The sequence below is a fragment of the Castor canadensis genome, chromosome 16 (assembly GCF_047511655.1).
Source record: "Castor canadensis chromosome 16, mCasCan1.hap1v2, whole genome shotgun sequence".
Classification (NCBI taxonomy): Eukaryota; Metazoa; Chordata; class Mammalia; order Rodentia; family Castoridae; genus Castor; species Castor canadensis.
In genome coordinates, this window is record NC_133401.1 from 72553319 (window position 1) to 73706751 (window position 1153433).

Here is a 1153433-nt window from a genome sequence, read left to right on the forward strand (position 1 = left end):
ACCTATTTGTTTATTGAAGAACATTTTAATTACTTCTAGTTTTGGCACTTAGGAATAAAGCAGCAATGAACATATAACTGCAGATTTTTATATGGACATATTTTCAAATAAATTGGGTACATACTTCAGAGTGCAGGTTTTCAACTGAATGACAAGCTTATATAGTGCTACCTAAGAAACTTCCAAATGACTGTACCATATTGCAATCCCATCGGCAAGGGTGCTCACCATCTTTATCAGTTGTTGGTGTAAAATTTAGCATTTTTTATAGGCGTGCAGTGATTAAATTAATTAAATTTTGCTTAGTGATCATTCATAGGTAATGTAAAAATATCATGCATCAAAAACATGGAGTTATGATCAAATACTTTTGATTATTAAATGTTTCTCTTTACATAATACTTTTTTTTAACCATGGAAACTTTGGCATTTATTCTAAGGAAATAAAATACAGAACATTTTATTGGATTTTAGGATGTTATTAAACAGCTTTTGATTGAAGTAAATCTGGACGCTCCTATTTATTACCTTAGAGACTATGGGTAAATTATTAATTTGACCTGCTTGAGTTTCCTTATCTTTAAAACAGAACTGAAAATGGAAACCAGAGGATCAGATTATATGAATTTAATGAGACTACATGGAAATATTTAACCTCATGGCTAGAACACAGCAACAATATGGTTGGTATGTCTATACTATATTGCTACTCTTTTTTCCTCTTGTTTTATTGTGGTTTGAACTCAGGGCTTTGAGGTTTCTAAGCAAGTCCTCTATCACTTGAACCATGCCTCCAGCCCTCTTACCTCCAGTTACTTTGGAGATAGGGTCTCACTTGTTGCCCAGGTCTGCCCAGACTATGACTCTCCTATTTTAGGCTTCCCACAGTTGCTGGGATAACAGAAGCACACCACAACACCCAACATTTTTTGATTGAGATGGGGTCTTGCAGACTTTTTTGCTTAGGCTGGTCTCAAACCATGATCCTCCCGATCTCAGCATCCCAAGTAGCTAGGATTACAGATGTAAGCCACTGGCCCTTGGTAGATATTGCTACTTCTAATACCACTAATAGATAGAAGTCTCTAGTCATTTCTTTTAAACTTTATGCTTCTCAGTCCTTCACTTTGGAGCTGCACTGATTTCTTTCCCTCTGGCCATGCCTCATAAAAATAGAATAAACATACTTCACACTCTTTACATTTCTCACAGCGTGACTTTTCTCTAGTCCAAAGAGCATGGTGAAATAGATATTTGCAAAGGTAACCTAAGTGCTACAACTCATTGGCTTCCTGTTATTTCTTGTATTACTAATAATCCTTTACATTTGCTCAATGCTTCAGATTTTATGTAGGGATGGCTGCTTCACAGATATTATCTTATTTGCTTCTTAGACGAGCTTTCTGAAGTAGGAAGGCATGCATGCTTAATAGTCCCCTAATTTTGGTGAGGTGTGGTAACTTGTCCCAAAGTCCGTAACAGATAAGCACAAAGCCAGGTTTGATGCAGGTTTTTTGAATTCCTATTCAGTGTTCTTTCTTGGAAACCAGACCTAGGTGAATCTTCAGTTAAAGTGGTAGATATGAGCCTCCTGGGATATCCATTATTTCCCATTGATTCTGGACCATATGCTCAGGTTTATCTTTAGAAGGGCCTTTACTTTTACATTAGAGTTTCCAACCAACTGTAATAACACCAATCCTCATGCCCCCGTCCTGGCTGTCTCCTACATCCAACAGAGTGCATGTATAATGAATGATGTTTCCATGCCATTTCTACAGCGTTAGGATCAGGTTAGGAATGTAGTGACCACATTTTCACATGGGACTTATGCCAGCCACCCTTCCCACTTTATGTCTAAGCGTAGGACTAAGCTTCTGTTGGTACTATGACTCCACACACCTGCTTATAAAGTTGCCCAGGTGTGGACACTTGATCCAAGGTAGATCAGGACACTCCTCTCCTGGGAGAGAAGACTTGGGGCCTGGAGACAACAATTGACACATACTTATGAAATGCATGGGGTGGACACTTTCTGCCATGAGAACAAAGATTCGACGTTTTCTTTTTCTGCAAGGGGGGAATGAAGTATATGTACAAGATAAGGGGATGAAGAGACAGAGCTAGAAATAGGCCATATGAGATTGAGGATTCCACTCCTACACTCAAGTCCTATTCAGAGGCCTTGCTTTACTGCTTTCTATGTGTTTCTTCAGTGATTAATTAATACATTAAAGCTTTGGGGTTTGAACTCAGGGCCTTGTGCTCTACCACTTGAGTCACTGCCAGCCCTTTTGGTATTGGTTATTTTTGAGATAGTCTCACTCACATTCAGGCCACTTTGGACTGCAATCCTCCTACGTGTGCTTCCCCACATAGCTGCGATGACAGGTATGCACCACTTGCTCAGCCATTGGTTGAGATGGGGCCCAGCAAACTTTTTGGTTGGCCTGACCCAGAATCCCAAACTCTGCCTCCTGAGATAGTGGGGATTATAGGTTGGAGCTACAGTGGAGCTGATTCTTCAAAGTGAGTCTCCCCAACCCCCAACTAGTTTCAGTTGTTTTCTTTTACTCTAACAAAGAAATTCTCCTAATGTCAAACTTACCATCCAGCTACAGCTGGTGCAGCTTCAACAGCAGTGTAACTTTCACATGAGCTGGGCTCTCACTTAGCCAGTCTGTGTCCTCGGCACACCAGGATGCACTCTAAGTACTTACTAGTATTTCCATCTCAAATAGTAGTATTTGCAAACAGTGTTTCTAAGCATCTCAGAGTGTCATCAAGAGGATTACTCCTCAGGTCAGCTATTTCAGTCTTCTTCTCAATCAGAATTCTGCCCTTCTATCTTCCAGCCAGTTTTGCTTGAAATCTACCATGGCTGGAAGGCAAAACATGAGAGAGAGAAAGAGAAGGTAGAAGGGGGAGAGGGGGAAAAACAGGTGATAGGGAGAGGAGAAATGGAGGGCAAATGAATTTAGGACTAAAACAAGCCTTTGTTCAAAATCTGTTCTCTTACATTCCAGCATTAAAACCCAAGTTATTTAACCTCTATGGGTCTTCCTTTCCTTAGGTAAAAATGAAGATTAAAAAATCCTACTTCACTAATTTCTTGAATGGAGATTTTATGAAATAAAATGTGCACAACACCTGCTGGAGGGCCTGGTTCATAGTAAATACTCAACAAATGCTATCTACTCCAAGCCTTTTGAGTCAACCAGTAATCATTCTTTATACTGAAACAGCGACTCCTAATGGTGTAGTCTAGGTAAATCCTTACATAGGCTAGGAGATTTCTTGTAGGACCAGTGATGAGGGGTCTGTGATAATTGCCGCAGATTCGTTAAAATAAGGCCCGTAGGCTACTGGACACTTAAGATCTCTGTACCATGTGAAACGCTATGAGTTTAATACTTTTAGTTTGTTTTTATTTGTATTTAATAAATCATAAGAATAATAAGTACTCTCCTATGGTATATTTCCTGTGAGAGGTAAGTACTGTCTTTAAAAACACCAGGTATCTCTTTGCAATCAGAAGAAATCTGCCTCACTTGAAGTAATTAGTCCTAGTTCTTCCTCTCCCTTGGTTAGCAGCCATGCTCCCAGGATGATAAGATTGCAGGAAGCTGTCCTTTTCACGTGTCAGTTGTTCATTAAGTAGTTTTTGTCATCTTTCCATTTCTTTCCCTCCTCTAATAATTCCAGTTAGCAATTCAGCTCCTTTCCTTCATACACAAATTCCAAAAATTTGAAATTTGGGAAGTAATAAAAGAGAACTCAGTTGGAAAAGGTTTGGGTGACAGTGGAACATGTGGAATGCATGATTGTTTTAGAAATGACTTTTTTCTGCTAACACTCCATTGATAATGCTTCTGTGAACTGGCTTCTGAGTAATTCTTTTCATGGCTTAGCCCTAACCACTCTAAGCTCCATCCTCTTCCCCAATCTCTAGCTTTAATCCATTGATGAAGTGATTGACTGATTCTTTTCTTGAGTACTCTACTATATATAAAGCCCTCTGTTAATTTCTAACTAACATTTCAAAGATAAAAATGTATCTGAATTGTCCCCAAGGAACTCATAGTCAGTAAAAGAAATAATAAAAACATATGTGTAACCAAAACTCAAGGCAGAAAGAATTAATGGCATAGCTTAGTTCAATATTTTAAAAATCACAAATTTTAGCACCTTAGCAGGTCATAGAATCAATTAATAGGTCATGACCAGCACTTACAAAGATGACATAAATTTGAATAGAAAATATTGGAGTCAATCACACATTGAGGATAATTTGCTTTGTATAAATTTTATTTATATTATGCATGTAGTATATATGTGTGTGTATATGTAGGAACTTGGTATAGTATGAAGTGTTTTAACTATGCATCACATCAAAAGTTTGAAAACACTAGACTGGGAGAAAGAAACAGCCAGAGAAAAGCTTCTCAGACTTATTGTGTATATGAGTCAGCAGGTAGTCTTATTAAGAAGATGATTCTGATTCCATTGGCTTGTGGTTGGCTTTGAGAGTCTCAGCCTCTGACATGTCTCCATTTGATGCAGTTCTGCTGGCCCACACAAGGGGACAGAAAGCTAGACACAGATACTACTTCCAGGGAAAGAACCTGAGGAAGCCCCTCAAATCATTCACTTGTGACTTCAAGTTCCAACATGGAATAAAAGGAAACTTTCCCTTCCTTTTGGTTGATTGACCTACTCTTTTGCTTCACCAAGGACTGTTGCTGTTCAGTTCCCAGGTGCTGAATGCCAAAATTAGGAATCAGACTAGCTTTAGATGGCTTTACACCAGCTATGGTGAAAAGTTCCACTGCTGTTTCTGAGGGTTGCCCCCACTTCCCCATTGTGTCTCAAACACATATGCCTTTCTATCCAGCGTCCCCTGCAATTAACAGCAAGGAACTTCCTCTACAGCAGGCTTTCAAAAACAGGAGTCTCCACCTGTCACCGCCTTTCATCAGTCTTCCATAGTCTTCTATGGCCTGGACATCCTAATGGTTCTCTTTGCCTGACATTCCCTTCCTCTCTCCTCACTTCTATTTCTCTCCCATTCATGCTTCACAGGGATAGATTGAAAACGAAGGTTTCATGATTTTCTCTTCCTGCTTAAAGTCCTTCAGTAAATGACTCCCATTGCCTAGGCAAGCTCTCTGCTCCTGCCACACATGGTTGCCAACTCCTGTGCATCCCTAGGCATCCTTCCTTTTGACCCCTCACTTCCTCTTGAATGATCTGACTTTTCTAGCGATTCCAATCTTGCCTGCTCTTTGGGATTTTGCTTAAATCCTCCTTCTTTCATGAAGTCTTTTTTGGAACCCCCCCCGGGGGCGGGGGGATGAATTGCAGCGCCCCCCGCCCCCGTTTTGCTGATGTCTCTTTATGATAATGCTGAGCATAATTTGTGTATTGGCATGTGATAGAAAAAGCACAGGGTTGGCAGTAGGAGACCAGACTGGGGTCTGACCAAACCAGACATGTGGGAATAAGGGCAAGCCATTCGTCTTCTCCAAGCCTCAATTTTTTTCATTATGGCAACGAAAATTGGAGACAATGGTCACCAAGTGCCTGCGCGTGGTGCCCAGTGAATGCACATTTTCCTCATTTTGTAAATTTCCTTGGGGATCTCATTTTCCATTACTGCAAAATTTTCTTACTTTAATCGTTTCTTGTTAGCATTGAACTATTACCCAGTAGGTTTTGAATTGCTTTCTGATTTTTAAATTCTCACTTGTACTTGTTTTGTCTCTCACTCATACTGGAAAAGACCCTCATTTTATAGAGGCAAGGAGGCCCAGAGAGGGACTGATTTTTATGGGCAAAGCAGGAACATCAGTCCTAAATACCGAGGTCTACGGGCTCCAGGATAGTTCCCCGCCTCCTTTCAAAGTGGTGTTCCCTAATTATGTGTCAACTAATTGGAGGGTGTTCCGCAGGTCTTGCAGGCCAACTCTCTCCTTGCAGGCGGGAGCCCCTTGGAGTCTCTTGGCTAATGGGAAAAGTGCTTACTCTGGAGGAAGAAGGGGTAAGCCAGAACAAGCTTTCATCGGGATCCGCATCTCCCTCACTCTGCTTCTGAATCTCATTCTCCTCGGGGGATAGGGAGCAGGTTTTAAGGTACTTGGAACCTGTCCCTTTGGCAGAGACGCGTAGCTGCCTCGGGCCGCCTCTCGTGGCTGATCCTGCGGAGTGGAGCGCCCCTCCCCGCGTTTCGGTCCAGCTCTCTCCGATCTGCAAAGGGAGGGGAGAGCTGGGGGGAGCCTTGCATACCAGCCTTCCCGGAGCTGCAGGCGAGGAGCTCCGTGCCCTCGGGAGCCTCTTGGCAGCTTCCCCTGCGCCGCGCGTGTTGCAGGCTCTCCCCGCCACCCCCACCACGCGGCTCGCCCTCGCTCGCTCCCTCCAGCCCCGCCAGCCGGAGCGCGCACACTGGGGCTCCGGCACGTGGGCGCGCGGGAGGCGGCGGCCACTGCTGCCGCTGCCGGAGCCCGAGCCTGAGCCGGAGCCGGAGCCGGAACCGGGGAGATCGCCCTCCATGCTGCGAGAGCTGCGGCCGCCTTCTGCTCAGCTTCTGGCCCCAGCCGAGCTCCGCGAGCCGGCAAAGCAGCGGAAGGGAAGAGGACAAGGAGAGGAGGGGCGCGGCGGGCTGGAGCGAGCTGGGATCTGAGCAAGGGGTGCCCGCGCCCGCAGTCGGGAAGAGGCAGCCCGGCTCGCTCGCTCGCTCGCTCTGTGCTCTTGCCTCCGCTGAGGGCACCAGGCAGCGCGATGCCGCTGCGCTTCTTCTAGGCGGCGCCCGGCTGAGGCTTCCGGCAGCCGCCTGGTGCGCACCGGTTCCCATTGCACCTGCAAGTACCTTGTCTATCCCGGAGGACGCGCGGGGCTGCCCGAGCCCGAGCGAGCACGAAGTCCGAAGTGTGCCCCTCCCAACGCCCCAGAGCTACTAACTTCCCCCGGAGCCCCTCTCCCCTCCTCAGCTTGCGCCAGCCCTGGGAGCAATGCGCCCCCAGCCGGGCGGCGCACCCTCTGCCAACTCGCCACCCATGGCATCGACTGCCCTCGGCTGCCCGGCTTGGAACGCGTAGCCTTCGCCGCGTGGCCCAGGAGAGGAGCGAGACACTAAGGCGTTTCGCTGACCCTGCGCGCAACAATCTGCTTGGGTCCCCTGTGGGGGCAGCGTCTATATCTAGGGGTGAGTAGCCAGCTCGTAGCGGCGTCCTTTCCCCCAGCCAGTGGCCTGCAGGAATGATGGGAGAAAGTTGGGTCTTCCGCACTTATCTTGGGTTTGGCAGCTGGACGCAACATTGGTTACTCAGCCCTATTGCCTTCCGGGCTTTCCCGCAATTGCTTTCATTTCTAGAACCAAGGAGGGAGTCCCTTTCCACTTCCCAAGGAGAAAGGGGGCTTCCTAGACCAGGTCACTGACTGTTCTCCATCAATGTGACATTTGGGGCTTTTCAGCGGCTCGCGCGTTAAGCAGGCACCCTGCGTAAACGCTTGGAGATCCGCAGCCACCTGGGCGCGCTAGGAGATCTTGGGCAGCCCCAGCCCCTATGAGATGCTAAACTGCGTTTCATTACAGAGAAAAAAGACTGTGCGGGTATTAAGAGATTAAGTGTGTGTGTGTGTGTGCGTGTGTGTGAGAGGAGGCCTGGGGGGAGGGGCCGGGAGAGGTAGTAGAAGGAAGAGACACAAGTGCAATTGCTCTGTTACTGACTGGGATGGGGCACCAGGGATGTCTAGTTTCATGATGCAGGTTTAGGGCAGCCAGATATTCAGAGTCCAACAGGTGGCCAGAACCGGCTTCCTGTAGCTGTCGCGGGGGAGGAGAGCCGCTCGCTCCAGGGGCCCTGACTGACTCTGCCACTTCTAGGAGCGCATCTGAACATGGGTGAGGAAATGGGCACTCTGCTCTCTGGCCCAATTTGGGCTGTGTGAGGCATCCAAATACCTCCTGTCGGGAAACAGCGGCCTCATTGTGTGCCTGACTGAGGTTTCAACTCGCAGGCAACTGAGGGGCCTTTCAGCTGGGCGACTTGGACTTGGCTGGTACTCAGACTTCAGCCCAGCCTTCCCCGCGGTCCCTGGTGGTGGGGATTCTAGCCCTCTGAGCTGGGCAGTGAGCCAGACCTCTGGTGGTGGGGATTCTAGCCCTCTGAGCTGGGCAGTGAGCCAGACCTCAGTTTCCCTCCTCTGCACTCCACTGGTGGGAGGGGGAGTTTCAAGAGCACCAGCAGCTTTGCGGGAGTTTTCTTTACTTGCCTTCTGCACTTTCATCCTGAGACAAGGGCAGCTAAGAGTGTATAGGTGGTGCCTGTGAGTGAGTGTGGAGACAGGGAGAGAGAGAGAGAGAGAGAGAGAGAGAGAGAGAGAGAGAGAGAGAAGATGAATTCCCCTCCCAGGAAAACTAGTAACTAGTCTTGGGAGGAGCACATCTGCCTTTTGAAAAAGTTTCTTTTCAACTTACCAATAAGCTGTGGATACTCCACAGTAGCAGCTTCTAAAGTCAGCTGTGTAACTGCTACATCCCTCAGTTTGCCAGTTTGTAGGTTGGGAAAAATTACCCCTCTTCATGGGAGAAGGTCTGAATGTCTATAAAAGAGATACTTAAGAGGTGGATGTCAGGCTAGAGGAGCAGCTGGATGTGTGTGGAGTGGGGGAGAAGGGAGTCCTCTGGAGCCCTGCATGCAAAGCAGGCACTCAGATTTTACTTAGATTTTGTGTTTTGTAGGGGTTGGTTGGCTTTGAGATTGACGAAGATTTCATTTCAGGAAGCTAAGGCTTTTCCCCACACACTTGGAGATACCTTGCCACAGCCTGCCTACCCCCTAATAAGAGGCTGGTGCTTTGGACACTCCAAATGCACAAGAATCCTCAGGCATTAATACTGAGCCCAGGGACTCCTCCTCCAGAGGAGGCTCTGGATACCAGAGCTCTTTGGCCTTGCTACTTTGTAATTGCTGCTGCATTCTTTTAGCCCAAGTTCAGTTTTTCTCCAGATGAAGGTCCTCCTCACTCTGGGTATCTGGTGTGTGATCCCTAATAGCTAGTAACCTGCAGGCCTTGAATTGTGGCACACACTGACTGATTTAGCATGGGGTCCATGCCTTGTAAGAAATGTGTTAGAAGGCTCGATGCTGGAAGGGGAGAGAGGTACTATGTATGACAAATAGACAGAGATAGACAGTGGACAGGGCCAGAAAAAAGAAGCAAAATGAGAGAGAGAGAGAGAGAGAGAGAGAGAGAGAGAGAGAGAGAGAGAGACAGATGCAGAGGGGGTAGGGGGAGAAGCAGAGAGAAGGAGGGAGGAAGAAGGGAGGGAGGGAACAGAGCAAGGAAGGGGGAGAAAGAGAGAGAGAGAGAAGGGAAGAGAGGAGGGGGAGAGGGAAAGGGAGAGGAAAGCAGAGAGAGATAGTAGCCATAGGGTGGAGGGGCAAAAGAATGAGAATGGTAGAAAGAAATGGAAGGAAAGAAAGGGAGGGAAAAGAAATGGGAAGAAAGAACAGAAGAGAACACAAAAGGACAGAAATAGGGACAGGGTGAGGGAGGATGGAAAAGTAGGTGGAGATGAGGGAGGGTGCAAGAACAGAGGATGCAGAAGAAGCTAGAAGCACGTGCTTTTTGTATTTAATTTTCATAAACCACGCTGCCATTCTAAGAAAGTTGACATAATCCACATCCTTAAGTAGCCAGCTCTTGGTTAGTGTTTATTTCTCTAGGGAGGTATGAATTATGCAGAAATTGGACACCTGCTTAGAACCTAGCTGCAATAGAGATTACAAGAAAGTTAGAAGTTTAGATTCTTGGTGAGTGCACAGAGCACCTCCCAACAGGAAAGGAGAATTTGGCCTAGGGGCTATTTCACTAGCCATCTTTGCCTTGGGATTCTCTCACCACTCTTTATAGGAGAATCTCCTGGGTAGCACATTACTGGATGTGCTCTGCTGGGAGTCTGATCCAATGGGGATAGGAATGTGCTGCTTTCAGTGCCTGAGTTGATTGTAAAACAGGTCGCCTCTCTACCAGTCTTTGAGAAACATGATATAGAGGTCATAATACCCTTCTCTAATGTGTTCCCGAATTTCCTCCTGAGAGATGTAGTTTGGTACTTCCCTCTTGTATCCCATCCTCCCCTGAAAAGCTCATTTCTTGTGAACTTCTCTTCACAAAAGGACAAGCCAAAGGAAGCTGCTCAGCCAGGGTTACCTTTCCGTGAACCTCATTAATCACAGGAGCTCTGGGGGAAGGCAACCTGCTCCTCTGGTTGACCTTGCAAGGGATGCATATAGTTAACAGGTACTGAGCGTTCAACAGGGTGTCATGATGGCCATTCTTTATTACTATTTGCCTATTTAATTCACACAAAAACTATGCCATAGACACTTGTTAGTATCATCTGCATTTCATAGGTGACGAGACTGGCCAGAGATGGATGTTATTATCTGTGGTCCAGCAGCTAGAAAGCAGTGGTGCTGACTTTTGAGCCCAGGTTGGTTGATGACAAAGCCTAAGGCCTTCACTGTGTAAAATGTGAGCTCTTACTCCTAGCATCCATTTACAATTTTAGAGCCAAAAGATTCTTGGAGATCCTTCCCAAGCACTCTCCCTCCCACTTGACTAGTGAGCTGAAGAAACCAAAATGATTTGCTGGAAATCCTATAGCAGTATGTACCAGAAGCAGGACCTGTACCCTGATTTCTGGAATCTCCATCAGCCATCTCCCTTCACCAATAGTTACTATATCTGGTTGAGCATCAAGGTCAGATGAGTCTCTTAGTCAAATGGTAGGGCAATTCCTGGACCCACTGGAGGCTTACCTTAGGGCAGAGAGCCCAGAAATCTATATTTTTAGTCTTTTCCCCAAGCCTATGTCTGCACATTACCATTTGCCCCAGTTATTCCATAGCTCTTGGATTCTCGCACTGTGGATTTCTTCCAAACAGCTCCAAGAGAGCTCTCCAAGTACCACAACTTTGAAAACTCTTCAAGAAGAAATACATGGATGTTTGTCATACTTGTTTATTTGTTTTTCTCTTACCAAGTCAGAAAATATTTAGGAAACATCAAATGCTCCTTCAAGCATCAGTGTTGATACTTGTAGAAATATTTAGCCCCAAACGACACTTTGAACCAGGCCAGTGTGCCATTGTCAAAATTGTCAACCTGTCTTCCAGTCTAGTGGCTCTGGCTGTACTTGTAAGAAAGACCCTTTCATCGTTATGCTATTGATGCCCTCAGAATAGATGACTGCCTCATTCTGCAGGTAGAAGGGAGCCATCCCACACATTCTGTTTCTTTCTGGCCCACTTAAATTGTTTTCTCAGTGACCTCAACATCTTTTCCTTTCTATTTCATTGAAAAATGGCCAGAGGTGCCAGACATCTTGTCGTACAAACTGTTTTGTCATCTTTCCCTTTTCAGATCCAAATTTATCTTTTGAATCTGTTGCTTTTAACCCTGACCTGTTATTCAAGGATGACAATTGAGCCTCAGGTAGCTGTGATAAGCAACTGTCTGATACATGTATTTTAAATAACCATAGTCATTTGTGAATAGAATGCAAACTGAGGCATAATTTCTATTTACAATGTCTGCATCTTTAATAAGCTGGGTTGTTTTATTTTTTTGGTATGGCTGGCAGTGGAGAAGTAGAAAGTGAAAAACAGCACTTAGTTATTAAGACTTGGGCACTGAGCGTGGACAACTAGGGGTCACATCTACCTCCAGCTTACTTGCAAGTTACAACCAGAATTGGCTACTTAACTTTGCCAAGTTTCCCTTTCTCTGGCTGGAAGTTGAAGACATTAACAATTTGTCAGGGTTTGTTGTAAAGCTTTACCTTTTTGAGTGACTAAAGTTCTCAGCAAAGCTCTGGTGCACCTGTAGTTAGTGCTGTTATATTATGTGTTAAACATTTTCCATGTGCCAGGCTCCATTCAACCAAGGATAACACCAACATCTAGGAGGGCCAGCAGCTTACCTGAATCACACAATCCTAAAACTCTGAACCAAGATCTACCCTGCTAAACTCCCTCTCATCTTTCCTGTTGCATTGATGCAACTCATTGCTCCTTCCTTATACTTTAAGTCAGTGTTTCATGTGTACAATTTGGTTTGTATTTTAGTGGAACCCACTGCATAGAATGTCAGCTAGAATAGTGGAAATCTTTTGCACTTTGGGACAATGGTTAGGTGGTTTAATTATCTTCGAATAATAGCTTTTGCTTTTTTTTCAGCAGTTGGGAAGAGTTGCTATGGATCTGTCCCCTGATGCTATTTCTTGGCTGACTCCTACCTGCTAAGGTCTCAGCATAGGACTTGTGTCTTTGTGAAATTCCTCCAGGGCTGGGTTAGATGCCTTTATGTTGTGCTCCTTCATTTAAGCCATAGTATACCTGTCTCTTTACTTTTCTGTGTCTGAATATAAAGTTCATGCACCTGATCCTATTGGAAATTGTATCTGAAGCCCTCAAGGACATATAGAAAGTGTACAAAGACATTTTTGGATGACTAAGTGAAACTTTGAGCTAATTCTGTGTGGCCCAGAAAAAGTGGCCATTGTCCTTTTTCTCCAAAAGAAAAGACATCCAAATGTTGGAATTGAAACCCATCAGGTAGAACATGTCCCCAGAGGTACCTCATAGAAGAGCAGTGTAATAGCATCACTATTTGTTGATTAACTCCATTGGTAGCTTTGGGCAAGTTCCATTTTGATGTTGCTTAAGATGTAATTAGAAGGGACATTCTGATTTATAAGTTAATGTGATTTTATCTGTACATTTAATTAGTTGCTCAGAAAGACACATTTGTTTCTCAGCCCAAAAGTTTGAGAAATTAATAGGCTTCTGTAGTGAGAGCCAAGGTTAGAGATAATCTAGACCTACCAGCTTGAAGGACACAGGAGGAACTTGAGGCTCAGAGATGGAAAGGGACTTGCCTGAGGTCACCCAGCAAAGTAGTGCCAGAGGCAGCATGAGAGCCAGCGGTTCCTGGCTGCTAGCCCGGGACTCTAAATGGACAGCTGAAAGTGATTAACACATCCGTGGTGAGCTACTTGTTTGCTTTGAAGGTCTGCTTGCAAGCTCTGCATGCCTCCTGCAACATTCCAAGATAAAACTCCTGTCAAAAGGGAAGGAAGCAGGACTGAAAGGCTTTGCCCATGGGGGCAGACTCCAAATGTCAAAAAGGTCTTTGGGAGATTATCTTGGCAGGTCTTAATGTTAGCAAGGCCCTATGAACATCTGGGACTCCCAGTCTACTTCTCCAAGGAGGAAATGTGTCTTGACGGGGATCTTGCTGTGATGTTCTTGTTTTTTCCTTTTTATTTTTTTGACAGTACTGGAATTTGAACACAGAGCCTTGAACTTGTTAAACAGGCACTCTACCACTTGAGCCACACCCCTGGCCCTTTTTGCTTTAGTTGCTTTTTGAATAGGGACTCAAACTTTGGCCAGGCTGACCTGGACTATGATCCTTCTAGTTACACCTCCCATATAGTTGGAATAACAGGCAAATGTTTCCACACCCAGCTTTTATTGGTTGAGATAGGGTCTTATTAATAACTTTTTACCTGGGCTGGCTATGAACCCTGATCCTTTCAATCTCAGCCTCCCGAGCACTTTGATTTTTAAGCATGACCCACTGCCTGGGGCTTCCTGTGATGTTCTTGTGTGTGACTTCTCAAGAATTAGGAAGCATGGAGGTTCATTGCCCTGCTGCTGGCACAGGGTCTTTGGCACAGGAGTGGATTTGATCATGCCCCCCATTTATTTTTTTTATTGTTTTATTATTCATATGTGCATACAAGGCTTGGGTCATTTCTCCCCCCTGCCCTCCACCACTCCGCCCCCTCCCTCTCCCTCCCACCCTCTCAATACCCAGCAGAAACTATTTTGCCCTTATTTCTAATTTTGTTGTAGAGAGAGTATAAGCAATAATAGGAAGGAACAAGGGGTTTTGCTGGTTGAGATAAGGATAGCTATACAGGGCATTGACTCACTTTGATTTCCTGTGCGTGGGTGTTACCTTCTAGGTTAATTCTTTTTGATCTCACCTTTTTTCTAGTTCCTGGTCCCCTTTTCCTATTGGCCTAAGTTGTTTTTAAGGTAGCTGATTTAATTTCTCTGTGTTAAGGGCAACAAATGCTAGCTAATTTTTTAGGTGTCTTACCTATCCTTACCCCTCCCTTGTGTGCTCTCGCTTTTATCATGTGCTCAAAGTCCAATCTCCTTGTTGTGTTTGCCCCATTTCTTCTTAACACTTTGGGTAGAAAGCAGTCACCTTGGGACCTTTCTTCTTCCTCTAGGATGCTCTGGAGTGTGACTAAATGAATCAGCCTAAACATGTCTCAGACACAGAAATGTGTGCAATGTACTGGGACGTTGTTAACACACAGATCTTTATCACATGGTGTCAATATTATGGAGACAGTGAGACACAGATCAGTGATGCGATATATTGTGGATGATCCTCTGGAAACATTATAATCAACGCTGACAGGGCAGCAGAAACATCTCAGCCTAGCACCTTCCCTGAATCCCAAAAGGCTCTCCAAATCAACCCAAAATAACAGGATTGTGATGATTCAAGGAGAGAAGGCACAGAGAGTGATTCCCCTTGCTTTTCAGCCATAATTCTGTCTGGGATTTTGGTGTTGTTTTTGATTTGATATCTAAGGATTGAGTGTAAGGGACAAATGCCTTTCTGTTCCTACATCACCTCCAAAAATTGCTTCCTTTCCAACCTTGGCTGGGTCCCCAAAAGCCTTCCATTAAAAGCTAATTTCTTACTTAGATGGGGTTAATCTTATTACAGTCCAGTATATATATGTGTGTGTGTGTGTGTGTGTGTGTGTGTGTGCATTCGTGCGTGTGTGTGTGAGACATACCAAGGCAAACCCCCCTTGAGCAATCAATATGTACTTAAAAAAGTGAAAGAAGGGAACATAAAACAAATCTTGTTTGGTGGAGGAAACCAATGGGAGGGGTGAGGTAAATGGAGAGGGGAAGGTTGGTGAATATGGTGGGTGTGCTTTGCATTTGTGTATGAAAATAAAATAATGAAACATGGTGAGGGAAAATGATGGAGGGGGGTGAATCCAATTAAGATATATTGTAAATACATGTGTAAATGCCACAATGTATCCCCACTGTAAAACTATTATATGCTAATAAATAAAAATTAAGATTAAAAAAGCTAATTTATTTGGATTTAATTTAGATTTTTCTTTGGTCTTATATTGAAACTCAAACTTCTCCTGAGTGGGACATCATAGTCATCTGGACTTAATATTTTACCCTCTCCTTTTTTTCTATCCTTTCCTTTCCATTCTTTTCTTCTCTTTCCTTTCTCTTATCCTTTCTTCCCTCCCCCTATTCCCTCTTCCCTTCCCTCCCTTCCTTCTGTTAGCAATATCTTTAAGATACTGAGGTGTCACAAAAGAGACAACACAACTCAGAAGTCAATAGGCAAGGCAAAGTTTACTTCTGCAGTAGGGTGTGCACCCAAAAAAGAGTCTGGGAAGCAAGCACACCAGACAGGAAGTCTGCTTGGGTTTTATCTCTAATGCAGTGCTGCCCCTAGCCTGGATTAGGAAGGTTTCAGGTTCACAGTCTGTGTGGTTGTCTAATTGTCAAGGGGACAGGTCATAGAAAGGGACTTTGGAGACAAAGAAGTTTAAAAGTTCAGGAAAGCCATAACTGTCTTAGGTTATCAGCTCTGGAATCAGGGCATCTAGTGAAAACAAGAATTTGCCTCGCTAAGGAAAGCAACCCTTTTTTCTTAATAGAAAGTTTTATCAGGTTAAGCAGAGTCCATGAAACCAGCATATTGGAAATGAGTTAGTGAGACTAACATTTTTAATAGTTGTGGTTACTGGTTAAATTCTTTGATAGAAAAGACCCAATCTAAGCTGATTCTTACACTTCCTTCCTTCCTTCTTTCCTTCCCCTCCTCTTTCCCTTCCTCCCTTCCTTTATTTTCCTTTCCTTTTTTTTTTTTTGTGGCACCAGGGTTTGAATCCAGGGTCTTGTTTATGCTAGGCAACCAGTCTTTCACTTGAGTCACACCCAGCACTTTTTGTTTTTGAGATGGAGCCTTGACAACTTTGTCTAGTCTGCCTTTAGCACAGTCCTCCTGCCTTCTCTTTCTGAGTAGCTGGGATTACAGATACACACCATCACTTCTTTTCAAAGGCTTTTTAGCCTACATTGAGGATACATTTTTCTAGCCCCACCACTGACACTACCTACTACTTCTGTTACTGTCACTGTTGCCATTTATTGAGAACCTTCCCTGTGCCCGCATGGTTCTAAGCTCTGTACATGCTTTTCTCTTATCTCACATACCCAGAAACCCAATGATGCAGTCATTGGTAGGGGCTTTAAGAAATCACCTCAAAGATAATAAAAAATAACTCGAATTAACTAGAAAAAAGTTGATAGTCTGAACAAGAAAATTCTGAGAAGCAACATAGAAAGGCAAGAGGAAAAGTGACATCTCTTTCCTTTTTTCCTTGTCTCAGACATCCAACTCTCTTAGTGGGATCTTTACTGAATGCAAAAGAGATCAAGACCAAGGAAGGCTGACTTACACTAATCCTCACTGCTGTAAGTGACAGAGCAAGGGTTCAAATCCAGACTTGCTTAATTTTTAAACTTTACTAAATAATACTATCTCTAGTTGACTTATAAAACCCCAAGTTTAAAAAGAGCTTGGAGACTGTCTACTCCCATGGCTTTCAGATAGATGGCTGTGATATACAGTATAAGGCAAACTTGGCATCATTACTTAGTGTCTACCCACATGACTTACACTAAAGCTTTAAAAAAAAATCCTTCATGTGGGTTATTTGCTGATGTTTCCTATTGTGCATTGTTCTCTTGCTGCTGATGACATGAACACAGAGATACAGCATATTCACACATGTAACTGAAACAAAATCTACCAAGATATTTAACCTTCCTATGAAAAATATAGTCTGAAATTTCCCATTCTTTTTTTAGTATATCTTTCAAATTTCTGCTTTGACCTACCCAGTTGATTTTATGACTCTAATGATTTGAAACCCACTGTGTTACTGAGCATTCCGTCACTTGACAGAATTCCTGAGACAGTCTGCTTTAATGAAAGAAATATTTAAATGGTTATTCTATTTAGGCTCATGGTTTTAAAGGTTTCAGTGAATGGTTGGGTGGCTCTGTTGTTTTGGAGACTTGGGCGATACAGAACATTGTGATGGGGCATGGATGGTAGAATGAAGCTGCTTATCCCATGGCCAGGACATGAAAGGAAAAGACCAGGATCCCAATATCCCCTGCAGGGCAAGCTCCCAATGAAACTTCTTCTAAGGTGGCTCCATATTTTAAAGATACCATCACTTCCCAATAGTGCTTGGTTAAGAATCAAGCTTTTAACACTTGGGCCTTTAACGCTTTCATTTCCAAACCATAACACCTAAGGGTTGGAATGAAAGAGTGGTGGGAGACAGGCTCAAACACCAGCACAGGGTTTATTTGGGAAGAGCTGGAGCTCTAGCCGCTTATAGACTGGGGGTAGATATGGGAGGTTGGTAGAGAAGTCCCAGGAAGGTCACTAAGCTGGAAAATCTTCAATGGCCCTCTGACCCTCCTGGGTAGGTCATTTCTTCTAGGCCAGGTGGGAGTTTCTAGTAAATTTCTTTAGGACCGGGTGGAGAGTTTCCAGTAAGTCACCTTCAAGGGTTGGAGGTCCAGTTCTAACATGGCTTCCCTTTTGTTTGCTCTAACACCTATATTCTGGCACTGTAGACGTTTATAGGTGGAGAAAGTTAGGCTCCGGGAGGTGAAGCCATGTTTCCTTGTCCATGATCGCATGACAAGCTAGTGGCAGAGCCAGTGGTAGAATCCAGGCTCCTGACAACTGTTCACAACTATGAGTGACAGCACCCTTGACTGTGGACTCTGGGGCACTAGTTAGCATCAGTTTAATGACAGATTGCTATCATTGATTGTTCACAATCAATGCCCTTTGGCTTGGCCTTGACTTCACTGCCATCAGGTACAATTTTTTAACAATAAGACTTAAGTGACAGTTAATTTTTGATATATGGGTTCCGTGGTAGTGTTTACCTTAGTCCATTTTCTGTGGCTCTGATGGATTAGTGCATACTGGACAATTTATAGATGCCTGTGGAGTGCACAGTTTCAGAGGCTGGGAAGTTCAATTTTCTCAGCATCTTTGTGCTGTGTCCTAGCATGGCAGAGAGCATCACAAGGCAAGTCAGAAAGAACTGATTTCATAACAAAGCAGAAAACAGATTCATACACTTAGAGGGCAGAGTCTGAGCCAATCACAGCCCAATGGCCTCACTTCTCAACAAGTGAGAACAAGTTCCCAAATGTGAAATTTGGGAGGACTTAGTGCTTATGTTGAAAGAGACCATATAGTGGCGGGAATGGTGATGAGGCTTCTCTGACTTTTCTATTATTCTCTGCAGATTTTTTTTTATCAAATAATTAGGACAAAGATTCTGGAAGATGGAAGGAGTATTCATGCAAACTTGGGTGACCTTTATCTTTAAGTCAGTCTCTTAGGGTCACTTTCTTCATAACCCAGAGGTTATGTTTCAAGTCTCAGAGTCCAATTTTGCCACAGTTACGTAGAAAGAGCCCTTTCTGGAGTTCTGATGACTAGTGTAATGGAGGTGGAATTTTTTGAAATAGTAATTTTTAATTTGTTTAACACAATATGTGCATGGAAAAAACCACACAGTATAAAATGATAAGAGCAAGTGTTCTGTCACTGATGCCACATCCCCAGTTTCCCCTCTCCTGTTACAATCGTACTTACTTTTCCTCTTTCACACACATGAGATCATACATTATAAGCAGCTTGGGTTTTTTCAGTTTAGGTGACACATCTTGGAGATAATTAACATTAGTTAATATTGAGTGCCTTATTACTTTTCTGAGCTGCATAATATGCCAATATATGGTCATACCAAGATTTTGCTCTGTGTGTGTGTGTGTGTGTTTAGCTATGGTAAAGCATAGTGATTAAAAATCTAGATCTAGATTCTGGAGTTAGCCTCTCTCTCTCTCTCTCTCTCTCTCTCTCTCTCTCACTCACTAGAGAGTAAAGTCACTAGTGAACTCTCTCTAGATAGTGAACTCACTAGTGAACCCTATAGACAGTGAACTGAAAGAGAGAGAGAGAGAGAGAGAGAGAGAGAGAGAGAGTGAGAGAGAGAGATTGATAGATTGACTAGAAGTTATGGGACTAGAGAAACCCTCATGAAATTAAGAGCTGAATTATATGTCATTTGTCCATATTTTAAGAACTCGGTTTTACTATTGGATGAGTATTTCTTTACACCATGAAACTGCCAACAACTGTTTGTGGAGGTTCTTGTCTTTGAAACACTGGGAAGATGGTATGACAGGTACTTAAACTGTTTTGCTGAAAAGCACTGACTCCTTACTTGGCCCATGAATTAGCTAAAAGCAAGAGAAAAGTCTGACCTCCCTGTCTCTATTTTGTATCTGTCTTTGTTCTGAGCTGTTCTCTCTTTAGCCACTTTGCAGTCACCTTGGAATCCAGGACTGATGGATAACAGCTTTTTAAGGAGGGATGAAGGAAACTGCTCCCCAAGGAAGAAAACAGCAGAACCTTCTCAAGACAGACCCCCCCAACCCCACGACCAGGCGACAGTGACATGGCTATCCTCACCAGATCAGCAACTTCAAGTGATGACAGTGATAACAAGTTCTCCAGAAACCCTCCCTAAACCAGGACTGAAGTAATAATCTACCAGGCCATATTTGATTGTCAGGAAGCAATGTGTCCAGTCCTTGGAGAATGAGGACTTACCCCACGTAGAGCGAGAATGGTAAACATGGTGTGTAGCTGAGACTTCAGCTGGAGGCCGTCCAGCAGGTGTCTGATAAAATATCCTTTGTGTGGAAGAGAAAGTACAGAGGCTTTAAGGGGACTGTGTGTCCCACACTTGAGTGGGTCTCGAAGCAGAGAAATGCAGGAAAGCCTGTTGATCCCCAGGACAGAGCGGCTTCAAGCCAATGGAGAACTATGTAATAAAAATGAAACTCTCTACCCAAGGTCCTCAACCGAGGGTTCTGTGGAAGTGGACAGATGACTGCATGACTATTTTTAAATTGTAAGAAAATGCATTTTCTTTTACAGAATTCAGGATTTTTCAGTGAAAATCTTTTTTTGAAAGAATCAAAGAAGTGAACTTGAACATTTATTCAATGAGGGGGCATACCCTTGACTAGGAGAATGAATGAGTTAACTCACTGGTCTGTCAGAGGCTGAGGCAGACTGAGGTAGAATGAGGCTACTCGCTACTGAATAGTGGGCAGAGAACTTATTACAATGTGTGAAAGAAGCAAGCTTTAAAATTATGAATTGGTCATTTTCATACCAGCCAAAGTAGGGAGGAAATTTTGCTTTACAATAAAAGTTTTTTTTTTTTCGGTGGATGGGAGAAGGTACTGGGATTTGAACTCAGAGCCTTGCATTTACTAGGCAGGTGCTCAACCACATAAGCCACACCCCCAGTTCTTTTGCTTTAGTTATTTTTCAGATAAGATCTCTTGTTTTCAAACTGTGATTCTGCTATCTATGCCTCCTGCATAGCTGGGACCATGGCTGTACACCACCATGTCCGACTTACTGACTGAGATGGAATTTGGCTAACTTTTTGCTAGGGCTGACCTCAAACTGTGATCTGTGTCCAGGGTAGCTTGAATTACAGGCATGAGCCATCCCACCTGGATGTAGATTTTTAAAAATCATTTTTCAAATCAGTTGTTTTGATGGAAGTAGGAGAATTAAATGAAACAGCATGGAGGATTAGTATCAGATAAGTGTGCCCTTTCTACTTACTTATAGAAGCTTCTGGTGTAATTTCCCTTGCATTCCTACCCTGACTCAAACAGAAATAAAGAGGGACTGTGTACTAATGTTTGATATGCATTTTACACTGTGATCAAATGACACATATTCTTTTTTATTAGCATATAATAGCTACAGGGGGACACATTGTGATATTTACATATGTGTTTATAATATATCTTAGTTAGATTCACCCCTCCATTGTTCTCCCTCCTCTATCTCCCCAACTTCTTAGAACAATTTCAACAGGTTTCATTCTTCTATTTTCATATATGAATACAAAATACGTCCACCATATTCACCTTCATTGACCCTTTTCTTATGCCCTCCCCCCTCCTACTGGTAACCATCCTGGGAAAAGACCTTGTTTTGTCCTCCTGCCCTTCAGTCTTTTAAGAGTATATATTAATAGTTCAAGGGGGTTTTGCATTGGCATTTTATACATGTGCATATCATGCTTTAATCAGATGAAGCCCCCATTACTTACTCTTTCTCTATCACCATGCTTCCCTATTACTCACCAGTTTATGGTTCATTGTGTTATATTCATGTACAAATAGGATGATTCAGTATTTTTCATTCTCTAACATTTTCTTTTCCTTTTCTGCCTCCTATCATCCCCTCAGATAGCCCTACTAATATAATCTTGTTCTCTGTCTCAATATATATATACATATATATGTTTATAAATTTATATGAATATGAATATAAAATTATGTATGTGTTTATGTGTACATTTAATTTAAAGGTCTAGCTTCTACATATGAGGGAAAACAGGTAGATATTCCTAACAGCAAAAATATCTCTTAAATCCTACCAAGAGTTTTATTTTTAGATACCATAGAGGAGAATGTTGTAGAAACATATATCTAGGACCACTTGATTTTGAGAAAATGTTTATATTGCATGTTTTCTATGCATTTATTTCTGTTAAGAAAAACTAGTAATAAAAACCATCCTTGGCTTGGGTGATTCTTTTTTCAGATGCAAGAGAATTTCAGAGTGAAATTCTCTTGGTACTCAAATTGGGCCTGCCAGCTCTGAAGAGGGCAGTTGAGATAATATGATAAACTGGCCCATGCATTCAATCTTAGCTCATCAAGGCTGTGCAAGCACTGACATTTTCATACAGTGTGACTTGATGCTCTGATTATAAATTGATCTTGAGCAGCTAGACTCTTCGTAATTGTATTCACTGAGGGATTGGGCTTGTATCGTTAGATCTGTTTTGGTTTTGAAACCTGGAGGAAGAAACGTGTTCCTGGTCCCTTTCTCTTGTTTCAAAATGCTATAGAGAGGGACAATTCATCTAGAAACCAGTGTAATTTATTATATGTCAAATTAAGAGTTTTATCTTCCTTCAAGGCAATGATGATAACATTTCCCCTCTCTTTTCCCCCTGGAAGTTTTGAATACATAATTTAAATTGTAGTTTGAAGAAAGGCATTAAGTATTTATTTATTTAATTGTCATAGTAGAGTTATGCAGGGGGTACATTGTGACATTTACAAAAGTTCTTACAATAATCATAGTTGAATTCACCCCCTCCATCATCCTCCTTTATCCCCTTCTCTCCCCATTCTTGGAATAGTTTCAACATGTCTCATTTTTCCATGTTCATACATGAGTAAATAAGATTGCCACCACATTCATCCTCCTTCACCTTTTCCTTATATCCTCCCCCTCCCACTGGTACCAACCCCAGAGAGAACCTGATTTGCCTTCCTGTCCTCCATTTTTGAAAAACAGTCATTTTTATTTGTTTAGGATAGCTGTACATGGAATTTCATAGTGACATTTCCATGTATATATGTATTACAACCCGAATTGGCTCATGCCCTCTATTTTTCTCCTTTCTCCTTTAGTCCTCTTCTTATGGTGATTTCAACAGGTTTAAAAGTTCTATATTCATTATTGTATAGAAAGTACATCAACCATATTGACCTATTTAACTTCCTTCTTTTACTCTCTCTCTCCTGTTAATGACCTCCCCTTAGCCTGACCCATTTTTCATAATTTTGTTTGTATTTGTACTGGGTCTGTTTCCCACTTATGAGAAAAAACATGCATCCTTTGTCTTTCTGAGCCTGGCTAACTTCACTTAACACAATGTTCTCCAATTGTATACATTTACCTTCAAACCACATGGTTTTATTCTTCCTTATGGCTGAATAAGACTCCATTGTGTGTGTGTGTGTGTGTGTGTGTATAATGTGTGCACAAATATATAAATATATATATATATCACATTTTCTTAATCTGGAAAGGTATTGATATTTATATTTACCACTTTTGATTTCACTTATGAAAAATAGATGAAATATTTAGAAAAGTAAAAATCTAGACTTGCACGTCTTTGTACTTGTTTTCAAGAATTCTGTTCTTAATTAAATTCTATGAACCTTATCTTGTCGGCTTTGGCAGTATTGGGGGTTTGAGTTTTCTAGGCAGCTCCTCTACCACCTCTACCGCTTGGGTCCCTCTGCCAGCCTCTGAGCTCTTTATGAACATGAATTTGCTAACTAATCATTTTGTTTTGTTTTTGTTTTTTTGATGAAGGACCTTTTGTCCTTGGCTTCCTGAGAAAGAGGAGTCAAGTAAAGATAAGGCTTTCTCTTCTTGGAGAATCTAGAGAGAGTATGTACTTACCTAGAGCAAATTGAGCAAGATAAAATATTGTATATAATTAAGATTTAAACTGAATATTGAGGACAATGAATTCACTGGAATTCAGAGAAGGAAGTGATCAGCCATCTTTGAGATAGGGGGGACAAAGCTGACTTTTCCTTCTCCCTTCACACACTACCACACCCAATTCAAAACACTAACCTCTGGTAACCAAAATGTGTGGGATTTTCCCCATACACTAAGCAAGCAGTTCCCAGCAGATACCAGCTGGGCCTCTTATAATTTCTGTTCTGACATTACCTACCTGGAGATAGCTTCAGATCCCAGAGATAAGACTCAGCCCACCAGACTGCCTACCCTGTTTCAGGTGTAAATTGATAATAGCTCATGGTTGTAATGGTGCTTCAGACTGGCTATGAATTAGGGTTCCCATGATCCCTCTTTGGGTTTAATTTGCTACAGTGGCTCAAAGAACTGAGGGAAACACTACTTACATTTATTGGCTTTTTATAAAGGATATTCATGAACAGCCAAATGGAAGAAATACATAAAGGCAAGATTTAGGGTCCAGTGGAATTTCTGAGCCTCCTCTGGTTGTGCCATTCTCCAGCCACCTCCACATGCTCAGCAGCCCAGAAGTTCTCTGGACTCAGTCCTTTTGGGGCTTTATGGAGTTATTATTAAGTAGGCATGATTGATTCCCTCATCTATCACTGGGAATCAACTCATCTTTTAGCCTTTCTCCCCTCTTCAGAGGTAGGGGTAGTATTGAAAGTTCAAACCCCCATCACATGTTGGTTCCCCTCGCAACCAGCCCCCAGCCTAGGTCATACAGTAGTCTAACAAGGGTTGCCTTATTATAACTAAAGCTGCTCCTATCATCCTATCACCTAGGAAATTCCAAGGCAAGGCTCCTATTATTCAGGAAATTATGAAGGTCTCAGGAGCTCTGTGTAAGGAACCAGGGTCAAAGATAAAATACTAAACAGAAGATTCTCCTAGCATCCTTCTCTGCAAGGGTTTTAGGAGCTCAGTCTCAAACCCTTGGGCAAAACCCAAATGTAGTTTTTTCCTCTCATAATTTCAGGATGACATCTTTGGATGATGTTTCCACATGTTATCAGACAATGGTGAATGTCATGGAATAGAACAGTGAGCAGTTTTATATGATCCTGGTTACAGTAACTGAGCTCTTAAAACAAAAATTCAAAATAGTCATTTTATGCTTTCATTTGGCAGACTGTAGCAAAGGGCCATGTTCTAGGATGCCCCTAGATTATAGGCAATCTCGGTTTCAGTGCATTGCTAACCTTGGAGTGAGTAAGGGAAATTTCTGCCCTTCCATGTACCCAATTAACACCATACAAAACCAAAACCAAACATTGAACTGAAATCAAAGTAGGGTATGCTGAGAAGACTAAAATTGTTCTGATTATAAATACCCATGTAGGTATGCATGCATACATTTTTATTAGCCTTCAGCAAGCCATTGTCAGCTTGAAGTAAGGAGGCTGAATCCAAAAGTCATGCATGGCTTGGAAGAGGACTAAGTGGTCTTAAGTTAGCACCTTTGTTTGACTTCCAAAAAAAGCATTCATAACCCTCTCTGGAAGCAAGCATGCCCTGTTTAGAATTATAGGAATTCTGCAGGTGAAGACATATATTCATATAAAAAAAGATCCTACAATCAAAGATGACAAAAACAAACACATCAGAGATACCAGAAAAAAAACAAAGCAGAAAGCAGACTTAAACCCCTGAGATTTTCAGATATCAGAAATAGAATAGAAAATAGTTCTGTATGAATGTTTAAAGGAACAAAAGACAGTTATTTACAATATAAGCATGCACAAAAGACCATAAGAAATGATCAGGATTATTTTACAAAGATCTAGATACTGTAACTTTTCAAAAGAAAAAGAGTTGGTAGAGTAAACAACTTAAAGGATGGATAAAATAGCATTATAGATAGAACCAAAGTTAGAGGAAGAAAGAAATACATTACCCAGAACTCAGCACAGAGCTACAAGAATTTAGACAGTAGGAGAGAGAAGTTAAGAGACAGGAGAAACTTCAAAGTTTGTTCTCTGTTTAATCAGTCCCAGATAAACAGCAAGTGGAAGAGACACAACTTTTGAAGAGATGATGGCTGAGAATTTTTTAAGGCTGATGAATCATGTTAATCTACAGACACAGGAAGTACAAATAAAGTAAATAAAAAGAACCTATGCATAGACACATTGTATTGAAGTGGAAATAGAAACCATAAAGAGAAAGTTTTAGAAGCATCTGGAGAGCAAAAGGAAATCACTCACAAAGGAACCGGTAATAATACCAACGGCAGCCTCTTCAATGACATAAATGGAGCACAGTAACCTGAGCTACTCAAAGTTCTGAGAGAAAATAACTGTTGAGTTAGAATTGTTTAACTTTCTACACTCAGAACATGTTCACAGATAAGGACATCTTTACTAAGGAAGCATCTAGAAAGTATACTTACAAATGATAGGTAATTCCGGAAGAAGGTGTGATACAGAAGAAGGTATGGTGGATAAAGTAAATTGGCAAAAGTGTGAATGAATGCCAACGTTGTTGAATATGACACAGTGATATTGCTCTGTTTGTTTGTTTTCTTTGAAAAAGGACAACATACCAGACACTCAGAGCCTGTAACTAGTCAACCACAGAATCCTAAACTACTGCACAGTCTGACCATTTGGCTTCTTTCTCTCTCTTTCTGTTTCCTGGATTTCTTTTTTTCTCATCAATCTCATTAGAAAATGATCAGTTACTGACCTTTCAAAGAAGACCATTGACTGTGCCGATTGTTTACATGTTGTTCTTCCAGACATAAAGTGAGAAATAATTCAAAAAATAAAAGATTTTCGACAGCGAATGATGTAGTGATTGGAATGTATAAAAAGCAGCTGCAAAAATTAAGGTAATGGAAAAACAGGCAAAGAGCTTCAATAAAAGTTACTCTGTGGCATGCCCACTTGCCCAGCAAGCTCAAAGTCCTGAGTTCAAACCTTGGTACCACCAAAGAAAAGTTACTCTGAAGAGGAGAAACAGAACCAATGACCACATGAAAGATGTGTTGCCTCATTAGCATGAGGGATATGTAAAATGAGATATCAATGAGATGTATTTTATGTTTTATAGATCAAAACAAAATCACGAGTCTGAAAATACAAACTGTCGAAGAGAACCTCAACACATTGCCTTGGGGAGTGGACCCTGGCATTTTTATGAAGTCACACATTGGTCCCTCGGCCCAGCAGTTCTTCTTATGCGTGCAACCTCCCCATACCCTTGGACGTGTGCCACAGTTGACATATTACAGAGTATTCATAAAATATTGTTTATAATACACGAAAAAATAAGTAACCAAAGTGCCTATCTTTAAGAGAGAGAAGTCATGAGTTGTAGGATATTTACACAATAGAGTACATGATCCAGGTAATGAATGCATGACAGCTACAGAAACTTTCCTTGAGAAGAATATCAAAATGTTGGGTGATAACCTCAGACCCACCAAAAAATGTTTAGTGATAATCAGTTATTTATAATATATTGTTTATGTTATTAATATTTTTAATTTTGATGAAAAGCAAATGTTCTTGAATTTCTGCTAATAGCATATAAATACAAATTTGAAGGAAATACAACTGAAGGAAATGGATGCTAGAGGTTATTAGGGGAAAGAAGTAGGAAAGGGATGTGGTAAGTGGAGTTCAGGGGATGCCTGACTTCCAGAAGCAGGGGATTTAGGAATTTGCCCCTTACTTGTGGACTTGTGGTTTTGGAATTGATTGGCTGACTTGGCTTTTAGAAGCTCCTGTACTGGTGTAAAACTGCCATTGATCAATTTCTATTGCTTTTAAAACCAGTTCTTTATGAAAACAGCTACGAGGTAGTCAGCACTTTACCACTTGAGCCATGTCTATGGCCCTTTATTGCTTCAGTTGTTTTTGGGGGGGCAGGGGCTTGTGTTTTTGCCTCGGTGGGCCTGGAACTGAAATCCCCCTTCCTATGCTTCCCTGGGATTTTAGTCAGGCAATAACCACATCTGGTCAAACTATTTCCATTTTTAAGTAAGACGGTTAACTAATTTGATCAGGAGTCACCAACTACCACTGGCAGAACTAGGGTTTGAATCTCAACATTCTGCCTCTAAAGCCTGTTATGAACATAAGATAGTTTTATCTGAACTACAGCACGTATTGTATTCCATGTTACAAGGTTAGAATAGTTACTAGTAATCAGACTTTTATTTTACTGCTGATGTTCTTTGCATTTCTGTATCTTAGAAAAGTGACATTAGTTTTATAACCCAGAAGCCTGGCATTACGCTTGACCTCTCTCAACATTTCCCCAATATCTTGGTCAGTTCCTTGAATTCTTTTCCTTCAATGATATTGTTTTCTGTCCTGTCTAATCTGACTGCCACCATAAGCTTATGATTCTCAAATTTTAGCTTGCATCAAAGTTACCTGGAGGGCTTTTTTTTATTGTTTTATTATTCATATGTGCATACAAGGCTTGGTTCATTTCTCCCCCCTGCCCCCACCCCCTCCCTTACCACCCACTCCGCCCCCTCCCGCTCCCCCCCACCCCCTCAATACCCAGAGGGCTTTTTGAAACATAAAGTGCTGAGCCCACCCCCATTGTTCTGCTCAGTAAATCTGGGGTGGGTCAGAAAATTTGCATGTCTAAGTTCAGAGTGAGGTTGGTGCAGCTGGGGACTACACTTTGCAAACCATTGCCCTCGATCCCATTATTGTTGCCATGGCAACAACTGTGGCACCTTTGTGATGCTGCTGACATAATCTAACCTTGTAGCTCCCTCCTGTATGTCCTCTAGTGCCTCCTCCCTAAAGACTCTCTGACAATTTCTATCTCTAATCAGATGTACGAAATGGAAAGTTTTGTAGTTATCCAGTGTGGCTGGTTGATATAGCAGTTAGGATGAATGATGTATGAGTGGTGTTATTTTCTCTGTGTGAAGCTTATTTGAGATTTTCAGAAATTTCCAGTGTCCTACCTACCTTCCTTCATATATATATGTATATATATGTATACATATATATATATATAATCAAAGTAATAAATAAAGAATAAAAAGGGGGAGTTGTTGAGCTCTGTGGAGAAAGTGTTACACAGTATACACAGTAGGCATAAAATATATTGAATTAATAAACGATTCAACTCAAGGGTAAAGGTATTGAACACACAAGTACAGTTCACTGCTGGCTTTTTTGGTATCCTTATGCAATTTTACCTTCTTTCAAAATATGTGCATTTCAAATAATTATAAATCTGTTTTTATTTTAAGAAAATATTTGAAGCCATGTGTCTTTGAAATGAATAAATAAACTATCCTACATGTTCAGGAATCATACCTTATTTTTATGAGTGTTTCAGAGTTGCTTAGATAAATGATTTCACATCATTCCTAACTACAACCCTATGGGCTGATGAGAAAAAAACATTTTTCAACTTTTAGAAAATTTACAGGGAACTCTAGGACTTGTCCAAAGGTAAGAGCTCAGCCAAGTTTGACTCATGTGTGAATCCTCTATACCAAAAGCCTAAGTTCTTCCCATTTGGGTTAGAGACCTTAATGTTTGAAGAAGTTTCAGAGAACATTTACTCCAGAAGTCTCAGAGAGACATGAAAACAAGTGGTATCAGCTATAAATTATTCTAAGGCCTGTCTACATGGATAGCTGCTCCTGGTGTCTGGCTGATTATATTTGTTTAGATAATACTCTATTGTCACATTATCTGAATTTTTTCAAGGGAAGCTGGAAAGAATGCAGTTTTAGAGTTATCTTTCAATTTGGAAAGATTTATACTTAACATTAGAAGGAAAACACTTGTGTAGGACCAAATCGAATGTGTCTTATTGCTTTGTGGGGTGTTAGTTTGAAACTGAAATTATATTGCAGGTGAGAAGCATGCCTCATGAAATAGTCCTAAATTATTTGACCTTTGCTTAAGCATTTCTTGTGGTGCAGCACTTTCTATAACTTAGTGTTTGGTTCTATTGTTAGACATCTCATTGTTTTAGGGTTACCTATGCTAAGCCCCTTCATTCTGTTTATATCATGTATTCATGATTCTCAGAGAACTTTTTCAAACATTTGAAGAGAGATCCTTTTTTTCTCTCTTCTTTTCCACCTCCAACCTTCATTGTAGCTAAACATTTCTAGTTGTTCAAATACTCATCCTAAGTCACCCCTGTCAGAGCCTTTACCATCCCAGTTGCTTTACTTTGGACATTCTATGCACTTGTGAAATTTCCCCTAAGTGAGGTAGTCCAAAATACTTCATGATAGCTTCTTTTATCCCACATATAAAATTAAGTTTTGATTTACTGTTACAATGTAATTCAAAAATAGATGGATAGATTTTTCAACACATTTTGATGCTGTGTTTGGAATGATGTGACATGAAACACAGTCTATGTCACCTCTATTAAATTCATTTTGGGGACACCACAAAGAGACTGAGAGTCATTCTCCAAAATGGCTCAAGCTGATGAAGGTTAAGAGGCAATTGCAACCATCCATTGAGAAAGACTTGCTATGCATTTTTAGACCTTGTGAATGAACAGGAAAAGTAAGTAGCACATCTAAAGAAGAATCCTATTTTGAAAAAGTCTCTGGGGTACACTGTATTGAATCTAGAGTCCAGAGTAAGGAGCTATTGAGATGTTTTAATTGAATGTTTATAAATGATTCTCCCAGATAATGTTGGGAAGCCAACCAGTTTCATGAGAGTTATGGGGGATAAGAAACTTACTGTGTACCAGATATTGTAATAGCATGCAGAAATGTGAAAATAAGTGGAGAGTACTTAGCATAACATCTAGCAGTTAATGGTTCAAACAAGTGATAGAGGTTCCTATCAATATATTCATATTATCTTTATACTTAATGTTGGTTAGCTCTTAAGATAGCTTAGCAGGTAGTTATTATTGATATTTATACACAAGGAGACTTGGAGAGATCAAGTTCTGGAATCGCACAGCTTACAAGCAGTCAGAGCCTAGAGACTTGCCAAGAACGAAAGCATTTGCTACTCCTTCCACCTAATGATGCTTACCTCCCACTGTATTCCGAGATGGGCATGGAATCAAGGCAGAACCCTTCGTGCCTTTTGAAGACTGTCAAATTATTTCTGCTTTTATAGTGGATTAACATTGAATGTAGACACAGAAACAAATGTTTTTTCTTATCAAGCATGTATTATCATTGGGACTATGTATAGTCTTTTATCTTTTTAGATCAGTTTGAAACTCAAGAATTGCATCTAGTAGATTATCATGTGACAGACACACATTTGACAAGTGTGATTGACTTTTTTCCCTGCTTTTTTGATGAAAAGATATTGAACAGAGATAGGAGATAGCCAAAATAAATAAATAAACAAATAAAAGGTGGGGGATGGAGGAAGACAGACAGGGGCTGTTGTACACTCTGGGAGATGTCTTCATTCCCTGATTTGATATCACTTATGAGTTGAAGTTCTTTGTAGCTGGGGGGGCAATAATAATAAATAATACTGCATTTATTATTCTAATCTTATCATAGTATATCTCACATTTTTTTATGTTTACCAAGAAATATTTTGACAAATACTTTAGCAAAACCTGCATACTCTACAATTATGGAATTTTATCTATCTTTAAGTCTTGTAAGTTTATATAAAATTGAGATAAATTTGTCATGAATTGTTCTTGTTACCATCATCATGGCATTAGGTATCACTGCTTTCTGACATTGATTTGTTCTCATTGATCTGAGAAAATTAAATTTCTTTCATTTAAAGGTTCTAAAACAGCTTCAACTGTAAAGCTGACTTTTGGGAAAAGAACCTTAGGGACCTCAAATAAATTCTGAAGCAAGCCATCATTGCTACAATTAGAACCTAGGTACTTATCATATTTTTGTATAATCAAATTCATTCAAAATGAATGCCCAGATGTGCTACAAATAGAAAATATATTTTTAAATGATTTAGATAAATAATAGTTTTGGTGTGGAAGGATTGTTGTAAGAATGTGCAGACAGTTAATATATTTTCTTAGAACTCAACCCTTTGCATCTTGTCCTAACATAAGGGAGAAAATTAATTTAAATAAAGACCAGAGCCTGTGTATCCCATATATAATTTCCTTACACATGACAGATAGTAAAAAGAAACCACCCTGGAGAGATGCACGAAAGGATGCAATTAACTTGGGAGTAACAGTAATAACCTATATTTGTTCCATTTTTGTGATACTGGACTTTAAACTCATGTCCTTTTTAATTAGTGTATAGGCAGGTAGAATTCTCTAATGAGTACCTTCAAACCTATAGATATAGAACAACATCTTCAAATGAAAAGTTTTCCTGAAGAATGAGAACTTTTAAGCATGTACAATACAAGATATATTGCTTTTAATTTGGGATGTTTTGGAATCTTTCTCTGTATAGTAGCAAACACCAAAAAGTCTCATGGCTAATTTGGCTTTTGGTTGAAGTTATGTGTGAATCTGACTGTCTATGAGTATAGGTATATTTTAATTAAACCTGACTGCCACTTACTAGTTCATAACAGCCTTTTCCCTCTCCAGGGAAGTTCATATTTGCTGTCCCTCATTGGTCTTTGTACACACTTGGATTTGTAACTCCTAGGGCAAAAGAAAGATGAGTGGTTTGTGAGTAGTGAAAGAAATTTAGGTGAAACAGTTATTATTTCTCTGTGGAATAGCTGCAATGCCCCTTAGATATTTAGGATTTACTCTTGTTTTTTAATCAGAAAGTGATTACTTGTTTAAAGTACCTACCAGAGACCTTTGTGTATAAGCAGAACTGCCAGGTATTTTTATTAAATGAATGTACAGTACAATTAAGTAATAGACATATTTATTTTCAATGATGGTGAGAGGAGAGACTTTCAGAGCAGAGTTTTAGGGAAATGGATGATAAGTATTTGCTATCAAAAGTTCTACATTTTGTGAGTTTGACAAATCATCAGAGGATATGGGCACATGATTTTATACTTTTTAATCTATGTAAGTTGAAAACAGCTTCTGTCCTAGAAAATGTATCTAGATACACTCTGAAATGATTTCAAATGTTTATAGTATAGATTAGATACCAAAACTCAAAAATTAAAAAGAAAAAAATCAACACACATTATTTTGCTTAAAGAAGAGGCCAGGTTCAACCATTTTTCAGTTGCATTTTAACTCCAGTGGTGCCATGGTATAAGGGGTTAGAAACTTGAATTCACGATCTCATCATTCAAAACCAGTCTTCATAGTTCAAAGAGCTTTGAAGTCAAACCGATGGCAAATTATGTGATCCTGGCAAATTCCTGGACTTCTCTGAGATTTTGTTTTCTGTTTGATGAAGGAGAGCAATGGCCTTCCCTGTTGACATTTTGTGAAGATCAAATGATAATGTGTGTAATATCTGCAATAAAAACAAGTTATTATTTACATAATATTTATTGAGCACTGTTCTCCCATTTCTCTCCATCCATTGCCAATACCTTGATCCAAATGATGTTCATATGTCATCTGGACCAGTGTAAGATCCATTTCACCATCTACGCCCTCCCCATTGCCTTGTCTTTTATATGACATGCTGCTAGAGTGATATGTTTAAGATACAAATAGGATCTGATCAGTCATACTAAAACCCTTTGAAGGCTCTCTATAGAGCCTTCTATATGGTTTGGCTCCTGTTTCTACTTCAGCCTGTTCACAGCTGTCTTCTCCATTATTATCACTGAAGACAGTTTGCCCTTCTAATAATTTCTAGTGTGAGTCCTACTCTGCCATACTCTCCTTGGAGCCCTTCCTTACTAAAGCTAGTTATTTCTAGATGGAGACATGCCTCCTGTTCCTAACTTATTAGTACCTACTCTGACTTTACAGCTCTACCTTTAGTCCTTTTACTAGCACCTTTCTCCTTTTTCCTGACTTCTTACTCCCTAGGCAGGTCTGATTCCCCACCCTCATAGCAGCACATCTGTTCCCTTCAAAATACTTAGTATAGGACAGGAGGAGTGGCTCATGTTAGAGCACCTATCTCGCAAGCATGAGGCCCTGAGTTCAAGCCCCAGTACTGCCAAAAAAATTGCTCAGTGTACATACAATTTTATGCTTATTTGTGTGATTATTTAACCAATATTTATGTGCTAGAATAAAAGTGATGTAAGATCAAGGGTCATATCTGCATCACTAGCACCTACTAGATGATCCTCCATTAATATTTGTTCAACGAATTGATTTGTAAATGTCAGGGACCACTAAAACTCTTTACCTTGAACCTTTATGGTGATACTGTGAGGCTGGTGCTATAATTCTTCTCTTTAGAAAAGGAAACTGAATTTCAAAGCATTTTTAAGAGTTTTGCTTAAAAAATTATGCAGCAGATGTGTAGTAAGTAGTGCTATAGTTCATATTCATGCACCCTTAACCAGAACCCTTGGCTACCCCACAAAGAACCAGATATATATGTTCAATTTGTGCTGGCTCTCATTATAATTAGAAACTGTCTTGCCTCATCTTAGCTAGCTCCTTTGGTTTTATTTATCTGTTTACCATGAAAGTACATGGGTTTTATGGGAGCTTTCTACAGTTTGTTGTCAAGTAGTTATTGAATTCTAAGGACAGTTATGCATCATGCTATTGTGAGAAAGGCAGTTTAAAGAGCAGAAACTGGGTGTAGTGGTACATGCCTGTAATTCCAGGTAATCAGGAGGCAATGCTAGAAGGATCATTGTTTGAAGCTGGCTCCAGCAAACGTTAGTGGGACCCATCTCAAAAAATAAAGCAAAAGGACAGGAGGTATAGCTCACACAATAGAGCATTTGCCTTGCATGCTTGAGGCCCTGCATTCAGTTCCTAGTACTGCCATAAAAAGAAAAAAAATAAGTTGAACAGTAGAATCTCTCCACAAGCAAGGAATCTCTCTTGCATTGCATACACAATTCTTTCTCATTGCCATGTGTGGAAAGTGCAGTGGGAACTGGAGACAAAGCCTGCCTAACTCTGGTCAGCAGTGGGGAGTGGGTGGGTGGTTCTACAGGGGCAGTGATATTTGGAAATAATACCTGTCATTTCCCAATAGACTGGAGACCATCAAGACCAGGACCAAGCTTCCTTTTGTGATCTCAGTTCTCAGTGGTATAGGGACATGGTTCCAAAGTATGGCTCTGTGTGTAGAAGCTGTATTACTCCTTGACTGCACATTGACAAGTATGTATAACACAGTCATCACCACAGACAGGCAGCCCAGAGGCCAAACTCAGACCCCTCACCCGTACCTCCAAGCGTATGTGTTTTGGGTTCTTGTCCATTTACAGTTATTTTGAATTGATATGCTTTTAGACAAGAGTTCTCCAAAGCATCCACTATATTGCCATAGTCATCTGCATTGTATATTGTTTGCAAAGACACAATCTACTGGCCATGTAGACTTTGAGTTTTCCAACTGTGTATGGGGAGGATCAGGAGAAAATAGTCCTTGAGTTGGGAAGCCAGTAACATATTGTAGAAAGAGAACTTAACTGCCATTTACAATCTGAGTTTCTCTTGACCTGGCAGACCTGTGACCTTGAACGCTTCTCTGATTTCCTGTTTCCTTATCTATACACTGGCCGTAGTAATCCCTGCCTTGTCTCCCTTACAGAGCTATTGTGCAAATCAAAGGCAATAATAGACATGAGAACATTCTGTAAGTGGAGAAATATTGTTCAGATACAAGGGGCTTTAATTAAGAGTGAGTTTGGCTTCAGACAGTGAGCAGGCTGGGCATGAACAGCTTCCCTGTGATTCTGACACCCGCCGCAGGAAGAGAGAACTAATTAAAAGGGCAAGAGTTACAGAGTCACGACACACAGACTCAAAGGGACAAGATCCCTTGTCATTTCCAACCAGTGTGGAGGAGTAGAAGAAAGGAGAACACTAATTTAAAGGGAACAACAGAGAACTATATGTAACAATTATGCAGATAATTACATTACATTGTATTGCACTGGGCTCCAGCCAGATGTAATGGCATCAGTTATAAAGTGGAACATTAAACACCTTATTTTTAAACCTCTTCATTGTGTTAAAGAACTTCATCTAATTGTGAGTTCTATTTATTTTTTAATAGATAAGAATGAGGAAATATAGTTTCTCTAGCCTTAATTTATAGCCCAAAGTTTGTGACTAAGGCATTTCATTTCATAAAGCTTAATTTTATGTTGAGTAGTAGTTGTAGTGTTGTCTGGTAATGATTTATGCATTTGTAATTATTTCTGTCTTCTACTTGTAATTCTCCCTCAACTTTCTGTACTTGGCACTTTTCCATATATAGACACTGGCTTAAAGGTAGCTACATTTTGTAGCCATGAAGGCTGGAGAGGATTAAATAAGTGGGCAACCCTCAGCCCAGTCACCTGCCTTTCTCAGCCCGCCCACCTCTGCATGGGGTGATGATGTACACTAACCTTTGTTCCTTGGAGAGATTTCCGAAGTGCAAGGATGCCTCCCTTGCCACGTTTTCACAGACTCAGTGCATTTTCTGTGGTTCACTATGAGATGTTATCATCGCTCCTGAAGGAATGTTATTAACTTTAATTTACCAAAACTGAGTGCTCGATGAGACATTGAATCAAGGTGCTTTCTCCTACTTGGTAAACACATTTATTAAAACAAAAAGATTAGTAACTTACTGTGCCCTGCCTGGGCCGATTCCCATAAACCATGAAAATAACATTCTCATAACCTAGGAGTCGACGTTTTATTTTATTTCTGTCTGTTTGTACTGTTCTGAGACCTGTGCTGTGAGGCTAATAGAACTATCAGACTTCTCAAATCTAACATTGTAAAGCAATTTGTCCTGAAGTCATTTACTTTGTGAGGGAAACACATACTTGGGCCTTCACTGTAAATCAAGATATTAGTAACACTATCCTAGCTCAGTTTTCTATCTAGTACATAGTGACGTGTAAATTAAAAGGACTGTTTCTTAGGACCGTCCCTTCCTTCCTTCCTTCCTTCCTTCCTTCCTTCCTTCCTTCCTTCCTTCCTTCCTTCCTCCCTCTCTCCCTCCCTCCCTCCTTTCCTCCATCCCTCCCTCCCTTCCCTCTTCTTCTTCTCCTTTTTCTACCTCTCTCTCTCTGTCTTCCTCACCCCCCTCTCTTTCAGCAGTACTAGAGGTTGAACTCAGGGCCTCATGCTTGCTAGCCAGCAGTGTACTAACCCCTGAACCACTCCACCAGTCCTTTTGACAGTTATTTTTGAGATAGGGTCTCACTTTATGCTCAGGCTGGCCTGGACTGCTATCCTCCTATTTGTGTTTCCCCATGTAGCTGGGATGAAAGGCATGTGTCACCATGCCCAGCTATTGGTTGAAATGGAGGAGATGAGGGGGGTCTCATGAACTTTTTGCCCTGGGGCTGGCCTCAAACTGCAATGTTCCTGATCTCTACCTCCTGAGTAGAGTAGTTGGGATTATAGGCTTGAACCACCACACCCAGCAGAATTTTTCCTTTTTAAATTCTCTCTTTCTTTCTCTCTTCTCTCTTCTCTCTTCTCTCTCTCTCTCTCTCTCTCTCTCTCTCTCTCTCTCTCTCTCTCTCTCTCTTTCTCTCTTTGGTGATATTGGGGTTTGAAATCAGGTCTCATGCTTGCTAGGCAGGTGCTCTACCACTTGAGTCACTCAGCCAGCACTATTTTGTGTTGGATATTTTCAAGACAGGGTCAGTTGAACTTTTTCCCTGGGCTTGTTTCAAACTGAAATACTCCTTATCTCTGCCCCCTGAGTAGCTAAGATTATAGGAATGAGCCACTGGTACCTTTTTTTTGGTAGTATTGGGGTTTGAACTTAAGGCTTTGCACTTTCCAGGCAGGCACTCTACTGCATGAGCCATACCTCCAGCCCTAGAAATTTTTCTTTTAGGGGAAATACTACACTGTGCTTTTCCTCATAGGTTTCTGGATGTGCTTATGGGGTAGACAGTGTCCTTATGCTTTCTTATAACTGATAATACTTCTGTTCTATGTAACTTCCTTTTACAAGAATTTCTCCCTCTCCAAATTGAATTACTCATGAGCTGCCCCACAAATTGTTAATGTTTGTGGTCTTATTACTAGCAGAATACTGGGTATGTAGTCGGTGTGTAATTGGTGGTGATCACATCCATGAATAGTTTTTCTGCTTTATCATTTTTCTTCCTTGCATTCATGGAAGGAAAAATCAATAGAACTAAAATTTGGTGACAAATACAGTTAGGAATAATTTTCATTACTATGTTGGTATTGGTATCACATTATTGATTAAATTACAAACTATTTATGATGGCTAAAAGCCCAATGCTTGTGCTCTGAAGTGCAAGAGTTCATACGTTCCTTCTGGTACTATCAGCTGTATGAATCTAATTGCCTCAGTTTTCTCACCTGTAAAATGGGGGTAGCAATAACAGGGAAAGCTGATCTCACTTATGTACAGCAACCATGACCAATTTTACATCAGTGTGCAGAGTTGTGAATGGATTAAAAACTGTCCTGAGAAATGCCAGGACCTCATTGTGGAGTATAACTTTAGACACATAAAAAAGTTACTTGGAAGTACAAGGGGCGATGCTATATCTTTTATGACACTTATTTTCATTATAAAAACTTCCTTATTACCAAATGGTGTATAATTTTTTATTGTAAAAGTTGACCTTTTTTCTTTTCTCCATCCCACCAAATTGTTGACCTATTGGCCAATAAAAAACATATCTTCTGAATGTCACATAAAATCTCACTACCTTCAACAACCATCCATAGAACTGTTGTAAGGACTGAGTATGATAATGCTGACACAGTGCTTAGTGCAGTCCCTGGTACAGTTAATCACCCCATAAGCTTTAGCTATTGTGTTAGCATTGCTGCTCAGCTACAGATGCAATTGCACGGGACTAGAACTCATAGAAAAGCACCGCTGGTTTATGGGAAATGCCAGCATTCTTCAGATAGGGCTCATTAATATCAGCCACCTACCTGAGAAGCCATCCACGGAATGGCATTCATGTTCACCTCAAATGCAGGTCTAAAAGCTTAGATGAGGCTTGGCATTAATTGTACACTGGTGTATGAGAGATGTCAACCACAGAGATGTCATGGGTTTGGCATCCAGCTGACTTCTTTTCAAAACATCTCAGACCTCAATTATGTCTCAGGTTTCTGGAATAAGTGCCTAGGTTGGGTGTGCATCTTTGTCCATTGCTTTCTATAGTATGTGGTGATTGACCCCAGGTCTGTCCCTCCACCTTGGACCACAGGTTGGGACCGCAGCTTGTCTGCTGGAAGAGGCAGAAAGCTAATGTGTTGCTCCTTCCTGAGTCTTTGCCTTGTGCTTTTGTATTCTGACTCAATTTCTGAGCAAGGTGGTAGCATAGGTGCTGAACTGGGAGATAGAAAACCTGTGTGTTTAAGTTACAAGAGAAAGATGCAGTAGAATCGTAGAAGGCTTAGAGCTGGAAGGAAACTCAGGGTTTATCAGGAATAACAAGCTGTATTTATTGAATAGGTGCTATATGACAAGCATTATACTAAGTGATTTTCATATATTATAACTCATTTAATTCTTGCAATATCCCTGAAAATTAAGCAATATTTTATTCATCTTTATATGTGCCAGGTACATGCTAAAGGTCTTGCATATATTGTTTAATCTTTATTACTTTCAATGGTGCTGATGATATTATACATGGAAATGAAAAGAGTAAACCTTGAAGGGCATAAGTGACTTGTTCATCCTTAAATAGTGGCAGAGCAAGGTGATGAACCCAAGGGTTTCCAACCTTAAAACTCAGACACCCGATCATTGTACTGTCCTGCTCATCTCTCGCTTATTGTGATTGACACTAAAGAACTTCAAGGAATGCCCAGATTGTGCATGGTGTTGAGTGGGCCACCTGCAGGATCAGAGTCCTTCTGTGCTTTCCCATTTGCTCTTGACCTGCATGGCCTCCAGGGTCCTTTGAGCTCTAGTTTGGTGCGGGTAATCTGCTCCTAATGCTGTCTGTAAAGTCTCTGAAGTGAACACCTTAAATTGAAATTCCCCATAATCTTCTGGTTTATTTTGAATTATTAACAGAGCCAGGATGTAGCAACCATGACAAAATGATTTCCCTGATTGCTAATCAGCTCTACAGAGACACACTTTCCATTGTCTTTACTACTTCCTGACATTCTTGGGAGGCAAAGGACAGTCTCTGTTTCCAAGTTGTTGGTGATTAAAGTCATCAAAAATTGTATGTTGCTATGTGAGTGAAATATGCTGAAAGAGAATTTCTGCAGTTCCGTGTTTCCTGTGGCCTGGACTGATTAACTGTGGCTTTTTACTGCTAATGGATATGATTCTGGAACACTAATAGATTTCTGGTTTTGCCTTTATTGTTTTCGGGGAAGTTCGTGGTGAGTTTACTGTGGTATTTGGTCAGGGACTGGCATATTATTGTGTGATCTGAAAAGCTTCCAATTTGTCCAGAATTCTACAGTACTAAATTCACATTGTAAGTTTTAGATATTAACCTTAGTTGAACAAATATTTCCAGTATCATAGCCAAGGGGCTGGAATTAATATTTTAGTTATATGTAACACAGAATGTTACTATATTATAATTGAATCTTATTCTCGCTCCCCCTTCTTGCCTTTTTTTTTTCTACTGATTGCTCAGGGTGTTACTATCTTTATTTTTTTTTTCTTTTACAATGTAACACATTTCTCACAGGTTATATTGATGTAGAATAATCAATTATTCATTATTTAAGACTTTTTTGAAATCCACAGTATTAGTGTTTGATTCCAAAAAAAAAAAAGACACACACATTTAAATACACACATTCTTCTGCTCAGTCTTGTGCACATTAGGGCACAGGGACAAGGATGCACCATCTTTGAATTCACATGTCAGTAATATGCATAGTCTCTGACAAGAGCAGTCATGGTAAGACATTTACCATCAGGAAATCAATGACCATATTTATTATTGATTAATAAAGTGATATATTTTTTCTGTGTTTTCTTCTTCACCCAATGGACAGGCCATCTGGTTTCAACTCTTCGCTCTATTTTGACTTCCAACTCTTAGTTGCTGTGACTTACTCCTCAGCTGTTACCATTTCTCTTGGTTGAACAACTTCTAAGCCATTAGCTGCTCTGACAGAACTTTCCCATGAGTTAACCCCTGCCATGTCTGTGCATATAAATTTCATCAGACTGTCTTATGTCAAAGCAACTTATGAAATTGACCCACAGTACTATCTTTACCATCATCTTCTCCATCATCCTCACCATCATTATCACATCTAACAATGGGTGAGCCCTTACTATCTGCCAGAAATTGGGCTAAGTCACTTTTCTACCTATTTCTCCTTATTTTGTGAGGCAAGTACAGATAGACTTTTCAAGAAAATGAAATTACTCAAAATCTCCTGAGTCTCTATGTGTCTGCAGTGAAGTAGAACACTTCTTGTGTTTGATTCTGAAGCTTGGATCAAGTGTCGTGTAATTATGCTATCCATTTTCCTCCTCACCTCCCTGCCACACCCTTACGCAGGCACATCTAAACTTGTTGAGGGGGGGACAAAACAAATACAAAGCCTGACCACCTCTAGCACTAACCATTTGGTGATATTGGGCCAGTCACATCAGAACTCTGGGTTACCTTTCTGAAAACAAAAACAAAGGCATCTGAATGAAATGCTCAATGTCTCTTACAGTCAAAATTTCTGCAATTCTTGGACCTTTCTGCTAACCACTATGGAAAACAACAATTATGATATCTTTGATTTTTTTCCCCTAAAATTGCTCTCTGATACTAATAACCACAGCATGTATGTTGCTTTATAGTTTGTATATGTTTACTCTCTGTAGCAGTAATAGTTATTGCCTACTTAGCAATTTCTTTGTGCTGGACACTCAGCCTTCATGGTGGCTCTAATGATTTGTTTTTCACAAAAAGCTTGTGAGAGACCTAGGGGATGTACAATATAATTGAATCACCCACAGCTACCCAGCAGCTGGTAGATCTGGGAATAAAAAACCTTATAACTAAAAGCACTACTCTCTCTTTCTCTCTCTCACTCTTGCTCTCACTCCTTTTCTTCCTTCACACTTTCCCCCTTGCCTTCCCTCCCTCCATCTCTCCCTCTCACTACATTATTATACGTAGATATTTTTCATGTTCAGAAAGGATTAACTAGAATTACACCAATAGTGTTAATTCTTTGGGGAAAGGAGCACAGAGACGGAACCAAACTTTCATGTTATACTTCTTTGCCTTTTAAAAATTATCAAATCATCCAGTCTTTTATTCAATAAATATTTGTTGAGTGCCTACAGTGTGCTAGATGATTTAATTCTGTCTATAAGAATAGCAAGATCCAACTTTCAGAAAATCAAGTCTAGTGAGAAAACAGTAATAAATAAATATAGAAGAGATAATTCCCAACAGTTCTAAGTGATAAGAAAAATGAAAGGTTTATTTGTTAAATGTTAATAAGGAGAGGGCCACTTTGGACAGTAAAGCAGTAAGCTTTGCCACTTAAATGATCCACAGACAACAATGGCAACAACTATCCCAAATGTCATGCATCACAGCAAACATTTATTCTCTTGTTCAGTTCTGTAGGTCAAGTACAGCTCAGATAATTGAGGTTGGTCTTGGCCGAGTGACTCTGTTCTAAACTGTGAATCATCTGTGCTTGTGGATTTCACATTAAGCTCTGATCTGCTTGATGTCTGTTCATTCTGGGAAGCAGGTTGAAAGGCCAGAGGCTCCTCAGGGAGGCTGTTTCCACGACAGATCATGAGAGTGCCAAAGAGCCAGGCCATGATGCCTTAGCTTGCATCCTATCTGGTAATGCCTTATTGGCCAAGGCAAGTCATGTGGGCAAGACCAGCTGGGGAATTAAACTCTGTCATGGGGACAGAGAAGTGCGTGGAAATGGATATTCGATGACAATTAATTGACACTATCAACGATGGCCTCTCCGATAGTTGCATCAGAAACTGAATAGCACTCATATAGTCATGCTATAAGACCATGCTAAGGACCAGGTCAGGGGGAGTGAGGGGATTCTTTTAGGTAGAAAAAACATTAGGCACCTAAAATTACTAAAATTATTATTTAAACTGTCAACTGTATTTGGTTGATTGGAATGTAGACTGTCTTTTCTGTGGAAATAATTTTAATAAATGATCTTTCAAAAGGTAGAAATAAGGTATTTTTTTAATTCTAAGAAACACTGAGTGACTCTGAAGCCCTATGGGCAACCTAATCTAATTTTCTACATAGAACAATTATAAACCTCAATGTAACAGGACATGAAATGCAACATTTCTTCCAAAGCACCAGATGCTGTGTGCCAAAGGAAGAGCTAGGCCATATGCAATATTTCAAAATGTCTAACAAAAATCAGTTGGATGACCATTAAGCCACCTACTCACAAGAGAGGATTAATTTAAAAGCAATGAAAAGATGGTTTGGTAAAGAATTCCTTGAAAGTGCAGTGCTGAGATTTCCAGTTCTCCCCCACCACCAAGGGGGAGAGGTAGGAGGTTTGTCCTCAGTGCTAGTTTAGGGGTAAGGTCTCCCCTGGGGAGAGGTTGAGGACCTGGTTTAGGAGCTGGACTCTCACCGAGAAAAACACAAGGGGCCTGTGGAAGAGATGGGGAGGGGGTGTTCCTGGGTGTGATTGGCCTCCTCCCTTATGGACTTCAAAGTGTGTAAGCTCTGGGGTCAGACATAGAACTTGTGATATGCCTGTTGGCCTTGGGTCATTTTAAAGGGACACTGCCCAGGTGGGGCCGCATGCCAGAGGATTCCAACTAAAAGAGCCTGGGCTGTTTCCATAGGAGCAGAAGCTGTGGGAAGCATGATCAACTGGCTGAAGCCAGGTGCAGAGAGGCACTTTGCAAGGAGACTACATAGCTGTGCTTATGAGAGTCAGAGTAGGCATTAAAACCTTGCCTGTCAGCCAGGCACCGGTGGCTCACTCCTGTAATCCTAGCTACTCAGGAGGCAGAGATCAAGAAGATCACAGTTCAAAGCCAGCCTGTGCAAATAGTTTGCAAGACCCTATCTTGAAAAAAACCCATGACCAAAAAGGGCTGGTGGAGTGGCTGAAGGTATAGGCCCTGAGTTCAAACCCCAGGACCTCAAAACAACAAAAAATGCCTGTCACGAGGACATGGGGAAAAAGGAACTCTTGTACACTGCTGATGGGGATGCAAGCTAGTGCAACCACTCTGGAAAACAATATGGAGGCCTCTTAAAAAAAGCTAAACATAGATCTTCCATATGTTCCAGCAATACCACTCCTAGGGATACACCCAAAGGAATGCAACACAGGTAACTCCAGAGGCACCTGCACACCCATGTTTGTTGCAGTGCTGTTCACAATAGCCAAGTTATGGAAACAGCCAAGACACCCCACTACTGATGAATGGATTGAGAAATGTGGTATTTATACACAATGGAATTTTACTCAGTCATGAAGAAGAATGAAATCTTATCATTCGCAAGTAAATGGATGGAACTGGAGAACATCATTCTGAGTGAGGTTAGCCAGGCTCGGAAGACCAAAAATCGTATGTTCTCCCTCATATGCAGATTTTAGATCTAGGGCAAATGCAGCAATGTTGTTGGACTTGGGTCACACGCTAAGGGGAGAGAACATATGGGAGGAATGGGGGTAGGTAGGAAACCTAAAACTTGAAAGTGTTTGATGTCGCCACTGCAGAGGAGCTAATACAGCAACCTTAAAGTGACAGAGGTCAATATGGGAGGGTGACCGGGAAGTAGTGAAGAGGTCAGGTAGAGATGAATCAATTTGGGTTGTAACACACTTATGCACGGAAGCAATGCTAGGAATCTCTCTGTATAGCTATCCTTATCTCAACTAGCAAAAATGCTATGTCTTTCTTATTATTGCTTATGTCTTCTCTTCAACAAAATTGGAGAAAAGCGCAGAATAGTTTTTGCCTGGAAGCGAGGAGGGTAGATGAAGGGGACAGGGGGCAGGGGGGAGAAATGACCCAAATAATTTATGCACATATGAATAAAGAAAAATATTCCTGTCATAGGAACAAGAAGCCACCAAAGGACAGTGCAGCCCATGTCAGAGCTTTCCTCTCTATTACTTCTCTTACCATAGACTTGATAACTCGCTCACAGCAACTAGCTGGAGAGCCAGGAGATCAGCTCAGAGAAAAGGCCAATGCCAGACTGAGCAAAGTGACCCATGTCTATAATCTCAGCTACCAGTAAGTCAGACTTCTGGAGGATTGTGATTTGAGGCCAGCTTGGGATCAGGGAGTTAGTGAGACCCTATCTCAGCCAACGTGTCAGGCATGGTGTGGCACCTGTCATCCTCGCAATTACAGTAAGTGGGAGAATCATGGTCTGAGGCCAAGGTGGGCGAAAGTGAGAGACTACAGCAGAAAAGGAAAGCAAAAGGGCTGAAGCAAAAGAGCTGGGGGGCAGGGCGCGTGATTCAAGTAGTAGAGCCTAGCAAGTATAAGGCCCTGATTTTAAATCTCAGTTCAACCAAAAAAAGGAAAAAAATAGCAGAGCCCATCTTCAGTAGCTAGCTGCAGCTGGTGGAGGGATGGGTGTCTGTCTTTGAGAAAAGAATGAACTGAATTGTATGTTTACCTGCTAGACTAGACATTCTTATTTCTCAATCAAGCCCAAGATTGAGATTGAATGATGATGGAACTGTCTAAGAGTGATCAGAATACCATGTGTCTGACTCCCAACGTCCAACTCCAAACCAATTCTAAACTGTGCAGCAGTTTGGCGGCAGTGGTCATCAAACATACATTTGCTTTGCTGTTTTGTCCAACCTACCTATTTCATTAATGTTTACTAGAAGCTGGTAATCGGAGTATTGTGTAGAGTGTTTTACAGATACTACCTCATTTCTAAGAACTCTGTAAGGTCATTCCTGTTATCCCCATTCTATAGGTGAGTATATTAAAAGCAAAGCAGATTAAATGACTTTTGAGGGTTACAGACAGTGCATGTCAGAGCTGGGATTTTATCCAACTCTGGAGTCTGTGCTCTTGGTAGATCCAATCAGCCAGGTCTTGCTTTGCTCCCTCTCCAGGCTCCTCTTCTTCAGTCACCCCTTGCAAGGGGCAGTTTCTGTCAGTTCCCATCCAAGTCACTGTCCTGACTCTGTTCCTGTTAGTCCTGTGTGGCTCCCCTGCATGTGTGAATTCTGAGAATTATGTCTGACCACATATGTGTGTGACTCTGCAGAAGCTTCCATACATAACTGTCAGCAACTCCCTGCAAGTAGGTCAGCACCTGCTGGATGCGCTGTCCATGGAATCTGTCTCCTGCGGTGACTTTCACCAGGGTGGCTGAGGTGGACCCTCCCTGTGGCAGCCCGAGGGACAGTGTGTCAATTACCTCTGCTCTCCCCGGGTCCATTCTGCTCCTGTAAATAGAGAAATCGTTACATCTGCTTCTCACCCAGCAGGGCCCATATTGGCAGTGGCACCTTGTTAAAATGAAGGACTGTCTCTCGTATTACAGATAATGCGAGACAAACCACATTTTCTGCTTCCTGACAATACGCTTTGCTGAAGATAAGGTCCAGGGAGAGTTCTCAGTAGGTTTACCCTGATTCAAATCCTGTTTTTCAGGAAGAGCAGTTTGAAAGATCTTTTCTATTAAAGGGAAAGACAGAAAGAGTGGCATGTTTTTTATTTGACAGGAAGTACGATAGGACAAGTGTAATTTGAAAATGAACTGCTAAATATAAGGAAAAGACACATATATGAAGGCTGTTGCCAGAACCTAAGGCTGTCCTTTCAACTTGCATTCAGTCTGTGCCTGTTGTTGTAATTAACTTCTGTTAGCTTAGTTCCTACTTGAATGCAGTCCTACACAGTCATTTTCCAACTGTCAGCCATTTGGATTCCATTTCACTACTAGTGGTATTTCTCTGTAACATTTGCACTATTACTTGTTTATATTTTTCTCTAACTTGTTTTTGCCTATTCTAAGTCATAATATCTGAAATCATGGTGTGATACATCTGTCATATACAATTAATATGATATGACATTATATAATACAATGCAACAATATTTATGTAGAGAGAAATCTATATATTTATAACAAAACATATATTTGAGCATATGGGCCTATGTACCTCTTAAAACCACTCAGGATTTCACTGTTATATTTTTAGTAGTACCATCATGTATCTTTCCAGTAAGTTCAATTTTTAGAGAAGAAAAAGAAGTGAGGGAAAAGTTGGAAATGGGTGCAAGGATATGAGATGTCCATTAGGAGTTTTTATATAGTTCTGCATCATGTTGCTTATGTTTGATGAGGTTCAGTGAGAATTTCATAGTGGCAGAAAACTAAGAAAAAGCTAAAGCTCCCCCCCCCAAAAAAACCTTTTGTACTAACATTGGAAATTTTTTTCTTTCATGGCCTCTTACTTGTTTAGTCATTTACACATCCACTCAAGCAAAAGATACTTTCTGAGTGTCTATTTTGCTACACACTGAGATATAACAATAGATATGAGGAATTCCGTTCTTGAGGAGCTCAGAATCTAGATTAGGCAATGGGTAAATAAACCTATTATGACTCTCTGGTGGCAAAAGTGCTGAATTAAGGCATAACCCAAAACTGTGTGGGTACCCAGAAATAGGTTCTGATCATGTTCAGGAATGTCAAGTCAGGCTGTGTTAGTAGTGGTGCTAGGTCTAAGTCAGAAAGAAAGTCAGTCAACCAACCAACTGGAGAGTCTTCCTTTTGATTCCTGCCTCAATTTCACACAAAATCATTTGTCTTCCAAGGGGCCAATGGGGATGAATGCTCTCTCCTTCACCTATAAGGACCTATTTGGCCTTGACATGAACCAACTTAGAAGTTCCTCTTGATTCACATGTTATCTTTTCATAAACAGAAGTTTAAGTTGTTGAAGATCCACCCAGGTTAATCTCTGGAGAGATTCATCCATTTAATACTTTTGCCATGTGCTTAAGGAAATAGCCAAATAGCTATTTCTACAAATATATATAATCAAGGATGCTCACTGCAGTATTGCTTACAATAATAACAAATGGAAATATCCATCAATGGGGGATTGATTAAATGCATTCTAGAACATTTCACCGATCAATTTAATTCCAAACTGTCCTTCAAGAATATGAATAGGGTCAGGCTTGGTGGTTCATACTTGTAATCCTAGCACTTGGGAAGCTGAGGTAGGAAGAGTGCAAGTTTGAGGCTAGTCTTGATTACATAGTGACACTGTCTCAAAAAATATATATGAATGTGAATGGAATTTGTGTGTATTCACTAGGAAATGTATTCACAATACATGAAGTGAAAATAAAAATACAAAGCAGATTATAGAGCTACATATGCAATATTATATTGTTTGTGTAAAAAATAGTGAGTTAGTACATGCATATAAAGCTTACTGGAATGTATTCCAAACTATGAAGAGAGGATATTATAGAGGAAGTGGTTTTAGCCTTTAAGCAAACTGTATCTTCTGTACTTTAATAATTTTTATAAATAGCCAAATAACTAAAAGCATTTGTAATTATAGAGAAGAAAAAAAGGAAAATTTGGGAAGAGCTCACATAGCAGAAGGTACAAGTTCTCAAAAGAGGTACTAGTTCATGGAGTCTGGTTCTTCATGGAGTCTGGGGATGAGCCTCTACTAAATGGCAGGATGAACCAGGACCAAATCCATCCTCTTTCTTCTCCACCCCAAACCTCAACTCTTTCCATATTCCCCAATTTTCAGGCTTGGGTTAGCTCTGGAAAAAATCAGTGGGGTGTGGGGAGAGGAAGGAGGGTGTGGTGAGAAAAAGTCTTACTGAAGTTGTAGCATTTACGGGGGACCCTGGAGAGCTTGAAGGATCCATGATGGGGTGTGTGTGGGAAGAAGTTTCTAAGCAAATGGAATATCGAGTAAGCATAGATTAGACGACCCTATGGCAAAACAACAACCATGTTATCTATAGTAGGGATCTGAAATAGGAATTTGACTCGAGGAAGATAATCAAGGAAGACAGTGACAGCAGATGCTGTTGGAGAAGTAAGGACTTTAAATGTCATGTTAAAGTCATGTGCCAGGGGCTCACACCTGTAATCCTCGCTACAGGTTAGGGAGGCTGAGATCCAGAGGATTGTGGGTCCAGGCTAGCTCAGCAAAAGAAGAAATGTTTGCAAGAACCATCTTAATGGAAAAAAGCTTAGCATGCTGGTATGTACGTGTCATCTCAGCTACAGCTGAGAAGGATTGTGGTTCAGGTCAGCCTGGGCAAGAAACTAGATCATATCTTCAAATAACTAGAGGAAAAAGGACTAGAGGTGTGGCTCCAGTGTAGTGCACCTACCTAGTAAGTGCAAAGCCCTGAATTCAATGCCAATACCAACAAAAAAGAATCACGTAAAATTTGGATTTTATTCCAACAGCAATGACATTTTGTTGGAGCGTTTTAAGCAGGGAGGTGAAATTGTAAATACAGCTTTGCTAAAAAATCATTTTCTGCATTCTCCTTAGCCCCTGTCACAAGGTCCTGTACATAAAATACATAATTGTTGCATTGCTGAATGTTGAGGCTGTGATTGACTATAGAATTAGCCACTCTTTGGCAGGGGATAAATTTAGTCTGCTTTATCAGTTTTTATCCAGGGAGCTAGATGAGTTAGTGAAAAGGTCACGTTACTGGTAATCTCATATTTTCATTTCATTAATCACATGCTAAATGATGACTCTGGTTTTACTTTAAAAAAAAAGTATTCTCGATATTTGGACTTTCATTTAAATCCCATTGAGAGGTTTGCAATTTTCTTCTTTACCAAAAGAAGTTTGAATTTTTAGCATCAAAACATGAAGTGTTCCTGTAACCTAAACAAGAAAATATACATTTTAGTGGTAGAAAACAAAAGATAGACATAGCCAATTTCTAGAGAAAAAATGAGATCCAGAGAGTCAAAGTCCCTGGTCTAGTTATTCATTCAGGACTCTCTTCTGCTTGGTCATGTTACTGTTCTCATTTTAGTGGGATCTATGTCCTTTTCTAGAGTCTTATCTAATGCACAATCATGTAGGCGGCCTAATAAATCTTTTCATTATTCTCTTTCAATAAGAGCCATTCATATGATTTTTAAGAAGATAAAACTGAGAAATTTGCTCCTGTTTACTTTTTGGTTGATAGTCAGGAATCACTTTGTTAAACCTGATAAAAACAAATCCAGAACAGGAGATGTTTGATTTCCATAGTTGAGCCTCAGCAGGTCAGGATGGTCCCAGGGAGTAGAGCGTTATCAGAACTTCAGAGCCTGTCCCTTCTGGCAAAAGACAACAGCTCCTATTTGTATAAATAGATGGATAGAGGGAAGAGGGAGCAATCCATCCTATAAACAAGGAAGCCCTGTTTCCAGGGGAAGGAAGGAACACTGTCAGACAAAGCAGTATATGTTGGCTACATTTGAGAAGAACGAATTATTTAGAACAGTAATGATTATAGAAAATGTTTATATAATGCTTAGATGTTTTCAAAGTGCTTTCATGTGTATTGTTTCAAAAATGCACTGGGTTTCAAGGAGAGACAATTTGGTTGGAGACAAATGAGTAGGCCAAAGAACCGGAGGAGGGCTGGAGATGTGGCTCAAGGGATACAGTGCCTGATTTGCACACATGAAGCCCTAAGTTCAAACCCAAGTTGCACCAAAGAACAGGAGGAGATGAGGTCAGATGGATGCAGGGAGACCCAGATTGTGCAGACAGAAGCCGAGGTGGACTGCAGTTTCTCTATGGCCAGAACCCATGCTTGTAAACACAAAGTGTTTTCGAGCTCCTTTGTTCTGTCAACTCTTGTATGTCAAGAGTGCTTGGAAACAAGGGTGTATTTTAGACAAAAGGCATTTTTTTTTTGCATTAAAGTCTTTCAGATACAGTAGGTAGCCAGGATAAGTAATGAGTTATGGACACTGGTTTTCTGAAGTGGTTGCATTTATTCATTGTTTTCTATAGCAAATGTTTTTTAGTCCCTAGGATGTTCCATGCACAATGTTGAACATGCAGGGTTCAGTGATAAATAGTAATTGTGAAGGTCAGACCTACAGTAGTTGGTGAGACAGACTTATAAACAGATAATTTTAAGAAGCAGGCAGTTTGTCCAAGGGAAAGTCAAAGAAGACTTAATGAAGGAAACGCCCATCTCCATTGACTCTTGATGAATGTGTAAGATTGAATGCCTTTGTGTAGATTTTGGGTTGGTTGAACTCACCAAAGAATGAAAGAAGGATGATGTAGGCAGGGAAACTGTGTGCAAAGACAGGCAGAAGGAACGGTAGTCACGTGACCAGAGTGCAAGATGTGGGTGGAGAGGTGATGGTACAACAATGTCGTGAGAGTGAGTGTGGAAGCTGTCTCTTCACCCCAATATCTACGTTAAAAATTGCAACATATATGTGATATTTGAGTCCTAAAATGCTTGACCAAATTTAGACTGGGTTTTTTTTTTTTCTTTTTTTTTTCATGTGTGGCTAGGCATTGAACTCGGCTTTGCATTTGCTAGGCAGGCACTTCACCACTTGACTCCCTGCATCAGCTGTTTTCCAACTGGTTATTTTTGAGGTAAGATACTGCCTCATGCCCTGGACAGCTTGGACTGTTTCCTCCTATTTTGCGCCTCCCTGCAGAGCACGCACCACCAAACCTAGCCACCACTGGTTGAGATGGGGTCTCATGAGCCTTTTGCCGAGGCTTGCTGCCGACTGTGATTCTTGCAATCTCTGCCCCCAGGCTTGGGCCACCATGCTCCACCTACACTAAGTTTTGTTTTTCTGTTTGTTTTTGGTTTTTATGATGTAACTGTGCCTCAACGCTTAGCTTCTCATTTTCGGTTCCCATAAATTTAACATGTAAGAACGGAGAAAAACGAGAGGCTTTCCTCAAGTTCCAGACCTCTGGGTTTTAACTTGGCTCAACATCTTGGGCAAATTCAATATATTTTATGCTTTTGTAAGGGGAGCCTGTTGCTTTATTTCAGGATTGTTGTAGTGAAAAGCTTTTCTCGTAATTCTCAGGCCATTGTTACCCATCTGTAAGTGAACCCTGAATTGGAGGTCAGCTGGGAGTGCTTTGTAAACATTCTTTCCTATTACGAATCAGAGCAAAACACAAGAATAGAGGCCACTTTTCCTTTGCCTCTGTTGTACAAAAATTACCACAAACTTAGTTGCATAAATAACATATATTACTCTCCCACTGGAGGACAGAAGTACAAAATCTGATTCCCTGGCCTAAAGTCAACATGTCCACAGGGCTGGTTTCCTTAGGGCTCTGAGGGGAAAATCCTTTTCTTCGCCCTTTTCAGCATCTAATAGCTGCATCCCTCCATTCTTCCTTCATCAGAGTTTTCCAGTCTCTGCTTCTCTTGCAACATCCTCCTCCTGTGTCTTCTGATGGAGACCCTCATCAGTATATCAGGGCCTGGACAATTCAGAACAAGCTCCCTATCTCAAGGTCCTTAGCTTCATCTGACTTTTGCCATATGAGGGAATATTCGTTGGTGCCAGGGATGAGGTCAAGGACACTTTAGACTTTAGACTTTTAGTCTGTCTTAGTCCCCTGCCAGCTTACAAACCATAAGCTTTAATGGCGTCAGTTCTCCTGGTACCTTCTTGACCACATTGATATACGTATCTATGATTCATGGTTTGTGAGTATCCATTTCCATTTTGCCCAGAAAGGATTTTGAATTGGCCAAATGAGAATAAGGAATTCCATGATCTAAGCTCAATATAACTATTTGTAAGGGTTTCTTAAGGCATGGTTGACCATGAAAGTCATTCTTAAAATGAGTTTAACTTAGTAACTTTAGAGAAAGAAAATATTTATTTTTAAAGACTGGGAGTGATTGATCTTCCATGATTTCCTGTTATGTTCACACACTTTAGTGTTCTCTTGGGGCAACTTCTCTGTCTTATTTTCAAGTTATTTGTATACATAATTTATCTTCTCACTGGCCTGTAAGCTTCTTAGAGACAGAACCCTTTTCTGTTCTATCCAATAAAGCACATAACATGCCGGAAATATAATTAGGTGCATTGCATGTATTAGCTTTTTTAATGTTCTAAAAACCTATGAGACAGAGTCTCAGAGAGGATATATAACTTGGCCAAAATTAGACAGCTAATAAGATACAGTGCTGCTGTTCAAACACTCTGACTTCTGCGCCCATGCTTTTATCAACTCTATTATGCTCCTTTTACTACTGCAGAAAGTATGTGCTGAATGAATAATAATTATTGCTTTATAGCTAGCATAGCACTTTTACATACATTATCTCATTAGATCCCCATTAAAATAAAAGGCAGACAGCTATCACCTGCTTCTCTATTTTAGTGATGGGCAAACAGGCTCAGAATGGCCAAGTGTGTTCATTTATTCACCCATTTGGTCTTCATTACCCAGATATTCACTGAGCCTCCTACAGCCTTAGGAAACAGCTATAAAACAGAGAAAAAGTCTGTTTACTCATGACATTTACTGTCCTGAAGAGAACACAGGGCCGGTGTCATGTCTGCGCCAAAGAAGAAGTGGAATGTTTTGTAGGAACAGACAATAGGGACCATCAAATCTGGGGCAACATAAAAAGCTTCTCCAGCCAGGGCATAGTAATCAATATTCTTTTGGTTGCTAGTAACAAGAAGCCTATTCAAAATAAAGAAAACCTTTTAGGCATTTATTGTCTAACATTGATAAATAAAATCTGATTCTAAAATTGTGCTTCTAGAATGGATCCAGAAGTGTATATGATGTTATCAGAAATGGATACTGGATTTATTCTCCATCAGTTGTTACTTTTGGTCACAATGATGGTTATTAAATAGTGATACACTTTTACCTAAAAAACTAGCTAGCATTTGTTGCCCTTAATGCAGAGAAACTAAAGCAGACACCTTAAAGCAACTGAGGCCAATAGGAAAAGGGGACCAGGAACTAGAGAAAAGGTTAGATCAAAAAGAATTAACCTAGAAGGTAACACCCACGCACAGGAAATCAATGTGAGTCAATGCCCTGTATAGCTATCCTTATCTCAACCAGCAAAACCCCTTGTTCCTTCCTATTATTGCTTATACTCTCTCTACAACAAAATTAGAGATAAGGGCAAAATAGTTTCTGCTGGGTATTGAGGGGGGTAGCGGGAGGGGGTGGAGTGGGTGGTAAGGGAGGGGGTGGGGGCAGGGGGGAGAAATGAACCAAGCCTTGTATGCACATATGAATAATAAAAGAAAAATGAAAAAAAAAATAAAAATAAATAGTGATACACTTTTATTGTTAGACAAACAATAAATATAGGGCAAGGCTATCCTCATCGCTCCAGGAAACAGTTCCTTAGAAGGACCTGGTTTGGCCCTCTTTGGACCACTTGCCCAAGTATCACTATGGCCATGGATACAGGGTACTGTTTGACTAGACTGTTTTCTGTGCTTCTCCCTTCTAGTTTCCTATTCCCACCATAAAAGAAATAGGGATTAATTATTAATATTGACGAGGGATAGATTTCTGAAAGGCAAGGTTTCTGAATAGACAAAATTAATAGCCATTCCCTACAGACTCACATAGTATAAACAGTAATGCTGTTATTATATGTTTTTAAAAATCACTACATTGTGCAAAGTCACACAATAAAAAATGGTAAGACTTATGAGAAATGTGGTTATGTGCAATACAATAAAACTTTGTCAGTGACCTAGAGGACAGCACTTAGAGACCTAATAAAATGACACCACATCTTTATCCATAGATATTCAATAAATATGATACTTTACCTTGAGAAAGAACTGAAGTGTGCTTTTTTGGAGATGGACAAAGGTGAGTTCCTGCTTGTGAGTTATTGTGAAATGGTAGGAGGGATTTCAAAATTGAATTTCTCAGGTAGCCTTAAATTCTGGAGCATTTTTTCTGCCTTTGAGAATTGGTTTTCCATGGCATGTGTTTAAGATTGATATTAAACTGTGGTAATTGATCAAAGTTGAAAATTTGATCCAATGTATAGCTGCCATCTTCAATTAATTTCTATATTGTTGCTAGAAAATATTTTACTCATTTCTCATCTGTTCTTGTGGCTTTACCCAACAATTGAAGGCTTTGGAAATTTGGAAAGATACTCGAAATCACCAAACCCACCACCACAGGTACTGAAACGAACCTCTGTTGGAGGATTTGGCAATTTCTGCTTAAGATCTTCATATATAGATGGTGCTTTCCTTTGATTATCGTAAAGGTTGTTTCTGACTTTTTTTTTTCCTGTTTGGCATTCAGTCCATATACTGCACAATCTTTCAAACTCTTTCCTCTCCACAGTCCTTGTTCTTGTCAAATTCATAGCACTTGAAATCATTATAGCAATAAACATTTATTTTTTCATATTGTCTCTTAGGATTTTCAGTGTGGATTTTTTTTATGCCTGTTGTTCAAGACAGCAACATGTTCTCTTGTTTCTTTCAAAATGCTTCTTTCAAATTTCTTCTCAAGACTTAAAACTTTTCTTTTGCTTGCACTTCTTGCTATTTTTGAAGACTGAAAGTTATATATGAGTGGGTTGTTGAAAGAATGTCTTATAGAGAAGGTTATGAATGTCAAAAAATAGCAAAGCATGACATTATAGGATCAAATGCATGGTGGATTGCTTATTGACAGATGTTTGAGGTGTTTCTTCTTGTGTCCTGATGTGTATTTGGTTCTCAATTGCAGTTTCTGTGTTTCTCCAGTGTAATATTTTTGTGCAAATGCAGATGAAAAATTCATGTTGTACTAAAATTGTGTCCTAATATATCAATTGCATTATAATACATTTCCTTCTCAAAAAAAGAGATGTAGAAGATATGACTCTAGCAGGAAGAGAATAAAACCATTGAGTTCTCATTTTGCCACCCCCCAATGCAGTGCAAATAGATCTCACAGTTGTGTGCATACTTATAGTGTTTAAAATATAATGAGACGCATTTTTAACACAGTGCTCTAGTTTGGATTTGGAATGTCCCCCAAAAGCACATGTGTTAAATACTTGGTCCTCAGCTTGGCAGTAGTGGAAGGTGGAAAGTGTTAAGAGGTAGGGCCTCCCAGGATGTTTTAGGCCAATGGGGGTGTTCACTAGAAGGAAATAGTGGGAGTCCCATTCCTTTCTCCTTCTTTTTCACCCCTGGCTGTCAGGGGGTGAATGGGCTTCCTCTGCCATGTTTTCCTGTTATGATATGCTGCGTCTTCTCAGGCCCCAAAACAAGGGTAACTGACTATGGACTGGAGAGCTTTAAAACTGTGAGCCAAAATAAACCTTTTCTTTTTTGAAGTTGGATATCTCAGAAATTTGTTACAGTGACTGCTGACCAACAAGTGCAGAAATTCCAGAGCTTAAGCATCAAATCTTGTTACTTGTGTAAGTTATAAGACTATACATTTATTTATAGGTAACTGTAGCCATTGTTTTAAAAAATGCATTTGGAGTAGGTTTCGTTTTGCCTTTGCTTCCAGACCCATTTAATGGCACATTAAATAATCACTTACACTATTTTATAAGTAAGTCTGTAACAAGTCTCCTTACTTTTCTCCCCACTGTACTTGACTTTGAAATACATTATTAAAAAACCTAGAGTTTGTGAGCATAATTCATAAATCTTAAAGAATTACACTAATAGTAATTGATTATGTCTTTGGCAAGTCACTTGAGATGAAACACATCCTTTGAATATAAGGTTTTCTACAACTGAGAAATTTCTAAATAATAGAAATTCTACAATTTCTAAAATAATAATATTGAAGGAATCCTAAAAGAAAAGTCCCTGGAATGTGTGTCATTCCACATTGAACTTTGTTAGGAAAAATTTAATTGCAAGCCTTGTTGTAATAAAGTTCAATGATACCTCTTGGAATGTATGTTTATTCCTACCATTTTATAATCTCTATGGATATTTTATAACTTTCTTCCTGCCTGATAAAACCCAAGTGGCAAAACTTGAGAGTGGTTCCATGTTTTGCTCTTTTTATTCATTTACCAATGTGCCTGTCACAAAGTGAGTGCCCAGCTGATGACTGGCAGGTTGGCTGACAGGTTGATGCCTCCCTAGTGGTGTCTTAGAAGTCCCCCAGTACAGATCAGTACAGATCTGATACTACTTTTTTGTTCTACTTTAATTGTTGAAGATTTACTCTTATTGTTGAGTATGGTATTTGTGAGCAGGCAGGATTATAGTTAAGAAAAGCAATTCTTAGTGAGGTAAGAGAAATTATTTATTTTTAGTTTTGTTCCTCTCTTTTGGATGCCAGTTACAGAAATTTGAACTAATCATATACCTCAGTGGATAGCAAGTAGCTATTATTAATGCCAAACAACCCTGGCTTTTATAATAGTTTATTTCTCTTCAGTTTGGTATTTCTCCAGCCCCCAAGTTTGTTTAAGTCTCCCCAGACACTCATGCTGAAATGCATGCTGTGTTCTTACAGTTGCTTTTCTTGTTATAAAATGTGTATAGCTAGTTTAGAGGTTATAGAGTTTTAATTTATCTAAACAATAATATTCTGTTTATCTTGCTTTGTTCGTTCTTCTTTCATTCAACACTGTTTTTGAGATCTGTGTTTCTGTTGTAAACCCAGTATGTCATTCCGAAATTGTACTCTGTTCTATGCATGCCCACCTTTTCCTTATCCATCCTCATCACTGATATAAGAAAACCTGCTACCTGTGTTGACTGTCCTGTACATGTTCCCTTATAAACCTCTTAAGACATTCCATTGGCCAGGTAACCAAGTGTGAGACTCTTGTGTCATACCATACATTTATACCTAATATACCTGAAAATAATTAGATTGCCTTATGGAATGGATGTTACAACTGACATTCCCCCCATTAGTCCTTGTGTCCTTGCATTTTTGCCAATACATGCTATGTGATTTCTCATATTTGCCTCTATGGTGGGTGTGATGTGGTTTGTATTCTTCTGAGTAAGTCTAAATACCTTCTCATATCTACTCAGATCTTCTTTTGTGATTTGCTTGTTTATATATTTGAGGCAAATTTTGATAATTCTTAATAGAGATATACTAATTCACTGCAAAAAGTCTACTTTCTAGATTTGTAGGTATTAAGACACATTTAGATAATTTCTGAGAATACTTGAATCATTATGTCCAATTTTTCTATATGTGAAAGAGCAATGTAGACAAATTCTAGATTCACTGTTTCTCTATCTGATTACAGTATAGAGATTAGTTTATTCCTTAACACCTAATTCCTACCCCTAAACAACTTGATGCTATCACTTCTTTTTTTTTTTTTTTCATTTTTCTTTTATTATTCATATGTGCATACAAGGCTTGGTTCATTTCTCCCCCCTGCCCCCACCCCCTCCCTTACCACCCACTCCACCCCCTCCCGCTCCCCCCCTCAATACCCAGCAGAAACTATTTTGCCCTTATCTCCAATTCTGTTGTAGAGAGAGTATAAGCAATAATAGGAAGGAACAAGGGGTTTTGCTGGTTGAGATAAGGATAGCTATACAGGGCATTGACTCACATTGATTTCCTGTGCGTGGGTGTTACCTTCTAGGTTAATTCTTTTTGATCTAACCTTTTCTCAAGTTCCTGGTCCCCTTTTCCTATTGGCCTCAGTTGCTTTAAGGTATCTGCTTTAGTTTCTCTGCATTAAGGGCAACAAATGCTAGCTAGTTTTTTAGGTGTCTTACCTATCCTCACCCCTCCCTTGTGTGCTCTCGCTTTTATCATGTGCTCATAGTCCAATCCCCTTGTTGTGTTTGCCCTTGATCTAATGTCCACATATGAGGGAGAACATACGATTTTTGGTCTTTTGAGCCAGGCTAACCTCACTCAGAATGATGTTCTCCAATTCCATCCATTTACCAGCGAATGATAACATTTCGTTCTTCTTCATGGCTGCATAAAATTCCATTGTGTATAGATACCACATTTTCTTAATCCATTCGTCAGTGCTGGGACATCTTGGCTGTTTCCATAACTTGGCTATTGTGAATGGGCATGTGAACTAAACAGAACTTTCTCAAAAGAAGAAATTCAAATGGCCAGAAAACACATGAAAAAATGCTCACCATCTCTAGCAATAAAGGAAATGCAAATTAAAACCACACTAAGATTCCACCTCACCCCTGTTAGAATAGCCATCATCAGCAACACCACCAACAACAGGTGTTGGTGAGGATGCGGGGAAAAAGGAACCCTTTTACACTGTTGGTGGGAATGTAGACTAGTACAACCACTCTGGAAAAAAACTGGGAGGCTACTTAAAAAGATGGACATCGATCTACCATTTGATCCAGCAATACCACTCTTGGGGATATACCCAAAAGACTGTTACTCCAGAGGCACCTGCACATCCATGTTTATTGCGGCACTATTCACGATGCTATCACTTCTTGAAAAGACACTGGGAAAGCTTTGTGGCCTTCAGAGTTTTGTTGCATTGCCTAGATATCTAAATAAATTTTATGAATTCTGGCAGGATTTGATTTCAAATGATTAAAAATAACCCCTTTTGTGCAATCAATTAAAATAGTGACATGAATGGTGTGTTCTTTTTCTTCTCTATAGTGGAAATCCTGTTAGAGTTCCTGTATCTTAATTGGCTCTAGTTGAAAGGAAATGTTGAAATCTCCCTTTGTAGTATAAATGTACTTATTTATCCCTTGAATTTCCATCTGGTGTCTTTGCAATGAGTGCTGAGAATTACGCGTCTTGCTGCTCTTTGGAAATGAGGCACAGTGGCATTTGAGTTGATGAGAGCAGTTGTACCTCAGATAAAGTGGCATTCCTAATGGTGGGAGGTTGAATGCAGTTTCATTAGACACAAAGGTGAAAACGTGATTTCTAGAAACACTCAGTGGCACAAATGATTTACTCAGTTAACATTCATTTCTAGCAATGATTCTTAAACTTTTTGTGTTCATGATACATATTTTTTTCTTAACCTGTCATTTGAAAAGAGTAAAAGACCCCAGAAGACACTGAATAAGAGAATACTCTATGATATAATCAGTTTGACATTATCAAAATGTGTTTCAGACTTTGGAAAAAGCACCTGTAATTATCATACCACTGACGTGATCACTCTTTAGCTCAGTGTTACAGTTTCAGTGCTAAGGTTCACTATGCTGGGTTTTGCCTCCTATTTGTTAGATATCTCTCAGTGCGTGCCATGATTGGTCTTAGGATACCCAAAGATGCTCAAGTTCCTTATTTTACATAATGTATGCTCAGTCTTATGTACACTTTCAATCATCTCTAAATTGCTTACAATTCTTAATACAATATAAAAGTTATGCAAATAGTTATTTAAGGAATGACAATAAAAAGTCTGTACATACTCAGCAAAGACACAATTTTATCTTTTAAGTATTTTCCATCTGCACTGTTGGTTGAATCAGCAGATATGAATCCATGGATATAGAGAATCAACTGTATATTTCAAATAAAATCATGGAATGAATTTAGCTTTAATTGTGCTCAGTTTCCTTGAGAGTAAAACATTCAGTTCCATTAAAATGATAGAACATTAGGCTTTGAAATAATCTTAGACATCTGCCAGCCAGATCTTGTTAAAGATGAGGAAGCCAAAGCCCAGAGAAACCAAGTTACCTAAAAGTAAAGAGTCAGTTTTAATCTTTCTCTTAAGTTTTAGGAAACTTCCAAAACAAGAAATATCTCTTTGCTCCAATTTTGTTGGAGATCTTCATGATAAATAGGTAGTGGAGTCATATTGGCCCAAGTACCTCTGGTCCTTTGGTAATTCCCATCTATTAAGAAACCTTCAAATGAAAGGACATAGGAAGAATTGTTTCTTCATAGGATTTCTAGTCTTTCTATTTTCTATTTCTTGATATTTTGTAAACCAAATTATTACCCACTAGGCATTTTCAATTAATTATTTTAAGACTTTGTATTTCTTGGGCTACTTGATCATTAGGGTTGGTTCAGCACATCATTCCAGAAAAACAAAGACTAAGGCAGAATATGATGTGCACACCACAAAGCCAGGATTCCTCGTGACTTACCTTGAATGAAACATGGATCCCATGGAGCGGAAAGGCAGAGTATATGGAGAGTTCAAGGTCTAAGTCAGTTACTCCAGGTTCTCAAAAGTTCTATCAGTCACTTTTAAATTTATCTTTTTTAATATGCATGTGATTTTCATGAAAACATTTCATTTTCAAAAGAATTTTGCTACTATCAAAAAATTTGACAAACAACTCCTAATGCCCATTTAGGAACCAATAAGATGAACAAACAAAGCCAAGTTAATTCTTAGTAGTGGTTTCAAAAGCAGTATCGGGGGATAAGGGTGGATCTCTCATACTAAAGAGAAGTCTTTCCTCTATATGCGCTAAGAGCTAAAAACTAGAATTTTGTCTTTATTAGCATACATTAATAGTACAAGAGAGTTTCAATGTAATAATTCTGTAGATGTGTAACTTGTTTTGAACAAATTTACTCCCTCGGTTTATTCCTTTCACCTAATTCTCTCCTCTGTTCTCTCTCTTTTTCAAACAGTGTTCAGTTTTTCAAACAGTGTTCAGTGGATTTCATCAATGCTATATCTGTATATAATACATATTTAGCATGTATGTATGTATGTAATGTACTTAGATCCTCTTTACCTCCTAGTACCTTCTCCTTTCCTCCTCTCCCTACTCACAGACTCCTCCCTCCTCCCCCAGACAGACCCCTTTTGAATGTAAACTTTAAAATCCACAAACCAAAATCCTTTATTATGTATACATGCACACATACAGGCACAAAAGCACAGAGGACAATTTTGTTGCCAGTCTCTTAAAAATATCCTTGTGTTGCTTTAGTATATTTATTTCCAAATAGCAAGATAAGTTCTACTAGATCAATAGAGCTGTAAATAAGCCTTTTTTAGGCAAAAAAGACCTATGTGCTCCAGATATTATTACTAGAATGCTGCTAGTTTTTAAGGCCTACCATATATTTTCCTACTTATTTACTGGACTGGCCTTTAGGGATTTGGTGAATGCTACCTCAGAGTATAGAAAGCAATTATTTGTCATCAATGACAACACCTATTTGGAATATGTGATCATATTTTCTCACTCTCTAGAACTGTGCTGCTTAGGAAATGTTCAATAAAGAAAAAAGGAATGTGTATAGTTTTGCTTTTCAGAACAAAATGCATTGTTCCATTTGCAATAATGTCTCTCTTCAGCCTGGACTCATTCTGTTGCAAGTGACAGAAGTCAAAGTCCTATGAGTTTAAGAGAAAATGGGGAATCATTGGCTCATGTAACTCAGGTGACACAGTGGTAGACATGGACAAACACTTATACTCTGTTAAGGTCTGTCTCCCTATCTGACATCACTCCCAGGCCTTATAAAAGTGTCTGGAAGATGTCAGATTGGCTTGCCTGGGTTCATAAGGCCATCACTGAAATAATCATTGTGTTGTAGAGATTACTTGGGGCATTGATGATTAGTTGGGCTAAGGAAATTTGGGACACTAATCAGAAGATTTCATTAAAGGCAGTGTAGTCTGGAATTGTCAGGAACCAGGTTAAGGCAAAATATTGTAGGCATGCAAAAACCACAGCTGCTATGGACCACCATGGTTTTTCTTCTGGTTATCGTCATTTATATCCCCACACCTAAAGAGAGAGAGTAATTGATTGTCTATGCCTGTTAGAAATGTTCTTGAGTTTTGTCACAGTACAACTGACCCCTAGAAAAGAATGGCCTCCTCCCACACTAATCTTCATCATCACTAGCATTTAGCCCATTGAGAACTAGGAAAGATCCTCTAAGACATGTTCCAGAAAGTGCCTTGTTCAATGATGGCCTTACAGACAAAATCCATGCTTTCACACTTTGAGACCATTAGTGATAGAGCTCATTCATTAACTTCCTTACTTTGCATAGATACTCATGGAAGACAGGAGGACCCACCTCCATCAGAAAGCCACCACCAGAGTGTGATCCAAGGGCAAGTGTGCCTTGCCATCATCAGCTTAGTGATGACTTGTGTTGGCTTATACAGATTTGCACTGCTGGGTTGCACTGTACCCCATACTTGGCAAAGCTCAGTTCACATTTAAATCAGACACTAAGTGTAATTAAGTACTACCTTCAGCACATCTCTCCTTTTAGGACATTTTTATTCACCATGATTTAGAGCATGACAATTGGGTGAGATTAAAGCAGCAAATTGTGCCTATAAAACAAACCCCTGAAAATAGCAAGGGACTATAAAATTTTATAAAGGGAATACTGCACATGCCTCCAATTCGATAAAATTTTTGTGAGCTGGGAGATTAACTGTGAAATAAAAGTAAGCCAATACAGTATGTGACACATCTAGACTATAAATTGCATATTATTGTTTAGTATAACTTTTATGTTCCCTCCCCAAATAGTCCTTAGCATCTTGAGACTACCCCATGCAGCGTACAATTAATTAGCCTTCAAGGATCTTGGCTCAGGAGACATTAACCCGCTCTGTGAATTGAAGGAAATCCGGTGACAATACTATAATGGAGTTGCGTTTGGTCTTCTGGGGAGTGGTGTCTTTCCTGAAGTTGCTACATTGGTTTCCTTATTGGCTCGGTTCGTGTTTATGTCTTGTCTGTTGTAAAGGATGGAGTAGATTTCCAAGGCTCTTGAAAACTATCTGATTTCTGCTTACAGTCTCAGGGTTTTATAGCTGCATGGGGCTTTAACTCTCATCTATTCCAGCACTGCCTTTTAAAATTAAAGAAATGGAGGCGGAAAACATAAAGTGCCTTGCTTACATTCGCATAGGAAGTTGGGGGCACATTGACTTCCTTTTGGGAATAATCACAACCCTTATATCCCTTTGCCTTCTTCCTGTTATAACTGAAATATTATAACGAAGACAATTCTGCTTAAAAGTACTTAAAAATTTTAAAAACTTTGAAGAAAAATTTAAAAATTCACATACAATCTCACTCACCCAAGGCAACTGCTTTTAATGACCTATATTTCTTTCCAGGCGTTTATTTACATATATGAAGAAAGAAATATATATTTAATCATCTACTTGGAAAAATAAAGAACATTCTGTTTTATTCAATCAATACATTTTTTGGGGAAGATCTACTGGGAAGATTTCTTTACATGTTGAAACACATTCTCAAAATCATGACTTTAACTCACTATTTCAAAATATTATGGCTCCTTAAAGATTTATTCACATTGTTTTATTACTGGTCTGTTTTTTCTCCTTGGGTCCAGCAACTAAAGATATTTAAAGCTAAAAAATGACTTGAAGAGACAAGAAATGTGACAGACTATTGATGGAACAGAAATCTTTTTAATGTTGTATGTCCAGGATACTTTTATGTGAACAAGTGAATCAAGTTTTATGCAATGATATGCAAGTTTTTCATACCAGATAAGGTTAGATAATATTATTTCTATATTAAGATAGATTCACAAGCTCAGTAGATTTCTTATGATTTGAATTTGCTCTAATGCTGTAAGTCTGTATCACTTTTAGATACTATATCACTACTGGGTCTCTTACTATATTTATTCATTCATTCATCTGTTCTTTCATTCAAATATGTAATTTAAGTTCTTACCTTCTAGGCATATGTTAAGTGCCAGGATCTGTGGACAACAAAATGATAAACATGACATTGAGTTTGCTTTCCAGTGGCTTATACTTTAGTTAGGAAGGCAGGTAACTGAACAGCCTCACTCGCTGGAGAACTTCCTATGGAATCACAGGAAGACTGAGCTTCCAGCCTACAGATTAAGGTGAAGGACTGTCCAATAAAGCAAAGACACAAAACAGCCAAAATGCCTGGCAAGCACAGAGAACACCAGTGTGGATGGACTCAGGGGAGCATGGGAGAAGAGAAATAAAAAATGGCAAACTACAAAGGGAGATACTCTTCTCTTATTTGCCATATTTAAATTGAAGGAGACAAATGCCCTTTTACCTTTTTCACTTTTCACCCATTTTCCATTGCTGATAATTCAAATAGGTAAATAGGGATTATCGCAGCTGTAAAGTGAGCTGGAGACAGGAGTTATGAGCTCTGATATTTTCATGTTACTCATGTTTTTTAAATGTTTCTTTCCTTCCTGAATGTAGGCTCTCTTTCTCAAGTGTGAAATGGCATTTGCAGAATAAAACATCAGGCATGTCCCCAATATTTAGATATTATCATCTAAGAGTGTATTAAGTGTTTACTGGAGTTTGCGTTGAACTCACTTTACGATTTTAGACTTCCCTCTCTCACAATCACACAGCATAACATTTAGAGTAATACTTGGATTAATAGAGGCCCTCTGAAATTGTTATTGAAAGAGAAATACTGCTTTATTACTTTCATATACATAATTTGAATTAACCTAATAAAGAATTGTCTAATAGATGCCCTGATGAACCTACTTTAATGAATACATGAAAATAATTTGTAATTAGAATAATAATTTTATGCAAATGAAAGCTGACGAGGATTTTAAGTGCCTGAAGATAATTTATTTTCTTTATTAGGGTAAAAGTGCCTCTTAAAGTTATACAAATAGTGATTCTTGCATTTGTATGGTGATTTCTCAGTTTTTCAAAGTATAATACTTTAAAAAAATCTCATTTGGTCCTCAAAATGAGTCCTTGACTGTATTAAGATTTTTTAGTCCCATTTGCTAAATAAGAAGTCATGTGATTGATGTACTTTCTATTCAAGAATCAACAGAGAATTTTTAAGCCTGTTGAAATCACCATAAGAAGGGGACTAAGGTAGGAAGGAGAAAAATAGAGGAGATGAACCAGTTTGGGTTTTAATATATATACCACAAGGAAACTCCCTTTGTTTATCTTAAACAAATAAAAATGTCATTTTTTTTTTTATACAAAACCAGAGAACAGGATGGTAGAACAGGTCCTGTCTAGGGAGGTTGGTACCAGTGGGAGGGGAGAATTTGATGAGAGGTGTATGAGGATGAATATTGTGCAAATACTGTGTACACATGTAAATGAATGGAAATACTATATCTGTTGAAACTGTTCCAGGAATGAGGAGGAAGGATAAAGAAGAATGATGGAGGGGGTGAATTCAACCATGATATATCTGATATATTGTAAGAACATTTGTGAATTTCACAGTGTACCACCAGCAGAATAATAATCATCATAATGAAAAAAGAAACTAGAAAAAAAAAGAAGTCAAAGGTATCACAGAAATTAAATGTCTTTCTACTTGTCACAAAATTAGTAGCAGATTAAACTAGGCCTAGACCCCAAGACCTTTGATTTTAATGTATTGCTGTGTATATATATGAGAATGCATATGTTTATATATGACCATACATCCATATACATAGGAAATATATAGTATTTCCTTTTTTCCAATTGGCTAGAGGATCAGTGACCTTTAACCTCAGGTGTTTTGGACTTTGCACAAAATCAGGGAACAATAAGGATCAAGTAGCCTTGATTATAGTCTCTGAAAACATGGATGACACAATGTCTTATAAATGTCTCAATAAATTGAAGAAAACTCATCAAACCCAAATGCTGCGAAGTTTAACTTTTATGTTTTTAAGATTAAATTGAAATTTTCTAGCATTAGAAGATTTCGCCACAGGTCTTTAGTTATTAGCAAGCTGGGATATTAATTACATAAAGAAGGCTATATGCTTTGAGAATATGGAATTTCACCCCAAATAGCATATGTTTGTTAAAAATATATCCCACAAAGGAAGATATAACTTTATATTCTTTCTCTTCCTTGTCTGCTTTCATGAAATAATGGAGAAGTTAAACTTCCCAAGATTGCAGTAGTTTCTGGTTCTTCATTTAGATACTAGAGACTATGACTACATCTATTATTGAAATGGATGTAACATTACTATTGTCATTTAACAAGACCCTTTAGAATATGTTTTCAAGAATTCTATATCCCAGTACCACCAAAAGTTTTGTAACTATGACATCTGTATCAAAGTGTTGTCATATGTATTAGTAAAAATATGCATGTCTGTCCTGTAAATATATAGATTTGCAAAAGCAAATTTAAGTTCATAAAGCATGATAAATGTGGAACTTCACTCTAACAGTGGCTTACTGTGTTATAGAATTGGTGTAAAAGTACTTTTCCTTCAGGTGTGTGCATCAAGCTTTATTGATGAAAATAACAGGTGTGCTTCCTTGTTCCTTTTGTCTTCTATATAAAAGACTGTCACATGCAGACCAAGTGCAGCATCACACCTAGGCTGCAGTGCAATGATTTTACAGTATTCCGAGTAGCATTATAAATTCCTTTCCCTGTGCAAAGTTCTTCTTGGGTACTTAATGTAAGACTTTCTCATCTGTCTGTCTTCTATGACAACTTTTGGAGGAGCTGAAGGAGTTTATTAATGAGCGACTGGATAGGAGGGAGTGATTTGAGCTTGAGTAGCACTGTTGAAAACACAGCAAACTATTCACAATCACTTGAAAACATCGCAAATGCATCAGACTGTTTTTGAAGTAATGAGAATGGCTCAAATTGCAGAGCTAGGAGAACATTGACAAGTTGAACTGATGACTGGTCTCTGTTTGTTCCCTGAGGGCATTTGCTAACTGCTCAGCATGGACAGAAAGCTGAAAGTGGTACTCTGTCACAGCAGAAGCCTGCTGTTAGAGGAAAGAGAACTTGGAAAACTTTTGGTGGTTCACGGAGTGGAGTGAATAAATGGTGGCTGAGGAACCTGCATACATAGCCTGTATCCCCTGAACACATTTGCTGAATCCTAAGTTCAATAACTTGGGAAACAAACAAACAAACAAAAATCTTCTTCTGGGAAGTAGTGTTGAAACGTTTGATTCTCAGGGGGACAATGATCCTGGTGAACATATCAGATATTCATTTGAGGGTCAGGCAGCACCTTAAGAGGAGGAGAATTGCTGAGGTGGACTGGACTTCCCTAGAACTGCAAGCAGATTAGCATGTGTTTGGATTAAAGCAATCAACTCTGATTATTTCGACTACAGAAAAAAGCAAACCCTTTGGGAGAAGATAAGATAAAATGGAACTTTATAATTTTCTTTAGTGAAGTTTATTAGGAAAGGAATACACTTTCCATAGGCTGAAAGTGGGTCATCTCTACATAGAGATAAGAATGACTGGAATCTTTATAATTTTTAACAAAATGCCTGACAGTTAATTTAAATATTACTGATAAAAACAAGAGGAAAACCCTGTCAACAGAATGTACAGGTAGTCCAAAAATTGACATTGGATGACAGAAATTTTAAAATGACTATGATTTATATGTTCAAGTAAATAAGGGAGTGGATAAAAGCAGGGGTATTTTCATAAGGGAAATAAAATGAAGTGGAGATTGTAAAATCAAGTATCACAATATATTAAATTAATTAGCAAGTGTGTTTAACAGCAGATGACACAGCAGAAAGTAGAAGCAATAAAAAACTGGCACATGGTTTCAAAGAAACTGTGCATCTAGGCACAAGGAAGAAATAAAAGAATATAAAATATAACAGGTGGGTAAGAGATAAGGAATATAATGTAAATATCTAACATGCAGGTGATTGGAACACTGGAAGGAAAACTCAAAACAGGTTAGACTCTCTTGGATTAAAGTGATCAGCTCTGATTATTTCTACTTACCAGGAAAAAAAAAGAGTTTGTAGCAGATTCAATAGTCAAAGAAAAAATGGCTATGAATGTCTTCCACAAATTCTAGATGCTCTGTGAATTACAAGAAGAATAAATGCAAAAAACCCAATAGAGGAATCATAGTAAAACTGATAACCAATGACAAGAAAAAAAATCTAAAAGCAGCAGGAGGTGAATGGAGAAGCAACCAGAGATAAATAAATTGTCTGATTTTCAGAACAGTAACTGTAGCCTGGTCCAGTGGTTCAAGACACCTGTAATCCCAGTTTACTTGGGAGTCAGAGATTGGGAGTGAGAGCAGTTTGAGGTCAGCCGGGGCAAAAAATTAGCGAGCCCCATCTTAACAAAAAAACGTGGGTGTGGTGATATGTGCCTGTCATCCCAGTTACATGGGAGGCATAGGTTGGAGGATCACAGTCCAAAGTCAGCCCAAGTTTAAAAAAAATAGGAGACCCTGTCTGAAAAATGACTAATGCAAAAAGGACTGGGGGTGTGGGGCACCTGCCTAGTAAGCGTGAGGCCCTGAGTTCACATCCCAGTATCACCGAACCCCACAAATGATAGTACCCCCAGCTGACATTCTAAGAATGAAAGCCAGAAGATAATGAAATTATCTTAAATGTTCTGACAATTTATAATTCTTGAACTGGTGAAAACATAAGTAAAATAAACACATTTTAAGCAGAGGGTGACGAAGTATATCTTTGACACACCTGTACTAGAATACACAGCAAAGGAGCTCCTGGAGAAGTAAGCATAGAGATGCAGAGAGAAATAAAGACAAATGGGTGAGAAACACATGGCCAAATACAACTAAGTATTGACTGTACAAAGTGGTGGCAATGTTTTATGGAGTTAAAATGTAAACAGTTCAAATTGGAAGTGCAATATCAAAAATAATGAGACATTCTTTGTAGAGTATAAATCCAATTAAATGTTATATGTTCCAGAATTATTAGAAAGTAGTATAAACTTTGTTTTGGGCTATAATTAGTGAAGAATAAATGCATTTTTGGGTAAAGAAGTAGTAAATAAAAATTTCTAAGAAGTTTTTGGATAAAGAAAAATAATAATACATATTTTATTGATTTAAGAGAGGAAATATGAATAATTGAGTCCAATGGAACATAAGTGATAAAAATTTGTGCATAAGTACAAATAGATCATAAGTAAGATGCATTATTTCTTCCAATGGAAGAATAATTCAAATTCTAAAATTATCAGACTATATTAAAAATAGTCCAAGGTGTGCTTCAGAGAGACTTATTTTAAATATAATGACACAGAAATAATAAAAGAGTGACAAACATATCATTCAACTAGCAAACAAAAACAGATGCTGGAGTTTGTTAATCTTAGAAAAAAGATCCAAAAGCAAGAAGCATAGTTAGAGAAAAAGGAGTGATATGTAATTATAATGAAAATATCATAGTCCTACATATGAAAGCACCCAGTGCTTTTCTTTTAAGAAATTAAAGCAATAAATGGCAAAATAAATATAATTGCAATAATGACTTGAACATACTTTCTCTGTAACTAATAGAACAGGGATCTCCAAATTGGTCAATAAAATGAAGATTGGAAAAGTGTACGCAACAAACTTGACCGACCCAGTTACAGATTCGAACGTTGCCCGGTACTGTTGAGAGAGGCGTGCTTTTCCGAGGGTGCATGAGTCGTCACCCAGAGTCACCTTATGCTGCTTTTCAAAGCAAGTCCCATCTATCAAAAGACTTAAATCATTCAGATTATGTTATCTGCTTACAAAAAAGGTAGAAATACAAACCAAAAGATAACCAGAAAAACCTCCCACAAATTTCTTAGAAATTAAATGCATACTCTAAATAACTGGCATGTTAAACATGAGGTCACATTGCTAATTGAGATTCTTCTGTCTAAATTTTAGTGAAGACATCACATCAAAACGTGTAGGATGCAGCTAAAGCAGTGACTAGAGAATAGTTTATAGCTTTAAATTCATGTATAAGAAAGGCAGAGCCACTTAAAAGCTAGTGGTTCTAGCTTCCATCTTAAGAAACTAGAAAAACACTTAACAAATTAAACTACAAAAAGTAGACAGAAACAGTGAAGAGATAATTAAAGAGATAGAAAACAAAACCGTGAACCCAAAAGTTGCCCCTTTACAAATATTACTGAATATAATCTAGATTTGTCAAGGAAAAAATAAGTTACCAATATAATTTAAAATAAAGATAAGACTAAAGAAAATTAAAAATATAAAAAGATGTTGCATCAACGTTAAAGTCAAAATGAAATGTACTAAATTCCTGGAGAAACAGAATCTACCAAAAGTAACAGAAGGAGAAATAGAAAATCAAACTCTGTTGTTTAAAATCTTCCCACAAAGAAAATTCCAGAGCTTGATTACTTGACCAATCACTTTTTTCAGACATTAAGGAGAGAATAATGAGTTTTCACAACCCTTCTAGATAAAAGGAAAAGGCAGTATTCTCCATTTTTTTATGATTGATGTAAAGGCTATGAGAATGTAAATAAAATTAAGAACCTAAGTGTTATGGTCTGTTATAATTAAAAGGCTTAATGAAATTTGAATTAAATATATAACCATAGTGTTTAAGACTGATTTAGGAGAAGTGCCAATTCAGCCGTTACTGGATTTCAGCAGACATTTTGTTTGGAGGCACTTTACTGGGATTTGAATTTAGGGCCTTTGCTTGCTGGACTAGCACTCTTCCACTGGAGGTATACAGCCAGCCCTGTTTGCTTTTTCTTATTTTTCAGATAGGATCTTGGATTTTTCCCTGGGTCAGCCTCAGCCTGAGATCTTCTTATCTACACTTCTCATGTTGTTGGAGATTACAGATTTGTACCACCATGTCTGGCTTGTTTGTTGAGATGGGGGGGGGTCTCACTTTTTGCCTGGGCTGGCCTTCAATGATTATCCTCCTATCTCTACCTCCCAGGTAGTCGAGATTACAGACATGAGCCACCATGCTCAGACTTTCGGTAAAGTTTTATGTAAGTAGACAGAGGTACAAAAAGTGTGTTTCAATTCTATCTCATTAGTAAAAGATGCTCCACATATATAATATATGGTAGAGGAATGTGCATTAGTTTGTGACTAAGATCTGCTACCAGTGGGTGATATCCAATCACCCTGGTCAGAAAAGTCTTAGGCCCTTGTGTTCCAGACAAAGCATTGAATGGAGATACACAGATCTCAAAACAGAATCAAGTTTTATTGAAAGTAGAAAGAAAGCAGAAGTTTGAAAGAAAGCACGGCAAGGGAAAAGCAGTAGGCACAGTCAGATGGCTCGGAAGTCCAAGCCCCCTGAGCTCTGAACACTGCAGGTGTATGGGGGCGGGCTGGGGGGACTCTGGATGGTCTTTTCAGGATGGACGAGGATGGGTCTACAAACTAACAGGAGCCACCCTACCTCTGGGTATGGTTTCTCAAGATGTTGGTGTTGACACATTATAGAGTGGATAGCTCAAAAACACCTTGAAACTTTCTGTGACCTTCGTGGGTTATTTTGATCTTTATGGAAGCTGTTAAGTGTTTTTCTCTCAGAGACCTTAAAGAAGCCTCCATTTTCCATTCTCTTTGCTCATCCCCATTGCTTCATTGGCTGGGTCCAAGAGGGCTTGCTTCTTTCCCTATTACTGCCTGCCTCAGACCTACATTCTAATTTTGTGTCTAGCTGTCTGTGACCACGGATAATAACCAAATATCTCAGGGTTTTTGCTTCCTCATTTGTGCAAGGGAGGGTCTGGGCTGGAACACCCTTTAAGACTCATGATAAATCTGCATTGTCCTTCCATTCTACCACCTTTCAAAGTGGCAAGATGGAGAGTTTATTCCAGACATTGAGCTGTCACAATTATTAGCAACCAAGAAACCTCAAAAACATCCCTGAGAGACACCCATGGTTGCTACCAGCAGTCCACAGAAGCCGTGTGATCTCATGGACTCTGGGTTTATTTACCCAGTTGTTAGTGGAAAAGCCAGCAAACACCAATAGCTTCACATTCCATAGGGCACAATCTCAGGGGACCTCCTTTTCCTTAAACCCTTTTCCACATGTGCCAAGTAATTTCTCCTGGCACAAACACCTCCATATTTCACAGCTCTTCCTTTGCTATGAAGAATATCAAAAGTATCAATTACCACTGAGTCTTAAAAATGTTAACACAAAGGGCCAGGCTTTAATCCCAGCTACTTCAGAGGTAGAGATTGGGAAGATGCAGTTTGAGGCCAGATAGGGTAAAATATTAGTGAGACCATCTCTCGATCACTAAGCCACATGTAGTGGGTCGTGCTGATAATGTCAGCTGCATTGGAGATGTGGGTAGGAGGATCTCAGTCGAAGACTGGCCCAAGGCAAGTGTATGAAAGCCAACCTGAGAATAACTAAAGCAGAAAAGGACTGGGGTGTGGCACAAGTGGTAGAGCGCCTGCCTAGGAAATGCTAGGACCTGAATTCAAACTCTAGTACTGCAAAGAAGAAAATAAGAAGAATGTTACATATATCAAGCCTCTTCTTTATTCTTAGGATGCACTGTGTCTCTGTTGACAAACACATGTTCTAACCTAATGTTCACCTAATTCTATTGACTTAATATATATATTTTGCCAGCACTGGGGTTTGAACTCAGGGCCTCGCGCTTGCTAGGCAGACACTCTACAACTTGAGCCACTCTGCCAGCCTTTTCTTATGTTGTGTATTTTTGAGATAGGGTCTCATGAACTATTTACTCAGGATTGGCTTCAAACCGCAATCCTCCTGATCTCTGCTTCCCAAGTAGCTACGATTACAGGTAAGAGCCACTGGCACCCTGTGACTTAAGAAATTTTGTTTTGAGTATAGTGACATAAAATATTTCCAAACACTTCCTAAGCTTGTGTTTTACATTTTTCGTTTTTGAAAGATTTGGTATTTAACTTCATGTTTTTTTCAACTTCAGTACGATACATTTCCCTTCTATTGCTATGCCATTGTTTGTATGGAAGAATTTGCATGAATTTTAATATCAGTCTTTTGAAACAGTAGTAGTTGTGTGTTGTATATTGTAAATATTTCTTCCAAGTTTCACTAGGGGCTCATCCATAATCAAATTCACATCAGTTAGCTGTCCTCTCACAAAAATTCTTTTTCTAATGGCACATATTGGCTACATGGCTTTCATCAATGATCTTAGCCTCTGTCTGTGGGAGGTGATAGATGTGGAGGTGCAAGAAACAGCTGTGTAATGGATGCTTTTGGAGAAGTACATTTAAAGCACAGGGAATGAGAAGATTTTGGTAAAACAATCTGGAAGTGTCCTGTACCTGCCTCCTGCAATCTTTACTTGATGTTTCTAAGGGAAAACAAGAGTTTTCACCATGGTTCATAAAACCACTATAAAACACACATTCTCTCTCTCTCACACACACACACCTAGGGAGGAAATTTATGTCAGTATTTAAGCATCAGTTGATCTTGTCTTTCAGTTTCTGAGTTAACTCCTGAGTGACTTAGATATAAGGTATTTCTTATATTCATTGGGTGGACAAGTCCTTATGGCAGTTTATACTTTCTTGTTATCTGAGGGTAAAGACCTCTCTCATTGCCCAAATATCTATTGAAGTAAATTTTTTCTTATATATTCAATAAACACAAAAATTAAATATGGTTTTTATACTAACAGGGTTAAAATTGAGATATAAACAGTTGTCTTCTTAAGAGGTTCTACCTTGTTTCTTTTATCCCAACAATAATTGTTACCAAGGTTTTTGGAGAAAACCCCCAACTCTTGGAGTCCTAACAGACTAGTATCAACTGCCTTTCCCAATATACCAACGTACAGCAGCATGGGCAGAGAAAGGAGACTTAATCAACGTGACCATGTTGAGAAGAACAGACAGAGGGACTTAGAGACTGCAAGTCCATCTTCAAGGGGCTAATAGGAACTTCAAGATTTTATAGAAAAGGAAAACAAAGGAGGAGTGGGGAATGCATAGCTGACAGAGCAGGTATCCTGGACAAGCCAGTGGCCTGCTTGCCCATTAGCTCAGTCCTGGTTCTACAAGGGGTTCTGTCATCACTTGAGGGGAGCAATCTGGTTTTCATGAGATGATTGTTCCTGTTCTGGGGTGCAGCCTCACCATCACTGTTAATCGCCTCAATTAGGGGAATCTCACTCATCATAGGGTGATCTGTCTTCCATGACTCACTGTTGCTTGGGGATAGTTTTGCTCCCTTGTGATAAAGGTATTCATTGATCAGTCCTATCATTCTTGGGATCCAAGCTACCTTCAGAAGAGAGTGACCAGGAGGAAAATATTAGGGGCAAGGTGGAGCCATTGAGAGACAAGATGGAGTTGGTGAGGCCAGTAACTGCCTTCATAATCAATACCTTTTTTCTGCTATTTTAGTAAAATATAGATGATTACCCTTTTACAATAACAAAATATAGCCACTGCCATAATTTTTTTTCTTATTTCTATAAAGGACAGACTTTAAATTACTTTTATTTTACCATTTGCTTTTCTCTTCCGTACTCCTTTATCAGTGAAAAACAAAGAAAATTATTGTCTTGTAGGCATAAGGTTTAGGGGCAAATGGTTAAATTTCTACTATAGCAGTTGTTAAGCTACTTTACAATCTGGTCTACCTCCTCTGTCTAGCCCAAGAGTGAAAAGTGAAGACATATCACATTTGGTTAGTTTCTCCCTGACTGTTTAAAGCTCAGAGAGCCTCAGCATTCTCAAGAGCCAAGCCATTCTGCTGGGCTTTATAGATCTTCAATTGCCATGCTGAACACTAGGCTCTGAAGCTCTCTCCTCAGGGATTTCTGTAGATACTGAATCCTGCTGGACGCTTGGTAGCAGCTGCTGTCTCATAGAGACAGATGCTCAAGCTGGTGGAGGATGACAAATGTAAGTGGCCATGCTTTTAAAATATTTTCTCTGCTCTTTAATAATAAGGATAATGATAAATTTTCCATAAGTTACCATATCCTGCCTGTCACAGGTTCCATTACATAGATGTTCCCTTGAAATTGAGAGTGACAAATTCCACAGACTTGGGTTCACATGATAGCTCAAATTCATCAACAATGTGATGTTGGGTGTGGTTTAACCCACTGGTGCCTGTTACTTGTCCAGAAAATCAGAATAATTATAATGAAAATGATAATGCCTTTCTGGAATTGACATACTTTAGGGGCATCTTGCCCAGTATTCTCTTCTTTTCTGCTAATCTTGTCTTTTATTATTATTTGTAGGCAGCAGTAGTTTGTGAAGTCCTGCTTGTACTGTGTAACCTTGTTTCCAAAGGGAAAGGCCCATGGGACCAGGAGTAGACATCTGATCCAAGCTGGATCAGATGGAAGTGCTGTTCTCAGAATGGGGATTTAGATGTTCCTGTCGGCCCCAGCAGGCCACTGGGAACTTGAGGGCTAGCTAAGCTAGTTGCTAAAGATACTATAAGGGGACAGGGAAACTATCTCAACCATGTGTGAAGAGAAGCCCATAAGCTCGTTGTCACAGGGATGAGAGCAGCTAAATTCAAGACTGAGAGTGACAAGGGAAAAGAGTTCTCTGGTCCCTGATGGTTTCTAGTTCATGCCTCCAGTCTTCCTCCAGAGGCTTGAGTAAATTTTCTTTCATTGGGATTCATGGACTTTTTTCTAGATAGTACTACTATCTACTTTTATTTTACTTTTTATCTACTTTTTTAAATCTACTTTTATTTTGTATATTGAAATGAGTTTGGGTGAGTTTCTGTTGCTTGAAATTGGAGGACTCCTAAGACAATTATCATCATAACAGGCAAAATGAGTATGGGTAGAAAATGAGAATGGAAAGTAAGGCAGAAACAGACACAAGTTCTTGTGGTTTGCTGGCAAATGCATATGCTAATGTGTCTGTCATTCTGGTATTTTCATTGTATTTCAGCAACTTTAAGTCAGGGCTATGAGTCTGGTATGGAAGTCATTCCATTCTGAAGGTAGAGCAACTAATTGAGTTAGACATTGATCACATTTTGGAATCAAACGACGTTTTCTTTCTCCTGTAATTTTAGAGTTAGAAAAGAGATGGAGAAAAGAAATCAGCCACCATGCTGGCCTTTTGATGTTCACCTTCCATCTCTATTCCTCATGAGTATTTTTCTGGAAGGATCAGTCTCCTTTGGGAAAATTATATCATTTCCATAACAGAAAGCATGTCCATGGGGAAAAAGTATTTGCTGCTTTGACAGTTTATTCCAAACTTATATCTCTATGAAGAACATCACAAAATTCATCTTTCCTTAAAAATCCTACTTCAGGGTTTTACAAATAATGAAAAAAGCCAGATATGGTTCCATCCTCAAATAATTCTTTTCAATTATTTATTTGAGATGAAGATAGGTAAAAACATCCTCTTCCTGTTTGGTTTCTAATCAAGAAAACAAAAACTGCTCTTTGAATTTCAATAGAGGGAATTCAGTGATACAGACAGTTTCTGATATAAGTAAATAGAAAAACTAAAAGAGCAGGTAGAGGAATGAAGCCCCAGGAGTGAATAAGAAGCTTGGAGAGACAGCAGAAGGAGGCAGAAGTGTCATCAAAGCCAAGATGTCAGTCACTAGACAGGAACAAGAGTACAAGTAGAGCTGTCTTGGAAGAGGTTGGGACTATGGAGAGTAGGGTTCTTGAGATGTAGCTGTATTCATAAAGGAGAGGCTGCCTCTGCCAGAGAAGAAACACTTCATAGGACAGAGTAAGAGAGAAATAAGTTCTCTGGCTCCTCCTCCTCTTCTCCTTCATTTTAGTGCCTCTCATTGGATAAGCCTACCTACACAAAGAGGCCTAGGAGATGTAACTCCCTAAGATGCAGAGCAGGAGGAGGTAGGGGGAGGGCTCTGAGAGAAAGCAAGTGAATGGTACCATATAGTTTATGTAATTCTTAAACTCTCAGTATTTTCTGAGCTTTTCTATTATACTTTTTCAAGGTAGAAACTAATTTGGGAAGAGATTTGAACAAGGCGATGGTATTACATTTTTCAGGAACCTGGTAAATATAGGAGGACAATTTACTTTCTGTCCTATAAGTGATGGTAGGCATGTGCTATTGGTATCTAGATTGTGGGTACAGATGTTTAATGTCATATAATACTTGGGACATCTCAGTAAAATAAAGAACTATTGTTTCCAAATACCAGTAGTGACATGTTGAAAACCATTATGATTTCAAGTTATAGCCATATGAAATGAAAGGGGTGTCTCATTCATTCTCCCACAGTAGGGCAGTGAGGGAAGGTAATAACTTTCATTCACATTTTGAAGATAAGGAAACTGAAGTTCATAGGAACCAAATGATTTGTTCAAATTTGACTCAGTTATCAAGTGATAGAGGAAGAACTTGGACCCAAGTTGTCTTGATTCTTAAACTGTGTCCTTAGCCTGTATGCTTTGAGGCTTCTATATCCCCGCTGTCTCTGGGTTTTTAATCTTTCCTTGCAATTCATAGTATGCATTATATTTGTATAATTTGTGTGCCTTTCCTGCTGTCATTGCTGATCCTCCCTTATTCCAGCAAACAATTCAGGATAGATTCAGACTGCAGTTATCACTTAGATATTCCTCTGGAATGTTAATTTCCTGATCTATAACCTTGCTGTTTGTCCTGATGTCCCAAAGTTTAGTTATTGCCCACCCTGACCAGGAATTCCTACCCGTGGTAAAGAACCTTCTGCACTGACCAATAGTGAAACCAGAATTTTCAAAAAGCATATGCAAAGTGTCTATCTGAAACTAGATCTATGCCTGTCACCCTATACTAGAATCAACTCCAAGTGGATTAAGGACCTTAATATCAGTCCCAAAACCTTGCAGTTCGTACATGAAAGAGCAGGGACTACTCTGGAGTCTATAGATATAGGCAAGGACTTCCTCAGTAGAACTCCTGCAGCCCAGCAACTAAGAGAAAGGATGGACAAATGGTACTACACGAAATTAAAAAGCTTCTGCACAACAAAAGAAATGGTCTCTAAATTGAAGAGACCACCCACAGAGTGGGAGAAAATATTTGCTAGCTATACATCAAAGGACTGATAACCAGAATATATAGGGAGCTCAAAAAACTAAACTCCCCAAAAATCAATGAACCAATAAAGAAGTAAGCAACTGAACCAAACAGAAGTTTTTCAAAGGAAGAAGTACAAATGGCCAAAAATCACAAGAAAAAAATTCTCACCATCCCTGGCCATAAAAGAAATGCAAATCAAAACCTCACTAAAATTCCACCTCACTCCTATTAGAATAGCTATCATCAAAAACACCACCAACAACAAATGATAGTGAAGATATTAGGAAAAAGGAACCCTCATCCACTGCTGGTGGGAATGTAAGCTAGTACAACCACTTTGGAAAACAATATGGAGGCTTTTTAAAAAGCCAAACATAGCTCTGCCATATGATCCAGCAATCCCACTCCTGGGGATATACCCAAAAGAATGCGACACAGGTTATTCCAGAGGCACCTGCATGCCCATGTTTATTGCAGTACTATTCACAATAGTCAAGTTATGGAAACAGAGAAGATGCCCCACTACCAATGAATGGATTAAGAAAATGTGGTATTTATACACAATGGACTTTTATTCAGCCACAAAGAAGAATGAAATTTTGTCATTTGTAAATAAATGGATGGAACTGGAGCGCATCATCTTAAGCGAAGTTAGACAGGCTCAAAAGCCAAAAATCACAAGTTCTCCCTCATATGCGGATTATAGACCCAAAACAAATGCAGTAATATTATTGGACATGGATCACACACTAAGGGGAGACCATACATGGGAGGACTAGGGAAGGGAAGGAAACCTAAAACTTGAATGTGGTTGATGTGCTCCCTGTTGAGGAATGAATAAAGTAATCTTAAACTGGCAGAGGCCTTATGGAAAGGGGACTAGGAAGTTGTGAAGAGGTCTGGTAAAGATGAACCAATGTGGATTGCAATACACAAGTGCATGGAAGCAATGCTAGGAACCTCTCTGTATAGCTATCTTTATCCCAAACTAGCAAAAATGATATGTCTTTCTTATTATCTCTCATGTTTTCTCTTCAACAAAATTGGAGAAGAAGAGGGCAGAACAGGTTCTGCCTGGAAGCGGGGGTTTAGGGGTTGGGGGGGTGGCACAAACAATGTGTATACATGTAAGTAAATGTAAAAATGTTAAAAAATAAAAGGAGAAAGAAAAATAAATTTTAAAAATGTACGTCCATTTATGCCTCATCCAACCGGAGTAAATGGAACTTAGCATTATATACAGAATTCCTATATTTATTCACACAAATATTTGTGAAATGCTGACTGTGGACCAGACTTATATGACCACAGATGTGGCCCCAGCTCTCATGGAGGATACTGTCTAGATGCTCACAAGAACTTTCTTCATTCCCCAATACCCAGCCACAAGAGGTTGGATCTAGAGTTCTTGTAATGTAATTAATACAACCGAAGAAGAGAATTTTAATTTTTTATTAAATTTTAATTAATTTTAATCTATGTTAATTTAAATATCATATGTAGTTAGTGGCTATTACACTGGACAGTGCACGTGTAGAGGGAATAGCTAATTGTGATTAAGGGTATGCGATCAATTAACATTTGCAGAGAGTCTGCAATCAGGGCTAGGAAGAGGAGTAAGGCTTTGCGTATTGAAGTTCACAGTCCAGGGCCGATACAGATGCTCACATACACGCTTATCATACATCTGGTTGAAATGCTGTTTTCTTAAGCAAATGTAAGGTAGTGACTTATAGCCTGGAAATTCTTGGTGTGTTTCAAGGGAGAGGAGACTTTTGAAATAAACTCAAGAGATGGTGAAAATGGCAGCTGGAATGGCAGCATTCTAGGTAAACCAAGGCACACACTCTCTTTAGGCTAGGTAAAATTTTAATAGCTATGTGAGACTGGATACTTTTACTTGCTTTGAGGGTCTACCCTATGCATTGTAGAATGTTTAGCTGGCCTGAACCCATTAGCCACCAGTAGCCTACTTCTCTTTGTGACAACCAAGCGTCTCTCCACTCGTTGTGAAACACTTTCTGGAGAACAAAATAGTCCTGGCTGAGGACCTGTTGTAGAGGAAAAGCCACAGGTATGATACAAGGGAATGTGACTCACCTAAGTCAGGGGTGTAGGTAAGGAGGAAGGGGACAATTTAGAGTGGGCAGATGAGTGTGAGCCAGTTATCAAGGAGTGTCAAGCATCTATGGAGTACAAAAGATACTGTAAGCAACAGAAAGCTAGTAGAGATGTTTACAGAAGAATTGAATGAATTGATTTTGTGAATTTTGAAGACAAACTTGAAATATCCAATACATTTCACCAGGCAGGGAAACAAACCAGGCTGATGAGTAATAGAAATTCTGTGACTTTTAAGACATTGTTTCTTTTATTTTTATTTTTGATTGTTTTGACATTACTTGAGTTTGAACTCAGGACTTGCACTTAGTAGGAAGGCACTCTACCACTTGAGCCATTCTCTCAGCCATTTTGCTTTGGTTATTTTTGAGACAAGGCCTCATGTTTTTGCCCAGACTAGCCTCGATCGTGAATTTTTCCTACTTATGCTGGGATAACAGGCATGCACCATCATGCCTAGCTTTTGTTTGTTTGTTTGTTTAGAGGGGTCTCACCAGCTTTTCTTTGCCCAGGCTGTCCTGGAACCATAATCTTTACTATCTCTGCACTATGACTAGCTGGGATTATAGCATGAGCCACCATGCTTGACCCATTGCTTCTTTTTTTTTTTCATTTTTCTTTTATTATTCATATGTGCATACAAGGCTTGGTTCATTTCTCCCCCCTGCCCCCACCCCCTCCCTTACTACCCACTCCACCCCCTCCCGCTCCCCCCCTCAATACCCAGCAGAAACTATTTTGCCCTTATCTCTAATTTTGTTGTAGAGAGAGTATAAGCAATAATAGGAAGGAACAAGGGGTTTTGCTGGTTGAGATAAGGATAGCTATACAGGGCATTGACTCACATTGATTTCCTGTGCGTGGGTGTTACCTTCTAGGTTAATTCTTTTTGATCTAACCTTTTCTCTAGTTCCTGGTCCCCTTTTCCTATTGGCCTCAGTTGCTTTAAGGAATCTGCTTTAGTTTCTCTGCATTAAGGGCAACAAATGCTAGCTAGTTTTTTAGGTGTCTTACCTATCCTCACCCCTCCCTTGTGTGCTCTCGCTTTTATCATGTGCTCATAGTCCAATCCCCTTGTTGTGTTTGTCCTTGATCTAATGTCCACATATGAGGGAGAACATACGATTTTTGGTCTTTTGGGACAGGCTAACCTCACTCAGAATGATGTTCTCCAATTCCATCCATTTACCAGCGAATGATAACATTTCGTTCTTCTTCATGGCTGCATAAAATTCCATTGTGTATAGATACCACATTTTCTTAATCCATTCGTCAGTGCTGGGGCATCTTGGATGCTTCCATAACTTGGCTATTGTGAATAGTGCCGCAATAAACATGGATGTGCAGGTGCCTCTGGAGTAACAGTCTTTTGGGTATATCCCCAAGAGTGGTATTGCTGGATCAAATGGTAGATCGATGTCCAGCTTTTTAAGTAGCCTCCAAATTTTTTTCCAGAGTGGTTGTACTAGTCTACATTCCCAACAGCAGTGTAAGAGGGTTCCTTTTTCCCCGCATCCTCGCCAACACCTGTTGTTGGTGGTGTTGCTGATGATGGCTATTCTAACAGGGGTGAGGTGGAATCTTAGTGTGGTTTTAATTTACATTTCCTTTATTGCTAGAGATGGTGAGCATTTTTTCAGTCCTTTGTCTGATGTATAATTGGCAAATATTTTCTCCCACTCTGTGGGTGTTCTCTTCAGTTTAGAGACCATTTCTTTTGATGAACAGAAGCTTTTTAGTTTTATGAGGTCCCATTTATCTATGCTATCTCTTAGTTGCTGTGCTGCTGGGGTTTCATTGAGAAAGTTCTTACCTATACCTACTAACTCCAGAGTATTTCCTACTCTTTCTTGTATCAACTTAAGAGTTTGGGGTCTGATATTAAGATCCTTGATCCATTTTGAGTTAATCTTGGTATAGGGTGATATACATGGATCTAGTTTCAGTTTTTTGCAGACTGCTAACCAGTTTTCCCAGCAGTTTTTGTTGAGGAGGCTGCTATTTCTCCATCGTATATTTTTAGCTCCTTTGTCAAAGATAAGTTGCTCATAGTTGTGTGGCTTCATATCTGGGTCCTCTATTCTGTTCCAAAGTCTTCATGTCTGTTTTTGTGCCAGTACCATGCTGTTTTTATTGTTATTGCTTTGTAATATAGTTTGAAGTCAGGTATTGTGATACCTCCTGCATTGTTCTTTTGACTGAGTATTGCCTTGGCTATTCGTGGCCTCTTGTGTTTCCATATAAATTTAACAGTAGATTTTTCAATCTCTTTAATGAATGTCATTGGAATTCTGATGGGAATTGCATTAAACATGTAGATTACTTTGGGGAGTATCGACATTTTTACTATGTTGATTCTATCAATCCATGAGCATGGGAGATCTCTCCACTTTCTATAGTCTTCCTCAATCTCTTTCTTCAGAAGTGTATAGTTTTCCTTGTAGAGGTCTTTCACATCTTTTGTTAGGTTTATACCTAGGTATTTGATTTTTTTTGAGGCTATTGTAAATGGAATTGTTTTCATACATTCTTTTTCCATTTGCTCATTGTTAGTGTATAGAAATGCTAATGATTTTTCTATGTTGATTTTATATCCTGCTACCTTGCTATAGCTATTGATGATGTTTAGAAGCTTCTGAGTAGAGTTTTTTGGGTCTTTAAGGTATAGGATCATGTCATCTGCAAATAGGGATATTTTGACAGTTTCTTTACCTATTTGTATTCCTTTTATTCCTTCTTCTTGCCTAATTGCTCTGGCTAGGAATTCCAGTACTATGTTGAATAGGAGTGGAGATAGTGGGCATCCTTGTGTGGTTCCTGATTTGAGGGAATGGTTTTAATTTTTCTCCATTAAGTATAATGCTGGCTGTAGGTTTGTCATATATAGCTTTTATAATGTTGAGGAACTTTCCTTCTATTCCTAGTTTTCTTAGAGCTTTTATCATGAAATGATGTTGGATCTTAACAAAGGCTTTTTCTGTGTCTATTGAGATGATCAAGTGGTTTTTGTCTTTGCTTCTGTTAATGTGGTTTATTACGTTTATTGATTTTCATATGTTGAACCATCCCTGCATCCCTGGGATGAAGCCTACCTGGTCGTGGTGAATAATCTTTTTGATGTCTTGCTGAATTTGATTTGCCATTATTTTGTTGAGGATTTTTGCATCAATGTTCATTAAGGAGATTGGCCTATAGTTCTCCTTTTTGGAGGTGTCTTTGCCTGGTTTTGGGATAAGTGTAATACTGGCTTCATAAAATGTGTTTGGCAGTTTTCCTTCCCTTTCTATTTCATGGAACAGTTTAAGGAGGGTTGGTATCAGTTCTTCTTTAAAGGTCTGATAGAATTCAGCAGAGAATCCATCAGGTCCTGGACTTTTCTTTTTGGGGAGACTCTTGATTGCTGCTTCAATTTCATTTTGTGTTATAGGTCTATTCAGGTGATTAATTTCCTCTTGGTTCAGTTTTGGATGATCATATGTATCTAGAAATCTGTCCATTTCTTTTAGATTTTCAAATTTATTTGAATATAGGTTCTCAAAATAGTCTCTGATGATTTCCTGGACTTCCATGGTGTTTGTTGTTATCTCCCCTTTTGCATTCCTAATTCTACTAATTTGGGTTTTTTCTCTCCTCATTTTAGTCAGGTTGCCAGGGGTCTATCGATCTTGTTTATTTTTTCAAAGAACCAACTTTTTGTTTCATTAATTCTTTGTATGGTTTTTTTGGTTTCTATTTCGTTGATTTCAGTTCTTATTTTTATTATTTCTCTCCTTCTATTTGTTTTGGGATTTGCTTGTTCTTGTTTTTCTAGGAGTTTGAGATGTATCATTAGGTCATTGATTTGGGATCTTTCAATCTTTTTAATATATGCACTCATGGCTATAAACTTTCCTCTCAAGACTGCCTTAGCTGTGTCCCATAGGTTCCGGTAGGTTGTGTTTTCATTTTCATTGACTTCCAGGAACTTTTTAATTTCCTCTTTTATTGCATCGATGATCCATTCTTCATTAAGTAATGAGTTATTTAGTTTCCAGCTGTTTGCATGTTTTTTGTCTTTACTTTTGTTGTTGAGTTCTACTTTTACTGCATTGTGGTCAGATAGTATGCACGGTATTATTTCTATTTTCTTATATTTGCTGAGGCTTGCTTTGTGCCCTAGGATCTGATCTATTTTGGAGAAGGTTCCATGGGCTGCTGAGAAGAATGTATATTGTGTAGAGGTTGGATGAAATGTTCTGTAGACATCTACTAGGTCCACTTGATCTATTGCATATTTTAGATCTTGGATTTCTTTATTGAGTTTTTGTTTGGATGACCTATCTATTGATGATAATGGAGTGTTAAAGTCTCCCACAACCACTGTGTTGGCGTTTATATATGCTTTTAGGTCTTTCAGGGTATGTTTGATGAAATTGGGTGCGTTGACATTGGGTGCGTACAGGTTGATGATTATTATTTCCTTTTGGTCTATTTCCCCTTTTATTAGTATGGAATGTCCTTCTTTATCTCGTTTGATCAATGTAGGTTTGAAGTCTACTTTGTCAGAGATAAGTATTGCTACTCCTGCTTGTTTTCAGGGGCCATTGGCTTGGTAAATCTTCTTCCAGCCTTTCATCCTAAGCATATGCTTATTTCTGTCGGTGAGATGAGTCTCCTGTAAGCAACAAATTGTTGGATCTTCTTTTTTAATCCATTTTGTCAAACGGTGTCTTTTGATGGGTGAATTAAGTCCATTAACATTAAGTGTTAGTACTGATAGGTATGTGGTGATTCCTGCCATTTAGTTATCTTAGTTATTTGAAGGTTTGATTGTGTGTACCTAACTTGATGTTACTCTCTACTGTCTTGCTTTTTCTTATCCTGTGGTTTGGTGCTGCCTGCCTTTTCATGGTTAAGTTGGGTGTCACTTTCTGTGTGCAGGATCCCTTGCAGAATCTTTTGTAATGGTGGCTTTGTGGTCACATATTGTTTTAGTTTCTGCTTATCATGGAAGACTTTTATTGCTCCATCTATTTTGAATGATAGCTTTGCTGGGTAGAGTATCCTGGGGTTGAAGTTATTTTCATTCAGTGCCCGGAAGATCTCACCCCACGCTCTTCTTGCTTTTAATGTTTCTGTTGAGAAGTCTGCTGTGATTTTGATGGGTTTACCTTTGTATGTTACTTGTTTTTTCTCTCTTACAGCCTTCAATATTCTTTCCCTAGTTTCTGAACTTGTTGTTTTAATGATGATATGTCGTGGAGTAGTTCTATTTTAATCTGGTCTGTTTGGTGTCCTGGAGGCCTCTTGCATTTGTATGGGAATATCTTTCTCTAGATTTGGGAAATTTTCCGTTATTATTTTGTTGAATATATTACGCATTCCCTTCGCTTGCACCTCTTCTCCTTCTTCGATGCCCATGATTCTCAAGTTTGGTCTTTTGATGGAGTCAGTGAGTTCTTGCATTTTCTTTTCACAGGTCTTGAGTTGTTTAATTAATAGTTCTTCTGTTTTTCCTTTAATTACCATTTCATCTTCAAGTTCTGAGATTCTGTCTTCTGTTTGTTCTATTCTGCTGGATTGGCCTTCCGTTTTGTTTTGCAGTTCTGTTTTATTCTTTTTTCTGAGGTTTTCCATATCCTGGCTGTTTTCTTCTTTATTGTTGTCTATTTTTGTCCTGAGTTCATTTATCCATTTATTCATTGTGTTCTCTCTTTCACTTTGGTGTTTATACAGTGTTTCTATGGTTTCCTTTATTTCTTCTTTTGCTTTTTCAAATTCTCTATTTTTATTGTCTTAGAATTTCTTGAGTGTCTCCTGTACATTTTGGTTGACCCTATCCAGTATCATCTCTATAAAATTCTCATTGAGTACTTGTAGTATGTCTTCTTTTAAATTATTCTTGTGGGCTTCATTGGGTCCTTTGGCATAGTTTATCTTCATTTTGTTGGAGTCTGGATCTGAGTTTCTGTTCTCTTCATTCCCCTCTGGTTCCTGTACTAATTTTTTGCTGTGGGGAAACTGGTTTCCTTGTTTTTTCTGTCTTCCTGTCATTGTCCTTGGTGTTGTTACTGTCCCTGTACTGTGTGTAATTAAGTATTTTCTAGCTTGTAATAATAACAATGGTAATATTGAGAATGGAAGAGTGAGCTGAGATGGAAAGCAAGAAGTTAAAGAAAAGGGGAAAACAAATATACAGACAAGAGGGAGAAAGCAGAACAAGGTATCAGACAAGAGAGTTTCAAAGGTATAAACAGGGAGTGTTAGTGTACTAATCGACAGTAAGCTGAACAGACAATAGAGAGACAGAGAGAGGATTGAAAATCAAAGATAAAAAAATAAAAAATAAGTATATGAAAGTAATATCTATATATAAAAATGAATTAAAATAAAATGGAAAATAGAAAATTAAAAAAAAAAACCAAAAAACTTCCAAGTTTATATGCAATGCAATTTCAGTCTTAATAATTTGGATGTCCATCTCAATCTCCAGTCCTGGAGTTGGTGCCTCAGATGTTGTTCTGTAGTTGTCTCATCAAAGGGGATGCATAAAGTAGAACAAAACTACACTCACACACACACAGAAGAAAAAAAAAAAAAAAAGCCCCACCAAGTGTCCCCAGTTCAAATGCAATACAGTTTCAGTAAGTTTTTCGGCTTGCAGGTGTAATTCGGTTGTTCTCTCCTCAAAGGTAGGGAGAAAAAGAAAAAAAAGCATCTGGAGGCAGTTCTGAGAGTGGTATCTGCAACTGTGGCTTGCCTGCCTGCTGCTCTCAGCCTGTAGCTGGCGGCGTTATTTATGCAGATCTCTGGGGTGAGCTAGCACTCACCTGGTCCCACAGGCTTTGTTTGCTCAGAGTTCTCCTGTGCGGGGGCCTCTGCTACAGGCTTTCCCCTTTCCAAGCACTGGGAAAGGTGCCACTGCCCCGCGTTGTCAGGCCTGCGTGTTTATTTACAGTTCACGTGGGAAGTGGGTTTTCCCTCCTCTCACAAGCGTCCCCGCTCCTGGTTGCTGGGCGTGCCCCGCTCCCACCAGAGCCTCTGCAGCCCGCCCGGCTCGTTTATTTACAGTCCAGGGAAGGATTCCCCTCCCCCAATCTTCAGCGCTCAGGGCGCCCCACCCTCTTTCCAGCGTGTCTTAACTGTTCTTATTGCTTAGTACTCAGTTTCTCTTTTTTCCCTGGGTGGAGGTCAGTCTGTCCAGGGGGCTATGCTGCTCTGGCCCAGGCTTGTCTGTGGGGCTACCGCGGTACCGCGAAGCTCACCTGGTCCGCGTCTTCCCACGCCGTATGGGCGCCGGTCACTGGTGGCCCCGGGGGCCCTCCTCGGTTCTCCGTTTAACGTGAAGTGGAGATTCTCTGTGCCGGCTGGAGATGTGGAGGAGTCAAAGTTATGCCTTTTCTCGGTGATTATGCCTGCAAAGTGTGTCTCCAGCGTCTCTCCAAGATTTCACTATAGGAGGGTCGCTTTCTGCTTCCTCCCTCTAGCCGCCATCTTGGAATTCCCTCCCATTGCTTCTTTTAGGAAACATTTTGCTATTGTATTAATTTTACTTAAAAGTCATGAGATTAGTTCACTAAAATCAGCACAGAAGGTTGATAAATTGAGGTTCTGAGTATTTAAGGCTAGATTAACCTCTAGGCACAGACTGTCACCATGGAGACCATGGGAATGAAAGAGCATATAGACGGATAATTAAGATGTGCATAATATGTAGGTACACACAGTAAATGCACTAATAAAAATGCTTTGTTGGTTTTCTTATTTTAAGTATGGGAAAGAAATGTCCCTTTTGATATTTCTTTTCTTCTGAGACTTAAAAGCTTATTGGAATGAGGAACAGATTTCTCTGATGGAATTTCTATCACTTCCCACTCTCCCTCATGGTGTAGCCCTTAATTTGGTCTTTCTTGTCCATTTCAACCTTTGTGAAAGAGGACCTCAGATGGCATAGAGTAGTACACCAGAAATTGTGTTTGGGATCATGATTTCCTTTGGTTGTTTTTTGCTTCTGCAATAAAAGAGTAAACTCACTGAACATAGAGAGCATCTTCTGTCTTGCCTTCAGTGAGTTTTCTAGAAAAATAATTGTGATTCACTTGTGTTTTAATTCTCCTGAAACTCCAATATGTTTGAGTGTTGGGCCAGCCAGTAGGTTGTGTTTAAAAATTAAAACAAACCCCAAATGTTAAACTGGCAGTGAATTGTGTTTCATATGACAGAATCCATTGCTTGAGATAAGTCCATAAATCCCATAAAACTTGCCCTCCAAACTTTCTTAGATGAGTTTGCCTAGTGCAGCTCATAAAATATTTCTTGGGCATTTCAAATGGTTTTTGTTCAGAAGGAAGTTTATTCTGCTTTATGATAAAAAGCATTTGGTGTATTCTTATGGTCAAGTGGCGCTTGTTTATTTGTTTAGAGTAGAAGAAGTTGTTTCAGAGCCCCTGGCATATCAATCCCCTCTAAACGGTCCTTTTTCTGGAGAAAGGATATTTTTCTTATCTCTCTCTTGTGTTTATGTTAGGGGAGGAATGGGGGGTTGTCATGCTTCAAGGAGACATAATTTGGAATGGAAGCTGTTTTATTATTATTAGAGACAAAAATAGTAGCTTTTAGCAACACTAAGTTGACTTTTTGGATGTATATTGAAAATGAAACTGCTACATCAGTGACTTGATTGAGAATCAGCTTTGGATGCAATGAATCTGCCTTTGGGACTGGGGAACTCTTAGGAGTACTGAGGGTTCTGTCCTGCCTTTATAATTTCATCTCTCTGACTTGTTTATATTCAAGCCATATTTCTCTTCAGCCTCATTGTTTTTGTTCAGAGTAAGAACTAACAGTTGGTATCTTGATTTTGTGACGTATCCTTGTTTCACTTTGCTTTTGGCATTTAAAATAAATTTCATTATTTCCAAAATCCTGTTGTTTCTGACCATCGAAAAGCAACACCCACCATGATGCTATTTTCAAAGATGCTTGTGTAGCATACACAGATACTGGCCAGTAAATCAATCTGGTTGCATTTTGTTCTCATTAAAATCTTGCACCCACCCTTGGTGCAGTAGGAGAGGAGGAGTTGCCACAGGAGTCCGACACACGGTACTCCTTGCTATTGTAGCAATCTGTAGTCTGCCTGTGGATTGCTTAGTGAACTCTCTGTCCCATATTTGCCTTGCTACTCAGAAAAATCCAATAGAGATTGGATGGCTTTGAATAAACTATTGCATTGGTGAGATATGGACAAAAAATCCCTACAGCCATCTACTTGAAAATGAGAGAAACGTGAGTTTATCTAGCCAATGGATTATCATTCTGATTTTAGCAGAATTCTTGAGCAAGTAAAATCTTTCATAAAATAGTAATTTTTAAAATAACAATGGTGATGATCATGAAAATTTATTGATTTCCAATGTCAGTTTTCACATAAGAGAAATGATACATGTGCTAAAATCCCAGTTACAAAGAGACATATCTGGATTCTTAAAAACACAACTCAAAACCTTCTATTTCTAGACTTCTGAATCTACTGGGTTATTATGTGCTTTTTTACATTGCCTGTGCCAGTCATATGTCTTATATGAGGTAAACATATATTAAGAACATGGTGAGAAACTCAGCTATCCAGCTGTGGACACACAAGTCTTTATCTGATAATTGGCCAATTACTTTCCAGTCTGTGAACAATTTCAGGAGCTCACATGGTATGGAGAAAACCTAGGCACAATGTTGGGAGTTGAAGGTGCGTGGGTTCTGCCTCCCCAAGAAATTCACAGACTGACATGATGGGATGCATCTTGGTATTCCAGGGATTGCATCAGGAAAGAAAGAGCAAATACACTGAATCATTTTTCTCTTTATCACTGTTCACTCTGTCAGGATAAAGACAGAATTGACCCTGGTTTTATATTGAGTTGAGCCAGGAGATTATGGGTGTAAACTAGTCTGTTGGGAGATAGCTCTTCTGAACTTTGAGATTAATGTCACCAGCTTTTTTCAACAAATTTTGAATACCCACTGATTTCACAAGTTTTTTATTTCACTTATTTTATATCACTGATGTCTGAACAACTTGCTGACTTTCTCACTTCCTAATGCCTCAATGTATGATCATGAATTTTAGGTGGACACATAGGAGAAGGAAAGAAAGGAAAGCGTAAGGAATGAGTGGGAATAGAGAAGTATAGACATAGAAGAAAAGAGATGAGAAGAAATGGAGGGAAGGCAGGGAGCAGGGAGATAAAGGCCTGGCACCTCTAGAAGTTTAAGCATCATAGTGAGAATAAAAAAGAGGTTAAAAAAGTGCATGAAAATCTTGTACTCTGGATGACTATCAGGTATGTGTAAGCATGGCAGCAGTTGCCAAGAGCAGTGGCACACTCTTGTAGTCCTAGCACTCAGGAGGCTGAGACAGAAGGATCAGTTGAGCTTTAAACTCCCTTGAGACCAACATGGGCAACATAGAGAGACTCCATTTCAAAACAAACAAACAAATAAAGCAATGCAAAACCAAAACCAAACACAGCAATAGATATTTATGATTATTTTATGAAAGCATCTTCTTTTGCCCAGTAAAACTTAAAGAATGAAAATATGACACTGTGATATTCATCTGATGGAAGACACTTCAGAATGGGTGAGCCTGGCTAGTCAGTGATTGTCTTTGGTCTCAGTTGTCTTCTTTGTAAAATATAAGGCTCACTAAAATGAATCTGTTTTATTAGTGCTAAAATATTCTTCTCAACTCTTTCCTGTTTGTTGGCGTATAGGTTGGTCATTTATTGCTGCAATGATAATTAATCCAGTGTTATTACTGCAATTAGATGTAATTAACAAAGAATATATATGCTTTGATATTTTTATTTTCGCTAAAGATAATGAGGATATTAATTTAAGTTGTTAAATCTCCAATAAAATTAGCCATTATAAATTTTAACGTTATTGCCTTAAACTAATTAAGCCATGTGTTTCTGAACATTTCTTCATATTTTTCTCTGTCAGATGGTCTTTTTTTATGTTCATTTATTTTGGCAGCAGCTCACACACCTTTTAGTAATGTGGTCTTCTTTCTTGCTCTTTTAAAGCAAAGCAGATACCTGCTTCTGGATGCTTGTACGTGTTATTTCAATGTTGTTCTTACTCTTCTCCCAAATGTCAAATCCATTTTTTAGAGCATTTTAAGAGGCTATAGTTGCCATTTTATATTTATCTATTTTATAATAGGCTAAATATCTTCCTTTGGATTTGGTTGTTCCATTAGTTGCCTTTGAGACAGTTACAATTAAGCTTTCTGAGTTAAGTAACAATAAAATGAAGAACTAATTGTTGATAAAATCTCTGACATCTTTTATGAGAAAACATTCATTTGATGAAATGTAGATATCTGAAAACTGTTGCAATAAAGAGGAGATAAAACTATCTCATTCAAAAATATCACTTATGTAATTTTATAGGGTAGAGAGGTTTCTTGAGTCATTCTGCCTTACTGTGTGTTTTTCACTGATAAACCCCATTCAGTGCTAGATTGTCTGTCCCAAGGAGCCATCCAGAATTTGTGCTGTTTTCCAGATGTATTCTTTTTCACATGTCACTTAAATGACATACCATAAGATGCCTATTTTATAGAACTAAAAAGTAATTACTGGAGTTTAAAAAGTAGTACACATTTGCATGCTTAGAAACTGGTGGACACTTAGAAGGTATTTGTGAAATAAACCTGGATTCTTATGAAGTGACATATTTCTCAGAGAATAAATCTGACCAAAAAAGTATTAACTCATGGTCCACTATTCGTAAAAGTGCTCCAAAGAAATGTTGGTTTGACTGTGCCATGATGATTTTGTGTGGAATCATTGAGCTGGGAATGAGTTTTCTCATACCACAGAAGCACAAACAAGCCTCCATGTATTTATACTTTAAAGTTCTTTCCTCTTCTTAATTTCCTCAACCAAGTTCTGATCACCAAAAATAGATACGTAGCTCAGTTTTGCCTTCAGCATATCAGTAAAGAAATATAATTAAATAAAACAGGCTGTTTGAAACACTGGAAACTCACTTAAGCACAGGAGAGTATTATTTCTTAAAAGTATCACCTATGGGCCACTTAGATCAGAACATGTATAATGCTAAGGTCAAATGCAGATTCCCAGGCCCCACCAATTCAATATTTGGAGACATTCCTAGAAATTACATTTGTATTTGGTTATCCGAGAAATTCTTTAACCACATAAAATTAAATCACCTTTCCTATGGAGAAAAAGTACTGTGGTTTTATTTGTGCAGACACCACTGCATTTGTGCTTTGTGTAAGAAAGTAATAGGACACCTGGAATGTTTGTTTTAGATTCTCATTATTTTCTGTGTCTTTAGGCATCTTGATTTGAGTTGCAGAGCTATCTGATGATAGGATGAAAAAGAAGGAAAAACGGAATGCACAAAGCTGGATGTTTTAGGCATAGCATTTAATAAGCCAAATAATGGCTTCATCACAGTGAGCATGGGAAGGAGAAGGGAGAGCAGGTTAGACAAGCATGTTGGGGAGGTGGGGAATATGGGATATTCTGTGATTAGCTTAAAGGTTTTATTTTATTCTGTAGGGAACAGTGAGGCACTGATGGTAGAGCACGGAAGTCAGATGGATCAAAGTTTGTCTTCAAAGAGTAAAGAAAGACAGTCAAACCATCAAGTGGACTGTAGTAGCATGGGCAAAATGTTTGAAACTGCAAGGACTTTTTTTGTATGCCTGAAAAGAAAAGCCCCATGTACACCTGAATTCAACTGAGAGCAAAGGATTGGTTTCTAGTTAGAGAATAAAAACAAAACCGACCCTGGTAAGAAAAACACCTCATGAGCACATTCTAATCAAAGCTCTAAATGTTGTCAGTTCTCATCCCACTTCCAGGTCACTATTGGAGGACAGCTTTTTCCTTCTAGATATTTTCTGTGTTGTTGAGCTGACATCCTGCTTGGGATTCTTCTGAAAGCTTACATTGTTGACTTGTAACCTCAGAACGTTTGCTTGGGGTTTGATGGTTTTCCAGGGAGATTGCTCCAGGATCCAGCATTGGCCAGGTTTCTGCTTTTGTTATACACAAGGCCACTTGTCTAGTAGCCTCTTAATTCATTCCTTTGGACATTGGCTGTCAGTGTATATGGTTGTCATTGTAATTGGTTGTCAGTGTACATGCCACCATTAAAGCATAGATGGTACAACAGTCATGACTGACATCTTCCCTTTCTTATTCCCATTAACTCAGCGTCCTCAGTAACTCAGAATCTCATACTCTTTTGATGGAGAAATGAATGACAATTCACTGTTTCAGTCATTCTGTGAATATAGAGTGCCCAGCGTGTCAGGAACTATCCAAGATAGTAGCAGTGGGACTATGAAACAAGAATTTTCATTGTCAAATGTGACATAAGAGGTACTTCTGTGACTCACTGTTGCTGTTGCTCTTAGGATAAACTAAGTCCACGTGGTTTCAGGGATCTATGTCTACCAATTGCTATATATTATGTAGTTTCTAGTCTTATCTTACCCATTAGGGGTGTTAGCCACACTGCTTTTGTTTCCAAATGCACCTTGCACACTCGAAGGTGCAGTTTTCTTCTTTCCCTTTCCTGCATCCCAGGACATTCAGTTTCTCTGAGGAGACCTTCTTTGTCCTCTGAGACTAGATTTTCACCTCTTGCTTCATATACCTTCATTGTTCCATGTTTTCCCTTCTCAACAGTAGAACTGATTATTTTCATAATTCTAAATTTCTGTTTCCCATTCTAGGCACTAAGCTTCATGGGAGTAAGGAGAATGAGTTAGTCATTTATTGTGGAAATCACAACACACTACTGAGCTACAAATGACACTCAGTACATATTTTTGATAACTGAATGAATAAATATAAGAGGGTAAGTACAATAATTGAATATACATGGGGATATAGGAGTAGAATACCAAACATTTTACTTGGAAAAATCAGGGAATGGGCCGATATAAATTCTTTAAACCTGATAGCTACTTGTCATATAAAATAATGCCCTATATCTTTTCAGTGTCATAAATTATCAACCACAAACTAAATCCTATTGACTGGATTTACTAACATGGCAAAAGTTCCTATTACAGAAAAAGTTTGAAAGTCAAAATAAAATGGTTTTGATTATAAGTCTTAATTATAATAAAATTACACATTTTCAATTGAGGGACATTTTAATAAGTGGTTATATCTTATGTTTAAACAATTTATATATAATCCTGATATCAAGTAAGCATTCTACTAACAGATTTAATACTTCAAACACATTTCTTAAAATTATTATTTGCTTCTCTTAGTCTTAGCACATGTACTGGAAGTTTTTACTTCACTTTTTAAATTTTATTTCAAACATATCTGTGTTGTTCACCTGCTCAAATCCTAACCAGACTGTGTATTTTAGTTTTTCATGTTCTCTAATCTTTTAAACTGATAAGGACTTCCATCATTTTTTGTTCGTTACCTGTTTCTTGTTTGCTATACTTCCCTATGATGGTTTATTGAGAAATTTGCAAGCCAAATCTGTGAAGTCGGACTAACTTATTATCTATTTTCAATATAAAGGCAGAATTCAGAGGATCTCTCAGGAATATTAGTTGTACACTGTACAAAAGCAAATATATAATGTATAGTAAAAGTAAATTGTTATGAACAAAAATTCACAGTGAAGAATAAAGATTGAAAAGCAAGAAAACAAACAAAAAACCAAAAATCAAGCCAAATGTACACAGGTTCAGCACATTGGAAGACATTTATTGATAACTGTATTTGCAAGAAACCTGAGGGGGCATGGTGATGTCAGAAAATTTAGATTTCAGTCCATTGAGCCAATTTTTCCTATATGAAAAGAAATGCAGTGGCATATTTGGAAATAGTGTGGGGGTGGCGAGTGGGAAGAAGACTTGGTCTTTTCTTTCAAGATTTTGAAATTTATTCAGACAGACAAAAGCACATATTACCTAGCAACTGAGGAATGCTTGCAGGATATATCAACTAATGGAAATAAATCAATTGGTTATGGAGCAGATAGTAAATGACTCTTAATCCCTAAAAAAGGCTTTCTAGAGCAGATGAGCTTTGAGCAAAATGTAGGAAATGTGGGAACTCATGGATTTGTGGGGAAAAGGTACAGCTATGACTAGAATTTACTTTGAATGGAATGAGTAAGTCATACACAGATCCTGATAAGCATATTAACTAGCTAAGAAGGTAACAGTGGAAAAACAGTTAGGAATTGCATGAGTTTGGTAAGCAAAAGGTTGTTGCAAAAGTAGTTTGGATAATAAGAAAATGCTAATTTTTAAGACGTTTGAGGATATTATTTATTTAAAATATAAGTCCTCCATTAGCCCAATGCCTGAACACAGCTACTGCCCAACAGTTTTCATTTTAAAATGGTGCTCTCCAAGCCTTCACTTTATTTATTGTTGACATTATTGCCATCATAGTCTGTGTATCATTTTATACTTTGCATTTCTCATTTAACTGTCCCTTGTAAACATTTTCTCCATTTCTATGTGGTTGCAACCATTTTAGCAGCAAAAGTTTCATCATGGTGATCTATTGGAATTTACTGAGTCGTTGGACCATTGTTGCATATTTAGATTGTTTCCTTTATGTTATCCTTAGTAATACTGCAATAAATACTGCTGCACATGTGCCATTTTCCCTTCCATCCAATTATTTTTAAAGTACATCATCACAAAAATAGGTTTATTGGACGTGAGGGCTGGAATGCTTTTGTGCTTCTTCTGTTTTGCTTCTGATGTTTTCATTCTGTCAATTTTTTTCTCTGCCACCATCAGTGGCCAGTGGGAACTGCTTTTCTCATATCTGTGCCAAAAATAGGTTGAATCATTAGAAATGTTTGTTTTCCTAATTTCATAGGATTAAAATGATATTTTGAGATTGATTCGATTAGGATCTCTCTTCCTTGTAATGATGATCATTTTTCTTAATTTGCTTATTATTTGTATTTCCACTCAGGTAAATTGTATGTTACTCTCCTTTGGCTTTTTAGTTAATGAAATCTCCTTTTCTTCTGAAATAATAAGATTAATTGAAATGCCATGGAATTTGTATATAGGTACCAAGGGAAATACTAGCCCATAAGCAATGCAAGAGAATTTTTCACAGATAAAGGTCTCCCATATAAAGTTTTTTCAGTCCTGGAAACTGAATTCAGGGCCTCGTGCTTACAAGGCAAGTGTTCTATCACTAGCACCATGTCCACAGTCTTTCTGCTTTTTGTCTGTTTTTCAGATAAGGTCTCCTGCTTTTTAAAATTTTTTTTTAACCTTGAACCTCCTTCTTTAGCCGATGCAATAGCTGAGATTGTAGCCATCTACAACCAGATCTGTTTTTAATGTCACTAACTCTTACCTGGGCTGGCCTCAAATTGCAATCCTTTTATCTTCACCTCATGAGGAGCTGTGATTACAAGTATGTACCACCACTCCCAGTCTGAATGTTTCTGAATACATAAAAAAGGTCAATGTATCACTGCTGTGTTGAGGTGAAATGGCAGGTGGGGGGTCTTTTCTGTGAAGGTCTTGGGCTCCTCACTTTTCTGGCTGCTGAACACCACAGCACAAAGAACGTTAACAGTCTTTCACAGGAGAAAAAAAACATATATATACATACTTGAAAAAATGATCTATACCTCATGTTCACACCATAACTTGGAATAAAGCAAAAATGTTTTAGAATAGAGGCACTATAAAGAAAGTTTCACTAAAGATTTTCTGAAGACTCAGGCATGCAGAATTTATTTTTCCTCCTTCAGTTCAGCAGATACTTTGTAAAGACAGCATAGTGATTGCTGGGAAACAAACTAAGTTATGATTTAGTCTTGAACAAGCTTTCAATATAGCAGGGGAAGTAAAATGCATATACCAACAGCAATGAAATGCCATATGGAGTTATGAGAGAATTCTCTGAGTGGAGAATAAATATGTTTTATTTACATGTAGAAGAGAAGGAGAATGGCTTTATTGAGGTGGGGGAGCAGCCAAAACTCATTTATAAGTATTGAGAGGATTCCGATGACAGAATTGAGGCCAGGGTGGAGGGTATTCCAGAAGAACAAGGGGCAGGTCACAGCAGTGGATGTGAGGAGGGGGACTCAAAAGAAGAGTTCAGATTTGACTGGATCTACCTCCAATGAGAAGGTCAAGGCTGAAAAGGCAGGCCATAAGAGGACAGAGGGCTACAGGCTACAGAGTTGTGGACTGGGAATTTTGGACTCCTTGTTTTGGGAATGGAGGTAGTTGAGAAGGAAGGTGCCTAGCAAAGAGCTATTTTCACTCCACTTTGAACATTTTGATACGAATGTAGAGCTTCTAGATTTTCCTGTTGCAGCTTCTGTTTTTACACATTTTTCCTCCAAGAATTTTCTGTCGATTATTTGTAGATAAGAGAACAAATAACATGTTGCAGTGGAGAGGAAAGAATCCTAAAGCTGGATTACAGTCACAGCACAGTGGGTTCTCTGAGACAGGTAAACCCACCGTTCTTGGACTCAGTTTCTCCAGGTGTAAAATTAGAATAACTACATATTTCCACAGTTTCTTCTAGTTCGAACATTTTAAAATCTCAGTGTACTTTCAGATATTTTATTTTCTTAAAAATATAGCTCATATTTATTCCACAAACTTAAAATTCTACCTTGAGAGTTTCATTTCTTTGTATTGCAGCTTTTAAACCTTCTCTTCCCAAAATGGAAATAACCCAAGGGTACTACATGGAATCAGTTGACTGTTGTGAGTTCTGCAGAGTTGAATTCTCTATCTTCTCAGTTGACAGCTGGAGAAGCAGGTATGTGTCAGGTGAAAAGCGACTACTGACAAGAAGGAATAGTGATGACGATAATGAGAGTAACAATAACAATGAGAGGATAAAACACACTTATCCCATTGTATAAAGTCACTTGATCCCGACAACAACCTTACAAAATCAGCAATCCTCACATCATGCTGAGGCTTACAAACCTAATTGTTTCCTTCAGGGTATTTAGTGGCAGAGCCAGAATTTGAACCAGGAAGCCTGACTGAAAGTCCATATGTTTAACCATCACACAACACTTTTTCCTCAAGGGTTTTCAAAGGGAAGATGCAGATGTACCAATAACAGTCTTGTATCCTCAACACGTTGCTGTCATGATCAGAAATATAGTTGTAAGTGATCAAAACAATGTTAGCCTGTCCCTGGACTGAACTGTATTTTAAGATGTAAAATTCTAATGAAATGACTGTGTGGTCATTAATTTGGTTAGAGGGATTAAGGTGGATGGATGTGGTTGTTACTTTGAACTTTTATTTTTTTTGCAAGACCCAAGCACCATGAATGTGAAATTAGGCAACACTGGTTAGATTCTCTTGTTCCTTGGTCATGTTTAGCAGATAGAGCGCCTCTAGACAGACCATATTGGGAAAAAAATCTACTCATTAATGTCATTGATGATTTGGTAATGTAATGTGCTTTGGCAGTTATTTAAAATAATATATGTGCCTGTGCTTGTGACCTTTTATCTGCCATACAGATAAAAGGGTTTTAGTTATGTCACCTTATCATGTACATTCCAAGTAACCTCTACCTGAGAGATCCCTCTGTTGAAAAAAAGCTGGTGGAGTCAAGATCACAGCTTTGACAACAACCAGAGCAGGGCTTCACTTTGTCCTTTGATTCTTAAGGTTCTTGACATCATAGACAACATGGGATTAACATCCATGCTGACCCCATAAGTTTGTTGTAAAGCTTAAGTGGAATTATGCACGGCAATTGCCCAGCCCAGCCCCACGGTGAGTGCTTCATAAATCTTAGCCTTTGATGATAATGACAGTGGTAATAACATAAATATCCTTATAAAGCAAAAGTTAGAAAAAGCAATAAAACAACTGAGTAAATTACCCAGCATATACCCCAAACCTACATTTATTACTTTTAAGCAGACAAAACATACCAGGTAAATTTTAAAAAAACAAATGTGCATCTTGAGACTTTAAAAGCTGATTCTCTTTGACTCACTTATTTCACATCTTGGATTGTATTCTAAGTTAATTATCAGGGATTAAGGCGAAGGCTTATCTACAGGAATAGTCACTGAAGTGTTATTTTTAACAGTGACAACTAGAAGGAGTCTAAATATCCAGCCATAGAAGAGGGTTTTAATTCATCAGAGCACAGCTTTGATTAGGATGGGGTATTATTTTGCAGAATAGAAACAAGGATGCTACAAAAGAATGAAAAGTAACAATATCACTTAATATTTCAGCAAAATGGCAAGAGCACATCACGATTGTAATACTATTAAATAAGTTAATATTAACAAAATATGAAAAGTCAGTATACCTAATATGTTTCCTCAACTAAAGATGGTAAAAAAAAATGCTAATGCCTATCTGAGGATTTTATAAGTACCACGTGATGATTGCCTAATATACATGTGTGTGTGTGTGTGTATACAGATATACATATCTGTATGTATGTTTTTCACTCTGTCATTGGATGCTGGCCAAATTTAATTTATTTTCTAAAATTTATTTGAACTTCATCACACAGTAATTCTTTGTTGAGTATTTCTTATCCTCTAGGAACTAAGTAATATGCTAGGGACTCAGAAATGGTTAAATAAGGTCACAGAGCATCTGAAGCTCACATTCCAGTGAGAAAAGGAAAGTACATAAATAAACAGAAGAACACTGTGCTTACATCTAACTACTTAAATTCTAAGGCTGGCTCCTAAGGCATGAATCACGTATAGTTGAAATAATCAGGTTCAGAGCCAGTCAATATGTACCTTTGTGTGGATTTTAAAAGATGGACCATCTCTGAAAAAATGAGCTACACAAAGGTACCTCTTCCTTCCATCTGCATCTGCTGAGCTGCAAGGGACTGCTGGGTTCCAGCCCCACACCCACTCCTTTCAGCTGGGCATCTTCCTGCTCAGTGCAGCCTGCTCACTTGTACCTAGAGGCCTTGGAAATACCCTTGAGATGTCCTGAAATTGACCATGAAGCACAGTAAATAAGATTTGGCTCTCTAACCTGGGCAATAATTATTTTGCACATTGAGGTTGAGAAACACTGAAGTAGATTAAATGATAGAACAAAAGGAAAATCCACGGGCAGTTGTCTGGAAAAACCCTGGCATGGAGTGAGAGATGGGTAAAGAATACTAAAACATTTCTGCTGAGCTCCAGAATTTTCTTACTATTTTAATATTGAGTCTTTGTAACCCGAGTGCACACTGACAGTCTTACTTGTCATTACAAGCATTATATAAGAACATATATTAGAAAACATCTACCTGCAACTCATACATAGGAAATATTTACTAAACCTCAACCTTGCTTGATCACATCTATATATACGTTGTGCTTTAAGAAGTTTTGAAGAAGTGCTTACCTCCTGTTTCCCCTACTGAGGTTCTATCTAACTAAATAACACTGGGTAGCTATTACTTCCTAACTTTGGTCATTGTGTTAGGTTCTCCAGAGAAAAAGTACCAATAGAACATCCTATTATGGGTATGTGTCCTATGATGAGGTAATTTATTATGAGGAATTCTTCGTAATAGTTCATAACTGTGGAGGCCCCAAAGTCCCACCTCTACTCTCTACAGCTGGAAACTCAGTAAGGCCTGCAGGAGCAGATGAGATGTCTCAGCTCAAACAATGATACAGAAAAGGGATAAGTTCCTTTCTCATCTATTTCTTGTCCTATTCAGGCTCTCAATTGATTGGATAATGCCCACCCACATTGGAAAGGACAATCTACTTTGCTGAATCCACTTATTCAAATGTTAATTTCATGTGGAAACACCTCCACAGACACACCTAAGAATATTATTTAATCTGGGATCCTCATATCTCTATCGAGTGAGCATGTAAAATGAATCATTATAGTTATCTGTCTTTCCTTTCCCAGGTTAGGGTATCAGCCCCTGAGCTCAGTAAATAGCATCTGATATGGCTCCACTGGGGTGCAGTGTGTGGTAGCACAGGGTCCTGGGCAAAACCATCAAGGACTCCAAAGACAGGTAGAAGAATTTCTTGTGACTAGCTACATATTCACTCTTATGCTATAGATTTAAAAAGTAAGCAGTGGCTGCAAACATTGACTTTAGTAAGTTAGTCAAAACATTGGCTAGCTTTTTGTTGTTTACTGTGTCATTATTACTAGTTTCCCTGTATCTAATCCGCTCCTCCAGGGAGTTCAGAACTGCTCAGCTGCAAATACATATTTGATGTTCCTGTTTTAATCCCAGATTACCACACAGGGACAGCAGGAACAGACTGAAAGAGAGAAACTCATAGGGTAAAGAAGTCATTAGCCTGTCATGAGTCACCAGGACCTGATGAAATCAGATTAGGAAGGACTGAAGTCGCAATGGAAAGCCAGTGAAATGCCCATGGAGCATTAATCTTGAATATTTGCATTCCACTTACAATGTCTAGAAGTATTTTAACAATCAGTATTTCACTTGATGGATTACTTTGCCTCTTTATGCTTCTGTTTCCTCATCTGCAAAATGGGCAGTATAAGACCTTGTGGAGAATGAATTAACACTAGTAACAGAATGTGGCAAAGGGAAACATTCAATAAATAGGAAACACTATTGTTGTCATGATTATGATATTGATAATCGCAGGTATTCTGGATGTATTCATTGTCAAAGCTCCCATTTTAAAAACTTGAGGAAACACTTATTCATAAGGGGCTCATTGCTTATAAAGAAAATAAATGGAAATTACTCTCTATGTATGATAATATACTTGTTCAAATTTATTTCAGTTTTTGAAACTTATAATGATATGTCATAAAATTTGTAGCTTGTAGAGTATCTACACATGTGCTGTTCTCCCCAGACACCATAAAGATGCAGCTGAGGCTCTGGGAAATTAGGTTATTTTATCCAGAGTCCCCAAACTGTTGAGTGGTTAAATCTTGAGTCCCCATCTCTGACTCCAAAGCATCCCTCTAGCTGAGGGAAGTCCGATGTGTGGCAAGTACACAGGCTTTGGAGTTCTAGAATCTTAATTTGAATTGCTGACCTACCTCATTGGTGGGCAAACTGCCTGATTTCATGGAGCCTTGGTTTCCTTTTCTATAAAGATTAGAGGACAATGCAAATGAAAAACCAATCAGGATCACATAAAAAAAATAGAAGCTCTTCCAGCCCCAGGTCCAGGGGAGTTAGACAAAAATAGTTTCTTCCTTCATTTCTTCAGCCTTAAAGAATGTGCCAGGCACAGTGCCACGTTTATTTTTTTAACACTCAAGTATCTTCATAATGAAAGTCATGTCATAGTTTGATTTTACTTGCACCAAGATCTCCTGTAATCTGTCTGATTCCATTCCTAGTCATTCATATCAATTAATGTACTTCCATGAAAGCAGAGAAGAGACAAGGAGAGGAACTAAGATAATAAAGAGTAGACAAAGAAAAGCAATCCTCCTCTACACTTAGGCAACTTGCAGAATTCATTAGCAGCTAAGCAGCAAGGAGACAGATTCCTAAACAATGACTGCATCTCTTTGCTCCTGTGAATTAGGCCTTCTAGATATAAAAATAGAGGAAAGGAGAACATGTGTTCAGAGGTTAAATGGTGCACTGCATAGTACCATCTTGGTGAGGTTTCCTAATTTTTTCAGAATTAACATTTTGATTGTGAAATAACTAGTTGATCTAGGGGATCTTTGGATTAGTCTATGTGCTCCTGGTACTTCATTTCCACGTGGTGCCAAGATTTTCAGGTGAAAATGCTAGACAAAAGCAGAATGGTAAAGTGATGAGAAACATGTCAGAGAGTAAAAGAATTTTGCCTATTTATACAGTGGAGATTATTTCTTGTACTGATAATTTTATGGTCAGTTCAGGATCCAGAAATACAAGAGATTAATATTTCTTCAACAGTTGACATTTTAAATAACACAATAAGTTTCTGGAAAGGTGAATCCTTTTCCTGGTATAAAAAGCAGTTCATTAGTAAACCAAGTAACTTGAGCTCTAAAATGTATCCCAAATCTACCTATTGCTCTCCCATCCAGTGCCCTGACACCATGTCGCCATTTTTTGTTTCTCATATGATTACAACATTGGGCTCCCAACTGTTTTCCTTTGAAGCCACATTTTCAGCCTCATGATCTACTTTTTCCCAGCAGTCAGGGTGATCTTTTAAAAACATAAATCAATCTTCTTACTTCTCTGTTTTAGAATCCTCCAATGGCTTCCCATTTTGCTTACTGTACTTAAAGTAAAACTTAAGTTTACAAGACCTGAGAGATGTGACTCTTCTATCTCTGTGACTTCATCTCCCCCTTTTCCCACCCTTGCTCCATCATTCCATTCTCCCTGGCTTTATTCTAATCAGCTAGACCTCCTTGTGGCTTACATCTTTGCATTTGCCATTTCCTTTCTCTGATTCACTGGACCCTTCCTGTTATAAAGGTCTCAGTCCAAATGTTACCTCTTTAGAAGACCTTTTCTTTCTGCTTAGTAAAAGGAAATGCTTCAAAAACCTTGAATGAAGTGATACTGCTCATTTATTCACTTATTTATTGTTTCTCCTTCACCTACAATGGGTGCTCCATAAGAGCAAGGATAATGTTTATTTTTTGGTGTTACCATTCCTAGTATTTAGAAGGTACTCAAGGATCTTCATGGAAGGAAGGAATGTAGGAAGGAAGGAAGGAAGGTAGGAAAGAAGGAAGGGAGGGAAGGTAGGAAGGAGGGATGAAGAGAGGGAACAAGAGGGGAAGGAAGGAAGGGAGGGAGGAAGGAAGGAGTGGAGGAAAGGAAGGAAGGAAGGAGGGAGAAAGGAGAGAAGGAAGGAAGGAAGCAGAGAGGAATGGAGGGAGGAAGGAAGGAAGGACAAAAGGAATCTGATTTAGACTGCAAATCTATGAATCTATGGATCTATGAATAAAAGCATTGACTATAATCAGATTTCAGGGCTTCTCATCAAAAAAGACCCTATTCTTGATTTTTCTCTACTACTTTGCATATAGGTAACCAGGAAATATCAATTGACTTGAGTTCAACCGGAACATTTATTTTCCTGTTCAGTGAGAAAAGGTGTTCATCGTGTGAGAGGAAATTTATTGTGTTTTGATAATCTTCTGAGAGGAAGCCATGCTTTTGGATGACTAACCATATCAGTTTGCTTTGGACTGATGGATTTCTCAAGACACAGAACTAGTAGGTTACTCTAAATGAATTCTCTACATTTAGAGTTAGAAACAGCTAATATATCAGTTAAGAATTATATTAGCTGCTAGTATCAGAAGACAGAAATAAGAGTATTTTAAACACCAAGAGTGCCCCAGGTTCTTTTTAGCTTAGTCTTCCAACATTTTTAATATGACTTTCATCTTCAGAATAGTTTTGTGTTTCGGTGTTTCTGCCAGAGCCCCTTCAGCTTTCATATCTACACTTTAGACATGTACCTACAGGTGAAGAAGGGGAAAGAAGTCATATGTCACAAGGGTATGGTGGCATACACCTGTAATTCCAGCATTTGTGAGGCTGAGGCATGAAGATCATGAGTTCAAGGCAAACTTGGGCTACATAATGAGCCTAGCCTGGGCTGCATAGTGGTATCCTGTGTCAAAACGAAAAACAAAACAGAATGAAAGGGCATACACCAGCTGTCTGTTCTTCTCTTAAGGAGATTTTCTGTATGTTCCATCTAAAAATTTGTTTATATTTTACTGGCTCCCTGTCACAAAAAAGGGAGACTAGGTAATTTGAGATGATCTTTCAGCTGGACTTACTGACTATGAATAATTCCTTATAAGAAGTTCTACTATGAAAGAAATTGGGTAATGACTAAGAGATACTTAACAACTTCTGCCATATCTGGATTCATACTTATTAACTTAAAGACCTCATGAGCATTGTTTGATCTCTCTCTCTATATTTTCAAATCTATATTATGATTATGAAAACAACAGTAGTATTAATAGCTAGGTTTCTACTGGGTTTCACTATTTGTCAGGTATTCTGTATACATGATTGCAAAACTCACCAAGAAGTGGGTCATTATCCCCATTCGGATGAAAGGAATGAGGCTTAGCTAGTAGAAGCAAAGCCAGAGTTTAAATCTAGAACAGTCTAGTCCAATATCCTTTCTTCCCATTAGACTTTGCTTTCTACTTTGTTATCCATAAAGATGAAATAAGAAAATGAATATATACTATACACTACTATACTTGAAAATTTTTGAAATAAACCTTAGCTATGACTGTCAAGAAAATATCTTTGTATGTTCTAATATAATAACAAAAAGTCCATGGTAGATGCAAACAAGAAGTGTTTTGAGACCATCTCAAAGCCAGCTGAATTAGAAGAACAATGCCCCTCTCTGCACTTCTGATGTTCAAGAACTCTGTATCCCTGCCAGGACATTCTCTGGTTAATCTGACACAGCTACTGCTGTTTGGTTTTTCCTTGTTTCTGCCCTAATGGAGAGCTGGATGACTTAGTCACAAGTTTTGACATTGAAGGCAGTGATGAAGTCTTTTCTCATTCTTTTCTTTCTCAAGGTAGCTGAGAGGTGAAAAGGTCTCTTGTGAGTAAGTTGTCCAAAGACCTGAAAATTCCCTAGTAATGGGGCAAAATGAACTGTAATCCTTCTTGGCATTTGGCAGTAAGCACTCAAGGCAGTACAGCTCATTCCTTTGGCATTTGTGTCTTTGTGAGCCTGGAATCCACAAACTAATTCCCCCATTGATCCATGTTAAAGGGAGTCTCTTTTCTTGAGAATTCATGGAGTTTTAAAATGTCTCCTTTTCTGAAACCTGCTACGGGATCATTCCACATAATAATGCCTTGTAAATAGGTGATGGCTAGTTCCTGTAAATTGTACTATGCTCTTCTTTAATCCCAATGCATTTTCCAGAAATTGTCTTCCTAACACATGAGAGAACATTCCCTTTGTCCTCCCTTCCAGAGAGTGGTGGTTGTATTTATTTTCAGAGAACAATAAGAAGAAAATAAAGATAATATTCACATCCTTAGGCCTTGAAGGAGGCTGTGAGGAGATGAATTTAGGAAGCCTAGTTTGGGTAAGGTAAACTCACAGCATGTTTGGAGAAAAATGAATACAATTAAGGAGCTAAAGTAGCAATTCCTCTATGTTTCCATCAATCTTGCTTTTCCTTTTTAATACTTTCTTCATTTGAAAAAATGTAGATGACATCCGATCTTTGTGGGTATAGTTTCATCCAAAAGTGTTAGAAGATAGAGTGAGAAAATCCATAAAACAAAAAGTGTTAGGTTGTATCATAAAAATCATGGAGTTAATACTTATCAAGAGCTTTCTATGTGTCTGACATTGTGTTTGGATCTTTAAATGAATTCTCTCATTTAATTCTCCAAATCTTCAAAAGTAACACTATGTTGTAGACAATGACACCATTTCTGCTTCTGAGACAAGGAAATGGAAATGACTCAATGCCTTGTCCCAAGTCACCCTATATATAGCAAGTGATCGTGATGGGATTTGGACTCTTGTCTGTCAGGGCATTGCAGTATATTTGTTTGCTAAGGGAGCCATCACAAAATGTCAGAAACTGGGTGTTATGGCTTAGATCTTTAATGTCCCATAAAAGTTCCTGTGTTGAATGATTGAGTCCCAAGGTAGCAGTGTTCACAGGAGGTGTTTGGATCATTAGGGTTCTGACATCATGAGTGGATTCAACCATTGTATGAATTCATAGCTTAATGAGTTTAGAGGGAGGGGTTTTGTTGTAAAAGCAAGTACTCTCTCTTTGCTTCTGGCTGCCATGAATTGAACAGTTTTGCTCTGCTACATGTTACCCACCATGATGTTCTACTGAGCTCCCTATAGGCTCATAGCAATGGGACCAGGCTACCATGAACTGAAACCATAAGCCAAAATAAATGTTTTCTCCTTATAAGTTGATCATATCAGGTATTTTGTCACTATGATGAAAACTGACTAAAATACCAGGTGACTTAAATAACAGGATTTTATTTTGTCAGAGATGGGTGGCTGGAACTCCCAAGATTAAGGTATCCTTTCCACAGTGTGGGTTTCTTCTGAGGCCCCCTCCTTGTCTCTTTGCCACTTTCTTACTAGGTCTTTACATGGTCTTTCTCTGTGTGCTTACACTCCTGGTGTCTCCTGTTCTTATAAGAAGACTAATCCAGTTTTATTAGGACCTCACTCTTATTACCTCATTTAGCCTCAATTATATACAGAATGGCTGTAAGTCCAAGTGCAGGCATTTTGGAGCTCAAGCCTTCACTATGTGAACTTTAGGGGTGGTGAAGATGACATATTTAGCCCATAACGTGAGCCAGTGAACTTAACCAGGGTAATCAACTCTTGATTGGTTGAACAATATGACTTTGGTTAAAATCGTAACTTCTCTGGCACTGTGTCTTCATGGACAAAACAAAAATTTGCTTATTCAAACCTAAAAAATTATATTACGAACTGAGCATTCTGTAATTTATTATTAGCATAATATTAAAAGGGGTCATTCTCATGCCACCTGCTGTGAAGATGAGGGAGTACAGAGATGACTTCTGGGGGCTACATCCATTCTTTTATCAGGAAATACCATTCTCCCATGGTGTTGTTGGCTCTCCTTTTTTCAAACACACATTTTTTTTTTCTTCTTGCTTCTTTACTATTTTATCTAGCAAGCAAGTATTGCTTATTGCTTACATGCCAGGAGTTCTTACTCTAAGCTTAAGGTCATTGAATGAATGACTGTTATGCTTCAGATACTCTCAGAAAGCTATACATTCATTACATCTGATTCAGTCTTACAATATAAGGTTGTGCAAATGGGCAAATTGAACCCTTCTATGGTTATATTCTTTGTTCAAAGTGAATTAGCTACAAAGGATGGAGGCAATACCTGACTTCAGTTCTGTCTGATTCCTAGAAAATCTTAGTCTTTAAGCTGCTGAGATGAACTCTTACTTGTGTTCTTGCCTTCACCTGCTCCTTGTGGTTTTGATTTTTTGTTTCCATTGACTGTCTCTCCATGGTGTCTGGACCTCTCCTGGTTCATGTCATCTGGTAAGATGTGTGTAATATGAAAGGACGAGGTATGCCTGTGTTTTCACTCTCAAATTGTATTGCACTGCTCTTTTAACCTCTGGCTAATTAAGTAGTGGCAAACGTAGAAATAATTGTCCGATTCATAGGAGAGAACTGGTGGAGAAGTATACTTGCTTACTGAGGGATGCTTTCACTTTTCACTGACATTACCTGGACTTTTGTATGCAATTGCTTTGTGACTTCCATTATTTTTAATTTCCGCCTACAATTAGAGCTTGCAAATTGAATTGCTTTCTCTGAGGAGCTGTGATTTCTCTATTTGGCAAGTGCCACCTCCCTCCCCCACTTGGCTTCAGGTGAAATTAACATGGTTGATTTTGCTTCCTTGTACTGCAAACGGGTCTGATCAGTAGAATCATGATCACACTTAGTAATTGCTTCCACAGAGTCTGTAGGGAGAGTGGTACGAGTGGTGCTCGGCCTGATGAGGAGAATAGAGGTTCTCCAGGGAAGTACACAGAGCTTTAGGCAAGGACTTTGGGAATTAGAGAGAGCTGACCCTCTTCACTTGCACTCAGAAGTCTTGTGCTGATTATAAAAGCCACAAAGCACCCAAGCGAAGTGTTCTCTTTGGAGTCAGAGACTTGGTTATTTGTTCTCAATTACAGATGCTGAAAATATTAACCTTAGATATTTAAGCCTAACATCAGCTCAGTTATGATTGTTGGTGAAAATCTTTTATCATTCCTCCAATTCATTTCCATGCTTGTTGTTAAAAGAACGGAATTGATTTTAGTTCCATAGATAAAAGAGGGATTGATCTGGTATTGAGAGACCTCAGGGTGCAGATGAGAGCCACTGTGACCATACAAGGGCTGAGTGCCAGCTCACTGGAGGTGTTTAGGGATCCAGCCCTATATGAACTCTCACATCCTTTTTAATCCTGAGATGACTGATCAAGTCTCATTCTCAGCCCCTCCTACTGCTACTCCCTGCATGGCACCTTCTGCTTTGTGATTCTGGTGGTCACTCGACACCCAGTCTCTTTTTATGTGTCTGTGCCTTTGTGTTTCACTGTTTTCTCTGGTTGATTACTATCTTTAGAATACAGTGCAAGCATTGTTCCCTTTCTGGACACCAACCCCTGTGTTTAGGACTGAGTGAGGAGTCTTCTGCTCCTGATGCTAACCTCTGTTGTAGAACTTGTCTCATTTGCTCTATCAGAAGGTTTGCTGACCTGCCCTTTTCTTCCATGTAAGCTTAATGACAACACCTTATTCATTAATTAAATCACACATTGGGGCCATAATAAACATGCAAAAAATGTTATTGAGTAAGCGTAAGGAAAGAGTACTTGATTACTTTTTCTCAAATATTTTGAATTGAATTTCAAATTTCAATAAGACTATTTTTTGAGATTTATTGTATTTTAGCTTTTTTTTTATGTCTTTTTAGCTATTTCTTCCTGGAAATCTTGCATGCTTTTCCTATTGTCAGTGAACATGTATATCAGTTTTTAAAGAAAGTTAGAAGGTAGTGAATTAAAGTCTGAAATTCAGCATAAAGAAATAACCACTAAGCAAAAGCTGATTTTGTATTTGCCATGTTAAATCTATTGGATAGGAAAAACTCCTTACCATTTGGTGATGGTTTGATGAATCATATACAGCAACTACCCCTTTTATTTGCCCACTGGGAAGGTTTTCCTGGTTGTAGTGGGAACTCAGGAGACCTCCTTCCCAATAGAGGGTGCTGTGACTCCACTAGCTATGATGGACCCCAACAGATGAAGACATCAAAAGAATTGTTCTAAATGCATCACAGCTGGCTACTTGAAATTATGATTTATTTTCAGTTGGAGCCCAATTTGAAGAATTTTTAAGCTAAGAGGGAACTAGTCTACCTATTCATTTTGCAAGCTCCAGTCTTGTTACATGCTAGGCTTTAGCACTTCTCACATTAGCAGCGGAAACCTTAGACTGTCTCACAGATCTATATTTTTAGAGCCTCCCAAGTTACCCCCAGACACCTGGGCTTCTCAAGGGACCCACATTTACCCAGTGCATTTCTCATTTATTTCCTTTTTCTAATCATTTTAGAGTGGGCCGACTTACGTGGTCTCTGACTGCATGCAAACAGTGAATATGAATGTAAAAGGATGGACAGAGCCTTGGGTCTAGAAAACATGGTTTAGTGGAGATCTGATATAGTTGTGGAAGGACTTCAGCCTTCCTTTCATACTTTGTTACTTTTGCTCATGACCCTGACAGCCCTTGCTGCTTCCCTGCCTATTAAATCATTATCTTTCATTAAAGGTCAGCCCAAACACCCATGTAGAATGACGCCTCCTTTTCTTTACTCCTCCAGCTCTTTTTCTGTAATTATTAGTGGTTCTTGCTTTCTTTTGTCTTATATAATTATTGGTTGTTTCCATGTATGTTCTTCCTGTAAGACTGTAAATTCTCCAAGGCAAGAACTGTCTTTCTCATCCTTGTACTCTTCCCACACCATGCCAGTAAACTGCATGCAAAAGATACCTGGGAATGTGATCAGGAAGTAGTAAGAGGTCTGGTAGAGATTAATCAATTCAGGTTGTAATACACTTGTGCATGGAATCAATGCTAGGAATCTCTCTGTATAGCTATTCTTATGTCAAACTAGCAAAAACTCTATGCCTTTCTTATTATTGCTTATGTCTTCTCTTCAACAAGATTGGAGAAGAGGGCAGAAACAGGTCTGCTTGGAAGTGAGGGGGGGTGTGGGGGGACAGCAGGGGGGACAGTTGGGGAGAGATGGCCCAAACAATGTATGCACATATGAATAAATGAATAAATAAAAAAATTTAAAACATTTATTGATTTGAAGTCAGGGTTTCAGGGCAGTTTGCTACATATAATTATTGAACTTAAGATAAATAAACAGTTGTAGTTCTATGGCTTTTAAGCAATGAAGTTGCCTATTCAGGTAGATAGCAATGAAAAGCTGATGTATGACTATTTTTGAGGTGGGAATAGAGGTGGTACTTCAATTTAAGAGAGGACTTCTTGTAGGCCTTGATAGAGAATTGTGCTCAAGGGTTTTAGTCATCAGTGTTTAGATAGTTGCAGAAGACATGCCTATGTAGCTCATATGAGGTTCATGTGATAATTCTTTAATTTTTTTTACAGTTATCTATTCTTCTTTATGGCAAGGATGACCACTAGGTCCCCCCATTATTCCTTTCTTACACTGTGTATATGACAAAAATGTGATGTCTTGTGGTTAGTGCCCTTTGACAAGGAGTCCAACCCACCTGTACTCTGGGAAATCATTTATAAGAAACAGTATAATCATTATTTTTGAAATAAACAAACAAAAAGCAAAAAAGAAAAAAAACTATTTGTCAGAAAGTATTATGTGCTAAATGCAAAAAACTAAAACAATTTATGAGGTATAAAAGGTATGAAAAGTGAGATTCTTCCTTTACACCTTCTCCAAATCCTACTCTGGCACAGCCAAACCAGTTTTGATTCACTGAACAGCATGTACACACGCACACACGCCATTTTGGTTCCTCCAGATATGTATATTTAAGGTGTAGAACATGATGTTCTCAAGTACATACAGTAGTCCTCCTTTAGCCACAGTTTTGCTTCCCATTGTTTCCATTACCAACTGTCAACTGTGAGATGAAAATATTAAATAGAAAATTCTAAAAATAAATCATAAATTTCAAATAACTATTGCAGTATATTTCTATAATTTTTCTATTTCTTATTATCACTGTTCTCTTTTTATCTAACTTATAAGTTAAACTTTACCATACATATGTGTGGGTATAGGAAAGATTGAATATATATAAGGTTCAGTACTCTCTGTGGTTTTAGACATCCACGGGGAGTCTTGGAATGTGACCCGCAGAAAGGGAGACCACAGGATACATGATGAAATGGGTACCACAGCCAAACACATAACCATGTCCATTGTGCCATGTACTTGCCCTTTTATTTTTGTGGTAAGAGCACCTAAAATCTACTCTTTTAGCTAAAGGACAAGATTTTTACTATTGTTTTCTTTAAAATTCCTGTTTTCATCACCCATTTTATGGGTACATACTTATGGACAGTCTAGCAAAATTATTACAGGTTTAAGACCTTACAAGTCAGCTCCCCTTGCCTGTCCCTCTTCTCTGGGGCATATCTAAATGCTGGGGATATAAGAAGTGTTTTGGCTTGTGGGATTGAGGAGACAGCTGCACCTCCATGGTATCTGTCAAATTAAAATTTGCTGAGATGCCCCTCATCCTACCCTTCCCTGGCCATCCAGTTAGAGGTTGGCGATCCCACTTGGCCCTTGGCCCCACTGCTTTTGCCATCAGCTCGTGACCTATCCCCGAGCTGGCTGGTGTGTAGACTTTCTGCCCACCCTCTGTGCGAAGGAGAAACTGTTCTTCAAGGATATGTGGAACTTAGTAGGCTACCTTGGAGCTGCTGTACCTTGGATGGACCTCACCCCATCCAGCCATGCCTGGTCAAGTTCCACCATGCTTTCATCAAGTAAGCAACTTCTTTAAAAGTGTCCATCATCAGGGTTCAGAAGGGAGGGAAGCAGGTACTGGGCAGCTCAGCCCCATAACCCTGTACTTAACCGAGGGTTCTGTGTCTTCCATATCCTTGAGTACATGGCCTTCTTTCTGAGATTATGACTAGTTTGTATACTGTAGTTTCTCTCTTCCCCAGAAAGAGATGTTTTACCATTCTTCTGGGATAGAAAACAAATAATGATTTTGCATACATTTTTACATGTGAATTTTAGGATTTCTTTTCTTTTTATTTAATTTTTTTATTGTTATGCTGGGTGGAGGTACACTGTGGCATTTACAAAGATTCTTACATTATATCAAATATATCATACTTGAATTCACCCCCTCCACCAATCTTCTTTATTCCTTCTCCCCCTATTCCTGGAACAGTTTCAGCAGGTCTCATTTTTTCCATTTATATACATGTGTACACAGTATTGCACTATATTCACCCTCCTACTCCCTTTCCTTACCTTGTTCCTCTCCCTGGTACCAACCCTCCCAGGCAGGACCTGTTCTGGCTTCCTGTTCTTCAATTTTGTAAAAGAAAAAAATGACATCTTTGTTTTTTGTTTGTTTAAGATCACTACATGGGGTATTCCCTTGTGACATTTTCATGTACATATGTATTACAGCCCAAATTGCTTCATTTCCTCTATTTTTCTTGTTTCTACCTTAATCCCCTTCTTAAAGTGGTTTCAACGGGTTTAAAAATTCTATATTCACTCTTATATAGAACTACATCAATCATATTCACCTTAACTTCCTTCTTTTACCCTCCCCCTCTCATATGTGACCACCCCTTAGCGTGACCTGTTTTTCATAATATTGCTACATTTGTATTAGGTCTGTATTTCACATATGAGGGAGAACATGTGATTTTTGGCCTTCTGAACCTGCCTGACTTCACTTAAGATGATGTTCTCTGGTTCCATCCATTTACCTGCAAACCACAAAATTTCATTCTTTTTTGGCTGAATAAAATTCCATTACATATAAACACCACATTTTCTTAATGCATTCATCAGTAGTGGGGCATCTTGGCTGTTTCCATAGCTTAGCTATTGTGAATAGTGCTTCAGGTACCTTTGTAGTAACCTGACTCACAATCCTTCAGGTATATCCTTAGGCATGGAATTGCTGGATCCTATGGCAATTCTGTTTTTAGTTTTTTGAGAGCCTCCATACTGTTTTCCATAGTGGTTGTACTAATTTACAATCCCACAGCAGCATATGAAGGTTCCTTTTTTCCTTCATCTTTACCAACATTCGTTGTTGTGTGTGTTCTTGATGGTAGCCATTGTAACAGGAGTGAGGTGGAATCTTAGCGTGTTTTTGGTTTGCATTTCCTTTATGGCCAGGGATGTTGGAATTTAGGTTTTAAAAACTGGTATGTCCAGAATTGGATGTCTTTTTTGGTCCCTACTTGTAGTATGACATCTTCATCTAAAGCACAATGAAGTTATTCAAATCGGAGTAATAGGGAAAAAGTCTAAGAGAAAATATATCCACCCAGTATTCACAGAATCATGCAGACCCCTGTGTACAAATGCTCGTATGCACAAATGTAGGGCATTTTTATTGTTTGCTTCATACTTGTTTGTGACACATTAGTCTTTCCTTACTGATGTGTGGTGAACATAACTTAATTACAGTGTGGCATTTCTCAGTATGGAACCTGATAAATGTCTTTTATATTACAAATAACAACTCTTTATTATAGAAGGTATAAATACTGTGTCCAAACCTTTCACTAGATTAAAATTGTGTATGGTACATATATATGTTTCAAAATTGTTTATTTATATAAATACATGTACATATATATGGTACCTTGGTATCCCCACATACCTAGTTCCAAGACCATTGATCAGGAAAAGCCATGCATACTCAGGATGCAGAGATCAGCATTGCACTGGGATGCTTGATTCATTTTCCCATAACACCTTCCAACTTCCACTAAAGACAAATCTCAAATTGTCACTTCATCACTTCAATTAAGCCCATCTGAATACTTTGCACTTGCTAGGCAAGGCTATACCATTGAGCCATGCCCCCAGCCCATTTTTCTTTTAGTTGTTTTTGGGATAAGATCTTGTATCATTGCCCAGGCTGCACCATGGGCAATGATCCTACTATTAATACATCCTGCATAGCTGGGGTGACAGGCATGGAACACCATACCCAGCTAATGTTTGAGATGTAGTCTTGCAAACTTTTTGCCTAGACTGGTCTCCAACTGCCATCCTCTCAGTTTCCTCCACCTAAGTAGCTAGGATTACAGCTGTGAACCAGTATGCCTGATTAAAATTTATTATTTTTTGATGATTCACAGTATTTGTACACATTTTAGCCAGTGTGTTTTAGTTCATGCACTCATCAACCCTATATAATTAGCAGATCCACCATTTCAAACTTTTATCATTTCTTTAAAATGAGTACATTAAAATCTACCTAAAGAAAACAGGGGAAACACCAGATAATATTGGCTTGGGCAGTGATATTTGGTTATAAGCCCAAATGCACAGGCAACAAACACAAAAATTGACCAATAGGACTGCATCTAACTCAAAAAAAGCTTCTGTAATACAAAGGAAACAGTCAACCAAGCAAAAAGACAGCCTACAGAAAGGGAAAAAAATATTTGCACACTAACATTTGACAGAGGGTTAATATCCAGAGGAGGCCACACAACTCAATAGCAATATAATAATAATAATAATAATAATAATAATAATAATAACTGGACTAAAGATCTGAATAGATATTTCTAAAAAGAAGCCATAAACATGGCCAACTAAGTCATGAAAAAATGCTTAATGTCATTAATTATCAGGGAAATGCAAACTATGACTACAATGAGATGCTATCTCACCCCAGTAAGAATGTCTGTTATCAAAAAGACAATAAAAAATGACAAAAGTGTTGTAAAAAGTGGAAAAATTGGAACCCTTGTGTTCTATTGGAAATTTAAATTAGAGTAGCCACTATAGACAGTAGTTTTTTATTATTTTTTAATTCATTTATTCACATGTGCATACATTGATTGGGTCATTTCTCCCCCCTGCCCCCTGCCCCCACCCTCTGCCCCCCACACATCCAGGCAGAATCTGTTCTGCCCTTATCTCTAATTTTGTTGAAGAGAAGACATAAGCATAATAAGAAAGACACAGTGGTTTTGCTAGTTGAGATAAGGACAGCTATACAGAGAGATTCCTAGCATTGCTTCCATATACAAATGTATTACAACCCAAGTTGATTCATCTCTACCTGATCTTTACACTGGTTCCTGATCCCCTTCTAATGTTGACCTCTGTCACTATAAGGTTTCTGTATTAGTTCCTCTGGAGTGGGGACATCAAACGCTTTCATGTTTTGAGTTTTCTACCTATCCCCATACCTCCCGTATGCGCTCTCCCCTTGTCATGTGACCCAAGTCCAACAACATTGCTGTATTTGCCCTAGATCTAAAGTCTGCATATGAGGGAGAACATACAATTTTTGGTCTTCTGAGCCTGGCTCAGGGTGATGTTCTCCAGTTCCATCCATTTACTTGTGAATGATAAGATTTCATTCTTCTTCATGGCTGAGTAAAATTCCATTGTGTATAAATACCACATTTTCTTAATCCATTCGTCAGTGGTGGGACATCTTGGCTGTTTCCATAACTTGGCTATTGTGAATAGTGCTGCAGTAAACATGGGTGTGCAGGTGCCTCTGGGGTAACCTGTGTCACATTCCTTTGGGTATAGCCCCAGTAGTGGGATTGCTGGATCATATGGCAGATATATATTTAGATTTTTGAGGAACCTCCAAGTTTTTTTCCAGAGTGGTTGCACCAGCTTACATTCCCACCAGCAGTTTACCAGGGTTCATTTTTCCCTGCATCCTTGCCAACACCTGTTGTTGGTGGTGTTGCTGATGATGGCTATTCTAACAGGGGTGAGGTGGAATCTTAGTGTGGTTTTGATTTGCATTTCCTTTATGGCTAGAAGTGGTGAGCATTTTTTCATGTGTTTTTTGGCCACTTGAATTTCTTCTTTTGAGAAAGTTCTATTTAGTTCAGTTGCCCATTTCTTTATTGGTTCATTGATTTTGGGAGAGTTTAGTTTCTTAAGTTCCTGTATATTCTGGTTATCAGTCCTTTGTCTGATGTATAGCTGGCAAATATTTTCTCCCACTCTGTGGGTGGTCTCTTCAGTTTAGAGACTTTTCTTTTGTTGTGCAGAAGCTTTTTAATTTTAGGTAGTCTTATTTGTCTATTCTTTCTCCTAGTTGCTGGGCTGCTGGGCTTCTATGAGGAAGTCCTTGCCTATACCTATTACTTCTAGAGTGTTTCCTGCTCCTTCCTGTACTAACATCAGAGTTTTGGGTCTGATATTAAGGTCCTTGATCCATTTTAAATTGATACTAGTACTGGGTGATAAACATGGATCTAGTTTCAGTTTCTTGCAGACAGATAACCACTTTTCCCAGCAGCATTTGTTGAAGAGGCTATCTTTTCTCCATCGTATATTTTTGGCACCTTTGTCAAAAATAAGGTGGGTATAGTTGTGTGGATTCATATCTGGATCTTCTGTTCTGTTCCACTGGTCTTCATGTCTGTTTTTGTGTCAGTACCATGCTGTTTTTATTGCTATTGCTTTGTCATATTGTTTGAAGTCTGGTATTGTGATTCCTCCAGCATTGTTCTTTTTGCTGAGTATTGCCTTGGCTATTCGTGGTCTCCTGTGTTTCCAAATGAACTTTAGGGTAGATTTTTCAATCTCTGTGATGAAAGTCATTGGGATTTTGATAGGAATTAAATTAAACATGTAGATTACTTTTGGTAGTGTAGCCATTTTTACTATGTTGAGTCTACCAATCCATGAGCATGGGAGATCTTTCCATCTTCTGTAGTCTTCCTCAATCTCTTTCTTCAGAGGTTTGTAATTCTCCTTGTAGAGTTCATTCACATGCTTTGTTAAGTTTACTCCTAGGTATTTGATTCTTTTTTGAGGCTATTGTAAATATAATTGTTTCCATTTATTCCTTCTCAGTTTGTTCGTTGTTGGTGTATAGAAAAGCTAACAATTTTCGTAAGTTGCTTTTGTACCCTGCCACCTTGCTATAGCTGTTTATGGTGTCTAGGAGTTTTTGGGTAGAGTTTTTTTTTTTTGGTCTTTAAGGTATAGGATCATGTCATCTGCAAATAGGGATATTTTGACAGTTTCTTTACCTATTTGTATTCCTTTTATTTCTTCTTTTGACTAATTGTTCTGGCTAGGAATTTCAGTACTATGTTGAATAGGAGTGGAGATAGTGGGCATCCTTGTCTGGTTCCTGATTTTAGAGGGAATGGTTTCAGTTTTTCTCCATTAAGTATAATGCTGACTGTAGGTTTGTCACATATAGCCTACACAGTGTTGAGGTACATTCCTTCTATTCCTAGTTTTCTTAGAGCTTTTATCATGAAATGGTGTTGGATCTTGTCAAAGGCTTTTTCTGCATCTGTTGAGATGATCAAGTGGTTTTTGTCTTTGCTTCTATTAATGTGCTCTATTACACTTATAGATTTGCATATGTTGAACCACCCCTGCATCCCTGGGATGAAGCCGACTTGATCATGGTGGATGATCTTTCTGATGTGTTGTTGGATTTGGTTTGCCATTATTTTATTGAGGATTTTTGCATCGATGTTCATTAAGGAAATTGGCCTATAGTTCTTTTTCGAGGTGTCTTTGTCTGGTTTTGGGATGAGAGTAATATTGGTTTCATAAAATGAAGTTAGGCAGTGTTCCTTCCCTTTCTATTTCATGGAACAGTTTAAGGAGGGTTGGTGTTAGTTCTTTAAATGTCTGATAGAATTCAGCAGAGAATCCATCAGGTCCTAGATGTTCCTTTTTTGGGAGACTCTTTTTTTGATGCTTTGATTTCATTTTGTGTTAGTGATCTATTCAGGTGATTAATATCTTCTTAGTTCAGTTTTGGATGGTCCTAAGAATCTGGAAATCTGTGCATTTCTTCAAGATTTTCAAATTTATTAGACTATAGCTTCTCAAAGTAGTCTCTGATGATTTCCTGGATTTCTGTGGTATTTGTTGTTATCTCCACTTTTGCATTTCTGATTTTACTGATTTGGGTTTTTTTCTCTCCTTATTTTAATCAGGTTTGCCAGGGGTCTGTCAATCTTAATGACTTTTTCAAAGAACCACCTTTTTGTTTCATTGATTCCTTGTATGGCTTTTTTGTTTGTTTGTTTCTATTTCATTGATTTCAGACCTTATTTTTATTATTTGTCCTTCTACTTGTTTTGGGATTTGCTTGTTCTTGTTTTCCTAGGAGTTTGAGATGTAGCATTAGGTCATTGATTTGAGTTCTTTCTGACCTTTTAATATATGCACTCATGGCTATAAACTTTCCTCTTAGGACTGCCTTTGCTGTGTGCCATAGGTTCCAATAGGTCATGTTTTCATTTTCATTAACTTCCAGGAACCTTTTAATTTCCTCCTTTATTTCATCAATAACCCATTGATCATTGAGCAATGTGTTGTTCAGCTTCCAATTGTTTTCATGTTTTTTACTGCTGTTTTTATTGTTGATTTCTAGTTTTAGTGCATTGTGATCAGATAAAATGCATGGGATTATTTCTATTTTCTTATATTTGCTGAGGCTTGCTTTGTGCTCTAAGATGTGATCAATTTTGAAGAAGGTTCCATTAGCTGCTGACAAGAATGTATATTGTGCAGAAGTTGGATGAAATATTCTGTAGACATCAGCTAGGTCCATTTGATCTATGGTGTGACTTTAGTTCTAGAATTTCTTTATTGATTTTTTGTTTTGATGACCCATCTATTGGTCATGGGGGGTATTAAAGTCTCCCACTAGCACTGTGTTGGAGTCTATGTATGTTTTTAGGTCCTTCAGAGGATGTTTGATGAAATTGGGTGCATTGACGTTGGGTGCATAGAGGTTGATAATTGTTATTTCCTTTTGGTGTATTTCACCTTTTCTTAGTAAGGAGTGTCCTTCTTTATCTCATTTGATTAATGTAAGTTTCAAGTCTACTTTGTCCAAGATAAGTATTGCTACTCCTGCCTGTTTTTGGGGACCATTGGCTTGGTAAATCTTCTTCCAGCTTTTCACCCTAAGCCAGTGCTTGTTTCTGTCAATGAGATGGGTCTCCTGTAGGCAGCAGATTGTTGGATCTTCCTTTTTAATCCAGTTTGCCAAACGATGTCTTTTGATGGGGGAATTAAGTCCATTAACATTCAGTGTTAGTATTGGTAGGTATGTGGTGATTCCTGTTATTTAGTTGTCTTTGTTGTTTAAGGGTTTGATTATGTGCAACTGAATCAATGTTAGTCTCTACTTTCTTGCCTTTTCTTCTCCTGTGGTTTGGTACTACCTGCTCTTTCATGGTTTTGTTTGCCTTCACTTTCTGTGTGCAGAATTTCTTGAAGATTCTTTTGTAGTGGTGGCTTGGTGGTTTTAGTTGTTTTAGTTTCTGCTTATCATGGAAGACTTTTATTGTTCTATCTATTCTGAATGATCGTTTTGCTGGGTAGAGTATCCTATGGTTGAAGTTATTTTCATTCAGTGCCCGGGAGACCTCACTCCATGCTTTTCTTGCTTTAAAGGTTTCTGTTGAGAAATCTGCTGTGATTTTGATGGGTTTACCTTTGTATGTTATTTGTTTTTTCTCTCTTACAGCCTTCAATATTCTTTTTATATTATCTGTGGTTGTTGTTTTAATGATAATATGTTGTGGGGTAATTCTGTTTTGCTCAAGTCTGTTTGGTGTCCTGGAGGCTTCCTGTACCTGAATGGGCATAGTTTTCTCTAGATTTGGGAAATTTTCTGTTATTATTTTTTTGAATATATTAGGAATTCATTTTGCTTGTACCTCTTCTCCTTCTTCAATGCCCATGAATCTCAGGTTTGGTCTTTTGATGGAGTTGGTGAGTTCTTGCATATTCCTTTCACAGGTCTTGAGTTGTCTGACTAATAGTTCTTCAGTTTTTCCTTTAATTACCATTTCATCTTCAAGTTTTGAGATTCTGTCTTTTGCTTGTCCTAGTCTGCTGGAGTGACCTTCCATTTTGTTTTGTATTTCTGCTTCATTCTTTTTTCTGAGGTTTTCCACATCATGGGTCACTTCCTCTTTAATATTGTCAATGTTCTTCCTTAATTCATTTATCTCTATATTTATGGTGTTTTCAGTTTCACTTTGATGTTTATTTAGGGCTCTTATGATTTCATTTATTTGTTTTTGTGTTTTCTCATATTCTTTATTTTTGTTGACTTAGAATTTCTTGAGTGCCTCCTGTATGTTTTGGTTGATCGTGTCTAGTAACATCTCTATAAAATTCTCATTGATTACTTGCAGGATTTCTTCTTTCAGTTGGTTCTTGTGGGCTTCATTGGGTTCTTTGGTATAGTTTATCTTTGTTTTGTTGGCGTCTGAATCTGGGTATCCATTTTCTTCATTTCCCTCTGAATCCTGTATTAATTTTTTTTGAAGGGGGAGAATGGTTTCCATCCCTTTTTGTCTTCCTTTCATTCTACTTGGTACTATTTCAGTCCCTGGTCTATGTGTAATTTAGTATTAGCTAACTTACAAATAGTAAAACTAACAAAACTAAGATAGAAGGAGAAAAAAGAAAAAGAAAAAGAAAGAAAAAAAGGAGAATGAAAGAAATCAATAGAGATAGATGGTGGACAATCAAACAATGAACAAGACAAACAAACACTTAAAGAAAAGAGAAAAAAGGAAAAAAGAAAAAAAAATCCCTGGTTCAGGAACAGTAGAATTTCAGTCTTAGTAGTTCTGATGTTACTCCTTTAGCATCCAGTCCTGTGTGTCTGTGTCTCCTAGGCAGGTTTGGAGCCAGTGTCTAGTTATTTTGGAGCCCTCCTATGGCGGGTGGCAGCTGGTGTGCCAATGGGATGGTGGTGTAGCAGCCTGGTGGGCCTGCGGGGTGGAAGCCCTGTGGGGCGGCAGAGGTGTGGGGGTGGTGGCCCACCTGTTCTTTCAGTGTATTGTGGTGTGGAGAAGCTTTCCATGGCCTATGGGTTCAGGGTGCTGAAGTTTCACATCTCCCTGGTGCTTTACCTCAGCTATGCTTGTCTCTAGCATCTCAGCAAGGTCCCTGATTCACGGAGCTCACACAGTCTGTGTCTGTGTCCCAGTCACCATTTTGGATCTCTTGACAGCAGTTTTTCAAAACTAAAATTAGAATTACCATAACATCCAGCATTCCTACTGCTGGTATACACCCAAAGGACATGAAATTGGTATGTCAAAAAGACATCTCCTCTCCTACATTTATTGCAACACTACTCATAATAGCCAGAACATGGAACCCACAAAAATGTCTTTCAACAGATAAATGAATAAAGAAAACATGTTATATACACATGATAGAATGTTATTTAGCCATAAGAAGCTTGGAATCCTATCATTTGTTACAACATGGATGGACCTGGAGTACATTATGTTAAAAGAGATAAGCCAAGCACAGAAAGACAAATATCCAGGATCTTACTCATAAGTAGAATCTTGAAAAGTTAATTTTGTAAAAACTGTGAGTATAATAGGGCCACAAGAAACTGGAAGGAATAAAGGGAAGAGGGGAGAGGAAGTTAGTCAATCCATATCATGTTGTTTGATATGTATGTAGCACAGCAGGGTGAATATAATGAACCCTGCATCATATGTCTCAAAATAGAGATGCATCCTATATCTCATTGTAGTCAATGACAAAAATTCTAATGTACTCACCATAAAGTAAGTAAATGTGCAACATATCCACTTCTCCCCTGTTTAACTTATTTAGTTATTTATTTATATCAATATGGACTCATGGATATTTATTTTATGTTTAGGACAATAATCCAATAATTTTTTTTCCAGTGGGCTCCCATGTTCCCTTGACACATGCCACCAATGTGGGTGCTTTGTTTTGCCTTTTGGTTTGGAGCACTTCTTTCTACAGAATTCTCCAGGTTTGCATATTCTTTGTCCCAGTTCTGGAATCAACCATTTTGCCAGGAATCTCTGGTATCTTTTATTGTAGGATGATATAGAAAAATCAAGATCTGGGTATTATGTGTGCTGTCTGCATTTCTTACATAGTCAACTTCCGTCCTTAACAATGGGCCTAGTCAAAGAGAAATGTCTATACAAAAGACTAGGACCTTATATTTGGCTTATATTAGAATGTCTAGACATAAGTTAATGACTGCACACCCTCAAAATTGATCTTGAAAAACACATATGAAGGTGCCATTTTGTAAAATGAGTAATTGACCCAAAGTGATTTGAGAACAGCAATTTTTCTTCAGTTTTGAATCCACTGACTACTTCTTTGAATACTAAATAAAATACTTGTCTGGCTCTAGGGGGTGTGTTGTAGGAAAAATGTGCATCCTTAAAAAATAGAATGATACTCAGATCATGCACACATGAGGGCATGAATGGATTAGATAGCTGAGCTGTCCTTACTTTAAAAATTATCTCTGTCTTTGCCAAATATGTGTACTTGAAGTCTCAACATTTACATTCACAAGTGATAGGAGTTATCTATCATGATCATATCATATATACCATGATTTGATTCTCTTTCTTGAATATGTAGAGGTGGGAATAAGAGACTAGGCCATCAAGTGGAACTACTGTAGCTGGGATGTGATGTTCCCTCAATGCTGGCCTTTAATTCAGAAATACTTCTTCTCTTGACCTGGTTCCACTGGATACCTATATACCCTTCTAATAAAACTTCTACTCTGACATTCCACAAACAGTTTGTTATAAGCTACCTTAAAGCAGGTTTCTGTTATATTCAAAAGACCTGGATGGATATGGTGATATACGTTGAAGAAACACAACCAATTATCTAATAGAACTGATATTTTGAAGTTAAAAATAGTTTCCTTTTAAATTTACAATAAGTGGCAAAAAATGAGAAAAAATAACTCCATACTCAGTTCATGAAGGCTTTGCAGTTTTTTGGGACTTGTGTTGTTTCTCTTAATTTAGCGTTCCTTTTCTACATATAATCCACTTCTTCCATCTACAGTGAATACTTCCTACTTTTCTGTTCTCTCTGGATCCAAAGTCTTGGAGTGTTTTTTTAAATATTGTTTTGTTTTCTTTCAGAAAACTGATGTTATGCTATATGTCCCTTCTTTGTAAATTTTCCATTTTCCTTAATTGAGTTCTTCCTACACTTGGTCAAGACTAATCCTCAGCAAGTTTGCTAATTACTAGAGGGTGCTGCTAAGGCTTAGGGTATAGATTTCTTTTTGTAAACAAGGCTGTTTATTACATGTTAGAAGAAAGTTGTGACTCAGGATCCTGGAAGAAGTGTAACTCATTAATAAAAGCTTTTTCACAATAGTGAAAATAAAGATAAGCCAGTAAAGAGAAGAGAGAGAAAGAACTGATCTTTATAGCAAATGTTCTCTGGTCTTTTCTGAGACAAAACCTACTTGAGGAAGTGTGGCGCTGCCTGCCTTGGGTTATAAATGCCATCACTGGACAGGAGATGAGGGAATGTAGGCCATGACTCACTGTGCTCACAGTAGTGTCATGAGCAGTAGAAGAGAAGTTAATTCTGAGTCATTCCAAGATAAGCTACCTAGTGACTGGGTGACATTAGTTGGTTCACATCTCTGTGCTTCCATCATCTTTAAAATGGTGCAAACTTGCCTCCACTCCAAAGAGAAAACACACCTGAAACACTGGGCATAATCATTTTTCAATTTATAGGAATTATCACCAATTTTTAATCTACAAAGTCTAGATACTTGCTATCTTTCGGGCTTGCTCATTGGTTGATTATGGTAAGAAGGTATGTGCCTTCTTCTTAATAGGTTCCCTTCACTCAACACCCACCCTACCCTCCCATTCTCCAGTACTAGGGACTGAACTCAGAGACCTTCACTTGTTAGGTAAGTACTTTACCATTTGAGCCACATCCCCAGATCTTTTGCTTTTAGTTTTTCAGATAGAGTCTCACCCTGACTTTGCCAGAGCTAGCCTCAGACTGTGATCCTCCTACCCCTGCCTCTTGCGTGGCTGGGATCACAAGCTTGAATTATCATGTCCAGCCCTCAATTGGTTTTGCAGAAACATTAAGGGATCTCATTATGAGGCCCATGACTGATTTTATGAATAGCCTTCCCATAATTTTGACACAATTCCCTTTTTTTCTGAAAATGTGTAACCTTTCCACCCCACTTAATGTTCAACTAGAAATAGAGGTTGGATATTTCACAGTTGTAACCCATACTGGTAAAAAGGTGGGAAACTTTCAGGAAGATATCAAATGGCTTTTCCTATTTCATTTAACCTCTGTGGAGATGGAGGGTAGTAGCCCCTGGCAAAGCCAATTCACTATCTGCAAATCTATTTTTCATGCCACGCTGGGGTTCACACAGGACCAGGACAGACTGCTGTCTGAGTTATGGTGTCTCTTCAGGGCTCTGCTCTCTTTCTCTCATCTTTGATGTTCTTTTGTTTTGTGTGCTCACTTTTCTGGGGTCACTTGCCCATGTGGCTTGGTCTGGATTGCTTCGCTTTTTTAAAATTTCACTTAGATACTAAGAATAATAGGACTTGGGATATTTCTTGGCTGGCAAACAATTCGTTCTGTGGCTACTCAGATAAGAAAATGCCCGTGGGTGAAGCTAGCCTTCTCAGCACTAATGACAAGACAGCATCATAAAAGGTAAAATTTCCTAACTTCTTTTAAGAATTTTATTGATGATAACTTTTAGTAACTTGAGGAAAACATAGAATATTTACCTGTACTGTAACAGTACATTATATTTATTTTCATGAATACAGTATATAAGGATTTGTTGATGTTGATTTTATTATAATTTCTAGTTCAATTAGAGTACCTACTTAGCAATCTATTGACTTATCTCCCATATACCTAGAGTCAGTCTAAAAAAATCACAAATCAGCCACTTTAATGTCCTTTTATTTCCAATAATATGGATTTTTAAATGAGTAAAATCAAATGAAGGGTATCTCCTTTCATCAGTCTTTCAGTCATACATGTTTTTAATGCCAACAGATGACCTTGTAGGTTGAGTGGAGACGTTTCTAACTCTGCCTTCCCCATGTTTAGTCCAACATCTTCACGATGGTTAATGAAGGACTCCATTCACATCTGTTATATTCTGATTCCCTATAAAACTTGAAGATCACTTTGAACATTTACCTGTCCAACTCACAAGATTTCTCTTTGGTTCTGTAAGTTTGCATTCACTTTACCCATAAACTCACAACTGCTGTCTAAATATGACATTTCTTTACAAGAATTATACAGAATTCTGTATAACAGAGTGTAAAAATACAGAAAATGTTATTCAGCTTCTAATGCTGCTTCTTGCTTAGGTCTATTTTATTTTTTTTAGAAACCCAACATGTAGGCTTGTAATTATTTTTTGCATCCTGTTTTTTTCTATTCAGTTTCTCAACCTCTCCTTGAGCTGCTGGTAATTGAGTTTGAACTTTTGCTCAGAAAGAATTTCCATTGTTGCCAAACATCTTTATAGATGTGAGTATTTCAAAAGGCTAGAAATATGATGCACAAAATTAACTGAGACACAGAAAGCCATATTTATTTTAGTTATACCATTCTTAATGGGAACAGCAGCTGACATTCATAGACTATTTGCTATGTCCCCAATGTCTGGGCTAAGTATGTGCTTTGTGTAATGTACACCAAGGTTATGCTGACATGTGTGTCTGCAAGTACATGTGTGTGTGTGCATGAACAAACTTTCATTTAATTCTGAAAACAGCCCTGTGAAGTTGGATATGCTCATACCTCCCTTTTACAGATGAGCTAAGTCATCTCCCAAATGTCCTGATACACAGATGAGTCAGAACTCAAAATGATGTCAGCAGACACCCAAGTTTTGCTTTTGATGCCAGCATTGCTCCCTTGACTATACTTTTTATTTTGCCTCATGGCACAATTATCTGGGAATATATTTAGTTCACTGTAGTTGGTTGAAGAAGCTGTAGATTCACTGACACCTTTCCCATTTAAAGGGGCTCTCTTTCCCCTTTTCTCCACTCTACACTTGCCTATGACTACTTTGACAAATAGAGGTAACAGAAGTGATGACAGGGAAGTGCTCAGTTGCCCATAAAAGGACCAGCAGCTTCCTCTTTGATCTCTTGGAGTGCTGAGCCAGTGCGTAAGAAGTCCAAGTACCCAGAGACAGCCTTGCTGAGAGGAAGCACACAGGAGTCACAAAGGAAGGCCATGAGGAGAGAAAGCAAGCTGCCCAGCCCACTCCCAGCTGCTCCAGCCCTCATTTGTTCCAGCCTCTGCTACTCAAGCTATTTTAGGGCAGACTCCAGATTTCATGGAGCAGAAACTAGCTATCTTCCTGTAGTCTGCCCTCCTTCTTGACTAATAGAGTCATGAATTAGAATAACAATAAATTGTTGTGCTCAGCCACTGTGTTTTGGGGTAGCTTATTACAGATGAGAAGACAACCAAAACACCCACATTTGTGAATAGCAGGCTCTTTGAAAACAGGTATTCTGTCTGGTTCATCTGTAGATTCTAGTATTTCTAGCACCAAGTGCATGGAGTTTAATTAATTTTAGTTGATTAAATGCATACATGGATGAACTCATGGAATGAAGCTACTGGGAAGGCATGGATCTTCTATTCTAGAAGGAGTGGGGTGAGACAGACAAAGTAAATGTTCGTAAGAGCTGATGAGCACTATGACAGAAAGCAAGGCAGGGTAAGAAGACATTTGTGGAGACACTGAACAAGGGAATGGAGTGAGCCTTACAGTATTTATATGCCACCCAGATTTTGGCTTGGGAGCTTAGAAAATTGGCATGTGTGGTCAATTTTCATGTACCCTTAGGGCAATGGCAGTATTACATCTCAGGACCTGCAAGGAGGATCGATCCAAGGCAAATAGAAAGTCTAGGTGGAAAAGGCACCAGTTAGGTCACACCCTGACCATGTCCATTTTTTCACACTCCAAAGGCCTTGCAAGTGAAATCCTCTCTGTGTGGAACATTCTTAGCTACTGAAAGACCTCTTATCATTCTCCTATCAAGTTATATATTCCATCCTTAGACAGATATGTTTCTTCCTCTATTGCATTAGAGATCTTTGCTTTAATACTTGCTCACCCTCTTTAATTTATATAGTTTCCCCCCGGCTATTTGTGAAATCAGTGAGGGGAAGGATGTATGTCTTCCCATCATATCCATGGTAGCTCTTAGCACAGTATTTTTCAGTGAAAGATGCTACCTGTAAATGAAATACATGAGGAAGGAAAAGGCCAGGTCTCCTTATCTTTGTGTATGTAAGTCCTGTCCTGTAGAATGTATTCAGCAAATAACTGGTAATTGAGGAGAGAGATACATGTGACTGAATGAATTAATGCATGGCTAGCATGGTGCCATTTTTTACTACACCTGATTGTGAACAAGTTATTTTTTGCCATATGAGCTCCCCCATTAAGTTTCTAGAAGTAGTAAGTAGTCTTCATTAAAAATCTAAGCATTGTGTTTTTCATAATGTACAAAAAGACCAAATTACCCAGTATTGTTAAAAGTGGCACACAGAGCCGCCTTTATATATTAAGTTTTATATGTGTAATTGAGTTAATGCTATAATGGAAAACAGACTCTCCCAGTATGAACACTGCTCCATTGAAGTAACCTAAAAATTCTGTCTCTCTGCCTCTTTCTCTCTCCCTCCCTTCATCCTTTCCTTCCTCCATAATCTCTACATAAACTGAAAATGTTCATTTTTGATACTGGAATTGCCCAATCTAGGAAACAATTTATTCAGTAAAATGCCTTAATATGACATAAATACATCTTCTACCTACTTATTGCAATCCAAATAAAGAATTTGTAAAAATAAACTTTCATCACATGTGCTTGTGGGTTTAATGCTGGTGACAACTATACTCAAAACTGTTTTCTCATGTATGTTTCTGCAAAGAAACTGATTAATTGGAAGTATGTAATATGCCATTCTTGTTTGAATAGTAACTTGGATTACATAGTGTGAGAGTATGTAAGAGTAAAGTATGTGGAGTATGCAAAATAAAAGGCATCAGATGTGTCTTTTTGTCTTTGCATTCACATGGAGATGGAGTCCGTTTATACCATTCCATCATGTCAGATAGCACTGAATAGATGTATTGCCACCCATGTATTGCTACCTCTTTCTGTTAAATAGTATAACCAGAAGTACAAGTGACAGAGAAGGTACAAGGCTCTGCTCAGATTCAGTGGCAGAAAATGACCTTGAATGGGTTGACACAGTTAAGAGAATTAATGACTCTAATTCAATACACTTGTGGAATTAAGTCAGATACTTTAAACTGGGACATTAGAACAAATGCCCATATCATTTGCTAAATAAATATCAGGAATTGAATGCCTGTTTGTTACTTGCTATTTAATTGGTTGGTTTTTGACTGTAAAAAAGAACATTGAGCTCATCCTAATTGATTTAGTACCTTGTTTCCCCATATTCTTTAATTTTGAATTCATGGTGTGTATAGAATCCATTTGATGGTTTTATTTGCTTTTTTCCGTAATGCAACTTTGCTGACTAGGAACTGCTTTACTCTTTCATGTCTGAAGGCTCTGATAAATCGAGGAGCTTACAGAGACAGCTCTTTTATCCAAAGGCCCTTACTGGGCTGGTAATATTGCTGAAACCTGCCTAGACTCAGAAAAGGCTCTGAAAGGGATAAGAGTCCTGCAGGGAGGAAGAAACAAGGGAAAATTTTTTTCGCAGTGACCTTAAGAAAAAAAAAAAATGAATCACTCACACAGAAGTCTGTGCCAAAATAAGAGAATGAGAATAGGCTGGCTCTGCTTGGGCTGATGAAAGGATGGTGAATTGAAAAAATGATCAAAAGTGACATTGTGCGCCAACTAAGAAATATCAAAGGAGATTGTACTGCCAATCAGTCATGCCATCCACCGTCCACTGGGGGAGCAACTCCATAAATGTTTGCAGAGTGATTATGTAGAAACTGTAGGTAATGGCAGAAGCAGCCATTAACCTGGCAGGACTTTATCTTCTCCTTGCTATTCTCTGTGCCCCCCCCCCTTCCCCTTCTCTTTTCACATGGGTGGAACTCTGTCAGTGACATTCTGGGGACTCAATTCCTGCCTTCAAGAAGTCTCCTCTGATGAAAGCCACAAAAGAATTGGAAATGTTATCTTCATTTATGTTTTGTTTGAAAACAGATTCTGATAAAATTGCAGGAAATCAATAGGGTGATGGTAGTCTCATTACATTAATTAATGAGCTGTCAATTTTTTATTATTGTCAAAGCATATCTATTATATCTGAGTTCTTATATTTTTAGAGTGCCCAATAATTAAAAGCTTTTCTAATTCACAGTTCCAGTGGCTGGGATCTCTTTCTTTCTGAGAAATTTATATTGTATATCCCATCTTTGCCAATATTAGTCACACATATCTACTTAAGATTTTGACTTCCAAATTTGCCGTGAACATGGCAATTTTTCTGGGATTAATCTGTAATAATTTCAAGATTCACATCAGTTGAATGATTTGGGTTTGTGAAAAGACTGTATCTTCCAACTTTCTGGAGGAACACCAGAGTTATCTGGGGATTTTGTTGTGTTCTTGGATGAAAGTGAAAGAAATTTGTTGTAGGCATAAAGAAAAGGCAGTTTCAATTGTGCGCTCTCACATCGGGGTTTTTGTTTTTGTTTTGTTTTCTTGTTGCCTTGAGCAATTTATCATCAGAGAGTGCAGCAGTGCCTTTGGTCTTTCCTGTGCCAAGGCACATCAGCCAGTGACAGAACACAATGTCAGTGGTCAAGGCTTATGGTCAGTAGTGACTTCTCATTGTTTTGGGGTTCTGGAGTTAGCCGTCTACCTGAGTGTCCATAAAAACTGGTCCCAATGCTACCCAACAGTATCATGAGCGGACACAGTTCATTATAAAGTGCTATTTCTTTGCCTGGAAGGCTCTTCTCCACATATTCCACATAAATAAATCATCCTGACCCTTTTGACAACTGCTGATTTTGCTAGCTTAGCCTCCATCCTTCCTCCTTCCTGTAGCACCATCCTGATCTTTTGGGAAGGGGAAGAGCCACTTCTCCCTCTGTCTGAATCTATGGAAACAGTGTAGTATAGTTTTGAGCTGTATGGTATCTCTAGCCAGCCTTTCTGGGTTTGAATATTAGCTCCAACCGGGCAAGGCCCATAACATCCAGCACACATACCCAACATCAGTGTATTGACCACATTCCATACTTTTTTGATATACCTGTTGCTGTTCCCAATGAAATGAACTCCTTGGAAATTTCTGCCATTGTCATTTTCATTTGGGTAGGTTCAGCTACTGGAGTCTGAATATGGTAGTAGCTCAGATGGTTAAATGAATTAGCCCTATCCTGGATAATGATAGGACTTGCTGTGGAAAGCTGGAGTGGCGTTGTTCATACTTCATCTGGATGCATCGACATTACCTTAAAATATATTCATTGCCTAAAATTATAAAACCATGTCTCCATCTACCTAAAAATCCTATCAATTCCCAAATTGCTTTTATCTTGTACTTTTTCTTTTATCAAAAAGTGCTACTGTATGGTGTCCACATCATTAAATGAATAGAGTTGAAGGCAATCCAATCTTTTGGAAATTGTTAGTAGACTTTAAATTATAGAGCTATTTCTATATTATTACTAGCTTAATGTTTTTGTTTCATGTAGCCATGGTCTTTTTGACAAGTTAAAAACTTGGGAACTCATATGCTTCATGTATTTTCATATGAACATTTATGATGAATAGTTCTTGAAAGTAATAGCATAACCCCAACTATTACTTTTCCATGTAAATAAAATTATTTTGAAGAATGTTTATTTTCTTTCCTGATTAAGTATTACATGTCAAACAGGGGTATGGAACACATTTGAGTATTAATTTTTTTCTTGCAGTGAAATAGTTAAAATACAGTTCATTGAAAACTGTCTTGTTCAGCTAAGTAAATATTGACATTGAGGAAGTGAAGAGATGCAGCAAAGAATGGGAGAAAATATTTGTAAACCATGTATCTAATAAAAGGTTAGTATTCAAAAGATATAAGCAAAAGATTAAAATATGAGCAATCAGATTAACATGAACAGACATTCCTCAAAAGAAAATATACAAATGGGCCAATAGGAACATGAAAAAATGCTTGTCATCACCAATCACTGAAAAAATGGAAATTAAAACCACAAGGAGAAATCCCCTTATGCCTGTTAGAATAATTTTTAGAAAGAAGATGTAAGATGACAAATGGAGAAGATGTAGAGAAAAGGGAAACCTTGTGCACTGTTGATGGGAGCATACATTAGTGTAGCCATTATGGAAAACAACATGGCATATTCATATAAATAGAACTGTCATATGACCTAGTAATCCTACTTCTGGATATTTACCCAAAGGAACTGATATGTTGAAAGGATTTGTGGACTCCCATGTTCATTGCAGCATTATTCAAGATATGCAAACAACCTACGTGTCCAAGGAATCAAGAAAATATACAGTAAATTATTGCTTGATCTTACAAAAGGGGGAAATTCTGTCATTTAGGTCAACATGGGTAAGTCTGGAGAATATTGTGCCAAGTGTAATAAACCAAGCACAGAAAGATAAATTCTACTTGATATCACTTATATGTGGAAACTAATGAAGTCGAATGAGTAGAAGTAGAGAAGAGAATGGTGGTTATCAGAGGCTGGGAGGAAGGATTGAGAGAGAATGGGTAGTTGTGGATCAAATGGTACAAAGTTTCTGATAGACAAGAGGGATAGATTTTGAGATCTGTTGCATAGTGGAGTGACTGCTGTCAATAATAATGTGTTATATTATTGAAAAATAAGGGAGTAAGTTTCAAGTGTCTCTTCATAAGAAATGATAGGTGGGATGGTAGGTATGGTAATTGGCATGGGTTGATTATGCCACCTTGTACCCCATAAACATATTTAATTTTGACTTGTCAGTCAAAATAATATTAATAAATTTAGAAAGAAAAGCAAAGGAGAAAGACTTTAGAAAAAAATTAGTTTATCCCAGTAAGGCAGTTGGTTAATATGCTTTCAGCAAGTTTCTTTTTAGACCTTGATGTACTGATGTCTTATAGCACAGACTCTAAATTATATCTCAGTGCATTTTTAAGTGCTTAAGACAGAATTGTCCAGGTAACAGATAAAGTGACAACTCACATCTTCTGAACCTTGATTTCAGAGTGACAATTTTCTTTTTCCTTCACTTACTTACATTTTGTATGTATTTGTAAATTACTTGGTTTCATCTTGGATTTTGATATGCTAAATGTCTAAGCATTAAGACTGGGAGAACTTCAATTGTAGCATAATGGATAGAAACATCAAGGAGATGAAAACAATATTAGTACTGTTATTTAAGACTTGGTTATTAGCATTAATTAATAGATATTTAATAAATTGAAAACACAAAGTGCTGAGACCCTTGGCTCTCATCTTATTTAGCTTGTTTAGAGGAGAAAATATGTTTTGAGCTTTTTAGTCTTGCTACAGCTGTGCTGTAACAAAGCAATTTTAGTTGAAAAAATGGATTTGGATCACAGTTTCTCGTTGAGTTTTGTAGAATTTGTTGGATAGAAGAAAGAAAAATTGCCTTGCTGAAAATGTTTCTCTGTTTACAGGTCCTAATCTCAGTTCTGCTGTTACGTAAACAACTGTGGACATGCCTGTTTGCTTTTCAGTACTTCAGAGTAAAAACATTCATTCTCAGTTTTTGTTTTGTTCTTGTGCCTTTAAAACTTGATTAAAAGCCAACAGGTTGCTCAGTGTTCTAAGTGACTAGATGTTGTCATTAGAGCTCTAATAATATTCCTATGTTCTATAAACCAAGTAATTGGGTTTAGCTTGTACTTGTTGTGTCAAAGTTCCCAGAAGTTTACTAATGAAAACAAAAAGGCAATATATGTCATTATAATAAACCAGCATTTCACTTAAAATAATTGAAAATGAATATTTCACCCTCCTTGTGCTGTAATTCTGACCTTCATTTCTGTGCGTTCTTCTCTGTTATTATTTCAGCTATTACATGTCGGGCCAAATTAACCAAGGTCATGTCTACACCAACATTTTAATTACCTGACTGTTGATGGCTTGTTGAAATTGCTTTCATTTGGCAGTTTGAAACGCAGCAAATTTATTGTAGGAATAGCTACCCAGCATTCAAAGGCTTCTTGATGTGCACGTCTTTTCATAGGAAGACTTAAAAGTGCATTTTAAAATATACACTCTATTTTAGCTTATTTTTAAAACTTTCACAACAAAAGGAATTTTATTGCTTAGAGCGTCTAGTGGTTTATGGAATTGTGATATAGACACTAAGGCAGATTCTTTAACCAATATACAACTTCAGCTGTAGGGGGCTGTTTTGTGTATTGTAGGGTATTGAGCAGAACTTCAGGTCTTTATTGGCTGTATGTCAGCAGTAAACCCCACCTTGTGACAATCAGAATTATCTCCTGATATTGTCAAATGTCCCCTCAGGTAGAGGTGCAAGTGGAGAATCACTCTATATTAATCATAGCTCTAAATTATAATTTTATCCAGGTTTTGCTTTATTTCAGTTTTTAGCTCAATTTATATTACCTTTGTTTTGTTTCTATGATATAGACAGTCTGTCTTGGGTACAAAAAATCAGTTTTAATTCTAGTGATAGTGTTTTTGTATCACATCTTCCCAAATCTTCTTCAAGCTTGTTTGATTGGAGATGGACTATGCTGTTTCAACTGTTTGGATAGAATGTTTCAGCTATTAAGAACAAAGTAATAAATTCTTTTTATAAATTGAAAATTTGAATTAAGACCTAGAATAAGATTCCTATGGTAAGTCTTGATATGCCCTGATCTCCTAATATAAATAGAATTTTTGTCACACAGATATCCCAGTTTTAAACCTAGTAGTAATAGGAATTATTGTAATGATGGCTACCATTGTGCTCTGATTATGCTCCATTTACACTGAGTTATTTAATGCTTGCAAATGTTGCAAGGCAGAAGCTATTGATATTTTATAGAAAGAGAAGAAAGAAACTTTAGAAAAGTTCTGTCACCTACCCAAGTCTGCTATAGTTGTGGACAAGTGCCAGGACTTGCACCATGAGTTTCTGACTGCCAACTTCTGCACTATTCTGTTCCTCATTTTCTGATCCTTACTGTTGCATTCCCCGAGGCTTACCTCAGGTCCCACTTTGACATGTCAACATCCAAATCTTTGCCTGAGGGAATCTTTGACTTAAGGGACTGCTCTGCCCACACTCAGGGCAGATCAGAAGTTCCAGAAAATTAACACCTATCTCTCCCTTAGGACTTCTCAATTAATGACTGGTGTGAGTAGTGTAAACACCCTGACCTCCCTCACCAGTAAAGGTGAGATGGAACTGAGGCTGATCTGGATTGAAGAATTCTACAGCAGCATTAAGCAACTTTAACCCATGGATATAGATGTTTGTTTGATTGCATACCTTTTCTAGCTTCCTTTCTGATCTCACCCTTCTCTTACCCACCTAAATCACTTGCTATCTAAACTATTTGCAGTAGAATCAGCTTATGCTTCCTCAGGTATACAAATTAAGCCAGCTATCTTTCCAAACATTTGCTTTGATAAAGCAGTTGATATATGATGGGTTTTTGAACTCATACTAAGGTTATATGGTAAAGAACTAAAAACTTTAAATTTTACCATTTTGTAGACTGCAATAGACCAACAGTTCTCATATGTTCAGTTAATGGTATAGTAAGTTTCCCAGTTTACTCGTTGGAATGAGCATCTAGATCAAGTTTAGAGAGGGAAGAACTAGGTGGTGTCAGCAGTCTTCTGAGTTAAATGTAGCTGAGAACCCAACAAAAAATGGATGACCTGTGTCTCTATAGGAGACAGGTAAATAGAGAGGGCATAACCCAGATCTTTAGTAGATAAGACCATTACACCATTACATCACACATATATAAGAAACAAGAAGAAAGGCTGGTGATATTAAGTAAATTTATGGGCAAATATATATATTTATGTATCTCAATAACAGAATTTTAGAGATAGAAATTTAAATGTTGGAGGTAAAAATATAAGGGGTCTGTTAATGGTAGATTAAACAGTACTAAAGAAAATGTTAATGAACTTAAAAAGATAACAATAAAAACTATTTGAAATAAAATATGATGGAAACACTAATCAAAACAAAACAACACACACACAGGCATGCTATAAATTTTAAAGAAACTAATAAAGTCTCACCACCATGAGTTATAGATAATAAGACAACACAGGGCTAAAATAGAATTATAAAATATATTCAATCCAAAAAAGACAGAAAAATATAAACAGAATGACAAAGAACAGAAAGTGCAAATAGCAAATACATAGTAAGATGTTAGATTTTAAATCAACTGTGTCAATAATAACATTAAATGTAAGTTGTCTAAAAACTATACTTCAAAGACAAAGACTCAGTTTGGATGTAAAAAAAGAAATAAGATCCAACTACACACTGCCTACAAGAAAACCACTTAACAGATAAAGACACAAAAGGCAATCTGAAAAGAAAGAAAAAGATAAATTTTACTGCACAAAATTAAGAATTTCTGATCTTTGAAAGATACTGTTAAAGAAGTGTGAAAACAAAATGTAGGTAGGAGGAAATATTTTTAAATTATATAGCTGATAAAGTATCTGCCTATAGAATATTTGAAAATATCTTACATGATTGAATCATACAATTCCTAAGTGTTGACCAAAAGGGAATCAAAACATACGTCATTACAAAGACTTATACATAAATGTTTGTAGCAGCTTTATTTGCTATAATTAAAGAAATAGCTGAACTGCCCATTAGCAGAAGAAAGGGCCAACAAAGTGTGACATATCCATGAAATGGAATAGTAATCAGCAATGAAGGAAGTAAACTATTAATACACAGAAAAATAAAGATGAATCTCAGAGTTAATTATGTGGAATAAGAGAAACCAGACAACAAAAGAAGAGAGTATTTTAAGAATAAGTAATAGAGTGGGTTAATCTTATTAAGTACAATATATACATGTGTGAAATACCATGGCCAAACCTCATTTAACAATATATACTTAAACAACTGAAGCACACATAGGTAAAACAGGTCCTGTGTAGGGGAGGGTACCAGTGAGAGGGCCGGGTGAGCAGAAATGGTGAAGGAGGGTGCATATGGTCAATGCATTCTGTATACATGTATGACAAATAGAACAATGAAAGCTGTTGAAATTGTTCTAAGGGGGAGAGGGGATCGGGGTGAAAAATGGAGGGGGTAAATCTAGTTAAAATACATTGGAAGCATATATGTAAATGTCACAGTGAAACTCCCTGCACAACTAATGTATGCTAATAAAAATGTAAAGAGAGTATGACTCCATTTATTAAAAAACATTCTAGAAAACGCAGTGCCTGGTGACCAAAAGCAGACTGCTGATTTTCTGAGAAATGGAAGTGGTGTGGTAGGGCTCTGGAGTAGGGAGGTAGGATGGAGAAATAACAGAGGGACAGAAGGCAACTTTAGGGTATGATGAGTAGGTTTATTATACTTATCATCCTGGTGGTTTTATCCCTAAATACATATGTCAAAACCTACCAAATTGTAGTGCTTGCATATCTGAAATTTATTTTATGTCTATTGTAACTAAGTAAACTTGTTTGTAAAACACTGCCTTGAAATTGTGTGCAGAAATCTTCTAAATTTATGCAAACTTTGGTGGTTGTCCTTTGAACATCTAATCCTTTGCCTTTAAAAAAAGCTCAAGAATTGTTTTTTTAGTTTCTTTTTAGTTATACTGGAATTATTATTCTTTCCTTCCCCTTCAAGAGTGTTGGCTTATAAGATCAACTTTATTGAGTTTTGAGAAAATATTCACCTTACTTTTCAGCAAATCAACTCTTTTTTCTCACTCAAATGTATTACCTAATGTAATATTTAATCAGGTAAATCTCATTAAATAGCAAGTAAAACTGGCATAAACCATGATTGGAAAAAATCACAATCAACAGTCACAGTGTGGCAGGTGTGTAGCTCAGTGGCAGAGCACTTACCTAGCCTTCCCAAGGCTCTGCATTCCATTACCAGCACTAAAAAAAAAGAACAAACAAAAGCACAACCCCTAAAACAAACCTTATAGCTTCTGGCTGGGAACAATCTTTGGGTCTTGTTCAAAGTGTCATCTGTGGTCCAACAATACCTGCATTATCCAAGAAGTTTCTAGAAGTGCAGATTTTTGGGCTCTACACTGACCAACAGAATCAGGTTTCCTAGGGCATTCCTATGTATATTAAAGTTTGAGAAATAATTGTATTTTAGAATAGCCTACTAGCTTTGAGGATTCAACATACTGTGGCCATCGGGAAGTACACTTTTCTTCCTCATGGAAATAGAGGGCATTAATTCCATGCCTCAATTAAATAGGGAGCAATTTACATATTCTTTATCCTTTTAATTTTTATTTCTTCATAGCAGGCTTTATTGAAGTATAATTTACATACATTTAAACTCACTGATTTTATACATACAAGTTAAGGAGTTTTAATGAATATGTACAATCATGTAACTACTGTTTTCACTGTCTGTACACAGAATTTTTCCATTTCCTGAAAAAAATAAATCCTACCTTTTGACCCTTTGTAGTCAATCCCCTCTTCTAATTCTTGGTCCTGCTTAGAATTTCACATATTGGAATTAATTATTATTTAGTCTTTTGTGCTTTACTCATGTAGCATGTACTTTTGAGATATACTCATGCAGTTGTATCACAAGTTTATGCCTTTGATTGAAGACTAATGTTTTACCCTATGTGTATTCTTTAGAATTGGTGGTGGATGCAGGCCTGAGATCAGTTCTCTGGGTTCTCAGGAATGGTGCTGGGATCCTATATGTCTGCACTATTATCATGGTTGTGACCTTAAGATAAGTTCTAGCCGTGAGTAAATACATTTACAACCATCTCCAAAACCCATGTGACAGTCCCATGTTAGAACAGAGAGATGACCAACCCATCCACTCTACCACAGGGCTTTAAGCACTGAGGAGGGTTCCTGAAAATGTAGAAATTCCAATCTTTTGCCACCATGAGATCATTAGAGACACAGCCACTCTTGGCCATAAATACAACACACTTTGGAGATGAACAAGAGGATGGGGAGAGAGAACAATTTTTGTTTGAATTGCTGCATATTTACCTAAAGATCTTTAATATTATTGCCTTGGGGGCAATGCCAATTTTTTTACCTTCTCTTTTGCTCCCTGTTTATTGTTATTCTTGAAGAATTTTAGGCAAATCGCTCAGGCCTCTCACACAAGGTAAATTTTGGACCTATTTGCTTCTCTTAGAATTTATTTTAGAAGGTTACCTGGAAATTTCAAATGCTTATTGAATGCTTATTAAATGCTTTTATCTGACAATCCTGGCATTTAAGCTGCTTTTTAACCTAGTGGCACATTTTATCACATAAGAAAGGTTGCATTTTGGTTTTTTTGTGACTTTTAGTTGGGAAAACTTGAGTCTAGCTCATTTCAGGTTTGACTAAAGTCTTATTTACTTTAGTTACTTTACCTGAATGCTCTCCTGTACTGATTATAATTAGCCACTGGGTAGCCATGCCAGAACAAGGAGTTCAGAATGAAAACAAAAGATGAAAGTAATCAAGAAGGATTTACAAATAATTAAGATATTAAAGTTCAGGTGTTTCTCTGAATGATGCGTTCCCTCTTTCTGCAGTCTGTTGAATCTGATTTTGCTCGATACTTGCACAGCATTCTTGATGAGATACATGTTTCATGGGAATCGCTCTTCCCTTTCTATTCGAGTTGACTTACTTAGCGACTCAAGAGAGTCACTTTAAGATTTTCAAGATTTCTGCATTAGATATTTTTAAAGAGTAAAATAAGATCCAGGGAATATAGCTTTTGAAGTGGAAAGTCTAAAACAAAAACAATTTGATGACTGTCACAGACAAAGCAGCCAGAGCCCTAAAAATAAAATTCAAGTTATTAATGCCAAGTTGTAGGTCGCTCTTTGGCAAATAGAGTGAGCTCTGACTCTAGGAGTTGTATAATGTGAAAATTTAAGTGCAGGACAGAGCAGAGAATCTGAAGGTGGAACAGGAAACACACATTTTTCTACACACACAAACACATACATGCATATTACAGTTCATGTATCACTTTAATAAATATTTATCAAGTACCTAAATATGTGAAGTCTAGTCCCCATATTTATTATCCTTACAGTGTGGTGGGGAAGACTTAATAGGCAAGCAATTGAATCAGAGATGATAATTACTATTAGACTGGTGCCTGCTAGTACAGGAACATAGATCAGGAGAAAATAGTTTAGTTTTGAGGTCAGGGACTTCCCTGAAGGACTGCTGTTTAAATATGTGATCTCTGCATGCTGTCTTTATCTTATTTAATTTCCAGCCCCTTGGGATGGTACAAAGTAGTTCTCTTTCCATTTCTTGGGAATCTGTAAGCCACTCGTATGTAAGTCATCTTTCTTTTTTTATCTGTGTCTTGTGCTTTTTAGCTTACTCTAATTCCATAGGGAAAAAGGTCTGAGAATGAAAAGATTTTACCAGGACTGGGAGGGGTTATGTATAAGTTTAAGTTCACTGATTGAAGCCATGGCTTCCCTTTCTCTTTCTCTCCCCTCGATGTCTTCTGTTCATTGTCTTCCCATGAGCAAGATAGTATCTTCAGGGCTTCCACAGATCCCTCAAGTCCTTCTGTGCCCCGCCCCCCGCTTCAGCCTTAGATTTGGTAATTAAAGAACCAGAGACAATAATTAATCACAATGGCCACCATTTATAGAGTGCTCACATTATATCCGCCATTATACTATGTGCTTTATGGAAGATTCCTACTATATTTGCATTTGACTTTATGTATTTGCTGCTCTTCTGGTCCCCTTCCAAGATAAGGATTGTGAGAGAGAGGAGGAGGGGGTGGAGGAGAGACACTTAAGCAGCATGTTTGAAGCTATGGGCTATTCCTCTCGGTGAACCCTGATCACAGAGACATATGTCTAAGAGACTTGCAGACCAAAGGATAGTTTGACCCTAAGCAAGCTCTCACTTCATTAACTTTTCAGTGCAGCCCTTGAGGCTCACAGTATCTGGGCTCACCTTCCTCCCAGTTAGTTCTTCCAGCACTTCTGTAACATAAAGATATGTCTGATCTCCATTTTAAGGGGCAGTGTAAACAAGGAAGAGGTGAAATAGCTCACCCAAATACCTCGTAAGTGGCATAGCATGCATTTTCAGGGTGAGCTACCTCCTGGTTATCAACTTATTGAGTAGTCCCAAGATTTTTTTTGTATCCACTGCTTAAACACTGATGGAAAGAGAGAATACAGAGAGAAAAACCCTTTGGTATTATTTTAGGAAATGTTGCCAGAGAAGCAGTGATCTCTGTGTTTGTTAAGAGAAACTTTAAAAAAGAATATTGGGGAGATCTAAATATGTCTTGAAGTAGACATTTGAGACACTGTGGTTTGAGTGAAGGGAATGGGAATTGCCACATGAAGGCAGAAGAGAGATACATTATAATAATGCTGAGCCTGAGTCCTTCTCCCAGGGCATGGACACTATCCAGGCACTGAGCTGGTGAACAGTGCCCCACCCTCACCCTTGCAACCTGGCTTCCCACCTGGCTGCAGTTTGAAGCAGCAGGTTCTCATTATGCTTTTTTTTCCTCGCTCTCTTTTTAATGCATTCTTGAAAATTAAACTAAATTTGCTTCCTTCATGCTGTATGTTGACTTTTAAATGACTTCCTGGTGAGTTTTCTTCAAGATCTTCAGCCACAATGCAGAGGTTTTCAGGGTAAAATGAAGGCTCCAATCTGATAAGAAAACAGTATATTATTTCCTTATCTTCAAGTTTAAGTGGAAGATGCTGTGTAGTGACCAATCATGGTCTTTATTTCCCCAAGTGATTTTTCGTTCCCTGCTGGACTGGCCTAAGCAAATTACTCTCCTCTCCCTGAGACATTGTTAGTCTTCATTCACAGAACAAAACAAAATCATATTTTCCTGTAGGAAAATGGTCAACCTTAGTGAAACTATTGCATTTTTCATGGATACTGGAATGTGCTATTCATGGGAGTTTTTAGGATGAGGATAGGGTCTCCTGAAAGGAAATCCCAGGGTTATCATCAGAAAAATAGTTTTCCGTTATGTTCTTAAGAAGGGATCTGAACTGGTAATGTCCTAATAGTTGTTCACTTGTCTGTTTATTTATCTATTCAACAAATACATTTTGAGTATCTACTGTGTGCCAGGTACCTAACAGAATAAAACTCTCTCCTCATACAAACAGCATTTCATTTGGGCGGGGGAGAGAGACAACCAACAAGCAATCAAATACGTATGTTAAATAAACAGGGGTAGCTGCTACAGAGGAAAGAACAGGGAGTAAGGGGCAAGTGTTGGGTGTGGGAATGTGGCTGCCCAAGGTCTAATGGAGAATCATACCGGTCTCTAGGCAAAGACTCTCCTAATACCAGGAAGAAGTTTTCCTGTGATGAGAATAGTAACTATAAAACGTTTGGGTATATCCAGAGGCTATTGGCAACAGGATGACCAGAGCAGAGGGAGCAGGTCAGGAGGGAGAGAAGTAGGTGGTGAGTTCAGTGGTGATGGGAGTGAGATGTGGTAGTCATAGTGAGACCACTCCTCTTCTCTGAACTGGAAAGAAAGCCAAGGGAGGGCTTTGAGCAAGGGAGAGAGCTGATGTCATATGTTAACTGGATGACTCTGATGGCTATATTGAAATCAGGCTAAGGGTACAAGGTGGGGCATTGAAGTTGTTCATAGCTATTTGAAATAATTCAGGCAAGAGATAGTATTATCTTTGATTTATAAAATAAAAAAGGTGGTTTCCAGGACTGGGTTGGTAAAGTGACTTAAAGTATTTTTAATGTGAAATAAAAATGTCTCTATTGAAGTTTACTGTTGCAATATTCACAGATGAAGTTTTTAAAAATGGAATTTAGATACAGATTTGAGTATCAAAGCATTAAGCACCTTCTAAATACCTAGCAAAATGGCAGGATTCTAGAAGTCCTTCTCCTGAACTAGTTATTGTAATTTCATTGGATAAACTATAAAACACCTACATAAGTAACACACACACACTCTGACTTAGAAAGCACATGAACGTATGTTCTGGTACAGACCACACTTAAATGCTTGTGAAAACCTGGTATTTCCTTAGTACTCACTGTCTGTGAAGTTCCCTGTAGGGCATTATACAGCAGGAAGTAAATTTAATCTTCAAATCAACTCTGATGGCAGTTACCAAACTCTTGGTTTCAGACCTTTAGACTTTTAAAAGTCATCATGTCTTGTGAGCTTCGTGGGCTGTTGTTCCTACTGACCTAACTGGGGGCAACTGGAGATGCAGAAAGGACAAAGGATAGAAGACAGACATACAGAAAGTTGGGGCCAGGTGGGCTGGGCCCTTGGATGAAGACGCACAACAGCCCTGTTAGTTCTTTTCTCTATTAACTTTTCTTTTAATTTGCTTTTCTCTATTCTTTAAAACTTTACTTCTAAAGTCTTGCTTCTTTTCTGTTCTTTAAAGTCTCTGTCCTCAGATTCGCACTGTCCGATGTTCTCTCTTAAAGTCTGGGTCCTTAGACTTGCAGACACACAAATAGCCAGCAGCAGTAGCATCATTATCGGCAGCAGCCTCACAAGCAGCCAGCAATCCGCCAGCAATCATCAACACTCATCCCCACCAAACCAATCCCATCAATCCAACCCCTCCTCCTTCAGCCAGTCCTTTATATTCAGTGGTAAACAAGGAGGTGGCAACAGTTCTGGGGAGGGGCATGACACTGTAAAAGAGAAACCTGCTCTATCTCTGTAAACAACTTAGGAAAAGCAGCTGTGCTGCATTTTTCTTCACCCACTTCTGCAGCTGGGCCATGCCAAACTCAGCCTGGCGGTTTGACACAGCTGTGAGTGCTTATGTCAGTGCTCATAGGCTTCTCATATTCCACTCCCTACAATCATGTATCTTGAAGAGCTTTTGCTTATACCATATATGAACAAAAGCTATCTATCTATTTATAATTAAAACTAAAATATTAAATTTTTAATTCATCCAAAATAGTAAACCTGCATGTTAACAAATGGCATATTTTATGAAAATACTATAATTTACAATTTTAGAAATGTGACAAGAACAGCATTATTTTATATTTCTTTGCAAATTTCTTTGATTTCTGACTTAGTAGAAGTCAGATCTGGATTCTCCTGTCTGTTTCTTTTATCTGTTGTTTTGGTTGGAGTTTATGCAGAAAATCTGGCCTCATACAAATGTGAGTGGAAAAGGAAGAAGTATTTTAATATCCTTTTCAGATAATTATGGATGCTTTGAAACTAACTTAAAAATCAAAAGAGGATGGGTTCTAGAAAGTCAGTTGCATTGTGGAATCTGAAATGTATTAATAGGAATGGATTTTTTTCTCTTACTCTATTAACTAAAAACCTGTTGATCACTACATACATCCAAGGTTGTAACATGATGCACTGTTTGTTGGAAGATAGGTGGCCAACTGAATTATGCAGATATACAAATGTTGGTGCATTTTATTTTACAATACATTAAAAAGCTTCCCTGTGTTACTATCACTACCAGTCTCATCAGAAAAGCCTTCACATGTAGGAAGCTGGAAACCTCACAGTAGCAGATGCAAGTTTTCCAACATTCTAATTTTCACTTGACACATCACATTTTATCATTGGCAACAAATGTTGTCAATTGCTGTCCTCGAAGCAATGGGTTCTCTTCTTTCATTTCCAAGAAAATGCCTAACAAATATCCAAGTCCCAGATAAACCATAGTGTATCTCACTCACTATGTCACATCAAAGTGGCACTCCTTCAGAATGGCTGATGCTATAGTACACAGCTCTATCATTGCACAAATGCTTCTGCTAGAGGGGGCCAGGGACGTTTAGTGAGCAGCAGAAGTGCTTTGCACATGCCATAAGGAGAATGTGAAAAAGATTAGTACTCTAGGGTTGAGATTATTAATCACTTTTACTGTTTCATTCAAGGTATGGTTATTAGAAACAAAACTCTCCCTGCCTTTCCATCTCTGTGTCTCTGTTTCTCCCTTTCTCTCAACCTCTTGGTGTTGGCGAAAGCAAAGGTTACCAGTGCACTTTAATGTCTCTATCTCAGTCCATGCTGTGCTCCTGGCAGCTTTATCAGCTATAGCTTTTGTACTATCAGTGAAAATGTCAACACAGTCACAAGGGCAAATGACATCTTCATGTTATTATAGAAATAGTTTTATCATTAAAGGTTCTTTAATGGCATATACGATCCTTTCACCATACTGCCATCCCACTCCATAGATCTGTAGACTGCATGTTGTCAATAATGGTTATCAAAAGGATGAAATGATCTTGAGAGAGGCTAGGCAACTTGGCTTAGGTCACATGGCTTATAAAAAGGAAAGACAGAGCTCTAACTCAGGCCAGACTGACCCAAAGTGAATCTGAAAAGTTGGTCTCCCCTCTCCCCTCTCTCCCTGATGCACACAGAATGGAAGACTTTATGGAGAACCTTGGAGGAAGTATAAACTTGATTGCACAAGAAGGATTCAGGGATCAAGGTGAGAAGAATAAAAGAAGCTCAATATAAGGTCTGAAATGGATTTGTTTTATGTAGAGAATAAAGAAAAGACTCAGAGTGAAACGGATATCCATCTGACCATTTCTAGAGAAAAATGTCAGCTAGGAAAGGTGGGTGAGTTGATTGAAGAACTTGGATTTCAAAGTGAGGTACAGTAACCTTGATTCAAAGCAAACTATTTGAGGTCCTTATGCAGAACACAAGATGGTAACTGTTTTAATACAAAGTCACATTTACTTTGTATGTGGATGTACCACCAAAGGAAAGAAAACAGAGGCAGTTGGAGGTCATTGTGGTCATTCAGCAATAAGTAATGTCTTAAACCACAGTAAAAAAAAAAAAAAAGAAGAGAAAGAAGAACTGGACAGGTAAAGTAAAGATAAAGCACCCAGAAAGTGGTAATTGGTGATGAGGAAATTCACAAGAAAATGATCTCATAGGATTCCCATAGGGTCCAAGGAAGATATGGTATCTCCTGGAGGCTGCTGGTACCTGGGAGACATTATGCTGATGATTGTGGTAGGCTGGTGGTGATGTCAATGTAGCTGAGTAAAAATGCTCTGAAAACAATTTATGGTGGAGGTTATAGAAGGTATAAAGCTGGACTCCCTGAGAGTGGGTGGCCGAGGGCTTATCATAGAAGAACTTTACCATTAGAATGGGATGAAAAAGAAGAGCCAGTGTAGGAGAAAAGGGAATAATTTAAGGGGTAGATACTTAGTAGTCACAGCAACACCAGAAAATGTGGCTATAATCACTGTCATAGCTGTAATAATAAGGTGGATGGCTAACACATATTGATACTTATGTGCCAGGCTGTACACGCAATTAATCATCAAATTCACTTTGTAAGTGAGAACAAGTTTCAGATTTTGAGATGAAGAAAACCTAGCTTATAAAACTGATTGCTTGGCCCAAGGTCATATAGCTAGAAGGTGATTGAGCCATTCCTAGGTCCCTAGTCTCTCTAAAACAACTACTACATTTTAATGCGATTTTAGGGAAACCAAAGAGTGATTCAGAAATGAGCATGTGAAGTTTACAGGTAACCTGGGTGTTATGAGAAAAGACAAGACTTTCTCATTCAGACTGAATTAGCTGGTAGCCTCATCAGAGGTCTCAGTAGATGGACAATGGAAGCAAATGGCAAGAAATGATGACTGTGCCATTTGGAAATGCAAGGAGATGCCACAAATGGACTGAAGATGGGAGAGATTTGTGAGTCAAAGTAAAAAACTAGAATTGGCTAATGAAGTTATGGTTATTAACTGAAGCAGTTTAATTTTAGATAGCAGGAGGATTAAATTAAGCTGGGTAGGGCAGGTGTGTCAGATGACAAAAAGAGAAAGAATTTCCATGTTGGTGTGATGGATGGTGGGTATGGAGGAAGCAGGTAGGGATATAGACAGAGGACGTGACTTCAACATAAAGGAGTGACTTCTCACTTAAATAGCAAGGAAAGGGGACAGTAATCAGGACAAAGACTAGAATTTGCTAAAAATGGATTGAACAGTGACTGTGAGTCCTAGATGAACAAATGAATGAGTGAATGTGATCTAACATAGTCATCTGATGCTATCTTTCCCCTCACTGTTTTCCTATCCTTTCACATTTGTGTAAAGCATTACAGTTTTTTAATGATTTATTTTAGTCATTACAATGGCACAGTGAGTAAGAAACATTCTCAGAATACCCATTTTATAGATGTGCATGTTGACTCTTTCACCTAAGGTTATTATATACTGTATTTATTTAAAGTCTGGATGTTGTAGTCAGAAAAACTCGGTCTGAACACTAGCTCTGTCATTTACAAACTGTCTTCCTTTCCCAAGTAGTTTCTTTACTTTGCCTAACTCAGTTCTTCTCTGAAACAGAGACATGAAACTATTTTATAGTGATTGAAAGGAGTGAATGTCATAATGGCTATAAACTGTACAACACAAAACTGGGCACAGAATATGAACTCAGTGGCAGTATTGTACAATGGTTAGAGCAGAGATGCTGGATCCAAAAAGCCTGGCATTGAACCCTAGCTCTTTTCCCTGCTGCTGTGTGACCTTGCATAAGTCACCTAACCTTCTATGCCTCAGTTTCTTGTAAAATACAGATTATAATAACACTTACCTCCCAGATTTGTTAGAAGACAAAGTGAGTTAATATTTGTAAAATGCTTAGAACAGTGCCTAGTATGTAGGTACTATGCGTGTTAAGAGATGATGTCCATTATGGTCACTAGGGCCATATTGTCCACAGATGATCCCTTAATTTCTTCTCATCCCTCATTCATGAATCAGCAGATAAGTCTCCCAATCTTACCTTATGTACTTTTCCCTCATAGATCTTCAAGAGATCAGCTGGTTAATAAACGTGACTTTCATGTCTCTTATTTCTTGTTTTTCTTTTGTTTTCCAAAAAAAAAAAAAGAAACCCAAAATGGCTACTGATGTGCTGAAAAAGGAAAGAATGAAGGATTTTAATATGTTGATTCTTCCCTTTGCTCCATCCCTAAAATGAACATTTCTCCTCAATAGCACTTCTCTGGATGCCTCCTCCCCCTGCCCCACAATTCTTAATACTAAGAAACCTGCTCCCATGTAAAAAGCAAAACCAAACGTGGTTTCAGGGCAGATGTGTGAAACATCCCGCTGGAATGCTTTCAAGGTGGGGCTTTCGTGTGGGTCACTCTGGTTCCCTCTCTGCTGGCTCCACTCAGAGGTCACAGCCCTCGATTATTCTTTTAGCTTATCACTGTCAACACAGCGAATCGAGTCCATTTTCGCAATTGTTGCTTTCAAAGCCAATTACTCAGGATGAAAGGCTTTACCGAGTCAGAAAATAGATAAATATTCTCAGCAGGGACTAAAAGTGGGAGTGATGAGTGCCTCACACTGAGGAATCTGCTTTGTTTATGGCTTTTCTGAAGAGGGATTTGAATGAGAGGGAAAAGCCTAGAGTCAGGGAGGAGATCCTTGCAAAAAGCAAAAAAAAAAAAAAAAAAAGAGAGGCCAGGCATGATAGCATATATTTGTAATCCCAGTTTCTTGGGAGGCAGGGGTAGGAGGATTAGGAGTTTGAGGGACCATAGCAAAAGTGTGAGACCCTACTTGAAAAGTAAACTAAAGCAAAATGGATTGGAGGGATTTGGCTCAAGTGGTAGAGTGCTTGCTAGCAAGCTTGAGTCCCTGAGTTCAAACCCCAGTACTGCAAAAACAAACAATCAAACAAACAAATGAAGTAAAAAGTCTTGCTATATGATATGAAGGGTCACTCATGAAAATCAGGGTGACTTCTGCCTTTCTCTTGATATCTGTGGCCCTATTTCACAAAATGATAACATTTTGGGGCAAAAAGATTTTGAGACGATGTGTTGAGGAGATGTTCATTTCCTGTGGAAATTCTAGGTTTGCATGAGCATGTCCAGAATTTCACCCTAGAAATCCAAGGTCTGCTTTTAAATCTTTAAGTCTTGCTACTTTTCTGAAAAAGTCCTTATTCATTCAGAGAAACTTTTTGTAAAGATCTGTGATTATCAGACATTGTGTTAGGCAATGAGAGAAATGTAAAGATTGTTCAAATTCTGTCTGCCTGAGGAGCCAGGCAAGTGAATAATTGATTAAAAGGTAGGTTAGTAGCAAGAACAGAGTGTAAAAAGAGGATTTTCTGTGCTGTGACCATGTATTATAAGCCAAGTACAGTGCCATGGAGTGGGGATGGGAAGGAAAACAAGAAACTGGGAAGCTGAGCATTGAGTAGGTAGGTAAGTCACAATGGCAATGTCACACCCAGAAGTGAACATGTTTAAGGAATGGCTGATCAGAGCAGAGATGGTGGTAGGAGAAGTAGCAGAGACAGACTGGTGGTAAAGCTGAAAAATGTGGTCATTGTTCTGCCCACTGGTGGGAACCATATTGTTAGGTTGATGATATACAAAGATCAGTAGCATGGAGGATGAGTTGGATAGGGAAGAAGAGGTAGAAAGTCAAGTTGGGAGAAGCAGGGAGGTGTCAAGGCAAAAAAGCATTGAGTGCTGGGCAGGTGTGTTAGAGAAGACAGATGGTTGATTGTCACAATGGAACTTGATAATGGATTCCTGAGGAAAAAATGTCCAGAAAATAGTGCCTCACAATAAACATTGTCTTCTCTTCAAATTGACATACACACCACTGGAAACCGTAGCCTACTGACATCTTTAAAATCCTGCCCCAACAATAAATCATAGATTAATGCTAGCAACATAATTCTAAAAATCCAACAATATTTCTGTTACAATAGAGTAGCAGCTAGCAGATGAGTGACTTTGAATAGAATTCTTTTCCAGAATTGTGGGTGAAATTTAAAGGATTCTGTGCTTTTGTAAGGAAATGGCAATGTACACCATGTACATTTATTTTGCCAACTATTGAGTAGTTTGGCTACTCTCCTGTTTGTCCTAAATTTTTTATTAAGTACTTCTCTGAGTCCTACAAAATGCCAGATGCTGCACCACTGGAATTAACTGACATAACCTTGAAATATTTTTCCTGGTCTGTTAGTGGACTGCCTTTAAGCATGGCTGGTCTGGAGAGGAAAAGATTTATAATGTAGCCCATGATCCAGTATTTGTTGTTATTTGAAATAGTATAATTAGGCAACAAATCTATTTCAGAACTTTGTGTGTACAAAAAAAAAAATCTGGTGTGAAAAGGGCTTGGGTATCTTTTCAAAGTGAACTAGATATCTGCGTCACAGAAGCCAGCCTCTGGCAGATCTCAAAGAACTTGCAGCTTCATCACAGCCTTTCATTACTTCTGACAGGAGCACAATGTACTATTGCCCCTTCAGGTATGCAAGCAAGACTGCAATGCCCCCAGGGCATCTTCTGATGTTCAACCATGCCAGAGTGGTCTCCCTCTCCAGCTGAGTTCTGAGCCTGACTTGTAGATAATATCCAAGTCAATTACCGCTGTTCCAGAAGATCTTAGCCAACATTTCTGTTAGTATCCTTGCTTCCCCACTCAGTAATACTAATGGCAATACTCTCTCTTGCCCTGAGATTTCTTTCTTACTTCCTCATATAATTTGGGTGATCAGGATTTCATTAGTATGAAAATTGGAATGGTATAATGGTAAGAAATTCTTTAAGAGTCATAAAACATTTCTTTTTCTTTTTCTTTTTTGGTGGCACTGGGGCTTGAACTCAGGGCCTCACGCTTGCTAGGGAGTCGAACTTTTTCAAAGGAAGAAGTTCAAATGGCCAAAACACACATGAAAAAATGCTCACAATCCCTGGCCATAAAGGAAATGCAAATCAAAACCACACTAAGATTCCACCTCACTCCTTTTAGAATGCCTATCATAAAGAACACATCAATAACAAATGTTGGTGAGGATGTGGGAAAAAGGAACCCTTATCCACTGCTGGTGGGAATGTAAACTAGTGCAACCATTCTGGAAAACAATATGGAGGCTTCTTAAAAATCTAAACATAGATCTGCCATATGATCCAGCAATACTACTCCTGGGGATATACCCAAAGGAATGTGACACAGGTTACTCCAGAGGCACCTGCACACCCATGTTTATTGAGGCACTATTTACAATAGCCAAGCTAAGGAAACAGCCAAGATGCCCCACTACTGATGAATGGATTAAGGAAATGTGGTATTTATACACAATGGAATTTTACTCAGCCATGAAGAAGAATGAAATCTTATCATTCTCAAGTAAATGGATGGAACTGGAGAACATCATTCTCAGTGAGGTTAGCCAGGCTCAGAAGGCCAAAAATTGCAAGTTCTCTCTCATATGCAGATTATAGACCTAAAACACATGCAGTAATATTATTGGACATGGGTCACACACTAAGAGGAGAATGTGCACGGGAGGAATAGGGAAAGGCAAGGAAACCTAAAACTTGAATGTTGTTGATGTGCTCCCTATAGAGGAGGAAATATAGTAACCTTAAAATGACAGAGGTCTCTATGGGAAGGGGACCAGGAAGTACTGAAGAGGTGTGGTAGAGATGAACCAATGTGGGTTGCAATACACTTGTGCATGGAAGCAACACCAGGAATCTCTCTGTATAGCTATCTTTATCTCCAACTTGCAAAATGCTATGTCTTTCTTATTATCTCTTATGTTTTCCCTTCAACAAAATTGGAGAACAAGAGGGAGAAACAGGTTCTGCGGGAAGGGGGTGGAGGGGGAGGTGGCTCGAACAATGTATAAACATGTGAATAAATGTAAAAACGATTTAAAAAAAAGTCATAAAACCTGATTTCTGATGTGACTCATTAGCTGTGTGACTTTGGGTGAGGCAAGACTTTCTGTATTTCAGTTTTATGACCTCTTCAATGATGCCTTGTGTTTAGGGATGTTGAGATATTTAATTGTAGTCACATACATAGGAGCTCTTGATATGTAGTAATTGCTTAACAAACATTGACTTACAAAAAATTTAAAAATCCTTCTCTAAGGATTTGCATGTTAGATGATCAAAGTAAAAATATTTTCTGAACCTTCTATGTTATAAATGTCAGTTTTTTCTAGAAAGAAGCCTGAATCCAGAACTTACAGTTTAGTTAAGTGGGAGATCTCTAAATATTCATTCACAGTTGTCCTTTGGGCTTCAGGCACTGTAGCTTTGCAAAATGCCATGCTAGTGAGGCAAAGTGCCTTACTGTGGCAATGCACTCAATAGAGCAAACACCTTGCTGATTTGTAGAAAGTTTCTCCATTAATAAATGTTCTTAAATTAGTATCCATGAGGCTGGGAATGGTTGTGCACACCTGCAAACCCAGCTACTTGGGAAGTAGAGGTAGATGGATTGAGACCTGAGGCCAATTCTGGCAAAAGTGAGAGACCCTATTTGAAAAATCAAACTAAAAGCAAAAATACTGGGGGTGTGGCTCAAGTGGTAGCAAGCTTGAGACCCTGAAGTTAATCCCCAGTATCATAAACAAACAAACAACAACAAAAAAAGCATGCAGAAAAGTTACAACTACTGCAATACTGGATACTATTCTGTCCACACAACTTCTAATGTATTCCTCCTAGTCACACTGTGACATGGGACAGGATAGAGTTATCTTTGTTTTATACATAGGGACCAAAGGTCAGAAGCTAAGTAAATTACTCATGTTTATACCAGTAGCAAATATCAGACCTGAACGGATGGGTGTTTGACACCAACAAATGCAATACTTTCCTACCTATTGAACCACTGCATTGTTTACTCAGAGCTGTGACTGATTCTGGTTCAGCCAAGGAGGGTTGCTATTTGCTTGTTGAATTATACTGCCTTCAGAGAGGATGCTGACAGAGACACCCTGAGGACAGGTCTTACTTTACAGTTGCTCTTTGGAGTCAGTGTTACGTGGCTGCACAAAGCTTGTTGCTGTAAGAGGCTTGTGAAAGACAGCTGAATGGGAGATAGGGCTGGATGGTGATCAGCACCTGTGACTTTATAAACTTATCAATGATCTCCACTCAGGAGAACCTGGTAGATGGGTTGAATCCTCCTCCTACTCTGCTCACAGGCCCCTGCAGAGCTGCTACTGCCCTGGGGTAGGGCATGGTGTGCTTATCAGCACAAACCCGCCAAATGGGCTTGGTTAGCAACTACCAGGGAATAGCTCATTTTCCTATCTTGCCAGTCAACAGTCCATCAGCACAAAGAACCTACAGTCATAGGAACTGAAGGAAAGAATGTTGGTGAGGGAACACAGGCCTGCCCTTAGTACGTAGAGGTCAAAGGCAGGCTCCTATAAAACAAAACATTTATGAAAGAAGAATCAAAAGCAGTTAGGTATCTTCAAGGACCAAAAACCCACCGAGTGAATATTGATCCACTGTTTGAAAGAGTCATGCAGAAAAATTAGGGCCAATTGCCCCTCACAGTGGAAGCAAATTTAGACATCTAGGAAGCCACCACCAACATTAAAAAAAAAAAAAAAAAACTGTCCATATTAATGAAGTGATAGGGCATGTATTTTAGCAGATTTTTTTTTCCTCTGAGTATCTTTTGTAGATGGGGAAAATCGTTAAATGGTAAAAAGGATATATTTTTTCTACCATATACTGGAGTTTCATAAAGCACTGCCTTTTGCCAGAGGTTCCACAAGGCTCCGTATTTGCTAGGAGATAGAATCTGTGCAGTGGCTCAGGCCTTGGTGATATGACCTCCTAGTCACAGGGGAAAGGAATAAACAAAGAGACAAACTGAGACAACAGAAGATGAGTTAAGACAGCTGGATTTGGGAGCATGATGGAATTATCAGGTAAGAAGCTGGAAGAGCAGTGAGTTCAACTGAGCTGTGGCCCAGAGATTCTCAATCAGTATAAAGAAAGCGTGGTCTGAAATGAAGAGACTGCTGAAAAGAAAAATGTGAATTCATGTTTGGTTCGAATGCTGGTTAAAAATAACCTGCACATGAGTGGTTTTCCACTCTTCAAAATCAATTCTAAGAAAGCATTCTAGATAATTAGCTAAGTGAATCTTTACTTCGATCCCAGATGATCCTTCACTTATTTTGGGTCTATGACCTGATAAATCCATCACAAGTTGAAAATGTTGTGAGTCAAGAAAGGTTTTAATGACATAACCTAACTAATCAAGCTTAGCAACACAGGAAAGTTCTACCCTGTGACCCTGTGGCCGATGGGGGCCGCAACTCAGTGCTGCAGTCCAGCATGGAGACAGAGTGTGGTTGGTCCCAGGAAATACCCACATTCAAAATTTGATGTCCAGTTTCTACTGAATCCATATCACTTTCCCATCACCATAAAGTTAAAAAACTGTAATTTGAACTACCAGAAGTCAGGGACTTTCTGTAAAAATACACAGACACATTCTCACATTATGTACACACATATACACAGAAGCACGTGTAATCTTTATATATTACATATAAAGACATATTACATATATGATTTTGACTCTGGACCCTTGTGCTAGCCTAACATTGAATACTTTAAACATAGTATTGTTCAGAAATCAACTTCCAGTATAAATGCACAATTTCCTTATATTCATAGATTACATAAAATGTCCAAATATTTGAGTGATTTATCATCTATTAAATGACAATAATTCTATAATAATATGATCTTGCTTTCTCCTTAGGGCTGTTGTGAGATCAGATGGTATCATAAGCCTATAAAGTTTTAGAGCAGAAAGTGACATTTTTGAAAAGTAGGTCCAAACTCCATGCAAATAAGCATCATACAAACATTAAGTATTCTTACCTGTGTTCATCTCTTTGACATGACTGTGATTTACATTCCAGTAAACTAAGTTAGTAAGTGGTAAGTGGTTTTCTGCCAGAACTAACCAAGCCATGTAGAAATTTGCACTTGGTTTTGAACTCTGCTTTTTATTTTTAATTCCTTGGTAGTGGTTCTTTTCAAAACTTGTAACTGGAAGATTCTCCCTAATGACATACATCATGGTGGGAGTTATTAAAAACAAAGATTTTTAATCTAAAAAAGCAAGATATAATTCAATTACCATGCAATTCACTCATTTAAAAAGTGTCAGAATCACTGTTGTATAAATATTACCATAACCAATTTTAGAGTATTCTTATTTCCTCCAAAAGAAACCATGTATCCATGAACAGTTCTCCCCATTTTCTTCCTCCTTCTTGCCCCTGTTAACTACCAATGTACTTTACAACCCTGTGGATTTGCAGTTAAGTAATTTCTTATAAATTGCATGCTACAGTAAGGTACTGTTAGTGACTAGCCTCTTTCCCTTAGCATAATGCTGTCATGGAGTATATATGTTTTAAAGCCTTGGCACTTGATATTTTTCATATCCCTTGTATAGATTGACCACATTTTAATTGACCATTTAAAAATTGCTTGACATTTTGGTTGCTTCCATTTTTGGCTATTAACAAAATAATGCTTCTATGAGTATTTGTGTGTACATCTTTATGTGGATGTAATTTTCACTTCTCCTGGATTTGTTATCTCTTGGTTTTTGTAGTGGCTGACTCATATGGAAACTCTATATTCCACCCTTTAGGAATGGTAAAGCTGTTTGACAAGCAGCCTGCCCAGTGGACTAGCAGTGTAAAAGAGTCACATTCTCTGTACCCCCATTAGTGCTTGATATTATAATTCATGGTTTTTAGAAGGCCTCTCTATGTAGCCCAGGCTGGCCTCAAACTTGCAATCCTTCTGCATCAGTCTCTCCTGTTCTGGGATTATAGGTGTCACCACCACACCTGCCCTGTTACTTTTCTTTTTTTATTATCGCCATGAGAGTGGGTCTGAAGTATCTTTCTTTGTGGCTTTGTTTTCATATCCGTGATGACTGGTATTATTGTTGGGCATATTTTCTCATGCTTACTGCCCATTGCATTTTTAAAGTTTCCTAATTTGGTGAAAAAGAAAAACACCAAAGTTTCCCAGGAATGTCCTTTTAGTATAAGATTTGTCAAAAAGAAAAAAAACCACATAAGAAGGAGATAGCTATTATGGTGCACACCTGTGTTCCCAGATTCTCAGGAGGCTGAGGCCAGATGCTTCCTTCAGTCTTGGAGTCTAGACCAGCCTAAAAAAATAAATAAATAAAAGCAAAGGCTGAGCCTTGTGGCTCATGCCTATAAGCTCAGCTACCAGGAAGTGGAGATTGGGAGCAGTTCACGGTCTGCCTGAGCAAAAAAAATTACTGAAATTAAACATCTCAACAAAACAAACCATATGTGGTGGCATATGCTCATAATCTCAGCTATGCAGGAGGAATTGGTAGGAGGATCATGGTTCAAAGCCAGCCTGGGCAAAAAGTGTGAGGCTCTATCTGAAAAACAGACTCAACGATCAAAAAGGACTAGAGGTGTGGTTCAAATGGTAGAGAACCTGCCTAACAAGCAAAAGACCTAAATTCAAACCACAGTTTGAATGTAAAAAAAAAAAAGTTTCCCCTCCCCAAAAAACAAACAAACAAAAATGGTAAGTAATGACCAGAAGGAGAATCAGGGAAGAATAATTCCAGTAGATATAAAAGAGAGCCTACTGATGCAATAGCAAGTCAAGAACACTAGGAGAGAGCTGTGTTCTCTTTAGGATTGTGGGACATGTGTCTGTAGGAATTCCTTTGGCTGCAAGTAAGAGACAAGCTGATGTAAACAATAGAGCTTTATTTTTGTGTATTAAAAACATCATCTAGAGAAATAGGCAGAGACTGCTATTGATTTAACTGCTTCTTGGAGCCAATGACTTCAATTCTTTTAAAGAATAAAACAGAATAAACAAATAAATTACCTAGCAGACCTGGTATCATATTTAGTTTTCAAGTGGGTTATGGGGCAGAGTGAAGACTTGTCCTCTTGGCTCTCTTTCATTTTCATTAGGAAAATGGAAGCTTACCCTTGTAGTATTCTTGCTAAGGTCTGGCATTAATGTAATGCTAAATTCATAATGAGTTGGAAAATATTATCTCCTTTTCAATTTTCCGGGGGCATTTATTATCTGACATTATTTCCTTAAATCCCTTGTTTATTATATCAGTGAGTACATCTGGACCTGGAGTTTTCTTTGTGGTAACATTTTTAACTAGAAGTTTAATGTCTGTAATAGATATTTGATTGTTCAGGTTATCTATTTGTTCTTGAATGAAATTGGCACTTTTGGTTTTTCAAGAAAGTTGTTTGTCTACGTTGTCAAATTTACTGAGGATAAAGCCCATAATATTACTTTTTTATTATTTTAGAAAGTGTAGAACCTATTGTAATATTGCTTCTTGCTTTCATGATATTGGTGATTTGTAGCTTTCTGTTTTTCCCTGATAAATCTTGCTAAAGGTTTTGCAGTTTTGTACATCTTCTTAACAAACTGGATTTTCCTTACATTTTTTTTTTTTTTTGCTAAATTGACTTTTAAAATTTCATTTCTTTTGCTTACTTTGGTTGTATTTGCTCTTGTTTTTCCATTTTATACCCACGTTTCTGCAAATATCTTTTTGCTTCATTACTTTCTTTCTCTGAGGTGTACTTTGTACTGCTGACTGGCTAACTCTCAGGACAATTTTTTTCTGTTTTCCTCCATCCTGGTTAGCCTGGGTTCTGCTACAGTAGCTTGTGCCTGGACTAGGCTACACTCAGTTTCACCTTGCATCTGTTCAAAACCTCTTTATTTCATCTCTTAGTCCTTCTGCACACATTATCCAAGTTCCTCTAAGTTACTTAGGTACTAACCTAGCCACAATCTCTTAATTGAAATGTTCCACCTCTTCTTGATAGAAAAGCTTCTTTTCTTTCTGGGCAGAAATCACCTCCACACTTCCTGCTCTTTGCCTTAAGAATACATTGCAAGAGTCTAAAGTCCTTTGCAACAAGCAGATCACCTGTTAGCCATTAATATTTAAGGCAGTGCATTTGTTATTCAGTTTTCTATCTCTCCATGGCCACCACTAGTGATTTATGTATTATTTGGTTATACACATAGTAAGAAACCAATAACATTTTTTGTGGAATGCAATTGAAGTACTCTTCTCTCTAATTTTTAAGTCATCTACCACATTTTGAAAAGTCATTACTAAAAAAAGTTCATACAATTTTTTTATATTTCAGTATGCATACACTTCTTACAAAGTTAAAAAATGAACCACTTTGCAGTTATAATTTTATGATTCATCAGGAGGAAAAAGTACTTCTAAAAGGAAGGCAGGAAACAATTTATCCAAAGTTTTAAATTATTTTGTCTTCAGTTTTAAATATCATCTCAGAAGATTTAATATGGAATCTATTTTTAATCTTTAAAAACTTCCCTCTTTTCAGCAAAATTAATTTTTATACAATCCCAGCACCCCACAAGTAAACAGTTCACTGTGCCACAGACTTCCTTGAAAATTTACATTATTGCTCATCTCAGTCGGAAGCTTGTTGGAATTCAACAGCAATTTTATGCAATGTTGTACATTTTCCCCTTCTTATTCTGAGATACATTTTCCAAAAGAAAGGTCATTAGAGCACTTCTCATCTTATAAACAGAGTTCTGGCCTAACTCTATTGTGGAGAACAAGTTTTCATGGTGATTGAAAGAAAGGAGAGAGAACATTTTACAATTTGCCATGGTGTGAGTACCAATATATGTTAAAGAAAAAACAGGAGCAACAAAACATTCTTTGATTTCTAGAAAGGTCTTGAAGAGTAGGAGACAAATCTTACTTTGCAATTGTCAAGGATTTTTCATTATAGTACACAAATTACAAAACTATCAAAGAAGAAAAACAAATTTTGCTCTTCCAAAAGTACGGCTAGAAGAATGAAAAGTCAGGCATAAACCAGGAGAAAATATTTGCAAAGCAGATATAAATAAAGGACTTATGTTTAGGATATAAGAAGAACCTTTGTAACTCAATAATAAGAGAATCAACCCAACGAAAATGGTGCAAAGATTTGAACAGCCACCTTACCTAAGAACAAATGGAAAATGGGCAGACGTGCGGGCTGAAGATACTCAGCACCAGTAGTCATTTAGGGAAAATGTGCATTGAAATGACCAAGAGGTACCATTATACACCCCTATAAACTCTGGAGCAAAATGAAGAGTCTCAAACTATCACACGTTGACCAATGTGTGGAACAACTGGAAGTTTCATACACTGTTGGTAGACATGCAAAGTAGTAACACTGCTTTGGAAGGTAGTTTAACAGTTTGCTAAGAAGTTAGACTTACAACCACTTAGCATATGACCCAACCTTTGCACTTCCAGGTATTCGCACAACATTAAAGATATCATATTCTAAAGAAAAAAACTATAAGTGAATATTCATTGCAACTTTATTTGTAATAGCCAAGAACTGGAAGCAACAAAAATGTCTAGCAACAGATGAGTGAATATACAAACCATGATGTATTCTTCCACTGGAGGATTACTTGGCAATAATTGACCTGTGCAACAGCATGGATGAATCTTAAAATGATTACAGAAATAAAAATGAGTACATACTTTATGATTCCATTTGTGTAATATGAAGACTAACTTGCAAAACATATAATTCATATCAGCGTTCTTTTGGGGCTGGAAAGGGGTGATTGGAGAAGGATAGGAAAGAGATTAAAGAGAGATAAAAAGAAACTTTGAGAGTGATGGATATTTATTATCTTCATTGTAGAGAAAGTTCCACAGATGTGAACATAAATCAAAAATGATCAGACTGTGCTCATGAAATAGATGCAATTTATTGTCGATCAATTGCAACTCAACAACTTTTAAAAGCAACATAAATGAGGGTGATGGAAATGAGCACCTTGTAGCACATTTTTATCGAGAAAACAAGGCCAAACTTATCTCCCTGCTACATTTGCTCTTCAGGACTCTTGGAAAACTTGAGACACCTCCTCCCTAGGTCTCCATGTACCTCCCACCCCTCTGTGACAATTCAAAGGCATTTCTATATTCTCAGATACCAAGGCATTCTTTTTAACCAGACCTCGGATTTTCAAGACAACTTAACTTTTTAAGAAAGAGTTTTTCCTTCCCTGCATGGCTGCAATGGAACTTTCCAGGACAAAGGCAGGAACATCTGGAATTTCTGTGCCCATTCTGTCATGGAACATGGTGGGGATTGGGCAAAATCTCCTGAGCACTACTGTGGTGAGCAGTGCTTCTGGTATATATTGATGGCACTTTGGATGGCTTGCTGAAGTTTTAGAAATGAAGCTATGAAGGAGTGCATATGACTCTTCTCTTCTGAGTAAGCAAACAGAAATTGAAGGCATACCGGACACCATCTGCACATGGGATCAGATCACCTCCACCCCACCCTCAGCCTCAGCTGCATTTTTCAGGTTGTTTTGGGGCTTACATGGAAAGAGCACTCTCCATCCCCATCTCTATTTGGAATGACATCAGTACAAGAACATCTGTATATCTTTCCATTTTAGGAATAGTATCACACTTTTAAAAAATAAGATATAAATGCAAAACACATTGAAAAGCACCACATGAATGGAAATGGCTGTGTTATACTTACTTACAGTTTACCTTCCTTCTAAAGAACCCCCGTGCAGTACTGCCTATGAAGGAGAATGTTGGAATTTAATTAGAAAAGTCATACATTTCTGAAGCCAAACCTTTTGACCTGAAAAGAAAACTTATACATTTGTCTTTAAGAAATTACAACTGTGGTGTCTCTACTAAATGAGATTCACTAGCCTTTTTCCTTAATGTCTTCTATTTGTAAAAAGTACATATAATGCTCTCTCCTTCATGTTTTCTCTGTAGGTTTAGTTAGGTATTAAAGTGACATTTTACCCCTTGCTGTTAGCCAAAGGACAAAGAACGTGCTACTAAAAGTATTTTTAAGCACTATAAGCACATGGGTGCTCTATTTTTATTTGATAACCTTTGTTGTGCTTAAATAGGAAGTTATATGTCTTTTTTGCTCTCCATTTTATATTACTATTGTTGTACTGAGAGTACACTGTGACATTTTAAAAAGTTCTTACAATAGATCATAGTTGAATTCACCCCTCCGTCATTCTCCTTTATCCCCCTCCCCCCAAAGTTATATTTATATACAAAAATCATATGAAAATACTAAAGAATATACCAGTTTAAAATGAAGGGTGATACAAACTACTAAAAATATTTGTTTTATGCCCACTCTGCACTTAGAGTTTTATAATACATTCCCTATCTTTAAGAAACTTATGGGTTGTGCTGAAATGCCTCAAAAACCTTTGAAACTTCAGCTATCTTTTATTTGCAAAATCTCTGCCAAGGTCTTATGGACCTTAAAAAAAAAATAAAGCCTCAGTGATCCCAAGGGATTTCTATAAATGCAACTGCTGTTTAGAGGTGGGCTGTCACTGTTTATGCCAGGATTAAATTAAATTCCACTTGGTCCTTAATCAGAATTGTTACCATGTTAGATCAACCCTGCCACTTCCTGTTGCAGTGGCCCAGGTACGTTTAAGGTGATAGTTGACACTGAAATCCCAGGGATGGTATTCCCAGAGTCCTTGCCAGGTGATTTATGGGCAATGCAAACCAGTGAGAAGTGTGTATGTCCAGCAACAGGATTAGCTCTTTGTTTGAAGGATTACCTAAAGTTCTTCCTTTTTATGAACAGGAGCAGTGTGAGCAATCAAATTTGGAGCAGTAGGGGGTTTTCTCTTTGTATCTCACTTTCTTCATCTATTGAGGGAGGTTCAATTTTCTCTAGGCTGGGTGAGTTAACGAGGTCGTGACAGTGCCCAGATCAAAGCAAGCATTCAATTGCAATGAATTGTTCTCATTTAAAAAAAACATGTCCCCACAAATAGGCAAGCTTAAATGATATTTTTTCTACATTTTGTTCCAATGTATATAAGTTGAGGAACATTTACCTCTTGAATCAATATTTTACTTGAGCAATAAAGGATTCTGTGCTAAAATAACTTTGGGAACGAAATCCTTGATAAATTTAACAAGGTTAGTCAGGCTTTATTGGTGTAAAACTTCTCAGAGCCTTGAATATGCTAATATACGTTATGACTGTACAAGAGTTAGGCAGAACTTAATGTGTTAAGGTCAAACTTTTTCTAATACCATTTGTTATTCTTGATAAAATAATAAAGTAAGCATCGTGTTTTTCTTTAGTACATAAACTATCAATGCTAATGGCACTGTACCTCCCAATCACGTGACATAAAGGGAGGGAGACATTAGTAGGTGTCTGCATCATTTTATGACTATATATATGTATATGTACATATGCATACATATATATATCAGTGGTGGGCTTAGGGCAGAGTTGAAGTATTTAATGTGGGAGGAGTGGTTTATAGCAGTTAGAACCCTTGACTGCAAGTAACACAAAACCAAAAAATAATATCTAAATCACAAAAATATTTTTTCATATCCTATAACAAGTTTCACAGTTGACTAATCCAGCATTTCAGTGACTTGAGTCATGAACCCAAGTTCTTTCCTTTTTTCTTTCTCCTTAACTCAGCCTCTGTGGACTCGCCAGTTCGAAATAGTGCAGACAATAGTGACCAATTAGCAAAAGGAAGCATCTAATATTTTTCTTTTATTCAGAATGAGAAGATATTTGCAGAATTTGGCAAACAGACTTTATATCTTTTTGGCTAAAATTGATCATAAGCCGATGCCTAAAGCAATTTCTTTGCAAGGAGAATAAAACCCCCCTGAGTAGCCTCCTGAAGGATGTGGCCACTAAGAGGTGGGTGAACCAGCCAAAATGTTCTTAACAGAGGAAGAAAGGGAGGAATGACTGTTAGATTGTCAGCCATGCTGTCTGTTGCATACAACTCAGATTTCCTTAACCCAGATAGAATTGTTGGTGCTATTTTAATTTCTAGCAGAAATAAAATAATCACATGAGAATACATAAAACTGGAGTTGGTCACATTTGCAGATGCAAGAAGCAAGTTCAATACTGAAGCTTACTGTATTCTTTAAACCAAAGAGCTTGCTTTAACCCTTGCTACTTTTAGCTAGCTTGAATTGGTTTGGGTTTATTAGCAGCTGCTAACAAAACTGTTTGCAATTTTATAAATAAGCTAAAGAGTTTTTTATTCCCACCACAGAGCCAAATTCAGTCAGTACTTGAAAAGAAACAGCTATGACCAGATATGAGCAAAATATTTTAAGTTTCTAGGGCTGGAAATTCAACAGATTGAATTTAGTAGTTTTTTTCCTCATGCTGCAGAGATTACTTGTAGCACCTTATCTAGCTAAAACCTATATATTTTAAATTCTAAGCATCATATGTCCTAATATAGTTAAAACTCTTTGATGTGGCATGTATTTAATTACACATAAAGAAACAGCAAAATGTACTGCTAAGATAGAAAGACACTCATCTGTACACCAAAGCCTGATTTGATGGTGTAGCCCAGTTGTTTGCGCTCCCATCTGAAAACATTTGAGGGGGGGCAGTACTGGGGTTTGAACTCATGGCCTTTCACTTGCCATGCAGGTGCTCCACCACTTGTGCCATGCCTCCAGCTATCCTTTTTTGCTGTAGTTATTTTTCAGACAAGGTCTTACTTTATGCCCTGGCCTGCATGGACATTTTCTATTCACATTCCCCATGTAGCTGGGATGACATGTGTGTGCCACCACATCCGGCTTTTTATTGCTCGAGATGGGGTCTTGCAGACATTTTGCCTGGACTGGCCTCCAACTGAGATCCTCCTGATATAAGCCTCCTAATTAATTAGGATTACAAGCAGGAGCCACCAAACCTGGCCTGAAAACATTCTTAACAACTTGTTTTGATAGTGCGGTCCTCTCCACATTTACCTTTTAAAAATAGGTGACTGAAAAAAATCGAGTACCCATAATATTCCCTTTGGATGAAAATATTTGTGCCTTATTATATGATAATTCAAATTCTGAGCAATTTAAAGGAACATATTTAAAAAATAATATATAGGGAGCTATTTTTTATTGTCTAACTACTACACTATATAATTATTTTATTTTGTTAGCATATATTAATTGGGCAAATTAATGAATGGGTTTCATTGTGACATTTTCATAGATGTGTATCATGTACTTTGATCACAGTCACCTTCCATTTTCCCTCTCTTACTCCCCTCCCACCCCCACTGTCCCTTTCCTCTTCCCAAATAACCTCCCTTCTACTCTCATGTCTTTTTGTTGTGTAATAACTTTTAATTTTCAAATGGTAACGAACATAACAAAAACAACTATCATATCATATCTTATATAGGTTTTCATCGTTTTCCAGAGAATCTCTCCACACTCAAAAAGTATTATTTCCAACACAACTCTTTAATGTCAGGCAGTTATTTTAACCAATGGTAAGTTAGAAAATCCAGGCATGAAAATGAAAATTAACTTGCTGTCTGTCTCAGGACTGCACAGTTTGATTTAATTCAAATGTTTTTCTTATGTTGTCCTTTATAGTAAGAAAGGTAAAAGGATCTTACTGTTGCTTTGTTTGCTTCTATATGCCAACTGAAAAAGCTGGGTTGGAGGTGTTTTGTACAACTCCTCCACATTTATAGTGAATAATAAGAACTACAGCTGTATAGAGCCCCAGATCTCAGAGGTTGGTCATGCTGCATGTCAGAAGCCAGCCCTGCTGCTGAATCTACACATGACCTGGATTTATTTTCTTACCTTTAAAATAGGATATCCGTATCTACTCTGTGGATAATTATCTAAATTGAATGAGGATATACCTAGAAAGTGGTAGACACACTGTATGGCCTTAGGACTCTTCATAAATACTTGGTACTCTAAATGTTTCTGATGATATCATTGCTTAAAACTATATTTCAAAAGACTATTCTTGAAATTAGAACTGCCCTAGCAGTATATGGTGTTCTGATTTAATTGTTGAGTGGATGTTGTTTCCCACAGATGTGGGGATGGTAGGATGTGCATAAATCTTGAATTTTCCTACTTGATAGGCTGTTTGAAAATTCACTTTGATACTTTAGCACACATCTCTCTTGGTGTCTGTCACAGAGCACTGCCAAAACCTGTCAATCAGAGATATCTAGATATGCCTTCCACACACACACATCCACATAATTTCAAGACACCTTGTTATGGAGAGAAAATGGTGGGGGTAAAGAGAGGTTATTATTTACATTTTCATCATGTTCAAGTTTGAACCATGAATTTTTACCAGTGGCTCTAGCCTTGGTGACTACACAGCTGAACTTGAGCCAGCTAAACTGCATTTGCATTCATATTGTCACCAGGGAAGTTTGGGAAATGTTATTTGTGTTTCTGTCTGTAAAAATCCATCCTGTACATTTCCCCTGTGGATTAGGACATAGAGTTGTTAGCATTGTCAGAACTGGATCTATCCTTCAGATATTATTTTAGAATTTTACATACATTTGACTCTGGGTTAGCAGAAAATATTCCTTCCGCTTACATTAGTTTCTACAAATTAATATTGTGAGATTTAAGAAATAGAGATTCAAAGATTTCTGTAGCTACAAGAGGCTTTGGAGATTATCTGATCAAACATTTTTATTTTAGAAATGGTGAAACTGAGGATTAGAGAAGGGGAGGATATTTTTCAAGTGGTAAATTATCCTGGAAGCCAGACATCCTAACTTTGAATCCATCACAGTTTCCATACATACCATGCTTCCACCATAATCAGTAAAGTTTAAAAAAAAATTAAGAACTAAAAGCATTCATCAGCAAACCACTTATTTGTTAAATGGGAAAATGAAGACTTAGAGCACTTCGGGAAAATTCTATGTGTAATGAATGGCAGACCTGGGACTAGAATTCTGGTTTTTGGACTCCCAATCCAGTGCTCTCTGTAGTGCACATAGCTTCTACAAATGTACCTATAGAGGGAATTTACTCTCAACGGTAGTTTTTGGATGAGATTATTGCTCTATTCTTGTGGCTTCTTCCTTTTGTGTCCATGATATAAGCCATCCTGCACACAGCTTAACGCCTCTGCTGTGACCCAGGTGATGCCTAAAGATGATGGATCCTTTGCCAAGGTGATTGATAGTTCTCTTGTGCGAGATGAGGGAGCTCCCAAGACTCTGCTTCCGTTTACTTCCAAGCCACTTGTTTGTCTTTCTATGTGTTTGGAAGAGTCAACAGTAATCACTCTGCTGATGTATGATCTGATTAGGGGAACTGGGGCTTCTGCTCTCCTCAGGAACAATAAATCCCAGCAAGGCCTGCCCCATTCTCTGCCATGATGCCTGGGAGCCTTCCAATTTAGCTTTCAACAATAAATTTGGCTCGTCGTCAACCTTTCAGCTACTACAGAGACAGTTTTGTACTGTTACTTCAGGGCTTTCCATGAGAAAGATTACTTTAGGACTGCTATAATTTTACCATATATTCCTTACGTCTAAGCAAAGAGGTTCAGGTGGAAATGCTGGAGATCTATGAAGAGTTTTCTTTATCCTTCCTCATTGTTCTCTTCCTTCACTGAACTCATAGTAACTTTAGAGTTGGTATAATTTTCTCTGGCATCCAGGGAGGTGTGAACGCTGGACAGACTTGAGTTTGAAACTTGGCTCTGACACTTATTAGCTGTGTGGTTTTCAATACATTACTCAATACTCAAGGAACCTTGGTTTCTTAATCTGTAAATTGGGAATAGGAATAGTATCTATCCTTATAATGGCTTGAGATAATTAAATGAAATGATTAAATATAAGGAATGCGACATAGTCCCTGATGCATAATAAATGATCAATCAATAGGCCAATGATGTAGATGATGGTGATGACAATTTTGTATAATTATATTCTCTGTAGCCTTCACCAAAGCAATAATAATGTCTGATACTTTCTTTGTATTCCTGTCCTCCCCATAGCATTTTACATAAATGCATATCATGAATGGAAAAAAATGTTCTTACATAATATGTATAAATTGATACACACAGTGTCTGAAGTGACTTGTTTGTTCTTAACATCACTATAGACTATATAGGTAGATAAAATATACTCACTTTTTTGTCATATATCTTGTATACCTACTAAGGGCTAGGAGCACAGTACAAAAGATAGAGTTCTTGCCCTCAAGTTCACAGCTTAGTATAGCCAAACAGATATTCATACAGTGTATTTGTTGATATAGAAGCAAATGCAAAACATCTGTTGTTTCGAGAGCCTGGAGAAGAAAGGAGGGGCCACTTGAAATCAGGTAGAGATGCCACTTGAAATCATTGCAGATTGTTGATCCAGGGGGCACAGCATCATGTCTAGGTCCAATCCAGGTGAAAAATAAGAGCAATAATAGGAGCACTACAATCTTGTGCTCTTGAAAATATGGAACAAACAGAATGCTTATTTGTCATACTTTGAATTTGGTATGGTCTTTGACAACATTAACAACCATTCTTCAAAAGGAAAACTTGAATGTATGTTGTTTTCATCATAAGCAGGTTCAGACAAATTTAGCTTTCTATGTTGCTTTCAGAAAAAAGATTGAATAATGATTAGTCTTTCAAAATCAGGATTGCCCCCATTTAAAATCAGGATTGCTCCCATTTAAAATATCTATTACAAGTAATGTTGCAAGTCTTCAAGCCATTTATTCCAAATATCACTCCAAAGAAGATCCAGGATGCAGAAAGAAGAGAGGTCTCAGGTAGAATAGATCATGACACTTTTCAGTTTTAGTTTCACTGTCAACAAGCAGTGTCTTTAATGCCACACCAACATCCCTGACTAAATAATAGAAGCCAGCAGGCACACTTTGCAAAGTCAGAAGTATGAACAACTTTATCACCATTATTGTTATTTTTGCCTGAAAATTTATTATAGCCAGCAAGTGATCACTTCTGCCTTATCATTGGCTTCTGGAAGTTGAGGTTTCCAGAAATATTTGCATATATATAGCTTTCTTTTACTTCATATCTTAGTGGAGGCTATTTAAATTATAAGCAACAGGTGCTGGTTCTAATAATTTCATCCAAACAGAAGTCACTTATTGGAAAAATACAGAGGTATCATAGAATTGAAATGCAGGCGGTGTAGGTAGGTCTTAGAAAGGACTGCCCTAAAAGTCTGTGTATATCTTTCTATCTTCATATATATCTCTTTATATCTTAGCTCCCAGGTATATCAGTGTAACTATCCAGAGATTCTAAATACCCATTTGAAAGAATCTGATTGATGACCCTTGGGTCATACATCCATTCTGGTCCAGTCAGGACCAATGAGGTGGGGTCATTCATTATAAATTTAACTGCAAGGTGTGTGTGTGTGTGTGTGTGTGCACGTGCCATGCTTACCTTGGAAAATGTGACCAAGTCATGAACCAAAGGGATAATCCACATGTTGTCTGACCTAAGAGAAAATTTCCATATATCAGGGGTTTCAGAAGGACGTTGCAAAATCCTATTCTAAGGATTGAAGGAAATGCTTGGCCATTAAAGGATAAAGACAAGTTTAGGGTGGAGAAAAATGTGTGGGGTCAGCTTCTGGGACTAGTAGTTGAGACTCTAGCTTTGCTGTAGCCTGTGGTGAGCACTGTCAGGGAGGAGGCCCAGGGGTGAATTCTCCCAGTAGGAAGGCTGACTGACTCCAGATGTTCCTCTCAGAAGTGGCTGCTGAGTGAGTTCCTCATTCAGAACCAGAGCACACTGCATTCAGATCTCCCCGGCTCCCCTGACAAAGCCCTTGGCAGGGAAGCCAAGGTCTTCCTTTCTCTGTCATCTGAAATCTCCTGATGAGTATCCCAATAGGAAACTTCCTGGGCTCCCTTTTGTTTCATTGAGAAAGCACAGCTCAAGGAAGGACACAGGGGCCCCAACCATGCATGTCAGGGTTGACTTTGGGGACATAAATGTTGGGAGAATTGAGTAATACAAATGCCTCTCCCCCGACACACGGGTTGCTTCTGGGAAGTCTCACCAGAATCAAACTTGTATTATTCTAGTTGTATTTTCTCTCTGTCTTGCACAGTAGCTTTTGAGACATTTCTGTATTTCTGATTAATCTTCTAGAACTATTAGCAATAGTTCTTCATACTTTGCTGTCTCCATTTCTCTGTTCCTTGGTTTTTCTTTCGAGTAGAAAATGATTTATGGACATACCTGCATTTCTAACCTTACTGTCATACTGCTTCATGACCATATTAGATCTAAACTGATCCCTTTCTCCCTGCAAAGGTTCCTTTGTGTTATTCTACAACTTCCCTTGCCCTCTACCGTGTACAATGGTGATAAAGATGAGGCCCTTGGATCTGAGGACTTGTGGTCGTTGTTTTAGCTGTGTGACTCAAGCTACCTGACCTCTCTGAGCTTCAGTTTTTGCCTCTGTAAATTGTGGATAATAATATCTGAAATTCCTACAAGGAGTAGAGAAGGTTGTGTGTGTGTGAACCTCCTAGATCTACTTGACGTATGGCAAGCTGTCGATTAAGGCTTTCTGTTACTGTTATTGCCTCTCTCTGTTAATGGTATGATCATTTGCCAGATTTCCAAGCTAGACAGTTGTTTCTGATTCCCTTCTCTTTATCAGTTACTCATTATCATACTACTAATGATGATGATAACTCCAGCTAACATTTGTTGAGCATCGACTACATGCTAAACTTTAATTACTACTCAGTGTTTATACTTATTTAATTTTCTTAATAACATTATCTCAGTTTTTAAAATGAGACGTACAGAGCACATGTGACACATTTAGTGAATAGCAGAGTCACAGTTTGTGTTCAGGTCTGTCTAAGGCCATAGCTCTATTAATCTTTATGAGATTCTTTAACCAAGTTCAATCTATTTGCCTCTGAAATATCTTTCGATTCAGTTCCTTTTTTTCCTTCCCAGCTCCTACGGATCTCTCTTCTGAAGCAATTTCCTGCATTATCTTCCTGCTCTTAGTTTCTCCTTATTCAAACCACTCTCCAACTTCCTCTCAAAGTCAGTAGTGATCCACAAACTGTTTTTTTTTTCCTTTGGTGGTACCGGAGTTTGAACTTAGAGCCTCACACTTGCTAGGCAGATGCTATACTACATGAATTACTCCCCCAGCCCTGGATCACAAACTCTTAATGGTTCTCCACTTATGAAACATACTGGTTTTTCACATCTGTCTTCCCAACTTCTGCTTTGTCATCCAATTTTACCATGTTGCCATTAATTCTAGTGTCTATACTCTTCTTCACATCTATAGTTTTTCAGACTATTGGAAATACCTCAGTTGTCCTCAACTTTGTTTACTTGATTAAGTTTCTAGTCCTCTCAAACCCAGTTTAAATGTCTTCATCTTTTCCAGCTTCTCTAATCACAGAGTGACTATTTTTCTCTCTACTTTTATAGCACTGCATTCATATACTTGTATAACAATTCCAAAGACATATTGCTACTTACTCTTTTTTCATATCTGTCTCCACATTAGACTGTGAATTTTCAGAGAAGAAAGAACATATCTTAGTTATTTTTTTGCTACTTTTAGCCAAGTGCCTGATCCATATCAAGTGCCTATAAACATTGAATTTGGGCTTAAACAGTGGATGAAATCACTCATATGTTTAAGTAATCTTCCAGGATAGGCTTTTAAAAACTCTTTTTTAAATGAAAATGTTTCTTTTCTCATTTATAGTCTTTTTAAGTTTGGATCCTTTTGTATTTTAGTTATATGGTTCCCCTCCCCCCCATTTCACTCCCAGTTATAGGGTTTTCTTAAATTGGGACCTATTCTATTAACACAAGAGCTAATATTTCCATAAAGAAGTTTGGGACTGTACACAAAAGCTTTATCCTTTCTCACAGATGCAGGGTTCTTTCAGTTTTTGCTGCATAGAAGATTCAGGAGGTAGTAATTAAAGTGATTAACAAGAGAACACATGCATTTAAGTAATCAGCCTACCAATTATTCATTAAAGGTCTGTACCTCCTAGATAGTAGAATCATTAATTTAAACACATTTCATTGTATCTTGGGTCTTATTTTCAAAGAATGGATCAAGTCAGAGATACCTGAATGAAAGAGTGTTTAGAGAAAGGATTACTGGAAAGGTAGTCAGGAATCTGCTTTCTTATAGATCTTGTAGCATTAATACATTGCTTACTACTCAACTTTTGGTGAATCAAACCACACCACAGACAGGGGCAGTTTGGTGTGGATCTTGCAACCCTGTTCCATGTTTTGGCTGACTGAACCTCACGTGGGCACCTGACCATTCCATTGGCTGGTTGGGCTGGGCATGTGAAGAAGACTGGACCAATCTGACTTTCAAGAAAGACAAACTCAGAATTAGTGAAAGAAGGAGAACATAAGCAGAGTGGGAACAAATTCTGAGTGTTATGGTTTGAATATGAAATATCCCTCATAGGCTCACGTGTTGAAAATTTGTTCCTCAGCTGGTGGTGCTATTTTGGGAGGTTCTGCAAACTTTAGGAGGTGGGACCTAGCTGAAGGAAGTAGGTTACTTGGGGCACATCCTTAGGGTTACATCTTGCCCTGTCCTTTTCCTGTGTTCCCTTTCTCTGTTTCCTGTCCACCATGAGGTGTGGAATGCCTGCCACATGCTCCCACCACCATAATGTTCTGTAACACCAGGGGCTCAGAATCAATGGAACCAGGAGCTATGGTCTGAACCCTCTGAAACTACAAGCCAAAATAAATCCTTTCTACCTTAAGTGGCTTTGCTTAGCTATTTGCACATAACAATGTAAAGTCTAACTAATACATTGAGGATCCATGGGCTATAGTAGCATATTCGAGAGGCCTCCTGTATCATACTCAACTGGAATTCTTAATAAAATACTGAATTTAAGGCTTTATCTTCAGATCTCTGACTTATAGTGACAATTACTCCCTATTGGTTTAGCTGGTGTTTAATAATCATGGCCACATAGTGGTTATAGCTTGGAAAGCCATGATAACCTGTGGACAATCTAAAGTTCCCAAAGAACAATTATCACAAATCAGAAATCCTGTGCAGGCAGAGAAATATCTAACACAATTTATTGGTGTAGATTTTATGGATATAGGAAAGCCATTGTGGCTATGATTAAAGAGACAAGAAATTTATTAGAAGGATATAAAACAATCCATAAAATATAAAACAAGGTGAGAGAACATCTTAGAAAAAGAAAGACCACAGAGAAGCTGTTGGATGGCAAGAACTGAGGTCTTACTAGAGCTGCTTGATTCTTGATATTAATGAGTCCCAACCTATGTTTTCCATCTTTGCATCATTCAACTCAATATTCTTTGTCTGGGTATGATGGTGGTGGTAGAAGAATGAGAGTCTAGTTGATCTTTGCTCTCAAGAAAAGGCAAAAAACTCCTGATTATCTGCCTCATTGTATCTCCCTACCATGCAAAAAAGGAATTCCCCCAATGAAGACTGTAGTATTCTAAGAACATGTGAGAAAGGATGTTATATATTCCTCTAACAAAAAATACTCTGATGGGAATCCTGGTGATGCATGATGTTGCAGGAGAAAAGAGAAAGAATTGTATGTGGAGGGTCATATTAATGAGCAAAAGTCCCCAAATGCCTACTGCTATTGTCTTTAGAATGATGTTGAATGTTCTGTGTCCTACTATTCTTGAGGCCCCTACTTCTCATATATGTGTCATGTCTCATTCTGGTCATGCCTTCCTCAATCCAACTGTGTCTCTTGAGATCCTTGTGCCTAAAAGTAACATAAAATTGTTTGAACTCTGTCTTAAAGAGCTGAGAGATTTTCAGCAGTAAATGTGCATCTTCTTAGGATCAGCTTTGCTCACTTGGAGGTTGGATTTTGCCCATTTCCTCCCTGTGTGGAGGTTGGACTTTTTAAGCCCTTTACCTCAGCCGAATGTCTGCAATAATGGTACCTATCTACTTGTCCCCAGTTTTTCCTCCCTCACCGTTCATGATAACAACAAATGCATGAAAGAAGTTGGAAAATTCCTGAGAAAATAATTTTAAGAAAACTTTTTAGTTGATGTTAGTAAGATGTATTTTCTAGGCTTGCCTGTGCTGTTACTTGGTCAAAGTCTCAGTTTGTCCTACAACATAGGAATAAAAACAATGTGCCTGTACTCCTGGCTAAGGCTTGGGTGCTTTGGTCTGCATTCAGCATGTCTAGTAGATAAATGACATCCAGGTTGGACTCTGATACCCCACAGAGTCCCCATATTGGAAAAGCCCTGGGAACTCTAACACCCATAGTCTCCATAGAGGTAAGGCACAATCCACTTTATGCAGGCCTACCTGATTTTCTATTTAGCAAGAGGAAAAATCCTTAAACATGTTTTCTCTTGTTTTTACTAACTGTGATAATGTGGCAACAGAATTGGGCCTCTTGAATTTCTCTTGAGAACCACATAAGTGATCTGTGAAAAAGATAATACAAAAGAAAAGGGCTTTATTATTCCCCTACAGATGGTACATTTACTAAAGGATTAAAACACTGATTGGAAAATTTTTGTTTTTAAACAGGAATCATTGTTGGTTTTGAATTGTAGTTCGTATTCTTTGGAAGAATAAGGTTGGCATGTGATCTGTCCTGTGTCTACAGAAGAAGTACAAAGTTCAACGCTTACAAGAACTGGGTAGAACATGAAACAATGAAGTTGGTGTGACATGGAGTGATGAAGTCTCTGAAGGACTTGAGTCCTATGTAAAATAATTTCCAAGGGCTTGGATGTAATTTAGTAGTACAACACTTGCCTAGCATGCATGAAGCCCTGTGTTTCACCCATAGCATGGCAGGGATGGTTAGGGGATGAACGGTTCTGAGATTCAGCCAGTTCAACATTTAGGAATGTAGATCATGTATTACTCATCATTTGATTTTTCAAGATGATCTAAAACATAGGACTTTTATGTAAATTCTTTTGATGCTGACAGTGAGTTTGAGTAAAACCAAAGGCTAGGCATGGTGGCACATACCAGTAATTCTAGCTACTCAGGAGGTAGAGACAAGGAGATTAATGTCCTAAGTCAGTCTGGGCAAAGTTAGGGGGAAACCCTATCTCAAAAAAAAAATCAAAAGCAAAGCAAAAGCACTTAGGGCATGGCTCCAGTGGTAAAACACCTACCTACTGAGTGTGAGTCCCAATTATAAACACTGCTAAAGGAACACTACCACATGGAATGGAAGAATGAAAAAAAAATGTTAAAATCAGAACACATTTTAATTATCTGGACACATAATATGATACAGTTAAATTATATGAGTGATTAAATAATTTTTTGTTCTTGACTACTGAGATCAGTTATTAGAGCCATAGTGAAAATGGACTGGAGTTCAGTGCCCAATGACCTGGAGTTGAGTTTCAGGACGATATAAATTAGTAAGATGAACAAGGGTAACTTACCTGGCTTCATTAATTTCCTTTATTTGTAAAATAAGACAGTAGTTCAGACATCATAGATATAAGTGGGTATTAAATAAGATAGTATATACAGAACTTATCTGCCATGTGAACCTCCTTGCCCTTGGCTTACCTCCATTCCCAAAACTTGTCCACTCACTCCAAGTCAGAATTGTCAAACCTCACAGATCCCGTGATCTTCTCTCTCTTAGGCCTGCTTTAGAGCTAGACACAAATCTTGCTACATTTCCATTAAAAATCCAATCACAATCAACATATGCTTTGGTAAGTTTGGTGATGGTTTTTAGAGGCCCCAGTCCAGGCATAGCCTGCTTTTCCTTGTTCCTCTGTCTCTCTTATTTGATGTCATCTACTTCTGAATTCTATGCACCTATTCCTTGACTTACCCCCACCCTGTGCAGATCACGGGAAGTTTAAGCTTCTCTCCTGTTGCTCCCACAGGAAGTGGTTCACCTCGACCAGTTGGCCCTCTACAACCTCTCAGGAATTCTCGTGTTTAAAATATTTCTCTATCTCACTTTGATTTGCTTCCCAAAGTTCTTACCACAGACTATAAGGCTCTATATGGTCTCTTTTCCCTAACTCTTCACAAGTCTTTCAACTATTGACTACTGCAATCTCTATTCAATCTTCACCACATCAATACTTAGATTTTTGTTAACCCTTTAGAGACCTCATCAGTGTTACAGTTTTATTAATAGTTCTACATACCAATGACATCCCAGTTTTGATTTCCAGGTTGGACCAATCTCCTGAACTCTAGAAATGTATACCCAACTGCTTATTTGACATAGGATATCTAACTGTATATACCTAAAATATAACACAACTACAACTAAACTGAGCTCCTGATCTTGTCCAAAAATCTCTTCCAGTGTATCTTGTAAGAGAGGAAGTCAAATAGTGTCAAATTCTGCTAATACATCATGTCATTCGATGCCTGAGAATCAACCTTTGGATTTAGCAGTGTGGTAGACATTTTCCCCGGTGGAGGGATTGAAAGTCTGATTAAATTGAAGAGAAATGGGAGGAGAAGAATTGGAGGCAAGAGGAAGACAACTTTTGAAAGAGTTCTGTAGTTTAGGGAAAGTAGTAATGGGGAAGGGAAGTGGACTTAAGCAATGTTTATTTAAAGATGCATGATATACCATCATTTATGAGTGATGGAAATGGTTCAACAAATAGGGAGAAACTGGAGTGGAAGGGAGAATTTCTGGAGCTGTGTCCTGAGTAGGTGAGAGGAGATTGAATCTAGTACACAACTGGATGGATTTGCCCTAGATAGAAATACAATCTGTTCATCTCAAGCAATGGGTGGTAAAACAGAATGAAAGATACAGATTAAGGACACATAGTATAGCAATAGACTTAAACAGGAAAGTGAGGTGGCTTTCTACAGAAATTCTCTTCTGATGGCTTGAGTGTTTTCAGGGAAGTGAGAGACATGGTCTGTCAGCTAAGAATTAGGATGGAAAGGAGGTGTTGAAGGTTTCAAGAGAGGTGTAGTGTGAAATTCTCAAATTGTTGTCTAGGAGGTTTGGAAGGAAAGTGAGTGGAGGAATATAGAATGATTGTCTTGCAGTATTGAGAACTCCTTGCATCCTTGGCACAAGAATTTAGGAAGACCAATGATGGTGGGTTTTCTCTATCCCAACCCAGCTGTATAGGTATGGGCATAGAGCAAACAATTGCATTTAATTGGGGTCAGGATATATACATGTGAAAAATATACTTGAATAGAATAAGAAAATTGAAGGTATGTGCAAGGGAGTGATTATAATGATAGAAAGAGGAATATGAATTGAGTAAAGAGAGAAGTAAAAACAATAGGTGCTAGTTAGGGATGTGACATAATGGTAAAGTGAATGGGTTGGTAAAGTTAGACAATTAGTGGGAGTGTGAGACAAGAGTGGAAGGGTTTATTCATGGAGAGGAGTCCTTAACACATACATGGTTGGGGTTCATCTGTTGTTATTGACAAAGAGTAGAGCAAGGGTTGACAAATTATGTGATGAATTCAGCCATACCAATTTCAAAACATATTGTCTATGTTGTTTTTAGTGATATACTATTATAGGTAAGTAGCTGTAAAAGAGAATGTGACAATGGCAAGTGAATTGCTTAGGTAAAGTGGAAATCAGGTTATTAAAGATTTTCAAAGAACTAACCTAGATATTAGAAGAATTATTTATGCATATAAATATTTCAATATTAAAATAGTCAAAATTAAGGTAACAGTAGTATAAGAGAAAATGGCTGTAAGCCTGATGAAAAAAAAGCCACAGAGAAATGAGGATTCTTTGAGGCTGAGAACTGGCAGATAAGAAAACAGTAGTGGAGCTGAATAATGATGGCAGATTTAAAGCTGGAAGGTAGTGAAGAATTAGCAATGAGAGGAAAGACTCTATCTTGACTCTTTTTTTTTTGGTGGTGGTACTGGGGTTTGAACTCTGGGCTTCATGCTTGCTAGGAAGGTGCTCTACCACTTTGCCTACCCTCCAAGTCCTCTTGTTATAAGAACTTTGGGAGAAAAACGTAGCTTCCACTTGAGCATTGGCAGGGGAAGCCATGTCCCAAGGCCCAGTGAGATTTCCCTTGGATTAACAAGCAAAAGGAGTGTTCAGAGAAGTCAAGGGCTCTGATTTCTGTTGGTGATATTGATGGTAGCGCCATCAGTTTCAGAGATCCTAGTGGAAGCTTTCAGCAATGCAAGGAGAGTAGGGAATGAAGACGAAATAGGGAATGCATGGATTCCCTATGTGCAAGGGATAGTTCTGAGAGTTAAAGAGGGTACAGAGTACCTCCTGTTTACCCCACAGCATGCATGTGCCATGAGAACACACACACAAATCTGTACCATCCTGGGCAACTTGGGGCATATGGTCACCCTCTTTATGAGTACTAAATGCGGAAGCTGGTGATGTGGAGCTTCTTCATGTTGTTGACAGTTACCAACAGCAATACACGGCATGATGAAATCACCACAGCTAGACTTGAGTCAATGGAGTTAGATGACAGATTTTTAGGAGAATGAGGGACCTCCCTTTTCACACCTAAAGATGGAGGAAAAGAACTCTGGGCAAAACAGTTTGATAACAAGGAACTTCTCTCTTGACTCTGACTAATAGCATAAAGGGCTTGGAGAGGTGGGATCTCCATATGAGGTCACCAAATGCTGGTGAGATAGGCAGAGGGACTGACTCCCTCACCATCAATCTTGCAAGAATATGTCCATGTAAGTATGTATTTTTCCCCAAGTTGGATTGTCACTTTGGGTTGGTTCTCAGGTAGACAACTGTTTGGTGGAAATCTTGAGATCTGATTAATTAAGTGCTGCCTGATTTGGATCTTTGTCTTCTAATACATTTCTTAGCCTCTTCATAGCAAAGATTTCTCTCTTGTTCTTAAATGTGATTGCTAAGTGAGTTAAATGGAGCTCTTTGACTAACCAGAGGGAAAGATAGTAGCAGAAAGTTCTCTTAAATGAGTTTATTGTTTTAAGTTGAAATATTTCAGCTTGGTGATCCACAGTCAGGGGTTCATAGAATAACAATAGTGCAGGTCTGGTAATCTGCTGTCATCTATCAGTTTTTACAAATGTCCTGGTGGTAAGTGAAACCTTGCATTTAAATAAATACATTTGGACCCAATTTCTGTCTTTCAAGCTGTACAAGAGCTGTCAAATTTGAAACATAATGACTGTATGATTTCTTGTAATGGCACCAAAAAACCCCTGAAAAAACAGATTTGAATGTCATCTAAGTAAATTCTCTGTGGGATGCAGACCCATTTAGAGATTACTTTCCCTTTTGGCTTTTATACAACAAAGCAGGAGCTCATTGCAAGGAAGTGAGTCTGAAGTGGTAGCCCAGGGAGTAATAGGCAGAGCAGAGCATCATGAAGCCCAGAAAATGAAAAACGTTGACATTATTTGAGTTAAACTTCAATGCTGCCATGAGAGAACTGATCTGCCTCCATTGTGCGAGATGTACAGTTTGACATAAACACCTTCTCTCTCTCACATGTGGACTTCATTTATCCTGAATTTTCCTACTCTGATTTTCCAGTATTCTGCTCCATTTTCCCTATGAAATATTGATACATTCCACATAATTCTGATATTTTAGTATCCATATCAGATTCTCAGTCCTTTATCACATCTTGACATTCAGTTTGGAAAGTTGGTTGGTATATGGAACAGAGGAGAATGTGCTTGGATGGAAAGTCAAAGAATGTGAGTTCTAATACCAGCCTTGACAACTTTTTAGGAGTATTAACTTCAACGTTTTAGATTTCTCCCTTTTAAAATGAAGAAGTGTAGTGCATTTTTAAGCTATGTTCACTTAAATCCCAGGGTTTTACAGAGATGCCATAAGAATCACTGTGGGTTTCCCAGTCCAAGAGGCAGGATTTTTTCCCATACCTAGTATATAAATTTGTGTTTAGAGAATAATAATAATAACAACACCGAAGTTCGAAAATCAGTGTCTTTGACAAACTGTAAAGAGTTCCTTTTGAGTTAAAATACTGTCATATGTGTGATTATTTGTTTCATCATAAAAACAATTTTCAGCATACTGGCATCTATTATTCAGGTATGAATTGAGCAAAGTACAGATAAAGATGTTTGGTGAATTTCTCAGGAGATGAGATACTTTTTCTTTCTGCACTAAGTTTTCTGAGAGTAAGGGTCACCTCTGTCTGAATCATGCTGAGCTGTTATCATCAAATACATAACATAGCACACAGCAGGTGCTCAATAAATTCTGAATGGATGGATAAATGACTAGATAAATGAATATGTGAACCCCATCCTGAGAACTTTGATTTTGACTCTTAAATTCAATTCTGAAGCCTTTTACATCAACACTTCATATGAACCCATTTTCCCTAGTTGGTAATGTCTTAGAAACTGGTTCCAGAGATACTTTTGAGCAGTTATCATGTGAATAAATTGCCCCTCCTCTCACAGGGGAATATAAGAACACTTTGGAATTGAGGCAAGCAATAGATTGGAAGATATGTTTCCTTCCCTCCTTCCTTCCTTCCTTCCTTCCTTCCTTCCCTCCTTCCTTCCTTCCTTCCTTCCCTCCTTCCTTCCTTCCTTCCTTCCTCTTGGAAGTACTGGGGTTTGAACTGAGGGTTCAGTGGTAGGCAAACACTCTACCACTTCAAACATACTCCCAACCTTTTTTATTTTAATTTTTTTTCTTTTATGCTTTAGCTTGTTTTTCAGGTAAGGTCTCACACTTTTGCCCAGGTGGGCCTCAAGCCATGATCCTCCTGATCATGCCTCTGCCTCTTTAAGTAGCTGCAATACAGGTGTGGGCTACAATGATTGGCTAAGAATATTTTTCTTAAATAGCATATATTTTAAAAATTGAATGGCATGGTAGCAGCAATAGGAACAACACCCCAGTATTTAGTCTGTGCATTTGTTTATTAATTCATTCATGTATTTATCCAGTGACTTTCACTTTCTCCTCCATGCTAAATCCTATGGTAAGGAATAGGGAATTCTGAGTCTTTTAAATGAGGCACATATTTGAAAAGATGGTTGCCCAGATAGTATGAATAAATTCCATGAGAGAGAGATTATAAGAATGCTGTGGGAGCCACAGTAGGAAATCATTTTCTATTCAATCCTTTTACAAGCAATGAATCAGTGATGCTTAAACAGTTCACACCTTTTTATTAGGCAGTTCCAGGTTGGTGTGGTATTTGTCATGATCTTGTAAAAGTGTGTACTTCCTTTCTGCCATCTTAAGCATGTCAGGAATCTCCCCTCAGAGCTGTGCACAGCTGCTGGAGCTCAGGGATCTTCTGAGCTCATGAAGTTACTTTGCAAGAAGAAAAGCAGCTAGGGTGTTGAGAGAAGGGAGAGAACTACTTTCCCACAAGGGGAAGAACAAGGACCCCTTAATGCCAATAAACAGATGTCTCTCATGTCCCATTGGCTAGAGTGGATCACAAGGCACCTCAGGCTGTGGGAAAATAGTAAGTTGAGTGCCAAATTTTTAGCCTCTTAGTGGGCACCAGAAAGGCAGAAAGAGAGAGAGAGAGGTTGGAAATGGCTACTGAGGAGAGAGGACTGCTAGGGTCTACCCACTAAGAACCAGGAAAGATGGTGCAGAGAAGATGAAACTGGAACTATGTCTCAAAGGACTTTCTGGAGCTTGGCTGGAGGGACACGGGAGGAAGATTGTAGAGAGACAGAGTGACAGGCAAGGACATGGGTTATAGGAATTCCCCATGTGTTTGAGGAACAGAAGGAAATCTAGTGTGCTGAGGAGAACGTGGCTTGCAGGGCGCTGTAGGTTTGCATGCACGCTATTGGCTGTAGACGATACTGATCGTGACTTCAGGGGAAACCTGCTCCCGCTAATAACCCCACAAAATCATCAGTGGAAATTGTGCGGAAGAGAAAAACTATCACAGCTTTCTCCTTAGAAATTAGCTTTGATGCAATATAAGTGATAGAATTCCTTAAAATACGAATGCTTGTAAATAATATCTGTGTACCAGGTGATTCTGCTTTAACCAATCAATGTATCTTAGCACTAATCCTAGGGCTTTGAGAATGTTAACTAACATGAAAAAGCATTGCTTCAAAATTCCCCTATTTTTAGAAGTGCTATCAGCAGAAGCATCAGCTCTAACCTTTTCCGTATTCTCTCTATGTCATGCACATTAATTAACACTTCTACCCTACAAGTGTTTCTTCCCAGGCACTAGGAGTGATATTATAGAACCATGCTTAGATTACAAACCTCAAGAAAAATAAATCTGAATGATTTAAAAATGTTCTTTGCTGCACGTAACTTCCTATTCAGACTTTTTTTTTTCCCAGATCACAATTCATTATAATTTATGATATGCTTTATGAAGGGCAAGAGGTTAAAACTTATGAGTCTTACCTTTGATAATTGATTTGATAACCACACAGAAGACTGGAGGAGTCTGTAAAGACTGAAGGGAGTGAGTTTGCAATGCTTTAGAAATTCCCATCTTCGGATAGTTCACATAGATTGTAGAAAGGACTAATCATCCAACCAGTATTATTTAAAAAGACCCTAAAAAGGAAAAACATAGCATGGTTAAACTCGTAACAATGCTTCTTTGTAAAAGTTATGGCTGATCATTTACTAATTTAGTTGGCTTTCTCTAATTTTTTACAAAATGATACCTACTTCTTTGACTATCAACACAGAATCTTCTAAAAGAAAATTTACATCTTTCATTTGGGGTCTTTCACTGATTTTGAGATTTTTCTTTTGGTGTTTACATTCCAGAATGATCAAATAACTGTAAATCTTCCACAGTCTTTGAAAACCAGGAATTATCTTTTCTAGATGTTCAATTGCTTTTATTTTGTATTTCAGATAGTCTCATCTATCTGCCGGGGATGGCCTCAGATCACAATCCTCCTACCTCCTTCATCTGAGTATCTGGGATTACCTGCCCAGCTTTTTTTTTTTTTTGAGATAAGGTCTCACACTTGCCTGGGCTGGCCTTGAACTGCAGTCATCCTATTTCACCTTCCCAAGTAGATGGTATTGATTATAGGCATGCACTACCAGGCCCAGGTCTTTCCATTTATTTTGAGACAGGGTATTGCTATGTAGCTGTGATTAGCCTGAAACTCACTATGTAGCCTAGGCTGCCTAGGAAAGAAAGTTAATCCTCCTGTCTCAGTTTCCCGAGTGCTCAGAATGTAGGCGTGCACCATTGCATCCAACTCTCAACCTATTTGTTCTCCATTTCCCATTTCCAACAGACCAGAAAGCTCCCCTTAATGCTGCTCTACCTGCTAGAACTTTATAGATAGGAGTTATGTCGTCAATTTTATTTCTTCTGAACCCAATATCTGTACTTCTCTTCAGGTATTTTCAACCAAGTCTTTGGGCTATGATTATGTAGCTAGTTGATGTAGCTGAGCATTTCTGGCACAAGAGAACAGAGATCAGAATTTTTCTCACAATCCAATTTTGTTTACTGTGTGAGCTCGTGAGTTCTATGCTGAAACAGAAGCAATGTTTCTGTAAGAATGTCATGCTAATCGACAAATAGCTGTGTTCCTATTTCCTATGGGCTGTGCTGGGGGTCTGTCAGTCTCCCTAAACAATACAGCATAAAGCTATTTATGTAACATTTGCATTGTGTTAGATATTATGAGTGATCCAGCAATGATTTAAACTGTGTGGGAGGATCTGCATAAAAAATATGCAAATACCATGCCATTTTATCTGAGGGACTTAAATATGTGATAATTTTGGTATTCCCACTGGATACTAGAACCATATCCCAGTGGATACTGAGAGGAAATTGTGTTCTTATATAAAATGTAAAGGGGAGGATCTTTTTTGGACCAGCTAATTATCATTGGTCTTCTGGAACAGAATTTTGTGGCTGTTTGATTAGTTTTGTTTTCAACATTACTCCTTATAGATCTCTGAACTACTTGTCCTTCGTTGACTTTGGGTAAGGTAAACGCCATTGGTTTGTCCACTCATTGTTCTAAGAGAAGCCTAATTCCTTCTTTACTGAGCAGAAGCCTCTAGGTAAAGCAATTTCCCACCCAGAGGACAGTAGGATGGTAGGGACTCTGAATGCCATAGACCATACACTTACAAATTAAAAATAAAATCATTTTATGGATTAGATAATAATTTATCAATTCATTTTAATGATCAATAATGATAGAATTAAATTTAATAAACAGTTCTTAAAATACCTTCTTTGTACAAGGTTTCACAATGAAGCTATTGATAAATGTAAAAACTGGGCACAATGTATTTGTTTTCTCTAACTTAATTCAGCTTCAGTAAAATATCTGGTTTCATGGTGGCTAAAATACAGAACAACTTTTCACTCAGCATGTATGTTCCTTTGTAATCAAAGGCTTGAGAGCCCAGAGACCTCAGCAGGGCGTTGGAGTGAGGGCTTTCATCAGAAGGTCTTTTTCAGTCGACTTCACATCAGCCTAGACTCACCAGATATCAGAGAGGTGATGTCCTGCCAATCCCCAACGAGTTTCTCACTCTGCCACTTGTGTGTGCTAGTGTGTGACCCTGTGCGTACGTGAGGAAGTGTGAAAATGCCTAAGTTTATGTACCTTTGGGAAGAGTGTCTTTCTTTGTTTCCCATGATTTGACTTAAAACACAAGAGAGGATTTGCATGGTGTACTCCTGCAGCTGTCTGATCTTCCTCCAGTGAGGTGCAGGTTTCCCTGGCAACCACGTGGTGAGTCTTTCCTGCAAGGCCCTCATGGCCAGCCTTGACAGACTAGAACTCACCACTACCATGTGTAATAGGCTTCTTTTCAGAATTTCAGCCTATATGTTAAGAATTGTGTTAAAATACACGTTACATAAAATTAGTCATTTTATCCATTTAAAAGTGTATAATTCAGTGATATTTGGTACATTCACAGTGTGGTACAACCATCGCCACTAAAAGCTCTATGCAATGGTTAAAGTACCCATACTTTAAAATTTTTGATTTGTTCATTCTTTATTTTAAATGTACAATGGAAAACTTTTAAATATAGCAATTCTTAAGTGCTTATATAGGATTTAAGTGAATCCTATATAAAGGAATTTTCTAGACAAATTTTTAGTGTAAAAACTTGTACTTTTACACTAAAAGGATTGGGAGGAGAGAGAAGAAGAAAGAGGAGGAGGAGAAAAAGAAGAAGAGAGCATAAGGAAGGGAAGGAGGGAGAGAGGGAGGGAGAAGGGAAGGGGAAGAGAGAGAGAGAATTGAGAATGAATGGATACCTCTTGACTCTTGTCTAATTTTTTGATGTGTGGCTTTTATAAGTTACAGTTATTTTTAAAAAATAAAACAGTAAAACATGCAACTTTAAAACTAACAAACAGTAAAACATGCCACTTTATCTTTTGAACTGATATGAATCATTTGTGTGTTAAATGCCATCTGTCCTTTGAATTACTTGTCTTGCTTGTTTAATTCTGCAGTGCAAAGAGCACTCACTCACAAATCATGAAATTGCCATTTAATAATTGGACAACCTTGAGCATGGCACTTCCTTGAGTCTGTTTCTTCACCTATAAACTGAGTGAGATTTAGCCATTCAACAGAGAGCCTGCCGTGGGCGAACCTGGCAGGAGGTCATCTGCTAGAGATACTATGAAGATAACACATTTTCTTTGTCTTTCTTAAAGCATTGTAGAGAGAATTCATTTTAATGACTTTCTTCATTCTACAACATTGTTCTGACAAAGCATACTGGTTCTTATTTTTATTAGTCTCTGGAAGTTTTAAGGTGATAAAGAAAAAAATCTTTTTCCCCAAGATAATAGAAATGATACTCTTCACCATGTCCTGTGTAAGAAAGGGTCGGCATCATCACATATCCTCCATACCTACTAGACTGTCTGTAATAAAAAGGGAGAGATGGTGGGAGTATTGGAGAAGATGTAGAAATATTGTAATTATTTCATAGTGCCGGTGAGAATGTGAAAGGAAGGGGCCCCTTGAGTAAAAGAAGGAAGTTAAGAAGGTGAATATGGTTGATGTGCTTCCTATATAAAAATGAATACAGAATTTTTAAACCTGTTGTAATCACCATAAGAAGGAGACTAGGCAGAAAGGAGAAAAATAGAGGAGGTGAACCAATTTGGGTTATGTCACCAATTTAAGAAATGTCACAAGGCAACTCCTTGTGTCACTATCTTAATCATCATGTCACTATCTTAAACAAACAAAAAATGTCCTTTTTTCATTCACAAAATTAGAGAACAGGAGGGCAGAACAGGTCACACTTGGGGGTTGCTAACAGTGGGAGCGGGAAGGATGTGGGGAAAGGGTGTAGGAGGTGAATATGGTTCAAATACTGTTTACACATGTATGTAAATGGAAAAATGAGACCTGTAGAAACTATTCCAGGAATGGGAGTGGGGCTAATGGAGAATGATAGAGGGGATAAGTTCAACTATGTTACATATGATATATTGTAAGAATTGTTTTAAATGACACAGTGTACTCCCAGCACAACAATAAAAAATAAGCCCCTTTAGAAAGCAGTTGTGCAACTCCTGACTGTGTTACACATAGAGTAACCATGAGATCTAGCAGTGTCATTCCTACGTCTATATTCAAGAGAACTGAAAGCATATCATCAGTAAGTATTTGCACACAAATGTTTGAGCAGCATTACTCAAAACAGCCCCAAAGTGGAAACAATCCATCAGCTGATGAAAAGATAAACAAATGTGGTATATCCATGCAATATAATTTATTAAGTTATAAAAAAGATGATATATTAATGCATGCTACAATGTGCACAGATTTTGATAACCTTATATTAAATGAAAGACACCAGGCAGTAAAGACCACGTGCTGTCCGATTTCATTTATATGAAATACACACAATAAGCAAGCTTATTGAGACAGAAAGCAGATTGGTATAACCAGGGTCTAAGAGGGGCTGGAGAATGGAGAGAGGCTGCTACTGAGTACAGGGATTTTGGAGAGGGATAATAATTCTCTGCAATCTGATAGTTATGAAGCTTTTTGACTATGTGGCAAACTACTGAATTTTGCACTTCACAATTTTATGGTATTTCAGTTACATATCAATAAAATTTTTCCAAAAAAAAGAAAGGATAGAGATTCATTATATTGGTTCTGCTCTTCATCCTTCTCCCCAGAAGTATAAAACAAAGACAGCTACTCTTAGAGAAATAAGTTTTGATATTGCATTGTATCTGTCAATCAGAGGAGAAGAACCCACAAATGAACTGTGTAAGATCTATGTAGAGAGTTGTGTAGGGGCTGATTAAATAGTACATCTTATTCAAAAATCTGGGGCCAACTGAACTGGTGTCAGGAAGGAAAGATGAATGTTCCATGGCCAGAGCAAGGACAAACTGGAACCTGTGAAACTGAGCTAGAATCTACAAGGCTAGCTGGGCCTACTTGGGTCTTTCACTGTTTCCAAGCTGCCATCTTTGATGTTAGGGATGATCTCCAAGAGAATCTGGCCCCTTCATCCAGCAACTAAGCACACCTAAGCTACTACAGTGTTTTCTGTCTTGTCCCTACTTTCCAAGCATATGAAGAAGATGCAAACTTTTTTTTTTTTTTTTGGTGATTCTAGAGATTGAATTCAAGTCCTCAAACTAAGCAGGTGCTCTACCACTTTAAGCCACAACCCTAGTCCCTATTTCACTTTTGGCTCCCAGCTGTCAGAGAAGATGCCTCATGAAGCCAATGTTGCAGGCATAAGAACCTGGGAGGCACAGTTCCAGTTTAGATAATGTGGTATATTACAAATATGCCACAAACATAAGTGGATTAAAGAAAACAGATACAAAAACCACAGTAGAGAGAAGACCAAATACCTCCCCTGAATAAAATCATCGTACCTTGCACGTGGTGTAAGCTTCGTAATTATTAGTTCGTATTAATAATGACGTTGGACATTGAGTGAAGCTGACAATCATAAGGGATAACTGAGGAATCTTAGAAGAGGGAAGTCTTGGAGGGACAATGTTAGAACCCAATCACTCACTCTGAATGAGCCTAGCCCTATGAATCTTTTAGCCAACTCTTGTTGTACCAGTGGAGTCCAACCTTATTTCACTCCCTTGTCTCCCAAAGCCCACGTAGACATGTGATTCATTTACCCCCAGTGCTAAGGATGATAGCTGGTGCAAAAGGGTTCTCACGAAAATATATTGAATTAATAACCGATAAGCACTACATACGGTTATTTCACACAATAGCAACCACTTTGTGGAGTAAGTTCTGATTGTCTTTTTATGAATGGAGGCATTGAAGGGCTAAGAGTCCGCCTGACTTACATAAAATCAGATGTATATAACAGTGATATTATGAACTTATTTCCACATAATTCTACAGAACTGCCTGGAGTACATGTTTCAAATCCCTGGTCCTCATTGCAGTTATTTTCCTCTCTCGTTTGTATACCTTTTGTATACTGGTTTCCTGGGAGCTTTATTTCTGTAACTTGGCAGCAAAAAGTGAAGATAAATACAGGCAGTATGCAGTATTATTTCTGAACTCTATTGGCCTAAGGACCAGATCCCCAGGTTATAAGAGCTTTACTAAGGTGGCCACCTTGTCTTCTTTATCAGGTGACAACCCTCTATCTACAGCTCCAAGTGGACAATCTACCTTCCACTATGTAAGTACTCAATAGTATCGCATATAGTATTTACTTACAAAAGGAAAGAAGGAATCCATCCATAGCTTACTTTCTAAATGTATTCTAATAGGATGCCTGCCCTCCTTATAAATCATTACTGGCTTCTTTGTTTGTGGGGGACACAGGGAGCATAGTTTTATTGTTTAAATTATCAATTGGCCAGAAGCTAAATGGTAAACATTAGGCTCTGAGAGGTGAGGATCTCCCCAGGTGAACACTTCCCAGGTGCTCCCTACAGGTTCCCTGCTGGGCTCTTTGAAAGAAACAAAGCATGTCTTCCTTTTTTCTGTTCTAAAAGGAAGTCTAGCTTCAGCTTGTGACTCCTCAAGTGCCAATACTCATAGCTATTTTATTCCAATAATTCTTAAGAAAAGTTGGCCTGCTTGGTAAACACTCAGAAGATAGAAAGTACGTATTTTCCAAGGGAATCCTTTAATACTTTGTGATGAGTGGGATTCTGATGGAACAGAGCTATAAACATTCCTATAAATAACCATCCTTTTCTCCTTATTCACTCTCTAGTCCACAATGCCTTTGTGTAGAGAACATTCTCCTGCTATTGAAAGAGAGCTTTATGTCGTGGTTAAATTTCTGTCTACACATCACCAGAATGCCACTTTTATGATGAGATACATTTGAAAACTATGATTATGAAAACCAATGCAGAGATTGTAGAGTAGTTACTGTAGTAAAAATGAGTAATAGGAAATGCATCTAAGAGTGTCTCTTTTTTGGGTGATCACAAATTCTTCAGCTTCTGAGATCCACTGTCCAGTGCTTCCAGGTGTCCCTAAGCCCTTGACAAAGTGAGAAGCATCTGAAATTTGTCCTCCATCTTCCACAGTAGACCTTAGCTGGAAATATTCTAACTCTCATCAGTGTTGAGCACACAGAATTTTCTAACAGCTTGGAAAAATGAAGGTCAACATTTCTCAAATTTGAACCATTCTAGGATTTTTTTAAAGAAAATCAACATAAAATCCCAGATTTGACAAATTATTCCTGAAGAATGAGGATTGTTGGAGTTTAATGACAATATAATGTTTTAATAATATTGGAACAAAAGACAAGTGATAGCCTTATTTACAGCATGCTGATAGCATCATGAATATTACTAGTTTTTTTTTCAAATGGAAAATATTCAACTACTCTTGAAAACAGAAAGTTTTATCACATTATAAATTGTTGTTTTCAATTTCTGTTTTCTAAAAGATATAGAGTTGTACAATTAGATGAGAAGGGGTAATTTCTCTGGGTGAGATATAGACCCACCATCACTATTTCCCCAAAATCTTCAGACAACTGAGTGCCTCTTTTTACCATTTTATAGTTTGGGGTTCTGCATAATATGTCATTCAAAAAAAAAAAAAAAACTATCCAGGCATGGTGGCACATGCCTTGTAATCCTAGCCTTAGTAGGGCTGCCTTTTGTGCAGGATGATTGAGTTTAAGGATAGCGTGGGCTACATAGTAAGACCTAGCCTCAAAAAGAAACACAAACAAATCTGTTCCTCTTCTCAATAAGGGAGTTTTAAAAAGTCAGTTATTGAAGGAAAATGTAAACAACTTGAATCTTCTTTCTTCTCTTTTATAAATAATAATGTTGGAGCATTCCAGTGACAAATTTTATTAAAAGAAGCAGTATAAGAAATCTAGGACTGAGAAGTTAGATGACAGTCAAGTGGAATTATGGCAGAAAGCCAGTCCTGGGCTTTGGTCCCAAGAAGGTCATTAGATTCTCCCAGCACAGGACTTTAAGCTAAGGTAGTTGGTTGGATGTGCTTGGTGGTTACACATCTTGTCAATTCTGATAGTGAAAAATATCCACAGTGGGCCATGAAAAAGCAGAAGAGTGGGATGACAAATTTGAGCGAGTCAGTGCAAGAGAACTGAGTATAGTTGGGCTTCCTTATAGAATTATTTTTCCTCCTTCAACATAAAAGGGAATCAATGGTAACTAATTTGTCATTTGGTAATAACAGAACGGAAGAGAAAATGAATCATGTACACAGGGATTCCAAGTTTCAGGTGAGTACCCTGTCACAATAGAAGATACCCTTCAATCTTGTGATTCCTAGGCATTCTTTCAATTGCTTAATAAATCTACATAAATATTTGAGCTTTGTTACTCAGGAAGGAGAGCTGTGCATCTTCTGCATGAAAATGGTGAGAGGGTGGGTGATTTCACAACCTAATTTGGTATTTAGCTGCCTGTTCCATCATAGAGCAGACTTCAGTGGCTCCTATTTCAAAGATGAGTAAGGTAAATGTCAGCTGAATAGCAATGCATTATCTGCAATTACCCGTATAATCATGAACGTGTTGTTGCCATGTTTAGGATCATGGCTCACATCAATGTATGAGACCCAGGATGAATTAGTCCTCAAAATATCCAGGCTCTTGAATTTTGATCACTATCTTCAAATATTCCTTATTGTGTGTGAATTTCCAAATGCTTCCCTGTGGTTTCATTTCTAAATTTTACTTTTGAAATTGATAGAAGTCCATCATACTACAGTACCATACATACTACCCTGAGGAATTCTTATCAGGACCTGTATAAAATCATATCTTAAGTAGAGATGGTCTTGAGTTTGGTTGCCCTTGGGCACAAATGAGTTCAAAATGTTGTTTGTATTTCATGCAGTCTTCTGCTCATGCATGTCTGTGTCCAGCACCCGCCCTGCTTTAGAAAGTCTTTTCTAGAGAGTTATGAAAGTGTTTCAGTAACTTCTCCACCAGTCAGCTATACTTACCTTGCTGTAGCCACCATATTCTGTGTCTCTTGCTCTTGTCCCAATTTTCACAGTCCCTGATTGGGAATTCATTTGTTGCTACCTCTCTCCTCTACTGCCACCATGAGAACACTAAATGTTACCAAAGTGATGCCTCTTGGAACTCTGAAAGTATCCTACTGTCAAGAGCTGTGTAGCTGAAAAATAAAATGGCCCAGTTCTCCAATCAGTGTCAATTTGGGCTCCACCCATTGTTCTGTGCCTTGCATCTTACAGGGTCTCTTATGAGAACAGGCTTCTTTCTACAGCCCTTTCCCTAAAGAGACAGCCTCAATTTGGACGGCTGGTAAACCTTCATCACACTTCCCCTTCTATCTCCAACTCAAGGATTTTTTGCCTAAAACCTTTTTCTTTCCAAGTACCTCTCCTCTCCATGAATCTAACTTAGATGGCAAGTATGGTCAATGATTCATTGTCATCTTTGGTGAAACCGCTACCTCCCTTGTTTCCAGATTTTAACAATTAATATGTGAGTTCAGGGCTTTCAGCTTAGCATATTAAAGAAGTGAAAAGATGCCACACCTGGGTGAAACCCCAGGTGTGCTCAGGTGTCTCATCTCTACAGAGTATGCTGTGGAAGAATTATGATGACTTGGGCAACATGTAGACTGCAGTCCTTCCTTGCTATTCGCCCTCAGAGCATTTCTTGTGTTGGCAATAACACCAAAAATTTCATACCAACACAGAAACAGCTTTCAACATTTTTCTTTTAATGATTTGTGCTTCCTATCGGGGCATGAACACCTTGGGTTCTTTCCAAATGGCATTCGATACCAGTGTCTTCCAGCAGTGCCAGGCTGAAGCAGCACAGCCTGCTCGGTGTGCAGTAACCACACAGTAAGTCATTTTGTTCCAATTCACATGGTTTTTGTGGCTGTATTTTAAGCACAACTTGGAAGCCAGATTGTTGTGTTGAATGTAGTTCTCGCTCATTGCATGGCCTTCATTTTGTTCACACTAATATTCTTTGGAAGTCAATGTGATAGCCAATTCATCTCAGTCATAGCTGTCCTCCCTCCTTCCCTCCCTTCCTCCCTTCCTTCCATCCATCCATTAATGTCCTTCCTTCATCTTTATTTCTAATCAGTGTCCTTTCTTAGCTTCTTTCCATTCTATGTTCTTTCCTACTGTATTTGATGGGACTGGAGTTGAGCCCAGGGCATTGCATTTGCAAAGCTGATGCTCTCCCATTTGAGCCACATCTCTGGTCCATTTTGTTCTGGTTATTTTTGAGGTGGGGTTTTGTGGACTACTTTTCTAGGCTGCCCTTGAACTGTGGTCATCCCAATCTCGGCCTCCCAAGTAGCCAGGATTACAGGTATGAGCTACCAGCACTCAGCTCCTAGCATTTTATTTTAACATCCTTACCTCCTCAATTATTTTCGTTCTTTCTGAATTCCTCACTTTCTAATTTCATTCCCTAGCCTCCTCTCATTCTTGGCATTTGAGTTAGAAAGACATCTTACTAACAATGTTCCTTCTAGGGACACTTCTTTATCTGAATCTATAATTTTAATATTGGATTTCATCCTGCTACATCATTGTGATATTGTCTACAGCAATGATATGTCATTTCAGAATTTCCCTTTTTAACATTCCAGACAATCTTTCCTACTCCTGGGTTATACAACTTTGGCCTAGTCAAATCAAGAAGGCCTGGAAAGAGGACCGCCTTTTTGAGGAAGAACAAGGATGGTGAAGAGAGATGGAATGAGTACAGATTGGGCAAATTCATGTGGACAAAGTAGTTAAGGGAATTGGGAACATTCACCCAGGTGAAGAGATAAGTGGGGGATGGCCATCTGTAAATGATATAAAAGAGTTCATCTGGAAGAGAGATTCCATTTGCTCTCTGGAAATCCAGAGAATAGACTATGGAGCTGACACTAGCAGAACATAGAGAAAAGTTAACTTTAAGTCAGTCTGAGGCAAACTTTGTATTGTGCTGATTGAAAAGGAATATGCTATCTAATCAAATGTTGGCTTCTCCATCAGTAAGAGCATTTATCTACCAGGTGGATGAAATGGTCTTGGAGAATGATTAAGTTGCTCCTAGTAGTCCAGGTTGCTGATGTCTCACAGCAGTGCCTCATTCATGGAACCTCTGTTGGAATTCCATTTAATATCAGCCTCTTCCCAGTCTGTCCACTTAAAGCATGAATTACCTATTCTTTACATCTTTGTCATTGAGCATATTCATTTAAAAACTTCAAAACATATTATCCTGCCTTATGGTTTAATTATTTTATATTCCTACTTTCTGGTTGTTAATTACAAGCACCTTGAGCATCAAGGAATTGTCATTCCTTTCTTCATACCATGTCAGATAACATTTTGACACGTTATATTGAATTGTATTTAAGGTAGGATTCTTTTTTTAAAAGGAAAAAATAAACCCAAGATCATAATATTGTGGAAGCTGATTTTGGCAGGCATGCTTTGATTTGAGTACAGGATTTCTGTACAATCTGTGCTCACTGTGTGAACTTGAGGAGCAGAGATATTAAGACCATGGAAACAGTTTCCCTGATGGTAACCTCAGAACTATAAACCCACTGGTGATGATGAGAAATTAGTCATAAGATTTTTATTGAGCATAAAACTCATGAAAAGTTTACTATGAGAGTATTTGCTTTGGGGGGATCACTTATCCAGTGCTCTTATTTTATTAACGTGGCCATTAACGTCTAGAGACCTTAAGCCTCAGTATTAGTGAGTCAAGTGAGTGAACTTGACTCTTCCCATTCCTTTTGCAGTGCTGAGCCATGTGTTATTATTGTGGGTTTTTATGATGTGCCAGGAGCCCTTCTCAGGTTTTCCATCAAAATTTTGCTGAGGTTGTGTATGTCTGTAACAAGTAGAACATACAGGGCCATCATGATAGGTGCTTGGTGGCTTTTCAGCACTCAGTGTGTCTGCAATGCTCTTCCATCCATTTAACAGAAAATTTATTTTCATGCCTACTTTGTGCCAAGCATTCAGCCCAGTGTTCTGGGTGACATTAAGCTATTTCTCTTGCTCATTACTTCAGCTGATTTCGCCTAGTGCTAGGTATATCAGAAAGTCTACTCGAATCAGTATTCCATATACAGATTCCTGCCACAGTGATATCCAAGTTCTCTCATCACAGGAAACAAAAAAATGAAGATGATAGTTTAATGACCAGTTTTTGTTTTTATGTACACCTTTAATGTATAATAAATATATTTTTTCAAATACCTCTAAACTTACTACTTAAAATATAGTTAAATATATGGTGTATGTAGTCATATATTAAGTTCCTATATGTGTGTTTCAACAAATTCCAGTAGATGACCATTCATTTTATTAGAAGTATTCTTAGAGACTTTGCATGGGCTGATTCTTACAAAAGTGGAAGGGATTTCTGTGCCTACAATACTACCACCTGGCAATAAATATGATTAACAGTTCCCTTGATTTTCCAGCTTTGAAACATGCAATTCTTGGCAATTTTTTAATTTGAAATAATTTGCATTATTTCATATTTAGAAATCAAAGTGTTTATTATGACATCCTTCAAATTTGCCTAATTCAAGGTTGCATAAAATTTGACCACAGTGTGTTCCCAGATGGATAACAAAGAAATGTTAGGACCTTTGTGCAGGTGGTATAAACATTCAGGGGAAACAGAAGATGCAGTCCCTGCACTTAAGCAGTTTCAACTGAGTTGGGAAAATCAAACAATAGACATAAAGCATCTGAAACAATCCAAAGCAGATTCTCCACTATTCTCTTCTATTGCCCCCCCCAAGGGAATCTTTGAGACATATTTTCCTAATTATCTCACCCACCTCAGGAAATCTTTATTCTACAGATAAACTGCATATCTATTTATGCACCATATGTGTATCTATGCCTCTTGTATAATTAGAGTAAATTTTTTCATTCCCCAAGAACCAACTTTCATTCTCAGTGGTGATGTGTTCTCCACTGAGAATACATGACTTAAAGTAATCCATGACTAAATATACAATAATAAAACTAAGTGACAGATTAACCACATACAAGGCCCCAGAGCAATAAACATAGGACCTGGATAGATATCTATACTTGTGGTTCCCCTCACAGCTGGATTACAGGCACTTGCCATGTGCCCAGCCATTGGTGGAGATGAGGTCTCATGAACTTTTTCCCAGGGCTGGCCTTGAATCATGATCCTCCAGATCTCTACCTCCTGAGTCGCTAGGATTTCAGGCTTGAGCCACTGCAAATGGCTCCATTCTATATTCTTAGGAATTAGATTACATTTCTTAACAATATATGGGTTAGACTTTCATACTTGTTAATAGCTATATTAAATATGATTGTTTTCAGCCAATCATGTATCAAATGAGTTACTCATTACCAAAGAAGTTAAAGCTCACATTATTTAAAACATTTAAAAATTTTTACATACAGTAAAACAAGTGTATTTTAAAGTGGGATAAGATTACATTTCATATGTTGGGTGGCACTTCTAAATGTTGTCTGGGGAAGGTTTTCTAATGAAAGTAAAATTCAAGTCACCTTTCAACTATCTAATGGGTACAATGTACCAGAACTGGTATATGAAAGAAAGACAGAGAGGAGACAGAGAGAGAGATGGAGGAAAACAGAGAGACAGGGATAAAAAGAAGAGAGAGAGAGAGAAGGGAGAAGGTACAAAAGTGGCTGCTCCCTTTTGTGACTATGTGATAGGTGTCTCTATAGATATATGGGAGAAAAACATTTGACATGCAGAATTAATTGTCTTCACTTAAGCAGCTTTTTAAAAAACAAGTACCCTATGGGCATATGTTCATTGTACAAACTGAGTTCTTATAGCAAGTGTAAAACATACAGAACCATGTGCAAGCAAAGAAAGTAAGTAATATCTTATGGCTCTTTTATAACAGAATCCTGCTACTTTCCCATGAGCCCTGTTTATGGATGTTTTTCATTAGAAAGGTTTTGGAGAGAAGTAAAAAACTTAATGATCTATAACAAAGAAATAAAAAATGAAGTTGGATGTAATAGGATTTGTTTCAGAAATAATTCTTGGGTTTCTTCTGCTTATAGTTCAGTGAATAAATTCAATGTTTCTTTTAAATTTTCTAAAAACAATAAGCTATTCATTTTAGAATAGTTTGACATTGAAGTGTCTGGTGTTGAGTTTTCACTACGTGTTGACTCAGTGGCCTGGACATCATGGCTTAGGATTGTCTTGTTTCTGGTGTTTGATAACAGGAGTGGTAGGGGTCATTATCCCAACAAAGCCTGAATATTAGTTCTGTATTGATCATCACTTTTCAAACCTAATTTCTTATTTCTTTCAAGCTGTTTCTAAGATGACTGTAATATTATAGCCAAGGTACAAAATGTTTTTGAGAAAAGATTGGAAAGTAGTTATAACCTTTAACTAGTTTTTTTTTTTTTTTTTTTTTGGAGACAGGGACTCTCTATGTAGCCCAGGCAGATCTCAAACTCACTAAGTAGCCCAGGCTGGCTACAAACTTTTGATCCTTGTGTCTCTGCCTCCTGAGTACTATGATTATAGCCATGCCTGGCTTCACCTCTAATTACTTTTGACCAGAGCCAAATAAAGGGCATTTTTATTCACTGACCATGTCAGAGGGATCATGTTGACTCTATGGGCAAAGCGTTCAGTGGACCTGCCTCAGTTGCCTCCTGTGGTAAAGTTGATGATAGTTAATTCTGACTTGATAGAATACACTCATGGGATTAAATGGAAAGTGGATTGCATGAAAAACTTCTCACATGGGATCTGGCACATAGTAAGTAGGTAATTTATTGCTGATATTCTTAGTAGATACTATTGGTACCTTGAATAGAGTTATGGAACAAAGTTGAGAATTAAGGATTGGTAATTAAAGAATGAGTTTTCAATAAAACCTAGCCAATGGAGAGTAGACTTTCCTAGATTGTAAACAAAATGTCATCAGGAACTTTGCTCTGAGGAATGCCAAGATACCAGGCAGCAAGACCTCTTATCAGGAGCTACTCACCCTGCTCTTAGCCCACTTTGTTGGAAACACAGCCAAGAATGAACACCTCTGCAAAGCAGGAGGTGAATTCTGAAATCCCTGTTCCTACCAAAGTATAATTTTAAAAACAAAACCTTCGTACTGTGATCACTAGTAAGCATTTTTTTAAAAATAGCCATTTGGCTTCTTTTAGCAGATCTGTAGAATTCCCTTGAAACAGGAATTAATGGTTTCATTTACCTTGTTAGGAACAGCATATGTTTGTGTTACATTTTTTGGTTCTGTTTTCTCTTTATCTCTAGCTCATCCTGTGCTTCCTGATATGTGATACCTCAGGAAATTTGCTGGGTGGCCAAATACTACAAATGGTCCAATTTTTCATTCAGCTGATTCTGGTTTATATTCTCTCATCCTCGAAAGAATGGAAAACATATCAGCCCAGGAGGTTAAAGTTATTATATGAATTTCCCTGTCCTTTATAAGAGAAAACTAAAATAAGAGTAGTGGTCTCCTGAAAGCTAACCAATAAAGGAAAGTCATCATAATGGAGTTTTTAAAACATGGGTAAAGTGATAGTTATAGTAAGTAGTGAGAGAACACCACACTTGTTTTCTCTACTTTATCATATTTTTCCTAAAGGAGGCAGGGTGGTAAAAGAGACAGACAGATCATTGAATAGATGCAATAAGGGCCTTCCAACAGCCTTTGGATTTCTGTTTCTAATCTGGTCTCTCTCAGACCTCCATCCTTTGAAATCTCTAGCGGGGAACAGTTGCCTAAATTTTCATGTTTTGTCTTCTCTCTTTTCTCCCATATGTCAGTTTGGTAAATAAGTATGTGTGTCTGTTTTTTTTCTCTTTCCTGTTTGAAGTACACTGTTTAGGAGGTAACAAAGAATAGACTGAAAAAGGTTCTTCTGAAAACCCTCTGGCTTGCTGACATGCATTGTTTCCACTGAGCAGTTTCCTGGTCCCTGTTATAAAGTTTATTTTTAGCTAACTCTAATAAAACACTAGCCAGTTTGAATTCATTTTCCAGTTTGCAGAAAGGACTGGATTGACAGTCATCAAGAGAGCCAAATATAACACACGACAGAATGGGATAGAATTTCAGAATGACAAGTGGACCTGACCATGATCTAGGCCAACCCTCTTTCCAGAGACAACATATGCAAGTTCCGAAAGGTTAAGCACCTCCCCTGAGGCTGAAGTGTGTGATTGAGCTAGGTCACAAACAACTTTTTTTTTTTCACTTATTCCTGGTGTTTTTCCACAGCAGAAGAGAAATAGTGCAACAGGAAAAACCAATAGCATTAAACTTCCATTCTAGGAAGGAATTTGCCTCAGCTGAATCCTGCTTAGCCATTCCAGTTCTGTTTCCCACTTACTTATTCCACTTTAAATATTATCATTAATTAGTATTTATCGATTCCTCAGTATTGGATAAGCTACTGCAGTGCACAAACTGGTATTAGAAGCTCTCTTGGAGATTACAAACTAAAAGAGACAAATTGAGAAAATGTGGCTATAATGGAAAACCTTGCTTTCCAGAACTTTGCCAACATTTCCCTTATCTTCTAAAGTAGATCATTTATCATGGCAATCAATTCAACACCAGGAACAAGACCCTTGGAAGGATGAGAAACTGCTTTCCTCCTTTTCCTTATTTTCTTTTCATTATTGTCTCCCTTCCTTTTATTCTTTAATTCATTTATTCTTTTGAAAGATTTGTTGATTTACTGATTGATTAAACAAATACATGGTGAATGTCTATCCTATGCCAGCCTTAGGCTGAATACTAGAAAACAAAAAGAAAGAAAATAGAGTCTCTTTCTCCAAAGGATTTCCACCTAGGATAGGGGACAAGAGACATGTGACAGGGCACCCACTTAGGACCTAGTGGTAATAGCTATGGTTCCAGCCTTTTACCCAGCATGGCATACATAGACAATGGTAATTCTGGGCTGCTGTGGTATTCATGCCTGTAAAACCAGGTACTCAGGAGGTGAAGACAGTAGGAAGATTGAAGAGTGAGGCCAGCCTGGGCAAAAGCATGAGAATCCATCTGAAAAACAAACTAAATGCCAAAGGATTGGGAGCATGACTCAAGTTGTAGAGCCCTTGCCTAGCAAGCACAAGGGCCTGAGTTGAAACCCAGTACCATAAAAATAAGTAAATTAAAATCTGTATGACACTAGTGGCAACTTAGAGGCCTGGATGGGGTTATTCTTGGATAAAGGCAATAAGTGGTACATCCTGGAGCCTCAGACCCCCACATAGCCACCTCATCAGTGAGGTAATCAGCATCTAGCCATCTTGTTGATTGTGACACAATACAATAAATAGTCCTGGGAAAGGAGATGTTTTCCTGAACTGGAAAGGTAGCAACCATAATGGAGAAAAGAAGGATCAATCTGAAGGTTATTTGGAATTTACAAGACTTAGTGAGTGACTGATATGTGGGTAAGAAATCAAGGATGACTCCCATGTATCTGACTTGAGTAAGTAGTGTTTTTATTTTATTTATTTTTGCAGTGCTGGAAATGGAAGCCAGGTGCTGTTGTGTACTAGGCATTCACTTTCCTACTGAGTCATATCCAGGCTAAGGTGGTGAAGATTGCTGAAGAAGACAAAGGAGGAGGAGGGAGTTTATAGAGCATTCTTGTGATGTTCACTGTGGGTCCCATAGACTCATATGAAGAGTTGAATGCAGATATACTGCAGGTTTTCTAGGAGAGAGTCTTATAGGAAAACGAGAAAGGGAAGAATTAGTGCAGATAAAAGCAGACCTGAAATGCAATCACAATTGAGATGTTAGAAGGAGCTCCGGATTGTGCTTCAAAAACACTAAAAATTGAAGAAAGAGCACATAGTCTTTATACCTCCACCTTCACCAGTTATTTGCTGTGGACTGACTGATGGAGGGGTAAGGAAAAAGAGCCCAGGACAAAACCAGAGTGTCTAAAGAGGTTGGAAAGTTCCTCCTTAGAGACATTGTTGATAGAAGCTAATAGCATGTCAACAGTGTCTACTGTTGCAGGAAAGCCTTGAAAATGTCAGCTAGATTAAACAAGAGATGAGTTGTAATTTGAGAGAGAACAGCTTGTGAAACTCTACAGAGAAGACTGAGCATTTTAATGGCTTAAAACCAGAAAGAAGCCTTAACTCAGATAGAAAACAGTGCTTTTGGGAGGTACATAATAAACATGTGGTATGTCAACAGATGGAGTTTGATTCAAGCTCTCCATAATCACAGGCAGTGCTGAACACTAGCCACACTCATACAAATCCACTGTGGAGCCTTCGTACAATACTTACCAAAGTGTTTGGCTTAAAGAGTCACTGATAAGGCAATCATTGGTGGCTTCTAAGTCATCTTTAAGCTGTAATAATTTACTTCATTTTAACCAGTATGCTTGAGAGACCTGCTCTAGACAAGGAGGAGAGACACATACTCTGGAATGGGCCATGTGTTTGTGCTTGTAACACAAGACTCAGTTATTATTGTACGCACATATCAATAATAAAACAATAAAAAGAAAGACTCAGTTCTTGATGTATCAAGGACTTTGAGGATGTAGCAAGGGCTTTCAGGGAGAATTAATTTTTTTGTGAAGCAATTTTTCTCCTCAAATCAAGATCATCATTTCTGGTCTTTGAAATTAGTAGTTCTATGATATTTGATAAGTGGTCAACCTTTCTGACCCCATGTTTCTAGTGCCAATCACTAGTGTTATGTGGAATTCTAGTGTTCTGGGACTGAAATACAAGTTCTCTGATATGACCTAAAGGGAGGGGCTTGGCACAAAGGCATTGTCTCTTGATACTGTTAGGTGAGATTTAGAGAAGTTAAATGACTTGCCAAAGTTTTAGGGAGAACAGTGAGCAACATTGCACGTCCTTGTCCAGTCCTTATCCCTTACTATTGAGTTGGTGACCACCATCCTGAGTACATTGGGGTGGGGTAACTGTGGCAATAGGACAAATTTGGACTATCTCCCTGAAGGCACTCATCTGTTTGGTAGTCTCTATGATTTAAGATATTATTTTTGTATTAAAAATGTCCTAAAAAGTAAAAGGAGGTACTGGTAGCTCAGGCCTGCAATCCTAGCTACTTTAGAAGCTGAGATAGGGCAGATCATGTTTCAAGGCCAGTCTGTGGTCAGGGAGTTTGCAAGACTCCATAGCAACCAATATCTGGGTATGGTGGCATGCGTCTGTCATTCCAAGCTAAGTAGGAGGCCGAGATGGGGAGGGTTGTGGTTCTAGGTCAGCCGAGATTAAAAAAAAAAAAAACTTTGTGAGACCCCCATCTCAAGGGAAAAAATCTGGGCTTGGTGGCCTGTACCTGTCATTCAACAATAGTGGAAAGCTTAAAACAGGTTGGCCTGGACAAAAAGCAAGACCCTGTCTCAAAATAACCAGAGCAAAACGGACTGGAGGTATGGCTCAAGTGGTAGAAAACCTGCTTAGCAAATGTTAAGCTCTTAGTTCAAACCCCAATCCTGACAAAAAAAGGGAAAGAAATAACAGAATACAAAATTCAAGTAAAAATGAAATTTCAAAGGAATTTTATAGTGTACAAAATTGTATTTGGTAAGGACTTCCTAATAACTTCACAGAGGTCTTCTATCAATATGGGCAATTTTCAGTAGACCCTAGGGACACTTATTTCCTCTCTCTTGCTAGTGCAAATATTTTGGTACAAAAGTTTGGAAGTACTTTAAAACGCAGTATTTTTAGCCCCCAAACAAATGTAAGTTATAGAGAAAGAGAGCTTTTGAGGTTGGCTGTTTCATCCGTGAAGACCAATATATCACCAGAAACAGCAGGCTAATCAATGCCCACTGAAAAATTTGGATGTCAGACAATGCCTCGATGCTCCAATGGGTAATGAACAAATGTGTACAATGGAGAATACATTGATTTCTTGATGACTTCTATTAGCATAACTGTACAGCATGAAACGTAGTTATTATGTGAGTCAAGACAGGACACAGCAGTTGGAACTTACCATTATTAACAGTATATATCCTTGATATAGTAGAACTTTGATCTTAAATATGGGATTTTATTTCTAATGAAGAAAACATTATAAGCTTTATGTGTACATACATACATACAGATACACTCCCCCACATATATATATATGTTCTTACATTTAAAAAATTTTTGTGATGTGAGACATTGAACTCAGGGTCTTGGGAATGCTAAGCAAGTACTCTACCACTAAGCTACATCCCCAGTCATATTTATATATTTTTATTTCATGTTTTTAACACACACACACATATACTGATGGGACTGGGGTTGGGCAAAGGACTTCCTGTTTGCAAAGAAGGTGCTCAACCACTTTAGCCACACCTCCAGTCTATTTTGCTCTGGTTATTTTGGAATGGGGGGGTATCACAAACTGTCTGGGGTAGCCTCAAACTGCAGTCCTCCTGATCTCAATCTCCTAAGTAGCTAGAATTATAGGCAGAAGCCACCAGTGCATTGCTAACTTGTATATTTTTTTTACAGTACATAGATATGCATAGTTTACCAAAAAGTATGTGTTTGGGAGTAGTTCAAACTTATTTTGTTGATTGGTTGCATAATCAAAAAGGTTTAGAGAAGGATCTCTGGAGCATCTTTCTGTGCTTTGACAGTAAGTTAGTGGAGCTCTCATCTTTTGTCCAGTGCTAATGGTAAAGATCAGATGTCATTAGACTCTGAACCTCCAAGAGTGATTTCTAAGTTCAGCAAAGGGAGTTGAAAAATGTCAAAGTTGGACATTCATAATTTTTCATTTCATGCCCTTTATATAATAGGCTCTTTGTGAATGGACATTTGCACACAGGCCCTTGGAAAAACCATCACCCAATCGATATGTTAATGTGACAGTCCCTGCAAACTGAGGAATGCCATTACATTTTCAATTAGAGTTACAGAGAAGCAAGAAAAGGAATCAAGGGACTTGGCCAAACAGATTTGGCTAATGCAAGCAATATTTCTTTAACTGAGAAAACTTAGTCTTTGTTTAGTGCCTTTTATTCAAGCACTTTGTGCTTCTTTTCCTTCCCAGTAGGGAGTTATTTACTTGTTTTAACTAATGAGCTGACAGTTACATTTTTAACGTATCACCTTATATTTTATAGAACATATTTGTGGTATTTGATGCTCAAAAACACCCAGGTAGTTGAAGAGAATCAATCTAGAATCCCCCCATTGTGAATGTGGTAGTTGAATAGAAAGGGTCCTCATTTAAATTTAAAATAGGTCCCTGAAGCCTTTGACCAGGGTGTTGTCCAATGTCTCTTAACTATAGGGTATGAGCTAGGAAGAAAGTACTGTGTGGTAAGATTCAAAAATAACTCCCTCAACTTTTATCGCATAGAGTATCCTCTTTCTTTCCCCTGCCCTATTGTCATGGTCTCCCTGTTGATACAAACAAGCATTATCTTTTAAAGAGACCCAGAACAACTTTACAGTTTTTTTCCAGCATATATATATCTAATCATGATAAACCTGGGTAGAAATACTAGTCACTCATGTACAAAAGAAGGCAAACCAAGAAGCAGGGCAAGGGTGAGGGAGTGAGGGGGTGGTATGAAGGAGAAGAGCCTGAGGTGAAAGGAGGGGACGGAATGTAGCTAAATGAATTATTGTAAGGAGGATGTATTCGTTAGCTTTCTGTTACTGTAATGAATACCTGAGATAATCAGTTTACAGTGAGAAAAGGTTAATATTTGTTCATAGTTTTGGAGGCTTCAGTCCATGGGCAGTTAGCTCTGTTGCTTTGGGTCTGTGGTGAGGCAGAATATCATGGTGGAGAACGCTGGGTAGAGCAAGTTGTTGTTCACCTCAAGGCAGCCAGTCAGCAGAGAGAGGGGGCAGAGAAGGAGAGTAGAGCCCTATAATCCCCTACAGGGGAATGTCGTCAATGACCTCCTACTTGCAGGTCTATCTTCCTCTAGTGGTGCCAAACTGAGGACCGAGCCTTTGACACATGGACCTTTGGGTGACCTTTAAAATCTAAACTTTAGCCACACAGAAGAGAACTTATGACTATTGTTTTTCACCCATATCTATTTTAAACAGACAGGCACTGAATGTTTAGCCAGAAAGAGGTCCATGGATGACAGGTAGCCAAGAAGTAGTCTTTGACCTTAAAAAGCTTAGCATGGAGTTGGGGAGATATAACATGAAAATGTAAAACAGGCAGAAGACCAGCAAAGACAAAGTAGAGTAAAAAAAGTGGAAAGAACAGTCAGTTTGGGGTCATAAGGAAAGGACTTCTAACATTGCTGCCTGTGCTATCTATAGATAGAATACCCCAAGCTAAGTCCTTCTTCTCCTGAGTGTCTCTTTAAGAAAAGGAAAGGATGGTATGGGTGTTTTCAGATTCTACTTTAGCTCTTCATTTTCATGACTTACACTTAACAAAAGTAAAGCAATTGTACATGTGAATATGTTGATATAAAACTAGGAGGACACATTGGATTTCTAGAAGTTTTATAAAATTCAGGTGTGTTTCATGTGTCCCTTCCTCTGTAATATTGCAGTGACTCTTTCCTATGAAGACTCTGGGGACTGGTAAACTTGCAAATCAGCTAGAATTAGCAAGGATTTACTGAACCAAGTTAGAATTGTAAGGATTCATAACTTAATTTTTATCAATCTTCAGCAAAATAAAGAAAATTTAAACATTAAATTTTGATAATAGTCTGAGGTTTCCCACCTGTATTTAGTGCTAAAATATCTTTTTCTTTATAAAATAATGACAATAATAAATACATATGTTGACCTTCTTTCTTGGAAAATAAGGACTACCCTGCCTTCAGATGACTAAAGCTTCCTCTTTGTAGACTGCTAAGAATTTCTTACTGAATTTCATCTGACAGCTTTTCATCAGTGAGGAAAAGGGGTATTGATTTTCTCCAGCTGCCCAACAGAGTACCCCAACTGGATGGGAGGATCCAAGTCCATATGGGAGGATGTTCCCTTGACTCTTCTAGCTTCTGTGGTTTCTGTCAATCCTTGGCTTGTAGTAATCATGCCAGTCTCTGCTTCTGTTTTCACTTGTTTTCCCTCTGTATGTCTCCATCTTCACATGACATTTTTTCTATGTACCCACTTCCCTCTTCCCACAAGGATACCAGTTATTTGATTATAACCCCCTAATCCTGCATGACATCTTCTTAGCTACAGAATGTCCTTGACATATAATGGTTTGACTATGATGAATAGCTATATGCATTCTGCAGAATCTATACTGTGAGTTTTGCATTTTGATCTTTTTCAGGCTAATGATATGTGGGATATGAACAGATGACCTTGTTCCTATAGCATTTCCATCCAACAGTAATTAATTTTAGCTCAGTACTTCAGATATTCTTCAGGCCCACTGTGCTTTTAGCTGTGTCTCTTAATAGTCCCTACTCTACAACCACTGGTTACTACTTGCAGTACAATGCATTACATGAGATATTCCATATTTTATTATAAAATAGGCTTTGTGTTGAATGATGCTGACCAACCTGAAGCTAATGTGAGTGTTCTGAGCATGTTTAAGGTAGGCAAGGCTGAGCAATAATATTTTATAGCTTTGGTGCACTAAATACATTTTCAATTTAATGATTTTCTTTTTTAGAGACTAAGGACTTTATTATAATAGCACAGCAGACAGTGTGAGCTTCAGGTACACATCAGTTTCCTAATTAGGGTGACTGATCCTCCCAGTTTTTGGACGGTTTCAGGGTTTTTTAATTATTATTATAGCATTGTTGTACTGGGGGTCCATTGTGACATTTACAAAAATGCTTACAATATAACTTAGTTAAATTCATCCCCTTCATCATTCTTTATCCTCCTTCCCCCATCTCATAATAGTTTCATCAGGTCTCATTTTTTCATTTTCACGCATGGGTACACAATATTTCAACCACATTCACCCTACTACACTCTCTCCTTATACCCTACCCCACCCCTCCTACTGGTGCCATCCCCCAGACAGGACCCGATTTATACCCCTGTCCTGTATTTTTGAGAAAAAAGACATTTTTGTTTGTGGAAGATATCTACACAGAGAGTTTCATTATGACATTTCCATGTATACGTGCATTATATCCCAAATTGGCTCATCCCTTCCATTTTTCGCCTTTCTACCTTAGTCCTCTTCTTATGGTGAGTTCAACAGGTTTAAAGATTTTATATTCATTCTTGTATAGAAAGTACATCACCCATATTCACTTTCTGGATATTTTGAACTTATGATGAGTTATATCAGGATGTAATCCCCGCATCAATTGAGACATTATTTCCATTAAGGTTGTATTCTGAAATTCTGCAAAGACAAGAACTTTGGGGTGCACTATTCAACCCACTCCATCCAGCATGGAAGATTCTTCAACGTTTGTTGCTTACAGTCTTATTTTCCAACCACTTCACCCTATTTGCCTTCATTTTTGCCTCTGCATTTGCTCAAGCATGCATGTAGAAGTTTGGTTCCAAACAGAGTTCTCTCTGACTATAGCAAATACTCAGCTAACACATATATTTCAGCAAAAGAGTAGTAATGAGACTTAATCAGTTTGTTCAACGAGTTAAGAGAGGCATATATCTTGTTTAATTATGTTAGTAGAACAAATTGACATAATAAAAATAAAGGATACAGTTTTCCAAAAAATAAAAAGTAAAGATACCCTGTGGCTCCATAATTCCTTTTTCTACTAATTGAGTCTAAGGAGCAAAGTCAGATAAATAAAACATAATTTGTGTGCAAGAATGTTCCTTGTGAAATTATTTTCAATAGCAAAAACCAAAGGAAATATTCCATGGTGGAGAATTTTTAATGAATGATGTATATACATGTCTGTACCCATTAAAATGTATGCTTACAAAAAAATTTCAGGTTTTGCCATGTGTGGCAGTACACGTGTAATCCCAGCACTCAGGAGGCAGAGGCAGGAGGATGGTGAGTTCCAGTCCAGCCCAGGGAACATAGTGAGACCCTGTCTGAAAAAAAAAGTTTCATTTAAAAAATATATTAGTGATAGGCAATTATAATAAAACATCCAATTAAAAACGAGGAAATGATATCATGGGCACTGTGGTGCTAACCAGGTAAAGCAGCGAGTTCAGCAGGGGTGATTTTTGTCCCCCCAGGTATATTTGCAAAGTCTGGAGACCCTTTTGTTTTTGACAGCTGGGGGAGATGGACATGTCTTAGATAGAGGTCAAGGATGGAAGCTACGCTTGCTACAATGTACAAGATAGTCCCTTAGACCAGTAATTACCCAGTCCCAAATGTCAGTGTGTCATGGTTGCGAATCTTCGATTTAAAGCCTGTAACTGTATTGTTTTTATATTTCTGTCCCTAAGCTTTATTTTTATTTCTTTTTGTAGACAGTACTGGGGTTTGAACTCAGGGCTTCATGCTTGCTAGGCAGGTACTCTACCACTTGAGCCACACCCCAGACTGCTGTCTCTTATCTTTAAAGTAGAAATAATAGTATCTATTTTGTTGGCTCTTGGTGAGGATGGAGTTAATTGATACAAGGAACGTACATGGAATAGTGACTAGAAAATAGATGATTATCCAGTAAAGGGTAGGTTCTCATTAGCTCTTATCTATGTCACAATGCAAAGAAAGTGAAAATACCAGAATATCAGAGTGAGAGGTTCATAGGTACCGCCAAAGCATTCCACTGGGGGAGGCCGACTGAGTTGCAGCCAGTGAGGGCAAACAGCATGGGGAATCCTTGGGTGTCTCAGCAAGATCCTGGTAGGAAGGACGTTTGGGCTCTGCCTGCATGACTGTGGAAGAGTCCAAGAAAGCAGAGGTTCCCTCTGGATTGGAAACTTTAAGAAAATGAGAATGGCCCTATAAAGAGGACATTTTAATAAGCTATATGTACAGGAAGAACAGACGAGGGTGAGGACAAAGGTGTAGATGGTAAAGAAGGAGCAGCCATCATTATTTGATCTTTCATGGGAGGCACAGTGCCCCTGTTATTGTGTGTGCTTAGGCAAAATTCTGAAGTGGCCTTGCTTTGCCTCATTTTACCACAATCTCTGAGTGATGTTGTCTGAAGTTAGTGTTTTGTACCCTGTTTTATGTCCCTCAAGAGACAGACATGCCAGCCATGAATGGCAGTCCAACTTCAAATACCAGAGGCTGTGCTTCCTTCTTTGTCAGTATTTTTAATTTTCTTAGCACTTTTTACATTTTCTAATTTTCCTCCTTTGAACTTATATTTCTTTTATAATCAAGAAAAATGAATGCTAATTAAAAATAATGAAAGCATGCTCATATAAAAAGACTCAGGTCTACACCATAGAAAATGAAATCTTGTCTCTAGAAAATAGGACTAAGCAGGCAATTGTGAATAATTTGCACTCTTCCCAAATAATTTTTCATGACCTCTGCCATTGATGAGCTTGGAAAATTCAAAAAAGAGGGAATGGAGCAATTTTTTGATTTCCCACACTCTAGGTGGCTCTCTTTATTTAATATAGAAGTGATAGGGAAAGGTCCTTTATGGTAATGTCTTTTTAAATGAATTACTCATGTAGAAATTGAGTTTCTTCTTCAAAGGAAGATATCAGACTTGCATGGCATTATTTATCAATCAATTGAATCTTGATATATAGCAAACAAAATGTTGCTTGTCTTTATTCTTTCAGAGAAAAGAAAAAACATACAATACATGTGGAAGGAAATCTGAATATCTTTAGGGACTTGCAGTCAATAACAAGCAAAGAAAAAAACCTAAAAATTGAATTTTCTCTCTTTCAAATTTTCCAGTAACATTAAAGATGCATAAATTAAATTAAACATATTTTATGCAACAACCAAAAGCAAGCATCTTCAAGGACATTATAAATATACATGAATTCCCTTTATATTCTGTATCTTTTTAAGATTGGGCCAGGGGAGGGATCTTTTGAACTTTGAATATACTTTTAATTACTTTTTAATCTTTTGCTAATTTTAAAATGTTGAAAATACCATTTGCTCATTATAAGATTTCAGACAATACAAATGGTCTAACATAAATGGCAAAATCTTTTCTAATTCTAATCCCTACTGAACTTCTAATCCAATTTGCTAACAGGTCTGAATTATGTTTTTCCTGTTTTTAATCTTTGGGAATACTTTCACTCTCAGTAAAAGTTTGATCCTCAGTTGGATGTGATAAGATGGTGCCACGGTCAGAGACTCTGCTTTCTCTCTCTCTTTGGGTCATCTCTAGCAGGTTGCAGTACATGACTTGCTCAGTGGTTTGAGTAAAGGACACCTCCAAATCAGCTGGAGGAATTCCTTATGTCAGGGGATTCTTGGTATGAACTCAGTGACTCTACAAACAGAAATTTTTAAATTTTCTCTTTCTCTAATCTCCCATATGTCAAAGCAATTTGGCAATTCAGCTTCCTAATTCCCTTGCAAATTCTTTTTTTTTTTCTGTTTCTGCCATTTCACTCCTTCACTTATGCATCTAATTTGGCCTAGATGGTTAAATAGCTCAGCTCTTGAAATAGCCTCCCTCACTAATATTTTCTACCCCATCTATTCTCTCATTTCCCCTTTATTATCTTCCTAAAATGTGGATCTGGATTCCTTTGCTGGGCAAAATGTCTCATGTTGACATTGTCTCTAAGGCACAGTCCTTACTTGGCTGCTCAGACTTTAAGGCCCTTCTCCATTCACCTCAGACTTTCTTCTTGGTTTCCTTTACCCCCACTTGGCTCTCCACAGCCTTTACCCTAATAATTCATTCAAAAATTGTTTTACTATGGGTCGTCTATGCTGCCTGATTAGGTTCCATTCCTGCTCCATTTCCATAATTCACTGTGCACTTACAATTACTTGTTTTCCCCTCTTGAGAATGTCTGTTTCTCCCTTCTATCTCAGATAAAAAAAAAAATTGTGTGTTCTTTCAAACCCAAATTTTCCTTCTATGCCAAGTTTTCAGAGTCCTAGAAACTGACATCCTTGCTTTTGTGTACTGATAGCATTTTTGTTTGTTGTTTTTGTTTTTTTTCTTTTACACTGCCATGGCATGCTCTCACATTGATGCGAGGGTGTGCAGTGCACATGCCTTCTCTATGCTCTTTTTAACTCTCCACCCCTCTTGCTGAAGTCAGAAAACTTGAGGGTGAAATTCTTTCATTATTATATTTCTTACCACCCATGTGGCAAGTGTCAGGAAAGCTCAATGTCCAACTTGAGGAATCTTTTTCACAGGAAAATGATGACAAATAGTTTTGAATCAGTGGAGTATGTTTACAGAATGTGCAAGAGATGAGGAGGGTCTGAGATGGACTTCAACACCAGCGGGAAGGAGTTTGCCTGATCCATTGAGCATATGGTGGAGGCTTGATGCCTTTCCCATGGCTGGGGGACGGCAAGGGAAGAAGAGAGGACTTTACACAGAAAAGACACAGCAGGTTCTGTGATAACATGAGTATTATGACTAATGTGCATGGTTTTTTGAGTAACCTCTCCTCTGGGACAATGCTTTGACCCTTGGAGGCCTTGGGACTGGGGTTATACTGTAGCTCATGAATTTCTCATACAGAATAAGTTCTTATTTGCATCTATTATAATGGTCTGAAATTAATCTCTTCTCAAATATCATTAGGTAGGAAACCAGAATAAATGATCTGAACAGTCCTTTTCAGTTCAGATATTTTGCTGTTATTGGATTCTCTTCCTAGCTGTAGCTTTCTCAATGAGAAACACTGAAAACTGTCAAGTTAAGGTATTCTTGCCCTCATTACTTGGAATGACTTGAAGGTGAACGTCTCATCAAATGAGAATGGTTGCAGTCGTCAGAATCCCTGGCATTTGTATGAGGTTCTATGTTACCCAGCTCATATAATCTTGTTTTGAAGTTACCAGTTGAGATTTATTCATTTTTATTTACACCTGTCTAATTTATTTTGTTGGCGAAGTGAAGCATTCTCATCTTCCATAAGGGTTAGAATAGCTTACCATTTACAAATGGTTGCATGTGGATTTTTTATGTGCTGATAGAGTATGTTCCTAAACTGAGTAATCATATGGTATTTGAAATAAGTCACATGAAAGGTAAAATTGTCAAACACAAAGAAAGAAAAAAGTTCTCATTTTGATTAGTGTTGTTAAAGCTTTGTAAGAGCAGAAGTCTTTTTTTGTTATTTTCATTGAATAAAACTTACTATTATATGCCTCTAAATTCCAAGTTCTATAAGAAAATAGAAAGGAGTAGGAAACATTTAAATAGCTATTTTGTTCAAAATTGCTTCAATATCTTAATGGATTATTTTTTCCCTTTTTATTATAACATCATAAACTCTTATCTGTGAATACATTTCAACTGAACTAAATACACTCAGGTAGCTAAGAACCAACAATGCTATAAATCCTTCGCAGTTATTGTCATTTAATGTTGTTTATACAGGTGTTTCTGCATGAGGCATGAAATTTGTGGGATTTTTGCTTTTTAATTGCTTGGAAACTATTGAAGAAATTAAGCAAGATGATCCAGTTGTGTTGAACTTGTGTTTCTGGTATCCTACTATTAATACATTTTCTTAATTACAATAAGCAATTATTGTTAGCATTTTGGCACTGACTAAATTTCAGGTTAAATTAAGTCTGGAAGTGTGTTTGCTATCCTTAGCCTATTATTTGCACAGTGGATCTGTAGCTTCTAAATTAAGAAGCCTGAGTTCAGATTTGCTTACAGTCATCTCCTATCTGTTTATCCCTAGGTGAGTTGTCTTTGTCCTTTGGGGATGCTCTATCTAAAACCCATGAATTAGTAACTTCTAAACAATAGAACTTTGTTTCTTAAAATTCTGAATACTGGAGATCCTGGACTCCAGAAGTAACAGTGTCTGACAAGGGCCTACCTTCTAGTGCATAGGTGACACCTTCTTGCTGTGTCCTCACAAAGAGGCAAAGGTATTCTCTCTGGCTTTGTTTATAAGATCATTAATCCTATGCGTGTGGACTCTACCCCCATGGCCAGCTGCCCAACAAAGTTCCTATTTCCTAATAACACCACCTTGAGGGGAAGGATTTTAATGCATGAATTCAGGAGTGAGATGAACACTCAGACCACAGCAAAAATGATCTGCTTTCCTAGTTGACTCAACTGTATAACCTGTCAGTCTAGCATGCATTCCATGGCATGATACTATTTTGCATAACACTTTTCATTCATAGATTTTATTAAGGAATTACTTTCTAACTGTAGATTTTCTCCCTACAGTATTAATTTCTACAAGGCATGAATAAGTGCTTTTGAAATCAGATAGACTAGGTAGCAAGGTTGACTCTGGGGACATTATCTGGGCCTCTATATATCAAATAATGCCCTACAAAGGTTTTTATCCCCAGCATATTTCATATTATAAAAAGTAGATACAGGTTAGCTTTATATTCTATATCTGGCAAAAAATCATGTATTACTTTAATTTGTTTCAATTCAAAGATGAGGTGATCACTCTTAAGACAGCTGGACTGAGAGCTATTGTTCTGGAAAGACTCAATAAGATATATGTTCCTAAAAAAATATTTCACATGGCACCTTCATCAGATCAAAATCTCTGAATGGGGTAGGACATTTTAAAAATTGTTTTATTTCTTTGATTTAAACATCAGGGGCATTTGGTTTATGTCTTTATATTTAATGAACCAGGAAATAAAGTTATTAGAAGGAACTACAGTATTTAGGAAGGACATTTTCATTTATGAACTCTCACATTGACTCAGGTACAGGGAAATAGGGACTTTCAAGGTGACCTTAATGAAAGTCTGGATTCATTGTTCAGGTGTCACTGTTTTTCCTTGCCATCCATTGAATCCTGTCTCAGGGCTTGGAATGACCATTCAGGTCCCTCCCCTATTCCTGCCTCACCTACATTCTCATTTACCCATAAGGAAACAACATAGAGAGGGTTAGAAGTTCCCTTAGGACAAACCATTGTTAGAGAGAGAACTGCAAAGTGGAGCCCACATCTTGGTGACTCTACCATTTGGTCTCTGCCCATCAGTCTGCCTTAGTTGCCCCTCCTCCCCTGCTTCACTACAAGTTTGAAAACACATGTAGCTCACTCCTTCCCCAGGGATGATAGTACCTGACATTTTTGCCTGTCTCAAATATTCTGTCTCATGTTTGCAAAGCTCCTGACTGCATTATTAGATATTAATACCGCCCATATGCTACTCCATTTCCTCATCCTTCTTCAGCTACTGCTTCATGCTTATTATTAGAAACTACAAATCTTATTTATTAGTTTTCATCAATCTCCTCTTCTCCTTCTTCTTTCTTCCTTTTTTCTTGTTCTCTCTCTCTTTCTTGACACAGAATCTCTCTATGTAGCCCAAGCTGTCCTGGAACTCACGATCTTCCTGCCTTGTTTTCCCATACACTAGGATGACAGGTGTGCACCACCATGTCTGCTGTTTGTTCTCTTCGCCACTGGAATTTAACTTCACACACAAATAGAATCTTGTTGGTCTTTCGCCATCATTTCTCCAGCTTCTAGAACAGAACTTGGCATGGTATAAATATTCAGTCATTGATTGTTAAATGGGTGAATGAGTTAATGAATGGATCCATTCTTACTGTCTAGTGCATAGCTGTCGAATGTGTGGGTTTTAACTTAAGATAGAGCTGACAGCTTTGGTATTTTTATGAGTGCATCCTTGGGACGGCAATTTAATCATTCTAAGTGGCAACCTTCTCAGCTGCAGAATGGATATAACGTGAGTAGCTACCTTGATGATTTTGTGTGTGTATTAAAATGATATGAAGTCCATAAAGCATTTGCCCTAAAGCCTGTGGTGCAATTAAACTTCAGTCATTAATATTATCTATCAGTCATTCTCAGATTATCTCTATAGAAGATGGTATCAGTTAAAGATCATTGACTATGGGTCACTGAATCTGGCTTTCACTGTGTAAAAAACTCATTAAGTTAAGGAAAACTTAACAGCCAAGCTCAGCACAAATGAGCTTTGAAATAAGACTATATATGTCTGCATCAGGGACTTTAGGACACTGTTCTGTTTTCTGTCCTTCACTGGCACCCATCAAGATTCAAATTCCAGGGAGAAGATTCCGATGGATCAAACTTGGGCACATTGATTGACAGTCCCACTGAGACCGCACCAAATAGGATTGTTTGTGTGTCCAAATCAAATTGCTTCCCCTCTTAGAGAATGTGCCCAAGTGTAGAGCTCTCAGCCTGTAGCCACCTCAGTAAAGAGTATCTGACTACATTTTTTTTTAAAACAGTTGAGGATTTCTTTTCCTTTGTGAGTAGCAAGCCTTGAAAAGGGCCTCACTTATTTAGCATCAAGCTCACATCCACAACTCTGTCACAAGAAGCCTCTTTAATGATCTTTTCTTTTCTTTTTCTTTTTTTTTTTTGTGCAACACTGAACTATGCAGGACAAGAGTTTCCTCAAATCAATACCCATTTAATGTCCAGATACTACAAACTGAATAACTCATGAAAAATCTGTAAATTTGTGTTTCCAACTTGGTAGAGCTTTAACAACTGAAGTAGTGGTTTTGTTTATATTCTCCCTTTTCAATAATAGCACTGTTAGTTGTTTCTAAGGGAGAGACTCTTAGCAACTGGATTGTTTTATGGCTAATATTTATTGACCACTGTACTGGAAATTTATCATTAGTTTTAACTGATTTTCATGTGTGGAAAAATGTACATTCTGTGATTCAGAGCATCAGAGCCTTTCTCCCATTATACAAGCTGAAGTTGCTGACTTCGTGCTCTCCGCACACCCTCACCCTCATAGTAGGGTGGGTATCTGGAATACAGGCTGCCAGTTGGTTGTGCCTACCTCATACTAGGACCGTGGGCTAATGCTAAGGAAGGTGGGTCTTAGAGAAACTGATGTGAGTGGGTTTCTAGAGCAGAGCTATCAGTGCCTGGTGTTCACAGAGAGATCACTTTTGATACAAGTTGTCCTGTCTCCTGACTGGTACATTAACAGCAGTGTCATCTGTCTCACATCATACTCTGACTGGATTTGGGGCGAAATACTTATCCCTAAGTCCCTAGCAGGGACTAAATTCTCCTGGTGACTCTATTAGTCAAGTAGTAACTTTGAGCAAATTATTTTTTCTTGTTAAACTAACCAGAATGGGTTTCTGTTGCTTGCAACTGAGATGCCTGTCTGATATAAAGCATTTACATATTTTTTGGCAGTCCTGCGGTTTGAACTCAGGGCCTTGTATTTTCTAGGCAAGTGCTCCACCACTTGAATCATACTCTCATACTCCTAGTCCTTTTTGCTTTAGTTACTCTTTCAGATAGGGTCTCTAGTTTTTGACTGGGGCTATCCTTGGACCGTAATTGTTCTACATATGCCTCCCATCTAGCTGGAGTTACAGACATGGCACGTGCAGGCCTGGCTTGCTTGCTGAGATGGGGTCTTGAGAACTTTTTGCCCAGGCTAGCTTTGAACCTCAATCCTCTCAATCTGGACCTCCTGAGTATCTGGAATTATAGTCATGAGCTACCACATCTGGCTGCATATCTTTTCTTTCTTAATCTTTACTATTTCCAGTTGAATTTTGCTCATTCTTTCATTACTCATTCATTCATGAATTAGATTACTATTTATTTCAATTATTCAAAGCATATTCATTGAAAGTTCAGTCCTTTCCAGAGGCTGTATTCAGGGTTAGGCTACTATGGCTGACAAGGTAGGAGTTCCCACCACTCTCATGGGACTTCAGTCGTGAGAGGAGATTGATGCTAAAAAAATAAAAATAAAAAAAAAGTAGATAAATGAGAAACTGTCAACCAGCAATGAATGTATGGATGTCATGTGAAAAACAGTGAGGAGTAAAGGGAAGAAGTTGGGCTGGGGAAAGTCATCTTCAGAGTCACATATGACTTGAACCATAATAAAGAAGGAACTGGATAGTTAAGGAGCCAGGTGGTGGGCATTCCAGGCAAGGGAATAGAGAATGCAAACCGGCTTTGCCTGAAGGAAGAGAGAAGGCCAATGTGTGACAAAAAAACCTACCCAAAGTCATACAATGAGGAAGCACTGGAGTCATGCTTTGAGTCCAGATAATCTATTTTGGCTGAGTTTCTCAAAATTACAATTTGGAAAATATGGAGACAGAACCTAGAGAAGCCAGAATGTTCAACTGATTTACACTAAAAGGCACAGAGGGGTGCATGATAGAGGAAAAGCTGGGTCTTAAGACCTGAGAGAAAGGGATGAGTGTTCTGCAGAAAGGTCTTTGTGGAGTCCAGGGAATTAGAGATGAGATATGTGAGGTGACTGCCATGCTGGCACGAGTGGACATGGGGAAGATGGATGTGCAGAGTGTGGGATCCACTCTTATGAGAAAGATAAATTTCCTGCTTTCGTGGAGCTTACAATTCAGTGGGAAAGGTGGACGTGAAGTCGATGAGTAACCAAATTGTGTCTAATTCCAAATGGGACATGGGCACCAGGCAAGTTGTTTTTGGATTGTATTACAAGAGGATTGAAACATGGAGTAGGAATGAGCAGCAAGGATTCTCTGGGGAAGTGGTGTTTCATTGATGAGCACATAGAAAGAAGATTAGAACAAATGGAAGTTGATATCTTTGATGAGTTACTCTCAGTTTGTTAATTGTCATTTCAGGCTTTGAACCCATCTTTGAACGCTGGACTCCAGGTTGAGTGCTTTTTTGCCCCACAGTAGAGGGAACTATGTCAAGTCACACATCTGCATATGCAGATACCCAAGGGCTATATTCTCTGTTGCCCTATTGGCTCATGGGGTCCTTTCTGCCAAGGAAGCAGTGATTGCTAATGACATTCTTGGTGTCTGTGATACTTAGATCACTTTATCAATCAAATGTGACATTTGTGGCAGTCCTGCCACCTGTCTCTTTCCATCAGCATCAGAGAGTGTTTCACTGAAAGCCACAGGTGCCAGCTGTCAGCCTGAAATAAACTGGGGTCCGCCCCAGGATAAGTGTGCTTAGAGAATCACTTCAGATTAAATTTGTCTGACAGCCCCTTCTGAATTTGGGACTCAAAGCTAAAAAATAAACAAATTATAGATGAGCAAACAAACGTGTCCATTTATGAGGCATCAGGCTGGCTGTTAGTGGGGCTACATTAATCACTCCATCTTTTTCCTCTTTTCTATTGGCTTGGGTCTCATGTATGTTCTATTGTAATACAGATGAATTTAATAAGTTCTTAATTGAGCCATTACTGAAGTGCTGATATGGTGGTGGTGTTGGTTTTTCTCATGAGGCAGTAGTTATTGTCCACCATAAATGTTTTGATTTGAGAGTTCGAGAAAGAAGGAAAAGAGTAAAGAAACTGAACTAATGTTTTCTGATCTCAAATAATAGCAGGCCCTGTATATATGTAATGTTTCAGTTAATCCTACCAATATAGCTGCAAGGTAGACATAATTATCTCTATTTCACAAATCAGACACTGAGACACCTAGAATTTAAATAACTTGTCTGAGGACCCAACTAGTTAGAAAATGTCCAAATTGGCATTTAAACAGCAAATCTTATATTTTCTCTTTACCCTATCCATCATGACCCTCATTATCACAATATTCACATATCTGAGGCTGTGCTGTCTAATAACCAGCCAAGGTCAATGTATGTGTCACATTTAGCACAGGCAGAAGTAGAAAGTAGAATGGTGGTTACCAGGTCCAGAAGGAAGGGAATTGGAGAAATATTGGTGAAAGGATGTAAGATTTCAGTTAGATAGGAGGAATGTGTTCAAGAGATCTGTTATACAACACAGTAACTGCAGTTCATAACAATGCACTGTAATCTTGCAAAAAGCTGTGCGAGTAGACATTACGCATTCTTGTCACAAAAAATGTAATAAGTATGTGAGTTAGTGCATATATTAATTAGCTCAATTGAGCTAATACATTATGTATACATTTTTCAAAACATGTTGCACATGAAAAGTATATAGAATTTTTATTTGCCAATTTATAAATTAATTTGATTATATCAATAATTAAAAGACAATCTAAGTCTTTATTGCAGGCCTTGAAACTTGACTGCAATGCATGTTGCACAATAATGGGTCTACAGAGACTCTGTTTCATTCATGTTCTCCAACTTGGCTCATCCCCAAATGTCTCATCTCATGGGCTTCCAATTCCCCAAAGAGCTTTTTCTAAATCACATCTTTTCCTGGGCTTTTCCTTTCCCTTCTCTGTCCCCTTTAGTTATAGATCCAGATTTTTCTCTATCAAGTCCCTGTTCCATTTAGAATAAATCAATTTAACCTTTTCCTTCCCCAGTTCTATTACTGTACCTTCTATGTTACAGCTGTTCCAAAAAAAGACGTTAGTAACAGATGACCTGGATGAAAATTAGGCTCCAACACATCCTAGCTGTATGACCTTGGGCAAGTTATTGGACCCGTCTACCTCTCAGTTTTCTCTTCAGTAAAGAAACCATAACAACATCTTCATAATTTCAGTTAACTTGAAGACTAAGTAAGTTAATACACATAAAACACTTGGAACCATACCTGAAATAATAAATTATAAAAGATTAATGAGTATGACTGTAATTGTTCTTACTGTGGTCAGTTTATAAGGAGCCAAGTGTAGGCACACAGATAGCAGGTGCATCTTCTTTACAAGACGGAAAGAGAAGAAACTATGCAGTTACATGTAATTGGGGGGAGGGGAGGCTTTTGTCACAGTTATAATTATATTGCCATTAATGGTCATTGATTTTACTTATAGCAGAAACAATTGCTATTAATAATTGATGAAATTTTAAAGGTCAATATTTGTATAATGCTAAGATTTTCTGAATGCTTCTGTGTTCAGTGTCTCACACATTATCTATCATTATCTATATTACCTTATTTAATCCTTGCAATAGAACTTTGAGGGAGATATTATTAATCCAAAAACCTCAAGCTTTAACAGCCAGCATAGCTTTGTTCAAAACAATATTTTTTACTCATGTTTCAGCACACTTAGAAAATGAAAATGGATTACTGTACCACAGGATAAAGGTTAACAAATATAAAAAAGTCCTCCAAGGGATAAAGCCACTTGTAACTCACTATCAACACAACGATGAGCTGCTTAAGTGTAGGAGAGGGTCAGGCTTGGACTCAAGTCTTCAAATTCTGATCTCTTAAGGGAGTAGCTTTATTGAGCCAACCCTTCCACAGATAACAACTATAAATTCTGTAAAATATGTCCATCCATGTTATAAATAAAGACAGTGCAGAACTGACAAAAAAGCAAACAGTAATGGGGGGGAGGAGTTGATACCTTAAAAGAGGGAAAGGAAAAGGCTGAATTTGCTGCTTCTATAGATTTATTTATTTACGTATTTTTGCTACTGCATGGGTTAAATCACACTCTCACTGGCATGAGAAATTGGAAAATAGAATTTAGGTCTGGAAAGTGAGGGGGAGTGAGTTCCGCAAAGGACATAACCATAAGGAAGACTCCTCCCCCATTCTTCATATAAATTCAGTTTCTGTCTGATCCCTGACCTATGCAAGTTTGAAGACTAAAAAGAATGAAGAGAGATTTCACTGTCTGCCCACTGTAGTGGAGGTATAATTTGGAGTTTAAATAAAGTCAACTTAAATGTTTGCTATAACAAGCAAGAATAGAAACATCTATTCGGAGGAAGGTAACAGAACCTAAATGCAAGCTAACATGTACAAGATCCAGGATACTTACAGAAATTATTAGACAAAGATATGTGAACAAAAGGGAAAATGGGAAGACACTCAAGACAATAAACAGAGATAAACCAAAGGTAACCCAACTGGTAGAATTAGCAGATAAGGACTTTAAAACAGGTACAGTTGTGCACTCCATAATATTTTCATCAATGATGGGCCACATGTACACTGGTGATTGAAGCCAGGTGTATAGTAGGTTATAACATTCAAGTTTGTGTAAGTACAATTGATGAGTGTCATTCAATGGCAAAATCACTTGATATGAATTTCTCAATATGCATCCCCATTGCCTCTGTTACAATTACGTTCAAGCATGTAGATTAAAATGTGTTAATAGTAGATAAGCCCAGTCCACGTTCTTCGTGGTCATTCTCTACTGCCTTTCAGGTTTTTCTTAGTATAATGTTTTCCACATAAAAGATTTGAAAAGGACAGGTAAGCACCTTGTCTAAATTCTTCATGCAACTATAACAGAGTTGAGAACAAAGTCCAGGTGATGTTACTCCCTAAGTAGAGTTTTCCATAGAAGCTAAGAGATCAGATGCTACAGGTGATCTGCCTTGACGTAATCACCTGCTAGTTCTGTGACTTTGGGAAGTTAATCTAAGCCTCATCATCTTTAAATCATTGCTCTGAGAAGTGAACTCGCAATTGCATATGTAATGCTTGACACGTGCTTGGCACGCAGTGAGTACTCAGTAACATTTCAGTTACCACCACCACCACCACCATCATGCAACTACCTATTTCTATATGGAATTCTTTTTTTTTTTTTTTTGTGGTGCTGGGGTTTGAACTCAGGGCCTTCATCTTGAGCTACTCCACCAGCCCTATTTTTGTGAAGGGTTTTTCAAGATAGGGTCTCATGACTATTTTCCCGGACTGGCTTCGAACTACGATCCTCCTGATCTCTGCCTCCTGAGGAGCTAGAATTACCGGTGTGAGCCACCAGTGCCCAGTTAGAATTCTGCTTTGCTGATGCAATTTTATTATTACATCAAGAAGTGAAAGGGGAAAAGCCTATTCTAGGATTCTGCTTCTTTACACATTTATTCTATATTTATTAATCATCTACTTTGTACAAGAAGCTATGCTCATTCTAGAAAAAAAATAACCATATGTGAGACCTGGTCCTTGTTCCCAGTAAGTTGTAATAGCTAATTTAAAAGTCAGATATTTTTCATAGAAGGGAAACCAAGGAACTCCAAATTACATGTTTTGTAATTTTTATATTTGATGTATATGATTTGAATTTCAAGAGGATAATAATTCCCTTGGTGTCATTAGTGACAAGTAGCTATCCAGTCCTTCTTATGCACTTTTTATTAGAAGGGGGTCACTGACCCCTACAGGAAGATTAAATACGTTCTAAAGCCATTCTTCTGAAAAATATACACATGAACCTGATTTTTAACTCAAACTCCGGGGTTTACATTCTCCTGAAATCTATTCACAGACTCTGTATTGCAGATAACTCTACTTTACTGAGGCTTCAAAGCAGCCCATTTTACTACGGAATAATGGCTGAATGCTGGGAAAGAATTTTTCCTTACTTGGAACTGAAATTTATGTCTCTGAACCTTCTTCCAGGTCAGTGGTCCTCATTCTGCCCTGCAGAGGGCAGCCTGCTCCACTCTCATGCACACTGCCTTATGCTCTGCCTTACCTTCTGTAGGCTGTGTCTTCATTTCTTGTTGTTATGGTCATAATTGTTTCATTTGTTCAACAAATCTATCCTGAAGATATTCTGGGTTAAGTGCCAGGATAAAGACATGTGCTATCAGGATTTGAACTTGACCTTCAAGAAATTCATGGTCTAGTGGCAGAGACGGATAACTTGACAAAAACATGAGGGTGTGATAATTCTGGGATCGCCCTAAATTTGTCCCTTACTTTCACTTATATTTGCTTCTTCTTTTCTCATCTCTGTAAGCTGATATTTAACATAGTTTTTTGAAGCACACAAATGTTTAAGTAGATTATCTTTTCTCTGCCTATGAATGAAGAAGCAGAAGCATTGCAAAATGAGTTCAAATCTCATCATGTAGGTAATGACCCAAATTCATAAACATATAGTAGGAGTTTTTATAGAAACCAGTGGTTTTATTTTCTCCAGTTATGGGTATAAAAAATAAGCTATATCTACAAATGGGTAGAAATCACATGGAGATAAATTTCAGTTTGTTTTGGAGAATAATTAATATCAATTAGAACTGTCTGCAAATGAGGATTTGAGGAACTAATGGGGTCCTTGTTATTGGAAACATTCAAGCATAGTTTGGAAACAGTGTTAATACTACCAAATGTGCTGCTGGCATATGGTGCCGCCTCAGTAAATATTGATGGACGGAATGGAGGGAGGGAATGAGAGAAGAAAGGAGAAGTGAAGGAAGGGAGATAAGTTATTCACCCACAATATTTATTTAACACTTACTTGTGCCTAGCTCTGTGTTAGTTACCAAGAAAAAAATACATATAAGTCTGCACAAAACAATCCTTTTTACCTGTATAATTTACAATGTAATGGGAAAGAGAAACACTAAGTGAAAAAAATCACACAAACATTTAAGAACAGTGGTTCCCCTCTTGTGTAACCACAGGGATATGTTTTAAGACCTCAAGTGGATGCTTGAAGCCACAGATAGGTTAGTACCCAACCCTACAGGTGTGATATTATATGTTTTCCTACACAAAAATACCTATCATAGAGAGTAGTGGCTTATAAAGTAGGCTCGGTAGGAGACTAATTACTAATAAGATACTAACAAGTAATGGAATAAAACAATTGTAACAATATGTTATAATGAAAGCAATGTTCATGTGTGGTCCTTCTTTCTCCCAAAATACCTTCTTATACATTCACATTTTTTCTAAAGGAAGCATTTTCACCTTCTCTTTGACATATCTATCCAACTTGTGTGCATTACTACTCTTGCACTACAGAGCCATTATTAGGTAAAACAGGAATTATTTGAGCTTAGGCAGCATGATATTGTAACAGTTGATCCAGTGACTGCTGTGTAACTGAAGGCTGATACCACATAACGTGCGAATGTTCTGCACAAAGGCATGATTCCTGCTCCAGATGACATACACCTGGACAAGGTGCAATTTCATCATGCTACTCAGAATGGCCTGCAGTTTAAAATGTGTTCATTTCTGGAAGTTTCCTTTTAATATTTTTGGACCACACTTGTCCACGAATAAGTAAAATTGCAGAAAGAAAAGCTATGGCTGACACTGTACAGGAGATCATAGATTCTAGGGAAATGAATGTGCAGAGGGCTGAACTAGTGTGAAGTGAAGTGCCTGGGTGACTTCTCTCAAGACTTGAGACTTCTGCAGGAGCTGGCTGTGGACTGTTCACATAGAAGTGCAGCTGTGTAGCTGGAGAGTGGAGCCAGGCACTGGCAAGAGGGAAGAGCACTGTTACCAAAACCCAGAGAATGAGGTAGGTGGCAGGATCAGGTGAGGCTGGAGAAGTGGCCATATTGAGCAATTTGGTCCTTTCCTCAGAGTATCTAGTGAGCCCTGGAAGACTGATACACAGGGAGGAATGTGCTGAGATTTGCTTTTTAAAGGATCACTTTGGCTGCTTTGTAGAAAGTCACTCAGAGGGAGAATGAGGGGGAATATGAGGAGAGCAGCGCAGCCATCCAGACTGCACTATTGGATGAGACACAATATAGAGAAGACAGGGAGGGAGCATGAAGGAGTTTGGTGACCACAGAGATGAAGGGAGGTGGGTAGGTTTGAGAGACTTCTGAAATAAAATGGACAGAGCATCATGAGAGAATACACAAGAACCTGAGGTTAGACTGGCCATGGTGGCTCACTTCTATAATTTCAGCTGCAAGGTGAACATAAGTAGGAAGATCACAGTCCAAGGCTAGCCCTGGAGAAAAGCATGAGACCCTATCTGAAAAGGGACTGAGATGTGGCCCAAGTGGTAGAACACCTGCCTAGCAAGTGCAAGGCCCTAAATCCAAACCCCAGTACCCTCTAATAAAAAAAGAACCTGAGGGTACATGCATTCAGAGGGTGACAAGGATTGCTCTGCAGTCTGGTAGTGTAGCTAGGTGGCAGGTGGTATTCCCTGGGTCAGGAAAAATGCATTGCAAGCACAGCAGATTTGTAGGAGAAAACACCCCATTCCTGTGTGCAGCATGTTATTTTTTAGGTACTTTGAATCAGAGATGTTGTGCTAGATATACTTTGCATGTTTTATTTCATTTAATTTTCATAACCACCTTGCACGTTACTTAGCCTTTTTTTTTTTTTCTTATGTTGTAATGGAGGAAGTAGAAGTACAAAGAAACTAGCTTAATAGCTGGAAGTTATACAGCTAGTTAGGGCAGAGCCTGGATTTAAAAGCAGATCTAGCTGGTTTCTAGATCTCTGTTATTCTTTCTCTACTTTCATGCTGAGAGTTTCATCAAATGTTTGCCAAGTGAATGATAAATATGATGACCCTTTTCCTAATGCTATCTTGAAACCTTAAAGAAAGCATTACTTTAATGCAAATAGTGTTGTGCCCCCTTCATCTCATCTTTCTCAATCTTTATGGAGATTTAAATAGTCAGAGACTGAAACTCTCAGCTTAATCAAAGCAAATTTTCATGCCAAAACAACATAGTCCCAGTTGTTCAAAGTTACTGTTTATATAGCCACAATAAAATCACCCAGTGAAATTCATCAGCCACTAAACAGACTAGTTACAGCATATCTCCAAAATGTGTGGCTGGCCAAACAAGCTGAATCATTAAGACAGAGCAACCATAATTTCCAACATTGGCCTGTTACTCTAGGAAACTATATATAGCTGCCACATAGGGTGGTGACAGGCTGTAACAATGAGGATGTGGGGACATTTTAGAGGTCATTCAGCAATGCCCCTCATTTAGGTCCACTGTCCCAAGATCAGTGGACCTGGTAACTGAGTCAGGGCAAGAGCTGAGCTTTGTAGTGTGTGAATTATTCTATCAGCAAACATTTGTAATGGACAGAGACATAGGGAGGGAGATATGTGGAAGAATGAAAAGATAAAAGGTGGACAGAATCATCCCTTTAATAGCAATCAGAGGGACTATTGTCCTAATACTTTACTTGTATTTTCTCATTTAACTCTGTATTATTAGCCCATTTAGTAGATAAAGAAAATAAGTTGAAATTATTAGTTTAATCTTAGCATATTTAACTAAATTTTATATATCAATTGGATATTTAGAAAACGAGACATTTTAGAAACTACTTATAATTTGTATTAAATATTTTCATTCCCCCAAGTAAATATGAATTTGTCTTAATTAAGAATGAGATTTTAGAGGAAAACTAAATGACTTCTCTCAAAATCTTATAGTCTTAGAAATACTGATTTTTAGACCCTGATCTGGGTAAGAATGGAGCCCACTCATACACTAGTTTGGGATCTTAAGCAGGGTGCTTGACCTAGGTTAGGTTCTTTCATCTGTGGAAAAAGGTAAAAATTTCCATCTCAGACAGAGAGTGGAATATCCTGACGTACCTTTGACCATTACTGCAACTGAGTTAATAAACACAACAGAGATGGAGAAGAGATGTAGCAAGGAGAACCATAGTTGACTCTCCACCCACCACCTCCAGCAAGTACACTTTGGGATCAAACAAAGGGAGCTTCTTTGGTCATTCTGATTCAGGGAGTGAGCAGAGGTGAGACTAGAGGGAGAGCAAGGAGTGACAGCTTAAAAACTCTAGGAACTTGTCTGAGATGCCAAATCCCTAAATCTAAATGTTCTCATCCCAAAAACATGGAAAATGGGACCTGTTTCATAGGCTGGTTATAACCGTTTCAGTGATAATATGTTTAAAATCCTTAGTGTAGTTCCTGACACACAGTAGGTTTTCAGTACATACCTTTTGCATAGTAGGTGATTGATCAAGTCCGAAGCAGAAGTTAGAGTAAAATTATCATTTCCTAATGACTTGTTTATTCCTATTAATATGGGTCCAAGTTTGTTGTTTTAACAGATGTATTCAACTAAATTGCTCTGTTTTTCATTTGCATCATTCCAGCAAAGGCAAACTATAATTGCTTTCTCTGTAGCATGGGCCAGAGAGATGAAACCAGCTTGATGCTGTCTTACACAATGAGCTGCAAACCTTCAGTGAGTCATCTCATTAGCTCCCCTGTGATATTTATGAAGCCTGGGATTTGCTAATGATCTTAAATGGGGTTAGGATCTTTAGTGTGTGTTGGAGAGAGGAATGGTAGACAGAGCAAGAAGACCTTAAGAGACCTTAAATGCAAATCTTTACTGAACCATTTTTTGGTTATCAGTTACCCAGTGGGGTGTCTGACAAATACTGTATGAGGTCTTATTCCCTATCATCTGTGTGATGGGTACCATCTGGGCTCATAGAAAAAGACATTCTCTATATGATTTGACTGAACTAATTAGTCAATGAATAAATTATCAAAACCGACAAATGTAGCTCATACCAGAAGTGACCACAGGTGGTAAAATATTTATCAGCTCAGCTGAATCTCTGTAAGTGAATTTGTTTCTCAAGAAGTACATTCCAGAGGATTGGCAACATGTTCTTCCCCCACCCCCCAAATAAACCTCTTCTTTCTCCTCCACTTCCTCATTTTTCTAAATACCAGTTTCTGTATTGAAGTGAAAAAGAAAATGTTAATAAACATCCATGTTTTCTAAGCTAGATGGATGGCACACATGAGGTCAATTTAAACAGGCTTCCCTTTTCCAATCTGTCCTGGCAACAGATGCTTTTGTAAAATTTCCAAAGCATGCTCTTTGTAAATTTTCTGTTCAGAAAACATTAATGGCTTTCTAGTGTTAAGATGCATCACCTGGTATCAAAGGGTCTTCATAATCAATCCTAAGTAAGATGGCTTGTCTTTACTGAAGGCTGTATATAAGATACTTTGCTTCATGTTTCTTTATGGATTAGGTTATTTAATTCTTGAAATAAAATTATGTGTAAGGTGTTATAATGATTGCTATTCTATCTATGAAGTAACTGAAGCCACATGAGTTTATGTGACTTGTTCAGTGTTTTATGGTTAGTGTATGATAGAGGAAGAATATGAACCTACTCAAAGGTAAATTGATTTATGGCCCATGATCCAAGACATATTTTTACACCTTTGAATGATTAGAAAAGTCAAAATGAGAGTATTTTATGGCATTTGGAAATTGTATGCAAGTCCAATCTCAATGTCCATCAATGCAATTTTATTAGAACACAGCCATCCCAATTTGTTTACAAATTGCTTATGGATGATTTCGTGTTGTAATATCAGAGTTGAATAGTTGTAACTGAAATTATCTGAAAATATTTACTATCTGTCCCTAGACCAAAAGTTTGCTGATACCTGATTTATGAACTTTAGCTTGTATGTTCCAGCGTGCTATGATGCCTTTCTTATTGGGACACTTGCTCGCACATCTTCTTTGCATCCTTTCTCCTATCATGTGTGCTCCCAGGACAAAATGTAATACCACCTCTACCTGGCAGACATCTTGCATCGTTCCCAGGCTCAGACCTAACATCACTCATTTCAATTTTGAAAGTTTAGGTTGTAAACATTAGGAAACTCAACTCTTACTGGGTTTTCCAAAAAGAGAATCCATTACTTTATAGTAACATCTAAGTGTTTGTTTTAGGCGAAGCCTCATTTAGGACAAAAATAATATCAGAACCTATCTCTCTTCTCTTTCTTTAACTATTAGCCCAGTTCTCGAAGTCTACCTGATTCATGACCCTCCTGCTATGTCCAGCATTTCTTTCCAACACTGCTGCTTCAGACCTCTCAGCCTAGAAGTGGAAGAGGAAAGCGAGCCTGTATCTCACCCTTTTCAAAAAAAGTTTGAGTTTCACTGTGCTTAAATTGCCTTCCTTAGATCATGTAACCTAATGTCCTCAACCTGATATCTGTGGCCAAGAATTGCACTATTAGGCACAGACTCAAACTGAACTATAACTAGGGCTAAAAAATGGTGTTTCATCGTTTGTCAAAGTTAATTAGTGCTGAGTCATAAAGTAAAGGGTTGGGTGAGCACCACCTCAGATGAGAAATTTGGGATATGATTAAGAACAAGGAATAGGGGAACAAGTAATAGGAAGGTCTCAACAAATATCCATACATCAACCCCTCTCAGACTTCCAGACTTCTGTGTACCTGGTCTTGATCCTCACAGAGTTTATCTTCCTGTTTTTTCTTACTTCCAGAGTCTTTCCCATCTGAAGGCTTGAATTATAGCAAGTTGTATATGCTTCAAATTATCTGAGTCTGTTATAATTATTGATTCTTGTGCTAGAGGCAGGAAATGCACTCACCTAAAAGTTCTTTAAAGTATCTTTATGTGGTTTTAGAAGCATATTTTGTTGTCCTTTTTCAGAGGGCAATTAATATTGCATGTGAGTTGCCAGGGTCCTTTAATGTGCTGTTCATTCCTCATCAGACAGTCTGTTAAACTAGACAGGATGCTGAGGGATGTGCACAGCATTGAGGTTGGTGGAAGCATCAGAGACAGTAGAAATCAAGAATATTCCTTTTGTACTTCAAACAAAAGATGGGGATTTCATATTTTAACATGAGGAATTTTACACAGCTGTGTCAAAGTGCTTGCAGCATGATTTTTTTTTAAATATTAAAGTAACCAGATCAAAAATATCTGCCATTTTCACCAAAAACCATGTGCAAGATCTTCATAGCCCTGCTTCCTGGTAGCCCAAAGCTGGAAATATCACAAATAACTATGAATACTACAATAGTTAGTGGTATATTCACCTAATGGAACTGTATATTATTAATAAGAGGAACAATATATGTGACTAAACCCGAGCTTATAGATAAATCTCACAGATAAATGATATTGGCCTAAAGAGTTCAGATAAAAATAGACCATGTGATTCTGTTTATATAAATATACTGTGTGATTCTGTTTATATCAAATACAAAACTACCCTTTGATGTTACAAGTCAAGACATTGGTTGTCCTCGAAAGGTATAAGCAAGACTTGTGAATGCTGGTGATATCTGGAGGCTTTTTGACATAACTACTATGTTCACTTGGGAATTCACCAAGGTATACTTTTCTTAAGGTTTTTATATTGAAATGTAATATTAATTTTTTAAAAGATACATATGAGGTAGGCTTTGCCAAAATGCCTGAATGTGTACCATTTCTCCCATATCTCTGAGGCAGGGCAGTGCTTTGAATAGGCTACCACATTTGGGGAGGGGCCTGACTTGCCAGCATTTGTAGAGAGATGAGTTGTCCTTCTTGTATAAGGAACAAGAGAGAGAAGCCCTGTAGCTTGCTTGCAGCTGAAGCAAACAGCCATGGTTGAAGTATTAGTGAGCATCCCCAGTTAGAAGTCTTACTTGAAATACCCACATGCACTCTGACCACAAAACAGGACAGTCTTGATCTTGAACTCTGTCAGATCTTCTCAAAGTCATCATTGCTGCTACAGCCACAGCCACTGATGGTTCTTCCATAGGATGAAAGGGTTTGCCTGGCATTGTGAACTTAATTTTTTTCTTCTTTCCTGATGAGTTAACAGGTGTTCATTTGTACCCTTCTTTCCAGTTGAGCTAGTTGCCTCTGACTGCTGGTTCTATAGATTCATAAAATTTGTGCTAGAGTTTCATCTTTCAAGGAGAAAGACACAAGTAATGGGGGAGCAGTACTTCTGAGAGTTTCCACTAAGAGAGAAGGAAGGTACTGATTTATATTGTTAAGGTCACTTTCATTCCCTTATTGTGAATACCACCTATGTGAATTATATTTCTTCAAAGTAGATGTTTTCCTACTCCTGAAGAATTTTTAATATACTTGACTTTGCCTGTTGATGCTCCATGTTAATTGGCCTTTAGGTCTGCTGTTCCTGTTCCTGTCTTTGAACAGGTCAGTTTCTCCTAGCTTTTCATCATTTTCTTGGCCATGTTATAAATGTCCTCCATTCATCAATGTCTGCCTTGGTCTTGCCGGTCCGGAGGATGTACCCTATTTCAAAATGTAGTTTCAATGATGCTGAAAAAGGAGACAGGGAAGGCTGTTTGCTTTCTGGTACTTGGTATTTCACTTCCATTCCCATCCTGGTGCTGTAATGAAATATCATGTCGTGTTCCCATAGGGCTGATAAGCCACCCTCATCCCCTAAAGATAGCTGTGTCTGAACATTACTGCTTTCCAAGAAAATCCCTGTATTATGCAAAGTGTTATGCATTTCCTTTCAAACCTAGTCATTTGCATTTTTTGCCTTTGAAAAGGCAAATTTGCTTTGAAAAGTGTAATGAAATGTGCCCAAATGAAAAATGGGCCCCCAAGGAGGGCTAGTGCCAGCATGGGGCTTTAATTAAATGATTAGATGGCAATTTGATATGACCACTGTTTGAAGTACACCATGTTATCACTTAGTTTTGGGAGGGGAAACAGCAGCTTGACCTTTAGAAATACTGAGCGATAATATGAACTTTGCTTCCAACCACGACAGAACTATGTACAGAAAGGATTTTGGTAATTCTCTGTTCGTTTCTCTCTGGCCCCAGTCTCCCAATGAACATAGTTCCTTACACTTCTCTCCCTGAGCAAGCCCTGTCATTTAATGCCCCTTAATTTTGTACTGCCTGATCCTTCTGCCTGGAGTTCCCATTTTACTTCTTGCCCTTCTTGGGAATCTTCTTTTTTTTTTTTCAAAGCACAATTTACTTAACACTCTCCTCCCTCTATTGGAGACCTTCTTAATTCCCCTGGACTGGGAGCCAGTTGCTTTTTCCACTATCCACAGATCTACAAACACCAACCAGACTGTCTGTCTCCTGTTTTGGTAAGTAAAGTTAAATTATAATAAATCAAGTTCATTGATTTGCATATAGTTTATTTCTGCCTTTGCTCTACAGTGGTTAAGTTGAACACCTGCAACAGAAATCACTGCCTTCAAAGCCTGGACTACTTACTACCTGTCATTTTCTGGAAAAAGTTTACCCAGGAAATCATCTATTCAATCAGTCAATACCAGCTAGTTAGTGACTGTGATCCCCATGAGGCCAGAAACTCCTAATGTTGCTCACACAGAAGAATCTAAGAAAATTTCAAGTGTGTGTTGTGGGTGTCGAAATTCACTGAGCTGGAATCTGTTAAGCTCCTGGTACAAACTGAGTGAAAGCTCTTTGCTCCCTGTCTCAGACCTGTTCATCCTGTATTTTCCCAAAGAAATTCATTTTCTTCTTACTGCCCAGACTTAATATTAAGTTTCTAGACATACATTAAAATACAAAGTTGATCTGAAAGTTTATCCTGAAAGTCTTTACTTGTTATTCTTACTTAATACCTTGCAAGAGCTTAATATGTTCTAGGTACTGTGCTTAGAGTTTCAAACTTAATGCCTCCTCAAATAGCTATTACCATTCTTTGGAGGGAGATCTTCTTATTCTCATTTTACAAATCAGAAATGGAGGCACAGCTAGGTGCCTAGGTTCAGCACATAGGCCAATTTCCTAAGTTCTGTCAAATGTTTGTTGTCTTCTAATACTTGGCTCTTTCCATCAAATGGACCACAGGCCTCCTGGACCCCTCTGTTTCATTTGTAAGAGAAAACACATTATTTCAAAGAGCTTTTGAATGTATCTTTGTCTCATGAGTAATTATAGACAGGTTTTTGTGGAAGTTTCCCTACTGCTTTTGGAAATTTGACTCCTGAACAAAACGGCAATTTTGTTTCTCAAGTCATAAATTAGTAGTCAACTGAATTAATTGCAGAAGTATGCATACCTTACAAACAGTGTACGTGTGTTTTTGCATACCCACGCTCATGCATAAACACCCATGACACATGGAGTTCCTGAACTGATGAGACATGATTCAATAAACACAAAGATAAAGTTAATACCGCTAAAATACCCTAGATGTGGGGTAATAAATAGTAACACACCCATTTCGTTTGTGTCCTCACCCTAGGGGGCAAAGCTATTCTTAGTGCCCTATCTAAGAAGGGTAAGTAATTATCATTATGGGTAATTTGGTATAGGAATTGGGAGTGAGTGGGATTCAGATTAAATGACTAGAATGTAAAACCTCCAGGTCTGTTCTGTTTAGAGTGGTAGCCCCAGGATCTAGAGCAGCTTCTCTACTGACTTTGCACTGTCCAGAGGAAGAGAACTGATAGATTGTAAGCATATAGAGACAGAGGTATAGTTAAGAAATTAGCTCATCCAATTATGGACCCAGACAAATCCAAAGATCTGTAGTTGGCAAGCTGGACACCATGAGCCCTGGTGTGAGTTCTACTGTGGGAATGAGGAGATGCAGTGGTATAACTTCCAGTCTGAAAACTAGCAGGCTTGAGACCCACGAAGAACCATCATTCCAGTCTTTGTCTTAAAGCTGGACAAGACTAGTGCTCTAGCTCAAGGGTCCAGGCAGGAGGAGTTCCCTCTTCCTCAGACTTTTTGTTCTATTTGGGTTGCAGTTGATTGGAAGAGGCCCAGTCAGCTTAGGGAAGACCATCTGCTTTTCTGAAGCCTCTGATTCAGATGTTTACCTCATCCAGAAACACTATACAGACACATCTTGGATAATGTTTGGCCAAATATCAAGTTGACGCATAATATTAACCATTGCAAATCCATCCCATGCCAGCCTAAAATGCATACACACCTCTTTAAATCATACTTAATTTCAAAATATAGGTCATAATTCTATCCTATGTACAACTATCCTATGTACAACCCAAAATTCAATAGCCCTTTCCTAGAAGAGGAGATAATGTTCTTATATGATGTTTAGTCTTCTTGATATCTTATAATTTAAATACTGTGATGTAAAGTCAATAATAGTAGCTGGGTTCCAGTGGCTCATGCCTATAATTCTAGCTACTTGAGAAGCTGAGGTTGGAAGGACCATGATTCAAGTCAAAAAGTTCATGGGCAAAAAGTTGGTGAGATTTTTATTTCATCTCCACCAGTAGCTGGATACAGTGACACATGCCTGTCATCACAAGCTACACAGGAGGCTGAGGTTGGCAGGATTGTGGTTGCAGGCAAGCTCAGCCATCACTGGTTGTGAGACCCTATCTTAATGGAAAAAGTTTGGGTGTGGTCATGTCTGCCTGTCATGCCCATGACAGCAGAAACATAAAATAGGAGGATTGGTCCAGGCCAGCCTACACAAAGAGGAAGACACTATCTTCAAAATAACCAGAGAAAAAAGGCTCAAGTGGTAGGACATTTACCTAGCAAGCACAAAGTTCTGAGTTCAAACTCCAGAACTGCCAAAAAAAAAAAAAATCAATAATAGCTATGATATAAAGTTAATATATCATATGCTCCATAATAAGGAAATAAAGTACAGACATGGTATAAACATAGTCAAAACAAAACAAGGAGACTATATTTTGACAATTATCAGTCCTGTAACTTATCACATGGCATGTATAACTACTTTCTTCTATTACCCATCATGCATTCCTTTTGTCTTCAGCAAGCACTTCAGCTAGTTCTTTATCTTACAGAGTGACCCAAACCTTCATTTCTGAAGGGTCTGTGCTATTAGCGTTCCTTCCTAGATTGGACCGTTTTAGTTTTCCATTGATCTTAATCAGAGGGCATAGTCACACTAAGAAACACTGTAAGAGATTTCCTGTATTCTAGACGTTTTTCTTATCCCCTTTGTGGTGTGGTACTCCACCTTCCTCTTGGTGGTCTGGAGCAGTCACCTGATGCAGTCACTATAGTAACTCCTTCCTTGCCTATTGATTCAGATGCATGGGTGAGCCAAACAGCAGTTGCAGTTCAATAGAATCATTGTGTGTCTCCTGCTGGAAGCATTTCTCCCTCTAGATCTAAGACCTCTTGGCAAGTAGACAATAATATTGCAGGATCAGGAAGCAAACGTTTGCTACTGGATCACTAGGGGCAACTGATACCTTTCTTATTTCCACATCCTTGATTCTTGAACCCATAAATCCTGGCTATGAGAGAAAGAGCACCATATATCAGGTGCTGATTCGGAACACGCATAGCTTTCTGGAAAACCTTGCTCCAGTCTAATAAGGTATTGCCAGCTAGTTGACACTGTACTTGAATCTTCTAAGACCTTTCCATTGCTTTATCAAGCCAGCTGCTTTGAGATGGTGACAAACATAGTGAGACCTGTGAAATCCTTGAACATGGGCCGATTGCCACACTTCTTTTCCTGTGAACTGAGATCAGAAATGGTGCCATGTAGAATGCCATGACAATGGATAAGGCATTCTGTTAGCCCTTGGGTGATACTTTTGGCAAAAGCATTATTTGTAGGGAAGACAAATCTGCATCCAGCATAAATATCTATTCAAGTGAAAACAAAACTCCTTTGATGATGGAAGTGTTCCATTAATTTACTTCCAGGGAGCTGGGAATGGTGCCATATTGGGGACTCAGTGTTGCTCTCTGTTGCTGGCAGATTGGGTACTCAACAGTGGCCATAGCAGGTCGGCTGTGGTGAGTGGAGGTCCATGTTGCTGAGTCCATGCATAACCTCCATTCCTAATGCCATGTCATGAACCCACTAGGAAGTGACAGGATGGCTGGGGAAAGAGGATGACTGGTGTCCACAATACAGGTCATCCTTTCCAGTTGATTATTAAAACCCTCTTCTGAAGTCACTCTTTGGTGGACATTTATATGAGGCATAAATATCTTCATACCTTTTACCATTCAGAAAAGTTTATCCACATATCTCTTTCCAAGATTTCATCACCACCACTTTTTAATCTTATTCTTTCTAAATCCCTGACCTTGCAGCCCTACCATTGGCCAAATCCTATGAATGGGTTTGCAATTTCATATTTGGCCATTCCTCCTTCTAAACAAAGTGAACAATGAGGTGCACCACTCAAATTTCTGCCCACTGGGAGGATTTCTCTTCATCCCCTTTACGGATGTCTTAGAAAAGAGCTGACATGCTGTAATGCCTGTATATCACACAGAAGTATACATGAACCAGGCCTGAATCTTCTCTTCTTTGTCAGCTGATCTTAGGAGATTCCTCATAAGGCCAAAAGGCAGTGTAGAAGTAAGAACTATGGATACTTGAGCTACTTCATGCAGCTTACTGTGCTTTCAGTGACTGCTCTGGCTGACCTCATAGAAACCACTTTGATTGGTACCAGAGCACTGGTGTACATGGTCCACTTTATGACTTGGGTCAGATAACACTCAATTCCTTAGCATCTCAGGTTATTGGGTACATAATGGCCTTTAGCTAAGCATTCAGTTTCTACAAAGACCCAGTAGCAAGCCAAGACCTTTCTCAAAAGGGAAATAGCTACCTGTAGAAGGATCTGCTCTAAAAGCCTAAGGGATTTCTTATGATTCACGGATAGGGACCTGCTAATGGTTTCAGTCAGCCTCCCCATCTGCTGCTGATAGTTGAAGTGCAGTTGGATCCGCTAGAGCACTTGCCCAAGAGGCAAAGCAGTTTGTGCAGCAGCTTGGGCCCATTTCAGAGCCTTCTCTTGCTCTGGATCCCATGCAAAGCTAGCAGCATTTGGGGACATTTAGTAGATGAGTTGGTGTAGCACACCTGAATGAGGAATATATTGCATACAAAATTCAAAGATGCCCACTACACATTGCCCCTCTTTGGGAGGTATGAAATTTTGGGCAAGATGCATTTCATTCTTCACCACAAAAAGGGTAGCTTGGCACGCTTAGAAATTTCTAGGTGGTGGAAGACCCTTAACTTTTGTCATATTTATTTACTCTCCTTTACCATGCAAATGTCTTACCAGTAAGTCTAAAGTAGTTGCAACTTCTTGCTCACTTGCTCCAGTCATCACAATGCCACCAGTGTAATGGACCAGTGTGACATCTTGTGGAAGGAAAAGGTGATCGAGATTTGTTGGAACTAAATTATGATATAGGACTAAAACAGGAAAATGAAGGTGCATTGTTGGCCTTGCCAGCTGAAAGAAAACAAAACACTTTCTGATTGTCCTTATTGACAGATCTGGAAGAAAGGACATTTGCCAGATGAATAACTTCACACCAGGTACCAGGAGTGGTATTAATTTTCTCAAGCAATGAAACCACATCTAATATAGCAGCTTTAATTTGAATCACCACCTGGTCAAACTTATGATAACTTGAGCTACCTCTTTTGCCAAGATCTCTCTGTGTTCTGCACAGTCAACTATACAAATAGGTGAGAGTTGAATGGGATGAACCAGAATTACCATCCCCGAGCCTTTCAGCTCCTTAATGGTGGCACTAATTTTTACAATACCTCCAGGAATAAGATATATTTTTGGTAGAGCCAATTCTCGTGGCTTGCCCTTAGCCCTTCCTACCGCAATAGTCCCCACTCTTCAGGTCAGGGAACAATGTGGGAATTTTGACATCTTCTCTTCTGAATGTATCTACTCCAATTATGTATCCTGGAACTCAAAAATATCCAGTATGATTCAGAGACCCACTATGACATGGCTTGAGCTAAACCTCCATTGATCACCTGATCTCTAAAACCCAAAGTGTAACACCTACTCTGACTGGTGGATTGCAGTGATATTTTGACTCTCTTGGAATTAATGCCAGTTCAGAGCAAGTGTGTAGTACTTTCTGAAAAGTCAGATTATTTCTTTTTGCTCAATATACAGTTACCAAGAGAGAATACTGAGGAAAAAAATTAAGGGTATAAGTTTTTGTCAATTTACTGGAATCCTTCCTCAAGGGAAACCAGCCTCTCCTTCACGCAAAGAATTTTAGATATATAAACTGGCTTAAATCTGGCAATTGGTTAAGGAACTGTAATTCTGGCTTTTTGTTTGTTTTGATTTTTTGACAGTACTGGGATTTGAGCTCAAGGCTTCATGCTTGTTAGGCAGGTGTTCTACCACTTAAACCATTCTGCCAGGCCCTTTTTTGTGTTGGATACTTTCAAGATAGGGTCTCATGAACTATTTGCCCAGGAGTGCTTTAAACTATGATCCTCCTAGTTTCTTCTTCCTGAGTAACTAGGATTACAGGCATGAGCCACTGACACCCATCTTGTAATTCTGTTTTAGACGTTCGTTCACATGACCTAGAACTTTTCTGCTTATGAAGATCAATTAAGAGATAATTAGGCTTTCTATTTCCTTCCTAGGAACGCCATACTCAGCTGGTCAGTGCCATAATTTGGTATGTCTATTTTGACAGCTGCTTTGATTGTGTTGTTCTTTATGATTATTTCATTACCTTGCCTTTGGTGGTTGACTGCTGTCATTTGGCTTCTGTCACCCTAGGATCCAGTTACTCTTATTGCATTTAGGTTTCTCACTTAGTGACCACAGTTTCCAATTTAAGGTCTGGCCTACAGAAATGATTGCAGAGCTCTTCAAGGATGTTGGGATCCCCTCTCATATTTACTTCTCACAGTGTTGGTGAAGGGTTTGTCTTTGGACCTTACCAGTGTGGGCAAATAGATCTTTAATGACACATTCTCTAACATTCCAATCTGTTGCAAGCAGGCGACGGTATCAAAAAAAAAACTGACTTTCAGGAGCTAAATGAATTAACTTAGGCAGGAACTAAGTTGCTCATACACACACTTTATTGCTTGGAGTTACAACCTAATGCCCAATAGCGCCTCAGCCTTCCCCAAGCTGTGCTTACCTTGCTATGTGAATCTTAGTCCACTGGTGGCTGGCTCTGAACCGGTCCTGGCTAGTTCTCAGTCTCAATAGGCCTCCAGGACGCCCAGGGAATCCCACAGGCCGTGCAGTGTCCAGTCCACCTCCTCCGGAACTGCTCCTGATCAGCGTGATGTGTGTTGGGGGTCGGAAGGATGTGTGTTGGGGGTTAGCTGATCTACATATGGGCACCAGCTGGGGGTTGGCTGATTTGCATATTGGGAGCCATATGGTATTTGTTTACATCATAGGGCTTACAAGTGCACACAATATTGTTTTCCTATAGGTTTTACAATGTATTATATTTTTATATACTTTTCAATATGTTTAATGCACAGCAAACTTAAAACTCGTAACACAATGTCCATAGCCTTTGAATCTCTCCTCTAGATGTAACCAGGGCAGGCTTAGCATTTCCATGTTGTTCTCTGTGGCCTCTTCTCCATTCATTTCAGTGAAGCAGCCCAACAAACTTTCAGTGTCGTTTCTCAGTCCCTGAGTGACAGCATTTGATGAGGACTCTGCGTACTCATCCTGTGTCAATGAAGTCAACCTGATCCAATCAAGTATTCCTTTTCCTCACTTCCTCACACCCTTTGTACACTTTCTCATAGGTTTCCCTGCACTTCCTCATGGAGGGCTCTTTGTCTCTCACCTTTAGGGACCTGCTGAGACTTGAGTCTAATTGTTGATCTAGAAGCAAAGATGACTTGGGGGAGAGGGAGGTGAGTCTTGAGAATAATTAGCTTTGTCTTATATGGCATCTGCCTCAAGGGAGGTCATTATAGTTTCCTCAGGCAATGTAGGGTTAATCCCCTCAGATAGGAGTAGAGAGACTGCATCCACTTGGGGTGGGATGTCTCTTCCATGGACAAAGAAAATTTATCAGAATTTCAGGGATCAACATTCTTAGCTTCATCGAGATTGCAATTACAGTGTTCAAAGTCCCACTCCTCCCCAGTCAATGTCCATATTTATAGTAGACACTCTACCAGGCTGGAAATTCAACTTGCAATGTATGCAGGATGAGACTCTCTATTTGATTTTAAGCAATCTCAACCCTGGCACTATAGGAGATAAGGGTTTTTCTGATGTCACACAGAGAAAGTTTCCTTGTTTATGTGGCTGGGAATTTGAATCCCTGAGCCTATTCTTTTCTTCCCCCACTTTGTCTACAGACAATAGGGACAACCATCTAACTACTCTCATTATAGTTATTAGTTTGCCAAAAATATTCAGAAGTATCGTGTACACAGACACCTTATGGGTGCTTAGAGGTATCTGATGGCAGTATTTTGCATATTGTTACTACAAAGAGATGTCCTGTTCCTTGTGGAAACACAATCATTAACACTTTTAAATCTAATTTGATTAGAGAGCCAGTTCCAGAAACCCCATAATTAATTCAGAAAAGTTAGCCTTTAAATTCTCTTCCTCTACATTACTCCACTCTTGGCATCAGAGTCTATATTAGTAAGTGCTCTCCAGAGAAACAGAATCACTTGGTCATATTATAAGGAATTGGTTTACATGATTATGGAGGCTGAGATGCCCCCAAGGCCTGTGAGGGGGAAACCTATGAGAGTTGATGTAGAGCCTAGTATGAGTGCAAAGACCTGGGACCAAGACTACCTGTGGTATATGTTCTAGACTGAAAGCCATCAAGCTGTATATCCAAGAATTGCCAGTGTTTGGCCCAAGTTGAAAGGCCAGAAAAGACCAATGTCTTGCCCCAGCCAATACGGTAAAAGTTCTCTTCCTCAGCTTTTTTGTTCCATTCTGGTCTTCAATTGATTGGAAGAGGCTATACAAATTAGCAAGAGGAATTTGCTTTTTTCACTCTACTGACTTAAGCTAATCTCATCCAGAAGCATCCTCAAAAATACACCCAAATAATATTGCCCAATATTTGGGTACTCTGTGTCCCAGTTAAGTTGATACGTGCTGCTAACTATTGTAAACTCCATAACTATAGATGATTTAATAAATAAAAATTCAATGAACAGAAAGTATCAACAACAGTGAATGGACTAGAATAATAGATCAATGAATAGTGTTACGAATTTTGTCAGAGGTATTTGAAGTATTCTTGAATAGAGTTGACTTAGAGCTAATCCATATCCAACATGGCATATAAGACTTTAGATGTGGGCATTTGACAAGAACCTTTCAGTTCTAATATTATCTATACAAACACTGGATGGTAAGCTATATTGAAGATATTCTTTGTGAAAATAATTACCTAACATATTATCAGAGCTCTTAGGTGTGATGACATTTGTTGCCAGAACAGATTTACCACAAAATATTTCTGCCACATGTTAGTATGTGTGTGGGGAGGGGTTTTGTGGATACTCATATGTAAGCATGATATTGATGTGTATTTTTTTAGATCTGCTCTTACACTAATCTGCCAGAGCTTCTCTATTCATTAGTCAAGTCGTTATACTAGCAAAGAAATTTATGAACAAGAAAACATTTGGTGTGGCACTTGGGGATGGAACCCAGGGCAAGCACTCTACTAGGAATGTGCTTTACCAACTGAATTATATCCCTGGCCCTGAAAATTATCTCTTAATAATCTATGCTTTACTCTGCCCTAACAACAACAACAACAACAACAACAAAAAACAAAAAATCTTGGGGGAACATGAGAAGAAAATCTGACCTAGTCCTTACCCTAAAATAGCTGAGTTAGCTGTAAAGACAGCCATGTAAAATTTAACTGGTAATAATTCTTAAAAAATATATAATTAAATGCTAAGTGTAGAATATTGACAACAAGCAGAAAGGAGTAGGAATTTGTACTTGTAATAGGTACAGGTAGACACTGGAATAATTGTATTTTCACTCTAAAAATTTAGATTCCTCTTTTCAGTATCTCATTGAAATCTCCTCCTTGCCATTCACGTTTCAGCTCTTCCACAGCCCCAGGGTTCCCTCTGGTTCATCCGGAACAGGTGTGCCTCGGGCTGAAGTATTTGCGTTCATGATTTAGTAACCCCTTCTTGCTGTTTCTAATAAATCAATCCCAGATATTGCTAGCTTGCAAGAGGTGGTTGTATTGACTTGGCAGTTGGCTTGTTTAAAACTAGATTATTTTTGAAGTTAAGAACATTTGTGACCAACAGAGCACTGACTTTAAGACTAGATTTAATCAACTCCTGGGAAGAGAAATCAAAACTACAAATACACGGAGATTCTTCTCTGACGGATGATGGATGCTCACAGCTTGAGATTACATAGATGTTATGATATGTAGGCGCAGCAGAAATTTATTTTCCAAAGTTCTGGAGGGCAGAAGTGGAAAGTCAAGGTCTTGGCAGGGACATGTACTCTCTGAAAACTCTCAATGGAGTCCATTCATGGCTTTTATAGCTTGTGGTGGCTCCAGGAATTCCATTGCTTATGACATCACAGCTTCAGTGTCTGCCTTTGCTCTCACATGACCTTCCTGTGTGTCACTGTCTTTTACTTCAGCTATATGTATCTTCTCATCTTACGAACACACTTGTCATTGAGTTTAGGGGACAATGCATTAATCCAAATGATCACATCTTGAGCTTCTTCACCTAATTTTATCAGCCAGACTTTTTGTCCAAACAAGATCATATCCACAATTATTAAGGGTTAGAACGTGAATATGCCATTTTTTTGGTTGGGGGGTTTACAATTCAACTCACTTAAGTTTCCCTCCCTGCTTCTTGATCCATTTAGACAGTGGAATGGAGATGCTGTTCTGTTCTTCCAGCACCACTGAGACCCAATCAATGGCAGAAGGCATGTGTAAGATGACGTGTAGGATGACATGTAACAAGTAACTTTCAGAATATGTTTGAATTACTTTTTGTCAGTTGCTCCTCCCTTGGTGGGCATGGCCCACATTAAACAACAGGAGCATATGTATTTCCCTATCTTTATAATTGAAATCACTACTGTTAAGTTAGCATTTTATCAAGAGATTCAGTGATTTTTCTGCTTCTGACAGTTCTCTTCATTGCTTCAGATGCCATATAGAACATGAGTTATGAAACATGTACTTTTGTCCTCCATCAGACTTAAAACTTTAAGAGGAAGTTTGATTTTAGATGAAGAACATTTTTTCTGTCTTGATAGACATATATATTATTGCCTAAATGTATATTTTAGGATAAGATTATTGGAAGTCCAGAAGGTGGATAGACATGCCTGCCTTGTTCCCAAGTTTTTTGTTCAGTGCCCAGTATAGTATCTGGCAAGCGCTGGATACTCAATAAGTTTGTTGAATGAATAATGTTCTATGAACATGGTAGTTTTCAAATGGGTTAAATATACTTTGAATTAAAATATGACTAATTATTGCTGTTCATGATCCAGTATTGTCTGCTCCTATCCACCTTTCTTCATTTGAGAATCAGCAGTTCCATTTTGAACATTACTTCAATATTGAGTTTAATTCTCCAGCAAGAATGAATGGCCTCTCCATTTAAGAGAGTTCAGAGAGGATACCCTGATTGTTCAAGGAAATCTTAGACTATTGGACTTAGAGCCCAAAGAGTTAGGTTTATATCCAGAATTTTACTGGTTTTCCAAACTCATTATATAACCATGGGCAAATACTCAACTTCTCTTATTCTCTAGAGTCTCACATATTTGTTTATTCAAGGAATGTTTATTGAATATCTGATAGAGGCCTGGTGCTAGACTGAGGCTTGAACATAAAACAGTGAGCAATATAGACAGGAGTCTTCACCTTCATGGCTTTCAACCATGAGATTGTAAAGAGATTGTAGCTACAAATAAATAAAATCCTAATGTCTCTCAGATAAGTATTTGAGGAAAAATAAATCAAGGAAGGTGCTTGGATTTTCTTGAATAAGATAGTCAAGGAAGGCCACACTGAGAAGTGATATTTGATAAGGGCTTGAAGGAGTTAAGAGGAGAGCCTGCTGAGCCTTTCAGGTGGAGGAAAAGTAGTTGGGAAGTGCCTGTAGTGGATGCTGTAGGATGCTCTCAGATGCCCCTTCTGTATTAGGGCCCTTATTCCCTTAGCCTCCTGGAGTATGCACAGCTATGATACTTCACTGAATCCCTCTCTGAGAATGGCTCTCATCGGAAGATGGCCACCTCCTCCAAGGTCATACTGTCTCCCCACTGGCATCCTGCATGGAATGAATGAATGGAGGTTGTTCTACATGGGAACATACAGCCTGGCTCCCTTGCCTCAAGGCAGGGCTACAGTTCTGAAGGTCCCATGTGTGAAGTGAATTACCCTGAGATCATATCAAAGCCCCCTTTCTTTCTGGAGGATCTAGGGAGAATCCATTTCCTTCCTTTCCAGCTACTAATGGTGACCCTCAATCTTTGGCTTTTGGTCTTCTTCTTAACGTCTTCAAATACAGGGACAGTGAGTCAGATCCTCTCCACATTGTAAGTCTGTGTCCTGACTCTTGTCTCCATCTTGCATATTTAAGGACCCTTGTGACTGTACTGGGTCTATGCAGGTAACCCAGAATGGTCTTCTTATTTTACTGGTCTCCTTCATTACATCTTCAGCCTTAATTCTCCTTTGCGTGTAACATATTCACAGGTTCAGGTCAACATATAAGTGTGAAAGGCTATTTTAATAGATTAATGCTGTGTTGAAGATAGGAGGTAGGGGAGACTCCCAACTTAACTCCAGGCAAAATTTTCCTCATAATCCTACACCAAACCTTCCTGTTCTCTAAGCTCCTAAAATTTGGGAGTTTATTCTGCAAAAGCCACACCCTTCACCCCTTTCTACCCTTCACCACATTTTCACCAATAGAACTTCCATCCATGTAAGTCAAGGTTAGTCAAATATATTTATTATAAACTATAGAGATCTTATATACCACTTAGCTACAATGAGATCATTTGTAGGAACACAGCCCCATTTCTCAGTTTTATGTGACATAGCTTAGCACATGAATCAGCCCTTCAGAGTCACCTGAAGTTATTTTCCCAACTTCTGCATTCATTCATTTATTTCACTTTGATTTATGAGGTCAGCCCTTTGCCAGAGCCCTGGGCCAATGGGTCTCTCTGAACCTCCTCTTTAGGTTCCTTTCTTACTGTTTTTCCCAGTCTGAACCCTGAGTTCAGGCTGGAAACATGCCAAGTGCAATTTTTTCACATATCCCCAATTTTATACAGCTTACAAGACAAGAGGCATGGAGACTTGATCCTCCTTGTAGAATCTTTCTTTTTGAATAGTCTTTAGCCAATTATCTTAGCTCATTCACATTTCTGTTTGAAAATCCTTGTTGTATCTTCTTGGTTTTGATTTTTTTTCAGTACTGGGGCTTGAACTCAGGGCCTTCACCCTGAGCCACTACACCAGCCCTATTTTTCTGAAGAGTTTTTTCTAGATAGGGTCTCATGAACTATTTGCCCAGGCTGGCTTTGAACCATGATTCTCCTGATCTCTGCCTCCTGAGTAACTAGGATTACAGACGTGAGCCACTGGCACCTGGCTTGTTTTTGATTTTTAGAGAGGATTTTATTGAGTTGCATTTAAAATAACTTTTGGTTTCTAGAATTCAATTAAATGATGAATAACATTTTATATATTCAATCAGTATTTTAGAAGGTATTTTTAAAATATCATTTGAAAGTCTTAGTAGTACTCATAAATATTTTGTAATATGTTTAGTGATAACTATATACTATGTATCAGGCAGTATAGTAAGAACCATACTCACTTATTTATCTCTCATAGAGGCTCCAAGAAGGAAGAATTTATTATCCTGCTTTTTTTTTTTCCACTTGAGGAAACTGAAAGCAAGAGAGATTAACTGATGATCTCAAGGTGACACCAGTAGGTGTTAGAAGGTCTCCTCTGGCTTTCTGTCTCCAAAGCCCTTGTCCTAACTGCAGGGCTAAAGAGAGAGAAATCTATTTTAGTATCAAACAAGCAAAAGCCACTAATCATTCATTTTAAAACAGTGATGTCATGGGTTTGCCAGGACAAACTACAAAAGATCTATTTCTCTCTTCCTTTCTTTCTTTCCTCCCTGTCCTTCCTTCCTTCCTTCCTTCTTTCCTTCCTTCCTTCCTTCCTCCTCCCTCCTTCCCTCTCTCCCTCTCTCTTTCCCTCCTTCCCTCCTTCTCTCTCTCTCTTTCACATATTGCTTATATATATACACACACACAATGTACACACTTTCTCTTTCTACCACTCCTTACTTACCTCGTGATAACTTCTATTTCCTGCTGGGGAAATCCAGCCCCTGCCACTCTATAGACCTGGCTTGCCAAGGCCCAATGCTGCATGCAGGAGCTGATTTACCCTGCACCATGAGTCAAAGGATACCAGTAACTCTGTCTCCAGCCCAGTCCCATATCCTGGCCAGGTCACAACTTTTACCCAGCATGAGAAGAGTTCAGGCCTGTGCCTCACTCCTGGGGGTCCAGTGCCACGTCTATACATTACCCCTAACTCACTCTAAGCAATAATTTTCAAGACAGCATGGTTAAAATGCACATTTAGAAAAAATTGAATGCACCTGAATGGAGAGAATACTAATGAAGATTAACACACTTTTATCTTCTCAATCTGGAAGCCTGATGTCTTAGAAACCCACACCTCTTGGTTGCATCACAGGTCTGATAGTTCTGCAGGAATAGTAAGCAGTCACGTGTACTATGTCTGCATATCTAAAGAAGCTCACATGAGAGATTCCATACAGGGAACAGTTATCAACTAAGGAAGGAAAGCTCAAGCTTTTTCCCAAGGGTGCCGAAACTGACAAGCACATAATATGTGAGTCAGGTTTCCCTTGCTGTAATAAAATACCCAAGACAATCATCTTACAGAGAGGGAAGATTTATTTTGGCTCATGGTTTCAAAGGCTTCAGCCCATGGTTGGCTCACTGTTGCTTTTGGTTGTATGGCAAGGCAGAATGGCTTGGCCGAGAACAGGCAGATAGTAGAGCAAAACCTCTCGCCTCGTGGCATCTGGGAAGCAAAGAGAAAGAAGAGGCTAGGGTCTCAACGCCCCCTAACTCCCTTTCCTTAGGCCCTACCTCCTAAAAGTTTCACTAACCGCACCACAGGCTGGCAGCTACGCCTTCAACACAGGAGTCTCTACTGGACATTTAAAATCCAAACCAGAACAAGTCCACTCAAGGCCCAGGCTCCTTTTCACTCCTATGTCTGTAACCCAAAATTCTACCTCTCATGTTCAAGCATGACATTTTGACCATGTGTGATGGCAAGGGCGATGGCCTGGAAGAGAAGATGATGATAAATCAATAATTAAAACTTTCTGAAATGCACTTCTTTCTTATGGCCTTTTGATCTCAAGTTTTGTTAACTGAAATGTCTGATGTCCTGTCGAGGAGCTAGGACTATTATAAATTTCCTTGACTCTCCTCTGCTAGCTTCAGACTCCTCTCTTCTTAAATAGTTAATATGCTCAAAGGAGGAAAATGAGTAAACTTCCCTTTTCTTGCTTTAAAATTTATCTTACTTTTAGATTTTATTCCGTATATTTTATTTTAATTTTTGAACAATTATGTTTCAATTAGTCTTTAAAAATAATCTTTTTTGGCTGATGAATATTTACATTTCTCATTTTAATTCAAATGCAGCTTTAATTTGTATATTTTAGATGGGAAATAATTTAAGATACTTTCTTGAAAACGAAAAATGCATCACTATAAATATCCAGATAACCACTTGCTCCCTTTGGCATTTAATTGCCAGGCAATTTAGCATTCAATAATAAACACCATAGTCTTTGTTACTAAAGACTAGTGAAGATTAAAATCCAATTAGCAGGCTGGGTATGGTAGTACACACCTGTAATTCCACCACTCAAGAGGCTGAGGCAGGAAGATCAAAAGTTCAAGACTAGTCTGAGCTACATATGAGACCCTGTCTCATAAAATGAAACAAATAAGCAAAAATTCCAATTAGCCATGCTATAGGCGGATTACCTACTATCCCCTGGCAAGGTACAATCTGCAATGCACATAAATTAATATTCAAAGCTATCAGTTGCTTCAGAAAGTAGAGGAATAAATCCTGGCATTAATGTAAACCTTTCTATAGTAATTCAGATTCTCATTGGAAAGAGTAAAAATTTTCAACACATGAAAACAGAATGGTATATTTATATATAGAAGTGTATGGATAGATATGGTAATTATATATGAAGGAAACCTTGCACAGGTTAATAAAGACTTTCTAATTAAAACTAATAATGAGCAGTATAAGTAATTGTTGCATGATCAGGATGGGTTAAGGTTTTTTTTTTCATTATTTCATTTTAACAACATTGGAACAAGGAATTGTTAGAATCCCTACATTACAAATGAGGGATTTTGTCTGGTCTGTGCATGGTTACACAGCAATTGGAATAGAGTCACAGTTTGAACCAAAGTCTATCAGATTAAGATTTTTTATTTTTTATTTTTTGGCCATACTGGGGTTTGAACTCGGCCTTGTGCTTTCTAGGCAGGTGGACTATCTACTGCCTAAGCCACAGCCCAGCCCTTGTTCCTGTAGTTATTTTGGAAAATTGGGTCACATATTTTGCACACACCAACATGGACTGCAACCCTCCTATTTTATACTTCTCTCCATAGCTGGGATGACAGGCTTGCACTGCCATGACCAATTTTGGAGTTTTTTTTTTTGTCCCCCACTAGCCTGGAACTGTGATCCTCTGGATATCAGCCTCCCAAGTAGCTAGGATTACAGGCATGAGCCACTGGTGCCTAGCCCTATGTTCCACGAAGTCTAAACTTGTGATGCCTTATGGAACCTATCAGAGGTCCGTGACAACCCTTAAAGTATATATTTCCCTTGGGAGATGGCCCTACCTGTTACCTCTGTGGCCCTCACCTTGCTTAATAGTTCAGGGTCTACGTGGGCTTTGACATGCAAATGGCACTGACTGGACTCCCTGCCCTTTGGCTACCACAGATCACTCTGAGCTCACAGTTTTTTTTTTTTTTAACTTGGTCTTTAAAACTTTTATTTATTTTTTTTCCTTTTTCTTTTATTATTCATATGTGCATACAAGGCTTGGTTCATTTCTCCCCCCTGCCCCCACCCCCTCCCTTACCACCCACTCCACCCCCTCCCTCTCCCCCCCCTTCAATACCCAGCAAAAACTATTTTGCCCTTATTTCTAATTTTGTTGTAGAGAGAGTATAATCAATAACAGGAAGGGACAAGGGTTTTTGCTGGTTGAGATAAGGATAGCTATACAGGGCATTGACTCACATTGATTTCCTGTGCGTGTGTGTTGCCTTCTAGGTTAATTCTTTTTGATCTAACCTTTTCTCTAGTACCTGTTCCCCTTTTCCTATTGGCCTCAGTTGCTTTAAAGTATCTGCTTTAGTTTCCCTGCGTTAAGGGCAACAAATGCTAGCTAATTTTTTAGGTGTCTTACCTATCCTCACCCCTCCCTTGTGTGCTCTCGCTTTTATCATGTGCTCATAGTCCAATCCCCTTGTGTTTGCCCTTGATCTAATGTCCACATATGAGGGAGAACATACGATTTTTGGTCTTTTGGGCCAGGCTAACCTCACTCAGAATGATGTTCTCCAATTCCATCCATTTACCAGCGAATGATAACATTTCGTTCTTCTTCATGGCTGCATAAAATTCCATTGTGTATAGATACCACATTTTCTTAATCCATTCGTCAGTGGTGGGGCATCTTGGCTGTTTCCATAACTTGGCTATTGTGAATAGTGCTGCAATAAACATGGGTGTGCAGGTGCCTCTGGAGTAACCTGTGTCACAGTCTTTTGGGTATATCCCCAAGAGTGGTATTGCTGGATCAAATGGTAGATCGATATCTAGCTTTTTAAGTAGCCTCCAAATATTTTTCCAGAGTGGTTGTACTAGTCTACATTCCCACCAACAGTGTAAGAGGGTTCCTTTTTCCCTGCATCCTTGCCAACACCTGTTGTTGGTGGTGTTGCTGATGATGGCTATTCTAACAGGGGTGAGGTGGAATCTTAGCGAACTCACAGTTCTTTAAACAGATAGTGTCCAGTGACTTCTCTTCAGCTACTGTGTCTTCTAGGAGCCCAGACATTTTTACATCCTGGAAAGCACTCAGATATAGTTGCAGAACCAGTGGGAAATAAAAAGCAATGGGCTATTCTTCAGTCACGTGTGGTAAGAGTAAAATAAAAGGTCCTGAACATTCTAGAGAAATTAGGGGAGCTATGGCATTGGTTACCATCTGGACACATCTTTCACTCCAGGAGTATTGGTGCTCAACCGAGCTTACACTGTGAAGGAAGGCACAAAGGGAGCAGAAAACATGGCCACCATTCAAGGAAATGTTTTAAGGGAGGGATTCTGATGAACCTGGGTCTATGGATTAAAATCACAAAGTGTCCTCTTCACATTAGTCACCTTTGTGATACATGAACTAATTTCAGCAATGTTGTTGGTGCTATTTGCAAAGTCCTCTAAAAATGGCTTTCAGGATTCTTCTGAGGTACACAGGAAAATCTGACTCCAGTCAAAGCTGTCTTCACTTTGATTGTTCAGCCTGGTCACCTGAACTTGACTGGACTAACTTGAACTCTCTCTAATAATCAATGCTAACATTCAAGGACATGGTTTTCTGTCATCATGGGTATTGATGTGGGTTCCTGACACATGGTCAAAGCAATCCTAAGCTTATCCTGAATTCTCTACTCATCAGCCAGCTCATATGTGCTTAACAAAAGTTTATTTTCACTTGATTTGAGGAAGAATCTCTCTCTCTCTCTCTACATATATTATATATAGAGAGAGATATATTCTTCAAACACTGCCATAGTATGTCTAGAATAATCTAGTATCTTTTCATCAAGTTTTAAAAATTTATAATTATGATTCTATTAAATCCATTACTTGATAGTTCCCTGAAGCACTTATCTGGTTAAAACATAGGATTAAAATAAGTCAAAAAGGCATTAAATCCCATGACACATGCAAGACTCCCTGAGTCCCATGTTTTGTTTGCCATTTGGCCTCACTGGCCCACAGATTGATTCAGAACAACGGTGGTGGTGAAGACATTTCTTGAGTCATCACCAGGCACCCTTCTATTGGCCTATTTAATCCTTACAAACACCCACAAAGGAAAATCCATGTTTTTCTTGTGTCATTCTAGAGATGAGAAAGCTGAGACTCGAGGGTGGTTTGTATCAAATTCCATGACTCATAAAAGTGATCCATTACTCTGAAAAAAACTCCAGTCTTCCTTTTTCTCTTCTTTACTATCACATTGATGTATTCAGTAGGTACTTTATTTGAAAACATAAAAGTTTAATGCTTTATTTCTTCACAAATAATTTTTCTTTGTAGTAAATAAAAATGAAGGTTTCTCCAAAACCAGAAAAAAATTAAATGTATGGGAAACTGAAGCACTAATCAATGCCTGGGTGCAAGTCATCATAGATACTTAGTTGGTTCATATTTCATGAACCTACAGCCTTTCTTGTGCCTGCCCCAATTTCCTTGGAACTGTTGTGGGCCAGTGAGGAGAATTCTTGCCTTCAAGGGTGAAAGAATTGGCTTTTGAGGCAGTGGATTGACTTGTGAGATGACAAGGTCAGCACACAAAATAGGATTTGTTAGAGAGAAAGGAAAAGCTGTCTCTAGAGATGGGGCTGGAAAATTAGTAGCTCCTTGTTGTTTACATAAAAGGGTTTTTTATTTGGTCCTTTTTGTTGGGGAGGGATGTGCAGGAGTCAGTAGTGGAATGGTCTCAACATATCTCTGCAGGAACAGATACACAGCCTTGTGACATTTTTGAGGCATCCCCAGGGGACCATAACTTGTGAAACTGCATGTCCATTTACAGGATGTAGGGCTCCCAGTAATCTCATAGGGGATGGGGGCACTGGCTCATTTTGTCTTCTGATCCCCCCAGACCCAATAGAACCTCTTTGTGAAGATGCTACGAAGAGAATAGCTACCTTCTTTTACAGTTGCTTCTTATAGTCAGAGAAGACTGCTTGCATGTGTTCTAGATCTATTTTGGTGTTCTGTGCCATTATAACCGGGGGGAGTTTCCCCTTAAGATAGTTGGATATTTCCTTTTGACCTAAACATTCTTCATCTCTTCTGTCATGGAGGAGGGAATGGAAGGAAGGATGAGAAACACTTGTTTGGATGTCTCTGAGGCTGAATTTATGTTCAGCAATAAATACAGATTTGGTAATACAGTATAATATTCTATTTTTCTCTAACTAAATCTATTTTTTTGGCATGCCATACCATCCTATGGGGTACTAATTTACTGATATGCGATTAAGGTTCCTAATTGCATAGAAGAGGTCACTGGGCCTCCAAGCAGAGGGCTAAGAATGCATAGGTCATCCATGATAGGCCTAAGATTGGGTGCCAGGATGACTGTTATTCCAAAAGCCAGGCAACTCCCCAACACTGTGTGGTTAGATTAGGTGCATCTCTGGATGGCCAGCAGCTGGGATATTTGCCTAGCTCTGCTAAGGGAAAGCCTGTATTCTCACCTTGCCCCAGCTATGTATCCTAAAGCAATGCTGCTGCATATTAACCATTACTCCTGGGCCCCACGGTACCCAACCCTGGGACATGTGGCCACACCCTCTGGCCAGATAAGTAATTTTCAGAATTGCATGTGGCTGCCTGACTGTTGAGAGTAAGTATGGAGTCAGAGCCCCCCTTGCTTACCTCACAACATCGAGAGGGTTTATTTGGCATATCTCTGCCCTGGGTAAGAGGAAAAGTTCGGAGTGTGGTAGTCTTAAAATTCTTCTTATCTTTTGTATACATGAATTGAAACTTTACTTCTGAATCCTTCACTATATCTTAAGTAGACATCCATGTTACATGATGCTGTGGTCAACCAGACATCTGTAATCTCCCTCCTCTGATGCATCCCAGCCTACCTCATGAGCATCAACTGTACCACTTGGTCCACAATCCTAGTCCCCTCCCAGCAGAGGAGAGAGGAAGCGCCTCTGTTCTGGATTACTCAGCCAGGATTTGAACTGTAATAAGTGGCAGCCATTTTTCCCTGGAACATTCTTTTGTCTGGAATCCTCCCCTCCCCCATTGGCGAACCCTGGGCAGTGAGAGAGTTTCATTCCCTGCTCACGTGGGCATCTACTGGATGTCAAGCTGCCTAGGAGACTAAGGCCAAATGACACCTGGCCTGTGATGAGCGTCTCTGTGAATTTGAGGTCCACTTGCCATCCTGAGTCCTCTGATTACAGCAGACTTGTCACACTCAGAAAAGTTTTCCAAGTCATAAGTGCAGGTAGAGGAGCACGTTGCAAGCCAGCTGCCATGAAATTGAATTACAGGTGTCGTATTCTTCTAGCCTTAAATCGCTCCATTACTGCATGTGCCTTTCTGTTTGTTTGGAACAAATAAGTGCAATTTACTAGATGCCAGGAGATGAAGGTGTAAGCAGGCAGGGGTTGTTTAAGGTTTCTGTAATGATGGAAAATGACTCCTCTCCATTTCAAGTATGGTTTCTCTTCCAAGCCACCACATTTAAATGTGAAGAGAGAAAAAACCTCACTTTTTAATACTTCTTTCAGCACAATGCTCTTTAAAGGCATCCAGGTTTCTTTAATGTTCTTAATCACACACCCAATCAGTTTTATTTATTATACCATGGGATACACTCAGTAATGACTTCTGAGGCAGCCAGGAGTGAATGGACAATTTGATTTCACTGCCTTGATGATCTCAACCCATTTCTTCTTAATTTGGTGGAGACTGCGGGGAGCTTCTGGAAGGCAGAGTCACAAATTTTAACAAGGGAAGCTCCCAGACACCCTTTTTCTTCCTCACAACTGAACATTGTTCGATCTGATTTCTGTGCCTCGCCACCATCTGTCAATATATTTTAGCTTCCCAAAGAGTGCTCTTCCTTCTCTTTCAAGAAAAAGTAAGCATCATTATAAAGTTTGTTTTCTTTTTCTCCCCTGGGCTACTTACAAACTGATAAATTGTCTCAATATCCTAGGGTATTGGGATGGGTTGGTGGTCATTTAATCTGAAGCCAGATGTTAAAAAAACTCAAGCGAAAGCATGGTAGAAAATTGATTGAAATGTGTATTTTTTGTAGATGTTCTAATTTTAAAATGAATTGCTGAGTTTCCTAAATGACCACTGCCTGTCTTTAGTACCCAGAACCTTGCTCATGAAATAAACTCAGAATGAGTTGGGGATTGGTTTTGTACATGTATGTGGATGGTTTAGACTCCGTTCTTGAGATACTTATTTTAGTCATTTTGTACTGTGCAAATATATATGAATACATTGTTTTTGTAAAATTTCCATAATCAAGAAGAGCTAGGGCCGGACGTGGTGGTGCACACTTGTAATTGTAGCACTCAGGAGGCTGAGGCAGGAAGATCTCAAGTTTAAGGACAGCCTGAACTATGTAGCAAAACCATGTCTCAAAAAATGCAAACAAATACACAAAAATCCCCAGAATTTTACACTTGTGTCCACACCCTCTAACTTTCCACCTTCCCCAGAGAGTTGAGTGTCTTCCAGATGGTTTTACTAACTGCTGTATTGAGAAACATATAGTTTTGTTTTATGGTTGTTTAAATGGAAACATACTTTTCTGTAACTTTTCACTATTTTACGGATTTATCTATGTCAATGTGTATAGATCTAAATCATTCTTTTCAAGGGCTGATTATTATTCTATGATGTATATGAACCATAATTTGCCACATTAATGGACATTACAGTAATATCATTTTGCTTTCACAACAAATGGGGCACTATGAATATTCATGTACACATATCTTTGTGAATGGGTGTGCGTGGTGTCCAGGATGCATAGCTAGTTTGAGGGGCAACACTACATTAGTGGGACCTGTAGGCTGGTCATCCTAATGGTAGGCTAAAATTGTCATGTGGACAGAGATAAGTCATGTCACCTTGCAAGAGCATTTGAGTGCTGGCCAATGGAGTTGAGTTGGGCAAAATGTTCATTAGAATGAAAACGTAATGATGATTTACAAGTGCCTGTAAAAAAAATCCCACAGAGCTGAACATGCATCCTTCAAGGTTTGAGAAAACTGAAAATTTTAAAAGTAGATAAATAAAAGAATTTATGCTAGTCAACTGATTAGATCATTTCTCATAAAAGCAAAAATGAGTCTGTGCTCAAGAATGGCCAAGAGATGTAAGTATGAAGTGTTCATAGCACATCAGGCAGGGGACATGTGGTGTGAGAGCAACACACAGAATGTTTGAGAATGATATTGGGAGTCAGATTAGCCTGGATTTAAACCCGGTGCCTCTGATATTGGTGGCCTACAGATAGTACTTGGGTTTTTACTTGGGGTCTAAGACTACATACTTGCTAGGCAGGTGCTCTACTAGCACATACTCAGTCCTTGTTTTTAGCTTTAGTTATTTTTCAGATAGGGTCTTGTACTATTTTCCTGGGGCTGGCCTCAGACTATGATCCTTTGTCCTGTACCTCCTATGTAGCTTAGATTACAGGCATGCACCACCATGTTCAACCCTCTTAATTGTTTTGAAAACAGGCATAACTCTAGCCTGCCACTTGGAGCTGTCACAAGATGGACTGAACCAGTGTGTAGAAATGCCATTGTGAGCACTGGCCACCCAGTGGATCATCAATATCGTACTGTTTAGGAAATACTATTGCTATAAATGCTATTATTCACTGCCCTTGTGACATCCTTCAGTTAATTTAATCTCATTGGGTCTGCTGATGTGGAAGATGAAGCTGAATTGGATGATCTCTAAGATTCCTTGTGTTTTTTTTTTCTCATTGGGCAAGTGATTCTTCCTTTTGAATAATGGAAGTTAAGTTCACTGTCCTTGTAAGCCTGTCAGTTAACAGGACATGGACACTCATACAGACAAGATGGTGCAGGTTAGGGTGATGGTACCATAGGAGCAGGTCCTTCCAAAGCACAGCCTCAAAATGGTCACAAAAGTCAGTTGTGAAGGTGGACTGCTACTGCAGATCCAGTTATTTACCTTGAAATGGACAATGGCCCCAAATTCTCTGCATAGTAATTCAGAACTGCTACTGGCTGGGTACAGGTTGGGCTTTCCTAGAAAATGCATCTGTTCACTTGCGGTGCCATAGGCTAAGCACCTGTCAAAGTGAAATGATTAGATCATCAAGTCTTTTAAAAATATCTTCTGGCCATATCTGATCAAAGAATACTTTATGCTGATTGCCAAAGATTCAAATAATGCAGAGATGTTTACACTCCATAGTGACATTTTTCTTTAGTAACAATTCCAAAACAGTCACCAACAAATTAATTTGTACTTTTTAAAGGACTTTTTCAATGTAATCACACTTATTTTTGTAACAATTATTATTGGTATTAATGGATAGGATAGAGTTTTGTAGCTTTTGTTGCCTAATTGTATCTTGTGAAATTTTCTGTTATCAGTGTATCTGTATCTACCTAATTACTTTTTATGACTACGTGGTATTTTATTTAAGAAAGAATCATAACTCTTGTATACAATTCCCTAATAAGAGCCAATTGGCTTTCCCAAATGTTTAATGTTTTAAGAGTTCATGAACATATGTATGTACCTTTAAGCAGATATTTAGTATTTCCACAGAAAAATCATCCAGAAGTGGTATTGATTGACTAGAAGGTAAGTGAATTCAATTATTTATAAAAATTAGCAATGTTTAAGAGAGTCTTTTTCTTTATTCCTTCACAAACACAAGGTATTGCATGTTTTTAATACTTGTTAACCCCTGAAAGACCAAAAATTAATACGTCTGTTTTGATTTGTATTTCTGGGATTAATGGTGATTTCAGGGGTCTCCCACATGATTATTGGCCATTTAATCTTTTTAAAATTATGTCTCTAAGTTCTTTGCCTATTTTTCAATTAGGTTGGGATGAAGCTCTTTAGATACAGTAGATTTTATCAAGTCACATATGTTCTGTTTTTCTTTTTGTGGTGTTTGCTGGGAATCAAACTCTGGGCCTTGAGCGTTCAAGGCAAGCTCTCTACCACTGAGCTACATCCCCAATTCTTGTTCTTCCTCTCTTTTCCTTTACTTTCTCCTTTGTTTTAATTGTATGTCTGGTATCTTTTGCTGTACCAATTTTTAGTTATATAGTCAAATGTGCTGACCCTTTCTTTCCTAGCTTCTGGCCTTATTACAATGCAAAGGAAAGTCCAAAACAGTCTGATTATACAGTATTCAAAGTTAGAAATCCACTCTGGGTGGAGGTTTGGCAGTATGGGAACTGGTTGAACTTGAGTAATTACCATTCTGTGGCTGATATTTACCTACACCCATTTGCAGTGTAGTCCAAATCAGGATTTAATAACCCATAGCATATTTGCACACACTATCTCATTTTCTAACCATTTAAAATTAGTTCTGAAAGATGAATGACTCATTTTTTAATATAGTCCCTTTGAATTTAACTCTAACCTGAGAAGGTCTTTAAGGAAAATCAGGGACTCAGGTCCCACAGCACAGGCTCTACCTTCTTAGAAACTCTCATGCTTTTATCATACTAAAGAGTGAAATTGTAGGTTCAACCTGAACTTGTCAATGATGTTCAGTTTTCTAAATAAAAAGGATTGAAATAAAAATGATCTGGTCAGTGAGAAAAAGACTAGCCTTGGTGTTTGGCTGTTAAATTAAATTTACAAGTGAGTAAATATAAATATAAGTGAAGCAAGAAATAAATTCTATAGAGTTTCTGTCTGTGTCTTCTTTGATTCTTAATGTGTACTTTGATATCCTTGACTTGAATCCTGACTTCTATACATAAGAATTATGTGAGAATATTTAATTCACTTTTCAAAGCCTCTGTTTCTTTGTCTCTAAACTGGGAGTGATTCTTACAGTTGTCATTACCTAAAACTCACTCATTTGGTCACTTCCAATCTTCATTTCACTATTGATTATAAGACCCTGAATGATCTATTTCAAATTCAGTTCTTTCTGGCATCAGGTGCAGGGACTATTTAAAAAAATCACAGCAGATGAAGGTGAGGAAGTGAATAAAAACTGAGTAAAAGAGCCATTAATTTGGCATTTTATAAGCAAGTTCTCTCTGGCAGTCAATTCAGGCTGTTGGTTAAAGTAGCCCAACTTTTCATTTTTATTTTATTTTTTACATCTCAATCTTTTGTGACTTAAAACTGATGACATCTGAATATTTTTCAAGCAGTTACTACATATTTATGAAGAACAGTTAATCTGTGGAAGAGGAGAGACAGCAAAAATCATAAAATTTTAGAGCTGAGTGACTTTCAGGCTCACGTACGGTAGAGGAAATTGAGATTCAGGCAAGCTACATTGCTTGCCCAGCATCAAATATTAGTCATAATGATAAAAGGAAATGGCTACAAAATTGTAATGTAGTGAGAAGGTCTTGGGATGTTTTCCATCTAAGGATGAGGTATGGGAGCAAGGAGGGTGTGTTTCTCTTTTATACACTCTCCTTCCCCAGGCTCTTTTGGGGGGTGGGGTGTTAGCATTCTAGACTTCCAACAACATACAAGAAAAGTCAACTTATAAGAGGAAAGATTTACTTTGGTTCAAGGTTTCATTCCCTGGTTTCTTGGCCCTGTATCTTTGGGCCTGTGGTGAGGCAGAACAGCATGGCTGAGAACACATAGTGGAACAAAGCTGTTCACCTCATGGTGGCCAGGAAGCAAAGAGAAAGAGAGCAGACAGGGCTGGGGGTGTAGCTCAGTGGTAGAACACACACTTGGCTTGCTCAAGGACCAAAGTTCAATTCTCAGTACCTAGTTAAAAAAAGTAAAGACAATAGAGAGAGAGCAGTCAAGGAAGGAACCTGGGACAAGATATACTGGGCATACCTGCAGTGGCCTACTTCCTCCAGCTAGGCCATACCTCCTATAGTTTCTACCACCTCCAGATATCCATTCAATTATAAACCTATCGATGGATTAGCCCACTGATGAAATCAGAGCCCTCACAATCCAGTCACTTTCCAAAAGTCCTGCCTCTGAACATTGCTGCATCGACCAAACCTTCAACCATGAGTCTTTGGGGAACATTTCAGAACTAAGCCATAACAATGAGCCATCTGGATGGCCAGGAGAAGTGTTCCCACAGGCCATGTGGGTATCCAGGAAAGTCAGGGTCACAGATAAGTGCAGCTCCCACCAGACAACCAGCAGCAGTGAGTGTACAGGTTGCTGGCTATAGGTGGGGAGTTCTCTGCTGGGTACAGATGAAGGATCAGCTACAGACTAAAGGCACCAATCGCTTCAGCAGATCTTGTTGGGTATGTTGGAGCTTGCTTGGTTCCCATAGGAGGGACAGTGTATCTGTGAGGATGCCCCACATGGAGGATGAGAGGCCCATGGAGGTGGTCTCATTTCCCCTTGGCCTGACCCCTTCACAGTCTGTTCCTCTAGTGTTGTCCTCTCTGAATTCCCATCCTCCTACAAGCAACCCATTTCTCTTCCTTTGCTCTTAGCTTCAGAAATTTGATTTACCAAGAGTTTCTCTAACTCAGCCTGTCCTCCCCCCACATGTATTTTCTGTGCCCAGAAGACTACCTAGTCTCTGGAGATGGAAATGGCTCCATCTCAGGTGTCCATCATTTCTTCTGTGTCATCTCTCCTTGGGGATATGATTGCAGAAGCAGAAACCCTTACTGATGAATGACAAAGGACCAAGGAAGAGAAGGAAATCCTGAGACCACAAATCTTTTGTGGGCATTTCAGCAATATCGGTGTCATTATCAACATCATCATTACTATCAGCACCTTCACACCACAGCCATCCAGCAAGGACATCTATTGAGCGCTTATTTGGAAAGTGCCAGCAAATATCATGATTGCATTATACCATTTCACTCGTTCCCTATAGCACTGATCTTATTTTCTCTGTTTTGTAAGGCAGAAAGCTAGCTCATGTATTATATAACTTGTCTAACACAGTGATTCTCAATCAATGGCTATTTTGTCCCCAGGGGACATTTGGCAATGTCTGGAGACATTTTGATTGTCATGAACAAGAGGGTGCTACTGGCCAAACATCTAACAATGCATAGCTCAGGTCCCATAGAAAAGAATTATCCTGCTCAAAATGTCTCTAGTACTGAGGCTGAGAAACCCTGGCCAAACATGATACATTAACAAGTTGAAGAGAGTTTTTATTGTGTGTTGATTTTGAATTTTTTTTCTCAAATGTGTTTACAATAGCCAGATAACTGTAGTATTTTTTTATTAATCTATTTATGAAATAGATTCTAGGAAAAGATTTTCAAATGTTAAAGCTATTCTTTCATTCCTAGGCTAAATTCTACTTAATGACAGTATGATTTTCATTTATATGAAAATTTTAAGCATGCAAACCAATATTATATGTTATTATGGATATTTATATAAAAACAAGCTGTAGGAGAGACATGTGACAACACTTTCAGAATAGTGGTTACCTCTGAGAAGGAAAGTACTGGAAATCAATGACAATGGTTCTTTATCAGGGTCTTGTACCATTTTATTTCTTTAAAAGTTCATCAGAGGCACAATATAAGCATTCATTAAATCTAGGGTGTGTACATTATTTTCCATATGTTTGGGTATTTAAAATATCTCGTTTGGAAAGAGAAATGGAAAACACAAGCAGAGCTAAAATGACATAAATAGCTAAATATTAAGTAGTAACTAAATGCCAGGTGTAAAATTCAAAGTAGAGTACAAATTGCTTCAAGAGTACAAGCTGTTAACCACCTCCCCCTCAATGTTATTGAATTACAGGTTCTTTTCCCTACTCAATACCATTTGCAAATAACCAAACAGTTCTGGAGGCAGGCAGGAAATTTTATTCAATGGCAAATAAATGGAGGAGAGCTCAGATCTTAAGTCTTTTCCCTGAGCATATCTGGGTCTAGGTTTTCATAGGGTTGAGCTATGAAAGGTGTGGTGTGCTTACTTCCATCAGAGCTTTTCATGGGAAGAGAAGATTTTCAGGGATAAGGCTGTTACCCCGTTTCTTCTTTCTAACTTGGGCACAGTCAGATCTTTCATGGCATTTATGTGCTTGGTTTATTATTATTATTATTTTGGTGGTATGGGATGTTGAACTGAAGGCCTTATATTCTTAGGCAGGTGTGCTCTCATTTGAGTCATGCTGCTGGCCCTTTTAGCATTGGCTTTTTTTTTAAGTTAGGGTCTTGTTTTATGCCTAGCAAGCCTGGACTAAGATCCTCCTATTTGTGCTTCCCCATGTAGCTTGGGATTACAGGTACATACCACCATGCTCAGCCATTGCTTGAGATGGGGTCTTAAGAACTTTTTCCCTACTCTGGCACCAAACTGTGATTCTCCAATTCTCTGCCTCCCAAATAGCCAGGATTACAGGCTTGAGCCACAGAGCTCAACCTGATTTTTATCATTATAATGAGATTATAATGGGCCCAAGGTCCTCTGGAGTGTCAACATGGCTGCTGGATCAGATGGAGCTGGTCTGGAGTTTCCCCGGTCATAGGATGTATATGACTCCCTGGTCCACATGCGGCAGAGGGAGGGTGGGGGGCAGGTGATCATCAGTACCCAGGCTTTAACTTATAGGCAAACAGCATCTGATTGACAGACAGCACAGCAGGGTCTCATTAACTTGGGGTTCAGTCTGGTGTCATCCAAACCCTGCGAATTCAGTCACAGGAGCCACTGAAAGTTGAGATGATGAAAAATGTGGATTCACAGGGATCAAATCACAAGTGACAAATGTGTCCAGTCTCTGGGTATTGGTCACTCTTGACATCTCTTTCTCTGTCATCACACACACTTTCATCCATTGCCAAATCCTCCTAAGTCCTCAAACCATCCACTTCTTTCCATCTCCACTACCAGTGTCCTCATCTTAGCTTTCCTCATCTTGTCTTTCCTTTGGGATGGCCTTTTACAATTCTCTTGCTACAGGTTTGCCCTCCCTCCTCCGCCGCCCCCCTCATCTCCCAGTACTATGACTCAAATGCAGATTGGATCCCCCGACTCCCCTTCCCTGGGGCTTCACAAGATCACAGAATAAGAAGAATGGCTTTGATGTAGAGGAAGTTCAGGCAAGAGCTAACCAGTCTTCCCTTTGCTTCCCTTTGCTTTGCAAGCTCCTTGGCACCCCGGGTTTTTGCACACTCTACTGCTTTCTCTGAAGGGAAACACCCCAACATTGTCCTGTCCTGTCCTGGCCCCAAATTCATCCATATCTCTTGCCCTTGCTGGATTCTGATCTCTGCCCTCCACATAGTGTTCATCAACTCTTAGATCCCATCTCTTCCAACTTTACCAGATCCAGAACTATATATACTCGCAGAATGTCATAATCACCTTTCATAGCACTCACAGGCTCACATAAACAATTAAGTAGGTAATTTCCTTCATTTTTGCTAGGATATAGCCCTAGTTGTCTTCACTGCTATGTCCTCTAGGCTCAACTCAGTGCCTGGCATGCAAGAGGTGTCAACAAAGCTGAATAAATGAAAGCAAAAGTGGATGAGTGTGCATGCATGAGTATGCTTTTCTGTTAATATGGAGACTGAACACAACAGGAAGAGGACTTAATTCCTCCACCCCATGTTGCCTCAGTGTATTTCCTACCTTGGCCATGGTACAGGAATCTGAAGGATGGGAAATACAGCCCAGAGTAGGCAAGGAGGAAGAGAGGCAAAGTGTGGCTATTAGGAGCCGATGTGTAGAGCAGACAAGTCAAGGAACCAGAAAAGTAAAGAAAGAGGAACTGAATCATAGTGGGTGTCTTCATAAACTAGGTGACCTCTGTTAGGTGGTCAGAGTGAGCATATCTCTGACAAGACCAGATCGTGGAATAGTCCTTTTGTATGTGGGGTTGCAAATCTTATTGTGAATAAAACTCTCTTATACTACTTGCTAAAACTCAGATTCCAGAACATCTCTACAAGACTATTTTGAATCAGTAGGTTAGGGCACAAAAATCACTGTCTATAATGGTTGGGGCTATCGAAAAGAAAGAAAAAAGGAAAGAGCATTTGAAAATGTCTGGTGTACTGCAGCCTTTCATACTAATGAAAACACAAGTCATGGTGAAATTCTTAATGACAGTGTGGCAACTGTGTCAAACTGCCCATGGATGACCTTTAGGTGGAAAAGATTAGGCAGTCCTATTACACAAGAAAACGAGTTAACTAATCCCCAGAGCTGGATGGCTTTTGCTTTTAACTCACACATGACACAGATTAATGTTGATTTTTGTTTCCTTTGTTTAGACTTAGCCCTCAGCAGACATAAATATCAACCCTGGCCTTTCACGCCGACTTCTTCTTAATTAAGCTCTAAAACAATAGAAATGTTAGTCTTCAAGCGCATAAATAAAGGCATTTTATGCGACTGTTACAAAATTAATCTTTGAGAACAGAACTATTTTTTCAGAAAGAATGAATGTGTGTGTGTATGGAGGGGTGGAGGGAGTTAGAATTAAAAAGAAAACAAGAGATATGCTAGAAAATCATGGTGCTACAAAACTGCCCTAAAAGCATGGCATATTTACAGCAAGAAAATCTCCACTTAAAGACCTGGTTAAAAAACTGGCCTCTCTGATGACCAATTAGATCATAAAGCTGCCCTTGTCCCCATTTCATTAGCATGTAGTACAGAGTCATCCTGGGGGACCTGCATTTTCTTAGTCATGCAGTGCTTCACAGCTGGGCTGGAAATGCTGCCACCTTATTTTTGAATGCAAGAAACTTGTGATTCCAGAGTCTCCCAGGATTTTAACTCTCTTGCCTGAACAGATTGACACGACAACAGATGGTCCACATTGGATCATTGTGACTACCTTGGATATTACCAACTAGTGCATTCATCTTTGTAGAGGAGTGTTTCCTGTCTCCACATCTTCAAGAAATACTGCTTTAGAGTAGAGTTAAAGCTTCTTCAGAAAACACAGTGCCTGGCACACAGTCCTGCTTAGCAAATGCTCATGGTCTCAGATGAATTTGTTGGAAGCATCCACAGGACTGTTCCTCCACTTCTTGGTTAGCAAGAATCCATTTATTTCTCTGAGAAGCAGAATCTGAAATGGAGATTACCATGCAGGGCTTTTATAAGGAGAGCTGTTGGGATCAATACCTGTGGGAGGGAAGAGAAAGAAGGATTGAATAGAGGAGGCTTGGGCTGTGATTCAGTGTCAACACAGTCTCTGCCTACCTCATGAGGAACTATGAAGCTGAGCTGGCTCTCCAGAGTTGGTTCTAGCTATGGTGAGGAAATGGAAAAGACTCTTCTCCTACCTGTTCCAATTATTCGATGTAGGCTGGCCCACAAGGGCAATTCTCAGATAGGGTTGACGGGTGAGAATTGTGCTCCTAATAGCTAGGTGAATAAAGAACTCATTCCTGAGAGGAATATGGGTAGCACCCATCACAACATGTTCTGAGCTGGTGTTGGGGTACCCCCTGGGGCTGGGGCATATGTCAGTGTGCTAAGGACTGAATGCTTATATTACCGCTAAGTTCTTATGTTGAAACTCTAGCCTCAAGGTGATGGTATTAGGAGGTGGGGCCATTCAAAGATTATGAGGGGGAGCCCTCATGAATGGAGTTAATACCTTGGTAAGAGGGTGAAGAGACCAGAGCTCTCTCTGCCATGGAAGGATGCAAAATGAAGTCAGCAGACTACAGCCCAGAAGAGGGTTCTTACTAGGAGATAATCATACTGATGCCCTTGGTCACACCCTTTAGCTATTATTTAAAAACATACTTATATTTGGTGAGAGGATGCAAAAATAATTCCCCCAAAGAAACTCACAAAAACATGATAATTTCCTGAGATGTTGGTGCCATGTCCCAGGCATACCAAGAAATACATAGTCTCTAAGCTGAGAATGAGGTATGGCAGATGGAGGAGACCAGCAGTAAAGATGGCACCATGGGAAGCCATGGGTCCAACTCACTATATCCTAAAGAACATAGAAAACTCTGACTGGGTCTGGACTCTTTGTCCATCTATGGAGGATTTTGTCTGGCTTATAGCAGAGATGGGAAGGAGAAGGAAGTAAGATCTATAGTCCAGCAGATGGAGGGGAGGGGATCCAGCTGGGGACAGCTCTTGCCTGCTGAGAGAGGGTTAAGAAAGAAGACCAGCATCTGAGATTAGTTAGAACAAAGGAGGGGCTGCAACCTGACCAAAGTGGAACAGAATGCAGGGTGGGATCATTCACACTGGGGACTTGGAGAGCATTCAGAGAGGCACACAGACTGCCAAGCTTGGGGACATAGGACCTTGTCCAGATGTGACTACTGGTAGACTTGAGTTCAAAACACCCTGTCAGGTGTGTGTCTAATTAGTTGATACTGCAAGCTGACCATTTTCAGAACTGATGGCAGGTTAGGCCTGAGGAAGGAGGACACTCATGAGCTGTGTTAAATCATGCTGTGCCTTTCCTGCCCATCCCCCTTTTACTTACACAATGACTTACCATTTCACTCCTTACCACACACATTTTTTCCTAACCTTTAGAGGAAACTTTTGGGGGGCCTGGCATTCTATGTGGCTACCCTTTACTTATTTAGTCTGTTTCTTGGTGTCTTCTGATCCCCAACTTCTACAGTGGTCAGCCTAATCTCCTTAGTACCACCTTCACCAAAGGAGAGCATTATCCTGGCTCCTGCTGTCCTCAACATGTCACTAGGATTTCAACTGAGAACCTCTTGCTTGCCAGACTGATGTTGTACCACTTGAACTGTGGCTCCAGCCCTTTGGCATAGTTATTTCATTACTTTTTGGTTTAGCCGTTTTTCAAATAGGGTCTCATGTTTTTGCCTGGGTCTAGCCTCAGACCACCATCCTTCTATCTATGCCTCCCACATAGCAGGAACAGACATGCACCACCACCCTTGGCTTGTTGGTTGGGATAGGTTCTTGCTTTTTGCCTGGGCTGGCCTCAAAGCATGATATTTCTGTCTGTCCACCTCAGCATGATTCACAATGCCCATCGTTATAGCATCTTATTCTTCAAGGTGCCTATCACGGTATGTAACAATCCATTTGTTTTTGTGCTTTTGATGTTGAATTTCTGTTTCCCCTCAGTCTGCTGTGACATGAGGGCTGGTTGTTGTAAGAACTTACCCATTCTCCATCCACATTCAAATGAAGGAGTGGAGTGAAAGCAGAATAATAATGACTTCCCATACTGGGGAGTGAGTACAACAAACACTGGAGAATTCTCAATCACCGGTTCTGTAGTGTATTGCTGCTTTCTATGAATGAACACACTCTGCATCCAGTGAGATACTAAAAGCACTCTTTTCCAATCCCGATAGGCTGTGGAGCCTGTAGGGTTTAGTGTTCTCATGCACCAGATCTGAACACTGGCCCTTGCTGCTCTTCCTCTGGCCAGCTCTTTCTTTCTTCAGGTTACGGTTTGTCTCCCAGCCTTGTCTGCTCTGTCAGTTTATGTGTAATTAATGCTACACATGATAAGAATTTCTTTGACAGGTTTCCCAGCCAGTGGAGTCAATTTCGAGACCTAATTACCACATGCCTGGACTCTGGGCTTCCCTGTGAGACATCAGCTATGATACTGCCGATGAATGACTAGGTCTGAATTGCTTTCTGGGGTCAAGGCTTTTTTGAAATTATGATGAATCCTAACTCCAAAGTATTTCAAATGCCTGGAATTGAGACTGGGCTCTGAAATAGAAGATGTGTGACTGAGTTTTGCTGTTTCATTTCTGCCTTGGACAAAAAATCCCCAGTGAAGACAAACAGCTCAGCTAGCAATCTGCTGGGGGCAAATTTATTGCTAAACAATTAGTGAGAGTCTACTTGTGTTTTTTTAAACATTTTTTCTGCCTTGAAGTAATTCAGACTTTCAGGCTTGCAAAAATATTGTGGCTCAGTAATAGCAGTGATGATCACTCTCATTCTCTAAGATAAAGGGGGAATTGGTTCTAGGGTCCCCCCTTTGTGTTACCAAAACTCTCAGATATTCCCTTTTGTAAATGGAATAGCATTTGCAGATAACCTACAGACACCATCTCATATAACCTTAAAGCATCTCTAGATTTCATAATACCTAACACGCAAATGCTATGAATGGAGTGGTTATTGTATAGAAAGTAATGATAAAACATCGATGTGATCAGTATAGATGCAATTTTTTTTAAGTATTTTTGATTTGTTATTGGCTGAATCCATTGATGTAGAACCCATAGACAAAGTGGGCTGCCTGTATTTTCCAAGTATTTCTGTGTGCCAGGCACTACATAGAACATACAGGTATATGTATATACTGTTTATATATTTATATATTTTATATATTATATATTTATATATGTTTATATATTATATATTTATATACTGTTCCCATTTTACTGGTGAGAAAACTGAGTTTCAGCAGTTAAGCTGAAACTCGCTCTAAGAGCTACAACTAGAAGCATAGATCTGGACTAGGGGTATGGGTCAAAAAATACAAAACTTGCCTAGCACGTGTGAGGCCCTGAGTTCAATCCCTAGTACCACCAAAAAACAAAACAAAACAATGGGCGTTGAGTGTGGCTCAAGTGGTAGAGGACCTGCTTGGCAAGCACAAAGCTCTGAGTTCAAACGTCAGTTAATCCCAACAAAAACAAAACAGGACAAGAAAGACAAAAAACAGTTCTCTTGGACGCCAGAGATCATATGCTTCAAAATATGGTATTTGATCTGTGTTATGAAATTCCTGAGCTGGAATTCTTCTTGGCTGGAATTAGAATATCAGAAAGAAAGCCCCTAAAGAAACAGAATTTTTCAGATTTTCAAAAAAGGGTCCTGGCATGGATATAAAGCTACATTTCAAAAGAATGTTGTATTTATACTGACTACAATTTTTTGGCAGGTTGTAAGTCAAATAATCAATAATCCAAGTACTACATTAATTCCTTAGAATTGTGGTGCTTGTATTGTTCTAGTTAGAGCAAGTGTATTTGAAAATCCAAGGCTAAGATACCTCATCCAGCCTAACTCTCAGCCCCTCTGCTGACATCTTTTTAATCTGTCCACAGCAGGTGGCTGCTGTTCTGGTGTCATAAGTGTATCCATGGATAAAAATTCCGTAACCCTCTTCACTGACCTCTTCCAGTCCACTGGTCAGGACTAACTTCTGTCTTCAGAAACATGAGCAATTTCTCTTTGCATGAAGACATTGTTGGGTTATTAATCACAGCAGTGATTATTTGCATTTGTGAAGCATTTCCAGTTTATAGAGCACATTTATACACTTAGCTTTCATTTGATCCTCTGCGTCAAGGAAGGCAGGAATTTATTCATTTATTTACTTAGCAAATATTTTCTGGGTCTCCTATTTGCATTAAAATATTATTTCCACTTTGTAGATGAGTCACCCAAGCCTTAAAGAGAATAAGTCATGTTTTTCACATTTCTCAGTCATAGAGTGCCAAGATTAAGACTTTTTCTAAACCTGTGAGTGACCTAGTGTTTGAAGGGCAGGCTCTATATTTTATATCTTAAGCCATAGATGAGAATGATAAAAGTCAATAACCCACAGGAACAATTTGAGGATCAGTTCGTATATGGGGCAGTTTCTATAGTCATTAATGAACTGAGAATTCCTTTCCTTCTGAAGCATGATGGATGTTTTTTTCCTTTGTGGAAATGCCTTATAACAGTGCAGAGTCTCTTAAGATAACCATTGACTTTCTCTCTCTGCTATTGCAGTATTTCAGCTTTTCTCCTTCCTACATTGCCTCTTGCTTCAAGGTCTTTGCTGATCTCTCTGCCTACAAAGTTCTGAATCTTCCTACCTGTACAGCTTATCCTATCTTCAATGTAGATTCTTCTGGAAGGTCTGCATTGACCAACCTCGCCACTAGGACCTCTGTTACAAACTGTCTTGATGCCAAGCACTTACCCTCTATTTTAAAGCTCAGAGTCTGCTATTGCATATGTATTTATGTAAATGTTTAATATTTCTGTCCCCAACTGGACTAAAAGCATAGGAGCAGATGTCCTTTTTTTTCATTACTTGGAGCCTTGTTCTTATAAGCATTTACCACCATGTGCCTGACCAGTGAAGGTGAGGTGCTTCAAAAACAGATATTGATGGATAAATCAGAATAGGACTTACCAGCATTGTAACTTTAATATTCCTGGGTTAATAGAACAAATACTCTATTAGTTTTCTATTGGTGTAGCAAAAAAAAAAAATTACCATACATTTCATGACATAAGACAACATCCACTTATTATCTCTTTTCTTCCATGGGCTAGAAGTGTGACTAAAGGGTGGTTCAGCCGTGTTGTTTGCTTTGGGTAGCATGAGGTCAAAGTCATGACACTGGCAGCCCTGGCTCTTCTGTGGGGAAAGGACCTACTTTCAGCCCAATCACATTGTTGGTAAATTTCAATTCTATGCAGTTTCTGCTTGCTGGCCAGGGTATATGTCACATTTTCTACTTCTTGGACCCATGTTCCTTAGCCCATGACCTTGAATTCTCCTTGTGCCTAGAATGTCTTGTTTTCTCCTACCTCAGTTTCTACCTTCTTCTTCTTCCCTCCTCTTCTGTTATTAAGGGCTCCTATATTTACTTTGGTCTATTTTAAATAACTTAGTGTATTTAGCAAAATATAGGATAATATCATCATTGACTTGTCCTAGTGATTAGAATGGGGCCACATTTAGGGAGGGCACTTTTCTGCCTGCCGTAAATCCCAAGTGCCCATCAATTTGTGTACTACCTTCCTGGCTAATGAGAGTGGTAGAAGGATGTCTATGTTGATTTCCTTTTCCAGCTCTGTAGGTGCCATAGAATTCAGTAGATGGGTTCCCTAGAAGTGGAGCAAAATGAAATTGGGGACTGCCTGGCCTCAAATCATTTAAAATAATGGCCTGCTCGCTCCATTGCTTTTGAGTGGTAGCAGTTCGCATTAATGCACCAGTTCCCCATGGAGCAGGAGCACTGATTGAATCAGGTTCACAGAAGGACAGATGTGTGTTATGTGGTGGACAGCTGCCAGCCTCAAAGGCATCTGTGTCTTTGGACTTGCTGGTTGCTTGCCTGTCAGTGTAGGAAGCCTGCTCTTTGGTGTTGCACAAGGCAATCAGCTTTCTCTCATAGTGAGTCTTCATTCTAGACTTCAGAATTTTCTCATGATGATCTGACTTTTGGTTCTCTTCCTGTCCTCTTGAAGCAGATGTGAACAGAGTGGTCGGTATCCTAGAACGTCATCGTTGTAGAAAAAATACATAGAGGTAATTCTTTCATTTGCCCTATTGATTTTGTTAATTTCACTTAAACATTAATTAATTTATTCACTCCTTTATTCATTCCCCTTATTTTGCAGTCAACAATTTGAAAACCTTTCATGAGTATGTGTAGTTCAGTTTACTCCTTGGTTGGTCTATCCTGAAAATGATTCAGTCACTTAAAACATCTATTTTCAGGTTAGTATGGAAAATATTTTGAAGGTTATTTTGCTTCTTAACATTTTCAGTACATGTTACCATATTAAAGGCACCAATTCTTTACTAATTTCACTATGACCATACTCTCACACTCTTTTGGACAGCAGGTTCACATGTGTGGAGCCAGGATTCTGGGGAGTAGCACATGGGAAAGGGAACATGTGAGGCTCAGGACACTGAGGAATTTAAGATGACTCCTACAAGCTTAAGAAGAGCATCGTCTCAAGATTAGTGCACAAAGCTAGTGCTGGGAAGAGCTAATGTATGCATCACTTGAGGGGTCATAGAGATGCCAATTGAGAAGAACATGAAAATTGTGGTCCAAGGTGGATACTAATCATGGTAGAGACACCGAGGGAGGGATGGGCCTTAGGCTACACAATACTGTCTTTTATCTCTATGAAGGAGACAAATCACCTAGAGCCTGGATTCATGGAAACTGCCGCATGCCCTCCTTTAACAAGGCTTGAACTATGATCTTTGCTAGCTTTCAAGGTGACCCTGGAGAAGTGCGCTTTCACATCGACTCAAGGTGACGATCTGTTGAGTACTTACCATGTGCAGTGGTCTGTCGTAGGCATGGTGTCAGGTGGATTTGTAGAACAAGAAGTGTGAGCCATTCCTGATTGAAAAACATCTGAGAGAATTGTTGATATAGAAACTGGAACTCTGTTACCACTTGGGTGTATAAGCGACTGTTTTAAAGCATGCAGTGATCTATTAAGAGCAGAATACAGAGCTGGGGGGAATGGGGCTAAGCTCAAGTGGTAGAGCAAGCATGAGGCCCTGAGTTCAAACACTCACTACCACCAAAATAAAAAAGGAGAGTGCAGTGAATCCTTGCTCCTTTCCACTGATGTCAGTGGCGAAAGAAGGCCCAGATGGCACCCAAGGAGAATTAGATGAGTCTTTAGAGAGCACTTAATAGAAGTAGCTAGTCTCCCCAAAATGGCACTTTCCCATTATTTGAATTTTCATTTATTAATACACTTTCCAATTGTTCCTATTTCAGGCAATGTCATTTAACAGCCCCTTCAACCAGCAGTCATGACAACTCAGAGTCAATTTGGAGTCTTCAATTCTCTCCACCTTCCAAGTTCCACAAGTGTCTAAATTTGATCTTTCTACCTCCAAAATATCTCTAAAATCTCCCCTCCTCCATGATTCTGGCACCATGGCCTAGTTTGGGTCCTCATTATCCTTTGCCTGATTCACAGAAATAACTTCCTAATGGGTCTTGTTCCTCAGTTCCTACCAACCCAGACTATCTCTCATTCTGCCATTTGTCCATTTAAATCAGAGACCTGATTATGTCACTTCCAGGCTTACAATCTTTCAGAAGCTTCTTTGTGTTTGGTGGATGAAGCCCCAAACTCAGTGTGTATGTAAGGCCCTTCAGGATCTAGCCCCAGCCTGGTCTTTTAATTTCTGTCAGTCCTCACAGATCACACTAGTCTGTATTCCATCTGCCATCTCTGCCAAGTGCTTTTCCCAAAGTCCCTGTCCCCAAATGTTCCATTCTCCCTCTTATTTTTTACTAACAGACTCCTGTTAACCTAGCTCAGATGTTGCTCCCTCCAGACGCCTTCTGTGGTTCATACCTGCCTTCTCCCACCCTATGCTCTCTCCTCCTCGATATTTAAACATGTACTGTTTATATCCTGGTGATATTCTGATAACATTAATTGATGATAGTTCTTATTAGCTTACCACAGATCAGACTGTGCGAGCACCACAGTCAATCTCAATCTCTCTCTCTCTCATTCTTGTTTGCCCACCTACCAGTTACAGACAACAAGACAGGCTCAGGAGGAACCTAAGTAACTTTCATAAGCTCCACACTGGTAAAGAGCAAAAATGAGTTCAAACTGAGATCTTTTTGACTCAGGAGACTGGACTGTGTATTGTTGCTGTCAGTGTTTTTCCAGAGTATGATAGTAAGAATAATTCCTCTCAATCAGATTTTCTGATAAAAATACCTCTTCTCCTCTTCTTGAATTCTGAATCTCATTTCCTCAAGCATTTAAAACAATGTCTGATTCATAAAAATCTGAAGGAATGTTGTGTTTTATCTTATTTATTTGACAAATATAATTTATATATATTTATGGTATACAATATGATGGTTTGTTTTATCCATATTTTTATTACTGCATACTCATTTTACAATGTGTGAGGTTTAACTGTGATGCTTCCATATGTGTATGTAATGCACTTTCACCATATTCGAATACTGCCCTTCCCCCCCCCTGTATTCTTTCTTATACCTCCTACCCCTGCCCTTCTCTTTTATCTTTCTTGCTATTTTTATATGGGTTTCGTTATGACCTCATCCTTCATGCATGTGATGTACTTTGATCAAGTTCTCCCTGCCTTGCCCTCTCCTTCCCCCCTCCCACCTCCCAAATTGTCCCCAATTTATGTCCTTGTCCATTTTTTGAGGGTATTTATGACTTTAATATCATTTTAATTTTGAATATGTCACAAGATTTAATGACCAAATTAGTCATTTACATTTTTCAAAGATATCTAAATATAAAATTGCTAAAAATTCAAATACAGATAGCAAGCTACAAATGACATTTTATTTCTGGGGGGGCAGGAGTGGAAGAAAAGGGTGCACCCATCAGCTGAGCAAAGATCAGAAAGGAAGAGGAATCCATTAAAATGGCCCTTTGGGCGAAGAAATATATTTTTTCCTTTAGATCTGGCTTTTGCGTGTGAGAAAGAACAAGCATTTTTTTGTCTCTCTCAGTCTGGCTTATTTCTGTTAACATGATGATCTCCATTTCCATCCATTTTGGTACAAATGACATAGTTTTGTTCTTCTTTATGGCTGAATAATACTCTGTAGTGTATGTATACCTCATTTTCTTTATCCATCAGGGTAATTCTATAACTTGGCTATTGTGCAATACGATGTTTATATATATATATGTATATATAGTGGAATGACTAAATCTAGGTGATTAATATATTCATGACCTCATGTAAGAAATCTATGTGTAAATAATGTGATATTATTCAGCCTTTAAAAAATCCTGGCATCTGAGGTAATGTAGATGAACCTCACCTCATGGATATTATGCTAAAGTGAAATAAGTCAGGCACAGAAACTCCATTAATATTTAGAATAAAAAAGTCAAATTTGTAGAGGACGAGAGTGTTCCAGATATTACATCCACTTTTCAGGTGTGGAAAGGAAGGCATCAGCTATATCTTGAGGAAAAAAGTCATTCAGATGGCTCCACCTTACCTCCTCCTACATATCCTTGTCCAGAACTATGTCCTAGAGTCAATCTGTCAGGGAGATCAGCAAAGTGTATCTTTCACTTGGACCTTGGCACAGGTCCACCATGAATAAGGACAGGTTGTGTTAGCAAAGAGAAAACTAGATAACAGATGCATAACTAATAGTGCCAGCCACAGCATATGTGCACTCTCAATTGGTCAGACGTCTGTGTAATATGGTTGCACCATAGGTTGCTTCAAGTGCTCCATTGTCTCACAAGAAGAGCTAACCCTCAGTATGATCAAAAATGAAGTGAGCAATATTTTGCAAACAAAATGTTTGTAGAAGGTAAAAATGGGCCCTAATTTATTAAACAGACAAGTTGTTTAAACTCTTCAAACTTCAAATTGTGTCTTTGTAGAGTGGGATTGACAATAGAGACATCACAGAATTAATGTGTGAATTAAGTGAAATAAGGCATATTTACCTAGATCACTGGAATCCAGGCTAAATTATAAGTATTATAGTTTTTGAGGAGGACCTGTTCCTTTCCAATTGATAGGGGACAGAAGTGGAGGATTTATGTCCTCAATCCCATTATAAAGGCTGTAAGTAAGAAACAATATCAAATAATTACTCATTAACTGTCTCCCAAGATGCTCCTTTCTTCCCCCTGTGAGATTTGGAACTTTTGTCAACATTGTTGCTTCATTAACCCCAAGTAAAACTCCAGCTTGCAGCATAAGGAAAGCCCACTGAAGCTATTTGCTATGCCTTTCACTTGAGGGTTGAACTTTTTCTGTAAAATGATAGTAAATATTGTAGGCTTTGTGAACTGTATGCTTTCTGTCATTGTAGCATCAACAATACATAAACAATGCATATATATTCCACTAAAACTTTATGGGTGGACACTGAAATTTAAATTTTATGTACTTGTCATGAGTTGTGAAATGTTATTCTTAAATTTTCTTTTCAACCTTTAAAAAGTGAAAACTGCTTGTCATACTCCCTTCTGAAGTCCCAGGCACTAGGGTGGCTGAGGCAACATGATTGAGATCGGTAGTTCAAGACTAGCCTAGGCAAAATAGGAGACACCATTGAAAGAAAAGACAGAATGCAAAAAAGACAGAAAAGAGGAGGAAGGGAAGGAGGGAAGCCAGGCAGGAAGGAAGGTAGAAAGGGAGGGTGGAGAAAGGATGGAAGGAAGGAAGGTAGAAGGGAGGGAGGTGGGAGAAAGGAAAAATGAAAAGAAAAGATTCTTACCTCATGGACTATATAAAATAGGTGGTTATTGTCATCTTTTCTGTAATACTAGATTAAACTTGTCATTTATCCCTCCCTCCTGATATCTGCTTTCCAATAAAAGACTATGGATTTGAGTATTGCCAGATAGAATTTGAGTGCTGCTCAAATGACTAACTCCTATTACTGGAATAATAGCACAGAAGCAATGGAATTTCTTTTGCATTCTGGAAATGGATAATGCAGCTTTAAATAAACATAGTTCATGAGCTCAACAGATAAATAAATAAATAAGTGTAGTTCAGAATAAGGAGAATGCCTTTGACTTATAAAGAAGCAGGAAATATCATCATACAAGACTCATGTGACCAGCCATGCCTGTGTGTCCACCTCATCTTGTCACCATTAGTCTGGCCGCGTGTAATACAGGAGTAAAATCCCCTTGTCTGTTTCCCAACATGAAGAACAATGATTTGACTTACAGAATTCCACCAGGAGTACATGAGTGCCAAACTGATAGCTTGAACATAAAACTGAGGCCATGTTTGTTCCATATTTTTTGTTCAATTTCTTCACTTCCAAACCAATTACTCAGGCCCCACCACCACTTCTAGGCAGCAGCCTTGAAGCCTTAAAACTTATTATATCAGGCTGAAAATGAGAGACAACAGCTGTCAGAGCCAGCATTTGATGCCTTTGACTTGTTACCATGTGGTGAAAAAAGCATGCTTGCAAGCTGCACAATTGAAGGGATTTGCTGGTGTTTTAAACTAAGTGCTCTGAGCAGCTCAGAGACAGTGCCGCTCTCCTGTAAGCTGTTTTGCACAAAACATACCTGCCTTATTTTTCCTGAGGATACAGCAGCCTGTTTAATGTCAACAATGCTACTGAAACAAGTCAGCTATAGAGATTCTGAATGTGACATACAAAAAAAATTTTTTAAATAGCAGTGCTTTTATAAAGGCGTAAAGCTGTATCAATCTTGGCTTATTTTTCTTCCATAAGTTTTAGAAAAGGGAAAGACGTGCACGATGGTATATGATGTTGTAGACATTTGTCATTTTTCAATAGCTAGGTGGGATTTCCACATGAATCAAGAATGAAAATAAGACCTGACATTGCAATGATTGCATGCACTACCATTTAACTTATTTGTTGGCCTTTTTCTTTTCTTAGTCATAAATAATATTAGAACTTCTCCACCCTTGTGGTCCCAAGGCCTTTTTCTGGTTCTAGTCTCTATGTTGAACAGACCAGACTCATTCAATAACCACTTGTGTTTATATTTTTTGCTACTTAGGTTTATTTATTTATTTATTTTGCAGTATACTCAGGGCCTACAGCTTGAGCCATGCAACCAGCCCTTTTTTGTGACAGGTCTTTCCAGATAGGGTCTTGTAAACTATTTGTCCAGGCTCTTCCTGTGATCCTCTTAATCTCTGCTGGCTGAGTAGCTAGGATTACAGGTGTGAGCCACCAGCACCTGGTTTGCCACTTATATTTATTGGTTGCTCACCACATCAAGCATTCCATTCCTTCTATCATGTAAGACTTAAAGCAACCCTTTGTGAGATATGGTACTAATTATTCCCATTTTCAGACTGGGGAACTGAGAAAATGGTGAATAATAATTTGTTGAAGTAAATGGAGGTGCCAGGTTTCAACTTGGGCTTTTGGTTATCACCTTCCATTTTCTTGATCACCATCATACTAAATCTGCCATACTTCTTTTTCTAAGCCAGCAGTTCTGAAACCTTAGAATGTCTTAGAGTCACCAAGAATGTTGTAAAACCCATATTCAGTGATTCATGGTAATATCCAACTAGTTGCAATTTTTTTTTTTTTTGGTGGTATTGGAGTTTGAACTGAGGGCCTCACACTTGCTAGTCAGGTGCTCTACCACTTGAGCTATGCCTGCAGTTGTCCTAGGCAGGCCTACTTTATGCTTCTTGCATAGCTGGAATGACAGGCATGCACCACCACACCTGGTTTGTTTATTGAGATGGAGGTCTTGCTGACTTTTGGCTGGGCTGGCCTTGAACTGCCACTCTCCCAATAAATGCCTCTGCAGTAGGTAGGATTATAGGCATGAGCCACCTTCCTTGACCATTTGAGTTTTTATCAAACTTCCAAGTGAACACTGATATTGCTGTTTCCAGGTCCATGCTTTAAGGTGTCTCTTAAGTCAGTGACATTGTCCTCTTTGTTTGTTTCATATCTGAGCAAATGCTTTGAAAGTATAAAATACTACCTAGATATAAGATACTGTTTTCTTAGAGTGTTATCTGAGCCATACATGTGCCATTTAATGAGTACACACAATACACACAAGCATCAATGCACACACACACACACACACACACACACACACATGAGTAAATTGTGTGCCACTTCAAATTTCCATTTAAAAGGCTTTTACTACTTGGTGCAGCTTCCTGGGGTCTAGGCAGTATGAGGTACCTTTCTGGTATTGGCAGGTTCATATCTTAAGGACCTAGCTGTTTTTCTTGAATGGCACAGTAAGGCACATTGAGTGTAAATCCAGATGCAAAGAAATCCCACTGTATGGAGTTCACAGCCAATAGCAGTGAGCTGCCTGCCAGAGGAAACTGCCATTTCACAGATGTAATCCCAAGCCAGGGAGGAAGCAGGAAGCGTGATCAAGATACTTTAAAAGATTATAAGGTATGCTAAAGGGGAAAGGGAGCAGTGTCTAGGAAGAGACTCTTTTGAATTAACTGTATTTTTCACTGTTAAGGCTGGATGTGGGAAGATAAGCACTCCTTTGAACTCTCTGTTCATTTATATCTATCATCTACCTTCCTTCAGCAACTTTTTTCACATCCTGTTACTGAATGCTGAAAATATCTCTGAGGTGTTTAAAAAAATGCTTGTATAATTCATTGCTAGTTTTTGTCTTTATTCTTGCTGCATGCATCAAAAATGTCAGCCAATGCAAACAAATGTTTTGACTTTGGACACTCAAAATGGTTGGGTTAAAAAACCAGCTGTGGTTCCTTATTGTCTTCAGGGTGGAAGAATGCTAACTGTTGAGCTAGGTGTAACAAAAATTCATTGGGCTCTTACCAAAATGCCAGGGATAGTGGTAGACATTGCCCTTAAGCAGATGAATGGGATTCTTTCTTCCAAGTATCTAAACTGAGAGGACTGAACTCCCATTTTAATGGACTGGTAGAAAAAGCTATCCAAAGAAGACAGAATTTTAACTGAGCCTTGTAAAACTAATGAAAGATTTTTGTGACACAAGAACAAAGACTTTTGGCATTAGTTATCCGTCCACTCAGCAGAAGTTTCTCATGCATCTAATAATAGGGTACTTCTAGTTTTTGGAATAGATAGTAGGTATGGGGTCCACCATTTTGGAGTTCAGGGTTTGTTGAAGGAGACAAAAAGCAAACAAAGAATCCCACAAATAATTACTCTGTTCCCATTATGGTAGTACATGGATGAAAGGAATGTACAGGTCCCTATGACAACATGGCACAGGGAGAGAATGACTTAATCTTTGGAGTCTAAAAGGGGTCTGCTCATGCTGAAACCATAGGAAGAGGAGCAATTTGGTCATAGGTTAGGGAAAAGGTCACTGGATAAGTACAGTCTTCAGGCTTGAAAGTGTTCCGTGATTCAGGAGAAATGGAGGCCCCGTTGCTGGAGGAGACAGCAGAGAATGACCCTAAAAGACAAGTAGGGCCATGCAGAACATTGGGATTTAATAATGCAAAGTAAGGATTTTATGGGCAATGAAAAATAGGCTTGGGTTGGCAACCCTAGAGGGCCTTTTAGGTATAATATGTTCAGAAAGTTCCATTTGTAATGTTAATTTTTGAATGGTGTTTTATTACTCTTATTACTAATACTTTTATCATTGTTGTTATTTTGGTTTCCTCTTGATATTGAGGTGCATGGTCTTGAAAATTCTAGTTTGTCTTATTTATTCTTCATAGAGCTAGTATCTTTGCATGAATCTATTTTAGTAAGATTCCCTAATGATCAGCCAGGACTTGAGAATTGCTGGTTTATAGAACCTATATAGTTTCAGCACATAGTAGAGTCTCCGTTCAAGTTTAGAGTCAAAAGTTCAATGGATTGCTTTTGTATGCAGCTGAAGGGAGGATCATATACTCTGGCAAGATTGCCTGTGTTAAGTGAAGTGAATATCATGCTGCAGTGCCTCCTGCCTACTGGCATCTCAATGAAATATCATTGAATGACTGCTTTAAGTATGAATAGGATGGAAACAATTTGTAGTCATCTTTAAATCATACTTTCTTGTTCTAAATCGAAAACAATCCATAGATTCTAAGACTAAAATTATCACTTTAAAATATCAGCTAGCATATTATTGAAATAAAACAGAAGTTGTACATTATTGTGAGCATCCTCTCTGATGGAGGCCTTAATAACATGACACTATTATTACTTAAAGTCCACAGGATTTCTTTTGATACCATGTTAAATTGCTCTCTCAAAACTGGGATTGTGTTCCAAACTCCCCAGAGACAATGACTTTTGGTAATGTTGGAGGGTAAGGATTCAACTTCCTCTCCTAATTACTTTTCTGCCTTTCCTCATTTCTTGCTGTTTATCAGCACAGAGATTGTCATGTCACTTTTCCATCTCCCTTGTGGTTGAACCTTCAAAGCTCTTAGATTCTCTTTTCAAACAGGGACATGCCTTTGAATTTTAATGTTCATCGCCTTCCCACAAAATACATAATTTTTTTTCCCTTCAAGGCTGGATACTACTTTCCAATTAAGACTAGTGTTTTGTCATCATGAAAAGCAAGTAGAATCAGATAGAAAGCGGTCATTTAAAACCTTGTTGCCTCCTTAGTTTTTTGTGCACTCAGGAGAATTTACCCTTCTGGTTTGGTATGAGTGATACGAATGACTGCAACTCTGTTCTTTCTACTGAGGAAGGTCAAGATACATATTTCTCACTAGGACTGCAGATTTAGAAACACCAGCTCCTTACCTCTTCTCTTTTTAATAAGAAGAAATTTGATGAGAACATTGAAAGCTTAGCATCACTAATCTCTGAGTACTTTTCCTGTAGGCAGAGGGAAAAATAACCTAAACACATGTTCGTAGCACTCACAAGTACTAATTGATGAAAATGTAATGCCAAGAGGATCAGCATAGTTAGGAATTTCCCCTCCCGTGAGCAAAAATGAATGAGAAGTGATTGAAATTATTATCACTCAAGCCAAAAGCTTTATATGACTTATCTATTGATGCAAAAGAAACTACTCCAAAAGTTAGTAGCATGGTTTGCTCATGGATCTGTATCTCAGGAAGGGCAGAGTAAGGGGTGATCACTCTGTTGTATATTATTGGGGTCTCAGCTGAGAAGACTGTAAGTCTGGGGTAGATGTGATGGCTGGGGTAGGAATCATTTTTGCATTCTTTAGTTCACATTCTGTATTTCTGATAATTTGGTGTGGTGACCTTGTTCATTGTCTAGACTATCCCTCCCATGGTTAGCTAATTACTAAAGACAGAAATCAGTAACATCCCTTTAAATGCAAACCAATTCATCCTCAAAGTCCATGCACCTCTCTTTCTAGCTCTTTTCTTCCAGAATACTAACTAGTCTTCAGCCCAAATCAGGTACCCAGTTCTAAGGACCACATAACTAGGGACAGCCAAAACTGCCCAGAGCCCAGTGAAGTTATTCAAACTTCCTAATCCTAAACCTGCATGCTCTGCCTCACCTGTCTCTTTCCGTGAAATCCATAATAATGGCTTTTGCTGCCATTTTCCCCTTGCTCCTTCCTCTTGAGTAACCCTGGTGCTTCCCGGGGTCCCCCCTGCATGGTGAACTGAGCCTCTCACTTCTAGGGATCTGTGTGTAAACTGCTTCTTCATGGAAGGTATTCCCATGTCTGTGGGTTTTATTATACCTGATTAAAAGGAATCCTGGGTACATTTAAAAACAAGTGAAATGTGTCTTCTCTTACATATACAGAGGTAGATGTTGGCTGTTGGCTCAATCATGTTGGCCACGGATTGGCTACATGATTGTTGTGTATGGTTCATTTGGACTTCCTCACAGCGTGGTGGCTGGATTCCCAGAGTGAGCTTCCTCAGAATAAAGCAGATGCGCACAGCATTTTTAGGATCTAGTCATGGAAGTCATCCAGAGTGAATTCTGTCATATTCTATTGATCAAAACAGGCACAAAGGTCCACCCACATGCAGAGGGAGAGGAGAGAGTTTCCACTGCTACATGGGAAAAGTACAAAGTTCACTTTGCAAAAAGAGCATTTGGAAGAGAGATATTATAGAGATTATCTTCAGAAAATGCAGTGTGCTTCTGGATTTTTACTCTGTGCATAGCTTCTGAGGATTATTTGAGACCATTCTAGAGGGTGGAAAACAGAAAGGACTCCCTGCACAATAAAAACATGCCAGACCTAATGCTTTCTTGTTATAAACGCTGGAATTCAGGAAGACTTTGGTTTAAATTGTGTCTCTTCTAGCTGTGTGGTGTTGAGGAAGTCATTAACCTCTATGAGCCTCAGTTTTCTCATTTTGAAGATGAACCTATGATTAGCTTGTATTTCATTGGGTTTTTGTAAAGTGTAAATGAGATCTCACAGGTAAAGCATGTACCTCAATACCTAACAAATGCAAGTGTACACGGTCATTGGTGTGCTAGTCAATGTCATGTCTATAATTTTCCCTTTTCTAGGATGAACTTAGAAAGATGGGAGGACATCATTCTCACCACTAATGGCAGAAAGAAAGGTCTTATTTTTTAAGATGTGATAACTTACAGTTTTTATTAAACAAAAGTTACTCTGAGTGGAAAACCTGGTCACACTGCTTGAAGTTATATTCTGGCCTTACCATTTACTAACCTTGAGATTTCCCTAAACTGATAACCTGGTTTTCTTTGTTTGTTTCTTTCTTTCTTTCCTTCCTTCCTTCTTTCCATCCCTCCTCTCCCCTCCCCTCCCCTCCCTTTCTCTTTCCCTCCCTCCCTCCCTTCCTTCCTTCCTGTACTGGGACTTGAACTCAGTGCTTTCACCTTGAACCACTCCACCAGCTCTATTTTTTTGAGGGGTTTTTCAAGATAGGATCTTGTGAACTATTTGCCCAGGCTGGCTTTGAACTGCTGGGGCTGGCTTTAAGGAGCAGAGATCCTCCTGATCAGCTAGGATTATAGGCGTGAGCCACCAGTACCTGGCTTCTTGTTTTCTTGTTTATAAGACATAATGAACAATATTACTCTGTCCTCTTCTCCTTCTTTGACCTGTGAATATAGAAACAATTTGCAATTGGTTCTATGACTGTTTCACAGTTATGTTAACATACACTGCCAAGGATGAAATAGTGAGTGTGAGACCCAAGAACTCATATTGGCTTCAACTCATTGCCAGGAGCTGAGCACTTGGCTGAGCTCATGTTTCCATCCTCATGGTATCCTTGTGCCATTCTCAGTCCCAGGGGGCACAAAGAGTATCTTATCAAAAGCTATACAGCTCTTAGCTGATAGAGTCTAGACTTGAATCAACCCAGTGACCCTGGAGTCCAACCTTTATCCTCTGTGCCATAGGTTCTGTTCCTGAAAAGCTATGTTGGCCCTGGTCCTTGGCTGGGGTTCTGATAGATAGGCACCTTGGCAAGAGTTGGACTCTTGCTCTAGTCCATCTGTGTTCCCTACAAGCAACCTGGGAATACTCAATAGACTGAGAATGCTTCCAACTTAAAGAAATGACTTTGAGATGCACCCCCTGCTGCCAAGAGCACGTTCCTTTCCAGGAGCATTATAGCAGGGTTAGGGGCAATGATTTCTTAACCAGATTTATTTGTGCATTTCTCTGTCTCTTTGTATCACCACTGAGTGATGAAACAGGTTCAAAAAGGCTCAAATCCAGCAGTGTATCCTGTCTTCTGTTTATTTGTTTCATGAGTTGGTTGGTTTTACTTTTATACATGTGTAATAAAAAACTCAAATGTCAGATGGTAAATCTGTCCCATGTACAGGCTGGTATACATACAGGTTTAGGTCTAGCATCTCTGACATAAGTGGAACAAAAACTCTTCAGATACTGGATTTTTTTCATTTTGTAGTATTTGCACATGCATAATGAAATCTCTTGGGGAAGGAACCCAAGTCTAAGCATGGAGTTCTTTTATGTTTGCTATGTACATTATATACATGCCTATAGTAATTCTACACAGTGTTCTACATGTGACTGGGTTTGACTATGACCAGTCACACCAGTTTTCCACTTGTGGTATCAAAAAGTTTCTGATTTGGAACATTTCAGATTTCAAATTTTCAGATCAGGGATGTTTGAACTGCGTAAGCATATATATGCATATTATCAAAGTTGCATTAATGTTGTCTCTCTGTTTGTTTAACAGAGAGTGAAATTATCCTTTCTGTGACTTTGGAAGAAGGTAAATTTGTACCTTATTTTCTTATTGAGAGATTGTGTGTGAATGTTAGGAAAGTAGCTCTAATAAAGATAATAATTACTGAGCCATGATTCAGTGGTAACTATGTGTTTGTCAGCATGCCAAGCATGTTGTTAGGTACAAAACCAAATATTATTCCCATTTCATATGTAAGAATGCTCAAGGCCAGTTGTGGTGTCTCATGCCTGCCATCCAAGCCATATGTGAGGTGTAGCTTTGAATTTACAGTCCAGGCCATCCCAGACAATGACATGAGACAAAACAGCTCATGTAAAAAGGGCTGGTGGCCAGGTGTGGTGGCTCACACTTGTAATCTGAGCTACACAGAAGACATAGGTAGGACGATTGCAGTCTGAGACCAGCCTGTGCAAAAATGTAAGACCCTACCTGAAAAACAACTAAAGCAGGAAAGGGCTGCAGGCATGACACAAGTGGTAGAGCACTTGATTAGTGAGCACAAACCCCCGTACTGCCAAAACACAACAACAAAACCCCTTTCAACTCGACGTTGATTCTTTAAAGTTCCATGAGAGAGAACCGTTTTTTAGGTCAGTCATCCCAGAGCATCTTAGATTGGATTTGAACTTTTCATTGTCCATTCACAGCATGGATTATTTTAAGATGCAGAACCTTACGATATGAGGCTTGGAAGGAAATGTACAAGCCCTGAGTGTGCCTGTGCCAGGGACTGCCTCTAGGTAGGACAAGACTGCCTGTGCACTACAATAACAGGCCTTGCCTCGGGCACTAGAAATGCTGAATGCTTTTAATAAACAGAACATCCGGATCACATAATAATTTTACATTGGAATATATTGCAGTATAACACAGTAATCAAACTTCATAAAAACAATTTCCTCCATCTTAAGAAACACTAATGGGTTGGCCAAATGTAGAATTCTAAAGTCAATCTGCTATGAGATGCTGTCTAACATATCTGGCTTGTTACCTCCATACAATGTGCATTCAAAAATAATTTTAAAAATAGATTTTATTTTTAGGCAAGGAAATGACTTAGGAAAAAGCAGTTTTTAGTTTGGTTCAAAGCTCATTTAAAATTCCGTGTGGGTGTTTTCCTAAGAAAATTGGTGGTGAGCGTAATTTTCCTCTTTTGTTGGGTCCTCCTCTTAGCTTGCGTTGTGATTAGAAAAGTGTGAAATGTTTTCACTGATGGAATTGCCACAAAACATTGCCCGCTTTTGTGGTTACCCACTGGTAGCTCATCTTCCTCTGTGGTGTTAAGTCTGCCTTGTGAACCTTAAATTGTAGGTCTGGCTGTTCGGATAACTTCACCTTGCAGGGTTTCAGGCAGGAAAATACTGGTGATGTATAAATCGGTGAATAGAAAATATCTTTCTACCCTAGAAGCTTGTTAAGTCCTGGAATTTTGCAGACAGCTTTAGGAAAAATGCCTGCTCATATTTTTGGTGACTGAACTGCTGGGGTCTCTTAAAAATGATGTATGCAACAGAAGATGGCTATAAAGTGGATATAGTACCGACATGCTTTGGTGGTTTTTCTTTGATAATATTATTATAAGGAAATATCTGAGCAGTGGTCAGATGTCTTACTGACAGCTATGAAATTATACTTCTGAAAGTAATTATTGGCTTCAGAAAAGGCCATATGAAACCTTAATATATCAAATAAATAAAAGCAAAGTGCTCACCTCAGTGTCAGTACAAGCCTAAAATGTGCCCTCCCTGGTTTCCTCCCTGGGTCCATGTATTGCCTTCCCTCTTCCCTTTCCTTACTACCTTCCTTCACTCTCCTCTCCCTTCACCTCTGAAGGACAGGTGTACCTTCAAAGAATTCAAGGGCTGGCTTCGACTAGTGGTTCTGAAACTTAAGCAAGAATAAAAATCTACTTGAGTACTTGTTAAAACACAGATCACTGTCTTTCATGCCCTTAGGATCTATTTCAGAAGGCTAAGGACAGGGTGGGAGAATTTGTTATTATCGTTAGTAATTTCTCCTGAGACGCTGCTGGTTCAGAAACATGAGTTGAGAACCAGGGGTTGAGAAGATGACACCTAAGAATTCAACCAGTGTTCATTTGCAGACATGGTTTGAAAACTTGTTGTCTTTCTCTGGAACCATAATACCCATCTATCTCTCACCTGTCATTTAGATGCCATATACAAAGAGTGAAAAGATAAGGGCCTTGTGTAACAAATAATGGTGCCCACAAACTTGATTAATGTTTGACACCATTCCCTTCCCATTCTCATGTTTCTGGATGCTGGAGCTGAAGTATAAATAATTACTGCAGCAGTTAGTGAAGGCCATTACATTCTCCCACATCTGCCTGTAGATCTGAAACAGCTGTTTAAACAAATTATTTTAAGATTAAAAAATAACCTTCAAAACAAAAATCCAATTGAATGTGTGGGATGGCTTAGTTAAAAAATAGGGACTAATTTGTTTTATGGAGAACTGGCTAAATTTCAAAATTATCTCAATGATTCATTAGAATTTATTTTTAGTTAGAAAGAAGTGTTTTATGTTCCATCGATTCATTGAGAAGTGGCGTGATCATATTTTGCTCACATATTGTTGAGAACAACTTTGGTTCTGAATTGCATATCTCCACCTCATCCTCTCAATTTTGAATAGCTAATATTTTACATTTAAACAATATTCTCGTTAATTAGCAATCCAATTTCCTAATACTTATGTTCCATAAGAGGTATTACTGAATACCTAATTTGCTTGAACTAGGTATTATTTTTCTGTTGAGTAAATGCATCATTTTGGCTAGCCATTACATTTTAAAGTAAAATATGCTAAGGTGAGGAATAGATACTTATGAGTGACAACAAAGAAGAAATGACTAATTTATTTGAATTTTAAAAAATAACTAAACACAACACAATAGGACTCAGCAGGCACCCTAATAGCTGACCCAGAAGGGCCATTGAGATACATGTACAGACTGAAGAGTGCCCCAAGAAGCCTTTTGGGCCCTCTAAAAATGTGTGCTTTTGAGTGGTCCAACCAGGGTTAAATGACAGGACTAATTTACCTCATGTTGAGACCCAGAATCAAAATGGATGGAGGAAGATGGTTCTGCTGTGTGGATCTAAACTGGAAAGAAAGGTAAAATGGCTTATGGGTCACTTGTATCTCCCTCAAATTTATAAGTTGAAGTTCTGATCTTCAAAACTTCAGAACATGATTGTATTTGAAGACAGAATTACTAAGAGATAATTTGGTTAACATGGAGTGATTAGGGCACTCACTAATCCAATACAACTGGTGTCTGTGACAGAATGAGAGATTAGGATTCAGAGACTCAGAGGGAAGACCTCATGAAGACAGAAGGAGAAGACAATCATTCACAAGCCAGGGAGTGGTCCTCAGGAGAATCCAACCATCCCACCCCCTTGATCTTGGACTTCCAGCCTCCAGAATTGCAAGAAGATAAACTTCCTTTACTTAAGACTTCCAGCCCTGTGGTGCATTGATGTGACCGCCTGAGCCAGGCAATGCAGATGAGTATTGCAGAGGTTGCATCTTGAGGATGGAATGGCCTGCAAACCTGTTCTTTCCTTTACTCATTGAAGAGAGAAGTCTGTCTCATACTCAGGCCCTGCCTGCCATCTTTGTCTGCTTGTGCCTACCTGGTTTCTTGCTCTGTAGGATGCAGCTTACCCTGAATATGCCAACTCACCATGTCTCTTCTTTGCCCATTCTGCAGGGTACCACTGGGCACACCCCATTAGGATCACTTGGAGTATTGCTTGGAAAAAATTCATTCCTCTTCTCCATACCCAAAGATTCTGAGTCTGCAGATCTACGGTGGGGTTCTACAGTTTTAATACCACCTTGATTAACTGTTGGAGAAGATCTGGGGGACAAGAACAACCCTTGGTAATAAACAAACAAAAAACAAACCCTACCTTAGACCATCAAGCACATGGAAAAGCTAAATTTTAGAGATTTGCCTAAAAGAAGAACTTAAGTGAATACTCCCTCCTGTTAGATTTTTATTGTCTGCAAATTTACTCATGTTGCCTCTCTGTTTAAAACCACTGCTGATGCACTTTAGACTCCACAGTCTTTGCCAAAGTCAGGAAGGACTGTAGAGGGGTCTTCACCAACATGGGATGACCACGCCCTCTCAAAGGAATTGCACTCCAGACACCTTCAACTTCCTGTCATGTAGGTTTCCTCTGCCTAGAATGCTTTTCTCTTTGGACAAATCCCACTTATTCCATCATTTAGCTTAAAGGTCATTTCCTCTTTGGAGTCTACTCATTTTAAGTCCACTTAGATAAGTCCACTTGTCTATTACACCTCCACAGTAGGCATTGTGACATTGTTCGCACAATTACTTCCTTGCTGTCAGCTTCTCCAATAGCCAATAGGCTTCCTTTTGGCTTGGTTCATCACTGGAATCAGAACACCTGGCAGTGAGTCAGGCACATAGTCAAAGCCAGACAGGTATTTGTTGGATGAACAAAGGGAAGCCTATGTGTTGATAAGCCCCAGGAGGACAGGAGGTTTTGAGTGCATCCCATTGCTTGGGAGGGAGTATAACTCCCGCCTCCATGTACCCCTCATTTCTGAAGATCCTAGTGTCAAATCCAGGGGTGTTTACCTTGGAACGCCTTCTCCATCCTCAGAGCTTCCGATCTGGGCAATGGCTGACCCAGAATTGTAAGCAAAAGTCTGCTATGTAGTTGAAATGGGAAGTAAACGTGTGCTCTCCTCTAGTCCTTGATACATCTGGGCATATTGCTGAGATTTCTGGCAAAATTAATGATTTGCTGATTTCCAGCAATCCCCATTCCAAGTCAGGGGGATTGATAGAAAGGTGGTCAAAACAGTTTTTTAATTGAAATTGACACTACTTAATATCTAAATTTTATTTTGAAACAGGGTTAGGAATAAGCTAGTGGATTTTTGTTAGTAGCACAATTATTTTTAATGTAACAATCCTTGGGGCCCCCATAGATTTTCCAATTACGGTTATAAGGGGAAAAAAAATCTTCTCTGAGTGACCTATCAGAAGCTCCTACCTAAATTTTCATCTTAAAGATGTTTTGGTATTTTTCAAGTGTAACATCAAAACATTAGGGCTCTATGAGTAATTATATTAGGACCAAAAATAGACACGTCGATTTTGTTTTAATTTGAAAGCAAGTGGCCTTATCTTATAGCTCATGATATTAGGGTCTCACTGAGGTCTACTCATGTTTTTTTTATGCTGAAATAGATTAAGAAGGGAAAAAAGAAAGTCATTCTCTGGAATTAGTGTCTTTAAAGAACAGCTACCTGGAAAGTATCTTAATTAGTTATGCCAGTCTTTATTTCGGGGGAAGATGCTATTTGATATTCATAGCTAGAGGCGCATATTTAAAAATATACAAATATGTGTAGTTCTTAAGCACAATATTTGTGTTTGGGGATTAACTACTAATTAAAGTGCAAAAAATACTTGTAACTCACTCTTTTCTATAACAGTACTATTGCTGGCTGCACTGCTGTCACCACTACTTGTTTGAGTAGGAATCCTTCTGTTAGGAGGACAAAAAGATGATGCAGTCTCGCTAATTGACTGAGAAACTGCAGGGTTCCTAGAACTCATATGAGATGCAGTCTGCATATGATTGCATTGAACAATTGCAGATCCCCATAAGCTATATCCTGTGGTTGCCCAAATGCAGACTAGAAAGCCCAAAGGAAGACTGTCATACCTTGTCACTGGTCACTTGGCCCATTAGAGGGAAAACACTGTGAAAACTAGGTCAGCTTCACTTTTATTTATTGGAGGTGCTGGAGTTTGAACTCAGGGCCTCAGGCTTGCTAGGAACACCACTTGAGCCACACTTTTTTGCCCAGACTGGTCTGGAACTGCAATCCTCTTGACCTCCACATACCAAGTACTGGGATTACAGGTGTGAGCCACTATGCCAGGCCAGCTTCATTTTAAAACCCAATCTTCTTTCACCTCTTCTGTGCCTTAAATGAGAAAGAAAAACAACACCATTTAGGTAAACAAGTACTGAATCTTCTTTTGAACTTTGCTTTTATGCTACCTTTTCAAAGGATTTTAAGTATTTTTGCATAGTATGTTCTATAAACTGGGCAGATGATCTTATCTTGTAAAGATAGATAAACACATGTGTTCTTAGGCCTGGACAAATAGAATTAATCCTTGTCCCCCACACTGTACCATTCCTGCATTTGGTTCTGGAAGCACAGGGGGTTGGGAGGGCAGATGTGACACAGACCTAAATGTCCATAAAGGAAAAACCATTGCCTTCCAGTCCAGGGTGACTTGGGAGTTAGGGGAACCACAGCCTGGTTAGTTGGTGTCCTGTCACGTAGCAGGCAATAACTATCAAGAAACAGCAGCAGCCCTGGAACAGCTGATAAGGATTGGAGTCACTGTGGACATCAAGCTGAAAGGCTGCAGGATAATTCTACAGACTGGTGAATTCTCAGGTGGACAACGATTCAGGAAGCACCTGGAACTGGAAGCCATCAATGGGGGGAGGAACCACTGCTCTCTTGGCAGTGGCTGCTGTGCTCAACCACTTCCCCTCCATCCTTCTCTTAATGGGCGTCTGATGGATCCGGCTTCCCAGCTTGCATTAGGACCACTTTGTCCAAGTCTGTCTTTATGGAGAGCATTCTAACAGAATTAAGCAAGATCATAAGCAAAGAAATCAAATTCCACTGAAAGGAAAATGAGGTAGCTTTCTAGAGGGGGCTTCAGTTTTTAAGTTTTGGTTTGTAATGTCAGGGATTGTTTTAAACCCCATATAGAATGTCCTGTTCACTGAGTGTCCTGGGCTCACAGTTATGTGTGCATCATTAGGTGGCCTTGTGTGACAGGCTACCATAGTCTATTTTTTTTTATTGTTGTGCTGGGTGGGGATGGGGTACATTGTGGTATTTACAAAAGTTCTTACAACAAATTAAATATATACTACTTGAATTCACCCCCTCCATCATTCTCCTTTATCTTCCCTTCCCCCTCATCCCTGGAATAGTTTCAGTGGGTCTCATTTTTCCATTTACATGCATGTGTACACAGTATTTGTACTATATTCACCCTCCCTTGCCTTTCCCCACATCTTCTCCCTCCCATTGGTGTCAGTCCTCCCCGACCCAAGGCAGGACCTGTTTTACGCTTCTGTTCTCTGATTTTGTAAATGGAAAAAAACTGACACTTTAGTTTGTTTAAGATAGCTACCCAGGGAGTTTGCTTGTGATGTTTCCACATATATATGTATCAGAACTCGAATCAGTTCATCTCCTCTACTTTTCATCTTTCTACCTTAGTCCCCTTCTTATGGTAGTTTCAACAGGTTTCAAAATTCTATAATTGTATAGACAATACATCAACCATATTCACTTTCTTAATTTCCTTCTTTTACCCTCCCCATCTTGTTTATGACGTGAATTCTAGTCTCCCCATTTATTGATGGCAAGTTGTATAGTCCCTTTTCTCTGGGTTCTCGTCATCTGTAAAACCAGAGTAAGAATGATAGAAACTCTGGTGCTGTTGTGAAAATCAAATTAGGGAATACAGCTTTAACCCATAGCACAATAACACAATCCCTAGTGTACAGTGAACATTCAACAAATGCGAATGACTCCTGTTGTTATTACCGTTATCTAGTGGTGGTGGTGTTGGAAAGAGAGAGTCCTATTGATCATGTATAGGATCCAAATTCATTCAGCCACTCCTAATATTTCAATTCATTTTCTAAAGAAGGTCACTGACAGCATTTATATGAATTATAGTCTTTTCTTTCTTGGCACTGATTTTGAATTCTGTACCAAAGTCAAAATGACATATATATCTATATATAGACATATATATGTATACATAGACATATATATACATATATATTTATATATGTCTATATAGAGAGACATATTTATCTCTCTATATAGACATATATATCTTTTTCCTTTTTCATTTAAGGTCAGAGGCTTTCTTCTATTCACTAGCTTGTTCAAGCGTGTTGTATAGCTATTGAATCCTCCCAAGCACTTCTAAGCTTGTTACAAATTCCTCATCTGGGGGATTTCAACTTCTCTTCCTCCCAGGAAATGAAAGTGCACCACTTTACTGAGCCATGCCTCGCATCTAATCATTTACCATAGCTGAGAGCTAGAAAAATTTGGCTCTGTTTCTTTGACGTGAGAAAAAGAGGAATCATTCTCTGTAATGCCCACTACCCCAAGATCAAATAGAAAAATGTATTTGCAGATTTTTATCCTTCAGTTTGGGCGGCATCACCTGGTTGGGAAAAAAAAGGTAAATATGAATTGACTCTACTTTATTCTCAGCTTTTAAAATAGAAACCTGCTATGCTAGGGTTTCACCGAACATTGACCAAACTGAAGGTTTACAAATTCATGTAATCTAATCACCAGATTAGAGTTTCTACACCTCTTCCCTAGTGTTTAAGGTCCCATCTTTCTTCTTTTTTATTCTTAGTTGTCTTAGTGAAACCCAACAAATCCTTCCTTTTTTCATCCTAGTTTCAGCCATGTCATTTTCTTTTCTATGCCTGCTCCTTTTATTTTCTTGTGGTGCTAGGGATCAAACCCAGGGCCTCACACATGTTAGGCAAGTGCTCTACCATTGAGCTCCATCCCCAGCCCCCTATGCTACTCCACAGGTGCATGCTGGTTCAGTTGCACACCTAGAGAATCTACGGAAATAACTCCATAGTAGTCAATCAGTAGCCTTTGTTCCATGAAACCCCATTCCAATGTCTCTTCCACTGACCAGGCCCACTCACCAGGACCCTCTATATTTCTCCTAACCCTTCAGCTAAAGGTCTGACTGTGGCTGGCAGACCTGCAGACATCTGCTTCAGTTCTGCAGGACCAAATTCTACTCATCTTGGTACCTGCTCTTGCCATGTAGCTGCCACTCAAACTTCTTTTTTCACAACCTTGAGTCTAAATCCTTAGCAAAATAGGATCTCTGTCTTCTTTGTTGGAAGTCAGGGTGGATTTAATCTTCAACCCTTTTGACAGATGAAGGAAACTATTTCATTTCATCTTTCTGGTACATCAAAGAAAAACAAAGCTGTTAAGTTTTCATATTAAAGTTGTCTGCATTTCCTTCTACATTTTGTCATGGGGCCTGGTTGTTGCTTGTTTTTCACCGAAATGTGAAATGCTACACGCTACTAAGCCCCCAATCTAGCTGAGTAGTGGAATAGAATTGTTGAAAGGCTGTTCATATTACGATGGGAGCTCTGTGTTTATCAGGATTGGGAACAGAGTAAGATTCTAGCAGTACTGGACAGGGTGATACCCTTCAAATGCAAACAACAAGTGGGTGGGTGCAGTGGCAGGTTAACCTGCTAGTGAATCCTGAGTCCAAGGGGGACAGAAATGCGAGGGTCTGGTCAAAAAGACAATCGGAATGCTGGGAATAAGGCAAAGGAGCTAGAGGAAAGAGGGGACTAAATCCTCTAAATGTCTGGAGCATTGTTTAATAGGTGCACAGGGGTTTTCTAAATGATCTAAGTAAACGTACTTCTGTGTGACTTGTCATACACCATTCACTAAAGGCTCAGGCTTTGTGCAGTCACATATTACAAACATTTCTCCAGGAGGGAGAATCAAATTAATGATTTTACTGTGATGCAGGGTATAAACCAATTTGGTATTGCTAACAGTATTATTCCAAGAATCGTTTTTCCCCCAAAATGATGGTAAATATTCAGGGTCTCACATGCTCTTGAACTAGCTTTACCTATTGCACAGTGTCCCAAGGCTGTACTGTGTGGCTTAAAACAACAGAAATTTATTGTCTCATGGATCTTGTCACTATTCCTGAATCATGGTGTTGGTAGGATCTTGCTCGCTCTCTCTGCAGCAGATAGGGGAGTCCTTTCTGGCCTCTGCTAGCTTCTGGTTGTTTCCAGCAATCCTTGGTGTTCCCTAACTGACAGCAGCCCCACTCCAGGCTCGCCTTCATGCTGTCTTCTGACACAGATTACAATGGATTAAAGGCCACTCTACTCCAGGAGAACTTCAGTTTATCTAATTACATCAGCCGTGACCTTTTTTTCTTAGTAAGTTCTTGGTCTGAGGCAATGGCAGTGATGAGGAAGATAGAATTCATCTCAAAACAACCATCTTTCTTATGCTCTCATCATCTAGTTGTCTTCAGTGCATGTTCACTCTATGTTTTTAGGTGAAACTTTTTTATTTTTAACAGTACTAGGGCTTGAACTCAGGGCCTTCACCTTGAGCCACTCCACCAGCCTGATTTTTTGTGATAGGGTTTTTTGAGATAGGGTCTCACAAACTATTTGCCCAGGCTAGCTTCAAACTGCAATCCTCCTGATTTCTGCCTCCTGAGTAGCTAGGATTATAGGCGTGAGCCACTGATGCCTCGCAGGTTGTCTGCATATCCTCTACATTTTGTCATGGGGCCTTACTCTGTTCCCAGTCCTGATAACCACCAAGCTCCCATTGTAATATTTTTAACATTTTGAAAATTATATTTTGACCATCTTTAGAGGTATTTGAAGTTAATAAGAAAGTTGGTCATGGTGCAGTGGCTCAGACCTGTAATCCTAGATACTCAGGAGGCAGATTCAGAGGATTGTGACTTGAGGCTAGCCTAGGCAAAAAGTTGGTGAGACTTTACATCACCAATAAACCAGGTGTGGTGGTGTGTGCCTGTCATCCCAGCTATGCAGGAAGCTATATGTGGAAGGATTATGATGAGAGGCTGGCCCCAGGCTAAAAGTGGGAACCTCTTTGAAAAGTAAACTTAAAAAAAAAAAAATAGCAAGAAGAGCCAGGGGCATGATTCAAGTGGTAGAGTACATGCTTAGCAAGTGCAAGGCCCTGAGCAGAAACCCCAGTAATGCTGAAAAAAACCCCTTTTTTGGAATGAATGCAGGCATGGGATCAGCCTGAAGTTATCATTGATATTGAATCTTTGGCCAGAAACTGGAGAGAAGGAGGCATGGCTGCAGTCCCACTCCAGGTCAGCTCAGCGGTGGTTAAAGAGAAGTCCCCTGGCCTCTCAGATGCTTTCCTCCCACAAAACACAAGTAGGGGTAATATTTGTAGGCAACTTTGTCTTAGATTTTTCTTTGATATCATGGAGTATGTATATTTGTGAACTTTTTCATGGTTAACATGACCCTTTGGGTTGCAGACAACAGAATTTACAAAGCACAATAACAAATCCCCACCTCTCAACCTTCCAATCCCACACCTAGGGATACCAACCTAGCCTGACATCTGCCATAGGCATACCTGCACCTCCTCAAGACTTTAGCCAAGTGCTCAGCTTATTATTTATTTCTACTACTGGTTGTCACTTCTCCTGACTTCCAATTTAGTCCTTGACCTCCTAGCTCAGCTATCTGGGGATATTATTCCCTGTGTCCTTTAGGTCATGCTTCTATGCCTCAAGCCACATGTTTTCTGCCACCAGAGTTCCTGGATATTAGTTGCTAATTAGTGTTCAGCACACATTAGACCTACAATAAATATTTTAATAAAGGAATGAGCAGATTATGGCTGGCCCAGACACCATCAGCAGTGCACTCTTTCTCTGACTCCTCTACATAGACCGTTAAGAGTTGCCAGCTTCTAGCCAGGTGAGGGTGACACACCTGTAATCCTAGCTACTTGGGAGGCTGAGATTGGAAGAATCACAGTTCCAGGCCAGCCTGGGCAAAAGTTACTGAGACCCCCCTATCTCAACGGATAAAAACTGCGCATGATGGTGAAACCCTGTCATCCTAGTTAAGGTGGAAAGCGTAAAATAGGATCTTAGTCTAAGCCTGCCTGGGTAAAAAGCAAGACCCTGTCTTCAAGATAACCACAGTGAAAAAGGATAGAGGTATGACTCAAGTGGTAGAGTGCCTCCTAACAAGTGCCAAGTCCTGATTCAAACTGTAGTACTGCCACAAAGAAAAAAAGCCAGAATTGCTGCCTGGCAGACTTTTATGGTTCTCCTGAATTGGCCTAATCTGTCTTGAATTATGGCTCATTCTGCCACCACTGAGCCTCTGATCACAGTCTACTTGTAGAGTGACAACTGTCCATGTTTTCCTTCTCCTCCCTTTGAAATGAAGTCGTCTGTAAAACAGAAGATTAATTTGCAGAAAGCCAAAATCAATTTGGACAAAAAAAAAGTCCAGTTTTCCTTATAGAGTCAAACAAATTTTAGCAAATTTTCTTCTTTAATGATCTTGCTTTGCTTAAGTTCAAATATTTTACTCTGTGGTCCACTTATAAGCTTGATGAGTTAGTTAATTAGACCCATACATATTATTATAGACTCTAAAAGATTTAATTAAAATGTGCTAATGTGTAAAATCAAATACATGTCATTGGTTTCTTAATTTTTCCCAAGTTTAGATGGAGTAAATAAATGGTACTTACTATAACTTTGGGCCAATTAGAGAGATTTTATACAAAGTAGCAATTAGATTCTCTGTTTATTAAACAGGATCTTAATCTTCGGGTTAAAATTTTACAGTTGGAAGTATAATACAGTAATTATTTTGTAGCTTTTAGCAGATTAAATATTTAAAAAATTAAAATTTAGTGAGTATGTCTGATAGCTATTACTATGTCAAAACATGTTAAGCAGCTCTTACACCCTGGTTGTGAATGTTAACATCCAATTAATGTATAAATTAACTTTATAAATATATTGTTACTCAATGCATAATCAGACGTAGGATGAAGATAATTTTTCAGACCCTGGAAGTCTAATAAATTACACTATCTAAGTGATTACCCAATCTAGTCAACTGTAGCTTGAGTCTGTAATAATAGGTTCAATTATTAAATTTTACCATTGCCACAAACTGATATGACAAGCACTGTGCTCAGTGCTCTACACACATCATCTCATTTAATCTTTGCCATGAACTTGGAATGGAGGTACACATCTAACATCTATTTCACAGTTCGGAAAACCAAAGTTCAGTGAAATCTTTAGCTTACTTATCCAAGTAACATACTAGCTGTCACACAGGTGGGCAAAAGCAGAGATAGGTCTGTTGGGTAGCAAACCTCAGGCTCTTCTTTAGCAGTCATTACAGCCCTTCCTACAAAATGCTGTTATGAATATATATTGTTCTGGCTTGTTTTATGTTTATAGCTCATTTACATAATATCATTATGTTCTGTTTCATTTCTTTACCAAACAATCATGATCACCCTGAATATCTTAGTGAAAGACATTCAGACTCAATAATTAATATTTGTGTGTATGTTTACCCTTGTGGTATTTAAAAACACATAAAGAAATTTAGGAAAGGTGCTACAGTTTGCTTATCTATTCTATTCCTTGGACAAGACACTTTATACATTAAACACCTATGAGATGAAATAGTACAGGTTTGCAATCTGCAATCTTTTATTTATAATTCTTCAGGTTAGCCATGTTTCAGAATTTGGATTTTTTTTTAATTTTAGGAAGTTGTTGCAATAAATATATCCCACCAGAGTCTGGGGCAGCAAAACATTGTTTTGGTATCAACATGTTAGCATATCAGCAAAACATATGAAATACATACAGTCATCATGCTAAATGGAATAAAGACCATTATCACCCCATATGGTCTAAGGTCACATAGCATCACGGGTTGAGTTCATGCTAGGTCAGGTTTGCTACCAAATAAATTCTGAAAGCCTTTTGTTTTTTAGAGGTTTTGGTTTCAAAACTATGGGCTGTGGATGGTGGGATTTGTATTATCTACATACCATAGATCAGGAAACTGTGGTTTAGACAGTCTAAGTGGCTTATCCTTAGGTCACATGACTCATAAATAGTGGTATAAGAATTTGACCCTAAATCTTGTTCAAGTGAGAAAATCTGATTTGGTTTCCACAGAGGTTTGTCAGTGTTCTGCAGGATGCAGAAAAGGGAATTATTAGTTTCTTCCAACTCCATGTCTCTTGGCTCTGAGACACTAGGTAGAACATCCGTACAGCTCTGGCAGTGTTCTGCAGAGTGGAGACAACGACAGGGGTGAGTATTACCATCATGGGAGTCTTGCAGTACTGCTCAAGTCTCTTGTCTTATTGAGGACTTGACCTTCTTGTGCCACACTATATGGGGCTTTTCTTGCTGGCACACACTCCTGCCAGAACACACAGCTATATGGATGTAGACTCTTTAAACTTGAACTTGCCCATACCATCAACAAGGGCTCTGATTTTTCTTGAAAAAGTGTTCAGTAGCTCATTTGCTTTCTTCCACATTTCTCTTTCTGAGAGAGTGTCTGCATGTAGGATCTGAGATGAGGCCGTCAGTACTTCTCAAATTTAACGATGCTGGGCTGGAGGTGTGACTCAAGCAGTATAGAGCCTGCTTCACAAGGGCAAATCCTTGAGTTCAAACCCCAGCACCACCACCAAACAAAACAAAAACAAAAAACCAGATGTTTTCTAGTCACCTAGAATCTTGTTGAAGTGCATTAGATAAACGAGTAGGTGTGGGGTGAACCTGATATGTTAAATTTGTCACAAACTCCCAGGTGGTGCTGCAGGTCCCTGGATTTTACTTTGAAAAGCAATGACATGGGGGGCCTGTTGGAGATTGGGACAAGTCTTCTGTTACCTGGTCTCCAACACAGAAATTTTCACTTACCTGTTTGCTGTGGAGTCTAATTACCTAACCTGGTTTTTGGGTTAGGGTCTGTGGGAGTATAATTTGCACCTTACTCCCTTTGGCCTCATAAATTATTAAGTGTTTACTGATCACCTCATTAGAGATTTCAGGAAAGAGGAATATATCTCTAGTGACTGTATATTATAAAAATAGTCTGGGTTCAATATATTTGTCCCTAATTTCTCTTTGCTCCTTTTACAATCAATCTTTAGATAGCTGTGGACTTCCTCAGCCACACGTTTCCACTGAGATGTCATGGGCCACCCAGGTCCACAGCAACGAGGCCATTTGGTCATGGGCTAAAACTTCCCAAACTGTGAGCCAAACTAAACCTTTCCTCTTTTAGTAGATAATCATTAGTTTTAAGTCAGATAATGTAGCAAAATCAAAGTATGAAAAAATTTCTCACTACCTTATCAAAACTGCTTCTCGATTTTTCGCATGTTTAACTTTGTATCCTGCCCCTTGTGCTTATGTATTGTGGCAGAGGAACAATGGGTTTGAAAATCAATCACAATTTTTCATGTCTTATGATGATTTGAGAGCTCTAAAATCATATAAAGAAGTAAATGTAAATGTCTCACCATCCCACCATCCAGTGAAGTAAATAATGACATGTCAGGAAATGCATGAATTTAAATATATCTATGTCTTTATCTGAATTATATCTGATTATTAAGCTCATACTATATGCATGAGGGAGAATTGGCTACATGTTTCAGTTGACAATGTATCATGAGCATTTTCCATATCACTCAATATCTGTTAAAGCTTCATTTTAATGGCTTTATAATATTCCACCCTAGACACATAGGGCCTGACACTGCATTTCTATTGCTGAATAGTTGGTGGTTTTTTCAAATGTTGCTATTTTCCTTCAGGTTTGATGAAAGTAGAAATAAATATCAAAATGGGAGAAAATTCAGAAGCTTTTGATATATGTTGTCAGATTTTAACGAAGAGCATTTGTGGACCCTCACCCTTGCATTAGTGTTTCCCTGTGCTGTCACACATGTGGACATAGCGAGCTTTTCTTTTAAGACATTGCCAGTTGAATAATGGAAAACCATATCAGTATTTAAATTTTATTTATTTGGTTATGCTAATGTTTGAGCATATTTTCAGGGGTTTCTTTATGAATGATTTTTATGTCTTTTACTGACTCTTGCACTGAGAATGCTTACCTTTTTAAATACTGAAGTTATCTGCCATAACTAATATGCTTTTGAATTTTTTGCCCTTAATTTTATTTATGGATTTTTTTTTTTTTTAGCATATAACCTTCTTTAGTTTTTAGGTCAGAACAACTATTATTTTTCCTAATAGTTTTATCATTTAAAAAAATTTTAGGTAAGAATTTATTCTTGGATATTTTTCTTTTATATGCATGCAGGTGTGTTTGTTTATGCATACTTGTTTGTGTCTGAAATATGTTTTGTTTTTTCATAAGATAAGAATGTATCTTAATTTTTTTCTCAAATTGTTGGAAAGTAGTTCCAGCATTACTTATTAAAAGTATGAATCCTTTGCCAAGGGGTAGAAATTCCAGCAGTAACATGTAATTATAGCCTCTCTTTTGGGCCTTTCATTTTCTTCATTCTGATTTTATAAAAAGCTTTGTGATGAGATTCAATATCCAGAAGAGCATGACTCTCCTTGGTATGTTCTTTCAGAGTTCCCCCCCTTGCCTTTTCTTGTTTATTTGTTCCGATGAGAGATAAAATCTTCTCTTTTGTTAACTTTTATTTTGGAATAATTTTTGAATTACAGGGAAATTTTAAGAATTGTCTAAAGAACTTCACTTGGCTTCACTTTTATTTAACTTTTGCTTTGTTCATCTTATCATCCACATGCATGTATTACTTACTTTTTCATTTGAGATCAGAGTGAGATTATTTTGGTTGTTCTTTATTTTTATCTTTGAGAGTAAAATCCTGTACCATGGCCCTTCACATTTCAATGTTTATTACTGAGGGAAAATGATATTCTGTGATAATAACGGTGTATTTCACCAACTGCAGAAAACTTCATAATTGATGCTGTGAGGCAAAGGTCTTCCTTGGCCACACATTCCCACTGAGGTCCTGGGCCACCCAGGCCCACAGCAATGAGGCCAGTTGGTCACAGGCTGAAACTTGTCAAACTGTGAGCCAAACTAAACCTTTCCTCATTTTAAGTTGACTTGCTCCAGTATTTGTTACAGTAATGTAAAGCTAACACACCATTAAAATACATTATCAAATTTTTGAATTATTGCCAATCTTATTGTTGAGACATTTACATTTCTGCTATTATAAGTGACATTGAATATCTTTCTGTATGTGTAAGAACCTTTCTAAATTCTTTTGAAATGCCTCTTGATTGCTTTTCTGTAAGGTATTTACTTCAATGCTCAGACATTCTTTATGTATTAGGGTATTATGGCAAATATCTCCTCCTAATTTTTCATTTGCCTTGACTTTGCTTATTGTTATTTTTCTGCAAAAGCTTTTCCATCTCTTAGTCTATGTAGACTAATACATCAATCTTTATTTTATTGCAACTCAGTTGTGACTAATTGAAAGAAAGCCTTTTTCTACACCTTGGTGATAGAGGAACTTATTCATGTTTTCCTCTAGAACTTATAGTTTCATTTTTTAAATATTTATTCAGTTTTTCTCATTTTTCCTATAATTTTTAAATATTTTAAAAATATGTTAAGGACATTATATATTGCAGTTTTAATTTTAATTGAAATAATTTTATTAGTTATTTCTAATATATAATAAACACATTGATTTTATATAATTATTGGGAAAAATCTATCTTACTATATTCTCTGTTTCAGCAGCAAAAATCATATTGTTTTCCTTTCTTTTATGATTCCTATACAGTTCCATGTAGTATAATGGTATAGCATTTGCTGTATTAAAGAAGACTGAAAAATGAAGCATAATCTCTTCTCTTGCCATTCACAGCGAACTTAACATCAAACCCCAACTGAAACAGTAAAAAATTCTCATATTTTTATGACATAACTGAGAAAACCTATAGTGATTAATCATAATGGATGTCCACATCAACTAGAGTCTATTAACATTAAAACTAAGCCTCATACTGTACTATTTCATAGTATGTTCTCCATTTACTATTTATGTAATTTTTAAAGATGACCTATAACCTAGTGTTTAAAAATTAACAGAAATAACCATATGAACGCATTGAACTATGTACAGATGTAGAGATAGTGATAGATAGATGTCATCTATGAATACACTTAAATATCCTGTGGTTTAACACAGGTACTCTATATTCATTTTCACAAAGATGAATTTTTATATGATCTATTTAAATATGTGTATATTGGTGAATCATTTTTAATGTGGATGAAGACCAGACATAGGATGTTATCATTCATCCATCCATCATTCATTCTTGTCGAAGTCGTCCAGCTATCCACTTAATAAGTATCTCTAATTGGGTGCAGTGGCTCTTGCCTATAGTCCCAACACTTGGGAAGTATCAATTTGGGGAGATCATGGTTCCAGACCAGCATGGTCCTAGACCCTGTGTCAACCAACAAGCCAGGAAGTGGGGTGAGTACCTGTCATCTAGCTATGTAGGAAGCATAGGTAGGAGGATCTCAATCTAAAAAAGAGAGGAGGGGAGAGAGAGAGAGAGAGAGAGAGAGAGAGAGAGAGGGAGAGAGAGAGAGAGAGAGAGGCGATCTGAAAAATAATTAAAGCAAAAAAGGGCTGTGGGTGTGGCTCAAGTACCCTGAATTCAAACCCCAGTACTAAAAAAAAAAAAAAAAATTTCCCTTTCAGGTAATAAATGTTGAACATGAGGCTAGATTCTGATAAACAAAGATTTTCTAAAACCTCTTTACCTCTGAAAGGTAAATATGTGTAATTTTGTCTTCTGTAGCAAATTCCCTTATTTGTTATGTACCTACTTCAGCCTTCACACACAGACATTTACTTTTTTCCTTTAGATCAGCACTTATGGCAATTTGTCAAGTAGCAACAGATAAATAGTAAATGAAATTCAGCAGTGGATCACACATAATTTTTCTAAGAGTTCCATTGAATTTTAACCACGCAGTTTCACTTAGCTATAATTCAGAAGTTTCGTTGTCTTTTTTTAATGGAAAAAAAGTCTGTCAGATGAGAAATACCTAACGTCCACAGAGAAACCCTAAATTTGTCACTCTAAAGGCAAAATTACTATATATTAAACCGTCATCTGTTTTCCTAGCTCAATCTCATTTGACACATTTAATGAAAATCACTGATAGCTTCTATTACAATAAACTGATCATTGAAACAAAATAGAGAAGTTCTTGCATATTTCACATTGAAAGAGCGATGAAAACTTCACTTGAGACATTTATTTTGTGGTTTGAAAAATGTAGTTAAAGTGATAGTGAAGGAGGAGTGAATCACCATATGCTGTATTTATGACTTTTCGGCTTGGACTCAAACCCTGAATGTTGACAGACTTAACATATTAATTTGAGCTTTCCCGGGATGGTTCAGTTTAATTTGTGATTTTTTTTTTTTTTTTTTGCCCAAAGACTGAAAAAAAGCCTTTCATTTAAAATGCATCACCCAGGGAACTGTGTTAATGATCATTCTTCTTTTCATTTAATAGGCAAAATAACATTTCTTTGAAAAATGATATCTGCCAGGACTTTGATTATTGAATGGAGATCAGTAATTTTTGGAGGTATGGAACATCCGTCAGGAATTTTGGAAAGAAGTCCCCCACTCCATTCGTGTGCTTGAATGGAGTGCAAGCTGCAAACACGTGATGTTACAAGGGCAGATGTCAAGTTCAGCTGGGGGACTCTTGGCAACATCCATCCTCCCCCACTGCAAACTTTGCTCCCTCTGCTCCTGGCCATGCCCCACTCAGGTGACTGTCCCTAACATGTGACTGTCAGGTGAGGCTTCCTCTGGTAACAAGAGAGCTGCAGTGTGACCTTCAAGTTGCAGGAGTTAACCAGGGCCTGGGCAGCATGGAGTAGGCTAACGGTAGCAGCAGAGTTCGGAAGGTTGGAGGCAGAGCAGTGTGAAGGTCTGGTACGGGTCCTGGCACATCTCAGGAGAGGAGGAATGTGACCTCAGCACTAAGTGGGAGAAGGCTGTGCAAGGGGAGATGCCATGGTGCAGAGCTGGTAATGATTTTTGGTATAACAGTTTATTAAGATGTGAATCACATACCATGCAGTTCACTCATGTAATGTGTGCAATTTATTGGTTTGTATTCTTGTCACCAAGTTATGTAGCCATTATCTCAGTCATTTGCAGAATATTTTCATTACTCCCAAAGGACACCCAGTACCCATATCCTGTAACTCCTCATTCTCTCCATTGCTACCACTATCCCCTTGGTACCTTCCTGTATCTATTGATTTGTCAAGCTTGCACTTTTCATATTCATGGGATCATCCAATATGTGACTTTTGTGTCACTTAGCGTAATGTCTAACATCAGCCATGTGATAACATGTATCAATACTGCAGTTTTTCATTGCTAAATAATTTTTGCTGAATAAGTATTGGTACTCTTGAATGCTTATTCTATAATTTTAACAGATTCCAAAATCACTTCACAGAGTTTAAGTCCTAAAACAAGCTCACATTTAAGACAATAGACACATTTAATTATAAAATTGTTATTAATTATTATTCTTTAAACATTTAAATATCATGCAAGGAATTATTGCAAGTGTTCAACTGTGGCCTCCAAAATAGGACGACAAACATCTCCTCCTTTGAAGAAATAATAACACCAACATTTTTCAGTGCTTAATTTTTGGGGACATTATCAGAACATGTAAACATAACACATTTTATAACTTCAATTATGCAACAAAAGAGTTGACAGATTTGGTACACTTTTCCAATAATGGATAGAAAATAGTTTTAGTTGTAGTGATAGTATGTAGGGATTTTTTTCCTAGTTAACATTTGTACCTATTTCTATAGAAATAAATTTGTAGGACAAAATTATCTTCCTCTAAATACTTTGTTTCAAAAACCAATTATCAATGTAATCTTGCCTTTTTTTCCTTTTTTTTGGTTCCCAAATAAGAAGATAGGAGTAGAATCTGATAGTAATTATTTTTCTTTCCTTGCTGTATGAGAAACTCACTCTGGAAAATAATCTCCGGCTGTCAGATTACTATGGATTGCACCAAGTGAGATTGCACCAAGTGGAAATGCACGACAACAGTGTGCTTTTCAACCCCAGCTGTCACTTCTTTGTTCCCTGGCTAAAAAGCTCATCTTTTTTCCCTAAGTGTAGCACAGTAAGAAGAGTACAAACTTAGAATTACAAAGAGCTAGGAGAAATAGAATTTGAATTATAACTCAGGGACTCACACACTATGAGTCTTTGTGCAATTACTTAAACTCTGAACGTCCATGTCCTCCCCTGTGAAACAGGAAAAATGACGTTCCTGTCCTGGGACTCTTGGGAGGATTAAATGTATAAGCACCCAGTAGTGTGCCTAGCACATAGTCAGAGCTCAGAAAATGGTAACTATTAAAAAAGGAAGACTTTGACTCCAGGTGGAGTTACTTAGGTGCTTCATGTCTTGCCCTCCCACTGTGACCGAGAACTAAGTTTGATATTCTTCTTACTCAGCCATTCCAGGATTGTAGTTAATTAGAATTAGAATATGAGCTCAAAAGGTCCAGGGACTTTTTAACCTTGTTAGTGACTGTCTGCAGCTGAGATTTAGTAGGTATTTCTGGAATTTATTAGTTGTGCATTTGCTATCTTCAGAACCACATAGGTAGCACTATATAAAAGGTGGGAAAACAGCAGAAACCCATGGAGATCTGAACATTCAAGTTGCACTATATCTATTGGTTCAATACATCTTTGGCTGTCTAGCGGGCTGTGTCTCTTGTCTTAATCTCAGACTGCACTCAATAACTCACCAGATGGGCAGGCATGGAAAACAAAGGTAGAGTATAAATCAGAAATTACATCTCATATCATGTGGAATCCTCAAGATGTCTTTAATAAATGCTTGCTGAATGAACTGTTGAATGGAGAGACAACAGAACTGAGAACATTAGTCAGTGGGGGATATAGAAGCACAGAAGTCTGATTTTTAGACTTCTCTTGTACTTTCTTGTAGGTTGGGGTGTAGGTACTTGTTTAAGGAATTACTGTGGTTAAGAATTCAAATGATCCCAAAGTTTGTTTTAGATGATGCAGTGATTCCTAAAGTGTGTCCCTGTAATTATTTTTTTCTGTGTGATATTACTTCTTTTTTATGAGAGTAAAGAGTGCTGTGGTCAAATAAATTTGGGGGCCACTTGGGAAACTGGAGTAATCCACACAGCGGTTATTTTTCAAGTCTCCAGGAGTTCCTGTGGACAGTGTTTTTTCCTTATGCAAAGTCCTTCGGCAGTGGGTGGACTTTCCAGGGTAGCTGGCTTCCTCATGGTGACTTTGGGATCCACACTGTCTCCATTGTGTGCTCTGGAAACAGTCTGGAGCCAAAGATCTGTTTCTAGGAAATAAATATGGGAGCTGGTAGGTCCCTAGGAGCTGCCCCCTGCCTTGGGGTGGAAGCGACACATGCCCTGGCCACTCACATTCATTGCTGCAGATTGTTACATGGTCCTGTCAATGACAAGAGTCTGAGAGAATGTTTTTACCAGGAAAAAACAGATTATTGGTGTTATAGGTGAACACCAATAATCTCTACCATTCTGAGTGACATTGTATTACATTTTTATAACTTCGGGCTGTGCCAATGCTTTGGTCATGGTAATATACTCTGCCTGAAAGATGGACACATTCTCTGCAGCTTTTTGCAAATTCATCTTCTCACTGCACTCTTCCTTTCTGGTCATCTTGCATCACTACTATCTCATGGTATGTATTTTGATAAAAATAAAATACATTGTTCTGAAAGAAATGGTCTCTAAACTGAAGAGACCACTCTATGAGAGAAAATATTTGCCAGCTATACATCAGACAAGGGGCTGATAACCAGAATATACAGGGAACTTAAGAAACTAAACTCTCCTAAAATCAATGAACCAATTAAAAAATGGACCACTGAACTAAACAGAACTTTCTCAAAAGAAGAAATTCAAATGGCAAAAAAACAATGAATAAATGCTCACCATCTCTAGCAATAAAGGAAATGCAAATTAAAACCACACTAAGATTCTACCTTACCCCTGTTAGAACAGCCATCATCCAAAACACCACCAACAACATGTGTTGGCGAGGATGTGGGGAAAAAGGAACCCTAATCCACTGCTGATGGGAATGCAAGCTGGTGCAACTACTCTGGAAGAAAATTTGGAGACTTCTTCAAAATCTAAACATAGACCTGCCGTATGATCCAGCAATCCCACTCCTGGGGATATACCCAAGGAAATACAACACAGGTTACTCCAGAGGCACCTGCACACCCATGTTTATTGCAGCACTATTCACAATAGCCAAGTTATGGAAACAGCCAAGATGCCCCACTACTGATGAATGGATCAAGAAAATGTGGTATTTATACACAATGGAATTTTACTCAGTCATGAAGAAGAATGAAATCTTATCATTTGCAGGTAAATGGATGGAACTGGAGAATATCATTCTGAGTGAGGTCAGCCAGGCTCAGAAGACCAAAAATCGTATGTTCTCCCTCATATGTGGACTTTAGATCTAGGGCAAAGGCAGCAAGGGGACTGGACTTGGATCACATGACAAGGGGAGAGCACATACTGGAGATATAGGAATAGGTAGAAAACCCAAAACATGAAAGCGTTTGATGTCCCCACTCCAGAGGAGCTAATACAGAAACCTTAAAATGACAGATTATCACTAGCAGGGGATCAGGAACCACTGTAAAGATCAGTTAGAGATGAATCAACATGGGTCATAACACATGGGTACATGAGAGCAATAGTAGGAATCTTTCTGTATAGCTATCCTTAACTAGCAAGAACGATTTGTCTTTCTTATTATGCTTATGTCTTTTCTACAACAAAATCAGTCACAAGGGCAGAACGGGACCTGCCTGAAACTGAGGAGGGGAGGGGGGAGGGTGGGAGAGGGGGGCAGGGTGGAGAAATGACTCAAACAATGTATGCACATGTGAATAAATGAACAAAAAAATTTAAAAATAAAAAACAAGAATGAGGCATCATATGATAGTCTATTCAGTTCTTTACATGTAGAGTTAGGTATTTGTAATTTTAAAAATATTCAAATATTTCTAAGTAAAATTACTATTTTTAAATAAGCTAGTTTAAAATTAAAAAAAAAAAAGAAATAAAACACATTGTTCTGCATTTCTTTTGTCACTACTCCATTCAGCCTCAGTTCTCCTACTCTCTCTTGTTGTGGTATTATTTTATAAACCTTTATTACAGAAATTGCTGTAAGAGTGCTGTTTGCCACTCACATTCTTAGACTAATCTCAATGTCTGCAAAGAACACATTCAGAAAGGGAAGGCAAACAAACTCTTAAAATGTAGCAGAAGTGATTAAGGGGTAACAAGAAAAGGAATCACAGCCTGGTGACATTTTGGTTCATGCTGTGTAAGAGTCCACTGGCCTTTTGTTTTAGGATAAGAAATGAAAATATTATCAGCCCTGTGAAAAAGCAGCTGTCACCAGCGTCTCTGAGCTGATAGGTGACATCATCATCTATAAAGTGAATACTACCCCTGGTGGCATCAAGTCCAATTCACAATTAATTCCAAGATTGGTTTCTGGTCCACTTAGTGCCTGGTTTCAGTAGCACTTCCCATGTAACCTCTTAGAGGAGGCAATTAAAAGAGGCCATAGGTAGTGGGGTGTGGCTCTTTGGGAAGGCATAGACTCACGTGTTAGGCTAGAAATTGGCAAACTTTTTACTCTTTAAGATCAGTTAGTAGGTATCTAAGATATTGCTGGCTATATGGTATCTGCTATGACTGAGCTCTGTCTAGCATTATAGTGCAAATGCAGCCAAAGACCAACACATGGATGAATTGAGATGGTTTTGGTTTACTAAAACTTCATTTATAAAACCATGTGGCAGACAGGACTTGGTCCTTGGGTCCTCAGCTTAATCCACAATCCCTGAATAACTGACTTTACCTTCTTCAACCAGTGGGACTTAATTCCTCCATCTTTTCACTTCAAAGAAGAAAGGCATTTTGTTGACAACGCTTTGGTATTTGAAGCCAACTCATCCAAAGCAATGTAATCATGGGACTCTCAGAAAGCCATGGGGCCCATTTAAGTAAAACACTACTTGTTCATCTCTAGTTGATGTTTCAGAGTTTACCATTTGAACCTATCTGTTTTACGTGTTTATATCCAAGTTTGAAACCAAACTTCTAGAAAGGGAGACACTTTAAGATATTTCAGCTTTACCAACTTGGCATTAGGGGTGAGTTTCAAGTGAGTGGGAAGGCTCTTTGAAGGTGAATGAAGTGGAAGGGAACCAACAGTAGTGTGTCTCCTGCTCCCCAACACTTTAGGGTTGGACACAGATTGCAGTTTTATTAGAATATGGTGAAAATTAAGTAGCAAATGTTAGCAAATATTATGATGATCATTACTTTGTCTTTCTCAGGAGGGTGTCATTTTAAAATGTTCTGCGTTCACCATACAGAGCTGTACATTGCAGCTGCTTAATTTGCTGAACAGATATTTTTAAAAATTAAAGAATGAGCAAGTAAGGGCTGGCCTTTTGTTACATTTTTGTATATCAGTCAAAATTCAAAATTCAAGTAAAAAAATCAATAGTTCTGCTGACTAATATTAAAATATTTATTTAATAATAAATGAATTTGCCTATCTTAGCTCATTATTGCTGCTATAACAAAAAAAACTATAAACTGGATAATTTATTCATGATAGAAAGTTATTTTGCACAGTTATAGAGGCTGGGAAGTCCAAGATAAGGTACCAGCAGGTTTGGTGTCTGGTAAAGGCCTGGTCTCTGCTTCCAAGATGAACCTTGGGTATCTTACCTTCACATGGCTGAAGGCAAAAGGGCAAAAACTAAGTAAGTTCTATGAGAAGCTGCTTTTAGAAGGCAGCAATTCCATTCATGAGAGTGGCAACTTTATAACTTAATCCTTTCTCAATATATCACACTAGCCATTTAGTTTCTACCTATGAGTTTTGGGAGACATGTTCAAAACAAAACAAAAAATATTGCCTGTATTATCTATATTATATGTGGCTTCTTGGTTCAGTGACTTCCGATGGCCACCATGGCAGCATTGAAGCAGGGTCAGATATGCACTCACCCCAGAAACAGCCCCTGTGCATGGCTCTCTAGGACTTTTTTTTTCTAAAATCAGCAGACATGTTTATGATTTACCTTTTTTAAGTCCAAAAATGAGTACAGAATGATTTAGCAAGTGGTGCATATGTTCTGCAGCGAGCTAGAACGGGATTAAAATCTGACTCCTTGAGTTACCAGCCGTGTTGGTGATAGACTAGTTAATCGGCCTCTAATATCTGTTATTTTTTCCTGAGTAAAATGATAGTAATCACAGTTTTTAGCTCAGTGTTATTATGATGATTAAATTAGGGAACTTAATGCTTTTCCTTAATGAGTATTGAAAACTCTGCCTTGTACGTAGAAATTGCCCAATAAATATTTGCTATGATGGTAATGATAGTGACTTCTATTATTCAGAATATTACTTTTGATTTTTTAAGCTTCTGTATGTAATGAAGATACTGATATTAGCCATTTACATGTACAAACCACATGGTATGAGATCTGATAAAGTTATAGAGTTTTCTTTGAAAGAGATTTAATATTTTATCGGAATCACAAGATGAAAATTTAATAATCTTCCTTCAAAAGGAAGGGAAAAAAGTATGATGCTGTCTTAAACCTACTGTTGCTTGTCAAAGAAGTATTGTCAGTGTTAATGCTAGCACTTAGAGGGACATACCAGTCAGCACGAAATCACAAACTCTGTATTCTGTTTGTATAAGGTACTATAATTATGTGTGTGCTGCAGGAAATTTGATGAAAACTGGAAAAAAATCATGTTTCCTAATTAGCTTTTATTTTCTATCTTTTTTTTCTTTTTTGTGGTACCGGCGTTCGAAGTCAGGGCCTACACCTTGAGCTGTTCCCAGCCCTTTTTTGTGCAATGTTTTTTCTACATAGGATCTCACCATCTATTTGACCCAGGGTTGGCTTTGAACTGTGATCCTCTAATCTCTGCCTCCTGAGTAGCTAGAATTACAGGCATGGACCACTGGCACCTGGGTTTTGGATCTTTTTTTAATGCCACAATTTAAGAATGAACTTGTTAAGGTCACCATTCTCATCCTCTTCATCAGGTTTGAATTTGAATATGAGTAGGTGCTGCTTGAGTACTGTCTGATATGCTAATCTTGATCAAGAATATATTTTATATTCACTTGAATATAAAACAGAAGTAAGCCAAAGTAATACTTGAGGTAATAATAGAAACAAGGTGGAGGGTGGAGTGACCAAGAAGTCTAAGTGCAGGGAGCATTTAACACTGTTTTGGAACTGTGATCATACAGTTGTCTGATTATTTTTCAGTGATCAGGAGCCTGTAGTTAATAGGATAGAAAGACCACTGATAAACACATGCACATGTATGTGTGTGTGTGTGCATATGTGTGTATGTATACATATATGTATATGTATGTGTATAAATTGTCTTGTCATTCATTCATTCATTCAAGACATATGTGCTATTGCAAGCATTGGAATTACTACAGTAACCAAGACAGGCCTGTCTTTATCCTCACTCTCTAGCTTGCCCTCTAGCACAAGTCGATGAGTGGTGTCGGGAGAATGAAGTCTGGGCTTTGCAGGCACATTCAGCTGCCAACTCAATTAACTTCTCTCAGAAACAGAATTTAGAAGCCAGCCAGGGAGTAATAAACTAGCAGGAAAAGTAGAGAGAAGACCAAACAATGATCATTGGAGTAACAAGAAGAACAAATGATAGATCTTTCCCCAATTCTTCCCAATATCTACTTTCTGTTCCAGGTTCATTCTCCAGACTCTGGCTCAATTAACACAGTTTTGTTTTGTTTTTTTCAAAATTTTTTTCTACATTCTTTTGTTTAGACTACTTGGAAAGTTACACTCTCTTTTCTCTCTGTCCCCAAGTCCTGTACATTCATTGAGAAAACCTTCTTTCTCCATGATGCTTTCTCTGAGCATCTCGACACCCGTGAGCCTAATCTGCCTGACTTCCCAATTCCCCACAACTGAATGGACCTATTGCATAGAGGGTATTCGCGTTACTGGTGTGTAGATGCTCTTTACTCTGTGTCTTTAGTAATCTTTTAATTAAACAATAATATGTTAAAGAGTTCTTTTTTTAAATTTGGCCCGATAAGAATATTGAGTATGGGGGAAGAGGGCATGTCCAGGGAATGGAAAGCAGGAATGAGTGTCTGCCTTCAAGGACCTAGCTATTGGTTAAAAGTTTTCACATATGAAAATTTCCATGGGTTGAATTGTGTTCTCTACAATGATAAATTGAAGTCCTAGCCACCAGTATCTAAGAGTGTGATATTACTTTGGAAATAGGATCTTAGAAATATAATCATGTTAAGATGAGTTCATATTATGTTAGGATGGGTATTCATCCAGTAGGGACCAGTGTCCTCATAAGAGGAGAAGAAATATAGAGACTAGGGAAAGTGGCCCGTAATAATGGAGACAGAAATCACAGTCATGCACCTACAAGCCAGTGATTGCTAGCAACACCAAACACTAAGAAAAGAGTCATGTCCTTGCCAATGCATTGATCTTGGATTTCCAACCTCCAGAGTGCAAAAAAAAAAAAAATTTGTTGTTGTTTTAACCCCTTTTTTTTTGTGATAGTTGGTCATGACAGCCTAAGAAACAAATATATCAGGGTGATGCCCAGGGAGGAAAGAAGAAAGAATGGTCCAATTTAATACTTTCAGTGTTTATAGAAAAATGAAGTCTTCTCTACAGGTGTTTGGTGGTAGGTATATTGGGAGATATTTCATGGGTGTGCTCTGGGTCTTGAGGGTGAGCAGGATTTGAACCTGTACAATGGGAAGGAAGAAGAAATGAAGAATAATGTTTCAGCTTTAGGAATTAACACACATGCAGACAAGAAACATACAAAGAGAATCATAACATGGATTATGTCCATGTTAAGTAATTCGTTTACTTATTTAGGCAATAGTGGGGTTTTGAACGCAAGGTTTGTTCTTGTAGACAGGTGCTCTACCATTTGAGCCATGCCTCCAGTTCTTTTTGCTTTAGCTATTTTTCAGGTAAGGTCCTGTGTATTGCCCAGGGCTGACCTTGGACCATGACCATCCCACACACCTGGGATCACAGGTGTTCAGTCTTGTGCCCAGCTTATTGATTGAGATGGGATCTCACTAATTTTTTGCCTAGGCTGGCCCTCAATGATGATCCTCCTAATTTCTTCCTCCTGTTAGCTGGGATTACAGGTGTGAGCCACTGGTCCCAGCCTCGAAAATGGTATGTTTTTACATACCATTTTTTGACTGAGAAAAGGAAATGAGAGATAAGCCTGGAAAAGTAGACCAGGGCAAAAATGGGCAGAGGACTTTCATTGGCAGCAAAAGAGAGGAGTGGGGAGAAACAGGAGGTAGTAAAGGCCTATGTGACAGTATTGTACAGAGCAGACTGTCAACCTGGAGGAACATCAGCGCCCCCTAGAGGCCTTATTTAAACACAGGGTACTGGGCTATGTTCTTAGAGTATCTGACTTAGTTCTTCTTGGGTGAAAACCACAAATTTGAATTTCTATGAAGTTCCCAAGCCATACCTGTGCTGGTCATCTGGCAACCACTCTTTAAGAACCATTGGTGAGAAAAATGAGCACTTGAAGAAACAGGAGGCCAGGAAACCCCTTGGAACATAATGCCAAATGCAGGCAAAAGTTAAACAGGAACTGGAGGAGAAGGAGTGGTGATGGCAAGAATATGGGCTAAGAGATTTCTACAAGTAGGACCTGGCATCTCTTTGAGCAGAAGGGCTTAGAGGAAGAGAAGGAAAAAATGATTTCAGTTCTTGACTCTGAGTGGCTACTGTAATGTATGCTTTTTGTTTCTTGTCTGTTATTCTTCTCACCAATTTTTTTAAAAAGAAAACCTTCCTGAGGATAGCAACTATATCACTTGGCAGGTTAACATATAAAACATTCTTTTTGCATTTGGCATAATAGCTAATATCTCAAGTGTATAATAGAGGCCAGGCTCTTTGCATAGGTTACCTAGTTTAAATGTCAGCACCAATCTGTGATTTGAGTATTACAGTTTGTTTTAAAAAGAAAGAAGCGGAAGCTAAGAGAAGTAGAGTGACTTTCCTAAAGCCACACAGTAAATAAGTAGCTTAAAGCAGAATTTGAATCATTGGTCTTCTTCTAGAGCAAATGTCTTAATTCTTATATTATAGTACCTCAAATGTAAAGAGCTAGGTGCCTAGTAGGTGCTAAGCCATTATATCAATCTTTATCATTTGACACAACTTAGTCACAGAGGAAAAATAGATGATATAAAAAGATAATCATTAAAAAAAAAAATCTTGGCCAGGTAGTGGTGGCTCATGTCTGTAATCCTAGCTATGGGAAGCAGAGATCAGGAAGACCAGTCAAATTGTTCCTGAGAACTTATTTCAAAAATACTCAACACAAAATAGGGCTGGCTGAGTGGCTCAGGTGGTAGAATGCCTGCCTGGTAAGTATAAAGCCCTGAGTTCAAACCCCAGTCCCACACTGCAAAAAAAAATCCTTATCCAGTGATAGTTGTTACTAACATGTTAGTGACTATATTTCAATACTACTAAACCCGCACATGTACATGTCTGTATATATACATATATATGAATCAAACAACTACAGTGCTTCCATTGTTTACAACTGTATAAATTTAACAAAATGAGTGATTTTTCTTGTCAGCATATACACTTCTACACCATCAATACTGGGTGGTTTATGTCTCAACTTTATGACTATGCCATAATTTACCGAACCACATTCCCCTTATTCACACGTGCAAGGTATTGTTCTGTGTGCAGGGACTACAGCACACACCAAAACAGACCAAATGCCCTGCCACCATTGGACCTAATGCAAGATGGGGGAGGAGGATGCTTAACTTCTTTTCACTCCCCCCTATTGTCAGTGTTCAAGACACCTCAGTTTCTTACATCAAAGATGCCATCCAAATCAGACAGAGCCACAAGAGACATAATTCTTTCCTCACTGAGTTTCTTCTAAGGGGAAACGGAATCCCGTAAAAGCAGGATGCACTGGTGTCCCCTGCAGCAATGCCCTTCTGAGGCATTTTTCATCCACTGTCCAAAGGTACGAAGGTATGCCTGCCAATTTTAACAATTCTCCTCTCCTGCCCCACTCCTCACTCTTGAGGAAACACTATTTGTCTACCACGAAAGCCTCCAGTCAACCTGAAAAATGCTTGCTATTGTTTGTCCAAGAGCTACCCCCAGCTGACAGATGGGGATGACAGAGGAGATGCAGGTGTTTCCATGGAGAACAGGGAAGCATTCAGGATCTAGGCCCAAAGAATTTTGCTCTGAAATCATTATTTTTTTCTTCTCATGAATATTCTTCCATCAAATTTTTTGGAACATTTCACTTGTTGGTGCACATCTAGAGTTGGACTGTGAAGTACAAATATCAGAAAATATTCTATTAACTCCTGCATGAAATCAGACCATGTAATTGGGAATCAGAACAACCAGGCTTCAGAGCTTTGCTTGACCACATACTGACTTGGGCGGATAACTTAAGTTTTCTGAATCTCAGAAATCTGTTTCTTTGTAATACCATTTGTGATAACCAATCCCTCCCTGTGTCATCTTGCCTGGTGACCAACTGACCCTCTTTGCCTAGAGCTGAGGGGTTATTTCTAGTATGTGAAAACACCAGAAATCCAGCTTTAACACAAGAAAGTCCCAGGTCAGTCAGGACAAGTTGGTCACCTGCACATTACAGAGAGCATTTAACACGTTTGCTCGCTAGGCCCCAGGACTCATGCAGGCAAAACCTATGTGTGTGTTTCTCTACACAAAATGCTGATGCACAGTAAGTACTCGGGATGTGTTTGTTGAATAAATAACAAATGTGTCATAGGGCCAATGTAAGTTAAATTAGGTTAAATGTCTAACTTCCGATTACAGCATTCATTGGTAATTAATTTTGGTGTACTGGGTTTGAACTTGGGTCTTGCGCTTCCTAGGCAGGCATTCTACCATGTGAGCCATGCCCCCACCCTTTTTTTGCTTTGGTTACTTTTTGCCTAGGGCTGACCAACCTCAGACAGTGATACTTCTATCTCTTCCTCTCAAATAGCTGGGATTACAGGTGTACACAACCACACCCATTCATAGCATGTTTTAAATTGTTTTTTTCTTTTTTTCAGTTCTGGGGCTTGAGCTCAGGGTCTACACCTTAAGCCACTCCACCAGCCCTTTTTTGTGTTAGGTATTTTAGAAATAGGCTCTTTGCCTGGGTTTGGCTTTGAACAGAGATCCTCCTGATCTCTGCCACTCAAGTAGCTAGGATTACAGGTGTGAGCCACCAGTGCTTGGCTTTAAATTCTTAATAAATGTGAGCAAGTTTTGTTGTGCTCTTTATGTGTGTTCCTTCTAATCTCATATTTTACAGCAGTTTTTCTATTCCAGAACTCCTTAAATATGTTTCCAATGTAAATTTTATGAGGTAATTAGTAAGACATAATGGATACCATTAGATAACCATGCAGCTGTTTGGGACTTCAGACACTTCAAAGGAATTTCATCCTGAGGTGTTTCTCAAAGTTTTCCTTTGTGAATCTCTCTGGTTACTTTCTTGCTTTGAAATGCTAATATGCCCCTTCCCTTTTGTGTTCTGCAACTTTTAATTTGGGATTGATTTCTACCATCAGTACAACTTCTACCTGTTGTCAACACTTTCTTAAAGTAGCTAAAGGAGTATTTTTTGTAAGCCCGGGGAGTGGAATGGGTGGCCATTCAGGCTCTTCTGCCACAGATCCAAAAAGTAAAGAACCTCTCCAGAAGTTTCCTAGAGTGAAGTGTACAGTGACTCCAGTTTCTGTTGTCTTCCATGGGACATGCCCTCTAGGGAATGGCAATAATCCCATCTTCACTCTTAGAATAACATCACAGAAGAAACCCCAAGGTATCTTTTTTTATTGTTGCACTGGGGGTACATTGTGGCATTTACAAAAGTTCTTACAAAAAATCAAATATATCATACTTGAATTCATCCCTCCAACCGTTCTCCTTTATCCCCCTTCCTTGCATTCCTGGAATAGTTTCAATAGGTCTCACTTCCATTTACATACATGAGTACACAGTATTTGTACTATATTCACCCTCATACACCCTTTCCGCACATCCTCCCCCCTCCTACCAGTATCAACTCCCCTTAGGCAGGACCTGTTCTGCTTCTGTTCTCCAATTTTGTAAAAAAAAATTTTTGTTTGTTTAGGATGCTAAACAGGTAGTTTCCTTGTGACATTTCCATGTATATATATATTATAATCCAAACTGGTCCATCCCCTTTTTTTCTTCTTTCTATCTTAGTCCTCTTCTTATGGTGGTTTCAACAGAAAAATTCTATATTCATTCTTGTAAAGAGAGTACATCAACCATATTCACTTTCTTAACTTCCTTTTTTTACCCTCCTCCTATTGTAGGTGACCTCCCCTTAGCATGACCTGTTTTCATAATATTGCTTGTGTTTGTATCAGGTCTACATTGCACAAATGAGAGAGAACATGTGAGTTTTGGCCCAAGTGATTATATGGATAAATGCATTTTTTAAGTCAAGGGTCCAAACAGTGTCTAGGAATACCGACATCTTTAGGGAAGTAGCACAACCATTAGAACCTTAAGAAAAATGCTTTGCAAGCAAGAGGAAAGCTGTTGTTTATGCAGTATATCATGACATGTTGAACAAAATTATGTGCTTTTACCCATATTATAACGTTAATTCCTTTAACACTCGATTGATTCTTTGATTGATTGGTGAGGGTTCATTATCTCAGACAGATGAGGACACCAAGACTTAGGAAAGCCAGACAAATTTCCCAGGTTATGGAGCTAGCCAATCATAAAACTGAAATAGGAAACCAGATTGGCTGCACCCTGGAGTGCAAGTTTTTTCCGCTGCAACATGCTGTAGTTATGAGTTTAATAAATCATGTGCCAAGGGCATTCTCCCTGCCCAGTTCCTTGCCAGACAGTCCTGCTTAGGGGTGCAGTGAAACAGACACAGAACTTGTGCTCATGTGGCTTGGAGTTTGCTGGAGTGCCAGATGGAAACCAAATTGAGCCTCAGGGTCCCAGAGTTTTGTTCTGAAGACTGAATGAAAGGTGTAGCACTGGGCATATTAAGAGCGTGTTCAGTGATTGTTAGTGTATTTTATTGTTTAAATTATAGCACAGATGCAAAATTATAAATTGAGTTATGCTATGAAAGAAAAACTCATGGAATTGTAAAAGCTTATGAAGGAGAATCTGATGGTGTGAAGAGAGCCGTGGAAACAGAGGGAGCAGCATGTGTGAAGGCCCTGGGGCAGGCACTGTGCTCAAGGAAGTAAAGGCAAATGTGATGGGGTTTTTAAGGTAGTGTGACTTCAATCAGTTTCTCCTCGATATTCCCCCCAACTCCAGGCATTTGCTTAGGTGTTTGCCTTTCTTTGCTGGTACCTGAACAGTTCTCAGATCCTAATACCTAAAACCCTGTAAAACAGCTCTGCTCATCCAGTTGACAAAAATCAAAGTCCCCTGTACAAACTTGCTTGCAGACTTACTTTAGAACACAAAGAAATCTTGCTTCTATTGTGTTCCATCTTTACTGATTCCATCCGTTGTTGATGAGTACAATTTAAATTCAGAAAGACAGCTTTGTCTTCCAGAGACAAGATAATTGGAAGTGAGTCATTGTCTTTTTAAGGAGCAAACCCTGGGGTCTAGGAAATGTGTAGACACAGGTCTTGCATGTGTTACTCCCCTACTGCTGTGCATAGAGGAGACTACCAAGGAAGAGATTCCCTGGGGCATGACAGATCAAAAATAATCATGGGTAAAAGAAAACTCTTCTAAGAAAAGTAATACTTATCTTGTCATGGTAGACATATTGCATCTGTAGTGACTTCAAGTGCAGAGAGAAGGGGGAATGCAGGAAATTAATAGAACAAGTAAAATTTAAGGAAGGTCAAAGTTTAATGAGGCTCCTATAAAGAAAACTATATAGAACACAGGTCTTCTTGGAACTGTCATATCTTAAGCTTCTTTTAAGTCTAATGTGCAGATTATTTTGGAAGGAAGAAGAAGGAAGAGGACAGGGAAATGGATTTTGTTGTAAAGTTTAGTACAGTGGAGAACTCAAAACCATATGGCCAGTGAGAAAGTATTCTTCCCTGAAATATATATCCTTAGTTGAACCCTGAGAAGGAAGCCAGGCATCGTGGTGCATGCCTGACATCCCAGCTACTCAGGAGACAGAGATGGTGATGCATGGATGACATATGAAGGAATTTCAGTTGCTCAGGGTTCTTGAGCCCACTCTGAGGATGAAAGCACAGGCGGTCTCCAACAGCAGAGGTCAGAAAGATTTTATTTGTAGAGAAGAGAAGAGAAAGACTGCATATCGGAGAATGCAGGGGGACCTGGAAACCGGTGATCCCGTGCGTCAGGGTGGGGAATGGGTTTTATAGCCTTTTTGCATGGCCTGATGGCTGAGATGCCTTTCAGATGCAAACAGGCGTTTCCTAGGGAGAAGTGTTTCCTTGACCACTTATCACCTTTTGGGGCCTCCTGCAGGTCATCTTTCAGTCCTTCAATGGGAAGATCATGATCTGAGCCTAGCCAGGGTAAAAACTGCAGACCCTATCTGAAAAACAACAGCAAAAGGATGGGGGCATGGCTCAAGTGGATCAACACAAACAAACAAAAAATATAGGAATGCATTAGACGAACATTCAAGAAGGAGACATTCTGCAGAATACCTGACCAGTACTTTGAAAGAGTGTCACATTCATGAAAAACAAGGAAAAATGGAGAGCCTGTTACAGATTGAAAGAGACTGAGGTGATGTGATGAGTTAATGCAATGGGACCCGCTAAATTGGTTTTTGGATCAGAAAGGGGATGTGAGTGTAAAACCAATGAAATTTAAATAAAATCTGTGGTTTTATGAATAGTCATACACCAGCGTTAATTTTTTTGTGGATGCACCATCTTTATGGAAGATGACAGTATCAGGACCAGTCACTAGGGTGAAATGTATATGAGAACTCTGCACTGTATTTGCAACTTTTCTGTAAACCTAAAATTATTTCAAAACAAACAAGCCAAAATGTAGTGTTCTGCCCACACACAAAGCACGTGGCCCAAACTTACACCTAAGGAAACAAAAATTTACAGAGGCAACATGTCCACCGGAAACCTGCTCTCAAAGAAAGCTCAGGAGAAAACTCACATCCATAGAGCGAAGTTTAATGGCAGGCCCAAACTGCAGGCTGGCCGGGGAACACATGGCGCAGCCCCCAGCCTGGGCGAGCAGTGGCTTTTATAGAAGGGGAGGGGAAGGAGGTTAGCGCATGCGCAGTGGTCTCTGGTAGGGGTGGGGCTGTCTTAGATCGCGGGAATTTGTTTAAGGGCGGGGCTGCCATTTTGGCTGATTCACAAAATGGCGACATTATTGTTCTATCAAAACCTAACTTTGCTCCTTATTTTGTCAGCCTTGGGGAATATGTAAATTTTAAAAAAAGTTCTCACCCTGGAAGATCTTTTCTTTGAGTTCCAACAAAAGGCTCAGAGGATGCCATGGAGGGCCCTTTCTACCATTCAACACAATGAGGCTGCTTCATATATTTTTCCAACTACTGTGGTTTTCACAAATTACACGATGGTGTATATTAGGAAAAAGGCCAATCGTTAGGATGACCTATAAAACCTCTCATAGTTTGGCCTCTGAGCACTTCCTCAACAGTACTTTCTCCCAAGCATCTCTCTCCATCTGCCAACTCCCTTTCCCTTTCCCTCTCTCTCTCTCTCTCTTCTCTCTCTCTCATGCTCGCTCTCTCACTCTTGCTCCCTCCGATTCAACCATCCCAGTCTTTCCCCTCTGTGCCATGCACTTTCGTGCCTCAGGACCCTTTCTCTTCCTAGAAGGCAGTATCCCCGTCCCCATATACACACTTACTTCATCTCTGTCTTCGAGTCTCCTTGTGGTCTGGCTGATCACCTTTCCCTAACAATTAGATCACCTAATTTTCGCTCCCGTAACCTCCTGTGCTTCTCTAATGAAAGCACCAGCACACTTAGTTCTACATGTTCGTTTTTTGCCTTGTACAACACAACACACTACATATGCACACACACATACCTTTATGTATGCATATGCACATACACATATATTATATATATATAATATATATGTATATATATCCCAGGCCCTTTACTTTTATTTTGTTTTTGAGACAAGGTCATATTCCATTATCTTTCCCCAGGATGGTGTTGAACTCATGAAGCTCCTTCCCCAGCCTTCCAGGCAGCTAGAATTAGAGGCATGCACCTCCACTCCCTGCTGTACAACACACTATTAGCAGATGCAGTTATGATAAACAGTATTGATTTCCCAATTTAAGAGAACATCTCCAATGCTGTTTGCCATCTTCAATCTGTATATGCTCCCCCTACCCCTCAGTCAAAAGCAGACACCACATGCTGACGTGGACAAGGCCAATAATTGTTCCTTGGGGGCTTTTTTCTGTTCATGATGATAGTCAACTCTGTGCTGTTGCACTCAAACCTGTGGCTAGATTCTTGGGGTCTAAAAAAGTACAGGACCCTGGTAGATGCTTGAGCTACCTTGTGAATAAGTGAATCATACACTGGAAGACCAAACAATGGAAACATTTGTCTAAAAACTTAACTGGACAATTGAGGAAAAGGAATAAATGGAAATCTTACTTAGACTAAAATAAGTGTATATTTTCTCATTTCAGCCTTTGTACCTTGCACTGAAACTCATTTCACTCTTAATGAAGTGTGTTCCTTTGTGCATTTCAGGATCACAAAGGAGAAGTAACATTTTGCATGAGATACAGTTGCAGAAAGTTTTCACTTGGCTCCTGTCTTGTTTGTTTTATTTTATTTTCTGAGACACGGTCTTACTATGTAGCCTAGACTGGTCTTGAACTCGTGATCCTCCTGCCTCAGCCTCCTGAGTGCTAGGATTAAGGTATGTTCCACTATGCCTGGTTTTTGTCATGACTTCTGTACAATGTAAAAAATACCTTCTAAATTGGTGTGGTGACCACAGTTGATGTTCAGTTCCTTCAAGTTTGAGGTTGGTAGAACTTAAAGATAAGTCTCAGCAAGTATCAGGCCATTTGAGGGAGTGACACATTCCAGACAAGCCATTCTCAGAATGGTGCCCTTAGACAATGGAAGTTAGAAAAGGGCCACTCAGCTTCGGAAATGCAAGATGGTGAAGTGATATGGCGGTTATCTTGAAGTCAGTCATCACTATCAGCATCAATATTGATCTTTTACCACTTGCATTATTCCTTTTGCATAAACTAAGCAGACCAGTCACTAGAGAATTGCATTGGTGTTTGACATAGCACTGCTGGGTTGTAACTACAGGAGACTGTACTGAGCAGCTAATGAAGTATAAATCTCTTGGCCTGTGAGAGCCCCTTCCCAGGATGTCCGATTCATTTTCTGTTTAGAGTTTTGTATCCTCTTTTTTCAGAAACATCATCAAAATTATATAAGCCTCAGGCCTGACAGAATCTGAATCTTCCCCTGGTTATAATTATCCAGTAGAATAACTCAAACAAAAATCCTAGTATTGAATTCATAACAAGTTAGATGACATGTGTTTTTATGCCTCAGGGTATGTGTGGGGGGTCTTCCCTATTAGTGCACTGCCTTCCGAGTGCAAATGGATTAGATCCTTGTTGAATTAAAATTGCCACTGCAAAAGCTGCCGTATTGTACTCTCTTGCATTTACCATTGGAATAAATGAATTTGAAGACCTGGACAGTGTGATGTGGTGTTCTGGGTCTGTTATCCAAAGTTTGTGGCCCTCCCATGAGGGTGGGCAGATGTATTCTTTCATTTCCATTTAGAAGACATTTTTAATCTCTTATAGTAGTTCCAATGGTGTGTAGGCCTCTAACTTAGGAATCCACTGGCGGGAGCCCTGTGTTGATTTTTACAGTAGCCTATTAATAAAACATCACCCAGTTTCAAATCTCAATGCAAGGAAGAAAAGCTTCTTGAAATTTTCCTCTTATGCCCTGATGCATCAACGGTGAAGTTATCTATTTCTTTTTTGAATTGTCCTAATTTGAAACATTTCATTCTGCTAGTCTTTCCAGTATTATTTCAAATGCTGGAACTTATACAAGTGTCATCAGGTATAACTATAGGGTGAGGTCACTTTGTTATGCCTGTGAATGTTATGAGCCAACTGAAAAGTTCATATAGTAGTCAGGAATACTCTGCCATGGAAAATATGACCTAGACTAATGGCACTCTTGAATCAGGCTGACTGTATTCCCATGGTGGCAAGAGGAGCCCTGGAATGGGCTGGTCACCTGGTACCCATGTCTCTTTCTTACTTTGCTGGTAAGATTATTTCATTTTCCTCTTTTATGAGTGAATAAATAAGAAGGGGTGCAAGTATAAGCTGAAATTTTCTTCATAATCCTTTGTAAAGGGCAGAATTTGCTGTTTTGTGGGGAAAGGAAGAGATACTAGCAGAGAGAAGGTAGGTGAGGAGGATGCTCCTCCTCAGGTATAGGTCAAATTCTTTAACCTATTCACTTACTCATTGATCTACCATTAATTGAGCACTTAGTGTATAAGAAGCTCTAGACCTGTGTATCTTTTTCTACTTTCTAGGTGTGAGAGATACACTTTAGAAGAGGGTATGCTCTCCCTTGAGTTATGAGGAGATGTAAGAAGATTGCCTTTACAAAAAAAAAAAAAAATCAGAATGCAAAAATAAAATGAAATGAACATCAAAAGAGGTGCTACTTAAGTATTCCTGGGGAGATTCTAGAAAGAATGAGAAAGAATGGGAACTCCTGACTGTGGATTGCATAACTTCTCAGACACAGTGAGCTTGCACTATGCCTTGAGGTGTAATGGGCTTTACTCTGTTGAGAATGGTAACTTAGAACATGCTAAGAAAGAAGGATTAAGTAGGTGACAAGGCAAGGGTATAAGGGTCTTCATCAAAATGAGGCACGGTGAGCAGCATGGCACACCTGAAGTACTGAGATGGAGTAGAACCACCAGAGTTGGATGCCACCATTCTAATGGTTCTGTCCTGCTCTGGTGTTTTCTAGAGCTGTTCCAGGTGAGGCATTTCCTCCAAAGTGAGACCTTAGGGATACTCAGAATTTTGAATTTACAACTAAGAGAATTCTTTGGTGGCAGACATGAATAGGAACAGAACTTCCATTTTTTTTTAAAGTGTGAGATAACTTAAAAGTGTTACTTGCCTTATCCAACCATCATAATATTTTTTATAGCAACTATAATTGCAGTGCCCTTTTCATGGATTACAAAACTGAGGAACAGAGAAGCTAAGATACCAAACTAGAGCTGATAAATAGAAGATGTAGGAGTTTAACATCATTCTGGATAACTCCCCAGCACTGTAAAACTGGGGTGAGCTTTTGCGGCACAGTAGAGTAGGTCAAGAGTTAATCTACTCTAAATGTCTTTCTGGAAGAACAGGAGTCAAAACGTGAAACTTTCTGTGTTTCTAATTGCACCCTCATCATGGCACTGAGCCATCTTGTTGCTAAGATCCATTGCCTTAAGAAAATGGAACTGGAAGGCACCTGCCTCCTGCTCAGTCACACACATCAAAGCCCAACTGTTTCACCTTGATTTTTTTTCTCAACCAGATGGAAAATTGGGCAATTCCTCAATTAAATGTCGCCAACTCTCTTGCATCCCCAGCAGCGAAGGCCTCATTTCTCAGGGGTTTGGCAAAATTTCACCTCTTTAGTATCTCATTTTCCTGGCTCAGCACTGGAAAAGTGGGGGCAAAGGCACAACTTTTAGCCTGGCTCTTTCTTGCTTTTAAGATACTCACTCAGCAGAGAAAGCAGTCTGACTGCTTGGAAAAAGTTCCTTTTTTGTCACTTGGTGCATGACAGTGGAAACTTTCACTTCTCATTCAGTATTTCAACCCATCTGGAGCAGCCTGGAAAGAAGAGATCTCTTCTTTGAATTGCAAATTAACAAATCAGCCCTAACCCTTTTAGAGCCAGTTAGAAAACAGGGTAAAATCCAAGACTTTAAAAAGGGATCACTACCATGTTTTGAATCCAACACTTGGCATCCATTTCCATAAATACTAACTTCAGTCCTGCAGTTTTGTATTACAGTTTTGGACCAAGAGAAAAGCAAATCCCAGATCTGTCCATTGATTAACAAATGTTTATTCGGTGTCTATTGTGTGTAAAACACTGTTGAGAACACCAGAAATTTTTAAAAGGACTGTACCCCATAGGGCACTATAACGTATCTAGGAGAGAAGTTAGACACATTTAAATAACTGAGGGCTCCATGTCCACATGTACTCAAAGAAACACAAAGCCCTGCATTTTCAGAGGAAGTGTCTATTTTGTTCTGATCTGGAGAAGTCAGATAAGGTTGCTTGGAGAAACTGGTATTACAGCAGGGTCTGTAAAAAGAGGTAAAGTTTGGAGAACTGTTGTACAAGAAAAGAAGAACCTGTGGGGTAGGAAGAAGTGGAAAGTGGAGTCAGAGCTCTGAGCACATTAGCCCTCAATAAGGGCTGTTGAATGAAATAAAATCAAAACTATATTTTGGTTTTGGACCTCCGCTGCTATGTCTGATGATTTTCTGACTATTTTTATTGTTACATCAAAAGATATTACTCTTTAGTATTTAGAGGAATATTTTCATAGGGAGGATGAATTAAGTTACCCAGCAAGTTTTTACTACCTTACTTTGATTAAATTATGGCTGCCTCAAGTATCAGGGAATAGAAGCTAGGAAGACAATAAACAAATGACACTTGTAGGTCTTTCCTTTTTTTTCCTGAGGCAGAATATCCATGAGCAGTGGTCCTGAGAGGTGGCAATTTGTTCATAACTGTGACTGATTCCCTGGGAGAAAGTTTGGACCATGGAATTGGCTCAATGGAAGGAATCAAGATCAGAAGCATTCTATAAAGCAACGTTTTTTTGTTTTTGTTTTTTTTACTAAAGAAGGATTTGTTATCAACTATGTTAAATATTATTTCATTTCAGAAGCAGTTCACATGCATTATAGAAAATTGATGAATGCACACAAGCAAAATTGAAAACTATTCACATTCCTACCAAAGTTCTAAACTATATATTAATGTATACATCTTTTCACATTACAGACACACCCATATTTGAATATACATATATATGCACACACACAAAGATACATAAATGTATACATGTGTATGTACGTGTATATATACACGTACATACACATGTATTTGTATTTTTGACAGCAGGCAATAATACCATACATATTGTATAATATGTATATTTTCAGTAGTGTAATCTTCACATTTCTGTTTGAATACATTTTCATGTTGTATAATACTCAAGCCACATAAAATTTTACCCAGTAGATTCAAAAGTACCCTGTAAAGCTAGGTTGACTAAGTCAGCCAGTCCAGTACAGGAGCAACAACACATGCACCTTGTTGGTGTGGACCTGTATCAGTCAGCCTGGGCTGCTATAACAAACTACCAAAGACATGGTAGCCTAATTACCAGAAATGTGTTTTCTCATAGTTCTGGAGGCTGGATGTCTGAGATCAGGGTCTGGCATTATCACTTTGTGATGAAGGCTTTTCTAGCTGGTAGGTAACTGCCCTGTCAGTGTTCTGTGTCCTCAGATCATCTTGCTGTAGGAAGAATGCATGGAAGAGAGAGAGAGAAAAGGGGAGAGGGAAGGAGAGAGAGAAAGAAAGAGAGAGAGGAGCAATATTACTGGCTCTCAGTTATCTTTTCTTCTCCTATGGGAGTACAGACATAACCCCCTTAGGACCTTATTTTACCTTAATTACTTCCTCAGAGCCTCTATCTCCAAATACAGCTACCTATGAATTTGGGACACGAACATTTGGTATAACAAATTATTAAGACTCTTTTAGTCTAGCATATACCTTCTTTCATTTTTACTCGTGAAACTGATAGGTTGAATTTTCTTAAACTTTAGAACTATTATTCTCCAATCCTTGAAATTGTTTGTGAGGCTCTTTTTACATTCACTGAAAAGGTTTTATTACATACCTGGTCTCTCTCTCCAACATTCTCGATTTTTAAAATCTTTGCTATTTAACATCATACTGACTGAGGAATGAGGATATTTGCAGGACAATGTCTAGAGCCCCTCACAGGCACTATGAGGCTCCCCAGAGAGTTTGTATGTGCATAGTTGATGGATTGCTGGGTTTAGTCTCCAACCTGCTGTGGGATGAAAATGGTATATCCTCCTAGGGACTTCAGGCTCCCCTTCTCAGAGGACCACTGCCTCAACTGTACTAATCAGGCAACTCCAAATTTATTGCAACCTGTGGGCAAGACACACTCAGTACCTGGATTGGGGTGGGCAGGAGGCTTGCCCCTAACTTGTCACCCAATAAATGCTTTATGGGACATTTACAGCAACCACATGCCCTTGTTTGAGAAACCATGGGGTGTCTGTGCTCACTTTGACCCTGCCTAAACCCAGGCACCCACTGACAACTAAGGGTTAACAAAGAATACAGCACCACCCCCAACATCAAAGTGATCTGGTTGCTACTATGAGCAAAGTAGCAGCCATTACTAGGTAGTGACAAGGAGCCAGAAAAATACCAAGGAACAGGAAACAGAAAGCTTAGAATCTACCCAACCCCAGGCAGGGAGGTAGAAGCAGGACCATATATGAGCTGAAGTCCAAGCTCTTGGCCAACTCAATTGTCCCATCAGATTTCACTTATAAAACCCAGAGTAGAAGATCACATTCAGAATTTCAGGATGGCAGCTGAACATCAAACTCCTAGTGCGAGGCATAGGTTTCTGACTTAAGCATCCTGGTAAAAGTTGCTGTTGAACACTGAGATTCAGTTAACAAAGTGTCTTGGCTCATTCAGGTGCTGTAATGAAATACCTTATACTGGATACTTTGTAGACAATAGAAATTTATTGCTCTTGGTAATGGAGACTGGAAAGACAAGATCAAGACAGTGTCATATGCAGTGTCTGGTGAGTGTGTGCTCTTCTAGGATGATGTCTGCTTCTGTGTCCTCACATGGTAGAAGAGGCAAGGGAGCTTGCTGAAGTCTCCTTTATAAATAAGTGCTATGGGTCAGGCCTATAATCACAGCTACTCAGAAGGCAGAGTGCTGGATGATATGGTTTGAGGTCAGCAGGGGCAAAAACTTAGCAAGACTTCATCTCAACAAGTAAGCCAAGGGTGGTGGTATGTACCTGTTAGGCCCAGTAAATGGGAGGCCATAAGTAGGTAGATCATGTTCCAAAATTCGTCCTGGCAAAAACGTGAGACCCTATCTGAAAAAGAACTAAAGTACAAAAAGAGTGGGGGCATGACTCAAGTGCTAGAGTGCCTGCCTAGTAAGCAGGAGACCCTGCTTACTAGCGCGCGTGCGCGCGCGCGCGCGCGCGCGCACACACACACACACACACACACACACACACACACACAATAACCCACACAAATTCCATTTATGAAGGCAAGATCTCAATTTAATTATTTCCCAAATTATCCACCTCTCACTACCACATTGGATATTAATTTCCAGTTTCCAGCATATGCATTTGGGGGGCGATGGGGGCAGCATTCAAAGTATAGCACTAAGGAATGTCAGGTCTTCAGTTAGACTATGATAAATACCAGGTGCCTCTAAATGTATCTCTATGAAGATGTTAAGTCTTAACATCATAATTCTGGAAGGTTTGAAATATTCAGAGCCTATTGTCACCACTGTATTTCTTTTCAATTTTCTGATCCCCAATTAATATTTTTGTTTGTCAGGCCAGTGTTAGCTCTTGAATTCTTCTGGTTTGTAGTGTATGTGATTCTATATTATGTTATGAATACAGAAACAAGGTTACTGAACTTTTTTCCTTAAAATAGACTGAAAACATGGAGTTAAACTTAATACTTTTGCCTCAAATATAGTTTAAACTAAAGAATCCTGACCCACTTGTCTGTTGTGTTACTTTATAGATGTGGTTCAAAATGAAGTTGTTTTAACTCTTTTTCTCCTTCCTCCTGTTGGATGTGAAGGGTAGTCAAGAACAACTTAAAAGGACAGTTCTATGCTCAAAGGAGTTATAAGATGTTTGCCTTTAGGTGATGTGTGAGAAGAACCTTCTCCCAGTTCTTTGCTTATAGCAGTGCAAGTTCCATTTATTTGTTTTCCCCATGGAAGAATTCAGCCCTGAGGCTGTATTTCTTTTTTTAGGCAGTTTTTAAAAAAAATTCTTCCTTCCTTTTCTTTTTCTTAAAGGACAAAGTAAGGTAGTATCTGATAGACTGTGTGGAGATGTATTACAAAGATGGTCGTCGTAAGTTCTCCACATCTATGCAGGCCAGTTCTAAATTGAGTTTCTTCCAGAAGACACTGGGGAAGAGTAAAAACATGTTTATTGAAGTCTCTCTCCTTTTCCAGTTCATGCTGCAAGGAACCCCCTTAGAGTAGGGACATAATTAGAAATTATGTGAACAGTAAATTTCTCCTTGTAGATAAATATAGATTTGCATATTGTTACTTTATGTGACACTTTTGCAAAGGTCGATCTCTCTTACACCTATACTATTGTTAATTGGCAAAGAAAGGATATTTCAAGGGATAATTTTTGACTATATATTTTCATGGAAACTTACTCCTCTAACCTAGATAAACCTAATTTATCTAAAAATTTAGATTCGAGCTAGCATGATGGCTTGTAAATAAGAGGCAGTCAGTAAATAGTTGTAGGACTTAAATTGGGTATAAGTCTCTTCCACATTCAGAGCTGTGGACTCCAGTTCAACAACCAACAAGGAGTCTGAAAAGTCAATTCAGCATGTAGCTGATAAAACTGGTCATGAGTAAAGCATGATATTGGAAGCTTAGAATAAGAAAAGGATAAATAGGTAGAATAACAACACAGACTTCTGGGAACTTAGAGAACACTAAAGCATGCATATACAATTCATTAGAATTTTATTCTTTTTAAGACTAGAAGAAAAATTTCAAAATCACCTACTTTAACCCTTTCTTTTACAAGGAAAACAGCATGGACTAGACTCATCTTTCAGAATTAAGGAAAAAGTTAAGGTCAGATGCTGCTCTTCACCTAGTCTCCATTCTAACTCTATCAGTTGAACTCTCTTTGAAAATAGCTACAAGTCATCTGTTGCAGAATCAATGCAATGCGATAACTGGTTCTTCTTTGGTGTAAAAGATTGTTCAAGGCCATTTTATCAAGCCAGGGTGGACAGGAGCCCATCACCAAGTAAGTTTGGAACAGTAGGTGTAGTGGTTTGCCTACACAGAATAATTAAAACATTTAAAATTGTGATCAATAGAAAATAGCTTGAATGCTCAATAATAAAGGAATAATTAAATGTGCTATCTCCTAGCCATTAAAAATGAAACTGTAGGGTATTATGTGAAAATGTATACTGCATGATGCCGTTATTCCATTAATATATGTACTGCCTATCATTTGATATAGCAATCGCTGCTTCTAACCTTCTCCAAAGATAAACTTGCAAAATGGGAGAACAGGTAAGCAAATGGCTATTGGTTCCAGCAGTATTTGTAGCAGCAAATGACTGGAAATGGCCTCAGAGTCCATCATTAGAGGTGAATAAAGAATGATGTCCGTGTCATTAAGAAACAGGGTATGCTCATATGTGGACATTAGATCAAGAGCAAACACAACAAGGGGATTGGACTTTGATCACATGATAAAGTGAAAGCACACAAGGGAGATATGAAGGTAGCTAAGACACCCAAAAAACTAGATAGCATTTGTTGCTCTCAATGCAGCAAAATTAAAGCAGATACTTTAAAGCAACTGAGGTCAATAGGAGAAGGGGACCAGGAACTAGAGAAAAGGTTAGTTTGAGAATAATTAACTTAGAAGGTAACACACATATACAGGAAATCAATGCATGTCAACTCCCTGTATAACTATCCTTTTCTCAACCAGCAAAAACCCTTGTTCCTTCCTATTATTGCTTATACTCTCTCTTCAACAAAATTAAAGATAAGGGCAAAATAGTTTCTGCCTGGTAGTGAGGAGGTGGGGGGGGAGAGGGGGTGGGGGCGTAAAGAAGGGGGAGGGGGGAAGGGGGGAGAAATGACCCAAACATTGTATGCACATATGAATAAAAGAAAAAACTAGTAATGTACCAGGAAAAAAAAAAAGGGTATTTTGTGTTAGATGAGTGAGAAGCAGGTGTGAGTTAGATGGGTTTAAATAAAATGATGATAGTTCTGAATTTGATTTGTAAGCATTGGTTTGAACCGATAATGGGTTTATCTGGAAACAAAACAAAACATATTTTGTAGTTCTGACTTGTAAGAAGGACTGGAAAAAAAAATGACCACTATTAAGTCTTGCAGATTCAGGTCTGAGGCAGAAAATGTATGAATTGGATGTGGAACAGTATCTTATGCCAGAAAAGAGGATAATTATCAAAGTCTTCTCAATATATCCAAAAGAGTGAAACCAACTTAAAGAGGTTCTTGCTAGCCAGGGATGGAATAATTTTAGCATCAGGAAGTACAATAGCCACAGTGATTAGAAAATGTCAGATACACTTAAGTCCATGTGTTCAAAAGAATGGTAAAGAATCACTGTTCACATGCAGTATGGGGAACTAACTCCTTATACCAAAACTAATAAAGAAAAGGAATCAAATATTCATTTTGTTTTTCTTATCCTAACTACACCTCTGAAGAATCAAATAGTTGATATGGAAAAAATATTTTTGCTGAAAATATCAAATGAAATAAATGAGAAAGGCATTAGGCCATTTTACAATGAAATGAAATGAATGATACTTCTACAGAATGGCTATTAAAGTTGCTAACATAAAACCGAATTCTTGTATGCTTTTTTTTTTTCTGTACTGAGGTTTGAACTCAGGGTTTTGTGCTCCTAGGCAGGTGCTCTATCACTTGAGCCATCCTTCCAGCTCTATTCATGCTACTTTTTAAAAAAATTATTTTTAAATTTTTTATTAACATATAGTTGTACAAGGGAATACATTGTGATATTTATATATATATACTTATAATATATCCTAATTTGATTTACCCTCTGCATCATTCTCCCTCTTACCCCCCTTCTTAGAACAATTTCAATGGGTTTCATTGTTCTGTTTTCATATGGATACAAAATACATCCACCATATTCACCCTCACTTATCCTTTCCTTATGTCTACCCTTCCCATTGATACCCACTCCCAAAACAGATCTGTTTTATTCTATTTCATTTTTTAAGTGCCTATACATGCTTCTTTATAAATTATATGCTACCACTTATCAATTACCCTTACTCCCAAAGTTGAAAGATTGTCACCAAATCTTCACATATATTAAATACAGAAGACAGAAGAGCACATTAAGTAATTTCATGGAGATGAAATTAGTAATATTCACACTGTGGGAAATTGTAGTGAACAATCCAGTTTGGTCTAAAATACTTTTAAAAAGAATTAAGCTAAGTACAAGGGACTGGAAAACTACACATGAAAAGATATTTAAAACCAATGCCCCTCCATCTTTAATTAAAGTGCATGTGAACCATCTGAGATTGTATGAAATGCAGATTCTGTCTCAGTTGGTCTCTGGATAGGGAAGCTGAGATTCTGCATTTCTCCCCACCAGGGAGTATCCAGGTGAGTCCAATGCTGTTCCTTCAAGAGCTACACATGGAGTAGCTAAGACTTCAGACATACTGACCAGCAGAAGTGTGTTGCTCAAAATTTTATCATGTTTCAAACAAGTTACCTAAAATATTTATAATTGGATATATAAAGTTGAAATATGGGTATTTCGTGATATTAATGATACTGACTATTTGCGATTTTTGAGTTTGCAGGTTAAATAATGACTCTAGGTTATTAATGAACAGCATGTTTTTGCAATTTTTTTGATGGGATGGGGTTTGAACTCAGGGATTTGTACTTGCAAAGCAGGCACTCTAACGCTTGAGCCACACCTCCAGTCCAAAAGTACATTTTTAATAAGGATAGAATATGTATATTTACTGTTAAAATGAGAAAATGTTTAGAATAGCTTCAAAATAACCTGGATGAAGGGGAAACTGTAGAAATATAAATGAAACAAGATTGGCCATGTGTTATTGTAGTGAGCAATGGATTGATTGAATGTCTTAGTGTGCCTACTTCTGTATCCTTGAAATTTTCCGTAAGTCATTTTTAAATACATATTATCTGTGCATACAACACAAAAATTAGAAGTGTACACAGGTTGAACATTCCATAGTCTGAAAACCTGCAATACTTCAAAATGAAAAAATTTTTGAATGTCCACATGTCACTACAAGTAGAAATGTCCACCTCCTGTGATGGTTCACAGGTGCAGAACATTAAAGGGTAACAATTTCCCCAGTCCCTTCAGGTACTATACATGAACTGCTCCATGCACAAAACTATTAAAAATATTATAGAAATTATCCTGAGGGTATGTGTATAAGATGTATATGAAGCATATTGAATTTTGTATTCAGACTTGGATTCTAACCCAATATATCAAATTAAGAATATGTAAATGTTCCAAAATCTGAAAAAAATATGAAATACAAAACATTTAAGGTATACCCAGTCTGCTAAATGGAACAGTGGTTGTTTTCTGGATTTTTTTAAATGTTTTTTAATACATAATAGTTGTACAGGAGGCTTCATTGTGACATTTCCATATATGCATACCGTTTTTGGCGTTTCCCCATAGTTCCCAGGTTCCAAATTTCTATAAGTATATATGTTATTTTTTAAATCAAGAAAGTATTTGACTGGATTTTTTTGTTTGTTTTTGAGAGCAATTCCTTTGATTAAATTGTCCCAACTGCTTAATGACTAGGCTTAACAAACTAAAACCAAGCCCAGACTACAGGATCACAAGTTAATTAAATTGAGGTATTTTCCTGGAGAAGGAGAGAGAAAGGGAGAGAGGAAGAGAGAAAGGAGGAGGAGAGGGGGAGAAAAGGAAAAGTGAGTTTATTTAGATTCTTCTACTAAAGAAACTTGTGTTCTGGGAGGAGACATTTCTGCCCTCCACTGAGGATGCAGCCACTAAGAACTAAATAATTGAGGGCTGGGAGAATAGGAGAGAAAAGTTCAGAGAATCAGACTCAAGTTTTTTTTAAGGCTGTTATCAGAAAAGCTGCATTGGAAATTCAAGATTGCAGCCAACCTTAATACTCTGTTAGGCTGTAGCCCTACCTGTATTTGGCCATCTTCCTAGCACTGTGACACGTGCCAGGTAAGAAGAGTGGTGTTTTTAAGCCCTCTGGCATCAGAGGTGACACAGTTTGGGTCCAGTCCCAGCCCTCTGCCTTAGCTGATATGTGGCGTTGATGAAATATTAGCCTGGGTTTCTGGTTTAAGTGACTTTAAGAGTTCAGTTTTTGAAACAAGTAGTCCAATTGCCTACTTAATTAACTTCCCAGGTAGAAAATGGGCAGGAATAGAAGCAGTGGATTTTTTTTTTCTTTCTGGTATGCTGAGGATTGAACTCAGGGCCTTGCATATGCTAGGCAAATGCTACATAACTGAGTTACATCCCTAGCTATAGAAACAGTGAAAAACAAGGATAGACAAGAAATGTGGAGTAGGGTCCTAGAGAGTTGAATGCCAGGCTCAGTATGACTTGTAATCAGGACACGTTAAGTACTTGTCAGAGTTTTGGAGCAGGAAAACAATCTGATGAAAATTGAACTCTAGAAAGATTTTTCTGGAATTGATCTTTTGGATGACTGGCTTGTAAAGAAGGCCAACATTTAGGGTCAAACCTAGAAGAAACAAGTAAATTTTATGAGAAACTTAGAAGCAAGCATAGACCTAACAGAAATTGAATTAGTCCTTGTCTCTCTCTTTCCTGGTTGTGTGTTTTGACTTGATTTTTTAACTCTTAAAGGATCCTTAGCTAAAGATCAGGAGTTTGCTGCCTTAGTCTTGAAAATAACAAGAGATAAGGCATAAAAATACTGATGAACTCCTGTGAAATTTTAACAACAACAACAACAAAAAAAAAAGCATGTAATTTTTATCAGAGAGTATAATTTTTAAAATAACTCTACCAGCCTAGTGCTTTGGTTTAGGTGAAGATGAGTCTTAATGTGACAGGTACTCAGAAAGTGCTTTTTAGTTTCTCATAGGATTTACTTGTTTTCTTCTAGGCTTGACTCTAGAAGGTTGGCCAGAATCTTTACCCAGAATAGCAAAGCTAGAGAGATGACTTTCTCACACCTGAATTCAAGCACTGGTATGTAAACTTAATTATTTTTAGCCTACACACTAGAAGTAAAAGAGAAAAACAAGCCTGATTTTCAGGGAAATTTCTCTTGCCTGTTAATTGAGGCTGATGGGGAACAACCCCTTGTTTATGTATAGTAAATTACAGAGACTTTAAAAGGGCATTTTTATCTTTAGACCGCTCTATTACACAGTTGCTATTGTGGGCCAAAAATTCAATATGGGAAGCTAAAGTACCTGTTGAAATTCATAGGCTACAATGAGTTGCCTGAGAATCAGGATTTCATTTAACTTTAGTTTCTTCCTTAAAGGATGAGATCCTAAAAATGAGACTGTTGCATGAATTTTAATGAATTAGACCTCTGAGTAGAAATAATGCTATTTTCATGAGGTAGTTTTAAAATGTAGGAATCAGAGTACAAATTTCAGCAATACCAGGTGCTATGGAGAGTCAATGCATAACTGTTGTTCATTAGTAAGAAGCAGAAAAGTAGGAGCTAGAGAAATGTCTTATTAATGAAGAGAAAACTAAGAGGCAAAGTTAAGAAATATCTAATGAGCGATCTGGATCATTCCATAGGCCATCTGGCAGTTTAGGGGATAGACACGTGTTCGGGTGCCCTTCTAAGCCATGTTAAAATGAGTCATCAAATAATTCATCATAGAAACTTGTTGTGAAATATATCTGATAGTACTATATTCCAGGATTTTTCTTCTTCATTTTTAAACTGGCACATTTCTTTGTATAGAAATTGCATTGGAGCCAGGTACCAGTGACTCATGTCTGTAATGCTAGCTACTCAGGAGGCAGACATCAGGAGGATCATGGTTCAAAGCCAACACCAGGTAAATAGTTGAAAAAAACCACCACAAAAAAAGGGCTGGCAGAGTGGCTCAAGTGGTAAGAGCACTCACCAAGCAATTGTGAGGCCCTGAGTTTAAACCCTAGTGTCGCCAAAAAAAAAAAAAAGACTAAAGAAATTGCACTGAGGCAAGTGACTGAGCAATAGTCTTTCCTTCACAACCTTCCTCTGAAACACTTATCTCTCAGATTCTATGGGATATGGTCACAGTGCCTCATATCCCCTTGCTTCTCAATGAACTTCAGGAGACCTGCTTGGAGAAAATTACAGAAGAATATAAAGGCAAAGTTAAGACAAGATGGCCTGTCTTCTCTTTATCATCTGATCTCATCTCCATTCTGTCACACTAACTCACAAGAATTTTATTTTCTATTCTTAGAGTAATGGGTGTAATGTTTAGAAATCTAGTTCTTAGTGCACGGTGCTGTGAGAAATGCAAGAGACTGGTGACATGTTCTCTATCCTTCTAAATGAACAGACAAGATACGATACAGAAATCTAGCAAGGTAAAGCAATAAATTTCACCTGAGCTTGTAGTCACAGCGCTTCCCTTTACTCCTTATCTGAAAGCTTCCGTGATTCAGTGCAAAAGTTGCTTGAGAGGTCTAGGGAGCATGGCTTAAAGAGTCTAAAACTTGAAGAGATGTCTCTTCGGAGAAAGGATTCAGCTAGACCTGAGGGATGAGTAGGATTCAAGCAGTAGATGGACAGAGGAAGAGGACTTTGTTGGAGCCAGGTATGGTGGCTGATGTCTCTAATCCCAGCTCCTCAGGAGGCAGAGCTTTGGAAGATCAAGGTTGGAAGCCAGTTTGGGCAAAAAAATAGCAAAACTGCATCTTGACCAATAAACTGGATATGGTGGTATATAACTATGCATAGAAGGTATAAGTAGATGGATTGTAGTCCAAGGAAAGCCCAGGCAAAAATGTGAGACTCTATCAGGGTGTGGCTCAAGTAGTAGAGGGACTAGCAAGCACAAGGCTCTGATTTCAAATCCCCATACCACTAAAAAAAAAGCAAGAAAAAAAACCAAAGGGCACGATGTTAATAAAGCCTGAGATGAGAAGGAATGAGGAAGAGGAGAAAGAGAAGGATGTTTGGCAAACAAACTGATGTATTTTCTTAATGGTATCAGATTGACTGCTTTACATAATTGGTTTAATTATTTATTGTTTGTATCTTGGAAGCAGAATAAAGACTACATGAATGTCAGTGACCTGTGTGTCTCAACTGTAGCCCACCTGCTCAGTGCCATATACACAGAAGTGTGTGAATGTAAGAGTCAACCCATGGAAATAATTGTCTAGGGGTTAATTCAAGATGTGGAATTAGCCTGTCTAAAGGTGGCTGAATGGAAGGATGAACATATTCTCCTGCTATTATGTAATAATTAATATGCCAATAGGATCCCGATGGGTAGAAAGAAAAATAATAATTAAAAATAATTATTATTATTAATTATTATGACCACTTTTAAAACTGGAAGCATGTGTTTAAGATGAGTGTCAGGGTGCTGGTTATAAGAACAGGACAGAAGCATTTAATGAAGAAAATCTCAGTGACAAAGTTAATGGGATCTCAGAGCTGACCCAAATAAGTTGAAAGTTTCATTGGATCCTCTTCATCATTTTCAACCCACAACTCACCTCCAGATTTAATCAGCTAACCACCGTGATGATTTGGAAAGTAACTCAAAAGCTTGTTTGGGGGCTTCTATATGGATGGGGCCCTAAATTGATCTGTCTCCCTATTTTAAGACTTACAACTGTTTCCAGATTTTTCCTTTCACGTGTAAAATACTGTAGACTAGAAGTCATTTTGTATCTGGGTGTTTATTTTAGACCCAGCTCCAAGAGTGGGTAGAACAGCTATTTCGTGGTGAGTGGAGTATGCTGACACAGGGAGGGACCTAGGTCACTTGGGACATCAGAGCAGGTCATTCACTGGTTTATTTTTCCATGCTGTCTACCTTCCTCCTGGTATCTTCACCTTGATACAGGAGGAAGGTTTTTTCCCCTCTTTCACTGATATTTTTGTTGTTGTTTGTGTTTCTAAAAGATTTGGGGAATCATCTTCATTTTCACTAGTTTACTTGGGTGTTTCATTTATCATAAGTCCATGCAATGCATAGTACAAAATTCACCTCCTTGCTAAATTCAAAACTAAACCTCTCAGTACAAAAGAAAGATCCAAAAGAGTTTCTAAAAAATGGGAGAATGGAAGTGAAGAAAACAGACATTCTCCTGAGAGAGTGTCAAACTCTGAAACCCATGGTTAGGACATCTTGAAATTTCTGGCTAGCTACAGGATGATGTTTCTTAATGATTTAAAAATTAAATCATCAATTAATATTAATTAAGCAACACTATCATTAATAATTAATATCATTAGATATTATATTAGCATAGATAGTCCCACTCTTAACCAAATTATTCTCCCTTCCCTGAGTATTTGAATTTTCATTCATATTTTTGTAGGTTTTTACCAAAACTGGAGTACCTGGACTTGGACACTGTGAGCAATGGGCTGTAAAAGAACTAGGACAAATGGGTCATGGCAACCAATTGGGCATTTGCTAGAGGCGCTATCTAACATGGGTTTGGAGCCTCCGTGTAAAAGGCACAGTGACTTTACAGAGGAACCAGTGATTAAAATAACTATAACTCTTCAGAGTTTACCATGAACTCAACCTTAGGCTGAAGCTTGACATGCAATATCACTCTTAAAATGTCTAAGGTTCTGTAAGAAACTAACTTTTAAACCTATTTTGTTCTTGTGGAAAATAAGTATGCCTGGTCAACAGCCCTTTCCTATCCTCCCCTTTACTTCTATTGCCTTCTTCTGGATCTTCAGGTGGCAGAAGCTAATTAAACACATTCAGAATAAGGTGTATAGCTTCATACACTCATGCACTTCTCTCTGATAATATTTTGGCTTGAATTACCCAAGCTGAAAAGGTAGTAACATTAAGTTACCACCTGACAAATGCTTCCCTGTGCTTGAGCTCCACTTCAGTGTCACTGATTTGTGGAGGCCTCTGAGCTTGAATACCTACATTTAAATTAAAAAATTGCCCAGTTCCTCTTCTTCCCATTCACCTGCTTCTATTGCACTAGCCATGTATTCTTATTATTGAGTCAGAAGGAGGACAATTGATCCAAAAATCTTTTTGCTGTTCGCAAACAAGGCCCAAATGATTCACAAGGAATATCTAGTTTATCCTTTTCTGTAAAACCAAAATTTCTGTTTAAACTTACAGTCCAAAGTGATAGAAATTTGAGAGCAACTTACCTGGGCTAGTCAACTTGTCCTTAAGTGCCTTTCAGTGTGGTGGAGCCTTTGTTTCATGTTTTTGGGATAACCATGAATTAAATCCTGCTATTACACAAACTGTCTTAGGTCAAAAAGGTCTCTTATTCTTTCTTTCCCATAGCCTCCTGATGCCTAGCCCCACACCTCTAGCTATTCTGTACTTTGTAAGCATACAGCTCCTCTGAAATCCCATTCCATGGGTGGGGCCACTACTGTGTGCTCCAGGTCACCTCGGCCACATAGCTTCTGCTTCTGGACAGAGTATTGGCTACAGGTATTGGAGATCAGGGTGAAGCTCTGTGCTCTGGCACAGATTCCAAGGATTGTCACTTGGCTTCAGAATAGAGCACCTAAAAGACCCTAAATCCTTTGAAGCTATGGAGATTAACTTCCCACTACCATTTCAGTTATATATTAAATATCTGACTGTCTTTTTCATCCATGAGTTATATATATAAAAAAAAAAATCAAGCAGGCAAAATCCCCTTTGATCTTCTTATTCTAAGTAACTGCCAAACCCTATGGAGGTGGCAGAAATGAAATGTTTCTGGCCTTACCTCTCTCTTGGAGCTCTTTGCTGTGTTATAGTTTTCTTTTACCAGTGCTGGCGATTGAACTCAGGTCCTCATGCATGCTAAGCAAGTATTCTACCTCTGAGCTACACTCCCAGCTCTGATCTTTTAATTGAAACTTTTATTAAGGTAATTGTAAATTCACACAATATTGTTATACTGAAATAATAATACAGAAAGATTCCTTCTGTATTATACCCTGTTTTCCTCCATGGTGATATTTTGCAAAACTACGGTATAAATTTTACAACCAGAGTATTGGTATTGATGGAATTCATGAATCTTACTCAAATTTCTGCAGTTTTACATGTGTATAAGTTGTACACAGTTTTATCATCTGTGTTGGTTAAGAGTCCCTCATGTTGACCTTTTATAACCACATGCACCTCTTTCCTCTCTGACCCCTGGTCCACACACCTCCCCACTAATCTGTCTTCCATTTACAGACATTTTGTCATTTCAAAAGTTCTAAAATATTGAATCCTACTCCATAACCTCTTGTGACTGGCATTAATTCAGACAATTAATGCAGATTCATCCAAGTTTTTGCATGTATTAGGAAAATATTTTTATGATTGATGAATATTCCGTGGTATATATTTATGCTATCATTTGCTCAACCATTCATCAATTTTTATCCAGAAGCAAAGCTACAATGAACATTCATATACCAGCTTTATTATGAATGTAAGTTTTTAATTTCTTTGAAATATACAAGGAGTGCATAATAGGGGCAAGTGACCAGGAATACAATTTCTAGGTCATATGATATTCATATTTATTTTACTGAAACAGGTTTTCCAAAGTGCTGTGTCAATTTAAGATCCTGGCAGCAATGAGTAAGTCCTCCCTTTCTTTCCCCAAGTTTGCTGTTGCATTCTTTGTTTATTTTAGCCCTCCAAGTGGGTGTGGAGTGGTGTCTCATTGTGGTTTTCATTTGCATTTCCCTAATGGCTAAAGATGTTGAACATCTTCTCATGAGGGTATGTACCATCTGGATTTCATCTGTGAAATGACTGTTCTTATCTTTTGCTCATTTCTGACTGTATTGTCTGTTTTTTTTTTTTTTTTTGCTGTTGAGTTGTCAGATTTCTGCATATGTTCAAGACACTAGTCTTGTTGGATATTTGTTTGAAACTATTTTCTTTCAGGCTATAGCTTGTTTTTACTTCCTTTTCACATGAAATTTCACAAATTAAAATGCTTATTTTGATGGGATGCAATTTGTCTTTTTTTTTTTTCTTTCATGGCTTGTGCTTTGGATATCTTACTCAAGCGTTCTTGTCCTAGGCAAGGGCCCTGAAGCTATTCTCCTTTTTCATTCCCTTAAAGTCTTTCAGGGTTAGGGCTTAAATTTCATCTATGATCCATTTCTAAGTTGAGTGTGAGATTAAGGTTAAGGTTCATTTATTTGCGTGTAGATATCTGGATACGTTTTCCCAATAACATTTGCTGGAAAGACTCATTCCTTGTTTGAAGTGGTTTTGCCTATTTTTCATAAAGCAAGATCTATTTCTGGATCTTCTATTTTGTGTCACTGGTCTTTTTGTCTATCCCCCAACAATTCCACTTACTATACCTATAGTAAACCTTAATGTGAGGTTTCTGATATTTTATTGAGGATTTTTGCATCTAAGTTCATATACTAGTTTATGGTTTCTATTCCTTTTGTACTGTTGGTTTTGCGGGGGAGGGGGTTGGTACTGCAAGTTTGAACTCAGGACCTCATGCATGCTAGGCAGGTGCTCTACCACCAGAAACACTCCACCAGCCCTTTTTCATTATGTTATGTAAATTCAAGGTATAGTCTTGCAAACTATTTGCATGGAATGACTTTGAACAGCAATCCTCCTGATCTTTGCCTCCTGAGTAGCTAGAATTACAGATGTGAGGCACCAATGCCCTGCTCTTTTTGTGTTGTGTTTGGTCTTGATTTCAAGGTAATATTAGACTCATAAAATGAGTCTAGTTCTTCACAACTACAAAGTTGGCAACAATTATTAACAAAACCAAACCAAACCAAACCAGAAAAGAATAAGTGTTGGTTAGGATGTGGGGAAAGGCAAATACTGGCAACTGCTACTGGGAATGTAAAATAATAGCTGCTGTTTTTGAAAACAAACTGGCAGTTTCTTAAATGAAGGTGACCATATGATCCAGCAATTCTACTTCTGGATATATGCTCAGGAATGAAAATATATATCTGTACAGAGCTCATAGGCAAGTATTAATTGTGGCATTTTTCATAATAGTCAAACACTGAAAATGCCCCAAACGTTCATCAACTAATGTGATATACTATTTGGTCATAAGAAGAAACGAAGTGCTGATACATGCTACAGCACAGGTGAACCTAGAAACATTGTGCTAAGGGAAAAAGAGCTTGTCGCATGCTATAAAATTTATATAAAATTTCCAGTAGTTAAATCTATAGAGATGGACAAATCTGTCTACAATTGGGGAGGATGGGAAGATGAGAGGCCAACTGCCAGGTGGTGTGGGGTTTCTTTTTGCAGTGATAAAAATATTTTAGAATTGATTATTGTGGTGGATTCACAACTGTGAGTATGCTAATAGCCATTTAACTGTGCATTTTAAAAGGGTAAATTTAATTGTATGGGAATCATATCTTAAAGCTTTTGGAAAGTATATACAAACTTTTAAAAATATGATACCTTAACACTTAAGTCATTTTATTATTTATTTTTCTTTTGTTTCCTATATTTTTCCTGCTTGCCTTCCTATAGGTTAAACTTTTTTTTTTCAATTTTTTCTTTCTCAGTGCTTTTAAGTGTGTTTTTTCATACAGTTTTTGACATGGTTCCTCCAGGTAGTACAATAACTAGAAAAAATAGTCTTATAATAATCTACCATTATCAACATTTTTTCACTTCTAATGAAGTGTGGAAACTTCTATTTTGGTTTCTTTAAGTTTCCCACTTTAAATAGCGATATCTTGTATAGCAGATGGTGCTGTAATTTTCGCCTCAATCATCAAATATGATTTGTACAATTTATGAAAAGAAGAGTCTGCTGTATGCACTATATTTCTGCTCATTTCCTCGGTCCTTCCTCAGACTCTAAGATTTCTTCTTTTATCCTTTGCTTTCACTTCGGAGAATTTCCTGAAGAAGATCTTTAAAGGAAATTTGCTAAGGATAAATTATTTTATTTTTCCTTCATCTAAGCATATTTTTACTTTTCCCTTTTTAGTAAATGATCAGTTGCTTGATAGATAACTCATGGTTGATAGTTCTTTGCTTCTGTTGATTGAAAGTCATGCCAACTTGATTCTGGGTTTCATAGTTTCAAATGACAAATCTCTTTTCTCAGTTGGTATTTCCCTATGTGCAGTTACCTGTTTCTCTCTGGTTGCATTTAAGAGACCTTTTCTTTATCATTAGTTCTCACACACTTAATTATGATGTGCTTTGTTAATTTCTCTGGGTTTCCCCTGTTTGGAGTTCAATAAGCTTCACAGATTTGTAGCTTTATGTCTTTTACCAAATCTAGAAAGTTTCAGGCAATATTTTTTGAAATACTCTTTCAACTCCCCTCTCTCTGTCTCCTTTCCTTCTAGAAGTTCAATGACACCAACGCCAAATCATTTATTATTGCTCTCTTGTTACTGGTCTCTGAGACATTGTTCATTAAAAATATCCTGGTATGGTGTTAAGATTGAATGAATTCTCTTTTTTGGCACTCACTTTCACACATTCTACCCTTTCACATCTCCATTAGGTACTGAGCTCATTCACAAAGTTTCTTAACCTCTGTTATGGCATATTTTCAGTTCTATGATTTCCATTTGTTTCTGTTTTATAACATTTCTTTGTTTAGATTTCCTATTTTTTCATTCATAGCAAGAGAGTTTATAATTGCTTGTTGAAGCATTTCCATGACAATTGCCTTAAACTCTTGTCAGATAATTTTATCATCTGATTCATCTTGATGTCAGTATCAGTTAATTGTCTTCATTCACTCAAGCTGTGATTTGTCTTGGTTCTTGGCATGATGGATGATTTCTTTATTGTATCCTGGACATTTTGTTCACTATGTCTGGCGACTCTGGTTTCTATTTAAATCTTTTTTTTAGTAGTCTTTCTGTTCAGATTCAGTATACAGATTTTGGTCAAATTGAGGGGGAGTAGTGATTTCAAGGGCATGGCCTTTTCAGTATTAGTTTAGTATGTTTGGTTTATTTGGTGCCACTGGATTCATATCCAGTGTCTCTGGGTTGAGGAGAGGGTCTTGGGCACATTGGATAAGGAGGTTTTGGGATCAAGGTGCTTGATGTCATTAAATATCCCTTGTCAGATCTGCCCATGAGCATTGGTATCTCCTGACAGAAAAGGGACATTGCATGTTTCCCTTGGCAGTTTAATTCTGACTGGGCTCCCAATTGATTCTCCTCACTGGTTGTATTGGGTTTTCTTGTTGTCAGAAGAACTCCCGTTCAATTCCAGGGAGCGATGTAATTCCCAGAGGTGTCCCTATAGGCCAGGTCTGAGTGGTTGCCTTCTTTTGGTCTTAAACCAGCTTACAGCCACTCTGTCACCTTTCAAAACTCTCTTTTGCAGTCTCTTGCACCATTTCTAGGGTTAATAGTTATGCTGAACAAAGACAAAGCACAAATAATTGGTTCTACACCATCTTGTCTTGCCCAGAACTATATATTATATTTTTTTGGGTGATTTGTTTGCTAGTGCAGATTTCTTCATCTAAATGTTTTTCTCCATATCTCACAAACAAATATTTATTTGTTATGATAACTCATTTTATACCCACTATTGACTAGCACCTAATATAGCCATATAGGACTCATAGCTGGTTCTCAGTAAAAATTTTGTGGAGAAAATTAAAGGAATCCTTATGGTATCAATGTCAAGTTTATAACTAGAAATGTGTTTATCTCATGATTGGCAGATGAGGACTTCTGACTCCTATAATTTTACCAAATGAACAATTGCCCCCATGACCTAGAGAGAGCTCTGTCTCCATTCTGTGTTGCCTAAAGTCTAATAATCTTAGAAGGAACAAGATTGGTATCATTTCTTATGTTAGCTGGCTGCTATAACAAAAGACCATAGATTGTTTGGCTTAAACAACGGAAACTTACTTCTTAGAGTTCTAGAGCCTTAGAATTCCAAGATCAAGTTACTGGAGAGGTAGACTTCATACTATTGTTTTTGTCTTGGCTTGTAGGCAGCCCCTATCATGCCGTGTGCTCAAATCATTTCTTTTTTGTATGATCGAGAGAGAGAGAGGAAGTGCTCTAGTCTCATTTTGTTATAGACACCAACTCTATTATGACCGTCTCTCCCTCATGACCTCACCTAAACTTGGTTACCTCCCAACTGGAGGATAAGGCTTTTGCATATGGCTTTTGAAGGGACACATTTGCATAGTAGTTGCTTCCATCTGATTTTCTTAAACATTTCACAAAATTCATGCTAAAATCACAAAAAACAAATTTACATAATTGTCAGATCTGTATCTTTCTGAACTTATTCATGTCAATTCTCTAGAAGTTTCAGGAAATTAATTTACATGCTTACATCTCTCAGTCACATTTGAACCACTCTTTATATTCCATATGTACACTTAGTGAGTTGAAATAACATCAATGCAGCTAATGTTTCTTTTCACCTATCATTTTCTGTAACCTGAAGATATATTATTTATACTTTTGGGGCCTGGAATAAAACTAAGTGGAGACATTTGAAAGACTTTCCACAGAAAACTAGTTAAATATGTGACTAGCTAAATACATAAAAATGTACCTATTCTAGAATGGAAGGATGTAAGTGAAAAATAGAGTTGCCAAATTGCTTATAGAAAATGAATTCCCATAATTGTTACAAACTCACTGTGACGTGAAATCTCTATGATCCCCCTAATGATTCTCACTTCCTGAAACCCATGTTCTGTGTAATGTCTTCCTCTCAAGTATAGACTGGCCTCATGACTTGCTTCTGTATCTAAGGTTGTAAGAAACCATTGCTGTGATTCCCATACAAGAAATCATAACTTCTGTCCTTGATAGCAGACTTTTCTTTGCTGGATGATGAAAGGAACTGTCATATAGAGACACAGGGCAAGCATATACAGCAGCCAATATTTTCCTGCCCCAAACTACATGAATTTGGAAGTAGCTCCTAGTTGAGCCTCAGATGAAACCCCAGTCTTCATCAATATCTCCACCATGCCTTATAAGAGACACTAGAACAGAGGACCAAGCTAAACTTTCCCCATATTCCTGACCCATAAAAACTGGTGAGAAAATAAACGTGTATTGTTTTCAGTCACCAATTTTGTAATAGTTACTAAAAATAGATAATGAATATACCTACCTGCTTTCATATTAGCATATGCAATGAAAAGGTTGCCATGTTTTCACTTTTTGCTTTTCTACGTGAAACCATTTTCATAAGAATTATTTTTATTTCACAAATAAATAGATACACATACATATATATAATAGGTCATATGTGTATTTTGACTGTCCACTTGGGTCTGATTTTCATAGTCCCATATTGAGGTAGAGCAGTCTACAAACGAGGGAGTGACATATTGCTGCAGAGTAATGGAAAAGAAATGAGAGGGAGAAATTAGAAAACAACTGTTTTTGTAAAGTTGTTCACATGAGAGTCTTAAGTGATTGTACAACTTAGCATTCTGATCCAGTTAGAGCCAAAGAAAACATTCATTCTGTCTTAATGTCTTCAGGAAGCTAACAAAGAAATAAGATTAACTTTAAGCAGAAAAAGCATGGAAAGGAATGTCTTTTTTAAATTCTCTACCAGGATAATATCTCATGGCAATGTCAAAACTTTATCGTTAGCAAGGAGCTGAGAGTATGTTCAGCAAATAAGCAGTTGATTGTGTCCATGTGAAGTCAGGTGTTCTGTGGTTTTATTCTTTAGACTAGGATTTGAACAGTAGGCATTTTCATTCCCTGAACAGACTTTTCCCTTTGCTCTTCAAAAGCCAGGAATGATTATTATTGAAGTATCTAATCACTCAGCATCTTTACTTTTTCCTATTGCAATAGTGTTTTTCTTTAATCTTGTGTTAGATCAAAATTCCAAGTTTATTTTTTAAAAGTATTAGGGATTGGTAAAACATTTTTTAACATATATTGAAGGAGTAATGAACTAAGGGTCATGAGAGACATAAAGATAAGCTCCCCTATGTTTAATAATTGGTAGACTTTAAAAAAAATCTTTAGTATTTATTTAAAGGAGAATGTACATCAGCAGATAAGACAAAGACTAGCATATTCTGCCTTGATTTTAGAGGCTGCAATGGACTGAATGTTTGTCTTTTCATCCTTGGAATTATGTTGAAGCCATTGTATAAGGTATTCCTGGATAGAGCATTTGGGAGGTAACCAGGTCATGAGGTTAAAGCCCTTCTGAATGGGATTAGCACCCTTACAGGAAGAGACCCAACCAAGACTTTCTCTCTACCATGGAAGGCTACATAGCAAGAAAACAGTTGCCTGTAAGCCAGGAAGGAGGCCCCACACCAGAACCCAACCATGCAGTCACCCTGATCCTGGTCTTCCAGTCCTCAGAACTGTAAGAAATAAACCTCTCTTGCTGAAGCAACCCAGTCCTCAAAACTGTTACCCCAGCCTTGACTGCCTAAGGTAGAGACATTGGAAGTCTAACTGCATTTTAGAAGAATGAAGCTGACATGACTATCTGGCCTGGTGAGGATTCAAAGTGGTATTGTCTACCATTAGGAAAATGTGAGAAGCAGGGAAGAAACCCATGAGTGGCTTTCTTCTGGTGGAGAGAATATTGTTTTGTTTTATTTTATTAATTTTTTGGCATTACTGGAATTTGAACTCCGGGTTTTATATTTGCATGACTTTACTTGAGTCATGCCTCTATCCCTTTTTTGCTTTAGTTTATTTATCAGATAGACTCTTGTGTTTGTCCCCAGGGCAAGACTGAGACTGGAATCCTCCTACCTATGTCTTCCACAAACTTGGGGATTACAGGCCTGCACCTCCACACCTGACTTCTTGTTTGTGATGGGTTCTAACTAACTTTTTACCTAGGCTGACATCAAACTGCAATCCTTCTGTTCTCTACCTGAGTAACTAGGATTATAGGTGTGTTACCATGATGTCCAGCCCTGGGAATATCACATGCTTAACAAGAGGTGACAGCCAGCATATAAAAATATGCCTTTCCAGTAATGAGTTTTCCCTTAGTGAATTCTTGTTGTTCTTTTTGTTTGTTCCTAGATGGCTGATCTTTTATATTTGAAAATGAAAGTTTCAGAAGGCTACCATTGTGCCATTTCTGTAAATGTGCTTGTATGGCTTAAATTGCACAGCATTTTTTCACTAGTTCTTTATCACTTTGGTATATTTACTATAAGGCATTTACTATACAGCTTCTGGCTGTAACTCAAGCTGTAGGGAAGCCTTATATTTTAGTGACTTTTTGAAAGTAAGATAGAAAATGTAGTTGGAAAAAAGATCCACAGAAAGTCTCAAGAGTGGAGCCATAAATTCCTTGATTAAGTTACAGTGTCTCTGTGTGTGTGGGAAGATCTGTGCACTGCAGTCTCTAGCTTTCTCCTTCTCCTTCTCTCACTCCCTCTAGGTGAGTTGGTGTCACCAGTAATAAAAAGTAATGGAAGCTTAGAATGTCCTAGGTTTTTATTTTCCTTTGTCACTTTTCGGTCTGTCACTGCTAGGCCTATGAATGGCATTAACCCATGCTCAATAAATATTTGTACAATAGATATTATAGAAATAGTAAAGCTTCTGGGTTTTCTTTATTTCTGTGGTCAAAATTTTTAAGAAATTTAATTGGGTGTGTTTTCAGATATTTAACTGCCTTGGTAGAGGGTTTCTAATATATTAAAACATTTAACATGAGGAATGGCAATTATGGTCCTAGTGATTTATATGCTCCCATGAAAATAGAATAATGAAACCCATTAAAACTGGCTAATAAGGGTGAAGGGGGAAAAGAAAGAACAATAGAGGGCTGAATTCCATCAAAGTACATTATATGCATGTGTGGGCATATCACAATGATGTCCCTTTGTCCAATTAATATATGCTAATAAAAATTTCTAACACATCTTCTGTGTTAACCTGGCTCCATTCAATGAATTGTTTGAATTCCATCCACTGATGAATTTGTCCTGTAAAGGCAAATAAAGAATTCTTGACTGTGCTTTCACATGCACGAATGTGTAATATGCTAGAAAGTATGTGGTTTGTTTGATCATGTGCAGCTTGCCAATATTTCTGAAAAAGTCTTTCATCGTTTTTGATTCCGCCTTATTCAAGGCAGCTATTTTTATCTGTTTTTCTTCTGTGAAGTAGTTCTAGATATTGTGAGATGTTTGTTGAGTCAAGCCAGCTGATGTATGTATCCATATTTTTGCAGTTTCTGAGAAGTTTCTCAGAAGTCACTTATAAACTGAATATCAGCACATACATTCAGTTCTGTAGACTCATAGATCCTCTGCAGAGCTGGTGCTTCATCTGGTAAGACAGACCATCTTAGCTCTCTTTCATAAGGCAATTTTAGTTTATACACAGTACAATACCAACTTTTCAATAACATTTCCTTAAACAACTCAGCAAGAGCCCACTATTGTAAATATTTATTCATCCTTTTCCACACCCCTCTTGTAAAAATTCATACCTCAAGAGGTAAAACCATGTTGGATTAAATAGTATTTTTTTCCCATCAATACTGAAGATGCATTTTAACAAGTAAAACATAATTTAACAATTCACCCCAAAGCCATGTCTGTTGCCTTTTAACTCATTACAAGATTTCTCTGCAATTCCTAATAGTAATCAGCATACAACGTTCATTAATTGGATTTTCTAGATTTGGTAAATTTTTAGTGGCTTCTAGTTGAATCAAAAGGAGGTCATGCTGCTATTTCAAATACAGATTCCCATGCATTCCCGTATCAGAATAAAGAGAGATGAATAGAAAGTAACTTCTGAACCCCCCTTCTACCCAATATCAGAGCTGACAGTGAAAGTTTGGCACCTAGCATGCCATATCCAGTTCTGAGGCTGGGTAAGGTTTTCATGCTGTGGATGAGGATGAGTGATTTTGACATTACAAAGTACTTTGTCATATGAGAACTCAGGATAGGTTATCCGTTTAGAAATTAAATGCTGAATGTATTGATTCTTCATTTCTTCTCAGTTTAACACATAATAAAAATTAAACATTTCCACTTTAATAATGCTAAGAGAGAGAAAAACATTCATATTTAAAAATGCCCTGTGTCTTCCCATAGACCTGGAGCCCAATGTTGTGTAAATAAAAAAAAAAAGAACCTAAGTTTAATATAAACCTAATTTGTTGATTTCAGACCCTAGTTCCGCAGCCAAACTTCATCATAATGAATACTGTATGAAATATACTAAGGCAATCTAAGAAGATAATGTATTATGATATTAGATTTAGAGCTCTTCCAGAAAAATCTCCAAAATTATCATCACATTTGGAAATGGTCCTGGGAGTCACCTAAGGTGGGATATTCATTTACCTCCAAGTATACCTGCAGACATTCAAAGGATAATTTAAATCATTCTTATAATATGCACAAATTTGCTTTTCATTACATATTAATATGGCTCTAATTGCTCTGTAACGATTAGCAATTTAGTTGTATTATTTAAAGTGTATATGCATAAATACATGCTTAATATCCTGCTTTATCCTGTGTATTAAAAAACTTGCTTAAAATATTAATGAACACAACGACCCCATGCCCTTTGGAAGGGATTCTCATTCCAAAGTATTTTACTGAGTATTAATCAAAGACTTCTTGCTAATTTTCCTATTAAGGTCACATGTTAATTTTTTTTCTCTAGACCAGATACTGCCTAAACTTATATATATAAAAGATCTTTTGTAAACCTTTCAGTTACACGAAAATATAGCTAAATTGTAGTCTCCACATTAACTTGGAATAAATTCCATGGGAGTTATTTTGGTACCAAAGAGACTGATTCTTACCATATTACCTTGCATTTACATACTGCTTGATGCTTTTTATAGCTTTTCCTTATCCTCTTTCATGTTTCATCTTCACGATGTGCTCAAGGGGGTAGTCACATGGACATCATTGTCTTTAATTTCTAAACTTCTTTGTTGAGTTACAGCCTAAGAGAGACCTGCCTTAAATTAAGTGATTTTAGAGATGAGGTTCAAGTGTATTTGCTGAAATATTCCTTCTGTTATTCTGGATTTAGGTCATTAGGGTACACATCTATGATTTCTATACTTTTGGTGGTGTTTTATAGTTGTTTTATATGCTAATATCCAAATGGATCTATGAATAAAATTTTCATTAAACAATTTGAAGTTGCCATTGAAGCAAGTTTTCTCCTTAGGAGCCATCATGAGTGAGCAATTGTCCAATCTCCTGTGAATAACAGGCATTAAAACAATACAGCATAAGTGGTATGTTCTTCATTCTTCCTAGAGCATGTCCCAAGTTTGCTTGTTTTTGCAACTCACTTTGGCACGTTTGTAAGATACTTCTAAATACTGATTTCCTCATCTTCACAAAGGAGATATTGCAAGGTGGTATTATGGTCATTTCCAAGGTTAAATGAGCTTATTCATATAGAGTATGATACAGAAAAATCACCTAACAAATGTTAATTGCCTCTGTTCCTTCCTTCCTTCTTTAAAATGTTTTAACCAGAGAAGAAAGAAGATATGAGAGAATCGTATGGATAAGGAAAGCACTTTGACCATATTTCATATGATCCACTAAAAAACAAGTGACCTGCTGAGAATGTCTGCTCTCCTCATGTAAATCAGTGAACAAACTTGTTTCTAATTTTTGGCAGACTTATGAAGCCAATTAGCGTGGTAATATAGATCCAACTTTAATGGGCAAGTAAATAATTAATGTTATTGCCTTTGTAAATTTAGCTTTTCAGTTATAAATTAACATAATTAAAAGAGTAATGTTTCAGTATGCATTCTACTAGCCAAATTTAAATCAAGCAATTAAACTGTAGGTTTTCCGCACCAAATGAGCTTGGCTCATTATGACACAGATGAGACGTAAATTTGTTTTTTCATGGTCAGGTTCATTACAAAAACATGAAGGAAAATACTCCCAGTACGTGTAATCAAGTAAATTATTCCAAGCACCACTTATATATTTTAAATTGTTCCTCTGATTCTTCTGCCTTTGGTGCAAGATTTAAACACCGCACGTTACTCTTCTTTCTGAGGAAGGAGCTCTCCTTGCCCAAGCTCACTTAAGATTTCTGTGGAGTCTTGTACTTTTTTCCAGATCTTTGCAAATGATCTCCCGGATCTCTGATGAAGAGATCTTACCACTGGAGTTCAGATCATTTCAGTTGAAAATGTAGCCATTTTGCATGACTTGAATTTGCAAAGCTAGCTGTGTGAAAACTGAGCTTGTTGTTTACGGTAGAGCTGGAGGGAAAGATGCTGAGAGGTGACCACTGGAGAATTGGTATGAATGTAGGAAAGGATAAAGCAGGAGCTTATGTTCTTCCTAAGATGGGAAGCAAGTGGGCAGATATATTTTGCTCTTTGAAATCAGCTCCCTGGACTACTGTCAAACACATTTTAATGTAGAACATTGTATTTTGTGACTGCATTGTTCCAAGCTGGATCAGTAGAAAGTGGGGCCTGCTATGTGGGGATAACAGAACCGCAGGCGTTTTTAATCTTCAAGAAATACTAATATGTAATTAACCATGCACTGACTAATGATCTATATTTAACTGCACCTCACTTTGAGGCAGCTGTAAAAGCAGAACTCAGCATATTAGAATGGTCCATGAATTGCAGAACTCTCTTTGGGAGACACATGCAACTGCTTCTCTCTCTTCCCATTGATCTGTCCATAAAATTAATCCCCCTTTTAGTGATGTTAAGTGTATGAAAATACAACACTGACATTTGTTTTTAATTTGTTGAATTGCTAGTGATGCTTTTTTTTTTTTTTTTAGTGTATTCATTAACTTCTGGGTGAAAGGCTTAAACTCTACCCTAGAGAGATTTGTTAGCAGTTATTTAAAAAAATGTGTGTCCTGTTCTGTTTTGATTACAGAATACATTTCTTCCTTTTGATGTTTGTTCTTCATATTAAAGAGTCCTTGTCAACAGGCCAGGGACTAATTAAGAATCTTTTTAAATGTGATATGTGGACATTTCACTTTGGTTTTTGTGCATAATATCATTTCTCTGCTTCCCAAATCACTAACCATTACATCTGATGATCTGTTATCAATATTTAAAAGCAAAGGAAGCTTGCAGTTATGACAGCTTTTCTAAGAGTCTTCTTTGTAGGAAACAGGCAGTAGCTAGCTCCTCACTCATCAATTTAGCCTGGAATAAGCCTATTGGTTAATGGTTCTCAATCTTATTTTGTTTGAAGCTTTGGCCCTTTCCTTTAGAAAAATGCAAATAACACATTTTACATAAGTTGTAGGGGATTCACCCTACAACTGTTAGGGTTCTCCCTAACAGTTCAACTATGGTTTTCAGGTTAAAAAAAATCTTTGGATAATTAGGGTTATCAAAACTGAAAGTTTTCCCTTTATTTATGATGGTGTTCCAATTCAGTAGTTACCTTATTGTTCCCTTTTTAATTAGACTGTACCAAAGGTCCATATTGGGTCCTATTAATTTAAATTTGTATCATTTCTACTTTCTCCAAAATGACAATCATTCTTCAAAGTTAAGCCTGACAGGTCTTTCATGAAGCTCTCTGCCTTCACATGTACCCTTAAGTGAACTGAAGGTACTTGATCTTTGTCTCACTGACTTTCTCTTGGCTCTTTTCTATATAGGTGCATCTTTTATGCAAGCAAATATAACCCTGCCATTTTATAGTTATATTTCTACCACTGATTTTCATTTATTCTCTATGAAGACAGAAATTGTTTCTTTCACACACTTTATTGATTTACATAGCATTTACAGTAAATATGGTAGAAGAGTATTCTTTTACAAACAAGAACAACTGAAATAAACAGATCTAGGGACACATATGGCTGCCATATATATATGTAATTGATGGGATACAAATGTGCGAATGTAAGAGACTAGTCCACCAGCTCCATTTATCATGACATGGGCACCAATTATGATATTTTATATAAAGGATTAAAAGTACTGCCTAAGTTGGTGAGTTGATATATTATAGGCTACTTAAGAGAGTTTGTATAACAATTAGAAAAGAAATCTTTTCTATGCCTAGGTGTTATTATGATAGCAAAACAGGAGTAAACCAGGATGTGTGCCTTCTGGAAGGTGTTAATAGTGTTTATTTTAATAATGTTAATTTTAAATATCTTTACTTAAGTGGCTTGATTATTTGTAGCTTATAGCATTGCCTAATGACATTTAAGTATCTTAACAATCAGCTATGTGTAGTATTTAATAACTTTTACTGTACAATCAGTGGCTGAGAATTCTTGCTTCTGAAAAGCTATAAAATTTGAGCAAATTAATCTATAAACCTGAAGTTCTGTAAAATAAGTTGCATAAGTCATATGTAGAATTATTAAGAGATGATGTCTGGTACATAGAGCAAGCATTAAATAAGTGTGATCTGTTGTAAATACAAATAATGAAATTTATTTTTCAGATACTATATGGAATATCATTAAGAGTTTTTTATGTCAGTGCTGGGCATTGAACTTAGGACCTTGTACATACTAGGCAAGTGTTCTGTCACTGAGCTATAACCTGAGTCCATGGCATGTTGTTAATTTTATTGGAAATAAACTTATTAGACTCTTAATTTTATTTAAGAATGTCTGATATGATATTTGACCATGTTAATATCCACAGATGAAATTTCTCCAGTTTTACTGCCTTTACTAAATGATTGTATTGCTTTAAATTCATAAATTTTATGGAGCTGTGTATCTACAAAGATAGCTTAGAAGTCCATGGATAAGAGAGTTATTATTTAGCATCACTGTGAGTAGTTTAAGCCAACACAGGGAGACAAGAAAATGGACAAAAGTTTGTTACTTCAGGTTTGTGTTATACTTTCTTATAAATAAAGAATCCATAAAATAATGGGCAGGTTCAAAAATGATGTCCTTATATTAATTATTTCCTTCCAACAACAATATTATAAACAAACCCTCTGTGACTATAGGCAGTGTTGTGCTGATAAACTTGCTCTCCATAAAGATAATAACATTTGTGGTTGTTCATGGTCTAACTGCTCTAAAAATGGCTTCTTTCAAGATGCTGATGGGTTAATAATCAGCTCACAAGAGACCTGTAAATGTGACAGGTCATTCTTGCAAGCTGACATCAACACACCACTCATGTGTCCTTTCATCTCATCTTTCAGAGTTGCCCTGTACTAGCTTGTCCTCTCCTAAAGTAAGACTCCTCTTCTTTTGGAAACATTCATTCTTCTCTCTTCTCTTCTAGTCTTTCAGGCTGCATCATTGTTCATTTAGCTCCTATGTAGATTTCTGTTTTGTGTGACTGTTCTTTGATTGCTCTATGGTAGGAGTAGTATCATGGGAAAGTGCAGTAGAAGGGAGAGCTGGGGGAGAAAGCCATTCCAACTAGAAGTCTTGTACTCCCCTCAATTTTTAAATCAGCCTAGTATGTTTAAACTCCTTCATGTATCCTGTGCAGCTCTCTGTGATGTCATCCCAATATATTTTTCCATTTTGGTTGGTTAGAAAGTGTCATACTCAAAATGTATAACCATACATCCAGATAGGATTTCTTTAAGTTCCTTGAAAGCAGTGTTCTCTTCCTGTCTCTCTACAAGTGCAGTTTTCTGCCTGGAATGGTCTTCACATTTCTTCCCATCTTCTTCTTCTTCTTCTCTTTTTTTTTCTATTTTCACAATTTCTTTTCTTTTCTTTATTGTTGTGCTGAGTAGGGGTGCGTTGTGGCATTTACACAGATTCTTACAACGTATCAAATATACACAACGAGCAAGAAGCAAAGCTCTCTCTGTATCCACAACTAACCAGGGGAAGAAGAGTTTGCAGGCCAACACGCCCGATCAGTCGCCCCTTAATGTTCTGCACAGCTCCACTTCTGAGCTCCTAGTAAGTTCTGCTTACAGGCACATAAAGGGACTCTGAACTCCACGCTCCCTCCTGCTGCATGACCAACTACCCCACACCCTGAAATGCACAGGAAATCTGGTGAGAAAATCCACACCCCTCCTGCACAAGCAGACCCCAGGGGCTCCCACCCAGCCAAGCCCTCTTGGACCTCAGACTCATGGAGGCTGCCTCACTGTGATGCCCAGATGGGGGTTGTCATTCATCTGTGATACCTCAGGGTTCTGTGCTTATTCTTCCAAACCATTTACCCCCCAGTATCTGACTTATCTACCACCACTGTGACAAGCTTTTCAATGGCACTCTGTGGATATTTGCCACATTAGGTGCATGGCTTGAAAGAACAGTAGTATATGGAACCTGATCTTCTATCATTTAAGGTAAATCAGAAAATCTCTAGGACTAATTTTCCACATATGATATTCTGACTTTCTACCAATTCACCTGTGTTTGGTACTTGCTGACAAACTGTAGTATTTAACAACCCCCTCCCACCCCCATGTCTGACTTTTTTTATGACACGAGATGCAGCACAGAGCCATGTCTTGACTTATGGACTCTGGGATGAACCCTCGTTGACTCTAACCCCTAGCTCTCCTAAGTCGGTCAAGCTGCTAGTTCTCCCCAAGTGTGAAGCTGAGATAGAACCTTGGTTAAGATTGTTTGGATAAAGAAATAAGTCAATACCTAATAGGGCTTAGAGTTTGTTATTAATTTTACTAATTCCCTTTCATCCCATTTCACCGACTTCTACTAGGCTTTCCTATATTTTTTTTCCTGGAATTATAGCAGTCACACTTCTCCTTTAACTTACTTAGGCTGCATTCCCAAATTATCCCCAATTATGACCTTCTAAAATTAAAAGGATACTTTTCACTAACAATATTCTTTCCTTACTCTCCTTACAATACACTTTCTGAAATTCTTTCCAAGGGCTCTGGAGACTTTATAGTCTCAGGTTGGTTATTAGCATCAGCAAAGTGAATTTCAGAAAGCATGAAGCAATTTTTTGTTCTCCTATTTCCTCTCAGAAATGAGCTTTTTCATGTACTTTTGCAATTTTTTTCTCAAGTAAGTACTCTCTCCCCCATATTCAAGATAACTTTTCAAATTAATATAATGATTTGTTCCATTCTAAGGGGTAATTATCTGTAATGTTTTATTTTTAGAGTAATATCCAGTAATTTTCAGAAGCTGGAGCTTGTCATAAAATCATTGAAAGATAAGTAATGTTTTTCTGACTGCTCCAGGAGAGCGGCCCAGTGGATTCCAAACCTGCTTGGGAAGTAGGCTTGGCACCCATGTTGCCAGTGTACATTAATTGTGGGGGAAATACATTGGGAAGTGTGTGAGATTGGGAGTGGGGAGGGAGGAAGGAGAGAGTACATTTGAATGAGAAAGAAAAGTTAGAAAATGTTTTTAGCAAGTAGGATATATTCATACTGTTAAAGGAATAAAAGGAAATTAAGCTTTGGAACATCCCTGGCCCAATGGACCAAACTTCTTTATGAATGGGAAAAAGCAAATGGGGTCCAGTCATTCAGAGATCCCCCTCAAATCTGTTTTCATTTTTGAGAGCATGTGGGTCAAAGATCCCATGTTCACTTTCCAAAATGCTCAAAGCAGTAAGTCCAGACAGAGCATGGGAGCCCCCACTAACAGAAATGGCAAACAATATGTCTGGTGGTCCCTGAGCATATGAGAGGTATGATACAAGTGAAATCTCATCTCCAAAATAACCAGAGCAAAAGGTTGGAGACATGGGTCAATCCGTAGAGCTTCTGCCTAGAAAGTAGGAAGCCTGAGTTCAAACTTCCCACTCTTTTTCCCAGTACTGGGAAAAAGAAAAACAAAACAGAAGAAGGAGAAGGGGAAGGGGAAGGAGAAGGGGAAGGAGCAAGAATAATTGTATTCTAAAGGCAGTGGGAAGCCTTTGAAAACTTTGGTAAGAGAAGTGGAAATGGTTGATTTTTATAGATTCCTTCCAGCAGTAGATTGGGATAAACTAAGATAAGTTGAGTAGAAACCAGTAAGAGGATAGTGTAATAACCTAGGCAAGTGAAGGTCTGCCTTTGGTGGCACAGGCTGGGATTCAGTGAGAGAGACTGTTAGAAGATCTAGCATTCTTCTTCCTGAAAGAGGCATTGATATATTTCTAGCCACATAAAAGGACTTAGGAAATCAACCACAATTATGCTTTATGATATGTGTGTGCACATGTGCACGTACATCTATTTGGGAGGTAAATGGTGTTACATTAATTTGATAGTTAAAGCTGGGTGATGGAGGTGGGTTTTTGGTCTATGTGACTGTAAATGAGTTTGAGGATTTTCCCATTTGTTTTCCCTTTTATAAACGATTGCCTCCCTTAGAAATTCCTCAACTTGAAGCTTTCAGTAAGTGAGATGTGGAATTAAGATAGACATTTTTGGATTTTTACCAAATGGTTCATGTAAGTTCATGAGCATCACTTGGTGCCAGATGGCCAAGAACAATTATCAAGCATTTCTTTAGACTTTAATGTTTTCAGAGAACTTTATGATAAGTGCCTAATTTAGCTTCACAGTTGCCTAGTAATAAGGGTGAGGGAAAAATAATAACCAGCAATCAAAGGCACATTTATGCAATTCACAAGGCTCTATGGATTCTCAATAAATATTATAAAGTAACTTAGCTGGTGCTGTGACTGAAATGGCTTTGGATCAGCAAACCTGTGGTGGTAGTAAGATTGGAATACATTCTCAATACCTTATAACAAGGTTCAGGAAGTAACAATTAGGGTATTGTGTTTATTTGAGAATTGAGAGCTAGGGTGCTAGACCTTGCATCTGTATCTCCTTCCTTCCAACAATTAAATCCAAAGGGCATTTTCATACCACTTTAATAGTTTAAGAAACTCAAGCCAGGTTAGTTCTGTGTTTGACCAGCCACTTAAGTTTGTAGAGTGAGAGACTGAAGCTCCAAGTGACTCACAATGCATGTCTTGAAACTGAGTGACGTTGTTCCTCTCCTTGCTGAGGTGGTGGGGTGGTTTCACTTCCTTGCCAGTTCTTTTGCGGCCTGTTATGGGTGTCTATGTTGTTTTATAAACTTTCTGTAATCTGTCTCTTGATAGGGATAAATATGTTTCAAATCTAATTTAATCCTTCTGTTTTCTAATGTGATTTCAATGAAGGCTTATTTCCAATGCAGTCGTTTTGCAATTATAGTGGAGTCTCAGCTTATGTGCGTTTAATTTATGTAAATTCAACTGTACATGTATAGCAAATAAAAAGGAGCTATTTAAATAGTGCAGAGGGTTCTGCCCCTGGTTCCAGCTATGAATACGTGCCCTAAAGTAACAGGAGAGATAAGATTCTGTTGTCTCTGTCTCCCAGGCCTTCACACCTTTTATAGGGTGAGAAGTTAGTCTGAGTGAGATTCTATTGTTTAAAATTACTTATTTTCCCCACAACATGGCCCTTAAGGATGAGTCTTTACTTCCCTTGTTAGACCTGACAAAGAATTCTCTGCTATGACATTGGAGAAGAGACTTTTAGGGGGATTTATTTATTCATTTACCAAACATTTAATAAGAATTTACTATGCCCTGGCTCTATTGTAGGTCCCGAGACCAGTGAACACTGAAAAAATTCCCTCACCCTGTGGAACTTACAGGATGGGGCTTTTGATATACAGAATGTCAGCGTCAATAGTCTGTCTACCAAAGGTGTTTTTAAGAGTAATAATGGTTTTGTGTGGTTGTCACTTACGTGCTAATTTTTAAAATCAAAGCCCTCCGTGCAGCCACTTTGGAGGACAGATTAGCAATTTCTTCCAAAACTGTACTTGATCTTAGCAAAAAGACTGAGAAGCAATTGCTTATTTCTTCCAAAACTAAACGTATCTTACCATATGATTCAGCAGTCACACTCTTTCCAAGTGAGTGGAAAACATGTCCACATAACATCCTGCATGTAGTGGTTGATAACAGCTTTATTCATAATGGTCAAAAATTAGAAGCAACCAACATGTCCTTCACTACATGAATGGATAAACTGTCATATGTCTGTACAGTGGAATCTCACTCAGTGCTAAAATGAAGTGAGCTATCAAGCCATTAAAAACACATGGAGGATCCTTAAATGCAAATTACCAAATAACAACAACAACAACAATAAAAATGCCAATCTGTAAAGGGTGCATATAATGAGAAGCCAAGGATATGACAAAAACAATTGTTGCCGAAGATTTGGGGGAAGGAGGAATGAATAGAAACAGCCTAGGGATTTTTAGTCAGAGAAAGTATTTTGTATGCTATTATAATGGTGTCGTTATACATTTTCAACCCAAAGAACATAATACCAAGAGTGAAGCCTGATATAAGCTATGGACTCTGAGTAATGGTTTGTCATTGTAATGGCCCATTGATTGTACTATTGTTAGGATACGCTACGTATTTAGGGGAAGATGTGGAGCACAGGAGGTATAAGGAAATACCTGTACTTTCCAATTCAATTTTGCTCTGAACCCCAAACTGCTATAATAAAGTATTATATATACATATATATGTGTGTATATATATACATATAACACACACACACACACACACACACACACACGCACGCATATATATGTCCAACTAGTCCCCTCTTCCCTATCGCAGCTACCCCCATACGAGCCACAATGCCTCCTGCATATATTTGTGGTAACCATTTTCTGATACTTGGGAAAATGCAGGTAGTTTTGTCACCCTCACAGAAGCGTTTGGTAAGATGCCATATTGTAGAGGATGATTGTGAAAGAAGGGCAACTGGCTATTAGGGACCTGGGTTGTTGTCATCCATCTGACCCCAGTCATCTCCGTGACTTCAGATAAGCAATTCCCCCACCCCCATCTGTGAAACAGTAAGATTCAACTGGCTCATCCACATGGCCTCATTTAGTCATTTCCTTAAAAGTATTTTTAACTGGATGACTAAGAAATTTTCCTAATCATTGAGTAGTATTAGAATAAAATCCCTTCAATGTATTGAATTGCAAGCTATATTTTCATTCCTTTAAAAACTGAAATGGTTAATGATAAGTAGATTCATTAGTGTTGTTGTGGGCTTCTGTTTGGAGCAGATTCTTACAGTCTCTTGTACCATTTTTCATAAATGGTTATAGGAATCGTTTTTTATTATTATGGTTAAAGTTTACTTACAATGTGTGACACTTTGCTTCTAGAGATTATTTTGGAGAAATTATTCAGTGTAAACTGTCAGTCAGGGATGAGAGGAAAGTCATTTTATCTTTAACTTATATCATACTATTTAAACATTAAGGAAATGATATAATGTATACCTATATGCCTACTACTTGAATTTACTAAATCATAAGATTTTTGCAATATTTACATCATAGTTGTTTAAACAATAAAATATTACCAATGTTTAAAACCTTATAAGGAAAGTTATCCTTAAAATAATTTGTCCATTTCTGTTTGTCAACCTATTACACATGTATCAGAAATAAAGTTTAAAAACATCTGTAGGCCTACTACCCAGAGAAGATTATAAGTACAGTTTTGGTAAGCTTACTTTGTCACACAGAGAATGTATACATATATATTTGGCAAGTATTGTCTCTTTATACTCATCTTATGGAAAAATTTAAACATAGAGGGAATAGAGCAGTGAGATCCTCTGTATTCCTAAGCCAGCTTCAGAAGTTATCAGTTCACGACCAGTGTTGGATACATCTCATAACTCTCCCAGGAGCAAATTCTACTCACAGTACACTTCTTCCTTAATATTTCAGTGTTTATCAACAGAAGTCAAGATCTCTTTTGTGTGTCTAACAATGGCATAATTATACCAAAGGTATCCTGGGTTTGAACCCAGAACCTCATACTTCCTAGACAAGCGTTCTATCACTTGAACCCCCCACCCCTCCTCCCCGAGTCGGTTTGATTTTAGTTTGTTTTTCAGATAGGGTCTTGCACTAACTTTGACCAGGCTGGCCCTGAGCCATGATTCTCTTACCTCTGCCTCCCCAGTAGGTGGGATTGCATGTGTGCCTCACCATGTGTGGTCATTAGTTATTGTTAGTTAGTATCATAAAATATTTATTCACTTTTCAAATCGCTGACTGCATGTTATACAGGTTGTTTGTAAATCAAGATCCAAGCACATTCTATTCATTGAAATTGACTTTTTCTCATGATTTTCTTTTGTATTGTAGGCTCCTTATCCTTGTCTGTTACTTTCCTTGTAATTTACTTGCAGATAATAGTAGAATTGTTAGTGCCACAGACAGTCCCTTGGGCTGCTGTTGCTGATTTCACCCTATGGTATTGTGCTCACCTGAACTCCTTGCAAGCTGGGATGGAAGCTAGCAGCCTGGTCTTAGCTTGCCTTTTTGACCAGACAACTTCATAGGTGCAGCTGTGTACTGTTCATCAGGAGGCACCTGGTGTCTTCTCTTTTATCAGTGACATTAATAGACACTGATAATTATTACCTAGATCTGCTATGTTGTCAGGATTATAAAATGTTGATATTCCAATTTTATTGTGTTGACTATATTTTTGGTGAAAAACTTCTGCATACGGAAATTTTATCAATATTTGATTATAAGTCACAGAGAAAGATAGGACGAGTGCTTGTTTTCTATTAGTTGCCTGTTTTTTCCTTTTCCTTTTTTTTAAATTTTTTACAAGTGCTGGGGCTAGAACCCAGTAGCCCTTTCCCTACTTGTCATTTTCAAAACAATTTGATTCTCTGTCTGTGACTTTGGTGTAGCTGTGACCAAAATAACTGAGAAAACAAGGAGTGAAGTATTACTTGGGTCATAGTTTTAGAGGTTTAAGCCATTTGTCCTTGGTTGTGTTGATTTGTGGACCATGTTGAGACAAACATCATTGCAATGTAAACAGGTGGCAAGCACAGCAAGCAGAGAGCTGACACAAGAAGGGGTCGGAGACAAGGTACTCCCAAGGACTGGCACGCAGTGACCTACTTTTTCCAGGTAGGTTGTATTTCCTGAAGTTTCCAGATCCTCCCAAAACAGTACTACCAGCTGGGGACCATGCATTCAAAACAGGAGCTCGTGAGCAACATTTCACACTCCAACCGTAACATTTTCTAAAGATGACCAAACAGAGGTCTATTCTTCTACTCCTTCCTATCATTATAAAGTCATAGGCTTAAATATATCTATGGTGCTTTTATTCTTTGCAGTTATTATTCTCATTGATGCCCTCATTTTCCTATCCTTAATTTGCATTTCTCATATTATGAGTGTTGCTGAGTTCAAAGGCTATTTGCATTTCTTTTTGTTTAAACCTCCTGTTGAGTTCCCCTTTCTTTTTTTTCTAGACATAAAGAGTTTTTCTTTTCTGTCTTTAGAAGATATTTGTACATTAGGAGTATTAACTGTTTGCTCTGATGTCATGAAAAGATTACCTTTCAGAAAATATCATAAGCAATGTGGGAAGGTAACTAACAAATAGGACAAACATGTTTATAATTGTATCACAAAGTTGAGTTCTGAGATCAGCAAGAAAGAGTACATCACAGTAACTTGATGTTCAGACCTGGGCTCCAGATTCTCCTGGGGTCTAATTTACACTCTGCGATGTTACACAAGTTTCTGGAACACTCAGAGCCATCTCTATCCACTTCATTAGTTTTTTTGGAAGAATTTCATGAGAAAATACCAGGTCAACGCAGTGGTAGCATGTTCAATTTAATAAATAATGGTTTCTGAGATTCTTCATGATAATAACTGCTACTAATGATAGTCAATCGTGCTTTCAGCAATAGCTTGGGAGTTGGTCAGTCATGTCAGTCCTCTGGTCCTCAGGTTCTCTGGGTTTACTGAACATGGCAATGTGCAGGCCATTTCCTAGTGGTCTGCCTTTCTTGTTCTATTCTGCAGTTAGCAAGGAAATGATATAGTGTTGTCCAGACATCAGTCAATGAAAGATGTCATGCATAAATCAGTCATTTATGTCCATGCACAGATAATAAATCAAAACCATGGCTGCATATTATGTTTTTACTTTGTGCCTCAAAGAAGTAAACATGAAACAGGTGGTGTCCATATTATTAAGACTTGATCTAGTAGGTGAGCCATAAACCCATGCCACACATACGACAGTCTTCCTTCTTTGAGTGTGGTTTTGGGGCTAGGCATTGAGCCTTTTCCTTGCTAGTCAAGCTCTCTCCTATGAGCTATACCCTCAGCCCACAATCTTTCTGTTCACCTGAAGTTCTTATAAACAGTAGTTGAGTTGGTGTTTTGCCCACTTAATAGGTAAGAAGATTCAAACTCAGACACAGCACTATTGTGTTCACTCAAGGCCCCTTAAGGAGACCTTATTTAAATCTAATGTTTACCCCTCTACATTCCTGTTATCTTTCTGGGATTTAGATGTCCTGCCTTGATGATATATTCTACATTACTGCTTTCCTATATTCTTTCTTGAGTAATGGCTAAGCTGACTTCAGTTAAGTCTTATTAAAGTCAAGATAAAATCCCAACCATCATTTAACAATGATGGTATTAGTAGTAAACCTTGCACACTCAACTCTTTGCTGGATGCTATTTTTTATTTGTGACAAGGTCTTGCTATGCATGTTGGCCTCAAACTTTTGATCTTCCTGCTTTAGCTTCCAGATAGCTGGGATTATAGGTCTGAACCACCACACCCAGTTCTGCTGTTTTGTTTTAAAATCAATTCTCACAAAGGACCCTTTGAGATGGATATTATTTTGATTTTGGTGTTGCACATGAATCACTGAAAGTTTAAATAACATACCCATGGACACAGCTAGTGAGCAGCTGAGCCAGGAATAAAACCCAGGTAGGAATCTAAAATTTTTAGCCAATATCATCTTTGCATTTCCTGGAATCAAAGCAAAATAGTAACCTTATTGTAGCCTCCCAGAATGACAGCAGTGTAATATCCTGGATCTAATTTGCACATGTCATGAAGAACAGGAGAGGCCAGTGTTCTAGAAAAGGTGAAGCTGATCTGCTTTGTTGATATCAGTGATTCTGATCTGTTTCTTTATTGCACTGAGGATCTGGAGATTTGTGGAAAGCTGTTGCTCAACATGGCACCTGGTTAGTCAATACTATGTGTCCAAGTAGTCGAACTGTTTCTCTGTGCCAGCAAGTAAGGGGTGGTGTGGTGAAGTCAGCCATCATCTGTGTTTGAGCTGATACAGAACAAGGACTGTCTGGATTTGAGGCCCGATCAGGTGGCGTAGTGTCTACATGGTGTGTTGTTGTATCTATATAGCCTGGTGGTGCCCAGCATGTTTGAGTCCTTATGGAGAGCTATGAGTGATTACATGAATCCTGCAAACAGGGGCTGTATTTAGGGAACTCACTTAAACTCTTGCTATTATTTAGGCTGGAAATGAGGACTGCTTTTCTGCCGACAACCAGTCATAGCAAATGGTGAGTCTGTATTTCTAGGTATCTAAAATAGAAAATGTCATATTTACAGGCGTTCTGGGTAGATTTACACAGAGGAGGTGAGGGTAGGCATTCTTCTGTGAATACTCAATAAGCAGGAAGGAAAATAAGGTGTGACTGCATTAGCAAGAGTTCAAGCATCTAAAAATAACTGGCGGTTTTCTGTAATTCTTCAAATCCAGCTGCACAGATTTTCCTTTTCTACTCCTTAGTTCAGATGTTGGGTATCCAAACTAGAAGTGAACAGAAAGCAAAGTCTTTAATATTTTAGCCAGCCCAAACTGGCAATCCCAGTTAGAGTTGAGCTCTTAGATCCCCAAAGTACCCCATGTCTGAGAGGCCTAACATAATGTCAGCTAGTAGAAAATGTAATCAATATTTTACAACCGAGACTGACTACCCATGGTGACTACTTCCTGTCTCAGGAAGCAAACTCACTACTGCTTTCAGTGCCTCCTCTTGCTCTTGGGAAGAATTGTGCTCTCTCCTGTCTGGATGCTTTCCCTCTCTTCCGCAGACTGACTGACCAATTTTCAGTTATATTTTTGGACACTGAAGTTTTCTTTTGGAGTTCCAACTGTGACATTTCTGAATGTTGGAACTGGGGTTGATCAGAAATAATGTCTAAGAGAGAATCAACTACGATTCTTAGCATGCTTGAAGAATGATAAGGAACTATCAGGTCAATTCTGACTTTGAATCCTGACATTGTCACTGTCTAGCTATGTTACTTCAACCAGAATTCTTTCTTGGCAGTTCTAGGGTTTAAACTTAGGGCCTTGGGGTTGTTGGGCAGGCACTTTACCACTCGAGCCACACCCCTAGTCCTTTTGCTTTAGGTATTTTTCAAAAAGGGTCTACCATTTATGCCTGGACCTCAATCTTCCTATTTATGCTTCCCATGCAGCTGGAATGACAGGTTCATGCAGCCATACCCGGATTATTTCCCCCCATGGGCTGACCTTGAACCAAGATCCTCCTGCTCTCTGCTTCCCAAGTAGTTAGAATTACAACACCTGGCCCTCAACTAAAGTTCTTAATGTCTCTAAACCTTGATCTCCTTGTACACAAATGAAGCAACATACTTGTTACGAGACACGGCTGGCAACATACATGCTGTGTGTGGGTATGTGAGGCACAACCTTGAATAACTGTGCTAGACCTGAACCATACTTCCTGAGTCATGAGAATATACAATTTCCATTAGAACCCTGTTGAGGTTTGAAAGGTAGTCATGGATTTAATGCTATAGTATGTCCTTACCTCCAAATATACTTCCGGTCAACACTCTTAATGAAGACTCTTACAGAGTTCCTAATACCTTTGTACCTCTCCCCAAATCCTCCTGGTCTGTATTCTCTGGACACCTACCTCTTTGGAGAGTGAGTCTGGGTGCTAGTTTATCTGTGAATGAGAGTCTACATGTGCCTTTGCTTCACAGGAATCATGTTCAACACAGACTAGCCATTAGAAAGGTGTGGTTGACACTTGGCCATTAGAGCAGTCACTAATTGGTACCTCTTGAAAAATGACACATTTGCTTTTCAGGCAAGGCTGCCTGACAGGTAGGATGCCACCCACCTATGTGACTAGCCCTCTATTCGTGCAGACTCTGGTGATTTAGGATGTATATTGTTCTTTCTTGACATGTTTCTTTTGACAATGTATTTTCTCAGTTTATTTTTACCAGTTAATAGCATTAGCCCCATTTGCAGCTTCCAAGGATTCCAGAGAAGCTGAGTTCTGAAGCTGTAAATTCTTAGTCAAACACCCTTTACTGTTCTATAGGGCATCTTGGTAATGAATAGTGGAGTTGTGGATTGAGTGAACGCTTTTATTTCTCTGCTGAAGGAGGGAAATAAACCAGGGTCAACTCCAAAGAGTTATGTGTTAGGTGAAGCATGGTGAGCAAACTAAGGAAATGACCTAGTTGCCAAGAATTATAGAACTGTCTCTAAATCAAGCAGAATTTAGGATACTGACATGAGTGCAACCTGTATTACTACTTAGAAGAATCAACAACTTTAGTGGAGTTTTTCATGTTTTCTCACACATAGACAGGCTAAGAAATTAGGGAGAAAAAAAAAACAGCTCCTGGAATGAAGACTTCATAAGGGCAGAAATAAAGTCTTTAATAGTTCCTGATATATCCCCAATACTTTAAAAAGTGCTTGGCAAACATTATGTACTTGCGAATATTTGACAAGTAAATGGATTTCTGGTCACATCCTTGAGTGATTTAGAATGGATTGTAAGTAATTTTTCCCTCAAGTAGCTTAACTATTTCTTATCTCAGGGTATAACTAAAATTGAAAGGTAGGTGACATATTTTTATGTTGTAACTATCTGTGTACATAGACAGTTTCTTATTATCAGTTAGGAACGAGGAAAGAAGGATGCATTTGAAAAGACTTGAGACTTAAATTCTCAAAGCAGTCAGCACAATTTCTTCAATAATCCCACATATCATTGTGCTGAATTACAGCATTGTTTGCTTTCCAACATTGTGTCTCTTGGCTTTGGGATCCAGGAATAATTGTAGACTATAACATAATGATTACCGGCTTGCTTTAAAACTGGGGCCAAGATCACCCCCAAATTGCTGGCTATCAGCAAGAAGACATGAAATGAACCAGGAAACTTGACTCTCTTGTGTTACATACTTCTGCCATCTGCCCCTAATGTGGGAGCAGCTAGGGTAACTGCAAACATCTGAGCCTGGAGATGGTCCAGTTAAAGTTGCCTGGGGTCACTGAGGGCAGCTAAAGCATTTCTATCTGACTAAAGATGGAAAAGATTCAGACTTGTGGGAAATGAGATGAAGGTAAATAAAACCATGAAATCCTGTGTCAAATATAAGCCTGCAAGAGTAAAAAAATAAAAACATCTTAAGGACAGAAAACATTTATTGTGTACTTACTTCATGCACGATAATGAATGATTTATCTGTGTGACTCAATTTCATTTTCATAAACATCCTAAAGGGATAGGTATCTATATCATCTCACTTTTACAGAAAAAAAATATGCGTTAGAAAAAACTAGATGTCTTGATACGTAGAGAAGTTGAAGATTTTCACAGTAGTAGAATTAGGATGGGAATTTTGTCATTATCCCCAAAACCTAGCTCTTTAACATTGTACTGTATTTCCTAACCAGTTTTAGACTACTGAGAATAAGGGAGCCTTTCATTAATTAAAATAGAAAATAATCTGTTTTCAGAGTTGACAATCTTAGAGGATATGTGTTTTAGCCTAGTGAAGAAACAGGCTTCCAGGGAGAGGAAAGGACCATCCCCAAAACACACATCTCTTCCCTTTCCCTTGTCTAACCCTAAATTTGTTTTTCTTGTATGCCTTCTAGTTAGGCAGGGACTGAGATTTCAGAGGACAAGAAATAATGGCATGGGAGAAAAGGCAGAGAACAAAGAAAGACACAGTGAAATGGACAGTGAGACTGCAATATTAGGATGTACGCTGGTCATCCCTACATGTAAACATGTGCTCTTTGAATGTTTCTGAAAGATCCTTTTGGAGTTTTGTGCCATGTCCACAGATGTCTATAGTATACGTCTTCTGTGTCACATGCCAGACTACACAAACCTCTTTCCTAGGCTCAATACCAGAAGACATTATGTAGTCAGTGCTACATAGTTGTCAAGGCTCCTGAAGATTGGATGCTTTGGGTTTGTACCAGGTTCAGCCATTTATCAGCTGAATAACCTTGAAAAGGGTTATTTAAGCTTCCCATTCATTCATTCATCCATTCATCCATCCATCCAAAAATATTTACTGAGCTCCACCTTTGTACTAGGTTTAAGAGAAGTGTTTAACATACAGCATGATACCAAAGGTAAATTTCCTTGCTCACATGGGGCTTATGTTTTATTGTTGGAAACCAAATAATAAATGAATAAATATGTAATCTATCAGACTTCCCTAGGTTCAGAGAAAGAGAAATGAGAGATACAGTAAGGGTAGTTTAAAATAGGATAATTAGAAGATATTCATTGGAAAGGTAACATTTGAGCAAAGATAGGAAAGAGTAAGGGAAAAAAAGTTTTCCAGGTAAAGGGAATGACAAGTTCAAGGGCTTCCAATAAAGTTGGAAGCATGTTGAAGGAAGAGCATGGCTAGACAGAAAGTGAGAACAGTAGTAGCAGACCTGTGTCAAGGCAGACCTTCTTGGCCACTGATAGGACTTTGAGTGACAAGGAAAGTTTTTGAGCAGTGATGTGGTGTTGCCTTACTGAGAATCTAGATCACAGTGACAGTCATGGCCTGAGACACCTGCTATGTAGGCATATAAATCTATCATGCCTTGAACTAAGTAGTAAAGGAGGTGAACTGTTCAGTTGCTGGATCCATTAGGAAGACAGGACCACCTGAATTTTCTGACAAAGTGGAGCAAATTGGATGTATATGAGAGACAAAAGTAAAGGTTGATTTGGAGGATTAGAACCTGGTAAAGAAACTGTCACTGTCTGAGAAGGAATAAGTGAAGAAAAGGGTGGGCTTTACTTACATTGTAGTGATGGTTATAAAGGCAAATTCAGTTTGGGTGTGTTATATCTGGCATGTCTATTAGAATTCCAATTAGAGTTACTGAGTAGTCAGTTGATAGGAGAGTCTGGACTTCAGGGAACTATCTAGATCTAGAAACAAATCTCAGATTTGACAGTATATAAGTAATATCTCAAATCAGGGATTGGAAGAGGTTCCTGGTGACAAAGTACAGAGAGATGGCTCAGGATTGAATCCCAAGAAAATCTCGTTAGGTACTTAGAGGTCAAAGAGATGTAATGGAGGTAACCATGATGGAGTAACAGCTAAAATACCAATTGTAACAGGCACAGCTAGTATCTTAGAAGCCAAATTAGGGAATTATTTCAACATGGAATAATGCATCACTCCCTGATCCTACTTGATCTTAGACCAGTAGTAAGCACATTGCTTGTGTTTATAAAATATTTGTATACTTCATGGATAGAAATCTGCCACAGCTAATGAATCATCCTGGCAAAATAACTTTTTCTCCCTGATTCTAGTTTTCCCTATAAGTTAAGAGCAAATTGGTCTAGTTATGTCCTAAAACATCCTTCCAGCCTTTATACTATCACTGTTCTTTTTTTTTTTTTTTTTGCAGTAATGGGGATTTGAACTTAGTGTCTTGTGTTTGCTAGGCAGGTGCTCTACCACTTGAGCCATGGTAGAAATCTTTTTTTTTTTTTTTTTTTTTATATTTGACTTTAGGTGGAGAGTTACTGGGTTTTGAATGCAGGGCCTCATGCTTGCTACACAGGCACTCCAGCACTTTTTTTTTTCATTTTTCTTTTATTATTCATATGTGCATACAAGGCTTGGTTCATTTCTCCCCCCTGCCCCCACCCCCTCCCTTACCACCCACTCCACCCCCTCCCTCTCCCCCCCAATATCCAGAAGAAACTATTTTGCCCTTATTTCTAATTTTGTTGTAGAGAGAGTATAAGCAATAATAGGAAGGAACAAGGGTTTTTGCTGGTTGAGATAAGGATAGCTATACAGGGCATTGACTCACATTGATTTCCTGTGCGTGGGTGTTACCTTCTAGGTTAATTCTTTTTGATCTAACTTTTTCTCTAGTACCTGGTCCCCTTTTCCTATTGGCCTCAGTTGCTTTAAGGTATCTGCTTTAGTTTCTCTGCATTAAGGGCAACAAATGCTAGCTAGTTTTTTAGGTGTCTTACCTATCCTCACCCCTCCCTTGTGTGCTCTCACTTTTATCATGTGCTCATAGTCCAATCCCCTTGTTGTGTTTGCCCTTGATCTAATGTCCACATATGAGGGAGAACATACGATTTTTGGTTTTTTGAGCCAGGCTAACCTCACTCAGAATGATGTTCTCCAATTCCATCCATTTACCAGTGAATGATAACATTTCGTTCTTCTTCATGGCTGCATAAAATTCCATTGTGTATAGATACCACATTTTCTTAATCTATTCGTCAGTGCTGGGGCATCTTGGCTGTTTCCATAACTTGGCTATTGTGAATAATGCCGCAATAAACATGGATGTGCAAGTGCCTCTGGAGTAACAGTCTTTTGGGTATATCTCCAAGAGTGGTATTGCTGGATCAAATGGTAGATCGATGTCCAGCTTTTTAAGTAGCCTCCAAATTTTTTTCCAGAGTGGTTGTACTAGTCTACATTCTCACCAACAGTGTAAGAGGGTTCCTTTTTCCCCGCAACACCTGTTGTTGGTGGTGTTGCTGATGATGGCTATTCTAACAGGGGTGAGGTGGAATCTTAGTGTGGTTTTAATTTGCATTTCCTTTATTGCTAGAGATAGTGAGCATTTTTTCATGTGTTTTCTGGCCATTTGAATTTCTTCTTTTGAGAAAGTTCTGTTTAGTTCACGTGCCCATTTCTTTATTGGTTCATTAGTTTTGGGAGAATTTAGTTTTTTAAGTTCCCTGTATATTCTGGTTATCAGTCCTTTGTCTGATGTATAGTTGGCAAATATTTTCTCCCACTCTGTGGGTGTTCTCTTCAGTTTAGAGACCATTTCTTTTGATGAACAGAAGCTTTTTAGTTTTATGAGGTCCCATTTATCTATGCTATCTCTTAGTTGCTGTGCTGCTGGGGTTTCATTGAGAAAGTTCTTACCTATACCTACTAACTCCAGAGTATTTTCTACTCTTTCTTGTATCAACTTAAGAGTTTGGGGTCTGATATTAAGATCCTTGATCCATTTTGAGTTAATCTTGGTATAGGGTGATATACATGGATCTAGTTTCAGCTTTTTGCAGACTGCTAACCAGTTTTCCCAGCAGTTTTTGTTGAAGAGGCTGCTATTTCTCCATCGTATATTTTTAGCTCCTTTGTCAAAGATAAGTTGGTTATAGTTGTGTGGCTTCATATCTGGATCCTCTATTCTGTTCCACTGGTCTTCATGTCTGCTTTTGTGCCAGTACCATGCTGTTTTTATTGTTATTGCTTTGTAATATAGTTTGAAGTCAGGTATTGTGATACCTCCTGCATTGTTCTTTTGACTGAGTATTGCCTTGGCTATTCGTGGCCTCTTGTGTTTCCATATAAATTTAACAGTAGATTTTTCAATCTCTTTAGTGAATGTCATTGGAATTTTGATGGGAATTGCATTAAACATGTAGATTACTTTTGGGAGTATCGACATTTTTACTATGTTGATTCTACCAATCCATGAGCATGGGAGATTTGAACTTAGTGTCTTGTGTTTGCTAGGCAGGTGCTCTACCACTTGAGCCATGGTAGAAATCTTTGTTTTTGTTGTTGTCATTTTAGTTATTTTTTTGGATAGGGTCTCCTGTTTATGCCTGGGCTGACCTTGTACCATGACTCCCATCTCTATCTCATGTATAGCTGGGATAACAGACATGTCACCATTATGCTGAGATTCTTTGTTGAAAACTGTAACAGGCATTATACATTTTTATGTCAATTAGTATTTAAAGTATCTTTAGTATATTAACTTTAATTTTTGATTTTGTTAATATAAATCTCTTTTCATTCGTGATTTTGTAGACTTGGAAGAAACCTCCATCCTGAGGGACTTAAAGAAGGCTATACTGAAACCGGTGTGGAGGTCAAGGATACTATCCCTTTGTTAGTGGCCTAAGCAGGTGATCTCAGTCTCAATGTTGCCCTGAAGTGTCTAAGATTCAAGAAAATTAGAGCTGCAAAGGTATGGACTTGTGATTTTTAACACCTTATTTTTTAAGGTAAATATATTTAAAATAAACCATTTTTATTGTCTTATCCCACCCACCTCTTCTCTTTCCTTCATCCCTTGCTCATTTTAAGAAAAGATCATTTCTTTTGCTCCAAGATGGTAGAGTTGATAGAGATACAGTAGGGGAAACAGGCGGAAGGCTGCACTGCTCCAGCAATGAAGAGATGGCCACAGAGCCATCAGACAAAGCATGCAGAGATTTATCCAGGTGTCTCTGATAGAAAAGAGAAATTGGGGTAAATACTGATGTGATAAATGACTTAAGGTAAAAAGATGAGTAAAGAAATAGTGCCGTTTATATTATACTGATTGTTTGTATTTTTCATATTTTCCACATCTGTGGGAAACTTCAAAAAGCTTTGTAATTTCTTAGGGTCTTCAGGGGGATCTGTCTTTGTGTTTCTTTTGGATATGTACCTATGCTGGGATAGTTTCTTAGTTCAAGTCAAAAGACCTCAATATTTTCTTTAACAATGACAAGCATCATGATGACAGTCATTAGATGTAATTAACAAAAATATCTGTACACAATATGTACACATTTATAATAAGTATATAAATGTGTCATTTGTTGAATGTCATCTCATTTCTCTCTATATATAAATGTATGTTTTTCTGTGTGTACATGTTTATGTGTGTATATATATGGAGGGTGTTGGGGATGGATAGATGGAGGAAAAGAGAGAGAGTGCTCAGAGCTACCATTTGTCCAGTGTTCCCATGAGTCAGAGATCATTCTCTGAGCTTTGAAAAAAGTATATCACATGTACAAGTCATACCAACCATTTGGAATAGGGATTTCTATTTAGGAAAAGAGGGGAGATAAGTTTTTCAAAGTTTTCTAAGACTGTGTACTGAGGAAAGGTCAGGGTCCAGACTCATTAGACTTTGTCTCTATGCTCATTTGATAGAATAGTAGGATTTCATTTGCTGCCGGTTAAAAGTACTCTGGGAAAAATGGTTTAACAGCTTAGGACCACATGGTATATCCAAGGAAACTGTAAGATATCTTGGGAAAGTCCATTGGTAATTCATTTGCTGCTCCTTTAATCCTCAAAAAGGAAAGAAAGAATCCAGCATAGTGGTACATGACTGTAAACTTAGCACTTAGTACATGACTGTGTGGGGCACAGGCAGGAGGATTGTGAAGTCAAGGACAGCCTGGGCTACAAAGCAAGTCTATGTCTCAAAAAAAGAAACAAAACAAACAAAAACCTTGAAAACAAAATGAAAAAAAGAAATGAAAATGAAGGGAGTTGGGAGAGAGAGGGAGTAGGAGGGAGAGAGGGGGAGAGAGAAAGAAAGAAAGAGAGAGAGAGAGAAAGGAAGGAAGGAAGGTAGGTAGGTCAAGGCTTCTGAGAGCTGGGAGAACAATGTAGGCAAGGAATTGGCTCCCTTTTTATGGCACCATCATCCACTCATAAGTCATGCATTTGTGCAAGGTGGAGACACAGAGCTAGTGAGGATGAAATTTGTCACAGCCACAAGCCTGCTGTCATTTTGTCTGAGTTTCTCACTGTTGGAGTAAGTGTGGTGTTTGCTTCCAGCTGGTCATGAATGAATCTTCTTTTGAGGAAGAAACACATCCTTTCCATCCGCTTTTCCAAATACCAGTGGTGACTGTGCTCTGATATTCCTCTTGCTCATAATATCTCTAAAAATGACGTGAGCTTGTGAGGGAAATCATTTCAACATTCCTCCTCTTCATTCAGGGAAATTTTCTTTGTGTTTAAAAATTTATTTTGGAAAGGAGATAAATTATTTTCTGTCCTGTCAAAGGGAATCTTTAAGTAGTTTGAGTGTAAATATCAATTAGAAATTCTTTTTCCATTAGTGTGATTTCAAAGGCCAAATAATATAGCAATCAGAAAAGACGCACACATACACACAGCGTACCTCTTTTGGTCCTTGTATAGTACAAACATTCTACATAATAGATGTGTGGTTCTCTCTCCCACATATCCTTGATCTATATTGGAAAAGGAAGCTGAAAAGCTCTTCCCTCTGTCCTAAAAATCGAGAGGAGCTTACAGGGTTGGACTGGGATTTTGATGACTTATTTCTTTGCTTTGAGAGTGTGGATCTTTAATTCAGAATGTCTGTCCTGTGAAGATTATTTACCTACATGCCAACTACTTAAAACATAAATTCAGTAAAGTTTTAAAAGACTTGGCTATAAAAACGTTCATGGTATAGCGACCAACCAACTGCGAAGGGAAAATTAAGCTCTCTCTTACGGTTGACCAGGATGCAGGGGGCCGTGCATGTTTGTCACAGGGCTCCATTCAACTGTAGCATATATAAATATGGGCATGACCTTGCTCACAAACCAAACTCCAGTTCTCAGGAAGAACGAAGACAGCATTGATATGGTCCATCTACCACAGTGCTCCCTGGCTCCCAAGATGTGGTCCATTCAAGTGAGGCAGACAGTCCAAACCAACGGCTATTCAAAAGACCTTAGAAAAGGCAAATCGGACTTCTAATAAAAGTTCTGCATGAACATTACAAAAGCAATTTTGTTCTTCTGAGTTGGTACTGTTTCAGATGTGGTCCATAAGCCAGGAGCATCAGTATAATCTGAGCTGGGAAGTCATGCAGAGGCTCAAGCTATTTCCCAGACTTGCTACATCAGAATTTCTTGATGGGATCCAGGCTTTTAAAAAATTATTTATTTAATAAAGTCTCCACATGTTTCATAGGCTTTGGTAAGATTTGAAAAAGGAATGCTGACCTATTCCCTATCTCTGAAAAATAAGGAAATGTAGAAAAATGTCATCTCTTAAAACTAGGAAGACCCAATAACATTAATGATCAGTACACCTTAGTTCGTGTACAAGTGTATATTAGTAAGTTTATATGTGAACACTCACATGTATGACATCAAAAGGGAAAAAATTAAAAGCCATAAGAAAAACTACAGGAGTGTTAGTCATTTTACTTGAAATATAAAAAAGTGAAAAAAACATAAAAAAATTAAAGCTAAAATAGATGCCATTATAAATAAATTGGTTAGTGAAACAAAGTAGAGAATTCTAATATGGGTATGCCACACAGTCAATTGACTTTCAACGAGTGCACCAAAACTATTCAATGAAGCTAGCCAAATCGCTTCAAAAATAGTGTGAACCAATTAGATATGTGAGAAATAAAGACCCTCGATCTTTACCTCACACCAGACACAAAAAATTAATTTAAGTCAGATCATAGGCTGAAATAATAGAAGCTAAAACAACAAAGATAAACTAGAAGAAAAGCCAGAATAACTTTGTAACTTCAAAAGGCAAGGACTTCTTAGAAAGGACAAAAAAATCACAAAGGCTAAGAGGAAGGCTTCCTGAGAATTAAAAGCTCCTACTAATCAAAAATACTGCCAAGAAAATGGACAGGCCACAGATCCATTTCTGGGAGACATATTTTCCTCTGTCTGGGAGAAAATATTTATAATACATGTATCTCACATGTGTATCACCAAGTATTTCATAAATCCAAAATAGAAGATGTTGATAAACCCAAGTAATGGGGCTCCTCCTCTTTGTTGTGAAGGAAATGCAAATTAAACTTTAATGCTGAATTACTGTTTACCTGGCAGAATTGACAGCACCTCCTCATTATATGAAAAGAATGCATGTAGAGAAGCCTGGATTCTCACACATTCCTGGTAGAATTCTAAACCGTCCCAATCACTTTGAAAAAGCAATTTGGTAGTTGATTACAAAATACAAGGGTAAACCCTAAGGCCCAGAAATTCCACTCCTGTGTTTATTCAAGGCAATGAAAATGTTTGTATGCATGTTTATAATAAGCTTTAATTATAATAACTGAATGCTTAAGTCAACTCAAATGCTCATCAATAGGAAAATAGATAAATTCTGATATATTCACAATGTGAAATACCAGCCAACAATAAGAAATAACAGGGACAAATGTCAAAGAAAAGAATGAAGTAGGAAAGAAACCAAATACCAAAAAAGGCACACTCATTGTAGGACTGCTCTTATATGTATTTATAGAGTAGTCAGAGGTAATCATGGATGATTGGGTGGGCTCAGTGTTTGCTTCTGGTGGCTAATTGCCATGGAAGTGTGCATCTGGGAAACTTCTGTGATGACAGAAATGTTCTGCGCCCTGATACGCACTCCTCAAAAGTGATTAAATGAAAGACTTATTAAACATTTCACTCTGTGTAAATGACACCTTAATTTCAAAATGCATCAAAATCTTTTTAGAAACCTTTATTAAGTACTTTGTCAAAAGTACTTTCTTTTACATGCATAAACTCGTTAAATCTCTGAAACCTCTTTCGGGAATAGGTATTATTGTCCCAAATTTACAGATGTGGAAGCTGACCCTCTGAAATGTAATGTAAGTTGGCCCAATACACTGCTTATTCACAGACACTGAATTCAAGGGTATCTGCATCTGGCTCCAAACCGACCGTGTCACCATCTTAATTCCAAGTGAAGTGTGTGGGAGCAGTACTCTGGGAGCCTTCCAGGATGCCAGTTTCGGACAATAGTTGTTAAACGGATGAATGATGTATTTTACTAGTAACTTTGGAAAGGTACAAAGTTAATGGCAGTCAGCTAATACTGTAGTATTACAATAGCCTGTGATACTAGCTACTTGGGAGGCTGAGATCTAGAGGCTTGTGTGTCAAGGCCAGACAGGTCAAAAAGGTCTTGAGACCCCATCTCAATGGAGAAAAGCTGGGCATGGTGTTTGTACCTAGCATTGCAGTGACAATCTCTCCTGGCCAGCTGGGGGAAAAGCAAGAGTCTCTTTTTAAAATAAGCATGGCAAAATGGGTTTGGCATGGCTCAAATGGTAGAGCACCTGCCTAGCAAGCAGGAAGCCCTGAGAGCAAATCCTAATACTACTAATTTACAAAATGGTATTAGTAAATATTGCTCCTGCCTTCTAGGATCATTGCTTGAAAGCACTGTAATCCTTGTCTGCTTCTCAGTCAGGGCGATCCTTCTCCATCGTGGAACAAGAGAGAAGTGGTACTCCGGAATAGGCAGTTTGGAAATCATGGTGACTGGCTGGGGTTGTGGTACCTAAGAAAGAGCACTGCGGTGAGACTGCCTTGCTTCAGCCCAGGCTCCTCCCCTTTCCGGTTTGGGACCAATGGCCAGTCACTGAGTTGCTCCAAGCCTCAGCTCTTCAAGGATGGAGATGAATTTCTGGGAATCATACCCTCCTAATACAAAGCGCTAGTTTGGGCTTGTCTTTTTTTGTTTTATTTATTGTTGTGCTGGGTGGGGGTACATTGTGGCATTTACAGAAGTTCTTACAATATTATCAAATATATCACTTTTGAATTTACCCCCTCCTCCATTCTCCTTTATGTCCCCCTCTCCCAATTCCTGGAATAGTTTCAAAAGATACCATTTTTCCATTTACACAAATGTGTACACAGCATTTGCACCATATTCACTCTCCTACAACACGCCCCCCCCCCCTCCCGCAGACAGATAGCTACACAGGGAGTTTCCGTGTGGCACTTTTCTGTACATATGCAGTATAGCTCGATTTGGTTCTTCTCCTTTATTTTTCTAAGGGACTAAGGTAACTTAGTCCCTTTGTTACGGTGGTTCAACCAGTTTAAAAATTCTATATTCATTCTTGTATAGAAAATATGTTAACCATGTTCACCTTCTTAACTTTCTTCTTTTACGCTCCCCCTCTCATCTGTAAACTCTCATTAGTGTGACTTTGGGCTGGTTCCTTACAAGCCCTGTTTCTCAGTTTTAGAAATCATCTGAGCGGTGACAATCCTAGGCTTGCGACAATCCTGGTTTGTCACTATGTTATCTCTGCATTCATTAATTTCAGCTGATAGCAAAACATTTTCTTAAAAGTGAATCTGTTCCATTATGAGAATTTGGAACCTCTGAATGAAGTGGACACTATTGCTGAAGGGAAAAAAGGCATTTAATTAATATGTAGGAAATTATGTTGAGGAAAAACCATCATTAAATGTAAGTGTTAGGCTTTACCAGCCCAGAGTGATTGAAAGGGAGCCTGAAACTATTTACCATGTTCAACAGATAACCAGCAAGGTTAATTGTCTTGGGGACACAGAAGAGCTGGATTTCTTTGTGTGCCTCCACAATTTGTGATACTATCATATTAGTTTTTCATGTGATGTTGACATCTGTCTTTATTTTAGCTACATTTTTTAAAGTCTTGATTTCCAGAGTATAATTTAAAAGCCAGAAAATTGAAAATGTGTGCAAGCTAGCAGAGCACTATACTGATAAATTAATTAGCCTATTCCCAACCTGCTATATAAATAAAAAAAATCTTTATGTATCTCTAAGAAGTGGTTCCAAAGGGAAATTACAAGCTGATTTGAGGGACTGATTTTGTTTTTGTTTCTGACAGTCACTATTAAGGGCAGGAGGTAGAGACTCAAGAAGAATGACCTTTTAGATACTGGTGTGTGTGCATTGGGTATATTTTCCCCTGTGGGGTCTTTCTCATCAATAAAGTCTAATGTTAGTTTTGTATATGTCTTGGCATTCTTGTGGATCACTTGTGCACTTGTCTGTTTCCTTTGGATGTGGAAATAACGTTTTTTAAATTCTCTATGCCTCACAGCAAAGCAGAACTGTAGCTAACTTATCAAGTCTTTCTGTTATGCTTTTCTTCAGCCCTAACTGAGTTTCTCCTGGAATTCATCATGCACTGAAATTTTGTCTCAGATAATAAATATCTTAGTGTCAAACATGAGAGGATCAGCAGAACTGAGCTACACTTTCTTGTGAATAGAGAATAATCCAGAATGTTGTTTTTCACAGCTGGTTTTATTTGTTTTTTTATTTGGTTGACACCAAGCACCTTTCACGAGCCAGTAGTTAGGCCAACGTTTGCCACTTCATACCTACCCTTCTTTTGTGTCTCAGTTTCCTCCTATGTAAAATGGATATTTGGATCAGATAGGGCTAAGGATGACCTAGAGCTCAGTGTATGTTCCATTTGCCTTCAATTTCAAAGGAATTAATAATTAATGGGGACACAGCATCACTCTCTGAATATGTGTGACACCTATCTATACACGTCAGTTCTAACATGGAATATGAACTTCCAAACAGATGGAGCTAGAGAAAATTTGTATAAGCTCTATACAAGATATCATGCTGAATTTTAGCACTTCTGCTAGATGATAAGACCTTAGCAAAGCATCAAAAATGCCTTATTGAGGACATAGTGTCATTTTTCCATCTCCTTGTCTACATAGTCACAGTCTAGTGTCACATGTCTATTTTCTTTCTCCCTTTAGTAATGGCTCTCATTTCACCATTGAGGAAACCCAGGAAAGATAGGTTAGGTATACTTCTTAAGTTACCCTGATACAGTAAGAGATGTTCTCTTCTGATCACTGTGTTGATCCTTCGAAATGCATCTGGCAGCCCAGCCCTATTCCTTGGATTTTTCCCAACTCTTGTCCTAGCTGATCCTGTGTCTCAGTGTGATGGCACCTTTCTGCCTTTATTTTTTGTTTCTAATTCAAGCAGCTACCATTTTAGAAGTAGACTCCTTTTGACAGGCACTGGAGAAAAGATTTGTGTTTTTCCCCTTCAGCATTGTGTTTTGCAGTCTGTTTGTTTACTTGGGTTGGATTTTACCCAAGGCCTTTGAAATTTAACAAAAGCTCTATTACTTCAGCATTCAGAAACTTGTGCGGGTTTAGGTATTATTTGCCAGGTTAACACACACACACACACACACACACACACACACACACACACGCACACACTTTCTTTCTCTCTCTCTCCTCTAACCACAAGAATAGCCATTTTATGTTCTGTCTGCAATTTTACATGTGCGATCTTCATAACTAAGGGAACATAGGCTGAAAATCCTTATACTGCAAATTCAACTATCACTTAGATTTTTTTTTTCATGAATTTGATTATTCTGCCTTTGCCAGACCCTCCCCCAGCTTGGCCATTTCTTTTTTTTTTCAATGTTTTTATTAGCATATATTACTTGTACAAGGGGTATTTCATTATCACATTTCCATATATGTTTGCAAGGCCATTTCTTTTTCATGAGACTTTTTCAAATGTTGACACTAATATTTTCCTCATAGTTAGCCTGGATTAAATGAAGGGTCACCTGTGCCCATCTCACTCACATACTGTGAAAATCAAAGTGGGATAAATGTGAAAATGTGATTGCCTGAAGAACTGTCTGAAGAGCTTCAGGTGCAATGTGAAATCTTCCCATTTGGTTTGCCTTTCTGTGTCATCTGTTGCTACTGGTTCCTTCCCCTCTCTTCCTCTCTTCCCTGTCTCTCTTCCTCTGTCTTTCTGCCATCTGCAGTAAAACTCTCTATTTTCCAGAAATACCCTATCCTTTATTTTACCACATCTTTGCAACTGCTGGGTCTTTCATCTGCAGTATCCTCCTCAATGACAGATCTGGGAAACCCCTCATCCAGTTCACTGGAGGCCTTTTGGACTCAACATCACTTCATCGCATTGGACTTCACTGTATTTCTTTCAAGTCTGAATTATAACTCTCACTGTGGAGAAGCCATTAGAATTGCATTTACAAGTCAGTCCCCCTCAATGAAACACACACTCTTCAAGACAAAGATTCTTGTTTGTAATGAATGCATTTTCTAATTTCTGTGTCTGGCATATCCTCAACAGATACTAGATGAGTGGGTAAATACTGTGGAATGGGATTTAGTTTGAACTAGGTCATTTTCTTCTGACTTTTGGAGTTCTTTTATTTTTATTTTTTGTTTCTACTTGCTTATTGTGGATTTTGAATCTGTATATTTTAGAGCTCTTCTATCTTTGTATCCTTCTGGTTTTCCTCTAACTCACAATGTTCACTCTTACTACCTGTCTTTTGCATATAGCACCATGGTCTTTTGCGTTTATTGAGGCTTCCACTCTCTTATTCCAGGAGCGGCACTCGTGGCACATATGCTACCATCTCTCACCAGTGGTCTTCATGAACTACTCATCAATTCTGGCTCAGGAGCCTGAGCATCCTCCCCATGCATCTTTCTAGACAATCACTGCAACTAGCATGGAAGGTAAAATGTGTTTGCCATTTCTGGATCGGAAGTGTTTTCTATCCAGAGCTTCCAGTTACTCTTTCTAAGGTCAGGACTGGATTGCTTTCATAGTGAGTGTATTTAGGTATCCCTTACCTTCCTTATTTCTAAAGCATAACTTATAACTTGAGAAACTGTAAGTCTCATATCAAAATTTTGAGATAGTTTAACAAGCTCCCAGACTTACTAGCCTTTAGAACCTGAGAAGCATCTCTACATTTGGACTATGCCAGAACTGTTTCTATAGTTTGACTTTTTGTATAAATCAATGTTAACACCCCTGAAGGTTTTTCTGGCTTTAATACAGTTCTTTCTTTTTTTATTAGCATACATTAATAGAGCAAGGGAATTCACTGTGATAATTCCAAAGATGGAAACAGCTAATACTTATTCCTTTTGAGACCATGGTGAAAAATCACAGATTCCTGAGGGGTGGATTTGATGACCTAGTCCCTGCTACTCACTCACAACACTGATAGAGGTATTTTGCCTCCACAGAGATCCTGAAAGGCTCTTTCTGAAGACATTAAATGAATTTTCCAAGTAGAAAATTAAAGCTGTTCAGCAGAGTGGGTTTCCAAGCATCCTCTCTCCCTTTATACCTTTTGAGGGTATCTCATGCCTGGATTTGGTTCTCTGGCTCTCTGTCCTTGAAAAAAGCCAACGAGTGGTTCAGTACTGCCATACCCATATGGGCCCCAGTCAGGCAGCCGTCATAGCCTCAGGTGGGACCTAATGGGAAAACAGACCTGCCAATAAAAGAACATTATAAATTATATACATTTAACTTACTTCAGTTCATCTGAGCATGGTGGCATGTTTAAAATTAGCTGTCATGAATCATTCTATGTATATACAATAACATCACAAATCTTAAGTTCAGTGTGAATTTTGCCAAGAGAATATACCCATGTAACCACTGTTATGGCAAAGACATGACACATTTTCTTCACTGTGAAGTTCATTCAACCCTGATATCTCCCTCCCATATCTGAGGGTACCAGTAGTCTGCCTCTTTAAGCATATTATGTAAAAAAATCTTACAGGATATGTTCTATTGTCTCTGCTTCTTCCTTTCAACACAATGTTTCTGAGATTTATTGGTCTTGCTCTGTGTATCAGTGGATCATTCATTTTTATTTCTCACCACTATCATAATTAGTTTTTCATATTTTATCTTGGATGGACATCTAAGTGGTTTCCATTTTGGAAGCATTAAGAATCAGGCTATTATGATTTTATGAACTAGTCTTTGTGTAGACATAGGCTTTAATTTTTTGAAGGGTAAATATCGGCAGGTAGAATTTCTGAGTTGTGGTGTGAGTATATATTTTTTTTGGATATTTTTCTGGTGAAAATGATATTGAAGTTTATTATGAAAGGAATACACTTTCAAAAGACTGAAAGCAGGTCATCTCCAGAGAGAGAACAAGAATGACGTATATTTAGGTTTATAAAAATTTTCAAATCGTTCTCCAATGTGATGCACCTCCACAAGCAATATGAAAGATCTGATTGTTCTATTTGTTGTCAACACTTAGGACTGTTGTATTTGTTCATTTTAACCATGATAATAGATACAAAATAATATCTCTGCTTCTTTTAGTTTGCATTTCCATGTTTGCTGACAATGATTAATGCCCTTTTTGGTGGTATTGGAGTTTGAACTCAGGACTCAATTCTTGTTAGGCAAGTAGATAAAGCACCTTTGACTTTATGGGCCATTTGTATGGAAAAATAAAATCGAGTCAATTGCCCAATTTTATATTGGGCCACTTTTTTGTTATTGATTTGTAGGAGCTCTTTTAATGTTTGGAAGGTAGATTCTGTGTTATTTAGATACATTGTAGACATAATCATACAGTTCATTTCTTGACTTTTCATTTTATTAATCATGTCTTCTGAAACACAGAAGTGTTTAATTTTATGGAGTTCGATTTACTAACATTTTCACTGTACAATTTGTTTTTTTTTTTTCATTTTTCTTTTATTATTCATACGTGCATACAAGGCTTGGTTCATTTCTCCCCCCTGCCCCCATCCCCTCCCTTACCACCCACTCCACCCCCTCCCTCTACCCCCTACCCCCTCAATACCCAGCAGAAACTATTTTGCCCTCATTTCTAATTTTGTTGTAGAGAGAGTATAAGCAATAATAAGAAGGAACAAGGGTTTTTGCTGGTTGAGATAAGGATAGCTATACAGGGCATTGACTCACATTGATTTCCTGTGCGTGGGTGTTACCTTCTAGGTTAATTCTTTTTGATCTAAGCTTTTCTCTAGTACCTGTTCCCCTTTTCCTATTGGCCTCAGTTGCTTTAAGGTATCTGCTTTAGTTTCTCCGCGTTAAGGGCAACAAATGCTAGCTAATTTTTTAGGTGTCTTACCTATCCTCACCCCTCCATTGTGTGCTCTTGCTTTTATCATGTGATCAAAGTCCAATCCCATTGTTGTGTTTGCCCTTGATCTAATGTCCACATATGAGGGAGAACATACGATTTTTGGTCTTTTGGGCCAGGCTAACCTCACTCAGAATGATGTTCTCCAATTCCATCCATTTACCAGCGAATGATAACATTTCGTTCTTCTTCATGGCTGCATAGAATTCCATTGTGTATAGATACCACATTTTCTTAATCCATTCATCAGTGGTGGGGCATCTTGGCTGTTTCCATAACTTGGCTATTGTGAATAGTGCCACAATAAACATGGATGTGCAGGTGCCTCTGGAGTAACCTGTGTCACAGTCTTTTGGGTATATCCCCAAGAGTGGTGTTGCTGGATCAAATGGTAGATCGATGTCCAGCTTTTTAAGTAGCCTCCAAATTTTTTTCCAGAGTGGTTGTACTAGTCTACATTCTCACCAACAGTGTAAGAGGGTTCCTTTGTCCCCACATCCTCGCCAACACCTGTTGTTGGTGGTGTTGCTGATGATGGCTATTCTAACAGGGGTGAGGTGGAATCTTAGCGTGGTTTTAATTTGCATTTCCTTTATTGCTAGAGATGGTGAGCATTTTTTCATGTGTTTTCTGGCCATTTGAATTTCTTCTTTTGAGAAAGTTCTGTTTAGTTCACTTGCCCATTTCCTTATTGGTTCATTAGTTTTGGGAGAATTTAGTTTTTTAAGTTCCCTGTATATTCTGGTTATCAGTCCTTTGTCTGATGTATAGTTGGCAAATATTTTCTCCCACTCTGTGGGTGTTCTCTTCAGTTTAGAGACCATTTCTTTGATGAACAGAAGCTTTTTAGTTTTATGAGGTCCCATTTATCTATGCTATCTCTTAGTTGCTGTGCTGCTGGGGTTTCATTGAGAAAGTTCTTACCTATACCTACTAACTCCAGAGTATTTCCTACTCTTTCCTGTATCAACTTTAGAGTTTGGGGTCTGATATTAAGATCCTTGATCCATTTTGAGTTAATCTTGGTATAGGGTGATAGACATGGATCTAGTTTCAGTTTTTTGCAGACTGCTAACCAGTTTTCCCAACAGTTTTTGTTGAAGAGGCTGCTATTTCTCCATCGTATATTTTTAGCTCTTTTGTCAAAGACAAGTTGGTTATAGTTGTGTGGCTTCATATCTGGGTCCTCTATTCTGTTCCACTGGTGTTCATGTCTGTTTTTGTGCCAGTACCATGCTGTTTTTATTGTTACTGCTTTGTAATATAGTTTGAAGTCAGGTATTGTGATACCTCCTGCATTGTTCTTTTGACTGAGTATTGCCTTGGCTATTCGTGGCCTCTTGTGTTTCCATATAAATTTAACAGTAGATTTTTCAATCTCTTTAATGAATGTCATTGGAATTTTGATGGGAATTGCATTAAACATGTAGATTACTTTGGGGAGTATCGACATTTTTACTATGTTGATTCTACCAATCCATGAGCATGGGAGATCTCTCCACTTTCTATAGTCTTCCTCAATCTCTTTCTTCAGAAGTGTATAGTTTTCCTTGTAGAGGTCTTTCACATCTTTTGTTAGGTTTACACCTAGGTATTTGATTTTTTTTGAGGCTATTGTAAATGGAATTGTTTTCATACATTCTTTTTCCGTTTGCTCATTGTTAGTGTATAGAAATGCTAATGATTTTTCTATGTTGATTTTATATCCTGCTACCTTGCTATAGCTATTGATGATGTCTAGAGGCTTCTGAGTAGTTTTTTGGGTCTTTAAGGTATAAGATCATGTCGTCTGTATGTAATATTTTGACAGTTTCTTTACCTATTTGTATTCCTTTTATTCCTTCTTCTTGCCTAATTGCTCTGGCTAGGAATTCCAGTACTATGTTGAATAGGAGTGGAGATGGTGGGCATCCTTGTCTGGTTCCTGATTTTAGAGGGAATGGTTTCAGTTTTTCTCCGTTAAGTATAATGCTGGCTGTAGGTTTGTCATATATAGCTTTTATAATGTTGAGGTACTTTCCTTCTATTCCTAGTTTTCTTAGAGCTTTTATCATGAAATGATGATGGATCTTATCAAAGGCTTTTTCTGCATCTATTGAGATGATCAAGTGGTTTTTGTCTTTGCTTCTGTTAATGTGGTTTATTATGTTTATTGATTTTCGTATGTTGAACCACTCCTGCATCCCTGAGATGAAGCCTACTTGGTCGTAGTGAATAATCTTTTTGATGTGTTGCTGAATTCGGTTTGCCATTATTTTGTTGAGGATTTTTGCATCAATGTTCATTAAGGAGATTGGCCTATAGTTCTCCTTTTTGGAGGTGTCTTTGCCTGGTTTTGGGATAAGTGTAATACTGGCTTCATAAAATGTGTTTGGGAGTTTTCCTTCCCTTTCTATTTCGTGGAACAGTTTAAGGAGGGTTGGTATCAGTTCTTCTTTAAAGGTCTGATAGAATTCAGCAGAGAATCCATCAGGTCCTGGACTTTTCTTTTTGGGGAGACTCTTGATTGCTGCTTCAATTTCATTTTGTGTTATAGTTCTATTCAGGTGATTAATTTCCTCTTGGTTCAGTTTTGGATGATCATATGTATCTAGAAATCTGTCCATTTCTTTTAGATTTTCAAATTTATTTGAATATAGGTTCTCAAAGTAGTCTCTGATGATTTCCTGGACTTCCATGGTGTTTGTTGTTATCTCCCCTTTTGCATTCCTAATTCTACTAATTTGGGTTTTTTCTCTCCTCATTTTAGTCAGGTTTGCCAGGGATCTATCGATCTTGTGTATTTTTTCAAAGAACCAACTTTTTGTTTCATTGATTCTTCGTATGGTTTTTTTGGTTTCTATTTCGTTGATTTCAGCTCTTATTTTTATTATTTCTCTCCTTCTATTTGTTTTGGGATTTGCTTGTTCTTGTTTTTCTAGGAGTTTGAGATGTATCATTAGGTCACTGATTTGGGATATTGCAGTCTTTTTAATATATGCACTCATGGCTATAAACTTTCCTCTCAAGACTGCTTTAGCTGTGTCCCATAGGTTCCAGTAGGTTGTGTTTTCATTTTCATTGACTTCCAGGAACTTTTTAATTTCCTCTTTTATTGCATTGATGATCCATTCTTCATTAAGTAATGAGTTATTTAGTTTCCAGCTGTTTGCATGTTTTTTGTCTTTACTTTTGTTGTTGAGTTCTACTTTTACTGCATTGTGGTCAGATAGTATGCCTGGTATTATTTCTATTTTCTTATATTTGCTGAGGCTTGCTTTGTGCCCTAGGATATGATCTATTTTGGAGAAGGTTCCATGGGCTGCTGAGAAGAATATATATTGTGTAGAGGTTGGATGAAATGTTCTGTAGACATCTACTAGGTCCACTTGATCTATTGCATATTTTAGATCTTGGATTTCTTTATTGAGTTTTTGTTTGGATGACCTATCTATTGATGATAATGGAGTGTTAAAGTCTCCCACAACCACTGTGTTGGCATTTATATATGCTTTTAGGTCTTTCAGGGTATGTTTGATGAAATTGGGTGTGTTCACATTGGGTACATAAAGGTTGATAATTGTTATTTCCTTTTGGTCTATTTCCCCTTTTATTAGTATGGAATGTCCTTCTTTATATCATTTGATCAATGTACGTTTGATGTCTACTTTGTCAGAGATAAGTATTGCTACTCCTGCCTGTTTTCGGGGACCATTGGCTTGGCAAATCTTCTTCCAGCCTTTCATCCTAAGCCTATGCTTATTTCTGTCATTGAGATGAGTCTTCTGTAAGCAACAAATTGTTGGATCTTCTTTTTTAATCCATTTTGTCAAACAGTGTCTTTTGATGGGTGAATTAAGTCCATTAACATTAAGTGTTAGTACTGATAGGTATGTGGTGATTCCTGCCATTTAGTTATCTTAGTTGTTTGAAGGTTTGATTGTGTGTACCTAACTTGATGTTACTCTCTACTGTCTTTCTTTTTCTTATCCTGTGGTTTGGTGCTGCCTGCCTTTTCATGGTTAAGTTGGGTGTCACTTTCTGTGTGCAGGATCCCTTGCAGAATCTTTTGTAATGGTGGCTTTGTGGTCACATATTGTTTTAGTTTCTGCTTATCATGGAAGACTTTTATTGCTCCATCTATTTTGAATGATAGCTTTGCTGGGTAGAGTATCCTGGGGTTGAAGTTATTTTCATTCAGTGCCCGGAAGATCTCACCCCACGCTCTTCTTGCTTTTAATGTTTCTGTTGAGAAGTCTGCTGTGATTTTGATGGGTTTACCTTTGTATGTTACTTGTTTTTTCTCTCTTACAGCCTTCAATATTCTTTCCTTAGTTTCTGAATTTGTTGTTTTAATGATGATATGTCGTGGAGTAGTTCTATTTTGATCTGGTCTGTTTGTTGTCCTGGAGGCCTCTTGCATTTGTATGGGAGTATCTTTCTCTAGATTTGGGAAATTTTCCATTATTATTTTGTTGAATACATTACGCATTCCCTTCGCTTGCACCTCTTCTTCTTCGATGCCCATGATTCTCATGTTTGGTCTTTTGATGGAGTCAGTGAGTTCTTGCATTTTCTTTTCACAGGTCTTGAGTTGTTTAATTAATAGTTCTTCAGTTTTTCCTTTAATTACCATTTCATGTCCAGGTTCTGAGATTCTGTCTTCTGTTTGTTCTATTCTGCTGGATTGGCCTTCCATTTTGTTTTGCAGTTCTGTTTCATTCTTTTTTCTGAGGTTTTCCATATCCTGGCAGTTTTCCTCTTTAATGTTGTCTATTTTTGTCCTGAGTTCATTTCTCCGTTTATTCATTGTATTCTCTCTTTCACTTTGGTGTTTATACAGTGCTTCTATGGTTTCCTTTATTTCTTCTTTTGCTTTTTCAAATTCTCTATTTTTATTGTCTTGGAATTTCTTGAGTGTCTCCTGTACATTTTGGTTGACCCTATCCAGTATCATCTCTATAAAATTCTCATTGAGTACTTGTAGTATGTCTTCTTTTAAATTATTCTTGTGGGCTTCATTGGGTCCTTTGGCATAGTTTATCTTCATTTTGTTGGAGTCTGGATCTGAGTTTCTGTTCTCTTCATTCCCCTCTGGTTCCTGTACTAATTTTTTGCTGTGGGGAAACTGGTTTCCCTGTTTTTTCTGTCTTCCCGTCATTGCCCTTGGTGTTGTTATTGTCCCTATACTGTGTGCAATTAAGTATTTTCTAGCTTGTAATAATAACAATGGTAATATTTAGAATGGAAGGGTGAGCTGAGATGGAAAGCAAGAAGTTAAAGAAAAGGGGAAAACAAATATACAGACAAGAGGGAGAAAGCAGAACAAGGTATCAGACAAGAGAGTTTCAAAGGTATAAACAGGGAGTGTTAGTGTACTAATCGACAGTAAGCTGAACAGACATTAGAGAGACAGAGAGAGGATTGAAAATCAAAGATAAAAAAATAAAAAATAAGTAAATGAAAGAAATATCTATATATAAAAATGAATTAAAATAAAATAGAAAACAGAAAATTAAAAAAAAAAAAACCAAAAATCTTCCAAGTTTATATGCAATGCAGTTTCAGTCTTAATAATTTGGGTGTCCGTATCAATCTCCAGTCCTGGAGTTGGTGCCTCAGATGTTGTTCTGTAGTTGTCTCATCAAAGGAGATGCATAAAGTAGAACAAAACTACACACTCACACACACACACACACACACACACACACACAAAAAGCCCCACCAAGTGTCCCCAGTTCAAATGCAATACAGTTTCAGTAAGTTTTTTGGCTTGCAGGTGTAATTCGGTTGTTCTCTCATCAAAGGTAGGGAGAAAAAGAAAAAAAAGCATCTGGAGACAGTTCTGAGAGTGGTATCTGCAACTGTGTCTTGCCTGCCTGCTGCTCTCAGCCTGTAGCTGGCGGCGTTATTTATGCAGATCTCTGGGGTGAGCTAGCACTCACCTGGTCCCACAGGTTTTGTTTGCTCAGAGTTCTCCTGTGCGGGAGCCTCTGCTACTAGCTTTCCCCTTTCCAAGCACTGGGAAAGGTGACACTGCCCCGTGTTGTCAGGCCTGCGTGTTTATTTACAGTTCATGTGGGAGGTGGGTCTTCCCCCCTCTCCTCTGAAGTTTTCCTCCTACCGTCACTTTTACAGGCTTTCCTGCTCCTGATTACTGGGCGGTGCTGCTGCTCCTGCTCTCCGCCATGTTTGTTCACAGCTCACATGAGAAGTGGGTCTTTCCTCCTCTCCTGTGGAGTTTTCCTCCCTCCTCCACTCTCACAAGCTTTCCCGCTCCTGGTTGCTGGGTGCGTGCCCCGCTCCCGCCAGAGGCTCTCTGGCCCGCCTGGCTTGTTTATTTACAGTCCCGGGAAGGATTCCCTTCCCCCAATCTTCAGCGCTCAGGGCACCCCACCCTCTTTCCAGCGTGTCTTAACTGTTCTTATTGCTTATTACTCATTTTCTCTTTTTTTCCCCTGGTGGACGTCAGTCTGTCCAGGGGGCTATGCTGCTCTGGCCCAGGCTTGTCTGTGGAGGTACCGCGGTACCGTGAAGCTCACCTGGTCCGTGTCTTCCCAAGCCATATGGGCGCTGGCCACTGGCGGCCCTGGGGGCCCTCCTCGTTTCTCCGTTTAATGTGAAGTGGAGATTCTCTGCGCTGGCTGGAGATGTGGAGGGGTCAAAGTTATGCCTTTTCTCAGTGATTATGCCTGCAAAGTGTGTCTCCAGCGTCTCTCCAAGATTTCACTATAGGAGAGTCACTTTCTGCTTCCTACCTCTAGCCGCCATCTTGGAATCCTCACTGTACAATTTGTGCTTTGAAATCTTTGGCTGGCTCCATGTCACAAAGATACTCTTCTCAGTTTTTTTTTTCTGGAAATTTCATTTCTCTTTTAGTTTTAGGACTATAGTTTATCTTTAGTTCATGTTAATATTTGGGGCTTTCCTAGATTCAAATCTAGTATTTTGGTTAATAGATTCATCAAGAAGTTTGCTTAGTATGTCCTAGTCTTAGAAAAAGTTGTCCTTTCTGGTGGGCTTGGTCTTTTAGTCACTTACCTTTAACTTCAGCAACTGTCCAACTATGAGAGCATCCTCTACTCTGTGCTCATTTAAGAAAGACTTGGCCCATTGGAATTTGATTTTAAAGATGTCTTTAAATCTGTAGTTCTTCAGTATCTTTAAAGAAATGTATGAACTTTCTTTGGCTATTTCTTAGGGTTAAAACCCTAGGGAGAAGTAAGCTTACTTATGTAATTTACATCCCACAAAGTAACAGTCAAACTTATAAAGAAAGCCAGTAGTTTAGAAGAGAAAAAGTTAATGGCTATTTTCAAATGATGGTATCCCCTCCGAAATTTTTGTTGAAACTCCCTTCCCAATGCAGAAGTGTATATGGGCTTTGGAAGATGATCAGTTCTTCAGGACTTAGACCTCATGAATGAGATTGCACACTAATAAAAGGGTGAGAGTTTGAAAGGAGAGCTTTCTTGTTCTTCTGCTCTTTTGCCATGTGAGGACATGGCATTTGCCTCTGTCAGAGTCCTGAGGATGCCGCAACAAGGGGGCCCCTTAGATGCAGAGAGAAGGGCCTGATGCTAAGCTTGAACACTTTTCAGTGTTCAGAACTGTTAGAAATGACCCAGCCTAGCACAAACAGACTAAGATGACAACCATGAAAGAAAGAGAAATACTACAAATAAATCATATTTGCACATACAGTGCAATCACATATTTGTGTGAGGAGCAGGAGATCTACTTAAAACCCTATTATCATGCTTTTGATGATAGCAAAACAGATATTGTAGCCATAAAAATGAGAATAGAACAGTATGAAAAGGAACAACTAAGAATAAGATTTCTGTATATTAAATATTTCATTAATGGAAGGGTTAAAATTAATTATAAATCTCCTGGTACATAAGAAGGAGAAAGATTATTTAAGAAGAAATAAAAAGACAAATATGGTAGATTAAAACACCAGCTCAGACCTCTAGAGATACCAGATCAATTGGGAGAGGAGGAGGTTTTCAAAGAAATTTAAAAGTATTATTCAAGCTGAACAGAGACAGTAGATTGAATTTATACATCAAGAGCCAGGTAAAATAAATGGGAAGGAAAGAAATGTCCCTGATGCATTATGTTCAGTTTTCAAAAATTCTAAAGAAAATAAAGACCTTAGAAGCTTTATAAAGGGAATAAATACCTCATACTCAAAGAAATGTTCTTCAAACTGGTATCAGATTTTTCATCAATTGTAATACAGGGCAGTGAAGCAGTTTTTTGCATTTTCGGAGGAAAAAACTATCTTCAGCCTAGAAGTTGACTTTAAGCCAAACTCTTCAGTGAGGACAAGATGAAGACATTTTAAAGAATCAACATAAGCAGATCTCTCATACATACTTCCCTGTAAATTAAGGATGGAATTCAAGAAAGAATACTTTTTTTTAAAGCTGGTTAGCAAGTTTTCTCCTTTTCAAAGTGAACCAAGAAGGTAACACTACAATAGCTTTGTAGAAGTCAAGAACATTCACCAAATTCTCGTTGAATTTCAAAGGAGCCAACATTGCATTGCATTGATACAAAAAGATGTTACAAATGATTCTGACCTTTATTTATTTATTTTTTATAATCTTTAAGCTGATTCTGACCTTTAAAAATAAATTCGGGATCTTTCAATCTTTTTAATATATGCACTCATGGCTATAAACTTTCCTCTCAGGACTGCCTTAGCTGTGTCCCATAGGTCACAGCAACACATTCAGCAACACATAGTATAGCCAAGGCAATACTCAGTCAAAATGAAGCAACCAAGTAGGCTTCATCCCAGGGATGCAGGGGTGGTTCAACATATGAAAATCAATAAACGTAATAAACCACATTAACAGACACAAAGACAAAAACCACTTGATCATCTCAATAGATGCAGAAAAAGGCTTTGATAAGATCCATCATCATTTCATGATAAAAGCTCTAAGAAAACTAGGAATAGAAGGAAAGTACCTCAACATTATAAAAGCTATATATGACAAACCTACAGCCAGCATTATACTTAACGGAGAAAAACTGAAACCATTCCCTCTAAAATCAGGAACCAGACAAGGATGCCCACTATCTCCACTCCTATTCAACATAGTACTGGAATTCCTAGCCAGAGCAATTAGGCAAGAAGAAGGAATAAAAGGAATACAAATAGGTAAAGAAACTGTCAAAATATCCCTATTTGCAGATGACATGATCCTATACCTTAAAGACCCAAAAAACTCTACTCAGAAGCTTCTAGACATCATCAATAGCTATAGCAAGGTAGCAGGATATAAAATCAACATAGAAAAATCATTAGCATTTCTATACACTAACAATGAGCAAACAGAAAAACAATATATATATGAAAACAATTCCATTTACAATAGCCTCAAAAAAAATCAAATACCTAGGTGTAAACCTAACAAAGGATGTGAATGACCTCTACAAGGAAAACTATACACTTCTGAAGAAAGAGATTGAGGAAGACTATAGAAAGTGGAGAGATCTCCCATGCTCATGGATTGGTAGAATCAACATAGTAAAAATGTCGATACTCCCCAAAGTAATCTACATGTTTAATGCAATTCCCATCAAAATTCCAATGACATTCATTAAAGAGATTGAAAAATCTACTGTTAAATTTATATGGAAACACAAGAGGCCATGAATAGCCAAGGCAATACTCAGTCAAAAGAACAATGCAGGAGGTATCACAATACCTGACTTCAAACTATATTACAAAGCAATAACAATAAAAACAGCATGGTACTGGCACAAAAACAGACATGAAGACCAGTGGAACAGAATAGAGGACCCAGATATGGAGCCACACAACCATAACAAACTTGTCTTTGACAAAGGAGCTAATATGATGGAGAAATAGCAACCTCTTCAACAAAAACTGCTGGTAAAACTGGTTAGCAGTCTGCAAAAAACTGAAAATAGATCCATGTATATCACCCTATACCAAGATTAACTCAAAATGGATCAAGGATCTTAATATCAGACCCCAAACTCTAAAGATGACACAGGAAAGAGTAGGAAATACTCTGGAGTTAGTAGGTATAGGTAAGAACTTTCTCAATGAAACCCCAGCAGCACAGCAACTAAGAGATAGCATAGATAAATGGGACCTCATAAAGCTAAAAAGCTTCCATTCATCAAAAGAAATGGTCTCTAAACTGAAGAGAACACCCACAGAGTGGGAGAAAATATTTGCCAATTATACATCAGACAAAGGACTGATAACCAGAATATACAGGGAACTTAAAAAACTAAATTCTCCCAAAACTAATGAACCAATAAAGAAATGGGCACGTGAACTAAATAGAACTTTCTCAAAAGAAGAAATTCAAATGGCCAGAAAACACATGAAAAAGTGCTCACCATCTCTAGCAATAAAGGAAATGCAAATTAAAACCACACTAAGATTCCACCTCACCCCTGTTAGAATAGCCATCATCAGCAACACCACCAACAACAGGTGTTGGCGAGGATGCAGGGAAAAAGGAACCCTCTTACACTGTTGGTGGGAATGTAAACTAGTACGACCACTCTGGAAAAAAAATTGGAGGCTACTTAAAAAGCTAAACATTGATCTACCATATGATCCAGTAATACCACTCTTGGGGATATACCCAAAAGACTGTGACACAGGTTACTCCAGAGGCATCTGCACACCTGTGTTTATTGCGGCACTATTCACAATAGCCAAGTTATGGAAACAGCCAAGATGCCCCACCACTGATGAATGGATTAAGAAAATGTGGTATCTATACACAATGGAATTCTATGCAGCCATGAAGAAGAATGAAATGTTATCATTCGCTGGTAAATGGATGGAATTGGAGAACATTATTCTGCGTGAGGTTAGCCTGGCCCAAAAGACCAAAAATCGTATGTTCTCCCTCATATGTGGACATTAGATCAAGGGCAAACACAACAATGGGATTAGACTATGAGCACATGATAAAAGCGAGAGCACACAAGGGAGGGGTGAGGATAGGTAAGACACCTAAAAAATTAGCTAGCATTTGTTGCCCTTAATGCAGAGAAACTAAAGCAGATACCTTAAAGCAACTGAGGCCAATAGGAAAAGGGGAACAGGTACTAGAGAAAAGGTGAGATCAAAAAGAATTAACCTAGAAGGTAACACCCACGCACAGGAAATCAATGTGAGTCAATGCCCTGTATAGCTATCCTTATCTCAACCAGCAAAAACCCTTGTTCCTTCCTATTATTGCTTATACTCTCTCTACAACAAAATTAGAAATAAGGGCAAAATAGTTTCTGCTGGGTATTGAGGGGGTGGGGGTGAGAGGGAGGGGGTGGAGTGGGAGGTAAGGGAGGGGGTGGGGGCAGGGGGGAGAAATGAACCAAGCCTGGTATGCACATATGAATAATAAAAGAAAAAAAATACAATTTACTATAAGTTAGTCTGGCAATAATCATACTAAGTAATAGGCATAGAATTTTAATAGTTTCTGCCTAGAACTTCTGAACCCTGAACTCAGTTCTAAATAACTGTGTGCTCCACTACCAAATTCTTACCATCAGGTTCATGTAAGTGTATCTCTGAGAACAGCAGAGTTGTGAATTGTGCACACAATTACATATGCAAATAAATACAATCCATTAATATTGTGTTAAAAGAATAAAAAATAATAAAATAGGCAGCTACTGAAAAAAAAATAAAAATAAAAATAAATTCTTTCAAACCAAGTAACAATCCACATAGGATTACATACATCCAAATATACCTAAATTATAACTAAACAATCTTGTTATACAAATTTGTAATAGTTTAGAGGGTGGCTTAGCTGGACTCCATCCATTATTCCAGCCTATGATTGGAAACCTGTGATGTCCTCAGATGGGCTGGGAAGAAATGGTAATACCAGCTTAAAGGCTTGGTCTAAATTTTTAGTCTAAGTACTATATGCAAAGACATACATATCAATTACTGTTAAGAACACTGGTCTTCATGTCTGTTTTTGTGCCAGTACCATGCTGTTTTTATTGTTATTGCTTTGTAATATAGTTTGAAGTCAGCTATTGTGATACCTCCTGCATTGTTCTTTTGACTGAGTATTGCCTTGGCTATTCATGGCCTCTTGTGTTTCCATATAAATTTAACAGTAGATTTTTCAATCTCTTTAATGAATGTCATTGGAATTTTGATGGGAATTGCATTAAACATGTAGATTACTTTGGGGAGTATCGACATTTTTACTATGTTGATTCTACCAATCCATGAGCATGGGAGATCTCTCCACTTTCTATAGTCTTCCTCAATCTCTTTCTTCAGAAGTGTATAGTTTTCCTTGTAGAGGTCTTTCACATCTTTTGTTAGGTTTACACCTAGGTATTTGATTTTGTTTGAGGCTATTGTAAATGGAATTGTTTTCATACATTCTTTTTCCGTTTGCTCATTGTTAGTGTATAGAAATGCTAATGATTTTTCTATGTTGATTTTATATCCTGCTACCTTGCTATAGCTATTGATGATGTCTAGAAGCTTCTGAGTAGAGGTTTTTGGGTCTTTAAGGTATAGGATCATGTCGTCTGCAAATAGGGATATTTTGACAGTTTCTTTACCTATTTGTATTCCTTTTATTCCTTCTTCTTGCCTAATTGCTCTGGCTAGGAATTCCAGTACTATGTTGAATAGGAGTGGAGATAGTGGGCATCCTTGTCTGGTTCCTGATTTTAGAGGGAATGTTTTTAATTTTTCTCCGTTAAGAAAACACATGAAAAAATGCTCACCATCTCTAGCAATAAAGGAAATGCAAATAAAAACCACACTAAGATTCCACCTCACCCCTGTTAGAATAGCCATCATCAGCAACACCACCAACAACAGGTGTTGGCGAGGATGCGGGGAAAAAGGAACCCTCTTACACTGCTGGTGGGAATGTAGACTAGTACAACCACTCTGGAAAAAAATTTGGAGGCTACTTAAAAAGCTGGACATCGATCTACCATTTGATCCAGCAATACCACTCTTGGGGATATACCCAAAAGACTGTGACACAGGTTACTCCAGAGGCACCTGCACACCCGTGTTTATTGCGGCACTATTCACAATAGCCAAGTTATGGAAACAGCCAAGATGCCCCAGCACTGACGAATGGATTAAGAAAATGTGGTATCTATACACAATGGAATTTTATGCAGCCATGAAGAAGAACGAAATGTTATCATTCACTGGTAAATGGATGGAATTGGAGAACATCATTCTGAGTGAGGTTAGCCTGACTCAAAAGACCAAAAATCGTATGTTCTCCCTCATATGTGGACATTAGATCAAGGGCAAACACAACAAGGGGATTGGACTATGAGCACATGATAAAAGCGAGAGCACACAAGGGAGGGGTGAGGATAGGTAAGACACCTAAAAAACTAGCTAGCATTTGTTGCCCTTAACGCAGAGAAACTAAAGCAGATACCTTAAAGCAACTGAGGCCAATAGGAAAAGGGGACCAGGAACTAGAGAAAAGGTGAGATCAAAAAGAATTAACCTAGAAGGTAACACACACGCACAGGAAATCAATGTGAGTCAATGCCCTGTATAGCTATCCTTATCTCAACCAGCAAAAACCCTTGTTCCTTCCTATTATTGCTTATACTCTCTCTACAACAAAATTAGAGATAAGGGCAAAATAGTTTCTGCTGGGTATTGAGGGGGGGGGAGCGGGAGGGGGTGGAGTGGGTGGTAAGGGAGGGGGTGGGGGCAGGGGGGAGAAATGAACCAAGCCTTGTATGCATATATGAATAATAAAAGAAAAATGAAAAAAAAAAAAAAAGAACACTGGAGAGAGATGGAATTCTTAAGGGAAATAATTAATGGTAAAACTAATGAAACCATCTCCAAAATATTTAAGATAACATTTGTGTCACAGGTCCAGAAAGTATTTGGTCAAAATTACAGAGTTCAAAAACTCAAGAATCATATGTTCAAGAAAAAAAAGGAGCAGATTACTATCTGTAGAGAATTTTGGCAGCAAACCAAACGAAGCAGTGAAAAATATACCTGTGTCTTCCCTAAAGAAAAGACAGAGAACTGGAATGAACAGTATACACTACACAATGAAGCATAAAAATGCTACATAATTGTGAGCAATAGATGTCCCTGTTTCTCTAAAAAAAAAAAAGAAAAATCCCTTTGACTTTCATGAGTTAGAGGTTATGACATTGTATCAAAGATAAATGTTATCTTGGGATACTAACTGGCTCTCCAATGAACAATTTATATAGTCATCATAAACTCTCATTTTCAACTTTAGAATCAACCTATAAAGCAAACACGTAAACAAGTAAGCCAAATGTTATAAACCTTAACTTTGAAAGCAAGGACATTGTGGACAGATGGCAATAGATGGGGGGAAGGGAAAGAGAGGTGAAGGAAGTGCAGAGGACAAATATATTTTACAAATTGGGAAGATGAGATCCATTTTGTCCTCTGAGGTTAATGGAGTAAGACAAAAATCTTGAGGCATATTTTAAAAGTTAGAATTATAACCATGGAAGAACAAAATAAAATTTGCAGAGGGAGACAGTTTATGTAACTAAATTAAATCCTCACATTTCCTTGATGCAGGTAATATTCCAAATAGCAAATGATGAGAGCCCATGAGTTATCTCTAGAAAGTTAAGTACAGAATCAGTGAAATATGCTTGAGTGATTCTGGAAGCCCCAGTGGGAAAATGAACTGTTGTGTTTGAATTTATAATTTTTTATTTCTCTAAATGTATGTTCTTTTGGGAAAAATGTGTAAATGAAGAAATTCACCCTGATTTCTTAGTAGACTCCTACTCATCCCTAAAGACTCACTTTAAGTATAATTCAGAAAGGAAAAACATGAGTGTCATATTAATATATAATGAATAGATGTCAAAGGTTTTGTGCAGTTCATTAATGAGAATATTAAGATGGTAAAGATGAGCTGAAGAATGTTTAACAGAACAGAGTACATATAGTCACCACACAAAGATATTTTGAAATAATTCTGAATTACAGGCAAAGAGAGTCAGCCATACAGAGTAGCAGAGCTGTAACTTTGGAGTTACAGTTTCTATAGGTTCAAAGTCTTCAGGTTAATTGTGAACTTATCCAGTGAACTTCTAACAAAGCTAGTAAACAGCAAAGTCAAGCACAGACTTCTCCAGAGAATTGAATAATTCATGCAGGAGTTTAACATTAATATCCAAGCTTAATATTGCAAGGATACATTTTCCTCTTTTGATTATAAGTTTTATATAAATTTTGTCTCTAAAAGAGTTCAAATATTATCTCATGAAGGTTTCCCTGATCCTCTCAACATCTGTCTTTTTCCTGCATTCCCATGGCAATCCTCTATTATAGCAATAAACACATTTTAATAATTATTCATTATTCCTGGCTTGCTTCTCTCCTGACTAGAAAGCAAGTTTTCCTATGCACAGGATGGTTACACAATAAATTCTCAAAATGTTGGTAGGCTTAATGATTCAACTTTAAAGGTTATTGGCTGTCTTTATAATGCAGAGACAGAAAATTTGAGATCAGAATGTCGGAGGAGAAAGATCAGTAAATGAATAGCTGGAAGGGAAAAACTTAAATCTCCTCTAAAACTTGTTGATGTGGCAATTTGCAAGTTGTCCAATAAACAGCTGTGAGAAACACCACTGTCTTTGAATGCAGCCACATTCAGATATTAAAGGAAATAGAATTCAAATAGAAAGACGGACAGTTAAATGACTTACTGATGCCTCTTCTTTTTTTTAGATCTGTTGTAAACGTTTCATCTTAGTGCCAAATGTGCACCTGAGTAAAATAAAAGGGAAAGTTTCAGGAAGAAAGTGTCCTCCTACTTATTTTATACCCAAGGCTAGGAAAATCTAGGACATACTGTCACTTGCCATTTTTTAAAGTTGATAATCATAAACCTTTGTTTTCTGCTTCTAGAATGCCCTCCCCTTTATCCTTACAGACCATATGCAAACACTGCCTGAAAACCGGAGTGCTTTTTCTTTTATCTTGTTTTGAAGAGCACATGTGGTTTCTGTTTAAAAATGTCAGTCTAATGAAGAGAAAAAGTTGAGTAGCAGTTATTTAGCATCTATATACTTTTGTTTGTTTATGTGTTTTTCAGATAGTCTTGCTATATATCCCATTCCAGTCTGGAATTTGCTATGTAGCCCAAGTTGGCTTTGAACTTGCAATACCCCTGCTTCAGTCTCCCAAGAACTGGGATTATAAGTGTATTCTGCCATATGCAGCAGATATCTTTACTTTTTATCTTACCTGTATATGGAAGTCCCTCCACCCCCACCCACCTAATCAGAGGTCTTCCATTCAAATACTTGATTCATGTTTTTTTCAAGATTGTGCTCTGATAAATAAATTGACTCACATTTTGGCTTCCCTCCAGCACTTGGTAGAGTGTCACATATACACTGTAGAGTTTAATAAATACGCATTGCCTTGACATTGAATTTACATTTCCTGTGGTGAAGAAATGTAATGCTGTAAGGAATTAGGATTTCACAGGGGGACAGCTACAGACTGATTTTCTCTAAGCCTGAAAACATCTAGGCTTTTGAGAGGGGAGGCAATTCAAAGCGGTGATTTTCCTTCTTCTTATAACAAACTTCTTTTCCTTTCTGAAAGATAGCTTATTAATTGTTCACTAGTTTTCCTGAAAAACTCTTCATGGCCTTTCAATTTCTTTTTGATACAGTAAGGAAATGGAAGGATTCTCAGAAAGTCAGATTCGTATGTTAGCCTGGAGGTTGAAAACTTCTGTACTTGAAGGGCTCTTAGCAGAACTGGAGAAGAAAAAGCATACATATGGTTTTAGTAGAATATACTGTACACTAACCAATGTAGCATACACTCTCATTTTTGCAAGAAGGAGTTTCTAGTCTCTCTTATTTTGCAAGGATTTCTTTCAGATGCAGCAAGAACAAGGTCACTTCTGCTTGCTTTCACCTTACTGGTTTTGTTATGCTAAACAAGATTCTAGTTTCATCTGCTTAAATTCTTCCTCCTGCAGTCTCCAAGGAATGCCTTATATTGTTGCCAAATAGATTTTGGTTGGAATTTTGTGATTCATGAAAAGAAGGAAAGAGAAAAGGGAAGACAAACATGAGACCCATAAGCTAAGGTCAAAGATGTTTTCTTGAATTATTGGCTTATATTGAAATATTGATTTATTAATAGAAACTGCATGGGAGAGAAAGCTCAAAATGTTATTAAAATGGAAACTGAAGTCATTAATTTATCCTCTGTAGAATGTTGAATAATTGTGAGTTAAAAACAAAAAAAAACCCTTGAGTTCATTTGAAATTGCTTTTTGCTTGGATATCTGTTTCTTTGGTTAGACTTCCCTCTGACACTGACCTTAATAGAGTTGTTGCATCTTTATCAGTGGAAAATGCAGACTAACGGCTAAGGTCCTGACAGCTTTGAATATGGTTTACTGAGGACATTGCGTGGTAAAAGGGTGAGCTAAAGAAGAGCTAGACAAAATGCTCGTAATTTCTTACACAGTCATAATGGTGCACATGAATCACTGGCCACTCAAAATGCATGTATGAGTACAGATTGAGATGTGAGGTCAGTATAAAACGCACTTAAGATGTTCTAGACCGTATATAAATAATATAAAATATCTCTAATAATTTGAGTAGCTTTATTGAGATGTAATTCACACATTTACAATTTGCCTATTTCTAATGTACTTTAAATGTATTGAAATGGTAATATTTTTGATATATTGGGTTAACATGTATTGAAATTTTACCTTTTAACTCTACATTTTAATTTGACTGCTAGAATATTAAAAACATAGGCTCATGTTATATTTCTGTTGGATAGTACTGGTTTAAATAATGGCTTATGATTATATGACTGTTGAAAAAAATGTATCAAGCCTTTGACTAGACAATATATTTCCTTTTCAAAGTTAGAAATTTAATGGGTCTGCTTCTCTTTTGCTCTCCTGCTATTCACCAAAAATACAGGAAGAGCCCCCCCCCTTTCTGATTTAGTTAGAAAGTGATCTTGGTGGGTTTTGATTAGAAAAAGTATGAGAAGGAAATGGAAAAATCTCTATTTTCCAAAGACATTAATTTTCACTTGGCATAAAACCCATGTCAATAGGTATTTATGCTAGTTAATGTCTCCTAGGTGATCATTGCTAAGTTGCGCTGTGGTTTTGTTCAAATATTTCAAACTAGTCTGGAAGCATTCTTTGAGAACATATTTCTATTCTCTCTATAAACTAGAATGGCTCAAATCTGCCACAGAGTCATATATAAACAACTTCTTGAAAGTACTGTTACAGTAAATCAAATCAAAAATTAATTTTTTTCTTTCTGGCGAAAATAAAGCATTAGTTCCCTTGATTGACTGTGTTTTGAAATCCAGGCCTTGATTGAGTTTTCTTTTAATGTGGACCTTGGTTTTATATAACTCTTTTAAAACTGCATTTACATTTTCTTTTACTATCTCTGTAGAGGAAAGTAATTAAAAATCAAGTCTTCAAGAAAATAAGTAAACATCACTGGCATTCTTTAATGATCTGAACACTCCTGAAATTCTCTTCCTTAACAGATTGAGTTTTTTTATTTCCTTATGCTTCGTGGGATTTCTGCATTGAATAGACTGAGGGCAGATTTGTGGGTGACCTTATCTTGGCTGATATTTGCATTAAAAATATACCAAAGGGTAGAAAGCATTTAATTATATTTCCATTAATATCCTCTCCTTCGGTGATTTTAGAAAGTGGCTGTTGGAGCTGGGAGACTCCAGGGCAAATGGTCCCCTATCCCAGCTGTAGGTTAAAATCAACTGACAAGCCTTTGCCTATCTGTTGGCAATAATGGCGCTGATAGGTTTCAGTTCTTACTGCACCCTTAAGCTTCTGTTTCCCAGGGTCACGGTCCTGCCTCAAGTCTAGCTTGAATTCTCCTTCTGCCCCAACTTCCAAACAGCATGAACCATAAGATCCTAACCAATCAGATCATGCCGAGTCTCACTGAGGGGTATTTAAGCCCCTGCCCCTCTCTCTCTCTTGGCTCTCTCCCTCTCCCACCCGGCAATAAAGAATCTCTTGGCCAGATCACTCCTCTCCACGTGGTCACTTTTGGGGCCTACACTATCTGAGTGTCCAGGATAAAACCAATTAAATCAGCCTCTGGGAGAAGCCCTGTGGTTCTGTATTCTCAAAGGTCTTTGGGGTAGTGTCAATGTGCAGTCAAATCTGAGAACTATTGCTTTTCAAATCAACTTGCCCAGTTGTTCTTAAACATCTGGTAAACAGTGAAGCATTTTTATATGAGAAATACTATGTAGAACCTCCATGAAAGCTGTACTACTCTGTAAAGCAAGGCTGGGTATGAATCCTCCCCACTTGCTAGGTCACTTGGTCCCTACCTCAATGTGCTTCTTGGAGTACTTCTGTGAAATCACCGGTATATTACTTACTTTTGCATAGCTGTGACCAAACCCCTGGCATAAATAACTTGAAGGAGGATAGATTTATTTTGTCTCAGGGTTTCAAAGGTGTCAGTCTGTCATGATGGAAAGAGCATGGTAGAGCAGAGAAGCTCACACCATGGTAGCCAGGAAATAGGGAATATAGGAAAAGACCAAGGGCACACCCCCACTGATCTATTTCTATAGCTAGGCTCTATCTCCTAAATTTTCTAGAACTTTCCCAAATTGCATCACCAGTGAATGTAGAATCTAAGCTTTAACACATGTACTTGTGGTGGACATTTTGTACTCAAACCATTAACAACAGGGCTCCTTAAAACACTGACCAACAAGGATATAATCTGAAATCCTCACTTCCCAGGTCAGAGGCTCAGGGCTGTTCATTAACCTACCCATGGGCACTTTATTTTTTCCTTCTTTCCTTCTCCTATTTCGACCTCAAATTACTCTCCTCCCAAAGAAGAAAGAATGCGGCTGGATTAGGATCTGAAACACAATTCTGCCCAGGATCTGGGATTTGAGAAGTGAATTTCTTTTCTCTTAAATATCAATGCCCTTGGAAGTAGTGATGAAGATCTTAGAACTCCCTAAGTATTGTCAGTGACAGAATAAAGAATGCCTGGTAAATATATATGCTGTTATTTTGCATATGCATGCAGAAACTACTGTGATTAATCAAAAATACATGATAATGTGCACATGCCAGCTTTTGTCATCATGCATTTTATCAATCAATAATCTCAGTATTACTAATCCTTACTGGGTATTTACTATGTGCCAAATACTATACTTAATGTTTTATGTGAATATTTTATTGAAACATCACGACACAAGGAGGCAAGGATTGTTAATAGTCTCCATGTGGGAAACACAGAGATTGAAAAGTTAAGTAAGTGAATCAATCATTTTTACATAGCTAAGATGTCATGTGTAACACCCACCCTTGCTGCCTCCCAACAGTTAACTGTTAATATAAGTATTTTTTTCAACAAATTATTTTTTTCTATTTTAAAAGGCATCTCCATTTCAAGAGGCTGAAAATCACTGCTCTAGAATGTGTTGCTTATTGTCCTATTTTCTGGGCTTTTTAAAAGTGGTCTCAGTCCTCTTTTGGGCTTGCAAACCTGATGTCAATAAGGAGGGTTGGGAATGGTACTGAGTGAAATGGATAGATAAAGATTTTTAGCATGTGTCTTACTTCATTTTCTGTGCTTATAACTGAGTGCCACAATCTGGGTAGTTTATAGAGAATAGAAATTTAGTTAGCTCACAGTTCTAGAGGCTGGGAAGTCCAGAAGCATGGTGCTAGTATTGGGTGAGGGCTTCATGCTGTATCATCTTGATGGAGGCATCCCATGAAAAGACAGAAGAAGTATGCTGGTGTGGATTTCTCCTCTTCCTATGAAGCCACTACTAATGCAATCATGGGGTCCTGTTCTCATCTTACCCTAATTACCTCTCAGTGGCCTCTCTTCCATAGAACATCAAGATAGGAATTTTGGTCAGTTTTCCCACTAATGCCATCATGATGGCAGTCAAATTTTGACACAGGAATTTTGGAGAGTCAGATTCAAATGAAAGCAGCATGTGAGAAAGGTCTATAACATCATAGGGCAATGAGAACATAGAACAGTCACAGTTACAGAACATTCTATTTTTCTGAAACTTCTGCTCTCTGGAATTAGACTTTCCTTCCTCTTAACCTCTTATCTCCACTATTTAAAAAAAAGTAGCTACCAAAGTACATGTGTGTATATGCATGTGTGTATATATATATCTTAATCAGGAGCAAGGCTAAAAGTGGCCACAGATATTAGACTTTACTGCCATAGACACAACAAGGGGTGCTGGGTTATTATGGGATATCATGAAAAAGCTATGCTTCTAAATGGAGAAATAGTGTAATTTTTGCTCCCAAAGATTGTGACTGGTTCTGCCACTACACCTTTATTTTTTTTCAGTAGAGCCTGAAAGATTGGATTTTTTTTTTTGGTAAAATATCCCAATTTTACAATGTTGTATCAAAAGATATATAAATAATGTGGAGGCCAAATGAATTAGGGTTTTGGTCTGCTCCTGGAACGTGGGCTTCCAGGCCACAAGCTTTATTTGAAGTTGGGAAGGAACAAAGTCAAACCAAATCATGGGAAGCAGGACTCCACTGTAATACCCTGAGTCAGTGCCACAAGCATATAGATGTTAGTTCTGGCTAAGTCCTGTGGCTTCCTGTGTGGTGGCTTTTTAACTGCTCTGTCAGTATCAGCAGGCTGCTGATGGACTAAAATGGCTCTCCTCCTTCACACACCAACTTGTGCTCTCCTGCCGTTGACCAGGAAAGTTGAGTGGGCAATGTGTTTCCTTCCAAGGCTCAGATTCTCATTAACTTGCGCTTGATGAACACTTCAGGATGCAGGAGACTGGCAGTTTTGTTTCAGAGGCAGTACATCTCTGACATAAGTGGAAACCACGTAAGTGGATAATGTTTTTGCTTCCTGTGGCAAGACAGCTTCCCAGAAACTATCAATAAATTATTGACCTATCAATAAATATTTGACATGCCAACATTCCACCTTATTGTCTAAATGAGAATTGACTTTTTCTATATTTACTAGGGCATTTCCTCCTCTTTGTAACTTTTTTCCATTTATGTTTAGTTACTCCACTTTCACCAAGAAACAATCACAAATTCCCTGAATGGCTTATTACAAAAGAGATCCCATCCATAACATAATGTCACGCCTTAGTGTGCTAATAGGTGGACCAATGCCAAGAGAGGAGGCTGGAGTTGCAAAGAACACTCTGGAAAGTTAGCCAGACTAGGGCTGAGGCTTCCAAGCTTAATGATCCGTTATCCAAGAATTCCTAGTCTCAGTCAGCAGTGAGACTTAATGCCTTCATGAAGAACACTGAAACCCCAGACCTGTCGAATTAGAATTCCAAAGGCATGAGGACTTAGCAAGGGGCGTTTTCCAGATCCCTGAGTCCTTCTGAGGTCTTTCCAGGGACTGGTTTTGGAGAACGACTAACATCTTTGGACTCCACACCCACATGGGTTCCCACTGAATTCCAGAGTGGCCATTCTTAGTAGAGCTCTTGATTTTCACATTTGTTAGTAATATTTCTTTCCAATACAAAGTGGTTTGCTTTTGCCTTCTGAGGAAAATCTAACAAAGTAGAAATGGTTACGCATTGTATAGAAATGGTTTATTGTCATGGATCCCTGATGCTTGACAAATTTTATTTAAAGCATGCTCAGAGACTTACTGCATGTGGTGTTCTAAATACTTATGATGTGAGCAAACATTTCAGGATTTCCTTTCTAAGGCAAAAAGAATGAGATAAAGCAAACTTGCTCAAAAGCAGGTTTTGATAAGGTGCTTAGCTCTAGCCACTGAGACTTTTAACGTCCTCTGTGGCCATGAAGAAATAGCCATGGTCATTGTCATAACAGTAGTTAAAACAATCAATACAGTGTGTTGGAATACATATTGGAATTGGATTAAGTGTTTTAATATATATTATCTCATTTGGTGTTCGCAAATTCTACAAAGTGTATTGTCATTTTCCAAATGAGAAAGCAAAGCCTTACATCACAAAACCTGTCCTAGGCAATGTAGTTGGGCATAACCAGAGACAAGTGTTGAGCATCAGAACTGTCACCATACCCCTAACCATTGCTTAGGCCTAATAGGAGACTGTCTATTTTACATTCCTTAAAAAGAAAATTGACTCCACCTGCTCATACGTTGAGGCCCTTCAATGAACAATGAAGGCGAGAACACCTTCAATGTTCTTTCACCTCCATTTTGTCATGGATTCTACAAAGATGTCAAAATACCATTGGGTCATGGAAAAAATATTTCTCTGCTTAGGATACAATCAAAAATATAAATTATTTTCTGTAGTATATAAACAAGAAAATTTCTTCATTCTGGGTATTGTTTCTTTATTGTTTGGGAAAAGCATTGGTCTGTGGCTTTGTTTTATGAACATACACATAACTTTGACAATTCATTTTGCAAGACAATGGATTTTGGAAATATGACTTTTTCATTAAGGATATATTAAAGTAACTGTAATTAGTGCCATAGTTAAATATTTTTAATAGCTCTCTCTGACTGTTTAACTTATTGTTGGATAAGAAGTACATACTAATCACAATTTTTGAATATTTGAATTTGTGATTTTGATATAATGTGACATTACTTTATTAACTTCTTGATTTATACCCAAATTTTGAAGTAGTGTGATATCAAACTATTAGCTTCTGAGTTTATGTTCAGTTTTTAAATGATGTGAGTCACCTAAATTAATATTCTTCCAGAAGTAAGTGATAGCAATACTGATAATTCCAATGAACAGGAACCTTTGGTATTTTTGTACCATGGTACTTTTTTAACCAGTAATCTCCCCAAAATATGTATCTGCTGTCACTATTTGTGAAGGTGAGCTTTTGATAGAGTGAGAACTTTCCTTCCTTCCTTCCTTCCTTCTTTCTTTTCATCCATTGATCTTTTTTCAAGAAATGTTCTTATTTCATGTTACTGTGTATTGAATGTATAAAACAGTTGGTTAAATGATGACATTTTCATGCATGTATATAAGGTTCCTTGATCATATTTATCCCCCCTATTATCCACCAGTATGCCCACTCCCCTGGTTTCCTTCATAGTCCCTAATAGTCCCTCTTCTACTTTCATTGTGTTTTGTGTTCTGATACTTGTCTTTTTGAGACTAGTTTATTTTACTTGTCTTTGTGAGACTGGTTTATTTTAAATGCTCTCCATTTCCATCCCTTTTCCTGCAAAAGTCATAATTTCATTCTTTGTTATGATTGAGTACAACTCTATTGTGTATATTGGACACTGCATTTTCTTTATTCATCCTTTGATGGGCACCTAGGCTGAATCCATGACTTGGCGATTGTGAATAGAGCTGCTAAAAACGTGGGTGTTCCAGTATCTCTATTTTATGTAGTCATATTCCTTCAGATAGACGTCTAAGAATGGTATAGCAAGGTCATTTGGTAGTTCCATTTTTTGATTTTTGAGGATCCTCTATACTGATTTGCATAGTGGCTGGACTAATTTACATTCCTGCAAGGGATGTAAAGATTCCTTTTTCCTCTGCATCCTTGCCAACATTTGTTACTACTTGTTTTCTTAGTGATAGCCATTCTGACTGGGGTGAGACAGAATCTGAATGTCATTTTGATTTGCATTTCCCTCATAGCTAAAGATGTTGAATATTTTTTCACATACTTACTAGTCATTTGTAAAGATAAGCATCTCTTTTGGGATAGTTGATTGTTTACAGAATTTCCCAGGCTCCTCAGGTTTAGCCCGTAGATCCACTGAGGGAAAGGACTGTCTAAGTCTTGGGTGCTGGATGTTCAGACATTATGCCTAGTGATGTTGACTGAATCATACTGTGGTCCATTATTTCCACATGTACAGGACATGGCTGCTGAATTTCACTCTACGACTTAGGAGAATCCTTCTTTCTCTAAATGTGAATTCCAGCCAGTCCCAGGCATTCATTGCAATTGCCCTTTGGGGAAAGAATAACTTTGTGGAATCAAATAGGTCAGAGAAAGACAATTTCACTTACATTTTTATCTTACCAGTCAGGCAGGCTCAAACTGAGAATATGGTGGTTTAAATAAACCCTGGGTCATCAGTTCAGTGTTCTGAGCCTAGCAACAGCAGCAATCTACAACTACTTCTGATTTTTTAAAAATGTTTCTACTAGCATATAATAGCAATAGGGAGGTTTTGGTGTGACATTTCCATATATGCACACAATGTGCCCTGGTTTGGTTCATCCCCTCTGTTATTCTCTTCCTTTCCCCTCCCTCCTCGTAAAATGGCTTCAACAGGTTTCAGTGTTGCATATTCTCACATGTGTAGAAAATTCATCAACTGTATTCCCCTTCTTTACCTTCTTACTTTACCCTCTCTTACTATTACTCTGTAGTTTAAATGTCTTTTCATTGTTCAGTGAGGTTTTGCCTTGGTATTTTATCCATAAATATACTGTACTTTAGTCAGTCTAACTTTACCTTCCCCCGCCCCACCTTGTATTGGTGAACAGTTTTCATTGTGTTTTGTTATATCTTATTCCTATGTAAGGTTTTTCAGTATTACTCAGTATGACCATTTTCTTCTTTTCCTCCTTCCTAGTCTTCTCTAACAGCACCACTTTTGGAAACATGTCATATATATATATACATATATATACACACACAAAGGACTCCATTAAATTTTAATGACTAATAATATATATATACATAATCTAGTTTTGAATGGCAAGGAAAGTGAGTCAATTCACTTTCCTTCTTTCCAATCTCTGGCTAATTCACCCCTTTGAGCAAACCCACCCAGAAATATTGAAGACCAGAGAGCCCATTTAGAGATACAATAGAGAAGACAGAAGTCAGTCCAGAGCAAAGGAAAGACATTTATACCTGTCTATCTGCTCAGTCACTTACGCATTTATTTATCAGACACTTATGGAACAGGAAAGGATTTCACAAGCCTAGACTTGGATCATTCTAAACCACATAGCACACCAGTACGTTGAACAGGACTTATTTGAGTCTTAGCTCTGACAGCAAACCCCAATCTGTAGCTGCCATTGAACTTTACACTGACTGAATTAGATACATAGATATGAGTCACACACTTTTTTGTTTTAACCATTTTTCAAAGTGGAACACTTCTGATCATGGTTTGGGGAAGCAGCACGCTATTTTTGGTAAAGAACAGGATTTGGGTTTCTATTCCAGTTGCTTGACTTTTATTAGCTGTGTGTCCAGTGCTTGGAGCCCCATTTCCACCATTAGAAGAAGGGTGATATCTGCCTTCCCTGTTTCACAATATTCTTTGGAAGATCAAATACAGTAATCAAAGAGCATTATAAAATGTCAAATGCTATTGATATACAAACTATGGCTATTCCTCATCAGGATACAGTCATAAGTAAAATCTGTGACTCTTCCTTAAAGAACAAAAGTTATGTCAGTTTCACTGCTATTTATTAATGTTCTGAATATCTATTGAGTAGCTAGAATAATTTAAACTTTAGAGAGATGGTTAATTTTTAATTATTAATTCTTTGAGATTAGACTCAGGCAAATGGAAAAAAAAAACCAGTCTACTCATAAAAAAATTACAATTCCAACTACCACATATTCTTATTCTCCTAATAACCCATTAAAGAAATGTTGTCAATAGGGTCGGTGAGTGGCTCAAGTTAAGTGGTGGAGTGCCTGTCTAGCAAGCATTAAGCCCAGAGTTCAAATCCTATCAACCACCAAAAAAAAAAAAAAAAAAGAAGAAGAAGAAATGATGTCACATTATACAATTTTTCAAATATTTGGGGTATAAAAATACCATCTAGGAAATATTTAATAGAATTTATGTCTCAACTACAGATAGAATAAGCATTAAATATATACAAGGTATATGTTAAGGAAGGTAAGTTACTAATAATTTCATAAGTCTAAAAGGAATTGCTATACATTTTTATAAGTATAAAAGCAAATTGATTTTTTTCTTGTAAAATTAGAATCAGTTGTAACATTTTCACTTAATATGCTGTAAACATTTTCTGTGTCATTAATTATCTACAATAATTTTAATGACTACATGAGAATCCCTTAATTTATTAAGCAAGTATTGTATTGCTAAATATGTATGTCTTCAGAAAGTGTTTATGATTATCAAGAAAACATGACATTTTTCCTTAAGTACTCTTGGAAGAATGGAATTTTAGAGAAGAGGAAATTGTGTTTTTAATGAAGAAATTAGTTCTTCAGCAAATTAGTTCCAGAAAATACTGGAATCAGTATGATTCACTAACTCAAATATGTTTAAATCAATTTAGATATATTTTTAAATCTTTTAAATCAGATTTTTCACAAATGCTCCATAAATAAAAAACAATAATTACATAATAAATAAGATTATCCCAGAAAGGGAAATGTATCATCAACTGAAGCTAAATATTTTAAGGATTATAGTATGAAACTAAAAAGAAGTGAAGTCTAGTTTTTAACAGGGATGGTCGTGTGCCAAATAAAGATCTTGTATATACTAATTTGAAATTCTTAAATAATTGATCTCTCTAGTTTTTCTATTAAAGACTTCATTTCTTGTATTTTATTCCTTCAATTCATTTATTTAAGTAATAAAGTGAAAATGCCACAGCATCATATTTATGTTAAAATATTGTTTAAAATTTCAAACTGTTTCTGCAATAATCAGGTAAATTGGCAACCTGAATAAATTAAATCCAGTTGTGCTCAGTTCATACAAGAGGTCTCTTGTAACCCTTCGTGCTTCAGTTAGCTATATTTCCTAAGATGAAACAATTTTTTCTCAAGATCTCGAGGGACCGTATTCGCCCTCCTACCCCCTTTCCCCATGTATGTAAATGCAAAAGTGACACCTGTTGAACCTACTCCAGGAATCAGGGAAACAGTATATAAAGGAGAGCAGTAGAGGGGTTGCATTCAAATACGATAGATTTGATCCATTGTAAGAACCTGTGTAAATGCCACAAGGTGCACCGACCAGCACAATAATAAAGGGAAAAAAGAAAAGATCTTGAGGGAGAAATAAGTGCATTTTGGTTTAACATTTATTCTTAAGTAGCATTATGACCTTAGTCCTGGCTAGCAATGTGCTTGATTTAAATTTGTCATTACTTTGCCTTTTCCTTTGTATGTGCTCATCCTTATATATACTAGTGTATTATATGAAGTCATCTTACCTGATATTTTCTAAGGTTTCCTTCCAATGTGTCTCTCCTCTTTTTGTCTCTTCTCTCAATTCTTCTCTTAGGTCAGAAGTCATAAATTTTTTCCGTATAAAAGCCAGAAAGTAAATATTTGTGTATACAGACAAGTCCTTGTCACTATATAACTTTTTGTTTGTGAGAGCAACCATAGACTATATGTAAATGAATGATAGTAGTTATTTTCTAATAAAAGTTTATTTTTAAGAATTAATAGCAGATTGGCTTACCCTCAGGTCCTGTTTAAGATGCTGGCATGATACATTTCTTTACCATATGTCTTTTATTTATTATATAGTAGTGCGCATGTCAAATAAATTAGTATTTTTATTACTATTTAATAGTTGTACAGGAAGTTTCATTATGACATTTCTGTATATACAAATATTGAACCCCAGTTTGATTCATCCCCTCCATTACTCTCCCTTTTCCTTCTTCCCCTTTTAAAATGACTTTGACAGGTTTCAATGTTCCACATGCATACATGCATAGAAAATACATCAACCCACTTTTACCTTCCTTTACCCTCTTCATTTACCCTCCCCGCCCCGACTAGTTCCCTCCTTTTAATATGACCTGTTTTACATTCCTGTCCTGCATTTATGTCTGTTCATTGTCCAATTGGGTTTTCCCTTGGTATTTCACCTGTAAATATATATTTTAATCAGTCTAACCCCCCCGTATTACTCTTCCTTCCCCTTTCCCCCTAACCTGTATTATTCAACAGTTTTCCGTGCATTTTGTTGTGTCTTATTCCTACATAGATGTGCTGTGTTTAGTATTCTCTAGCATTCTGTTCTTCTTTCCCTCCTCCCCTAGTCTCCTCTAATAGTCCTACTATTGGAAACATACCCTGTGTCTTTTTATTTATAAGTTTCTATACATTTTTTGTAGATGTCTACTATGAATGTTTTTGAAACTAAAGGAATCAGTGCTTAAACATAGCAAACATTGCCAGTTTTTAACTTATCTCAAAGATAATTTATTGTCATTTTTATCATAGAGGGAAGGGGAACCTCCTCAGAAGAATAGAGAACAATCAAAGCATTATTTCTGTTTCTCATTCTGCAGTAAACATTCATCTATATATTAATTGATAAATTCTTCAAATTATACTCAAATTATTGAGAATAATAATCATACTTTATTTAGTGATTATTATTTTCCAGACATAGTACTAAGAACTGTTGTTCATACTGAGAAAAGACCCCAGAGGTATGTTCTATTGCCTCTATTTTATGAATCTGGAGTCTAAGAGCTTCAGTAAGTTGCTCAAGGACACACAGTTGGTGAATTGCAGAAATAAGGCACCCAATCTCATCTCCTGTATGCTAACTTCTTATCCACTGCTTATGCATCCCAGTTCTAATGTAAAACAAGCAATGAGTGGTGGGGAAGCTATTATCTGTGTCTGTGGTGTGGACCAGTTACTCCTTAGTTTGAATTTGAAATCTCCCAAAGACTTGTGTTGAATGCTTAATCCTCAGCTGGTGGTACTAATTGGGGATATTCTGAAAATGTAGGGAAGTAGAGTTTAGTTGGAGGAAGTACATCACTGGGGTATGACTTACCCTGTCCCCTTCCTGTACTCCTTTCTCTCTGCTCACTATCTGCCATGAGGAGAACTACCTGCTCCAGGTGCTTCCACAGCCATGGCATTCTACCTCACCATGGGCCCAGAAATGTGGAGCCATGTAACATTGGAGTCCTTTGAAACTGTAAGCAAAGTAAAACTTTCCCTGCTTAAATTGCTTCTGTCTAGTATTTTGGTTCCAGTGACGCAAAAAATAGCTAATATAAGACTTGAACACTTTCCTTTCCTTTCCTTCTCTACTTCCTGGGTGGTTCTTCTCTTGGTCCATTTTAAGGTGCTATAAAAATGCCTGAGGCTGGATGCTTTATATAAAGAGGAGTTTATTTTTGTACACAGCTCTGGAGGCCAGAATTAGGTAGCTGTGTCTAGAGAGGGCCTCACGCTGCTTCCTGATATGGACATCCTAGGTCTGTAACAGACACCACATGATTTCTGCATCAAGAAATGAGAAGGGCAGGTTCAGCTCTCAGCTGAACACAAGACCTGTTTCATCTGAGACATGATCTAGTGCTGATATAATGGCTTTTGCCCCCTTTTTTGACCTAAGGTATTACTTTCCACTGACTCCGAAAGCTGAAATGTGCCCCCTAAAGACATGGCCAGGTATCACTCACTCAACAAGCTCTCAGCAATAAGTATGAGCTGATTTTGGGGTTTTGAATCTACCGGTGCTGTTATCAAAAGGAATAATTTACATTTTCTGCACGTTTAACTCTGCCTGCCTTGGAGAATGGCAGGGAAGGAAAGGTAATAAAGTTTGATAAAATGACTAAAATGAGTCTATTTATGCTTTTGCAGGTTTTAGAGCTGAGAATTTAAATACAGTCACATAGTCACCCACAAATGTAAATGTGTGTGTATCTGAGCAGAGAATGAGAGCTGAGAGTCATTTTTGGACTTGAGGTTCAATTTTCCTCTTGGAAGAAATATTGGAGCTTAGGTTGACTGCATTGAAAATTCCATCAATTGTTAGACTGGTTTCTTATTCTCTTTTCGTTGGATCTTTAATTCACACCATGTGAATGTCTGCCTTTCCTCCCCTTCCTTTTCTGTCTGCCTTTTCAGTCTTGTTCCCCACACCCGCCCTTGTAGCTTCCTTCGCGAAATGGCACCGAACCTTGATGTCAACATCATTGTTTTAAAATGAGAAAACCTGACTATTTCTAACCATCTACTGCCCGTGCTGGAAATACCAAAAGAATGGCAGACATGGAAATGCCTTCCATTTATATTCATTTGGTATTTGGTGCTAGTACAGAATATGAATGGATCTTAAATTTTTTCCAAGTCAATATTGAATTCAAATGTCAGTCATTTGTAAAGGGTATATATTCAGCAAACATTACCTTTCTGGTCTTTTCAATATCAAATCAAAACACACAGGCATATGTGAGGACATGGAATGAATAAGATACTGTGCTTGGCTTTCCAGGTGACACAAATGGGGACAATATGGGAAGATTTCAAAGGTCTTAGAAACTATTCGAAGAGGCTAAATGTAAACATCAGTCTTTAGTAATTTATAAATTAGGGCTGGGCACAGTGGTTCAAGCCTGTAAAACTTGGGATGCAGAGATAGTAGGATCATGGTTCAAAGTCAGCTGTGCAAAAAAAAAAATAGCAAGAATGAGCCAAGCATGGTAGCCTGTGCCTTTAATCGAAGTGATGGGAGAGGCAGAGGTAGGAGGATCATGACCCATACCTTCTGCAGACAAAAACACAAGTTCTACAAAACAATTAAAACAAAATGAACTGGGAACACAGCTCAAAGTGGTAGAGTGCTTGCCTAGCAAGTGCAAGGCTCTGAGTTCAAACCCCAGTAGTGCCTAAAAAACTCATAGCTGATAAAGAGTGTAATGACTGATAGAGAAATGACCTTAGTGAGTTTCCTCCTTTAAAAAATTGTCATGTTGTTATTTCCTGTTTCTCAGAATTGTGCCAATTAAATGATTTTTTTTTAAAGGGTGAGTCTCTCTAATCAGAACCTAAAATATAGTAGGTGCTCAATTGATTATATATCTGTTCATTTTCTTTAATTCAGGAGCCCTGATGAGACAGTAAATGGAAAAGAGTGAAATTATATGGACACCCAGGATTACAGGAGTTGAGCAGGGAAGGAATCTTTAAAGCTGTACTTTTGCAAGTTCATGAAAGTCATAGAAATTTAGTTGGGCCAGGAGAAATGGTTTGTAAGAAGGCAGGGAAAAAAAGCTTGCAGTGGATTTTCTAAGTTTTAGCACAGGATCTCTTTATGTGCCATATGCTCTTTAAGCTCAGAAATCAACATGGTATGAAATAAAAACTCTAAGAACTTTTTTTAAAAATTAAAAACTAAGATTGAATTTCTTTTAGAGACATCCAATTTACCAAGGAAAAATTTCAACCTGATTCCCCCAAAGAAAGATAGCTGAATTCCATTTTAACACATTTTTATTACTCAACTTTAGCACTTTTTAATATTTTTGTCATTGCCAAAAAGTCAAAACGATGGAGCCCAGGTGTTTCTATCTGCGCCACACACTGCAGGCAAATGTCTTGATTTTTCTGGTCAAATACTTGAACCTGGAGGTGGATAGACTTCTAAGAGCACTCCAGACTAGGAAGCTATTGATAGTTACCTTTGGCTTTTTTATGTGGGTTTTAGACATCTTAAAAATATTGATCTCTGAGGTTAAATGCTTCAGAATGTTTGAAAGTTGCAGATAATAGTTATTCTAGGAAGAAATGCCATTACTTTCCCTTGTTTGCTTATTACCTTTGGTCTTAAGTATCTCTTGGGAAAATTAAGTAATAGATGTTTTTTAAAAGAAGGAAAAGTTTTAGATGTATCTAAAAATTTTACATCAGTGTGTTTTGCAAAATTTTCTTGAAGTTTTTTAGAAAATAGCAAACATGCTATTTAGAGAGATGCTTAAGTATGGCAAGACAGTGTTTGGGTTCCTCCTTAAGTTAATATGAAAAAATGTCTCCCTAGTATCTGCCTTGGGGAATTTGTTAATCTTGTAGATTCTGGCTTCTTTTTCTTTTCTTTCTACTTCCTTCCTTTCCTTTCTTCCTTCCTTCCTTCTTCTTTTTCTTTCTTCTCATTACTATTATTGTTATTTTTGGTGGTGCTCAGTTTAAACTTGGGTCCTTGTGCTTGCTAGGTAGGTGCTCTACCTCTTGAGATACAAAGCCAGTCTTTCTATTTATTTTAGCTTTTTTAGCTAGGGTCTTGGGATTTTGCCTGGGTTGGCCTCAAATGGATCTCAGACTGCGATTCTCCTACCTCCACTCCTGATTAGCTGAGGATTTTTTCTGCACTTATAGCTATCTATACATTAGTCAAACCTTTTCCACTGAAGAATGAACTGAATCTGGCCAGCATTGTATCTGTTCTTCATTGTCATCGTGTACAGCTGTCTAGTTTAGAAACCACATGGGCAAGACAACTAAGGTGGACCTGTGATATCTGCAGGTGTGTGGTTCTCAGGATGCACAGAGTTCAGAGCTGTACTACAGAAGCTCCATTCATGTTTTCCACAACGCTGCCTGGTTTCCATTAACGCCATGCCACCTTCCAACAAATCTCAAATTTGCAATGGATCACTTCAACAAAGCACATTCACTTTGACCTTGCTTTCTGGCAGGCATACTGTATTTTCACAAACTGAAGGGCAGGGAACACTCGGTAGATCACACAATGATTTGACACAACTGATCATTATGTGGCATGCACTGAGAGCTTCCCTGCATCCGATGAGCTGTGGAATGTGTGGGCAGGAATTAAATTTTTTTGCTTTTGAAATTTCTTTTTTCTTTTTTTTCAAATTTATTTACTTTCTTTTACTGTGCCTGGTCAAAACCACCCATAATAAATCTGTGAAGAAGACTGGCTTACTGTACACCCCAATGAACCAGCAATTGTAAAGCTTTCTCTAGTGGCCACAGGCTTGGAGTTTCCATTGTGACTTTATTTTCCTCTGTCCGATTTCTTCTCCTTTAATTCTTAGGCCCAGCCCTTTCTGCAGCTGAACAACTCCATAGGTCTTTGGCTATAGAACACCCTACTCCTGGCCTCAACACTCCAGTTACTCTTGCTGCCCAGTTCCCTCTCAGTTCTCTTGTCAGTTTTGTTTCAGAAGAACCTTCCCCGGCCTCCCTTCCTCAACTGCTAATTCACCTTTGTTCCCTCCTGGTATTCTCTCTGACAGTACCTGGTATTTTTACAGTGCCCTTTAACCTTTTCCACCCAGTGCTTATGGCAATTTGCTGCTACGTATTTATTTGTATGATTACTTATTTCGTGTTCCTGTTTCGTATTATGTTTCAAACTCTATGAAGGCAGAGCTGTGTGATTTTTGCCCGTTGTATTCCCAGCAGTTACTACAGAGCCTTGCACATGGTAGGAAGCATGGCTGAGTAGATGACTAAATAGATGTTTCATCTTGGTTGACTCCAGGGAGTCTGTCATGCTACTATGTTTGTCACATGTATGCACCAGATTACCATGTTCCTTCTTAGATTTGTGACTTTAAGCTGGTGACTTAAGGGTTCCATGCTTCAGAGAAACAGTAAACCATTCATAATAGGGAGATTTTTGTGGAATAAATGGAATCATCCATTTAAAACACTTAGCAAGTGCCTAGCACATAGTGAATTATTAAATGATAATTAAGGAAAAATAAAAGCCTAACTTTTTCCTGACTGTTTTGTTATATGCAGGGAAATACTATTCAATTCATAACATATTTTCTTTTCGTTATCAGATTGAGTAAATTGGAATGTTTATTAACTCCTTCCATGAAAGTAGAATGTAACTTCCTTTGTTTTAGTAAAGATTACTACCCTGAATAAATGACTAATAAAAACCCAAGCTTTTACTGGTCTGAAACAATACTTTAAGACAAGTGAAATGATGTTACACCTCCTAAAAGGCTTACCACACATTGCTTTGTGATTGAAAGTTAAGAACAGTCAATTCATTTCCTGTATGTTATTAAGCAAAGAAAGTTCTAGTTGGTTTCATTTGTTTGTCCTAATAATCTTTGAGGAGAGCTTCACTCTCCCCATTGAACAGATAAGAAAAGCAGGACTGGACTGATTAAGTGGACTGCCAATTCAATTTAGCAGAGATTTACTGAACATCTGTTCTGTGCCAGGTGCTCTGGGAGATAGAGGCGAAAGGCTGGTGCTGGTGCTGGGCTCTCTAGAAGGCATGTTCAGCAAGAAGAACTGAGTCCCTAAAGTCAGCAGGGGCCCTTCCCACCCCTGTTGCTTGTCCTGAATTTGAGCAGTGTGTCTGCTGAGGAAGTGAAGCAGAGGGCATTGGTCCATGGAAGTAGGAATCAAAAAGACTGACCAGAAACATCTGATCTCAAGGCTTAATAACCTCTAGAGCATGACAACAATGCTGAGACTTACCCACTTCCTCACTGTCACAACACTAAGAGTAATTGCCCCCAGACTCCTTGATTATGTATAATCCAGCTGCTGTTTTGACCACTGAAGGAGGTATGAAAATGAACAGGCCTCCCATGAGTGAGGTTTGTTTACAGGAAGAGGCACAAGTATTGCTGAGTAGTCGCTGGTCTACTTACTAAACTTCTTCAGGGCCTCTCATGACCCTGGTGCTCTCTGGTCTTGGCAAATCGCTATTAGATCTTCCATTTCCTTCTTTGCATAAGCACGAGTTTTAGGAATATTTCCTATCCTTGCAATAGAAGGACAACAATTTTCATTGTTTGAACTTTTGTAGGTCTCTTAAACTCACTAATATGATTTGAATGTGTTATCCAAAAATTCTAGTGTAAGGAAATCCCTGAATTCTTACATTAATATAGTTTTTATAGGTGGGGTCTTCAGGAGGTAATTAGATGAGGTCATAAGGGTGGGGTCCCCATAATGGCATTGATGGCCTTATAAGAAGAGGAAGAGAGCTCTGTCTCCCTGTGTAATACTTTCCGCAGAATTTATTCTAAGTTAAATGTAAGCCATGGGGGGCTCTGGGCAGTGGTGGGACATGATTTGATTGACTACAAGTATCTCAGAAAGCTAAAGATGAATAGAAGTGTTATCTGATAACATAATCCCCACGGGTGGCTTGGTGTTTTAACAGGGGCTTTGTAGACAGGTCCAGAGAACCAGCAGCACAAGCATCATATAGACACACCAGCAGCACAAGCATCATATAGACACTAAGGATCCAAAAGACACGATGAGTCAGCCCATGAGAAAAGGAAATTCCTGAAATACTGTAAAACTGCTTAAAGAAACCAAGTTTCTAATCAGAAATAAACTCACTTTCTCTGTGTAACCAAGATTATATATCGTTCTAGGGCTTGGGGACTGAGAGAGGGGGAGGTCAATTATAGAACATAAACAATTGAATTATTTACTTAGTTTTTGCCTATTTGAGTTGTAATGAGTACATTACTTACCTTTTGCCTACTGTAGCTATAATGAGTAACTTTTTGAGGCAGACTAGAATTGGGTAAAGTTTGGGACTAAGACCCCTCCCTGACATGCCTTAAGAGATCCATTGTAATTATAATAAGTTAGAAAAAAATGAGAACTTCCTCCCTGGTGGGTAGAGCACCTGAGAATTAACACAGATATATACAAGAGTCCACCCAGCAACTTCTACTGGCTCAAAGGTCACTGGAGCCAGGAAAAGACATGCCCTCATCTGGTTTAAGAACCACTTATTCCCCTTCCCATTCATTGATTATTGGATGGAAATCACCTGGTTCCTCCCTTCCAATAGATTGTCATAGGTTTTAAAAGCAACTGAAGAGAAGACACCTTCTCTTTTGACCTCCAGATTACACTTGGGCCCCACCATGCTCCCCTTTATATTTCCTTTCCCTAACTTTTAATAAACTCCATTTACACCACATGTCCTGTGATAGATTCTTCCCATGGAATACAAAGAATCTGGAAGTCTTCTGGTCACAGACTGCACCAGCTCGGTTAACATTTGAACTGATAAAAGTCCAAAGCCTTTGAGCATCCGCAGAAAGTGGTCAATAAACGTTACCACGTTGGTTGATGGACCAGTAGGGGAGGATGGAAAGCAAGGAGGTGCCACCTATCTCAACATGTTTCCAGGGAGTGCCTGCTTCTGAGTCATGATTTCCTGAATTGTGTGTCATCGTGGCTTCTTCCTCTTAACGTCTGATTATTAAGCGGCAGGAGACGCCTCTTTGCAGTCCTTTTGTCTCCTCAGTAGCGGGTATGCTGTGCCAGGTGAAACAAATTAGGAGGCGGGGCCAAGAAACATCCATCAAAGCAGGAGAGTCATTCATTAACACAGGCAGAATCCATCAGCCCATTAGCCCCTTGCTCTGGCCAATCTCCAGGCTATAATCTCATGCAGTCTCCCCATAAATCCCCATGGAGCTTTTACAAGAGAAGAAATTGCTGCTTTCCCAGGGTTCTCCACCAGTGCTTTCTCTTTGTATTGCCTGGAATTAGTACTGCGAAGGAGGTGGGTGTTTCTAAAATGTTTCCAGTTACCATCCATTAGGTGCCCTATTAGGTTATTTACCAGCTGGGGACTAACCTTCTACTTCCTGTGTCAATGAGTGCCCTGTCTTAAAGATCTGTCTGATTTCCATTGGCAGGACTTTTTTTTTGTCTGAAAGATTGTATCTTTGTGGCTTGGGCATTAGTAATAGAAATGTATAATTTCCCAAGGAGGAAACAAGAATACTGAAGCATGTTAGTCAAAGGTACACAATTTTCTGCCTGTTTAAATTTGATGCTTTGGGACTTAAAGATGAAACTCAGACCATTTTGCAGATAAATAATGGCATTTCCTTTTCACTCACTGTGGAATTGGTTAACGTAAACTTTTGGCACTTGTTGGAGGGTATGAAGTGAATCTATCCACGCATGTTCTGCTTGGTTATAAATTTCATTTCCCCAAATGTTCTTTGCTTATGCGTGAATACCTTGGTTTTGATCAACATATGCTAATAGCAATATTCTTAATTAGAATTAGGTAAGGTAGAATAGAGACCTGTTTTCTACTAAAAGCAATGTGGTATCTTGGATTGAATCCTGAGACACAAGAAGGACATAAATGGACAAACTGAGAAAACTAAATTTGTAACTAGTAGTAATATTTCAATTATAAACTATTATACCAATGTTAATTTCTTACTTTTGTTAAATGTAATATTGTTATATAAGATGTTAACATTAGAGAAAAGTGGGTGACAGGTATACAGTACCATATTATTTTCCTAACTATTCTGCAGATCTGAAATTATTTCAAAATTTATTTAATTAAAACATGGCTACAACTTGGAGGTTGATAGTTGGGAATCTTTCTCTTTTTTTGAGGTACTGGGGTTTGAACTCAGAGGTTACACTTTGAGCTACTCCACCAGCCATTTTCTGTGATGGGTTATTTTGAGAAAGGGTGTCGCCATCTATGTCCCTGGGCTGACTTGGAACTGTCATTCCCCCACCCCTAATCTCTGCCTGTAAGTAGTTAGGATTACAGACGTGATCCTTGGGCACCTGGCTGGAATCTTCTTGTGTCTTTCACATCCTGTCCTGGAAGCAGTGTCCTAATGCACATGGTTCAGTGCAAAGCAGCTGTGGGTGGATAAGGACAGTGACAATTGCTAGAAGTTACTAAGTCCCTTCCATAAGAGTCAACAGCCCTCTGAGGCAGGTAGTTTGGTCTGTATCTTGCAGGTGAAGAAACTGAGGCTTGAAACTGGGAAGTAGCTCCTTCAAGATCCACATTTATGGCAAAAGCAGAATTTCAGTGCATATTCTCAAACAGGGAATCAAGAAGCATGCATTTTAATCATGACCATGCCATTTATTAACTGTGATCTTGGCAAATCCTAAGTCTCTCTCTGGTTCTTCATTTCACTTATAAAATAAGGAGATGGGGTCTCATGACCCCTAAGGTTTCTTTCAGCTCTGAAACCCTCTAACCTGATGAACTGCATATCAAGTACCTCTTAACTGAAATATTACTGTTAAACTTTTCTATAAGGGACCCTTTTAAGACTGATGGGAAATAACCCTTTGAACAGAAGGAGGTTTAGGTGACATTTGAGCTCTCATGCACATTCATTTCTGTCTCTGAATAACCCTGCCAACTCCTGATTTCTGGTTAAACATTTGCTAAACCCAGGAAGTGTGATCATTTGTAAGAAAATTTTATTATAAATCAAACAATCAATAATTTGTTATGAAATTTTAAATATTTTTGGCCTGTGTTTAGGCATATTTAACTAATTTTTTTTATTTTGACACAGTATTATTGACAGTATATAAATAAGGGAAGTTTGACAGTGGTATGCTTTCCTGAAGGGATTTATGGGTCAGAGGTCAGTTTGTGAGTGTAAAATCTCTGTAACCATACTACATTCTGTGTGAGTTAATCAGAAAAAGACTTTCTAATGCATAGGTTAATGTGAATTTGGCCCTGTTTACCTGAGTTCAAATAACCTAAGAACTTTTTCTAACTCAGGCAAATATTAAGAAAAATAGAATAATTTTTTAAAAATTGAGATTTCTAATCCTGGAAAAAATTTAACCAATACTTTTTGATTATAATCGACTTTATCTTATAAAATAAAAATAAAGGGACGAAAAAGAACTATGTACTCTTATGAGAAAGACCATTTCTTGGTATGTGGTATAAAATAATTTCATTTTGGGGGGTTCAAAACTAGGGTTTGAACTCAGGGTCTGCACTTGTTAGGCAAGCACTCTCTGCTACTTGGGCTATGACCACCGCCCTTTTTGCTTTAGTTATTTTTCAGATAGGGTTTTGATAGAGTTTTTTGTTTTTTGCCTGGTCTGGTGTTGATCGGTAGTCCTTCCACATACCTGGGATTACAGGTATTTACCACCATACCTGGCCCTATAAAATTGTCTTAAAATGTTTTTTGTTAAGCTTCTTTGTAAGATCTTGATGGTGCATTGGTGAACTTTCACATACACAGACACCCATATTGATATCATTTCTATTCTTGACAAAAAAAAAAAGAGCAAATAAGCAGTTATTCAATTGAAAGTAATAAACTTGAAAAGGGAAATAATTGTCATTTTTAAATGCTGTTATATCTAGTAGAAAGATGGAAAATAATCTCAGTAAGTCCATAAGCATTTGTTTTAATACACAGATGAAATCAATTCCTTTATACCTGATTTCTCACAGGTCATTTCTGATTCTTCCCATTGCAACTGACCTTTTAAATAAGTTTGATGCAGAAAAACCTTAGTGAAATCCTAACATTCCTTAAACCATGTTAAATGTCTAAATTTATTTCCTTTGCTTTAGAATGATGAAGCAATAACTCTTTTAGAGTTAACTTGACCTTTAATCCTTATTCCTTTGATAATAAATTTAAGAAAAAAAAGAAGTCTGTAGTGTTTTTAATGAAGACCAATCATATGGAAAATTAAGTCATTTTTATCACACCTGCATTTTAGTTACTTAACTTTACAATGTCAGGAAACTTTGTCAGGTCCCAGTTTTCTTACGTACATTACAAGCCCAATTATTCCTGCTGAGTCTACATCAGGGACTCAGTGGATTTGAAGACACATTGTAAGGTATACAGAACTATATTCTGGGCAGTTAAGACAGTTCATTTATTCATGGTGTAGCAGTGAGCAAGGCAAAAAGTCATCAGTACTTATGGGGTTGCTGTTCTAATTGAGGACACAACCAATGAGAAGTCAAATAAGAGCATTACAGATAGGGATAAGAACTGTAATGCAAACTGAAGTAGGTAATGAGGTTGGTCAAGGAGAAAGACCTACTTTAGAGAGATGGTTGTAAGTAGACTTCCTGAGAACAGGACTTTGGAGATGAGAGCCAGTCATGAGGGGATCTAAGAAGAGAGCTTCCTGTGGAGGAATGGGACAGTGTGTTTAGGGCATAAATGGGAGGTTGTGTGGTATGGGCAGATCACATGATTATATAAGAGGCAGGGCTGGTTCATACTCTGCCATCTTTACCATGCCATTTTGCATTTGTGAATAGACTTTGTGATGTGTTTTAAGGAACAGTTATTCCCTGCTTTCCAAGAAAAAAGTAAATAGAAGATCATGTTAGTCATATCAGGAACTGATGCTCTTGGTTTGCTCAAGAATGATTTTCTATCAACATTTTTTTCCACAGTAGCACAAAGTTAGATAAATTCTGTACATGAAAGAATATTCATACAATTGATCTCATCCTAGATGCTTCTCACATAAATGATAGTCAATTGGTGATCTTACCCCATTTCTACCTCTGCCTATTTCTTTTATACACCTTATTGTCTTTCTTCCTACTGCCATCATCACATCTGTCCTGAACTCAGACAACTGACTCCACGGTGGCTCATTCCAGTCCTATTTCCAAATGGCCACTGACATGCTTAGCTATAGAATCAAATCTGGTCATGGCATTGCTTTCCCCTTTGATCCCTGCCCACCTGTCCTTAGCAGCTTAAAACTCTCTGGGACATCCAATTATTAGTGAAAGTCCCAATGTCATTGCAGGGGACATAGGACACTGCATTTCCCCTGCTTTTATCTTGGGACTAATCACCAATAAGCCCTAGGTATCATGTGGGATTAATGTATGTCTCTCTAAATTATACACTGTGCCCTCCTTATCCTCCCCAAATCTCTGCACACATCTTCCTTTTACTTAGTGTGCTTTGGGAATGTCCATTCTCCCCTTAATATTCTGTTCCTCTCTTAGCTTCAAGGAACTAGGTGGCAATAATCAGAACACCCTTGCTATTAGGTCAACTTTTTACCAACTAAAACTACAAGTTTATGAAGGTCAGGGACCATGCCCTGTTTATCTTAATAGTGTATTACCTGGCACAGTGCTGTTACAAAACAGGTGATAAGATGCATTTTAGACCATATAATTGCATCCTTGGCTTTGGGGAGGTAAAAGCATGCAAATACATTGCTATTCATTTTACAACCCATTCTGCTTTCATTTCTTTATCTCTAAAAGGGAAATGGTGACTCTTATCTGGTAGTATTACAATGATGGCTACATAAAATATATGTAAAATGACAGGTTCAATGGTTTATATAAACTTAGTGATCATTAAATAAATGCTGGGTGTGATTGCCTACTAACAACATCAATAATACTGTGGTCAGGTTGAAGAACAAAGAAGTGAGGATACAGGTTCAGCCTTTAAAACTTTAAAAGTAGCTGACAAATAATATCTCTGTACAAAAAGTAACTAGAAGTCTACTAATTTTGGATTAGTAAATAGTAGGTGTGAAATTTTGATTGTGAGCTGTAGTTTGGATCTGAAATGTCCCCAGAGGGCCATGCATAAAAGGATTGGTTGCAGACTATGGCACTATTGGTAGGTGGTAGAGCCTTTAAGAGGCAAGTCCTCGTGGATGGAAGTTAAGTCACTGAACCTTACCCCTTGTGTCTCATTTTTTCTACTTCCCTGCTGCCATGAGGATGAGCAGTTTGGTGCTCTAGGCTCTCCCCAGCATGAAACAGATCAACCAACCACACACTAAATCTTCCAAAACTGTGAGCCAAAATAAATCTTTACTCTTTTAAAAGTTGATTTATCTCAGGTATTTGTTACAGCAACAGAAAATTGAATAATACAATGTGTTCTAGTAATTCATAAAAGAATAAAAGAGTCCCAAATACTCAACAATGAAAGAACTGCCATACTAATATACTAATGACAATGCCTAATAGGAATCCTGGTTGTATTCTGTGTCATGCTCTGAGTTCAGCTTTTCATATGGATAGTCTCCTAGAATACTCAGAGTAACCTATAAATTAGAAACTTGCTTTCATATCTTTTTTCTGTAGGTAGAAACTCAGAAGCCCAGATAAGTCCTGTGATTTGTCCAGCACCACACACAGACATACACAGGGCAACTTTTGAATCCAGGCAGTCTAAATGCAGAACTGTAGCTTGTAACTTCTATGCTCTATTGTTTCTAGTAAAACATCCTAAGGGAGGTTGTGTTTGACACAGGTCATGAGAAAACTTAAGAATCATCCTGTGTTACTGGGTAGGTAGGTGGAAGGCAGGTAACTGGGGTGGGCATAACAGGAATTAGAATGGTTCTTACAGCAGTAGTATTAGGGATTAGTCTGGGTAGAGCAAAGTTATTTTATGAAGTGACAGTGAAATTATGATAATAAAATATCATCACACATGACCTTAACATATTCTGCCTGGATTCCTCTAGTATGCTAAGTTTCTAACTTATTACTACATATTCAATTTATTCTATAAACCAAGAGTGATGGATATTCCAATGATATCACTTTTGAAATATTGCAAAACTACTGCAAGTATGGTTTCTCTCTCTCTCTCTCTCTCTCTCTCTCTCTCTCTCTCTCTCCCTCCTTTTCCCATTTTCTTTTTGTGGTGCTGGCAACCAAACCCATGGCATTGGCCAGCTAGGTAAGCACTTTACCATGAAGCTACATGCTCATCCCCTTCAATTATGGCTCCTTATTGTCTGTTTCGTCAGTTCACGGATAAAGCTTTCTAGGCTTTCATCGTGTGGTTAGACATGACCTTTTGATCTACCTATAGTTCTCATGATTGTTCTTTTCGGTAACAGTTTTGTGATAACTTTAGGTATGAGACACAAACTGAGAAATGCAATTCAAAGTGTGAAATCTTGGAATTTAAATTTCCAGAGTTTTGTTACTATTAGAGGGCATTGCCATATACAGTTATGATAATGTAAAGATGTGTGGGGGGTGGTTAATGGGAATGGAAAGATCTGAACAATGTTTTGAAGAAACCACCAGGGAACTTTATAATGGTTTATGCAAGTATTAATAAAAAAAAAAGACATCGAAAAAGATTTCATAGTTTCTCATCTGAAGTTTCAAAAGGACATTGACAATAGTTGAGCTTATGAGAAGAGAATAGCTCTAAAGGGGGAGATGTAGACATGTGATAAAAGAGAGCTGAAAATTGACTCATAGAGATGCCTATTATGAGAGGTTTGGAAACAAGAACTGAAAAGATCAAAAGGTGGTCAGGTGAGCAAGAACAGAAAACCAACTGGGAGAGAGATATGTGAGTCTAGGGAAATATTTAGTTATGAAAGGGTGTATTTCATGAAACAACAAAAGAAAGTCAGTTGAAGAAAGACTTAAATTTAAATAATACCAACTTAATTGGTAATTTGGAATCAATTTGGTGCTTCAGAGGAAAGAGACTGTAAAAATAACCAAGAATTCTTAAGGTGATTTGACCTTAGATTTAATCACTGAGTATTAATTAATTATTTGATCTTGAATTTTTTTGATTCATAGGTATTTCTTCAGGAGTTTATTATGCATTTCAATCAGAACTATGAATATAAAAAAATAGAAAGTAAGCAATAAAAAATTGAACTAAGGAAATAGAGGGAAAACACAAATTTATGTGGCCCTATCTTTGTGAAGATACTCAATTCAGAAAAACTATTTGGTATATCTTAATGTCTACCAAATCACCAAGTACTCTAGGTTTTTATCACCAATATAGTTCATTTCTCTTGTACTCTCAAAGCCACCTTTCATTAATCTCATCCATTGCTCATCCTTCTGAAAAGAATGTCACCCAAAGATGTAATAATTAACCCAGGAAAATCTCTCATTCTAAAAGACCATGATGCAGTACAAAATAAAATGCTACAAGGAGCCCTGGTTTTAATTTATCCTTTGAAAAAATAAATAGGGCATCATCACTACTTGTGCATAAAAGAAAAATGGAAATACACTCCAAATAGATTTACTTGGAAGTCATGGGCTTAGAAAGATATGCTGTTATTTAGACTTCCTGTGAAGGTCAATTAATATAATTTTGATGGTACTAATCAATAATGAAGAAAGCAAATGAGATTATATATTAAAGATACAGAATTACTGTGCTCTCAATTAATTTGAAGAGGAGAGATTTGTGCTCAGTCAAGTGGACAGCTTCTTAACTAAATAAGCATTCACATGGATATTTTTCTGTGAATCATTTATCTTATATTGGAATAAGTTAAAGAAGTTACCTGACTGACGTAGTATAAGGAGAATCACAGCTATGTGCCAAATTAGTGGCATTTAGAAAGTTGGTTGCAGTTCTTCTAATTTCTCTTGGTTTTTAGCTTAAGGTGGTGAAGTATTAAACTCAGTCAATAGACTATTTTTGGGGTGATGGATTCAGTTCTTGGTGACATCATGGTTGACTCTACTGAACTCATAAACTGGAAATATCAATAGGGCATGGTCATATTTTATCAATGCCACCCAGACTTGCATGCAAGAGTCCATTCTAGGGACAAAGTACACAAAGTTACATACAGGATTTGTTCAAATAGCAATACACTGTAGATAGAAGAATGAAAGAAACACAGGCTAGGAACATCTCCAAAGAACTCCTTATGCCATTTATCTATGTATAAGGAAATAAAGAACTTTGAAAAGACCAAAAACAGTTGTGGTAGAGAAGTGAAAAAAATAGCAGTTATTTTCTTTTTATCCCATAGCTAGCTGGGCTCCATTTTTGGCATCTAATCTCAGTATATTTCTTATATCTTAGGTATTTGTGATTTTCTTTTTTAAAGAAAGCAATTGATGCTACTTGGTTTACTTTTGGGGGCAGGTAAAAATCACCCTTCAAGACTCAGGAATACCTTACTGAACTATAAAATAAAATGATTCACACAACTTTAGAAGTATGGGGGTTTCCTTTAGCCTGTTAGCATTTTATGTTTTGTAAATTATATCTTTATTATTGGTAAATTGTGATCATTTTAATCCAAAATACTCTTTCTCCTTTAATACCCATTCCTACTTCTCTTTATTTGCCTATAGTGTTAGTAATTACAAGGTAACATGCTGTTCAGGAATGAGGCTCTTTAAGAGTCACAGAGACCTTTTGTTTTTCTCTTAACAGTTATATATGCTACAAACAGATGTTTGGATGCCAGCTGTGAAACAAATAAAAATGAATTCATGGTACATTTCTCTGAATTGTATAGATACTTGTGCATGCATATACACACACACATATTTTTATTTTTTGAGGCAGGTCTCACTACTATGTAGCCCAGGCTAGCCTTGAACTCTCAATCCTCTTATTTCAGATTCCTGAGTGTTGGAATTGCTGACATGTACCACCATGCCTGGCTAAATTGTAAAGTGGAATATTCCTTCAATGACTGGAAAGTGGCTTTGGGCCTATCTCACCAATCTTCTTTGGCACTTAATATTTAGAGTCACTAAAGTTAATGTACTGTAATAGTTATATACGTACACACCTAGGCTAGCTTCCTGGATGGAAGTATATGGAAGAGGGCCAAGTTGTCACAGTCAAGGTAGAAAACTGGAGTATCTGAGAAAACTTAGATTCCAAAGAAATCTAAATGTTTAAATAATAAAGGATACTATCAACTCCAGGAAAAATGTAAAGTAGAAATGGAATAAATTGAAATCCTAACACTGACTTGGCATAGTAATGAACAGGATTTATATAGCCATAATGATACAAAACCACATACAACTATAGGTTTGATTACAAATGAGATAAAACTGTATCAAAAGGAAGAGGAAAGAGAAGTAAGTGAGGCAAACTGGCTGCTGATATAAGGGAGTTTAATCCTCATTTTCCACAGTAGCAAGTCAGTGGACAATAGCTAAATATGAAAACTCAATATCTGTAATTTGTCCCTATTGATAGGACACAAGACAAACAGAAGGACCAACAGGAGGAGTGAAATATGCTCTTTGGGATGTGGACATCTGGGGAGAGATGACAAGGGGACAGCTGTTTTTTACTGTAAGCCTTTTTATTGGCCATTGGATTTTAAAGTAATATATTAATACTTCAATAACATATATTGAGAATTGTTTTTATAAGAAGCTATCCTATTATATGCTTCCTATGAGGAGACAGCTATATTTTACCTTAAGCCTTTTTACTAGTTGTTGAATTTTAAAATAATATTAAAAAATACTACTTTGATAAAACATTTTAAAAATAGTTTGAATAAGAAGATTTCCCAGGGATGGAGGGAAAGGGTGTAGGAGTAGGAGGGTGAATATGGTGGAAATATTTGTACTCATGTATGAAAATGGAAAAATGAGACCTGCTGAAACTATTCCAGGAACAGGGGTAGGATAAAGGAGAATGAATGATGGAGGGGGTAAATTCAAGTATGATGTATTGTAAGAACTTTGGTGAATGTCACTGTGTACCCCCAGTACAACACTAATAATAAAAAAATAAGATTTAAAAAGCTTTCCTAGTGTATTCTCCCCCTAAATCCTCAATATTGCAAATTTACCGCCACATTTTTATCAATTGCTCCTTTCTTGCCTTGCCCCAAATTCAAGAGGCTTCCTAAAACATCTGAAATTTGGAGTTTCTTCTTAAAGAATCATAAATTAATTTATAACAAATAAACAGAATACCAGTCATCCATCGGTCACCCTGTCTCCACCTCCTCCCTCTCTCTACCCCTGCCCCTTTTCTATAGCCAACAACATACTCATTATGCCTGTAAGTAAAAAATAAAAACCACACCAAGATAAGGACATGGTGAAACAGTGAGGACACCAACTCACAGACAAACCAGTTAAATGAAACATATCTGTTTTAGTGTGCTTTCTGTTTCTATAGCAGATTACAGGAGACTGGCTGATTTATGAAGAGGGGTTTATTTTTCCTTGTGGTTCTGGAGGCTGGGAAATCCAAGATCATGGTGCTAGCATCTGCTTGGCTTCTGGTAAGGGTCTTGTGCTGTTTCAACTCATGATGGAAAGCCAAAGAGCACGTGGACACAAACAGAAGCAGAAAACAAGATGGTGGACATGCTGTGTAACAGGTCACTCTAGCAGGAACTAATATACTTGCTCATGAGCAAGAAAGGCATTCATCCAGTCCTGAGCTTTCTGCCCTCCTGACCCAGACACCTCCCTCTGATCCCCCTCCCAGCTCCCCACATTGAAGACTTAAGGAATTTTGGTGGGGGGGAGGTGGGATACTCTCAAACCATAGCCACGCATAAATGACCCAATGCTGCCTGACATTACCCTGTGGCTGAGATCAAGTCCTGCACAGCATCCAGCTGGAAGGGTTAATAGTAAAACAATAAGATCACAAAGCAGACTGAGTTTATGGTAACTATTATACCATATTCCTGTGTCCTGTTACGGGTTTTGAAACCCTATTCAAGGAATACCTACGCCTCATGGATTTTCCTTTTGTACATTTATTTCCTTTTAAACAAATTTCTGAATAATTTTAGTTAAAAAATAATTGAATTGGAAGTGTTGGGTCCAAAATGTCCCTGCAGTGGTGATAGTTAGACAAGAAAAAGACTTTCTTATTATACTGTGTCCATCTGTTCTTGGTTTAATTTTTTAAGTCCTCACTCTTCAGCTGTCTTTTCTGATTTTTTAATCTATGCATGGATTATCATTTTTGATCAAAAATGGAGGTCTGGAGTTGCCTGAGATCTACAAATTAACTGGAAGTTAAGGATAATCTGACATTGAAGTTTCTTCCCACAAACCTTGCTAGGAACAGTGTGATTGGTTCTTAACAAATATCACCAAAGCCCTTCCTGGCAGAACTTCCCCCAATGTCACTTCTACTGTGAATCTTTGAGGAACTCAGTGGATGTGGTTTTTACAAACTAAAGTAAAATAGCTGTGCCACCATGCTGTTTCTTTACTGTGCTCATAATTGCTGTGTTTCAGAACTCACTTGAGACTTGCGGTCCTTTTTATCCACACAGGACATCTGTGATGGGAATGACAAACTCTGGTTGAAGTATGCTCCTCTAAATTGTTCTAATTTTCACTTTAGTGGCTACTTCTACCACTGGATGGTTTTGCTGGAAAAAATATCTGGTTCCAGATTCTTGGGATTTCTTCTTAATTCATTCAGTTATTTATAAGTAACTAAGCATTTTCTGTGCCATGTCCTGAACTAGGGTGTTGACCATAATCAGAGAAATATTCTGATGCAAGGTGAGGTAAGGCACATATGGCTGACTGTCAGAGTTATCATCAGGTATCAAGGTCATGGAGATTGAGACTGGGGGTGTGTGAAATGGCCCAGTTATTCTGTCTGTGCTAATATCTTTCAAGTGCTGTCATTGACATGTGTTCTGTTGTTCTGTCAAGACACTGCACCATCACCCTTCATCCCTATAGTTCAAGTTCAGTTATTCCTCATATCTTCTCAGATTGTTTTGTGGCATTTGAGATCATTGTTCTGCTCCAATGCCATGATAGCCTCAGAAAGCATCTGTGGCATTTGACCCACAAAGGTTTAAACCACTTTGGGGCAAAAAGGTCATTGTTTCTCCTGAGCCATCCTCCACAAGGCTGCTCGTGCCCTCTCTGTGAATAGATTGTCCAACAGACAAAATCACAACAGTTTAATGACTGTAATTGGCTCTATTTAGAATTACAGAATTGTGTACCATAAAATGACTAAGTATTTCAATAAGCCAAGCAGTAGAGGTTGGTTTTATAGACAGAAAAGGGCAAAAAAAAAAACAGAAAAATTGAAAGATCAGTGATTGCAAAGTTATCTTCCCTGTGAAATGGGAAAAGGGGAATGGAACCATTTAAACGTAACTGATTGATTAATATCAGGTTACTTTTATTGTAAGGATTAAAGCAAAGACAACTTTTTTTTATCAGATGACTGCTTGGGAAATTTGGCATTATTTCCCCCTCCTGATTTCTGGGAAGGTCAGATGACAATTTATTTTCAGTTTGGTGTGGAACTTTAGTGAGACTGACTCCATTTTGATTTCCAGTGTGATCTGTTGGGGTCCAGTACAAGAGATTATCTCAGTTCTGTAGCCTCCTATAATTTTTATTTAACAATATAAAACTATCAGGTTTTCTCTGCAGTGTGTTGCTTTGTTGGGCTCTAGCTTGACCTGGTACAGTTGAATTCTCTTCCCTCGTGTGTTACCTAACTGGTCTGAATTTGCTTTGTCTGCACATTTTACAGGATTCCTCTTTTGCAGGAATCTGTCCTTGATGTGCTCCCAAGCAATGGGCTTATGCAAAGGAGGAAAACATCAAGAAAAGAAAAAGGAAGGCTGGGCAACTCTCACCTGTAGTCCAAGCTACTTGGGAGGTAGAAATTGGAAGGATCATGGTTCTAGGCCAGCCCATGAAAAGCATAGTCAAATTCCCATCTCAACCAACTAGCCAAGTATTGTTGTTCATACCTGTCATCTCAGCTACAAGTGAGGCCATAGGTCTGGGGGCATCGATAATGAAGAATGGATGTGAAATAAATACTAGGGCATCTGGAAGAGAAATGACTAGAAAAACACTTTCACAGTAATGACAATAGTAAAATAGAAGAGATTTAAGATGAGCTAGGATTAGCTTGAAAAGTTCTAGCTAGAATATTAGGATCATCCAGTGTAAGTATCATGTCTGGATTTAAATCCTGAGTCTGCCCTTAGGTAATTATTTAACCTTTCTGGGCCACAGTTTCCTGATGGGTAAATGAAAATACCAACCCAATGCATGGTGTTATATGAAGATTAGGCACATTATAAATGACAAAGTTCTTGAAGCACTGCCTGGGTCTTAGAAAACACCATGTGTTTGCTAACATTTCATATTATAATTTTGTTAGGAAGAAGAAGCAAAAGTTAAGCTACTGAAAGTTTGTGAGGGACCTTGAAATGAGAGGAGGAGAGAACTTGCCAAAGATGGTTTAATGAAAAATTCATCTTGCAATACTGCTTAATTTAAAGCAATGATTCTTTCACAAAACTGTACATAAGAATGACAGAGTAGTTAATTAGAAATGCACTTCCTAGGTCACAATCTCCCCCAGTGACTGTGATTCAGTAGATACAGTTGTGGTGAGAAATCTGTTTTTAACAAGGATAATTCTAAGGGTTAGGATTAGAGTGAGGCACATTGGGGTGCCTAGGATACATAATTTAAGGAAACCTTCCTGTTCAGGGTTATGGTCCTGACACTGAGTGCTTTCTGAAAGTATTCAGCCTAGATACCTCATTGGCCTCATCCTAACCTAGAAGACCTTGAGATTCTGAAGCTAGTGGAGAAAGAAATGCATTCTTTCATTCATCAGATGCATTCCCTGGTACCTACAACTTGCCTGGCATTCTCCCAGGTACTTAGTATATATCAGCGAAAACAATTGACAATGATTCTGCCCTTGAGCTTATATGTCAAAGGAGAGATGGAAGTATTAGACATAAAAACCAAGCATATTGCACAGTATGTGAGAATGTGGTATGTACTATGAAATAAAAGTACAGAAGGACGAAGGTGGTATCTCATCCATTGAGAAGCTGTGTCTAAAGGAGAACCCAGGCTAGGTCTCAAAGAATCAGCACCAGCACCTGCTCCCATTCACCTGCAGTGGTTGCCTAGCGCCTCCCGTATTGTGGAAGGATTCTAAGACCTTTTCCTTCCTCAGCAGGAAATGGGTTACTGGAGGCCTTAGCACTGTCTGCCATGGGTTCTTCCAGAGAGAAGGACGTTATTCCTTCCGTCCATGTATTTGCACCCTCTAATATACAACAGCAGTACAAGACGTTTTAGCTTTTTTAATACCTACCGTTAAGATGATTATGAATCATGCTTCATAGTGACACAGGTGTTCTGGGGATCTTCCTTCCTTTTTCCTTCCTTTTCTTCTTCTTTCCTTCTTTTACTTTCCTCCCTTCTTTCCTTTCTTTTTTGTGGAACTTCTGGTTGTTGGAAATGATTCTGTCAGGAGAACCTAAGTCAGATTGACTGTAAGATAGCACTGAAATGAAAAGTAGGCTGTAATGATAAAAAATTTAGAGAAAAGTGATCAATTCTACAATTCACTTAGTATTTGTCAGGCACCAACATCATAGAATTTTAGTACTGGAAGGAAACCTAGGCGATCAGCAAACAAAGCAGATATGAGATGAGCATTCAGAAATGGTGAGTGCAAAGATCATTTAATTAAAAAAATCTCTTTTGTGAAAAGAACGATAAAGGGAAAGAACCTCTATTACTAAAACCAGGGGATGATGGCCAAGGGCTTATCCATCAAAACACATGGTAATTAGATATTCGAGGACAGAAAGTAGAAGAGACAAAGGGCATGAAAGGACATGAATAAATCAGGAAAATAAATGAGGCCAGAAAAAGATATAAAGCACGGGAGTTTCTAAGTTTGTTACATTCTGTTTTTTGCTTTTACTAATGTGCAAACAGAAGAGTATACAAGATTATAAAAGTACTAAGACAGCAATTTCTTGGGATACTGCATTAAAGAGCTACAATTAAAGGCAACTAATTCTGTGGTTGAGAACACAGTAGAAAAGCACTGGAGGATGGCATGTCCTCATTCATTCATTCATTCAGTGGACATTCACTGGCCAGCAACTTGATTTCCTTTGAAAGATGTTGAAACACAGAACCGTATCTACAGTCTGCTTACCTTTCTGATATTTATCAAAGAATTGCATAGTGCAGAATTAGACATAAATAGCATTATATGGCTACCTAGTTTTTACCCTATCCTGATGGTCACATGTATCAGGGAAGTTTTGTCTTACAATGTACTTATGCTCCGTCACTAGTGGTAGCCTGTGTGTCTATCAGAGAGAATATAATTAGCAAGGAAGTCTTCTAGAAGAGCATTTAGCACATGACTTATGCTCAATAATATTTTCTAAATAATTCAATAACTTATGACCTATCTATAATGTATTTCAGAGAGACCCCCATACACACATACAATCTACCTCGAAGAATGTGTATTAAATGCTCAGGAGTTAACTCCTCTGGAACAAAATAGGAATGGTAAGCTTGAGTAAAAAAGAAAAAAGGAACTTTTAAGTTTTACCCTACGTAATCTATTGGTATCTACTTGGAGTAAACAAAAACTCCAAATTAACATTTGTGATGCTAATCTGCTAAGGGCCAGGCATAATTCTAGGTGCTTGGGATATGTTAGTGAATACAGTAGATGATGATATCTATTCTTATGGCACTTATATTTTGAAAAAAGGAAAATAATGAAAATTTCTAAGTAAATTGGGTATTATGTTAGAAAGTGGTGTCCTATGGGGAAAAAAGGAGATTGTGATAAGGGTTAAGTGCATACTTCCAGATGCTATATATTAAAGGAGGACATATACCAACTGTAAGAATTTTGACTCCCATACCAACTGAAATCCACTGGGATCAGTTACCTCCTATTACCTTTTAAAATATTTACAGTATGATAGAGTTCACTTCAGAGAGTTTTTCCCTAAATAATACTACTTGACTATATATGGTTTTCATGTGAATAGCATACAAAAATGAAGAGTTCTTTGTTTTTCACAATAATCTCATGAAATAGATGTGCATGTGAAAAGGTGAATTAATTTTTACATAATAGACAGGTGCTCGCCTTATAGAATGCAAAATGTCAAGGATGGTTATGGGACACCTGACTCCATTTTATATATATATATATATATTAGCACCTGACTCCTAGTCTGTAATTAGAGGCAAACGTTACGGAGGTAAAGGAGGGGTACAAATCAACCTGCTGAACTGAAGATTCTCAAATCTGCAATCTTGAGGGAATTAAGGTACAGTTCCAACCTCTTGAACTGAGATTTTTTATTTTAATTAGTTAGCCTACTGCTGACCAAACACCAAAATGGGTTTATCAGTAATAAATTGATAAAAAGGGGATGCATTAGTAAGAGTGTCAATATACTTATTAATCTATAATGGGATTACATCCTTGCAAATTTCAAGAACGACTGCAATATGTGTTCAAATATGTTAGGTGTGTTGCTGGTTTAGGGCTACACCCCAATATTGATAGGATATTAATTGACTATGCCCAACAAGTTGTTCTACAAGTCTAATTCTGTTCTTTTCTTGTTGCTAGAGTTCCTTTCTTCCTCCCACCTATTTTCTTATGAGAACATAAGGGAAACAAAACTTTGAGATGTGGCTCATGACTCTTTTGTTTCTGAGCATAGTAGCTATACAGGTGAGATGCTAAAGGCAAGAAATCCCAGGAAAGCTTAAGAAGAGAGACAGTGAAGCTTGCAATCAGGACCACAGCTCTGTGGGAAGCAACCAGTGAGTCTTGAAGCCCAGTGGGAACAAGCCAATCACTTTCACAGTTCAGCTGCAGAAGAGCCTGGCTGATCATGAGCAGCCCACAGAGAGTTTGGGATTCCCTAGATAAGTTCCTTCTGCCTCTTCTTCAGAAAGCCATAGAAAAAAAAAAAGGAAAAGAAGATATACTTTACTACACTTCCAAAATGAATCATGATGATTGAGGAGGTTGTGAGGTTACATAAATTATATACTGACTATGGAATGATCTAAGAAGAAAAAGACAGTTGCCCATCTCTACCTCTCCTTTCTCAGCCAATTGTTATTTTGTAAGAAAGGGGAAATTAGGACAGATAGTTAAGGTCTATATTTGATCATGTGTGGGTAGTTCCTCCTAAAAATAATGATCCAGTTTTTGGGAGCCATGCATTTGGATACTTAGCAGATGTCCTAGAAATGATTTATCAGTGAAATTTTAGCACTTTAAACAGAAAATTTTAATAATGGCTACACACCTATAATACTCTGCACTGGGTCTTTGAGCACAGGGTTTAACAAACTTCGATAAAGGCCCGGGAGTTTGTGTTTTAGATTTTGTGGTTGTGCAGTCTCTGCTGCAACTATCCTATTATTGTAAAATGAAAAATAGGCTAAACCAGCAAGCCTGCCTATGCTCCAGTAACGTGAAATGTGACTGTAGACTTGGGAAATTAATTTCATAATGCCTTCACGTGTCATGAAGTACTGTTTTAATAATTTTTTTAGCCAGTTAAAAAGTGTAAAAGGCCAATCCCTGTTGAAAACTATGCAATCAATACAACCAGTTGATTGTCTTGATACAATCAAAGCCTAATCATTCAAGCATGATCATGGAGAAGAGTAGCTGTTTCAAGATTCTTTTTCTAAGTGCTTTCTCAAGTTGCTACCAAGACCACCTACCAGTCTCAGTGCTCCTGAAAATGTTGGAGTCATTCAGGAACACATGGTTTCCTGATACTTCCTTCTCATTCCTAGTCTGGGTTTGAACAGTAAAGCTATACTCCATATTCGTCTACACTTTTCATTATTATTTTGTGAAAATAAATAATGTAGCTCACAAGGTAGTTTACGTATCCTTAATCTAGTGACCTCCACAAAATGGTTGCCCTGTTCTTGCCTCTGTGCAGCTGAGAACATGTTCTTCCTACTCACCCACCATATTCCATCATATTTAACCTTCCTACAGGACAGGATTGGAAGACAGCAGCTCAAAGAGAGAGTGTAGCGTCTCCTTGGTGGAGGGTATTAGGCCTGGTTTCCAAGTCTTGCCACAGGATTCTCTTTTTGCTTGAAGGCAGTCCAATTTGAATGTCCACTTCCTTCAGTGGAGACCCAAATAGTCATCCAGAGGGAGAGGGCCTTCTTTAATCTGAACAATGAAGACATTTCACCTTTTCTAGCAATTCTGATTAATCAAGAGTGCTCTCTGGAGCCTTGAATGTATGCAGATCAATTTTTACAGTCACAAGTGGGTTTCCTGGAAAGGAGTCCAGTGATTGGTTTGATGGCTGGAGGATGGTGAAATGACAGCACTCACATTGTTGGCATCCTAGTCTATAGTCTCAGGGAACTTGCATTAAAATACAGGCCAACCAAGCTGGTGGGCCAGAATTTCATCTGCAGGTGGGGGCAATACATCATAGAGGTCCTTCCCTGAGCATGTAAAAATATTAGAACTTAAACATTCCATTATTGAAAGAAAATAGTTGTATATTTAGTGCTCTCTATAAAAAAGGCATATTTAATATTTAAAATTCTGTTATTTTTATTATTTTTGGGAAATGACCAACCTATAATAAATTAAATGATTCACACAGTGAAATTGCATTGCATTCTATTTTAGGAATTTAAGCAGTTTTACATGTATGAGCTACAGATGAAGTAACATAGTGACAAGATAAATAATTAGAACTTGAATTGATTAATGCAATGTCTTAGAGTAACAGGATAGAAATTAAATTGATTAGTGATAGAATACCTTAAAATGATTAATAATATGATATTATATTACAACAGCATAATTCCCGTAAGAGGCTGAGTTCCTTTGGTATTCTGGATCTTTTTACTGCTTATATGATCTTGGACAAGGTAGTTAAATCATTTATCACTCAGTTTCTGGGTTAAAAAATGATAATAACACAAATCCCATAGGATTGTTCTGAGAAGTACAGTCTGATCAACATACAAAACATATTGCACACAAAACAGTGCTCAGTAAATAATAGCTGTGTTGTTTGTATGGATTATGATGGTAGTAATGATTAGGATGATGACGGTGGAGGTGGTGATAGTGGTGGTGATGAATACCGTCAAGTTATAGGGAAAACTGAAAAAAGTCACTAAGTTACTATTATACTTGTTAAATTTTAGTGTTTCAGGGGACATTGTTTCCTTTAATAATTGTCTTACCTCATTTTCATTGCAAATGGTATTCCCAAAATTTTTAGCCAGTTGACTAATACTTGGTTTTGATCTAGTAACCATATTTAAACCCTCTGCTAACCCACTTCACACAACCATTACCATGTTCAATGAGAGAAAAACATTCATTAGTCTTACAGCATTCCTCCGTATGCCTCACATCACTGTGTAGCCGGGCAAGCAGAAGTTTGTATTTTATTCTTGTTGCCATTAGGGAAATCAGTGTAAATGAGAATTTTCATTCTAAGAAGCCCTACAAATATACCAGAGGCTTTCATAGCTAAATGTTAGATGATATCATTTAACATTCTTTTAATCAGAAGTCAGTTCTTTTGTACATTGTTAGAAAATTGTTATGACTTCTTTTTTGTAGAGTTGGAAAATGCAGTTGAGCACCAAGAGATTTAAATCATTTATAATCTTTTCTCACCATCTACTGATAACCACTGTGAATATGCAAGTGTATTTGGGGCAGTTTTTTTTCTCTGTCTCTATAGACACATACTTTCTTTATTTTTGGTAAGCTGTTGTTGTTCAACTCAAAAGCTACTCATCCGTATTTGTTTTAAGATACTGTGACAGGGACTGAGCAAACCATGTCCCCACTTGCAGTTCATTCCTGGATAAGTCCTACCCAACTGAGGAACAAGAGGAAACCAGGAGATAATAGGCTGCCAAAGGGAATTGCCTTTGGCCTTTGCTCATCCTCCCGCCACTACCCCCAGCAAGGGCTCTACCATACAAACAAAGGTTTTGTTTTTCACCTGCTGGTGTTAGTTTCTATCTTATGCCCAGACTCCCACACCTATACTTATGACACCTTTTCCTTAGGGGTGTGACTTTCAGTTTGACAGGGCCTCCCCAACCTCTCAAGGCACCAGTAAGGAGGGTTTCCCCCCACTTAGAAGTGTAAACCCCAGAATCTCTGGGAACCTTTTGGTAGTCTCTCAGTTCTGATAAACCCAATTTCTGTTTCCCTAGCTTTAGACCTGTAGCTACTTAATCTAACCACTGGTCTCTCTGATATCTCACTCTTCTCCTTGGCCTCTCCAGTTCTGTAGCTCTTGACCCATGAAATCTCTGGACTTTATGAAATCCCATCTGTTAAAATAAGTAAGGGATCCTGATTGTTATGTCCATATAAAGGTGATTCTTAATTTTAACATTCTGTGTTAATCATTATTCCTAAAACCCAACATTACTTTTCACAAACCAAATGCAGACTCCATGCATCAGGTCAAGAACAGACACTTATGGCTATAATATCATCTCGCTGTCTACCCATTTACTGATCAATCTGATCAGTATTGCAGTCTTTATACAACACAATTTTCACATCTATTGAATATTATAAATACTTCATCCCCATTTTAAGAAATAAGGGAAAGGAAAAAATAAAATTATTGATACAATTGCTAAAGCTTTGGTCATTACTTTAATATAACTTGGGAAAAGTTGATAAACAGCAAAGTTAAGAAGGAATGACTCTTTCACTATTAGTGGATACTTGGTCTTTAACCAGTTAACACTGATGTTAGAAGGGAAAAGAACAAAAGTGAATGATGTGTACTAAATTCTATAAGTACATTTTTAAAGAGTATGTCTGCTAGGCACCTGTGGTTTACACCTATAATACTAGCTACTTGGGAGGCTGAGATCAGTAGGATCGTGGTTCCAGGGCAGCCTAGGCAAAAAAGCTCGTGGGATACCACCTCAGCAGGAAAAACAGCTGGGTGGGTGGTGTACACCTATAATCCTAACAATGGCAGGAAGCATAAAATGAGAGGATTGTGGTCCTGGCAGGCCTGGCAGAAAGAGAGACCTACCTCAAAAATATCCAGATTAAAGGGCTGGTGATGTGGCTCAGGTGATAGAGCACCTGCCTAGCAAGTACGACACCCTGAGTTCAAATCCTCTGTACCACCACCAAACTTTTTAAAATTATGTCTAAAATATTATATATAATTAAAAATATGGGACATATTTTAATTCTTTTAGAATAAAACCTCAGCACACTGAACTATGGGTAAAATAGTTTCTCATACTTAACTCTTTCACAGACTTTGCATTTATCAAAGATTTCAGAAATTTTTAAATTAAAATGGAATAGGGGCTATGGCAATGCTTTATATTCTGCCTTTGTGCTGAGTCTGTTAAGAACATCTTTATGCCATTAGTCTTTCTCCCCAGAAACGTTTCTTCATAGCCATTGCTTATTTAAACAATATCCTATTATCAATAGTTATACTGTTTCTGATTATCCAAAAATAGAAATAAATCCATTCATATCTTCTTGTAAATATTTTTTATAGGCATTCTTCATGATTCCCTTAGAAAATCTGCCAGAAAAGAACCATTGAGAGATCAAGGAATACAGATGATTTTAACCATTTACCAAATTGACCTACAAAACAGTGATGTTTCATCTATAGTTCCACTAGCCATGAATGAGAATATGCATTTCCCAACCATCACTGATTAATGTGAAACCACAAATAAAGAATTTAAAGCAGTTTTCTCACTTAATTCACAAGACTCTGTTAATTAATTCATACTACTCTTTTAATGTTTTTTAAATGATCTTTTCACTCTCTCTTAATAATTTATAATTAATCATTTTAATTTTTTCTTGGTTAAATAACTTGATTTTTATAGCTGAACTAGGGTTAAAAGAGAGCCGAAGGTATAGAAGGGAATAATGACATAGGGAGAGAAGAAAACAATTAAAGGCTGAAATACCACATTGTTACATAAAATTTAACCCTAAAGCTATGAAGAATTGTGCTTGATATTTGTTTTCTTGATTGCAAATCTTAATTATATGTTATTTTTATCTTATTTCCTTGGGCATGTTGGTTTTTAATCTCTCCTGGGTCCTGTTTTGCTTTGGTACATTTTTTCCTAGTCATAAAAATTTTAAGTGAACAAATAATGGATATTTGTAGGGTACAGTGTGATGTCCTGATGCATGCATGCTTTTTTGTAATGATTAAATTGAGCTAATTAACATATCCACCACTTCACCTACTTAAACAATTACCCCAAAGGGAGGAAAGAAGAGGGAGGAGCTAGCTCCTTTTTAACTCTCAGTATGTTTATTTTCATTTCTTAGCCTCCTCACCCTTCAATACTTTCTCCAGCTCTTCCGTCTTTTACAATCCCTATGTAAATATAGTAGAGGTATTAAAAGGTCCTGTTGGTATTTCTTAAGTTGAGACTTGCCAACATCTGTTGTTCTCTGTCTCAAAACTGTGTTTGTTCTCTCACTCTTTTCTTAGGACACTATGTACATGTGGCAGACACAAAGGAAACATAAAAGATTATCTTTATCAACAAGAGCAGGTGCACATGATAGATAAGTAGATTGGGAATTCTTGGAGAAAGTCCAAGAAGAAACTTGGCTTTGCAGGACTTGTATAGATGATTGATTTTTTGCAGTCACATGGGAAATGAAAGTAATGTTCCCATTTCATTCAGTAATAATAATTTACTGGACACTTGGATTGTAAGACACTGTGTTTGGCTCTTTGTGTTTATTAAACCACTTAATTTTCCCCTAAAGTCTTGTGAAGTATTATTATGTCTCTGGCTGTTTAGATAAGGAATCAGGGTTGGAGAGGTTGGTGATAGAATGAGTGGTTAGACCACAATTTGTGTTCTGCCTGGTTCCAGCCTTGTCTCTCTTTTATCTTGATTCTCTTGTCTCTCAGAAATGGCTCTGTGGACAATAACCCCCTATGTGAAAGAACTACTGATTTCCTCTGTTTGTGGAAGACTCAGATGAAACAAACAATTCTTGCTGGGATTTTAATGGATAGCACTAGGAAATCTCTTACAATATCCTTTTTGATTTGAGGTGTGACAAGAGTTCTCTTCTGTGCTTCAAATTTCAGTTTAAAGACTAAGATACATTGAATATGACATGTGTGGAGAGTCTGGACTTTCCAGCCAGTGATCCTCTAATAATTATGTACTTTGCATGAAACAAAGGTAGTATATATATTTAATAACCATATCTCCTCAACACAGGCACATACATACATGCATAACCTTTTCCCCATCCGTGAAAACACAGCATGAATCTGCATCATCTGCCTACCAAGCCTATAAATAGTTATTGAAGGACTTCTCAGGCACCTAGTTTCACGATACTTTGCCTTTTCAATACACAAAGAGCTTGAATAATGCTAACTTGCTTTAGCTTACATAGTCTAATCACTTCCATATGAGAAGAACAAGTTGAGCCCCAAAGAAATTCTTGATTTTTTTACTTTGACTTGGCTCATAACCAGCCAATTGACGATTTTGGATTCAAGAACATAAATGGTTTCTGCCTCAGAGATTTTGGAATAAAGGAAATGAGGCATGAGAAACTCTTTACCTGGTGCCCTTTGCTTACTTGGCTCTCAGGATATAGAAACTGTGAGGCAAGTTTTTGCCTCACCAGCCTCAGACTCCATCATTAATAATACTAGTTGAACCAGCATAGTAGAAGGAAAAAGGAATACTAAGTGGGAGTCTGACTCCAAGTTCAACTGCCATCTGTGGCTTTCTTACCTATGGCAGATTACTTCTTCATGCCTTGATCCATTCATTTTCAAAATAAAAGCATGGATTGGCAATAATTTGAGTCTTTGCAGGGTCATTCACCCACCACAAATGTGTAGCTTTCATGAAGTTAGCATCTTGTCTTCATTTTGCTGGCTTCCCCGGTGCCAGATACATAATAGATATTTTAGTGCTGTGTAAATAAATGACTAATCAACTTCCAAGACCATGGCTCTTTCTATCTACCCCACTTAAAACATGTACTCTAAAGGTGTGTGTTAGAGTTTCATGGACTTTAGGTAATTGTGCCTCAGGTTAAAGAATACAAGGCCTCCAGGTTTCCTTTAGCTTTGGTGTTCTAGGACACTACTAAAGGCTTTGTTAATATGGTATGATGTTAAAGACACCAGAGAGGATGCAATCATGTCCCATGATTATGGATCAGAAGATTTAATATTACTAAAATGTGAGTTGTGTATGACGGCTCATGTCTATAATCCCAGCTACTCAGGAGGCAGAGGTGAGAGGATTGTGGTTCAAAGCTAAGCCAAGAAAAAGCACATGACCCTATCTAAAAAATAAACTAAAGCAAAAAAGGACTGGGGACATGGCTCAAGTGGACCCTGAGTTCAAACCCCAGTATTCTCCCCAAAAGAAGGAAAGAAAGAGAGGAGAGGAAGAGGAGAGAAAACTAATCAATCTCACCTCTAGGTTTTTAACCTAAAGAATTCAAAACAGAATCTCAAATCGCTGTTTTCACACCAGTGTTCTCTACAGCATTATTCACAATGGCTGATAGATTGAAGCAACTCAAATGTCCATTGACAGATGAATGGATAAACAGTAGAATATTAAGCTGTCTTTCCTTAAAAAAAAAAAAAAAAAAAGGAAACCCTGTCACATGTGATAATGTGGGGGAAACTCAGGATCACTATGCTGAGTGAAATAAGCCAGTCACAGAGTTCCACTCAAATGGTCACAATCACAGAAACAAAGTAGAAAGGTGGTTGCCAAGGCCTGAAAGAGAGAGAAGGAATTAGCTACTTAATAATATAGTTTCAGTTTGGCACGATGAAAAGTTTTTAAAGATCTGGTGCACACCAATGAGATTATCCTTAATACCCACAAGTACACCCACAAGTGATAATCTTTCTCTTCTTGGCAGTACTGGTGTTTGAACTTGGGGCTTCACAATGGCTAAGCAGACATGCTACCACCTGAGCCATCTTCCTTAATCCCCAAATGGTAAATTTAATTCTACATGTATTTTTTTTTCTATCATACTAAAATATAAATGAAATTGAAGAATGGAACATAGCACACATGTGCACAATGCCTTCTATTGTGGGTGTTTTAGGAATGGTATGTTTGATGTTTTCAGCAAGAAGTAACAAACAGTGTCTTCTTGGTGTAAGCTATAGTCCAGAACACTAGCTCAGCAAAATAAGCTGAAATCCTTCATCCCCACTGTGGTAGTGAACAAGGTGCCAATCAACACACAATGCCAAGATGTCCCATGTTGACATTAAAGCCTAACCACAGGAGGTTTTGATTGGAAGCCCACAGTTTAACAGGGAGACCACAGAATATTGGTCATGTTGCCAGCATCCTAGGACCATAGCCATTGCCGATGAGTCCAGTCTGGGAGTTAACAGGAGTGTTTAAGAAAGGGAAAATGTGTTACTAAAATCAAATGCATGCATGCCTCATGCTACAGGAGGGAAGAGGAAAAACCCATAATTTTCAAGATTTTTTTTTTGTAATCTAATAAGTGCTTTATCACTTTCAGTTTTCTTAGCGTGAGCCAGGGATGTTTGGGAGTTATTATGAGATTTGAAAGAATGCTGAGTTTTTGATCTTGTCAGGACTGAAAGTGCTTTATAAATGTCAGCATTGGTGTGTGGGAATCTAGGCCACGGTTCCAGTGTGTACCTTATGAGTCAGCTAATGAGGCCACAGGAGAATAGGCATCAGAGTGACTCCCAGAGTGGCCCTAACTTCTAAAACTGCTCTCTGGTTCTGCTCAGCCAAAGAGTTTCGTGATGTTGTTGGGCAATTACAAACAAGCATGGAGTTTAAATGAAGTCACTCTCAGTGTTCTCAGGTGAAAAGGTTTCTGATTATCTGCCTACCTGTCTGTCTGAGGGAAGCTTGGTTTCTTGGTCTTTACCATTAAAAGCATCTCTTGATTGAGCGTTGCTTTGCTCACTGTTAACTCTATCTCAATGGTTTTCTCATCCTGGATTATTATTTTTTGACTGCCTAGAAATTACTGTTCTTGGTATATTTCCTAGTATGCAGTAGGCTTAAAACACTTGCTTAGTGAATGAATGGAAGTGACTCTGAATTACTGTGTTGAATTTAGCATGGTGATTCTGTTGTTATTTACAAGGCCTCAGATTAAATGAGTCTGACCTTCCTTATGCCCTGTGAATTGATTGAATGAGGTCAAGCCTGATCATAAACCATGGCAGTTCTCGTACTTTGTTTTGAATACTGAGGTTCCTCGACCCTCAATGATCAAGGAAACTAAGGCCTTAGAGAAACAGATTAGATGAGCCCTTCAAAGCTATTTCATTTAGGAAAAAAGATTCACAGTTCCAAATAAGGTTATAGCAAGTAGTTTTGAAGACACAGATCAAGTGCTGCTTCGTGCAGACTCTCAGAGTGGCATCAGGATCAAGGTACAATGGAGAGTACTCAATGTGTTTGCACATAGTACAGTGGAATACTAGTTATTTTTCTTTTAATTAAAAAAACTCCGACTTGAAACTGGTTTGAGATAATGCTATTAGATACAGGCAAAGATGTGCTCTGCTATCTTTTTCTATGCCCCATTCCCCATAAACATGTCTGTCAAAATGCATGTAATATATCTTAGTGAAAGTGGCTACAGTTTAACCACAGGGGTAACACACACACAAATACACTCTGAGATTCACTAGAGTGATTCCTGCATTATGACAAATGAGTATTGTAGGCACTGAGTTGAACGTTAATTTCTATGTTACACCCGTTGGGTGCATGTGAGCAGTAAGACCTTGGCGAATTGTATCACCTTCTGAACCTTAGTTTCTTCACTTGAAGAGCAGTGACATACCTCATGGAACAGCTGTGAAGAGTAAGTCAAGTTATGCAGGTATTCATGCATGCCGTGTTCGGTAAGTGGTGTAGACAACTTGGGTTTGCGTTTCTTTTATCTCTACATCTCTCCACAGTTGGAGAGACAATCTGATGAATAGCAATGTATGGTTTAAGTAACTACTTAAACATCAGTGGAAGAGATTTACAGTTAGAGTAAAAACTTAGCTCAGATGCCTTTTAAAAATATTTTTATACATTTATTCACATGTGCATACATTGTTTGGGCCATTTCTCCCCCTACCCCCCGCCCCTACCTTCTTCCCACCACCCCGCCTCGCTTCCAGGAAGAACCTGTTCTGCCCTTATCTCTAATTTTGTTAAAGAGAAGACATGAGCAATAATAAGAAAGCCAAAGCGTTTTTGCTAGTTGAGATAAGGATAGCTACACAGAGATATTCCTAGCATTGCTTCCATGTACAAATATATTACAACCCAAGTTGATTCATCTCTGCCTGACCTTTTCACTAGTTTCTGATCCCCTTCCCATATTGACCTCTGTTGCTTTAAGGTTTCTGTATTAGTTCCTCTGCAGTGGGAACATCAAACACCTTCCTGTTTTGGGTTTCCTACCTAGCTCAGATGCATTGTCTGGCAGTGAGTATTATAGAAATGGATATAGCACTGTGATCTCCAAAGAACAGAGAAATCTTGCCAAAAACATGGGAATGTTGAATTTTGAGACATTAGTAATAAGATAGACCTGTGATTTTCACCTGGACAATATCTGTTTCCCCTCTTCCTATTATGCCACATAGATTGTTTTTCCTCTGGTAAACCGTTCTTCCTATATCATAGAGGTCAGTAAATGAAGAATTCGTGGTACAGACCCAGAATTTTTCGACATCCCTCAAGACCCACTTCCTTTCTTTTGTAAAGCCTTGAATTCTGAGGGTGACTCTATGGTCTTTCATTAATTTCCTTTTGTGGTTAGGATTCCTTGTTTGGATGCAACTGCAACTATCCTATAAGACTACATCTGAAGTAAAGCCATGGCACAAAGTCAAAGAAATGAACAATTACAAGGTACAATAAGTAAATAAGCAAATGAAGGATAGGGTTTATGTTAAAGAACAGAAGAAGACAAGGTTAAATTATTGGGATAGAGGTGGCCCAAACAATGTATACACATGTGAGTAAATGTAAAAACAATAAAATAAAAAAATTATTGAGCAGCTCTAGATTCCTTGGTGTTTTAATCTTACAATACATCTCAAAGATTACATTTCTCCATGAAAATAGTTTTTCCACTGTATAGTTATGTAATATTCCATTGTGTATACATGCTTATATGTTCAATCAATCTTCTATGGCTAGACACTTAGCTTTTTCTTATCATTTTGCTGTTACAATTAATGCCATTATGAATATGTATATACTTTAATTCTTGTGTGCATATATTTGGGTAAATTTTAAATTGCTGGGTCATAGGGTGAATGTATATAGAGTTTTGTTAGCTACTACAAAAGTCTTTGTAAGGATTGAAGCATTATGCAGTCCAGTGAACAATGTATGAGGTTGTCTGTTTCCACACAGCATCACAGCACAATATTGTTGGTAGGCTCTTAAATGTGGACAGTCTGATAGGTAAGAAATGTAAAACATGTTGTTAATTAATACCTGACCAATATGGTTTAATGTCTTTATGCAGCATTTTAAGAATTAAATTTTTTCTAAGCCAAGTACAAGGCGCCTTGGCATTTCACCAGAAGAGCATAAGAATTAGACATTGTATTCTGTAGCTTGGACAATGAATGTTTTTTTTTTTCTCATTTGAAGAAAGGGCCTTTTTCTTTGTGTCTTATGTTTTCTTGGAGGATTTGTGTGGCATGGAACATACAAGAGTATGTCCAAAGAGAAGAAGTGATTTGTTACGTGGCAATGTATCATATTATTCAAAGGTGACTCCTCAGGCTCTTAGAAAAAGACCAGTTTATTTTCCTATGCACTTGGCTATGTTCTTCTAGATCCAATATCAGAAGATTGAATGATAAGACTTAAATGGTTATTGTATCAAAAAGAACTTAATAAAATCTTCTTTTATTAGTGAACATATCCCTTGGAGCTTGCCAACTGCGTTTTATTTGAAATGTACTTCAAAAGATGATTTAAATGAATGGAGTATCTGCCTTTAGATACTCCTTGGAAATTTTAGATCCCATCATTTTAAGGCAAGCAGAAATCAACTTAGTGGGGTAAGGAGATCAGATCACTGTTCTTTCTCAGAAATCACAACCTGTGTATTTTGAGATCTTTAAGATATTTGTGACTCTGTCTCTCCTCTCTCTCTCTCTCTCACTCTCTCTCTCTCTCTCTCTATATATATATATATATATATGCATTATAACTTTTTATATTTTACATTTATATATTATATATGTGCAACAAATTTTAACAGGACAAAAATTCAGTAAAATCCTAAAAAAAAAAAGGTGTGTGATTTTTGGTCCTTGCAGTATCCTTTATAACCTAAAGCAAGTCATTTAATGTTTTGGTACCTCAATTTTTCCCACCTCCAGGTTGAGCTAGTTGATCTTTAGCATCCTTTATGGTTTGAAAATGGATTCTTGATTCTAATTATGCCACCTTCTCTATCCACACTTAGCTCCTGGCACTTCCATAGGGAACACCGAGATCAGCATTATAATTAGCCTGTTTTCCAAATCTTTCCTAAAATTTCACCTTAATTCCAATTGCATAGAGTGTGTTGATTTATATGTATCACAGAAGTTAAAGGTTGTAAAATAAAGAAGATCCCATTTACTTAAAATTACAAGTAGGAACCAGAGGTGGGAAGGAGATAAAGCTATATTTATTGATCTATCTACATTTGTTATTGTACATATCTCCATAGCAACTGTTCACCTTGATGGGCTGCTTTTCTCTGACGAGGAAAATCAAAAAATGAGGTGAGATGCAGAAGTGGTTGGTGTATTTGCTTGTTTTCTTTTATTACTTAAAGCATCATTTCTAAAACCCTTTATATAAACCCATGTTCTTAACTTATAAAAATTAAACACAGAGCTCACCATTACCAATAAGGATACAATTTAACCGGGAAAGATAAAATGCAAATATATGAAATGAATTGCAAACAAATTCTAAAAATACAAATTATAACAACTGAGTTAATATTTAAAGTACATAGAATTTATCCAAGAAATCATCTTACATGAGGACAACATTGGTGCAAAACTTTAATTCTGTCAATCTGATGCTCACTGGCCTTTGTTCAAGGGCTTGGCTGTACAGGGATCTAGTAGAAAACAGATGCAGTATATTTCAGGCCTATCCTAGACTTTATATACTAGTTTTTATATACTTGAAAAAATTAAGGCATTTGCACTAGGTTACTCTGAAGCCCAGCAATGTCCTCTCCATCTACTGCTTTTGAAATTGACTGTCATAGGTCATCAATCTGCCTGTAACCTTGATTCCTAGAAATGATGAGAAACATCAGGGTTGAGCACCTTGGAGAGTTAGCAGAGGATAAGCGTGATCCTAAGTGTCCTGGAGATCCATACAAATGAATTGAGACCACCTGGTACTATTGAAAATATTGACTGATCTGCTAGCAGAAGAACATTTATTCTAACTATCTACACCCAGCAGCTATATATGTTCTTAGAATATTTAATCCTTTCTTTATTGAATATCATACTTATTAAATATCTTTACCCCAATGTTCTTCTGTGTTGGTGGTCTTAATTCTGTAAGGATAAACTCCTGACTGGGCATTATTAAGATACTAACTTCAAGAATTATCTGTCTGCAGAAAAGTATACATACATGGAAATATCTTCATAGGAGCTAAGGAAACCAGATGAGAAATTACAACAACTCAGTGTAGTACAAAATTAGATAAAAGCACATCAGGGAGGGTAGGAACTTTTTACATAACCCAAGTCACCACTCTCTCAACCCCACACAGGACAGCATGGAGAGAGATGCCACCTGCATGGGGCAAGGAGACATAAAGTAAGTATAGGACTCTCCTTAGACTCCAACACCAGGCATGTCTCAGCAAAACCCAGCAATAGACTGATATATGTCACAGATACTGGGTCCCCAAGCTCTCCTCAGTGCCAAACAGAATTCTAAAGCTCCAGGCTGGCCCAGTGGACTTGGTCACTGAGTGTGCTCTACTGCCAGGTCAGCATCTGTGGTCTCAGGCTGTGGACCAGCCCCAGCACCCAGCCAACCTCCATGTATTCAAGTTCCAGACCCGCCTCAGAACCAGATTGGTCCCAGGAGTCCCAGATGCAGACTACCTCTACCAAGAGGCAACCCTTGTGGTCCCAGACTTTAGATCTACCATAAGACCAAGCAACCCCATGTAATACTCAACAGGCTAGCACCCCTGGACCCAGTTTCTAAGTTGTGCCCTGTGGATGTAGGCCCTAGGCATACCTGGTGCCAGGTCAACACCTAAAGCTCCAGCTACCTCACCAGGTTTCATATAAGCCTACATCTGAGTAAGCTCACATACTTCCAGGATTTATGTACATTTCATTGCGAGGGCAGCCCCTTTGGCTTTCAAGACCTGAGGCTGATATTTGTGAACATAGACACCAGGACTGTTCAGTATTTGGCCTGTCTCTCCAGTCCTAAACTCCATTCCAGCCCTATCAGCATAATACTCAAGCAGATTCAGGGTCCAGGCTTTTCCTGGTAGGCTCCAGAACTAAGGAGGCAAGCATTAGCTCAGGCTCCAGGATCATCCTTGTGAACATAGGTTTCATGCCAGCCCCCATGATACCAAGGCATAGGTCTGCCCTCACACAACTTCTCCAGGCTAGCCCCTGTGGCCTCAAGTTCCAGTAGACACAAGATCCAAACCTGCTCCAGCAGATATGGTTTTAGCTCACTCTAGTAGACCCAGTGTCAAGGCCAACCTCTGCAGACCAAGGCTTTAGGGTCACCCCTTTGGTCACCTAGTATCTAAGCCAGATCTGTGGACTCAGGGCCCAGAGTTGCCCCCTCAGAATTAGGCTCCAGGCCTATTCCAGGGGACTCAGGTGCTAGGCCCATCGCTGTGCTTCTGTGGTTCCTACAGATTTAGGCCTTAGATCCACCCCAGCACTAGGTCAGCCCTGAGGTCCCAGGCTTTAGGCATGTATACAGGTTCTAGGTTTACAGCATTGTCCCACTGAAATAATTATTTTAAGAAAGCTCAATGGATTTCAAGAAACTGAAGAGAAGAAACAAAATCAGGAAAGTAATAAATGACCCAAACTATAAATTTAATAGAGATTTATGGTAATAAAAATCAGAAACTCTAGAGCAGAAAATTACAATGAGTAAAATGAAAAATGCAATAGAGATCTTTTACAACAGAATTGATGGAGTAGAGGAATAATCTGTAAACTCAAAGACAGGTTCCCTGATAATATATAGTCATTGAAGGAAAACGAAAACTTGAGAAAAAGTAAGAAATCTTAGGAGATTTGTGGGACAGAATCAAAAGAGCAAATATATGAGTTACAGTAGGCAGTAGTTCAAGAAAGCAGAGAAAAAGAGAGAGAGAGAGAAAAGAATGGGAAAGCTCATTTAAAGAAATAATAGTAGGAAAATAATCATGGAGAAAGATGAATTTAATGTTATAAGAACAAATAAGAATCAATCCAATCAAGACTACACTGGACATATGATGGTCAAACTGTCAAAAATGAGACAAAGTACAAAGCTGACAAAGAAAGGTATCATATATAAGGGTGTTTCAACAAGATTTGCAGCAGATTTCTTAGCAAAAATCTTATAAGCTAAGATAGTGAGGGATGATATATTCCCTCACTATTGCTAAAGAAAAAACTGACAACCTAGAATACTATACCTGGAAAATCTTTTATGAAGGAGCAGGGAAGACTTTCCCAGACAAAAGCTAGGAGTTCGTTGCCACCAGGTCTGTCTTACAGACAATGCTTAAACAGGCATTAGTGTTCTTCTACAGGCAATACTAAAACAACTCTAATAAGTAAAATGAAACATATGAAAGAATAAAACTCACTAAGAAGTGTAAATAGGCAGTCAAATTCAGAATACCTTTATTACTTTTATGGTGATAAATAACATATTTTGTATGAAAGTTTAATGACAAAATTAAGAATAGTAACAGTTACAGTAATTTGATATCTATAACATGATGTAAATTTTGACTTAAAAGTATAAAATATGAGCCCAGGGTAAAGTAAAAATGTAGTTTTGTGTGCAATAAAACTTAAAATCTAATCAGCATAAAATGTGTTATAACAAGATGGATTTAAACCTAATAGTAATCACAGATCGAAAAACATGAAATAGTTATGCCAAAGAGAAAAAGAAATCAAAGTATACCACTAGAGAAAATCACCTAATCACACAGAAATGCAGCAAAAGAAAAAAGAAATGAACAGAAGAGGTGCAATGCAACCAGAACACAGTTACAGAATTAAGTCCTTGCCTAGCACCACTTACTTTCATTGTAAATGGATTAAATTCTCCAGTCAAAAGACATAAACTGAGCATAGTGGCCCACACCTGTGCTCCCAGATCAGTTACTTCAGAAGGAGGATCACACTTTAGGACATATGGGCAAAAAGAGATGTCCCCCATCTCAACAAACAAGTTGGGTGTGGTGTCATAAGTCTGTGATCTAGCTATGTGGGATGCTGTTGGTAGGAGAATTGTGGTCAGAGATTGACCCAGGGAAAACAAGTGAAACTACTTGAAAAATTACCTAAAATGCAAAAAGGGCTGGAGTATGGCTCAAGTGGTAAAACACCTGAGTTCAATAAACAAAACAAAACAAAAGGATATAAAGTGGCTGAATGGATGTGTTGTTTTTTTAAGTGTCAACTGTATTCTGCCTGCAAGAAATTGTTATTTAAGGACACAAACTGAAAGTAAAGGATGAAAAAATTTATTGCATGCAAGTAGAAACAAAAAGAGCACAAGAGTAGCTGTACTTATACAAACCAAACTTGAGTTGAAAATTATAAAAAGAGAAAGCAACTGTCATTACATTATGAGAAAGGGGTCAGTTAATCAAGATTACATAGAATTGTACTTATGCACCCATCATTGCAGCATCTAAACACATCATGGGGATATTAATGATCTTAATGGGGAGATGGACTGCAAGCCAGTAACAGTAGGGGAGTCCACAGCCTCCTTTCAGCAATGGACAAGTTCTGCAGAGAGAAAAGCAATAAGGAAACACTGTGCATAAGCTACATGTTAGGTCAAATGGACCTAACAAATGTGCACAGAGCATTTTATCCAAAAACAATAGAGTAGATACACTTTTCAACTGCACACAGAACATTGTCCAGAATTGATCATTAGGCAACAAAACAGTTCTGAACAAATTTAGGAAGACTGAAGTCATACAGAAATTTTTTCTGACCACAATAGTGTATGTCTAGAAATCACAATGGAAGAAATTTGGAGAAATTCACAAATGATTTGGAAATTAAACTACATGCACCTAAGCAACATGTGTCAAAGAAGAAATGAGAAGGGAAAATAAACTATATCTAAAGATAAAAAAAATACATAAAATATATCAAAACATCAAGGACCCTTACCGCCTCCAGCACTATGCTCTTTGGACATTTAGTTTCCAAAACTGTGAGCTAAATAAACCTATTTTTTTCTAATTACCCAACTCCAGTGTTTTGCTATAGTAACAGAACACAGACTAATAAACTACCCAGAGTGTTGTACAGTTTCAATCCCTATCAAAATTCCAATGAATTTTTTCAAGGAAATAGAAAAATCTGTCTATAATTTGTATGAACCACAAGAAGACCCTGAACTGTCAAAGCAACATTGAGCAAAAAATACTGGAAGCATCACATTACTTGATTTGAAATTACAGCATAAGTCTATGTAATCAAAAAGAATGTCACTAGTTAAAAACACCACAGTTTATCAACAGAAGAGAATAAACACCATAGAAATCCATGGGTTCACGACAGATTGATTTATGTGTGCATCTGTATACAGCAGTGGTAATACTTTTTCCTAGTTCTCTTATGCTCCCACACGTGAGTCTCTTGCATCAACTATAGCTTTTCTAAAATGAAGTATGAATTTTGTTCAAAAAAGAAATGAAGGCATGCTTTAATAGTCTGGTAATATATATGCTGATAGTTTTGTCTTAGGTCCTTAAAAACACTGTGTTATGGAGATAAGGTAAAGTATTTTGAGGAAATAAATTTAAAAAAAGAACATCTCAGTCAGTTCATGTATTTTGAAAAATTACAAGTTTATGAAAATGAATGTGGTATGCTAATCGTGAGAGATTTGTGGCCAGAAAAAAAGAGTTCACATGACTGAAATCAGGGCAAATGGCTCCTCCAACAGTGGTGTTGCTGAAAGAGGCATGCCATCATAAGGATACTTCTGTTAAGTGTCTCTTTGCCAGACTTAATTTATTCAATCGTGAAAACTTTTAATTTGTTTTTTAATACTGTAGTGAAATGTACTTGGCTTTAAGGATCATGTCAAATCCTAATCTTTCTAAAAAGTACACTATGACATACTATCCTTTAATAGATTGGTCAGGAGTGATGTTTGCTGCGGGTTTTCCAACTGAACCATAAATCATATTTTTTTATTTTCTTTTGGCTTTCTTTCTACTGCTGAAATACAAGTTCAAGTACAGGAATTAACGTGGGATAGCAGTACAACCAATTTTTAGTGTCTTTTTAGCTTTTAAATTGTGTAATTTGTACATCCAATTGGCTCTTGTTTCTTTCTTTTTGCTTAGATCTAGAATGAATACTTTAACCAAGAGATAGTTGAACATTTTTTTAATGCCTCAGGATGCAGGGTGTAAATAAATTAATTAAAAAATAAAGATGTTGATATTTTTGACCTGTACATAGCCATGCACAGAAAGTAACAGCTACTTCAAGAAGACATAAATAGTAAATGTGTCTCTGTCTGTGTATACGTGTGTGTGTGTGTATGAGAGAGAGAAGTTTTTTAGTTAATTTTTTCTATCATAACATTTACCCGTCATAAAAATAATGGCTAAAATTTTGCAACTATGTGCTTAATGAAGGAAAAGATCTGTTTCATAAAATTTTAACATTAATGACAGTGGTATACTTAAAAAATGATGTTTTGGTGTTGTCATTCCATTAACATGAAAGACATAAATTATCCCCTGTAGAAAAACAAAGGAAAGAGACAAAACCACAAATTTACTCTACAAAACTCAACAAAGTGCCAGTGATTTGCTACTCATGACAATTTTATGGTAACAATTCAGTAGAACTTAATTTGAGGCTGGGATGGAATGACCTTATGACCAGCAGTTTATATTTGAAAATTTGGCCATCTATGAAGTCCTAAGTTAGAATTTTGCTGAGAGCACCAGTGTGCCTCAACTTGTCTCTCTGTTTTTTTTTTAAGATCTTGATGTGGTTGCACTGAATTTTGTATAAGGAAGTCCAGACTCATATTTTACACTGTTTCCCAGGCATGCTTTCTACAACTATTAATTTCTCTGCCTACCAATGAATGACAAAACGACTCAGTCCCTCTTCTCTGCAAGTGTATTTATATATCCATCTTTCCAATGAAAGTAGTAAGCACATTAGCACATTTTATATAGTTCTCCTGCAGGTTCTAATTTTCCTGACAGAAGGGGACTGCACCCTATTTATATTTGGTGTGCTTTTATTTCTGTTACTATTGCTCAGATCCAGAACTGTGCTTTGTACTTGGTAACTTCACCCATCTACTCACAGTTGCTCTGTCTTTTCATTAGCCTGATAACAGGATGTCTCAATACCTCAAAAGAGATGAGACATTCACAAGAGATGTACTTTAATCATAAATGTTCCTGAATAGTTTATGTTTATAACTTGATTGAGCTATGATTTCCAAAGCTATGGATAAAAAAAACCTGAATTCTTACTTTTTAACCTTGTGAATTCTCTCTCTCTCCTTTCCCCGTGTGTGCGTGTGTGTGTGTGTGTGTGTGTGTGTGTGTGTGTGTGTGTGTGTGATGGGGATTGAACCCATAGCCTCTGGTATGCTAGACAGATGCTACACCACCGTTCTCAGCCCCACTTTATGTAATTGATAGGCTCTTTACCTTAATTTCTTCATCTTTAAAATGACACTCACATCCATTCAACTTTCTCTATAAGAACATTTTAAGGATGAATTTAGGAAATAGTTGTGGAAGTTTTAAACATGTTGGCTCAAGTTGGGAATAATATTGTATGCCTGTGATCCCAGCTACTCGGGAGATGGAGACAACAGAATCACAGTTCAGGGTTGCCTTAGGCAAAGCACAAGTCCCTATCTGAACAGCACACTTAAAGTAAAAGGACTGGGGTCATGGTTCAGGAGATAGAGTTCTGGCTAGGCAATGAGTTCAATCTCCAATACTGCAAAAATATGTTGATTCAATTTGGTATGAGTAGGAAAATCAACACATTGGTGGTCATAAACACAAGGACAAATACACATAAGTATTATTTAAACATACGTTTATATATGCATTTTTTAGTTGATACAGACATAAGTTATACCAACCTACCACTGTGTGGTGAAAGCATCTAAGTATGATATTTTTCCCCTATATTTTCATTGAAAAAATATTTTCACATGCTGAAGGATCAACCACTGTGTTAAAATGAGAGCTTGTGATGTGAATAGGTGACTTTTCATTGAGAAGGGGCTGTATGTAATATTGTATTGAGGTCAGATTAAAAATAGAAGCTGAGCCTTATTTATATTGCTGTCTTAGTGACTTAGCTACAAATGCCAGTTCTGTCCTCTGCTCCTTGGTTGATTCAATGACATCTGAAGCCAGTTATAAGATTTAGTAAAGGTGGAAATACTTGATAATCTGTTCTACTTCTTAGCATTCAGAGTTTTAGTCCTATGTTGGAAAAGTATTTTAGATCAAAATATGCAGAGGTACAATTCACAATATTCTATGACAATTCATGCATGTTTTGCGTTTGTAATGACCATGCCAGCTTAGAATATGATCATGACATTTAAATTTCAAAATAGGGCTGTGATACTTAAGATTTGAGGCTGGTTTAACCCCTTTATGGATTGTGATGAATACTGGAGGATCCACAGAGGACAAAATAAATATCTGCACATTGCTGTTTTCAGTTAAAACATGGTATCATTTTTGTAAGTATTTAAGAATTCAGTTACACAGGAGCTGTCATGGTGATTCAAGGTTTGGGAAAGGAAAATTTCCACTTTTATTTATTATTTGCTTTCCAAACCTCTGCCTTTACGAGTATGTATTCCTGGAGTTTTATTGCCATGAAGTGATGCTCCCCAGGTTTTCAATTTATACTTCACAGTCATAGCTAGGTATTTGGGTGTTGGCTTCATTTTGATAATATGTGTGTATATGTGCTTAAATCTTAACATGTCCTCATGCTATAAAGAATTCACTCATGTATCCAACAGAGTCTATTAAGTAAATTAGTCTTTTTGACTTTTTAACTGTAAATCAAAAACTTCAGATACAGACATGAAATACCTATTGAAAACACTCAGAAAACAGAATTGAATCTTATAAGAAAGCAATAGTAGGGGATGGTGTGAATGGTATACTGAATATGCCAGTGATAGAGACATAATGACATTGGAGAAAATCCCTCATAGCCTAAATCAACCCTGTTGTGAAACAGCAAGGGCCGTAAGGCCAGTTCTGCTAGTTGAGTTACTGGGAAATTATTTTATAATTGGCAAAACATGGACCCTACCAACTAAAACAGGAAGATGATCACTGTGTTCTTCAGGTATATGTAACTAGGTATTAGCACTGGTCCTACCATTTCCTGCAACATTCCTACCATTTGCACACAGTTCTCATCCCACAAACTTGTCTTAACTCCACTTGTAGCTTTAATTCTTCCTTTAACTGAATTTAAAACTTGTTCTGGATTTTTCTTAGTTCAGTCTCTGAATATTGAAGATAATGGGTATACTTATGATGTGTGTGTCCATATGACATAAGACCAATGAGTAGATGTTAATAAGCTGGAAATTTTAGTTCTTTGCTTTTTATTTAAATATATACTTCCTCTAACAGGAATGTATCCCTGCCATTGGATATACTCATTTTCAGACATTTGAACACTAGTCAAGGAAGGTTTGTGTCATGCTATAACAGGCATGGGGTAGCAGTCTGGTGTTGTATTCATTGGTGTTTGTTGCTATAACAGAATTAAAGCCAGAATAATGTGTAGCAAATAGAAATTTATTGACTCATGGTTCTAAAAGCTGGTCCATCTGTGGTCTAAGAGCTGATGTTGGGTGGTGGCCTTGCTGCTGAGTTGTAGATTGATGGAAGGTCAGAGGGTGGAAGAGAAAGCAAAGTGGGACTGAACTCATCCTTTTATCATTCTTCTGTAACAACAGCATCCATTTATTCCTGCCCACTTGCCCCAAACACTTGCCACATTGGGGACATTTCCAGCACAAAAACTTTGGGGGGCATATTCAAGTCATGCAGGTCCTGAGTTTTTATTTACCCCTCTGGTATCCTCTGCCCTATCAGATGGTATGACGATGCTGATTTTCAAGTTCTCTGGGCTGTTTATTTGCTGTTCTTTGGAAGACAGGAAACCTATTTTTGCTGCATTGCTCTGGGTCAGGGAGAAATCTGTGCTGCATTCTTCAGTCCACATATCTTGGATACTCAAATATTTTTTGTCTGTGCCCGCAACATCAAGGAGTGTCACAGGAAACCTTGGCTTTCCTCCAAGAACTGGAGCCCATTTCTTTGCAACTCTATACCTTTGAACCTTTCCAGGGCTCTATCAACCCCCTTCCCTGTACTTAGTTATGAAGACTTCTCTCAAATACCTACTAACTGATACTTACATTTGGTTTTTCTGCAAATTCTGAGAAAAATTATGAAATTTGGATTTCAAGAGGTGGTGCAGTATAATGGTTGGGAGCTCTTGTTTTAGAGCTTGGCACCATGAGGAAGAGATCCTCATAGAGGATATTATATCAATATAACTAACTAGCTGTGTGAACTTGGGCAAGATTGAGTTTATCTGCTTCAGTTTTTTCTTTTTGAAAATTAGGGGAATACTAGTCTAATCTCTTAGGGCTGAGTTACGGAAAGCATTTGCAAGCGTACTCTGCCCACCGTGAAGGTAAGTGACTAATGGTGGTGGTGGTGTAGTACTCAGAGTAGTAAGCACAGAAACTCATGGGAAACAGGGAGCCTTGCTTAACAGAATTTACCTTAACTGACTTCACTGGGTTTGGAATCTCTTTGAGCCCAGCTTCTGGGATTCTGAAACTAAAAGTGCACTCCTTTTTTTGTTTTTCTCACTATTCTGCTGTGCCACCCCTCCTTAGCTTCATACAGACATAGGTTCAAGTCCAATCTTCATTTCCTCTTAGCTAGGTAAACATTTTTAGTTTCTTTTCTATAAAATGGTGGTAACACTAACTTCTTGGTTTTGTTAGGAAGATCAAGTATGATGGGCAGACAAAGCATAAAGCAAAGAACAAATGCTAAAAGGAAATCCCCTTGCCTTAACCACTCTGATGTCACCATTAGGTAATCTTATCCCAGCTTTTGGAACTATCTAATTTTTATCTCAATTACTTAAAGCCCAATAATTGTTGCTTTTGGTAATTACACCCAAAAAAACAGAGTGTAGTGATAATTGTTCTAGTTAAGGAAACTCTCACAGTAACTCTATTTTTAGGTGACTTTATGAATTGTACCCATGATGAGATGAACAGGGAGAATGTAGATATTGAATTGGTAGCCTATAAAAAACTTTAGGTAGAAGATTAGAAATAAAAATTTTATAATGTAATTAATAATATGAACTTTAAAGTCAGGTAGACTTCCCACTTTAGCAAGATTCTTGACCTTGTAGGGCCTGAATTCACTCTTCTGTGTATGTAAATAGCCTCTACCTTATGGGTTGTTGAGAGAAGCTATGGAGAAAAACTCATCACACACTTTACTTATCATCACAATAGCAATTTTGCTGTGTTTATTATTTCATTGTTATTATTGGAGATTTATTAGGTAATTGAGAATAAACCCCCTAAAGATAATAGTAAGCAAAGTTTTCTGTTCACTTTAAGGAAATTGCATAAATTATCTAACAGTCCTCACAAAAAATTATGAATTATTCACAGATGAAATTTAAGTTTCATAGAGGTTAAGTAACTTAGCTAAGTACTTACAAGTAATGCAGGACAGGGCTGGCACTCAGAAATTGATCTGAGTCTCTCAAGGTCATGACTTTAACTCCTCTCCAGTTTCTAAAATGAATGGTGGAAACAACTGGCAGCTTAGAGCATAAAATACTGAAGTTGGTTTGGGTGAACTACAACTCTTTGTGTCTCCTTTCTATGAAAACAGTTAAGCTTATTTTGGGTGGCTCCCTGTGGCATAACTAGGACCAAAATACATGACAAGCAGGGTGTTTTCATTTCTTCTCTTTTCATTAAAAAAAATATATATGTGTTTGTGTGTGTGTAGAAGAGGCTGCTTGAGAAGGAATGAGAAATTACTAAACTCAGACACTCAAACAAAAGTCATGTAAAAAGAGTTCCCATGGGGGTCAGAGACATTGTGCCAGGTGGTTTCTAAAGTTTTCCCATTGCTAGAATTTTGTATTTTAGGTTTTAACTATTTGCAGCTGTCAGTTGGTGGAGGCAAGATGGAAAACATCAATCATGTGTACATTTTGAGATTCTTACATTTGTAGACTCCCTTTTATACTAGTTATTCCATTGGATGTGTGTGTGTGTGTGTGTGTGTGTGTGTGTGTGATGGGTCTGAAGTCAGGGCTTCGTGCTTCCAAAGCTGGCGCTCTACCATTTGATCCACACCTCCAGTCTTCCACTGAAATTTTTAACATTTTCGTTTTGTTGGGAGAAGGGACAGGGTTTTAGAGATTCTTGTACTGAACATCTTCCAGTGGATTTTACTGGAGATTATACCATGAGTAGTGAGATAACATTTGCTAATTCTGGTAATAGAAGATTTCAGGCAGAGGTTGGCATCTGTAAAAACCTTGCTTGAAATAAAATGGTTAGCTTTTGAAATGGACTACTTTTTGTCAAATTTTTGCAAAACCATCTTGAGCATAAAAATGGAATGCTCTCTTTTAATGTTACTTGAAACTTCAAATTCAATAATGTATTTTAAACACCTGTTAAAAGCATGAGGAAAATAGTGGGTTTTGTTGGTTAGTTTTGGTTTTTTTGTAACACTGCCTAGCAAGCTTTGTGTGCTTCCTAGGCAGGGGCTCTACCACTTAAGCCACACCACCAGCCCTTTTTTCTCTGGTTATTGTTGACATGTGGTCTAACTTTTTTTTTTTTTTTCGTTGGACTGGCTTTGAACTGCAATCCTCCCAATTTCAACCTCCCAAAGAACTAGGATCACAGGGTTGAGCCACTGTGCCTGGCCCTTTTTTTTTTTTTTTTTAATTTGGGGAATTAAGTAAAAACAAATGAGATGATATGATTTCATGAAAAATGTTGGTTTTACAAGCTTTTCCATCAGTATAAAAGGTAGAATACTATTCAAGTCACCTTTTCTGTCAATCACGCTTTGATTTTTTTCCAAAAATGTACTTCCCCCACTGTTTTAGTCTGTTTTGTGCCATTATAGCAGAATACCTAGTATTTAGTCATTTGTGAGTTTAGAGATTTATTTCTTATAGATCTGGTGTCTGGGAAAGGTCAAAACACCCACATCTGGTGAGGGCCTTTTTGCTTCTTCATCTGATGAAGAAGGCACAAAGGCTAGAGAAACTATGCATACACACAAGGCAAGGGGGAGAGGGAGAGGGTGAAATGGGTGGGGGAGGAGGTCAAACTCATCCTTTGATCACAAAACCACTCCTGCAAAAACTAAGTGCACTCTCATGAGAGCAACACTAATCCACAGGTGATGGCCATGTCTTCATGCCCTAATTATCTATTAAATGTCCCTCTTTTCAGTACTCTTGCTCTGGGACTGTGTTTCTAACCTGTGCACTTTGGAAGCCACAGTCAAACCACAGCATTTACCTTAGCTATTCTAATGTGTCTCCCTGGTCAGCCCCATCCATCTGCCACCTCCCAAATACTATTGTGATTCACTTCTCTGGGTATAAATAATAAAATAATTATGAGAAATAGGAAAGTATGTCTTTCATTTGGAAAAACATGGAGAGAGTGGTTGGTTGGCTATGGGGACTTGCTTCCTACCTTGCATGTATTTGAGTTTATTGGATAAGCAATAGAAAGTTGAAAACAATTCATAGGGATTAAGGAATTTTGACTCTTTGAATTAAAAGTAGTGGAATGCATGACATGGGATCCTGAGAACTCAAAGCCAATTGGATATGTTGACTGAAGAAATCGAATTCTATCAAGTAGAGATTGCTGGCAGATAGAGCAATAGGAGAAACCAGAAAAAGGCTCTGATTGCTAATGTAGTATGGTAATCCCCTGTTCAAATAGGCATCCTGCAGTGAAGTAAGCAGAGTGAGTTACATTGATTTGCTGTAACAAGGGAAATAACATAAGGATTCCAAAGTGAGACTGTTGTGGGAAGTGAATATGGGTTTTCTCTTCACATGGTTTGGGTTTAGAAGTCCCAGGGTAAGATTTCATTCCTCTGGACAATACTTTGGACTTGTTAATTTCTGAAAGAAACAGTTGGTGTACATTAGGTAGGTTCATGGGAAATCAATTGGATTTAGCTTGAATTTCTGATGGCAAGGGCCAGGATGCTATTTTTATGGGAGTGAAAGACCATAGAGATGATAGGAGTGATGCCATAGCACAGTAAACTGCAGGATGTGATGATAGATTGAATGCAGAAGGGGGATCTGAATGACATTACAGGCTTTATGACTGAGGTGACAAAAAAACCCAGCAGGATGTGTATTGTTTGATAATGACTTTCTGTCCAAGGATGGTCACAAGTGGAACAGTGATCAGAATGGTGCATGTCTTTCTAAATAAGTCAACATATGTGATAAGATGTGCATGCAATGAAACTAAAATAAAAATTGGTCCATGAATGAACGAATCCAGTTATGAGCTGCATCTTCTTTGACTTCTGCTAGGTTTTGTAACAAATGTCAAGATAGCAAACTTATGGATTTGTGTAAACATAATGACAGCTCTCATTCACTGAGTGCTGGCTTATTGTATAAAAGGCATTGTGCTAAGTGTTTGACATGCATCATTTTATTTAGTCCTTCTGGGTACAATTTTCACCCCTTGCTTATAGATGGCAGCATCCAGGTTTAAGGATACTGGTTACACGGCCAGTAAATTCTAGAGCCCCGATTCAATTCCAGTCTCTCAAGTTAAGAGCTCATTCTCTTAAGCATTTGGCAACTAACCTCATGATTACCTTCTGACCATGACTGCCTGAGGAGACAAACCATTACTCTTAAATAAGCTTTGAAGTGAACAAACCATGATGACAAATGGCCCAAACATAAGGGGAAGATATTTGAGCCAAAAAACAAGCATAGCAACAAAAGCTCAGATAGGTTTTTAGTTTTTAATCTATCATCATCTTCATCATTGTCCTCATTAACAACATCCAAACTCTGATTGACTTTGAAGCTAGTTTTAACCCCAATTAATTTATTTTAATTTTATGACATGGGATTTTATAAGAACCAGGAGGTCTTGATGAAACTAGTCCAACTAAAAGCAACCAAACAGAATCAACCAAACAAACAATAAATGACTATTGTTCAGTCTTTGATATTTCTTAATAAGCTATAATTCAAGTAAGGTTAATCACAGAATCTTCTTTAATCCCAAATCCCAAGCAAATCAAAAGGTCACATGCTTTTGTCCCAAGCATGAGGCACTTTGATTAAACCCAACTTGCAGGACATGAGTTTAATTGATAGTCCTTTTTATAAAACATGTAAAAAAAATCCTTTCTGTGTCTCTTGTACAACATACAGTAGACAAAGTGTTCTTCAATTTAGTGTTTTAAGAAATTTGAATAAGGATGTTTTATAAAAAAGAGTTGGACATTATTGAAGGTATAGTTTGTTAGGTTTTTTTCACCTATGAGCATGTTACTTACCCTCCTTGTACCTATTCTGTCATCTCTGAAATAGGAATGAAAATATCTTTGTCACTGACTACATTATATGTTTTTATTTTTTGTATTCATTTATTCACATGTGCATACATTATTTGGGTCATTTCTTCCCCTGCCCCCATCATTATTTTGAACCTCCAATGAAAGTCCATTCAAACCTCTAGAAACCAATATAGCAAAGCCCCTTCTTTGAACAATCTTCTTATTTCCCTGGGTGTTTCAGAATTCAAAGTAAGATTAACTTTACTATGTAATACAAGACCTGCTTCTTGTGATGGCTGTGGTGGCACACATCTATAATCCTAGCACTTGGGAAGCTGAGGCAGGAAGATTGAGAGTTGGAGGCCAGCTTAGGCTATATAGCAAGACACTATCTCAAACCAAAACAAAAACAAGAAAAGATAGAGGTATTTTCTTGATTAAAAGTACTCCTTAGTGATTAGAAATGTAGTTCTCAGGCTACCTTGAAATATTTGCTTCTTAATACATGTAAAAATAATTGTTAACACGGACAAGATTGATAGAATGTTTACCAAATACATGAAGCTACTTACACAAAAGCTTTTATGCACACAATTTGTTTAAAAGACTGATTATTATTCTTATTGTTATTAGTATTATAGTCATTTATTCCAGTAAGATATTAAAAATGCATACTGCCATTTGGGAATTTAAAGTAAAAAAATATACAGAGCAATGAAGTGACATTTTGCATCTCTGACAATTTTGTCTTCAGGACCACTTACTCAGCATCCTTAAGTGCTTGCTGCTGTTACTAGACTGCAATAAACAATTTGTCAAGAGAATGAATACCATGTTTGCCTTTCGCTGCAAAACGGCAATTTGATTTTGTCTCTATCAATAGTGTCTTTAAAATCTCTACTGAATTAAAGGGAGTAAGAGTGAGCATTTACTGGAGTGGTTATTGGAACTAGTATCAGAGAATTTTGGACTTGAACTAGAAAACAGGTTGAAAAGGCACAGATAATATAAGAAAATGTGAAGGCTAGCAAAAATTTCCTAATGCTTTTATTAAAAAAATCTGCCTCACTTTTGAAGCAAAGCAACATTTACCCCACATAAGGGTTTACACAGTTGCATGATTTCTGCTTTTATAAGGGAAAGAAATGAAAGGTATGGGAATATGGAGAAGTTATTTTAGATCATTTTGTATGAGAGTATTGAAAACAGATTCTTAGTAACATTAACCTGTTTTATTTTCAGTGCCCTGTACCATGCGGAGCACATAGTAAACACTAAGTGTTCAGTGGCCACAGAAGGGAATTATATAAAGCATATATACATATATATATACGTATATACATACATATATACATATATACATATATATACATATATATATACATATATGTATATATGTATGTATATATATACATATACTGTCACCTTTATTATCCATATTTTTGATGATTATGTAACATATTTGTCTATCCAAACATCCACTAAAATATATCCACTTTTTAGCAGGGTTACATTGATCTAAGCATAATATATTTACAGGTAAAATACCAAGGCAAAAACATCCCACTGTTCTGAAATAGACACCTAAACAATGAAGGACAAGAATTTAAAACAGGTCATGCTAATGGGAGGGTACTAATTGGTGGGGGACCAATAAAGAAAGTAAAAAAAGGTGACTATGGTTGATGTACTTTCTATGAAATTATGCACAGAGAGCACACAAACCTGTTGAAATCACCATAAGAAGATAACTAAGGTAGAAAGGAGAATAATGAAGGGGATTAACCAATTTGTGATATAATGCATATGTATATGGAAATGTGATGATGAAACTCCTTGTGTGGCCATTGTAAACAAACAAAAATGTTTGTTTTAAGAAATGAAGGTCAGAATGGTAAACCAAGTCCTATCCAGAGGTAGGTACCAGCGGGTGGAAGGAGGGCATAAGGAAAGGGTGAAGGAGGGTGAATATGGTGGAAGTACTACATATTCATGTATGAAAATGGAACAATGTCACCTGCTCTAAGAAGGAGACAACAGGGATAAAGGACAAAGATGGAAGGGGTGAATCTAAGGAATAAGATAAGCACTTTGGTAAATGTCACAGTGTACCCTCGGTACAACTATAATATGCTAATAAAAATACATCCACTTTCCAACATTGTAGATAGGAAAGTAAACCAATGGGAAGGCTGCAGGGGAAATTATTTCAAAAGAGGAAGACATAGAAAGATTAGGAAAAGGAAGGGTAATAAACTCGGCTTTGGATATGAGGAGTGTGAGATGCTGCCATAATATCTAAGCAGAAAAGTCTAGGAGGTGGTTGAAGATGATCCAAATTAGCATTAAAGTAGCTTGGTTTTCTTTCTTGGAAATGCTCTTATATGCCTTATTCAAGTTGGATACTGGAAGCTATTAATATAGATGAGTACAGAATGACTATGGAAAAGCTTATTGTACCAGAATACTTACTGAATCAGTTGTCACTCAAATTTTAATAATTTTAGTTAAAGGAGAGTAGACCCACAGATTGGGGGATCAGCATCAGCACTGTAAATTTATACAGAGATACAAGGAAGGTTGGTTGGTAGCATGGCAACCCACAATACAGACTTATTTTGCTTTCATGGGAGCAGGGCTCATATTAGAAGGAAGGACAGATTGCTTTGGACCATTCTTTTCCTCTTCACTTCCAGCTTTCTGGGACTCACTTACCTGGACTTCATACCCTTGAGGTCTTTTGAGGTGTCCTGTCTTGCCTTGACATGGATTGATTGAGATACCTTGAGCTGTTTCAGGATTGATCCTTAGAGGTAATTCAGTAGCCAGTAGAGCATTGGATTTGGGAACTGAAAAAATAAGTCCTCCAACCAATCTTGACTAATAAAAGTAGACTGTTTAATTCAGGTGATTCTATCAAGGAAAATGAAAACCTAGAGCAGAGTCAACACTGTCTACATCTAAAGTTGTAGAATATGTCTACAGATTCCCTTTAAGACCCATAAGCTTAGATACATTTTGATTAAATGTTTGTTTCTTTTTTAAACTCCATAGTGACATAGGTTAGAACAGACCCTCTTAGAGGAAGCACCTATCTAATGAGAGAAGTCTTGTAGTTCCCCTGGTTAAATATTTTTCTTGGGTACGTGTAATATCCCTTAAAACTAGACTGTTTCTCCTTCAGACAGTTCCAACTATTGGATAGCTGCCCAAGGTTGAAACAAAACCCCAACTATCTATCAAAACCCAATGGATCCTTGTCCTATGCCCCTTTGGGCCACAAATAGCCTAAGACTCATGTGAGCCTTTCATGTTCTAATGAGTTAAATTTTTTTTCTTTTTGTAGTACTGATATTTGAACCCACTTGCCAAACAAGTGTTCTATCACTTGAGCCAAGCTCCCCGTCCTTTTTGCTTTAGTTTTTCAGGTAGGTCTCCTTTTGCCTAGGACTACCACAATCTTCCTCCACCTCCCATGTAGCTAGAATTGCAGGCATGCACAACCATACCCAGCGAATTAACTGTGCTTCCCTGAGACACCAGCAGCCATAAGCTTTGTTTTTTTAATTTACATGTGTTGTGTTGTGATTGACATATAAAACAGGCAGCATTAGGATTCTACTTATTCAAAACCTGGAATGATTTGGCAAACTGTGAAACCTTACTGGAATTGCAGCCCCCTATCAATATATATTAGTATGTCTGTTAGTATCCACTGTAATAAATACACCACATTTGTTTCAGGCAGTGGTGGGACTTATCCCCTTATTCACAATTCACTCTATGTATATTTATTGAGCAATATTATCTAGAGGTTTTTTTCTGTACATTCCCCTAGCTCTCAAATGTTTTTCTTCTCATTAAAAGAACCATTTATCCCTTCAGAAAAGAACTAAGACAAAGATATGGGAATTTTCCTTTGATAGTCACAAAACAAATGTCTTTTAACTCCTCTCTGGTGTATGGGAGTTGGAGATGAAGAGCTGGCAGCAGATTGGCTGAAAATGACTTCTCGATGCATCATTTTTTGAGGATAATACATATGAATTCTTGACAACAGGAAAACAGAGAAAGCTTGCAAAATTACAATTCATTGTTCCTATCCTAATAGAGCCATGATAAAATTTGTAGCTAAATAGAAAATACTGCATAAGAAAAATAAATGTAGGCTCTACCCATTGCCTCTGTAAAACACTAAGATATGTTCCTGACTTTATCCAGAGAAAGGCAATTATTTGCTCAATGCCTTCACAGTAAAGCATAGTAAAGTGGAATAATAAATGTTATATTCAAACGCTGCAATAACTTCCAGTAATTAAACATCATAATGGGGGTGTTCTAACTGCAGTTTGTATGTCAGTTGTTCATCGTATAGATTTCCACTTACTTTGGCTAATTCTGTTGATAAACAACGTCATGTTCTAAAGACAAGCACTTGAAAGTGAGCACATTTAAGACTAATGGAGTGCTTAAAGCTACCTCTTACTTACACTAGAGCTTTGACTGATGCAGAGGAATTGAAAGGGGTGGGAGATAGAAACAATGACCCTATAGTATCAACTTTTATGCCTACATCTGAAAAGTGACAACATATGGTCCTGGTTTGATTCAGTCAAATGAGAACACAGTTGCCCTGCTTCAAAGGAGTTGAAAAGTAAACGCTCACGTTTCAAAGGACATCTGTGCTCCCCAACCCCTATTTTTTAAATCCTATACTGTCTTCCAAAGTCCCTGTAGTATTTTTCATTCCCACCAGCAACAGATAAGAATTTCTTTTGTTCCAGGTCCTTGTTAGCATTTGGTGCGATGTGTAGAATGAATTTTAACCACCCTAAACGGTGTGCAGTGATATTTCATTGTTGTTTCAGTTTAGAATTCCATAGTAACATTTAATATGGAACACCCTTTTGTGTGATTATTTTCTATCTAAATATCTTCTTTCTTTGGTTAAAATTTCTCTTCACATTTTTTTCTCTTTGTACATGTCAGATACCAGTCCTTATCAAATATGTATTTTGTAAATATTTTCTTCTGATCTGTGGTTCATCTTTTCAATCTTCTAACTCCATGTTTTCATTTAAAAATATAAATTGTAAGCCAGAAGTTTAAATAAATGTCCTATATTATAGTAGAAAGACAGATGGAAGGCCTGAGTCCCATCTGTAGTGCCCCTCCCTGCTACCTCCACAGGGGTACATCCTAGAACCTTGGACTATGCCATATTACTGTAAGTCAAAACATGATTTTGCTGTGAAAAACACTCTAAATACAATCTTTGTCCGTGATGTAATTCATGTGAGTGTTTTGTTTATCTGTCAGTGACTGGTTTGTAGATGGGAATATGGCCAACCAGAGATAACCTCTAGCCTCTTGGTAGAAAATCTAAAAGAATTCATACTATTTTGATTTGGACCTGGGGAAATAATGCCTCAAGTCATACTGCTATCACATGGAGTCTGAATCTAAAGTCAATAAGGATGAGAGCCAACTTAAGAGACTAAGAAACAAGGTGGGGTTATCATGAAATACTCCCCTAGATCAAGCTGTACCTAATGAAAAACCTTCATTACTTGGACCCCAAAGAATTCTGAGTGATTTGAGAGAAGTCTGCCAGTGTATAATTCATCTCTGATAAAGGAGATTATGGCTCTGAAGAGATTTTTTTTTTATGATACTCATGAGAATTACCTAAAAATCAAAGTCAGAGAGCTGATAATATATGGGGATTTCCTCTCTCTACACCTCTCAGAAATGTGAGATTTACACAGAGAAGAAAAAACTATTATGGTGATGAGGAGAAACCATTAATGGCAGTGAGTAAAGGAAGTGGTTTGGGTAGATAATGTAAGCCCATCATGATAAATCAGATTTAGATAACTGTGCACACGGTCTATTTGACCTCAGCTTTTTAATTCGTTAGTGTACAGTTTTGGTCTGAGGCAGAAAAATCAATTGAAGTGCTCCACATGACTCTTGGATAATTTACATCAGAGCAAGCAAGGAACATAGTTCTATATTTTTTTAATGTATTTTGATCTTTGCTCTCACTTGTCACTTCAACAAGCTGCTTGCCAACCGGACAGAAAGGAAATGGGACCAGAGAAATAGCAGAACTAGTATTCTTCCAAAAAGTGAAGTTGCCTTTCCTGAGGCCAGTACAGCTCAGAGCTTTGTCAAAGATACATAGAGTTGTTCTTCTATTGATTATAAATTAGTTTCTTTTCTTAATGAAGAAAGAGAGTGTTCTTTTCTTCTTCTCTTCCCTAGAGATAATTTACATTTAAATTCGACATTGTCTTCTAATTGAAACCACTATAATTAAATAAGTCAGTCTTAAGGACGTTGATTAATATGAATCTATTATGTAAGAGTTCATTAGAAAGCTGGATGTACCTCAAATAACAAGGTTATAATTGGATATGGTTTTATTTTATATGAGGTATTTGTTATAACTCTCAGGATCCAATGGCCTCTTCTCTCTCTCTCTTATTATGGAAATTAGGAAACCCAGAGAGGAAGAAAAGGGTTCTCATTCTGTGTTACCTTACCTTCTCATCCAATGAATTTCAAAGTAAACAAATATAATTTAGTGCATTGGGTGGAATATGGGATGGGTAGTTTTCTCTCTTGTGAAAAAATGATATACATTTAGTGTTTAATTCTGTAATATACCTACCTAGCCATATTTTTGGAAAAAGTCATGTTAAAAATGATTAAAGGATAAAGGCTGGATGGATATTAACTTTAGAATTAGTTCTCCCTCTACTCCAAGGGAATTAACATATCACTAATTGATTAAAATATATTGTGGGTAAATTTTTTTCCCTCACAATGTCCTATACTTTGGGAATGGAGTTCACAGTGTGAACCCTATTACACACTCAATACAAACCTCATTTAGTTTGCAGTATTGTTCCTTTGGGTTTAGGGTAAAGACAGCAAATCCAGCTACAGTCAGTTTTCAGTTTTCAACAGTTAAATTCTACTTCCTGAATTTAAAAATATCAACTGACAATTTTATACATGCAGCTGAATTATAAGTAGATGTTGCTAATTTTATATACATTTATTTTGAATGTTCCCACTCCAATACCAAAGAAATAAGGTTGTAGCCAATAGGGTAATGGACTTCTGAGCTACAATTTTAAACAAAATAAATTTAATAAAATTTGGGTATTTTCCTGTAAAGGCAGCACCTGAACTGTTCAATTAAATGTTAGACATGTAGGTACCATGAAAAAGTCAACCAAAGTAGCTACTGAAGTCACACATTCTTCTCCATATTCTTCTGGCACTCAGTCTGTGAGTCCTTTAGATAATTTATAAATAACATGGAACATTTTCAAGAGACAAAGAGAATCCTATTAATAGAGCCACTCGCATGAATTTGAAAGGAGGTGTCAAAACAGAATCTGTGTTCACCCAAATTATTAGACTTTGGAAGAGATTTGTTTAGGTCAATGTTTACTCAGCACATATTTATTGAACACCTGTTGTGTTGGACTCTGGAAACACAGTGTGTAAGCCATCCCAATCCCTACCCTCAAAGAGATTATAGTTGATTAGGGAAATTAACATCCAACAGTTCCAGATGAAAGGCACTTAAAGCATAAGATGTATAATTTTACCTGTTCTTCTCTGTATTTGTGACTGTATGTTTCTATTTGTGTTCAGTGACATCAGATAGCCTGCAGTCTTCTGTAGTAGGTGACACTGAACCTCCTCCCTGGAGAGGGCATCTGTCCCCAGCAGTGCCAACTAGTCCCAGCTCACAACTGTCAGGCTCTGAACAACTGCCTTAGTGCACCTTGAAATTATACCCACCACCCCCGGGGGTACCAAGGCTCACCATAATGGCTCCAACCCACTCCCTATGGGTCAGGTCACAGCTTGACTTTATATGGCAGAGCCCAATGTGGCTACAAAGTGCTCAAAATATGCCTAGGAACTGAATTTTGAGTCAGAGGTCATTTTAATCAACCTAAATGGAAATAGACACATGTATCTGTTGGCCACTTTGCTACAAAGCATGCCTTTATAATTAAATGTACACATCCAGGACTCTTCTTCATGGCCAAAAGGATACTCAGGAGCAGAGAAAGTGAAGAGGCCTAATCTAGGCTGGGGCTGAACTATGGTTTTATTATTCATGTATTATGATCTCCAAATATGAGCCTCCTATATCTTTCCAAGGTGTTACTGATGGTTATTTGGGGAATTTCCCTTTTCTATATTAGTTTTACAGAAAAATTTCTTAAACAGTGCTTACCTGGAGCTTTGGGTAAGAGACTGGATTTGGCCTTGTAGGAAGCCAACATTTCTGTCGCTGGACCAAATGCATTCTAATGAGTGACTTATCATTAAGAAAACATGGGCCTCCTTTAAGGACCTCATCTATTCCTGGAACTGTTCCATTTTGGACTAAAGTATCAGATTTGGTTAGCACAAAGGGGAGTGGTACAATACAAAGTAGTGGAGGAGAAAAGGGTTTTGAAAAGTGTTGGGCGGGGGGGTTTGGCTTAGTAGGAGAGTTCTGGGTTCACTCCTTAGCACGCACACACACACACACACACACACACACACACACACACTCATTCGTATGAAGTCAGAGAAATTGCCCCATCACAGACCCAGTCTAAACACTGAATGGATGAATATGAAAATAGGTTTTCTACATTAGAGAAAAAAATCTTGCGTTTCATTGTAGTTGGTATAGAAGATCCTGAAAAAATAAGATCACTGAGTTTCTTTGTGCCTTTTAATTGTACTGGTACCTAGAGACAAAGTGAATCCTGGTACTCACTTTGCTTACTGGGGAGTCTGAAGAAAGTAACTTCTCTTCTGAAACTCAGGTTTCTTTCCTGTAAAATGGGAACATTTATTTCTATCTAGTTTTTCTCATGTAGTTTTATGTCTGTTCAGGTGAATTTATTTGTGCTTTCATTCAAATTTTGTTTTGTAGAGTTTATTGACCTCAACTTAATTAATCTAGGTCAGTAATTATGATTTCAGAAGTCGAAGGGTCCCAGGCGGCTAACTGTAATGAGTAAATACACCTGCTAAGTAGGGACCCACCCAGAGGGGGCAGCCTTATTCACAGTCACACTTTCGTGACATGTGAATGTGGGTATGGAGTTGGCAAAGTTTTTGTCATATGTTAGAGCTATTTTCATACTTTGTGGGGACAAAGTTCATTTATTGTGTATATCCAGCCTGTAGGCCACCAATTTGCAATTTGTGTCTCTTTTCAAAAGGATTTTAGTGCTCACTTCGGCAGCACATATACTAAAATTGGAATGATACAGAGAAGATTAAAAAAAAGGATTTTAAATGAATTATATTCAAATATGGAATGCAATAGGGATGCAAAGCACGGGAGGAAATCAAAGAGACAGACTGAACTGTATTCTGTTGATCAGTAAGAATTTATTAAGCTCTATTGGGTTGAATGCCTTGGGGATGCTAACAAAATAGAAAATACTGTCTCTGGCTTCAAGGGGCAGAGAAGATCCCTAGAGAGATAGGCAAGTATGTGGGATCTTAGAGAATGATCAAAAGTCAAAATATAATTAGATGTGAGATGGTCAGTATATAGCATTGGTAATTCAGACTGTGGGCTGGTGTCAGGGTACACCTTTTATTCTACATCTATAAAGAGATAAGAACCAAAATTGAGCATAGGTGCCTGTAAACATCCATAGCAATTTGACAGAGTGCTGGTTTTGTTTATTTAATACAGTTTTAAAAATTTGGGCTTGTAGTTTTAAGTCTTTGTTCTATTTTTAAATTTTCATTTGTCTCATAATCACAATTAATGTATTTTACAAAAATGTCAATCAACAGCTGTTTGTTCTAAACAAACACAAATAAAACAAGAAGTGAAAAATAAAACTAGTCCTTACTGTAACTGTGACAGACATCAACACGGAGAATTAGGAAGATGAGTAACTCACTATTTGATGGGACTTCTTGACTGTAGATTAATTTGCCAAGTGACCAAATCTTTAAAAGCTCTCAGAAAAGTCACCTTACACTGGGCTAAAGATAATTCACCACAGCTCTTTCATTGTGAGAGTCAGAACGTAACCTGACAAATACACAAAAGGACGGTGTTTAAGGGAAAACTGGTGCAGTTACTTATAAAACACCGAGAAATTGAGATGTGCTCAGAATCTGAAATTTGAAGCTTGTGAGAAGTGGAGGTTGAGCTGAGCCATTCTGAGAAGTTCACAGCTAAGTCACTGACCACTGGAAATTCATGGTGAGACCAAAGCTTTGTCGGTCTGTGCGAGAGAGCCTTAGTTATTGAACATACTGACAGTTTAGAAAAGAATTATTCAGCAAACTGATTCCCAGTGAGTAAATGGAATTCTAGAATTGGAGACAGTCTTGTTGGGAAGGTAAAGGAGGTCACAATTTTCTCTCCTTGCCCTGTTGGCTTGGAGGGGAAAGGACTCATGGTGGGTCTACAGAGCCTTATTAGACCGTGGACAAAAGTAGTTAGGATAGCACCCTTGGCTCCAAGCCACCCTATCCCATTGTTTACTTCTGTAAGGACTTTTCTAGTGCTTTCTTCCATTCCTTTTTTCCTTTATGACATCCTGTGTTCTTGTGCATAATCTGAGGATTTGACATTTATCAGTTGCTAGAGTAAAAAATACCCTACTTTATCGAGAAGCACATTCTGGAACATACCTTCCTTCATTCACAGGTGTTTGTTGACTGAATACTTGGTGCCAGCCATTATGCTGGGTAGTACTTAGAACAGTTTCTCCAAAGCAGCATCCTAATAGCATTTTTATTCACCTCAGCCTGTTGTGTTCCCCTTTTTTGTGCTATTTGGCCTAAAATCCAATAGGTAGAACCGCTCAGTGAAGATACCCATGGTTGAGATCGGGAGACAGCAGTTGTGGAGCTGAGTGGCCAAGAATGAGAGTTGGTCCTATAGTTGTCTGTGTAAAAGGATGGCCCAGTGCGTGGTGTCAAAAGCCAAGTAAGATATTTACAAAAAAATAAAAGCCTATGCTTAAATGTTTGCAATAGCTTTACTCACAATAGCCAAAGATGGAAGCAACCCACATGTATTTCAGTGAGTGAATATTTAAACAAGCTGCTGTGCCTACACCATGGTGGACAACTACTCAGCAGTGAAAATGAAAGGAACACTGATTACTCATAACTTAGATGGATTTTCAGGTTTTTAAAGCCAGTCTCAAAGGGCCACGTAATTTTTTATTCCACTCATTTAACATTTTTCAAATAACAACATTGCAAAGATGGAGACCGTATCAGTTGCTTCTGGGTATTCGAGTGGTGGCAATGCAAGAGGAAGGTGTGTATGATTACAAAAAGACAACGTGAAGAATTCTGGTAGTGGTGCAGCCGCCCCATATGTTACCTGTGGTAGGACAGACATGGATCTGTGCGTGTGGTAACATTGCATAGAGCTAAGTGCACGCACACCTGAGCATGTGTACATATGCAAAGTCTGAGTGACATGGGTTACATTACCATCAATCTGGATTGGAATAGTATACTGTCATGGAGTTTTTTTTAAGATGTTTCTTTGGGGAGAAATTAGATTATTTCTCTGCATTATTTCTTATTGGACATATAAATCTATACTTATCTCAAAATAAGCATTTAATTTAAAAGGAAAAGAACTCAGCAGGGTGAGAGAGGACACCTACGTGGGATGGATGCCCGTGCAGGGTGTCCGAATTGAGCAAGCGGTGGAGGGAAGGTGCTGCATAGAGAGGTGCTCAGCACATGGTGTTAGAGTTTGAGGGTCTGTATGGGGTGGGGTGGGGTAATTCTGCATAAGACGCCAGAATCTGAAAAGCAAGAAGACAGGGTCCATGTAGAGCAACCAGGGTATCAAGAGCAACAATGTTGTCCCCATAGAGAGGTGGCCTGGTGTGGTGAGCAAGGAACGGAGGATATTCCTACAGGTGGCCTTAGATGTGGGGAAGGTGGAGGGAGTGATGTCCACATGTGACCCATGAGAAGATGGCAGATCCTAATCAGATGAGGACTGAGTCTACACCCAGGGTATGGAGGATAAAGCTCAAGCAAGGTAAGATGTGTGTGTGTGTGTGTGTGTGTGGACAATAGCCCAGAATGGGGACTCAGTGTCCACGCACGGGTGTTAGAGTACAGGGAGCTCCACGTGGTGCAGTGGCTAAGGGGGGATGTTGGAGCCTAGTAGGGTGAGGAGGTCATCATAGGTCATGGGTTACTGAAGTGATAGGAAATTGCTTATATTTAGAAAAATTACATTAAAGATAATGAGAGTATTTTCAGTATTTGGAGATAGGAATAAAAAGAAAAATTTAAAAAATTAACCCAGAAGTCTTTACTCCCATTTCCTGCATGGGGAGCATGAAAAATGTTTCTTCCTTTCCCCTCCATTTTCCCAACTTTATCCTGTTATACTAGATCCCTTCCCTAATAAACTCTAGTATTACTTTTACTACAGAAAAAATTAACCCAATTGAGTACTTGTGGCTCACGCCTGTAATCCTGGCTGCTTGGGAGACTGAGATCAGGAGGATCGCAGTTCTAGGCCAGCCTGGGCAAACAGTTGGTGAGACCCCATCTCCAAAACAACCAGAGAAAATGGACTGAAGGCTTGGCTCAAGTTCTAAGTCTGATTTGCAAGTGCAAAGCCCTGAGTTTAAACCCCAGTACTACAAAAACAAAACAAAACAAAAAAAATTAACCCAGTGGCAAGAGTTAGAAGTAGAATTGCATGTTATATTTTATGTTTGTAGACAAACAAAAGAGTACTAAATGTAGATGTACTTCCTGCACATGTCTGTTGAGATGGCATAGAAACAGTGAAATCTCTATAGGGTTTAAAACACATAGAACTCACTTGCTGTCTTCTGTGCACCATTCCTTGCAAAAAGAACTGAAGGGAAGAAACCCTTAAAAAACAGCTGATTCTAAGTCCAGGGCAAGAAAAGATGAGATGAGCCTGAGTTATCTTATCTTACAATAAAGCAAATATTCAAATGAGGAGAAAATACTAGGAAGAGCTAGATACAAGCTCAGGAAAACTTGTTCTGGACATGTTTGGGACAATGATAATAACAAAGTATATGATATAATTATGCATCATAGTGCATCGAATCAAAGTTATTAAAAAATGAGTGAGGAGCAGAATATTGAATTGCTTCATGTTACTCCCCTCTAAACAAATGATTACTTTCAAAGTCACATGACAGTGAAGAAGCCCTACAAAAATCCCTCTAATTAAGTCACAAAACTGGCCATCATTGGTAATGGGGTGAATCAGAATTGTGTGGCACCTGGTAGGATGCCATAAGAGAGCAGTATCACTCCTATGGCAGTTCTGCCAACAATCCAGAACCAAACCCAATCAAGACAAAAATCACACCAACTCAAATTGACAAATAGTTTTCAAGAGTGTCAAGAGGCAAAAAGTCAAAACACATTGAGGAAGTATTTCATATTGGAGACTAAAGATGCATTGTATCAGGGCTCTTTTGCTATCAAACACAATTGATAAAAGTACAATTTGGCACAATGGATCAAAGTAGAATGGAGCCTAAGGACTGGGTGGTTTTAATGTACCAGTGTTAATTTCCTGGTTTTGTTGGCTCCGTGCTGTATAAAGAATGCCCTAAGTAGTACAGAAGCGTATAGAAAACACACACTAAAGTGTGCATGGAATATTATATTGTTCACTTCTAAGTGGTCCAGTGTGGTTGGTTGGTTGTTCATTTGTTTGTGTACTACTGGGGGTTGAACTCAGGGCCTCTCGCTTGCTAAGTAGGTACTCTACCACTTGAGCTACACCCATAGCTCTTTTTGCTTTAGATATTTTTCAGATAGAGTATCCCTTTATGCCCAGGCTGTCACTGCAATTCTCCTATTTATGCTTCCTGTGTAGCCAAGATGACAGGTGCATGTAACCACACCCAACCTTATTGGTTGAGATGGGTCTTTTGAACTCTTTGCTTGGGCTGTTCTTGAACCACAGTCCTTCTGATCTCTGTCTCCTGAGTAGCTAGGATTACAGGTGTGAGTCTGAGGGTTTCTCCACTGTAAAGTTTCTTTAAAATTAATACTTGTTTAGAAGGGAATATTGTAAAGCAGTGCACATATTCTGTTCCTCATTGATCTTTAAACTGAATAATTTGCTTGTTTTCTCATTATAGACTCATTTCTTAAAACTTTGATTCAGAATGAAACATTGCTGTCATTTAGTTTTTATTATTGTCCAGTACTTTCAAGTCATTTCTCCATTTGTCTCATAAATGATGTCTAACAGTTGCTTTTTCCAAAATAGTTTAAAAAGTACATTTGATGTCTACCCATTGTATTCAGTTAATATATTGCAGAACTCATTTAATCTATAACAGTTTCTTCTTCCTCTCTATTTTGTTTCAATTTATTTGTGATCTACATTTTCTCACATTTTGGATTGTGGTTGGTTACATCCACATGGTGTCATTTATTGTGTTCACTTATCTCCTGTTTTTCTTATAAACTGATCTTTAGATTAGAAACTTTACTGACTCAGGTTCAAGTTTGGGGCTTTTTTTTTTTTTTTTTATGTTGAACCACCCCTGCATCCCTGGGATGAAGCCTACTTGGTCGTGGTGAATAATCTTTTTGATGTGTTGCTGAATTCGGTTTGCCATTATTTTGTTGAGGATTTTTGCATCAATGTTTGGGGCTTATTTTAGAGGTTTGTATATCTCTCTGTACTTTATAGAAGAGGTTATGTAACATCTGCTTGTCTGTCTTTTTGTTGGCATTAATCAATCATTAGTAGTTATCAGTTTAGTCCAACCATTATAAAATTCCCCAATGATTTTCATGTCTTGTAACTCACTGATTATTACTACTTGAATTCATTATTTCAACTGGGAATGCAAAATGGTGAAATTCAAATTTGTCATTCTTCACTTATTAGCTGAAGTTTTGGGTTTTTTTTTTTTAATGAAGAATAACTTTCCCCGAACAAGTATTTGATTACTCTGAAGTACCACTCACACAAGAGTGTTTGACTTTCTTTCTTATGATCCAATTGTTCACAACACAGTATGTTGTTAGGACAGCTATTAAGATGATGGAAAGTGAGTAGAGCAAGTGTGTGTGAATTAGAGCCAGAGAAAAGACAACAAAAGGTTGCTTCACGTCCTTGTTTTAAGTACTTTTCATCTCATGAATCAACTTCCAGTCCTCCCCAATCCTGATGTTAGCAACCGGCTGGGGAGACCATGATACACCCAATGTGAGTCTCCTACCAGTTTTCAAGGAAGGAATTGCTACACATGTCTTCCAAGTAAAATATTTAAGGACTTCATTACTGTGAGACAAAAATGGACATTGAGCAATTAAGCTTGGAAAAAATACAGAAATCACACAAACCACCATAGTGACAGGATTTGAGCTGCAATGTTCACATCTAATACATTTTTATGGTGGCTGTCTTTTCCATATGCCACCTTTCTCGTTTTTTACTCTCAACTGTGGTTTTCTCTATGGTCTGTCTTCACTAATGGTGAGGGAGTATCAGCTCCTTGCTGTTACATACTAACATAATTCCCACCACCACCAAAATCGCTCTTACTGTTTCTGTGATCTAAATGTTTTACGTTGTTTACATTCGTTTGCTCTGCTTCTGCGGAGAGCTCGCTAGTCAGCAGAAGTTGTACGATAGCATCACATCGTCTTCTCTGCCACACAGATAGTGGCAGGGGACTGATATGTGAGAGGAAAAAGACTCTTAAAACAGCAAATTTCTATGGGAAAAACAATCTATAGTTTGTTTTCTATTTGGGGAAAAAAAGTTTATAGATTTTTATTTTCCTAACACACAATATTGATGGGTTCCATTAAAGCCCCTGAGAAATTTAATATCTAATGGAGTTTTTGTTCATGTGTGCTGAACAGATTGATTTAGGAAGTCCTTATTCACACCAGTTGAAAGCAAGTATGAAAGTGATTCATATGAATCTGCTGAAGGAAAGAGAAATTTTAAAAAACCATGAGCAAAAGATACAATGTCATGATATTTAAATACGCTTTAAGATAATTGTGTTTAAATAATAATGTGCTTTTTTTGTGCTCAGCGTAAGCCATGAAGGATAAAATACCACTGTGTCTTTCAGCACGTCTGTCCATAAGTGGCTGTGTATTTTTGGAGGCTCGTGGTGCCAGACCCCAGCAACATTGAGACAGCATCCAACACATGGATATTGTCTGCTCACATCTTAATAATGACCACTTCAGGCATAGAGCATATAATTAAGCTCCCAGCACTGATCATCTCAATGAAGGGTATTGCTAAGTAACCAGTCTACCACCTACTTAATTAGCATAAACAAAAGCTCCTCTCAGTCTGGCCTTCCCGGGGCACCAGAGGGCCTCTTTTCATTTGTAGCACTTGGTGAGCAATTTTGTAAAGAGGAAGTGATAATGAAGATTATTATCCCGTTGCCCTGTTAGCTACACTTAGCCTCAGGACTGGGAAGGCTAAAACATTAGAGGATCACATTATCCCTTTTCATATGAATTCTGAAAGTCATGAATTGTTAAGTAGATTTTATTCAAGATAGCAGAAGTATTTTGTGGAGACCTAATCATCAGGAATCACTTCTCCACTTCTGGAGCTGCCTCTACTATCTGAAGTTTGTGATAGGACTTGAGACAAAAAGGACTTCTGACTCAACTCTGTAAGCGAGCTCTTAAAATTCTTCCTTAAAGAGGGTGGCACATGGTGGTGCACTCCTGTAATTCCAAGCTACATGGGAGGTGGGCATAGGAAGATTGACATTCAAGGCCAGCCTGGGCAAAAAAAGTCAGTGAGACCCTGTCTCAAAAACAGGCTAGGCATAGTGGCACATGCTTGTAATACCAGCTACTCGAGAGGCTTAAGGTCTCAGGTTGGCCCCAGGCAAAAGCACAAGACAAATCTGAAAAGAAAGATAAAACAAAAACCAAAAACAAAAGGACTATGAATGTGCTTCAAGTGGTAGAGCACTTGCCTTGGCAAGGTCCTCAGTTTAAACCCTAGTCCTGCAAAAAAGAAAAGAAAAAAACTTCCTTAAAGAGAATTTTGGCAAAATCGATTATATTCAGTGTTGATTCAGTAGTTCCTCTGTCAATGCCTTCTGTGCAGCTGGCATGGTCTGCAGCAGGTCTTCCCTATCCGTCATGAAGTTCATGTTCTTTTCAGATCTGGAAAGAAGAAAAGCAATTACATGTGATCAGAAGAATAAAATGTTAGGATGAGAGAAAGTAACAGTGTTGGAGTAGAAACTTTAACGATATTAAAAGTGGTGGATTAAGATGACTTATTCATTTTCAGTAATCACTCTAGCTTCTCAGTAGAGAAATAATTTTAGAACAAGGAAAGAAGTAGGAAGATGATTTGAAGGTTATAACAAGAGATGGCAGTGGCTCTGATTGGATGATTTTAGTGACACTGGAGAGAAAAATGAAAGAATTCAGATGTAATTTTTTTGTGGGACTGGGGTTTGAACTCAGGACCTCACACTTGCAAAGCAGGCCCTCTACCACCCAAGCCACACTTGAAATCCTATGAAAGAATTCAAGACATATGCAGGAGACAGGTGTGACAGAATCAGCTGCTAGGAAAGAATCCAAATGGCGATGAAGCATCTAACATACACAACTTGGTAGAAAAAGGCACTAGTCTAATAAAATACACCAAGGGAAATTAGTTCTTTAAAGTCGTGCTTTGGAATGCAGCTAACCTTTTCATTTATAGTGTTGTACCTCTCCTTTCCTCTGACCATTGATCCTCTGTAAAGAAGAAATCGATTGGTTCATTTTATACATTATACAGTCTGCAGTGCCCTGTGCTACAATAGGCCAGGACGACCCAGGCCCTGCTTTGTGGAAGAAATGCATACTAAACTAATAGCCACACTAATGAAATTATAATTACAGAATGAAATAAGTGTCCAAAGCATGGTTCTTTGGGAGTATAATCCAAAACCAATCTGCCAGAGGCAGGGAGCAGTGGGAGTGAGGTGTTTAAAAAGAGCTTTTCTATGAAGCATCACTTTAAAGGGTAAGAGTTAAATAGAATAATGTGTGCAGGATGCTTTGTGTATGCATGTAGGAAAGAGAGAGACAGACAGACAGACAGACTGAGACAGGAAGCATGTGATAGTCCCTGCAGCAGGAAATGGAATCTGCTAAGGTCCTGTGGCCAAGAGGAATTGTGGCTTCTAGAAATTAAAATCAAGTTCAGTGAAGTACAATGAGAAAGAGGAAAGAAATACAAAAGGCACCTCCTAAGGCCATTGGACCCTATCTTATGCTGGGCCTCACAGGACAATAAACCGATTTAAGACTTTTTCCTACAGAAATAGTGAGCTACAAAAATGTGAAAGGATTACTGGGACCACTGTTGGGCACAGGTTTGAACCACTGTTGGGAGATCTGTCAAAGGCAATGGAAGGTCTTTGGCAGAGATGAAAATGGATTATACCAGAAGATAGAGGAGAGAAGCCATTCTTTATGGGATTTGTATGAATAAAGCAGGTGGGGTTGACAAGCTGGGACCATAGGTGACCCAGGTTTCTTGGTGTGTATAACTGAGTGCCATGAAATTGTTGTTCCCTATATTCTTTGAAACTAAAAGACTGGATTTTGAGAAGGGAACACCAATTTTCTTTGAGACCTACGAGTTCTGAGATACCACTGAGACATTGAAGATTTAGAGATCTTCTGTGTATATAGACTCACAGTGCAGAAAATAGTTTCTTTATGGACTTAAGTGAGTACGTGCAGATGTAGGCATGGGTATGACTCATAGGGTTATCTAGTGATAGGAGAGGTTCAATGGAGCATTGAGGAGGTTTGGCCTTAGTGACTGGAAGGAGGAAGGTAAACTGTAATGACATCAGGAAAGCATGAGCCAGCCAAGTAGAGAGAGAATGGCAAAGTGAAGCATGGTGAAAGTGGAGGGGTGAGGAGAAGGAACACTACTGGGAGGAAGACTATGACCAGAACTGAAAAATACTTTAGATTACCAATGAGCCAATGCTATCAAAAGATAGGAACTGATGCAACATAGAAGTAAAAATAGTAATCTCATGTATGTAGTTCAAATTGACCAAATTTCCAGTCCCTTTGACTGTTCTCCATGTTCAGAGACTCTTACATTCTCAGACAGACAGATAACACAAGGCAAAGCATTTTGAACCTGATATAAGAAGAGTGTAATTCAAAGCTTAGTGTCTGTTATCAAACTGACTACCAGTTAGGCACCTATAAAGGAAAAGGACAAAATAATTACTTTCTAAGGTGATTGTGAAAAGCAAAATAGATAATATATGTGCATTATCATAGTGCCTGGTACAAAGAACATAGTCAAGTGTACACATATATGTATTTTTCTGTCTTTTCCAAATTCTTTCAAAAGTATGCAATTACCATGCTTATTAGCATGTAATAGTTGTACAGCAGGGCTATATTATAAAATTTACAAATATACTTACAGTATATCTTAATTAGATTCATCCCCCTCCATCAGTGTCGCTCACCTCCCTTCCCCCTTCTTAGAACAGTTTCATTGTTCCATTTTTATATACGAATACAAAATACATCCACCATATTTGCCTTCCTTCATCCTCTCCATTTACCCTCCCTTCTCCCACTAGTACCTCCCTTAGGACAGGATCTGTTTTACCATTATTATCCTTTTAATTGGAGAAAACCTACACTATTCTACATTGTGTTTAAGAAGGAAATGTATAATGAAATGCCTCTCTGAAAGATCTGACTCTACAGTTGATAAGAAAAATTCCTTGGCCAAGTACCCCTACAGATTTTCAATTATGTACCCATAAATTTAACACACTAAACAAAAGATACAATAAAGAATCATTCTGTGTGATGTATCTGTCTCTAGGCTCTCCCAGAGTTTTATAACTATACAAATATGTTGAATCTTTGATTCATTTTCCTACTTGGGTATTCTTCTGCTGTCCTGAAAATGAACACTGTCAATTTTGATTTCCTCTTTTTTTACCATTTACTATGAAGTCAGACAAAATTTATAAAGAAATATTGAAAACTCCCTTTGTCACCTCTGATATTTCTCAAAGGTAGTGAGATACCTTTACAAAATGAAATCTGGTTTTTGTACAAAGGAGGAGTGATAGTTACTCTTTTCATGATCTGTATGAAACTCACAAATATTGCTGAATTAATGAGGCTTTCATTTGAAGATATCAAAATCTAATGTTTAAAACTACAAACAATATGCTTTACCCAAAATAAGAGGCAGAAGAGTACAGGAAGAATATCTTGGGCTGAGAAATTGTGTCCAGTTCCTGCCCTAATTCTGAGGATCTGTGAGACCCTGGACCAGGCTCACACAGTTCCAGTGCAGTTTGCTCTGGGAATAAAAAACAAAAATTATAAGCTAAGAATGGGGGTTGGGGGGTGGCTTACACCTGTAATCCCAGCTACTTAGGAGCCAGAGGTAGGAGGATAGAGACTCAAGGCCAGTCTGGGCAAAAATGTTAGCAAAATCTATCTTAAAAACAAACTGTGTAAGGTGGCAGATGCATGTGGTCCAGCCAGTCAGGAGGCAGAGGTAGGAAAATCACTTTGAGGCTGGCTAGACAAAAGCATGAGACCCTACCTGTAAAAGAGACTAAAGTAAAAAAAAGGACTCGGGGTGTGGCTTACATGGTAAAGTGCTTACCTAAGAAGAGCAAGGCCCAGAGTTCAAACCCCAGCACTGCCAATAAAAAAACGAGAAAAGAAACCTAAGGTAAAGAAACAAGGAAAAGCAGGTGAACCAGAGTCCCTTCTGTTTATAATATTCACCAGCCTTCCAGCTATGTAAAAAAAAATCCTGAAATATCTTTAAGGAAAACTCTACTAGTGTGTTTTAGGATTTGTTTACAAATTATTAACGGATTGACTCAGAACTGAAAATAGGTAGTTAGTGATTAGGGAAAATTAAAACTCTTTTGTGTGAAGTCAATGCCAATAGAAAATGAATCCTGACCACAAAGAAAGCATATCTGAAATTACTGTGTAAATCAATGGGGAAGTAATGGTAACAAAAAGACAACTAAGTATCTAGTTGGTCTTTTTTATAGACACTTAGGCAGGGCTTAGAAACAGGCACTGCTCTGGAGAGAGTTTAATGATTTCTCTTACTTGAGTTTATTGAATTTAGCTCAGTTTTATGGGTTGCCAAATTACTCTTCTCTTAGGAAACGTAGGTTAAACGTTATTAAAACAAAAACACATTTTACATTAATAAAATTTTAGTAGAAATTAGAGGAGCAAATCATGAAAGGTTCTCTTTATTTTAAAAAAGAAACCAAATAGCACATTTCTTTTAGGTATGCAGTTTTTACTTACTGTAATGTAGGCAGCAATATTGTAGCAGGGAGGAGGGCCAGAAGACAAACAGGCTGTGTTCTGACAATGAGGCAGGGGGAGGGGATGACAAAGCAGAGAGTTAAAACTTAAAGAATTGAAACATGAAGAAGATCACATAGCACTGAGGGAATGAAATAGCCAGTGAAGTCACATGCAGCCATATGTGGGGTGAGCCTTGCTTTTTGCTTGCAAGGGTTTATAAGGCGAGCCCTCTTTGTTCTTGGGGCTCAGCCATTGGACATGAGTCAGCTGGGTCTGTGTCAGCACAATAAAGTGTTGCTTCCTGATAAACTGCCTCAGTGTCCTGTATCTCAGCAGATTCATATTCTCTCTCTCTCTCTCTCTCTCTCTCTCTCTCTCTTTCTCTGTCTCTGTCTTGTGCCTACTGTTTTCAGAGGGGATGACCAACCTTACTAGGGAATATGAAATACTGATAAACTCTCTGGCCTTTCACCTAGATCGGCAAAGGCAATTACTATTGCCATTTTTTAAATAATTTATTTATTAGCATATTATAGTTGTGCTGTAGTACATTGTGACATTTACAAATGTTTGCAATATATCTTAATTAGATTCACCCCTCTCCATCATTGTCCTTATCCTCTGCTCCCCGCTTCTTAGAACAGTTTCAGGAGGCCTCATTGTTCCATTTACATTCGTGGATGCTATCATTCCATGCCTTTTGCTAGGGATTTAAACTCATAAATACCATGGAAACTATAGAGATTTATTAAATGTTTTACATTTTTGCTTGAAATAAATTACACATGTCTTGCATTAAATTTATTTTCTGAATTTTTTTGAACTTAGAGGTAGACCATTAAGATTTGCCTTCCCTGGGTAGACTCGGAGTACAGCACTTTCCTAGCATGTCCTGGGTTTGATCCTCGCACCAAAAAGACCAAAAATAACAACAAAATACCCTTCCTCTCTAACTATTCTCTAGTATTCTGTGTAACAGTCAGCTACTGTTAATTTAACTTCTTCATGTAACACCTTTGTTTTGAAATACCGTTAATAACCTCATTTTATTCTAAAATGCTAGTCTGAAACCTGGTGAAATCTACAAATGCAGCATTCATTTGGAAACTAGCGTTTTGGGTCCCATAATGTGAATTTATCCAGTGGAAGTGAACAAGCAGTGCAGGAAGAATGTTACCCGGGAGCCATCTGGACCACCTGATCGTCTCTGTGTCCCTGGCTCCACTTTTTTCTTTCTTCTGTTTTTATGAGAAGTTTATTTGTCAAGAGGTTCAGAGACTAAATTAAATATGTTAGCATTGCTGTGACTTTTAGACTTTTTTGATTATTCGTATCCAAGTGCATGTGTGTTGTTCAAACTTTGCTTCAGAAGTGTCCCTAATGACAGAAGAAATCAGTGGGGACCCCACGAGGCTCAAACTTAGCTGCAAGCCATCTGCCAGCTAGCGAGAAATGTCTTTGAAGTTGGGTGTTTTATCTTAAATATTCATGAAAAGTCTTATTTTAGGAGAAAAAAAGTTACTTCACATTACATAATATCTAGTACATTTGACACTGCAGTGGCTTTTTTTTTTTTTTTTTTTTGGCATTCTGGGGTTTGAATTCAGGGTTTTCTACTTGCTAGGCAGACACTCTACCCTTGAGCCACTCCCCCAGTCTAATTCTACTTTAGTAATTTTTCAAATAGCTTTGGACTTGGGACTGTGATCCTCCTACCTATGCCTCCTGCATAGCTGGGATCACAGGCATGTCCCACCATGCCAGCTTATTCATTGAGATAGGGTCTTGCTAACTTTGCCAGGGCTGGGCTCAAGCTGAGATCCTCCTGATTTCTGTCCCCCTAACAGCTGGAATCACAGACATGTACCCTGTGGCTTTGAATGCCCACTATGTGAGCTGCCCAACGCCCTGGGAGTGCAGGAGTCCAGTTAGAAACTTACACAAATGATTCTTTATATGGTGTTACTAATTTAGAAGTATCTGGAAAATTCACTCAAACCTGTTCTACTTAACATAGACTACCTGCAATGCATGAAGAATTTATTTTCACATCTCTGTCAAGGCTCTTTGTTTACAAGCAGCAAAAACCCATTGAACTAATCTTTCACAGCACCCATGCAAGAGCCATCACAAAACGCATGCCAGGCTGTGTCACAGAGCCAGCGTCAGGAAGCCGAGTCAGGGAACAGAAAAGGGAACCGAACCCAGGTGACTTGGGACAAGTGCCTCACTGGTGATGACTGGCTTCTTCTTATGACTTTTCTCAAGTGCATGATTCATAATTCTCGGCACAACATGGCCCAAAATATGGGGCCTCCAAACAGCTCCTGTGCTATCGATCTGTCTGTTCAAATGAGCAGGGGTACAAATTAGTATTTTCAAGAGCACTTTTATACTCTGAAGAGACTGTGCCAAGATAACTCCTCAAACGTGGTCTATTTAATTCAAGACCAAGAGAGAATTGCAAAGATAACAAGTGGGTTTTCAATGTGCTTCCATGACCTTGCTGTTGATCCATTGACCTTGAATTGCCCAGAGAGCCCCTCCCATTGCTTTACTTTGTACCCATCAGTAAAACTTGCTTATTTGAACGTCTATAATGTATAACAACTGGAGAATTACTACCTCAAAAAACGCTTGGAGCTGGGCATGGTATCTCCTGTAATCCCACCTACTAGGATGGCAGAGATTGGGAGGATCATGGCTCAAGGCCAGCCCAAACTAAGAGTTTATGAGACAACATCTCAACCATAGCTGGGCACGGTGATGCATGTCTGTCATCCCAGCTGCACAGGAAGCATAAACAGGAGGGTTTCCTGGCTGGCCAGGCCCAAAACAGGAGACTCTATTCAAGAAATAACGAAGGTAAAAGGCGCTTGGGGCATGACTCACATGGTAGAGTGCCTACCTAGCAAGCTTGAGGTCCTGGGTTTAAACCCCTCTACTGCCCAAACCAAACCAAACAAAAAAATAAACATGCATGCCCTGTGTTCTATTACTCAGATCTTTTAGCTAACAGAAATGTTAGGTAAAGAAATTAAAATGGGGTGCTTTACCTGTCTGTTGGCTGAATGCTCATGTGTTCCAAATACAGTTCTGCCATAACTACCATTATAATTGAACAGCTTTTTTCCAGGAGAAAACTAACATTTTCCCTAACTCCAGGAGAATCTGAAGATGGAGTGCTTAAGCTGGTTGAGCGAAATAATAAAAGCCACATCACCAAGCCCTTCTGTCACTTTAGTGACTTGTCTCCATGTTTGGAGGAGGAGAGTTCTACACACACAATCATTTTACTATAACACCAGAGTCCAATAGAAGTGCTAAATAACACAGTGATAATTTACACACGTGACTCATTTGAGATTTTAAAGGATGATTTAAAGATTTCTCCACTTACGATGTTCGTCCTAGTCATTTAAAAAAATTTTTGGTAGTACTGGGATTTGCACTAAGGGCCTTGCACTTGCTAGGATGGTGCTCTACCACTTGAGCTGTGCCTCTAGTCCCTAGTTTAGGTTATTTTTCAGATAAGGTCTTGTGTTTTGCCCTGAGTAGGTCTCAGACTTCAACCTTCCTACCTATTCCTCCTGAGCAGCTGGGATTAGTCATGTACCACCATGACTGGTCTATTTGTTGAAATGGGGGTATTGCTAACTTTTTCCCTGGACTAGTCTCAAACTTCAATTTTCTCAATCTCTACTTTCTGAGTATCTGGGATTACAGGCATGAGCCACTGTGCCTTAGTCACTTTTAATAGATATCATTTATCAGTTTAAAGAACCTTGTATTCTTGCTTGAATAAGAAATGGCATACTTTATCCCTAAGCGTTATACCCTACCTTATTTGGTATCATGAAATAATCACACGATCTTTTTCCTTTTTAAATCTAACATTCTTGAGAAAGACGGTATGAATTTTTTAGTATTAAACTATTTTTGCATAGTTGAGTTAACCCAATTTTGTCATTGTATATCATAATATATTACAATGTTGGGTTCAATTTGCTGAGTTTGTTTTTAAACACTTCAAAATTTTATATTCATTATATAGGCCTCTAATTTTTTCTCCCTTGCAATCTGGATTTGGGAGTAAGCTCACACTAACTTGTACCTCCTTTGCTGTTCATTGGAACAGTGTCATAAAATTTGGGTGTCCCTCAAAATTGTGATTATTACTTTTATTTTTGGGGACTGGGGTTTGAACTCAGGGCTTCACACTTGCAAAGCAGACACTCTACCACTTTCTCTGGTTACTCTGGGGATAGAGTCTCACAAACTGTTTGCCCAGGCTGGCCTTAAACCATGATCCTCCAACTCTCAGCCTCCCAAGTAGCTAGGATTACAGGTATCAGTCACTGGTGCTGGCTTGTCCCTTGAAATTTTGGACACACTCAGTTGTGAAGTCAGCTGTGCTTACTCTCATTTGGGGAGGCTTTAGGGAGGAAAGTTGTTTCTCTAAAAATTTCATTGAGGTTTTCAAAATTGCTGTCATAGTGGTATTGACTTCTTTTAAAGCCCTGTTTTATGCTGTTATTTCTCATTTTTATTGCGTTTTTCTCACTTTTCTGAATGAGTCTTGCAAACATTCCTTTACCTTGTTCATTTCTTTTGAAGAAACAACTTTTAACTCAAATTATCATCCAGATTGCATTTTCTACTTTATTAATACTCAAATTCTGTTTTCTTCCTCTACTTTCTTTGTTCTTATGTTTTTTTTTCTGTTTGTAAGTTGAACACTAAGTTCAACAATTCTGAGACATATTTTGAAATAACTTTCTTTTTGCAGAAACATAAGTTTATGAGGTAATGACAGGATACCTGTATCCAGGAAATGCTGGTTTTCCTCACGTTGTATCTTGGTAGGCATTCAAGCCTCTGTGCATTCCAGGAACATTGGCTGAAAGTCAGTTGCTTTTCCACTTCTGGGTTGTGCAGGTAGAGAGGTCAGTCACAGCTTAAAAACTCAAGAGTCTACACGCTTTTTTCATTTCAGAGTGAAAACTGTTATATCATTTATTTTTTAATTGATATATTAACATCCAATAAAATGCACAAACCTTAAGCATTTGACAAATTTTGAAAATGGTGTATACCACTTTCAAAGCAAGTTGTAATATACTTTCCTGCCAGAAATTTCTCGTTTTTTCTTTCCAGCCTTCCTCTCTCTCAACACTGTGTAGTTTCCATCATAGATCGATTTTTTCTTATATTTGAATTTTTATAAATGGAATCAGGTAGAATATACTCATCTATGTAGTGCTTCTCTCACTTGACATGCTTTGGATGAAAACATCCAATTATTGCATCTGTCACTGTTTATTTTTATCATCAAGTATTATCCCATCCTATACATATGTGATGATTTGTTTATCCTTTCTTCTCTTAATGGATATTTTGTTTGTTTCCAGTTGAAGTTCCTATCAATTTCCATTACAAGTATTTAGTCAACCTATTTTTGCATTTCTTTTGTGTAAAGATCTAGGGTTGAAATTGCTGGCCTATTGTGTAGGTAAATGCTTAAATTTCTAACAGTAGTTCTTAGACTATGGCTGTGGGTCCTTGGATATTTTACGAACATTGTAAGAGTTTCTCAAGATCAAAACTATGTTACGATAACACTAACATGGCATTTTTGTTTTTCACTGAGTTGACATTTACAGTAATGATACAAAAGCAATGTTAGGTGAAAAATGAATGAAGCTTTAGTAGTAGTCAAGATATTTCTGTATATTCACTATCACACACCTTCCAGTATGCTAGTTGCTATAAAGAAAGCTCTTGATGATATGGCTGGGCTTGTTGACTAATACCTGTAATCCCAAGATCAGAAGAATAAGTTTGAGACGAGCCTGAGCAAAAATTTTGGGAGACCCAATCTCAACTAATAATTCTGGGTATGGTAATGAGCACCTGTTATTCCAGCTAAATGAGAAATACAAATAGGAGAATCATGGTAGAATCATGCTCCAGACTGGCCCAGGTGTAAATGCAAGATTCTATTCAAAAAATAACTAAAGCAAAAAGAGCTGGGGGTGTGGCTCAAGTGTTAACAGCACTTGCCTAGCAAGTGCAAGTGGCCCTGAGTTCAAACCCCAGTATTGAAAAACGAAGTCCTTGAATATTGGTAAAAGTTATTAACATTACTAAATCTTGACTGCTCTGTACTTCTATCATTAATAACAGGTATGGCAAGTGGAAAGTGCAGGTAAAAACCTCCTGCTGTATGGTGAAGTATGGTGTCCATCTCAAGAGAAAAGCAGTTGTGTGTTCTTTGAGTTATAAGCTCAACTAGCTGCTTCTCTCATAGAGTATATTTTATTGGCAAACTGGTTATTCAGACTTTAATATTTGGTAGTCATTTGCTTAGAAATGAAAAAAGTGAGTTTATCAAATTAAGGAAAATAATGAACTTTATTTGTTGTCACTAATAAAATTTGAACTTTCTAATAAAAATTGGGTTTTCAGAAAACATGTTATTATCTACTATAAGCTTAATTTGTTTTTAGTTTTAATGATCTTTCCAGGTGGGAGTGGTAGTGGTCAGATAAATGGAGGGCACTAACAGGAGAGGAAGAACAAAAGAAGGAAGAAGGTAAATATGGTTCATGTACTCTCTGTATAAGAATGAATATACAATTTTTAAACCTGTTGAAACCACCAAAAGAAGAGGAGTAAGCTAGAAAGGAGGAAAATGGAAGGGGTGAATCAATTTGGATATAATAAATATATACATAGAAATGTTAAAATGAAACTTTCTGTATATCTATCTTAAGCAAACAAAAATGTCTTTCTTTTCAAAAATGAAGGATAGGGAGGTAAAACAGGTCTTATCTGGGTGTAGGTACCAGTCGGGGGGGAGGATATAATGAAAGAATGTATAATGTGAACATGTTGGAAATATACATGTACTCATGTATGAAAATGGAAAAATGAGACCTGTTGAAACTATTCTAGGAATGGGAGGAAGAGAGATGGAAGGGGTGAATTTAACTAAGGTATATTGAAAGCAGTTTTGTGTCACAGGGTACCCCCAGTACAACAATAATATGATAATAAAAATAAATAATTAAAAAATGTAAATGTTAATATAATTGAAAGATTGTGTAATGCAACAAGTCAATGTTTGGAAGACCCATATAGCTCATAGAAATAATATGTATTTTTGAAATGATTGCTACTTGCTGTTACAAAATCAGGTGCTGTCAATGTGATGAAATATAGGAGATAAACTAACTTCAAGGAGGAAATGTATGTTTGGCTCATGGTTTCAGTCCATGGAATGTTGGCTTTTTTGCTTTTGGGCCTGTCGCGAGGCAGAACATCATGGTGGGAACAGGTAGTGGAGCTGTGCTGCTCACCTCATTTTTGGCTGGGAAGCAAAGAGAAATAGAAAGGGGCCAAGAATCTACTGTTTATTGAGTACTGCTTAATATACAAAAAAATCCCAACAATTATCTGAGGGTGTACTGGAGATGAAGTCTTTCAACTTTTGTCTTTCTGAGTATGTCTTTATTTTGTCCATGGTATAAAGTATATTTTCATAGCATATGGACTTTTAGGTTGACAATCCCACTTTTTTTCATTCTTGGTACTTTAAAGATGCAATTTCATTGTCCACTAGTTTTTATTTTACTGTAGGGCTTCCAGGTGTATAATGGTTCTCTTTTCTGTGTTTTCTTTTTTAAGTTTTTTTCTCTTTTGTTTGTTTTCCAGTAGTGTGACTATGATGTATCTAAGTGCAGTTTTCTACTAACCCTGCTTTGGGTTCTCTGTGACTCATAGATTTGTGGGTCATCATTTCATCAAATCTTTATTTTGCCCCTTTTCTCTCTCCTCTTCTTCTGAGCTATAGTTATGTGCACATTTTAACATTAGTTGTTGTTCCATAGGTTCTTGTTTGTTTTGGTGGAATTGGGGTTTGAACACAGGGCTTCATGCTTGCAAAGCAGGTGTTCTGCTGCTTGAGCCACACCTCCAGTCCTGTTCCACAGATTTTATTTACTTAAAGTTTTAATTTTTTCTCACTCTGTTTTTTCTTCATGTTTAACTTAAGCAATTGCTGTTGGCTTGTGTCTGGACTGATATACTTATCCTTGTACTGACAATCACCTATGTATGCCTTCAACACAAATTAATAAATTCCCATTTCTGATTTTTATTTTTAATACCTCCATTTGGTTTTCTTTTATAGTTTGAATTTTTATACCTAAATTTCATCTGTCATTAGATGTTGTTTATCTTTTTCATTAGATCATTTGGTAACTTTAAGGTAGTAATTCTAAAGTGAATGCCTAAGACTTCCAACATCAAGGGCCATCTTGGGGTTTACTTTGATTCTGGGTTCATTCATTTTATAATTGCTTTTTTCAATTCTATAACGCTTATCTATTCTGATAACCCCCCCAAATATTTACTTTTCTTTTTCCTCTTTTTCTTTCATGAGTTATAATTACCTATGTTTTAGTACATAATATTTCTATGCTCCGTATCTGTTGGCTTTCTTTGCATGTTTTCATGCAAATTTTTTCATTAATTTTCTGTTTGAAATTTCCATATTGTCTTTCTAATTTTATAATTACTTAGCTTTGTCCATTCTGCTATTTCTTTTTGATTTTTATTTTCATTCAGCTGTGACTTTTTTATAGCTGAGATTTCTATTTAGTCCTTTAAAATTAATTTTATCAGTTAAATTAATATTGGTTCATGTTTATTAGGCAAATGTAAATTCTTGGTTTTCATTTCTAATCTTTATTCTTATGATGAGACCACATACAGTCATAGTCTCCCCTCATTCACCTATGAGAGCAGCAGGTGGATTTGCACCAACATGGAGCTATTTTCCTGGATCAGAAAACTTACAACAATTACTCTTTACTCCATAAAAGATGCTTTTCCTCTGTACCTCTGTTTGGTGATGTACAATTGAAAGAAGACACTTAGACTGCCATCTACCAGGCTTGGGGTTGGAGGTGGAGGAGGAGGGATGAGGAAATAGCTGCTCTACCTGTTTTCCTGTATCTTGCACCCCTCAGTGCTTCACAAGTAGAAAACTTCTAAATAATATATTTATATACATTTCTTATTTATTCTGTCAATCTTTACCTTTAAATGGGAAAATTTAAGTCTACTTGTATTTATGGTAAGTGTTGCTATATTTAGAACTATCTCTGACTATTAAATAATTCTGTTTCTTTTGCCATCCTAATCTGATCTCTGGTCATGTCTTGTCCTGGGATCTGCTTCATAGTACATACAGAGGCAGACACTGTTTTGAAGCACTGGTGGTGAAGAAAGAAGAACAGAGCTACAGCAAGATCTTTATTTACTGTGATTCTTCCTGCTCCAGGCCAAGCTCTTGTCCATATGCACTCTTTCAAGGCAGTCTCCTTTCTAGCAATTTTCACAGTTTTCTCTGCTTCTCTGAACATTTTCATAATTTGATTTGGAAGAAAGGAGTTAGGTACTATGAGTTCAGCATTTGGGAGGAAATCAGTGAGACCCTAGTGTCTTTGAATAGGCATATCATAACCAGTTTTCTTACAGAATTCCTTTCTAAGTAGATCACTTTGGCACAGGGCTCTTCATTTTGGTGGGGAAGCTTTGGTTTCATTCATCCTGTCAGTTATTTTATACCTTCCATCTGGGAAAGAAATTGATTGTTGACAGCAGCACTTTCTACAAAAAATGAGTTTCTGGATTATCTCAATACCAAAAGTGAGTTAAAAATTTAATACAGGAATTCTAATGAGGCAAGTGTATGAAATTCCTCTTAAATTTTCCTAGAATGGAGGTCAGAGAGATTTAGAAAAGAGAGAAAGGACAGTTAGGAAACATGGAAGAGTTTGGAAGGTCTAATATATGGAGGGGTTAGAAAAGCAGAAAGTTGAGGTGATGTTTGGAAAGCAACATTTAAAGAGATAATACTAAATTCTGTAGAGCTAAGGTGCTGTTAGTTTCAAATTGTGGTATTATCACTTCCTAGCTCTTGAGACTGTTAGTGAACTGCTTTCTATTTTAAGCATTCTGTTCCTCTTTGTTTAAAAAAAAGGACAAGGTAATAGTGCCCATCTCAGCGTTGCCATAAGATTTAAATTAGATAATGCTTATTTAAAAAGGCTTAGCACAGCAAATGTCAACTGGGAAACATTGAAAAGTTACGATGGATCCATGGAATAAGGTTTGGAAACCCCAAAAGGCTGGGCATTTGCTGGAATGGAACCTTGATGGAGCAAGGAGTTTTGTCTCTTTTATTCATAATTGTTTCCCCAGCACCTGCAACAGTGACAGGAGTAAATAGTAGACATCAGGTAAATGTTAGAAAAATGAATAAATAAAAGTGAATTAGTAAAAGAATGTTTTATGGCAAACTCTGCACCTGGAATGAGGAACATAGCACATGTTAGAACTGGAGATGAATTATTTCTGCACACCCAGCCACCCCTGTCACTTGGTGAATTAGATAAGGCAGAAGTGAGTGACCCAGTATCCACAATGGAAGAGTAGCAGAGCAGACTCAGAGCTAAGTTTTCTCATACTTGACTGATTCATCTTACACTTTCCTGCTGAAGCAAAGAAACGATCACTGCCTACCAGCCCCAGACCTCATCTATTGTGGTCTATATTTCTTTTAGAACAATAGGTCAATCTGATTCAAAAACTCATGTTACAAGATTGTTCCCTAAGTCTTTATAGGAAAGAATAGTTTCCAAACTAGTGAAACTGATTGATAGCATTACTAATAAACATAAGGAGATGGACATATGACATTTGCTTCCTTGTCATGAAAAATGGTGAGAATGTGCTGACAGGTCTTTAGAGAGGCTGACCCCTTTAAATGTAATTGTCATTTGTAGATGTTTTCTGCCAGAAACATAAAAATAGTTATAGAGGAGTGAAATTTGGGATGTCTGATTTCCAGTTTAGTTTGTCAGCTGACTATTTGAACCAAACAAATTGGTATTTGAGCATGCTGCCTAATGAGAAATTTGTCAGAGAAATACATATTCTATTTTCCCTTCATTAAAATTAAGAACATTTATTATTAATCATAGTAGTATGTTATGTGAGCTCAAAAGGAATGTAGTGACCTCATTTTGCCACCAGAATTTCCCTTTGTTTTTACAAATCACCATTTTCATAAGTGTAATGGAATTCAAAGTACACAAAGACCTACATATGATCCAATGGATTAATTCTTGATAGTAGAGAAATGCTGGAGTATCAGAGGTAAATGCTTGTAATTTTCTCAAGAATCAGCCAGATACCTCTCTGATAATGACTACTGCCAATAGATAATAACTGTCAAAAGGTAAAATTGACCAAGACTACTTGGCATAGAACATTTAGATCTGCAAAGTGTAGGGTTGGGGCCAGGGCTCAAATAGTGGAGCAATGGCATAGCAAAACACAAGGCCCTGAGATCAAACCCTAGTACTACCAAAAAAATCTAAAATTTTGATCTAGGTAAGTGACAATTGATAGAAATGTTGGAGTCAAAAGAAAAGTTAACATTTGACATTATCAAGATGTTTAAGAACAAATTCTCTGTGATGCTTATACAGAAAAGACTTAATCATTGAGAAAATACTTTTGCCAAATGAAGAAATTGAATAAAAGTAACTATCCAATAGTATAGGTAGAATATTGATCAAGAAATTAAATTGCAGGAAATTAAATTGATTGAATGTAGTTTATTACAAAAACTTTTTTTCCCAGTAAAAATCCCATCTATGTCAGTACAATGCTTATTGTGTATCTTTAGGTAGGTGTGTGTGTGTGTGTGTGTGTGTGTGTGTGTGTGTGAGAGAGAGAGAGAGAGAGAGAGAGAGAAAGAGAGAAAGAGAGAGAGGAGATTGTGACTTTTGTTCACCAAGGAGAGCAGTTCTTGAGAGCTATTTCTGTAAATACATCATCATAAGGTCTATGTTCCCGAGAATGTGATGGATTCCTCCTGTCCCTTGCTCACAGTCTAAATTTAGCTTGCTAAATGCAGCCAGGCTCAGGCAAGCTGGGCAACAGGTGCACTGGAAAACTCATCAGTTGGCCGTGTTCTACAGATACCTCACTCCCAAACAGCATCAGCATTCTGATACAACGAACTTGACTTCTGGTAACTTCTAACTTCATGATTATATTGGAAAGAAGGAAGGTGAAAAATCTGATGTGAAGTTTTAGATTTTTTTTCTTAGCAGAAGCAAAATTCCACGTGATTTTCCATTCAAATGAGACCCTTGGAGGTCCAAGGATACTTTTCCCTGCCATGACATCCATGAGAAAAGCACAGTTAGTTCCTAAGGTGAGAAATAGCTGCATTCTTTCAAAGAACTAAGGTGGTTTTATTTTCTGCTAAGGATCCGAATTTTCCTTCTGCGAGACTAGCGTACTAGTTTGTTTGCTTCTTTATACAATGCTACTCACCTTTTAGGGTAGGAAAAGGTAAACTATAGCCCATAGCCTGTTTCATGAATATGTTTTTGTTGTTTTGGGCTTTAAAATAAAAAATATTCACACACATTTGTTTACATGCTGGCTTCTCTTGAACACTTAGGATGGTAAAATTGAATAGCTACAAAGAGATGGTGTGGCTCACAAAGCCAAAACTGCTCATGTCTGACATGTTCTAGTCTCTTTCGTGTTGCTCTATCAGAATACCTGAGACTGGATAAATTATAAAGAACAGAGATTTATTTCTTACATTCCCAATTCTGGAGGCTGAGAAGTCCATAGAGAAAGAGCCTCTGCCTGGAAAAGGCTGTGACATCCAATGGTGGAAGGTGGAAAGTAGAAGGTAGGGGAGAGAAAGAGAGATGCAGAGACAGAGACAGACAGAAGAGAGGAGAGGAGAGGAGAGAAGAGAAGGAAACTGAACACATTCTTTTATCAGCAATTTGTTCCCACAGTCACTGCCCAGTGCTGTGGTTAAGACATTTGTCTACTTATGGATGAAGAGCCCTGATGACCTACTCATCTCTCAAGGTCCCAACACTGTCGCATTGTAAATTAATTTTCCAATAACTGGACAAACTATAGCATGGCCCATTATAGGGAAAAGTTGCTTTGGAGAGTAAAAAATTACCATAGAGCAATTTAACATTTTCTTTCCTTATAGTTTTTCCATGATCAGTTTCTCTGTGTAAAAAAGAAAGCATAGATATGCCATAGGTGGACATAGTGGGGGGGGGGGGCCATGGGGACAGGAACAGGTACCCAGTGAGGGTAATTTACTTCTCTTTACCCACATACTATACCCACATACCCAGCGCCCTATTAGCATTCCCTTTAAATTCTTTAAAGAAGCAGATGCAAGATAATTGTTTATGCCTGTCGTGTTTATTTATAGTTCATCTTTTTTTGTATAGATGACAGAACAAAAACACCAATAGGCTGTGCTGAACTCTTTTTTTGTCCTTGGAAGTCAATAGCAGGGGATGCCAGGACCAGTGATAGGGAAAGATTTTGACAACATGGAAATTTTGCTTATAGCCTGTTGTCAGTTTGCTGCTGCCTGTGATTTCTCTGTCTGCAGATCAATAAAACAGTCTTACTACCAATGAAACTTTCTAATCGGGCTCTGCTGTGATTCTGTGATGAGATCTTTCCTTTGTACCATCTGAGCTAAATTTTTTTCTTCTCTGACCTTTGAATGGGTCTAATCACTTAGAAGAAAATAACTTTTAACAACCTCATCTCATGGGAGAAGTGGAGCCCTAGATATTTCCTATCCAGGATACTTTTCAAATTTGGCTTTGGAAGTGTTTAAAAGTTAGGAAGTAGTCACTGCAGGAAAATGAAGACAAGTCACTTCAGGGTTATCTTAGTATCCCACAAGGGTGAGAAAAACTGATTAAAAATAACACTTTGCAAGAGTCTCTGTAGTTAAAATCTGTAGCATGAGAGCAGCTGCTGTATTTATAAGGTCATCATGTTCTTTTGGAGGGCATAGATAAATGAGGAGACCCAAATCTGTCCTCACTAGGGATCGAATACAGTTCCAAGGCTCCCTAAATGTAAGCCAATCATGTCAGACTGGAATGGCTGGAGTGCCATTTTAGGCCTGAGAGGGACCATGGGACCCTATTAGCATCACATAGGAAGGCAATGGCCTGGCTATGGGGATAATGCTATGGGCCTTCCTTGATTGAGGTCTTGAGATAAAACTAAAGTTTTATCTCAGTACACTGGGCCCTATAGCATGGGAGGAAATCTTGTCACCATGTCAAGTGAGGAGAAGAGAATGAGGCATACATTTCAATTCAAAATTTCATGAGAAACCAAAACATTTAGACAGCAATTAAGGCAGAACATATTTAAAAAATAAAAATACAAATTTCATCATCAATAAAATATCAAAATTAAAAATAGCAGTCTATGATCACGTACCATTGTACAGTGGGGACAATTGGTCCCTTTTTCCCTTTCTGGGTGGCCGTCACCCTCCCCAAGGTTGACAAATGGCTTGTGAATAACTTAAACAACACAAAACCTTATATATAGTCAGGTTTCATAACTGTAGGGCTTTTGTTAACTTTTTTTTGCACTTGGTTCAAAATATGGGAGACTAGTACATTGCCTTTTGCCTCAGACTTCAATATGGCCCCAGTTCCCTGTTTGGCACTTATCTTTAAAAATGGCTGTATTCTTGGTTAGACAAGTACAAATGTTAGCTTGAGAAGGATCTGTGCATACTCCTTTATTCTGGGTTGTCATGGTAGAGTAAAATCAGATTTCTACATTATTCTACTCAGTCATGCTCCTAGCTTCTCCAGCAGGCATGGAGTCTTGGCTGGTCAAGAAATCTCCCATTTTAGACATGTCACTCCTCTTCTGCTGTGACCCTGAGTCTCACAGTCTATGAGGTATTGCTTAAATATCTGCAGAATCAGGGCGGGTTTCACAAACGAGGAAAGTAAGTTTGGTAAGGACCATCTTTAAGGATGGCATCTCACTGCTACTCAGAATGAAGTGTTGGTGAACACTGAGACCCAGTGATTGTTGATTTCCTCATTACTAGAAATGTTGTAATTATTAAAGGTTGAGAATGAACTTAAAAAATATGCAACCCAAGTCACAAAATGTATGTAAGGGCAGGTTTTACCTCTTGTCTTAACCCTTGGCTTTCCCAGCTCAGCCTCCCTAACTAGGAGATAGTAGGGTAAGGGGGAGCTCTCCAGTCCAAGGTGGGAAAGGCCTGAGAGGATTCCCTAAAACTGATCTTCACTGGGGTGGGGAGAAGACACTCATATCCCGGGATGTGCACAAGAAACTCCATCAAGAACATAAGAAAGTGCCAGGATTACTATTTATGATTTTTCTCATGACTTTATAATGTCTATTTAAGATATATATCCTATATAGATATGTGGTACATGTATTTAATTTATAAGTAAATATTCATATACTATAGATGCATATTTAAAAGATTTTTATTAGAGTGATATACAATAAAAGTGTGTAGAGGACTAAATTGAATGGAATCAGACCTTTCACAGTGCATAGCTGTGCCCTATTAGCCCATTTTTTGCATATGGTGATGCTTTGAAGGGTGTCTGTCTGCCCTTTTCTCCTTGGCTGGTATTACCAAAGGTTTCATTGTTCTATGCTAGATTCAGCGTGCACCAAGTTCTAGGATAGAAAGGAGATGAGTTGGGAGGAACAAAATGTTCTTCAGAGATGGCATACCTTGAATTCCTTTTAGGAATGAGAGGAAGTTTCTAAGAGCCCTCCTAACTCTCATCCATCCATCTTGGACCCTTCTTTAGAAAGTACACTGTGTCACGATTGTGGAGCCATATTGGTTCAGTCAGTGACTCGAAAATGTAATAATGCTAAATGAAGTCTTATAAAATTCCTTATCAGAATCTTTCAAAAACCCAGGTGCTAGGCACTGTCAAGTACTAGACACCACTATACATCCTCAAGTAGTAGTCATTTAGTCCTTCAAGTGATTTGTTGAACAGATGACTAGGGCCAGGCCCTTTCCTGAATTTCTGATGTAGTCACTTATTTCTGAGAACGATGGGGTGCTCATGTCCTGTCCACTCGTTAAGATGGAGACACTGAGCCTCAGAGGGAGTAAGTTACCTGCCCAAGGTCCGATAGATACAAGAGCTAGTGTCAACTCACTTCTGTCTGGGTCAAGTTTATATTCTCAAACTATTTACTTCACAGTCTTCTGTGTTTCCAACAGCTCAGTCCTCTGGGCTCAGACCACTAGGTGTGGCAGTTTACCTGGAGTCTCTCTGTTTATGGGGAGGCTCGATGACACCTGCTTATTTGACTGTTGTAGTCTATAGACCATTATGATGTCACCATGAGATGTACCTCACTGAGAGGTAGGCCAAAATTAGCAGAGAAGACTGTATGGTTTATTCGGTCTAATGGAAGGCTTCGAAATCCAAAACCTCAACCAAAGGTCTTAACTTTCCATCCTGGTAGCTGAGTTAATGGCCAGAGGAAGTGGTGACTTGGCACTCGGCATCATTTGTCCCTACTTTTTTTTCCAGTGCTGAGTATTAAGCCTAGGGCCAGTGATCTACCACTAAGGTATGGCCCCAACTTCAATTTCCTCTTTCTCTAGTATGTCCTTCAGGTAAGGATGCTATAAACAATTTTCCCCAGATTTCTATGTACCAAGTACTCTTGTATTTTTATCTTAGTTTTTGATGGTACTGGGGTTTGAACTCAGCACCTTGCACTTGACAGGTAGGCTCTCTATCTCTAGAACCATGCTCCCCAGCCCTTTTAACTGCAGTTCGTTTTTTGGAGAGAGTCACCCTGTTTTTGCCTGAGGCAAGCCTCAAACTGCAATCCTTACCCCATGACTCCTTCAGAGTTGGGGTTACAGATATATACCACTGCACCTGGCTTATTTGTTGAGATGGGGATCTTGGTAAATTTTTCTGGGCTGTTCTTGAACCATGACCCTCCTGATTTCTGCCTCCTGTGTAGCTGGAATTAAAGGCAGGCACCACCATGACTGACCTTTACTACTATACTTTTAAACTAATAAATTTAAAAGATTCTTTCTTCATAAATTCATATAGGCTTACTGTATTTCTAATGGTGACATAGGATTAATTCATTCATGGTGTACCTTTTATGTTCCCCATACTGTCCTAGAAGCAACGTCTCTGCCCTGATGGCTCTTATATGTCTCAAAGAAACCTCTTGAAATTGGTTTAAATAGAGCAGGGAGAGGGTCAAGGAGGAAAAGATGGTGGAGATGATGTAACCAACGCACAATGTAAGATTATTTGGAAGTGACACAATGAATCCCCCCGTACAACTAATATATCCTAGTAATTTTTTTAAAAGAGAGACTAAATACATTTAAAAACATATAATCAATGGACACAAATAATAATTTAGGCAACGTCAGTAATCACTGATGAAGAATTCCTAGTGACTAATAGTTCCCACTGATAAAGAATTAGATAATAATGTAGAAATATCTCAAAGCATATAGCCTTCCTCTAGTGATAAACATTTAGGTGGTTTTCATCATTTTGCTATTAAACCACAAAGTATGAAGAATCCTGTGGATGCCTCCTTTCCACCATGTACAAATATATTGTTATGTAAGAACTTTGTAAAGTTTGAGAATGGTGGGTGTAATTATTTGTAAGAAATACTCTATGGCTGCTTGACTGTGAGATGAGATTTTTCTAGTTGTAACTTTGAGATCTTGAAGGGCATCAGGTCAGTGATGAAGGCGATGGAGAGTGAGATGGGTCCCAGGGCTATGCTGGCCATATCAGACCTGTCCCTTTACCCAGGACAGTGTCTTCACCAGGTCCCATTATCCTTTCTTTCCACATGGTACCTTTCCCTGTCTCCTCCTTCTCCTTCTCCCCGTGGTTATTAACAGTTGGGTGGTTGCAGTGCACACAGTGCTACTGTTATCTCTCTTGGCCCTTGTCATATTTTATTCTGAGCCTGAAGTTTTGCTGATTGTTAGCAGCTAACGGGTATAAAAATAACCCACTTGTAATAAAGGACATAAAAATGCAAAGTGAGTTGTGGGCTCTCAGAGCTGGCCTATTAACCTTGTGCAGGATTTGCATTGGAGCACTGACCACAGCATAATAAAATTTGTGTTAGGGAAAGAGGGACAGAACACTTGGGTGGCAAATGATAGATCAGTTTCAGCCTTTGAAGAAGTGGGGAAGACACTCAGTGGTTTCATAGTCAAACTCTCGCTTATCCCTGCCTCTTTTTGAGAAAGAGCAGGCTGGATTTATTTTTGTTTCCTTTGGAATAATTAGGTTATTTTAGACCTGGTGAAAGAGGTTTAGTTTTGTAGGCAAGTTAGTCTTTCTTATTATGCCTAAGAGATATAAAGGTGATTGGAAAGTTGGGGGAAATTTCATTCATAACTCTGACCATTTGGGTGTCATACTTGCCAAGAGAGGCACTCTGTTGTCACCAGAAATAGAGAAGATGAAGACACATGTGGTCCCAGATCACAGAACTTTTAATCTGATCTGAGAGATGGATACTACACAATACTGGCATAAATCGTAAATGAAGCATTGAACTGGAATATGTGTTATGAAAGAAAATATTTAGTTGATATAACAGGGAAAAGGGGTAGAGGCGTCAGATTGCAAAGTACAGAAGGAGATGGTTGAGCTCAAGTTCAAGGATGAGAAGGAGCCAGTCTGATAAGAGTGAAAGAAACATTCCAGCAGAGGGAAGAGCCTGAGTCAAGGGCTTGACATGGAAGAGGAAGTTAAACATCAGTGACACTGATGCCCACGGAGCAAGAAAACAGAAAAGTAATCAAGAAAAAGTGGTTGAGTATAGGCTGAAAGTTGATTCTGTAGAATTTTAAACAATCGTGGGATCCTTGACCTCATTCAGAACTCATTGCTGAAGGGTTGTAGGTACAGGACTAAAATCCTGGGAATTTTTACAGGTTTTTGGGGGTGTAGTATTGGAGTTTGAACTTGTTGCTTGCAAGGCTGATGCTATACTACTTGAGTCCAGCCTCCAGCCCTTTTCTCTCTGATTATTTTGGAGATAGGGTCTCACTTTTTGCTCAGATCATCCTGGACCACAGCCCTCCTATTTTACAATTCCCACTGTCACTGGGATTATAAGTATGCACCACCACACCAGTTTTTTTCCATTGAGATGGGGTCTTGCAAACTCCCTGCCTGGGCTGGCCTTGAACCACAGTCCTTCCAACCTCAGCCTCCCAAGTAGCTAGAATTATAGGCATGAACCAGAAAGCCTCAGTGGCATTGCTCATTTTTTCAGGTTTCCTCTGGGGTTATTTTTGCTTGCACAGATGGGAGAGGTACAAGGATAAACACTAGGAAACTGTCCAGAAAGTTGCCACCAAATAAGAGATGCTTCTGACTTCATCTAGATGGGAATAGAGGACCTGGGGACAAACAATAGATTCAAGACTTTTTCTTCAGGGAAAGTCTAGCAGCCTCAATGACAGATTGGAAATCAGGAGTGAGTAAGAGGGATGCCTGGGAAATGGTACCTGAATCACTGTTATTTTCCTGAAGTGATTCATGATTTTGTCACTTATGGCTGTTTCACAAATAGTTTCCAAGCTTGTCCTCTTGGAAATTGTAGGTTGCTATTTTGTTACCTTTTTCATGGCAGTATAATCATAGAATACATTCTGTGATATTGTTAAATTTTCAAAAGTTTGTAGTGTTATAGATCCAACATTCCACTCCATTGTTTCAAACTTCTTGGTCAAGTTATATGCTTGCTATGGGGGACTGAATTTCCATTTTGGAAATTGTCATATTTCTCTTTATTTTCTTATTGTTTTGTTGGTAACTCAGAGCCTTGTACTTGTCTACCAGTGCCCTCAGACCTTTTTGCTTTAGTTTATTTTTCAGAAAGAGTCTCATGATTTTTTGCCCAGGCCTTCCTCAGACTGCAATCCTCCTACCTACGCTTCTGTCATAACTTGAATTACAGGACTGTACCACCACACCCAGCTTGGTTGTTGAGATGAAGTGTTGCTAACTTTTTGCTCTGACTGGCCTCAAACTGGGATCATCCCAATCTTTGCCTCCCAATTAGTGGAATTACAGTTGTGAACTGCTATGCACAGCTCTCAAAGATCTCTATTGTATCTATAAACCATACCAGGCATTTTCAGCTGGCAGCATTTTGGACACTAGCTAATATTTCTATGTATAAATTAGAAAAGTGGTTTTCAAATGAAAGCTATTTTATTACTTAGGGCAGTTTGGCAATGTCTGCAGTGCTCACAACTATAAAGGTGCCACTAGCTTCTAATGGGTAGTGGCCAGGGGTGCTCTTGAATGTTCTACAGTGCTCAAGGCCGTCCCCACCACAGTTACCCACTTCAAAATTTCAAAACTGTCAAGACTGTGAAACCCAAACTAGAAGAATACTTACTAGCACGAGGATTTGACTTGTTGAAGATAAAATCACCTGAATTGGTGGTGGTGTCTGTGATGGAGAGGGTAGGAGACACAGAAGACCAAAGTTCTTTTCAATCTATAGAAACTCACAACATTGTCCAAAATGTCAATTATATAGAATTTACAACATAAATGAAAATGCAGTGAGAAATGAAATATAAAGCTACAGACCCTATTAATGAAAATGTATATCTTTTGGTAATATGTTTCAAATTTGCATCATGTTATTAACAAATACAATACTTAGAGTCTGTACACAATAAATACTGGCAATTTCTCCAAATTAGATCTTTATTCATTCCACATTTGGTAACATAATATCTTGCAAAATACTCAGAACAACCCAATAATGAAATGGGCAGTTCACGAAGAGAGAAATGTATAATATCAATAAACATGACAAATGTAGTCAAAACTTCAGTAATATAAAAATTGCAAAGTTAAATAGGTTTTGTCTACCACATTTCCCTGGTATTGTATGGGGTGGGGTCAGGAAGGTGCTGGGGATTATCCAGGGCCCTGATTATGGTGGTTAACTGGTCCACTACTGAGCTACAGCCCAGTGCCTCTACAATTTTTGGAAAGCAAAATGTTATCTAGGGTGTAGGGAAGCATGGTGTAGGAACTTATGGCTTTTTATAACCATCAGAATTTCTTCCTCTTTCTTTTGAGAGCAGTGGTCATAAAAAATGTTGGAAAAAAATGCAAGTTTCTTTAAGGTACAGTTTTTCATGAGTAAGAACTAGATCATGCTATTTGAAAAGTCGTCTTATTACTGGAGAGTAGGAAGATGGAAAATAGTGAGAATAAAGAGATGTCTTTCCCTGCATTCCTTCTCCTACTGATGAGAGTCTTCAAAAAGTTACAATAGGAGAATTTAGCTACAAATGAAGGCAAAAATGATGGCTTCAGATAGCACCAAGTCATGGTGGCTGTTGCAGAAAAAACTCACAGAGGAATCAACTGCTCTGTGACAAGGTTGCAGCCTATCACAACAACGTGTCCTATTGAAAACCATGTATGTGGCGCCCGCTTCTTTCTCCACTCCTTTTAAAGGAAACATTCTGACGCTGGATGCAGTTTAGTCTTTCCCTCTTCTCATAGATGATGAGATGTTGCACTGATGAATATGCATCAGTTTCAGCAGTGTGTTTGCTTCTTGATGAGAATGGAAAAGCCCACGTTGTCCAACAACTGGCATCCGTGTTGCATCCCTAGTTTGCCTCTTGTGATGCTGAGAGTTGCTTATCCGACAGATGGCTTTTTCCACATCATTGTATGAATAGACATTCAATGCCATTATCACTCTGAACCCATAGAGTGTGTCTGATTTGGGAATAAGAACACACACATATCATGTGCAATTAGAATGGAAACTTTTTGAAAACATTTACGCACAGGCTGAAACTAGAAAGTGCCCAGCAGTTTTAGGAATTTTTCATAAGACTTAGAGACTGTTGACTATTTTGTATTTCAGAAGACCTCATCATGCATTTTTGTTTTAAGCTGACATTTATTCCATCTAATAGGAAGCCAGGTTTTAGGAAATACTCTCTCTCTCTTTGGGTTCTGCAATTACTCAGGGTGGAGAAGAAACAGTTTTAATGCCCCATTGGATATTTACAGTTGGATGATATTTTTCTTGTTCAGGGACTGAGTATACCCTGATGTGCTATTTTAAAAATCAATCATAGATAAATTTACATAGTTAGTACAACCACAAGCAATCCATAGAGGGGGCACATTTTAGAGCTGGGGAAAAAGAATTGAGAGTATAATGTCTGCCAATCTCCACCTATTTTTCTTAAATACAGAGAATATTTTACTTTTCCTACTGCATTGTATTAATTGAAATAAAAACTCATTATTAGAGCAAATCCATAGAGCAAGGTTGCTTAATTAGGAGACAGCTCCTAGGATTAAAGATATAGACATTAGTGAAAACCCAATATAGTATTACAAAATGAAATCTTAACCAATTAACTAACATCTGTTTAACATTCAGCAGGTATTTACTGAATACCTACAGCATTCCAACAACTATCCAGATGAAATTGGTAGAAAAATATATGAGGGACAAAGGGAAAATAACTTATATATTGTTATTTTGGAAGATGTTACCTTTAGAAATATAAATACTAACTTCCATTTCTATTGCATTCCTTCAGGAATTGGGTTACTAATTTGACTATTAATAGGCCTTGGCTCCCTGATTTGTGGAAAAACACAAGTAAAAGCCCACCGTGTTAGTCAGCTTTCTGTCACAGTGACAAATTACCTGAGAGAAAACAACTTAAAGGAGGAAAGGTTTATTTTGGCTCACAGTTTCAAAGGTTTCAGGTCATGGTCACTTGGCTCCATGTTTCTGGGCCTGTGGTGAGGTAGAACATCATGGTGGAAGTGTGTTGAGGGAAAGCTGGTCACCTCTTGGCAGTCAGGAAAGAGAGATGGACAAAGGGCCCAGCACCCTTCAAAGAGCACTCTCAGTAATCTACTTCCTCCAACTAGGCCTCACTCCCTAATAACCCATTCCACTATGAACTGATCTAATAACCCATTCCACTATGAACTGATCTAAGAACTCATTCCACTATGAACTGATCAATGGATTAGTCCACTGACAAAGTTAGTACCATCATGATCCAGTCACCTCATGACTGCCTCTAGTTGGGGACCAAGCGTTTGCGGGGAGGACTCCATATCTAATATCTCATTACTGACCTCTTACATCTTTTTGTAATTATGAAGATCAAGAAACAGTGTGAAAAATGTTGCAAATTGAATGCAAGGATTTAGGACATGGGAGTCAATTAGTAGGTGTGTTGTTTACATGTGTTTGGGGCAAGGGGGCAGTAGCAGTAATGGAAAGGAACAAAATGGTTCTTATTCATTTTTTTAAAAAATTTTATTTTATTCATATGTGCATACAATGTTTGGGTCATTTCTCCTATTCATTTGTTCAAGAAATAATATTGAGTGTATATAATGTGCTCTTATTCTAGATACAGAGATGTGATACTATAAAAAAATTGATCTTCCTCCTCCACAGGGGGAAACAAACAGGCCACCATAAACTTTATCTTATAGAGGACAAGAGGTCCAACAGAAAATAGATATATAAAGCAAATAGGACATCAGGTGAAAAAATAAGGATGACATGGAGTGTGTGTGCCATGTAATTTAAATCTAGAAGTTAATCCTAGCATCAGACATGACTAGATCCAGGGAATGGGTTAAATGATGTCATAAACACTTATTTCTTCATCACATGTTTGATTTCCTCATTCAATCATAGGCTGTCTCACTATATAAGAGGAAGTTTCAAGATTCTGTTCTTACAAAGCTAGCAATTTTGGCTGATAAAGTTTCTGTCTTCCAATAGTTCTACCCCAAAACTGAAATGTTAGGGCTCATTAGCATGATTCAGGCCATATTTCCAACATAAGCCAATCACTGTCAGAGATAATATGTTCTAGACTAGTTTTGGGTCATGTGACCATTTCTGGTCCCAAGGTTGTAAAAGTGACATTAGCCCCATTCCTGGAATAGTTTCAACTGGTCTCATTTTTCCATTTATATAATGTGCACACAATATTTGCCCTATAGTGTTTATCCATGCAAGGGAAAATAGTGGTTTATCTTATGGGACATCCTATCCCTCATAGTGATCACAGTTCCTGGGATATGGTAGACATATAAATATACTTACTAAATAAATGAATGAGCAAATAAATGAATGGCTTAGTTATCTAATTGTGGCTGACCTGGTTAATTCATACTTTCTCCCACTGGTGGTATAAGGAAAACTGTAAAACAGCTGGGTGTGCTTAACTACTTTATAGCATGAACATGAAAAGTGACTCAATTAGTTGTAATATGGTTGGGTGCTATTAGATACTTAATTGAATAATTACTGGTTTGGGCCAAGGAATAGCTGGTTTATATGGATCATTAAAAATTCTGTTAGAAAGGAAAAAGGATTTCCCTTCTTTCAGAAAGAGAAATTGGTGTGCCTCTCTGTCCCTCTGTCTAAGAGGTTCAGTTGAATATTTATGATTAAAATACTTACTTTTAATAAAAGTAGATTACCCAGCCAGTAAATATCTTAAGCAAAATACAGTATTTTTTTTAAGATGTCTGTCCACAGTACTTTTGGCAGAAATTCTTAGCTGTGTTTACTATGCTTTTGAAATGGTTCCAGGTGGTTAAATTAGTGTTGTTAAAAGATTTAAAAAAGAGAGAGAGCGAGAGAGACCTTTTTATTATGTAAACTCTGCAGGTCTAAGTTCCTTAAATCATTCTCTAGAGAACTTAATATAGCAGAGGGGAATTTAACTAATTAGAACCAAATTTGCTGATGGTGATTGTTCAAGAAGATGGTTAATATATTTCTATGGCTGTATGGTCTATTAAGAGCAGGTGATCAGTACTGGTCCTGAGGAGAGAGCATTTCATTCATAAATGATACTTGGAAATTGAAAAGCTGATACATTTATTCTAAGTTGAAAATATCATGACTTGAAAATGCATTGAATGAACCCAAACAACCTAACACTATAGCTTGGCTCAGCCTTCCTCAAACAGACTCACAGCACTTGCACTCAGGTAAAATCAACTGCCACGAAGCCTGCTTTATCATAAAACAGTGCATGTCTCATCAAATTTATTGCTTCTCATGCTAAAAGTGAAAAGGAAGGCAAATGAGCATGTGTGTGTTCTCACTCTGTGTGTGTCTGTGACTTACAATGGTCATGAATTGGATGACTTATGACTTTTCAACACTAGAGGAGATGTTTTCATGCACAACAATAAAAGACACAGGTTTGTGTCTTAGTCTGTTTGTGTTGCTATAACAGAAACCCTAAGACTTGGTAATTTATAATGAAGAGAAATATGTGAGCTCACTGTTCTGGAAGCCAGGAAGTCCAAAATTGTGGGCACTTGGCCAGAGACTTCTGCTGAGTCACCACGTGATGGAAGGGTAAAAAGAAGGTAAGAAGACAGCAATAAGGAGTCAAAGTCACTTATCTCACGTCATGACTTAATCACCTCCTAAAGATCTCATCTCTTAGCTCTGTCTCAATGGCAGTTAAAGGTCAACATGTTTTGGAGAGCACAAACACTTAAGGCATTGCATGAACACACATACATGTCCTCTTTCCTGGTATTGTTTTGAAAGTTAGGGACAGATAATATAGGCCAAGTGCCAGGCACTGCATTTGGTGATAGATGGAGGATGATGGTAGTCTTTATTTGCAGACATTCTTTGAATTAGAATCAATTCTCAAAATGTTACATGAGGGCTAAGAGAATCAAAAAGTACAAAAGTAAAAGAAGAATCTTGGCACTTCCTCGTGTGCCTCAGAGCAACTTGTGAATGTAGCATGTACCAGGAAAGTTGTCGTGGCAGGAAACAGTAGCTTTGATAGAACTCCAGGGAGTTTTTCTGCCACTGAAATCTCTTTGCCTGTGTTTTGTGAGTGGTTGTCAAAGACATATAGGAACTGATAGTTCCGAGTCCATCACTTGGTGTGTGGAAAATCTAGTGCAGTGGCACCAGTAGTTTATAGGATGTTCATTTGCACCGTTTGGGCTGTTTTCTATTCTCAGCTGGATCCTAGGATGAGGAACTATTTCTTTGCCTTCTTGCAATTTAGTTTATTTGGCAGTCTTTCTGGATTCTGGTGCTTATTCCAAGCACTTATGCCCTGCAATCAGTGTTATGTGGTACCCTGAAGAACATTGTCATGTTTAGTATTTATCCAAAAGAGAATCATCAAACATTCTATTCATGAGACAGAAGTGAATATCCAACAAAGTGTGCAACATAGAATGGCAACCTAACTGTGTTAGGCTGCTGAAAAAAAAAACCTGGCCTCAGTGCTTCTTCACAGATGAAAAAAAAGTAAGTTTGGACTTTAAAATAAACATGTCTTTAGCCCACTTTTTTTTTTTGGACATTTTCAAATATTCAACATTTGGTCCAAGAAATCTGTTTTGTGCTTTGATTCTAACTATTAGAATGTTATATCCTGAATAAATCTGTTGGATGTATATACTACCACCCCATCTCATTTTCTGACCCTACTCCAAAAGGTCCTTTACACTAAAGAAAGGATAAAATAGAGAGCAATATTTTTATCTCCAGGGTCTCATTGCATAGGTATGGGCACAGTATTGGTGTTAGGCAACTTTATTAATTATATTGCATGGATTAAAACACAGAATTAATGTGTTTGTTAGCCATATTATTTCTTCTTCAGTGAAATTATCCAAAATCTTTTCTATAGAATATTAGTCCACCATTAGAGAAAGGTTGAATAGTGAAAAAGTGTTGAACTGGCCTTTGGAGAATGGGAAAGACATCAGATGTTAATATCAATAATGATAAAAATGGCTAGTACAAGGATAGGTGCTGCACAGAGAATATTATTGGTGTTTTAATTCTTATAGGGACCCTATAACATAACTATTGATGTTAGCTCCATTTTACAGATGAAGGCACTGAGGCAGAGAGAAGTCAAGGAACTTCCTAGGCATATGCTGAGAACTGAAGGATGTGAGCCTGAAGGCTAGCACCTAACTGGTGTTCTCAGCTCCTGTGCTAGGAAGACAGTTGCTCAATGGCCACGGTGTTGTAAGTTAATTATATCTGTAGTTTCTTCCTACTAAGTAACTCCCCAGGGTCTTTTTATCAAAAAATATGAAAAACCTCAGTTCCAATGCTGCTGAGTTCCATAGCTCAGTTACCAAGCTCTGTAGACTTTGTAATGTACTTCCCTCCTGAGTCCTAATGTTTTCACTTCTAAAGTGGATGCATTGGTAGCACATGCCCCTCATAGTCCTTTTAAAGATTAAATGAAATACTGCACATAAAGAATTGAATAACCTGAGAGGCGGAGATTGGGAGGATCATGGTTTGAGACCAGTCCAATTAAAAAAGTTAGTGAGACCCCTATCTCAACAAAATAGCCAGGGGTGGTGGTTCATGACTATGATCCCAGCTACCTGACAGGCATAGAAAGGAGGATCCCAGTCTGAGGCCAGCCCTGGGCAAAAACATAGCAGCTATCTAAAAAATTACCTCAAGCAAAAAGAGTTGGAGTTGTGGCTCAAGTAGTAGAACACCCACCTGTGGACAAGTGCAAAGCCCTAAGTTCAAACCCCAATACTACTTAAAAAAATTAAGTTCCCAGTGTATATTAAACATATTGTAAATGATGGTAGTAGCATAAAATTTTGCAATAATGAAATCATTCACTGTTTTTGATAACTACATAGAAACTAGGACCATGATATGGACAGGAATAAAAAATAGACATGAAATAAAGTAAATGCCTCTCTGGAATTATAGAACACATCTGGCCTCACATTTATTCCCACCCATAGACCTAGAACAGACAGTCATTAAACTTTTTCTCCAAAAAACCAAATAGTAAATATTTTAGGCTTTGTTGGCCAAAGTCCTTGTTGCAAACTATACACTTCTGCCATTGTGCTTTAATACACTGAAATAAATGGGCATGACTATGTTTCAAACAAATGCTATTTTTTATTGGTGATATTGAGATTTGAACTCAGGACTTCAAGCATGCTAGGCAGCTTCTCTACCACTTGAGCCACACCTTCAGCCAGTCAAAAGTTATTTACAAAAATAGGCAGTTTTTTAGATTTGGCCCCCAGAGCTAGGTTTTAGCAACTATTGATCTAGAAGAATGAAGATTTTCTTTAAAATTCACTCCCAAATTGTCTATTTAGTCTTCCATTTATTTAATTCCTTTGTGTGGTAAAAGATACATAACAAAATTTATTATCTAAGACTTTTCCTTCTTTTACCTGTTTTTTACAGAGAGGAAGAAAGTAGCTTTCTAACAAAACTTGGCTGTTTGTGAAATGGTTTCACTCTCTTGATTGTTTATATATTTGTCATATTTCTGAAATTGACAAGTAACAATTGTATGTATTTATAGAAGGCAATATATTTTGAAATATGTAGACATTGTAGAATGGCTAAATCAAGCTCATTCGCATATTATAATATCACATACTTTCATTTGTTTGTTGTGGAAACACTTGAAATCTGCTCTCTCAGCAAATTTCAATATAACACTTTGTTATCAACTATAATCGTGATGAAGTACCACAGGGTCCTGAAAATTATTTATTTTATCTAATTGCAGTTTTGAATCCTGTAACAACAGTCTTCCCAGTCCCAAGTCCTCTCTGGACTGGTAACTTCCATTCAACTCTCTGTGTCCCTAGGTTTGACTCTTTTAGATTTCACATAAATGTGAGATCCTCCAGTATTTTCTTTCTGTGTCTGGCTTATTTCACTCCAGGTTCTAGCCTAACCATTTAATGTGCATTTCAGCAATGACGAGGACATTCATACTGTGCAACCATCACCATCATCCAACTCCAGAGCTCTGGTTCATCTTGCAAAATTCAAGCCCCATACTCATTAAATATTAACTTCCCCCACTTCCTCTGGCCCTAATGGCCACCATTCTAATTTCTGTTTCTGTGATTTTGAATACTCCCAAGTACATCACATAATTGGAATCATACAGTATTTGCCTGTGGCTGACTTATTTCAATTAGAATAATATCCTCAAGGTTCATCCATTCTGTAGCATACGTCAGAATTTTCTTCCTTCTCAAGGCTGAAATAAATTTCCATTGTGAGTATACCACATTTATTTATCCATTTATCTGTTGATGGACACTGAATTGCTTCCACATCTTAAGTACTATAAATAATGCTTCTATATGGTCAATTTATAGAAATCTCTTTGAGACTCTGAAGTTGCTTATAATTTTGAGCATAAATCCAGAAATTAAAACTTCTGGATCATATCATAATTGTTTAGATTTCTTTAAAGAACTACTCTTCTTTTTCCACAGTGGGTGTACTATTTTATATTCATACCAACAGTACATGAAGGTTACAAATGACCTACTCCAGGTGTGGTGGCTCACACTTATAGTCTGTTACTTGGGAGGCAGAGGCAGGAGGATCATGAGTTCCAGGCCAGCCCAGAAAATCCTAGTGAGACCCCTTATCGAGGCAAAACAAAGCCAAACCAAACCAACCAAACCAAGGGCTGGGAGCCAGGCTTGAGTGATAGAGCTTTTGACTAGTATACATGAGACCCTGGGTCCAGTCTCTAGTACCATAAAGAAGAAAGATATTTCTCTCCTACCAATCCTTGTTTCAGATATTTTTGATGGTTACCTTTAGTATATAAATTTTTATGAGTAATGACTTCTTGCTGTATTGAAACTTACTAATATATAATGCAATTTGTTTCTTGTAAGCTGTATGGAATTAAGGTCTACTTCTCTGATATTAACATACTTACCTCTTCTCGTTCTTGGTTTTTGTTTGCATGGGCATTATTTTGCATTCATTCACTCTCAAACTCTGTGTCTCTGAATCTTAAAGTGAGTCCATCATAGACAGTATCATTGGGTCATGTTCTTAATCCATTTAATCCTTGTCTTTCGATTGAGGAACTTAATCTATTTACATTTAAAGTAATTACTGATAAGGAGGGGAGACTTATTTTGCTATTTGTTTTCTGTGTACCTTTTCATATTTTTTATCCCTTATTCCTGCTCTACTACATTCCTTTAAGGTCAGCTGGTTTTTTCTGTAGTGAAATGTTCTATTTCCTTTTGTGTATATTCTTTAGCTATTTTGTGACTATCATTGTATTGTATTTAATACAATATTTATTTTCATACCAACAGTACATGAAGGTCACAAATGACCTTCATTTGTTATAACACTTTAATTTGAACATGTTTTCAAGGACAGACCTGTCAAATATATTATTTGTAATGTGCATTTAAAAAAAGTTAGCAATTTATTCCCAGCACTGCAAAATAAATACATAAATAAATTGAATAAATAAATTAACACTTTGAAGACAGCATTCAAACTGACTACATTCTGGTGTGCAAAGTTTTTAATGAGAAATCTGCTAAAGATGTTATTGAGCATCCAAGGATGCAATGCTCAGTATTGCAGCTGCTGTCGGAGTTCTCTTTGCCTTTGCCTTTGATGTCGGTGTGTCTCAGTGTAGATCCCTTTGAAATGATCTTACTTGGAGTTCGTTGATCTTGTTGAATGTTTATATTCATGTCTTTCATCATATTTGGGAAGTTTTCAGCTGTGACTCTTTTCAAGAACTTGCTCTTTGTTTTGATGTCTTTTCCTTCTGGAATTCCTACAGAGCATATAGTGACCTGCTTTGTGGTATACCCACAGGTCTTCTACACTTTTTTCATGTTTCTTCAATTTCCTTTTTCATTTTCCTCAGACTTGGTAATTTCTATTGTTTTATCTTCAAGCTTGCTGATTCTTTCCTTTGCCTTCTTAATTCTGTCTTTGTGTCCCTTGGGTGAATTTTTTCTTTTATTTCAGTTAATGCACTTTTCAGTTCTGGAATTTCTTTTTCAATTTAACTTAATGTGTTCTAACATTTTATTGATAATTCTATTTTCTTTCATTTTCTTGAATTGTATCTTTCTTTTGTTCTTCAAGTATCTTTTAGTCAGTTGTTTTTGAAGTATCTGGTAAATCTCTCATCAGGTCTTTTTCAGCAATAATTTCTGGTGGTTTATTTACTTTTTCTCTTAAATAGGCCATATTTCCCTATTTGATTGTGTCTTATGCTTTTTGTAATTATTATTGAAAACGGACATTTTAATCAAGTATTTAGTAACTCTGGAAGTCAGTTTTTCTCTCTTCCCCAAGATTTTCTTGGGTTGTTGTTATCATTTTGCTCTTTTGGATTATTATGGGCTATTTCTGAATGAAGAATTAGCCTGAAGTGTCAGTATAAAGTTTCCTCTGTCTAGTCTTTCCTGAGTTCACACCTTTCCATGGATATGCACAGTGTCTCTATTTTTTTCCCTTGTAATACAGTTCCTTTTAAATGGTATATTCTTCAATTCCCGGGTTCCACAAGTAAGAAAAAGGAGAAGAATGAAGAAGGAGAGTCACTGGCCCTTTAACTCCTTCGGAAGTCACTTAGAGGAGGAAGGGCTAAAGCAATGGGGCAGATGCAACTACATCTTTGCTGCTTCCTTGTATCTTGGTGATCAGAAACTAAAAGAGCTGATACCTGGGAGACAGGATCCTTTTAGCCAATCCTGGCTCCCATAGGCCATATGCAAGCTGCTCCTACAACAGGCACAGGCACAGCTGCCCACCAAGGTGCTAAGAGCTGGGGGATGGGAGGTTACTATTGTGTAAAGAGCTCAAATTGCCCAAAATTAGCCACAGCTTACAGTCCAGTCCTTCCTTGGGAAGTTACAAGCCTTCCATAATGTCCAAAATGTAGCAGCCATATTCTGTCAGTGAAATTGTTGTCTGTCTTGGAAGATTCTTCTAGTGTCTTCTACTCTACCATCTTCTCAGATTGTTGTCTTCGTTGATTCAATTAAAATATTTTTGTAGATGAATGTAAAGATTGTTTAAGAGCTTGATATGTTTCAGAGACTCACTATGTAGCTGAGTATTAAAAGATAAGAGAGGGACACTGTCTTTGCTCTTATGAAACTTCTGTTCCATAGCAAAGGACAAATACCTACACAAAAAAAAACCTCAAAAGGAATTAATCACTTGTAATTCTACAGAGCAGTACAGGGTTTGAGGAAGCATAGCAAGGGATGTAAATAGAGTGGGAAGAGAGGAAGCTTCCCAGAGGCAGGGTCCTATAGTGTCTTCCAGAAAAAGTAGAGCAGAAAAAACCTTCTGACTGGGGGAACAGCATCTGCAGAAGCTTTGAAGAACTTGGGGAATAAAGGAAGCAAATGAAACTCATGGAGTTTTGTTAAAGGTGGAAGAAATTCAGGATGAGAAGGTGCTTTAATTAACAAATGCTATTTCAGCTATAAAGTGTTTTTTTTCCCCTAAGAAATGTTTTCCTTTCTCTGCAACTCTGACACCTGCTCCTTTACCACTCCCTGCTTGAGTCTTGATTCCCTGCAGTCTTGAAGTCTGTCACTTCATATAAGGCTTTACAAGCCTAGATCCATAAGTGACACTGTGAAAGACTCAGTATTACTGTGTGACAGCATGGTTGTTGAACTCTAGCAGGAGCTCATTTAATATGGCATCCACTAACTAAGAGAGCATATTTCCTTAGTATCATTAAAACTTTCTATATTGTTGGGTTTGAAATCCAGTTGGCATCCTAAAATGATACAAATATGTCGGAGCAAATCTTTTCTAAAGCATTATAAATGGAAAAAAAAGTCTTCCTTATAATATCGTAGACAATAGCTGCTTAGAATACAAAGGACTTCTCAGGGATAACCCTGTAAAATATGTTCTTCAAAAATGTCTCAGATAGCTGCCCAGAAGAGAGGTGAAGCCAGATTTAGAACAGGGCCATGTATTCCACTACTCTCTAACTAGCAAGAGCTCTGTTCCATTGTGTTTCTGTATCTGCGCTCCATGCAATTTCATCATCAACCAAGACAAAGATTTTTTTTTTTCATTTTGCAAAAAGTTTGAAACCTAGTGATCTAATTTCGTAGTTTAACTCAGTAATATGCTAGAGTCAGCCCTTACCCATTAGTGAGAATTGACTGAGTGCGTCTCTTCCCAACTCCATGTTTGGTGACAACACATTGATTAATTGAAATTATCAAATGCTACACATAGGGCTTTTAATTTTATTTTTTCTAGAGAGCCAATTAGCCTGTGATTACCAATGGATGTAAAGTATCAGCACCATGTCCCAGGTGGCTAAGAGTTTGGTTGGGAAAGAGTTCAAATCTTCTGACTCTGATTCCAGGGGAGTTCCTAGATGAGCAGTATCTCTGGAAGGTAAATTCACACACTGGTATGCTTATACATACCAAATACATGCATGTAGGTTCAATGACTTTTATGACATTGGCACTGAAAAGTTAGAACTCTATCCCCATGTTTCAGGTGTAAACACTGGAATTTCAAATATTCATCCCCAAAACATTTGTTCAGTGAATGGCAGGGCCAGAGTTCCTGTATATTTCAATAGAGCCAACTCTTTCCCTTGTGTTATAGTGACATCAATCTGCTCTGTGACCTCTTTGAACATAAATTTTTCTTCTCTTGATATGACTAGATAAAGATAATCCTTAGCTACCACATTGGGATATTAAAACCCAAGTGAAACTTTCTGTATGCACACGCATTTTATAAATTACAAAGTGCTATTAAAATTACATTAGTCCATTCTTCATCTAAAACATTAAATCATGACACAATTCTGCTTCAATTTCATATTCATTAGTAGGAATGAGAAGCAGTTTAACACAGTAATTAAATGTACAGATCTTATCATTAGACAGGCCCGATCTGAATCCCATCTTTAGCTCTTATTCACTATTCCACTGTGTGTCCTGGGGCATTTATTTAACCTCTCTGTACCTCAGTTTCCTCATTTATCAGCAGACATAATCCTAAGACTTATAGGGTTTTTATGAAGATTATATAATATATTTAACATGGTGTTAGGTGAATGGGTAGCTATTAAAACTTAATTGGAATTATTGTCATTGTCTTATTGATCAACACTAACTGGACTGCCCTGGTAAGAGACTTGTGTAAACTCCATTTTTCCTGTAGACTCTGGCTGAATGACCATTCTTATACTCTTTCACTTACTTTAAGCCTAATTTGTCACAAAGCCCTGACAGCTTCTGGCTTTCAAGCCATATTTTTTTTATTTTTCTGATTTCCCCTCCCATTTCATCTTCTCTAAGCAGTGTGTCCCCAACCCACCATACTACCCTGTCCCTTATCCTCGGGAAATATTCCAAGACCTCCAGTGGATGCCTGAAAACCATAGATAGTACTAAAACTAATATAAACTATGCTTTCTCCTACAGTTACACACCCATGGCAAAGTTTAATTTATAAATCAGGTACAGTAAGAAGTTAACAATGACAATGATAAAATAGAACACTTACAATACTGTACTGTGACAAAGAAGGATGGCGTGAAATTTCATCATACTATGCTCAACTGCAGGCAATTCAAAACTCATGAACGGCTTATTTCTGGAATTTTCCATGTGAGATTTTTGTCTGCAGTTGACCACAAATAACTGAAACATGGAAATAAAAACCAGAGACAAGTGAGTGTGTGTGTGGCGGGGGGGGGGGGGTCTCTGACTGTAGTTCTAACGTTTCGCTCCACAGGAATTTTTTCCTTTCTTCTCTCTTCCCTCCCCATCTCTAACCTGAAGTTTTGTTGACTGACTTCATACCTATTTAACAAATAATAGTTGGTTATTGATTCATGATGTTTGAAGTTTCAGACTGGAAAAACCTGTACCTTTTATCTTGAAGCCGTGAAGTCATTGCTCTTAAATTTTAAAAGATCTAAATTGAAAAGAGAATTTTAAAGGAAAACAAGTAGGTACTTGATTTCCCACCTTGTTTTATTTTTACCTCTTTATCTCTAGAAGTCTTTGGCTTTAGTAGTCTTTTGAAGTGTTAACCAAAAAAGGTTATGTTGTTAAAAAGCTGTTTACTAATTCTAGAATATATTAGTGACATAAATAGTATTAGGAAAACTGGCGTGTTTTTATTTTACAGGCCAAGGAGTAAATACAAAAATAATTTATTAGTTTTGATTTGCCAGAAAGACTTCCTTTCCAAAGGAGATAAAAGTTGAGTTGAAGATAAGAGCCTGAGGTTGAGTTCATTGTTACTGAAAGAAGAAACTTCTCTTCTCAGCTTGGACATAATTCACTCCTTTGTCAATCATTTTAATATCTGGCATTGATTATAAATTATCAAACCAAGGGATGCACAGGAACCAAAAGGAGAAGGAACAGTAGAGTCAGAATTAGCCGTGTGCTTCTTACTGGTAACTGAATTTCAATTCCCTGCCCTGAATATTTAGAAAAGATAGGAGTTGGCCAACTCTTGCCCCCAAGCCAAATATGGCTTTCCATCTGTTTTTGTAAAGCTCCTGACCTGAGAATGATTTTCACATTTTTAAATAATTGAAACAAATCCAAATAAAGCTAATACTTTGTGACATGGAAAATATGAAATTCAAATGTAGAAATAAAGAAAATTTCATCAGAACAAGATATGCCCGTTCATTTATGTTTTGTTTTGTCTGTAGCTGCTTAAATGCTACAAGAGTCGAGTTTAGTAATTGTAATACAGACTCTGCAGCCTGCAAAACCTAACATATTCATTATCTGGTTTTACAGAAAAATGTACCAACCTTGGAGATGGTTCTAACCACAAGGTTTTTGCAAAGTGAGAAGCTATAATTAAAGCAGCTTGTATACAGTGGACGTTCGGTAACTGTTGCTGCTATGGTTATATGTAAATACTATCTTTACGAAGAAAGGCTGTGCTCCTCCAACTCTAGTTACAAACCAAAAGATCCAATAAAGTCAATCCTGAAGTAAATTCTGGTACCTGAAAATGGCTGTGGGAGATGAATTTTGAGGTAAGGAAGTATTCTGGGTTCAGGACTGAAGATGTTATTTATATGACTGGCAATGTTGAATCAAAACATTTCTGGGTACTGGGATCATGGTCTGTTAATCTGGTTACTATCCCCATTATATAAACCCCAGTAACAATTTTTGATTAATTCCTACATGTAGACTCCACATTCAACTTTGAACTCTATAGTAATACAACTCCTTCTGGAACATTCACATGCTGTTCATATTGGTTTCTGTGAAAACGTGCACAAAATGCATCTCGATATTTTTCTATTAAATATTTGGGCCTTTTTTTCTATCACTGCCTTTTCAGACATTCAGGAATTGCTTTGCAGATCCTAAAAGTTTTCAGAAATTGGAATTCTATGATCCTTGGACAGGTGGTGAGAATTATCACAGTCCCTAGAATTATATGCCACAGAATCCTTGGGGAAACGGCCAGTTTAATCAAAGATTAAAAAAAATAATTAAGCAAAAGGTTCATCTGCAGGAAGTTCCCTGTATTGGTGAGGAGTAAAATCTAATTCTACTTGAATTTCAAGGGTGTGGTATTCGAAGATTAAATATTAAATAATATTGAAAAAATTTGAAAGTTTTCTGTTTTCAAAAATTTAGTCTACAAAGACTAAACAGGAGGAAAAATTTAGATGGACATTTCTTTAGTTAGTAAATACTTTAGGTCATTAGGCAGAGCAAGGAGTAAATCAGAATTTTAAGATTAACCTGCCCAAATAAAAATCAGCTACTCTACAAACATCGTTGTTCATTAAAGTCTGTAGTCCACTTGCACTGTTACCACTAATACTGCCTCTCTGCACCTTTCAGCTCCTCCCTCCTGTTCTTCTATCATGTGACAATTATTATAGAGTCTTTTACTATGACCAAAGTGCCTAACACAATTGAATTAAAATGAGAAAAGGTTTATTGTGGCTGTTGTTTTGTGTGTTTGTGTTTTGTTGTTTGTTTAAGAGAGGGTCTAACTAAGAGAAATAGTTCTCAAATTCCTCTGTGCCAGTGATCCTCCTCCTTCAGCCTCCCGAGGGCTGGGACTACATTTGTAAACTACCATGCTCAGCTTGGTATTCGTTTAAAATGTTTCAGTCCATGGTCGACCCCAGTACTTTGAGTCTGTAGTGCTAAGGTAGTATATCATGATGGGAGTAAATGAAGAACCTGTTACCTGGTAGCAGTCAGGGAAGAAAGAGAGATGGATAGAGGAGGAAAGAGAGGGAGAGGAGGAGGAGAAGAAGGAGGAGGAGAAAAGGATGGGAGAGAAAAAGAGAGAGTCTGGGTCCCAGTATACCCTTCAAGGTCATGCTATCAGTGACCGCACTTCCTTCTATTAGCCCTACAAATTAAAAGTTCTACTACCTCCCAATAGTACCAAGGGCAGGGTGGAGTCTTTTAATGCATGAGCCTTTGGGGGAACTTACTGAAACCATAGCAGTGTGTATGTATGAATTGCATTTTGTTTATCCATTTGTCTATTGATGGACACTGGTTTCTGAGTCTTAGCTGTAATAAACAAGGTTATGAAGAACATGTGAGTGCAAAGTCTCTTAAATATAGTGATTTTATTTTCTTTGGTTATATACATAGAAGTGAGAAACTTTTTTTTTCAACAGGCGGGAATTGAACTCGGGATTTTGTACATACTAGGCAAGTGTTCTGCTACTGAGCTATTTCCCATTTCTTCCATATTGTTTTACACAATGGTTGTACCAGTTTTCACTCCCACCAATAAAGAGGAAGGGTTCCCCTGCCTTCCCATTCTCAGGTCATTGTGCTTTTGTCTTTTTGATAATTATCATCACAGCAGATGGTGTGAAGTGATGCTCACTGGGTTTTGACTCACATTTCCCTGGAAACCTATGATGTGGCTTGTTCATTTGTATGCCTTGGGAAAAAATGTCTCTTCAGGTCCTTTGCCCACCTTTAATTGGACTATTTGGCATTTTTTTCTTACCAAGTTGTATGAGTTCCTTAAATAGTCTGGATATTAACTCCTTATTGGGTATATTGTTTCCTCACTAGAGAAGTTAAGGAAGGAAAAGAAAAACTGGCAACCGAATCAGAAAAGAAGTCAGAGATAGTGTGATTTTTATACACAGAAAACCCTAAAGATTTCATTAAAAAAAAAAACTGTTAGAACTTATAAACAATAAAGTTGCAGGATATAAAAAATCAACCTATAAAAATCAGTTGCATTTCTACAAGCTGACATTGAACTGTCCAAAAAAATTAAGAATTCCATTTTCAGTTGTATCAAAAAAGAACAAAATCCACTAAAATCCCCAGTTAATCTAACCAAGGAGATCCAAAACCTGTACATTGAAAATTATAAAACACTGATGAAATAAACTGAGGAAAACACAAATACACAGAGAGATACTCTGTGTTCACGGATTAGAAAAATTAATATCAAAATAGCCAGACCTAAAGTCATGTACGGAATCACTATAGTTCTTACTAAGATTCTAATGGCCTTGTTTACAGATAACAAAAAAAAATCCTAAAATTTGTATGGATAAACAATGCTAAATAACTATAGCAATCTTGAGCAAGAAGAACAAAGCTAGAGGTATCACACTTCCTAATTTCAAATTCTATTTATTAAAAAACTTTAGTCATCAAGATGGTACAGAACTGGCACTTAAAACAGACACAAAGCCCATGGAACACAATAAAGAGCCCGGAAAAAAAACATAAATATTCACTCAACTAACACAGGTGCCAAGATTGCCCAATAGAAAAAGGATCGCCTCTTCAATAAATGCTGTTGGGAAATTCACACTATCCTAAGAGAAATGAAAAGCTTTGAACAGTTTGACGAAATGCAACACCATCCCTGGGTGAAGATGGAAGAGTTCATTGTTGAATGGCTAACTGAGAGAATCTGGGTGCAGAGGCAGGAAGTGGTGGCCAAAATCCAGCTGAGATATGATAGAAGTCTAGGTCCAATTAGCTTTGGGGAGGGACCCATTGAAGAAGTGGTATTGAACGTTATCTTCTTATGTAATAGGTAAATTAGAACAGCATACTGCTGAATGATGTATCTATAACAGTGAACTGGGGCTTGTGCAGGTAACCTCTAAATCATAAGATTAAATTTTAATAACTAAGTCCCAAGGAAATTAGCAAAAACAAGTTTGAATGTAGATTTTTGTTATCAAAGTATACTTATATTCTGAATGTATTTATCAACTAAGATATCTCAAAAATAGATAATTTATTATATCTGTTGACATTTCAGCTCTTACTATGTAAGAACAAGATAAGCTATTGCTAGGTATGTAAAAGCTACTACTGAGATTATTTTGTTAAAACCTTGCACAATTTTATAAGATGGGTGCTGTTTTACTTTATAGATGAAGATTCAAGGATAAGAGTTTAAGTAGCAAAATCTTCTCTAGAGTAAGAAGATAATGATCTATTTCTGTCAAATTCCATACCGGAGCAAAGAAATTTTACCTCCTGCAAATCACAAACATGATAGTAATCATAAAATGTTTGCCTTCCACAATTTCCCACACATGGATCTGAAGAGTACTTTCAAACTCCTGGCATTAAAACTACATGGCAACTGTTTCAAAATCAAATAGGAGTATGCAAATGAAGTTTTTATTGGCATACATTAATTGTACAAAGGAGTTTTATTGTGATACTTCCATAGAAACATAAGATGTACTTTGATTAATTTCACTCCCCTGTTCTCTCCCTCCGCAGACCATAAGTCTTAAACTGTAGTGAACTTCAGAAATTTCTCCCAAATATCCTATATATTTCTTCTGTATGCAAATGTTTTATGTTTTGACCTTGTCTCTTTACAAAGCAGATTTTTATGGATACTAATTATGTCACTACAAACTGAAGTCTGACTTTATACTTTACACTGAGTCTCAATAGAGCTATAGCTTTTCTCTAGAATAAAAGATGGAGCATGATGGTTTCCTTGAGAGAGAGGCTCAGCCCCCATGATCTTTTATAAATGTGTTAAATGGCATGGCTAAAAACACTGACCCATTTCTCTAGCTCTAAAAGTTTGTCAAATGATTATTCTACATCCTACATCTGGGAATTTGTAGCTATTACAGTGATTATTCGTGCACAAGTCTCTTCCCATAGTGTTCTCACAAAGTGCCTTTCATAATCTTAGCAAGCAGACCTAGAAGGCTGATTCTTACAGGAGGTTTTGTCTCTCGGTGGGAGGCTCACACTAACCAACCTATGAGACTGATGTCTAAAATTAGAAATACCACGTGTTGGGTCCCTGGTGAGAAATGGTGTCCCATGGATAGAGAGTTACATCTGCTCTTTCTGTAGGGAGAGGTACACAAGAAAAAGAAATAGAATGAGAAGAATCAGGAACACATTTGAAATCAGAAAGCAAGAGAGATGAAAAGGATACCTTAGGGACATCTGGCTAAGTCAGTCCCCAGAGATAGTTTTGTACCAGAGATACTAAAAGTTCTCCAACAAAGATCTATAACTATTCTGAGGGTAAGGCCCCTATCTGTCTTGCATTTCCCACACCTTCAATGCCTGGCATAGACCAGTCAATAAACACAAATGGAGTCCAGTGGCTGAGAGCCCTTTGTTTAATGTTTTAATGGACTCTACTTAGGTTTTCCTTTGGAGGCTCTTCTTTCATTGCTCCGCAGATGACCTCTTGAGTGCTGCATTCTTTCATTGTATGTACCCACATAGTCAAGTTCAAGTTCAATCTGTTAGCCAGGTAACCAGTCTGTCTCCACACTGACTTTTATATTTCTGTTCTTGTTTATTCAGTGTTTATGCTTCTTTCTGTTTTGGGAGCTAAGAAGCAAGGCAATGTCACTACAGCCCTTAACTACATTTTAAGCAAAATATGTTTCAACACTCCATTCTAAAATAGAATAGTGATGCTGTTCAGCCACAGTGACCCAATCTTTGGTTCTAACAATTTCTGCTAATTATAAGAGTTGAGGTTTGTGATATTAAAAGACTGCGTTGAAGCTGATCAAAATGGAATCCTCAAGGAAATCCCTTGCCCTTGAACCTTACAATCCACCGAAGACGTAGGAATGTTTCCTTCTGTCCTTTCTAGCAGATTCTTAATAATCTAATGAGTGCAGAGTTAAAGGAACTAACTGTGCTTTGGAATGAACACATCGTATCTCTGGATATTAAATCTTTCTTTCAATTATTTTACATCCTTTTCTGTCTATATTTAATTTTTTATTAATGTAATACTTAGAAATACTAAAAAGGCCCTCCTGACTGCTTAAGAGTAGGTAAGGAGAGAAGTAGACACTAGGCGATGGGTCATGGACCACAAATTATATTTTGGGAAATGAATTCCCAGCAGAAATTCCCCAAGGAAGTGAAGCAGTGATACAGAATCACAGCCCTTGCCCCAGGAACCAACAAGGTATCAAAAAATGAAAATCATCCAGTTAGCTTCTCTGTAAACTGTCTGTGTGACCCAGCCAGTGTCACTTCTCTTTGGTTCTTAAATTTCTCATAGGTGTCATGAAAGTGCTTGGTTTAAAGACATACTGTCTCCTTCTAGTTCAGAATAAGCCACAGTCATCATTTCTGAGCTGTAAGCTTTGTATGAAATTCTCTCATTTGTCAAGAGACTGCAAAATGGTAGCAGAATGTTTTTGTTACTAGAAATGTTCATTAGTGAAATAATAAACATTTATGGAGTAACTATCGTGTCAGACCCTGTGCTAGCTGTGGAATTTGCCCCAGTGACACCCCTGTCATTTATCTAATTCTTTTGTGGAAATTCATTTTTAAATTAGCATACATTAATAATACAGGGGGACTCATTGTGATCATTCCAAAGATGTGTACAATGTACTTTGAGCAAGTTCATCCCCTCTATTATATTCTAATGAACTAACAGTCCAATAATTTGAAATGTATAATGTTGAATTGTCTATCTTTGATTTTTTTTTTTTGGTGTATAATTACTAGGTTTGAGAGTTAAATTTTTGAAGTTTGGCCTTTAGCTGTCTTCATTTATGGAGCTTATAATTATCTTCGAATTCTTATATCCAGCAGTGGTGTTTTGTACCTCTGAACACTGATGTGATCATAAAAATAAAGACAAGTGATACTATGTGTTTTTCAAGCACAGATCATATTAATTTCTTATGACCATGGAGTCTGGCCCATTTTTATTGATCAATAAATTTTATTTCCAAATAAAAATGAGATATTGCAAGAGTTTACTTTCAGAAAGCTAGAATAAAATGAGAAAATATGGACCAGAAAGAAATTTAAAAGAATTAACCTGTGTTCTGCAGAGAAAAGGAAAGCTGGATGAAGCCATGTATTCAACTATACCAATATTTTCCTCAGGCTCTTCTTAATTTTTTAAAAGTATGTTCACAATGAGATTTATTATTAATCATTCAATTAATTATCAATATGCCAATTCCTTCTCAAAGTATTTGAGAATTCTTTCTTGTTTACCATGCATATATTTGAATTTCCAAAACTGAAGATGACTTCAGTGTAGACAGTGTGTCTGGCCAATAGAGATATTCTCACAGTGTTTGGGTCATTGATTTGTCACAGTGCCAAATGTCCTCAGCCAGATTCCGTCCACAAAAATTTATCTTCAAAGTCAACCAGATAAGTTTGCCCTTGACCCTTGAAAAGTAGTGTTGGATTTGCTCCGTTTTGAAGAGCTAAAGCAGGATGTCATTCCCACCAGGAGTTATTTTTTGAAATGTTCTCTCAAATGAAAGGCTGGTACCAAGTTACTGTCCTAATCATCTTCCCTTAGTTTTCGCCATTAATTTGTATATAATTCAATTGTTTTGAGCTTGAGGCTGGTGCTACTTTTCTATCTGTTGACTAAGCTTGTCTGAAATATTTTCAAGAGGGTTTTCTATGAGCAAGATGCCACAGTGTTCTTTGAGTTCCCATAGTTCACATGGTACTTAACCTGCCTCTCACCTTTTCTCAATTCCCTAGTCATTCTGCTCAACCCTTGTGGTACAGATGGAACTGACTCCTTCCCTTTGATCTCCTCAGGTTTTCATATGAGCCAAATATGGCCAACATAAGGACCCCAACCTCCTGGTCTACATGGCTCAAGCTGGGCCATATAAAGTCCTTCCTGGAAAAAGATCTTTGATTTTCTCAGTAAGAGTGGGGCCAACAGTAAGGGATGTCTTACTACCCAATGGAGAGAGAAAAACTGAAAGTAAAGCAAAGAAGAGGCTGGGGAAGAAGAGGGAGAAGAGTCTTAATTGTATCTTAGCCACCATCCTCAATCCTGCTTCAGGTCTACCACTTGGAATTATAGTTGAAGGATTTAGTACTGCATACTCCTTGTTCCTTCAGCTAATTTGTGTGAGTTCTATCTGCTGTGATCATTTAAAAGACTCTTGTTGAACACCTCTTTTCAGGTTTGTGCTATAACTACTTTGTGCCTCTCTCTTTTGGACTCAACAATATTATCTCAATGTAGCACACTCTCATCACCAAGTCAGTGGCCAATAGGTTCACATCTTTGTAATCACAGTGTTTAAAAATATCTGTTGTTGAAAGACAGAGGTCTCCAAAATATAAATGTATACACAAAAACAAACATGATCATATATAAACTCACATGTAGAACACGTATGTAATAGTAGAATCAATGCAATTCAGGGAAGGAGGGAAAGGAAAAGAGAACGATGGAACATCAACAATATTGTAAAACATAACATCTGTGAAGGTAGAGGATATAAAGATGTATATTGAAAGCTGATGAAAAATGGAGGTTGGGAAATAAAGGGGTTAGGGAAAGTAATGGAAAGGTTTGAATGGACCAAAGTTAAGCAAACCCACAGTGAGGATACATTGAGAAACCCCTTTGAACATCAACTTAGATATTAATAACCAATGACGGAAGTGTAAAATGGGCACAGTGGGGGACTACTTGTGTGTGTGGGGTGAACGAAGGAGATTAGGTGAGGGAACATGGTTGTTGGACTTCATATACTTATATGAAACAGAACAAAGCAACCTCTTGCAATAGTTTGAAATGGGGCAGGGAAGGGGTTGAGGAGGAGAGACTGTGGGGGTGATCTAACTAATATACGATATAAGCCTATTTGGAATTGTCACAATGAATCCCCCCAAACAACAAATATATCCTAATGAAAAATTTAATGAAAAAACATATCTTTTGTCTACTTCCCATGAAGTAGACATGGTGTGAGGAGTAAGATACAATCACAGGCCTGGTCTCTGCTCTGAAGGAGACTATTCACTGTCTGTCAGGAAAGATAGTACAAAGCAAACAAAAAAACCAAATACACATGTAATCACAGCCATGATCAATGCCAGTCCCATATTAACAGGGGACTATTGGTTTGAGGATTGAAGGGAAAATGAGTCCTAGATAAAGTAAGAATAGTTTATAGGTTTTCATTCTTAAACATGAGTAGGGTAACATTTAAGAAAAAATGAGATCTTTCCAGAAGGAGAAAACAGCTTTTTTCAAGTGGAAAGATACATGATTTCTTTGAAGAACTGATGAAGGAAAGAGAAGCAGCAGATGAGGCTGAAGAGGTAGGCTAGGGACCAGCTCTTGCCAAGCCTTTTCAGTCTCACTGAAGGCTGCTTTCTTTCTTTTCCAGGCAATAGGAAGGCATTTATAGAGTTTAGCTCACAGGATGACACACTTAAGATCATGGTGGGTTTTTTGTTGTTTTTTGGGGGTTGGGTATCAAACACAGGGAATTGCATAGGTTAAACTTTATGTTTTAAAAGATTTTATAACTTAGCAATTCTTAAGTGTGGCTCATATTAAAATTATCTAATAGTTCTAAAAAAACACTGTTGCCTGGTTGTCTTCCCATTCCAATAGAAACAGCCTCTGGTGTGGCCCTGACTGTGGTGAGTTTAAAAGCTCCTCCAGGTGCTTCTAAGAGAAAGCTAAGCTTAAGAATCACAGATGTAAATGATGTGAGAGATGGAGCTTGTAGTTCCTGTGATAGAGGAGGGCCGAGCTGATCTGACTCAACATGACTCAAGGTTACTTCACCTAAACCCAGTGTTATCGTGATTCTATTAGTAGAACTATATTTTTGGAAGGAGGGAGGGGGCTGTCCTTTCCCCTGCATCAGAACCAAAACACCTATAAAATTTGTTCACCTCTCAGTACTATAATTAGTAAGGAAATTAACCAAAGTGAAGTATTTTCAGAGGAAAGCTCACCAGGCAATAAAAAATATCTCAACCATAATGGGGAGAAATTTTTCAATAGCATCAGATATGCTTAATCTTTAATAGAAATTCTTTAAAAAGGAAAACTTAGGAAACCCTATTTTCTTCAGTACTAGGAAGTCCTATTTTAAAATGAGTCAAATTTGTTCTTTATTCAAGGAGAAAATATAATGCTGTACTACATAGTAGTCCTAAGGCATTGGAAAGGTGTCAGAAAATAATGCAAAAAAAAATCTTTGTCCTCATGAAGCTTATATTTGAGTGAAGAATGAAGTTTTCTCATTTGCATAATCATCAGAATCAGAACCTTCAAATGACCTTTGTGACCTGCAGCTGTAGAATTTGTGTACATTATGGAGAGATATATTTCCATTTTCATCTAAAACATTGAGAATAGAAGTCTCTGAAAAGCTGGAATGTCACCTGTTATGACGAATTCCAGAGGGAATTCGAGAATCTACAGATAAGGATGAAAGTTGCAAGAGGAAGAATGATGAAAGATTTGTAGAGTCCTTTGCAAACCTGCAAACCAAGTATTGTAGGAATAAATGCTCACAGTGCTTACCTAGGTTGAGTATTTACTGTGTGCCATGAACTCTACTGAGCAACTTACTATGTATGCGTGATGTCATACAATTCTCAACACTCAGACAAAGAAAATGAGACATTGTGCCAAACTAGCATTCTTAAATGTTTAAAAACATGGCTTCTATAAATATGTAATGAAGATATGTCAAGGATTTTATTTGAGTCATTAATTGATGAGGGAATTAGTATGATGGCAAAATGGCTTCCCAGAGTGTTTGAAGAGTTCTGTATTTATAGGTGCTTAGTAAAATAATGTTAACATGAATTTGCTAGATTTAATACAAAACTAGCAATGTTCTATAGGACAATACACTATTGCATTTGAGGTTAATTTTTCCAACTACAGAGAAATCATTTGTACATTAGACAGTCACTTTACTAAGCCAAGAACATTTATTCAGTAACAAACAGTGAGTTCAATAAAGGATATTCCCCTAAAATACTTCTTTGAGATGTTCTGATGAACAATTCTCATGTATGATATTGAAAGGACCTTTGGGCCTTATTTTGAAGTTAATCAGAGCTAAGTAATTTTCCTGAATTTTGCATGTAGGCTTAATGAAACCAGACCTCATCCTGTGGTCTCTTTCTCCAGATACCCACAATGGAATAAGCCAAGTAGCAAGACACTGGGGGGGCATTGGCACAGAGTCTTTGAGACTGTCACTATTGTTCTTACATGTAAGTGTGAGCTTGGTGTTTTGATTGAGTTTTTATGTGATTACCTAGACATTTGTAAATCACTTGAAATTAAGAACTACTTGAACTCCTTCTCTTCTGTTCCTGGAGGAAGTCAAGAGTACCCTGGCTGTGGAACCCCAGATTCCACAGGTAGAAATCTGGCTTTAGAATAAGTAGCCGCTGTTTCTTCAGAAAGATTTCTTCCTCAACTTGGGGGATTTTGTGTTGCTGATGCTGTTAATTTAGGATGTGGCAGTTTCTGAACACAGGAATTGTACTTGTTAATAATGGTTTTTATTTTTAGAATGGTAATGCTGAGCTCTCAAGCATATGGAGGGCAAGTACAGTTCTCTGGGAATGGCACTTTGCTCAGTCTCATGTAACTGACTACAGATTTGATCTGTCTTCCTTCCCCAAGAGTTGATCTTTAGGAAAGACTTCAGTGTTCTGGCTAGGGAATAAATGAAAAGTCACTGCGTGAAAGCCCTCATGTTCCAGTAAGACTTTATTAGAACAGTTCTCTGGGTGGGACGTGATCACCTCTATTATGTAAAGGTAAGGCAGCTGAAGACTAGCCAATCAATGGTTTATTCTAGGACTCATACTAGATCTGAGAGTACAATTTTGCATTTAGGTAAAAGAAAGAGTCTGGTTTTTGCTCCATTAAAAAAACAACCTAAGCTGAAATTATTTATAGTGTCATAAATGCTTTACACAAAAACCTTACATACACTTTCCACTTGCCTCACTGAATCTTCAACTATTGTATGAAGTAGATCTTATTATTGTTCTAAATTCACAGTCAAGGAAACCAAGGTCTAGAGAGGTTAAGCAATCTGACCAGAGTTCATATTTAGTAAGAGGCAAGCAAAGACTAGACCTAGGCCTTCTGATTATAAGGCCTAGGGAAGGCCACCTTCCCAAGTTATGGTGAAGCAGAGCCAGTACACAGAGCAGGAGCACAGATGGCCTCTTCTAGCCTCAGCCATGCATTAACCGTCTTTACAACACTAGATACATCATCTCATCCATTTCCCTGTGTAAGATGGAAGTTGGAAACAATTTGGACTGGATGGTCTCTGGGCTTCCTTTCAACTCTGAAGTTCTCTGATTCTATAATTGCATCCTGACCTTAGATGTACCCACACATGCACACACAAACACACACTTCCCAAGGCAAAAACCTAGTCTCTTTTTTTTTATTGTTGTGCTGAGTGGGGGTACATTGTGACATTTACAAAAGTTCTTAAAATATATCAAATATATCACACTTGAATTTACCCCCTCCATCATTCTCCTTTCATTCCTGGAACAGTTTCAACAGGTCTATTTCCATTTACATACATGTATGTATGTATGTATTTGCACTGTATTTTACCACCCTCCCACCCCCTAGGAAGGACCTGTTGCACCCTCCTGTTCTCTGGTGCAAAACCTTATTTTGCAGAGAGCAACCACTACAATTTGATGCTAAGCCCAAGACCCCACTGAATCCTATTATTTACATCTATTTCTCAGGAAAGCACAACACTTTTAAAATCTGGCAAACCAGTTATTAAAAAAAAAAAAAAGTTGCTGAAGGTATGTGATTTGGGAAGTAAAATGTGAATGCCAAAAAAAAGAGAACTCAAAAACAAATGCTACCCTCCCTTTAAATTGTCTCTTTTCTGCAATGTTACCTTGACAACTTCGCTTTGGCTCTTTAGATATAGGGGGAGGGGATGGACATGGAAGAAGCAGGTTGTCCTGTGTTTTGAAATTTCCTCTTAATTTATGAAAAGAGGAAATGTCAAAGGTAGACCACAAAACCCAGCAAAAGCTACATAGGAAATCTTGAAAGAGTGTCATCCAAAAATAACCACAGGTGCACAGAACTAGGAGGCATTCTGATCTAAGGTAAATTCCTTTCTGTTTCTCATCACCAAAACACACGTTGCAACAGCCTGTAAAATGTTAAATTTTGGACCAGCGCTGTTACCTAGCAGAGAGAAAGCAAAGTACCTGAAAAATAATTGCATTATTTTTAGTTGCTGCTGCAATAGCTGTACATAATGAGGTTGAGGGGACAACTCTGAAGAACTGAACAAATCTAGAAAGGCTAAAAATATTGTTCCCCCTCCAGCAATTTAAATTTTGAGCAAAGACTTAGCAAGCATCAGGTAGGGAGATGAAATTAGAATTCGTACCTGTCAGCTGATACCAACTCTAATTGACTCATTATCAGGAAGGGCAAGAGCTCAGAGGGCTAGTGGGGGTCAGCTGGAGACTCCACATGGCAGGATCAAGTTCGAAAGGGGCAGTGTTGAGCCCAAGGGAAGAGAGAACTTCTTTCCAGATCTAGCACCCCAGAGCAGAGCCTATTGGAGAAGGGGTGAAAAATCAGAGTTGCTTCTAGAAACAGTTTCCTTTCTGTGAGTGTGAACCCAGCAGACGCCATGAGGGCTGTGTCAGCCTGGGAGCGTGTACTTGACACATGTGTTTCCCATTGATAGCTGGAGACAACCCAGTAGCTGGAGCGGGCCTGACAAAGCCAGCTTGAAGTACAGACCCGAGTAGGGTTTCACAGCAGGCAGAAAAAGAACGGGGAATGCTATTCAGGAAATTCTTCAGGCATGGGCAGGGCAGGGACTTGGCTGCAAATCTCCAGCTGGAAAATCTGACTGGGACAGCTTCTGAGCACACACAGGGCCTGCTCACACTCGGCCGGCTCAGTGGCTGCCTCTTTCAGAGTCACTCTGCACACCCAGGGACCTCGGGAGATTTTCATCCGTCACTTTGTGAAACAGCCAAGAGAGGTAGGAATCCTGGGTAGTCCTTAAGCTTCCAATGTCTCTTCACTTTCTCCATCTCTGCCTGATGTGTGTTTGGAAACACTGACTGTTGGGTGTGTATGCTTGTGTGTATATGTGTGTGACTTACTAAATTACAACTCTAGCCCTTTAACCATGTGATGTGGGGTGCTCACCTTTGCTTTCTTCATCCCCCTGTAAGATGTGATTTTTTTGCAGCAGGGCAAGAGGCACTTCTGTAAGTTAGTATTAAACTGCTAACTCCAGCGTGTAAAGAAAAAAAATTCTGTGAATTCCTTGTATTGTCGCTCTGCTCTGACCATCTGTAACTTTTCCTTTCTGCATGGAAGGACAGTCCACGGGCAGGAAAGATAATCTTAAATTCTTAAATGAAATTGTCTGTGTTCATTCCTTCACAAAAGAGCTTTAAGAGGGGCGTTCCTAGCAGAAAATGGCTCGCATTTTTTGGAGGGAATCAGAGTTTGAAGTTAGTATTTTGGATCACACTTTGCGTGTAGGAGGAGTGATGTGTGTATGGGCTCCTGGCATCTTTTATTTTCATATGGGATCTTGACTTTCGTTATGCGAGATTGGACTGTCAGTGGTATAGTTGTCTAGAAACAGGCTGAATTGTAATTCTGTTTCTACAATCACTTCCAGCTCTTCTCAGGGGAAGAAATAACTTGCAGTTATACTCTCAAAATATATTTCTCTATTTTATAAAAGATAATAAGGCTACAATAGAAAACAGGAGTTTATTCAAAATTATTATTGAAAGATACAGACTTAATGATTTGAATGTTAGTTTTATTGACCAACAGGTCACATTTTATACCTCACTGAAAATAGTGCTTTGAAGAAAAGCAAATATTAAGTAAAATTCAGCAGAAAAAATTTCCTCTCTGTTTTCCTGTTGTTTTGCTTCTCCCTTACATGTATGGACGATATTGTAATATAGGTTTTTCTCCTCATAGAAAATCTGTGTTATCTTTTCTGTTCGGTGTTTAGAAGACATATGACACACTGAAATTTCATTTAAGAGACTGGTTCTGCTCAGATAAACCTCATTACTGCTGTATGACTACTGACTGGACAATCCATGGCAACAGGGGTGCTTTCCAAAGGGGGCTTGGCCAGGAATCTGCTTGAGAAGAGAGATGAATGAATGGGTTCTTGCATCATTGTGAATAGCCAAAGACAACTAGACCCTGTAGGTAGGGTGGATCTTCATGAAAACACGCGTGATTTTCAGACAATGTTCTGAAAACTAAACAAGTAGTTCCTACTAGAGAGGGAGGGGGAGGGAGGTTAAGGGGTGAATGAGGATACAGGCTGGATTTCTCTCTCTCACCCAAAGGACTTAGGATGAATAGGCAGAAGTTCATTTGGTTGGTAGAAGGTCATGATTTGTCAGCCAACTTTTTTTTTTCCTTTCACTGTTTTGAACTTGTTGAAGGGATTGAGATGACTGGCAGTAGGGTTTCTTATCTAAGAGTAGTTCACAAATGTTTTCTTCATAGCCTGATTGGGTGTGGTTGGGTATGGTGGGCAGAGTTTGAGAATGGCAGGACTGTCTACCAGGCAGGCAGTACAGTTAAATGTCAGGATGGACTATGACTTTTTTTTTCCCTTATGCCAAGGCAGACTGGGAGCCGACATAAACCATAGCCAAGCCCACAGCCAGTGAAAGAAGAGACTTCAGTGAGCTCAAATGTCATACCCCTCTAAATTTAGCGCATGTCAAGCGTTCAGCAGAAAGAGGCGTGAAATTGCAACTCCAGGCTGCAGGATTAAGAAGAGTAGTGCCAAATATTCAGAAGAAACTCTGTAGTGTCTCTCTTTTCAAAGTAAAGGTGGGAAAAAATCAAGTTCTCTTGATCTGAAAAGAAAAAAAAAAGGATGAAGAGGGTAGAGAAGGAGTCCAGGGCAAAGGTAGAGGCTGTAAGAACAGAGCACTTACCACATCACAAACTGGGCAGGGGAGGAGAGTTTTGTGCAGGAATGGAGTAATAGTGAGACCCACCAGGCATTGATCTCTTGAGCTTGAAGTGTGGGCAAACCACAGCCCTGTTTACCTTCTTCATAGCAGAAGACCATGGTTAGCCTGCCCTTCTGGAAGTCATCAGAAAGTACATTTTGTAAGTATAGCACCACCCGAGGGCTCAGATTTCCTAAGCAGGGAGGGAACAGGCTTTTGAGGCCTTATTTTTAACCCGTCTTTGTTCCTTGCAGAGATATTCCTACTGGAACATTGAGTGAAGGGGCCAGGTGGAGATGAGTGAGTGATTGCAGGGAGCAAAGTGTGTTCAAGGCCCTGCCTGTTGTCAATTAAGACAGACTTTTGGAAGAGAAGATGGTGCTATACTATTCTGATGAATTTTTTTTTAATTAAAAAAAAAAACGAACAAACAGAACTAGGAATTATACTACATTTTTGTCATTAGGGTTTCCCATAGAAACGGGGTGGATAGATAGGTGGACAGATGGATGGATGATGGGTGTATGATAAGGAGGGAAGGAAGTAAGGAAGAGAGAAGAGAATCAGGAGATCTGACAGTGTAACTCAGTCTGAGACCCAAGGCCTCAGAAAACAAGAAGGAAGTGAAGTACAGGTATTGCTGATAGAAACTTTAGAGGCTGAAGGCCCCAAAGCCTATAAACTGAACATCAGAGGGCAGAAGAAGATACATGTTAAGGCAGATGATATTCCTGGCTAGGTCTGGTTTTGATCTGCAGAATCAGGCAATCTTGGGAACACTTCTATCTGACCTTCTGAATGAGCCCAGCTGCCTTTATTTGTTTTAATATATTACAATTTCACTTGAAACAAGAATTTTAGTGTTGTATCAGTGAAGATTTAACCAGCTACAAGTATTTCATATACCCTGCTCAAAAATGTCTAAACATAGATGGGTTAACTTTTTGTGTATATTGATATATATCAGACTTAACACACTCCAGGACTGTGACCATAGCTGAACCTGTCCTCTCTACTCCACCATTTTTAGCATCTGGACTTAACGCAAGGTGTCTCATCTCCAGGAGTCATGTGCAAATCAAGGCAGAAGTGACAGAATATGAAGGGGAAAACAATTTCTCCTCTTGATATTACTCATTTCATCAGGAATGAAAGGTGTTCCTTCTGGGCTAGTTCTCTTATCTAAGAACACGTGATCAGAATTGAGTCACAAGCCTGCTGATTGGGCACTAGCCCCATGAATAATGTTACCTGGCTACTTCGGGAGGATGACTTGTGGGATTGGTGGTGAACAGTGTTGGCCACAAATGCTTAAAAGATTTAAAAAATGATTAGCTGAATACATTTGAAAAATTACTATAGTAATCCATTTCTTCCATTCTAACATAGTAGACCCTAAAACCAGGAAAGACATGGCACTTGCCTAAGGAGACAGCCAGTTCAGGATAAAGGCAGTGCTCCTTGACTCTTGATTCTAAGTCTGGGTGAGGAAAACATATTACGTGTGTTGACTCAGCAATCACATGCAGTGATGCTTTGAAAGCAATGCTAGACACAGTGGTATAATCTTGTGATCTTAGCGTTAGCCGATCCCTCTGAAAGCACTGGGTTCCATAGGTTCTGAAAGCTTACTGAATCTGAGATTAGTGTTGGAGAATCCCTGAATTTCTGAAACTCCCCAAGGATTCTGTCAAAGCCAGCAAGACATACAGGTCCACAGAACTGGGTCAGGTAAACACTGTTGTGGCTGGCTCTCGCATCTGCTGCAGGAGTCCCTGTGTATTGCACTGGTGACAGAAGCCAGATAGATTGGACACCAATGCCTTCAATGATTGTAAGGGTCCCTGCACCTTGAGGCAAACTGGGGTGCAGGTTCCCCTCACAAGCCTTATCAAATTGAACCAAATGTGCCTCTCTATTTGTAACCTGTCTTCCTGTTTTGGCCCCCCAAGCTACATCTGAGGACGGTAATGGGCTTGGGAGAGGGAATTCAAGGTAAAGGTGACCATAAATCTCAGGTTAGGTCCTAGCTCCACTCTTCTGAGTCTCAGTTTTAAAATGACTCAGGTGCTCTCAGATACTTTCTGTCTCTTAAAGAAGTATGTTTATAATTCTGGTCTCTTCCCTTTCTTTAAGAATGTCTGTCTTCGTGTCCTAAGGCTGGCTTGATGAATAATTTCACCTGTTCCTCATTCTTTCCCATGAAATATTCCAGTTAACCTCTGCCTGACAAAATTAAGGTTCCTGGAACTCAGCTCTGATCACCTGAGTAGTTGTGTTCCCATGAATGAGACACTTTCCATCAGTGAACTGAAGGGGATGGGGAGGGTCATTGTAAGGAAGAAGTACAGCAAAAAAGGATGGCAGGCAAGGTGACTTGAGCAGAGACTGACAGGGCTGAGAACTGACCTCAGGTTTATAGACATGTATTGGGATCTTGGTTGAGCTATAGTAGGTAGCCTTCATTTTCTAGTGTGCCTCAATTTTCTGTTTTTATTCATTCTTTCTTAATATATATTTTGATGGGACTGAGGTTGAACTCAGAGCCTTGCACTTGCTAGGAAGGCTCTCTACTGTTTGAGCCGCTTTGCTAAACCCTTTTGCATTGGTTATTTTGAAGATAGAGTCTCACTTTAAACCAGGACCAGTCTGGACTACAATCCTCCAACTTGTATTACAATAGCAGGCACATATCATCATGCCCAACTGTTGGTTGACATGGAGTCTTGGGAACTTTTTGCACAGGCTAGCCTCAAATCACAATCCTCCCAATCGCTGCCTCCTAAGTAGCTAGGATTGCAGGCTTGAGTCACCATACCTGACTTGTGTGCCCCAATTTTCTAATCTTAAACTGAAGCTAATATTTGCCTTATACACTTAGCTTGGTGCCTTGTGCACAGTAAGAACTTAAATATTTTAGGTGTACATATGGCTAATGTTAACCAAGATAGCACCAGGCAAACACAGAAAGAATAAAATAGGCACCTGAAGATAAAATGAAGACAAGTCAATCAGCAAAGTAGAGAAAGGTTTACATTGAATTCAGGTTACTTGCTCGTGCTGCCTGACTTTCCTACGGATTCACTGTTGCCTCGCTTCACCTTTGCAGCAGCACAAAAAGGTGACTGTCTTCATTATTGTTTAAAATTCCTGTTGCCAAGTGTGAACCGGCCTCTATAAAGAAAATCATGTAAGCTTGTGACCCCTGACCTGCCTCTCAGATAGGTCCGCAGGACTAGGGGAAGAGTATGTCACCACAGTTCACTCTGTATATAAATCCTGAGGTTGATTTGCTCAAAACTCTTTGCTGATGGTTGTACTAATGGAGTTTGGACTGTATAGGTGGCTGTGGATGCAATTGCTTTATTCTTTTTTCACCGATAAAGCAAAGGCACCTATTAGAGCCACACAATGCCCTGATAAAAAACTCTATTGCCAGGGATTAGAAACTCCCTCCTAGTGCAGACCACTTTCCCTCACCAGGGCGATAGGATCAGACTCTCCTCTGAGCACTTTGACCTCCACAGCCTCTGTTCTGAATGCCTGCTATGCTTGCCAGGGTTGAAGTGGTCAGCCACTGACCCTGCTTTCATTGAGTGAGTGAGTATCAGGGTGAGCTTCCTTCTCCAAGATCATTCAACAACACGGTGTTGAACTTTCCCTGATTAGGATTGGGGCACTATGCGTGGCATTTTTTTTTTTTTTTTTTTTGGCTGTACTCGAGTTTGAACTTGGGGCCTTGAACTTGCTAGGAAGGTGGTCTGCCACTTGAACCATGCACTCAGCCCTTTTTCTTCACTTATTTTTTAGATAGTGTTTCAGATTTTTGTCCAGGCTGGGCTAGACTATGCTCCCCCTACCTATGCCTCCTGAGTAGCTGACATCACAGCCCTGTACCACCACACCTACATTGTTGGCTTAGATGGGGTCTCATTTTCTCCCATCCCCTCAAACTATCCTCAAAGTAGAATTGTCCTGCCCTTTTCACTTTCCATAGCTTGGATTACAGATGTGAGCTATCATGCCTAGTCATATGCATGGCATATTTAATGAACACTACTTAATAGAGGCTATCCTTAAAGAAACTGAGCCACACTGTCTTCTCCCATTCAAGCTCCTCCCTGTGGATGTCTTCCTTTTTCTAGCTCATTACCATATTCTTCTCTCTTGTTCATATCTTTGTAGCTTTCTCACTATTTCTTTATTCCATGCCATCTCCCCATGCCAAGCTTCTTTTCTCTCTGTTGTTCCATATGTGTTTACCAGAGTTGTTTTCTGCTTCCCTCTGGGGGAATGGGAATAGACCAGAGTCCAGACAGCCCAATTTTCACTATGTCAGGACAAACATTAATCCTTTGAAAAGCATCCTGACCTCACTTCTCTCTCTGACTTAGCTTCTATTTCTGTTTTCCAGGACAAGGATCCAAATAGCAGGACACAAGACAACAATCCATTTTGTCTATAGGTGCATTTTAGCTTAAAGGTATTTTAAAATTGTTAGGCACAAAACATTTAAACACTTTAATATATCATGTAAAAATCTGTCCAAAGCATCCAGCAAAAGCTAACAATGGGCACCTGTGGTCTGATTTCTTCTGGCTCAGTGGCTGGTGGAGTCTGGGTGGTTCCTGCTGCTTTTGAGTGACACCGGTCTCCTTCATCTGTTGAGTTTACTTTCTTAATCTATAGTGTTTACATTAGTCAACTGTTTTTCTCCGAGTCTCTCAATGGAATTGCAGGACATAGACAATGATCTGAGTTCTCCCAAGGGTGGCACCAACCTTTAGTCACTGGATGGAAGTCAGGGTACAATGAAGTTACAGCCTAACCTTCTCTGTTGAGATGGGCTAAGTATCTATTGAAAAGAGATATAGGACAGCATGGTCCCGGGAGCACAGACCTCCATTGGAATAACCACTATCCTAGCTAGGGTTAAAAACTTTAATGTGGAGGAAATCATAATGGTCACTGGCTCTGGGGATGGGAATCCCATAAGAAAGGGTACAGGAGCATTTTCTATGATGACAGAACCCTCCCTCCCTACCTTCTTTGAATGTTGCTTATAAACCTTATAAACCGATGCAGATTTTTAAAACTCACTGAGCTATTGAGTTCATGTTGTCTGTACTTCACTGGAGGTGTGCCATATTTTGGTAGCCATGCATGCATGGTAACTTTTACCTACTGTCATCATACTTGTTTTTGAAAACTACTTGTTTTTGAAAACTACTTGTTTTTTTACCTACTGTCATCATACTTGTTTTTGAAAACCTTGATTGTAAAAAGTGATGAAAAATGAGAAGAGCATGTGTTTTTAGACCACAGATTTCATTTCCAGCCCAGGTAACAGCTAAGGATCCTTGCCAAGCAATTGTCAATGGAGAAGCTACTGGATCCATGCTAAGTTTCTGGCACTTTTGAATCATTTTAGAAGGATGTGCCTTATTTGCTGTTGCTGTAAAAATTTATGGGTTTTAGAAAGATAGTACAGATGGTATATTTCCTGGAGAAAATGCCTGTACTTAGAGTAACATGTACCCTGATTGAATGACAGTAGTTGCTCAATTACCTAAAAGGTAATATCTATGTTGAGGAATTCTGCCAACAAAATTTCAAAAGTGTGTTTTTAATTAGCCTATCATGCTGTTCTGAACAATTATTCATGTATATCTGGGAGCATTGTAATATAAGAATTATGAGAACTAGGTTGGGCATGGTGGCTTATATCTGTAATCTCAGATACTTGGGAGGTAGAGATACTGTCATGGTTAAAAGACACCCTGGGCAAAAATTAGCAAGGCTCTATCAAAACTGCTCTGGGCGTGGTGTTATACACCAGTAACCGGAGGTAGGAGGATTTTGGTTTGAGGACAGCCTGGGCAAAAATGCAAGACCCTGTCTGAAAAACAAACTAAAAGAAAGCAAAATAACTTAGGGGCTTGATTCAAGTGTTAGAAGCCTTACCTAGCAAGCTCAGCTCAAAGCCCTAAATTCAATCTCCAGTATCTCTCTCTCTGTCTCTCTCCCATTCACTCACTCTCTCTCTCTTTCTCACACACACGTTCTCTCTCTCTCTCTCATACACACACACACAAAAAAACACACACAAAAGAAAATGACAAAGAAAAAAAAATTGAGAAAACAGACTTCTCAGCCAGGCATTCTGGATGCAAATTCTTGGAATGTCTAACAAGCTGGGTAACTTTGGGCAGGTTATTTAACCTCTCTTTCCCAGTTGCCTTCCCTAAAAGTAAATAGGGATACTAACAGTATCTGCCTTACAATGATGTGTCTGTGAGGATTATATAAGTTAAGTAGGACATTTAGAGGTGTCTGGAATTTCATACCGGTTCACAAATGTTTGTCATAATTTGTGTGCTTTTTAAATGGATTTTTTCCAGCAGTACTGGGATTTGAACTCAGAGCTTCACACTTGATAGGCATTCTTTCGCTTTAGCGAGCACATCTCAGGCCCTTTTTGCTCTGGTTATTTTTAAGATGGAGTCTTGCTTTTTGTCTGGGTCCAGCCTAGCCCATGATTCTCTTATGTTATGCTTCCTGCTTTGGTGGCAATGACGGTGGTGTGCCACCACGCCCAACTTTTTCTGTTGAGATAGGATCTCGTAAACTTTTTGCTTGGACTGACCTCAAACTGCAATCCTCTCAATCAGATAGGATTGTAAGTAGAAGCCCCCAGCACCTGGCTGCATGTGCTTTCACTGTTAGAACACTGTCTTTGAGTGTTGTAAGAATGTGTATGTGGTTAAGGACAGTGATAGGAAACACTAGTTCTGTAGGAAAGATAGAAGCCTAGAGTTTCTGGGTAACACTGGTGTTCAGTTTAGCTGACCTTTGTTTATTACAAACTTACCCTGTGACCTTGAGAGCCTCTTCACCTCCCTGAGCCTGGTTTTCATATCCGCTAGCTAAGGAATTGGGCTTGATGCTGGCACATTCCCTTCAAGCTTTGTTTCTCACACTCTGATCTTAAGTGTTTGAGTCATGGTCATTATTATTTTATTACACAGCTTGGTCCTCAAGTCACAAGAGATGTGTAGTAGCTCAGCTGTGATTGTCATTACCTGGTTTTTATCAGGAACATCCCTAGAGACTTAAAAAGACTGACCTTGGGCAGTGTAGGGCTGAAAGGACCCCAGGATGGGGCCGTGATGGAGAGATAGCATCCTCTGCCTGCTTGGAAGGATGACATAATTAAATCTGTGGTCAAGTATGGGAAATTATTTTTCCTGTTCAAGCTTTTCAGTTCATACCTTTGTTTCTGGTCCTCAACTTGTAACATCAAGGATCAGGTTCAGAATGATCTTCATATGGAACCAAATCTTCAATTCTTGAGATTCTTTCAAGTCTTTACTCAAATATTTCCTTCTTCATGAAATCACACTCCCTCTTTGTGGTCTTTTATCCTCTAATATAAATATGATATACTTTGTTTTTCATGTTTGATATGCATCTCTTCCATTAGTACTTCTTGCCAGTGCCATGAGATCTGGGGATTTTTATATATGCTCATTGATGTATCTCAAATACTCAGAACAGTGCCATAGGAGGACCTGAAGTAAGCCAGGTTCCTGGCAGTGTTTATGGCCATTTAAATGCATCCCACACTAAACACACCTCCACAGTTATTCTAAACACCTTGTGACGTATTCAGGGAAAACTAGGTCTTTGTCGCATTTTCTATGTAATGAGAAATTAGGCCCTGAATTTAAGTCCAGACTCTAACCCACTTCTATTTGGGGTTCTGGAGTACATTCCAACATGCCTTAAGAGCTCAGTTTCTGTATTTGTGGGTTTTAATAACATTGATCTCCCAGAGGGATGTCAGGAGTGGATGAACTCCTGTATCTGATAATGCCAGGATGGATGCATGTGTGTGCCACAAATACATTTCAGTCTGAATCTGCTTTGGGGGTATCTCTCATTTCTCCACCCCTAGGATGGTCAGCATTGATGTTCATCATGATGCCAAAATATCTTTGAGTTCATTAGAGATAAGTATTTTAACTTAAATACAAGTCATCTTTTCATAATACCCATATTGGAGATTTACATATGTGGGTCTCTTAGCTCAGTCTTCCTCCCCCAAAATTCCAAAGTCATTTCTAAGTGTGATAGTGTCACCATCCCCTCGGAGACTGCATGCATTTCAAAATTAACAGAACGATGTATACTGCTCCTCGTGCACACTTCATCCACCTTCCGCCCTATGAGTCTCCTGTTTTCCCACTGTTCTCAATCCTGATAAATCGCACCTCCATGCCTCTGGCCGCTATGCCACCCTTGGTGGTATCTTTGACTCCTGTCCTCTTCTCATGCCCCATATGTCAAGTGGTATCAAATCCTATCAAAGCCCTACTTTCCCAATAGATAGAGTTTCTTGGCACTTTCTCACCTAGCAGTATGCATGTCTGCTTCACTGTCACGTCTCCCCAAGTGGTTACAGTAGTCTTGGGATCTATGCTTAAAATGCCATTCTTATCACCAATGGCCAGTTCCCTAGAGGACAGCCAGAGTAACCACCAAGTAAAAAAGTGACCCCAGAGTGAAATCTGATCATTTCAGCCTCTCACTTCAGTTCTGCATCAGTTACTGTCACCATCAGAATCATACCTAAGGTTTTACTATGCTTGGAACCCTGCATGATCCACTTCTACCTTTGCCAAGCTTATTTTCAAGTTCTTTTCATCAGTCCACTGTGATTGACACACGTCCTTCACACTTCTCAAACTCTTAGCCAAGGGTCTTGGCATTTGCAGATACAGCTCTCCCCAGGTAGAAGTGTCCCTGGATGTTGCTTTTTTTTTTCCACAAATCTCTTCATTACAGAGGAGCTTTAAGTGACAGGAGCTCCTCAGTATAACGGAAACTCTCCAAAACTTGTCTCTTGGTGCTATACGTTTTTCTTCATAAGATTTGCTTCTAAGAATAAGAAACAAGAATTTACATGTTTGTGTATTAGTCATCTTCATCACTGTAACATAATGGCTGACAGAAACAACTGAAAAGACACAGGTTTATTTGAACTCACAGCGTCTGAGGTTTCAATTCATAATGGTGGGGGAGGTGTGGTGGAACAGAGGGCAGCTCACATCATGGGGGCCAGGAAGTGGGGAAGGAAAGGGAGAGGAGGAGGAGAGAGAGAATATGCCTGGGCTCTCTAACTTTCTCCTTTCCCCCCTTTTATTCCATCTGGGCCCCCAGTTTATGGGATGATGATGTTCACATTCAGAGTCAGCCTTCCCTTACTTAATCCTGTCTGGAAACATCACACAGACACACTCAGAGATATGGTTTACTATGCTTTGCCTATGTACTTCTCAATCCAACCAAGTTGACAATCAAGATTAACCATCACAAATTATCTGTTTGTTTCCTGCACTATGCATAAAGTCTACAGGAAGCAAGGTATCTGTCTGGATGGCTGGTGCAGGCATATCATAGAACCTAGCAAGCATTTACTGATTTAAATCATATGTAGCAGCAAATTACTGAAAACAACCTCCGTGTTCATCTCTAAGGAGTTGGTTAATTTATCTATCATTCATAAAATTTTAAATGGCCCAGTTGTTTAAAAAATGAAGTTCCTGTATGTTTTTGTGGGACTGTTGCTTAGTTATATCAAATATACTAGATTTAGAATAATGTGTAAAATCTTATAGATGAGAGAAAATATATAAGTATAAAAAAGAAAATATAAATGTGTGTATTTTTAAACATATATATTAAATATAGCCTCTGTATATATTGAACACATCTGTAAGTTTTTTTTTTTAAAAAGCTGATAAAGTGACTATCTATATGAAAGGAAGCTAAAAGTGTGATAATTTTTTTTAATGATTCTGGGGTTTGAATTCAGGGCTTTGCACTTGCCAGGCAGGCACTTGACTGCTTATGCCATGCTCTCAGCCCTTTTTGCTATAGGTGTTTTTCAAACAGCCCAGGTTGTCCTGAACCTTGATCCTCCTATTTGCACTCACCATGTAGCTGGGATGAGAGGTGTACCACCATACCCAGCTTCTATTGATTGAGATGGGGTCTCCAAACTTTTTGCCCCACTGGCTTCAAACTTCCTCCCATCTCTACCTCCCGAGTAACTAGGATTGCAGGCATGAACCACTGCTTGGCTCTTAACTTTACATTCTTTTCAATACATATGCTTGTCTAATTTTCAGAAGTTATTCAGCACTTAGATATATTCCAATTATTACAAAGCTAAAACATGGAATACCTCACTTGTAAATAATACAAATACTTGGTTTAAAAGAAAATGCTTTCCTAGAATAGGCATTTACTCTACTGTGTGAAGTTCACAAGAGAAATGTGGATTATTATATCAAAACTAAAAGTGATGATTTTGTTACAATTTTCTAAATTGTTCCAGACATTAGTAATCCAAGACTAATGCCTTATATGGATGGCTGAATGAAAACAGCCCTTGAAAGCAAATAGTGTTAAATCAGAAACCACAAAATTAGCATGGCTAAGGGAAGCCTTTCAAGTGCCAAGATAATTCAAAATGGTTCTGATTCCACAGTTAATTTTGGACACTGTAGTGAGCCTGTAAGGAACTTATGCCTGCTGTTTATATAAACTGGTCACAATTGTGCAATTACATAGTTCATGTTTACTTTTCATCTTACTGAAAATTTTAACATGTACTTCACCAAATAAAAAACAAAACCATAAAAAACTACCTCAATTAATTTGTATCACAACTTAAATTTTTTTTTTTGCCAGTATTGGGTTGGAACTCAGGGCTTCACATTTGCTAGACGGGTGCTCTACCACTTGAGCCGTATTCCCAGCCCTTGTTTGGCTTAGCTTGTTTTTCATATAGGGTCTCAAGTAATTCCCAGGCTGGTGTTGGAATGTGATCCTCCTACCTCTGCCTCCCATGTAGCTGGGATTAGAGATGTGAGCAACCACATCTGGCCTGTATGGTGTTTTACTTCTAATAATATAGTAGAAATTATAATAATATAATATTTAATGTAGTTATTCATCTGTCTTTTTTCTATACTGCTTATCATAACTATGAGGTGCCCTGTAGTGGTGCCCCAGCCTCTTTTTACAAGCTCATTTCTTACTATCTCATTTAAGCTCATTCAGTTTCAGTCCTGTGTATGCTCTTCAGGCCCTAGTTTTGTTGTACCTCTTCTAGAAGGCTGGCTTCCCTTCTTATTCTCAGGTTAGCTCTCACCTTGTCAGAGTGTCCTTCCATGACAAGACTGGGTCACCTCTGTTCTCTGAAATTCTTGCTTCCTTACTAGGATGTAGCTTAATTTCTCATTGTTGCTTCTGTTTGCTTGTTTGTTATTGACCTCTTCCACTAACGCATGAGTTAGATGAAAGCAGAAATAGGATCACTCTTACTGAAGGCTGTATAAGCCAGGAACCATTGTGATGTCTGGTACAAAGTAAATGGTCAATAAGATTTTTTTTTCCCACTGTGGAAAAGATAAATCAAGATCAGGGATCCCCTGGAAGTCTAGGCTATGCTTTGCTCTGTTTTTTCCTCTATAGTATATAACTGAGCAGAGAACTGCACTTAATCACATCTGATAAATTCCCTTATGGAACAAGAAACCATGAGATGTGGTGGGTAGCAGAGTTAAGCAGTAATTATTAAGATGCCTACTAAAGCTGCCTTGTGTAAAATTCTGCCTTTGAGTTGATCTACAATAGATCAAGGCTCATTACATTCACCTGCTAAAAAGAGAAAAAGTTCATCAGGAAGCTTGGTGGCATTGATGTGTCTTTAGAATGTTTAGTCATTTTTTAAAAATTATCTCCATAACATAATGTTGATAATGCAGGTACCATGACTATTTTGTAGATACCTCTCTTACTTTGGTGGTTGTGGCAATTATATATAAAACAGAACTCAAGCTATTGAAAAAGCTGCAAGCGCGTGAGAAAATCAGTAGGTGTGGGTGGTGGCTGCATGGGTGGAAGGGAAACAGCCACACAACCTTGAAGAATGCTCTTCATAAGTCAAAGTCATAAAATAGATCTTTTCCTTGAGATTGTTTGTTACCATTGGGCCCTTGATCTGTAGTACTGTGTGATCCCAGGTAGAAAGAGTTGAATGCCTGAGACCATGAGGTTATAACTCTCAAAACCATGCTCGAGTAATAAGCTCATCACAATGACCTTTGGAAACTCTACTATTGTATTTGACAACTAATGAGCCCGGGAAGTGGAGTGGGGCGGTCCTAGTACAGCATCTAGTACAGCTGTTGAATAGCAAACCAACAGAAAGTTGTGTTACCTTCTTACCCTGGGAAACAATCCTGTTGCATTCTGTGCATAAGAAACATGATCTCCAAGACAACTGGGTTTGTTTATAAACAGGTGAAAAGGTATAATTGGGCCTTTGGGAAGGGAAAGTTGTATAGGTCTTCATTCCTTTACTTCTGATAGTATTGCTACTTGCCTACTCACTATTAGAGTGCTTTGCTACTTGACGTTGGCTAGATTTTCATTTATTCATTTATTTTCACTTATTAGCAAATGTTTTTTATATGATACGTTTTAGATACTAGTGGAGGTGAAGGAGGATTTAAATACTTGGAAGATTTGATCTTGTGTTCAGAGAGATGATATATCTCTCTATTAACATTAATGTGAAGAAATTCTTAAACAATGTAAAGAAATTATTACTGTCTTGTGATCCTTAAGAAACAGGTATTTTTAGAGATTGACTTATTTTTAAGATTCACCCCTGCAGATGCAAGGAAAGACTCCAGGAAGCATATTTAACTGGTTGAGACTTATTATATTATTGTTCAACTTTTTGGAATGTTTTGGATACATGATTGTTAGGGTGTGGGAAAAGCAATAAATATTTCTTTTGTAACTATGATAGTCTAGGCACAGCTACATACTTTCTAAAATTATAAAGCAGATTTGGTTCCCTTGTTTCTTTTGTGGCCTTGGTGTTTCACTGCTTTTTCAGTAGCATCTGAACTTCTCACTGTGATCTCCAGGGCCCACCATCATCTGACTCCAGCCAGTTTTCCTACTGCATCTCAAGCCCATCCCATATTACCTGCTTCAAGCCAGTCCCATTGGCCTCATGTGCACGGAGCTTTGGTCTTTGCTTTCTTGTCTCTGTCTTGCCTCATCTTCACTTTGCTCTCTTCTTAACCTTCAAGTCCCAGCTCAGATGTTAAGTCTATATAGTTCGTCTTTGGTCAGTCTTTATAAAGTATTTCCATATTGCCATTCTCTCATTAACCTTCCCAAATATGTGGTGCAGGCACTTAACATTATTTATTATGTATCTTTATGCACTTACAATGTCCATTGTCCCTCTCTATCCAAACTAAGCTTCAGAAAGATAGAGTAACTTCTTTTCCTTGCCATCTCATAAAAACTTGGTACACTATATGGAGTTTGATCAATGTTCTATGATTTGATGTGAGACTAGGTGGGTGAAAGGCATTTATATAAGTTCAGTTTGCAATGGAAGCTGTAGTTAGTGTTAAGCTGGGTTTCAACCTCATAAAAGCACAAAATGAAAGGGTGAAATTGAGTGTTGTCCCTACGGGGAAAAGAGAGAGAACACTGACTCACTAAATGAACTTGGAAGAAAGAAGCAGAGAAGAGAGTTGAGAAAGACAGATAGCAATGAGACGTAGAAAAAGAATTCTGGTCCTGCAAAGTCAAAGAAAGGCAGAGTTTCCAGGAGGGAAGGGAAGTTGGCACTGCCCAAAGCTTCAGAAGATCCAAGGAAAATGAGCATTAAGAAAAGTTATACTGAATTTTCATGACTGATTTTTTTAATGGAACTTTTTAGTAGATGGATGAAATTCCTAAAACTTACAAGTTCTGGAAGCCCTTGGCATTGACAAGAATGAAGTAAGGAAACAGAGAAGGCACTAAACATAAGCCTAATGATTGGTGCATTTTTAGTGACCAAAATACCAAAGGCTAAGATTAAACATAACTCCTATACCTTCTGTATGCTTTGACTTTATAAACTGTTAAGTAATAATTTCTAATAATGACTGCCTTATAAGGCTTCTGTTAGTATATGCGAATTGTGTACAAAATGACCTGACAAGTAGGGATCAGTAGAGGTGTTATCAAATTATTTATTATTTTAACAACTAACTAATTTAACAGATTCTCCTAAAACCAAATCTGAAAGCTAAGCAAGGTGCTGAAAGAGGGAGATGAAAATGGATACTCTAGAACAGGAATGTAGCAAAAATGTAAGGGACAGCAGAAGGGTACACATGGGTAGGGGTATGGAAGGAGGAAGGGCGACCCTTGTGAGCAGCACTAGAGGGCCAGAGATGTCCCAGGGTGTATCAGGGTTGGGCCAACATTTGTGTTTTCAAAGCATGTTCCCTGGGGTAACTGTATCAGAATGAATTTTGGTGCTTGTTAAAAACAGATTCCTGAGACACACCAGACTTACTAAGTTAGACTCTCTTGGTGTGAGGTTTAAGAGTCTATTTCATTCAATTCCCAGAGTGATTATTTTTAAGCATTCTCAAGTCTGGAAACTATTCCCAGTGGAACACAGACAACTGGTCCTTTCATTGAATCCAGTGAGGCAGCCATGTCTGTGATGGTGGCACACAGAGACCTTGGTACCTGCTTGGGTGCATTTTGTGTGTGTGTGTGTGTGTGTGTACGTGTGTGAATATACACGTGTGTGTGTGTATGTACAACCTCATACATACATAGAAAACTCACACAACATTCAATTTCATCCTTGGATCTTGTATTCTTATGCTAATTGCATTCATCATACAAAGGCGTTTCATTGTAATAGTTCCATATAATCGTATAATGTCTTTTGATCAAACTCACCCCATCTACTATACTTTCTCATACCTTATCCCTTCCTAAAACAATTTTAAACAGGCTTCATTATTCAATTTTTCATACATGTGCCTGAAATACTTTAATCCTATACATACCCTCTTCACTCTTCCCCTTCACCATCCCCTCTCCCTCTGATTCCCGCCTCCAAACAGTCTGAACTTCACATTCCCAGCATTCATTTTTCAAGATCTAGGTTCTGCATATGATAAGAAGACATGCTATATTTGCCTTTCTCTGTTTGGCTTATTTTGTATAATATGACCTTTAGTTCTATCCATTTTCCCGCAAACAACAGAATTTCATTCTCCTCCATGGCTGATCATGGTGCTTTGAGGAAGAACCATGGAGGACTGGGATTTGTAAGGCTCAGAATACAATGTTAGGCTAAACACACGAATATCGATATACAGTGGGAAAGGAAATTATCAATTTTTAAAGGGTGACATCACAAGTCTAATGGAATGATATTATTAATGACTGTCTCATACTTCTATACTGTGAGGCTGCATCGCCTTCGATCACCTCTTCATTTGACAACTGTTTGCCACTGTCATTTTCTGAATAGACAATAGAAAGATAATTACTTCTAATGGCAGCTTTGACAGAAAATTTAAGTATTAATGGTTGTTCTTAAAGTTTGCAGTTTTACGTGGAGACACAATTGATGTACATAATCTGCAGACACATGGATTCTGATTAACTCTGTGATTTCTATAAAAAGGAAAATATCTGTGGAACATTCAGAATTTAAATTGAATTAAGTATATTCCTGAAAGTAGAGAATTCTGTTTTGACATGTTGATCAGAGTCAAATTCCTCCCTTGAAATTTTATACATCTGAATATTTGCTATTCCAGATATCTCTCCTCTTCTACCCTTCAGTGAGAGTAGGTCACATTTACTTTGCAATGTGTCCTTTTGGTCCTGTGCTTTTGTCATGTTCTTGGTGCATTGGTGCCATCGGTGAAAGGAGTATTCCTGGAATATGTTTCAATGCCATGAGAGGCAGTAGTAATATAGGTCTGCAGGTGCAGCAAGCCATGGAGATACATCCAACAGCACCCAGGCTATGTGCACCCCTTGTTCAGCTTCCTTTTCATTGACTACGTTCTTGAGAACCATCCAGTGTGAAGGGAAGTCACAGGGTTTGTCTAGTTGCAACAACACCTTCCCACTCTTCTCAATTTCATAAAAATATTTGACTGTGTTTGCTACATCACTGGGGCTCCTCCAAGGGCCTTCAAAGGGGCCTGCCCAAATGAAGACTTAGAATTCCAACTTTACTCCCTAGGTAGGAAATTTCTTGAGGGATGGAACAGGAAGAAACATACATTAGAGATTGTCTTTGCCCTTTGTTTTTATCATTTCAACATGTTTTGATTTTGACTACAAAAATTAATGTTCTCCCCTATCTAAACTTTCAGTTTTTATACAGTTATTAACAAGATGTATCCAGCACCTTACGTTTGTCTGGCAAGACCTTCTAGGATAATCATTCATAGAAAAGTGCTCTCTCCCTTCCCTGTTCATTTTTAACTTTACAGAGTTGGAAACTGGTGTAATTTCTTTTGTGTGACTCGTGAAAGGGTATGGGGCAGAGATGCAGGAGCCTCACAACCCACAGAACAGGCCATTATAGCATATAGTCAAAGATCTGAGTTCTAATTCCTGCTCTTCTACTTTGCCATGTGACTCAAGGGGGTGTGGTTGCTTCTTCCTGGCCTTGAGCCCTTTGCCTCCTCGGCTGTGGGGTTGGAAATAAATCATTGTCTCTTGGTAACCCAAGGGTTCTGCTGAGATGCCTTAAAGGCAACAAGACCCTTGTTCTTGCTTTCAGATGAAGAGCTCTCCTTTTTTGGTGGCACTTGTGTTTGAACTAAAGGCCTGAACTCCCTAGGCAGGCACTCTACCATTTGAGCCATACCACCCAGCCTTTTCTGTGTTTGCACTTATTTTTCAGATAGTGTCTTGCTTTTGCTGATGATCAGCCTTGGGCTATGATCCCCCTACCTATGGACTCCATGTAGCTGGGATCACAGATATATACCACCATACCAGGCTTATTAGTTGAGATGGGGGGGTCTCACTTATTTTTTTCACCCAGGCTGGCCTCAAATGGTGATCTCCTGAACTCTGCCTCCTGAGTAACTGGGTTACAGGCATGAACCACCATGCTTAGCTTGCTACAGTTTCTGCTTTTTCTTTTTAATGGTTCTATTATAGGGAAAATGAAAGCCATTTTAAGGTATACTCAGAACTTACCGAGCAGTTTCTTAACAATGGATCACCCTGATCCCCAGATTCTCATGATGGAGATAGGAACTTGTATTTAAGTTTCTTTTGGATTCCTTTGCATAGTCAGGGTTGAGTGACTCTATTCTTGACGTATGATATACAGGCCTAGCTGCCCTTCGACCTATCCGGGGACCTGTCATACTACTGATGGCTGGGTGCTAGACCTATGGTTGTTCTTTAATTGAACCAGTGTAGATGTTTTTAACAACTCCACAGTTGACTCTTGATGTACTTCCAGGACTGAGAACCCCTCATCAAAATAACTACTGTATTCTGTCAAGTTCTAACAATCATGAATTAAACAAATCACAAGCCTGCTATCCCCATCTTAGACTCATCAAACATATTTCAATAGATCCTAAAGCTAAATTATGCAAAAATACCATTGGTTGGATGAGTGAAAGAGAAAAGGCGACTGGTATGGTGGCAGTATTGTCAGTTTCTTTCTATACATTCATTTGTTGATTGTCTCATTCATTATTGTGCCTGTAAGAACCATAGACTGTTGTTCATGACCTTGGCCTTGCCACAAACCCCATAACTGTGCACTAGTGAGTTAACGTCCCTAATCCTAATTCAGCTCTTTTGTGAAATTAGTAGATTGAAATCAAAGGACATTAGAGACATGAGCCTAAGATTCTGTGACCATTTCCTTCTTTCATGGAATATTTAATGGAAAATGAATGTCCAATTTCCTTCAAGCTTTATAAGACATTCTTTCCACTGTTAATTGATCCTGGTGTACACAAAGACCACAGAGAGTTGACTCTGTTGTGTTCCCATCTTCTTACAACATATGTACGAGCTGCAGAGTTCTCAGCAACTGAACAATAAAACTGAGGTCCTCTTACAGCACAAAACTTACCCCTTGGCTAGGAACCCAGTGGTTTTGGAACCTGAAATAGAATTTCCAAAGATGCATACAAGAACTTCCCAGTGGTATTTGGTGGGGCCTTTTTTGTACTTCTAGGCAGCCATAGAGCCAACAGTGGTTGGAGGGGCATTCATTTGCGTATAATTCATGCATTCATTTTTCCACACTCACAACTCCACACATACATTTAAACATGTAATTGTGCCTGGGGTTCATTTTTAGCAGTTGTGTACTATTTGTTTGGAATGAGACAGGAGTTATGCCAGCTGTTGGAGGACACATTTTAGTTGACAATAAGGAAGAACTCACGGTTACAAGTAGAATTTCACTGATGCCTAATGGTAGGAATTCTCAAGGAGAGTTTTAGGTTACATGTGTGCATTTCTATGATTATCTAAAATCTGTAGAATAATCATCTTGACAATATGGGAGATGACCTAATAACCAGTACATGATATTTTTTTAAGACGCACATTTTGGTTTGTCCTTATGGTCATATTGGCACCACATATTACTTATTAAATTGTCATTGGCTAATAAGAGCCTTATTTTCAGGGAATGCACAATGCCTGTATGAGGGCCAAATGAAGGAAAAGTGCCAAAATAAAGGTTGAGTAGTTATCTGAATAGAGAAAAGCAGTAGGGCCGTGTTGTCACATGGCTGTAGGCAGATTAGGAATGCTGTGTTCAGAAGACCCTGTGCCAAAGCCCTTGGCACACATGCATACAACTGAGCTTTAGAAAATCACTTAGCAGTACTCAGTTATTTACTGTTTGCAGTGATAGGATTATTGTAGTTTTGTTGGCTCTTAGTTTCAGAATTTGTTTTGGTTTTAGAATTTTATAGTTGTGTTGATAATGAATTAGTAATGCTAGTATAAGGATTATTTTTGTCAATGTCAGGGATTTGGGAAAGCTTCCTTATTTTGAACAGGATTGGCCTGTTAATGTTAATAAAAATTTTGATTTATCTCCACTATAATCATTGTTTAATTACTTTGCTTTCTTATCTCTGTATAAGCTCCTGGAAGGCATGTGCCCAATTTACTTGACTTTGACCCTCCTTTACATTCACTAAATAAGTTGGGTGAGAGCTCTGTAACGGACTCACACAGAGAGTAAGATTCTTAGTCCAGTAAGGTTTAAGCTGTGTGGCTTAACCCCTTTTAACTCTAATACAAAGAAATGTCAAGATGGCTACTTTTGCCATCCACAGTCTGGCAATACAGAATGATTATATTTGAGATTTTTTTTAACTCTTGAAATAAATTGCCCAAATAGTTATTTATACACTATAAGGATGAACTGCTGATTTAATTTATTTACTAAGACTAATCCCAAATTTTACCTTGAGGTCTTTGATAGCTCTCTGAATGTCTTCCTCAAAAAAGATGTTGAAATTCTAAGAATCACTGGGAAAATAAATTCCTGGGGGCAGGGGTCCCTTTCGTATCAGAATACACAGCAGGAAACAAGGCTGTATCAAATGAGGGGGGCAAAGCAAGCCTGCAGAGGAGCCATTGTGTCCAGAGGAAACAGATTTTTAGAGATTTTAAGAGGTACAAAGGTACAGACAGCAGCCAGCCATTGCCTTCCCTCTTCATCAGTTGATTCATTCTCTCTCTCCCTCTTCCTCTCCCCCCATCTCAGCAGTTTATGTGAGTGCATCTTTCTCACCTCTTTATTTCAGATGCCTCAGGAACAGTACACACATCACAGGAGCACCATTCCCAGCTCTGAGGGGCCACAGGTATACAAAGTAGGGATTTATGGCTGGCGAAAGAGATGCCTATATTTCTTTGTCCTGCTCCTCATGATTTTAATACTGGTGAACTTGGCCATGACCATCTGGATTCTCAAAGTCATGAACTTCACAATCGTAAGTAAAACCCATACTTATGTGCTTAGTTCTTGCTGGGGGAAAAGGGAAACATGAAACAAGATGGTCAAAGCATAGGAAAAAAGTAATGGCAGTAGGACTGAAAACATGCAGGCTGGTGCTTGGATTAAAAAATTCTGCTCCAATTAAATATGGACATCAGCTTCTAATCTCAATTCTTCTGGTGATCAAAGTCATTTCTATCAGGATGTCTTGTATGCTTTCTCTCCAGCTGAGAGTGTGTTACTCTATCCAGTAGTTTTCAAACACTTTAAGTAAATACGGGAAGAAATCAAAGATGATGTTGAAGTCATCTTTCATCAGTTTTACTTGTGATTATAAAGGTTTCATGAGGTAAGTGTTGAAATATCTGAGTAGAGCTAGTTTTGAGCATTGTCTAAGAATTTTACCCTTTTAGTTTTACCTGCTTGTCCAGCACGATGGTTCACCGAAAAATTTCTGAGTTTTGGGGAAGAAAATCTTTCCTGCCAGTGCCTGAGTGAGATGGAAATGAGATAACTCAAGCCGTGGTTCATCTTTTAGGAACTTGTGTTTATATGTCTTTGAAGACATTCTTGCTGTTGTGCTAAGGGTCACCTACACAATGGGCATTTCCTGTTGAAATTCAAATGAAAAGAAAAATCCTGGGAAAATAACTTTAAGCATTATTCTGGTGTTCTTTACTTAGTGATTCTAGTCTACATGAGCAATATAAGTGAGTCGATTTATCCATGAGAAAATAGTGGGCGGTCCACTGGCCTAAGAATACTTTCCTGTTTTGATATCAAAAGTTAATAATTAGTTTAGCAATAAAAACAATTTCTGTTTGATAAAGAAATGTAGCCATAACAAAATTAACTGAGTTTTTCCTATGCAGTCTCAAATAGGATCTTGGGTATTCATATTTTCTGAATTATAAGGTTCAGTTTTATCCTTTATCCTGTCCTTGGTCATACTTTCTTGCCTCATCTTGAGCAGGTTCTTCTGCTTTATTGGCTTTTCTGTCTTCTCTGGTTGTAAAAGGCCCTCCTTTGATGCTCTGTTTAGGTATCTCCCATTAACCACTAAGTGTAACATGTGCTTCCCAGATAGACTGACCTTTGAGAAGGGAAAGACATGCATGTTTTCTACTTGTGCCTTTCTCCATTGCCCAGATAGAGCCCACTGATGGTCAAGTTCAATCAGAGTCTATAAACCAAGGCTAGAGATAGTGCTTCAGGCATTAAAATGACTCACATTGTAATATTTGTGGTTAAAACTTAAATTATGTAATCAGAGTCAACTTCATATTATGGAGTTCTACATGGGGGTGAAAGCTGAGTTTCAAAAAAACACACAAAAGCTTCTTACTGCAATATCAACTTTGGAAGATTGTTCTGGTTACTCCCCATGGAGCCGTGGGGAAGCCAAGATACTATATTTCAGAATCTTGGGGCACATTAGCTTCTGTTTCTGAATTGGACTCAGTGAATACTTTTGGAACTTGGACTTTCTTTATGCATGAGTCGAAGTCAAAGAAGTGTTTAAGCAGGGAGAGAGACAGGAGATTTGCAATCAAGAGAGCTTGCAGATGAGGATGCAGTAGAATAGAGAAGAGTTTCTTAGTGTTTAGAGCTGTGCCTGGCTCCCTTTACGCCATGGGTCATAAGTCTAGGTGATCACAATCGCCAGATATTGATATGTGTGTTCTGTGGTATTCTTAATTTGAATTTTAAAAACTTACAAAGTAGAAATTCTTCTGTACTGCCGTATTAAACAGAATAGTGAAGCTGGGCTAGGAGCATAGAGAGAAATGGTTCAAAAGACATTTGAAAGGTGGAATGAACTCACCTTGACTACTGGTTAGATGTAGGAGTTGGGAGATGGGAAGATAATTTGGAATTCCAATTTGGGGCTGTACAGCAGTTAGAGAGTGAGGCCCCAAAAGCAAGATAGAGTTCATTACTTTCCCAGTAGAATTTAGCTGAGGCCATTTGCTCCTCAATTCCCTGTTTGAATCTAACTTTCCCTATTCCCTGTTTTGTGATACTTATATGGTTTGGCATTCATTCATAGAAGTTGCAAGATTTAGGAGTAAGGGAGTGAAAAAAATTGAAAACCAGGATGTTAGACAAGTGTGGCTTCCAGAGTGTGTGTTATCTGGCGTACTTCATAGAAGTCTATGTAAATATAGATGGAGTGCCATTTTATGCATATGTGACAGTAAGGTAATAAACTATATGAAATCAACTATGTCCTGTAGTTAACTAAATTGATTGTCCAAGTCAAGAGTCTTCAAAGCTTTACCAAACCAAGTGCTTACTGAGGTGAGAAAAATGCCATTATTAGCCATAATTGGTGCTTTATAACAGCAATGCATTTGAGCAAATGGAAGTCAAGTGTTCAAAAATTAGTCTTGCCCTGCAAGTTAAAAGCATATTTTCCCATCAATCACAGTATAAAACATATTCTCTTAGAATTACAATTCTATTGCACAAATATTAATTTACTGACAATGAAGATCTTACAAAGAATGAGGTATTAATCAATGTTACACTGGAGAATGTAAGATGAAAGAGCAAAAAAATCAATGAGATAGCAGTTCGGCATTTTATGCAGAGATTTTTAAAAATATCATCAATAGGAAAGAGTAATTATTTTGTATGCTTGGATTATTCAATAATTGGGGATTTGGGAATGCTTACACTGAAATCAAACCCTCCGAGTAATAATGAGCCAAGAGAGTGGTTTTTATCAGAAAGTGTTTCAGAGGATGTTGTAATTTATACAACATCTACTATCTGCAATTTTACTTTCTCCTTAGACTTGTCTGTCTGTGCCAGCCCTGAGGACATATGTTGGAAGATCCCTTCCAATATAGCAATGTGCACATACATCCAAGCTTTCCTTGTTTAGTGGGTAAATCAAAGGAAGATGCTCTTAGGAGAATATTCTGGTATTCATTACCAGGTTACACTTTTCAATTTTCCTCTACATTGACAAGTGTGTGGTTTACCTATATTGCAAATATCAAAGAGCCAACTTAGTTTATCAAACCTGTGCTATACAAGAGAACTGATATTTATTATCTATTCTATGGTAATCACTGTGCATGACTCTTAAAATCTTTAATTTTCAAAATAAGTTTAAAAATTAGGCATTACCATCCCCAATGTACTAAGAGAACCCAAGGCTCAGAGAAGTTGAGTGATTTACTGAAAGAGATGCAAATCTAGTGTTTGACATCAAAACCTAATCTTTCCATTAAATGGTACCTTGTCCTCCTCCTAATTCCTACAACAGTCTGACTCTTGAAGAAAATTCTGATGCTACCAAAGTGGCATTATTTTTATTGCCCACCTGGGTCATCGGTCACAACTTTCCTTCCCTCTTTCTGATTAGAGTAGTTCCTCTTCTTGTACTGTACTGTTTGATATTGTCATTCATTACAGGCTCAGTCTGGGCCAACCACTGTGCTGTTGGAGTTTGCAAATGTTGAATGTCGGTGTTATCCAGATAGATACTCTTTTCATGCCAACTTTACAAGGGAGAGAGAGGATCAATAAGTTGGTTTGAGACCACCCAGTTTTAAAGTAGCCAAGCAGCAAACTGAACCAATGTGGTCTGACTCTAGCTCCTGTTCTATTAGCTAGGGTGACATATTCGGGAAGTGGTACAAAAAGCCCTTGCCTGTGTGCCAGGGACTGGACGCCTTCCCTGAAGTACCATCACCTTCCTCTGGTGATTATAGACTTGAATCTGTTAGAGTAGCTATCTTCTAAGGCACCTTCCTGTTTGGTCACTATGATTTTGTCATTTGGTCTTTCCCTAGGCCATTGGAATCTCACTCTACAGAGGGCCATCACCTGCATATTGGCCTGTCCAAAACACTTGGCCTTGAAGACTTTCCAAAGAGTGCAGTATTGATCATCTAAACTATCACTGAGCACAAGTGCTTTTTAAGTGGCAAAACTGAAGAGGTTTAGCAGTCATTGATAAGTGATATGATTTCTGGCCCCAGTAGCACGAGATGAAAGAAAACCTTAAGAGTCACTCCATCATACCTCCGCATTACACAGATGAAAGTACTGGGGTGGTGGGCCAGGTTTACTGACCCAGCTTCAGCATTCCAGGTGCCCTAGGAACTTCTCAGGAGCTAGGATTATGTTCTATTCATTTTTGTAGCCACGGCCCAGTGGCTGGTATACAGTTGCCTTTTAATACATGTCTGTTAGTTGGAAACTGCCTTTCACTGACCGTACAGCACATACTTACTGATAAGTGTTAGGCGCATGCTAGAGCCTCAAATTACCTATAATTATATTAGATAGTATTCCTGACTTCTCTTTCTCTTTCTACTCACAAGAATTAAAAATCCAAATCATTATTTGTGATTACGTAAGACATGCATGTCCATTTGTTTAATAAAAACTTGAACTGACTTTCTCATTTTCCCATAATATTCATAAAACCCTACAGGACAGGCACCCTGATTATCCATATTTTACAGACAAGGAAGCAGAGCTTCAAGAAATGCAGGTCACACGCCCAAGGTCACACAGTCAGTGTGCAGTGAAGCCAAGGTCAGGTTGCAGGAAGTCTGGCTCTAAAGTTCCTGCCTTAATCGGTACCCACTGCTGCCCATTTTCCAAGGGCTATTTTTCATGAAGACAAATTGAATTTGTTCGGTGCAATGTCTCCAACATGATTTATTTACCCTAAAGTAAGATAAAGATCCACTGAGGTTCAGAGGAAGGCATTCTAATATTTGTAAATTGGACACATTGCAAAACAGTAAAAGCCAGAAAAAAGGTCCAGCATGCTCCATAACTCAGGACACTGACACCTGATCTGTTTTGGGATGGCTCAAGGAACAGCAGCCTAGTAGAACTATCTCAAGAAGGCTGGGGGGAGAACATACATTTAGTGGGAAGGGTAGAGGTTGGGGGAGGGGTCATGAGAATTGAAGTCACCAGTAGGGGGGAGGGAACATAAATATTGAATACACCAGCAGGAGCTGGTGATCCAGGTGGAAGTGATACCTACAGCCCTCAGGAATAGGACCTTTTGTGGATACCCTATGTCTGGTGTTCCTGGACCAAAGGCCACCAATCTTGCCTTGCAAGACTCATTTTTCAGGCAAGGTTCTCTGTACTCTTCCTTGGCTACTGGAGAACCCCTGTGTTTATTCATATCTTCTGCCTGCTTGCAACTTCAGCCTGCATCTGCCTTTTACCTTCCCTATATAAGCACTGTTCCCCTTCAGTCTCCACCTCTACCTGTCCCAGTCTTTTGTTATTACCCAGGTGAAATCCCAGACAGAGAACTGAACTGGCCCAGTAGAACACACACACTGTACTGTCACTCGCTGGCATGCCTGTAGAAGTCTCATGCCTTTGTGACTATTGCCTGGGGGAGGGCAAAGTCACACACTTGCAGAGTCCTGCTACATGAGCAGCTGGGTTGGACACCCTCTCAGTGAGAGGCCAGATTTCACTTGAAAATCCTATCTGCACTTGGTCTTCTGTCCACATCGCCTTTTTGTGATTTTTTTTTCTTTACTTTTCATTTTTCACTGGAGTTGAAGCCATACCTCCCTCCTCTGTACGTTGGTTGTGCCTGGTATCAAGCTGCAGGAACCAGACAGTACGACATGCATTTATTTCCCTGTCTGTCTCCTCTATTGGGCTATGAGCTAATAGAGACAGTATTCATCTTTGTAGCCACAACTCTGAGCGCCTTACTTAGCATATAGTAGCTATGTAGATTATGTTTATGGAATAAATGAATGCAGCAAAGTTATGAATAGGCAGTCACTTTAAATTAAAATGTATAAAGGTGGGTTAATAGAGCTTTATATGGCTTTTAAAGTGAAGTATTAGTTGATTTATTAAGGTAGACAGATCATAAATGAGATGGGTGCTTGGACTTGATTATGAAGAGGTATTTTTAATGCAGACACTCCCTCCCATGTAGCAGCTACCTGCTACATTTTAATTACATGAGAAGAGAAGGGTAATAATAGAGTGTGAAATAGATTAGAAGCGGGAGATTTCACTCTAGTTAATAAGCAGATTTGCTCAGCACATGAAAGGAAATGACACTGTTGACTTTACTAATGAAGCATCCCTGCGTGTCCCTGCTTCAGGTGGGGACAATGGAAAGGCTTCTTACATGGACAATGTCACCCGTTTATCTCTAGTGCTGTGACTCTTAAGGTCAGTTTATCTATTAGCTCTTAATACTTAAACTTAAACTTACCTAAACTTAATACTTAATACTTAATACTTAAACTTACCTAAAAATACTTAATACTTAAACTTACCTAAAAAAAAGTGACTTTATTAAAGCAGCATGGAAATTTTAATGTGGAAAGTCCAAAATACTCCCAGATGAATCTTGTTCCCTCGTCAGCCAAAGGGTATGACTCATGTCATGCTTGAGCTGAAGCCATTGGAAGCATCGTATACCTTTGCAAGGAGGTAAATCTTCAAGGACAGTGTGGTCATTTTACCTGCTACCAAATAACTTGAATCAAGACGTTGATTAGGTTATAGAATGTGCGGAGACTGTTGGCTTCAATTATCAGTATTTCTTAAGCTCTGTTAGCTTAGTGTTCCATGGGTTGGGTGGAAACAAAAGATTATAATAAAGATGATCTTATACTCTAATAGCTAGCTCATAATTTGCTAAGATGCCTAATTTTCATACCTTCCAAATGGCACATATTTTAAGGAGTTACTAAAGAAGAATCAGCAGAAGTTAGCAGGCACTACAAGTCTGCTTGAGCTGAGGCAGAAGGTGCTGACATCTTTTGAGTCAAGGTCAGCATAAAGAGCTGTGTAAGTGTGTTCTGCAAGAGGGTGACTGGGAAACCTTGGGTTCTGGCGTGGTGGAGAGGTTAGACCATTGGGAGGACTGAGTCAGTTAGAAGGGACGAGAGTGGGAGTTGACTTGGGTGAAGTCAAGCAGGATGCAAATTGCACTCTGGAGAGGTCAACCTGAGAAATTTGAGCTCTAATTAAGAACAAATTACTGTGCATCTTCATTCCGTTTTTTGTATAATACTCATGACCTTTGCTACTCATTAGGAGTTTTCATATATCCAAAATTGCATTTTTTGTGATTCTAGCATTAAGAAGAAGAAAGTTAGAAAATCTCCCTGGAAATATTTTCATTTTTATGTCTCACACATAACTGCTCACACATGAGATGTTAACTTCTGAGAGGGTCTGTCACTGTGAACTCTGAATAACCTCAGAAATCAGAAGAGGTGGCCCCATCTCACAATCTGTCCCCCTTACCGAGGCAGCCAGCAGTCTTAGGAGAGAAGAATAGACCTCAAGACGGCCCTGCTGAGAACTTGAGGCTCCAGCCTTCACAGTAGGCAGACTTCCGCAATAGCTGTGTTATTTCAAATTGTAGAAAGAACGAATAACTGAGGAGTGTTGCCATTCAGATTGCCTAAGACTCACTTGTTTGGATTCCTAGGCTCTGGGTGATTCTGAAAGTACAATCTAGAATGACAAAGTCCACTCAGGAATTCAAGTGAAATAATATTAAAAGCTCAGGTGTTGGTCACACCAGCCATGTTGGATGGCTACATGTGGCTAGCAGCTGCGTGGGCAGAGCACGTGCGGAATCTCTCCATTCTCTGGAAGAAGAGGAATAGAATCGACCGTGCTAACTCTGAGAGTGGCCTTGGATGCTAAGATGCTGCGATAAAGGAGCTCTTACCTCACCATGCAACATTGTTTCTTTCCCTTTCTGCCCCCAGACACTTTCCAAAACCTGGGCCCATGAAATTAAGCTAGGAAAACAAACAGTTTAACAAAAACAGAAGACAGTCTCTCATAACCAGATTAACAGATGATCAAAAGTAATTATTATACTCATAGCCACGTTTTTACTTTTCCTACACACTCATCTGTCTCCTCTCTTCCTTTCAGTATCCCAAATTTGGAAGATAATGGGACTGTTACAGATTTTTCTTATAGGTGAGGAATAGGATGGAGGCTTGAAGGGTAAAGAGCTGAATTGAGGAGGGCAGGTCAGGGACTGTGCCAAAGCTTTATTCTGGAAATCCAGAAGACAGACAGTTTGGACCAATGAAATATGCAGTCCTTCAAGGTTACAGATTCTTTTTCTTTATTTCTGTCTTCAGCTGTCTTTGGCAGTACTGGGGTTTGAACGTAGCTTTCTTTTGATACATTTTTCAGATAGGGTCTCCGGCTTTTCATCCAGAGCTTACTTCATGCTGTGATCTTTCTACTCTGTCCCCCAGTAACTAGGTTTATAAGCCACTATGCCCAACTTGTTTTATTAAGATGGGGATCTGAATAACTTTTTCTCCCAGGCTGTGATCCGACTGAACTCCACCTCCAGAGTAGCTGGGATTATACAAGGGTACCACCACACCCAGCCAAGATCACATAGTTTCTATTTCTAATTACTGAGTTTTTGTATACTCTCTGGCTCAGAATGAGAGACATGGAAACTTTAATTTTCTGTGGGAGTGTGTGCGTGACTGGGTATGTGAGTGTATATACTTGCCCACTCTATATGTGGTTAGGCAAAAATCCAAGACACTAAGTGCCAGGGACTATATCCATGTGCCTGTTTAATCTTCATTCCATTATTTAAAGAACAGTTGATCTGTTTATCTATTGCTGTAGACTAAACTACCCTAAATCTCAGTGGCTTCATACAGCAACAATGATTTATTTTGCTCATGATTCTGCAGTTGAACTGAGTCTAGTGGAGATGGCTTGTCTCTTCTTTCCTGACATTTAGCCCCTGAGCTGAGAGATTCTAGGCTGGAGGTAACTCAGTACTTGGGCTGCAATCATCTCAACGTTGTCTACTTATGTGTGGGTAGATTGCCCTGTGTGTCATCTAGGACCTGGCTGGCCAGAATACCTACACATGGCCCATTCATGTGAGCTAATTTGGGTTTGTATGGTAGCAGGGGTCTGCTTAAAGAAGCTAGATGCACAAAATATTGCAATGATGTAGACTCGGAAGTCAGGAAGCTTTGCTCCATTGTGTTGAAGGTGGACACAAAGTCCTGTTTAGATACATAGACAGGGCACATAGGTGCTATATACATCTAAAAGATTGTATGGGATAGGATATTGTTATGGGTTACATGGTGGCCCCCCAAAACATAGGTTCATGCCCTATTATTTGAAACCTGGGAATGTTGACTTGGGTGGGCCCTAAATACAAGTGACTTGTATCCTTAAAACAATGACACAGAGAAGAGGAGACCATATAGTCATGGAGTAAAGATGGGATTAATGTAGCATGTTATGAAATGCCAACGTCCAACAAATGCTGGAAGAAACAAAGAACAGATTCTCTGGAGTCTCTAGAGGTCACACAGCCTTGGTGACAACTCGATTTTGGAATTCTGACTTTCCATAGTGTGAGAAAATTCCACTGTCTAAAGATACTAGTTTTGTGATTGTTATGGTATCTGTAGGAAACTAAGGCTGAGATAAGGTCATGGCCGTCTATGGAAAATTCTGTCTTGTAGAATACCACCAACAATTACTATTACACTTAAAAAAACCATGCTTGTTATGGAACAGTGTTTGGGCACAACATTAATAATAGCTCTGAGGGGTGCTAGAATCTCTTTTATGAAGGAGGAAAGTAAAGCAAAGAGCTCTTAACTAATTTGTCCAACTTTTTCAGCTAATAAAATAGCAAGGTCAGACCCAGATAGGTCTAATATCAAAACTTATGCTTTTAACTCTTAAAATGTTTGCAGTCAAAAAGCAAAGTGAATGTGTCAGAAACAGCAACAAATTTACTTGTGTAGCCTTCAGAGGCAGTGATGGTCATTGTGTAGCTGGGGCTAGTGAGGAATGGTCATTTTAAAACTACTTCAACATAGGGTCAACCATTGGCTTCTCAAGCAATTTTATATTCATGAACAACTTTCAGAGGTCATGCTAACTACTTCAGTGATGTCTGTGTTCTAAGAATCATGGTTTGATAGCTTTGAATTAATTTCTGTCTTCTCTATACCATGTGCAAATAATCTGATGGTTGCCTTGAAAAATAGAGGTAAGGAATAAGAAAACAAAACAAAACAAAACATTTCCCAGTTGGAGGAAAGCCTTTCTAATTACTGGAGAAACCTAACTGAATGCTTGTAAAGATAAAATTATGCATTTTGAGCAGCTTTTAATTACTAACCAGTGTTATTTAGTGGAGAACGTCTTAGGTCTCAGGCTGAGTAAGTACTCTGGCCAACCATCCAACTTGAGAATAAAAAAGAATGATCATTGGACATTAGAACTTAGCAACATTAGGCTGGGAATATAACTCAGTGGCAGAGTGCTTGTTTAGCATGTGTGAGGTCCTGGGTTCTGCCCACAGCGTGAGCACGCACACACACATGCACACACACACACACACACACACACACACAGACAAAACTGGCAACGTTTGCCTTTTGCAGATTCAGGCAAGACACTGATACTGTCTCTGAAGTATTTGGTAAAAGGTAGCAGCACGTTCTTGCCCCTTAACTAGCCATCAAATATGGGTTTGGCCAATGTCAGAGAGTCTCAGCCACTAGTGTACAAGACTAATCTTCCATATGAAGAAAGCATGCTTTTTTTCTCACTGTGATAGTCTCTTAATTACAAGATAACAGAGGAAATATAGTTGCTACAGTTCAGATAGAAGAATATGATATCTGGGTCACTCGGTTATTCACTGCGTTAAATCAGTTTGGTGCCAGTCATAGATGATTGCCATTTAATAAATGAATGCTTCTGAGTTCACATAAGCAATTTCAGATATCCTCAGTTGAAATGTGCATTGCCACTCTTAGCAAGGAGGGTTTCAGAGAGCAGGGATAATTTGTGCCTGTTCATTCACTTCTGGAGAGCCTGGTGCTTCTGACTTTTGTGATTTTCTTTTGAAAATGATTTCTTACTACCAATTAATTGAATGGTTCCTATTCGTCAAATCCATTAGTACCGTAGTTTCAATCTGGTGACAGCCTAATGAGTGAATGACAGTCATTTAACAAATGTTTCCTTGATTCTTCCCATGGGCCAATTGCTAACTTAGTACAATAGTGGCTGCATTCAGGAGGTGGAGGAGTGAATGACACAGATGGGAACTTCTCCCAAATGGAAAGAGATAGGAATTGATCACACGATGAGACCCATAACTGGAAAAACTATGATAACTGGGTGCTTAAGAATGAAGGAAGGACTGAATTGACAAAATAAAAAAGGGACTTTCAAGACCAAACAACTACAGATATACCCAAAGTGAAAACAGAACAAAGGAAGCCAAGGGAACAAGAGGGAGCAGTGAACAATGAACTCCAAAGGCTGCATGTGGGTCCCTGGAGAGTCTGACCATAGTTTTCTCAGAGGGAGGCATTCAGTGTGGTGATGGTGGAGTGAGAGGCAGCAGGAGAGACTGGTGGATGGAAAACCACTTTCCCTTGGATCTTATACTGTTGAATGTGAACATATTTATGTAATACCTTTGAGAGTTGAGAAAGACATAACAGGAAAAAGGAGAAAAAAGAGAAAAAGGAAAAAAGAAGAATCTTTAATAGAAAAGTAACCATGTCATGATAGTTGGTTTCTTAAGGACCATTTGGTTATATCACGGTTGAACTGGGGAGTTCACCCAATAAATACAGACTAATTTCCCATACCTAACACAAATATTTTCTGCATTAGAAGAAGGAATCTGGCTTATAACAAAGTTTTGCTTTCTTTCTTCACACAGACATTGTTGGCCCACTCACCTGTACATGGACTTTGACCTCAGGATTTGCAAGTAGATGATTGTCATTAATAGAATGGTGTATATTGAGTACTGCTTTTGTGATAGGCAATGTACTGTGTACTTAACATGAGGTCTATCATCTAATTCCTGTAACAATATTAGCACTTGGGTTCTATAATGATCCTCTTTTTCCAGCTTCTGGAATAGAGGCTTAGAGGAGAGGTAACACGACTTTCCTGACATTGCAGAAAATGATAGAGCTAGGATATGAAGTCAGGCTGAATGCAGAGCTCCTAAAAACCCTGCTACACATCTTGCCCTGATACTCTGCAGTCTGAGAAGATACTGTTTTCTTTTTAACCCCAGAGCCCCCAGTGCCCAAGATTTCAGCATTGTTTAAATGTTTCAAAGAGTCAATCACAGGGCACATGAGAAATTATGACAGTCTATGATATCCCTAAGATACACTCACTTCTGGAACCCTCTTTTTGCTCACATACAAATATGAACACGTCTTGTACCCAGCTGATGCCATGGCTCCCATGGAGTGTATTAAGAAAGTGTCTTCTCTGTGTGTTTTCTAATAAGCCTTATTGATTCTCTTCACTCTTATTGAACAAATTGCTTATTGAACTTAGAGAGTTTACAAGTCTCACAACAAGATTTAATTATGCTGGAGCAAGTCCCCTTAGTCCAGATTCTAGGCTCATTTTCTATTGGGATCTCAAAATCCAGAGTTGCTCTGAAGTTTTGTTACCAACTGATGCTTTGGAAGGTTCCCAATGTATGTAAAATGTAATCTATCTAGGAGCAGCATAATTTAGAAGGCTTTAGAGGAGACAGATGTGGGTTCAAACTTCAGCTCTGAAAGTGATAAGCCAAATGATACTGGCAAAGTAGCTTACCTTCTTTGAGCCTGGCTTTACTCATTCCTGTAGTCATGGGATTAATAATACCTGCATTGCAGAGTTGTGATAGGATTAGAGATAACCAGAAAATAAAGCAGGCTAGGCACGCAGTGCTAGCTATTATTACTGTCAACTTAAACGCTTGAAGGGTTGTCTTGCATAGTAAGAGGTTATTCAGTAGCTAAAATTTAGCCCAGACTCATGAGCTCACTTTTAAAGGAATAATTAATGGATTCTTTAAAACATATTTAACTTGGGTGTTGCTGAAAATCATCATTGCTGTAAGAATTGGAATCGTTCAGCTATTTTATGTATACATTACTGCTGATTCAACTTAAAATGGAGCTCTGGGGGTAATAAAGATAGAGTCTAATCCAATAAGACAGTGTCTTTTGAAGAAGAGGAAAGACAGGAAACATCTCCTTCTTTCCATATACACTCACAGAGGGGGCCATGTAAGTAAGCAATGAGAAGCTAGCATCTACAATCCAAGAAGACAGGTCTCACCAGAAACCAACCATTGATATTAGACATTGAACCTCCAGAACTTTGAGAAAATAAATTTCTTTTGTTTAAGCTAAAAAAAAAAAATGGAGCTCTGGGAATCACTAATGTCTAGCCATTCTGCTGGACAAGATGGCTTAGAAAGGAGCAAATGACTAAAGTAATTACTGGTTGTGAGGTATCCGCTGAAGGAAACAGAAGTGACGATGAGGAATTGGGCATGGTTTGCAGTGGATAACTGGTCTAGAGAAGTGCATTTTGGTAGAAAGCCTTGAAAGAGTGCGATTGACACAGCCAGGAGAACTGGGGGGAATTCTAGGCAAAGGAAAAGGGAGGAGGATTTTGCTTTTGTAAAGTTCAAAAGTCCTGATGGGGGAAAAAACTTGAAGCAATCAGTCACTGTGTAGTGGCAAGAAGAGGAAGTTGCCATCTACTTCCTCTAGAAACACACACCCTAGCTAGAGGTGACAAAGAAAAAACACTGCCATTGGGTCCCTTCCCTGCTCTGTTCTGCTGTGGTCATGGTAATTCATGGGAGGCCATTTGACCTGTAATGGCTTGTTTCTAAACTGTATGTCGTGATACCTACTTCAGGTAGTTTGAAAATCCTATCCTTTTGCAAGCCCTGTACCTGGTCTACCCAAGGCCAGTAGGCCTGTCTCTGCACGAAGATTAGTAACAAAGACATTCTGGAAATAACGGTGCTGGCCCGGTGGCTGCTAACCTCATGGTTACTCTCTGAGATACCACTATCATAGAAAACTTTTCCAATAATGGAGACACAGGAGAGCAATTTAGGAAAACATTGGTGTTTTTTTCACAATATCCCCAGCAACTTTTAAGTGTTGTAAATGGTTTCAACTGTCTAATCAGGCAATTATAGCAAGGTATTAATTACCATTTCTGATTATTTGCATTTAATTAAGGGGTACTCTGAGAAAATGAAGGACACCATAACCTCAAAATATGGCTTTCTGTCTTGGATAATTGACTATAATTTCTCTCTTTACAGCTTTCCGTAAATTGTTTATTTCTCCAGATGGTTTGTAAAAACTATGATTTTTACCTCTTTTCTTTTAATGAGTGAGCAGGGTTTTCTGGTAAAAGCTTATGTGGTTTAGTTTTCTCAACTAAATTAAAGCTTAATTAGTTAAAAATCCAAATCTGTAATGTGTTTATGAAATTTGTATGAGCATAATTAATTTCAGTTAATTGCACAAATAGCTTTTCCAGGTACACAGTGATCTTTCTCATCACTGACCTCTAAACTTCAGTTTTCAGTGGCTCTCTATTTCTTGCATTCCCTGGTTGTGCTAAATCAACTCACATAATTCTAAAAGTACTGCTCTTTCCTTTGGTTTATGAGTTATATCCCAGGAGTCAGTGACTGCCTTCTGCAACCTGTGCCCCACGTTCTGAAGATGCTGTGAAAAAAGTTGACTAGACTGCCTTGCTTTTGTTTTTGTGGAAGACAAAAAAAAAAAAAATAGAGAAATGATTTGGGTATGTTGTAAGTGCACTCCTCCCCATATAGTTACCTGGGCTTTTTCATTCTATTTGAATGACAATTTAAATTACATTGATCAGCTAAATGTCAAAAAGAGTAGCTATTATTTTTTAATTCTCCTGATATATCTAGGACTTCTGTTCCTGAGAAGAATGATAACTTTGCCACAGACTGAGTCAGATTCCGATTAAGACAGCTTTACAAAGCCACATTGAATCCTAAAGAATTATCCTCTAAATGCCTGCCTTCACCTTTGATTGGTAATTAAACTTTCTTATTAGCTCCCTAATCATTTCCCTAATAAGTCTTGCATAGTGACTGAAACTGGTGAATTCTCCCTGTTCTATAGGCCCATGTGGTGGGCGAGGAAGGAGATGTTGCTTTAGGATGTCTTTCAGGAGACCCAGGTGCCTCTTTTCAATGGCATCCTGAAAAACTCACCACCTGTCCTGTCTCACTGGTCTTGAATGGAATGGGTTCCCATGCTTACATCTAGAACAAGAGTGGCATCCAGGGAATGTATGATCTTTGCCTTAAGCCTGAGTCACAAATCTCACACCTAAAACCCAAGCCCTGTGGGCTATTCAGGAAGGTGTGGGGAGCAGAATGAAAATGAGAGTCATTCAAACAGGAAAGGCCACTGGGAAGGCAATTGCAGTCCATCTGACATCGTCAAGTTTACTGAGCTTATGGTAGCAAAAGCCTGGGGAACCTCTTGACTTTACAGTGACTTTTGTCCAAAGATGGTCAGTGTTGTGAACTGCAAATCTACGAAGTGTTCTTCCTTACTACTTTTCTCCAAGGTTCATTAACGCTCAGTATTATATAACAGATTCAAAAGGAACATGGTTTTGGTGCCTATCTTATTATTAGCTTCAGGGCTACAGTCTTTAAAATGTATAATGAAATCCATGGGATATTTAGAAAGAGTGTGGCACTTTGCAAAATTGGCTTTTGGGGCAATTCATAGCTTATAGTTGGAAGCAAAAGTGTGGTGATTGCACAAAATGAAAAACCTTTGCTCCGTCTGTAGGCTGCAGTTACCCATAAGCAGTTGAAAAGGGAGAAATCCAGTATGTAAATGACTTTCAAAGCATCTGTAAAGGTTCATTACCTTTTTAGATATGGACACAGACTATAGGAAGGTCATTTCTCCCTATGCATGTTAAGTCATCCTCCCTCCCATTGTGGGGTTTTGCTCATTCCAAGGATAAGAAATGGGGACTTGCTATTGTTAGTGACAGGACAGAGCTTCAAGAATAATGAGAGTCTCTCCTCCTTTTCCCTAAAGATTGGAAAAGCAAAAGTACACAGTGACTTGGTAGCTTTTTCTACATAGCTATCATTACCATTTTCTGTTCAGAACTGTGTAGAGCCTCATCACTGTGAAAGTCAGGACACTTGAGTTATGGTCTGGACTTTGTCACAAGTTGTATGACTTTGTGTATACCAGTCCTTCCTGGGCATCATTGTACCCAGTGATAAAGTGGGATAGTGCAAAGGTATAAAGATCCAAGCAAAATCCCAGAAAGCTTTTACCTCTACCATTGTACATACCTACAGTAGGGAGATGCTCAAAGGGGGCTCCTGGTTTTAAAATGGCATCTTCCTCAGCCTCTCACCCATCTTCTAAAGTGTCCAAGAGAATAAGGAAGTATTTCATCCTCAAAGACTAGGGACAGTAATCAGTCTCCTGCCAAAATCTCAGGGGAAGTGTGGGTTTTCATGAACCTTCAAGGGTTATGCAACTATATTAAAGGACATGGTTAAAGATAGTGTGTGTTATGCTATCAGAAATGGAGTATTCTTCCTTTTACTAGGAGTCCTTTGAGAAACGCTTTATTTTTGGACCCCTCATTATTTATGACCTGCCTGCAAAATTCCCTCCCAATAGCAAGCGTTTCCTCATTTTTTCTGCCTGGTTGTTTTTCAGTGAATCTGTTCTTCAGCTCTCTGCCCTCTCAGTGAATACACATATGCATGCACAAACATATACATAAATTATGCAACACACAAACATATATGCACCAATACACATGCCCACAAATGTACATGAGCACACATGTACATACGCATACATGCATGCATATATGTGCAAACACACCCCTAAACTGGTGAGGCTATAATCTACCCCGAGGAACTAAGCAAGATACAGGATAAAACCTTGTTTCTTGGGAGACGGAGTTCCTGTATGGAAAGCTCTGTAAGCAATAAAGGTACATGAAGATGTGAGTAGTCATACACTGTGGAAAGTATTATACTTTATGAATTTCATGCGTCATGAGCATCAAAGACCAAAGCCTTTTTGCCAATTAGAAGGAGACGCTATAGATACGAGACGCTCACATGGCTGGAGTGTGCACCCGAAGGCAGCGTCACATCTAAATTGTCTTTGCTCCTTGCTTTGTGGACAGAGGCCACAGGGAATTTATGGAAAAATGCTACCAAATAAGGGCCACCAGCTCACTAGAATGCCTTAGATAAAGAGCACACAGATGCTTCCTTTATAAATAACATTTAGATAACAGGCCCAGTGGTAAGGAGACAGAGGAAAGGTGTTATCATTCTTTTTCCATGGCTAACTGTAAATCCCAAAGGACTGGTCTGGCAAAGGCAGAAAGATTATAAAGTCAAAAGAAAGTTAGCTAAGAAACATAATGGATGTCAAAAAGTAATCAGAGTAAAGCCCCACTTTGGAATCAGTAAAGAATTCATATTGAGCAATAAGTAAATCAACTTAAGTGAAGAATGAAAATAAGGGGCTTTCTCTGAATAAATAAGGGAGCAAAGGGATAAAGCAGAAGAAAATAAACATGAGGGCTTAAATGATAGAGTGCCTGCCTAGCAAGCATGATGCCCTGAGTTCAAATCTCAGCACCACCAAAAAAGGAAGAAGAGATGAAAGAGGGAAGTGAAAGGAAAGAATTAAACATGTACTGTGGAGGGTAGAGCATGAAACACAGAAATTCCAATGAACTATAGAAATTCCCAAGGAAGAGTTTAGAACTTGAGCTAACATATCAAAATAAAATGGAGAACATTCTTCTGAGCTACATGATATAGTCACAGTTTTCTTGGAAAACCAGAAAAATGACATAAACCACACAACCAGATGCTGATGGTAACGTATATGCTATCAGTGTGAAAACAGAAAGTTCTTACCAAGAATGCTTTTGCTGATCCAAGAGTTCTCCTTTAGAATCAAACAGTAAACAATAAGGTGCTTAGACATCTTTGGAAGAAAAGTGAATTAAAAGGTTGTTTTCATCACAGAAGTAGTTTATCTTAAATGAAGAGAGCTAAGATGCTTTCTCACACAACTTAAGCCTCACACAGCATCTCTTCCATCTCGTCCACTACTTTGTTCCAGCCAACTAATGGCTGAATACAAATTATGGTCCCCAAAATGAGAGGGGTGGGCCATAAAGTGATTGGTGGTAAGCTTTGGAATCGTTAATGTGCAGAAGATGCCTAGATTCTGCAAATTATGAAGTGTAAATGTAAGCAGTTGAAAAGATACCTAAAAGAATCTAAAAACAGGTGTATTTTAGACAGATTTCAGTACCAACAACCAGAATGGGGTGGAGAGAGGATGCAGAGAAGCGGGGCACAGAGATGCAAGATTGGTTGTCATGTGTTACATAGAAGCCACTCCAAAGCTAACGTTTCTTTTTTTTTTTTAAATGTGAAAAGACACACTTATACTTGTAACAGTTCCTACTCTGATAATAAAACTCACTTATGTGTCCCCCTGTGAGACAACAGCACTCAAATTCTCTAAGTGGTAATACACAGTTGACAGAAGTGTGCTGGCTATACAAACTATCCACCTTGATACTAAGTACCATTTGTGTTGAAGAACTGGAAAACCAAACACAAAAACAATGTCGAAGGGTATATTTTTTCTAAATCTTCTTGAGCAGGGAAGTTATAACTCAGAAGCAACTGACTGAATAGTCAAACACACATGAAGGGTATCCGGATTAATTCAAAAGTCTCAATGTAATCATTTGCTAATTCTAACATGGAAATAATCACACAGTCTCATGGCACATTTGAACATGCAGTCATTCCAACATTTAGTCATAGATCTTTGTTAAAGGGACATTTAAATAACCTGTCCAGTTCCCCCCATACAATGTAAAGGGTCCCTACCTGACTGTTCTATGCAGCAGCACTGTGAGCTAAATAATTTCTAGTGATGTCACACGGGCATGGTGACGTAGCCTGTGTGCCATCCCAGGGATAAATTGTGTGATCTGTCTGTGGAATCTGAGCACTGTGGTTTTGGTTTTCTGAGACAGGGTCTTACTATGTAACCCAAGCTGGCCTCAAACTCACGATCCTCCTGCCTTAGAATCCAGAGTGCTGGGATTACAGGTGTGTACCACCATGCCCAGCTGTTTTTGTTGTTGTTTTTAAACTAAGGAACTAGCCGGGAAGTGCTTAAACTCTTTCCAAACTCTTCCAACCTTTCCAGATACTAGGATTCCTTTTTAGTGTGTCCGCACCTAGGTGTATCAATTATTTTCTACCTTATAATATGAACTGTATCTTCCTGGGAAAACTTCTAGTCTAGCAAGCAAGAAGATAAGTTTTCTTTGTTATTTACATTTCTTATTCTTAACTGTCTGAAGACAGTTTATTGCTTCACTTTTTAAGTGGCAATGATTTGTAAACCTAATTGGTCCTCTGTGGAGTTGTTTGTGGCGTGCGTACCCACCTGCTTTTCTAAGGACACTGGGTTAAACTGAAGAGGAGCTTGGGGCTTTGGATTAGGAGTCAAGAGATCCCACTGACCAGTCGTCATGTAATATGGCCTGAAATCCACTAACATTTTTTGTGAAATGAAACATTTGGGTTAGATTGGGGATGGTGGAATAACAGTTGGCCAATCTCTCTGGCAGAAATGAGTTACTAGGTGTGTAGTGTGTTGACAATTTAGGGGGCTGTCATTCACTGGGAAGTGCTCTACCCTGCTCCCTGCATTTTACCAAGGTCCTCACCACTCCCTGTTTCTCAGTCCCAGTTGGTGTCACTCATTTGTGTCTCCCTTCTTGACCTTCAGACATGTGAGACAGAGATTGAAAAGATGGGGAAGGAATGAGATGTTATAATTTTCAAGTGAGCTCTTCTGTTCACCAAACTCAGGACAGTCAGCATGCAAAGAGGTGTATGGTTAATAGGTGTTGGAAGCTGAAAACAATTTGACTAATTAGAAGGGATTGATATGAGAAAAAAGTCAACACAGGAAGGAACAGCAGAAAAATTCCAAGTGGGATTTAAACAGAAATAGAAGAGTTGATTCAGCCTCGTGTTTCCAGGTGCCTTCGCTTCACAGTCATTAGTTTGGCCTGAGCTACACCAAAACAGTCCTAATGGCTTCAGTCACAGGAGCTATTACAGGTTGTCTAACTTGGTTGACTTCTTTTCAGCCCTAAATTGTTAATGATTCAGCATTTCACAGGCTGCATCAGGTGCTCTCTGAGGGCGCCTTTGTTAAAGGTCAGTCACTCACGAGAAACCAGCAGCCAACGTTGAGATTGCAGATCTGCTCAGTGACCTTGGGAGGACAATTACTTATTAGACACAGGGCTCAGAAGGCATGGTTCTATGGAGGGAGAGCCCTGGTTGGCAGGGCCAGGCAAAGCAGAGAGAGTGGTAGAAGTCAATGTGCTGGGTAGATGGGGCTGTGGAGTTGAGGACTGGGCTCCACTAGGACTGTAGGTTCCTGCTGAAGAGGCTGCAGCATCCCCTGTCTGCTGGCACAGTCAGGAATGTCACGTGTCATCTCCTCACCCCGTCCAGAGGCCTAGGAGGTAAATATTATCACCACTTGGTCACAGATGAGTCCACTGAGGCTTGCAGAGGTGAGGCAAGGTGACTGTTGGGGGTGTTTTCTCAGTGTGCAGGATATCTCACAAAGGCACATTACTATTCTTTGTGACAATGGTGCCTAAATGAATGATTTATACATTTTATTCACTTATTATGATGTTATGCTGTCTGAAAACAGGTTTTCAGCAAATGTTGACACGGGAGCCCTTTCATCAACCACGTGGGATTGTTGAAATGGGGCTGAAATATGTATGCATTCCTCCCGCCCAGGAGTGGCAAGCATGACCTCTCTCTCCCTCCCTCCTTCCTTTCCCTCTCCCTCCTCTCCCTCCTCCTTTCCCTCTCCCTCCCTCCTCCCCTCCCTCCTCCCTCCTTTTCCTCTTTTCCCTCTTCCTCTCCTTTGTCCCCTTTCCCTCCTTTCCTTCTTCCTTTCTTTCTCTCCCTCTTCCCTCCCTCTTTCTCCCCCCTTATCCCCCCTCTCCCTCCTCCCCCTCTCCCCCTCTCTCCCTCTCCCTCCTCCCCCACCTCCCCTCTTTCTCCCTCTTCTCCTTTCCCCCTCCCTTCCTCTCCCTCATGCCTCTTTATTTCTCTCCCTCTTCCTCCTTCCCTCTTTCCCTCTCTCCCCCTCTCAGGGCCTCACATTTGCTAGGCACACAGGCGTTCTACCACTTTGAGCCACACCCCACCCCTTCTAGCCTTGGTTACTTTTGAGATATGGTTGCTCTGTGCCAGGGCCAACCTGGGTCGTGATCCTCCTATTAGTGCTTTCCCATTTAGCTGGAATGACCAGCACACACCAGGGCACCCAGCTGTTGATTGAGATGGGGCTGTCAGGAACTTTTTGCTCAGACTAGCCTCAAACCACCTCTCAATCTGTTTTACGGAGTTAAGTAGATATCATTTTATAACATTAGTAGGAACAAAAAAAAAAGAGGGAGATTTTTCTGAACAAAGTGACGAGTAAGTAGAATATTAATGTAGTCAGCAAAGCAATACACATTTGAAACTAATTGTTATCTAATTCCTAAGATTCTGTGGGAGACCAATGGAGGATTTACTGCATTTTTTTCCATTTGCAAACCAGCAAGAAAGATGATTCACGTACTGAAGAAAAAGAAAAATAAATGATTCTTTTCCCCCTCATGACATTCAGTTACCAGCTTATGTTTCTATTTTTACTGCCCCCCCCCAAGCCCTGAGCACGTTTTCCCTTATTTAGGAAACCTGCATCTATACACATATTGAATTAATTTTCTTACTTTCTGCTAAGTATAGAGGACAATGCCTGGATTTCATGCCTCAGAATTATTTGGAACCAGAGAGTGCTATTCAAACAAGGCATCCTCTGTGTTTGTATCATGTTTTAGTTTGCGTTATTTTTGACCCTCTGTAGAAGATGTTTGTCTTTAGAAATGATTTTTATTTTGTAAATTATGGGACAAATAATCTTTAAGGTTATTTTGTACTAACACAAATGGTGTTAGGATTGATGAATAAGTCTGGTCAGTCCAAGGGTAAAAAACAAGAAGAGCCATAAATGTGGAACCCAGATGACCACAGGTGTCCTCTGGATGACCATATGTCACTAGGATGGGAGTTGCAGGCTGGAAGAGAAAGACCCAGGTGCTGGTGCCCTCCGCCAGGTGTTGCAGTTGTTCCATTGGAGAAGTGGGGACTATCCTAGAATCAGAATGCAGTCTCACCCTGATCTCTCTAGCTGCCCCCCAACTCACAGTGTGCACTGCTGACTCTGAACCAGGATTTGATCTGACAACACAGGGAGACTTGTCCCTTGTCAGTGTTTCTTCCACCCATCTCCTGTTTCTCCACGTTTTCAATGCCACCACTGTGACCAGGCCCTCTTTATATCATTTGATTCACAGGGATTCCTGCAGGTCATGCATCGCTCAGCTAACCTTTCTTTTTCTTTTAGGTACTATTGAGATCTGAACTCAAGTTCTTGAGCTTGATAGGCAAGTGTTCTACTGTTTGAGCTATGACTTCAGCTCTTTTTGCTTTATGCTATCTTTCAGATAGGTTCTTGCATTTTTTCCCCAGCCCACCTCGAGCAATATTACCCCACCTTGTGCCTCCAGCATAGCTGGGAAGACAGATGCACACCACCCAACCCCATCTTGTTTGTTGAAATGGGGTCTCTCTAACTTCTTGCCCACATTGGCCTCAAATTACAATCCTCAGATCTCTGCCTACTGAGTAGATGGGATTATAGACACGAACCACCATGACTGGCCTTTCTACTAACCTTTCTTAAATGCTCCTTTCATGTGTCACACTTCTCAGAAGTACTCATTTGTTCACAATTGCCAACTGTGTGAAGAAGAAATTCCCATCTGACTTTGAGGGTGGCTTCATCAGAAACCCTTCCAGCTTCACTTGGGGCTTCTCACATTCTCCATTGAAAACCCCCACCCCCACCCCTACCCCAGGGTTATTGATTCACTGTCCCAGGAATGTGCTTCTGTTTTTCACACCTTTGGGCCTGATGCTTATGGTACAAACTTGACTTTTAGACACTAGATGATACAGGACACCGCCTACACCCACCTGCCTTGCACATGTTGCATTTAGTAGCCATGTACCAGCTAACACTTCCTGTTGTTGAACAGCAACCATCAGTTTCATACCTCCAGCAGGGTCTGTGAAAAAGACCCTGAAAAGGCCCTGCATTTCTCTTTTCTGTTTTAATGATGACACAGTTGAGGCCAAGTTGAGCATTTTTAGGGGTGGTGACAATGATGAACTTGATTTCTTACCTGAGCCTCTTTTGGAGTTAAGCTAAGTGATTGTGTGAAATTATAATGAAAAAAAAAAGAGAGCAGAATTAAAGAACATGGCAGAATGCAGAAAAATTGTCATCAAAGATTACCCTGGTGGTTTTGCATAATATTTCAGAGGGTTTTTATGTCATAGAACATTCATGTGTATAGTCTATTTAATTTTCATAACTTGATATAACTTTTCACAACAGGTGATGTAACAGGAGGTGATGGTTTGTGGTCACAACAGTAGGTAGCTTTACCAGTATTTTTAAATCTCAACTGCCTTCAGTCTATTTTGAAACTGTCAATCAAAGTTCATTAAACATTCACCAATGCTTAACTGCTCTTTTTGAGCTGCTTTGAAATTACAATAGTGTCTATTACACACAAATTTCTTGTAGATTATTTTGCATGTATATCTTCACTCACTAACGAAAGTGTGAATGTCTTCTTTACCCAGAATGCTTTGGGGAAACCTAGGCTATTTTAGCTAGTAACCTCAGAACTGTCTTTGCCTGCTGTGTATTACATACTTTTGAACTTTAAAGTTATATTGCGCATTCTTTCAGGGGACTGAGTCCCTTCAACTTACTATCCATCAAGTGCTAAAAATAATTTCGTTAATTCTGAATGAGCCTCTTTCAAGTTTACAGAGCACTGCATGGGGGTGAGAGGTACGTTTCTTTTTCACCATGTCATCCAGGTCTCTCTGTGATAACCATCATGCACTCCTTTGCCCTTGTTTCCACCTGAGCCATCCGAATGAATACGACTTTTTATGAAATATAGAGAAGTGTAGTGATTTCCATCTTCCTTTGTGCCATCTAAGAGGGATGCATGATGATTTCTGGTCATGAGAGGTACTTGATATTTAAATTCTCAGTTAAATTTAGCTATCCAGGCACTAGGCTTCATCTGTGTTGGTGTTAGCATTCATGTCTTCTAGATAATTTGCAGAAGAGTGTAATTTCCTCTAAAAGATATCTGTAAAGGAGGACACTTGCCAATCCACTTACATTTCCAATTTTTCATGTCTATTTCTATAACCTCCAGTCATTTTGCTGGACTTTAAAGAAAAACATGATCTCATATGAGTTTTATATCTTCCTTCACTCAATGCTAATTTTAGTTTTAATGTTCCTTCTTCAGTACCTCCTCTCCTATTGATTTGGTAAGAGTTACCTTTAATCACTTAAAAGTAAGTAATGCATTAAGACTGCCCAAGGCTAGCCTATATTTGGAAAAAATCAGTCCATTTAAGAATTAATTTAACAAGAGTCTATTACACATTTTACTTTGGAAATTCACCAGGATTCTTTCCATCTCTGTGAAAGCATTTATTATCCTCAAGAAATTGGACCTAATTTTAGAGAATACCACACTGAGCAAAACTTCCTTAAATCTCCAGAAGTCTCCACAACCCTGACTATAATAATAATGTTAGATGCAGAAAGAATTTCAGTGCTGAAAGGAAATGAATGGATAAAGTTGTAATTAGAATACCAACACCAAACTTCAGATACTTGAAAGCCACTTAGACAGTCAAAGGAGACAAAATGAAGACCGTTGTTAACTCAGGCCAAGAGAGCATCATGCTTTTGTGGAGTTTTGTCTGGCTTTGTGTTATGTTTGTGCTCACCTCACCCAGTGGTTAGAGCTGGGAATGGGGAGGCCAATCAGACCGTGCTGCACTGGAAAGAAGGAGCAGCAAAGATCTTGGACACCTTTCACAATGGCAAGGAGAGTGGGAAAAGGAAATGTAGTTAGGGGTAGCCATCTGGGGTTAATAGACATTTTATTTTGGTTTAGGAGAGGCAGAAGCTGATACAAATGGAGCAGTAGGGAGGAAGATTAAGGATTTCAGAGAGTGGCAACTGTGGGAAGGAAGAAAGTATTCAAAGTGCACAAATGCACATCAGGGTCCTCAGTCTCCAGATTGTTCTTCTCACTCTGCAGCTAAAATACATATTTTGGAGCTGCAGGGTTTCCTTGCCTAGAAACTGCATCATGGAGGATACTCGAGAAGCAGGAGCACTTGAGCCGCACTTGGGAACAGTCACAGGTGTTTTGGATCTTCAAAGCTGTGGGAAAAGTCACAAGGGATCAAGTCCGAGTGTAACACAGAAGCCCTCTGTATGGTAATTATTGCTAGTCAGCTGAACTTGGGAGCAAAATATTAATAGTTGACTTTGTCAGCTGCTATTCAGTTTTCATTCATTCTCCTCCAAGAGCAAGAGAGACGTTGAGGATTATCTGGGCCTTTGATTTTTTAGCACTTGACACATTCATTGATGGCACAAAATAGGGATTGATTCTGATTTTTGCTAGAATCAAAGAAAAATATAAAAAAGAAAAATCTCAGTGTTTTTTAAATTTTATTTTACTTATTTTTTGATGGCACTGAGGTTTGAACTCAGGGTCTTGCCCTTGCTAGGCAGGTGATCTGCCGTCCTGGACCAGGATCCTTCTGTTTATGCTTCTTACAGTAGCTGGAAAGATAAGTGTGAACCACCACAACCAGCTTTTTGCTGTTGAGATGGTGTCTTGCTAACTTTTTGCCTGGGCTTGCCTCAAACTACCATCATCCCAATGTCAGCCTCCCAAGTAGCCAGAATAAAGGCACGAGCCACTGGATGCCCAGCTCTCTCCCTCTTTTTTAGGGGTGTGTGTGTGTGTGTGTGTGCGTGTGTAATATATCAAATTTATAGAAAAGTTGCAAGAGTAGTAAGAGGCACTGCTGAGGAATCTGCACCATGATTTGCTAATTACTTACATTTTACTTCATTTGTTTCTCATTTTTCCCTTTCTTTTTCCTTCTTTCTCTTGTTTCTCTCATCCCCTCTGTTTCTCCCTACCTCCCATTACATTTATGTCTTTGACAAACTATTTGACAGTGAGGTAAAGATAATTTACCCTTTTTTTCCTCAGACATTCAGTTCACATTTCCTAAGAACATCAATATTCTCTTACATAAGCATAGTTTAATAATCCACCATCAGGTCACTTTCAATCATGATCATTCTATTATCTATCTATAGTCCACATTCAAATCTCATCACTCAACTCTGTAACACCCTTCACAGTACTTTACTGTTTGTTTTTCTAATAGCACTTGATAACAACACCAGTAACTTTACCCATGGTCCTGTAGTCTGGCTTCTTGTAAAGACTCTGGGAAACATTGAGAGAGAGCAGGAAGGTTAGCAGTTTTATGATATTAATCTGAAGACTAAGGCATTTCTCAGAGTGGTCTCCATAAAAATGTGTTCCAGGAATTGTTCTGGAAAATAAAGATTTTGAGTTCAAACTTGGGAAAAGTTCAAACAATTGTCACCCAACTCCACTCACTCCTCAGACTTAGCTTAAGCCAATGGGCTTATAAAAAGCCTCTAAGCTTTTATGTATTCACACTATAAACAGACCTCATTATTTTTATAACCCAGAATTGTATATAGTTGACCATAGATCATCCGTCCTCATTAACCTAGTCCAGTTTGGATATGCTGTTCTATATTTTCTCAGTATTTATTCCACTGTTTTGTTTTGTTTTTTTACTTTTGAGCTACTCAACCTTCTTCTGACACGCTGAAAATGATTGTGATATTTCATAACAAAGATATAAGAACTGCCTATGATTAAAATATTCTCGATTTGTCTTGTATGTACAGTTAAGACGTAGACTGTCTGAGACTTCACAGCAGCACCTTACAATCTGAGGCAAACATTAGATTCCATGTCTGAAAACCTGTTGCAGGAAAGCTTAGCAAAACAGTGTCCAGCTCACTCGCTCAGGCAGGATGAGGGCTTGCTAATCAGTTTTTCATGGAACTGAGGCTGTAGGAGGTTCAACCATTTTTCCTCAATGGTTCCCTGCATCATCTTGAGTATTAATATCTAGATAGCACAAAGGAGAAGTAAAGCATAAAGGAATTGGGGAAATGTGTATGGGACTGACTGTATTATTTACACACATATTGTCTTGACAAGAATTCAACCATGTTCTCATGGTAGATGGAAGAGGGGCTGAAATGCTGTTTCTGGCTGGGTAGTTGCTTCCAGGTAGCACTGTTAAAATATGAAAGGTGAACACAGTCATCGTGAACAGCTAAGTATTCATCAATATTCATGCTTATTTTCCACGTTTATTTTGTATCAGTCATGTGTTGCCTCACTTGAATCTTACATTCGCTCTATTGAGAGTGGGGAAGCAAGTATAAATAAGCCCATCTTACAAGTGCAGTGACTAAGTCCCAATTAAGTGATAGGAGTAGAATGAAAGAGGATACATGTGTCATATGTTTTTAGTTCCTAGTCAAGTATAGTTGGGCCCTCTGTATGCAAAGGTTTCACTTCTGAATATCCAACCAACCTTAGATGTATCTGCACTGAACCTGTGCAGACTTGTATATATTCTCTAGACAAGACAGTATAACAATTATTTACATAATAATTACATTGTGTTAGGTATTGTAAGTAATCTACAGGTCTCAGGTTTATGGGAAGATATACAAGAGTTAATGTAGATACCGTGTCATTTCACATAAAGGACTTGCCCATCTGTGTGTGGCTTTTGGTATCCAAGGGGGTTCTGGAACCAATTTCCCTAGGATAACCATAGGCAAGTATATATAGACAGACAGATAGATAAGATAGTTTTTTATTTTTTAACTCAGTTGTGCTTTGTAGGGGGAGTTATACTTTTAGGAGAATGTTGAACTTGCTACATTTTCCTAATTGACTGAAGAAATTAATGTGAAAAGTGGCCCAAGGTGCTTCATTAAAGTAGTTCAATAAAAATAGAAAATGTTAAAAGTGTGTAGCTTTCGTTTATTGACAGATAATGATGAAAGTAAGCAGTCTGAAACTTTTAATTTCCAGATTTCACTTTGGGCACACATGGTTAGGTAACAAACTAGAGTCAAAACTAATTATCATTGAGAAATAATGACAAAAAGATAAAGCTCGTTCTCCACCACTATCCTGTCAGATATGCATATTTTGATACATGACACTAAAAATAAAAAATTTTACAGGGAAAAGATTTTTGTAAAAATCCCACACCTCTATTTTAAAGTATAAATCAGTGTAATGGGGATAATGAGCTTAATACCTACTATTTAATTAAACTTTAAGCTAATTAGTTAGTCTAATTAATTCCTCTGATGAGCATCTGAATATTGCCAATGTTTTTCTGAACCTTTTAGAGCATGGTTTTAAATTTGGAGGGAGTAAGTTAATGATACTTTACATTAATTGTTTACACTGAAAAATAAACTTGATATTTTAATGGTATCAGACTCCCACTAGAAGATATAATTTATCTAGATTCTTCCTGCTTCCACCTTGGAGAGTCTGTTCAGTGTTGTTACAAAACTGTTTTCTCATTAGAGCGAATATCACAGCCATAAAGGGAATGGTTTGCTATGATTTATGCAGTGTGTGTCTTATTGAAATAGTGGTTAGCTCTATGAAAGCAAGAATTATTTTCATATTGCTCACTGCTGAATTCCCAGAGGATAGTCCATGACAGGTGTGCAGGAGACAGTGGGATGGATGGAAGGAAGGAAGGAAGGAGGAAGGAAGGAAGGAAGGAAGGAAGGAGGGAGGGAGGGAGGGAGGAAGGGAGGGAGGGAGGAAGGGAGCAAGGAAGGGAGGGAGGGAGGGAGGAAGGGAGGGAGGGAGGGAGGAAGGAAAGAAGGAAGGAAGGAGGGAGGGAGGAAGGGAGGGAGGGAGGAAGGGAGGGAGGGAGGAAGGATGGAAGGAAGGGAGGAAGGAAGGAAGGAAGGAAGGAAGGAAGGAAGGAAGGAAGGAAGGAAGTCAGTCCCTACTGAAAGGGAAGCCATCAATGTACTTGGAGGTAGGAATGCTGTGTCACTGGTGTTTCTTGAATTAATAGCCAGAAAAATGGAGTGTTAAATACTCACTTTCTACCAATAATATCCACTTAGGTGCCTCCATTTTTGACTATGTATATTTTTTAAATAAAAAGAAAGTGGAGTCAGCCCTGTGATTCATGTCTGTAATCCTAGCTACTTAGGATGCAGAAACTGGGAAAATTGTGGCTCAAGACCAACCTGGGCAAAAAGTTAGCCAGACACCATCTCAATAAATTACTCTATGGAACTCGGAAGGAAGGAAAGGAAAAGAGAATGATAAAACATCAACAATATTTAAAACATAACATCTGTGAAGGTAGAGGATATAAGGATGTGTATTGAGAGCTGTTGAAAAATGGGGATTGGGAGGTAAAGGGGTAAGGGAGAGCAATGGAAAGGTTCAAAGTGGACAAAAGTAAAGTAGACTCACTGTGGGGTTACATTGAGAGATCCCTTTGAACACCAACTTAAATATTAACAACAAAAGACAGGACTGTAAAATAGGTACAGTGTGTGTGTGAAGAGTGGTATTGGGAAGGTGAATGAAGGAAATTAAGGTGAGGGTATATGGTTGATGGACTTCATATACTTATGTGAAATAGAACAAAGAGACCTCTTACAATTGCTTTAAGTGGGGCAGGGAGGGGTTGAGGGGAAGAGATGGTGGGGTTACAATGGTCAATATAAGTCTAATTGGAATTGTCAAAATGAATGCCCCCTGTACAATGAGTATATTCTAATTTAAAATTTTATTTTAAAAAAGAGATTTGAAAAGAGAAAAAAGCTGGGTAAGGTGACCTACACCTGTCATCCCAGCTCCAGGGGCAGCGTAAGTAAGAGAATGGTGGTCAAGGCCACCCTCGGCATAAATGCAAGGAGCCTGTCTGAAAGATAACTGAAGCTAAAGGGCTGGGCTGTGGCTCAAGTGGTAGAGCACCTGCCTGGCAAGCACAAGGAACTGAGTTCAAAGTCCAGTACCACCAAAAAAAAGGGGAGTGATAGTGTATAGTTTTGGACGTTGAAGTATTTTCTGTCACTTACAAATCCACCCTGTGAATGTGGAATGCAGTTCCTCTGGTGTGAGAAAAACTTTTCAGTTTTATGGACTGTATTTACTATTAAGTGACTTGAAACAACAAAAAACATTATTTCTCACAACTTTTTTGTTGTTTTTTTTTTTATTTATTTGTTTGTTTGTTACTGGGGATTGAACTCAAGTCTTCTCATTTGCTAAGTAGTGGCTCTACCACTTGAACCCTGCTCCAGCCCTTTTTGTTTTACTTTGTTTTTCAGATAGGGTCTTACATTTTTGCCCCTGTGGGTCATGGACAGGGATCCTCCTGTCTCCACCTCCTGAGTATCTGGGATTATAGAAACAGATCACCATGGTCTGCTTATGTTTGAGGCAGAATCTCACTAACGTTTTTCCAAGGATAGAATTGAGCCATCACCCTCCTATCTCTGCCTCCCAAGTCGCTGGAATTATAGCACGAGCTGTCATGACTGGCCCTTCTTTATTTTGGTTTTCTTTTTTCTTTTTTTGTTGTAGGGGGACAGAGTTTTGTCTTGTAGCCTCGAAAGTATTTTAACTACCATGTGATTCAGTGATTCCGATTCCACTTCTGGGAATATTTCTAAAAGTGAAATCAGTGACAGAAACAGGTATGTGCATACCACAGTTCGTAACAGCAGTGCTCACAGTAGCCAGAAGTAGAAGTAACCCCAGTGCCCATTGCCAGATAAAAGAATAAACGAGATGTAGTGTGTGCATAGAATGCAAGAGTGTTCAGTCCTAACGAGGAGGTAAATTCTGACCTACGCTACAACATGTGTGAACCTTAAAGACTTCATGCTAAGTGAAATAAACCAGACACAAAAAGACAACTCTCCTATGATTCCACACATGAGAGAAACAGTCAAATTCATAAAGAAAGCAAAAACAAAATGGTGGTTATCAGAGACCAAAGGCAGAAGAGAATGGAGAATTAGTAGATACAGAGTTTCCGTTTTGCAAGATGTAAAAAGTTCTGAAGATGGATGATGGTGATGACTGCATGTGAATGAATTTTCTTAATACTTCTGAACCATTTGCTCAAAATGTTAAGATGGGTACCAGACTCATGTCTGTAATCCCAGCTACTGAGGAGGCTGAGATCAGGAGGATCTCAGTTCAAAGTCAAGCAAATAGTTTGTGAGACCCTATCTCAGAACACCCTATCACAAAAAATTTGGGCTGGCGGACTGGCTCAAGGTGAAGGCCTTGAGTTCAAGCCCCAGTACTGCAAAGAAAAAAAGCTAAGATGGTAACTTTGATGCTATGTGTATTTTGCCACCATTTAAGATAGAAAACATTTTCTTCAATTCGGAGTCTGACATTATACAAATCCAGCCATGTGTCCAAACTCCTACAAATGATCAACCTCAAATTTTCCAGTGAGCAAAACTCCTGAGATAAACCAACTCTCTTTATGTCAAAGACTTTTCCTGCTACTTTCTATCAGTTTACACAAGGAAACCATCAATCCTTATTTTTCCATTTTTGTCACAAGCTGTGAGCCCTTGGACAAACAGTTTTCTTATTTCTTGCCTCATTTCTTCACATGTATAAGGGGATATACTCTTATCTGGTATAGAGGATAAAGTAAGATGAGGCCAGTGGAAATCTCAGCTATAAAGTTCCTTACAGTTGAAATTAATTTTAAAAATTTAATCACATATCCTCTGTGAAAATACAGCTAATTTTAAAGATGAAAGTTAAATGGGAATCCTAGACACTTCTGCTTTATATCCGTTTTTTCCTCCACTTGGCCCTTGAGTTTCTGCTCTGTGCCAAGTGTCTGCACCTCCTTCTGTCACTTTGCTGCCCAAAGTTCTGTTCATTCATGAACTCAGTCATTCCTTTAACACTATGTTACTGAGAGTACCTGCTACAAGCCAGGGTTCTGAAGATGCTAAAATAAATGAAAAATAAACTTATCTTCTATAAGGCTTGCATTCTAATCTGGAAACTGTCCTTAAGCAAGACAGAGGGTAAGACAACAGTGCCTGCTAAGGAGCAGAAATATCATGGGGGAAGTTAGAAAATGTCACTGGATGACTGGAGCTAAAGGTTAAGGCTCAGTAAAGACCTGTGAGAAGCAAGTGCATCGTTCATGTCTGTGTCTGAGTGACGAACACCAGAGGGGCCTGCTTATGCAAAGGCCCTGTGGTAGAGTATGGAGGCCATATTCAAGAAGCAGACAGGGATGTCATTCTGTGTGGCTGAAGCAGTGTGATGATAGAGATAGAAGTAGAGGCAAATTGTGGACTGCCTAAATCAGGACAAGATGGGCATTTATGCTGAAGAACACAGGAAGCTATTTTTTCGTGGTACTGGGATTTGAAACGAGGGCCCCCTGTTTGCTAAGGCAGGTACCCTACCCCTGGAGAAAGGCACTCCACCCCTTTTTGCTTTAGTTATTTTCAAAGAAGGTCTCATATTTTTGCCTGGGGCCAACCTTAGACTATGTTCCTCTTACCTCTGTCTCTTGCGTAGCCTGGGTCGCAGTTATGAATCACCATGCTCGAGCTTGTTTAAGATAGGGTCTCCAACTTTTTGCCCAGGTTGGCCCCAAACTGCTATCCTCCAGTCTCTGCCTCCTGAGTAGCTAGGATTAGAGGTATGAGTCATTGCACCCAGTCAGGAAGCCATTTCATAAACAAAGCTGCAATGATCATATTTTTTATTTTGGCAGCCTCCCTCTGGCTGCTGTCATGAGAATACCCTGAAGAAGGGCGAGGGGAAATAGGAGATGAGGGAGAACACTGTTCCCATAATCCAGGTTTGAGAAGAATGGCTTGGACCTGAGTCATAGTAAAATCCAAAAGAAGTAGTGCTGATTTTCTGTGGGATAAAACCCTGGTTCTGGGAAAAGGAAGGAGATCTGGAAGACACAGTTCTGTCTGTCTCAAAGATTCCTTTACAACAGATGAGAAAATTATCTTAGGAAGAAAAGAAACAAAAATATAACAAATGGCCCATTGTATAAATCTGTGTTGGTTTTAGCACATCCATCATTCAACATTTTCCTGTTTAAATTAAAGCAAAGAATTACAAGATTTGAGGTGGACCCAGTGACTCACACCTGCAATCTTAGCTACCTAGGAGTTGAAGATCAACAGAATTGAAGTTTGCAACCAGAGTGGACAAAAAGTTGGAGAGACCTCATCTCATACAATAAAACCTAGGCATGGTGGTACCTACCTGTCACCCCAGCTTGGGGGACAGTGTAAATAGGAGGACAGTGGTCCATGCAAGATCTTATTTGAAAAATCATTAAAGCAAAAGGGGCTGATGGTGTGGCTGAATTGACAGAGTGCCTGCCTAGCAAGCACAGGCCCTGAGTTCAAAGGTTACTATTAAAAAAAAAAAGAATTACAGGCTTTGGGCTCACATGGATCTACAGGCTGCCCAGGTTCCACAGCTGTGCTCTTGGATGTGCTCTCAGGATATTGGTGGTTGAGTCTTAAATCCTCCTGCCCCTGAATTTTTTGTTCTCAGTGGAAATCGCCATTGCAGACACTTTAGAGTATAGTTCCAAGGACTTGAGGGGGTGGGGGTAACCCAACCCCTGTCCCCTTTGTGTCTCAAGAGAATCACTCTGGTGACAAATGAGTGAATGTGCTGCAAGTCTTACCAAATACATAGAACCCTTGCATTCTGTGGCCGAGTCTTGGTCAACCCAAACTTGATCCGTGCCTAACTAGGGCTTTGAGTTTCTTTTTCTTACTTAAAAACTATAAGGACGAGCTTCCTCTTAAAGCCTGCAGTGGAAGGGGCTGCCCAGGCTGAATTTATAGAAATTGGAAGAACGTATTGTCAAGCACTCCTTCCTTCCTTCCAAGAAAATTTTACCAAATATCTGTGGGAGGCATCATGACTTACAAAGCTACACAGTTTGTGTTTTATTTATTTTTAGGAGTGGTAATACCTGAGCAGCAGTTACTTAGAATATAGCTGCAAAAATGAAGACAGATGTGGATTCAGTAACATTTCTTCTAATTCTTTGCCAATGTGGTATTAAATACACTCTTAATGTCTCTGAACTTGCATTTCTTTGCCTATAGAGTAGAATTCCTGTACTAATTTCAGGATTTGTGTGTGTGTGTGTGTGTGTGTGACACAAAGGAATTAATACAACATGAGTGTATAGTGCAGAGCCTAGAGCTATGGCTAGGCAGGTGTGGCTTGTGTTCCAATTTTAAGTCACCATTGGGCAAAGCCAAGGCCAGGCTGTGGTGGGCATCCTGTCCTGTCCTGTACTGACTACAAGCAGCACACTTTTCCACAGATGCGGCATGCACTGTGGGATCTCCACAGCTTGAGATACTATTTCTGTAACTTAGGTAACAGAATCAACTGAGAGTAAATAATAAAATTCTCCACAGTGGTCTCTTCCTTCCTCTCTCATGACATCAGCTGCAAATAATGGCAACTGAGAAATCACAGATGCATCTCAAGAATTGAGTTGGGGGTATCCAAAGAAGCCAGGGTGAGCTGGATACTGGGGACTCACACCTATAATCAAAGTTTTTCAGGAGGCACAGAGATTGGGAGTTTGGGGATTCAAAGCCAGCCCTAGGAAAATAGTTTGTGAGACCACATCTCAAAACAAACAAACAAAAAACTGAAAACCCCATTACAAAAGGGCTGGGGAAGTGACTCAAGTGGTAAGAATACCTGCCTAGCAAGTGTGAGGCCCTGAGTTCAAACCTCAGTGCCGCCAAAAAAAAGCTAGGGAGGTGGTTTAGGTGATCGAGTTTGAACATTCAATTCTGTGAGCATGTTTGGGGAAGAAGAAATACTTCTGAGTAATGAAACTTCAGACTACTTCTGCAGAAAATGGGTACCCTCTAGGGTCGGAATCTGTTTACAGTGTCACTTTCACTCTTTGGGAAGGAAAGTCAATTTAAGCTTAATCTCAGCTTCATACAAAATACGAACATTCATCTCCGCCACGGGGAAGGTGGTGTGGGAGTTTGGGCTCCAAGCCAGGGCAGAAATGCTGGGTTATAAATTCACACAGAGTCGTCGGGTTCCAATAGGAGTCTAGTGTATGACTCACTTAGGGACTTGTGTCCTGATGGAAGTACACATGTGAATACTTGATTTTTGTTCTTTCATTTTTTTGGTATTAGGATTTGAACTCAGGACCTTGCACTTGTTAGGTGCTCTACAACTTGAGTCATGCCTTCAGTCTAATATTGGATTTTTTTTTTAACATTATGAACTACTCTATACCACAACCATCTGAGTCATCAGTGTCTGTGCTTAAGGGCACACTTTAATGTCAAAGTCAAAATCGTGACATTCTGGAGCCAAAAGGGCTATGTAACAGGTTTGGTCAAAATAACAAGGGAGAACAGAGAGTGGGGAATTTTAACCTCTGGGGCTAGCCTTCTTGGAGTGGATTTCACCTCTTAAGCCACTGTGACCATGGGTAGACAGATGGCAAAGCCCCTCCAGGCATTAGTCTTCCTACCCATAAGATAGGATAATGGCATGTTGCTCTAAGGGTTGTTAGGAAACCTGAATGTACAATCTGGGCAAAACTCTAGCACATCGTAAGTATTCATTGTGCATTGCTTATCACAGGTATTTTTACATTATCTCCTTTAACTCCCACAAGTTGTTAAAGTGTGTACAGTTTTATCCTTAATTTATGACTGTTAAATGAAAGGCTCTGGAATGTTTAATGACACAAATATTACAGTGGAGGCTGGAATCAAACCTAGGTCTCTCATTCCAAAGCCCACTACTCTTATGAAACCCAGCCCTCTTTGGTCACTCTCCCCAGGCATGATTCTTTGCCTTTCTCTGCCTTTAAACTTTTTCTTGCCAAAAGAAGTCACCAAAAATTTGGCACAATTGTTTTTTTCAGGTTTCAAAGGCTTGAGGAAGTTCACTCATATTACTATGCATTGGAAATAAAAGTACTAGATCTATCGAGGTGTGTACAAATATAAACACCAAGAAAATACTGGTGGCCAAGTGCAGTGGCATAATGAAAAAAAATGGGCTCTTGATTCACCTGTAAACCAAGACTAAATTTTGCCAAGAACACCTATCTCATTTTCATTACAGTGCAATAGGTTGTTACTCAAAACTTAAACCTAAAGATTGTTATCAAAAACTATAACGGGGGAGCACAGAACAAAAGGTAATAAAGGTCAGGAACACTCAGTTGATGTGTAATAATGAGTAGGAGTATAGCTACTGGATTTCCTAAATCCAATAGTGGATATATTTACACTGGGATTTAATTTGTCAGTTTTCTAACCCCTGTTGACTGAAACATGAAAAGAAAGCAAATTTCTCTCATCTCATTTGAGGTTGCAAAAACTTAGGATTTACATAAGAAAGTTTATGGACTTTTAAAAATTATAATACAATTTTAGGAAAAAAACAGTTATTAGATTTTAATATGGCTGATAAGGACATTCTGGTTACTGAAACTAGAGTTCTCCTCATGATGGCTCGTTGTATTTAGTATAATTGATTGCATTCTTAGCAACAACTAAGTGCATTCTTGTGTATAGCAAGCCCACTAGCCATTTTTATCAGAGGCTGTTCCAGGACAGATGGACATTCGTGAATGTCACTTGACTCCAGTTACTGATTTTATATCATAGAAAACTTGGAGTTTGGAAAGTTAACCACCATGCTGTCCTTGGAACCTGAGCCATGTGCTTGATGGGGCATTCTGTGCTAATCTCTGGAGTTTGTCTGCATGGCAAGTTCGGTTGAAATGGGAATTTATTGGCTAGTCAGGAGTCCTGGGAACACTCTCCATCTGGTTTTCTGTAGCGAGGGACTATTCCTCCTGGTGACTTTGATGCTGTTGTCTATAAAAGGGAATTTTTCATCAGTCTAAAGGGAAATCAGTCCAGTTCCCAGAAAGCAAACCACAAAACAACCCGGGCTATCCTTTCTTTATAGGATCTTACCTGTCACCTCTGCGGAAGTTTGAGACATCAGAGTCTTTCCCTCACTATTAGAATAGATCATTTTTTAAAAAATTAAGCACCAGGAGCCTGGTATAGTAACTGATTTGTACTTATGGGCAATCAAATGAAAGAATGAACAAATATATATTTAAAAGTCAAAATCATAGTACTATGACAAGGATTCAGTGTGTAAGAAAGATGTGGGGACTGAGCTTGCCTGAGTGGCAAATATTTTCTCTTATGCCCCTTCTGAAGCTCATGTTGCTTATATCATGTATGTACAGTGATAGCCAGGTTTGGGCATAGATGTTCGGTGGCTGGGATTGGCTTATTTGGCTAAGTATATGTTGTTGGATCTGTACACTAAAGATGCACAGCTGCAGTAGGCCTCAGAAGGAGTAAACAAAGAGGTACCAAGAGGTACCTCACTGGACTGGACCACATTCTTCTTATCCCCAGGCCTTTAAGCACAAGCTTCTCTCTTCATGGTTCTCTGGTCTCCTTAACTCTCTTCACCTCCTTAGCTCCTTTTCTCCCGCTAGCTCTTAAGAGAAGCCCCTTCTCAAAGGAAGCCTTCTTTGACCTCTGGAGTCAGAGCTGGCCCTCCTGTGTGCTTCTGCATCACTGAACATGTTTCCTATCAAAGACTTTCTCATGCGGTAATGTAACTGCTTAGTACCTGGGCTCCCTCTCACTAGGAAAGAAATTCTGTAAGAACTTTATCTGTCTTGTTTCTTGAGCGTCTCATTTTTATTACTTTTATTATTGTATTGGGGGTACATTGTGACATTTACAACATTTCTTAAAATACATAATAGTTGAATTCACCCCCTCCATCTTTCTCTTTTATCTTCCCCTTTCCCCATTCCTGGAATAGTTTCAGCAGGTCTCATTTTTCCATTTTCATACATGTGTACGAATATTTGTAACATATTCACCCTCTGACCCCTTTCCTAATATGTCACCTCCTCCCACTGATACCTCCTTAACAGGGCCTGTTTTGCCTTCCTGTGCTCCATTTTGTAAAACAAAAAATAAATGACAATTTTAAGATTGCTGTACAGGGAGTTTCATTGTGACATTTCCGTGTGTATTATAACCTGAATTGGTTTATCCCTTCTATTTTTCTCCTTTCAACCTTAGTCCCCTTCTTATGGTGATTTCAACAGGTTTAAAAATTCATTCTTATATAGGAAACATATCAACTATATTTACCTGCTTAACTTCCTTCTTTTATCCTTCCTCTCCTGTTAGTGACCTCCCCTTAGTGTAACCTGTTTTTCATAATATTGCTTGTATTTGTATTGTGTCTATAGTCCAAATGTGAGAGAGAACCTGCTGCCTTTGGCTTTCTGGGCCTGGTTAACTTCACTTAAGATGATCTCCTGATTTTATCCATTTACCTGCAAACAACAAACTTTCATTCTTCTTTCTGGCTGAACAAAATTCCATTGTGTATAAGTACCACATTTTCTTAATCTGTTCATCAGTTGTAGGACATCTTGGCTGCTTCCATAGCTTAGCTATTGTGAATAGTGCTGCAATAAACTTCAGTGTGTAAGTGTCTTTATTGTAACCTGACTTACATTCCTTCGGGTATATCCCTAGGAGTGGAATTGCTGGATCATATGGCAGTTCTATGTTTAGTTTTTTGAGGAGCATCTGTAATGTTTTCCATAGGGTTGTCCTAATTTACATTCTTACCAACAGTGTATGAGGGTTCCTTTTTTTTTTTCCCCACACCCTTGCCAACATTTGTTTTCCTGTGTTGTCGACATTGAACTTCTCCTGTGTGTCAGACACTGGGCACAGCAGTAAAGATAGAATAGTAAATGTGTGTCAAGTAATGGGAAAATTCATAATTAAAAAAAATCAAATGCCAAGGACAATGAAATGCTTACAGTTCATCTATAGAGAATAAGAAATATCCCATAATAAATGCAATTAAAACTCCTAATGTTCATTTTTTCCTCTTCATTGGCATCAAATGTGTTAGAGTAGATTCTAAGATACCCACTTTCTAGGGTAATGTTCCTAATGTAAGACTATAAAGACAAGCTGTGCTATGTTCCTATGAAAATTTTGCCACTCCAGGCCTTGAGTGACTATAGAAGGGACCTGGCCTAGGCAGTAAATCAAGGCCTCTTAGACACTGAGGTGCACCTAAAGTTGTCATATGACATAGCGGCAGAGGTCAGTGTGCAGATCTGGAAGAGAGGATGGAAAGCACATTGTAACTGTGGCTGGGTAGAATGTGTTCTGGAATGTGGATGGGAAGGTTCAGAGATTCAGCCAGAAATGCAAGCCATTAAAAGTACTACCAATAACCTAAAAGAAAATAACTATATATTTCTTGATAGGTGATAGATAGATACATAAATAGACATACAAATGTATACATATAGATGTGTGTGCCTATGTGTATTATAAAATTAAAAAATAAATAGAAGTACTACCTAAAAGACTGGGTAATGAAGAATAGCATTCAAATGGTCATGAGTTACAGTTGGAAGAACTTGGCTGATAACGCATCCTCTCTATGATCCTTGTCAAGCAATGCCCCTTTTAAGGTTTCAGTCTTTCTCCCTATAAAATGAGGGGATGGGCCATTCTCTAAACTTATTCTAGATTTCTCTTTAGACAACAGGATAACATGGTAGCACGTTGGCTAGCAAGAAGCTCTGAAGTGGAGGTCCCCTGTTCGTGTATTTTGAACTTCAAATATGGGGAGTCTAGAACGTAGAGGTGGGTGAGATAACATGAAAGGTGAGTGGTGGGGAAGTAATTTTCTTTAAACTGAACAATTTTTGTTGGTGTTTCATTTTCACAATACATCTGGACTAAGGATTGAAAATGTGGTTCAGAAAAGCATGTGGCAATGTCAGAGACAGAGAAGGGATCTAACTTGGCCCCTCTGAGAACTGTTCCTGGAGGAGGTGAGAGATTATCTACACCAACAAAGGAGGAAGGGACTTTGCTAGATGGCTAAAAGTTGGGGATGTTAGTACACAGGGTCTTCCAGACTAAGGGAAAGAAATAGCGCATTAGATGCTTAGAATAATGGATTTAGATGCACTGTTAAAGTCTTAAAAATCATAGTCATTCCCATTTACTGAGCACTTGGCAATAGCCAGCCTTGTGCTAAGTGGTATTTATGCATAAGATCTCAAAGTTACACTACCCAACAGGTGTTTTCTATTACTACCTCCATTGTTGAGTGAGGAAAAGGGATTTAGGGGAAGTACGTGTTTTGCCCGAGAACATACAACTAGAGACAAACCATGAGCTCCAAGTCCTTAAATCCAGGAGATCATCCAGCAGGTAATGATGAAGATAAATTTTTTATTCCATTAGGAGTAAAAGTGGTCACAAATCCTGTTTCATTGATAGTACAATTATTTGGCTTTCCCTAGTTTATGCATTCACTAAAGTTCTTGAAGCCCTGAAGGCCTCATTGTCAGTCAGATTGTGAGGTCACCAATATTGGGCATACAGCATTGGTGGTTGCAGAGGGTAGGCTCTGCAGCCCAAGCATCTGTAAGCTGCCTTTTGGCTGGGTGACACGTAGTGAAAACCTTGGTCTCTCTGAGTAAAGATTTCCCCATCTGTACAAGGGGAGCATGAGAATTGAAAGGCAACATATTTAAGTTGGATACAAATGTTATGTAGCACACAATGAAAATACAATGCATGTGATGCTTATTACAATGATCACGTGCATTATCTCAGGAGAAGGATGAAGGCCTGAATGTGAGTACAAATACCTGTGTTTACAATGTGTGCTGACTCAAAAGCCATATGTAAATCCAGCAATTCTATTTCTACACTCTAAAATAGGGGACATCATGGTCCCTCATTAAATTGTTATATGCCTACATGAAATGAAGTATGTGTAAATATTTTCTGGAGTGCTCAGCCTTCTACTAGCGCCAGTAGTATTGGGTTAATGGTGAACTCCTTGGAGCCCCTTCACTGTCTATAGCTCAAGAATGCTCCAGATAATAGAGGGATGAGGAACAAGGGTTCTTTCTACCTATTTGATTGTTACTTCTTTGGGTCAGCCAAAACCATCTCAGCTCATCCCAGCAATTCAGAAATGTTTAGCCCTCTCAAAAAGTATTTCAAAATGTTCAACCAAGTTAAAGTGTCTCAACCCATTATTGTTGCTTATTTTGTGATGTGTTATTTGGGAAAGTAAATACCACTTAAATCATGTTTTTAAAATAATGCCATATGTGAGGAGTCAGGACTGAACCCTCCAGAGCATCTAACAGATTCTGGGATCTTACAGCACTGAGAAGCAGCTAGCAGACTCTCAGGTCAAGAAGATCTTTGAGAATGAGCCTGCCATCTCTTCCTTCTTGTTCCTGTAAATGGTTTCATTGTAAAGTGGGGAACATGAAAGCATGTGAGCCTCATGTGTTTGAGGACCTGACAGCTCCAAGTAGTGTTATTTAGAAGAGCAAGCTGTGTTTAAGCAAAAGCATAATAAATGTGTGGTGATATTTCAAGGTTGTGGAAATTCAGGTTCCATTTCCATGTCCAGTGTTAAGCACTAGATACAGAAACAACTGTTGTCTCTACTACACCTTCCCATCATATGATTAATGTGCTTTGAGCTCAAATAATTGGGAGGGGTGGCACCTCAGGGAGTGCTAAACATAGTTTTAATTGCTATATAAATATGTCATTTCCTTGCTAATTTAACTTATGCATGGGAGGTTATATAATACCAGAGAGCCTCCAGGCATGATGTATTGTACCTATAAGCCAAGTCGAAGGACTAACAGGGCCCAGCTGATGATAAGATATTCTTTGCACATGAAGAATTAGATGTTGAAGCATAATATTGTTCTGTAAAAGCAGAATTATTGTTTGACGTAGAATACTACTCTCTAAATAACTTTCTCAGATGTTAGAAAGAAAATGCATTTTCAATAAGAAAAAAGCTCCTCAAAAGAATTCTAAGGAAAAAAAATCCTTATTCAAGAGAATATATGTGTTAAAGGAGAAAAGGTTATCATCTTTGCCATGAAGCAACATACACAAGATAGCAGAGGACACGCATCTTCTATCGCCACATTCATATTACAGTCTAAAACTGACCTCATCAATTCTGATACCTCTGAAAGCAAAGATTCTTGAACTGAAATTCTCCTCCTCTTTCCTTCCCAACGCAACCCTTCATCTTAGGGAGAAAGAGAATCTAAGTAACACTGAATAGGAAATATGCTCACTCACTTACCTTTTCGGGCTGAAAAATATTGATGGACTGTCTAACCATAAGAACTATAGAAGTTGGCTTTGATATTTTGAGACTGCAAAGAAGTTATATTTAAATTTTTGGACTGAGTCCCTTTTTTGTTGACACCACGACCAGCCTGTGAGTCAAAATTATTATCAGAAACAAGTGTGTGATAAAAGGAGGAGGTGAGAAATTCAAGATGTAAGCTTCAGAACTGTTTGCTCTTTTAAAAAGTAAAACTGTTTGCTCAGTGATACTTTCCTTGAACACTTTTGCCACGGACCTTGGTTCATTAATAGAAAGGCAATCAATGATTAAATGCAGAAGGCGGATTTATTTAATGAACAGGTACCAAGAAAATGACAGTCGTTGGGAAAGCAAGTGGTCTAATATGGACACTAATAAAATTGCTATCACTTGTACCCAATCACTGATTATTATTTTATTTGTAAGAGCTAAAGGTGTCCTTTCACTTAAGACAGAATGGAATAAAAAAATCAATAAATGACTGATTTCTGTTTCTCCTGCAAAGTGATTTTGGATTTGGCAGTCTGAAAACCCCATGGTGCCAGAATCCATGCATGGGCTACATTGAAATATAGCTAGGAGCTTGGATCTGTTCATTAGAGCAGTTCTTCCAACTCCTTCAGAAAAAGTCTGATTTCTCCTAATAGAGTAAGTTTAACTTCTAAATTTTCCTCCCTATCACGTTTGTAATCTTCTGTGATTTTATTAATCTATAACTTTTAGCAATACAAGAGAAATGATAGTGATCCAATTGTAATTTATATACCTCTTTAAGTGTTTCTAGAGGTGCAAACCTAATATAGATACTATTTTGAAATATAGCACATTGAAACCAGAAGATCCTAATGCCAGCCTTGTCAAATCAATGTTATGTGTACAATCTACTGAAATCACATCACCATCCATACCTGGAATGTTGACTTGACTTTGTAATAGGCATGGGAGAGGAGGGAAGGTAGAATAAGGATACCTTATCCTACCTTATTATAAGGATATCTAGAAGGAATAATCCATTCATCCACATCTAGAACGAGCCTGACAATGCTTGTCCCAAAGACGTGTGCTTACAAACAGCCAAATTCTTGAAGAGGCCCAAACTTCTGAAGCTCCCCTCCCCAAACCCCTTCAAAAATAAGCTTCTGTAATGTTTCATACTTCTGAGCTTTCTGTTAGCAACCTATTCAGGGGGCAAATCAAGGTCTTACACACTGTTCCTTCTATAAGACATACCTCCATTTGAAATGGTGCTATAGAGGACTTGTCCTAAGGTGGGAAGCTGGCAGGAATTGTTAGTCCTCGTCTCTTTGGATAGAGGAGGCATTCATAGATCCTCAAGCTATAGGGTTGTTTTTATCCAGAGACTGGATGTCTACTCTAGACAACATCTAAGGAAGTTAAAACTCCTACTTCTGAATAACCAGCACTAACTTCAGGAAGATAAGACTCAAAGGACAATGAGAATTTTAATATTGTTTTATTAGTTGTAATATATGGCATAATTGAGCTTTAGAGCCAGGCTGACATTCCATTGCTTTCTAACTATGTGGTTTTGAGATGGTGATTTAATTCCCTTCTGCCTCAGTTTCTTTATGATACATTGGAGGACTGTTGTAGAACTAAATGAGTTAATAATACCTGGCATATAAATTGCTCTGTATAATAATACTTTCTACAAATATCATTTCTTGAAATTGTACGGGACCAAAAATGTCATCCAAATCTAATGTTTTCTCCTTTGTTTTAATTTAGGCCATAAGTACTATCACAGAATAAAGTGGTGTCTTGTAAAATATTGCTGTTGTTTTTAAAAAAATTTATTTGCTATGCTACCTTTTAATTCATAGTTAATGTTAGGTGTGTTGTATTAAACTGTTTGAAAAGATATTGCAATTGGTCCCTGTTTGTAAACCTTGGCTCTTTTTTTTTTCCTCTTTTTGGTGGCACTGGTGTTTGAACTCAGTACTTCACACTTGCTAAACAGGAAGCAAGTGCTTTTACCAATTGAGCCACTCCACCAGCCCTAAACCTTGGCTCTTTTAGCACTGCATATATTCAATGTATTCTCAGGAATTTCTTCAATGCAAGCAGTATTAGGTCATACCAGTAAAAGACTTACCCATTTATGCATCCTGGTTCAAATGCTAAGACCCTTGCTATCTGTCTGGTATTGCCATCACATCAGTATCAAAGCAATAGAGTAGAAGAAGGTGCTCACATATTTATCACCAGACATTTGTTGGGGTCCTGACACCAAGATAATAGTGGTAAAGAATAGACAGGGTCTTCTTCAACTGTGAGAGCCTACAGCCTGGTGGGACAAGTAGGCACAGGACACGTGGAAGTGGGGAAGCCCATGTTATGGGTGGGCAAGAACTGCCTGCATAAATGAAGTAGAATCTAAGCGATGTCTTACTCTGGGATTGCCCTAACCCCTTCGACGCTAGGGCTATTTCTGTTCTCAGAAACTCCATAGGCTACATTCAAATCAAGTTTCCTACTGTCTGTAGTTTGGTGAAGTCAGCTCAAAGTGGATCATGGCAACCTGTTGTTAACTTTGAGTCAGTTAGCAAACTAAACCCTTATTAAAATGAAATTATTTTAAAGCACACAAATAAATTAAAAGGTGATAGATACTAAACTTCTCACTTCCTAATTATTGGTACTACATTTTAGGGCTGTTTCTTCTCAGGGGTATTTGTTCTGTTAGAGTTGTGTACTGGTAATGTGCCCCTGTGTGTCTCTTCCCAGCTCTGTGTTCAGTACAGTCATACTGACAGCTTGAAAATGGCCAAGGTGAGAGTATTTACACCACAGAAATAAGCAAACACTACAAATCAAGGTCCTCCTCCTTCCCTAAGGAGCCCGTTATTAAAGAGTTGTCATCAAGGTGCTGTGTTACTTCAGTGTTTGACAGCTAGAACTACTTGCTCTGTGGACGGGCTGGCTGCTATTGAGATGCAGTGGGATGAACTGGCAGAAGGCAGAGGCAGGAGCCAGGTGACTCAGATTCCAGTAGCAATTTTGCATTTTGCGTGAGTTTTGCATTCCGAGTGTGCCAGTTAATAAATGCTTGTTCTGACATTGAATAAAAAGATGGACAAGACACAGTTCCTGCTCTCAGAAAGGCCATAGTCTAATGCCTGGGATACAGATGTATATCTAACTAATGAAAATTGATTGTGATCTAATGGTGCTTTGAGAGTAAGATGAGGGAGTGTCATATTAGACACTTGGGAGGGGTCCACTGAGGGTGTGAATGAGAACTAACAATGGAGCAGAATGTATTGGCTCTTAGCACATGGGGGAGGGGACATTGGCAAGTTATTTATTCATGTCTGGATGAAGGATGGGGACTTTGGGTAGAGGGGGGATGGTAGTGGATTGTAAATTAGAAACAAATTGTGATAAGCAGTTGTAGGCTGCCAACAAAGTTTCAAGTTGTTTTACAAGTTGTTTAATGACCTCTTCTGTGTTTTGAACATACTAGCTTCAGTAGCTGCAGAAGGAGTAAATTGAAAAGATTATTACACCAAGAAATAGCTTGGAAGAACAACTGGAGAGTGACCATGATGTGGAAGTGAGATTATAAGAGGGAAGGTAACATAGACATCTGGCAGTGACCATCCGCTTACTTACTCAAAAAATGAACATGGTATCTCCTGTAACCAGGCCACATGAAGACGTTTCATTCCTTAGGCACCTTTGCTTCTGTGGTACCTTTTCCCACAAAACTATGCTAAAGTTACATTTTACAACTGGGTATGTCAGCTCTGCCTCTGACACATTCATAAAGTTGTTAGTAAATGAAGAACCCGCTGAGTAAGCTTTGGGAAGAGACTTAAACACAATAAGGTAGTCTTTTAGGAATTCCTGTAGGTTAGAACATGTTTTAGTAATCGCATGATATCGGTTATTTCCTTTGCTATTGGTTTTATCTGTGGATTGAAAATCACAACATTAGCTTTCAAGAACTGTATTCATTCTTAATTTTCTAGACGAAATCCTGCATGTGATTATGAGGGTCAGTACAGCAGGAGGGTGTGTGCACACTGTGAAAGTCAGTGAAGGCCCAACAAATGTGTAATGCAAAAGTTAATTATTCTGAGCTCGCCATAGCAAGGGAGTCAGCCACCCATCACTTACATCTTGGCTGAGATTCAAAGGCCAGCAGAGGAGTGAGGAAGCTTTATGATGAAAAAAAAGGAAGGCTTCACGAATGCCCTGATGGGAGGCTATGGGGGACCATAGATGGACTACTAGGAGCAGAGCATCCCACGTGATTAATTAACAGTGCGTGTTTGGCTTTCTCTGGCCAGTCCTAAATTGGGTGCAGATTTTCCTGTGCCATTTGCAACAGATGATTCGAATTCTTTAGCTTCTTGGATTGCTTATGGCGACATCAGTCTAACTTCCTGCAACTTTGACTTACAACAGGCTAGCTTCCTGAGTTGTTTATTGTAGATGGATAGTTGATTTCCTGGGCAGATTGCTACAGGTCATGGGCCGAAGTTCTGTCTTCTGTATCTGGTATGATCATTGTCCATTTGTATAGTCAGTCTTTCAGTATGTACCAGGCCTGGTGTTAAACAGTGCCCCTAAGCATTTCAATGACGCTGTGAAGAAGCATTCTGACGTTTCCAGAAAGGAAATGGATCATCAGAAGCACTAGGTGATTTATTAATGAGAGGCAGAGCCTGGTTTCAGATACACATGCCTGTCTCCAAAGCCTGTAGGATTTACTGTGATGCTGTGCAGAGGTACACTTTCCTCATTTGCAAAATAAAGATTATGATCTCTAAAGTTGCTTTTAAGTCAGATTCACTGATTCAAACCTTACCTGCAGAGTCTTCCTTTTAGGTCATGAACTCAGCTAATTCCCCAGGACATATATTTCCTGCTAACTCATTGACATCATAAGTTTAACTTAGATATAGTTACAAAACCTTGTGTATGATTGTATTTTATTGCTTAGAATTTAGAAAACTCAAAAGAACCAAGTCAAACTACCTGACCAACTGAACCAGCTCCATGAACCAAGAGTTCTGGAAGAGTTACGCTTCCAGACTTTCCTCTCCACAACGAGCATTTTCCCCTGGAAGGATTTAATTTCATGCACAGAGAGAGCTCCTGCGTGGGCGAAGAGAATGCACTGTCATGTCATTCAGTCATGTCTGCGATTTCTCAGCTTCTCCCCTGTGCTGCAGAAATGATTAATTCCTCGGGAAGGAAGCCAAGAAAATCATGAAAATAGCAAAAATATTTCGACTGCAATTGTAGAGCACATAAACTTGTCATCAGAGTGATGAGAAAACTGCTGGGTTGTGTCTCATTAGCAGCAAAATATTTTATTTGTGTGTGTGTGTATGTGTGTGTGTGTGTGTGTGTGTGTGTGTGTGTGTGTATTTACTGTTGCAGTCTGGAGGGGATCGGAAGGGCTCTGGGCTCAGGTAAGCAGGGTTTGGAGAGAGAATATTTCATGCCCTTGTTGAGTCTCATTGAGGGTTGCTGAGCCCTTTGCCAACCATATTGACTGGTTAATATGTATTGAGTGTTTCCTGATGTGGAGCAGGGTAGGATAATTTACAATGTATGACGTATTGACCTCTGGAAGGTATGGTGGAAGCTGTTTCAAGAGGTAGACATGTGTGAGAGGCAGAAAAAGTATGTTCTTACAGTAACAGTGATAGCTTATATTAATTGGTGTCTTAGAATGTGCCAGGCCTTCAGTAAAATGTATCATTCCATTTAGCCTCCACTGAGATCCTAGGGCTAGGTACCATCCTGATCCTATTTTGAGTATTTGAAGTTTGAAGACATTAAGTAACTTACTATTGCCTATAGATAATAAAAGAGAACATTAGGATGCAATCTGAGGATTCTGACTCTGGAGCCTAAGCACTAACCACTGAGATTTACATGGACGTTTGGATCTGAAGCTTTCAAGGTATGTACTCAACCCTAAGGGGTTTATCGTGGAGCCAGGTTCCTACCCCTTTATCAACCTGAGCTGGTGGAATTTGGGTTCTGTATTCAGTATTTGGATTTCTATAAGATCACCGTTAGAGAGATGATTCCAACAAAATGTGGGAAAGGAAGAAGTGCACATCTTGTTTTCTAGTCTTCATTTTAGAGCAGGGATCAAAAAACATTTTCCATAAAGAACCAGATACTAAAAACGAAGTACATACATGTACACATACAGTCTCAGTTGTGTATTCTTTATTTTGTTTTGTATAAATCCTTAAAAATATGAAAATCATGCTTAGCTGAGAAGCTGTAGTAAAACAACCCCAACCTGGATTTGATTCACAGGCTGTAGTTTGCCAAACCCTGTTGTAGACAATGAATCCAACATTCAAAGAGGGAAGGTGATTGGCCTATGATCACACAGCCAGGAGCAGAACTCAGATTATCCAGAATAGCTTTGTTGGTCTTAATGACCAAACTGAGCAGTTACTTACTGACCTTGTTCTAACATAGGTTAGATCCATGTGCTACGTGTGAGGGCTTCACATGTGTAGGATCAGCATACCTGGCTCTCTGAAAGCAGATAGTCTATGGAGAGACAAGACTTAAATGCATGATAAGTTAACCAGCAATACAGAGCCCTCCCCAAAGCAAGTACATAAGTCATTGCCGGGAAAGTGACATTTTAAAGCTGAGCTCCAAGGAAGCAAAGTGAAGTGAGTTTTTTTGACAGCTTTTAACCAAAGGCCAGGACAAGTTTGATGAGTTTCTGGGCAGAGGAATCTGTTAGTCCCCATCTCTTTTGCCTTCTGAGAAATGGTTTTGAAACTGTCCTGAAGCTGATAGAAACAGGATTTTGTAGCTAGTGCCCTTATCCTTTTGGAACAAACCTTTGTAACCCCTGTACAAGTGGCCCATGGAATTTGAGAGCTGCCCCTATTGGTTGGATGAATGCCTCTCCCAAGGTCATGGCTGATATTCCCTTATTGGTTATTCCTTCTGCTTGGGCAGAACTTAGAGTCCTAAGTTCAATGAACAGCTTTGTCACCTGGGAGACTTGAAAAAATGAAGTGACATGATTGTGGGTGTTCCTCGTCACATGCAGGTGTGAACTAGGTTAACGTTGTAGTCCAGACAGTAATTTAATTTACTCAAGAGGAAGTAAAGAATTACTAGAAGGGAAAGAGAAACAGAACGCTGGGGTGAAATGTGTGTGTGTAGAACTAGAAAGGCCCGTCTCTGGGAATATTCTAGCATGAACTGCCAGACTATCTTGATGGACAATTGAATGCAATGATCCGTGAGTTTTAATCCAACTATACAGTCTCTTACCAGGGTTCCTGGAGGAGAGGAAGTGACAGAGAATTTGGGAAAACAGGCTGCTTTTTTCAGTCATGCATGGCAGAGACAGTGGCAGTTCACCAGAATAGTCCATGCTGCATCCTGCCATAATGTGGGGTTGTAGCTGGCAGGTGGCTGCACACCCAGACCTGTATCACCCAGACTCTTGTGCTCACATGTGACCAAACAGCTAGTTATCAATCACGCAGTACCAGCTGACAAAATATGTGCCACTTACCTGCCTGGTTCGTAACATTACTGCATCTACTTTTCCATGTTCCTCTTCTTCCACCTCCCTTGACAGAGAACTTCCAGTATGACCATTGGCATAGCCCATTAATCTGGGCACTAAACCTCCTTTGGTGTGTTGTCTGATATGACAACCACTAGACCATGTACATGATTAAATTTAAGTTAATTAAAATCACTCCAGTTCCTTGGTTATAGAAGTTAAGTTCATAGAACTTCTATGTCATAGAACATTTCAAGTTTTCTATAGCTGCCCGTGATTCATGCCTACCATATTGGGTAGCCTAGACATGGAACATTTTCATTACTGCAGAAAGTTCTATCAAATAGCTCTATTCCTGTGTATTTGAAATTTTGTATATTTTAATTCTTCTTGCTTCAACAGCTATTTGCTCCTAAGTTCAAAGAGGTTTTGCTAACTCTTAGAAGACAAATATTTACTGAGTACCTGTTACACATCCAACCCTTCTCTCCAAAGATAACAGACCAAATTCCCATCCTCAATGAGCTCGTTATAATAAGCCTTGTGACTTGGCTGTAGGCTTTTGTTGTATGTAACAGCAACAAAATTCTCCTTCACCATTCCCCAAATATCAACCACATGTCAAGGTACAGACCCACCAAACCAGTGGTCTGACTTGCAAGTTTCAGAAGATGAGATGACGCAAGGATGACATGCCTGTGAGGACATATGGTGCACCTTGGCTGGCCAGCCTGCTTCATGATCATATGACCTTTCCAGACCCTTCGTATCTGGGCCTCCTGAAGCACACCTGAGTGGAATAGTCATAGGTCTGCTATTTGCAGATGCTTTAGCTGTTTGGACAGACACTGGAGACAGAGAAGGATGAGAATGGCTTGCAGGGCAAATTCATGACTCAAGTGATGTTGAATTTTCCACTGTCCCTCTTAATGTTCCCTCACTTCTTCCTATACTGCATGGACTTTGCAATGATATTCTCTGTACTTTCACTCCTCTGTACTTTCACTCCTCTGTACTTTCACTCCTCTGTACTGTCTCCCCACTAGACTATACATCCTGGGGAGAAAGGGACTATGTCTATCCTGTGTAGCATGGTGTTCCAGGGGTCTGACATAGTATAATGCAAAAAAAAATTCATTTCTGTCATTATATGTTGACAATCATGCATATATTTTGCTTTTTTCATGCTCTGAGGTAGCAATTTCTAATGTGTACCTCACAAACCACAGTTCACATGGAAGTTAATAGATGGTACATTAAAGAAGTAGGGATAAATGTGTTTGAGGAAGGCCACTTTAAAGCAGCATGATTCTTTAAACACCTTTGTCAGGCCTTCTTCATCAACAGTATGGTAATATAGTGGTTCTGGAACTGTTGTGAGCCTCAGATCCACCAGGACAGCTCACCCCCAGACTTTCTGATTTAGAAGGCCTGGAGTGGGCCGGAGAATTGTCATTTTTAACACATTTTCAAGTAATGTTGATGCTTTGGTCCACCCACCATCCTTCGAGAACCACTGTGGAGGTGTGGTTTTTGATCACAGAGAAAAGACACATCTTCCACCATTCCCCACATGCACTCTACTAACAGTCTTCTTAAACTGAGAGTTCTGTCTATCTTAAGTAGGCTGACCTACTTTACACTCAAGTGCCAATGAATTATAAATTAGTGCATCCACTTTTTAAATGGGGGCATCTTGGCAGAGAGCTACTGGAAGCATAAATAATACGTTGCTACTGATGGAATTTAGACTTCATTCTAAAATGATAATGACAAAATTTGGGGGTGGGATATCCAGAAGGATCAACTAATTCTCCTAGTTATAAAATGGATTGACTCACAACCCATATCACCTGGGAAAGAGTTATTTATAATGCAAATCATCGACACTGCTATTATTTAAAACAATTCTGATGCTCTACATTCAACAGCTGTTCTAGTTTAAATACACATGGCACAGCCCTGACACCATGCAGCTTTTTGCCTCTTGGGATCTCCTGTGATTTAAAATGTGCTATTCATAACTCTTCTGAGTTCCAAGTATTTGAAAGAACAGATGTGGACCTAAAGGGATAATCAACTCTTGCTAATATTGTTTCAGAAGGAGATATGTATGTAATGCACTTGCGTGAGCAAGAAGAGGTGCATTTGGGTCTTTGAGATGTTGGGATAGCAGAAGTCACTGCAGGAAACCCCAGCACTGGATGCATTTTATGCTTATTGTAAAATTAATCACTCAACTCAGTACTTACTAATCTTGACAGTAAATGATATATACATGACACAGTTCTTGACCTCATAGACTTATAAGCTAATTTGAAACAAGACAAATATATGAGGTAATTATAGCAGGAAGTATCTAAACTTAATCTCATTGTACCTTAAGCAAATAAGCAAAAATTCAGATTCCCAGCACACATCATCCATCAATCAATCATGAAGAGGGTGATACCAGAGACTTTGTATTTTAATGGGTTTCCTAGTTGGTGCTAATGACCAGACAGAACTGAAATTTTCTGGGTATCTTAATACTCTTAGATTTTTTTAAAAATAAAACTGTATTGGACACACTGCAGTAAATTCTTCTTAATACAGACTACAGACAGCATGTTCTGTATTCTTTCAGTAGCAAAGAGTCTGCATTAATTAATCTTTTCTTTTATTGGCAGACAGGATTAAAAGATAAGAAAGGTGTCCAGAGCCTTTATAACTCAACAACATAGGGATGCCTCATCTAGAGAGAACAACTTGCAAATACAGCCAGTAGACAATGAATAAGTTGTCAAAAAGCAATACACTGATAAAGAAAGCCACAGGTAGTAGCAACCACAAGGGCAGGCCAGATTTAGTTCTGTTTCTTAAGTGTTTATTGAGAATGCCATGTGTGTCAGACACTGCACAAGGCACTAGGGATATAATAAATAACACAAGGGACTCTGTCTTCATAGATCCCCCCAGTTTAGGGGAGGAATGCATGGGAAATAAGTAATTGTGGTCTTTTGCAATATTTTTAAAAAATTGGTAAAATATATATAGCATAAGCTGTGCTCTATTAACCATTTTCAAGTATATTGTTTAGTGACTTTAAATATATTCACATTTTCTTAATCATCAGCACCATCCACCTGCTGAACTTTTTAAAATCATTCCCAGGTAAAATGCTGTACATGTTAAACAATAACTTCTTACTGCTTATTTTTCCAGCCCTGAAGAGTCATCATTGTACTTTTTGTCTGCATGAATTTGCTACTCTGGGTGCCTTCTATTTGAGAGGAATCATACTGTATTTGCACTTTGGTATCTTGCTTATTTCATGTAACATATTGTGTTCAGAGTTCATCCTTGTTGTAGCATATGTAAGAATTGTCGATCAGTTTTTAGACTAATCTTCCATTGTTTGTATATATCACAATTTGATTATCCATTTGTCCATTGATGGATGCTTGAGTTGTTTTCACTTTTTGACTCTTGTGTATTACGTTACTGTGACCATTCAAATACCAGTTTGAGTCTCTACTTTCTATTCTTTTGGCTTTATCTCTAGACATGGATCGTATTGGCTGTACCTCTGCTGGACCATACCGTAATTAACATTTAATTATCAGAGGACCTGCACAGTGTTTTCTACAACAATTGCACCATTTTATGGCCTTTGTCTTTCAGCAAGGTAGCAGAAGTTAGGTATAATTCCTATAAGTCTTTTGTATTTATTTTTTATAATTGTTTCAAAAACTACAAAATTGGCCATGCTGGGGTCTTGCTACAGCCCCGGGTAACCACATCTACCCCTACCCTCCTATCTCACTACTTTTGATCCTCCCACCCACCATCTCCAGTTAGGAAAAGCCATTGCTTTTCAGCTTTCAGTGCTCCAAAATCAAACACAAGAGGCTTTAAGCCCCGGGGTCAGGTGGCCTCTAATGTGTTGCTCTGAATCAGAGTTTCTCCATTCCTGGTACAATTTTCCATAATCCTGATGCCATACCCCAAAGGAAAAGCTTCTGGTTTTAGAGAACTCAGGCTCTGATAAGGTTGAGCAAAAGCCTGGGGCAAAGGCACTGGGGAGTTCTAATCTCAACCTTGCTCCATATTGTGTGGCAGCCCCAGGCAGGTCATTTAACCTCCACAATTCCTCATGTTTTCTGACTCACTGAGACGATTGTAATGACCTCTCTTTTGAGCCAGTGGTAAGGAATACATAATGATAGACCAAGGGATGTTTGCAAGGTCTTTTGCTGGTAGTTCTCCTAGCTGCAAAAGACTTAAACTTTCTTGATCCTTTGTCTTTGTGTTCATGTGTTGGTTCCCCAGATATGAGGCACAGCATCAATTCAGGATTAGTCCCCTACTGATGCTTGAGGATTGATCTAGGTTCTTAATAGTCATCTTCAGCCCTTGCAATTAAACAGCTGGTCTATAGATGTTTATCTCAAGTTCTTTGGGAAAAAGATAGAAAAGCAACTGGAAGACAAGTGCAGAATATCCCTGGCCATCCCTTCTATTCCCCAGAATATTCAGAATTGAACGGAACATCAGTCTCATTTCCTTTAGCTGACCTGTGTGTTAGTATACACAGTGCTCTGTGTTAACAGGCACTCTTCTTGTTTGTCTTGCACCATCTTTAAAGCAGAATTCAGCACTTTTTTGTGTGTGTATTTGTCGATGAAATTGCAGTCCCTCAGAAAGTAGCAGAGAGGAAAAGCAATTCTACTGCAAGTTTTACAGGGTGGGGAGACAGAGTGAAGGGTTCTCCGTCTCTCACAGCAAAGACCTCAATATTTTCTTCAGATGTTCTTCCCTCTTGACCAGTGCTTCTCTTTTGAATCACTCTGGGGACTCCCTTTCAGTGTCTTTCTGCCTTTATTCCCTGGGACACCCAGAACTCCTTTTCTGGTTTTCTCCCTCTTATCTTTCACCTCTAAAATTGCTACACATTCCCCATACCACATAGAGAAGCTGCCATAACAGGTCCTACCTCAGTGGGGTTTTTATCAATAACCTTCCTCAGAAGGCAATGGTAGAGTTTGTTTTCTCTTACCTATCTAAAAACACTTTCATAATAGCTCTATTAGTCCATATTCTGCTGTTAGTAACATAATAACAAACTCAGTAGATTATAAAGAAAAGAGGTTCCAGGGTCCAATGGCTCACACTTGTAATCCTAGACACTTGGAAGACTGAGATTTGAGGGTCATGGTTTGAGGTCAGCATAAGCAAGAAAAAAGAAAAAGTTTGCCAAGCCTTCATTGTAATAGAAAAAGATGACTTACCTGTCATCCCAGCAATGACAGGAAATGTAAAATAAGAAGATGAGGTTCAGGCTAACTCAGTCAAAACATGAGACCCTTTCTCCAAAATAACCAGAGCGAAAAGAGTTGGAGGTGTGTCCAAGCTGTAGGACTCAGTCAATAGGGTAACACCCTGATGATATACTTAATCCTGATTGCCTCCCATGAGCCCCACCTGTAACTGCCACATTTTGGATTAAGTGCCTACCCTTTTAATGTTTAATGAGGATTCAATTAAAATACATGTGGGCTTAGGAGTCACATTCAAACTGTATCCAAACCATAACAACAACTATCATCATTTTTATGTTTCAGAAATTTCTAAAATCTTTGGTCTAAATTTTTTACTTCCTTTTTGGGAAAGAAGTACATGACCATAGAACACAAAGATGGCTGTCAAGATGCTTCTGTTCAGATACACACACTTTGTATAACTTCCTTCTTTTCAGAGAGGGAAAGACTTGTGCATCTGAGAAGAGATCACTCCCATTATTGTGTTACTGTGGAAGGAATTTTGCAAATGAAAGAATGGAATGACTCTGAGTCAAAGGGAGCATTTTAGAGTTGGACATTCCTCATACCATCAATACCTTTAAATCTGGGTTTGGGAGCCAGAGTCTGAGAAAGCCAGAGAGGAAGAAGGGGAAGTGACACCTGAGGGAAGCATATGGAAAAGAATTGAGACAGCTTCTAAGACCTAAGTGTGACCCCAGCCACCAGCCACCAAGAGAGCAGAAGTATCAGTACTACAGCCACAAGGTACTGACTTCTTCCCTGAAGCACTTGAGCTCAAAAACAGACCTGAGTTCTGTTAGGGACACAGCTCAGGCAAAACCTGATTTCAGCTTTGAAACCCTTACAGAGAACCTAGTTCTGTGTCTGGGCTTCTTACCTACAGAAACCATAAGGTAAGTGAGCATTGATATCAGCCACTATATCCATGATAATCCATGGCACAGCAATAGGACATTGCTGTGTCACTTTATCCTGAGATTGCTTCCTTTCCTTTGGACATTAGATTATCTTGCTTTTATGAAATGGTTGTCCTGATAGAGGATAGATTCTTCCATTTTTAACAAAATTTTCTTTCTTTGGCAAAATGTTTACCAACCCATGTCAGGTCTTCGCTGCCATGTAGGGTTTGTGCAGGAATTGCCAGGTTTAGAGAGCCCTTTCCCCTTCTGTTATCTAAATTTTACCACTCTCTAAAATTCTAAGACAAGTCCTTTGAAGAAGGACCTTGAAGAATTCAGTGAGTTCTTAAATCCTGGGTCTCAGTAAAAACTTGTTTTATTGTCAAGATGAATGTTGAATGGTTTATTCTTTCCCTGTCTTTTATCATGCCTTTCCAGCTACAGGTTTGTAGGCAGGGCATAGTTTCTGTCTCCTGAGTCCCCTAAACCTAACCAAGTGCCTGATGCATAGTGGACACCACCATATATTTCTAGATTAACTGACCTTTCAAGTCAAGGACCACAACTCCCTACCAAATAGTCAACCGACATAACTTTTAGTCTTTTCACATTTCTGTGTGTAGATGGCACCTGTTGTGTTTGAATTCATCTTTGCTAAGAAAAAAGAGAAGACCTCTGGGCATAAATCCTTCTTTCAGAGTGAGAAATAATTTTAGCAGCAGCTGGTCCATGGCATTAAAGATTGAGTGACTGTAATGTGTTCAGACCATGACCAGTTTGTTAGGAATTCTGTGTAAGACAGGAAATAACCTGAGAGTTTGAGACCTTGGAGATGGCATGAAGAGGATTTTTGGTGTCAGTGTCCTTCCTTGAGGTGTCAGGTTATAATTTCTGAGCTGTTAACATAAGACACCCCTCAGAGGCTTCTCATTACCACCTAAAACATCAACAATTCAGTGTGGCACTTCAGCCCCTCAACCCCTTCCAGCTTCATCCCTACCACTTTCATTTGCAGCCTATGGTTTCAATCACCTCCTTGCAGCTTTTCTGGGCCCCATGGGTTTTCTGCTGTTTGATTTTGATGTACACAATTGCCTGTTTGAGAAAGAACATCTGTAGCCTCTTCCCCAGTCCCACCCATCCAGTGAAGGTTGCTTTCATTCTTCAAGATTCTACTCAAGAGGCACCTCCATGCACCCTCCCCTGGCAGTGGACTTTTTGCAGACATCTACTGAGCATTTTCCTGAGCTAAGCACTTTACACAAGTTATCTTACACAGTGCTCCCATCAGCCTGATGCTGATGTTCCTATTTTACAAAGGATGGACAAAAGGCTTAAGGAGGTAAAGTTACTTGCCTAGATTTTTATAGCTACTAAGGCAGCACATAAGCCTGGGATTATTTTAATCCAAAACCCATGCTTATAATGTCAAGGTCCTTTTCTTAACCTCAAGGCTCTGCTTCTTCCTGCATTCCTGCAGTGCTGTATACTTTCTCTCAAGAAACATTCACTACTTCCTGTCTTTGTTGGCTCAAATCTGTCTCCCTCCTTCCTCTGTGAGCCTCACTGAGGAAGAGACTGTCTTCTCATCTTGATGCATAGCCCCAGCAGTTGTAAAATGTTGGACACACCTGGACTTAAATGAAGAGTAAGGGGAAAAAAATGGCACAGGAAACAAGACTCAAAGAAAAGACATATCTAAGAGAAATTCTCATCTACTTGGAAGTACATTTTCTTCAATAAGGCTAGTTCTGGCCTCACTAGGAGTGCCTTGATTTAACTTTTGGGCTCATTGATGGGAAAAGGAGAATTGCAAGGAGAAATCCAAAATAAAGTGGAAGCAGGAAAGGAGAGAGAGGTACAAGTCTGTGTGTCTCCTGGGTATATAGTTTGTATTGTATCATTGATGTTTAATTCCACTTATTGAATACATATCAGATAAGGTTTGTTTTATACCACCATGGAGTGCTCAGGGAAACAGTTTTAAGACATTCCACTTTTAAAGCTGATTTTTACAAACACTATCTTAAAGCCTCATCTGTAACAAACGTGGAGAAGCATATAACACATTCCTTAAAACAGAGGGAGTCGGTTTGGCATTTAATACTTGGTTTTGAAATAGAAGTGTCCACCTCAAAAAAAGTAGTAAAGGAAAAAGGAACTGTGCAAAGTGATATTCACATGCCCATTTTAGCATTGCTGTCAAATATGTAATTTGAAAATCGAAACACATCCTAAGAAAACATCATTGCTATCCTCGTAATTCTTTTGTCCTTTCATTTCTATGCATGGATGTTTCCCAAGAATTTAAGCATTTTACGAGGAATCAGAGAGCACCCAGTTAAAAAAATTGATGAAGCCACCTTACACTTTCTGAACTTGGACGTATGGGACCTAGGTATGAAGCAACATTGAGAATTTCTTCTTCCCTGCTCAGCTTCCCGTGCAGGCATCCACACAGATTCATTTGCTGGTCACGCTGTCTTGCAGCAGCTTCCTGCTTCTCATGCTTCTCCCACTTCCTTTGCACTGTCCTCTCACCCTCAAAGCACCTCTCTTTAGTCCTTCTGGCCTTTGTTCCCATTTCAAAAGAAGCAAGCTTGCTTTCTAAGCGCAACACCAGTGTATCCAGGGAGGTAGTACAGCCTGGAGAGGGAGAGCTTAGAGTCGGATTCTTACTTGCAAATGGTGATTTTCTGTGAGTCCCTGAGCGTCCCTAAGTCTGCTTCCACATCTGTAAAAAAGAGGTAATGGCTGCTGTGTTGCTTGCTTGTCCAGGTTCTATTCTTACATAGTTTCTCCCCAAAGAGTGAGGCTTATATTCTCTTGGCAGCATGAAGACAAACACTAACATAGTAAGAAATATTTCCGAATATAGTTAAGCTACTTTATCCTTTACAATGAGGGAAACTTTTCTCTGACTCTGTGGCCTTAAGCCATGCTTACTTGCTTTTACTTTGCCTGACTATATTGTTCAAGAAGAAATCTTATTCTGTATCCATGGCCTTACCCATGTGCTCATCCCTTAGCTCATGAAAACCCTCTCCTTCCTTCCTGTGTTTCTAAATCATTGTCTTGAGGGTTACCAATGACCTGACTTCATAATCCTAGAGCCTTTGTTTATTGCTCCTTCTCCTAGTGTCTCTGTAGTATTTTACACTGCCAAATCCCTGTGTTTTAAAACAACTCTGAACATTTTTCTCTTTGTTCTATCCAAACAAGGACTGCCTTCCTATTTTCACTAAAGATAACACAATTCTTTGGTCTCCCATGCTTTGGACCATCTCAGAAACTGACTCACTCACAGTTTTCGTTTGCTGAGTACCAGCAAATCACCAGGTCCTATTGAACCTTCATTCTTAACATATCCCTTCCTTTCCTTTTTTGTCTTTATCTTACCTTGTATTCATATTCTGCTGACAGATTAGTTGCTTTGCAGTATAATTTTTTGACCTTTAACAATCTACTTTTTGGAGCTTAGGTTTCCTTATCTGTAATAGGAATAGTAGTAATAGTTTGTACCTTCAAGAATCATTGTGAGGGTTGAACAGAATCATGAATAAATAGTTCCATCCATCTAAGTAGTTGGCAAACATAAGCTACTGTCTGTCTCACTCCTCAGTTAGATTTTCACTGGAACAAGTAGCCCTGGTCTCTGTTTAACCTTATCAGTATGCTTCCTTCAATCTTTCCCCAGCCAATACTCTGAACCCCATGTGCAAATGTGAGATCAATATTATCACTGCAAAGTTCTGAAGATTTAGGAAGTAATACATCATTAGAGGAGTGAAGGCTTTCATAGGCAGATCTTGGTGTGCACTTTTATTCTGCCTCTTTTGTGTTGAGTAGTTTCTGGTCTGGCTTCTGAACCTCTCAGAATTTCAGTTGCTCCATCTTGAAAATCAAAACAATGATAACTACCAGACAAGGAAAAGTCAGTTTCCTAGTATAGTGTGCCTAGTGCAGAGTTCTCACTGAGTAACTGATGTGAGTTGATACCCTGTCAGCCCCTTGCTCTTTTTAACCCAGAGAATAAACTCCTTTAATAGTTTTGATGGGGCAGAGAAGTCCATCCACTTTTGAGCCTTGACCTCTCCTTCAAGCCATCATTCTTACCTTACTTACTGGTATTCCTTTTTACCAGCTTTGTTACCTGTGCTAGGGACCTCATTTTTTTTTGCAGTCTCTGTCCCTACTCTTCCCCCCACCCCTTCTCTTTTTTGGAATTCTAATCCCTATTCCCTCTTCTTCTTGTTCTTCACAACCCAGTCAATTTTGACTTCATTCAATTAAAAACATCCTGAAGATTTTGGGAGTTTGTTGAGCTATACTATGACAATTTGTAATTGGGACTCTTTCTACATTTATTATATAAACAGCATCACAATGCCAAATAATTTTATAGTCTTTCATATTATTTTAAAATAGTTTTGTCTTCCTATATTTTTCACTTTGATGACTTTTGTTTTCTGTCTTGTTTCTTCTATAATGTCAAGACAACTTGTCAGCAATTACACAATAAAACTTCAGTAAACTTATTGGTGATTTTCTAGGTTGATTTTCATGGGATTCACAACTCATGCACCATTTGAGCCTTAGGTTTCACCATTTATTTCTTGGCCTCTACACAGACACTTTTTCTCCAAGAAGTTCCATCTGCTTTGTAGAAATTAGCTCATGACTTATTTCTTCCCCACCTTCCTCATAAACTGTAAAAACACGAGGGCTGCCCCTTTGCAGAAAGTGAAAGTAAGGGTCTGATGGAACAGTAGGGAGTCAGAAATAGGCTCAAGTTTACCAGATCCTGGTTCAGGGTTATTATCCCCAAGACACATTGAGGAATTAGGCAGGGACAACTCTGTTCAGTGCAAAGAACAAGGTACTTTAGAGCTAGACATAACTGGGCTCAGACAGTTCCCTCTATTGTGTGGTTTGAGACCTTTGGCAAGTCATTTAACCTTTTGTGAAGCTTTGTTTCCCATTCCTCAGAGTGGGAATAGCAATGTCCACTTACCAGGACTCTTGTATGATCAGAGAAGACTATGTAAAGCCCAACATGGGTGTTGGTGAAGAATTCTATGTAATATCATCAGTCTTCAGTCCCATAATTGTTTGGATGCACCCACCTCGAAAGAGAACAGCTACAGAAATTATTGACCCATACACCAAAAAGTTGGTAAATAATTTCCCAACCACATTCATGCCTATGGTGAAATCACATTTAAGAGTTGATTATTTTACCATACTTTTTTAATAGGAAGGAAACTGGATAAAATGCATATCCAAGTTAGAGCTATTGCTTTCTATTTCCTACCTGACAGGCTGAAAGAAAGCCTGAAAATTATCTTTGTCCTTTTATTTTGAACTATCAATTTTTATGTTCCCTAAAGAGGAGAATTCAATAAGTCAGCTTTTTTAAAATAATGCTTTCAAGATAGAATGTTTGTTCTACCTTTAGGTTTAACATTCACCCCTTTAAACTGAGTTAGGGAAAGTAAATATCAAAAAGTTAGAGTAAGTAGGGATCAGGATATGACCTCATTTGGCTCATTCTACCTGGGTAAGGCACACCAGTGTTGCAGCCTGATTGTTTTTGTTTCTCTTTCCACTCAGTGATTACAGTGACCCTCAACTGACCAAACTTCACAGATTTTCTAAGTATAAAATTAGACCATGTTTATAAAAGTGCTTTAAAAACTGCAGTTCTGTATAAATACAAACAAGAAAATGGATATTTTTTCTTCTCGCATCTATAAATTGGAAAATAGCATTTAAAAATAGTAAACTAAGGGCAGATGTTTTTATGTGTCAGCACTAAATCAATCTGAATGTTAAAGAATTTTGTGGATTAGTTTCTATTATTTGTTTGCCTTTTACTAATGAGAAAAGAAGAACACAGGGAGTTTAAATTACGTCAAGCCACAGTCTCACGTGTCACAAATAGAGTATTCAAATGTGGGCGCTCTATCTCCTGAGGTGACCATTGTCAGTGGTCATACAGAGAAATCCCTCATTCTAGTGTTGAGTCACTCCTTAATGTAGGAAGTATTTATGAATCACCTATTATGCACCAAGGGGTGAAAAAGTGAACCAGGCAGGTTTGGCTCTTAGTCTCCTTGGGTCCATAACTCAATGGAGTAAGTGAACAATCATGGATGAGGAAATTAAATAATTGCACACAGTGATAAATGCTGTAATCACAACCAGCAGGTGCTGAGACAGAGAATAAAGGGTCAGGGAGGCCCGTATTTGGATCGTGTGTTCAAAGAAGGCCTATGGGAAAGGGGCGACATTTAACCTAAGACCCATGAGATGAGAGGGCCTACCACATCCTTTACACCTCAAAGTGTCTGCTAAATGGGGCTAGAGAGCAGAGGTGATGAAACCTAGCATACTACTCTTCACTAAGATGGCATTTCATCCTTCAAATCTAGAAGCCAGGCATCTTCCTTGAACTTATTGCAGCTCCTCAGTCATGTCATTTTTGAGCCTTCTCAGGATGTAAGACAAATTTGTTGTTTGGTGGCCTGGATATCCTAAACACTTTTCAAATAGAAAATTGGAGAAAGGGAGACTTTTTAAATAGAAGCAAGTACCTTTGCAAAGAGTCTGGCATTATAAATGCAGAAGCTTTGGAGATGAGTCACATGGATTGCTCTTCTCGAAATGGGGCTGTGCCACAGAGAATACCGATTCATTTGAGTTTAACTAATGGAAACTTTCTGAGCTTTCAAATGGGTTTACTTTGCAACCCATTTACTCAGTTAGAGTCTAATGCAGTGTCTTGGCAACCCCTTTCTCAGGATGACTGGGAGAAATGCTAAAATACTCAAATGTATTCAATATATTCTTGCAGTTTTCTAAAGCAAGTTCCTTGCAGCCTCTACCAGGCTCCACCTTCAAATGCTTCTTGCTTCTCCATTTCTCAAAACTTATAAATTCAGCCTATAAAAATAGTTTTAAATGTCCATTAGGATGATACTGGTCACATTACAAAATTTCTATAAAATTCAGTGGTAGGTCTCTTTTAAAGCAGAATGAGGAACAATGATCATAAAAGGTTATTCTTGGAATAACGTGGACAGGAAATAAAGGTTTTGGAGAAGAGCTTGGCACACTTTTTCTCTAAGGGGCCAGGTAGTAAATATTTTAGGCTTTGCAGGCCATATGGCGTGTGTTGCACTCGCTCATCTCTGGCTGTTGTAGCGTGGGAGCAGCCACAGACAATATGTAAACAAACGGGGATGGCTGGCTTCCAGTGGAACTTTCTACAAGCTCTTACAGAAACATGCAGCAGGCTGACAGGCTGGTTCACAGGCCCGTGTTACAAACTATGGAGAGTGTGAAATAATTTTTTTAAAATAAGGGTTAAATATTTAGAAGAATATGTACCAAATTGTTTCATGTCATTACAGTTAAGGATAAAACAATGCAGTGGTTTATTTTTTTTAATACTAGCATTTGATCGTTCATCATAAGCAATTGGTGCTCTCATAACCAGCAACAAAGATGAAGATACTACCATTTAATGGAAAATCAGATTTTGTAGTAATTGTGGATTGGCTCTGTCCAAATAAATAATGTTTAACAATATTTTGACTGTGTCCTCAGGGCAACTGCTGGTATTTTGTTCCTTGGAGGCAGCAACCAGAAGTACAGGATTAAAATAATTAATGTGGGAGGGGATACCAGGGAACCAGGGCCTTGAAAATGCTAAACACATGCTCTTCTGCTGAACCCCACCCTCAGCCCCAAGCTAATTAAATTTACACAAGAGCAGAATGTAATGACCCCCAATTGTGGATAGGTTTGCAGTCTCTAAGAGTATTAGAGTATTAATATAAAGTGAAGGTCTGTCATCAGTTGTACTCTGATCTCAGATTTTAGAAAGAGGCCTTAAGAAATGTGAAATCTAAAAGATGATAAAATCTCAAAACTACAACCTGTCTGGTATTTCTCCATGACTTAACCTTTCATAATCAGAACCTGGCCCACTTTTTCTATTGTAGAGCAATTATTATTCCACTGTTTTTGTACAAATTTGATGAACTCTCTAATGAACATCACCAGACATAAATTTGTTCTCCTTTTAACTATCCTGGAGAAATGACAAGGAGGAGAGAAAAGTGCTTTGGTACCTAAATTCACTTGTCCCTTCACGAACATTCAGTAAAGGCCCTGCTATATGTCCTGCACTGGGCTAGGTGCTGGAGATGAGTCACTGATAGGCTTCGTGATGGTGGGCAAGCTCCTTCGTGTCTCTGGTCTTCTTTGTCCTAGTGACGTTGTGGGAAAAAATCATTTAGAGGATATTCACGTTTCCAGGAAGATTCTATGGATCCATGTTATTGAGTCACTTTACAAATAATTTACAAAGCCATCTGTAGTCTTCGAGTGCACCACTTTCATCATAACCTTGCCAGTGACAGCTCTGCATCCTATTTAAATAAGTGACAAAAAATGGCGTTTGCTTGGGCTTTTGTTGTTGCTGCTGATTCTTACACTATTAGAGAGTTGGAAGAATGTACAACTTTGGCTCTGAGTCAAATGCACTTTCAATTTCATACCATGTTCTTAGATGTTGTTTGCCAAAAATTATTTTGTAGTGGCAGGAAGTAGAAGAAAGGGCAAGAGAGAACAATGCTTTAAAAAAAAATTTGTTTTAGAGGGAAGAACTGTTTGAGAAAATGTTTCCACAACACATTGCACATGGATAATGCAATGATGTTTCAAGTGTTACCATTGAATTACTTCATCTCATTCCCCAAGGAAAATCCTCAATTTCTGTTTTTACCCTTGTTCTAAATGCCACACATTTACACAATATTTCACTTTTTGAAGATAATATCCATAGCAATAAGGCAATAGCATACCTTGCAAGTTATTAATAAATGAGTGCAAACACTTCAAACTGCAAAACACTATATAAAAACTGTGGAATGATGATGACAGGACTACCTTACAAGGAAATGGGAAAAGCAAATGACTAATTTGAAGTTTGCTTAACATTTGCAAGCAATTTTCAGGGAAAGACTTGGCTGTCGTCTTAATCTACTTGGCCTACCATAGCGAAATACCACACAAGCTGGGCAGCTTAAACAACAAATTATTTTCTTCCAATTCTGGAGGCTAGGAGGTCCAAGATGGAACTCTGGAAGGGTTTGGTTTCTGGTGCAGACTCCTTTTCTGGCTTGCAGACAGTTTCCTGTGCCCTACCAAGGTGGAGAGACGGAGCTCTAGTGTCTTTCTTCTTACAGTGGCACCAGCTCTTTGGGATTAGGGCTGTACTCTGTGACCTTACCTAACATTAACACCTCCTCCAAGGTCTGATCTCCAATATAATTACTTAGAGGTTAGAGCTCTAACTCACGAATATGTGTGGGCGGGTGCAGTTAGAATTCCTAGCAGGCATGTACACAGAGAGCAAACTACCCCTGGTCTCCAGCTTACTAGCCAATGCCAGAATATGCTTTCTTGTCCCACACTGTGTCACAGTTGCTTCATAAATGTCAAAAATGTTTCTAGTCTCTTCCCCCTAGAAAGCATAAACTGGATAAAATGATTCATAACAAGGGTGAGGTAATAACTCCTTGTCAACCATAAAAGGCAATGTGAAGATCATAGATACACAGATCTCAGAAATCCTCCAGACCAAACCTCACACCCAGCTTTGCAGATGGAGAAACTGAAAAACATGACTTTGCCACAGGTTGTTCAGACAGACTGTGATTGTGGAGGTCTACTGACTGCTGTTCCTGTGCTCTGTGTGGTCCTGGAGGTGAAGGTTCTCTCACGTGGGAGATTTCATGGAAATGAGTTCCAACTTTGTGGAAGAAAACTTGACATCACTTAGAATAGCTGTGGCTGCAGTATCATAAAGTGATTCTGATTCCAGGCATGAAGGACTTGGTATGGGGAGTGGGGGTTCACTGAATCAGTCAGGAGGGAAGGATGTGGTTTGGTGACTACACTGGGTCCTAGGCAACTACAGCAGCCACAGAACAGAAGTAGCACCAACATCATTTACAGGACACCTTGCCACTGTGGGAGGGCACCACCACCACCATCACCATCACAATCACGTGCTGTGAGTTCAAATCAGCTATTTGTCTCCAAGGGATCTCACAAGAGAACAGAGTGCCAGCAAAGAGCTCCCCAATCATCCCATTCTAGACATTGCATTGATGCCTTTCTTGCCTGGAACTATAAAGAGAAAAGGACAGGGGTCCTATTTCTGAGAACATCCGTGTAGAAACAGGGCATGCTCCAAAACAGAAAAGGATAGGATGTGTAGGACGTCCACAGTCCAAAACAGAGCCAGCATGACTGTGTGCTACTGGGTCCACCAGAAGAGTTTCTATAGTTGGAGCTAGGTTGTGCCAAGGTGGGTTCCTTTCAAGACAAAGCTTCATTGTCCAACATTCCCTAGAGCTCTCTGCTGTGTTGCAAGACCAGTGTACATTTGGCACCACCTTTTATTTTCCCATTTCAAATGAAATCTGTTGAATTTTCTTCTTTTGTATATGATAGCTTTAGCATTCTGATCCTATTGTGACTCTAAAGATGTATAGCAACTTGGATTGCCTCGGAGTAGAAGTAAATATGAACCTCCTTTGTTACCTCATTACAGTTTAGGGGGACTTTACAGCACGTTCCTGGCGATTATTTCCCAACCACACAGACAATGCAGAGGCATTTATTTGTTTGTGGTCTGACTATGAAGGATTTAATGTATGGATCTGAGTATTTGACTACTTGGGCTCACATTTTCATTTGTGGAACTGACTAAAATAGAAAAACAATCTCTTCTCCCTTAAACAGCAAGAAATATATTTATCTTAACCGGAAGAATGAGTTTGTCTATAGCAATATTATTATTCCAGGTTATGTGTCTGCATGATTTCTCAGTGCCCTGCCTTTCACTATACAGCCCTTGGCCATTTCTGACCCCCAGAGCATATCCAAGAAAGGACATTCGGGAACTGGTGTTCCATTGGTGAGATAATTTATGGATCTTTATTTAGTCCCTGACACCAACACCTCCACCACTTTGTTTATGACCAGATTTATAGTTTCTGCCAAACAGGAATACTGCCACTCAGAGTGGCCCCTGGATGCTATTTATGGATCAAAGAAAGTGATAAAGGTGTCCCTGCAGCTGCTGTCAACCAGGGCAAGATGGTGGTGGGTCAGAAACTGGCTGGGCCTTAAGAAGCAAGGGGAGGTTGTGATTGGTGGCTACCATTCTTAATATGTTTAATTTAGAAATGGATAAGAGATAACAGAACTTGTCTTAATCCATGTTCTTGATCTTTTCCTGAAATATTTTTAAACATCTTTCTGGGTCCATTTCCATGATTGCACAGCAGTATGAGAGTTCCATCTCCATAAGTGGCCAAGGTGAGTGTGTTTCTGTAATAATGCAGTAAGCTTTGAGAATAAACATATACTAACACAATGGGCTATTTTTCTTTGTCCTTGGGTTCCATCCCTAGAACCTAGTAAGGTTTTAGGGATGTGGTTCTCTGTTCCATCCTCCACACATCTCATCAGAAAGACTTGAATCTTTACTCTAGCACTCATGGATCTTGCTTTAGCTTACTCCATCTCTTTTCATGATAACATAGCAAACAAACTTGCTCAGACTTTGCCCTCAATATTTTTTCTCCACTACACCTGGTTTTCCTTCTCTTAGTATTACCTATATTGTACTTCAGTGAACCCAGAGCACTGAGGAAGCTGTCTTTATGCTTTTGCATCAAACCAGTTTACAAATGTTCAATGAATTCCTACTGTGTGGTGTTTATATTTGAAAATGTGTGCTATATCAGATACAAGGCAAGCTATTTCAAAGGGGGAGTCTATAAGAAATATGCAAAGCATGAGGAAAGTAGAAAGTGAAATTTGTTGTTGAGGGCATTTTTTACTAAACTTATACCATTCGGAACTTAAAGAAAATTGGGCAAATTTTCTATAATGTACCAAATAACTGGTTTTGTGTGAGTTTCACAGAACTGTGTATTTCTTTGCTTGGAATTTCTGCACAATTTGCATAAAAATCCATCTCAACTGAAGCCAGAGTCTAATTTCAATTTTCCTACTCTACAAAGGAACTTCTCAGTTTCTTTTCAGCCTGCTGGGACAATCATGTTGAGGTGTTTTCCATGATAAGCAATCAGTGCAGTTTGTTTATCACAGCTTTTACCAAAGAGTCTTTGCTGTGTAATTGTCAAGACAATGAGTTCAAGCTGTAGTTAATTGTCTCTTAGCAATGACAGCCGCTTCCCATGGTAAGAATTACACTGTGCCTCAGTCAGCTTGAAAAGATGAAGAACCATTTTGGATGCTGTGAGTCTGAAATGACTATCTGTTGGTGAGCCATGCTTCAGATGGCTATGATTCAGTTGTAGTCAAGTGGCATTTATGTCTTTTGGGATCTAGGCTGGGGCTATCAATTCAGCTCAATCTCATGTTTGCAAACAAACGTCTGTTATGTTTAAATTTCTTGATGTCTTTCTTTCAAACCTTTTATTTCCCCTAAATCAAATGCTTAGTTCAGCAGAGCCTGAAAATAAAAAATAAATAAACCAACTATAAATGGTCTCCATGGGATGCTTTACAGAAAACCTTTTATGAAAAGGCATAAAGAAAGTAGGCACAAGGGCTTAAAATGGAAACGGCCTAATTTCTCTCATGCACTTAAAGCCAGTGATAACCCAGACTAGATTACCAGTGCATTCAAGGTTTTTATTTTTCCATGAGCTAAATTCACTTAAGGCGTCCTAGTAATCGTGTCACAGATCTTTTAGGTGGTCTGGAACAGAGAGCCACACTTCGCACAGATTTACTTCTGACCCTGAATCTACAAACTATGTCTTTTGATAAATTGCAGACCTCATATAAGCATAGGTTCTTCATCTGTCAGCTGGGCATTACTTTTAGAGCTATAAAATTTTTCATCCCATACACAGATATTTATTGAGCTGCTATTATGTGCCTGGCACTGCATAGATTTTTGGAGATTCATGTACAAAAACAAAATCAGGCCGTGATATTGCCTTTAGGAAGCTTATATTCTGACAAGCTTAGCATCCATTATTATTATTATTATTTTATTATTATTTCATAGTTTTCTGCTAACATGAACTGCCCTTTGAGATTCAATGAAATAAACTCAATCTTCCCGTTATGCAATCATTGAATAACTCAGCATCCATCTTAGTATCATCAGAAATTCTTGGAGGAAAGATATTTTTACTTTGCACTTCCAGCTCTCAATGCTTGCCTTCCCTACATTGGTAGTGTGGGGGTCTTTTCGCTATTCAACCTAAGTTTCTCTGTTCTGAACACTGGATACATTCCAAGCCATCAGTCTCACACAGTTTTGCCAATGCAAGACTATGGTTGATCACATGATTTCTTGTAACTTTGTGACCATAGATATAGCTTATGTCACAAATTAATTAAAATGTAAGTATCTGTCTTTTCTTGTGACAGGTCTTCTGGCTGCAGCCTCACTAGAAATTTTGCATTGGCAGTTACTTTTCAGAGCCTACTTTCTGCCTTATCACTGAGCATTCTCTCTTTTTAGTCAAGGGCTTGAGAGCCACCTGCCAAACTCAGTGATCACAGAGTACTGTGCAGGACAAGCCACAAATCCAAAATCCAAAAGCGCTGAAATCTAGAGCCTTTTCCATGTTGACATGCCATCATGAAATTTAGCTCCATGCCCAAAATAATTAAAAAGTTGTTTAAAATTACCTTCAGGCTATTTGTAGAAGATGAATAGAAAACAAATGGATTTCATGTTTAGACTGACATCACATTCCTAGATATATCATTATTTACCAAAATCTGAAAAAAACTTGGAATTTGATATACTTCTGATAGACTTCCAGTCTTCCAGTCTATCAGAATTTTAGATAAGGGATGCTCAACCTATATCATATATATATATATATATATCTTTACATATACATAACATATACATATATATAAAATCAACATCTTATTTTGAGGAAACTCTGGTGCTTGTAATTAAATGACATTCTCCTCTTCTTATTGGATTGCTTGATACAGTTGGTGTTTGGCTTTCAGTTATCCCTGTTTAATGTACAGTCATTGACATCATTCTTCACAACAGGGAATGATGTTAACAGACATAGGTGAAGCAGAAGTGTCCCTGGGACAAAGAAAATTCAGCCACATGTGGAATTCTATTGTCTGTTGCATCATCCCTAGGCATATCCAATAGTCTTTTAAGGAAAAATGTAGTACAAAGAGCACAATATGAATGGGGGGGGGGGGTTGGGTGACCACATGAGCAGACAGGTCACATCTCAATAGCCATAGAATTTGAATTGCTAAAATGGTCCTTAAGTAAATAAGGTCCTTTGCAGTACTTGAACATCTCAGTGGTAGCCTGAAGAGGCCCAGTTGGAAATCATGGAAGCTACTTACAAAGATTGAGAAATCCTTTTGCTTACTTCTTACTGCCTTTGGAAAGATTTCTGATTAGGCTCTGGCTTAAGGATAATTCCTAATACCCAATCAGAGGGACTTGACCAGGCATAGCACTGGGCATAAATGTGAAATGACAGTGTGTGCCCTCTGGAAATGACAGAGATAAGTACAATCCTGTATTATTCCTGGCCCAGGAAACCATGGGATGTTTTGTGAAATATACACCTTCCACCCACAGGCTCAGAGTGTTTTATCAGCACTTTACTGATGTGGTTTCCAACAAAGGTCAGAAAGTTAAACTTATCTCCCAGTAGCCAGGGTTGATAGTTCATATCTTGATCTTATCACTGGGCCTCTTTCCTGCTCCAATTGCTTTTTGAGTGCTTAGAACTGCTCACTTGGGGAAAATAGTTGCTGTGAGCAGGAACCTAAGTAAAAGTAAAAATGAAGTTGCATAAGGTAGAAACAAAATGTTCAAAACAATATTATACCTTGCTCCCCAAATATGGATTTTGGATCCATCTATCTCTTCCAGGATGATGTGACTCTGTAAGAAAGTCACTATTTGTTTCTTTCTTTTGTCTTTGGTTCCTTATTCTCAGACATCAAAGAAAAGCCTGTTTTCAAACAGATGTCAGTCACAGTAATCCTTTTTGCTTTTTTCACCTTCCATTCAAACATAATTGATGAGTACCACATCAGGGCAGCTTTTTAAAGGAATCCGCATTTGAAACAGAAGAGAACTTGCTGAAAATCCCCCCGCAACTGGATCCTTGATATTCATTAGGGAGAAAACCTCATATGTTGGCAAGTCCCCAAGTTCATGAACACCGTGGTATGTAATTTCTTCATTTTCCTCATACAGAATGCAGGGTTTCTCAGCAGCACACTCTTGAGCCAGGCTAACACTATGTGGTGGCATATTTTCTGGGCACTGTGGGTATTCTAGAAGTATTGCTGGCCTCTGCTACTCTAGATATCAGTAGATGCTACCCTGCCCAATTTTGATAACCTGTTGACATTGCCAAATATCTCCTATGGGGCAGAGCGCCTCTTCTCCCAGTTGAAAATCATCAATGTAAGGTGAGGTTCATACTTGCTTTTATAGGGAAGAATTGAAGGAAGTTACGAGACCAAAATATCTGTAAGCCATGAATGCTGGGAAGTTTGCAGTGTTCAAGTACCAACTAACTGATGTACTCAGATGCAAAACTCAGAATATGGGTTTAGTCTTAACAAAAGTGTATAAAGGTACATTTCAGCAGGGGTCTTAGGAAATACTGAATTGACCAAGGGAATAGATCTGTTGAAGTCCCTGAACTGTGAGTGTGAAGGTTCAGTTGGCATCAGTCCCATGATTTCATTCTGAATGGTTCAGTTTGAATTATGAGACCATTGCCTGACACCTAGTGTAAATATGAAAGGGAAGGAGAGTGGAGCAGCTCTCAGTAGCCCCAAGACTGCCTGGCCATAGTATCCTTCGTCAGCCCATGGACTCTATTCCAGGTTCTGCTCATGTCTTCCTTCTTTACAAAGTATAATCTTGGCAATTTGCCTTGCTATTCTCTGCCTCAGTTTCTTCACCTGTAAGGTAGGGATATGAACAGTTCACACCTGATGGAATTGTAGGAAGGGTAAATAAAGTAAAACACAAAAAGTATGTACCTGGTACATTGGAAGGTCAGTTAAAATGAGCTCAACTGTTATCGTCATTGTCATAGGTACAGTGTGAAATGGATTTATTTTGGCTTTCAGCTCAGAAAGTTCAGTTAATCATATTTATATACTCCTGGAACATTTTTAGGATCAAATCAGACAATGTTACATTCCTTTTTTCTTTTTGGTGGGACTGGGGTTTGAACTCAGGGCTGCACCCTTGCAAAGCAGGTGCACTACTGCTTGAACTACACCTCCAGTCCATTTTGCTCTGGTTATTTTGGAGATGAAGTCTGTTGCACTATTTGCTGGGTTGGCCTCAAATCACGATCCTTCCAATCTCAGCTTCTCAAGTAGCTAGGATTATAGGCATGGGCCACTGACATCTGGCTCTCCTCATGTTTTAAGAATAAAATACATCTTTTCATTCCCATACCCTACTTCTACCACCTTTTCCCCCACAAAAGAGAGTAAGTCTTATGTAATTATCTTTTTGTTTGTGTGTGATCTTACAAAATGTGTATTGATTTGTATGTCTATGTCCGCAATCTACAGAAGTGCTAGTGAGATGTATGAGATTTTTTTCTTACTCAGTTCACTGAGCCAGTGAGACATCCTCAAACATGCCTTTACAGGTGCGTCATATTTAATGATGGAAAAGCACCCCGATGGCTCCAACTCTCCTCAGATAGAACACTTGTGAAGGTCCTCGTTCATATGCCCTTAAGTATGTGTGAAGATGTATTTGGGATAGGTATCATTCCCATATTCCTTTCCAAAACAAGCCTGCATAGGAGAGTATTCCAAAGTAGTGGTCTTGCTATATCAATATCACTATTGCCTATGATTTCATTCACAGCCAAATCATCAGCATATTAAGATGATGACAGTGGTAAATACATCTACTTATTGCACACTTTTATCTTCCTTGTATAAGCTGGGTACTACTCTAGATATTTTATGTCTCTAAGACAGGTTCAATAATTTGCTAGGAAGATGCATAGGATGCAGCACATAGTCTTACTCATAGATAAGATTTTTTTTTTCATCAAGGGATACTAAGCCCAAGCAGCAAAGGAAAGTATATGGACAAAGTCCACAGGAAATCAGATGTAAGAGTTCAGAGTCTTCTCCCAGTGGATTCACACAGAAAGCACTTAATTCCCTCCAACAACTAGCAGGGGTAACATATGTGAAATGTTGCCCACCAGGGAAATTTGTTTTTAGTGGGGCTGGTCACATAGGCAGTCTGTGCCTGGGATGTGCCAAAACCCCAGACTTGCACAAGGAAAGCAGATGTTCAGCATAAACACGTTGGTAAAAAGGTGAAGGAATAGAGAGTCATTCTTTTCAGCTCTGGAAATGGCAGCACCTTTCTAATTCCAGCTTCACAAATTCTAGCCAAAAGCCAACTCATAAACGAGGCTTTCAAAGATCAGATTTAGTTCTACTATGTTAACTCTTTCTTGCACTTTTTACTATTATTATCTGTTAGTGCACACAGAAGCAGGTAATAATGTTCTCATTTCAAAATGAGGAACCCGAGGCTTTGAAAAGTGATGTAACTTGCCCCAGATCACAGAATCCTAAGAAGCCAGGACACACCCCAGGCTTCCTAGAAAGCAGTCTCTTTTCTAAACTGCTTCAAAATTGACAATGTCTCTGCTGTGAACTAGGCCCCTCCCTAGTAATTAGACAGAAAAGATTTGATAATCTTTTTCTTGGCTGAAAATAGCTTGCCCTGACACTTTCTGATCTTGGAAGAAATGTCAGGGGAAAACCTTAAGTGATCAAATTGACATAAGTACAAGATATGCTTATTATTGTAGGTCTGAGCAAGGGGCATACAAACATAACTATTCTGAACCACAGAGAACAAAGTTAATGTTTTTGTAGCTTACAACAAGTATAAATTTAGATTGAGTATCTTTTTTCACCATCTGGAAGCATGGCTGAAGTAGTAGAGCACCTTCTTTGCAAGCGTGAAGCCCTGAGTTCAAGTCTCAGTACCACCAAAACCAAAGGAAAAGAGTATCTCTTTTCTGATTGAGAAAGAAAACCACTCCCTGTGTGCTCAGCACTCTACTTGGGTGTTTCCTGGCTAGATGTGGACACTGGTGCTTAGAGATGTTGCATCGGTCAAATGTCACGTGTCTAGTAAGTGGAAGAACAGGGTGTTAAACCAGGAGGATGCGAATGAAATGCACTAAATGCTGTTGAATAATGAGTAGACCAGGGGCCAGAGAAAGAGTAAGTAATAGAAGGGGCTAATTTGATTAAAGTATCATATATGCATGTGTGAAATATCGTGGTAAAATCCCTTTGAACAATGAAGGACAGGAACGTGAAACAGGTTCTGATCCTGGGCGGGTACCAAAAAGGGTAAATATGGTCAATGCACTTGGTATACTTTTACAAAAATAGAACAATGAAGCTGTTGAAATAAGTTTAAAGAGGGGGAAGAGGAGATGAGGGAGAATAATGGGGGGAGTGAATGTAATCAAGGTACATTGTAGGCATATATGATAATGTCACAATGAAATCTGCCTGTACAACTAATATATGCTAATAAAAATGTTTAAACAAACATTGGTTGTCCCCAAACACAACTCTAGAGGTGACCCAATTTGAACCAGATTGGGAAAACAGGCCACCATGAACTTAGAAGAACAAAGGTCACACTAGTGACCTCATCTTGAAATCCCTTACAGTATGGGCTTGGTGAGCCCCATCTCTTTGTGTCAAAGTCCTCTTATTTTCAACATGAGGATATCAAGTCCCCTACACACATACTTGTACAGAATTACTATGGATATCAAATAGGACAACAGATGTAAAGTATTGTGAATGGTTGCCCAGGAGCTCATACCATTTATTACTCCTTCAGGTGCAGGTGTCTTTAGGCAAAAAGGCCTTCGATCAGAACATAAAAATGAAGATTCAGAGAGTAGATCCCACTCTCCAAGGGTTGATAGAGAGCTAAAACAGAGTCAACACAAGTTGGTTTCTCCCTACATAGCCTGAAGTCCTCCTTTTCCTTCATGTCAGCCCCTTTCTTGAAAGAACCACCCCTGTTGTGGTTACAAGATGACTACAGCTGTTAGTGACCTTGGTGTCCCTTTCAAATGCCTCCAGAAAGAGAAGATATTTTATACACAACTCAAACTGAGTATATTGGTTCATTTTTTGGTATTGTAATGAAATATCTGAGGCTGAGTTCTTATAGGAAGAGAAGTTTATTGAGCTCATCATTTTGGGGGCTGAAAGTCCTGACCATTAATATGGGCTCAGGTGAGGGCCTTGATCATTGCAATACCTTTTGGTGGGTGCCATCACAATAGCAGGAGTGTGAGAAGGAGCAATTGTCCAGAGTCTGGAAACCTCTCACTAGGCCCTGCCTCTTAAAGGATTCACCACCTCTCTGCATCCTCATACCAGAGACCAGGTACCCAACACACGATACCTTGGAGAGCACATTCAAAACCATATCTAAACCATAGCTTTGAGATTCCCAGAGGCCAAACCTGTGAATGCCTCACTTCTTGGGTAACATGCCTGGCTATGAACTAGCCCTGCTGCTAAGAGCTGCCAAATTCTCATTAGCTTGGCTTATGTCACATGCCAGCCGTGCAGCTGAGAGTAGAACCAGTACCTTTAGAAGAACCACTAGTAAAAGAAGTGTGGAAGGCGGCTAACACCAGAAGACAAGCTATAATGTTGGTGAGATTTTTGCGATGCTACAAATGTGTAATCTTACTAAAACACCAAAGCAATGTGTGCTGCACATTGGTGTGTAAGAGGTTTGAATGAGATGTACTTTTCTGAACATAGTTTAGAGGGGAGGGGGAGCACCCCACAAATATATACTGTTTAGGAAACTTGTAGCAAGGAAATGAGTTCAACCATACAGGGTTTCCCTCCCTCTTCAATGTACTGAAAGCTTTATTTTTCAGCCCTTGTCATATTGGCCCACTTAGGAAAAGGTAACTATATTAGGTAATTACGAAGATAGTATTTAATTAGTTTTAGTTTCAAATCAAGGTATTCATTGCAAACCTGGCAAGTAGTTCTGATGGACATTAATGAATGAAAGTGTGTGATTACAAGATCTGTCATTGTCAAGCAGGGTCGATTCAGTGTGAGGATTGGCCCTTCCTGGGGAACGTGGTGATGGCCACAGAAAGCCAAATTAGCCAAACTAATGTTTCCCTGATCACTGGGTGATGAGCTGACAGTGATTCCTCACAAATACGCACTGTTGAGCAGTAATGAAGTTGCTACCAGATCAGTTCAACATAGGTTTTTCAGGCTAATTAGCTAGACAAAAATGTTAATTTAATCAAAGAAACATGTATTCATTAAAGGTGTATAGGAGAGCTGGAGGAGAAAATTGACTCAGTCATTGAGGAGGTGAAATTATAGCTGCCAAGCAAGTCGTTTGGCTTCACAAAAATGATTCCTCAATTTATAGCGTCTCTTGGAAAACAGTCTTGTTAAACTTAAGCATGTCACGTGGTCTTTTTTTTCTCCCAGATCTGATTATTATGAAAGCGAGATCATTTGCAGAGTGATGTAGAATAAAAGCAAATGCTTGTCTCATTTTATCCCCAGAGGATTAATTCATTCCCCTAAAAATGTTTTTTTACTTTGATTCAGGGACTGTTAGAATAGAAATGGTTCTTGGGGATTATCTAGTTGGTGCCATTCTATTTACAAGAAAAAATCTGAGGCCCAGAGAGGCTATATCACTTGCTCAAGACCACACAGCTTAGCACATGTTAATCTATGCCTTAGACACAAAGCTCCCCATATAGTCAATGGAGTGTAACTTGTGAGTTAGTTATTGCCATTGGTACTTCACCCTCTGGTCACTCTGCTGTGAGTATCCTCAGACTTTTGTTATAGATATCTATCATAAAAAGATTACAACTTACCTGCACTTGTAATTGTAAGGCAAATGAAAAAATCTATATGAGGGATAAATATGATTTATTTATTGGCATGGAACCATACACTTGAAAGCTACAGGTGCTTATGCACATCCACTCTTCCCAAACATCGAGGGCTAAAATTATTTTATGAGTCTGTTTTTGACTTTTTTTTTTTGGTAAGTGCTACACCCCTTTTCTAGCACAGGATACCAGAGTTCAAGTATGCTAACATCCATGGGTTACTAACCACCTAATTATCTATCTATCCCTTCATTGATTTCACAAATACTTCTGAAGAGGGAGGGATAGGATGGAGGCATAGTCCAACTTAGGACTTTGGATAATTCTCTGTGGGTTGGAAAGGAGGAAATGCTTGGGTCCCAATAATTGCTCAGACTACTTTTTCTCCACAACACCTCTTGTTCTCATCTTGAGCTGGTGAAATTCTGCTCATCTTTCAGAGCTCAGTTTGAACATATTTCCTCTAAGTAGCTCTTTTCAACTCCCAGAGCAAGTGGGGACCATGTCACTGTGGCCCCAGTGCCATTAACTTACACTTACGATGGCAGCTATTACTCTGATCTAATATAGCCTGCTAGATGGGTATGGTGGCACACATCTGTAATTCCAAGATACTTGAGAGGCTGGGACAGGAGGATAAGTTCACTCCCGGAGTCAGGATCATCTTGGGTAACATAATGAGATCCCTATCTCTTAAAAAATAAAAGCAAAAAAATAACATAGCCTGCTTGATTACTTGCCTCTCTCCCTAGACCACAGTTTCTCCAAGTTGGGGGGCAATCATACCCCACATCAAAATCTCTTGTTATTTGGAAATTCAAATTATTTGTCAGAGCAAGGCCATAGAAAGGGGGGTTTTAGCAAGTTTCTTAAGTGGTTTTTATGATAAGGTTTTAAAACACTCTTGTTTGCTCAGGTAACTGAAAGATGGAGACTTATGGGAAATACTCTGTATACTTATTGAGTGAGTGAAACCATGAATAAATCAATTTTGGTCATATTGATCAAAAATCAATCATCAAGTCATGTAGTAGGAGTATTCCCAAAGGATTTGAGTTAGATCTTTGCAAGTACAGGATCCTGTTTCTTATCTCTGATACTGCAAAAGCTTTGGAATAATGATATTTTGGAAGTTAAGTGGGTCCTTGAAGTTTCTCTAGTCTACTCCTGTAGTTGAAAGAAGCAGCTGGCAAGAGACTTGATTAAGGTTACAGAAAATATTAATGGAAAAGAACACAAAACCTAGATGAGCCCTTCAACCTTGGTGTCACACTCCCACTACAATGGTTCTACTTCATGACAGAATAAAGCTTTTCTTGCTATAGTACCACTCAAGGAAATGTTCGATCTTTCTGTTTTTAAAATTAATTAGCACATAATAATTGCACAAACTTGTAGAAAACAGAGTGATAATTCAATGCATGTATTCAATGTATGGTAATCAAACAGTGGTAATTACTATTGTCCCCTCTTACACATTTGTCATTTCTTCAAACTTCTCCCTTAGGTCTTCATAAAATGGATAATAAATTGTTGTAAATGAGTTGAAACATATCAAAATTTTCATAGTTCCCATGTAAGTGCCATCTATTGCTCAAACTCTCCAACATCAGAGTTAGGCAACATAGCCAAATCTAATATGTGTTGTTATGGTTTGAATATGAATTGTCCCCCATGTAGTCATGGGTTGAATGCTAGCTAGGTCCTTAGTTGATGGTGCAGTTTTGGTAGATTCTGGAATCTTTAAGAGGAGGGGGCCTCGCTGGAGAAAGTAGATCACTTGATCCTGGGTCTCATTCTGATTCTGTTTCCCGGCTACAGGAGATTTGTGTAGGACCAAGAGCCTCAACTTAACCTTGCTGGCTTAGGTATTTAGCCAGAGGGTTGGAGTGCTGGTTCTTGTCCCATGAAGTCAAAGAATGAACTTCACAGACAACGAGAGTGAGTAAAGCTAGAGAATTTATTGAGATAAAAATGTGTAAAGTGGGAAAGGACAGCCCTCAGAACTGGGGTGGGGGCACATGGCCCCAAGAGAGACTGAAGAAAGGCAGAAACTCCCAGGGCATGACAGGAGCCCAGAAAGACTGAGTTGTCGTAACTACATGTATAAAAGTTTTTATTTAGTTTTTTGGTGTACTTTTGGGGTAGACCTTACAAGTCCCTGATATAGCTTTCTGATAAGTGGGCCCCTGGTTCTTTCCTTTTTGGGTCTTAGCACATATTTTCTTTCCTTCCCCTGATGACCACTTTATCCTGAACCAGCTTTGAGGTCATCTATTTACTTAAAGTTTGACCCACTCTTTACTTAAGAGTAATCTATATCTTAATCGTTTGCTAGGTCTGGCACTGAGAATTTACACGGGTGTACTTAACAAGATGATGACCCAAATCTAGATCATTGCAGGGGCCAAACAAACCTAAATCTGTAACGAACATTCCAACTTTAAAGTCTAACCTGGTCATTCTCTCCCTTGAAGTGACCAACCCCCAACCTGCCAGAGGTGCTTAATTTCCCAGTTAACTTCACTATTATTTTTATTACAATCTTTGTGTCTTGCTTAAATTCTTTTCCTGCCTGATGCATGAACCAAGGTATTTATCAGCACTGTTTTTCTGGTAGCACACTTGCTGACTTTAAGTGCTCTTTATTGGCCCCCAGCCCTAAATGCCTGAGATCAAGCTAACTCCTAACACTACCATAAAGTGAAGAACCTTCCCCACCACACACTGCTGCTGCTATGATGTTCTGCCCAAACTCATGAAACCAAACAAGCATGGACTAAGCCCTCTGAGACTTAAGTCCTTTGTCCCTTAAAATTCTATGCTGGCCTATTTAGTCATAGTGATAAGAAAAGTAACTAATTAGAAAAATTGGTACCAGAGAAGTGGGGTAATTGTGGTGCCTATCTGATGATGTGGTTTGCAAACCCTTGAAACTGGTATATAAAAGGAATTTGGAAGAGTTTGAAGAAACTGGCTAGCAAAACTTAGGTTGCTGTGAAGAGAGCTTAATGGGCGATTCTAGTGGAGTTCAGATGAGAATGCTGATGGAAATGCAGACAGTAAAGACTGTTCATGAGGTTTCAGGAAGAAAATAAGGACTGTATTGGGGATTTGTCTGCAAGCTGGTCATGTTATATTCTGGCAAAGAATGTGTCTACATTTTGTCTGCTTCCTGAGACTTTGAGTAAGGCTGAATTTCAAAGTAATGGACTCATCAATTTAGCTGAGAAAATATCAAGACAGCAGAGCAGTCAGGCTGCGGCACAAGTATTGCTATTGTTTTTAGCCATGTTTACAATGAAAATTGAGAGCAACAAGGAGAGCATAAAGGCTTAAAAGACTTTCATTTGGGCCAGAAAATGAACATATGTAAAGTTGGGGGCTAAAAGACAATATGGTTGCTGAGTGATCGGGGCCACTGAAAAGAAGCTTACTGGTTTGCATCAGGACAATAGGAAAGATATCTTGAGGGCTTCTCAGGAATTGGTTAGACCCCATCCATCACAGGCTCAAGGTTTTAACCCATTTGAAAGACTTTGCTTTGAGAAAAGAATTCTAGAGTACCCTGCTCAAACTGGGCTGTCTAGTGAAGTGTTTCTCCATGTTCAGCCACCCAGGCCATTGCAGCTGTGGTATAAGAGACCCAGATTCTGGTTTGTTTGGCAGCAAACCTTGGCATTATCCAAGGCTGAGCTTGTAGGTATGCAAAATATAAGACTTGTTATGAGGTCATAGAAGCTTCCCCTCAGATTTCAAAGTAAGACCCAGGAGTCCAGGCAATGTGTGGTAGGATCAGAATCCCTGCAGGCAGTCCCTGAGAGGATGCTTTGTGATGCTGTGAAGTGAGGCCTAAACTGCCGTGGAGACCCATGGATGTTGGAGACACCAGGAACATAAAATGTCTACTGAGGAAAACCACAAGCAAAGACTAGAGTTAGCCCAAAGGCAATGCAGTAGGGGTGGGGCTGCCCAAGCAGCCCAAGGGGAGCTCACATCATGCCACAAATGTTAGATATGAATCTACAGGATCTAGTGTTTGCCCTGTGGATTTCTGGTCTTGTTTTCGTCTGCTCCTTCCTTGCTATTTTCTTATTTCTCCCTTTTGGAATGGGAATGTTTGCTCTGTGCCATTGTATATTAGAAGTATATTCCTTTTTTTTGATTTTTTGCAGGGGCTCACTGCTAAGAGTTTGCCTAAAGTCTCAGAGCAGGCTTTGAATTTAGACTCTTGAACCACATGGGAAGTGTTAAGACTTTGAGAACTTGGGAGATGGACTAAATCCATTTTGCATTATGAGATGGTCTTGAGCCTTTAGCATCTGGGGGTTGGAGTGTTTTGGTTTGAATATGAAATATCTCCCACAGGCTTATGTGTTGAACATTTGGTGCCCAACTGGTGGTGTGATTTGGGGAGTTTCTGGGAACTTTAGGAGGTGGAACCTCAGTGGATGAAGTAGGTTACCAGGGGTGTGTATTGCTTTCTGGTCACCATGAGGTGAAGAACTTCTCCCATTACCATGATATTCTGTCCTCACACATGGGGCAACTCTGGACTAAACCCTCGGAAACTGTAAGCAAGATACATCCTTCTTCTCTAAGCTGTTTTGCATAGCTGTTTGATCACAGTGATAAGAAAATTAACTATCAAGTTAATTTTGAGTTGAAAAAGTAAGTCCAGACTCACAGAATTGCAACATCTGGAACCTCTGAAGGCCCATGCTGTCATGTTGTCCACGTCCTTTCTGTCTAATTCTTTACCCATTGCATTTGTGGCTATGCCATGAACCAACATTTTCCTCTGAAATATGGAATTCATTTCAAATAGTAATTAATATGGAATAACAAATTTGTGCAATTTTTTTCTAAAACTTACTTTACAGTATTATTTTAAATACTATCCTTGTACATGTAAGCCATCTCTTATATAGCCTGTGATACATAAAACATGTTTTAGGGTAAAACTACTTCTTCGTTATTTTGGTTGGATTTTTCATCTTCTCATTCTGCCATATTAATAAATTTTCCAATAAAATGGTTTTATGGTCTAATTTCAATAAAAACAACTTTGTTATCATAGGACTTTCTCAATTTCTGTTATAGACAGGAAGTACTGTCTATGGCAAAGCATGGCTGAGATTCCTCTATTTCAATATCATGCCAGGGCTATTCAGTTATTTTTAAGCAATGACAGATTGCACAAAGGTGGCTAAGGTTTCTACCATCTATTAAGGTTTCTTTGTGTGTGTGGCAAATTTTACAGCAAATGATGGCAGTTTCAGTGCTGTAATTAAACCATACAATGTGGCATTAGCATTTAAATTTTACATCGTTTCAAAACAACACAGTCCTAGTAACAGATGGAAGTGATGGATGCTTATCTACCAACAAAGGGGGAGGCACAATTTGAATGCTGATTATTTAAATCTTGGCCAATATGGAAGATGGCAATTTGGGGAAAATGAGCAGGTAATATCTGATATAATTCTTTTGGAGAAGGAAGAAAAAAAATACATGTATATAACACACACACACACATGTCCTTTTTAACTTTTGGAGCAACCAAGTTCAAGTTTTGGAAGCACCACTTTGAACCTCTGACAAGGAAATATTTGAGTAGTCCAAATTGTTTTCATCTCTATATTTTCTAGATTTAAAGCTATGAGAATCCTGAGATCCTACAAACAGATTACATTTAGAAGGACTGAAGACTTATGTATAGGGTAATACATAGAGGGTGCTTTGGCCAGGCTAACTTTACAACTCTGAAATGACACCACACTCAATTGGGAATTGAAGGCTCTCCGTAGGGATTTTGAATTAGGAGAGCGTTTTTGTCAGATTTGGGAACAGTAGGAAATCAAGCATTTTTGGAAAACCATAAATGAGTTAATGTAGTGTTCAGGACAAGCTGTGAATTGGCCTCTCAAAGGAGGTTTGTAGTAATAACCTGCTATAAAAATTACCACTGCCTCTCCAGCGTTTTCTCCATATGCTCCTGCTCCAAGAGCTGGCATTTTCTGGCAGTCACTGTAGCACCTATTATTCTGTGCAGTGGGCTTTGGCTCTGTTTTCTGTGCACTTTCAGGGGGGCAAATTGTAGTGAGGGGTGGAAGTCTGTAAGAAGTTAAGTAAAAATGGAAGGTGCTTTTTCAAAAGATTGTTTTGGGGCACTGCATGAAGGAGCACATAGCCAAAGAGAGGTGTTTATATTCCTAAGTGATAGAAGGGAAACTTCACCAAATCCCACTTCTCCCAGGAGGCCTTCTTCAACAACAGTTCATGCTGTTCTCTCTCATCTATACAACTGTGTAGCACTCACAATCTGCAATATTTAGCAGTTAGACATTTTCTACCTTCCTTTTTTCTCTTCTCATTCCCTTCACAGGGAACTATAAGCCAATGGTGTGCCATTCTCTACATTTTTAAGTCTTTTGTACCCTCTGTAGCACCTAGTTTAATCATGACATCAAGATAGACTAATAAGAATAGTAGCTGCCATAGTAATTGTGGTAATAAATCATAACAACTTGACATAGATTGAATGCATTTTACACAGAAGATCCTGCTTAAGCTTTCCATGAAGGAAGACTTCATCTTTGAATAGCCATAAGTTACTGTTATTCCATGCATTTGAGCAACTTCAGGAGTATTGAAGGCAAGAAATGTTAAGAATTTGCTCAAATTCAGAGCAAATGCTAGAGCCCAAGACATCCATCTGCATTGCCTCTACTCCCAAACCCAGTGTTCTTTCCTTAGGTGGAGAAAACTAAAGAATAGCAGCCAACCTTTATAGAGGAGTCACACGGCTCCAAGAACTGTTCCAAATACCTGGGAGGCACAATCTCATTTAGCACAGGAACCAGTGCAGGCAGTGCTCTTTCCAGTATCCTTCTCCATTTGAGGAACCTGGGATTCAGAGAGGTTAAGAGCACCTCAATGTCATGCACCTAGGAGTGCCACAACTGAGGACCCTGTTCTCTTATTCATTGTGTGACACTGTGCTTCAAGACACACTTGATATTTATCTGGGTAGTAAGCAAAGGCTATTTACTGAAACATTTCTCTTTGGGCATATTTAATCACTTCTCAGGAGAAAAGGGTTATTCCTGATTTTCTTTATTTACCTAGGGTAGATGTTTCCCCAGCTTTTATTTATTCTTTGTGTGTGTGTGTGTGTGTGTGTGCATGTATTTGGCATAGTCACTCCTTCCCCATGAAATGTTAATATCACAGACATAGTACTTGTCTGTTTATATGCTACATGTGTGTCTGTGCTTTCTATACATGAAAGCAGCAAAACATTTTAACCAAATATAACCAGTGTTTATCCTATTGTAGGAAAAGTTGCCCAAATAAGAAGGTATGGGTGTCTTTTTCCATTCCCATTTTTAAGCTGTTTTGCCATTTACTCTTGGAAAGCAACATACAGTTAAATGTTGATTACATTTGCTGGAGTCTACACTTTGGGTTCATACTCTGTTGAACACTTGCCTGGTTGTGTTAGATCATTGGGGGAAAAGTAGAAATCAGCAAGATTTGCCTTCTGGACTTTACACTGCATCTTTGGAAGCCCAGAGCTCATGGGAGAGCGCTCTTATACAAGATTAGTGCTGTTGTTTTTAATTGAGGTAAAATTTATATAGCATAAAAATAACAATTTTAAGGCAAATGATTCAGTGGTTTTTAGTATATTCAGAATGCTATCCATCCTCCATCACTAATTCCAAAACATCTTCATGAACCCAATAGGAAACCCCATACCCATTAAGCAGCCATTCCCCACTTCCTTTGCCTCCAGCCACTGTCAATCACCAAACCTTCATCAGCCTTTGTAACAAATACTTTGTGTAACAGGTAACGTTTTCCTATCTCCTTTCTCATCATAAAAATTCACCCAATAATACCAAATTGCCTTCTTAGGGTTGATTCATATTCCTTTGTTGGAACCAGGCCACATTTTGTTTATGTATTTGGCAGTTGATGGACATTTGCATTTTGTCACTTTTTGCATATTATAAATAATTCTGCCATCAACATTTGTGTACAGATTTTTGTGGGGGCATGTTTCCAGTTATCCTAGGTGTAGAGTGGAATTGCTGGGTCCTATGGCAACCCTACTTACTGAGTAACTGCCAAACTGGTTTCCATTGTGTCTGTACTACTATCCATTCACATCAGCTTCAGGAAAATGTTCTAATTTCTCATCAGAACTTAGAGTTCTTCTTTTTACTTTTGCTTTCCCAGTGGGTGTAAAGTGCTATTTCATTTTGGTTGTGATTGGCATTTCCCTAAAAGTTAATGATTTTTAGCATAATTTCATGAGTGTACTGAGTGTTTGAAACATCTTCTTTGGAGAAATGTCTATTCAAAAAATACTTTTTCTCTCTCTTTTTGATTGAGTTGTCTTTTTATTAAATTGTAAGAGCTCTTTCTATATTCTGGATACTAAAAAATGTAAATTCAATTAAATATGAGTTGAAAATATTTTCCCACTGCTTGTGTGTTGTTTTTACAATTTCTTTATGGTGTCCTTTAAATCATAGTACATATTCAACATGTACTACATTTGATGGGATTATTGAGTTATTAAGCCCTTAACTTAAAGATTAAAGCTTTAATTCTGTGATTTAGAACCTGTAGTAGTAGTAGTTCAGGTAGAAGTGGCCTGGAAGCAATGTCTTTCAAGTTGACACATCAGGCGCCCACCCTAAGGATGTGGAAGATATACCTTCAACAGGTGTCGCATGCTGGTCACAGACAAAGCTTTGGAAGCAAACAGACCTGAATTTGAATCTAACATCTGCTGTGTGTCTTTGAGTAAGTTAATAAACATCACATAGTTTCTTAGTTGTAAAGAGGAAGATGAAGATACTCTCTCCTGCATGAGGACATCTCATAAATAGATTAATACATCATGAGTTACATGCTGCATACTTGATAAATATCAACCAGTTGTCCGTCATCTATGTTACTGATAATTACTACTTGATTCTTTACTAATCAGTACATATGGCAAGAATAGAAAATGGTCATTTCCACATTCAGTGATTCCACATTATCTATGCAACAGTTCTTTTCTAATGTGACTAATTGAAAGATGTTTGCACAGATAAACCTCCTATATTTCTCAATCAAAATTCACCATACTCATGCAGCTCCATTGTATCTTTGCTTGGGGGTTTTATAATGAGAGAGCTTTGATCACCTGTAGAAGTGCAGAGGAATTTTGACTAGAAACGTGTATGGAATCCAGGCAAGTCTATTCCCTTACCTCAGCTCTCTTCAGTTTATTAGTAGGATGTCATCAGACCTTGGGGGTTAATTTCATGCACTCCCTGAGTGCTGCAAATGGGGAAATTGCTCACAGTCACCACAGGTGGAAATAGCTGATTTGAATGGAAGGAATGACTCTGAGACTGTGCACTGTCAAGAAGCATTTTCCTCACGGTGAAATTAACTCCTCATCCTCATGGGAAGGTAGCATGTTGCTCTTGGAAAGTGGAAGCTGAATCCAGCAGTCCAGTTGAACCTCAAATAATGCTGCATTATCTTGGGTGACAGTAACCATTAAGCAAGGTCCAGGGAAGAAAATAATAACCTTAGAATGTGGCAGCAGAGTTGTTTTCCTCTAGGCAGGAGTGATGGGGTGTAATTCTTAAAAAAAAATTAAATGTAGTCTGACTTTGAGCTGATGAAATATGTTCAGGTCAGCTTTTGCGTAGGTGTGTCAGAGTTACCAAGTACGGAATCTAAATATACTCCTCACCCTAGAAGTCAGGTTAATAGTTTAAAATGAACATTGAGGTGAAATGATTTAACAGGTTGAAAACTCAGGTCTACCATTTCCCATATCTGAATCTTTCGTATGTCCCCACATCTCTGGAAGTCAATTTCTTCAACTTTGGAGTGAAAAGATTGGAGTAGAAAAGTCTGTTGATGGTGTTTCAATTATTATATTTTTAAGGGCAATGCACACAAACTATAGGATAAATTTCAGACGTACAAGAGTATATATATATGTCAGGTCACAGTATACATGAAGTTTCATAGCCTCCTTTTTATTTCCTTTTTATTTTTTTCATAGTCCTGGGGTTTGAATTCAGGGCTTCAGGCTTATTAAGCAGGTTCTGGCTAATGCTTGGGGGGCTTCAGGCTTATTAAGCAGGTTCTGGCTAATGCTTGAGCCATACCTCAAACCCTTATTGTTCAGGTTATTTTGGAGATAGGGCTTCACTTTATGTTCTAGCTGGGTTGAACGTTTTTCACTTTTTTTTTTTTTTTTTTTTTTTTTTTTTGGTGCTGTTGGGCTTTAAACTCAGGGCCTACACCTTAAGCTATTCCATCAGCCCTATTTTGTTTTTGTATGTGTGATGGTTTTTTTTCGAGATAGGGTCTCATGATCTATTTGCCCAGGCTGGCTTCAAACCGTGATCCTTCTGATTTCTGCCTCCTGAGTAGCTAGGATTACAGGTGTGAGCCACTGGACATGGGTGCCCAAATTTGATTTTTTTTTTCGTTTGCATTTTGCAGTACTGGAGCTAAGCATGCACTCTACAACTTGACCCATGCCCTCAACTCTTTTTGCTTTAGTCATTTTTCAGGTAGGGTCTCATGCTTTTGCTCAGACTGACCTTAAACCTTGAGCCTCCTACGTCTACCTCTTGTATAGCTGAGATTTCAGGCATGGCACTGCTACACTCAGCCTGTTTTTGAAATAGGGTCTCAGTAATTTTTTCACTCAGGATTGCCTGGAATCATGGTCCTCTAATCTCTGCCTCCAAATCTCTCTTCTTTGTATTATGAACTTATACTATGAGCAATTCCCTAAGTTTCCAATTATCTTTATAATTATCATTGGCATTCTTAACTAATAATTTCCCTTTTTCTAGCTATTCACCTAGATAAAAGCCCTTTGTCTTCTATTTTAAATGGTTTGAACTTGATTCATTAGTATAGTTTGAGCACTTGCCTTGTATCAGATAGCATGCAAGGTATTAGAGAACAAGAGAAAATGACTATCTTCATCAGGCTTATGTTCTATTGAAGGAGACAGATAGTATTGAAAAAAAAAGATTTAAAATTGTGTTTGGTTTTAAAGAAATAGTTGTGATAGAACAAAATGAAGCTTGGATCTAAGTTAGAAAGGATGTGTACTTTAATGCATATAACCTTTTGGGTTTTTTGGTGGCCTTGAGGTTTGAACTCAGGGCCTCGTGCTTGCTAGGCAAGTGCTCTACTGCTTGAACCACTCCACCAGCCTTTTTTTTGTGTTGGGTATTTTCAAGATAGGGTCTCACAAACTATTTGCCCAAGGCTAGCTTTGAACCAAGATCCTTCTTGATCTCTGCTCCTGAGGAGCTAGGATTACAGTTCTGAGCCACTGGCACCCAGTGCATATAACCTTTTTGTTCTTCTCATGAACAGTTTCCTTGCAATGTGCAGTATATTCGGGGTTTAGAGTAACATTTCAAAAGACTGTACCAATTCCACTGACCTTTGGTGAAATGCACCACTTGATTCTTGTTGGAAACAGTTTTGTCAGCATGAATTAGCTCCAACTTGTGGTTCTGCAATACTTCCCCATGGGAATCATTAAACTGAGTATCAGTGTTGTTTAGGACTTTGAAGATTAGAAGTTGGATTGAGCTAATTAAAGGCTGACCTCTTGACCATCTATTGTAGGTTCATATTTTATTGCACCCTGGGTCACAGCCGTAAAAATAACACTTAAGTGACACGTGAAGACTCGAAACTCAAGAGGGGAGACACTGGGACCTGCTCCAGTCTCTGACACTAATTTGCCGTGTGTGTTTGAGAGTCACTAGACTCCTCTGGTATTCAGTTCCTCAGCTATAAAAACAAGGGGTTATTTTGTGAAAAATGGTTAACAGCTCTCATCCCACATGCTATCAGGAACTTGAAACACAGGATCCCTGGCCAATGAGGAAGAATGCATGCCTGATTAGTCTGTCATAGGCAAGGGGGAGGGGAAAATAGGGCACACTTGACTTGCATCTGCTGACTCCAAATTATATCATCTTTCTAGTTCCTTGTCTGTCTATGACACTCACTGTGCTACCTTTATAAGTAAGAAGAAAAATTAAATGAAATTTTCTGCATTCTAAGAACCCGCCTGAATAAAACAGATGCTTTTGCTGATTTGGACATCCTATCAGGTTTTCTGGATTCTCTCATTCATATTTTCTCCCTCTGGCCACCCTCCCCCCACCACGCTTTGTGTGTGTGTGTGTGTGTCTATGTTTCCCTCCACTGTCAACTAACCACCATTACAGGAATGACTATAACTGTTGGGCTCACTGTAACACCCCAAGAGCCTGGGAACCTGGCAGAAAATCATCTATCCCTTTGGTGTAGGCAGGCTCCTCTGCTGAAATAGTGAGTTAGAAGCCAGGAGGTTCCAGATGTGTTCAGACCCAGAGGGATATTTGTCCTCTCAAAACTGGACCTCCAACAATGCTGGCGGAAGGCCCACAGATGGTTTTAGGTGCTTTCTTTTGAGAAATGATTTACTTGGAAAGGTTGACAGTTCTGAAACAGGTATCCCTCTGTGCCTCTCCCTCCACCCCCACCTCTAGATCTTTCTTCTATCCAAAGAAATTGTATCAGAATTTATATCATCTTTCTACAATGATCAGAAATTGCTTTTCTTTTCCATGGAGATTGTGGTTACTTTCATTATATGATATAATGGATAAAAGACATTCAGCAGGAAAATGTATCTACTGTAATTACATCAACATTTTTAAGCTCAAAAAGTATTAGAGAAAGAACTCATTTTGCATCTATAACCAAGAATGCTCCATGTGTTTTTACAAGAGGATAATAAAGACATAAATGGGATAGATGGGGCTAAGTAGTTTTACAGATGGTGGTTGCATATTAAAGATTAAATTGCTATCTATAAATAAAACCACTTTTACAGTAACTAGGTTACTGCTTTATCTTCATTTAGGTATAATTGAGAGCATTAGCGTTCATCATAATAGCCCTATGAATGTTCCTGCTGACTATAAACAGGGCTCCATGGAATGCTAACTGATGGATGTTTCCTTTGCCAATGAAAGGCCCTAACCAAAAGGTTACCCCAGAAACTGCCATTTCCAGTCCCTGTCATTGACAACTCTGACTCAGGAGACTATAGGAAGACTCTAAGAGGCTATACAAGAAAGTAGCAAGTATCTCCATTACTTTTATATTATGTCCACTCTCTGTGTCTGTACTCTGCCACTAGTGTGTTTTGATTACCACAATTGTTCTTTACTTCTATATTTTTATCAACATTTCTATATTTGACCAAAAGTATAGATCCATAGATCTTGACCTTCCATCTTTCTATAAAACATGAGCTATAAAATCAAAATGCTTACAAAATAAGAATCTTTTTGAAATGTATTGATTTGACTTGATGTATTGATGAGATGCAATACCAAACATAATCTTTGAGATGGGAAGGAAGAAGTAAACCCATAACGTCCCACTGATGCTATATTGTAACTTCCCTTACTTCCAAATTTATGGTTGAAAATAAGGTAATAGATCATGATTTTCTGTCTAGGGAATAGGTTGCCTGGGTTTAAGTCCTTCCCGGATTGCTTGCAGCCTCCATGACCTTAGGTAAGTGATGTAATCAATCTGTGCTTTAGTTTTCAGCTCTGCAAACTGGCACCATAATAGTACCTGTCACACAGGCTTACCATAGGGGTTGAATGAAGTTATCCTTATAATACTTCATGCAAAATTGCCAATGCATAGATCACTTATGAACACATGAACACATAGTCATACTATGTCTTCATTATCATGTGATCTTGAGATAATTTTATTCATGCCTTCAAGTTTTTTGAGGAATATGTAGTATATATCATGTAGCGTGCTCATTTCTAGGGGAAAATGTAGACATGTCTGCAATCTCAAGCAAGTAATATAATTTTCCTGAAATAAGGAACCTTGTCACTCCAGTCCAGTATCCTCAGTGCTAGCATATGGTTGGTCCTGAATGGATCAGCCAAGGCCTTCAGCTCTACCCTGGGAGCTCCAAGAGACAGAATGAGAAGATGGCTCCCTCAAGTTGATTTGTTTTCAAGAAGAATAGGTGCTAAGCAGCAAAAGTAAGCATCCCCTGCAGACCTGGAAAAATAAAAGTATACTGGACAGAGTCTGAAAGATAAAATGAAAAAGGTGATAAAAATAAAAATAAGTCATGAAGGCAGCTTCACTGGGGTAGGAGGCTCTGAGAAATTTGCCATATGGCCATAAGAGTGAATGTTGTTTTAGACATTAAGGTGTAGGGAGGGTTATGATGACAAAAGAGAATGAGGACATTGGTCTTACAGTGAGGACAGCTCTGGTCTTCAGCCAACTTCAGAATTGCAGAGGAAAACAAATCTTATTCAAAAGTCTCTTTTATTTTCTGGTTTTGCAGTATATTTTCTGATTTACCCCAACAGGCTTATTTTCCTAATTAAATTTATCCTAGGCAACTTTTCAAAAGCAGAGCCCAAAGTATAAAAGCACAGATGGCCAGAGTTCTTCCCTCCCTTCCCTGGCCTTCGGAGTTGGGTCCAGGAAGAGGCTGGCTGGGTACGAATAATTATTGTGCAAATTAGCCTGTGACAAAATTCCTGGAATGGAATGATTTTATGAGGATGAGGTAATGTGGAAAAGAAAATGAATTCCATACTCCTTACACCAGAGCCCAGCCACAGAATCATAGAATCTGAGAGTTGAAAGAGACCCAGGAGTCTTCTACTCGAACTCCTTTATTTTATAGCTGGGGAAACTGAGGCTCAGAAAAGCTAAGCAAATTTCTTCAGGTCACACATCAGACAGTGCCAGACCCAGAGCCCCAGCCAATGGCAGAGACCATGTCTACTGAGCTTACAAGAGTGGTTGGAACACAGGAATATTAACTGGAAATAGGTCTCTAAAGATGGCATAAAGTCACATTTTTAAAAGTTCCTGGAGAATTGCATAGCATTATATAGGGAGTCCTATAGAATTATAGAGATAAATACTTCAGTGAAGTGAATTTGTACTTCTAGCCACCGTCAAATCTTTTCTTTAATCTTGAGATAGAAGGTATGATTTGGGGCATATTATCACTATACAGATAGAACCATATAAAATTGCCTTTATCTGGACATTTTGGACATGTGGAACTAGACATTTCTGTAACATTCAATCTAATATGACAAAATACAAAAATAACTGATTATTGGATGGTCTAAGGACATAGCAATACGACTAGGAATGATTCAGACTTTCTGAATCTCCGAAGTATTCCAGTCCTGCGTGATTTTATGGTCTTAATCTAAATTCATCTTTCTTCTGTATTCTTGGTATGCCTCATAGAATGTAAATATTCCAATGGGAAGTCTGGAAAAATTTGATAATCTCAAAAACATTTTTGAATGATAATACCACCATGTGTCCAATGCCATGCTAAATGCTTTATTTTTGTGCTTCATTCTTGTCACTACCCTGTGAGATGCAAACGCTGTTACAAAATCTGTTTTACAGGACGGGAAAATGAGGCTCTATGAGATTAAGCAGTTTTACACAGGGACAAACCAATTGCCAAAACCCGTTTTGTCTGACTATAACTCTCTACTTTGGATGTCTACCATATCCCACATTTGTAAAATCCTACTGTACCATATCCTCAATTCAAGCCTCCCTTTCCCTATCTGAAGCCCCCATTGATGGGTCTCAGCACTCTCCAAGGTACAATCGTTACAGAATGGCTCCTTATGAAGGGCAAACTTATTAAATTTGAAGATAAATATCAAGTTTATCTTCACATGTCAAGTTATTTTGATCATGTTTATTCTACTCTAGATCATGAATGTTATAGGGGCAGAACAAACTCTGAACTCCCTCACCTCTAAATCTCTAGAAACTTAGCACAATGGCTGAGAGACACCCAATATCCCCCAGTTCACTTCCAGCCCTGTGCATTAACTCAGCTTTGGGCTGCACTTGCATAAAACATTAGGTTCTACTCAACCACCTGCCTGAGTCTGCACAAGGTAAAATGAGATCTCATTAAATAGAGCACTCTATTGGGAATGAATTATATAGATTTCTCAATCAGGGCATGATGGTAGAAAGTGGCTCTTTCATTTCCGTTGTTAGTGAGGTGCATTGTATGACACTAAACCACAGCAAGCTTTCCATGGCATACCTCTGGCAATTCTACCTCTTCACTTAGTAAAGCAGTGTACTGGAATGATAGGGTTGAAATAGCCTCATGTTGCCTGGAAATTAATTTTAGGACATTTCAGCATATATATAAACTTGTGGTCTTGGCAATTGCCTATTCCAAGGGCTGGCAATTGTCCCCACGTGGTGGTGTACCTGGGCTGGAAATTCTCACCCACAGGGATGCTTAAAGCCTGCGATAAGACTTTAAGCCCTTTCTTTGCATTTCTGTAAGGACCTCATCAAAACGCCCGAATGTGTGCTGTCCTTTCTTTATGGACTGATGCCCTCACTACCTGTGTTCTTCAAAAGATCAGTTCTATGGGACTAAGCAGGTTTTACTTTGAGAATGCATCGGTGGTCAGATAAATTTATTAAACACAATACAACAGATTTCTTTACTTCCTATCAATGTCAAATTTATCTTTACATGTCAGATTATTTGGATCATGTTTATTTCTTTCTAATGAGTGTTAGAAAGGCAGAACCGACTCTGAACTTCTTCACTTATGAATCTCCAGTGAGTTGAATGAATGAGTCAGTAAAACAATGAAGTGTGAAGGAGATGGGCAAGGAAAAATAAGGAAATCGCCTGCGAATCCACCAGGAAGAAGGACATAGGAAGGTTAAGAAAGAAAAAATATTTGAATGGCAGAATTTCTTGCTATAAAGCTTTGTGTACAACCTTAAGGTTTTGGGATTGGTGAATATAGATAGCTGTACTTATGAGGTTCTGAACACCTGAAGCTGTGTGTTCCAGATGGGAGGGAGGATGGGAGTATCTGGGAACTCTTCCTGTGAACACCTCCTTTCAGTGGCCTAGACACCAGTGGCCTTTGGTCAGAAGACCCTCGTTCGCAGTTGCTCTTTCTCAATATTGCTCTGTTTTATTCCCCCCGGAAAGCTTTGGAGGGCTGCAGTTTGGATTGTCCATTTTCTCCCAGACATTAGCTTACTCACAGCTTAGCTCATGTGAATGCAGAAAACAGCATATTTTTCACATCTGTACCATCTACGGGAAGCCAAGTGCAGAGCTAGGCAATGTGGAGAGGTAGTGAGAGCCTGCCATGTACATGCTAGGGAGGAAAACTTGGGAATTTGGTTCAGGAAGAGAGTTCTTAAAGCTGTATTAAAAAGTCATCTAAAACTTTCTGTAGGTTTTTCTAGCAAATGTCAATAAATCAGGGATTGAATTTGGCAAGCTGAGACATTCACTTAAAGATCACTTGGATTACCTCTGAATTCTCTTGGGAAAGCATTTTTGTGTTCCAGACTAAGAGATTTACAAAGGAAACAATATTGTTGTTGTTTTCTTATATTATATAGGGGAGCTAACGAAGCACTGGCAATCGTTTTCCAAACATAATAAATATCATATTGAATTTCAATTATGTGTTTAATGAAGATTAATTAAAAGAAGGGTAGGTGACACTTAAATCAATGTTAGAAACAAATTGACAGTGTGTATGATAAAGTGTATGTGTCTACAATTTGGAGGAAAATATTACAGATATGTTGTAGAACATTTTGGAAAACATAAGCAAAAAAATAAAGGAATAAAACTTAGAATTTAATCATTCCTGAAATAAGCCTTTCATTTTGTTTTCACAGAGATAGATACATTGGCATAAACTACTTTCTTTTGTTTTTTTCTTTCTTCTTTAAGCTCTTGTTCTCCTCCTTCCTTCCCTCCTTCCCCCCTCCCCTCCTTCTTTCGTCTTCCTTCTCTCCTCCTTTCATTCCTCCCTCTCCCCTCCCTTCCTCCTTTCATTCTTTGTCCTCCTTTTTTGTGACCATACTGTTTTTCAGCTGATCTTTTCAGCTAAAATTGGACGGGTTTGATTAGTAGATCAATAGACATGTGGGTGCAGTGTGGCATTTGACACAGTTTCTTATTTCATACTGTAGAGAAGATGGAGAAACATGGTCCACATGACAGGACAATCAGGTGAGTTCACAGCTGGCTGAATATTTGTACCCAAAGGGCCTTGATTAATACAAAGATGTCAACAAGTAGTAAAGTCCCAGTGATGTTTGTAAGAGTATGTTTAGTAGATACTCTGTCCAGATAGTACCCAGAATATGCCTTATTAGAGAATTTTTCAGTCAGTAAGTACTGACCTGAATTCTAGATATCCAAATCTTGGCACCCATTTTCAATCAAAGTACATTAGTCAATGATGGCGCTGTCTTCTAAGAATGGAATCAAAAAGTAGATAGTGCGCTTGAGATTATTGTGAACGCAGTAAAATCTGCCCTTCAGTTCTCACTACCTACCAAATTTTGGGGAGTTTTTATAATTAAAGATTTTACCAAGAAGACAGAGATTCTGATAGATTAGGTGAATCCTTACTAAGTGAGCTACTGAGTTTACTAAATAGTTATGCTGACTGTGGAAGAAAGGAGCATCCAACTACAGCATGGCACATGGCTGCTATCCATACTCAATTCCATCCACCTTGAGGGGTCACTGACATGCTTACCAAATGGCTAGGATGTCTCTACCTAGTTCCTTGCTGGAAAACAGAACACCTTATCTTTATTGAGCTTTCAGTCTGTATCAGGTATTGCTCAAAACTTTTTCTGACTTATCTTAGTTTTCTAACAACCCCATGGTAGAAGAATTAACACCATTCCAGATTCACAGAGAGGTCACTTACTTTGTTCACAGTCACACAGGTATCTTAGAGTTTGGCAAGAGTTTGAACTTCAGCAGCCTGATTCTGGAGCCAACACACATTTACAGTGCCTTCCTTGTCTCTCATTCCACATCACCCATGCCTGTCCACCTGTGTTCCCACTGTGTAGTTTTCATTTTCATCTCAGATCCAATGACTGTGCTCCTATTTTCATTTTTCATTCTCACTGCAGAGAGCTCATGGTCCCTGACATTCTTTAAAAAAATCAGACTCGAGGTATAGCCTCTTATTAAGTTCTTTATTTTTATAGTCATATATCAGTTGTACAAATCGGTTTCATTGTGAAATTTCCATATCATTAAGTTTTTCTAAAGAGCTTTTTCTCCCTCGTTACGTGCTCATTGTATAAGGAAAATGTCAGCTGTCTGCATTTCTCTCTCTGAGCACATTCTGCACTTGCTTTCTACCCATTTCTTAAATTGTGCCACCACAGTGAGTAGATCACTTGTTTTTTTTTTTTTTTTAGAAGGAAGAAACAAAGCCCCCGATTTGGATCAGACATGAAAACTTATCTCTAATTATACAGAAACAGCATGTTTCTTCCTAGGTAAGCCTATTATCAGCTTACCCTCTCTAGTTGCCAGAGTTTTAGAAAACACTCAGTAGTTGCATTCCAAACTGGTGAAAGCAAGAAGAGTCCTTGGATGCTCGTCTTCATCTTCAACATTTATTTTAAAACATGGGAGTTAGAAATTACTCTAAGTAAATTTCTGGATGCCACAAAACTAAGATTCTATATTAAAAGACATGATAAAGACTCAAATTAACCCTGATATACTGGAATGGATGCTCATATCAATGAGATGAAAGATAATGTAGGGAAATGTGAAATTGAACATTATATCATCCCCACAGGAAGTCATACAAGAAGAGGAAAAGGAACCTTAATGGCAACTTATATGGAAAAGGTTGAAGATAGGATGACTTAACAATAAGCTTAATATGAAGTCACTCAATCCTAAACTACATTCAGTAGAATAGTTTATCTGAATGACAGTGAATATTCATATTTTTCTACTATTTGATAGTATTTGACTCAGTTTTGAATATGTTGAGTGCTAAAAGTGTCATTGTGAAGTTGAAATGTGTCCTGGGAATGACAAAAAGAATAGTAGAATTTTAGGGAAGAAAGAAAGCAGAGGAGAACTACCAAGGTAATGTAATATTTGAAACTCTGTCACATGAAAGGGAAAACAAGATCTCACATGTTTCTCTGGTGTAGAGAAAATGGTTGATTTCTCTTTCCTGTAGGGAACATGAGGGAACCCACCCTGAACAGGTACAGCACTAGCATTTTACAAAGTCCTGATCAAGGACTGGGAAAATCACATATTAGGGACACCATAAAAGGAAGTGACAGTGTTCATAGTCTCTTCATTCATAGTAGTCCCAAAATAGCAGAAGCATAAATGTCCATTAACTGATGAGCAGACACCCCCACCCTGCTCAATCAAGAACATTGTCATTCTCCAGGGGAGCATCTGGCAAAATGGCAGACATTTTTGTTTGTCACAGTAGAAAGGGGATTGCAGAGGTGTCAGCAGTCAGATACTGAGTTACTGCGAAACAGCCTACAGTAAACAGGACAAAAATGACTTATTCAGCCCAAATGGGAAAGGTGCCAATGTTGAGGAACCCTCTGATAAACCTGCTGTGGAACACACGTACAATACAATTATAAGCAATCAAAACAAATAAATTACTGATACATATAACAGCATGGATGAATCTCAAAATCATTACACCTCATGTAAGAAACCAGATCCAAAAGAGTACATACAACATGATTTTGTTTGTACGCAGTCATGGAACATAAAGTTAGTTATAATGACAGAAAACAAATCAGTGGTTATCTGGGGCCAAATGTGACAGAAAAGAATGAATTGCAAAGGGTCATGAAGTATCCCTTGGGGCTAAAATTATTCTCCACCTTGGCTGTGGTGGGGATAAACAGAACTGTCAAAACTCATTGCAATGCAGCCAGGCACAGAGGTACATGCATGTAATCCCAGAACTAGCATTTGGGAGGCTGAGGTAGAAGGATTGCTAGTTTATGGCCAATCTGGGATACAAAGTGAGACCCTGTGTTCAAAATAAAAGAGAGAAAGAAAGATGAAATAACTTATCATGTTACGTAAAAGATGCACGTGATTATCTCTACATTGGGAAAGACTGTATGCAAAATTTTCTACTTGCTTTCCAACTCTAAGATAACATGATATTTTTAGGTCCATTTTGTTGCTCTAGGGAATTGCAAGAAATCTGTATCAAATCTGATAGGTTATTGAATCATTATGTATGTAATGAAGAGGTAGAAAATACACAATAAGTTAAAAAAGGGACGATTAATGTAAATCGCTATTGAATTCTGATAAAAAGAATAAGACATAAATGGTACACTAGAACTGAGTGAGGGAGAGCATCTATGAAAGATGTACTTGAAAGAGGATCTTCTTCCCACAGTGAGAGTTCAGACTTCAGTGGAAAAAGAAAGCACTATCCTAAAATGGCTAGTGCTTGCTCATATTGGACTTGTTCAATTCTCGCTGGTAAGCAGCAAGCAAGCTTAATGGAGTACAGATGGGGGGCAGAAAATGAGCAGCATGTGGTATGAATATGGAAAGAAAAGAGGTCCTGGGGCACAGGTGAGCCATGCATGGATGTACAAAGAGTAATAGCATGGTAGCAGGAGGGATGGCCCTTCCAGCTTGAGGAGAGAATCAGGACTCTGTGAGGTCAGGAGGGCTGGAGTTGATGCCGTGCCTGCCAAGAATGCTTCTGAAGGCTAGAGGTATGGCTCAAGTGGTAGAGCACCTGCCTAGCAAGTGTGGATCCTGAGTTCAAACTCCAGTACCAAAAAAAAAGAAAAAGTTTCTGATAGGTTATTGTCAAGTGAGGCAAAGTCTGCCGTGCTCCTGAGGGACTCTGTGCTTTGACCTTTTGGCTGGGTCAGAGCTCCACTGGAATTGCTCAAACCCACAATGCTGACCTACCGTGCAGTAGTCAGAAACAGCAAGAGGGCTTCTTCCTCCTGCAGTGGCCCTCCAGGAGAGAGCTGAATAGCATCTTAGTTGTAAAGAAGAGATGTTTAAAGAAATTGTGACCATTATTCACAAGTTCGTATTGAAGGGCAAACTTGGAGTTGAGAGGCTGTCAATTCGTTCTTGGCTTATTTGTTAGAATTATATTGTGTCCCATGTAAAGACAGTTCAAAGTCTCAACTCCCAGTACCTGGAACATGACCTTCTTTGGAAATAAGATCTTTGCAGATGTTATTAATGGAGGTCTTTGGGAGGGGATAATAATCCAATATGACCTATGTCATTTTAAGGAGAGAAAAATGCTATGGGAAGACAGACATCTGTGGCAGAGATTGGACACGTGCAAGTAGAGTTCAAAGGCTTGAAAGACACTAGGAAGAATTCTACTCAGAGCCCCCAAGGAAGCAAGTCCTGCTGATACTTTGAGAGTGTCATGAGAGAATACATTTCTGTTGTTTTGAGCTACCCAATTTATAATATATTATGATGGCCCTAGGAAATAAACACAGATTTGGGCTCCAGGATGTGGGGGGATGTAATTCATATCTAAAAACATGGAAGTGGGTTTGGAGTCAGGTAGAGGCTGGAAGAGCCTGTGGCATTTGGTAGAGAAAGCCTATGTTGGCTTCAAGAGATTGTTGGTAGAAATATGGACGTTAAATGGCTCCTGGCCAAGGATCATAAGGAAAAGAAGAAATGTAGATAAAGCTTCTGACATCATAGGGCACATACATATTGATGTCCACAGATGTTGCTAGATATGTGACTCTGAAAGGTCCTCTGGGGAGGTCTCAGACAGATGTGAGGAGCAGGTGATTGGGCCCTGGAATTAAGATGCTCTTTGTTACAAAATGGCAGAGAATTCAGCTGAGTTATGTTCTGTTCTTATGGGGAAAGAAAACTTGTAAACTCTGAGCTTAAATATTTAGAGGAAGAGATTTCTAAGCAAACTTTAGAAGGAGCAGCCTAGTTTCTCTTTGCCGCTCACAGTGAAGTTTGCAAGGAAAGAGATGTGCCTGGTGGGGTGGTACATGCCTGTAATGCCAGCTACTCGGGAGGAAGAGACAGGACTGTGAGTTTGAGACTGTCCTGGTCAAAAGTTAGTGAAACCCCATCTCAAAAACAAAGAAAAGGACTGGAGGCAAGGCTCAAGTGGTAGAGCATCTGCCTAGCAAGAGCAAGGACCTGAGTTCAATCCCTGGTACTGCCAAAAAGTAAAATAAAATAAAACTCTGGGATTACCAGAAGCTGAAATAGACAAAAATAGTTTCTTAACCATAGGTTTCAGAAGTATGATGGTCTTACTTAGACTGTGATTTCTGATGAGTAGGCTTCACAATTGTAAGATAATAAATTTCTGTTGCTTAAAGTTGCCCTATTTTATAAAGACATTATTTGACAATACTAAAAACTAATGTGTTTGGCAAATTTCATATATTAATTCAAATTTTGAATTAAAACATAGCAATTACAGTTGCTTTGTGGGTTAGGATTTAGACAAAAATGTTAGTTTTATATTTTAATAAAAATTTACATTAACCCCAAAATAATGTGTCATGATTGGAACCTTTGCCTAAGGGAATATTTCAGTTTCTAGGTTTCAGTATTGTTCATTTGCATTTTACCAGAATGTAGACCAAAAAATTGTTTGTTATGCTATCTTCCTCATTTGCTTTCCTGTGTGTGAAAATTTATGTTCATTATACTCCATTCAGAGGCTGAATTTCTTCAAAACAGTAAGAATTTCCACAGGGATACCTTGTTTTTCTTTAATGATACGAAGACTTGTGAACACAGACTACTTAAAACCCTGCTTTGTTTCTCCATGTTGGTCACTCCTGCTAGACCTTTGATCCCCTGAAACGATTTCAAGCATATATAAAAGGCTGACTTGACATTTACTGGTTGAATATGTAGTAGTTATTCACAGGAATTTAATTTATTCAACAACTTTCATAGCTTCTAAAAGTTAAATACTAAAGCCAGAAATCATTTCAGTAGAAAACACAGAAGAGCAAATATTTGACACATCCATGCAGAATATATCAAATACTGCATCCTTGACTCAGGGGTTCACATATTTTCAGGTATTCATCAAGATACCAAATTTTTACTATTGTTTTGGCTCACACTAAGGAAAACACAAAATCCAAATAAACTTCCCTTCAGTATTCTGTCTTTTGCTTCAAAGACCCCAATGGTGCCTGAGGTGGGGGCACATAGAATACCTCAGAATCTTCTGTTAAACAAATAGTCTATAAGTGTTGGAATAGTTCTTGATTGGATGTGAAAGTCAGTGGTTGAGGAGGGTGGGGAGTGAAATTAGCTGAATCTAAGCATTCTAGATAAAATGTTCCTTTTTGCCATTTCTCTCTCCCTCCTTTCTTCCTCTTCTCCCTTTTTCTCATCCTGCACTTTGTAAGAACAAAATTGTGCTACACTATGTGGTTCACACTATTCTGAATGCTAGGACATGTAGACATAAGATGGACAGGTTCCCCTCACTCAAGCATCCTGTGTTCTAGCAGAAAGCTGACTGTCTTAAGTGAACAGTTCAAAGTTTATTTTATAATCCCAGCATTCTAGTTCCTTAGTGCATGAGGATAATTTGGACAACTTCTTTAATACGTACGACATCTTAATTTAAGAAACTAAGAGTCAAGACATAAGACAGCTGTTTCTGCATTTGGCCTGTGTGTCTTTGGAGGAATTGCTTTTCCTGGGCTTCAGAAAACCTCTGGCTCAATAGTCTCAGAAAGAAACTAGGAGTCCTTTCTGTTTTTCATGGCTTCTCCCAGCAGTGTCTGTGTCCTTAAGCTTGCAGAGTACTTATTATCTCTCTAGTAAGTGCTTGGTGATCTAAGGAAGTACATCTAATCCATCTTACATAGCATCACTGCCCTGAAAATTAGGAAAGCCCAATTAACATCTGGACTTAACTTTTGTAAGTGAGGAGATTGTTAAGGATTAAGTACTGTGATCTGAAAAACTACAGATTCGATTGAATAGCGTGCACTTACTTACATCTGTTTCCCCCTATGGGTTAGCCAGGATATGCTTTCTGTATTCCCTGAAGGTTTGAATTCAAGCAAAAGATAAGGATTGGCTGAAAGGTTCTCTGCTCATTTACAAAGAAACCTTTTAAAAGAGATCTTTTCCCACATAGACTATTGAAATATGTTCTTTTTTTTTTTAATTGCATATGTCACCATTATAGTGAAACCAAAGGCACCACTTAATGGATTGATACCATCAATAAAGTCTCTTGTTCAGCTGAGGTCTTTTTTTTTTTTTTTCAAACCTGAGCTGAAGGTCAATGAGAACAATGATGGAAGGTGGTTAATATCTTTTTTATAAATACAGGCTAGGAAATGCACTATTGATTGCTGCATTTCAAAGATGGGAAAAACTACCTTCAACTGTGGGATGTCTAGGATGATGTAATTTATAAGGCCAGAGAGTCCAGTGTGTATATTGTCTATGAGTCTACAATGTATGAAATATATTCCTTGGCTTTTAAGAGCTTAAAAATTTAGGCATCAAATCAACATCTAGAAATGTGAAAAGATTTAGACACTATTATCATAAATTGTGTGTATTCTAAATGCATTAAAACTTCAAAGATGGGGAAGATCCATTGGATAAAAGTCATTGCAGCAGATTTAATAAAAGAAACTAGATTTAACCAGGACTTTGATGAATGGAAAAGATAGAGGGTGTAGTCCCTCTCTGTCAGATCTCATGGTGACATTTACCTTATGGAGAGTCTTAACAGTGTGCACATTGCCAGTGTTGTTGAGTGAGCAAATAGATGAATAACATAGATCCTGGGGTTTTTAATTCATTTTATAGCCTAGGATACCACAACCCCAGGTTCACAAACTAAAACATATTGCAATAGAATTTCTTGTTGTGTTCTACAGCATGTTAAATGAGCTCCTTAATCAAATGAGTCCTCAAAGCCCCCAGAATGAACTTAAACAGGTAACACTTTATTGAAGGCTTCTTGGAACCCTGAACAGGTGACAGGGCCTTGTCATTCTCTAAGAAGATAATCAAGTATACGGCATTGCCCAGATGATTTGCTATAGAAAGAAAGAAATTAATGCAATAGGTTATATTTGCATACATAGATGATAGATAGATGGATATGAGATCAGTTTGTTTTGTTTTGCATCAGAGCATTTCATAGGGGAACTATTTCCAGGGCAAAGTTAGGGAAGTACTCACTTAAACACTTTCCTACTACTAGGTTGTTACTGAATCTGTGAGCACCTATCATTGTGAGCCTTCACCTATATCCAGACTTGCCATTTCATATGACAACTCTGTAGCTTTGTAATGTCATTTCTAAAAAGCCCATGAAAATATCAGAGTATGTGAAATAAAATGTGCACTGCACTCTCAAAAGCACATTGTTTTGCTGGTTAAAAATACATAAAATGAGGTTGTTTGTCTCTCTTTCCTGTCTAAATTAACCCAAAAAATTTGAAAATAAGCATCTTATTCTCATAGGAGTTTCTGTAACAGGATAACATTACCAGAAATTTTGGAAGAAGATAAAGAAGGAAAAGTTACTATGAGGCTAGATTTAATGTGACAGTCGGCTAAAATAAAACAATACTTTATATAAAGTAAGAAATAATGAATCCAATTTTCTTAGAGAATAAAGCTTTACCCTACAAATTATATTCATATATAAAATACCATTAGGACTTTTTTTTAAACAATACTGGGGTTTGAACTTAGGATCTTGCACTTATTAGGCAGGTACTCTACCACTTGAGCCATACTCAAGGGGCTCATTCCTAGCCTAGAAAATTGATTTTTGCTGTGAGTTTTCACTTATTTTTCTCTGATCCTCTACCTTCTCACTTACCAGTAAAGACACACTATATTCTGGAGTTAATTTTCAGAAACTCATTTCAAAAAATTAAATATTCAAGTCACCTGGATTGTAATATACTCACAGAGCAATAAGCCTTCGGGGTTCACTCAGGTGGGAGGGAGAGATGAAATAGAAATCCTGCACTTACTCATTTGACACTTTTCTCCTGAAAGTACCATTTGTGATGGACCAAGTGAACTTCCATTTCTTCCTCTCTGGGTAAATCAATTCTGCATTGTCATTGGTACTCTGCAATGAATCAACAAAGTCGGGACCCTAATCATATCTTGACACCTCAAGCTTCCCACCTGTACAGTTCTTCCAAATATTACAGGGTTGGCCCATAGGTAGAATGATGGATGAAGGAAGAATTTTGTGAGCAGCTGTTTATAAAAGAACAACACTAAGTTTCTTTAGGGTAAAGTTCAATGATATAGTGTTCAACATAAAGGGTTAGAGAAATGGAATAGAAAAAAGGGGTGAGAAGAAGGAAATGAAAATTCTGGGTTCCTCCCCTGCTCAATTGGCTTTTGTAGTTCTCTCAAATATAATATACAAATGCAAATAAAAATAAAAATAAGAGCTGATTCTTAAATGTTATGTTTCTAACATCCAGCTCTCAGCTTTATGGAATGATATAACAGAATATAAAAGTTAACTTAGACTATGTATATGGGGTTGTTTATTTTCAACTAATCTCCTGACTTCTGATGTCTACCCCACTAAAGCTGTTATTCTACTGAAATTCATGTTGTGGAACTTCAGAACAAAAAAGCATTCTTTTTAAATTTAACCACATTTATTGAGGAAATCATGACACAAAGGAAATGACTTAAGTTTACTGAATTTGGGAAGAGTAGATAAAATTTTGGTCTCCTTAATTCTAGAAATCAGGTAACTAAGCTTGTTAGAATTGCATATAAATGAAGATTAAATGGAGTTTGAGTGGTTGGTAGTAGAGATGATAATAAGGAAAGTATTGTCTCATGAATAAAACAAAAGTGCTTAGAATATAGACATTTTTTCACAGTAGCATTCCCAAAGGAGATAAGGCTATAATTTTATGGACTATGAGTTTATGCAGAATTGTAAAGAATAGCCAATTATGATTAATAGGAAATCTGCTTTATTATGTTCTGATTCACCAAGAGTTTATTATTTCTGAGAAAATTTCACCGTTTACTGAGGTTTTGGAAGAAAGTGACCACCCTTGGAAAGCGTGTGTGTGTTAACAGCTGCAATGAAAAAGCCTTGACCTTCTCCTAAGAAGTCCTCTTTAGGGAGCAAACATATACTTCTTGGCTTTTGAGCAAATGATGAATTTTTAATAGTGTTCTTTAGTGATTAGACTTGAAGCACAAGTGTTTGGCTGACTTGGACAAATTAGCATTAGTGGTAGTGTGTTCTGCAATGAGGTCAGTGTGCTTACTGATGTATGGACACCTGGAGGAATCACCAGTACGTCTTGTTTTCCTAATCCCATAACATGTGACCTTGCAAAATGGGAGTAATAAGACTGTCTAGTGAGGAAGATGATGAAAGGTAAATTTTTAATTTTTTAATATTAGCACACCTTAATAGTACAGGGATTTCATTGTGATGATTTCTCAGATGTACATTTTGCTACATTTACTGTGTGCCAAATATTTTTCTTGCAGTCTCTTATTTAAAACTCTCAATAATCCTATAGAGTCTCTATTCCATATGTATGATATCCATTTTGAAGATAAGGAAACTGAGACTAAGAAAAAATATAGTATACCTTGCCATCATGTCACACCACTAGTGAATGGAAAAATCTGGATTTGAATCTATATTTCTAGCCACTGTTTTACAAATGAAAAGAATTTTGAGAACAGGCATATAGAAATACAGGGAATTGTTTCTTTGTACTGATCTTAAGGATTCTTGATTAAATCAAACCAATGACAAGAAAAGTTACTTGTTCCACTGGATGTTTTTGTTTATTTAGAAGCAAACCTAAAGCAGTGCTTTAACTTCCTCCTCAAGCTATCTTTTCCCCCTGAACAAATACGGCTTGTACAACACTCCACAGTTCATGAATGTCCTATGTTCTGTTTATCAAATAGCCTAATGACATTTACGAGTGGGCAGAGTGTAGCAGAGGTATTTCAGCCCCTAAATAATTGAAAGGTTTTTGTATTGCTATTGATCTTGCAAAGATTCTCTGCCTCAAACATTAATTACAGCATTTTTCTGTATTTGAACCAAAATGCTGCATGGGAGAAGGTCATTCCATATTCTTCAGGTTGGTTGAGCTCTGTTTGAAACAAAGTCTCCATTGTCTCAGCTATAACTGGAGAATAATTTGGATGTTACTAGACCCTCATCCTCCATCCTGCTGGGGGTGGACTATGTGTGAAAGGGGTTCAGGGTTACTCCCTCTATGATCTCTTCCAGGAAACTATCTGCCTACCTCTTTAAATGCAATTTCAGATAGAGCTTCTCAAATTGCAATTTGTATATTAACCACTGGTGGACATGTGCAAAGGCAGATTTAAGTTCTGTGGATCTGGAATAAAGGATACTAAGGGTACTAGTCTTTGAAATTCAAGGTAATAAGAGATACTTCCATGTCCTCATGGAAGGAATTGGTGTCAACTTAGGGGAAGCAAAATCTTTGGGCAACTTTGTGTTATTGTCAGGTTCATGAGAACATTGTGAAATTGACAAAATTTATTTTTAGACACCCTCACAACTACACATATGCACTATTCTCTCTCCTTTCTTAACACTTATGCCCCACATCCCCCCCAACCCCCGGCCTTTTACTCCAGGGCCTCCTGTCTCCCAAACTTTTCTGCTATCTAATACACAACAGAATTTAATTGTCTCCTGCCCCACACTCTCTGAATCTTACCCTAAATCTGGAGTCAGTCTAACCAGTCAAGAGCAGAGGAAGTTTCTAGGATCCTTGAGATACCACACAGACGCAAGGTACTGTTGAAAGTCACTGGACTCAAGGAGCAGTTGCTCTCTCTGTTGGGCAGACAGGCCCTGTAAATCTCACTGCAGACTATCAGGCTTCTGAGCTGAGAGATTTTTTTCTTTTTATTTCAAAAGTTCTTGGTTGGTATGTGTTTGTAAAGAAAAAGAAAGTAATATACTTATTCCTTTCCCTTTGGGACAATATTTTTCAAATCTCTCATTTCTGTGAAGCCTCCCGAGCTTTCTATGCAGACACCAATGTCATATACAAGTTGTGGATAACACTAGAAGGCAGTTTAAATTATTTTTCAATATATTCTGAGAGCAAAAACACCAAGTCATATATTTTTGCGAACAGATGCATGTATAAAAATTCAGTGTTTCTTTAACTGGGGAACTGTAAGGGAGGACTAGTGACAAAGGATATCATTTCATCTCTACTCTTGAGAAAAGCTTCTGCAAAGACTCAAGGGAGTGAAAACACCTCAAGAAACAAACATATTTAACCCTTGTCCACAGCTATTTATTTTCAAAACACATTGCATACACTAATTAAACATCCTCCTGGACTTAAGAATAATGAGGACCATGAGGCACTCAGTTAGCCCTCACACCTTAATGGAAAAGCATTTTGTTTATTTTTGGTGACTCGGTTCATTTACCTGATTCTCCTCTCAATCACTCCAGGGTAATGCAAGGTAGAGAGAATGTTTGGGAAAATGATGAAGAATCGTGTTCCATCATCAGTCAGGCAAGACCTGGGATTGTTCTTCCTAGCTGTGCTGGCTTTAGATGTAGTACAGATGACTTTAGAGGTGGTTTCTCCATCTCCCTAATGGGGGGTGCTGGGGGTTAGAAAGATTGTGACGCAGGTAGATCTGACTTCATTAATCACAGTGGATGCTGTGGGTGCTGTGGCCACAATGCTTTTAGGTCTCACAAAAATATTTTAATTTCTTTTCAAATCAGAAAAAATGAAATTTTAAGTCAAATTGTTTTATATTTATATATTTATATATATCAATGTAGTCATAAATTTTAATTTCAAATACTTTTTTAATGAAAGAGACCACAAAGGCAAAAGTGCAAGGACAGATGCATTGCTGTGAAGGGTTTGTGGAATCTTTAAAGGCAAGCAGGGACTGACTGTCAGAATGCAGGTTAAATGTAACACTTTGGGATAAAAGAGAGATTTAGCTCATTATTTTATATAACTTTGTAAATGTTTGTACCATATTTAGAGAAAGTATAGACACAACCCTGTAACAAGATGGTCATTTAAGACACATGAGCAAATACATAAATGAACTCTGATTTAGTAGTACTTAAAGCTTGACAAGATCAACAGAAAACACAAGTAATTTCTTTGATAAAATCTTTGCCTATAACAGTTTTTTTGTAGATGTTACTCAGAGCAGAGTAATATTAAGATAGTCTTATTATTTTATGGACATAGAGAATTATATTTTAGTTTGACATGACCTTAAAAATCTTTTAGGCAACTCTTTAAAACTTACTCAGACCTTCATACAACATACTAAACCCTTGGATGGTTTGTCTTTATCCCTCCTCTCCATATTTGAAACAATCTTTAGGACAAACCCTTCTTTACAAAATCCTTTCTCATCCAAAAAGCCATTCCTTTTTCCTTCAACTTCTCAAAAATACATTCAATACCTATCTATATCCTTTCCAATTTTTTACTTTGTAACTTGTATTTTAAAATTAACTTTTATAAGAATTTTAAATTTAAATAAAACTGTCTTTCCTTTTTAAAAAAAAAAGGACAGATGCAAATCGCTTAGCATAGTAATTGGTATATGTTAGAGTTTGATAAACATAGTGAGGAAGTAAATATCTTAGGCTTTGAAAGCCAGGTGGTCTCTGTTGTCAGTATTCAGCTTTGCTATGGTAGCATGAAAGCCGCCATAGACAATATGTGTACATATGGGAAAGGCTGTGTTCTAACAAAACTTTTATTTACAAAAGCAAATGGCAGGCTGGATTTGATTCTTAAGCCTCATTTGCTGACCCTTGACTTGATATTAATAGTCTTACTACTGATAGTATTGAAAGAATTTTAATTCATTCAAGTCCACCAAAAAATGCAATCAAAGGCAAAAGATATAAATGATATATTTTGTAGATAATCAAGACAGCCAGATATAAGAACCCTATTAAAATCTCAGTATTTCAGGATTTGTCTACCTAGAACAAGCCATCACTTTTTCCATCGCTGTGTTAAAGAAATCAAGCAAAAGAAAACAAAATGTTAGTCACACCTCAATGTTCTCAGAGACCACCTTGTATCGAAAAACTCAGCACTAGTTTCTAGTGGGGAGAAATATGTATATTTATGCAAATCCACAACTAGAAATTGTACAGCTAGAAATTGTACATGTATATCTAGTTATTCTGTGCAAATGTACACTGTCCTTTGAATCTCTGGAATGTTGCCCTGTGATTTCTTTGACAGATCAGGCTGTTGCTTAGAGAGAGAGGGTATTAAGACAATTGTGTTGGAAGGGCAGGATGGTCTTCTCAGAATCAGTTTAGGATAAAGAATAATGTGGCCTTGAAGAGGTGGGCATAACCCACATGTGCTAAAGATACATATTTGTAGGGCAAGGTTCCTGTTCACAGTTTACTGAAGCCAGAACTTCAGTTCTCATCAACTTTGGCCTAAGGTAAGAATAGCTGACATTTATTGTTGTATGCATAAAAGAGTGGCATCTGTTAGAAGAAGGAAAAAAGGTAAAGATCTTTAGAAGGAAATTTGAACTCAAATCTCAGTAGTGTTCAGGCAGGTTATTTTATTTTGTCTTAATTTTTTAACTGTAAAATGAGGTTAATAAAATCTTTAATGGTGTGCATGGACACTGAGAGGAGTGCGTGAGACTTTTCATATAAAGTCCTTGTTTCACTGACATGAAGGAGGTGCTTAATACATAGTTGCATTTTAATTCTTTGGAAGTAGGAATAATTACTGCTAGAAAAAAATGACAATAAGGAAGATACCATCTAGAAAAGACATATGCTAAAACTTCCAGTTCTAGAATTTGAATCTTCCTTATGTTTTTTGTTTATTTTCATTAGCATAAATTGATTCTATAAAAGGACTTCATTGTGATATTTACAACATGTATATAGTCTACTTTCATCAATTTTACTCTATCTTAACTACCCTCCTTCTACCCCCTCCTTTTTTAATAGTTGTTGATAGGTTTCATTGTGCTTTTTGTTGTTAGATATGTTACACCATGTTTCCTTTTTTGTCTGATCTCCAGGCTCCTCATCTGAGAAATGAGCAGAGATAAAATATACATTATAAGAGCATTACAGATATTATATAGGATAATTCATAACAAATCTGACATAGTGTCTAGCATGATGCAAAGTTCCTGGCATATTTAAATTTTTATCCACTTCTTTCTCCTTTTCATTGCTTATTTAAATCACAGATTCATGGATTCCTCTAGAGATACCATGTGGCCTTTTAAGGGCACTTGAATCCTCTTAAAACTGTGTGTACCAGAATATAATATAATGCACTGTACAGTAAACTGCTGAATATTAGGGGATCATGGTGATAGAGAATGAGTAAGTGACACAGGGGAGGGGGATAATTTGATAACAAGCATGATGCATTCAGACCTCAAGTACCAAGCAAAACTCCCTTGGACTATCAATATACATTTAATTTTTTTTAAAATGAAGGGCAGGAGGGAAAAAAAATCTTTTCCCACTGGTGGGTACCAATGGGAAGAGGTAGGAAACAGGAAAGGGAGAAGGAGGGGGTATATGGTAGATGTGTTTTGTATTCATGTATGAAAATCAAAGGTTGAAACTGCTCTAAGAAGGGGGGAAAGAAGGAAAATGATAAAGGGTAAATCTAACTGAGATATATTGTAAGCACATATGCAAATATCACAATATATCCCCCATACAACTATTATATGCTAATAAAATAATTAAAAAACTGGGTATACCAGAGCTTATAGTATTGTTGTTTTTTGTTTTTAAATGAGATTTTCTTCATCCATATATATTTTTTTTTCTGGAGTAAAAGTCTGTGGCTTCCATGCATTTCTCAGTGAGATCCATGGCCCAAAAGGTTTTATAAATTGTCATTAGACAGTCCATATGCTCTGAGGGCATTGGACAGAGCTTGTATTGGAATTGCTTGTGATGATAATCTAAGTTTGTAAGAAATTGTTTCCTTGGCTGGTGCTGGTAGCTCAATCCTGTAATCCTACCAACTCAGGAGGCAGAGATCAGGAGGATCGCAGTTCAAAGCCAGCCAGGGAAAATAATTTGTGAGGCCCTATCTCTGTCACACACACAAAAAAATGGTCTGGTGGAGTGGCTCAAGATGCAGGCCCTGAGTTAAACCCCCGTACCATGAAAAAAGAAAAAAAGAAATTGTTTCCTAAAGTTAATACATTTATAGAGCTACCCAAGGATGAGTAATATATTTTAGCAAGATTCCCAGATATGAAGAGCTGATTTTTATAAAGATGAAATTCATCTAAAGGTATGAACTTCAATACTGTAGAAAATCAAAGTGAGGCAATTTATTCCTTAATGATTCTGGGTGTTTATCATACTACAGTTAAAAAAAAAAAACTAGCTAATACGTATTCAAGCGTTTCCCGTTACCTTTGTGGGAGTGGCTTCCGTGCGTTATGACAATTAGTTCTCACTACAACCCCAGGATAATGTAAACTCATTGATTAAGATCAGTCCTTTCCTAGTTGATGTCAAATGGCACCTGACATCTACTTCATCAGGAGTAATAGCAGCTGTGAAAACAGAAGTGATTCCACTAACTATGGCTGTTAGGAGCTACTTAGTTTGAGTTGTTATATAAGAGTCACTGTGAGGGTTAGAGCTATTGACAAACACATTCCAGAAGGTGTAGACATGAGCCAGGTCAAATGGGGTCTCTAGTGCTGCTAGGTCTCAAGTTTCCAAATTTTTATTGGTTTAATAAACTCAAAACTATGCTAGTCTTAGAGAAGGGTACAATTTCCAAAGTAATCAGCTTCTATTGGGTTGTTATCTATAAATCATATGCAATACTTCCAAGCCAGGCTAGGTTACTGAAGGCCTTAGGAAAAGAATTTAGCTTATTTGGGAAAATAGCTTCTTTCTGGATGTGAACAAGCTTTCTTCAAATTCAAATTCATTTATTTCTAGAGTACCTGGGAGGAAACAGAAAATTATATACAAAAATGCTTGCACATTCACCATTCGCTTCTCAGCTCACTTCTGGGATATTATGTGGAAAGAATATTAAAACAGAAGAATTATTCCATAGGCTATGTGTCTAACTATGAATGCTTGTTCCATAATTCATGAAATTGCTGATGTTTTTAAATTTTTTCCTATCATTTCTTTTGCTCAGAATTTTCTCAAAAAGACTTTTTTCACCCAGATTCAAATTTGTACCATATCAAGACATTTTCACATGAGCCAATACAGAGTATCTCAAAAGGAATCATAATAAAGATTAATTTGAATCAAATTGCATTCATCTCTAATAATGAAAAAATGTTGCTTTACAGTCTCTTGGTTGCAAGCAAAAGTTTAAAAGCTTAATGACTGATAACTACAGAAATACAGAATCTGGGTTATCTATAGGGGGCTCATTTACAAATTACTCATATCTACTACTGAAAACTAGTGTTTCGGAAATGAAACTAAAGGAGTTATCGCTCCAATTTTAAATTCCTAAGAGATGGAATTAATTAGGTAGCATGAACTGGAAACTTCTCACCCATTGCTGGGGAATGAGTATCTGAACAACAGACAGAGTCAGCGGGACTTGCATGGAAGGAGAAAGAGACTATTCTATTCTGTGCAAAAGAAATTTTAAGAGATGTAGTTAGAGAGGTGTACCATGTTCATGGACTGGAAATTTCAATATTATTAAGATGTCATTTCTCCTCAAGCTGTGGTTTTAATGCCATCACAATCAATACCAAACAAGTTTATTTTTAATAACTGATATATTATTCCTGAAATTTGTATGAAAATGCAAAGAACCAAGAATAACCAAAGGTAATTTTAAAGGAAAAGGCTAGAAAACTCACCTTACCACATGTAGTATAAAGCTACCAAATCAAGACCATATGGTACTGGCAAATAACTGACAAATTGAATGAGAGGATAAAATATTAGGTCTAGAAATTGGTTCAGATGTGTATAGTTAACACATAGTCTATAGATTTATGACCAGGATGCTAAGTCAATTCAATTTGGGGAAATGGAAAGTCTTTTCTACAGATGGTGACAGAAAAAAATATACATGTTATAAAAGCAGGATTCTATCCTCTACTTCTCACTGCACACAGAATTAACAAGATAAAAGATTTATATCAATAGTATACAGACACTGTATAAAATAATTGTGAACTGTCAATAAGCACATAAAAAATCCTCAACATCATTGAAGATGTTCAAATTCATATACCAATAAGATAATATTCTACCCACTACAACAGTTAAAATTTAAAAGCTGGTTATACCATATATGAAGGATGTAGAGTAACTGGAACTCTCATACATTGCTACCAAAAAGTGTAAAACTGTCACATTGGAGAATTGTTTCATGTTTTCTTAATATGCTAAACATCTACCTATGCTATGACCCATCACTTTCATTTCTCAATAGCTAAGAGAAATGAAAATACATATTCACAAAGAGACTTTTAAAGAATATTTGTAGCAGCTTCTTCATAATAGTTCAGAAATGATAATAATCAAATGTCCATCAATAAAAGGGTAGATAACATTTGGCATAATCAATCGTACTCATCAATAAAAAATAAAGAACTACTGATGTACACAATGACACGTGATATAAAGGAAAACATACAAAAGAGTGATACCACATATATGAATTTTAAGTGTAGGCAATACTAATCTGCGTGACAGAAATCAGAACAGTAAGAATGGACTGAATGGATGAGAAGATACTTTGGGCAGTGATAGCAATAATTAAGTTGATGGTTTTCTGAATGTGTGTGCAAAAACTCAGTCCATGCATTTCACCATAAATAAAGTTTTTCCAGTAAAAATGAAAAGTAAGCTGGTGGTAGACTCCCTACAATCATGTGATATCATGTACCATATTTATCCAGTGCCTGTATTGAATATTCCATGTAGAAATTTTCTACTAAAGTCTCACTGAAGATTTGGGTGACTATTTCAGCCATCGTTTCTCCTATTTTAGCAAATTTGCAAGACTTACCATCTTTACTCAAAGATGTTATGCCTTTTTATAAAATGGTTACCATCTCTTCAGAGAGACTGGAAACTCATTGGAAGCATCATCTCTATCAGTGATTCCCAAACTTTAATGTGCAGAAAAATTAACCCGGAAGTTTATTTAAGTGCAGAGTTTTAGGATTCAACCTGCACATACAGTGCTTTGCTAGACTTGGCATTGACACAGGAATCTGTGCTTTTACATAGCATTTCAGCTAATTATCTGCTGACCAGCTTTTAAAAAACAATCTATGTCATATTTGATTTATTTCTATTATATCCACATGGCTTGAGTGCTATATGCCAATGAATAAGCTGTGCAATAATTAAACTAGATGAGTTTGAATCCCTCTGACACCAAGTTCTCATCTGTGACACTATTAGAAACTTCAGATAGCATTCTAGGGAGAAGCCTTCAATTAGAAGATCATTTCCCGCATCTCTTTCATTTTAACGGATATAGAAACAGGCCCAGAGATCAAGGGGGACTTTCTGAAGGTCATATAGCGGGCAAGAGCTGAACCCAATCCTCCTGACTCCCAATCTGATCCAGTTCTTTTTGTCAAAACACAAAGCCTCAAGATAGGAAAATTCAATGATCGTCAAGTGGGGTGCATTTTGTCTCTAAAGTGACGTTTGGCAATATCTGAAGATAAATTTGGTTATCCCAACTTCGGAGATCAGGTGTGGTATTAGTGGATAGAAGACAAAATGCTGATAAATATTGTAGAGTGCACTGGAAGCTCCTAACAAAGAACTATCAAGTCCAAAATGTCAACAGTACAAAGTGGAGAAAATGAGATAGTCCCCATGAAATTTAACGGTCCAGATATTCTCGAAGGTGATTCAGCCTTGTGCAAGGACTGTATATCTCCCCTTAATACTCTGGACGCTGAGCTGTGCACTTGTGCACACTACTTCTAGCTCTGAAGCTGAGGTCTGGCTACAGACATTCCTTTCCAGGAGGCAGCTTGGGCTGACTCTGTAGCACTTCTGTGGCAGCTTACCTCGTTTTTCTGATAAAATATCTGCCAGCAGTAGAGCAGAGTGCTCTGAACATGGGCCACTGTAGCCCTGCTGACAGGTCTTTCTGGTGAGGTGGGAGATGTGCTATCTGGTCTTAGAAAAGAGTAAGTCAGTTGGGTTTGAAAGGAAACAGATTTCAGGCTGGTCTCTGTTGAAGCAAAAGCTAGTCTAGAGAAGGACCCTCTTTAATTTGGGATTTTTAAAAAGGATAACAGGGGTAACAGGTAGAAAGGCAACCCCATAACTCAAGATGTAAGGAAGGATGCATATTCAGTGTACACCCAGAGTCCATTTGGTCTGTTTTTGTTGGGATACTCAAGGGGAATTAGCTTAATATATAGGCATTAGGTCACAGTGGCACAACACTTCTAGCCATGTGACCTCAAGAATTTGATGAACTGCTGTAAGCCTTAGTTTCCTTGGACCAAATAATGTTGATAATAATGTCAAATACTGTAAGGATGTTGTAAAGATTAAATGAGTCTAATGAACACAGAGAAATATATTAGTGTAGTGAATGGCATGCAATAGGCAATAAATAAATGATGGCTATTAGCCATTATTTTCCTGCAACATTAACTTGCAAAATATGCCAGTGTCCACCAGCCTGTGACTAGACAATAAACACCCTCTTCCTTTCTTAAACCAACAGTATGTTGGCACAAGCTTTCCTTGCCTGAAATACCACAAATTAGCCCCTCTTCAAGATATCCATCCATCATTTTTAACCACCCATAAGAGTCCCTAAGATAACCCATCCATTTTTAACTGTGCATAAGAGGGTCCCTCCCATGTGCCTGCAAATCAGCCTTTCAGCTATAGTCACCATTACCATTACCCAATCTTTTCTCTCACCTGAGCTGCCTTTCCCCACCCACAAACCCATTTGGGGATGTCACTCCTCTGTCATGGCAAGTCTTCGGAACACCAAAGCTCATGCTGATATCCGATACTATGGGTTTTCCCAATGCTGGTGGAATTGAAGAGGTCACAGTAGTGAAACCCATGCAAGAGAAGAAAAATCTCCTTGCAACTTGCCTTTTTTCCTCTTATGGCCACAGCACTGTGCATGTCTTATTTATAAAGCTGTGCTGTCTGGTTTTATCAACTTATTTCTGTAGCTCTTCTCTCTCAAGGGACTTTAATCCATCCAAAAGATAGAAGGAGACGAGGTGTTCTATACCTCGCATTTTCTCCTAGCACGTCTCACAAGCCAACACTTCTAGCAAGTTCCCTGAAACAGAGCAAACATTCCCAGACATATGAGCATCTGCAAACAATCACCAGCAGATTCTGCAGATTGTGGACTACTTTGGTCATATCAGACCTCCAGAGCAGCACACTACAATTCTGAGGAGGTCTTTGAGGATCTTAAAATATCAGCAAAAGCACAGAAAGAGGAACCTTGAATCAATCACTTGGTGAAGAAGGAGGCTAAGCTTGGGAAGGCAAAAAGTAGAGGAAAAAAGTAAAGACGTATAGGGGAGAGAGCATAACCCTTGGAGTTGGTTGTATTGGGGCTTAAAGGTTACATTCCAGAGGGCTGCAGAGTGAGAAATCAGAGGTATTCAACTGCTTTTTTTTTTTTTTTTACTTCTTGGCTGAAGGCAACACTCAGCTATGACCTCTTTCTCATGACTAATGCTGAGCAGCTGAGCAGGCCTGGTTGGCCTTGATCTCTACATGATTTGCCATCAAACAATGCCCAAAGTGACTGCATCCATGTCATCCTCTGCGTGGTGGCTATTTGTTAAACTTAGGGTGTAGGAAGCTAGCTCATGCATTTGTGGAGATCTGCAGGCCTAATCTACAGGCATCCTTCAGCTGCAATTCTGGGGGTTTGCATTTTAACCCAGGAAAATGGTGAGTTTGGGGTTGATATTGAACAAAATGGTAAAAAATCTACCACAATGGGAGAAAAGAGAGATTTTCAGATAGAAACTGGGTATGCAGAAGTAGCCAAAGCAAAAGCTTTGATACAAGAGCTGGAGAGGGGGTGACGGAGAAGAGAGATTAGCAGCAATCAAGTTTGGCATCTGGAAAGATGAAATTGGGGTGTAGTCATTATTTTCACACGTGACTGTTGCAGATTTTAAGACTTTAAGACTTTGAAATCAAAGCACCGAAGAACCATTCTGAAACTGAAGAAAAGAAAAATGCCTTGAAGAAAATGGGGCGATGGTGTAATGCTTCTGTAGCTAGACGTTGCACAGGAGAGAATTGGAATGCAGTAAGTAGTAAATCCTGAACTACTTCTGTAAGATCATTGTAGAGGAAAATTGTCACCTGCGGGAGAAACCCATCCAGGTTGCTTCAGGTATTACAGTGACTCTGGGAATCCTAATCAGGTGTCTGATAGGTAAACTAAATCCTTTTGCTTTAAAAATACACACCCAGGCCAGCCCTTATCACCCATCTAAGTCACAGGTTTGTCACAGAATAGCTCTTTGCACTGTGATCTCCACACAAATTGTTTTTTTAAGAGAAAAATAGTTTGCAGGCCTAGAAGGAGATTTGTTGGAATTCACAATATCCTTGGACTGTAAGTAACAGCACTTTTAGATAGAGTGTTAATCCAGTGAATTTCAGGGGAAAAAGGAAAAAGGGGAAAAAAAAGGAAAATCCATACAATTGTTGGTGCTAAATGAACTGAGAAGTAGTTGAAAGGGCATTTCAGTCTCAGTTTTCTATATTCTATTTTGTGTTTAAGTATTCTTTTGGTATTGTTTAGCTCCATTGAGTAGAATGCTATCAACAGAATATGGTATTTGTTTAGATATGTATGTTTTTATGTAATACTGTGCTGGAACCAGAACACTGAGTAAGCAGGACTAAGAAGATGAAATCAGACAGTGAGGTTACTCTGCCCCAAATAATACATCTCACTTGAATCCATTCTTTATAACCTGTGTTTCCTTTGTCCTTGAATAGATGTAGAGCAAGGTCCGTGACTTTTCTGGGCACTCTGAGATAAGGAGAAGTCATCTGGGCAGTGTGAGTCACAAAAGCAACTTGATTTCAGTAATTCTAGAAAGAAAAGGAAGGAGGAGAGAAAAGCCTTCCTTGACTGGTACCGTTTGTAGCTGGGGCCACAGTTCCCTGCTCCTGACCTCTATTGCTGGGACTTTCTCTCAGGAGGGCCTTGACAGCCTTTCTTACTGTTGCCTTGATTCCTCTAGCTGTTTCTTCCTGGCTTCTTATAAAGTACATAGTTTTAACATATTTAAGAGCAAAAACAACCAATTCCAAGATGGCGGCTAGAGGTAGGAAGCAGAAAGCGACCCTCCTATAGTGAAATCTTGGAGAGACGCAGGAGACACACTTTGCAGGCATAATCACCGAGAAAAGGCATAACTTTGACTCCTCCACACCTCCAGCCGGTGCAGAGAATCTCCACTTCACGTTAAACGGAGAACCGAGGAGGCCCCCGGGCCGCCAGTGGCCGGCGCCCATACGGCTTGGGAAGACGCGGACCAGGTGAGCTTCGCGGTACCGCGGTTCCCCCACAGACAAGCCTGGGCCAGAGCAGCATAGCCCCCTGGACAGACTGACCTCCACCCGGGAAAAAAAGAGAAACTGAGTACTAAGCAATAAGAACAGTTAAGACACGCTGGAAAGAGGGTGGGGCGCCCTGAGCGCTGAAGATTGGGGGAAGGGAATCCTTCCCGGGACTGGAAATAAACGAGCCGGGCGGGCCGGAGAGGCTCTGGCGGGAGCGGGGCGCCCAGCAACCAGGAGCGGGACGCTTGTGAGAGGAGGGAAGACCCACTTCCCACGTGAACTGTAAATAAACACGCAGGCCTGACAACGCGGGGCAGTGTCGCCTTTCCCAGTGCTTGGAAAGGGGAAAGCCTGTGGCAGAGGCCCCCCTCCCCCGCACAGGAGAACTCTGAGCAAACAAAGCCTGTGGGACCAGGTGAGTGCTAAGCTCACCCCAGAGATCTGCATAAATAACGCCACCAGCTACAGGCTGAGAGCAGCAGGCAGGCAAGCCACAGTTGCAGATACCACTCTCAGAACTGCCTCCAGACGCTTTTTTTTTCTTTTTCTCCCTACCTTTGATGAGAGAACAACCGAATTACACCTGCAAGCCGAAAAACTTACTGAAACTATTGCATTTGAACTGGGGACACTTGGTGGGGCTTTTTTTTTTTCTTCTGTGTGTGTGTGAGTATAGTTTTGTTCTACTTTATGCATCCCCTTTGATGAGACAACTACAGAACAACATCTGAGGCACCAACTCCAGGACTGGAGATTGAGACGGACATCCAAATTATTAAGACTGAAATTGCATTGCATATAAACTTGGAAGTTTTTTGGTTTTTTGGTTTTTTTTGTTTTTTTTAATTTTCTATTTTCCATTTTATTTTAATTCATTTTTATAAATAGATATTACTTTCATATACTTATTTTTTATTTTTTTTATCTTTGATTTTCAATCCTCTCTCTGTCACTCTATTGTCTGTTCAGCTTACTGTCGATTAGTACACTAACACTCCCTGTTTATACCTTTGAAACTCTCTTGTCTGATACCTCGTTCTGCTTTCTCCCTCTTGTCTGTATATTTGTTTTCCCCTTTTCTTTAACTTCTTGCTTTCCATCTCAGCTCACTCTTCCATTCTCAATATTACCATTGTTATTATTACAAGCTAGAAAATACTTAATTACACACAGTACAGGGACAGTAACAACACCAAGGACAATGACAGGAAGACAGAAAAAACAAGGAAACCAGTTTCCCCACAGCAAAAAATTAGTACAGGAACCAGAGGGGAATGAAGAGAACAGAAACTCAGAGCCAGACTCCAACAAAATGAAGATAAACTATGTCAAAGGACCCAATGAACCCCACAAGAATAATTTAAAAGAAGACATACTACAAGTACTCAATGAGAATTTTATAGAGATGATACTGGATAGGGTCAACCAAAATGTACAGGAGACACTCAAGAAATTCCAAGACAATAAAAATAGAGAATTTGAAAAAGCAAAAGAAGAAATAAAGGAAACCATAGAAGCACTGTATAAACACCAAAGTGAAAGAGAAAACACAATGAATAAATGGATAAATGAACTCAGGACAAAAATAGACAACAATAAAGAAGAAAACAGCCAGGATATGGAAAACCTCAGAAAAAAGAACGAAACAGAACTGCAAAACAAAACGGAAGGCCAATCCAGCAGAATAGAACAAACAGAAGACAGAATCTCAGAACTTGAAGATGAAATGGTAATGAAAGGAAAAACTGAAGAACTATTAATTAAACAACTCAAGACCTGTGAAAAGAAAATGCAAGAACTCACCGACTCCATCAAAAGACCAAACTTGAGAATCATGGGCATCGAAGAAGGAGAAGAGGTGCAAGCGAAGGGAATGTGTAATATATTCAACAAAATAATAACGGAAAATTTCCCAAAAGCAAGAAGAGCGTGGGGTGAGATCTTCCGGGCACTGAATGAAAATAACTTCAACCCCAGGATACTCTACCCAGCAAAGCTATCATTCAAAATAGATGGAGCAATAAAAGTCTTCCATGATAAGCAGAAACTAAAACAATATGTGACCATAAAGCCACCATTACAAAAGATTCTGCAAGGGATCCTGCACACAGAAAGTGACACCCAACTTAACCATGAAAAGGCAGGCAGCACCAAACCACAGGATAAGAAAAAGCAAGACAGTAGAGAGTAACATCAAGTTAGGTACACACAATCAAACCTTCAAACAACTAAGATAACTAAATGGCAGGAATCACCACATACCTATCAGTACTAACACTTAATGTTAATGGACTTAATTCACCCATCAAAAGACACCGTTTGACAAAATGGATTAAAAAAGAAGATCCAACAATTTGTTGCTTACAGGAGACTCATCTCACCGACAGAAATAAGCATATGCTTAGGATGAAAGGCTGGAAGAAGATTTACCAAGCCAATGGCCCCCGAAAACAAGCAGGAGTAGCAATACTTATCTCTGACAAAGTAGACTTCAAACCTACATTGATCAAACGAGATAAAGAAGGACATTCCATACTAATAAAAGGGGAAATAGACCAAAAGGAAATAATAATCATCAATCTGTACGCACCCAATGTCAACGCACCCAATTTCATCAAACATACCCTGAAAGACCTAAAAGCATATATAAACGCCAACACAGTGGTTGTGGGAGACTTTAACACTCCATTATCATCAATAGATAGGTCATCCAAACAAAAACTCAATAAAGAAATCCAAGATCTAAAATATGCAATAGATCAAGTGGACCTAGTAGATGTCTACAGAACATTTCATCCAACCTCTACACAATATACATTCTTCTCAGCAGCCCATGGAACCTTCTCCAAAATAGATCATATCCTAGGGCACAAAGCAAGCCTCAGCAAATATAAGAAAATAGAAATAATACCATGCATACTATCTGACCACAATGCAGTAAAAGTAGAACTCAACAACAAAAGTAAAGACAAAAAACATGCAAACAGCTGGAAACTAAATAACTCATTACTTAATGAAGAATGGATCATCAATGCAATAAAAGAGGAAATTAAAAAGTTCCTAGAAGTCAATGAAAATGAAAACACAACCTACCAGAACCTATGGGACACAGCTAAGGCAGTCTTGAGAGGAAAGTTTATAGCCATGAGTGCATATATTAAAAAGATTGAAAGATCCCAAATCAATGACCTAATGATACATCTCAAACTCCTCGAAAAACAAGAACAAGCAAATCCCAAAACAAATAGAAGGAGAGAAATAATAAAAATAAGAGCTGAAATCAATGAAATAGAAACCAAAAAAACCATACAAAGAATTAATGAAACAAAAAGTTGGTTCTTTGAAAAAATAAACAAGATTGATAGACCCCTGGCAAACCTGACTAAAATGAGGAGAGAAAAAACCCAAATTAGTAGAATCAGGAATGCAAAAGGGGAGATAACAACAAACACCATGGAAGTCCAGGAAATTATCAGAGACTACTTTGAGAACCTATATTCAAATAAATTTGAAAATCTAAAAGAAATGGACAGATTTCTAGATACATATGATCATCCAAAACTGAACCAAGAGGAAATTAATCACCTGAATAGACCTATAACACAAAATGAAATTGAAGCAGCAATCAAGAGTCTCCCCAAAAAGAAAAGTCCAGGACCTGATGGATTCTCTGCTGAATTCTATCAGACCTTTAAAGAAGAACTGATACCAACCCTCCTTAAACTGTTCCATGAAATAGAAAGGGAAGGAAAACTGCCAAACACATTTTATGAAGCCAGTATTACACTTATCCCAAAACCAGGCAAAGACACCTCCAAAAAGGAGAACTATAGGCCAATCTCCTTAATGAACATTGATGCAAAAATCCTCAACAAAATAATGGCAAATCGAATTCAGCAACACATCAAAAAGATTATTCACCACGACCAGGTAGGCTTCATCCCAGGGATGCAGGGGTGGTTCAACATACGAAAATCAATAAACGTAATAAACCACATTAACAGAAGCAAAGACAAAAACCACTTGATCATCTCAATAGATGCAGAAAAAGCCTTTGATAAGATCCAACATCATTTCATGATAAAAGCTCTAAGAAAACTAGGAATAGAAGGAAAGTTCCTCAACATTATAAAAGCTATATATGACAAACCTACAGCCAGCATTATACTTAACGGAGAAAAATTAAAACCATTCCCTCTAAAATCAGGAACCAGACAAGGATGCCCACTATCTCCACTCCTATTCAACATAGTACTGGAATTCCTAGCCAGAGCAATTAGGCAAGAAGAAGGAATAAAAGGAATACAAATAGGTAAAGAAACTGTCAAAATATCCCTATTTGCAGACGACATGTTCCTATACCTTAAAGACCCAAAAAACTCTACTCAGAAGCTTCTAGACATCATCAATAGCTATAGCAAGGTAGCAGGATATAAAATCAACATAGAAAAATCATTAGCATTTCTATACACTAACAATGAGCAAACGGAAAAAGAATGTATGAAAACAATTCCATTTACAATAGCCTCAAAAAAAATCAAATACCTAGGTGTAAACCTAACAAAAGATGTGAAAGACCTCTACAAGGAAAACTATACACTTCTGAAGAAAGAGATTGAGGAAGACTATAGAAAGTGGAGAGATCTCCCATGCTCATGGATTGGTAGAATCAACATAGTAAAAATGTCTATACTCCCAAAAGTAATCTACATGTTTAATGCAATTCCCATCAAAATTCCAATGACATTCATCAAAGAGATTGAAAAATCTACTGTTAAATTTATATGGAAACACAAGAGGCCACGAATAGCCAAGGCAATACTCAGTCAAAAGAACAATGTAGGAGGTATCACAATACCTGACTTCAAACTATATTACAAAGCAATAATAATAAAAACAGCATGGTACTGGCACAAAAACAGACATGAAGACCAGTGGAACAGAATAGAGGATCCAGATATGAAGCCACACAACTATGAGCAACTTATCTTTGACAAAGGAGCTAAAAATATACGATGGAGAAATAGCAGCCTCTTCAACAAAAACTGCTGGGAAAACTGGTTAGCAGTCTGCAAAAAACTGAAACTAGATCCATGTATATCACCCTATACCAAGATTAACTCAAAATGGATCAAGGATCTTAATATCAGACCCCAAACTCTTAAGTTGATACAAGAAAGAGTAGGAAATACTCTGGAGTTAGTAGGTATAGGTAAGAACTTTCTCAATGAAACCCCAGCAGCACAGCAACTAAGAGATAGCATAGATAAATGGGACCTCATAAAACTAAAAAGCTTCTGTTCATCAAAAGAAATGGTCTCTAAACTGAAGAGAACACCCACAGAGTGGGAGAAAATATTTGCCAACTATACATCAGACAAAGGACTGATAACCAGAATATACAGGGAACTTAAAAAACTAAATTCTCCCAAAACTAATGAACCAATAAAGAAATGGGCAGGTGAACTAAACAGAACTTTCTCAAAAGAAGAAATTCAAATGGCCAGAAAACACATGAAAAAATGCTCACCATCTCTAGCAATAAAGGAAATGCAAATTAAAACCACACTAAGATTCCACCTCACCCCTGTTAGAATAGCCATCATCAGCAACACCACCAACAACAGGTGTTGGCGAGGATGCGGGGAAAAAGGAACCCTCTTACACTGTTGGTGGGAATGTAGACTAGTACAACCACTCTGGAAAAAAATTTGGAGGCTACTTAAAAAGCTGGACATCGATCTACCATTTGATCCAGCAACACCACTCTTGGGGATATACCCAAAAGACTGTTACTCCAGAGGCACCTGCACATCCATGTTTATTGCGGCACTATTCACAATAGCCAAGTTATGGAAACAGCCAAGATGCCCCAGCACTGACGAATGGATTAAGAAAATGTGGTATCTATACACAATGGAATTTTATGCAGCCATGAAGAAGAACAAAATGTTATCATTCGCTGGTAAATGGATGGAATTGGAGAACATCATTCTGAGTGAGGTTAGCCTGGCTCAAAAGACCAAAAATTGTATGTTCTCCCTCATATGTGGACATTAGATCAAGGGCAAATACAACAAGGGGATTGGACTATGAGCACATGATAAAAGCGAGAGCACACAAGGGAGGGGTGAGGATAGGTAAGACACCTAAAAAACTAGCTAGCATTTGTTGCCCTTAACGCAGAGAAACTAAAGCAGATACCTTAAAGCAACTGAGGCCAATAGGAAAAGGGGACCAGGAACTAGAGAAAAGGTTAGATTAAAAAGAATTAACCTAGAAGGTAACACCCACGCACAGGAAATCAATGTGAGTCAATGCCCTGTATAGCTATCCTTATCTCAACCAGCAAAACCCCTTGTTCCTTCCTATTATTGCTTATACTCTCTCTACAACAAAATTAGAGATAAGGGCAAAATAGTTTCTGCTGGGTATTGAGGGGGGGAGCGGGAGGGGGTGGAGTGGGTGGTAAGGGAGGGGGTGGGGGCAGGGGGGAGAAATGAACCAAGCCTTGTATGCACATATGAATAATAAAAGAAAAATGAAAAAAAAAAAAAAAAGAGCAAAAACAATAAATGTGATATCAAGGACATGAGAACTTCATCTACATTTTATTTTAATGATCTGAAATAATAGTAATAGAGGTAAAATGGATAGCTGCAATTTATCCTTAAATTACATCTTTTCTATGTCATTAGATCCAAATGCAGCACTTCCCAAAACATATTCTGAGGGCTGGAGGAGTGGCTCAAGTGGTAGAATGCCTGCCTAGCAAGCATGAGGCCCTGAGTTCAAACCCCAGTACCACCAAAATATATATATGCAGAAAACTCTCTCACTCTATTGATGGTTAACAGATACTAGAGGAAAAAATAATGTTGTAATTAAATACTCTTGGATCAAAATGTCATCACTATCTAGGTAGAGCAGGAAATAACAAAAGATGGAAAAAAGAGGTGATCCCAGAAGAACATTTGTAGAGGGAGCATGAATGCAGGGACTGGGTGCTGACTGGAGCCAAGGAGTAGATCCAAAAGCTGCCTTTCATGAACTTCCTGTGCTGTGTAGCATTTCCAATGTCTCTTTCATCTGTCAAATGGAAATAACACTTTCTACTGTAAGAGTTATGAGTGTATCACAGCAATCAAGTTGATTATCATTACTTATCTTTCCTTGATTTCTGAGTGTGCCATCACCAACACCGAGACACCTGTATCAGGAATTTGACAGGGCTCCCTTGCCATAGCCAGGAGATATCTTTGGCCTCATCCTGACGGTGGCTGGTGATGTCAACTCCACCTGTGCAGTCCTGTTGAGACTCAGTTGCTTGTAGAGGCAGCTCTGCTCCTTTGTGCTGCTCAGAGTCACAGGATCTTTGGGAAGTGAAAATTCCCAGGAATTCTGAATTTAGCTTTCAGTCCTGATGGGATCCCCTCTAGCCATCCCCATTGGGAATCCCATCCTCTCAGGTATCTGTATGTAAGCCACCTGGGGACCATAACCTCCATCCATTTTCCCCATCTTACCGAATCACTCTCCACTTGCAATCCTTGAAAGCTAAAAAGCTACCCTTTTAACTCCTGTCATAGAATGTAGCCAGCTCTGTCAGTTGTCTTTAGCCTGAGAGCCATCCCCTCACTCTAGTGTTTTATTTGACTGTCTCAGCATTGAGAGAGAAGAATCTACACAGCCATCCCTGGATATCCAAGAAGGACTGCTTCCAGGACTTTCCGCAACTACCAAATCTATAGATGCTCAAGTCCCTTATATAAAGTGGCATCATATTTGCATATAACCTCATAATCCTCCTTGCTCTTTCAATCATCTCTAGATTACTTACAATGCCTGATACAATGTATGGCTATATGAACAGTCATTATACTGTGTGAACTATTCAGAGCATAATGACAATAGAAAAATCTGCATATGGGTTTGATACATGGGCGATTTTTTAATGTGTTTGATCTGCCATTAGTTAAATCTGCAATGCAGAACCACAGATATGCAGGGATCAGTGTATGTACATCTATTTTTCATGCATATATGAAAATTTAAGATGAAGAGAATTTTATATTTAACATAAACAGCTGTCAGGGTTTGTATCCAAGATGATGAACTGGAAGTAAGTAGCCATGTCTCTTTCGTGGTCTGTGGTCCCCAGGCCCTGCCTGGTGCTAGCTCTATTAAGTTCATGTGCACAGTCTCTGTGGACATGTGAGTTTGAGAAACCTGCCTTGACCTGTAAAGCATGAGGACCCAAGTGGAACTCGTTCCTTTTCCTCAGACCCATTGCAGTGTTTTACCTATGCTCACAACTGCAAGAAACCCCCAGGAACCCCCAGGCTCTTGATTTGCCCCAGCATAATTACCGGTGAACAGAGACGATCAAAAAACCAGTTGATTAAACAGTCAGCCCTGGCTTTCTGAAAGTGTTAGACCAGTATCATCCCTCCTCTTTCTTTGTATAATTGCGTTCTTTTGGAGAAGATAGAAAGCTTTTCTGACCCAAACCACCCACTTACACATCACTGATTGATATTACAAGTGCTAGAATCCAGTTTCCTGTTCTTCCAGAAATTTCCATGAAGATACAAACTGTTTAGCATGAACCTGTGAAGTTGCCCCAACATCACAAAGTAGGCACCTCATGGTGGGAGGAGAGCTTGTGGGTGGAAGGGTCTGTACCCCCTCCCCAGAGGTCTCACCTCTCATCTCTTCTCTTTACCTGACTGGGATGGTTGCAAGAGAATGAAGACAGGTTGCTATCACAAACACTTTGAGGACAGAAACATGCTGAAGATCATATTTCCTTGACACTGAGGGTTGTCTGACAGCCTTACTCTGCTCTTACCTAGAACAGTTCAGAGCGAGTTCAGTTCAGTTCTATGCAACAGTTCTACCTAAATTACAATGTACTTGGCAGATAAGTACTGGAAAAGTCTAGAGAGACTAAGGCTTTGATTGGAGTTTTGATTCCATTCTTCTCAAATTTGCTCAGCCACCTTTTTCTCTTTGGCTGGATTCCCCTCAAACAGTTTCAGTCATGGTAGCAAGATGGCAACACATACTTTCTGCATCACACCTTCAGAGCATGAAAGGGATTCTCTTCTTTCCCAGTGTTTCCTTCAGTAAAAACCTACATACTTCACTCTGATTGGATGATCTTATTTCACAAGTTTGGTCAAAGCCAATCATAGTACAAAGGAAATCAGATGACCAGGTAGGTTTGAGTCAATCAGAGTTCTCCTTGTAACTGAGAAATCAAGCTGACACTTACTGTTCAAATAGTGTGGGGGCAATTACAGTAACCCTTCTAATGGCTTGCTGAGTTAACTGACTTTGGGGGAAAGAAATGAACATTTTCTGGAACCCAGTTTTCTTCAAGGAAGAATACTGGATACTTTACTTACCTTGCAATTGCCATTACTGAAAATAAGTTGTTATATTTTTCTTGCTTTTGTTTGTTTAGAATTTTTTGTTTTGTTTAGTTTTTAAAGCTCCAAAAGCTGAGTTTCAGTACATTAAAAAATTTGCTGAATTGGCCTTCAGAGGTCATTAGGTATGAACACTCAGAATGTATTGCCTCTGAGCACTTCATAAAAGGTCACAATGCTCCCTACGAACTGGGTTTAGAAAAGCACTGCCCAGTAATAGATGGTTCCGGTAGCTAATTCCAACCTGTCCACCAGCCATTTCATAGGATCATACATCTGAACCCTAAATCTAAATCTCTGGCCATAGGTTTTGTCATCTGAAAGTTCAAGTACCAAAAAGGATGATTCTATAATGTTGAAGGATTGTTAGAGATTGCATGTGGTATTAATGCATAAAGAAGGTCCTTAATAAAACTAAATATTTTTCTCTCACTTAGACTATTGGTATTTGAAATACCACGAGACTTTTATTCCCACAGTTTAAGTCTCCCTCATTAAAAAAAAAAATCACACTTTCTGGTGCAATGCATTAAGCTAGAGTCTCAAAGACCTTCACGGACTAGCCAGTTACCTCTGTATGAAAATGGGCAGGGCTGAAGGTGAAAGATCTGTAATGCTCTGGACCGGGATGGAGTCCTGGACCATGTGATAAGAGTAGCCTCAGCTAGGTGTAATCATATGAGAATTTAGACTTTCCTAATCAGGCTTACAATTTTTCAAGGCAAAGCCACAATGCAAATGCCTTCAGTTTTGTTTTGCTTTATTTCTTATTTAAAGCACTTTGTGGGTTTAGAAAGCTGTATTTGCTAGTCTAACATAGCCCAAAGACACCCAGTTTGAAGCTTCTATTATTGTGTATCTCTTCATCTCCATCAACCTGGGCTTATCTGCACCTGTTAGAATGGTGAGATAATAGTACCTGCCGCATAGAACTTCTGGGAAGAAGAGTGAAAATGCTTCTACAGTGAGTCTCAGGCCCCATCCGAGGGACCAGATATAAGGAGGCTACTGAAGAAGCATGTCCCATGGGAACATCTGAGGTAAGGGGCACATGGGTTCAGAATCCAGGATCACCTTTCCTGTTCCCCACGGCCTCTTCTAGCCAGCTTCCTTTGGCCTCCTTAATCCTGACTGATGACAGACACCACCTGTTTAGGCCACCTTCTGAAGTCACTGCAGACACAGACTCAGGACCCACAGAGCAGGCAGCCTGGTATCAGGACCCTCAGTAAAGAAACCTCCTTTTCCACTTCCTCACCTGGGTGCCTCTGTCTGACCATGAAATTTTTAGTGAGATGTGTTTGGTAAGGACATCAAGGTTGCTGCCAGGACTGAAATGTTAACATCTGAGCCAAGATAAAATCCCAGGGATTGGGTATTGTGTTCAAGTGCTATGAGGTGAAGGAGTTTGTCCAAAGCTGTGACAGCCCAAATAAGCACTACAACTTGGGTTCTTTTTTAAATTTAATTTTATTAGTACCTATTAATCATATAAAATGATGGGTTTCATTATGACATCTTAATATATGCATACAAGGTAACGGTGTACTTAGATCATATTCATTGCCTAGCACCTTTCTTATCCTCTCCACTCTATCGCAATGCCCTCCTACTTTCATATCTTTTTAAAAAATCTAGATTATGCATGAAAAAAATGTGACATTTGTCTTTCTGAGTCTGGCTTATTTCACTTCACGTAATGATTTCCAATTCTATCCATTTCCTTGCAAATGACATAATTGCATTCTCTGTGACTGAATAATTCTTGATTATGTATATATGCCACATTTTCTTTATCCATTCATTAGTTAATGGACATCCATACTGATTGCATACCACGGTTATTGTGAATAGTGCTGCTGTAAACGTGGGTGTGCAGGTGTCTGTATTGTATGTTGACCTGATTCTTTTGGGTACACACCAGGAGTGTCATGGCAGGATCATGTTGTAGTTCTTGTTTTTAGCTTTTTGAGGACACTCCATGCCAATTTCCATAATGGCTTCCCTAAGTTACATTCCCAGTAGCAGGATATAAGTGTTCCTTTTTTCTCACATCCTTGCCAACATTTGTTGTTTGCTTTCTTGATAGTCTAACTGGAGTGAGATGAAATTTCAGTATAATTTTGATTTGCATTTCCTTTATGGATAAAAACGTTTTCCCATTAACCATTGTACCTCTTCTTTTGAGAACTGCCTGTTCAATTCATTAGCCCATTTATTCATTGGGTTATTTTTTCCTTTGGTATTTAATTTTTGAGTTCATTATATATATTGTGACTATTAATCCCTTGTTAGATATATAGCTTACAAGAATTTTCCATTCTGTAAGCTGTCTTGTCACTCTGTTGATTGTTTCCTTTTCTGTGGTGAAAATTTTTAATTTAATCCCATTTATCAATTCTTATTATTTCCTGAGCTATTGGAATCTGATTCAAAAAGTCATTGCCTACAGTTTTGAAGTTTCAGGAGTTGTCCATTCTACATGGACTTTTTCTACAGGGTGAGAAATAGACATCTAGTTTCAGCCTTCTACATGTGGATATCCAGTGTTCTCACCACCACTTGTTAAAGATGGTGTCTTTTCTCCAATGCATGTCTTTGGTGCCTTTGTTGAGAATCAACTGGCATAGCTGTGTGAGCTTATTTCTGTATCCTCTATTCTGTTCCACTGGACTACATGTCTGGTTTTTTGCCAGTACCATTCTGTTTTTGTTAATATGGCTCTATAATATAATTTGAAGCCTCGTACTGTGGTACCTCCATCACTGCTCTTTATGCTCAAAATTATTTGGGCTATTTGGGGTCTTTTATATTTCATGCAAAGTTTAGGATTTATTTCTCTAAAGAATGTCATTGGAATTTTGGTGGGGATTGCTTTGAATCTGTGGATCACGTTTGGAAATATAGCTATTTTCATGATATTCATTCTGCTGGGAGGTTGCTCCATCTTGAAGATGCAGAACTTCTGTAAATTTTCTCATCAATGTTTTAAAGATTGGTTGGTCTTTTACCAACTTGGTTAGATTTAGATTTATTTCTACTTTCTTTCTTTGTTTTGTTTTTCTTTTTTGGCTATGGCAAATGGGATTGTTTTCCTGATTTCTTTCTCAGCATGTTCATTATGGGTATATAGAAAAGCTATTGCTTTTTGTGTTTTGATTTATATCCTGCTACTTTGCCAAAAATATTTGTCAGATCCTCACAGTATCCTGGGGAGTTTTCAGGGTCTTTTAAGTATATAATTATATCATCTGCAAATAGGGATAATTTGGGTTTTTCATTTCCTAATCATTTCTCTTTATTTCTTCCTCTTGCCTTCTTGCTCTGGCTAAGAATTCAAGTACTATATTGAATAAAAGTAGAGAAACTGAATACCTTTTCTCATTCCTGAAATGAGAACTGCTTTATTAACTTACAGGAAATGCTCTTAAATTTTCTCCATTTACTATAATGTTGGCTATAAGTTTGTCATACACCCTCTTTATAATGTTGAGTTATCTTCTGTTCCTAGTTTCTACAGGGCTTTTCTCATGAAGGCATGTTGAATTTTATCAAAGGCTTTTGCTTTCTTTTGGGGGCAGTACTTGGTGTTGAACTGAGAGCTTTGTGCTTGTTAAGCAGCACTTCATCACCCTGAGTCATGTCTAAGCCCTTTTTGCTTGAGTTATTTTTCAAATAGGGCTCATGCTTTTTTCCCTGGGCATGTGTTGGACCACAATACTCCCTCCCTATGCTTCCCACATAGCTAGAATTAGAGGCCTGTGGCACCAAACCAGGTTTGTTCTTTTCGATAAGTTCTTGCTAATTTTTTGCCTGACTTGGCCTTGAATCATGATCCCCCAGGTCTAAGCCTCCCAAGTAGCTAGGACTACAGACATGAGTCATCAGTGCCTGGCTTTGTTGCTGAATTTCTTATCTGTATTGTTGAATTTCTTATGCAGGTCCTGAATCGACAATCTTTATTGATCTATTTGTTCGAATCCTCTGAGGTCATTGATCATTCTAAAAACTAGACATTTGACATTTTTGTCCAACACTTCAACTATTTCAGTGTCTTTGGATTTAATTATTGAGAAGTTATGAACTTTTAGAAGTGTTGTATTGCCTTGCTTTTTCATATTTCTTATGTTTCTACATTTCTATTTGTACATCTCTTAGGATCAATTGAATATCAGAATTTTTTTTTCTTTTCCCCTCTTTTTAAATTTTATTGGACTCTTCTTAGTGAACAACTTTTCTTGTGTTTGTGTTCCTCACTGTCACTTAGGAGAGAAAGCAGACAGACAGCAGTAACAAAAACAATTTCAAAACAAACCAGGTATTTAAATGTAATTTAAAACAGTGGTAACATCAGCCATACTTCCAACAAGGATAGAAAAGAACAAAAAATAGGATACTTTTAGGATTAACTGAGAGTTTAAAAATTATTAAAGCCAAACATGTTAATAGTTACACAATAAAAAGAAAGATGGGGTTGGGGAAAGAAAAAAAAAAGAAAAATAGGATAGGAAAAGTATAAGGGATGAAAGTATAAGAGACAATAGTGAGGGAGAACCCAATAAAATAAGTACAGAGAAAGATCAAACAATCACAAAACAAAAATAAATAATTTTAAAGAGTCAATATTTCTTTCTTGCTGAGGAGAAGCATATGGTCCCTCTTATCCCATTTACCTTTTTTGGTCTACTTTGTTTAGGGCAGTGGGAGGCCATTGTTTTTGTCTCTGAAATTCAAATAAGTTAGACCACAATGGGCTGTTAGCAACTTATGCCCCATCCTGTCTTCCCTACCACGTTGAATTCCTGTTCAAGAACTGATCTCCAACAGCTCTTACCAGCTGAGCTCACACAAGAATGTTTTTCTGGCACTCAGGAATTTTGTCTTGTCCTCAGGAAGTGTACAGTGCAGTCAAACCAAAGTAATCTGTGTTGGCTGTGATTGATCTGTGTGCCCTGGCCTCACAGTTCTCTGTCCTAGCATCCCCGTATGCGCACATGCACATAAGCATATACACATGCACACACGGACACATACCTGGTCTCTCTTCTCTTACCATACTCCAGGCTGTGGCTCTGCCAGTGTTTAGGCCTTCAGATTCCTTCTTCTGTGGTGGATCCTGTTGCACACTTCCCATCCCCATAAATCTGTGTCCATGACTCTGAGTCCAAGCTACAATCAGTTTCTTGGCTCCACATGGATTCTCAGTATGGATGCTTACTTAGCCAATTGAGAGGGGGGGGGTCAGTCTTTTGGGGTTTAGAGATATGAAATTCCAGGGTGTTTTACTCTCCCTGGCTGAGAGATTTGACTACAAAACCTCTCCAAAGATGATTCCCTTCCATTGTACTAGTAAACAAGGTAGAGAAGATTTTTATCTTGTTTTTGAGACAGGATATCACTGTGTCACCCAGACTAGTCTCAAAACTGACATCCTCCTGCCTCAGCCTCCTGACTGCTAGAATTATATGTATCATACATGTCAAGCTATGACTTGGGTACTTGTTGGAAATTTTCAGAAATTAAATTTGCAACTCCTATTGATTTTTTTCCTTAAGAAAATTATCAGAAGTTTTTCTGTTAACTCTTTCATATCAAAAATAGGAGTATCCCTAACTAGGATTTGGTAAGTAAGCAGCTTTGTATTTTCTTTACAATAAAGAACCTCTCTAATGTTGAAGTACCATGATTGTGTTGTAAATAAATAAGATTATAAGCTCCTTTTAAACCTATTTGTATGATCTGAAGAAGTATCAAGAAAGCTGAAAAGAAAAGTATCATTTATAAAGCACTTTTCAAAACTCTTATGTGCACCTTAAAAATTCCCATATGATGATGAGTTCACACAGTTAGTATTTATTATCTTTATGGTCAGTTAAAAAACTGAAACTTGGCCATATTGGAATTGTCTAGGTTAGGGATTCCCAGCCCCAGTGCTTTTGATATTTTAGACTAGCTATCTCTTTATTGTAGGGTACCCCTCTGTACTGTAGTGTGCTCAGTAACAACCCTGGCCTCTAATCACTAACTGTCATCAGCTACCATTCTCCCCAGATGTGACAACAGAAATGGTTCCTGATATTGCCATATGTCCCTTTAGTGTACAGAATCATCCCTAATTGGGAACCACTAGTCTAGGGGCATACTAGAAGAAGTTATAGAACCCTAGGCTCCTGGTTTCCTCCTGTATCTCCAGTAATAAAATAGAGTAGAGCAGGAAGGCAGGAAGAACACTATTCTTGGAGGTTAGGGAATCAGCAGGAGGGCTGTGTCAGTGAGTACAATGCAAGTGTCCCAAGACTCTCCTGACCTAATGTAGAAAAATGGCAAAGTGCATTTCTTTCAAGACTTTGGCTGGAAGGGTTGATATCCCAGGAAATGCTTTACAGGCGTATAATGGCAGCTATGTGGGTAGAGAAGGCAAGAGTTTCTGTGGCGAGTATTATTAATATTTCCAATGTTTGAATTTGATGGATGTCAGCTCTGCTAGGAGTCTCAGCCAGTCCAAGAATATCTGTTTTTATCATTACCACATAGCAAGTCTACCCTGGCCCTGTTGACAACCCATAGTACTTGATCTTACCAATTGCTTGTTATTGTAATCTTACTTTTTTGGTTACCCAATGTAGCTCTTGTATTCAGAAACATTGGGATCAGAACTGCTTACCTGCCTAAAACTTTTAGCCAAAGAATATTTATAAAATATCTTCAGAAAATCTGATTTCAGTTCATGTATGTCTCCTCCCCCATCTCCACACCTTCCAAAATGATTTTGCTTAGATTAGAGGTCTTGGATCTTCATTTGATCAGTGATTCAGCTTAGATAAGTACTTTGCTGACATCCTTAAAAGCATCTAGTTTGAAGCATCAGGCTCAAGTCTTTTATCACATCCAGTGTTCTGTTTGGATTTCCAGAATCATGAGTTAAAACATGGCCCCTTTTTCGTTCTTTATACAGGCCTTTTTTTCCTACATTCACCTATTATTTACCCATCCAACTAGAATTCACCAAGTGTCTGCACTAGATCAGTCTCTGTGCAAATCTTCCTATGGCCTTGAGCACCATGTGAAACACTTGTTTGGGAGAGTCATAGCTGACCCAGGCATGTTTCACCTGCTGCCCAAAAAATAGAATTTCACAGTCATTAAAGAGAAAGTGACATGTCCTCTAGTTTTTCCCAATGCTAGTTGCCCTTGGCTTTCAGTGTACCGTTTCCTGCTGACATGTCCATTTGAGTTGACTGTGATACCAAGGTTTCTCAGAGTACCATGGGACTGAAAGTCCAGGACATTTGGAGACACCTGTACCAAATACCATGGACATTATTTTGTTAACCCCATGCATATTTATTTGAACCTGCAGTACAAAATTAGAACAGCATTTAAGGACTGTTAACGGGCATTTTGGTTCTCAAATTCTAGACAATTTGGGGAATGCTATAATTTCTTTACATCTGGACTATTATTCCCCCCATAACTTTTTGGGGTTTATGTAAATACAACTCTGGAGTGAAATAAGGTCCCTGTTTTAGTTGATTGCCTGACTTTTTATGTTATTCTCTTGTTTGGTAACTTTCAAAGGTCTGGTTGACTTGGGCACTGTTCTGTATTAACAGAATAGCAAAGTGGAAAGAGCACCACATGAGAAGTCTGGAGGTCTAAGAAATTGCCCTGTTCTTCTCCTAACTATCCCATAGCTGTGGACAGCTGTAGAGCCTTGAGCCCAATTGTTTTTTCTGTTATAAGGTTTGTAAGCTTGGATTATATGACTGCCAAGGTTTTTAATTGTCCTTAAATTCTTTAGTTTTCTGTGTAGATATGCATTCATTTCTCACCTAATCTGAGAAATGAGTTGATGTCACATTTAGTATGGATTTGGGGACGTGAGAGACGTGCATTTCATTGAATGAGACATGCAGTGCCTGGATCACTCAGGACCGACTTTACTGCCATTTCTGGCCACACATTGGCAAATCCACTTCCATCAGCTCACTCTGTTCCTCTGTCTACCTGACAGTATGTCCAGGCTGTGAGCTGGCAAGAAACACACTTCGGTATGAGAATTTCTGTCTCTCAGTGAGAGACAGGATCTTAGCTGTTGTCATTTAATAGAGTAGTTTCATGACTTAGGTTTGACCTCTGATTTCAGAGCATTTGGTTAGTTGTGAAGTTTTATTGATTTTTTGAGCTGTGAGTCAACATGGACCTGTGGACTGTGGTCCCGTACTCCTACTCCTTAGGGTGCTTGGTTTGAAGTTTTAGGTACAAGTCTGTTACCATAGCCAAGGTATTGTGTTAATTCTCAGCTTTATGGGTCAAAGCTATACACCCGGTACCCTCCACTTTCCTTTTACATCTCTGCTGTAGGTATCTTAAGTTCCTCTAGCCATTCAACAAGAATGTATTGGGTCTATAACTCATACCTAAAAAACAAAAAAATGAAATGTGATTGCCCATTTTCAAGACGTTCACTCACTTTTGGAAAAGTTCATAAATCAAGGCAAAAGCTTACAAATTGATTGCTTCCTCGGGCTCTAATAGAGGAGCTAGTTGACAATAAATGACAGATGATAATAGCAATTACTAATATTTCAGTACATATTTTTGGTTTAGTATATAATGCCTTTGCAAAACTTGAGGCCAATAGGTATAGTTACTCAATTTATATGAGAAAACACTATGCTTTAGTGATTTGTCACAGGTAACTCTTTTTTTAAAAAAATCATTTATTGATTTCCTACCATATGTCAACTACTGTACCAGCAGTAAATAAAACAGTTTATGCCACATTCTAATGAGAGATAACAACCATACACAAATAAGTACAAATGGAATTTTAGGTGCTAAGGAGTATAATTAGTACAGTTGGTGGTGCTATCTCAGAGCAGTCAGGGAAGGTCTCATGATGAGTGTTTTAAGCTACAATCCCAATTAGGTGAAGGATCCAGCTGTGTAAACAGCCTAAGAAAATCATTTCAGACAGAGGGAATAGCAGGTGCAAAGGCCCTGAGTTTGGACACATTTGGTGTATTCAGAGAACCAGCAAGAAGGTCAATCTGGCTGGAACAGAGTTTTACTCTTCTACTTTGCTTTGCTTTCCAGCCCCCAAGATCATGGACCTGACTTAAACAGAATCCTTCCCTTTTCTTTAAATATACGCGCTTGATATTTAACAGGAGTCAAATCATGACATGTTTAGAAGACCACAAATCTCCACTGTCTGACTGAAGGAGGAGGAAGTCACCCTGAGGTTGAGGAGACAGAGTTGATACTAATTGCAGTTGCCAGAGTACACGCGTCTAAAACGCTTACTGACTTCTGCTATAGATGTTCACCTATTTCCTCTCTAGTCTTTGGGCATGTACAACCAAACAGGGAGAATTTCAGGTATTCAGCAGCTTCATTTGTGTGTGGCATCAACCATTGGGAAATTCACCTTCCTTCTTTTCTATGTTTCTTAATTTCTCTTTGGAGAGTAATAGCCTCAGTAACAAACCCGGTGCCTTGTACATACAACATGGAAACATATGTTACTGTGACCCTCAAAATAAGAGGAAAATGCTCCTGAAACTGAGATTCACCCTTCTTTACCTACCCATCCAACCAGCAGTGTCTGACTTAGAACATTGCCACCAACAGTCTTATCATCTTTGGAACAAAGCTCAGAGCAAATCTCAGCACACTGAGGTAAGTCCTGGCAGGCAAGAGTGGCAGTATGGAGCCCATTAGGATGGGTGTCCCAGCCTGGATGTTACAGATTTCAGGAATTGAAGGTTATACCTATCCCAGCAGAAGAAAATTTTTGAATACTTCCCAATAGTCTGGAATTGACATCCCAGAAACCAGCTCTTTATAATAAAATGTAGAAATTAACTCAGTTGAATCCCAGATGTCAGTCCTGGACCTATGGAAAATAAGTCTATAGGCTTCAATTTGCATCAACTAAAGAGTTCATATTGCAAAACAGGACATTATCTCTAGAGAAAAGGAAAGTGTGACTCAATCCCAGGTTAATCGCTATCCTTAACAGGATGACTTAAAGGGAATAAAACATATGTGAAAGAAAAATCTCTATTTTTACTGGAAGGAATGGAAGTATCATTTATGGACCACCCATGGCATGCTGTATGTTATGCTAGTTAACTTAAAGCTATAAGGACTGAGACCTAGCCACATAGATAGCACGTTCATATTTTATAGTGAAAGAAGCTGAGACTGAAAGTATTAACTGATCTGCTCAAGGTCACATAAGGAAGAAGGGCATGACTCGTCTTTGAGAATGACTCTTTGATGCCAAAGCTAGTTTCAGCACTACTCTGCAAGTGAAGACACCAAAACCTGAAGCAAAGGAAGAAAGTATTGAGTTATCCCTTAAGCTCACATCTCCATTGGATAATTGCTTGTTAAACTAAGCATTTTTCAAGTTATTCAAGCTCCCCACTTATCCAACTGCTCTGAAATAGCTTTTTTTGTGTTTCCTGGATGTGGTCTCATTTTCACACATATATCAGTTATGGTGACATATGCTTCTTCTATTTTTTCACAGTTTGCCCATTACTAGGCATTGTATGATAGAAAAGGTGGTTTAAATGATTAAAAAAAAAAAAGGAACAGTTTCCCAGCACCCTCTGGATGGGATGCATAACATATGGCCTCTCATGTCTCAGGGTTTCCTTTTACCTGAGCTTGTAATTTCCAGGGGTCATCTCGGTTAAATTAGATTTTAATTCTGAAATATTGTTGCTGGAAATGTTCCCACAGACCAATTCATATCTCCTGAATAATAGGATTTGAGCCAAAATTGAAAATGCTCATAAAGTAAATGAGGAGGATCTGCCATGTAACCTTTGGGAACAAATTGTGAGTTTGTGTTTTCAAAATGTAAAGAGTTTTATAAGTGTAAGAAGTTGTTCCTGTAATTCCTATGTCTGACATTTGTAAGAAGAATATTTTACAGCTAACTGGATCTCCTGTTACACATGTTTTAAGCAAGAACAGAGAGATGATTTCTTGTGACCATTCTCTTTCAACTGTGTTTTGAGAATAAGAGGTTTTTTTCTATACTTTCTGACATACTCTTGTACCAGATAAAGGGAAAAAATGAATCTTGTTACATCTTCCTTATATATAGACTCATTAATCATATAAAGTAAATCTCTCAAGACTCTTCCTTAAGCAGGTGCAATACAAACCTCACAAGAAACAGCAACCCCTTCTGATTTCTAGTTGGCTGCACAAATTTTGAGCTTTGACCAGACTCTGCCCAGCAGGGTTGCACCATGTTAAGCCGTCCATGTGTCAGTATCTGTGGTAACCTCCTTTCCCAGCAAGGCCAAGACTACCCTACCTCTTTTTAGTTGTAGCATAGCTCATTCATACACAGCCACCTTATAATTTGGCATGTATCATCTTATTTGGGGACAGGTTTTAGCAAAGGCTCTAAGTAGGTGCCTGAGAGCCCCTGATACTGACCTGTAACGGGACCGCAGGTAACTGACAGTCTGTGACAGTGGGTTGCTGTTGCTACAGGCCTAAGAAGCTATGTCCTAAGAGAGAGGTTGGTTGCAGATATGTAAGAGGGATGTGAGTGTAGATATTGTATAATTATGCTTCTTTTAATTCAATCTCATGTTTGAGCACTTCTTCTAGAAGGATAAAGCTCTGGAGTACTGAGTTAGGATTCTTTAGAGAAACACAACCAATGGAACAGAACAGGATAGGTATAAATAGCTGCAGATATTGGTATGTGTAAATAAATACGTGTGTTTATTACAAGAACTTGACTCACATAGTTATGGATGCTGACCAGTCTCCAGATCTGTCATTGGCAACATAGAGATTCAGAACAGCCAAGGGTGTAGTTCTAAGTCTAAGTCCACAGGCATAAGAGCCAGGAAAAACAGTGTTTCAATTTGAGTCTGAAAGCAGAAATCCCTACATGAGTCAAGGAAGGACTGCAGCTTAACTCAGTCTATAGTTCACATGTTAATCTTACCTAGAAACACTTCACATAATCTTAGTACATCATTTATGTTAAGTGACAAATAAAAATTATGTGTATTTATGGCATACAACCTGACTTTTTGATAATTTGATGTGCTAAACATTTGTGAAATGGCTAAATCTTGCTAATTTGCATGTTTACCTCACATTTTTTTTGTGGTAGCAACACTTAAAATCTGTTTTTCTAACAACTTTTGAGAATGTGATAAGTTATTAACTGTAGTCACTATATTATACAATGGTTGAATGTACAGAATAATATTGACCAAATGTCTGGGCACCTAATTAATATATAAGCCCAGTTAATATTAGTGATTCTGCTACTCCTCCATATCAGGTATTAAAGCTGGTTCTGATCGGATCAACTGTGGATTTTTAATGTCCAATATTGTCTAGCTGACTGTCCTTCTTGCCCAGGGAATGACCCCAACTCTGGGTCCCTTAAACTGCTCAGAATGTTAAATATCCCAATTTTCTTTGTTTAGGGATAGATTGGGGTGGGAACAATACCTAGCATGGTAATTAAGAGGGAATAAAAGGCAAATTATTTCCTTTCACTTAGTTTTATATTCTTAATACTTGACTAACCAATTTCCAGTTGGAATCATTAAAGTAGCACCTTGTCCAGGGAGGAAAGCACATTTAATTTTGGAAAATCCCAAAGCATCTCCTCTACTATCCTTTACTCTTGAATTGCTAGCTTTGAGATACTAGTTGAGTTCTAATCCCTTTCCTCTCTCCTTGGAAATGTTGAAGACAAATTTTCTGGCACACTGCTTTCTACAACTCCTATCTGTCCCTTAACTCCGTCACTCTCCAACCTCTTGATCCTGGAGGCTGCATTATTGGTCCTCTTGACTTGTGTATTAGAAGTACGGAATCAGGTAAGTGCTAAGTGGTGTGTGCCAGAGTGGATACTTCCATACGAGATCAGAGAGGGCTTAAGAAGGAGATAAGAGGTGGGGAAGGGTGATTCCACACACGGCTGCCCTCGGCCCACACTAAGCAGGTCACGTGTGTGTGCACACACCTAATCCTCCAGGAGGGATCCTGTGATCTCCATGTTACAGGTAAAAGACAGTTCAGGGAAGGACCTACCACTAGTAGTAATGGATTTTTTTAGGTCCCAAAGCCTGTGATGTGGTCCATTGTGCTATGATTTGGCTAAGCAAAAGGAGCAGGAACTACATTCCAAAAAAAAAAAAAAAATTAAGTTGAACCAAATCACAGGATCTATTATCAATAATGTGTTTTAGAAAACTATTTTTTGAATTAAGTCTAAAGTAGAGAATTCATTAAAGTGTGGTTTGCTGCTTCCATGGAGGCTCCATTGGTATCGACCTCAACTAAAATACAAATGGGCTCCCATGATTCCCTGGCTTAACGTGTTCAATTGGCATCTGTCATATGAAGAACAGAAATCCACTCTCCTTGGTAGCATCTTATCCATGACGCTCCACTGATCTGGTCCCTTCCCCTGACTTGAGTTCATCACCTAATGCTCCCTACCTTAGCTGAAGGAAGTGTAATTCCATCTTAGTCATATTGGCACTTGACACTCATGCTGATTGTCAACTGTACCCAAGTTCATTTCCACTTAAACAGATCATGTCATAGCTGCTTTCATCACTTCAGCTGAGTTTCTTTTTAGAGAAACTTCTTGTACCTCCTATCTAAGGTGTACTCAGCCTCTCTGTTCATCTTACATCCTCCTCCTCTGCCTTTCTTGGCAGCATGTCATACTCTGGCTGTGTGATTCTGGGCACTTGGGGAGGAATGAACAGATGCTTTTGTCTACCCAGAAGACCCAAGGGTGCAGTGACCCCTCCCATGTGGTGTTCAGTCTCTCTGCTATTTCAAGAACTCATACATGAAATATGGCAAGATCTGATCCTTAGGGCTTAAGAATGCATGTAGGGGGAGCTGCAGTTGACATAACCCCTGGATGATGGCTTCGTTCCCTTAATTTAAAGCTCAACATAGTTGTGAAAATTGGTAGCACTGCTGAAAGACCAAAACTACATCCGATGCCATCCCCTGAAAGGCCAATTTGGACTTTAAAACTTGAAGAGAGGGCCACATTAATGGGCAAGACCACTCTAGTGCTCGGAGTACACCTAGTAGCTTTCATATTTCTGAACTTATTCCAGGAAGCCTTCCTCACAGTTATCAAAAAGACACTGGGCCCTTTGAAGCTATAACTTGAAGTCTCATAAAAGACACTGTCGTGTACAACTGACAATTTTTCCTAATGAAAATAGAGAGAAGACAGGACAAGTAGCTCCCTTGAGGTGTATACCCTGGTGAAGGAATCTATTTTAGAAGGGATTTTCACAGTGTGCATTTTTAGTAATACTCACATCAGCATCTTAATCAGGCTTTTCTGGTGGGTAGTACTCACCTAGCAGCAGATTGTCGTGGTGGGAATTTAATCTGAACATTTGGCATCAGCCTAATCATACCCCAATTACTTTCTTTTGTGTGTCTTTTTAAGATAAATGAGTCCCTTCCTTTATCAACAATAGCTCAGGATTCACAAGCTCCCATTTTTCACCTAGGACAGGAGATGAAGCAACTTTCACTTTGTTATCCATCTCTCATCTTCTGCCCTTCAAACAATTGACAAATTCTCTACCAGTGTCTCTTTTTAAAGGTTGCTTACAAGTTTCTGTTTCACAACAATGTACTGGCATTGGTTTTTATGCCAACATCCTCCCTGAATCGTTGGATGGATTTGTGGGAATTTTTGCAAGAATTTATTTTAGCAAAACAAGTCACATAAGATACCTTAATTGTGGCCTCTCAGATTGTGGCCACCAAGTCCCAGTGAAAGCTGTGATTTGTTATTGTTCAGCTAGCATTTCATTTGGGAACATCATGGAACTAGACTATTTTTAAGTGGAACTTTAATGTTTATACTATCCAACTATCCATTACGGTTTGGAAAGAAACAGATTCAAAGAGTCCAAGCTTGTCCAAACTTGCACGATGCTAGCGGCAGAGTCAAGGCCTGAACCCCAGTGCTGTACTTATCTTGTAATGCTAAGGGCTGTCCTTACATATCCTCAAAACATTCTTTATGAATAATCTTTAAACGAGGAGTCAAGGCATGGCATATGGCTGCTCGGCAAGTGGGGGCTACAGGATCTCAAGTTTAAAGCCAGCTGAAACAAAGTTTGCAAGACCTGATTTCAAAATCAAAACACACTCAAAAAAAGGCTGGGGTGGGGATATCTCAAGTGGTAGAGCTGTTGCCTAGCAAGTGCAGGGCCCTGCGTTCAAGTCTCCAGTACTGCAAAAACAGAAAGAATCCTCAAGGTGCAGCGGTACACTCAGTAACCCTCACGTTGATCTGGCTGTTTTCTCAGGTGGGCAGCACGAATAGTACTTGTCTGTCTGTGGGGCTTGTTGACTTTTAAGCCAAACTCAAATTGGTTTAGGAGCTGGTTCTTGGTACTGAACAAAAGACTTGATCCAGCAAAGAAAATTTACTCCATCTTCTGTGAATCAGGAATGACAAATGAGTGGCCTAAAAAGGCAGCCACAATTCTTCCCTGCCTGCAGAAAGCTTGCCATCTTGAGAGGAAAATCCCAGGAGAGTGTGACCAAGCATGCAGTGGTGCTCACAGCCTCTGCTCCCAGTGAACTCAGACCTTCTCACATGTCACTAGCTCCATCAGTCACGGGTGAACAGAGGAATCCAGTCCTATATAAGCCCAAAGAAACAGAGACCTGCAAAGTATTTCAGATCACAGCTGTTCTAGTGTCTCCTGAGTGCCTGCCCTCCTTGTTTACCCTCCAGGCACGTGCAGCTTGGGTGAAATATGTCTTCAGTGTTGAGGCCACTAAAAATTTCCATGTCTGTCTCCATAGTTATAACCTGGCCTCATTTGAATATACAGGGATTGTCTGATTTAATCTTCAATTTAGAAATTAGAAGTATCTCGATTAATATGGGACATGAAGCGTAGAATGGGCAGGAAGAAGTTACGTGGTGGAGTTTGCATTCTCCCTTCTAAGTACTAGCCAGGCCTTACTCTAATTAGCTTCCAAGATCAGATGAGATTGGGCACGTCAGGGTGATAAGGCTGTAGACTGAGTTTGAGTTCTAACTTGTGTTCTAACCAAGGTAGTCTGATTCCAGAACTTACACATACCAAAATATCCTCTCCCTCCCTCCTTCCTCCCCTCCTCCTTCCTCCCCTCCTCCTTCCTTTCCTCCTCCTCCCCTCCTCCTTCTTCCTCCTCCTCTTCCTCCTTCTCTTCTTTCTTCCTCCTCTTTCTTCTTTCCTCCCCTCTCCCCCTTCCTCTCCCCCTTCCTCTCCCCCTTCCTCTCCCCCTTCCTTCTCTCTCCCCCTCTTCTTTCCCCTTCCCTCTTCCCTCTCTATATGTGTGTTTTCCTAACTAAGTAAGGAAAGATGGTATCAAAAGGATCAAGGAGAATCAAGAAGGGCTTCCCTGAGAAATAGTTAAGGTTTAAGCCTTAGAGGACAAAGTAGGACTTAGACAATTTGGCAGTAAAGAGGTTTAGATTCATTCCCTCTGTGTGATTTGGGGGTGGGATCTCATCATCACCCTTTGATTTACTCCCTAGAAAAGTACAGAGCAAAGAATGGCTGTCCATATATTACTGTTGGCAACCAAGAAATACGGAGTGCTGCAAATACAGTGGCCTTGTGTCTGTAAATCATTTAAAACAACTTTATGAGATATTATAAAACATAAGAGAGAAATCACATTCCTGACCCACTGAAACACCAACGCAATCTGCAAGTTACGAATGTCTTATATTCAGTGTCTCTGATACACACACAGACACACACACCACAAATGTACACAGTTCTCACCAATATGTAAGCTTTATGGTAACTAGGAGGTAATAAGGGAAGAAAGAAAAGCCATCTAACAATATAACTGGCAAAATAACAAAAATATGAAGTTGAGATTACGTAGCACATGACAAAATGGATCAGAAGCTATGATGCAGATGCCACAAGGTCATGAGGTCATCAGGTCCTCTCCCTTGCTGTTGTGTGACTCACCCGGCACTGGTGATTTCCTTTTTAATGCTCCCTTAGAGAAAGTCAGTAGCTGTCTGCGTGGTCTATCCCATGGTTAATTGCCTTGATCACAAAGCATTTCTTTGTATAATTTGAGCTCCGTCTCTTGCTGCCCCCTAGAAATCCTTCAGAAAGCTCGACCTTTGGGAGAAGCAGACCTGCCACCCTGTTCCTGCAATAACCACACACAAAGTATTGACTGTCCACAACCACCTCTCCACTGTCTCCTCTTGAGCCTGCCTCCTCTCTCCCTGCCCCATATCTTAAGTGATTTGGGGAATTCCAAAGTACAGAACGCTATGTCCCTTCAATTGGTTTCTTCTCTGTAAACATCAAAACAAACCTATCAACCATGTTGGCATACTTTAAGATTCACCTAATTTTAGCATACAATTCAATGATTTTTTTTTTAGTAAATTTATCACTATCTAGCTAGCCCCATAATCCAATTTTAGAGCCTTTTCATCAACTCATTACAGTCCCCTGAGCCCATCTTCCTATCAGTCCCCATCCCCACTCTAAGCCTCAGGCAACCACTAATTACTCTCTGTCTCTTTAGATTTGCCTCTCAAATGTTATATATAAATGGATCATACAAAATGTGGTCATTCATATTTGCCTTCTGAGGATTATCCATGTTGGAGCAGGTATCACTATTTCAGTCCTCTTTATTGCTAACTAACACTCCTTTATATGGATATGAACTATTATACTTACCTCTTCATCAGTGGATGGAAATTCAGGTTGCTTTCATTTGTTGGCTATTATGAGTTATGCTGCCACAAACATTAGTGTGTAATTCTTTGTATGAGATTTTCAGTTATCTTGCTCAGACACTTAACAGCGGAATACCTGGGCCATATGGGAACTCTCTGTTTAAGAGTGGTCTCCATTAGCTCTTGGAGTTCCTAGAGGGAAGGTTTCCATCTGTACCTCTTCATGCTTCTCTACCTGGCATTTAATGCAGGGATGGGTACACAGCTGGAGCTTAACAGTGTAGGATGGAGTGTGGTAGTAAAGGAGTTTTGTTGTAGAGTTAGACTCCCAGACTCTCTAAGCATCAGTTTTCCCAACTGTGAAATGAGGCCGTGCCTACTTCTAGAGTAATAAAGAGGATTGGTGAATATGTAGATAATGTCCTTTGTGTAATTCCTGTGGAAATGGTAGCTTTCATTATTAACATTTTAAAATTTGCAGCAGTGAGCATTTTCTGAACAACTTTACTTCAATAAGGTCTGCTATGTATCCCTCAAGGTCACACATTGAGAGATACATATTCAACGTGCTAGGCCCTGAGGGTAGAATAACAAGTGACATGCCATGCTCTATTTCAGGGAATTTAAGTTTAGTGAGAAAGAACGTAGATGTACAAGGATGATTACAGTGACAGGTGCTATGAGATGAGGTAGGAGAAGAGATGACAGCTGAGAGGAGATGAGGGACATGAGATGGGGCCAGGAGGTCTGAGAGATGTTCACACTGTGGCTGGGACCCTAGAGGAGGGACATCTCACCAAAACTAAAAAACTGGAGAGGAGGACTTATGGGGTGAAGAGTGTATTATTGGCCAAGTGAGGGACACTTATAAGCACTTTGAAAGGGAAAGAGTTTAGAAAAACCACTAGCATGTCACATGATACAGCAAAGGGAAGGGCTGGAGGTGGGGTTGGAGGAGTGAGCAGGTGCAAACTAAAACACATTTTAAATATTACGTGAAGGAGTTTAGTCTTTACTTTTGCTGTTGCTGTTCTATTACAGTTTAAAGTCTGAGGAACTATAGAGAAGAGGGTTCAACATGCAAATGGGTAAAAGTGTCCATCTATACATAAAAGGAAGAAAGAACAGTCTTAAAATGTGTAATACTCTAATACAGTATTTCTCAACTTTTCCCTGTATTGACCTCCTCTCCCCCCAGGAGCATTTGTGCTCTATACAGAAGATACTTATCCTTTCTACAGAGAAAGAATGAGATTTTCCATCCCCTAAATTCCCCAATAATCAATTTTGTCTTCCTGGGGGCTGTGTCACCCTAGTTGGGATTGGAACCTGATAGAGAAACAGACACAGTTTTAACCCTTTTGTAATCCCCACACTACCTTTCAAAATGCAACTACACAAGGTCCTCATCTGTAGTTGACTCAGCTTATGAATTGCTAACTTTTAAAAGGTGTGAGTGATAGCTTTCAGTAGAAGCCATACTTCAAATGGTGATCAAGAGTTGGTCCTCTGGACTAGCAACACGTGGTACCTACACAGTTTTTGGACAGAGGCAACAAGCCAAAACTTGTCAGCCAGGTCATCAGGAGGGTCAACAGATGATTCTTTACAGAGCACTGTGTTACTAAGCTCTGATGTCCACCAGTTTAGGTGTGTTCCATGCATTTTCTAACGATGATATTTTCAACTTTAAAAGGGTTTATATTAAACATAGGGGACATATCCCCATTGTAAGTCAAGGAGCATCTGTATTTGAAATGAATAAATTCTATCCCTCCTGAAGCATTTGTTGAACACATAGTATTTACCAAGCCATATTTTAGGATCCGACTCTATAGCAGTAAATAGAACAGTGAAAAGTTTCATTCCTCATGAAGATTACACTCCAATGCAACCTGTGCATTAGTAAAATTGCTTCACGCTTGGATCAAGCGTGGACGTCGTCTTGAGACTGCTTACTAAAACAGGACCTGGCATTACTTCAAACCCGAAAATGTGCTGACGGAATTAAAAACTGGCTGATGCTGAGGCAGCAGGAAAATCAGACGAGTAAGAAATAACATTTTCTTAAAATCAACATAATACCAATTTCCAGCCCCAAGACCAACAGCAAAGTTCACTTCAGTCAGGATTTAGTAGATATCCTGGTATCCTGCCCATCACTGTCAGGGGAGGGTCACTGGTCACTGTCTTTGTTTTCTGTGATTGTAAAAACCACTTGATCCCTTGATCAGGGGCTTCTGTGCTACTCTTGGGTAGCTGGGTCACCCTAGTTGGGATTGGAAGCTGATAGAAGAACAATCCCTGGGTGAGGAACTCTCTCATGAGGTTGGAGACATGTAGAACTTTCCCTCTGAGACCTTAATCCTTCCTGGGAACATTGGCAGGACAGGGGTCTCTAAAATTCATGGGAAACTGAAGTCTGTTTTCTACTTCTACCCCTGTTGGAAAGTATTCCCTCTTTTCCTTGTTATCTTATTCCCCACACATCTAGCACAGTGCATTCAATTCCCTTTTACAAAAGATGGGGTGCCCCCACCCTCTGCTTTCAGCCTGCCTCTGCAGTTTCTTCACACTCAGTCTCTTAGCCATGTGATCACAAGGCAGGGAATTCTGTTTGAAATAGTGATATGAGGGTCAGAGGCGAACATGAGAGACAGGGGTAAGAAACATATTAATATTTCAGCCTGTTGCTCTGACGCTCTGAAATCTTTATTTTTTGCTATCTGTGCAAAAGAACCAACTAACCAGTCTGGACCAGACAGAGAAGAAAAAGCAGTAGATCTGCCATAGTTCTTGCCCTGGACCAAAAGACGATGCCCATGGTTGTGTGACTTCTGCCCCTGAACCGAGGCCTTTATCATGGAAAGATTTTATGGGGAGTCACCTTAAGTTGGACTGGGAAAATAATGGGATTAACTCCTGTATTTTTTAGAACTCCTATTCTGGGTGAAAACCAAGGGCCAGAGATAGGCAATGGTGGTGCTGTGGCAAATAGGATGATCCCTACATGACTGGTGAGCCTGGCCTCCTGCTCCCATTTCAATTGGACTTTTATACTCACCAAGGCCTTCCAGGGACAGTACCCACTCAATGTAGGTCTTTAATTCTTTTTCCCATGTTAATAAAAATTAAACTTTTACCAGTTGAAGAGGAAAAAATAAATGTGCGTCTCCTAAATAACTTTTATATCTTGCTGGGAGGGAAGGTACGCTTGACAAGTGACCTAAAATTCCTACCTATACACTTCTTAAACACCTAAAAGTGCAACCATTTTAAATAAAACTGATCTCAAGGCACTTGGATGTCTTTGTACCAGTCTTTTGGTCCAAAGCTGTGAAAGAGACTCTCACAATGTGAAGACATATTTAGATGGTTACTCTAGTCTGCTTTGTTTTGCAAATAGTGGCCAATAATGGAATACCACACTGTTTAATAGACCTTTCCCCACCACAAACCTGTAGACAGACATAGAGATGAGGAAGAACACTGGAAAACTAAAGCTGATAGTGCACAAGAATAGAAAGACCCTCTGAGTAAAGATACGATAGGGACTTGGCAAATTGTGACAAGTTTCTAGCCATGAGAGGTATGTAAGCAAAAACTAAGTTAGATCTACAAGGCCCATTCTCATCCCCACGCCGAAAAGCTTTTATCAAAATGAGGTGGGGACAGTGCCCATTTTTCACTTGATTATTCACCTCCACCCCATGTGACATTTATGCTGCATGTATCGAGGTACACACAGAATGGCAGTGCCAGAGAGAAGAAGCCACAGGAATCTGGGATCACACAGCTTAGGGAATGGGCTGGGGGAGACTGTGGCCATGATGTGGCCAAGCAGGGTGGCTGCCTCTCACCTCAGTGGACAGTGGCATGTGAGAACATAGGGCCAGAATTTCCAGGGCTACTGGTTCTCATAAGAAGCTGGGAAGTTGGGGGCTTAATTCAGATATTTCGGTTTTCAAATGTTACTAGGAAGTGGAGGACTAAATAAAAGCAAAATATGGACAAAATGTGTGTGCACACATAACCTGCACAGGTTATTTGAAGGAGAAAAAACATGGCGGAAAGGTAGACAGAAACTAGACTTCTTTGAACTCTTTTGTGTCTTGTTGATTTGACTTTTGTGCCTTATACATTGTTTACAAATCTATAAAACAAATTTGGACCTTAAAAAAGTCATGAAAAATTGAGAGAAAAAGAATTGAGGTAAATGACCTCACTAGGGATCTCGTCGATGGCATAACCACACAGGATGGATTTCAAGTGACTTTGAAGCCCAGTACTTTGTACTTCTCTAGCAGGCTGTGCTTTAAAGATTTTAAAAACTGACAAATTTCAAATTGTTTCTATTAGTTATAAAGTCAGCTTTAGAGTAGCTTTGGGGTTCTCGAACTGTTCTGTGTAAATTATGCATTAAATTGAATGAATAGTCATGTTGATATTATTGAGAATGTGGACTTTTGATTAGAGATAAAAGAAATAACAATGGAAAATCCATGCAGTTAGATAGAAATCTTGAAGTCCCAAATTTGAATTAAACTTTTGATAAAGTCACTGTGTATTTTAGATATGTGTGTGTGTGCACAAAATTTTATTTTCTAGCTTTCCACAGAAACAAAGGCTAATCCAGCATCCAGATCTCTGGGATTTCATTCTCTAAATTACCACTTCCTGCTACAAATGGCTGATTGCAGGCTTGGAGCTGGACATGTGTAACATTTTGTCATCCTAGAAAGAAGGGGACAATCAAAGATGGCCAAGTCATAATGAAAGAAGTCAGAAAGTAATTTAAGTGGCTCTTATGACCAAAGGCAGGACACTTAGAAAATCAGTAAGAATCTACTGGTGTTGTGATGAAGTGAACCAAAATGTTCATAGTGATACTTTAAAAGTAAAATCCTCATTGGTTTGGAGAATGCTAGGTTGCAAATTCAGTATTTAGAAAATCAATAAAGGAAGAAAAATCAAGTTCTGTTAAGTTTCTGTATAAAATGTAATTCAGAGTACATAAATGAGATGAAATTTCTCTTGATAGAATGTCTTAGCTAATCAATGAAGAAGAATTAATAGAATCAGGTATCAACAATTTGAAATTTCTAATGAAGTCATGGATCTTTTTGATAAAGATTGCCATTAACTGATAACATCACAACAATGATGCTATGTACCTCCTGACAGAAGAACACCCCATGTGGTAGCAGAAAGGTGCCCCCACCCAAAAGGCGTGTATAGCCCATTCCCCAAATCTGTTACTATGTTATAGTACCTGGCAAAGGGAAGTTTGGGTTCAGGTAGAATTAAGATGGCTGATTAGGTGATCATAAAATGGATAGATATCCTGAATTGTCCTAACAAAGTGACAAGGGTCCTGGAAGTTTTAAAAAAAACACAGAAGATTTAGTGACAGAGTGCCTGGATGTGAGAAAAACTCAGTCTGCCATTGCTAACTTTGAAGATGGAAGGGAGTCATGAGCCCAAGGATAGGGGAAGCTTCTAGAAGGTGAAAAAGGGAAGGAGTGACTCTCTTAGGACTGCCTGAAAGGAACCAGCCCAACCAGCACCTCTCAGATTCTGAACTGTAAGATAAGAAAGTTGCATTGTTGTACATGGTTGAGTTTATGGTGATTTGTTACCATAATGATAGAAAACAAACATACCCATTTCCTAGGATATGTTCTTTCTAGAAAATAGCCTGAGTCTGATCAAACCTGCTGATGTCACTACCAATTTACAGGAAATACAGTGGTGTAAAATCATGGACACATTCAGCAAAATGTAAACTCTGGGAAACTATTCCAGGAAAAAATGACATTTTATTTATCAAATAAATATGTGTGTGTTTCTGTGTGTGTATGTGTGCAAGCACAAACTTATGAGACTTTGGAGATTGTAGAAAATTACCTAACTTGTGTATCAATCAATCATAGTAGGGAAATTCATTCAAATAGCAAATTATGAATAAAGAAAACACATTACATTATTAGATATTATACACTGATACTGGTATTTGTTATTAACACAAGAATGACTATTGTTAAAACAGAACTAAGGCATTTGAATTTTTTATCATTAACAGTTTGGACTGTGCAGCCAATGTTGGTTAAAATCAGATCAGTAACAGGAACTCTGCTCTGAAATTGTGTTTAATTGCTAGAGCACATGCCTGGATGTCAAGGGAAGATTGTTAAGGGGATGTAATGGATATGATACTATAGTCTTTTTGAATAAAGGAAGGGGCGCGTATAGGTGGGTATAACAGATAGCAAGCCATACATTGGTAATATTTGTAGTTGGGTAATAAGTACTAAAAAAGTTCCCTATCTATCTTCCTACTTTTGTATATATTTTAATATTAGCATAATAAAATATTACAGAGTTAGTAACTTATTAGACTTTTTAAATATTTGTGAGCTAAATAAGCCATATCCAAAGGCTAGATTTGACCTACAAGATGATAGTGTACAGTTTCCACACAGAATTTTGAAAACAGGATCTTTCACTTCAGCCTGGAGGATCATCATCCCACTCTTCCTGGTCCCCTCCGGTGTCTCTTCCTTTGTACAGCCTGGTGATGAAAGGCTCTTCTATGCTAGTCAGTGGCTCAAGGGCATCACCAATGGCTTAGAATAGAATTTTCTCAGAAGCATTGAGCAGGAAAAACTAATGTGCATAACTGTATTGAACAATGCCTCCTAGTACTTTATGTGTTATTTGAATTCCCTTCATTTCTGTTCCTGCAATCTTTTTTTTAAGAAAAGGCAGTAACTTTGTTTTGATTTTTGACAGCCTGGAGTATTTTGCAATTTTGGCTCACCACATTTCCTCTGTCATCTCTGTGTCTCTCTTCCAGGATGGAATGGGAAACTTGAGAATCACAGAGAAAGGTCTCAAGCTAGAAGGAGACTCAGAATTCTTGCAGCCTCTCTACGCCAAAGAAATCCAGTCCCGACCAGTAAGTTTCTGCTGCAAGCAGAAAAGATTGTTCTTCTACAATCTTAAGTTGGGGAAATTTATCTTGCCATCAGCTGAGGGAAAACTGAGATGGGGGAGAGGATGAGATGAATTTGCCTTCAAATCTGAAGCCTGGGGTTGTAATGAAAGCTGTGGTGCTATAAGCAAGCAAGGTGACATCTCTGATCCTCTTTCCTGGAAAATACAAGCCACCCCTGCTAACCAGCTTTAGAGCTTATGCTACAAATAAGGCAAGACAACAAAGATGGAAAAACCTCAGGGGCTATATACTTGGAAGATAATTAGTGTTGTTTTTCAAGTGTCAGTTGGTCCAAAGCCACCTTCGAAACACAGAACTGAATAATTAGAATTTTGTTTATCTTAACAAATTGGACTGTGTTGGTTAAAATCAGGTCATTATTAGCACCTGTTCTCTGAAATTGTATGGAATCACTAGAGTGCATGCCTGTACCAGGTAAGTTATTACTCTCCATATGTTGCCAGTACCCCGTTTAACTCACAGATTGGTCTATTGGGGTAGGGTTTATTGTTGCTCCACTTTACAGATTTGAGAATTGAGGCTCAGAGGCAAAATATGCCCAAAGTCACATACTTACGAAATAACAGGGGGAAGATTTCAATTCTGGGAATCCAATTCTAAGGAGTTTTTGTTAACCACAGTCTCCTATGTAAGCTTTTGCTGTCTTTTCTATTTCTTGTTTTGGTAAAAGCCATTCTTCCATATCTTGCCTCTAATAACCAATATTATGAAAATTGATTTTTTTTAGTATATTGAGGGATTAGTTGGTTTCGTTTTTAAGTTTCCACTTTTGTTTTATTGTGGGGTAGTAGAATTCATGGTTGGAAAAGATTATTAATGCATTTGATTGGATTTGTATCCATCTGCAAGTATAAGGAGTATCTAGAAAGTTCCCCAAAGCATCATTTCCACTGTGTGCATTGATCAGCATAATTACTGAAACTTGGTTCAGTGGCCAATTTTATCAGAATGTCAATTAAGTCCCGAATTATATTATACTGACTATTAGTACTGAATGGGCAATAACTTTACTTCCCTGTCTACTTCATAAAAGATGTTAAAATCATCAAAAATATCAAATCAGTTCAACCACACAGTGGTTGTTTATGAAATTTAACTGGAACCCATAGTACAATAGCCTGGGCACCTAGAATGCTATGAATGTTGTGAATATATTCATTGACATTAAATAGCTTGTACCCTAGCAGGAGCAATGAGGTGACCCTGAAAGGTGGTAGTGAGGTGACAGGTCTGCTTTCAATGAACCAAGACAATTTCAAGCCTTTAAAAAAGCCTTTTATGTGTGTTGTCCTCAGTTGATACTTAGTTCTCCCAACCTGGCAAGTTGGTTAATAAAGTCCTCTTTTTTAGTTGCCCATACTTTAAATTAATAATTTGAACTCATAATACTTGTTAAACTCACTAGTTCAGGTTGATCATTTCCCTCTAATGGTGGCAAACTTTTTCTATAAAGGGCCAAAGAGTAAATGTTTTCAGCTTTTTTCTTTCCCAGTGGTTTTACAACTAAATGTAAAAATCATTCTTAGCTCAGGGACCATTCAAAAATAGGCTACAGGATATAATTTGCAAATTACTCTATATTAATGATATTTCCATAAATATTTAAGTGATTGCATTCAGCTGGATGGGGTTCGGTGGTAGGTTTTAAGATCACTGGGTAGAAGAGTTGGTATGTGTTAAGACATCCCGCAGTGTTTCCTTGGTGTACTTTTAGGGTCACATGAAGGAATTAAAAGATGTGTTTTTGGAAAACATGAGCCTTGCGCATCTCTTAAGTCCACATGTAGGAAGTTGTTCTTTTTTTTTCTTTTGGCAGTACTGGAATTTGAACTCAGGGCCTCACACTTGCTAAGTAGGCACTCTATCACTTGAACCACTCCACCAGCCCTTTTTTGTATTGGGTATTTTTGAGATAGGGTCCAGGGAACTATTTGACCCTCCTGATCTCTGCCTCTTGAGTTGATAGGATTACTGGCCCAAGACACTGGGACCCAACAGGAAACTGATCTTAACAAATATGTCAACCCTCCTGTCTGTAAATGGAGAGCCAGCTCAGATCACGCAACTGGAAGCTTGAAAAGTAAGGGTAATTTCAGAAAACTTACTTTAATATTGAAAAAAAAAATCAGTGAGTTAATTTCAAGTCACTATTCAAAGAAAAAAAAAGTATTACAATTCACTTTTTTCCATTCTGTTTTGTATGGGTAGTAGGGTGTAAACTCAGAGTTTTGTGCTTCGTAGTCAAGCACTCTATCGACCCCTTGGTCCGCACCTGCAGACCTTTTTGCTTTAGTTATTCTTCAGATACTATTTCACTTTTTTTGTTTGTTGGTTTGTTCTGGCTGGCCTCATACTGCAGTCTGCCTGTCTGTGCCTCCTATGTAGCTAGGATGACAGGCATGAGCCACCATGCCCAGCCCTACACATTTTTCATGGAAGATTCCTTCTGTTCATTGTGTTATCAGCCCAGCTGTCACCTTTTTGGTTTTGTTTTTTTTTGATACTGGAGATTGAACCCCAGGCCTTGGACATGCTAGGCAAGCAGTCTACACACAGCTAAACCTCCAGCCTAGGAGTAGCTTTTTGGAAGGACCTTCAAACAGCCAATCTATTCAGCACAGCAGTCATATACATATATAAGTGTGTGTGTGTGTGTGTGTGTGTGTGTGTGTGTGTGTGTGTGTATGATACTCTTGTTTGAGAATGTAAATTTGGAAGAATAGGATCACTCAGATTTTCTCTCTATGTTTTATAGATATGTGTGTGTGCAGCTATGCCCTCTACATACAATACGCTCAGTAGATGCTTGTGAAACTGAGTAAGAGAATCACTAAAACTGGAAGTTTACCTTAACTTTAAAAACTACTAACAATTCAGTATGTTTCTCAGACATTTCCCATAAATACATTTTGGTTCACAAAACTTTATTTTGCTTGATTCTCTGTATCTTTTATCCCCTTGAACAATACATTGGTGGTAATTTTTCTTTGCCTAATATTTAGAGTTCAAAGAATTTTTGAGGTGTGATTGCCATATAATAAACTGCACATACTTGCAGTGTACAGTTTGATAAATTGGGAAGTGTATGTGTACATGAGAAACCATCACCACAGTAGAGGAAACCACCCATCCCCCAGGCCCAGAGCGACCACTGATCTGATTTCTGTCCCATACATTACTTTGTATTTCTTAGAACACTATGTCAATCGAATGATATGTGATGTACATCTAATTTTTTATTGTGGTACTAGGTTTTGAACTCAGGCCTCATACTTGCTAGGCACAGTCTACCACCTGATAAAGAAACTCAGGGGAAAGATCTGAAGGCAAGATCCCCCAACCCCCAGACAGGCCCCCAGTTGCACAGATTACAAGGAGTGAGCCACCATGCCTGCCCTGTATCTAAATAATTTTAAGAACAAACTGTCTCTGTCAGTTTAATCAAGTTCTCTTTTGTAAATCCTCTATTTAATATCCAGTTTAAAGAAAAAAATTATTTTGCCTACAGTAGGACTATATTCAATTTTCTGGGGAGAAATATTAGAAGTAGTTCAGAGCTAGGCACGGCTGGTAGCTACCTAGGAGGCTGAGATCAGGAGGATCATGATTTGAGGCCAGTGAGGGCAAATAGTTCATGAGACCCCCCATCTCTTAAAATAACCAGAGCAAAATGGACAGGATGTGTGTCTCAAGTGGTACAGCTCAAGTTTTGTAAGCACAAAACCCTGAGTTCAAATTCCATTCCCACAAAAAAAAAATGTGACTCAGGATACAAAGTTTAATATTTCTTTTTTGGAAGACAGCAGACAACAGAAAAGGAAATAGAGAGTAGTTTATTAGGCATGGTAACAAGAGTAGAATTTGCCTGTCTTTGAAATGTCACAAAGAATGAAACAAGGATGTTGACATAAAAAGACAAAAGAACAGAATTGGATCTCTTGGTTTAGTCTAGAGGCTTCCATTCTTCTCAAGTTTGGGATTGTTGCCAACTGAACAAATTGGAGTTCTGGAATGAGGAAGGGGGAGGAGTGATGACTGGGCAGGTAACCTGTAGAATGTGCCATCCTGCATCCTAACTCCCATCCGGCCCCTTGAACCTCACTTTTACTGTTCAGTACCTCTCCATTCTCCTCTCTGTTATCTTCATCTGAGTAGTTTTGGGTTTGGTTTTGATTTGTTTTCAGATACCACTGCTTGTAGACCACCTCTGGAAGATTTTTGTTCATATTCTCTTCTGTTTCAGAGGGTGTTGCCTTCTGCTTTTCCCATCAAAGAAGATCAGGATACCATTAAACACAATTATTTAGCCTCTCTGAGTGAGGATAAGTAATGAGGCCACACTGGGTTTCAGTTTGGTTCCATTTCACTGATCTGAAAGGAATTGAGATTAGTTAAGCCATCCTCACGGTGTTCAGTACTGCATCCGATTTCATTATTGAAGGTTGCAACCCTTATAAAGTCACCACAAATTGGTAGTGTGATAGCAATCACTTAGGAAGATAAGTTAATCAGGAAATGTTCATTGTTATAAAAATTTTCTTCTGGGAATTCAATGAAAGCCCCTAGACCTCCTAGGTTCAGCCATGTTGATGCACAGCTTCTAAGTGGCAAAGTTTTATGCTGCACAGAAAATAGATTGAGAAAGATACTAGGTATTCTTTCATGACACCCAATGATGGCTTATCTTAGAAATGCCACTTGAATGCATTAGCACATCCCTTGTGACAGACAGTAAGGGATTTTGTTCCATAAAGCTGTGTGTTTGAATCCACATTTCAACATGACCGGACATCTTTCCAGTTACTGAATACAAGAACAAAGTTTTGGCAAAACCTTCCCATAGACAGGTTGAGTGAAGAGTACACAGGAGGCTTAACTCGTTCAAAATATCATGGTGGACATAGGAGCCCTCTTCCTTCAGAAAGGCTTCATCGGTTTCTTCCCATGGTGCTGGAATCAGATGGTACCTTTTTATATCTTAATGTGAAGTGTTAAGGGACAGGAAAGTGACATTTATTGAGAACCTACTATGTTCCAGGCCTAAAGCAATAGAATAGTCACATACAAATTTTCTCTCCATGCTAATCCCAGACTATACTTGAGGGTAGGTATGGGGATCCCAGTCCATTACTCTCTCACTTGAGAATTCACAAAGGGAGAGGGCAGAAGGGAAACTTGGAGAAAGTATCAAGATAGTTTAACTGGTATTAGAAAAATAAAGTCAAAATTTATTACATAAGTTTAGAGGCTTTTTCTATGTCTTTTAAAATATTATATCCAATAAAATATTAAGATATTTTCATCTTCTGAAACTCTCATTTAGAATTATGAACTCATGGCTAAATGAAGGTCTTAGAAGTTGCCTGTCCCAAGAAGCAATGTCACAATGCAGTTAAGCACACTTGCTGTGCTGTTGAGCGTGGTAGCAGACAGTGCTACAAATGGATGGGTGTTCTTGAGCAATTCCATAACATTTGCAAACTCTTGTTTTCTTGCCTCTATGACTGCGATTTCAGTCCCTCCATCATGAGCAGTTGTAACTAAGTAAGATAATATTTGTGAAGAGCTTTGACATGAAATGGGAGTCCAGAAATGGCAATCACCATCCCGCCCCCTTCTCCTGGCGACAAGGATGATAACTTTCACTATTGTTGTCATTGTCATTGTCATATAGGTCAAATCACATCTGATGTTTGAACCTCCTCCAAGCCAAATGGTCTTTCCTCCTCTGCGTGAATGTCTTCCTGTGACAAACTCACTGCCCTCAAAGGAAACGCATTTCACATTCACTATTTAATTTAAAAGACACCTTTTGCTGAGCTATATTCTTCTGGTGTTCCACTTACTTTTGTTTCATTATTCTTTTTGAAAGCTTCTGCTGTGTCTAATATCCTAGACTACTAGCACAGTCTTTTGAAATTAAAAAAAAACAGTTGGGCAGCACATGTCAAGTATCTTAAAAAATGTTTATGTACTTTGATCCCATGATAACATCTTCACTCATTTTATAACATAGCAAGAGTAAAGTAAAATATTTAAGATTTAAAACACTTATCCATACCACTGCTTGCAAAGGCCCATCTAGGTGCCTGGGGTTATATGCTTGTAATCCCAGTTATTCAGACAAAGTTAGTAAGACCCTATCCCTTTTATCTTGATCTCAAGACAAACTCAAAAGGGACACAGATGTAGCTCACATGGTACAATGCACATGAGACCCTGGATTCAGTACCCAATACTGCAAAATAAATAATAATAATAAGTAAAGAAAGAAATGAATGCATAAAATAAAGTAAAAATAAAATGTGCTTTAGAGCTAGGCATGTAACTTAGAGCACTTGCCTAGCATGAACCCTGGATAAAGTCCCAGCACCACAAATAAAAGAAAATTGGTCTTAAAGGTATCAAAAATTGTCAATATTAATAAAGGTTGAAAAACATCTCTATAGTCTAGAACTTTGAGCTGATCAGCAACTGTTATTTATACTGTTAAATCTGTAAATTCATACTGTTGAATCTGTCATCTCTTGGATCTATAGAAGAGTAAATGTTTTTAATTCCATTTTGATTTCACTATGATGTCAATTAAGACACCAGCCTGAATTACTAAGATATATCTAGGCTGAAGATTCAAAGCCTCTGAGAAAGTAATTACATCTGTCACTTCATTGAATAGTTGGGGCACCAAGGCCCGGAAAGGAGGTGAGACTTGCCAGCTTACACCCAGTAGAGCAGAACTAAAACCCAGGATTGCAGGGTTCTTGCACAAGGTCATACTGTTTAACTGGTCTTCAGTTTGCTCATGGCACATTCAGTGTGATGAGTGACTTGACACTGGAAATTTCCTGTCATGAGAAAACACAGGTATGTTGAGTCCCTGAGAGGATTCAAGATTCTAAGAAAATGAGGCTACAGTGGATAATGCAGCAAAATGGAGACTAATTATTGCTATCTATTTACTAGGTAATATTATCTACTTAATAAATTTCTTGGAAGGCAGGCTGAGGGCAGTATTTTAAGGGACCCACCTAATAAACTGTTAGGTGACCTGTTGAACCCTTATGACACCAGTTATATGTACAACTCCCCCAACTCTCCTACACACACAGGTTTTTTTGCCTCACACCGTATTTTCATTTTAATATGAATTTTCTTAATATTTAAAAGTCTGAGGATTTCAAATATGTTTTTAAAGCTAAATTTTCTTTTTCTCTAAAATTTTTTATTAGGATATATTTGTTGTACAGGGCAGGGAGATTTGTAGTGACAATTCCAGTTAGTCTTATGTTGTACATTAGTTACATTGCCTGCATCGTCTCTCCCTCTCAGCCCCCTCCCTGCCCACTTAAAGCAATTGCAAGAGGTTTCTTAATTCTGTTTCATATAGGTGTGTGAAGTCATCAACATATATTGTCACCTTAATCTCCTTCCTTCGCCCTGCTCCCTCCTACCTCCCACTAGTACCCCCACCCACACATGCACTATGCCTATTTTACAGTCCTGGTTTTCAAAATTAGTATTTGAGTTGATGTTCAAAGGGATGTCTCAATGTGTGGCCACTGTGGATTTGCTTTACTTTGGTCTATTCAACCCCTTCCATTACTCCCCCTCACCCCTTACCTCCCACCCCATTTTTATTAGCTTTCAATACACATCCTTACATCCTCTACCTTCACATCTTATGGTGTGCAATATTACTGATGTTCTGTCATTCTCTTTTCCATTCTCTCTTTCCCCTAGTTCCATAGAGTAGTTCCACTGGTACAAACATGTTCTACAACTGAGTTTGTATATGATCATGCTTGTTTTCGTATATATGTTTATCTTTGGATCCATCTTCTACATATAAGCGAAAATGTGTGGCTTTTGTGTTTCTGATCCTGGATTACTTCACTTAACATGATGTCCTCTAGTTGCATCCATTTACCTTCAAACCCCATGCCATTATTCCTTATGGCTGAGTAATACTCCATTGTGTATATATACCACAATTTCATGACCCATTCTTCAGTTGTAGGGCATCTGGGCTGTTTCCAGGGCTTAGCTATAATGAATAGTGCTGTGATGAACATCAGTGTACAGGTGTCTCTATCCTGAGACACCTTTTGGGTAGATGCCCAGGAGCGGTATCACTGGATCATATGGCAGTTCTATCTCTAGTTTTTTTGAGGAATCTCCATACTGCTTTCCACAGTGGTTGTACTAATTTGCATTCCCACCAGCAGTGTATAAGGGTTCCTGTTTCACCATATCCTTGCCAGCATTTGTTGTTGTTATTACCCTTGATTCTGGCCATTCTAACTGGGGTGAGATGAAATCTAAGTGTTGTTTTGATTTGAATCTCTTTTATAGCCAGGGAACTTGAACACTTCTTCATGTATTTGCTGGCCATTTGTACCTCTTCCTTTGAGAATTCCCTGTTTAATTCATGTGCTTATTTCTTCATTAGGGTGTTGATTCTTTGGGGGCTGAGTTTTTTGAGTTCCCTCTAGATTCTGGATATTATTCCCTCATCAGATGAGTAGCTAGCAAAGATTTTTCTCCCATACTGTAGGCTGTCTCTTGAGTCTGGTGACTGATTCCTTTTCTGTGCAGAAGCTCTTTAGTTTAATGCAGTTCCATTGCTTCATTGTTTCTCTTAGATGCTAAGCCTTTTGAGTTCTGTTTAGCAAGTAGTTCCTTATACCTATCTGTTCTAGTGTATTTCCTACTGCTTCTTGGAGTTGTTTCAAAGTTTCAGGCCTTATGTTAAGGTCTTTGATCCACTTTGATTTTGGTAAGGTGAAAGATAATCTCAGTGAAAGATATCCTCTGCATGTGGATAAAAGCTACATTTTCTTATTCTCATAAAAAAACCATAGATCTGGCTGGAGTTGAATGGCAACCCCCTCCTTCACAGAGCCATTTGCTCCCTAGTTTGTCACAGTCACCACCAGTCCCTATGGTGTCACACCAAAATGCTTGATTCATTGATATTAAGAGCCTGTGGAATCCCTGGCAGGTGCAGCCTTTGCTTTGTCAAATTAGAAATGTGTACAACTCATCATGCTAGAATCAAGAAAGTAGGTTGGATTTTTTTAGGACTCATCTTTGCTCCTCATTCATTGTTTTTCACTTCTTGTTTTCTCTCTCATGCCCTAGTTTTTCTTAGGATTCTGACTCTTCTGTGTTCCTCCCCAAACCCAGTTTTTAACACTATTAATATTGTACACCTTAAATACACACAATTAACAAATACAAGTGTATGTATTTTAGGTGTGCACCATTAATAGTGTTTTGATATACATTTCCATTGTGAAATGAGTAGTACAATCAAGTTAAATTATCTGTGGCCTCACAAAATTACCTTTTATTGTATATGTACTGAGAATACATAGATCTATTCTTTTAGCAAATTTCAAGCGTACAGTATGTTGTCATTAACTTGAATCTCCATGTTGCATAAAATTACCCCAGAGCTCATTCAATAATGGAAAATCTATATTCTTTGAGCCTTTCCCATATTTTACCAATCTCACCACCACCCCTGGTAGCATCCCTTCCATTCACTGTCTGTACAGGTTCACCTTGTTCAGATTCCACATTAAAGGTAGTATTTGTCTTCTGTGCCTGGACTGCTTCTCTTAGTTTAATGACTTCCAAGTTCATCCAGGTTGTTACAAATGGTACTTCTTTTAAAAGTGTGAGGAGTATTCCATTCTGTGTATATGCCTTATTTTCTTTTTGTGATCATTATATTATTGTTGTACTGAGGATACATTATAACACTTACAAAAGTGCTTACCATGTATCTGTGTTAAATTTACCCCATCCTTAATTCTCCTGTATCCCCCTTCCTCCCATTCTTAGAAGAGTTCCATTTTTCCATTCTCATACATGACTACATATTATTTCCAACATATTCACCCTTCCCTTGTATCGCCCCCTCCCACTGATATCAACCCCAAGGCATGACCTGTTTTGCCTTCCTGTCCTCTGTTACTGAAAAAGAGACATTTTTATTAGAGACAGCTATACACAGAGTTTCATTGTGACATTTCCATGTATGTAGTCTTTTTCCATTCATCTGCTCGTGGACATTTAGTTAATTCTTTGTCTTAGCTCTTGTGAATAATGCTCTGATAAACATGGGTATGCAGACTTCTCTTTGAGATCATAATTTTATTTCCATTGATACATGCCCAGAAATAGGATTAATTGATCATGTTACTACTATTTTTAATTTTTTGCATAGACTTTCATAATGCTCCACCAATTTTCTTTCAGTCTTACCAATAATATATAAGGTTTCCTTTTTCCTCCACACCCTTGCTAACACTTGTTTTTACCATTTTTGATAATAGCCATCCTAATGGGCGTGATATGGCATCCTGTGGTTTTCATTCGCATTTCACTAATGATCAGTGATGTCAACATTTTTACTTACCTGTTAGTTATTTGAATTTCTTGTTTGAAAAAATGTTCAGATTCTTTGTCCATTTTTCTTAGATTTTTATTATTGAGTTGTAGGAGTTCCTTATTTACTTGCTATTAATTTTTATATTAATCCCCCATAAATATAAATACTTGTAAATATTTTCTTCCACTCCATTAGGTTGCCTTTTCACTCCATGGATTACGTCCTTTGCTGTGCAGAAGCTTGTTAGTTTGATGGAGTCCTACGTATTTATTTTTGCTTTGGTATCGTATACAGAAGTCATTGCCAGCATCAATGTTCAAGAATGTTGTCTTCTAGTGGACTTTATTGGTTTTAGATCTTATGTTTATGTTTTAATCCATTGTAGTTGATTTCACGTGTCATGTGAGATAAGGATCTGACTTTTTTCCCTTGTCTTTTCCTAATGTGCTTTCTTTTTTTATTTATTTATTTTTGCACTTGGATCTCCAGTTTTCTCAGCACCATTTATTGCAGAGACTGTCCTTTTCCATCATGTATTCTTGGAAATGGTGTGAAGATTAGTTGACTGCCTAAATGTGTTCATTTCTGGGCTTTCTATTCTGTTTGATTGATCTGTGTGTCTCATTTTATGCTGGTGGATCCTGTTGTGATTTCTACAAACTGTGTGATATAATTTAAAATCAGGAACTGCAATGCCTCCAGCTTTGTTCCTTTTACTTTTGAACTGTACACATGCTCAAAGGCAAGTGATAACAGCCTTAGAACTTCTGGAGGCTAAAACTAAGAGTCACCATAGCCACTCCCCATAGTCTCTCTAGGACATCTCTCCTTTTTTGTGTTGGTCCCTCTGACCACTAAAGAGCATAAATTGGGGCAAAAGGCCCAAGAAACTTGGATTCTGCCTGTTTTGGATGAGACAAAAACCCTGGAAATAACTTGGGATGGCGGACCATGAACAAGTTGCATGCGACAAGGCCCCACTAATCATTTCGCTGCAGTGAGCAGAGGCGGGTCCTGGTTAGTTTAGAATGCAAATGAAGGGGGCAGTGGCTTTCCCCCAATAAGCAAAGGCACTCAACTCCCAGCTGAACATATTGCACACAAAACAGTATTTTCTGTGCCACTTGCATGGAACACAGCATCTTGCTGTCTTTAATTAAGAAGTTAACTGGACCATGAAGTATTGCCTGAGTAAATAAAAGTGATTTGCACCAAGTCAGAGGGGTGCATTAGGCATCTTTGCAGTCCTTTACTCACACATAAATTATTGGCAGTATTAAAAACTGGAAGGGTCTTCTAAAAGCCCATCTGTGCTGTGAAACCAGTTGCCACTCCCCAAGTGTATCTGTCTGCTTACATGTTGGTTGCAATTTATTGTGGACAACAGTGTGAGCCAGCTGCTTACTTTAACTAAAAAAAAAAAAGAAAAAGCAGACTGCAAACTTTGAATAGATCAACACTTAGTCCAATAGTAAGTTGGTTTGTTTTTCCTGGAAAATAGGCATAGTTATTCAAAAGCTTTTGGTTGCCATGGAATTTAAATGAGCTGATAGGGTTTTTGTTCTTCTTTTAATTTAGGAGAAATTGTGCATGCTTTTTCTCAAAGTTCATACTAAAAATGTAAGGCTTTGGTCAGCTCTCAGCTGCAGCTGTATCAGCCAGGGTTGGGGTAGAAAAAGTAGGTGCAAACTTGAAGTAAGTATGAGACTGTCTAGTTGTATGAGTTGAGAGTCGTTGGGCAGTAAGCTGCCTCCAGTTCTTCTTTGTTGGCAGCATGGGAGTTTGAAAGGGTTTCATGCTTGCTAGGCAGGAACTTTACCATTTGCATCACACCTCCAGCCATTTTTGCTCTGGTTATTTTTGAGATTAGGGTCTCACTTTTTGCCCAGGTGGGCCTGGACTAGGATCCTTCTATTGACACTTCCTGCTGTAGCTGGAATGACAGGGGCAACTACATTCTGGTTCTTCTGTTGAGAAACTTTTTGTTCAGGCTGGCCTAGAACCAAGATCCTCCCAGTCTTAGCCTCACAAGTAGCTAAGATTATAGGTGTGAGTCACCACTCCCAGTTCTCAAATTCTTTCTTATTGCCCAAAATAATGTGGGAATATCTCGTTTATTTGAACATCCTTGGATCACTCAAATTTTTATTCATGCCAAACTTGGACTGTAAACACTCCTTCCTTACCCATGCACATTTCCGCAAAGGCTTAGAAGTAGTTCATAAGAAATATATATGGTAGCATGATCAGAATTATCGCAGTGAAATCCCCTGGTATTATTAATGTATGCTAATTCAAAAATAAAAAAGAATTATGAGCAGTATATATAATGCATTAAGATCAGGAAAATTTTAAATTAGAAGAAGAGGCAGAGATGGGGCAACTTAATAGAGCGTAAGAGAAAGGTGTGAATGTACGCTGTGCTAAGCCTAGAGTTGTGATTTTCCAACGACATTGGATGACACCTTCTATTAATAACTCTCTAGATAGTCACTTAGAATATCCTGGTAGGGAGGGGCGTGAAGGCGTGAATGCTGGCAGATTAGTGTTGTAGAAAAGACACTAGATTTAAAGTTAGGAAATCTTCATATTCTGTTACTGACCAGCACTGAGCTCTTGAGCAAGTTATTTTCTTCATTCTCAGTTTTCTTATGAACTGGATAAGATCCATGGTTTTCTACAATTTTTTAAAGTTATGGAATCTTCATTAAGCAAGTTTTGCTTGAAATCCCAAGTTCAAAGCTGACTGGGCAAAGGATGGCACCCTGTTGCCTATGCCCCTGCCCACCCAGTCCACATGTCGCCGCCCCAGCCACAGGGGGCCATAGGTGGGGTTTAAAAACTACCAGACAAGCCTCAGTTTACCCAGGCCTGTGACCCAATGACACTTTCTCATGGTGACCTTCCCCTCCTACCCCGTTTAAAGAGACCCTAACCCAGTGGCTTTATTCTTTATGAATAATGTGTATTTATACATTATATGTCTAGATCATACAGTTATCTATATACTTGCCTGTTTGTTTCCATTGCCATGTACTGTCCACAACAGCAGGAACAGAGAGAGGCAGTATTAAGTGGTATTTATTTGTTATATTATACTAATCCTTCTACCACATACATGTATTTTATAACATTGTGTTGAATACCATAAATATGCACAAAATATTCTTTAAACACAAAAAGGCTCTGGAGTACCAATTTTCTCACTTCACATCTTGGTTCTGCCATTTACTACCTGTGTGACCTTGAGCAAGTTTCTTGACCTTCTGTCTCACTCTACTGCCCTATAAAGTTGGCACAATTCTAACACTACCACATAAGCTTACTAGAGCACTGTAAGTTAGTTGAGGTACAATGTATAAAAAGTGCCTTGAGTATAATCACTAAACTTGAAAATGATAATTATATATAACTAGCATGTTTAATACTATTATTGACTCTGTTTCCCACTGTAGTTCCTTGACTAGTTCCCATTACATGGTAGGAAGCAGATTTTATTTGAATGAAGAAATTTCTCTCATTCCCTTTTGGCTCAAAGATTCTGTAAGTACATCTCAGGTGCAGACAGAGACGAATACTCCCTAATAAGAGCTCATATGTGGATTAATTATCTTTATTACTCACTTTCTAGTTATTCCATTATGTAGGAGATGACATGAGCAATGACCTACCCTGAGGTCATGGGGGAAGGGAATAGGATGGGTGGGAAAAATAAAAGTCCATCTTCTCCTCCTCTTTGCCTTTATTCACACCATCCTTGGGTAAGCAAAGCTCTGAGAGTGGAGCTGTGTCACAGACAGATTAACAGAACAAAATTAATACCTCTCATCCTTCCAACCTTGGAGGTCTCAAAATCATCACTATGCCTTAACAATATCACCTAACACTTTTGATTTCAGGAATATCCTAGCCACTCATCATGACTACATGGTGCTTAGACAACTTCTTCCTTACTTCATAAATGACATTTGAGAGCAAAACAGGCATACCAGACTCCACTCTGGTGGGGTTTATGTTCCTTTTATGGCAATAAAAGTTCTGTTGCTCTTAGGAGGACATCAGTGGTACATTTTGAACAACTGGAGGAGAATAATGAAGATAAAAGCTAGTTTTAAGGAAGGCACACATTTTAATATATTCTTTAAAGTTTTGTTGTTCTTCACTCTTAAATTGTTAGGGAAAATGTTGCTTTAAAATTTGTTTTCTTCATAATGCTTTGATTAAAATAGACCCATCTCCTGTCAACTCCAGTTGCATGCAGTGCTTTATAATTGCTGTGAGTGTGTTGCGCTCTTCTTAATTTAAAGAAAAACTTGTTCATTGTCAAAGAATGCTGATAATTTTTTAGAAGGTGTAATTTCAGAGTCTGAAGAAAACACTTCTTTGGAATATGAAATTATAAGCAAATGCATACTGTGATCTCTATCAGCAGCTAAGAGTAACCTTTTGATGCAATGTTTTATAAATTATTACTGGTGATGTTTTAAATGGTGGTTGTCTAAATTATGACCGTGGGACTTTCCATTTCCATGAATGAGCCTGTCTTTATCAACAGTGTTCTGTCTCTAGGCAGATAGCAAATGGTCTGCAAAGTAAATGAGGCTTTTAAGACTCATAAATATTTGCAGATTCACTTGTATGTTGAAGGGAGAGGAAGAAGGAGAGGTAATGACAGAAATCACCATTTTGAAAGGAGACCAGCAGGCTGCCATGTGGTCTTCCTTACTCAGTCCAATATCATGGGTTCCTCATCCTACTAACACACAGATTCTACTTTACAACATCAGAATCATGGAAAAACAAAGCAGAATCTCTCAAGAGTCAAATACAAGTATGGATGGTGGGATAATTGAAGGGTTCCACCATCACACAAAATCGATTGGCTTTAGCCCTCAGTGAAAACTCACTTACATTGATGAATATGAAGGAATATTTATGGAAAGATGAGTTGTTCTTGGGTGGTACTTCATTAAGACATGAAAAATAAGTGAGCTGCTTTTTAAATTATTATTGCATGATTATTCATACTTCATTCCTAACTTCAGTTGTTAGCAAAACAAAGCCTTTCATATATTTCTTAGTATTCTTGACAAGATTTTGATTTGTATTACCATGTGAATTTTTTGAGATAATAAATTTACCACCATGCTTTCTATGACTTCCACTAAGACTTTGAACCACAAAGTGTTCCCTTCTTCATCATAACAGAAAAATTCAGGTTAGGGCATCCTATAATTTGAGTGTGTCTCCTCCAGTATTCACATGTTAAAATTTAGTAGTGAATGTCTTAGTGTTGAGTGGTGGGTTCTTTAAGAGATGACTAGGGCTCCTCCCTTGTGAGTAGGATTAAGACACTTGTGAAGGAGGGTTCATGCAGCATTTGAACTTTTTTGCCCATTCCATTCTGTTGTTGGTTTGGTTTTGAAGACAGGGTCTTACTATCTTGCCCAACATGCCTCAAACTCACTCTGTAGCCCAGGCAGGTCTCAAATGCATGATCCTTCTGCTTCAACTCCCAGTGCTGGGATTACAGATGTGAAACACCACAGCTGACTTTGTTCTGTTCTTGAGATAAGTAAAAAATTGCTACCAGGAAATATGGAATAGTAACAAAACTTTCATGCATGATTTTACTGTTTTCTTTTAATACTGAATATCTACAACTTTCATACACATTGAAAGATGTAGTGTTGGGAAGTTAAATAAACTAACAAGTGTGACAGCACCTAGCAGAGAGTCTAGCCCATAGTCATTAGTTATAATTACTCTAAGTAATGTGTGATTAGACCTTCAGGAAGTATTAGCTGATAGACATAGTGTTGATGTAAAATTATCTCATTTATTCTTTCTAGTGACCCGATGAAGGATCTGACATTTTGATTTTATGTTTAGAGATGAGCCATCAAAAGCTTAGAAAGAATATACATCTGATATTCCAACCCTGCATGACTCTAATGCTGTCCTTAACTGGAATTTTCTACTGTCTTGAATAGAAGGCGGTAGTTCCACATTGTCCTATGCTGCTTTCCTAAATCATCTTATCTGTAAGCCCAGAGAACATGCACGACTCTTCATGCAGAGTAGACAGTCTTCTCTCCTTTGTCTACCAATTGTTGTTTCTGGCTGGTCCCCACACCTTGTTTTTCCTCCCTTCAAATCACATATTGCCTAGCTTATACCATGTCCCACTGCTCCATTTCTTCTCTCTGTTTGTGCCTTTGTTGGAATTATATTGCAGTATCTATTTGGAAGTAATTAAGGACTCATGAAAGTTAAGTCACTGAGTCAGAAAGAAAATGCCTTATTTCAGAAATATTAGGTTCCATAGAAATATTTTCATCCAGAACCTCAAACTGTTTTACTTTCTAAATTTCTACAGGCACTACTAAATTCTCATTCTAAGTTTATCAAAATGAAACAAATAGGAAGTTTTTCAAACTTATCAAAATTCTAAATGTACAAAGACCTGGACTTTCTTAACTCTGGCTCCTTATCTCAACTACAGAACACAGAAAATATGAGTATCTTCTCAGGTCTTCTTCTTCTCCAAATACCACTCTGGAGACACGGGAAAGATGTTAACTCATTATGTCTGTTGAATGCCTCAGGGCTTAATTAGTTTTGGGAACCCCTTTGGAAAGAGAATTATAAATTTATCTTGCCTTGTAAGTTACTCTCATAATAACAAGTACAAGTATTACAAAAACCCACAATTGATTCTCTTTCCATGAATCATTCCTTCATTCTTATCAACCCATCATTTGACTATGCTAAGAACACAGCACACTGACATATACAGTAAATACTCTTACAGTTTTCTTCCCCTTTTAGGAGAAAATATTTTGCTTTTTTCAGCTATTTATGGTGACTATGCATGTCAGTCAATACAACGTCATTAATTTGTGTATTTGCTGGGTCTGATCTTCGTTATTCACAGTCAAGGAAATAGCTAATCGTCTTGTTGATCATTTGTATGAGTGTAATTAAACATAGACAGTATATTTGGATGCCATCTGTGTGCAAGTTGTTCTAGGGTTTCAGTTTTAGTTTGGTTTTTTTTGTAAAGATGTATGTGATGAACTGTCTGGTCCTCCTCAGTTCTGGGGAACCATAAGATATGTCCTACCCTATGCAGCCAGCGTTGTTCAAGCATGGAAATCTAATCTAGCCCTACTCTCCCAGTCTTTGGCTCATACTGCTTGTCCCAGCTCAGCCCCTGCTCCATTCCCTAACTCTTGCTCAACAGTCCTCACTTGCATCCTTTCTCTTGTGGCCTTGCCAGACTCTGTTGTGCTTTTTTAACTTTGGTGAGTACTCTCTCCCTCAACTGTGGTGTGACTTCTCTTGTTTGAATTCTGTAGCCTTCAGCCATGCTAAAATGTGCCTTCTAGTTGCCTTGTGGAAATATTCTCTCTCCGTGGATATCTCCTTTCCTATGAGAACACATGCAACAGGACTCCTGGGAAGACAAAATAATACAGAAACAAAGTACACATGATTTAGGGTCAGATAAAAACTATGTTCAAACTTGCCTTTGCCTCTCCCCAGCTTTGTAACAAGGTGCACATTACTTATATTAGCACTTTAGTTTCTCTGGGTTACTGACAGTATCAATAGTACTGTAGAGTTGCTTTGAAAATTAAATGCAAGAACATGTAAGTCCCTGCCACTTAACCTCGTATAAATGGCTACCATTATTTATTAAAGGCTTCATGGTAGAAGAAAACACCAGGACAGGTCTTAGAGGACTGCTTGCTAATTTAGACACTCTTGTCATTAAAAACATGAATAGCATTCCTTATTTTCCCCTCCATGTACTAATTCCAGCTACACTGGTCAGATGACTGATTTTGAATCCTCTCAATACTGTGCCTTCTGAGCTGAAGCAAATGGAAAGAGAAATCTCTCTCTTCCAGAAGCCAAAAGCCATTTCCAGGAGGTGCAAATGCAGCTGCAGTAGTTTCGTCAGAGGTTGTTCAGAACATCACACTCCAGTGTTAGCCTTAAAGAATGTTACTGGGGCTTGTTGCCTTTTGGCTCACGGGGTATACCCTAAGGAAAATAGAAACAAAGCAAGGGTAGGTAGCCCCACTTGGCACAGTTGATTGACTTTAATAGGTCTGATTTTGCTGCTCATATTCCATGAAATTAAAAAGCTTACAAATGTTATGAGCCATTACCCTTCCATTTAAGAGCGCTTATGACATGTTAGCAGCATTTAATGAAATTCTTTTCAAAATGCCATCGGCAGGTTTCGTGAGCTTCCATGTTGAAATGCAACTGGAAGAATTGTTTGGGGAAGTTTGTCCTCTTACCTCCCTCCCTGTCTTTGTGTTGTCCACAAAGGAGAAGAAGGTGATCTGCATGCTTCAGGAGGAATTTTTGTTTTAGATAAGCCGAGCTCAGAAAGACAAATATCACATGTTTTCAGTGATATTGTTCTATGTATGACATGATTATAAAAGGAGGACTGTTCAGTGGGATCAGCAGGTGGGGGAGGGAGAAAGGGAAAGGTTGAGGAGTTGAATAGTATTGAGGTACATTATACACATATGTGTGAAAATAGCACAATGAAACCCACCAAAATTGCTATAAAAGGGGGGAGGGATAATATAAATGGGGTGAATTTGATCAAAGTACATTATATACATGTTATATGCATAGAACAATGAAATCCCTTTGTAACATATGCTAAGAATAAAAGAAAGCAAAAAGAAGTGTTTTCATTTTGACCACAAGGTCTCCAGTTTAAGAAAAGACTACAAAGAATGGCATGTTGACTTTTGGGCTGTGTTGATAGTGAGTGCTTAGACTAGCCTACATTTTTGCATGATGATAAATTTTAAATTTTCATCTTGTCTGTTCAATCCTGTCTATATTTGTTGACAATCTAAAACATCTTACCAAATGTTCCAAAATGTTACTTCCTATCCGGTTTTCAGTGAGCTGTTGCAGAAGATAAGCTTTTGTGTAAGAAGACAATTAAAGCTTAAGAAATGAAGTGATTATGTCCTAAATTAGGTAGCACTTATTACTTAGACAAAAAAGTTCAGGAAATAAAAATACTACCATCAGTTGAGGGGGAAATTTTATAGCATATAAGAAAGATGAGTCATGAGACAGAAGTTATGTAGAGATAATTAATACTTTCTATTAAGTAATCTTTCATTTTAACTTTTATTATGGGGATAGTTAACGGCAGTATCCAGTCGTTTTGTTTGCATACTAACCATGTCTAACCATATCACTAACTTTATGAGATCTTTTGGGTCTAGAAGGCTACTAAGTGCCTTCTACGGTTTTCTGAAATCCTCCTGATTATAAGATGATCATATTATCTCTGTTTTTTAACAACTGAAGAAAATGGAAGTGCAAAATAATTAGGCATTGTGTCCTCCTTACTTGTGGAGCAGCTGAGGTTCAAATCCAGACCTGAACTGCCCTAAAAGCCTGCATTTTCTATCTCGATGTTGATCTGCTTAGAAGAACAGCTGATGTCAAGGCAGTCCCCATTCTATGCCCCTCACTTGGGAGCCCTTTGCAGATGGGAATCCTGCTGTAGAAAAAACACATTAACAGTGGGAGTCAGCTGTCCGCCACAGTGCTTGCCACTCAATAATTGTCAATGAACAGGTGATTCGTATGTTAAAGAAGCACTAAGGATGCACAATGAAAGCTAACAGGAGAGATGGGGACAGAGAACGAGAGTAATAGAGGTGCTTAAACTAAGTACAATGTATGCATGTGGGAAATAACGCAGGGAAACCCCTTAGAACAACTACTATACACTTAAAAAATGAAGGACAGGAAGATAAAACAGGTCCTGTTTGGGGGTGATTATCAGGGGGGAAGGGGGAGGAGGGGGAATATGGTCCACATTCTTTGTATACTTATGTGAAAAATAGAACAGTAAAGCCTGGTGGCATTGTTTTAAGAAGGAAGGAGGAGAAAGAAGGATAGAGAGGGTGAATCTAACCAAAGTACATTGTAAGCATGTATGGAAATATCACAATGATACCCTCCTGTACACTAATACATGCTAATAAAATGTAAATTAAAAAAATAACAGTGTTAAAAATACACAAGCACAACACAAGGTCAGGTACAGTGGCTTACATCTAAAACCTAGCCGGGCTGGAGGTTAAAGTAGAGGATCACGGTCCAAGGCGGGCCTGGAGAAAGGCACAGGACTCCAACTGAAAAACTAAGATAAGAAATGCTGGAAGCTTGGCTCAAGTGGTAGAGCGCCCGCCTGGCAAGTGCAAGGCCCTGAGTTCAAACCCCAGTACCACCACCAAAAAAAAAAAAAAGACAACACAATGAAAATGCAACAACTTTACTTGAGTTTCAAAAAGTTGCCCACTTCCTAGTTGACACTCTGTACCATCAAATGTGTGAACAGCCTTGCGTACATCAAGGGATGAAACAGAAGCTTGGTGTCATCTAAGATATTTAACAAGGCTTTCCCCAGATATGGCTCTCAGCTCCTTCCTTTGGGGGAAGAAGTGGAGTTCATTGCAAGGGTCTGGTCCTTTGCCAGCTGCTGACTATGGGGGGGGTGTTAATGAAGGATGGGCAGCTCTTGCTTAGTGGTGACTTTGTGCCATGTTAAGCTGACTTCCAGCTCATGAATCATTTTGCCAGTTCTTTGGAGATTCCAGGTCCTGGAACTGTAATGCATCTCCTAGAAGTTCTGAGGAAACAGCAAGTAAGGCATCTCACTCATACACAAGCTGTTTCATTCTCGATTTTCTTTGCTATGGACACTTTTTTTGCCATCTAAAAGTCCTCTTATGTAGACCTGTGAGACAAGGTCTTGCTATATACCCCAGGGTGGCCTCAAACTCCTGCCTTAGCCTTTCAAGTGCTGGGATTACAGGAGTATGCTACATATCACATTAGAAGCTTCATTTTTAACATCCTCCTAAATTTGTCCCATGAATGACTGACTTTGAGAGAAATATGGTCAGGTGGCTACTTTAGCTTACCTCACCACACCCCATGTAGAAAGTTCTTGACACTATGAGGAAAGGAAGAAAGTGTTTTAACCACTGAGGACGCACAAGTGTGTGGAAAGAAAAATAAGGACCCCAGTGGCTAGGAAAGAGATGTTTCTGCTTTTGTGCCTTCTGCCATCTCACTCCTCTGGCTCTGAATAGGCATGCTGACATTTCTCCTCATAAGGGATAACTGAATGAGACATGGTGTATTACTTTCCTTGTAGCCAAACTTCTGCAAATCTGTTCTGGGGGCTTTCAGCAGATTTCTTGTTTAGTGATAAATCTTTCTTGGCTGTCTCAAAACCCCCGGGGTCTCTAGAATGATCCATTTGGGAGAAACTGTCATTGACTGAAGACAGCTAAGTGCTTGGCTCAAGGTGCTACCCCTTGAGTGTTATGATTTCATCTGTAGCAATTCACTTTTGGCGGGGGTACATATATCTGAAAGTCAGATAAGAAAAATCGCAATGAAAGGATGTTTTTTCCACTGGCAATGACTCAAATGTGGAGTTGACTATGTTCTGGTTTTCTATTTTTTGCTTTCCTTGGCTGATGCTGTAATCTTAGAATGTTTGAAGATGAGAATCAGGATGGCTTTCTTGCCCTTTACCTGGAGCAGTCCCTCTTGTGACTTGATTGAAGATACTGCCTGTGAATTTGCAGCCTCCGCAACCCATGGTCTCTGTTCCCAAGGCTCTATGATTGCTCTGGTTCCAGTACTTTCTAGAGAGCAGGAACTTAGCAAATGCTTTGGACTCGATATGAATTAGACACCTTCATTTCTTCTTGCCTTGCATTGTCTGGTAGATGGCAATTTTAAAACTACATCCCTCTCCAGGCAATTTCTCTTTGCCTAGCATTTTGCTAAGTGCTTTGAGACATTCATGGCACTGAGTAGGTGCTCAGATAATGACTGTTCAACCAGTATAGAGAGCTAAGGAAGGAGGGAAGAATTGGAGAACAGAAATTTGCCCTCTTTTGCGATGTCTTGCCCTAGCCCCATTTTGCAAGGTTCACACTATTCCTTCATCTTTTTAGAAGTTCTCTATTCCATTCATTCTTTTTGAAGCAATCCCTAATTAAAATTCGATTTGAATTAAATTATAAATAACAGCTAATAGTTCATATATTAAACTCAAAGTATGTGTGCATTGCAGCAAAATACAAACATCAAAATAATATTTTGAGTCCTTTGACAGAGCCTTTGAGGAGACTCATGGAAAATCCCATGTGGTCCCTCTGAAATCATGGCAAAAAAAACCTCCACTTATTCTGCCAGTATCCGCTTCAGATCTTTGTATATTGAGTGATCCTTCCAAAAGGTAGGCAGAAGGGGTCTCTGTCTTGGTATAGTTTCAACTCTGATATATTTGAAAAGATGAATTTCATCTGAAAGGAAATAAGGGAATATTGGGGGAAAACACACAGTCTTTGGAACCAGATCAGTCTGGAGCAAATTGTTGAGCCTTTCTAAGTATTCTTAAAATGAATTCACAGAATTGAGAGCCGTGCAGAAACTTAAGTGAATAAATATACTTTCTCTTTTATGTTTACAAACCGCCTTCAAAATATGAGCTATTGCTGGTTCCATCTATAGGAAGGAAATCAGGCTCCGAGTGGGTTCTAATTCCTCCAAAGTTTTATATGTGATTAGGACTTTAAGCTCTAAAGTTTACATTCTTGATCATGATGTTGTATTATCTAATTACCTCAAATTCAATATGGCCAGAAAGAAGATAGAGAGATTATACAAAAAGCACTTATCACAGCCCCTAGTGCAGCCAGATGCTCATGTGCTAGGAAGGTGTTATTATTCATTAGTTAGGTTTTATTTTTTTTTAAGCTTTTTCTCTGTACTTTATAGTGAGTCATTTATGGGAAAGGTAAGAATTGTAATATCCTCTCTGGGGGAAGTAATTGGTATGTTAGGCTTTTGTTTTATTTTCTTCATACTTTTATCTGTGGAAATTCTTGGAAGCAGTAAAACAAGAGAGAAGAGATGGTTTCCCTTTTACCTGTATAACATTAGGTGAGTCACATAAGTGAAATCGACATTGAGCACCTGCTTCTCTCTGAATTATTTACATGAGAATCCTTGACTTTAAATACACCTGAGCCTTGGTAGACCTTTACCTTGTGATTAATTTAACAAATATTATTGAATCTTATTTTGTATCATAGTTTTCTGTTCTGTCCCAATACTAATTAGATCCTGATGTACTACATTCTCCATGGTAAAAGCCATAATTCACAAGTGTACTATTCACCCATTTGCATTGCTCCCCTCATGGTGGTCATGCATAATTTCAGTGGCAGGTAGTTACTGATTTTTCCACAAAGTTGTCTTGAGAGTGCTGAGTCAGTAGCCTTCTGAGCTGGGGACATAATTTTTGAAAAGATAAGCTTTCCTGCTTCCATGAAGTTCATAGACTGGTAGAAGAGATAAACAATAAGAAACAGTAAGTATCAACTGTGTTAAGAGCTATAAAACAAACAAAGTATTGTGTCATGACAAGAAGTTACATGGAGACACCTTATTTAGCTACAGTAGAAGATATCTTAGATACCCAAAGAAGCTAGCCATGACAAGAACAGGGAGGAGGATGTTTATAAACAAGGGAATGTGAATGCAAAAACAAAGCACCCGCCATGCTCATGGAGAAGATAAAAAGGCTAATGAAGTTGGGTGAGTAACACAAGGGAAAAGTTGCACAAAGTAAGTTGGAATGAGGCTGTGTTCGGTGTGTTGAGGAGATAGGGTTGGATCCTAAGTAAGATGGGAAGTCAGTGGAGAATTCTAAACTGGGGGAGGATGTTTATAAATCTTATACAGTATGTTGTGTTTGGTGTATTTTTTTAAAAAAGGACCTGAGGACCCAAAGTAGGAACAGAAGTCTCCCCAGCTATGTATGGGTTCAAGTGAGAAACAGTGTTGCCTTGAATGTGATGGTGGTGGCCAAAGAGGTGGAGAGGTGGGGATGATGAGTAGTTTAGGGATGCAGTTGATGTAAGCTGCTGAGTCAACCACTGGAAATAGAAGAAGGGAGGAATCAAGGATAATTCTGGGATTTTTGTTGGGGTGCTCTTTAAAAGAATGTATGTTAACCTTGATTGGGGCATAAATTAAGTCCTGAGCATGGTTGGAAGGTAGTGAAGGAATGCATCATAAGAAAGAAAGGAAAAGGAGAGCTAACACTTATGGAGACCCTAAAGTGTGTCAAGAATCATGTCAACTTTGTATATGCTATTTAATTTCTACTTTATAGCAATCCTATAAAGTAAAAATCATAACATATACATTTTATGTATGAGGAAATGAAGACTTAAAGAAGTTAAATAGCCCACCAAATGTCATGGAGTTGGCAAATAAGGGAATCAGAGATGAAACCCATCTTCAGGGTCTCTTCTCTCCTTCCAACATCAGACTATTTCTGAAGGCTAAAGCAAAGCCATCCCACTCAGTATTTTGTTCCTTAAAAAATGATGATCACTATGCTGCACATCTGTTGAACACTCATTACAAAGTGACTAAATAATCCATTTAAATAATATGTTCAAACATTACTTTTATTAAAATGTAAAGTGTTTTGAAGATGAACAGTACTTCAAACTAGCTTATTTCAAGACAGTTTGATCAAAACTGTAGAGAGGGTAATAATTAGTAAAATTAGGGGGAGAAGTGTATTTGAACATCTCCTATGTGCAATTCCCCCTTTGCCTCACCAATCAACAGCCAAATTGGTGAAATCAGTAGCCCCCCACCACCACCAATTTTAAATCAAGTCATTATTAGTAAGTGCCAATAGAAGGAATGTTGATTGCCAAACAGCAATGGAAAAGTCCAGGAAGGGAAAGAATTCACTGTGTGCTAAGCTGGTCAGGGGATTGCATTCTGTTTTGGGAAAGATACTATTTTTTGTTATTGTTGTTTTTCTGTTTGCTTATCCCCTGCTCTGGAACAGATGAGTCTAATTCCCTTGGATTTTGAGCATCTTTTTCTTGGACATGTAGTTTATGTGGGAAAGAAGTTAAAAATCCTTGAAACTCTGCAGAGGAGCTTACAAATGGTGAGATAACAGCTCCAATTTGAAATGTGTGTGTGAATGTACTTTGGGAGGGAGCAGAGAAATGTAACTTTTTTAAAAAAATTCATTTGGGCAAGGTACACATTACCTCAGATTTATATAACCCTCGCCAGTCCATTTTGCCTTACTCCTTCATCTCGCCTGTTTAAAATAACTGTCAGATCCTACAAGGCAGTTTATTTTGCATTGGTTATTTCTAATGTCATTTCTTTGAATTCTCCATCTTCATGTAAGCATTTATTAGAATGATTTATCTACAGTATATGCACACAACCTGGCTTTCTAGACCCAGCTTGTAAGAATACAACCAGTTTTCCAGAGAAAATAAAGTTAAGCCCTCTTTCATACACTCCCAAGCAATATGCATTACACTTATTAACTCAGGTAATGCTTTTAGTAACTCGGGGAGGGGGCTGGTATAATTATAATTCCTCCATTAGAGGTAAAAGGCAAGAGAGTAAGCCTCAGAGAGATGGAATAACTTGTCTTTGAGCTAATCAGCTAGCCACCAGCATTCCTGTTTAAGCCGTGGGAACTGTGAACAAGCCTTACACTGTCTAATTTGCTGCCTTAGCATCAACCAAATCCACAGGTTACGTTCAGCTGCCTTGCAACACATTGGCTCAAAATAAAGAATTCCCAGCTTGTTGCCATAACAAGGATAACCACAGAACAAGAATCCTAAATCAGAAGTGCCAGTTATTCATCTGCTAGTCGTTTGAGAGTGGAATCTCAACCATGTTGTCATTGCTGTATATGAATTCGAGTAAATAGAGACAAGTAAGTACGATGTAGACAAAAAGACAGATGAAGGTGAGATAAAGGCAAAGGCAGGTCCAGATATCAGGAGAGACCCCGATTCCAAGAAACTTTGTAAGATGGGAGCTGCTCTTTTGAGCTATGTATCAGGTATCAGTCTGTCTGGGTTCATCTTGAATAGGGTTTCTCAACCTTGGCACTACTGGTATTTTGGGCTGGAAATATTTTGAGGGGTGGGTACTGGGGTTTGAACTCAGGACTTTACACTCGCTAGGCAGGCACTCTGCCACTTGAACCACACCTGCAGCCCTTTTTGCTTTTAGTTGTTTTTCAGATAGGGTCTGTGATTTTGCCCGAGTAGGCCTCAGACCATGATCTTCCTTCTTACACTCTCTGCATAGCTGGGATTACAGGCATTTACCACCATACCCAATTTATTTGTCAGGATGGGATCTTGCTAACTTTTTCCTAGGCTGGCCTCAAACTCCGATCCTCCTGACCCTCACCTCCCAAGTAGTTGTGATTACACTGCACCTAGCATTAAAAAAGTCTTCATGATGGAAGGCTGGCCTGTAAATCACAGGATCATTGGCTTCTGCCCAGTCTGTGCAAGTACTGCCTCACAAATGTACCAGTCATGACACAAAAAGTCTGTCAAATACCCCCCATTAACAACCACCGATGTAGATGAAGAAAGGATACAAGAGAATGGACTTATTCCTCCCACAGACACTTGCTGGGTACACCTCAGTTTTCAGCCTCACATGACTTCAGCTCCTTTTCCTAATAATAAAGCAGAGATCTAAATTATGATGGTCTGGAGGCTTCCAGCACCATGGTGCTTTTATGGAGGGTGTGTGGGCTGGGTTTGAGTCATTCAAAATTTGGGCATCTTTTCTTGGGCAAGTCATTACCTCCCCTTGAGCTACAATGTCCCTCTCCACAAACTAGAGAGAGTAATAAAACCTAACTCATGTGTATTTTGTAAGGTTTAAGTGAGAAAAAGCAAGAGGCTGGGCTAATAGAGATACAAAGCATGTGCTCTAGTGACCCTTAGCATGGCTGAAGTCTTCACCTCCACCTCCAAGGACTCCCAGAGGTCCTATGAGCCCCAATTGCAGAAACCATCTTTATAGTTTTCTAGAACAAAGAATCAAGTGAAGAGGTTGTTCTCCCGTGATTATAAACTGTCCCCTAAACCATGGTAGGCCCTGTGGAGTCAGTCCAAAGGGTAGTGGGCTCAGCTGCTACTGCAGTGGTGTGATTAAAGGGTTTAGGAGATTAACGGCATCTCTTTAGGAAGTAGTGGGAGAGCTTAGCTGGGTGTCTTCCAGTGAACAGGGATTTTCTGAAATAAATCTCTTCTCTGAAAAGCAAGATTGTGAGTATATAGAAGTAAGGAGGGGGACCTCATTTTCAGCTTTGACAAGGAGTTGGTTACCTAGCCTAAGTGATAGCCCCTAGTCTAGGCAATGTTAGAAAGGATATCAGATCATCTTTGATGAGTTCTATCTTGACCTTTCCCTCCCCTAGTGGCAGGAATGAGCTTTCTTCACAATGGCTTGCCTTCTGATGCCCAATCCTAGAAGTAATTTCCAATAGCTACTTTAGCAGGACATTCAACCTACCTGAACACACGTTTACTTCTCAAATAAGACTTTTTTGAGAACTGTCAAGCTGTGAAATTGGAAAATTGCTGAGTCAGAAGATCCAAAATGTGTTACGGTCAAATTTGAGAATTTCTACAAGTCCCAAAGTTCCAAGCTTTGGCAGTACCTAAGAAATGTTTAATGAACTGAAATGAATTGCTGAACACCTATAATGTGCACACTGCACAACGATCAGTTAGGACAACACCAGGTTTCAGACCTGATTCGGGTCCAAATTACAAAATATCTAGGCCTGAAGATTTCTAAGTCAGGGCCTGGGTGGACACTCAGGCTGCACAACTCCTCAAGTTGTGTAAATGCTTCTGCTTCCATTTCCAACCATTACTTTCTTTGCAAGTCTGGAACGCTGAATGTGGGTGGTGGTCTTTCCCCTAGTTCATGTGCTCAGTCTGGGCCTTCCAAATAATCCACGGTGAGGGTTCTAGAAGGGTCCAGAGCAAGAAATGGACTGCAGATGACCAGGGAAATATTCTTTTCTCATGTGACAAGTAGACATTTTCCGAATTATATCTTCTTACTACAGAAAGAAGACATTTTAAGAAGGGATTTCTGTGGGCTAGAAGAAGAATCTAACAAGGGATGGGGAGAAAGGAAAGAGACATTTATCAAGAGCAAAAAATAAGGCAGGCTGGTTCTGCATCCAATTGAACCCCACTGTAGCCCCTACAGGAGTTGCACAGGTGGCACGCTTACCATCCTAGTGTAACCAAAATGTTGAATTTGAGGATCTTTAGGTGAAGGCAGATGTGCCCAACCATCCTGTGTATCACTGCTCTCTGTCTGGCCTATGAAGATGTTTTTCACTTCCAAGTCTGAAAATAATGCTGTGTGTTGACAATAGGACATGGACCCACAAAACAACGTCAAAGTCAGGATACTCTAACCCTAGTCAAAAAGGAACTTTTAAAAAAGAAAAAATAATAATTGTACCCTGAGCATGATCAATATTTTCCCCATAACTGAAAATTGGGATGTGGTTAAAAGGTAACGATGATAATTGTTACAATTTTTCGCCATGAGTGTCAATCCACAGGTACGCAAGGGTAATGACACTAGCTATAATACTAACAGCCACTATCATCTTGATCGTGCTAACTTGCTCATACATCCTCTGCTTTAATCCTAACATGCACATGGAGCTGGCTGTTCATGGCCCCATTTTTCAGGAAAGGAAACAACATCTCAACCAGGTGAAGTGGGTTGTCCAAGGTCACACAGACAGTAAGTGGAAGAGTCCAGGCAGTGTTTTTGACTAGGTGACATATTCAAATGCTGGCTGTCATGAACTTAGATATTTTGTTTTCTTTAGCATGTCACTTTTTTTTAAGTTTGGAAAAATGTTTTTTATTAATATACATTAATAGTACCAGAGACTTTCATTTTGATAATGCTAAAGATGTATACAGTGTACTTTGAACAAATTCACCCCCTCTATTTTATTCTCCTAAGCACCTACTCCACCCACCTTTTCCCAAACAGTATTTGGTGGGTTTCATTACTAGTCTTCATGTATACGATTTCTTTGAATTTCAGTGACAGGTTAGATCAGATAGTTCTACAAATCCATCCCACCCCCAGCTTTATTTTTTTTTTTCATTTTTCTTTTATTATTCATATGTGCATACAAGGCTTGGTTCATTTCTCCCCCCTGCCCCCACCCCCTCCCTTACCACCCACTCCACCCCCTCCCGCTCCCCCCCTCAATACCCAGCAGAAACTATTTTGCCCTTATCTCTAATTTTGTTGTAGAGAGAGTATAAGCAATAATAGGAAGGAACAAGGGGTTTTGCTGGTTGAGATAAGGATAGCTATACAGGGCATTGACTCACATTGATTTCCTGTGCGTGGGTGTTACCTTCTAGGTTAATTCTTTTTAATCTAACCTTTTCTCTAGTTCCTGGTCCCCTTTTCCTATTGGCCTCAGTTGCTTTAAGGTATCTGCTTTAGTTTCTCTGCGTTAAGGGCAACAAATGCTAGCTAGTTTTTTAGGTGTCTTACCTATCCTCACCCCTCCCTTGTGTGCTCTCGCTTTTATCATGTGCTCATAGTCCATTCCCCTTGTTGTGTTTGCCCTTGATCTAATGTCCACATATGAGGGAGAACATACGATTTTTGGTCTTTTGGGCCAGGCTAACCTCACTCAGAATGATGTTCTCCAATTCCATCCATTTACCAGCGAATGATAACATTTCGTTCTTCTTCATGGCTGCATAAAATTCCATTGTGTATAGATACCACATTTTCTTAATCCATTCGTCAGTGCTGGGGCATCTTGGCTGTTTCCATAACTTGGCTATTGTGAATAGTGCCGCAATAAACATGGATGTGCAGGTGCCTCTGGAGTAACAGTCTTTTGGGTATATCCCCAAGAGTGGTATTGCTGGATCAAATGGTAGATCGATGTCCATCTTTTTAAGTAGCCTCCAAATTTTTTTCCAGAGTGGTTGTACTAGTCTACATTCCCACCAACAGTGTAAAAGGGTTCCTTTTTCCCCGCATCCTCGCCAACACCTGTTGTTGGTGGTGTTGCTGATGATGGCCCACCCCCAGCTTTAATATCTTGGTCAAGGTAGTAATTGTTTTTTTGTCTGGGTGTTTATCCCATAAAATGAAATACTTTACAATCAGGTAATGCTTCTCCACACCCAGACTCTGTCAAAGGTAATTTCTGTTGCTGCAGTAAACAGGGCTTAGAAGAGCAGGAGCCTGGCATGGAGTCGGGAGCCTCAGGGTTCTAGTCCCAGTTCTGCCAAGACTCCTACATCTAAGACCAAAATCTCCACCTCCCTGAGGCCTGTTTTGTAATCTAGCAAATGGGAATCACCCTGATCCAGCTTGTCACACTGGATTTGGTGATAGAAGCCTGTGTATTTTGGGGGGAAGCCCCATCTTGGGGTCATTGGAGCAAGGAAGAATTCTGTAGCAGGAATCTGGGCCTCAGATCCTGGGTCTGTGATGCCTTATGCCCTGTGTCATATGGGGGTCAGTTTCTTCATATGCAAAATGGAAGCATGAGTCTAGTTTAACACCTGTAAAGCTGTCTGTTAAGAATAGATGTTCTCCAGCACTGGGGAGGTGGAGGCAGGAGGATGAGGAGTTGGAGGCCAGTCTAAGCTACATAGTGAGAGCCTGTCTAGATGGTAGGTAGGTAGGTAGATAGAGAAGCAGAAACAGACAAGTGTCCCATAGGACACACATTTGGAAAACACAGCCTACTCAACCTTCCTCTTCGATGCTAACCTTATTGTAGTCAGAGATCTGAGAAGCAGAGAAACACCTTTCGCTCATCTCAATTTAGAAAACCATGGAACGCATTTTGCTGGAATCCTTGTTGATAGCTCACGTGACACATTTGGGAGATTCAGGATCAGATGATATGGTTCTCCAAGGAATCATTTTTTAATGACTCTCTTGTGGAGACTTTCCTGTATGGTGTCATTATGACTCATTTGGGGTACACGTCATATCTATAACTACTGGGGATCACTTTTGTTTAGCCTCTTCTAGTCTCTTTCTCGCTGTCTTATAAAATTCACTTTGCCTTCTTAGTTTAAGGACCAGCAGACATGTATATATATGTGTGTGTGTGCATGCATGTGTATTTTTTTCATCATCAATATTTATTGAGCACCTATCACAGGCAAGGCACTATGCTGGTGAACATACAAAGGTAATGTGACAACCTGGCTGCAAAGGGCTCACAATCCTTAGATATGGATATTTCGGGCATAATTAATCTCCTCCCTACTGTCCTCTCACAACCAAAAAATAAGACAAAACAAAACAAAACACCTTGTTTGCTAGACTTGGTTTCTTCCTTTCAGTTCAGCAACTTCACAAAAACATAAATATGGAAGTCTTTAAAATGCATACATTAGCTCATAAATAAAATTCATCTTTATTAGAAAAGTGAATATTTATTTCAATTAAGAAAATTCACAAAAATACATATTCAGTATTTTCATGAATTCTTTTCTTGTGAATCTGTTTTTTGTAGTAAACAAATTTCATTGAAAATATGCAACAACTTTTTGAGACACATCTATTTTTATTTTTTATTATATTATTGTTGTATTGGGGGTAGATTGTGATAATTACAAAAGTACTTATAATGTATCTTAGTTAAATTCACACCTTGCATCATCCTGCTTTAAACCACTGGCAGCCTCATATAAGTACACAGCCTCTCTGCTAATTAGCAAGGGCAGCTTTTAAAATAGATAGATGTTTATTTACAGTCAAAGTTCACAGTCGTAGGGTTTTGCTCCCACAAACTCATTACATGTCAATTCAAAATATTATAAAACAATACTTCCATTAACCTATATCACTCAAGTCCAAAGTTTTGGATTCTTAAAGCCCATTTCTTAGCACTATTGGCAGGCCAGACCCACCAAAGAACTGTAAAACAGTATTTCCATTAGCAAGTGTTTTGAACACCAGTGTATCTACTATTATGATAGATTCTATGGACAATGGAAGAATAAGGTGAAATATATTTCTTTCATCTCCATCAGGGACTTTGCTATCTATGAAAGAAGTTCTAATGCTGAGTGATTTCCTGATTATTTTTGTTTTTTTGAATTCTGTGGCTTTAAATGTTACACAAAATGAAAAGAGATGAGCATAGTTGAGGTGATTACAGAAAACCTTATAGAATAAGGACAGTTGTTCTAAACCTTGAAAATGTGTGAAATATGTTGTTGTCAGGTAGAAATAATATGGAAGGAATAAGAATGGAGCCAGGATTTGACAGGCAGGAAATGCCTCTTGACTTTTGACAACTGTCATAAGTAACCGAGCAAGACAGGGAAATGAAATTTAATGATGAGAGAGTTATTAAGCAAGACCAGTGGAAGACCCCAATGTAATTACAGAAAAGGTGACCAGATGTAGTAAGAAGAAATAAACTGGATTTCAAATAGGATAAAAATATACTTGTGTCCCATGTCTTTCACTAAACACTTTTTTTATAATTACTTTATGATTAATTTCTTACTTAAAAGTAGCTAAATTTACTTTTGGCGCTCTTCTCCTTCACATACCCATTTCCCTTCTACAAAGGCAGTTATAATTACCAGTGTCTTCTACGTTCTTCTAGGGCAAGTTTTTCAGCATTGGTACAATTACATTTGGGGATGGATAACTTCATTGTGGGGACTTTCCTGTGTGTTGTAAGATGTTTAGCAGTACCCTTGTCCTCTACTCACTTCCTAGGTGTCCCATGACAGATGAGATTGTCATGGTTGAAAAGACCACTATTCTGGAGGTATTCTGTAAATTAGAAATCACTGTATCAAAAGATGGAGGCAACATTGACAAGATTTTTGCATAAGTAAAAGTCTAGGAGGACTGAAAATTGGCTTAAAGTTCTCAGGCCTGCATCAGTGGAAGAGGACTTAAATCTATATTAATTACCATGCTTTTTCATGCAAGTATCAAATCTGAAGACTTAAACTGGCTTGAACAAGAAGGAAATCTATTCTACCAGACAAGTGGTCTAATGGCAAGTCAGACTCTGGAGTTGGATGTTTTGGTGGCATATGGTGTCTTCATGAACTTGGGCTTATTCTAGCTTTGGGCTTGTCGCCTGATGCACTGGACTGTCATCCTCCCTCGCCCCCCTACCTGGAGATGTGTCTTATTGCTTCCATACATGAGCCCAGCAGTAAACAAACAGCCTGTATCACTGAAGGTTGAGAAGTTTCTTTCCCAGAAACCACCAGAAATCCTCTTTACATGAATTACTGGCCCCAGATGACTTAGCTCCCCACATCAGGTCAGTTTTGTAGAGTGGACGTTAAGTTCCCTAAATGAATCTTTGTGGGAAATAATAATTATCCACACATGGATGCAGTACATGAGTTCAGTAGGGTACCCTATGCATTTTGACCCAATCATCATTCAGATAGGTTATGTTTTTGTCAATGAAAATTCTGAAGTAGACATAAGTTAGTTCATACAAATTGAAAACACCTGAAAGAAGAATTTGCTGGGCAAGCATGAAGAATGATCATAATCTTAGGAGAAACTGGGTATTGTTAAGCTATGATTTGAGAGCTTTGGTCTTGGTTATGAACAGAGGGAACTAAGCCACTTGAGGAGTGTGTGATCTTTGTTAAGTCATTTTTTTCTCCTGTGTAGCATTTTCCGGATTTGAGGAATAGAGAATTGAGGAGGTTCTCATAACACTGCTGAGTGACTGTGTGAGGCTGTGCATGCTGAAAACTGAGCCAGGTGACAGAGGTTTAACAGGCAGTGGTGATGGTGGATGAGGGGTTGTTTGTAGCTGGGAAAAGTAACGAGAGTTGGTTAAATGGAGAAATGAGGGCCCTGGAAGTATGGCAGGGCTCTGGTCTTGTAGAAAGAGGCAATTGCTCAGTTTCCTTGATGAACATTAAAATATATTCTAAAGTACTCTTATCTCCCAGTAAACATCACAAAACTCTAAAATTTGGTTCCACCCTGAGCTATATAGTTGGACTGAGCGAAGTACAATATATTCACAGCTGAGATACATTGAAACCGCTTTAAATGCTGACTTTGGGATTAAAAATGAAGGACAGAACTGTAAAATAGGTCCCTTGGGAGGGAAGGGATCTGTGGAAGGGAGCAGGGTAAGTGGAGGAGATGAAGGAGGACGAACATGGTTGATGTACTTTATATATACAAATGAAAACTTTTGCAATTATTTTAGGTGGGGCACAGGGGTAAGAGGAGAAAAGGTGTTGGTGAACCTAACCAATGTATGGTGCAAGGCTATTCAGAAATGTCACAGTGAATTCCCCTGTCCAATTAAGGTATACTAATTAAGATGGAAAAAAACATCAGCTTACACAAGTTGCTTAGATCATTCCTTCTCACCATCTCATTCCCTTCCCTGTACTAAAAGGCAATATCAATTATTTGAACAACAAATTTTAAAAAATCAACAGAAATCTGGGGATATAGTCAATGTTGCCCAGATTATTTACCATTCCAACAATTTAAGTAAGCACTTACCTTGCCCAAGGTGTGTTTTCAGCTTTGATCACAGACTGGCACTGAAACAGAACATCTGTTCCTTCAGGGAACAGGAAGGCAGGGTGTGTCCATTGGCTGAGCTCAGATTGTCAGCCTCGTTGTAAATAGGGTGGTGTTTTATAGCTCTGGAGTGTATAAACCTATTTATAATATTATTCAGTTTAATCTCCTTATCTACAAACATCAAATCATGCCATTGAACAGACATTTGCCAAACACATGATATTTTGCAGGGCATAAACTGCCATTGCAGATACTCTGAGGTCACGTAGAGGATGACAGCCTCAAAGAACGATGCACTGACTAGAAATGGGTGCTACTGCAGTAAACGGGCTAGAACGTGCTTGATTGAAATATATGTGTTATCTTTTTTTTTCCAGTCCCATTGCTACCTTGTCCACTAGGCCATGTTCACTGCATCCATTGTTAATTGTAGCATCAGTTTTTCTTTGGTTACTTGATCCAAGGAACTTCATTGAAGTGCTGAATGTTCATCAGCAGTGTTTCAGGCTCTTTACTTTCTACATCATTGCCTAAGATCACAGAGTTAGAGACAATGGAACTGAAATTCTCATTCATGTCTGTCTAACTATTTAACTATATTTAGTGTCAAAGTCCTTTCCACTAAATATCTCTGTCTCAGAGGTGGACCAAGCAGTTGCTGCCATCCAGAAATACACTATTTCATGGGCAATCACAAAGTGAACACAGAGAACCTTATTGTCCTAAAAAGTTTACCCAAAAGCACTGAATCCTTCCTGTGAGCCAGGCACTATTCCAAATGTTTTACATACCTAAACTCATTCCACCTTCACAAGAATCCCTTTTTTATTCAGCATACATTGATAGTACAAGGGAGTTCCGCTGTGATATTTCCATAGATGCATATAGAGTACTTTGAATAAGTTCATCACCTCTCTTTCATTCCCTGAACAACACTTCCCCTTTTCAAATGACGCTGGTGGGTTTTATTAGGCTGTCTTCGTGTGTGTGTGTGTGTGTGTGTGTGTGTGTGTGTGTGTGTGTGTGTGTGTATGTGTATGTGTGTGTGTGTGTATGTGTATGTGTATGTGTGTGTGTATGTGTGTGTATGTGTGTGTGTGTGTGTGTATGTGTGTGTGTGTATGTGTGTGTGTGTGTGTGTGTGTACTGTATATGTATACACAGATATATAATGTACTTTGATCCTCTTCACCACCCAATACCTCTCCTTTCCCCCCTCCCTCCTGATGTTTGCCCCCCCCGTCTGCCTTTTATACTCACATACCATTACAATTATTATTTTAGATCTAATTCTGCATATGAGCAAAAACATGCTATTTGGCTTTTTGATCTTTACTTATCTTGCTTAACACAATGATCTCTAGTTCCATCTATTTTCCAGCAAATGACATAATTTCATTCTTTATGGCTGAATCATACTCCATTGTGCTTATACACCCACACTTTCCTGCTCCATTCAATGGTTGTTGGGCACCTAGGCTCATTCCACAGCTTGGCTATTGTGAATAATGCTGCAATAAGCATGGGTGTGCAGGTATCTCTCTGATATGTTGATTTACAGTTCTTCAGATATATGCTTAGAAGTGGTATAGAGTCATAAGGTTAGGTCTAATTTTCGTTTTCTGATGGATCTCCATGCTGATTTCCATGTTAGTTACACTAGTTCACATCCCCACCAGAAGTGTTTGCAAAGAACCCCATGAGTGTCCTACCTTTAGTATGTCAATTTTACAGATGGGGAACTGAAGTGCAGAAAAGTTAAGTAAAAGCTGAGATACATAGTTAGAAAGAGGTAAAGTCAAGGTTTCAGAAGTCTCTCTTAGAGCTCACAACCACCATGCTACCTGTCATAGCCTCACCACAAGGCTTCAAATGACACAGATCCTACAAGAAATAGTCATATCCACGGGGAATTGGTTCTAGGAATTTCCACAGATATTAAAACCATGGATGCTCAAGTCCCTTATACAAAGTGATGTAGAATCTGCACATAACCTGTGTGTATGCTCCTGTATTCCTTGCATCATCTCTGGTTATTTAAACACCTAATACAATAGAAGTGCTAGATAAATAGTGGTATGCTGTATTGTGCAGGAAAATGACAAGAAAAAGTCTGTACATGCTTGGTATAGATGCAATTTCTTTTGATCATTTTCTTTCCACAGTTGGTTGAATCTGAGGGTGCAGATCTTGAAGATGTAGACGGTGGATTGTGTATAAGTCTCATTTCTTCTCTGAGTCAATGGGCAAGGCCTTGGGGGTGGGGAGTGGGATTTGATCTGACTTGAAAGGAATGGGGAAATCTAGTTGTGCAGCGATGGGGCGATGGGGGTCCAAGGTGAGGACTTTCCAGCTGTAAGCAGAACAGGAGAGATGTGGTGTCTGCTGGCATCTTCATTTCACACCACATGATCTGGGAACTGTCTGGTGGCTTTGCACCCTGCCCAGCTCAAGACTCCCTGCTGTGTCACTCCCTGGCAGCACAAGCCAGGGACCCAGGACCATACTAACAGCTGTCTTTATTTTCATATCCCTCCATACACAGAGTCAGTGAAGGGAGGTTTATGACTCAATTTTATCCCTTGCTTGTACAGACAAGTGGCTTCTGTTGTGGAGGAGTTACTTGAAGTAAATCATCATTATCTGATTTCCTCTTCTTGAGCCCCACTCTTAGCTGCTGGTTACCTCTGAGTTGAGGTGAAGCTCAAACCAGGATTTCTTGAGAACTTTGTGAGTCAAAGAAGGTCTTTATTAGCAAATAGAAATTTAAAATTGGACTGCATAACAGCTTTTAAGTGATTAAAAAAAGAGCATGCTGCGTGAAGATGACACTAGCATTGCCACTTTGTTTTTCTCCTCTTGGAGGTTGTGTTTGCTATTACTTTTCAGAGACTTCTTACTGAGTGTACCTGTTTTACCATTCTTTTTGTCTTGTCCTTCCACTATTCCTGGGTACACTCAGTTATTCCACCCATTCTTTATAATTGGACAGGATCCTGTGCCCATCTGCATCCTCACTCAGTCTCATAGTTCACCTACAAATATCCCCTACCACAGGGCCTTTGTGCTTACCATTCTTGCTACCTGGGAAGTTTTAAACTGACATATCTCCTCCATCTCATCCCTTCACTTCCTCCAGATCTCTGCCAAACTTACCATGATTTCAAAGCATCTTTGCTATGAGAACTACACCATACCCAACATATACCATTGAAATTTTCTTCTTAGGACTTATAGTCACTGGATATATATTCATTTACTTAATTTTGTCTGTCTGACCACCTCCTCTCCGTACACATACTCTTCTCCCACTCTCTTATTTGACCTTTCAGATTCGTGCTCTCTCAAATCACGGTCACTTCCTTGTTGTTCCCTCAAATGTACTTGTTCATGGGGAAGAAGATAGATGGGACTTTCTGTACCTTTAATGCCTGGAATGGTGTCTAGCCCATAATGCAAATTTTATAGTTATTGAATAAATAAAAAGTATAAGTGAAAGAAAAGGGGGAGGGGAAGAGGAAAGAAAGGGAAAGAAGGAAGGCGCAATACTTATTACTTTAACCTAACTGTCAGGATTTCCATTTTGTTATCCGATGGCCTGACATTGTGACTGTTCATAGCTGCTGATGTACCTCCTGCCACCCTTGATACAGAAATCAGTTTCCTGACTTTGTCACACTGTGCTTTTCCCCTAGCTCCTACCAGCTGTCTTCTGCTCTTCAAAAGCCTAGCAAACATATCCCCTCCATCACAAAGCCTCTCCTAACCAACCTGAATTAAAAATGATGTCCTTGTTTGTTTTCCTCTTTACTTAATCTCATCAATCATTGCAAGGCTTTTGGCTTTGCTTTTGTAGCCCTGGGTGATGGTCTCTGCTCTACTCAGCCCTGGCCTTTGTCCAAAGCAGGCACACCTGTAAGCAGGTCTCTCCCTCTAGGGGTTCACCATTCAGATGTGGAGAGCCAGCTAGAACTCACCACAGTTCATGTCATAGACATGCAAACATGTGTTTCTCTCTGGAACCCATTTGCCTCTTTACTTCCCCTGATAAACTCAGAGGACTGCCCTTAGGACAATGTACAAACAGATTTCCTGGTTCTGTCTACCTGGAGCACTGTGTACAGGGAATTGTGAAACTGATTCTAAGCCCTGTGGGAAAAGTGAGCACTTACCAACTGGTGACACCTGCCCCAGGCACAGTGGGTTGTGGAGGTACCACGGTTCATGTTTCCCATCCCTACACTGGTGGCACTAGCAGTCTGTTTCTGTCTCTAAATAATTCACAACAGGCTTACGTTAGTCATTCATCTTTTATTTATGTTCAAACACGAGACTTTTCTCTACCTGCTGTCTGTGTGCACAGTGGTAAAAGGAAGTGCAAATGCATCTGGAGTATCTGAATGGAGAAAAGCCCCTGCCCTACCAAGAACAGGAATCAGCTTGTAGTGAGTGCTGGTGATTCACACCTGGGATCCTAGCTGAGGAGGCTGAGATTCAGAGGATCATGATTTGAGGCTACCCTGGGCAAATCCTTCACAAAACCCCATCTCAACTTAAAAGCTGTGTGTGGTGGCATGAATCTATCATCCCTACTACAAGGGGAAAGCCTATAATAGAATTGTGGTTCGAGATCATCCTGGGCAAAAATCAAGACCCTATCTCCAAAATAACCAGAGCAAAAAGTGCTTGGAGGCATGGCTGAAGTGGTAAAAGGCTGCCTATCAAGCTCAAATCCCTGGGTTCAAACCTCAATACTGCCAAAAAATCCATATATTAAAAAACAATCATCCTGTGATAACTCAGCTCTTATTTCTCTCAGACAGCAATAATATTATTCATGATAATACCAATAAAAGCAGCATGGAGTGTCTTATAATACAGTGCTTGTGTTTTTTATCACCAACACGAAATATTTTTAATTTTTATTTCAGAATCCTCTTTCAGTCATTGATTTAGGCTGTTCCCAAACCTAAGTTCATCTTTTGCTCACTTCCCCTTACAAGATACAGACATATACAGTTGTATTTCTCCTTTGATGTCCTGAAATCACTTGTGACCATGCTATGAGTGAGGTCCCCTGGTTTTATAGATTTGAGGACTAGCCCAAACCCATTCTATACTCACCTTCATAATTCCTTTATTATTACTGCTAATTCATATAGCATAAAACTCACTTTACAAACAGTACACATAAATGTTTTCAGTAGTTTATTATGCTATCTAGCCACCACCACTAATTCCAGAAAATTCCTGTAACCCACAAAAGACATTTCATACCCATTAGCAGTCCCTCTCCATTCTTTCCTCCCTCCACACCCTCACAGCCACTACTCTTTCTGTCTCTGTGGACCCATTCTGGTCATCCCTTATAAATAGAATTATATAATACACGAGTCTTCCCATCTGACATAATGTCTTCAAGATTCCTCCATGTCGTAGCAGTGTCAGTACTTCATTGCTTTTTCTGGCTGAATCAAATATTCCATTGGTTGAATTATTGCGTCTTGGTTATCCACTCAAGAGTTCATGGTCATTTGGATTGCTCCTACGTTTTGGCTGTTATGGGTAATGTTGCTCTAAACATCTGTACACATTTGTGTGCGAACATGTCCATTTTGTGGATTGCATATACCTCACAAGTACACTTGCTGGGTCATTGTGGTAATTTAACATTTTTAGGAAACACAGATGTTTTCCATTCTAGCTGTACCTTTTTACACCCCCACCAGCAGTATATAAGGTTTCTGGTTCTCCATGATCTCACCCTTGTAATTTCTTGGGTTTTGTTCCTGTTGTAGCCAACATGAGTATGAAGTAATGGCTCATTGTGGTTTTCTTACACAGTTGCCTAGTGATTAATGATTCTAGCGAGTTTGTCATGGACTTGTTAGCCACTAGTGTATCTTCTTAGAGAAGGGTTCATTCAAATCCTTTACCTACTTTTTAATTGGCTATTTGTCATTTTATTGTAAAAATTCTGTATTTTGTACTCAAGACATATATTAGATACATGGTTTGCCAATGTTTCCTCCTGTTCTATGGATGGCATTTTAACTTTCTTGATTGTGTCCTTTGCTGTCAATAGTTTTTTATGAAGTCTAGCTTACCCTTTTATGAAGTCTTCTTTGGTTGCTTGTGATTTTGGTGTAATATCTAAAAAGTGGTTGCCTAATCCATTTTCACACAGATTTACACCTATATTTCCTTACAGAAGCTGTATAGTTTTAGTTCTTACAGTTTAATCTTCATTCTGAGTTAATATTTTTTTTTTTGAGACAGGTTCTCATTATGCAACTCAGGCTGGCCTCAAATTTGCAATCCTTCAGTCAGTGTCCCAGGTACTGGGATGATGGGCACGAACCGCCATTTCCAACTGAGTTCATTTTTATTTTTGTGTAAGGAAAGGGGCAATTTCTTTCTTTTGCATGTGACTCTCTGATTGTCCCAGCATTACTTACCAAAAGGACTCTCTTCCACTGCACAGTTTCAACACCCTTGTTGGAAATCAATTGGCTATAATTGTATTGATTCATTTCTAGGTTCTCAGCTCTATTCCATTGTTCTGTGTATCTGTCTTTGTGCCAGTACCACTCTGCCTTAATTATTATAGGTTCATAGCAAGTTGTAAAACCAAGAAATGAGAAGACTCCAATAAGGTGCTCTTATTTTTCAAAGTCGCTCTGACTCTTTAGGGTTCTTTATCTTCTCATATAAATATTTAAGGTCAGCTCTCCAGATCTGAAAACAAAAAGTGTGAATGTTTATCAAATTGCAATGTATCTGTGTATCGATTTGGGGGATATTTCCATCTTAAGTCTCAGAATCAGTGAACTCAAGATGTCTTTCCATTCATGTGGGTCTTTCATTGCTTTTAGCTATGTTTTATAGTTCTCAGCATGTATTTTTCACTCCTTAAGTTAAAAATATTCCTAAGAATTGTTTGAATGCCTTTGTTGGCACAATTATTTCATCATCATTTAGGTTTTACATAGCTTTCCCTCTGAAGGGATTTTTCTGACTAAAAAGTCTCATTTCTTATGTTAATCATTGTATCTCACGTGCTTGTTTCATTATCTTAACAGTGACTTAAACACTTGATATCTTAGAAAATACTTTCTGACACAGATAACATTTCTGAAGGAACCAGTATCAGGAGATAGCCCCAGAGCCAGAATCCGCAACTCATTTACCTTCCTCCAAATAAGCTAAGCCAAGTTGGATCTTACTGTGTTCCCTACTAAAGTAGAAAAACCCTTAAGAAGATTAAATTACTCATGATTATTTGTTACCTAAAAGCTTCATATCATTTTAATCATCCTGTCTTTCCATTGAGGAATCTTTTTCTAGAATGTATCCTTTTCTGTGATTGTTAAGACCCCTGGTGGCTATCCCAAAATCTAACTCATGTCTGTTTATCTTTGCTTTATTTGACTTCTAACTTCCAGGTTTTTCCTCCTTTCACTATATCTTTCTGTGTGCCATCAAATGTTAACCTAAAAACCCAGGAAGTCATCCCTGATTAGCTGTGGCATAAAATAACAAGTGTGAATGCTAAGGCCAAGTTCTTCATGGATTGTAACTTGGTTTTATTAATTTCTGTATCCTTACAGCTCCTCTGCTTTGCTGGAGTGTGTGCTAAATACATTTGTGAAATAGACAAGCAAAGAATAGTCTCTGTAGATTCAAAACCAATGAGGAATCAAATCATATGTGTTTTACTCTTGGGTTGCTGAGAAATACCTTCATCCTTTCTCAAACATTTTCTGCTTTGATGGACACCTGTATAAATCAGCCTATAAGGTGAGATTTTTCAGTTTTAGGGAAGAGCTGCTTTATGTAACTGTGTATCAAGTTATACTGTAGTGTTACACTTAGAGTCAATATGTTCTATTGTTCAGATAGCCAATTTCACAGGTTCAGGAGTTAAGAAGTCATTGTGAACCTTAAGTGAACCTTAGTTTGTGTACTGCTAATATGCTGTGCTTTCTCTAGCTTTAGTGATTTCTTAATGTGAAGGACCACTACCCTCAACTTCCCTTTTCAACTAACAGGTACTCTTCTTTTGAGAAAATCAAGCATGGCTCTGAACTGCCCATCTGCAGACTATCTCTGTGTTTTAAATATTTTCCTAGGAAGTCATCCCTTGGCTGATCACTGTCAGCCTGCAACCTGCATAGTTACATCTGCAGCTGAGGAGGATGTTGAAGACTCCATAGCAACACCATCTGTGCATTTTCAGAATGTTTTCCCCTCAGATAAAGATGGGAGGTATTAGTCATAATTAGGCCAGTTGCATGCTGGGATCAGAGACCGATTTGATTGCCTGGGATTTCTGCACCAATAGGTACTGCAACCTTGTGGGTGTTCTTGAATTGTGGGGGAGCTGAAACTAACACTACCAGAATAAGTTAAGACTTTTTCATTCTAGAACAGGAATCAGCAAACTACAGATTATGGGTCAAATGCAGTCTGTAACCTGCTTATATAAATAAAGTTTTATTGGAACACAGCCATACCTATTCATTCTCCATGACTGCGTTTACAACATTTAGAATGAAACAGTTGTGGCAGAGATTATATAGCCTGCAGAGCCTAGGATATTTACTAACTCTTTAAGGACAAAGTTGGCACAACCCTGTCCTGGAAGACTTAGAAGATTGTACTGTCACATAGTCTGTATGACTTTGCATCCTCCCCTTTGCCCCTCTCCCATAAAACTGAGCAGAGGTTTCTTTTCCTGTCCTCTGACACTATAGGGAGGTCCCAATTAGTGCTATTATATCATATTATTTTTGGTGGTGCTTGCACTTGCAAGGCGGTAGTTCTACAACTTGAGCCATGGCCCCAGCCTTTTTGCCTTATGTATTTTTCAAGTAGGATCTCAAGTTTATGGTCAGCCTAGACCACAAAGATCCCCCTATTTCTCATGTAGCTTTGATGACAGGCACAGAGCCATGCCCAGAATTTTATTAAGAGGTCTCATGACCTTTTTGCCCAGGCTGACCTTGAACTGTGATCCTCTCCATCTCCACCTCTTAAATAGCTAGTACTAGAAGCATGAGCCAGCAGAGCTGGTTTCTAATTTTAATAACTCGATATGTAAAATAAACCATCTGCATGGGTGGCTATAATTTCCTCTAAGCTGTGGAAATTTACACATTATTATTATTCTGATTTGAAGAGTTGTCCATCAAAAAAAAGGAAACATCATTTTTTAGAAAGGATTGTCTCAGTTATTCCTACTATTAGTACCTATTCCTACTATTAGTACCTGGGGTGAAAATGCACTAAAATTTTGAATGAATGAGTTATTAGTAAAGAAAAATGAAAATATTACTTGAGTCTCCTTAAACGGCAGTTTGGGGGAGTGGTTAACTGAGTGGTCTCTGGACTCCGCTGTACCATTTATTACTACTGAGTCTTTGAACAAATTATCTATCCTGTTCTGTTTCAGCCTCCTTACCTGTAAGATAAAGATAGCACTGTTCCTCCCTAGTGTGCTGTTATAAAGGACAAAGTCATATAACCCATGTAGAGTTTTAGCATGGCAACAAGCATGGCTGTTACTGTTGCCTCTCATTATTCTTTTAAATAAAATTCACTTCCCTGTCATGTCTCCTAGGTTTACAACATTTCTAAGCTATTTCTTGCAGGTATGACTGAATATGTCCTTTATCCAAACAATTTTTTTAGGACATTCCTACTCTTCCTCAGACTCTGGGGATAGAAAGACAGGTCAGATGTCATTATGGTCTTTAAGTGTTTCATATTCCAGGGCACTGAGTCTCTACCATGCAAAAGAAATAAGGAGAAACTCAGTTTCAAAAGGGAATCAGAGATTGATAATGTATAAGGATTATTGCCCTTTTACTCATAGGAAAATCATGAAGGAATTTCAGGTATGAGCCAGAGTTCATTGTTCTAAGAAAAACATCCTACTCTACAATGAATGTGAAGCCACTGTTTCTGTTGATGGTCCTCAGTTAAAAAAAAAAAAAGACACTCAGGTGTTCTGGCCTGAGAAAAGTTCTATTTGGTCTTCAGTTGCAAGATATTAATCATGGTGTTTCTGGAAATATCAGAAACAGGATATTTGGAAGATGGATCCCAAAGCCATCGGCTATGCCAACAGTTGTTGGGAGCAGTGGCTGTTAGGCAAGATAGTGAACCCTTGAACCTCCATGGAAAGCACATATAGTCTCTAATATTTCATCCAAGAGCTCTTGTATTGAATCAGACAGGTGAGAGTTGAATCCCAGCTCCACTATTCACTAAGCAACCTCCTGCAGACCCCTTCCTCTGTTGGTTTTCTCATCTGTAAAATCTGAATGGTTATAGGACCAGCTTTATCAGAGGGTTGACCTTGGTTTTGGCCTATACCCTAGGAACAGGGGTCCAGCTTCAAAAGCATGCCTGGATCTCTCAGAGCAGAAGGTCTTCAATCATGGAAGCAATCACAGAAGTCTCCCTTCTGCTGTCCTCTCTTCCCTGGGCTCGGTCTCTAGCTGCCTGTTCAATCTTGGCCACACCTTCTTACCTACCAGTAAGTAGGTCAGGTAGCAGTCTCTCATTGGTACCCTTAAATTTGAAAAATAGAACCTGAGTTTATGCTATTTTAGAACTTTAAAAAAAAGTGTGCCATCTACATACTTATTAAGGCTTATTCATGCATGAAAAAGTCCCTACTAGTTCAGATATTTCTACAGAGGTAGACTGGATCAATAATTAAAATCACAGATTCAGGAATGTGAAATTTCAAGTTTTCCACTTTAAGACTTGGAGCGAGATATCTAACCTATCCTCAGTTTCTTTATCTGTAAGGTAGGAATTGTGCTGCCTACCTCCCTGGGGACCTTAACAAGTGAAAAGTTTAAGCCAGGCATGCAGATTCAAGACTGTACTCCAAACTATTTGGAGGCCAAGATCAAGAGGATCATGGGTCGAGGCTAACCTGAAAAAAAAATTTCATGAGACTCCATCTCAACAGAAAAAAACACTGGGTAGAGCAGTGCCTGCTTGTCATCCTAGCTACAGCATGAAGCTTAAAGTAGGAGGATCGTAGTCCTGTCTGGTTGGGCAAAAAGTGAGACCCTGTCTCCAAAATAACCAGAACAAAAAAGAGCTAGAGGTATGGCTCAAGCAGGAGAGTGCCTGCCTAGTAAGCTCAAAGTCCTGAGTTCAAATTCCAGTACCACCAAAACCAAAAAGGAGTTTAGCACAGTCTTCAGAAACAGCACCTGTTAGGTAAAATACTGAGTCTCTGAACACCCATGGAAAACACATAAGGAAATTCACTAGCTCCAAACTCCATGGGTACTAAGAATACTGCCTTTAGTAAAGGGCAGTGTCACTTTGTCTTAGATTTATGAACCCAGAAGAACAAAAATTTGGGGTCTCTTTATATTTGTTCCTCCTCCAACAGAAAAGAAAAAAGGACAATATCAGAAATTTCCATAAAAAGCCTCCAATGGAAATAGAGGTCAGAGGTTGGAAATACAAGTGTGCATTGCCGTGGTGACAGAGTTAGGATTCTGTTAGGAGCTTGTTTTGTTTATGGTTGGTTACTTCTATCAGTTTTCTTTCATCGCTCTTGGTTTTTCTCAAGTTGCAAAACAATTAAAGAATTTGGCAGGGAAGATGAGCCTGATATAGCAGTTTCCTCTCACGTCTCTTCGTAGAGGCAAACACACTGTAATGTCATTTTTCTTCCCTACACCAGAATTGCACCCTCCCCCAAGGTCTCAGCTGCAGAGTGGTAGAAAAGCCCCCATTCTCAATGAAATAGACTTAAATTGAAATAATGTTGCATTGGCTGGTAGAAAGAGGAAATCTGTAAAGAAGCATCCTCTGGTTTCTGAAATCCCATGAAGTGCGGTCATGAGGTTTCCATATGATGCTCCCATCAGTGTGCTTGTGGACTGTATTTACATCAGGAAGAAAAGGGCTCAAGAAATCCAGAGAACTGAATTTTTTTTTTTTTTTGCAATACTAGGGTTTGAACTCAGGGCCTTGTGCTTGCTAGGCAGGCACTCTATCATTTGAGTCACAGACCCAGTCTTTTTGCTTTTAGTTATTTTTCAAACAGGGTCTTATGTTTACTCCTGGCCTGACCTAGACAGCAATCCTCCTATTTATGTTTCCCATATAGCTGGGATTATAGTCACAAGCCACCACACCTGGATTATTCATTGAGATGGTGTTTTATGAACTTTTTACCCAAGCTAGCCTTGAATTGTGATCCTCCTGAATAGCTGAGATTACAGGCATGGGCCCCCACACCCAGAAAAAGATTTAATAGACAACAAATTTAAAATTCAGATTTGGATGAAATTTTCAGCCCTTGAATAAGGTGGTACCAGAATGTTGTTAGTGTTCGGGGTGGGACTTATTTTTCTCCCACCTTCTGTGTTTCAGGAAAAAGTAGTTAACTAAAGACATTTAATAAGAAACATTACAATATAGCAATATAGTTATGTGTGCCCTGCCTCTGGTTCTCTGAACAAATTTAGGTGGATCAGTTCACACTCTTTTGCTTCAGGTTTCTCATCTGAAAAGCAAGTGTGGAGTGATGTCCAGTGCTAAAGAGGCTGTGAATGGGCTGACATGGTCCAGTGAGCATAAAGCTGTTCACCTGGCATAGAAAGTACACCCAATAATTGCTGCTGTTGAAATTATTTATGGATGTGGAGGTTCGGTAACAACTTTATTAATTAAAATTTACTCCAGGGAGAAAATAATAACCCACAATTAGAACCAGTCTCAGTGACGACTATGACTGACTAAAGAAAATGTGGACAGTCTTTCTTTCAGGTTCATCCAGAACCTGAAGCCCAGCTGTTGGTAGGATTTGATTCTTCTATCTTATGGGACTTTGGGAGTCATTTGCCAATCCTGACCCTTGGTTTTCCCCATCTATAAGTGAAGAAGTTCCAGTCTATTGTCTCTGAGGACCCTTCCCAGAGGGCCTTCTGCCCTCCCAGGAAGTTCTCCCAGAATTGTTTCAAGCCATATTTTAGCTATTACTAGAAATAACCATGCTTGTCTGGCTATCTAAAGGCAATGAATGTAACCAACAAGGTTGAAGCAAGAGATTAGCTGAATTTGTGCAGCCTTATTTTAGTCTGCTAAGCAAAGGTATAAAGCCATTAGGGAGGTTTTTCTGATTTGGATAACTTAGTTGTAATGAGTCAGAAATATAGATCAAAAACTGGATATGGTGGCTTATACCTGTAATCCCAGCTACAATCAGGTAGAAGTAGGAGAATCATCATTTGAGGCTAACCAGTAAGCCACTATATCAAAAACAAGTTAGGTATGGTGGTACCTACCTGCAACCCCAGCTATTCCGGAGGCAGGAGTAGGAGGATGGCATTCTGAGACTTGCCCCAGAAAAGACATGGGACTATCTGAAAAATAAACTAAAGCAAAAAGGGCTAGGAGCATGGCTCAAGTGGTAGAATGCCTGCCTAGCAAGCACAAGACCCTGAGTTCAAACCCCAGTACTGCCTCCCCAGTACTGCCTCCCCCACAAAAAAATGAGAACTGTTCCTGTTAGAGCAAGGGCAAGTGTCTCCTGCTGATCTGAAGGTGGAAACAGTCAGCCTAATAGTATTTAATGGACTTTAGTGGTTCTTCAGTGTCTGAGTGGTTTCCCAGGTCACAGTTGGCAAAAGCACTAATTTCTTTGGCAAATCACATGGTTTTTTTTTTTTTTTTCATTGTCACATTACAAAGTGGTCTTAAGGAAACAAGACTAAAATTAGAGTCAAGCACTTGGGTGTAAATCCCAGCTCTCTTGTCAATGATGTTGAATAAATCACTCTTTCATTAAATTTCATTGCCTTTTCAAGGGTGGGAGGGGGGAGTCAAGGGAACATAATAGAGTGGGTGAGTTTGCACATGTGTGCACTGTTCACATCTATGAAATGGTTGCAATGAAACTCCCTTGAACGATTAACACATGCTAACAATGGAAAAGAAATATTGTAAAAAAAGAAAGTGCAAAAAATGGAGGCAGTCTTACTTGTGTTAAAGTATCAGCATAAATAACAAAAGTTATACAGAGTGCCATCACCATGATGAACTCAATAAATAAATGACTGTTCATTTATCTTCTTATGCAACAAATACCTAGTGAGCACTCACTGTGTGCTAGGCACAGTTTTAGCTTCTTGGGATAATTAGAGAACAAGGCAGATCCAGAACCTTGACCTATTGGAGGTTAATTTCCAGTGAGAGCAACAGAGAATACGCAATGACCATAGTAGAGTAAGTAAACTGTGTCCTATGTGTGGATGTAATTACTGTGGGGAAGAAGCCCGCAACACAGGATGTGAGGGGTCAGGATGAGACAGGCAGGAGTGGGGGAAGGTTGCAGACTGAGGCAGGTGGCCTCTTGAGAAGTTGCCATTTGAGCAAGGTGTGAGGCAGAGGAAGGAATTAGCTGTGGGATATTTATTGCAAGAGGATTCCTTGTTGGAGTGAGAAGGCAGAAGCACACTTGCCAGACTAAGGCACAGAAGGAGGCCAGTGTGACTGAAGCCAAATGACCAAGGGCACAGTAGAAGGAACTGAGGTCAGGTGGATGGTATGATCCAGACCCCCAAAGGCCCTCCAAGCCATTGTTAAGACTTCAGCTTTTACTCTCAGTGAAAGAGGGAGCCCTTGAAAGACTGAGAGCAAAGGAAACCCATGCTGTGCCTTGAAACACGTGCTTCTGGAGCCTCTCAGGCTGTAGTTTTAGGACAACAGTGAGGCAGTTGGAATCTTGTACAGAATTCCAGGTGGAGACAATCTGAGCTGTAAGATGCTGGGAAGTGATTGGATTCCAAATGTAATTTAGAAACTCTCCTCTCCTCTTGCCTTCAATTGCTTGGATTATAGTAACAATATCCACCTAATTAGCTTAAGTGAGCTATTACCAGGAAGATGATGATGACAGGTGATTATTGACGCTTACTCTGAAGTAGACACTGTGCTAAGTGTCCATCAACTCCACAAGGTACAGGTAATTATGGTGCTTTTGACAGATTACAAATCTGATGCACAGAGATACTAAGGAATATACCCAGGGTCCCCCAGCATCTGAGTGGTGGAACCAGGAGTCAAACCAGGGCCATGCTGTGAGGATGTGGTCCATACAGAAGAGGCCAGGGAAGGTCACACAGTCTAGATCCATACACCCCCCTCTTTATCCCTGAAGATAGTTTTTCCCTGTCCCCTCAAGTTTTTAAGACTAAATCACAGAGTGAGTTGACACCCTCTTTCCTCTCTGAAATCATTATCAAAGAATGAAGGAATCAATGGGAAGCTTATGGGTGGGAGTTCGCCATTTGGGGGATCAGTCACAGTGGTGGATGGTGAACTGGTTTGTTGCAAAAGATAAGAAGAAATTCTATCAAAACACTCTTTTTTGTCACTCTCCCAAGGTCACAATGCATTTTTCCTAAGATCTTTAATGTGATAAAACATGGGTAACATAAAATCTACCGTTAACCATTTTTAAGTGTGCAGTGGAGTAGCATTAAATACATTTATATTGTTCAACCATCACCACCATCCACCCACAGAACTCTTTTCATCTTGGAAAAGTGAAAGTCTGTACTCATTATACAATTAACTTCCCATCTCTTCCTCCCCCAGCACCTGTCAACCACAGTTCTCTGTTTATGAATTTGACTGATCCAGATGCTACATAAGTGGAATCCTGTTGAGTCTTTCATTGTGTAACTGGCTTGTTTCACTTATGTGACATCCTCTAGGTTGGTCTCATGTGTCAGAATTTACTTCTTTTTAAAGACCGAATAATACCTCACTGGATGTGTACCTATATTTTGTTTATCCATTCATCTGTTCATGAATCAAAACACATTGTAAAAATCTTGTGGCACATTGACTTAGCTCAAATTTGAAAAGCCACATCTGTTTCTGGCTACCAACCCGCAAAGAAGACATTGCTGAGAGAGCAGAGTCACCAAGTGATTTGTGTGAATTAATAGGTTATTCTCACAACTCCTGGAACAGAAATTTCTGCTGACTTTTCTTTCACAGAATCATAATTGTGGACCCTTTCCCACTGTACATTTCCCATCTTGTTTATTATGTTTAATTTGTCTTGAATTAAGTGAGTCATTTTGTTTGCAAAACAATTTCCTTTTTTGGGTTGTATTTAGGTTTTGAGAAAATTTTACTTTCTACGGTAAGTAATTGATTTGTTCAAATATTAATCTTGGGGAAATGTGACTTGACAGTTCTTCAAAGGATGCATAAAACTAATTATAAGTGAAAGTCATTTCCATTTTAATAATTAAAAAAGCCTTACCAGCTTTGGATTATTCTCTTTCAACTCATATCAGAGACCTGCCTGTCATTAGGATCCCACGTATGCCTTTTGACCAAATTACATGAATCAAAGCATTCAACACTTAATCATGGGATTTTGTGTGTGTGTGTGTGTGTGTGTGTGTGTGTGTGTGTTATTCAGATCTTTCTTTAAAGTAAAATTTGCATAAACTTAGTTTTTGAAAACTAATACATATCTACCAAAGTAAAGATATTTCTAGTACTTCTGTCTTTCTGAAAATTACCTATGTGGATTATTTTGCCTACTTCTGATGGCATGATATTTTATTATTAGAATGAGATCCTACCTGTTTGTTTGTTTGTTTGTTTGTTTTTCAGTGTTAGGGATTGAACTCAGGACCTTGTGCTGGCTAGACAAGCACTCTTACCACCTGAGCCACTCCCTCAGTCCTTTGGCTTTTAGTTTGTTTTTCAGATTAGGTCTTGTGCTTTTGTTGGGGCCAGCATCTAACGAGATCATCCTAACTCCACCTCCTGAGTAGCTGGGTTTATGGTTACTCACCACCATGCCCCACCCACTTCCCAACAGTTTTAAAGGGACCAGCATGCTTCAGGATCATTGTATGTCAGGGCAGAAAGAACCATTAACCCTGAGCTAGTCCCTAGGTTCTGCATGACCTGAATTCACTTGTTGGTCTGTTTTTCCCCAGCCTCTGGGTGCCCTCTTGCTGGTGTTGCCAAACCGTAGTGATCTCAGTACTTCTAGCATGATTTGAGGTATAACTATGTGCTTTTACTTAAAATTTTACTTTTTATGGATTTTTGGTTTTCTTTGATCAGAGTGGTTAATTGATTTGTGTAACACACGGGATACACCTTATTAGAATGTAGTAGACCCCTGTACATGACATATTCAGTATTCTCCTGAAAACTGAACTAAGCGTCCCTGAGATTATGGTCCATGAGTGATGGGTGCTGGCTGATGACAGTGGCCATCATTGTTAACCATGTCGACAGCAATAGCTAACATAGATGGAGAGTGTGCTACCTGCTAAGCACAGTTCTCACAGATTTGGGACATCATGTAACCCCCATAATGCCCTGCAAAGTAGGATCTACATTTATTTGTCTTGTCTGGACACAGAACCTGAGTGACAGAGGAAGCAAGTCATGTGTCCTGATTTAAGTACAGCTGCTGAGAGGAAAGTATAAGATTAAGACAGAGTTTGATTCCAGAGTGCTTGTTATATAACCACTAAATTACTCTGGCACCTACTTTTCCCCTGTTGACCCATTGAAAAGTGTTGCATAATATAGATAGTGGCCCTAAAGTCTGAAATGGGAAGCATCTATCTAATGTATTTAACCATGTTAAATGACGAATTAATGTCCATACTTAATCAGCTAGAAAGTTACTTGGAGTGAGTCCACCAAGATGACATACCATCCACACCAGAATGGGGAAATTGCTGGGTTGATGGTTTACAAAACCTGAAGAGGGCCAAGTGGATTGTGCAATGGGTTCCTTGCCAGATTTGAATCCTGCAGACATGATAAAAGTGCAGGTTTGTTTAGTAGAAACCAGAGTCACAAATCATCTGAAACAATGGTCACAAACACAATTCAAGATAGCCAGGAGCAGGGGCTCACACCTGTAGTCCCAGATTCTCTGGAGGCAGAAATCAGGAGGGTTGCATTTCAAGGTCAGACCAGGCAAAAACTTAGTGAAATCCCATCTCAACCAACAAGCTGAGCAAGGTGGTGCAAGCCTTGTTATCCCAGCTATGCAAGAAGCACAGATAGGAGGACCATAGTCTAACGCCCTTCCAGGCAAAAAGCACAAGACCCTATCTGAAAAACAACTAACAAAAAAAGGAGAGGAACTGGGTTATGGTTCAAGTGGTAGAGCACATGCCTAGCAAGTGCAAAGCCTGGAGTTCAAAACCCAGTATCCCCATTCCCAAAAACAAACAAACAAAAATAAATAAATACAGTTCAGGGTTAGAGGAGAAGTGTTCACAAGCCACATTTGTTGTACTGTCTCACAGTTCACTGAACTGTACATTGCTAATGAGCAGCAACACATATCACGCCATTCTTTTCATCACATATGACAGAGAAATAGCACAAAACCATTTTTATACCTATGTACCAGTGTCCACAGACTTTGTGGCTATGCTGTACTTACCATCATGGTGGTTCGCCTTTTTGCATCTCATCCTTCAAGTGTAGGTGCTGGATCTCAACAGTATTTCACACTTGTTCTTGCTACCCATGGTAAAACAGGGTCATATGTCCTCCTTTTGGGGTCCTACAGTCTAAAAGCTTTCTGGCAGTCAATGAACTCAAGGAATGCATACTGACTTTAATATTCATTTGTCTGAACAATTTATACCATATCATAAATGAGACACTTTTCAGCTCTAGGGACACAGGGATGAAGCAATAAGTCTCTGCCTCATGGAGGAGACAGATAAAAGCTAGATAATCAAATAGCTATATAATAAAATGTAAAGCTGTGCTGAGTGAAATAGAGAACAGAAGAGTAAATGCTTGGTGGGGTGAAAGCTCTGTATTGTATGGAGAACAGAAGCCAGAGTCAAGGAAGGGAAGAAGGGCAGGAAAGGGAAGGGAAAGAAGGAAGGAAGAAGAGAAGGAAAGTGAAGGGAAGAGGAAAGAACAGGAAAGGAAGGAGTAGGAAAAAGAAGGAAAGGGGTAGGAAAGGGAAAGGAAGGGTTGACTAAAGGAAGAGAAGGAGAAGAGACAAAGAAAGGAAAAGAAAAGAGGGAAGGGAAAGAAAGAACACATGGATCTGGAAGGAATGAAGACTGGAGAGGTCACAGAGGACCAGATCATGTAGCATCTCATAGTAAGGAGTTTGAATTTAAGCCTAGAACGTTTTTGGAGGCTTTTACCCATGGAAGTGACATTGTTGAATTTGAGAAAATTATCCAACTACCCTGAGGATAATAGACTTTTAGAGGGCAAGAGTGTAAACCAGGAAATCAATATGGACTTAAACAACTAATTTTACATTTCCAAGATACACTCCTTTTTAATTATCTTTTTTATTTGATTTATAATTTAAAGGCACTGCAGTCAGAAAATGATTTCAGTGTAACACTGTTTAAAACGCCTTTGTGAACTTGCACATCACTAATTTTGGCTAATGCCTCTGTGAATTTGAAAATAATGTAGATCCTCAATTTGTGGGGTGCAGAATTCTACATATCCATCAGTTCCAAGTGGTACGATGTCAATGCCCATATCTTACCCAGCCATGCTACCATTTGGTCCAGAGAGTCTATAATTTTCTAATAGATTTTGTTGAAGTCTCACACTATGGTTAGCTAAATTCACCTCATATTTCTGACAGTTTTTATTTAAAGGTACATTGATAGACACATATCTAGTTATGATTTGTATAGCCTCTAGTTAGATATTTTTCCTTTTCTATGCAGACTATATCAGGTGCATTCATGATTTTTGCTCCTAATTCTGTTTTATCTGATATGAATATTGATAAGTCAACTTTCCCCTCAGTATTTACTTGTGATATCTTTTTGCCATATCTTTATTTTCATCTTTTCCATATGATTTTGTCTTAAATATTTCTTTTCTAAGCAGCACTTAATTTTGATTTTGGGGGTATCTATTATGGAGATTTTGTACTCCTGCCATCTTGGTTTGTGTTTCTTCCCTGACATTTATTCTCTTTACTTGATTTTCAATTCAGTTTTGTCTTTACCGTTGCTAGAGTCATGCCTTTCCATTGCTTCCTCTCTACTGCTGCCTTTGGGAGCGGACTGGACTTCAGTTGTTGAGGATATTCTTCCTCTGAAATTTCATGCACACACCAATCTGCCTGAACTACCTTCTAGCCTCCATCGCAAACACTCTTCCTCTGACCCCAACATACACTCTCACAGTGGCTTGGTCCTGCTGTCTCACCTTAAAGAATTTTGGGGTTCCCCCTGCTTTGCCTAAGATAAGCATGAAATCGTCATTGCCTGCTTCAGGATCCCTAAACATCTAATTCCATGTTTTGTTTTGTTTTTTAAAGTCACTCTAAGCATAACCTAAGCAGTCATTCCATTTCTTCTTCCAGTCCCCAATAATAATCTGTGTTTTGTTTCTATATATCTGCTGAATCGGATCGTTCATATAAATGGAATCATATACTATGGGGTCTTTTGTGCCTGACTTCTTTTACTGAGCAGAATGTTTTTGGGGTTCATCCATGTTGTAGCATCTATCAGCATTTCATTCCTTTTTGTGAGTAATATTCCATAGTATTGCATGGTATTGCTTATCCATTCTTTTGTTGATGGGGCTCATATCGTTTCCTATTGTAAACATTTGTATACAAGTTTTTGTTTCAACAGTTCTTTGGGGTATATACCTAGAAGGAGAATGCAAGAATCAAATGGCAATTCTGTGTTTAGTTATTGAAATCTCCCTTTCCATTTCTGCCAATGCTTCAAGAATGTTCCACTGAGGTGAACCTGATTTAGGACCACAGAGACTTAAGATTCAGGTCTCCACTTTGCATGGGTAGTTGCCGAGCCTGTCTCCATCTTCCCAAGTGTGCTTCTCCACAGTAGCTGGGGTGCCCCTCTCCTCCTCCCAGGAAGGAATGCTCACAGGTAGGGAGCAGCCTTCATGGTGGAGCCTGCAGACATCTTTTGTAGCCAGAGTATCTCTGTGTGCCTCACTACTCACACCAGAGAGCTACCTGGACACATTCCTCGCAAGTCACCTTCCCTGTTTTTAACAGTTTTTTTTTTTTTTTTAATTTCTCTAGACTGGCCTTCAACCTTGATCCTCCTGCTCTCAGCCCCTCAAGCAGCTAGGATTACAGGCTTGAGCCACTGGCACCCAGCACTTTTCCTGCTCTCTAATATTACTTATGGCAGAGGTCCTCACCCTTCACTAGGCCCCGTGCTGCCCTGCAGGTGTAACAGTAGTCTCCACAGCGCCTGGGAGGCACGTACTGTCCTCCCCCTGTATTTTATAGTGAGGAAATGGAGACACAATAACTATACACAGTGAATGGAGGAGGGGGGTTCTAGTCCCAGCTTGCCTACCTCCGAGCCTGAGCTTAACCATGATGGAGAGCGCAGGAAGTGACATCCTCATGTCTTTGTCAGTTCGGTAGGGCCTGCAGAGCTCATCTCCCATTGGAAGGATTGCAGATGGAGGCCAGACCAGTCCAAAGTTCAGAAGACCCCATCTAAAGAAATAAGCCAGGCATGGTGGTGCCTGTGATCCCAGCTATGTGGGAGCTGTAGGTAGAAGGATTTCAGTGTGAGGACAGAATTGGGCAAAAACATAAGACCCTCGGTGAAAACAATAACTAAAAAACAAAAAAAGCATGGGGGTGTGGCTCACATGGTAGAGCACCTACCTATGAGTATGAGTGTGAGTCACAGAGTTCAAACCCCGGTACCACCAAGAAACAAACAAATAAACGTACGTGTGTGTGTGTATGTTTAAAGGTCTAACATGCTAAATTCCTTCCATATATTGTTTCACCTCATCCTTTCAGCTCTGCCATTTTTTACATCATTGGGCCCATTTTCTGGTTCAGCAAACTGAGGCTGGGTGGTCAAGCTCTCCTGGTTCAGAAGTGGCAAAGAAAAGATCTCAGTTTAGTACTTTGCTTCTCCAAAACCTGAGATAAGCACAACACAACACAAAGAAAGGCTCCAGGGGTCCCAGGGTTAGCACTTTGGGATTTGTTTGTTCCTCTGTCATTGTGACTAACAGTGGATGAGATCGAGCCTCCATCAAGTGACTCAGCATTGGACTGAGCGCGTTTCTCCTGAAACAAACCAAATTGTATCTCTCACACAGGACAGAAACCAATCCCTATGCAGCAATTGCTTTGCAGGCCCTGGTAGCAATCTGATTTCAGCTTTCAACTTCTGTGAAACTTCACCCCTTCTCTACCCAAACTTTTCACCAGAGATACTTCTGACTCCTGAAAAAGGCACACACCATTCTATGAAAGGTTGACTTTCCAAGCAGCAGGTCCTGGCTGTGGAAGAAGGAAATAAGTGCAAATCAAACTAAGGCATGTAGGGGAGGGGGCCCATGACAAAGCCCAGCCTGTGTTCCCAGAGCTGGGGGAGCTGTCAGGCCACTGCAAGGCCAAGGACACCTTCTCCAAAGAGTCCTGTTTGCAAATGTGGCCAAAAGCCAGCAAATTCTGGCCTGTGACATTTCTGGTACAAAGAACCAGGGTGGAACAGTGTTTGTCAGCATGTCTTTCTGTCTCCTGAAAAGCAACCTTCTATGTAAAAAGCACATCTGAGTCTCACTGTGTTTAAGTTTTAATGCTTTAATACTGGAACCAGTTTGACCTCAGGGGAAAGAGTTGTCTCCTTGCATGTAGGGTCTCTGTGCTTATTCACTTCCTCAGAAACCCTGGCCAAGCTTCTCTCTCCCTCTATAAAGACGCCCCTAGCGGTACCACCCAGCAGCAGGGTCTTTTTCATCACATCTCTCACATTTTCAGATCAGGCAGCACATTCTGAAGCAGTAGTACAGGAGGAACGAGCTCAACCCTTGAGTCCTGAGTCCTTTCTTTGCAGGTTACCAGCATGCAGGCCTACCCAAGTCATGCCCCACACCTAGCCTCAGTCTCCTCATCCATAAAATGGCCACTAACACCTGCTGTCTGGGATTGTGGATGTTAAGTCATCCAGCTGACACCAAAGTCTATCATGTGACAGGGTCTCAGCTAAGCCTTTATCACTGCTTGTTTTGAGGCAGGGTCTCACTATGTAACCCAAACTGACCTAGACAGAGCTATGTAACCTGGGCTGGCCTCAAACTTCAGATCTCCCTGCCTCAGTCACCTGAGTGCAGGGATTATAGGCACCTGCCACAGTGCCCCATGCCTTTATAATTTTAAGGGGGCAAAGCCAGAGATATATAAGTCGTAAGTTGTATATATAAAGCAGTTGCTAAAATAGCATTTCCCAAAATGGCTTCTGTTGACATATCACTTAAGAAAACAATCTACAATTGAATAAATATTGATGATGATGAGTATACAAGGGAGAAGAAAGTGTATTGATATGAGACTTCCCAGACCCAGGAAAATAGCAGGGACTGTAGAGTGAGAATGTAAGTAGAGAACGTGGAATTTCGTGAACTTTTTTGCTTATAAAACCTGAGGACAGATATTCATTTTTTATTAGAAGAATGGCTACTCACATATTATGGAAACATTTTCTGCAGAACGATGGAAAATACCAGAAAGAAGGCTCAGGCAGTTGCCACAAGAGTTATGTCACGTGCTGTGAAGGTGAGATTGTCATAGATGGCCATATTAAACATTGTCAAGTGTCACCCTCACCATCTGTCCCTGATCTAATAGGGGCTTTGGGTTGGTACAGGTGTTAATTTTATCCTTCCAAACACAGTACAAGACTCTACACTGCCCTTCCCTGCTTTGTTATAGCTCCTGGCATGGTGCTGGGAGCATAATAGGGCAACTGACATAAGGTTCAAACACCTGCCTCTGTCCCAGCTGTGACCCCATGCTCTGTCACTTAGGCTCTGTAGTTGAATGTCGAGGAAGTCATTCTTTATCAAGGCATTCCCTGTCTGATCTTACCTTCTAAGATGAACATGTATCAGCATTTTGTTCTCCTATGCAGTGGAGTTAGCTACATTTCAGGACTTTGACTAAGAAATTAGAATTCATTTAAAATTTCATGTCACCCTCTGATCTTTTTACTCATAGATCTATATATGTAAGTTGAAACCCTACTCATCTGTCTTCTCTCTCTCTCTCTCTCTCTCTCTTCCTCTCCCTATCCTTCTCCCTCCTCTCTCTCTCTTCCTTCTCCCTCCCTCCTTCTCTTTCTCCTCCCTCCCTCCCTCTCTCTCTCACACATACACACACACACACACACACACACACACGGACTACTATATTCACTTCCTAGAAAGTTTCTTTGAATCCTTCATTACCTTCAAACAATGAGAAATTTGACTTGAGATGTTATTTCTAAGTTATCACTTACATTGTAATACATCTGCAGTGTCCTCGGATCTCCACTGACCATGCCTAAGATTAGAAAGTAAATCTTACATTTCCAGACAGAATCAGCGTAGAAATGCATAGAGTTTTGTGTGAATGTTGACAGCTAAGGTAGAGTAACGGTGAACACTTTCATAAAGGAGTGTCTAGTATGTTGTGTGACTGGGCAGTAGAACTTTAAAAATATGGTATAGGATTGATAGAAATGTCATCTCTGTGTCCAGATACACTAGATTCTAGGTGTTTCATACTCAGTGTTTCCCAAGCTGAATTTTGAAGTCCCAACCTCACACCTGCCAGCCTCTCCCCTCAAATATACTCTCACTCACCACTCTTCTGCCACTCATTCGGAGGCTACTGTCTCTCCAATCGTCAACAACATGAGAGTCACCATTGTCTCTGCCCCTTTTCTTATGCCCAAGCTGGGTCAATCACCAACTCCTATCATTTGTGTAATACGTGTGTTTAATCTCTTTCCTCTACCTTCACTCTAGTTCAAGAGGCCATCATTTCTCACCTGGAAGACTAAATTATCTACTATCTGGCTTTTTATATCAAGTGCTACTTTTCTAGGTGACCCCTACAAGATAACCATTGTTGGTCATATTTGCTATATTTGAGGATAGGTATTGTCCCCAAAGGTCCATATGTAAAGGCTTGGTTCCAAGGCTGATGGGATGTGCTATGTACCCTTAGGAGAGGGAGGTACTCAGGTCACTGGGACATGCCTTCAAAGGGGGTTGTGGGATCCTAGTCTCTCATTTTTTTCTCTCTGCTTCCTGGTTTGTGATGTGAGCACTTGTTCTAACATATGCTTCCACCATGATGTACCATCTCAATAGAGGCCAAACCAATGTGTCTGCCATGTTATAGACTTGAATCTCCCAAACTATGAGCTCAATAAACTGACTTTCCTCATAAGTAGCTGGTCCCGGGTATTTTGTTAATAACACAAAACAAAAAAAAAAAAAAACAGTGTTCCAATGAAAATCAGTTATAATTACTCCTCTTCTTAAAAATCCTTCAGTGTTTCCTCATTTCTGGAAAAAGCTCAAAACCTTTAACAGTAGCCTATTTAAAAGAAAAGCAGGTAGACAGACATTCCAGATTTTGAGACAGACCTCAAAACCAAGAAATAAAAAGGATATGGTATTGGCGTAAGAACAGATAGACAACCAAATAGACTAGGCTATCAGACAGATTAACGCATGATTAATTTATGATAAAGGTGATGCTAGCTGGGGGAATGTTGATTGTTCAGTGGATAATGTGCAGGACACTGGTTTCCATTGGTGTTCCTACTTAACCACATGTAAAAATGAACTCTGGGGCAGACCTAATTTGAAAAGTAGAACTCAAAAAAGAAAATAGAAAAGAAAGGAAATGACTTCTTTCTTTATGCATTCCAAGACTCCATCCATACAGAGAAACAAATGAGTTTCCTCCATCAAAATTAAACATTCTTGTTCATCAGAGGCAGCATGGACACTGTGCACAAATATTCATTTCTCCCATGATGGTCAAACTTCAACCACACTGGCCTTTTCTCTGGTCCTTAAATAGATGAAGCTCCTTTGTGGCTGGGGTCCAGTAATAGATATATAGCTCTGGATCACAGGTTCCTTGTCCCCCACTTCAGCTAACCAGCTCTTGCTCATCCCTGATCTCTGCCAAAATGTTTCTTTCCTGAACGCCGGAATTCCAGGAGGGACCCCCCACCACCACATGTGATCCCGTTTTGCCTGCTACTTACTATTCAGGACACACAATGCTATTGCAATTGCATAACCATCTATGGAAATTTTAGCTTAGTATCCATCTCCTCTAGTACACTGTGAGCTCCGGGAGGTCACAGACCCCTGACTAGCACTTGGCTTCATATTTTATACCTAGAAGATACTTTTAAAATGTTAGAGGAATGAGTCGGTATGGGGCAGGGGAAAGAAAGCTCATTTGACAGTACATATCAGATGGGTACTACTCACCTAGGGAAGGTTCCAGATATCCTTTAACCTTTACATCTTCAAGAATTCAGGGTAATGAGTTGTGCTACTGTTTCTCCCTGTCACCTAGACACTCAGCATCTCAAGTCTCATTTGTATCCCACAGTCCTTGCTCTGATTTAGATAGCATACAAGTATTTGTCAGTTAAATGTCTCCACTGCCCCCTCCTTCGTCTTCAGCTTTCCACCTTTAGATTATTACATCAGTCATGCTTAATGGCTTGCCTTTGGAAAACTCTTTGATACTTACTATCAGCCTTCATTTAATTACTTGTTTTGTTGACAGCTCTCTCTGTTGACTCTTAATTTGATCTGAGCATTCGACAAATATTTATTGAATACCCAGTGGGTGCCAGAAATGTGCTGGGCACCAGAAAAGCTTGGGGAGTTTCCTTGCAGCATTGACATGTGACCATGATGCCTTCAAAGGAATCTTTGAAATAGAACAGCTCGACTAAGAAGTGTTGAGAGAGACTAAAATGCACCCAAATTTGGGCACATAGCAGAGTAGCTGCATGAGAATGCGTAGTTGGAAAAAAAAATGGATCATTTCCCAGCTTATTTTGAGATGGAGCTTCACAGTGTAGTTTCATTTTTCACTGCTGGAAAAAAATCTGAAAACACTAGACATCTATCCAAGCGTAGTTACAAAAAGACACTCCAAGGAAAAATACAAAAAAGCATGCTATAGTATTTTTTTATAACACATATGCTTTTTAGATGGTCAACTTAGAGACAGCTTACAGCATCCTATTAAATATAATGATGATGGTAAAAAAGCATTTGATGTTTGCTGAAGGAAAAGTTAGAAAGGACTATTTGAAAGTAATTTTCATGACAAAATCTGAGTTTTTATCAGTTAGGTATTTTTCTAGGTCATATCAAGAGCTTGGATTATTTTAGTGAAAATCAATTTCTGCAGCACATTTATGGTGGTTTTGCCTGCTACAAAGAAGCCAGTAAATTCTGAACACCCTGGTTTCTATTCACTGACCAGGGGAGAATGATCCTGCATAGAGAGCCCTGGGTGCGATACTGGCTGGGAGAGTTCCCATGGACAAAACCCCATGGAAAGGATTGCACCTAAGAATAGAGACAATTTTCCAATGTCATCAAACCAAAAGAGGAATCTCTTTTCCAAGATGTATAAAGTCTTTGCCTGCTCAAAGTTGGGTGCCTTTTTTCCAAGGTCTCTTTCAAAAATTCTAGCTCTTAGAATTTGGCAGCCTAATACAGTGTTTTAACACAAAACTTACTTTACAATAGTTTCATATTTGCTGCAAAACTGTGAAGGTAGTACAGCAGGTTCCCATATATCCCACATCTGGACTTTCCTATTTTTAATACCCATCATCAGTAAACACATTTTGACTCAAATAAGACCTTATGAATATTGGTCGCATCTCATACATAAAATTAAGGATTTGAGAATCAGTACGGGCACATGTGCAGAATAATCACTAGACCTTGTCAATCAAACCTGTCAAGCACCCTAGTGCCTCCTACAAAGACCACCTAGATCCCCCTAGTACCACTGGCCTGCCCTTTGAACAAAGATTGGGGCTTTTGTGCCACCTGGCCAAGGCCACGATTTTTTTCTTTTGTGGTGCCTATTCTCCTTTTCTTTCAATAAAGCTTTTCTTGACTTATTAACTAAATCCCATCTTTTATTGATATTACTTTAGTTTTGGCCTAATGTCTTTCAGTAAGGACCCCATCTAGAATATCATAATATGTTGAGTTCTCATGTCTCCTTAGTCCCTCTTTAGCTGTTGATAGTTTCTCAGATTTTCTTTGGTTTTGATGACCTTGACAGTTGTGAGACGTACTGGTCAGGTCTTTTGCAAAATGGCCTTTGAGATGTGTCTTATGATCACAAGGAGGTTATGGTTTTTGAAGTAGAGGACCACTGCAGATGTAAAGTGCCATTTTCTTTATGACATATCAAGGACACCTGCTGTCAACCTAACTTATTGATATTGTTCATCTTGGTCACCTGGCTGAGGTAGTCACACATTTGTCACACTTCTCTACTATGAAGTCATTCTTATCTCTCTTTCTTCATTGCTGTCTTTGAAAGGGAAGTACTACGCACATTCCACCTTATGGGGCAGGGAGTTATCTACATAACTTATCTGGAATTCTTACACAAAGAACATTTGAGTATTCATCTCCATGTTTATCCATTTATTTATTTATATCTACATCCCTATAGACTCATGGATGCTTATTATATTCTCTGGGTTTTAACTCAATATTACATCACTTATTTTGTTGCTTATATTATATTGCTTATACCATTGCAGCTTTGGCTGTCCCCTGTGTCCTTTTGACATCCCCCATCATTGTGGGTTTGTAGGGTTTTGTTTGTTCATTGAACACACCCATTCTGGTATTAAAGATGCTCAGGGTTCATGTTGTAGTTTTCTTGCCCAAGTACCAAAATCAACCATTTCTCTATGAAGCCCTCCTAATGTAGCTTTTGTGTGTTTCTTTGTTTATGGTGTGTTTTTGTACACTGTGCCCCTATGCAGGCCACTAGACATGTATTTTCTTTGTTTCAACATTACTATTATGTAGTCTTAAACTTCACTTTATAGATGTAGAAACTGAGACACAAAGAGAAATTATTGACCCAAGGCCACAGGTTACTGAAAAAGTGGAGTTGTGATGACAGCTCAGATCTGTCTATCTCTAAAACTCACACTCTGAGTCTTTGCTCAAAAGGCCAGCCTCTTTTGTTACCTCATTAGCATTATATAGAAACAATGCCATTGGGATCCCCCTGCCTTTGTGTTAGGAGCAAGGGGCTGCAGCCTGCCCAGCTCTCCCTGGGAAGACTCCCTCAGGATTCCAGCCCAGTAATCCCTTCCTCACTCAACCTAATTCACACTGAGAGTTCAGACCCTTCCCTGAGTATGGAAGTTGTTTGTATGCTCTCTTGTGGTTTTCTCTGTTTAAATTCCAAGAGCTGACTATTAGCTCCTCCCAGGGCAAGGAAAATACACTCAGTGCAGGATTAACAAGAAAAGAAACTTCTGGCTGCCACATCATGTCAAAACTGTGATGATCTGCTTGTGACTAAATGTAAAGATTAAAACTCTGTGCCTGTCCTACCAGAAGACCAAAACTCTTGACTGAAATGATACCACATTGTCATTATGGTTATTTTGCATTAGCTCAGACTTCTCCTGGACTGGGAGCATCTTAAAGACAAAGGTCATCCACGTTTTCCATTCTCTAGGGCCTGGGATAGGATCTAACATATTCCAGGCATTCCACTAATGTGTAAAGAATGTTTAAGAGAAGCTCTCAGGGCCTGGACCAGCAACTACCTGCTCTTGACTTACACACAGTGTTAACCAACTTTCCTCTTAAGAAGAGAATAGTATAAGCTGACTCTAGAATAGACAAACTGATAGCCATCACAGCTATCAGTGTGACTTGTGACTTTGTGTCCTGGGTGACTTGTGTATTAAGTATGTTGGGTGACAAGCTAGTAGAGGAAAGACACTGTACCTACTGAAGTGGGGCCAAAAGACAGGACAGTCTGAAAATCTTCGTAAAGACCAGTCAGACCCCATTCTAGGTAACTCAGCTAGGCAAGTACTTCATCTCCACCTAGTAGAAGACAGGAGAAATATTTTCTAGAAACCAGGGGAACTCTGGGCCATCCAACACAGATGAAGTCAAGAATGAGTCACTGAAACTAGAAGGTTTAATTGAAAGACTATCCACTGTATAGCAAAATGTCCAGCCCTGCCTCTTAGACACCCAGAAATCACATCTAAAGTTGCAAGACAATTAGGGGACCCTCACAAGAAGACAGAAAGCAAATAAACTTCTGGGCCCTTAGCTGGTCATGTGTTAAATGCTGATGTGTATTTTCTGTGCCACCCTTGTGCTCTGTCTGCAGCTGCAACAGCTGAAGGGCTTCAGGCAAGATGGCCACCTGCTAGCCCACCCCAGCAAATCAGTAAAAGCCTGCCTCTGCCTTTGTTTGGGGGATAGCCTGGTCTCCTCTTTTGTCAGTGCTGACTCCCTTCTGCTAAATAGCCAAAGCTTCAACTAAAGCAGTGCCTGAATTCCCATACTCTGGGCTCAGTCTCCTTTTTATCATCTCTATATAAAGACCCCATCTTTGATAACAGTTCTACCCCCACCTTCCTGCCAGGAGTCTGCAGAATTCCTCTTTGGTGAAGTGAGCTGAGAGGTACTGACTGGCTCATAAACATTTGGAGATTTTTCCAATGAATTCACGAAATCTCAATCATGGTATCCGATGGCAAGTTTCATACTTCCAATCAGCTGTTGTGTTCCCCCCTAAGAAAGGAAAGTATGTCAATCAAACAAGGAAGGGATAATATGAAAAGGAAGGTTTAAAGAATAAGAAATACTCTTGAAATTAACAGTAGAAAAAAATCTAAATTGACAGAAAGATTAGAATTTACTGTTGAACAAGGGAGGTATAAGGATAGGTAAGAAAAAAAAATTTACTGTTGAAGATAACTCCTAGAAAATAGAATAAAGAAAAAGGAATGGAAAAGAGAAGGTGGGTGGGGGGAAAACCAGAAATCTAAGTATTTTGGTGAAGCATTTATTGATCCAGGCTACCAAAAAAATGTTCAAGAAACAAAAAGGAAATGTAATTAAAGTCTACTTATTGGCTCAGCTGTGAACAAGATAGACATAATCCTAATGTAAATTATGAATGTTGACTTAACCAAAGTTATTTGGAGTGGGTACCATTGGAGCAGTTAAATGGATGACATTCAAAGTTGGTAAGTGCAGAAATAGCACAGAAGCATATTCTGGGCCAAAGGAAGAGAACTACTTGAAGAAACAGCCAGACAAATTGAACTCTCTTGAAATGGCGAGAGGTGAGAATTGCTACTCTTTGTTATGAGCCTTGTAGCATTTGACATTTGCATGTTCTGTTTTGATACAAAAATAAATAATACATTCTTTAAAATCAGACAAAATTATTTTAAAATGTCAGCATGACGGAACCATTCAGTGTTCAAATAGCCACATGCATACAGCGTCCCTTGGAGAACATGGTAGAATAAATAATATGCCTTTCATCAAGAAAAGCTTGGATTCTGTTCTGCTTCTTCTGCTTAAGAGAAATAGAGATGTGGTGGAATTCCTCTCCCACAAAGTGTTTGTGTGCAGCGGATTCAAGCACAGAATGCCGTGATGAGTAGTGATGGAAATAGTGCAGATGTGGACAAGCTTTCTTTCTGTATCTAACTCCCAGATGTCCTCCCCTGTGTCTAGAAGAATTGAAGGCTGATTGGCTGTAGGCTGACTTGACCTTGTCTTCATCATAGGCAAGAGTCTACCAGATGCCATTCTGCATCTGAGTGTACCAACAGTTTCCTGCAAACTCCTTCATTCCCTAGGGTCCCTGGGAGGTCAGTATGGAGGGTCACAATGGTGAGTGGGATAGAGTGCAGGAGACAAAGGAGAGGGTAAGAGGACAGAAGTTAGCTTCTGATCAGACACAAAAGTGTTTTCCTTACTTATCTAATACAACAGAGGGCTTAGCTCAGAGACCCTTCACCTGGCTCATGTATTTCCTGTGTTTAGTCTCAGTAGGCAGAGTCAGAAAAATAAAAGTCACAGTGACCCAGCCACTATGTGAGTCTATTCTCATTTTTAGCTATCTAATGCTCTTTTTCTGACAATCTTTCTGTTATAAGAATTAGTGAGAAGATTTCAGTAACACGTTCCAGGCAAGAATGAGATCCTTTGTTTAAATCCTGATGTAGCAAAGATTCTATTTCCTAGACTGTTAACATATTAGCACAATTAATGCTAAACTATAATATTTTGACATTGTAATAAAAAGGAATGGGTGGTTTTATTAGATCTCTGGCAGTAAATCTTCAGCAAAGCTGTTATAAGGTTTTCCATGATGAAATTATTTGAATAACTGTGGGAACAGGCTGGTAGTATTTGAAGACACTGGAATTTGAAAGACAGTGGTAAGCTAAGGGCATGCCAGGAGAGCCATTGCAATGGGAAGCAGAGAATGGTAGAAATGAAAGAAACCCCTGCTTTAGTCTACAGGTGGGGTGAGAAAGTTAGAAATGTAAGCAGGGCCCTCCTCCTTTTCTCCAAATCTCCCTCTCCACCTCCCATCTCCCACCTCCCACCTCCCCCTCCTCCTTCCTCTTCCTTCTTCCTTCTTCTTCCTTCTTCCTCTCCCTTCTCTCCTCCCTCCACTCCTCTGTCTCTTTCATCCCCCTTCCTTCTCCCTCATCCCTTTGCCCAAACAGTTACTGAGGACCTAATGTATACCTGGCACTAGACCATGTATGTTTTAATAATTACATGTGCAATTTAATAATTTTAGTAATTATGTGTTTTCGTAATTCAATAACTAATATTTGAACCATCATTTAAAGAAATCCTGAGGCTTGCAGCAATGCTGCACAATTTTAAGTGGTAGAGTCAGGACTGTCTCCAGCTCTCCTACAAACACCTGGCACATAGTAAGTGCTCAGCGATGAGATTTGTGATGTTGTTGGTGTGTACGTCAGAGAATGCAAAGGATGAAACACAGACGAGCAACTGATGTGTTCATGGTCACACAGTAGTGGCAGAGGAGTTACCAGGTCTCTGATTCCACACTGCACTTCTCTGTGTATTCATGAAGAGAAATTTAGTATATCAATGGCAAGAAACATATAACCTACCCACATTCTGGATTCTCAGTTACTACTTCATTTGAATTGTCTTGAAAGTTTTAAGTAGAAATGTGAAGCACTCTCAGAAACAATGAGGATGAAGTTATTTTAGGCTAATGTTTGTCTCCTCCTGAGCAGAAAAATCTGATATTATTAGACTCAACACACTCCTTTCTTGATGTAATTTAACAAACAAAAACAAACACTTTTGTTCATTAGGGGGAATTTAAGCTTTAAACCATTGTGGATGATGACACTGACTGAGCCATTTGCCAGCAGGAGTCCTGGTCTTTTTCCTGGATACTAGATAGGGGAGGAGCTTTGATCCAAGATTAACTGGTTACGCCGGGCCCCAGTGGGTCATGGGTATTGGTTATCCATTTTAGCATTAACCTTAGTGAAATCCTGAGTCCAGCATGTCAGTGTATGGTGCATGCTACTCTATGCTCTCTTTCACTTGAGAATGCCACCATGGTGCTGGCTGTCTACCAGCACATAGCTGGACAAGGCTCACTAACTCAGTCCTTAGCCTCACCAGGTTTAGGAGGAAAAAGACATCAGACCCTCAGCCCACATTTACCTCCTTGACCTTTGTTTCTCACGTCAACATAATAAAATCATGCCCACATTCTTTTCAAAGGTCATCACAAATGGTTACTCCTCCAGGATGTCATCTTGCTTCCCACCCACAACCACAAGTGGGGAATAATCCAAGCACTCCAAACATTTTTTACCTCCCTCATCACGCCTATGCTCTCTGCCTCATGTGTTATCTCCATTAGAGAGTAACACTTTGAGCTGGAGGTATGGCTCATGGGGTAAAGCACCTGTCTTACAAAGCCCTGAGCTCAAATTCCAGTTCTGTGGAAGGCAGGGAGGGAGGGAAGAGGGAAGATAGTAAAGAAAGGAGGGAGGGAAGAAAGAGAAGGAAGGAAGGAGGGAAGAGAAAGAAGGTGTAAAAGAAAGGAAAGGAGAGGAGAGGAGAGGAAAGGAAAGACTTTGAACGAATAAACTGAGTTAGTACAATGGTTTTCACGAATTTGGGCAGATTCAATATACAGACACATTACTGAATTTTCAGGAAAGTATAAACTACCTGGTGACAAAGGTTTTAAAAGACAGAAATGACCACCAAATTATTTTTTTCTTTCCCCAATAACAAGTAGCTGACGGTGACAAGTATCAGTGAAAGGGTTACTTCTAAACCAGTGGTTGGCAAGTAATGGCCTTAGGGCTACAGCCAGCCCTCTGCCTATCCTTGGATGCCCAGCAAACTAAGAATGCTTTCTACATTTCTAAATGATTGAGGAGGGGGCCAAACAAAAAAGAATAAAATACTATGACACATTAAGTTTGCATAAAATTTTTAAATAGAAAATTTGGGTGTTGTCAAATTCAAATATCACTATTCATGAATAAAGTTTTCTTGGAATACAACCATACCTCCTTGTCTCTATAACATCTAAGATGGCTTTTACAGTAAAACAGTAAAGTTGAGTAGTTACAACAGAAATTAGAAACCCACAAAGGCTGAAATATTTAGTATCTGGCCTGTTACAGAAATTGTGCCAAGCCCTGTTCTGAAGTGTCGAGCACGGTATGAAGGAGAGATGGAAGAGCCTTTTTGATAGCGGGAAGTGTGAACCAGGAGGAAAAGATGTGGAAACAAGAACAGGAAGGACAGGTAGAAAGAGATGTACTTGTGAATAACACATGTCCCAGGTTTTGTATGCAACATCTCCACAAAGATTATCATAGCTGGTAGACATCCCCAAGGGGCAGATCATAGCTATTTCACCCCAGGTTTCTGTTCTCCTTTAAATACCAGAAAGGGTGTGGTTGTGAGTTTATCAGTCATTCCTGATTATTCTGTGTACCAAGACTTGCTTATTTCTTCAATAAGATCTAAAGGGTTCTGTGTCCCAGTTGTCTCTGATATGTGTGTACGTATGTGTATATATGCATCACAAGTATTTATTATTATAGTTGTGTGTGTGTATACACACGCCTATGCTCTCTGCCTTGTGTGTTATCTCCATTAGAAAGTAACACTTTGAGCTGGAGGTATGGCTCATGGGGTAAAGCACCTGTTTTACAAAGCCCTGAGCTCAAATTCCAGTACTGTGGAAGGCAGGGAGGGAGGGAAGAGGGAAGGTAGTAAAGAAAGGAGGGAGAGAAGAAAAAGAAGGAAGGAGGGAAGAGAAAGAAGGTGGAAAGGAACACACACACACACACACACACACACACACACATGTATGTGGTATGTGTGTATGCCTATCTGTCCTTGGGAAAAATCTATGTTACATGCATGCCCATTATTATCAAATATGTAGGGGATCATTAAACATTTCAACTTTTCAAATAAAGATGTATCCATTGGAACTTGGCTAAAACCAGTTCAGCCCCATGGAGAGTTGGGATTGCAGTCCTCTTGGTGTAGAAATCTGCCATTTTCCTGTGTTTCTCTTGTTTTCTTATTGCAGGGTAATGCCCTATACTTCAAATCTGCAAGAAATGTGACAGTAAACATTCTCAATGATCAGACTAAAGTGCTCACTCAGCTGATAACAGGTAAGAAAAGAACAAAGCTAGAAACGCCTAGTCCATGCTATGCACCCAGAAGATGTAGACTTGAAGGTCAAATGAAACACCATGTGAACTGGAAAAGAAAATCTGTAACATGGTTACTCTCTTGAGGAAGGAAACACAGCATTTATTCCCTGAGTCTACTAAAGGATATGTTCCCATCTACTCACAAATTTAACCTACTAAATCCAACAGTACTTAGGGTGCAAAAACTATTCTTCCTACATTATGGCTCTTAAATATAAGCCAGCTTCCTCCAGTGCTGGAAGAAACACTGGCTGTGTTGGGTTGATTGAGAGAGCAGAGTTTGTGCAAAGCCATGTACCATATTTTATGAGCTATAGAAGGAATTTTTAATAACAGTTTGAATCCTTGCCATATTTGCTATATGTGCTGACTTGGAATCCAACTCAACTGCAAGATGCAGATGAATGTTTGTGTGGGTCTTTGGAATCTAAGAAATCTGCTCCTTACAGCTGTAGAAAACCCCTATGGGGTTTTAAGCTGCACATTCCTAAAATTTAGACAAGGACTGATTGTTTAATATGATGATAAGCCTGGGCCTCATGGTCACAGTCATGTGTTGAGTGGTCTGATCAATGCACCCTCTGTAGGTCACGAGCAGCAGTAGACAGAAAGGCACTGTGTTCCTCCACAGAGGAAGAGAAAATTGTGTGTGTGTGTGAATGGCATTGCTAGACTCCCAGACAAAAATGCCATTTGTTTGGCTTCAGGGCTGAGGAAAAAGTATCCAGATGGATATTTTGAGAAGCCAGTCACTCAGATGCCCTGAAACATTACTGTGACTCAAATTTCTGGAGCCCCACTAATAAATAAGCCATGGAGAAACAGGTGTCTTTGTGCCCATAGTGGTTTCCCACTCCCTAACCATCCCCTCCAGGAAAACTAGGTACGGACAGCAGGAAATGCACAGCCAATGGGTGACATGGAACAGCCACAGTTGAGAGCCACATGAATCTCAGGAAGTGCTGCATGGCAGATTGCAATCCACAGACACGTTGCTCCTGTGTGCCACTGGATTGTCAGCCTTGCTTATATAACATCTGGCCTGCAGTCATCATGCTAAATAACTAAATAAACAGCTCCAGGAAGCAGTGATTTAAATAGCATGTGCGAAAACTGCCTCTAGGAGGGAAATAAATCCAACCTCCAGCGCCCACATTCCCACTTTCAAAAGCAGCTTACTTAGTCCTGTGATCGGTTGCCATTTATTTGCAGTGGGAGATTTGGTTTACTTGAAAGATTTTGTTTTGATAAAGCTGAAACTGCCTAAATGACTATTTTTCAGCCTCTCCCTCCCTCTCTCTGTCTCCCTCCCTCTCTCCCTCCCTTTCTCTCCCTCCCTCTCCCCCCCCTTCTCCCTCCTCCTCCCTCTCTTGATCCTTATCTCTTCCTCTCCTGCCTTTCCCCCACTTTCTCCCTAGCTGCCCTGTTTTGTTCCCTCAATCTTCTCTCTCCCTATCCTCCCTCCCTTCCTCTTTCTCTCCTACCCTCCTTGTCTCTCTCTGACTCCTTCCTCTTCTTCCCTCTGCCTTCCCCTTCCCCTTCCCTTCTTGCTTCTCTTTTCTCCCCTCTCTCTTTTCTCTTGCCTTCATTTCTCCAGTAGTCTTTGCCTTTCTCTCTCCCATTCCCAGTTAGGCCCTCTTAGGAGATGGATGACACACAGTCCCAGGTAAGGGAAGATGCAGCTAGTGTTCAAATGAGTTGGGCCAAAAGCCACTCTAACAGCAGCTCACAGGAGCCTTGCAAGATGATTTCTAGAAACATAAACATCTCCCCTCTCCAAGTTTTCCTTTAAGATTTTCCTTTCAAGTTAAATTTTTGCCCATAGTGGGAAGTCTCAAACAGTTGCAGCAGATACTGCCTTCTTTTTTTCTATACTTTAGTTTTATTATTGTTGTACTGGGAGTACATTGTGAATTTTACAAAATTTCTTACAAAATGTCATTGTTGAATTTAACCAATCCATCATTCTCCTTTATCACCCCTCCACCACCATTCCTGGAATAGTTTCAACAGGTCTCATTTTTCCATTGACAAACACTTGTACAAATGTTTCCACCATATTCACCTCCTACACGCTTTCCTTATATCCTCCCCCTCCCACAGGTTTTTTTTTTAAATGGCATTTTTTTGTTTAAGATAGCTATACAGGGTATTTTATTGTGACATTTCCATGTATATATGTGTTATAAACCAGACTGGTTCATCCCCCTCTATTTTTCTCCTTTCTGCCTTAGTCCCCTTCATCATTGAAATAACCCCTGCATACTATCTGACCACAAAGCAATACAACTAGAACTCAACAACAAAGGAAATGGCAGAACATATTCAAACACCTGGAGACTGAAAACATACTGCTTGTGATCAGTGGGTCATTGAAGAAATAAGGGAGGAAATCAAAAAGTTCCTGGAATTTAATGAAAATGAAAGCACAACTTATCAGAACCTATGGGACACAGACAGCCAAGGCAGTGCTAAGGGGATTTTATAGCCATGAACCGAAAGATCATAAATAAATGGCCTGATGCTGCAGTTCAAATTCCTAGAAAAACAAGAACAAGGTAAACCCAAAACCAGCAGAAGAGAAATAATAAAAATAAGGGCCAATTTAATGAAGTAGAGACCAAAAAAAAAAACATGCAAAGAATCAATGAAACAAAAAGCTGGTTCTTTGTAAAGATAAATAAGATTGATATAAACCCCTAGCATATCTGACTAAAATGAGGAGGGAAAAGACTCAACAAAATCAGAAATGAAAAAGAGGAGATCCCAAAAACACCAAGGAAATCCAAGGAATCATTAGGGACTACTTTGAAAAACTATATGCAAATAAACTGGAAAGTCTAGAAGAAATGGATAAATTTCTAGACATACATGATTATAGAAAATTGGATGATCCAAGAGGATGTTGATCACCTAAATAGATTTATAACAAGAAATGAATTAAAGCAGCAATAAAGAATCTCCCAAAAAAAGAAAAGTTCAGAACCTGACAGATTCTCCTCTGAATTTTACTAGACCTTTAAAGAAGAACTAACACCAACACTCCTCAAACTTTTCCATTAAATATACAAGGAAGGAACACTCCCCAACTCATTCTATGAAGCTGGTATTACACTCCTCCCAAAACTGGACAAGGACACAACAAAAAAAGAGAATTACAGGCCAATCTCTTTAATGAGCTTAGATGCAAGAATCCTCAATAAAATTGAGGCAAACAAATTCAGCAATGTATCAAAAAGATCATATGCCATGATCAAGTTGGTTTCATCCCAGGAATGCAGGAATTGTTCAACATACACAAATCATTTAATATAATACAACATATTAACAGAAGCAAAGACAAAAACCACATGACCATCTCAATAGATAAAGAAAAGGCCTTTGACAAGATTCAACATCCTTTCATGATAAAAAGCTCTGATGAAACTAGAAATAGAAGGAATGTACCTCAACATAATAAAGGCTATGTATGACAAACCTATAGCTAACACCATACTAAATGGGGAAAAACTGAAACCATTTCCCCTAAAGTCAGGAACAAGACAAAGGTGCCCACTCTCTCCATTCCTACTCAACATAGTCTTGGAATTCCTAGCCAGAGCAATAAGGCAGAAGAAGAAATAAAAGGAATTCAAATAGGAAAAGAAGAACTCAAACTATTTGCAGACAACATGAACTTATACATAAAAGACCCAAAAAAACTTCACCAACAAACTCCAAGGCATCATAAACCACTTCAGCAATGTAGCAGGATACAAAATCAATTTACAAAAATCAGTAGCCTTTCTATACACCAACAATGAACAAACTGAGAAAGAATATAGGAAAACAATTCCACTTACAACAGCCTCAAAAAAAAATCAAATACCTAGGAATAAAGTTAACAAAGGAGGTGAAAGAACTCTACAATAAAAACTATAAACCATTGAAGAAAAAAATTGAAGAAGACATCAGAAGATGGAAAGATCTCCCATGCTCGTGAACTGGCAGAATCAATATTATGAAAATGGCTATACTACCAAAAGCAATCTACATGTTCAATGCAATTCCCATCAAAATCCCAATGACATTCATCACAAAGATTAAAAAACCAACCCTAAAGTTCATTTGGAAACACAAAAGACCACGAATAGCCAAGCCAATGCTGGCCAAAAAGAGCAATGCTGGAGGTATCACAATACCCAATTTCAAACTATATTACAGAGCCATAGCAATACAAAACAGCATTGTTCTGGCACAAAAAAACAGACATGAATGCCAGTGAACCAGAATAGAGGACCCAGATAAGAACCCATGCAGCTACATCCACCTGATTTTTGACAGAGGTGTCCAAAACATATGATAGAAAAAAGCCTCTTCAACAAATGTAGGAAAACCAGATATCTGCATGCAGAAAACTGAAACTAGATCCCTGCCTGTCACCCTGTACAAGTGCCAACTCAAAGTGGATTAAGGACCTTAATATCAGACTTAAAACTCTGAAACTAGTACAGGAAATACACTGGAATCAACAGGCATAAACAATGACTTCCCAACTGGAACTCAAATAGCTCATCAACTAAGAGAAATGATTGACAAACAGAACTACATGAAATTAAAAAGCTTCTGCACAACAAAAGAAATGGTCGCCAGATTGAAGAAGCAGCCCACAGAATGGGAGAAAATCTTTGCAGCTATACATATGACAATGATTTGTTAACCAGATTTTACTATGAGCCCAAAAAACTAAACTCCCAAAAAATCAATGCCCCAATGAAGAAATGGGCAAATGAACATAGAACTTTCTCAAAGGAAGAATTCCAAATGGCCAAAAACACATGAAGAAATGCTCAACATCCCTGTCCATAAAGGAAATGCAAATCAAAACCACACCAAGATTCTACCTCACCCCTGTTAGAATAGCTATCATCAAAAACACCACCAACAACAAATGTTGGCAAGGATGTGGGAAAAATGGAACCCTTGTACACTGTTGTGGGGATCCAAATTAATACAAACACTATGGAAAATAGTATGGAGGTGCCTCAAAAGCCTAAAAATAGAATTGCCTTATGATCCAGCAGTTCCACCCTGAGGACTATACCCAAAGGAATGTAAGTCAGGTTACTGCAAAGGCACCTGCACACCCATGTTTATTGCCCCATTATTCACAATAGCTAAGCTATGGAAAAAGCCAAGATGCCCCACTACTGATGAATGGATTAAGAAAATATGGTACTTATATACAATTGAATTCTATTCAGCCATAAAGAAGAATGAAATTTTGTTGTTTGCAGGTAAGTGAATGACTCCAGGGAACATCATCTTAAATGAAGCTATCCAGGCTCAGAAAACCAAAGGCTGCATGTTTTCTCTCATTTGTAGAACATAGACCCAATACAAATACAAGCAATATTAGGAAAACAGGTTACGCTAAGGGGAGGTCACATACAAGAAGGAAGTTAAGAAGTTGACTATGGTTGATGTACTTCCTATACAAGAATGAATAGAGAATTTTAAAACCTGTTGAGATACTTACTGCCTTTTAATTCCTGCTACATGGTCTCTACTGTTCACCTGAAAAATATCTCAAAAGCCTGTTGCAAAGAATACTGCTAGAATTTCAGGTCATCTTCTTTGCATAAAACAATACTTTCGATAACAAAGTTCCATGTGAGGCCACAGGTGCACAATAAAGTTGACTCCTATTGCTGCTGATCTAGCATCTCCACAGTAAATCCAAACATGGAGCCCTCTGATCTGTAAGAGGACGATGGTCAAAATGCCTCCTGCAGCATCCCATGGAAGTGGGGAATGGTGCTAGTCTCCAGGACATTGGAGAAAGAAATTGGGCAGGTGGCCCCCAGGCCTTTCCAGCCCCTAGATTCCTGGCAGTGACCTGCTTTGGGACTACTGATATCCCCTGAGGGCTCCAGTTCTCCTCCCAGTTAGGTTAATGAAAGAGACTCTTCACTTATAGACTCACCCACAGAAGGGGATTAGCTGAAGATAAGTTTCACATTTAGAAATAGAGATTTTTTTTTTCCTATCCCAAGAGGAACAATTGCTTCACCGAGGTCTTCAGCAGTCTCCAGCTCCATTTGGATTTCCCTCTAGAGCTATGTTTTAGGATTCCATCCACGTCCTGGGATGTTTGGCAGCCCCAGGTGAACTTGACGGAGGACAAGCTGGCTGCACTCTGGAGCCAGCACTTGCTCTATGGGCTTTTGGCTGAGCTTCAGATACCCAAAAACTCTGGCCCTTGGTCAATTCCATCCTGTGTTCTCTGAAGCCCAGAGAATCAAGATAACTTAATCGTGCTTTGTATTCTCTGGATGCTACTGTCTCTTCAGTACCATTGGCCCTAAGTCTCACAGACTCCTCTTGAGTCCAGAATAGCCTCAGTCCACCACAGAAAACTGTCCTTGACACCATGGGGTCAAGTCTGATGACACTTGTCAGGTTCGTGGAGGCAAAGCCCGAGCATGTGTGTTTCTAGAGGGGACAAACTACACTGACCCTGTGTTCATCTTGAGATTATTCATTATCATTAACACATCATTACTTTCTCTTCCCAAAGTCTCCTCCCCACTTCAAAAGGTTATGTCCCCAAAGTATTGACAAGTGACAGATTTTGCTTTAAGTTTTAAGTCAGGAGGATAACTATATCACAGCCCTCACAGAAGTACCTAATCTGAATCCCTCACTACACATCTCTGTTCTCTCAAGATCTTCCTCTGGCCCTTGTCTCTGCTTTTGGACATTCCCTCAGCCCTAAATGCTCTTGACCTCGCTGCTGTAGCCATGTTGACTCCAGCCCTCCTCACCTCCCTGGACAAAGGACATCCTTTACCTCTGCAAGCAATTCTGAAAGCTGAGTTCCAGACTTAGACCTGCATGGCTCTCAACATGACCTTGAGAGAGTCCCCAGCCTCACCTCGGCAGCCAGACAAGCTCATGTCCAGGTCACATGCCACTGACCCGTCATTTACAATCTCTGCTCTTTCCGTGTCTGGCTTGCTAGGAGCCTTTCCAGTGTCCTTTTTTGTGTCACAGGGCCAATGTGGATGTACTGGCAAGAGATGAGGTCTGCCAAATTGATGTGATTACGTGCATGAAGAAGGTACACTAAGAGGTTCTCACCATTAATAATTTTCGAGGTGTCATAACCATCGCAGTAGAAAATGCTGATGGCGAGGATGGTGGTGACAATAGGAGAGCACTCCCTAATCTCACAGCACATTTCTGCCTACAAAGTCCTTTCTATAAATTCAGTATCATTTGATCCTCTCAAACTTTCCATCAGGCACATAGAGGAAGGTGGTGGTAAGTTCAGTATTATAGATGTAAAACTGAGGTTCAGAAAGATCAAATGATTTCCCCAATGTCATATTGCCAAAAAGTAGCAGAGTCAGGATATTGTCTTTTGATTTGTACTCAAAGTCTTGACAAAGAAGAAAACCACCCTAGATATTCAGGGACTGGTCTGGCTCAATTGGCCAGGCCTCTGTGTTCTCCTGCTGGACTATAAACACCCTCAAACAGGACCACTTAGTGGCCATGGTGGATCCAGACAAAACAACACACACAACAACAAACAACAATTCTGACTATGTCTGAACTTTAACAAAAACGTAAGTATTCTCCAGACCACAAAAAAGACCAAACATTCCCTCTGCTAGCTAATATCAGTGATGTCTGTTTCATTAACCATGACCATTTGCTCTGGTCTTTCCTACTTCTAACGAGTTATTAAGATATTCAATCTTAACATTACTCTCACTTCCTGAAAATTCGTCTACATCTTGTTTCCCTAAGCCCTGCTGAAAATGACCTAAGTTCAAATCCTACAGAACATCCTTTTGTACAGCCTCCTGTAAGAGGGCCCTAGTTACCCCTGGTGTGCACTCATCCTCCATGGAAGGAGGAAGAGATGGAACTCCTTCTCCCACAACAGTGTGTCTCCCTAGTGGTATTTGGCTGAAAAGCTTTGAGGACGCTCTCAGTGCTACTTATTAAGGAATGCTCTCTTTAAAAAGACCTGAAAGGAGTGGATGCCAGTGACTCACACCTATAATCCTAGCTACTTGGGGACTGAGATGAGAAGGATCACAATTAAAAGCCAGCCTGGGGAAACAGTTTGAGAAACTCATCTCCAAAATAACCATAGCAAAATGGACTGGAGTTGTGGCTCAAGGGGTAGGGTGCTGCTTTGCAAGCACAAAGTCCTGAGTTCAAACCCCAGTTCCACCAAATCAATCAGTCAATCAGTCAAATACCTGAAAGGAAACAAAAGTGTTATGTCAAAATCCCCTGTGTATCTTTCAGGAAAACACAAGATTTTTGGACCATACCCCCAATTTTACTGTCGGAATTTGCCAAGAGATTGATTCCTTTTGATCAGAGCTGGATTCCATGAGTGTGCTTACACCCCTGGGTTTTTCTGAGGTGTTTCTATAGAAGAGCTTTTTTTCTTTTTTGTGGTACTGGGGTTTGAACTTGGGATCTCCTGCATGCTAGGCAAGTGCTCTATCACTTTAGCCATGCCTCAGCCTTTTTGCTTTAGCTTATTTTTCAGATAGGGCCTCAAACTTTTTCTCTGTTTTGACCTCAGACAACAATCCTCTTATCTCTGCCTGCCATGTAGCTGGGATTACAAATGTGGACCACCACACCTGGCTTGTTTTTTGAGATACAGTCTCAATGACTTTTTGCCTGGGCTTGCCTTGAACCACAATCATCCCATCTCTGCATCCCAAATAGGTGGAATTATAGGTATGCACCACCCTTATAGACAGCTTTTGAGAGCTACTTGAAATATAGGTATTCAGGGAGATCAGGTTCAGATAGAGTGAAATATCTTCTCATTTTGAAATTCTAGCAACCTAATTTACTTTTTGTACAGAACCTAAAGCTTTCTGAAGTCTTCTGGGTTATTAATAAATTGTTAAATTCATATCTGTCTTTCTCCTTCAGAATGTGGGTACAGTGAGAGTGGGGGCACTCTGTCAACTCCCCACTTTCAAGAATAGCATCTGTTTCCCAAAATATACGTGTATTTTTTTATTGAATGAATTTCTAATATAAAAGATCCAAGTACTTCCAAGGCAATTAATTCCAATATATGGTAGCCATTTCTGCCAGGAAATCATCTCTCTACTGAGTGGTGTCATATGTAGCCCGTGGGCCAATTGCACAAAACAATTCAGATTTCACTTGAATTTAAGGAAGCCTTTCGGCTAGCTACAGCTGGTGAAAGGTAGCCATCGCCTCATAAGAGAGTGAGCTTTTTGTACCTTGATATGTTCAACCAAAAGTCTATAGACGTTTGATGCTAATTCGTTGGTTGGCAGAGGGGAAATTTCATTCAAGCATTAGTATGGAAGGATGACAGGATAGTCTTTAAAATCAGAGCTCAGAGGCCTATGATTCAAAGTAACTGACAAGACATGACTCAAGTCGAGGGATAGATTTTCATGGTCAGTTTCTCAAAGCCCATTCACTTAACGTTAAAGTCCAACACAATCTTGTCAGATTTGTGTAATCAAATGCCATGAGACTAAAGTATTCTCCCTGTCTGTCTCTTTCTCTCTGTCTTTTTCTCTCTTTCTCTCTCTCTCTCTCTCTCTCTCTCTCTCTCTCTCTCTCTCTCTCTCTCTCTCTCTTTTAGGTCCAAAAGCTGTAGAAGCTTATGGCAAAAAGTTTGAAGTCAAAACTGTTTCTGGAAAATTGCTCTTCTCTGCAGATGACAATGAAGTGGTGGTAGGAGCTGAAAGATTAAGAGTTTTAGGTAAGGAAATTGGGATCATCAAATTGCTTTGCTGCTGCTGTGTGTATTTCAAAGGAAAAAATGTAATGGTGCTATGCAACCAGTGTCCCCCACTCAATGCATATGATGAAACTCTAACCCTGAGTGCGACGACATTAGAAATGGTGTCTTTGCAAGGTTCGTAGGCTGTGAGGGTTGGGCTCTCAGGATTGGTGGCCTTAGAATGAAGATGCTGGTGCTTGCTTGTGTTTCTTCTCTTTCTCTCCTCTCTCTCTCTCTCTCCCTCTCTCCCTCTCTCTCTTGTCTTTTTCTCTCTCTCCCCCCCCCACTCCCCGTATGAGGAGACAATGATAAGTTGACACCCTGCAACTGGAAGAGGGACCTCATCAGAACCCACCGAAAAACCTGATACCTGATCTCAGGCTTCCAGAACTGTAGGGAAAAGTTGTGCTGTTTAAAAGCCACAGCCTATGGCACTGTTGTTATGGCAGCACAAACTAAGACAAAGGTGTCTAGAGGAGTAAATGAGCCATTGTCCTGGATTTTCTTGAGGCAGGATGGTGGAACCTCCCTGGAGATTGGTCCCCTGGGGGATGTTTCTTGTGCTGTGAAGTCATTTTGCTCCATCTTTTCTCACTGAGCTTTGAGTTGGGATGTGTGCTCACGCAGGATGGGATGTGTGCTCACACAGTCTTGCTTGAAGCATCGAAATTTGTATAACCCTGAACCTGGGTGCAAGTTAAGAATCACTCAGGAAACTTTTGAAAAGCTTAGGTTAATAGAGTGGACCTGGCTCTTAATCACTGCTGTCTTCTATAGTTGTGTGACTTGTCCAAAGTCAGTAACTTGTCCAAAGTTACTGACGTCACTGAGTCTTCTAGTCTCAAGAAAGCTAAGAACATTTACCATCTCGAGTTAATCTATAGGATTAAATGAGGGGCTGTTATATGTACTTATGTGGCCAGTGCAAAACAGTGCTCAATCAGTGGTTATTCTTGGCATTACTGCCACTGTCATTACTAACACTGAGCCAGGCACCAGTGGCTCATGCCTGTAATCCTAGCCACTCAGGAAGCAGGCATCAAAAGGATCATGGTTCTAATCCAGCCTGGGCAAATAGTTCATGAGACTCTATCACAAAATTACCCAACACTAAACAGGCTGGAAGTGTACCTGCCTAGCAAGTGTAAGGCCCTGAGATCAAGCTCCAGAACCACAAAAAAAAAAAAAAAAAAGAAAGAAATCCTAACACTGTTTTCCCTTCTTTTCTCCCTAAGATTCACGGTATCATAGCAGTTTACAGCCCAGACTCTGAGATTAACTGATTTTAATTACACTTCTTTACCAGCTCTGCAACCTTAAGAAAGTTGTCTACCCTCTCTGCAGCTGTTTATAAAATTTGTGTATTGAAAGTACCTATCTTTCCAGCTTCTTGGAAAGATTGCAGGAAGTAATCCATGTAGAGTGGCATGTTAGCTAAAACATGTGGTCAGTGAGTGCTAGCCATTATTATCACAAATCATTATTATCAAAAGTTCTTTTTTCTTGAAATTATTATTTGGTCTCTGCATTATTTTTGCATGCTATATCTTCTTTCAATTTCATTGCTTTTGTCGTCCTGGTTATCACCTCTGTGCTCAATTTGCTTCTCTGTACCACCCCCGCCTCCCGACACATATTCATGTCTCATTCCCTTGCCTGGTGGTTCTTAAATCTCTTTCCCCAGCCCTAGCTGCTTCCTGAGTTCTAGATCTTTCTTTTATCTAGGTATTCCACCAGCCCCTCAAAGGTATCAGGTTTCCAGTGACTAGAATAGTCTAACAGACACATACACACTCTCACTCACACACACACACATTCTCTCTCCCTCTCCCTCTCCCTCTCCCTCTCTCTCTCTCCCTCCCTCCCTCCCTCCCTCCCTCCCTCTCTTCCTCCATCTTCCTACCTTCTTACTCTCCCACATATCTGGTCCCTGACTTCCCTGTCATTTGTCATTCTCGCTAGCTTGGTTATGTAATTACCTCAGTCCAACACTTTAGCACCATCAGCTGGGCAGAGTCAGAAGAGAGCAGGGGGCTGAGTGCAGGCCAGACTGTAGCAAGCAGAGGGGCCAGGGCAGGGGTCCATCTCAACTCCAGTTAGTGGCTTGCCTGTTGTGATCTGCGTCAGCTGCCTTTATCTTTCAGGGCTTTGCCATTTCCTACCTGTAAAATGAGAGGTGTCCAGGGAATAAAATGTTCAAACCATGCTTTCCTAGTGACTAACTTTGAACAAAATTTCATATAGAGCCCTAGAAAATAATAAAGATGAAAGATCAACATTGCTCTGGAATGTGAATGAGGTGTGCAAGCGGAGGGGTCACACATTGGAATCTCACCTGTGTGTGGTTTTATACTCTCCCTTTTCATTTAGGGACCACTTAGAACTCATTTTTAAAATTCGTTAAGTAGGAAATCTTTTCTACAAAATCTGTGGACCACTTAGTGTGATCCAGGCACCAGGCTTTGTATGCATTATTAATTTGCAATTTTTGTAAAAAACTAAATGCCTCACAGGGCAGGCAGCATATTCCCACCCCCTCTTGAAAGGTGACAGAATTGACCTGAGCTGGGGGAGGGAGAGCCGCAGCGCAGGCTGAAAGCTGCCATTCCAAGCCTGCGTTCTGTGTGCAGAGCAGATCTCTCTAAGGACTATTTTGCCTCCTCTCATTAGTCCCTGTTTGCAAATGAGAAAACTAAGGCTTGAAAAGGTGGAAAAAGTTGTTGAAGAGTCAGTGCCAGTAAGTACTAGAACTAACATTCAGGTGCCTGCTGTGGACTCCAGCCTCAATGTACTTCACTGCATATTAACATGTTAGTTCTGTGTCCTCACCTCCCCCAATTTCAGGCTTTTCTCTGGAGAAACAGGCCTTTTCCACATTAATTGTTGGCTGGGGGGAAAAAACTCAAACAAAATTCTACACTATCCTCTTATTCAAGAGAACCATGGATGAGTGTGGTGATACACACCTATAATCCCAGGACTTGGGAGACTGAAGCAGAATGATTTCAGGTTTGGTGCTAGGCTGGACTGCATATTGAGTTCTATGCCAGCCTAAGCTATATAGTGAGACCCTTTCTCAAAAAACAAAACCATACAAAAGTCATGTATATTAACAGCAGCTCTGAAACAATTGGCCAGGGGATGGCATGATGCTATTTTATTCCACAATCTTTGCCATTATTTCCTTGGTGTTAAATGAGTCACCTGAATGCTTTGACACCTGACTTTGCAAAAAGAGGTCCAGAATAACTTTAAATGTCCAAACACCCTGGCTTAATCTTTCTGCACAAAGCTGTGACAATATCATTTGTGAACCGCCCCTAGCCCACACTTCCTTAGACAAAAAGCTAGAAGATGACTGTAGTTTTCATTCATTTCAAAGCAGGTGTCTTTTTTGTCTGCTGCTTGTGACGTCAGAACAATTTAGGATAAAGCCTGTCTCTCTCTCCCCATCGTTAGGACCATTTTTTTTAAACATAAAAATGTAGAAAGGAAGCATCCACATAAATACCTTTGCTGCCACCAGCACTGAGAAGGCTTGGGAACGACCGCACCACAAATCTCACATGGTCATCCTCAGCAAAATGAGCCCAGTGCTATAGAAATGAGCTTCCTGTGTCAGCTGGGATTCACTCATATGGTGTGCAGCGAGAGGTTAAGGCAATTTCATTTTCAGCTTAATGAGAAGTTTGTTTTCTTGAGTTGTCAGACAGCATGAGCTCTTGGGAGGTTTGAATCTGAATGCGTATTTCATGCAAGCGTCTAACATCGCTGGGTTCAAATCCTGGCTCAATCTCAGGATCCAAGTGACCTCGTTCGTGTTGATTTTTCTCTCTTTGCCTTAGCTGTGTAAAGCAAAGAGCATAGAACAAAATAATGCATGAATGTAGTAAGAAAGAGAAGTAAATGTATAAAAAGTCACTTCTTTTTATGGAGCTAAGACCCCACGTATGCAAGGCAAGTGCTGTACCACTGAGTTCCCCTCCAGCTATAGCAAGAGCGCAGTTATTTAGTTGACTCTTAGTTAACTAGCAATAAGCAGTAGGGGCATTAATAGATAGCCACATGGATGTAGTAGCTTCACTCACAAGTTCAGAATGGTTTTCAGAATTGTTCTCTGGGCTGAGGGTGTAGCTCAGTGGTAGACTGTGTACTTAGTATCCACAAGGGTCCTGGATTCAATCCTCATCACCACACACACACACACACACTCTCTGTAAAGCCACACCCAGGACAATGATGACCTTGAGTACACACAGGGAACCTTGAATAGAATGGCAAAGGGACTAAAATCCATGCATCATAAAGAATAATGCAACTTGGGCTCAAGGAGTTGCTCAGGTGGTATTACACCTGCCTAGCAAGTGTAAGGTCCTGAGTTCAAACCCCAGTGCCACCAAAAATAAAAATAAAAAAGAATGGTTCAACTATTTGGAAACTTATAGCCTGGGAAAATAAAGTGGAGCAAGGAATAAGTGGGCAGATTACAATACTTCAATACTTCCTTCTCAAATATTCCTGTCTCTCTTGGAGAAAGGGTAGGTAGGAGCCGTGCTGTTGCAACACTGAGCACAGGTTTTATAGTTAGCTCTTCCCTATGATCCTTGTTTCTGTTGTTGATCAGTTGTGACTTTTTTAGACACCCTCTTTTTTTTCCAGTACTGGAGTTTCAACCCAGGGCCTCCTGCTTGCTAGGCAAGTGCTTTGGTTTGCTAATATTTTATTGAGGATTTTTGCATCGATGTTCATTAAGGATGTTGGCCTATAGTTCTCCTTTTTTGGAAGTGTCTTTGTCTGGTTTTGGGATAAGTAATACTGGCTTCATAAAATAGGCAAGTGCTTTGCACTTGAGTCACAAGTCACATTTCTAACCCTTTTTGATTTAGCTACTTTTCAGATAGGGTCTCATGCTTCTTGCCCAGCTGGCCAAGGAAGATTATAATCTTCCTACTTCTGCCTCCTAAATGACTGGGATTATAGGAGCAAGACACTGCATCTGGCCATCTAAGCACACTTTTAATCCGCTGTGACTTCTGACACTCAGTGATGAGAGAACAGAATGACACAATGAATGCAGAGTGCATAGCACAGCATGTAACACGCAAGCATTCAGCACATGTGAAGTATTGTCTTGTTGCCCGTGGCTTCTGTTCACCCACATGGGCATCAAGACCAGAAATTGTACATAACCCCTGTGTGTCCACAAAAGAAATCAGCATAGACCTCGTAGGGGTATTCATGTGTCAGGTAAGTGGGGACTTATACAGCCGGGGCCAAAAAAGAACACACCAGTACAGACTAGGAAGCACTACACTGCCCATTTACCTGCAAGGGCAAGTATGGCTGTCTTACTAATGTGGTCTCAAGTTGGATTGGCAGTGGGGAGACTGAAGATCTGAGTGAACCCTTCACACTGTAGGGTTTCTCCCCCCTCACTAAGACAGTGGTCCTCAAAGAGTGGGACTTGGATGAGGCTCATCAGCTATGCACAGATCTGTGGAGTCGGAATAAAGCTCCCAAACAGAGTGCTTATCCTGTACAGAGTATGAAGTCATCCCTTACCATGAGTAATGTCTTCAGTCCCCACATCAATCTTAGAAAGAAAACGTTCATCACTTTTAGCAAACCGAGGCAAAGATGGTTTGATAACTTGCTCAACATTGCACAGAGACAAATGGCCAAGGGAAGATGGAATCCTGGCAGTCCTGCTTTCCACACCTTGTGACCTGAGTCACAGTGGTCCTCAGCTTCTTTAGACTGTGCAGCACACAGGCTTCACAGGGAGAGAAAAAGAATGGAACACCAGTTTCCCAACATCCCTCTCCATTGTGACATTTTGGCCATTCCCCCCACACCCAGTTCTCCTGGGTCGCTGACTGTCCCCTGGTTTTTTCACTACCTCTTCTTTTCCATGCTTAATCAGAGAAATTCACATGTGGGGTTACCTGTGGACTCCTCAGATTCAGTCCTTGGTTTGTTCTCACATTTGCATGGAAATCCCGCACCTGCAAATGTCCTATTGTGATTTCAGCATTGGCTTCATTTCAGGTGACTCCCAAGTCTGCCTTTGATCTGAATGACTTCTCAATTGTACCTCCAAATTCCCAGTAGCCTGGACTTTCCTGCCTCACAGGGAGATCTTTGTGTTACTTCCCTATGACTTGTAGCTGAGCTTAGGCTTCTTCTACCAAACTCCCATGTCTCCAGGGCCAATGTCCCTAGTCCTCACTGTGGGGCACCCATTCCCCCAGTCTTCAATGTCATGCTTTTATTCAGACACCAGGTCCATTCTTCATAGGCACACCAGTGCTTTTGCCATCCCTGGGTGTTCTGTGGTCCTTGGCCATCTGTTTGGGTCTTGGCACAGAAGAATTCAGGTTTGTAGTCAGTTTCATCCATTTAATTACCAAAAGGTATAAAATTAATGTGCAGGATGAAGCATGATCCAGTTTACCTTCCATGACAGAACATAGTTGTTAAATATTGGCCAGAAATGACCATTTAAAAACAGCAAGAAAATCAGCAACATAAAAGCCAGGGCACCTCAGAAACATTTTCCTGGCAACACCAGGAAACACATGATTTTAGGTTTCATGAGTGACCGACCTCACTGAACAATGAATTGGACATGATAGCATTTACAAACAAAGCCTCATTATAAATTGTTAATTGCATCCATTTATGTTCTAGATGAGTTTTTTAAAATATTTGCTCTAGATCCCACTTGACGCTAATTATCTGAGTTACATTATTATCAATTGAAAAACATTTGTAATTAAATCTAAAGCCATTTAAATTAGCATAAAATGTATAGAAATGTAAATTGTGGCCTGATGTTTATTTTTTTTTAGGACTGCTCAGATGATGCATTTAGCCTTTCAAATTCCTTTTTGATGAAGCTCTACTATGATCTGGCAATTCTTTTTTGTTCCTTTTTCTTTATTATTTTTTTACTTAGGATCCATTAATAGTTACAAGGGGGCTTCAAGTGAACTCTCCATAAATGCATATGGTGTATTTGAGCAAGTTCACCCCTTCTTTGAGTTCCCTTAACCCACCTTTCTCCCTGCTTCTCTTGATAAAACAGTATTTGGTGGATTTCTTTATGCTAGCTCCATTCAGATGTATGCACATAACATATGTAACATACTTTGATCCTCTTCATCCCAAGGTACCCTCTCCATTTCCCCTTGACAATTGGGTTTTTTAAGAAATTTTAATTAGAATATATTAATTTTACAGAGGGATTTCATTGTGTTATTTCCATATAGGCACGTAATATACTTTGGTCAAATTTACCCCCTCTATCATTCATTCTTACTCCCTCCCCCTATTCTTAATCAATTTATTTTTTTCAGCAGTACTGGGGTTTGAACTCAGGGCCTTATACTTGCTAGGCAGCTGCTCTAGCACTTGAGCTGTAATGTCCAGCTCACTTTTGAGTAGTTTATTTTTCAGATAGGGTCTCATGTTTTAATCCAGGGCCAGCCTTATACCTCAATCCTTCTTGTTAGAGCTCGCCACATAGCTTGAAGCACAAGAGTATACCATAATGCCCAGCTTATTAAGATGGAGTCTCACTAACTGTTTACCCAAATTGGCCTCAAACCACAATCCTCCTGATCTCTGCCTCCCAAGTAGCAGAGATTACAGGCATATGTCCCCATGCCTAGCCTATAAGCAATTTTAAGTGAGTTTCATTTTTCCATTTTCAAACATGAAAGTATAAAGTAAGAAGTACTCAATCATATTCACCCACTTTTCACCCTCTGTCCTCTCTCCTTTTTTTAAATCTTTTAGTGGGACAGTATTGGGGTTTGAACTCAGGACCTTGTGCTTGCTCAACAGACACTCTATCTCTTTAGGCATGCCCCAGCCCTGAAACCTGGCAATTGAAAATTAGAACAAAACCTCTGGGGGTGATCTTAGTAGTGTTCATTCATTCATTGTGTGTGCCTGTGTGTGTATGTGTGTGTGTGTGAGAGAGAGAGAGAGAGAGAGAGCTCCTGGTGCCATGGAGACAAAGAGATGAATGCCCTGCTCTCCTGGGGAGCTGTTTAATCAAGGAAATGAGACACATGTTCAGATACCCGAGATCCCAAAGAAGGAAACAAGCTGCCTAAGAAGGAGAGACTCCACTGGGGTGGATAGAAGAGAGACTTCAGCAATCCTGAACTTTCAATTGGGGACACTGGAATTAGGTCTTGAGTGTAGATTAGGAGGGAAAAGCCAGGGAGAGTATTTGGTGAACAGCATAAGAACAAGTTCATCATTCAGCACTCTCTGGGTTGTGAGTGATAAAACTCCACCTCAAACTGACGACTGGGAAGATTGTTCCACATCTGATGGAAAAGCCCTAGAATGCAAGTAGCGACATGTAGCAGCTCATGGAATGAGGCTACAATTTAGTCTCTTTGTATCTTGCCATATCTCAGCCCTGTTTTCCAATCTTGTATTCTGTCTTCAGTTCTGCTGGTGAGTGGAAGGGTGCTCACCTTCCTCATAGAAATCCAACTAAGCCTCTCCCCATCCCTAAGCCTGTCACAGAGACCAGGGTGATGAGTGTGCTGTGTAGGAGGCTAGAGCTGGACTTGGAGTGACTTCAAATGAAATAGACCAGGTGTTATCATGTGAGGGGACAAGTGCTGGTCAAAGAAAAACAGCGAATATCTGTTACAGTAATTGAGGGCACAATCACAGCAAACCACAGTGACGATGAGGAATGGCTCAAATATAACCACTCAGAAACCTTCCCTGACCACTGCATAAAAATACTATGAATGTTCTCACTCTATCACTGTCTACATCCAGAGTTGGTAAAATATGGCCCATGGGCCAAATCAGGGTGAAACCACTGCTTGGTTCAAAATAATACTTTTTTCGATCACAGCCATGACCATCTGTTTAAGTATTTACCTAGCGTTGCTTTTGCACTACAAGGGCAGAGTTGAGCAGTTGAGGCAGAGAACACGTGGCCCATGGGCCTAAAATATTTACTGTCTGGTCATTTATAGAAAACATTTTCTGATCCCTGGTATGAACATTAATTCTGCTTTATCCCTCTTTATACCAGCTATCACAACAGGACATGGTATATATTTATTTTTTCTATCCCTCCTCATTAGTAAGTGAGCTTCATGGCAATAGGAAGTGTTGTTTAACAGTCTGGAATGGCACCTTGCACAAAGTGAGTGTTGAGTAATATTTCTTGCGTGAATGGATTAAACATTGGAATGTCTCATAAGTAATCTGACAGTAAAATGAAAAGAGGGGAAGGCGAGAGACCTTCCACCTAAGTTAGAAGAATATTATATACCTTTGTTAAGGATTCATAAAAGCCTAAACAGGATAGAAAGAAGAGACAGAACAAAAGAGGAAAGATATCTTGAAGTAATATTAATGAAATTTGTCACATGATTGGACATGGAAGACCAGGAGAGGGGGGAGTTGGGAATATCTCTGGGGCTGAGAGCCTTCTCAGTCATACCAATGTGGTGTCATTAACAGAGGTTATATGAGATTAGAGATAAATGCTCCAGCCTTATAGGTCTTGGGGCTTGGAGTTTGAACTCTGCCTTGGAAAGGTTCATTGTCCAGTGGGAAATGACAGGCAAAAAGTCCATAAGCAATGCCAACTAACCAGAAAGGGCGGGGGGGGCAGTCGTGCACACAGCTGGAGCAGATAGACAGCAGATGGGGGGGGGGGGGGGTGGCCTAGGCGCTGTCCCAGGTGCTGCTTCACAGAAAGTGCTTAGATGACCTTCATGGGAAAGTCTCAGCCTCACAGCCCATCTCTCTCTTTCTAAAGGAGCCCATCTCTCTCTTTCTAAAGGCCTTTACTGAGGCCTGCACTGCTCTGTTGATGCATCTTCAGGGGCCAAGGGCCCTGCTCCTTGTTCTTTTGTGTCAGAAAACCCACTCTACCTCCCACCTTGGTGATGAGACAGAGTTCAAAGGCTTTAGAGTGTGGCACAGTTGGTACTGTCGTATTGTTCCCAAAAAGTTGAATACAACTCTCTACCTCATTCCTTGCATCCAGCAAGAGAAGAATTCAGGCAAGATGTGAATATATAGTGAAAATGATAGCAAAGTTTGTTAGGAAAGGGAGTCCACTTTCAATAGACCAAAAGTGAGTGATCTCTGCAGTGAGGAACCGCTGTGTCAGCATGGGGAACAGGAATATTTACTGAGGAGTTCTCAGCCCTGGTCCATCTGACTCCTAGGATGCATCCTATGGGCCTGGGTCTTTGTCTTGTTAAATTAAAGAGATTACCTGTGTGAAATTGGTAACCCCAGGTCCATCTGATGTCTAGGGTGCAATTTACTCTTGAGTAAAGAAAGGATTAAGTTTTAGGTGAGTGTCACCCTTAAAAGCATCCTGTGATGCTTCCTTGGTGACTACTTGGTCTTGACAGAGTTGAAAAGTTTAATTGCAATGTTTTTTTCTGAGACCTTGAAGAATGGCCATTTTAGGTTCCCTCTGTGCATCTCAATCATGCTGCTACTTAAGATGTGAACCACATTTTCCACATCCCATGGATAGTGTGTGTGTAGTTTTGCAATAAACAGCTTTCTCCTTTCCTTGTGCTTTCTCTTTTTTGTCTTCCTTTCTACAGTAGTTCATCAGTGAGTGCAGGATGGTATGAGAGAGGCTGAAGGAATGCATACAAGGAACCTAGTTCCTTGTATGGCTGGTGAGGACTGAATAATGCAGACATTGGTCTTTGGGACGTGAGAATACACAGACTTCATAGTCACATTTGGGTAAAAATCAGAAGGACTGAAACTCACCAGGGTCCTCTTTCTGCTCTGTTATCCTAAGCAGAGAGAAACTTCTGGGATTCAGCTCTTTAAAAAGAACTTCTGATGATATTGTTCTCTGTGGCACCTCATTCCAAAGTTAGTTTATTATTTACGGGGTTTCTGGAATAATGTATTAAATCATAAAAGTACATTTCCCATAAAGAATGCAGCAAGAACGCCAAAGATAAAAGTTTCTCAGGTGAGCAACCTCAACCTAATAAACCAGAGATACTTAGTGAGAAAAACCACAATTCTACCATAGAGAGGTAATAACGGGGTTTCATTTGAAATGCTGTCAGGAGTGTAACTCTCCAAAGAACATTTAAAAGAGATAGTCCAGAGCCTCCGTCATTGCCCTGCCTAGTTTCACGCATGTGACACCCATGCACGTGGCCACCGTAAGCTGCCATGTTTTCACTTTTCCTCCAAGCTGAAGAGTTCATTCCTGGCGCAGGCAGTAAAGGTGTTTGCTGAGCCTCACATAATTTTTCCTTTGGCAACCAAGAAACCTGATTTAATATGAGCGTGATGGATTCATGGTTCTGTGTAAATGTCCCCAGCTGTCCCAGCAGCCTCTCCTTAGTGGACCTCCCTTGCAACTCAGCCATTGTGTCCCCCAGGGTGCCTGGAGGAAAAGAGAGGGAAAGGCAGCCAGGGAGAGTTGACTGCTCTCTTCTTTGATTAAAGAGTTGATGAGGCTCACAAACCGAGATGCTTTAAAGAGAACAATTACAGCACTTAGGGAGTGGGGGAGATAGTCTTGGATTTTTGTTTGTGTAACTGACAAGAGTTTGATTGCTTTATCAAGCCATAATCAATGTGCTTTCAGGCATCTGTTGGTTTGTTTTTATTGTCAAAGTTCTCTTCTTGCCAGTTATGCAAATGAGAAGATAAACTTCTGCCACACCATCATCAAGGTCAGGAGGCTTTCCATAGACTCTAGGCGTATGGGCTCCACTGCCGTTAATTATATTAACTGTTGCAAAGATTTGTGTGCCACCAAAAGTCACCTGAGTAGAATTTATTCTTTCTTCCTTTCCGACAGAAACCCAAGGGAAATGTTGGTATTCCATAGTCATGCTAGTAATCTAATGAGATGACGATCTGAATATGAAACTGGGTGCACAGAAGAGGGAAGGAAATTAACTTTATTCTCCTTTATTGGAGGGACTAAAATTTTATTTGCTTATTTGATTGGGAGAAAGAGTAGGAAAACTGTTCTCTTAAGCTCTTTATGCTGTTCCTCCCCCTTGTGCTACATGAGTACTATGAACTACCAAAACTGGAGTTTTAGACCTCAGGCCCAAACTCCTTGGGTTTCCACCTGTCAGGTTTGGCCACTTGTCTTTGTGCATCAAATAAAGAGTTGGTAATGGTGAAAAGCAAGAAAAGAGATTTATTACACAGTCCAGGATGCCCTGTACCATCTTCAAGGTACAGAAATGAGCTCTAGCTTTATAAAAATAGACAAACAATTAGGGCAGTAGACAAAAGGTATGTGTAATTAAACAGTCCCAGTCACAGGTGTGTTCCAGTGGGTAAGTGGGGCCTGGTTGACCATTGTCTCAGTCCTATTCTTTGAGGATTCCAGAGATGTTCTTATCACTGTCATCAGTTGAGGGGAGCAATGGCGGTTCCCAAAACATGATTACTTCTACTCCGAGGCACAGCCTCATAATTATTGGTAATTGTCCTTATGTTGGGGGGGGAGGGCATGGCTTCTGTCCTGCAAGGCTCCACTGTTCCTTGGAGGTGGTTGTAGTGCCTTGTCATAAACATGTTGTCAATCATTCCTGTCCTTCCTTGATTCCAAGATGGCTTCAGGAGAGCAAAGGACAATAGGTACAAATGGATACTGAAATGTCAAGCTTTTCTTCTGTTTTTAATTAATTCATGGGCCCAAGTAAGGAGTCAGTGCTTTTCAGCAATAGCAGTTTAAGCTGCTCTTATACTACCTTCTCATCTTAACTCCTTTTGTACTTTATCTTCCCAAGAAATAGCGGGTAATGTGGCGGGTGTGAATCCAAGCACAGGAAATGGAGAGAGAGAGAGGAGAAAATGTCCAGATGACTTCAGGGCACAGAATAGGTGCAAATACCTAAATTTCCCCCTTTAGGCCAGTAGTATAGGATGGCAGAATAGCTTGAGTATAGGGTTTGGGCACAGACTGTCTGAATTCTCCTTGCCCTAGGATAAATTTCTAAATCTCTGAAAACTTCAGGTTTCCCATACATAAAATGCAGATAAAAGCAGTAGTTACATAGCTGGGTGCTGGTGGCTCATGTCTGAAATCCTAGCTACTTGGAAGGACTGGGAAGCTAAGGAAAAAAAAAAACTAGGTAAAATAGTTCACTCCTGTCATCCCAGCTACACAGGAAGCATAAAATTGGATCATAGTCCAGGCCAACCTGGACAAAAAGTGAGACTCTATCCTCAAAGTAAACAGGGCAAAAAGGGCTGGGGGTATGGCTCAGGTGGTGGAGTGCCTGCCTAGCAAACACAAAGCCCTGAGTTCAAACCCCAGTACCACCAACAAAAAGAATATGAAGACAATATAGGCACAGGGCCAGACACACAGTACCCAGAATATCAGTGTCTATTGTTGTTCCTTCTGCAAATTCCTATGGAGCACTATTTGAACAACTGTCACCAAACCAAGATCAGTTGGCAGAGATATAAGGACACAGAGGCAGAGTTCCTCTTAAAATAGGTTACAGTCTAGTAAGAATATCAAACTACCAAGCCATCGAAATTGTAAATAGCAGTGAAAATGTTTTCAACGACTTGGATGCAGTCCTTGTTGAGAGAATTAGGTGGTAAGAGCTGAAGACTGAGTAGGAGAACGAGCCTGCAGCAGTGATCAGGAGATGCCTCCTAGGGGAGAACAGAGGGAGAGTGTGAAGGCTGGGGACCAAGTCAGACCTAGCAGAAGCAGTAGAATGAGTGACAGGCTCCTAGGCAGCACGATCAGCAGGACAGTGAGCACAGCTGTGCGTGACAGAGGAAGTGGAATGAGTTGCCATTGCTCTTTCTAGAAAATGCACACACTTGGATTTCTCTTTGGGGAAGAGTATCATTAGCATATAGCAAACAGGCATGGCTTACTTCCCCAAAAGTCTGAGTTAAGGAGATGTCTGGGAGATCTGCTAGTCCCCTCCTGGGGACTTTCCCTCTTGGCAGTGTTCTGTGCAGGATGTGACTGAAATGGTAATGGGAATATTTGATGCTAGGTTGATTCTGTAAGTCAAAGAGAAAAGACAAGTATACTTAGACATTATAGCATAGGAACTTTCAAGAATCAAAGAAAATGATGATGAAAGGAAATGATATCAACAGGAAACGACTTTCCATTTCTTAAGCTGTATTGTAGGAAGGTCTCCATTCAAAAGGGATTCAAGCAGAGTCAACCAACACATACTAATTGAGCATTTACTATGTCCAACTGCTGTATTAACCAAAGACACACCCTGGGGCCCTGCCTCTCTGGAACACACAGCCAAGATGGAAGGACAGAAGTTTTAAAGACATGATCAAGAAATGTGTGTATGCCTGAAATCCTAGCTTGGGAAGGAGAGATCTAGAGAATCATGATTCCAGGCCAGCCCAAGCAAAAAGTTCACAAGACCCCATCTCAACAGAAAAAGCTGGGTATAGTAGTGTATACCTATCATCCCAGCTATTGCTGTAAGCATTAATAGGAGGATCATAGTTCAGGATGGCCCAAGCAAAAAGTCAGATCTTACCTCAAAAATTAAAAGAACAAAAAGGACTGGATGTTGGGCTCAAGTGGTAGAATGTCTGCCTTGTAAGGACAAGGTCTTGAGTTCAACCCCAGTATGATGTCAAAGCATGGGGGCAAAGTAGAAAGAAGTTGCTTTGGAAACATAAAAGTAGCATTATTTGACTTAATTTTGCAAGTGAGGATAGTCTTCCTAAAGGAAGAGGTGATGAAGTTGAGACCAGAGGGATGAATTCAAGTCAGTCAGTCCAAAGGTTGGAAAGGCTGAGTGTGGAGCAACTGTTTGAGACACACAATACAGCTTATGCGAAGTCCTGGTGAAACATAATCTTTTCAAAGTCCAGTATAGCTAGAGGGTAGAGATGAAGGAGCAGAGTGCTCACCTTCAAGAAGACAGAGGTCATGATTGTAATCACTGCCATTATGAAACGCTCAACCCATGCCAGGTTCTGTTTGATCTCCTTATGTATTACCTCTGTTCTCCCCACAGCCCTCTGAGATGGGTTTTATCTTCTACTCATTTTACACATGAAAAAAACTGACAAATGAGAGACATGGTCCCCAAGTGTATGTGACAAGTTAAATGGTAGAAGTGAAATGCAAATCCAGATAATCCAATTCAAAATTCTGGTGTGTTTGGTTTTTTATAACAATTTTATTGAGACATAATTCACATATCATACTGTTTACCTCTTTAAACTATAGAAGTCAATATCTTTCAGTGCAAAGAGGCTTTGCTTTTGAAATAAGTCATAAAGGAGAGAAAATAACATATTTTCCTCACCTGCCAGGAGGTTCACCCCTAAAACAGAGACATACTAACAAGAGAGAAAAATAAGAAATGTACCTGATGAATGTTTTATGTGACACGAGGACCTTTAGAAATGAACATCCCCCAAAAAACAGGGAAAATGTTTTCATGCTTAGGTATGAAGAGTGGACAGTCATATAGAAATATTATTGGACAAAGGATCTGAGCTAATGGTAAGAAACAAAGTAGGGGAGCTTAGTGAGGCCCATTTGCTCATATTTGTTTTGACCTCTCTGTGTCTCATTCCTTCCTTATGAGTATAGGACAGGACACCTGTCACATGAGGGGAAAGGTCAGAGAGTTACCTTCCTAGGTTTTATGACTTGCTTCTGCTTCTCAGAAGGGCAGAAGATCAGAAAGACCTTTCTGCTCCTGCCTTTTTTTCATAAGTTAAGATGCTACATTTTGGGGTGAAATGTCTTGAATCCCAAGAGTCACATATACATATAACAAATTTATATATATTTTTATATTGTACATTTTACACATAGCATAGTATACACACGTATTAGACATATTGCATGGTATGTGTTTGTGTTATACATACATTATCATGTAATGAACACAGATATATAAGCATACATGTAATATTATGGATGTGTAGCTATGTGCTTGTGTATATGACTTTATTAGAAAATCACAGTATTACAGTGAGCAAGGGGAAGACACCAAAGGTCTTCACACTGGTGAATGGCAAAAACCATGTATGTTTTACAGGACACTGTGAGGAAGATCAGCCAGGGATGGGTTGGGCAGGTTGACTTAAAATGACACTGAACACATCCTTGACCTCCAAGCTCAGTGGCTTAATTAATAAGGATATTCCCAAAAGAAAGTTATGCAGCCTACTCTTTAAGACTTGTAGAGTCTGTTTTACTCTCAGCTAAAAGGAAATAAGCTAACATGTGAGGAAAGACGGAAACCCCAGGTTGTAAAGAACTCAGGCTTATATGATAGGTGCTGAGCATAGTGCATTGTTCTCTCTATTAGGTTGCTTGATGTGAGCTGATAGAGGTCAGAGCACATTTAAAACCCATGTATTATATCAGGGGCTTGTGGAAAAGATTGCATTTAACCAAACCAAAGGGAAAGCCAATATCAAATCAATATGCAGGGTGCCTATGAGCTATGAAGGAAAGTAATGTGCTTTTCTTCTTTGGCTATTAAATGCATCTCAGCTGCCAGGGAAAATGAGTTTTCCCTCTTGACTTCCTATCTGTCTAGCTGACTGGTTATGGGGGAGTGTTCAGGCTCTAGTGGTTCAGCTCTACATTTAATAAGGGTGTCCTTGCATGAGAGCCTGAGTAAGTTCCTCTGGCTAATTCTTCCTCACAGTGTTCTGAAAATAGGGGTCTGCCTTTAGCAAATTGTGATCAAAGATGTCCAGTGGAAAAAAGAAAGAAGCCAGGACCTTGCCTTTAAAAGTCCTGGTCTCTACCTGCCATTGGGAATTTAGGCCAGCATGTGAGGTCTGAGAGTTGGACATGCCAGTGGTCAGAGAATTAGAGCCATAGAAATGTCACAGGGAAGCCTCACTGGCAAGTACTGAGATTTATGTTTACTCCTAAAGGAAGGTAGGCAAAACGGGAGATGTTCCAACTGGAAGGAGATCACATAAGAAACCACTCTCCTTCTTGAGGGTAGTCTTGTACCTGAACTGTAGCTTTAAAATGTAATCCTGTTACCCAAGTAATCAAAGAACAGAAAATGAGTAGGAGTCGAATAAATTCTTTGTTAAAATGGCCCTACAAGAGTTACAGGGTAATGGAGGCTTCCACCGAGATTACAAAGTAAGGCCTATGAGGCCAGGCAGTGTGTGACAGGATCAGGATCCCTGTTGGCAGCCCCTAAGAGTGTGAAACTGTGAGAGTGAATCCTAAACTGCAGTGGAGGCCTCTGGATGCTGGAGATGCCAGGAAAGCCACTGGCAATGAATGAGCAGTGCAGATCCACAAGAGAAGCCATGAGGAGTACAAATGACAAGGCCATAGGGGTGGGCCACCCAAGCCTGTCAGAGCTAGATCATGGCACCACAGGCCCCAGGTATCAGACATGGAACCACAGGGTTCATTGTTTGCCCTGGTGGGCTTCAATCTTGCTTTGTTCTTGTTCCTCCTCTCTATTCCTCTCTATGCCCCTACCCCTTCCCTTTGAATTGGGAATATTTACTCTGTGCTATTTTATCTGGGAAGTATGTAACTTGTTTTTTGATTTTTACAGGGGCTCACAGCTAAGAGTTTATCTTGAGTCTCAGAGGAGACTTTGAACTTAGACTTTTGAAGAATGTTGGAATTGTTAAACTTCAGCAGCTCTTCAAGATGGGCTAAACACATTTTGCATTATACTATGTCCATGAGCCTTTGGGGTTCGGGGTAGGATGTTATGTTTTAAATGAAATGCCCCACAGGATCCTAGTTCAACTTTTGGTCCCCAGCTGGTGGTGCCATTTTTGAGAGATTCTGAAAACTGGGACCTTACTAGAAGTAGGTCACTGTGGGAAGGTCCTTGGGGATATTTTGTCCAGGCCCCTTCCCGTCACTCTTTGTGCTTCCTATCCACCAAGAAGCGAGGAAAAGCCTAACACATTCTCCCACCACCATGATTTCCTGCCAAGCACACAGGGCTGAATAACCATGGACTAAGCCCACTGAACTATGAGCCAAAGTAAATCTTTCACCCCTTAAGTTGTCTCTGTCAGCTATTTTGTCACAGCAATGAGAAAACTAAGTAAGATAAGCTCATCTCCTCCTCTTCTCCTAGTCATTTCCCCATTCTCCTTTCCTTCCATGAGTCCAAAACAGAACAATTATCCAAGAGGGAGAAGCCAGTTTGATTCAAGAATATACTACCACAAATCCTAAGCAGACTAATAATGGATAAGAGCTAAGGAAATCATAGAGGATTGAATGTAATGACAATTTAGCTAGAACAGTTGCATTTTGTTAGAACAGAATACTTGCACATTTTTCTACCATATTTGATTCTCACACTCACCCTTAAAGGTACTCAGAGCTGCATACTGGTGGCACATGCCTGTAATCCTAGCTACTCAGGAGGCAGAGACCAGGAGGATCACCGTTTGAAACCAGCCTGGGCAAGTAGTTTGCAAAACCCTATCTCAAAAATAACTCAAAAAGGGCTGGTGGAATGGCTCAAGATGTAGGCCCTGAGTTCAAGCCCCAATAAAAATAAATAAATAAATAAATAAATAAATAAATAAAATAAAATAAATAAATAAAAGGTACTCAGGTTGGTGTAGGGTGGGTGAGATTAAGTGGTTGAAACCTATGGATATAAAACTGTGTGCTCAAGGTCACACAGTAGCGTGTGTGCTCCACACTCAGACTCTTAATAGTAGTTAGGCCTCCTGCTACAACTCAGCCCCATGTGCCACGGGGGATGGTGCAGAAAGTGTTACATGGTTAACTCTGATTTCCAAACACTTTCTTGATTATTACATTAGATAATTATTGTAAATCAGGGATTTTCACATATTTTCTGCCATGGACCCTTCCGACAAGTTTTTGAAGAGTATGGATCCCTTCTCAGAATATATTTTTAATTGCATTAAACGCAATGCCAAGTATTACCAAGGAAAACCAATTATAGACAGTTTATCAGAATATTCAAAGCAATTCTGTGATAGAATAATACTTTCTTAAACATACAAAAAGATCCAATTTCAAGTCTAATAGCTGCTGTTATTTCAAAATAATGTTGAGAATAAGCTATATTTTGCTGTATACAATAACTTGACTGTTATACGAAATAATCTGTGATTTTTCTTGGCGACAGAACCCTAGAGATTATAACTACAGGTCATTTTCTACAGTCTAGAAGTTACTTGATTTCCTTTAGAGATCAATGAAAAGAATGATATAAATCACCCCCTTCAAGGTTCTCAGGCTTGTTGAATTTTATACATGAATCCCTGAGGTCTGCTGCCCCAGGTCAGGCCCCTTGTCCTAATGTAAGTGCTTAGTGAGCACCTATAATGTCCACTCGTTGTGATAAGCCTGGGTCTCAGCTAGAATATAATGGAGCTGACATATGTCTGTCACTGTGTTTAATGTCATGGGTTGAATGAAAGGGCTTTCTGTTTGACGTGGAGTCTATCATTAAATTCTGAGGAGGGGGTTAGCCTGGAGGTGGCAGGAGAGGAAGTTCCACCACTCTAAGACGAAGCAGTAGGTTCTCAACAGAAGTATGGAGGGATGGGCAGGCAGCCGCTTTTGCCTTCCAAAAGCCAGACCTGACAGTGTCTAGAGACATCTGATTATCACCACTAAGGGTGCGGGTGGGGGCCACTGGTGTCAAGTGGGTAGAGGACAGGGTTGTTTCTCAACTTCCTGCAGTGCATAGGACAGGTCCCAACAACAAAAAATTTGCAAACTGTCCCACTGTGAGTTTTAGCCGTGCTGTGTCTAAGCAGCATCGGGCTGGAGGGACGGTATACAGGATATTGATGAGATGGAGTTGCACTGTGAATGAACTTATGTGTTCCTGGCTCTGTGTTCTCTTCCTCTTTAGAAGACTATGTGTTCTCCTTCTGATCCCTCCAGGTAGAATATTAGATTCTTGGTCTCTCTTCAGTGCCTGGTGTCAGGCCACGCACAGAGCAAATGAACATTTAATGTTAACCACTAGCAAGTGTAACCCTGCTGTCTCTTTAGCCTGGGCCTTAGTCCCAAAGCAGTGGCAGAAACAAAGAGCTCCAGATGACAGTGCTCCAGGAGAAGTCTCTTGAGTGAGAAAACAGAAGTGACATGAGTGGAGGTTTGAAACCCTACCTGTCATTCAAAGCAGTGTGAACACACTCTACTTCCCTTTGTTGGTGAAGAAGCAAGAGTGGAAGAAGCTTGAGCGACATAGGTCCATTTCTACTTGGTGGAAAGGGACGGTCCACATCTACCTGATACAACATGAATTATGCCTGTCACTTAGAATGGATATCTGCTTTCCTTATTCACTGATCCTCCTGTATCTGGGTCTGGAGTGCTGGGATTATAGGCATGAACCACCATGCACCTGGCTATCCGTATATGCTCACAGTTGCATTAGACTTTGAAAGGGCTTGCTTTTGATTCTTCTCCTTGCTCTTTCCATGGAGAACCAGGGCTATTTCCTCAGTTACAAAAGCTTAAAGGGGCAAAGGATGAGTTGGGCTCATTCTCCCAGGCCTTTAGAATAGCAAGGTTGGGGATGGTGTCTCAGTGATAGAGTGCTGGCTTAACACGGACAAGGCTCTGGGTTCTAGTCCCAGAACCACCAAAAAAAAAAAAAAAGGACTAAGTTGCATGGTTGTGTGTTTCGTGAGAGAAGCAGGCCTTATAGATTCCCAAAGTAACACCTGTGGGATGTCACAGTTTGATCTGTTTCTTTAAAATTCTGAGTTGTGCTGAAATTGGTGGCATTCCCTTCTCTTCCTTTAAGGCTGATTTTGCCAGTCCTGAAATGATTCCTTGAGCTATGATGGCTGCCCCGTGGGAAAGATTCCAGTTGGGTTCTCAGGTCTCCAAAACACCTCTGATCTGACAGATTCTGGACTGTCAGCTCTATCCAGTTAGTGAGCTTCTTTTTGAGATGCTTCCATTTGTTGTGACAATCTGGAGGGAGGTTTTGCATTGCCCAGTCACAAGGTTTAGAAAAATGAATGTGGCTTGCTGATTTGATGGTATCCAGTTTGGACAGCTATGAGAAAAACATATGGAAAAAGAATTTAACAAACCTAGCTGGAAGTCTTGCTTTTAATCTTAAATTAATCATATTTAGCTTAGTGTTCTGACTTCAAGGGGACTTGCTTATAAAAGGAGAAATTTTTAAAGATTAAAGGCATCCTTTTTTTGATTTAGGGAGCATTCCCTGAGTGGTGTCATTTGCCACTGATATTTGTATTTTGCTGGGCAGGTTAGAAAGCTAGTTCACCAGTCATTTGGCCTTCACAATAAACCAGAGGTACAGGTCAGGCAGGAAGTCAGCTCAGAATGCTGAAAATGCTTACAAGCACACAGAAGTTTGGCGGGAAATTAAGATGACAGCCCCAATATTAGACTGCATTAACAATAACTTGCCACAACATGTAATGTTTAAAAGGCCAAGTTGAACATAGTGGTACATGTCTGTTATCCCAGCACTCAGAAGGGTCACGTAGGAGGATCACAAATTTGAGATCGGCCTTGGCTACATAATGAGCCCCTATCTCAAAAGAAGAAAGAAAAAAAAAAAGGAAAGAAAATGTAAGACTAAGGTTCTATTAACCATAATGCATATTAGTGCTACATACCTCCTTGGTAAAGCAAATGTTGCAATATGAAGATACTGTATCCCATCACCTACAAAGATGATGTGACAAGAACCAAGAGTAACTTTCATTATTTACCAAAATACAGAGCACAAAATAGCTTGGGATTTAATATATTATGGAAATATCTTTGGCCAAATTGGGTAATCCATTTGTTATTTCTCATTAGGAGAACATTTCTCTTTTTTCTTTGGTGGGATAGGGACTTGAACTCAAGACTTTATGCTTAGAAAGCTGGTACTCTACCACTTGAACCACACCTCCAATCCATTTTGCTCCAATTATTAGAGATGGGGTCCCATGAACTATTTGTCCTAGCTAATCTCAAATTGCAATCCTCCCTATCTCAGCCTCCCAAGTAACTAGAGTTATAGGCATTAGCCACCGGCACCTGGTGAGAATGTGTTTTAATGAAAGGGAGTTCCAATATTTAGCTCCCATTACCAATCATAACATGGACTAGGATTTGTCTTCAAAATAAGAGATAATACATAAGTGATTGGTATCAAGCACTCTTAAGAGTTTCATATTTGAGCAGACTACATCATGGGATTAGTTTTTGTCTTATCCTTCTAATATTCTGTTCACCAAATTGCAGAAGAGAAATAAAACATTTTAAAGTTGTCTGTTCCATGAGGTCGTTCCATGCAGGTACCACATTGGCATGGGGAAGAAGAGGGAGAAAGTAGGTGTCCCTATGAATGAGCCATGGGACAGGCTTCTGGTGTATGTCCCAAGAACAAAGCATGCTGACCTCAGTCAGGTTTTAATATAGAGTCTGAGGCTCTCAGTAACAGCAGGATTATCGGCAAGGTGGTGACATTACTGAGCCTTATGTGTGTGATGTGGACATTAATACTATATTCCTAGGTAGTCACTATGGAGATGAAATAGGACAATTCGTGTAAAACTCATACCAAGTTCTCAATAAGTGTAACTATTTTTATTGTTGCAAAAATTAACTTTCTCAAAACTTCACTTTCCTCATTTGTAAATAGATATAATAATAGTATCTTACTCTTGGGTTATTGGAATGGTTGAATAAGGTGATACAGGTGAAGTGCCAAACATACATGTATAGTCAGTCACTTTTCTTGTTTAAATATTGCATGTTTCCTATACATTGACAGTTAAATGAATACTTAAAGCATTCATGAAAAATAATACTTAAAGAATTTCTAACTGCCCAATAACATATCAATCGTCATAGACTTGAGCAAGAAAAACTAGAGCAAAATCACTCAAAGCGAATTCTAGCACAAAGCCAGGTGTGATGGCACATATTGGTAATCCCAGCTGCTTGGAAAGCAGAAAGAAGTAGCATGATCATAATCTGAGGGCAACTCACACAAAAGCCTGAGACCCTATCTGAAAAATAGCCTAAAGCAAAAGGACAGTGGGTGTGGCTCAAATAGGAGAGCGCTTTCCTGGCAAGCAGGACGCCCCAAGCTCAATCCCCAGTACTGAAAGAAGGGAAAAAGAATTATAGCACAGAAACTCAGGAATGGCATTCTTTGTCCAGTGAGTCACATTTGGGGAAACATTGAGCCAAGCATGACATCACAAGGGAGCCAAGGATAGGTGATAATGTTTGGGGCATAGTAAGGAGACATTAATTATGAAGAGAACAGCAGGTGAGTGAGTTCATGCTTTGGAAGAATGTCGTTGCAAGGTGATCCAGCCTTCTGTGAGGGCAACAGAGAGAAATTCCCCAGGGAAAGTCAGTAATATCAATATCCTATAGTACCTATCTGATGTAGGTACATCACTGGATAGAAAACCTTGCAAGCAGACAAGCCATCACTTTTTTTTCCCCCATTTCTGGGAAAGTGGAATATCTAAGAGGATGCAAGGAGAAATAATCCAGGCCAGGGGTCTTTTCTTTAGAGAGGACCAGATAGTCAAGGTCAGGTTAGATTTGGGGGATCATAGGAGCTCTTTTGTAGCTTCTCGGCTATACCTTTGTAGTAGGGAAGCACCCATAGGAAGTACACATAATCAAACGAGTGTGGTTGTGTTCTAATGAAACTTTGCATACAAAAACAGGAGGGAGAACAGATTTGGCCCACAGGTTATAATTTGTCAATCCCTGGTCTAGGCTATGTATGGATCTGTTATTTTTTCAGCCTTTAAATAACAAGGACTATAAACCTACACTGTGAAACATGTGAAAGCATGGGCTTGTTCAACATTGAATCTTTAGTATCTTTTGTAGTGACTGACACATGACAGGAGGTTAAGAAATGCTTGCGGGGTGAAAGGGTGGATGGATGGATGGTTGAGTCTTGATTTCTAAACAGGAACAATTCGTGAATTCACATTTATTGCGCTCTTACTGCATAGCAGCCACTGTTTTTAAATGTTTGACGTATATTATCTCACTGATGTTTTACAACAGCCTATGAGGCAGACACCATCATAGGCCATCAGGTGTCAGCAGTATTCAGCCTGAACTTAGCTGCTCAATCTTGAGTGAGTCATTTAAAAGCATCTTCCCTGCTCCTTTCATATAAATGTTTATGAGAATCAAAAATACATATGAAAATTCCTATCTAAAATGGTATTCAAAAGCTAAGTAATCATGGTTTCAGCCCAGCTCCAGCCTACTTTAGACAGCTTGGGATGGCCAGGTTTGCTGTTAGGTACTTGTTGGTCTAATTAGATGAATTAGGAAGTTTTAAAGCAAACAGTGGGGCCTATAGATATTATTATTATTATTGTTATTATTATTATTCACCCCTGATATATCTAGGATGTAGCACAGTGTCCAGCCCACAACAGGCAGAAATATTGACTGAAGGAATAAACTAACAAAGGAATAAATAAATGAGCAAATTCACCTATCCTGGCTGAGAAAGGACAATGTGACTATTGAGATTTGAAGTGTTAACTTAGTGGGGTATACATCACTGTAAAATAATTGAAGGTAGCAGATCCACTTAGCACTGCTTTGAAAAGCTAAATATTTTCATAATGGATCAGAAAGGCAGTTTTGAGGACACGTTGGTGATTCGTCTTTATTTCCTTGTATACACAGTACATTCCATTTAAGAGATGCTAATGCATTTATGTTGAAGCATATGGATTTACAGCCTGGAATGAAATATATTCATAGATAGTACACCTTAATCCTGTTTAGGGAAGGGGGAAAATCTACCTGCATCAGATTAGTATTGATTAACTGTCACTCAGATTGACAAAACAGCACACGATACACTTAGCAAATACCCAAATGGAACTAAAAAGCTCAGCAGATATGGGTTCTGACACTTTCTCTTTTTCCTTTTAAAGACAATCAGTTCAACATCTAAAACATATTCTTTGGCACTGAATAACTCAGACTTCATAGATAGTGTAGTTTTTCTCTCCTGTGTGACATTGGTGCTGTTGGTAGGGATGGAGAGAAAAGGTATAAGAGCCTCACAAAACATGTTTGCCCCAGGATTGTTAGAGAGAAATGGAAAATACCTTCAAAAGTGTGTTATACCAGTTCAGACTAGAAGAACGTTCTTGAGTATACCTGTTTTCACAACTCCTGACTGCTGGTGAAAATTGACGAGCTTCTGTGGGCTATGAGTTTCCATTTTGTATTGAGTGGTTGTGTGATGTCAAATCTTGTCAGAGCCATGGTTTCTCTCAAAAGGGACTTCTTTGCAGCTCTGGAGAGCTATTCCTCCTGCTTTAGTGGAGTATTAGAGATAGACAGTGAAGACATAGAACCGTCCACCCTGCAAAGAAAATAATGTATTCTTCCAGGGTGCTTCTAATTGAAAATGACAGAAAGCAAAATTAATCTGCTTTAAGGAAAAGTATTTTAATGGGAATGTTCTGAGTTACATAACTAGGAAGTCTAGGCATGCCTAACCATAATGCTCTTAACATTTCTCCCTCTGTACAGGTTTATTTCCACAACTCCTGAATAGACATTATTTCAGAGAGAGAGAGATAGAACATCTTTGTCCAAGCAGTCATATAATCCTTGAAAAGACCTGATTAGCCTGCTTGGGTCATATGCCCTTGGATCACTCACTCTGTCTAAGGAATCAGACATTCTGGTTGGCCAGTCTGAATCACATTTCCTTCTGTACTGGAAAAAGGAAGAGAACTTGTATCAGCTCACTTCAATTTCTCAAAGTAATTAATTGTTCTCCTATCAAAAGGAGAGAAAGCATGTTATCCAGATAGACATTGTAACTGTTCCTTCTTTCCTTGCCTCATGTGCATAAATGGCATCTTATTTTTAAAGACCTTTCTTCAGACTCTGCTTTTTGCTGACTCTGGAAGATTTGCAATGATAAATGACATAGTTAAAGGAAACTGCATTGTTTATTGCCCTGTCTTTTCTCTATAGCTCTATCCTCATGAGCTTGCTAACTGTTAGGAAGCAGTGGAGGCAAAGGAAGTGGGAACTCAAGCTTATTACATTTGGCCATGGCTTGGGTGTTATGTAGCAAAGTTAGTGAACTGGAGAACCTCCACCATGCTTCTGAGCCATTCATTCATGGAAAAGCTGCCTATGTGCTGAGTGGATGTACACCCAGACCCATGGAGTGTTAGACACAGAGGCACAGAGTTGGGGGGGGGGTCAAAAAATGATCATGGGGACCTGTTTTGGAGATGTCTAAGGACATGTTTGTTTTTATAAGAAACAGAATCCACCCCAGATACATCATGGGAAAAGTGAGATGCACATTGTCACATTGGGAGAAGACAGCTCATGAACAGTTACCTACATTCAGGAAAGCACTTTGTGATCTGCAAAAGGGAAGCATTTAGAATGGAAGTTTTCCCTTCATTCTTGGGGAGCTGTGTAACCTCTTTTTACTCTGCTTTGCTATTTCACATTTCCCAATTGAAATGTCACCTCTTATACACCTTTCAACATGGCTGCCAGCCCAAAAATCTGTTAGGAAGTTAAAAATATGAACTCTGGTATTGCTTTGTGTGGTTTCTCATCCCAGCCCTATTATTTGAAGATGAAGGCAATATCTATAAAAGTGATTCAATGATTCTCCATAAGCATTAGTTGTTGTGTAGTACCTGTCACCGACTGTAGCTTTCCTCTGTATTTGGTTACACTTCTTAAGCTAGAGTCTGATTGGCCAGGTGTGGGCAGATAGCAATTCAAATGGTACCAAACACTTGAAAGACCTTTCAACAAAGAAGCAGCTATGAGTAAGATGTGCACGGACAAACTTAATGATTCTGAGGTGGACTTTGGAATAGGGGTTCTATGGATCTGAATCAAAAGTCCCTAACTTGTGACTGAAAATGTAACACATTTAGCAAGGAGTTATGAATATGCATTCTGCAACCAGATTTGCCTGTGTTCAGATCCTGGTTCTCACACCATCCTCTATGAAACCTTTCTGTGCTTCAGTTTCCTCATCTGAAACTAGGGACATAATAATATCATATCCCTTATAGAGGTACTCCATGAAGTACTTAGGAAAATGTCTAGCAAATAGTAAGTACTCATTAAATACCAGCAGTTTCTCTGCCTTTCATTCCCTCCATCTGTCTCTGAGCTCTCACAGTAATCTACTAGACATTCCATCTTCACCATTACTGGGTTCTTCAATAGTTGAGGAAGCATATGGATTGACAAGAAAATAAGGGCAGCCCTGCTAATTATTGGTCCAATAAGATTGTCTTTGATAGCTTCAATTTTGTGGTCTTTCTGGTCATTTAAAATAAGTCTCCTCTCAATTCCCTTGCCATACAGAGAGATTAGGAACCTTTGCTTGGGCTGCAGGTTCTGTGCCAAGGGGTCCTGCCTCCTGCAGGCATAACACAGCCAAACCCTCTGAAAGGTTGCCACTCCCTTAATAGCCACTCTGGTCCTACAAGGATGCTAGATTTCTGAATTTTTCTAAGTCAGAGGAGGAAAAGTCTGCCCTCTCCTTGGCTTCCCCTCGAGACATCTTTGTCCCTATCCCCAGCCCTGTCCCTGCAGAATAGTCAGCACACTCTCCATCATGGCTTTACAAAAGGCAGCAACACTTGCTTCTTTAAGAAAACTTGTGCTCTTGATCCAATGAAAATCTATCATGAAATTCAAATGCATCTTGCTAAGTGAAAGAAGTTGGACCCCAAACTCTGTCTCCATGTATATGACATCCCCAAAAGGCAGAACCACAAGGGACCAGTGGGAGCTAGGGGTTATAGCTCAGGAGACTGATGAACTATAAAAGGGAAGCAGGAGCATCTTTTGCAGTGATAAAATTGTGCTACATTTTGATTATGAAGGTAAATGCACAACTCTAGTTATTTTTTCAAATTCCGTAGATGCAGTACATTGTCCTTTATGGAAGCAAACGAACATCCAAGCTGTATGAAGGCTATGAATACCTGCCTTACAGGAAGGGGAGAGAAAAATATGGGGAGGGCAAGCACAAATTAAACAGGTCACACTAAGAGGAAGCCATTAATGGGAGAGGCAGGGTAGTTGAAGAAAGTAAAGGAGGTGAATATGGTTGATGAACCTTCTATACATATTCATATACATAACATTCAAACCTGTTAGAATCACCCTAAGAAGAGCACCAAGGTAGAAAGGAGAATAGTGGAAGGGATAGACCAATTTGTGTAATCGTGTATATAAGAAATGTCACAATGAAACTTCTTGTATAGCCATCATAAATAAAAATGTCTGTTTTAAAACATGAAGGACAGGGAGGTAAAACAAGTCCTGCATGAGGGTGGGTACAAGTGAGAAGGGGAGGTCATAAGGAAAGGGAGAAAGAGGGAGAATATGGTGGATATACTATGTACTTATGTCTGAAAATGGAACAGTGAGACCTATTGAAACTGTTCCAAGAAGAGGGGGGCAGAGGGATAAGGGAGAAAGATGAAAGGGGTAAATCTAACTAAGGTATATTGTAAGCACTTTTGTAAGTGTCACAATGTACCCCAGTATAACTATAATATACTAATAAATCAATAAAAGAAAAAAACAAAAGCAAAACATAATCAAGCTATAGACAAAGCTAAAGGTATGAGTTAAAACCAGATTGTCATCCAAGATGGTGGCTAGAGGGAGGAAGCAGAAAGTGTACCTCCTAATGTAAAATCTTGGAGAGAAGCTGGAGATACACCTTACAGGAAAAACCACCAAGAAGAGGCAAAACTTTGACTCCTCCACACCTCCAGCTTGCGCATAGCATCTCCACTTCACATTAAATGGAGAAACCAGGAGGGCTCCCGCACGCCCCCAGACAGCAGTGCCCAGATGGCTTGGGAAGATGTGGACCACAAGGTGAGCTAAGCGGCACTCGATACTCCCACAGACAGCCCTAAGCCAGATCAGCACAACCCCCTGGACAGACCGACCCCCACCCAGGGAAAAAAAGAAAAAAAAAGAATAATAAGTGATAACAACAAAAAAGACATGTAGCAAAGAGGATGGGGTGCCCTGAGGATCAAAGAGGGGGGAGAAGAAATCCCTCACAAGCTGGCTGGAGAAGGCAGGAGCGGCGGCACCCACCCAGCAACCAGGAACAGGAAACCTTGTAAAAGTGGCGGTGGGAGGAAAACTCCAAAGGAGAAGGGAGTAGGCCCACTTCCCACGTGAGCTGTAAATAAACACACAGGCCTGAGAAAGCGGGTGCAGTGTCACCTCCCCCAGTGTGCTTAGAAAGGGGAAAGCTTGTAGCAGAGGCTCGCACACAGGAGAACTCTAAGTAGACAAAGCCTGTGGGGCTTGGTGAGTGCTAAGCTCACCCCAGAGATCTGCATAAATAACGCCTCCAGCAATAGCAGGCTGACAGCAGTGGGCAGGCAAAACACAGCCATAGATACCATTCACAGAACTGTCTCCAGACTCTTTTTTTTTTTCCTCCCTACCTTTGATGAGACAACAACCGAACTACACCTGCAAGCGGAAAAACTTACTGAAACTGTACTGCATTTGAACTGGGGACACTTTGTGGTGGTTTTTTTGGTTTTGTTTTGTTTTAGTTTGGTTTGGTTTGGTTTGGCTTTTTTTCCCCTTTGATGAGACAACAGCAGAACCGCTTCTGAGACACCATCTCCAGGATTGAAAGCTGAGGGACTAACACCAAAATTATTCAGACTGAAACTTTATTGCATTTGAACTTGGAGATTTTTAATTTTTTTTTATTTAATTTTTATTTTTTTAATTTTATTTTTTTCTCAATCCTCTCTCTGTCTGTCTAATGCCTGGTCAGCTTACTGTTGATTAGTACACTCTTTCTCCCTGTTTATATCTTTGAAACTATTGTTTGTTTGTTTTGGGTTTTTTTGTTTATTTGTTTTTCCCTCTTTAACCTCTTTGCTTTCCCTCTCCTCTCACCCTTCCATTCTAAATATCACCATTGTTAGTATTACAAGCTAGAAAATACTTAATTGCACATGGTACAGGGACAATAACAACACCAAGGGCAATGAAGGGAAGAAAGAAAAAACAGGGAAACCAGTTTCCCCACAGCAAAAAATTAGTACAGGAACCATAGGGAAATGAAGAAAACAGATACTCAGATCCAGACTCCAACAAAATGAAGATAAACTATGCCAAAGAACCCAATGAAGTCCACAAGAATAATCTAAAAGAAGACATACTACACATACTCAATGAGAATTTTATAGAGATGATACTGGATATGGTCAACCAAAATGTACAGGAGACACTCAAGAAATTCCAAGACAACAAAAATAGAGAATTCGAAAAAGCACAAGAAGAAATAAAGGAAACCATAGAAGCACTGTATAAACACCAAAGTGAAACAAAGAACATGATTAATAAAGAGATAAATGAACTCAGGAGGAAAATAGACAACATTAAAGAGGAAACAACTCAGGATGTGGAAAACATCAGAAAAAAGAACAAAACAGAACTGCAAAACAAAATGGAAGGCCAATCCAGCAGAATAGAACAGGACAGAATCTGAGAACTCGAAGATGAAATGGTAATTAAAGGAAAAACCAAAGAACTGTTAGTTAAATAACTCAAGACCTGTGAAAAGAAACTGCAAGAACTGACTGAAACCATCAAAAAACCAAACCTGAGAATCATGGGCATCGAAGAAGGAGAAGAGGTGAAAGCAAAGGGAATGCTTAATATATGCAACAAAATAATAAAAGAAAATTTCCCAAATCTAGAGAAATCTATTCCCATACAGATGCAAGAGGCCTCCAGGACACCAAACAGACCAGACCAAATAGCTCTACCCCATGGCATATTATCATTAAGACAACAAATACAGAGACCTGAGAAAGAATATTGAAGGCTGTAAGAGAGAAAAAACAAATAACATCAAAGGTAAACCCATCAAAATCACAGCAGACTTCTCAACAGAAACATTAAAAGTAAGAAGAGCTTAGGGTGAGGTCTTCCAGCACTGAATGAAAATAACTTCAACCCCAGGATCCTCTACCCAGCAAAACTATCATTCAAAATAGATGGAGCAATAAAACTCTTCCATGATGAGCAGAAACTAAAACAATATGTGACCACAAAGCCACCACTACAAAAGATTCTTCAAGGGATTCTGCACACACAAAGTGAAACCCAATTTAACCATGAAAAGACAGGAAGCACCAAACCACAGGAAAAGAAAAAGCAAGACAGTAGAGAGTAACCTCAACTTAGGTACACACAATCAAACCTTCAAACAACTAAGACAACTAAATGGCAGGAATCACCACATACCTATCAGTACTAATGCTTAATGTTAATGGACTTAATTCACCCATCAAAAGGCACCGCTTGACAAAATGGATTGAAAAGGAAGATCCAACAATTTGTTGCTTACAGGAGACCCATCTCACTGACAGAAATAAGCATATGCTTAGGATGAAAGGCTGGAAGAAGATTTACCAAGCCAATGGCCCCCAAAAACAGGCAGGAGTAACAATACTTACCTCTGACAAAGTAGACTTCAAACCTACATTGATCAAACGAGATAAAGAAGGACATTCCATACTAATAAAAGGGGAAATAGACCAAAAGGAAATAATAATCATCAACCTGTATGCACCCAATGTCAACACACCCAATTTCATCAAACATACCCTGAAAGACGTAAAAGCATATATTAACTCCAACACAGTGGTCGTGGGAGACTTTAACACCCCATTATCATCAATAGATAGGTCATCCAAACAAAAAATCAATAAAAAATCCTAGATCTAAAGTATACAATAGATCAAATGGACCTACTTAATGTCTACAGAACATTTCAGCCAACTTCTACACAATATACATCTTCTTAGCAGCCCAGGGAACCTTCTCCAAAATAGATCATATCCTTGGGCACAAAGCAAGCCTCAGAAAATATAAGAAAACAGAAATTATACCGTGCATACTATCTGATCACAATGCAATAAAATTAGAACTCAACAACAAAAGTAAAGACAAAAAACATGCAAACAGCTGGAAACTGAATAACTCATTGCTTAATGAACAATGGATCGTTGATGAAATAAAAGAGGAAATTTAAAAGTTCCTGGAAGTCAATGAAAATGAAAACACAAACTACCAGAACCTGTGGGACACAGCAAAGGCAGTCCTGAGAGGAAAATTTATAGCCATGAGTGCATATATTAAAAAGACTGAAAGAAGCCAAATCAATGACCTAATGATACATCTCAAACTCCTAGAAAAACAAGAACAAGCAAATCCCAAAACAAATAAAAGGAGAGAAATAATAAAAATAAGAGTTGAAATCAATGAAATAAAAACCAAAAAAACCATACAAAGAGTTAATGAAACAAAAAGTTGGTTCTTTGAAGAAATAAACAAGATTGACAGACCCCTGGCAAACCTGACTAAAATGAGGAGAGAAAAAACCCAAATTAGTAGAATCAGGAATGCAAAAGGGGAGATCACAACAAACCCAATGGAAGTCCAGGAAATCATCAGAGACTACTTCGAGAACCTATATTCAAATAAATTTGAAAATCTTAAAGAAATGGAGAGATTTCTAGATATATGTGATCATCCAAAACTGAACCAAGAGGATATTAATCACCTGAATAGATCTATAACACAAAATGAAATTGAAGCAGCAATCAAGAGTCTCCCCAAAAAGAAAAGTCCAGGACCTGATGGATTCTCTGCTGAATTCTATCAGACCTTTAAAGAAGAGCTGATACCAACCCTCTTTAAACTGTTCCACGAAATAGAAAAGGAAGGAAAACTGCTGAACACATTTTATGAAGCCAGTATTACACTTATCCCAAAACCAGGCAAAGACACCTCCAAAAAGGAGAACTATAGGCCAATCTCCTTAATGAACATTGACACAAAAATCCTCAACAAAATAATGGCAAACTGAATTCAATAACACATCAAAAAGATTATTCACCATGACCAAGTAGGCTTCATCCCAGGGATGCAGGGGTGGTTCAACATACGAAAATCAATAAATGTAATAAACCACATTAACAGAAGCAAAGACAAAAACCACTTGACCATCTCAATAGATGCAGAAATACCTTTGATAAGTTCCAACATCATTTCATGATAAAAGCTCTAAGAAAACTAGGAATAGAAAGAAAGTACCTCAACATTATAAAAGCTATATATGACAAACCTACAGCCAGCATTATACTTAATGGAGAAAAACTGAAACCATTCTCTCTAAAATCAGGAACCAGACAAGGATGCCCACTATCTCCACTCCTATTCAACATAGTACTAGAATTCCTAGCCAGAGCAATTAGGCAGGAAGAAGGAATAAAAGGAATACAAATAGGTAAAGAAACTGTCAAAATATCCCTATTTGCAGATGACATGATCCTATACCTTAAAGACCCAAAAGACTCTACTCAGAAGCTTCTAGACATCATCAATAGCTATAGCAAGGCAGCAGGATATAAAATCAACATAGAAAAATCATTAGCATTTCTATACACTAACAATGAGCAAACTGAAAAAGAATGTATGAAAACAATTCCATTTACAATAGCCTCAAACAAAATCAAATACCTAGGTGTAAACCTAACAAAAGATGTGAATGACCTCTACAAGGAAAACTATACACTTCTGAAGAAAGAGATTGAGGAAGACTATAGAAAGTGGAGAGATCTCCTATGCTCATGGATTGGTAGAATCAACATAGTAAAAATGCCAATGCTCCCAAAAGTAATCTACATGTTTAATGCAATTCCCATCAAAATTCCAGTGACATTAATTAAAGAGATTGAAAAATCTACCATTAAATTTATATGGAAACACAAGAGGCCAGAAATAGCCAAGGCAATACTCAGTCAAAAGAACAACACTGGAGCTATCACGATACCTGACTTCAAACTATATTACAAAGCAATAACAATAAAAACAGCATGGTACTGGCACAAAAACAGACATGAAGACCAGTGGAACAGAATAGAGGACCCAGATATGAAGCCACACAACTATAACCAACTTGTCTTTGACAAAAGAGCTAAAAATATCCGATGGAGAAATAGCAGCCTCTTCAACAAAAACTGCTGGGAAAACTGGTTAGCAGTCTGCAAAAAACTGAAACTAGATCCATGTATATCACCCTATACCAATATTAACTCAAAATGGATCAAGGATCTTAATATCAGACCACAAACTCTAAAGTTGGTACAGGAAAGAGTAGGAAATACTCTGGAATTAACAGGTATAGGCAAGAACTTTCTCAATGGAACCCCAGCAGCACAGCAACTAAGAGATAGCATAGATAAATGGGACTTCATAAAACTAAAAAGCTTCTGCTCATCAAAAGAAATGGTCTCTAAACTGAAGAGAACACCCACAGAGTGGGAGAAAATATTTGCCAACTATACATCGGACAAAGGACTGATAACCAGAATATATAGGGAACTTAAAAAACTAAATTCTCCCAAAACTAATGAGCCAATAAAGAAATGGGCAAGTGAACTAAACAGAACTTTCTCAAAAGAAGAAATTCAAATGGCCAAAAAACACATGAAAAAATGCTCACCATCTCTAGCAATAAAGGAAATGCAAATTAAAACCACACTAAGTTTCCACCTCACCCCTGTTAGAACAGCCATCATCAGCAACACCACCAACAACAGGTGTTGGCGAGGATGCAGGGAAAAAGGAACCCTCTTACACTGTTGGTGGGAATGTAAACTAGTACAACCACTCTGGAAAAAAATTTGGAGGCTACTTAAAAAGCTAGACATGGATCTACCATATGATCCAGCAATACCACTCTTGGGGATGTACCCAAAAGACTGTGACACAGGTTACTCCAGAGGCACCTGCACACCCATGTTTATTGTGGCACTATTCACAATAGCCAAGTTATGGAAACAGCCAAGATGCCCCACCACTGACAAATGGATTAAGAAAATGTGGTATCTATACACAATGGGATTTTATGCAGCCATGAAGAAGAACAAAATGTTATCATTCGCTGGTAAATGGATGGAATTGGAGAAGATCATTCTGAGTGAGGTTAGTCTGGCCCAAAAGACCAAAAATCATATGTTCTCCCTCATATGCGGACATTAGATCAAGGGCAAATACAAGGGGATTGGACTTTGATTACATGATAAAGCGAGAGCACATAAGGGAGGGGTGAGGATAGTAAGACACCTAAAAAACTAGGTAGCATTTTTTGCCCTCAATGCAGAGAAACTAAAGCAGATACCTTAAAGCAACTGAGTCCAGTAGGAGAAGGGGACCAGGAACTAGAGAAAATGTTAGTCCAAGACGAATTAACCTAGAAGGTAACACACACGCACAGGAAATTAATGTGATTGTAGCTATCCTTATCTGAACCAGCAAAAACCCTTGTTCCTTCCTATTATTGCTTATACTCTCTCTTCAGCAAAATTAAAGATAAGGGCAAAATAGTTTCTGCTGGGTAGCGAGGGGGTGGAGGGGAGAGGGAAGGGGCGGGGGGCAAGGAAGGGGGCACGGGGAAGAAGGGGGAAATGACCCAAACATTGTATGCACATATGAATAAATTAAAAATTAAAAAAAAAACAGATTGTCCTTTTACAAAGTACAGCTTGTTATAGGAAATCATCAATGGCTGTAAACCATGAAAAAAAAGAAAAACCTGTCCCACTGTTACTTTGAGCAGTTGATTTGAAGACACTAAGCTGGTGAGGCGATAAAAAAGAGCTGTGAGAGAACAGAGGCCCGTCAGGAGACTTTTCCTTGTAGCCATTTGCCTTCCTGGACAGCAAGCTGATGTAGCACAGTGGAATAGTTCTTACCTCTCTCCCTTCTGTAAGGCTCTTTTCATTCTGTGGTTTTTCCCTGCTTGAGCCAAATTGAATTCAAAATATTGAAGCACAGGCCTCTTGTCTTGAAAAGCACGGAATTTCCACGAGGTGTCCTTGAATCTCAGTAACTTGTGTTGTAGTAAAGGCAAATTCATTCCATGTCCCCTATCACAAGGTAGAATGAAGCAAGTGCTCATCCAAGGTGCAGGTGAGGTGTTACCCAAGGTGCAAGCACAGAAGGAGGAGCACTTAGTGACAGACCCCAGGTCCAGACTCCAGTGTTCCGCAGGTCTGGTCCAACCACTCACCCAACATGCCACATGAAGAGATGAGTAATGGTGGAGGTCAGAGTAAGGAGATTTAATTAACACAGCACAGGCACACCATGGGGAAAGGCAAGGGATGCATTTCTACCCATCTTCTCCATACATTTGCTTTAGGTTTAAATAGAGGAGTAAGAATTGGGGGCAGGAGGAAAAGACACTGTTACTGAACGGTTACAATCACAGGTGTGGTTCCAGAGGGCAGAAGTGGCTGTCATACGTGGTTCAATTGCTCATTGTCTCAGGATTGGTCAGGTAGGGCCTTGTTACAGTGAGAGTCCTCCTGCCAGTGAGAAGGTGTTTCTCCTGTCCTTTCTGGATTCCAAGATGGCGGCAAAGTGACTTGAGGAGGGCAAAGGGATGCAGCTACAAAATGAAGGCTGGGATGTCAGGCTTTTACTCTTTGAACACTTGCAGGCCCTAGTGAGTAGTCAGTGTTTTGTTTTAACAAAAGCAGCGTCTAAGTACCTGTTACAATAACTGAGGGATGACCACGGAAGGTTTCTTTATGGAGGTAGTGTTTAGAATTTGATCCACTAAAAAGGAAAGAAGGATATTTTCTGATGAAAAACACCTTGAACAAAGGCAAGTAAAGGGGAGAACTCACTTCAGTCAGCCATCAGTGAAAAGATATTTCCACATAGTATAAAGGTACAGTAAGAGTGACTTTCAGCCAGGGGTGGTGGTACAGACCTGTGAACCTAGCACTTGGAGGCTGAGGTAAGAAGATCACAAGTTCAAGGCCAACCTTGGCAACAGAGAGAGTTCCAGGCCAGCCTGGACTATATAATGAGACCCTATTTCACCCCACCCCACCAAAAAAACCCAGTGATTTTCAACTTTTGGTCCTTTTGCTTATTGCAAAACTTCAGGTATAGGGAGTGAACCTTTTTAAAGGTCATTTAAATTCTTTCCCCTTGGTGATGGATAGAGGGGTACCGAGCATAAAGGTGCAGAATTCTCTTAGGGGGACTCAGTTCATAACTAGGGACTTGTTTTTCTTTCATGGGAGTAAGTCCAATGGTAGACAAGTGTTGGTGGCTTCATAGTGGCTTGGTAAATAAATCAGAAATCTTAGTCTTTTTCTCATGGTTTAGAAGAGTAAACATAAGCTTCACATATGTTGCTATCCAGATAGGAAGATAGAAGTAGAGTGCAACCAGCCCCACCTATGCTGGGCAGTCAGACTTCCCCAGTGTTCTCCAAGAGACCGTTACCTACCTCTCAACTCAAATGTAGTTATGTTATATGTTCCCTGATAGCTGCAAGAGAGTCTGGCAAGGTGCTTATTTAGCTTGGCGCTTTGCTACAGTAAATGATATCAGGGTTTTGTTTGCAATGGAAAAGAGGGAAATGGTTCTTAAAATAATATGGTAGCCATCCTGAGAATAAGGTAAAAATCATATAACCAAAATGGCTCTGAAAGTCACCTGTAAAGTGTGTCTGGTTTAAGGCTTACTTCCTAACAAGATTGAATTCAGAAGTTGAATCGTTCAAGTGTTTTGATGCTTTGAAACCTTCCTCACTTTTATGAAGATTTCAATTTGCTGTTTCTCACTTTTCATGTCATCATCTTTATTTCCTTTAAATGAATTCCTAAGTGTCTCCAATTATTTTTTAGACGATGTTTCTCTGTATTTCTCAAGTAATGATTCATTTTCCTTCTCTATAGGAAAACATCACCACCCACTTACTGGGCCATAAGAACAGTGTGACCTCTTCCCCAATGACCAGGAAACCCTTAAAAACATATTTTCTTGGATTTCCCTGGTGTCCATTGACTGTCCAAATTTTCATTGCTCTCAACACTGAGAAAGACACTTGCAAATGGAGATTCCCACTAAGTCCCCACCTGCCCCTCACTCCCAGGTGGATGGCCAGGCAGAGCCAGAACTCTCCTAGACTCATTCAAAATTGCTCATTTTGATTCTCTCCCTCCACATTGGCAATCTGATGCTGGCCACCTGTCCCATGGAGGACTGGAGGGGAGTATGGGTGAGGAAGGCCACATGTACTTCATTCATGGAACATAAGATGCACCACCTTTGAGAAACAAGGTATCTCCTCAAGTGTACTCTCAAATGTAGAAGACATGTGCCTCACCTGCTCACTTGCGCCCAGTGATTCATATACTTCCCTGACTGCCTTATCCCAGAGGGTTTCATTCATATTACACATGGGAAATTGTTTGTTTTACTGTTCAGTTGTTTTTTTTTTTTTAACTATCAAAAATAATGTAGTCATAAGAAACTGAAATGAGGTTACTTGCTGCTTGAATGGTTCCTTTTATTTCTTCCAGTTTGGGCATAATGATACACCAAGCATGAGTTCTGGTCCATTGGTTTCTAGAGTAGAGTTTGTTTAATTCAACTACTTGTCTCTTTGTATCTTGCCAGGGTGTTTCTTTATGTGAATCTCAAATTGCCTTGAAGTTTCACATTCTAAACAAATGTGCACTTTGATTGTATATATAGTTCAGTTAAATTGTTATAGTGTTCAAAAGAGAGCACATCTTATTTTATTACTCCCCAGTGTTGGCGTTCAAATTATTTAATAGTATACTTCATCTCTCTGGCCTTATCTTTTTTTTTTCTTTTTGTAATAGTGAGCTTTGAACTCAGAGTCTTGTGCTTGCCAGGCAAAAGCTCCAACACTTGGGCCAAGCCTACAGCCCTTTTTGCTTTTTTAGTTTTTTTTTTCTTTTAGTTAGGATCTCATGTTTTGGGAGGTCTGACCTTGGGCCATGATCCTCCTATCTCTGCCTCCTGCATCATTGGGATTACAAACATGTGCCACCACACCCATCCCTTTTTTTTTTGAGATAGGGTCTCATTAACTTTTTTCCTTGTCTGAGCTTGAACTGCAATCCTCCCAATCTCTTCCTCCCACAGGGCTGGGTTTCCAGGCATTTGCCATCACACCTGCCCTCTGACTCATCTTGTATTCTTGTTTTCTTCATTATCTTCTAACACAATAAATAGAAACGCCCATCATTTGTTTCACTTTCTGATGTACCAGGCACACCTAGCATTGCATTACAGGCTATAATGCTCGTCCATATATATGCTATGTATATGCTTCAAATAGAGACATCATCGTATGTAATATATAGTATATATACATACTGCTTCATGTAACATATATCATATATAGATTATATATATTACTTAATATATATATAATATAATATATAATATAATATAATATATATAATATATATAATATAATATATATATAATATATATATGAAGTCTCCCATTAGCTTTATATGGGAGCATTAGCCTATTCTCCTGAGGAGAAAGCAGAGGCTAGAAGAAGCTGATTATCTTACCCATTATCATATTCCTCTTCTTAGTTCCAGACAACCCTGAACTTGTTACGCTCTCTTCAATGTACCCATCTGTCAAAACTCTCAGTCTCATTGAATCCACATATCTTCATATGCCTGCCTGCATCCACACTGCCCCCCTTTTCCAGCTCGCCTGCCTCGCCCAGCCTGGTGCCCCACAGTGTGTGGTCAGTACCAAGCACCCAACATTCTGTACCCACATGACCCATTGTGTTCCACTCGTCAAGAAGTGGTCACTTCTGCTCCATCTATCTCTTCCCCTCCTACTTGCTGTTCTGCCTCCAGCTTTTCTTACAATGGCTCTTGTGGTGTCAAGTCCTTCCGTGTTGCTAAATTCAGCACATACTTTCTTAAAAATTTTATTAGCATAAATTAATTGTACCAAGCAGTTTGTGATATTTACAACATGCATATGATATACTTTGATCAAATTCACCCCATCTGTTCTTAACTATCCTCCCTTCCCTTCCATCTCCTTTATACAAGGTTTTGATGAATTTCATTGTGCTATTTTCACACATAAATGGAATACACTTCTACAGTATTCATGCTACCATCCACCCCTTTCTCCATCTTCCCACCTGCTGGTTCACCTCCAACATAGTCACTCCTCTACAACCATGTCATATTATTTTTTCCTAGATTCCACATATGACCAAAAACATGTGGTATTTGTCTTTCTGACTTGGCTTATCTTGCTTAATGTGATAATCTTCAGTTTCATCCATTTTCCTGCAAATGGCATAATTTTATTCTTTCTGAATAATACTCCACTGCATACATGTACCACATATTCTTCATCCAGTCATTGGTTGCTGGGTGCCTTGTCTGTGTCAATAGCTTGGCTACCGTGAATAGTGCTGCTATAAGCATGGGTGTGCAGGTGTCTCTCTTGTATGTTGATGTACATCTCTTCAGATTTCAGTGCACATTTAATTCCTCTCCTTACTTCTCAGCACCAATCAACACACACAAATGGCTCCCACCTTCAGATACCTTTTCCTCTTGACTCCTGTGTTACTCCATCCTGGTCACCTTTCTAAGTCATTAATTCTCCATTTCTTTTGTGCCTCATCCTTCCATATTCAAATGCTAATGCCGGAGTCCCTTAAGATTCTGATCTTGGTTCTCTTTTGACATTACTAGAGCCATTCCTTGGATCACACTGTCCATTCTTATAATTCCTGTGATCATCTATGTTTCAGTAAGATGTCTCCTCTAGCCCAGCCTCGTCAGATCCCAGCACAGGGCTCCATTCCCTCCTCACACTGCCTCACAGCACTTGAAATTGCTTCTTAGTGCCTAATTAATACCCCTCTTCTAAGGAGTCTTTCCAGATTCTTCTTCCCTATCCATCCCCAGTCCATAAAATTCTACTACCACAGGCATATGCCTATGTAGTACATATATGCCAGTATGATATGCACATAACTGTGCTTTATGCAGAGAGTCAGTTTTTGTCCCCTTCGAGACAGTATCACCTCCATTGAAAATATGTGATTTATAATAATTTTCATTTTAAAAGTTAATTGATGTTTCCTCTAATATCTATCTGTCTAGCTGTAATAAACTCCCTCCCAAGGGCAGAGATCAAATTTTCTCACTGAATATTGGCTCAAAACTGTCATGCACATAGTAGGTGCTGGTTAAGTGTTGATAGGCAATGAATGTTATAACAATTGCAATGACTACAGATTTTGTATATATTTATATTTATTTAATTTTCAGGGTACTGGGATTTGAAATCAGGGCTTTGCACTTCCTGGGCAAGTGTTCTATCAGTTGAACCACACCTCTGGCTCTTTTTGCTTCAGTTATTTTTCAGATACGGTCTTGTGTTTTCTCTGGGACTGACCTTGGACCACCGTCCTCCTACCTATGCCTCCTGCATAGTTGAGACCACAGGTGTGTGCTACTGTACCGGCTTATGGATTGAAATAGGGCCTTGCTAATGTTTTGCCTGGGTTGGCCTCGAACTGCAGTCTTCCCATTTCTGCCTCCATAGTTTGCTGGGATTATCAGCATGGGCCACCATTCCTAGACTTTATTTTTAACTTTTGTATTAATTTGCAATCAATCCCGAAAAAGGAAAACCTTAGTCTTTTTTCAATGCAAACCATGTAAGGGGTAAGTTCTCCATAAATATTTGTTGAGTGAATTCATTGTCTATACTTTTTCAGTTAGGAAAATCTGTCCTAATTCCTAAAACAGAAAATATTTGGTGTGTATCCTAGAAACTACTTAGAGTGACTACAGAAGTATTGCATTAGCAGTTTATTAAGTGCTGCCAGGAGACACAATGGGATTAAATTGTCCCAAGTGACTTTTTCCACAAGAAGTTATTATCTAGCATCTGTGTATTGCTCATGTCTCAAAGCCTTCACAAGTTCACAGCTAAGATCAGTATGCTTTGTCTCAAAGCCTGAGGAAACTCTGCATCCTTGTTGATTCCTGTGCTTTTAAATCTTTGGTTAAACATAACTCAACCCATTTCCCTTAAAAGAGTGTTTCACTGCATGTTATTTTTAAGAGAAAGCCCAAAGTGCATGTTAAGAATTAAACACTAAAATCGCTGTTTCTAAGGAATTTCCTGAGATCACTTGTCTGAGAATTTACTCTTACATTTACCATGGACATTGGTTTGTAGGAAAATGGCTCTCTGATTTTAAAGAATATTTAAAATGCAATTGTTCACTAGCCTAGACTTACTGAGGCAAAAACAGTATCTCACATATTTTAGAAAAATTATAAACAAGGGAAGACATAAAAATGTCTTTTGCTAAACTTTGAAGCAACCAGAAAATCATTTTGCTCAGACTATTCATATTCAAAGAATTATTAGACTGTTCATTGTTTCAAGTATTACTTATTAATATCACAGGAGAATTAATTTAAATTTCCTTCATCATATTTCTTGCTCCTTCATAAGAAAAGTTTAGTTGGGTTCTGAGAAACTTCCTTTATCAAATAAAAGCAATTTCTATTTGTAAGTAAAATACTCAACAACTGGATATTGTTTGAGGAATTCAGGATTCCCATGGGCACAGTTGACTTTGAGCATTTGCTGCTTGACCTTGAACATTCATGCTGGTCTTTTTGTAGACCCTGTGATCGCCCTTCTGTCTCTAGTCCAGTACATGGCCAGAGCCCGTTGGTCTTCTCACTGTCTCCTCATTCCCTCCTCCCTCCTCTCTCTCACTGCCAGTCTCTAGTCCCGCCTCCCACCTTCTCTCCCCTTCTCTCCCCTGGCCTCTCCTCATCCCCTGGGGGAAGCACACTCCCCCAGGATCTTTTCCTGGGGTGCAATGATTCCATCTGGGCTCCTGTGACAAATACCAGAGACTGGGTGGTTTAAACAGCAGAAATGTATTTTTCTCAGTTCCAGAAGCTTGGAAGTCTGAATTCAGGCACACAGTGGCCAGGTCCTTTCTCTGCTTTGCAGATACAATAGTCTCACTCTCCTTAGATGGCAGAGGGTGGTGAGCTCTGGTCTCTCTTCAGGAGCATTGGGATGGCAAAGAGGTGACTTCTTGCTCTATCTCTGCCCAGCAAGGAGAGGACAAGCTCTCTGCATCTCTCTTCTTGTGCTGGCACGAGTCCCTTCACAAGGTGTCCAACTCATCTAAACCCAATTATCTCCCAAAGGACCCATTTCATACTGTCCCAGTGGGGTTAGGGCTTCAACACAGGAATTTTTGGTTAACACAAGCAATCCATGACTTCACTGTAGCTCTATACAGTCCCCCTGGGACCCGCCTCTTTCCAGTCTCAACCCTTCATGATGTCCTCTTGCTCACTATGACCTGGCCACAGCAGTCTTCTGTATTTAACTTGATTTTTCCAACTTTGCGGTCTTCACATACTCTGTTCTCTTACTCCATCCCCTTCTTGACCAGTTCAGTCCTAACAATTTTTCCAATATCAACAGAACTTTCAATTCTTTAGGAAACTTACCTACCAGTCCAGGCTGTGACTTTTAAGTTTTATACTTTTAGAGACACATGATTTTTTAAGTCTTTATCACCTTTTTCACTACTATATATGTTTTTATTTGTGAGACCATTTACTTACTATTTCGTGAAACAAATCATTGTACACTAGTGGTATAAACTGCACTCTACCAACTATGAATACATGTCTGTCTGCTTCATATCCATAGCTTCCTACTTGATACGTATTGATTACACCCTCCTCTCCTGGTTTGTTCAACCAATTGGTTATCCAGAGAATTATGAAATGGCAGAGCTGGAAGGGACCTTACAGATCATGCAGTCCAGCCACCCATGCTTTATATAACAAATGGGGAAATACTAGAGGATGTATTGGCAAAGACCCTACTTGGTCTGTTTTTATTCCTACAAAAAAGTACCTGAAGCTGGCTAACTTTATGAAGTGAAGAATTCTATTTAGCTCACAGGTTCAGAAGCTGAAAGTTCATTCTCTGCCTAATGGTGGATTGCATCACAGTGGTGGGAGCATATATGGGAGGAAGAGAACCCAACTTGAAATAAGAAACCAGAGAGCAATTCGGGAGTCTGGATCAGGCTTTTATTACAACTGCTCTCATGAAAGCCTTTTCCAGTGATTGACATTTGCTCTGAGAGCTGCATCCCAATGATCCAAGGACCATTGAGCTCCAACTCTAAAAGGCTCCAGACTGCCAAACTGAGAACCACACCTGCACCCCTCAAATCCTTAGGGACAAACCACACCCACATAGCACCCTGTCGTGAGCCTGTACAATCAGATCTAGACTCAGCTTACTGGCTTCCCATGTGTCTGATCTTTCAAAAAATGAAGTCAACCCTTCCCCCATCTTCCTAACACCATTTTTCAGATTGACTTCTTCATTTTATACTCAAATAGTGATATAAACATATATCCTTATCAAGGAAAATGTGGTTATTATTAAGGCTGTCATTCAAGTTATATCCACCCAAGAAATGTAAATTAGAAACCTTACAGTGTTTTATACTTTGAACAATATTCATCAGCTCTTTTCCATTCTTTCTCTTTTTCTTTCTTTATTTTATATGTGACTTTTGCTTCTTTTGTGACAGGGTCACACTGTGTAGCCCAGGCTGACTTTCAACATTCACCTCAGCCTCCCTGGTGCTGAGACTACAGATGGGCACCACCACACCTGGCTTACAGATATTTTAGCTCTGCCTTGTTAACATTTGACCCCATAGTTTGAACCGAAACACGGGTCTTTAGTTCATGTTTGTAAATGCAAAAGCATCAGTCGTAACTGCAGCAACGTGAATGACGTGCGTCAAGAAAGAACTGACCTCGTAAACTGCATTAAGCGCTTTGATTCCTCAGCTTTCTAGAACATAGCCTCAAACTGCTTTTGACCTATTTAAAGAAAATATCTTTAAATGTTGCCTTTGAGATCAGTTCTTTTCCATGTACCACAAAGATCTGATCTATTCCGGTTCTGGTACCCATGTCACTGAGCATAGCTTCCGTCATCCTACCGTTCCTGTCATTGTTGTTCCAAAGTCATGTTGTTAACTTTTGTGAATCTAAGTATATTTATTTATTATTTTTGGTGGTACTTGGATTTGAACTGAAGACCTTACATTTGCCAGCAAGCACTCTACCACTTGAGCCACACTGCCAGGCCTTTTTGATGTTCGGTTATTTTTCAGGTAGGGTCTCATACTTTGAGCACATACCAGCCTCAGACTGTGATCCTCCTACCTTTGCCTCCCATGTATCCAGGATTTCTACAGGTGTGAAATACCGTGCCTAGCTTGTTTATTGAGATGGGGTCTTGCTAACTTTTTTTCTGAGTTGACCTCAAACAGCAATCCTTCCAATTTCTACCTCCCGATAGTCCAACAATTTATAGCAGGTATAGTTTCAGGCATTGTTTTGTTCATTGTTTTTCATAAATTTAATTTCCTCAGGTCATACTTTGGAGTTTTAATGAGTTTATAATGTTTTGGAGTTTAGTTTTCAGTTAGTTTCATCTACAATCAATTTCACACTGTGCCATTTTCTGTCTTATACGAGTTATTTCCTGGTGTGATTTCGACCAATTAAATGCAATTTAGGGTGGGGTTGAGTGTCTGCTTGGCATGTGCAAGGTCCTGGTTCAAGCCCTGGTAACACAAAAATAAAAACTTGAAAAATCACAACTTAAACTAGACAAAAGCCTATTTGCTTTTTTTTTTTTCTTGAATACTGAGAAAATGGTTAGCAAACTCCTTTGATGTTATAGGGTAGTTATCCCCTCCCCACTCACACAGTGGGGAAAGGAGAAGGCTACAGGCATTCATCTGCTGTAGGTCACATTGTAACCTTGTAACATTTTAGATTTGGGAAGATACAGTTTAGCTTGGAGACTGGGCTTACCCCTCCTTTGTCAGTTGTAGAAATTGAAGACCAGAGTGGTTGTGTGCTGTGTGTCAGGTCCCAGAGAGAAATTCTGACTTCAAGTTGCTAGACATCCAGGTCAATTTGAGGGAAAAGCATGACAAAGCTGAGCTCTGAATTTGAGCATCCTTTCTGGGGAGGAGAAGCTGCTTTTTGTTCCTATGGTAACAGAATACCTTGAGATTTTTTGACAGGTGTACCCCCTACCTGTGATAGTGGGAAAAGGAACCATTGCAATGATCTTTATGGTGATTCAAAACACTTTAGATAGATCCTGTCACATGCTTTATAAATTCCTGACTGATCACATGGAATTAAGTGATTGGGCAGAGAACCAGCTAATGGAAACGCATTGATGAAATCATCTTTGAGGAACATTAAATGGAACTTAAAATAAAGCTGAAATGGGTTTATAGATTTTTTAGTCAAACTGTTTATGAACACTTATTGCCACTAAATTATATTGTGTCAAAAGAAGGAATCAGTAAGTAAGGTTTTAATAGAAACCTTTTTGAAATAATAAAATTGAAACTAACGTATTATCCACGAGTGGATGAAGGGTGGGATGGGGGAACTCATCCTGAGGAATGGTTGTCCACGGTGCAGCTTCTGGAAAAGTGAAAATCAGACACCTGGTAGGGCTTGGGTAGAAATGCTGTCGCTGAAAAGTATTAATTCTCATTGTGCATGCGATTGCCTTTAAAGGAAGGGTAACTGGGGAGTTGTTAGTATTGCGTGAGGCCATCAGCATCGGTATTGTTCAGATCTCATAAAGATATTTGAGTTGAGAGCAGATTAGTCTGGTGAGAGAGACAGGCTAGGTCATGATCAAGGGCGTCAGGTCTAGACCCGAAAGCCTGCGTTCAGTTCCCAGTCCCTTCTCCTTAGTGGTGAAGCTACAGAAAAACTTCTTTCCTTCTCCAAGTCTCAGATTCTGCATCCCTAATAACCAGTACTAACCATCCCCCCAGTGTAAGATAATTCTAAGGAGCCGAGAAAAGCCTAGGATATGCAGTAAAACGTCAAAGTGCCGAGTAAATGCTTTAAATATTATTTTAAAAATGCTGAGACATGATCAGATTGTAAGGAGAGGAAAGACTAGGGTTCATAAACATTTTATTACTGGTAGTAATATGTCATTGAAGGTCATCCACAGATTGTTTACACCAGAAATCTCATTCTGTCTCCCAGACCCCTAGCAGAGGAAGGTACTGTCAATATTCTTTTTAGAGAAAGACACTAAGCACAGAGAATCATGCCCAAAGTCACTCAGCAAATGACAGGCTTTGGTGCCTTTCCATTAAAAGTCATATCAGTCATATTTGGGACATGCATCCACCCTGGTCCAAGTCCAGCAAAATTCAACTCAAAGGTTTTTACATTGGCCTGCAGCTGGTGGCTCCCAGCTGTGCCACCTTTCTAAGCAACTCAAGAAGGGAAATAAAGGGTTATGATAAAGTCACCTACCACTTGACAGTGCTCACTAACGGGGTTCACGGAAGGAGCTGAGTGAGTGTGATAACTTGCCCTTCATTTCCATCATCTTCTACATCCTTTTTGGAGCTGCCCCTCAGCTGCTTGCTGCCTGGATGTTCAGCAGGTGCCACTTGGCCTGGCACTGCAGGGACAGACAGCAGGACCCCAGGCCTTGCTGGGTCTCGAGTGAGATGCTTGCATGTGGTCTCTGTGACTGTGAGTCATGTGGTTTCAGCCTTAGTCATCTTATGTATAGAACAGACAGGGACTTCCTCAGTCTGGAGAGGACACTGCAAGCCTTCCATTTCCTCCTATTTTGAAGGTGTTTTATTTAGTTTAAATAGTATTCTGTCATTAGTGTAGCTCTTTAAACTTTGTAGGTGTAATTAAAATAATATTTTGAATTGTGACTTGGGATACCCACTTAAAGCATATTGCACTGCATGAGGAATTTAGTAAATTAGTACTCCTGTGGAAGTTGCAATCCCAATAGGAAATTGGTCAAACAGAAGAAACTGGAAGAACCACTGGATGTTTATCTATATGTAACCTTTGACCCATGCCACATATGCATAAGATCTAGTTGAAGAAACAGAGTGAATATCTACAAGGTAAATTAAAATCCTAGGGTGTATGCTCAGTGCCAAATGAGAGCTGTGACCATTTGACAAATATTTGCTGAGTACCTACTGTATGCCCCACCTCCACTGTGCTGGGCAAACCGAATGACAGGGAACAAGACACACATGGAGCCAGGAGGACAGCAAGAGAACTTATAGATCATAGAAAGCTGAGAACATACCTCTAGAGTTTAAAGGAGATCACGTTCTTCCCGCAGACCTTCAGGGAGTACTGTCCTGGGTAAGATGGCTTTATTGTAACCTGTTCCCCTTAGAGTTGTTCAGAAGAGTGGCAAAGCTAAGAGCTACTAGATGCAAACAAGTAGCTCCTTTCTGAGCCAAATTCAACCAGGTGTTAAAAACTAAAGTAGCCACTGAGCAATCATCATTAAATTTGACAAACGAAGAAACAAACTCAGCATAGAGCTTAAATGGGACAAAGAAATTAGCCCAGGCTGTCGAGGTTCATCTTATGTAAGAAAATAACATTTCTCAGTTTAGATAATTGGTCCGATTTAATGTAACAGCTATCCTACCCCTGCACACATTCTGCAAAGTCAAAAGCTGTGAGATAAGACCCAACATGGTGGCTCATACATGTAATCCCAGCTACTCAGAAAGATTGTGGTTCAAGACCCCATCTCAACAAACAAGTCAGGCATGATGATGTTCTAATGTAATCCAAAATACATGGGAGGCATAGGTAAGAGGATTACAGTCTAAGGCTAGCCCTGAGTCAAAAGCAGGAGACTCTATCTGAAAAATAACTAAAGCAAAAAGAAGTGGGGGTGTGGCTCAAGTGGTAGAGTGCCTGTCTAGCAAGCAAAGGCCCTGAGTTCAAACCCCAGTACTATTTAAAAAAAACAACTGTGAAATACATAATATTGAGCTTCAGATGCTTCATCAAGGAGGGTGAGAGAAACATGGTAGTCGGTGACACATTAGCTTCAAGGGATTAGAGTAACAGCTCAGATCAGTAAGGTTGTCTATGGTAGGACTAATCCCCTGTGTTAAGCCAAGCAATGAAGGCTGATTCATATACAGTGAATTCTGTTTTAGTGTTCATAGAATTCTAGGTAGAAGAAAAGATTTCAGCTGGAGCTAAAAAAAAAAATGCAGATAATATAACCAAACAGAAATTACAAAATCTTTGTCTTATTGAAATATGGAATTGCTCCTTTCCATCATAGTTTGGAAACTAGGGTTCACATGGCCAAAAGCTACAGTCTGAGTTTCAAAGTTGACCCTATTCAGTGCAGTAGTGATGGACGGAGTGTCCCAAATGGGTTGATGAAACCAAGGGGCGGTTAGATGTGTTCTTGGGAGTCACACAACCCAGGGCCACATTCCTTTGTGTCATTCACTAGCATTGTCCTGTGACTTCTCTAGCATTGTTTCATCCTTGGCAGTCACCACAGAGCCCGGGACCTATGCATTCCTCAATGGGTCACAACAGCAGGACACTGGTGGGTCACATCTGCAATCCTAGCTACTAAGACTGAGATCAGGAGGATTATGGTTCAAGCCAACTTAGGCAAATAGCTCGAGAAACTCCATCTCCAAAAATAACCAGAGCAAAATAGACTGGAGGTGTGACTCAAGTGGTAGAGCTCCTGCTTTGCAAGTGCAAAGCCCTAAATTCAAACCCCAGTCCCACCAAAAAGGAAAAGAAAAAAATTGATCCTAACAATGTTAGAGACGTGAAATGTGCACTGTGCAAAAGCAGATTTAATACTTGCTTAACAAAAGCTTTCTATCCAAGTCATTCTTACTCAGTTGTATATAATGTAATAAAGTTGAAGTCCCAGAGCAAAATTAATAATTTATGCATAAGAAAACTATGAACGTTCTTAGGAAATTTGCATAAAACATTGTAAATTTCTTTATGTGCATATTTCAATGTATTTGAAATGATACAGTGATACGGTTTGCAGTGTTAAAAGGTAAGGGTGTCTACAGGCCAAGAAGGGTCTTAAATGACCCCATGCTTAATGGTGGTGACTCCCACCACTGTCAGTTTTGTGAGGTTGTTTCAGGGGATAAAAGAGTCAGTACATATGGACATATATGATGGAGTCTATAGTGATCACTCAAAATGTTAGCTTAGCATAAGTTATTACTATTCTTCACAATATTCTTTTAATGACTATAGGTAATGTCAAGTAGAGGAATTATTTTCTGATTGTATGTGCATGTGTCTGTTACTCTTATCTAAAAGACTGATCATTGGTAGCAGGGATAGTGGCTCACATTTATAATCCCAGCTACATGGGAGACATAGGTAGTAAAGGCATGGTACAAGGCCAGCCCCAGCAAAAACACTAGGCTGTATCTGAAAAATAGCATGAAAGTAAAATGGGCTGGGGCTAGGGCTCACATGGTAGAGCCCCTGCCTAGCAAGCAGAAGACCTTGAGTTCAAATGCTAATCCTGCCAAAAACAAATTGAATATCTCTGTAGCTGCTGTAGAATTTACTTTCCTAGACTTACTGTTATATCAGGATAAGCTCAGCATTTGAACAGTAAGTTTGAAGGACTTTTAGACATTGTAATGAGGCAAGAGGATTCTAGAACTTCTCACATGAATGTAAGAAAGTCAACCCCTCCTACAGTAGCATCAAAGATGTACATCCAACACATTAAAATAAACTTCTTCACTTCTAAGTTTAGGATCCTGGCTCAGCTACATTTAACTGAACAACTTCTATTGAGAGCCTTTGTCTCTAATAAACTGAGGCTAACATGGTTTGAAATCACTTTCGGGGACAGGCAAATCAGACAATGACTGTTACCTATGGCTGGGAAGGTTTGGCTGACAGATGGTAATAAGAAAGACTTCTAAGGTCTAGGTTGGGTTGTAGATCAAGGTCAATCCTCAAAGTGTCAAAGTGCTGATGTTCAAATGACCTCCCACCATGTTACCTTTGCAAGACAACAGGGCAGAACTTTATTTTCCAAAAAAATTGTGCTTGATATTAGGCAATCCTGCCATCTGTGTCACTGCTGAGATGTCATAGGCATGGAAATCTGTGCCATCCACTTACTGCTTCTCAAGCCATTTCCACTTGGGTGCTTACTGATGGCTTATGAGACAAGAGTTAGACCTTTGTATTTTCAGGCACTTTTAAATTTTTATTTGATTTTTTTTTTTGAAGCCAAGATGGAATTTGCCTCATGGCCTCTGTCTAATCTCAGCAAGAGCACTTTGAAAAGACATTTCTTCTTTGTTTCCAACATTGCATGCATGAGTTGATTGGATGCTCTCCTGAACCCGCTGGCAACATTTGTGCATCTTGGGTAATACATGTGTGCTGGGCTGTGGAACAGAGTCCTTACAGCTGGCTCCCATCTGTGTGCTGATTGTACCTCCAGGTGATCCTGCCTCATCCCCAACCTCCGTTTGCTTTTCTTTTTTTGTGTACAGGAGCCGAGGGCACAGTCTTTCCCAAGTCTATAGAAACACCGAACGTCAGGGCAGACCCCTTCAAGGAACTAAGGTAAGTTTCTAACTGCCATTGCCCTGATTAGTGGCTATGTCCTAATGGAAGTGGCCAGTGATGCGTTTTGAGTAAAAATGACACTGGTACCATAGGAAAAGTGGGTGGAGGTTGGGGAATTACTGAAGATAAACTAGAACTAAAAGAAAATTTTCTCTGAGTGTGTAAGAAAAGGAAGGGGCTGCGGTCAGAGGTTGCCAGCTGTGTAACTGTGAGCTTTTGATTCATTCATTGGAGGTGCTTTTTGGTTGCTGTATTTTATGATACTGAAAACCTATGTAATTACAAAAGGCATTGGTGTTGATTAACTCAAAGAAAAAAAGTGCTTCTAAAAGAATAATGCAATCCAGATGTTTTCCAGTGTAGTAAGCTATCTGTCACTTGGGGTGGAATGTGCTTCAGAAACGTCTGTGAGTGTTTTGTATACTTGCATGAATCTTCAAATATCCATAAGCATGGGGCTTTAGCAGAGGAAGACTGTGAGAGAGTGCCTTTACCACCAACTGCAGAAATAGACAGACAGACACAGAAGTGTAGCCTGATAGCCATCCTAGCCATCAAAGAGCTATGTCCCCAGTCTCCAAAGAGAAACACATAAAAAAAATGGTAGGGCGAAACAAATCTAATTGTAATTTCTAGGATATAATTGTGACCATGAAGAATTCAGTGAATACCAGTTTCCTTTACTTCTGGTAGTTCTTTTACATAAAATTAATAATATTAATAGTAAGGTACCAAATGACTGCAAATGGCTCTGGATAGCTATTTCATAGTAGACAGCGAGCACAGACAAATGTTTTCACATCGCCTATGTCCCTCTGCTGTTTCACCATACAGTCTCAGGATATGTGGTTTGCTAAAGCAGCAAGGGCCACACTGGAGCATGTGTCCCTTTAACAGAAATGCATTCTCAATAGTGGGAAGTGCTTCCCTCATTACAAAATCCACAGCATTTTTTTTGTGGAGCCTCTCAGTCTTTCTGAACATAGGGAAGCAAATTGAGGCAAAAGAAGATGATTTCTGGGAAATGAGAAGTTTTTCACAGCAAAATCCAATCGACACATCATGCCACACGGTTTTGGATCTGATTGGTGTCACTGTTTTCAGCTGAGCTTCCATGTGGCAGAAGTAACCTGACTCCCTGACAACTAGACCTTACGTTTCATATAGTCTCAAAGCTGGAATGATTAAGGCAAAGCCACCCACGCAACCCCCTGCCTTTCAGGACTCTGGAAGAGAGAGCTCTGGTCCTCTGCCAAGGCGTGTCCCCTGCCTTGATGTAAGAAGTCTTTCCAGACAATCTAATGAACAGGACTTCTGGTTCTCTTTCTTCTCTCATGCCATAGTAAGAGCAGGTTTCTTACAGAGCCAGGCAGTAATTAGTGCTGATCAGTGTCCAGAAATGTTCTGTCTAAAAGAAGTTGAACTCTAAATATTATACAGATAATTTTTCCCCTGTGGAACAATCTCTTCATTACCTAAAAAACATGGGAAATATAAGAGGAAAAAATTGAGACTAATGTAGTTTTAAGCACTAAAATAAATCTGTAGTTACAAACAAACCTAACCCAAACCACACAAACAAAAAGACAGCGCTCAAATAACCTGGTAAAAATAGGACTGACCTGAATAGACATTTCTCAAGAGAGGCTATGCAAATGACCAACAAGTTTGGAAAAAATGCTCATTAGGGAAATGCAAATCAAACCATCCTTAGTTATCATGTCATACCAGGTGAATGGCTGTAATCAAAAACACACAAAATAACAAATGCTGGCAAGGATGTGGAAAAAATGGAAACTTCCAGTACACAGCTGGAGAGAATGTAAATAGTAGAGCCATTACAAAAAAGTAAATACAGGACTGGGTGTGGTGTGGCATGCCTGTAACTCCCAACTACTCAGAAAGCTAAGAGGGTCACCAGTTCAAGGTTAGCCTGGGCAAACTTAGTGAGACTCTATCTCAAAAATAAAATGGAAAAAATGGGGAAAGGCTGAGGGAATAGCCTTTGCCTAGCAAGTATGAGGCTCTGGGTTCAATCCCTAGTACTGAGGAGGGAAAACCCAACTAAAAATAGAACTGCTTGTGATAGCTGTCCCATTGCTGGATGTGTATCAATGAAATTGGTATATCAAATAGATACTGCACCATGGAGAATATTACTCAGCCCTAAAAAATGAAGTCTTGTCATTTATGGCAACATGGATGGAACTGTAGAGCATAGAAAAACAAGCAGCATGATCGTGTGGAAACTGAAATGGTTGATTTCATAGAAGTAGAGAGTGAAATTGTGGTCATTAGGGATTAGGAAGGGAAGGAGCGATATGAGGAAGTTGAATAACAGGTACCAAAGCATAATGACATAGGAGGAGTAAGTTCTAATGTTCTACAGCACAGCCATTCATTACATAGCTTAGTTAAAAGAATTCAGAGGTTCTCAACACAAAGAAATGATAAATGTTTAAGGACCCAGAAATGCTACTTACTCTTGCTTGATCATTATTTTATGCCTTTATCAAATTCACACACTGTTCCTCACACACACGTACAGTTCTTATAAATTTTAACATTTCTTATAAATTTTAACAAGACAATTCTATGCATTGGCCCACGGTAGAAACCTGTACAATGAAGAACACCGAGCAGAGAATTTGTTCACACAGAGCTGGGGAATGGCTTCTAGTACCTATCCAAAACCTACAGGAAACCCTAGAACCTGCTGTAAAACATTAAACCTCCAAAATTCATGAGAAAAATCTCCTGTGTGGTACAACTAACTAAATAAAGACATCAGGTAATAGATGGATTTTTATTACTTATTTCAAAGTTATGGGCAAATTCCACAGAGGCTAGAAGTAACATTTTCTTCTATGAAGCATGCTGTGTTTTCATGCACTACTCCAAAACTGTTTTGTTTGCCCCTGTTGCTCTACTTGAGTCATGGATCTACAATGACATAATCAAGCCTTTTCATTCTTCCAGGATTTTTTTTCTCTAATAGCACTTTGTAGGAAACACTGATTTATTGTAAAGATGGCCAGTTGTGTCTCACAGATTAACCTATGAATGTTTCACATTTGTCATTTTCTGGTGCTTCATTTTGCTTCGTCCTACCGATTGGTACTGACCTTGGATGCTGAGTAAACAAGTACTGAACTTGGTGACTAATTCCCCTAGCCCCTGATATGAGAGTTGGATCAGTCCTCTGTGTGACTGTGTTCACACTGGTGTATCTCCTTCCCTCAATGAAGCAATGTGATTTAAGTGAGGCCCCTGGACTGCTGTCAAGAGGTGGAGAAGAATGAGCTATAAGGTGAAGCAGCAGGGTCCACCCACAACGTGAACATGGTGGAGGGCAAAGGGCTTCTGTGCTGGGTGGGACTCCGGTACCCACAGCAAACCCACTGTGTGGCCTTGAGCCAATGGTGGACACCTGTCTGTAAAAAAATTAATCAATTAATTAAACCAGACCACCTCTGGCTCCAAATAACTAACCCTTTATATTATTTTAACTTTTTGTTGTAAAATAATTCTAGATTGAAACGAGTTTCAGAATTTACACTGAAACTCGTTTACAGTGTTAACATCTTCCAGTCCCGTAAGTCATACTCTAGGTCAAGATTTGCTTAAAGGAATGCAATCACTTGATTGTCTTGTAGAGAAACATATATATATATGGAGTTTAATAGAAAAGCAGTTTGGGATGTGAATTAATAGACTCTTAAATCTCTCAGTGACTTAATTCATTAAATTAGAATATTTTTAGTGAGAATTTTGTATTTTCTTTAATGTTCTGTACACAGATTTTTCTTGGTCTTACTTGTTATTAATGGGAAACAAATCAAGTCAATAGGCCACAGTTTATCTACATATACACTATCTTTTAAAATAATTAAGCACCAACTTAAATGTCCACATCCCTCAATCAAAAGTAAGAAATTTGCATCTTTTTTAGAAAGCAACCTCCCTGTAGTTAGTGAAGATTTTTTGTTTGTTTGTTCTCTTGTTTTTGTTTATTGGTTTTGTCTGTTTTGGTTTTTTCTGTGGTTTTTGTTGTTGTTTTGTTTTCTTGCTTGTTAACAAGATTTGAGGCCTGTAGCATTTCTTCCTAGAAGATGCTGGCTAAAGGAGAGGTAGCTTCCTCTTTGCTAGAGTTTTGGTTTACTGTCTCTTTTTAGAGTAACTATCATTACTATTTTGCAGTCTTGTCTAAGATGTTTGTAAATAATCCAGAGTTGAGCTCAGATTCACTAAAAAAGGATGCTTCTCTCCAGATAAGTAATGAGTGTGACAAAGGTCTGTGCCAAGTGTCTTTCTTAGGCAGTCCTGTTGACTTTTCCTTGCAGGGTAATTCTGAAATAATGCCGTGTTGTTCTAGTTCAAGACTGTACTTAAAAATACACCAAGCACTATATCCATCTGTTGAAATAAGAAAAACTAATCTTGACTAGAAATTGGATTTTTAATAAATTCACAACCTCAGAATGTGAATATATTAAATGTTCACTTGTTCACCTTTTTTCCCCCTGATGTCTGTACAAAGACAAATGGAAAACTCACTGATTTCAGGATGTTCGTGATCTAAAGCAGAAAATAGGCCACTCAGTTTCGCATTTGTATTTCTTTTAGAATAGAGAGCGCCTTTGAATGCCTACTGTGCTCTAAGGACTTCTTTCAACTGTGACATTTGCTTTAGGATTCTGATCCTACAAGAACACGAAGTAGACTGTGAAATCTTCTGTTGCAGTCATATGCCAGGCAGAGGTGAAAAGAGGGTCAAGGTTATGAGGACTGCTATACTCTGGTAGTCAACTGTTCCCCTAAACATTGCCCCACACTTGGAAGGAACCACAAAGGCGCAACAAGCAAAGGCCATTATGAAAGAATTTTTGACATCCTCATTCAGCTCATATGTCATATGCTCTTGTTTACTTAACAGTTATAGCAAGGATGGTGACATGATTGCCCAGTCCATAAACGATAAGGGAGCACTTAGGAAGTGTTTGTTACACACTAAATACTTGGAATGCAGACATAAAATAAGTGCTGAAGTGGCTTTTAGTTAAGGGGAATGCAACAGAAATACAATCCCCAGGGCTGGTGGAGTGGCTCAAGGAGTAGAGTGCCTGCCTAGCAAGCATGAGACCCTGCGTTCAAACCCTAGTACTGCCAAGAGAAAGAAAGAAAGGAAGAAATATAACCACCAAATACAATACAATATGATCATTGCTAGGTCAGAGGTTTGAGCCAAGCCAGAAGAAACACAGAGAATGGCAAAGAATTACAAAATCTACGTAGGAGAGTTAGGTAAGTTTGTTCAGAGGAAATGACATTTTGATTGAATGAAGAGAGAAAAGATAAAAAAGTGAATAAGTAGGTCTTAGGACTCAAAAGGAAAGATCTCTTGGGCCATTTAGTAGAGGGGTAAATAGGCCAAACTATGTCTGTGGCTCCCCAAAACATTTTTGGGTACTTACAAAACTGGGGGCTTGTAATGTCATTTTCCCCATGACAATTGTGTACTTTAAGAAATTGTGTGAAGTCTGTTTCAGATGTGGTTCAAAAGACAAGGTTGTGAAAATTAGTATATCACCCAATTGAAGACTGAAAAATTCACAATTCTCAAACCCACTCCACAGCTCCAAATAAATGAAGAATTACTTGGTTACTATTTATTTTTCTTCATGTTATCCGGATTTCAATATAAGGCAAAAGAATTCTGACATAGAGTATGCACTTGAACATTCTGTGTTTTTATGTGTTTGCTTTGATTTTTGTTTTAGTGTAAAGTATGAACACTAAATGCCTTTGGGAATGTGTGAAATTTAAAGTCTGTGTATATCTAGGATTAGAGAACACATGTTGGCAAAAATAAATTTCTTTAATTTTATTTTAGAATGTCTATAACTAACTAAATGTTTATTAGCTCCCAGTGATTTATAAATTTAAGTTACCAAAACAGTTTGTTAGAGTCACAAATTTCAGTTAATTAGAGGCTTAGTAATTCTCCTTTCCCCCAAAGAAATTAAAATACCCAGTGTTGGATAGATAGTCTGACATTTAAAAATATGTAAACATATATACAGTGGAGGAGAGGAATTCAAGTATGATATATTTGATACGTTGTAAGAACCTTTGTAAATGCTACAGTGTACCCCCACCCAGCAACAATAAAAAAAGTTTATATTAAAGCAGAAACACAGCCAGAGACTGTGTATTGGATATGGAACTTCTTAACCATGAGTACTTGGTATAAGAAATGGAATACCATGGTAAAAGAAATCCTTAAAAATTTCTCCCTTTGAAACATTTTGTGGGTATATTCTATAATTTTATTCATCTCCCCTTCTCTTTCCTTCCACCCAGCATTCTATGTACTTAGGGTAAGATTTTTAATTTTATTTTGCATATATAGGATTTAGAATTATTTGGTCATATAATACAAATATTGAAGTAATTTAAAAGGGAAATGAAAAGCTGGTGGAGTGGATTATGTGGTAAGGACACCTGCCTACCAAGTGTGAGGCCTTGAGTTCAAACCTCAATGCAAGAGAGAGAGAGAGAGAAATGAAAGAATATATAGTGGATAACATAGTCAAGGGCATTACAAAATAGAAGGGTTATTAATAAATAGTGTCAACATTGGCCAACAGCTGTACATTGACAATATCCTACACTGGGTTTGAATTTGGCCCCTATGCCTATCTGCTTTGGGAATTTGAGCATATATCTTAAGCTGAGCCCCAGTACCTGGAATACAGGATAAGCTCTGAGAATATAAACTGATCAAGTATCAACTTTGAAGAGAGACCATGCAGCTCTCTTTAATCAGGGCTCAAGAACTCAGAAATTCCTAGAGATTAAAATTTCATCAACTACTCAAAAGTTTCCATCCAGTTATGGTTGTCAACAGTTCTTTTACAATTAAAGAAAAGAACAAAACAAAATCGACAACTGTACTTTTATACCTACTATTAACATTTTGCATAAAGGAATAGTTCAACTGAGTCAACATAGCCTTGGAATAAAAGTCCCATAAATTGGATCGATTTGACCGTAACAAACACACCAGTGTGTTACCTCTGTTTTCTCATTTTGCCAAAGATACATCTCAGCTCTTCACAACTCTGTGGTGCCTGCCCAGGAAATGGGAAAGTCTGAAAGCCACAGACTAAGGCACAATGAGGTCCCCTCAATTTTGAAGTGATCCTGTTTGAATCCCCAAAATTCATACATTTTGCTTCACTTTCAAGCAAGTCAATCTATCTGCTATGTCCTTTTCCTCCCTGTTTCCCATCCTCCTGTATTCAACCTGTTTTTATTCTTCCCTCTTTTCCCTATTAGCATTTTTACTAGAGTTAAAATTTATCTTCATGTTTACTTTTCCTTCTCTATCCCTAATATTTCTCTGGGGTGCTCTTTTCATCACAGTCCTCTTAATGTGCAGGAGGAGAAACAGTGGGACAAGAGAAAAGTTGTACTTGAATATTTGAGATATTCCATACTCCCCCTTGAAACTTATATCTAAAGCTCTTATTTACAAATGTGATAGAGATTTTATTTTGAGGATATTAAACCATGTGCTCTGTATCCATCTCCTCTGTACATGAAAACTCTGCCTTAGAAAGTCCAGAAGGGACGGATAGGAGATAACATCAGGGAAAGTCAAACTAGAAGATAAGGAAAGTCTATTCAGAAAAAGAAATAAAAAATCTCATCTGAGAAGAAGAAGATAGGGAATGTCAAGAAGACAATGGTGATGTGTATGTGTGTCCTGATGCCTTTTCTTCCTGGAGTCAATGGAAGAAGCCAATAGATAGGTTTTAAAGAAAGTCAAAAGCAAATCCCTTTACACATTTTCATCTGAGTCTCTGGGAAGAGGCCGGTATACAGGAAAGTCCCACAACCACCCAGACCATCAAATGGTCATGAAGGATGAAAGGCTTGGGATAGCACTCTTAAGTCTCTGTCAACTCCAGAAAGAAGGGGAAATGGTTTGCAAAAGGATCCACAGGAGTCCTTTTTAAAATGCAGATGGATAACTGATGGTGAAGGTGGGCAGGCTTCTAGGGAGACTCCTTGAGTCAAAAGCAGATGGACTAGTTTGGATGTGTACATGAGGCTGGCGCTTGTGTGCTACAGTATTATCCACAGCTGATACTGGGTGCTGAGTGGGCACAGAGAAACCCAACTAGGATTCAATGTGGGCTGCTTAGTCGCTACCAGATACTCCACATAAATATATACCCTGACTAGATATGGTAGTGCACACCTGTAATCCCAGCGGTCAAGAGACTGAGGCAAGAGAATCACAAGTTCAAAGCCAAACCTAGCTATGTAGCAAGACTGTTTCAAAGGGAACAAAAGTACTTGTTCTAGAATCTTGAGTTTGCTCTGTTTCTGTTATAAGGCAGTCATAGAAGTCTCTTCCCTTCCATTTTCCTAATAGCATCCTAAAAAATGAAAGGAAATTTGGGGCAAAAAAAGCCTAATTATATAAAGAGAAAGTTTAAATATTTGAATTACAGAGAAGTTGCCAGAATAGATTCAATTTAGTTACCAAAAAACCCATAAGAATAAGAAGCTAGAGAAAAACTAAGTCAGGTAAGATTAATGAAGAAATGCTACTTGCTTTGCACAGATGATGGTTTGTCACTTGGCCATCCTTTAACAGGGAGCATTACACCAACCCCAAAGTATCTTAGCCAACTTTCCTAAGCATTAAAGACTGAGTCTTCCCCTCTGTGTCTTATAGGAACCATGGCTAGTATCAAAGAGGGGGGAAAAAACATGTTTTCAGAAACCATAATTAGTGATTTTGCTTCTTTGCAAGCATTAATTGGAAGTACAGTCTACATAGATGCAGCAAACATCCTCCCTAACAGTGGTTTAGGGTTTTAATCTTTCAAATCCAAGTAGATATTGAAGGGAGTGCCACAGCAGCAAAAGCATTTTACAGACCAGTCTCAAATCATCCCTAGATGTTGACTAGCACACTATCTACAGAAGCTACAGTCATCCATGAGGGGCTCTGAGCCTTCTGACTTTACCTTTGTATTTAACCCATTTTCATCCAAATTTGAGAGGGGAAATGTGACACCATCACCATCAGGATCCCAGACAAGTGGCTTTTATTTAAAAGCTAAAACTATATCTTTTAGATTGATGTTTAATATAAGGGATTTAAATGTAAAAAAAATATCAAAGATAAAGCCATAATGGAGGATATAACAGTGTACGTTTATCTAAGTTGATTCCTGAGTTAGGGCTACCTTGTTCTCAGAACAGAGTACTGTGATTTTGTTATTGTTTTCATCTTGATTAAAATGTCAGTCTCTGTCATTTATTAAGTAAAGTATGTAGGGTACATTATTCTGTTATTCTTGAGGAATACTTTTTGACTCCTTTTTCCCCCTCAGTAGGATGGCCCTCCCTGCTGGGTGTATAGACAGAAAATCTTGCTTAATTACACCATTCATGATCCTGGCAGCAAGCCAGCCTTGTTTTATTCCAGTTATAACCTTTTCAAAACAAAGAGTAATGACAGTTTAGAGGAACAAGATGACAAGAGATTTTACCTGAAATAAGTTGAAAACCAAAAGTGAATTAAAAACAAATCAGCCAATGGATAACTTTATTTTTTTCCTTCTTGATCCAGAATTGTCCATGGTTTGTTAGAATACACTGTAATATAAAGAACTAGACAAGCTTGTCCAATTTCCTGGCCATGAGCCATGTGTCATGTTGGGCCAAATGTCACTCCCTTATTTGTGATCCTTCAGGAGGTCCCACTGATGAAGACTCCAAAACAAATCACTCTCTTCTAACCTTAACACAACCCACCTGGTCATTTCCCATTACTTTCCCCCTCCAGCCTTTTCTCATTTTTATTGCTCCTAATGCTTTCCCCCCCTTTCTATTCCTTCTGCTGAGCCTTTATTTCCAGCTTTCATATTTTAATTTTTAGAAGTTCTTTATTCTGTGGTGGTGTCTTTTTATAACATCATGCATTAACTTCACAGATGTACTGTTCCTCTTTTCTTTTTGGTTATAGGTTATAGTAATGATAGTTTCTCTCAAGCATTTTGCTTTCTTGATGGATGGACAAACAGATAGATAGATGGATGGATAGACAGAGGATAGATAGATAGTTATCTGCATATTTATTGATTTAAATTCAGATCTCAGGTTTTTCAATTGGAGCTTTATCAGATGATTGGTGATTCATGCGTAACTATTCATTTGTAAGACTAAAGCACTAAGAATCTGATGGGAAGTCTCTGTACATGGAAAACAGGTTGAGTGATGGGATGGTCTGCTATGATTTTTAGGTAGGTGACCCCAAATGTCAAAATTTGTAGGTCTTTTGGGCTAATCAGTTTCCCCAGAGAGATCTCCTTCCTAATCTCTAGCTTGGGGTAAATCTGGTTGAGTTTGTTCATAGTAGGAAGGACCTGGAGATCTCACTCTGTACTATGTAGGTTCTTACTTAATAGTACTGTTACCTTCAGTTGTCATGGTATCACACAGTTCAGAGTCAACCTCAGTCTTCTATGTGACAGTAGCCTGGTCACAGGCTGTACAATGAAGAAACAGTCCCTAGGGTTTGATGGTCTTCCATGGTGCACCTTCTACCCCAGTCTTCCTAATTGTAGTCCCAGTAGACATCCCTAACCACAAAGGTGCCTGACTATTGAGCCTAGCTAAGATTTTGCAGCTTGAAGCAATTTACAGCATGGTTCTCACCAGACCCACAGGCTCTTGGCTTTTAGTCTCTTGTTATCTGTTGATGAAGTCACCATTGGCTCTTTGCTTTCCAATGTCCAAACCAAGATGACATCTTTTCTACTCTTACCTCTTCTCTTTTCCTTGACCCTAGTAGGTTTGGGCCTTTGGGGAGACCATTTATAGACACTGCATTATCATTTCCAGAAGGAGCAGAGGGAGACAGGTGTGTTCAGTGCACCATTTAGCCACAAGCCTTCTTCTGTCCTCTGTCCGTTGGCTTCAGCCATTCTACCCTTTCCCTGTTGCCTCTGAGTATTTCTTGAAATACTCATTGCAATCCTTCTGGCTAACACTCTTCATTTTTTCATCTCAGCAAGATCATCTCTTCCTAATAAAATGAGGTGTTTCTTGCCACAGCTCCAGTCTCCTTGGGGTCTTTATATTACACACATAGTGCCATACTCTTCATTTTTGGATGTACCAACTGAGTCCTCTTCCACCTTAGCTATTGCCCTAGGGAGGTTCAGCTTAAATGAGTCATTACATATCCATTTACCCCAAAAGTATGTGCTCAGCCAGAAACAGATTGGCTGCTGCCTCCCACACATTATACCAGAGAGCCATCAGTCTCCCTGGGTCTCCAGTTTTGTTCAAGCACTTACTTCCCCCATGCCTTTCTTCTGTCCATCAGAAGTCACTTCCAGAAGAGGACAATCCACTCCTCCTTTTACAGCAGTTTTAGGATTCACATTCCTTTTCTTCCCACGGGTTGTAGCATAGTCACATCCCAGCAGAATCATGCTCAACTTGAAGCAATCAGTCAACTCCTTTCTCAACTATGGTTGCCATGATTCATAGAAGGATACCAAGTCTCTTTTTTGCCTTTCATTACCACTGCCTATTCACAAAGGAAGATGATTTTCTAGATCTTTGCAACCTAACTCATTAATGCTGATTTTCCTTGCCTGGCATCTGAGTTTAACCAATCACTCCAGAATAACGAAGCACCAAGGAATTTGAATCCTCTGACAGCCCAAGCACCATACCCCTAACCTTGAACAGAAAATAGATGCTAATAAATTCAGGGTCTTAAAAATGTGAATTACAGTCATTTCACACTTCGTGGCAGCTTCATGCTGAAGTAATAGCTTAAAACTTAATTACGATGCTTGTCCCTTCTAAGTGCAGATGACATTCCTCAGATGGATTTTTGCAATGACAACTGAGGAACAGAGTCGAGACACTAATTAGTTATTCATGATGGAGAATATTGACTGTGTAGTGATTAAAGCACAGTGTTGACACCCTTCCTCAAATGATGCATCTGTCTATTAGTTTATGATCCTCCCTCTGGTCCTCACAGAAAGCTCTTTGGGAAATGATGGAGATGCCCTTCAGCCTGTGCATGCAGAAATATAAAGAAAATGTGCATGATGAGTGGCATTAAAATGGAGAGCAGAAGGCACTTTGCTCCCTCTGATTGCAGCACCTACAAATGACTGGGCTTCGCTTGGAGGGCCATTTGTAAGAGACTCAACTATAATGCATGGGACTGGGCCACACTTAGCACTTCATCAGCTCCTTCTGAGGCTAGCTAGAAGTCAGGAGAAGATGGTATAACAGAGGGTGGTGTCCTGTGTCACATACTCACATAGCGTAAGCCCCACAGTCTCCCCCTCTTTGTGCAAGATGTGGTATTCTCAACACAAGGGTATTTCGTTCTTATTCCAATGATCTAGAGTGGTTCAGGAGTGAGCAGGCAGGCTTAAAAGACCTTAATAGAAGAAAGCAACTTCATATGGTCTGAAGTGGCAAATTAGCATCCCTTGAAAGTCATTTGTATTCCATTGCTCAAGGCAAGAGGACTGTCCTACCAGGACCATTGTGGAGGTGGGTCAAGCATGAGGAGGTAGGATCTCGACTAAAAGACCTTCCAGGTCTGCAATGACATGAAGTTTCTAAGATTCTGGGTTCCACATGTGGATCACAGATACAGTTTCTTCAGGAACCTCTCATTAAGGTTAAACTCCTTGAAAAGCTCTATTTATCAAGGGGTCACAGGCCCAGATCTGTGGTCAGCATTGATTCCTTTTTATTCTTTATACTATGGGTGTTTGGTTTCCTATTTATAAGTGGTTTGCAATTTCAAAGCATTTTCACAAATACTCTCAAAAACTTTCTACAGCAGACAGGGGTCTCGGACTCCCTATTGCCCGAAGGAGGAAACCTGGGGGCAGGGCAGGGTTGTAATATGAATGTATTTTGTGTGGCATCATAAAGACTGTGCCCTTCTCACAGCTCAGTGAGATTGTTAAAGTGCCACTAGATGGTGCAAAATCTTTGCCCTGGTGGCAGCCGGTAAGAGTCAACAGCCAAATCCTGGAGTCAGGCTGCTGGACACTGGATCCTGGCTTTGTCACCTGCTAGGGTGCAATTCCCCAAGTTTTAAAAAACCTTTTTGAGTCTCAATTCCCTCAGTCTGAAAAGGAGTAAGAAGCCAATTCACAAGGATTTTGCTAGACTTAAATGACACAGTGTATAAAAACGAATTCAAGCATTCCCTAGAGTTTAGGGCTTAATGCATGTTAATTTCAGGTGCTTTGTTGTTGAAGCAAAAGATTGTTACCTGTTCTTGAGAGTGGCAGGGAGTCTGTCCCAGCAATCTGGAAATTTCCCTGTAATTTATGTGCCCTCTAAATAACAGTTGGCAACAGGTTAATAGCCTATTTTATATAAGTCCAGAAAATCAAGACAACAATAAAACAAATGTAAGCTGGTTCATTTGCCAGGCTTGTCCCCAAATTAAAAGTGAACTTTAACCATGCTGAGATTTTCTTATAGGAAAGATATTTCTGTGTGAAGGCATAACAACACCACATCTTTTTCTAAAAGGAAGCAAACTAAGAAACTTAAGGCCAACACAGACAAGATGACATTGTGACTATCAGTGAAAAGATTCATTTTATAAGATTCATTTATGAAGAGTCTTAAAACATTTTCTGAATTAATTGCAAGCTGGTGAGAGAAGGGAGTGGAAACATTCTTTAAAGATGGAAATAAAGTAGCATTTAAGTATCAAAATGTTTTAAAATCTTTTAACTCTAGGACCAAAATATTTTTCCAGACCCTTCACCCATGCACAGGAGGGAGATGAGAATTTAAATCATGTTTATTGCGGCACTATTCACAATAGCCAAGTTATGGAAACAGCCAAGATGCCCCACCACTGACGAATGGATTAAGAAAATGTGGTATCTATACACAATGGAATTCTATGCAGCCATGAAGAAGAACAAAATGTTATCATTCGCTGGTAAATGGATGGAATTGGAGAACATCATTCTGAGTGAGGTTAGCCTGGCCCAAAAGACCAAAAATCGTATGTTCTCCCTCATATGTGGACATTAGATCAAGGGCAAACACAACAAGGGGATTGGACTATGAGCACATGATAAAAGCAAGAGCACACAAGGGAGGGGTGAGGATAGGTAAGACACCTAAAAAACTAGCTAGCATTTGTTGCCCTTAACTCAGAGAAACTAAAGCAGATACCTTAAAGCAACTGAGGCCAATAGGAAAAGGGGACCAGGAACTAGAGAAAAGGTTAGATCAAAAAGAATTAAACTAGAAGGTAACACACACGCACAGGAAATCAATGTGAGTCAATGCCCTGTATAGCTACCCTTATCTCAACCAGCAAAAACCCTTGTTCCTTCCTATTATTGCTTATACTCTCTCTACAACAAAATTAGAAATAAGGGCAAAATAGTTTCTGCTGGGTATTGGGGGGGGCGGAGTGGGTGGTAAGGGAGGGGGTGGGGGCAGGGGGGAGAAATGAACCAAGCCTTGTATGCACATATGAATAATAAAAGAAAACTGAAAAAAAAAGATTAATACACACACAAAATAAATAAATAAATAAAAATAAATCCAACTCCTTAAAAGACCAGACAAAGCAGAAAATCCCAGAAACAAGACATCTTCCCTGGGTACATTCTATCCCTGATACCAACTGCTGCCAGGAATCAATAGCTCTCTCTTAGCCATAGCAAGAAAATGAAACTATACATTAAACTGTAATGAGATTTTTAAAAATTTTTTCACATTGAATACTTTGTGTCATCCTAGAGATTGCTCATTCATTTTGACATACTTTCATAAAGTTTTTGCTCCTTCATTAAATTGTGCCCTTATGAGTTGTGCTGCTTCCTGCTGTCTGAGTACTATAATGGGTTCCTTTTAGTTGTTGTTGCATGTGATTTAGATGGATTTTTATCTCATAATCAGAGGTGGCCTCAACTGAACTCTTTATTCTGGTCTGCAACTTAGTGCCAGGTAAGATTAGCTTGTAAGAAATGGGAACCCCTGTGATTTTTCTAGGCAAATTAATTCTCCTTGGTAATAGCAGGTAGCCAGACACCCCTAGGACCATAACAGGCAAATCTAGCAGTAATTACAGAGAGCTGATGTCACATCAACAGACACCACTAATGAGGTCCAGTAGGTGAAGAGCACATAGTCAAAATGCTGGTTCCATGGACTCTGGTTCAGCAATTGGGGTTGTCAGCCTGGGACCTCGAGACAACACTCTGCTGTCCTATCTGAGATCTGGAGATACAGCCTGTGAAGGAGTACAAGGTGAAGTGGCTCAGAGTGCCACTGCACAAGATAAACTCATCCAGAAGATATTGAGATGACATTTCTTAGCTGAATCTATATGTTCCAGCTGAAGAAGGCTCCAGCTGGACTTGCCAAGCTATCCACAATATAACGCACATGAATTTATTCCATCCACAAATATTTAAATACCTGCCATGTGTCTGGCTTTTGTTCCAGGAAGCTATTGATTAACAAAACAGACATGTCCTCTTTCTCTTGTGGAGTCCATGTTCTAGCAAAGAGACCTCAAATATCCAGACCACATGATTTGCCTTCATGGACCACTTCCCTCTGCCTAATCTTATCTCATTAAACCTTCCCATAAAGATTTCCCTCCTCTGGAAAAAGGCAGTGCAGTCATCCCTACGTTACAGATGAAGAGCCAGAGACACAGAGAGGTTCAAAGACCTGCACAAGGATGTTGAGAGAACCAGGGAGAAAATATAATTGCCTGACTTTAACTGTAATTCTGTCTGCTATGGCAATACTACCACACAAAAGGAATCTACTTTCTGCTGGAGGACAGAAGGAAATTCTATGTATTTCTTATCCCTTCTATCCATTTATATTCATTTTATTTATTTAGGTAATGCTGGGGTTTGAGCTTGGGGACCCAAGCTAATTTCCTTCATAGGTAGGAAAATAGTGGTCTAAGGTTTGCCCAGAGCAAAAATGAGAGACCCTACCTGAGAAATAACTCTTATTAGATTTTTGTTTACAGTTGACCTTATGATACCTCAAATTCTAGCTACTACTGTACAAAACAAATAATTCAAGGTTATAGATAAGTATGTAACTCTATGACAAGTGAACGACAAACCACAGGGTGTTCATACATTTAGAAGTATAATTCTCTTTGCCTGCCTTAATATGCGTTAATCTCTAATTTTGGCACAATTCTGTCTTGACATCAAAGGTAATGACTCATTATTATTTCTTCAGTGAATCCTGTTTGTCTGAAGGAGGCAAAGATAACAAAGAGGAAATTATAGTTTGTGTGGAATGATATGATTGCTTGTAAACTGAGCAATGAAAGGGAAGTGTATGTGAGCAATTAAGAATTCCCTCTCTGCCTTCCAAACACAGAAAATGATGGAACAAATTATGCCCTGTTCACGTTTTAGTAGGGAGTGGGAGAGAGTCACTGAAATATCTTCCACACCTGAGAAACTCATGGTTTCCTTGTTACAGCATTGATTATACCCCTGGATAATTCTGTAGGATTTCAATTCCACATTGAACAAATTAAATTTATATTCTAGTTCTTATGCACATAAAAATCTGAGTGAGTGTGAATATAACTGCAAGCAGTAGAAAGACCAGTGGAGAAAGAAGCAGTTATATGGGTTTCTCTGTCAATATGCTACTTGGCTGACAGTTAAGATCATCTTGTCTTAATATCTACTCCAAAAGTGATTGATGCAAAAACTTTTGACAGACTGTGGAAAACCTAAGGTCTTGTTTTATGATCACTTTTGATTTTGAACTTTTGTTCTTTCATTGTATTTAGTTTATGACTACTCACCACCATTATCATATTACCTTTGTTTAAATTAGAATAAGGCACCCACTCTCTCAGGTCATTTAACTTCTATCTGTCAGAAAACTGTTCTAACAGAGATTAGTTTTTACAACAAGACACTGTCTGTCAGTTATCAGGAAAATAAAATGAATACACAAATCTGTAATGCCCAGGATTTGAAAGGCCCTCCCTATCATGTACAAACACATGTGTTCCACCCATACACACAGACTTGCTGAAAGAACAACTCCCTATCTTGCTCAGGATGTCCATCTAATAACACATTATTGGGATTTTAAAGTCAACATTTTTCACTTAATTCCCACCAAAAAACTGCTTACACCTGGATATGTACAGATTTGAATAAAATTTTGGGAAAGCAAAACAAGCTAAAAGCCAATAGTAAATATTCTTGATTCAAAAACATCCTCAGGCTGTACTATGTTGTACTTTATGTAGCTCTTTAGATCTTTCCTTCATTCTTACTGCTCTTCCCCGCTTTCTACTCCTGATCCTTCTCCTCGATTCTCGATTCTTTCCGGTGAATGTCAATCTAGCTGTCTTGGTTACTCATGGTTTTAATTGATGTAGGCTTTAGGGTCTTACCTTTCCCTGGAGTTCCACATGAAAGTATGCTGCCAAACAAAGAGAATTCATTCCCTAAGAGAAAGTCTGGGACAGGCATTCAGAATTTTTCTTTAATTTCGCTGCAAATGTCTAAACTGTAATTAGAAGTTGTTTAGTATGACAGCTATTTCTTCTTCTTCTTCTTCTTCTTCTTCTTCTTCTTCTTCTTCTTCTTCTTCTTTCTTCTTAATTATTATCATTCTTTGATTTTTTTAGTTCAGTTTTTCTTTTTTAATTATGTAACACTTGCACTTATTTATGCGGTAGAGAGTGATATGTGAATACATGAAAACAATGTCTACTTCTCAAGTTGGGGTAATTAGCATTTCTTTCTCCCCATTTCTTCATGGTAGGTTATTTCTATCGAGTAAACATTCTGTGGGCTTCAAATAAGAAGGAATAATATACAAGTGGACCTTAAATTTCATCTGGCCAGATCCTATCATATTATGAATGGGAACCCAGGGCCAGAAGATGAAGTGACCTGCCTCCCACAACATAGCTTAGTAGGCCTATCATCGCTAAAAATAAAGTCTTCTGACTGCCAAGTCTGGGCATTATGGACACTAGACCGTCTCTTGCCCATTTTCATCTGTACTTTTTTTATCTGTTTGCATGCCACCCAGTACCATGGCTATTGACATTAGAACCACATAATCTTCCTCTATCACTTACCATCAGGGACTTACCCTCTGTGAACATCTGTTTTCTCATTTGCAAAATGGGAATATTGATGCCAGTTAAATTTAAAAAAAAAAAATCCAGGCTGAAATGCACTCTTTGGGTTCTGGAAAGTTTGTCACTCTTTGAGTCCTATACTTTATCCATTCAACTAGAAAACATATCCTCTACATGATCCTAAATTGCGAATGAAAATGTGATTAAGCCAAGGTCCCAGCTTAATGAACACATCACCAATTAAGTATGAAAGTCAGTGTTATAATAGGCCTACATACAAGGGGACAACACAAAAGATGTGCAAAGAGGTAGGGAAATTCACCAAGAGACAGAAGAAGGTAGAGTAAATTAGCACATGGAATGCCAGAGACAAGAAAGTCCATGCGTGATATATTGGAAGCATCATGGAAATGTCACCAGAGCATTTGGGGCAGAGGATGGCAGATGATCATGGGGAAAGATTAAGGCCACTTAATGAAGACATTCAAATGTTGTGCTAATAAGTTTGGATTTATACCTGCAAGTGAGGGGGAGAACACAAATAACTGCATATTAATATCACAATGGTTTTTAAGTGTTTCAACCTTATCCGTGTTCTTAATTTATTCTCAAATCGAGATTACTTTATTGATGAAAAATATTCTGGTCCTAAACTATTCATCTAAAAATGGGTAATGTCAAATGAGGTTACCAAACCAAATGCTATCATGAAGCTGGAAATATAATCTCAGCAGGCTTTTATTTAGTTAAGGATTAGCTTACTGAAGGGTTCACTGTCATTAGAACAGCATGTTCCTGACCACTAGACTTAATGAAAACCTGCCTTAGAATATGTATTAAAAGGGTTAAAAAAGCTAGAAAGTCTCAGGACTTTACTGACTACAGATCAAATATGACACATCTCTGACTTATCTGAGCATCTACAATGTAAAAAAAAAAGATAATACAGAATGTTCTTTTAATTTCCAAATCAGGAGATGAGTTATTGCACCTGTGATGGCAGAAAACCAAAAGTAGTGTGTTCATAATCTCCTTTTTGAGAAATAAAATCCTATGCTTTCTCATAGGATGTGAAGTGACCTGAAGTTTTATCTTTTTTAAAGTATTTTACTTTTAATTGACAAATAATAATTGACCAATACTAATGGCACATATTTATTGGCAATAATGTGGTGCTTTGATACATGTATACAATGTGTAATGATGAAATCAGGGTAATTGGCATATCTGTCACCTCAGACATTGATCATTTTTTGTGTTAAGAACATTTCTCTATACTAGTTATTTTGAAATACTCAACTAATTGTTGTCAAACATAGTTACCCTATTAGGCTTTCAATCATAAGAAGTTACTCTTCCTATCTAGCTATGCCTTCCCATCCCTCCCTCACCACACCCTTCTCTGGCTCTGGGGAGCACTTGACTAATCTCTATTTCTTGAAGATCAATTTAAAGTAAGGACATGTGAGTTTGTCCTTCTGTGCATCATTCATTTCACTTCACATAATATCCTCCATCCATGCTGCTGCAAATGTCAGGACTTCACTCTGTTATAACTAAATAACATTGTGTATGTAAACAGCATTTTCTTTATCCATTCATCCATCCATGGGCTCCTGAATTGATTCCAAATCCAAGCTATTGTAGACACTGCTACAGTAAACATGCAAGAGAAAATATTTCCTCAAGATCCTGATGTCAATTCTTTGGACTATATATGTAGTAGTGAGATTGAGGGACTATATAGTAGTTCTAGTTCTTGCTTTTTACGGAGCCTCCACACTGTTTTCCATAAAGACTGCATCAATTTCTCACCATCAGCGTGTGAGACTTCCTCTTGCTTTGTTTCTTCAGTAATAGCCATTTGGACTGAGGAGATGATGTCTCCTTGTAAGTTTAATTTGCATTTCCCTGAAGACCAGCCATGTTAAGTTGTTTTCATACACTTGCTTGTCATTTGTATATCCTCTTTTGAGAAATAAGCGATTTACCCATTTTTAACTAAGTAGGTTTTGTTTTTAGTTTTACTTTTTATTTTTTGCTATTGAGTGGTTTGAGTTCCTTATATGTTCTAGAAATTCATCTCTTATTGGAAAAGCAGTTTGTGAATATTTTATGCTCTTCTGTAGGTCATCTCTTCATTCTGCTGATTATTTCTTTTGTGATGCAGAAGCGCTTTATTATGTAATCCCTTTTGTCAATTTTTGGTTTTGCTCCCTGTGTTATGAGGTCATATCCAAAAAGTAATTTTGTGAGCTGATGTGCTGAAGCATTTTCCCTATATTTTTTTCTAGTAGTTTCATAGTTTTAGATCTTATATTTAAGTCTTTTATCCAATTTTTGTTGATTTTTTTTTTTTTTACAAAGAGTAAGTATAAGGGTTTATGGATATCCAGTTCTCCCAGCACCATTTGTTGAAGAGGAGTTCCTTTCTTCAGTGTGTTTTCTTGCTGCCTTTGGTGAAATCAGATGGCTGTAAGTACATGGACCTGTCTCTGGGTGGTCTCTTCTGTTCCTTGGTCAATGTATATGTTTTTATGCCACTATACTACTGTTTTGATTACTGTCACTTTGTAATATATTTGAATGTCAGGAATTGTAATTCTCTGTTCTTTGTTCTTTTTGCTTAACATTGCTATGGCTATTTGGGGTCTGTTTTTCTTTAATATGAATATTTGGGCTGTATATCTAAGTTTCTGAGGAATGTCATTGCTATTTTAGTTGGAATTACCTTCAAAGTGTAGATGAACATTTTAGTAATGTTAATTTTTCCAATCTAGGAACATGAGATGTCTTAATTTTTTTATTTCCTCTTCAATTTCTTTCATCAGTGTTTTGTAATCTTCAAAGGTAATTTACTTCTTTAGTTAAATTTATTCCTAGATATTTTTATTTTTTTGTAGCTGTTGTGAATGAAATAGCTTTTAAGATTTCTTTCTCACCAAATTCATTATTGCTACATTAAATACTTACTTTTGTATATTGTGTGCTTGGTGGGGATGCATTATGGCATTTACAAATGTTCTTACAATATATCAAATATATTGTACCCCCCACCCAGACAACAATAATAAAAAGAAAAATATATATATATCATACTTGAATTCACCCCATCATTCTTTATTCCCCTATATGTTCATTTTATATCCTTCAACCTTACTGAATTTGCTTATCAGTTTGAATTTTTTTAGAGTAAGCTATAGGTTTTCTATATATAAAATCAACGTCATCTGCAAAGAAGGCTAAGTTGAGCTTCTGCTTTCCTGTTTGGATAGCCTATGTTTCATTCTCATCTTCTGCTCTGGCTAAGACTTCCAATACTACATTGAATAAGAGAGGTGAAAGCAGACCTTCTTGTCTTGTTCATAATTTTATAGGAAACCATTTTAGACTTTCCTATCTAGTATGATGTAATATGCATTGTTGTCATGTGTTGTCCTTACTCTGCTGAGACAGAGTCTTTCTATGTCTATTTTTTAGGGTTTTTTAAAATCATGAAAGGATGTTGAATTAGATCAAGGGCAAACACAACAAGGGGATTGGACTTTGAGCACATGATAAAAATGAGAGCACACAAGGAAGGGGTGAGGATAGGTAAGACACCTAAAAAATTAGCTAACATTTGTTGCCCTTAACGCAGAGAAACTAAAGCAGATACCTTAAAAGCAACTGAGGCCAATAGGAAAAGGGGACCAGGAACTAGAGAAATAAGTAGATAAATAAATAAAGTCATGAAAGGATGTTGAATTTTATTGAACACTGTTTCTGGCATCTATTGAGATGGTCATATGATTTTTTGTTTTGCTCATTGACATTTTAAAGTTTTTGAATTTTGTATCTTAAATTATCCTTTCTTCATTGGGATAAATCTCACCTGATCAATGTGTATAATCTTTTTCTTGTGCTGTTGGATTTGTTTTGCTAATACTTGTTGAAGATTTTTACATCTATGTTTATCAAGTATATTAACTATAGTTTTGTTGTCATTGTTAGCTCTTTGTCTGGTTTTTGGCATCAGGGTAATACGGCATTATAGAATGAGTTCAGAAGGGTTCTCTTCCTTTCAATACTTGGGAATAGTTTAAGAAAAATTTGCATTCGTACTTTTTTTTTTAAAACTTCTGTAAAATTCAACAATGTAGCCATCACATCCTGAGTTTTTGTTTGTTGGATAACTCTTTAATTACTCAGTCTCATATTATTCAGTCTTGTTACTTATTATTGATATGTTCAAGTTCTCATGGTTCAATTTTGGTAGATTATGTGACAAGAAATTTAGCCACTTCTTCTACAATAGCAGTTGTAATTTTTTTCTTTTCCCTTTTTCATCTCTGATTTTACCTGGGTCTTCTTTCATCTTCACTCAATGAGTCTAGCTAAAGGTTTGTTACTGTTTTGTTTATCTTTTCAAAAAACTTCATTTCATTGATCTTCTGAACTGTAATAGTGTCTATTTCATTGATTTGTGTTCTGCTTTTTGTTATTAACATCATTCTACTAACTTTGATAAGTTTGTTCTTTCATAGTTCCTTGAATTGGATTAAGTTCCATTTTTTTCTATGTATATACTTCTGCTATAAATGTCCCTCTTAGCATTGCTTTTGCTATACCCATAGATTTTGGTATGTTGTGCTTTCAATTTTATTTGTTTTTAAAATTTTTTAAATTTCCCTTTTGAGTTCTTCTTTGATCCATGGGTCTTTTAAGACAATGTTGTTTAATTTCATGTATATTTATAATTCTTGAAGTTCTTTTTACTGATCTCTAGTTGTACCCCATTGTGGTCAGAAAAGATACATGCTATAATTTCAGGGTTTTTTGCATCTGTTGAGACTTGTGTTTTGACCTAATATATGGAGAGTGTTCCATGTCCCGATGAAAACAATGTATTTTACAGCTGTTGAATAAAATGTTCTGCATGTTTGTTAGCTCCACTGGGTCTGTAACATACTTTAACTCCAATGTTTCCCTTTTCTATTTTTGTGTATGAATGATCTGTCTGCCTATTAATCAAAGTGGGGTGCTGAAGTCCCCAACTACTATTATGTTAGGATCTATCTTTCTTTTTATATTTAATAATTTTTATTATATCCAGGATTACATACATACATATTTATAACTAGTAATTCATCTTTTTTGAATTGACTATTTCATCATTATATAGTGACCTCCTTGTCTCTTTTTACAATTTTTTTTATTTAAACTCTATTTTATCTGATATATGTGTAGCTACTCCTATTCACTTTTGGTTATTGTTTGTATGATATATCTTTTTTACTTTGTCTATGTATGTGTTTATTAAAGTGAGTTTCTTATGGGAAGCATATTGCTTGGTTTAGTTTTATTCTTTTCTTTAAAGTCTATTCAGCCAGTCCATATTTTTAAGTGAGGAATTTAACACATTTACATTTAAGGTTTTTATTGACAAATAAAGATGCACTTTTGTCACTCTGTTAATATTTTTCTAGTTGTTTTATATATCCTTTGTTCCTTTTGTCCTCTCTTGTTCACCTTTGTGATTTTGTGGGTTTTGCATTGATAGCATTCTTTCCGCCCCCCTTCCCTCTCCTCTCCTCTCTCATATGCTGGAGATCAAACTCAGGGCATCATGCAAGCTAGAAAAGTCTCTACAGCTGAGCTGGGGCCCAGTCTTCTCTTTCTCTTTCGTATATCTTCCCTACTGTTGAGTTTTTACTCTTAAATGTTTTCATGATGATAGTTACTATTCTTTTGCTTTTAGCTTAAGACTTCCTTTCTTGTATGACTGGTCTGGTGGTGATGAATTCCCCCATTTTGCTTGTTTTTGAAGCATTTATTTCTCCATAATTTTGGGGAATAGTATTCTTGATTTAACAATGTTTTTGTTTGTTTCTTTGTTTCAGGACTTTGAACATGTCATCCCATTCTCTTACCATGTAAGGTTTCTTCTGAGATGTCTGTTGTTGTTGTTATGGAGATCCCATTATAACTGGCTTGATGCTTTTTTTTTTTTTTGTGGTCTATGATTTTTTTTTTTCATTTTTCTTTTATTATTCATATGTGCATACAAGGCTTGGTTCATTTCTCCCCCCTGCCCCCACCCCCTCCCTTACCACCCACTCCACCCCCTCCCGCTCCCCCCCTCAATACCCAGCAGAAACTATTTTGCCCTTATCTCTAATTTTGTTGTAGAGAGAGTATAAGCAATAATAGGAAGGAACAAGGGGTTTTGCTGGTTGAGATAAGGATAGCTATACAGGGCATTGACTCACATTGATTTCCTGTGCGTGGGTGTTACCTTCTAGGTTAATTCTTTTTGATCTAACCTTTTCTCTAGTTCCTGGTCCCCTTTTCCTATTGGCCTCAGTTGCTTTAAGGTATCTGCTTTAGTTTCTCTGCATTAAGGGCAACAAATGCTAGCTAGTTTTTTAGGTGTCTTACCTATCCTCACCCCTCCCTTGTGTGCTCTCGCTTTTATCATGTGCTCATAGTCCATTCCCCTTGTTGTGTTTGCCCTTGATCTAATGTCCACATATGAGGGAGAACATACGATTTTTGGTCTTTTGGGCCAGGCTAACCTCACTCAGAATGATGTTCTCCAATTCCATCCATTTACCAGCGAATGATAACATTTCGTTCTTCTTCATGGCTGCATAAAATTCCATTGTGTATAGATACCACATTTTCTTAATCCATTCGTCAGTGGTGGGGCATCTTGGCTGTTTCCATAACTTGGCTATTGTGAATAGTGCCGCAGTAAACATGGATGTGCAGGTGCCTCTGGAGTAACAGTCTTTTGGGTATATCCCCAAGAGTTTGGTATTGCTGGATCAAATGGCTTGATGTTTTTTAAAATTTTTTATAACTCTCCTTTTTATATACTTTTGGCAATTTGACTATAATATATATACCTCAGAGCAGACCTCCTAGTAAAATCTATTGGTGGTACTTTCAGTTTCCTAGACCTAGATGTCTATTTCTTTTCCAAAATTTAAAAGCTTTTTTGCACTTATTCCATTAAGGTGGTTTTCCATGCCTTTACCTTGTCATCTTCTTTTGAAACACCCATAATGCCAAAGTTAGTCTTCTTAGCAGTGTTTCTTAAGTCTTCAAGGTATTCTTTGTTCTTGTGAATATTTTCTTTTAATCTTCCTTTTAAAAAATCACGTGCCATTGCATTCATCCATAGTTCTTCCTTTTTTATTGATAAGCATGATTATACCAAAATTTATTCTGTTGTTGATGGACATTTGATTATTTTTATCTTTTAGCTATTATGAGAAAGCTGCTATAAATATTTTAAGGTCCTTTGTGGATAGGTATTTTCATTTCTCTTAGCTACTCAGAAGTGAAATTGATGTGAGATAGAATAGGTGTATGTTTAACTTTCTAAGAAAACACCAAATAATTCTCCAATGTGAGTTTACACTTTCAACAGCAATGTATGGAGAATTACTCCAAATCTTTTCATATAGTATAGCAGGCTTTCAATTTTAACTATCCTCACAGGTGAATACTATCTTACTGGTGTATTAATTTGAATATCCTTAATGATCAGTGATGTTTTCACGTGTTTATCAGCCATTCATGTGTATTCTTTTCTATAGTGTTTAAGTCTTTCACCCATCTTTATCCATTCATATTGCCATATTTTATTATTGATGGCAGAAATCATTTGTGTATTATTTATATAAATCCTTTATTACATTAATTCTGTGTTGAGTGTGAAGTAGAAATTGTAGTTCTTTTTTAAAACTAAGCATGTTGTAGAAAAGACTTTCTATTTCCCCAAAATGAAATAATATTTAAAAACCTGCTGTACCAATTGCCTCTACTAATACAGAGGGTGCCTCCTGTAGTAAAAGACTTCTTGCTGGCTATGTGTCCTAGAGCATTGCTTATGTGCTGCACTGGCTGTGTTTGCTTGTTTTGGGCAGTACAGGGGTTTGAACTCAGGGCTTTGTAGGCAGATGCTCTACCACTGCATAGTCTCCAGCCCAAACATTGGATTTGATTCCAGGCAGGTGCCTTAGTCTGGTGTTCATGTAGCATCTTCAACTGCAATCCATGTTGGTAATGTCTATAGTCATCTCTGAGTCCCGAGTTGTGGGGTTATGGAACTGCAATATCAACTAGAATGCAGCTTCTTGATAGAGTGGGTTCACGTCACTCTGAACACAGTGTGTCAGACTGGGGAAGGGGAACCCATCAATTTCTGCAGGTTGTCTGAGGACAGAGCACCATAAGTCCAGTGCAGCTTGCCTGGTGTCTGCTTTTGGTGCCTGTCAGTGTCAGAGGGCTGCACAAGGACCATGCCACACCAGTGGGTCCAGAAGGGGCACTTGTCAGTGCCCCATGGCAACATAGATGACATTGTGGAATCTTTCTGGAAGCCAAGCTACTGAAGAAGGTTTGCTCTGTTGCTTTTCAGGTGTGAGAGTGGGTAGGCAGAGCCATGTATATGCTTCTCTGGGCTCAGTAGGCTGAGCTCTGGAAAAGAGGCTACCCAACTGCTTCTTAGAGCCACTGGAAGGTGTGAGGAACTGCCTGATTGCTTCCTGGGGGCCTCGGTAGACTGTGCCATTCATGGAAGACTGCTTGATGTTTCTGAGTGCTGTGTCTGGTTGGGAGGGGCTATTCATCTTCCCTGAGATCCAGGGTACATGGCAGGGCCACATGACTGTTTCCAGGGTAATGGGATGGTAGGCTGAGCCACCAAACTGTTTCCTGCAGGCTAAAGCCATTGAGAATAAGCCCCTTAGGTGCTAGGGTTATGGGAGGGTCGGGGGCGGGGTGGGGGGGAATCCTGGCTCTTTTGCAAGGATGGGTGGGCAGAGCTGCCAAAGACAGCTTCCTGGATCCTTCATAAAACTCCGGGTGTCTGGGGTCTCAAGATAGCTCTGTGCAATAAGAACTTGGGTGCGGAATAGTGTCTTTGGCATGAGTGGGGACTACCAGGGGAAACACCTGAAGATTTCTAAAGCAAAGTTTTAAACCATATCAAAAGTGTCCACCTTAACGAGCTTCTAATGTGGGTAAGCAACAAGAAAAGAATCCTTTGGGGGGAAAAAATGACATGGAAATTGGTTTTAAAAAATTGCTGACTTTTGCTTTATCCCTACTCTCTAAAAATCAAATGCAAAAGTCTTTTTAGCCTGTGCCAAAAGGACCATATCTTCAGGCTATGTGGTAGCTGGCTTTAGAATTTAACACAGTGAGCAAGAGAAAGAAAAAGAATGCAGTACAGACAAGGAATGTTAACATACTAGGCAGAAAACTAATTGCAATTTTGGGACAAAACCAGCATGTCCTGCTGTGAGGAAAGGCAAAGGATGTCATTTCATCAGCAGGAACTGACTTCTCCAGGGCACTTAGGTATTAGAGGTCAAGGACTGGGGGAAGTTTAGTTTTATACTTGAGAGCACTTAATAATGACTTTTGGCACAGCATCAGTGCCAGGGGTCTCCCAAGCATTGACACAGAATGCACAGAGTAGATTAATGGACATTTAGCAAAGCCAGTGCCAATGCTTTCCCTCTCCATGAATCTTTCTCCTGGCATACACTCACACAGGAAGTTTAATTTAGAATCCCCAAGAAAGAAAACCATATGAAAGCAACTGACACATTTCAGGGAAGGAGGTGAATTGCCAAAAGTCTGTGATGAAATGTGGATGGAAAAGACCTGATTTCACTAGTTTCTCTAACAACCGGGAATCCAGGTATCTGAGTGAGTGACAGCCAAGCACAAGCTTTAGAAAAACAGATGCCCAGTTTACAGGATGTTCAGTCCTATCAAAGGAAGGACTACACTGGACTACAGGCAATATTTTTCTCTCCGTAAGATTTTGTTATTAAGCTCTTGGAATAGACCCTGCTTCTGTCTGAGACTTTTTGATGGTGATCCACCATCCTTTGCCTAATTAGGTTCTACACTGAGCTGAAGCATCATTGTCTCAGCCCCTACTCTGCACCCTAAGTTCTACAGCCACCCCACCCCATTTCTCCTCCACAGTGTTTCTACTGCATGCTCATTTTTAGGTCTATTTATTGATGTTTGTATCCCTGATTGGTCCTAAGTGTCATGAAAACAGGGTAATTTTCTTTCCTCCCTGTTTTATCCCCAGTGTCTAACACAGTGCTCACACATAGTACTTATTCAGTAAATATTTTCAAATGAGAGCTAATTAATGAAAATAAAGCTGATGTGGTAAACCCTAAGAGAAGAGATGGGTGATCCTGTGGACAAAATTATATTTTGCTAGGCTAGAGACTTTCTTATACTCCATTATGCTTGACACAGGTCTTGATGTCTTTATCAGCCCTCACAGCCCAAAAAAGAAAGCAAAACTAAAAAGCCAGTACCTGTAAAGCATCTGTGTACTTACACAGTACCCTGAACGTTGGATCCACATTGACCTGAGTTGAATTCTTGGCTTTGTGACCAAAAAAGGTCAGTTTTGTGACCTTGAGCAATCTTGTAACCTCTTGTGTGCTCAGTTGTCTAATCTGTAAAAGACGAATCTCAATAGATTCATCTCATTGGGCACTGTGAGGTTTGGTAGACAAAGTGCCAGGACATATAGATATCTAATATAATAAAACAGCTTTTCTAAAGTAAGGGGAATATTGGAGAGATTAAGTCTGGTTCCATTAGACTACACAGAAAGACCAAACTACAAAAATGACCAAATTTTAGCTCCTTTGTTTGCTAGCTCATTGTCCACAAAATTGTAAGAGCCATAAACCAGGGACTAAGTTTGTCTTTTTCTTCCCATGTGGTACTAAGCACGCAGCCTTGCACATAGTAGGTCATTAATAAACATTAGAATGAATGAATGAACCACTAAATTCCTAGGTAGGATATTATAAATTGCCAAACCAGTTAAGATTGTTTATGGTCTACACTAGAGTTCATCAATGGAAGGTTAGAATGATACCACTTTAGGTGAGGTGGGGAGGAGAATGAAGTGAGAATGCTGTGACAGGAAAGAAAGACCCCCACTACCCACTCCCATGAGGTCATGGTCCTGCGTGCTTTCCCTGGAGACTCAGTCTCTCATGCCCTGCCCCACTTCGTCTCCCGCTATGAACCCCAGCTGTGCAAAATCTGCAGATTCTCACGTTTTCTCTTCTTTTCTCATGTGACATTTGAAGTCTCCTGCCCAGAAACTTCTCTGTCCCTCTGTGTATTAGCTGCTCCTTATTCTTTGGTGCTTAGTTTAGACATCTCCTCCTGTAAGACTTCTGTCATCTTCCACACTGGTGTCCAGCTTTAACATGGTCCAGGCAATGATTTGTCTGCAGTGTGTGCACTTGCCAAGTTGTCCTTTCTTCACAGCAGGCCAGGGTTAGACAGGGACATGCCTCATTCACACTTGCCAGCCTCTAGCACATCATAGTCAACCTTCTGAATTAATAACACCATTCTATGTTGTCGAGCCTAAAGAAACCCTAGGGATATTGCTAAGAAAGAGGGTGTGAGGATGAGTGGCACTAAAAACTGGATAATTTCCATTTCCCTTTTATATGAAGTTACAGAAAGCCCGTGGTAGAAATACCTAGGAAGCAATGGAGCAGAGGAGAGCTGGCAGGGCTGTTGTAGATCCACTGCCAGAAGAGAGAGAACAAACAGCCAAAAGCCCTAACACATACACTTAAGGGATTCATGAAGCAAAGAGGCTGACAAAGGAGAAAGATCTAGCTGAGAGGGGAGACGGTGTTTCTCAAAGGAGCAGCATCATCCAACCCACAGGTGGAATTTTTTTTGGCCCATATCTTAGTTATACTGGAGCGTTTCGTTGTGACATTTACATATGTAAATTTATCTTAACTAGATTCACCCCTCCATCATTCTCCCTCTTCCCCCCTTCTCCCTTCCCCCTTTTTAGAACACTTTCAACAGGTGTCATTGTTCTGTTTTCATGCACATATGCAAAGTACATCAACCATATTTGCCCTCCTTCAAATGAATGGAACTTGAGATCATCATGTCAAGTGAAGTAAACCAGGTGCAGAAGGACGAAGGTCAGACATCTTTCCTCATATGTGGAAAGCTAAACCTATAAGATAAATGTACACATAAATACCTGATGTTCTAAACACATACATATGAGAGCGAGAATATGAATAGTGGGTCTGTCGTAGGAGGCTGCAGGGAGGCAGGAGAGGCAAAGCGAATAGAAAGTGAATAATATTGAAACGCATTGCATCTGCATATAAAGACAGCATAACATAATACACTATAAGCTGTTAAATAATAGGGGAGCAGGACGATAGAGAAAGAGTAATAGACGGGGTAATCTGACTAAAGTAAGATATATACATGTGTGAAATACCAAGGTGAAATTCACTTGAACAATCAATATACACTTTAGAAAATGGGGAACAGGAAGGTAAAACAGGTACCATTCAGGAAAGGATTGGGAGGGTGAACGGTAAATGAAACTGGAATTTTTTAAGCCATTAAAGGAAAGGGACAGATGCCAACAGCAATCACATGGCAGAGTGAAGATAGCTTGGTCCAAGTCTCCAACAGGGAAGAATGGCAGGGGAAGAACTCAAACAGGCTGCTCAACCAAGGGCAGCTGCTACCAAAACAAATTAGACTTACACTTGGGTTAAGTCAATAGGAAAGATGGAATGTAACAGAGAAAAAAGCTGCAAGAGGTGGAGAAGAGATGGAAAGTCACTTTTGTGTTGTTCTGTTTTGTTTCTGAATCCTTTTTGTTCCTTCGGTTCATTTTCTGCAGGGCAAGAGACAGGTACATGGCCTTAACAAATGTTTAAGCAGACTCCCAAACATTTGCCGAAGCCTACCCAGAGTGGTTAGAAGGCACTAGAAAGAACCTTAGCTTCCATGATGTATAGCTGTGTTTGTCTTACTTTGTAGCACCTAGGGGTTTAGGTATTTTGAGAGCCTCAGAACCTCCAACTTGCTTATGTGCTGCCTTGGAAGCCTTCCTAAGTTTTGTTCATGCATGCCTGCCTTGTCAACAAGTTTATGGTACAGCTGGGGAGGCAACAGAGGTTGTGGCATTCACTTTAGTGCCTTGGCAGCAGTCAGCATCTACAGTAGCTGCTTAATAAATGTTTACTGAGGCGAAGTCAAGCTGGGCTCATGTTCTCTCGTGACACAAGGCTTGACTTACATGCTCTTTCTTCTAAATGGGTGAGACACCCCTGGAAAGATTTTTCTCTGCCCTGAATTGCTAAGAATCATGGTTACTGTGTACTGAACTGCATTTAATCTTGAAAACAATTCTACGAGATAGTTACTATCTTTATTCCCATTTCATTAATAAGGAAATGAATGCCTAGAGAGGCTGAGGAATTTAGTAGCCCGTGGTCATATTGCAAATAAATGGTTGAGTTGCCATTTCAATTCAGATTTGCCAAAATACAGAGACCCCCTAGGCCATCCTTCTCCTGTGGTCAACTCTTCTCTGTGCATCCAGAGAACAGAAGGATGGTGATAATATGACAGGCACTATCCTCTTGACTTTTCCTCCTCTTCCATCCAGCCCTGGTAGAGGCCAAGGTTGCTGGTGTAATTAGTGCACATGCTGCCTCATTTGGCAGTGGAGCCCTGACGGGTGTCTCCCTGGGCAGGCTAGTATCTTACACACCACGGGTCCCCAGCTGTCTTCACGCTTGAACAAGATTCCTGCTAAGCACAGAGCAGCCATCATACTTGGTTCAAAGCTTGCTCAATGGCTGATGGGTCTGCAAGTGTCCAGAGGACAAAGCTGCAGCTGTAATTAAATCTGTTCTAGATTCATCAAATGATTTAAGCAAGGTACTTCCAGTAGCTAATCTGAGTGACTCCTCTGAGTAATTGGTGACAGCTTGGCTTGATTCTGTGATCAGCTTGGCTTTCAGGAATTCTGAGGCAAAGACAAAACCCCAGGAAAATGTGATTGGGATGGCTTCACAGGGTCATTTCTTATAACTGACCATTGCTTTGCCCACTGTCAGCCTCTGTCAGGATTTAATAACCATGCCTGTGATTTACTATGGTGTCAGATTCCCTTTGGGGTAGTCCCATTTTTCAGAACCATCCAATGCTCCAAGCAGCCCTTTTAGCCAGTGACTGTCGATCATAAGCACCTGAGTAGCCTTCAGCAAATATACCAGAGGGTGCTACACTCTTCTGGGAACTGGTAGACAGAGAAATAATGGATTTATGGAGAACCATTACTGTGACAAAAGGAGGAGACAGATTAGGCATAAAAGGCACCAAACTTCCAGGAAACCAAGCCACATGGTAGTAGCACTTATCAGGACTGTCATGTTGATGCAGTCCTCCCACCCAGGAAGAGAAGTTAGTGTTTGAGCAAAGGGGAGTGGGGTGTCTCAATGACCGTAAGAAGGTCTCAGGTGATCTGAAAATCTGGAGAATTGAAAACTCACACATTGGAGTGGAACAAACTTTCCTTCTTTCCCATCTTTTCATTCTGTGTTATTTCCTTTTCCTCTTTAAAAACAATTTAGCATGGATCATGAAACAACAGAGAGAGAAGGGGAGGTGAGCTATTTATTGGAGGTAGAAAATTCAACCCGTGTTGGCATTATATCATTGAACTGAATAGCTATCTGAGGCTCTCCTTCCTCAACTATGAATGGGCCCCAAATGTCAATGTTATCAAAGTCACACATTGAAGAAGACAGCAGATAATGTGCCTGGTGCAATAGGCCACTTCATCCTGGAAAAGGCATCCCACTTCCATTCTCTGATCTTTTCTTCCCTCTTCATCAGCTCATATCATAAATCGCTATTTGCTGACAAGTTGTGCTGATAGGGACCCAAGGCTGGGTATAGCACAAGAGAAACATGCCATTCACCTTCTGCCAGGGACTGGCAGCCTTGCTTGTCCTGAGCTGCTCACCCTGTTGCTGGTGATAAAGGGAAGGAATGAGGTAGCCATCCTTCATTCCAGGCCTAATTCTCAGGGATGCACTTCAGCAATACCCATGACCAGAAGAGAGACATTCCACCATCCCAGGAAACATCAGACATGCTGCTGACCTCAACCTCAGCCCTCCCCCCACCCCTCATTGTCCCAGCACATGCAGACCCACACACACTCACCCTGTCTCACTGAGAGCAGCAAGGGGTACAGAACACAGCAGCCTTGAATTGCCTCTACATTTGCTACTTTTAGCATGATGGCTGACATCTATAAAAATTTGGTTTAAATATTTCTTGGATGAACGGGTGACCAAATGGGTTTTGTCTAAATGCATTTCTCAGCTAGGATATTCATAGTAGTCACTGTTTATTATGGGCTTTCATAGATATAAGTTCATTTGATCTTTCTCACTACCAAAAACAGTAGATACTCTACCTACGTCTTTCATAGGCTCCTTTGATAACTAGCAGATACTCTAGCTTAATTACCTAAAAGGTGTTTTAGAAAGGATGTCAGAAAGACTGCAAAAGCAATAGGAGTCTAGAAAATGAGGTTTAGGGATAGGAAAGAGGTCAGATGGCTTCAGAAGGCCAGCATGTAGAAGTCCTATGAAGAGGAAAAGTCTGATCAGGAAGCCACTGCAAAGATGAAGAAACTCCATCTGGTTTCCTCCATCTCCTTGTCCTGCACAAGAGTCATCTCTCAGGCTGTCCCACCCTGGGTTCCATATCCACCCCTTCCCCCACAGCTATGGTCCCAGATCACAGCTCCATTGTGAGGACAAACTCTCCAAAGAAAATCCATGAAGGGGAAATGCAGCCAGCAAACCCTTCAGGGTCAGTCATATCTCCTGTATGTTCTGTTGGCTCAGAGCTTTGTTGATTTCTTCAAAGTTACATATGTGGTGCTTTAAAAGACAACTCAAACCTAGGTTTTCTACTCCCAGATTTTATAATCTTTTCTCTACTACAGTCACCATGTGTCCATTTAGTTCTTATGTGCAGTGTACTGTCCTGCAGGGCCACTATCCAGTCGAAAAAGGACATAAAGGTTTTGTACAATTAATATGTGCTAATAAAAAGGGGAAAAGAAAAAGGACATAGGGAATATTTTGTACAATTAATATATGCTAATTACAAAAGTAAAAAAGAAAAGGACACAGGGAAAACTGGTGAAGTCCAAATAGAGTGAATACTTTAGCTAGTGGTTTTGTACAGTGTTAGTATCTTAGTCTTAGAAAACATACTCTGGCTATGCAAAATGTTCATATTAGAGAAATCCGAACAAAGAGTATGCAAGGATCTATTTAACATCACTTTCCTCTAAGTCTACAATTATCCCGAATACAAAATCTTTTAAAGAGTCAGGTTGAGAGCACTCCTCTGCCTCATTTGGGACTGGTGACAACATCTATTAGTAGCCTTCTGAAGCAAAGCATTACGGAATTCCCAAAGATGCAGAATTTCAGCTTCTGTACCAAAGGAAGCAATTGTCTCCAAAGGACAGTATCATGCCATGAGGGAACGTGAGGGACAAGAATCATACTCAGAAATCTCAGCAGAGGAAAGGAAAGTTGGGGCAGAGGTATGAGGATAATGGTATTTGAGCTTACCGTATAGGAGGATGTAAGTTGAATCTCCAAGTAGACTGAAGTTTGGAGCATAATTCCTGGGTGGTAAAGATAAATGAGTAAGATAGAAGTTGTACATGAGGTAGGTGCACCTAAGAATCCACCATCTATACTGAGGATTTTGGATTTCTTCATCTCTGTGTTGGCAGTTGGCTGAGGTCATCAGAGTTGTTCTTGGAAAGGGTACTTTGACTTGAATGATTTGAAGAGATTCTGAGAAGAGAAACAGGAGGCAGGAAAGAACATCCAAAATTTAAGACAAGAAATAATTCAACCCAATTCTGTGTCATGAGCACTAGAAATAGTCATCAACCAAAGTCTCTCTGTGTAATATCAAGAACTACTCTGTAGAGACACCAAACATTTCCTGTTGTTTATGGCAACTGAGGGAAGCAAATTGGATATGGAATGTGGTTCATGGTTTGTAGTGTCTGTGATATTTTGGAGAAGATTAAGAAATTACCAAAATATCATTCCTTTCGTTGCATGAAAGAGCTGTTATTTTCAAAATATAATTTTTATGTTTAAAACATAGGATATATAAGATCCATATTTGGAAGATTCTATCTTGCAGGTACTATCCTAAATGTTTACTAATATTAACTCACTTAATCTACACATTGTGTACTCTTAGAAATTAGGGATTGGTCCTGTTCTCCACATGGGGGAACTAGGAACGGGGAGACTAAGCAACTTGTCCATGATGGCAGAGTTAGTAAAGAGTAGAGGGGTAGAGGCAGGATTCAAAACCAGGTAGCCTTCCTGAGCCCTTTCTCTTACCAAAATGTATCATTATTATTATGTAAAGACTGTGATAAAGCAAAACAGATGTTGTTAAGACTGCAGTGGTGTTCCAAGCATACAAGCTTCACAACTGGAATTTTTCTAGAACATTTTGGGAAAACAAAAGAGAGAGAGAGAGATTACTTAGGGGGACGGAAAGGGAGTGGTGAAAGATAATCTCAGGTTCATTCCCAAGCTGGTGAGTGGTTCAAGTTGAGATGTAGCACTGGCAGTGAGACTAGTGGGAACACTGCCCAGAAGTTTCAAAGATGAATGCCACCTGCTTCAATGTGACAGTTGCTACCATGAGTATAAAAACTGTCAGGAAAACAATCATAAACAGAAGTCATGGCCAATCATTAGGAAATGTCGACTTTTAAGAGGAAGGAGAAAAGTCCACGGTAGAGATAGAAAGAAATTTCAGAAACACGATGTAGAGAAAACAACTGGTTAAATGTGGAAAAAATGCCAAGAAGAAGGAATGCCAAGAATGACATCCTGTATTTAGTAACTTGAAGGTTATTTGTGTGAGGAAAAATAGGATGACTGATAAAGTCAGAAACTCAAGGCAGTAGCAGATTACTGTAATCTCTGGTGTGTGTTTGTTTCTTCTAAAAGGGACAGGGGCTCACTATGTTCCCCAGGCCGGCCTCACACTGCTAGGCTCAAACAGTCCTCCTGCCTCAGCCTCCCAAGTAGCTAGGGACTATAAGTGTATACCACTGTGTCCAGCTCTGAGACACTATAGTCTTTGAAAGTCAAAATGGGACCCAGACTGCCATAAAGACAGACTAGAACCACACTGTCCGCAAGGTACAGGTTACTGTTTAACTTAATCAAGATTCAGCGAATAACAAATTCAGCTCTTCAGTCTTGGTAGCCATATTTTCAGTACTGTATAGTTACATGGGTCTATTTGGCCCACCCACGAGTAGGGAATTTCATCATTGAAGAAAGTGCTGTGGTACAGAGCTGAGCTAAAATGTAGGGATCAGAAAACTTTTTCTGAAAAGAGTTGGATAGTAAATATGTTAGGCTCAGTGGACCACACAATCTATCACAACTGTCCAACTCTGTCAAAAGTAGCCTAGAAAATAAATAGCTAAACAAACGGATCAGGCCATATTCCAGTAAGTTTTATTTTATGAGCAAGGGTATCTGAATTTCATAAATTATGTCAAAAATATTCCTTTCCCAATGTGCCCACACCCAGCACAACAATTAAAAAAATTGCTTTCCTTTGGTTTATTTTTAACCATTTAAAAATGTAAAACACATTGTATGCTTAAGACACAACAACAGGTGTGAGGTCAGAAATAGCCAAAGGGACACAGTTTGTCAATCCTTAGACTGGAACACCGTAGATCCCAGCCACAGAATTAGGATGTACCTGAGCTCTATGTGTGTTATATTAACTGAACAAAAATAATAAATATGTATAATCTATATATATATATACATGCATAGATAGATAGGTAGATAGATATAGATAGGTATTCATTCAGCCCCAATTTTCTTGGTTCTCCATCATCCAAATAGGTAATGCAAATATGATTAAAATACATATCAAAACTACATGATCTGTATGCAGTAAAAAAGGGAGGCTATTAACAGATAATGATGAAAAGGAAATTTTGATGTGTGGAGTTGATATTAATACCCTAGAATCTCAACTTGTGATCAGGTAACTAGACTTAGTGCCATATAAAAATCAAATCAGAAGTTCACTGTAAAAAAAAAAATTCCTACGTTCAGTCCATTTTCCAGACATATTTAAAATTCTAAACATTAGTCATGCCAAGACTGTACAAAGGTCCTGAAAGTAAAGGCAGATAAGTATAAGTGACCTTCCTTTTTATAAGACATTGGTAGTGAAGAGTTTCCTCCTCACTTAACAACTGTCATTAATCCACGGTAGCTGCCTGGTCTCCTTTTTTTAAATTTCCTTTATTCATATGTGCATTCAATGATGGGGTCATTACTCCCCCTCCCCCCCCACCCCCTTGCTTCCAGGCAGAAACTATTTTGCCCTTATCTCAATTTTGTTGAAGAGAAAGTATAACCATTACTAAGGAGGACCAGGAGCTACCCGGACTCCTGAGTTGAGTATTATGACTGACTGCTAATGGCTGCCATTGTGAGCGTGCAGAAAGATGAGACACAAGTGCTAGGCATTTCCCCATAGGAGCAGCACGAGTTTTGGGGTGGGGAAAACAGATGTGAACCAGCTGAAGAACTGGCTTTTATACATAAGCTGCTTTTTTATTATCATTTATAATGGGAAATGTCAAACAAAAAGGCTGGGAAAGTGGCTCAAGCACTAAGTAAGAGTGCTTACCTAGCAAGTGCAAGTCCCTGGGTTTGGTCTCCAGTACAGGATGGAAGGAAGGAAGTGGAGAGGGAAGAAAAGAGAGAGGAAGGAAAGAAGAGAGCGAGGGAGGGAGCAAAGAAGAAAGGGAAGGAGAGTGGTCTACAGTTCTCCCCAGTCCCTAACCTCCTTACTGCCTCAGAGACCCTGAGGCTGAGGGTCAGCTGCCTTTTGTCACTCCACCTGCAATGACTTCTAACTTACTTTACCTTGGCATTCCCTGCCTGATCCCCGGAGACATTTGTGATTGCAACTGGATTTTAAGATAGAGATTGCAACTCTATCTTAGAGGTTCTGTGGTTGCCTGATAAAATATTACATCTCTAATGGCTGAGATTGCAGCTTGTCATCTAATTAGCATTTTACAGCTGTGGGACCTGCAGGGCTGACCTTTGTACCCAGGTCACTCATTTCAGAGGACACTGACTGTGACCTGGTGATGAGGGGAGAGCTCTGGTGCACTGCTCCTCTTCAGTTCCTGTCCTCTGCCTTTCTTTGCATTACTATCCAGACGTTCACTGAGTGCTTTCAAAACTCTTTGTGTATTTACATTCAAATCTGAGTTACAGACAACTTAATGATTCTATTTGCTTTATCTCCTTCTATTTGTATAGTCCATTTTCAAAATCCTCTCCTAAATATCATTTGCTTTTCGACTGACCTGGAGAAAGAGAAAAAATTGTACCCAACTTACAGAACTGAGGGGGAAAAAATCAGATACTATTAACAAAGATTTTTGCACTTCAGTCTTTTCCCTTAAAACTAAACCCTGGTACTTCGTTTTCTACGCTCTTTCCTAAATATAAAAATAAAAACATGTTTATTTAATTAAAACGTCATTCTCCAAGGCCTAAAGACTTCCAGACTGCCTTAGTCTCCCTCCCCACTGAGACATAATTGAAGATTGATATGATACATTTTATTAATTAGGCTCATCTGGTTTTCCCACAGAGAAAAAAGAAATGTGTCATCTTTTTTGCCAGCTGATTTAAATAAAACTCCACTTGGAGTTAGCCTTTTCCTGCTGGTGCTGCACCAAAATGACCAGGAAGTAAAATGTGAAATATTTACCTTCATCTCATTCTCTGAGAGAAAATGTGAATCACTGTAGCAACTGTATTTTCTCCTTCTGCACCGAGTCGCTGAATATGAGGCAGGATTTGAGCATTCTCTTCTTTATTGACCGCAATCAAATCAAAATGAGTTAAATGAAAGTTTTAGAAGAAAAGCAAAAGGGACAGTATCTTCATAATTTTAGATAATTAATAATAAAATAACTTTATTAATTACTAAATTGTATTAGTTTTATGTGCAACACAGATATTTAGTCAAACATTGTATTAAATGTTTCTGTGAAGCCATCTTTTAAATGAGATTAATAAGCAAAACAGATTAATCACTATAATCTGGGTGGGCCTTGTTCACTCAGTTGAAGACCTAAATAGAAAAAAAACAAAGAGCGAATTCTGCCAGTGGACTGCCTTCAGATTTGCATGGCAGCTGTCTGTTTCCAGCCTATCTGCAGGGTTTGAACTTGTGAGCCACGATAACAGCCCTTGCCAGTTGCTCCAAAAATCCCATTTCTCAGGAGGACTCCTGTTAATAAAGAGAGAGAGAGAGAGAGAGAGAGAGTGTTGAATGAAAAGACTCTACACTAGAATTTGGTAAACATTTTCTGCAAATGTACAGAGAGCAAATATTTTAGGCTTTGAGAAGCATATGATCTTTGTTAAAACTACTCATCTCTAGTTTTGTTACTCTAAAGATACAATGGCCATAATAAATGGCATGACTGTTTTCCATTAAAACTTTATAAAAATAAGTGGTAAGTCAGATATGGCCCACAGGCCATAGCACTGTCTAACAAAAGTCATTGTGATGGTAATTGGCTAATAAATGAAATATTGAGGAATCACCATATAGCCAAACATTTGATGTCATATATTACATATGTCAAACATCATTCAAACATTCAAGATATTTAATGTCTCATTTTATCTGTAACTTAGTATCTAATTCTAGTTCTCATTTCATCCGAGTGAAAAGACTTGAACTGCCCACTTGGGCACCCACTGTAGCTTCCCCAGGGCTTATCTTGAATGAAAGGAGCATGTCTATCTGGTACATGGTGACTTCTCTCCATGCTGAGATTCACTTGAGGTGTCCATTGTCACCTCTGGTCCCTGTTCTTCACAGGTCACCCCTGAGACACTCCTAGTTCTTTTCCCCTTAATATCCAAAGATGCTTTGAGTTCTCTGCATGCCACTCTCAATAGCCTCTCCTTAAAACAGTTGTGGAGTTGTGGCCTTACTGTCCAATTGCCAGATAGCCAGTCTTAGCCTGAGTCTGCCCCTAGGCTCTTTCTGCCATTTATGGAATTAACTGGATCCTCTAAACTTCTCTGTGTCTTTTCTCTCCTTGTCTCCACACTCAGCCTGTGGGACATTATTCAGGCACAGTCACCCACCTTTCATCCCTCTCTAGCCCAGACTACTTCTTCCAAACCTTGGAGTAAAAAAACTTTATTCTTATTCATCACATCTTGAATCTTTTCCATTCCCCTTCCCAGCTAAGTCTTTCAAACTCAAAAGGTAACAAGACTCCTATTTTCTTAAATCTCTTTCCTGAAACAGTGAGGAAAAAATGCCTGGCTCGTGAGTGGGAGGAATGGCCAAAAGTGGGAAGAAATAAACCATTAAGATAAAACACCAATGAATATTTGATAAATACTATCCTGTTCCATTCAATCCTTATAAACCCCAAAGTAAAGTAAATTGTTATGAATATTAAATAAAACTTGAAAGTAAGGTTTGGAATAACTGAGCCATTGCCCAAGTAATAGATCCAAGACAGAAGGCAGATCATCCCAACTCCACAGCCAGGACATAGAGATCTTGGTGGGTTATATTAACCGTGTATTTAAAAGGATGTTCTGCTGTCAGAATAGACTAGAATCTGTTAAGTCTGAAAACTAATTTGTGAATTAATATCAAAAGAGAATAAGCAACACAAAGCAGTCTCATAGTGGGAAATGAGCGGTAAAGACATGGGCTACTGATTTAGAGAAAGAAGGGATTACTATGGGTTGGGGTAGGACTTTAAGAAAAGAGGTGCTTTGGGCTGTCTTCAAAGGCTAATAGGATTGAGTGGGTGAGAACATGTAAGTTACAGGGAGGAATTCCATGTCTTCTGGTCTTAGAGGAAGATGTCTAGTTCGTGACCATCAGTACTTGCCTCTCTTAACAAAATGAATCACTCCTTGTAGTCATCAGTGTCCAAACAATAGGAAACACTGTGTCTTCTTCAATCCTACCATAAGATATTTCAAGGCCTTCAAGTCACATCTCAGTCACTTCTCACCTGTTTTGGGTGCTTGGGGAAATTTAGGATACCCTTCACCTTGGGATTCTGTGGAAATGTCCCAGGTGGGGCCAGCACAGTGCACAATTGTTTACAGAATTACAGCAGTCAGTCACTGCTACTCAGACATGAAGAAAGACCTCCCTGAGGTCTCAAGACTTTCACGTTTGTCTGGTGATAATTGTGAGGTTAAACAGAAGATTCTGTTTCAGGAACCTTCCCAAGACTTACATGGCATTTCAGTTTGCTGACCATCTTCTATCCTGGGATCATAGGCATGCTCTAAATTTTTAATATGTTCTTCCTCCAGGTCTTCTCTTGTCATTTGTTGAACAATTATGGCTAGAAAAACTGTTCTTATGTAAATATGGATGCTTAGAACTTCCAAACTCTTTCACTAATGCTTACTGTCCTGTGTATTGGTCCAAAACAAAACCTTATCTAAAAAGAGTAACCCTTCCCATTATATCTCTGTCCTTTCAAGAGTCTATTATAGAAATACATACCATGCCAGAAATCCTAGCTACTCAGGAGGCAGAGATCAGGATCACAGTTCAAAGCCAGCCTGGGTAAAAAGTTCAAGAAACCCCATCTTAACCAATAAAAAAATGGGCATGGTGGGAGGCATAAATTGGAGGCTTATGGTTCAGACTAGTCTCGGCATAAATGTAAGACCAGATCTCAAACATAAGGGGACTAAGGCAGAAAGGAGAAAAATAGAAGGGATAAACTGGTTCAGGGATAGTACATGTCTACATGGAAATGTCACAGCAAAACTCCCTATGTAGCCATCTTATACAAACAAAAGTATCTTTTTTCAAAAACAGAGAACAGGAAGGCAAAACAGGTCCTGTCTAGGGGGTTGGTACCAGTGGGAGAGGAAAGGGTGTAGGAGGGTGAATGTGGTGGATATATTATGTACTCATGTATGAAAATGGGAACAGGAGACCTGTTGAAAGTATTCCAGGAATGGGGAGAGGGGAGGATAAAGGAGAATGATTGACAGGGGTGAGTTCAACTATGATGTATTGTAAGAACTTTGGTAAACGGTAAATGTCACAATGTACCCTAGTACAACAATAATACAAAATTAAAAAAATTAAAATTACCAAAACAGAAAGGACTGGGCACAAGACTCAAGTGCTAGAGCACCTGCCTTGCAAGTGCCAAGCCCTAAATTCAAACCCCAGTACCACCACTTTTAGCTGAAAGTGACAAATTACTTTAGGATCTCTTAGAACCCTTTCTTCTCGCCATCCTCTCTCTCTCTCTCTCTCTTTCTCTCTCTCTCTCTCTCTCTCTTTCTCTCTCTTTCTCTCTCTCTCCTCTGCCCTCTTTTCCCTTTCCCCTCTCCCCTTTCTCTCCTCTGTCCTCTCCTCTCCCCTCTCCTCTCCCCCTTCCTCTCTCCCGCTTCTCCTCTCCCCTCCTCCTTTCCCCCTTTTCTCCTCTTTCCCCCTCCCCTCTTCTCTCTCCCCAAGGTGATTGCCTTAGAGGGGAGAGTTGATAGCTAAAAGGGCACAGGATTTCCTTCAGAGGTGATTAGTGTTCTAAAAGTGGTAAGGTGGTAGTTATACAAATCTGTAACTGTAATAAAAGTCATTGAAGTGTGTACTTCAAAGGGGTGTACTATATGGTATATGAATTATATATCAGTAAAGCTCCTCAAGAAAAAAATAGATTAAGAAAATAGTGCAGCTCTCCAGAAATCTTAACTGTGTGTCTGAGAAAGAAGATGGGAGCCACAGGCCATATTCTGTTTTCCAAACTATGTACTTTGCTTTCCTGTTCACATACTTCCTCTACAAAATGCTCCCTTCTTCACTCTGCCCTTTTCCCCAAATCCTATGCATTCATAATTGGACAAGAAAATCCTGACTCATTGTTTGGAAAATAATTTAGATATTAGCCATTTCCATGAAATCTTCCTTAATCAGCCAAATGCAAGGGAAGAGCCCCTGCATATGCTACCTTGCTGTTTCACACAGTATTGTAATTGCCTGAGTCTGAGCTTTGGAGAATAGGAATCACATACATCATTTCCTGGAAGACAGTACATGATGGATGCTTGGATGGATGCAGGGATGGATGGATGGATGGATGGATAGATGACCTACCTACTAATATACAGCTTAGGATTTTATTTCCATGGGATAAAATCTGACTGAAGCTAAGGAGAAAGTGTATTTTCCTCTTCAGTCTAGAGAAAGAGAGCTGTTATAAGTCAGATTGGTCATTTCGTTTTTTGGAATCTTTTTTTTGAGTGGTGTGTAATGAAGGCTTTCTCTGGGCATCGCTGCTCATCCACATTTGCTATTATAATTGACCTAGCTCTGCTGCCCTGCTGTTCTCCCTGCTTGTTTATAAATTAGAGAACATCTTTCAACTTGGTGGGGGAGCTGTATGCTAACACAGGAACAGTAAGACGGCAGTATGTGTTGGATAGTTTAGAAATATCACAACTCGAATAGGATGACCCATGCTTTCTAGGCATGAAATCACCCCTGGGATGGGAACAAATGGAATAAGAACTTATTTGCAGAACCAGAAATTTCTAACCAGGCCAGGAGCAGAGATAACATGTTGAAAAGTAAAGATTTCTCTGGGTGACTGCTTCTTCCCTGTCCATCTGTTTATTCCCTGACGGCTCACATGATGGTCTAACAGAGTTACCAACTCAATTCTCCAAGCCCAGCTCCAAAGAAGTGCCAACCTTTACCAAAATGAAAGACTGAATAGGAAGGCACCTCAGAGGCCACATGGTCCAACCTGCTACTCATGCAGGAGCCCCCTCCACGTTGTTCTGAGCAGATGGTATTCAGCTGGTTCTTTGTGTATCTCTAGAGATGGCTACTCATCACTACAGGAGACAGCTGACTTCCCAGTTGGGCAATGACAAGAGAAGTTCATTTCATAAGAGTCAAATCTGTAAGTACACAGGTCTAGGGACACACCAAACCTGGAGTCCTGGCTTTGGTCACAGAATAGCTTGGTGCCCTTGGACTAATTTCTTAACCTCTCTATGCCTCAATTGTTTGTCAATTAAGAGATCAATTGTATTTTGTTCAGTATATTAATGAGGATTATGTTGTCCAGTGACAGTGTGAAATGAAACAAATCAATTAGTTTGGAAGGAAGGAGTATCTTAATTAGCAGTACCTGCACATAGAGGCTGCTATTTCCAGCTGTGATTTCTATTAATTTTGTAATTCTAAAGCTTGCAATTACCTAGCTCCTCAAGGTGAAAATTGAAATCTCTGTCCATCCCTAAAAGCAGTTGTGTTGTTGTCTCACACAAAAGACCATTGTTCTTGATTTCTCTGAATTATCTTGTGTTACAATCAGGAGGTACTTGTACAAGGTCTCTGAATTACTTTGTATTACAATTAGGAGCCACCTGCACCAGTCCAGTAAGCCAAGAAATAAATAAGGTTTGTAATGACTCCATAGTAAAACAAATAACTCACTTCTATTTCCTGAAAGACAAGTCATTCCTAGAACTTGTTTCTTCCAACTAATCATAACATAAAGGGAACAGTGACATTCGCAGGCCAAGAGATATTCTCTTGAGTTGGCCAAGAACTTCTGACTTTTCTCACAATGGTATGACTAAGCTCTCAGGCAGAATCACCTACTTCATTTAAAGAACATCTTGGGCCAGTGTAGTGGCTCAGGTCTGCAATCCCAGCAGTCAGGAAACTGAGGCTAGAGGATTACCAGTTCAAGGACAACCTTGGACTGCATAGCAAAATCCTGTTGCAAAAACTAAAGCTCAGCAAAAAGCTCAGCGTGGTGGCTCATGTCTGTAATCCTAGCTACTCAGGAGGCAGTGATAAGGAGGATCACAGTTCAAAGCCAGCCCAGGGGAAAGAGTTTACAAGACCCCATCTCAGCTAGGGCATGGTGACACGTACCTTTCATCCCAGCTATGCAGGGAAATGCAAGTAGGGAGATCATGATCCAGGTTGGCCCAGGCATCAAGTGAGACCCTATCAAAAACAATCCAGAAAGGGCTAGGGCATGGCTCCAGTGGTAGAGTGCCTGCCTAGCAAGTGAGAGGCCATGAGTTCAATCCCTAGTACTGCCAAAAAAAAAATTTAAAACTAAAAGCACATCTCATGCATTTGAGCTGAACAGAAAACTGGTGTGAAGCAGACTCCCTAGTAACCAAGAGCAAGGGTCTCAGAGTTGCTTCTAGGACCATGGAGGTCCGTGTGTTCCAGTCACCAACTTAATCTTGTGATACACTGCCTCTGAGTACAGAAACCCATTTGGGTCTGATTACCCTGGAGACCTCTTCAAGCTGAAGAGGAATATCAAGACTTTTGAGGAAAATCAAATTTCTTGCTTTCAGTGAATTGAGCCATGACCAACTTGTGCAGCATTTGTAAGGACTGATGGCTTTTCTTCTGTACCTCTGCTTTTGAACTTCTGATTTTGCCTTCCTCTGTGATGCTAGTGTTTCATCCCCTGGAACTCCTTATCACCATCACTCCCTGGACTTGCCAAAATCCATGCATCAGTGCCTCTGTGTGTCGCCTGCACTGCTGCCTTGTACATAATCAGCTTCCCAGCTGTTCCCAAAGCCCATGAGTTCTGCCTCAGTACCCACGAGTTCATGGCACATAACTCCTCAATAATGATTATATTGAGTGGCTCTGACAAAAATCCTATTCGAATTGATGCATTTATTAATTTTTTTCATTCAGCACATGTTTGAGTTACTATACTTAAGATACAGCAAATTATAAGGCATCAAAGTCAGCAAGGAGCAAATTATAAATTGTAGCAATGTATGTATTAAAGTGTGATGTCCAAGTGTAAGTATTCTTTTGAAATCTCTTAAATTGAACCCATAGTACTTGATTTTTGTATTTTCCATACTGTACAATAATTCCATTGCACTTTAAGATTTCATAGCCATTGAGTTGAAGGAAGGAAAAGGGAACACATGTAAATGCTGGTATCTGAGCAGTACAATCATTCTACCTGTAAGTAACTATTAAATTTCTAAAGATGGAGTGTATACACCATCTTTAGATGCTCACCTGAGAGGCTCTGCCATTTTTTGAGGGGCGGGGGTAGGGCTGGAGCTTGAACTCAGGGCTTCAGCTTGCAAAGTAGGAGTTCTACCACTTGAGCCTCACCTCCAGTCCATTATGTTCTGGTTATTTTGAAGATGGGGTCTTGCAAACTATTTGCACAGGCTGGCCTCAGACTGTGATCCTTCTGATCTCAGCCTCCCAAGTAATTAGGATTACAGGCATTGGACACTGATACCCAGCTCTGCCATTTTCTTTTAATATTGAGTGTCTGTAGTCTGAATACATTGGAACATATTTGTTGTAAAAGTTAAATGAGGTAGTATTTGTGACAACACACAGCTTTGGTTGTAGCACTTATGGACTCTCAATAAAGGTTTTCTCAATTCAAATGTAAATCTTACTTGGTTGGAAGCAGATGCACACTTGTCTGAAAGTTACGGAGAAGAAATCAGCCACTTGCATTTTGGTCATTCTCGCTCTGGCTTCCCTGACTGAGCCATTGTCAGGCTTGGGCCTTAGCAACCTAGAACCGAAGAAGCAGAAAGCTTGGTTCTAATGGCAGTGCTCGCAGTGGATGTGTGACTTGTGTAACTGTGTGGAGCATGCCATGTACTCAGTTCCAGCCACAGAGGAAGACTGATGAGTGAGGCATCTATGGGCCTGATTTTGGGGAGCTCCAAGTCAGATTTGGAAGACATGGATTGAGTAAATAATTACCGAGGGTTATCTGCTCACAAATAGGAAAGTCAGAGTGGACAAGAAGTCATAGAGTCAACATGAAGGATCAGAAACTCCCTGAGGAAGATGAGTCGTAGTTAACTGAGTGGACAGTGGAGGACAGTTTTGTATGGGACTAGAAGACAATCTGGAGACAACAGGAGGAAAGAAGTCCAGTCTCATTGGGATGTAGAGAGTGGACCTGACTCTTGCTTCCTACACTGCGTTCCTGCCTGATTAAATCTAATCTAATTCTCTCATCTGTCTTCATTTAGGCAGTGGCAGAGAGTGATATGCAATGGTACTAACCAATCTCTAAGTTCATGATCTCTAACCTCCAGAGGGTTAGAAGAACAGTCAGAATTTCTCCAGTATGTCTCTGTCCCTTCCTTCTCATGCTCCTCCAAAAACCTACTTCTTACTTGTCCTTTCTCTACAACCTTTCAACAGCCCTTTGCTCTAGACATACCTCCTCCTCCCCATGCCTTTGTTTCCTTTTCATGGAAAGACAGAGATTTCATCAAAGGAGAACTTCTACGTATTCTGACCTCAACCTGGATGTTGTGCAGAAGGATAATATTCCAACATTCAACCATCATCCACTCCCCCGTACCTTCAGCTGTTCTCCCTGCACCATTCCCCTTGGTGGCTACATGTCCTCTCACCTCCCACCAAAGCAAAGAAAGAAAGACCTTCCTGGCAGTCACCCCATTTCCCTAGTGGAAATTTCTTGGCAAGGTCATCTGTACTCTGTGTGTCCATTGCTTTCTTGCCCATTGTTTTCTTGATCTCCATTAGGCTTTTCTCCAAAGATCAGTTTACACATTCACCAATCACTTTCATTTTCAAAGGTCTTTCAAGACCCTATACCTAATTCACACTCTCTCTCTTAAAAGGCATCCTGAAATTATATATGCTTGGAATGATGCAAAATATGGCTCTATCTCTGACATCCATATTGCCATACCATAGTCAGGCTTGTTTGGTTTTGGTTTATTTAAATGTTTCAGTCATTTCTTTCTCAATCTCTCTCTCTCTCTCTCTCTCTCCCCCCCTTCCCTCCCTTCGCCCCTCCCACCCTCTCTTTTTCCGTTCCTCTCTCTCTCCTTCCTTCCTTCCATCTCCCCTCTCCCTCTCTCCTTCCCTCCTTCCCTCCTTCCAGCTCCTCCATCTCTCTGTCTCAGGTCTCACTGTGTAGCCAAGCTAGCCTCAAATTCTAGATCCTCCTGCCTCAGCCTCTTGATCTCCTTTAGTAGCTAGGATTGCAGGCATGTACCACTCTTCGCTATTAAGGGTGTCTTTGCTTCACTTCACCTTTTCTTTCTCAGTTCCCCTCCTGCTGGCTTCCCCTTCTCAGTGTCTTTGATGTTTCTCACTTCCTGCCTCTACTATTATGACGTCTCCAGACCCAGCACCACACTCATACCTTCATGGTCTCTTCCAGCTTCATGGTTTTAAATACCACGTCTGTGCTGATGACTCTGAATTATTGTTCTCTGACCCAGGACTTCTCCTGAGAACTCCAGGTTGATAGTTCTAACTAGTACCTTGCTTTGCCTGTTGATGGCTGATAGGAATCTCAGATCCCGACTCTGAAAGAATGATTTCTCCACCAGCCCAAACTCTTCCCTACCTCCTATCTTTCTGTCTCAGTAAATAGCATTGCTGTTCTTTTAGTTGTTCAAGCAAAATAAATGTTCTTTCTTTTATGCTTTCTAATTTGTCAGAAAGTCCTGTCGCTACCATCTTGAAAATAGTATCTAACCACCTGTCACAGTTTCACTCTCCAAGCTGCCATAGTGTATAGCCTGCAGTTGTGCATTGCAAATCATCCTACTCCCTCACAGTTGACCATTTGCACTCTATGTTCCGGTGAAACTCAGTTTGTATCATTGCATTGCTCAAAGTCATCTCACTGGGGATGTGGGGACCCTGAGATAAAAAAGGGAAGAGAGGCAAGCATACTGAGGGAAGACCAGAAGGTGAACAGGCCCAGAAGTGCTTTTAAGAATGAGACTATTATCTGCAGTGAAATGGAAAGACTGATGAGATTGAACCAGGGACTCACCCACCCAGATTTGCATTTTGAAATGGTATCTTAATAATGTATTCAAACCTGGAAGGTTTTTCAATACCTGGCAAAATTTCAGAGCTGGGAGATTCACAGTAACCAATATTATCATTTATGTGTACAAAGAAAATTTGGATGTGAGGGCGATCTGGCTGCGACATCTGTCACCCCATTAATCACCAGGGTTGATTCGGCTGATCTGGCTGGCTAGGCGGGTGTCCCCTTCCTCCCTCACCGCTCCATGTGCGTCCCTCCCGAAGCTGCGCGCTCGGTCGAAGAGGACGACCATCCCCGATAGAGGAGGACCGTTCTTCGGTCAAGGATATACGAGTAGCTGCGCTCCCCTGCTAGAACCTCCAAACAAGCTCTCAAGGAAAATTAAAGGTGATTGTGTCTATGTGCTTTTACTATTTTTTTTAATAAGGCATTAAAGAGATTCAGTTCCTCCCAGTTCTTAATATGTACTTTTACCAAAAAAAAAAAGAAGATAAAACCCCTAAAATTTAAGCAAGTAGACTATAAATCCATAGAACCAATTCAGCTATGTGTTTTTGAAATGATACCTGGTTTGCTTCTGTGCTTTCACCCTCACAGATTTAAATGATCTTCTGCCCCACATCCTCCTTAGGAATGGATGAGGCACGTGCAGGTAAAGTTCTTAGCAGTCAGTTGAAATTGCCTAACCCCTGTCTTACGATCAATGTGTTTGTGGTGTGTATTACCAGATGGTGATGGAATATTCCCTTAGCTTTTCAGTGTTGTTTATAGAAGGGTTCAAGTTCTGGGTGACTAGAATTTGCTTCATTCATGCTATAGTGGCCTCTGCCTTAGGTTAATTTTCTACTGCTAAAGAGATAGCCCTGAATTTTCCAGTTCTTTGAACAATTCCTTCTTTCTCGGCTTTTTTGCTCTCCATGAACTCTTTTACACGTTTACCATTAAATTCTACCTGTGTGTCAAGTTAATGGTCCAGCAAAGATGTGGTTACTTTCCCTCCCTATGTCATCCTCAAACACACTCAGAGCCAAATGTGTTAGAGCTCATTCTAATAAAACCAAAGCCAAGAGAATCTAACTTTCTTTGTAAAGTGATTCCCCATAAAAAGCAATATAGCTTTTGCTCCTTTTTTCTTCTGGAAGCTCCAGAGTGGAATGGGTTTTATATAGCTTCTCTTTCTGATATGGTAAGAGTCCTATTTGAGGAGAAATTAAATAGCCAAGGTTTAGTAAATTCAGCCTTTAGTATTTTCGTTTAGATTTTGTTGTCTTAGGGTTGGCAGAGTGGATCAGCAGTAGGCACGCCTGCCTAGCAAGTGTGAGGCTCTGAGTTCAAAACCCATTGCTGCCAAAAAAATACAGATAGATAGAAAGATAGATAGATAGATAGATAGATAGATAGATAGATGATTGATTTTTGTTGTCTCTTTACTATACAGTTCTCATGGCTCTTTTGTGTTTGTCTTTTAAGGAAGATACTAGTTGCCTTGTGTTTCAATCTATCTTCTCAAGAATATTTGAATGATTTAAAGCTTTAAAAGGCAGACACAATGTCTCTCTCCAGCCACAGGGCAGTCATGCTTACTGCTCAGTGTAATAACAAATATTTCTATCCTGAAGAAGAAGAAGAACAGCTAATTAAAAAAGCTCAGGCTTCCCTAAACTCAGAAATCTTCCTGTAGCACAAGCTACTGCTTTTACAAGCATCCATCGGCACATCTATGCTGCCAGACCCCTGGGTTTGGGGGCAGGTGCAATTGACGCTGATACGATGTTGATCCTGGTGCTTGCTGTGTGGTAATGATATCCCTTGTCTCTGACCCAGGAGTCTCATGTCTTCTGTCAGCATCCATGGAAATGGAAGTTTCATGTGAGTTTGCAAAAAGCATGAAATCTCAGATTCTTCGTGGTTATTGCTAAGTATGGAAAAGAAACTTAAATAATGTCAAAACAGGGGAAAATAAAGCACTGATTTAAAAAGCTCTAGTGGGTGTTTCATATGCCTGAGTTTGCCTAGATTTCTCTCTCTCGGTCTCTGTTTGTCTTTTCTCAATCTATTTCCTCTACCTAGAATTTCCTTCCATTTACATATTTAGCTAAGTTGTTTGACAACTGGCATTTTGAAAGTTTTCTGAGTAGTATTACTTTTTAATATGCATTTGAGAAATCAGTGACCTGTGGTGAGAGAACTGATTGAAGTAAAGGGCTTCATTCTGTCACATTTTATCCATTCATTCTTTTGCTCAAACAGTCATTGCACACGTAATTTGTGTCAGGCCCAATGCTGGACCTTGAAAAGACAGAGATAGGGAATTCTCAGTTTAATGAAACCAAAGACAAAATGAATGTAAAACAGTCCTACGAAGCTGTGATAAAACTTGGTGGAGTGCAGTGGCTCATGCCTGAAATCACAGGTACGGGCCGGGGGGAGGGGGGAGATTGGGAGGATTGCTGTGCAAGACCAGTCAAGGCAAAAAAGTTAACAAGATTGTATCTCCACAAATACACTGGATGTGGTGGTGCACACGTGTACTCAGAGCCATCTGAGGCATACATAGGAAGATCATGATGAAAGCTAGCACTGGGCAAAAACATACCTGAAACAAAACTAAAGCAAAAAAGAGGTGGAGCTGTGGCTCAAGTGGTAGAGTGTCTGCCTAGCAAGCACGTGGTTCTGAGTCCAAACTCCAGTACTGCCAAAAAAAAAAAGAAAGTGTTAAAACTCATACCAATGTAGGTTTATAATCTCCAACCATGAATGCCTCACGGGAGCAAGGCCTCCACAGACCATGACTTTCTGCTGCTTCTGTATCTCAGTGTGGAATGAGGGGTGCCCACTGGCTCTTAACCCCCCCAGGGTTTCCTGGTCCATTATCATATACCACATAGGGAAGAATGAACCATGTCCACCATAGAGGCAGACTATTTGAAAGAACTTTGGCTACAAGTGATGGAACACCAAACTCAAGCAGAAAAGTTCAGGAAGCATGGTACTTCAGATGTTTCTGGATTCTGCCACTCAACCAATGTAGTCAGAATTCTTTCTTGTTCCTACTTCTGTGCTTCATTTTTCCTTGTGTAGGTTCCATGCTGAAGAAGTCCCTCCCATATTTCTGTCATTATGTCTACCAGGCTTTCACGGCATCCTTTAATTCACCCCAGAAGGAAAGAACAACAATCTGAACAGTTCCAGCACAAATCCTGATATTAAAATGCCAGTAACTTAACTTGGGTTGCATTATATTCTGGAACCAGTGATGGCTAGGCAAGGGAGTGCAGGGCTCAGATTGGAGGGAGGGGTCATGTGGCAGTCCTGGAGTTGAAGGTAAAGGTTGAGCTGCCCAAGCCATGTCACTTGACTATATGGAAAGTTAGTGTAATTAATACAAATTAGTGTAATTAGGTTAATGGGAAATGCATAATGGACAACAAAAACTAAAGTGTCAGCTATGCCAAGGTCTTTTGTATTTGAAATGTTCAACTACAAGTCAATAGTTCTTGAAATCACTAAATAGCTATAGTAAGTCAGGAAAGTGAATTACTCAGTTTGCTAGCAAAGCAAGTATCAACAAAGCATTGGATGACAAAATACAGAACATGTTTATGTTTCAATGTGGATCAGAATTGCTTGACATTATTAAAGGACAGCAAGAGCTTAGCTGTACTTTTCCCACATTTTGTTCTTTGTAAATTTACTTAACCATAGCTATAGGATGTCTATGTAGACATGTTGAAGATATTATTATCTTTCTAGTAGTAGTGTACCTGGAACAGTGTGTGTACATGTGCATCCACTTGAAGTACTAATCTCAAAATCCTACCCAGCTATTTTTTCCCTGTTAACATGAATTCAAGGAACCAAATCTGATGTGCAAGTTTAGAGTAGAAGAAGAGAAATGAAATTTTAGCCCCTTAATTTAGGTCTTTGATTTGTATTAATTTGTGCATAATAATTTTAGCCAGCTTTTATTTAAAAACTTCCACCTGTGCACTGGTTGCTCATGCCTATAATTCTAGCTACATAGGAGGCTGACATCAGGAGGGTCATGGGTCAAGGTCTGGGCACATAGTTTTCAAGATCCGTCTCCAAAATGGCCAAAGCAAAATGGACTGGAGGTGTGGCTCAAGTGGTAAAGCACCTGCTTTGCAAGTGTGAAGCCCGGGTTCAAACCCCAGTCCCACCAGGGAAAAAAAAAGAAAAAAACTTCCATATGTCAGACACTGTTATAGTCATCCTCAACAGAGCAGTTAATCAAAGGAGGTATACTTTGTCTCACAAATTAAGCTCTAGAATAATTCTATAGGTGGGTTGTTAAAGAAATGCACTTGTGAGAATATATAGGAATATCTATGGCAGATTGCATTATTGCAAAATGTCTTTGATACCCATCCCTGCCAAAGAACAGCATTGACCTGCACCCATCAGGAATCATATGACTGGCTTTGACCAATGAGCTATGAGCATAACTGGCATATGCAGCAACTTTAATAAACTATAGAAATGATCCCTGAGAGAATAGTCTTCAGCAGAAACTTTAAAAGCCAACCCTTCATTCTGACATTGTCTCTCTTCTCTTCCCGTCAACAGCTGTTTGTGTAAGCTGCTGAAATTCTAGGTCCTTGGTATTGTAGCATAACTTAGTGTAAACTGACACAAATTCAAAGATTTAAAAGAAAATCGTATCTTAAAGGTGGCTACCCCTTTTGATGTACAAAGAGAGACTTTTTACCCCTCCAGCCAGAAGGTCAGAGAGATGCAGTTTGGTGTTGGCAATAAGTGTGTGCAACTAGCTTGCAGTGATTCTGCAGAGAGATCTCACTTACATCTCAAAGGAGATGAGCCCTTGTCAGGACTCTGATCACAGCTATGGAATAGTCCCTCACCAATTTACTTAAAAGAGCTCCATTTCATTTTGCATCTTGGCCAGTCTTTTAACAGTGATGTGACTTAGATCTTGCCCATCAAGATCTTTTTGTTTTTAGTCATGATGAGTTCAAATATGTATACTAAAATACTTCAATCAACCTAATGCAATCATGTTCAATTTTGTAAGAAATTATAAAGTAAAAGTCACTCAGAGGATGTATTTAAACCCTTATTTTCTCTCCCATTACTAAGAAAGACATTGCAGTTTGGTGTATTATCTATGATCTGATGTATAATCTTAAATTATATGGATAGCAAGTGCTATATAAATTCTAGCCTGTAAGGATAGAATAAAAAGATGGACTTTAAAATGATTTATGTAGAATCCCTGTCCCTCTAGAAAGCATCTATTTGTTATTCATGACATCACTGTCCTCTACTCTTCTCTGCCTGATTTTGTATCTCTATTATGATGGGAGAAATGACCTCATGCCAAAGCTTCTGGGCAGTGAAAGTTGAGACCCCATTGTTCTCCACTGCACTGTCATTGATGATGGCTGTGTTTCTCCTGGTCCTCAGTCATTGGCCAGGCAGGATATTTCTACCTCTCCCTAACCCTGACCATAGCCCTACTGCAGTTCTGTGCTCTCTGTCCTTTTCATGCTTCCCTGTGATACTGGAAATCACTGCACCATACTAAGAGGCACACTTCAAAGCCCTCTGTCTGCTGGATCCTCAAGAAGCCATTTCTTCTTAGGATCTGTAGTAGTTAGCTTTCCATTACAGTGACAAGACAACTGAGATAAGCAAATGAAGGAAAGACTGATCTTGGCTCATGATTTCAGATATTTTAGTCTTTGCCCTGTATCTTTGGGTCTGTAGAGAGGCAGGTCATCACAACAGCCAGAAGACAGAGAGGAAAAGTCTGGAGTCAACATTCCATTCAAGGGTGTGCTCCCAATAGCCTACTTTCCACAACTAGGCCCACCTACTAAGGGTCCACCACCTCCCAATAATGCAGTCAACTGCAAACAAAGGCCTAGGTCCAAACCGCAAGAGTGTCTTGATACTTGACTGGCTTCTGCTGGGAAAAAGGTGCAGGATATTTTTTTCCCTCTGTTCCCAGTTTCCCGGTCTCCCTGGAAGTGTCAGTCCTCCGTCCAGAGACTCTGCACTTGGACTCTTCTAAGCAGATGGAAACGGGGACTAGGGTTCCTTCTCAGAAGTGCATTAATACCAAACTCTGTCCTTCCCTTCTACTTTCTTCTTTCATCCAGAGACTCTCCATTCAGTCTGGTGATGTTATTGGCTTCCTCACTTGATCTTTCAGAACATTTTTTTATGCCCTGACCCAACATTTTCAAGATCCAAAAGCCATGACCTCAACTGTCTTATGTCCTCCGTCTTTTCTTGTCTTACTTGGAGTAGTTCATAGACATACAGAATCAGTATACTACCTGAGTGGGAAGAAGGATTACAGAAAAACAGAAAGTATTGTATTCCAGAAAGGATAATCATTATTATATCAAAATATCATTCAATCAGATACATGTATGAAAAGATTTATTCTAGATTAAACCAAGCACACAAACTTTGGGCTTTCAGTTCAGCATATTTTGCTCACAGGTCAGACATTTTCACATAAAAATTAAGGTAAATTTCCATTGGCTTCCATTTATTCCTGTTGCAGATTAGGATGACATCTGTATGTTTACCTGATCCTAAAGAATCTACAAATAGAAGATGCTGGGCCAGGATTGTAACTCAGTGGTAGACTGCTTACCTAGCACACACAAGGCTTTTGGCTCATCCCCAGCATCACCAGAAGAAATCTAGTTGGCTCATGGTTCCAGAGGCTGGGAAGTCCAGGAACCTGGGGCATTTGCTCAGCTTTTGGTGAGAACTGGGCTACATCGTTACATGGTAGATGGCTGCACATGGTGGGACAGGCCAAGCATGCTAGCTCAGCTCTCTCTTCCTTTCCTTAAAGCCTCTAAAGGCATGATGCAGCCCCACCCTTTTGACTTCATCTGATCCTAATTACCTCCCAAGTACCGTTTACATGAATTGACGGATGGAGTTTCTAATACATGAACTGGGATGGGGGTGGGGGATGTTCAAACCTTAGCACATGATGGTTAAAATATAACATGTCATGGGACACACTGACTCCATAACAGTTCTCAATGAAATTATTTCTTTGACATCTTCTTCACTTATTATGATAATTACTTTCAGGGAAGAGTGCTTATTATTGAATTATGAGATCTTACTATAAGACTCCCATCTTTTCTCTTATAACAAGAAAAGTTTCACCCAGGTACCAGAGGCCCCTGCCTGTAATCCTAGTGAGTTGGGAGGCTGAGAGCAGAAGGATCACAGTTTGAGGCTTGCCTAGGCAAAAAGCTCATGAGACCCCAAATTAACCAATAGCTGGGTGCAGTGGTGTGTGCCTCTCATCCCAGCCACATAGAGGCTCAGACCAGGAGGACCGTGCTTCCAGGTTAGCCCAGGGCAAAAATAGTTTGTGAAACCCAATCTCACCAGCAAAAAGTCAGGTGTGGTGACTGGCATGCACCTGTCATCCCAGCAACAGCAGGAGGTAAAAAAATAGGAAACTTTCAGTAAAATAACCAGAGCAAAGGGAGGTATGACTCAACAATAGAGCGGCTGCCTAGGAAGTGTGAGGCCCTGAGTTCAAACCCCAGTTCTGCCCAAAAGAAAAGTTTCGTGGTAATTATGAATGGCAGGCTCTTGCTCTACCATGAAAGAAAACAACCAAAAGGAATGCACTCAGATGAAAGATACAAAAGACCACAATGAATGAGTGTAAAATATTTGTCTCTTGTTGATGAAAACTAGTCCTTTCTCCCATAGCAGACAATGGATTATTCCTTTCCTTTTAGAGATAATCTATCAGAACAAGAGACCAGGGCTCAGCTCAATGATTGGATGAGCCATTAATGATGTAGATGGAATAACAGTGATAACTGACCATGGTGGGAAGAAAAATATAACCTTTAAATGTCATTTTCTCCCAGGGCGGGGTGGAGGGGGAGGTAGCACAAACAATGTATACACATGTAAGTAAATGTAAAAACAATAAAAGGAGAAATAAAAATAAATAAATAAAATGTCATTTTTCCTCTTTCCCAACTGAGTCTTTTGGCATAGTTGAAAAAAGTCACTTAACAGGCTAACAGGAGTCCAAGTTTGTCTCTGCTATCAACAAGTCACTTTATTTCTCTGAGTTGTATTCTCTTCAGCAGTAGCAGCCCGTTTCCCAAAGTGGGAAAGTGGGGGGAGCATATCACTGCTGTAAATAGAGACAATTTCTAGTGGTAGAGGCCTTGAACACGGCCCTCATGCTTAAGACATGATAGAGTCTTGTTGGTGCTAGCTCACGGGTTTAACAATGACAACAAATCCTGAATTCAGAGTTTGTTTTTTTTTTTAGCAATACTAGAGTTTGAACTTGGGACCTTGTGCTTGCTAGGCAGCACTTGAACCACATCCCAACTCTTTTTTACTTTGTCTATTTTTTGGATAGGATTGCATGTTTTTGCACAGAGCCAACCTCAGATTGCTGTCCTCCTATCTTATGTAGCTAGGATGACAGGCACACACCTCCACACCCAGTTTGTTGGTTGAGTTGGGGTCTTGCTAACTCTACCAAGGCTAGCCTTGAACCATGATCATTCCAATCTCTACCTCCCAAATAATTGGGATTACAGGAATGAGCTACCACACCCAGCCCAAATTTAGAGCTTTCTGATACATGACAGCATCGAGATAAAACACCATGGTGTTGTGATAACACCATGACTTTCCTGATTATTTTGAGGGGGGGACAAAGAATGCTCATTTGTTATTTATGGTAATAAAATGAATTTGCTTTTTAAGTTTTTAGAAAAGTATGCATATAAAAATAAGTAAATGACAGTACCAGTAATTTTTGTCACTGAATAGTTGATTCATAAGAACTTTTCATAGCGTGTAATTTTGTTTTATCTTGGTTTGTGTTGAGATGAAAAGCAGTATGATGTAAGCTGGTCTATACCATACACTTCAGCTTATGATGTAAAATAAGCTTCAGTTTATAAGCAGGGACCATCTTCTGAGACATCAGTCCTCCTTGGAGATTTCAGCAGGGTGATACACACGTGCACATAACAAGCAAATGTTAGGAGCATTCAGGAGTGGTTGCTCAACTTGAATTTGCAGGTTAAAGTTCTCATCTTCAAAAGCATTTTTTCCTTTTTAGTAAATGGGTAGAGTTGGGCAAATGGAAGAGTCCATTATTTTGGGGAAGGGTGAGTTGTTATGTTAGTGTGTATAGAATCTGGGATGGCCCTAAATTCAAGATTCAGGGAAGTTCTTTTTTTTCTTCTCCTGTTAAGTATACCCTAGAGTCCTGCAAATGAAACTGACAGAAGACAGATTAATATGGAGTGATAAATTTGTAAAGTGACAGGACAAGGGTTTTGAACTTCTAGGGGTAGTAACTTGTGGGAAGATAGGGTTATTTAAGTAAGCTCGATGATATATCCTCCTCATTGATCTGGGCTAATGAGTCTAGAGTCTGAGAAAATGAGACAGGGACCCCTCCACAGGGGAGAAACAGTGCTTTTTTCATTGCTGCGATGTCTATTGCCTTCAGCTCAAAATGATCTTTGTGCCCAAGTGGCATATTTGGGGTAACAACTTCTGATCCCCTTTGAGGACCATATTCAGAGGCCACAAATACTATGTGGTGGCAAAACAGTAGGAAGAGATTGAAATGAAAGAATATTTGCACGGTGAGCACAGAAGTGAGCTAGTAACAAATACATCTTGGAGTCTGACCCCAGGGAGCAGAGGATCTGAATGAGGTCAAGCTGCATCTGCCCCACCTGCTCCAGACCAATAGCGTTCAAGAGAAGCTCCTGCAAACAAAATGCTTAGCAATTAGAGTCAGACGTGTGGCCAGCTCTGTCCTGGCACAAAATCTGAGAAAGAACAGGGGAGAGGAATTTGGGCTGAAGACTAAAGTTGAGGAGAAGGAGGTGTTGGGGTAAGAATTCGGAGGGACATGAAAAAGATTGAGATGACCCTGTATACATAAGAGTGTCTGAGAAGCAGGGTCCCCCCCCACACCCAGCCTCTGAGCCACAACTTAAACAAACAGTACGTTAGGGCAAGGCCCAACAGCTCACAAGCTATAATCCCAGCTTCTCAGGAGGCAGAGATCAGGAGGATCTTTTTTTTTTTTTTATTCATATGTGCATAAAAGGCTTGGGTCATTTCTCCCCCCTGCCCCCTCAATACCCAGCAAAAACTATTTTGCCCTTATCTCTAATTTTGTTGTAGAGAGAGTATAAGCCATAATAGGATGGAACAAGGGTTTTTGCTGGTTGAGATAAGGATAGCTATACAAGGGAGTTGACTCACATTAATTTCCTGTGCGTGTGTGTTATCTTCTAGGTTAATTCTTTTTGATCTAACCTTTTCTCTAGTTCCTGGTCCTCTTCTCCTATTGGCCTCAGTTGCTTTTAAGGTATCTGCTTTAGTTCCTCTGCGTTAAGGGCAACAAATGCTAACTAATTTTTTAGGTGTCTTACCTATCCTCACCCCTCCCTTGTGTGCTCTCGCTTTTATCATGTGCTCAAAGTCCAATCCCCTTGTTGTGTTTGCCCTTGATCTAATGTCCACATATGAGGGAGAATATACGATTTTTGGTCTTTTGAGCCAGGCTAACCTCACTCAGAATGATGTTCTCCAATTCCATCCATTTACCAGCGAATGATAACATTTTGTTCTTCTTCATGGCTGCATAAAATTCCATTGTGTACAGATACCACATTTTCTTGATCCATTCGTCAGTGGTGGGGCATCTTGGCTGTTTCCATAACTTGGCTATTGTGAATAGTGCCACAATAAACATGGGTGTGCAGGTGCCTCTGGAGTAGGATCTTGATTGGAGGCCAACCAGAGTGAAAAAGTTAGTGAGATCCCATCTCAATCAACAGGTGTGGTGGTACATGACTGGTATCCCAGCTATGTGAAAGGAATAGGTAGGAGGACTGTGGTCAAAGGCTGGCCCTGGGCAAAGACATGAGACCTTAACCCAAAAAGTAACTAAAGAAAAAAGAAAAAAAAATGGCTGGGGGAAGGGCTCAACTGGTAAAGCACCTGCCTAACAAGGGTACTGCCTTGAGTTCGAACCTCAGTAGTGCAAAACAATAAAAAAGTGAATAATATTACATTTCCCTTCTCTCTACTCATTTACCATTAGTGACAGTGCCAGGAAAGAAACTGAGTTTAGAAAAAGCAGGACTGCCTGCCCTGGTGATCAGTGTTTAACACATAGAATGGAAGAGCTGAAGCTTCCTCTTTTCGGACTACTTCCCCCTACTTGAGGGATTTTGGAAGGGGGTGACATGGAAAGCATACACCATCCTAAATCCCACTCTCTCAGTTCCCTAGCCCTCGGGAACTTTTGATAGAAGATTTTGCAAAGCACTGAGAAAAGTCGGCTTGGTCTTGCAGCTGCCAGATCTTGGGGTAGTTTCCTTGTCTCCCTAGCCTCAGTTTCTCCTCAGCCTTGTCCAGCACAGGTTATGGAGGTATTCCATTCTGGTGAGTAGGGAAGACCTACAATGCATGGTTTCCTCTCTCCATCAGTCTTCCTGGCTTCCAGAGTCATGGTAGACAAAAAAGCAAAACCAGGGAGTTTTTAAATTTCCAAAAATGTACATATTTTCCATACAGCAAGACTTGAAGGAAAATAGATGCTCAATAGAAGATTCAGTGCCAACTCCCACACCACCAGAAAAACAAGCAAAAAAAAAAAATCCTCCTGTCTGAGAAAACAATTACTTTGTTTGGACTTGGGGCCACATCCCCATATTCACTGGGTACTTGGAAAAATGTTCACACTTTTGAAACCCAGGGCAGTGTTCTGGGGTGTTTTACAGTGTTTGCAAAGTAGAGCTCTAGAACTTTCCATGTGAGGAAGGCTCATGGGTGCCCTCCTGCCAAGTTACCATTAAGTCACTCCAAATGTATCTCCCAACATCTCCCCTTTGGAGCAGACAGCGATAAGAGGGAAAATGAACTTGGAGGAGATAATAATTTTGTGATGCTGGGAGCCCGACAGCCATTGGCCTCAACACCCATACTTTTAATGCATTGCATTTGCTGGAGGTTGACTCTGTTAGTGGTAATTGCTCTGGTTTACTTCTTGCTGTGACTTCAAGGAAAGGTTGTCCCTGGGCCTTGAACTTGCTTTGCTGCATGAGATATCCCTGAGCACTTTAATCCAGTACCTTGGAACTTTTTATCTCGTTTTATATTTTAAAGACTTGGTGAAACACCCCGAAGCACAATACATTGTAAATACTTCTCTCTGCAGAAGTGCGACAGTCTAATATTCTGGCCGATTGTTAGGGGAAGGCTAAGGCATGCTGCTGCCTCAGCAGATCTTCAAAACCATTTAAGGTGAGCTGTTGGTATGGGAGAGGGTTGTGGCAGCTAGATAAGAGAGCTATTATTTTATCAACTCATATTTAATAAAGCTTATTTTTTCAGCCATGGTAAGGCTCCCACTTAGCTACACCAATTACCAATTCTGCTAGGTACAATTCATTGTTTTCAAATCTTAGAAACTAGAGATTTGGGGTGAGATGAAAGAGAGAAATAGGCAATACGCTTACTAGGTTTTCAGGAAACACTGGGAAGCACAGTGTGGGCTCCACACCCTCCTTTCTTAATGCTCCTTTGTCCACATGGCAGAATTAGCCCATTTCTTCATACTGCACCCAAAACCCTAGCCCCTCTCCCACCTTCTGAGACTGAGCCTCCCCCTCTTTGGACTGGCACATTCATGCCGTAGGCTCTCTCTCTTCCTTCAGAAGGGCATGCTCTAGTCCCCTTTCCAGAGTAGCCCTCTTTTCCACCCATCTGTTCCGCTCACTGTCTCTCAGAACATTTCCAATAATGGTCGGCCATCGTACCTGTGTGCTTCTTCACTGCTTTCTCCCACACGGGAACGTGAGACTCGTGAAGAGCTTGCCTTTCTGTATTCTCATCATCTAGACATTTGCCCTGTGGTACTTACCCCGTCCATACTGATTTCATTCTTATGGAAATGCAGGCTATAGCTTTGAGTAGAGATGACTGGACAGGGAAAGGAGACCCCTGTGAGGCAAGACTCCCCAAAATGCTCACTAGCACTTGGTTACCTGGACCAACTTCTAGTATGTTCTCATCTAAGCAAGAGGAGTTGTATTGTATTCTGGTCCTACCTGTGAGCTGCTTGATCTTCAACTCTTAGCCAACCTAAGCTCAAGGACTATGCCATTCATAGAGAATCATGGTGTGGGTCCTAATCATGCCAGATCAGTGGGCGGGTCCCCATCATGCCAGCTAGCTACTCACTCCAACATGTGCGGAAGCAATCTCAAACTGCAAGTTTGTGATTAGAAGCTTTTACAGCTGACCTTCAATATTCACAGATCTCAGCTGTATAAATTAATCATGACGTCACACCAATTAGTGTGCCTCTGCCGTTGTTCATGGACACATAAGAGCAGAAGGAAACTCCAGTCACCCAATACTCATTCCCTTCTCAGGTTAAACGAAGCAGTGTTCTGCCATTCTGTCTCAGTTCTCGTACTATAAGCTAGCATCCTCTTTTCATGATCCATTTCCTGCCCCATTTCAATCTCTCTGTCTGAAATGGTCCCCAGTGATAGTCTCAAAGTACTCTTCCTAAGCACGGGAAGGTTGACATGCACCATATGGAGAAAATATGTGTGGTGGGTAAACTTCCTCAGGCCTCAGATGCAGTTCTGCTGGATAGAAGATCAACGTTAATTAACAGCATCTATTAAATAGGTGTCTTTCAACAGGATCACACATAAAATAATGTCGTGTCCTAATCAGGTAACCAACATGTGCCTAGAGAGAGGCTTGCAGGAATCTAACCCTGTGTTTCCCCTGGAAGCAGTAACTCAGTGTCTGCTATTCGAGCATTCTCAGTGCCTTTATCAAATACAGCCATTGTGAACAACCACAGTCCACTATATCAATACCGTGAGACTTTAGTCCAAGGAATTATCATACTTTTTATTTACTTCATCAAGTAGACCTTACTTGAAGCACACATAAGAACAAGCCATTCAAATACAAATCTTTGATTTAAAAAAAGTGCACATCCTTTTGTTGGATCATTTTGTCTTTACCCCTTGTCTAAGTTGATCTAGGGCCTCTGATGTGATGGTTGTGAAAAACATATATTCTTGGGATTGAATGTCTGTGCTGCTGGGCTGTTGGCTGGAGAAGAGGAGGTTGTATTTTTTATAGTTCACTGTTGACAGGCTCAGGAAAGTGCTCATTGAGCTGTGAATGTTGACATTTGGCACCTAGCCGCGCACCCTCTGTAGCAGTGAGGCTGTATGAAAAGCACGTTACATTCTTTGTAATGTGTCCAGTCAGTCATTGCATGGCCTGCCACTTGTCTTGATCCCAAAATTAATTAAGAAATAATACTGGTGGGGAGGCAAGAGTAGGAATAGATAAGATGAATAACGAAGACTAAGTTCAATGCAATCACCTGTCACTAGTATAAATGGAAAGAACAGTAGATAATAGCCTTTTAGCTGGCAGAAACTCAGCAGCAAAGGGCAGTGTGGGTGCTCAAGTCAAACTTCATACTCAATGAGGACTGAGCAGGGGACAAATGAAAAGAGGTCCTTGTCACATGTGCACCTTCAGGGCTTGCAAGCTGTCTCCTTAATGAGCTCGACTTGGCTCACTCATCATGCTGGCTTCTCCCCATCCTTAGCGACCAATCCAAGTTGCCACTTGATCATCAATCTGTCCTTCGTTCAACTAACATTTACTGGAAGCCGCTACAAGACACCAGGCAAGGTCTAACTTGGGGAAGCTGTATTGTGTCAAGTTGAAGTGTTTGGACTATGAAGCGAGAGTGAGTGGGTTTGAATTACAACATCAGACTGCTTACTAAAGGACCACAGTCTTGCTTTACACAACTGTTAAGCAAAGATAACACCAGTACCCAACCTCGTAAACCTGTTGTGAGGATTAAATTAGATGATCTGCATATCAGTGCTTAGCACAGTGCCTGGCATAGGGCAAGTGCTTTTCTGAGAAGCAGAAGGGTAACCACAGTGCCAAGATGTTCTTGGTAAAAGAAGAGGTCTTGGGCCAAGTCCTACAGGACCTTGTGCGTAGCCAAAATGAGCATTTTAAAACAAAATTTTAAATGCATTTATATAGTTTTAAGTGGAACACTGACAACATTGCTTGTACTAAAAAAAAAAGAGAGAGAGAGTGTTACAGAAATTACATTTACTAGAAAACTTGCAAGACAGCCTTAATACATTCCATTCCCTTCTGATTAGCCTCAGTGCTCCTGACTGGAAGTCTTGCTGGAGTACACAAATCTTCTTAGATGCTGATGATGGAGGAAGTGTTACCTAGAGTGCCTGCGACACACACACCCTAACCGCAAATGCTTTGTTTGTCTCAAACCTCACAACTTCCTTCCAAGGCCTTTGTGTCCCATTTTAGGCATGAGGAACTGAGGTTCCAAGTCTCTCAGCTAGGAAGAAAGTACCTGCAATTGCAAACTATGATTTCTGCTCCAGGACTCCCCAGCTACACACAAATTTCCAGCAGGAATTTAAATGTGATGGAGACATAGCCCTGATATCAAAACAGGTATCTGAATGACTCTCAACTCTGTGCCCTCAATTTTTCTATTTGAAAATTGGGAATAATAGCACTCCTTCACAGAGTGGTTGTGAGCAATTACTGTGGTATTAATATGCAGAGGTCAGCACAGCACCAAACAGTAAGCACTCCATCAGTGTCCCACTGTTGATGTGCTGTCTACTGCACATAAGTAGTGAGCTAGCTAGCTAGCTAGCTAGACAGACAGGCAGATAGAAGGATATGGGTTTGAACTCAGGGCCGTGTGCTTTCTAAGCAGACGCTCTACCACTTGAGCCACACCACCAGTCCTTCATGCTTCAGGTATTTTTTGAATAGGGTCTTGCCCAGGCTAGACTGGATGGTGATCCTCCTATTTACACTTCTCATGTGCCACCATGCAACCCATCAATTGAGATAAGATCTCACTGTTTGCCTGGGCTGGCCTAGAACTGAGAACCTCCTGATCTCCACTGCTGACATAGGAAGGATTACAGGCATGAGCCACCACACTGTGCTAAGTAGTGTCATTTTTTAATTGTTTCCATAAAAATCTGCTCCCTACTGTCTCTGAGTCAGTTCATCGTGAGCAAAGATGCAGCCCCACCTGCCCCTGCTCAGGACTTCTGGGTCACATACACACATGCTCTCCATGCAGAACAGAGGTGGGGCAGAGGAGCTCTGTGTGTCCACACACACCAAGCTAAGCCCCAGTTCCTCCTAAACTGTTTTTCTCCAAATGATGCTTTTTAATTAAACCTTTCAAGGTTTAATTAGGAAACGACATGAGTCATCTTTGTTTCTGAAAATGCATTTGTGGTTTGGCTAATTATTTAGTAGATTTACTATGATTTCTCTCCTCAAGTGTGAAATTCATACATTGAATATTTTCAAAAGGAAAACATCTCAAGCCTTTACCTGGAGTAGTTCAAAGAAGGTTCACAGAAAGTAACGGGAGAATAGTTGGACTGGTAAAAATGGATCACTTTACATAGGATGTCTCAAAGACACACACATGCTCTGTCTCTTAATTATCGTGTGGTCTTTCATCTCACCTCACTCCTTGGAGAGACTATCTAGGGTCAGGATGCTGTACTCCAGATGGAAACTTAGCTCGCATGGTTGAGCACCTGTCTAATAAGTGCAAAGCCCTGAGTTCAAACCCAAGTACCACCAAAAAAAAAAAAAAGATGCTTAACTCTAATTCCAGCTCCTACCAGATCTCATCATGCATACCCCAACTCCATCACACTCCCATTCCCTAGGCTGACCAGCTCCTTTGTCCCTCTGTGGCTCTGAACTTGGTGTGGTCTTCCTTGAAGTGCACAGTCCACCTCTTCTAGATAAATGTGTTCACATTTGCACTAACAACGCCTTTGTGATGCTTTGACATCACAGCCTGTGGCCCTGGAGAACCTGCCTTTTTCAGAGACATTCAAAGTGTTGGCTCCTATCGTGATACTCCCAGCAGGTCCACGCCCTAACTTCTCTGCGTGATGAGATGAGGAGAGACAGAACTCTGAGACACCAACACAATAACACATTTGTATCCATGACTTTTTAGCTAAGGTTTACGATGAATAGTCACCAAGCATTCATTCAACAAGCATTAATGGAGCATCAATTATATGGCACATAGAGGCAACAGACCATATAACAAACAACTATCAGGAAGTGGTCAATACCAGGGAGCACCCTATTATTATTATAAGTGGGTTGTCAAGGAAGACCTTTCCAATCAGTTGCTTTTAAAGCAGACAAATGGAAGAATGAGCCATGGGTATAGTTGGAGAAGTATGTTCTAAGCAATAGAAACTGATTATAAAAGCCCTGAGGCCTCTATGTGTTCAGGGAAGCAGCAAGGTAACTTACACAGCCAGAAGAGAATGAGCAAGAGAAAACAGCCAGAAGTCAGATGCTATAGTGAATTCTGAATAATGCAAAGTCTGGACAGAGCAGTGAAATCAGGGCTGCTAAAATAAAAGGGGTGGGTTAGGGATGTAGCTCAATGTTAGAGCACTTACCTAGAGGTGCAAGGCCCTGGGTTCAATCCCCACTGCCCAGGAGAGGACTTCAGTTTGGTGTTCTCCCAAAGAAAAGTTTATTTCCTCAGTCACTCAAAGATATGTTGCTGATAAGGCCTGAATTCCAAGGACCACACTGGTGTAGTCTTCACCACCTTTATAAAATGTTGGCTTCTGTATGGGAAAAAGAGAGCAAGTGACAGGGAGGAAGGCAAGGACACCAATTAAGAGAGTTTTGCCAAATGTAAGTAAGACTCAATGGTAATTTGCACTAGGGAGGTAGCAATAGGCATTTCAGATGCACTTGGATTCTGAATGTGTATATGCATATGTAGTGAAAGCAGAGGTGAGGACTTCCTGACATATTGGTGTGTGGGTATAAGAGAAAGAAAGGAACCGGATGGACCCTCTGTGACTCTGGCCTGAGCCACAGGAAAAGGAGGCTGCCGTCAACAGAGAGGGAAGGCTGCAGGAAGGGGACAGATATGGGGTTGGAGGTTTAGTTAGAATGTTATGTTAGCTCTCCCGATAGAGATTAACTAGGCAATTGGACATACAAGTCCAGAATTTGGGGCAGAAGATGCAATGTAGAAGTCACCTATACAGAGATGGTAACCAGGACACTGGCTAAGATCACCTGGAAAGTATTGATCAAGGTCAGGGAGATGAAGAGGAGGCAATAAATAAATCTAAGAAAAAATTACCAGAAGAATTGAAAGAGAAAATATGTCCTAGAAGCCAAGTGTTTTAAGTTTCAAGGGGGAGGGAGGGAAAAGCAACATCAAATCCTCCTGTGAGATTGATTAATGAGCTCGATAATAACCAATAAGTTTATTTTTATGATGGAAAATAAGAGAGCAAAAATACTTTAATATGTAGCTTGTAGCTCACACCTGTAATCCCAGCTACTTGGGAGGCTGAGATCAGGAAGATGATGGTTCAAGGCCTGCCTGAGCAAATAGTTCATGAGACCCTATCTCCAAAATAACCAGATCAAAATGGATTGGAGGTGTGGCTCAAGTGGTAGAGTGCCTGCCTAGCAAGTGAGAAGTCCTGAGTTCAAACCCCAGTCCCATCAAATAATAATAATCTAATATGTAAAGGAGCTTTGATATGAAAGCAGGAGGTATTAGGCAGTAGCTGGAGGGGTATTTGGGACCAACAGCTAAAATGCAGCAAGTCTGTATGCTGATGAGAAGGATTCATCAAAGACAGGAAAATGGATGACACACAATTGAGTGCAGGAGAATGGTTTCCTTAAGATCTATAGTGTAAGCAAATGGTCTAATGCCCCTGGGAACTATAGGGTCCATGCACAGTGAGAAGAGGGAAGACAAACTATGTGAGTACAGATGCAGATGGTTGTTTTTTCCTAGTGAAATAGGAAACAAGGTCATTAGCAAAGAAAAAGAGGTTTGTCACTTTATGACTTCCCTCTCCCCAGGACCTTCAGCCAGCTAGACAGATGGGGGCTCTACCACTTGAACCATATCATACCTAGCCCTTTTGTTTTGTATTTGGTTTTGAAATAGTGTCTTGGTAAGTTCACCCTAGCTGGCCTCCATCCCCCTGCCTCTGCCACACCTGGCTTATCACTTTTATTTTTTATTCCAGTTTCTTCCATACTGGACGCCTAAAAATCAGGAGTGGTGGGTCTCAGAAATAATTATAATTTCTTAAAAGACTGTGTCATCCTTACAAGCCTAGAGTGCCCTCTAGCTCTTTCCTAGTGTGGAGTCATATTAAAAAGCTAAGTGTAAGTAAGAAGGAATTCCAATTTCCAAAGAACATACTGGGAACCAGTCCCATGCTCTATAGCTTCATATATTTGTGACGCCATCTTTTCCTGCCATTTTGTCCCTTGAGGCTACTAGCACATATGTGTAGTTCCCACCCCACTTGCTGACACCAAAGCCCACAGGGTGGCTAATTTTCCTTCTTTACCACTCGTCAGTTTTTTATTAGATCAAATTGACCTCTGCTCTCAAGTTTGCCTCCCAAGCCTGAAGGATCTGGAGGACAAACCAAAACCACAAAGACAAATTCTGTGTAGGTAGGAACAGGACAAAGAAGAAAATTGCAGCAGGCAAGGCCAAGTATATTTTTAGCAGACAGGGGAGGAAGCAAAGCAGCGAACACTCACACATTAATAACTTTTGTCTTGTCACAAATATAATCAAAGCCCTGATGGCAGGGTTGCCATAAAATCTATTCAGCCTTTGGCTGGGGCTTGGGTTCAGTCGGTATCCTGGGCTCCAGGCTCAAAATTCACCACAATAAATTCTCCCAGGGCTATTAAGTCTCCCTTATCATGCTGTGTTTTACTGCCCATTCTCACACTTAAAACGCAACATGTACTTTACACCAAATACAGAATCTCAGAGAAGGAACTTTAGAGGTCATCTTATCCAATGCTCCATCCAGCCCCAAATTACTCTTCTAACATCCCTGACAACTAGCCATTCAGACTTTACAAACACCCTGAGCTGAGGCCTCACCACACTGAAGGGCTGACTGTCCCACTCATGGATTGTTTTAAATTTTAACAAACTGGAATCTCTCCCTTTTACTTCTAACCTTTGAATCTCTGACTCCTCTCTGGGGCCACAGAGAACAAATATATTCTATCCTCTTTTTAAGGGAACTACCCATCTTCCATCTTGTCCCCTAAGTGTCCTGTCACTCTGAGTTGCAAATATGGTCACATTCAGAGTGAAAGCTTTATGCATAGTCTATGCATGCTGGTAATTTAAATAAGAGAATGTTCCCACTTAGAATGAGGTTCCAAACAGACCTCCCCATGGACAAGATTAAAAACCCCAAAATTGCCAGCACTTCCGATTGTAATGGGAAGGCTAGAGCTGGGTGCAATGTGACATTTCAATTATATGTCTTCCAGGACTATTCAAGCAATGACAGTTACTTAGGATTGAGAGGTGGGATGGGAGAGTCACATCCATTCCACTGAGCTATAATTCAGTCCTGAACCTCTGTGTCTTTCTTCCATCATGTATTTATTGCATGTCCCAATCTCGAGACAGGTGCTAGGGTTTCAAATGTGAAACTCCCTTTGCCTACTCCTTACATGTATTATGGAACTCGGTTTCGGGTGCCATCTTGCCAATGCAATATGGCAATGAACAACAGAAGTGTGCAGTGAATGTTCTGGTAAGGTAGATACATGAATTGAATAACCCACAAATAGATGTAAAATTGCATCTACTAGGGATGATTCAGGATACTGCAGGGGTGTGGAACAGGAGGAACTGCAGCTGGTCCCATGGTTAGGGAAGCCCCTGCTGATGAAGTTGTACTTGAGTTGGCTTCTGAATTAGCAGGGGAAGGTCCCTGGCCGTTTGCTTGATGGTTGGAAGCAGGCAGTGGGAAGGATCAAAGTCATGAAATGTGAGAGGTAGTAGAAGTCCTGATGATATAGAGCTTTGTGAGTCAAATTAAGACTTTCACATTTAGCCTGTGAGCAGTGAGAATCCGCAGAAGTGTTTAAACCCAAGTGTTGGAGTAGGAGTTTTAGGTCCAAACTCTTGGGTTCCATACATCAGGTCCGACCACAAGTCCCAATGTGCCAATAAAGAGACCAGTAATGGAGGACATCAGACAAACGAGATTTAATTAATACAGTACAGTAGAAAGAGGAATACTGAATAGAAAGAGGGTATAGACATTTGCTTGAGGTTTAAATAGAGGAAGAATTGGGGGCAGAGAATGAGAAATAGGCATAACTTGGTCCCAGTCGTGAGTGAGTCCCTGTGGTCAGAAACAGTCACAGGTGATCCAGTTGCTCATTGTCTCAGGATTGAGCAGGCAGGGCTCGTTACAGTAAGAGTCATTGATGCTGAGCAGGTGGTCTTTCCTCTGGAGGCTCTCCTGTTCTTTTTGTACATCAGTCCTGTCCTTCCTGGAACCCTAGGTGATTACAGGAGAAAGAAGACTCGGAGTGAAGGAAACAGATATAAAATGGAGGCAGGAATGTCTCATTTTTATCTTGGCTTTGGTTAATTCATGGGCCCAAGTAGGGAGTCAGTACTTGTCAGCAAAAGCAGCTTTTGAGTACCTAGTTTTGATATATAATATTAAACTTATATTTAGAAGAAATCACTCCTGCTGCAATTGGAAGGGACCATGGTGGTGATAATTAGGAAATTATTACAAGGGTATAGGGAAGAGATGTCTGCAACATGGACCAGGGTAACAGCAGTGGGTATGAAAACATCACACAAATTTGCAAGAGTTCTAGGAGATGAAGCCAGTGGATATCATGGTGATCTGTATTTGGAAAGCAGGATCAAGCGTGATGACTATAGCCTAACTGGTCCTGTTTACCTAACATGGAAGATAACCAATTGCAGGTGACCAGACAATATTTCTGACATTCATATAAGATTCCTAATCAATAGTATGTAACTTCTAGACAATGGATCAAGACAGAACTGTGGCACAGGAAAATACCATAGCTGGATGTTATTCCAGGTGACGTGGCTTTCTAAAATCATTAATCATGTTAGAGTTGCAGAGTAATACATTTAGGAGGCATAAGTATTTGTTATTCCCTTATCTATGTCTTTCTGCAAACTGTCAGGCCCTCACCCTGAACAGAGGAATCTCAAACTCAGAATATCTTCTGGGATGATCTGGACAGATGTGAGATTCCTCCTTACACAGACCCCAGTTTGATTTCCTGGTGCTTTGCTGAGAAAATTCCTTTGTGCTTATCCCGGTGAAATCTAACTATGCCAGAGTGGACTTTTACTAAATCCTTCATAGAATGCCCTGCTGAACTACTGTAGTATCTTGACTGAATCCTACAGGAACTGAAGGTGACAACCCCACTTAATTAGGAGAGGAAGTGCTGTATAATGGCCAGATTTAGGGGCCCTTTGAGTTTGAAGATCTCAAATGAAACAGGATAAATACTGACTTATCAGTAAACTATGACTTTGGAGTTCTTTGGAGTCATCTAAAGTAGTGACTCTGAGAATAACTTATCTCCAGGGAGGATCAATCTTGGCCAAGGAGCATTGTGTATTGGAAGTATTGTCATATCCAAGGCATGCTGACCCAGAGTCTTCCCCACTCTGAGGTTCTGTGAATCATTAACAGATGAGTCTTCAAACCATTTAGGTGTCTGATCACAGCTGTCCTTAGTACTGGATGACTTGATTATAAAGAAATATGTGGATAGAGCTGGAACTGATGAGTTCATGAACAGTAACTGGCTGCCATTTGAAACTAAGGAAGATGAGTGTTCCCTGCTTCTGTTAGAATAAAGCAAAATGGCCACCCTACTAATAACCCATGTGGTCAACAGCAGTGGGCCAATCTTGTACTCTTTCCCCATGGGAAGAACCCTCTTAGCCTATCTCTATCCAGTAAGTCTTCCCAGGGCCACTGCCTATTCAGCCTATTCATCAGGGGTCGTGGGAGCAGAATTTCTGAGAAAAGGCTAATGTATCTATAGTACAATATGATTAATGGTCTTCCAATCTTTGAAGAAGAAAAGGGTTTTGCTATATAATCAACTCTTAATTATCTCTGTACATCTGTATTTCTCCTTGCGTAATTATTAATCTTGTGCTTTCTATTGACTCTATTTCTGTCTGTCACGTTCCAGTATTGGATGTTAACATTACCTTTTTCAAATCCTAGTCATTTCCCAAGAATTTTACATGTCTCAATTGTATTTATGTCACTGCTTGATCTTGTTTTGTGTCTAACTAGTTACCTTCATGCAATCCATCTTAAAAATGACTAATACTTAAAAATTCTGAAAATTTCAGACAGACATCCATTCTTATTTCTTTTTGGAGACCTACCTATGACAATAATTAAAAAATACAGAGCCTCAGACATTTCAGTCTCTGCTGGAATGCTGCAGACACCTTGGAGCAACTGACACCAAGCCCTCATTCCACCTTCCTCCCATGCCTTGTCCTGTGTTTTCAAGCATAAGAAATGGTGACACACAGCCATAAGTCTAGATTCCATCTCCTTCTGCTGGTAGCCATTGTCTTTGTTATCAGCCCCCAGTGTCCTGAGGCCGGATGACATTCTTCCCATCTCACCACCTGTTTAATGCCCTTGAGAGGAAAGTGTCTACCACACTTTCCTTATTCAACAAGTTTTGGTCCCACCAATGCCATCAATACTGCCACCCTACTCTTCCTGCATCATTATGCTTACTTAGCTGGAGCAGTCTGCTCTCCTTAGGAAATTTTACTGAACTCCCCTCTCCATGTATGAGTCATAGATCTCTTTCCCCAGCTCAGAACCTCTACCTCATTCTAACACAATAAATGTTTTCTGTTATGTTTTAGAAGTCAGTTTATAGGTTTGTATTCTGTCAGAGATGCAAGTGTAATGAACAGCAATTTTAGAGCCAGAGCACTTGGGTTCAAATCTAACCCACATAGCATCTCCCTTGCTTTGGGAACATGGCCAAGTTATTTCACTTCTCAGCTTCCTCAAATGTAGAGCTTGGGATAGCAGTAGATTGCAGTAAATCATATACTATGTTCTCCACACATTGTTCAATGCTGGCATATGGCCAAGACTGCAGAAATATCTATCTATACGAGGTATTGAAGAGAAGGCTGACTTCATCCAGGAGCATTGGGACAGAGTTTTGAAGTAGAGGGAGAGACACTGCCCTGAACACAGCATGGGTAAATACGAATTTATAGCCAGGGGTCAACAGATAGAAAATTACTAGAAACATCAGGAATCCTGACCCAACAGGATTCTTGCTAAGACAGACCAGCATAGCTAGATACCACCTGGTGGTTGGTAGACTTGATTACATTTGAAGTTGGGGGATGAGGGGAGGAGACAATTACTGAAACTAGATTTCACAAGAAATGACACAGATCAGCCTAAGGAAGGGTTCATAAGCCAGACTAAAGTTTGGTCAAACAGAGATCTTTGTCACTGGATAATCTTCCAGTGAAGGTTTTTTCAATATTTAATTAATATAGATAAAAAGGGAACATGCTAGAATGTCAATAAATGGATACTATCTTTTGGTGAATTCCAACACACTCGTGTTCTTAAAATGACTCAAAATACTGGCAAGAATTCAGCAGAAGTTGACAAAAGAACGTCAGAGTGGTGGTATGCTAACAACTAAATTCTTCAGCACGCTGGAAAAAAATACCAAGTGAGAAGTTAGATCTGGGATTGAGTCCTATCTGTTATTTACTTTTGTGTACCATGTAAAAAGTCCCTTTTTTCACTTGTGTCTCAATTCCTCTCTATATAACATGGAAATGATAATATATTATGAGTTATGAACTAGGATTATATGCAGACATTGGCCACTGCAGTGCTAAAGAGGGAAGGTAATCAATACAGTGTATTTTCCTTGAGAAATCACCTTGCACCCTTTCTAGAAGTTTCCTTTCAATGTAAAGTACAGAAGTAGAATAGGTAAAAAATATCCTCTTTATTTTATAAACATTAAATTATTAAGCTTCACAATGAAATAAATAACATTTCTGAACTATCAAAGAGTGCTAAGCAGTGTTCTAAGTACAACAGTCCTCCTTATCTATAGTTTCAGTTACCTGAGGTCAACCACGGTTCCCTTGTACAAACAGAGAAGAGACCATATTAACTTATCTTTAATTAATTTTATAATTGTTCTATCAGTGGTTTTAGGCATTCACCTGGGGTCTTGAAACATGTCCCCTGTTTCAAGTTAAGAGACAATTATAACACATTCCATATCTCATTTATCCTCCCCTAAAAAGACCAAAACAATCAGAGGCAGGGAAGAATGGCTTCATGACAAATCTCAGCGTCTGTTCTAAGATGGTTGATAGCATAGAATAGGAAAAGAAGTTATCTCCACCCTTTTTCTCGGGATCTGGGACCCTCACAGTCATGGTACCATCTTCCTGTCTCTCCTCCCAAGTCCTTGTTAACACAATAGCTCCATTCAGGAAAAAGTTACGCAGGGTAGAACCACGTCACAGGATTGGCACTAGTAGATGCTTGGTTCTTCCTAACACCTCCAGATAAAGCTTTTTGAAAGTGATTGACATTTTCCTGTGGTAATTCTTTCTCTTGCCCATAGATAGCCTAACAGTTGCTTAAGAACACCATTTTTTCCACTGCTGCATACAGTATCTTCTATGACTTCTCCCATTATCCCAGGATTCATTCACATTAATAAACACACTCCAAAATCAGCTGGGTTGCAAAAACATCCCTTTTATAACAGATCTGCACCATAACTGTTGGAAATTACCTGACGATTAATGTTGTCTAACCCAGAGAACTCTATTGCAGTGAGGTTGAGGATTTATCGATAAGTGAGATATTAATCCTCTATCTTTGTTTGCATCAGTAATTAACGCAGTTCAGGAGGGGGCCCTTGAAACCTTGTCTAAACAAGATTTATCCCCACTGGAATAGATTACAGCCATATGTCACCATTCAAAAGGTAATTGGTGCATTTCGTTAGAAAGTAATTGGAAAAAAGATTTATTTTAACACCCTGTAATAAATAATCTTGATAAACATTATGGTTAGCAGAGATATTTGCACTGTGTAAAGAATTCACTTTACACCAAAATATAGTATATACTATATATCATTCTCAGATTTCTCTTAAGAAGATTTTACATACCTTGTACTCTGAGTTTAAAAAAAGAATATATTATTACACAGTGAGGTTTCCTTTGCTAACAAGACCTTCTCCTACCTGCCTTTCCCATCCTTATGACTGATGTTGACAATAAGAGCTGGGCTTACTTTATGTCCCTCAAATGAAAATCCCCCACCTGTAAGAAACATTTCTGCTCAAACAGTGGGTTTAAGCAAAGACTTACAGCAGCACGACTGCACTGTGAGGTGTCTCACTCTGGCCAAATGAAAATATGATAAGACAGGCCCCTTATGGTTGTAGCAAGCCCAGAATGGGGAGTTCTCAGTGACTATTAATACATACTATCACCATCATCATTTCTATCAGAGTCTCGCTACCCTGATCTTTGAAGAAGAGACACCAAAGTTCTAGAGTGAGCTCTCATTTAAATCATATTATAAAATCAAGGGTATATCAATGATTTTATAATGACATTAGAAAAAGGCCTCCTAACCTCCCCTACTCAACTCTAAAAGCCCCAAAATAAGAACAGATGGAAAATTAATTCCAGAGTTTTGTAACTCTACAAGCCAATATATCGATTAAATCCATTCCCCTTAGTTCTTCAACAAACTGAAACCAAGAGTAGACACCCCAAAAAGCCATCCACAGCTTAAAATGAAATTATGCTCTTGAAATACCAAAACAATGGCAGGAAAGAAGGGAGTCAAAGACTTTCACTGTGCATCCACAACAGGGAAGCCATGTTGGAGAGCTTTTCCTCATTGGCTTTCACTCTGTGCCATGACAGACTAGTGCAGACCTGTGCTAAGCCATACATTACGTGCACATCATCGCTGCGTGCCAGTGGCTCCCGCCTGTAATTCTACCTGCTTGGGAGGCTGGGATTGGGAAGACTGAGGTTCCAGGTGATGAGGTGTGGCTTAAGCAGTAGAGTACCTGCTTTGCAAGCACAAAGCCCTAAGTTCAAAGCCCAGTCCCACCAAAAAGAAAAAGTATGCATTAGCAAAAGAGCCTCATTACCTTTATGTTATGGATGAATAAATTTGAGGTTCGGGTTGGAGAGAATCTTTGCAAAGATTGTCAGACCCCAGGTTCCATGCTTTCCCCTGCTGCTTTATTGTGATGTCATTCTTCTTGATTTAGGGTTTTAGAAGCTGTAGAATAAGCTGACACATCTCCCTGAAGAATATTTTGGTGAAAGACTTCAGGGTGGTGTGTTAGCTTTTCATTGCTGTGACAAAACATCTGGGAAAAACAACTTAAAGGAGGAAAGGTTTTTTTGGCTGATGAGTTCAGTAGAAGATCACATGGATCCATTGCTTTGGGTTTAAGACGAGGCAAAATATCATAGTGGTGAGATCGTGGGAGGGGATGCTGCTCAAATTTTGGTGGCCAGAAAACAACAAGGAACAGGGGACAAGATATACCCTTCAAGGGCCCATCCTCAGTGTCCTCCCACTAGACCCCACTCCTAATAGTCCATTCAGCAATGAATTTATCAGTGGATTAATCCATTGATGGATTAGAGTTTTTATAATCCAATCAGCTCTCAAGGTCCTACTTGTGACATTTCTGGGTCAAGGAGTTAGCTCTCAAAATGTGAGTTTTAGGGAACATTTCATATCCAAAACACAACAGGTAGTAATAAAATAATTTAACAAATGATTGGTTATAATTTCTCCTTTTTTTTTCTTGGCAGTACTCTAGTTTGAACTCAGGGCCTCATACTTGCTAGGCAGGTGCTCTACCACCTGAACCACCCCTCCAGCTGTTTTTGGACAGGGTATTACCTTTTTACCCAGGTCTTGCCTGGCCTCAGACCATGAGCCATCTACCTATACTTCCCAAGTAGCTGGGATTATAGAAATGCACTACCACACCCAGCCTATTTTTCCTGTTTGTAGGGATATTATTTTACATTGTAGAACACCAATTTTGCATAACTTTTTAAGCTGGACACAAGAGACTGCAAAGAAACACATTGCCCTTTAAATGGCTCTGGATCTCAGACCTCAACAGGAATGTACTAATTCTCTAATGATAACTGGTAATTCCATTAAATGTTTTGGAAAGGCTGCATTGAAGCCAGACTGTCCTGTTTGCCTGAGTCCCATCTGAGTCAGTAACTGGGTAGCCTCAGGCAAATTACTCTACCTTACCATACCTGTTCAATGGAGATTCCACCATGTATTGTGTAAGATGCCCTGAGACCTCCCTAGCCCACGTAGAGGTCTAAAGTATGATCAGTTCTCAGTACATAATAGCTGTTATTGTTACTCATGAACCACTTTTAAAACATGCCCACTGAGTCCTTCAGCCATTGTCACATAATTCTCCAGCTGGACCATGTTGAGCCCAAGACCAGAACCATCAGCCTCTTTCCATGTCACTTTAAAAAACATTTTACGCTTCCTTCACTAGCAAAGGATCCTGAAATGGGCAATGCAAGTATAAAGTATGGAGGCTGGCTACTCACCAATTTTTTCATTTCATGGCTGAACAAAAATAGAAATTTTCACTTAATATCCAATAGAGAACCCTTTACTCTCATTTTTAATAGATATATTCACATTAAACAAAAATGCTTCAATGCAAATTAGGTACTCCCTGAATTTTATTCAATTACCATTTACCTTCCATCCACACTCCTAAAACTTAATCTAATATTTGCTCCTTCCCAGTAAGTAGAGACAATTTTAGGGCAGCATTTAAAGCTATGGATTCTCATGATTGAGCTGTGATCGGACCATCCTCTTTGCCTCTGATGTGACTTCAGACTATTCCCCAAGCTTCACTTTCCCTATCTTCAAAGTGAGTATGATATTAATAATTGCAAAATGACTTCCTTGAATTGTCTTAGTTAGTACAGTGCCTAGTGTGTATCCAGTCATCATAAGCTACATATTTATTATTAAACAACTTTTAAAAATCAAGCTTGAAGTATAGTTATTGGTAGATGAGATATTAGATTCCATTCCTTCTCAGAGACGTGGAGCTCACCTGTTTTGGTCCCCACGCACAGGATTCCCATACAAAGGAGGAGATACAGAGTACTGGTCAGGATGTCTGAGTGTTGGCATGCACAATGAAGAGCACTCATCATGCCCTCTTAAATCAACACAAGAGCTTCCTTGCATGATAATCATGGCAGGCAGCATGCCTATTTACTACTAATCTTCCAAAATCTGTATCCTGCTAAATGTGAGGTGTGGTTTAGGGCTGAGAGAAATGTCCTCCCAATTGCTAGTCTGCCTCTGTCATCGGAGACAGAAAAGTGGGTCCCCTGCCACATGAAAAGTTAGTGGCAAACCTAGACACAAGAATCCACTCCTGGTTTACTGTTTCCTTTGCTGTTCACACTGCACCATGGGGTCTAATTGACTTCCAGTCCTGATCAAAACTAGAGGTTTCATTGAAATGAGAAATCCAAATAGTATTTGTGACTTTCTTTAATTTCCAGTTACAATAATTGACAGGCTAGCTCTGTTGCACATGGAAGTCAGGTGAGTGGCAGGGAACATTAAATGTGCTGAGAGCATTAGACCTCACTGGAGAAACTTGGAGTCGTACTTTAATGAAAGCTGGAATTGTGAAAATACGTTATAATTTCTTTGATATTTAAATCAATTATTTAGGGTGTCACTTGAGGAAGAATCAGTAGAGAATGTAATGTTTGGGGATGGCAGGGTACAGGGAGGACTGTAGAGAGATTTATTAATTATGATGCCAGGTTTCATATGTAGTTAGCAAGGCCTAGATTTGGCAAGCTCAGTTTTGAAGACCATGATTTGGTAAAAGAGCTCTGCTTCTAACCCCCAAAGGCCACTTAAAAGTACTAAGGAAGAGTGTCCATGATCAGGTTTGACCTCAGGTAAAGGTAACAAGCCTTTTACAGAGAATTTGTCAAGTCTTAACTCTCTCAAAGTCCTCTAATCTTTTAATGGTCAAAAAACAGCATGGATTTCTTTGGCCACTTGCGTTTAAACATTTTGGATTATAGTTACCGTCTGCATTCATAGTCTTTGTGAGTCCTGTCATGTGGCCAGTGTATCCACCAGGATGCTTCTTTTGGATGGCAAAATGTTAATATAGTTAGGAACAAAAGATCTAATCCATTCTAAGCAGGTTGTATGAGAGAATGAATATTATAATGACACCTATCATTTATACTGCAGCCTGTACACTGAGTACTTCACAAAAGTGTTACTTATGTGTCCATATTCCATCTTTGTAACAGTATTTCAAAAAAGTGACTGTTATCACCTATTGAACATGAGAAACAGCTCAGCCTCAAAAAGCTTACAAATTTCTCCCTGGTCAATCCAGCACACAGAGACACTTGGGTTCATCCTGAGTTTGCTACTCAATCTCTAAACCACTCTCCTCCATTTTTTCCAAAGAAATTTGGAATGGAAGACTATAAGGCAACATGAAATCACTAACATATTAGAAGGGTAAAGAATCTAAGACATTTTTAAAGGGAAAGTATTTCTCAAAATTAACATGGTAAAATGTTGACCCTAGCAGCACACTTTGAGATGACATGAACGTAGCTGCTAGTGTTCAGAGTTATGCAAAGAAAGAAAGAGATTTTTTTTAAGCCTGGACTTTTCTTATGTATAAGCATTGCGTTCAGTGACAGGTAACAGATTCTAAGAGGGACATCAATTCAACAAACACTTATAGAATCCTAGACAATATCCTTAATGCTGGATATAAATCTAGTGGAATTACCACCCTCATGTACCTTAATCCAGAGGAGGAGAGAAATTAAAACCAGTAAGCAGAAAAATAACTGCAAATTGTTTCTAGTAGCATGAGGAAATGTCATGGAGCAATGGGATGGTTAGGGAAGGTCTCTGAGAGGCAACACTTAGGTAAAACATGGTGGATGAAAAGAAAGCAGACATTAAGGAAAAAAATGAGGCTTTGGAAACTAGCTGGTATGGTAGCATGCCTGCCTAGCAAGCTCGAGACCTTGAGTTTCAAACCCCACTACTGCCAAAAAACAAAACAAAACAAAACAAAAAGGTGATAAATGGAGGACTACTTGGGGAGGGCAGAATGTGATCAAAGTACAATTAGTATGTGATAATATAATAATTTTTAAAAAGAACCAAGGGAATACCTACCATCTGTTGCCAGGCATGAAAACCAGGACCATTTCATCACATTTGCTGTGAGATCTGTTGAAGACACTGTTCACTTCAGAATAACCACGAGGCTTGTTTTTATAAGCTTGTGTATTTACCTGTGGAAGTTCCAGATGACATAGTAGGTTACAGGAAGAGATTTTTACCCTCTGTGTAAGGTTACAACCATGCACTATTGTAAAACTTAATAACTAGGAATCAAGAGACCTGAGTTTGATCTGTAATTCTCTCAGCATTTGGTCTCAGCCACATGGGACCTCTCTGAACTCCATTGCCTCCTTTCACCAATGGAACAGGTAGTCAATAAAAATAGGATTCACTAATGTTTTGTCGATCTAAATCTGTCACTGGAACTTGGCAATGGATTTTCCTGTCTGAGGTTCCTTTGATTCAGACTCTTGAAGGACACAGGAAAGTGAGGACAGAGGGAATTTATGAGTTTTCAAAGTGAACACTAATTTTTGGACCATAGAATTGAACACGATGTTAGCCAATACCATGCCCTTAAAGTTGTGTACTGTCAAAACCTCATCAGCATTTTTATTAGTGCAAATGAATCACATGAAGGGTGTCACTGTGACGTGTGCTGCATGCATGTAGTATACATTGATCAAATTCGCCCTCCATCAATCTTTTTTACCCTTCACCCACTGCATTGATAATAACCAGTTTCTCAAAGTGGCTGCTGGATTCCTAATGTGTTGTGAAATAACTTAAGGTGTGGAAGCCATTTTTAAAGCACTTCTTTTGAAAGAGGATTTGCTTTGAACTCGTGAACTTCAAAAATAAAAGCTGCTATAAGTAATATCATCTTTTTATTAAGTACCTATTGGACCATGGTCTTATAAGATTATATCAGAGATGACAAGTTCCTCTTGCCTAGTGAGTATAATCATTGTAGCTTCACAGCTCAGTGCATTACTCATGTTTGTGGCAACAACAGTATAGAGAACCCTACTGCCAGGCATGTAAAGGTACATTCAATCATGTACAGCAGGTGACACTTGATAATAACCAAGGACTACTGCTTGCTTATATATTTACAACACTTCTGTGTCTCTTTTAGCATGTATTAGTTGTACAAAGGGGTTTCATTGTGTTCTTTCCATTACATGCATATACTACACTTTGATCAAACTCACCCCCTCTATCACTCTTTCTTAACCCCATGTTCACCTTAACAAGAGGCTGTGTTGACTGGTTGACCTACACCATCTTGGTTTGTGTGAAGATACTCTGTGAAGTTTGCACAACAATGAAGCAGCCTAACAACACATGTACCATGTACGTGACTATAGATTAATTCAGCTACTGTGGTGGCAACCTGGGTTACTTGTCCCCCCAGAAGTGCTGTCATAACTTGTTGTTCCCATTAGTGGAATGGCAGGGAATTATCTTACAGGTCAAAGATGTGCAACACACACACATAGGTCTGCTAAGTTAGCTTATGTCACTTGTTCGCAATACCACCTCTATATAGAGAAACTTAAAAATATATAGACATTCTGTTTTAATTTGGGACATGAGTCAAGATTCAAAAGCTCCCATGTGATTCTGAATACATTGAAATTCCCCAGTCTATCTGAGAACTCCCCAAGAGCAGGTCCTGAATGACCAATGCTGCACCAATTTTATGACACTTGTCAACAGCTTTTTCTAATTTTTTTCCAACCGTAACTTACTTGATTATTTTTTCCCTCCAACTTATAACACACAGAGTAACTCTGCAGGTTGATGTGAATCTGCTGTTGGCTGGGAAAGACCTGAGCAAACCCTCTTCTATTTCAGATCCACACACATTACTGGGTTTTTATGATGATTTGAAGGTCGCTCCTCCAGTAACAAAAGCCAACATCTCCATTCTCTGAGGATGGGAGCAAAATATGATCTAAAAGCTTGTCTGGGCTTGGATGTGATTAATGTAGATTCTTATGATGAAGTAAATGAAAACAAGAAATCTGGATAAGTAATCACTGTTTCGACAAAAACAATTTCAACAAAAAATGAACCAGAGACAGAGAGAACAAACTGATAATGCCACCAGCAAATAAATTATTCTCAGAGTTTGAAAAACAGACGTTGCGATAGCATTTAAAGTTTTCCAGATTTTTTGATTCATGAGACCTCTGAGTATAACCAAGAAGGACATAGTTGCTGTCCAACATTTTACAGGTACTGAAAATGGAATTTGAGCAGAGAAGGGGAGGTTTCAAATGAATGCAGAACTGTGCCAGGATGATTTGATAGAGGAAAATCTCCTCAGAGTTTCATAAACACAGAAGACATGACTCATTTTCTCCTTGTCGTATTCCCTGGGCCAAAGACTTCCAAGCTGTGACACTACTGTAAAGGGCACCAAACAGAGGCTAGACACTTTGGAACCCTAGTCAGCAGTTGCTTCATTTTCAGATGTAGAATGAGAACATTTCAGGGGAAATCTTCATGCTGGTAGGATGCGATCTGCACCATGAATTACAAGACAACCAGCTCCCAGGGTACACTTTCCTAGTCTCACCAGCCATACAGAGTCAGCGGGCACTCTGCAGCATCTGATGTTTTCAGATATTTCTTTTGAGGTTTTATATACACAGCACCATTAACTCAGAAATACACCACAATCACACATACCACTTTATCTCTCTTGCTTGCCTATCCATATTCCCACTTGACATCTCAAAAATGACTCACTGCTACAGATCTAAAAGTGAACTCATAATTTTATATCCTTGTCCTCTATAAGCATTCAACTATACTCTTGCTTTCTCAGTAGGTGATCCCTACTATCTACCAGCTACAAAATCTAGAACACTGGAAATCAGTCATGACTCATTCTATAATCAAATCTAAATCCTCACCTGGATATAACATACCTAACTAGTTTCCTGATTGCCTCCCTGCTAGTTTCAGGCTCCACACCTATACCAAGAGAACAGCCTGTGTAGACTATTCAGTCAGCTCTCCCAATGGTGAAAAGTCAAATCCTGTAATAAATGTGTACAGATCTTACTCACAAAGCTTCTCTTTCTCTAAAGAGTCCTAATCAATAAATTTCTAAAGAGGCATTTTTAAAAGCAAATTGGCAACTTTTAGTTTAGATACAATTCTTAGAAGGTTGAGATAGCCTTAGTTTAAAAAAAAATGCCACCCTTTAAAAAATGAGGTGATTTCATATACAATGTCAAGTTCTAATTTCTGTTAAAAAAATCAGAAACCTGGAACTCTAGTGGAGCAGGTGGCAGTTTAAGCACTGTGACTGACCCAGGCACTTGAAATAACTAAAACTACAAGATGATACATAATCTGAAAATATTTTAAATGCATTGATGACTGGAAATTAGTTAAGATTATCCAGAGTTCAAAACCTAGAGCAGCAGCCTGTAATCCTAGCTACTTGGGAGGCTAAGATCAAGAATATAGTGATTCAAGACTAGCCCCACCAAGAAAGTTTGCAAGACCCCATCGCAAAAAGCTGGATGTGGTGACACAAGCCTGTCATCCCACTGATGGCAAGTATAACCAGAGCACAAAGGGCTCAAGGCTTGCTTAGCAAGCATGAAACCCTGAATTCAGTCCCAGGTACTACCAAAAATAATGAAGCTTGGTAGCCCAGAAAAGCCAGCTGATTACCAAGGCCATGTTAACTTTACAGATTTTGCTAAGTTACATGGAATTCACTTCAATTTTCTTGGCCTAAATGGTCATGGGAACAAAATTTTAGTGTGTCTAATAAGAGATCTCATAGGTTAAACTGGGATCCCAGAGTGCCAAACCCTCAGTGTAAGGGTGAACTAGAATTCAGTTCACCTGGTCTTCCCTACTCCTGACCCTTCTACCCCAAAGACTGCAAGGGAACTATTCTCTTTCAAACACCAGCACTGAATAAAAGACAAAGAAAATCTTTCTCCAACATTTGGTAACTTCACAATGTCTCTCACTCTGATTTGTAGCCTGAAAATTACCTTAAGTGCAAGTCTCAATTTCTGCAGATAAAGACTCAAGAAACATGAACTCACAGAAATACAGAACACATTCTGCCAGACATGTGGCTTGTGCCTCTAATCCCAGCTACTTGGGAGGTGGAGATCAGCCCATCCAGGAATATAGCTAGTGAGACCCCCACCTCAACCAACAAGCGGGCCTGTAAACCCAGCTAGGAGGAGGCATGAGTTGGAGGCCCTCCCTGGACAAAAATGCAAGAAAAAAAAACTAAGGCAAAAAGGGCTAGAAGCATGGCTCAAAAGGTAGAGTTCTCAAACTCCAATACTGCAAAAGAAAAAAAGTACAAAACACAGAAACAAGGTACCGTGAGCAAGAGAACAAGGAAATCAAAGTCAGTCTACCAGTTCTTCAGATATGAGCATTGACTTACAATAAGCTCAAAATTAAATGATATAACTCCCTTAACTTTTGCAAAATGAAAATGCATACATAGATATGAAAAATAATTTTTTCCCAGGATATGTAGCAAAACAATAACAAAAATTCAAACAACTCAATTGCGAAAGGTTCAGCAAAAGATTTAAAGAGATCCCTTGCAAAGAACATATTTGAATATTCAGCAATCACATGGAAAGGTGCCCAATTTTGTTAGGTGTCCAGGAAGTAAAAACCTCAATAGAGTACCATTTCACTGTGACTACATTAGCTACAACTATAAAAGGTGATCAAAATCAGTGGTAGGAATGTAAAATTACACAACTATCTTGAAAGGGAGTTGGGTGATTTCTAATTACATTATTAATCCTTTAGTGGAGTAACACATTACCCCAAAACTTAGCAGTTTTAAGCCAGAAGTGTTTATTACCTCACAGTTTCAGTGAGTCAGAGTCTAGGTGCAGTTGTCTAGGTCTGTGATCACTTCAAATGATGGACTTCAGGAAGATCCAGTTCCAAACCATTCCCTGTGGATACTGGCAGAATTCAATGCCTTGTAGACTGTCGACCTGAGGACATTAATGCCTGTGAGCTCTATTTGTTAGCTTTTTGTTACTGTAACCCATACCTGAGAAAAAGAACTTAAAGGGAAGAATTATTTTAACTCCTGGTTTTAGAGGTTTCAGCTGATAGTCCTTAGCTTCATTGATTCCAAGGTGAAGCAGAACATCATGGCAGTAGGCTCCTATGGCAGACAGGAAGCAGGGACCTGGGACAAGATACAGACACAAATAACATCCCCCTTACCCCCACCCAGTGATGTACTTCCTCCAGCCAGGCCCCACCTCCCAGGATAGCACCACCTGATACAGACCAAGCCATCAACAACGAACTTGTGGGGTACCTTTCACACTTAAACCTTAACGTGGGCCAATGGTCTCCCTCAGTTTCTTGGGTCTTTCTATAGGGGGTAGCTGGTTCCCCTTAGAATGAGGGAGTGAGAACACAGCCCGACATGGATACCATGCTTTATTTGGTAATGTCCTAGGTGATATACCATCTCTCTTCCACATCCTGTTTGGGTAGAAGTCCCAACCCATATCACATGAAAGGAGAGTGTTACAGAAGGGCACGAATACCAGGAGGCAAGGACCTCAAGGGTTCATCTAGGATGAGGCTTTACCACATTTACTGAAAACAGGAACTCCAATCAGAGCTACTTACTCAAGGGAAAGGAAAGCTTTTATCCAAAAAAGATTTGCATAGGAATATTCATAGTAATTTGTACAATAAGAACCACATCTGGAAATAGCCAGATGTCTAGTAACCATACATTGGATAAATAAATCATCGTCTATTCGTGCAATCTGATTATGAAGCAATAAAATGAACGAACCAGTGGTGAACACAGCCACATGAAAGAACCACGAATGTTTCAAAAGTTGGCCAGTGGCTCACACCTACAATCCTACTACTTGGGAGGCTGAGATCAGGAGGATTGCAGTTTAAGACCAGCCTGAGCAAACAGTTTTTGAAGTTCCATCTCCAAAAAAACAAGAGCAAAATGAACTATAGGTAATGGCTCAGGTGGTAGAGTGTCTGCTAAGCAAGCACTGAGCTCAAACACCAGTCCCAACAAGAACAACAACAAAAATCCAGCTGGTGGAGCAGCTCAAGCGGTAAGAGTACCTTCCTAGAAAGTATGAGGCCCTGAGTTCAAATCCTGATACCACACAAACACAACAAAAATCCAGATGTACAAATGTAAAAACCATGACTGTCATTATATTAAGTCTGAAAACAAGCAAGACTAACATGTGGTGATGAAAAGATGAAGAGTAGCCTCCCTTGCAGGTTGGTGAGTGTGACTGCAAAGAAGCATGGTGGTGATGACATGAAACTACCTGATGAAAATTCATCAGCATAAAATTAAGATCTATGCATTTCGCTATGTGTAAATTTTACCTCAAGAAGAAGTCAACTGAAATTTTAAAAAAAATAGTCCCGTAACATAAGAGATTCATCTAAAACCTAATCTGTAGAATGGCCAACACTCAAAAAAATGAGAAAATGTACCCAAGGAAAATACTAGTGGAGTTAGAACAGCTATACTAATAGGCAAATGGATTTTAACACAAACACATTACAAAACAATGAAGAAAATCACTACATATTGATAAGGAAGATAATTTTTTTTATTTGATAGCACTTTATTGAGAATTTTTGTTTTCAGGAGTATTAATGTATAATTTTCTTTTTGTGTCCTTGCTTAGTTTTTTTTTTATTTCTTTTATTCATATGTGCATACAATGTTTGGGTCATTTCTCCCCCTTTCCCCCCACCCCTTCCCTTTCCCTCTGCCCCCTCCTTCTTCCCCTACCCCCTCGATACCTGGCAGAAACTATTTTGCCCTTATCTCCAATTTTGTTGTAGAGAGAGTATAAGCAATAATAGGAAGGAACAAGGGTTTTTGCTGGTTGAGATAAGGATAGCTATACAGGGAGTTGACTCACATTGTTTTCCCATACATATGTGTTACCTTCTAAATTAATTCTTCTCGAGCTAACCTTTTCTCTAGTTCCTGGTCCCCTTCTGCTATTGACCTCTGTGGCTTTAAAGTATCTTCATTAGTTTCTCTGCATTGAGGGCAACAAATGCTACCTAGTTTTTTGGGTTTCTTGCCTGTCCTCATACCTTCCTTGTGTGCTCTCACTTTGTCATGTGCTCAAAGTCCAATCCCCTTGTTGTGTTTGCCCTTGATCTAATGTCCACATATGAGGGAGAACATACGATTTTTGGTCTTCTTGGTCTGGCTAACCTTGCTCAGGATGATGTTCTCCAATTCCATCCATTTACCAGTGAATGATAACATTTCATTCTTAACTAATTCTTTTTTTTCTTTTTTTTTTTTTTTTTTGGTGAGACTGGGGTTTGAACTCAGGCCTTTGCAGAAGATAATTTTAAGTTGATATTCATCTCATAGTATGCCTCATTTAGTAACTGACAAATCAGATAAAAATAGTTATAAAAATGTTATAAAAATATGAAGACAATTAAATAGCTTGAGTTAATAAGATATATAGAACATGGTCCCAGTAACTGAAGGACATCTATGCTTTTTAGAAAGGCATGAAATATTTATGAAAGTTGACATATACTGGGCCAAAACCTAGTCTTGATTTTTTTAAAGAATTGACTTTATAAAGAGCACATTCACTATTAATAGATATTTAATCTATTCAAAAAATACCAGATGCAGTGGCTCAAACCTTTAATCTTCATTCTTCGAGAGGCAGAGATTGGGAGGATCATGGTTGGAGGCCAACCAGGACAAAAAGTTCATGAAACCCCACCTCAATAGGAGGATTGTGATCCAGGCCTGCCTGAGCATAAAGCAAGACCCTATTTCAAAAATAACCAACCTAAAAAGAACTGGTGGGGTGGCTCAAGTAGTAGAGAACCTACCTAGCAAATGTGAAGCCCTGAATTCAACCACCAATACCTAAAACAAGAGTTTAAAAAAAAGTTCCAAATCAATAAATTTATATTAGGAAATAATTGTTTTGCAAAATAAGGAATATCTTTCTATCAAACTCATAGGTCACAGGAGGAATCATTAAAATTTAAAAATATTTATGTCTACATTATAAATACTCCTTTGGGACTCAGTTAAAAACCACACAACCTTAAATACATACATTTAAGAACAGTAAAAAGGAATAACATGACACATTTTAGAGCTTAGTGCAACTGGTGAATTATCCTAACTTTCTGGCACCAAAAGACAAGAAGAAACTTAAGAATTAGAAAGGAAGAGGGTGAGGGTATGGCTCAAGTCATAGAGTGTCTGCCTAGCGAGCATGAAGCCCTGAGTTCAAATTTTAGTACTGTTAAAACATTTGGGGCAAAAGAGCCAATTCAGGGGGCATTTTTTCTTTAAATGGAAGCCACATATGCTAGTGCAGCCTGTGATCCCAGCACTCTGGAAACTGAGGTAGAAGGGTCTTGGCTGCACAGTGAGACCAGTTTCAAAAACTAATTAACCTAAAAACAAATGGAGATGTTATGAAAAACTTTTCCAATAAACAATGGAAAAATACCAAGTAAAAAGATAATTGACAAGAATCAACCTGTGAAGAAACAGAAAAGCTGTAGAATGCTATAATTATGTTACATAACAATAATTTTTTCCATGCCCAGAGGGTTTGTCAATGATTTTAAACACACAGGGAATAAAAATTCTAAGCTTTCATAAATAGCTGTGGGTTAATAGAAACGTGAAAGGGAGGGGGGATAGGGAAAAAGAGAGGGGATGGGTGGTAGTGGGGGAGAAATGACCCAAACATTGCATGCACATATGAATAAATGAAAAAAAATTTTTTAAATTTAAAAAACAAAAAAGAAAGAAATGTGATAGAACATGACAAATACAAGAAAATTTTACAAAATGCACTCATTTAGGAATACAGGTAGAAAACCCTAAAATATATTAACAAATGGCTTCAGAAATATATAGAAAAGATTAGACTCAATGCCAAAGTTGGATCAATGACAAAAATGAGAAATGCATTATTATTGCAAAATAAATTAGTATATTTAGGAGAAATATGTTATTTCAATAGATAATGTCTTTATGTGTTATAGTACTTGATAAAAATTAATATTAATCCATGATAAAACCCTTCACAAAATAAGAATAGAAGGAAATTCCCTTATCTTATTAAAAGATACTTAGAGGGGAAATTCATAAAAGAAAATGCATATTCATGCATGGGTTTGGATTTATGGCAGGTCTGTCCTCCCGGGCCTCTCATAGCGTCCCATGCCAGAGTAAGCTGAGGCTCTGAACCATTGCCTGGTCTCTACTCTAGGTTGCTGGCACTGAAGTGGGTTGCCCAGTGGAAAAAGAAAAAAGAAAATGCATATTTAATGGTAAATTGCTGAAGTTCAGAAAAGCAAGATTCCCATCTCCTTACTCTTAGTCAACACTACATTGTATAGTCCTAGAAAGTAGAGTACTGAAATAGAGATCAGAAGTATAAGAAATTAAAAGATGTACAACCCCTATAATTTAAAGTAATCACTGCTTGCAGGAAATGTTCATACCTCTATTCCTCCTGTGAAAAGCTACAACAGGAAAGAGAAGGGCCCTTTCTCAGCACCCTGGTGTTTCCAAGGCTGAGAGGGGAAGGGAAGGGCAGCAGTCATTTCTGAGTCCTCTTGTCTGGCCTTCAAGCTTTCCTAGTGATCTTGGAAGCATGAGTAAAGCGAATTGTAACGCCTGTCTGGAATAACACCACTGCATCTGATGAAGTTCTCCATGCGTGCTCTTGTCTACTTCAAGCTTTCTTTTCCCCCCAACCATCTTTTCCTACTGAATCATTCACTTTGAGTGCTATGCACCCATTACGAACATACTCTGACTTTGGTATCACCAAAATAGACTGTTTATGTATGAGAACTATTGTGTCTTGTTGTAAGGGGAGCAGTGACAGAGGGTGACAACTCCATTTGGAATGACAGGGGCATTTTAAAAGCAGACATCTGAAGAGGCAGGGAAACCAACAGGCATCTCAGAGAAATAACAAACCTCTCACCAAATTAACAAGGAGCAGCTGAGCAGCTGCACCATGTGGGGAGTGAGCCCCAAGACCAGGACAAGTTGGGCAAACTTCCAGGGTTGGCCGACCTGACCAGACCCTCCTGGAATGTCCAGTTCAATAAGGAGAGGGACAGACAGGTGGTCAGATTTAATGAGAAGTCGACTAGGTGCCTACCAATCACAAATACAGTTTCAAGGAAGAACAGTTGGACCTTAGCCACCTAGTGCCCTAGGTCACCTTCTAGACTTTCAGCCATGGTTTGGTTTAGCTCTGTCACTAAGTCCCACCCATCAGAGCACTTTGCGATCCTTTCAATAAACTTTGGGCTTGCTTTACTCTTGACTCCTATAACACAGAAAGACATTATCTATTGAAATAATTTATTTCTCCTAATTAATGTGGCAAATTGTGTTAATTTTCCAATAATAATGCATTTCTCATTGATCCAACCTTGGCATCGAGTCTAATCTTTCCCATATATTTCTGAAGCCACTTGTTAATATATTTTAGGGTTTTCCACCTGTATTCCTAAATGAGTGCACTTTGTAAAATTTTCTTGTATTTGTCAGGTTCTATCACATTTTCCCAGAAGTAATAAAGTAATCAACACACTGAGTCAGGTTGCCACTAAATTGGGTTTGAATCTTGGCTCTACCATTTAAGTGGAAGTAAAACCCTGAGCAAAATGCTTAGGCTTTATTTCCTTGTTTATATAATCAAAACCACAGGAATAATGGATTAATAGGGTTTGTGAAGGTTAAATAACATTATACATATGAAGCCCTTTGAACAGTGTCACCTGGGAAACCCTAAATGATGTTTACAGCAAGAAATAACAAAATAAGTTGGACCAAAATCTAAATGACTGAACGAATAAGCTTAGGAGTTCACATCTTTCCTTAAGGAGCTTCGGAAGGTTTGGATAAGAAAGATAACATATTTTTTGTGTAAAGTACATCAGGGAAAAAAAAATGTGAGACAAAACTACAGAGGTATAGCAGTCCAGGTCAGAAATTAATTAGTCTCCTGACAAGGGAGAAGTTGTAAGCTAAGAGCTGAGTTAAAATCCTAGGTGATTTGGAGGATTGTGGTCTGAGGCCAACCTGGGCAAAAACTTCACCAGTCTACATCTCAACCAATAGCTGGGTGGTATGTATCTGTCATCCCAGCTACACGGCAGACTGAGATCAGGATGATCATGGTTCCAGGCCAGCCCGGGCAAAAAATCTTTGTGAGCCCCATCTCAATGGGAAAAAGCTGGCCGTGGTGGCCCATGCCTGTTAATCCCAGCTGTGGTGGGAATCCTAAAAAAGGAAAATCACAGTCTAGGCTGGCCTGGACAAAAAACAAGACCCTATCTCCAAAATAACCAGATCAAAAAGGTCTGGAGAAGTAGTTCAGACAGTAAAGCACCTGCCTGGCAAGTGTGAAGTCCTGAGTTCAAACCTCTGTACTGTCAAAAAAAAAAAACTGAGTTAGCTGATGAAGGAGGGAGGAAGGAAGGAGAAAAAATGGCCTGGGGAGTCTCACCTGGGGAAGACAGAGGATGGCAGAGCCATTGAAGAGTTGAGCAGGCAGTATGATTACAGCATCAGAAACTTCTGCTGGAGGGAAAAAGGTATCAACACTAGTGGAAACGAAGGCAGCAGAGCCAGACGATGGTGGCTCCCACCTGTAATCCTAGCTACTTGGGAGGCTGAGATCAGGGGGATTGTGGTTTGAGGCCAGCTGGGACAAATATGTCTCAAGATCCAATCTCCAAAATAAGAGAGCAAAAAAGGATTGGGGTCATGGCTCAAAATGTGACCACGGCCTAGCAAGCTAGAGGCTCTGAGTTCAAATCCCAGCACCACCAAAGATAAAAACAAAGACATGAGAAAACTCGGGATAAGCTGTACAAGTCGGCCAGACTATTTAGGAGAGAAACAAAGAGAAAAAGCACAAAACTATCAAGGTGAGAGAAGGTTGGCAGAGGGGACTCTCCACTGGATTAGATGAAGGCCTAGGCAAGAGTGAACTAAACAGCAGACACAGGACTCCTTCTTTATTGCACTGTCATCTTATCATGAGAAAAACCACATGCAAATTAAGTAGACCATGATCGATTGGCAGAACCACACCCAGCTCAGGCAACCTTGATTTTGTTACACACAAAGGGGTAAGGTCAGTAAGAAAAAAAAAAAAAAAAAAACACATTGCTTCTCTTTTGACTCTGAGACTTGAGGGGGCAAGGGGAGGGGGAGAATCCAGGCAGAAGGCTGCTGCCTGGAAACAACCAAGAACCCAGAGAGGGAGGGTCGGTGGAGCCCTCTGGACACCTGAGTTATGTAGCCAGGGATGGCTCAGGGGTGGCATTTCACTGGTTAGCTTGCTCATCTGGCTACTTCCTGAGCCCCCAGAAGGCATGCCCTGCCCAGGCAGTGAGTCACCAGTGAACGCAGGAGCTGGAGTTCCTTTTTAACGTGTTGAAGGTGTCAGAAAGTTGGAAATGTCAACTCAGGAAATGAATCTGAAAGCCATTGCCACAGTCCCTACTTCTTAAATTGCGATTCTTTCTTTGTAAGACAGGAGGCTCTTCATCCATTCCTATTTGATAATATTAAAGTAAGTCCGATTCTCCTTCTCTTGGTATATTTCTCATCTTACATACAACAAAATTGACTGACTTGTGAGTTTTCACAAATCGAAGAGACAGGAAACCACCACTACAATCGAGAGAGTGCATTTCCCTTGCCTGAAACATCCTCTCCTCAAGGAATTCAACTACTTCCCCTCCCAGCCCAATCACTGCCCTGCTCTAAATTGTCTTTGCAGAGTAAAGCCCAAGAATTGGGTTTTTTTTTGTTTGTTTTTTGTTTTTTGTTTTTTTCTGGAATAACAATAGGAACACCACATCCCTGAAAACCCAAAATGGTCCAATTCCAAAACTTTTTGAGTGCCAATAGGAGACCAGGTTTTTGGAGCATTTTGGATTTTCAGATTAAGGATGGTCAACGAAGAAAGTCTACGTAAACATTCAAAGTCCCAAAATATCTGAAATCTGATACATTTCTGCTTCCACGCATTTCAGGTAAGGAATATTCAACCCATATATGAATATTGAATACCCATTTACATTTCTAATGTATCAGCTACTATTTGAAGTACTTTATGGATAAGGAAACTGAGGCTTTCACATGTTTTCTCTCATTTGTGGAATATAGAGCTAATACAAATACAGCAATATTATGAAAAACAGGTCACGCTAATGGGTGGTCACATATGAGAGATGGAAGGCAAAAGAAGGAAGATAAAAAGGTGAATATAGTTGATGTACTCTCTATACAAGAATGAATGTAGAATTTTTAAACCTGTTGAAACCACCATAAGAAGGGGACTAAGGTAGAAAGAAGAAAAATAGAGGGGATAAACCAATTCTGGTTATAATACATATGTACATGGAAATGTCACAAGGAAACGCCTGTAGAGCTACCTTAAACAAAAATGTCATTTATTTCCTTTTACAAAATCAGAGAACAGGAAAGCAGAACAGGTCCTGTCTGGGGCAGTGTGGGAGGTATTAGTTGGGGGGGGAGATGTGGGGAAAAGGGTATAGAAAAGTGAATATAGTGCAAATACTGTGTACACATCTATGTAAATGGAAAAATGAGACCTGTTGAAATGGTTCCAGGAATGGGAGGATAAGGGAGAATGATGGAGGTGTGAATTCAACTATGATATATTTGGTATATTGTGAGAACTTTTGTAAATGCCACAATGTACAGCACAATAATTAAAAAAAAAAAAAAAGGAAACTGAGGCTTTGGGAAATTTTAGAAAGGGCAGAAGTGGAAAAGAAAGACTTAATCCCAATGATACACAGCCACCCCATACGTGCGTGTGTGTGTATGTGTGTGTGTGTATGTGTGTGGGGGGGGGTGTGTATACATACATACATACATATATACATATATACATACTACATAGAGAGAATTTCTGCACTGGGGATTGAACTCAGGACCCTGCACTTGATAGGCAGCATTCTACCACTGGAGCCATAACCCCAGCTCTTCTGCTTTCAGTTATTTTTTTTTATGTAGAGGCTCACGCTGGCCTGAGATAGGATCCACCTCCCTCTACCTCACCAGTAGCTAGAATTACAGGCATGAACCACCACACCCAGGTCTATTTTCTTAGCTTCTATCTGATTCAACCTCCATGGAAGACACAGAAAGTGGGGGCAAAGTGAAAAAAAAAATACCAATTTCAGGATGCTCGGTTTAGACTTAGGATTGCCTCACTCTTGAAACAAAATACTGTATGTAAGAGTTTGGTGCGTTACACCAATAAAGAAAATCAATCCATTGGTATAAGACAAAATGGATCTAGAATGCCTTCCTTACAACCTTTGTGAAATGCAGTGAGGATAAAGACTAGACCTTTTGTGTTCTGTCATAAACTTGACCAGGTTTCTAAAGCAAACACCAGAAAAATTCCCTGACCAGATGCTGAAACTGTTTCAGTGACCCAAGCCACAACTTCCTCTTAAATTTACCGAAAAAAGGGGGATAGGACCTTTAATCTTTGCCCTGTGTGTATTTCAGGTTGGAGTCCCCCACCCGGTCTCTGGTGATGGAAGCCCCCAAAGGGGTAGAAATAAATGCAGAAGCTGGTAATATGGAAGCCACCTGCAGAACTGAGCTGAGACTGGAGTCCAAAGATGGAGAGGTAAGGAGTGGGAAAGACAGACATCCAAAGAGACCTGGCTCTAAGAAGCCAACCTTCCCCAAAGCTGGTTTGCCAATGAGATTGGTCCTCCAATGTATCGACCAAAGGAGCCAATCAGAAGCCTTTATTTTCTGGAACAAGTGTTTGAACAGCATGAATACAAGCCAAACTCATAATACATAAAAGTTATGATTCATTATTTGTGAAAGGCTGGGATAAAAGCATGTATTCCAAATACAGAATTATGTGACCATAAAAATAAATGCTATTTCCAAACTCTCTCTCTTGTCACCCTAAAATAAGATTTAGTTAGCCAGCATAATTAAGCCATGTATCACACCCATCTGACCAAAAATGAACTTAATCTACTTGATATTATTTTATGCTTCATGCTTGTATTTTCATCGAGAATAGAGTCGGATCCAACAGCTATCTCAAACCAAAGTAAGCCAAAACTAGGGTAAAACTAGGCAACTAGGAAAGAAGAGTAGTAGATATCCATTCTCTTTACCCCAACACAGTCCTTGCAAGTTAAGCTAAGTCCTTCTCCACACACAAAAGCACAATTTAACTGCAGACTTTGAAGGCATTTTTAAGTGTTCATAAGTGAATGTTTTTTATGTTAGAATGAAAATAAGAGGGAGAAAATCTATTGTTTTCTTTTTTTAAGGCTCAACTTGCTTCTGTGTATCCACTCTGTAGATATAAAAGCCCCCTTCTGGCTTTAGTTTTTTTGTTTCAGAAGAATTTGGATGATAGCTCATTCAGTTCACAACTGCCTGTTTACACAGCTACCCACTACAACACACACACACACACACACACAGTGAATTGCCGTTCATAGCTATCTGAATTTAAACCCTGGAGGATCAGTTATAAGCATGTCTAATGGCACCTCCCATCACTGCTTCTTTCTTATAGTCATTGTCTCTCAAAGTATATTCTGTTGACTATCAACACCCGCAATTAGGAAAAGAAAGAAAAACGAAAACTCTCTTAAAAACTCATTGAAGCTAGGCACTGATGGCTCACGCCTGTAATCTTAGCTACTCAGGAGGATCACAGTTCGAAGCCAACCCGGTCAAATAGTTCCGCAAGACCGTCTCTCAAAAAAAAACCCTTCACAAAAAAAGGGCTGGAGGAATGGCTTAAGGTATAGACCTTGAGCTCAAGCCCAGTGCCACAAAAAAAAAAAAAAAAAAAATTTAAAATTTGAAAAATGCTACATAGCATAGTTTCTCTCTCACTCCCCACCTCCTTCTTGGCAGTACTGGGGTTTGAACTCAAGGCCTTGTACTTGCTAGGTAAGGGGACACCCTCAGACTGATCTTCCTACCTCTGCCTCCCACATGGCTGGTATGCACCACCACCACACCCAATTTTTTTCAACAAGGTGTCACTGTGTACCCCAGGCTGCCCTCAAACTCTCAATCTTCCTGCCTCGACCTCACAAGTACTGGGATTATAGGCATGCACAATCATACCTAGCTTTCTATTTTCCTTGAAGACGCACCTTGCACATGAATCTGAACGTACCATAGTAATGAATGTTGTTTAATATAACAGTTCCAAATTTATTTAACTTCATAACACTATTTACATTCTACATATCTTACTTTTGCAAAATGCTAATCTTGGCCAATGTGGCATTATCTTGCTAGAAAATGAACTCCTGTCTCATTCGTCTCCAAATCCCAACTGCCAACATTCCTCAACACAAAGAAGGAGCTCATGGGGTTTAAATTGAAGGAAACTTCCATCTACTGTTGCTGAATGTCAAGACATACATGGCGGCCTCTGACTCTTTCCTTTCTATTCTCTCTCTTTAGATTAAGTTAGATGCTGCGAAAATCAGACTACCTAGACTGCCTCACGGATCCTACACACCCACAGGAACAAGGCAGAAGGTTTTTGAGATCTGCGTCTGCGCCAATGGGAGGTTATTCCTGTCCCAGGCAGGAACTGGTTCCACTTGTCAGATAAACACAAGTGTCTGCCTTTGAAAGACTATCCACAGTGGACACTGTCAGCAGCATAAAGGCCTTTTTTTTGGCTTGAGATACTGGCTGCCATCTATTTTTACTCGAACACAGAAAGCCTATCAAAGACCTTTTGTGTGTGTGTGTGTGTGTGTGTGTGTGTGTGCGCGCGCGCGCGCGTGCGTGTGTGTTTGTGTGTGTGAGTGAATATAAATATATATAAATATATAAATAAATATATATATATATCCTCTGTATAAAATGAGGTTTCAGTACAAAAGGAACCATGGTGACCCTGTGATACCCACTGTCATTTTTCATCCCATCACCACCACCGACAAGATCTAAACCCTCATTCAGGCTTAGTACTCCCCAGACTGTTCTGAATCACAATGCATCGAACACTCACAGAATATTCATCAATATGCTGAAGTGACAACATAGCTTCTACATTTGTGTCACCAGAGGTACAGATGGCGGGAATTCTCCAAGTCATGCTTGAGCACTGAAGTCCTTATGTCAAAAATAGACAGGTGGCAGGTCTAGAACCTCAGCACTTGGGAGGCTGAGGCAGGAGATCACTAGGTCATGGAGGTCAGCCATAGGGACTCAACTTTTTAGCCAATTTCCTTGGGGCTTTTGTCACTGAGTGACTCAGAAGGCTTAATTTGAACAAACTGAATTGTTCATCTAACTTCTACTTATCTCGCTTCTTTTAAACTCACATATACTCCCACAATCAGGATTAAAGTTATAAATCAGCACAAAATAGGATAACAGCTGCTCCTCTGTAGGCTTGAAGCTACTCAATGGCCTGCCAGGCAAAGAATAAATGGACGATATGTCTCTGTTTAAAGGAAAAATGGCTCAAAAGCTGTTATGTGCTCTCACTTCTGACTTTATCCAACAGACTGACCCAAAATGATCAGGTTGATCAAAATCCCCAGAGGCAAGAGAAGCCATTTTAAGAAAGAAAACAAAGCATAGCCTAGGGAACCTAATTAATTTTCACTGGGCTTGGCATTGGTAGGTAATTTAGAGACATGCCCTGTGTGTTTAAAGGTACACACAAACTGTCGGGCTTTGATCTCCCTATGTATTTTTTTCAGTGCTAAGATCTATTCATATTCCTGAATCCTCTGTTTTCTTCAAGAATCACACATTTAAAGCACCACCTGTAGCCAGAGGTCCATATAAACGGAGTCAGGTGGCTTTATCAGAATTACTGTTTCCCCTGGAGCCCAGCATTACCCACTCCCACATATGTGGAAGCAGTGCTCACATTCCCGCCATCAGCTACCTCTCATCACTCCACCTTCATTGTCACACTCCAGGGTCACCCTGGCCAGCTCTTGTGCTGGGACAAGGGATTATACCATCTCTGTTCAAAGAGGGAGAAATGTGCCTATGCCTTAAGTCAATGCACTCAGCAAGGAGAAGCACATCCTATTTATCTCATTGTTATCTGTAGTTTGTTTTGGGTAATTGCAGGGGAGTGATTTAGTCATGAGTAGGCATCAAAAGCCAGTAGACAGACCCAATGGTTAACAGATGTGGACTCTATGGAGATGTGACTGGCTTAGACAGCAATGGATGCCATTTGACCCACGGTGGCCCCGTAGTCCTAAGTGAAGTTATATTTGTATGCTTGAACAGCATTTGGGGTTTTTTGTTTTGTTTTTTGTTTTTCCTCAACAAAGTTCTAATTTTTCTTACTTCACAAGCAGGAAGATGACAAAGAGGTTTGATATTTTTGAGATGACACTGGGTTTTTACCCATGGAATGTAAAGCAAGCTGTGTGTGACTTAGGGGAAGGGGGTGGGTCCTACCCTGTCCAGTAACTTTGCTGGCTTCTAGACCCCAGGCTTGGTCCCCTCTCTCTCACTGAATATCTCACACAAAAGAATTCAGTTGGTCAATATTAGCGCAAAGTCTAAGATTGCTCAATTTACAGCACTAAGGTCTCAAAAGGAATATCATAGAAGACAGCAAGTTACCTGAAATGAGCATTCCTATTATTCTTTAGGCCCTCACTATTGGAGTCTGCATATGTCACACCCAGGGTTTTTCCAAGCCAGGAGAAGGCCTTTTTTGGCTATTAGGAGCACCTACCTGATAACAACTCTGAGTTCCCTGTGGCTAAATACATTAGGATGGGGTTGGGTTGGGTTATTAATGATATTTTTTGGTTGTCATATTTCATTAGCAGGACAAAAGGTTCAAGGCTCAAGTTTCTAAATTCTTTTGCTAAAGGAGTTTTTTTTTTAAGCAGATAAACCATCTGTGCTTTTAGTCATCTCATGAAAATCATCTACAAATGATGAGAAAAACAAAGTTCTCTGCACCTCTTTTTTCTGATTTTTGTTCCAATCATGACATAAAAGTCTAAGGTCAGCACCTTGAGAGTTTTATGTCAATGAAAACAGATCAGTAAAAATATGTGATCTTATATGAAAAACTTAATCCTATGGAGAATCATATCACAAACCCAGAATATAAACCAAGAACATTTGGGTGATATATGATATAAAATTCTGGATTTGTTTTATGCTAAATGTCCACACTCTACAAGCAGGATTCTGGGGTGGGTTAAGCTATGTATTTCAGTTCAGACTTTAGAAATTGGTAAAATATACTCTAAGATCTTCAGTGTACTCCATATGCTTTCCAACCAGAATATTTATCCATGGTCATGAAAGAAAGTTTTGCCTAAATTCTGGGAAAAAAATAGCTTTCATATTAAAATCTGCTAACTCCTAATTTTTAAAAATGAGATTCTTTCTAATCTTTATACATAATGTCTTCTAGACAATCACACCTTTGGGTATATTAAGCAATTGTTGATATAACAAAGAGTGCAAATGACTCTTCAGTGTACTCGGTGAGCTAATATTCTTCAGAAGACCTTTTTAAAAATTAAAAAAATTGATCTCCAAGTATGTTTAGCATTAGTTCTATTTGATATCTGCTCAATAAGCCATAAAAGCCCTGTTTGGGGAAACTACCTGAGTATGACAAAGTTTTAGAAAGCCCTGTAGTGGACGTCTTAGGGGGAAGTTTGACTTATCAAGGGATAGAGCTTGTAAATTTGAACTGGCTTTTGGCTTCCTTTAGGTCATGTTCCCTTTGGATAAATTCTCATTGCACATTTAGCATTCATAGACCAAAGACCATTCGAGGTTTGACCCTAGGGCAAGGATCGGCAAACTATGACCTGGAGACAAAATCTGACTCACCACTTGCTTTTTTGTAAATAGGTTTATTGTAACACAGCCACATACATCATTTACATATTGTCTGTGACTGATATCACTTTTCAGCATTGGGGTTGAGTAGTGTCAGAGACTGCATGGCCCACAAAACATAACTATGACTATTGGGCCCTTTACAGAGAAAGTTTGCTGACCCTTGACCTAGAGGTCCCATCGTTTTTGTTGGATATAGCAAGAAAGAAAACATCTTTCCCAGTTGCAGGGAGTAAGCGTGCATGTGAGTTTGGCAAAATATTGTAGGAAGGAAGGCTGTCCTTACACTACATGAAAAAGTGATCAACCTTCTAGAGAAATAAGATCAGAGGATGTGGGGGAAAAGGGAAGATGGAGTCTGGAGAAGCTTAGTGGAAAGGGAATGCTGTAATGCTCCAAGGGTCTTCTCTGAGGACTCTTGATAGGTGTCCTCAGGTGAGCTTCACTGTGGGACTAGGAACAGCACTGTATGCCCTGAAAATACTCCTGCTGTCTAGAGTGTTATAGAAGTCAGAGGGCTCCACCACACCTTCCCATATTCCTTGAGAATATTTTTGACTTTGCATATTTTTGGCCTCTCTGACCACAGTCCTCCACATTGCAGTGTACTTACCACCACTGCCAGGCCCTGAAGGAAGAAGGAGCAGCATCTTAAAGGATATAGGAAATAAAAGAGCAAATTCTTTTTATGAAGCCCTTGCTGGGCATGAACTAATCAATGCCAGTTTGCTTTTGTTTCCAAGGTTTTGGGAGAGAATGCAAAAGAGGACATATTTGGGATTCTAACATCCTTCTTTCTTCTGCTGTGGTAAAGGCAGGTTCCTACCAGATATCTTTCTCTTCAATCAATATCCCTGTCACTGAGTGGGGCTGATTGAGGGCGCTCGTTATTAATACAGCACTCTTTGTAAGTGTGAATTATTCACCTGGGAGTTTGTTTGTTTGTTTTGTTTTTTATGGAAATGACCACCATTTTCAGTCCCTAATCTCTGTCACTCCAGGGAGTCCCTCAGTCTTTTACATGGCTACAGGTGAAAAAAGATTAAGATGGCAACAGAATAAGAATACCTTGCTTTTGTTTATTTTAGGCAACAGGTAGCATGATGTTTGGACCAAAGGGGGAGTTGATCCATTTTAAGGCTCTGTGAAAGGTGAAAATTTTCATTTAGGTAAGTTGCAAACAAAACCAGTTTTCCCTCTTCCCTTGTCCCAGGAAATCTTAGGCAAAAAGAAGATAAAGAAGCAGTTCCTTGAGCAGTACATTTGCATGGGGTACCAGTAGCAGGCGGAGTGGAAGTTATGATGAAAGAAACCACCTGAGAAAACAGGCCTTTTATCTCCAAGATAAAATGTCTCTCTTGGGGTCTTTCATCACTTTCTCCTTGTGGAAGGCTTCCCTGATTCCATCACATTTCCATTCTCATAGTCAACGCTACTGCATTGGGATGTCAGATGCATCTCTTTCTTTGTGGTAACTGGAATTTAAAATTATACACTTGCCTCTGAATTTCTCATTCACAAAGCCAAACCACTGATAAGAGATAAAGCAGCCGGAAGCCTGCTGCTTCAGCCAGCATGGTGCACCATCCTCATTAGCACTTTCAAAACCAAAGTGATTTCCATGGCTCATAAAAGCTTTCTTCATAATGGAGAGCATGAAATTCCTCAAGGCAGGTCTGCATGGCCAGGGCAGATCACTACTTCTGAGAGGTCCTCCTTTTGAGTATTGTTATAGCACGACTGTAAAAGAAAATCCCCTTTTGGGGGCACCCATGCTCACACATGCTACTTGGTTTTCCCCACATTCTTTTTGTAGATATTGACAGAGGAGAAAATTAGTGTCTTCCTTAGAGCAAAGGACAGCAAGAATGTCATAAGTTCTTGAAGTCATAACACGGTATTAATAATGCCATGCAACTCGTGGGTAAAACAGTCTCAAACATACTAACCCAACCCAGCAACTGGTACTATAAGTACCTGTCTTGAAGTTTGCAACTGAAATAGAAGAAAGAAGGAATACCTATAGGCAAGAAACAGATTTGGAATCCCAATCCATGTGTCACAGTAGGAAGCCAGAGTAGAGTTCCAAATGTCTCTCACCAGCAAGCCAGTGGATTTTGCTTCATTGCTGAATATTATTTACCAAGATCACCTAAACAAAACAAGTATCAAACTGCCCTCACTGGAAGAAGGAGGAATTAAAATATCTATTTAAGCTAAAATCTTCCCTGCCTGTCTTGTCTTCACAGACTTCTACATTTGAGCTTTTTTCAGTGAAATCATAGATAGCTCAGATTTCATAAACTGAGAAAATCTAAATGTGGGAGCATTAAAGCAACAGATTGAGGACTGGGAGATGACATTTGTCAACTGGAGAGGTATTGGTGTTTCATCTAATTCATGGAATTCTATGATCTTGAAGGTCATGGGTTCTTTCAAAAATAGGAAGAAAGCTATGAAACTTCTCGGCAAAAGGAATCACACCCACACAATTTTGAATAAGATAAGGAGTTTTCTCAGACCCGAAACCTACTAAGACATGAAAAGAACTGGATTCTATTCTTGATCATTATATTCATTAGTATTCATAGAACACTTACTATGTGCTAGGCAGCACCGTGCTAAAACCTCACATTTAATCCTCAAAACTATCCTTTGAGTTGGGTTCTATAATAGTTGCAATTTACAGATGTGGACAGTAGGGCTTAGAAAAGGTAAGAAACTTATCCAAAGTCACTAAGTCAGTAAGTGGCAGGACAAGAATGTGAACCCTCCTCCTGAGCAGTATATTCTGAAGTTGTCAACATGTCAAACAATTTTTCAAGTGGTTGGGAAGTGTCTCCTACTGAGTTTTACACTGATCTTGAGTAAATGAGGCCACAGGACATTTACCTCCTTGTAGTCCTCACCAGGGTAGCATCTAATAAAGTATAGATACCCAGGGTGAAAAAAGAGAAACCTGCTTGAGTAATAGAAGCTATAGAACCAAAAATTTGGTTTGTTGTGGTGTGGATGTGACTTTTGTTAAGTCAGGCCCTTATCATTACAGAGGGAAAGGTGTCTGAATTGTTAGCCTCATATTTATGAGACAATTTTTACATTCAGTAATCTATAGATACAGCTAAGTAAAGCAGCATTCCCTCACACTTCCTTCCTCCCTCCCTTCAAAAAACAAATGTCTTATTTTAGTTGAAGTCTTTGGCACTATTTGGTTGTCATTCTTCCCAGTCTTTACTTGTGGCAAAATGAAAGGAAAGAACCATAGAAATCCCAATCTCTATCACTGTCCCTATTCCTACCAAAAGACAGAACTACAGAGGGCTCACTTAACACTAGGCACTTCACACAACATAGAGCTGAGCTGGTCCCTTTGGCCATGTAATAGCTTAAGCCCTGTGCCATGTCAGCCATCACTGGTAGGTCATATCCTTCCCCAGGTGCGGAATTGTCACCAAAGCTTTCAGGCCAGCACCACTGATCATCTGAGTTGGAAATGAGACTCGTATGCCCATTCTTGTTTACAATGGCACCCCTTAACCAGTATTTTACCTGGTGTCCTACGTTCAAGAGAGGGTAGTGGAATCCCAACTAAGAAAGGAGAAAATGAGTGCATCTGAAATTCATTATAACTGGGGCACGTGGAACACTTTCCTTTTCTGAGCAAAGACACTGGGCTTTGATCTGTAAGGTAAAACAGCAAAGTCTTTGAAGAATTAACTCAGCTAAGAGCCATATGAATAGGTTACACGCCAGTACACTCTGGTTAAAGTCCTGCTGTCAACCTGACCTGCCCAGAGCTGAGAGAGCTACACAGCAGAGACAGGATCTGTCCTGCTTTCATGCACTTCCTACACAGCACTAGGGAAACTAGCTAGACACACTGCACCCAAACACACTCAGCCCAAGGGCCAGTACTTGTCTTGCTCAACCTCCCCATAAAACCTTAGAAAAGGGATGCAACAAATGTGTAAGATCCTATCTTAGGATGTCAGACAGGAATTTCCTTTCAAATGGTGTAAAATGGCAAGGCAAGAATGGGTACTTTTAAAGGGTCTCATGGAACTAACCTCCCCCGAGCCAGAAATCTGGCTCCCTGGAACAGAAGGAAGATTCTAGCAAAGGGAACTCTTGTCCCTTCAACTTGGTAACACAAACTAAATTTCAACCTGATGTTTTTGTGAGGGGTGGGAAGACATTTTCTATATGTTAACCATCTCTCTAGTCAAGATTTTCCCTTTTGGGGTCCATGAACAGTAGAAACACACTTCTTAAGGGGGTCAAGTTTTAGAAAGAAAAGGCAGTGGACATTTGTCATGTGGCAGCAAGATGCACTTTGGAGAAGCCAGACTCTGGTGCTGCTAACAGAAAAGATGAGGTCATAGAGGTCCTATTTGCTTAGAGCTTTTGAACTTTGGGAGATTATGAATTTTGGAAATGAAGCCCCATTCCCATGAAGCAATTGAGTTCACCTTTGTGTTATTTTGGGGGGGGTTGTTTTGTTTTGTTTTTCCTCTGGATCTGGGTGTGATGTAAGAAGAGAGCCTTTTAGTTTTGTTTGGAATAACATCAATCCTTGCACACTCTATGCAAAAATTTTGTAAGCATTGCAATAATGCTATGAATTACAAGGAACTATTTTAACTTTATTACACTTTCTGTATAAAACAATTTGTATTTAATATTATTTCAACTGCAGTCTTGTAAAATATATTAATAAAGATAATGATTGTTAAGAAGGAAAGCACACTTCGTCCCCTTCTTGAGGGAGCTCCTCTCTCACAGTTAGTGCATCAGTCACTCCCATGCACTCTACCTCAGAAATACATTTCAGATAAACTTCTCTTCCACACCTCTTGGAGGGATGCTCTAACATGTTGGGTAAGCCAATTGGGGTTCTCAGGAAGACACACTGACAGCCTTATAAAAGATGTTAGAAGGTAAGCATAGACTGAATTTGGGAGTCCCCAGGATTTGGAGCAGGTCAAGGGAGTGGTTCTTCCTGACTACTTTCCTAATAATTCCCTATATCAACTCTGGCAGCAGCTTACAACTTTCCTCTCTAAAGCTTTGACAAAGTCAGTCTGAATGGTCCTACTGGGTAAAATCTTTTGAACAAGCATCCCCGGTCATCCTGTGGAGTACCATTTTTTCAGTCAGGTGCTGCCCTCTCTTGTCCAATCAGTTTTCATCCTCTTCTAAAGACTATCCCAGGAATGTGTCCTTAGATGGCCCCATGATGAACTCATGTATGAGGGAAGGCAAAACCACTCTCACTTACATACCTTAATCCATCATTCCCTTTGTGCCACAATGGGAAGTTACTGCTATATTATTTATTTCACCTTGCCCAGAATTCCCTCCTGTCCAGCACCATGTCACCCCAGAATATCATCCTTCCTAATCTCATTCATGTTTCATCTCTCATGTGTCACTGTTCTCCCTCAGTTTCCCTACTAATTTGTTTTCTAAATACTATGTTGTACTATAGTTTACTTATTTGCCTATCTTTCAGGGATACTGGAATACTTACATTCATTTTTAAAGTTTATGTAGACTCGATCACTTACCTGAGTTGATCTTCACAATAATGTTATAAGGTAGCCTCATGTAGAAAATCTAAGGGAATTTTACATATCCAATGCATGATAGAACCAATGTCCATTCTGTTATATTTTCATCTAAAACTACATCTCATTAAATTAACCTCCTGACTCCAAATGACACTGAAGGCACATTATAGAATCCTCAGTGTAAAAGTATATCAGAAAAATTTCATTCCCAGGTAGGTTCAATTTATGCCTAAAGATGCAGTCATTTTATTACCTGGTTTCTCTTTTGGAAAAACTTACCCCCCCCCAAAAAAAAAAAAACTCAAAGAGAATGAAATGATCAGTTAAGAGATCTGATGAAAAGAATGCTTAATCTTAGCTAAAAATAAATACTAATAAGAAAGAAAGACTGTTACTAATGAGCCAAAATATCTGACATCATTGTTGACACAAAGTTCAAAAGCAGATGGCATTCCAGGAAGCTAAAAGAACTTCTATTCCTTTTCCCTCAAGAAAGAGATTGTTGGGTTTTTTGTTTTTGTTTTTGTTTTTTAAGTCTCAACAACAATAGCAACTTTTAGATTTCTCATGTCTTGACTCCTTCAAAAAAGACTTAAGATTCTGTAACAACCCCGGTGCCACTTGGTCCTGGGACGAGAACCACGGGAAAAAGGGAGGGAATGGGGTTTAGCGTGCAGAGGAATAAACTGGACATGTTTCAGAAAAAATTGTGAGCAACATGCCTGAGTGAGCATATCCAATTAAGTACAATGACAAGTTAATTTCAGTTTGCATATACCAAATTTTAATTACACTACACAATACTCAACACTTGCAGTGGAAGATCAGTTTATAACCACCCGCATTAGTGGTCAGAGGGCAGACACCAGATGATAAGCTTTCAGACTCCCTGGCAAAAATAAATATCATTAAAGAATACTTGTGAGATATTTTAAGATAACTCTTACTAAAATTTAAAATGGGTACATAAAATAATGAGAATTGAACCTTCCAAATTATAGCTTATTTGATTAGGAAGTAAGCATTTTTGAGGTAGCAAATTATCTAGGACAATAGATATTATATCAAAGTTACAAATTATAACACTAAAGTATCACAATGTTATTCTATTAAGAACTCAAGAGTTATATTTAATAACATAGTGAGCAAAAAGTAATCTAGACTTAGAATTTAAAAAATCATTATTTAAAAGTAGATTTATGGTAAAAAATATTGGGAGAGATTTAGTTTAATTATATAATTATAATAAATAGTATGTCTTGTCTCACTGGTTGTACACAGCCAAGCCACCTATGATCAGGCAAGACACAAAGATCAAAAAATCCCAAACTATGAAAAAGAAAAAGAAATTTATAGGAGAAAATTTTTTTACCACTGTGTATCTTATTCCAAAATGGCAAAGCATAAAAAATTCTCTGGGTGCGCTCTCTCTCTCTCTCTCTCTCTCTCTCTCTCTCTCTCTCACTCACACACACACATACACCCCTCTATAACAAGAAAAAAACCTTTTGTGATTACATAAAACAAATTAAATGAAAAATTAAAAAAACTCTTCAGACTATGTTCTCTGAAAATAAAAATAGTTGATAAATTTTATATCAACCCAAAAATCCCTGGAATGTAAGAAGAAACATCATTCCCCTAACTAATTAGTAATTTGAGAAAAGAACCAGCATGTTTTAAAGGATGATAATTAAAAGTACTACAAATTATACAATCTGGCTAACCCAGTTTTCCAACATAATAAAAGCATTTAATTTATCAATAAAGAAATGAATAAATAAGGTATTCATATTAAGACTCCAGAACAAGCAGCAAAAGAACAAAAATCAGCAAAAAAATAAGATAATTCTAAATTTTACATCTGACAAAACTGAAACCCCAATATGGCTGGCAAATCATTTGAGCATAAAAATAATCATTTAAAAGTACATATAGCAACATGGTAAATCCTTATATGAAAACTAGAAAAACTCAATGAAATGTACAACTTATAACTTCACCAAAATTAAGAAAAGTAAAAGTTAGTGCTCATTTCTTTAATCAAACTTAAAGTGATTTTTGTTTAGGAAATTCTACCAAAGACACACTTTCTGCTATAAATTAATATTACATATGTTAAGTATTATATATAAATGCATATATGCATTAATAAATTTAGGTGAAAATATATAAGAAATATGCTGTAACCTATGCTAGGAAAAATGTAGAATTTTGAGAGAGGGCATATAAAACAAAGAGAACTCTTAGCTGTGCAGACCAAAATTGATAAGGATTTGTTTTTATTCCTCAAGATAATTCATGCATTTCACAAAAGGCCAATTCCAACAGACATTTTTCTGGAAAGTAAAAATCTAAAAAGATTCCAGACTAAATAACAGAAAAAAAAGATAAGCAATATATATTTTTTTTTTTACAAAAGGTTTTCATATGACAAAAACCTTATAGACTGGCTTAAAATCACTAACAGCCACAGTGAAGACAGTGTTTCAGAAACAGAGATGAAGAGCAAAGCATTTGGTATCATTTTTCTACCTGGAAAACATCCTCTTTCTTGGCCTGGATTGACCCTGCTCATCATCCCTACTCCTTCCAGGCTTCTCTGGTTTGTGCTCCTGCTGTTATCAGGCAGCCTTTCTCAGGGTACCCTGGCCATACCTCCACCATGGCTTGCACGGTATTGAAGTAGTCTTTTAACGTTTCTGCTCCCCCATGGAAGAAGGGCCCAACAACAAAGGAACAGCTTCTCATTGTTTCATCACTTGAGCCTTCCAGAGCACGAAGCACCTGAATAGAAATGATGGAACTGAACAGAAAACCCAGAAAAAGAAGCGAATCCAAGACTTCATCTTAGACCAATTTATCAGTTCAATCTATCACTTAATTTTACACTCCAAACTAGAAAGCAAGAACAAGAAGGTGTTGTCTACACTCCTTTAGATTGCATGTGAGTAGTATGACAATGAAACAAACAGCCACAGATATGAAATCAGCAAGGCTGGAAAAGAACATGGTGACCGGGAAGCAGATGGCCATAATATCATTACAAACCAACAGAAAAGGTAATGATTGCTTTATTGATATTGGAAAAACTGATCAGCTTTTCTGTGTGTGTGTGTGTGTGTGTGTGTGTGTGTGAAGTTGAGGGACCCTCAGAGTCACACTGTAACTCCAGTTGACCAATAAAATACATCTGTTTACTGGGCATCTATTGAACACTTACTTATTCCTTTGCAAATAACATACTATCCTTGCTCAAGAATATTTCAGAGTCTAGTGAGGTAGATGAGGATCTACACTGGCTTATTTTAACACAGTATGGAAAAGCTTTGCAAAAAATAAAATAAAAGGAAAGACATTAGCAGTATACCTACAATCTATGGAAAAATGGTACAGAGAACCACAAAGAGGAAATACTAGCCCATTCGAGCATATGCAATTCTTAACTTCTTTCTTCCCTTGTCCCACTGCCATGCACAGAACTTTTATAAGAAATTAAATAAAGTAAAAGAAATAGTTAAAAATTATGAGCTTGGAGGAGCTCACACAGATTAATAAGAAAACCATCAAGATATCAATAAATAAACAAAGGAGATGATAAGCACATAATTCACAGAAGCAAAACATGTTCTTTCTGGAAGAGGTAATAAAATTAATAAACACTTTTCAAAGAAAACAAAGATATGCAACCACACTAAATATCCACCCTAAGATGCAATCTGATTTTATAAATATTAAAAGGTGCTGCATAGAAGCTACTAAATAAAACACACTAAATTTATTGCATAAATGCAGTTAAACATGGTCATACCCTTGCAAAAAAAATTAAGAGCAAACCAATAAGTTTTTTTTAATCTGTCAATTTTTAAAAAGTCTATCAGATGGGTTTAAATAGTGGTCACTACATAGTGACTGTTCCACTAAGGATAATGTAGTAAGGCTCTTTTATACTTTATGTTTAATCCTGAAAAGAACCCTGTAAGGTAGATATTATTATCTTCAATTCATAGGAATATTGCTCAAAGAAATTTTAAAAACTTGTCTAGGCTAATTTTACTAGTAAATGGGACAGTTATAACTTCACATATAACTCCTTGCATTATATCAGTCTGTCTACTTTTCCTGTCGAAAAGGAGACATTGAAGGGTGGACACTGGTGTATTCTTTCAGAAAGTAATTGTTCAGTTACCAAAAATATTCATACCCTCTGGCCCAATAAACTCATTGTCAAAGTTCATCCAGGCAACAGTATTTAAATAGGAAAAGGTAGTGTTACAAACAGAAATATACATTGCAGTAGAATTTAAAGATGGGGAAAATTAAGCAATGATACCTAGCCACATAAAAGGGGAGCTTAATTAGATCTCAGTTATTTCAAGTTTGTGGAATAACATGCTGCCTTTAAAAAGATTTGTAGGATCTTATTTCAATACAGCAAAATGTTCAATGTATAAAAATGATGTATGCACCTGAATTCAGATTTCTACAGAAACTCAAAGATGAAGCAAGTTGGTTTATTTGGATGATGGTATTATAGATATTTCTTATCATTCTTGTGTTTATAATATTTGTAAAATAAAGCTTTTCCAAAAAAGACTATTATCTGCTCTTTTTCTATGAAACAGAATTAGAAGCAAAATTTATGGTGCCCAAATTATTTATCACACTCTTATAAAAACAAACATCAGGAATTTGTCTTTTTACCTCAACATACAAGCAATAAATAAATAAAGCCTAGCAAATCCAAATTATTGAAATAGTACAAGTATGAAAATAAGTTCAGAAACCATGAAACAATGTCACATGTTTAAAATAAGTTTAAAGGACCTAGAATTACATAGCAGCTAATTGCAGTTACAGCTTAGTTTGGGTTGCCGCAATAAAGTGTCATAGGATGTATAGTTCATAAGCAAAAGAAACCTATTTCTCACAATTCTAGAGGCTGGATATTTAACATGGTGGGGTAAGGGCTGGCATGATTGGTTTCTGGTGAGAACCTCTCCCAGGATGCAGGTTACTTCTCACGTATCCTCACATGGGAAGAAACAGGCGAAAGATTTCCAGTTGATCAAGGCTCTGCCTCAGAGTCTGCTCACTGCCCAAAAACTCCTCTTCTAATATCATCATATTGGGGGTTAGGATTTCAGCACTGGAATTTTGGAAGACATAATTTCAGTACCTTACAAGTAGAAAAGGATGTGTTTTTAAATATGAAAAAGGATCATTGCTAATTTTAAAGTGTTAAAGTAATATGAAAGTGGCTATTTCTATTTTCCTAAATATTCTTAAGTATAGCCATTAATTTCATAACCTGGATGAACAATGATTATTTTTAAGCTGAACTTAAAAATCACTTAATTTTCAACTTTCAGTCCATTTATTCAAGTCTACCAGTGCATCAAATTTGCAATGACTTCTGAGTGCAGAGAATTCCTGGGGATTTAAGGTTGCTTCTTCTTCCATTGCACAGAAGAGACCTTTGAAGATGTTCTTCCAGTTCTGTGATGGTCACAAATCTCTACTACAGATATGACATCAAAGAATAAAGCCACACATCTAAGCTCTATTTAGGTATCAAGGTTGTAGGAACTTGGCTCCCCTACTAGACTTCAAGCAAGGACAAGGTGAAGAAGGGCCCAACCCTTCCCCTTTAATAGACATGAAAAGGAACCAAAGGAAATTTAAACCACAACTTGAAATGGGTAGCTATCAATTAGAAAATAATAACTGATGTAGTCCGGTCTTACAGATTCCTTCTGATCACAGTTACCCTTCATTCATTCTCATTCCTCAATGATCCACAACTCCCATAAAACCTTGGAAAACATTTCAGGTTTGTCTTGTCACGTCAGAACTTATATTTTTCTAATTTCAAATCATTTCATACAATTTGGTACATTTTGAATCCATCCCTTTCATGATTCTTAGACATCATAACCAACTTCCCTTAACTCCCAGGAAACTTCAGTTTGTCATTCCTCCTCCATCCTACTCCATTCACCTCTATAAAGGATAACCCAATAGACAATCCACCATGCCCCCCCCAACAAAAAATAATTAACCCCTTCTGCTGTTCTATAGACAATTACTGCAGGGGCCTCCTCTGCAGTAATTAAAAACTAATATTGACTGACCACCCCAATCTGAAAATCTTAAATCTGAGATGCTCCAAAATCTGAAACTTTCTGAGTGCTGATATGATAGTACAGGTGGAAAATTCCATACCATGCACAAAATTAGTGAAACTATTATACGAAATTTCCATTACCTTTAGGCTTTGGGGGAGGGAGCTGGCATGGTTGGTTTCTGATGAGAGCCTTTTCCAGATTTCAGACTACCAACTTCTCATTGTATCCTCACATGGGAAGAAAGAGGCAAAAGATCTCCCTGGGGTCCCTTTAATGAAAAGCACTAATCCTGCTCATCAGGGCTCTGACCCTAAGATCCGATCACTGCCCAAAGGCTTCATTTCCTAATATCAAAGTGTATATAAGAATTCTGTGTTTATATATCTAAGATATATACGCAAATATTTCAAAATTCAAACACATCTGAAATCTAAAACACTAGCAGTCTAAAGAATTCTCCACATGCCAGCCACACTGGGGATGAAGATCCCACACATGAATCCTTGGGGAATGCACTCAAGCCATATCTGCATCACAGAAAATGATATCTAAGGCCAAGGTTACTCATAAAGACTGCTCCCAGATTTGATCTAGCAATCGAGTTCCTGACAGTTCAACCATACCTACTCAGTTCTTCTATCTACTCTTCATATCAGAAGGTTCAAAATGTCTTCCAGGGACTGGAGGCATAGCTCAAGAGATAGAGGACCTGCTTTGCAAGCATGAAAACCTGAGTTCAAATCCCAGTGCTGCCAATAAATAAATCCTCCAATCTAATTTTTGCTCCTACCTCTAAAATGATACTATTAAAAAAGTCACCAGTGACCTACCAATAGTCAAATCAGAAAGTTTTCCAGGGGCCTCTCTTCCTTTTCACACAATCTAGTACTGAATCCAATCTGCAGCATACTTTGTTGGTGGCTTTTAAGCATCCATTTATTTGCCCAATTTCTTTACTGAACCTCACCTAAATCAGACACCCACTCTGTCCCCATAACATCCACATAACTCAGAAAAGCATAAAATATTATCCACAAATAATAGATCCATTAAATGAAACTGTCCAGACTTCCTTGGTTTTCATTTTCCATTTTGATAGAAATTTGACAATTTTATGGCACCACAAACAGATCTCTAACATGTTTTATAATTTGCATGGTTGACTTCATTCCTTCTGAAAGGTCTATCATGATTCAGATAGTGATAAAATACTTCAATAGAGAAACAGAAGGTAGCCATCCCAACTCCTTCAGTCACGATGATAAGCTCCTAGCACCAGACTTTCCTCCTACTTTTTTCCTCGTCTATTTTAACTCTTTCTTCAGGTCTTGGTGCTCTTGTAGCATCTTTCTCAGCTCTTGGACATCAACCTTTCTCTGTTTAACTTGTCTTTGGAGTAAAGGAAATGACATTTCTTTATGCTTCTCTTCTACTCTGTCAAACTAAGTTTTCACATGCATTGCCAAATAACCTTGTAAATTATCTCATTTAATTGCTATTAATCCATAATATAACCATGACACCTATGTTGCCCTGCAAGCAGGGAAATTGAACCCTAGAGAGGCTCAGTGACTGTCCAAGGCTGATCTGGAATTTGTCTGGCAAATCTATGTTTACTGAGCTCCATGTGGCAGGGCCTCCAAGTGTCTAGGGCTCCTTCAAAAGCTATTCATATGGCATGGATAAGACAAAGTTAGTCTTGTCTCCATTCCTGTCATTAGCTAGCTATATGACTGTGACAAACCTGGAGCCTCAGTTCCTTCTCTGTAAAATGAAGGTGTCACATGCAAGATCTTCACAACCCCTCACATCTGGTGACTTTAATATGACTGTGAAAACATTTATCATCAGAGTGACTGGTGCTCAGTCATGGAGAGAACTGGTCTATTCATTCATTGGCCAACCATTTAATGAATGTGTTCTTATGTAATTGGAGATTGTAATAAACAAGTAGGCCTGACTGCTGGGCTGTTTGCAATCTAACGGAAAGCAGAAACGCAAAAATATACAAACAAGAAACTAGCCAGAGAATTCAAAGTGCGATAACAGAACTAAGGCCTTCTCTAAGGAGCTGAGATGTGCTGAGAAGAAATCAGGCAGATGAGCTTTTAGAGGAGATTTCCAGCAGAGGACACAGAAGTTCTTAGGAAAGCAGAGGTCATCAGTTTCTTTACTTAGGAAGACTGAACATTCAGCTGCTTGCTTATCTTCATTCTCTTCTGTGAGTTAGACACATGGAATACAATTATTGCCTTTCACCTGCTGAGACAGTACGAGTATTAATCTGTCCTTGAAGAAAGAAGAATATGTTTAGGTACCAAGGATGGCTTCTGAAATTGACCATCAAGGACATAATGAGAGAAAGAAAGGATGCAGGGAGTGCCTTCGGAGGCAAGAAGAAATAGTAGAGAGATCGTGTAAAATCCAAAGAAGATGGAAGTCAGAAGTCACTAGTATCACACAATTCACCCCACACCACAACAGAGGCCAAAATGTCTAAAGTCAGGACATGGCATACCATGAGTTTCAGAAGAAACTGGACCTTAGAAGGCAGACTCCTCCAAGAAAATGTTCATGCTTCAAAATCCAGTCAAGGTGATAAAATGGAATTGTACCTTGAGACTTACTCTCTGACTTAAACACACATCAAAATTAAGTACGAAAAGAGAGAAAAATATGAAAATAGATGGGCTGTAAGATTAGATTAGCATAGTGTAATGAAAGTGATGGAAAGTCAGCAAGGCAAAAGCTTTGGGGTTCAGGGCCCAGGAGCAGAGATTGCCTAAGGGCAAAGGCTCCCAGCTGGCAACTGAAGAGACAGGCAGAGGAAGAGAGGGTAGCCTGCAGCTGAGCTGCCCACACCAGGGGTGATGAGAAGTTCCCTGTCTACAACATGAAGAAGATTACACACAGCCTCCTGAGCACCACCAGAAGTCTGCAAAATCTCCCGGATGTTGCTCTCAGGGTAAAGCCTTAGCAAATAATGCAAAACCTAGTTCTGAACTAAAAACTCTTGAGGATCCTAGAAAATAATAGCTAAAAATTCATGTGAGTCAGAGAAAACTATAAGAAAAAATCATCTCAGGCTGACAGGGAAAAAATCTAAAATATATGAGAAAACCCAATACTAAGATAACCAGGCAATAAGTCAACAACTTAAAAAATGCAGCAGATGAATTAATCCTGTAGAAGAATCTGAAAAAAAATCTTCAAAATAAGGATCCTCACAAGATAAATATGCTTAAAATGGAAGCCATATGAAACAAAAAGTTCCTCCCTGCCTGTTCTATACACATATGCATATATGTGTATTGTATTACATACATATAACATAAGATACATGAAAGTATCAGATAAAATTTTAGAAATAAAAAATACAACTGAGAGCCAGTGGCTCACGCCTATATCCTAGCTACTTCTGGAGGCAATGATCAGAAGGATCACAGTTCGAAGCCAGCCCAGGCAAACAGTTCTTGATACCCTATCTCAAAAACTATTCAACACAAAACAGGGCTGGTGGAGTGGGTCAAGTAATAGAGTTCCTGCCTTGCAAGACTGAGGCCCTGAGTTCAAACCCCAGTACCATAAAAAAAAAAAAGAAAGAATACAGCTGCTAAAATAAACAGTCAAGAAAAAGACAAACTGTGTAATGGGCACAGACAAAAAGAAAACAGTGAATTGGGAATAATAGTAAAGAATTCAATTGAGCATGGCATGAAAATAAGGAAGTATTTAGATGACAACTAGCAAATGTCTGATTGGAGTTCCAGAAGAAGAGAGAGGAAATGTTGGCAAAAAAATATTCAAACAGATTGAAGGTTTTCTGTTTTTCTTTTCTTTTCTTTTTTGTGGGACTGGGGTTTGAACTCAGGGCTTCCCACTTGCAAAGCAGGCACTCTACCACTTGAGCCACACCTCAAGTCCATTTTTTCTCTATGGATATTTTCGAGATGGGGCTCTCATGAACTATTTACCCAGACTAGTCTCGAACTGAGATCCTCCTGAGATCAGCCTCCCAAGTAGCTAGAATTGTAAGTGTAAGCCACCAGCACCCAGCTAAAGATTTTCTGAAATTTAAAAAAAAAAATACTATACAATGATTCAATTTGAACATGCCCCAAACAGGATTAATAAAAATTCATTTATTCATAAAAACATTAAAATAGAACAGAAGAAATCACAGATAAAAAGAAAGTCTCAAATAATGCCTTTGTAATCATGCCGTCTAGTGTTATAGATGGAGGATGGTGTGTACCACACCTCTGTGAATGTGAAGTGTCTCGTACCTGCTCTCTGATACACAGTAGTGACCGTGCTTGATCAGAGCTGTTTTTAATGATGCCCTAGAATGTGTTCTTTCCAGATGATGATTGAGAACCTAATTTTAAAAATGATCCCAGGTACCACAACGGTAACAGAATTTTGCTATTTTCTGGGGTTTGTTTTTTACTTTTCTTTGTGTTTTTTTTATTATTATTTCTTTTTTGTGGTACTGGAATTTGAACTTAGGGCTTCACACTTGCTAAGCCTGTACTCTAACACCTGAGCCACTCCTGGTTTTGTGTTTTTAATGGAGTATACAGGATGTTGCTACAGTTTTGTTCAGATGACTGCAGAACCTGGAAAAGCTGTTGCTGCTAGATAGATAATAGATAGATATAAACTGAAGTTTTGGAAACTTGAGCTATGCTGTCAACTTTGGAAAAATGTATCCCATTCACCATGTTGATTTGGCATTGTACAAAAATTAATAGCCATATTGGTCTAGGAAAGTTACAGGGGTAGCCCATTGCATTAAATATGTAAGGTCTTATCTACATGGTTTTGATTATAGAAACTAATAAACAGTAATCTCTAAATTAAAAAAATCACATGAATGTCAATAGCATTATTCACAATAGGCACCCTCAAAAAGCAATGAGGTACTGCTAGACACTAACACAGTATGCTAAGTGGGCAGTGCCCAGACACAAAGAGAAATGTGCCCCATGACTCAGTTTATGTGAAATGCCCAGAGAGCAAGCTCCATGGAGAAAGCAGGGCAGGGGCTGTGGAGGAGGAGCCTGGGGAGTGATGGGTGATGGGTACAGAGCTTCTTTCTGTGGTGATGAAAACATTCTGGAACTAGGCTACACTGGTGGTTCCACAGAGTGTGAATGCGTGAATGTCCCTGATACTACATTTTAAAATGGCTGAATGGTCAATTTTATGCTAGATGAATTTTACCACAATAAAAAATTATAAGTTGATTCTACTGATGCAGTTTAGTTCAGGTGTACATAAATGATTTAACATTTCAAAATAAATGTGACATGCCACACTAACCAAAAATAACAGAAAGCTTGGTGTCAGTGGCTCACACCTGTAATCCTAGCTACTCAGGAGGATGGAGGTTCGAAGCCAGCCTAGGCAAATAATTTGTGAGAACCTATCTCAAAAATATCCAACACAGAAACAGGGCTGATAGAGTGACTCAAGTGGTAGAGCATCTGCCTAGCAAGTGTGAGGCCATGATTCAAACTCCAATCCTGGGAAGGAGGGAAGGAGGGGAGGAAGGGAGGAGAGAGAAGAGAAGATGGAGGAGGGAGGTGGGAAGGAGGGAGGGAGGAAGGAAGAAAGGAAGGAAGGAAGGAAAGAAGGAATTGGAAATGTTTCCTATGTGGAAAAATAAAATCAATTTAGCTTCCTACCTCAGAACAGTCACTGAAATAAATTCTAGGTAGATGAATATCTAAATAGGTATAAGCTTTAAAACATTTAACAGAAATTCTCAGAATGATTTTTTTTTTTTGAGACAGGGTGTCACTATGTAGCCGAGGGTGGCCTAGAACTCATGATCCTCCTGCCTCAGCTTCCTGAGTGCTGGGATTACAAATGTGCACCTCCACAGTTGGCATAGGAATATGATCTTTTAAGATGTGACAAATTGGGCACCAGTGGCTCACACCTGTAATCCTCGCTACTCAGGAAGCAGAGATCAGGAGGATCGTGGTTTGAAGCCAGCCTGGGCAAACAGTTCCTGAGACCTATCTCGAAAAAACCCTTCACAAAAAATGACTGGTGGAGTGGCTCAAGGTGTAGCCCCTGAGTTCAAACCCCAGTATGCAAAAAAAAGACACAACAAAAAGGATTTCTTAGATCATATTAAGTAGAAAAGCAAATTTAATTAGTTTTAAAATTAAAACTTGTATACAACCACCACCACTATAAATAAAGTAAAATGATAACCCACTGGCTGAATAAGAAATGTTAAAAAATATTTACTCAACAAAGGACCAGTCTCATGAATACATGAACAATTCCAATAAATGAACAAGTAAAAGTCATGCAACCCAACAGACAGGAAAAGGAGAGTAGCCAGAGTTAATTCACTGAGGAGAAAATGGTAACAATCAATAAACACATGACAAGGTGCTCCACACAGAGGTAAGAAGAGAAACAGGAATTCAATGTACAATAAACAGCATCACCTCACTGGGTGGAACAGGTGACCTGATGATAAGGACATCACCTGATGAACAAAACTGCCCATCAAAAGGATAATGGGTAACTAAAGACTCTTATGCAATGCAGATGTAAGAGGACCTTAAACTGCTTTTGTGAAAAGTACTGACTTCTTAGTAGGCCCACAAATTAACTAAACACGGGAGAAAAGTCTGTCTCCATTTTGTACCTATTGTCCTTTGCTCTGAGCCATTCTCTCCTGCAGCCACCTTGGAATCGAGGAAGGACAAGAATGATAGATAACATCTTTATGACAAGGGACTGAAACTAGCCCTAAGGACTAGTGGAGCCATGCAGGACAGACCACACTCCCCAAATGAGAGCAATTCCCTATGACCATGAGGCTGTACAGTGGAGCAGGAGTAACTATGTGTTAGGAACCAAACGGTTCCCCTCAACAACTTCCCCAGAACCCTCAAAGAGCAAGCACTGAGATAATGGTCAACCAGAACACAGTTGTGACTGGAACTGTTTAACGACACATAACTTTTGTCCCCTGTCCCTAATTCTTTGTCTATTTCAAGCTAAAACTCTTGTCTGTACCCTGAAGAAGGCTGAAGATGGGCTGAGTGCTTACTATGGCTCTTCCATGTCATGCCTCCAGCCATATAATTCTCCTTTCTCTGTCCATCCCCATGTCTCGTTATTTCGCACCTAGGGGTGAATGGCCAAACCTGACGTGTGGAAGCCCAGGAGTTTGGGCCTGGAGTTCAGAACTCCAGTTTCAAAGACATACAGGAATTAAAATAATAGACAATCAGCTAACTAACTCAAACTAGAGCAATCTGAAAAAAAAACAATGTTGAATTAAAAAAAAAAAAAAAGGAATGGCATTATACTGTCTGGCTCAGAAAACAACATTCCAAAGGGTGGCACTTGGATGTTTCAGGTCTCTGTGACCTTGTCCTGCCCCTCCCTTGTCCTGCCCCTCCCTTGTCCTGCCCCTCCTGTCTCTTGCCTCCATTTCCCTTTTGAAGCATGGGGATGATCTTTCTCTCAAGTTCCTTTATCTGACTATGGGAAGTTCTTCCCAAAGGCATCTGAGTGTCATGAACCCTCTCCTGATCTCATAAACAGAGGAGATTGACTCACAGGAATGAGACTCAAGGTCCATACCACTTACCCTACAGAGGGTTGAAGCTAGAGATTTCATCCATACAATAAGAGAGATTTCACCCATCATGTGTTTATTTCCCTCATCACCTTATAGCCAGTGTAACTATCTCACCAGAATCCCCAAGACCCCCCCTTCTTTCTTTCTTTCCATTTTTTCTTCCTTCCTTCTCTCCTTCCTTTCACAGGGTCTCTCTATATTGCCCAGGCTGGCCTTGAACTCTCAATCCTCCTGTCTCAGCCTGTCAAATTCTGGGATTACAGATGTGCACCACCATGCCCAGCCCCAAGACCTTCTTTCTGATGCTCAAAATACTATTTAAGCTTCAACCACCTGGCCCTTCTTTGAGTCGCCTAAGTTTACAAGGCTCCTGGGTGTATGTATATAGTGAATTTTTGTGTCTTTTCTCCAGTTAATTTATTGTCAGTATCTTTAATAGACTCAAGTATTGACTCTTCAGAATATGAAAAGACAATTACCTTTGTCACTATAACACAATACTAAATAAAAATTTTAATACAGAAAAAATATTAGGTATCATTTATAAATTCCTACATATTTTTAAAAGAAACAAAGGAAGTATAAAAACAGGGTAGTGCTTCCTATACAAGAATGAATACAGAACTTTTAAACCTATTGAAATCACCATAAGAAGGGAACTAAGGTAGAAATGAGAAAAATAGAGGGGATGAACCAATTTGGGTTATAATACATATATACATGGAAATGCCACAATGGAACTCCTTGTATAGCTATCTTAAATAAACAAAAATGTCTCTTTTTTTCCCAAAAAAAAAAACAGAGAAAGAAGAATAGAACAGGTCCTATCTGGGGTTGGCAGCAGTAGGAGAGGAGAGGGTATAAGGAAAGGGTGTGGGAGGGGGAATATAGTAGAAATACTATGCACTCATGTATGAAAATGGAGAAATGAGACCTGTTGAAACTATTGAGAAACGGGAGGAGGAGGATGGAGGCGGTGAACTCAACTATGGTATATTGTCATAACTTTTGCAAACGTCGCAATGCAACCCCAGTATAACAATAATAAAAATAAATAAATAAGATGTGGGTAGGATTACGGTTAATTTGGAGGAGAGGTAAAAAATGGGCTTGGTATTTGCACGGGCTTTTTAAAATATCTAAAGCAATCAGTTTGTTACTTATTGGTGGGTGTATGTTACATAGTCTCTGAACTTTAGAGAAAAATCTGGGATGTTTCATAAAAGTCTGTTTGTGGAAACAATGTACCCAGGGCTGAGGGCATGGCAGAGGGTCTGCCTAGCAAGTGCAAGGCCCTAAGTTCAAATCCAGTCCCACCAAAAAAACCAATAAAATAAAATAAAGCCAACCAAACAAAAACCCAGTGTTTCCAACAGTGTCTTCATACTTAGGTTTCCCTGTTTAATTTTGTTGTAGCAAAATTAAAGCAGGACCACTTTTTTTTTTGAATCATGTAAAAGCGTTCATAATAAAAATGGGGGGGGGCCTGGAAAGAACCTCACATCTAAGTGTTTTTCTCCTCTATTCCTCTGTACTATTAAATACTTTCCTAAACTTTTTAAATGTGCACTTATTCCTTTTGTATTCAGAAATAAATCCATTAAAGACACATTAAAACGAAGAATAGCAATATGCCTCTTCTCTATGTCAAAAGAAATTATACTTTACCAAAGGCACTTTTCTCTTAGACATTAACTGATATTTTCCCTTCTGTTTTGACACATGCTCAGTCGGCTTAAAGTTTTAATCTTGATTAAAAAAATAAGATATTCTGCTTATTTACTTAGACATTAAGATGCACAGCCTGTAGCATCCCTCCCTGTTCTGTGGAAGAGAATCACGCTCCTGTCTGATCATCAGTCTCTCACAAAGCTACCCAGATAGACAGGCATCCAGGCAGACGGACACCTCAGTATTAAATAACCATCACTTACAAATGTTAGAATGCTATGCTTCTAAAACAAAGGAAAAGGTAAACACTGTCCAACAGAATTGAAGAAGAATGAGTATTGTATTCCTTCTGGCAATCCCTTTAAGAATATATAAGAAAAAAAGAGAAAGTAAAGGAATTAAAGCAAGAGGAAACAAAGGGAGGGAAGGGAAGAGGGTAAATGAGATAAATACAAAATGACACAGGGCAGTTGTGGGCCAAAGAGGTGAGAGAGATAATGGAGATTAAAGGGAAAAGGTCATAGGTAGTAGAAGAGGAGGAAGAAAGGAGAGAAGGCCAGGGATAGAGAGAGATAACCTGAGGAACAGGAAAGAAGGATGAAGAGGATGGGTAGACTGAGGAAGTACAGTGAGGTCAAAACCATCCATGTGTGCTCAACATATCTGAAATAAAATCTGGGACTCATTTCTATATAATGCTTTGATGCATATCCAACTTGCCAGCCATAATTCTCACCATTTACCAACCCACATGTCCACTTGGGTTTTCAGGACACTCACGGACCTTCTTCACTTCACCCCTCTTGGCTCATGCTGTATCTCCAGTCTAGAATGGTCTCCCACTCCATTCCCCTTTTGACATACTAGCCATACTTCAGGGCAAAGTTCAAACACACCACCTGAGATGTCCTAGTTGGAAATAACTTTTCTCAAAACAGCCTGAGAAAATTACTTCCTGATGTCCTGCAAGTACCGCCATTAGTTTGTGAGAAGTCAGAGAACAGGAACCATCTGTCACCCAAGTTGTTAAGGGCTTTACACTAGCTGTTACTCACCTGGATTTATATTTATAGTGGAGTCGCTGTTGACATTGTCAAATAAAGGATCCTGCCCCTAGATTTCACCCAACACCTAAGACAAAGCTGAGATTTTGTTTTGTTTTCTCATTGGGGCAGGAAGAACATTACCTTGGTAAGAGTCTTCATGTCCTTAAAAGTGAGGAAGGACAAAGTTGAGATTTTATTAGATTAGATTTGGACTTTAATTTTAATCTGATCTTTCAAAGTGGGGAGCCTTTTAGGATCAGGCAAGAATCGATATAGTAGTTTAGGACAGGTGGACACAGTATAGTGAGAATTCTGAAGGGACATGTTCAAACAGTCTTAGGGCATAAACTTGTTTAATGATTGCTGGTGGAGAGCTGATAGGTTTTACAATGAAAAATAACATTGCAGGATTTATCTTCTTGGTTAAGCATTTCCTGAAGGAATAAATTCATATTGATGAAGACAAAAGAATAGTTCCTAAGTCTTGTCAATGAGAAGCTTATCAGTATCAGTAAGACTGTCCCAGCCATTCTTCTTGGTACAGCACCTCAATCCCAAGCAGCTGCTATGTTGCTATTGACAAAACCCCTGAGTGGATGCTGTGGAGGGTTCCATAAAGACAAAGGTATTATTTCAGAGGAGTAACATAGACATACAACATGTATGTCACATGTAGCTTTCTCACATGAAAGCTACACTCCAACACCTGACCAGAATCTTGAGGGGAAAATGCCAAGAATCTTCTGATTGGGATACAGGACTAAAAACAATATTCCCAGGCTCCCTGACCCCTGATTGCTGCACAAATGGAACATGACTTCAACGAGCCAAAAGAACCTTCCTTTGGATTTCATAAGTTTATGCTAGGAAAAGCAACACTCTCTCATCTCTTGAGTTGCTAAATTGGGTTTATTTAAGCCTGAAACCATAGCAGCAATGCACTCTCCATGCCTTGCACTGCACCAGGTGCCTTGAGGAATCCAATCTAAATAATGAAAAATTGGGACTGGTGAACAAAAATCAAGAGTGATAGAAATGAGATAACAAGTCTACCTTGATGATTTCCCTACTCACAGACTTTCAGTTATATGAACCAACAAATTCCTTTTGCTTAAGCCAGTTTCAAACTCAAAATATTCTGAGTAATTTAAGCCCACATTTAATGATCAGCCTTCAATCCTGGTGACATGTGTAATTAACTCTGAGGTTGTTCAGGGATCTTTGTTGCTCCTGAAGGCTTCTATCCTTTGCCATAGATTTCGGGTTTTGTTTCTTTGGTTGTTTTACAGAACTGAGGTTTGAACTCAGGGCCTCAACACTTGCTAGGCAGGTGCTCTTACTTGAACCACTCAACCAGCTCCTTTGCCATAGATTTCATAAATCGGAAAGTGTTATTCATTTCCCTTTGTAAACAGATTTCATGCCATTCATCTACCTTTTATACTGCATTGAGCCCAGATTAAAATATTCAGAAACTGATAAGTAGCCAGATATGTCCTTTAGTGATGGTTTCATATGTGTAGATAGAAGGGAAAAATCATAATAAAAATTTTTAGGAAGGCTGAGAATGGTGGATCATGCCTAACTCATTCATTCCTAGCTACCCAGGAATTGGAGGTGGGTAGAGGATCTCAGTTAGAAGCCAGCACAGCCAAAAAGTTCATGAGACCCCCATCTCACCTAATAAAAGCTGGGCATGGTTTTGCATGCCTGTCATCCCAGCTACCCAAGAAGTATAAGTAGGACAATCATGATCCAGGCCAGCATAGACATAAATGCAAGATCCCATTAGAAAAATGAAGCAGAAAAGGCTGGGAACATGCCTCAAGTGGTAGAACCCTTGCCTAGAAAGCACAAGGTCCTGAGTTCAAATCCCAGTACTACAGAGTTCTAAGGCTCTAAGATCATGAAAATGAAAAAAAAATTAAAAACTATCAACTCTCTTTGTATAACAATTTCCTTTGTGAAGTCAGAGACAGTAGGAACAGCCTGCTTGTCCCAGTGATGGCGTTACTTCCCCACTAATGGTCTCCTCTAGTCAGTGCAACTCTTTCTGATAACACAAGTGCTTTGTCAGCTTCCTTAAGCAAGCGATTTGTGGAGTCTTTTCCCAGAATCCATGGGTTCTGCTGAGGATGAAGGAAAAACAAGAGGACAGAACTCTCTTGACGTCATTTCTCAGCCACAGTGTCTCTCTTAAAATTGTATCTTTTGTATGTTGGACTCCCAAGGAAAATTTCTATAAAAGAGGGTGTTGACTACTGAAAAAAATTTTAAAATAAGCTGCTTTAATTACATAAATAGCATAAATCCAGGTCTTGAGGTTTTCAGGTATAAAGGAAGACAGTAGTGTTAGGCTCCAACTCAAAATAGCCTAACTGACTCCATTTTGGAAAGGACTCCATTTTGTCTGACAGGAAGGCCTTTTCACTTTGTTTTGCAGAAACTTTTTTCTTTTTTTGGTGGGACTGGGGTTTGAACTCAGGGTTTTATGCTTGTCAATCAGGCACTCTACCACCTGAGCCACACCTCCAGTCCATTTTGCTCTGGTTATTTTTAGAGGTGGGGTCTCACGTCCCATTGGCCCAGGCTGGCAGCACTGGCCTCACACACTCTCTCTAGCTGGTGAATTGTGACCAGTGCAGAAATCTGAAATGATTCCCACTTCTGTGGACGCTTTACTGGAACATAAGATTCTGTTCATCTTACTCTTCAGAGCAGGCCCCCGCTGCTGAGTTCTACATTGTAAGGAAGTAAAATAAAGATTAAGATGGGGCACTAGAGCTGCCTCTGGGTTTAATCACTTGGGCTTATCGGTCTTGATATAAAATTCTACCATTTGAGATCAGGAGCTCAGCGTGCAATAAACCCTATTGTTCAGCACAGAGCTCTCCATAAAAGCAACATTTCTTCAAGGCATTCCTTTTACATGTGATCAATAAGGCAGAAAACACCTGGCTAGCACTCTTTGGCACAAAAGATGCTGTTAGGAAGTATGTATTATAACAAATCCTTAAAAACATTGTTTTTAATAGAACTATTCTCTAGTTACTATGACCTTGCTCATTTTAGAATTCTGTCCTTTGCCATAACCATAAAAAGGGCCTAAGAGGGAGAGAAGAAACTCATTCTTCATCCTTCTCTCTGTCTTCAAAGTGGGCTTGCTTTTCTCCCCTGCATTGAATTAATTCCTCTGTTTGAGGGAGAATTTCATGGAATTTTCAAAGAGACAAAACGCTACACAAAAGAATAGAAATGTCAAATGCATGTAAATTTCCCCTGTTCATTTTTCCCCAAGTCAGGAATGTCCTTTGTTGTCTGCTGGTAGGTTTCAGCTGGCTGACATCTCTGGTGGAGAAGCAATCCTTACAACGCAATGACAATCAGTTACCAAAAATGTGCAGGCACTGATAACAGGCTTTGGAGGGGTCTGAAACAAGAGGAAGAAAACAGGTATTTCAAATGAAAACACAGCTGCCACAGCCGACCTTGGCTTAAGATGTCATTAATTCTCCACTGTAAAACAGAGGAAAGCCAAATAAAGTGAAAGCCTGATAAAGGGTCATTCGGGAGAGGGGGAGAATATGCTTTCAGTGGTATTTCTGCAGTCAAATTAAATTCTTCCAGAAACATCTTTCCTCCCACTTGCTCAGTCAAGAAGAGGGAGGTGATCAGGAGGGAAGCCGAAACTCCAGATTTATGCCTTCTATAGCTTTTAGTGGAACTGGACAACTAAGTCAGGTATGTGTAAAGAACAGATGCAAACACAAAAAAAAAAAATCCCAGCAAACCTGTAAGAATGACATTAAGAATTTGTTCCAGCTAGCTGCTCTATTGAGGCAGGCAAATGACAGGGACTCACCATGGGACTCCACCATCCTCAGCTAAAGTCACCCTCCATGCTGAAATTATACTTCTCTACCCAGTCCCACCCTGGAACATCTCTTCAGTTTTAAATTCCTTTTCACTAGTAAATCCCTTGACAGATATAAGTTCTCCAAAAGACAAGTTCAAACTGTAAAAATGATACATGCCCAGTAGAGGGGGATCTGTCCACAATTTGATCTCTACTTAAGGACTTATGAATATTGGTCACATTTCATGCATACAATTAAAGACTTGGGAATTACCATGAGTGCAGGAACAAAATAATCACAAGACCTTGTCAATCAAACCTGTCAATCACCCTGGCCTCTCCTGCAAAGAGCTCCTAGATGTATAAATTGCCCTTTGATCAGGGCTTCTGGGCCACCTGGCCAGGGCCACCACCAGTCCCTCTCTTCCAGTGCCTATTCATTCCTTGTCTTTTAATAAAGCTTTGCTACTGCTTGCGATTTGTATCTCTCTGTTCAGGAGATGCAAGGACCTAAGATCATGGACCAGGTCTCCTTTGACCACCCATTCAGTAACAAGTAGAGATATATTAAAGCAGCAACAGCACCTAACTTTTATTAAGTGCCTACTGTAGTCCAGTTATTTTAATTCAAAATAACTCTACAAGCTAGACTATAAACTCCACCTCACAAGTGAAAAATCAAAGGCTTAACTAAGACAACTTATGCATGGTCAAGCAATTAGAAAGGTAGATTTTAAATTTACCTTGTTTGACTCTACACCCAGTCATCCATAATCTTTGTTCTCTCCACTGAAATTAAAAAAATAAACTCGGAAACTAGAATGGTGAGGGGTCTGGAGATCACGTCCCATGAGGAGAAGAAACTTTAGTCATTTAATCTAGAGAAAAAATAGCTGGATGGTAGGTAGCAGTTAGCCATGAGCAATGGGGAAGGCATGATAGATAAAAGAGGAGATGAGGAAATTATATTATGCTATTTTAGTAAATATTAAAAGGGCCTCCTGGGCACCAATGGTTCGTGTCTGCAATCCTAGCTATACAGGAGGCAGAGATCAGGAGGACTGAGGTTTGAGGCCAGACAGGGTGTTGGGTCTGGAGACCTGAGGCAGATGAGTGAGTATCGCCCCCCCATGGAGAGCAGTATCATTCCTGCATCCTGAGGAGTTAGAGGCCTGCATTCCTACACCCTGAGAAGGAGTTATAAATCTGCATTCCTGCACCCTGAGGAGGAGATACAGGGTCTCCCAAATCTGCCAGGGGGCTGATAAACAAAATGCTCTCAAGGTCGACATCCCCCCAATAAGGGGCAAACAGACCAGCTCATCTAAGACAGCCCACATGCAAATACATGGCCAATAGAAAAAACCCACCTAACTCAGAGCTAGGACGTCCATAAAAGCCCCAGCCTTCACCTGAGCAGCGAGCTACCAGCTTACGGGCTCTGCTACACTTCTCTAGCTGTAGCCTCTCCTTTCTCTCTAATAAATCCTACTTTATACACCGGCTTTGGCTTATCATTCAGCTGCCTCACGAGCCAGTTCCCTGGCCTGTGAAGGCAAGGACCCTCAACACTGGCATGTAACAAGGGCAAAATAAGTGAGATTCTAATTCAAAAATATCCAGTACAAAAAAATGGATGGTTAGAGCACCTGGCTAGCAAGTATGAAGGCCTGAGTTCAAGCCCCAGTACCACTAAATAAATAAATAAGCCAGACTCAGACATTGAAAGGGACACAGCCAGAGCAGCTAGCTCCACTCCCTGCCTCCTTTTAGATGTTAAGTTATAACAAGAGGGAGACTTAAGGGGCTCTGTGCATCTGCCTTGCTCTTTGAGATGTTAATGAGCTGCGTGGCTCCTTGGATGAGTAAAAGAGTAGAAAGAATGAAAGGCGTGTCTAGCAAAGGAGAGTCCTAAAAGTCATCTCACTGTTCTAACATACGTCTTAGCCACTCAGATCCACTGTCTTAATGATTAGAGGTTGGTAGACATAACCAGGTGTCTCCCAGTTGGGGAAGTATAAGACTAGAGATGAAGACCATTTTGAGTCTTTACTCCCATTTCCTGCATGGGGACCAGGAAGCATTTCTTCTTTTTCCCCACTTTTATCCTGTCGTACCACATTTCTTTCCTTATAAACTTTGCTGTCGTTTTTACATCTTGCCTGAATTCTTCTCTCTCCGGGTACAAGAACCAAGGTATACACCAGTGCTAAACTTTCTAGTTACATGGACAGGTTTTCTAGGAGGGGCAAAAAGTATCTGAAAGGTTGCCCTGTGGATGAAGAGAGACTTTCTTGCAGTCAATTTTTTTTATTAACAGACAATTTGGTCGAGCTAAGACTGATTCATAATAAACTTTCTACTGAAACAACAATAAAAATTAGATGGGAAAATCAGTTTTTAAAGCTATTCGCATTCATCAGTAAGTAGTAAAGGCAGCCAGGATTCAATAAACCCTGAAGAAAAGGGAAAAAATAGGAAAAAAATCCCTATTTGCCCCTTTCCCCTCTATTGTATCTTTGCTAGATTTCAGAGAAGTGCTCAGAGGCAGATCAGAAAGCAGCGATTAAGGGTTCCTGAAACCTCACTGGACTGGGACTGGAGAACAAAATTAACATGACCTAGGGCTACAAAAAAAAAAAAAACAGTTCTAAGCTGAGCATGGTGGTGTGTCTCTACAATCCCAGCACCCAGGAGGCAGTTGAAGGCCAGCCTGGGCTACATGGTGAGACCCTGCCCCAAAAAATAGCTTTTTTGCTAGACAATATCCCCTTAAAAGTTAGGTAATTTGTCACTTGTGGGGTGACATCAAATAAATACAAAGAGATTGATTCTTTAGGTAGAGGATGACCTCTGACACAAGAATACAAATGTAGAAAAACAGTGAAGATACAGGAAAGGGCAGACGCATGGCCAAATGCAAGCAAATGTTGACTATTTACTAAAACCCATTTCATGGGAATAAATCATATATACGGAAAAAGATGAGGGAGAACAGCAAATGGAGTTAAAACTTTTAAGCTTTTATTTACGATAAATGGTAAGGTAAAATTGAAGATAGAATAAGTCAATGATTCTTTTTGTAACATTTAGAATTAAATCTAAATGCAACACAAGAATGTATAGTCAAGAAGATAATAAAGGAAAAAGAGAGATATGAAAGTATTTAGCTCAAAAGAAGACCTAAAAAAAGCAGGAGAACAGACTAATATATAAGATGAATAGAAAATACAGGAATATTATAGATTTAACTCCAAACATATCATCAATTTCTTTGACTCCAAGTGCACTAAATATCCTATAAGAAAATGACATGGAGCTACTGAAAAATAAAGACTAAAACTCTGCACATTTCCAAAGGACACATCTCAAATGTAAGAACCAGAAAGGGTGAAAAGAGCTAAAAGGGTATCTTTCAAATACTCATCAAAAGAAAGCTAGCAAACTAATACAAAAAAAGATTTCAAGATGAGAAGCATTTTTAGTGATAAAAACATAACTTGTAAGAACAAAAGATCAATTTTAGTGAAATATAAATACATGTATGCCTAATAACACAGGCTCAGAGTAAATCACAAACTGGACAAACTACAAGAAGAAACAAAAACACCCACTTACAGCTTGAGAGAAACTCCCATATCTCAGTAAATAAACTAATAAAGCATTAAGAAGAAAAATCATTAGAAGTCTTAGAGCTATCTGAAAAATAAGTTCCAGACAGGATCCAGGTGGCCTTGGGGACCATTGCTCCTGCCCCATGAACTAGAAAAATTACTGGATTCTTCCCCTTTATTTCATGTAGTATTTAGGAGACTGGAGAACTGCAGACACAAGATGGTCTAAAAAATTAGATTACAGAAGAGGATGAAGTCTTTCTAGGTGAGCAGATACAGTAATAGGAACTCTTTTAAAATTCTCGCTTGCTCCCCCTGAAGGAAGTCCCCTTCCTTGTCATAATGGATGCCATTTTATCTCTCTAACCTATTCTCTTTCTTTGAGTCATTTCTTTGTCCCAGCTGATCTCAAATTCCAGTTACAATGAGCCTTGCAGGCAATCACCCCATGATGAACCAAGTTTCCATCCTCAGGGAGTGACAACTTCCCTGGTGTTGGTAGGACCCCACAGAACCAAACAAGACCACAGCCTGACCATGATTGCTGTGCGTACCTCTTCCCCCATCCAGCCCTTTTGTCTTCCCCTATACAATTCCGAAGTTATTGTCAGTACATTGAAAAGAGCACTTAGGTCTCTAGGCAGTAGAGACACACTGAAAGAAATGCCCATCTTACTTAACCTGCTGAGGAACAGGCTCAGTATATTCTAGGTTCCTTTTTGCTTACTGAACACCAGCTTTCAGGATGTACCTAGTCTTGAGTTATTCCGATTCATAAATGAACAGTTTTGACCTAATCATTCTGAGAATAAAAGCCAAGGCAGAATGACTATATCTTATTTATACAAGTCAACAACTTCCATCTGCCAGGACTCCAGGAGACACAGACTGATAATTTATTTGTGACAATAAATAGTTGCACCTGTGAATATATCAGATCATATCAGAAACACCAGATGCATGAGCCTAGCGATCACAGTACAGACAACCCTCTTACCTGTGACTAGAAAAGAAGGAACACCCCAAGACTGAGACATGGTAGGCAAGCTGACCTGTCACCCGATCACTCATCGTGCGGTTCACACACAATGAAGAATGTCAACCTCTGGCTCCAGGCTCTAGTTCAAGCACTGCCTGTGACACACAGCCCACTTTAAACTGACATCAAAATGGCTTGCCATCTGGATCTGATGACAGCTCTGCTCCCCAAACTGCAACAGGTCTGTGCCTGTACTTCATAAAACTTGCCCGGTCCCCTGGTCTGCCTGTGCTTCAGTACAGCCCCTTTGAACCCTGAAGCCTCTTGCACTCTTTTGTATTCATTCTGTAAGACAGGTGGGTCCACAAGGGCGGGGATTCTTGTGTGCTTCTTGCCTGTATCTCAAGGATACAGAACAGTATGTGGACACAGTTGGCTCCCAATAAAGAGTTGACCAGGGATCAGTAGTGAGTAACCTTTCGGTGCTATGCTGGGAAGAGTCTAGCAAAGGGAGGAGCACTCCCTAGAGCTCCCATCCCCATCTGGCAAGGGCTGTATAGAAAGAAGAAACCACTGTCAGGGAGGGCCCCCTGGTGACATGTCAGGCCCCCTCCACCCACTTCTCCCATACAGCACCTGTGCAGCAGAGGCACAAGAAAATATAGAATCCCACAAGCTGGATAAGAGGGACTTTGGGGAGGTAAGCTGCCCATGGCTGGGAATGTGCTCATGTTCGGAGGGAGGACAGTCATGCACACATATGTCAGAAATGGCAGCACACCTTGAATGGCTTAATAAGGAAACTCCACTGGCACCCGAAGGGAGGGAAAAGCCTTCAGAAAGAGTAACTGGGAGTGGCACTTGGAACTTGCCACATCATTGGTGTTTGTCATGGAAGATGGCTCAGTGGAGGAGGTCCTACTTTAGGACTTTAGGCTTTTTTATATCCTAAATATATCCCCTATGTAAGTTCACTTAGGGAGCCACAGGCACTGTGTGATCCCTACAGGACAAGAAGGTGATGCCACCATAGAGATTACATTCTAGTGAACTAGAATTGCAGTCATTTCCAGCTGTGACACACAGGAAATGCACTGGGCAAACCTGGGACGCCTCCTTGAGGAAGGGCATTGGGGAATGGAGCGGAGTAGGGCAGACACCTCCAGGCCTGCCCACCCGTCTGAGATATCTTTGCCCTGTACCTCGGTTGCTTGATGCTTGCACTGTGATCCTCAAACATCAGCAAGGCCATCATCTGGAAGCTGCTTAGAGCTGCAGAAGCCCAGGCCCCCCTCAGAGCCCTGGAACCAGTCGGCATTTTAACAAGATCCCCAGGGCTGGTAAACAAGCTCACATCAAGTCTGAAAATTACTCTTCGGGAGTGATTCTAACCATCATATGTGCACAGCTCTGTCCAACACAGAGCAAAGTGGGGTACCTTCTCCCTCCTGCTGTGGTCTTGGGGCAGCAGCTGAGGGTTTAACTCATGGGGCAAGTCTGAGGCAGTTGTTTTCACTTTGTTCAGTTTTCCACACTCTCGTATCTGGTGCACTGCATTGGTTGCTGACCCCTGCCTGTGCCATTTGCTTGCTAAGGATGCTTTGAAAGGAATCTGAGCTAAGACAAAGGCCTCTCTGAGGAGGTGATATCTGAACTGAAGGCTGATAAGGAGCCACTGGAGAGGCGACAGGTGGTGCAAAGGGCCTGAGATTGGAAAATACATGCAGTGCTCAAAGGCATGACAGGACCACAGGGCCAAGAACATAGAGAATGGATTGGGAAGTGTGGGAGTGGTAGACAGAGTTGACGCTAATGTCACTAACATGGCTGAAAGATGATCCCAGTTTAGAAGGATCAAGTCAGCAAACTGTCAGAGGCAGGTGGGAGAACCCTGACCTACGGAGAAGTCTGGGTTGAAGATATCCACAAATTGTTCGAAATACTCACATACTCAACTAGCTTCTGACTATTGCCATAAAATGACATGGGTTCTGCAAACTTCCCCATCCCTGATATGTGTTTACTAAGGATGCATAAACTAAAGGACACATCCCAAATTCTTTGGTCCCTAATGTGAAAAGGCACAGTAAGGGAGGCACACAGTAAGACTTCCTTCCCTAAAATCTACCAAAGGCTCAGAGAGGAGCAAAGATGACTAAGGAATTCCCTACCCCACTCCTTGCCTTTTGGGTTCCTGGACTTCCATTCATTTAACAAACACTCATTAGGCACTGGATGTTAGCAGGCGCTGCATTGAGTGGTGGGGATGAGATGAGCGTGCAGACAAAAGCAGCCTGGATATCACAGCCCCACGTGGTACGTGTGACACGCACACCAAGAGCAAAGGTATTTGTGGGACTTGTAGACAGCCTACAGAAGAGGGAGAACATTAGCTGTCCTCTGAGTTGGACTTAGTGAGGAAAAGTTTGTCTGTCAAGGCAGAGAGGGAAAAGAAGAGCATTTATCTGAAGGAAGGTTATGTAGCATTGGGTCACACCTGTATCCAAGGGACAGGAAGAGTGGCGCACCAGCTTGCAGATCTCCCCTGCAAGACTTCAGGATGTCCTGAAGCCTTTACAGTTATCTTTTGTGATTCTCTGGGACAAAGACAACATTCAGTCCTTCCTATTTTTATCTGACCACAGAAAGCTTAAGATAAAAATGCATCCTCTAAACACGTTTCTTATGTGTCAAATCCAGAAATCAGGAGTGAAGAACTAACCTTTTAAAGAAAAGCCTAGAAATAAGATAGGAGGGGCGTTTTACAAAGCTGATCATCAAAGCAGAGACGGATTGCTTGAACCATGGTAGCTACAATAATGGAAATAAAGAAGAGCCCATAGTCTCTGCCACGCACACACTTTAATCTTGAGAAATCCTTCCTGTCAGGAAGCTCTTCAGAGCATCACTTCGGTCATTCTTGTTGCCATGGAGGTCCCTGTATCATCCTCACCTCTTCCTTTACACTCATTCTTTCTGCAGATTATGGTAATAATCATTTCCCTTCCTCGCTAATTCTAGAAGAACTCTAACTAAATAACAGCACAGCAGAAAAATAAAGGCAGGCCACGAACATCAATAATCAAATGGTTATTATTAAATCAAACACGGTTTTTCATGTACACTTTGGTTTCCTAAGCATTTCTTCCTTTCTGGATGTTCTTCCTCAGCCCATTTTTCCCTGTGTACGATGCTTCTGTTTTTCCTTTTGGACACTATTGTCCAGCAACATTTCCACACGACAGAGTGTATTGTCCAGTGGGTCAACTTCTTGTGCTTCCTCACCGACTTCTTGTGAGATAAGTAGGGACTCTGGACTCTAAAGTCCCTTGCCATCTTCTACGTGACCTTGACTAGACAGGTGACAGCCCCGACTGCACCTCTTATTCCCAGGCATCCAATGGAAGCCCCTAGAGCATGCTGCCTCTTGACTCACCTCTTCCATATCTGTAAGAGGCCAACTCTCAGAGTGGAGAGAAACTTCTAGATTCTCCCCTCTGTGGCTCCCTTCCTAATATATTTACAACAGAAAAAGATCCAGCACTTAACATTTGGTAGTCATCTACCTTTTCTAGATCAAATGAGGTTAAAGCCGGATATTCAGTCTTTCTGGGCTTCCTTCCCTCAAACATTTCTTCTTTCTTAGATGAAAAAAAAAAAGGTAATACAGTCACCAAAGACATGGAAGTCTGAGCATCTCCCTGGTAGCCTTCCTGCATCACATAGGAGTGATCAATGAACTCAACCCACAAGATACAGGCAAAAGAGTCCAAGTTACAAAGGAGTGTGTCATGGAGGCCAGAGCTTATAGCTCATTCTAAAAGAACTCTCATATCTGACCCACAGATAGGGTTTGATATTTTTCTTCGTAAGTATGAGCCACCATATATAAATAAGAAGGTTCCACCACAAATCCAGATTTCCTATGCCTTTGTAAAAACCTGAAGATCCATCTATGCTAGCACCTTCTCACCTTGCTGGCATGGTACCCTGCTGGTCCTTTAGATTTTCCTCATTCTTTCCCCAATATGGAATTAAGGACCCGTTGCCTTTGACCATCATGCTTTTGCTATCTTTTCTGTTAAATAATTGAAGAGATTTTCTCTGAATCTGTATTGGAAAATAAAATGCACATCAAGTGGACTGATGGAAGAAAATAGGGAACAGTGTATCTGAATAGAGAAAAGCCACCTCTTCCTGCCCTTATCCCTTCTGTTTGCCTGACCCTGTAGACAATTTTGCTTTGAGATCCAGATGAGCAATGTGAGAAGGCTAGGGTGGTAGCTTCCGTGAAGAGCAGGAATCAGCCATCCTGTCTCCACTTAGATCCTCCATCTGTGATGAAAGATGACTAGACACCATAGTCCCTCCTGGATTGGACAGAAAGTCTAAGATCCTGTATTCCAACGAAACCCCAAAGTCCAGCCAGGGTAAGAAAAGACAACACTGACACCCAGTGGTCCCTTAATCAGCTCCTATTCAGATGCTCAAAACTTCCTGAGGCTGCTGGGTACTCAGGCCTGACCAGCACCTCAGTCATGTCATGAATATGCAAGAAACAAAAGACCACCAACAGTTAGCAAAGTGTAAAACATGGCTTATTTTCCATGTTTCTGTTGAAGACCAGGCCTTTTCTTGGTTTGGCTTAAAAATATCCATTTTCCCAAGGCATTTGTATTCAACAAGCATTTCACTTTGAATATGTCTTTGAAAATAAAATGCAAGACATTTCTCAGGAGGTAACAGCCCAAACACTCTGTACTGTTCTTTGTGATTTCTTTGATTTAGTAATTAGTCTTCGAAGCTCTGAAGAATAATGAATATCTCAGATGATATTGCCCAGTTTTGTGTATCTAGAAATTCAGCCTCCAATCCTTAAATGTGGAATAATGAGACTGCTGTAGGAGTGAGGGCCAGGGCAGAGCTGGCAGGAGAAACACACTGTGAGAACTTCTTTCAGCAGAGTTGCAAATTTGCATGCTCTAAAATAAAATGATTCTGACTGTAGATTGAAGGAAAATAAAGGGGTGGGAAGTATGTTTTAATAATTGTTATTTCACATCAAAAGAACTTGACTTTGCCAAGAAGGACAATGGCCTGGCCTTCCAATCCTGACATAACTTGACATCTGTGTGCAACACTACAAGTCAGCCCTCAGAATAATGGTGTTGGTGAGAAATGTGGGAGGACTTAATGCCTGCTACAAAAATATCTAAGGGCCATGCCTTTTTATTAGTGGAAAGGACCAGTGCTCTCATGGCATCACTGACAGGCTCACAAAAGACATTCAGGTAAAGAAAAAGAAAATGAGCTCACAGGCTCCCCCTTCATAAACAATGCAATAAAGGAAAAAATTAAAAATCAGCCACAGCCAAACAAGGAAAGTGAATGCCACAGTATCTGAAAGATGATGGCCAAGAAATGAGCGTGGTTCCAATTCCACCCCCAGAGGGTCCTGTCACTCCTGAGACAAGGGAGGATGGAATTCCTTTTAACTCCTTGACTTCAGAGCAACACAAAGAATGACCTCAGGGAAAAGTCAAATGGCCCCACTCTAGCAGAAGCACAGGCTACTGGACAGAATGCTAAATAAATTGGGGGACACATCTAGAAGAAATGACAAGTTCATTAAGTGCAGTAATCTCAGGCATAAAGTAGAAATCAAAATTCAAGAAAGAGGAACAGAAACTTGTTCCTTCAAGGGTGGATGGCACCCAAATGCAGCTGAATCTCTTTTTCTACTCTACACACAGGCTACAGATGGGGTTTGGAACACAACATCCACTTTTACAGCTGTAGCTGGAAGAAAAGAAGTATGGAAGATGATAGAAAGGGGGTCAGAACAAATTCACTCAGGCTGTCAGAGGAGGAGCTGGGACCAGAGAGCACTGATCTCAAATAGGAGTGTTGCAAAAGGAGTGATAAGATGCAAGAAAACACACCATGGAAATCAAAAAGATGAATGTATTCTGGCTTTATGGAAAACACTCCTAAGGATTATTTCCAAGCACTTAGTCCTATAGAATAAATTAATAAGATTATTTAAAAACAGTAAACAAAAGTTAAATCTCTCAAAGTCTACCAACAAACAGAAGTAAGTAGAAGGGGACATGGTAGACCAATGGAAGCAAAATAAGAATCAAACTAAAATAATGCCATTTTATAACTGATGGATACATTAGAAATAGTAAGAAACAGAAATAATTGAAAAAGAATTAAGGAAATAGAAGACAAATTTAAGTTAATTAGAGCAGATATAAAATCCATGAATAAAGGGGGTGAATTTGTACAAAATACCACAATGAAACTCTTTTGTACAATAGATGTAAGGTAATAAAAGAGAAAGGAAAGTCTAAGTAATAGGTATGAAAGAGTAAGTTGTATTCTAAACAGAAAAGAATCTCTGAAGTAGTGTTATGAGTTGAATTGTGTTCCCTCAAAATATGTGAACATTTATGAATGTGATTTTATTTGGGAATAGGGTCTTGCAAATGTAATCAAGTTGCAGTAAAGTCATACTCATCAGGCAGATCTAATCCACTATGACTACTGTCCTTAGAAAACAAAGTAGAGGCTCAAAGAAGAAAGCACCATGTGAAGAGGAGGAGACACACCTGGAGAAGATGCCCAGGTGGAAGAAGAAGGAGAGTCTTGAACAATGCACCCACAAGACAAGGTACATGGAGGGTGGCAGCTAGCAGAGAAACACAAGACAGATTCGCCTCAGAGCTGTCAGGAGGAACCCTCACTGCCAATGAAAGGATACATTTCTGTAGTTCTCAATCCCTCTGCAGTGTTATGTTATATTTGCCCTAGGAAACTAATGAAAATAGTAAGTGTTATGTGTGAATCGAAGAACCAAGCATTTAAATACATGTGAGCAGGGTTTGAAAATGAAATTAAAGAAGCAGGAAAACTACAGATTGACTGGATATATCATGTACCATGAAAATCTGAAAGAGCCAACTGACACCAAACTCAACCCTGTTCAAAACTGAACTTCAAGATATAAACATCTTCAAGCTTGAAGGCAGGAGAAAAAAAAAAGAAAAACAAAGAAACAAAAAAACCAAAAACAACTCAAGGACTCTGGTAAACTAGGATACATCCTTTAAAAAACAGAGAGAAGAGAGAGAGAGAGAAGAAGGGGAAGGGGAAAGGAAAGAGAGGGGAGAGGGAGAGAAAGAGAAGGGAGGGAAAGAGAGGGGAGGAAAAGAGATGGGAGGGAAAGAGGAGAAAATTAGCTGGAACAATGAAGTCCAGCTAATTGAGGCAGAAGTCAAAATAAAAACCTTTGCCATGAAAAAGTTCAGATGAAACAGTGTGGAATGAGCACTGATTCAATTTACATGCTAAATACAGTACTAATAATAACACTGGAATTGGGAAATAAAATAGAAATATTATAAATCTTGATGTATAAAAAAGTAACTGTCATATTTTAAATAATGGACAGGAGCCAAAAAATACTAGATAAAATTTAAATATATGATCTAAAATATAATGAGTGCAAAAAAATCTACACAGGAGCCACTGTGCTAGATTCTAGAAATCCAATAGGAGTAAAACATGGTCCATACCTACAAAGGTTTATAATCTCTTGAAAAAAATAACTATCATATACATACATATGTATGTATATCATATCATACATAGTGGTACATGTAGGTAGCACACACCTGTAATCCCAGTACATGCCGAAGAAGAAAGATTGAGAGTTTAATGCCAGCTTGGGCCACATTCCTTTAAAAAAAAAAATTCCATTAGTGTCATCACAGCCACTCACATCCTAGTATGAAACAGGCATTCAATAGGCTTGATGTGTGCCTCATAGATTCCTCACACCAGAGCTACAAGAAAGGTACCCTGCTATCTTCATTTTACATTTTGTGAGAAAGAAATATTTATCAAAAGTTTATGAATTTGACTTCATTTCCATTTCTTTTTGTTTGTTAAATCGAGTAAAGTAAAATTTAAGATTTTTTTGTGAGAGAACAAAAGAAGGAAAAATAAAAAAACAAAGGGCAGCTCTTTTGCTCACCTGAGATTCAGGCTGGCTCCTACTTCAACTTTCTGTCCTGTGGGCTCAGCCAGGAGCCCCATCACTGTGGAAGAGGAAGAGCGTGGGGGTGGGGGGAGAGGGGACACACTTCCTCCTTTTGGCACTTCCCAGAATTTGCACACATTCTGCTCACAACCCATGGGGTTGTGGCCCAGTCACATGGTTATACCAGCTGCTAAGGAGGCTGGGAATTGTAGTGTTTATTCTACACAGTCAGGTGCCCAACTAGAATCCAGGGGTCCAATAATAAAAAGAAGAGAAGGGGAACTGATAGGAGGACAACCAGGAACATCCTTGTTGTCTATGAAACAGACAAGAAAGCTGTCTGAGGTCACAGGTGCTGCCTTGCTGTACCTGGACTTTACAGGAGAGAGAAGCAAATGTCTGTCATTGTAGCTACCATTGTACATTTCAACTAATTCTAATCCTTCCATTTTATCTTTTCAAGCAGAGAAGCCCTTCATCAACCAGTAACTGGTTGAGGCAGGCACAAGGAACAAAGCCACATGTCATCAATGAGAAAAGTGAAGCACAGAGAGGAGATCTAACTTCCCAGCAAAGAACAAAACTCAGCTCTGGACCCGAATAGCTCTAACATCTGTACATACTCTCTGGCAGCACTAAGTTGTCACGCTGGATCCATTTCCCTGTTGACCCCAGATTCTCTCCTTCCCACAGTCCTTCTTAACCCCAGAAAAGCAAAAACAATTTTACTCCTCATCCAGAGTAGAGAACTGCCAAAATATTTTGATCATGCAAAAACAAAAAGGCCACAAGGCAACAAACGTCTCTTTCAAATGCTGACACATAAGTTTTAGCCAAGACCCAAAAGGAGTAATGATGGAGAGCAGCTAATCGTCAATCCTTGGGGATTCTTTCAGCTCCCACTCTTTGCACCTTCAGAATAACCTCAGATTGCCCCAAACATTTGCCTCCCAACCTGACTCTCCCCAGCTTCAGGGAGACAGTAAAATTCAAAAGCATCATTCAACAAATAATGTTAAGATATACCTGGGAGCCATGAGAAGCTACTGGAAATCTAATGTGAGGAAGATGTGGGTCCTGCCCTCCAAAGCTCTCTGTCTCTCACACAAATTATCACACTTGAATACTTAGTTAGATACTTCACATAGCCTGTCACATCCTAGTATAAACTGGGCACTGATCAAGGTGCTTTTCATGGACATTCTGGGTTCCTTACCACAAATCTATAAGAAAGGTATATTATTTTCTCACTTTACAGGCACAAGATGAACCATGCAACAATTAAATAATTGCATCACAGGTTGCATACACAACCTTACTTGAGGTTCATAAGAATCCTGGTAATTGTTATCCATTTAATAGAGAAAGCACTTCCGTCATTGTTGGCAAAGGTTTGGAGGAATGGCTGCACACAGATGAATATGGGAGCATAAGCTGGTGTAGCTTTAGTTGCAGGAACACACACAAAAGAAGATATGAAGAAACAACATGACCTCCAGTCTCACATGAACCCAGGTAAACCAAAATCCAACTAAACATCTTCTAAAACCTGCAATTCTGTGGGTGAGCAGAGGAATTGGTGAAGACCCCAGGAGGTCACTGAGAAAGGTCAGTGAGCATTTTAACAGAAAGACATCCAGTCTGAGCCCCAAATGATGACTAGGCCCAGAGGTGGCAAGGCTTTCCTTGTGCAGAGGAATAAAGACAGAGTCCTGCAGGCAGGTGGGCACTAAACCCAGGCCTGGGGTGATCATGGGAGGCACAGAGTAGACAGAGGTGACTGGAAATGGCATCTCTATTTGCTGTCCTCCTAGTCTGAGGCTCCACCCCTAAGGCCAATCTTTCTGGAAATGTCTGCTCCTTCCCCTGCTCTCTGGTTCAGTAATTGTCTTAGTGGTTCATGTTCCACGTCCTAAAATCACCTCTGACTTGACTCTCTCTCTTGCCTTGGCATTCAGCTCTTGACCACATCTCATTAATTTATCTGATATCTATCCTTTTTTGTTGTTCTCCTGACCACATCTTAGGCACACTCCGGTTCCCCTTATGTCTGGACAAGAGCAGTTTCTCTTCAGCCCTTGTTTCTCAGCCCACCTTCTGCAAACCCACATGCCACAAGCCCATGGCTCTCCTGGACACAGGACGTACACTGGCATTTCGTTCCCACACAAAATACTCAATACAAATAGCACTAAATATGTGAATGCACACTCAACCCAACTAGCACACAGAACAAATGCAGATAATAACAAATTTCCTACTGTGACAGATGAAAAAACTGGCAACACCCACTGCTGACATAGACGTGAGTTAAAAGGATGCTCACCAGTGTCCTCGGGAGTATGAACTGATGCAATTGAGGTGCAAAGCAGCCTCGCAGTGGATACCAACATCCTTAAAAGGTACTGGTCCTTCCTCAGTCACTCCACTTCAAAGATATTCTCCTAAATAATCAAACCCAAGTCCTAACAAGTATATGCAAGGATGCTTATCAGAACATAATCAAAAACTGAAGAAAAATCACATATCAACCATTAATGGACTGACTGTTAAAACTATGGTAGATATGGCAACACTACTCAGAAAATGAAGGTTATAATGTAAAGACAGATTTACTGACACAGAATAATGTCAACATAAGTAAATACATACATGTATTTATATATGTACACATATAATACTCAAGAAAACCTCAAAGGCAATTAAAATTGTAAATATCTCCAAATCAGTAACTCAAGTAAATTTCACTGCCAAATTTTGCCACGTGTCTTCAGTAAAGAAAAACATATATTAGAAAAGCCAATGAGAAAAGGCTGCAATCAAAGAAACAGCCATGAAACTAGGAGTAGCTCCATACTTAAGATTGAAGGAGACACCAACAGCACTTCTTATACTCTCCTTGGCCTTTTTTCCCTGGTCTCTGAGAATCTCACCACCTGACAACACCCAGAATCCTCCATCTCCCTCTTCCCCATTTGCCTTGTTCTTATTCCCCAGCAAGTCAGCCATGTTTCACTCTAAACCACTCCACTCCATACCAACCTGCCCACGGTTGTCCAACAACCTGGAGAGAGAAGAGATGAAGACAGAGAAATGGGTGGTGGAGGGAGTAGTAGGAAAATACCCAGAAGACAGTAAAAGTATTTCTTAGTTATACATACACCAAATGGAGATTTTTAGAAATTTTCATTTTCCTAGACAAATGGAACTGGCTCAAAATTCACAAAGACAGAAAGCAGAGAGGCCACCAAGGGCTTGGAAAAGTCAGGATGGGCAACTGCTTGACAGTTACAGATGATGAAAAGGTTTTAGGAGGAGATACTGGTGATGGTTGCACAAGATTTTGGGTTATTGATTCTACTGAATTGTACACTTAAATTTGCTAAAAAAAAAAAAAAGTGGGGGAGGGGGGCTGGCGGAGTGTGCCAAGTGGTAGAGCACCTGCCTAGCAAGTGTGATGCCCTGAGTTCAAACTCCAGTACTGCTAAAAAAAAAAATTGGAAATTACATGTAAAAAAATTACATATATATGTAATAAATACATATATACTACACATATATGTAATGTATATTGTCACAATAAAATAGGGAAGGTAAGGCACAGGTTTGCCATTTGTGCTCTCTTTGCCTGGCCTCTTCTTCCTGTTCAGAGTGCTGATGCTGCCCAGGTTGGTACAGAGCCGTCTAGTGACCATGGGGAGTAAGCATGAGGACAGAAACCAGTATGTCAGAGGACAGAGAGGGTAGACAGACAACATCAGGAGCTTCACAGGCCCACCTCACCATCCCTGGGTTTACTGTTGTGAAAGAAAATTCCAGGCAGTAAATCTCATGGACCTGTGCCCATGACAAAAGTTCTAATGACTAAAATTCTCATCAGCTAATGTCATTAAGCCACAGTTCCCCTAAGAGCACACTGGTGAGTGTCAGAGGCCAGTCTGAAAAGGCTGCACACGGTGTCACTCCAAGTGGATGGCATTCTGGAAAAAGGAAAGTACAGAGGCAGTACAAAGATCAGCAGTTTGATGTGCTGGATGCAAATTTGACACTTGAAAATAGTCAAAATGGTTAAGTTTTACATTGTGTATATATTTTACAATAATTTTTTAAATGGGTGATTGCTAGAGGCTCAGGAGGGGAAGAGGGAGGAACACATAGGTAAGTCACAGGTTTTCAGGGGGTGAAATTATTCTGTATATCACTCTAGCTATGGATACATTATGTCAAAACCAACAGAAGTGTCACACATGAAGAGTGGACTTTAACATCAACTGTAGACTTTAATCGACATTGGTTCATCAGTTATAAGAAGTGTGCCATACTAACACAACATGCTAAGAACAGAGGAACCTGCTCAATATTCTGTAAACCTAAATTTGCTCTGAAGAATAGTCTTTTGTGTGTGTGTGTGTGTGTGTGTGTGTGTGTGTGTGTGTGTGTGCAGTACTGGGATTTGAACTCAGGACCTCATGCTTGCCAGGCAGGCACTCTACCACTTGAGCCACAACTCCTTCGCTTTTTGCTCTGGTTATTTGGAGATAGGGTTTCACTTTGTGCTCAGTCTGGCCTGGATGATGAGCTTTCTATTTTATACTTTCCCAAATCACTGGATGACAGGCTTTTTTCCCCTGAGATGGGGTCTCGCAAACTTTTTTTTTTGCCTGAGCTGGCCTGGAACTGTGATCCTCTTGATCTCAGCTCCCTGCACCGCTTGGTATGACAGGTGTGCACCACTACACCCAGCTATTGGTTAAGATGGGGTCTCATGAACTATTTGCCTGTGCTGACCTCAAACTGTGATCCTTCTGATCTCAGCCTCCCAAGGAGCTAGGATTACAGGTGTGAGCTACAGGCACCTAAGTCTCTTAATTTAAAAAACAGGAACAAACAGTTTCTTTTCTGGTCATCAATGTCTACTCAAACCAAAGTCTTAAAAACAATTCTTAATGACAGATTATAGATTTAGAATGGTATTATTTGAATTGCATATTCATATTTCTTTTCAAGGTGTGGATAAGTTTTCTATTTAACAAGTATTCTTATATACCAAACAATTTAGGCTGATACTTACAAAGCACCTACTCTTTGCAGGGTTCAGTGATAGCTACTCATATACCTCTAAATAAATAAAGCAAAATATTTATTGCAAATCATCCTCGTGGACAGAAAAAATGGATTTCTGTGAGATTTTTCCAGAAGCTTGCTTTGGGATACATGGGTCACCTTGCTCCCTGTGCATTGTCTCTGGCAATCTTAGAGGAAAGCAGGGCTGTCTCTCCTATCCTCTGTACATTTTTATGGATTCTTCAGCTCCTCTCAACAGAAAGAAGATAATTTCTCAGAGCAAATGGCCACATTGATATTCGTGGGATAAATGGTTTGCAACTGAACAGCACCACCCTACTAATGTAAATTTCATACCCAGCTTCCAAAAGGTTAAACAATGCCGCCTAGCTCTACTGTGGCTGAAAGCAAATGACAGCCCGAGGCTCAACCTTGGCCCAGGCTGTCTTTATGCAGAAAGTTCTCTCTGCAACAAAGTCTTGTTCCCTCTGCTTGGGAGAGATGTTCCACGCCCTTTAACAGTCAGTCAGAGACCCTGAAATGAGTAACTCAGCACACACATAAGCCAGCACCACTTGATCTTCTTGTCTTAACATCAGAAGTCCACAAGGACAGCAGAAAAGTAAAGATGACCATATCTTCTTGTTTTCCTTATAAATATGTTGTACACAACTTTCCCAAAAAAGAGAGGGCTCCGCCTTCTCTCTTTCAGTCAGTAGTATTCATTGAGTGCTGAGTGCCCGAAGAGGTGCAGAGAGAAACCATGATGAGAAATTCAGACAATTTATTTGGATCACATCAGTCCCTGCTGGGTTACTTGCTTGTTAACAAGCATTTTTCTTTTTTTTTTTTTTTTCGGTGAGAGTGGGTTTGAACTCAGAGCTTCTCACTTGCAAAATGGACACTCTACCACTTTTGCCACATCTCTAGTACATTTTGCTCTGGTTATTTTAGAGATGGGATCTTGTGAACTATTTGCCCAGGCTAGCCTTGAACCATGATCCTCCTGATCTCAGCCTCCCAAGCAGCTGGAATCACAGGCCAAAGTCACCAGCACCCAGTCTAACAAGCACTCTTAGAATGAAACAGGACTGTAATATCATTTGTTCCAGAAATGGCAGTGGTGGGGGGTGGAGGCTGGGTGGTGTTCACTCTACGTGTATTTTATAGCTCATTTTCAATCAAGGGCTCCCATATAAATCCAGACAGTAAGTCATCTACAAATTTAATTAACTGTATTTGTGCAGAATCTCAATTTGACTATAAAAATTTAATGCTTAATATAGTTGAAGGTTCAATGGCCTTTCTTTTTAAAAGGAGACACATGAAATGGTCACAGATTAATTTTTCCAGTTATCCTCAATATATCAGAGTTATGAAGACAACTGAGAAGCCTGGATCCTGCAAGTACCAGGCTGAACATTGCATAAAATGTAGAGTTCTACTATCTTTTACCAGACTGTCCTGAAATGAAGATTCATTTTCTCGAATTAACTAATTATCTGCTCCATGGTAACATCTAGCTAAATATTAAAGCTGTTCTCTGAAGCCAAGTATCTCTGCCCAGGTACAACCATCATATTGCCCTGTAATATCCCCTCACTTTGGTACACACAGGCTCTGTGTGTACTTGCTAACAATGGTGCATGTGTGACGGGGGAGGGAAAGGTCAACCTGCAATGAGTTGCGGCTGGGTCTATGAATACTTATTTACAAAGCCAATGATGAATTCATCCACAGTTTTAGGTCTTCTAATTTAAGAAGTGTTGTCATAAACAGCACTACACCTGAAGTTTAGTCTTAGTTCTAACACTTGCCAGAGTTGTGTGACTTTAGGTAACGCAGTTACCATCATTTTCTTCATCTGTAAAAGGAGCAGAGAAGGCTGCTTCCCTGGGAAGTAAGCAAACTAAATGAAATCAGGACATGCAATATCAACTGCCATTTCTGTCACCAGGATAAGTGAATTCAGGAACATAACCAACTCTGTGTAGTTCTGAAATATCTTACCATGTAATTGCTGGAAGAACAGAAATTAAATGTGTCTGGCAACCTGATACCCACACAGTACGAAACCTGCGTCCTCTCCATAACACCTAGTGGTCAATCAGCACTCAGTGCTTCCTCTGTGGCCACTAGAGGACACTTAGTTCGTGCTTATTGTTCTAAAGGCAAGGAAACCAAGACCAGTCTTGCAATAAATTTCTCTCAGTCTAAGCTTCTCATTAACTAACGGTCTTAAGATAGATAAATCTTTTTACTTTTTTCTCTTATTTATTTATTTTTGGCTGTACTGGGATTCCAAGTCAGAGCTTTGTGCTTGCTAGGCAGGCGCTCTATTGCTTGAGCCAGCAACTCCAGCCCTTCTTGTTCTGGTCATTTTGGAGATAGGGTCTTCCTTTTTGACCAAGCTGGCCTGGACTGCAATCCCATTTTAAGCTTCTCACCATAGCTGGGGTGACAGGCAGAGCCACCATTCCCAGTTATTTTACAATGAGATGGGATCTCATGAAATTTTTTGCCCCAGCTTGCCTGGAACTGCTCTCCTCCTCATCTTAGCCTCCTGCACAGCTGGGATAGCAAGCACTGTGCCTAGCTATTGGTTTGGATGTGGTCTCACAAACTCCCTGCTCAGGCTGACCTTGAACTGCAATCTTCCAATCTCAGCCTCCCAAGCAGCTAGGATTACAGTTATGAGCCACCCACCCCTGGCTTAGATAAATCATTTTAAAGTTATTTTTATAGTACATCCAAAGGGTTAGAGGAAAATAAAATATGACCTTCATTTATCAACACAGTCTTTCTTTTAGGACAATATAAATTCCAGTTCTGCATAAGATTAGTGAGAAGAGAAGTTTTCACAACTACAAAATATTTTAAAGCATCTTTTGGTGAATGAGAGTTGGCAAACTCGCTTGGCCCAACCCTAGTAACAGATTCCTTTTGGAGCTGAACTATCCTGTAAATATTAATGTCTTAAGGCATGTCACAACTCTCTAAGGCACAGGGTCCCTGCAGCTTCCTTCTGTCATCTACCACCCCACTTTCGCTCACCCAAGTTCCCTGGCTCATCTCAGCTTACCCAGCATCTGCCATTGCCCATGTCTTTAGGAAATTCTGATTCACTTGCTTAAGTTCTTATCTCCATAATTAAAATGTCAATTTGGCTGTTGCAAAATATAACAGATGCTAAGACAGGATAGTGGATTTCATTCTCACACATCATTTTGAGTATAAGCAGTATAGGGAGGCCAGCACAGTTTTGTGGTGTCTGGGAACAATATTCCTTCTGTCATGAAGTCCTGTTACCATTAACCTACCACTAGACATCATATCCCAGATAAAACTCAAGACTCCTAAAAGAAGAAGGGAGAATGACTAGTGGGAAAAAGCTATTGGCTCGTGGAATATCTTCTCTATTAGATTCAAAATACTGAAGGCCACCCATGTTTATTTCAGCACTATTCATAATACCCAAGCTATGGAAACAGCCATGATGCCCCACAATCGACACGTGGATCAAGAAAATGTGGCATTTATACACAATGGAATTTTACTCAGCCACAAAGAACGAAATTTTGTCATTCGCAAGTAAATGGATGGAACTGGAGAACATCATCTCAAGCAAGGTTAGCCAGGCTTAGAAGGCAAATAATCGCATGTTCTCCCTCATATGCAGATTACAGACCTAAAACAAATGCAGTGATATTATTGGACATGGGTCACACACTGAGGGGAGAATGTGCCCGGGAGGAATAGGGAAAGGGAAGAAAACCTAAAACTTGAATGTGGTTGATGTGCTCACTGTAGAGAAGAGAATAAAGTAATCTTACACTGACAGAGGCCACTATGGGAAGGAGACCAGGAAGTAGTAAAGAAGTCTGGTAGAGACGAACCAATGTGGGTTGCAATACACAAGTGCATGGAAGCAATGTTAGGAATTTCTCTATATAGCTGTCTTTATCTCATACTAGCAAAAGCAATATGACTTCCTTATTATCTCTTGTTTTCTCTTCAACAAAATCGGAAAAGAGAGCGGAACAGGTTCTGCCCAGAAGTTGAGGGTGGAAGCAATGTATACACATGTGAGTAAGTGTAAAAATGATAAAATAAAAGGAGAAAAGAAAAAAAAATATTGAAGGCAGAAACCAGAAAATAAGCTTCCACATACCCCACATAGTACCCAGTCATATGCAAAGTCTGTGCAGGTAACTAACACTTGTTTATTGTGAGAGGAAACCATACGCTAGACTACAAAACAGTTAAAACCCTATCCTATACCTTTTCTGATCAGAATAGAATAAAACTAGAAGTCAACAATTAAATTTTCTTTCTATTGATTTTTTTTGAGGTGCTGGGGATCAAACCCAGGGCATTGTACATACTACATAAGTGCTCTACCACTGAGCTACCCCTCCAGCCCAAGAAATTTAGAAAATGTACAAATAGATAGAAATCAAACATCACACTTTTGAAAAAGCAATGAATCAAAGAAAACTAAAGAAAGATTAAAAAATTTCTCAAGACAAAAATGCAAAGCCACATACCAAAACTTACAGGGATAAAGGAGAGCAGTGCTAAGATGGAAGTGTATGGTAATGAGTGCCTCTATCAGAAAAGCAGAAAGATTTCAAGCAAACAACCTACCAATGCATCTCACAGACTTAGAAAAGCAAGAACAAACCAAACCCAAATTTAATAGAATGAAAGAAATAACAAAGATTGGATCATAAAGTAAACAAAATATTCTAAAGCATACTACAAACAACAATGAAACAAAGAGTTAGTTTTTTGAAAAGATAAACAAGATCGACAAACCTTTATCTAGACTAACCAAGAAAAAGAGAGAAGACTCAAATAAATAAAATTAGAGATGAAAAAGGAGACATAGCTGATACCAAAAAATACAAAGGCCCATAGGGATTATTATGAAAAACTATATGATATCAACATGGAACACCTAGGAGAAATGGATGAATTTTGGACACAGATGGCCTATCAAAATTGTACAATGAAGACAGAAAATCTTGAGTAAACCAGTAACAAGTAGTGAGACTGAGTCAGTAATAGAAAGCCTCCCAAAAGAGAAAGGCCAAGGCCTACATGGCTTGATTGCTGAATTTTATCAAACTTTTCAGAAATACTAATATCATTTCTTCTTAAATTACTCCATAGAATTGAAAGGGAGGGAACCCTTCCAAACCCATTCTAGGAAGCCAGTATTATTCCATTGACAAAACCAGACAAGGAAACAACAAAAATAGGAAAACCATAGACCAGTATTTCTGGTGAATATAGATGTAAAATCCTTCACAAAATACCAGCAAATCAAGCTCAACATCACATCAAAGAGATCATTCACCAAACCAAATTGGTTTCACCTCATAAATGCAAGGATGGCTCAACATACACAAATCAATAAATGTAATATATCACAACAGAATGAAGAATAAAAATCATATGATCATCTCAATATATGCAAAAGGAGCATTTGATAAAATTAAACATCCCTTCATGATAAACGCCTTGGACAAATTAAGAAAAGAAGATAGAAAAAGAATAGAAGGATCATACCTTAATATAATATATGGAAAACACATAGACAATATCAGACTGAATGGGAAAAGTTGAAAGCATTCTCTCTAAGATCAAGAATAAGACAAGGGTGTCCATTTTCACTTTTCTTATTCAATAAAGTACTAGAAGTTTTAAGCAATTAGGCAAGAGAAAGAAATAAAAAGGCATACAGAAAGGAAACAAAGGATAAAGGAAGAGAAGTCATCTGCTTATAGATAATATGAGTCTATATTTGGAAAAAACCTGTATTTTACCAAAAGACTATAAAGAACTGATAAATTCAGTGAAGTAGCAGGATATAAAACTAACACACAAAACCCAGTAGCTTTTCTACACACCAATAACAAATTTGATGAGAAAGAAACCATGAACAAAACTTTATTTATAATTGCTATAAAAATAATAAAATACCAAGGAATAAATTTAACCAAGGAAGCAAAAAGACCTTTACAATGAAAATCACAAAACACTGATGAAAGAAATTGAAAGAATTGAAGAAGATATACAAAAAAATGGAAAGACTTCCCATGGTCATTGATTGGAAGAATTAGTGTTAAAATGTTATTACCTAAAGCAACCTACAGATTCAACACAGTCCCTATCAGAAGACCAATGGTATTCTTCACAGAACTACAAAAAACAATCCTAAAATTCATATGGAAGCTTAGAAGACCCTGAACAGTCCAAGCAACCTGTGCAAAGAGAACAAAGCTGGAGACTGACCTCAAGACAAACTGCAAAGCGAAAGTAACTGAAACAGCATGGTATTGGCAAAGAAAATCACATAGTGCAAAGGAACAGACTAGAGATTCCAGAAATAAGCCCATCTATCTACAGCCAACTGATTCACAACAAAACCACCCAAAAGTTACAGTAGAGAAGTAACAGCCGTTTTAATAAATGGTGCTCAGAAAACTGGCTATCCAAAGGCAGAATACTGAAACCTGATCCTATTTCTTGCCCTGTACAAAAATTAAGTCAAGATAAATGACAGACATAAAGGTAAGACCTAAAACTCTGAAGGTATTAGAGGGAAACAGAGCAAATACATCAAGAAGTGGGTATGAGCAATTGTTTTCTGGACAAGACCCCCAAAACACGGGAAACAAAAGCAAAAATTGACAAAAGGGATTATCTCAATACAACAAGCTTCTGCACAGCAAAGGGAATAGTCAACAGAGTGAGGAGACAACCTACAAAATGAAGGAGAGTTTTTGCTAATTCTTCATGTGATGAAGGGCTGTGTCCAGAATATATAAAGAATGTGAAAAGCTTAACAAAAAGTCACCTGATTTAAAAATGGGCAAATGACCCGAATAGACACCTCTCAAAAGAAGACATACAAATGGACAAACCCATTAAAAATGTGCAACATCGTCAGCCAGAGGAGAACTGCAAACCACGGCAGTGGGAGGCCTTCTCACCCCAGTCAGGATAGCTGTGATCCAAAAGACAAAGAACAGCAACTGCTAGTGAAGATGCAGAGCAAAAGGAATCTTACGCACTAATGTTGGGAAGGTAAATTAGTACAACTATGATAGAGAACAGTATGGAGCTTCCTCTGCAAAGTAAAAATAGATCTTCCATATGATCCTACGAATCCACTTCTGGATATTGACCCAAAGGAAATGAAACCAGAGTTCCAAAGTGACACCTGTCTGCCTGTGTTCCTTATGGCACTATTCACAATAGCTGAGATATGGAATCAACCTGAGTGCTCAGCAACAAATGGATAAAGAAAATATGGTCTATACGCTATGGAATATCATTCAGTCATAAAAAGAGAATGAAATTATGCCATTGCTAAAATGGGATGGAACTGGAGGATAAAGTCAGACACGGAAAGACAAGTATCACCTACCTGTTCTCTCTCACATATGGAAGCTAAAAAGTCTCCCTGAGAGTAGAAGGGTTATTATTGTATTATTAATACATTACTAAAAAATTCAAAATTAAGTCCCCTTGAAAATTATGGCTATAAATTAAAGCAAAATCAAATCAAACCAACTGTATGTTTCATTCCAGCCACTTCCAACTGCACAGAAGCAGACATGAGGAAGTGACAGTAAATCAAGGGTAGACAGTCCAGGCAAAAACATGAGACCTTATCCTAAAAATAACTAAAAGGCCAAAAGGGGAGGGAAGATGAAGGTGTGGTTCAGTTGGTAGAATGCCTGTCTAGTGGGCAAAGGCCTGGCATGGTACCTGAACAGTGCATGGTGACAGTTATAAAGTGACAGCTTCCGTACCTCGCCTCTTTAGGCAGTATGACATGCTATTGAGCCTGGGCTCTTTAAATAGATGTCAATGGCTCATGCCTATCATCCTAGCTATGTGGTAGGCAGAGATCGGGAAGGTTTAAGTTCAAGGATAGCCTAGATAAAACCTCTACAAGACCCCATCTCAACTAATAGCTCGGGTGGTGGCCTGCACCTGCTATCCTTGTAATGGAGGAAGCCTAAAATAGAAGAATGGAGGTTCAGGCTAGCTTGGGTAAAAAGCAAGACCCTATCTCCAAAACAATCAGAGCAAAAAATACTGGAGGTGTTGCTCAAGCAGTGGAACTTGCCTTGCAAGCGTGAAGCCCTGAGTTCAAACCCCAGTACTGCCAAAAAAAAAGCAATAAAATTCTAGAGCACACAGCCCTACACAACAGCTCCAATTTTGGGAGTCCATGGCAGTTTGCACATTGGGCATATGGCTGGGTTGGGTTTTTACTGGGTTTTGATGTCACTGCTGATGTGAGCAGAATATGTAACTCGTGTCAAGCATGTAGTCAGTGTTCCCAAAGCTGTGACCTACAGAAGGTGCCTTGCTCCATCCAAGACTCTCACAACAAAACAGGGGGGGACAAGTGGAAGAGGGAAACTAAGAAGTTCTCACACAATTGAACTGTTCAAAAACATGGTTTTATTTTATTCCACATTCCTAGTGGCTTTAAAAACTAAAAGCATTGGGATAGCAAAATACTGAGGAATGTCTAGAAGCCACAGATGCTTTGTATGCTACTGGATACATTGATAGAGGTTTCTGTCACCGGTTGAGTTGTGCAAGGAAATAAAAGCACTTCATAAAAATGTGTTTATACACCACACATTGAAACACTAACCACACACACACACTCTAACATCCCTCCACATACTTCAGAGCTTCCACCAAGCACTGGATATAATGCACGGTAGAAACTGGCTCTTACACAAAATGGATTTCTTTATTCTGTGCATTCACTCGTGACAAAGGTTTCCTAGGTGACTAACGCTGGGAAACGGGAGGGCTGTGCTAACAGTAGAGCTGGTCATATGGTGCAGCAATGATCATCTTAGATGATTTAAGTTTTATTATGGCTGAGGTATTCAAATATCCACAGTCAGTGTTGTTTGACATGCTGGAAAAGAAAAGACTTTCCTCTATTAAGTCTTAGTGTTCCTAAAAGGTAGATTTACAAGACAGATTAGGCTTTTTATCTTTATGTTGATTTAATAAAAATAGTTTGCATTTTTAAAGAACAAGTACTACCCTGCCCAAAAATTCACATTTAAGTTATTTTTCAATACCACATTGCTTTAGAAATAACTGTATCAATAGATACTAGACATTGTCCAAACTATCAATAATAGAAATATACTGGGAGTGAAATTCATAAAATAGTAAGTGAAAGATCTAATTTTAAATACCACATCTGCCTATTAAGGGACCTTTTTGGAAAGTGAAAATATAATTTGCACACCTTAAAATTCAGTGTATAATTTGATGGCTTTTAGTATATTCACAAAATTGTGCAACAATTCTCACTATAATTCTGGAACATTTTATCACCCCATAAAGTCCATCAGAAATAATTTCCCATACCTCAAGGCCAGCCCTCAGTCTTTCCATCTTTTAAGATCTTAGGAGAGTATTTTAAAAAGAACTAAAACAAACAAAATGTCTTTATACAAAAATAGAGGACAAGAAGGTAAAATAGGTCCTGCCTGGGAGTTGCTACCAGTGGGGGGAGGATGTATAAAAAGGCTGAGGAAGGGTGAATATGATGGAAATATTCTGGACACATGTATGAAGATGGAAAAACGTGTCCTGCTGAAACCCTTCTAAGAATGAGGGAAGGGGGATAAAGAAGAATGATGCAGTGAATTTAACTGATATTGTAAGCACTTATAAATGTCACTGTGTACCCCAGTGCAACAATAATATAATTAAAAATACAGATAGTAAAAAATAAATAAAATAATTTTGTAATAATAAATACAATAAATGATTTTTATAAACTAAAATAGATGAAAGATAATAGCTATGATTTTTTGCAAAAAATAACCCAGAAATTAATAGTTCAAAAAAGAGTAGCCAAGTGCTAATAATGGTTGAAATTATGTGAAAGGCAAATCATATCATGACATTATCTCTTATTTACTGATTTGAAATTTTCCATAGCAAATAGCTTAAAACAAACAGAAATATAACATGAAATTCCAGAGAAAATATTTCAATCAAATACACCCATGATGAACTTATCAGAAATAATGGTTTAACCCTACCAAATATTTTAAAAAACTATATGCTCAAAGACCACAGAAGTTTTATCCCGCAAACATGAAACATGTTATCTCTCTCCAAACTTTTGCTCAGATTTCCCTGTCCTATGTAAATGTATCTTTTGTACACAGCATATAGTTGGGTTTTCTTTCTTATCCCTTCAGAGAAACTTTAATTTTTTGATTGGAGGATTTAATACATTTACAATTAATATAATTACTGACCAACTGAAATATAAAATACTGTTTTTATTTATCTCACTTCTATGTTCCCATTTTTCCCTTTTGTGCCTTTTTAATCAAATACACTTTATCCCATTTCTTTCTTCTCTGTTGGTTCATGAGTTCACACTATCCCCTTAGCTTCTACTCTAGAGGTTACTATACACACCATTAACTTAATTCCAACATAAATTCATTTTACCACTTCCCAGAAAATACCAAAACCTTTAAACACTTTACATCCTTCCAACATTCTGCACTAACTTCAACATGTTTTTTCATTTATATTTGAGATTCCCCTGCAATACACTGTAACTTTATATACTCAAATTTCCTTTAGATTTACCTACAGATTTACCGTTTCAAGTGCTCTTAAATTTTTTCTGTGTTTGTGTTCCTGTCTGAGATCCTACTCCATCTTCCTGGAGAGTTTTGTTTTGCTTTTGTTTTTTTTTTAAGTTCTCCTTTAGTATGAGTCTCCTAATGATTCTCCTATTTTTTAAATTTGAAAATGTTGACTTCTATTGAATATCTTCAATGGCTATAATTAATTCTTCAGCATTTTTAAAAAGTCATTTTATTGTCTTTGGCTTTCACGATATCTGGTTTTAGCCTCTGGCTTCATCTCTCATTTTTTCTCTCTTTCAGTAATTTTACAGTGACACATCTAGGTTTATTTTCCTTTATCTCTTTCCTGATTGTTCTTGAATCTATAGCTTTCTATCTTCCATCCATTTTGGGAAATTCTCAGTCAATATTTCCTCTGTCCTCTTTATTTCCCTTCTCATTGTAGGACTTTGATCCACATATGTTAGACCTTTTCACATTGCCGCATCTTACCTTCCTTTTCTCTTCTTTCTATCCATTCTTTCCTGCTGTACCTAAGTGTGGATATTTCTTTCTGATCTGTCTGATCTGGAGTTAAACCTATCAGCGATATTCATTTCAATTATTCTTAATCTCAATTCTAGCATTTGTATGTAACTTGAAAAAAATGAATTCCAGGTCTCTGCTGAATTTTGCATTATTTTAAAGTCTGTCCTTAATAGCACAAATATTTGGATCACCAATGAGTTTGTTTTTATTGTCTACACTTTTATCAAAGCTCTGGTAACAATTTAACTCTCCAGTGAATACAGCTGGTGGCACTGGGGTTTGAACTCAGGACCTCACACTTGCTAGGCAAGCACTCTACCACTTGAGCCACTCCCCCAGTTTTTTTTTTTTTGCTTTTTGAATAGGGTCTCATACTTTTGCCTGGGCCAGCCTGGACTGCAATCCTCCTATTTACGCTTCCCAGGTAGCTGTGGTTATAGGCATTTATCACCATATCCAGCTTTTATTAATTGAGATGACATCTCAGTAACTTTTTGTGTAGGTTGACCTCAAACCTCCCTCCTCCTAATCGCCACTTCTGTAGCTGGGATTATAGGCATGAGCCACTGTGCCCGGCTCTCAGTAAGTATTTTCTATACATCTGACTGGAAATTGAAATAGAATCTGTTCACTTTAATCTAATAAAGAACTAAGCAAATCAAGGTTGGAGTCCAGTCTTTGTACAGTCTTTGATGCATTATTCTTTCACCTTTGCTCCTAAGGTGCAATCCTTTAGGGTCCTACATGAAGTCTTGTGTGTCGAGGCACTTCAGCCTCAGCATAAACTGGACCACAGTTCTCTCTCTCCAACTTATTGAAAATCTGATGATTTTGCTTGCCTTCCAGCTCTATCACAGCTGCTTTCTGGGGGACTTATCTCTTCTGCCTGGCCGCACAACCTGGAGACTGCTTCAAGGACAAAAGGGATGAGATGCTGGAGTCAGGATAATAGTTTTCCTATCCTGTGAAACTGTGATTTCCCAAGTTCAAAATGACTTCACCTCACTTCCCAATTTTGTCTCTCCACATTTGTAAGATTGCTAAAAAATCCTGTTTGTCAGGATTTTTTCCTCCTCCTGTGACTATTGTAAATCAGTAAATGTTTAGAAGAAGAAAACCACAATGAACTTTTTGGTTTTCTCTTGGAGGTTGGTCCCTCAGTTCCAGGCTGAATTGGTATATTATTGTGCTTGTATTTTCTTGAGCCCTTCTAGTTATGGTAGGAATGACAAATAGTTTGATATAAGCTAGTCCATCCAATCTAGAGACAGATCACCTATGTCTGATATAGTAATTTATACATATACAGCATGTAATTAGAAGTACATACATACAGTATATAATTTATATGCATACAGCTGTCATTAATCTTTTCAGTCTCAATATCTACTTTATTTGTGAAAGGCTTCAAAGAGCTTCTGTTTAGCTGGATTAGACATATGAACATTTATCATATTAAAAATTAAAGCAAAAAGTTTTAATATTTTAAATACTGATTAATTTTAAATAGTAATAAACCCATTACAGATTAACAAATAATTTTATGAGAAATATTTATTTACTATAAAAAAGGCTGGTGAGAAGGGCTGCATTGTTTTGCATTCTTATAAATCCTTTTAATATTTAACTCACTCGAAGTGTGGATTCTTTATCTGATTGTGCAATCGGTTACCATGCATTATTTTGGTTGTAGATATGAAGAAAACTCAGCCTCACACACATATGAAGTTGAGGAAGGGAAAGGTCTTTTGATCGCCTTTTCAGATAATCATGGACTCCTCTCTTTGACACTATACTTAAATTCAAGGAGTAGTGTATTTTCTTCAAGTTTAACTGCAATGTGGAATCTGAAGCCTTGTCAATCAATGTATTTTACTCTGTCACCAACTTGCTCTTTAAATGGATTTTTACAATTCAAATATTTATGACATCATGCATTGGTCATTTGGAAAATACTGACCAGCCCAGTTATACAAGTCATAAATGTTGAAAATCCTCATTATTTTCAATATCACTACTGTTTTCATTATGAAAGTCTAAATATTGAAAAACAATCAAACTTGGTGGTAGAAACCACCCAAACTTGAATTTTATCACTAGCAACAAATGCTGTCCATTTCTAATTTTTAAAAATTTGCTTAAGTAACAGGATCACTTTTCCTACTTTGCTTTTATTTTGGAGACAGGATCTCATTAGGTAGCCCAGGCTGGGTTTCAACTTGCTATGTAACCCAAGCTGTCCTTGAACTCATTATCTTTCAGATTATGCCTCCTGAGTGCTGGGATTACAGGCATGACCGTGAAGTCCAACAATCGTCTTTCATTTTCAAGACAATGTCTACCAAATAACTATCTCTGAAAAGTCATAGTTGTCCAGTACTTTTTCCAGTAAAAATGGTGTTCCGTAAATACAACGATCAGGTCATTGGAATAAACCCTCAAATATTTTGGTATCCTGCAGAAGTGTTTCATGCAGTGTTCCCATTTTGTCATCCAGAATATTTAAAAATATTTGGTTCTCAAGAACCAATTTTTTTTGGTACTGGAGTTTGAACTCAGAGCCTCATGCTTGCTAGGCAAGTACTCTACTACTTGAGCCAGTTTGCCAGCCCTTTTTTGTATTGGGTATTTTTGAGATAGGGTCTTACAAACTATTTGCCTAGGCTGACCTCAAACCATGATCCTCCTGATCTTTGCCTCCCGAGTAGCTAGAATTACAGGTGTGAACTACCAGCACCCAGCAAGAACCAAAATTTCATTAATACTTTCTATGCTTCATTAAGAATATTCTTAAGTGAACTTATTACATATATGTACATATGCGTACATATAGTCTAGTCAATCCTCATTTTACATGCTTTCTTACTTGTAAATTTCCCTGTTTGTCAAATTTTTTTTGCAACCTGAAGATTAATGCTCACTGCTCTTCAGCAGATTCCTGGGACATGGTGAGCAACCTGACTTGGGCCATCAGATGCCACATTCCCAGGTGAAATCTAGCACAAGATGCATACCGCCATCTTGTTCCAGGTCCTGGGACACAAGCTGCACCCTTCCGCAGCCTCTTTACTACCACATTTTTCATCTTTATGATTTAGTTAATGATTTTGCTGCATAAAATTGCCTCTAAACATAGCTTAGTGTTCCTAAGCACAAGAAGTCTACGACACGCTTGGCAGAGAAAATGTGCATTAGAGAAGCTTCCTTTAGGCCTGATGAGTTAGAATGCCATTGGAAATGAATTTGATATTAACAAATCAGCAGTGTGTGCTCCATAAGGTGTCTTTAAACAGCAACACACATAAAACAAGCTCGTATGTTCATTGGTGAACAGCGGGTTCAAGGCCAGCATGGGGTTCATAGTGAGACCCTGTCTCAAAAAAAAAGAGGAGGAGAAAAATGGAGGGGGTAAATAAGATGTATTGTAAGCACACATGTAAATATTACAATGCATCCCCTGTACAACTATTATATGCTAATAAAATAATTTTTAAAAGTTCTCATTGCCAATCAGACCAAAGGACTGCTTTCTGCCTTAAAATGGATATATATCTAAATTTCACTACTGCTGTTTGCACAGATTTCAGTCTTTGCTTTTCATGCATTCCTGGACGTAGTGTTTCCAAACACCTTCAAGTTGCTGATTCCTCAAGACTTCAATATGTAAACAGACGCAAAGTTCATTCTTTGTTTTCATATCATTTCTTGGTCATTTTTAATGCGGGTTTTTTTTAATTAAATTTTATTTTATTTTTGGTAGCATTCTTAATTAACTCTACCTATATTATCTAAACTCATTCCACTGAGATATAAATTAAATACTTTCTAAGTTGTCTACTTACACATTTTAAAGTAGAAGTTGGTAATACTTGGAACATAACTTGAGGGATAGAAACAGAAGAGATTAACTTGTTTGAGATGATGCCAGAATCAAACTAAAGGGAAAAGAAACCTTTTTTATTTTTAAATTACAGATACTTTAGCCCACAGGGAAGAATATACAAATATATCACTTACATTGCTTTCATGTCTAAAATGTAATTTGAAAAGAAAAATTACTGTAGTTTACAAACAAAAGAGAGAAGTCATACAAATGATGAAAAGGAGATACATTCGAAATAAAGATTAAATGTGCAGAAAGGCTGAGAAATCATGTCCTAGCCATGCCGTAAATTTATTTGGTTAGTTTTAATTTTTGGAGACATGGACTCACTATGTACCTAGGCTGCCCTCAAACTCATGATCCTCCTGCCTGAGCCTCACCAGTACCTGGATTACAGCTGTGCACCACTGCACCCAACCCATCCAAAGTGAGACTTGGATCTTTGATGAGAGAAGGCTGCAAAGAAACTTGACTGAGTTGTTCCCTTCCTGGGACCCACAGGATGCTCTGAAATAACCCAGGCCTGGTGACCTTAAAGGGAATGGATGTTCTATCAATCACCATGTAAAAACACTCACTGTAGGGCCCGTAGTAATGGGGTTTCTGTTTTGGCCTTGCCTCTGAAGCACAGAGTTTCATAGCTTTTGATCTTGAGAACCTGGTTCTGGGGTAGAGTTGAGCAAGGAAGAAGTCCAGAGTCAGGCAGACTGATGTTAGACAGATGCAACTGTTTTCCTCTGAGAGTTTTAAATGGCTTGGGTATTGCTAAACATCCTGTAGAAGCTTGTCCTCATTGTACTGAGAGATAGGACAGTCTAAGCCCACAGAGGAGGCAGAAGGGCAGTCTCCCCTCTTCTGAGGTTAAACAGCTGCATCCAAGAAGAGGAAAGTAAAGGCAGTGACACTACAAATGCCTTGGGACCCCCAGAGGGGATGAGGCCAGCCTGGCAGAGCCTCAACACTCACTGCTGGGTAAGAATGAAGGTCAAGGCCCTTTTAGAAGAATTAATTTGCAGCAATGAAGCAGGAAGAGGACCGTGCCTTATGTACACTATCTACTTCCTTGGTAGCTCTAGGGCCAGCAAGCTAAAAGAATAGTTCAGGCTAAGTTTTAATGTTTGTCTTTCTTATAAATTACCTCCTAATTGTGGTTTTACAGGCTTTTTTCTGGAATTGGGAAATGAAGAAGGAAATTCAAATCCTTCATTGTTTTCATTTAAAAAGAAAAAACAAGCAAACAAACAAAACCTCTTAGCACAAGGGATGGTGGCACAGCTGTAATCCCAGCACTTGGGAGGCTGAGGTAGGAAGATCTCAAGTCCAAAGTGTGGGCTGTAAAGTGAGATCCTGTCCGAAAGAAAACAAAAAAAGAAAAAAATTTCTCTACTTGATGAGTTTACTATTCTATAGCTCAGCAGGATTTGCCCTGTGAGATGCATTCCTTTACTATCTTGGCTTGGTTCTTTCTCCAGCTTATTAAAGCCAGGATTAGTTTAGTCTATGAAACACACAGCCTGGTGTGAAATGGTATCCTTATTTCTCCAACGCTGACGCTAGTTAACAGCCCTTATCAGCATATAAAAGCTTCCTACAGCAGATGAGTAAAGTGATTGAGAAACTCATAAAAAGCCAAAAGTAAGTTAGAAAGGAAGGAAAGAAGGCAGAAAAGAAGAAGGGAAGAAAGGAAGGAAGGAAGGGAGAGAGGGAGGGAGGGGGGAAGAAAGGGAGGGATGGAGGGGAAAGGAAGGAAGAAGGGAGGGAGGAAGGAGAAAAGAAGAAAGTGGATGAAGTTCAAACATTTCTCTAGGTCTCCATTGATCTCCACAGTAAATATAAAAGGCTAACATATTTATTGGCCTTCTTTTGATTGTAAGTCACTATTATTACAATCTTTCCATATCTACTCATACTTGCTTCAGTAAAACACTCATACCATCTAGTAAAATACTCAAACTGAGGTACTTTTGAGGATAAAGAGGAACATTGTACTCAGATTCTAAACTTGGGAAATTACAAGTTTTCCAGGGCTTTCTGGGGTTACACTGTACACATGAACAACAGAATCCTAAGAACCAAACTTTGCTTTTATAAGTCTTAGTCTAAATTTTGTTCAATAAAGAAAATAGGCATTTATAAATTATGAAAGCTATATATGTAGAATGCTCTTTCAGGAAATAACCAACCAGTTAAAGGTAAGTACAACTAATGAAATAGGTACAAAGGTTCATTTCTATAGTATGGCTTGGTAGTAAACTACACTTCTATGTCTTAGAGCATTGAGGAGACAGAAATAATTAGAATCTTTTAGTCTAAAAAAGAAAACTTGAAGTCACGATTTTTCAATCCTCAAATATTATAAAATCGTTAGATGCAAAAAAAAAAAGATCATACACTCACTCTACATAACCCCAAGATCCAGAATTTAGATACTACCAGGAGAAAAAAAGCTATGCAGAGAAATACTGTGAGTAAAAACAATTCAGAACATTATTATTTAAAAGCTATAAAGAAAGGAAAAAGAAAAACTACACAGCCAGGCACAGTGTCTCAAGCCTATAGGTACTCAGGAAGCAGAGACCAAAAGGATCACTGTTCAAGGCCAACCCAGGCAAAATATTCACAAGACCCCCATCTTGAACAATGGCTGGGCACAGTGGTACATGCCTGTCATCTCCAAGTACAGGGAAGCATAAATAGGATAAATGAAGTCCAGGCCGGCCCAGGCCAAAAGCAAAACCCTATCTCAAAAATAACTAACAGAAAAAGGGCCGGAGGCACGGCTCAAGTGGTAGAGCACCTGCTGAGCAAGCAGAAGACCCTGAGTTCACTCTGCCTCCACCAAAACAAACACACAAAAACAAAACCTATCCAGTTCTGGAATGGGCTATAACTAGAGTTCTTGTCACTGGAAGTATTCAAACATAAGCCAAAGATTTTTTAGCAGTCTCTCAAATACTGGACTGGGGTCTAGTTCAGTGACAGAGCCTATGCTTAGCGCATGAGTTCCTTGCTTCAATCAGCAGCACCAGAAGAAAAGGTCATTTCAAGCTCATTTTGTCTTTGAAGTAGAAGCCCTGATTGAAAATGAAAGCTGGCAACTGCAATCTCAGCATTTTCTACCTATCTTTCAAAAGGTGTTCTAATAAGCAGAATACAAATAAAACCATTTTTTTTTACAAACTACAAAACGTCTCCAAACTTCAAATAATGGTTATACAGGTATTACGGTTTGAATGGGAAGTGTTCACTCCCAGAGACCCATGCACGAAAGGCTTGGGTCCTGATGCAAGCAGTGCTCAGAGGTGGAGCTTTGGGGACCCCTGGATCATGAGGGCTCTGTCTTCCTTAATGGGTTGGCCCACTGATGGAGAGGTGGTGGAGAATTAGGAGGTGGAGGCTGGTTGGAGGAAGGAGGTGACTGGAGGTGTGCTTTGTAGGGTGGATCTTGTCCCCAGCTCCTTTCTATCTGTCTGTCCCTCTTTCTACTTCCTGGCTACCATGAGGTAAACAGTTCTGTTCCACCCTGCCCTTCCGCCATGATATTCTGCCTCACCACAGGTCCAGAAACAATGCAGCCAATCAGACATGAAACTGTCAGCCAAAATAAATCTTTCCTCATTCTAAGTTGCTTCGCTCAGACACTTGTCATAGCAACAAAAAAAAGTCTGACTAGCACAATAGAGAAATGAAAATTCTTAAACTTTCAGTACTTTTTCAGTCCTCATGTCACAGCAGAGTCACACACAGATTCGTGGAAAACAAGACTTGACAATCAGACACTAACATGGCTGGAACTCCCTCAGAACTGCCTCTAGAGAAAGAGGGTCCCATCGTGAGTGACTAAGTTCCTAACACAGGTCAGAGACACAGTGTGTCAGAGCACTGGCCACTACAGAATAGAAAGGAAAACTCTGAAATTGCTCAGACCACAAGTGGAAGGTTTGGAAGCTAGAACACACGTTGGGTAGAAGGTGACCTGGTAGATAAGGAAAGCCCCCCAAATGGAAAATGAAATAGAGGAAAAAGAAAATGTGATAAGCACAAGAGAGAAGCAAAGGCCCCCCCAAACATACAATTAGAGTCCTTGATGACCAAAAGCCAAACTATTATTAATTTTAAATGTGGAACAAAAATGTTTAAATCTAAAATACCCCCCCCAAAACTTTCCAGATTTCAATCACATATCAAAAGGATCCATTTTGCATACAAAAAAAAATTGGCAAAAAGTATCATCTCTATGACATATCATAATAAAATGTTTAGGGTCTCAGGAAATAATTCCACCAACTCCCAGGGCACCGTCCTTTGGCATTCAGTCTCAATGACAACAACAAAACAAGACTCTGCCATAAAACTGTTAGAACTTCTAAATTCAGTAAAACTGTAGGGTAAAAAGTCAACATACAAAAATCAGTAGCAACTTTATAAACCAATAGCAAGTTTGCTGAAGGAGAAATTAAGAAAGCAACCCCATCATAATAGCTACAAAAAAAAGAAATACTTAAAAACAAATTAAACCATAGAAGCAAACGATCTGCACAATGAAAATGATATAATTGGTGAAAGAAATTGATGAGGGCAAAAAACATAAATAAATGAAAGGTAAACCTTAGCACATTCATGGATTAAAAGAACTAATATTGTTGCCAGGCACAATATTACTCATGCCTGTGATCCTAGCTGCTTGGGAGGCTGAGTGAGACCAAGAGGATCACGGTTCGGGGCCAGCTCAGGCAAATAGTTCACAAGACCCCATCTCCAAAATAACTAGATCAAAATGTACTAGAGGTATGGCTCAAATGGTAGAGTACCTGCTTTGCAAGCATGAAGCCCTGAGTTCAAACCCCAGTCCCAACAAAATAATAATAATAATATAGTTAAAATATTATTACCCAAAGCAGTTTACAGATTCAATGTAATCCTTATCAAAACATCAATAGCATTCTTTACAGAACTAAAACAGTACTTAAATTTGTGTGGAACTAGAAAAGATACCAAATAACCAAAGCAATCCTAAGCCAAGAGAACAAAGCTAGAGGCATCATGGTCCCTGACCTCAAAACATACTCCAAAGCCATGGTAACTGCAACAGCATGACATTGCAGAAAAACCAACACAGAGACCAAGAGACCAGAATAGAGAATGGAAAACAAATCCACACATCTACAACCAATTGATTTGTTTTACAAAAGTGTCAAAAACATACCTTGGAGAGAAGACAGTGTTCAATAAAAGAGGTAAGGAAAACTACACATCCCTGTGCAAAAGAACGAAACTGGACTTCTCACCTTTTACAAAAGTCAACTCAAAATGAAGGCCTACAGTGGAAGACTGAAACTATTTATAAGAACTCACAGTGGAAACACTCAGTGTATTGGAAAAGGCAATAATTTTTGAGACCCCAAAAGTGAAGCGAAAATAAATTAGATTGTGTAAAACTAAGAAGGTTTTGCAAGCAAAAGAAGAAATCGACAGAGGGAAGAGAACCTAAAGAGGGGAGAAAATAATTGAAAACTATTCTTCTGACAGAGGATTGATATCCAGCATCCATAACAAACTCAAAAACTCAACAGCAAAAATCCCACAAAAGATGCAAAAAAGATTTGGATACTTCTCAAAAGAAAATGTGCAAATTGCCATCAGGTATATGAAAAACTCTCAAAATCACTAGTCATCAGGAAAAATGCATATGAGAACCACAATGAGCTAATATCTTACCCCAGTTAGAATGGCTATAATCAAAAGACAAAAATGAACAAACACTGGTGAAAATTCAGAGAAGCAAGCTCCTCATACACTCTTGTTGGAAATAGAAACTAGTACAGCCACTACCGAAACCAGTGTAGGCATTCCTCGACAAAACTATAAACAGATCTGCCATATGATCCAGCAATCTCACCACTGGGTATACACTCAAAGGAACTGAGCTCAGGATGACAAAGGGACCCAGAGTCTAATGTTCACTACAGCACTATCCACAATGGATATGGAATAAGGTGAAGTGTCTACAGACAGATGAATGAGATGAATGGATAAAGAAAATGTGGTATATACACACAATGGAATGTTTTTAACCACAAAGAAGAAGGAAATCCTGTCATTTGTGGCAACACAGATGGAACTGAAAGACATAACATCAAGTGAAAACAGCCAGGCACAGAAAGACAAACACTCGGTGTTCTTACTTTTACATGGAAGCTAAAAATGTTGACCTCAGGGAAGTACAGAACAGAATAGTGGCCTGGAGGCTAGAAAGGGTAGAGAGAGGGTGAATAAAAGGAGGTCAGATAACAGTTACCAAAACACAGATAGGTAGGAGGAGTAAATTCTAGTGCTCCACTACACAGTAGGGTTTATTATATATTTTATAAAGAGCTAGAAGAGAGTAATTCAAGTGAAACTTCCTGTAGAGCTATCTTAGACAAACAAAAATGTCTTTTTTTTTTTTTTTTTTTTCAAAATTGGAGACTAGGAAGGGAAAACAGATCCTGCCTGGGAGGTTGGTACCAGTGGGAGGGGCGAGGATATGAGAAAAGGGTGTAGGAGGGTGAATGTGGTAGAAGTACTATGTAGTCATGTACCAAAATGGAAAAATGACACCTGTTGAAAATGTCACAGTGTATCCCCAGCACAACAATAATACAGTTTGACAAATGTTAAGAAGATGGAGATGCTAACTACCCTGATTTGCTCACTTGACAAGGTATATATGTATCAAATTATCACATTGGATCCCAGAATAACATACAAGTATTATTTGTCAATGAAAACAAAGATATGCAAACAACAGCAATGTATGAGGTAAGAAATACAGGTTCAAGAAATTCAAGGGAAGGGGGCTAGCAGAGTGGCTAAAATGGTAGAGTACCTGCCTAGCAAATATGAAGCCCTGAGTTCAAATCTCAGTCCCACCAAAAAAAACCTCAAGGAAAGGAAGGAAATGTGAGTCCACATTTTATATCTAGTTGAATTACTTTTCAAATACGAATGCTGTACAAATAATTTCAAACAAGCAAGAACTGGGGAATATTAAACTCACAAGTTGCTCCTAAAGAAATCTATAAGAACCCTGCTGTTCAAACTGTGGTCTGCAGCCAGCAGGGACCAAGTCCCCCAGGGGTCTGTTAGAAATGCAAAATCTCAGGTTCTCCCAGAAAGGGTTTCTGATTCAGAATCTGCATAGTAACAAGATCCCAAGGGATCAGTGTGCACATAAATATCCAGCAAGTTCAGTAGTGTAAGCAAGCTTTATCCAACCAGGAGGTGATTGTGAAAATGTTGGCAAAGGACTACTATTCCTTTTATTAACAAACAAAAACTATGTTCAAGGATAGATCTCAGACCAAAGCACAGAAAAAAGAAAAAAAAATGGTCTAAGGTACCCCCGGAACAACAATGTGATAATAATTTTTAAAAAAGAAAAAAAGACAGGCTCTGTCAAAGTAGTAATGTCACAACTTAAAAATGAGAGAAGGAAAAAGAGAAAGGAAAAGTAGGTAACACTGTCTGGGGAATAGGTGAGAAGAAAAAGGATTCATTCAAATATTGCCAATATACAAAAGAATGTACTTCCCCAAAATTCTGCTCGATCATTTTCTTTTATCTATCATATTAACTAATACTTCCAATTTATTCCATGTTTTCTACATGCCCCCAGCTCCTAATTAGACTGGGAATGTGTCATAAATAAGGGAGTGATAGAGGAGTGTGTGTGTGTCTGTGTGTGTGTGTCCACTCTGGTCTTTTAGGCTGTCCCTGTAGCTGTTTGCTGTTGGCTCTTATAAATGCCCTCTCACAAAATGCTACTTACTTCTTCCAACCAAGCCTGCAAGAAGATACAGTCTGCTAAGATTTAGGATTAAGTCTCATATAACATAATTTAATGAAGGGAGTGACTTATCACATTGGCCCCATTGTACTGTCTACAGGTAAGTCTCAGATTCTACCTGCACGAGGAGGGGTTATTCTACAAGGAGGGAGGGGTATTTTAGAACTGTGCCAATCACAGACAGCCTCCATCCAATGGCCAACAAGGAACTGAATCCTGCCAATAACTACATAAGTGAAACTGGCCTTGAGGTAACTGGAGCCTCAGACGAGAGCTTGCTGTGTTCTGCAAGAGACCCTGAAGCAGGAGACCTCTACACCACGCCTGACACAGCCCCACACTGTGACATGATAAATGTTGGATGAAGCCATTATATTTTGGAATAAGTTGTAACCCTGTACCAGGTAACTAATACAATAAATTTAATTGTGATTCTTCATTAGATCTGGGGAAAAGTCACACAGATACAGATATTACTGGACAAGTGAAGAAATCTGAATATGAGCTATACACTAGATAGTGTAATAGTGATGTGGAATTTCTTGGATGTAATAATATTATCAGGGTTATATAAGAAAATTAGGAGCTAAAGTGTTTAGTGTCACATGGCCGGACAGCTACAATTTATTTTTAAGTAGTCCAACAAACACAGTAAAACACATCCATGGCAAAGTGTATGGCTGGGTATAGGTGGTGTATATTTGTATGTGAGTGTGGATATAGCAAAAAGCTAGTAATTTGTAAGTGTAACATGAAGGGTATTTTGATGTTCATTAATCTATATAAATGATATAATTTTAAAATGTCATTGCATAAATTAAAATTGCGAACTACTCTATAGATTTTTTTTTAATATTGTCTTATTTTGACTTTATAAGATGAGTCTTATAACCCAGACTACACTGGAACTCACTATGTAGCCCAGGCTGGCTTTGAACTCTCCATTCTCCTGAGTGATGGAAGTGTAGGCGTGACCACCACACCTGGCTATTCCAGAGGTTTATAAGTCTTCAGACTAAAAGTTTACATTTTAAAAATGACTACTGCTGAAGACCCCAGTATCTAAATAGAATTTTTAAAAAATATTGTGACTTCATGAAGGTGATGGGGGAGGTGCAGCACCCTGCCATTCAGCAACACTACCTCACAGCAGCCAGATGACTCGAGTAAAATCCCATCAGGAACAAGGTGAGAAAGCCATTTAAATAGATCAACCTGCAGAGATTACCCCTTCTGAGTATCTATAATGAATCAAGATTCATGGCTCAAGTGGTAGAGTGTCTGAATAGCGAGCAAGAGGCCCTGAGTTCAAACCCCAGTACTGAAAAAAAAAAAAAAAACCTGATCATGAGATGACTGCCTCTATACAAGTATCGGCTTCGAACAATGAAAGACGGTAATGTAAAACAGGTCATGTTAAAAGGGGAGGGTACTGGTGGGAGGAGAAGAGTAAATGAAGAGAGTAAAGGAGGGTGAATATGGTATGGTTGATGTACGTCCTATATGTGTATAAATATGGAACATTAAAACCTGTCAAAGTCATTTTAAGAGGGGGAAGAAGGAGAACAATGGAGGGGATGAACCAAACCAGGGTCCAATATATGCATATATGGAAATGTCACAACAACCCCACCCCTGTACAACTCTTATATACTAATAAAAACATCAATAATAAATAAATAAACCTGCAAAAATTAAGTATCAGCTCCACCTACTTGGAACACATCTTTCTAAAAAAGTGATGAGTGCTAAGTAGATGTTTTGAATTAAAACATAGTTCCCCTTCCTCCAGTTGTCTTTCCTTCTGTGTGCAGAGGAGTTACCTGGGACTCTGCTAAAATGTGGATTCGGACTCATTATGTGTGGAACGGGGCTCTGGAGCTTCCATCTCTAATGTCCTCTCAGGAGATACCAGGACTGCTCATCGCAATACCACGTTTCCATTTTTTCTGTTTATTATTTTAGCATTTCTACACTTACTTCCATGTGTATACATTATTTGGGTCACCTCCCCTCACCCCCAGCCCTCCTTCCACCTCCAGGCAGAATCTTTTCCACCTTCTTGTACTCCAGATTTTGTAGAAGCAAAAACACAAAAGATAATAAGAAAAACATGGCATTTTTGCTAGTTTGAGAGAAGGATAGCTATATAGAGAGATTCCTTGTGTTGTCTCTATGCACACATGTGTTACAACCCACACTGATTCATCTCTACCAGACCCCTTCACTACTCCCCAGTCCTCTTCCCATAATGGTCTCTGTCAGTTTAAGATTACTGTATTTGTTCCTATACAGTGGGCACATCGACCTCTTTCAAGTTTTAGGTTTCCTTCCCTTTCCCTATTTCTCCTGTGTGTGTTCTCCCCTTAGTGTGTGACCATATCCAATAATATTACTGCATTTGTTTTGGGTCTATAATCCGCATATGAGGGAGAACATGCAATTTTTGGCCTTCTGAACCTGGCTAACTTTGCTTAAGATGATGTTCTCCAGTTCCATCCACTGACTTGCGAATGATAAAATTTCATTCTTCTTCATGGCTGAATAAAATTCCATTTTGTATAAATACCATATTTTCTTAATCCATTCATTGGTAGTGGGGCATCTTGGTTGTTTCCCTAACTTGGCTATTGTGAATAGCGCTGCAATAAACATGGGTGTGCAGGTGCCTCTGGAGTAACCTGAGTTGCATTCCTTCAGATAGCTCCCTAGGAGTGGCCAGTACCACATTTCTAGCTGCAAGGCCATACAGCAACTTCCCAGCAGGCTGTAATTTAAAGTGAGGTTCAAACTCTTTATTCTTTGCAGCACTAGTAATTTTCCTATGGATTTACTTGCTCAAGAAGGCAGAAATATACATATAAAAAGTTTCCTATAGCAAACTTGCAATTGCAAAAAAAAAAAAATACCAATCTACAAGTCCATCAACAGGGGACTCATCATATAAATTACAGTGTATCTATATAAGGCAACAGGTGCCTCCTTTTAAAAGCTGCACTGTATACTTGCCCTGTAACCCAGCAATTCCAATTCTAGTTATTTTCACAAGAGAAATGAAATAGGCCCACAAAGAGACCGTCACAATTATGTCTATAGCAGCTTTGCTTTTCCTTTCCAAAAACTGGTGCCTATCGCTAAGAAAATGGATAAACAAACCATAGTAATTCCAAGGCACATACGGGCCAGTGGCTCACGCCTGTGGTCCTAGCTATGTCGGGATCAGAGATCAAGAGAATCATGGTTAGAGGTCAGTCTAGGTAAAAATCAAGACCCAGTATCAAAAATACCCAACACAAAACAGGGCTAGCGGAGTGGCTCGAGTGGTAGAGCACCTGCCTAGCAAGTGTGAGACACTGAGTTCAAACCCCAGTAGCACCAGGAAAAACAAAACCAAACCAAAGGCACATACTCCTGATAGCCTCAACAACCTGGATAAATCTCAGAAGCATTATGCTTAGTGCAAAAAGACCTACCCCAAATTGTATTTTCAGCCCGGTGTGGTGGCCCATGCCTGCAATCCTAGCTACTGGGGAGGTAGAGTTAGGGAGGATTGAGGTTCAAAGCCAGTCCAGGCAAAAGTTTGAGAGAACTCATCTCAACTAATGGCCAGGTGTGCTGGCATACACCTGTCATCCCACTTATGCAGGAAAGCACTAATAGGAGGATCCTGATCCAGGCCAGCCTGGCCATAAAATGAGACCCTATCTCAAAAATAACCAACACAAAGAGGGATAGAGGCATGGCTTGTGTGAGAGAGCTCACTAGCAAGTGCAAGGCCCTGAGTTTAAATCTGTTTTGTAGGGTTGTGGAGTTGTGATTATTTACTATTATTATTATTATCGATGGTGGTACTGAGGAATTGAACTTAGGGCTACACGCTTCCTAGGCAGGTGCTCCACCACTTGAGCCACAATGCCCAACCCCTTTTCCTTGGTTATTTTTGAGATAGGGTCTCACTTTATGGCCAGGCTGGCCTGGACCATGACCCACATAGCCGGGATGACAAAACACTGGGCCCAGCTATAGGTTGAGACAGGGTCACTGGAACTTTTTGTCTTGGCTGACCTTGAACTGCAATCCTCCAGATCTCCACCTCCCAAGTAGCTAAGATTACAACTTGAGTAATCATGCTTATTAGATAGACTCAATGTGCACTTGTCAGAAGACCTCAAATATGACACTTATCATTTATGAATTTCATTGTTTGTAAAATGTCTCTCCACAGAGGAAAAATGCAAATACTGAACTGTAATGAAAGATATGCAAAGTATTTAAAGGGAGGTACATCAACTATATCTGCAACTTGCTTTGCATCAAGAAAAATAAGATGGACCGAGCTGGATAGAGGGATGGATAGAGGGACAGATATGCCATAATGCAAGCACTGGAAAATCTTAATGGTGGAATCTATGTAGTAGGTAAAGTTTCTTTAATGAAAAAGATTTTTATATAAAATTGCTGGAAAACTGAGGTGGATATATGTTTTGTCATGATAAAAGCAATATCATTGTGTGGGAAAAAATAAATTCCAGATACACCCACCCATCCCTATGTTGGATTTCTGGGCAGATAGACAGGAGTTTAACCATTATTATTACTTGTAGGAAAGACTTTAGTAGTAGAGACAGGAGGCTTTCATATTGTTACAGGGAGAAAAACAAGAAGGAAGTTCAGAAGTGGCAATACTGCCAGAAATAAAATTACACAAGCAGAAAAAGTAATGACCCAAAACAGCCAAAAACAAGGGCAGTGTTGTAGGTAACAATGTGTGTGCTGAAACACAAAGCAAGCATGTGCGGCTGTTCAGCCCTTGCAGCTCCAACAGGAGACTAGGCGCTTCCCTGACCCTGTCTCACTGTCTAGCCAACTGTTATGATGCTGAAAAGACCACATTCATTTTTTACGTGAAAATTAATACTCCCCTAGGTGCTGGGTTGTAATAATGACAACTTATTATCTTTCCCACAGTACTTCTCAAACAATGAAACTTCAGACACCAAGATATGAATGGGGTGACTTGGGGGTGTTGATTGTAAAGGGGAGCTTTGGATACCTGTGCAGTCCATACAGGAGGATTCCTATAGGAGTCTAACCCCAGGCCCACACTTCTTCCACTTGACCCTAAACCTCTAGCCATGGTTAGTTGCATGAGGATGCACAACGGAACCAAGATGGTCCAATCACGTTCTCCCTCCTATGAGTTCAGAATTAGACTAATTGCTTCTCATTATTTTGGCTGGTGTTGAACCAGGGAAAACAAACAAGATCAGATCCTATGTAGATGCTAATTTCCATCACAGGCAATTGAGAAGCAAAGAAGCTGACCTGCCCACAGAGAGAACACAGGGCTGTGCAGAGAGAAAGCCAACATGCAAAGAGATAACAAGAGTAGCTCTGATTTTTAGTCATCTCTTGCTCTTCTGGTTTCTGGTATCTGGAAAACCACATTCATGGGTCACTGTCCCTGAGTTCATAAGATAACCCTGAAATGGTCCATAGAATTTGTTATTTTCTTCAATTAGTCTGTGGAATTTCTAGAATAACTAAGGCAATAAGAAAAAAATATGCAAAGTGAAATTCAAGAAGCCATCGAAGGCTCTGAGAACTTAGAGAACTTCACACTAAATAAAAAGACTCTAAAGGCTTGCTGCTTTCAACCCCTCCTCCTGTGAGCTGTGCCACATATTCCCCTGTTCTGTGACACTCCTGTCCACCTCTCTCAGGTGAGATCCAGAAGCCAAATGTAATTTAGAGATGCTAAAGTCCTCATCAGTCATCACTCCTAAATTAACATTCAATCTTGCTTTGCAAATACAGCCTGAAGAAAGTCTCCTAACTATCACCTACAGGTTAATTTTTACTTCAAACTCTTTGGATATAGAAATTCCCGTGTCAGCAGTTACGCTGGGTCACTCAAAGGCAGTCTCAAAGTATTGTCCATGAAACTGGTCCCTTACTTCTCACCCTCCTGCACTGTTCCAGTGGAGAATCACCCAGCAGTGGTAGATTCAGACAAGTAGAAATCTAGGAGTTTGTGACATGAGCTCCCTCTACATTTGGAAAAGCATGTCAGTCTCTGAATGCAACAGTTTGGAATATGCTCATGAAGACTGAGTACTAACTGTCATTGCTGACTTTATAGCTCCTGGTAGGGGTAAGGACCCTTCCAGCACTCTAGTTCAGTGCCCCCTCATTACAGAACTAACAACATCTCCCAGATAGATGCACGCCCTCACCTGAGCAGTAGCTAAGTGCTTGCAACTCCATGCCTGGACCACAATTTCCTAGGACAGAGGAAAACAAAAAGAGGTAATTTGGTATTTCGGTTTATAATACAGGAATTTCAAACTCCACTCTACTTCTAGTAACTTGTTTGTGGCACACTAGTAATAAACAGTAAAGATAAGGAGGTAGCAATATATAACTGTTAACTGAACTATTATTTGGGTGTCTATGTCAGGTCATATGCTAGGTACTCAGCTCATGGGAAAGGCCAGAATAAATATATATAAGGAAATAATATGCCTTTTGAAGAAAAAGGACATGAGGTAAAAGTGCATTTGGGACAGGGTAGTCAGGGAAGAAGTCCCTAACAGGGAGTGTTCCAGAAAAATCCTAAAGGATATGAGAGAGCAGCTATCTCAGGAAAGAACATTCTAGAAATAGGTGAACCACATGTGCAAAGGTCCTGAAGAAAGAAACTGTCAACAAAGAAGTCTCTAAGAATAGGATATGGTGCCACGTCACACAGAAAGTGAGCACAGGACTTGATGTGCATCGGCCAAGGATACTACAAATGATGGAGACCTGCCATGGATCCTTAACACTTCACTGGTCTCCATAAATTGTGTACTCCAAGGTAATTTATTATTAGAAAATGGCCAGTGGTTATTAGGAAGTAAATGTTCTTTTTCTTCCATTTTACCCAACCCTATTTCATCTATCAGCTCCCCCATTAAACCTGTCACATAAACACATCATTTCCTGATGTGATTGATACATGATGACCACAGGCTAGCAAAAATATAAAATAATCTAAATCAAATAAAAGGCATTAGGGTTATCAACAAAATTTAGAATGTAATTCGGGATCAGATTAACCAATGCATGGAACTTTCCAACTATTGGAAGTTGCAAGAAAAGACACACAGACCAGTGAAAGAAAACCAAGTCCAAAGTAGCTACTCTATCCAAACCCAAACACACACACACACACACACACACACACACACACAATTCCTTACAAAGGCAACATTCAAAAGTAGGAAAAATGTGAATTTTCAACAAATACTGACAGGATAACTAGCCAGGCACTGGTTAAGTTTTTTTTTGTTTTTAGTTTTTGTTTTTTGTTTTTGCAGTACTGGGGTTTGAACTCAGGGTCTCATCTTGCTAGGCTGGTGCTCTACCACTTGAGCCACTGTGCCACACCCTGGCCAGACATTGGAAGGAAGAATAAAGATGCTTCGTCACTACTTACAACAAAATAAAGGCCAGTGGAGCAGAAGGTAAAAAATAAAGTTGTAAAAAAGCAATACATGTGTATATTATTTGATGAGTAAGAAAATGTATGCACATATTTACAAATACATACATATACAAATAAGAAAAGCTAAAGTAAGACATTTAATGCAAAGACCTTACAGGAAAAAATAATGATTATCATACATAAAAACTTCAGAACCACAAAGCAATAAGGAGACAGACATGATGGGGAAAGGCAACGAATACCACAGGCACATTCCTTAACGTCATAAAAAGTTCAGACTAATGAATTTAGGAAGCAAACTACCTCCCACTCCTCTAGAAGTGGACACTTAGCAAGAAAGTGCAGGCAGCTTTTAAACATATGTGCACCTGGCACATTCAAGAAGAAATGCTGCTAAAATGCATTTGTTGTCATATTACCAAAGATTAAAAAGTTTGTAGCTGTGTTTAGCAAGGGAGTAGGACACGGGCTGTCCTCTAGCATTGATGGTAGACTTACACTGGTATAAGCTCCTGAAGGACAATTTCACTGACATCTTTAACAATTTAAACTTCACATGCCCTTTTGACAATTATACTTCAAGCAATTTGCCCCAATAGATACATTCTTACACACTTGTAACAAGAAAATCAGAGGCTACAGGATGGTGCGTTGTAGGGAAAATCTGGCAACAGCTCACGCATTTACTGATGAGGAGTGAGATAGCTAACAGATGGCACAAGCTTGAGGTAATACCATACTGCCATTAAAAAGATTGAGGCCAACTTACATGGGCTGATAAGAAAGAACTTCTAAGGTATGATGTTAAATTATAAGAACAGACAAGAGTATTTTAGGTATATATATGTGCCTGCACACACAAGAAAAATACACCAGCAAGTACTAACCCTGGTAAATATCTATCACAGCCAGCAGGGCCAGAGTTCAGTGGTGTTATTACCCTGTGATTAGATAGCCAATGGGTAGCAAATGGAGTACTAAACCCAGACCTGTCAAATCCCAAGCTTGCTCTGTTAATCATGGTAGTCTGAACCACTTGGTAAAGCTGAAAGGATAAAGGCAGAAGGGAAAACAAATAGCAAGACACTTCCTACTTTCTGCTTCCCAAACAACCAGGTGTACAAAGGGGAAATAATGGAATCTTACAAAAGAAAGGCATATTTATCTTTAAGTCCTTGAAAGGAAAAGGCTGATAGAGAAGAGTATTCAGCTGTTTCCTCTTTCCAAGGATGATCCAGAAGAGACAAGTAGAGGTTGTCAACGTGTAGAACCTTTCTTGCCTGATAGGTACAAAACCTGTTGGCTAGATTTCTTACCTTCTGACCATATATGAAACTCAGTGTTTCCCTTACTGGCTTGAACTAAAAATTCTAATGAGCTTAAGAATAATTAAGTTCCCACCTTGTTTGAAATCACTGTGCGTTAAATAAACACACTTATCTACAGCTAGACATATGAACATTCAGCCCTCATTGCTGACCTAGTAAGGAATGAGAATTCCCAGATGCACTCTGAAATTTGCAGCCCCATGCAACCTGGCAAAACTGCATTCTAGCTTTTGTGTTAAGGTGTTCTTTGACAAAGCCTATATGATAGCTGTCCTATTCTCAAGGATTCAATTTTCTTTGGGAAAGAACTCTAATACCTGGGTCAGGCTAGAGACCAAAGGCCATGTCTTTATCTCATGATCCTATTAGTTGAAGACAACTGAGCCAGAACAACAAGGAGCCTCAGCTTGCCCACTCAAAAATTTTTTATCTCAAGAATGAAGTTTTGAGCAAAATAACTGGGAACCTGATTTATTACCGAGTCTCATAAATGGCATTTCCCTAAAGAGAAAGCCATGGGTTCCTGCTGCTGAAATTCCCCAAATTCCATTGATATCTACCTTCCAGAAACTTCTTCCATTCTGTGCACTACCTCAGAGTCTTTTGCTTTAATGTGTCCTGATTCAGTTTGTTGTTTTCAACAACCACGTGAATAAATACATATCTCAGCTTGTTACCTACCCAATATTCATTTCCAATCTTTCCTCTCAAACAGAACCCTGACTGTGTTTAGTGTAACAATATTCATATCAAGCACTAAATCTCCCATCCTCCTTTGCAGCTAAAGATAGTCATGTGACCCAGTCATGGCCAATGAGATAAGTCACTGGTGTGTCCTGAGGTCCTCCTTAAAAATCACTGGACACTAAAGATTTTTCCTTTGCTCTTTACTGTCACCTGTCTTTTTTTTTTTTTTAAACTGGAAGGCAGATATGATGCTGACTGACGGAGCTGCCATCTTTTAGGGAGGAAGGTTGGTACTGGGGATTGAACTTTATGCTTGCTAGCAGGTGTTATACCTCTTGAACCATTACACCAGCCCAAGCCTCCATCTTTTAACCTTGACAGTGAGAGCCAAACACTAAGGATGCAGAAGAGGAATAATCCAGGGGGCTATCCTTGAACAACTATACCAGCCCCACCTGAGGAATTATGTGAGAAAAACTCCATTTGGTTAAACAGTTTGGATACGTTTCTGAAATAAGCAGCTAACATAATCCTAAGAGATGCACAGTCTGTCTAGTTCATGATTTCAGTTCAGTGCAAGAATGGAGAGAACTTCTGCTCTTAAAAGTTGAGGCAAGAAAAGAAATGACAAAGACAGGTCTGCCCTCTTGTGGGCAAAACGTAGACACCCAACTCACTCTAAAGCAGAGTTAAAAAGTGATAAACAGAAATACAGTAGCCCTTTTGGAAACAGAAATGCAAATGTGGAGGAGGTGATGCCAAGTAGAAATAAAGGATCCCATCTGCTGTTTATATTTTTAAGAAAAAGGAATCCCCTCTTATCTGTGCTTTTAGTTTCTGTGGTATTGTTTCAGTTACCTGCAGTCAATGGTGGTCTGAAATTAGTAAATGGAAAATTCCATAAACAAACACTTCCTAAGTTCTAAGTTGTGTGACTTTCTGAGTAGCATTTGAACAAGAATCACCCCTTTGTCCATGCTGTACATGCCACCATTTGGTTACCATATCCAGTGTTTAAGAATCACAGTGTTTATGTTCAAGTAATCGTTGTTTTATTTAATATTGGCCCCTAAGTTTACACAGAACGCTGCAGGTAACTTGGGTGTCAAAGAGAAGCTGTGAAGTGCTTCTTTTAAGTGAAAAGGCGAGACTACAACATATTTTCATAGAGGGAAACTGTACTCACATAATTTTTTATTACTGTATATTACTAAGATTGTTAAATGTTATTATTAGTCGTTTTAATCTCTTACTTTGCCTAATTTATAAATTAAACTTTATTATTGGTATATATATATATATATATATATATATATATACACACTAGAATAAACAAGATACATATGCAATTCAGTACCATCTGTGGTTTGCGACATCCATGAGAGATCTTGAAATGTGTCCCTCGCAGACAGTGGGGGTCTACTACACAAACAGAAGAGAAAAAATGAGATGTGACTGACAGATGAAGGAAAGTTTAAGAGCAAAGATGGCGACTGATCTGGCTCTTGAAGAAGATAGGATTTTGATAGGCAAAGGCCCAATGGACCAGGGACAGAGCACGTGCAAATACTGGTAGGCACCTGAGATGGCCAAGAGAGAGGATCTCCTCTGTAGGATCATTCAAACTAGTAGTGACAGGTCTCATTTTCTGAGTGCTTACCCAGCACCAGTTGCTGTACATCCATTTTTCTCAGTAAATCGTCAGTACAAGCCACAAAAAAAGAAGCTGAAGAACCCAGGAGCTTGTTTCTGTAGAACGATGCCAATAAGTGGTAGAGACGGTTACTGGCGGTCTAGTGCCAGACCCCAGCTTGCTCAGTGCATTTGCTCAAATTCTTAAGAAGAACATTACTAAGAGCTGGGAGTGGGCATCACTGTGACATTTCCAACATGGGTATATCACGCTTGGATCATGTCCACACTCCCCATTATCCTCTTACTTTCCCCCACTCTAGCTCTCCCTTCCAGTTTCCATATATCAAAACATTCCATACTTGTCTTTCTATGTCTGGCTTATTTCACCTAAAGTGATGTCCTCCAGCTCCATCCATTTTCCTGCAAATGACAGGCTTTCACTCTTCTTTAGTGCTGAATAATACTCTACCATGTATGGATTCATTCATCTGTTGATCGGCACCTAGGCTGATTCCATAACTTGGCTATGTGAACAGTGCCTGAATAAACAAGAGTATACAGGTATCTCTTATGTGTGCTGACATCATTTCCTTTGGGTAAATGCCCAGGAGTGGACACCACTATGGTTTTTAAAAGCTGTGTATTGTTAAGAGCCTGGACTGAAAGTAACTGATTGTTCAGATATAAAACCACACTGGGGCACCAAACATCAATGATCAACAGAAGAGCTGAGGCTCTCAAGTGGTAGAGGGTCTGCCTGGCAAGCAGAAAGCCCTGAGTTCAAACCCCAGTACCACCAAAACAAGAGTTGGGTCATTTCCCAAGTAAGGTATCTAATTCTTGTGCCCACAAATCTTACGTTCAAGGAGAATAATATAATAGAAGAATTTCTCAAAGGCAGAGAAGGGGCCAGGAAGAATAATTTGCTGTGGAAATAACCCCAGGAGCAAAAGTTAAGTGTCCTGAAGGAATGTACTCCAGTAATGTGACACAAGGTCATCGAAATGTGGACAGAACTGCTCCTGGTCAGCGACTTCTTCCCCACTCCAGAAGAGAGTGATTATTAAAATTATCCCAGCCCTCCCGCTTTCATCACTACATATTGCTGACATAAGAGAAATTTTCTTTTGAAAGTCACCACAACATAATCGAGAAGAATGGCAATCTTCCAATTCCAGAGATTTCACTGATAGATTCTGAAGGCCCTAGCCTCCAACAACTAGATTCTGCACACGATGTATTTTAACTGCAGTGCTGAACTTACAGGAAACAAGAATAACTCTCAAGGAAAATCAGCATATGTGTACCCCCACCTCAAAAAACTGAACTTAAACTAGAGCCACAAGCACATAATCGGTGTTTCATTTGTATGACTAAACTTTAAGCCAATAGCAAACTTGGAGTAAAGGCTAAATCTGAGTTGCACAACAGAAGCCAGGGATCCTGGTATTATCTGAATTGGTCCCATTCTGGCAGAGCACTCCAATTCACAGCATAAGTAAAACAATCAGGAGTCCTCTCTGGACTAAACCATCTCTGATTTAAGTTCAACCTCACGTACTCTGGCATCCAGATTACCAGACTCAAAGGGAATGAAATACTATGCGGGAGAGTCCACAAGAGAAATAGTAGCAGAGTTAGATTTTTCTCTTTTCAAAGACTTGGGATATTAGAATTGTTTGAGCAAGAATTAAAAATGATAGTATCATAGTAAGAACTTTTATAAATGCCACAATGTACTCCCACCCAGTACAATAAAAAATTAATTAATTAAAAAAAAACTTGTCACTAGTTGGTTTAGCCTCTGTATCCAAATTTTTAAAAATGATGGTATCATAAAATGATTTTAAAAATAAGAGATGGAATCAGACTATCAAAAATAAAAATATTTAATTGTATGTTATATACATACATCCACACTTGAAGATATAAATAAATACATATGTTACCGAACATAATTATGAGTGGATGACACAAATAGGGAATAAATATTCTTAATGAGAAAATGTATGGACTAGAAGATAGATCTGAAGAAATACTCACAATGCAGCACTGAAATAAAAATTCCCCAGAGATTAAAGGAAAACAATGATAAAATGTAAAACTCCTAAAGAAAATTTTAGCAAGAAAATTTGTTAATTAACCAAACATGCCTACCTGAATGTAAAAATTATTTAACATAGTAACAGAGGGGAAAATGACATTAACAATACAGAAAAAAATTGTAAAAACCAGTATTTATAATAAAAAAAAAGTAAATAAGGAGTAGAGATGTCTTCATCTAAATCTTTATCATCTATATCTAGATCTGGATATCCATAGATAGTTTTATATGCATTATAACAAAAGGAGAGAGGCACTTGCTTTAAAGTCAGGAGTAAGATTCATGTCAGCACTTGAATTTGAGGCCAGCCTGAAGTACATAATGAGAAAAAAAAACCTTTATAAAACATTAAAGACTAGATAAAGATATGCAACTAACATGATATATTTTAAATTTTATTATCTTTATTACCAACTATCTTCTAATTTATCCTAACAAGGTTCGTTCATGTTCTAGTTGTTACTGCTACCTTAAAATGACTGTGTGCTTAAACAATGAAGGACAGGAAGTAAGCAGGTCATGATAGGCTAAGGTCCTCACTAAAGGGGGAGAGGAAACGAAGAGGGTAAAGGAGGGTGAATATGGTTGAGATACTTTCTATACAGGTATGAATATGGAACATTGAAACCCGTTGAGGTCACTTGAAGAAAGGAAATGGGGTAGGAGAGAGAATAATAGAGCAGATAAACCAAATGAAAGTGTAACACGTGTACAAATGGAAATGTCACATATAACACATACTAATAGAAATGCTTTAAAAAGGACTGTGTGTGTTTGTGTATGTCTGTGTGTGTTTGGAGGTGAATCTTAAATTTCTATGAAGGATCCAAGAACCAAGAATAATCACAGCATTTCCTGAAAAGAATAGAGGAAAGGGAGGTGCCCTGCCAGCTACAGGGATTTGCTATCAAGCCAGAGTAATTAACACATGTGTAATTTGGTGCAGGGCCACAAAGAGCAAATGTTAGTGATTATTGTCTCAAGTAGATGCTTTGGGCTACAAATAATGGGAAAACTGTGACTCCGATGGCTTGAACAAAAACCTAATGGGAAATCTGAACGGGAGCTCTGGGATTAATCTTGTGGCTTGACAGTGTCATCAAAGAAGCAGGTTTGTCCCTTTGCCTCGCCATGGCAGCCAAATGATGGCTCTGCCACTCACACTGGCCCCCTTCACAGTCACGGGTGGCTGTCACCATTTTCTACTCCATGACAATGGTGACAAAGGCAGACAAGGTAAATGCTTAGTGCTCCTTTCTCAGAAGTTGGGAAGCAGAAGCCTTTGTAAAAATCCCAAGACAGATTCCCCAGATGACTTCATGGTCAGGACTGGGTCACACACTAAGTTCCTAAACTAAGTTCATGTGTTTTGAAATCCAATACCAGCAAGGGGGCTGAGGTCACCGTAAATGCTTTAGAGAGACAATGGATGTGGAGGTGTCAACCATCAAGACAATTATGCTAACTTGGTGGGATTCTTGATGGGATAACTTTGATGTAATTCTTGACACATTTGGGGTTTTTTCTCAAATGAAGCAAATTCATTATAAATCATCCTATTCAAGTCTCTTTGAATACAGATGAGGCCCACTGGGCAAATGACATTGGCTGAGCCCCTTCTGACGCACACCACCAGATTGTCCTCACCACACACCTTTAGGTCTCAGAACGTCCCACTCTATGAATAATGAAACTGTGAAACTGAGCCCAGAGAAAGAAAGGAACTCAGGTAGAGTCACCTGTGGGGTGAGTGGTAGAGCTGGGACTTTATTCTCAGCTTCAGACATTTTTACCCCAAATCTGTGTCTACCCTTTCTTGTAGCAAAAAACAAAACAAAATCATTTAAGAGATAGTCATGTCCCAAAAAAGGTGATGAGTATTCCTCTTTCTGTTTTCTTCTCCCCAAATGACATGAAAGATGATGCTTTTCTGAATTCTTAAGACCTACTTTCAACCATCAGGTGACGAGTTGGACTAGGGATGTAGGTTGCTTCTTTGGAAATAATTTAATCTGGCAATCAACTTAAAAGAATTTCCCAGGAAACACAGCAGGTCCCCATTATATCCTCTCATGCAAATCAGCTTTCATAAATACAAGATTCCCTGGCTGCCTTAAAGATCATGTTAGGGTCATTAACAACCCAGGTGACCTAGGTTAGACAGCGACAGAAGAGGCAAGAGTCTGGTAAGAAAAAACTGAGTAGAGAAAGGTGAACTCAGCCAGCTGGACAGAAACCAAACAGCCCAGTGTTGTGGAGGATTGCAGGGCTGCTTGGTGCTGTGGGCATGATGGACTGGTCCCTAGGAAGCCACCTGTGATTGAAGCCAGATTGTCAAACCCAGACAGTAAACTAGGAGAAAGAAGAACGGTTAGATGGTTCTGTCCTCCTGCCACAAGAGATGCAGCAAAGAGAAAAAAAAAAAAATGGGAGTAGATGGATGAGTCTTTTACACAGCCTCCAAGGACGCCTGTAAGGAAATCTGGGGTGTCTGAGGTCCTAACAGTGGTGTTGTCAAACAAGTCATCTGGTTGCCTTCCAGAGATGGGGTTCTCTGCTGACCCCAGGGGTGATGGAGGGGATCAGCTCTGAGTCTGCACCTTTGGGCAAACAAACCTCACCTCAGGAACTCCTGAGCTCTCTCCTTGGGAGCTGAACAACAGAGGACAGGTCCACATTGCTGGCCTGTGCACCCCACTCCACCTGGGCAGGAAGGGATACACTCGGGGCTATAAGGAAAACTGTCTCTGTGACTCCTGAACACAAGAGGCAGAGGCTTCATTAATTTCTCGTTCCAACCTATTGTGCAAAGGCAAGCATTCAAGTCCTCACTAGGTCAAGAAATCTGAAAACCTCAGGGGAAAATTAGCAAGTCTAGGATTCCCACATGACTCAACAAAGTCCTGAGGATTCTGTGAAAATGATTCAGGGACACAGTTAGTTTGGGTTGAGGAGACACAGATAAACAGCAGGCAGGGCTCCAAAGAGAGCACACGTACATATGGAATTAAAGTGACAATTCACATTCATTGAGGATTTTTAATATGCCAGACCTGAGCTGGGAATTGTACCTCAGTTTTCCCACTTAGCTCTCATAACAACCAAACAGGGTGATGGATTACTATTCCTATGACACATGTCAGGAACCTGAAGCACAGAGAAGCTAAGTAATCCACCTAGGGTCACACAGCTCGTAGTTAGTAGTGAGATTTAAACCTAGTTTTTTGACACTGTGTTATATAGGGGTCCTCGAAGATTTCCTCTAATGAAAGGTTTTCCCCAGCACACAGAGGGTTTATCTAATGTGCCCCAGTCATAGACAGCAACTGTAAGATTGGCAGCGGAAGGCTTATCAAAATCATGAGAGTCACAGCTGCTTTGCAGTTTACTCTGCCATCTGTTAAAATGAGAAGAATATTAAATACTGACCTCTTGCGGCTCAGGCAGACCTTGTGAGTTTTAAGGATTTAGTGTCTGCAAACCCCCGCCCATTGGGGACATCACAGTAACCATCCTGTAGACATGTTTTCCCCCCTCTTTCAAGAACCAGGGCTAATGCAGGAGCAGAGACCATCTGAGGGCTTTGTCCAAACACACTTTATGCAGGAGCCTCTGCATCAGAGAGGAAAAAGTGGGGAGCGGTGAAGTGGGGAGGACACCTGCTGTTGGGAGAGGTGGTGGAGAAAATGCCAGGCAAACACAGGAGACAGACAAATGAAAGTTATCTTTTATATGAAAGAAGGAAACAGTTTGTCTCCTGAAGCATCGCTGTTTGCTTTTATGAGATCATGAAAGACAGCCACAGTTTTTCTAACCTTGCCTGTAAGAAAACTCGGTTCAATTTTATGTTTGATTTGAGTCTTCCTCCTTAGCTTAGATATTTGGCAACTGGCCTTTTTTCCTTACAAAAAAATTGAAAACCATCCAAAATGAGGTAACTGTGCCCTATATGATCTAGCTTCAAATTCTTTTGGGGAAGTGGGCAGAAATTAATTCCTTAATTATTGTGCTAAGATTATAGAAGCAAAAAACAACACTGGTAGGAATGTGTGCTAAAAATGATGTGGTCCTTTTTCAATCAGGATTTTCTCAGAAACAACTCCCACTCCTAAAAGAACATAAATGGCTTTTTACATTTTTAACATTTATAAACATTCAAATTTTTAAAATTAACTTACAATGTTTATAATACAGAAAGAATCTGAACCCATCGAGGCGGGGGGACCACACCAGGATGGGGTGTGCACACAGCTGTCTTTTTCTGTACATCTGAAATATATAATTTCAAAAGCAAACCCAAGTTGCTGAGTGAGAAGACCAGCTGGCATGCATACTAAGAGGTCCTGGATACCCTGAATAGCCCATGGTTCCTGTCTTAGAAACAGTTCATGTTTTGCATCTGAAGTATAACAACATTAAGGAAAGTGACAAAACTCTTAATTTCCAGTCTTCTGTTTGCTCAATCATTCAGACATTTATAGAGCTCTACTGTATACTTTTGCAGGACTTAAGAACAGAGAGATGATCCAAACAGACATGGTCTCTGCATCTTTAAGTTTCTAGGCAAAGGAAAAGTAAATGTAATATAACCAAATGTGTGAATAATTACACATTAAAGCAATTACTCCAGGGGAAACAACTAGTGTAGCTAGAAGACATCAGTGAGGAGCATCGCCCAAATTAGACAGGGAACTTGCAGAAGGCTCCATGAGGACAGCTGAGGACAAGAAGCAAGAGAGCTCTCTGCCCTCCCTCTATTCGCTTAAAGCAGGGTATAGATTTATGAAGACAAAAATATCCTAGCTCCTCCTTCTTCGACCTGAGAAAACCAAAATGAACCACTGGAGAAAACCTTGGACCCTTCTCTGCCTGGATGGCACCCAAGAAATGGCCACCACCCTGCTTCACTAGCCAGCCTTTCTCTTCCATGCATTTGCTTTCCAATCTGCAGCTCCTATAGACTCAAGTCTTCTTCCCTTGGTCACTTCTCTCAAAGTGCACTGGTCTTTGTTAAAGATGTGGTATATTGTATAAACTTGATCTCAAAGCCACCTTTTTGAGGACTCCTCATTCCTGTGTTTCTCCCATGCATATCTTAAATACATGGGTGAATAAACTTGTCTCTTTCCTTTGTTAATCTGTCTCTTGTTTCCAGAATTCTTCCCAACTAAGAACCTGGGAGGTTTATTCTTCCCTACACCAGGGCAATTCCCATCTCCAATATACTAGGAGTAGACTGGCTGGTGGGTACACGGGTCCTGCTGAGTAGCAAGAACCTGGGAAGGGTCTGGAGCAAAATCAAGACACCTACCCTCTGATAGATGTGATGTGATCTCTGGCAAGTCTTCAAGTTCCCTCTCTGTAAAAGTTGGAAACTGGCCTTTCTGAGCAACATTCCCCACTCTCTGATTCCTATGTTTAGGTCAACTTCAATTCTTCCACGAAAATGAACATGTTTTTTGTCCTACCACTCTGAGGCCAAGGTGACTGTTTTTACAGAGTGTTGTCTGGTTTTGTTCTGGAAAGTTAATCCCTTAGCCACACGCAGAAGCAGGAATCTGCTATTTACACTGTATCTTCCTTTTGCCCTCCCGGTGGGCAGCCTCTTCTCACCAGGCAGGGAAAGGCTGTGGGGAATGAAAACACTTTGGTTTTGACTATGGTTATGTGTGCCTTGCGAAAGACCTCAGGTGCTTCTTGAAAAGTGTAATGAGAAAATTTGAAAAGATTTTCAACTATCTTAGAGGCCATCACCACCTCTGAGAAATTCCAAGGCTAGCTGAAAGTGTTATTTTCTTCTTTCCTATAAAAGCAACTTGTTTAAATTTTTTTAATAGCTCTAGAAATTCTCTGGCAATAGTTTGTTTCCTATGATAAGCACCATTTTCCATGCACTGTCATCCATGGCCCATCACAGTTAAAATATAGGTCAAGATCATTGCAGGGTTTTGCTAGGAGGATACACTATTAGCGTTTTAGACAATTCTTCTTTGGGCTCCATCATCTGATACATTGCAAGACGTTTTCTGCCCCCACTAAATGCCCTTGCCACAGTCTACATCACTTTGACGATGAATGGGAAAAATACTCCCAGGCACTTCCAATAACCCTAGGGCAGCTAATACTGCCTGGTAATCAGACTCCTTTTACAAATGGGCTGAAAGGTCCAGAGCTGTGATATTACTTCCTCCAGATCGCACAGACAGAGTAGGACAAAAGGCTATGTGTGCTGACATTTAGCTCTAGTGATCTTTACACTGCCTTACTCCATCTCTGATATTTGTGGGTTTCAATTCTGTAGTTCGACGCTGTAATAAAACTAGACCAAAGTTACCAAGATTAATACCAACCCTTACCTCTCAACCACAACCTAATTGCATTTAATAATTCTTATGCTGCAGTGTACAGTTTTCTTCATATTCGTGGGGGTCTTTTTCGTAATCACAGACATTTGTGAATAAAGGATAGCCTAACCCAATCTAAAAGCAGTCTGCTTGTCCATTGGTTTTCGAGCTGCAGGGAGATAAGTTGGTGAGAAAATAGCCAGAAGGCAGAAATTAAAGATATTCAGCAATTTGGGAAGCCCACAAAGTCTTAGCATCTCTGCAATCTGAAGTCCTGTTTGGTCAACATGTATGTTTTCTCATGAGTTGCTCCTCCTGGATGATTCTACCACTTACAGAGGGTAGGTCTGTGTTTCTAACAGTAGTAAGTTATTGTGGTTAAACCTGTCTGATACAGCTCCATTAGTAAATCTAGATGAGGAGATAAACAGGTGTGAAAAGCAGGGTATTGGTATATTATACTGTCTCACTACAACACAGGCACCAGCAACAAGGACAGAAAAACCTGCCTGCATGGGTCCTGGCTGTGACTCCATCCATGCTCGCACACACCAGAGCCATCAATATTGTGTGAAGGTGAGAAAGGACAGAGCCTTCAGGTCTCTGTGTTGTCATGGCATTTTCAGAGCAGCTCCTGAACCTCTTCTAATGCATTTGCCTCCTCCAAGATGTGCTTCAGACAAGGCCATGATCAATGATCAAGTGATGCACACTTGCTCAGTTTTGGAAGACCAACTGATTTACAGCTGCATTTTAATAGCAAGACCCCTTCCTAATCCAGAGAGCCTTTTATCATTGCTGCATAAGAATACTAAAGAAAGCACAAATGGATTGATTTGAAAATACAGGACAATATGAAAGAGACAAAGCTAACATCCTAAATTTGGGGCTACTTAGCCAAACATAGCAAAATAAATACAATTTCAGGGTGTTGCCAATTTATAGCCAACAGTCATCAGGGAAAGCTGAAAAGAATATATTCCCACCCCCAAAGAATAAATGTATAGTGAGAATATGGTATTTTCCTTTTTCAGTTTTAAGCAATGTTTTTAGGAACTTGTTAGGAGTCAATTACCATTTAATTTCTCTAAAATATTCCACCATGGTTTTCTTGTCCTGGGACATAATTTTTTAAAACTGTTCCTTATATCATATGGGCCACTTCAAACAAAACTAAGTCTGCCCCTTTTTCCACCCCTGCCAAAATAGGGTTGAATGTGAGTTTCATTTCTAAAGCTTCTTTTCCTCTTTAGGAGAAGTCTTCCAGAGGAACCAGAAAAACTCGGCTAAGTCCTGTAAAAATGCTGAGCGAATACTGGGTATGGTGGCTTCCACCATTAATCCCAGCTACTCTAGAGATGGAAATTGGGAGGAGGCCAGCCTAACAAGAAGTTTGCAAGACACCTTCTCAACCAATAAAAGCCAGGCATGGTAGTCCACCCCTGTCTTCCTAGCTACACCGGAAGCATAAATGGGAGGATCGAGATCCAGGCTGGCTGGAGCATAAATTCAAGACCCTATTGGAAAAATAACTAAAGCAACAAGGGCTGGAGCCATGACTCAAGAGGTAAACAAACAAAAAAGCTAGGTAGGTGCTAAGCACAAAGACACAGGAAGCTCTTGTCATTTTCCTTTTTTTTTTTTTTTTGGAGACAGGCTTTCACTATGTAGCCCATGCTCGTTGAACTTGTGAGCCTCCTGCTTCAACCTCCTGAGCACTGGGATTATAGGTATGTGCACCAAACTCCCATCTCTTTCTCTAAAGCTGAGAGCTATTCAAAAGTATTTATTCAAATCTATTCTTCAACAAATATGTGTTACAAACAAGGAAAGGCATACAGGAATTCACTGTTAACAAGAAGAGTGAAAATAACCAATTAGTTGTGAGAGGTTAAAAAAAAAACCTTAAAAATGCAATTATCAGCCATGCCTTAGAGCTAGTCATAGCCACCTTAAATTACTCTGCATTTAAATTACTCATCGGTTATCCCAGTAGAAAAGTGTAAAACCCCATGAGAGATGTCCAGAATTGCTATTACTCTTGGTGGAGTTACACAGCAGAGAACTGCTTAACTCCCCGACATTCCCACTCTACCTTCGGTTCTTTGCTGCGAAGCACAGTGGCAAGGTAAAACTTCCTGGTGGAAAAGAAAAAAACAAGGCTGGGCAGCAAATCAAAGTCCATGAGACAAAAATCACTAAGACTGATCTTGGGCTTCATTATTGCCCTCTGAGGATGAGCAGTTCTCACATGGAGGTACTTGTGAAGACTCGGTTGGTACATAAGTTTGCTTGAACATGCTGTCATCTGGTTGAAGGAGGAATGTGGCATTTGTTTTAAAAAAATAGTTTGGTTTGGATTAAGGATGGAGAACGGTCAATGAGAAGGGCAGTGGTGAGGATCTGGCCTTAAACCTCTATTCTGATCATTTGGGCACAGTGGAGGCCATCGGGAGAAACAGTCAGCTAAGGCTGGGAAGAGGATGGGGCAGCTCCCAGAGACCAGTAAATGCCCAGCTAAGTGACAGTGACAATATCCTCCAGGCAAGGTAAGCCAGCCAAGGATTTAGAGCAAGCGAGGGTCTTGATTGGATTTGTGACTTAGAAATGGCCCTGGAAGCATTGGTCCCTAATGACTGCACTGGGGGAGGGGGAGAGAGACACTAGAGGCAGAGAGACCCGTGAGGAGGCCACTGAGATAGATATGGCAGACAATGATAAGGGCCTGAAGGAGACCAGGCAGCTGGGATGGGGAAGGATGAACCCAAGGAAGCTCCAGAAGCAAAGTCAAGATGATCCAGTTGTGTTTGAACATGGCAGTGGAAATGGCTGCTTGGCTCAGTTCCCATTGACTGTATGTAAGGTATTGAACACAGAGCAAATTCATTGGTATAACCAAACATACTCAACCAGCTGCAAAAACAAACAAGTCACCAGAAAGGACAAATGGCTCTTAGGACCTGCCCTGCTCAGCCAGCGATGCCTAAAACTGGATTTGGATAAGCCACCACCTCTTCTGCTAATAACGTCTTTCCCTTGTTCTTGGGTTCCTCCACAACAATGTTTGGTCAGTTGCTAAGGCAATTGGTTCACCTGTGGCCTGTCTCCCTAGGTGAAGGAACTATGTGGGCTTACGAATGCTGCTGTTGAGGCAGGGGGAGGCCCCTCCCTGGCCCCCAGAGATATTTGTATGGTGCTGCTGCATCTCAGCTAACTCTGACTCTTGAGAACTCCTTGTCATTCCCCTGACAAAACAACAGCCTTCTTAGTGTTCCCTCATTTTCATGGCCTCCAATTTGGGAAAGATGTCTCTTTCCCAGTAAGGACTTCTAGAAAACTCCAGAAAGATCAACACTCAGACTTGGCTCACTTTCACTTGGACTGCCTCACATCTGAAAACCATAAACTTCCTTCCCTTCCCCCTCTCTGTTGCTTTTGCTTTCATTTTTTTTCTTTTCTTCTTTTTTTTTTTTTGGTACAACTGGGTTTTGAACGCAGGACCTGACACTTGCTACTTCTTGAGTCACTCCACCAGCCCTTTCTCGTGTTGGGTATTTTCAAGATAGGACCTTGAGAACTATTTGCCTGGAGCTGGCTTCGAACCAGAACCCACCAGATCTCTGCCTTCTGAGTAACTGAGATTACTAACTTGCCCATTGCACTTCTTAAAACATCCGAAATGCCAACCAACATGATTAGTTAGTAAAAACATGGATTCTCAAAGCAGCTGAGCCTTATCCAACACTTAAATCAACAAGGCCAACTTACAAATAAAGATGTAGAAAATCTCTGTATTCTCCATTAAAACACAATGAGAAATGACGTATATCACGTTCTACCGATGGAGCCAGGAAAAGGGGCTCTGCTTGCCGGTATTTGTATCAAATGACTTTGGGGAACTCTGTCTTTTTAAGTTATCAGAGATCAACCTCAGACTACAGTGCCCATGGGCTCGCTTCTGTCCTGTATGAGTCAAGGGAATGAAAACTTACGATGAAATTATTCAGTCACGGCTTCATTTCCTATTCGTGGAAACGGATAAAACTTAGTTCTCTGCTTATGTCTTGTTACCAGGATACCATTTTTCCAATTACTTGCAAACAGTAGAGATTGTTAACCCTGTGATTTTAGTCCAGTGGGGATGTTCAAAATCGTACTTCCTGCCACCCACACAGGTTAAGTAATGAATTATGAATGGCACAATGATAATGAAATTCTCAGAATAAACTTCTATAAGCCGCACATAGGTTTTCTTGGTAGAATGGAGGAGACCAAGGAGAAGGGAGACAGGCATTCACAGTGTGAAGGTCTGATGGACTCAATTTGACTTTACAAAGGAGTGAGGAAGCCCCAGAAGCCTCAGTCTTAGAATCTACCCTAATTCCATCCAATAGACATTATGAAAGCATTGTGTTGGGAGATTAAAGGCACCAACTGCCAAATTACCTTACTGGATCCTCTTTGGAACTTCTACCAAAACAGGATTGGTTAGCAAACTCTGACCTAAGTGACAAACTCTGTGCAAAAAAGGAAGAGGACTAGAAATGGCTTCTCCAGCCTCCTTCTTCTAACCATACATCCGCGCGGCATCTCCGAGGCCCTGCCTCAGGTAAATCTGCCAGGTGCAGTTCATCGAGGGGCAGAAGGTGGTTTGGGCTCTGACTGCAGCTCCCCCCATCCCATGCTAGAAGCCAGGTTAAGGCTCTAGCAGCATCCCGGAGCTTCTGAGAAATGCTGACTCAAGGACTCCACCCCAGACCTGCATTTTAACAAAATCCCCAGGTGACTCAATTTGAGTAGTGCTAATGTATTGCAGCAGGAATGAGAAAGGTTTGCTGTGTTGAATACAAACAAATAAGCAGGAAAGAGGCGGCCCTCCCTTTTGAGTCTATCCTTGCAGAATGTCCAAAACAGATCATTTCCTCAGATCATGACTCTGTCCTGACACTTTGGGAAGAGGTTCGTGCACACAGGCAAGGCACCTGAGGTTCACCCTGTGCCACAAGGAAGGGTCTGGTCCCAGCTGAGTTGCTAACTCCTACAAGCAGCAAGCTCCTTGGCCTCTCCAGACCTCTTTTTACCACGTGTCACTGAAAACTTTAGAACTGGACTGTCGTCTTAGCGCCATGCTAGGTAGCAACCATCTATGCTTCCCTCAATAAGAACAGGATGTATATGAGGTCTCCAGATCACCTAGAAAAATGCCCTACAATTTGTTCCCTTCCCTGACTTCTGGATTAGACAAGGCTCTCGCATGAGCCCTCCTTTTGTCTTCTTGACTTTCTTGGTCATGTTTAGCAGAAACTTCATGCTGTCACAGACTTCCTGCTTACCTGGAGGCCAGCTGGCCTGTATTTCCTGGACTCTCCAGGGAATTCACTTAGTAACTCTAAAGACACGTATGCCTGGAAGTCTGAGCTTTCATCAGACTATCAGCTTCATTCACAGAAAGATGGAAAATACACACAAACACAAGATGAATAGCTTATCTGCTTTGGTATTGGTCATGGAGTATTAACCATCATAATTGGTCATAACCTGCATGGGCTACAAGCCCATTTTATTATCCTTATCATAAAATCCCAGGAAAAAAATGTCTTCTAAAAGAGCCAGGTGTGGGGGTGCATGTCTGTAATCTCAGCACTCAGAAAGTGGAGGTAAGAGGATTGCAAATTCAAAGATAGCTTTGGCTACTTAGTAAATTCAAAGACTACATAGTGAGACTCTGTCTCAAAAAAAAAAAAATCTCTCTAAAGGTCAAGTACCCTGGCAGGGGTGTAGCTCAGAGCAAGCATGCACTGAGGTCCTAGGTTCAATCCCCAGCATCCCTCCCTCAACAAATCTATCAAATACCCCAAATTATATTTAAATATAAATTACAATCTCCTGATATATTTTCTTTCAGCCTGTGTTTGAATAACCCCATTATCAGGAAAACCAATTATCTCCAGGGTAGCCTGTATTGTCCACCTGCTCTTAAGAAAGTTCTCTTGGTTTTAGGATCACAGATCTGCTTTCTAGACATTTCTATTCACTAGGATTAGTTTCCTCAGAAAGCTACACAACACCTTCTTCAGAATAGCCTTCAGTATTTTACTTGTTCATTAAGCATCCCCAGTCCCACTGACATTGTCAAAAGTCTCTTCAGTGGATTCACATCCTTTTTAGAGAGCAGTCTCCAGACTCAGAAACAGTATTCCAGGCACAGAAGTGAGCAGGACTCAATCATGAGTGTCTTCTCATTGAAAAGGAACTGAAAGAAAACATCATGGCAGGACAATCGCCTGATATATCACCTCATGTTGTGTTCTTCCAGTTTGTCTCAACATGGCCCCCAGACCAGGCAGTGGAATCTGTATATTCCCATTGCTATGGGATTCGTGCTACAAAGTCTAGAGCACAAGTTGTCCTTAGATCAACGGTGTTCTTAGCTTTTGTTTTTCAGTATCTTTAACCTCTTGACAAACTTGGGATGGGGACAGAGGGTGCCAGAAAGAGCAGAGAGAGGGGAGTGCCTTTGAAGCAAGAGAAAAAAGAGGAGATGCCCAAGAATGGGAAGAGATGGGTCTGATCCACAGGTATCCTTTCCTAGTGCCATGGTTAAGTCATGTGACCAGACTTAGAGAGCAGAATGGCTGTCTGGGAAACCAGTGTGACTGGACTCTCCTTGGGAATTCCACCTGGGTAAATATTCCTGGGCCCAAGCTTGCCACGAAAGTAAGAGGGACATCTGTCTTCATGGAACTTTGCCTTCCCCACCTTGACTTGGGTAGCGGGGACAGTCCTTTGATGGGTTGGTAATGAAGGTGTCTTTCCCCCATTTTCTAGCCATAAGTTATGTCTCCAAAATTTGGATGTGATCCCTGGGGAGGGGAGGAGAACTTTTGAAACCCACTTACCTTCTTACAGCCCTAGTTTGTAGGTTTAGAGTCTGATTTAGAGAAAATGAAGTACTTTGATATTTTTTTTACTTATCAAATGAAATGTATTTCCTTTATAATTGTGAAGTATTGTAAAGGGATTCAAAAGTTTTGTTGTATCAATGAAAGTGCTATCTAATTAGAAATAATACTTTAATGTCAGTTTGGTGATGGAGGAAGTTGTTACCCAATATAAAACATGTGACCCTTTGTCATGTCATTTTATCCCTCTCTGTCTTATTTTCCTTCTCTGATAAGTGGAGATAATAATGCCATGATTTTTCCTAAAACTACTGCTATAATTGTTTAGGATGTAGGGTCAAGGCTTGGAGTCCAGGTGAAAGCACGTGTTTAAACTCTGTCTCTGGGAAAGCTGGTTACCCTTCCAACACTTCAGTTTCTTTACTTACAACAAGGAGGTAATGATACTTTAGCTACTTTGTAGGGTTTTGTGAGAATCGAGTAATATAACATTCTCAGCAAAATACTTGATGGGTGCTGAGTTTGATTAACTATTCTTACACTGAGGAAATTGAGGTGAAAAGATTTTGTAGAATTAAACACATCAAAGAAATCTAAGCTGCCATCATTCTTAAGTACTTGGTATTTCAGTAGATTTGAAAAGATTATTTTCCTATTTTTAAAAATAAATTAAACATCTGGACCTAAAACATATATAATTATAACAACAAAAGGAGAGAAAACATTTAAATCCACAGATGGGGAATATTACTTACTTTGCCCTAAAAATAACTCAATTCTGTGATAGAACTCAGACTTCCATAAATATTCATGGGATGATTAAGTGATGGAGAGTTAAAAGTACAGTACTCAAATTTCCTTTTGTGCATATATGGCTGAATATGAATATCTTTAAAGTTAAATAGTTTTCCATCATCTGCCAGTCAGATGATACAAAGGTCTAATCAATAATTCATCCTGACAAAGAAACTCATTAATTAGCCAAGGCTATGATGCAAATACTGTCAGGAAGGCTTGTTTGGGTAAAATAAGACAACTTAATTTAGTGCAAAGTGAACAATCCAGATCTCTATAAATCATTCATTCCTAGATTAGGAATTATGGATTTCTCCATTAAATATGCATTCTGAGCCTGAACATATATTACTTCTATGTTGCTTGACCCTGAAGAATAGCCCATCCATTATTGTTTGACTCTCTCTGAAGCTATCAAGCCCACTGGGAAGAACACAAGCAAAATGAAGAATTTTGGGGAAGCCAAAAATTTAGAGTTGGAATTCCTTCAAGTCAATCTTTCAGACAACTGAAGTGTCCTTTCTTACCTATTCTGAAGGCTGGTCATGAAAATGTGACTACTGCTAAGAACGGAGAATTTGTTTACCAAAATGAATTCATTCATTTAGTTAAACCTATTTTCATTTTAAATGGCAGAAAACACAATCCAAAGTGGCTTAAGGGAAATAGGTATTTATTTTCTCATATCATAGAGAATGAACCATCTAAGAGCAACATTTCACCATTGATAAAAGCAAGATTCAACCAATGTGACCACTGCCTGATTTTTATTCCCATATCTGAGCTCCACTTCTTTAAAGTGTCAAAGGGCTAACAAAATAATCTAAAATTACTAGTCCTAAAGATAAAGAATATGCTAACCCACAGAGGCAAATCTAGAACTCATAGTTGCTTTTGCCTTATAAGCATCCTCTAATATGGAGTAATAGCTACTAAATTGGGCTGTGGTTTTTCTTGCCTCATGGACCTATAAGAAAAGTGACAAAGCCTAGGACTCATCGAAGTTAGAAACTTTGATGATGGTATAACCAAGGATAAAAAGGGCTACACCCTCATTGGGAGGGGGAACTAGTAGTAACATGTGGGTTTCTAATCTGGCTCCAAATAATCTGAGTAATTCATGGAATTTATAGCCTTAACTTGAACTAAGGTGTGCCACAAAAAGATCCCTGGAAGAAGTAAATAAAAATCTTTCAGAAGCAGCTCACATTCTACAGGAGCTAAAACTATTACTACAATAAATTTTCAAATGCAATAACCTCCTATGTAATCAAACATAACCAAGTACACAAGAAATTAAGAGAAATGGATCAGAGTCAGTAGAAACAAGTGACAAAAAAATAGATACAAACAGACATCAAATACTGAAATTATCAGACAATCATGCTCAGTAGTGGTAAAGAAATAAAGCTAAGCTTGAGCCCCAAGATCATTTAATGGGGAAGTCTCCTCAACAGATTGTTCTCGGATGACTGAATTTCCATAGACAAAAGAAAGAAATTGGATCCATACCCCATACAACATATAAAAGTAGCTCCAAATGAACCAGTGACCTAAATATAAGATTAAACCAAGCTGGGCATGGTGGTTCATACCTGTAATCCCAGCTACTTGGGAAGTCGAGGCAGGAAGATCACAATTCAAGGCTGCCCAGATAAAGTTAGCTAGACCCTATCTCAAAGTCAAACTAAAAATGAAAGGATGTGACTCAAGTGATAGAGCATTTGCTTACCAAGTAAAAGATCCAATCTCAGGGGAAGGTCAGGAATTAAACCAAAATACCTTTAGAAGGAAGGGGTAAATGTATCTTTGATGTGACAAAGAGAACACAAACACTATGGGAAAAGGGGAATAAACTAGACCTCATCAAAATAAAAAAACCTCTTGTGATTCAAAGGACATTATTAGGAAAGTGAAACAACAGCCTACAGACTGAGAAAAAAATGCTTGCAAATCATATATTTGATAAGGAATTGATATCTAGAATATTCAGAAGTACAATGCAATAACAAAATGATTAATAGTACAACTTAAAAATGGACAAGGGACTTAAATAGATACTTCCACAAGTATCTACAGCCAATAAACATATGTTCAACGTCATTATGCAAATCACTTCACACCTACTAGGATGGCTATAATTTTTTTTAAAGAAAGAACCATAGCTGGACACCTGTCTATAATCCCAGCACTCATGAAGGTTAGGCAGGAGGATCTCAAACTCAAGGTTATCCTGGGCTACACAGACAGACCCTGTCTCAAGAAACAAAAACAATACAAAAAATGAAAATAATGGGTATATGAGACAGCTGGAAGACTCACACCTTGCTGGTGGGACTGCCAAATGGTAAAGCCACTGTGGAAAGCAGTCTGGCAGCTCCCCACAAAGCCAAACATAGAATTTCTACTAGATGTAGCAGCTCCACTCTTAGGTATACGCCCCCAAAGAACTGAAAGCAGGGACTTGAACAGATACTTGTATGCTAACGTTCATTGCAGCATTATCCACAATAGCCAAAAGTATCCACGAACAGATGAATAGATAAACAAAACATGTTCGAGGCATACAATGGAATAATGTGTAGGAATATTATTAAAAGGAAACAAGGGCTGGAGGAATGGCTCAAGTGATACAGCACTAACCTAAGAAGCTTAAGGCCCTGAGTTCAAATCCTACTACTGCCAAAAAAAAACATAATAAAGAAAAGGGGACATAATTGTTCACATGGCATTACACAGACGAACCTTGACAATATTATATGATTTAGTTTATATGACATACTGATAATATGTCAATTCTTAAGGATTGAAAGTAGATTTGTGGTTATCAAGGGCTGAAGGAAGCAGGGAACTTGGGAGTTATCACTTAATGGTACAGAATATCTATTTAAAATGATGTTTTGGAATAGTGATGATGGTTGTATAACACTATGAATATAGTTAATGTCACTGAATCATACTCTAAAATGATTTAAATGACAAATATTATGACAAAAGGTTTTAAAAACTAGGCATAAATATATTGACAGAGACCAGGAAACTATAAAAATTGTCATAGCAGACTTGAAAAAGAACCAAATACAAATTCAAGAACTGATTAGAGAACCTGGAGTTAAGAATCCATAAAACAACATATTAGATTTGAATTAAAAGAAAATTGTGGACTTATTGATAGATCAGAAGACACTGTTAATATTGCTGCTGAAAGAGGCAAAAGATGGAAAATACAGAAGCAAGGCTAAGATATGGGGAGACAGTCAGAAAGTGTGATTTTTTTTTAAAGTACTAGTACAGAAAGCAGAGAAAGAATGAGTGGAGGCAAAATTTTGAAAAACTAATAGCTAAGAAGTTTCCAGAATTGCTGAAAAACATTAATTATAGATTAGAGAAGTCAAACAGCCTGAATAAGATAAATGAAAAGAAATTCAGACCTAAACATATCATAGTGAAACTACAGAAAACCAAAGACAGGAAAAAAAGTATTCCTGGAATAAAAAAGGTAGATTAACTTCAAAGAGAACTATTAGACTGACAGCTGACTTTCCTCCAGAGACGATGGAAGCCAGAAGAGAATGCTAGGTTGTCATCAATTTGGTGAAAGAAAGTAACTTCCACCCTAGGAGTCTAAACCCAGGGAAAATATATCCTCTTTAGAATGAGTAAACATACTCTGAGATGTTCAGTAACACTCAGGGCTGACTACAGATACACCTGCCTTATGAAAATGTTAAAGGCTTCATTTTAGGTAGAAGAAAAATTAATACCAGATGGAAAGTCAGATACTCAGAAAGGAATAAAGAGCAAAGAGAGTAGTAAAAACCAAGGAAATGTTGACTGCATAAAACAATGCTATTATGTTGAATTAACAGGTTTTCATGCAGTGAAATGCATGACAGCATATATCAAAAGATGATAAAATGCAAATAAGATGTTTTAAGGTCTTGCCTGGTCTAGGAGGAAGGTGATGGTATTGACTGACACCAAACTGTCTTAAAAATGTGAATTATCAGGGCTGGGGATATAGCTCAGTGGTTTAGTGTTTGCCTTGCATGCATGAGGCTCTGAGTTCAGTCCCCAGTGCCAGAAAAAAAAATGTGAATTATCACCTACATTAGCAAACACTAAAAGAACAGAAATACATTGTATAATTTTCAACCTGACAGAGAAAAAAATGGAAAATTTATTTTGAAAAATCCAAAGAAAGAAGAAAAAAACATACAACAGGTAGTACATAGATCATAAAATATGATCACAGATTTCAACCTGAATTATATTAGTAATTTGCTTAAATATAAATACATTAATTGCCTCAATTAAAAGGCAAACATTGGACTAAAGACTTGGTTCAAGTGGCAGAGCGCCTGCCTAGCAAGCGCAAGGCCCTGAGTTCAAACCCCAGTACCACCAAAAGCAAAAAACAAAAGACAAAAACAACAAATCAAACACGGTCACCTTGGAAAACAAAACTAATGATGGTTTTCAAGGAAAAACAGGCATTTCATAGTATAATTAATAGAAGTAAAAATTGGGAAATATTTTTTAATCAGAACGTGACACTAAAAAATCCACTGAGGTTTTGATTAAACATACACCTTGAGCCAACAAGTCTTCTTATAGGAATTACCATCCAGTTGTACTCCTGTTAGCACATACCGATACACATATAAGAACCATCACTGCAGAACAGTTCGCAGCACAGTTCGTAATAGCAAATGACTGGTCTCAATCTAACTGCCAATAGTTTGATGGTTAAATCTTCAAGATCTGTACAATGGCACATTATTCAACAATGAAAAGGGAAGAAAGTTGATTTTTATGTGCTGATAGAAAAAGAGCTCCCAGATACACTATAAAGCAGAAAAGAATAAAGTGCCAAGAGGTGCAATTTAATCCTTTTTAAATAATAGAAAAATTGACATGTACTTTTTGCTTGTTCATAAGCATTTAAGAAGACTGGACACGCATTCTCCCAAGCAGACAAAGGTAGCGCACCCTAGGGAGAGGGAGGGAGATGGGAGGAGGGGGACAGAAAGGAGATAAACTATTTAAACTGTACACATTTTTGTATAATAAAACTAACCATAATTTTAAACCTGATTTTTGTCACGTAAAGGAGTTTTGCATTTGAAAGCTGCCTTCTGTCTGGTTGAAGCTTTGCCTTTGCCTTCTCATTTTTTGGCAGCACTGGGGTTTGAACTCAGGGCATCAAGCTTGCTAAGCAGGTACTCTACTACTTGAGCCACTCTGCCAGCCCTCATTTTCCTTCTGCCTATGCTCATAGATGCACGCACAAACACACTCATCACCCACAGAAGGCTGCTTCTTCCAGGCAACATCAGAATCCTCTTTAACAGTAGTCATACATATGACAATATACCAGCAATACAGGCCAAGGAAACTTTAATCACCACAAATTCAGTCTGAAGTAACTGGGTGAGATATTGCTATTTTAAAATTCTTAGGTTGCGTGGTAGAAAATTGTGATGGCCTCATTCTGTACTGGGGTGGTCATACTCCCACATTCATTTCAAGTACCACCATTTTTAAGAGCTTTCTTGAGGTATGAATTACCAACTATAAATCTTTTTTAAGTGTATCATTCAACAGTTCTTAGTACATATTCAGAGTTACGCAACCAATCTATGGACTACAATCTAATGTCAGCGTATTTTCATCACCCACAAAAGAAACCTCATGCCCATTAGTAGTCACTCCCCACTTCCTGCCCTTCCAGCCCTGCATAACCACTAATCTGTAGGTCTATATGGATTTACCTATATAAGACACTGCACAGAAACGAAACCATCCACTGTGGTCCTTTGTATGTGGCTTCTTCACTTAGCCTAATGTTTTGAGGTCCATCCCGGTTGTAGTATGACTGGGTGTTTGTCTCCTGTCTTTTTTTTTTTTTTTGATGCATACAGTTCTCTCACCTGGACATATCATATTTTGTTTATCAGTTTATGGATATGTGAGCTATTTCTACTCTGGGAATATTATAAATAATGCTATTACGTACATTCATACACAAGTCTTTATGTGGTCAGATGGCTTCATTTTCCTTGGACATATACCCAGGGGTTGAATGGCTGAGTAATATTTTAACTACGTTAAGTATTTCAGGAAACTGTCAGACTATTATCCACAGCAGCCATACCACTTTGCATTCTCACCAACAGTGTGAGAGGGCTCCAATTCCTCCCAATCCTTGTAACACTTGTTATCAATCTGTCTTTCAAAAGCAGCCACCTGGTTGGTGTGAAGTGGTCTGTGATTGTGCTTTTCATTTGCTTTTTTCCTTTGTGCCGTTTCCTCTCTTCAGGTCTACATAAAAATGGAAGTTTAAATAATTGCATGGTGTCTGCTTCAAGCTGCAATAAAATCTTACTTACCAGACTCTTGATTTTTCTAGATTTTCTCCTATTCTTCATCATTTAGTGAACAAGGAAAACTCTACTGAGAGCCAAGGTATATGAGATGGATTTAAAACTGAAATAAAAAAGAACTTCCAGCTTATATCTCAGAGGCAGTAAACATTCAGCTCATGGTCTATACTCGTCATATATGGTGATGTGTGATTATGATTCAAGTTCAAAATGGCATACTTGCCATCATCTCAAATCCTCCATTATATTGGGAACCCAATGGTGTGGCTTGTACTGGAGGCATAAAGGAGAGTCAACAGAGGATAGGGCTATAGTTTGGATATGGAATTTCCCCAAAGGCCCATGGGTAAAGATTTAGTCCTCATCTTCGCACCACTGGGAGAGTGGAAAACTGTAAGAGGTGGGCATAGTGGAACTTTTCAGGTCATTGAAGTGTTCCCTCAAAGTGGACTGTGAGCACCTGGTCTCTTCCTCTTCCTTTTTCTCTTTGGCACTAGCCATGAAGTGAATGGCCTCTTCTGCCATGTGCTCCTCCTTAACCGCCCACGTACTATGCCTAAAACAAGGCCAGTTAGCCATGATCAGAGGCCTCTAATACTCTGAGCTGAAATAAGCCCTTTCTCCTTAGAAAATGATCGTCTCAGGTATTTGTAACTGCAAGCTGACTAACACAGATGGAAAGTGACAACCCCATCCAAAGAAGTTCCATACTAGGTATACAGAGGTCACAGGAGTGCCCAAGTCACTTTGAGAGAATTTAGGATGGAATCAGAATGCAGACCGAGCAAAATCACAGCCAGGTAAGATTGTTCCAGAAACCTAGCTGTGAAGCAGGAGTAATAGCTGACAGTAAGAACCAGAGATGAAGAGGGTACTGCCCTGGGGATGACACAGTGGACCAAGACAATGAAATCAGCACTGAGCATAGGATCCAAAAATGTGCAAAGCTACCAGGTAAGATGGCAAAATGAACGTGGTCAGGAACCAAGATGGCGGATGTGATACTGCCAGCCTTGCTCTCAGACTATGATCTTCCCACCCTGCTTCAGGACTCCACTGGATGTGGTTCAGCAGGGTGCAGGGCTCACAAAATCAGCATCTCTGGGGGGTCAAGTTCCAATATGTGCATTTTAACACATCCCTGAGTGTTCTGAGGCTCTCAGAACTATGAGAATCACACACCAGGAGACAAATACTCAGCTTCTGAGATAGTCTAGAAAGCCCCAGGTTCACCTTCCCAGTTCTCCAAGTACATCAGATCCATTGCCACAGGGAAACTACACGGGTCCTAACAGCAATTGTCACTAACCATGCGTGTCACTAAACAACTTTGCAAGGGCTGGACAGTCAACCAGCAGCCCCTGCTAATCCTGGAGCACCTGGCCTGTGCCAGGCCCTGAGCATCACTGCAGTTAACTTACATGCAAGGAGGGTCCATTGTCACTCCCAATTCATAGGTGACGAAGCCGAAACTAAAGGAAGATGTGCAGCTTGCTCTAGGCCTTGCAAAATGTCAGGTTCTGGGCCAGTTTGACTCTAAGACCTATGCCCTTCCCAAACGCCAATGCACAGCAACAATATTTCAACAACAGAATTTAAGGAGTAATGGAGCTTGTAGCATCAGTTGATGGTCTTTGGCTAATTTAGAAACTTTATCTGCGATGGTGCACTCAGGGTATTATGGTGAAGCCCCTGCTGTCTTTTCTAATCACCCTAATCCCTGACCCAGAAGGCATTGTCAGCTTTTGTAATCTCCTTCAGACTTTTTTTTCTCATCTCAGGACGAAGGGTCTGAGATTAAGTTTGGGAAGAGATTGAAAACCAAAGCTCAGAGGAACAGATTAAAATGGTGCAGAGGTATCCTGAATCAGGAGAAAAATATGATAGGACTTTGTTGATGTTGCTGCTGAAGAGAGATAAGACACCAAACTCATCTCAGAGGGAGGAGCGAGGGGAAGGACGACACATAACAGAGAAACCATGATAAATGGCAGAGAAACAGATAAGAGGCAGAATAAGAACAAGGCCAGGAGGCAGAGGGCAAGACCAGGGCTGTCTGCTGGAGAATGGGGCCAAGATCACTTTCTTTTCCTTTTCTTTCTATTTTAAAAAAGTAATTTGGGTATACTTTTAAAAAAGAGAGGAGAGCTGGGTGCCAGTGGCTCGTACCTGTGATAGTTGCTATTTTGGAGGTTGAGATCAGGAAAATTGCAGTTTGAGGCCAGCCTGGACAAATAGTTTGTGAAACTTCACCTCCAAAATAACCAGAGCAAAAATAGATTGAAGGTATGGCTCAAGTGGCAGAACACCTGCTTTGCAAGTGTGAAGCCCCAGTCTCACCAAAAAAAGGCGAGGAGGCCAAATTTGTAAGAGTTTCCCATTTGATCCTGATTACTCCATCTCTGTACTTGAATATGTGACCTCACTTGGAGATAAGCCTAAACTTACTTGAGTCTCCTCAAGAATGTGAGACCTGGTGCTCCAAAGACTCTTCTAGCTTCACATCCTTCACCACCCGCCCACTCATCTCCAGATGTAAGAACTGAGAAATACAAGGGGAAGGTGGGAGAAACTCATGGTTGAATAGTGCTTTCTACCTTCCAAAGACAGGCCATCATTTAGAGATCACAAGTTGCCAGGCACCAGTGACTCATGCCTGTAATCCTAGCTATTTGGGAGGCTGAAATTGGGAATATTGCAGTTCAAGGCAGGCCAGGTGAAAAGTTAGAGAGACCCCATCTCAACCAATAGCTGGACATGGAGGTACATGCCTGTCATGCTAGCTACACAGGAGGCTGAGATCAGAAGGATTATGGTTCCAGACCACCTGAGCAAAAAGTCTATGAGACCCTAGCTCAATTTTCAAAAGCTGAGCATGGTGGCACATGTCATCCTAGCAATAACTGAAAGTCCAAAATAGAAGAATCATGGTCCAAGAAAGCCTGGGCAAAAAGCAGAACCCGTATCTCCAGAATAACCAGGACAAAAAGGGCTGGGGGCCTGGCTCAAGCTGCCTATCAAACGTGAGGTCCTGAGTTCAAACCCCCGTACTGCCAAAATAAATTAATAAAATCCTGCACTGAAATGCCTCGAGCATGTCTGGTTTATCTAAGCTCCGCATTATACTAGAGATGGTGGTTGACCCTGTTATTAGATCCAAGCAGCCCATCAAGATGACGTCACTGGGCTAAGGGGACACAGGTGCTCAGTAACTATGGTGGACCTCACAGTTGCCTTGCTCCTCTGTGCTGCCATTTTTCTCCTCTATCCAACGAGGATTTGCCCTTCCTCGAACACAGAGCATAATACATTTGAAAATGCTTAGAAAACATGGAGCAGCCTAGAAATATAAAGTGGGATTCTTTCCATTACTTCAGCATTTTTGGGGGGTGGGGCTGCACTGTGATTTGAACTCAGGGCCTCCTACTTGCTAGGCAGATGCTCTACCATTTGAGCCACACCCCCAATTATTATTATTTTTTTTTTTGCTTTAGTTATTTTTCACATAGGGTCTCATGTTTTTGACCAGAGCTAGCCTTGGACCTCAACCATCCTACTTATGCTTCCTGTATAGGTGGGATTACAGGTACATACCACCATACCTGGCTTGTTTGTTGGAATGGGATCTTTTTTTGGAGGGGGTACTGGGGTTTGAACTCAGGGCCTACACCTTGAGCCATTGCTCCAGCCCTTTTTTGTGATGGAGTTTTTTTTCAAGATAGAGTCTTGCAAACTATTTGCCTGGGCTAACTTTGAACCAAGACCCTCCTGATCTCTGCCTCCTGAGCAGTTAGGATTACAGGTATGAGCCACCAGTGCCTGGCTGAAATGGGATCTTGCTAATATTTTGCCCAGGCTGGTTTTCAATCAAGATCCTTCTGACCTCAGCCTTCCACATAGATGGCATTATAGACATGAGCCACTACTGTGCTTGGCCTGCTTGATACAGCCAAGTTTACAACATTCCACCATAGCTAAGAATTCTTACTAAAATTTCCCTTTCCCTCCTAGGTTTGAATGTTACATCCCTGCTCCTCTGTTGACTTGTGACATTTACACAACAGTATAGTTTCAAGAAGATGTATACACAGAACTTTTAAACTGTTATCCCTTCCTTCTTTTTTTCCTCTCAGATATGTCAAAAATGTTCCAACCATTTGGAAAAATGAAATGTACAATAAAAATAAAATGACTTTGTAGATAGTACACTGCCTGGAAACAGGGCCTGGGACTGTCTTATTCAACACTAAACTCCAGCACTCAAAAGGCCCTTTGGGAAATAGGAGCCCTCCAGCAAGCTTCAGTTGGAAGAGTGGATGCAGCAGAGATGGCAGTGTCTACCCAACAGCCTTCTGGTTTCCTCTTGCTGACTGATGCTGTTTGGAGTGGCACCATGCTACCCTGAAGAAGGAGCATTGGCTGTTGTAAATTAGCCCTGGCGATCTCAATCCCCTTTGCCAAGGGTGGAGCATGTACTCAGTTCAAGACAATGAGACATACGGGAAACTTCTATGAAAGACAGTCATATTAGAGAAAAATTCTCATTTGCCACCTTTTTTTCTTCTTGCCTGGGATGGTTTAGTGTGACAGCATATAAGAGCTGTGCCGGCCACCTTGCACCCATGAGGGAAGAGCCAAGAAAGTCACAGAGACCCAACTGATACCTTCCTCAGCCTAGTGCAACTGCTAAACCAAGCCCTCAACAGCCCTAAGTCCACACTTCCAGCTTTGTGAAATATTTCCGTCTATATTAATTACTCACTGCTTTTTGTTTTCTCTTACTTGCAGCTGAATACAATTCTACTAAGACAACCAATGACTTTGCTCCTCACAAGAGACCTCTTCCAGGTTCCTTATAAACAAACTTCCCTTACCCAGACCCCCAGGTTTCTCTTATAAACTTCATTAGCCCTTCTCCCTTCTCTTCTTTTTTTTTTGTGGTGGTGATACTGAAGTTTGAACTCAGGGCCTCCCACTTGCTAGGCAGGCACTCTACCACTTGAGCTACTCCAAGTGGTTGTGTTGGGTATTTTCAAGATAGGGTCTATTTGCCTGGGCTGGCTTTGAACCTTGATCCTCCTGATCTCTGTCTCCTGAGTAGCTAGGATTACAGGCGTGAGCCACCCAAGCCCGGCTCCTCTGACGTCTTCTGAATGGATTGATAGCACCATCCTGGCCCTCAGACCTTTCTCTGTTTATCTTTTCAGTTTTCTCATCATCACTTTCCAAAGACAAAATATTATAGCTCAGGTTTTAGTTACTTCAATAAGTATTGTTCATAATTGTTGACTATTATCTTATGTCCTCAGATTTGTTGGAAGGATTTTATGATCATTTCTTTTGAGTAAGATCATGTGGGCAAACTAGACCAATGTCAATGTGTAACTTTAAGTCAAGCGTTACCCTGATTAATTGGCAATGTTACATTTCTGTGCAAAGCTACCTTCCTTAGAACAGAGGCTTGCAAACCTGTTAGAATCACCTGAGGTGCTTTAAAAACTCTTGCTGTCCAGGTCTGCCCCATGCCAATCAAATCAAAACCTCAGAGGGAAGCCAGGCTTTTTTACGTCCCCAGAAAATCAATATCAAGTTTAGCCAAGTCTGAATATCAATGCTTTGGACCGGTACTTCTAAAAGTTTAATGTGCAAATGTGTCACCCAGCGTTCTTAAAAGATGCAGTGCAGATTCTGACCCAGTGGGCCTGGGATTCTGCATTCTAACAGCCTGAAAGTCAGGTGAGAGCAATACCTGTGCTTTGAGTTTCACTTTTTATGCCCCCCACCCCTGCTACTGGGGATGAACCCAAGGCCTTATGATTGCTTGCTAGGCCACTTGAGCCACACCCCCAACCCTTTTGCTTTTAGTTTGCTTGGAGCCAGCCTCAGACCGTGACCCCCATCTCTGCCTCCAACAGATACCTGGATTATATGTATGCATCACCATGCCCAGCTTTTAAGCCCCAGATTTTAAATACCAAGTCTAGAATCAGATTGTCAGAGTGGCTCAAGCAGTAGACCACATGCCCAGCAAGCAAGAGGCCTTGAGTTCAAATCCCAGTCCCACCAAAAAAAAATGTAGATCCGGTAATATTCCAGCCTAATGCTGGATCTGACCAAACTGAACTCCACTTGTGTTCAACTACAAAGTCACATGAAAAATGATCACTACATAAAGTCACATTAAAAGTCCATGCGTGAAAGAACTAAAGGGTGGTTGTCTTCGATCTCTTAGGTTGGTCATCATAGTTTGCCCAGGACTGGGGGTCCTATGGCTTGATCTCCATTATGGTGGACTTTGAGTTTTAAAACTAGAAAGGTCCCAGGCAAACTGAGACATGTTGGTCACCATAGTTACAGTAATTCAAAAGCCACATAGCAACCAAGTTTTGCACTCCTGCATTCTACTTCCTCTCTTGGGAAGCAGCACCACATCACCAGGACAGGAGTGTGCTGGGAAAAGGGGCTTGCTGGTTAGAGTGAGGAAAAGAAATGCCGGGTTGCTTGGCAAGTGCCAGTTAGACTCAATGGATTCAAGGGTGAGACTCCAGGACAGCAAGAATCAGACAGATCCAGGTGATCTTTGAAAAATCCAAGGATCAAGTTAATGACAAAGCCATGCACCAAGTACCAGGGAACCTAGTTCAGGTCTCTGCTCTCACACTGGTTGGTTTAGTGTGGAGCCTGGAGCAACTCATTGCCTGTTTGGCTTCAGTTTCTTCGAGTGAAAAATAGGAGAACTGAAGGATGGATAAGAGTTTTATTTTTTTTTGCTCCCAGTCCCCAACCCTGCTATTCCATATGCAACAAGAAAAATTTCACGAAGGTTCAGGACAGCACCCTCCCAGATCACACAGAGAGACCCACCTTCTGCTCCATGAGCACCACTGTGGGGCTCCCCATGCTTCTCAGAGTAGCGCAGCCCCCTGCTGTCCTCCATACTCAGAGAGCTGAGAGCTCATAGCACTTTGGTTTTTTCCAAAGACTGTCACATGTTGACAAATCTAAATGAAACTCTATTTACAGGCTCAGTCCTGTGGTTTCACGTGGCTTCCTCCTGCTCTTGCCTCCATGTGAGAAGCCCACTTCTCAACTTTCTGTTTTCTGCAGAGAGACAGTTCTCCCCAGCCAGCCATTCCTGAATTCCTATTAACCTTTCATTAAACCTGCTGACAGCTGGCTTCAGCTCTCCATGAGTTAGTTCAACGCATTCCCACTGAAATGTGCCCCACCTGGCTTCATTAAGGCTCCTGCCAGCTTCTCCGCTTGCAGCTTCCTCTGCAAATGCAAATCAGGAAGAGTCAATAATATGGGAACAAAGAAGATTGAGCTAGGAAGGGGCTGAGATTGCAGGACATCCATCACTCCAGGTTGCCATGGATCTGAGTATGCGAAAATCTGGTCTAGTATAGGTCAATGCCACAGGGCCAAATGCATGAAGTCATAAATTAGAGCCCTCACTGTGCAGTTCAGGGTGGTGATAAGAACATAAGGTCTTTCAGGATTGTGAAAGGGGGATTGTTTGGGGGAAAAGATAGGGTAGATGGGGGCGTATGGGATATATGATCAAATATATATATATATATATGAATATAGCATAATCAAACCTACTAAAAGGAAAAAGGAGGGAAAGGAGAGAGGGAAGTTAAGAAAAAGTAATAGGGTAAATTTGATCAAAGTACATTATATGCAGGTATGCATATATCACAATGGAACACTTTTGTACAACTAATTTATACGAGTAAAAATTTTTAGAAAAGGAGCAGAGGGTTCTTCAGACCTGGTTCTGCTATAGGAAACTGGGCCCAGTGACCTTGGTTAAGTTCCTTCGCCTACCTCTGCTTCTGTTTTCTCAGCTGTAAAAGAGAATAATCTAGCTGCCTCACTGAGCTGCTTGGAGGTTTAATGACATAATTGCCTTGTAACACTTATCAGCGTACACAGAATGTAGTAAACTCTCCTTATGGATATCACGGGACTTATTTAACCTACAAAGGTCAAGTTGCTTTAAGTCCTCAGGGTTTGATTGTGGACCCACCCTGTAAACATCAGCTGGAAGAGCCATGGCTCCATCTAAGACCTTCCTTGTGGAAATGGAAACCAACATGACTCCATTCTGTGGCATTCCCACGTGGGTTTTTTCTCATCTAGATTTTAAGCTCCTTAAGGGAATCACTTCTCTCTCCTGGGCTCTCCCTCCCCAGCACATGCTAGATACTAGACATTTGTTTGAGATGGTTACCAATTCATCCTGATCACAAAAGAGAATGAGAGAAACAGCTACACCAACAGCATCCTTTAATCAAGGACTCTTAAGTGTAAGCAATATGTATATCATATATATACATATGTATGTATGTATATATGTGTGTATTTGCAGTGCTGGGGATTGAACCCAGAGCCTTGGTACATGCTAGGCAAGTGCTCTATCACTGAACTACATCTTCAGAGTATTTTTAAATTAATTTGTCATTTCATAAAACTTACCCCTTACCCAGGGTTTTGAACTGGCTGTCTTGTTCTTGCCCAGAGCCATGTTTTACTTGCCCAACATTGTTTCAAACAACTCTAAATTTCCTTCCCTTTAGTCAGCCACATGCACATTCTCATTGTCACAGGCCACATCACCTCGTTTCCTCCCTTAGCTGTGTCAGCTGCCAAGGCCCTGAAGTCATCAGCGTGTCACCCTGCCTCAGGCAAAGTGAGTCAAAGTGCATCTTCTATGTAGGTCTAAGGGTTGAGATGGAAAGGTCTGGAAGTCAGGAGCCAGGAGGCCTAGACTGAGGAGAGGTACCTCTACCAGGGCAGGGAAAGATGCACAGCTGGTGGTTATAGTTAGGGATCAGAAGTCCTGGCAGAACATGGAGCCAGCTTACAGGAGGCAAAGCCTCAGGACCCATCTGCTGCTGGGGAAAGTCCTGACCCTCTGTCCAGCCAGTTTCACTACCACACAGCCATGGGGAGGGAGCTTTCTCCGAGCTCTCAATCCACCAGTCAGGAATTATTGTGCTGCAATAGCTCTCAACACTGAGGAGCATCAGAATCACCTGGAGGGATTGTTCAACCACAGGTCTCTGGACTCCACCCCAGCATTTCTGATTCAGTAGGTAGAGGATGAGGGCAAGAATTTGCATATCTAATAAACCCGGATGACACAAATGCTGAAGTACATAGATCAAGAACAACCGGGCTAGAGCAGGGATTCAAAGTTCAGGCTATATCCTAAAACTGCTTTGGGATATTTAAAAAAAAAAAAATTCAGCTGAGCACCAGTGGCTCACACCTGTAATCCTAGCTACTTGAAAGGTTGAGATCTGGAGGATCACAGTTCGAGGCCATCTCAGGCAAATAGTTTGTGAGACCCTATCTCCAAAATAACTGAGAAAAATGGACTGGAGGTGTGGCTCAAGTGGTAGAGCTCCTGCTTTGCAAGTGTGAAGTCCTGAGAGGTCCAAGTCACACCCCAGACTAATTCCAAAAGAATCAAAGTGCAAGACTCTGGAATTGAGCATTAAAAAAAAACCTCCCTAGTTGGTTCCAATATTCTTCTGTATTATGAGGCAGGCTAGAAGTGGGAAAAGTTTGGGGCTCGTGTAGGTTGCCTGGAGAAGGACCAGACCACCCTCACCTGGCTGGGAACCCCCCCATGCCCCTCCCCACTCATTCATTATTGGGTAGGAAACTTGGGTCTCCCCTCCCATGAGGTAGTGTAGGGTTTAAAGGCACCTGAAAAAGAAAAGGCCTCTCTCTGGGCGGGTGGACTCACCTGAGCCCACCGTGCCCTCTTCTTTCTGCTTCCTTCCCTCACCTGGCAGGACGGGTGATCCCTTCTCTCAGTAAAGCTATGTGCTCTGCTTGGATTTTTCCATTTGGAGCACAGGATGTTCTGATCACAGACTGCTTAGCACCTGTAATGATTGAGAGCTACTAGGCTAGAAGACTCCACAGTCTGTTGCCATTTCTAAAATACTGTGATTGTACATGTGAGTATGTCTTAGTCTAAGCCAGGGGTTCCAGAACAATATCTGGAAAATGATTGGACATGTCCCCTTGCAAAACAGAAAAACATCATGTCTCTCAATATTCCGTTTTAAAGGTATTTGCTGTCTTCTTTCTCTAGTCAGATCCAAGTTGGCAGTGACAGTGATGATCATGCTTGTTTTGGAAGATAGACATGAAGTATGAGCTAAGATAGGGGCATCACTGACTCACTCAATATTATGCTGGCCTTTGTATAACAAGTCCCGTAGCCCCACCCATTTTCCAGATGGGAAAATTGAGGCCTCGAACCTGACTTTAGACACATTTCATCTCTCGGTTTCTAAACTGTTTGAGTTCTACACACTACCCAACTATTATTAGTATCTTAAGCTAACATCAGGACAAGTCAAATGAAACAAAGAAGTCACCAATCTGCTGTTACTTGTTTTCTATTGCTTGGGTCCAACGTGACCTCAACACCACCCGAATGAACCAGGCCGCTATGGGCCCGCTGTTGTCCAGCTGGACTGGGATCCTGTGAGCTAAAGGCAAGGAGTCTATGACCACCCTGGTCAACTAATGAGGCTGATTTCATTTTCTTTTGCAAAGGCAGTGTCAAGAGCATAGCAACACAAGAGAGGGTCACGGGGGAACCGCGTGTTTCTTCCATGAAAGACGTTATCACTCTAAACACGGGGGGACGTTCTTGGAGCAGAGTCTTTCAGATCCAGTTTACTTTCCTCAGGAACCCGTCAGAAGCAGCTCTCATTCGGCACTCATCTTTTACATTTATTCATTCGCCAACTATTGGCTTTCATCTGTCTCTCGGTTCCTCATGCTAGTGCTTATTCACGTTTTAAAATAAGCTACTCTTATCAAGGAGCAAATTGCCCTGAATCATATTTAGAGGAATTTACTTGCACTGCCTCATGGTCAAATCCATGGACCTGGCCTGTCACTCACTACATTTGGCACTGATGGGCTGTTTCCAAAATTAAATTTTCCAAGCAAGAGTTAAGATGTGACATGATGGTCCCTTTAAAGACACTCAATTTTGAAAATAAAATAGAAAACTGGGAAGTTTTAGAAGTCAACCAAAATTATGGTGTGACTCACGTCACTCTGCATTGTGGACATTCATACCTCCCCTGAAGTAGGGCACTGAACTTGAAAAGCCGAGCAGAAAAGGAGAGACAGGAACACTGGGAGGACAAAGGCAACTAGGTTAGGAGCTAGGAGCGGGACCAGAAATCATGACCCAGAAGTAAGGCAATTTAGAGACATTTCCTTCTATTATCTGGAGAGCGACCAGGCACGTTCTGTGTCAGCACAAGGAGTTCACCTCAGGACTGTGGGCAGATGCCAGCGGGAGGTGGATTTTGCTTTAAATATTTCTCACTCTCAGAATGACCCTGGCATTGAATGGACTCCCCTGGGTGTGGTAATGAGTTCACCATTACTAGGAATATTCAAGCATCGTGTGAAATGTCACTTAGCAGTGACACTACAGAGGTGATGAGCAGATGGCAGAGAGATCTAATATCCTTTTCATGTATGAAATTAAAACAAGACCAGACTCCTGACATCCATGGGAAAGGTGAGACTTTTCAAAAAAAAAAAAAAAAACAAGAATGAAAACAACCCAGGACTTCTTAGGAGACTTCAAGTGTCATCCCATGTGCATGGGCCTAAGAAAGTCACAAGTTAGAGTGTGAAGAGCCCCTCTTCGTCATCCCTCCCCTGCTGCATATCACTGAGGACGGTTTTGCTTTCTCCTGTGTCGTCCAGCCTGTGAAGACAGAAGGAAGGCCAATAAAGGGAAATGCCAAGATCAGTGCGGAAACCAACAAAACTAAACCCAGTGCTAAATTACACCGCCACAGACCAAAGCCTATTTGAGCTAAAAGGGGCTCAGAATCCACTCAGCTCAAGCTGCCATTTTACAGGTGGCACAAGGGCCTTTGTCTGTTATACTAAGAAGATTCGTTTTCTTAGCAAAGTAAAAAATGATGATCTAAATGTGTTTATTTGCCAAAAGCATCTCAGAGTATGACCTTGGAAGGTCATCAGGCTGGGCCTCAGATTCCCCACTTCTTAATACTTATTCATTGATCAATTTTGAGGTATTGGTGCCATTGATTAGTGAAAGCCAGTTCTTCATCCACAAATTACACCAAATCTTTTCATTTCTTTCCCCAAAAGCTAGAGAACAGGACAAGTATCCAAAATCCAATTCCAGAGATTCTTCAAATACTATTTTTTTTGTCTTTTCTTTCTTTCTTTTTTTTTTTTTTTTGGTGCTGGGATTGAATCCAGAGCTTGTGCACGCTAGGCAAGCACTAAAACCACCAAGCTACATCCCAGCCCTTCAAATGCTATTTTTAAAATTCAAACATTGAAAAATGTTTCCATGGTCAAATTAAATAGAGAAAATCCCAGGAATAATATTCTAAATGTTTGTCTGTTTCCACACCAAGTCTCCTCTCAATGAACTCCAATTTAGCAATGTGTTTTCAAAATGAGCCACCAGGGGTAAAGACATTTCAAGCAGAGCAGCAGCATTTCACCTTCTTTCTTTTGCATGCTATACCTCTACTAATGCCACCCGTCACTGTATTTCCTTTTTGGATACATAAACAGTGTTAACTGAGCCAGAGGCTAGCGCAAACTAAATCCCCACAGCCTTTTCACCTCTATTGCCATGTCTCTCCAACCCTGCGTTTGTTTAATCAGAACACAAGCTCAAGTCATTAAACCAGCAAGTAATGTCTGATCATCTGTAACAGCTTGTAGAATCATTGCCACAACCAGTCATGCAAGATGAATTACCTCTTGTGTTTCTGCAAACAATTGGTTTTCATGACTTTCCCTGAAAAACAAAGGCCACGGTGTGAGCAGAGTTAAGTGTGCTAGAACTCATGAAGTACCGGCGAGGGCCCATTCCTTCCTCCTAAGAGCAGCCCCAGGTCAAAGGTTTGCCACTCCCGGCCTCCAGTCAAGGCCTATTAATCACAAAGTTGTTCTAACATTTGGACAATGGTGTTAAGCTTTTCCATTTTTGAGTCTAATTTTCCAGAATTCAAAGGGCTCATTTGGGCTTTTTATGACCTTTTTGTGAGATAGACCCAGAATTTTCCAAAAAACAGTAACCGTGACTTCATATAAAAGCTAATAGCAGGCTTCCAGAAAGTTCTAAATTTCCTTTTGCAGTATTCACCTGGGACAGGTGTTGAAATACACAAACTTCATTATCCCATCTCGTGGCTAGCTGCCCTGAACCAATAGTTTCTCTCCATTTTAAAATGGTACCAGGTGCCACCCGCCTATACTCTGCATGAAAACCCTAAGTCCTATTTCATGACTCCTTTGTGCAGCGTTTAAAACCTCTTCTGGGAGGAGGCTTTGCTTGAGAATTTGGTAAAAGCTCAAGACCCTGTCCTCTGAAAAACGCAAGCATGGACATACGGACATATTTGTAAGTAATTTCCAGGGACTCACATCTCACTGTGGCTCCTGGATTCAGAAAGCTTGCTTTAAGGGAACACACAAAACAAAGATTAGTCATGGCTTTCTTCCTGGGGAAAATGCTAGCAAAAAGAAGAGGGGGATCCAAGATGTCTGCAACCCTCTGCTAGCAATAACAGCCATGCTTTCCACATAAGGCATGATGGAGAGGGAGCGAGTTGGCATATCAAGAGAATGGCAGCAGAACTGGCCCCCAAGCAAGTTCAATCAACGAAGGCTCTCTTACTCTTGTTATTTTCTTTTCCAAAATGCAAATTCCACCAGGAGGACAATACACAAAGCCATTAGCACCTTGTGGAGATAAGTTTACCTGTTTCCTCTCTGGCTGGGGTAGGGAGTGATGGAACTAAGCTTCTTTGGCAATAGGCGACAAGCGCAGGAATGGGAGCCAGCTCACCCCAGATCCTCCTGGGGTCACCACTGCTTGGAAGGCTCTGTCTTACCCGGTCTCACTCACTTACCTCGCAGGAAAAACGCCAGGAGCAAGGCCAAGAACAACACAAATCCCAAGCAAGAAGCAACGATCAGGTGGACAGTGGTCTGGTGAGACACAGGCAAGGAGATTGGCCACTCACTATGGAATGCCACCATCACTGGATGGCACACTGGGGCACATCCTGTCCAGTCACCAGCTTCACTACATCCTACCACATTTCAACAAATGTGTCTCAAAGTCAAAGTAAAGTCAACTTATAAATGAGATTTTTAAAAAACTTTTTATTTTCTGAAAACCAAAGACATTTTACCCCTCTGCCCCAATTTTCCTAAATCTTAGCATAAGCACTATAAGGGAAAATAAATAAAAAATAAATAAATAAATAATAAATAACTGTTGTGAGTTCAGTTTTCTACTGCCGAATCTCTTTCCTAGTCACTGCCTAAATTGTTTGAGCTCTTCCTAGCCCCGTGTACTTCTGTTCATGGCTGGCTTCAGCTTAGAGAAAGCAAGATTAATGAGAAAATGAGTTCCATTTCAAATTTTCTACCACAGTGGTTCTCAAAGCGTGGTCAGGGAGCCCATGGGATCAAAAGGGTTTCTAGAAGATGTGATTTCCATTTTCACTGTCATTCTTGTGAGATGTCCAGTGGAGTTTCCCAGAGGTTATGGGATGTGTGATGACATCATCCATCACTCCACTCATGTTTGTGTGCGTATGAGATCCCTCTCTTGATCTTAATTGTCAACTTGACTGGATTGAGAAGTACCTAGGAGATTAGGAAAGCGCATCTTGGGGGTGTGTCTATGAGGTGATCCCAGAGAGGATTAACTAAGGGGGTGAAGACCCGCCCTCAGTGTGGGTGGCACCATCCCATAGGCTGGGAGAGTGGATGGAATAAAAGGGGGAAAAGGAGAAAACCTACAGCACAGGCATTGCCTCTCTCTGCTTCCTGTCTGCCATGATGTCAGCTTCTCTCTCTACCATGTCCTAAAACCACGAGCAAAACAAATTCTCCCTCTTTTAAGTTTCTCAGGTATTCGGTCATCATGACCAAAAAAACTAACGCACACACTCCTGTTAGCCAGAAATGAATGGGCTATGCAAGAATATAAAAGAATGCCATTTTCTCACTAATTTTTTTAGTTTGGAAAACGAAACAAAAAACACGTGTGTAATGGGTTTGTTATTCTTGGAATTAAATGAATTAATACATATTTTTAAACTTCACAGTTTTAACTTTTAAGAATATAAAAGAGCCCTGACAACAAAAATATGTGGGAGTACTGGTTTGAGTCAGGCATTGAGGCATCTCAGAGGGGCTGTGTCTGTCCTTCCTTCCTTCCTTCCTTCCTTCCTTCCTTCCTTCCTTCCTTCCTTTCTTCCTTCCTTCCTATGTTTATACCTTTCTCCCTCCATCTCTCCTTCTCTCCCTGCTTCCTTCCCTTCCTTTCCTTCTTCCCTTCCTTCCTTCCTCTTCTTGTCCCATTTGCCAACATACTAGACCCCTGTGGTAGTGGGGACAGTGGCAAGGACAGGACAACAGACTGTCTCTGAGGAGCGTTTTTCCTTCACAGATATCGATACTGCTTCAAGTTTTACTTCAAGCAACTTTAATCATTTTTGTAATAAAAATAAAGGGTTCCCTCAGAAAATAAGAGGAGCACTGGCAGCAGGTGTTGATTCTGCAGTGTGCCAATAACCCTGGGTCACACCGAAAGGAACGATTTTGTATGTTTTCATAGATTTTTTCTTTTTGCTTTTCAAAGCATCTGTACATATTGAAATAATGGTCAATATTTTTTCTGCTGAAGAGTGCAGGCTACAAATTCTTCTACTGTTTCCTAATAGTTGTGATGCACTTTGCCATTTAGCAATATTCTTCTCTTCCCGTCCTTCGATGCAAACCTCTACTGGGGACTTTAAAAATCTAAGTGATATGCACCAGATATTTCATAGATCCTTTACCTGATTTAACACACCACTACTGTGTCCAGCCATTTGCACCTCAGATGCTGAAAAGGAAAAGAGAAAATGGTTATATTTTCTATAGGAAAATAAGAAACCACCTCCTGAAACAGGTGCTTCAAGACCACCAGCTGATGCGTTTAAATTTTGTGTGCATGTGATAATGGAATTTGAACTCAGTGCCTCACGCTTGCGAGGCAGGTGCTCTACCACCCTTAATTGTTTATCAGATAGGTCTTGCTGTGGATGCATAAAATTGTATGGCACCCATGTCAAAAGGAAAGCAGCCATGAAGGCGTAATAGGAGGGGTGAGGAGTGACAGGAGATGAGGCTAGGGTGGACAGGAGCCAGTCATGCAGGTCCTAGGTTTCATTCTGGTAAGTCTCCACTTCACTCATGGGCCATAAGAAACCACAGAAATGTTTAGGTGTGATGAAGTCTAGTTCAGACAATAAAAGAACAGCCCAGATGAGAGTTATCATTTGATTCCACACCTGAAGTTCAGAGCTAGTAGAAATGAAGAGGGAGAGACAGGGTTCAGAAATGCTTAGAAGGGGGCTCAGTGGAATATGATCAATGAACGTGAAGTGAGAAAAAGTCAAAGCCTTCAATAACTCCAATTTCCTCCTAGAAACACCAGGACATTGCTAACTGTTGACTACAACTAGGAACAAAGAGAGAACAAAAGTGTGAGTCTGGGGAGGGGAGGTGAGAGTCCAACTAGAGGCACTGAATTTAAGGTACCGTGGGCCCCACACGAACACCACTTGCCTAGGAAGCAATTATCTATTTGAATCTGAGTCAGATTTAGGAGTTGGCAGTTGGAAACACTGACTTGGGAGGCACCAGTATCCTGGGAGCAGTTGAAACCCTCAGAGTACATAAAAAATCCAAGAGCTACTTATCCAGTTGGAAGCCAGAGCAGGGAAGAATCATCCAGGAAGGATGTCAAATCATATTTACAATGAAACCCTAAAATAGATACACCACATAAAAACCACAGGAAGAGCACCTGAATATAACAAACATCTAGGCTAATAATTACTGAAATTGATCATTAAGTTTTTCTTCCCAGCTTCCTTGACCTTGAGACAAAGAAGGTTTTTGTAAGACTCATAATTGGTACCAGAGAGATGATTAGTTCTTCAGAGAAATTGTTTGAATGCCAAGGAACATAAAAATCCAAGAAGGAAATTCAATGTGTTGTAATATCCTACAAGTAAGTTTTTGTTGTTTTTCTCTCTGTTATTGTCCCCTAGAGTTGGAAAACACAGGTAAGAATTCAAACTCCTACCCCTGTTCTGTCAAAATCCTGTTTAGTATATTCATTTGTGATGGATAAGCCTGAAATTAGAACCGTCAAAAGGAAAGTCAGCCTGGGTCAGTTTTAGCAGAGCTAATCTGTGTTTTAATTTGGATTTGTCTAATAGGAGAGACATTTTGGAAACAAAAACACTGTGTGTGATACCAAACAGCATAGTTTGTTTTTTTTTAATTCTTCTTCGGAAAACACCAAAAGAACAAATGGGAAGCACTCCAAGAGCTCAAGTGCCATGTGCAGAACAGAAACATAAAACATACGTTGACTTTTGATAGTTTTCTTCCTCCTGAAAAGTAGCAAGGGTAGTGACTAGGGAACAGGGACTAGACCAGGAAAGACTATTGGCTTCCATGCTGTCTGTGTTCTGTGCTATTGGATTCCCAAGGTCCTGAGCTCTGATACAAACAAGAACATCGAGCAGAAGACAGGAGACTTCTAGAACTTGCTAGTAAAGCAATTCTACAAGAGGAATGTTGTATTGGGTTGAAGAGTATTTTCCCTTCCCTCAAAATTATATCCACCTAGAACCTTACACCATAAATTTATTTAGAAGTAAGAACCTTTGAACTCCTACTTCTTCCTACATACACAAAAAAATTAGCTCACAGGGAGTCAAAGACATAAATGTAAGCCCTGAAACTATGAACTATTAGAAGAAAGCATAGGGGAATGCCTTGGGACGTTGCAATGGGAAAAGTCTCTTTTCATTTTTTTGTGGCTGTTATTGTTTTGGTTTTCGTTTTGTTTTTAGATATGACTCCCAAGGCACAGGGAACAAAAGCAAAAATTAGTTAATGGAATTACATCAAACTAAATGTTCTGCAAAGTGAAGGGAACGATTACCAGAGTTAACACATGACCTGCACAATGGGAGAAAATATTTGTCAACTATTTATCTGACAAGGGATTAACATCCAGAAAATACAAAGGAACTCTAACAACTTGATAGCAAAAACCAAAAAATAAGCAAATGATCTGAGTTGACATTTCTCAAAACAAGATAGACAAGTGGTGATGAAGTGTATGAAAAATGGCATCACTAATCTTCAGGGAAACACAGATGAAAACCTGAACAAGCTATCGCCTCACTCTGCCCAAATGCCTCCAATCAGAGACCAAAAACCAAAACAAAACCCTGAAGATTCAGAGAAAGGAGACCTCTTGGATTGACTGAGGCCTTTCACTTGCTAGGCATGTGCTGTACCTCTCAAGCCTCGTGCCCCAGTCTGTTTGCTTGAGTTTGCTTTTAGATAGGGTCTCACATCAACTTTGTTCTTGCTGGCCTCAAACTGAGGTTCACTGATCTCTGCCTCCTGAATAGTTACGATTACAGCCATGCATCACCACAACTGGTCCCAAAAAGGGAAATCTTATACACCATCAGTAGGAATGTAAATTAGTATATAGCAATCCCACTACTGGATTCCTAGGAACCAGTATGTCAAAGAGATACCTATATCCTCAAGTTTATTGCAACATTGTTCATAATAGCCAAGATATAGAATCAACCAAAATGTCCATGAATGGATACTGAAAATGTGCATATATATGAATATCATTCAGCCACAAAAGAGAATGAAACCCTGTCACCTGCAGCAGCATGGAGGGAATCGGAGGACATTATATTAATTGAAATAAATCAGGCACAGAAAGACAATCCCTGTATATTCTCAGTCATGTGGGAGCTCTGAAAGTTTAACTAACAGAAGTTGGGAGGGGCTGGGAAAGGTACGGAGGAGGCAAGGAAGAAGAGAAGACGGCTAATGAGTACAGAGATGTGCGTAGACAGGAGAAATAACTTCTAGTGTTCGGAAGCACAATAGCCAGTAATAGGATAACCGCAGTTGACAAAAATTGAACATTTCTAAATAGTTAGTGGAAAGGATTTTGGAAGTTCCCAACACACACCAAAAAAGGACATAATACCATGCTTAGCACAAGCAATGAGCCTGTAAATACTTAGAAGTATGTACAGAAACACATGAATACCACTTGCACCCCAAAGAAAATGAAAAAATACCAAGTACATGTGGCTTTGAGTGGAAATATTACAGTCATTTCAAATGGTTTTCTTCAAATGCAGCAAAATTACAGGACACAGGTCATGCTAAGGGGAGGCTGTGCAAGGGAGGGATAGGGAAAGGGAAGAAAACCAAAAACCTGAGTGAGGTTGATGTGTCACTGTACAAGAATGGATGTAGAAACTTTAAACTGGGTGGGGCTACCACGGGAGAACGAGGAGAACTGGAAGAGGCAAGTCCCCTCGAGCTGGAACCCACATACGCATGGGAAGAACACAAGGAAGCTCCCTGTGTAGCTATCTTTAGCTCAAACTAGCAAAACGTCATCTTTCTCATTTTATCTTTTATGTTTTTTCTTCTACAAAATCAGAAAACAAGAGGGCAGAATAGGTTCTGCCAGTGGAGGAGTGTTGGCCCTGGTGGGAGGGTGAATTTGATGCAAACTATGTGTGCACATGGATGTAAATGCAAAAATGATGCCTGTTCCAGGAGTGGGGCATGGAGGCTGGCAGAGACAAGTGGAGGGGGGAATTCAAGTATGATATATTTGATATATTATAAGAACCTTTGTAAATGCTACAAGGTACTTCCACCCAGCACAATAAGAAAATTTCTAAAAATTTTAAAAATCAGATAATGATTATTTAAAAAATGGTTTTCTATATTAGTACTTTTGTACAATTTCTAAATTTCTCATATGTGAAACTTTTAAGTGTAAAAGGTTCTTTATATCACGTATTAATCACTGGTAACTCTCCAAGATATTTGAGTCACGAGCAAATTTTTAGGGTGTGTTTTTCTGAAGCTATGCCATAATGACCTTCTCACTGATACCTTGAAGATAGCTGTCAGAAACCCAGAAAGGTACAACCAAAAAAAGGATGGGGTGTGCTGTTGGAAAAGGGAAGCCCCTTGGTCTATAACTATTGACATAGAAAGATGGATAGACAGGTAAATATATTAGATAGATAGATGATAGATAGATTAGATAGGTAGATAGAAAGCAGAGAGTTGACAGACAGGCAGATAAGATACATAGATGTTGTTCTTATAGATAAAAATCTCAATGAGTGCCTCTTTGTATTAGCCAATGTCAAGTGGACAATGTACAGGTATTACCATTGGAAGCATGGAGGAATATACAGGAGACCTCTCTGTACTATTTCTGTGAGTGTAAAATTATTTCAAAATAAAGATTTTTTTAAAAAAAGTTTAAGTAAGAGCTATTTATTTTTCAGTCTAATGCATACATGGTATGTTGTAACTTTGCAGCAAGATTTGATGAATCAAATTGTTAATGAAATTTGATTTGAAAGTCAGTTTAAAAGAATATAGAGAGGATATGCAAAAAAAAAACAAAGAAATTTTCTTTGTAAAAAAATAATTACACATACATGTGACTATTGTTAGAAAAAAGAACTGAAAGGATCCAGCCCAAACTGTTAAAGTAATTATCAGGAGATAATTACCATGGGGGTAAACTTTCATATTATGGTGTTTTAAATCATTCTTTTATAAGAGCATGACTTTTTTATCTGTTTGTTTTGCAGTATCTAGAATTGAACTCAGAGCCTCACTGAGCCACACTCCAGTCCTTTTTGCCTTTAGTTTTGTTGTTAGATAAGGTCTCTCACTTTTACCTGTGGCCAGCCTCAGACTGAGTTCCTTCCTACCTACCTCTGCCTCCCAAATAGGCAGGATTACAGGCATGCACCACCACACCCAGTACCACAAGGGCATATATTTATTCTGTAATCTGAAAAGCAAATAAAGTTTAAATGACAAAACTCCGGCATTAAAAATACCACCTTGCTCTTGGAGTGGCTCAAGTGATAGAGTGCTTGCCTAGCAAGCATAAGTCCCCGACATCAAATCCTACTACCACCAAAAACACCACCATTACCTTCTAAGGATTTAAAACCTAGGGAGAGTGGCAGTGTTCAGTACACGCTCTGGAGAAGCAACCCATTGCCCCTTGTACAAAACCATCCTGTGTCTACATCCTATAGGTCAATGGTTTGCAAAGTAAGGCCTGAGGGCCAACCCCAGTTCACTGCCTGTTTTTGTGCAGCCTGTGTCCTAAGAGTTTATACATTTTTTAAAGATTAGGGAAAAAAAATCAAAAGAAGAATGATTGTAACACATGGCAACTATACAAAATGCAAATTTGTGTCCATAAATGAAGTTCTCTTAAGGAACAGCTGGCACCCATTTGCCTAGAGCTGTTTTTGTTTCACAGTGACAGAGTTGAGCAGTGACCACACAGGTGAATCATGTGGCCAAGAGGCATAAACTCTGGCCCTTTTCAGAGAAAAGTTTGCCAAGTCCTGGTTTAGTTAGTCTACTGGTGCTAAACAACCCCTTAGAGTCAGGCAATTATATTACAGTAAGCCCATTTTATTTGTGGATTTTCTACATGTGGTTTTGACCAAGCATGGTCAAAAATAATAAATTTTTAAAATTTTTTAAAAATTCAAAGACAAGAATTTCAATTTCTGCACACATTACACAGGCCAGTGGATAGGGGAAGCTGTCAGCTATCATCAGTTGTGTTTAAATTATTGTGAGAGCCAGGTGCCAGTGGCTCACGCCTGTAATCCTAGCTACTGGAAGGCTGAGATCAGGAGGATCGCAATTGAAGGCCAGCCCAGGCAAAGAGTTGGAAAGACCCCAATCTCCAAAGAACCAGAGTAAAATGGACTGGAGGCATTGTTCAAGTGGTAGGGTGCCTGCTTTGCAAGCATGAAGCCCTGGGTTCAAACCTCAGTCTCACCCCCTAAAAAAAAAAATTGTTGTGGGGTCTGCTGAGTGTTCCCCTGTCCTTTATTTTGTGAAAATACAGTATGCCTCCCCAAAAGCAAAGGGTGCCAAAAAAGCAAGGAAAAAGTGAATGTGCTTAATTTATACAATAAAGTGAAAAAATCTAGATTTGTTGGAAGACAGCCTGTCTTTAGCAGGAGTTGGAAGGTGCTATGGGAAAACTGAATCAAGCCTCAGAAGTCTAGCCTGGACCTCTGTGCATCCTGAGCGTACATGGTTTTCCCACAATGGCCATCCCCTTGAACCATAAACCTGTGCATACCAAGGGTCTGCTGTGTACCTGAGCCCAATTTTAATCTTAAGCACCTTCATTCCGATCAGACTCCAGTGTGATGACAGACTTCCCTTCAACGTGATACCTACTGTCTCACTCACCTAAACCTATGGTGTAATTGTGAACTGACGTTAAATTTCATATTCTTTTAGGAATGTACTTTAAACATCATCTTGGTCCCTCTCCCATTAATAAAGGTTGCTTTAAAGTTCCTAGAGATTCCCTCTCAGAATCAGTCACCATGTGCCTGGCCACAGTAGTGAGCACTTGATATAAATAATCAGATTTAATGCTTACAAAATTTACTTTGCACCTATGTAAACTAAGGATGAAAAAAAGTTAAACTGCTTGTCCAAGGTAACAGAGACAAAAGAAATTTGAACCCAATTCTGAACAAACTCTGATTATAATGGCTCGGAGAGAAAAGAAGAAAAGCATATTAAAATCCTATTTGAAAACAAAACTCTGTAATGAGAGGGCTTCTAGCCAGAAATCAAACAGAAGCAACAGCAGTTTTATCTGATAACTCCTACTATAGATGTTGACTCATCACTGAATTCACAGACACAAGGACTCACCTGTTTTTACCTCCAAGACAAAATTAGTTCTGAAATAAGTCAATTCAATAAAGCGATCTTAGCACAATTCTAGAATCTTAAAAGTGACACCAGCAAGCCTTCAGAGTTCTTTTGCTTCATTGTTAGCCTCTGGCTTATGCTGCCCCCTCTGGGTCACTTGTGGTATGGTCTTTAAAAATCCAAAAAAAAGGCAAAAGGATTCAAAAATCGCAACCTGAATATTTTCAAATTGGGTTGAAAATATTTCTCCTTTTTCCAAGAGAGAAATTAATCCCATAAAGAATGGCTTATTTGCTCAAGGTTTCATACGAGGCAGTAATGAAGCAAGTGACTAGAACCTGTCTTTGCTGCCCTCTGTCCAGAATTCCTATTTGCTGCCCTTGCCTGGCAAGGTTAGCACAGATCTGGAATTTCAAACTCCTTTCGAAAGTGGATACACACATTTACTGAATTCATATACTTTTTAAATTCCAGAGACCTCTACATGTTTTTAATACATGGAATGAGCAAAAAAAGAACAGTATGCACTTAAATGTGTCTTCACGACACAGTACACGAGTCAAGTGTTTCCTTAGTTCCAAGGACAAACTTGGGTGGGACCTGTTTTTTAATGTTGGAAGAGAACCAAGAGCAAATTGGTTCATAAAGGAGGAATGGCGAGATGCCACCTCGTGTCACACCGATGAGGTGGACAAAGATAAACAGCAACTCTAAACACTATTAGTCAAGGGTCAGAACTTGACAATCTCCCCTGCTCCTGGGACACCCATTAGCACAATCTGATCATCGGGTGTTACATCCCAGACTTATCAGCAGCTGTCACGAGCCGAGGGGCCAGGTGAAGCAAAGACCTCAGTTGTCATCCTTCCTTACTGGACACCTCTCTAAGGACAGTGTCTAGCATCGTCTCTGCCCACATCACGTGTGTGATCAATACATCCTGACAGGGGGCAGGAGAGAGAGTTCAAGCTAAGAAGCCTCAGAATTATTGATAGGCACCATAATAACTGGTTCTTGTGCAGTACACACTGAAATTATTGATAGGCACCATAATAACTGGTTCTTGTGCAGTACACACTGACTACGAGTACTTTCTATGTTTGATATCATTTAATCCTCAGAAAATGTTCTGTAGTACGCACCATCATTGTCATTTTCCTTCAGCAGGAAAACTGGCAGCCTGGACAAATCGGGCAGCTTGCTTAGGTCACCCAGTTAGGAGGGGACTGAACAAAACTCAGAGCCACGATTATCTATCTGCAGAGCCAAGCCTTATCTTTGGGGCTCCATGGATTTTGAAAAACATGGCAAGAGCTCACACACACTTGCTCTGAAAAGACCAGTGCTGAGAACAGAGTACAACAGGAAGTAAATCTGTTTAGAATGGAACCCCAGTCACCTGCCAGGTCATTGAGGGAAAAGAGATCCTCATAGCTGTTGTCATTGATAATGGTGTTTATGAGCCCAACAAAGCACTCGAAGTGCACAAAACAAATGCTTCAAACTTTGAAATGATTCTATGAGTGAAGTGAACTTGGGCAGAACTATCGAAAGGAAGAAGCTAGGGCTCTGAGTGGTTCCCTGTCTTGCCCAAGGCTGCAGAGCCAACAGTGATTGCTTATGAATGATAGAGCAGTAACACCTGACTTCAAATTCTCCTTTCCCCTCCCAATCACCTGCTCGGTGCCACAGGTTTCCATACTCCCCAGGTGCGGGGGTAGGCACTTGCCAATGGGCATTTGTGCCCTTATTCATGGGCTTGTTCCCAGTAGAAGAACAGAGTTCTCATCCCAAAGTGTGCCCAGTTATTCTACCCCCTCTGAACTCAGAGCCCTGTGCAAGGGCATGGGGGCCCCTCACGGATCGGTGTCCAAGGGATGCTTGTGTCTGTACACTGGTCACCTAACTCAGCTACTCAGGTCTATTTCAATGTCTCAAACTTAACTTTTTTTCACTCTGTGTTTGTTTTACCAAGGACATCGCTCTTAAAGCTTGAGAACTGTCTTTGATCTTATTTGCTTGACCTTTCTGAAAGGGGAGTTGTTAGATGCTAGTATTACATGAATTCAATTCCAACTTCATTAATTTAAAAAACCCCATTGGTATGGGCGATTGAATACAAGGCTATTATGAAAAGAATCATGAAAATTCACATTTGGTCCTTTTTCTTGATTCCCTGACAGTCAACTGTGGAAACCTGGGAACAGCAAGATAGAGTTAATCAGCTAATGCTGAATGAAAGATGCTGACTTTGAAACCAACTGCATTCAAGGTCTTTCTCCCTAACAGTGGCATTTGTGAGTAAAACCAAGCCTGCTTCATGACTCAGTTTTCTTCTGTTCCTTCTGCTGAACTTGTACCAAGAATGGCAATTCTTTTCCTTTCTTTTCTTTTTTAGCGGTACTGGGAATCGAACTCACAGCCCCTGCACTTGCTGGGCAAACAAGCATTCTACCACTTGATCCACAATTGCTTTGCTTGCAGTTTTTCAGATAGGGTCTTGTGCTTTTGCCTGGGCCCAGCCTTTATCTCCCTAGTAGCTGGAATTATAGGCAAGCATCATCATGCCCTGTAAGAACAGCAATTCTTCATACCCTTAGCTTCTCTATACCCTTGGTCAGCTAAGGACACAGAAAAGCGTCAAGTTCACGTAAAACTCAATTTTATCTTTAACAAAAGAATCCAGGCTGGGGGGAAGATCTCAGCTTTGGGAGGCAGAAGAGAGTGCTACCAAGGCCCTGGCACCCACTCTCTTTGAACTTCCTTCATGCCTCTAAGCCTCAGTTGCCTTCTTTGTAAAATAATGTCCTTCCCCAGCAATTCCTATCTGCTTTCTTGGGACCAGGGTGGGGCTGGCCTCAAAAGACCCTCCTGGGGAAGTTTGTTAAACAATCATTTCTTGGCCATACCCTCCTCCCTCCCCCAACACATACCAAAGTTTCTAATTTAGCAATACTTGAGTACAGTAGAGTAATCTACGCTTTTACTAAGCTCTCTGTGGGATGCTGAGGCAATAAAAGTGACCCTGTGATATAATCAGAGGAGACTTCATCTCAGGCCACTTAATTATTTAAGAAATGGTGTAATCACATAGCTCTAGTCGCCCTGACTTAAGAGTCCATAAACAATAAACTTTGGTGTTTTAGGAAAAAATTGGTAGCACATTCCTGTTGCTAAGCAAGAGATGAAGTGAATCCTGATAGCGGTGTAAGAGTTTCTAGTCCTCTAATGGACACCTGAGAAGAAGAAACCTACGCACTGTCTAGTCAGAGTTGGTTGTCTGAGTTTGTTGTTTGTACCTATCCATTTGGAACCTTGCATATTTTTTGGAGAATCTAACGAAAGTGTTAGACTCCCTCCACCGAAAAATGTATATACACACATACGCACACAATTATGCAACTCATTTCAGAAGTTCATGCTCTCCTAAGAGTTCACCCACAATCTCCATTAAGGAGCTCATAGACATAGTTTAAAACTCCCCTGCACAGGGATGTCACCCACTGCCCAGTTGTGTGAGCTTAGGCAAGTCACTCCCTAGCTCTGAGCACCATTCTAGAGCAGCCATAGAGAGGAGGAGAGGAATTGTCACTCTGAGTCATGCTAAGGAATAATGCTAACCAGCCCTCTATTGCAGAAGCTTGCCATCTGAAAACTACATGAAGAAATGGGGAGGAAATTGAGGACATCTAGGGGAAGAAACCCCACAGCCTCTCTCAAGGGCAACTTTGTAATAGCTATTAAATTTAACAGTGTACACTTTTTCAACCTAGCATTTCTACTTTGCCAACCTACCTAGAGAATGTCTTGCCTACATGCTTAAGGAAGCCTGCCCATTCAAGGATGTCCACAGCACCACTGCTCGTTGTTACGAGGAACCCTGGAGCAACATCTATGCCACTCAATAGGGAATGGATGCTATGAGTACTCAACAGTCTGGAATATTCTACGCAGTTTAGCACAACACTGCAGATATCCAGATGGACCAGAAAAAAGTGGCCCAATATATAATGTTAAAAAAATAAAACCAAGTGCTCTACCACTTGAGCCACACCACCAGCTCTTTTTGCTCAGGTTATGTTGGAAGATAGGATCTTGCTTTTTGCCCAAGCTGGTTGGACCACAAGCCTCCTCTTTTACATCTCTTGCTGTCACTGGGAGGCCGAGCACATACCACCACACCCAGCTTTCTTCAGTTGAGATGAAGTCTCACAAAGTTTTTCACTCAGGCTGGCTTAGAACTGTGATTCTTCTGTTCTCATTTCCCCATGTAGCTGGGATGACAGGTGTGTGCCATCGGGCCTGGCTATTGGTTGAGATAGGGTCTTGCAAACTTTTTGCCCAGGCTGGCCTTGAACCAGTATCCCTCTCATCTCAGCCTCCCGAGTAGCTAGGATTGCAGGGTGTGAGCCACTGGTACCTGGCATATCACGGCTTTTAAAAAAAAATGTATACATAAATCAAAAAGCAGATATTTCTATATCTATACACATCCATAAAGGAACATGAACAAGATCTAGAATGATTGTCTTTTACTAGTAACAGAGATTGACTCAGGAGAGAAGGCTGGGATTAAGGATAGAAAGTTAAAGAGAATTTTGTTTCCAGTTGCTTTTATGTACCCAGAACAAAAGTGCATTAGTGTGTCATTTGCATGATTTAAAATAAATAAACAATAGTTCAACAAAAATGAATAAGTGATTTTTCTACAACTATTCTAGGCGTTAAGTGAGAAGCTGCCCAGAAGAGGGATTTCAGAAACTAGCAGAGGAGGACGGAAGCCAGCGCTGGTGCTCACAGCTTGTTTCACTTCCATCCAGCTCACGGAAGGATGTGTGATAAGGCCACAATGGAACCAAAATAGCTGAATCCCAAGACATCGTTCCCACAGTCAAATGCAAACCACTGGCCGGGACATAGCTCCCTTACCTCGAGGCTGAGAAGTCACTGTCTTATTCACTTTCCACATCACCCCTGGGGACGTAAATGGGAGAATCCAAACTTTGGACGCTTTAGAAAAACAAAAGACAAAGACAAAAAAACTCCCACTGAGTTTCTAGCCAACAGAGTAATGGTGAATACATCGGAGATGTACCATGCCCTACCACAGAGAATTACAGGAGTCAAGAGGGGTGCTCTCCTTTCTCCCTCTTCCTTTCTCCATCTTCCCTCCTCCCTCCTCCCTTCACTATCTTCTCTCTTCCCTCCTCCCTCCTTTCTCCCCCTTTCTCTCTCCTCTCTCCTCTGGGGAGAGCCACAGGAACAAACCAAGCGCAAATGCTGCCGGATGCTAGTTGGTCCCCAGTGGACTTCAGGGCACAAAGGACACGGGGTCATCCCTGGATCACTTTTACTTAGCCTTTGCTTCTCTCTAAGCCTAGGGTGAGGATAGATAAGCACACAAGTGTCCACACACCTTTGGATGAGAGCAAAGCAGTGTCTGTAGAAGTTTCATCAGTGCTTCTCTGAAAGTCAGTGGACAGAAAAAAAGTTTCTGATTCTGGAAGAAAAAAAATGATAAAAGGCAACTAAAAATAATGTTGACAGTATTTGTGGTGGGTGGTGGAATTCAGGGCTATTTTTATTGTCTTTGTGTTCGTGTATTTCCAATTTTCCTCAAGGGTTAAAGGTAATTTTTAGAATCAAGGAAAAGAAACTATGGATTATTTTAAAGCCCAAAGGAATTTAAAAATACATACAAAATTGATTAATTTGAGTTTGCAGATTTTAGTTACTATTCAGAGTAGTGTAGAATTAGTCAATTCAATATTTGTAAAGCTATTTGAATTATCTAGGCTTTATTGAGGCAGCTGAAAAGCCTGGGAAAACCTTCATATTCTTACCTCAGAATCAGAGGTTGAAGCATGATGGGGGCCTTAACAAGCTTCCTCTCACCCCCGCACCCAATCTCCTGACCCTGAGAGGTACAACAGGCAGGGTCAAGAAATATTCAGAAGGAAAAAAAATGGAGAAAAGGGAGAAACAAGGATACAGCAAGTTGGCCACCAAGGCCTTTCCTGAATGAATTTCAAATACCCAGGCAGAGGCCTCACTCCTGAGAAGACACAACTGAGTCAGACCCTGAATAACCTCTCCTAATTCTTCAATCAACAACTTCTGCGAGACTCCTGGAAGTCAGGTGGAGAACCCAAAATGCTGAGTTTTCAAAAAACACAAAGGGAAACAGAGAGCCAAAAAATAAATAAATAAATAAATAAGAAAAAAGCCCCCATAAAACCATAAATTTAAACAGTTCAGTGAAACCACGTCCTCATTTTCTTCCCCTCTCCCTCTCCCCATCTCTCCCTGACCCACATCAGAGTTATGGACTGCATTGTTTCCTCCCAAAATTCATATGTTGTAGTGCTACTCTCAGCCCCTCAAAGGAGGGTTTTTTGTTTATCTGTTTGCTTCTTTCCTTGAGGTGCTGGGGATCAAACCTAGGGCCTTGCATTTGCTAGGAAAGAATTCAATCACTGTGCTACAAACCAGCACCCCCATCAGCACCTCCAAGCATAACATATGACATACAGCCATTAAAGAGTTAATTAAGGTAAAATAAGGTAATGAAATGGACCCTAATTCAATATAACTGGTATCTTTGTCAGATATTAGGACACAGTAACAACAGACAGAGGGAAGACCAAGTGAAGACACAGAGAACACACCCATCTATGACAAGGAGAAAGGACTCAGAAGAAACAAACCCTGCCGGCACCTTAACCTTGGACTTTGGGCTCCAGAACCATGAGAAAATAAATTTCTATTGTTTGAGCCACACACACACACACACACACACACACACACCCAGGAGCAGGTCTCACTGGGCTGTCCCATTCAGCGGAAGAACCCTGTCCTAAGGAAAGGATGACCAGTTCTCACCTGCAGGGAGGTCGGACCCTTCTGTGGTGGTCTCAGTGGTGAGAAGACCTGTGGTTGCCTGTGGAGGGGCACTCGGTGCTGTCAAGGGGTACACGGTTCCCACTGTTGTGCGGACAGAGGTGGCCCCTGTCTGAAGCGGTGTTCCTGTTGTGAGGTCAGGTGTAGTCGTGACAGTTGTTGGGAGGACCTCTGTGGTTGTCGCCACATGACGGCTGGTGGTTGTGCAAGAGGTTGTTGTTGTTTTGACTGTGGTTGTTGGGGCTACAAAAACCAATGGAAGATGTGGGTGGCACCAAGAGGAGATGGAGGAGAAGGAACAGAAACAAATCTGGGATCTGTCCCTTCTCTCTCCATTTCTGCCACCTTCACCTGTGCGTTTGCCTGGACCACTAGAATGACCTTGCTGTCTTTCCAATCCCATGCCTCCAGTCCCCTCTTGTCACTTTTCTAGGCTGCTGCCTTTCTTCACTTCTTTGAGTGCATCACTGACCTTTTAGCCACAGGAACTTCAGAACTTGCCATCCCGTTCTCACTCCTGTGCACCATCCTATCCACTAAAATGATTCCTGCTCAATCCTCAACAATCTGCTAAAAGGTCACTTCTGTAAAAAAGGACATCACATACTGCAATGACAGTCTTCTGTTATGTCTCTTACTCTTTATCTTCTCCACATTTATGACATTTTATAACCATGCATTTATTTATTATTGTTTAATGTCTGCTTCTCCCTCTAGACTGTAAGCAGCATGAGGAAATGCTGGCATTGATTTTATTCTCTGCTATGAATCCAATACCTGTCACAGTGTCTGGCTTGTAGTAGGTGCTCTGAAAATATTACACAAATGAACAAATGCATCAAAGCAAGTCCAAAACCAGGCATGATAGCACACCTCAGCAGTCTCAGCCTCTTGGGAGCCCATGTCAGAAGGATCACAAGGTTAAGGCCAACTTGGGCTACATAGCAAGTTCCAGTCCAGCCTGTGCAGCCTAGGGAGACCTTGTCTCTAAGAAACAAGTGAGCCCAAGGTATGAGACTTTGGGTAAGAATCCATACTCTCTCCTTCAGGTATTAAAGAATGGTGTATGCCAGCATCACTCCACAAGTATCTACTTTTGTGTGTTCATTAGCCAGAGTTCACTCTATGCTTCTCACCCTCTCCAGAATATGCCAAATTCCCACAGACTTAAGTGAAGCCAAAGACACCATTTGTTCCAAGTGAACTTGGAAGTGATTCTGTAAACTACTGAGGCCAAAACAAGTGTTTTATAAAAAAAAATAGCTAGTGATACCAGGCAAGGAAAGACAAGATTTAGGTTGGATGGAATCATTTAACTTCAATAAACTTCACTTATAATATGTCTGATCTCACAAAGTTACTTTAGAGAAAAAATACGCTAATATGTATGAAAGTTCTCTAATTAAAAGCATCCACGAGCAGTCACTCTCCAATTTTAGAATGCATTAGTCATCTGAGAAGCCAAGGAACATAGATATCCAGACCCTGCCTCCCAAGGCACCCATCTGTTAGAATCAGAGCCCAAGGATTCTCCAGGTGATGATGTGTGTGCAAAACACAGCTTACAATGAAGCACCACTTCAGACGAGCACTAAAAGTGACTACTGTTCACAGAATTCAGCCACTGGCTCCCTATGACTCATTCTGCACAGCTCAAGCCTTTCAGAGTCCCACCACATTCTAAATTTTATCAAAAGCACCTGATAGTGACAGAAAGCAAGAACCTGAAATTTACAGAAAGCATGACACCAAATGCCATGCCTTTTTCCCTCTGCCAGAAGTCACAGACCATTGGTTTAGAGGCTGAAGTTGCACCATGGTACATTTTATTTAGTTCATATAGTAATTTTGTTAAAAATTTGAAATCAGGTAACATGAAAAAAATCAATATAGTTCACATAAAAATTGGGAGATCTGGGCTCAGGCATGGTGGTTCACATCTATAATCCCAGCTACACAGAAGGCAGACGTAGAAGGATCACGGTTCGAGGTCAGCCTAGGCAAATAGTTTGTGAGACCCCCATCTCCAGGATAACCAGAGCAAACAGACTGGGGGTGTGGCTCAGGCAGTATAGCACCTGCTTTGTAAGTGCAAAGTCCTGAGTTCAAACCCCAGTCCTATCAAAAAATAAAAGAAAAACTTGAGACCCTGTCTGAAAAGAAAAGTAAAAAGCAAAAAAAGGTTAGAGGAGTGTCCTGGCAGTAGAAGCACCTACCTAGCAAACAAAAGGCCCTAAGTTCAAATCCCAATATTCTTTTGGAAAAAATTTCCAAAAACCTACAAATTGGGAGATCTAAAAACACTGGGTCCAAAGCCCTCCAAGGTGACAGCCAGCCTCCTAGATCAGTAACAGCTGCCCTCTTCTGAGTGACTTTGCAATGTTCTGGTCCATTCCCTCCCCATGTACCCCTCACTCATTTGGGTGGCTGTCTTGGCCCCCACAGACACATGGGTTTGTCACCTGCTCCCTGTCATGGCTCATCATTTCAGATATAATCATCCCACTGACTGCTTCAGCAAGTACAGTCTTGTCACCATCACCTCCCAGGGAATCTGTCATCCACGAGTCACCAGCCTGCTCCTTCCCCAGAGCCGAGCCCTTCCCTGTGCTCACCTCTCCTCAGCACCAGACGAATGCTCTTCTTCACATCGTTGAACCAGCCAGGCACTTCTATTCGGCAGCAATACACGCCCCTGTCACCGTCATTGGTGTTTGAGATGGTCAAGGAGACATCACCTCGCTGGATATTGCCTTGAAGTCCATATTTTGCCGACTTCCCTGAGGTCACTGCCATGCCATCCGTGTGGAGCAGCACCTGCTTGCACCTGGAGTTGGGACACGGGCCTTTGCCCCAGCACATGCTATTGCTGCTTGGAGACCAGGATGAGTAGACACAAGGCAAAGTCACCGACTGACCCAAAAACCCCATCACCACAACCTCCGATGCAGCTGGTGCTTCAAGGAAAGGAGAAAACAAAGTCATGTAGGTGAGAATCTCTCAGGTGTGCCCCAGGATTTTGTGCAAATAGTTGCTCCCAGGAAGAGGCAGAGAGTTATAGTCTGTACGTTTCTTTAGCACAGCACTGCCCATCTCCTAACTCCAGATGCTTTCACACCCCCAGTGGAGATCACTGGACCCCCCAAGTCTCTGAACTCATCTCTGCTGAAGACCTTTTGCTGATTTCAACACTCTACGTTTTGAGAACCATCCCATAAACCAATAAAGCTGGGAAAGTGGCTCCATGCCTATAATCTCAGTAACTCAGGAAGCAGAGATCAGGAGGGCCATAGCTCGAAGTCAGCCCAGGAAAAAAGTTAGTAAGAACTCATTTCAACAAATAAGCTAAGCATGGTGGTATGTGCCTGTGCTCCCAGCTTCATGGGAGACTGTAGGTAGGATCTCAGTCCAAGGCCTGCCCTAGGCAAAAAACACAAGACCCTACCTGAAAAATAAAAGAAAAAAAGGAAGTGGGTTGGAGACTTGGCTCAAGTAGTAGAGCGCCTGCCTAGCAAGTGCAAGGTCCTGAGTTCAAACTCTAGTACCACATAATCAATAAATAAACCAATAAATTCTCAATGAAAAGTCCTGAATCTGTGATCTGATCCAACTATTTCATATAAACCCATCCGAAACAACATTCTACCCAAAGTATCTCAATAAGTAGCTATGGCATGCTACTGACTTGAATGTTTCAAATGGGTCTCCCAACCCAGAGGGCACTAGGACAGGAACATGAGGGCTGAGCTGAACCCCATTCGCCTCTCCTCTCCGTGCTAGAAAAGGAAATTGCTTGCTCTGGACCATAGAGGACACACAGTTAGGAGGAGTTCATGGATTCTTTACTTATTTATTTTTAATAGACAATAATAATTGGGTTATGATGTGATATTTTGATTTATGTATGCATTCTAGAAAGGTTTGATTGAGCTAATTAATAACCACTCCACCAGCTCTTTTTTGTGTTGGGTATTTTCAAGATAGAGTCTTGCGAGCTATTTGCCTGGGCTGGCTTTGAACCGAGATCCTCCTGATCTCTGCCTTCTGAGTAGCTAGGATTAAAGGCATGAGCCACTGGTTCCAATCACAAAAATGCATATTTCAATGTCCAAATCTGAGTCAGAATCTCAGAGGCCAGGGCCAAGGATAGGAACCTCAATCATCTCCTGGTTCTTCTGAGACAGCCAGCCATCCCCCCAGTGTGTGACAACCACTAGACAAGCTCGTCTAAGAGCCCTTCCATTTCTGTGAAACATTGTCACTACTGCAAGCGTCAGGCCCATTGGGTCGATTGAGCACGAGCAATTGTTCTAAACCTCACTCCCTGTCGAATGCTACTGGAGTGACAGGCCACCAGGCTTCCCCTTGGCTATCTGAGTCCCTGCTTGGTGTTTTCTCCAAGGTACCCTCTGGTGAGACTGTCCATTCACTAACTTTGAAGACCTGATCGGCTAATCTGAGTAAGGCTTGGTTTCCCCTGACTGGGCTGTTAGGAACATCCACGTATTCCTCCCTAAGAGAAGAGGAGCAGGAACCCTGGGAGTCCCCTACATGGACAGCAAAGCATGCGCTTCGTGAATCCCACGCAGCTGGCTCTTGTAACGAAGGTCACTCCAAAGTGGGTCCAACCAACAACCTTCCCTGAATACAGTCTCTTTCCTTTGCCACAGTGGCAATGCTTTGCAGATTACAAATACTGCGGGAAGTCCATTTTGTACCCCGTGGAACCAGGAGAGAAATAGATAAGCAATAAGAGCATCTCTGTCAGCTGTGGTGACACGGAGCCTGTGCACCTAGAAATAATAGCTACTAAGCCATTTGCTTCTTCCTATGAGGAGTGGGTAAGCCAATTAAAAATATAGACAAAATAACTTCTACTGGAGATTTAGCAGTGTATTTTCTTGAGTACTGAGGTATTCGAAGAGACATCCTACTACAAAATAAAAAAAGATTCAACAGAAAAACGAGCAAAGGGCACACTAGCAATTCATGCACAGCCAATGTCTCACCTGTTAGAGTGGCAAAAGTTTAGAACACTGGTAAAATCAAGAATTGGCCAGGGTGTGAGTAAACCAGACGCTGGTGGAAGGACCTAGGGAATGACTCAGTCTTCTGGAACACACAGGAGAAATGGGGTATGAACTGGTACAGCTACACAATGGGCCAATGTGGCAGTTTCTATTAAATTCAGCATGCACGTGACCGACCTGTGCCTCCACAATTTCACATTTGTTATCTACCCTAGAAAAATGCATGTGCACAAGGACACCTATTTGCAAATATTTATTATTGCAGCTTCTGTGTATGTGTGAATGAAATGAACAGTGTGCATATATACACACGGGAATGGCCAAACTGGGGATTCTTGGGTTGCATGGGATTCTATGTAAATTAATGGTATTAACTAGAACTATCTGAATTAACATGAAAACTCCACGCTACTATCATATATGAAAAGCACTAGTTTCAAAACAAGAAATAAAATATAAGCTCTTTTTTGTTAAATGAGAGCAAATGCGTAGAAAAGTGTCTAGTGTGCTAAGTATGATGGCTCATGCCTGTAATCCCAACTATGTGAGAGGCAGAGATGCAAGGTTCAAGACCAGGCAGGAAGTTAGCAAGATCCTATCTCAAAAACAAATGGGGCATGATAGCACACACGTGTAATCCCAGCTACTCAGGAGGCAGAGGTAGGAGGATCATAGCCCAAGCAACAAATGCAAGAGCCTATTTGAAAAATAAAGTTTAGTGAGCTATGCCTAAGGAAGTTTATTGAGCCCGGAATTCAAAGCCCAGTTCTGCAAAAATAAGTAAATAAAAAGTGTGTGGTTGGACAGATAGTGAAGTCACAGCATCATTACCCTTGTGATGAGGGAAGAGGACCGGAGCCGGGCGTGACAATTGAAGGAATTTTAGCTTTATGACGTTCTTATATTTTCACTAAAAGAGTTTCAATATTACTCATCTGATTAAAAATTAATATTTAAAAGAAGGAAGTGGGCAGCTTGGTGTGGCAGAAAAATACCCATTAGGGTGACACTGTGAACCTCACCCTGCCACTTAGTGCTTTTGTGCTCTTGGAGGAAAGCCACGATCTTCATCATAAGTCAGGGAGGACAGTGCTCCCTCAGAAACAGTCCTGAGGTTCATTGGACAAAAGGTGTCAAATGCCAGCATAATGCCTTCTCCGGGTGGTGACCCTAAGAAAAACCCTTCTCCAGTTTCCTCAATCCAGATCTCAGGGAGCCCAACTGCGGAGTGAGGGCTATCCCAGGGTACAAACCATCCTTTTTGGGCCCTTGGGGATTCTGAGGGCTCACTCTCCTCTAAGTTAGTCATTTTACTAAAGGCACTTTAAAAACAAAAACAAACACACAACAAAAAACCAACAAAAGCCTGGCATGATGATGCAGCCTTGTAACCCCAGCCTTCAGGAGGCTGAGGCAGGAAGATTGTGAGTTCCAGGTCAGTCTGGGCTATGCATGATCGTGTTTCAAAAAACGAAAACAGAGAAACAACAACAACAAAAACCCCAGCCAGTCAAACAAACAAACAAGCAAAAAGAAGAGTTGACCGGATGCAGCCTCCTTCAAAGAAAGTTGGAGAATCCCATTCAATCAGTGTCCTGCCATGAATGGGATAAGTGGGGTATTTCAACACAGGACTCTCCAAACTTCAGGGTAACAAAAAGATCTGTAAAAACATTGATTAAAAGCCACACTGTAGTTTTCTTACACTAAAAAATAATAATAACAATGGGTGCTCACACCAAAACCCAAAAGGAAAGTATGGAAAGTTAGAGACTACTTTCAATCTGCAGATTATTTCTTGAGTGTCTAGTGTGTCCCCACTATGGCCCCAGGTGCCAGGAAACAAGCAACAAAGGAGACTTGAGCCACCTCCATGAAGCCTGCAGAGGGTGTGGAGAGAGAGGCAGGGGACTGAGCTGCTACTATAGAGTGACAAGTGCTACAGCAGGAAGCAGAGAGAGGACAGGTACTCAGCAGAAGCACCTGAGCAAGTCTGGAGGCTGGACAGGGTGGATAGGAAACACCTGATGTTATGGAGACCTGAGTTCAGCACGTACTGTGTCCTCTACAAAAGAATGAACAGAGGGCTGGGCACGGGGGCTCACACTTGTAATCCTGGCTACTCAGAAGGCAGAGATCAGGAGGATCGTGGTTCAAAGCCAGACAGGGCAAATAGTTCATGAGACCCTATCTTGAAAACACCTAACATAAAAAAAGGGTTGGTGGAGTGGCTCAAGGTGTAGGCCTGAGTTCAAACCGAAGCACCACAGAAAATAAAAAAGAATGAACAGAGGAAAGGAAGAGGCAGAAACAGTAGCATGACATGGGCTTGAGAGGAGGAGCGAATAGGTTTGTTCTCCTCGGGCTGTGGATGCTTTTTCCCACAGTACGATTGAAAAATTCATGTGTGAATAACCACGCACTTTTAAAATGGCAAGGGCCAGTACACAGAATCTAGTCCTAGAATCCCAGGTAGTCAGGGGTCCAATTCGGGTCCCTCACCTCACACATGGCAGAGCCAGAGCAATGGCTGTCCATCCCCACTGTCACTGTGAGTGACCAGAAGGGACTGCAGCTCGTTACAGCACTTGACCTACACCCCAGGATGCAAAGGTCTTCCCTGGCCAGAACTGCAAATAACGTACAAAAAAGAAATGTCATCTTAGCCAGGCATAGTGGCCCATGTCTGCAATCCCAGACAGGAGGATTATGAATTCAAAGCCAGCCTGGGCTACATAGCAAGACCGTGTCTAAACCAACAAATAAGCAATGCCTCACCCTGAAGTTCCATCCCCAGAAAAATAAAATAAAACAAAAAGCAAGCAAACACTCCTGAAAATAAAGAAAACAATAAGAATTAAACAAATTGTCCTGGCTCTGAAATACCTTATCCCCATTTTTCTGACACATCATGTCTATGTCTTTTCTTAAAGTGTCATTTCTGATATAAGCACAAATTACCCCACCTAAAGCCCTAAATCAGTCTGTGGATGAACCCTGAGTAACAAGGCAAGGGAGAGACCATCCAGAAAATAAAGCCTGGAGGGGGAGGGGAGAGTGTGACAATATAGGAACTGCCACCTGGAAGGCTCCAGAACACTTACTCAGATAAAGCCAGCTGAGTTCCATCACCAGGCAGAGAATGAGAGACCCTGTGGACATTTTGACAGGAGTCTGTCTGTCTGTGTGTCTGTCCAAAACCCATGTCTTATACCACACTTACTGCTGACTGGGTAGGACATTTTAGTTTCAGTTCTCATTTTTGTCTCCTAATCTTCCTTTTCCCCCATTCTGAGTGGCCTCCCTCGATTTGGGATGTATGATAAAATGTGCTTAGCACTTTTCTCCTGGTGACCAATCTGTGAGTGTGTGGACAAATGTGTGGAGTGACAGCAGGTGTCCACTTGCCTCCTTGTCCATGTATCCAGGAGGATTTCCCGTGTGTGCGTGAGTATCCATCTGTGCTTACGTGTATGTGTGTTTGTAACCTTGCATGAGCCACAGTCATCCTGACTGCTGTGTATTTTGTGATAAAATGCAATGAAGCTCTGCCAGGGCAATTGTTTCCTTTGGCAGCCAAAGGAAAGGTACTGGGATTTGGCTCCACTCCCATTCTGGTTTCTTCCTTACCCTGACCCCTGACCCCTGACCCCCTTGCTATCATAATGGAGAAAGAAAATCAAGGGTGCCATCAATCATCACAGAAACCCAAAATACCGTTAGAGTTTGTGGGGAAAGTAAAGAAGGGGGATCAGGAAAGGAAACTAATGGTGGTGGCTACAAAAATGGCTTGCCAGCTAACAGACCCACAACCTAGGACCAACACCATTGCTTGCTGGTAAAGCCATCTGAGGGGGGAGGTGCACAAAAGGCAATTCTTGAACCAGATCACAGGGCCTGAACTAGATGAACTTATAGTCCAGAGACTCCATAGACTCAATGGTATACCCAACCCTACAGAATAAGATAGAAGAATCAAATTGTTGCTCACCACCCTGATATGTTTAAATAAATTAGAATTTTTTTCATCACTAGCATGTATTGAGTACACAATTATATGCCAGGTACTCTTCCAAGTCAAATACTGCATTATTTAACTCTCACAACTCTGGAAATAGGTATTACTTCTCCCATTTATCAGGCAAGGGAAGGGAGGCTTAAGAGAGTTAAAAAAAATTACTCAATACCCATAGCTAAAAAATTGTAGAAACAGGACTCAAAACCAGGACTTCCTGATTCCAAAGTCCATGCTCTTATTTATTGCATCTTCCTTTGACCTGTGACCTTAACTTAGGGTAAGACCAAGTCTAAACTACTCGGCACCAGAGAGGAAATTCGAAGATGCACAAATGTTCTAAAAGTTTTGACAAAATCTTCATATGATTATGACCATCTGAAAGCTCTGCAAACATTCAACTTCACTCACACTGTGAAAATATAAATGTCAGGTGCGGTTCTGGACTCTGAGAAGCCAGACACATGGGGCAGAGATGACAAAAGGGAGATTGGGAGAAAATTTGAATTTCTACAGACCATAGTATCCTTTTCCCATCCTATCCCCAGGAAATTGACAGAGTTAATCTCTGAATCAACTGAATGAGCATATAAAATATTCCCAGATGTTCTTTAGGTATTCTCCAACCATACCACCCAAGCCCTCCCCCAATAAAGTCAGCAGTACATGACTTCAACCATGGATATTGAAATTGTGATTCATCTTTAGTGTGTCACTTGTAGTCGTGAATAGACAACTAAGGCTCCCTAAACACTTGAGGAAAGGCTTCAACCTGAACAGGAGACACAGGCAACAAGGAGAGCGGAGGAAAGTTTACAAAAAAGGTTTTTATATACTCTACTTATGACAGAAAACATCTGATACTTGCCTTTCTGAGTCTGCTTATTTCACTTAAAATGATGACCTCCAGTTCCACTCATCTTCCTGCAAATGACATGATTTCATTCTTCCTTATGGTTGAACAATACTCCATTGTATTATATATATTATATATATTTATTTATATGCCATATTTTCTTTATGCTTTTATCCAGTGATGGGCACCTAGGCTGATTCTATAGCTTAGCTATTCTGAATAGTGCTGCTATAAACATGGGTGTGCAGGTGCCTCTATTGTATGCTGCCTTTGATTCCTTCAGGTATATACCTAAGATATTAAAAATGGTATGAAATTAGAAGGGAATTTTTAGGACTAGGAAGAGGACCAGTGGGAGGGGGAAGTTGTGGGTACCAGAGTACTTTATAATCAAAATACCTTATATACATGCATGAAAATGTTATAATGAAACTCACTACTTTGTCTATTAATAAAAAAGATAACACTAAAAAAATCTTAACAGCAAATGTCTTCTGAGAAAGAAATATTTTTATATCCTTAAAAAATAATAGAAAAGTTACAAAAAAGGAAAACTCAGAGGATAAGAAAGAGCTCTTGAAAGTTAAAAATATTATCCCTACCACTAACTTTGTGGAAGGCTTTGAAAAAAAAAAAGTTAAGGAAGTTTGCTAAAAAAGTATAACCATATAAAATAGCATGCAGGTAGGGCTATTCTAGCACAATAAAAAAAATAGAGGAAGCTGGGAACAGTGGTGCATATCTGTAATCTCAGCACTTGGGAAGCTAAAGCAACAGGATTACAAATCTGAGATCAGTCTGGGCTACATAGGAGACCCTGTCTCAAAAAAAAAGTAGTGAAGAAATGATTAAAGCAATATTTTTAAAAGATTTTCCCATAACTGAAAGATAAGAGTCTTCAGAACAGGAGGCCAGCAATTACTAAGCAATAAAAAAAGTCCTCACGAAATAGTCTATGCCATGTAATATCAGAACATCAGACTTAAATAAGAGGTGTTAAAGATTCCACAGGAAAACTGAAGCAAAAACATACTGCACTGAAAGGATTTGGAGTCAGAATGGTGTTGATCTAAACAACAAAGTTAGAAAAGAACACAGGAATATTTTAAAACTTCAGCAAGGAAAATGATTTTTCAACTTAGAATCTTATGCCCAGCCGAGTGTAAGAATATAATACAGACCATTTTGGACATCGACAAATTAAAGATTTACTTCTTCTATGTCCTTTCTTAGGGAGATAAGGAAGAGAAATTTGTAGCAAACCAAGAGAATTAACCTGGGAAACAAAGCCATAGGATCTAGAAAACAGGATGTCCAATTCAGGAGAAGGAAAATTCCAGAAAGATAACTGCAGAATAGATCCAACGCTTTCAGTTCTTTATCAATGCATCATAAACCACCCGAAACTTAGTACCTGGATAACTTACTTTTCTCGCTTCCTTGGGTGGGCTGTGCTCAGCTCATTCAGCACAGCAGCTGGAGCCAGTGCCACTTGGAGACCACCCTGGACAGTTTGTCCAAGACAACTTTTATATCCACATGATTGCCCATCAACAATGACTTTTTACTCACATGTCGAGTGGACTGAGAGAATGACTCAAGAAGAGTTATGAACTGGACTGGCAACTCTATCCAAATGGCCTTTTCTCATAGTACCTTGGACTTGCTCACAGTATGACAGTCTCAAAGTAGTGATATTTTTGTTTACATTGTGTCTGGCTTTCTCAAAAATGAGCAGTCCATCAGGCTGAGGAATAATCTGCAATGGATGGTACGTGAACTATAGACTTAGGTGTCATTCACTGTCCTTTCTACAGTGTTCTGTCAATCAAGCAGGGGCACCAATACAAAAGTGTGATCACCAGGAAGTGTGGCTCATTGGGGTTGTGGGGAAAGCATTTTTTGGGACTAGTTACTACAGCAACCAAGCCAGGCTAGAGCAGAAGGTAGAGACGGATACAAGGTTTGGAGCATGGTGGAACGTATAGTTGCTATCTCATGCTTTTAGGTATTTTGAAAGTAAATTCAATAGGTCTTTGACAGATACACTGACACATTAGGGATGAATATTTTATGGATTCTTGGGAAATTAAGAAAAGGAAAAATAACAGGCAATATAATCAGGAAAGATAAAATATTATATAAGAAATATAAATATACTACATTTGCTAAGGTGAAAGATAACTACATTGAGTGTTAGCTTTCTGTAACGAAATACCCAAGAGAGAAACTTCAATGGAGGAATCAATTATTTTGGCCCATGGTTTCTGAGGTTTCAGTGTATCATGGAAGGGGAGAGCATGGAGGAGCAGAGAAACTCACATCATGTCAGCCAGGAAGCAGACAGAGAGCGAATGACTGTTCTAGCAGGTTTTCTCCCCTTCTCCTTTTCACTCCATCTGGGCCCCCAGCATATGGGATGGAGCCATCCACATTCAGGGTGGGTCTCTCCCCCATCCCAGGTAATCCTCTCTGGAAATGCCCTCACAGACACACACAGAAGTGTGCTTTATTAGTCTCACCAATCAAGTTGACAAGCAAGATTCACTATCACACTTTAAAATTTAAAGCCTGGCTACTGCTGGCTTAACACAAAAGTGTGGTGTAACTAGACTGGGAAATGGGTAAAGAGGAACTGGGGTAAAGGTGCAAGAAAGCCAAACTCTGCTCTCCTTTACTGGATATTGATAGATAATTTCTCCAATTGATTTATCAAGTACTAGCATAAGCAAACTATTAGTGATAGAGAGTCAAAAAATCAGTATAAAAAGCTCAAAAGAGTTTAAATTTGATGGAAAAGAAATTTGCTAATTGTTTAGTTATTAGCCTTTTAAGGTAATTTTACTTTAAAAATGTATTTATTGGGCACACCTAGCACCCAGATAAGACCTTGAGTTCTAATACCACTCTCCAATAAAGAGGACCAGGGTCCTTTAGAGAAATGGCTGCTTGTAGTATTGGGGCCAGAAATACACAAGAAGAGCCCAGACCATCTTGTAGTGCCAGAAAGTAAAAGGACAGAAATGAAAAAAAAAAGTTTTAATTAAGAATAACCAACCAAACTAACAAAAACCTAAAATACTGGGAATGAGGGAATCACTTTAAAAGAGCACAGGAGACAACTGAGATCAACACTCTGGACAATAAAATAGACAAACAGTACTGGATATGACCCAAAGCGTAAACCAAACACCCAGGAGCTCATACTGATATAAGTAAGTGAGAGAGAACAGACAAAACTTGTATCCACGAGAATTACAAAAACCTGTGTAGATTGTCCTCACTCTAACTCCCCCCTTCCTTCATTGTGAGATTGCCCGGTGACACCCTTCACATAAACAAACAAAACAAACAATAAATAAATACAGTATGGAATGGCATGTGTGCGGGGAGTAACTCTACAGGAAACTGACGGACACTTACCTCAGGAAGCAATCAAAGTCAACATCAACAATGATCAACAGAATCGATGCTATGTACCCTTGACATGTGATATAAAGACACGTTACATCTGTTGTCTTCCTCCTCCAAACTCAGACCCCAGTCTAATCATGAGCAAAAACGGACAAATCCAAATTGTGTGATATTTTACAGAACACCTGACACCACTAACTTTTCAAAACTGTCAAGGTCATCAAAAACAAGAAAAGTCTGAGAAATCATCACAGCCAAGAGAAGCATAAGAAAATACATTTAGTGTAATGTGGGGTCCTGGAACAGAAAAAGACAAACAAGTAAAAACTAAGAAAATCTGAATAAAGCATGGATTTTGGTTGGTAATGATAGATGATTATTACTTCATTAATGGTAATAAATATATCACACTAATGTAAGATGCTAACAATAGGGGGAAATGGGTGTGATGTACAAGAGAACTCTCTTAAACTATCTTTGTGACTTTTCTATAAATCTAAAACGATTCTAAAATGAAGTTTACTTATTTAAACTTTAATAAAAGTTTATTTAACTTGTTTCTTTTAGAAATACAAATGCTAAATGCTATTAGTAATTTGGTATCTGGGGAGGGGCACACAGAGGGTCTTCAAGGACATTACAAGCATCCTACAATCTGATGGTCAGTTTGCAATAAAGCGTATCAGTCTTGAGAGATGGAACACAGCAATCCTGGGTATTTCATGTCTTCAACCACCCTCTTTTTCTACATGTGAAAGTTTGCCTCCAGAGAGCCAGTCCTCCCTCATTCCCAATCAACGCAGTTCAGATGGTGGTAATTTTATTCATGGCCATGGCAATTGGTTCAAGGCTAGGCAAGTGACACAAACAAATCGAAAATACACAATTGTGACATGTCATTGGGTCATATGAGAGATAGGAATGCTCTGTGTTTTCCCCTGGTCCTTGAACTCTGCGGATGTAAGCCTGAAGCTAACGTTAGCCATTGTTCCGCCAGTGAGGGAAGGCTGCCTCAGAAGAGAGCCAATCAGACAGAAGGTGAGTGAAGAAGTAGTGAGTGCCCATCGGAATTCACGCCAGGAACAAGGTACATCAATGAGCCATACGTTCTCTTTGGAGCTTGAGCCAATTAGTGTTGGGGGTTCAGTCATTTGAAATTTTAACCTAGAGAGACCTTTGCACAGTGCTAATTGGGCTGGATGACTATACAGTTTTTCTAACCTTAAGAGGGGACATAATTATCTGGTCCAACCACCTGCTCCACCAACACCTGCTTCACCTCAACCTGTCAATCATCCAGCAAATGCATGTCAGTTTATTTTGTTCTAGGTATGTCCCCTTAAGAGGAGACATAATTATCTGGTCCAACCACCTGCTCCACCAACACCTGCTTCACCTCAACCTGTCAATCATCCAGCAAATGCATGTCAGTTTATTTTGTTCTGGGTATGTGGGAATTTTGTTAGCTCTGTGAATAAAGATAAGTAAAGGTCAGCTCTTACTCTTAAGAATCTGGTACTCCCAAATCTTTAAGTAGAAGAGACATTATCAGGCCCTATTTTATGGACCAAGTCTCTGGAAATGGGAGAATAAAAGACTTCTATAACAGCATGAAAACAGAATCTGAATTTTCTGATAAAGAAAATTATTTTCTGATAAATGGCAGTAAATGAAATCCCATGTGTTCATTTATTCATTCATTTATTCATCAACTATTGCAAGACTGAGCAAACTAAAACCCACGAACCAAATGAGGCCCAACACCCATGTATGTAAATATCATTTTATTGTAGCACACCATGTCCATTTTCCAAGCTTCAATGGCAGTGTTAACTAATTGCAATAGATACCACATGGTTCAAAAAATCAAAGGCATTTATTGCCTGATCTTAAGTGAAGAAGACTGCCAACACTTTGGGTTCATGCTATGTGCCTGCATCAAGCTAAGCCCAAAGACTAGCCATTCTTGCTCTCACTAATGTCACAGGTTAGTGCCTCCTAGTGGGGAGAAGGAAGTTAGCAGGCCATGCAATTCATTGACAGAAGATGTGACAGGGAAAACAAGGAATACTATTGGGCTGGAAAGTGATTCCTAGCCCAGCTTGAGGATGGAAGAGGAAAATCAGGAAAGGTTTTAAGTCCAATCCTAAAGAATAGTGAAGAGGGTTGCATGGGGCGAAAACAATTTCAAGCAGAATGAAGACCATGTAAAAGCTCAGTGTGTTATCACAGAAGACACCTTATACTGGCAAGTTTTAGCTTGTAGAGATGTATTATAGTATGTAAAAGTTAATTAAAGTCCAGGCATGATGGATCACACCTGTAATCCTAGCTACCCAGTAGGTAGAGATCTGGAGGAGCACAGTTTCAGGCTAGCCCAGGGAAAAAGTTTGCAAGACTCCATCTCAATCAATAAAAATCCAGGTGTAGTGATATGAGCCTGTTATCTCAGCTACGTGGGAAGTGTAAATAAGAAACTGGTGGCTCAAGCCAGCCCAGGCATAAACACTGAGACCCTGTCCCAAAAACATTTATCAAGTGGTAATGCACCTGCCTAGCAAGCATGAGGTCCTGAGATCAAGCCCTAGTACCGCAAAAACAAGCAAATGACGGACGAATAGAATAAAATAAAACAGAACTGCATGCAGACCAACTATAAGACTATGTAATGATCCAAGTATTATGACTGATGGGTCCTCGTGTGTGTGAATTTCACTCTAGCTCAACTTCACGTCAGGGGACAAGAAGTGGAACAGCGGGTAGGGGTCAGTTGTGAAGGCCTGGCAAGCCCTTTGTACTGACCTGAAGGCAAAGAAGAACCCACCTTTCGTGATTGATTATTGAGACTGAGAGTTAAGGCTTGTAATTGAAATACTCCAACAATTGGGAATATTTTTATTTAAATGATATTCAGGACTAACTAGTTCAAAAGATTTCTGTATCTTCTCCAAATTGGACAGTCAAAACTATATTTTCATAGGGACAGGAAATGACTCTTTTCTGGGAAGGGGCCATATTGTGAGTTCTTTCAGTGGTGGTAAAAAGGTGGCCTCTCCTGCTTACTGTCAACCATGGAGGGGCATCTACACAGCAAGCTTCTTTTCATTCTGTGACTTCAGCATCTGCTACCTTTTCCTGTGATTTCCTGGAGATGGGAAATCAGATTGCTTGGATTCCACCTACCAGCTACACAGCTATGCACGATGACACGCTGAGTCACTCTACTACTCCTCTAAAAAATGAGATGGCCCATGGAAAGTGCTTAGCGTGGTGCCTGGTCAATAATGAGCACCCAACAAATGTAAGTTATTATCAGGCCATGTTGGAAGAATACAAAGGATAAAAAGGATCTGTTGTGGTATAAATATTTTGCCATGGACTGCTCAACATCCCTTCCATTGTGGAGCCAACCCTTCCTCATTCTGTTAGGATATCCTCTGCCTTGTGAGTTGGGTGGACCCTAGCCATGGTAACCTGCTCCCTTGTGAGGACTGGCAGAATGCAAAAGAAATAGATGTGCTTACTTGGCCAAGTTGATTCAATCAGAGACATGGATTATCATGAACCTTGGAAAAATAAAGGCAAACAATGGATTGTTAATTTAACCATCCACCTAAATCTTAATACATGTGGCCAAGCCTCTGCTTGCATTTTGTCTCTCCACAGATCTACCTGTTAGAACTGGAAAAGGTTCCATATTCACTCAGCCATGGCCATGTGCATCTTGGTTATTTATAATCCCCAAAATAAACTTGTAAATATTTGTCTTTTGCACTATCTATATAAGGAAAGAAGGACGGGAAGACATTAAAAACTTATTTCAAAATACAGCCTTTATTGTATACTATATTAATTAGAGCTTATTTCAGGACAAGAACAGAGGTCCACTCATATTGAGCCAAGCAAGAGCTGACTCATAGCAAGGGCACACCATGAGTCTGGAAGTGGCAACTTTTTGGGCAAGTTCAAAGCATCACTTTCTCTAATCTTCTCTGGGCTTTCCTTTTTTGCCTCTCTCTAAAACTCTCTCCTGACCAGCTTTCTCATGATGTCAGCTTTCCTGTTTCCTTTCCATATTACATCCTCCAGCCACAAATCTTCATCAACACCCTCAACTAGCTCTCTGATCTCACTGATCCATGCTCTCAATTCTAAATTCCACATTCCTGAAAGATAACTTGAGTCCCACTGGTTCATATTTTCCATGGTAGCCCACAGGTTGTACTTTCAGGCCAGCCTCTGGTTGGCTAACTTGGAATCAGTCATACTCATGGAGGAGAGAGAGATCCCACTGTACAGAACGCAGCCATTCCATTTCCAATTCCCACAGTGGGAAATGTGGGTGGGCATGATGTCTCAGAACTGCCTGGGGTTGGCAGACAGTGGCTAACAGCCCTAACCTAAAAAAGAATTTTTTAGATGAATCTGCTAGCAAAGCATTCGGTTAAATCACTTTGGAATCTATTCAACCTGAAGTAACATAAAATCCAATTAACAGAAACCTAACCATATAGGAAGTTTATCTTTTTTCTCATAACAGGAAACCTGGATGCAGGTAGCCCAGGGATTCAAACATACCATTAAAGATCCAGGCTTTTCTCTTTCTGTTCCTCTATGTTTGTTGGTCACAGAAGGTTGGGTATACCTTCTGGACACCAAGTTCGTGTTTGTGAAGAGGAAATAGGTGGCACGAAGGCTTTATAAGAAGTCCTTCACTCTATCTGGGAAGGAAAACACTTCTCAACAGACTTCTTTATAATTTATTATCCAGAACTAGCCCACAGTCTACCAGCAAATCTACCCTTTGAGATGGTTATGACTGGTATAGACCAAACAGGGCCATTGTCTGAGTCTAGGATAGGAAGCCTCAGTTGAAAGGATGGAACGTTCTGGTTACATGAAAAGAACTAGGGTTCTGTCAGAAGGAAAGACTATCAGTAGAGCAATGAACAGTGTCTTCCTTAACAAAGCACAAAAGACATGCATACATCCCCTGCCACTGGGGAAACCCAGGCTTCCAGTACCTAATATTTCTTATTGAGTGGATGAATGAATAAGCATTTTGACCCATTAAGTAGGGAAGATGATTCAAAGTGGAAAGAAGACAAAGGTGGCTGTCAAAAGACATAAATATTCAGAAATCCCTGAGACCTTCCCGGTGTGTAAAATGGGATTGGATAATCCCTTCACCACAGAGTTGATTTTGGAATTCAATGAAACTACAGGTAGGTTCTTTGAAATCATGAAGAATTGGGGAACCATTTTGATTTATAAGCAAAGGAAACAAAGATGGGAGGAAACTGGTATGAGTCAGTTGGCTTTATAAATCATCCTCACAAAAATAGGTGCCACGAGTAGAAAAGAAGAAATGGGACCTGGGTGGATACACGTTCCTGCTAGTTCAGGAAGTCATCGTTACAATCATTTTACTCTTGGAATGTGGAGAGTTGACATCTGAAGAAATAACGGAAAGTGCTGAAATTTTAGAAACACAACTCTTCCTTTCTTGTCAAGGCCAGTCTGGGGTAAGAAATTGAAAGTGGGAGAACTGATGTAAGAATGAAAAAGGGCAGCATTCAATTCCCCCTGGGGAGATCCTCATTGGCACGGATATAGTGAAATCACTACTTTCAGGTCACATGATAGTGAGAGACCTCAGATGAATGTAACTGGCCATCTTTGGTGACTGATTTCTCTTTACACTCATATAGCGACACTCAGTGACAGCGATTTCACAGAAATCCCAGTTATCTTATGGAGACATGACAGAGTAGCACACCACAGTCCTATGATACTCAATATAGCACTGGACTTAGTTTGGCTGCTACGTGTAAGCACAAGTGTAATGGACCACTTGCAGATGGAAATCTACTAGAATTGTATGTGACTCCTCATTTTCCTTTCCCTTGGCAGAGCAACTGGCTCCAGATAGTGAAAGCCCCAGAAATTTATATGGGAAAGACATCAAACGGAATCCCATCTCACCCCTTTAACTTCCAATGGAAGCAAGTCAAAGCAAAACCAAAACAGTATTGTCCTAAATCACTACACTGTGTGTTTGTTTGCAATGTAATAAGCATGTTCTAAGTAATACCATTTCAGTCATGTGGAAATAGTTACGAGGAGTAGTTAAGAAATTTGAGCCAGGTGCAATGGTTCACGCCTGTGATCCTAGCTACTTGGGAGGCAGAGATCAGGAGGATCATGGTTAGAGACTGGTCCAGGCAAAAAGTTAGCAAGACCTCATCTCAGCTATTAAGCTGGGCACCATGGAACATGCCTATGATCACAGCTATGTGGGAGGCATAAGTAGGAAGATTGTAGCCCAGGCAAAAAATTGAGACCATACCTAAAAAATAATTAAAACAAAAAGAGGCAAGGGTGTGACTCAGTTGGTAGAGCTGCCTAACAAGCACAAGGCACTGAGTTCAAATGCCAGTACCACTAGAAAAAAAAAAGCAGAAAGAAAAAAGAAAAGAACTTCCTTTGAATTGTCCGGAGTTTGGACACAATCTGAGATGAGAAGCTATGACATAAGCCACTCCACATCCTGTGTCCTTGTTCTTGTTCCTCTCTCGGTCTAAAGCCTTGGTTCCCAGATATGATGGGACCTTCAAATTAAAAGAGGAACTTCAAGGTTTACCTTCAGAACTATGATTTCAACACTGACATGAGACCTGGATTTAGTACTTTCAAAGCTCAAATGTATACCTAGGCATGAGGATGCTTATGTAGAACTCCTAATCTTACTTAATTGATTGGTTTCTCCTTCAATATTCACACTGGGGCTTTTCCAAAAAACTTCCTAAATCCACAGTCCTCCCTTCAGCTCTAGTAGAACCTGGACGCACCCATCCCTCTAAGCAGAACATCACATTAAAATCAGCCATTTCTTACAATTATATGCTGTATTATCATTTTTTGAGCTAGAAGAAAGGATTTTGAGTGGTTTCACTACAAAGAAATGATTAATGTTTGAGGAGAATGATATGCTTACCCTGATTTGAGCATTACACAATTTATACCTACATCGAAACACCACATCGTACCCTATATGTATGTACCAATTTATGTGTCAAAAATATGTACTGTGGAGGTAATAGAGTAGCATAAATATAATAAATATAAAACATAGGTTTTAAAATTATATCTATATCTGTATCTAGCTATCTATCTATCTAGAGAGGGAGAGAGAGAGAGAGAGAAAAAGAGAGAGAGAGAGACTCACTATGTGGCCCTGATTGGCCTGGAACTCGAAATCCTCCCGTCTCAGCCCCCAAATGCTGTAATCACAGATGTGGACCACCGTGTCCATCCCCCCTACATATTTTCTAGGCACAGTGTCATCTCCTGAACACAGGGACCGTGCTAGAGTCATCTCGCACTTTGGCACTTAGCACAGATTCTGGCATCTATCAAAGCGTAGACCCAAACAGTATTTTGATGATATAAACAGAGATAAAAGGACATTTGAGAAAACAGCTTTAAGGAAAGGTGGAGCCAGGTGCAGTGGCTCAAGCCCATAATCTAGCTACTCAGGAGGTGGTAATCTGGAAGATGGCAGTTTGAGGATAGCCCAGGCATAAAGAGAGAGCCTATCTTAAAAATAACCTATCTTAAAAAGAGTTGGAAATTGCTCAAGTGGTAGAGCACCTGCCTAGCAAACATGAGGAGACCCTGAGTTCAACCTGCAGTACTGCCAAAAAGAAAAAGGGAAAGGATGGGACAAATGACAATTGTTTTAGAATGAGAGGTGAATAAGAAAGTTAGTTTGGCAACAGTTTGAAAGCATTTTCTTGAGATGAGAGACAGAAAGATGACAGTCAAAGAGAATGTTTTAGGCTTATTTTAAGGATAGAAAACCCACATAATTTGTAACATTCGGAAAGACATTGTTTCTGTTCCAGCAGAAAAATATAATTTTTGTTGATCAAGAATTCAGAAATGCAAGAAGGTGGAGAAAAGAGCACAGTAGTTATTTCCTTGTGCTTGGATATAGGAGATGTGAGGTTTTCACTCCAGCAGGTGCTCAGGAAGTATTTGTTGAATGAATACATTTTCTTTCTGTGAAGGAATGTGTGCATTTCCACAGGTGTAGAGTTGAGCTCATCATATATCCTCATGGATGTGTTAAGCCTCCTCCTATTTTCCTTAACGCTTCAATAAATATTCCTAACTTCCTTTAATGTATTCAATAAATGTCATTTCCTTACATAAGGAACTTTGAAAGATGCACAGTACTATTTGTGAATTGCATTTCAAATTTACAGAATATTTTGCTATAGACCTCATTCTCCTTCCTTTTTTACTCAACCCTCTGTTCTTTCTATCTGTTTGCCGTCTGCATGTTTTGCTTATAGCTTCTAATTGCTGTGTGCTAATGGTAGGCACATTCTCTGTTACGCTGGGGCTACGGTGCCTCCAGTCCCCCGCTAACACAAAAGTTCAGGGAAGCAATATTTGAAATAGCAAACAAATACCGACCGTTCTAAATATCGGTCATCTATTAACTCTTTAGCTTGAGGCTCTATTACTGTAAGCAAATTTGAGTTAAAATATGTGATTCCACACCAATTTAAAAATAATGTTTACAACCTGTTTTAATCTGTTCAGGCTGATAAAACAAAATGCCTTAATTTATAAATAAACAGAATTTATGGTTCACAATTCTGGAGGCTGGGAAGTCCAAGGTCAAAGCCCCATAATATTCTGAGTCTTGTGAGAATCAGTTTCTCTTGGGCAACATGTTCTTGCAGGGTCCTCATATGGCAGAAGGGCGAAAGGCAAAAGAACATACATACGTTTGACATAGGAAATTTTTCACAAAACAAACCAGGAAGGTTCAATTGTCTTCTTACCCTCTCCTTTCATTGCTATCTTTTTTAGAACTCTATTCCAACATTTGTCTATATATTGTCACCATTGTCATAAGCACTTTATTTCTTCCAAGCTTACATTGAGCTAGCTCTAAAATTATTTAAAAGGACCATGACTATATTTACCTACCTTATTTTCCCTCACGAAAGAGTTGCTCATAATTCTTTTTTTCTCTTTATTAGTGTGTGTTGATTTGTAAAGGGGCTTCCTGTGATAGTTCCATGCGTTCTTACAAATTCACCCCCTCTTTTACTCTTTCTTATCCCCTCTTCCCCCTTTTAAACAATTTTAATTGGTTTTATTATTCTATTTGCATATGAAGAATTTTGATCAAAGCCCTGTTCCCTGGAGTGAATAAAGTCCTTCACCAAATTTTAAAACAATTAAAGTTCAGGAAAAGTAAACTTTACATGAAAGAACTTCATACCCCACATGAAGAAGAGTTTATTAGGGGTAGGTATCTAGAGAGAGAATAGTTAAATTATAAGCAACTCAGACACTGATTTTACTAAGTATGGCCAAACCCCCTCCAAAACAACCTGACCAGTCTTACTCCTGCCACCTGTGGGTGAGAGTTCTGTCTACCACATTCTTACGACAGTATTACTTCTCTGTATCACTTCTGCCAAGCTGATGGATGCGATGTGCTACTTCACTGCTGTTCTCTTTGGATTTCTTCCATCTCTAGTAACTTCAACCATGTCTTCACATACTTGTTAACTGTTTGTTCCCCTTCAGTAACTGGCTTCTCACATTTTTCTACTAGTCCTCATCTTCCTCCTCCTTCTCTTCCTGCTCCCCTTCTTCCTCCTCTTTCTCCTTCTCCTTCCTCCCCCTTCTCCTTCTCCTCCTTCTTTCTTTTTCTTCTCCCTCTCCTCCTCCTTTTCTTCTCTTCCTGCCTTCCCTCCCCTCCCTTTCCCTCCCCTCCCCTCCAATCTCCTCCCCTTTCCTTCCCTCTCCTCCCTTCCCCTCCCCTCCTCTCTCCTTTCCTCCTCTCCTCTCCTCTCTTCTCCTCTCCTCCCTTCACCTCCCTTCACCTCCCTTCCAATCCAATTCATTGAATTAGAATCCTTAATTCTGACTTAAAAATCCATCAAGGACTTGGACTGGGACTCAGTGGAAGAGTGTTTGTCCAGCGTGCACAAGCCCCCGGGTTCGATACCCAACACTGAAATAGCAGGAAACAATCCACCAAGATTTATCCTTAAACTTCTGTTTTGGGGGTCTTGTTTAAGAGATTCTTTCAAACTCTAAGATTGTCATAATATCTTCCTATTTTTTCCATAAAGTTTTTAATCTCTCTGAAGTCCCCTGTTGGTAGTGAAAATGATAGCAAATTTTTTAGGAAAGAAATTTAGTATAACAGGATAAAAGTAGAGCAAAATGGAGAAGAAAGGGAGAAACATTTCCTCCTCCCCCATGCAAGAAATGGAAGTAAAGACCACCAAAGTCTGCTTTTATATGCAGTATAAGGCAGGGATCCAATTTCAATTCTCTGTATGATAATCTAGTTTTCCCAACAATTTTTGCTAAAATCCATCCTTTCCTCATTGCTTTGTGATGCTCTCACTGTCATATGTAGTGTTACTGTGGCCAATAGGAAAAGGGGACCAGGAACTAGAGAAAAGGTGAGATCAAAAAGAATTAACCTAGAAGGTAACACCCATGCACAGGAAATCAATGTGAGTCAATGCCCTGTATAGCTATCCTTATCTCAACCAGCAAAAACCCTTGTCCCTTCCTATTATTGCTTATACTCTCTCTACAACAAAATTAGAAATAAGGGCAAAATAGTTTCTGCTGGGTATTGAGGGGGTGGGGGGGAAAGGGAGGGGGTGGAGTGGGTGGTAAGGGAGGGGGTGGGGGCAGGGGGGAGAAATGAACCAAGCCTTGTATGCACATATGAATAATAAAAGAAAAATGAAAAAAAAATGTAGTGTTAGACTCATGCATGTGAATGTACGTGTGTTCTATGAGTTTGTTACGTTGAATTTATTGTAATGTATTATATCACACCATTATTAGTTTTGATATTAATAAGGTACATCCAACCCTTCTCACTGCCTTTGCACTTTTTCAACCAAATTTTAGGCTACTTTATATTTTATAAATCCATGAAAATTCTAGAGTCAATTACTAGATTTTTCTACTTGTTACATTTTTCATATTGAAATTGCCTTGAATGACCTGATTAATTCAGAAAGAATTGATATCTTTACAAATATTAAGTTATTTGATCCATGAATTTGGTACCTTTGGGATTTCTTGCAATCCTTAATAGAGTTTTAAATTTTTCAACATAAAGGTTTTGTGCATTTTCCCCTTTTTATTAGCATAGATTAATTGTGTAAAATAATGGGTTTCATTATGTTTTGTGCATTCTTAATTAGGCTAGTTACTATATGCTTTATGGTTTTTATTGCCAATGTGATTTATACCTTAGTGCTGAGATGTAGAAATGCAGTTGATTTCTTCATTCTCTACTTTGTGTTCAATTACCATAGATTTCAAAAAAATTTTATGAAACAAAAGGGAAAAGAAAAGCACACATGCAAAGTCTGCCTTCACAAAGGAATCAGGCTATTTTTTCCTTTAATATGGGAAGGACTGATACAAGCAATGTTAAATAGAGAAATATGGCGGATTAAGGAAGGGACGTCAAATAGTTCATTCCTGGAGTTCACATAGCACTGAAGGGTTTAAATTTCCTTTAAAGAGAGAAAGCATTTTTCAGTTACAAAACCCAGTTCAGTCATTATGAATTGGGGAGTTAGAGGAACAGTCCTTTTCGAAAACACTTACATAAACCAAGAATTGAGGAACCAAACCTCTAGAGCAAAAGGAAAATGAAGATTAGAATGAAATCTAAACAATATGTTCTCCACCTACTTCCTCAACTGTAAGACAAGGAGGCTAAGTACCAAATGATATCAAATCTTCCTTCTGCTTAAAGTCTCTTAAAATATTCTTTTTAGAAAATGGAGGCATGGGGGTAGAAAAATCATGTGAAGTGTGAATTAATCCATTAATTGACTTTCCTACTCTGTCATTTTCTCTGGCAAAGAGACTTCAAGAAGAGTTATTCTTTAAGAGAACACAAAGCATGTTATGGGTGGATCTAAAATATCACTCAAAAGCCACATGTTGAAGGCCTGGTCACCAGCTTGTGGCACTATTGGGAGGTGGCTGAAGCTTTAAAAAATGGGGCCTAGTGGAAGGACGTTAGGTAATCGGGGTCAGGCCCTTAGAAGGGACACTGGGATGCCAGCCCCTTCCCATCACTCTCTCTTCTGCTTCCTGGATGCCATGGTGTGAGCAGCTTTGCTCCACCACTTGCTCTCTGCCCTGATGTTCTGCCTCGCCACTGGCCTAAAGCAACTAGGCCAAGCATAGACTGGAACCGCTGAAGCCAGGTGCCAAAATAAACCTTTCCTCCTAGAAGTTGGTTTCTCTTGGGTATTTTGTCACAGTGATGAGACAGCTGATGAACACAAGCAGAATACATTTAATTCAAACCAAAGTGCAGAGACGATTTGGGGACAAACACTTTTGGAGAAGAATTATTTTTACCACTGCCATTTTGACTGGATGCTGAATGGCTCATTCCTCACCATCAGGGCTCACCCCCCCACTCTAATATCAAAGCTTTTTTCCATTTAGTCCATGTACTTTAAGTTTCTAGTTTGGGAAGAAAAGAGGAAGTAAGAGAAGTGAAACTTCCAGAGTTGCGTTGCTAAAGGAAGTTTGTCCTTCCAGACCCTTCACTGCCAAATTTTAACTCAAAGCTGCTTTTTTGTGGGGTAGAGGAGTTTTTTCCAAATAAAAAAAAAATGACAGTCAAGTTGAAGTCTAAAACCACTCATGTGAGTATCTCTTCAAATGCATCCCATTTCTCCATCCACACACCAACACCCACCTCTAGGGTACCTGGGTAGGAAACCAAGGTTATGATCTTCAACCTTGATGGTCAATTTTGAGATCAAAGGACTGCATCAAAATGCAAAACTGGTTTAAAATATGGGGAGTGCAAGTAAATTCTTCAACACAATATGAAACTAGCTCATGATATCATAAAACAGAGATTAACCTAAATGTGCACCACTAAGATCATTTATATGGCATCATCAGATGAAGATTCAGTGACCTTTTAAGAGGATGATGTTGGGCTGGTGATGAGGCTCAGTGACAGAGCACTTGCTAGGCATGCATGAGGCCCTGGGTTCAATCCCCAACACCAGAGAGAGACAGAGAGACAGAGAGATGGAGAGATGCATAGCTGCATTTCTATTGATGTAGAAATGTCTCCAGGACAGAAGTGAGGAAAACGACCTTCATGGTCGACTATGACAATCAAGATACAAAGGATTATCTGCAATCTTAATCCATTTTCTTAAAAAGAAACACACATGCATAGACAAAAGCCTGAAATGATATTCTTAAAAGGTTAGCCATGTGTGGTGGCCTTGAATCTTTACTTCAAGCTACTCAAAGGCTGGAGTAGGAAGATCACTTGAGCCCAGGAGTTCAAGATCACTTAGGCAACATAGAGAGATACCATCTTAAAATTTTTGTATAACAATGAACAGATTTTTGCATTAAAGAAAAAGGTTTTAGTGGTACTGGGGTTTGAATTCAGGACCTTACACTTGCTAGGCAGATGCTTTTACTGTTTGAGCCACTCCACCTGCCCTTTATGATGATGGGTTTTTCTGCAGTAGGATCTCGAGCTACTTTCCCCAGGCTGGCTTTAAACCTCGATCCTCCTGATCTCTGCCTCCTACCTAACTAGGATTACAGGTGTAAGCCACTGGTGACTGATTTAGGAAAAAAAAAAAAAGTTTTAAAAGAGAAAAAATAGCAAACAAACCTAAAGGCTGAGCACTGAAGATCTATGTCCTACTTTTAGCATTTCCGAAGTGTTTTTTTTCTTTTTTTTTTTTTTAGCAATACTGTGATTTGAACTCAAGTCCTCGTACTTACTAGGCAAGCACTTTACCACTTAAGCCATGCCTCAGCCTCTTTTACCTTTAGTTAGTTTTCAGACAGAGTCTCACACCTTTTGCTCAGGGAAGGCCTCAGACCACCATCCTCCTACTTTTATGCCTCCCGAGTAGATGGGATCACAGGCGTGCACCATCACACTCAGTTTGTTTGTTGAGGTGAGAGTCTAGCTCACACCCTCTCTCCCCACCCACCTGCAAGCAGGTCTCTAACTGTGACCCTCTAGATCTCTGCTTCCCAAGTATTTGGGAATCACAGGCATGATCTGCTATGCCTGACATATCCAAAGTTTAATAGCAGAAAAGGCTAAGTGAAATCAGTTCCTTGTACCTCAGTTTCTGTAAAGTAGGAAGAGCTGCCTTTCTGTGGCACAGAGTTTCTGTGATAAAAGCAAACCCCCTCCCATAGTTCAGCAATAAGTTAAACATACACTTACTGTCAGGCCCCGTAATTCTGAAATAACCCAGATGTCCACACAGTGACATGCTGCTTAGCAACAGAAAAGAACAAAGTACTCACACATGCAACGCCAGTGATGGATCTTAGGAGCATGTACAGATGTTATGTGCTGATCCAAAGAGTTAATTATTTCTAAAGAAAACCATCACGTCACATGAAAAATCTAGACATGGAAGACCACATACTGTACTATTCTATTCTTATGATTTTTTTTGACAGTACTGGGGTTTTGAACTCGGAATTTAAGTTTGCTATGCAAGCACTCTGCTGCAGGAGCCATGTCCCCAGTCTTTCTGCTCTGCTTATTTTATAGATAGGGTCTTACTTTCTTTTCAAGGCTGGACTGCACCCCCATCCTCCTATTTTTGGCTTCCACCATTACTGGGGTGACAGATGCACCCCATCATATCCAGCTTTTCTCTGTTGCAATGGGGGTCTCACAAACTTTTTTTACCTGGGTTTGCCTGGAACTGTGATCCTCCCAATCTAAGCCTCCCTTGTAGTTAGGATAATAGGCACATATTGCCATGCCCAGTTATTCGTTGAGACAGGATCTCACAATTTTTTGCTCAGGGTTGGCCTCAAACCACAATCCTCCTGATTCCAGGTGTGAGTCACCGAGACACAACTTTATAAGAAATTCTTTAAAAAGCAAAACCGTAGTGAAAGGAAGCAAATGAGTGTTTGCCTGAGACTGGGGGAGGAAAGGAGGTTGTCTGCAAAGATAACTCTTGCTTTGGAAACAACCCATGTGCCGTACAACTGATGAATAGATCAAGAAAATGCCAGTGGCTCATGCCTGTGATCCTAGCTACTCAGGAGGCAGAAATCAGGAGGTTCGTGGTTCAAAGCCAGCCCTGGGAAATAGTTCTTGAGACCCTATCTCGAAAAAATCCTTCACAAAAAAGGGCTGATGGAGTGGCTCAAAGTGTAGGCCCTAAGTTCAAACCCCAGTACCGTAAACAAAACAAAACAGAGAAAAAGAAAGGAAGGAAGGAAGGAAGGAAGGAAGGATGGAAGGAAGGAAGGAAAAGGAAAGAAAGAAAGAAAGAAAAAGAAAAAATATGGTATATATATACACAATGGAGTTTTACTCAGCTAGAAGGAATAATGACATGTGGTTTGAAGGTAAATGGATGCAACTGGAGGACATAATATTAAGTGATGTAAACCAGACTCAGAAAGATAAAGGCCACCTATTTTCCCTTATATGTGGAAGGTAGATCCAAAAGATAAACATATACATACAAAAAAACCTGATCATATACAAATTCATATACATGTTTGTAACAGTGGAACTACTCTATGGACCTCGGGAAAGAGGGGAAGGAAAAGAGAATGACAGAGCATCAGTAATACAGTAAAACATAACATCTGTAAAGGTAGAGGATATAAGGATGCATATTGAAAGCTGTCGAAAAATGGGAGGTAGGGGGTAAAAGGATGAGGGAAGTAATGGAAGAGGCTGAGTGGACCAAAGTAAACAGGATTCACAGTGGGGTTACATTGGGAAATCCCTCTGAACATCAACTGAAATATTAATAACAAAAACCAGGACTGTAAAATAGGTAAGTGGGGGGAGGGGTTCTAGTGGAAGCCGGGAGGGTGAATGAAGGGAGATTAAGATGAGGGTATATGGTTGATGGACTTCATATACCTACAGGAGATAGAACAAAGAAACCACTTGCAATTGCTTTAAGTGGGGCGGGGCGGGAGTTGAGGCAGAGAGAGACGATGAGGGCAATGTAAGTAATATACAATATAAGTCTAATCAGAATTGTCACTATGAACACCCCTGTGTGATGAATCTATCCTAAAAAAAAAGATACTCTTGGCTTTCCATAAGATCACGTGTACTGCTACATAGGGTACAGAGGAACTTGGAGAAACAGAAAGACTCTGATCTCAAATGTGGCAGGAGTTACACAATTCACTGTATGCATTTTCTGATACGATGCACACTTAAATGGATGGATTTTATTGTGTGCAAATTATATTCCCATATAGCTACTTTTTTTTCCTTTGGTGGGACTAGGGTTTGAACTCTTCACACTTGCAAAGCAGGCACTCTACCCCATGAGCCACAACTCCTGTCCATTTTGCTCTGGTTATTTTGATGATGGGGTCTATTTGCCAGGGCTGGCCTCAAACCACAATCCTCCCAATCTCAGCCTCCCAGATAGCTAGAATGAAGCTACTTTTGAAAGCATAGAGCAGAACTTAAGAAAATTCTTTTTAAAACACTATCCAAAAAAGGATGGAAAATATAAAGCTCTATGGAAATCTGAGGGGTTTTCTCTCGAAAACAGAAGAAAATACCAAGAAACAAGCTTAAACTATAGTTGGCTAGTGACAACTTCCCTTTGATAAAAGAGGGAATGGGTGTAAGCAAGAAAAAGAAAGGAATAGTTGTTATTTGTTCTTATCATTTATTTTATCTTTGTTAAATTTTACATAGCAGCATGGGGGAGAAATATACATCCCCTAAATTATTTTTAATAGTCTTTTGTGCTAGGTTCTTAGATCTTTTGTGCTAGTTTTCTTAGTAGAAGAAAACTTCAGTTTTAGCCCCAAATCCTGCCACTGGAAACCCAGCCAAACAGCCATCACGCGTTAAATAGTTGGAAAACCTTCAGGTTCACATTTTGTGTTTCTAATCACTTTGGGTAACTGAGTCTGAGGTTGTTAATGACTTGCCTGAGAGTGAATGTCAATGAGTGACAAAGCCAGAGCAGCCCCTGCAGAATTAGTGCACAGCAAGAAACAGTGAGAGGACAAAGGAATCCCAGAGGAGGACCTTCAGAAATAAGAAGTGATAAAGGTGCGGTGGCCAAACAAGAAGGAGCCCTGAGAAGTGGTGAGGTGCCAAGTCCTCCTTTCACAGCTGTTGCCCGGCTGGCCTCTGGTGGCCCTTTCCACCACAGACATGGGGGAAGGAGGCCACATGACAGGATCTGGGTTGTGTCTAGGGTGACTGCCTGGTGTGTCTCAGTTATGGGGTGGAAAATTCTACGCTGAGGGCTTCCTGATGTCTGGCTTGAAAGGGAGCAGCTGGAGTCCTACTTGTCACACTGCTCTCCATGTACACATCCTTTCTGATCTGGCTTGTCTGCCCTCTTTTGTGCTCAGGATTCTGAATTCCTCACGTGGGAGGGCCCTGAGCCTCCTGGTCTCTGACTGTGCCACCGGGCACAGTCCAAGGGTGCTGAGGGAGTCGAAGGCCATAGACACCGTCTCCCCAGTATTTTATTTCTTGAGGAGGCTTTTGAAAAAGAGCTTCTGTTGTTTTCCTATTAGCTTTCCTACATGGTCATGCATAGTGATTATTCATCTCTTTTCCTTTTTTCCTACAAAGGAGAAAAGGACAAAAAGCTTAAGATCCCAGCTCTCATTCATAGTGTTGGACTCCAATCCCACCAGTCATAATTCCACATGGCGCAGCTGTGCTTTTAACCGGTTTTTTTTTCGTTTCCTGTACCATAACCACGTCTCAGATTCTTAAAGTTTTAATTTAAGTCATCTATTGAATATTTTTAATATCTTTGCAGTACTGGGGTTTGAACCTGCATTTGCTAGGCAGGAACTCTGCCACTTAAGCCATACACCCAACCCAAGGGTACTTTTAACAGCCTTCTGACTGCTTGCACACTCAGGGGCGTGGGATGATTTATTTAACTCTGCTTCCCTACGTTGATGTCCCCCAATTATTTTACTCTTAGAAGCGTTAACTTCATAATCTCACTTATGAACATTTTTTTTCAAAAATATGAAAACTGAATCTAATCAAGCACTCAACTCTAACTTCCAGTTTACAGGAAATGAAACCACTTGAAAAAGTCCACAGTGTGTGAAGCATTCTACAGAACGACTCATCTAGTTTTTTAACAAGTCAACCACACAGAAAAATGAGGGAGTCATGCTTCCAGATGAGATGAGACATAAAAACTGGTCCCCCGCCCCCAGTGCAATCTGTGGATATTCTTAGAATAGTGATTTGGATAAATTAATTATAAAAAAAATTTGAGGGGGGAACACACAGAAATCTAGCTAGGGACCAGTATTAAAGAATTATCATTTCTTTTATCAGGTACAATGATAGTGACTATCTGACAATGTGTCCTTATGTTTTAGAGGTACATATAGAAGCACCTAACTAATAGCCTTCACTTTAAGAAGTATTCTATTCCTTAAGCAAAAAATCCTCTGGGATTTTCTTTATTATAAATAATGCAAAAAAAAGAGTTCAATCAAATTTAGTAAACATTTTATGGTTAAGACAAAAATTAATAAATCTAGATGACAAGAAACCTCAATGCCTCTGTTCTGTCTGTGCTTGAAAAATTTATTTAGCTCTCTTATTAAAAAATAACCCAAACACAAACAAAAGGAGAACCAATGTTAAGTGAATTCTCCTTTACCATTGTGTAGGTTCAACAACCATTAATTCATGGTCAAAGTTATTTTGTCTCTATCACTTCACACTTCCTTACCTCCAACTTATTGAAAATAAATCCTAAACCCAATGCTCCATCCATAATTATTTCAATACATATATAAACAATAAGGACTGGTTCTTAAATGTAATCACCTGCCATTATCACGCCTAACGTTATTCAATAATAATTCCTTTGTGTCATTCAGTAAGTAGTAAGTGCTTAGATTTCTCTAACTGTGGTCCTCATGGTTAGTTTTAGGTGTTAACTTGACTAGATTAAGAGACACTTAGACAGCTGGTAAGGTGTTATTTCTGGGTGTGTCTGTTAGGGTTTCTATAGGAGACCAAGGGGGAATTGACTCATCCCATCTTCTTGGGACCCAACAGAAGGACAGAGAGAAGGCAAATTCATTCTCTCTCTCTCTCCCTCTCTCCTGGAGCTGGAATACCTTCTTCTCTTGCCCTTGGAAATCTAAATTATAGGTTTTCCAGTTTTCAAACTGTAGGACTTACCCCATGGGTTCTTAGGGCTCAGAGTGAGAGTTACACAGTCAGCTTCCCTGGCTCTGAGGGCTTTGGCCTTGACAGCCATACAGACAGCAGACAGACTTCCCTGTTTCTCCAGCTTGAAGACCTTTGGGAGCATCTTGGCCTCCACATCATGTGCTCCACGTCTTCTAATAAGTTCTCTCTTGTTATTGATCACTCTGTAGGTTTACATATCAATATATGTCTATCTGTGCTTATGTCATCTGTCTTAAGATAATCCATTTCATCAGGGCATTTTTATACTACTTTGATCACATTCACCTCTCCCCCAAAATAGCCCCATAAATATTTTCACTTTGATTTTTATGGTTTGTCTGAATTGGGAGCAGAGAAAAATTAGTTTGTTGCAACAACCTTTTAAAGAATTTTTGTGATTTTTTGAACAACTTTTTATCCTATAATGGCATACACAGTGATGCCATACGTGTGAAATGGTTGGGTAAAGCTAGCTACATATCTCTCATCTTAAATACACATCATTTGTTCCTCTTGTCGAAATATGTCTCTGTGCCCTCTGACCAGCATCTTCCTGTCTTCTTCATCCACTTCCTGTGGTAAACACCTTTCTACAGCCTATGAGTTTATTTTGCATTCCACATGTGTGATCAAGTAGTGTTTGTCTTTTTGAACCTGGCTTATTTCATATAGCATAATGTCCTCCATGTTGACTCATGTTGTCACAAGTAACAGGATTTCCTTCTTTACTTAAGAAGGAATTGAATAATATTCCATTATGTATATATGCCAAATCACCTGTTTTCATTTATCCACTGATGAACTCTTAGCTTGATTCCATAGCTCGGCTGTTGTGAATAATGCTATTGTGAACAGGAGAAAGCCAATTTTTTTTTTGAGATAATGAATGCAAGTATCTCAGGATAGGGGCTAGGAGTATATGGCTTATTTGGTAGAAGTGCCTGCCTAGCCAGCGTGAGGCCCCGAGTTCAAATCCCAGTACCACCAAAAAAATTACTCAAGTATCTTAGGCTGAATAACCAAAGGTGGTTTTGCTGGATCCTAATTCTATATTTATTTTTTTGAGGAATTTCCATATAGTCTGCCATTAATGACTACACTAAATCACACTCTCACCCACATTGTACAAAGGATTTCCTTCTTCTACATCCTTGCCAGCACTTACTATCTTTCATCTTTTTGATACTAGCTATTCTTACAGATATAAGGTGGTATTTCATTGTAGTTTCAATTTGCATATTACTAATGATTAGTAATGTTGAGCATTTTTTATATATCTGTTGGCCACTTGCATATCTTCCTTTAATAAATATATATTCAGTATCACAAAAAGAGAAAGGCAGGGAGAAAGAAACATCTATTCTTGTCCTTTGATCATTTGTTCATCAGGTTACTTGATTTTCTGCTACTGAGTTTTTTGAGTTGCTTATATATTATATTTGAAAATTAACTCCTTATCAGATGTATGCTTGCAAATATTTTCTCTCAATCTGTACCTTCTTTTCACTCTGTTAACTGTTTCACTTACAATGCTAAAGGAAAATTACTGGGTTAATTGAAGGTGTGGGTATGCAACACCCAATACTTCGTTAGAAACCATGTCAGTTCATCGTCTTGCTAGCAGCAAAAGATGGCTTCCTAGACTCAACTAGGCCATCCTTCTTTGACTCAAAAATTTTTTAAATCTCAGTCTTCCATGTTGAATGTCAACATGGAGTAGCTTATTCCTACCAGGTCCTCCCCTTACAGCTAGAGACCCTACTAGGACTGAGTGTACATTGATCTTGTGCCTTACCCCATTACCCCATAGCAGCAGACAGCCTGTCCAGTGCCCAGTAGAAGCAGATGGTAGGACTCAGAGTCCCCTCTGGGGGACATGTGACTGGGATGATCATTCCCAGCTGGTCCAGTGGAAGTAGGCAAAGTTTCAATTGTTACTGATCCAAGAACCCCACACAGCAGCACAGAGTCCTCATAGAGCACCACTATGCTTCATACCACTAGCACTTCATGTCATAAGGCCCAATGCAGACTGGAGCCTCCACCCTTATTGTCAACAAACAGGCAGTGGGAAGCAGGACTAGTCACCACTTCTGTTTTTCTAAAGTCTTATGTGATCATGGCCAAGTGGTGAGCTGAGCGTCACCTAATCAAGCATGAAGACTAATGGAAGACAGGACAGTGGACATACCCCACCCATGCGTCAGCAGAGCTGAGTCTTCTCCTCTACGCACACAGATGAACACATACACAAAGTTCATTGGAACTTTGCTTCCCACCTACCCATCCGCTGGTGTCTTTGAGGCCTAGCAAGGCGTTGATTTTACAGCCATGAGTGAGGCAATGAATCAGTGCTAGACAGTGCCATTAGAAAGGACAAATAGAGTTGAAGGGGAAGCAGAACTGGTGCTCCACATATCTGCAATGAGGCACCGTTTGCCAGTATCACACACTTATCAGGATGGTATCAGCAGAGCCTGGTAGGAATATGAACCTGCACAACAAGCCCCCCCCCGCACCACACACACACACCCCATGTCTTTCACAGTTCCTCATGAGAGGACTGCCTGCTAAAAAGGATTCATATAATCCATTAAACTCATGATCTAATGTCCACATTTTCCAAGATACTGCCCCAAATCAGTATCATGATACCAAGAATCAGGAAAAATCACAACACAAATGAGGAAAGATAACCAATAGCTACTGAGATGAATCAGGTATTAGAATTTTCTGGCAAAGATTTTAAACAGTTATAAGAAAGCTTGAACAAGCAATTGCAAATCCTCTTGAAATAAATGAAAAACACCAGTGTGGATGAATAACTTGAAATTTCCCATTTGATTTCTTCAACGATTATTTGTTCATTCCACACAAGTTGTTTAGTTTCCATGTGTTTGTATAATTTGAAGTTTATTTTGCTGTTGATTCCAAGTTTTGCTCAATTATACTCAGAGAAGGTGTATGCTATGATTGTCCTGCATTTATTGAGACTTGTTTTTGTGGCCTAATACATGGTCTAGCCTGGAGAGTGCTGCATTTGCTGATAAGAAGGTTTGTTCTGCAGCTATCGGATGAAATTTGCTGTAATATCTGTCACGCTCATCTGCTCTACAGTATGACTTAACTCTGATGCTTCTTTGTTGAGTTTTTTTTTTTTTTTTTGGTCTGGTTGATCTGTTGATGAAAATGATATGTTGAAATCTCTCACTGATATTGTATTAGAGCCTATCTCTCCCAGAATTAATATTGATAAAAATATCTATACTATCCAAAGTGGTTTACAGACTCAATGTAATTCTCATCAAATACCAGTGGCATTCTTCACAGAACTGGAAAATGATCCTAAAATTCATATGGAAAAACAAAAGACCCTGACAAAAGACAAAGAAATCTTGAGAAAAAAGAGCAAAGCTGAAGGCATCATAATACCTGGTGTCAAGATATACTACACTAAGGATGCATGATACTGGCGTGAAAACTGGCACACAGATCGATGAAACATAAAAGAGACTCCAGAATTAATTTTATGAATCTGCAGCTAACTGATTAAGGACAAAGTCACCAAAAAACATACGTTGAAGAAAGGACACACTGTCCAACAAGTGGAGCTGGGAAAACTAGATGCCCAAATACAGAAGAATGACATTTGACCCTGATCTCCTCACATTATATAAAAGTAAACTAAAAATGGATCAAACATTGACGTAAATTTAAGAACCGAAATTATGACACTATAGGAATAAATCAAAGAACATTTCAAGATATTTGTAGAGGCAATGAGGGTTTTTTTTTTGTAAGAGCCCAAGGTCACAAGCAATGAAATAAAAAACTGGAAAATGAAATTATACAAAACTAGATGCTTTTATGCAGCAAAGGAATCAATCAGCAAAATGAAGAGACTGTCTATCGAATGGAGGAAAATATTTATAAGATATTCATCTGGCAAAGGATTAATATCCAGAATATAGAAGTTACACAAAACAACAACAAAAAAGTCTAATTACAAAAAATGGGCAAATGATTGGAATAGACATTTCTCAAAAAAGAAATGCAAATGACCCAAAAGTATAGGAAAAAATGTTCAGTATCATGAATCATCTGAGAAATGCAAACCAAAACCACCGTGAGTCATTATCTCATACAGCTTAAAATGGTAATTATCAAAAAAGGAAAAATAACCAAAGAAAAGGAAACTTTTACATATTGTTGGTAGGTGTGCAAATTGAACCAGTACAACCATTATGGAGATTCTTCAAAACACTAAGAGTAGATCTATCACCCAATCCAGCTAGCCTATTTCTGGGTGTATCAAAGAGATACTTGCTTTTGGTGCAGAATTAATCACAACAACCAAGTTATGAAATCCAGCAGTGAATGAATGGATAAAAAAATACGGTATATATGCATAACAGAATAGCTTCAGAGTAATTAACATAAAAAAGAAAGAAAACCTGCCATTTTCAGAGAAATTAATGGAGCTAGAATATTAAAAGTGAAGAGAGAATGTGGTAAACAAAAAATGGCAAATGCAAAATATTTCTATTCTTGAGTTTCTGGGGTTTTTAATTTTTTTTAAAAATTAAAGTTCTTTTAAATTTTTTTCCTTTTATTATTTATATGTGCATACAAGGCTTTTAAATTTTTTATTAACATGCTAACTGTCCACATTAATGGGGATCACTGTGATACAGCATCACAATTCATGCAGCTAATCAAATCCAGCCTTGCTGTATCCATCCCCCAGCCCACCCCACCTCCCAACCCCAAGAGACATTATTCTACATTCAATCAACGTTTTTTAGTTTCCACATATTAGAAAACGTGGCACTTGTCTTTTTGTGTCTGGCTTATTTCACTTAACACAATATCCTCCAGTTCTATCCACTTTGCTACAAATGACATACTCTTAGTGTTCTAAACAAATTTTATGGTTAAAGTAAATTTTAGTACTGTCTAATGAAATTCTTAATATGTATAGAAAAACATTTGAGATAATTATGTAACAAATGGGGCAGAGCAAAGGGAAATTAGGTTTCTATACTTAAAACTGATAAAATAATAATACCAGTAGACTGCGAAAAGTTATGTATGTGTAATCCTCTTCATAGAGAAACCACTAAGAAGCAATATAAAAATATATACTTTAAAACAGTATGGATAGATCAAAATGCATTTCAAAAAAGTTCACATAATCTACAGTTAAGGTGAAGAAAAAGTAGAAACAAAAAGAGAGGAAACAGAAAACAAAACAAAATTGTGGACTTCAATCATAAACAATAATTATATTAAATAGAAATGGTCTAAACATAGAAATTAAGAAACAGAGCTTGCCAGAGTGGATTAAAAAACATGACCCAACTTTAAGCTATCCAAACTTCAAATACCAAGACATAGGCAGCTTAAAAACAAAAATAAAAATGCAGAACTGGGCCATGGTGGTGCAAACTGGTGATCCCAGCACTCAGGAGGGGAGCAGGACGAGGCCAGTCTGGGATACCTAGAATTCAAGGTCAGCCTGAGCTGCATGTTGAGACCCTATCTAAAAAATAAGTTAATGATAAAAGAGAAAAATATACAAAATAAACACCAATCTTAACATTTATAAAAGAAAACATGAATGGTTATGTTACTATTAAAGAAAGTAGACTTCAACACAAAGACTATTACTAAAGATAGAACATTATATAATGATTAGAACGGGAAGAAAGGCTGGTGAGTTCAAGGTCATAGTGAGACCTCAAAAAAAACAAAAACACACAGCTATTACAACTTACCCGATGTAAAACAGATAGTTAAAATAGCCCTTTAGCTATCAATTGAATTCATAATTTTTAAAAATCCACCAAAAAGAAATATCCAGACCTAGAGAATTTCATGAAAGAATTCTACCAGACATTTTGATATGAACTAACACCAATTATTGTACAGAATGCTCTTGCAAAGAATAGAATACTTCACAACTCACTAGAGCTAGTAGTACCTTGATAGCAAAAGCAAAGACAATAAAAAAAGAATATAATCCCCAATATCCCTCATTAATATAGATATAAAAATCCTTAACAAAATATTAAGAAATAAAATTTGACAATATATGAAAGAAATTATACATCACAACCAAATGGAGTTTATGGCAGGGATGTAAGGGTGATCTGATATCCAATACTCAGTCACTATAGTCACCAACAGTAACAGGCTAGAGAAAAGATCATGTGATCATATTAATTCAGAAAATTTGATAAAATTCTAAGTCAATTCATAAGAAAAACTCTCAGAAACACAAAAATAGAAGAAAACACCTCAACATAATAAAGAGGATGTGCAAAACAAAAATCCTACAGCTGGCATCATATTAAAAGTGAAATATTGAATGCTTTCCTCCAAACTGGGAAGGAGACAAGGATGTCTGCTATTACCACCCTTCTTCAATGGAGATGTAAGTTCTACCCCAGTCAATGAGGAAATAAAATAAAATAAAAGGCATATAGATCAGGAAGAAATAACTCTCCCTTTTTATACATAAAATAATTGTCTATAGAGAAAATCTCAGCAAGTCTTTTTAAAAACCCTCCTAGAATCAGGGCATTTATTAAAGATGTTAGATATGAAAGAAACATCAAAAGGAAACACAATCATATTTCAATGTATAAGCAATAAACATGGAGACACTGAAATTAGAAATAAAACATCATTTAAAATTACTCAAAAAAGAAATATTTAAGTGTAAGTCTAACAAAAAACACATAGGACTTGTATTCTGAAAACTACAAAATGCAGAGGAAAGTGACTCTAAAGATATCTAAATAAATGAATTGGGAGATTCAACACAGTAAATATACTGACTATCCACAAGCTGATATATACTGATTTAATACAACCCTTATTAAAGTCCAGGAAGGTATTTGCTAATATAGACAAGATTGTTCTATACAGTGTATGAAACAGCCCAAGACCTAAAATAGCTAAAGCAATTACAATTCCTGTCGAACCATCCTACCCAACTTTGAGACATATAGCTACAGTCGTCAAGACAGCCTATACGGTAGTGGAAGAACAGAAAACACCAAATCGATGAAACTAAAAAGAGAAACCAGGTGTAGGCCCACGCAAATACACCAATAGATTTTTCACAAAGGTACAAGCAAATTCAGCAAAGGAAAGATTTCAACAAATGGTTCTAGAGTAATTGGATATCAATTAGCAAGAAAGAAGAGAGAGAGGCAGAGAGGGAAGGAGGAAGGAAGGAAGAAAAGAAGGAAGGAAGGAAAGAAGGAAGGAAGGAAGGAAGGAAGGAAGGAAGGACATTCAATCTAAACTCACACTTTAGACAAGAATTAAGCCTCCAGTGAATCATGGATTTAAGTTTTTGTATAAAACAGTACGATATAGATCATTTAAGAAAAAAGAAGAAACTCTTCTGGTTCCAAGGCTGGGAAAGTAATTCTCACTCTACACACCAAAAGCAGGATCCATAGTAGAAAAAATTGATCAAGGGAACAAATCAAAATTAAATCTTCTTTCTCCACGAAAGACCCTCTTAAAATGAAGAGAAGATAAACTACATATTGGGAAAACATATTTGCAAACCACATATGCAGACTTGATAGCTAGAAAATGTAGCAAAAGTTCACGAGTCAACATTGTAAAAAACAGTACAACTAAAAATGGACAGAAGACATGAATAGAAATTTCCCTGAAGAGAATATAGATACGGCATATGAAAAAATGTTTGATCTTGTTAGCAGAGGAAAATGCAAAGTGAAACCACAATGAGGCATCACAACCCACCCATCAGCTTGTCCAACATTAAAAATACTAACAGTAGCAAATCCCAACAGGTATCCAGAGACATTGACCACTCCTCATTGTTGGGATGCAGGACTACATAAACGGGAAAATACTTTGGTGGTTTCTTAAGAATCTGACAGGGAAGTAAATCCAAAAGGAACTGTTAAGGATCAATGCAAATTACAAAACAATCTGCATAATTTGGCCCCCGTTTTAAAACACAGCACAAAATAAAATGTGTATTGGGAAGCTATATGTGTTTGTATTTCCTTAGAAAAAGTTGTGGCAGACTGGTGGACTAGCTCAAGTGGTAGAGCACCTGCCCAACAAGAGTAAAGCCCTGAGTTCAAACCCCAGTATCACAAAAAAAAAAAAAAGGAAAAAGTTGTGGGAGGGTACCTGGTAACTGTGACTAGTGGTTATGTCTTTGTCACAGAATGAGAAGGAAAATGGAGGAAAGTCCTTCCTCCAGACATGATTACGCTGCACTAAGCAACAAAATATTTTGTTTAGTGGAAGTGTTCTTTATTGCACTGTCTCATCAGGTAGACACCATGTACCTGTGGCTATTGAGCACTTGAATTGTGGTTAGTGTAACTGAGGACTAAATTTTTCATTTTCACAATTTAAATTTTAAAATAGCCGCATATGGCTAGGATAGTGGACACCACAGCTCTAAGTTCAAAGTGGATGGATCTCTCCATGTAGGATGATAGATAGGCTCCAGCAGGAAGGAGGAAACGCCCCAGCTACAGGATTCTATTCTGAAACCCCAGGTGACTCTTACCATGGACCAGTGGTTAAGACAAAGGCTCTATATGCAGCTAGTGGAGCCCACTCCCCACATCAAGGTCATATTGGTTCCTTGAGGGTGTAAGGACTGCACTGCACTATGACCTTCCACTGGCAGTCTAACCTGGGAAGGGCAAGAGGATCAAATGAAAAGGACAAACAGGATTATTACACTGTCGCCTGACCTCCGACACCAGGGCAGCCACTTCACAGTGTCAAGCCATCTGGGAGGGCCAAAGAGGAGGGGCTCAGTTTTCAAGCCAACTTTTGGATAGTGAAACCCCAGGCCCTGACAGCTCTTCACAGTCGGTCCTCATCAAACCACTCACCTCACCCCTCAAGGTGCACTGTCTTCTTACTCCTCATAGTTCTTTTGCTACTTGGAGTGACATCGTAATTCTAAAATCCATTTCCAGTTGCTGGGGGAGGATGTGGAGCAACTGGAACTCTCACTCAGTGCTGGTGAAAATGCAAAATGGTTTGACCACTTCAGAAGACCATTTGGTAGTTTCACACAAAATTAAACATCATAAAATGTTAATACAACAATTGCACTTCTTGATACTTTCCCAAAATTGTGGAAAACTTGTTTCAAAAAATATAGCATCTGAATTCCTAAGTGTCAAAAATTGGAAGCCACCAAGATGTATTAGACATTTGTCAAAACCTATGGAGTGTACATCAAGAGTGAACCTGAGCCAGCTGGACACCTGTAATCCTAGCTACTTAGGAGGCTAAGATCCAGAAGATTGAGGTTCCAGGCCAGCCTGAGCAAATAGTTTCCAAGACCCTATGCCCAAAATAACCAGAGCAAAATGGACTGGAGGTGTGACTCGGGCGGTAAAGTGTCTGCTCTGCAAGTGTGAAACCCTGAGTTCAAATTCTAGTTCCACCAAAAAGAAAAGTGAATGCTGACCTATACTATGGACTTCAGTTGATAGTGATATGCCAGTGCTGGTCCATCAGTTGTGACAAATGCCAGCTGAATTGGGATGCTGATGGTGGGGGAGGGTGTTGGGAACTCTCTGTACTTTCCATTCAGTTTTGCTGTGAATCTAAAATTGGTCTTACAAAACAAAGTCTCTTCAGAAATGTGAACCAGTCATCATTAGACTCACGCAGGTGCGGGGGCTGCCAGATAAGCAAGTCCATCTCTGCAGCCCACACTGCAAAACAGAGGTCACCTTCGAGCATTTCCTCACAGGCCAGCGGGGACTTTCTTCTTTGCTTAGTTCTATGGTTTGTGCAGGAAAACATTGAGTTTGTAGAAAGCCAGGGACAAAGTCAGCAAACAGCTGTGTGCTGGCTTCCTGGGAAGCTACAAAAAGCAGGGTAGCACAGGACAGGAGTTGCTCACGCCTGCAAATCCTACCTACCTGGGAAGCTGAGATCAGGAGGATCGTGGCTTGAGGCCAGCCCAGGCAAAGAGTTTGTGAGATCCCATCTCCAAAATAACCAGAGCAAAATGGACTGGAGGTGTGGTTCAAGATGTAGAGCTCCTGCTTTGTAAATGTGAAGCCCTGAGTTCAAACCCCAGTCCCACCAAAAATTTTTTAAAAAGCATGGTGCATTCAGACTCATTGCTTCCAAGGCGCCCTACTATTATGCTGTTGCCATGTAAACTAGATGGGACAGAGCTGCTGTCCCCTTCCCCTGCTTGGGTGCTCACCTGCTCTACCCTTCATTGCTATTTTCCTGTTTTAGTTTGTGTGTTTTGTGTTCTTCCTGAGGACCTGATACCGAGAACATGAACACACTGCCACCATCCTTCTCCAAGTCTCTCAAGGTCAGTGGTTCTCAGTTTGAGTTACACACATAAATCACCTGGGGAAACAGAGAAAAACACAACACCAGCAGCACCTCCTGAGATTCTAATTCAACAAACTGTTTTCCAGCCTATCTGGGCAACTCTAACAAGCAACCAAGGTTGCAAATCACTGGAAGAGTCTTTGAGATTTACAAGGACTTCTAAATTACAAGGCCTGGTGTGGTGGTGCACATCTGTAATCCCAGCATTCGGGAGACTGAAGCAGGAGGATCCAGTAGCCTGGACTATGAGACCCTGTCTCCAAACAAACAAACCAAAACTCCTACACTCCAGCAAGTTGGCATCAACTCGTGAAATATTTTTAAATACACTTTTCTCTTCTTCATCCCATCCCCTGCACCTGCAGGACAGTTCTAGGAAACCTGGTTTCTATCAATTTGTTCACTAATTTTGAAATTAAGTAGATATGTACTGAACACCAATTAGGTTTCTCAGGTGCTGAGAAAATACGTAGTTTTCCCTCAAAGAGTTGAGTACTAAAACCGAAACGCTCTAATTCAAGCACTAAGTTATAGGATCACCCTTTACAATTTCATTGTGATGCCAGAAATCTGGTTCCCTGAACTCAATGCCAATTCAGAAATAACGAGAGCATGACTTTTAGAGAAAAGGAAGCAAAGGTTTATTAATTTTGCCAGGCAAAATGAGAACTGTAGCCAGGCACAGGTGGCTCACACCTGTAATCCTAGCTACTCAGGAGGCAGAGATCAGGAGGATCACGGTTTGAAGCCAGCCCAGGCACACCGTTCTCAAGACCCTATCTTGAAAAATACTCAACACAAAACAGGGCTGACTGAGTGGCTCAAGTGGTAGAGCACCTGCCTAGCAAGACTGAGGCCCTGAGTTCAAACCCCAGTACTGCCCCACCCCCCAAAGAAACCCAAAAACAAAATGAGGGCTATAAAAAAAGTACAATACTATGGGGGAGGGGGTGAAGTAAAACCCTGGAGCACGGACTTCCGATGTACATGCTGAGGCATGACTTTGCACCAGATGGTATCTTGGACCTGCTGTGTGCCCGATATGCTGGTGTGAGTCTCCGGAGTTGCATCCTTTGCAATTCTGGACATTTCCTTCATTTGCTGATGTACAGGGCGTTCTGTCATTCGTGACATAAGGAGAGGAGATGACCTTACCTGGATCTGTAAAGCCTTTCTTGAGTCCCCTGCCATGCAGGGATGTGGGGAGATTGAACCATGAGAAAGAAGAGAAAAATGTTGCCAAAAAAGTGAGTTAGTTGTTGGGCTAAAACTGTAGCTATAAGCATGTGAGGGACCATTCCTGCTATGCTTGTACAGCATAAAGGTTCCGGTTTACTTAGTGAGATTGACTTCTGAATCAAGTAGAAATGAAGACCACATGTTCTTATTTCTACATATCCTGTCACCAAGACTGTTTCCATCAAAATGTAAAATAATTTAGTAGCAGATCATCTTTGGACTCTCCTATGTCACCCTGTCTTACTAAATCAGAGTCTGTGTTTTAACAAGTTCCATCTGAACTTGTGTGTTGCCTCAGCGACTTTAGACATCTGTATAACCTTTGTCCTTCACCATGACGTGTTATTCACTCAAATTGAACTTTAAATTCCTAGTCATTCTAAGCAATAACCATTAAACCACCATGGGGTTAATGCATTGTAAAAGTATACATCAAAATCCATAACTATGGGAAAATCCATAACTATGGGAAAATCCACTTATGGAACACCTGAGGTTCCTACAATGCCCCCTACCCTCCCTATATACACACAGACAGACAGACAGACACACACACACAGCTGGGCCCAAAGCAGTCAGAGCCAAACTTTGCTACGTCATCCCTCTTCCTCCGGGACCCCTCTGCTTAGGCCTCAATGCTTTCTGTCAGCTCTGTGGAAAGCCCCTGCTCCCAGTTGCACCCTTCTCCCCCTCCCCTTCCTCATCACCCCAAGCAAGCTGGCTTTTTTTCAGGGCTGCACCTGAACTTACAACTTAATGTCACTGAGCCATTTCGTGATGTTAAAATGTGGTAATGGACAGCAGATTTTATCTTTAATATGCTAAAGTGCTGTCTTGTCCAAGAGTGGGACTCTTCCCAAACAGATGGGTTCCCAGAGCCCCTTTCATCCAGCCCCTGGCAAGACTCACCAGCCTTACTTCTCTACCCTTCTTCCTCACTTCGAAGCAGCCACACCGGGGGCTTGGAGCACAGCTTCCTCTCTCTGAATACTCAAATTACTTTCTGCCCCAGAGCCTTTGCACGTGGTAGATTCGTACCAGATGTTCATTCTTTTCGTTTCGTCTCAAATATCACCTCTTCCCCAGACAACAAGCTAAAGCAGCGCCTACTCTCAGTCCTGTGGAAAGCCCCTGACTGCCAGCCTGAACCCTTCTCACCCTCTTCTTCTCCTACCTGCCCAATCACCCCAACCCTACTGAGATGTAGGTTCTCCTAGATGTCTTCTGTTCCAAGGGTTCTCAGCTAGGGCTGGTGTTGCCCCCAGGAGACATTTCCAGTTGTCACTAGAGAATGTGACTCACATGCAGTGGGTAGACACCAGGGATGCTAACACCTTACAACATGCAGGACACCCTACATTAAAATTTTCCAAGCTCCAAATTCCAATACTGAGAAACCATGCTCCATCACCATATTCTCTTATTCCTTACCATTAATCTGTACCAAAAAAGAAGGTCTTTGTGTTTCATCCCTCCTACATTGGAGTCCTTCAAGAACTGGACTCAGGGTTGGTCTCAGCTCTGTGGCTAGCACTGGGAGTAGTACCCATTTTCTACTTGATTCTCAACAAATTTTGACACAATTTAACCAGGTCCTGGGAGTCCATCACAACAAGGTGAAAGGACACCAAGCCCAAACTAACTAATGAACCCAAGAAAATGGCAAGGTAGTTTTGAAACAAAGCTTTTATTAATGAGTGTGCATACAAATGAAACTAAGAATTAGTCTCCAAGAGTCCCTTGATTTTAGGTATTCATGAAATTATTCCATCTGTGCAAGTATCAGTGAACGATTGGTTCTGCTACTTCTTAAAGATGTGCAAAGTTCCATAAGTTTAAACATAGTCTTTTTTGAACATTTTTACTAGTGCATATTAATTGTACAGTGTGGGGGGTTTTCATTGTGATAGTTGCATACATGCATATAATTATACTTTGATTACATTCACCCTGTATTACTCTTTTTTAGATAGTTTTAATTATAGCAGTGTCCTACTATTCCAAAACAGGCTGTATATAAGGGAACAGCAATTGTGAACAGAAGATCCAAGTCAAAACAAAATTCAATATCATCTCTGAGACTGATGTATTTATCCAAAAAAAATTCCACAAACTAAATTCCTCCCTTTTCTGTCAGTGATGAACATATTTTTCTATAGTGTAAGATGATATTGAAATTACTCAATACCAACTGTCTCCAAAGGAAATATTACCATACAGCAAGAGATTTGTGAATTCAACACCAGCTAAATGACCTACTAACTCTAGAGCTGCTATTGTAGTCTCTACTGTAACTGGAAACTTGAATCCTGTAGTGTTTTCACTTTTCCAAGACCGCTCACAAGTGACATTTCATTGAATTTCCACTGTCCACTGAGGTAAGCATGAAAATGATTACTCTAACAGATAAAAAAAGAAAAGGCATAAAGAGCAAGTTATCCTAATACCACGTAGTGTTACTGCTCAGGTCCTATTCTTTATCCTGTACACTCTGTGTTGTCCGCTAAGCCATGGGAATTTTGTTTCATAGAATGCTATTAGTCACTGTGCTCCTGTGTTCAAGCATGTTTTGGAAACGTTAGATTTGACAGCTAACCAGATCCCCAGACCCTTTAATGTGCATCATAAGTCCCCAGGAAGAGTATGAAGAATAGAGCAGGCATCAGGCAGGAATCAGGAGTGAGAAGACGGGAAGGCGGGGACTGGAGTGACAGATCTAGTGGGTCCTGACCACTTACGAATGCAGCCCAATCTTGACAATGGACTTTCATTTTAAAGCTCTATGTGATGCAGGTTGCCCCAAACTTAAGAAACACCGTAGTTTGAACACAATAAATTTTTTAGACCAGTTCAGGTTGGACCCATTTGGCAAACCAAGAATGCAATGCATCACCATCTTGCCCACAGAACCCTCATTCTGAGGACCTATTAATTTCCTGGGACTTTGTAGAATAGTCTTGAAAATGTGGCCTTTGAAAGCAAGCTGCATCCTGCCCTCATAGACCACTATGGTATGAGTAGTTCTGAGCCCCAGAAATGAATTATTTCAGGGTTGACTCAAACCAAGACTGACCCCTTGCAAATCTAGGCTTGCAAGCAATCATCCTGGTGGCTAAAGATATCCCTGCGATAAGTCTTTATTTAACTCTCTTGGAAAAAACAAACATTTAATTGAATTGTGCAAACTTGATTGGATATGCAAAAGACCTGTCACCCTTCTGAAATGATTTTAAATATAAGTATGGTCTGGAGGCAATTTAGGAATTTAGACTTTTGGGTGAAATTAGTGAGAATTTCAAACACTGAAGTTTTCTAAGGCAGAAAGGCTTTTCCCTATGCTCTCTGATTTTCCACTTTCATTTCTCAAATGAACTTATTCTAAAAATTAGTACAGAGAGGTTGTTTACAGAAATGCCTAGCACCGTGGCAGAAGTGTAGTAGAAACAGCACAAGTGCACTAAACCACATGGCAAATGATTTTCTTCCCTCCATAAGTGCTTGGTCCATACTCACTATGGCAATTTCTTCTGATAGCTGACACAGTCATCCTAATCCAGGAAAGAATGCATCTTTTTCCAGAAAGAAAACATACAAATACCCATGCTGATATGATTCACTTCTGTTTCTCCATGCAGGAAATAAAACCTGCATGCCCTCATGATATGAAACTCTTGGGGAAGGCAAGAAAAGTAACACTTTGGGTTACAATATTAAAACAAGAGGTGGCTGGTGGAGTGGCTCAAGTGGTAGAACACCTGGCTAGCAAGTGTGAAGCCCAAAGTTCAAAGCCCCAGTACCACCACCACCAAAAAAAAAAAGTTTCTAAATTATCTCAAATCAGATTTTTTTTTTACTTTTAAATTCTATTCTATTTTCTTGACAGTTTTAGTGATCAAGATAAAATTTCATTTATTATATTACCAATGATTACTACCTTTGATGGATACAAGAATTATGAGGTCTAGGACTAGGGGTGTGTGAGCCAAGTGGTAGAGCACTTCCTAGCAAGCGTTCATACCATAGGATTGGCCCCAAAAGGATTATGTGATTTAATGAAAACACACAATTTTAACTTTTTCATGTTTGGGAGAATATAGCGCAATGACTGGAAAGATTGAGCTAGTCTTAGTATAAAAATAGGATGGTACTAAGGAGTTTGCCTATGGACAGCTATAGAGCCCCCCTGTCCAATTCACTGACATGGTGAATGCAGAGGACACAGACATGGTCCTGGAGTTTAGAAGGCATCTGACATGGCGACATCTGGTTGCTGACTTCTGCAGTCATAGGCGTAAGACCCAGAATGTCACTGGGTGTTAATCCATGACATAAAGATTGTCCTCGATGATGTAGACGTTGTCTTGTGCTTGGCATCGCTCATTTGCTGCACTTTGCAAAGCTCCAATTTGAGGGTTGTTGTATGCAACCAAACTGCAGAAAGAAGGGTTGAATATGTAAGGAAAAGGCAAGATGGCGTCTAACATCTGATCTGTGTTCTTTCGATTGTTTTATTTTCTTTTGCTTAGTTTTTGTTGCTTTTTGAGACAAAGTCTTGCTGTGTACCCCAGCCTAGAGCCCATTGCATAGCCCAGGTTGGCCTCAAATGGTTATCCTCCTCCCTCTGCCTCCCATGTGCTGGGATTACAGCTGTGCTTTACCATGCCAAGTTTGAGAGCATTTCTATGTGTGTCAACAAGATTAGGTCTTCCTGACTCTAGGAGCCCCATTCGTACAAACTAGAAAATGAATGGTGTCTTAAATAGTTGTGAAAGATGTGACCCTGAGTATTCAGTTGTACAAAAGTCTATTTAATAAACGTAAGACAGCGTTAAAAAAAAATCTTCAGAGCCAAGCACGCATGGCTCACACCTGTAACCCTAACTACTCAGGAGCAGAGATCAGAAAGATCACAGTTCAAAGCCAGCCCGGGAAAATAGTTCATGAGACCCTATCTCGAAAAATACCCAACCAAAAAAGGGCTGGCAGGGTGGCTCAAGTGGTAGTGCCTGCCTAGCAAGCATGAGGCCCTGAATTCAAACCACAGTACTGCCAAAACAACCCAGAAAAAACCCCCTCAGAATGGAGTTCAGAAAAGAGAATACAAAAAAGGAAGACCTATAAAGACAGCTATCCAACATCAAACTGAGTAACTAAATACAGATGCATCTTTTCAGATGTAGTTAAGAACTAAATTAGTGTATTTACAACTGTGGATTGTGGCACTCAAGAAAGGGTAATTAAATCTGCTTAGTTGTCTACATCCTGTTACACAGGCACAGAAGAGGAAAATATTGATGGAGTAAAACCGTACAACTTCACAAGTACTGGTGGTCTGTCTTACAGTCAAGTTTCAAGAGTCAGGGGTTAGATCTTTTATAACACATATGCTCACACACCAAGGTCACAAAAGGTCAGCTCTGAAGACTGAGGGACCAACTCTTTGGAGAACTCCTGGTGTGCTATGAATTGCATTTCGCATTCTTTACGGGAAGAGAGGTTGTTCCGTGTCCCTTGTTGTTTGGGGTCACCACAAAGGATGGATACTTTTGAGTTTTATAGAAATAAAGGATGTGCAAGTCAGGGAAGAAAGCAGACCACCTCAAACTTGGGTGGCATTTCGATGTACCCAGTGTTTGGTAAGTGTGGCCAGTGATTTTTCTACTACTGAAAATGTGGACCTGAGTCTCCACTCTGCCACAGATAAAGAACATATTTAAATGATCATAAGCACTGAAGCATTTCCCTGGTCCTTAAAATGGGCCAGTCACACAGGTGTCAATGAGTTTAGGTGTCAATGAGCTCAAATGTGTCAGTGTCACCTAACTGTCAAAAAGGAAATGTCACAAGGAAATGCTCAAAATATGTTAATTAGCATATTTTTTTTGCTTTTTTATAACTTGCATTTTATACAGTATTTTTCTTTTTAACTAAGTGATCAAAGTGAATCCTTTTAATTTTTGTAAATACATTTCTAGAACAATCTAGAATAATGGATTCTTAAGGAATCCCATGAAACTTTGTAGGTCAGAGCAAAAACTTAATACATTTCCAATGTTTTAAGAAATGATACATTTCTGTTTCATTGGTTAACCCGTCTGCATCCTGACCACATCACATCCGATACTGCTTCTACCCACCTGGCAGATGCCAGGTTGAATCAAGTGACTGAAGTCTATATTGCCAGTAATGGGCCAAACAATGCCTGCTTCCTGTCAGGAGCCACTGACATTTACTTTCACCAAATTATTCCCCTTAGAAATGTGTGATCTGAACTTAATAATGAGGAAAGTCTGACAAACCCAAACTAAAAGGCATTATTATTACGTGTGCTATCAAAAAAGAGTCAAGGTCCAGGAGACAAAGAAAAGCTGAGGAACAATGGAACTAAAGAGAAGGGCCAATGCCATGCAACCGTGACCCTAAAAAGTGAAACTTTTAAAAAAGATAAGTTGGAATAAGAGCAGAAATTGAATAATTAAAAGAATGCAGTGCTGATTTCCTACCTCTAAAGTTCATTCTCTTTCTAGTTTCAGAAGCAGTTAGTGAAAAATATTTATGAGCCTGGGTTCCTGAGATTTTGCCCTTTATCTACTGTGCACTGAGACCTGAGATGCCCCTTCCTCCTCCAGAACCTGTTTTCCAGTCTGTAAAATGTGATCAACAGTAACAGCCACCTCCTGGGTTTATTACCACAAAGGACATGATTGAAACAATGAAAGCCAATGTGTACTGGACACTCACAATGTGCTGGATGCCGTTCAACACACGTTCTGTGGACTGGCTTGTGCAATCAACCCAGACACAGAAAAGTATGTAGAGGAACACCCAGTGAAGAACTAGGATTAATGCAAGGCAGCCCGAAGAGCATGGAGTTTGAATAGGAAAATGCCCTTGCTTACACGAATCCAAACCACACACAGCAGGCTGGTTGGCCTTACATCAGAGAAGGTAACTGTCTGGAGTTCAGGAGATTAAGGTTTAGCTAGGCTGCAGAATGCACTGGAAGGGCTTCACAAATACAGTAAACTCAAGATCTGACCAGCCCAGATAACTAATGTAAATGAGTGGAGTGGGCCACTGTGGAGTGATAGGGAGTGACAGGAAGTGCAAAGAAATGGAGGCACTTGCCCTACCAATCTTCTGCTCCCTTGGGGCTCACTCAAATAACCCACCACCCTCCTCTATCGTACCCATGGTACTTTGTGGAAGCACTATAAAGGACCCTGTGTATTTGCTTATGTGTTCTCTGCCTGTTTTGTTCATCAATTTGGACTCCACTAGGTACCTGATAAACACTCAATAACATTGAATAAAATGAAAGAACAGATCAAAACAACTCATTCAATATATAGCTCCATCAAGCAAAATTACAATTCAGTTCTTTTGCTCTAAGAAATTAGGATCCAGGTGCCCTTCTGTACCAGTTCTGCCACAACCGTAGGGAAATACAGCAGGCTGGAAATATCACTGGAGGTACGGTAAACTAGATTTTCAGGGTCCAAGGTATAGGACAGTTTAGGAGAAAAAGAGGAAAGGGACAGAGAGCTCAGGGCTGGCAGAGTGGCTCAAGTGGTAGAGTGCCTGCCTAGTGAGCATGAGGCCATGAGTTCAAGTCCCAGTACTGCCAAAGAAACAAAGAGTGGGAGCTCAAAGGATAAAACACCCATCATTTCACGCTTACCTTAGTGACTGTGTCTTCTTTCTGGCATAGAAATACTCTGAATTGGGGTGGAGTTAAGAGAAAATGAAACATGTCAGCAAGACTTGACAATCATCTTCCAATCAAGTGTGTTATTTTTATTATTCCTTAACCCTTCTTTGGGTAATCCTTCCTGCATGCCTGTTTGAGTCTGTGGAACCCAAGGAAGCTCTTTATTGCTCAGTAACTCATTTTCATTAAAAGCTTGGTATATTCACCCACATATCATGACTTGCCAAAATTGTTAAATAAGCTTTCATTTTTTTAAATGAAAGATAAATTTTCTTCAATATTATCTTTTAAATTAAATAATCCATAAGCCAGGATTGTCCTAGGCTAAGTAAGACATGAGGTCCCACACTGAGGGTCACCTAGGTCAAAGACCTCTTATACTTTTGTCACATTTTATATTCCCAGAAGTTCCTCTGTTTAAGAGGGATAATAAATAAGTGTTTCTGTTAAGGAGGTAATCATATTTTAGCTGTTTTGCCTAAATTCTAAATAATCATTTGTCCAGCTAAGTTCAAAATAATTAGGAAGAACTTCCTCAAATTTGCCAAGTGCTCTAACCGTTTTCTGCCCAGATGCATGAACAGATTGGTAATGGGCTCGTGTGCAGTGTCTTGCAAAATGGATGACTGAGGTTCTTTCATAGGGATACATGAGAAACACCACACACCACAGACACACACACACCCCCGGCAGAAGAGGGGCTTGCAGCCTTGATAACTGGTGTTTGAAGACCTCTCTTCTAGTCATTCATGCGAAGTTTCCCCTCCAAACTTTCATTTCCCTCTTCTGCTAAGTAGTTGTTCTAGAACTTTTAACAGTATCAACCATGGGGACAAAAATGGGATCCAGCTTATGATTCCAGGGCAGCAGAAATCAGTTTCAGAGTTTTGTTGGCCATTAACTCATCCTTGGTCCTAGAGGGGCTTACAGCGTGCATTTTGGAGGTGAGGATTTGGGGATGCAGGGAAGTCATGTGAAATCATGGGGTTACCTGACTGCTGTAGGGCCCTTGCTCTTTCCCTTGGGAACAATCTTGAAATGACTTACTTGTTTTCCTGTGCATGTGTGTTATCTCAACTAGCAAAAACCCTTGGTCCTTCCTATTATTGCTTATACTCTCTCTACAACAAAATTAGAGATAAGAGCAAAATAGTTTCTGCCAGGTATCGAGGGGGTGGGGTAGGGAGTAAGGGAGGGGAGGGGGGAGAAATGACCCAAGCATTGTATGCACATATAAATAAATAAATAAAATAAGAAATGACTTACTTGTGATAACCAAGACAACCAAAATGAGCAACACCAAGGCAGAAACCGCTATGCCCATAGAGACAGCCTGCGTGGTGGTCATCCATGGGCTTTGTGCTGGGAACAGTTGCTGAGGAGACAATGGCACGTTTGAAAAAGCACATATTTTATGAACACAAAATATCTCTAACGTACTTTAGCTCAATACATTCATCCGTGTTGGCCCTTGGCTACTTCTAGAATGTGAGGGTAAGGTAAAGTGATCTGAGGACACAATTCAAACTGGATTTTAGGAAGTGTTTTTGTTTTGCCTGGAGTGGTATTTACATTGGTGTATATATTTGCCAAAATTCAAACTGTACACTAAAGTGTTTAAAAAGTGTTAAGGTATTTTAAAAGTCAATCGGCTATTTCTATAAACACATAATCTTATGATATTGAAAATATTTTTGATCATATATAAGTTGACCTGATCTGCTGAATGTGCTCAGTCATTGAATTTGGTCTTTGATTATAGACCTTATTTGTTCTAAAAAAAATGCAATTAAAAAAAATTAAATTAAAAAACAAAAACTAAACAAATTGTAATTCAAGATTTCATGTCTTTATAAAACTGCCTGGAAGTAGCTGCTGGCCAGTGTGCCATGTGACCAGATAGAAGTGCAGAACTGTGCTCAGATCTCTCCAAGACACCTAAGGGGTCACCACCCCTTAGAATAAGCCTGAGCCAGGCCAGGTATCTTAGTAAGCCCCTTTTCATAGCTTAACCCTGGACCACAAGTGATCCCATGGGACAGGTATTTTAACAGGAAGGAAGTGGGTGAACAGAGAGAAGGAGCAAGTCTTTTCCTGGGTAAGAGTTTAATCTCTGACTCCAGAGAGTCTACTTGATTGCTGGGTGACCATAGACAAGTTACTTAGCCTCTCTGAACCTCTTTTTCTGTGTCTACAAACAGCATATTGAATAGAGTTCTTGTGCAAAGTGCCTCTAGATACTTCCACTGCACTGTGAGTCACCCTTTCTTAGAAAGGACGTGGCCAGGGTCTGGAAGAGACAACTGTGCTGTTATCGATAACCTTATCCATGGGAGAGAAGAAGAGTGGGTAGACGGATAGTGGGATGGCAGGAGGCAAGTTTTGTTTTCATGTTTAAATTATACAACTTATGCAGCATGTTTATTTTGTAACATGCAGCTAAGCAGAAACATGAAAAACTGAAGTCAACCATTACTCATAATAACCAGAAGGAAGCACTACTAACCACGCTGCCTTGAGTACTTTTTGAGTTTAGCCTTCTAGGAGCTTTTTTTTTGCAGTACTGGGGCTTGAACTCAGGACCTTCACCTTCACCTTGAGCCAGGGTCTCGTGAACTATTTGCTCAGGCTGGTTTTGAACCATGATCCTCTGGATCTCTGCCTCCTGAGTAGCTAGGATTACAGGCGTGAGCCACTGGCGCCGGCAAGCAGCTTTTCTTAACAGAAACAATTACTAAACTCTGTATATGTTACCTATCTCTCGACAGATTCTCTCTCTCTCTCTCTCTCTCTCTCTCTCTCTCAGTTTAAAGTTGCCTTTTCTGAGCTGGCAGCATAGTTTAAGTGGTAGAGCACCTGCCTGGCAGGCATGCAGCCCTGACTTCAAACCCCAGTACATCCAAAAAAAATAGTAATGATGATGAAGCCTGTATGCCCTAGTTTGTGCTAGTGAAGTGGCTCAAATGGTAGAGCGCCTGCCTAGCAAGTGTGAGGTCCCAACTTCAAACCTCAGTTCTGCCAAAAAATAAAAATATATAGAGAGAGAGATAGAGAGAGAGAGAGATCAATTTAGCTGGGCACCAGTGGCTCATGTCTATAATCCCAGCCACTCAGGAGGCAGAGAGCAGGAGGATAGCAGTTCAAAGCCAGCCCCAGGCAAATAGTTCAAAAGACCCTATGTTGAAAAAACTCATCACAAAAAAGGTCTGGTGGAGTGGCTCAAGACGAAGGCCCTGAGTTCAAACTCCAGTACCACAAAAAAAAAAAAAAACAAAGGTTGGTTTTTTCACGATCTATGGTAACCCACATCTTCCTAGGTCACTAAGGCAGGGCATTGACTGCACTTTTACTGGTAATATGTAGACATGCTTAATGACTAAATAGCTGGTGGCTTCCTATTAAGATCACATTTGTTATTCTAATCACACATTCATGACCGGGACTGACACCAGACTGTCCTTTCTCATACATCTTCATGTGTCTCTTCAATCCTCTTAAGATAGAGCCCAGCAAGTTGACAAACTAGGTCAGAATATATTTGCCCTACACTAAATACGCCCTGCCTTGCCTAAGCTTTTGGATTTATTTATTTTTCCAGTGCTGGGGATGAACTGAAGGCTGTGTACATCCTGGGCGCTAAGCACTCTACTATTGAGCTACACCCCCAGCCCTGAATTTCTCTTGTGATGGCTCTGTTAATTTTTTTTTTTGGCATTACTGGGGTTTGAACTCAGGACCTACACCTTGAGCCACTCCACCAGCCCTTTTTTGTGAAGGTTTTTTTCTAGATAGGGTCTCACGAATTATTTGTCCAGGGTTAGCTTTGAACTGCAATCCTCCTGATCTCTGCTTCTTGGGTAGCTAGGATTACAGACATGAGCCACTGGCACCCAGCTCTGTTATCATTTCTCACAAGTTGCAATCAAAAGGAATCTTCTCTGACCTCAGACTCTTTTTATTCTTTTCTTCCAAGTTATTTGCACATATTAAAACAAGGTTGCTTCTCCAGGAGCCAAAAGATAAACTTGTCTAACCTATATGTAAAGATGAAACTGTGATATATGTCATGAGACCGGGGTCCCTTAGATTTTTCTCAAGATCACTTACAGAAAATATCCTGCAGAATCAAGGAAGCTTATATTAAAATGTCATTAGTACTCTCAGAATTTGTATGGTCATTTGTTGGAAAAATGATAATAAGGGGCCATCTGTATGTGAGCACTCTTTTACTTACATTCTGTTCTTGTTTAGGATAGCTACTACTCCATCCCATTGATTCCAAGTGTGCTGTCTCTCTATAGGTAATGGAAGTCCTCAATGATATGTTACATTAATGTGTTCTCCTTGAATTAGCTCATTTTTTCCCAGTTTTGGTCATCAGAAAGTCTGTGTAGTCTGTGTGTGTATGTTTATTTGTGCTATTTCATAAAATATCACTTAGTAGGCATCTCTAACAACTGGTCCACCTAAATGAATTTTCAAAGTAAAACATCCTCTTTAAGTCAAATTCTTTTATTCTTTTTATGAGGACAAAAAAAAATCAATCTGTGAACTGGGCTTCCTAAAATAGTCCCTAAAGGCAACTTGCTTCCAGAAAGACACACACGTGAGTCTGGCTAATAAAACAAGGAGAATTATGCTTACCGTTTGATTGCTATGCCAAAGGCCACCATCTGAAGGCTGTGTCATGTTGCCATTCCCATCTGTTTGACAAGAAGGAAAATTAATTAGAATTACAAAAAATATTGGATTTTCACTGCAGACACTAAATATATTCACCTTGCCTTCTGGTAATGAATAAAAAGCTGAATAATAATCTGACTGAATGCTGTAAGCATTCCAAGAGTTATAACAAGCTCTTAACATTTCACTAAGTTATCCTATGAAAATGTTTCTTTTTATCATGGACTCTTTGAAAATGGATGGGTTTTTTTTTTTTCTTCAGGGCAAAAATGCAGGTACACACGAAGTTTTGCCTGCAATTTTAGGGGAATCAACGAAGTTCACTCATGAACAAGTTAAGATGTCAAAGTAATCAGTATTTTCATTCTAGGTAAGAATGACGAAAACTCCAAGGTCACGTGCACAACCAAAGACCAGAAGCACCTAATTCAGAATGGACTTTACACTGACATTACCCTCCGAACGTGAGTAAAATCTACCATGATTCCAAAACTCCTCACTGTGCCATTGTGCCAACTCAAACCCAAAGCGTTTTAGGTAATATCTATAATGTTAGCCACAGACCCGTGTAGCTTACACCATGTAAGAATTAAGATCTCATATGGTGTAGGATGCCTTGATCTCAAAGTTTGAACATTCAGCTTTTCAAAGTGTTTTTGAACTACTGATTTTATACTGGCTTTTGTCCTTCCTAGGCATCTCTAGATCAAATCACAGAATTCTCTTCCTACCAAGTACCATATACTACCCATTTTACATCCTAACCTTAATCCCATTTTACATCCTAACCTCAATCCTATTTTACATCCTAACCTCAATCCCATTTTACATCCTAACCTTAATCCCATTTTATATCCTAACCTTAATCCCACTTTACATCCTAACCTCAATCCCATTCTACATCCTAACCTCAATCCCATTTTACATCCTAACCTCAATCCCATTTTACATCCTAACCTCAATCCCATTTTATATCCTAACCTTAATCCCATTTTATATCCTAACCTCAATCCCATTCTACATCCTAACCTCAATCCCATTTTACATCCTAACCTCAATCCCATTTTATATCCTAACCTTAATCCCATTTTACATCCTAACCTCAATCCCATTCTACATCCTAACCTCAATCCCATTTTACATCCTAACCTCAATCCCATTTTACATCCTAACCTTAATCCCATTTTACATCCTAACCTCAATCCCATTCTACATCCTAACCTTAATCCCATTTTACATCCTAACCTCAATCCCATTTTACATCCTAACCTCAATCCCATTTTGTAGATAAAGAAACAGACATCAAATAATCAAACAAGCTTCCAATTTTGGCAAATGACAGGCGTGTCTGCTCATTCCCTCCACATAAATCACACTCCAACCGAAGTGAATTTCTATAGGTCAATGAGGGGCCCTAACTATTGGCAAAGCCAGCCTATACATAGCCCCAACACAAATAAAACTGGGTGAATAACCCCTCTAAATATTCACTTTACGGTGTCTACATTTTACTCACTCTAGAGTATGTCCTAGAGCCAAAGGCAATATCTAGAGTCTAAGCTCGTTTGTGACTTGTGTTATGACCTTAAGTAAGACTTTCAAGAACAGGACTGGGTAACACAGTGAAAACAGCCTAGACTTGAGTCGAATTAATTGAATTCAGTGCTGCCAATCTCCATTAGCAATGCAACCTTTTTACACAAGGTCCTTTGCATAAGCACACAGGTATATGTAGATAGTGTATTTGCATGGGAATGTGCTCATGTATGTATGTGTACACATAAACACGTATACTTCTAGTTAGGGTCATTTTGAACTATAAGCTGTTAGTACACATTTAATTTTCACATTAAATTGCATGACGCATATAAAGCACGCAATACTGTGTTGGAGAATATGAGCATTGTTTTGACTGGTAGTAGTAGAGGTAGCATTTGATGGAAGGAGTAGTGAGGAGGGGAGAGGGACACAGCTCACTTTCCAAATATCATCCAGCTAATATCTGGTGACTGAATTGGGATCTGTTTGTCTCCAAAGCAGAACTATAGGTTCTCCCAATCTGGCAGTAACAAAACCACAGTCTTCAAATGAGATCAAGTTTCCTGGCACATGCATCTGTCACGGGCGGGTGGCAGGCCGTATGACAACTCAAGTCCCTTCCTGGCCTAGCATTGTTTGCGTCTGTGAAGCTTTTGCCAACTGTAGACTGATGGGGCACAGTGAGGACCTGGCCTGGGAGCCTCAGATGCACAGCCAACCTGCTAGCAGCCATGCAAATCCTGGGGAGACAGCTGCTCCAATGTCTGTTCCTCTCTGGAAAGCTCTACCCTCACCAGGTTTCGGTGACATGTTATTTTAGAGAATGATCCCCCTGCTCCTACTTTCTTCCCCCTCACACCCTAAAAGAGAAGCATGCAGCTGCTCCTACTGCTGGTATCTTGTGTTTTTCTCTTTCATTTTTCTGTGCCTGGGAACAGTTCACCAAGGATTTCACTTTCAAAACCAAATGTCACCATTACCTAATCCTTACTGAATGTGTCGCTCTGTGAATCTCACTGCAGGTCCATTTTAAATTAACCAGTTTCCAGGAATGCTTAGCAAAAAGTAGGCCATATGGGGGTGGGGAGCCCAGGCTGGCAGCTCCTGAGGACTCATTCACACTCAGGGTCCCACAAGGCCTGACCTCCTACAGATGCAGTGTGGAGACAAGGACACAAAGCCAGCTCTGAATCACATGGGGTTCCACGTGTGAGCACTTGAAAATTACTATTGTGGCTAACAGAGCTTCAGCTGGAAGGCATCAAGGTCAACTTTACATTCCTTTTATTTTCACAGGTGCTTGGGTTTGAACTCCGGGCCTCACACTTGCCAGGTAGAAACTTTACCACTTGAGCCACACCATACCCTCAGCCTTTTTTTTTTTTTCCTTTAGCTGTTTTTCAAACAGTCCTCCTATTTGTACATCCTGCATAGCCGGGACAATAGATGTGCACCACTATATCCTACTTTATCAGTTGAGATGAGGTCTCACTAACTTTTCACTGGGGTGGTCCTGGAGCCATGATCCTCCCGATCTCCGCCTCCCAAATATCTGGATTACAGGTGTGAGCCCTTGCACTGGGCCTCACTCTACATTTCAAAAGAGTGAAGAGCATATGGAAACCACCCAGAATCTGGACAATGGGACAGAATATTTGCAGTGAGAATCAGGATCTCAGAGTGACCTCTTAGTCCATTTGCACTGCTATAACAAAATATCTTAGACTAAGTAATTGATCAACAAAAGAAATTTCTTGGCCACCGTTCCAAAGGCTGGGAAATCCAAGATCAAGGCATAGGTTGATTGGATATCTGGGGAGGGCTCCCTTCCAGTGCCTTCTATACAGCCCCAAGTGGAGGAAAAGACACAAAAGCTCCCCCAGGCCTCTTCTACAAAGGAATGACTCCCATTCATGAGGCTCTGTCCTCATGACCTAATTCCCTCTCAGATACCCCACCATTTACTACTACAGCTCTGCGGGTCAGATGGCAAGGCAGGACTTTATGGGCCATAAGCATTCAGGTCACTGTGCACCTCCAACGTGCTTGACAGGGAGCGAGGAGCCACCTGCTGTATTTAAGGTCTGGAACTTGGAGGAAGCATGAATAATAGTGTAGTGTAGAAGGATGGATTTGATCGTCTTAAGGCCCTGGTCAACCCCAGTAATAAGCTTGGAGTCGTGGTGGCAAAAGAGAGTTGTGTTCCCATGTCATCCAAGCTACCTGTGCCAATCTTCCAAATTCTAAACACTGAGTAATGATAGTAGCAGTTATTACACTGTCCCTTTCCCCCTTTTTACCTAAATCCTTCACCTCATTTCATCTTCATAAGCACTGTCGGTGGTATTACAATCATTTCACAAATGCTGAAACAGATTCCGAGAGGGAAGACGTTGGTACAAGTCACATAGCTGACATGAGTGGCCAACAACCAACACTCGTGTGTGCGCTCAACGCGGTCAATGTTATCAAGATCTGAATTCTCCCAGGGGTTCAGCGAAGAGAATGTAATTACCTGTTGTACAAGAAAGCAGCGAGGAGCTGGTGGGCTGCGCCCATGTTTCCTGCCCTGTGGTAGACTGGGTTTCTGTTGGCTGAGTTGGAGAAGGTGATGTAGCGACTAGAATGAAAACAATGGAAGAACTGTGTTTCATCTGTGGAGGGAAAAAATCTACCCTCTCCCCAACAGAAATAGAAAACAAAACTAAAATCAGAAATCACCATCAACTTCTCACAGTGCCTCACTCAGACTTCCTCAGGAGGCCTGGCTCCCACCTACCCACTTCTTGCCCTTCTTAGAAATGTAGCCAAAGATACCCCTGAGTCATTGCACCGCTCTCTAGTTATTCATCATCATGAGGAAATGTAATTTAATTAGTTTTAGCAATATACAAAATTAGTTCATACTTTCAAGTTCTACCTTTTGGTAGCGCTAGGATTGAACTCGGGGCCTTCAACTTGCTAGGCAGATACTCCACCACTTAAGCCACACTCCACTCCCTCCTTTGCTTTAGTTATTTTTGGATAGGGTCTCAAACTTTGTGCTCAAGGCTTGGACCTTCTACCTACACCCCCTGCATAACTGGGGTTGCCAAGTGTGTGCCATGCTTGGCCCTCACACTTTCTGTTTCTTCTAGATTCCTGCACTCCCTCTAAATTCACAAAGTCTGTATCACCACATCTTCTGTAGGACACCCAATTAAATTTCTATTGTATTAACACAATTGGCATTCAGTTCCGGGGAAGAAGGTCTGAGTCACACTAACCTACCCTACTTCCTTCACAACAGCCTCAATCTGGATTTCCTGGCTTTATTCAGGTTCCAGATTACCCACACATCTTTCCAAGAAGATGTACATACTGACCGACACAGAATAGATGCCATTTCACTCCTTGAGATCTTTTTAAGGTGACAGTATTGCCCGATGTCTTAGGCTTAGTACAGATCTTGGCAGAGGCTGATCCCAGCTCCTTCTGTGCCTGCATTCTAGGCATTTCTTCTGGAAGAGTGGTTTCCTGTGTTATCTGACTCATCTATTCCTCGACAAAATGTTTCCACTGGGAACTCTAATACAGGGCCATGTCTCTCTTTCTTTTCTTCAAATCCATCCTATTTTCCTATCAGATAGCTCACCTTATATTCAGAGTTAGTCACTTGCCTGTTTATAAGGTCTTTACATAACTTTATAAGGTGCTTTTAGAACACCCAGAATTTTGGAGCAAATTCCTAGTGGTAGCTGGACAAGAATTCCTAATCCTGGGTTTTCTTAATTGCCTCTCTGGTCTTTCTGTTTTGCCCTCCCCTCTACAGTCTGGATAATTTTACCTTTTTTCAACATTACCCTCTCTCATGAACTGGATTGCTTTCTTGTTTTTCTCTAATGCTCAAAACTGTAAGAAGATGTAGCTGTCATTAAAAACAAGGACAGCACAAGAGAGTCAGATGGTCAGAGTCTGTACCCTATGTGGTTGTAAAAAGACGTCTCGAGCTTCGTTTCTTTCCCACCTCCCACCCTCCACCCCCCTCACCCCTGCTCTTACAACTTTATTTCCAGTTGTTCCATGAACGTTTTAGGCAGCTAAGCATAAGCACAGGGAGAGGTGGATATCCTAACATTATATTATTTAGAGTGATGACCTCCTTCCTACACTGGAAAGCACAACTCTAAAACTCTTTAGGAAGCTATCAGAATAAAAATAAGACCCAAATTACCATTCCCCAGTAGCCTTACGGACACAATGAGTCAATACTTCTGTTCTAAATCTCAGCTTGGCTGGTGGTATGGCAAAAAACCCAAACAAACAAAAATAAATAAATCTAAGCTTTAAGTGAGATCAGTAACTTATTCATGTTCTCCACACCAAGGTCATGAATCTGTCACCTTAGTAGGTACAAACTAAGTATTAAAATGTTAAATTGCCAGGAGTGGTGGTACACATCTGTAATCTCAGCTACTCCAGAGGTAGAAATAGGGGGATCCCAGTTCAATGCCAGTCCAGACAAAAAATTAACAAGACTGCATCTCGACAAATAAACTGGATGTGGTCTTTAATCCCAGCTATACAGGATGCATAACTAGAAAGGATCACATCCAGGACCCTATCCAAAAAATAACTAACACAGAAAAGGGCTCAAGTGTGGCTCAAGTGGTAGAGTGCCTGCTTAGCAAGCACAAGGCCCTAAGTTCAAAACCCAGTACTGCCAAAAAACAATAATAATAATAATAATAATAATAAATCCATATTGAGAAAGGCTAACAGATTCTCTAGCATGTGCAGCTGCCTGGAACAATGCTATTTTTCCTGCACATTTTTATGCTCTACAATTCCATTCACATCCCAAAGCCCTCTCTTCCAAACCCTGCTTATAATCTATTCCTTCAGATTCCTCCTGGTTAAATATTGCCATGATTCAATTGGAGCCAAGGAAAATCAATATGTTTCATCAGACTTTCCTAACTAAGAGGCTGTGACATTTCTGTGTCTCCTCCAAATCCAAAGCCACCTCCAAGGGGCCAAAGGAGTTCAGGAAGCTTTGAGATGCTCCACTAAAAGTTCTCTCTTTAATCCTGAAAATAGAAGACTTGAACCTAAACGTGTCCTCTAGAGTGACAAGTTATTTCCCCACCTGCAAGTCAAGTTATTTGCCATGTGTGGTAAATCTAAACTCTTATCTGTTGGGAATTTGAAGTATGAACCATGTAGCATCCATCAAAAACGTAAGTATGTACCTTCTAAGTCCCCAGAGTCTATAAATTCAGTGCCTACTTTCATCATCAGTATAAAGAGCATCGTTTGCAAGGTCCATGCTGTATAAATAAATTAAAGAACGCTTGAAGCAAAACAGTGTTCTTAATAATTTTATAGTCTTTTTCAGGTAGGATGTCAAAATGGGACAACTCCATCCAAACTTAAAATTCAATGTTCATGATGGAAGCATGACCCAGTAGTTAAAAAGTACTGGCCCCTAAATTCAAGTTAACAGTGGATGACTCTCAACCACTTTCTTTAAATCTTTAGACATTCAACATGAATTTTCTGACTGTGTGTCTTAGCTCCTGTAACTATAAAATCGGGTTGGATCTCACCTAGGATAGATATTTAATAATTGAGAAAATATTGGAAAACATGCAACATGGCACCTGGTACCCAGGAAACAGTGTTAGCTTCCTTAAAATGTTATCCCCTGGAGGGCCCGACTTCAGGGTGGACTCAATGAGTTTAGAACCTCATTATTTTGACTCTTGTCTTCTGCCATTCCCTATCTTTTACATCATAAAGCTGTTCCCCAGCTAGGTTGGATTCTCACCAGCTCCCTCAGGTGTCCTAGATCAATGGTCCAGCTATTTCTGGCTAATAACGAACCCCTTTTGGAATCTGATTCAGCAGAGAATGGAGACCCTCCCTCTTCAAATGCTTATACCTGCAAAAGGTGTGCATAACTTGAGGGAAAGGAGGATCGTAGTCCTTGTGAAGCCCATGTTTGAGATTCAGTTAAGAACTTTCTCCTAAAGTGTACTTCTGTCTTTTCACCGTGCTCTGCATGGTCTACAGCTCCCATTCGAAGGCCTCTGGGCTCCAAAATGCATCTGTTTTACCTGTCATGTGGTTCTGTGTGTGTGCTGGCGTTGGAGGAAGAGAAGTAGAAACGCTGGTTGTCATGGCAACGCTTGTGACGCTGGCTGAAGTTAGAAACGAATATGAAAGCGAGGATTAATCAAGCAACAAGAAACAAGAGCCCGGTTCTGGAACTGAACCTAGCACACTGATAAGACACGGCCCCCAAAGAACCTGAACGTGTGTTCTTTGTCATTGATCAACTAGAATCTGGTGGCGGAGAGCTTTGGAGCCATGTTCACCAAGAAAGAAAGTGCCAGCACCGATTATGTGGGAGGTAAGAAGAGATTTCACACCTGCATGAACACTTTTTAAAAAATCAGTCATGCACATCAGAGTCACCTATTGTCACAAGCATCTCTATGAGACAGGTCTACAGAGCCTACTGTTGTTCTCTTCTCAGACCTGAAAACAGAGACTGAGTTAAACAGAGATCCCAGGCCCAGCAAGTTTCACCAATCCCAGGTAAGGGCAGCACAAAGGAGTTACACATTCGCATAGAAGGCAGACAAGACTCCTAAGGTTTTTTCCCACCTAAGAGACACAGGTTGGGTGTCTCCTATCTGAAATGCTTGGGACCAGAAGTGTTTCAGAATTTGGATTTTTTTTAATACTTGCATATAAATAACGAATGGCTTGTGAATGTAGCTCAAGTCTCAACATACAATTCACTTGTGCTTCATACATGTACACTTCATACACATAGCCTCAAAGTAAGTTTATGTAACATAAAGTGCATGACATTTTTGTTCGGGTGCGTTAAACTGTAACAAGGTTTCTGGCAACTGTACATTTAGTTTGATGCTCACTAAAATAATTTCAAACACGTTAAAATTATTCATTAAAATTCTGGGTCAGACTTTGTCATAAGAAATTGGAATTAGTGGAATTTTCCACTTGGAGAATCACTTCAAAATGCTCGAAAACTTGCAGATCTTGTAGCATTGAGGAGTTTGGATTTTTGATGAGGGAAGTTCTATAATTCACAAAGTGACAGTCAGAAGTGCTATGGGAATCCCAATGTCTTACTGAAGGATTCAGAGGTCCTCAGAGATCCAAGACTAGCGTGAGCTGAAACAGAGTGGCTGGCACAAAAGCAGACCCAATGAAGGAGTGAACCAAGCATAAATGCATAGTTTTTAGTCAGCAGGCACATTTTTTCCCCTATAAGCTGATTTCTTAAAACTTAATTCTACTAACTATATAATAAAACCTCAGAAATAGGGAACAATTGGTTTGAAAAGTCTTGTTTATGAAAGATACAATTTAAGTTGGAATCGAGCTAATTTTTCCCTTGAAGAAGGAAAAAAATTGTGGCTGAAAGCAATTAGTGAATGTAAAAGTCAGCAAACTTGTCTGCAGACAGTAAATGCTTTAGGCTTGGGGACCTAACACGTGTGGTTTCTATAGCAACTACTCTCCTGCGTTGGTTTGAAAGTAACCACTGACAACATGTAAATGGGGGTGGCTATGTTCCAATAAAACTTTATTTATAGAAAGCTGTAATAGCATCTGAGCTGCCCCTGGGCTATAGTAACCCTGATCTAATGGACAGCCAGAAGCTTGAACACAATCCAACCCCTCCCTCCACAGTTCAAAATCTGACCCAGAGAAAAAAGCAAGCATGCCAAAAGACTGGTCAGAGTGTCATAGCAGACACAAAGCAGCAGAAAGCCAGCTCAGAAGCTTTTCTTACTTAGGTGCTTTCCCACTGAGAAGACAGGAAAACTACAAAGATAGAAAGAACTGGTGAGAGATGACCTGGGGACAGCTGAATAGTAAACTCAGCGTACTTAAAGTACAAGAAAACTCGAAGAATTGGTTAGAAAAGGGTGCTCAAAGTCACTTTGGCTCAGAGATGGACTCACTTTCTGACTAGACTAAGCGGTGTCTTTGTAAGAATGTCTAAGCACAACAAAAGCTTCTATTCGTTTTATGTTATGCCAGTTTTAAAAATCCAACCAGATCAATAACATAATCTCACAACTCCAAGAAGGCTGTCACATACCCTACCGACTGCCTCCAGAGCTGTTTCTCCACATCTTCCTTCAGCACACTGTGTAGCCAGCTTCTTTGGGCTTCCCTAAACTGCCTTCCAGACTTAGTTTCCCTAGAGTCAGCACTTTACTCAAACAGAATTAGCCACATCTTGCTTGCCTTTAGAAGGGAACAAACCAAGCCCCAAAGCCAAGAGATTGCAAAAGAATGTTCTTTTAATTTAAAAAAAATTAGACCAGTTACTATTGGGTTCTATTGTCAATAGAAGACCTTAGTAGAAGGAAATTTATTAAGAAACAGCACCAGAAGCCAGGAAACCTTCATGAATCTGTCCCTGTTGGATAAAATCATGAGGAAAGTCAGGATGACCACATCAGGAAGGAAAATGTAATGTTCTCAGATTTCTGGTGTGTGAACATCTTACAAGCAACTGGCAAACAGTTGTTGAAAGGTAAAAGCTTTTGTATCAGGTCATTTTAATTTTTAAGACAGCATTGTGATATATGAGCTATATTTCAAAAATCCGAGGAAGGATAGGGGAGGTAGTAGAAATACATAACTTTTTCAACAATTTGAGTTTTAGGGCTCTTGAAACCAGGTGTCTGTCTACACAGCAGTACTTTGTATTACCTGCTTTTCAGGTTTGAACTCCATTATGCTTTTAAAATGTCAAGAATGGACATTTTAACATTCTTCGAAGGCAAAACCTCAGAGGAAGGGGTGCAGTTCTTTAAGTAAATTCAGCTTGGTAAAACTATTCACTATATTTCAGGTGGAACAGTGAATGCTATTTCGTGGCCCAAGAAGCCTGTCTGAGTCCAAATTTAGCCTATTCTAGCCATGGCCTAGAATCAAGGTTGGTCTTAAGACTTCATCAACACAAATTAAAGTTATTCTGTTTCTCAAAAGCAAGTGTTGAATTGGCAAATGGGATTATAAAAACCTTGCCTTCCCCCATTTCAGGAAAAAGGAAAATTAATACCAAACAGAAAACTCAGTTAATGAAATAATCAAAGGAGATAAGACAAGCTTACCTGGCTCAATGTTCAACATCAGGTTGAATTTGACATCATTGAACCAGCCCCTGAGCTCAATCCGGCAACAGTAAGGGCCACTGTCAGCCTCCACGGTGTCCTCTATGGTCAAAGACACGTTCCCACGTGAAATCTGCCCCTTCAGTTTATACCGCAATGCCTTCTGAAATGTGACCCGATATCCATCCGTCCAGACAACTGCATCTGTGCATTTCGAGGAAGGACAGATCCCTCGGCCCCAGCACATGGTTGTAGCTCCCCCCTCATAAGTCACTGAGTAAGTGCAGGGCAGTGTGACAGGCTGACCGACCACTCCTCTCACTGGCGGAAGAGAAACTACAGCACCTGAAGTAAAGACAGGAGAAAGAGAGAATAAGGCCTCCATATTTTCCTAAAATGTTGTTTTTACTACTTTATATATTTTCTTTTTTTTTCTGTTCAGACCTGATAGCTTGAATTTTAAAATTTTAATACTAGGCACATTTTTCAGGTAGAATATTTATCAACAATTACCTAATGAATTCAATTGTGAATAAAACAATTTGCTAGCTGGGTGCTGGTGGCTCACACCTATAATCCTAGCTACTCAGGAGGCAAAGATCAAGAGGATCATGGTTCAAAGCCAACCCAGGCAAACAGCTTCTCAAGACCCTATCTAGAAAAATAAACCATCACAAAAATAGGACTGGTGAAGGGGCTCAAGGTGTAGGCCCTGAGTTCAAACCCCAGTACCGCAGAAAAAAAAGAAAAAAAAAAAAAACAATTTGCTCTGCTGAATGATAGTCATTTTCTCTCTGTCTGTCTCATTTTTTGAGACAGGGTCTCACGCTATAACCCAGGCTTGGAACTTGGCTGTGTAGCTGGCCTCCACTGGAGATCTTTCTGCCTCACCCTTCCTAAGGGCTGGGATTATAGACCTGTACCACTATATCTGGCCTGTATCTCATTTTTACCTTTGTAAATAATCTCATAAAATCTTTCGGTATTTAGGTTTTTAGGCCCCTATGAGAAAGATTACCAGGATAAAGGCAGGAATATTTCCCAGTCTTCTTTTTTTTTTTTTTTTTTGGTACCTGGGTTTGATCTCAGGATCTCATGCTTGCTAGGCAGGCTCTCTACCACCTGAGTTACTCCACCAGTCCTTTTTTGCATTGAGTATCTTTGCGATAGGGTCTCAGAAACTATTTGCCTGGGGCTGGCCTCAAACTGCAATCCTCCTGATCTCTGCCTCCTGGGTAGCTAGGATTGCAGGCGTGAGTCAGAGGGGCCCTGCTATTTCCAGTCTTTTGCTGACTATAGCCAAATGGTTTTCCTAAAAGTTTGAACCAAGTGACACTCAAGTAAAACATGAGTGGGTATTTCACCCTGGGTTTGCCAGGTATCGGATATATGGAAATATGCATATAGCTTCCCCATCTCTTGCCTATTCCAGGGCCCCAGTCTTGTCTCCCAGATTTAACCACTATATCAGCTGAAATCCATTTTTTAAAAATCAATTTTTCACATTTAAGTTTCAACGTTTTATTTCTTTAATTTTTTGTTTTGATATGTAGTTGAGGCTGACCTCAAACTCACAATCCTCCTACCTCTGACTTCTGAGTGCTGGGATTACAGATATGTACCACCAAGCCTGGCTCAAATTTTTTATTTTTATTGTGTTTTAAAACTGCTGTTGCAAATGCAATCACTTCCTCACTACCCCCATCGCCTGTCGAGAAAGCAGAGCTAATGTTTTGTATAAACCAGTGCTGCTTTAAAAACAGAAGTCTAGTGTACTTCAGAAATCCATGTTCAGCTTCCAGGAGGGGCTGAAGCTTATTATGGACTTTAGGATCAGTCCAAAAAAAAAAAAATGAAAACCTAAGCAGAGGTCCCTCCTCATAGGTTGATGAGCTTGCCAACTGATCAAGACTCACTTACAGACTTGAAACTACAGAATTGGAGAATATTCAACCAAGAACTGAATTAATACCAGATGTGAAGGTACACATCTGTGATCCCAGCACTCGTGATGCTGAGGTATGAAAATCTTGAGTTTGAGCTTGAGATAGTGAGACCCTATCTCAATTTTTTTTTTTTTACGAAACCTAAATTATATAACCTAAAAAAAATCAAAATTTAAAAGATGCATCTTCTAGGACAGAAACATTGAGAACCCAGTTGACAAGTGCTTTTAAGTTGGTGCGTAAAAGAAATCTAAGGGCTGGGGACATAGCTCAGTGGTAGAGTGACAGCCTAGCATGGGCAAGTCCTGGGTTGGATCCCCAGCACTGCAAAACAACGAAAGACAGAATAAGGAAAAAGAATCTAAGATTCACTGATGAGTCATACATAGGACTAGGCTGACAATCTGAGAAATGCTTATTGTTATATCAAATAAGAATATTTGTCTCACTGGAATTCTTGTCATTTGTTTTGCCCAATACCATTTTGGGAATAACAAATATAGCATATGCTTTTATAATTAGGTTCTAGCAATGTATAATAAAAATGAGCTTTTCCCATAATCCCAAAGATTAGTTTTTAAAATTTCAGATGTGTTTATTCAAACATTTTCCCCATCTCATAAAATGTTTTGAATTAAAATATTTCTAAATGAAATAATTACACATTTTTTTGTAAAAGGCACAAAGAATTAACTCTCCCTTCTACCTCTGACCCCCACTTTCTCACCTCAGCCTCCAACCCCATAAAACACATTACCATTTCTTATGTGCATGTATTTGTCTGAACTTTTACACATACTCACCACTTTTTTATTTAAACACAATGGCAGCTTGTGACATACTATCCTGCATCTTGCCTTGACTTAGCCATCAATTATGTAATTAGAAGTTTCTTGACAGTAAGATTTCATCCTGGCTCTCTGGCTAACCCATAGCCATCCAACAAGCTCAAGGAATATCTATCTATTTTCCTCTGCCACCTCCAGCCTCCACAAATACCACCCCAGCCCATCCACTCACTTACCTGTCATAAGTAGTAGGAGGCTTAAAATGACAACTGGAGGGTACATTTTGGTGTTGACCTGAAGGAAAAGGAAAAGGCAGGCCGGTTGGCTGTGGCCCCCACCAGATGGTGTCTAAGCAGGTTTTAGTTCTCAGGCTACAACTTCTCCTTTCTGCCTGACTGTGTGAATCACGTGGATTGCACTGCTGAGGATAAGGCAAGACCACATTCACCAGCTTCAGGGCTCTGTGAGCTCTCAGTGATGAGCACTCGGTGCCTTCCGATTAACAGAGTAAGCTGTCCTCAGAAACTGTCCCTCATCCTCCAGGTTCTTTCCCACGTACAGCCATCCACTGCACTCCTAGTTTTGACAAAGGAAATAAGGCAGCAAATAAAAAATAAACTGAAATCAGAGGCAAGATTGTGGCTCAATGGCAGAGCCCCAAAGCAAAGACCAGCCTTCTAATGGCAGAATGCATCTGTACTCTAATCGTCTTTAGCCTCAACCAGTCCTCTTACCAAGTTCACCATTAGCAAGCTGAATTTAGCAAGAATGTGAAGCACTAACTATTTCATGCTACCAGAAACAATGACTCAGATGACATCTTCCAGAGGAATGGCAAGAGAATACTTGAAGGAGGACTGGCTTCAGATCCAAGTCCTACCATTCACAAAGCTGGATAATCCTGAGAGTTACAGAATGCCTCCAAGTTTTGATTTCCTCATTTGATTAAAAAAAAAACTAAATTAAATTAAAAAAACCACTAACTCTTGTCTCTCACAAAGGATTGGTACCATGAGCATTAGAACTTTGAAAAGTAGCCTAGATATGCATTAAGGACATTACCTAAGCTTTCTGGACAATCTGCTGTGTGGCAGAACTCTGAACCAAGCTCTCACAAGCATTTAATCTTTGCCAAACCACTGAGGCAGCTGGTTTTTTTAACCCCTTTCATGGAAGAGGAACCTGAGGCTTGGGGCAGTTAAGTGTACTTAGATTCCAGGTTTCTGACTTTTAAATTTTGTTCTTAATCATTAAGCCATACAGACATGAGTAAACCTGCCTAGCATTTCATTAACTGCCCTTTGACCTAAAGATGCAGTAACTTCCTGTCAGGGAAGCAAGGGTGGTCCACTTCCAGTCTTCTTACAGCCTGTGACAGACTGCAGATCAATGCAAGTCAACTCCCTGTACAGCTATCCTTATTATCTCAACTAACAAAAACCCTTGGTCCTCCTATTATTGCTTATACTCTCTCTTCAACAAAATTAGAGATAAGGGCAAAATAGTTTCTGCCTGATAACAAGGGGGTGAGGGGGTAAGGGAGGGGGCAGGGGGGTAAGGGAGGGGGTGGGGGGGAAAGGGGGAGAAATGACCCAAACATTGTATGCACATATGAATAAAATAAAAATTCAAAAAAAAAGACCTGGGTGGGATTGGCATTCTGAGGTCATGGGGTCCTTCAATGTCCTAGAGTGGAATCCCTCAATCTAGCAATCTATACTTGGAAGAGACCAGAAACCTAAATGCTAAAACATAGCATTGTAACATAGTGTTTAAAAATTCATTTCTTAATTAAAGGCCAAAAATTTTAAACACATAGAGTCTGTGTGAAACTCAGCTCTTTGACTCTTGTTAAACAAAATAGGGTGGCACCACACATTCATACCATTCTATCTCGTTAGAGTTCTCCAGTCTGCATCAGACCCACAGGAGTGGGGGCCTTCATTGCCTCAGACCTACCCTCACCTTCTTAAAGACAAGCTCACTTTTGTCACCAGGCCTTCTTATGGGTTGTTCCATGCCTATTGATTGAAACTCTCCTCTTCCACAAAATGAAGGGTTTGAACCACGATCTTTAACAGCTCTTCAGGATTTCCAAATCCCAACTTTCTCTACATTTTTTAATTCAACTGAATAACAAGATGGGTTCTACCAAGGAATATGAACATTTCTGGTGCCTCTCTAGCCTTTTATCCACTGCCTTTCTATGCTCCAAAGGAATGCTACTGGTCTCATCTCAATCTGTACCATATGAACTGAAGTTCTCTGAAAAAGCTACATCTATGCTGAAGATCCTGAAGACTGCAAGACTACCTAGAAAATTGTGATTGTTGAGAAATGGAATGTTTTAGGAGAGCCAAAATTATCTTGAGCTATCTTTAGTCCCTTTAATAGCCACCTAGTAACAACCAGATTCAACCTCAGTATCTGACCTAACATCCTTGTGACTAGTAGGTAAAACTTCTGGAATTCATTGTTAGCTTTAGATGATTTCTACCTTTCACCAACCCTAAAGCTAAACATGTTCTAAGATAGCATCTGAAAATAACAGAAGAGATTCCCCCAGCTCTGCCATAGCCCACCTACCTGATGTCCCCACCAAATGTATTTGATAAATATATGACTCTCTTTGGTTCTGTGACTATAAAAGTTTATGTAACTTCTTCTTTAATGGAGCCTGATACTCAAGGTGACCTCAATCCATATTCCCAGGCCTTGATCACTCATATTTGGCTCAGAATAAACTATCTCTCATTGCCTTTGGAGTTATGAACTCTTTTGTGTCAACAAAAAGTAGACCAAATGCTCAATGGCTCACACAGAAATAAGTCAAGCTTTATTTTGGGGGGAGGCAAATTATTTTATGTTCAGTTCTATTATACTCTAAGACTGTGCCAAAGTCCAGCAAGTCAATGAAAAGGAATTTTGAAATTTTTAATTCAATTTTACCAGTGATTCTTAATATATTGGGGCTAACAGGACATGATTCAATACATCAAGGATTTTTAAATTGTGCAATCAGACAGAGCCACAGGTAATTGAGCAACTAACTAATAAAGTCAGACAGAATGAGATAAATATATAATGAGATTGTGTGCCTCCCCTACTTACAATCCTCCCATAGCTTGGGGGAAAAAATCGTCTTTTACCCAGATTGTTCCAAAGCCTGGAGATCTGGTCTTACCTATCTCTCTTTTTTTTTTTTTTTTTTAGTGGTACTGGGGTTTGAACTCAGGGCCTCATGCTTGCTAGGCAGGCGCTCTACCATTTGAGCCACTTCCCCAGCCCCCACCTATCTCTTGAGTTTCTTCTCCCCCAGTCTCTGTCTCCCCACTGAGCTGGCCCCAACCACTAAGACTTTCCTCTTTAATTTATCTCCACCTCAGGGCCTTTCCCCTAACTGTGCTCTGCCTTCATCCTCGTTCTTTTACCCCACTTTCACAGGTTCCCTTTTCCTTCTGACCCCTGCATAAAAGTCATCTTTTTTCACTTTTTTATTAGCATATAATAGTTGTACAAGGGGACACACTGTGATATTTACATTATTTTGTGGTACTGGAGTTTGAACTTAGGGCTGACATTTTGAGCCATTCCACCAGCCCTTTTTCGTGATGGGTTTTTTTTAAGATAGGGTCTTGAGAACTATTTGCTCAGGCTGGTTTTGAACCATGATCCTCCTGATCTCTGCCTCCTGAGTAGCTAGGGTTACAAAGTGAGCCACCGGCCGGCGCTCTGCTGATATTTACATATATGCTTACAATATCTTAGTTAGATCCTTCTCCTCGTCATCCTCCCTCCTCTTAGAACAATTTCATCAGGTTTCATTGTTCTATTTTCATACATGAATACAAAATACACCCACCATATTCACCCTCACTCGCTCTTTCCTTATGCCCTCCCCCTTCCCACTGGTACTCACCCCCAGAAAAGACCTGTTTCACCCTCCTATCCTGCATTTTTAAGTGTTTAGTGATAGTTCAGGGGGTTTCACCTTGGAACTTCAGATCTGTATATATGGTGCTTTAATCAAATTACCCTCCATTGCTTACTCTTTCTCTGTCACCCTGCTCCCCTAATATTCAACAGCTTATGATTCATTGTTCTATTTGTATATAGATGGGCTGTTTCAATTGTTTTCCTTCTCTAGTCCTTTCTCTCCCTCTGCCTTCTCCCATATTCCTCTCAGACAGACCTGCTAACACAGTCTTGTTCTCTCCCTCACTATACATATATAGGATCATATATGTATTTTTATATACATTGATTTATAGGTCTAGTTTTCACATATAAGGGAAATCATGTGACTTGTGACTTGAATAAACAAGTAGGCAAGCACGAGACCCTGAGTTCAACCCCCCAGCACCAAAAGAAAAAAGAATGAAAAAGATCCTGTAGATTGACTGACCTTCCTGAGTAAAAGATGGAGATTGTGAAGAAGTGGGATGTTAGCAATTTGGAGTCAAAATTCTCTTAGGCTATCTTTAAATAGCCATGTACTATCTAATCAAACACTCTTTACTTTTAGATAGAACTCTTAGAATGGATCCTAAACTTGACACACCTAGTTTCACCAACCCTAAAGCTAAGAGTGTAAGGACAACACTTAAATCCTATAGCTTTCCTGGTTTTGCTACAGCCCACCTTCCTGATGATCTCACCTATGTATTTTGACTCATTACTTTCTTCTCACTCAGGGTAATTTGAATCCATGTTCCCAGGGCCACGGTCACATGGGCAACAGTTTAAAGAACTATTTTCTTGTGGTGTTTTGTTGTTGGTGTTGATGCATCAACAGAGTTTTGTAATGAAGAGAAGGAAGGGGGACAGGTTGGGAGGCATGACTCAAGATAAAGTTCTGGATTTTTATGGGTAAAAATAAGAGTGTGCTTGTATGATCTCTCGATGATGAGGAGAAGGAAGAAAAATTTTGCCAAGCAGTTGAAGGATGGAATCCAGCACCCAATTAGAGGGTTCAGCTTAGACATGTCCAAGGCGTACAGCTGTGCCTACAGAAGTTCTGGGTGGATTCTTTTCTACTGAAGCAAGTAGTTAATCAAAAGTTAAGCAATCACAGTGAAGACAGAGATCTGGGAGTCTTCAGGAGAGTGAATGCATTAGGGCCAAAGCACAGACCTATAGCAGCACGTGGGGAGTGGGGTGTCACTGGCAGCTGGGGATCTTGAAAGGGAGACAGTCCAAGATTCTGGAGATCCAGCCACTGCAGCTGCAGGTCCCCGGGGAGGAGAGGAGAACTCTCATCAGAGGATAGTTATTCTTTTCTTTCTTAAAATCTCCTCAGATATTTCTCTCAATATCTCCTCCACCCTAAAAGCGTTCAGTGGCTTCCTGGTGCCTGTAAGGTAAAGTCCAACCTTTAAAAGCCTCTTTCCTTCTCAGCTGGCCACCCCTTCCAATCTACACTACACAAAACACCGGCTACACCAGGCCATTTGAACCTGCTCATCTGAGCCAACTCAAGACTTTCCAACACAAACTTTCAAAAGTCAGCAGCCAACTTGAGGTTCCACCTTTCCTGAACATTATACTCTACACAATGAGGTTTGGTTTTTTCTTTTTTTTACAAATATTTTTACTTTACAAACCATGAAAGTCGGTAGACAAGACTGCAAATTCAGTGAGGCTCTCACTGATGGGACTCAATAGTCCCATCCGCACATTACTACATGACATTATACAAGCCCTACAGACTCTGACTTCAATAATTTTTGCTAAATCTAAAGGTACCACACCATCTTCTACAGTTGGCTTTTCTTGTTTTTTTGTTTTGTTTTGGTGAGAGTGGAGTTTGAACTCAAGACTTTGTGTTTTCAAAGCAGGCACTCTATCCCTAGAGTCCTACCTTCAGTCCATTTTGTTCTAGTTATTTTGGAGATGGGGCCTTGAGAACTATTTGCCTGGGCTAGTTTCAAACAGCTATCCTACTGATCTCAGCCTCCCAAGGAGCTAGAATTACAGATATGAGCCACTGGTAGCTGGCTTATTTTTTCAAGTTTTTTTCCTCCCTGTTCTCATGCTACACTTGCTTCAAAAAAAGCTTAAACACCTCAGCTTTATCAGTCCATCATTGGGTATTTCCCAACAAATTCAAAGAACACTCTTATGTTAATTTCCCCCAAACTTCTACTGACTCGATCATCTTGTCTTAACATCCCATATTATACTGAGAAACCCAGCAGCATTGTTGTGGGTTTTGCTGCAGCATAAATTTGCCAAGGACTATATTTACCAATTAGTTAGGAGGCCGTTCCCAGCCACTTGTTTAGAGCCTGCCTTCCTCCTCGTCTGCTGGTGGCTGATTCTTCCAAAGGCTTTCATGGACACAGACAACTTTCTCCTACAATTCTTTCTCTTATCTCCACCACACCTTTACATCAGAGCTCTGGGAAGTCTGTTTGAAAATCCAGTTTCTCCAGTTGGCCAGTCCTTTCACTATATTTTATCTACTTGCTAAATGAAACAGATTTGCAGGAAAGCATTAGGAAGCTAGTCCAGGACTTGCTTTCTGCTGGACTATTTTAAAAGATGCAGCCAAGGTCTTCATTTTAGGTCAGACTCCAGGCCTGGAAAACCATGCAGACTTGAGATGGTTGGTACACAAAAGGACTTTAAACATCTGGGCCAACCCCTCAATTCACAGATGAATAAAGTGAAGTCCAAAAAGAGGAACAGAGTCCAGGCAGGCCCCATCCAAGTCTCTGTGGACAGAGGCAGAAGTGAAAGCTGGGTTTAACTAGGTATAGCTCGCTGCTCTGCCATTCAACAAACTTTTTTTTTTTTAACCCATGTTTTTGAGACAAGGTCTCACTGTGTAGCCCAGGCTGGTCTGGAACTCTGCAATCCTCCTGCCTCAGTCCCCCAAATGTTGGGATTACAGAGGTGCACCATCACACCTAGCCAACAAACATTTTAATTTTTTTTTTTAATTGGGCAACCCAGGCTAAGAATGGAATTTTTTTTTTCAGTACTGGGGTTTGAACTCAGGGCCTACCTACACCTTGAGCCACTCCACTAGCCCTCTTTAGTGATGGGTTTTTTGAAGATATGGTCTCACGGAACTATTTGCTGAGGCTGGCTTAGAACCTCAATCCTCCTGATCTCTGCCTCTTGAGTAGCTAGGATTACAGAATGAGCCACTGGCGCCTGGCTAAGAATGGAACATTTTAAGCAAATAAAACAAACCTACAGTTTCTGCCCTCAGAAGTTTAGGAAAATAAGCTGTCATCTTTAAAAAGTAAGGTAGAGCTAGGTCATGCCCCACTGTGATTTGCATACACCTTTTAGATGTCAATAGCATCCCAATTGAGACCACCAAGGGTTTGTCCTTGTGTGCTGCTTAAGGACATCAGCAAACTGTATGTGACCACTTCCTCTTCTGGCCTCTAGAGGGCACCATCTTATGGAAATGTTTCCCTAAGGAATTGGGAGACAGGGAGCTTCCTCTTTTCCCCCAAACAAAAACCACGTTCATTGTCTACTTAAGACTCTGTGGACAATGTCACAGATTTGTTTTGGGATTAAAATTTGCACTTTTAACTGCTGTGTCCAGCTGCATTGTCATAGTTAATGTCAGTCACTCCCTCCACGTTCATTTGGGGAAGATATTGTGAGAGTCATACATTAGGCTTTTACTACTTGGAGTTAGAATAGTTTTTCTGTATTTTGTTTTTGTTAAGGACTCTGTACATTCCTAAAGCAAGATTTCATACAGCAGCTGGATACCAAGCTGAACTTCAGAAGCTAGTAGCAACTAAGTAAAATGTACATCCTGTGCTCCTGGTGGCCATGGTAGCCATGGTAGCTTTCTACACGGTAACTCTACTTCCTGACAACATATGTTGATAAAGAATGTCAACATTTTATTGGGATACTGTGACATGGACCTATTTCCCAGAAATATTAAATGAAAGAAAAAAAATCATATGAAACTGGGCATGGTGGCTCACACCTGTAATCCCAGCTCTTTGGGAGGCAGAGATCAAGAAAGATCACAGTTCAAGGCCAGCCTGGGCAAAAAGTTTGAGAGGTCCCCATCTCAACCAACTAAAAGAAAAATCTGGGTATAGTATAGACTCAATGTCACTTCATGAAGTCACCAATTCAATTTGGTTGTTGAATACCTGCTCTGTGGCAGGCTATCCTTATTGCATGAGAGTCACTTGGAATTTCACAGAGCAAAGCTTAGTAAGTACCAAAGGTAAGGTGCTGTATTTCCAGAAAAAACGGAAAACAAAGACATCACCAAAAAGCCTTTTCCACATCACTCAGAATCTGAGTGTAGAGGCCTCAACATGGTGCTGTAATTTGCTGGATTCTGACTTCCTTGAAGGAAACACATGGATCTGTGTGTCTGTGGTGTGGTGTCCCAGCTTGAGTTTGTACGATAGCAGGCACATGTTCGTGCAGTCAGAGCACCGCCTCTGAGACAGGCTTTGTAGGAGCTCCTGGACTAGGACATAATAGACGTGTTATAAGGTGGTTAGGAACTCTGCTGGGTCAAATTTAAGCTGGGAACTGAAAGATGAGAAAGAGGCAGCTCTGTGAACCCTCTTAGAGAAGTAAAAAGAGAGGGAGTAGCCAAAGAAAACGTGCCAGAGCCAGAGAGAACTTAGGCTCTTCTAGAAGCATTAAGGAGGCCAGTATGGCTGAAACAAGAAGAAAAAACGAAGACAGATGTAGCAGAGGCAGCAGAAGTTCAGTCAAACGGGAAGCTGTTGGAAGGTTTGAAATAACAGAGTGCTTTAATTTGATTGAGGATTTTAAAAGAGAAAACTAAAATATTTGCCGGGCGTGGTGGTGTGCGCCTGTAATTCTAGCGTCTGGAAGGCCCTGGCAGAAAGATCTCAAATTTGAGGCCAAGCTGGGCTACATAGTGAGAGCCTGTCTGAAAAAACAGAGACAAAAACCAAGCAAACAAAATAAAATACTTAGGCTGCTGTGTGAGGAGGGTGAACTATTAGGAGTAACTAAGTGGGATAGAGGATACTAACTAGGCTGTTATTCCAGGAAGGAAGGGAGGGAGGGCAGGAGGGAGGGAAGAAGAGAGGGAGGAGAGGAGGAAGGGAAGAAGGAAGGGAAGAAGGGAGGGAGGGGAGGAGGGAGGGAGGGAGGGGAGAGGAAGCAGATTTTTTAAAAAGTGTATCTTAAGTTAAAGAAACCTGCTGGAATAAAAATTTGGTTTTCTAAAACGATTGCCTTGAAAAAGATACATTTTGCTGCTCAATTACTGGTGTAATTGTTCAAAACTACACTACTGTTTTACAGTCATAGGACTTCAAATAGGATCACACCCTTTGACAGCAATTTTACATAGAACTGTGCATCTTAACGCATATAGATGAACAGAGGGCTTTGTATCAAGGATATTCCTCACAGCCTTATTTGAAATGGAAAACAAAATAAATTCCTAAATATCGATCCATGGGAAGAGGGTTATAAAATACTCACATTTGTTGTACCTAATACTTCACAGCTATACTTTGGTTTCTTTTCAGATCATATAAATTTTCCACCTTTTAATACTTCACAGCTAGCTATGCTATGTTTGTATCTATGTTAGTGCTATAAGGTATGAGGGAGAGAGAGAGAGGGCGAGAGAGAGGGAGAGAGAGGGAGAACAAAGACTCATCTGGCGCTGCCACTAACACCATGTGGCCATTGAGTAGTTAAAATGTGGCTTTGTCAGCGTTGAGGTGTGTTATAAATGTAACATACACACTGAATTCTTAAGGTTTGCAATGAATAAAAAGGAATGCAAACTCTCTCATTACTGATTCTAGCATCCATTCTATGTTGAAATGACATTTTAGCTGTCTTGAGTTAAATAAAATAAATTCTTCAAGGTGAAGTCACCTGATTCTTTTACATGTCTTTAGTAGAAAGACAAAAGTGCATTGTATCTTCCATGGCATTTGTACTGGGCAGTGAGGGACAGAGAAGGACAAAGCAATAACTTGGGTCACTCCTAGGCAGTGGCACTGGGGAGGTCCAACCCATCATGAATTCCAGTATAAACTTAATGTCTGCTGTAATTTTCTGAAATCATTTAAAAGCTTAAGAAGCAATAGTGGGAATCCCAGTCAAGTCTGTATGTACTTAATAGTTTTAGGCCAATTTCTTAGTTTTGATCAATGAACCGTGGTGCATAAGCTGTTACCATTACAGGAAACTGGATGGGTACAGAACAGAATCTCTTGGTACTATCCTAGCGATTTTGCTGTACATCTCAAATTATTTCAGAATAAAAGGGACAACCAACAAGCTCTGTGCCTTGCTAACTGGCTTCAAGTTGTCTGCCCCATCCAGAGTGTTCCTTGTAGACACACTTGCAGCAAATAAGGCAGCTAGAATAGTACTAAATATCACATTTCTTAGTTTTTACCTGAAATTATATCAATTTGGACAGCTCTTTTCTTCCATGATGATTAGGCTGTGGTGTGTGTAGTAGGAATTTTTGCTGGAGTGGGAGGGTTTTAGAAAACAAAGGAAACCATGGAGAGGTCACTGAGGCCCAGGGGTTGGCAGGTTTAAAGCCCCCTCACTGTTGGAGCCTCACTTCAACCCTCAGGCTTACTCAGTAAGAGATCAAGAGACTTTTTCTAAGATCTAACAGTGAACTCTGGGATAAAGAAATCCGTCCAGATTTCTACATTATTATCAGAACATTCTCACCTGTATTTGTGCAACTTTAAACTTTTTACTAACTAGAACTAAATTGACTATAAAATTGAGCAGTAATGGTAAGGAAAACTGCGGATAATAAAATTAAAAACACATTAGATAAAGATAAATAGCTATGCGGATATTTCAGAACTAACCAAAAGAAGGTAAATATACATTAGAGTGTAAAATGTTTCCGTTTTACATGAGCTAGATTTATAATGAATGAAAAAGTATAAATAACAAAATGTAGAAGTCACAAATGACAACTTGTCATATAGCAGATTGCAAGAATGTAATCTAAAGCCTCAATGAAATATTCCTCAAATGTGACCCACCCCAAAAACAATTGTCATATTAACACAATGTGCACATTTAAACAAATGCCCCACCACCACACATAAATACCATAAATAATCATTAAAAAAAAACAAAACAAAACCTCACTAGTCTCTCTGGAAAAAGAAAGTCATGCCATAAACAGAAGGGATTAGCACACACATTTCTAGGACATCATTGAGATGAGTGACTTGACATGACTCATACTGACAGTAAATGTGGTTGAGAGGATTTGGAGTGTCTAGAAGCCTGAATTAACATTTCTGACTCATACTTCTCCCTTGCACAGGCTCTCCACTGAACAGTAACCAAAATCCAAGCCTTCCTTGACTTTGAGAACCACTCAAGAAAATGGACAGCTGCCATCTTGATAGAAAATCTTACAAAGGACTGCTCTAGGACATTTCTACCTATCACCAGAAGGAT

The 1153433-nt window shown here is 39.2% G+C and overlaps 3 protein-coding genes and 1 non-coding gene across 12 annotated transcripts; 2 read left to right on the forward strand and 2 right to left on the reverse strand.

The window, feature by feature from the left end:
• The first annotated feature begins 6572 nt into the window (after positions 1 to 6572).
• Sgcd (sarcoglycan delta) lies at positions 6573 to 946675 on the forward strand. Of its 8 annotated transcripts, XM_074057628.1 has the most exons (13): positions 92988 to 93236; positions 94187 to 94311; positions 96699 to 96878; positions 97849 to 97935; positions 98132 to 98252; positions 370306 to 370465; positions 556423 to 556611; positions 709510 to 709611; positions 780150 to 780237; positions 789929 to 790048; positions 841495 to 841567; positions 936586 to 936709; positions 938539 to 946675. In XM_074057628.1, the coding sequence occupies exons 7-13, from the start codon at positions 556423 to 556425 to the stop codon at positions 938710 to 938712; spliced, it is 870 nt and encodes a 289-aa protein (XP_073913729.1). In that variant the 5' UTR covers positions 92988 to 93236; positions 94187 to 94311; positions 96699 to 96878; positions 97849 to 97935; positions 98132 to 98252; positions 370306 to 370465; the 3' UTR covers positions 938713 to 946675. The 8 variants fall into 8 exon arrangements, with proteins under 8 accessions (XP_073913733.1, XP_073913729.1, XP_073913730.1 ...); XM_074057629.1 differs by lacking the exon at positions 97849 to 97935; XM_074057630.1 differs by lacking the exon at positions 96699 to 96878.
• LOC141418344 (small nucleolar RNA SNORA42/SNORA80 family) lies at positions 931168 to 931300 on the forward strand. The gene has a single exon (XR_012443001.1). It is a non-coding gene; the product is annotated as a small nucleolar RNA SNORA42/SNORA80 family (small nucleolar RNA).
• Positions 946676 to 1052662: 105987 nt separating the features above from the next.
• Positions 1052663 to 1080212, reverse strand: Timd4 (T cell immunoglobulin and mucin domain containing 4). The gene is made up of 9 exons (XM_020154532.2): positions 1080070 to 1080212; positions 1074551 to 1074892; positions 1071918 to 1072178; positions 1070452 to 1070535; positions 1069965 to 1070045; positions 1058021 to 1058067; positions 1056077 to 1056155; positions 1054920 to 1054959; positions 1052663 to 1053879 (listed from the first exon to the last, which is right to left on the reverse strand). The coding sequence occupies exons 1-9, from the start codon at positions 1080125 to 1080127 to the stop codon at positions 1053795 to 1053797; spliced, it is 1077 nt and encodes a 358-aa protein (XP_020010121.1). The 5' UTR covers positions 1080128 to 1080212; the 3' UTR covers positions 1052663 to 1053794.
• Positions 1080213 to 1117843: 37631 nt separating this feature from the next.
• Havcr1 (hepatitis A virus cellular receptor 1) lies at positions 1117844 to 1142558 on the reverse strand. 2 transcript variants are annotated; one of them, XM_074057636.1, is made up of 8 exons: positions 1142228 to 1142558; positions 1139258 to 1139602; positions 1136207 to 1136290; positions 1132624 to 1132728; positions 1128531 to 1128589; positions 1125153 to 1125261; positions 1123857 to 1123893; positions 1117844 to 1120606 (listed from the first exon to the last, which is right to left on the reverse strand). In XM_074057636.1, the coding sequence occupies exons 1-8, from the start codon at positions 1142271 to 1142273 to the stop codon at positions 1120492 to 1120494; spliced, it is 900 nt and encodes a 299-aa protein (XP_073913737.1). In that variant the 5' UTR covers positions 1142274 to 1142558; the 3' UTR covers positions 1117844 to 1120491. The 2 variants fall into 2 exon arrangements, with proteins under 2 accessions (XP_073913737.1, XP_073913738.1); XM_074057637.1 differs by lacking the exon at positions 1136207 to 1136290 and having other exon boundaries at positions 1142228 to 1142542.
• Between the last annotated feature and the right edge of the window lie 10875 nt (positions 1142559 to 1153433).

What these genes read in the sequence shown, in the direction of transcription:
- Timd4 (XM_020154532.2), bottom strand. Translation starts at nt 1,080,127, where the DNA reads ATGTCCACAGGGTCTCTCATTCTCTGCCTGGTGATGGAACTCAGCTGG. An exon ending in TCGTCTGGTGCTGAGGAGAG is followed by an intron (nt 1,072,179 to 1,074,550) that starts GTGAGCACAGGG and finishes TGGTTTTTGTAG; the next exon opens with CCCCAACAACCACAGTCAAA. An exon ending in AGTGACTTCTCAGCCTCGAG is followed by an intron (nt 1,058,068 to 1,069,964) that starts GTAAGGGAGCTA and finishes TTTCCTTTTCAG; the next exon opens with CATCTGAGGTGCAAATGGCT.
- Havcr1 (XM_074057636.1), bottom strand. Translation starts at nt 1,142,273, where the DNA reads ATGTACCCTCCAGTTGTCATTTTAAGCCTCCTACTACTTATGACAG. An exon ending in GCTGCTTTCTTGTACAACAG is followed by an intron (nt 1,128,590 to 1,132,623) that starts GTAATTACATTC and finishes CTTGTCAAACAG; the next exon opens with ATGGGAATGGCAACATGACA. An exon ending in AAGAAGACACAGTCACTAAG is followed by an intron (nt 1,120,607 to 1,123,856) that starts GTAAGCGTGAAA and finishes TTCTTTCTGCAG; the next exon opens with TTTGGTTGCATACAACAACC.
- Sgcd (XM_074057632.1), top strand. Translation starts at nt 556,423, where the DNA reads ATGCCTCAGGAACAGTACACACATCACAGGAGCACCATTCCCAGCTCT. An exon ending in AAGAAATCCAGTCCCGACCA is followed by an intron (nt 709,612 to 780,149) that starts GTAAGTTTCTGC and finishes TTCTTATTGCAG; the next exon opens with GGTAATGCCCTATACTTCAA. An exon ending in GACCCCTTCAAGGAACTAAG is followed by an intron (nt 841,568 to 936,585) that starts GTAAGTTTCTAA and finishes TGTGTATTTCAG; the next exon opens with GTTGGAGTCCCCCACCCGGT.